Source organism: Mustela lutreola, chromosome 4 (genome assembly GCF_030435805.1).
Source record: "Mustela lutreola isolate mMusLut2 chromosome 4, mMusLut2.pri, whole genome shotgun sequence".
Taxonomy (NCBI): Eukaryota; Metazoa; Chordata; class Mammalia; order Carnivora; family Mustelidae; genus Mustela; species Mustela lutreola.
The window spans coordinates 172,063,396-173,061,339 of NC_081293.1; the positions used below are offsets into that span (position 1 = coordinate 172,063,396).

The following is a 997,944-nucleotide window of genomic DNA, read 5'->3' on the forward strand; positions in this document are numbered from 1 at the left end:
GTTTTATTACTGTTTCTACTTCTTAGGAAAATTATAAGAAAGAAGTCGTAAGGTTTTTCCACATCTGATGACAAAGTAGATGGTGCAACAGTGACAGACACAGAAAAACTGAATAGATCAGGAATATTTAGCAGTTATTCAGAAACACTTTTGAAGATCATAGCTCCAGAACACAGACCCAATAAAAGACTGATTTAGTCATGAAGTTATTGAATGAGTTACTTCCCCAACCTCTTATGACCACATCAACAGGGCTGCAGTATGATAGCAGTGAATTATAGCTGGAAGAGGTAAAAATCTCCAGTTCATTTAAGGAGGTCTTCAGGAAACACAGAGAAAGTGGGAGAGGTAAACAAGGACTCTTGAGGAATGGGAAATCCTGGCACCCTCAACGATAGCAATTATTATTTTTTTAATATAATTTTTTATTTTTTATAAACATATATTTTTATCCCCAGGGGTACAGGTCTGTGAATCACCAGGTTTACACACTTCACAGCACTCACCAAAGCACATACCCTCCCCAATGTCCATAATACCACCTCCCAAACCCCCTCCCCCCAGCAACCCTCAGTTTGTTTTGTGAGATTAAGAGTCACTTATGGTTTGTCTCCCTCCCAATCCCATCTTCTTTCATTTATTCTTCTCGTACCCACTTAAGCCCCCATGTTGCAACACCACTTCCTCATATCAGGGAGATCATATGATGGTTGTCTTTCTCTGCTTGACTTATTTCGCTAAGCATGATACGCTCTAGTTCCATCCATGTTGTCGCAAATGGCAAGATTTCATTTCTTTTGATGGCTGCATAGTATTCCATTGTGTATATATACCACATCTTCTTGATCCATTCATCTGTTGATGGACATCTAGGTTCTTTCCATAGTTTGGCTATTGTGGACATTGCTGCTATAAACATTCGAGTACACGTGCCCCTTTGGATCACTACGTTTGTATCTTTAGGGTAAATACCCAATAGTGCAGTTGCTGGGTCATAGGGCAGTTCTATTTTCAACATTTTGAGGAACCTCCATGCTGTTTTCCAGAGAGGTTGCACCAGCTTGCATTCCCACCAACAGTGTAGGAGGGTTCCCCTTTCTCCGCATCCTCGCCAGCATCTGTCATTTCCTGACTTGTTGATTTTAGCCATTCTGACTGGTGTGAGGTGATATCTCATTGTGGTTTTGATTTGTATTTCCCTGATGCCGAGTGATATGGAGCACTTTTTCATGTGTCTGTTGGCCATCTGGATGTCTTCTTTGCAGAAATGTCTGTTCATGTCCTCTGCCCATTTCTTGATTGGATTATTTGTTCTTTGGGTGTTGAGTTTGCTAAGTTCTTTATAGATTCTGGACACTAGTCCTTTATCTGATATGTCGTTTGCAAATATCTTCTCCCATTCTGTCAGTTGTCTTTTGATTTTGTTAACTGTTTCCTTTGCTGTGCAAAAGCTTTTGATCTTGATGAAATCCCAATAGTTCATTTTTGCCCTTGCTTCCCTTGCCTTTGGCGTTGTTCCTAGGAAGATGTTGCTGCAGCTGAGGTCGAAGAGGTTGCTGCCTGTGTTCTCCTCAAGGATTTTGATGGATTCCTTTTGCACATTGAGGTCCTTCATCCATTTTGAGTCTATTTTTGTGTGTGGTGTAAGGAAATGGTCCAATTTCATTTTTCTGCATGTGGCTGTCCAATTTTCCCAGCACCATTTATTGAAGAGGCTGTCTTTTTTCCATTGGACATTCTTTCCTGCTTTGTCAAAGATTAGTTGACCATAGAGTTGAGAGTCTATTTCTGGGCTCTCTATTCTGTTCCATTGATCTATGGGTCTGTTTTTGTGCCAGTACCATGCTGTCTTGATGATGACAGCTTTGTAATAGAGCTTGAAGTCCGGGATTGTGATGCCACCAACGTTGGCTTTCTTTTTCAATATCCCTTTAGCTATTCGAGGTCTTTTCTGGTTCCATATAAATTTTAGAATTATTTGTTCCATTTCTTTGAAAAAGATGGATGGTACTTTGATAGGAATTGCATTAAATGTGTAGATTGCTTTAGGTAGCATAGACATTTTCACAATATTTATTCTTCCAATCCAGGAACATGGAACATTTTTCCATTTCTTTGTGTCTTCCTCAATTTCTTTCATGAGTACTTTATAGTTTTCTGAGTATAGATTCTGTGTCTCTTTGGTTAGGTTTATTCCTGGTATCTTATAGTTTTGGGTGCAATTGTAAATGGGATTGACTCCTTAATTTCCCTTTCTTCTGTCTTGCTGTTGGTGTAGAGAAATGCAACTGATTTCTGTGCATTGATTTTATATCCTGACACTTTACTGAATTCCTGTATAAGTTCTAGCAGTTTTGGAGTGGAGTCTTTTGGGTTTTCCACATATAATATCATATAGCAATTATTTTAAAAAAACAATTTCTGCCTAGATTAACATAAAAGCTCATAAAGGCCTATTTCACCTTAGTGCCTTTTTTCTGAGTATACCATGTCTGGCATTTGGCACCAAAAATATTATACATGATAAAAGCCAAGAAAAACAAACACTCTGAAAGAGACAGAACTAACATATAACTAGACTAAGATATGACACAGATTTTGGATTTACTAGGGAAATTTTTGAAGTTTATTTCTAATATGTTGAATGTTCTAAGAGGAAGCGTAGGCAACATGGTACTATGTGGAAAGTAGATGTATGTATAGAGAGAGATGGATGGGTGACTGGATAGACAGATAATTTAAGGAATTTGTTCATGTGATTGTGGAGGCAGGCGAAGCTGGAATTTGCAGGGCAGGCTGGGAGACTGGAGACCCAGGGAAAAGTTGATTTTGCAGACTTAATCCCAAGGACAGTATTTAGGCTGAATTTCTGTCTTGGGGGACCTCAGTCTTTTTTCTTAAGACCTTCAAATGATTGGATGAGGGCTACCCACATTATGAAAAATAATCTACTTTACCCAAAGTCTACTTCAGTCACGTTTTTAAAGTACCTGTACAGCCTTCTCTTGCCTGGTGTGACTAGACAACTTGGTGCCATAAGCTACCACAAACTGACACATAAAATTAATCATCATACTAATATAAGCAGAGAAAAGAAAACTTTATGAAAGAATCAAAAAGAAATGTTAGAAATCAATAACATTGTAACAGAAATGAAGAATATCTTTGATGGGTTCATCAATACACTGGAAGAAAGAATCTGAGCTTGAAAACATGTCAACAGAGACTTGTCTGAGATAAAAAGAAGAAAAAGAAAAAATTAAGAAAGAGAGAACCAAACAAAGAACAAATAACCCGAGAACTATTAGATAATTTCATGGATTCAGTATGTGACTGTAATGTCTGATGAAAGAGAAAAAAGAAAGAAAAGCAATATTTGAAATAATAATGGCTAGAATTTTCTGAAATTAACACAGTCAACAAGTCATAGATCGTGGAAGCTCAGAGAAAATCAAGCAAGACAAATGCAAAACAAAACTATACATGTGTAATATTTAAACTTCACAAAACTAAAGACAAAATCTTTAAGGAAGTCAGAGGAACAAAAACTATGCACTTTACATATAGAAAACCAATAATAAGAATTACAATGTACTTCTCACCAGAAAACATATAAGCAACATGTGCACACAAGAAAATATTTGAAGTGTTGATAAAAAACTGACAAATACAAAACTGTTACCTTAGAATCCTATAGCAAGAGAAATTAACCTTCCAGTGTAAAAGAAAAATAAAAACTTTCTCAGATATACATACACACCTTAATGTTTAAGATATGTTTTTTAAAAGGCAACTGATAGAAAAAAATTACAGATATGGTAGGTATTAAAAATGTGAGTGATACAAATATACTAATTAAAACAGAGTGATTTTTAGAATGCATAAAAGAAATAGGACCCAAGTATATGTTGTCTATATGAATCTGGATAAAGCATAGGCTTTACATAATAATCATATAAATATTGCTTCATTAATTACAACAAATGTGACATTCTTATGTAAAATATCAGTAATAGGGAAACATAGCAGGGTGTATGGCCACTCTCTGTATTATTTTTATATTTTTTATAGAAAATCAAAATCATTCTAAGGAGTGATTCTTAATAATTATTTATTATAAGTAATAAAAGAAGCTAGTGAGATAATTTGAATAGAGATTCTGATAGAATCAATGAATACCTAGAGTGAAAGAAGTAGGATTCTTAGGCTAAAAATTTTTTTAAACTTCACTCAAACTGGAAAGGCATATTGAGACGTTAGAAGTGGTAAGTTATTGGTGATGACAAGTTCTGAGCTATGGCCACAGAGGTGTATAGATTACATGGTCACCGATAATGTTGACATCAGTTTGATGAAGAGAAAAGCCATAAGGGATGGGCTAAAATATTCAATTCATGAACCCATAAGGATGGAGTTTTAAGAGAAACAGGAGAAAAGGTAGGGAAACAGCAATGAGGAGCAAAGGCAAAAAGCTATACAACCTTTAGACATTTTGTCAGAAACACAATAAAAAGAAAAAAAAAGCAGGAAAAATATTTGCCTACACTTGGAAGAAATCCAGTAAAAAGTATGTTATCAGGCCATAAGCAATTTCAGTTAGAGCAGGCAGGTGCTGGGAACTGGATAACTTTGGATTTAAATGAATTTCAGACGAGATCGGGCGCGTTCAGGGTGGTATGGCTGTAGACAAGGTCTCAGGTACACAACCTAACCCTACACCTAAAGGAGCTGGAGAAAGAACAAGAAAGAAACCCTAAGCCCAGCAGGAGAAGAGAAATCATAAAGATCAGAGCAGAAATCAATGAAATAGAAACCAAAAAAACAATAGAACAAATCAACGAAACTAGGAGCTGGTTCTTTGAAAGAATTAATAAAATTGATAAACCCCTGGCCCGACTTATCAAAAAGAAAAGAGAAAGGACCCAAATAAATAAAATCATGAATGAAAGAGGAGAGATCACAACTAACACCAAAGAAATACAAACTATTATAAGAACATACTATGAGCAACTCTACGGCAATAAATTTGACAATCTGGAAGAAATGGATGCATTCCTAGAAACATATAAACTACCACAACTGAACCAGGAAGAAATAGAAAGCCTGAACAGACCCATAACCAGTAAGGAGATTGAAACAGTCATTAAAAATCTCCAAACAAACAAAAGCCCAGGGCCAGACGGCTTCCCGGGGGAATTCTACCAAACATTTAAAGAAGAACTAATTCCTATTCTCCTGAAACTGTTCCAAAAAATAGAAATGGAAGGAAAACTTCCAAACTCATTTTATGAGGCCAGCATCACCTTGATCCCAAAACCAGACAAGGATCCCACCAAAAAAGAGAGCTATAGACCGATATCCTTGATGAACACAGATGCGAAAATACTCAACAAAATACTAGCCAATAGGATTCAACAGTACATTAAAAAGATTATTCACCACGACCAAGTAGGATTTATTCCAGGGCTGCAAGGTTGGTTCAACATCCGCAAATCAGTCAATGTGATACAACACATCAATAAAAGAAAGAACAAGAACCATATGATACTCTCAATAGATGCTGAAAAAGCATTTGACAAAGTACAGCATCCCTTCCTGATCAAAACTCTTCAAAGTGTAGGGATAGAGGGCACATACCTCAATATCATCAAAGCCATCTATGAAAAACCCACCGCAAATATCATTCTCAATGGAGAAAAACTGAAAGCTTTTCCGCTAAGGTCAGGAATACGGCAGGGATGTCCATTATCACCACTGCTATTCAACATCGTACTAGAGGTCCTAGCCTCAGCAATCAGACAACAAAAGGAAATTAAAGGCATCCAAATCGGCAAAGAAGAAGTCAAATTATCACTCTTCGCAGATGATATGATACTATATGTGGAAAACCCAAAAGACTCCACTCCAAAACTGCTAGAACTTATACAGGAATTCAGTAAAGTGTCAGGATATAAAATCAATGCACAGAAATCAGTTGCATTTCTCTACACCAACAGCAAGACAGAAGAAAGAGATATTAAGGAGTCAATCCCATTTACAATTGCATCCAAAACCATAAGATACCTAGGAATAAACCTAACCAAAGAGACACAGAATCTATACTCAGAAAACTATAAAGTACTCATGAAAGAAATTGAGGAAGACACAAAGAAATGGAAAAATGTTCCATGCTCCTGGATTGGAAGAATAAATATTGTGAAAATGTCTATGCTACCTAAAGCAATCTACACATTTAATGCAATTCCTATCAAAGTACCATCCATCTTTTTCAAAGAAATGGAACAAATAATGCTAAAATTTATATGGAACCAGAAAAGACCTCGAATAGCTAAAGGGATATTGAAAAAGAAAGCCAACGTTGGTGGCATCACAATTCCGGACTTCAAGCTCTATTACAAAGCTGTCATCATCAAGACAGCATGGTACTGGCACAAAAACAGACACATAGATCAATGGAACAGAATAGAGAGCCCAGAAATAGACCCTCAAATCTATGGTCAACTAATCTTCGACAAAGCAGGAAAGAATGTCCAATGGAAAAAAGACAGCCTTTTCAATAAATGGTGCTGGGAAAATTGGACAGCCACATGCAGAAAAATGAAATTGGACCATTTCCTTACACCACACACAAAAATAGACTCAAAATGGATGAAGGATCTCAATGTACGAAAGGAATCCATCAAAATCCTTGAGGAGAACACGGGCAGCAACCTCTTCGACCTCTGCCGCAGCAACATCTTCCTAGGAACAACGCAAAAGGCAAGGGAAGCAAGGGCAAAAATGAACTATTGGGATTTCATCAAGATCAAAAGCTTTTGCACAGCAAAGGAAACAGTTAACAAAATCAAAAGACAACTGACAGAATGGGAGAAGATATTTGCAAACGACATATCAGATAAAGGACTAGTGTCCAGAATCTATAAAGAACTTAGCAAACTCAACACCCAAAGAACAAATAATCCAATCAAGAAATGGGCAGAGGACATGAACAGACATTTCTGCAAAGAAGACATCCAGATGGCCAACAGACACATGAAAAAGTGCTCCATATCACTCGGCATCAGGGAAATACAAATCAAAACCACAATGAGATATCACCTCACACCAGTCAGAATGGCTAAAATCAACAAGTCAGGAAATGACAGATGCTGGCGAGGATGCGGAGAAAGGGGAACCCTCCTACACTGTTGGTGGGAATGCAAGCTGGTGCAGCCACTCTGGAAAACAGCATGGAGGTTCCTCAAAATGTTGAAAATAGAACTGCCCTATGACCCAGCAATTGCACTATTGGGTATTTACCCTAAAGATACAAATGTAGTGATCCAAAGGGGCACATGCACCCGAATGTTTATAGCAGCAATGTCCACAATAGCCAAACTATGGAAAGAACCTAGATGTCCATCAACAGATGAATGGATCAAGAAGATGTGGTATATATACACAATGGAATACTATGCAGCCATCAAAAGAAATGAAATCTTGCCATTTGCAACAACATGGATGGAACTAGAGCGTATCATGCTTAGCGAAATAAGTCAAGCAGAGAAAGACAACTATCATATGATCTCCCTGATATGAGGAAGTGGTGATACAACATGGAGGCTTAAGTGGGTAGAAGAAGAATAAATGAAACAAGATGGGATTGGGAGGGAGACAAACCATAAGTGACTCTTAATCTCACGAAACAAACTGAGGGTTGCCGGGGGGAGGGGGTTTGGGAGAAGGGGGTGGGATTATGGACATTGGGGAGGGTATGTGATTTGGTGAGTGCTGTGAAGTGTGTAAACCTGGTGATTCACAGACCTGTACCCCTGGGGATAAAAATATATGTTTATAAAAAATAAAAAATAAAAAAATAATAAATAAATAAATAAATAAATAAAAAATGAATTTCAGGTGATTATTAATGACCTGGGAGGCCTAGGGTTCCAGTGGTGACTGAGATAAACACTATAGGAAATGCATGATAAAATTAGTTCTGATGGTCTTTTAGAGAATGATGATAACTAAATTTTATACTTAGTCTTAGAGTTGGTGGTTTTGCAGGCCCTTCATAATGGTGACACAAACGAGGAATTCAGTCATGGTGGCAGTTGCAGGTGTTATCTGTAGGCTTCTCTTAAAATGCACAGAATTATGGGCAGCTTTGTAGGCCTAATAGGTGTGTGCAAGCGTGTGACACAGAAATCATTATGTTCTTTTTAACTTAGGGTTTATATCTTAGGTAATTATAACTAAAAAGTTTCACTACACATATAACTATCAATTGTAATAGAAAATATGACCCTAAAAATATTAATCTCTAGTTATATGATATCCATACAACTTCCTCCCCTCCCAAACACATACAACTTGAGCATAAACAGTATTTCACCTCAGTCAGATGTATTTCAGATTTCCTAAATAAATCTTAGCATAGTTACAACTTTTTATTTTCATACAAAATTTCATTTGTATATTTGGTTGTTTTCCTTCTACTTTAGAATGATCCTTCTTTTATGTATAGTAACAGATACATTGTTGTGTGACAGAATGAAAAATGCTTGAATTGAAATAAATAGCGTTTGGTGTTAGTGGTATGAGAAATAGAGTTGCCGGGTATGCCATTTTCACTTGAAATAATAAATCAAGAAGCTTGATTTTGAAGGAGTGTTTTTTTTTTTCCTTAAGATTTCATTTATTTCTTAGAGGGAGAAAGAGAGAGAGTGAGAGAGAGAGAGAAAGCATGAGTGGGGAGGGGAGGGGCAGAGGGCAAGTGATAAGCAGACTCCCTGCTGAGCAGGGAACCTGACAACACAGGACCCCCGAGATCATGGCCTGAGCAAAAAGCTGTGGCTTAACTGACTGAGCCACCCAGGCACCCCTTAAAGAGTGTTATTAAGGAGAATTCACTCTTTTTTTTTTTTTTTCCTGATCTACCAACTCCCAATATCCTGTAAGTGGTGTGACTTCATTTTTATTTATTGAGTTTTGAGATAAAAGAATTACTTCTTCTGAAATTTGTTACTAGGCATCTTTCTTTTTTTTTTCTTTTTTCCCCCATTTTATTTTATCTCTTTTCAGTGTTCCAAAAATTCATTGTTTATGCATCACACCCAGTGCTCCATACAATACGTGCCCTCCATAATACCCACCACCAGGCACCTTTTTACTTGTTTCTGTTCATAAATTCTGAATTTGTCTCAAGCCCTGACAAGATCCAAAATTTATACTGATTTTATTCACACGTAGGGAAGGAAATTGGAAAGAGAATTTGATCTGTTGAGTCTTGGGCTTATTTTTTAACACTTTATGCACTTGAATTTGACTGAATAATACTCTCTCAGGGGAAGATAAACCTGTATTCTTAATTTTCATTACTGAAGAATGTCTGCGTTATTATGCATTTAAAAATAAAACAAACATTTATGTTAATGAAATTTTTAAAAAGGAAAATGTATTTACAGGTTTTGTGATACCAAAATAGTATATATATGTATATGTATATGTATCTTACATTATTTAACTAGCACATATCTGAAACTCTATAGAATATCCAAATGCAACTTTAAATAATTCAAGTTTAATAAAACTTGTACTACTTATTGTATAATAACAATTAAAATGTTAAAAATAAGATAGTGTTTGAGTTTGAAGCTTTTTCCAGATGAATTAAGATGTAAAAATGCAAAAAGATTAGAAAGCAAGAAAACATTAGAAATAGGAAACTGATATATGTGTTAACTAGAAAAATATAATCACACTTTCTTTCATAAAGGAGGCACAGGTTAAGTTCCTAGAGGATCGTAAACGTTTGAAAAAGTACAGCTCTGAGAATTAGGAGTCAGAAGACCCAGGGGAAGTGGACATATGAGAAAGATAGCATCATGAGCACAAAACACTAGAACAAAATGTAGATTGTGGAGTTATGACAGGAAATGATCTCATAATTTGCATGCTCTTAATGCCAAATCATGCAGTGGCCACTTTTCATATGCCTATTTGACATCTGTATATCTTTTTTTGTTAAGTCAATTTTTTATATAGTCTGCCTAATTTTAATTGGGTTGTTTTGTTATTGTTGAGGGGTGTGTGTGTGTGTGTGTGTGTGTGTGTGTGTGTATTCACTCTGGATAAAGGTTATATGTTAGATATATGATTTCCAAATACACTCTCTAAGTTGTACCTTCTCTTTTCATTCTCTTAAGGGTTTCTTTCACAGGGAAGAGGTCTTTAATTTTTATAAAGATCAAAACTTATCATCTTTTTTTTCTTTCATGGATTTTGCTTTTAATGTTGTGTCTAAAATCTTATCAATAATTCTACATGAACAATAATGTTCTACATGAACATGTAGACGTTCACTTGTAGAAGTTTTGAAGTTTTGCATTTTAAACTTAGGTAAGATTCATTTTGAGTTGAATTTTGTGTATACTGTGAGATATAAGTCAAAACTGTTTTGTTTTTGTTTGCTTATTTTTGCCAGTCTTTCCAGTACTAGTGGTTGTGAAGACAATCTTTTTCATTGAATAGTTTGCACTTTTGTCAAAAATCAGTTAGCTGTATTTGTTTGGGTCTCTTTCTGTGCTCTATCATCTCTTCCACTGATCTGTTTCCTATATTTTTGCCATTAACACAGTGTCTTGATAATTGAAGGTATATAATCTATGTCAATCTTTTTACACTCACTACAATTTCTTTGTAACTAAAGTTGGGTAAAATTAGTCCTTTGGCTTTGTTCCTATATTTTTTTCAGAATTATTTTTGCCATTCTGTTGTCTTTTCTTATAAATTATAGAATTAGTGTTCATAAAATCATGCTGAAATTTTGATTGGGAGTACACTGAATCTAGAGATGAAATTAAAAAGACTAGACAGCTAACAATATTGGCTTTTCATCCATGGTATAGAACACTCACCATTTATTTAAATTTTCTTTGATTTATTTCATCAGTGTTTGTAGTTTTCCAGATACATGTCCTTTATAACTATTGTTAGATTTATAGCTTAGTATTTTGGGGGAGGATGCTATTTTTAATTTCACATCTCATATATTCACTCCTGATATAAAAGTAAACAATACTGCCTATGACCTTGATAGACTTGCTTATTTGTTCTAGAAGGTTTTTCTATGTAGATTCTTTCAGACTTTCTCTAAGACAGTTATGTCAACTATAAGTAAAATAGTTTTATTGTTCCCTTTCCAACATGTATAACTTTATTTTTTTCTTGCCTTATGGTACTAGCTAGTATTTCCAATAAAATTTTGTAAGAGTGATAAAAGAGGATGTACTTGCCTTTTTCCCCAACTTTATGGTGTGTGATAGTTTTATGTTTCAGTGTGGCAAGATATAGACCCCAACTATTCAATCAGACAATAATCTTGGTATTATTGTGAATCCTTATGTAGCTATGATTAACATCTATAGTCATTTGACTTCAAATAAAACATACTATCCTTGGTAATGTAGGTGGGCCTGATCCAATCAGTTCAGAGACTTTCAGAGCAGAATTGAGGATTTCCAGGAAAAGAAAATATTTAGTCCATGGACTACATTAACGGGTTCTGTACAATTTCCAATTTGCCCTTTCTGACATCATGCTCTATGGATTTCAGAATGGCCTGGTGAGCCCTCAAATTCATATAAGCTAATTTATTTCAGAGTAAAGCTTATAATAAGGACAATATATTCCACTCAACTCACAAGTAAAATATGGATATAAATTGAATGATAGGGTGGCACCTAGGTGACCTGGATTGTTAAGCAACTGCCTTGAGCTCGAGTCATGATCCTGGAGTCCCTGGATCAAGTCCCACATCAGGCTCCTTGCTCATCACAGAGTCTGCTTCTCCCTCTGACCCTGCTCCCTATCATGCTCTCTCTCTCTCTCTCTCTCTCTCAAATAAGTAAATAAATAAAATCATTTTAAAAATTGGATGATAAAGGCCTTCTAACTCTATTGCCTATTTGAATAAGGGTTATTCCATTTTTCCATTATATATCTATTATATGAATTGATATAAGTAGTATAAATCCTATATATAAAGTAATAATAATGTATATAATGTAATAATAAAAATGAATTCAATGATAATGTAATAATACGGTAATAATGAATATAATCTCTATTATCTATATAAATTGGCTTTATGTCTGTTCATAAAATGGAAATATATCAATAGATAGATAGATATTCTATGTGTGTGTGGAGCTGTGTGTATGCTTATTTATTTGTTTACTTAAATTAGTAGTGTGTTTTTTTTTTTTCTGCCAGAACCCCAATTGATACAGGAGAATAATACCTCCATTGAGTATTATATTAGCTAGAGGTTTTCAATTTGCCCCACTTTTTAGGTGTCTATGTAATCTTTTAAATTATGGTTAATTTAGGAGCTACTTAAAATCTATTTGTATATTTAATTATTCTATACTAAAATACAGTCACATTGGACTTTTAGCCCCAATCTGTTGTTGTAGCTATGTATGACAAGCCAAGTTGGAAATACACACATTTCAACCATGGATGGCTAATTACATTTTGCCAAAAGGACAGATAACAAATGGAAGGTAAGAACTTTAACCTTTAGCTATGGATAGAGCAAGTCTTCACTGAGGTGATGACTGCTACAGAGGCTTTAGCACAAAAGGCTGTCTCCTGTAGTATGTTTGAAATAATCAATCAAAAATAAATAAATAAATAAGACATAACAAATCTGAATAAAACAAATAATTATAATCTTAGCACATTATTTAGAATCTCCAGCATAGTCTAAATACTTTGGACTGAAACATTCAGTACTGCTTTTATAAAATGCCTTCTATCTGTCATGAATGAGCCATCCCTAGATCATCTGAAATTTCACTAAAAATAAACACAATTTGTAGATGCTTTCTTATGGATTATTTACTAATTAATAATTATATATACATACAATTTTAAATTAATATATACACAAACTTTTTTCATACTATATCACTGACATGTTTATTTTCATACATTTCAAATAAGACAGATTTAGAAAACTATTAACTAATTATTATTTGAATTTGTAAATGTAAAAATCACACATACTTGGAAAAATCGAATAACCCATACTCAAATAGTCAACAAGGTTAGAGATTCTATAACCATGTTTTACTTGTGACTTGAGTGGAATATATTGTCTTGATTATACGCTTTGCCCTGAAATAACTATGATTCAAATTGTGCTTATGGATTCTCATATTTCTTCAGCATAATACAGATGCTTTGTACATTATTGACCAAGAAATTGGATGAGGTCCCAGTCTGAAATATTTCAGTATTACTACAGGTCACAAAAAAGATTCCTTAAGATATGTAAGTCCTCTGGGGAAAATTGTTCATACTTAAATCCCTATTTAAAATTTTTGAAATTGCTTTCCCCCTATCCTACAATACAAAACAGCAAAACTGTATAATTTTCGTCACCTGAGATAAGCATTTTCTTTGGAAGACAGTATTTCAGGTGTGGCCAATATATTATATTGCCCACGTCTTTTGTTCAAGGTGTAATTGGTTTAAGAGCTTTATGATTCAGTTATGCATGAGATAATAAAATCTGTTCATCTCCAATTTTTCATAGAAATAAAATGTATTTAGAGTGCTTCTATTAAATGTTTTTATAGTTAAATCTTATTTCCTACTATTTTGCTTATCTTTATTTTTCCCAAATTAGCTACCTGCTAATTTTTACACACACTAAACATATTCCTGCCTTAAGAATTTGTCCAAGTCATTTCATATACCCTGTACATCTAGATTCTCAAATATTGTCATTCCTACTTCATCTCATATTCAGACTATCTCCATGCTATCAGACTAAAATCAAATGTAATCTCATTTCATAAATCATTACCATATGTAAGGGAAGCAGTCATATAATTCTTTTGTCTATCACAGAAATTTATAATCCTATACCACATTTTTTACCAACTTTCAACCTTTTATTGTAACTTTTTGCATATGCTGTATTGCCCATCATAATATTTGAGTCTCCCAAAGTGCATAGTCTATTCTACTGCAAAATATTTGTACAGAATGAGTAATGATAAAGTATGTATAAATACTTAGCCTAGATAGCATGTTTAGTTCATGATAAAAATAGCTCTAAAATACAAAGAAGTATGGCATATGGCATATGTTTATTGAACCCTTTATATGTAGTGCAGAGGCAAGTGTATCACATGCCATGTTTGTAATAGTCTTTATTTTTTTTAAGATTTTATTTATTTATTTGAGAGAGAGAGAGAGCATAAAAGGGGAGAGTTCAGAGGGCAAAGCTGACTCCCTGCTGAGCAGGGAGTCTAATGTGCGACTTGATCCTGGGACTCTAGGATCATGACCTGAGCTGAAGGTAGTTGCTTAACCAACTGACCAACTGAGCCACCAGGCACCCTGAAACAGTCTTTATTTAAAAAAAAAAAAAAAAAGTCTCTTAAGAACCTTAAACCTGATAACTTAAATATCTATATAGGATATCTGGATATCTGTGTCCTTATACTGATGAAATGTAGTCTAACTTTGTTATAACCTTTCATAGCTGTCAGTTGGTCAGAATCAGATTATTGTCTACAGCCAGGAATAAAAAGTTCCTCATCAGATTTTTTTCCCCATCACAATATTTCAGCTAGAAAAACAACCCTCTCCCTTCCAGAACAAAAACAAAATGAAACAGGAAAACCTCCACAAAAGAAAATGAAACAATAAAATAAACATGTCCATGATTCAAATTATGTTTGGTTGAAATAAAATTGATGGTTTTCTTTGGAACCATACATATAGCATACATCATTATAAACAATTATAAACAAAACCAGTTTCTACTGATGCACTACAGGAGGATATTTTCACCACATCTACATACATGTCTCTCCTTTCCACAAACAGAAGCTTCTTCTCATTTTGTTTTTTCTGCAGAATGTTTCTCATTTTTATTTTTGATCTACAGCAACCAAAATCTCACTGCATACTGTATTCCAGAAGAATAGGAACGTGGTTTAGGAGAGTAAATATGCAGGCTTTTTGTTATTGGGGTTTTTTTTGTTTATTATTATTGTTTTTTAATAACACTCTTTATGACAAATTCCTTTGCAAGCCATTTTGGCCACAGCAGCACATTGAAATGTGGTCTTTGGAAAAAACAAACAAACAAAAAACGATACAAAGCAAACAAAAATACCTTACAACGTTTCCTTTATTTCATCTGCTTGGCTTTGTTATTCAGAACCGAGTGCCCACCACAATCTAAATACAACATACTTCTTACTTTATTCTTCTATATCAGTATTCCATCTCTAAAAATTCTGTACATCTCTTTCAGTAACACTATATCAATTCTAGGTATTATGAGCATTTCTCTAAAAGCAAATAAACTATATAACACCAAATAACCCCCCTGTGATCTGTTAAATGCTTTTTAGGATTGGGTTAAATTTATTCTCATTGGGATTTGTCTTACAGACCATAAAATCTACTTCTTAAAGGAAATACACGGTTGCCAGTAGCTATCAAGGACATAGATTTCTTTCTTCAGGCCTCAAGCTATGTCTACCATTAGTCAATGTCAAGTAAAAAGCTATAAGATAGAGAAAAAAGGAAATGTAGTGCTTTATTGCTGAACAAATACATGATAGAGTTTGTGAAATATACCATTTACCACTATTGTTCCTACCCACTAAAATTTAAAATGAGATAAAAATGTCTGTATTCTATTAATGTCATCATTACTATTTATAGATGTTTTTCATTCCTACATAAAAGGACGACCGCCTTCGGCTCAGGTCATGATCCTGGAGTCCCGGGATCAAGTCCCGCATCGGGCTCCCAGCTCCACAGGGAGTCTGCTTCTCTCTCTGACCTTCTCCTTGCTCACGCTCTCTCTCACTGTCTCTCTCTCAAATAACTAAATAAAATCTTTAAAAAAAAAAAAAAAAAAGCATTTATTCTTTCCTCCTATGTGCCAGGAACTGAGGTATGAGCAAGGAATACAATGTCAAATAAGTAATTTCTTTGCCTCTAGAATCTACTGGTTTAATGACAAAGATAGCACTGTAAGTAAATAATTTAGTAAAAGATGATAAATCCTGGGTCGCCTGGGTGGCTCAGTGGGTTAAAGCCTCTGCTTTCAGCTCAGGTCATGATCCCAGGGTCCTGGAATCGAGCCCCACATCGGGCTCTCTGCTCAGCAGGGAGCCTGCTTCCTCCTCTCTCTCTGTCTGCCGCTCTGCCTACTTGTGATCTCTGTCTGTCAAATAAGTAAATAAATCTTTAAAAAAAAAAAAAGATCATAAATCCTGTGTGAGAAACTTAGACAAGAATTACGGGAGATCAGCAAGGTATCATCTGATTTGACCTTAATAGTATAGGACTAAACAGATCTAGAAAAAGAAAAATAGTGTGGTACATGTTTTATACATGAGATTTAGTGTGTATTTAAATAATATTTTAATAGATATTTAAATATTTTAGGAATTTTGAAATAATTATGTTTACAGTTATGTCTACATAGGTGTGCCTGTATGTTCATAGGTGCCCCTATGTTTCTCCTAGTTGGTTCATTTATAAGCAGTATTTATTTTATTTTATTTTATCTTAAGAGAGGGAAAGGATATGAGTGGGGTGGAGGAGGCAGAGGGAGAGGTAGAGAAAGAATCTTAAGGAGGCTTTACGTTGAGTGGGGAGCCCAGTGCAGGGCTTGATCTCACAACATAGAGATCATGACCTAAGCTGAAACCAAGAATTAGACAATCGATTGAGCCACCTAGGTGCTTCTATAAGCAGTATTTTAATATACATAAGTTTATTGCTTTGCCTGACCAACTGGCTTTCATTCTTCCCCATTTTAGGTTCTGTAGCACCCTGCCATTTTTCACTTGTATTTCTACTGTTGTTTCAGCTTATAAAGCAGTCATCAAGGCATTCCCCTCTAAAAAATACATTGATTCTGGTTGTTCACAGCATCAAAACATATACATCTAGTGGTCCATTTCTTTAAAAGACTGAATAAGATGAAAAACCACCTGTTCTAAATGACAGTGGCCTATGTTTCAACCCGCACTTCCTGGTACTATTTTAATTCTAAAAATGGCCTTGGATGGTTTAACTAAAGAAACACTTGACAGCAGAAGTTTCAGATTACGTTAACAGTGGTCCTTTCCAGGTGATGTTCATCCTCTCAACCTGTACCTTACATTTAACCATTTCTGAAGTTCTTTGAGTGGCAAGCACCAATAGCCACCTGTGCAGGGTGGGTGGTGTGAGGAGGACAGGGAAATGCAGAAGAATTCCTGGCTCTACCCGCGGCTAAATATATAAAATGCATCAACTCTGTTCAGTTGTCTGGACATCAAGTTATTAGGAGCCTTTCTCTCTCTTTGAAAATGGCGTATGTTCATGCTTTGAGATTTCAGGGAAGAAACAAGGAAGTCTCATACTGCCACCAGTAATGTCCTTTTCTTCTGTACTCTTTTTGGTATGACAAGTAATGTTGGCAAGTTCATTGTTAAAGTGATAAATTCTTAAATCCATAAGAATAGTATAAATTGAAGCTCTTTTGAAAATTACTATGGTAAAATGTTTCTCAGCCACAAAAAATGGCCACATAATGTGACCTTAGTTTCTTCATAAGAATTTTTTTTTTTAAGATTGTATTTATTTATTTGACAGAGAGAAATCACAAGTAGACGGAGAGGCAGGCAAAGAGAGAGAGAGGGAAGCAGGCTCCCCGCCGAGCAGAGAGCCCGATGCGGGACTCGATTCCAGGACCCTGAGATCATGACCTGAGCCAAAGGCAGCGGCTTAACCCACTGAGCCACCCAGGTGCCCCTCTTCATAAGAATTTAAACAAATGTGATATGCCTAGCCAGCTTAGTCAATAGTGCACATGACTCTTAATCTGAGGGTATTGAGTTCAAGCCCCACATTGGGCATAGAGCTTACTTATTTAAAAAAAAAAATTGATACAAAAGAAATAATTTGTTGGGGAAAAGACATATCTAAAGATATCCACTGCCACATTATTAATATTATAGCATTTATATAAATATTATATTTTATTATTTTATTATATTGATAAAAATTAATGATTTTTATTAAAAATAATATTAATAATATATTAATAAAACATTGATCTAAATATATAAAATATTTAATTTTGGCACACTAACTTGAATATATGATGTACTCATTTTTTGAATTATTAATTTTTTATTTTTTATAAACATATATTTTTATCCCCAGGGGTACAGGTCTGTGAATCACCAGGTTTACACACTTCACAGCACTCACCAAAGCACATACCCTCCCCAATGTCCATAACCCCACCCCCTTCTCCCAAACCCCCTCCCCCTAGCAACCCTCAGTTTGTTTTGTGAGATTAAGAGTCACTTATGGTTTGTCTCCCTCCCAATCCCATCTTGTTTCATTGATTCTTCTCCTACCTACTTAAGCCCCCATGTTGCATCACCACTTCCTCATATCAGGGAGATCATATGATAGTTGTCTTTCTCTGCTTGACTTATTTCACTAAGCATGATACACTCTAGTTCCATCCATGTTGTCGCAAATAGAAATAGACCCTGAACTCTATGGTCAACTAATCTTCGACAAAGCAGGAAAGAATGTCCAATGGAAAAAAGACAGCCTCTTCAATAAATGGTGCTGGGAAAATTGGACAGCCACATGCAGAAAAATGAAATTGGACCATTTCCTTACACCACACACAAAAATAGACTCAAAATGGATGAAGGACCTCAATGTGCAAAAGGAATCCATCAAAATCCTTGAGGAGAACACAGGCAGCAGCCTCTTCGACCTCAGCCGCAGCAACATCTTCCTAGAAACAACGCCAAAGGCAAGGGAAGCAAGGGCAAAAATGAACTATTGGGATTTCATCAAGATCAAAAGCTTTTGCACAGCAAAGGAAACAGTTAACAAAATCAAAAGACAACTGACAGAATGGGAGAAGATATTTGCAAACGACATATCAGATAAAGGACTAGTGTCCAGAATCTATAAAGAACTTAGCAAACTCAACACCCAAAGAACAAATAATCCAATCAAGAAATGGGCAGAGGACATGAACAGACATTTCTGCAAAGAAGACATCCAGATGGCCAACAGACACATGAAAAAGTGCTCCATATCACTCGGCATCAGGGAAATACAAATCAAAACCACAATGAGATATCACCTCACACCAGTCAGAATGGCTAAAATCAACAAGTCAGGAAATGACAGATGCTGGCGAGGATGCGGAGAAAGGGGAACCCTCCTACACTGTTGGTGGGAATGCAAGCTGGTGCAGCCACTCTGGAAAACAGCATGGAGGTTCCTCAAAATGTTGAAAATGGAACTGCCCTATGACCCAGCAATTAATGTACTCATTTTGATGTAAGTGTTATGTTTATTTATGATCATTGTGGAAATTAGAAGAATTGCTAATGATAAAATGTTAAGTTAAAAAATTTGAAATTACAACTGTGTCCCTAATGCTATTGCACAAAATCATATAAAGATAGCAGGAGAAAAAATTTTAAGAACTTGTGCATGTGTGATGTGATGTGATTATAAATACTTTTGTTGGGGCACCTGGGTCGCTCATTCAGTTAAGCATCTGTCTTCAGCTCAGGTCATGATCCTGGGGTCTTGGGATCAAGCCCCGTTCAGTGGGGGGTCTGTTTATCCCTCTCCCTTTGTCCCTCTCCTCTGTTTGTGCTCTCTCCCTCTCTATCAAATAAATAAATAAAAATCTTTAAAATAAATAAATACATATTTTTGTTACTCTTCTTATTCTAAGTTTAAATGTATTTTAATTTAGTATGTTAAAGTCATATATGAATAAAAAAGAAATATTGAAGTGAGAAATAAATATATCCACCCTCTGAAATGATAGACTTTCCTTTACAACTCTATAGTAGGACAGTGACGGGGATCAATGTGTTCAGAGTTAACATATTTTCTTAAATTAAAATACTGATTATAGGAGTTGACTAAGCCCAACAAGGTCAAGTTCCCACGTGACAGAGATGGACTTGACATTCTTTCCAAAATGATTATGTTAGTTAGTATTATGCAGAAAAAACCTAGTGGCATATCTCTTGACACCATAGATATCATTAGAGTCCTGATGAAGTAATTAATTGATTTAAGATTTTGCTAAAATCATGTGCCTTTTCTACCTATATACGTGCTGGGTTCCGTTTTAATTCTTTCCATATTTTGGTGGCCAGTGAATCAGGTATTTTGAAAAGTTTTGTGTGGTTCTATTTTATTTGTATGGAGAGAGATCTGTTTAAAATACAGACTGTGAGCCATCTGGGTGGCTCAGTCCTTAAGCGTCTGCCTTTGGCTCAGGTCGTGATCCCAGAGTCCTGGGATCAAGCCCTGCTCAGCAAGAAGCCTGCTTCTCCCTCTCCCACTCCCCCTGCTTGTATTCCCTCTCTTGCTGTCTGTCTCTGTCAAATAAATAAATAACAACTTTTAAAAAATAAAAATAAAAACAAATTTAAAAAAATAAAATACGGAATTGCATAATCAGACTTAAGATGCTATTTGATACAAAATAACATCATATGAAGACCACACTGAAAAAGAAGCAAGGGTTTTTGCCTCTTGGAGTATAGTTAGAGCTCCTCTGTTTTTCAAAACATTAGTATATAGGATTGAATACTTTTAAGAAAATCGTTCTCATTTGATTTCCAGAAGGTGCTGTGTCTTCAGGTATAACAAGTGAAGTAGGAAATTAATAATTTACCTATCATTTCAATAAGTCATAATTTAAGAAATTAGCTAAATAAAATTTACTCCAGTTCTCCAATCTGAGAGGATTGAATAAGGGAAAACACAATTATCATTTCATTGTTCGATCTCTTTATCTATCTATCTATCTCTATAGGCTTTACATTGTATGTGTCTGTATGTGTCTGTGTCTATCTGTGTTTTACTGATCTCTTGCTACAGAAAGGAGGGTAGGAAGGCAATATAAAATTTCAGTAACATCCAAGAATGGTGTGATCACACCAGTCTTTCAATCATGTCCCATTTTGAGCATCACTGATGTCCTATTAAGTCCCCATTAATGCCATGACACTAATTAGGATAAGAAGACATCATAATCAGCACAGTTGGGAAACATTATCATTTGATTTAGAACTTAGTTTGCAATTATACTGTAGCTATATTACTGTATTGCTGTATTCTGAAAAAAGCACTAGGGAACAGGAGATCTATACACTGGAATTTAGTAGTTTCCTAATTGGCAAAGTGTAGTCCATCAAACTTTTCTAATTCTGCCAATAAAGAATGATATGCCAACATAACAATTAAAGAATTAGAGTTGAAAGCTTATAGCATTAATTTTATAGAAATATTTTTGTTTTGAATATTAAAAGCAAGTTTATTTTTACTATAGAATGCAAATTCTTAAAGATGGCTTTCTTAAAAAAAAGAACAATCATGTACAAAAACTCAATCTTGCTCAAAAAGAAGAGAGTAATATAAGGAATATGCATTATATTATGATTTAAAATAATCTCCAATTTATACTATTCAGTCTATTCTCAATAAGATTATTTTTAAATAATGAATTCCAATATCATATTATACAATGTTTCTTTGAAGAAAGGACAATTGATTCATCCCTTACCCAACTGCAACATGCTGTTATCTTAAAACCTCAAGTTGGCTTTTTTCCAACATAATATACACTGTGCTTTTGACAGCAGCGACTGGCAAGGCGTTTATTTAGACTCAATTGATTTTTCACTTTGGACTGTAGAGCTGATATCTTGTCCGTGTTTGAATATGGACAGTTAAAATATGAGTCCTCTCACTCATAAAAATTCAAGTGATGTCAGATGAACACCAGGAAAAGGATTTTTCATTCATGCTAGCACAGCAGTTTGTGCTAAGTTTAATTGTGAAGTTTATAGTCTTACATTCCATTGACTCTCTTTTTCTATCCCTTACCCTCTATGTTGTTTGAGAGCAAGTAGACTATCATTCAGCCTCGTGTGCATACTCCAGAGCACAGCATGCCATCAGTCCTACTCGATTAAAAAATGAACAGAGGCAAAAATCTCAAATTTTATTAGGGTCTTTTTGTCTCCTCTACTTACAAAGTTTTCATCCGTAATATTATAGAAAAAAATGTGTCTTATTTAAATGCATAAAATACTCACATTCAAGTTCAATCCAAATAATATGAAAAATTTTGACAGTCTACTATTCATCTGCTTTTCTCTTCGTGCTTCACTGTGAAGTTCAGTGTCTTTCTAGATTCATCATACTTCTTTTTAATTCCTTCTGTGGTGCCTTCCAAATGCTTTCAATTTTTGAGTAATTTTTGCTGAAATAAATCACCTTAGATATTAGTTGCTATTTAAACAATGATCCTTAATAGAGCCACTTCAAGGATGTCAATATAAAATAGAAAGCACATTTGCCAACGAAAATTGCACTCCTGCTACTTTTTCCACACATCAGTTTTTCCTACCTCAGAGATCACAACATCACTTTTTCCTACCTCAGAGATTTCCTACCTGCTACCACTAGACCCAGGCTAGGGAGATTCGGAAAGATGTCTTGGTGGTCTGTCTACCTGTACTCTGGATCTTGCGGATTTAAACCTGTAATGCTTGGTTCTCTCAGATGGTCTTGAAGCAATCTTACTACTTACATCCTCCTCTTCTTCTATCTAATAATTCAGTTTCTGCCTGCCTCTTTGTCTGCCTTACCTGCAGAATATTCCAATCCTTTTCTGGTTAGCTCTGTCCCATCATCATCAATGTAAAAGTGTAGCAACTGAGGAGAGATATGCATAACATCATGTGTGAATATGCATTAATCATACCATGGGAATAAAGCATAGAGACTGCTGTTTTATCTTCTTTTGGTTGAAAGTCATATAACCATGACATTTATCGTACACATGTGAGGATTCTGAATTTTGCCTGACAGAGCTTTATATAGAATTTTAAAATCACAGGATATTAGAGCCACAATGGTCTATATATTTTCATGTTTGGGACGATTTTTGTATGGTTGATCTTTCATGAAACTGCGGAAGATGGAAGCAGAACTGCACTGCCTGAAGTGAGGTAGGCAGGGCTCTCCAGATCCTAACTTCACATCTTTACCCTTGTGATTTTCTTGACCCTCTTCTTGACCCATCTTCTTGACCCTCCATTGGTCACTCTCTTGTCCAATCTGAATAAAATGAATATCTCCTTTGGATATTTTATACTTGTAGAAAACTGAGGACCAGTGGTATGCAAATTAGTAATAGAACTGAGAATGAAAATAAGGTGCCCTGATATACAAGGAGATATATATGTCTCATGTACAATCTATGAATGTTTGTGTAAACATTTAACTTTAAGTGTAAACTTTTAAGACAATGGCATTGGTCTGAATCTCTGTGTCCACATCAATTCTTGCTTGTTCTCTCAAGCAAAACCATTGCTCCCACAACACCAGAAAAGAAATCATTTAGTGGCAAATTTTGTCTCATAGGATACCCTAAGGAATATTTTACATTAATAAAACGTCAGATATGGTTCTAATAAAAACATATTTACTTACATATGTTAGTACTCTACACTTCAAAATAAAATAAAACCTGTACGTTGTTTACCTTCCTTCTTCTCGTAATTCTGAGAGTCAGTTATTACTATGTTTATTTTAAAGACTTTTTAAAGAATGATTTCAAAGTTACACATTTTGTAAGTGGCGATATTTAGACTCAAACTTAGAAATGATGCAGTCAGTCTCAATGCTCTTGCCAGTTGACTATGTCATGTAAAAGCTATCATTCTTTTTCTTTAGATGTGCAAACATGCAGTCTTGCACAGAGCAGTGGAATCTCCCAGAAACTTTTCCTTTTTCCCACTAATCTCAAAAATGTGGTTTTAGTTCTATAAGATGAATAAATTCTAGATACCTGCTGTACAACATTGTGTCTATAGCCAATAATACCATATCGTACACCTAAAAATTTCATCAGTTTCATATTGTGCTCTTACCTCAATAAAACACACACACACACACACACACACACAATGCACAAAAGGGGAAAAAAAGTATCCATTGCTCTTTGTATTTCTTTTTTTTAAAATTATTTTTATTAACATATAATGTATTATTTGCTCCAGGGGCAAATACAGATCTGTGAATCATCAGGCTTGCATACTTTACAGCACTCACTGTATCACATACCCTCACCAATGTCCATAACCCAACCACCCTCTCCACACACTCCCTCCCCTGAGCAACCCTCAGTTTATTTTGTGAGATTAAGAGTCTCTTATGGTTTGTCTCCCTCCCGATCCCACCTTCTTTCATTTTTTTCCCCTCTCTATCTCCCAAAGCCCCCACTCTGCCTATCTAATTCCTCATATCAGGGTGATCATATGATAATTGTGTTTTTCTGATGGAGTTATTTCACCAGCATAATACCCTCTAGTTCCATACACATCATTGCAAATGGAAAGATTTCATTTCTTTTGATGACTGCATAGTATTCCATTGTATATCCACACCACTTCTTCTTTATCCATCCATCTGTTGATGGACATCTAGGTTCTTTCCATAGTTTGGCTATTGTGGACCTTGTTGCTATAAGCATTCAGGTGCATATGCCCCTTCATAATACTACATTTGTGTCTTTAGGATAAATACCCAGTAGTGTGATTGCTGGGTCTTAGGGTAGATCTATTTTTAACTTTTTGAGGAAACTCCATACTATTTTTCAGAGTGGCTGCACCAGTTTGCATTCCCACCAACAGAGTAGAAGGTTCCCCTTTCTCTGCATCCTCACCAGCATCTGTCATTTCCTGACTTGTTAATTTTAGCCATTCTGACTGGTGTGAGGTGGCATCTCATTGTGGTTTTGATTTGTATTTCCCTGATGCCGAGTGATGTGGATCACTTTTTCATGTGTGTGTTGGTCATTTGGACATCTTTGCAGAGATGTCTATTCAAGTCTTTTGCCCATTTCTTGATTGGATTATTTGTTCTTTGGGTGTTGAGTTTGATAAGCTCTTTATAGATTTTGGATACAAGCCCTTTATTTGATATATCATTTGTGAATATCTTCTCCCATTCTGTCAGTTGTCTTTTGGTTTTGTTGACTGTTTCCTTTGCTGTGCAAAAGCTTTTGATCTTGATAAAGTCCCAATAGTTCATTTTTGCCCTTGCTTCCCTTGCCTTTGGCAATGTTGTAGAAAGAAGTTGCTGCGGCTGAGGTCAAAGAGGTTGCTGCCTGTGTTCTCCTCAAGAATTTTGATGGATTCCTGTCTCACATGGAGGTCTTTCATCTGTTTTGAGTCTATTTTTGTGTGTGGTGTAAGGAAATGGTTCAGTTTCATTATTCTGCACGTGGCTGTCCAATTTTCCCAACACCATTTGTTGAAGAGACTTTTTTCCATTGGACATTCTTTCCTGCTTTGTCGAAGATTAGTTGACCATAGAGTTTAGGGTCCATTTCTGGGCTCTCTTTTATATTCTATTGATCTATGTGTCTGTTTTTGTGCCAGTACCTTACTGTTTTGATGATTACACCTTTGTAATAGAACTTAAGGTCTGGAATTGTGACGCCACCAACTTTGCCTTTTTTTTCCCCAACATTGCTCTGGCTATTTGAGGTCTTTTCTGGTTCCATATAAATTTTGGATTTATTTGTCCCATTTCTTTGAAAAGAATGGATGTTATTTTAATAGGGATTGCATTAAACATGTAAATTGCTTTAGGTAGCATAGGCATTTTCACAATATTTGTTCTTCCAATCCATGAGCATGGAACATTTTTCCATTTCTTTTTGTCTTCTTCAGTTTCTTTCATGATTACTTTGCAGTTTTCTGAGTACTGATTCTTTGCCTCTTTGATTAGGTTTATTCCTAGGTATCTTATGGTTTTGGGTGCAGTTGTAAATGGGATTGATTCCTTAATTTCTCTTTCTTCTGTCTTGCTGTTGGTGTATAGAAATGCAACTGATTTCTGTGCATTGATTTTATATCCTGACACTTTACTGAATTCCTGTATGAGTTCTAGCAGTTTTGGAGTGGAGTCTTTTGGGTTTTCCACATACAGTATCATATCATCTGCAGAGAATGAGAGTTTGACTTCTTCTTTGCTGATTTGGATGTGTTTTATTTCTTTTTGTTGTCTGATTGCTGAGACTAGGACTTCTAGTACTATGTTGAATAGCAGTGCAGATAGTGGATATCCCTGCTGTGTTCCTGCTTTTAGGGGAAAAGAGATGAGGAAGGACAATATATCATATTTAAAGGGTCTGTCCAACAAGAAGATCTAACAATTTTTAATCTCTATGCCCCTAACATGGGAGCAGCCAACTATATAAACCAATTAATAACAAAATCAAAGAAACACATTGACAATCATACAATTATAGTAGGGGACTTTAACATCTCTCTCAGTGAAATGGACAGATCATCAAAGCAAAAGATCAACAAGGAAATAAAGGCCTTAAATGGCACACTGGACCAGACGGACAAGACAGATATATTTGGAACATTCCATCTCAAAGCAACAGAATACACAACAAACAAGAGCCTGGGGCCAGATGGCTTCCCAGGAAGATTCTACCAAACATTTAAAGAAGAATTAATATCTGTTATCCTGAAACTGTTCCAAAAAACAAAAATGGAAGGAAAACTTCCAAACTCAGTTTATGAGGCCAGCATTCCTTGATCCCAAAACCAGACAAAAACCCCACCAAAATGAAGAATTACAGACCAATATCCTTGACGAACATGGGTGCGAAAATTATCACCAAAATACTAGCCGATAGGATCCAGCAGTACATTAAAAGGATTATTCAGCACAACTAAGTGGGATTTATTCCTGGGCTGCATGGTTGGTTCAACATCCACAAATGAATCAGTGTGATACAATATATTAATAAAAGAAAGAATAAGAACCATATGATATTCTCAATAGTTGCTGAAAAAGTACAGTGTCCTTTCTTGATCAAAACTCTTCAAAGTGTAGGGATAGAGGGTACATACCTGAATATCATCAAAGCCATCTATGAAAAACCCACAGTGAATATCATTCTCAATGGAGAAGAATTGTATTTCTTTTTATCCACTGAAGAAAGCAAAATGTGAATAACGATTATTTTCTTGGGGCACCTTGGGTGACTCAGTCAGTTAGGTGTCTGACTTAAGCTTGGTTCATGATCTCAGGGTTCTGGGATACAGCCCCGTGTTGAGCCCTATGTCTGCTTGTCCCTTTGCTTCTCTCCCTGCTCATTCTCTCTGTCTCACTCTGTCTCTTTCAAATAAATAAATAAAATCTTTGGAAGAAAAAGATTATGTTCAATTTTTTTTTTTTTTAAGATTTTATTTATTTATTTGACAGAGGGAGAGAGATCACAAGTAGGCAGAGAGGCAGGCAGAAAGAGAGAGAGGAGTAAGCAGGCCCCCTGCTGAGCAGAGAACTCGATGCGGGACTCGATCCCAGGACCCTGAGATCATGACCTGAGCCGAAGGCAGCGGCTCAACCCACTGAGCCACCCAGGTGCCCCAAAAAAGATTATATTCTTAATCAAAAAGCAAAATGAACTTTCATGATTTGTATGTGCTATGGCCTTTAAAGAGTAACCCCATAATGGTTTCAACAGCTGGGGAATTTTTAAATTTATTTTCTTTAAATTTCCTTCAGTACGGAGAATGATCAATTAATACAAGCTTGTCAGGAGATAAAAAAAAATGTATAAGCCATATCTGCTGGCCTTATATTCATTTTTTTTCTTAATTTTGCTAAACTGAATAAATGTTATGGAATCAGAAGTATGTGTAGTTCTCCTTTATATATTTGTCATCTCTACCAAATTTCAAAAACCAAAATATATATGCTATAGAGAAGTTGATAATCTTTTCTTTATTATGATATGTAATAATAGTCTTTTTTATTTTAAAAATAGTCTTCAAATGTCATTATTGTAATATGTAAAGATAATCTCCCTTGCAGCTAACAAAATTAGCCAGGCACAGCGTGATTAGTGACTAGGGCAATTTACATGGATGAGCTTATTAGGAAGCAAATTGGCAAAGAAAGTTCAAAGAATTAAATTTATTTCACTTATGATGTGACACCGTTTCTGACATTTGTCTAAATTTGTTTTTATTAAAAATGGATAAGTGAATATTATTTAGTCTAAATAAAAAGCTACAAACAATAGGGAGAATTTGAATTTTTGTATTAAATTAGAACAAAGGTGGTTGGAGGAAGGATGACTTAGTAGACTAGCAGTCTCAAGATAAGGCAATTGGTATGTATATCCATGCTTTTGGTTAAAATAAATGTGCACAGGGCAGCTTTACTCAGAGTAAGCATAACATGGTTTCAAGAAGTTTGGAAAGGTCTGATGGCCTCTATATTGTCTCTTTGATATTCGACACTTCAAGTACTTTGCAAAATGCAAATGCCCTTCAGATAGCCCTCTAAGCCCTGATCAGTCAGGTAATACTTAGTTTGTGTGACGAGATATTACAATAGACTTTAAAAAAGTAGAAAGGAGAGAATTAGATTTCAAAGGTTGGATTAAGAGAATATTGAAGTCATCAAACATTCACTGCATATTCTAAATTCTGCCTAAAATTGACTCCTTTCTCCTATCTTAATAAACTCATAACTATCCATTACAAGATATATATAATATATATGTCTAAAACCTGATGTATTTATTTCATGCATATACACATGCATGTGCACAGGAGCACACTGATTTTCTATGTTAAATTTACATGCTAGTTTCTCAAGCAACTCATCCAGTCACCTTCTCTCCCTAAAAACCCCTCTGATTTCTTTTCCTTTAGCTACTGTGATTTGTAATTTGTGCTGATATAATTATGTGGCTTTATTTCTATTAAAAAAATTTTCTTCCCAAATTCATTTCCCATTTTGATTGAAAATTGAAGCATAGTGTAGATGACCAGAAACTTCATAAATAATCAGTCTTTCCCCACCAGAAGTAGATGGCTAAGGCAATTAGAAGTACAAGAAGGTTAGAAGTATATACTTTCCTGTTGGGTCTTTGGTTCTGGCTCCCTCAATTTTTTTTTTTTTTTTAGTTCTTTCGATATTAATAGTTTGAAGTATATGTCTTATGTATTTTATCCAGTTCCTCAGTTATCTTTTGACTTAATTTAGGCTGTTTTGTCATGCAAATTTTGTTTGTCTTTCATAATGAAAAAAAAAAATAGCTTCCTCTACCTTTCCCAAGAATGAAAGATTGAGTCTCTAGACTCAATGCAGTCGGGCAAGAAATAAATGTAGTATGTGATGTGTGAGATTTGGGGAAAGTCATTCAAATGTAAATGAAAGAGTAGACAATCTCAATAAAATCTCTATTCTCAATTCCTTTGACAAATATGTCTTGATAAGATACTTTTTTTCCCCCAGAAATAAAATGTAAATTTTTAACACTTATGTGCCTGAAGTAAACCTGTAAGACATATTAATATCAATCCTATAGATTATTTATTTAGATATTCTATCTTCTTACTTATTTTTGTCCAGGTGATCTATATTCTACTGAAAGAGCTGATAGGAGTTTCCTTATTAATGACTTTCTTTGTAGTCTTCTTGAAATACCTGCTGTTTTAATTTCATAAGAGTCTTGTTGATGTGTAAATAGTCCTAAGTATTCCTGTGTTATTATAGTATCACCACTGAAGACTGTAGATTATAATGTTGAATCATGTTCTTCTTTGATATCTTTAGCTTATGGTTTTGAACTCTGCTTAGATATTAGATTCACTTACTTGCTATCTGTAGTTTTTATCTGCGTTTTTTGTCTTGTTCTTTATTATCTTGCCTTTCTGAATTACTTCATTTTATATGCGTCTCTGGTATACAACTACAGACAAGTTTTATCTAGTGGGGCAAATTGGAATTATTTTCTATTAATGGGTAATTTATTTCTTTCACATTTATTTTTTATTACTATTATGTTTTGTCTTGAGTCTATAACAATATTTTTAAGATTTTATTTATTTATCTATTTATTTATTTAATTTTCAGTAAACAATGTGCTCCAACTGGGGCTCAAATTTTGCCCCCAAGATCAAGAGTCACATGCTCTACCAACTGAGGTCTAGGCATCCTTCTATCAAAATATTTTATAATATGTATTTTGTTAGACATGCTGTTTCTTAATTGATGAGATATGTATATTTTGCTCTTTAAAATAACTTAGTAAGGTTTGCATTTTGTTCTAGTGAAATTTGCATACTTACACTTTTTAATACACTTGATCTCTGTTCTCCTATTTTATTTTTTACTATTTTTAGTATTTTAGTATTTTTAGTATTTTTTACTACTTGTTTTGGTTATTCTTTCACATCTACAGATTTACTATAACCAAAAAATGGCTTTTTATTTCTATTTTTTCTATTTTTTCTGTTCCTTCTCTTCTTCTAATGTTTTGGTTACATTATTTGTACTTTGATACAATATACAGCACTCACACATTAATATATAACTGCCATTCTCACTTTTCTTTTGTATGTACATTCATTTATTTTCAAATGTCCCATATCAGTTCAAATGTTCCCATTCATCATATGGCTAAATGAAGCTTTTTATATAGTATAGGGGCTGACAGACTACATCTTATGGGCCAAATATGGAGTTGTACTGGAACAATCATACTCACCTGTTTACATACTGTCTATATCTCTTTCACAATGAACTACAAAAGTTGAGGAGTTGCAGCAGAGATCATATGGCTGACAAAGTGAAAATTATTTCCTGTCTGGCCATTAATGGAAAAAATCTGCTACCCGTGATGTGGTAAATTTTTCAGGAAAGGCTGGTGGGTGCAGAAAACCCTTAAGTTCTTGTATGCTGAAAGCTAATTTAATATAGCCTTGATATTTTAATTGGAGTTTGGATTGACTGTATGTAAATGATTGGGTGCACTATCTTTAATTTATTTTCCCTTTCTTTTCTTCCTATGCTATTTCATTTTTCCCTTACATTAATTGTGGCTTTCGATTTATTAATTAAGAGTTCTACACATGTATTCAAAATGCTGTATGATCTTTTATGTCAAAAGTGTTTAATCATTCCCTGCTTTATAACTGGCAGTGAGTCTATAATCACACATATATCCAAAAAAAAAAAAAAAAAAAAAACATAGAGTACAAAATACAGTACTTTTATAATGGTATTAAAAGGTCCTGCAAAGGGAAAGCTAACTACTAGAAAGGGATTTTCCTTATTTTTGAAAGTAATGAATTAGCCTTATTAATTCCATTTGTCATGCAGTTATTATTTATATATGTATTAAAGCAATTTTGAAGCTGTCATTTGTACAATTAAAACATTTTTTCTATCCCCTGATTACACATTCAGGTATCTCGCTTATTCAAAATTAATTCTACTTGCTAGCCATCTGCCCAAATCTGCCACCCTATTCTCCGCAACACACACTGGAGTCTTTTCTTCCTCCTTCCATTTGTTTTATTTCTGCCTCACCCTTACTTATGCCTCTTTCTCAGTTGCTTTTTCTTCAAATGTCATAATTTTTCATTCCTCTTCTCTGTATTTTTTAACTAAATTTCATTTAAAATTATTTTGTTCTGTTTCAACCAAATATTGTAAAGGAGGTCAGGATAGAGAAGGGATCTAAGAGAGATGGAAGGATATGTGAGCGCTATTTCCTGACAATCTATAACACACCTTATATAATAAAAGATAATTATAAGAATACCATATACAGATAAATAAATTTTAAATAAGGACGTATCTGAACTTTCCCAGAACTTTAAATATGTGGTCAAAAGGCATCACCAAATGTGGCATGAGTGAGATCAGTATAAAGTCCAATAATTCCACAGACTTTTAACTATAGAGAACAAACTGAGGGGTACCGAGGGGAGATGAGAAGGTGGATGGGCTAACTGAGTGATGGGGATTAAGGAGGTCATTTGTTGGGATGAACTCTGACTGTTGGATCACTAAATTCAACCCCTGAAACTAGTAGTATACTGTATATGAACCAACTGGAATTTAAATAAAAACTTGAAAAAATTAATAAATAAAGTCCATGTATTCCAACCCTAGAGGAAAAAGAAACAAATAAACATCATTAATTTTACCATAATTCACTTCGAAGTAAGTTTTAGCTGAAGATAGGTTGTAGTCATATCAAGAAAACAGCTACCAATCAATTGTGATTAGATTATTATACTCTTAGTTAATGCACTATAACTTGAATTAGAAACCAATAATGGGACAATCAATGTAGAAGAGTAACATTTCCTTATCTATGTCTATTTAATAAATCACTATTAATGGACTTGAGGGTAAATTACTATTTCAGTCCAAGCAAAATTCTGTAAGCCTCTGTAGTCGAGTTTGTTAGGGTTGTACTTGCACTGTTGTGACCTCTGTTACGTTTATGTTGTTATCCTCTCTTTCATACATATACTCTTACACCAATGATGAAATAGTCTTGGAACAGACCATGTAAAGAACAAAACAAAACCTCCCATATATCAACAATGTGCTGACTACTTCTCTAATTTTTATATTTCTCTTAATTTCCAAATGCCCTTTGACCAGTAGACATAAGATTAAAACCTGAGACAAAATCAATGCACCCTCTATTCCATGATAAGGGGAAGAGTTATTTGATATAACACTTTGGTTATAACAGTACATATTTAATTTTGTTTTCTGTCACTATGATGTGTAAGTCTTTGTTTTCTCAAATTGCATCCTTATAACTTTGGTAATATACAGCATGGTGACTATAGTTAATAATAGTGTATAGCATATTTGAAAGTTGCTAAAAGAGTAGATCTTAAAGTTCTCATTACAAGAAGAAAAAAATGTAACTATGTATGGTGATGGATACTTAGTTAACTAGGTTAATTGTGGTGATCATTTTGCAATACATTCAAATTCTGAATCATTATGTTGTACACCTGAAACCAATATAATATAATATAATATAATATATCTATTATACCTCAATTTAAAAAAATCTTGAGAGATGATATCTAATTATAGTGAAAATATAATTTGATTTACCCACCAAAAAACAAAGCAAATTATAACAAAAAACAGACAATTAAAATATATGTATATATAAATATATGGCTAAATTATTACACATAACTGATGGGAATATATGTTAGAGTTTAAAATTTATGTTGTACTAAACTACATGAAAATGATGCAAAGTTGAAAGAAGTAAATAAATTTTAGTATTTCAAGGTTCAACTCTACTATGGAAGTGGTAAAATGAATGATTTTCACGGACTACAATATTGAAGAGTGTATGTTGTATGTTTTAGGACTATCAATGAGGGAGCATTTTTACCCCCAAGGGATATTTGGCAATATCTGATGATTTTAGTTTGGATGTCACCCTAGGGAAAGGGGATGCAATAGACATCTAGTGAAAGGAATCTAGGGATACTGCTAAACATTCTACAAAACTCAAGAGAATCTCCTCAACAAAGAATCATTCAGACCAAAATATCAACAATGCCAAGATGAAAAAGTGCTCTAGTAGCTACTAAATTATAATAATTCATAAATAACAAATGGATTGGTAGAAAAATGTAGTAACAAAATCTGTGGTTAAAAATATATGACAGGAGCGCCTGGGTGGCTCAGTGAGTTAAGCCGCTGCCTTCAGCTCAGGTCATGATCTCAGGGTCCTGGGATCGAGTCCCGCATCGGGCTCTCTGCTCGGCAGGGAGCCTGCTTCCTCCTCTCTCTCTCTCTGCCTGTCTCTCTGCCTACTTGTGATCTCTCTCTGTCAAATAAATAAAATCTTTAAAAAATATATATATATATATGACAGGATAAGGGCAAGTGAGTGGCTCAGTTGGTTGAGCATCCAACTCTTGATTCTGGCTCAGGTCATGATCTCAGAGTTGTGAGATTAAGCCTGGCATCCAGCATGGACCCTGCTTGGGATTCTCTCTTCCCACCTCCCTCTACCCATTCTATCTCTCTTTCTCCATCTTTAAAAAAAAAAAAAAAAAATATATATATATATATATATATATATATATATATGTATACACACACACACACATATATGATATATGACAGGACAAAAGAGAAACATAAAACAGATGGGTTAAAAAGAAAAAAAAGTAAGAAAAGATAGATATTAACACAACTATGTCAGTAATTCAAATATATGTAGATTGAGTACTCCAAGTTAAAAAATTAAGATTTGAAAGTGGGAAACCAAAAATAAATATACAAATAATACAAGGCACACCCCAGATATAAACACTGAGGTAAGATGACACAAATGGATTTTTTAAAAGACTATAATGAAAACTTTGACCAAAAGATATCTTTTTTAGTTAGACAACTGTAGACAGTAAATTTTAAGGCAAAAAAATTAATAGAGAAATGATGGACATTTCTTAATAATATAGCCAAAATTCAGCAAGAAGATAATTACAAAACTTAAATCTATATGTTCATAACCAAGATTTATATCCAAAAATACATGAATCATAACTTAGTAGATCTGAAAGCAAAAATAAAATAATCTATAATAATAATATGAAGTATGATGCACCTATCTCAACAGAAACAAAAACAGAAAGTAAGTTCAAAGAAGGTCTGATTAACACATTGGTAAACTTGACCTGATATATGGATATAGAAAATTGCATTCAATGATTACAATATTCAAATTTTTTCAACTTCATAGGATTGTTTACCAAAGTCAACAACTTGCTGGCTAATAATGAAAGTCTCAAAGAATATAAAAGGTTTTCAATCATTCAGAAGTTGTTCTTTGGCAAAAAATAAATTAGGCATAATAAATATACACAAAATAAACCTCTTTCATAGACAATGAAAATATATTCATATAATTCAAGATCAAATAAGAACTTACAATGAAAATTATTTTTAATATATTTTTAATTATTTTATTCATATTAAAGGTTGCTTCTATAGTCATAGTATGGTCTTTTCCTTGATCTATGTCCTCATTAGATGGGTGCATCGATTTGTATAAATTCAGTATGCTTTATATTAATGATCTGCCTACTTTTCTTTATATATATTTGAATAAGAAGTTATAAAACTAATAAATGTAGGCACAAATGTCAATTGGTTTCTCCAGTTTATGAACATAATTTAACATTAAATCATACAAGTTTATGAGAAAAAAATGCTCTAAAATTAACCTGATCTTTGTCAATTTAGTCCATTTCCACTTAATGTAATTGTATTTGGGTTTATAGACACTATCTTACTCTTTTGTGTTGTTGTTAGCTTGTTTTTCTCACCTGTTCATTGTCTTTTCTATTATCTTCTTTCAGAGTATTTGATTTATTATTATTTTTTTACTATTCATTTAGTGAATGTCCTAAAAAATAAAACGTTTCCCTCACTTATTATAATTCAGTATAAATTAATATTTCTGCCTCTTGACAGATAATATTTGGAATTTATATAATTTACCTATATTTATTTACTGGCTGTTGTATTGTTGTTGGGTATATTTGTTCCTAATTTACTTAATGCTCCAGGTGACATTATTCTTGTTATTTTTAAATTCAGTATTGATTTTACATACCTACATTTCTACCTTTATATAACTTTTTATTTCTTGCATTTTTATGTTTCCAATTGGGATCAATTTCCTATGCACCAAGAAATCACTATAATACTTTTTAATGCAGCAGAAAGTTGGCAGTGAATCATCTGCTATTCTAGAAGTGCCTATATTTTACCTCCATGTGTTTACAGCTTTACTGTAACTTGTAAGTATAGTTGATGTAAAATAACTCGGCATATATTTAAATTATACACTTCAATGAGCTTTGTTATGTGTATATACTCCCAGGAAACCATTACTACCATTACTACCATCAAGATAACAAATATTTATATCACCTCCAAAGTAACCTTGCATTCAACTATGCCAGTTTTCCCTCTACTCTAGTCTCACTTCCTTTTTGTCACTAAAGATTGAATTTTATATAAATGGAATCACTCATTATGTACTCTTTTCGCATATCTTTCACTACCATTTCTACTAAGGGATAGCTCCAGAAGAACCGAGGTTTCTGTCTATTTCCTCCTTCCATTGGTGTATTCCAGCAACCAGGTGATTACTCAGCACAAAAATTAAAACTTCAGTATGTATTTTTGAAAGAGGGGTTATGTGACTCATAACCAGTTCCCTTGTGAGACAGGATGAGATCTTATACTAAACAACACAGGGCTCTACAAAGGCACGGCCAATTATATGTTAGTAAATGAAAAGAAAGCTAATTGTTTTTCTGTAAACTGATATTGGTTTGTTTTAGATCTAACATACAGTTATTTAAAATTGTGAAATGGAAAATGTGGGAGGATATGTTGCCACTGGAACAATAAAATTCCTCTAATATTCTCCAAAGTAAGAATAGCTGTCTAGGTACAATGAAGTACCCTCATACTGAGGAGAAAATGGAGATTTGGAGGGTTTTTTCACCTTTTTTCCTTAAATACAAACATCCACATGAACACCTAAATGGAGAATGCTCTTTTTTTTTCCCTCAGTCAAGAAAATAGACAAAATATTAATCTCTAAAAACAGTATGCTATTTTGAAACTATACATATGCATTTTCTTTGTCCACAGCACTGTCACCTTTCATGATTTATAATCCTCATTTCTCAAAATTCAAATTATTTTTTATTTATGAGTTATTCTGACAATCAAGCAAAGTTTGATTTCTTTCATTCCCATAATTTGTACATCTGGTTATTATTTTATTTAGAATATCTGTGTATATGTTCAACTCTACTACTGCTCTTCAGTTTCCTAAGAGAAAGACTTGGTATTATTCATCTTTTGATTTCCAGCATCTAATACTAGCTCACATATATTAGGTCTTCAAAAATATTTTTGACAATGGTGTGATTAATCAGAATGGATGTTTTTCTTTTAGACATTTTGTGGTTTTGAATCATAGTCCACAAATGTCAAGTGTGCTCCCCTTTGTCCTTAATAACATTGCAGAATAATATCATTCAAAGCAAGTCATTCAGACATCTAATAACCATATATTGGGGACAAACTCTCATTTATAATATATGGCTGGTTATCAACAAAACTCTCACCTCCAGGCTGCCTGGTGCCTCTGGGCCTGCCAGTTCTATATCATTCATTCATTCATTATCATCATCATCATCATTATTTAAGCGATCGCTGCACCCATTGTAGAGCTCAAATCACACACCGAGGTCAGGAGTCACATGTTCTACTGAGTAAGCCAGCCAGGAACCCGGGAATCATTCTTACTATACTTATGACACTAGGTTTTCTTCAGCAAGGCCATGAACCATACAGCCACATTCATCTCAACACCTGCCTCTTCTTCTCTTTCCACTGCCAGGGAGCAATATGAAGATTCTAAGGGCTTTCTTCACCATACCATTGAGACAAAAGGACAGGGGTGCATGGCTTTTTTTTTTTTTAAAAGATTTTATTTATTTATTTGAGAGAGTAAGCCTGCAGGAGCAGGAAGAGAGGCAGAGAGAAGGGAGAGGGACAAGCAGACTCCCTGCTGAGTGGAGAGCCCATAAGGTCTTGATCCCAGGACATCGAGAACATAACCTGAGCCTAAGCTGGATGTTTGATGAACTGAGTCACCCAGGTGCCCCTGAGTGTGATTTTTTATCTCAGGGTTGTGAGCTGGAGCCCCACATTGGGTGTAGAAGTTACTTAAAAATAAAATCTAAAGAACATAAGGGGAAAATGTGTCCATCTTGTTAATGCTGCTTAATAAAATAGTCAATACTCTTCTCCCAGAATAACACATCTTGAAAAAAAAATTGTTCATCTTTTTTAATATAAGCACAATAATAAGATAGAGTACTTCTTTATGCAATGAAAATTTGTTATGGAGGGAAGAAAAACAATTATATACTATAAATGTGATAAGTAATGTCATCTGATAGAGAATTAAAGTTATCTGTGGGAGGTAACCAATCCAATTAGATGGGAGAGATAACAAAGAACATTTTGGAGGTGGTAATGTCTAATTGGAGATATAAAGGACACATAGAAAATGAGTAAAAGTTTATTGTAATGTCACGTAAAGTTTCTAGAAAGAAGGAACTGAAGTCACATGTGGTAAGAATACAAAACACACTATAAAAGGCCTGAAAAGAGAGCCCGAGATCAGAGAGGTAACAGGGTCTAGATGTGAATATTTGAAAGGTAGTCTAGTAGCAATGGGAAGACAGTAAAAAGGTTTAAGATGACAAATTTTGCACTTTAGATAGACCACTTCATTTGAAGGCAACAGTTAGGACGCTCTTAGTCATAAGATCATCAGTTACCTTAACTAGGGTGGATATTGTGAAAAGTAAAGAGGTTTTGGAAGAAAAAAGAAAATTAGAAAATAGGATCAGTAGTATCTGTTTATTGATTATGGAGAATAAAGATGAGGTTGGGAGGGGTGCCTGGGTGGCTCAGTGGGTTGAGCCTCTGCCTTCTGCTCAGGTCATGATCCCAGGGTCCTGGGATCGAGTCCCGCATCGGGCTCTCTGCTCAGCAGGGAGCCTGCTTCCCTCTCTCTCTCTCTGCCTGCCTCTCCATCTACTTGTGATCTCTCTCTGTCAAATAAATAAATAAAATCTTTGGGGGGGAAAAAAAAAGATGAGGTTCGGAGAATGGGAGAATATATAATAGTGGCCTAGGCCCTAGCATGGACATCTGTCATTTTGAGAAGTCATAGAGAAGCAAGTTGATAGGCTTGGATTTGGATGCAGTTGATGTGACAGATACTTTCAAGAGATGTCCAGTAGTAGTCAGTCGTATGAGAGGCATATCTAGTTGGTAGATATCCATTTGGACATTATCAGACATATATAATAGGTGAAACCAATTAATGAAGTGGTTGAGATGCCTAGACAGTATAGAAAGTGAGAATATTTGAAGACCTAAGGTAGACTCCTGAGGAACAACAATATCTATTGTATATCAAGTCATGAAGCACTCAAGGTTGATGCAGGCATATAAGCTGGCAAAGAGTAAGGAAAATCTAGTGAGTGTAGTAGTATGAGAGATGAGAGAAGATGGTACTTTTAGAATGTGAGAGTAGTAAAAAATGTGTAGCCATATGGTCCTATAACTAAATAGCATCAATGTATTCATTTCTGGTTTTTTTTTTTTTTAAGAAAATAAAACTTCTTTTAAGCATTGACCTAAGATACTTTACTGTCTCAGTATTTTCAAAACTACCCCCAACACAATTCTGGGAAAAGAAATCAATTCTTATGTATACATATTTTTAATCAAGAGGACAGTCTAGTTTGCAAACAAACAAACAAAAGCACAGATTGATTTTTCCCCACAAATGCTTAACTGCAGAAAAAAATCAAGCTGATTTCTGATATTTTGTAGCCGAATGAGAGAAGGCAGATTTATATTTATGTTCTCTACACTTTTTATTACTTTCACTGATTCTTTTTTTTCCTCTTTTCCCATTTTTTTTCCCCTCTCTGTGAGTTGAAATTCAATTTAAAGCGAAGTGAGGATGAATGAAGCATTGGACCCAGCAAGTGCACCCCCAACATACTCAGGGTTTTCAATGACCAATTTTTCACACTGTTTGAAGGGAATGAAATATTAGTATTCATCTCACATTGGAAGTAAGCCGAAAAGGCACAGTTACACTTTTCAGTCTGCTTATTTTTTATTTGAAGTGTAAACTCACAAACTGTAGTAAAAGAGAGGAATACAAAATGCACAGAACAGAAACTGGATTGTTTTTTATGTTAAATGCAAGATCTATGCATTAGGCTTCTAACTAAAATATTTTACCTGGACTTTAGAACACCAGCCATTTTAATTGGTTGATTGATAGTCATAAAAAGTATTTCTGTCCGAAATAGATACTCTGTGGTGGGAAAAGGGGTGAGAGAGTATTTCTGCCTCTGTTCATACATCAACCTTTGGTATAAAATCAAACTAAACATAACATTAGCCTTAGCTTCTGAGCCCTCGAAGAACTTAGCTGAAATAGAATAGGAAAGAAAACTTAAAGGAAACATTTTGGACTTACTCGGTAACCTCGAGTATCTTCTACCCAATTCTCCTATAAAAAAGTGGGAAAACGTGTTGTAGCCCTATTATGTAGCCGATCAACTTATATGGTAACACATACTAATGGAAAAAGAAAGCAAAACCTTTCTCCTCAGTTTTATCTACACATACAAACAAACAAAGCAAAATAAAGTGGTGTTTCTTTCCCTTGCCCATATAATACACCCCATTAAATTGGAAAAAAAACAAAAAACAAGAACAAAAACCAGGCTTTGCAAATGTCCATTTGAAATGTGCTTTCTGCTTTTTTAAAAGGATTTTAAATAATCTCTTTTTAAAAAGCATAAATATTTCATGACCAAAAGAACACTTTACCAAAGTGCTTAGTTTGAAATAATGTCTGTTTAATCAAAAGCCGGAAAGCAACTCATCAATTCTGTAAATGAGCAACTGAGTGACTCAATTCAATTCAAATTAAGTTGTAAACAAGTAAACAAATACTTACTGATTTTATACAATATATATGTAGCATCGTGCAAGGTAGCGGGGAGGTATTAAATAAGATGAAAAATTAGTCCTGCCCTCGAGAGCCTTATAGTCTAATAGGAAAGAGAAATTTTTAAACACTGGAATAGAACAGAAAATGAAACAGATGGCATAACAATGCTGTATGTTATGATCCAGTAAACAGAACCTCTGCCTTCATTTCAGATGGACAATGCTAACATTACTTGTTTGGAGGGTCTGAGAGGACTAATAAACAAAGATCCTTTGCTTTATTTCTAATATAAGAACCAAAAGCAAATGGATGTGAAAGGTTCAGTTTTATTTCTGGTGATGTTGACCTTGGAAAACCTAATTTGATGTAATGGATCCAATAACCCTTATTCTTAATCTCATCAGGATCCCAGGGATGTCTCTCTTTGAGACTAGCTTGGATCTCCAAAGCAAGCACCCTCACCCAGATCATTGCCTCACTCTGCGTGAAGGTGGTGAAGGAGGGAAAGATAGATAATCTCTTGGCTTTAGTACACCTAACTAGGAAACATCCTTTACTAAGTGATGCATTTTATCTCCAGTAGATGGTTAAAAAAGAAAAGAGCAGGAAACTTAGTAGAATTAATGGAAAAAAGCCCACTCTAAAAAAATAAAAGAAGGTGCTAAGGATTTCCCTGAAAATCTCTTAGATCTTTGATCTCTTAAAAATGGAAATTTAGGGGTGCCTGGCTGGCTCAGTCAGTGGAGCATGTGGCCCTTGATCTCAGGGTCATGAATTCAAGTCCCACATTGGGTGTAAAGATTACTTAAATAAATGAACTTAAAATAATTTTTGAAATTTAACATTAAGCCTATACTCCTCCTTCGTAGATCTCCTCACATAAAACTAATCACTATTCTCTTATAGAAACTCCATGGACCATTTGTGGTCAATGTTGACTTTACCCTCCAGAAAACTAGTATCTACCCTATACTGAATGCTACATTTTGTCCTCATCAGAAATTATTCAATGAAAAAAATAAAATATCAGAATACTTCAAAAAATTAATGTACTTGAAATATGAATATAAGCATTATCCCATTGTTGTATATGTGGGAAAATGAAAAATTTAGTATTAAATTTCCAAAGAAATTAAAGTCCAGTTACGTAAATCTTAAAATTCCTCTGTGAATTAACATATAAAGAAACTTACTCTTCAACTTCTCTTACAACGAGTGTATTCTAGATGATAGTTCATTTTATTGTTTGCATACAATATCACCCACAACAGAACTATTCACTCTTCCAGGAGAAAGATCGTGTGCAGAAGAAGTTCAGAATATGAAGTGGCTCAGACCTCTTACTCTTAGTGAATTTCATTTCAATCAAAATATGAACCATTTAAGCAGAGTAATGCCCTTCCTGAGGAAGTCTTTACTTGAACCCCTTTTTGAGTTTTCTATTCATGGTTGCAGCGAGGAATCAGTGACTAGTCTCCAAATGGAATTTCCACAATTTTAGGGTAGAGACTAGAAAACAATGTTCATGACTCTTAGCTAGATCACAACACTATTGATATCCCCTCTCTAAGCCGAGAGGAATTATGTTCCTTCCCAGAATTGATATGTCAAAACCCTAACTCTCAGTGTGACTAGACAGGGCATTACAAGGTAATTGAGATTATATGAGGTATAAAGCTGAAGCCCTAATCCAACATGACTGGTGTCCTTAAAAGAAGAGGGAAAGATACCAGGTTGTGTGCAGAGAGAAGGCTTTGTGATAACATAGTGAGAAGGTGGCCGTCTATAAGACAATGAGAGAGGCTTCAGGAGAAACCAAACCTACCAACACTTTGATTTTGGCCTTCCAGCTTCCAGAACTGTGAGGAAATAAATTTGTCTTTTTTTTTAAGCCATCCAGTATGTGTTATATTGTTATCACACCCTTAGAAAACTAATATAATAAATATATGGCTGTACTTAGAAAATTATTATGCTTCATGAAATACCAGAATCAAAGTAAGCCCTTCCAGACACAAGATGTATGGAGGGCAAATTTCCCAAGACCTATATCGAATCCAAAATCTATTGATTTTTTTTTAAAGATTTTATTTATTTATTTGACAGACAGAGATCACAAGTAGGCAGACAGGCAGGCAGAAAGAGAGGTGGGGGGAAGCAGGCTCCCTGCTGAAGCAGAGAGCCCGATGTAGGGCTTGATCCCAGGACCCTGGAATCATGACCTGAGCCAAAGGCAGAGGCTTTAACCCACTGAGTCACTAAGGCGCCTCTTATTACTAATCTTTAATTGATGTAAAATTTATTATATGTGAAATGCACATATCTTAAATATTTAAGTTGAAATCTTTGGCAAACATGCACCCATGTAAGCAGTACCTATATCCTATATCCATGAACAGAGAAAGCACTTCCTTGCCCTTTTGAAGTCATTTTTTTTATCACCAAAGATTCCTGTATTTAAACCCATGGAAATGAAAGCCTACAGGATGTTACTTTTAATATCTGAAATTTTTGGCTCAACATTACATTTCATGATTCATTCAAATTGTGTAACAGTAGTTTATTCTTTATCATTGCACACTAATAGTCCTACAGAAGAATGTATTAAATTGTTTGTCTGTTCTCCTCCGGTGTACTTCACTGCTTTTCTCAGCTTTTCTAAGGAAAAGTCACTTGATCACTACTTTCCTCTTTCTCTTTTAATTTATGTGCTATTTTTTAAAGGAATTTTGTGTACATGCTTATGAATATTAGTTTGTGGTATTTATTTTCTTGTAATATCCTTTATAGGTTCTGATGTTTGGTTATACTGGCCCCTTAAAATAGTCTAAGATTGTGTATTTTATATATATTTCATGAAAAAATATGTAAGATTTTGTAAGGTTGGTATTATTGCTTCTGGTAAAACCATCTGGGTCCATTTTCTTATGGTAACTATGATGAACTTAATTTCTGAACAGATACAGGGGTATTCATATCTATTTCTACTTGTATCCAGTTTGATAAGTTGTTTTTCAAAGGATTTTTCCATTTCTCCCAATTTATCAAAGATAACTGAGATCACCTGGGGTGCCTGACCGATCAGTCAGTAGACATGTGACTCTTGATTTGGGGGTTGTGAGTTCAAGCCCCACTCTTGGTATAGAGATTACTCAATTAGCAATAATCGCGCCTCGGATAAACCTCATTGGCTATGATACTGCCACTGCCCAAAGCTAGAGATTACTCAAAAATAAAAATTAATTAAGGAAAGATATTGGCATCATATTGTCATTGTATCATCTAATTATCCTTTTAAAAATATTTATTTATTTGAGAGAGAGAGCACACAAGTGGGGGGGGAGGTGTAGAGCTAGAGGGTGGGGAACAAACAGACTTCCCACTGAATATGCAGCCTGACATGGGGCTTGATCCCCAGACCCTGAGATCATGACCTGAGCTGAAGACAGACACCTAACTGACTGAGCCACCCAAGTGCTCTGCAACTAATATCCTTTTATTTTCTGTAGTTTTCTTTCTTTTTTTCCTAGTTATAGTAATTTGTGTACACACTCTCTCTCTCTCTCCTTCTCTCCCTTCCCTGCCCCATCTCATCAACAATCATTCTAAGGATTTATGCATTTTACTGATCTGCTTAAAGAGCCAATAAATGAAATCTGGCATTATTACTATTTAGTGATTGACTTGGAATAATTATGGAATAATAAGTGCATGGGCTACTGGTAGCCAAGAATGTGGTATATTTTGATAAACTACATTCTTTCTAAGAGAAAGAAAAATTATATATACTGTGGAATGACTTAGGCCTATTGATAACATGAATTTCTTTCTACAATTTGCTTCTAGGTCAAAAAAGTAACAAATTTTGTCCACTTAGATTGTATTATATTTAGTTTTTATTGAAATAAAATTTAAATGCATTATATTAATTTCAGATGTGTAACATAATGATTTGATATAATTACATATTGTAAAATGATCACCACAATCATTCCAGCTATCTCATTATACATAGTTACATTATTTTCTTTGTAGTAATGAGAACTCTTTAGATTTACTCTAAACAACTTCAAATATGCAATACAGTCTTATTAATTGCAGTCTCCATGCTGTACATTAAATTCCCATGACTTATTTCTGTTATAACCGGAAGTTTGTACCTGTTGACTCTCTTCACCCATTCTACCCATCCATCAATCCCCACCTCTGACAACCACCAGTCTGTGCTCTGTATCTATGTGCTTGTTTGGTTGGTTGATTTTTGTTTTGTTGTGTTTTGTTTTAGATTTCACATATAAGTGATATTCCATGGTGTTTGATCCATGATTCCATGGTATTTGTCTTTCTCTGTTTTATTTCACTTTGCACAGATCAATCAAGATCTATCTGCATTGTTGCAAATGGTAAAATATTCCTTTTTACAGCTGAATAATATTCCAATATCTGTTGTTGTAAATAATGCTGCAGTAAACATGGGAATGCATATATCTTCTTGAGTTAGCATTTTCACTTTCTTTGCATAAATATCCAGAAATAGAATTGGTAGACATATAGTAGTTCTATCTTTAATTTGGGGGGAAACCTTAATAATGTTTCCAATAGTGGCTGTACCAATTTACAATCCCAGTAGTACACAAGATATTCTTTTCTCCACATCTCCACATCTTTGCCAATGCTTGTTATTTATTTATTTATTCATTTATTTATTTATTGGAGAGAGTGAGAGTGTGTGTGCACATGTGTGCATGTGCACATGGATCCGGACAGGCTGTGGGGATGAGGGAGAAGGAGAAAGAGAATCTTAAACAGGCTCCATGCCCAGTGCAGAGCCCAACGTGGGGCTCAATCTCACAACTCAAGATCATGATCTGAGCTAAAATCAAGAGTTGGACACAACCAACTGAACTATCCAGGCACCCAATAACAAATGGTTATTTCTTACATTTTTTTTAATAACCATTGTATTACATTTTTATGTAATAAAAGGTGCTTGTATTTTGTAAGTACAATATCATTACTGCTGTATAATGTATAAATACAGCTCTTGGGTTTTTTTTAAGATCTTACTCACACATGCAGCAAACCTTTTAAATCCTTCTGGATCTCACTATCCTTCAAGGTCTGCTCCACAGTAAACAGATTTTTTCTGTTTTGTTTTGTTTTTTCTTTTTTGTAAACTTTTAAAATATGAAGTGGGGGCATCTGTCTGGCTTAGTCAGTAGAGCATATAATTCTTGATCTCAGGGTCGTGAGTTCAAGCCCCACACTGGGCATGGAGGTTACTTAAAATTATATATATTAAAATTAAATTAAAGTAAAAACTGAAGTGGATTACATTAACCCCAGTATTCATTCTCAGCTTTTTTATCATGGCTTACTAACATGAGCTTAAAAGCTATGGGGGACCTGTGTGGCTCAGTCAGTTAAGCAACTGCCTTCGGCTCAGGTCATATTCTCAGGATCCTGGGGTTGAGCCCTGCCTCAAGCTCTCTGCTTGGTGGGAGTCACTTCTACCTCTCACTCTCCCTCTATGCTCACTCTCTCTCTCTCTATTTCTCAAATAAATCAATAAAATATTTTAAAAAATGCTTAGCTATATGGAGATCTGTTCATATCTTCACAAAGCTATGTCTTCTTTTGAGATAGGATATGTTTTGTTTTGTTTTGTTTTTAATGAAGGTATAGTTGACACACACATTTTATTACATTATATCCAGGTACACAACATAGTGATACAATAAGTCTATATCTTATGTTCTGCTCACCATAGGTGTAGCTACTGTTTGTCATTATCCAGTGAATTCCAGTACCATTAATTTATTCCCTATGCCATACTTTTCATTCCCATGATTTATTCATTCCATATTTGGAAGCCTGTACTTCCCACTTCCCTTCACCCATTTTGCCTATCCCCCACTTTCCTCCCCTCTGACAACTACCAATTTCTTCTCTGTATTTATAGGTAAGATTCTGCTTTTGTTTGTTTGTTCAGATTCCACATGTAAGTAACATCATATGGTATTTGTCTTTCTCTGTCTGATTTATTTCACTTAGCATAATAATCTCTGGGGTCTATCCACGTTGTTACAAATAGCAAGATCTCATTCCTATTTTATAATAATACTATAGAGGAAGGTGGCATGACTTGGAAGCAAATTTCTCATAAAAACATTGCATATTTCACATATTATATTTGTTGAAATCAAGTAAGATTTGTTTTTCCAAGAAAGGGACACATAAACCTTGGTAACTTACTTAACAGTCATGCTATGTTAATGTTTTATTTGTTTCCTATGAGAGAGAAAATATTATTGATTATAAAGTAGATGTTAGGAAACTTTAGGCCTTAAAAATATGACTTAGAGTCTTATGGAGCAAATACATACAACAAAAAGACATGGAAGCCCAAAATGTTCAAACCATATTCTGAGCATTGCAAATAACAAACTCCTATTGTTGCAAAGTGACTATATTGGATTTTTATTATGTAGAACTGCTGGATCGTTTTGGCAGATGTGAGTGGTCTCTCATTGTTGGCATGACGATGAACCACTATCTGAGGGTCTAGCTACCAGATTAAAACAAAAGCATGTCTCATCAGATTGAATTCTAATTTATCTCTAAACATTGGTTATCAAACAAGCATAAAAACAATTATTTAAAGTGTTCTATAATCTGGACAAAGCTCTATCTGCCTGCTTTTTCTTTTTCTTTTTCTTTTTTCTTTTTAACTGTCCAGATGACATTTTTCCATGAATAATTGATTTGATGTAAACAAGTCCATATGCTGGAGGGAACTTCAGGTAACCTTATTGGCTTCAGCCAACCAGAATCATAATATTCCAATTCAAAATGACCCAGAAACTTTAAGAAATAAGTCAATTGTGTGTTATACTTAAGATTATATGCTACACAGTTTTTGAGATTTTTATATCACTTTTTTTGATAGTAAAGACTGTCTTAAAGATGTGTTAGAAAATTCACACCCTTGAACTCCACTTATGTGAAGTATACACATACAAACAAAAATTCTAATTTCCATGATTCTAATCAAAAAGTTGCTGATGCTGATCAGAAATAAAGAAAAATGGAGCATTTTTGAAAACCACATAATTAGAATGCTAACTAAGTACCTTTCAGGTATCAATTTCTGGTTAAGGAAACAGAGTAATCCTACAATGCAACTTAAATTAACTAATGAGTACATCATACCACACTGCCTACACTGAAATAATCATAAGTACATTGCATATCCTGAATAATCTACCATTCAGGGATATAATTTTTGAGTCCATACAGACTTGTTGAAAAAAATACCTTTTGTTACAAAACCTATGAAAGAAAGACACTGAAAGGACAGTCATTTAAAGGACAATATTTGGAATATGTCATGAATGAAATGCATGACTTTTACAACATTTTAATGTTCCGAAGAGCTCACATACTTTTGGCAATATGTTAATTCTTAAGATTCTTGCAGCTTTCACCAATTTTTTTTTTCAGAAGTTGTACTATGTAACTTGAAATGCACTGAAAACAGTAACTCATGAATGAAGGACACGACAAGAATGACTAAATTATCCTTAATTCTCAATTCATAGACAGAAGGAGCAACTGGAAATTTTGTAACTCTTCAAAGTTCATATGAGGAAATAGCCCCAAGCCATGATTAGACTGACCCTGGTCTGGATTAGGAGACTAGAATCAATCTATATCGAATGTTCTATTACTCAGCATAAAGAACACAGAAATCCACCACAATCTAGGAGATTTGATATGAGCTCTTATTAAGAATTTAATGTTAAGTTTTTTAATCGCCACCCCCAACCTCACTAAACAGAGAAAATAGAGCAATGAAAGTCTCCTCAGTGAATGAAATTCACTTTCTTTGGCAGAAGATACTTGAAGGTGGAAGAAAAAAACCATAGCAAATACTATTGATTTAACTTCTTATCCACTTAATTTACCTTATTAAGGTATAACTTAAATTATTTATGGACTATTTAAATTTTAATAAGGATTTTCTTCTTTTCCCTTTCTTCCAGAAAGAAAAGTAATGATATCAGATGGAATAATGAACTGCTAATGACTTTCAAGGGTAACAAACTAGATGCTAACTAAATGAACAGGTTAATATAAACATCCTTACATTTCATAGGTTACAAAAAGCACAGTAGAACAGTTATAAAATCTTGTTATTTGTTCAATGTGCTCAAAAGGACACAGAGCTATGGAAGATCTTTAGGTAATTTTATTTTATTTTATTTTTTTTAAAGAAAGGGAGAGAGTTGGGGGAGAGATGAAGGGAGAGAGAGAACTAGAATCTTAGGTAGGCCCCTCCACCCATCGCAGAGCCCGACAGAGGGTTTGATCTCACTACCCTAAGATTATGACCTGAGCTGAAATCAGATACTTAACTGGCTGATGCACTCAGGTGCCCTCAGATACATTTTTTGATATACATTATCTGTGATTTTTATTCAAAAGTGGTCTTTGAGATTTTAATAGTTTATATTTTTTCTCTATATTCTTTTATTTTAAACAGTCTAATATCTGCCTCAGTTCTTTTAAATATCTTTAAATGAAAATCAGTTCCTTAAGAACCCAGTAAGGGAGGGCCACCTAGCTGGTTCTGTCAGCAGAGCTTGGAACTCTTGGTCATGGGATTGTGAGTTTCTGAGTTTGAGCTACACATTGGGAGTGCAGTTTACAGAAAGAAAGAAAGAAAAAGAAAGAAAGAGAGAAAGAAAGAAAGAAAGAAAGAAAGAAAGAAAGAAAGAAAGAAAGAAAGAATAAATAATAATCAAGTAGGAGATGATCCATAAATACCTCAGGAGACAGCATTTATACCCTGCAGTAAAGTGCTTGAGTTGACTAAATCCACAACTTCAACCCTGCCTCTTCATGTGGGGACATAAAATGCTTAGAAGGGTCCTTATTTCCTGTAGTAAGCAATTTATCAATTACATAGAAGTGATCCAGCATGAATGTGTCATTTTGATCTATTTATCATAAAACATGAATGGAAAAATCAGAGGTAGTCTAGCTCTTCAATGAAGACAAATCCGTCCCAGCCTAGCACACTACTATCAATTATAAAAAGTTCAATCTAGAATGTCAAATTCATAGGTCCTCCGTGAAGGCTAAAGTAAAATAAAGAACCTAGTCAGAAAACTTTAACGAAAATAATGTGCAGGAGGAAGACCTTCATCTGTTCTATGGCTTTTCTTAGATAGATTTCTAATCGAATTGATATGAGGCAGATTAAGAGGGGAAAATCCAAAATAAGAGTACATATAGGGAATCCACACAGACAGGGAATTACAAAGACAATGCGGGAACTGGAAGGGGTAGGACCTGAGGGCACAAAGGGAAGAAACTCAATAGCAAGAAGGTGAAAGATGTTTGTAAAAACAAGATTGTTCTGTTATGCAGATAACAGTTCCTTTGGTAAAGGGGTCCTCTGCTAGTACTTCTCTTCCACTTGTAGGCTCTCCTTTCTAATGTAAATTTACTTGGTTATGGGGAGAAGGAGACTTTCCAGTATCTGCTAGGGTTTTATTACTTTTAACTCAAAATCTTTATGCCAAAGATGCACAGGTCGGGGTGTCACAGCCCGTACCCTTTCAATAATAATATGAAATAACCATATTCAAATGATGTGGAAAAGAGGCAACTTGGTTCTTGTCCACCTGGCTTTTTCAGACACTCAGAAAATATCTGCTGCCTTCAGAACATTGAAAATCTGCACTGTATTTTCAAAGTTTTGAAGGATTTCCCATTTTTATTTGGTACTTTTCCTTTCCTACTTTTTGCCCATCTTAAAATTAGCCTTTGGAACTTTTGAACATGAACAGTAACAGCACAGGGAAATCAGGCCATAGATGAATTTCCCTTTCATTTTTATTTAACCAAAGAAAATTCAGATAGCTTAGGAGCATATGGAAATGTAATTAAATTTCAGTCTCCATCTCTCTGATGCTCAAAGCAAATATTAAAAATGCAAACAAACAAAACAACCAAGCAAACAAACAAACACTTATATGATCTGCTTGGGGACTTTGAGGGTCAGCTGTTACATCCTTAAATTTCAAGTGTTGTATAAACGAATGTCACAAAGAATGAAACTAAAATATCTTATAAGGGTTGATTCTCTGTCTTAGATAAACAACCTGAAGCTTATAGTATTTTCTGGAACATCAGCAAGATGGCGGAATAGGAAACTTCAGGCCCTTTCCTCACCTCCCACACCCATGGAGATATTGATTCAACAGCAATACATAGGCCAGTTCTCTGTGAAAAATCCATAAAACAATTAAGTGGCTTCTGCATCCCAGCTGTGCACAAAAACCAACTATTATGAAGGTGGTAGGAAAAATTGTGGCATCTATTAGCCACAGTCCCTCCCCCTGTCTAAAGGTTGCTTAATGCATGGGAAGAAAACTCCCAGCTCACAACTTCTCTCTGAGAAGGAAGAGAGGAGACTGAAACATAGGTCCCATAGGAAGACAAGTAGAGGGGCTGTATGAGGGACTAGATTTGTTTTGTCTGAAACAATTCATTGGCAGGAAAGGGTGCCATACTGAGAGTTTCAAAGGTGAAGATTTGGGTGAGCATGCTCTCCTTTACCTTAGTTTCTTATCCCAATGCAGTATGGAACAACTAGGAGAAAAACATATCTCCAGGCTTCTCACTGAGGAACATGCTTTCAACATTCTAGCATGAGAGACTGAATTCTGTCTCACTTGTCTCTGAGTGCTGACAGGACACACCATACTCAAGGCATCTGAGAAACAGACTTCTTGCTTCTTGTGGAAAAATGCAATAATACCAAGAATTCTGAAGAAATGTTTGTATGAGGCCCTTTTAATTTTCCAAATGTTATATTTACATCAAATATAACAAGAATAATATAAGATGGGGAGACTTTCATAAACCACAAAACCTTCTGGTTAATAAAATGAATCAGGGCGCCTGGGTGGCTCAGTGGTTAAAAGCCTCTGTCTTCAGCTCAGGTCATGATCCCAGCGTCCTGGGATCAAGTCCCATGTCGGGCTCTCTGCTCTGTAGGGAGCCTGCTTCCTCTTCTCTCTCTGCCTGCCTCTCTGCCTACTTGTGATCTCTGTCTGTCAAATAAATAAATAAAATGTTTAAAAAAAAAAATGAATCAAACTAAATGGTGCTTTTTGACCTTTACCATGATTTGGAGAACATTAATGCTTGTGGCTGATAACAAGTCAATCATTTATATAATAATATCCGTTAGACCTCATGGGTATCAAAGGCATTATTCATGTCTATTAATCAACTGCTTTGGCTAAGCCTGGCTAATTTCTTTCCCCTGTGCCACTGGTATCATTAGTAACATATTACTCCCATCACTCAAAATGCTTCATGATGAACCTCTGCCATTGTTTGATATTTGTTACCTTGTTGGCATTATTAAAAGGTGTTGTTTTAATATTTATATATGCAACCTAATTGTTTTTCAACTGAGAGCATTAGGAAAATAAATCTGTCATATAAATGTATGAAGTGACAAATAATTCACAAATGTTTTACAGGAATCAATTAGCCTGATTACTCTGAGGACAATATGTGACTTGGTAAAATGTTTAACAAGGCTCATACTTGTGGCTGCTGGACCAAGGAGAGTTTTCCACTGATCCACATTAGAATTAAGATTGTTCTTCCATGACTATCAACAGAAAGTGACTAAATACTCCTGCTTCAAGTAGTCAACATACTTCCTACGCTCCTTTACAATTGGTGAATACAGGCTTAATAGAGGAATGGAAAGAAATTTGAATATTGGTGACCTTCATAAACACAAATAAGAACTGATGAATTATCCATCTTTCATAAAATTAAAAATATGTGATAGTGAAATACTCAAAGCCGAATGGCAGAATTCTGGGTATACAAGTTTGTCAGCATAAATAGAAGTAACTTATTATGATTCTCCAAATAAGTTTTCAATATGAACATCTTAAAATTCGTCACCATAGGGGATTCTGTGTGGCTCAGTCAGTTGAGTCTGACTCTAGGTTTTGGCTTGGATGATGGTCTCCAGGTACTGGGACTGAGCCTTTCTTGAGCTCTGTGCTTAGCAGGGAGTCTGCTTGAGCTTCTCTCTCTGTCTGCCCTTCCCTAGCTAGCATGGTTATGTTAAAATAAATGAATCGATTTAAAAAATATAAAAGTCTTATTATAAGCTTTCCACTCCCACTCATGTGTCAGCTCACCACAAGAACAGATTGCAGTGATGATAACAATGTGCAGTGCATTCTTTTTTTTTTTAATTTATTTTTTATTTATTTTCAGAATAACAGTATTCATTATTTTTTCACCACACACAGTGCTCCATGCAATCCGTGCCCTCTATAATACACCACCTGGTACCCCGACCTCCAACCCCCCGCCCCTTCAAAACCCTCAGATTGTTTTTCAGAGTTCATAGTCTCTCATGGTCCACCTCCCCTTCCAATTCCCCCCAACTCCCTTCTCCTCTCTATCTCCCCATGTCCTCCATTCTATTTGTTATGGTCCACAAATAAGTGAAACCATATGATAATTGACTCTCTCTGCTTGACTTATTTCACTCAGCATAATCTCTTCCAGTCCCGTCCATGTTGCTACAAAAGTTGGGTATTCGTCCTTTCTGACTGAGGCATAATACTCCATAGTGTATATGGTCCACATCTTCCTTATCCATTTGTCTGTTGAAGGGCATCTTGGTTCTTTCCACAGTTTGGCGACCGTGGCCATTGCTGCTATAAACATTGGGGTACAGATGGCCCTTCATTTTACTACATCTGTATCTTTGGGGTAAATACCCAGGAATGCAATTGCAGGGTCATAGGGAAGTTCTATTTTTAATTTCTTGAGGAATCTCCACACTGTTCTCCAAAGAGGCTGCACCAACTTGCATTCCCACCAATAGTGTGTGTTGAGTTTGAGGAGTTCTTTATAGATCCTGGATATCAACCTTTTGTCTGTACTGTCATTTGCAAATATCTTCTCCCATTCCGTGGGTTGCCTCTTTGTTTTCTCGACTATTTCCTTTGCTGTGCAGAAGCTTTTGATTTTGATGAAGTCCCAAAAGTTCATTTTCACTTTTGTTTCCTTTGCCTTTGGAGACATATCTTGAAAGAAGTTGCTGTGGCTGATATCAAAGTGCAGTGCATTCTTACTCTGCTAAACATTTACTTCCACTATTCCAGGTAATATCAATGATTCTATTACATAAGCTCTGTTATTATCCATGTTTTAGTGATTAACAACCTAAAGGCTAAAAGTCTAACTTCATACAACTCTTGACAAAGTAGGAATTCAAATCTAGCTTAGTGAGATTTCAGAGCCAGAGAATACTACATTATTCTAGCCTATCAATCAACTTCATATACTTTGACCCAGTAGTTTTAATTCCTTTGGTAATATAATCAAAGGAAGTAATGAAATATATTGAAACAGTGGAATTAAACAAGATTAGAAACAATGCCACAATTCAATAGTTTTTAAGAACTAAGAGTTATTTAAAAATCTGACAGTGCAAAAAAATAAAAATAAAAGGGACAATGCTTTTTTAGATTTTATTTTATTTAGTATTTTTTTAAGATTTTATTTATTTACTTGAGAAAGAGATAACGGGTGTGCGTATGTGAGCAGGAGGAGAGAAAAAAGGAGAGAGAGAGAATCCCAAGCAGACTCCACACCCAGAATGCAGAGCCTGAAGCAGAGCTCCATCTTTCCATGCTGAGGTCATGACCTGAGACAAAATCAAGAGTTGGGCATTCAACTGACTGAGCCACGTAGGTGTCTCTGCTTAGATTTTATTTTTAAGTAATTTCTACACCCAAGATGGGGCTCAAAATTACCACTCTGAGATTAAGTCACATGTTCTACTAACTGAGCCAGCTAGGTGCCCCAAGATAATTATTATTTTTTTTAAAGAATATTCCTTTCAAAAGAACACTTTTGTGTGTGTGCATATGTAGTCTTTATTGAAGGATACACAGTTTAGTAAATCAGTGTCACTCGTGCAAATATACAGTTACAGGGAAAATGTGCCATTATCTATCTCTTTAACACCATAGCAGTGAAGCATCATTTTCTCATGTATACCTTAGAAATCATTAGTCTCTATTAAAGATGTTTTAGAGACCTATTTTTTTGTGATATCTCAGAACAGATATGTTCAAAATCTTTTTTAGCCAGCACTAAAACATGTCAGACACCCCTCAGCAAACATTGATTTTTCATGCTCAGTATGGCTTAAGGAAAGTAAGGAAACATGGGAGGGGGGTTAGTAGAGAGAAAGACGGTGAGTGACCAGACTGCCATGAAACTCTGAAGTCACTGACATACCTGAAGCATCAGGAAATAAGCACATAGAACCCTATTTTAAGCAATCAGGACCAGCCTTATAAGAGCACAGTTCGGAGTTCTGTGACTAAAACTATAAAATAAAATCAGAACTCTAAAAAACCTGCAGTTATACTGGAATGGTTAGGGAGGATCCTCCCCTGCCACACACGCAAAGTCATCCAACTTTCTGGCAGGCCTTGCTTGGGCTTAAAAAGAAAGTATAAATAAATATTTACAGAATGGACTTCACCTATTTCTTGGTTTAATTAAGAAGGTTTCCATGTTCCAGAAATCTGAACTGTCAAATACAAGTAAAAATTGAAAATGTAAAATAATAATAATAATAATAATAATGACAAGAAGTGATAAAGTACGCTAAAAATATCTGTTAGAAATTAAAATTATAATCATTAAAATTTCTAGCATATTAGATGCAACCAAAGAGATAAAATAATTCAGAGCATTTTCTTAAATTGGTCCCAACAAACATAGGATTAGATGGAAACTTGCCTATAGGAACTTACTGAGAAGTAATCTCAAGATCAGCACCCATCAATGGTGAGGAGATCAGAGGATCCCATAAATTCTGAGGCTGAAATGGCCTTCAAAGGTATACTTAATTGAGTCAAGGTGTCCAGGGTTGTCACATCAATGCATCATCTCATATAGGTTATCCTAGGGAGTAGGACCTTGGGGAAGCCTGAGAAGGACTAAGTTGTAAACCTCACAGTGGGTAACACTCCCAAGAGCTGGAGAAATGAGTGTTTCATTATAGCAGTCACCACCACCACAATCACTCACTTTCAGGAAAGAGAAGTGGGACACTTATCTCTTCTTTCTATGAAAGATATACACATGCAGGCACACGCAGATGTATAGGTATAAAAACAAAATATGTATACATACAAAAGCTTATCTATATGCATACTACATGCTTTATATATATCTGTATATATTGAGTAGCTGGCAATAACTAATTGACACAAAAATTTTTCTTTGAAAAAAATATCTTAAGGTTCATAACTCTGCTCAGTAAGTACAATGCCACTTGCTAAAGGAAATTCTATAGTGCAAAGTTCCAAATTTATGTTTCCGTTACATAGAAAGGAAAGTTGACCTGTTTTTGTGTTCCATTTTCTTTTGATTTAACTTGAGACTTTGTAAATTCCAAATTCATTCATGGCATAAGAGCCACCTTTTTTCTAAAGGGATTTGGGAATACATCCAGGAAATCATCTTATTGGAAGTGAAAACAACTAGAATCTAGTTGGTTTGTTATCTTTAACAGTTTATTCAGCGCCCAAAAAGGAGAAGAAAGATGTTTGGCTAAACTAACTTTGTAACAAGAAGTGCTCATAAGTTTTATTATTATCAGTACATGTGTAAGTTTCTTTTCTTTCCTTTTTTTTTAGAGAGAGAGCACCCAAAGTTGGGGGTGGAGGGAAAGAAGGAGAGGGAGAATCTTAAGCAGGCTCCAAGCCCAGTGCAGAACCTAATACAGAGTTCAGTTCACAGTCCTAAGATCATGACCTCAGCCAAAATCAAGAGTTGGATGCTCAACTGACTGAGCCACCCAGGTGTCCCCACCTGTGAGTTTCTAAGATGTGCACTAAAACAAACAAAAAACTTTCTGGAGGTATAGCAATGTATAATAGTGAATATAATTAAATTAAACAATTTGATATATTTTGACATATGTATACATCATAATCAGGAAAAATAAAACCAAATGTTCCTTCCTATCACTTTGTTGCTTAAGGGTTTATAGTATATAAAGTATATAGCATATATCTTTATATACTATATATATAAAGTATAAAGTATATATCTTTAATGTATTACCATTTACCTTCAAGTGTAACTGTACCACTCTGTATATAAGAATCTCACGCTTTCTCTCCTCCCAACATTTGTATTACCTTTAGCATGTACTTTTTTCCTTATCAATATGATTACAGGTTTCTAAACATTGTTGGAAAAAATGTGCCTTATGTTTTTGCACAAAGTGTTCTATAAATGGCTGTTAGGACAAATTCGTTGATCTCAGGATTTCATTTCTGATTTTCCCTCACATGCCATTTATTGAAAAAGAAAAATTGAAATCCCCTGCTATAATTTTGGATTTGTCCATTCAGATTTGCAGTTAGTTTGCTTCATAAGAATTCATACAATTGTTTCCACCCATAGTTTCCATACAAGAATGAACTTATGAGTACTCAGCTGACTACTAGGGATTTGCCTGCCGATCTCCCCACAGGTTCTCCATGCCCTTCTGTTTGTGCTCTTCCCTGCATGATCTAGCCTTCTTTGTCACCCTGCGCCCTCAGCCTTCCTTCTGAAGTCCAGTCGTCCCCTGGGCTCTGCCTGGGCTTGCCCCATTTGTGCTGGGACTCGAACTGTATCACCAGGCAATTCACTAAGGCAATTGTGTGATTTCCCTCATTTATTTCCCGTCTCTCAGGGATCACTGTCCTTCATCGCTTGATGTCCAGTGCCTTGCAAACCATTGTTTCACTTGTTTTATCTGTTTTATGGTTGTTTCAGGAAGGAGAGTAAATCCAAACCCTGTAAATCCGTCTTGTTCAGAAGTGAAGGTCAGGATACTTTTTATATGTCTCTGGGTCTCTATCTTTCCTCTCTCTGTCAAATCATATATGTATCTGAAACATTTTGATATCAACGTGATAAAATTTCTCTATTAGAATCAAATGAGAGTTAATAATCTTTAGAATATCTTCTGAATTGCCAGATTTTTTTTATGGCTCAGTATATAAAGAATAATGTATTATTAATTCACCCAGTACATATTTATTTAATACTTATAATATGTAACATGCTTTTAGGTGCTGGGAAAAAGTAGGGAAAAAATCAAATGCAAGTCGCTGCTAGTATAAAACTTAAATTGAGGAAGAGGAAAAGGAACAGAAAATAAACATAAAAATGATTAAAATACATAATATCTTGAATAGTGATATGCAGTATTAAAGTGAAAAATGCTAATAGTTATGTACCTTTGTTAAGACTTTAAATAAAGTAGTCCATAATGGCCTCACAGAGAAGTTGACATTTGAATAGACCTGAAGGAAGTAAGGAAGTAAACCTGTGGAACTTCAAAGGAAGCATTTTCCAGGGGAAGGCTTTGTTTTTCTGAGAAAAAGATATATCTGAAGTAGTTGAATGAATCTTTAGGGATCAACTCTAACACTGGTACTCACAGAAAAATGAAAAACAACTGCTTTATTATTAAGTGTAAAATAATTTTACCAAAGAAATACTGTGGCTTGGGACGCCTGGGTGGCTCAGTTGGTTAAGCAGCTGCCTTCGGCTCAGGTCATGATCCCAGCGTCCTGGGATCGAGTCCCACATCGGGCTCTTTGCTCAGCGGGGAGCCTGCTTCTCCCTCTGCCTCTGCCTGCCTCTCTGTCTGCCTGTGCTCGCTTTCGCTCGCGTTCTCTCTGACAAATAAATAAATAAAATCTTTAAAAAAAAAAAAAAAAAAAAAAAAGAAATACTGTGGCTTTTTTAGATGTTGGGGGGTGGTGAGGAGGAGAGAGAGAATAGAGGGAAAACATTATTAAACTACTACTAACATCCTCCTATTTATGTGTTTTGTATTACTGTGTTATTTTTAAATAAAAACATTTTAATAATCACCACCTGTTATTGAGGCTGTGCTAGCACTCTGAAAGTTAGGGGATTTAGTAATATCACTCAATTAATCTCACTCGATTAATAAGTATCAAATTTTTTAGTTTGTCTTTTTTCCTCAGAACTATTGTTAGTTCCAGCCCATCATGTTGTCACAGATTGTTCTGTAATCATCCTGCAAAACTGTATGGCAGCAGTAAATTTCTGTACATAAAGTATGTCTATAGCTAAGGTGAATAAACCCATTCACTAAAAAGCTATGAAGAGATACTGATACAATGAGAAGTGTGTAGAAAATGAATGCAGCACTGTAATTACTCCCGTATTAAAGCTTTGAATTGACAGCCTGTTCCTAAGAATTGGATTCCTCCAGTGTATGAAAATATTAGGCCTATTATGGGAGAGTATTACTCCTTTTCACTTGAATACATCAAAAACTCATTATTACTCTTCTTCATTTCTTTTTCCCTTTTATATCATTCTGCTATTGATGCATCAAATGCCATTTGGTTTTCTCCTTTTTTAATGTTTACATTTGCATGGGTGAATGTATTTGTATTCTACTTAATCAGTAACTCATTAAAATTCATATATATATGTGTGTATAATTTATACACATATGATTTGAAATCATATTGAAATGTTTTAGTTGGCATTATGTTTATCATTCTGAATTATAGATAAATTTAGATAGTTCATTTAGTTCTATACAGAAATGAACCCCCCATATCATTAGTAAAAAGAAGAAAAATAATATCAAGATCACTTCTATTCCACAATTTTTTATAAATATTAGTAATGATATCTAATCAGAGCATAGTTCTAGTAAGACAAAGATTTCTTAAAATTGCATTTAGAGTATATATTTTTCACACATACATAAGACAGTTGAATATGTTCTTAAGCAGACAAGTTAACAAAAGCACACAGGTTTTTAACCTTTACCTCAAGAGTCCAGTTAGGGACATTTGTGAGGCTCAGTCTGTGGAGCATGGGACTCTTGATGTCTGGATTGTAGATTCTAGCCCATGTTGGGTGTGGAGATTACTTAAAAATAAAATCTTAAGAAAAAGAGAGAGAAAGTCAAATTAGAACAAGAAAGTATATAAGAAAGCCCATGCAATTGAACAGGGTAATTGATTATAAGATAATAGTCATTTTGTTAGGATTTTCCCTACCCTTGTTACTGTACTAAATGTAATTTTTTAAAAAATATCACTTATTTCATGTTATAGTTGATCTTATAGGGTTGTAATGTTTAATTCTGTTATTGTTATTTATCATCATATGATCATTTGTGTAAAGTATATATGTTTGTGGATCCTTGAACTACATGGGTTTGAATTGTGCAGGTCCTCTTAGACACAGATACTTTTTTTTTTTTAATAAATACAGTACTGTACTATAAGTGCATTTCCTCTTCCTTATGATTTTCTTTTCTTTTAATTAAACTCTGCATCCAACATGGGGCTTGAACTCATGACCCTGAGATCAAGACCTGAGCTGAGTTCAAGAATCAGAATCTTAACTGACTGAGCCACTCAGGGACCCCTTGACTTATGTTTCAATCGGAATTCTGATCTTTTTTTAATCTTTCTTTCTTTTTTAAAAAAAAATAGACCTATTTATTTATTTATTTATTTACTCACTTATTTATTTATTTAACAAAGAAAAGGAACACAGGCACAGGGGAGTGGAAGTGGGTGATGGAGAAGAAGCAGGCTTCCCACTGAGCAGGGAGCCCAATATGGAACTCGATCCCAGGACACTGGGATCAAGACCTGAGCTAAAGGCTGACACTTAACAACTGAGCCACCCAGGTGCCCCTGATCTCTTTTTTTCTCCTTAAGAAAATGCATATTTACTTAAGATCTAGCTAATCTTCTTACCATTTTTATAGGATCAGAAATGAGTCTCAGAAATTGTACAAGGCATCTGTGACTCTTAATTGATAATACTAGTCTATTCACATGAAGCATATAAAGCATATCTGTAAAGTACATGTGAATCCTCAGAATGACAGGGAAGAGTGCCAAGATTTGGGATCTCCACTTACAGAGAAAGTTATTAGATCCAAGAAACACTGCAAAAGTTGAAAGCAGACTTAAGGCCCAGAGAAAGAATGAAATACGTTATTTTTAACTACTTTATTGAAGTATAATTGGTGTGTCAAAGCCTTTACATATTTAATGTATACAACTTGATGAATCTGGGGTTAAGTGTGTACATGTGAAACTCTTACCACCATCAAAACCATAATCATAGCCATCATCTCCAAAACTTTCCTCTTGCTCCCTTTATTATCTATATGTGTTAAGGACACTTAACATAAGATCTACTCTAAGCAAAATTTAAGTATACAATAAAATACTATTAGCTATAGACAATATACTGTATAGTAGATCTCCAGAATTTATTTATTTTGCATAACTGAAATTTTGTACCCTTTAATTATCACCTCCCCTTGTCTTCCTCCCCTCCAGCTTCTGGCAACCACCATTCTACTCTGCTTTCATGAGTGTGACTATTTAACTGAAACTTTATTTGAACAACCTAACTCAAAATGTCTGCAATAATAATGATAGTGAATGATGTCGAAATGTTGGAGTTCAGAACAAATGCTCAAGAAAGAACTCTTGAGACGTCTTCGTGCAAAAAGGTGGTTTTATTAAAGCATGGGGACAGGACCTGTGTGCACAAAGAGCTGTACTGGGGTTCTGAGGGATGGCCCATTATATACTTTCAATTTGGGATGGGATTGGGATAACATAAGTCTCTAAGGAATTTTGGAAGCCAAGTTTGCAGGACTTTGAGGGGGCTAGCTATTGTTAGGAAAAGATCACTTATTATTGTCTAATAAAATATTAGTCATGAGACCCTTCAGCTTTATATCATGGGCTATATGTCTGGAAGATGATTGTTAACATATATCTTGGGGGATAGAGATAAAGGAAGTTTCCAAAATTTCTTTGGAAGAAATTTTTATATGTTAAAGTAGACATACAGGATCTTGGGGGCTCAGGACAATATTAAGCTAAGATTGCCTTTTGCCCTTAGCAACGTGTCAGCATTGAGGCAGCTGAGTTCCTAGAGGGTCATTCTCTCTGTTTCAAGGATTTGTGAATGGGCTGTAGGCAGTAGGAATTTGTTTTTTCTTTTGCTTTGCTTCCCACATCAACGAATGAATTCCAATTTACTATAAAAAATTAAAGCTCTCTCAAGCACCCACACTCTCAAACTTAAAACTATTAGAAAATGTTGTATAAAGGTAATAGGAACAAGTAGAATAGTGATTGAAGGGACAAGTTAAAAGTCTCAGAACTTAGAAGGAAGAAAGGCTTAGGGGAAAATGTTAAAAAAGGAGAAAAAAAAACCCACTTGAAAAAAATATTGACCTACAGTTAAAACAAACCTCTTTCCCTTATATCCCTCTTTCCAGGTGTTAGGTGTTTCCAAGATTCTGATTTTTTTTTATTATCATTTATTACCTTGAATTATCAATTACCTTAAAGCATTAATGATACCAAATTATAAAGAAAAGTGGATAATCCCAATGGAATGCAGCAACTCTTTTGTAGTTCCTTAACTCTATTTCTTCTTTTCTTGCTAATGTCCAATTAAATTATTTTTACTCTGACTATTGTATCATACCATACCATACAGGTCACCTTTTATATGATCCCTAGACAACAAGACACTAATCTCTTTTTTTCTTATACTTTTGCTTACTTAACCTTCATTTTTATTTATTTATTTATTTATTTATTTATTTTTTATGAACATGTATTTTTATCCCCAGGGGTACAGGTCTGTGAATCGCCAGATTTACACACTTGACAGCACTCACCAAAGCACATACCCTCCCAATGTCCATAACCTTCATTTTAATCTCAAACACGTTTGTACCAAAAAGATAATTGATATAGTATTAGATATATGCCTTCATTTTTACAGGGCTTTTTCTAATGTTTTTCCTGCTTTCAAAGACATCCTTTTTATATTCTTTGACTTCCCAGTTTATAAAGAGATTTAAATGTAAATGTAAGATACTTCAGATGAAATTTTAGAAAATTGTTAGTAACAGCCTTTGTATAATAAAGCATTTACCATGTGATATCAACCACCTTTAAAGGTTTAAAAGTTATTTTTGTTAATATTCTGATGTTGATGGTGCCAAGGGTTAAAAACATCATTAAATACATATATAAATTCAGAAAGAAGACATCTTAGGTTTATAATGAGAAATACAATAAAATGGATCACTTGACTGGCCCAGCACATTTTCTCATTAGAGAGGGTCAACTACATGGTGGGAAGTAAATGATGAGAATTGTGCTTGGTTTATGTTAACTTATAACACTGTAATTATATGAAGGACATATAACATGCCTTTATAAACTCTTTCATACACATTGCTAAATACTCCTTCGTCTCCCCCGATTAGGTACAAATACAATGTAATATATACATACATAAACACATAGAATTTGGTAAAATTCTTAAAATGGTGATAACCTTAGCCAGGACTGTTCAAGTTCTGTACAATATGTTTCTGTCTATGGGTTGACTATTTGCATCCTCCTAAAATTCATCCTCTGAAGTATTAATCCCCAGTGTGATGGTTTTAGGAGGTGGGGCCTTTGGGATGTGGGGAGAAGATTAGGTCATGAGAATGGAACCCTCATAAATGATTAGTGTTCTTATGAAAGAGAGCCCAGAGAGCTACCTCATCCCTTCTCCCATGCAAGAAGTCGGCAACCCAAATGTGGGCCCTCATCCTTCCTTGCTGGTATGCTGATCTGGGAAAACCAGCCTCCCCAGTACTGTAAGAAATAAATTTCTCGTATTTATAAGCCACCTAGTCTCTGGTATTTTGTTATAGCAGTCTGAGCAGACTAAAACTTTTCCCTATTTTTAACTTTGATGTACAGTCATTTTCCCTTAATCTCAAGACCCTGGAGAATAGCCATTTAATGGTCAAGTCCTCAGGACTACAATGGTTTTGTTTTTACTTTTGTTATATTTCAAATGTTATTTCTTCCTCTCGATCTTCCTTTTTGATTTATTTAATTTATTTACATTGTATTTGTTTTCATAAATATTATGGATATAAAGGTATGCTAATATCACAAATGAACTGATTTCATAACATCAACTTAATACAAACTATTTACATTCAAACTCCAGCTCAACATTTCACTTTCTTAATTGTGATTATTAATTTATCCTAATATTTAGTATTTAATACAAGAGAATTTCATGTTGTCCTTTCTTCTTCTATATTTTAAAATCTATTTAAGGGAAATTTATTTTCAACCTATTATTATGAGGATAAATGACTATAATTTGGCACAAGGAAGGCTTCTCTGACAGTGGTAATGTTCTGTTTCTTTATCTGGAGGATTGTTAGGTAGGGAATATTCTTTCGTCTTTATAAATATTCACCAAGCTGCATAATTAAAATTTGTACACATATTATCCATATAAGTGATTCTTTAATAAAAGTTTCTTTAAAAGCATTTTTGGGATGATCTGTAATTTAAATAATGAAACCTTTATTTGCATGAATCTTGAAAGTTATAAGCAGCATGTTAATCATGTTTAATTTTTTTCTGGATATAAATAGAAGCAATTATATTTAGATTCATATATTTACAGAATTTTTAAAGATGACAAGCACTGGAATCATCTATTTCAAACCCCAAATTATATAGAAGATCAAAGGGACTTATAAAAAATAGAGAGTTAATTTTCTTGAACTAGAATTAGAAAGTAGCTCACTGGATAATATCGATACACTTAAAAATAACATCTGGGTCATTCTGCAGTTTAACTTGCTTGGGAAAATAGTCAAAGAGACATTCCAAAGAGGATAAATAAAAGCTTAGATAAGATACAAAGTCTGAAATAATTGGTTACCTGTGGTTGTTTAGACCTTATTTTAATTTATATTTCTTAATTATCATATTCTCCATGATAAGGAATTTTTATATTATGGGCTGCCATGTGTATTGTAAACAATCATGAAGAGGTACCATGTCATATTGCCATCAATGTCATTATTAAAAATGATATTCTGAGGTTTAGTAGTATGTGTGTGTGTGTGCATATACATTACATGTAATTTAATTTTATGTTCATTCCATTGATAAATTTACGGATTTAATTTCCATTTTACTGCCTCATCTTATCTCATAAGCCATGATCTCTATAATAGGATTAGGAAGACTCAGGCTGACATACAAGCTAACACTCTTTCATCTGGGACACTCAGAGGTCACTATACCGTTGTGATCTTTTATAGAGTAATATATAATTAAACTGGAACTTTTTCCAACAGGATATTATAAGAGATAAAATACTTAGTAAGTTTCCAAAACGATTAAACATTTATACAAGAATAGCATATGCTAGGCTAAAAATAAAGGCTATTAATAAAAGCCTCTATGCAGTATTGCTGTCACTGAATCCATCTGTCCCTGTGAGGACTCAGCATGTTCATCTTAGTGCCAAGAGAGCTGTCCTGTGTTACAAGGACTTTGAATGACCTACCACCCATGAATGCAGTCATCTCTATATTCTTTCAGCTGAATGACTGGCCTAACAGAAAGGGAACTGTTCTTTGAATCTAGGGATCTTTCTAGAACCATTCTAGCCCCAAAAGTTTTTCAGGTTTCAGTATGTGATATAAAAAGCTAATGCCTCAGGTGCCTTGTCAAGAAAATAGAGTGAAATCACTTTCAATTTCACTGGCAAGTTGTTTGTGCAATTAATATAAGGTGATTCATTTGAAAGCACTGTATAGTTATATATTGGCTTTAGCAGTTTTGAGAGATAGACCCCTTGAGAAGGAAGAATTATTGGAAGTGTCAATTTTAAACTTCCATCTGATGAATAAATCCTCTCTATGACTTACAGATATTTATTCTTACATGGGATATCTATAGTAATTTGGAACTCATCCTCCAAAGTGGTCTTTTCTCTTATTAGCTACAACTGTTACAAGTGCTGTCTTCTCATAAATCAAAAAATTTTTTTCTTATTGTTTCTAGCCAATGTCCTTTAACTTCCTTAGATCACACAAAACAAATTTTAACTTTTTTCTACTTAATTTAGTACCTAAATATTTATTAAATGCCATGTGGATTACACAAATGTGAACGATACAATCCATACCCTTAATGGTCTAATGAAAGCGGGGAACAGAAATGAATATCGGTCATTAAAATACAATAGACTAATTGCCTCCTACTTTAGAGGTATGCAGAGAGTGGTAGCACTGGAAGACAAGTGGCACCTAACTAAATTTAGAAGAAAACTCATGAGGGGCACCTGGGTGGCTCAGTGGGTTAAAGCCTCTGCCTTCTGCTCAGGTCATGATCTCGGGATCCTGGAATTGAGCTCTGCATTGGGCTCTCTGCTCTGCTCGGTGGGGAGCCTGCTTCCTCCTCTCTCTCTGCCTCCTTCTCCACCTACTTGTGATCTCTGTCTGTCAGATAAATAAATAAAATCTTTAAAAGATTTTAAAGAAGATTCTTTTAAAGAATCTTTAAAAGATTTAAAAGAAGAAGAAGAAGAAGAAGAAGAAGAAGAGAACTCATGAGAAATATAGGAAATAGAAAAAAAAAAGTTTATGCAAAATGTGGTATCATTGGAAGACAAATGGCACCTAACTAAATGTAGAAGAAAGCACATGAGAAAGATAGAAAATATAAAAAAAGAGTTTATACAAAAACATGGGTTCTGACCATATTCAAATTCTAAAAAACATTTGTGCATCATTAATCGTTTTATTTTTTCCTGAAATTTAAAGAACTCCATCTCATGAGTCTGTTCTATTTTACGTCTTTAAGTCTGTCAGTAATCCGGGAGCTTTTCCCTTGATCAAATTTTAGTTAACCAATACTCTCTTAATTTGGAAGCCAGATGGAAGTATACATTGTTAAGTCTGGACTGGCTTTGGTTGGTATAGAAGCAATTATAGTATCAAAGAATATATTTTCATTTGCATTTGAAATTTGATGCAAACATTGAAATATTTGATGTGTCATCCATTGCATTTTTATTCTATGTATGTACTATTATGTGAAAAATATAAATATATGAAAGATATATTTTCTATTTTTATTTTCTTTATTATATTTTTAATCCAATTTGTGGGTTATGAATCCAAATTAAGTGATGAATGACTATTTGGGAAGAAAGGGCTGATATCTATTTAGAGTGACATTAGAAAGGCAAGAAATTCTAACAACATCTGCAAACATCAATTCTGGCCCTCTTGGTAATAAATGTGAGTTGACTTTGATGCAGATGAAAAGCAATATGTTTAAAGTTTCTAGCTTTTTTGATTCAGAAAAATGTATTTCTTCCTAGCCCCCCTCCATCAAAGTTAAAGATGCTTTTTAAAATATGGAATAAAATAACATAGTAAATAAATACTGTAGTTGATTTTAGAAGGATATTGACTTCATTGAAAAAAGTGATTTGTGTTTGTTTGTTTTTTCTGATATAAACCAATAAAGAATCTGGCACTCAAGTAAGCAATAAATGGCTAAATGTTCTAACTATTCATCAAAAGGGGGTTAATTTAAAAAACAATATTATAGCTATACAGTGGAATACCAAAAAACTATTAAAATGAGTACGTTAATTATGTAATTTAATATAGAACTCCTGGGTGTCTAGTTTTATAATTATTATAAGAGTACAGAAAAATGTATACTCGAAGTTCCTGTCTATATATGTTTTAATGCATTATGTGTTCATATAAATTTTTATTCATATTTGGCCAATTCAAAATTGATATATAGTGTGTTCATGATGATTACTCTCCAGGACATGGGGTATATGGTGAATTACTTTTCTGCGGACAATGAGAGAGACGTCAATGAAATGGAATCTTTCTACCATTTGCATTTTTACTACATTAATATACTCTTTTTTGCTTTGTTCTGTTTCTTAATAATGTTCTAGGGAAAGACTAAAAAAAAAAAGAGGGAGGAGAGAGAAGAAGGAACTGAATCTTTGCATAGGGAGGGGTGTTGGAGAGAACAAACACTGTAGCTGGAGGAACTTGAAGAAGAAAAAGAAAAAAGATGTTTAATGAGGATTTACCCAGAGGTACATCCTGTTCACTATTATTATTGTTGTTGATGATGTTGTTGTTGTTATTGTATGTAGATTTTTTGAACAATGACCAAAAAATTAGTGGCTAACTTTAGTATGATTTTATTTCTTTGGAAGTTGGAAGTAGAACTCAATGTTTTGCCAATGTTAGTGAGTGAATAGGGATGGAAAGGAGTCTTGTAGGGGCACCAGGCTGGCTCAGTCAGTGGAACAGGCAACTCTTGATCTTGGAGTTGTGAGTTTAAGTTCCATGTTGGGTTAAAAAAAAAAAAAAAAAAAAAAGAGAGAGAGAGAGATCCTGTGAACCAGGACTACAGCAGCCATCTCTATCACTGAGGTGTTTGACTGTTAGAGCCTTCACATCCTTAACACATTAGAGCCAATGGTCACTGAGGCAAAGGTGTTATCTAAAGAAGTGCACATATACTGATGGAGGATGTTTCTAACATACATTCTACAATATTTTATATTTAAAGAACTATTTGCTGTAATTGACCTTTTTCAGGTTTGTTTGTTTTTGTTTGTTTGTTTGTTTGTTTCTTTCTTTCTTTCTTTTTTTTTTAAGTAGCCTCCAAGCACAGTGCAGAACCCAACACTGGGCTCAAATTCATGTCCCTGACATGAAGACCTGAGCTGAGATGAAGAGTCATTCCTTGGGGTGCCTGGGTGACTCAGTGGGTTAAGCCTCTGCCTTCGGCTCAGGTCATAATCTCAGGGTCCTGGGATCAAGCCCTGCATCCATGGCCCGCATCCATTGAGCTCCCTTCTTAGCAGGGAGCTTCCCTCCCCCTCCCTCTCTGTGCCTGCCTCTCTGCCTCCTTGTGATCTCTGTCTATCAAATAAATAAAATCTTTCAAAAAAAAAAGAGTCATTCTTTAGCCAATTTAACCCAGGCACCCCTTTCCAGCTTGTTTTTATTCCATTTTCATTATGCAGAGATGATGCTCTCCATTTTTAAGTACACTGCAATACTCCCCATAGCTATGTTATTGGGGAGAAACAACAACAACAAAAAATTAAAAAAGAATGAATATAAAGGACTGGCAGAATGAAGGCTATAAGGTAGGGATAAAGAAAGAGAAACTAATTTATAAATAGTATGATTGAACAGATTCTTTAAGTACTTAATTAACTGTTTTACAATAATATATTTATGTGCCTATCTTCCCTAGCAGATTATAGACTGTTCCTAAAAGACAGCACTGTTATGTAATAAAGTCTGTGTCCTCGGTGTCTAATAACACTGCTACATAAAATTTGTCCAATAAATATTTGTTGAATAAATTTGTATTACTTAATATAAGACCTTTTAGGGGATATTTTTCAAGAATACAGATGATTACAGTTGAATACTCTAAGTCAAACAGACTGGGCACATGTTCTATCAAAAAAAAAATTAGGATTAGGTATTTGGAAATCAAGGAAAAAAATGCAGTTATCCAATATGCTCCAGAAGAATAATATTAGAGTAAAAAAATTATAATATAAATTTTGACTTGTCTTTTAAATATGATTTTACAACTCTTTTGTGTTGCATTTAAGTTATCATTTTACATAAATGTAAAATATGTAGGTTTGGGGACACCTGGCTGGTTTAGTCAGTAAGGCACATGACTCTTGACCTTTGGGTTGTGAGTTCAAGCCCCACAATGGGTGTAGAGCTTAATTAAAAAAATTAAAAATATATATACACATATATATGTGTGTGTATATATATGTATATGTGTGTGTGTGTGTGTGTGTGTGTATACACACAGGATGCCAGTTATAATTAGTACATTCATTAAAGTCCCAAGATAAATCAAACATAAAATGAGAAACTTTGAGAAAAAAAAAATATATATATATTTAAAGATTAAATTTTTAAGCAATCTTCACCTAACATGGGACTCGAACACATAACCCTGAGATCAAGAGTCACATGCTCTACTGACTAAGCCAGCCAGGTGCCCTGTGTGTGGGGGAATGTTTACTCTCTCTTGTTTCATGTATTTTTTAATCCTCTAGGAATCTAAAAAGAACTAAAAAAAAAAAAAAACTTTGATAGGAAACATGATTTGTAGGCCATATCTTTTGCAATTGGGTAAAGCTAAGATTTGGAACCAAAGAACCTGCATTGGGCTCTGCCCTGTGTGTGGAGCCAAAGAACTCAAAGAACTATAAAGCTCTGACTCTACTCTTCCTCTCCAGCCCCATCATTCACATTTTCCCATGTGTGTCCTAGTCTCTTTCCAGGCCAAATTCCCTTTTGCTCCCTGGACCTACCCAGGTAACCATTTTTGCATACCATTCTCTCCAACTTTAATATATCCTATTTCTCTGTCTATTCCCCAATTCTAATCCCCACAATCTGCCCCCACCAGTCCCCACACATGCTTCCTTCTCACATTCATGCTCTTTGCCGAATGAAATGTCCATTCTCCTTTTAGATTCAGTTTAAGTGAAACCTTTCTTAAAGGTCTAAAGCAAGAGTTGTTTATCTGCTTTCTGAGCCTATGCTTAAGCCAAACATCATCATCATTAGTCTGCTTCTCTTTCTCATCCATTAGACCTGGACATCTTGCAAATAGGGAGTGCTGGGTGCTTGGGTGGCTCAGTTGGTTAAGCATCTGCCTTGGCTCAGTTCATGATCCCAGAGTCCCGGGATCAAGTCCTGCATCAGACTCCTTGCTCAGTGGGGAGTCCACTTCTCCCTCTGCCTGCTGCTCCCCTGCTTGTGCTCTCTCTTTCTCTCTCTGACAAATAAATAAAATATTTTAAAAAAAAGAAGAAGAAGAATGTGTGCATAGTTATTCATCAATGCTTTCCCTGGTTCAGCACAACAGCTAGAACATAGTGAACATTCAATCAGTGCAAATGCCTGTATGAATGAATAAATGGCAAGGGAGAAAACAGGGCAGATAAACTTGAAACCTAGATTTAAACAATTTACAAGCAATTAGATAATATAAATTATATTGCATATGGAAAGAAAGGACTTGTAGAAAATGATCGAAAAGAAGAGATTAAGAATCATCCAACGGACATTCAATTTGCCAACTATTCTTGCTTAAAGGAGGTAATATGTACAGATGAGTCAAAATGTCTATATGACTTTCATCATGTACATTTCTTTATCTACTATCTGTTATTAAATGATGTTCTAAGGGCTTTTCATTCCTAAAAGTATTTTGTGATCTCCTTGAAATTAGATGTTTCTCGTCTAATAATTTTCAACTTCTTAGAATGTAGATGAATGTATGAAAAGATCTCAATTCATAATTTCCGAAGTGGGTCTGTAATGCATCATACTAAATGTTATGGGTTGAATTTGTCCCCTCCCCTAAATTTGTCCCCTCCAAAATTTATATGTTTGAAGTCCTAAATCCCTATGTCTCAGCATGTGAATTTATTTGAACATTAAGTTATTAAGTTATTAGGGAAGGCCCTAATCCAATACGACTGATGTTCTTATAAAAAAGGAAAATGTGGACAGAGAGATATGAATATAGGGAGGAAATGTGAGGAGACATACAGAGAAGACAATCATTTACAGGCCAATGAGAGACTGAAACTGGTTTTTCCCTCACACTCCTCTAAAGGAGCAAACCCAACTGCCATGTTGGTCTTGGACTTCTGGCTGCTAGAACTGTGGGACAAAACATTTCTGTGTTTAAGCTGCTCTGTTTGTAGGACTTTGTTAAGTTGACCCTAGCAAATGAATAAAATAAGTAGTGGCTTAAATATCAAAATGATATAATAAATTCTAAATTTTATATGTTGCCTTGTTTTGGTAATGACCTCCCTATTCATCAAGAGGGTATTGTCTAAGGTCATATATTAAATATCATAGGAAAATGTTTTTGTTTTGTTTTTGTTTTCCCCTCTTCTGTTTTAACATGCTATGAAGTTTGATTTGTTGAAACTGTTTCTTATTTAGAAATATGAACTGAGTGACCCTGAACTGGCAATGTTTGCAACTGACTTTGTTGAAGATCCTTAAGGAGAAAGGCAATTGAAGAAATCAAATGGAAGTCAGACATGTGGAGTCCTCGGGGATATTTTGGTGCCTTGTGAAAGTCCAATTATTTTGTCTTCTTTACAGACTTGTTCCTCTACTGAGAAAATGGTGAGTTTTTTTTTACCTTTAAGTCATATCAATTATTAATTACAATGGAATAATAAGTATCTCAAAATTTTGACAATGCAAAGCTCATTTAAAGTCACTTCTCTGTTTAGTTAATACAGGAGCTGGGTTGATAATGAAATACTTAAATAAGTAATATAATGGGATTTATTATAATTGGTCAGTGTATAAACTGTTGACACATAACTTTCACATTTTCCCAAAATACTGTAAAGATATCCTGCCAACGATTTATTTATACAGTAACAAAATACAGCAAGTTGAAAAGGGCTGTAGATAAAACAGTTATTTTTGGTAACATCATAAAGTGAGGTAATAAAGAAGTGCTGTAAAACAGCATATTTTTTCATAAATCCTTTGAATTTTTAATAATCATTTGGTATTGCTCTTGAGAATTTATGTTTCTAAGCTAAATGCTTATCTGCAAAAATACAAAAATATACTATCAACTTAGCTTGCTGTTTTTTTTTTAATCACTGAATATTTTAGTGACAAATACAAATCTCATGCCAAAATACCTGTTTTGATTATATGTGATGCAGATGGATTGAGATAAACAGAATATTGGTTTTGAATAAAGCTGATAAACCTCATTAATTTGACTTTCCATTTTAATGAGGGGACTGAGAATAGGCAGGGATAATTCTCAAATATAATCTGGGATATGGTGATTATATCGATTTTCTAAGGCTGGGATAACAAAATATTACTGACTTGGTGACTTAAACCGCAGAAGTTTATTTTCTCACAGTTCTGGAGGCTGGGGATCCAAGATTAAGGTGCCAGCAGTTTTGGTTTCTTATTAGGCCTCTGTCCTTGGCTTGCAGATGACCACATTCCCACTGTGTCCTCACATAGCTTTTCTCTGGTGTCTTTCTGTGTGTCCTCATTTCTTCTTTGAATAAAGACACCAATCAAATTGGATTAAGGCCATCCCAATGCCTTTATCTCTTTAAAGGTCTTATCTCTGAATACAGTCATATTCGGAGATACTGGAAGTTAGGACTTCAACATACGAATTTGCATGCAGGGACGATTCAGCCCATCACAAACAGATTCTTACATTATATAAAGGTACCAGAAAAAAACATTTTTTTTTTTTAAAGATTTTATTTATTTATTTGACAGAGAGAAATTACAAGTACACTGAGAGGCAGGCAGAGAGAGAGAGAAGGAAGCAGGCTCCCTGCCTAGCAGAGAGCCCGATGTGGGACTCGATCCCAGGACCCTGAGATCATGACCTGAGCCGAAGGCAGCAGCTTAACCCACTGAGCCACCCAGGCGCCCTTTTTTTTTTTTTTAAGATAGGGGTTGAAAACTCAACAAGAAGATTCAACTAGAATGAATTCCAACAGATCAATACTTAAATAAGGTGCTTCAAAATGGTATTTGAGTTAAATAGATCAACAGTCACAGTCATATTCAAAATATCATCTTGTTTCCTGATCTTTTTGGTGGGAAAATTATTTTCATCCATGTTTCATATACACGGTAATTAAAATCTCCATAGATGCTGTGACCTGCCCAATGCTAGATACACTAAGTGGAAGGTCTCCAAAAAGCAAAGACTGGCTCCACACCTGAGAACTCTGGCTTTCTAACTACCCACAATATAAGCAAACAGCAGATGAATAATAGAATATATTTGGGTGTATAACTTTTTCTTGGGGCTGATCTGTGTAAATAAAGCTGAACTAATAGATTTAAAACATTCTCAACACATGGTTTAATCACATAGATGGAAAGGAAAGCATAATAAAAGGGTCCCTTAGTGTTGAGAATGTTGGAAACATGTCACTGAACTATTTTAGTTCCATTTTCATGGAATATTACCATTTCCTTAGATACTTAGAAATATTTCCATTTAGTCAGGGTCTCACCAAAAATACATTTAGAGCATAGTAAAGAAAAAGACAAATCATCACATAACAAGGAATGATAAAATGGACAGATTTATATAATGTAATGGAAAGGGACATTTAGATGGCACATTCAAGGATTTGTGTTGATATGAGTAAACATAAAGGGATTCACTATAATTGGCCAATGTATCTATTATTGACACCAAACTTTCACATTTTCCTAAGATATTCTCCATCTCAGGGAGGCAAAAATAGTTTGTACAAAGACACAGAAATGGGAACGAACATGATGTTTTTGTTAAGGGTAAGGTCAGAAAGATGTGAAATGACGGAAAAGGGCAGTGGAAGATTAAGTTGGTAAATTCAGTTGCTGTGAGGAATTATTTTAGACATCGTTTCCATGTGATTCAATACTGACTGCCTGGCATCGAATCAAGTTTGATTTCTTAAAGTACCTGAAGATTCAGAATTACTTTGATTCTGTGAGGTATTAATCAGAGAAGGGTTGATGCAGTCACAGTGGTTCCAACAAGAATTATCTTCCTCCCTACCCCCCCAACGTCCAATTCTCAGTTTCCAAAACCAACTTCTTTATCCTCAGAACCATGGTATGATTCAGATACCCTGTGGAAAATGCTCACAAAAGGTGAGCACAGCCCAGGGTAAATTGTGGTTACTATGAACCAGTCATTGTAATAACATACTTTGTTATCAGTGATTAAGATAATCCAGATTTTAAAGAGGAAGCATAGGGGCGCTTGGGTGGCTCAGTGGGTTAAAGGCTCTGCCTTCAGCTCAGGTCATGATCCCAGGGTGTTCTGGGATCGAGCCCTGCATCGGGCTCTCTGCTCGGCAAGGATCCTGTTTCCTCCCCACTCTCTGCCTGCCTCTGCCTCCTCTCTCTCTGTCAAATAAATCAAATCTTAAAAATAAATATAAGGAAAACATGATGGTGTGTTTTTTGGGTAAACTTTTCTTTCTTTTTCTTTTGTTTTGTTTTGGTAGAATAAGAGGGCCAGATGCACAGGATGGTACTGCCCTTCCTTTCCTGCTTTTGGATGATACTGAGTAAGAGCATGATGTTGGAGCAGCTATAACCCTCTAGTGACCATAGCAAAAGAGTCACTGGAGCAGTGAGAACGGCAGGACAGAGAAAGGGAAACTGCCTGGGTCTTTGATGACACCACTGAGCCACTGAACAACCCCCAGACACATACTCTCTTATTTACTGCGTGTGATATTAGAGATTGTTTAATGACTAAGAGTATAAACTCCAAAACATGTTATTTAAATTCAGAACTTGGCTCTGACATTTACTAGCCGTGTAACCTTAGGTAAGTTACTCAGTCATTGTGTGCCCTTGAGAGGAAATAGTTAACATAATAGGTCAGTTTCACTTTCTGTTCTTGCTCATCTCTGTTGCCCTTTGATGGCCCTTGCTCAAACACTGAAAACTAAGCTACTGGAATGTTCTCATAATTACTTGGTAATGATGTGTTTTTCTACATGCCCAAAGCCCTGGGTCAAGATGAGTCAGGAATTAGCATGTTTAAAGCAAAACATTCAGTATGTTCATCTGCTGGTTTGGAAGTTTACCACCATAGCTGGGCTTTGAGTCCAAGACTCAAGTGGGGTTTCTTAGAGAAGACACCTCACACGTTGCACTGTAGATTGTAGCTAGAGAAAAAGATGTGCCTATGTAATCCCCACAGCCTCAGCCTATGTATATCTTAGTCCTGCCTTTCCTGCACTATATTCTTTGTTGTATTAAATCTTAGCCATGATTATAAATTTATGCTGGGCTGGGTGATTCCTTCCAGCAAATCACTGGGTTAGTGGACAGTTATAGGACTGTTGGGTACAGTCTTTGATTCTAAATATGTGAAATAAAGCTAATTTTAGTATCTGCCTACTAAGTTTCTTTTGAGAATTAAAATATAATTAATATATTTAAAATACTTACTAAAGAACTATATGACAAATACAAAAGAATTTATGGGTTAGCTCTCATTACTTTTTTAAAACTGTTAAAGTGAATTTTAATGACTCTTCACTTAAATAGAAAGCATCTTACTATTTAAGCCTTCCTATTAAAATTTTTAAAAATCTGAGCTTTCTAGATGATTGGTTTTAAAAAATGAAACTGTTTGGGAAAGAGGCCTATTGATGAGTGAAGAACAGAAAGGAAAGTTTCAAAATGTGTCTATAATCACTGAATTTATGTCAGAACTAGGTTTGGGGTTTGTTTCATTTTGTGTTTTGTTCTGTTTTTGTTTGTTTGTTTGTTTATTTGTTTTGTTTTAGTCTAGGTTTGTTATCGGTTGACAACTTAGAAATGGTTTTGCTATATGCTGCCCATCCATGGAAATATGTTGCTGCATTACCATTGATAAATTCTGTGTTTTACCTGATAGCAGTTAAACTATAGCAGTGTATTTTTAGTCATTTAATTGAAGAATAGCAAAAAGTGTCATTGTACACTGATGAAGTGAGCAGGTCTATCTACACCGTAACTAAAAATGCAACTGTTGTGCTGACAAGAGCTTACAGAACAACATGAAAACACCATCTGTGCTGAGAAGACAGATACCTGTTCATATGATCTTTCTCAACAGCCCCTTGTTTACAGTGTAAGTGAATTTTATATCGATATAAAGTGTGAGTTTACTGCTGCAGAAGTCCGTAACGTGAGAAATAGACACATTGAAAAACCCAAGATTGATTGTCCTTGTAAAAAGCAGAAACAGCGTGCACCAGTGAATATGCTGAAAAGTACAGAAAGGGTGGAGGAATATTTATATTGGCCAGAGGTTCAGTCTTGCATTCTATGTTCTGCGGGATCATATTTACATATTCTCCACATTAGAAGAGTTCAAATGACAAAATCTAATAACTAGGGATTAAAATGAGCATTCAATTTCAAATTATTTCGTGACGTGAGCCATCATCCTAAATAAAAGTGATGGAGATTTGTCACAGGGTACCAGTAGGCAGTGTCTACATTGTTTGACGGTGTATTTTCACATTCTCTATGTCATTCCAGGGAGGTTAAAAATACTAATATTGAGTGGGATTTTAGTACACAGCAGGCTCTGCACATTGTACTGGGTGGTCTTCATGATAATAATGATAATGACCACAAAATAGGAAGAATAAGCACATACTCAGACTTGGGACTGGGAGGCGTTTACATAATTTAGTTTATGAGTGTGTTATTTAAACTCTCCATGGTCACAAGGGTTAGGGAGAACCAGTGTTACCAAGCTTTGTCTGGTTCCTCATCAAAGCTCTAGGTTCTACTAACCCCAACCACTTCCCCATTGTTCCACAAGCCATGTTAGAGCTAGCTGCCTCGTGGAGCTGCTCTCTGTCCAGATTCACCACGGGATCCCATTTTCCCTTTAAGCTCTTCAACACCCTGGTGCCCAGTTTCCTGCTTAGAGATCCCAGCGTGATTTCGGTTTTCCCCGCCTGTCTCTGACGGTTGCCGTCACACATGATTGAAATCATGTATTCCTTTTTCAAATTCAATTCAGTTCCACTCAACAAATATTTACTTAGGGCATAAACTGTCAGACACTATTACAAAGATAAAGAAAGCATAGTCCTCACATTAGCCAGGCTGAAAGCAGGTTCTCCTGAGCAGCACACGCTAGCCGCCTGCTTCTAGGGTTGTGCTTCCGGTTACATCCAGGAATCATCGCTATCTCTAGTAATCCTTTATGTAATTCTCAGATCCTGAAGCATGACTGCTAATGGCCATCCAATGAAAATATTTTAATGCCATCTCTTCTAAACTCATAAATTGATTTGATTCTTTGGCTTTTGAAAATATGTGCTTTTCACTCATTTAGGAAAAATATTAAATCTATTTTAGTTAAGAGGCTACCCATGCAGATTTTTTTTTAAAAGTAGTAATAATAAGTTTTGAGGAAAGATTTTAAGGAAAGATGTGCATATTTTTTTAAGAAAAAAAAAGTAATAATAGTACGTTTCAAGGAAAGATTCACCAGGCATACTTAGGGTGAACATATTTGTAGATCTAAATAATAGCTTAGAAATATTGTCCCAGCATGCAACTCTTGATCTTGGGGTTGTAAATTCGAGCCCCACATTAGGTATAGAGATTACCTAAAACTAAGATTTTAAAAAAAGGAATATTGCTCCAACTTAGTGTTTGTTAAAATTTTATCATCATTCTTATATTAATACTACATTAAAATAAAATCCTCTCCTCTCATTGGTCTCTTTTAATAGTGAGGCTAGCAATAATAGAATTCTTACTTGAGATGTTCAAATCTGAAAGCTGGCCAGCAAATAGCCACTCTTTTTGTTTTTTGTTTTTTGGTTTTTTTCCTTTTCTTTTCAAGCCCAGGGTTACTGATCATTATTTTCCAAGTTCAACATGCAGAATACTTGCTGAAGCATGAATTATCTTGGATCCAAGTGATTAGAGACAATTGTTTCCAGTCTTAGATGGTGGTGGGATACTGTTTTCTTCCTCTGTCACTTAGAGCATCAACGACTTTTATCATCTCATGAGCAGCCAACTAAAGCTTCCATGCGGTCAGTTGGTATGGTCAATAGGAACCATGATAAATTATACATTAGATATATATGAAATAATTTTAGGAAATAAACTGTCTTGACATACTACAGTGATTTTGTGACTTTTTGTGGAGTTAGTCAACTCTGTTATTATTTATAAACACTTTTTTCTGTAGGAATTTTTTGAAGCAGTTACCTCAAAAATACAAAAGTCATGTTTTATGTAAATTTAAATTACAAATTCAAATATTCAAGAAGTTTGAGACAGCTGGGTGGCTCAATCGGTTAAGGTCTGCCTTCCCAGGCACCTGGGAGGCTCAGTTGGTTAAGCAACTGGCTTCAATTCAGGTCATGATGCCAGAGTCCCAGGATCCAGGCCCACATCAGGCTCCCAGCTCCATGGGGAGTCTGTTTCTCCCTCTGACCTTCTCCTCTCTTATCTCTCTCCCACTGTCTCTCTCTCAAATAAATATATAAAATCTTTAATAAAAAAAAATAAAGATAATTAAAGGTCTGCCTTCCGGTGAGGTCAGGATCCCAGAGTCCTGAGATGGAATCCTGCATCAAGCTGCGTGTCCAGCAGGGAGTCTGCTTCTCCCTCTGCCCGGTCCCCTGCTTGTGCCCTCTCTCTCTCTCTCTGTGACAAATAAATAATATCTTAAAAAATATATATTCAAGTTTGATGAGAGACATGCTCACAACTCATTGCACTTACTGATATTTACCATTCTACATGGACACAGAGGACATCATTTATTCATGCAAACCAGATGCTACAAATCTTCCTGGAAAGTATCACCATCTATTTTATGTTCGTAGTCATTTTAAGAAGACAATTTAACACATGCATTTGCAGAAGTTTTGACTATATGTAACTGAAGTATTACATTTTATTTAAATCAAGTGGCTATTCTTCTAAATCGTTTTTACTCCTTCCTGAATCTACATTATCTTGCATACACAGGAAAACTATAAATGTCTCCATTAGCTGAGAAATTGAGATACAGTTGACTGATGCATTAGATATTTTAAAAAGGAAATCATCTCTTTGAGTAATATTTTTTTCCTGCTGTAGTAGAGGCTATAGGACTGAAAAACCCTTGAATTATAAATGGGAACAAAGAAAAAAGGTAAGAAAATACAAAGATAAACTAGATTAGTATTCCAAGATATACCTCTCCACACTGAGAAGACTCTGGTTTCTCCATCTCACTACTCCCATCCCATTATCTTCCCATCATATCAGCTGCTAAGTCTTCTCTATATCTTTTCCATTTCATCAGTCATTGCATATGACTTTTACTAACTTAGGTATCCAATTTCATCCAAATATTCACTGACTGGAAATAAAATGGACAGAATGGCAAATAAACATGAATGCTTAGTATTGTGCTTGACCCATAACAGGTGCTGAGTAAATATTTGGTGTATGAATAAAAGGGAAAAACAAAACATTGGAGGAAATTGGACTTAGGAAGGATCTGCAATAAAGATAGAGCACTTTAGAGCACAATAACAGAATCATTGACTTCAGAGCTTCAAAAGATTGCAAATCAATGGAGGAAAATTTTGATCCATATTAAGTTTAATGTACATTTTGGGATTATAATAATTATAAGCTTATAAGCAATGGTTTTCATGAAACAGTTTGAAAACAAGGACCCATTTCCATATTTAAAAACTAAAACGCATGCTCATTTAAATAGTTATTTGCTTCCTGTGGCATTCATTTTCACGTAGCTATAGATATAGTTGAATTGCTCATTCTGTCTCAGTTTTCTGAAAGTTCTCCCAAGGGAAGGGCAGATGGCCTCCTGACACAGCTCCTGAAGTTTTGATAATCCTCTACCAAATACTAAATCTCATCTCTTACCTTCCATGTTCTAATTAGCAATCCATTATTAGTGCATATGGCTTTTAATCTTTATGGCCATGCATAATGTTTATTTTCATTGTTAAAACTGTTAGTAATGTAAGCTCTTTTGATAGAGGCAATTCATTTAAGTTAACATACACATCCTTGCTCTCTACAATCTGACACCATAAATTCTGATTCCCTTAAACTCCCTTTATGTCTTTGGATCTTACAGCAATATAAAATCTCAACCAGAGTATCTCCTGGCAAGAATGAATAAAGACTTGCCAGTTTTTTCATGATCACAGAGGGAGGAATATACACTTCTATTAACTATTCTGAAATGGTCTGGGGGTTACAATTTCCATAAAATTTTCCTGACCCCCCAAATCATGAGTAATAAATCCCTCCAAATTCTCATATTGTCATTTTCTTTCTGTCTTGAATAAAACTTATTTTTGTTTCTTTTTTGTTTTTTTTAAAATTTTGACTATTTATTCAATAATTTTAACTAAGTATAGGATACATATAAAAAGTCCCTTTATTTTTTGTTCAGTTGAAAAATATACGCCTTCATAACTGAAACTACGTTCATATATTTATATTCCTCTCTCACAACATCTATCAAAATATTTTATGTATCAGCTACTGAAAAACTTTCTTGAATTAATAAGTGTGTGTATCTACATTTAAGAAAGGCATCTCAGTTCAACAACACCTATAACATTTAATAGTTATATCCTGTTATATCTCTTTGTGGGACTGCTTATTCTTTTATTCATCAAAGGTGTGCTCAGTGCCTAGTATGTGTTACTTCTGTAGCAATGAGGGTTAAAACAGTAAAGGATTAAACAAACATTTACTTCATACAGACACTGTGAATTCTTCCTGGTTCAGTGACAACAGTTCTTTTTTAAAGAATGTCATGGAGGTAAGTGATGTTTTTTTTTTTCATAGTGATGGAACAAATTATTTTTTATCTTTCCTATGTTGTAGTTGGGTCAAGCCTTTGTATAGATTTTGTGACATGCCCTGCAGGTTGGATCACCCGGCATCCAGGCTCCTTCTCTCCTTTTTGTTTTTTTTATTTGCTTGCTTGTTGGTTTGTTTGTTTTCCTTACTTTGATGGTAGAAGTTAAGTACACAGTTTTACAGCTTCCCTCTACATCTAAGGGCAGATGTATGGCACACATTTGAGCTATGGGATATAAACGAATGTATTCTGTGATAAGTTCTGGGGAAACTTTTCTATCCCAATAAAAAGTGGAGAAGCAGCAAGTCATCATTTTGACTGTCCGTTTTTATTGTCTTAAAATGGGATATGATAATTGGAACTATAGGAGTATCCTGTGATAGTGAGGTCACAAAGTCATCAGATGGAACCAAAAACCATTAAGAGCTTCAGTCTTTAACAGCATCATTGAACAGCTGATCCAACACCAGTAACTGCCTCCTTCAGACTTCTTGAGAGTGAGGAAAATGAAATCCAATGTAGTTAAGTCGTGAAGGTTAGTTTTTCTTTTCTTGTTTTATTTTTTCCTTTGGCTTGCAGCTGAGTATATTCCTGATTGATTCATAGTACAATTGGGATGACTCTTTTTGTTCTTTTAAACTACTTCATACAATTTTGCTCAACTGAGGAAAAATCACTCACTGAGTTAGAAACAGTTATTTTGCTTTCTAAGATGTTTTACAACTGATAGAAGAAAATCATGTTTTGTATTTTAAATTTATTAGAAATAATTTGGGTTGAAAATATGCCAGGAGTGTCTGGGTAGTGAAGTTGGTTAAGTGTCAGACTCTTGATTTTTTGTCTCAGGTCATGATCTCAGGATCATGAGATCAAGTTCCCGTCAGGGTTCCGCACTCAGCAGGGAGTCTGCTTGAGATTCTCTCTATTGCTCTCCCTCTGTCCCTCCCTCTAAAATAATGCATAAATAAATCTTAAAAAAAAAAATGTCAGTTATAGGTAGCATCCCATAAATAAACTAAAGATACTTTAATTTGATATTTAAATGGAGGTAGAATTTTTTCTCCTTTAGGAGTATCACACTTATTGCAAAATGACTGGAAGTGCAAATACAGTGTGGCTGGCAATATTTTTCTCCACTCCTAAGCCAAGATGTGTGGAACTAGAAGCCAATTTTTCTTCTGTGCTGAGAAATTGAGACTGGATAGCTAGGGAAAGCTGAGCACATTAAAGGAGCATAAAAATGGTATGTTATCAAAAGACTCCCAAATAAAACCTTAGTAAAAGGTAGTGTGTAACAGGCCCAGGGATTTTTAATACTTACAGACTTATAAGGATGCAAGGTGTTAACATTTATTTTTGATTGACGAAAAGGAAAAAGAGAAAAAAGGAGAAAGGTTACATTGTTACTAAAGAATGACAATTGAAGTAGTGAAAATGTGTCAAGCTATATGTTGTTTGTATTAATTTAAAGAAGCATTATGCTTTTTAAAATATACTGTTAGCAATCATGAATAGAGTAGGCCTCTGATTAACTGATGAAAAATTGATCAGCTAACTTAAAAATTATGTTCAAGTAGTGACTAATAAATACCTATAACCTAAATATATTTAAAACTAAAATATAGGATACCTGGGTGGCTTAGTCAGTTAAGCATCTGCTTTTTAGCTCAGGTCATGATCCCAGGGTCCTGGGATCAAGGACCACCCTCTGCTGCTTCCCCTGCTAGTGTTCTCTTGCTCTCTTTCTCTCAAATAAGCAAAGTATTTTAAAAAGCCCTAGAATTTAAAAAAATTATCCCCCCAATATAGGCATCATTATCAATATTCAAAATTTAAAATATATTTATAGTTTTTGATCATACTTCACTAGATAGCAATAGCAGTTTTTTTTTAAAGATTTTATTTATTTATTTGACAGACAGAGATCACAAGTAGGCAGAAAGGCAGGCAGAAAGAGAGAGAGAGGAGGGAGGAAGCAGGCTCTCCGCTGAGCAGAGAGCCTGATGTGGGGCTCGATCCCAGGACCCTGAGACCATGACCTGAGCTGATGGCAGAGGCCCAACCCACAGAGCCATGCAGACGCCCCCAAATTATTAAGTTTTAAAAATGATTCAACCCAGTTTTTATTAAAAAGAGAATGATTTTTTTTATATTTATCAGCTTATATGTTCTTTAATATAAGTACATGGGTGCAATATCAAGTATAACTAGCATAAACAGTTTGACATGAAAAAGATAACATTCTTTCTAAGTATGTAACTCGGCCAGTGGGAGCATTGAGCACAAGAATATATTAGTAATGTCATCATATAAATCATTGTCTAAATTGGATAATTATGAGAGTGAAAAGGAGCTATTAATTGGATGAGGTATGGGAAGCAGGTAGAAACAGTCCCAGGTGAACCTGAAGGAATGTTCACCCTATTAACTCTGAATATTCAGTTTGGTGATTGCCGCATTTGTTACAGGAATTAGGATATTCAGGCAAGATGCAGTTTATTGTTAGATGTTATTAGTTACTTCCACATTCATAGAAAAAGTTTAGCCACTTTATTCATAATGTATGTTCTTTTTTTTTTTTTTAAGATTTTATTTATTTATTTGTCAGAGAGAGAGAGCACAAGCAGGGGGAGCAGCAGAGGGAAAAGCAGGCTCCCCAATGAGCGGGAAGCCTGATGTGGGACTCAATCCCAAGACCCTGAGATCATGACCTGAGCCAAAACCAGACGCTTAACCAACTGAGCCACTGAAGTGTCCCACTATATATTCTGTTTATTCACGTAGAGAATTTATGTTGAAACATAAGAATAATAGTCATTTGAATTAGATTGTTTTTACACTTAATGGCATTGACCTGATGTCAAGACACACACAGGCGCGTGCGCGCACACACACGCACACACATTTAATTCACACTCTCATAATGCTATGAAATCGTATGAAGACCTTTCTAATTGCTAGCCTCATTTTATCCAGAAGAAGGATTTATGTCCATCTCTTTAAAAGACCAGCACAACCATGTTCCTGAAGACTAGCTGTAATAGATTAGGTATACCAGATGTGTACACCAGATTTGCTAGAGTCTGCCCATAGCTGTAAAACAATTTTAGTTGCAGCTGAATAGAAGCATATCTCTTAGGACTGACGCAAATCAGTTTCCCATTTCTGTCTACTTCCAAACTTTCTCATTGCAACATTTTCACTATTACAGCTATAAAGGTTGATACATTATAAAAGGTAAATTGTACTGTATTAGATGCTTATTTTATGCTTGTTTTTGGTTCTGGCTTGAATAGTGAAGGATTATAAAATGCATGGAAAATGAGTTAAAGATGTGTAGAAACGAGAAAGAAGAAGCAAACTTTTGAATCATCTAATTCTATCACCTTAGATGAGTGAAGTTTTTCTCCTCAACTCTCTCATTACAGTTTAGAGAAAAAAATATTTATAACTTTGGAAATGCACGATTCCAGGCCATTCTTTATATTTCTCCCCCCTCAAATTAAAAACAAGAAGGTGTGTTGTTTCTGAAGAAATCAAGGTGTTTAACTTTTCTTAACCTAGTTCTCAGCTGATGTCTCAATTATTTACTTATTCTGTGACAGATGATTCAGAGGAATCATGTTCTCTATAGTTCAATTCCAGTTTTAAAGAAAGGAAGCCTTCATTGAAATTTTCCATTTTTTTCTATATTTTTCCCTCTACTATTTACATTAGAATGGTCAAGATGCATTTCATGTTTCTTTGTGTAAATTTTGTCTAGTGATGATTGTGCAGACTTCTTTTTGTAGAAATATTTCTCTAGAATGATTGAAGCTAAAATAAAACTGATTCTGAATGTAAGTCCAAAAAGAATATTTTTAACCCAGTTTCTTTTCTTTTTTAAAGATTTTATTTATTTATTTGACACAGAGAGATTACAAGTAGGCAGAGAGGCAGGCAGAGAGAGAGGGGGAGGAAGCAGGCTCTCCGCTGAGCAGAGAGCCGAGGACACTGAGATCATGACCTGAGTTAAAGTCATGGGCTTAACCCACTGAGCCACCCAGGTGCTCCTGTAATCCAGTTTCTATTAAAAAAATCAAATATATAATTTTCACCAAATTCACCAATTATGTATTATTTACTCTCTCTCACCCTCTTTGTTTCACCTTCCTCCCACTTTTTTTTCCTCCCCCCCTCCATACTCACTAATGCACATACACATAGACTCACACTCACACAATCACACTGAAACACACGGGAGCAAGTTATAGACATCATGACACATCTCCTGCAAATAGTCTTTATCTCCAAAGAAAAAGATCAGTCTCCTCCATAATCACCACATAAATTTCACCTCTGGAAATTTAACCATATCACTATTAGTACTTGATATATGGCACAGATTTAAATTTTTGGAAATTAATTCAGAATCCATTACCTATTTCCACCTATGCATTTATCAGCAATGGTTTATCCCTTGTTTCTTTTGTTTTTTTTTTTAAAGATATTCTCATTTTATTACAAAACTATATTATATCTACATTCTCATGAAAATATTACTAACATGTTATAGCATCAGACACTGTAAGGATGATTGGAAAGAAGTGATTGGAGAAAAGTCCAGATATTTTGAACATAAGAAAAAAGTACATTTAAAATATGTGAAATGTGTTGTTATATGAACTTGTGATATTGATCTTTTCCATTCATCAAATTTCATCAACCAGCCCTGGTGATAAAAATGTTTGCCAAAAAGAAAATACCTTTCTAGTTCTCATTTAAATGGTTAAGCAGCAAAATAACTTTCAAGTGACAATTCCAGATACTTAACCTGATGGAACCCTTTTTTTAATTTTTAAAAAAATTTTAAAAGATTTTTATTTATTTATTTGACAGAGATCGCAGTAGGCAGAGAGTCAGGCAGAGAGAGAGGGAGAAGCAAGCTCCCTGCTGAGCAAAGAGCCCGATGTGGCGCTCCATCCCAGGACCCTGGGATCATGACCTGAGCCAAAGGCAGAGGCTTTAACCCTCTGAACCACCCAGGTGCCCCAATTTTTAAAATTTTTTAATTTACTTTTTTTTTTAGTAAATATTTTTATTTTTCTGTTTTAGATTCAACCTTCTGGACAATTGCATAATCCAACTTTATTTTCTACATTCGGATTCAACACATATTTATGTACCTACCATGTGCCAAGTTGGGACCAATGTTTCTACACTGTTTTCATTATTTAATATTTTTCTTAAAAGAATTTATTTTTTTATTTGAGAGAGAGAACAAGCATGAGCAGGGGGAGGGGCAGAGGAAAAGAGAAACTCTCAAGCTCCCTGTTGAGCATAGAACCGTGCTCAGTCCCAGGACCCTGAGATATGACCTGAGCTGAAGTCAGATGCTTAACAGACTGAGCCATCCAGGTGCCCCTCATTATTTAATCTTTACAACAATCCTGTGCTTTTTCTATTTTGCCATTAAAGAAAGTATAAGATATAAAAATAAAAATAATATTTTGTTTTTATTTTCACTTTGAATCAGTGAGTGCCTCTTTATTTTTCCTCTGTAAACTGTAAAAAAATGATTAAGAAGATTTGAGGTTAGCTTGTTTATAAATAAAATGACTGTAAAGAGCCTGAACTATGAATTGTGAGTTCACGGGACCAAAGTAGTGGTTGAAAAAATATTAAGTACTGAGATATGAAATACTATATAGTTTCAGAAAGGGGGAATTAAAATGCAATATTATGAATTTAGTTTGACCTTCTATCTTTTATTTAACTCTGCCAGTGAACTAGTAAAATGAAGATCAAAGGATCAAGAATATAGTAATCTCTTTGATAAGCAGTACCATAAAATGTAGTCTATGGTCAACTAAACTTTGTATAAATACTCTAGAATATATTTTATTCAACTTTACACATCAGGATTTTTTTCCCCTTTGGTGGAACTGGAAAATATAAATATAAATGTGTTTATAATAAAAATATATATAAAGTATATACATATAAAATATCTTTTACCTTTACATAGCAATTCTTCTTTTAGAACTCTATCCTGTAGAACTGTATGTGTAAGTATATGTGAACAAAAGTTTTTAGTATAAGCTACCTTTCCATTAGGTTATTATAGTCATGATTATTATTTGAATATTCTTCTGTTTTTAAAAAACATTTTTCTCATTTTCATAAATGCATATCATGGGATACTTTTTTTGTTGTTCTGTTCTACTTCTTCTGTTTCCAAATTATTTCTCCCAAGTAACTATTTACTTTACATTCTTGATTTAAGTGTTACAAAGTAAATGCTATGGGTTGAATTTATATCCCCTGAAAAGATATGTTGAAATCCCAACCACAGATACCTGTGAATGTGATCTTATTTGGAAATAGGGTCTTTGCAGAAGTAATCAAGTTAAAATGAGGTCTCACTAGAATGGGACAGGCATGAATCTGACGATAGGCACTTTAGTAGGGAGAGGGAGATTTGCAAGCAAATAAACACAGAGGAGAGATGGCGATGTGAGGACAGAGTAGAAATTGGACTGATGCAGCTACAAGCTAAGGTCCACCAAGGCTGGCCAGAACCCACCCGAATCTAGCAGATGCACGGAAGGAGTCTTCCAAAGAGAACTGAAAGGGAGCATGACCCTGCCAACACTTGTAATATAGGACTTCTACCCTCCAGAACTGTGAGAGAATACATTTCTGCTGTTTTCACCTACCCAGCATGTTGTATTTTGTTATGGCAGCCTTAGGAAACTAATACAGTGACTAACATCTTGTTCTCTCTTTCTAGCAGGTACTTACATGCACGTTCTGAGAATCTCTGTTTCTTGCTCCCTGGCCAACATTCCCTCTCTGTCCAATCAGGGCAAGAGTGACAGAACAATTCCCCCAGAGTAACTAATTCACTGAACTCCGATGAACCAAGAAAGCAAGAATTTAAATTTCCTTATAGCTTGTCCTACAAATTCATGGTTCTTACCTCATTTTCTTCATTAACTCTCTTTTTAAACAGCTTTATTGAGATATAATTGATATACAGAGAGCACCATATGTTAATGTGTACAAGTTGATGAGTTTAGAAATATGCAGACACCTGTGATACCATCATCAGAGTCAAGGTAAGAGACATATCCAACTCCTCCCCAAATTTCCTCGTGTTCTTTTATTGTGTGTATGTGTGTGTGATCAGATAAAGCTCTTTCATTTTTAATCTACCCTGAGACTCACTGCATTGAATGCCCCCACAGAGTTCACAAATGTCATCACAGAACACGTAGTCTCTTAGATCCTGTGGCCCCCATTACAGAATGGTCTTGCCTCTCTCTGTCACTGCCAAACTGGAATTTTGACCTTACAGTCAAAATATCAGCCCCACTCTGTGTTTTGACCATCCAGAACATCCAGTGCTGATGAAGACTGTTTTATTTATCACTTCCTCCTTTTATAATGTGAAAATATAATACAAAGTGAATGATCCTTGAATAATAATTGCATTTTAAAATAGCCAGTGCAAATACCATCTGAACAAGTGCTGTATGTTTAAGGAAAAAATACATAAATTTCTTTCTAAGGAAAAGCTAAAATTTATAGTGCAGGGAAATAATTCAAGAAATTGAATTAAATTGACACTATTACAAAAAGAGTACCTGGGCATCATTTGTCAGTTTTTAAATTATTTTGCCTTGTGCATTCCTTCAAATGTTGGACAAAAGCAAATAGGTATAATTCATGACACACCCTAAGGGGTTAGCTATTTTCTACTAAATTAACCACAACAAATGGAAACAACAACAGACATTCTTCCTACACTGATGCAGGTATAGAATTAATATCACTGACACTTACAAATGTACCAAATTACATGAATAAGAATGAGAATCTTCTACGGAAAAATGAAGATACTGGAGTCATATTTGCTGAACCACTGTGTTCTGTACAGCATAATCTGTAATTAGGCATATATATATATATATATGACACAGAACTCAATCCTATAGAAGTGTATGTGACACATAAGTATATGTGTGTGTGTGTGTGTGTGTGTGTGTGTCCATCTTTGAACTTTGAATCCCACCAGCACTTTACATTTTCCTATTTGTTTCTCTGTTTTATTTTAGACTGTGATTCTTCTGCATCTGTCTTAGTGAACTTAGATTTTTCAAGTGTGTTACAAAAACAACAGAAACCACAATTTTGAATCAATCTATCAAATACTGTTAATACCCTGCAAAATAACTAAAGTAAAGCTATGATTAGAATCAGAAGACAGGCAATGTAGAAGCATTTTTGAATACGAGTGGTATCAGGACAGTTTAATACTTATTCCTTTATAAAAAATACTGACCTTAGTTCTTGACAGTCTGTATCCCCTGGGCTTGTTTCTTACAACAATTTCAATACAATAGTATCCTACATCCTATAGTAAGAAATGCGGTAATGTGCTGACATTTCTTCAGTCCCAACTACATTTGGTGACCAGAAACTTCTTATATATTCAGCAGCACAACTAGCTCCGTGTTCCTGAAAATTTATGAATCAATTGCTGCTTTCCCCAATCCCTTACCATATCGCCGTGCTTTGAAAAAACTAATATTTTTCTTCCATATGTAAGTCAGGTAAGGGAAAGGGGGAAATGAAAGCTATAAATTATTAATTATTTAGAAAAGATAAAACTATTTTTCATTTAATAACATTTAATAATAGATTAACTGCTAACTAATTAAATCTAGATTTCCCACTGGGTGTACATTAATAAAAAATACTTATATTTAATATATTATTATGCAGAGTGATATAAATAAAAGCTTAAACATTTCAAATATAATATATTTTGTGAATATTTTTTCTTTTCATTTTAGTATTTTACAGAAAAGATTTAGCTTGGCCTTAGTGGCATAGACACTGATTTTTTTTTTTTATAACCAGGGTTCAATTAATAATGATTTAATGACTGTGTTCACAACACCATCATTGGAAACAAAAAATTTCAGGATATACCAATAAGAATATATAGAACATCTAATCAGCTAGAATTAACTTCTTCTGGTTTTAGTAAATTTGTCAATTACTTAGTAAATTTGTAATTAACTTGATTCAAATTGTGGTTAAATCTTTAAGGAACAGTAAACACCATTAACTCTTTCAGTTGCCAGAAAATGCTTCCTAATAATTATAACCATGTGATGACTTTCTTAAAGTGAATTATGGAAAATATGTTCATAGGCTTTTATTTTCTCAGCCAAGTTCAAGAATGCATACGCATTATATCTCTGTTTGAATTGTTGAACTTCACCAGTTTAAAAGGGCTAGGAGGACATTAAAAAAATATATGCTAACAGTTTAGTCAAGGCAGAGAAATCAGCATGCAGCAAGACATAGGAAAGAAAAAGAAAGTGAATAATTTAGAATCTTTCTAGTCATTTGAGATAGCTACATCGTAGAACCCAAGGACAATGCTTTTAAGAAATGAGCTCAGATCTTGAAAGATCTTAAATGCCAAAGAATTGGGACTTTATCAAAAGGCTTTGAGGAGACTCAAAGGAATTGAAGCAGAGAAGTAATAGGCTCACATTTGCATTTTAGAAGCTTCATTATAGAGATCTTGTTAAAAATGGATTTAAGGAGGGTTTGGGAGAAGGGAGAAGAGGTTTTCAGGTTTCGGTAGGACAAAATAATTTTTTAAAAAATTGTTTAACCATTCTTGAAGGAATTTGAATCTGGATTGATATCCCCAACTGTTTATAGCCATGTCACAAGTTTTCATGGATTGATTCGATGTTTTGAAAGCTACATGCTAGTCCCAGCAGTCTGAAGCAGGTTATGGAAATATAGTCTAGACCCAAGTTCACCCCAGTGTTTGTGATACAATGAAGAAAATGTGGGAACAAGCAAGATCCTACTGTTATCTGTGATCCTAACAATATAGGTATCACCATCAATTTATTAAGGTTCCTGAAAGAAGTGCTCCATTGCAGTGACTTGAAGCAGCAAGCAGAGTGCTTGTTAAAAAGTTAAAAAGATCTGCAGTTTTGTGACCATCAAAGGTCTGAGGAACCCATTGTTAAAGGTGCCAGGGACCATTGTCCTTAACCCTACAGCATGACACCCATCCACAGTGGATGTCAAATAAAGGGTTGTTAAACTTTTGACATCCTCTCATAACAATACATGCACATGCATATTTATAGATAATAATAGATTCCACCTCAAAGTGCAGGAATAAAAAAGGCTGTAAATTTGGAGTTAGGAGAAAAAATATTATTTACTCCAGAAAGGAATTTTTAGAAGCCATACAGTTTCATCCAGACCAGGAACAACAAAATAGAGAGCCAAGGTGCTCTCTGAAAGACAATACATGATTTTTATATTATGCCCCTCACATTTACAATTTCTTAAATACTCCTCTGTGTTTCTTTTTGTAATCTTTAGTGCTTAATAGTTTTGATTTTGAAAGAGGATATGCATACAAGGAGATATAATGCTGCTGTCAAGTCTTAGGATGTATACCTCACAAATACATAAAAATTTAAATACCAAGATTTAAATGCTAATTCTGTGAGAAAGGAGCAACCTACTTCCTGTTCCTTCATGAAAAAGAGCAGGATGGGGATGCCTGGGAGGCTCCGTGGGTTAAGCCTCTGCCTTTGACTCAGGTCATGATCTCAGGGTCCTGGGATCGAGCCCCACATCAGGCTCCCCGCCCAGCACAGAGTCTGCTTCCCCCTCTCTCCCTGCCTGCCTCTCTGCCTTCTTGTCCTTTCTGTCAAATAAATAGGTAAAACCTCACAAACAAAAAGAAAAGAAAAAGAACAGGATATCAAGAGTCCAGGATATCAGATGCTTCTATTTCTCCCCCCTTTTGTCAAGGAAGCTATGATGTGCCACTAGCCTGACATGTAAAGAAGGTTCAGACAAGACCAGGGTTAAGAATATGGCAACTTACAGAAGCAGAAGCAGAAAATACTCAGCAGAATACCGCATAGGTTAAATCTAATTGCCCTATTCACTTTTACTTTCTTTCATTAAGAAAGAAAGAAGGAAAGAAGGGGTAGGAAGGAAAAGAAAGGAGAGGAGAGGAAGAGGGAAAGGAGAAAAGAGAAAGGAGGAAAGAGGAAGAAAGAACCATCTGCTGTCTTTGTGCAGGATGCCAGAGGATGCCATCCTGAGTTCATAGAGCTTCTCAAACCCACATCAAGTATAGGCTCATGATTAATTATGGGTTGAATTTGTCCCATAAAAATTCATACATTGAAATCCTAAATCCCAGTGTGTCAGTGTGACTTATTTGGAGATATGTTTTTGCCAGACAAAACCAAACTAAGATGAGATCATTAGGGTGGACCCGAATCCAGTAAAACCGGTATCTTTATGAAAAGGTGAAATTTGGACACAGTGATACCCATAGAAGGATGGCAAGGTGGAGAGACATAGGAAGACAACAGGCATCAATAAGGAAAGCAGAGCCTGGAACAGAGCCTTCCCTTGAAACCCTCTAGGAATCAACCTTGTGGACACTTGATTTTGGAGTTCTTGCCTCCACAACTCTTAGGATTTCTGTTTAAGCCTCTCAGTCTGTAGTACTTCATTACAACAGTGCTAGGAAACAAATGTATTCTTGTTCCTTCTGTCTTACAAGTGGCCAGGATCTCTGGGCCTTCAAGAGATTGTCCATAGTCATGTGCTGTCCTTTCTAGTGGGCTAAATGAAGCTCTGGTATCCTGAATGCATGTCTACATTCTTCCTCATGAGCAGCTTTATGACATGGTTTCAGTCAAAACAGACGTGGCACTGTCCAGTGAAAGGTTAAGACAGCTATGAGTACGCAGTCTACAAGAGAAAAGACCAAGAGGCAAATCAGAATCAGGTTCAAAATGGAATGGATTTTCTGTGATAAATATTGACCACTGAGAACAGAGTAAAAAAATCAGTAGGAAAAAAATCCTACATTCTCATTTATCCTCAGATAAAATATAGGGAACATGTAGCACCATGTCTTCCCTCTTGCAAGCATTTAGAAGCATCACCTTAATCATTTGGTTATATAAACTAATAGTTATGTATTCAAATATTTAGTTTTGTATGTAGACTGGGGGACAAAGGAGATAAAATTTAGTCTTTATATCTCAAATTGGATTTTTTTTTTTAATTTCAAATGTCCCAGAGAAACAACTGACCGTGAGTCTAATCATACAGGAAAAAAAAATATATATATATGTTTGAGAGTAATTGTAAGTCTTAAATTTGAAATAGCAGAATTGCTTCTTAGGACAAGGGGTGCAAAAAACAAAGGGAGAAACTCCAATGTTTATCCATTAGGTTGTAGTTGATTATCTATACATATTTTCATGAAATCTTTTTGTTGTTTGAGCTATTTCTTATAATTCTTTTAAGTCTTTCATTTTTTTTTTTAATTTTATCATGGTAAAGTACACATAACAGAAAATTTACTGTCTTAACCATTTTTAAGGGTATGGTTCAGTAGCCAACTTTTTAAAATTAGCCTATAATGTATTATTCGCCCCAGGGGCACAGGTCTGTGATTCATCAGTCTTACACAGTTCATAGCACTCACCATAGCACATACCTTCCCCAATATCCATCACCCAACCACTCTATACCTCTGCCCCCAACCCCCAGCAACCCTCAGTTTGTTTCCTGAGATTAAGAGTCTCTTATGGTTTGTCTCCCTCCCCAGCCCCATCATTTTTGATTCACGTATATCTATTTTCTGTTTTCTACATTGTCCGTGTTCTCACTATTTAATATGTACTAAACTAGCTAAAATTATGAAACTGTTGTGCAAATGCCCTGTATTTTCCAGTTATATGATTTGTATTCCAATGAATCCAACATGTATGTCAGGGGCCTACTATGTGTCCAAAAATAACTTGCAGAGACTGGAGTAGATCAGTTAACAAAAATGATAAAGATTTTTTTCCAATAAATAAATAAATAGCAAAAGAATTATGCACTGTTAAGAAACTGAATTGAAAAAAAGAAAGTGTACTTGTTCCTTTTCACTCCAGAGTTTTTAATATTCTTAGAAAACTCGTGGAAATTATGAATTCATAGGTTAAAATGCAAATCCAGATGGAAACTCTGACGTGTATGCTGGGATTCAGAGTACCAGACTGTACTGGGAGTTAGAGCCCGGCAGATGATGGATGGTGGCAGCATTGTTTCACTTAATGAAGTGGCTATTGAAGCTGAAAAGAGGAATGGCAAGAGGGAACTGAGCGCTTTTGTTTTTGGAAGAAGGAAAGGCTTTACCACATGATACCAAGAAAAACGAAACTCATTATTTGTTTTTGAACTTCATTAATCTTTTCCATGAAAATTTATCTCATTGTCAAGCCGCTCGATAGTCACTTTGGGAAAAAGTGTTGCTTATTCCTAATGGAACCAGTGCCTTCATTATCCCAAGGCTCCAGTCATCTTCCACCTTCACAGAAATACTAAGGAGACTAGCAAGGTTCTGGAGATGCCCATGTGAAGACACCAGAATTGTACAGTTGGAACGGCCAGAACTTGTGCCCTGTGGGGCAGTTTTCCTTTATTAATGTGTTTCTGATAACAACACATAGAAAAGGGGAATAGTGTCACTAAGAATTTTTATGCTGAGATGCTTATTTTTAAGGAACAGAAGGGGAAGCTTTTGAAATTGTTTTAGAGACTCTTTCTGTAGAGTGATCTTAAGGCTCAATAAAACAGATTTTAAGTAAAGCCAAAGGCTAAACAAAATGCCACAACACAACATTTATCTTTGAAAACCCATTCTCTTAAAAGCAGTCAAATCATTTCCCAGTTACAATCCCCAAAGCTTTGCACAGTCCCAATTAATATCTATTTTTATACAAAGAAAGCAGGAAAACAACACATGCAACTTACCAAAGACTCCTTCCTTTTGGAAAATATTCAAAATCCAGCACTACCTCCCCGTTTCAATATTAACATATGGATTTTGATCAACAGAAAGGCATTTTTCAAATAATAATTAAGCAATAAGGAAACCTTTTTTAATTGAATACTTATTATTAATCATTGTTTTTCTTTTGAAAATCAGGCAGACAATTTTGATTGTGATATGTAACCAATTAAATAATTTTGGTGTTCTAACATACCTCACTTGTATCATATTTTGCCTACACAATGCCTTGATGCTTTGTCTTTAAGACAACTGTATTTCCTTAAAATCACAGGTACTTATTTTCAGCCTCATTTTCTCCCATCGTTTCCTGCATCTGTGCAGTGGGTGGAACTGGCTCTACATCAGTTCCAACCCTATAATGATAGGGATCACAGACTGAAAAAATCATAGCCTAAAATGCCAAAGGCAGAAAATTAGGATAAAGTCTACTGCTGGTCTAATACTTTGCCTTAAAAATGCAGCATGGTGTTCCTGGGATGCATTATTCTTCTACACTTCAAAAGAGAATTTAGAAAATCTGAGTTACTGGTTGTCTCTTATTATCTTGGTTAAAGCTCATTCAAAGGATAGGCCAAAATAGAAACACCACTCACATCTAATTATAAATGTGAACATACTGAATAAATAAACTAGTGAAGTAGAATGTAACAAATGAGAAAATAAAAGGGAAAAAATGTTTTTTTTAATTTTTAAGTTTTATCCATATTTTTTCCCAAATGTTTTTAGAAATGTAACTGGCAGCAAGATTAATCCAGAATTTAGTACTTTGGCTATCCACACAAGGAGAACATAAATTATTAATTACAGAATTTCAATTACAAAGTCATTTGAGTCCAATTTTTCTTTTGCTTTCGTGGTTTTATTAAATCAGCATGAAAATACAACTAACCACACTGTTGACCCATAGATTCAGGAACTTAAAATTAAATAGATCTAACATGGGAATTAGACAAAAGTGATTTATAAAGATTTCCTCTTGTGTATAACCTTTCCTTAAAATTTTATTATTAAAATTTAAAAACTATTTGGGATCTCCAATTTTTAGCTCTAATGTATAAAGAGCTTGGGAGTTGTTACTCCCCTCCTTACAACAAAGAAAAACTAGACAAAGTGAAAATCCACGGGTCTTCTTAAACCAGTCAGAGAAAGAAGTTTCCAGAGGCAAATCCAGAAAGTCAAAGCTGAGACTGTTTACCTAGAGCAAAAGCTGCTGAAGCTGGAGCCATAAACTGGTAGACATACTTAAATAGTGATTTTGATGAGTTGCTGGAGAATGAATGGTTAGTATGAGACTCAGTGAGAAAGTTCCTTGACATTTTCCTGGGCTTTACTACCAGGGATTCTACCAGGTTCTTGTGGTAAAAATGTGAAAAATATCACCTGGTGACCCGAGCAGGGGCAGAATAACTATTGTGAAATACTCCCAGAAACTTCTCTGTAACAGATTTATTTTCCAGGGAGGAAGGTATCATTAGACCCTTGTCCCAGAGCAGTGGAGGAAGAGCATTATTATAAATTCCTGTTCATTCTAGACTTCCTCTCCTGCCTGAGAGAGGGGGAAGATATATAAGAAGAAAACATGTAGGAGTATCTGGGTAGCCCAGTTGATTAAGCATCTGGCTCTTTATCTCAGCTCAGGTCTTCATCTCATGGTGTTGAGTTCAAGCCCTGCACTGGGCTCCATGCTGGGCACAGGAACTACTTAAAAAAAAAAAAAAAAAAAAAAGGAAGAAGAAGAAAACATTTAAATGTCATGCACCAGAGACAGTAGTCAATAAACAACTGACATTTAATTGGAAGATTATAGAATGCTTCTCTCTGTACCTTACCAACACACCAACAGAGCTCTAGTATAATAGTGAATTATAGTTGAAAGCTGTAAAACCCTGACTTTCTCTTAGGAGGAGTACTTAGGGAAGTCCAAACCCAACGAATTGATAAGACAAGAACAATCGAGGAATATAAGTCGTCTCTGGAATATATGGCTACTGCAAATCCTAAATAACGCCTAAATTCTAGACAGATTAACAGACGTTTTCACACTAATGGCTCATTTACCTCAATCACTATCATTCAAAAAAAAAAAAAAAAAAAAAGAAGAAGAAGAAGAAGAAAAAAAAAAAAAAAGAAAAGAAAAGAAAGAAAGGTGGCTTTCAACAAAAAATTACAAGGCATGCCAAAAGGCAACAAAAGACAGTTGTAAAGAAAGCAAGCATCAAATAAGACTTACATACTGACAGAGTGGGAATTTAAAACAATGACCAATATGTTAATGGCTCTAAAGGAAAAAGTGGACAGCATGCAAAAATAGATGTGTAACATGAGCAGAAACACAATTAAAAAAAAAAAAAGAATTAAAAGGAAATGCTAGAAATGAAAATCACTGTTAAAATGAAGAATGCTTTTTAATAAGCTGACTAGTAGAGTCAACATGGCCAAGGAAACAAAGTAGAGAGCTGGAAGATATTCTCAATAGAAATTTCACAAATAGAAATGCAAAGATAAAGAAGAATTTAAAAAAGCAGAACAGAATATACAAGAACTGTCAGATAATTTCAAAAGATGTAACATATGTGTAATTGAGATACCAGCAGGAAAAGAAAAAGACAATGAACCAGAAGGAATATTTGAGATAATACTGGCTGAAACATTTAAAAGAGAAATTATACCAATTCTCTACAATTTATTTCAGAGGATAGAACTAGAAAGAATACTTACTAACTCATTCTATGAAGCCAGCTTTACTTTAATACCAAAATCATACAAAAATATCACAATAAAACAATGAGCCAATATCTCTCATGCATATAGATATAAAAATCCTCAACAAAATATTAAGAAGTTGAATCCAAAAATGCATAAAAAGAATTATACACCATGACCAAGTGGGATTTATCCCAAATATATATATATGTACATATATATGTACACACACACACATATACCTTTTTCTTTGTTCTCAGAGACATTTTCTATGTAGAAAATCTGAAAGGATAGTAAAATAAATTGATTAAAAATAAACAGACAGAAAAATAAAGAATAAATAAAACTGTCTTTTTTCAGAAATGATAGGATTATCTATGTAGGAAATCCCAAAGAATCAATAAAAAGATGATTTCCTGAACTAATAAACAATTATAGCAACATTGCAGGATATAAGGTTAATGTAAATATTCTATGCTTTCCAGTATGCCAACAAAAAGACTTGGAATTTGAAAATAATTAAATAATATTTATAGTAACAACAAAAATGAAACACACAGAAACCTAACAAAACTCCTAAATGACCTACATGCAGGAAACTACAAAAGAGTGTTTTTAAAAAATCAAGTAATATTTAAATAAGTGGAGAGATGTACTGTGTTTCTGGACTGGGGGATGAGTATTGTAGATTCAAAATAATCTCAAACAAAACCCTAGAGAGCTATTTCATAGATATCAACAAACCAATTCTAAAGTTTATATGAAAAGACATATTATGTTATCTAACATATTGTTAGATAGCAAACATAATACTGAAGACGAAGAACGTTGATGGAAAACACACTCCCCACTTTTCAGACATATGTCTCTGCTAAGAAGACAGCATGTCACTAGTGAAAGTATAGATAGAAGGCATGGACTATATTTATCCATAGAATATACTAAAGAGCTCAGAAAGAGATCCACATAAATATAGTCAAATGATAATCAATGAAAGAGAAATAACAAACAATTTAATGGGAAAAGGCTAATTATTTCAAGAAATGGTGGTGAAACAATTGAATTTCTATATGCAAGGCAAGGAATGTATACACAAACATTATTGTTTACAGATATATTAACTAAAATGGATCTTATACTGAAATGTAAAATATAAAATTATAAAAAGTCTTGAAGGAAATATAGGAGAAAATTTATATGAACTTGGGTTTGGCAATGAATTTTTAAATACAACACCAATAATGCAATCCCTAAAAGGAAGGGGAAAAAAGATGATGTCTGACATTATTCAAATAAAATTTTTCTGCTCTCAGGGAGACACTGCTAAGAGAATACAAGGACAAGCCAATATGTTTAAAACATATATCCAATGAAGTACTTGTGCCCAAAATATACAAAGTATATACAAAGTACTTTTAAAGCTCAACAATAAGGAAACAAACAACTCAATGTAAAAATGGGTGCAATATCTAAAGAGATGCTTCACCAAAGATGATATACAGATAGCAAATAAGCATAGGAAAATATGTTCAACATTGTTTGTCATTAAGCAAATGTAAATTGAAACAGAGAGATAGCCCTACACATCTATCAGAGTGGTTAAAATCCAAAGAGCTAACAGTACCAAGTACTGGTGAGAATCCAGAGCAACAATCTCATTAATTGCAGTAGGAAAGTAAAATGGTAAGGCTTCTCTAATATTTCTGTACAATCAAGTCATCATTCTCCTAGATATTTACCCAACGAATTTAAAAATCTTATTATCTATACCTTCACGTGGATATTCATAGCAGCTCTATGCATAATTACTAAAAACTTGAAAAAAAATTCCTTCAGTGGGTTGGATAATGGATAATATATAAATCAAGTGTGGCAACATACAATAGAATATTATTCATCAATAAAAAATAAATTACCAAACCACAACAAGGCTAATTAATCTTAAATGCATGTTCCTTGTGGAAAAGACCAGTCTGGAATATCTGGATACTTTGTGATTTCAACTGCAGAGTATTTTGAGAAAGATAAACAGTACAGCTAAGCTACAAAAGATCAATAGTTTCCAGGAGTTGTGTTGGGGAGCATTGCACTGGTTAATTAAGTACTGGGAATTGCAGTGCAGTGAAATCATTCTGTACAGAATGTATATAATGGTTAATAGAGATGTTAAGCATTAGTCAAAATGCTTACAATGTATAGAACATTACATCAAAAAGAGTAAACCTTAATACATACTACTTAAAAACATATGTACATAAAGGGAATTTTTGGAAGCAAGGTATAGTGTGACAAAATAATTTAAATGTATTGTAATATATGAAACAAACCTACCAGTTTTTGCCTACCTGAAGTATTTGTTTTACCTTGACTTGAAGATAGTTTTAGTTTACAACTTTAGATTGATTGAAATTTCTCAAATTCATCTTTTGATTTTTAACATAATACTGACAGTTATGTGATCAGCCCTATTGTTTCTATTTGATACATGATCTGTCCTTATTACTGAATGTTAAAATATTTGATTTCTGAAATCTTAAGCAGTTTTTCGTTGTTAATATTAAAGGTAAATTCTATATCAGTTCAGACTCTTGAGTAGTATGGGAAAATTCTTAGTATTAGGTTTTCAGTCATTGCCTCTTCTCCATAGTCTCTATTTTCTCTTTCTGTAATTTAAATAATTTACATATTTGTTTTTGTTTTTATCTTTGTAGTCATTTAACTTCTCTTTCGCATTTTCATTCTCTGTCTCTCTGTGCTACATTCTGAGTAGTTTTTGGCATTGTATATAACTTGCTGTGCAAACCTTCCAGTAGGTATGCAAATCTGGGATGATATATTTAACATTATATATTATTTTTGGTCATAACATATCTGGAGTCTGTGGGTGCTTACAGCTCCTGCTTGTTACTTCTGGTCACTCTTATTTTTTTTTTTTTTTAAAGATTTTATTTATTTATTTGACAGAGAGATCACAAGTAGGCAGAGAGGAAGGCAGAGAGAGAGGAGGAAGCAGGCTCCCCGCTGAGCAGAGAGCCAGATGCGGGACTCGATCCCAGGACCCCGAGATCATGACCGGAGCCGAAGGCAGCGGCCCAACCCACTGAGCCACCCAGGCGCCCTCTGGTCACTCTTATTAACAGAATCTAGATTCTTGTGATTTTTTTTTAAAGCTTTTATTTATTTATTTGAAAGAGATAGAGAGAGCCAGCACAAGTGGGGGAAGGAACAGCGGGAGAGGGAGAAGCAGACTCCCCACCTATTAGGGAGCCCGACGACACAGAGCTTGATTGGTCCGGGATCATGACCTGAGCCAAAGGCAGACACTCAATGGATTGAGCCACCCAGGTGCCATTTGTGATTTCTAATTCAGTGTGAATTCATATTTTATTGAGCGTTAATATACTAAAGGCCTGTATTAGGATACTTTCATTCAGAGAAATATTTCATTTGCTATGTTAAGAGCCATTTTAATTTCTTTCAAGCATCCCTTTCATATCTCCCCTTGGCCAAAGGCTTAATCCATTCTGATACAGGCTTTCATGATGGCTTTCACCTCCTTAATTCGGTGTTTCCTTCCTTCCTGCTTACACTCCAGCTTTCCTGCCTCTTTTCCTTCCTATTTTTTCTTTCTTTTTTTCTTTTTTGGGGTTTTATAAAATTTCATTGCTTACTAATAAACACAAGAATGCACCAAAATAAATATTTTGTGTAATTTAGTACAAGGGCTCCTGGAATATCTAGTCCATTAATAGAGTGATACTCTTTTCTTGACTATTTTGGGAAGATTTTTAGAAATAATGGTATGGTTTAATATGTGCATGTTTTGTTTTACATATAATAAATTGGAGAACAGAACAGAAGAAAGGGAGGAGAATATAGAAGGAACTATCTATCTATCTATCTATATTCTGTTAATCAATCCTCCTCCGTTCCAAACTCTTAACAATAGAAGATGTTATAATATGAAAATAATTATCATTCATAATGAGAATGTTTAAGGTATTCTTTAAACATATACATATTTTATTTAATTCCCATGACATCTCTGTAAAGTAGGTTTATTGATATTATTACTGTAATTATTGCAGTTTAAGGAACTGAGTCCAACAGTAGTTATTTATTGATCTCATATCATGCAGCTAATAGTGGCAGGAGAATTCAGATCTAAGATAGCCTATCTCTAGATTTCATGCTCTTTATATTTTGCTGCATTTAAAGACAAATTGAACATTTTCTGAGAGTGGGGAGACAGGAAGGAAAAGAAAAGCAAGATGGTGAAGTAGGACTATTGCCAAGAGCACACTGGCTCATACTTGGAAGCCAAAAAATAATCATTGGGATTTTGAATCATGACAGAACCCTATATGAAGGGTTTTAACATGAATTATGCAGGATGATAGACTAAAGTCAAGATTACTGCTTGAAGTTCAGAACCAAGGTAAACATCCAGCCCTATTTGAAGGAAACAAAATAAAATCTGCCCTACTAAAGAGGCATGAACTCACACAATACTGGTATCATATATTTCAATATGAAATGGAGTTTATTGAATAAAAATGTAGAAATGGAAGTATTGCAAAGAAGGCAAGGATATAGGAAGAACTCATTTATTGCACAGAGGAGTGTGCTATATTCAGTCATAACTAAATTGTACACAAGATGAATTATGCTCCATGGAAAAGTAATCCTACACCTATAATTTTCACAAGACTTGAAGGGAAGGGAGATAGAGTCCTTGTTATAATAATGATCTTGTTAGAAAGTGGGACCACCAGAATAGTTCCATTCTTATCAGTTTGTTTTGAATGATAGACATGCTTACCTGTTCAACTACTAAGAAGGGAAAAGAAATCAAGGATATTCAGATTTGTACCTCATAAAAAATAATATCTTGGGGCCCCTGGGTGGCTCTGTTGGTTAAGCATCTGCCTTTGGCTCAGGTCATGATCTCAGAGTCCTGAGAAGGAGCCCCATGTCAGGCTCCTTGCTTAATGGGGAGTTTGCTTCTCCTTCTCCCTCTGTCCATGCCCCTTACTCATGCTCTTGCTTGCTCTCTCTGTCTCTCACAAATAAATAAATTTTTAAAAATCTTTAAAAATAAATAAAATAAATAAAAAATAATATCTTGATTTGAATGCATATAGCACACAATGGGCAAGGAAAGGCAAAGGGCAGCAGCTACACTCACTTGACTAGTATGTGAACCAGTTAATCACTAATTTTGTTACTAACATTCTCAATATCATCCCACGTAAAATACTTTAAAACTAGATGGTAAAGATTTTGATTATGGATAGGATATAGAAGAATCCAGAAAACCCTTGCATCTATGGTAGTCACAAGAATCTCTTAAGAAGTCAGAATATTATATGAACTAAAAAAGAGCAGTGGGTGCAAAGAAGCCTTCACTAAAGTCAATTCCAGAGAGAAATAAACAATTTATAATTGTTAGCAGCTTGACTCAAGGGTGTGTGCCTGGCTTATACACATCATGCAAAGGAACAGGATGGCCAAGCTCGTGGGAATGTTATAGAAAAATGGAGAAACCAACGAAAATGTTAATGATAGCATGGTTTTTCAGGACATGGAAGGGTATCAAATGTAGAAACAAGTGACTAGGCCTGACCAATGCACCCATATAAGAGAGAATAAAGCAGAAAGAAATTGCAAGATCCTATGTATTTTGTTTCCATTCTTGAATTCTAGGATCTTGCCATACTCAAATCAGTATATACATTGAAAATATCTAATATTGCCATTTCTCACCTCCCAGTTTAAATACTTCCTTACAAGGTCAAAGAGCTGTTGAGGGCACAGGATTTTGAAAGTCAGTGTAATCACAGGTGAATTCAATCTAATTATAGCTCCAGGTCATCACCTGCTTAACACAACTTTAGGAAGAATTGAATAATTAGACCTTCTCATCTATCTCATAAAGTGGAAAGACTTCCAATCTTGAGGAAATTAACAGGACAAACCAATAACAGTTATAATTCCTTACTATTATATAACCAATATCTGGAAGAAAAGTATGAAAATATATGAAATATACAAAGAAGCACAAAAAAGGCAACCCTGATCAGTAAGAAACGCTGACAATAGAAACTGACTTACGGGGCAGCTCAGTGGGTTGGGCCTCTGCCTTCAGCTCGGGTCATGATCTCAGGATCCTGGGATCGAGTCCCACGTCGGGCTCCCTGCTCGGCAGGGAGCCTGCTTCCCCCTCTCCCTCTGCTGCTCCCCTCACTTGTGCTCTCTCTCCTTCTCTCACTCTCTGTCAAATAAATAAATTCTAAAAAAAAAAAAAAAAAAAAAGGAAACTGACTTATATACAAATGTATTTATTATGAACTTACTAGGATTAGCAAAGATTTTGACATGTCTATTATAAATACGTAAAATAAAGGAAAAGAGGGAATAATAGATGAAGATATGAAGATATGGAGACTTCAGGAGACAAGAGAAATTCCACATAAGAAGGCAATGACAGGGGCACCTGAGCAGCTCAGTCGGTTAAGCATTGGACTCTTGGTTTCAGCTCGGGTCGTGATCTCAGGGTCCTAACATTGAGCCACACATCAGGCTCCAAGCTCAGCAGGAAGGAAGGAAATGACAGTTGCTTTAACAACATAGTGAACCCAGCAAAGGAAAGAACAGTTTAACAAAATTTAATTTAGTTCCAAGGGCAGAGGAGTGAAATGATGGGGTAGAGAAACTATTGAAAAATAATGACCATGTATTTTTAAAATTTGACGCAAAACATCAACCAAGATATCTAAGAAGCTTTAAACATCTAAAGGTGAATAAATACAAAGTAAAAGACATCCCGGCACGTCATATGCAAGTAGCTAAATCTAGAACTAAAGATAAACAACCTAGAGAAAAAAACCCTTACAGAAAAGGTAACGATGATGATGATGAGTGATTTTGTTTTATTGGAAATAATAGAAACCAACATAAAATGCAATGTTTTAAAATGCTAAAGGAAGAATAAAAAGGTTAAATACATTGAATTGAAAATTATCTGTATTCAGTGAAAATATCCATCAAAACTATGTTCTATTCATCAAAGACTCCATTAAAAGAATAAATAAGGAAATAGGAAACCATGGACTAGGAGAAAATATTTTATGAATATGGAAAATATTCTTAATTTATAAATGTTTGTAATATGTATTTATTATATGTTTATAATAAGTGAAAGTATATAGATATGAAAAATTATATTCTGAATATATAAACAACTCTTTTAAGTTGATAACTAAAAGACAAATAATGTTCACATGAGCAAAACACCTGAACAGACATTTCACAAAGGTATATATGGAAATGGCCAATAAACAGAAATTATGTATAGTACTAAGTAATAGAGAAATTAAAAATAAAAACATTAGAAGATACCACTATATACCTCCTCCAAATTTAAAAAAAATAGCCCTAAAATTAAATAGCCTGATACGCAAAATTTTTGAAAGACTGTATGTAGAGCCATTGAAACTCTTAAACCTTAATGATGAGTGTAAAATAATACTACTTTGTGAGATAGTTTCTCTGTAAGATTGAACTTTGTTAGTACAATATTAATTATTTTCTAAATTAATATAAATTCATATTTTTAAAAGATTTAATTTATTTATTTGACAGAGAGAGATCATAAGCAGGCAGAGAGAAAGGCAGTGAAAGAAGGGGAAGCAGGCTCCCCAGGGAGCAGAGAGCCTGATGTGGGGCTCCATCCCAGGACCCTGAGATCATGACCTGAGCCGAAGGCAGAGGCTTTAACCCACTGAGCCATCCAGGTGCCCCTAAATTCATATTTTTAATAGAATTTTTTAAAACACTGTTTTCCATGGAAATTGACAGATTTACTTACAATGCCACATAAACTAACAATTGCCAATGCTATTTTAAGAAAGAATAACTGTTTTGAAAATGAATAGCCCATGCTCTCCCTCAAAGCAAGTTTTAATATAAAGCTCTAATAATTAAACCATTGTGAAACTGGTTCATAAATCAACAAATACTTCTAATAAATAAAATAAAGGATCTAGAAAAAAATTACTCTTATGTTAAAATGTATATGACAGAGACCAGTGGAGAAAATACAGAATTTCTAATAAAGTGTTCTAAGTCAATTGTTTCAATAAGAAATAGATTGATTCTGGCTTAACACTACACATATAAAAAAGCATATAATTCTAATATTAAAAAAATTAACATTTTTGAAGAAAATCATGTAAAATATTGTTATGACCTAAATATTTAAAAACAAGACATAATACACATAAGGAAAGGTTGATAAATTAAGCTTCATCAACTTTATGAAAAGTGTCACCATAAATCATACAAAAACCATGAAAAATACTTATGGAAGTTAACTTTCAACACATAATTAACTAACAAATAATTATAACCAATATTAAATATCTCATAGAAATAAAGAAAATATTATTACCCAATAGAAAAATGAAGAATGTGAATTCTTCACAGAACCCACAAAAGATAGAAAACAAAAAGTTTAAAAAACCAGTAAAAAATGCTCACAGTCTTTTTATAATCAGTGAAACAAAAAAATAAGTTTCAAATTAAAAATAATTTATAAAAATTGAATATATAATTATAGCAAATGCAGCTTAGGTGTTGAACAATGGAAACTTCATGTAATGGTGGAAGAAATGTACTTCAGTAGTCCCATTTTTGAGAATGACCTTAACAATGATAAAAAAGCACATATTATCCTAAAATTCCATCTATAGTCCTGTCACACAAAGAAACAAGAAAATATTACAAGAATATTTATCACACTATTGTTTATAAGAGCAATCACTGGGAAAAAATTGAAATCTCTGTCAGTAGGAGGATGGACAAATGTTTTGTGGGTTTCACAATGAAATGAGATGCAGCAATAAATATGAATGAACTTGAGCTATATACATGTATCGAGATAGATAAACTTGGAAAATCAGTCAATGAAGCAAGTTTCAGAATGATGACAACTGTACAATATGTATATTTTTAGATATATTTGCGTAGTGTGGTATAAAAATGTTTTGGAATAATAAAATTCAAATGTGGATAAATTGATATTTTTTGACAAAGGGATGAGGAAATGTAAATACGGTTCTTCATATATGCCTGTGAGTCATAAATAATGCATATTTTTTTATGTTTTTATTTTTTTTACTTTTTTCTGTTTTTTTTTTTCCAGAAAAACAGTATTCATTTTTTTTTTCACCACACCCAGTGCTCCATGCAATCCGTGCCCTCTATAATACCAACCACCTGGTACTCCAACCTCCCACCCCCCCCCCACCACTTCAAACCCCTCAAATTGTTTTTCAGAGTCAATAATGCATATTTAAAATCAGGCCTATCTAAGACTAAATCTTAAAGTTAAGTAAAAATCTGATGGTGGGGCAGAGGTAGTCTGTATCATTTTCTCCTAAGGATGATGTATTTGAAATGAGAGAGAGAGAAACAGATAGTGAGTCAGAGAGGAATAGAGCGGGGAGAGAGGAGTGGAGAGAAAGAGAGAGAGAGGGAAAGACAGAGACACGGAGAAAGAGAGAAGGAAAACAGGTGGGAAAGGAGGGAAAAATAGATATGGTAAGAGGGATGTGTTAGTAACATGCATTATGCCACTATACATTTTTGAACTTGAGTATCAAGTCTGTGACAAATATATTCAGCAGCTATTTTTCAGGTGAGGTTTAACCAATCTTTATTATAGCTAAGATGGATAGAGTACATGTGGGAAATGTCTATTTTGTGTCTTGGTGGTAAATTTCAATTGAAATCCAGCCATACAGCTTATATGTATATATACATATATACACATATATACATGCATATACACACACACACAGACACACACACACACATATAGCTTAGGCTACTGGAATTGGAATTTCAACATCTTACTTTGTCATCCAATATATTCTTGAAATTGGTTCCCATACTGCTCAACATCTTTTCCTAAATTAATCTTAAATGATTTATTTCCTTGGGGCACCTTGGTGGCTCAGTGGGTTAAAGCCTCTGCCTTCACCTCGGGTCATGATCTCAGGGTCCTGGGATCGAGCCCCACATCAGGCTCTCTGCTTCGCCGGGAGCCTGCTTCTTCCTCTCTCTCTGCCTGCCACTCTGCCTGCTTGTGATCTCTGTCAGATGAATAAATAAAATCTTAAAAAAATGATTTATTTCCTTAATGTTCACTTGAGTATGAAGATTATATTCTATTTCTCTTAGAACTCAATTAAATATTACTGAATTCTCAGTATTCTTTCTGAATTGCATCACTTGGAATTAATATCTAACACAGTACTGTGTTTGTACTTCTGTCAAAGCACATGCAATATGTTTGGTATTTAGACATATGTCTATTTCTTGCATTGGTTTATGAACTCATGGAGGACAAAAACTGCACTTTTTAAATTTTATATCCTCTATTTTATTTTGCACTGTGCTGTGTCTGTAGCTGTGTCCTTACTGGCTTACTGAATAAGAGTCAGTTTCTGTGCTACCATAAGGATTTCATTGGTGGTGATAATTTTTTCTTCTCATAGAAGAAACAGAGATATGAGAGAGTGACATTCAGGGTTTACATGTGCCAAGGTAAAGCTGTATTGGTTCAAGTAATTTTGTGGGGAGTAATATTTTGACATACTGAGACTGATTTTTCCAAAAGTTTTGTACTCTTATTTCTTCCTCTACCATTTAAGAAGAAATGATAATTTTCTATATTCATGGTTTTGAGAGGCAGGACATATACATCTGGAGTCACATAACTGCAGCATCTTAAAGAAAATAGGTAAAACTTTGAGATAATTGTCTTGGAGAAAAGAGCCATTTTTCTCTGTTGAGAGGTTTTTAAAAAGTGCTTCTAAAATCTAAATTTCTGATCCAAATGTTAATTAGTAAAAATTAAAGCAGAAACTACAGTCTTTTTTTAAATTAAAAAAAAAAAAAAGTGTGGGTAATCCTGCAAAGTGATAGAAGGGCTAGCTTCTGACTCACAAAGGAATATAAATCACCTGTTGGAGAGGACCAAAAAGGAAAGGCTAGTGAGAGAGGAACCAGGAAGTGTAAAACAGACATGGCCTATATCCAGGAGATGATGTTTTCCTCAGATAAAGAAAGGCAGGTGTGACTCAATGAGTTAAGCATCTGCCTTTGGCTCAGACCCTCAGAGTCCTGAGGCTGAGCCCCCAGTGCAAGGAGTCAGGCTCCCTGCTCAGCGGGGAGTCTGCTTCTCCCTCTACCCGCCTTGCTCTCTCTGTCTCTCACAAACAAATAAAATTTTTGAAGGGAAAAGAAAAGGCATTAAGCCCCAGCTGGTTTTAAGGAATCTTGGGAAGGTAAAACGATGTGTCCCAACTTTTGAAGAAATGAAATCGAGGCATCCGTGATGGTTAATTTTATGTGTCAACTTGGCTGGACCATGATACCAGAGATTTGGTTAAACATTATTCTGGATGTTTCTGTGAAGGTGGCTTTATTTTTGCTACTTTTTTGTTTTTAATGAGGATAACATTTAGATGGAGGGACTGTGAGTAAGATGGGTTGCCCTGCCTAGCATGGGAGAGCCTCAGTCAGTCAGGTGAAGCCTTCTTAGAATAAAGGCTGATTTACCCCAGTGAGTGGGAATTCTGCCAGCAGACTGCCTTTGGATTATAGCTCTTCCCCAAGTCTCCAGCCCACGAGCTTACTCCATCAGATACTGCATTTGCCAACCCTCCAAGATCATGTGAGCCAATTCTTTAAAGTGAATCTCTTGATAGAGAGATAAACATCCTTATGATTGTGTTTTTCTGGAGATCTCCCCTAATAAACATACTACCTGTGTTTGCTGGAGTAGGTAGGAATGGGAATTTTCTTTTTTTTTTTTCTCCCTCTGCTGGAGTAGGGGTGAGGTAGAGTAGTTTTCTAAGTTTTATGTCTTGTTGGGGCACCTGGGTGGCTCAGTGGGTTAAAGCCTCTGCCTTCAGCTCAGGTCATGATCCCAGAATTCTGGGATTGAGCCCTGCATCTGGGCTCTCTGCTTGGCAGGGAGTCTGCTTCCCTTCCTTTCTCTCTCTGCGTGCCTCTCTGCCTACTTGTCTATCAAATAAATTTTAAAAAGTCTTTAAAAAAATTTAAGTTTTATGTTGCTAAGTTGATTCTTCAGTGGTCCTTTGGCTGGAGAGAACAGATATTTGGGGGTGGGAATCACTTTTTGCCACTATGAATAAAAGAAAAATACAAGCCACCAGTGGGGTTCTGAGTTACTCTCCCCAGGAAGTCTGGGATTTAGGAGGCAACAAGAAAATCCAGAAAACTCACCACATGTAGCTTCTCAGTTCCTGGATCCTCAGTTCTTCAATTCAGTGTTCTCTATTTTGGGTATTTGCCTGTCTCCTATAATAGTTATGCTTTTTATCGTATTTACTTGTTCATTCCTCTCCTTTTAAAAAAAAAGATTTTATTTTTCAGTAATCTCTACACTCAGTGTTGGGCTTGAACCCACAACCCCAATATTAAGAGTCCCATGTTCTGCAAACTGAGCTGGTCAGGCACCCTTTTTTTTTTCCCTTTTGACTTTTTTCTTTGTTTTACTTCCCTCCTCAGTATTTCTTGGGTTGAATTTAATCTCCCTCGCACATCTTAATCATTTAATGGTTAACTACCGACATAGATATCTCTGGTATTGTTATGTTCTTTTCTTGGTTTGGTAACCCCTTTCCTAGTTATTTTCCTATTTAAAATCCATTTATATACTGAGTAAAATTTCTGTTTTGAAATCTTATTATCACTCAGTGCTTAAGAGTATGTAGTGTTGTAGAGTTGTTTACAGTATTGATGATTCGAAGCTATTTTTTTCATCACCTTTAACACATAATCATTTTCTGTTTTGCTCCTTTAGAAGCATTTTATGATATTGCCTATTCTTTTTTTTTCTCTTATTTTTAAATTTGTAGTAGTTTCCTGAAACATCAATAAAAGGTATTTCTATGTAAGCAGTATTGAAGAATTCCTACAGCTTCTCAGTTTTCTAAAATCAATATTGTGGTTTTCTGTTGGTACAATTGCAATTTCTTTAATGGGTGGCATATATTTTTTTGAGAAAGGAAGTATTGTTTTCTGATTTCGAGATACTCCTTTGTTTCTATGGCACTTTATGTGCTACTTGTTTTGTTTTTCTTACCACCTTCCTCTTCAACGAAGTCTTTCTCTTCCCTATAACCACGGTCTTCCTTAGACTCTCCTTCTGGCCTTTCTTCTTCGTTTTTTACTTTTTTTTTAATTCCCTGAAACATACTCTTTTACTCATCAAGATCCAGAGTCTTCTGTAGTGTTTTCCTACTCAGACAAAAACTGTTTCACATAGCAATGATTGTTACCTGTTTGTTCCCACGTGGCTTGTCTCCTACCACATGGTCTTCTCCCACTTCTTTGATATGCTGGAACTCGTTTTAAGGTTTGGGTATTTCACTGCACACACAGAGATTTAATTTCATGGTATTCTTGTAGGTGTAATTTATGTGTAATTTTTTTTTGACTTTTTAATAATTTTTATTTTTTATAAACATATATTTTTATCCCCAGGGGTACAGGTCTGTGAATCACCAGGTTTACATACTTCACAGCACTCACCAAAGCACATACCCTCCCCAATGTCCCTAATCCCATCCCCTTCTCCCAAACCCCCTCCCCCCAGAAACCCTCAGTTTGTTTTGTGTGATCAAGAGTCACTTATGGTTTGTCTCCCTCCCAATCCCATCTTCTTTCATTTATTCTTCTCCTACCCACTTAAGCCCCCATGTTGCAACACCACTTCCTCATATCAGGGAGATCATATGATAGTTGTCTTTCTCTGCTTGACTTATTTCGCTAAGCATGATACGCTCTAGTTCCATCCATGTTGTCGCAAATGGCAAGATTTAATTTCTTTTGATGGCTGCATAGTATTCCACTGTGTATATATACCACCTCTTCTTTATCCATTCATCTGTTGATGGACATCTAGGTTCTTTCCATAGCTTGGCTATTGTGGACATTGCTGCTATAAACATTCGGGTGTACGTGCCCTTTTGGATCACTACGTTTGTATCTTTAGGGTAAATACCCAGTAGTGCAATTGCTGGGTCATAGGGCAGTTCTATTTTCAACATTTTGAGGAGCCTCCATGCTGTTTTCCAGAGTGGCTGCACCAGCTTGCATTCCCACCAACAGTGTAGGAGGGTTCCCCTTTCTCCGCATCCTCGCCAGCATCTGTCATTTCCTGACTTGTTGATTTTAGCCATTCTGACTGGTGTGAGGTGATATCGCATTGTGGTTTTGATTTGTATTTCCCTGATGCCGAGTGATATGGAGCACTTTTTCATGTGTCTGTTGGCCATCTGGATGTCTTCTTTGCAGAAATGTCTGTTCATGTCCTCTGCCCATTTCTTGATTGGATTATTTGTTCTTTGGGTGTTGAGTTTGCTAAGTTCTTTATAGATTCTGGACACTAGTCCTTCATCTGATATGTCGTTTGCAAATATCTTCTCCCATTCTGTCAGTTGTCTTTTGATTTTGTTAACTGTTTCCTTTGCTGTGCAAAAGCTTTTGATCTTGATGAAATCCCAATAGTTCATTTTTGCCCTTGCTTCCCTTGCCTTTGGCGTTGTTCCTAGGAAGATGTTGCTGCGGCAGAGGTCGAAGAGGTTGCTGCCTGTGTTCTCCTCAAGGATTTTGATGGATTCCTTTCGCACATTGAGGTCCTTCATCCATTTTGAGTCTATTTTTGTGTGTGGTGTAAGGAAATGGTCCAAATTTTCATGGCTCCTTTTGTTAATTGTTATGGTTTAAGTATATGTGGAGAGTTTTAATATTTATGTGTTCATTATGATAAAAAAGGAAACCCATAAGTACAGTGATTAAAATTGTAATTGATAATAGTCATTTAGGACCTTTCCTAAAAGCCAGAATTTCTTACCTCTGTCTCTAAAACTAAATCAGTGAGACATAATTTCTTAATGTTTCTAATCCTTATTAGACACAACAAATCTTTCCCATAATAAAGGTGAATATTGTGGATGCTTTATTCCTTGAGTCTCTAGGACCATGCATAAAAACCAGACACATTTTTAACCACTGAACCTACTGTCCTTGTAGTTAATTCTGTTCATGTCTTTCCTCCTGGCTTGTGTTAATTTTCTATTGTTGCCATATTTAATCAAAGTCTGAAATCTCAGAATTCCGTAGACTCCAAGCAGATCAGATCAACTTGTTTCTCTCTCTGGGTTTCATAGGGACAGAATCATAATGCTGGCCAGCTTGCCGTTACTGGGAGACTCTGGAGAATCCATTTCCAAGCTCTTTCAGACTGTTGATAAAGTTCACTTCTTTGATATCTTAGGACTGGGATCCTCATTCTCTTTCCAGCTACTAGCTGAATACAGCACATAACCCCTACAGGCCTGTTTTTGGTCCCTGAACCTAAGACCTTGAGTCTGAGAACAGCAATCATACAACAAATCTTTCTCAGATGTAGCTCAGCTCCTTCTACAGCTCTCTTCTGTGTCCAGCTGGAGACAGTTCTCTGTTTTTAAGGGACCTGCATTAAAGTTGGGTGCACCTGGATAATCCTCACTGCTTCCCTTAATTTAAGGTCTTTAGCATTAAGTATAACTGCAAATTCCCTTTTGCCTTGCAACATAACATTCACAGATTCCAGGAGACATCTTTAGAGACCATTCTCTCTACCACATGGTTAATTTTAGGCTGCCTATTTAGAGAAATACATCTCCCCACATTTCATCATGGAAATCCTTCACTATCCTCGAAATGAATGCCATTTAATTATACTGAATGGTGCACAATAAGCCATGCTTCATCTCCAATCAAGGAGTAGATAACTGCATGTGGATAATCCATTAGAAAAATATTTGTACTATAGTTTTAAAGTATTCACTTAGCTTGTTTCCCCTTTATTATTTCCGAGCAGTGCATTTGAAAGTTTAGCTTTAGGGCGCCTGGATGGCTCAGTGGGTTAAGCCGCTGCCTTCAGCTCAGGTCATGATCTCAGAGTCCTGGGATTGAGTCCCGCATCGGGCTCTCTGCTCAGCAGAGAGCCTGCTTCCCTCTCTCTCTCTCTGCCTGCCTCTCCATCTACTTGTGATTTCTCTCTGTCAAATAAATAAATAAAATCTTTAAAAAAAAAAAAGAAGAAAGTTTAGCTTTAATAATTATCTAGCTGACTCTTTTATAAATGAAAAAATGTTCTTTCAATGATTCTAGAATCTCATTTGATATTCTCATTAAAATCTTATTTTCAACTACCATGTTTCAGTTTACACCTAATCAGCTCTAATAACACTCTATATTTGTATATTGCTTTATAGTTCACGGGTGCTTAAAATACACAACCTAATTCAGTCCTTGTTACGTAAATAATTGTGCCATTTTCAGGTAAAGAATAGCAGAGATTCAGAAAGCTTAATTCTTAAAATCACATGGCTTTTTTTTTTTTTAAGATTTATATATTTCAGAGGAGAGCATGCAGTGGGGAAAGGCAGAGGGAGACAGAAAGTCAAGCAGACTTGAACTGGGCATGGAGCCTGATGCAGGGCTCGATCCCACAACCCTGAGGTCACACCTGAGGCAAAAGCAAGAGTTGGATGCTTACCCGACTGTGCCACCAGGCACCCCAAAATCACATGGCTCTAAGAAAAACAACTGAGGCTTAAAAACACGTTTCATTATGCCAAGTTCTTTTGTCTTTAATTTAATCCATAATTACCAAAAAATATTTTGCTTCTCTCTCAAATCATAATCTCTAGTTTTTTGCAAAACGTTTTTGTGCATACATTTATGAAAACCCTGAATCCTTTACATCCTATATAAAATATCAAATAATTTTTATATAATTATTTGTTTCTGATTTTGTCTTATGAAAGTATACATATTACAGCTCTCTTTTGTAAAATATATGTGAGGCATTTATTTGTATTCCCAGTATTCTGTGGTATTTATCAATTAAGTGAAGTCCAGTACATTACCCTGCTGAGAAGTTTCTTGAACAACTGAAAGACTCTTATGTCCAATCAGTTTATAGCTATGTATTGATTCCCTACTTCTGTTAGGTATTATGCTAAGAGCTGGAAAAATTAAAATGAAAAAGATATAGTTACTGTCTTCAAGTAATGATCTTTCAAGAAATAATTCATTGCAATTTTACCCAAACTTTTCCAAATAACAGAAATAGAAGGAATAGTTATTTCATTCTATTAGAGAAGCCTAATTGGAAAACAAAATTCAACCAATATATCAGAAAGTATAATAAGTCAATTTTCCTCATGAAGTTTTGATGCAAAAGCCCTAAGCAAAATAATAACAAAACAAAGCTGTACGCAGTATAACCAACTCTAAAGAACAGGAATTTAAGGTGGTTTTATATAACCAAATCAATGAGAAGAAAGTATCCATCAGCCTCTATTCTATGCATGGTTCCAAAAATACTTCCACATTTTAGTTACTTGTTACAGTAGCAACCCCACATACTGGTATCAAAATTTACATTAGTTTTATATGGATGCCTAATAAATCACCACCAACATAATGGTTTATGACAGTGCACACTATTTGCCAGATTCTGACCCAACTCTCAGAATCCGTTTGGGTAAGAATCCACTTCCAAGTTTACACAGCTTGTTGGCAGAGTTTATTTTTTCGTGGTTATGAGAGCTAGGGCAGTAGCTTCTTGCTGACTGTTACTAGAAGCCACGTGCATTCTCTTGCATGGGTTGACTTTCTTAACATGGTTTCCTTATCAAACCAGCAATGACCATTTCTAGCCAGTCAGCTAAGAAAATTTCTGTAGACTGTAACATAACCATGGGGGTGACAGTCCATCACCACTGCTCTCTTGGTTAGAAAACAGTTACAGGGTCTGCCTACACTCAGGAGAAGGGGATTTCACAACACCAGGACACAGGGATTATGGGGAATCACCTCTTTGGTCTGAGTGCCACCTCCAAATTCAATTTTTGGAGAATTTTTAACTTGAATGGGCGTGTTGAATTTTGTCAAAGGCTTTTAGTATATCTGCTTACTGAATCTGTCTTACAATTTTTCTTCTTGAAGACTACATTGATAACTTTCTCATTTTGCACAAACATTCCATGCTAAGATAAACCTCACTTGATCAGGAAGTATTATATTTTTATCTATTTTAGGATCTGATTTGAAAATTTTATTGAGGATTTTTGTGTATGTGTGTTCCTGATATTTTTTTCTTTTAATATCTTTGTCATATTTTGATATCAAAATTATGTGAGCCTTATAAAATTAAAGCAAATTAGGATATGTTCTCTTTTTCTCTACATTAAAAATTTTATATACGGTTGACATTATTTCCTTTTTAATTATTAGAATTGACTACTGAAACACTCAAGTCCTGGAAGTGTTAACAAGGGATTTTATTTAAGTTAAAAATTTAATCTTTAGCACATGTAATACTATTTAGACTTTTTTACTAATTTTGCTTCAGTTTTGGAAAGTTGTGTCTTTTAAGGAAGTTCTCCATTTCATCTGTTTGTTGAATTTATTGTCATGAATTTTTCAATAATATTCCCTTATTCTTTTAATGTCTGTGGTAACCCTACTTTTTTTTCAAATATCCTTCGTTTATATTTTGTTTCTGGTACAGACTGAATATATGCCCCCCAAATTCATATGAAGAGCCCACACCTGTAATGTGATGATATTAGGAGATGGGGCCTTTGGGAGGTAATTAGGTTTAGATAAGGTCATGAAGGTGGAACTCCTGGGATGTGGTTAGCCTGTATAAGAAGAAGGAAAAGTATCAGAGCTTACACTCTCAGCTGTGTGAGGACACTATGAGCTGGCAGCCATCTGCAAGCCAAGAAGAAGGCTCCTGCCACAACCAGGCCATGCTGTCACCCTTATCTTGGACTTCCGCCCTCCCAAACTGAGAAATTTCTGTTTAAGCCACCTAATCTGTGGTGTTTTTGTTATGGCAAACAAAAACTAAAACGTTGTTATCTTTTAGTATTTTCTGGGCTTTATCAATTTTTTTTTTAAGATTTTATTTATTTATTTGTCAGAGAGAGAGGAGCGAGAGCAAGCACAGGCAGACAGAGTGGCAAGCAGAGGCAGAGGGAGAAGCAGGCTCCCTGCCAAGTAAGGAGCCCGATGTGGGACTTGATCCCAGGATGCTGGGATCATGACCTGAGCTGAAGGCAGCTGCTTAACCAACTGAGCCACCCAGGCATCCCGGCTTTATCAATTTTATTAATCTTTTCAGATAACCAGTTTATCTTTGCTTTTTCCTGTGGTTTGTCACTTTAAAAAAAATTGAATTCTCGTGATTTTTTTTTCCTGCAACTTGCTTTAGGGTTAGCTCGATAAGTTGGACACTGAGACTGATCATCTTTTGCCATATTGACATTTGATTCTGCACCTTTCTCTATTCTCTACGTTAGCAGTACTCAAATTGTTTTCTTTGAAATAATCTGCTTAAAATCCTTTCAGAACTTCTCTTGTGGTTCTTCTTTGACTCATGTTTCTTTAGGTGAATTATTTCAAACATGCATGGGGATTTCACATACACAGGGATTTATTTATTTATTACATATGTTAACAGTCTTGGGTTTAATTCTAATTATATCCTTGAGATACTCTTTTGAAACCTATTGAGACTTTACCCCTGAAATTGTCAATCTTACTAAACATTCCAAGTGTTCTTAAAAAATTAGTACCCTTGTATTCAACATGTGTTGAATGTAGTGGTCTATAAATTTTAGTTCAGGGGACTGATATTGTTTGTTTTTTCAGATTTTCTTTATAGTTTCCTTTTTTTGTCTTTTGATGAATTATGGAGAAAGACTGAAAATCTTCAATGTTATAAATCTATCTTTGATTCTGTCAGTTATCTTCTTGAGTTCAGATGTTTTAATAGTACATTATTACAGTAAATTGATCCTTCTATTATATAACAATTATAATTTTATAATATATTTGATTTATATATAATATATAGTTTATGTCAATATATAATTATATATCTGAAATATATATTATATATATAGTATATAAATGGATTTTGTCCTGATGTCTACTATGTGTGTTATTAAAATAGCCAGGCCAGTTCTTTTATGCTTGTTGGTTACTTAGGTATTTCATATTCCATTCAGTTATTTTTGACATGTCTGTGTCTTTTTATTTAAAATTCATATTGTATAAATAGCATTTAATTATGTTTTTTAAATGTATTTCAGACTCTATAGGATGTTCAGTCCACTTACAGTGAATTCTTTCTTTCTTTCTTTCTTTTTTTAACTTTATGTAATCTCTACACTCAACGCGATGCCCAAACTCACAACCCCATGATTTGGAGTAATCACATGGTCCACAATTAATTCTTGATTTGGTATTTAGGTTTAACTCTGCCATCTTGCTAATTGTTTTTTCTGTTTTCCATCCTGGTTTTTGTTTCTCTGTTCTTTGCTTCCTGCCTTATTTTGGATTTACTGAAAATTTAGAGTTCCATTGTGTTTTCTCCAGTCCTTAATTGCACTTTTATTAATTTTAGTTGCTCTACACTTAACAATATGCATCCTTTTCTTCTCAGTCTATTTTTTAAAGATTTTCTTTATTTATTTGACACACAGAAAGAGAGAGAGAGAGTGAGAGAGGGGATACAAGCAGGGGGAGTGGGAGAGGGAGACGCAACTCCCTGCTGAACAGGGAGCCAGATGCGGGGCTGGTCCCAGGACACTGGGATCCTGACATGAGCCGAAGGCAGACGCTTAACAACTGAGCCACCCAGGCGCCCCTTCTCAGTCTATTTTTGATCAGATCTTCACACTTTATGCTTTACATCTGATGTTTCACCCTTCTCAATTTACAGATTTCTCCCTATTTCCCACATCCAGTTTCGATTTCCTGCTTCCCATTTTCCACCTTACAAATGTAATAAATACTAAATTCTGTAATTCTCTTTACATGTTTCCAATCCTTTGGATGACTGTTAGGTATTTTTGACTTCCACATGTATATTTTAAAGTCATTATTTTTGATTATTTTGCTTCAAGTACTTGATTTTCTTTCAAGAAAACTTTAAAAAAGAAACTATATTTTGTAATTGCCCATGTATTTATCATTCCTGGTTTGTTCATCCTTTTCCACAGGTGAGATTTGTTGTAGGGTGTCTTGCTTTCAACCTAAAAGGCCTCATTTGTGGGTTTTATTATAGTGTGTTATTTGTATATGCAATGAATACTCTTACGTGATTGTCATCTCATTTTTTAAAGAAGGCTTAATACTGGCATACTATTGCAATTCTAGTTTCTTAGCTGTTTTATTTATTTTAGAGAGAATGCATATGGAGCAAGGAGAGAGGCAGTGTGAGAGGGAGAAGGAGAATCTCAAGTTGACTCCTGGCTGAGCATGGAGCCCAACTCAGGACTGGATCTCACTACGCTGAAATCATGACCCCAGCTGAAATCAGGAGTCCCATGCTTAACTGACTGAGCCACCCAGGCACCACTTTCTCAGCTGTTGTAAAAAGATCTTACCCAATTGCCTTCTCATGGGAAGTCAGCTGTCATTGTTATCCTTGTTGGCTGGTAGACTATGTATGTTTTATTTTCTGACTGCTTTAATTTTTTTTCTTTAAATTTGGTGTCCAGCTGTAGATTTCTGTGCCTAGGATGATGATTCTATTTATAAACTTATCCTGCTTGAATATATAAATCACTGATAGTCATAAGGATTTGGAAGTTATATAGGTCATTGCATTTTTTTTTTTTTGAAGATTTTATTTTAGAGAGAAAGAGCAATCAAGGGAGGACCAGAAGGGGAGAGGGAGGGAGAAAGAATCTCAAGCAGACTCTGCACTGAGCCCAGAGCCCGAGGAGGCACTTGATCTTATGACTTTGAGATTGTGACCTGAACAGAAACCATGAGTTGGATGCTTAACCAACTGAGTCACCAGACACCCCTAGGTCATTGTATCTTGAAACAGTTCTCTAACTTTGTTCTCATTGTGGCCTTCCAGTTATATGCAGGGTAGACAACTTAAATTGTCCCATGGCTTACAAGGGCAATGCTAACTTTTTCCCCTTTTTTTTTCAGTTTTGATAATTGGTTATGTTTCCTAGTTTTCTGGTTTCCTTCTACTATTTCCAGTCTGATGATAAACCCATTCAAAGAATTTTTCATTTCTGATATTGTATCTTTTAGATCTAAAATTTCCCATTTTTTTCTTTTTATAATTTTCATTACTTAGGGGAAATCTTCAATCATTTTACTCTACCTGCAACATGGGGCTTGAACTCACAACCCTGAGATCAAGAGATCAGGAGTCACATGCTCTTCTGACTGAGCCAGCCAGGTATTGCCTTTTTTTTAATTTTTAAAAAATTTAATTTAATTTAATTTAATTTTTTAAATTTAATTAATTTTTTAAATTTTTAAATTTTTTAATTGATTACGAAATCCTAGTTTTGTTCCTTCACGAGTCTGTTAATTTTTCATGGAACATTGGAGAGTTTGGATGATAGGTGTCACAAGCTCTGAGTTTTATTATTTTCCTTTGAAAAATCTTGATTCTTAGTATAGCAGACAGTTAAAATAAGAAATAATCAGTTTCAATGTGTGCAGTTCTTGTACTCCGTTTTCCAAGCTCTTCTCCCTTTATTGGACTTAATTCCCTTGTGAACTTTGTCAAGAAGGCTTAGCTAGGCTTTGTGAAGGTGGGTGGGTCGGAGAGATGGTGCTTATTTCTATGGTTTCTCAGAATGAAGACATAGATATTAAGATTCTAAGATGAATGTTTACTGTGACACCAAATTCTGATTTCTGCATCTTCAGCCCAGTGGAATAAGTGGGTTCTATTTGGATTTCATTTCCCCATGCCACATTGGGAAATTGTCTCAAATCATGGAATTGGGGTCATGGGCTCACCTCATTAGTCTCTCTTATAGACATTCGTCTCATACTGCCTAGTATCCATGTTTTGAAAACTCTCATAAATTTTGAACAGTATTATAACATTTATATTGAATATACCAGGTTTTACCTTCCTGAGTGAAAGCAAAATTCTTGTTCTTCCTTTACAGTTTTTTTTTTTTGACTCAGCAAATAACTTACTACTATTTTCAGTAATGATGGTACTGTTGATGCAAATATTTTAAATTAATGAAAGTTATGAAAGTATTAAAAATTACTATTTTTCTGTATCACAGCATATAGGGAATCACAGTAAAATAGGAAAGATACTTAAGAATTCTAGTAAGAACATGGTTTAAGTTAAGAACCGAAAACCTGCCCCCATGACCTACTTCTTAGGACCATGCCAGACCGTAGTTCAGAGAAAATAAATTGTACTAAATGGCATTTAATTGGCAATACCTGCTGGAGTGTTATGTGGAGGAGGTCATTGTAGAAACCTCTAGTACTATGAGAAGAATTTGCCTCATTAGCATATAAACCCAAAGGAGGGTGTTGGTACTTAGTACATTATTATAATTCTTGCATCGCTCATCTACATAAATTAGAGACAAAAGTCTCAAGTCATTCTCAGAGTACTTTAGATACATTTTGCAGGAAAATGTGCACCATCTATTATTGGATATTGTGAACCAATTGTAGGGTGTATAATTCTGTCCACAATTACAGAAATCAGAGTGAGAATAATCCTTCATAGATGTAAAAAGACATCTCAATCAATATGAAATACAAGTTAATTTCAGGGTTTTTGTGTTCTAATCAAAGAGTTACCTCTGCCTAAAAAAGGCAGTGTTGTATTGCCAGAATCTTGCTGCTTTTTTTTTTTTTTTTTCGGTATGCCTCCTGGTGATGTGAATTCATGTTGGCAACTACTCCTGGTTGGTGTGTAGACTCATTCTGAATATGGCCAACTGCAGGAATGAAGTGATACTAGGATTAAATAATACTCTAATAGTTTCACCAATTGCCTATGTGTTTGGTTGACCATGAGAACCACCTTAGAAGTCACTGTAGCAATGAACTGAAGAATATCTTATTTTATATAGTTCTGTCATTTAAAATGTGTTATTACATACTGAAATATTTGACTTTAACCGTGAAGGTAAGTTGGTCAAGAGTGATCATTCCCCTTTTAGAAATAAGAAGAGAGAGAGTAATTTGCATCAGGTCTTACAGCTGGTAGAGCTGATAGTTAGGATTTTTGAATCTAAAAGCAGTGCTCTTTCCTTTCCACTCTGCAGTCCCTTTTCTCTAGCAAATATTACTTTGGATACAGTTAGGAAACAGTCCCTCTGCTGCTCAGGTTTATATGCTATTTAACTTTATTTTAGCTGTCAGTTCTTCCTGTTTATTAAAATTTCTCCTTGAATGACACACTTATGGTCCTTACCTTGGTATATTACAGAGAAGAATGCATACTGCCTTGTGTTTACTGGATACAGTCTCTGAAAATTGGTCTGGCTGAAAAGTTCAATATAAATGCAAATTATTATTATTATTACTATTATGTAAATATTCAGTGGTTACTAAGCATTTTAAACATTCTTTTCCCCTCATGAAACAGCTATTATTTGTAACCTATGAGGTACTTAAGAAGTAGTTTTTCTATCTGGTTTCATATTGCAGAAGAAATCCCTTCTCATCCAAATAATTGGGGTATGTAAGGAAATAAGACTCTGGTTTAGGAAACAGGAAAGAAAGATTCCATTAATTCTCACTCAGTAGTTCAAACTCCATGATCATGTGATCTGAGGATTGGTAGAATATATACCTTTTCATTACTTTAAAATACAAAATCAAACTTGAAAATAGAATAATGGCAGTTGTGTCTTAACACTTAAAAAGACCAGTATCCCTCAAATGTGTACACTTTGGAGTATTTGGAAAACCTTATGTGATTTTTAAAAAAATTATTAATCAAGTTACCCAGGCTTTAATTAGTAGCCCCCATAATAAAATGCTTCAAAGTAACTTGAAAATGATAGCATGACATTTCCTTTAAAAGTCATAGATAGACAATTCACTATTATGGTCTCTCCCATTACTAATCCCACCATGCCTCCTTTAGCATTCACAACATAGTTTAACCTCTCAATACCAGTATAGCCAACTTATCTGAGAGGTGGGAATTAGAAAGTTTTGGGGGCATAGGTATCTTTGTTAAACTCCTAGCTTTGCCACTTACTGGACCTTGTGACTTGAGGCAAGTTATAGTCTCTAAGCCTAAGTTTCATGACTTTTATTAAAAAAAAATAAGAATGGCAGTTAAAGGTTTAAAGTGTTTATTAAAATTTGCAATATCTACAAAGTGTCTCAGATAAAATAGGCACTCAATAAACAGTAGGCTTTATAATATTTGGCACTGTTGACTAGTTGTATGACCTTTGAGAAACAAGAACCAAGGTTATATTTTCTTTTTCAGTTTTCCTACCTATTCAATAAAAGCTGAAACACCACCTGCTTCTTTTCTACCTTGAAAGAGTGAAAGGATCAGACAATAGTTGCTGGCTTGATGCCCAAACCCTTCAATTTTGTTCACTTGGGAATTAACAACCTTGATAGGAAAAGAAAAAAAGAAACTATTATTTAGGATTTGATAGAAAGGTACTCTGATACAATGAATATAACAATCTACCCTAGTTTTTTTGTTTTGTTGTTGTTGTTGTTGTTGTTTGTTTGTTTGTTTTTAACCCTGCTATCTGCAAGTAGCTTTTTACCCATAAAAAACTGTCTGGGAGATTAAGAGTCACTTATGGTTTGTCTCCCTCCCAATCCCATCTTGTTTCATTTATTCTTCTACCCACTTAAGCCTCCATGTTGCATTTATAAAAAATAAAAAAAAAAAAAAAAAAAAAAACTGTCTGGGGAATTTGTAACACGTACATACAACACACATGTATACACACAGAGACACATTCTGTATGCTACTTTCCTTGAGTTTTCAGAGCAACTACTCATGAGGAAAATTATTTAAGTGTAGAAGTTATTCTTTTTTTTAATCTGGTGACCAAAACGAAACTGCTAGCTAAAAGTTAACAGAAGACAAGGTTGATTCAGGAATTCATGTAAAATGCCCAGAGTCAGCTATATTGTAAGTAATATCATATTTTGGTATATTTTCTTATATTTCCAGGGAGTTTTATTTTCCAGGAGACTTGGAAAAAAAAGAAGTTCCAGGATGCAGTGTAGAGTTGTGACACATGTGGGATATCTATGTGTTTACCATAATCTACTTTTTTTATATGGTAGTTTATATGAAATTCTTTTTTTTTCAACATCAACTTTTTTCTGGCTTTATTGAATCATAATTGACAAGTAAAAATTGTTTATGGCATACATAATGATATACATAATGTGAAATTCCTACAATAAGGTTATTTAATACCTTCATCACATTATTACCAATTTCTGTGTGTATGTGTGTGTGGTAAGAACACTTAAGATCTACTCTTTATAAAATTCACGTATACAAGATACATCATTATTTAGTATAGTCACCATACTGCACATTAGGTCCTCAGAATTTATTCATCATACAAATGAAAGTTTATACTTAGATTAACATCTCCCATTTCCCCTGCCTCTCAGCCCCTGGCAACTATTATTCTTTTCCTCCAGTTTTAGGAGTTTAACTTTTTTAGATTCCACATACAATGATATCATGCAATATTTGTTTTCTTGTGTCTGGCTTATTTTACTTAGCATTATATCCTCCAGATTCACCAATGTTCTTGCAAATGGCAGGATTTCTTTTTTTGTTGTTGTTAATGGCTAAATAGTGTGTGTGTGTGTGTGTGTGTGTGTGTGTGTGTTTCTATACACACATTATGATTTCTTCATCCAACCATCCATCCATCAATGGACAATTAAGTTCCATATCTTGGTAATTTTAATAGTGCAGTGAATATGGGGGTGCAGATATCTTTTCAAATTAATGTTTTTGGTTTTGGAAAAATGCCCAGAAGTGAAATTGTTGGATCATATGGTAATTTTGTGTTTAAATTTTTAAGTAACCTCCATACTGTTTCCCCACAGTGGTTATCCCAGTTATATTTCCACAAACTGTGCACAAAGGGTTCTATTTTTTCCCATATTCTTGTCAATACTTGTTATTTCTAGTGTTTTTGGTGGCAGAAATTATAACAAGTGAGAGACGATATCTTATTTTGATTTTGACTTGCATTTCCTGGATGAATAGTCTGTTGAGCACTTTTTCATGTGCCTGTTGCCACATGTATATCTTCTTTGGGAAAATGCCTATTCAGCTCCTTTACCCATTTTTTAAATGGGTGTTTTTTGACTGTTGAGTTATAGGAGTTCTTCATGTATTTGGATATTAACCCCTTATCAAATATGTGACTTGCAAATAATTTCCCCCATTTAATAGGTTGCCTTTTCATTTTGTTAATGATTTCCTTTGCTGTGAGGAGCCTTTTAGTTTGATATGCCCCACTTATTTATTTTTGGTTTTGCTTTTGTTGTCAGATCCAAAAATATCCTCACCAAGGTTGACGTCAAGGAATTTACCACTGATTTTTTTTTTTTTTAATTTCTAGAATTAGTGGTTTCAGGTCTTACATTGAAACCTTTATTTTGGGTTGTCTTTTGAATTGTTCTGTACAAAATAGTGGTCTAGTTTTATTTTGCACATGACTGTCCAGTTCTCCCACAATCATCTAGAGAAGAGCTGTCTTTACCCCCTTGTATATCCTTGGCTACTTTGTCATAAATTAATTGACCATATATGTATGGGTTTATTTCTGGGCTCTTGATTCAGTTCTACTGACATGTGTCTATTTTTATGCCAGTACCAAGCTATTTTGGTTATTACAGCTTTGTAATTGGTTTGCGGTTAAGAGAGTAGGGTGCCTCCAGCTTGTTTCTTCTCAAGATTACTTTGGATAATTGGGGTCTTTGGTGGCTCCATACAAATCTTAAGATTGTTCTATTTCTCTGACAAATGCCATTGGAATTTTCATAGAGGTGTATTGAGCCTATAGATTCCTTTGGGTAGTATGGACATTTTAATAACATTAATTCTTCTAATTAATGTTATTAAAATTATATATAATATATTATATATAACTTATATATAATATAATATATATCATATATCATGATATATGATATATAGTATACATCATGATATATGATATAATATATATCATGTAATATATACTCATTATATGAGTCTATAATGAGTATAGACTCATTATACTCCATGAGTATAAAATATCTTTCATTTATGTGTGTCTTCTTCATTTTTCTTTATCAGTGCCTTAGAATTTCCACTGGACAGGTCTTTTCTCTCCTTTAAATTTATCCCCAGGTATTTTATTTGTGTTGCTGCAGTTGTAATTGCAATTGTTTTAATTTCTTTCTGATAGTTTGTATAGGAATGCAGCTAAGTTTTCTGTCTTTCAACTCTACTGAATTGATTACTTCTAAAAGTTTTGGATGGAGTATTTCCATACTTACATATTATATACAATTTATGTAATATATGAATACAAATACAGTTCCAAGGGCTTCTGGGTGAATCAGCAAGCTGGAATCCCAGGAGAGGGATAGTATAGTTTCAGTGTAAAGGCCAGCTTATTTGAGATTCAGGAGGAGATGATATTTCAGTGGGAAGGCAGGAAAACCTGAAATCTTAGTTCAAAAGTGGTCAGGTACAGGCAAGTCTCTCGTAGTTATAGGAGTACCAGTCATTTTGATCTATGCAGACTTTTAGCTGACTGAATGAGGTCACCATATTAGGGAGAGTAATCTCCTTTATTCAGTCTACCTTTTTAAATGTTAACCTTTCCAAAAGCATGCTCACAAAACACCAAGAATAGTGTTTAACCAAATATCTAGGCACCCTATACCCGAGTCAAGTGCACAAACGTAACCATTACAGTAAGCTAGGTCTTCCTGATGCTAGTAAGTCAGAGAGTGAACCAAAGTTTTACCACTCAGGGACCTTAGATGTGAAGTAGACAGCCTATGTGGTATACGGGTGTGTGTGTTCGTGTGTGTGTGTGTGTGTGTCTGAGTCTATCAAGGTTTAAATAAAAATAACACAAATATGCATAAATTTAGGGAGTGAGTGTTAAATTACCTGTTGCAATAGTGTTCCTGGCATTTATGAAACAAAGCTTAAACACTTTGTGTTTAAGAGTGTGACAATCAAAATAATCCATGGAGAAATGAGTTTGGAGGAAAGAGATGAAAATAAGCATTGTCAAAAGCTAGTCTTTGAATGAACATGACCCAGAAATAACAGTGACTTGGCCTAAGCACCCTTATGGCAGGAGTAAGATCTGGACTACAATGGAATACACACAGACCATAGAAGTAGGGAAGATTTATGTAAAGTAGGTTTCGTCTGAGAGTTATTTTGGCTTCATCAGAAATGTGTAGGTAGTATGGAAGGCCTCATGACTTTAACCACCAAGGGGGTCAACTTTGGTTCATCTGAACATGAAGACTGATTAGACTCTCTGAGGTCAGCCCCATTTGGCACCATCCACACAGGCCTAGACTAGCAACTGCAACATGGTCTTCCCCTTCAGTGAATACCCCTGCAGCAGTCCCTACAGCATATCAGACATGGAGAAGGGAGCTGTGGGCAGAAGTGTTTGGCTTGAAAGGTTTGTTTCCCAAGAGCCCCAATTTTTTTTTTAAATGCTTCTAAATACCTTGTTTCTAGGGACCCTGAAAGGGACTTGCTCATTTGTAGGAGTCACTGACAGTAATTGCATTTAGATAATCCCAAAACATTATCTTCCTCAGATATTTTAGTCCATCGGTTTCTTCCCATTCCAAATAAAATTGCCTGATTAGGGACGCCTGGGTGGCTCAGTTGGTTAAGCAGCTGCCTTCGGCTCAGGTCATGAGCCCAGCGTCCTGGGATTGAGTCCCGCATTGGGCTCCTTGCTCGGCAGGGAGCCTGCTTCTCCCTCTGCCTCTGCCTGCCATTCTGTTTCCCTGTGCTCGCTCTCCCCCTCCCTCTCTCTGATAAATAAATAAAATCTTTAAAAAAAAATTGCCTGATTAGGAATCATTTTTATGAAAAGTAACTGCCTATTAATTTTGTTCACAGTATCACACTTATAATATTACAAAAAGAATAGACATTTAACTGAAGGTCACATTCTCACACAAGGGAAAAGAAGCTTTGCTAATCCTTTGCTCACAGCTTCCCTGTAGATTTTATAACATCTGGGGGAAAAGTACTCCAAGTAGAGATAACACCCAGTGTCAAGAATCAGATTCAAAGAGGCAACCCATGGAATGGGAGAAGATATTCACAAATGACACTATAAAGGGCTGATATCCAAGATCTATAAAGAGCTCCTCAAACTCAACACACGTAAAACACATAATCACGTCAAAATATGGGCAGAAGACATGAACAGACACTTTTCCAAAGAAGACATACAAATGGCTAACAGACATATGAAAAAATGCTCATCATGATTAGCCATCAGGGAGATTCAAATCAAAACCACATTGAGATACCACCTTACACCAGTTAGAACAGCCAAAATCAACAAGACAGTAAACAACTGTTGGAGAGGATGTGGAGAAAGGGGAACCATCTTCCATTGTTGGTGGGAAGGCAAGTTGGTGCAGTCACTTTGGAAAACAGTGTGGAGATTCCTTAAGAAATTAAAAATAGAGCTACCCTACAACCCTGCAATTGCACTACTGAGTATTTACCCCAAAGGTACAGATGTAGTGAAAAGAAGGGCCACTTGTACCCCAATGTTCATAGCAGCAATGGCCACAGTCGCCAGACTGTGGAAAGAACCAAGATGCCCTTCAACGGAAAAATGGATAAAGAAGATATGGTCCATATATACAGTGGAGTATTATGCCTCCATCACAAAGGATGAATACCCAACTTCTGTATCAGCATGAATGGGGCTGGAAGAGATTATGCTGAGTGAAATAAGTCAAGCAGAGAGAGTCAATTATCGTATGGTTTCACTTACATGTGGAGCATAAGGAATAACATGGAGACATTGGGAGATGGAGAAGAGAAGTGAGTTGGGGGAAATCGGAGCGGGAGACAAACCATGAAAGACTGTGGACTCTGAGAAACAAACTGAGGGTTTTGGAGGGGATAAGGGTAGGGTTTGGGTGAGCCTGGTGATGGGTATTATGGAGGGTACATATTACATGGAGCACTGGGTGTGATGCATAAGCAATGAATTTTAGAACACTGAAAAAAATAAAATAAAATTCAGAAGAAAAAAAATATATATGTCCGGAATGTTTGAATAATAGCGAGGAGCCAAGAAGTCAGAACAATAAAAGGTAAATACAGTTAGATGATATTGGGCCTTATAGATATTTCAAGACTTTGAGTTTTGACTTCAGAATTGAAGAAAGTAGGAGGGTTGCATAAACGTATGAGCTAATGGCTGCTCTATTCCAAATAAGATTGTCATGAAAGAAAATATGTGCAGAAAAAATGTTCTTTTTTTTTTTTTCTAATCATCACATGTTAGAATACTGTCATTTCTTCAACTTCCTTCTTTAATATCTTATTAGGCTTTATGTCCCATGTATTGCTTGTTCAAATTTGGGCACCCAGGGTTTTAAAGTTGAGACAGTTTTGTGTTTTTTATTTTTCCTCTTAATATCCTAAAACTTAGTAATACAGTGAATGTGATAAAAACGTAGGCTTCTGACCTGCTTGCTTCTGTGATGATCCACGTTACAATAACATTGTCTTTATACCTAATTGTTTATTCATACAAGTTTCTCTATTTCATTTTAAATATGCTTCTCTGGGGGCACCTGGGTGGCTCAGTCATTAAGCATCTGCCTTCAGCTTGGGTCATGATCCCAGGGTCGTGGGATTGAGCCCCACATTGGGCTCCCTGCTCCACAGGAAGCCTGCTTCTCTCTCTGCCTCTACTGCTCCTCCTGCTTGTGTTCCCTCTCTCGCTGTATCTCTCTCTGTCAAATAAATAAATAAAATCTTAAAAAAAAAAAAAGTAAAGATTTCTAAAACAATAATAAATAAATAAATAAATATGCTTCTCTGTATACAATCTGAAAACAGTAGGTTTGGTGGGAAAGCTATATTATTTTGATCTTTGCCTTAGTGCAGAATAACTTTGCTTAAGTGAATAGTCCTAACTGGCCTTGGTTACAGATGTTTTCAGTATTTCTACCTGCTTGGGGGCTAAAATCAGTCAAATTATCTGTTGTTGTTGTTGTTGTTGTTGTTTTTAATATCTACTTATACCCTTGGCAAATTTTTTCTTAAACTCCTTTATTATAATAATTGCCAAACCTAGTGGGGAAACATCAACCTCATTAGATTTTTTGTTTTATTATTTTTATTATTTTTTACTTTTTCCAGATACTTCCCTAGAGATATATGCTTAAGAAAAAGCTCAAAGTAATCACAGATGACATTTTACCAAATGCATTGTGAGAGCCAAAAGGGATTACCTCCACTTTACCCTTTTCCATCACATTCTTCCAGACTCTTTATCTAGTATCACATATTTTAGTATCTGAGGGTTTTCCTCCCTCGGCAGCTACCCAAAATGCATGTCAAAATCTGAATAATTAAGGTAGGGTCACTTCTGTAACAAATTCTAAAATATCCAAATACTGAGAAACTAAATACAAGATCTTAAATCTCAAAAACAACCAAAAGCAACTTTCATAAATGGCAAGGATAGTGCCATTGGAAGCATATTTACCTTCCTGTCTTAAATGATGATTGTATATGAGGGAACACTTTTTAGTCATGGACAACACTCTGTGGGCTTTGAGAGAAGACAGCCTGTGAAATGAGCCCCAGGTAACCAAAACAGTATGATGGTCTCACTGGGATGGCAAGGCAGAGATGAAGGGTTAGGGCTGTTGGTATGCAGTTTGTGAGAAAGCACCCTAAAACAAAAGAGCTGTTCATCTTGTGCACTTATTTAAAACCCCAGAATTGCCATGCCAAAAGATGAAAGCCCAAAGTCCAGAGGAAGGAACATGTCCCAGGAGAGGAAAAAAACTGGAAATAGACCTTCATTAACGTAGAAAAATATGTGTGTGTATGCTGGATGACAATCAGAAAAGTAATCATCATCTCATACCTGAACAAAATTTCACTGTCTTCTAAATGAAGACAACAAAATGCATCTTCGAGGTTGAACCTGATTTCATGTTAATGCTGTCACATGGCATTGTTTTCACAAACTGTTGAAAAGATTTCTTTTTTTCTCTCAGAATATTTTGGGAATTCAAGAACTTAGAAACCTAATTCATGAATTCACATTGATGTAGAAGTTCCTTATAAACATAGGGCAAGATATCCAACAATTAGGATATTGAAGCTTTAGTGGAAAAAAAAATGAAATAGCTGAAATGTTCAATGATATGCAAATATTAATCCTCCAGCTGGACCCAAGGTCACAGCAGGAGGTAATGAAGGAATGAACTCATTTATTCTGAGCTGAGCTGCTTTGCTGTTGCAGTAATCACAGGTTTTTTAAAAATCACAGAACTATTCAAAGAAAATAGCACATTTTTATAATAGATTTAGATTTTTATGTATATGTATCATCTTTTAAATTTCTTAGTGCCTGTAGAGTATTTTCACATGTATCACAAAATTTCCCTATGATTCCTTATGAGAAACTGGTAGAACTAGAAGTATATTATAGGTTTCTAAATAAGCCCATGTTATTTGGTGTTGGGGTTATGAATTGCACATATCTCTGATAATATGGACAAATTCAAGAAAATGTTGAATTTACACCATTCTATGCACATACCTCATTTTTATGAAATAAGTTGAACCAAACTTAGGAAATGACCCCTAGCCATGCAACAAATGTTAACACTGAAATCAGAATTGTAATTATATTTTCTCTGCTCTCTCAGACTTAAACTAGTTCAGTGTATAAAAATACTGTATTTGAATTTCTCCAATAATTTCAATATTTCAAAATTTCTCCAATTTCTCAATAAAATCTTACTATTCGAGCCCTGCAGTTACATAACTATCAGATACAAAAATATTTTTAAGATTTTATCTATTTGAGAGAGAGAGAGAGAGGGCATGCACAAGAGGAGGGGAAGGGGTAGAGGGAGACGGAGAAGCAGACTCCCCAATGAGCACCAGGCCTGGCTGAGATCATGACCTGAGTGGAAGGCAGACATTTAACTGATTGAGCCACCCGGGTGCCCCCAGATTTATTATGATCTGCTAGAATTGATATTTTATTACAGAACATGCCATATGTCACCATGGCACTTATTCAGGAAAGAATGTAGATGATCCATATTTAGAAGATCATGTAATAAGTTAAACAACCAGTCTGAATTTCCCCTATAGAAGACCCCTCCTCTCGTTTTACTATTAAAAATTTGGTATGTAGAAATCTGGAGTAATTTATCCAAACTCCTATCATGCAATGTTCATAGAATCATGACTCCCAGGTCATCGCTAATTACACAATATCAAATAGCAGGGTATGCCCTGAACTGCCCTTAGTTTTGTATCCAAAGAGGAAGTTTAGCCTACAGTAATCTAGAGACTTAAAAGAATTAAACACTTCAATAAGATTATATTAATAAGAGTATATTAATAAGAGTATATTAATTACAAAAAGTTTAAGTAAAAAACAGGATGTGTATATATATAAGTATGTACTTATATATCTTTTATGATGTAAGGCAAGGAAGGAATACTGTATCTAAAGAAAAATGATGAAAATGGTTAAATTTCTATTTTTGCTGATAAAGAATATGGACAATCTGAAGATTGTTCCCCCAGCACAACAGACACGGAGTGAAACATTCAGAGAACAGGATTGATTACCTTAAGTTTAGTCATTTAAATTAGACAAAGAATTGAATCCTGATTGCATGTATTCATAGATATTTAAATAGGTGAGAAGATGTATCAGGAAATCTTCAAAAGGCTTTTGTGTTTCCAATGAAGTCAACACTTTCTTCAATTTTCTTTTGCCCATAGCAAGTACCCTGTTTTTATGAGTACTAAAGAAGATACACTACCTCTATGAATATAGTATTTTAAAAAATCCATCACAAGTAGAACAGATTTTTAAAAATCATGAACTGTATAGTCTCATGTTAAGCATATAAATCATGTGTTTCCACATGATTTAAATTTATGGGAACTAAATGGCCTTATGGCTATTTCTTTCAGTATATGTTTCTCTCTTTTTATCCTTTACCTAATCCCAGAAATGGACCATCTTTTATTTTGAAGGTAGTTTATTGTTCCATAAGTATATAATAAGAAAATCAGTAACAACTAATGTGACCTATTTTTACCACATTCAGTGCACCCAACAAACCTTGCAAGGCCAACACTATTGCTGACACCAGTCTACAAACTCAAAAAGAGCAAGTTTGAAGGTTTTAGTCACTTGTCTAAGCCCAGAGAGCTAGCTAGTAGAGGTTGGAATTAGGACTTGAACTCCTATAGAGTGAATCAGAGAGTTGACCTTTATATCATTCAGCAATGTTATGGGCAAATATATTGGTTTAATTTAAAAGTTTTTCATGAGTCAGTGATAACTCTATGTAAAACACTGAACAAAGAAACTCTCAGTGAGGATTAGGCTTAGCTGTATACAAGAGTAAGTTCAAATTAGTAATGGTTAAGACAAGTCCCCTTGGACAAGTCCAAATCTACGCATTGCAGGAATGCGGTGGTTTCTCAGAGGCGCTGCCCAGAATGCAGTGATTCTAGGCTTTCCCTTTCTTCTTCGTAGATTGTATTTGTCCTCATTGTCCACAGTAGCCAAATGCCAGCCGTCATTTCCATTTTGTAAGAAACTGGAAGAGAATGAAGACAAGGGATGCATCATCTTCCTTTTCTGTCCTGCAAGTTGTAATATCCCATTCCTGCACATCTTCTTGGCTGTAAAGTGGTCAATATCCAGTTTATAGTAAGGAATGATGGGAAATGTAATCTATTCTGGGTGAGTGTGAAAAGGTAAATTTAATGGCTCTTTACTAGAAGAAGGGAACGAGAGATATTAGGGAACAAAATCCCTCGTTTTTCTCACATACATGAGCATAATAAATATTAAGGAATAGCCCTAGTTGTTAGCTTCCATACTAAAAATATATATAAATATAGTATTTAATTAAATTAACCTATAAAAATAGTGGTTAGAAAAATGATAAAACCAAACTTGGACCTTCAGCAAATAAAATACAATTTGTATCATTTTCACAGAATGCATAGGTATTTCATTGGCCCTAGAAAAGGAAAATGTTAATTTAAAAAAATTTTTAAGACAATTAGTAGAATAAAGGAAGAATATCTTCGACAAAGTAAACTGGCTATATTCCCCCAAAGTCTGAACCAATTTCGGAGCACAGGGGGTGCGTGAGTGGCGAGAACAGGCGGGCACCAAAGTGCGCATCCTGGCGCCCCACGATTCGGCAGCTGGGCAGTCCAGCCTCAGCCTCCTCTGAACTGTGCCCACGGACTGGAAGAATATTGTTAAAATGCCCATATTACCCAAAGGAACCTACAGGGGGCCGACCGGGCCGCGAGGGGAGAGCTGCGAGTTAATCTTTGTGTATGCTGTAAGATAGTGGTTCAGTTTCATTCTTTTTCATGTAGGTGTGGGTTTTTCCGGGACCATTCATTGAAGATACTGTCGTTTCCCCGTTGTATATTCTTGGCTACTTTGTTTTAAGTTAATTGACCACATCTGCATGGGTTTATTTCTGAGCACTCCACTCCGTTCCATCAATCCGTCTGTCTATGCCTGTCAGTACTGCATTGCTTTGATTACTATAGCTTTGTAATTTGGTTTGAAATCAGGAAATATGATGCCTCCAGTTTGTTTCTTCTTTCTCAAAATTGCTTTGGCTATTTGGGGTTTTATTGTGGTTCCATACAAATTTTAAGATTGTCCTATTTCTGTGAAAAATGCCTTTGGAATTTTGATGGGGACTGCACTGAGTCTGTAGGTTCCTTTGGGTAATATGGGCATTTTAACAATATTCTTCCAGTCCGTGGGCACAGAATATCTTTACATTTATGTATGTCTTCAATTTTTTTTTATTAGTGTCTTATAATTTCCACTGTACATGTCTTTTCTCTCCTTGTTTAAATTTATTCCTAGGTATTCGTGTTGCAATTGCTAATGGGATTGTTTCTTAATTTATCTTTCTGATGGTTCCTTCTTAATGTATTATTCTCACTCAAGTATCAAAGAATATTGTGAAGCCAATCAGTACAATTCTGAATGTACAAGGTAGCACACACAGTTCAGCCAATCAATAACTACATTCCTGTCAGGGAAGTTTTCTGATAGGAAAAGAAATGGACATTGGCAAAGCACATGTATGAAAATATATATTTTGCACCCACTGCAGAGCACATAATCAAAGTTGAAATCCAAACCCGTTCATTTAACTTTCTTCTTAAAGCACAGGAAAGATTGTCAAAGGAAGAGGTTAATATTAATGGCTGATATGAAAAATAAAGCTGAGATAGGGAACTGGTGTGAGCATATCCAACCTGCCACTTCAACTCTAAGCTGAATTCTGAGGAGGATGACAGAGAGGTTTTCCCCTCATTTAAATTCATACCAAGAACATTGTCTATACCAGTCGCTTGTCAACTAACCCTGTGCTGTTTGTGAGCTTTCATACTGTCTTCATGTGTAATCTGTAACATGCATTGCACATTAATTTTTATTGTGCTTATCTCTTTTTCCTAAATAGACATCCTTTTATGAGCAGAAACTCTATTGGGTACATTGTCAAATTGACCTGTATCATATAAAACACAACCCAGGGTTATATTAGAAACAATTTAGTATTGAATGTCTATATATATGTATATAGATATATATATGTATATGTATATGTATATATGTACATGTATATATATATATGTATATATATGTGTATATATATACACACACACACATATATATAACATTTAAATAGTAGCTCCACTATTCTCTCTCTGTGTGATCAGAAGTTCTTTATTCATCTTAACAAATTGTGTAGACAAAAATAGATAAGAAAATGTGCTTTTCTGAGATGTTCTAACATGGAGAGGTAAAAATCATTTATCCCATCCCCAAATTTTATCAATAAAAACATTTACTCTTTTTTACCAATATGGCCATTTTGTCCAAATATTTGTTAATTAACACAAAATTTGATTTTTTATTTTAACATGGATTTGGATGGAGTTAAGAAAGTCACTTAAATTCTGAGTCTCTGTTCTGCATCTGAAAATGACAGAAGACAGTGTTTTAAGTATGTATTTTATCACATTCATCTCCATTTATTCCTCAGAACAAAACAAAGATATAAATATTATTACCTTTATAACTACCTTTGTTTTCAAAATAAAATCAAAGGCATTAAAGGCTATGTAACTTGCCTCTAATGTGGGTAAAATGAGATTTGGATTTAGCTTAAATCTTAAATGTCTTTGGTCCCTAACTTGTTCTAATGAATGATATCACCCATAAGCACAAATATGACCTGGATTGAGAAATAGAGAAAAGACCACAGTTTAAATAATATTGCCAAAGATAACTTAATTCATTGTTCTATGAGGTTAGCCTAATCTAAACTTACCTGTCATAAGTAACAAACAGTTACTATACAAAATAAATATATAGAATTAGTTAACTTTTTTTTTTTAAGATTTTATTTTCAAGAAATCTCTATAGATTTCATGGGGCTTGAACTCACAACCCCAAGATCAAGGGTCATGTGTTCTACCAGCTGAGCCAGCCAGGCTCCCCAGAAGGAAATATATTTTAAATTAACAAAATACAGGGCACCTGGGTGGCTCAGTGGGTTAAGCCGCTGCCTTCGGCTCAGGTCATGATCTCAGGGTCCTGGGATCGAGTCCCGCATCGGGCTCTCTGCTCAGCAGGGAGCCTGCTTCCCTCTCTCTCTCTCTCTGCCTGCCTCTCTGTCTACTTGTGATCTCTCTCTGTCAAATAAATAAATAAATAAAATCTTTAAAAATAAATAAATAAATAAAAATAAATAAATTAACAAAATACAAAGCACACCGATCCCAATTATTTGAAATGAAGGAAGAAAAGCAAGATAATCAGAGAAATGAATGATTGGGATTGAACTAGATAACAGTATGAATATTTCTAATAAGCATAAATTCTGTGTTCCAAAATCGGGAACTAAGAGGTAATTGCAGTTATCATCCAACTTGAATTTCTGTATTGGAGAATTGATGATAATTTAAGTAGAGAATGGGAACAGAGACCATGTTTTACATTAGGTCAATCAATATTTTTACTTGAAAGCTTTGATTTCTTAAACAACTGCTTTTCTTCTTTGGGATATAAAAAAAAGTATAAAACACATTCCACTAAATTTAAAAATTTTAAATTTAAACTACTTCTTTAACATAACTAACCTATGCTTATATGGAATATGAACAATTTTCACAAAAATGAGTGAAGGGTGGTTCATCTCCTGTCCCATAACACGTGAACTTGTTTTGGTAGTGTTCTTACTTTACTTTGCAAAATAAAAACATGTTGTTCTTAGGAAATGTGGTAAACTCGTTTATTGAAAACTTGTTTTTGAGAAAAGTTAAATAATGGAAAACATGTTTTTACCTGAAAAGTGTGTAATGTAAACAAGATATTTGTGTTTGGAAAGAAAGCACAGAGAAACAGTAATAAGGATTTATGCTGCGATGCCTGACTCCTACAATCCCCTGGAGTCCCTTAGTAAAAGTTTTAATGTTATGGTCATACTACCATTGAGCTTTGAGCCTCAGACATTAATCTCCCTGTGTCTCTCACAGAGAATCAGATATTCTGCAGATGGTGTCATGATAACTGTGAAGCGATTCCAATGTCCTTTTCAGGACAAAAAAAAAAAAAAAAGAAAAAAAGAAAATCTTTCTAGCAGAGCTGGGATTCAAAGGCAATGAAAGGCTGACCATTTCTGGTAACAGTGTGTCCCTAATGCCCTGCCTCCTTTAGAGTTTACTACCTCAGCTAGTTGAACAAAAATGAATGTAAATGTTACACTAAACAATTGTGTGCAAGTCATTAGTAGCATCTCTCCATACCGTCTGCCTTAAACATAAGTTTAGAGACCCCAGGCAGTGTCAAGAGACAGAAAGGTAAGACAGAAAATGTGACTAAAATGTAGAAGTTCAATTGTCTACTCATGATAATCCATATGATCCCAGTCCTATGGATTGCTTCCTTGGGATAAAGGATGATGATTGTGAGTCCGACAGTGAGAGCAGTGATTTTAAAGAAAAGGTCTAAAGCAGAACGGATGCCAGGGACAGAAGTCACAGAAACCAGAGCATACATTAGGGCAGAACTTCCAGATGTGAGGAAGGGATTCTGCTAGGAGTCAGGAAAATCAGAAGCTCCATGGTTTCTACATCTCTAAAGGAAGAAAAGATACTAGTTTTATAGCAGATCAAGAAGTAAAGCCAGATCTGTCACCATACAATGCTGGTACGACAGATGGTAGCTACATTTGCGACAAGCAGATCTTAATACGTGGAGTTGTTGAATTACTGTGGCATACACCTGAAGCTAATGTAACACTTTGTGTCAACTATACATCAACTTAAAAAATTTAAAGATGAGCAGATATAACTAAAAATTAAAATAGCCATGTGTAAAAATATTGTCAACTCTCTACTGAGGTGGGTGTTCATAGAATGGAAATATAGATGGGCTGAGCCAATGAAGCCAGCAGAAACCAAAACAGCAGTCATTGAATTAGTAACCATCCTGGGAGAATTGAGTGGATATTCTGATCAAAACTAGAGAAGTTTAGAGGACTGACCTCTGCATGTAGAAGGAACAGAACAAATTAAAAAGGTAGTAATGAAATCTGTACCACTGACAAAAGTATATAGCATTAGAGGTGGTATAGGAGAAAAATTGAAGGCTTGAAGCATGCCTTAATGAGTATTAAGGGGCCTTAATGAGTATTAAGAGTAAGGAGGGGCGCCTGGGTGGCTCAGTGGGTTAAAGCTTTCTGCCTTCGGCTCAGGTCGTGATCTCAGGGTCCTGGGATCGAGCCCCACATCCACGGGGAGCCTGCTTCCTCCTCTTTCTCTGCCTCCTTTTGATCCCTCTCTGTCAAATAAATAAATAAAATCTTAAAAAAAAAAAAGAATGAGTAAGGAAATGCACAGCATAAATATGGTCTAAAAATTATAAAAAGAGCAGTTTATGATACATGCACATGCATACACAGATGTGCTTGTGTGCCCGAGCATGTGTGTTCAGCCATTAGGTATGAAGAAATGTCAAGGAAAAAAAAAAAACAACCTTTGAAATCCATAATAGGTAGTAATATTACTAAAGTCAAAATGTGTTTTACTTATAAATAGCATGAAAGAATGTTTGTATATAACAAAAAATGATAATTCAGTGGGCATTTGGGGGAATGAAAACAGGAAAATGCCATTAACCGAAAACATTTTATGCCAGTAAGGTATGAACACTGGTGTAGTCCAGAGAATCAGAAAAGCTGTGAAAGCCCTATTGGAAAAAAACAAGGTTCTTATATTAGTACCAAGACCTAGATTAAATAACAAAACAAAACAACACAGTGGAAAAATATATTGTAATCTTGCCTTCAGGGCCAGAAATCCTCCAAACCCTCGATTAGGAAATCTGACCTCTAGTTGTGGTGTTTCCAGGTTTTGGTGAGGTCAAAGGACAACTGTGTGTACACTATCATAACCATTATATGTAAGTCTCAAAATGATAAAGAAAATCAATATAATTGGTAGACAGACTCAGAAGCAACTAATTCTAGAACAATTTAGTCATTGGGAATGAAAAGAGGTAAAAATGAGGTTTCCTGGAGAGCAATGACCAAATGACAGGAAATGGAACGATGGAGATTATTTCAGGATGGCATTAAGAAAATACTAAGTTGTAAAAGCACCAACTTATGGGTGTATAGTAGGGAAGGATATAACAGTACGTATAATAGATAAAAGGTAAATGTAATATTGATGTACCTAAGATCAGACCAAACTATAAATACTCATCAATATAATGTCAGGAGGATTGGAAGATATAATAAAATAATGTTTTAGAAAAAAATCTGATTAAATTATTGTCCAAGGACACCTGAGTGGCTCAGCAGGGAGTCTGCTTCCCCCTCTCTCTGCCTGCCTCTCTGCTCTCTGCCCACTTGTGATTCCTCTGTCAAATAAATAGGCAAAATCTTTAAAACAAGCAAAAAACAAAACAAAACAAAACAAAAAAACAACTATTGTCCATATACCTCTCCATTTGGCTAGTAAAGAAAACCCCTGGGAAGTAGAGGGGGTTTTTTGTTTGTTTGTTTTTATTTGTTTTTAGCACTTTTCTTAGAGCTTTTTTTCCCTCTAATTTTTTTTTAAAGATTTTATTTATTTATTTGAGAGACAGAGATCACAACTAGGCAGAGAAGCAGGCAGAGAGAGAGGAGGAAGCAGGCTCCCCACTGAGCAGAGAGCCCAATGTGGGGCTCGATCCCAAGACCCTGAGATCATGACCTGAGCTGAAGGCAGAGGTTTCAACCCACTGAGCCATCCAGGCACCACTTTCCTCTATTTTTTTTTTATCTAGAAAACAAACCCCCCAAAAAGTCAGGGATGGGAGGCAAAAATCACCAGAAATTTCATGGTTCAAATGGGGAGAAAGCAGAAGAGATTCCTGTTGACTGTAGAAATTAAGTAGAAAATGTCACTGACATACCAGGCTCAATTCACAACAAAGGATAATTATTAGATAAGATTTTAAGCAGCCCCTAAAAATGCATGTCAATTCTATATTAAGGAGTCAATCCCATTTACAATTGCATGTCAATTCTGATACAGAAAAGATATTAAGGTTCAAAGCCAATGGCCAAGAAAGAATTCTTGAGACATTTTGGTGCAAAAAGGTGGTTTTATGAAAGCATGGAGACAGGACCAGTGGGCAGAAAGAGCTGTACTGGGGTCATGAGGAATGGTCCATTATTCACTTTCAAGATAGGAGGGAGTTAGGGATAGCATAAGCCTTCCAGGTATTTTGGAAACAAGGTTTTCAGGATCCTAAAGGGGCTATTTTTGGGAAAATGTCATCTATTACTGTTTTGTAAAACCTCAGTCATAGACCCTTCAGATGTATATTGGTGGGTCCTATGCTTGGGGGATGAGTTCCAACATATATCTTGGGGGGTAGAGATAAAGGAAGTTTCCAAAGGAATTTTTATATGTTAAAGAAGCCCCTTTACAGGATCCTGGTGGGGGATGGTTAGGATAATGTTAAGATAAGATTGCCCTTTTGTCCTTAGTAAAGTATCAGCATCTAGGCAGTTGAGTTCCTACAGCAAGGTCACTCTGTCTGTTTCAAGTACTTAACAATGGGCTGAAGGTTATAAGAAAATTTAATAATTTTTCTTTTGCCTTTGTTTCCCACATCAAATTACACATTTGTGCAATATAGATTTTGCACTATTAGTACCATAAATAAATTCTACCCACTTTGTCTTCACAAAAACAGGGTCCTTATATGCAATTGCTAGATTAACAAAAGGATCTCTAGTTTGGTAATAACAAGCGATATAGACAGAATTTATGTAAGAATTCAAAGGAACTTTTAGGGGAGAAAAAAATGTTCCCTCCACCCTTCTAGGTTCTTAGCTGATATCCCTTTATAATAAAAAGCCAGATTAACAGGGTAAAAGCAGAAGATAAGTAATATGTTTAGTCCCTGTATACATGGGAGAGACTCAGGAAAACTGAGTAACTCCCCCAAACTGCACAAGCCACCATCCTAAATACTATCTCCAGATTAAAAACAAAAACAAAACGTAAAAACACTAAACAAGGGTAAAGTTTTTACACAGATTGAGCCATTGCCTTCTACAGTGATCCGAGTTTCTAGATTTAATCTTCCTTTTCTTCCTAGTACAGGAGGGAGACATTCTTACAAATGGTGATTTTCTTACAAATGTAAATTTCTCTTACAAACTTCTAGTTGGTTACAAATTTATACTTGGTAATTTCTACTTGGTTTTCAGAGCTTTTCCTCTGTCTTAAAATAATCAGCCTATCATAATCCTTATGCCAAAAATACCTATTTGGAGGTGGCAAATTCTGCCCTCCTATGGATCAATAGTATAATATTTTGATCATATCATGATGGCAGGGGATAAGTAATTTGTAATTAAGAAATAAATAGAAGATAATTTCCTGGATACAAAAGAGAAGATAATCTATATATAGTACAAATATGTATACAGTTGGCACAAAATGTGATTAATTCTCAAGATCAAATTTTGGGAAGTTAATTTATAACTGCATAGATAGAGAATTTGGGAGATTTACTTAATTCCAGATGTGCAGATTTTCATTTCAAGGGGAAATGAGGGCAGGACCTAGAAGAATTCCTTAAGTCTTATGGATTGGATGTGCTTACATTTATCTACTCCTTGGTGAGATGTATTTGTTTTCTGAAGGTCTAGAGTGAGAACTCGGGATCCTATCCATCTTGCACCCAAAGAGCAAATGTTTTTCTTACCCTTTGGGAGGATAATGGGAGGCAGCTCTCTCTTTCTCTTATATTAAAGCAGAGAAAGCCCATTTTCATGTTTGTTGTTTATGTTACAGACTTTGTATCACTAAGCTATTTGATTTGGTTTTCTTTGTATCAAACCAGCCATAGGAAGAGATACAGGGAGACGTGTCATTATTTGCTTTTTAATTGGATAACTATGATATGTCTCTGTTACAGAGCACCTTATGTGTTATGGCCAGGGTAAAATTTATAAGATATATGTTAGAAATGCAACAAGGACTATCACCAAAATCTAAGAGAAAATAGTAAAAAGTAGAGTGGATATATTCTTAGGAGTAGGGATGCCTACTTAGTCTCTAAGAATGATTCAGAATCAACATTAAAGGGATTAATAATTTGGAGATCATCATTGGATGAAATCGAAGGTCTCTAATCACTAGGTCAGATCCAGAGCTAGGGTAGTTCAGAATTGAACTAACAGAAATAATAGCATGTGGAACTTATACCTACCCTCTGACTCAAAGCAAAGACTAGAGAAGTGCAATGAATTATTAAAAACAGATATAAAGAAAACAATATACATTGCTTCAAAATTAATTAATGAAAAATTGGTATAAGTACTGTCAGATTTCAATTGAATAATTAAGAAAATATAAGAAGAATAATTTACCTTCTTTAATTGATGGGCTTTTCCCCATATCCCTCTGGGGTAACTCCACACCTAAAAAAGGTAGGGGTTGGGGGAAGTGGTGGATTTAGGTCCACTTAATATACATAAATTAAGGATTAAAAGAAGTTATATGTGATTCCTGTAAAGATGATAACCAAAGCAGCTGCCCTATATGAGTAGAGTGACAATGCAAAAATACAATTTCTATGATAAAATATAAATTATTTCGTATTTTTAGATAGTTTTTTGTTGTTAAAACCACATTTTTTACAAGTAATTATTTTAGAGTTTTATGAGAGCAGTTCCAATAAGAAAAGCATGCTGATCCCCAATCTTGAATAGTTTCATAAAATGTAAATGATGTATTTAATATGTATAATTGCTAATTTCCATTTATTGTCCTAAAACTGGTTATTAATTGTGTAGAAATAAAATATAATTGATGTTTTATTAGATTATTATTTTTTCAAACAATTTAAAAAATATAGCTGTAGTTATAGACCAATATGTAAGCAATTATGAGATTTATGAATCCACTGACAATTCTTTAGCATCAACTCATTTATATGTTGATGAAGCTCACTAATGTTTTGGAACAATCAAACTGACAGTTATATTACTTAAAGGAAACAGCTTGTTTACTACTAAACAGACATCCTGGTATCATTAATTCTTAATCACTTGGAGAGATGACTATAAATATTTTTAGTCACTAAAAATACAGCCCAAATGTATTACATTATTTTAGGTACTATATAGAAATGTTCTCTCCAGGGATTAATTTCTGAAATACTGCCATCTTGTGGTGTGCTTTACAGAACCTCTCTGAGTCATTTATTATATGGACTTTCAGCGAAAACAAGTATTGCCCTCTAAATAAACCCAAGTGAATACCATGGAAACCAAGAAATTAAGAATAACCTTATCTTATCAATTATGAAATACCATCTTAGTATTCACGTAGGTGGGGAGTTCTAAGGTAGTCTTTCAGAAGCAAAAGAAAGAGTTCCTCTTACTTGCCTATATATTTATTAATAGGAAATATTTCAAAGAGAAATGTAATCAGATACCTACTCATATTCTCTCTGGAAAGAAAATCCTTTGTTTTCTCTCAGTCCAATTTATTTCAGTACAACTACTTAGTATATTTTATATAAGTTTGACAAATTATTTGGCAAACAAACATGGGCTACTGTTTTTCTTTTGGCTCTTTGTGGAGACAAATCTCATATGCATTATGATTTAGACCATCAAGTTCCAAAGGATATATTCCTTTTTAGACACAGTTGTGTTGTATGATGTAGGATTATTTAAAGTTTTCTTACTCTTCCTACAGAATGTAGATATACAACTAATAAAGAGAAGCGAGTTTCAGCTTATAGTCTATTTTATCACTGAAGTATGATTAGCTTAATTGATCCCTTGTTTACTAGTTTGACTCCAAATTAAGCTCATCTGCTTACAGAAAGCCAAGTTAGGTATTTACTTCTGTTGAAGACAGGCAAAGGACACTCAACATGATTTGAAGGCCACTTCGGAAGGTCATTTGTTCATAAGTTATTGGCAAAAATCACGATCTCCATTTGACTCTATAAATTGACATACTAATTTAAATGACAGATTATGTCACTTTATGATCTATTTTGTAAAGTATTTTTGTTATGCAAATACTAAATAGAAATAACACAAAACTATGAAAATTTACCTTCAGTAGAGAGAAATCCCATGGCCTTTTATACTAAGAGTGCCTACATCAGCAATAATGCGAGAGCATTGCTTAAATTGTGAACATAAGAACAATATCTAAAAAAGACTTTTGAGATCAGCTTAGGCTTCCTCTGGTAACTGAAGCAGAAGGAAACATTTTGCAAGTGATGCCAGGGTAAAATGCCCTTAAGCTTTGAGTATTGAAGCAGTTTTCACACAATGAACGGAAAACTCCTTGTGAGGCAACTTTGCCCTTGCTCTCAAGACAGTCTTATTTTCTGCAGCAGAAATTAATGTGAGTACTATCAATGAACTCAACCTTGTAATAAGTTCTGCTTATATCTTTGCCAAATGTTTTGTGTATCTCTGTATTCTGTTCCAAAAAATTCAAGTGCTTTTACTTTTCACTGTGAAGCATTAGCTTATAGAGTAACCTCAGTATTTTCCTTTAGGATTGAACCCCTGGCCCTGAGACATAATCAGGAATATTATCACCCTTCCTTTTCATGACTTTAAATGTTCAATTTCAAAGTAATCAATTTTAATAGAAGGAAAAAGGATAATGGTTTTGAATAAGTACCAATGCTGATATGGCAAGACCAAAATAATATATTTTTATATGAGTGATACACTTTCCACTAATGTCTATTATTAATGTTTTAATTCAAAATAACATGTAAGTATAATCCATAATGTGAAAGAAAAGCAATTTGTATAGATATAAATTCAATTGTGGTCAGATATGACAAACTAAGAATCTTGGCCAAATACCACTTGTTCAAAAATATTATTTTTGAATAGAAAAGCATACTGATATGTACATATTAAAAATATAACTCATGGAAATGACATTAAATACATATAAAGAAGATACTTTATTAGCTTTGTCTAATATAAAGGCAAATTGTACCAGAAAACCTGTATTAATCACATTAATATATAAATATTACAGATTTAGAGTTTAATATTTCTAGAAAAATATGAAAAATTTAAAATTAAGTCTCTTCAGTGCAGGTCTTTTTGAAATATATTTGATTTGAGATATTTGTACATCTCTGCTACATAGCTTCTTTAAGACATCTGCATGTTTCATAGAAGAGTATTTCTAAATATAAAACCAGCAAGATGCTTAAAAATCCTATGTATTAAAGCCTCAGCAGAAACTCAAGGATGCTGTCAAAATGTAAACTGAGGCACATTGAAATTTTCCAGTATTTATTTGTGTATAAATCTTTTCTAGTCTGGCTGTGCCAAACCAGAGGTGATTAGGGACCTTCCACAGACAGGGACTAGGGGAGGGATTTTTATAGAGAAGATCTGCAGGCAAAGCAAGGAAAATTATTGGATTGATTGGCTATAGCTTAAGCAATTGCCTTATTTCCGAAAGCCTTGTTGGTTTTTTTTTTTTTTTTTCTTGTTTTTGTTAAGTTTCATTTTCCTGGATTCAGGGGTTATAGCTCAAGGGTAAAGCATTTGATGGCAGATTTTCCTGGATTCAAGCTTATTGACTGGGACTTAGATTTTGGTTTGCTTGCATAGGCTCCTAAGGCACTAGATAGCGCCACCTCAGGCCAGTGGCCTCCTTGTTTAATTATTTTAAAAGCCCTTAAATTATTAGATTGTATTTGTTATTCTTTCAGACAGGATGGAAAAGATTTCCTGAAATCTATCCTTATCACCTATGCCTGAAATTTTGTAGGCATCTTCACAAATCTGTGGAAATGTTTGTTTTCTTCATGACTTGGTTTAGGGAAAAAGGACTATCCCCTCCATTTAAAGCTGTGGGATTGAAAGGAAGGGGAAAGGAAAGAAGAAAGGAAGAATAATGCTCCCAACTTTAATTAATATTTTCGTTTCAGTCTATGAAGTAGTCTAATTAGCAAAAATGTTCTGAGGGCTTACTACTACCTAGTACTTACTGCGTAATACAATATTCTGCCTCTGTGTTAGCATCTCACCTTTATATGATATTTTCAGTTTATAAAGTATACTCTCATGGTTTCATGGAAGCTTCACACAAAATTCTAAGAGGTAGGGATGAGTGATTCCAGATTTACAAGTAAGTAAATCGAGGATTAGAGAAGTTGTATAACTTGCCATGGCTACAAAGCTATTAAATCAGAAGGCAGGTCTTGAGTTATGGTTGCTAACATACTCAATCCCCTCTGAGCCCAAATTAATTATAAATGTGATTCATATAAATATAAAGCAGTTTATTATTTTGCATTTGAATTTTGAACTTTCATAATGCTAAAATAAGTATTCAAACATTTGTGATATAGGTTAATACATAATTGTGAAGGTACAGAAGGAAAACGAAAACAATGTACAATCATGCTTGATAAATAAGAGACTTAAGAAAGCTTCCTATTGCCGGCAGTTTCCTGGCCTAGTTAAAAATAGATGCACTTGACTAGCCAGTTTCAAGCAAATGGCTAGCTCTTTCATTGTTTTGCTTGTCATGCTTACATATGTTTGTATCTGTGTGTGTGTGTGTGTGTGTTTAGTTAATATCATATTAAAAACCACTTACATGTGGGGCGTCTGGGTGGCTCAGTGGGTTAAAGCCTCTGCCTTTGGCTCAGGTCATGATCCCAGGGTCCTGGGATTGAGCACCACATTGAGCTCTCTGCTCAGCAGGGAGCCTGCTTCTACTTCTCTCTCTCTCTCTCTCTGCCTACTTGTGATCTCTGCCTGTCAAATAAATAATAATAAAATATTTTTAAAAACCCCACTTACATGTGAAACTGCATTTGAAAATATTTTTTTGAAATACTTATTTTACATAAATTTTAGAATTCTTGCCTTTCAGATAATATTTAAAAAACCAATTTATCATTCAAGAGTAGAGCTCAGTTCTCATGGTTGCTCAAATCTCATTCCATTTAATTATTTTAAGGGAATCACAGATATATTTACTAAGTTGATGTTAGAAATTTCACTATTTTTAAAAATCTCAAATTATTTCTAAAATGTATAACAAAGCAGAAATTCAGGTTTTTAAAATATAAATTCTACTGAATTTCACCTGGAACGTGTATTACTGTGTCATGTGTTTGTAAATATTTCTCAATATGAAGTTTTACTTAACCATTTGTTCATAGCTAATATTATGAGGAAATATAGAATCTGTTATTATGTCTGATAAGTCCTTGGAAGGTAAATCTTAGGAAGAAATAACTATTTTGGTAAATCTTGGGAAGAAATAACTATTTTGCAGTAGAGAAAAAACAATCAAAGATTACTCTGGCAATCTGTGTGTTTCCCCCTGACTTACCTACTATAACAAATAGCATACAGATATTTGTTTATTAAATAAGTCTCTGTTTCTTATGCTTTGGAATGAATGTCTTCAAACAGGAGATGATAATGGAGAGGTGTTTTGTTTTAAGATTTTGTTTATTTTAGAGTACAAGCAAGGGGTAGGAGCAGAGAGGAAGGAGCAGCAGGAGGGAGAGAGAATCTCAAGCACAGAGCCCAACTGAGTCTCAGTCCCACAGCCCATGAGATCATGAACTAAGCCAAAACCAAGAATCAGAGGCTCAACCAACGGAGCCACCCATGTGCCCCAGTAATGGATAGTTCTTGACCTCCTGCCTGTTGCGTTTCTGAACTAATTGCTAGAGTAGAACCCTTACTTCTTCCGTACTTAGCACTTACTACCTTGCCAGATTTTCTAGAGGATCACAACAACTTTGCCTTTAGTCATGAACAGAATGATGTGTAAGGTTTAATCATATAAAATAAGATACTCACAATTCATCATGAGAAGACAGGTTTGAGTGAAACCATTAAAGTGATAAATTCCTATAAAACAGTCTGGTGCATGTGCATGTGTATGATATCAAATGCAGTGGAAGTGCTCAAAAAACAAAAATCAAATTTGCATTCTTCCAGCTTTCCCAGAGAAGGCATCTGCAACAAGCAAGTCATTTAAATTCTTGGGCTTTCTCACCCTAGAATTCTATATTCTTTCAAACCATTTCTTATTTAACGGAAGTCCCAGGGGCTAGTAGACTGCCAAAAAGTATAGTATTTCTGGCTCATGGACCTCGGATAATTCCCAAATTGTAGAATGTATTGCAAGTTGTTTATTGTAAACATGAAGCTATTGAAACTCCATTCACTGTAAAACAAATTGAAATCCAGTGAGTTTAAAAGTAAGCATTACAGTTTCAACTGTAGCCATTAGCTGGCTGAAGTGGACACAATTGTAACGAGCGCATTTGAAATAGATCATTTCCTCCTTTTTTTTTTTTTTTTTTTGGCCTTCAACAGAATCTATTCAACAGAGCCTTCTGTCCTAGTATAAAAGTTAATCACTTGAATATAGTGAATGTTCAAATACATCATTGTCATTAGTCCTCTCTGAAAGTTAAAGAAAAAAATGTAATTTGTCCTCCTAGAGTATTTATTCTATATAATAAGAGGGGAATAAAACATCTTTGTGATTTTTACAATATCATTGAAAATTCATATATGTATTTTAAGGAGCCATAGTATTTGGCTGAGGTGCTCAATGAGGCCACAAGTTAGATGAGAATATTTCTAGATTACTGTAATATGTATCTCTTTAGACATCTCAGTGACTAAAGAGATATATCACCAACAATGCAAATAAGCTAATATACCAAATGATTTTCTGTGCTTTCTTTGTTTCTTACTGTTTGTGTTATTGTTAGTAATATCTCTCTACTTCTTAGTAGTAGGATATCTAGTTCATAATAGTCAATAATAGAATTCACTGTCTTCCTTACCTAAGAAATCTAGAGATAATATTGGTTCAAGTAGAGCTGAGTTCTTTGCTTAAACACTACCTGAGATCAGTTTTCCTGATTTTTTTTTTTTGATACTTATGTTCAATCAGCTTAAATCTCAGATTCTTCAAGATAGACTCCATTTTGTATCCCTCGATGCAACCAATAAAAACAAAAGAATCTTTAACAATAAAGTATTTAGGGTTCACACTTTTTGACTGAGCCCATTCACATGTATCATATAATAGGAATATATATATAGTATATATATATATATAAGATATATGTATATCATATATATGTGATTCTAAAAGGACTTAAAATGATCTCATATAGCCATAACATCTAACTTCACATCTAGGATTTTTGAGTGAAATTAATCTCAGATTAGAATCATCAATATTTGACAATCTATAATGATTTAATCAGCCACAAAATGTCATAAGTATCTATGAGAAAAAGATAACTTTTTTGAGAAGAGAGGACAGAAAATATGACATCATGGTTATGAATTCATAGCACATGTAAACTAAAATATAGAAAAAACTTCCGGGTGCCTGGGTGGCTCAGTGGGTTGAAGCCTCTGCCTTCAGCTCAGGTCATGATCTCAGGGTCCTGGGATTGAGTCCTGCATCGGGCTCTCTGCTCTGCAGGGAGCCTCTTTCCTCCTCTCTCTCTCTCTCCCTGCCTGCCTCTCTACCTACTTGTGATCTCTGTCAAATAAATAAATAAAATCTTTAAACAAAAAAAAAAAAAAAAAAGAAAGGAAAAGAAAAAACTTCCTAAATTGATAATTAACTGGTAGTTTTTGTTGATGTTAGAGTGTTTTTTTTTTAACATTGTCCGCATTTTACATTTATACTTCCTTATTCTTACCCATCTTGAACGTATCTGAGATAAATATGCAGATGACCTTCCATTCTGCAAGATTTGACCCTTAGAAGCCAGATATTTTGTAGATCGGGCTACAAAATAATGATTTCCTTAGAGTTTTGCCAAAAAATATATCTTCAAAAGGTATTTTTTATTATTAGTTTTGGTTTTGTATGTGTTTGTTTGTCACCTTCTTGATTTGTTTTTGTTGAAATCCATTACTATTAAGCAACATTGGAGATCTTGTCCACTTATACTCCTTAGATCTAATTCTTTGTCTAGAAAATTCTCTCTGTAATCAACAGGCATCTGTGCCCTGTTTCTCCTGTTAGTATCTGCATTACAGTTACCATTTAGATCACTGGCTCCTTCTCAGCCTCTATATCCATTTTAACCTCTGTCTTGGGAAATTCAAAATAATGGCCTGCAGGGTTATAAGGAAGTACAGACTGCATCTCTCCAACAGTGTCAGTGACTTTATGAACGGAGTTGCATTAAAGAAGTCCAGGAAAATCTATCTTCTCTCATATTGCTATAACCTGCCCAGACTTGTCTTTTAATAATATGATCTGGATTCCAAGTATTGGTCTTGTCCAACCCTACCAGCTTTCATGTTGAATTAAGCAATCTTGGATTACAGGACACAAGAATAAATGTTCTTGTTTTATCTTCAGTACACTTTCAGAAAGGCTATTTTCTTAGTTCTCATCCTCTAGGGAACAGAACTTGAGACATGAATTAAAGTGATAACATTTTATTATAGAGGAACAAGTTTAAAACTAAGAAGATAAAGAAAAGGCAAAAGAAGACATACTGCTTATCTACCCTTCCTTTCTACTTTCTTATGTACACCTTTTTTATTCTTCAATGAGAACCTTAAAAAAGCAAAAATCTTTTTAAGATCATCCTACAGAAGGTTCGCTTTTTTCCTTTTTTAATATGTAGTTTGTTTTATTTATTATTTTGAGTTTGCACTTAAAGTAGATCTTTAACACATCACTTTGCTTTTAATGGTTGCAATAACAAGAAAGTATAGTCCATGTCTAGAAAGAATAGCTAAATGCTGATTTATAAAGCTAAAATACAAAGTCTGTAAGATGACTGAGTGATAATTTAGTTTATTCTCAATTTTGCTTATCATCAGGGCTTTCATCTTAGATGTTCCTCTTGCTCTCTATTCTGTGCCTTACAATGTTTTAGATTTTCTTGTTTTGTATTGATAAGGAGAGTTGCAAAATTTGGTGGGGATTTTGTGTGTGTGTATGGTTTGTTTTTAATCCACTATAGTCTGAAACTAAAATCTTTTATTTTACTTTATTTTATTTTTAAAACAGACTTTTATCGTGGGAATATTAACTGCCTCTTAATGCTTATTCAGTGTTCTGTTACACTTGAATCTTTATTTGCTTTGACTTATCATGGTCATACTTTCCTATGTCTGATTTTTGCAAGGCTATTATAATAATTTGTTATACACAATGGTTGTTTTTATTGGTATAGAGACATTATAGATAGGAAGGAATTGAAAGATTGAAGACCTATTTGGAGTACAGAATTATTTTTTTTTTTGTAATTTTCTATGGCCTGATCTAATACATAGGTCTGTTTCATTATTCCCACTCTTGATTCTGATATGTTCAGATTTAAGTGATATAGTTTTGAGTATTTTTATATCCTTCAATCATTTCCTACATTTATTATAATTAACATCTTGAAATTTATTAAAACCTGAATATTATTATAGATGGCTCTGAGAATGGCATCATCTAATTTGACTTAATCATAGTAAGATATTTGGGGAATGATGTTAAACCTATAAATTAATATGTGTAAGTAAGATACATTGTTTGCATCTCTAAATTGCTAAAATGTATTTTTTTTAATTTCTCAATACCATTTTTAATAGGTGTAAACTATCTGCATTTTTGTTCCTTTTAAAAAATTTGTTTCCCCAAATATTTTCTCTAGTTTATTATTGCTGGTATAAGGAAAGAGGCTCATTTTATTCATTTATAGAATTTATAGAATTCCTTATACTTCTGTTTTTTGTTCCTTCTCTAATAGATTTTTCTTTTACCTGTATCATTTAACTTTTCATAACTTCTATAAACATTACTAAATGATAGCAATAAGAGTAGGCTTTTTTACCTGTATTTTTATGTTTAGTGAAAAACTGTTTCTCTATTTTTTGCTATAATCCCTCCATATTTGTCACTTCTTAGCTTTATTTCATAGGAACAAGACAACTCTTCAAAGTACAAGCTCCTATTTTGAATAGTATTCAGATTTTGCATCATTCAAATGCAGATATGTGAAATTATCAGGAGATTGATAACTTTCAGAAATAGTTTCTAGTATTGCTCAATCTCAGTGCGCAAGTGTAATTTGGCTAGTGTTTCCAGAGTATTTAACACACCAGATTCTTATCTGATGATGCCAGAACCATTTTGGACCACACAGATCTTTCGGCTTACTGGCTGGGAATGAAAGAAAAAATAAAGGAGTGAAATGGAGGATATAAACCACCCAAGTGTGATAATTTAAGTGACGGAGAGGAGTATGTTTACAGACTCACTGAGATATATTTTGAGATGTGTTGAAGGAACACAGTTTGGCTGAGGGGCTGAAAGAATAGCAATAGAGCAAAGGGAATTATTTATGAGATCCCGGAAAGCTAGTGGTTGTTCGTTTACAAAGCCCAACAACCTGAAGCCAATAATGCTGAATCTCAGATATAAAACAACAGTCAGGCTTTTGAATAAAATAGAAATTTTTGGTGACTTCACACAGGACTGTAAACTTCAACATTTATAAAAATTATGAAGAGTCACTGAAATCATCAGTCATGAGTTAGACTTAATTCTTTTTTTCTTTTTTTAAGGTTTTATTTATTTGGCAGAGAGAGAGAGAGGGAGATCACAAGTAGGCAGAGAGGCAGGCAGAGAGAGAGGGAAGGAGGCTCCCTGCTGAGCAGAGAGCCCGATGTGGGGCTCAAACCCAGGACCCTGAGATCATGACCTGAGCCGAAGGCAGAGGCTTTAACCCACTGAGCCACCCAGGCGCCCCAGAGATAGACTTAATTCTTTTTTTTTTTTTTAAAGATTTTATTTATTTATTTGACAGAGAGATATCACAAGCAGATGGAGAGGCAGGCAGAGAGAGAGAGAGAGAAGCAGGCTCCCTGCTGAGCAGAGAGCCCGATACGGGACTCGATCCCAGGACCCTGAGATCATGACCTGAGCCGAAGGCAGCGGCTTAACCCACTGAGCCACCCGGGCGCCCAGAGATAGACTTAATTCTTATGGAGAAGTTTCTATATATGAATGGTCCATGATAAAGGCACAATTGGTTTTATGCTAACAAGCATTATTTTGTTTACAAATGATGTGATTGGTGGATTGATAAGAATGTTTCTTCTTCTCAGGCTGATTAAAAAAAAATAGAGAAAAGTCACAGATAATGAATATTTGTGAGAGGTCATCACTAACTACCTTAGAAATATGACAGCTTTCTTCTTGTTTTAATGTCTGCCCTTCAAGAGACAATGTGAGAATAACGGAAAGACTGGACACAGATGAGGAGAAAATATCTCAAAACCATATTTGATAAAATATTTGTATCCAGAACATATAGAGAACTGTCAAGCTCAGTTGTAAGAAAATAATTTTAAAATATATGGGAAAGAATCGGGGAGGTAATATGGGAGAGTAGTAGGAGGACTATGCCTGCCCCATCCCTCCAACACAGCTAAATAAATAAATCACTTTGAACGCCCAAGAAATCGATCTGAGGAATGAGAGAATAAACTGCACAGCTAGAGGGATAAAAGAGGCAACATCGTGGAGGGTAGAAGGTGTGGAGGTGTGACTTGGGGGAGAAAAGGTTCATAGGTGCTGTGGAGAGGAGGGGAGCCCTGATCAGAGAGAGGGGGAAAGGGGATAAATGGAGAGGGAGTAAGCGAGAGCACGCCGCACGCAGGGGGTCACACAAGAAAAACACTTCCTCAAAACCACTGACTGGGAAAACGAGAGGGGCTGATAATTGTGAGTCTTTACAGCCAGTGGAGCTCAAAGAAGAGAGTTTAGAAGTCCATGCTCTGTCCAGTGTGGAACCCCACCGCTGCTGTGAGGCACCTGCAGAGAAGGAGGGCCAAGGCCCAGGAGCAGTGGGCGCTATCTGAAGATCCCTGGGAAACACTGGGAGAGACATTCACCCTTTCTTGGAGTGCATCTGGGGGAGGTGGCATTACCTCCCCAGGGACAAAAGAGCCCGTGGACTCTATTGCCCGTGGACTCTTAATCACGTGATTAAGGGGTGACTCTCCATCTGTGATTAAGGGGTGATTAAGGGGTGACTCTCCATCACCCCTTAATCACAGAGGCAGAGATACCTGCTGAGGGTGGCAAACCTATACTCAGGCTTTTTGCTGTACTTTAAATTGCAAGCCTCTGCACATTGGTGTGACTGCCCTTCTGGGACAATCAGCCCCAGGCCCAGTGTGGCAAGATCCTCCCCCAGAGTACCAGTGAGCATCCACACCATACCAGGTTCCTAAAGGCTGGAGTTTTGAAACTCAACTGGCATGCCTGAGATAAAACACAGGTTCTCTGCACTGCTCAGAAGGCAGATGTCCTGGACACAGACAGGGTGAAAGCAGGGATCTGAGGGACACCTGGGACATGGTAGGGAAGATTGTTTGCTCTCCTGTGAGGGCTTCCCAAATGACAGCAGGCACGAGGTCCCCTCTCCAGGGAGGTGGGAGAAGGCTTGCGTTATTTTTTCCCCCCACCCATCAGCACAGACAGACTTCGTGAGTGGCACAGCTCCAGGAGTGGAGGCCAGAGCTACTTACACCAAGCCCCACCCCTCTGTACTGGGCAGGTGCTTCTTTACTAGGGCAAGTGGGCTGGAATTCAGAGAAGCTGCTCCTCCCCTGGATGGCTGGCACAACCCCCTGCATGTTCCAGGTTTACTGAACACAGAATGCTACAGAGTTTCAGCTCTAGAGGAAATAAGATCAGGCTTTTAACAAGCAGATCAGAACACACTAAGTTAAAACTTACCACTCTGTAAAAGGTCCAAACACTCTCCCCTATAGGCAAGGAGAAGCTCTGCAGAGGAATGACCTGAGGGAAAGAGCAGCCAAAACACAGCAGCAGAGTATATACAGCATACTCCAGAAACACTTCCTGAAGGACCAGCCCCTGGACAGCATATGACCTCCTCTTAATAAAGCCATCACTCTCAGGAGCAGGAAATATAACCGGCTTTCCTAACACAGAGCAGACAAAGACCTAAACAAAATACCAAGGTGGAGGAATTTATCCCAAAAGAAAGAAAAAGAAAAAGTCACAGCCAGGTATCTAATCAAAACAGATATAAACAATAAAGCTGATCCAGAATTTAAAACAATAATTATAAGTATACTAGCTAGGCTTGAGAAAAGCATAGCCAACACAAGGGAGTCCCTTACCACAGAAATAAAAGACCTAAAAAACTAGTCAGATCCAAAATAAAAAAAATGCTATAATCGAGTTGTAAAACTGACTGGATGTAATGACCACAAGGGTGGATGATGCAGAGGAATGAGTAAATGAAACAGAAGATGAAATTGTGGAAAAACAATGAAGCTGAAAAGAAGAGGGAAAGAAAAAATTTGGATCACCAATGTAGACCTAAGGAATTCAACAACTCCATAAACTGTAATAACATTTGTATAATGGGGGTCCCAGAAGAAGAGAGGAAAAAAGGGGGCAGAAGATTTTTTTCAGCAAATTATAGCTGAATATTCCCCTAATCTGGGGAAGGAAACAGACTCCCAACAATCAATAAAACCAAGCTAACACCAAGACATATTATAGTAAAATTTGCAAAATACAGGAAGAAAAACAATTCTAGAAGCAGCAAGGGAAAAGAAATTCCTAGCTTACAAGGAAAGACAAATAAAGTTGGCAGCAGATCTTTCCACAGAAACTTGGCAGGCCAGAAGAAAGGGCATGATATATTTAATGTGCTGAATGGGAAAAACGTGCAACCAAAAATACCTTACCCAGCAAGGCTGTCATTCAGAATAGACAGGGAGATAAAGATTTTCCCCGACAAACAAAAAACAAAGGAGGTCGTGACCACTAAATCAGCCCTGCAAGAAATATGGACTCTTTGAGTGGGAAAGAAAGATCAAAAATAACAAAGACTTAGAAAGTAACAGAGAAAATCTCTGGAAACAATGACTTATAAAAAAAATGACTAGCAGGTAATGAAGTAGCACTAAATTCATATCAACAATCACTCTGAATGTAAACAGACCAAATACTCTAATCAAAAGACATATGCACCTGAGTTGCACAGTACATTGAGCATCCAACTCTTGGTTTCAGCTCAGGTCGTGATCTCAGGGTCCTGAGATCAAGACCCACATCTGGCTTTTTGCTCAGCTCAGAGTCTGCTTCTCCCTCTCCCTCTACTCCTCCTGCTCATGCTCTCTCTTTCTTTCTCTAAAATAAATAAATCTTAAAAAAAACAAAAGTCATAGCGTACCAGAATGGATCAAAAGACCCATCTATATTCTGCCTATAAGAGACTCATTCTAGACATTTTAGACATAAAGACACTTGCAGTTTGAAAGTGAGGAGATGAAGCGCCATTTATCATGCTAATGGATGTCAAAAGAAAACTAGAATACTAATACTTATATCAGATAAACCAGATTTTAAACCAAAGACTAATAAAGAGTTGAAGAAGGCTCTGTATCATAATAAAGGGGTCTATCCAACAAGAAGATCTAACAATTGTAAATATTTATGCCCCCAACTCGGGAGCACACAGATATGTAAAACAATAACAAACATAAAGGAACTCATTGATAATTATACAATATGGTAGGGGACTTTAACACCCCACTTACATCATTGAACAGATCATCTAAGCAGAAGATCAATAAGGAAACAACAGCTTTGAATGACACATTGGACCAGATGGACTTCACAGATATATTCAGAACATATCATCCTAAAACAGCAGAATATACATGGGGCATTCTCCAAGATAGAACACATACTGGGTCACAAATCAGTCCTCAGCAAATAAATACAAAAAGTTTGAGATTATACCGTATGTATTTTCTGATCACAACCTATGAAACTTAAAAGAAAAAGTTTGTAAAGACCACAAATACATGGAGGTTGAAGAATATCCTACTAAAGAATTAATGGGTCAATCAGGAAATTAAAAAAGAAATAAAAATACATGGAAACAAATAAAAATGAAAACACAATAGTCCAAAACTTTGGGATGCAGCAAAGATGGTTCTAAGAGGACTTTTTAATTTTTTCTGTGTAGATCTACCTCAAGAAGTAAGAAAAATCTTAAATATACAAATATATACCTAAGGGAGCTAGAAAAAGAACAACAAATGAAGCCTAAAGCCAGCAGGAGAAGAAAATAATAAAGATTAGAGCAGAAATAAAGGATATAGAAACAAACAAACGGCAACAACAAAAACAAGAACACACCAATGGAACTCGAAGCTGGTTCTTTGAAAAAATTAAGAAAATTGATAAATCCCTTGCAGACTTACCAAAGGAAAATTGATAAATCCCTTGCAGACTTACCAAATTCGTGACTTGCCAAAATCACGAATGAGAGAGGAGAGATCACAACCAACACCAAAAAAATACAAACAGGATAGTATGAAAAATTGTATGCCAACAAACTGGGCAATCTAGAAGAAATGAACAAATTCCTAGAAATATACAAACTACCAAAACTGAAACAGGAAGAAAGAAAATTTGAACACACCAATATCCAGCAAATAAATTTAGTCAGTAATCAAAAATCTCTCAACAAATGTCCAGGGCCAGATGGCTTCCCAAAGTAGATTTAATTTATAAATATTAAATATAAACAAAACAGAAAAAACAGTGAATATGCTTTATGACCTCAAATAGCAATGGGTTTCTTAAACAAGACAGAGTGCTAACCAAACAAAGTATTGAAGCAAATTAATATTAAGAACTTATGTTCATCAAATAATAGCATTGAGAATGAAATCCAAGCAACAATGTGGGAAAGACATTTTAATAATGTATCTAACATACAACTAACATTTATAATATATCTTAAACTCCCTCAAATCAATAAGTCATAGAAGTTATACCCACTAGAAATAATATGCAAAAGATATAATCATTGAAAAGCTTTTCACACAAAATATTCAAGCGGCCAAATAATGTGAAAAGGTGTCCAGTTAATACAGCTATCAAAGAAATGCAAGTATAAATTTTACAGTGATACCACTACAAACCCACCCAGATGGCTAAATTAGTAAAACCCAAATGTGGCCAATGATGGAGAACCCAAATCTTCATATATTGCTGGTATGAATATAAACAGTTGTATAACTATTGGTCAATATCAGGTGGCATTGATCATATACATACTCTATAGCCTAGAAATTCCAATGTAGGTATATATCAAAGGAAATGCCAAAATAAAAATAGAATAATTTGGTAGAATAGGATAATCTTTGTAGCAACACCACCTGTAAAAATCAAAAAGGCTGTCAATAGTAGAATGAAAATTAAATTCTAAGATATTCAAGTAATGGAATGATACATAACAAATAGAATGAAAAATCCATGTGTGGCAATAGAGTTGAATCTCATAAACATAATGTTGAGTGAAAGAAGCCAGGCACAAGATAGTATGTTATGATTCCATATATATGAAAGACAAAACTTTCAGTGCTGTAAGATGTGGTTATATGCAAGATAGTGGATTTATGTAAGATAGTTATCCTTGGGGGTGGTAGTGAGAGAAGGAGGCACTCCAGGTTTTTCTTGAGTGATAGTAATGTTCTGTTTGTTTGTTTATTAAAGATTTTATTTTTTAGTAATTTCTACATCCAATGTGGGGCTTAAACTTATAACCCTGAGATCAGGAGTTGCACGCTCTACCAACTGAGCTAGCCAGGCATCCCAGGAATGTTCTGTTTAGTAATGTGAGGGATGATTACATAAGTGTGTTCAGCTATAAAAATGTATCTCTTCTTTCTCTTCTTCCTCCAGCTTCAGTTAGCTAAAATACAGTGTTGTGTGCAGTATAGAAGAAAATTCTTACAGGGCATTTGGACCTCTGGCACATTATCTGGAAGTTGATTAGTTGGGCTGCAGTGAACTATTTGCTGATCCCTTGGGATATCAGTTGTGATTGTCTTATGTAATTCACTTCATTCTCAGAATCACTGCTTTGATTAGTGGCTCGACATTCGAAAATGGAGATTAGAGGAGTCATTTTGAAGCTCTGTATTATTAGCATTACTCAGCTATGGAGAATTAAGTATATTGCTTTTGGGTGGTTTATTGAAAAGTAGTTGCATCATGAAGTAACCAAAATTACAGCTGAATATATATTAATATGAACCCTAAAGCATTCATCCCCCTATAGGTCAGACAGGTACCTATCATTATTATATATTTTTTTTAATTATTTGAACAAAATAATATATTAAGTAGTTAAATTTGTGCAATCCAGATAACCAAGATAAAAAAAAAAAATCTGCGACATATACTATATGGAACATCATCCTTTATTATAATTCGAAGTGCCTAAACATTGATGGATCTTGAACATTCAGTAAATTTAATAAATAAAAAAAAATTGAGAGCCATACTGCTGTGGTAAGGAAGTTTCCTATACATATACCCATTAATTTGAGTTACGGAGTAATGGACTTTAGTTGGGTTCAAAGGCAAATCAATGTCATGTAGAATGGGGTAGTAAAAGTGTCCCCCATAAAGCTCTTGTTGAATATCAGCCAAGTCATGGAATATTTGGCTGAATTCCTAGAGTTTTCTTGCAGAATATAACTTTAGAATTTCTTAAAATGCACATAAGCACATTTAATGCACATGTTTCCTGTAAACTAGGAAGCTGTAACAACTTTTCATTACTCTGATATTCAGAAGCTAGTTGTTATATGCTCCAGTAGCTCAAAATGTTTAAATCAGAAAACAAGTTGAATCTCTTAGCAAACTAAATTGCCCACATCTAGAAAATGCACTGACCACAATACAGCTCTGATGGCTTGTGCAGAGGAGTCTGAATGCAATACCAGGGTTACCCAAAGCAGTGAGTGCCTGAAACCAAAAGGTGGCAGATGGAAACTGAATGTGTAGACTGAGTTTGTTTATCTAAACACATGTATTAAACTGGAATGTGGTAGAGCTTGAATCCTGATTTCACCAATACATGAGGCAAGGAGATGCACATAAAGAGAAGTTCCTCAAACAGCACAGAAATCAAGGACATTAAACTAAAACATTAAAGAATTTTGGAAGAGGCTTGGGACGGATACAGCATTGGGCTTAGAAGCCCAACGGCCATTATCCTCAGACAGAGTGGTGGGTTTGAAAAATGGAGTTAGGCAGAGCAACCAAATTTCCACATTTGGAAATTTGGAATTTTTAAATTCTAGCCAGTTTAAAATAGGATCATGAAGCATCTAGATGTCATTTCTATTTATTCATCCTCCTTAGCAATTAGTTGACCTTGATTTTTCTTTCTTTCTACATTTTGCCAATTTTGGTTTTTTCTATTCTCAAGTAAAAACATGTACATTTTCCAGGAGTTTGTATTAGAAAAAAGTTGGAAATGTGGTACCTCCATTTCAGTGCCCCGTATCTCTTGAACTTTCTTTCTTTTCATTTATTGACTTTTATATCACATATTAAAGTCTGTTGCAAGTGGCAAGTAATCACTTAAACTACTTCAATCTAAAATGGAATTTATAAACTCATCTAAATGGAAAGTCAAGAGTATTTCTGACTACAGATGGACCTGATGTGCTTTTCAAGTCATAGAGCTTGGGTCTTCATGTCTCCTCTAGATTAGCTTTTCAGATGCCTTTCTTCCCAGAAAATGTTTCTCCTGTGGTCTCTAGAGGGCAGCAGCAGCAGCTCCAGACCTCATGAGACTCAGGAATTGAGTATGGAGAAGTAGATTTTCAGAAGAAAATGAAGATGTCATCACAAGAAATAGGTATGAGTAATGGTTTCAAACCAACAGTTACATAATGTACACTATAACTTGAACGAACTCCTAGGTTTACTAATTTTTTCTTTAGTCTTCCCTATTTTGCCATTTAGCCCCTATAGCTAGGTCTCCTGTGGCCTTAAACATTCTCTGGCTTAGAGAGGGCTTTTGCACACTCCTGGTTTCATCAGCTGCTCAGCCAGCTCTGCCTTTTTCCTGAGTTCTCACACTCACTGACCCTGTCTGGGGATCAATATCTCTGCTACCCTACTGGACATTATTAGCAAAATCTTGATTTGCTTGGTGGATTCTACAGCAACACTCCAAATGCTGATTCAAATGTTGACTCTGGTAACTAGAAAATCATGTCCCTTCTCTTTTGCATTAGCGTTCCTGCTCAGTCGGACTTGTGATTTCTTTTCTCATTCAACTCCATGAATCTTTTCATATGGGTATATTTCTTTTTTTAAATCTTTTACCTATTTCTAGGGTTTGGGTCAAGATGAAGAGACTATACCTATCAGCTACTGAATTTTCACAGTTTGTCACTATCCATACAGTACCAAAAATATACACGTTATTCCATTACCAGCTTTTCTTTCCATATTCGAGATACCTTATTCCTTTCCAAAAAATACTTTTATGATTTCCTTTGTTGAGTGAGAGATGAAATGTCTGTTTTCAAACACTGACTGTTAAGTACCAATGCTATTGATTGTAAAGCATTAAGTTTTCATCACAATCGGTTTATTATCTTTTCTTGGAATATTTATTTACTTTTTCTTTTTTACATAGGTATGTTTTACTTTAGAATATGGCTCTCATTTATATTGTAGGCTAAAATTATATCTGTAGGACATTAAATCATAGTAAATATCAAGAAATACTAGATTTAAACTGATGCAGTTTTCAGGAAAGTAGCCATTTTTATAAGAAAAATGTATTTAGTTATATAAATATAATTAATTGAATTTTTATTGTTATTAAGTATCAAAATATTTATTAATAGATGCCACTGAATAATTGAATTTAAACTATTTGGGGGGAAATGGAGAGTGCTTTCTTCAGTTCTTTGTTAGCTGGTGTTCTATATTCTTTCCATGTTTGTTCATCTTTAGAATTCTAGAACAGTTTTCCTATCTAGTATTGTGCTCATACAGCAGGAGGGAGTTCAACCTACTCATAGGCTACATTTGTATAGCATTTAGAGCTCAGCTGGTATAATTTACAGTGTTCTACAATGTGGTTTTTCTTCTTATGTGTATAACATAGAATGTACTTGCCAGAGAGACTTAATAATCACATGAATTTAAAAAAGCATGAACAGCTAACAATACCACTGCAAACAATTATACAGTTATTACACACTGACTAATCTACTTTTGGCAAATCATCAAAGACCCAAAAATAGAAAAAAGAAAGAAAAGGAAGGAAGGAAAGAGGTAGGTAGTTAGGAGACATTATTGCATTACTAACATGTACGATCACAATTAAAATATGTAATTATAATATCACTTTATATTATTAAAATCTTATATTAATTATTGGCCATTTTATTTACTGAAGCTACTAGTTAGCTCAGCATAAAAACATTTTGCAAAGTATTTTCTCCAAATACTGTGTGAAAAATAGAGATTTGATGAACTGTAATTTCTGTCTGGTACTCAAATAACAGGGGCTTTCAAAGAAGAGTATTGCCTAGGGTTTGTCTGAATAGCTTCTTTACTCATGATAACAGGCATAAAATCATGTCAAGTTTGTTCTCTTATGAATTAAAGAATCACCATTTCCTAATTTTGTAAGAAGCATGTCTACCATCCACAGTCCATCAGTATTGGAACAGGTACATTGTTCTGCTAAAGAACTTATCTGTACCTTTCTGTCTTTTCATGGAAGAGATGAAAGACATGGAAATCTAAAACCAGTAACAGCCTACTAAAATTCATCTCTTCATTACAGGTTAGTGAAAGATAGACAATTACAGCTGATTTGACTCTAACATGGAACCCCTTGCAGTCGCAGTAAATCATCTGCTTAAGATTTACTTGGGTCCCATTACTAGCAAATTGTACCAGATTGGTGCAAAAGCAAGTGGATTTATGTAATCTGCCTACTGAGATATTATATCTAATATTTCTTAAATACCTCTTCATTGCCACATACCTTATTATTATCAACGACATAGCTGCATCTTTTTTATCTAGAAAATAAATAGCATAGTGCGATGAAATCATGATTTGCCAAGTCATATGAAAGTTATATTCTTTTCTGCTTTCACTGCATAATCACCAAAAACATTTGAGCTTTGTCAGCTGGCCCGTTCTGAATGAGAATGGCGATCTATCCTACCCATCTCCTTAATAAAAAATTAAGTCTTCTGTAGCTTAGTTGCTATATTCCAGTGCCCTGAATCACTGGGTAATGACCTAATCATCTGATGTTGATTTTTGAAAGCAAGGTCCTATTATGGTATCAGCTAGACTTTTAGTTTTTGACAGCAGTGAAAAGTGTTTTATCTTTGTGAACCCCTTGTTTCCATGTGAGTCGTATTGCTCATACCATACAAATTGAGCACATGGAGAACTGACGGCTACTGTATACACATTTGAACTTGGTAATGCTTGGATCATTAAAAGTGGAATGGGCAACATAGATGAGACAACGAAAGCATAATTTAAGTTTCTTGGCTCGAAACTAATACTTAGTGGTTAGTTCAAACACAAATTCACAAGCCCAAATAAAATAATGATAGAAGTAAATATTTGAAAGAGTTCTTTAAGAATTTTTATTTTAACCAGGGTTTCCCCTGTGTGCTTATACTACAACATCTGAAGAAGATTTTGTGTGTTTTTTTTTAATTTTTAATTTTTTATAAACATATATTTTTATCCCCAGGGGTACAGGTCTGTGAATCACCAGGTTTACACACTTCACAGCACTCACCAAAGCACATACCCTCCCCAATGTCCATTAATCCCACCCCCTTCTCCCAAACGCCCTCCCCCCAGCAACCCTCAACCATAAATGACTCTTAATCTCACAGAAGATTTTGTTTTATTTTGCTTTTTTAAAAGAAGGATTCCGTGGTCCTGGCCCTAGAAATCTAGAGATTCTGGATTATATATTGGTGGCAGAATATAAATATCTGTTTTTAAAAACTCCATATATAATGCTTGTGACTATCTAGGTTTGGAATCATATTCTCAAGCCAGCTCTTAACCAGTTAACCTGATGCTTTGATTTATTTGGCAGATGCCTTTAATAATTTCAACAGACTAGATTTCTTTTCTCATTTGACAGAAATTGTCCCGCAGCATGGGTTCATCATTACTGTTGTAACATGAGATAATACAGTGGCCATTTAATTTTGAAAAATCACATGGAAATAAGTACATAATAATATATACACAGTGTGTTTTCATTCAATTAATACTTGCAAAAAATTAATTTCTCGAAAGTTTGTGATGTATCACTAGAAATAGACTAGAGAAAAATTTGGACTATGTCTGATATAACATATTACTTCACCAGACTTTAACTATTTTCCTATTAATCTATATTTTAATAAACAGTATTTTACTGTTTATAAAACTGTTTTACTATTTTACTGTTATAAAATAGCATTTTACTCCCTGCCAAGCTCTTTTCCTAGTACTTTTACAAGCACTAATTTTTAATTTGGCCTTATAAATTAAGTGCTTTTTAAAAATTCTTGTTTATGAATGAGGAAAGAAATACACAGATGCATTAGCGATGTTTTTCTTTTCTTTTTTTTTTTTTTTAAACAAATCACACAACTGCTAAATATTTGAACCAAGAGAGATTTAATTTTAGGTACTCTCTGGCTTCTGAGTCTGTGGACTTAAACTCTGAAATACATAGCTAGACTTGGTTTCCAAACATTGATGGACAACTTCATAACATTGAAATGATTAATACAATTGTGATTCAGAATATCTAAAACATTTACGTTTTATAATAAAAATTGTCAATTTGTATTTAATTTACAAACTAATAGAATTTAAAAATATCAGATGGCCCTATGAAAAAATTGGAATTATTATCATAATTTACATGTAGAGATTCAAATGTATAGCAAATACTGCACAGGGAGTCAAAGCAGAAAGATAGGTCTGACCTACTGTTCTCGTCTCTTTAGAAATTCTGAATGAAAGATAGGTTCTCATTTCTCAGTGGTCAGTAATTGATGCCACTAAAAGTGATCAAGTTGATATAAGTTAATGGAGACTCCATGACCTTATTCTTTATTCTTTCAAAAGAAGAAAGCGTTTTATTCTCCAAAATGGCATATATCATTACACTATAATTCAAATATTTCTTAGAAACCCCTGATTTCTAGAATTTGTATTAGTTCATACACCTTATTAGTTAAGAGTATAATTAAATCATGCTCATTATTTTTTAAAATGTCTAACTTGAAAGCAGATCTCCTCAGTTTAATTCTATATTCAAATAAATATATGTTTTTAGAATTTAATACATAATTCTTTCTGCAACTGGAATTTTTCACCTGATTAATTGGAATATCTTTCTTTGTCAACATATATATTTATCTTATTCTGTGTAATTGCATCTTTATGTTCCATTGATAAAATATATTATAATTCATTAACATAAAAAATAACTGATTTTTCGAGCACCCTCGGTGGCTCAGTCAATTAAGTGTCTACCTTCAGCTTAAGTCATGATCCCAGGGTCCTGGGATGGAGTCCTACATCAGGCTCCCTATCCCCTTCCTGTGCCTGCTCACTCTTTCTCTCTGTCTCTCAAATGCATAAATAAAATCTTTTAAAAAATATATCTTATTTTTTTGTTCTAATATAGTGATGATGCCTTTAAGTGGTAATCATTTTCAAATGGCCCAGAATATAGAATTCAAAATAAAAGCACCCTTCCTCTTTCTCACTCATAAAGGCAACCAGTGCTAAAAGTTTTTAGGGTACCTGGGTGGCTCAGTACATTAAGTGTCTGCCTTTAGCTTGGGTTATGATTCCAGGAACCTGGGATTGAGTCCCATATCAGGCTCAGCGTGGAGTCTGCTTCTTATTTTACCCCTCCTACCTGCTTGTGATCTTTCTCTCATGCTCTCTCTCTCAAATAAATACATCTTTAAACAAATTTTTAAGAAGTTCTTGATTTTAGCTCTTCTAATGTTTGCATCTATCCTATGTACATATATATGTGTCTATGTGCATTTATATGTATATATGTGATGGTTTATCTATCTTGAGCCTAGAGTATTTGTTGATGTGCCATCATGAATTAGAACATTTGTACCTTAGCTGTTATTCCTTACCCTGTCCATATATGTCAGTAAGGATATTTTTGTTATGATATCTTCTTATATGGATAATTTTCATGATTCAGGTATTATATTAAAACATTATTTGTTGATTCGTAAACTCAAACAGGCACTATCGCCCATAGAAAACATGGCTCCAGCAACTATCCACCTATTTTCCTCTATCCTCAATTTTTTTTCACTTTTTATTGGATCATTTCCATGAACAAACACACAGTCCCACTGTTTCCCCATTTTTCCCACCAGCTACTGTGTTCCTTCTTTCCATCTTTCCAGGAAAACCCCTTTGAAGACGTCGATTATATTTATTTTCTCTAATTTCTGTCTTTCTAGTCAATGTATCCATATTAATTTTAAAACATTTGATATATCTTTAACTCAGAGAGTTGTGTTTTTTTTTTAAAATCAAAAGCAACCTGTGCTTATTATGAGATCTATAGTATGTTCATTTTTTTTTTATGATTACTGATCTATTTGGAGTTATTTGATAGGTTTCATTTTTTTCTTAATCCAAAAGGAGACTGCTTTTTGAAGGAATGTTTAATCATTATAGTTGCTGATTTATTTGGGATTACTTGTTATGTACCATTTTGTGTTTTCTATTTCACAATTTGTGTGTGTGTGTGCGTGTGTGTGTGTGTGTGCGCGTGTGCTTGCTTTATTCACCTTTCTTGATTTCTCTAACGCTGAATGGATTTGACTTTTGTTTTTCTTACTCTATTGGTTTGAATGACCTATATCTCTACATATACTTTCAGTCCCCTCCCTTAAATTTTTACAAAAAAATACATATATGTGCATATTTCAGTGATTTAAAAGCTTACTTTAATTTTCTTTTTAAGTTTCTCTTTGCTAATTTCTATTTTATTAATTTTTAAATTTTAATTTAGCTAGCTTTTAAACACATCAAATTAGATTATTCTAACTGCTGTGTTTCAAAAATATAGTTATATGGATTAGCAATATACTTAACTGATTTACTTGTTTACCTGTTGTTCTTGTAGCTCATTGTTTTTTTTCTCTGGTGCTTTTTAATTTTCTTTCTGGAATATATTCATCCTCTGAGAGTTTATGCACTCTCAGATAAATCAAAATACATTTATTTTCCTAATGAATGAAGACTGTTATTCCATTGTAAGCAATCAATCTTTGAAAGTTATCTATAATGTGTATGTATGTGTGTGTGTATATATATATATAAAATATGTATATATACATATATATATATTTATGATTTTCCTTCTTTTTGAGCATTTTTGTTTAGAAATCTTTTCTACTCCATAAAGATTTTCCTTTCTTATTTTTAAGATGTAATATGGCTTTATTATAATGATTAATCCGAAATATTTCCCTTTTTATAGGAGTTGTCTTCACATTTGGGAGTCAGCTAAAGTATTGAGAATGTTTCAGTGAAGTATTTTGGTACTCATAGTCTAGGAAAATATTCAGAGATGGAAATATTGCATCTTTTGCTATCATCGAATCTTACATCATCAAACACACTCAATGTACTAAACAAATTTTCCTAATAATGTACAGCTCACTGAATTATTTCCTATTGTACAAACAGTAGTAGGAAATTAATTTCTTCTGAAAGAGATAAAAAGTTAGGAAACTATTTTTTTCCCCAGACACCCATGCCCTTTCTTAAATGATAACTGCTCTTGTCCTCATCTCCTAAAAAATAGGAAGCTGAGGAAATGGAGTTAATCACCTCCCATCCCTTAGCCCATCAATACCATTTCTCAGCTGACTGTGTCTGCAGAAGTTAGTTCATTAATCACTACCCCTTGTCTACCTGATTCAACAAATGGAGGAAATTGACCTTGTTTCAGTCACCCAAATCACCGATTCATCTTATATCTGGAAATGCTTACACCTGTTTTACAGCTTCTCTTTGGTCTGGGGTAAGCATATTACTCAGTTCTATAACTTGCTCTTATTTCACAGGGTGTCTTCTGGATTCTCTTCATACTAAGCCTTTCTCTGCATATTAACGTGCATTGCTGAGTGTATTTGTGTTCCATGAGATTATATCATAGAGCTATGGATACATTAGAAAACATATAACCTAAGTGCCCCGGCTCTGTCCTAACTCTCAAATGTGCTTACTTTCTTCTCCTTTATTCAAAATCACTCTCTCTCAGAGAAAGCATGGAAGTTAAATAATTAACTATACATTTTTAACTTGGAAATATTATCATTTAAAAAATTTTCTAACCCCTTTCCCTTCCTTCCTATTATTACTATTATTATTTTATTCAAGACATGTTTTTCTTCCTTCAGTCCTTAATAACATCTGTATAGGAAACAAGTATAGTAATTAACACTTCAACTGCTCTGTGGCAAGAGTTATCACTACAGTCTTTCAATACCGGAAAAAAAAAATTATAGCAGCCATGTGATCCTCCACATCCCAGTTAAACTATTTTTTTTTAAAGATTTTATTTATTTGTCAGAGAGAGAGTGAGCACAGGCAGACAGAATGGCAGGCAGAGGCAGAGGGAGAAGCAGGTCCCCTGCTGAGCAAGGAGCCCGATGTGGGACTTGATCTCAGGACACTGGGATCATGACCTGAGCTGAAGGCAGCCGCTTAACCAACTGAGCCACCCAGGCATCCCTAAACTATTCCATTTTTATATAAATTAATAAAACCATGTAACAATTGTCTTTATGTGAAAATATTGTGACCGTGTCTCAATGTTGCAAAAGTACCAAAAGGCTTGCTTATTGAGGGAGAGATGAAGCATTGAAAGAGAGACATTGTTTTAATTTTCACAAAGGCAAATAGAATTATGTTTAGATTCTTGAAGTACAGTTCTCAGAAAATAATTATTACAGTAACAACTTCATTAAAAATAAAAATGAGCTCATTTAATTGAATTACTTGTAATTGCTAATCAATTAGAAACACTTTCAGAAAGGTTATGGCATTTTTGGTTTCAGGTTAGATAAATCTCAGGGGAAAAAAGGCTCATTAACAGTTCTGTATTTAAAGATGAAATAAATTAGGACCTAGGATTGCAAAGAATTAGGCAATTTCTTAGAGCATTTAAAATAAAATAGTAGGAAAAGGAGTACAGAACCTTAAAGAAATGAAAGCATGAAACAAATTTTTGCAATATTCAAGGTTCAAACCTAGTTTATATCCAAACAATACATGACTATGTAGTGTCATTCCTCATAAAAATTGTTTTTAAATTTTATACAGTGAGTATTTTTTGGTTGTTAAAATCACACCTTCTATCAATAATCTAGGACCAGCCTGCAGTTCAAGGTCTTTGCAGCAAACTTCAGCCCTATATACGACGTCAGCACCACCAGCACGGTTTACCAATGGTTTTGACCCTGGTGAATTGATTGAACACTCTCTGTCTATTAGCTGAGCTATAAAATGATGTTAGTAATAGCTAGTGCTTCTTGGTTAGTTTGAGAACCAAATAATATAATAGCTGCAAAGTACTTAAAACAATGCTTGGAATTGAGGAATATTTAGAAGTTTAGTGGTTGCTGTTATTATAATAGCTACTGTAATAATAATTAACACTATATTATAGTAGTTCTTGTACTTTGCTTTCTGTTCACTTGTGCATTTTCCTTCTTGGTTTAGATATAAAGGACAGTTTATTATCTAGAGCTCCAAGTACAATCCATAATTTCCTCAAAATCTCACCTTGCACATTTCTCCTCGAATGAGGCGGCATCCTCTTGTGGGCCTACTATTTGATCACCTGTACCTCTTGACATGAGAAAGATTTTTCAAAACAAGCATGAAGTATTTTTTTCTGTCAACTACTGTTTTCTAGTGCTTTATTTGTGGAAACTATACAGTTGTGAATTTAAAATGCCATCGTTAGCACAACCACCACCCACCTGACGCACGCGCACGCACGCGCACACACACACACACACACACACACAGTCTCTCTCTCTCTTTTATCCTCCGTGATTTTTTTCTCTCTCCTGAGAATCTCTACCTTTGAATGCATGTGAAAAATGGTAGGTAACTGAAAGGTCAGTACTTTGTCTGGAAAAAAAAGAATCAGCAAACAGCCAAAATATATTTGGTTGCTCAATTTTCATGTCATCAAAGACTGATTCTTTGATGCAGTGGATAGGCCATAAGAAAAATTTAAAGCATCCTCTATCACTTTCCAGGCAGCTGCTGTTTATTGAGAAGGAGAGAAAGAGAAAAGGTAAGAGGAAGAGAAGCAGGTCCAGGAGGGAGAAAGAAGCAAAAAAAGAAACAAAAGAAACATGCTTTGTAATGAAGGGAAGCTTGGTAAATTCTTCACCACAAAATTGCTAGGCTTTTGATATGTGCTCATATTACAAGATTCAGACATCATATGCTTCTCTTTATTCTATTTACATTTGTAGGCTTTCTTCATTTTGTATGTATTTGTAGATATTTTATGGAGTGGTAGGAGATGTTATATTGGAGGTCCTCAAATACTGTTTAATAATTCTATTTCTGAACTACAAGAAAATGTTGAAGATTTTACTTAACCATTTGAGAGAGAGAGCGCGTGGGCACACAAGAAGGGGGAGGGACAGAGGGAAAAGGTGAAGGAAAGGGACAAGCAGACACCACCCCTGAGCACCACCCCTGAGCCGAAGTCAGCTGCTTAACTGACTGAGACACCCAGGGGCCCGTCTTCAAGAAAATGTTACAGCTTGAAATAGATGGATGGATGGGTGTGCATACGTGTATGTAACAGAGAAGGAGAGAGAGAGACTGTTGAAGTTGTGAGTTTTGTGTGTTCAAGTTTAAGAACAAGAGAAAAGAAGAAAAAAGAAGAGAAAACCTTTAACATAATAGTTTCTTTCTTTTTTTTTTTTTAAAGATTTTATTTATTTATTTGACAGAGAGAGATGACAAGCAGGCAGAGAGACAGGCAGAGAGAGAGGAGGAAGCAGGCTCCCTGCTGAGCAGAGAGCCTGATTTGGGGCTCGATCCCAGAACCCTGGGATCATGACCTGAGCTGAAGGGAGCGGCTTAACCCACTGAGCCACCCAGGCGTCAATAATCAGTTTCTTGATTTGATCGGTCAGTAGCCCTCTCCCTGATCTTGTATATATGTGTTTTTCTATATTTTTTGTACATCATCCCACAGTTCGTTACTTACAAAACTTGAATTAATTTTTTTCTATGAATAAAAACTGTTGTGACTTACCACAGACTACATGATCTTATGAATTGAGAACTGTGTACTTAAGGCAAGACAGGATTTTGTAAGAACATTATTAGTCAATTGATATTTTACAATCATGCTTTTATTAACTTGTTGAAGTAGTATTATTTAAGTATCAGCCATGCACAGTTAGAAATATTTCAACCTGGTAAGTGCCTGGTGTTTGAAATACCATAGTCTATTAACTAGACACAAACAATGTCAACACGTTTTGGGAAATACCTGAGAACATGCAGACCTAAAGTTGAATATTCTTCATTCTTTAGAGTACAGTATTCTTAGATTACACTTTGCATCATCATAAGCTTCTCAGTCCTCATTGCAGTGTTCTCAAACACTTAACACTATTAGACAAATGAGGCTGTGCTGAATTGTTCCCCCTTATGCAAGTTTATCCCCTATCTAGTGACTAAAACTTTTTTTCCTTGAACTTGAATTTCTGTCCTAATTCTTTATAAAAAAAGATAAAAAAGAGTCTGTGTGATTATGCTAGTTTTACCTAGTCTGTTCTGCCTCTTGCTATTTTGAATTAATTTTGTTTTTTCAAGGGTTATTTTTTTTTTTAATCTGCAATTCACATTTTCATCTCATCTTTTTCCCCCTTTATCTCCCTCTCCACATTCCCCTCCCCCTGCTTGTGTACTTTCTCTCTCCCTCACATAAATCAATCTTTAAAAAATATTGTTATACTATGTGTAGTGTTTTTTTCATTTATGGGAAATTTTTCTTCTGTTTCAGCATATACAAACTAATATACATTGTGCATGTATTAGTATCCATTTCTTGTCACTTTTTTCCTGCTTGGGTTAACTTTGTCCAGATCTTTTCTTTGCTCTTTGACGTGTTTTGACAATATTCTCATCATATCCATATGGCTTGTACTCCCTACTTTGTAACTGTTTAGTACCAAGTTATTTTCTGTTTTAACTACATTTCTATAGCCTGAAAGCTTGACAGATAAAGGAAAAAGCTTGAGAGAGACAGTATGCAATCCTTCTTGTAAAACCCAAGTTCTGTTTTGGTTTCTGCAATGACATTAAATGACCACACTCTGTGTCCTCAGTGCCTGTCATAGAACCTGGCACATTGTTTAATAATCACTGCTAAATGATCATTAAATAAAAGGAGGAATAACTATCTTAGGCCAGAACACCTGTTACATAATTGGATGGTTATCACCCTTCTGCTCCAGAATGTTCTTCTATTCATTATGTACTTTGAAATTCACACTTGAATTAGAATTAGCAAACTCATGCAATGCTGCATAAAACTGGAATTGGCACACTTTGCCTTCACTCGTATTTTATTCGTGCAAGCAAGGCACAGGGCTATGCCTGCTATTGGGGAAGAAGTACATCCACTGTCCACAGGAAAGTTGTAGAAATACCAGTGTGAAGAGGCATGTAGTCTTTGAGTGAAGGGGAGAAATATCCAGAAACAAAAATACAACATACCTTAAGTTTTTCACATCTTCCATGTAGATAGCCCTTTCTAGAACTCATCATTCTTTTTTTTTTTTTTTAAGATTTTATTTATTTATTTGACAGACAGAGATCACAGAGAAGCAGGCAGAGAGAAAGGAGGAAGCAGGATTCCTACTGAGCAGAGAGCCCTAGAACTCACCATTCTTAATAAATGTAAGATAGGGACACAACCTCAGATTTTTATTCTTTTTTTAAAATTAACGTATAAAGTATTATTTGCCTCAGGGGTACAATTCCGTGAATCATAAGGCTGACACATTTCACAGCATTCACCATAGCCCATACCCCTCCGAATGTCCATAACCCAGCCACCCTATTCCTCTCCCTCAACCACCACCCCCCAGGAACCCTCAGTTTGTGAGATTAAGAGTTTCTTATGGTCTGTCTCCTTCCCAATCCCATCTTGTTTCATTTTTTCCCTCCCTACACCTAACAACACCCTGCCCTACCTCTCAAATTCCTCATATTAAAGATATCATATGATAATTGTCTTTCTCTGACTTATTTCACTCAGCCTAATACCCTCTGGTTCCATCCACGTTGTTGCAAGTGACAAGATTTCAGGGTTTTTGATGGTTCCATAGTATTCCATTGTATATATATGCCACATCTTCTTTATCTATTCATCTGTTGATGGATATCTAGGTTCTTTCCATAGTTTGGCTATTGTGGATATTGCTGCTATAAACATTCAGGTGCACGTGCCCCTTGGAATCGCTACATTTATGTCTTTAGGGTAAATACCCAGTAGGGCAATTGCTGGGTCACAGGGTAGCTCTATTTTTAACTTCCTGAGAAACCTCCGTATTGTTCTACACCAGATTGCATTCCCACCAACAGTATAGGATGGTTCCCCTTTCTCCACATCCTCTCCAACATCTGTCATTTTCTGTCTTGTTAATTTTAGCCATTCTGACTAGTGTGAGGTGGTATCTCACTTTGGTTGTGATTTGCATTTCTCTGATGCCGAGTGATATTGAGTATGTTTTCATGTGTCTGTTGGCCATCTGGATGTCTTTGCAGAAATGTCTGTTCATGTCTTCTGCCCATTTCTTGATTGGATTATTTGTTATTTGGGTGTTGAGTTTGATAAGTTCTTTATGGATTTTGGATACTAGCCCTTTTTCTAATATATCATTTGCAAATGTCTTCTTCCATTCTGTTAGTTATCTTTTGGTTTTGGTGACTGTTTCCTTTGCTGAACAAAAGCTTTTGATCTTGGTGAAGTTCATTTTACCTTTGCTTCCCTTGCCTTTGGTGATGTTTGTAGGAAGTTGTTGCAGCTGAGGTCAAAGAGATTGCTGTCTGTATTCTCAAGGATTTTGATGGATTCCTGTCTCACATGGAGGTCTTTCATCCATTTTGAATCTATTTGTGTGTGTGGTGTAAGGAAATGGTCCAGTTTCATTTTTCTGCATGTGGCTGTCCAATTTCCCCAACACCATTTGTTGAAGAGAATGTCTTTTTTCCATTGGACATTCTTTCCTCTTTTGTTGAAGATTTGTTGACCATAGAGTTGAGGATCCATTTCTGGGCTCTTTCTTCTGTTCTGTTGATCTATGTGTCTGTTTTTGTGCCAGTACCATACTGTCTTGATGATGACAGCTTTGTTATAGAGCTTGAGGTCTGGAACTGTGATGCCACCAATTTTGGCTTTTTTTTTTTTTTAACAACATTCCTCTATTCAGTGTCTTTTCTGGTTTCATATAAATTTTAGGAATCTTTGTTCCATTTCTTTGAAAAAAATGGATGGTATTTTGATAGGTATTGCATTAAATGTGTAGATTGTTTTAGGTAGCATAGACATTTTCACAATATTTGTTCTTCCAATCCATGGAAAGTCTTTCCAATTCTTTGTGTCTTCCTCAATTTCTTTCATGAGTACTTTATAATTTTCTGAGTACAGATTCTTTGCCTCTTTGATTAGGTTTATTCCTAGGTATCTTATGGTTTTGGGTTCAATTATAAATGGCATCAACTCTTTGATTTCTTTTTCTTCTGTTTTGCTGTGGTGTATAAAAATGCAACTGATTTCTGTGCATTGATTTTATATCCTGACACTTTACGAATTCCTGTATGAGTTCTAGCAGTTTTAAAATGGAATCTTTTGGGTTTTCCACATAAAGTATCATATCATCTACAGAGAGTGAGACTTTGACTTCTTTTTTGCCAATTCGGATACCCTTAATTTCTTTTTGTTGTCTGATTGCTGAGGCTAAGACTTGTAATACCATCTTGAATAGCAGTGGTGATAGTGGACAGCCCTGCTGTGTTCCTGACCTTAGGGGAAAAGGTCTCAGTTTTTCCCCATTGAGAATGATATTTGCTGTGGGTTTTCCATGGATGGCTTTGATGATATTGAGGTATGTACCCTTTATCCCTACATTTTGAAAAATTTTGATCCAGAAAGGATGCTGTATTTTGTCAAATGCTTTTTCAGTATCTATTGAGAGTATCATATGGTTCTTGTTCTTTCTTTTATTAATTTATTTTATCACATTGATTGATTTGCAGATGTTGAACCAACCTAGTAGCCCAAGAATAAATCCTATTTGGTCACGGTGAATAATCCTTTTAATGTACTGTTGGATCCTCTTGTCTAGTATTTTGGTGAGAATTTTTGCATCTGTGTTCATCAAGGATATTGGTCTGTAAATCTCCTTTTTGGTGAGATCTTTGTCTGGTTTTGGGATCAAGGATTGCTGGTCTCATAAAATGAGTTTGGAAGTGTTCCTTCCATTTCTAGTTTTGTTTTTTTTTTTTTTTTTTTTTTTTTGGAACAGTTTCAAGAGAATAGGTATTAATTCCTCTTTAAATGTTTGGTAGAATTCCCCTGGAAATCCTTCTGGCCCTGGGCTCTTGTTTGTTGGGAGATTTTTGATGACTGCTTCAATCTCCTTACTGGTTATGGGTCTGCCCAGATTTTCTATTTCTTCCTGGTTCAGTTTTGGTAGTTTATAGGTCTCTAGGAATGCATCCATTTCTTCCAGATTGTCAAATTTGCTGGCATATAAATTCTCATAATATGTACTTATGATTATATGTCTTTGGTGTTAGTTGTGATCTCTCCTCTTTCATTCATGATTTTATTAATTTGGGTCCTTTTGTCTGGCCAGGGGTTTATGAATCTTATTAATTCTTTCAAAGAACCAGCTCCTAGTTTTGTTGATTTGTTCTACTATTCTTTTGGTTTGGATTTCATTGATTTCTGCTCTGATATTTATTATTTCTCTTCTCCTGCTGGGTCTAGGCTTTCTTTGCCATTCTTCTCCAGCTCCTTTAGGTGTAGGGTTAGGTTGTGTACTTGAGACCTTTCTTGTTTCTTGAGAAAGGCTTGTCATACTATAGGCTTTCCTCTCAGGACTGCCTTTGCTGTGTCCCAAAGATTTTGAACAGTTGTGTTTGCATTTTCATTTGTTTCCATACATTAAAAAAAAAATTCCTGGTTGACCCATTCATTCTTCAGTATGATGCTGTTTAGCCTCCATGTTTTTTAGTTCTTTCCATCTTTCCTCTTGTGATTGAGTTCTAGCTTCCGAACATTGTGGTCTGAAAATATGCAGAGAATGATCCCAGTCCTTTGATACCATTTGAGACCTGATTTGGGACCAGGATGTGATCTATTCTGGAGAGTGTTCCATGTGCACTGGAGAAGAATGTGTATTCTATTGCTTTGGGATGGAATGTTCTAAATAAATCTGTGATGTACATCTGTTCCAGGGTGTCATTTAAAGCCTTTATTTTCTTGTTGATCTTTTGCTTGGGTGGCCTGTCCATTTTAGTGAAGGGAGTGTTAAAGTCCCCTACTATTACCATTGATGTGTTTCTTTAATTTTGTTATTAATTGGCTTATATAATTGGCTGCTTACATGTTAGGGGCATAGATATTTAAAATTGTTAGATCTTCTTGTTGGACAGACCCTTTAAGTATGATATAGTATCCTTCCTCATCTCTTACATAGTCTTTGGCTGAAAAATCTAGTTTATCTGATACAAAGATTGCCACCCCAGCTTTCTTTGGATGTCCATTACCATGGTAAATTGTTTTCCACCCTGTCACTTTAAATCTGGAGGTGTCTTTAGGTCTAAAATGAGTTTCTTGTAGACAGCATATTGATGAGTTTTGGTTTTTTATCCAAGATGATACCCTGTGTCTTTTTATTGGGGTATTTAGCCCATTTACATTGAGGGTAACTACTGAAAGATATCAATTTAGTGCGATTGTATTGCCTGTAAGGTGACTATTGCTGTATATTGCCTCTGTTCCTTTCTGGTCTACTACTTTCAGGCTCTCTCTATGCTTTGAGGACCCCTTTCATTATTTCCTATAGGGATGCTTTGTTGTTTGCAAATTCTTTTAGTTTTTGTTTGTCCTGGAAGCTTTTTAATGTCTCCTTCTATTTTCAATGAAAGCCTACCTGGATATAATATTCTTGGCTGCATATTTTTCTCATTTAATATCATGCCAGTCCTTTATGGTCTGCCATGTATCTGTGGATAGGTCTGCTGCCAATCTAATATATCTACTGTTGTATGTTCCAGACCTCTTTTCCCAAGCTGCTTTCAGGATTTTCTCTTTGTCACTGAGACTTGGAAGGCTTACTAGTAGAGGACAGGGTGTGGACCTATTCTTACTGATTTTGAGATGGGTTCTCTGTGTCTCCTGGATTTTGATGCTTGTTCCCTTCACCAAATTAGGGAAATTCTCTACTATGATTTTCTCCAATACACCTTATGCCCCTCTCTTTCTTCTCCTGGGATCCCAATTATTCTAATATTGTTTGGTCTTTTGGTATCACTTATCTCTCAAATTTTCTCCTTGTGGTCCAATAGTTATTGGTCTCTCTTTTTCTCAGATTCTTTATTCTCTGTCATTTGGTCTTCTATATCACTAATTTTCTCTTCTGCCTCATATATTCTAGTAGTAAGAGCCTCCATTTTCTATTGCATCTCATACATAGCTTTTTCGATTTCAACTTGGTTACATTTTAGTTCTTTTATTTCTCCAGAAAGGGATTTTAGTTCTCCAGAAGTGAGTTCTCTAGTATCTTCCATGTTTTTTGGAGCCCATCTAGCACCTTGATATACGTCATTCTGAACTCTAATTCTGACATATTACCAATGTCCGTATTGGTTAGGTCCATAGCCATTGGTACTACCTCTTGTTCTTTCTTTTGTGGTGAGTTTTTGTGCCTTGTCATTTTATCCAGGTAAGAATAGATGAATGAGAGAACAAAATACTAAAAGGGTAGCAGTAACTCCAGAGAAATACACCAACCAAATCAGAAGAGACCCAAAACCAGGAGGAAAAGAAAAGGGGAAAAGAAAGAAAAAAGAAAAAAATATATATATATATGACTTGTAAATACAACAGCACTACACACTTGATTTTGGCTGTATTTTTGTGTTAGAAGAAACTACCTCCCAAAATTTTATTTATATATAGAAAAATAAGGGTAAACACAATGAAGGGATGGAGTATGAATCTAAAGATGAAAATTACAAAATTGTAAGATAAGAAGGTGGCTGAAAAAAAAAGGAAAAAGATTGAATTGGTAAGATAAGAAGGTGGTGAAAAAAAGAGGAAGCAATGTGATCAGGCTGGAGACTAGAACAAAGCCATCCTCTAGATTTAGGCTATATTTTGATCTATTAGAAGAAATTGTATCCCAAAATTAGAAAAAAACAAAACAAAACAAAAACAACTATATTTATACAAAAATTAAGGTTAGATACAGTGAAGGGATAAAATATGACCATAACAATGAAAATTAAGAAAAGATTGTTAAATAGGTATTGATAAAATAAAATAGTTTAAAAATGTAAAATAAGAAAGAGCAAAAATTTTAAAAATAGAATAAGAAAAAAATAAAATTTAAAAAATTTAACTTTGAAAGACTAAAGGATCATGGGGAAAAAGCCATGAATCCTGTGGGTTGCTTTCCCCTAGCTCTGGAATTCCACAGTTCTCATTGAATGGTGAACTTGGTCTTGGCTGGATGTACTTACTGAACTTCTGGGGGAGGGGCCTGTTGCATTGATTCTCAAATGTCTTTGCCTGAGGCACAATTGCACCGCCCTTGCCAGGGGCCAGGCTAAGCAGTCTGCTTGAGTTCGCTCTCAGGAGCTTTTGTTCCCTGAACTCTTTCTGCTTTCCATACAGCTTTGAAGGATGGGTATGAAAATAGCCTCCCAATCTCTGGCCCCATAGAAGCCAAGACCTCAGGGACCCACTTCTCAGTGTGCCCTCAGAGAAAAGCAGTCAATCACTCCTGTCTTCCTGGTCTCCAGCCACACTCCATGCTCACCCAACCTGTGATTGAGCATTTTTATTTCTGGTGCTTGGCCTTGTTTGGAGTATCCAAACCCAGCCAATTTCTACAGCCCACTTCCATACTACTCCTCCCAGAGGAGGAAGGAGGGGATTTCCCTGGATCTGCCACTTGTGGGGTTCCTGATAGAAGAGTAGTGGCCTGACTGTACCTTGGATGATGGTTTAAGGTAACCTGGAGCTGAGAGCCTACTCCTTAACTCCATCTCTGCAGCCTGCTTCCCTGCTCGAAACCTGGGAGCTCTGCCACACTCAGTTACCCCTGGTTTTTTTGTAACCCCTTGGGTCCTGAGACCACACTGTTCCTGCCAGGGCTCCACCCCCCAATTAGCTTGTGGAGTGACATCCCTCAGTGGAGCAGACTTCTGAAAGTTCCAATTTTATGCTCTGCTGCTCTCTTTCTCTCTGGGAGCCAGCCCCTCCCCGCATGGTCTATCTTCCCATATGTTGCTTCAAATTCACTTCTCTGCACATTCTACCTTCTGGAAAGTGGTTAATTTTTTGTCCAGATTTTTATACTTTATATTTGAGGGTAATATGAATTTCCTGGCCTCTCTTTGCCTATCCTGTGCTCCCCTAGGTTTATAGGCTTCAATTATCTTGATAGCCAGTTCTCTTGGCAGTCTTTCTAGTTTCTAGAATCACATTGGTTTGCCTAGTAGCCATTTTTTTAAAAAGATTTTATTTATTTATTTGACAGACAGAGATCACAAGTAGGCAGAGAGGCAGGCAGAGAGAGAGAGAGGAGGAAACATGCTCCCTGCTGAGCAGAGAGCCCAATGCAGGGCTCGATCTCAGGACCCTGAAATCATGACCTGAGCCGAAGGCAGAGGCTTTAACCCACTTAGCCACCCAGGTGCCCCACCCTAGTAGCCATTTTAAAGGATTTTATTTATAATGTGTATTTTAATATTTAAAGAAAATGATATTGTGTTGCAGTTGAGTTCCATCATTTTTACATCATTGTTCAGGCTCAAATATTGGCCAAGATCCTTAAAGTAATAATAATATGTATTCTGGTATTCTTTCATTCTATCATCTCTCAACATTATCTTATTTATACATTAGTTTTATTCAATGCATATTTTCACGTATTTACTATATGATACATCCCAGATGGTTAGTACAGTGTTCATACAGTGTTGGTGCTTATGTCAATATTTTCTTTATTGCCTATTAGTATTATTTATGTCAAAAGTTTGAAATTTCATCTGTTTAATTAATAATTTAATTTATACTCTTTTTAAAAAGTTCACGATCAAAGATACCTTGAATTTGCTAATATTTTAAATTTTACAGTAAGATTCTCATCTAGTGGACTATATTTTGAAAGCCATTAAATCTTTTTTTAAAAAAAAAATATGCCTTTCAATGTAAACACATTTTGCAACGTGCTGTTCATATTTGCTGTGTTCTGTTAGGATTAGTAAGAAAACTATGAGATTGTGGGTTATATTTCGGGTATCAGAGTGATCTTGGAACTTGTGAATAACGAGAATCTCCATCCTTACCAGCATTTGTTCTTTCTTGTCTTTTTCATGATAGCCATTCTAACAGGTGTGAAGTGATACCTCATTGTGGATTTGATTTGCATTCCCTAATATTAGTGATGTGAAACACCTCCTCAAGTTGGTCCATTTGAATATCCTCTTTGGAAAACTCTTTATTCATGTCTTTATTTGGCCAAATCATTTCCTTCCTTCCTTCCTTCCTTCCTTTCTTATCAGATGTATGGTTTACAAATATTTTTTCCCATTCTGTAGGTAGCCTTCTCATTTTGCTAATCATTCATTTTGCTGGGCAAAACCTTTTTAGTTTGATAGTTCCATTTGTTTATTTAAATTTTTTTTTTTTATTTGGTTGCTCGTGTTTTAGATGTCAAATCAAAAAATCACTGTCAGGACCCATGTCAAGAAGCTTTTCCCCTATGTTTCTTCTAGGACTTCTCTGGTTTCAGTTCATATATATATAAATAAAGATTTTATTTATTTGACAGAGATCACAAGCAGGCAGAGAGAGAGGAGGAAGCAGGCTCAGAGACCCCGATGCGGGACTCGATCCCAGGACCCTGGGATCATGACCTGAGCCGAAGCCAGAGGCTTTAACCCACTGAGCCACCCAGGCACCCCTCAGTTCTTTTGAAATCTTAAATCTATTTTGAGGTCTTTTATTTTTTAAATTATTTTTATTTTTATTTATTTTAAAGATTTTAAAGGAATCTCAATACCTTATGTGGGGCTTGAACCTACAACCCTGAGATCAAGAGTCACATGCTCCTATGGCAGCCAGTCAGGTGCTCCTGAGTTAATTTTTTTAAGTGGCATAAGATAGGGATCCAGTTTCAGTCTTGGATATGAATATTCAATTCTTCCAGTCTCAGTTACTGTCTTTTCTTCGTGGGATACTCTTGGCTTCCTTGTCAAATATTAGTTGTTAGTGTTTTTGTCTCTTTTAACTACCTCTGTTTTTTTACATTACAGAATATGAAGATACCACTTACTGTTCTTTTTATTTCTAGTTTTAATGTGTAATATATCTTTTTTCACTGTAAGGTGCTTGAATTTTATAATAGCTTAGAAAAATGTGGAGGTGTTTAATAGATGAAAATATGTTGGCGTTGTTAAAGCTAATTGCCCAAAGATTTATAAGTGAAGACACATTTAAGGGCACAGTAAGTATGGTAATTGCTTCAGTGAATGCTGTGAACTTTCAGTATATTGTTCAGCATTGCCCTAGAGACGTGTCATTTCTAACACATTATTTTTGATATCACATCTCTTAGACATTTGCCAGCAAATGCCAAATTTATTATTGAATATATATTTCTAGTTAATATTTATGAAACCATCCATAATCAATTACAACTTATTACAACTCATAGATCAAATTTACCATCTAGGAAAAATTATGGAGAGTTAGATTTTAACATTTGTGGCAATAAACTATCTTAAAACAAATATGTTTATTTGGTTTTAAAGCAAATTTGAGGGAAAAATAAGCTAAGATTATTAAAAGTACAATACCACAGCCACCTGGTTTTTCAAAACAAATACAAATGACAGAGCTTGCGGAGTTTTAAAAATAAAACACTCAAAATATCAAGTATATAATTTTTAATGTTTAGTAAAGAATAAAAATAATTTAGAGTAAATTGTTAATCTAAAATAATTATTATTAAATTAAAAGAATAAATTATTTAATTTAAAAGGATACATTTTTTTTTACTGTTTAGTTACACACTCTCTGAAAGATGAATTGCAACAAAATGTGTTCACTCAATTAAAAAAATCACTCTTCCAATTACTGAAATTCAACATACATATCTCTGAATGTAACTGATAGTTAAACATCCTTCAGCGTGAGGGGTTTGAATCTCATGCTGAGGTTACACGTGGCATGATGTGCAAGATCTACTTTTAGTTTGAGATTTTCAGTGTATATTGATCAAGATGACTTTGATGTTCCCCTCAGCTTTGCTACACTTTAGACAAAGCTTCTTCCAGGCTATAGGCTCCTGACCTCCCCTTTCTTAGAGCATTTACTTTAGAAAGCTTGTAATTGTAAATTCTTTCTCTGCCTTGTTGAGATGTAAATCTTTTTAAAAGCTTCTTGCAAGTTTTACAACCCAGAAATGGTTTGCTCTAAGAAGTAAGACCCATTTATTTGAAGTATAATCATCAAAAGTGACCGGTACTCTTATCTCTTTGTTTCTGTGAGAGAATAGGGACATAACTTCTGCAGGTGCCTTGCTTTGAATTGTAAAACTGCCTTCTGTCATAAAGATATGGCAACCTTATCTTGCTTTTGGGTAAGCCAATTGAACAAATATAGATGACCTATAACATTCTCCACTAAATTTCCACTCATTCCAGCCCTAAGGAATAATACCACCTTCTACTTCATTGGAGTTGAGTTTAGACTTAGTTCCAACCTCTCTCCCCTATTATAGTGATCTTTGAGGTCTTCCTTGCCTGATTAACTTTGTCCAGTGTAATTTTTGCCTTCACAGAATCGATGTTCAAATTATTTTAGTAATTTATGAAGGCACCTTTAGTTTAACTTGTTTTATTATACAGTGGGAAAACAAAGCAAAATAAATAAAAACATCTGAACTTGAATAAGATAACCTGGATTTGAGGTCATTTTTTCCATTTGCGAACTATTAAAGGATATAGTTAATATTTTTCCTGTGATCAAGTAAACATTAACAACACACTAAAGAAGGGGTATATACATTTCCTAGGCCTTGCCATAAACTGAATATTTGTGCTCACCGCCACCCCTAAATTTATGTATTGAAACCTAATCCCCATTGTAATGATATTTGGAGGTGGGACCTTCAGAAGGGGATGAAGCCATGAGGGTTGAGTCCTCATGAATAGAATTATTAACCTTATGAAAGAGACCCCAAAGTACTATCTTACCCCTTCTGCTATGTGAGGGCACAGAAAGACAGCCATCTAAGTGGGTTCTAATGAGTCACTGAATCTGCTAATACCTTAATCTTAGATTTCCCAGTGTTCAGACTACAAGAAATTTCTTGTGCATAAGCTACCCAGTCTTTTGTATTTTTGTTATAGTAGCTCAAGTGGATTCAGACAGCACCTTATACTAATTTAGCATTATCCGATTCATTTTTGTTTTCCTTCAAAAGGACAGACCTAATGATGATATGATATATGAATAATTAACCAGGCATATGAATAAATTTGGTCTGAAAATTACTTTCAAATATTTTGTAAATAGATACCTCTAAGAAAAAAATATGCTAAGATATGTTCTTAATATAGTTTTACTATAGTTCTGCCAAACATTAGCACATCAAAAGATGAATCAATTTAAATGTGAAAGAACATGATTTATATAAAAAGCATATGCTAATTATTATTCTAAAATAGTAAAGAAGAGCTCTTCTGAGATTCCTATAGACATATCTTCAAATGACATTGTCTGATCAGCTATAACAACGCTCACTCGCAGTCCACATATCTTTTCTAGCTGTGTAATATGCCTTTGATACCTACTAATGTTACAAGAATTATAATCCCACTCACTAATTAAAGATTTATTTATTTATTTATTTATTTGACAAAAAGAGAGAGAGAGAGAGAGACCACAAGCAGGCAGAGAGGCAGGCAGAGAGAGAGGAGGAAGCAGGCTCCCCACCAAGCAGAGAGCCTGATGCGGGACCCAATCCCAGGACCCCGAGACCATGACCCAAGCCTAAGGCAGAGGCTCAACCCACTGAGTCACCCAAGTGCCCCCATTCACTAATTTATAGTTGCTTTGTGAACGTGTTCTCTGAGTTGGTTTTCATACAGAATTCCTGCCACTCACTTTGATTTTAGTTAAGAAAGCCAAAAAGAAAGTCAGAAGCTATCAATAAAAAAGGCCAACAGATTTGCTTACACACAGATGAAGATATTCTCTGCATTAAAAATCATAAATATGTTTAATAGACAAGCAACATTTGGGGGAGAAATATTTACAACAAATATAAAAGGTGAAACATTAATAAAGATTTCCTGAAGTATAGAAAATTAGAATAATGGACAAAAGAAAAATATAGGGGCGGCGACGGGGAGAGGGGGGGTATGGTGGTTGTGGTGATGACCTAAAGGTCAGTCAGCTGTATGCTACCCCAGGACCTTTCCTCAGCTGGGAGACCTTAGGTTTTCCGAGCAGTGGTGGGGGCTTTGGCAGGGGAAGTTTAGAGCCGAGGGAGCGGCAGAAGCACGTGGGCTGAGGAGGGTGGGGGGACGCAGACGGAGGAGTAACCGGTGGAAGTGTCAAAGAGGAAGGAGTGGAGGGCTGCTGAGGTGACAGGGTGTGGTCTGTGGGGGAGCAGCCGGACCGGGAGAGGAGGGCAGAGAGACCCGCCAGGACAGAGGCGGCAGTGGGGAGCGTGCCTGCGTCGCTCGGTGCCGTGACAGCGAGGAGCGCGGCGCGGGGCCGGGTAGCAAGGGGAGTTTCCGTCCTCGCTCAAGTGGAGCTCAGCTCGGAGCTGCGCCAGCGCCTTCCGCCTGGGCCCGCGGTGCCAGACACCTGCCGAGTCCGAAGCGGGCGTCCGGCTGAGCCTTCGGTCCCCAAAAAATTTGGAAAATCTTCAATAGAAGTAACCATTGTTAATAAAAGTCTATTACCGGGTACTGAGTCAAGATGGCGGAGAAGTAGCAAGCTGAGACTGCTTCAGCTAGCCGGAGATCAGCTAGATAGCTTATCTAAAGATTGCAAACACCTGAAAATCCATCGGCAGATCGAAGAGAAGAAGAACAGCAATTCTGGAAACAGAAAAACAACCACTTTCTGAAAGGTAGGACCGGCAGAGAAGTGAATCCAAAGCGACGGGAAGATAGACCCCGGGGGGAGGGGCCGGCTCCCGGCAAGCGGCGGAGCAACCGTGCACAAAATCAGGACTTTTAAAAGTCTGTTCCGCTGAGGGACATCGCTCCAGAGGCTAAACCGGGGCGAAGCCCACGCGGGGTCAGCGTGGCCTCAGGTCCCGCAGGGTCACAGAAGGATCCGGGGTGTCTGAGTGTCGCAGAGCTTGCGGGTATTGGAACGGGAAAGCCGGCTACAGAGGCAGAGCCGACAGTAAGCTCGCAGCTCCGTGTTACCTTGAACCGGTCGCAGGCTCGGTGAGCTCGGAGCACGGCCGGAGGTCAGGCAGACGGGAGTAACTGGGCGCTGTTCTCTGAGGGTGCACTGAGGAGTGCGGCCCTGGGCTCTCGGCTCCTCCGGGCCGGAGACCAGGAGGCCGCCATTTGTATTCCCGTCCTCTGGAACTCTACGGAAAGCGCTCAGGGAACAAAAGCTCCTGAAAGCAAACCCGAGCCGATTACTCACCCCGGCCCTGGGTAAGGGCGGTGTAATTCCGCCTGGGGCAAAGACACTTGAGAATCACTACACCAGGCCCCTCCCCCAGAAGATCAACAAGAAATCCAGCCGAGACCAAGTTCACCTACCAAGGAGTGCGGTTTCAATACCAAGGAGAGCAGCAGAATTCCAGAGGAGGAGAAAGCCAAACACGGAACTCATGGCTTTTTTCCTGTGATTTTTTTTAGTCTTGCAGTTAATTTAATTTTTTCTTTTTCATTTTTTTTTTTTTCTCGCCTTCGGGTAAAATTTTTTTTTAACTGTTACCTTTTTCTTTTTTAACGATTTTTTACTAGTTTATCTAATATATATATTTTTTCTTTTTTACATTTTTCTTAGGTGTTTTCTTTTTTTAAAAATTCTTTTCTTTTCTTTTCTTTTTTTTTTTTTCTTTTCTTTTTTTTTTTTTTTTTTTTTTTTCTTTCTTCCTTTTTGAACCTCTTTTTATCCCCTTTCTCCCCACTCACGATTTTGGATCTCTTCTAATTTGGTTAAAGCATATTTTCCTGGGGTTGTTGCCACCCTTTTAGCATTTTACTTGCCCCTTCATTTACTCTTATCTGGACAAAATGACAAGACATAAAAATTCAACACAAAAAAAAGAACAAGAGGCAGTACCGAAGGCTAGGGACCTAATCAATACAGACATCGGTAATATGTCAGATCTAGAGTTCAGAATGACAATTCTCAAGGTTCTAGCCGGGCTCGAAAAAGGCATGGAAGATATTAGAGAAACCCTCTCGAGAGATATAAAAGCCCTTTCTGGAGAAATAAAAGAACTAAAATCTAACCAAGGTGAAATCAAAAAAGCTATTAATGAGGTGCAATCAAAAATGGAGGCTCTAACTGCTAGGATAAATGAGGCAGAAGAAAGAATTAGTGATATAGAAGACCAAATGACAGAGAATAAAGAAGCTGAGCAAAAGAGGGACAAACAGCTACTGGACCACGAGGGGAGAATTCGAGAGATAAGTGACACCATAAGACGAAACAACATTAGAATAATTGGGATTCCAGAAGAAGAAGAAAGAGAGAGGGGAGCAGAAGGTATACTGGAGAGAATTATTGGGGAGAATTTCCCCAATATGGCAAAGGGAACGAGCATCAAAATTCAGGAGGTTCAGAGAACGCCCCTCAAAATCAATAAGAATAGGCCCACACCCCGTCACCTAATAGTAAAATTTACAAGTCTCAGTGACAAAGAGAAAATCCTGAAAGCAGCCCGGGAAAAGAAGTCTGTAACATACAATGGTAAAAATATTAGATTGGCAGCTGACTTATCCACAGAGACCTGGCAGGCCAGAAAGAGCTGGCATGATATTTTCAGAGCACTAAACGAGAAAAACATGCAGCCAAGAATACTATACCCAGCTAGGCTATCATTGAAAATAGAAGGAGAGATTAAAAGCTTCCAGGACAAACAACAACTGAAAGAATTTGCAAATACCAAACCAGCTCTACAGGAAATATTGAAAGGGGTCCTCTAAGCAAAGAGAGAGCCTACAAGTGGTAGATCAGAAAGGAACAGAGACCATATACAGTAACAGTCACCTTACAGGCAATACAATGGCACTAAATTCATATCTCTCAATACTTACCCTGAATGTGAATGGGCTAAATGCCCCTGTCAAAAGACACAGGGTATCAGAATGGATTAAAAAACAAAACCCATCTATATGTTGCCTCCAAGAAACACATTTTAAGCCCGAAGACACCTCCAGATTTAAAGTGAGGGGGTGGAAAAGAATTTACCATGCTAATGGACATCAGAAGAAAGCAGGAGTGGCAATCCTTATATCAGATCAATTAGATTTTAAGCCAAAGACTATAATAAGAGATGAGGAAGGACACTATATCATACTCAAAGGGTCTGTCCAACAAGAAGATTTAACAATTTTAAATATCTATGCCCCCAATGTGGGAGCAGCCAACTATATAAACCAATTAATAACAAAATCAAAGAAACACATCAACAATAATACAATAATAGTAGGGGACTTTAACACTCCCCTCACTGAAATAGACAGGTCATCCAAGCAAAAGATCAGCAAGGAAATAAAGGCCTTAAACGACACACTGGACCAGATGGACATCACAGATATATTCAGAGCATTTCATCCCAAAGCAACAGAATACACATTCTTCTCTAGTGCACATGGAACATTCTCCAGAATAGATCACATCCTCGGTCCTAAATCAGGACTCAACCGGTATCAAAAGATTGGGATCATTCCCTGCATATTTTCAGACCACAATGCTCTAAAGCTAGAACTCAACCACAAAAGGAAGTTTGGAAAGAACCCAAATACATGGAGACTAAACAGTATCCTTCTAAAGAATGAATGGGTCAACCGGGAAATTAAAGAAGAATTGAAAAAAATCATGGAAACAAATGATAATGAAAATACAACGGTTCAAAATCTGTGGGACACAACAAAGGCAGTCCTGAGAGGAAAATATATAGCGGTACAAGCCTTTCTCAAGAAACAAGAAAGGTCTCAGGTACACAACCTAACCCTACACCTAAAGGAGCTGGAGAAAGAACAAGAAAGAAACCCTAAGCCCAGCAGGAGAAGAGAAATCATAAAGATCAGAGCAGAAATCAATGAAATAGAAACCAAAAAAACAATAGAACAAATCAACGAAACTAGGAGCTGGTTCTTTGAAAGAATTAATAAAATTGATAAACCCCTGGCCCGACTTATCAAAAAGAAAAGAGAAAGGACCCAAATAAATAAAATCATGAATGAAAGAGGAGAGATCACAACTAACACCAAAGAAATACAAACTATTATAAGAACATACTATGAGCAACTCTATGGCAATAAATTTGACAATCTAGAAGAAATGGATGCATTCCTAGAAACATATAAACTACCACAACTGAACCAGGAAGAAATAGAAAGCCTGAACAGACCCATAACCAGTAAGGAGATTGAAACAGTCATTAAAAATCTCCAAACAAACAAAAGCCCAGGGCCAGACGGCTTCCCGGGGGAATTCTACCAAACATTTAAAGAAGAACTAATTCCTATTCTCCTGAAACTGTTCCAAAAAATAGAAATGGAAGGAAAACTTCCAAACTCATTTTATGAGGCCAGCATCACCTTGATCCCAAAACCAGACAAGGATCCCACCAAAAAAGAGAGCTATAGACCGATATCCTTGATGAACACAGATGCGAAAATACTCAACAAAATACTAGCCAATCGGATTCAACAGTACATTAAAAAGATTATTCACCACGACCAAGTGGGATTTATTCCAGGGCTGCAAGGTTGGTTCAACATCCGCAAATCAGTCAATGTGATACAACACATCAATAAAAGAAAGAACAAGAACCATATGATACTCTCAATAGATGCTGAAAAAGCATTTGACAAAGTACAACATACCTTCCTGATCAAAACTCTTCAAAGTGTAGGGATAGAGGGCACATACCTCAATATCATCAAAGCCATCTATGAAAAACCCACCGCAAATATCATTCTCAATGGAGAAAAACTGAAAGCTTTTCCGCTAAGGTCAGGAACACGGCAGGGATGTCCATTATCACCACTGCTATTCAACATCGTACTAGAGGTTCTAGCCTCAGCAATCAGACAACAAAAGGAAATTAAAGGCATCCAAATCGGCAAAGAAGAAGTCAAATTATCACTCTTCGCAGATGATATGATACTATATGTGGAAAACCCAAAAGACTCCACTCCAAAACTGCTAGAACTTATACAGGAATTCAGTAAAGTGTCAGGATATAAAATCAATGCACAGAAATCAGTTGCATTTCTCTACACCAACAGCAAGACAGAAGAAAGAGATATTAAGGAGTCCATCCCATTTACAATTGCATCCCAAACCATAAGATACCTAGGAATAAACCTAACCAAAGAGACACAGAATCTATACTCAGAAAACTATAAAGTACTCATGAAAGAAATTGAGGAAGACACAAAGAAATGGAAAAATGTTCCATGCTCCTGGATTGGAAGAATAAATATTGTGAAAATGTCTATGCTACCTAAAGCAATCTACACATTTAATGCAATTCCTATCAAAGTACCATCCATCTTTTTCAAAGAAATGGAACAAATAATGCTAAAATTTATATGGAACCAGAAAAGACCTCGAATAGCCAAAGGGATATTGAAAAAGAAAGCCAACGTTGGTGGCATCACAATTCCGGACTTCAAGCTCTATTACAAAGCTGTCATCATCAAGACAGCATGGTACTGGCACAAAAACAGACACATAGATCAATGGAACAGAATAGAGAGCCCAGAAATAGACCCTCAAATCTATGGTCAACTAATCTTCGACAAAGCAGGAAAGAATGTCCAATGGAAAAAAGACAGCCTTTTCAATAAATGGTGCTGGGAAAATTGGACAGCCACATGCAGAAAAATGAAATTGGACCATTTCCTTACACCACACACAAAAATAGACTCAAAATGGATGAAGGACCTCAATGTACGAAAGGAGTCCATCAAAATCCTTGAGGAGAACACGGGCAGCAACCTCTTCGACCTCTGCCGCAGCAACATCTTCCTAGGAACAACGCAAAAGGCAAGGGAAGCAAGGGAAAAAATGAACTACTGGGATTTCATCAAGATCAAAAGCTTTTGCACAGCAAAGGAAACAGTTAACAAAATCAAAAGACAACTGACAGAATGGGAGAAGATATTTGCAAACGACATATCAGATAAAGGACTAGTGTCCAGAATCTATAAAGAACTTAGCAAACTCAACACCCAAAGAACAAATAATCCAATCAAGAAATGGGCAGAAGACATGAACAGACATTTCTGCAAAGAAGACATCCAGATGGCGAACAGACACATGAAAAAGTGCTCCATATCACTCGGCATCAGGGAAATACAAATCAAAACCACAATGAGATATCACCTCACACCAGTCAGAATGGCTAAAATCAACAAGTCAGGAAATGACAGATGCTGGCGAGGATGCGGAGAAAGGGGAACCCTCCTACACTGTTGGTGGGAATGCAAGCTGGTGCAGCCACTCTGGAAAACAGCATGGAGGTTCCTCAAAATGTTGAAAATAGAACTGCCCTATGACCCAGCAATTGCACTATTGGGTATTTACCCTAAAGATACAAATGTAGTGATCCAAAGGGGCACATGCACCCGAATGTTTATAGCAGCAATGTCCACAATAGCCAAACTATGGAAAGAACCTAGATGTCCATCAACAGATGAATGGATCAAGAAGATGTGGTATATATACACAATGGAATACTATGCAGCCATCAAAAGAAATGAAATCTTGCCATTTGCAACAACATGGATGGAACTAGAGCGTATCATGCTTAGCGAAATAAGTCAAGCAGAGAAAGACAACTATCATATGATCTCCCTGATATGAGGAAGTGGTGATGCAACATGGGGGCTTAAGTGGGCAGAAGAAGAATCAATCAATGAAACAAAATGGAATTGGGAGGGAGACAAACCATAAGTGACTCTTAATCTCACAAAACAAACTGAGGGTTGCCGGGGGGAGGGGGTTTGGGAGAAGGGGTTGGGATTATGGACATTGGGGAGGGCATGTGATTTGGTGAGTGCTGTGAAGTGTGTAAACCTGGTGATTCACAGACCTGTACCCCTGGGGATAAAAATATATGTTTATAAAAAATAAATAAATAAATAAATAAATAAATAAAAATTTAAAAAAAAAAAAAATAAGCAGTAGTTTTAAAGAAGTAAACTAATTTCTCAACAAAATCACCAAATATTGAAAACTAAAACAATTTAAATTACCCATGTATTAGAATATTTAAAAATATAAGATTGTTAATACACAGTATTATTAATAATGAAATGATATTTTATCTATAAAGTTGATTACTACAGAAATATTAAAGGTATTTTACATATATATGCATGTTAACTGCAACATTGTTTATAATGGCCACATGTTATGAATAACATCCATATCCACTTAGTAGGGAATGTCTTTAAATAAATTGTGAATTATTCACATAAAAGAAATTATAAAATCATTAAATATACTTATCAGGAACAAAGAGATCTAGAAGTATGTTTTAGGATGAGAAATTTTTTAAAAAGTAACATAGCAAGTTGCAAAGTTATGTGTAAGGAAGTATATTTCATTCCACATGTGTCAAAAACAAATATATACACTTGTATACACACACACACACACACACACACACACATAAATGTACAAAAATATTTTGCATCCTCATATCAAAATTTCCATGATTGCCACCTATGGGTTGTTGAGAGATTAAAGAATTAAATGAAAACACACTGATATGCTATTAGTTTGCTTGCAGTGCTTTACCTCTGAAAGAGATAAACTATAAAATGGTTGACATCAAAATTATTCCCAAATGTAATTATTTTAGAATAGTAATAAACATTGGAATAAACATTTATATTGTTAGATTTTTTAAAAATTTAGTGATTGGGGAAATAGCTATTGAATTAATATTATTAGATATGCCATTTCTTTGTAAAATTATATCCTATCCTTGCAATTTTTATGCTTGTGGATATGTAAAATTCTTTAAATTTATGTTGAATTGATCTCTTTGGGAGAAATGATTAAAAGAGGTATTAAAATTTACTATGAATTCTTATAAATAATAGAGTTTACTATGATTTCTTATCAGTGGTAGTTGACTAGAGCCCCATGGTGATTACTTAGCCCAATCCAGATGTTCTTAAATCATATCCAATAATCACATTTTTATCAGATAACATTTATTTCTGACAATACCTGTCCAGGTAGAACCCGTATTAGTGCTTCCGTAGTATATCACATTCGAGAGAGTGGGCTAGTTCTGATCTTGAGTTAACCTTAATTTTGAAAGCCAGGGTAGCTGGTATGAGAGTTGGACATAAACCTTCATTCTGTCTTTAGTATTTGGCTCCATTGCTTTGCAGAAACTGTACCTTACTTAGTTTGTCACTCATGTAAACGATTTCTTGTGTTTTCAGCTGAGATTAGAATTCAGTCACACCCTCTTTTGCTTTTTGTTTTATATGTAGTTGTATCACTATTCACTATTAGAATTTTAGAGTTATCATCGTCAAAGACCTTCATTTTAAGGCTTTGCATATTCATTCGTACTCAAGTAGAGAAAAAGCACTGCAGTGGAGGCTGTAATCCATGTTTTTTTGCAAAGCATCTGCTAAACACGTGAACAGTAGCTCAACGAACAGTAGCTCTCTGTCTCCCAGTTTCTGAATAGATTGATGGCGATAATAGCTAACATTTCTCACGTTCTTATAATGTACCAGGTAAAATTCTATATTACACTCTTTTTTATTCCTCACAGCTAGTTGAGCTGACTGGAATTTTATTCTTTTTTCACAGATTCAGAAAATGAGGAACAAAAGTGAAAAAGTTGTCCAAGATCTTATTTCTAGTAAGTAGTGGGGCTCTGATCGGAATCCACGCTATTAGCTTTCTTTTTTTGTTTTGTTTTGTTTTGTTTTTTATCCCTCCCCCCTTACTGGCTTGGTTTGGTTGTGTTGTGTTCCATTGTATTATTCAGTTCTGCCTTTAGACTGTACTTCAGATGGCTTACCAAATCAATTTTTAAAAATAGAAGAACTTGTTAGGGAGTTGAGATTCAAAACCAAGCAGACTGACTCAGAAGCCATGCTCTGAGCTACTGTTCTGGATTATCTAGATCCATTCCTATGTCTGTATATGTGCTTTTACCTACCCGTTGATGTATTTATATTTACAAAGCACATATACAGATACATACATGTATATATGCTTAATTTGCATGGCATGCATAAACATGTATTTCATGCAAATGTATTTCAGGGAAAATATATACTTCATCAATTATATTTTCCCCAATACTAACTCGTCTAGCCAAATGGAGACAGACACACCTTGTTCCTGACACAGGTCTACATATGGAATTAGTTCCTTTGCTGTGAGTCAGAGACAATTTACTGGGACCATCTGAGATCGAAAGCTAAGATAGTTCCTTTGTTCTCCAAACAGAAGCAGAGAATCTTTATGCAGCACCATAGTTGTCCATGTACCACAGGGAGTCAGGTGAGGGTTTTGCCTCTGAGAATCTCTAGGATTGAGTAGAGCCGTCTTCTGTTTTATCACTCACTGTTAATGCCTGGCAGTGGGTTATCTGTGGATTGGACTCTATGGCTAAAGGAGAGGCTACAGGGACCCTGGACAAAGTCACTCAAGTGCACCTAGCTTAGATTTCTCCCTCTATAAAGGAAGGATAGGAACTAAACACTCTACTGTTTGTAATAAGCTTCGGGCAAATTCTCAGTCCACAATAAAAACATAAATTTCCAAAAAATAAAAATTACTGTCATAATCATCATCAATAAAAAAGTAGTCGTTTCTGAGAGGAAAGAGAAAGTAAGTGCAAACAGTGTAGGTTAGGGCAGAACAGGAACAAAGTCCGAGGGTGAGCTGAGGAAACAGGCCCCTGGGGAATACAGACTTTAATCAACAAGAGCCCTGGAACAGAAGGGAGACCAAGGATCCCTTTCATCCTGCACTTACAGTAAAAAGAATATAGAGACAGATGCTGAAATTTGAAGAACTTTCATTTTTCAATTCAGTATTTTTTGGTATGACTTGGGTATTTGACAATTTTCTAAAACTTTAAGAAAAATTCCTAGGGGCGCCTGGGTGGCTCAGTGGGTTAAGCCGCTGCCTTCGGCTCAGGTCATGATCCCAGGGTCCTGGGATCGAGTCCCGCATCGGGCTCTCTGCTCAGCGGGGAGCCTGCTTCCTCCTCTCTCTCTCTGCCTGCCTCTCAGCCTACTTGTAATCTCTCTCTGTCAAATAAATAAATAAAATCTTTAAAAAAAAAAAAAGAAAAAGAAAAATTCCTAAAAATACAGATTTTCATTCTCTTCTATAAGAATATTGATGTTGAAATCTGGGAAATCTCAGGAAAAATGTTCATAATTGGAAACAGATCATTATGGGGTCTTATGAAGAATTCTCTTATAGTTGTAAAAAAAGACAGGAACTTGGAAGATGAGACTGACAGATCAGAAAACTATATTTTACTTTACTTTACATTAGTTTAATAACTTGAAATACAGAATTTTATTTAGAAACTGTTTAACGTAGGATGCTTCAGTTGGTTAAGCATCTGCCTTCAGATGCCTCAGGTCATGATCTCAGGTCCTGGGATTGAGCCCCGTACTGGGCTCCCTGCTCAGCAGAGAGCCTGCTTCTCAATTAAGTAAATAAAATCTTAAACAAAAAAGGAACTATTTAATGTAGAAAAAAAAGATCTTTCAAGAAAGACTAGGTTGAAAATGGGCTCCCAATAAAATGTTTAAAAGGCGACCAAAAGAGAAATAGTACCATTGTTATTGAAACAATGGCTAGTTACTTGCATTTTTTGGGCATTGTTAATCACTGAATCTGGATTTTTCTCTGAATTCTACATAGAGCATGCACTACACAACAATTTTACATAAAATGTCTGCTTTCTACATACATTGAAGGCAAACTACCACTAGAAACAAATCAAAACATCAGGGGGTGAGCAGTCTTGCTAGTAGTGGGTGATGCACATTTTGCAGAATCCTGCCAAACAAAGGAACTGAATAGACTAGGGGTGATGAGATCGAAAGACGATGAGGAAGCATTAAGGAATGAAATATGTTATAGATTAATAATTCAGGCATGGTACTGTATAAAAAAGAACTAACATTTAGCAAACACAGTAATGAGTTTTATCTCCAAAGAGGTGAGTGCGCTGACAAAGTATTTCAATAACAGTGCGGGGCTGTGGACAGCAGGTACAAAGAACACCCAGCCTTGCAGATTCCAAGGTAAGAAGAGCCTTCACTGGTCCCACCCTTTGCCGGGGGTCCACAGAGAACTTGCAACATGACCACCCACCTGCTGAACTTAAACTCTAAGCAGAAAACTTTAAGGAGCCAAAGAGAAGTCCCCAGTGGGCAGGGGGAGCAGAGAAGAGAAACATGTTCAATGTAAGCTTAGAAGACAGTAAAATGGGACACCAACTCTCATTCAAATCCCAGAGATGATTTAAATCCTGGGCACACCTCATTTCCTAAAACAAACAAACAAACAAACAAACAAACCATAATACATAGAAATGTCAGGAATAACTGGAAAATCAGCAGAGAAGTAGTCAGTGAATTTCCAGCTCTTCAACTCAAACACCTCAGGCCCGAAACACACCTTCTGTTTATCCAGACTACAATGCCTCTTGCTTTGTAGAGTGGGGATATCATTTGGCTATAAAGCCAAATGGCTTGACAGTGCAACTTTTTGAACTTTCCTTTTGGGCCAAGGTCTAGGCCTTTGCAGATTCAAGCAGTCCTGCAAGGCCGGTGAACACCAGATTCCAAAGGTCCAGAGGTCTGGCCCTTCCTTCACAGACACCATGTCAGACATGTAAAATCTCTTGTCATGTTACATTTTATATTTTGAAATATGGAAGCATATGTTAAGCACTCTTCAGGCATTTATTTATTAAAACATTCTCTGCCAGGATTTCACATGAGCTTAAAATTCAAATGAGTTCTTACATTTCTCTACTGAGGACTCCACCTCAGTGTGTTGCATAGAAACACCTTCTCCAGCAATGAGTGTCACCAGAGTCCACACGGTGAGCCCCATGGTCTGCCTCTTTGTTCCCTGGGTGACCCAGTTAGATGTTAATAGTGCTTCGCTACAAAGCTCCTAACCCAAACTCCTCAGAAAAGGAGTAATGCTTTTGCAAAGTGCACTTTAAGAAGAGGCACTTTTTGATTACATAAAGAAACCAGCAAGCCCTATGGGAATAAAGAAGGGAGTATTTTACTGGTAAGCACATGATTTGAAGTGAGGAATTCAGATGTTGCTCTGCTGGTCCAGCCTGGGAATATCTTCTTGCCCCTCCTGCGGCCCCCCCTTTGGCAGGTAACACAAAGCCTTCATCTGTGCCATAGAGAATGTCCACACAGCTCTGCAATACAAGGTTGTTTTCCCTCTCGCTCTCTTGGCAAATCAATTCCATGTTCCTTAGCTTTCCAAAGTAGAAACGTCTCTCTGTCTCTGAGTCTTAGACAGTAAGTTTTGATATGTTGACCTGCTGTATCCACTCAGCTGCTCCATCATCTCTGTTGCTCACACCAGGATTCTTTCACACCACACCCAGGCTGGCCTCCAGGGTTACCATGGTTCTCTGTGTTACAGTGAGGGCTTCTGGGGAGCTCACTACTAGAGCTGAGAGGTTTCTTGGGTTTATTCAGAGCTAGAGCTACAAGGGAGGGAGCCCCTGCAGTTCCTTGACCAAGTCTGTAAGCTGCAGGGTCATACTTTTCCATCATAGTTTGCATCAAAAAACATTTTGAACCAGTGAACAAATTCAAAATTGTCTTGAAATGTTCCTATTTAGTAATTTGTCCACAGAAGTTATTTTGTCAACTCCCACTCTTAAAACCTGCATGTCCTATTTTGAGTTTCTGGATGTATTTGTGTTCCAGCTTAGCCTGGAGGTTCCAGCTTAGCCTGGAGGTTCACTTTCTAGAGGAGCGGGGGGAAGCACCTGTCCATAAGCTGATACCCGGCAGCCCCTGAGCATGACTGTTCCATTTTTGTCATATTTGGTTGCAGGGACTCATTGATCCAGGCTAGCACATCATGTCTACTTAAGCTATCACCTGTAAGTGACACTGAATGTATGTTCACTGCCGTCTTCCACTCTTGGCAGAGCTGCGTCTATTGACTGTGCCTGGCTTCAGTTCAGTTCTGTTGTCTTCTCGTTCAAACCACTGGGCCTGATGAAAAAGAGGCCTGGATGTTTCCCCTCAGTCTAATTCTGTGTAAGCCAAATAGAGTTGAACAAAATGGGAAACAATACATTATGGAAAAGCACACATAGAGATTTAAAACTTTTTGATTCTCTATTCATGTGTCTTCGGCTCAGGTCATGATCCTAGAGTCCTGGGATCCGGCCCCACATAAGGCTCTTGGCTCAGTGGGGAGCCTGTTCACCCCCCTCCCCCGCCTGCTGCTCCCCCTGCCTGTGCACTCTCTCTCTGTCTGTCAAATTAATAAATAAAATCTTATTTTAAAAGTGAATAAAAAGGATAGATACATAAATTGGCAGTAGCTAGATAGATACACTTCAGGGAAAAAGGGTGATCTGCCAAATTTAAGATTTTATCTGAGTTTTTAAATATAGGTTTGAGTTTCAAAGCACTCTTAAATGTCAAAAAGCTAAATAAAATGTATTATTTTTTTATCCCCCATACCAATTTAGGACTTCCAGTATTCACTTATGCCTATGAGAGACAGGGACATATGTGAGTTTATCTGTCAAGCAAACTAAAACTCCACTGTGCTATCCTATAATCTGTATTACAGGAAATGAATTAGCTCATAAATTATTGTGTTTATAGTAGCATATGTCTTCCAATCTAGCCTCTACTATTAATTAAGTTAGTACTTTTGCTCCCTCTACTATTTGTCTGTTTTCATTCTCAATTAGTTCAAAACTCAGAGAGGAAGCGAGGTGTTCTTTGGTAAGCCCCTTTTAAATATTTCACATTTTATAAACTGTAAGTGTGCGTGTTCTGCCTCCATAGAAAATAAGCCACAATTGATCCTATTTTAAATAACAAATGTAACCTCATAGAGTTCCCAAAAATAAGATATCAGCCATTCATATTCTGTGACTAAAGTGAAATAAATCTAGAAATTAAGAATAAAAACATAAAATCAAAATGTATCAGGACACCTCAGTGACTGAAACAGTTAAGCGTCTGACTCTTGATTTCAGCTCAGGTCATGATCTCAAGGTCACAAGGCAGAGCCCTGAGTCAGGCGAGGAGCCTAAGATAATCTTTCTCCTTCTCCCATTTCCCACCTCTAAAATAATTAAAGTTTATAAATCAAGAAAAATTAAAAATAAAATTTTCCTAAATATAATTTTTTTTTGAAAAATACATGTGTTTTTCATAGGTGAGCAGAATTTATATTATGTGAATCAGTGAAGAAAAATATTTTTAAGGGCTCCTAGCTGGCTCAGTTAGGTGGAGCATATGGTTCTTAATCTCAAGGCTGTGGGTTCAAGTCCCACATTGGGTATAGAGATTACTTAAAAATAAAAATTTTTTAAAAAGTATTTTAAAACAAGAATGAGAGGCAAGATGGTGGAGGAGTAGCAGACTGAAATGACATCAGATCCCAGGAGTTCAGCTAGATAGGTATTAAACCTTTCTGAACACCTACAAACTCATCAGGAGATAGAAGAGAAGAAGAGGAGCAATTCTAGAAACAGAAAATCGACTACTTTCTGGAAGATAGGACTTGCAGAGAAGTGAATCCAAAGTGATGGGAAGATAGACTGTGGGGGGAGGTGTCAGCTTCTGGCAAGCGGCGAGCAGTGGAGAAAAAAATCAGAACTTTTAGAAGTCTGCTCCACTGAGGGGCATCACTCCAGAGGCTAAGCAGGGGTGGAACCCTCACGGGGACAGTGTGGCCTCAGGTCCCACGGGGTCACAGAAAGATTAGGGGTGTCTGAGTGTGACAGATCTGCCAGGTATCAGAGTAGGGAAGCTAACTATAAAGACAGATCCAAAGAGTGAGCTTTCAGATTGGGGTTGCCTAAACCATGATCCAAGGCACAGGTGGACTACTGCTCTTTGAGCAGGGACCCCACAAGTGGCAGATCTGGGGAGACTCACCTTCCTGCTCTTGGAGGAGAAGCACGGCAGGAATCTGCTGGATTTGGAGACCCCAGATGGGGCTGAGTGCCAGAGATAGAAATGCTCAGTCACAGGCCAGGTGAACTCAGAGTGTGGCCAGAGAAGAGGGAGACAGGAGTGATTGCTTGTCTCCGGGGTGCACTGAGGAGTGGGGCCCCAAGCTCTCAGCTCCTCTGGGCAAGAGAGTGGGAGGCCGCCATTTTCATTCCCATCCTCCAAAGTGGTGTGGAAAGCGTTCAGGGAACAAAAGCTTTGAGAGCCAACCTGAGCAGATTACTTAGCCCGGTCCCTGGAAAGAGTGGTGAAGTTCTGCTTCAGGCAAAGACATTTGAGAATCACTGCAATAGGCCCCTCCTTCAGAAGATCAGGAAGACCATCCAGCCAAGACCAAGCTCACCGATCAAGGAGAGGAGCAGAACTCCAGAGTAAGGGGAACGTGATGCATAGAATTCATGGCATCTTCCCCCATGATCCTTTAGTCTTGCAAAGTTAATTTTTTTTCCTTATTCTATTTTTTTAACTTTTCCTCTTTCCTCTTTTAACATTTGTTAACTAGTTTATCTTAACAATACCTTTCTAAAAAAAAAAAACAATCTTTTAAACCTTCATTGTTATAGTCCTATTTCTTCCCTTCATTGTAATTTAACCTTATTTTTTGTATACATATAGGTTGTTTTTTGTCTTAAAAATTTTGGGACACAATTTCTTATAATAGATCAAAATATACCCTAATCTAGCACATGGCTTTGTTCTAGTCTCCAGGCTGAGCACATTCACTCCTCTTTTTTTTTTTTTTAATTTTTCCAACCAGCTTATCTTATCAATTCTTTTTTTAGGATTTTTAAAAATTTTCATCTTTAAAGTCATATTTTATCCCTTCATCATGTTTACCTTTATATATATATATATATATATATATATATATATATATATATAAGTTTTTCATTCTTTAAAATTTGGGGAAGTAGTTTCTTCTAAGACACCAAAATACACCCAAAATCAAGTAGGTGGCTCTGTTCTATTCATTAGTTAATATGTGTGTGTGTGTGTGTGTGTGTGTGTGTGTGTATATGATTTTATATTTTTGTTTTTTTTTATTTTTATTTCTTTTACTTTTATTTTTATTTCCTTTTATTTTCTTTTATTTCTTTTATCCCAATTTCTTCTCCCCCTGGTTTTGTATCTCTTCGATTTGGTTAGTGTACATTTTTCTGGGGTCTTTGCCACACTTTTAGTATTTTATTCTTTCATTCATATATTTTTCTCTGAATAAAATGTCAAGGCAGAAAAACTCACCACAAAAGAAAGAATAAGAGGCAGTACTGATGGCAATGGACCTTATCAATACAGACATTGGTAATATGTCAGAACTAGAGTTCAAAATGACAATTCTCAAGGTGCTACTTGGGCTTGAAAAAGGCATGGAAGATATTAGAGAAACACTTTCTAGAGAAATAAAAGAACTAAAATCTAATCATGAGATGCAACCAAAAATGGAGTCTCTTACTACTAGGATAAATGAGGCAGAAGAGAAAATTAGTGATATAAAAGACCAAATGACAGAGAATAAAGAAGCTGGGCAAAAGAGAGACAAACAACTACCGGACCACAAGGGGAGAATCTGAGAGATAAGTGATACCAAAAGATGAAACAATATTAGAATATCTGGGATCCCTGGAGAAGAAAGAAAGGGGCAGAAGGCATATTGGAGCAAATCAAAGTAGAGAATTTCCCTAATTTGGTGAAGGGAACAAGCATCAAAATCCAGGAGGCACAGAGAACCTGCCTCAAAATAAGTAAAAATAGGTCCACACCCTGTCTTCTAATAGCAAACCCTCCAAGTCTCAGTGACAAAGAGAAAATCCTGAAAGCAGCTCAGGACAAGAAATGTTAGATTGGCAGCAGACCTATCCACAGAGACCTGGCAGACCAGAAAGGACTGGCATGATACTAAATGAGAAAAATATGCAGCCAAGAATACTATATCCAGGTAGGCTTTCACTGAAGATAGAAGGAGACATAAAAAGCTTCCAGGACAAACAAAAACTAAAAGAATTTGCAAACAGCAAAGCAGCCCTACAGGAAATACTGAAAGGGGTCCTCAAAGCATAGAGAGAGCCTGAAAGTAGTAGACAAGAAAGGAACAGAGGCATTATACAGCAACAGTCACTTTATGGGCAATACAATGGCACTAAATTGTATCTTTCAGTAGTTACCCTGAATGTAAATGGGCTAAATGACCCAATCAAAAGACACAGGGTATCAGAATGGATAAAAAAACAAAAAAACAAAAAACAAAAACAAGATCCATCAATATGCTGTCTACAAGAAACTCACTTTAGACCCAAAGACACCTCCAGATTTAAAGTGACAGGGTAGAAAACAATTTACCATGATAATGGATATCCAAAGAAAGCTGGGGTGGCAATCCTTATATCAGATAAATTGGATTTTCAGCCAAAGACTGTAATAAGAGATGAGGAAGGATACTCTATCATTCTTAAAAGGTCTACCCAACAAGAAGATCTAACAATTTTAAATATCTATGTCCCTAACATATGAGCAGCCATTATATAAGCCAATTAATAACAAAATTAAAGAAACACATCAACGGTAAGAGTAGGGGACCTTAACACTCCCCTCACTGAAATGGACCGATCACTGAAGCAAAAGATCAACAAGGAAGTAAAGGCTTTAAATGACACACTGAAGCAGATTGGACCTCAATTGCAGCAACTTCTTCCTAGAAACTTCACCAAAGGCAAGGGAAGCAAGAGCAAAATAAACTAGTGGGACTTCATCAAGATCAAAAGCTTTTGCACAGCAAAGGAAGCAGTCAACAAAACCAAATTACAACTGAAAGAATGGGATAAGACATTCGCAAATGACATATCAGATAAAGGGCTACTATCCAAAATCTATAAAGAACTTATCAAACTCAAAACCCAAAGAACAAATAATCCAATCAAGAAATGGGCAAAAGACATGAACAGACATTTCTGCAAAGAAGACATCCAGATGGCCAACAGACAGATGGAAAAGTGCTCAACATCACTAGGCATCAGGGAATTAAAAATCAAAACCACAGTGAGATACTACCTCACACCAGTCAGAATGGCTAAAATTAACAAGTCAGAAAATGACCGATGTTGGAGAGGACTCCTACACTGTTGATGGGAATGCAATCTGGTGCAGCCACTCTGGAGAACAGCATGGAGGTTCCTCAAGAAGTTGAAAACAGAGCTACCCTATGACCCATCAATTGCACTACTGGGTATTTACCCTAAAAATACAAATGTAGTGATCTGAAGGGGCACATACACCTGAATGTTTATAGTAGCAATGTCCACAAAAGCCAAACAATGGAAGGACCAGATGTCCATCACAGATGACTGGATAAAGAAGAAGTGGTATATATATACAATGGAATACTATGCAGCCATCAAAAGAAGTGAAATCTTGCCATTTGCAAAGATGTGGATTGGACCAGGGGGTATTATGCTGAGCAAAGTAAGTCAATTAGAGAAAGACAATTATCATATGATATCCCTGGTATGAGGAATTTGAGAGGCGGAGTGGCAGGTTTGGGGGGTAAGGAAAGGAAAAAGGAAACAAGATGCGATCAAGAGGGAGAAAAACTGTAAGAGACTCTAAATCTCATAAAACAAATAGGGTTACTGGGGGGAAGGGGATATGGAGAGGGTGGTTGGGTTATGGACATTGGAGAGGGTATGTGATATGGTGAGTGATGTGAAGTGTGTGAGTGTGACGATTCACAAACCTGTACCCCTCCGGCAAATAATACATTATATATTAATAAAAATAATTAATAATTTTAAAAAGTTTTTTTAAAACCACAATCTTTGTCATTTCCATGACTAATCCATGCATCTTGAGTATTCTGATTTTCTTTTATCAAATAAGTCACATAGTAATCATCTCAAACTCAGTGTCCTAAAGAAGAGAGGGGAAAAGGCAGTGTATATCTTAAAATTACTACTTTTAAGATCACTTTCCTTTGCTTGAAATAAGCAAGGCAATAGAATCTTAAAGATGATTAAAAATTAAACTGGCTAGGATTTGTCAAAGGACTTTAATAGTATTTTAATCTCTTTGGACTTGCATTTTATTTTTCCCCAGGACTAAGCTTGAATGGTGATACCATTCCGATTTCTAACATGACCCTCAAATTGAGAAATTGGTGGAGAAGTAAATAAATATACTATTGTGCCAGGGTGAGGGCAGGAAGTCAAATAAAGAAAATGCAGGAAGTAATGGACTGTCCTAGTGCTAGCAATAGTCTACCAATAACATACAGAAGCCCAAGTGGTGAGCAGAGGGATTTGTAGAGTAATCCAGAGAGAGAGAGAGAAAGAGAGAGAGAGAGAGAGAGATGTCATGAGACATACACAGAGAAAGAAGACAGCATAGAAGAGAACCAGGATTGACCTTATTCTCCTAACCTCTTTTCATGCTTCTAGCAGTATTCTTTATTTTCTGCCCTTAACTCTAGAACAAAGGATCGTTCTAGTGAAATCCATATGGGTCAGTCTCCCAGGGCAAAAAGCAGAGTTGGAGGAGAGTGAATGTGTACCTGGAAGGACAGTCAAAATAAACCCAGTTAATATACCACAAAGAAAGATACAAACATAGAAAATGGTATTTGGCATTAATGCCAAGCCTCCTAACTGACAGACCTGCATAATAATTTTTCATCTTTGAGAGAGCATGCCAGTGCTTCATCAGGAAGAGAGAGTAGTGAGGACATTGATAATATTGAACCAGAGATAAAACTTCAAGGTTTTCAGTTGTATTCAGCCTTTTTGGCAAACCTAAGCTTTAGAAATATCTTAACTTCTTAATAAGATAGAAACACACTAAATTAGACTGAGCATGCCCTTCTACTTTCCTTCAAGAAACACAATGAAGGGGCGCCTGGGGCTCAGTGGGTTAAGCCGCTGCCTTCGGCTCAGGTCATGATCTCAGGGTCCTGGGATCGAGTCCCACATCGGGCTCTCTGCTTGGCAGGGAGCCTGCTTCCCTCTCTCTCTCTCTCTCTCTCTCTGCCTGCATATCCATCTACTTGTGATTTCTCTCTGTCAAATAAATAAATAAAATCTTAAAAAAAAAGAAACAATGAAAATTAAAATATGACCTCTAGTCAAGATATTATAACATAAATGCCTAGAGAGAGGTACTTGTCTATTTCACATGCCTCAGGCTAACCTTCCTCCTGCAGCTGTAGGAACCACCTCTGTCAGGATGCTAGCAGCAGACTTCTTTTTTAAAGAAGTGTCATATAGACTTCATCAGCTTCGATTTGAGTATTATGTTGCTTAGAATATGCAATGAATTTGAAATAGCGTACAAATTGGCTTAAGAGAATAAGAAATATTTTAAGTGCCAAGTGGTAATAGATGTTGTCACTTTAAATAAACCAAGTATTATGACAGTAATATAATTTCCTCCTTTTTTAGAGTGTATCTTAGGAGGGTATAGCCCTGTTTCTGATCTAATCAGGGATGTGATCCAGTTGGGGGTTGTTCTGCTCTACCAGTCAGAGTTGACAATTTCATCTAAATCAGGGCACAGGGCTGGTGTGGTATGTATTTTGGACAAAAGTTAGGGGAAAGCTGTGGGGAAAAGGAAGACTGGTGTGGTGTCTATTTTCCTTGTTGAATCAGATGATGTTTGAGATCCAACTGGAAATCTGTCATTTTCCACAACAAACACTGGGAAATGAATATAGTTTAAAATAGATACCAAGAAAATCAATTAATAGTCCAAAAGAAGACATTAATAACAGACATTAGTATTAATTTAGAAGAGCCACATCCAAGTTAAGAGATAAATCCCGGGTCATAAATATAAGTATAGTTATAAATATAAGTATAATATAAGACTGGACATCGCCCCACTCCCATCCCTTAATGAGCCCAGTATATTTGGATAAGCTAAGCTTTAATTACTCTAATTACTTTAAAACCATATGAATACTTTGGCAACATTATATAATGTAAACATTTCTTTATTCATTTTTACTCCATGGGATATTTATTGAATGCTGTTGTGTGCAAGGCACTGTTTGGGGCACTGAGGATATAAGATAAACAAGACAGATGAGAATCTGACTTAATGGAGTTTACATTCAAGTCCACAAGACAGTGTGTAAATAAAAGACATAGATGCATAACAAAGCACAAGTAATGTTGTATACCATAAAGGAGATAAAGTAGGATAAAGAGATAAAGTCAATGGAAATTGTTTCAGATAAGGTTGTAAAAAGATGACAGTTGAACATAAACTTGAATGAAATTTGAGAGCCAAGCATATGGGTATCTGAGGGAAGTCTATTCCAGAGGAAGGAAGCATCAAGAGCAAATATCTTGGAATTAATTGGTAATTAGCATGTTCATAAACAGCAAGGGATCCACTGTGTTCAAAGTATCAGACAGAACAGGCTGGTAGAGGATTTGTCAGGAGACAAATCTCATAGGGCTATTTAGGCAAAAGAAGTGGGTTTGAATTTTATTCTAAATGTGATGAAAGGCCTTGGGAGATTGGGGTTGAATAATGAGATGTCCTCAATCAAAAACTGACCCCTCTGTATTGTCCACGAACAATAAAACTCTTAAGGGAGGAAGATTTATTCCGGGAGACCAGTTAGAGAATGATTATGGTAGTTTAGGTGAGAGATGGTAACAGTCTTATGCCCTTAGAACTTGTGACCTGCTCTTTTAACACTCATGCCATATGTTTGTTTAATGCTTGTTTTGAAATCAAAACTCTATTCCTTTTTATATTTCTCAAATAATCATCCAGCTTTTTCACTTAGAGGTAAGAGGGCCACTTGAAAAGCATTGTGTCTGGGAAACACATATAACCTAAAATGTCATCTGACACATGCAATAAGTCTCTGCTGGTTTCTCTCATTCGTTGCCAAAACATGCTCCACTTACTATTTTGCATTTGCTTCATAAAACTCAGCATCATCTTCTGTCATCTCTGGGCCAGCTGTTCTGATTGTGAAACTTCAAATAGTTTCTCTAAGCACCAGGCTCCCATGACTGTGTTTTAAGTTCTGAAAACAACCTGGGATATATTTAGAAATCAAGAACAAAGCATACACGAGTCTCTAGATTTAACAGCCTGTGGCTTTTAATGGCATCTGTCATCATGTCTTTGAAGAGCTATTTATCACCACAATTCCCTACTGTACTGTTTTGAAATGGTGGCCCTTTTATCTTCTTCACCCAAACATTTCATGTAAACAAAATCACTGGGATGAGAATAGAAATATCATATTTGATCAAGAATTCATTTCTGCTTTGGAAAAACTTGAAGGTATCAGGCATCAGATATTCAGATGAAATTAAATATGGGATTGTCATCTCATAATTCTCATTTCCAGTATTACCAGGTCACATGACATTGTGTCAGACATTTTCTTCACTTCACACAAGCATGGGCAGCGTGTGATACAGCAGAACAGAGTGGCGGGTAAGAGTAGGAGAGTTGATATTAATGGTGTGTTCTATGCCACTGAGCTTGAGTATCATCTGTATGGGCTATCATTACCTCATTTGCAAAATTAGAAATTTCGATTAAATATATTTAAATTTCCTTTCGGGTCTGAACATTTACCCATTTTTGAGCAATAATCTTCTATGTTTAGTTTCCCAAGAAAATGATAGCATGAATCACTAAGAAAAGGATAGATTAGATCTTTAGCTCTACTAATTTAATACAATTCATTACCAAGATAGATTTTTACTCTTGAAGTGCTTCTTAAATTAGCAACACACAAAATACCAAGTAATTTAGCTCATAGTAATTTTTAGTAGTTGTGCAATGGGATTTTGTACTCTACTTTAAGAAAAATCATTATTTATACCCATTCTGAGAACATAGGTATGGTAAAATTTTCTTGAGGGTGGATGTCAGGTTAGGGTGGTTTGTTTTTTTTTCCCTCCTCCAACCTGCATTAACTTAAAAGTTTTCCCTTCCTCTTCCTTTCAGCACCTCCCCAGTGTTTTCTGAGGTGTGTCAAAGTTTGGTTGGTAGTAGTAGATTTTAAATCAGCCTACCTGCATCATTATGAGGATGTCACAAGGCTCAGAATCTTTCCTGTCTAGGGACAGTCCAGTGTTTCATAAAGGCTCAGCCATCTCTGTCTTCAGAAATCCACTTCTGTGGATTCTTTGTCTGAGATGAACACGACGACTTTACGAATAGCTCAGATGTTCTCCTACTACCCTTGCCCTTTATTAGTCACTTTGCGGAACCTCTCAGACCACATTAATTAAAACTGTGAATAAACTCCGTATCTGTTCGTGGAATGATAATTCAGGACATTGTTATTTTGCAGACAATTTCCCATCTACAAAAAATTAATATTTAATCTCATAGGGAAAACTTTAGTGTAAGACAGAATGTGACATGTCTGTATATGTCAATTTGCTATTGTGATGTTTTCTGTCATTTTCATATCTCACTTTCTGAGTGATAGTGACTGATGCATCAGAAGGACAAACCAAGGTACTCTATTCATCCCTTCAGGCAGGGCTGAATAGGCCTCTCCCTGCAGGGAGATGACAGCCAGTGTGGGCATGAGCCTCGCAGAGAACAGAGTTTTACAATTTTAGAAATAAAGAATGAGCTCAGTTTTTTCAAGTAACGGACAAATCAAATATTAGTCATAGTCATATACATGTGTAGGTTCAAATTCACTTTCTAAAGCCACATGATAGCCCCCCCAAAATCAGAAGACCACTGGAAGCAGCATAAATGCCCCATGTGTTCTTATTAATTTCCAGTGGTAAGTATCAATAAATTTCTGGCTAGTGAGTGACCTTCACTCTTCACTTTTTTTTTTTTTTTTTCTGGTTACATAGAACACTGTATGCTTTGTTTAAAAAAAAAGGGGGGGGGTATTTTCCTTTTTTTTTCTCATCAGGAAGACCTTACTCTTCATTACACTTGGACACTGCCATGCCCTGAGACATCACCTTTATGCAGTACACAAATATCAGAAGTATACATGTAATAACATAAAAGGTGTATCACCCCAATCAGTTTTCTTGATTTAGAGTCAGTAGGTTTTATGATAATTTTATGTTAAAATCAGATTTCAGCTGTAGTTTTAAATCATCTGTCTTCCCAGTATGTATTATTTCTTTCTGGCTGGTAAAAATTTAGTAAATCTTCTATAGTGGTGAAACTAAACAGAAATCAGAAGTGATGTTTCCTATAATTATGATTAGGTTTTAAGAAAAAATATTCCTAGACACTTATGAAAACGAATTTGTGCCTAGATACCTTATTTGAAGTGATGAGAATTGCTGTTTCGATTTCAGAAGCCCCCTGAAACTAGTTCATTAAGTCCTATGGATCTTGAAATAATTTGAAATAGCTATAGAATTCATGGGCGATATTAGTGTTGTTTTCCACATCTTCTCAGTTTTTATTGGCTGTTTTGGAATTGGAATTGTTGGATGTTTATTCATATTCTGTTGATACTTGATCTTGTGGCAATTTTGATAATATTTAATTAGAATCATAATTATACCAGATAAATATTTTTGTCTTAATTTGTACATAGGTCACTGATGCATCTGTATGACTTTTTCTCTTTTTTTTTTTTTTTTTTTGTGAGTAGGTTTGGTTTACCAGCTCCTACTAGAACTGTTTTTTATTTTGTTTTGTTTTGTTTTATTTTCACTTAAGTAAGATCCAGGCCCAGTGTGGGACTTGAACTCACAACCCTGAGATGAAGAATCTCATGCTCTATTCACTGAGCCAGCCAGGCACCTCTAAAATTGTTTTTTAAATGTTTATCTTGTTTCCAAGGCTAAAATGAGTCCAAAACAAGTACCTTAAATATTGATTAAGGTATTTACTTTCTTCACCTAATTATCTTACTGGAGGTTCCTTTCAGATTTACAGTTTTATCTTAAGCCGATTCTGTCAACATAAAAGAAAAACTCAATCCATTTAGCTTAGCAAATATTAACTTCAAAATTCACTACTAAATTGTTAGTTTTCTTAATTTGTAAAATGTTTTAGATTTCTCTAAATTCAAAGGATAATTTTTAAAGTTAGAAAAAAAAATTCTGCATAAAATGAGACATTAGTTTAAGGATCCATTTTTGTTATTTTCATTACCCTGGAGTGGCCACAAGCATGCACTCCTATTTTATACCCCTTGGTATACATCTTTACCTGTCCACCTTACCCTCTTTTTATTATACTCTCAAGTGGGGCACAGCTATCTGGAGCTTCCCATCATTTGTATTTCCACCAACAGTTATCCCTATAGGTGCTGCTAGATACAGAACCCCTATTCCTTAACCACAGTGCCAAAGTGCAGATTTCTATTAAATGTAACCATAACACTAAACCGACTTTTAGGTAGATATTCATGTGACCATCACTTTAGAACCAAACAGCAATATACATGTTCTTACAAATATAAGGATGTGGGGTTTTTTGGACAAGTAAAAGCATGTTTAATATTAGGATTATCTTTGAATATCATTTTGTATGCACATTAGGATGCAGGGGCATTACCTTAGTAATGTTTAGTTTCCAAATGTAGACTTACAAACTCAATTCTAATAATGGCCTTTTATTATCGTTATATCATGTTATCACTTAGACCTGGAGTGAATTATCAGACATTAAAAGGCTCTCTACAGTGCAACTGGAGGGCATTATGCTAAATGAAATAAGTCAGAGAAAGACCAGTACCATGTGATCTCACTTATATGTGAGAATTTAAACAAACAAAAACACGAGCTTATAGACACAGAGCACAGATTGGTAATTGCCAAAGGCAGAGGGTAGGGGGTGGGCAAAATACATGAAGACAGTCAAAGGTACAAACTTCCAGGGGCACCTGGGTGGCTCAGTTGGTTAAACATCTGACTCTTGGTCTCAGCTCAGGTTCTGATCTCAGGATCATGAGTTCAAGCCCCATCGACATTTGGGCTCCAGGCAGGGAGTGGAGCCCACATAAAAAAAAAAAAAAAAGTACAAACTTCCAGTTATAGGTGACTAGTTAATAATACTGTAGTGTGTATTTGAAAGTTCCTAAGAAACTAAATCTTAAAATTTCTTATCATAAGAAAAAAATCACTAACTATATGGTAAGGAATATTAACTAGGCATTGCAGTGATCATTTTGAAATATATACAATATGGAATCTTTGTTTTACACCTGAAATAATGAAATGTTGTATGTTAATTTTACCTTAATAAAAAAATAATAAAAGGCTTTCTGTAAAAGTAGTTTTTGAATGTAACCTTGCTATAGATTTTTAGTGAATCATCAACTTTTTTTTTTTAATATCTCAAGTTACAACCAGAATCTTCAGAGATATAATATCCTAAAAAATGATGAGGCACCCATCACCACCTATGGCCCAGTGATTCAGGGTGATCATCACTAGATAAATTAGGTCCCCAATTGCCATAAACTAGAGATAAATTAGAACTCCAGAATCATTTTATTTTTAACATAATTTGATCCCAAAAGGGTAATCTTAATGAGAGCATCATAATGGTTCTTAAGAAGATTCCAATTAATTTACCATGTGAGCTGGAGGGGAATGAATTGAAGCACTAAAATTAAGTTTAAAAAATGGAATTAATATAGCAAAAAATGTCATAGTGAAAGCAATTACACTTGTATTTTCACTAGAAAAAATAGTGGAAAACACCACATGATTTGTCAGTGGGTATGACTGTGAGACACATTTTCAACAATCAGAAATATAAGCCAGATTTGTTTTATAAGTTAATATTTATTCTCAATAAATGTATTACATTAAATTGGTTTGAAAGTAGACTACTCCTGGAAAGATTACTTTTTTTTCCCTTAAGATTTTATTTATTTGAGAGAGAAAGAGAACATGAGCAGAGTGGGTGTGGGGAGGGCAGAGGGAGAGGGAGAGGGAGAAGCAGGCTCCCCACTGAGCTAGGACCCAGAGATCATGACCTAAGCCAAAGGCAGATGCTTAACTGACTCAGTCACCCACATACCCTCTAAATAACTACTTTAAAGAAAATTTTCCCTGACTCTTTAAAACTTCTTCTATACCTCAAAGGCAAATACATTTAATATTGAACTATTTTGTTTGGTAATATCTCCATAACTCTGAAGAATATGAATATACTGCTGTGTCTTGTTTAATCAATTTAAACACTACCTAGAAAATTCTTACTGTAAGATATTATTAGCTTTTTGGCTCACTTATTCCTTCTCTTTTCCTCTCAATATACATATACCTTAATTTTTCTTAAAAACATTGTATTTCCCAAAACAAAAACAAAAACAAAAACAATTGTATTTCCATGATGACTTTTCAGATATTGTTCACTGTGAACCAAGAAATGTATTCTGATTCTGTTTCCTTCCTCTGTGTTGATTGTATTACTCAAGTTAAAGTTAACAACCCCCACCCTGCTTTGATTTGGTTTTCTTTGAACTTAGGAATAGGTCACCCCAAACACTCCAAAAACTCTGTAAAATGCCTCATCATAAAATTTTCCATATGGCCACAGCTTTCAACTCATTTTCAAGTATATTTTATTTTGCTGAACACATGTCTAATGGAGACATTTGACTTCCCTACTTAAAATATGACCTTGTGCACTCTCGTCCTACTGCACAACTATCACATGGAGACTTCTTTTTTGCTCTGATCTCAGGATTTTTTTCATCTCCCTACTGTGTTGAGTCTCCTACTCTGGGTCACAATTCTTCTATGTTGGTTTATTTTCTTGCTTTGGCAGGAATCATCCTCACACAGCTTCCTATAAAAAGGTACAGGCGACTCAAATGTTCTATACTTTGAAAGTCTAAAGTACTTTTATTTTCTGACATGTATTAGATACTCTAATGGATAAAGAATTTTAGGTTGTAAATGGGCTTTTCCTCAGAATTTGGAAAACATTGCTGAAAATTCGTCCTGTTTCTCCTGATACATTTGAAAATCTGCTTCTGATTTATCATCACTTTCATTTGACTTTTCTGTTCTTTAAAATATTTTAGTGTTTTAGCTGTCGCTTATTCACCCCATTAGTGAGGGAGGAACTCATGTTCTGTGATTACAGGGATGTCTGAGCATGTGGCCTCTGACAGTGAGCAGAGGAGATTAACACCATTTTTATTAGGTACATGTACTTACAGTCCCGGGGAGAAGGATACTTCAGGCCCACAGGGGGTCGCATTCTGGAATGGAGTGAAGGACAAGAAGCTGGAGGAGGCAGGTGTTTTAGTACCAAGAGGTTAGGATACCCTGCATTCCTGTGGAAGGATGTGAAGCAAATGATATTAATTTTAGGACTTGTATACCATGGTGGGACATTCCCCATCCTTTCTGTGTGCTCCTATATGTTTGTGATAAAATGCTCTAAATAAGGGTCCATTTTTCATTCTCTCTGCTGAGCATTTTTTGGATCCTATGACTCCAGATTCTATGCCCGTATTTCAGCGTTTGTTTGTTTGTTTGTTTGTTTGTTTGTTTTAATGATTGCTTTCGAGATTCCCTTTCTTTCATTTTCACTTTTCTCCTTCTGTTGGAGTGGTGTTAGCCAGATTTTGGATTACTTCAATTTCTTTACCAATTTTCTTTTCTATTTTCTCTTACTGAAAACCATCATCTTTTTCTTTTCCCTGAGAGATAAGATTGACTTTTCTTCCAATCATTTTACTATTTTATGGCTATTTAAATTTTCCAAGGTTTCTTTTCTTTTTGTCTGAATGATTTTAAAGTATTGTTTAATGCTGCTATATCTTCTCCAATATCTCTGAAGATATTACTAATATATTTTCTGCTTCCATCATTGTCACCATTTCCTTTTTCCTCTTTGCTTGTTTTGTCTCTATCATTCATCCTTACATGCTGGCAGCCCATTTATATTTACAAATGAGGCACTAAAAATTGATTGGAAGCTCTGTGTGCATTGAATTTACTGTAAGGCAGTCAGATCTCCTGCCTGCATGGTATAAATCTGGCTGCTGTTTTTCTAGATCTGTTTAGGAAAAAGGGTGGATAATCAGAGACTGACCTAATGCAAAAAGTAAACTTCCACATTGCGTGCCTATATAAGATATATGAAGTGGGAGACAAATACAGACTGCCTTCTTCTTCTTCTTCTTCTTCTTTTTTTTTTTTTTTTTTTTTTGTCTTTTAACCAACTTCCCATCAGGCTCTCATTTTCTGGTACAGCTGCCCATGCTCTCTTAGCGCCTGGTACAGCAGTTCCTGAAGCTTTCCAAAGATTATGCTAGCTTTTCTTCCTCCATCCCAACTTGAAGGCCATGACATATGACTTCTTCCTCTTTGCTAAGTCATATATTATGTATTCTTCAGTTCCATTTATTTAAATACTCTGTGCCAGCTGTGCAGATTTATTCTACTTTCACTGAGAATGGATTTTGGGGTTGTACAACCTTGGTGTTTTGTTTTGTTCTTTGTTTTTTCTTTTCTTACTATTAAAGGAAATATGTTTAAAGTTAAGTTCTAGGGTTTTTAAGTTCAAAACTACCCCCCCTCTTTTTTTAAATCCTGAGGTTGTTTCTTCCTTTGAACACTCTGAATATCTCTTCCTCAATACCTAAAAAGAAAAAGGGAAAATAATAATCTAGACCTGATAGATAATGTTTTAGGAGTTAAATCTGAAAGGCTTTAAAAATAACTGGCACAGTGGTTGGCATATAATGTTATTTGCTTCTTCATTACCAGCAATATTATCTGAATCATGTTCATCATTGGTCCAAATATCTTTGTCCTTCAGCCTGACTTCTTTATTTTTCCTTACCCTCTTTCTTTTAAATGTCGGCTTTCTAAATGGTAAAATGTTTGAATTTTTATTCATTCATTCATTCATTCATTCATTCTTAGTTAGTTAGTTATGACAGAGAGCAAGCCCACATGCAGACTGGAACGGGGAGGGGCAGAGGGAGAGAGCATCTTAAGCAGCTTCACGCCCCAGCATGGAGCCCAGGGTGGGACTCAATCTCATGACACTCAGATCATGACCTGAGCCAAAATCCAAAGTTGGACATTTAACCAGCTGAGCCACCCATGTGCCCTGAATTTCTTTTTTATAGCTTCTATTCGTTGGGTAGCATTTACTTTCATTGTTTTAATCATTTCTGTAGTGTAGATTATAAACAAAAATTCACCTGTAGAAATTACCTTTTTTAAGAAATCCTGTCCCACGATTGGGACTTTATCCTACCTACCTTCACCCTAGTCTTTCATGCGTACTTGGAATTTAGCATGTTCTCAAACACTGATGACCCTACTATTCTTTTTCTTTTTTTTAAGATTTTATTTATTTATTTGACAGACAGAGATCACAAGTAGGTGGAGAGGCGGGCAGAGAGAGAGAAAGAGAAGGAAGCAGGCTCCCCACTGAGCAGAGAGCCCAATAGGAGGCTCAATCCCAGGACTCTAGGATCATGACCTGAGCTGAAGGCAGAGGCTTTAACCCACTGAGCCACCCAGGCGCCCCAACCCTACTATTCTTAACTTTCTTTCTCTTAATTTGTTTTTTGATGACTTGTTTTCCATTCTTTTAAGTCTTCCAGATCAAAACCTTGGACTCAAACCTTTGATTTCCTTTTTTTAATCTTAAATTTCAGTATTTCTATTTATTACCACTTCCATGTCCTATTTCATGCCTTAATTTATTTCCCCCCCCCAAGTGTTTATTTAAATCTCCCCAGCAAGTGTTATTTAAATTCATATACAGTGAAATATTAGTTTGAGGTATAGAATTTTTTTTTTAAGATTTTATTTCTTTATTTGACAGAAAGAGATTACAAGCAGGCAGAGAGGAGGGCAGAGAGAGAGGAGGAAGCAGGCTCCCCGCTGAGCAGAGAGCCTGATGTGGGGCTCGATCCCAGGACCCTGGGATCATGACCTGAGCTGAAGGCAGAGGCTTTAACCCACTGAGCCACCCAGGCGCCCCGAGGTATAGAATTTCATGATTCATCCCTTACATACAACACCCAGTGCTTGTGCACTCCTTAATCCCCATCACCTATTTAACCCATCCACCCACCCACCTTCCCTCTAGTTACCATTAGTTTGTTCTGTATAGTTGAGAGTCTGTCTTGGTTTTCTTCTCCCCCAACCCCTGTCTCCCATCCAGGTTCATTTGTTGTATTTCCTAAATTCCACATGAGTGAAATCACATGGTATTTGTCTTTCTCTATTTCAGTTAGTGTAATACTCTCTAGCTCCATCCACATCATTGCAAATAGCCAGATTTCATTCTTTCTCATGGCTGAGAAGTATTCCACTCTATCTATCTATCTATCTATCTATAGATCTAGATATCACATCTTTTTTTACCCATTCATCAGTTAATGGACATTTAGGTTCTTTTCATAATTTGGCTCTTGTTGACAATGCTGCTATAAACATTACAATTCATGTATCCCTTTGAATTTGTATTTTTGTATCCTTTGGGCAAATAGTAGCGTAATTGCTGGATGGTAGGGTCATTCTATTTTTAACTTTCTGAGGAAACGTCATACTGTTTTCCACGATGGTTGACCAGTTGGCATTCCCACCAGTAGTGTAAGAGGTACTCCCTTCTCCATCATGCCTTAATTTCTAGCTGCTTAGAGAATAATAATGGTCTTCAAACAAGTTTAATAATTTCTATACATTTTACTCTTTCAAGCATTGGAAAACATTTATTGCTTCTCTTTTGGGTGTTAAACACTATACCAAGCTCTGTAAATAAGTGCAATTGAGGTGCCATACTTTATAAATATGAAGAGTAAAATGATGAGCTCAAATTTAGGAGTCCATTTTTTTTTTTGCATAGAAGGGTTATTGTTTTCTTTTCTTTCTTTTTTTTTTTTTTTTCCCCCTTAAAGAGAGAGAAAGAGCACACAAGCAGGCAGAGAGGCAGGCAGAGGCGGAGAGAGAAGCAAGCTCCCTGCTGAGCAAGGAGTCCATGTGGGACTCGAGCCAAGACCCTGGGATCATGACCTTAGCTGAAGGCAGAGGCTCAACCCACTGAGCCACCCAGGTGTCCCTAGAAGGGTTATTCTTTAATCCACATAAAAGCCTTTGAAAAATAAATGAATTGGAAAGGTGATTCATACAGTTCATTCTAGATAAATGACTAGGTTAGACTTTTTTCTTCATATCTTTTTTTTTTTTTAAGATTTTATTTATTTATTTGACAGAAAGAACAAAAGAGCACAGCAAGGGGAGCGGTAGAGGGAGAAAGAGAAGGAGGCTTAAGCAGGGAGCCTGAAGCAGGGCTGGATCCTAAGACCCTAGGATCAGGAGCAACTGGGTGGCTCAGTGGGTTAAGCCTCTGCCTTCGGCTCAGGTTGTGATCCCGGGATCGAGCCCCGAATTGGGCTCTCTGCTCAGCAGGGAGCCTGCTTCCCTCTCTCTCTCTCTCTGCCTGCCTCTTTGCCTACTTGGGATCTCTCTGTCAAATAAATAAATGAAATCTTAAAAAAAAAAAAAATTAAAAAAAAAAAAAAAGACCCTAGGATCATGACCTGAGCTGAAGGCAGATGCTTAGCCATCTGAGCCACCCAGGCGCCCCTCTTCTTCATATTCTTATCCAAAAACTTTTAGTTTCTCCATTCCGTATCAAGTACAGTCTGGCAAATTCAGGCTATTAGCAATATGACCCAACCATACTTTTTAGCCTTTGCATTCCAGTGCCTCTTCAGATGCTTAAACCATTTTTTAAACCTGGATTGCTCACAGTTTCTTCATGCACTACCCCCATTTATTTTGCACACTTTTTTATTTCTTCATTTGGGGTATCCATCTAAAGCTTTCTCCTCTGACACTTCTGCTTATTAAGCCCTGTTCATTTCCTTCATGAAACATTTTCTGATGTTTTCACCCGTATGACCTTTTTTTCCCTCTCACTTTCCCTACTGTATATTTTAACGTCTTCCGTAGTATTACAGGTATTTAGCCTCTTTATTATATGTGTACTAGATTATAAACTCCTTGAGAACATTCCCCATTTTTTATCATGTGTGTATTTCATAATACATAAGTGCTGTACTTCCTAGGCATTCAAATATTTATTGATTTATATATTATTTTTGAGGCCAAGTTAATTTTTTTCAAAATCAAAAAAATTATTGGAAGTTTTCATTTTCATAAATATTTTGTATTCAGCAATTATGCTGAGTTTAATACCTATTTTCTTCCAAAGTAAGTGTATTTTAAAATAACAATGAAGCCTCCAGCCCCCAGTATCATTACTGAGTTCCTTCAGAGGTCAGAATTATGATAAGATGTTTGCTACATGAATTTCAACTTAAACTGAATTGCCAAGAGGCAGAAAAAGAATACAAACTGTCTTTAAGGCTAAGAAGGACTGCAAATTTTCAGTGCTTCTTATTAGAATTCATATCTCTAAAAAAATATGCTCTGTGAATCCACTAGTTTTGTCCTGTTAAGAATATTAAATAAGCAAGGTAATTCATGGTTTGGTGTATGTGTGCACGTGTGTACAACTCATGTACACACTGTGACTTTAAAAAAAATCCCACATAATACAGTACAAAGTTAGTATAGTATTAATATAGAGTTTCATAAGAAATCCTATAATTTTAAAATTTATTTATTTTTAGAGAGGGGAAGGAGCATACGGAGAGGAAGAGAGAATCTTAAGCCACACCCAACCTGGAGCTCAGTCTGATGACCTTGAGGTCATGACCTGACCCGAAATCCAAAGTCAGACACTTAACCAACTAAGCCACCCAGGCACCCCTAGAAATACTGTATTTTTTACAATCCTTTCTGAATAACACAGTTACATAGGTAATAATTATAAGGATTATTTAAATATATCATAATCTATTCAATTTAAAGCCATTCATAAAATATTTACATTTATATATAGCTCTTGTCAAGGTTCTATACTTCCTCATTTTAATAAGATGCAAATTTTTTTAGCTGTAATGGACTTTTTTTCAAAATAAAATTTATTTATTTGAGAGAGAGAGAGAGAGAGAGCATGAGTGGGGGCCAGGGACAGAGGGAGAGGGGGAAGCAGTCTCCCTGCTGAGCAGGGAGCTTGATCCCAGGACTCTGGGATCATGACCTGAGTCGAACAACTGACTTAGCCACCCAGGCACCTCACAAAATGTTATTCTTAATTGAAGTTCTTAATTATTATATTTATTTTTGTCATAGTTATTAAATTTATTATTATTCAGTATTTTGTTATGCCTTAGTCTGTTTCTAACAGAGATGTTATTTTGTAAGTCATGGGTGCAAATATGTCAGTTCCAGTGTTTCTTGTAGGACAAATATCCAAGTTTACGCAGCATGGCTTGAGTGAGACCTCAACTCAAGATCCTGCAAAAGAAAGGAATGAATCCATAGTATTTCTTCCAGTCAGTACCTCTCCTATGATTAGATTTATGCTGTTCCATTTACAATTTAATAGCTATTTTGATCATAAAAATGGAGGGATATTGTGTCTTTTTCAGTCCCCATTACAATTTCTGTAATGAGAATATTGTATGGAAATGTTAATGTTTTATATATTTCTGACAGTAGTAATGTACAATTCTATTTTGACCTTTCCAGTATGATACAGATCGATTGGCTGGGTACTTTATTTCTTCCTTTGTCTACTACTGTAATAGTCTATTAAGAAAAAGGGCAAAATAATCAATCAATCAAACTTTCTAATGTGTTGGATAATAGTCCTCTGATTTTGCCTAGTTTAGATAGATATATGTTCATTGTTTAAATACATCCATAAATACATTCATGTCAGCAGAGGTGTTCTATTATTTGGATATATTATTATATATCTTTTCTTATGAATTATAGTTTTATTTAATATCTAATCTCATGCTTTCCATTGCCAGTTATGGATTGTGAACAACAACAAAAAAATGAAAGTAGTGGCTTTTAGTTTCTAGCTTTTAGAAATTCGGGTGCTTTGTTTGACAAAGTGGAATGGTTTCTCTAGGTATTTTGGACAAAGTAGCAAAGTCCCTCAATGTTATTTCAAAATAATAAAAGGTTGTGCACCTTGAGGTTTGTGCACACACATACAAAGTAACTGAGCTAAATGCATTCTCAAATTGTTTATGTAGGATAACACTGACAAGGAGAAAAGAACAATTCATGTCTCATTCAAAGAGTCAGTCCATTACTGTATAGTTTAAACTTACTGGTTCTTATTTGTTTCATACAAAGGCATCTCTGTTCTATAAACCAAACATTTCACTCTAAAAATTCTATAAGGAATATCAAAATCACTGTTAGGAGTGGGAGAGAGGTCTAATAACTAGTGTCCTGGATCTGGCTTACTCCTAAGGAAATCAATTAATAACAATACAGTGATTAACAGCACTGTAGGCCTGGTTCCCAGAGTCAATAATTTCCATTTTCACCACTGCAGGGATTTCATAAAAGAAATGCAATATGTTATCTTGAAGTTAAAATTAGTGTTTCTGCCACCTATTTGGCAGTCTTCAAAGCATTGCGAATTATTGAGGGTCATTGCTTATTAGTCCAGGTGACTGTTATACTTTTGATTTCCAGGAGGACATATTATTTGAATACTTGGAACAAAAAGTGTAGTGTACACTTCTTTCCAAAGTGAAATAAAAAATGTAATATAATCTTAAAATTTTTGGAGGACTTAGCATGGTTTGAGATACTCTAAACAAAAAACTAAAATTGCTTATCTTCTCCCTGGTAATCTTTGATGTGCACTCAATTTTCCCAATACAAGGTGTAGTCCAGTATTCCATTAAAGAAAGGAGAAAGAAAGGAGAAAAGGAGTTACAAGCTAACACTCGTGTTTATATGGAGATAAGGGGTATAATTAAACACTTAAGATGCCTATCTGTAACCCCGGAGTCATTTCTTTCTGAGTTATCCCAAGGAGAGATCTAGGAGTCATCTTGATTACTTTGTCTACCACACCATTTATATTAATAGATATTCAGGGAAGGCTGTGCCTCCCCTTCTTACCATTTCTACAACCACTTTCTCCTTTTCATTCAGCAAGTATTTGTCCAGCTCCCAATTTGGGACAGGCACTCTGCTTTGAATGTTGCTTGGATTTTTTCAACTATTTTTGTTGCTCAGGTCTCCATCTTAGTCTCATCCATGACATTCACTATTATGGCCTTTAGATCATTTTAATGTCTCTAGATACAAATGTTCAGGGCTTCACATATCTTTTAAGGTTTGGATCCATAAGCATTAATGTCATCACATATTCCATAAATAATTGGCCAGTAACCCTTTCACCAAGAGAATCTCTTGTTTCTTGCCTAGAGGATATTTAAAATTACTTAACAGTACTCAAAAACAGCATGGTCTAGACAAAACTACACTATTTGCATAAACTGATCTTTAAGCGTGGACTGCTTCAATTCTACTTGCTAATTGGCTAATTTCCTTCCACTCAAATTCTTTAACCTGCTAATTTCAATTGTATAGCCCTACTATGTCCCCTGTAACAACTCATGCTTTCCTTTATCTGTGCACTTGCCACCTTGCATTTTAGTTTTAAGTAAACATTTTAGTTTGAGATCATTGTAGATCCACAAGCAGTGAAAAGAGACAATACAGAGATCCTGTGTCCCCTTTATCTGGTATCCCTCTATGGCAGTTATCTAGCAAAGCACAATATCACAATGAGGATATTGACAATGATATAATCTACCAGTCTACTCAGATCTACTCAGACATCTGTGTAGTGTGTGTGTGTGTGTTTAGTTTTACATAAATTTAACACAAGTGGGTTTGGTGTAACACCACCAAAGTAAAAAGTGGAACACTTCTATCACTACAGGGATTTCTCACTTTGACCTTTACTGTGCTTGATTTACCCTGTACAATAAACAATGAGTTTATTGGTTCTATTGAGAAGTTTAATAAATATTGGAGAGTAAATTTCCTGATTACATACATATATGTATGTGTGTGGCTATGTACATGATAGATAAATGGATAGACATATGTATGTATACATATATGTACACATATAGTTGTTTGAATTGGTATTTTGTTACATTAATTTTGATTCATGTTCTCATCAGTATCTCTGATTTATACATCTAATTTTTTTGTTTAATAATTGCTATCTAATACTGTAACAACTCATTGTTGGAAAGGGTGTGTGTGCACGTGTGTGTGTGTGTGTGTGTGTGTGATGTGACTCTAGAAGTTTGACCCTTGAAAGCTTAATAGAACTGGTTGTACATGGAATTTGGTGTTTTTGATAGCTTGGATAAACCATGGAATGTGTGATTTAGCATTTCACATGATTACTGTGATTCACACATATTTGAATTCATGCTGATGCTCTGTGCTAAATTCAGTTAGGTGCCAAGATTTGGAATTTGGGTGCATCCACAGTATTTTCCCCTCTTCTGTTTATCTGCTTGTTGTGATTGGTGATTACCCACAGCTGCTGTGCACATTTGCTGATAATAAGAAATGTTTAGAGTTCTGTATCCAGTTTCTCTTGCTTCAGACCCTCCATGATAATCAGCTTATCTGCATGTGGCTTTCACATGATAAGATTATCTTACCCCTGTGAGTTTAGTCCTTCCATCATGGGTATAAACCATTATGATTGGGCACACAGAGATGTTGGCTAGAGAAAAAGCAAGAGTAGATCATTCTGGCTCAGCAATTGGAATCCGCCCCCATCCCTTGGAGAAAAGATTAAGAGTTGGTCATCAAACATTCTTTTCTGCATATCTCTTCATTGTTAACTGGTCCCTGGAGATAGAGGACTGTTTCCTAACATTGTTTCTGAGGAGAAGTTCCAACCATCCACTAGAACTCTGTCATATTTGGATGTTAGTATGAGGGTACCAGAGGGAATGTTTCAGAGATGGTCAGTAGGTATTCTTCTGTTCCATTTGGACACTTCATTCACAATATGGGATGCAGAAATGGGTATCTGGAACAAGGGTTTAAAAATCCATATACTCTTCTTTCAGTTAATGTTCCTTTAAGTATCTTTGTGTCAGAGTAGGAAGACAGAATGAGAACAAATCTATTGATTGAGAAGAGGTGGTGCTCTTCATTCAACTTAAGAAATGTAGCTTCTTTAGCAAATCTCATATCATTTAGTTAAGCAGCTTGAAAAGATGGATCTGCATACCCACCTCTGAATGGTTTGTGTATGAAATCATTTATCTGTGTCAACAGCATCTATTTGGTAATCTGAAATACATCAAATGCTTCTAAAGCCACCTTTGTTTAACTTTAGGTGAGTCTCATTCCACTGGCTTCAGCTCAACCCGAGAATGATTGATTATTAATGGTTCTTAAAATTTGCTACATATTAGTATCACCTGGGAGGCATTTAACACTCCTATTCCTGATGCCCAGGTGATACCTTCCTCCAACTGAATTGTGACCTTTGGGAATGAGACTCAAGGCATCCTGTAGAGCTTACAAGCGATTCTAATGGGCAGCCAACTTGAAGAACCGGCAGTTAACGGCTCGTTCTCAGATACTCATATCAAAATAATATTATCCTCTGGTTTATTGGGGTAGGAAAAATCTTTAATTTACATTCTCATCTCTTTCATTCATTTATATATTTTAAAGTTTCATGATACTCTTTGTTCCTCTTTGCTATTATAAGCACTTCCCTTTTTGTTAAGGTGTAAATATCTACAAAATATTTTATCCTCAGATCTCCTAATTTTATGTCCTAACATATCTCAACAAAACTCATGATGCCTTCTCTGTTAGCTTTACACGTTGAGGTATATAATTATATTCACTTTGGCAAATGTGTATACCCATATAGCTATCCCTCCAATCAAGATATATAATATTTCTTGCGACAACATGGATGGAACTAGAGCGTATCATGCTTAGCGAAATAAGTCAAGCGGAGAAAGATAACTATTATATGATTTCCCTGATAGGAGAAAGTGGTGATGCAACATGGGGGCTTAAGGGGTTAGGAGAAGAATAAATGAAACAAGATGGGATTGGGAGGGAGACAAACCATAAGTGACTCTTAATTTCACAAAACAAACTGAGGGTTGCTGGGGGGAGGGGGGTTGGGAGAGGGGGGGTGGGGTTATGGACATTGGGAAAGGTATGTGCTTTGGTGAGTGCTGTGAAGTGTGTAAACCTGACGATTCACAGACCTGTACCCCTGGGGATAAAAATATATTATATGCTTATAAAAATTAAAAATTAAAAAAGATATATAATATTTCCATTGTTCTTATTTTCATCTCCATACAACACAATTCTTAATGATAGGATGGTATTGATTTGTAAGGATATACTATACTTTGTTTATCAGTGCCCTAATAATAAATAATAGTGCTGCTTCCTTGATTATAAAGTTGTTAATATTCATGCGTGTGTGTGTATATATATATACACATACACCTGTATATACAAGTATTTCTTTAGGGTGGCTACCAGAAGTACAAATGTTCATTCAAAGAACCTATACATATTTACTCTTAAAGATTTATGTATTTTAGAGCGAGAAAGAGAGAGGGAGAGGGAGAGGGAGTCCTAAGCAGACTCCGCGCTAAGCACAGAGCCCCACACAGGGCTTGATACCATGACACTAAGATCATGACCCAAGCCAAAACCAAGAGTCAGGCTCTTGACTGACGATGCCACCCATGCACCCCCATATTTACTTTTCATAATACTGCCAGATTATCTTGAGATGTATTGCTTTGTACTGTAGGCTAGTTTTCCCTTATGTTGTGAACATAGGGAGCCAGATGGAGACTGCTATTAGGACCAAATTAAGAAGAGGTTTACTAGGAGTATGATATTTAAGTGTGTTTCAGCAATGGGGCTGACTTTTCTCCTCACCCATTACCTCTCCATATTTATTGTGAAAATCCGGATTTATGCCGCTCTGTTTTTATTTTGACCCCCAAAACAATAAAAAAAAATGCTCTCACCACTTTGAGTTTATGAGTTTATCTGGAGGTAAACATAACAATCCAGTTACTTCATTCACTTCCAGTGAGTGACTGACCTATTAAGTGGTCCTTCAATTAGGGATCATAAAATCTTGTCACAGCTCACTTTTAGTTGATCTAAACTGAACCTGGAGTTTCTCAGTAGCTTCAATGTCAAAGCCTATTCTTACCTACACAATAGTCTTATTTTGCACCTGTTTTGGTTGATAAGGCTTTTTCCTTTTCCAAACATGATCTCATCTGTTTTTCTATCTTCTAGTTTTTTTCTACTATTTCCTGTTATATTGCTATTATATATTTAAAAGGAATATCTTTCCTGCTAATTCAAATGAATTTAATTGAAAATTAGTGGAGAGAAGGAATAAATGCATGTGCCCAGTCTGTCATCTATAAACGGAATCCCTATTCTGCTTCAAGAATCACAACTCACTCATACAGCTTCAATGACTGTGGTTCACCCATGGTATGTAGCCATATCTCCTCACATTTTATTCTCTTCCTGAAGTAAATAATTATACTATGTTCTTTATTCTTTTTCTTTAACACAAAAAAGAGGCAAATGTTAGTAAAACTTTCAACATTATTTGATTTAAAGTGTTTGTTAATATCAGTTTACTCTTGGTATTTGAGCAGTTTTGATTGTTTATATGTCTTTATGCATGAATGTTTATATGGATATATGTTTATTGGGGTTCAGGTGGCGGTTTCAAATCGAGATCGTTCTTGCAAAGAATTGGTAATGAGTGCTTGATTTCATGAACATATAAGAATCTGTATTACTGCCTTTTCTACTTTCTGAGATTCCTATGACTATACTTTCTGAATAAAAAAAAAAAACAATGGTATTCAGACTCTCAAAAAGAATGTATAAGCAACAAAATACTTTTGCTTCTAATTTCAGTTTAAGATACAAGATGAAATTGGAAACTTGTTTAGATGACATTAAAATTGGCTTAGTTGAGTTGTAACAAGTTACATTAAACAAGAAACCACTGAATCAAGAGGAAAAAAATGGAATATACTTCATATGAAAGCCAATTTCCAATTTTATTATCATTTCAAGCTAAATTATGAATAGTTCTTATTTTTTTTGGAGGAAACTGAGCCTTAATAGAAGTTCTTTTTGATAAAAGATGCTTATAGGTATTTTAGTATTTTGATCATCACTAACCAAAGAAAGAATTTTATGAGTTTGTGATTTTTTGCTCTGTTTTATTTTTTTGTTGTTGTGTTTTGTTTTTTGCTTATCTGTACAAAAAGTAAGATTATGCAATGGGAAGGAATTTGCCTTGGCAAATATAGTGGAAGTTCATAGGACTCCTTCATACAAGTAGCCCTAGACCAGCGGCTTCCAGAGACCTTGACTTTGAATGTTCATGGCATAATATATACAGTTTGATAAAGCAGAGCTCCTCCAGAACATCTTGGGAAATTTTAGTAACTTTAGAATCATGACCAGTATTAATAAATTTCCAATTAGGTGCAAAGATATTTTAATAATATACAGCACTATGGCTTATTAATAGGTTTTAAATTTTTTAAAATGTTTAAAATTTTATGTAAAAAACTTTGATAACTGTGCTTCAGAAGAACACACTAAAGTCCAGCATACTTAAATAATATGTGTTAAAATATAAGAGAGAGAAAGTTTCAAGTTCAAATTAGGGTTTTACCATTTTGAATCCTTATTCTAAGAGTTATGGAAAAGTATTATAAGAACTCAATTTCATTTATTGGAAATACATAGTTAAGAGTAGTAGGGCACTTCAGCCAAAGAATGGTCCTATAAAAGAACTCTTCATTAAAAGAAAACATTTTTCTTAGTTGAAGAATATTATTTTCTAGGTTTTGCTTCTCTGAGTTTAAAATATTAGCTATAAAAAAAACCTAAATATACAACAATTTTTTTTTTATCTTATCAAAGGAGTTTAACTGATCAAGAGGTAATTGAATCCTATTAATTGGCTACAAAGTTTCATTTATCTGTAATACAAAATATTTCACAAATGTAGAAATGAGAACTTAGAGATTCTGTGCCAGTTAGGGTAGGCTAAGCTACAGATGCTAGTAACAAAATGTTAAACACTCAAGGGAAGAATAACATATTTCTGTCTTATCTAATACTGTGAGGCCAGTATTCCAAGACAGTGTGTGTGTGTGTGTGTGTGTGTGTGTGTGTGTGTGTGTGAGAGAGAGAGATAGAGAGAGAGTTGGGCGGGGGGTAAGGGGAGCGAGGAAGGGATGGAGTGAGGGGAGTCTTGCTCCAAGTGTTTATTTGAAATCCCAGATCAGTAGGAACTCTTCCATCTTCAATATGAGGCTTTTCTAATTGTAGGCATCAAAAGAGGAAAGAGCATAGAGGGATGCACACAGAAAAATTTAAGGATCTGTCCTAGAGGTAGCACGTATCACTCTGTTCACATTACTTTAATTACAATTGAGTTTTATAGCCATATCTAACTGTAGTAAAGGTTGGGTGGTAGCTTTTGCTGTATGCCCTGGTGAAAAACAAGAAAAAAGACTTTGGTAGATAGTTTGTAGCTTTTACCATGCAAGCCAGTGTGCATTACTAATTTCTGAATTCGGGTTTATTTCCTTTATGTCCAAGGATCCTAAATATTTTAAGAAACTGGTTTCTTCATAAACATGTCAGTTTCTTCTTTTTAGAATACTCTCCTGACTTAAGCGGAGAGCAGCCTTTCAGCTCTTTCACACACAGAAAGACACCAGCACACAGACACACGCTTGCACACACAGAGAAAATGATTCTGTACTGGAAGAAAAAGAAGAAATTGAAAGCTATTCTTTCTGACCCCAGGTACTGCTTTGATTTTCTCTTGAGCAGTCAGCTCTGCTACATCATCCACGGAAAGACATGGCGGGAGAGAGTGCTTATGAGTGGGAGATGTGACGGCGGGATGGAGGGGCACAATCCTCGACCACTTGGGCTGTAAGGAGTGGGCACAGGTCTGACAGCTTTCTCCTTCTGTGAAAAGGGGTGCTGCTTTATGTGGCCAAATTGTAGGGACAATGGGATTTTGTTGGGGAGTTAGGAGCCCAGTGCAGAGGAAAGTAGGCAAGAGTTCTGTCCTCTTACACCATGGCCTTCTTCGAGGACCCCTGGGACAGCTTCTCTGTCCTTGGCAGAAGTGACAATGAATCCCAAAGATTTCTGACTGACAGCAATTGGAGTCCCTCAAGTACTTAACCAACTCCTCCTGGATTAGTATTCAAGAATCCTTCTGTGCTTTGAAGAATCTTCCTTCCATGCTGTTCTGTTTTGCAATTCTTTCAAGTATCACAGCACTCGTTTAGAACATTCTCCCCCCTTTCCTCCCCCTACCATCCCCTCAGATCTCTTTAGCTCATAATTGTGCTCTTCAGATCTCAATGCTCTTGATTCCCTGAGCACACTAGACTGAATTCACTCTCCCAAGTAGTGATTGCTCCCTTAACCATCTGTACTTTACCTCTTAGACAGATATGACACTTAGGTGGGTCTCTTAAATGCTTGACTTCCCCTACTAAATTATAAACTTGCTGAGAACAGGAATGGCATATCCACTGTGCATTGCTCAGGACAGAGGACAGCCCTTAGCAACAGTAACTGCCAGTAAAATAGTTATTAGTTGAAAATTTTATTATATATTTTTCCATGTATAGCCTACATTATCCAACCCTGACTGTAGGCAATCAAATACTTGAAACAAATTATTTATTTATTTATTTATTTATTTTTTTACCTTAGGGTCTCTATATTAACTTCACAAAACCTACGGGGCTCAGATTGATTCTAAAATCAAGTGTTCCCTATGTTGTTTTATTTCAGTTGGCCAAGCACAATATATGTGTGTGTGTATATTTATATGCCTATATATAACTTATATATATATAGTCAAAGATATGGGATACTCATAGATTATCTTACTAATATATGTTTTCATCGTGAAAGATTACAAGCATGTGAATAGACAGTGTGGTTTAAAAAGTAATTTTAAAAATAATTTAAATAATAATTAAAAATAATTAAAAACAAATATTCTACTTCTGGATCAGTAGATTTTCATGTTTAAAAAGAGTTCATTGAACTACAAAGGTAAAGTGTTAGGAAAGCAACATTTTCCCAAGTTATGGAAAGGATCATGTAGCAGAAGAGTTAAGAACATAGGTTCTGGTGCTCAATCGTGGGGATTCAAATCTCAGTTCCATTACCTGTGTGATTTTAGGAGAGTTATGTAGCTTCTCTGTGCACCTAGTCCGTCCTTGGTAATGAAATGTGATGAAAATAATACCTCATATTGGATACATCATATAATGTTTCTTCTTTACATCCTTCTCCTCCTTTTTTTTTATTTTTCATGTTCTTAATTTAAGGAAATGCTCTACATAAATTCCATTGTTTATTTTAGAAAGCATCAACAGAACATGATTTCTGAACTTATGAAAAAAAATGGCCATTGAAATAAGAACCTTACTGATGTGTTAATCCAATATTATTTCATTAGATTACACTCTTGAGTAGTGGTTATATATGGCAAAGCTTAAACAAATACCATGATTGTATTTTTTTTTTTAAGATACCGTGAAACCATATGATAATTGACTCTTTCTGCTTGACTTATTTCACTCAGCATAATCCCCTCCAGTCCCATCCATGTTGATACAAAAGTTGGGCATTCTTGTGGAATATAAGGAGTAGCCTGGAGGACATTGGGAGATGGAGAGGAGAAGTGAGTTGGGGGTAATTGGAGAGGGAGACAAACCATGAGAGACTGTGGACTTAGAAACAAACAGAGCATTTTGGAGGGGAGGGAGGTGAGGTTTGGGTGAGCCTGGTGGTGGCTATTGTGGAGGGCACATATTGCATGGAGCACTGGTTGTGGTACATAAACAATGAATTTTGGAACACTGAAAAACAAAAAAAAAAAAAAGGAAAAAAAAAGAAAAATTTTTTAAAAAGCAAAAAAACCTAAACAAACAAAACAACCAACTACCATGTCTGCTGGGCACATGAACAATAGAAACTAAAATTTAGGACCAACTGACCTCAGTCAGTTAAGCATCCAACTCTTGATTCTGATTCTGGTCATATCCCAGGGTTGTGAGACTGAGCCCCAGGTTGGGCTCCACACTGGGCAAGGAACCCGTTTAATATTCTCTCTTTCCCACTCCCTACTCCCCACCTCCGCTTGCATTCTTTCTCTCTCTCCCTCTCTCTCTAAAAAGGTAATTAAGAGTAAAATAAAATTTAGGACCAGGATATTTTATCATAATTACATTCTTACAAATGAAGCAATGTTGAAAAATACTAATTATATTCAATAATAGTATGTCAATTAAGAAAACTATATTGCCAAGCAACACTTTGCTTTGTGCAATTTAGTTTTTCCTAATACTGATCTGCTCTTCTTGAATGAAACTTGTAGACACTATTAGCAAAACATTTTTTTTTTCAAAAAGAAAGAAAAACAAGGGTGAAAATTAGGCAGCAAACAGGAAAGCCACCTTTAGTGCTAACCAGGAGAATGTTATGTGTGACAGGATATGTGCAATTATTAAAAGATTTTGTTGCTACCAAAATGAGCTAGTTTTGGACACCAGTCAGGGCAGAGTAGTTCTGCTCAATATGCAGACACTCAGGCATGTTGTGTAATTTGCGCTAATTGCCACAGTATTGTCTTAGTTTATAATTTAAGTTTGTACTGCTGTGGAAGCTCTTAATACTAGTATAAATGCTCTAGAGTTTTCCTGTAAGATTTGTTAGTATTGCATAGAATTTGACTATTGAATGATAACTCTAACCTGAAAGTCAGTTGCAATATACTTTAAATTTAGCATCAGTAGCCTAGAGCTTTTTAATTCACATTGTAGAGAATGTCATTCTGACTATAATTTTTTGTTGAAATTACCAGTTACAGTTATTCCACTGCACATAATCACAGCAATCAATCCAGGTCTGCTTATCAAAGAAATAAATGATCATCTATAAGAGGCAGAAGAGATTTTATACTTTAAATCTGGAAAAAAATGTTCCTTCCCAGGAACCTAGGAACAGAGACAAATACTTGGATTCATAGTATATAAATAACATTGGAAAATATAATTACTAAGAAAAACTATCAAAGTTATAATTTTTTCCCCAACATTTATCAGGTCTTTTCAGATATAGACACTATCACTTGTGTCTTAAAATCTAGACCTACAGGGGCCCCTGAGTGGCTCAGTTGGTTAAGCTTCTGCCTTTGGTTCAAGTCATGATCCCAGGATCTTGGGAGTCCGCATGGAGCTCTTTGCTCAGCGGGAAGTTGGCTGCTCCCTCTGCCTCTCTCCCTGGCTTGAGCTCTTTCTCACTCACTCACTCTCTCTTTAAAATAAATAAATAAAATCTTTAAAAAAAAGTCTAGACCAAGATTTTCTTATCTAATATTGAAAACCAAAGTCCTATTTCACTCCTTCAAATCTATAAGTTTCAGGAAACTAGAACTAGCCATGTTCCCTAATCTATCTGACAGGTGACAGAAATCCACACGGATCCTACTTACTTAGCAAGACACAATCCAGTATTGTGCTCAAAATACAGACCTGTCACTTACTTGTTGTAGCTCTGGATGTATTACATTTTTACTTTGTGCCTATTCCTCAAATACATAGATATAATAATGTTAACTTTAGTATAATGCCTATCTCACAGGATTCTGTAAGGACTAAATGAGCAAACGCATAAAAAGATTTGCCACATGCCTAATAAAAGCTTGTTTTATATATTATGATTAATATTTTAAACAAGTAAATATTAATTCCTTTCTACTAGTACTCTTTCATCAAAATTCCTAATTCCAAAGTAATAGTCTTTTAAAATAATAGATCTATATGTGTAATGTTTTAGCTAAATTAAGGATGACAAAATAAGAATAAATAGAGTCAAGATAAAGTTTCAGGTAAGAGATATTAAAAAGTAGTTTTTGTGATATGTTTTAAGTAATTGAACTTTTAAGCAAAAGTCAATTTATCTTTCTATTTTTAAATGCAACACTTAAAGCATTAATACTTCTCCTTTCAGGAGATTAACTCCTATTAAGCATTTAGAATTCCCAATAAACTATTTAATTAGTATTTATTTATTTATTTTTTTTAATTTTTTATTTTTTATAAACATATATTTTTAGTCCCCATGGGTAAAGGTCTGTGAATCACCAGGTTTACACACTTCACAGCACTCACCAAAGCACATACCCTCCCCAATGTCCATAATCCCACCCCCTTCTCCCAAACCCCCTCCCCCCAGCAACCCTCAGTTTGTTTTGTGAGATTAAGAGTCACTTATGGTTTGTCTCCCTCCCAATCCCATCTTGTTTCATTTATTCTTCTCCTACCCACTTAAGCCCCCATGTTGCATCACCACTTCCTCATATCAGGGATATCATATGATAGTTGTCTTTCTCTGCTTGACTTATTTCGCTCAGCATGATACGCTCTAGTTCCATCCATGTTGTCGCAAATGGCAAGATTTCATTTCTTTTGATGGCTGCATAATATTCCATTGTGTATATATACCACATCTTCTTGATCCATTCATCTGTTGATGGACATTTAGGTTCTTTCCATGGTTTGGCTATTGTGGACATTGCTGCTATAATTAGTATTTATTTAATAAGAATTTAATAGGACTGATCTTAACTTTACTACATTATAAGTAAGCAAACACGCCTATTCCCAAGAACTCATATATATACATACATATTTTTTTAATACGAAGAGCCTTTTATTTGCTTTTTATAGCCTAAATTGCCTAAGAATATAGTAAATATCAGAAGACCATCAACAATTCACTCCTTAATATCAGGAACTTATAACTTTTAAACTTGAAATTAAAATGAAAACTTGGTTCATATCAACCTGAAATATCAGAGAATTTATCAAACAATAATCCTAGAATTTCACTTTGTTTTTCCTAATTTAACTCTAGGTATTTTTGCCTTACTGGCCATTAAAATTAAGAACTCATATATTAACAGAACATGCAGCTGTCAAGTATTTTTTGAAAAAGCAATCAAAATAACTGAGAAACTCTTTTTGGATGACATAATCCAAATGCAGAAATGCATTAGAACATCCTCCGCATATTCCATAACTTAATGACCAGTCTCATCTTCATTTAGCACTTTTCAGCTCCTTGTGCGTAAAAGGATAGAAGTAATTTTAAGATCGTCTTTCATACAAACACTAACCACCTCTACAAATTATAAGAGCTACAGGGAATGCAAATGTAATATATTACCTGAGCAAAACACAAGGCCCTTCACTCTGATGTTCACAGCTTTACCTTGGAGAGGAACTGCCAATTCCGAATCAGCAAAATGTGTGAAATTCTTTTATAGTGGAAGGTCCAAAGTCCAGCAGTTATTAAAGTTAAATACAACAAAGCCGCGTGATAAAGAGAATGAGATACATTTCTTATAAATAAATGTGTTGGGTGTGGATAACATATTATGAAGTTCTTATTGACCCTTTCTTTTAAGATAATGACTATTTTTGACCTTGGGATGCAGAAGAATAAAATGTTACCATTCCAAATGGAAAATGATCCTACTGATTTCTTTACCCAGCAATTGAAAGTCTCACATATGATAGAAAATTTTTATTAAAAAAAAAACCCCAAAACTTAAATTTCATGTTTTTCATTTACAGATAAGTGACTTCCCTTGAGGACAATGTTAACTTTGTACTTTATATTAGATTTAAAGATATATTGCATTTTGTAAGCAGTTATCTCCTAATTAATATCAGAATGGGAATTTTGAGTCATTTTCAGCAACCACATTTTTTGTTTGTTTGTTTTTTTCTTTTTTGGTTTCTGTTTTCTATTTGTCTGTTCTTACTAAGTGATTTGTATATGCCTGGCATCAACTAGTTTCCTCAGTTACAAATGTCTTTCTTTTAAAAACTAGGTTTGATTTAGGAGCTTTTATGTGATTTTAAATATAATGCTTTTAGGTTTCTTAAACTGTCAACCAAATATCTTTTTAAATGTATTATGACAGATTTTATATACTAAATTAAGTGAAGGAGGAAGATATTTTATCTGAGTGTCATGATTGGGTTTCCTTTTCTTCTGAGCTCAGCCCTACTCATCCCCAACATTTTTTCTATTTCTTTGAGTAAGGTAATGAACTGAGAGGATTCAAGTTGGCAACCTGTCCCCTTCTGATTAGTTCAAAATGGGTTCCCTGTCATTATTTTCCCTGCTCAACAATCTATTCAATTTCAGGATTGTGATAATGATGTTTTCTCTTACAGAGCTATTGTGCTACTTAATTAATGTTTGTTACATACTTGGAGATCCTTGGATGGTGGATGATATTCTGGAGCCAAATACATTATTATTTCATTAAAATTAATGCCAAGATGAAACATAATGTAGAAGGTGATGGCCTGGAAATTGTTTCCTATCACCAAGTGGAAAGGGTATATTTGTTTGGCAGCTTTCTAAGTACAGTGAAACAGGTGACCATCAGCAAACTGATATATAGAAGAGAAATAAATAGTTCATCCAGATAATTTAGATTTTAATTGAATTATTTACAAAGTATTGAAGTTTGAGTTTCTTTTGCAAATGGAGATTTTGATCAGTTACTTTATTAGAGGGCAAATAGAGACCTATAAGGAAAAAAAAAAACACAAATTAGATTTACCCCAAAATGTTTACTTTTGTGTAGTAAAACAGCATGCACTTGGAGTTAAGATGGGCTTGAATCCATTTACCATCAATGTTGAAGTTCCCTGATGCATAGATTAGATCTGTCTTGTTCGCTGTCATTTTCCTGATACATAAAACATATCCTTGCTTCCACCTTATTCATATTTCTTCTTAACTAAATGTTCTGGTTTTTTATATATTTTTCACCAATCTTTTCAGACAGACTTTGTAGTTTTTATATCTTTCATTAAAAAAGTCTTCCCTTCGTGTGCCTGGCTGGCTCAGTAGGTAGAGCATGTGACTCTTGACTCTTGATCTCGGGGTCATGAGTTCAAAGTCCGCTTTGGTCCTAGAGCTTACTTTAAAAAAAAAAAAAAAAAAAAAAGAATATTCTCTTACTTGAAGTGATTAAAACAAGTGCCTGTATTTTATTCTATAAATTTTACTTTTTATACATAATTGATCTTAATCTATGTGGATTACATTATTTTGAAGTAAAAATTTAAAACATTATAAAAGGAAAAACAGTGCTAGTCTAATTTGAATTTTAATGTGGGTGCCTGGGTGCCTTAGTCAATTGAGTGTCCATCTCTTCATTTCATCTCAGCTCATGACCTCAAGGTGATGAGATGGAGCCTGGTGTTGGGCTCCACACCAGGAGAGAGAGAGAGTCTCTCTCTCCCTTTCCTTCTGCCCCTACCTCCCCTACATAAATAAATAAATAAATAAAAATAAAAGATGTATTTGGGAATAATTAACATACCAATGCTCTGTCTTCTAAAAATGCATTTTAGTATATTATGTTTTTTCCCAGTAAAGCCCTATACATATTTTAAGTCTTTATGCTTAGTTTCAGTGCTAATACTGTAAGTGGTGTACTTTTTAAAAATAAATTTAAATATCTGATTAAATGTACTAAACTTGGAAGTGTAGTGTACATCAAGAAGTATCTATATTTTTATCTAACAGGTGCTTTTAAGTAAGTTGTTTGATCTTCCTTCCCTGCCGTGAATGACTGCTAAGATAGAAGCCATCACTTTCAGAACACTTTCAGCTACAGAAACAAATTTTATCTCAGTGATTATAACTCATGTTGAGGTATTAACATGATGGCTCCATTGTAGAACCCAATTTAAAATGTAAGTCTTCCTTCAAGTTCATAGATTTTTCCCTCCCCCTAGTGTAGGACTGACTTATGCCTAGGAGACCTGGGCTAGAGGATTCTGTCCCCATCTCTTCCTCCCACATTCTTTTACCAACCTCTGTACAACTTCTGGGTTCCCCTTTCTTCTCCAGTGTAATTGTGGTGTCAAAGCAAAGACTGCAGTGATCAAAATGAACAGGCACGGAGGATTTATTCCACACCGTTGCAGTAGGACAGAGAGTCCAGAGCTCAGTCTGAGCTCAGCCCTGCTTGAAATAAAGGGTTGGAGAGTCTTGGGGGGAGTCTTAGGCCACCTGCGTTTGCTAATTGTCTTTCCCCACAGGAAAAATGACCTATTCTTATCTCCAAACAGGAAGTAGTTTACAACACAGAGCAAGGCTCCCACCGAATTGGTTCCTGATAGGTCTTCTGTCTTCCTTGATGAGTACTTTTCAAAGTATGGCTCTCAGGTCCTCAGGAAAGACATTTTTGGTTGTAAAACCAGCAAGAGGCTTTTTAAAAAGATTTACATGTAATTTACAATTACACATTTCCTAAATTAAGTGTTCTTTTATTTTCTTTAAGGTTTTATTTATTTATTTGATAAAGAGAGAGTCAGAGAGCACAAGCTGAGGAGATGGCAGAAGGAGAGGGAGAAGCAGGCCTGAGCAGGGAGCCTGGGGATCCATGCCAGGGTCCTGGGATCATGACCTGAGCTGAAGGCAGAAGCTTAACCATCTGAGCCACCCAGGCACCCCCAAAAGTAAATGTTTTAAGCAAAGGGAGTTCAGGGTCTATCTGAAGGGAGGGAAAAGCCTATCTGAAGTTTAAATGAGCTGAGGGGAAGGTTAAGGCCATCTTTGCCCATTGCCCTCCTCTGTCTTGTGCCTTAGCCAAAATTTAGAAACAACAGGAAAATCCCTTTTTCATCTATAACTTTTTCTGATTGCTTATGCTGGTGTTTAAGAATACAATCAATTTTTGTAAATTAATTTTTGTTTTATTCTGGAAAGCTTGTGGAACTCTCTTTATTATTACAATAATTTTTTTGTGAAGTCTGTTAGTTTTTGTATGTAAGCAGTTATTTTGCCAGTGAATTATAAGAGTTTTGTGTCTTTCTGATTAATCTTTCTCTTTTTTCTTTTGTTCTTTTTTTGTTGTTGTTTTTACTTTCTGTGCTCACCAGAACCTTTTTTACAATGTTCAATATATGCAGTGATGAAAGGCATTCTTTTCTTTTGCCTGACTTTAAAAAGAATGCAACTGGTCTCTCCTCACCTTTAAGTATGAAATCTGATGCAAGATTTTTAAGAGGATTCTACTGAAAAAGATAATACCTTTACGTTTTTTATTTTTATTAAGAACTTTTACCTGGGGATTGGATTTTATAAAGGAATTTTTCTCCCTTTGTTACAGATTTGGAGATTTAATACAAATTTAATATAGTCAATGATAATGATGTTTGTATTCTATATGGGTTTTTTAGTTATTTATTCATTTTTCATTTCAAAATGACACAGAAATTCACTGACACTTTTTTCTAATACTTTTGAAATGTTATCTTTTTATATTTAAATATTTAATGCCTCTGGAATTAATGTTAGTAAATGCTGTGTCTCAGGGCTCTATAATTGTTCTCATTTGTGATGTCATTAGAATCATCAATAACATAGGGTTGTGCTAGGATTTGTTCCTTGGCATAATTCTTTATGATATAATGATAGATATCATAGACTTTGAAGATAGAATACTTGGTTCAATATCCAGCTTCTCTGCCTTTGACTCTATGTCCTTGGTGGATATTTAATGACTTAGCACCTAGTTTACTCATCTGTAAAACTGAGATGAAAATAGTACTATGGTAGGAAGAATTATAATGATGTTCCCCCAAGATTCTCACCTCCTGGTTATTCCATCAAATGCTAACCTAGGTACCACTGTCGTGGGACTTTGCAAATGGAATTAAGGTTAATTATCAATGAACATTAATATGGAAAGATTATCCTGAATTGCCCAGGTGGGCTCAATATAATTGCATGACCCCTTAAATACATAAGAGGAAGGAAGGAGAAGGAAGCCAGAGATATTTGGCTAGAGTAGAAAGCAGGAGAGAGATTCCAGGTATTAGAAGGACTCATCCCACAGTTGCTGGTTCTGAATACATGTCAAGGAATGTGGGCAGCCACTAAAAGTTGAAAATGGTAGTTGGCTGAGAGCCAGCAAAGAAATAGGGACCTCTGTCCTACAACCACAGAAGTTAATTCAGTCAACATTTTAATGAACTTGGAGGTGGATACTTCCCCAGAGACACCATTAAGAAACACAGCCCTAAGACACCTTGATTTTAGACTGGCAAAAATTTTGTTGAACATGTAACCTGTAGAAACTCTGTATAGTAAGTTTGTTGTCTTAAGGCCCTAACTTTGAGGTAATTTGTCATGGCAGTGAGGGGGTTCAGGAAACACCCTATCCCACCCCGCCTTCCCACAGAATGTGCCACTTTGTCATGTGGACTATTTTGAGCTGAAGGCACTTGAGACCCTTTGGGCTTAAGAGAAACATTTGTTCCTTCCTTTACCACACAGAAGAATCTAAATTGGGGGTCTTTCCCAGAATAAGCATTATTAACAGAGATAAATTTTATTTGGGTAACCCATCTGTATGGTAGGGCAAATATCTAATCACCAAACATCTGCTCTTCTTATCACCCTGTGAAATGCTTTCCTTTCCTCTGAAATCTCAAATCTCTACACCCTTCTCCTTAATGCAAAATGACATATATACCTCATTTTGCCTGACTGTCTTTGGAATTTCCATGTCTGTGTGGATTACTTGTATGTACACCTATTAAATTCAACTTTCTCCTGTTAATCTATCTCATGTCTAGTCTGATTCTACAACCTTTGAGGAGACAGGAATTCTTGCTTCCGACAGTAGATCAGACAACTAATGCAAGTACATGCATGAAATAATTATGCATATGAAATAAGTTCACTTGTGTAAAACACAAAGGATAGTGCCTAGTGAGAATTAAGTGAAAAATTGTCTTTTATTAAGCTACTCCCTTTATTATTTCCTTCACCCAGATCTGATCTTATTTTTTATATTATTAATAATTTGGTATAAAATGTACTCATTGTTTTATATACATGTATATATGTGTGTGTGTATATATATATTAAAAATATGTTCTTAGATAGCCTTACTCATTTATCCTTCCTCGTTCTTTCAAATTTAAATCACTATTGGAATTTTTATTAGGAATACTTAAACATGTATACATCAGATTCTACTTTCCATTTGATTCTATTGATAAAAATCAAAGCTTTTACAAAAGCCAGATGGTTATTGAATACTTATTATATTTGTGCTCTCTTAAGAATTATTTTTGCTATTTCTCTTATTCTTGTATCCATGTTTATATTATTTCAGTTAATTTTTCTTTTATTTTCAAGGATACATGTTATTCTTTAGTTGTATTTTATTCTCTATCCTTTATATCTGTTATTTGTTGTTGCATTATCAATAGTGTGTATTTAATGTTCTCCCATTCCAAATATTTGCCTTTATTCTCTGGATTATAATGGACATTCCTACAGTTCTCATCTGCATCACTGAATAAAATTTATATTGTTTTCATTCAAAAGTAGATCAAGTTTTACGAACTTAAATTTGTCTTATAATATTTTTATATCCTGGTGAGTTCTTCCCTCTCTTCCTCCCTATCTCCCCATGCTTTGTTTCTATCACTTACCTTTTTCATTTGAATTAATTGTTATCATCTCATCTTTTATCTATTTTGTATGGTCAATATTTTCTTTAATTTTTGAGAGTATTCAATTATATTTTTAATATTTATCTTCATTACTATTTTACTTTTTATGTTGACTTTTTTCCATTGGTTTTATTAAGGAATTCAGTTGTTCTTTGTTTCCCAGTTGTTAATTGGGGAGATCTCTAACTTGGCTTAGGTTTTGACATAAAGAGAATGGGTAAATTATTTCTGCTGTTTTCGAATTCTTTGAGTCAGAAATGAATCTGGATTGTAAAATGTATCCCTAACTAACATTCTTATTAAAATTAAAAGCCTTTCTTTTTTTTAATGACAGGAATTTATTACTGGAATATTTGAAGCAAGTTACAGTTCCTTCCTTTTCAGAAACAGTGCATGAGCCACTGTAACCCCTCACACACCAACATTCCAGCATTTTCCATCCCTGTCCTCCCTGTAATGGACTTCATATGCTAGGCTCTTATCAGTCACTGGATGTCAACTCAGCCATGAAATGGAAATGAATGAGAATTAAAGCATCCAAGGTGGTTCACATTCTTGGGAAAAAACAAAACAAAACAAACAAACCGGAGACTTCTCCTGTAAGGTGTATGGATGTATGTTTTGGCTAGAAAAAAGAGTAGATATTTCTCGTTTCTAGTTTGGGGAGATTTGTTTTCTCTGTGATTGAATGAAAATCTGCCCTCGTCTTCTCAACACTTTTCATTTTTTTGTGTTAGGGTCCTATCTCTGTTATGATTCGTGACCGTTTCTTTGGAACTTGAAAAATTCTTGACCAGTAGTTCAGTTTTTAGTGGTTTGTTTTGAGAGAGAAAGAGAGAGAGTGCGCACACACACACACACACACACACACAAGCAGGTGGGAGGGGCAAAGAGAGAATCTTAAACAGACTCCATTGCCATCAGCCATCGAGGAGCCTTACAGGGCTCAATCCCATTCTTAGCAGACCCAGATGCAAACTGGACTGAGCCATCCAGGTGCTCCCAATTTTTAGTAGTTCTATAACATTGTATCTTTTTCTGTGTTCTCATGAGTATTTCAATTGGAAGTCAATAGCCCTTGCTAGAGGTCATTATTTCACATTGTAGTAAAATTTCATTTTTTCTGTATATTTCATCAAACCCATAGGTAGTAGAAAACCATCTAAGATTTTGACAATAGATTGATTGTTGACCTTTCCTGGTAAAGGATGAAATTTTGGTTTCTCAGATATTTTGAAATATTTTGTAAAGACGGGGCAATGGAATGTCTGGTAACATCTGAAATTCTGATTTTTACTTTGTATTTTTTATGATCACAAAATACGCCAACTAAGCTTTCCATATTTTTTTCAAATTATTTGGTCACAATAGAGAAGATATCTTTGAAATACTGTTAATCAGACTTTTCAGGGGAGAAATCCTCTATAGTTATGTGTCAGTAGTAAACCCACAGAAGCTGACAGATAATGATGTGAATATCCACAAGACTGTGTCTTATTTTGGTAATGTTTTCCTAGTGCAGCACAACCACAGAACAGGATTCTATATGTATGTGGATTAGAAGACTACATGTTATTAAACTCATTTTGAACAGTTGACATCAAGAAATCTCAAATGTTTTGACCTGTTTTAAGTAGGTCACAAAACTGTGTCTCACCCAACTTCTCCATTCCTATTATTGTTTTTTCCCTCTTACTCTTTTGAGAATAATTGACTTTCATGCAATGATCTTTTTCAAAAGCTATCTTTTTCAAAAGAAAGAAGTCCTTTATAAGCAGCAGACTAGGCAAAAATAATAATAATAATAATAATAATAATAATTAATTTTATAAAACTTCAAAGGAAAACTGAAACATAGTTTGAAACTGTCTTGCAAAGCTGGGAGCTGCTGAAACACAGAAAAATTTTTCAGACTTATGGAGAGCTGCCTGGATGGAGCATGACTTCTCCAGTAATTTCTTTGGAGAGTTATAAGCAGTGATGCATTCACTAAAACACAGCTGCATTCACTAAAACACAGCTTTGAGCCCTACCTTTAGTTCAGTGTTAAAGGCCGTTGACAACAACTCAGCTGGCTTTTGATTCATTCCTCTAAGGTTGTCCTATCTGTATGTGTATACTCTTTTCCTGGGCCTGTTCCTCTTTCTAGAATCACAAAGGAAGAAGGAAAGGGAATAGATCAAGGTTTTTGGTGGAAGAAACGATTCAGTGCTGTCCCCTTGTCTTTCCTCAACTCAGCCCAGTCCAAGTCACAACCAATATATATAGACATGAAATGTTATTGAAAGATATGCAATAGTCATATAAGCAGTTAGGAGACTAGATTTCTCTCATATTCACAGGGCATGATCTTTTTAATCTATGGATAATCAGTGGACTACTGAATGCTTTAAACAACAACCCCTTTAATATGCCTCACTGTTTTGTGAGGTATAAATATGGACACAGCCTCAGGGAAATTTTTGTGTTTCGTGTAGTAGCAACACCCTCGTGTTAGTGTTTTGCTGATCTGTCTGGCACATTGGAAATGAAAGACTGAAGGCAGAGCTCAGCTTCTTCCACATAGTTGTAGGGCCTCTCCAAATGGTCACCCCAGCCATGGAGGTGGATATTTGGACATCTTTCATGGTAACTCAGGTTTCAAGAGGTAAAGATTAAAGTTGTTACACGCTTTAGAGCATGAGCACAGACCTTTATAGATCAAAGTAGTTCTGAGCAAGCCCAGATTCAAAGGAAATAAGAATATAGTCTAGCTCCCACTGAAAAGAGAATTAAAGAATTTTTGGCATTCTTTTATACACCTCAGGACATAATATGCGTTCAGTGCTTAATACCAATTTATGGAATATTTAATGTCCTTCACTTTAGTTCCATCTGTGTATTCAGCTCAATTCAGCACTTGGCAGACAGGAATTCACATTTTAATACAGTATCTGTGTGCATGCAAGCAGTTCTCTCCCCCTGCCCCTTCTCTTTCTTCCTCTTTCTCTATGTCATCTGTGTTAACAGAGTGAATTTGAGGCAGCTAGCCTGAGCTTCAAAAGGTTTTAAAGTGTTACATGGTAAGAGGTGAAGAAGGTATTCTCTCTCTAGGAAACAATATGGCACAAGTGCCATATACTCAGCGGTGGGTTAACCAAGTGTTACTTTAGAATTACACATGAGAAATAAATCACCAGTGGATGATGAACTGAGGCCCAACCTCTCCAAGCCCATCATCTGCTTTGTCCTTAATACACTGATGGGAGAGATAGCAAAGCCTTCAGAGCTAATGAAATTGAGAGTGATAGGCCATGATATGGGAGAAAAATAGCAAGGTTTTTAAATTTATTTTCCTGACTATGATAGAATATGATTATGCAAAGGAAAGAAGGAGGAAGGGAGGTGGTCAAGGGAGGAGACCAGAAGGGGAAAGCTGAAAGCAAGTTTGGGGTGGGGATGATGAAAAATACAAAGAAAATGAAAAAAGGGGTGGAGAAAGGAAGCACTCCTCCTAGTTACTTTCTTCATCTCAGACCCAAATAAATTGTATCCTACCAAATATCCATCAATACAAAATAAGCTTTATTGCCATCATGGCTACCCCCAGGTAAAATATTTTAAGCTGCCATTAACTCCTAGAAGGGAAGAGTTGTTTCTTTTGTTTCTTTGTCCCATGGCCTTTTCAGTATTTGACACAGTGCTAGGTAGGTATTATGTATGTATTAAAACCAGTTTATATGAAAGATAATATAATTGAATCTAAACATTTGACCAGGTTAGGATATAATGAATGCATCACATGTATTGACTTTATTGTTACATTAAATGTACCAATTTATATCACCTTTATACATATGATCCAAGTAAAATAAAATTATTAAAATAATTAGGTATTTAGGAATGAACATACGGTCTTTTCACACTTTCTTAAGATATGATTGCAGACTTGTTTGAGGATATGTCAAAGACAAGTGAGTAAGTATTAAAATATATCCAGTGAACATCACAATTATATTTAGAATTAGTTTTTTTTTTCCCCCATAATGCACAGTGTCATAATGCTTGTTCAACACCATGCTGCCATTGTCCTATAGCTTAACACTACCCATTTGTGTAGCAGTGGTGTGTCTTACTGGGACACCTGGGTGGTCCAGTGGGTTAAAGCCTCTGCCTTCGGCTCAGGTCATGATTCCAGGGTCCTGGGATCACACCTGGCATTGGCATCGGGCTCTCTGCTCAGCAGGGAGCCTGCTTCCTCCTTTCTCTCTGCCTGCCTCTCTGCTTTCTTGTGGTCTCTGTCTGTCAAATAAATAAATAAAATCTTAAAAAAAAAAAAAAAAAGAAATGTGTCTTACTTACAGGCATCTATTTCAGAAATCTAGAATGAGAATGCCATCGTAAGAAAGGCTATCCTCAGACTTCCAACTCATCAAAAACAAATCTACACCAATCTATACTGGACATCCAAAGTCATCCTCAACTGAACACAAGGAACACCTTGTCAATATAGATTAAAAAACACATTTATATTTATATTTACATTTATATTTATAACTCATTTTATATTTCTCTATTATATTGAATGGTATGGCATATATATGTAGATAGCTTTTTAGAACATACACATCAAAGTTTTTTTTTTTTTTTTTAAGGTATATACCTTGTTTTTTCTTTTTTTTTTTTTTTAATTTTTTATTTTTTATAATCATATATTTTTTATATACATATATTTTTATCCCCAGGTCTGTGAATCACCAGGTTTACACACTTCACAGCACTCACCAAATCACATACCCTCCCCAATGTCCATAATCCCACCCCCTTCTCCCCAATCCCCTCCCCCCGGCAACCCTCAGTTTGTTTTGTGAGATTAAGAGTCACTTATGGTTTGTCTCCCTCCCAATCCCATCTTGTTTCATTTATTCTTCTACCCACTTAAGCCTCCATGTTGCATCACCACTTCCTCATATCAGGGAGATCATATGATAGTTGTCTTTCTCTGCTTGACTTATTTCGCTAAGCATGATACGCTCTAGTTCCATCCACGTTGTTGCAAATGGCAAGATTTCATTTCTTTTGATGGCTGCATAGTATTCCATTGTGTATATATACCACATCTTCTTGATCCATTCATCTGTTGATGGACATCTAGGTTCTTTCCATAGTTTGGCTATTGTGGACATTGCTGCTATAAACATTCGGGTGCATGTGTCCCTTTGGATCACTACATTTGTATCTTTAGGGTAAATACCCAATAGTGCAATTGCTGGGTCATAGGGCAGTTCTATTTTCAACATTTTGAGGAACCTCCATGCTGTTTTCCAGAGTGGCTGCACCAGCTTGCATTCCCACCAACAGTGTAGGAGGGTTCCCCTTTCTCCGCATCCTCGCCAGCATCTGTCATTTCCTGACTTGTTGATTTTAGCCATTCTGACTGGTGTGAGGTGATATCTCATTGTGGTTTTGATTTGTATTTCCCTGATGCCGAGTGATATGGAGCACTTTTTCATGTGTCTGTTCGCCATCTGGATGTCTTCTTTGCAGAAATGTCTGTTCATGTCTTCTGCCCATTTCTTGATTGGATTATTTGTTCTTTGGGTGTTGAGTTTGCTAAGTTCTTTATAGATTCTGGACACTAGTCCTTTATCTGATATGTCGTTTGCAAATATCTTCTCCCATTCTGTCAGTTGTCTTTTGATTTTGTTAACTGTTTCCTTTGCTGTGCAAAAGCTTTTGATCTTGATGAAATCCCAGTAGTTCATTTTTTCCCTTGCTTCCCTTGCCTTTTGCGTTGTTCCTAGGAAGATGTTGCTGCGGCAGAGGTCGAAGAGGTTGCTGCCCGTGTTCTCCTCAAGGATTTTGATGGACTCCTTTCGTACATTGAGGTCCTTCATCCATTTTGAGTCTATTTTTGTGTGTGGTGTAAGGAAATGGTCCAATTTCATTTTTCTGCATGTGGCTGTCCAATTTTCCCAGCACCATTTATTGAAAAGGTTGTCTTTTTTCCATTGGACATTCTTTCCTGCTTTGTCGAAGATTAGTTGACCATAGAGTTGAGGGTCTATTTCTGGGCTCTCTATTCTGTTCCATTGATCTATGTGTCTGTTTTTGTGCCAGTACCATGCTGTCTTGATGATGACAGCTTTGTAATAGAGCTTGAAGTCCGGAATTGTGATGCCACCAACGTTGGCTTTCTTTTTCAATATCCCTTTGGCTATTCGAGGTCTTTTCTGGTTCCATATAAATTTTAGAATTATTTGTTCCATTTCTTTGAAAAAGATGGATGGTACTTTGATAGGAATTGCATTAAATGTGTAGATTGCTTTAGGTAGCATAGACATATTTACATTTATATTTATAACTCATTTTATATTTCTCTATTATATTGAATGGTATGGCATATATATGTAGATAGCTTTTTAGAACATACACATCAAAGTTTTAAGCAAATCTAAAAGATGTGGCTTGGCAAATACTATTGTAGAGTTCTTTTTTTTTTATGATAGTGTTTTTTTGTTTTTAATTTTTTTTTTAATTTTTTATTTTTTATAAACATATATTTTTATCCCCAGGGGTACAGGTCTGTGAATCACCAGGTTTACACACTTCACAGCACTCACCAAAGCACATACCCTCCCCAATGTCCATAATCCCACCCCCTTCTCCCTAACCCCCTCCCCCCAGCAACCCTCAGTTTGTTTTGTGAGATTAAGAGTCACTTATGGTTTGTCTTCCTCCCAATTCCATCTTCTTTCATTTATTCTTCTCATACCCACTTAAGCCCCCATGTTGCATCACCACTTCCTCATATCAGGGAGATCATATGATAGTTGTCTTTCTCTGCTTGACTTATTTCACTAAGCATGATACGCTCTAGTTCCATCCATGTTGTCGCAAATGGCAAGATTTCATTTCTTTTGATGGCTGCATAGTATTCCATTGTGTATATATACCACCTCTTCTTGATGCATTCATCTGTTGATGGACATCTAGGTTCTTTCCATAGTTTTGCTATTGTAGACATTGCTGCTATAAACATTCGGGTGCATGTGCCCCTTTGGATCACTACATTTGTATCTTTAGGGTAAATACCCAATAGTGCAATTGCTGGGTCATAGGGCAGTTCTATTTTCAACATTTTGAGGAACCTCCATGCTGTTTTCCAGAGTGGCTGCACCAGCTTGCATTCCCACCAACAGTGTAGGAGGGTTCCCCTTTCTCCGCATCCTCGCCAGCATCTGTCATTTCCTGACTTGTTGATTTTAGCCATTCTGACTGGTGTGAGGTGATACCTCATTGTGGTTTTGATTTGTATTTCCCTGATGCCGAGTGATAGGGAGCACTTTTTCATGTGTCTGTTGGCCATCTGGATGTCTTCTTTGCAGAAATGTCTGTTCATGTCCTCTACCCATTTCTTGATTGGATTATTTGTTCTTTGGGTGTTGAGTTTGCTAAGTTCTTTATAGATTCTGGACACTAGTCCTTTATCTGATATGTCGTTTGCAAATATCTTCTCCCATTTTGTCAGTTGTCTTTTGATTTTGTTAACTGTTTCCTTTGCTGTGCAAAAGCTTTTGATCTTGATGAAATCCCAATAGTTCATTTTTTCCTTTGCTTCCCTTGCCTTTTGCGTTGTTCCTAGGAAGATGTTGCTGCGGCAGAGGTCGAAGAGGTTGCTGCCCGTGTTCTCCTCAAGGATTTTGATGGATTCCTTTTGCACATTGAGGTCCTTCATCCATTTTGAGTCTATTTTTGTGTGTGGTGTAAGGAAATGGTCCAATTTCATTTTTCTGCATGTGGCTGTCCAATTTTCCCAGCACCATTTATTGAAGAGGCTGTCTTTTTTCCATTGGACATTCTTTCCTGCTTTGTCGAAGATTAGTTGACCATAGAGTTGAGGGTCTATTTCTGGGCTCTCTATTCTGTTCCATTGATCTATGTGTCTGTTTTTGTGCCAGTACCATGCTGTCTTGATGATGACAGCTTTGTAATAGAGCTTGAAATCCGGAATTGTGATGCCACCAACGTTGGCTTTCTTTTTCAATATCCCTTTGGCTATTCGAGGTCTTTTCTGGTTCCATATAAATTTTAGCATTATTTGTTCCATTTCTTTGAAAAAGATGGATGGTACTTTGATAGGAATTGCATTAAATGTGTAGATTGCTTTAGGTAGCATAGACATTTTCACAATATTTATTCTTCCAATCCAGGAGCATGGAACATTTTTCCATTTCTTTGTGTCTTCCTCAATTTCTTTCATGAGTACTTTATAGTTTTCTGAGTATAGATTCTGTGTCTCTTTGGTTAGGTTTATTCCTAGGTATCTTATGGTTTGGGATGCAATTGTAAATGGGATGGACTCCTTAATATCTCTTTCTTCTGTCTTGCTGTTGGTGTAGAGAAATGCAACTGATTTCTGTGCATTGATTTTATATCCTGACACTTTACTGAATTCCTGTATAAGTTCTAGCAGTTTTGGAGTGGAGTCTTTTGGGTTTTCCACATATAGTATCATATCATCTGCGAAGAGTGATAATTTGACTTCTTCTTTGCCGATTTGGATGCCTTTAATTTCCTTTTGTTGTCTGATTGCTGAGGCTAGGACCTCTAGTACGATGTTGAATAGCAGTGGTGATAATGGACATCCCTGCCGTATTCCTGACCTTAGCGGAAAAGCTTTCAGTTTTTCTCCATTGAGAATGATATTTGCGGTGGGTTTTTCATAGATGGCTTTGATGATATTGAGGTATGTGCCCTCTATCCCTACACTTTGAAGAGTTTTGATCAGGAAGGGATGCTGTACTTTGTCAAATGCTTTTTCAGCATCTATTGAGAGTATCATATGGTTCTTGTTCTTTCTTTTATTGATGTGTTGTATCACATTGACTGATTTGCGGATGTTGAACCAACCTTGCAGCCCTGGAATAAATCCCACTTGGTCGTGGTGAATGATCTTTTTAATGTACTGTTGAATCCTATTGGCTAGTATTTTGTTGAGTATTTTCGCATCTGTGTTCATCAAGGACATCGGTCTATAGCTCTCTTTTTTGGTGGGATCCTTGTCTGGTTTTGGGATCAAGGTGATGCTGGCCTCATAAAATGAGTTTGGAAGTTTTCCTTCCATTTCTATTTTTTGGAACAGTTTCAGGAGAATAGGAATTAGTTCTTCTTTAAATGTTTGGTAGAATTCCCCCGGGAAGCCGTCTGGCCCTGGGCTTTTGTTTGTTTGGAGATTTTTAATGACTGTTTCAATCTCCTTACTGGTTATGGGTCTGTTCAGGCTTTCTATTTCTTCCTGGTTCAGTTGTGGTAGTTTATATGTTTCTAGGAATGCATCCATTTCTTCCAGATTGTCAAATTTATTGCCGTAGAGTTGCTCATACTATTGTAGAGTTCTATATTTAATAGAAATGATTCATGGAAAGTAATTATCACATTTACATGACTGTGATTTTGTAGTAGTTTTGTCCGTTTCTGGAATCAGTTATAATATATATGTAAGTTTTAAAAATTCATCTGAAAGTATCACATTATAATGCCTTTACACCAACTTTATTAATTACCATAGAATTTAACTAAAGCCTCTGCTTCGTGTGTGTGACTGTGTATATATGTGTGTACATGTGTATATGTGCATATACATGTAGTATATATAGTAATTTCCTGTAATGTCTGAAGCTTTATTAACGTTATAACACTGTATGCTTTATCACTGTTTAAAATGGTTACTTGGGGACACCTGGGTGGCTCAGTCAGTTAAGTGTCTGATTTTTTTGGTTTTGGCTCAGATCATCTCAGCATTGTGAGATCTCGCCCTAACTCAGGCTTTGTCCTGGACAAGGAGCCTGCTTAAGATTCTCTCTCTGCCTCTGTCCCTTCCTCCCCCACCCCTGCCATGCTCTCTCTCTCTCTCTATGTTAAAAAAAAAAAAAAAGTATATATACATATATATGTGTGTGTGTATATATATATTTTTTATATAAGCAATCTGTATCATATTTTTCAAAGAAGAAACAACAGAGACTTTATTTATTTAGTACTATTGTTTTATTAAAACTATTCCTGGAGGCAAGGATCTCTACTATTTATTTGAGGCTTATGATTTTTTATTATTTTTTTTCAGGTTCAGAGAAAAGTAATCAAAAGAAGACAGCAACTTCTTTAACTTATTATTCATGCATCTCATAAATTTAATCATCTAAATTTCCTGGTATTTGTATACAAAAACACTTTATATAGGATATTTTAGGAACTATGTGTTTTGGGCATGCTTTCCACTATCAGCCATGAATTTCAATAGAAAATAACACTGTATTGAAACTTCACTTAAATAGTTTCTATTGCAGAGCATTCTCAATTAAACTTAGGATATTTTTTTCCTCTTTAAACCCTGCAGCTAACTTACTTTCAAAATTTAAATAGATGTGGAAAAAAATGCATACAGAGATGGCTTGATAACAAATATAGAAATTAAAATGCTTATATAATAATGATTTCAAATATTTAAATTAATGCTTAAAATAAGTCCATGCACATATAGTTTGGGCAGATTAATATAGCACATACTACATGTCAGGTGCTACGCTGCAGGCTGGAAATCTAATGATTAATGCATGTGCCGTAGACATGGTTAAGGAGATTTTCTACAAGAAAAGGTATATCCAACTTGAATCAAAATGTATTTTATGGTAACATGAAATATTTCAAATGTTATTCTTTAGCTCTAAAACATGGTGAGAATTTTTCCAGGTTAAATCAAGTTAAGAATGTAAACGAATTTGAAAGTTAAATTATTATTTCTTTCAAAGTTAGAAATGAGTTTATCATTTAATCAAACATGCAATATATATAATATATTATATGTATTATATATAAAATTATATATTTATATGTTACTTATAATTATATATACAATTATCCATATTATATAGGTAATATGTTCATATCATATAATCTCTGGATTGTTCAACATTATCCTAAATTCAAGAGGCAGTCTGTTTCACTCTTTTCAGGTAGCTATAGAGTAAAGTGTTTATTTAACATGAACTCAAACCTGCTGGTTGTCATTCTCCTGTGCTTGGGGAGTAGGGAAAGAGGATATAGATAGTTTTACTATTGAAATCTTAACCATTCTATCTATACCACTCCACTATATGTTCATGTGCTTTTTTTTTTTTTTTTTAAATGTATGTCTTCCCCACTGGAATACAGTTCTCATAAGAATGACTGTTCTGTTTTGTTGACTAGTGTTTCCTAGCAGTTAGAACTTTTTCCCAATGAAAGGTGTTCCATGAATATTGGATGAATAAACAGATACAATGTAATAGTTTTAAAGTAGAGAGTGGCAGATGCTATCGGTGAACCAGCACACTTGCCTTGGGCCATATGAGGTCACCTGTCGCTATAGATGATTTCCAACTAGCTTCTTAAGCTCCTGCTTCTTAACCAGAGGCCCTGCATCTGTTTCCCTTCTCTGCCTGCAAGCTTTTCTCCACCATTCAGGAAGCTTACTCCCCCCATCAGATGCAATTCTGTAGTGTGGTGCTGTCACCTTTGAGAGCAATGTTTCACTGCTCCACCTCCATTGGTGCATGATGGGGGTTAGCAGGAAAGTGCTAGAGTTTGCCTGCCCTCAGGTAAGGCAACCCTGGAGTTTGTTCCAGTGCTCCTCGGAAGGCCCGACCCCCAGGCAGGACGGAACCCTAGTTGTTCTTCAGACCAGCTTCTTTGTTAATGCCTTCATCCTTGACTTTTCTCTGTCCCACTTTCCCCACTGCTTTCCCTGTGCTTCTCAGGACTCCACTTTGGAGAGCCCAGACTGTGGACACTTAAAAAGTCTTCAAGGATGGTATTTCTTCTGAACATTGCTTATTATTTCATCAAGTTAAGTTAATGAGCAAATGCATAAAAATTAGCTGTTTTTATTTGTTACTTGTCTGAAGTAGGGGAAAAAAATTCAGGAATCATTAAAATCATGCATCAAAATAGTTTGGTCAATGCTTATAAAGTACTAATAGATTTCAAATATGTTTTGTCCAGAAGTGTATATTCATTCTTATGCTTTATGTCAGTGCCTAGCTCCCTGCTGCTCCTGAATACCCTTCTAGGTTTAAACTGTAGAAAAGAACCCATCTTATGTAAGGTATAGATCATCTCATTTCATGTTTAACAATTATCTTCCCTGGATCTTAAAAAATTACATTTCAAGATAAGTAGTTGAAATATAGAAGAATGAGATCTTTTGTATATTAATGATTAGAATTTTTAAACTTCATGTACAATCCTTCCAAATGTCATTTTGATTATTTGTTTTCTTTTTTTTTTTTTTTTTTTTAAAGATTTTATTTATTTATTTGTGAGAGAGAGAGAGTGAGAGCGAGCACAGGCAGACAGAGTGGAAGGCAGAGTCAGAGGGAGAAGCAGGCTCCCTGCGGAGCAAGGAGCCCGATATGGGACTCGATCCCAGGACGCTGGGATCATGACCTGAGCCGAAGGCAGCTGCTTAACCAACTGAGCCACCCAGGCGTCCCTGAATTTTCAACATTCACTAGAAAGAAAAGAAAAGAACTTTGCAATAATTAGCTTTAAATGAGAAATGTCAAAAGTGATGTGTTTTTATACATTATTTACTTAGCAATAGTAATTTTTGGTGTTTGGTATATTTATTTTGTGTGAGTTAGCAAAATCATATAAAATGAGATCCATCTTTTTCTTTATCAAAAACATATTACTAGCTAACCCATTAAGAAGAAAGAGAAAAAGAGACTGCTTTTGATGAGAGGGTTCTATCTTAACATCTGTCTGCATATGTGCTATGTAAGAAGGTAGTGTTATAATTACTATGCCTTGTTGCTAAATCAAATGACCATAATGAGTTTCTTGGTGTTTATATAAGCCTCATAATTACAGTTTAAAAAAAAAAACAGGCAAGTTTATTTCACTTTTATGTAATAGTTCTAAATTAATAGTCAGCACTTATAGGACATTTCTGTTCTGCCTGGACATTCAGAAACTTGGATATCTTCTACATCATGGTGCAGCCACAATCCCATAAAGCATTTCCATTGTCTCGAAGCTGAATCATGATGGTCCCTAACTGTTCTCTCAATGGAAAGGACAAGTCCTCAAGATAGTAGACTAAACATGGAAGTGGAAAACACCACTTTTGCTCATAATCCATTGATAACTTAGAGAGACATACCTCACTGCAAAGGAGGGAAATACACTATTACCATTTTATCAGAAGGAAAGACACATTTTAGAGGACCACTCACTATTCCTGAAGCAAGTGGTTAAGGCTTAGTTACACTTCATGTAATTTTAGAATTCTTGAGATTGGCATAAGTTTAAAAGGCAATGTGTGTAATCTGCATTCCCATTGTGTTTGCCTAATAAATGTTGACCAGTCTTAGGAACAAGGATTTTAGTTTCTAATGTATAAATTAAATCTAGCTTATGAAATATTTTAATAAAATATTAATATAAAGCAATTAGTAACTTGTCACATTCAAAGATGTTTAGTAGCAAAATGTCTCATGTAGGCATGTCTAACTACTTGAGCGTAGATTCATTTCAAAATAATTACAGAATCATTCTGATTCATAACACTGCTAGATTTTTGCCAAAGCTGAAATACAGTAATTGCAATCATTGCACATATTCTTCCTTGGTGATAAAATTCATGGTGCTGAGCATGTAGGCAAGGTCAGCTTCATTTTTTTTTTTTTTAGTGAGCTTATGTGAACATTAATAACATATCAAATAATCCTCAAACCCTCCTCTATTGTTACTCCTTAGCAGAAAATATCAGTAATGTTATCTTCCAACACAGCTTAACATACAGTTGGAGAAACTGATAAGCCAAATACAACAACATTGTTAGAAACATTTGCACTTTAAATATTCATCACTGTAATTATAATTATTTAATAATAATTGTCTCAGCCTTTTGTTTCAGAAACATCAAGCTTCTTTGCATTGTTCTATCGTGTAGGGATTGAAAACTATATATTTAAAATTGATGATTTGATTTATATATAAGACTGTAGCATTAATTTTACAAAACAGAAAACCAGAAGTAGTCCACTTGATAATGGTGTCATCTAGCTTCATGAAATAATTTTTCTGTAGTATTTATTTTTTGAAATAAAGTAGCCTAATAGTAAGGGCATAAAAAACACAAAGGTATTTATCTACTTTACCCAGTGTGTAGATTGTATTATTTATTCACAGTATTTCCTCTTTTTCTCTCTCTTGCCATAGTTTAATGTGGTGGAAAAAAACTACTTTCCCATTGACCTTTGCCTTAGCCAGGTAGTTTTTCTTTTCTTTCTTTCTTTCTTTTATTTATTTATTTATTTATTTTTGGACAAGTAGAATGCAATTGCACTATTGGGTATTTACCCTAAAGATACAAATGTAGTGATCCAAAGGGACACATGCACCCGAATGTTTATAGCAGCAATGTCCACAATAGCCAAACTATGGAAAGAACCTAGATGTCCATCAACAGATGAATGGATCAAGAAGATGTGGTATATATACACAATGGAATACTATGCAGCCATCAAAAGAAATGAAATCTTGCCATTTGCAACAACGTGGATGGAACTAGAGCGTATCATGCTTAGCGAAATAAGTCAAGCAGAGAAAGACAACTATCATATGATCTCCCTGATATGAGGAAGTGGTGATGCAACATGGAGGCTTAAGTGGGTAGAAGAATAAATGAAACAAGATGGGATTGGGAGGGAGACAAACCATAAGTGACTCTTAATCTCACAAAACAAACTGAGGGTTGCCGGGGGGAGGGGATTGGGGAGAAGGGGGTGGGATTATGGACATTGGGGAGGGTATGTGATTTGGTGAGTGCTGTGAAGTGTGTAAACCTGGTGATTCACAGACCTGGGGATAAAAATATATGTATATAAAAAATATATGATTATAAAAAAAAAAAAAAAAAGATTAAAAAAAATAATAATTAAAAAAAAAAAAAGTAGAATGCAAATAAAAGAGAGTTTGGCATTACTGAGCAGAGGTATTTAGAGACATTGTGCGTTTCCATTCATCACTCCGAGAATACATCTCATTTTAAGATATGCTCCTTCATTCTGGTTCCTAAATCGAGGAGACACATGGAGATATATTTCACCCAACTTGCATCCTACATCCAAGTCCAGCAAAGATAAACCCAATAGAGCTCTGAAGAATCACAGTAAACTCTCAGATGCTGAAGTAAGACATAAATCAAGCCATTGTAAGCATCAGACTTGCCAGTTGAATGTTGTGCGTAATTACAACAAAACCGGCTAAAGAGAGTGACAGCAGATGTAGAATGTTGCCGTAACCAAACCTCAACAGTGTGGCATTGGCGTTAGAAATACATGGTGGTTGGCTATGAGGAGGTAATTGTAGACAGAAAATATTCAACCCATGCAAAATAGTGGAACAAAATTTGATAAAACTGTAACTGAAGTAACTTTGCGGTAGAAATGTTCCTAATGAATTCCTGAATGAGTGCACAGAAGTTCCTTGAGCTGAGGTGATTTATGCCAGTTCTGAGCAGAGACAATAAGAGGCATTGCATGTTTCTGTTTACTCCTTTTGCTGTCTTCCTCTTTGATGAAACCCCATGTCCCAGGGGAGAGGTGCTCCTTCAAGTTGTGTCCTAGAATGAGAAGACATGTGGTGCAGACTTAATTCTAACACTTAGTCTGTGGCCAGTCACAGCTAAGTCTAGCAGAGATAAAATCTCAGCAAATCACAGTATATAGCTCAGTAGAGAAGCAGCCAGAAATGCAAAGATCTAGGAGTGATTAACAAATGTTTGTCGCTGTCACTCACTGGGTTTCAAGATTATTATACATATATGACATGGCAGATACAGATACTTATATTTTCACGTTCACTGCCAGAAATACATTGTTTGTCAAAAAATTTTTGTTCTTTTCTTTTCTACAATAATATTTTAAAGATTTTTTTTTTTTTCCTTTACAGACAGAGTTCACAAGTAGGCAGAGAGGCAGGCAGAGAGAGAGGGGGAAAGCAGGATCCCTGCTGAGCAGAGAGCCTGATGCAGGTCTCTGGGATCATGACCTGAGCCTTAACCCACTGAAGGCAGAGGCTTAACCCACTGAGCCACCCAGGTGCCCCTCTACAATAATATTTTAAAGTATTAATAAAATGGTTGTACTTATAATTCAACTAAATGTTTATCCTTTTATATCTTTGTATTCTATTGCTGCCCTATATTTTAGAATCTTCATATAGATAAGTAATTTTTTTAAGTATTATTTCACCTGATGTATGTGTCTGGGATATCACTTTAGATTCTTGAAGGGAAAAATTGTCATTTCAATCAGCAGTTGAGCCAATTAAAAAAAATAATTTCTGCTAAATTAGCTGGTATTTGAATTGCATATAATATTGTCATTAAAGGAACACAAGAATAATTTACCTAGAGATAATGTTTTAGCAGGCAACGTTTAAAAGAATTTAGACTAATGAATTACAAAATCATTCACAAAAATCGGTCATTATCTATAAAAGATTCCTTCAATAACTTGTCTAATGTTCAGATTTTAGATTTGTAATTACCTGGTTTTAAAAGCTACTACAATCAACTAGGTGCATCAGTAATTTTCTAAACAAATTAAATATTGTATACTGAATCAGCCTTTCTATGATGAATAAAAAGGTAAATTCATTACAAAAATGAATATATTTGTAACATGCAGCATTTTGATCTAACTTTCGGGCTTAAAAAAGTTGGTAATAAGGAGAAGAGATTATAATAATAGTTTTGATGCAGACAAAGTGAGTCTGAGAACCCAAGGGAGGGTCCCACAGGACCAGCCAAGAGGGTCCTTGGCTTCATGCAGGATAGAAATCAAATGTGAGCCAGAGAAACTGAAAACAGACGTTATTGCATTGTATAAGTGACAGCTGTAGCAGACGGATGTCTGGAAGACTTGGAAAGGAAAGGAGAATGAGTCTTGTTGTTGCTTGGAGCTGGGGGGTTATATGAGAAAAGGGTCCAGGGTACATGTTCCCCCAGGAATCCAGGGTAGGGTCCAACAAAAGGCAAGTGTCAAGTGAGCAATAGTTGTTACTCCATAAATGATCAAAGGCAGGAGTATTGATGCCAGTGTCAGCCCAGGCTGGTTTGAAGTGAATGTCCTGGAATGTGTTTGGGATCTGTTTGTTGGGTGTTATTAGGTGTTTAGGGCGTAGGACACAACTCAGAGAATGATTCACTATCTTGCTTCCCCCCTTGAGGTGGGAACATAGCTTCTTTGGCTTATTCAGAGGCAAAATATGAAACATGAGTAAATGGGGCCATGTTGAAAAACAGCAGAGAGGGAGACTTTCTAAAATGGAGTCCCTTCAGCCTCCCTAACTTGCTTCAACTCTTTCTTGTAAAATGATCCCTAAATAACTTCTGTGTCTGTTTTGAGTAACTGATTTTCCTGAAGGTGATTTCGTTTTTATTTCATTGCTATACTGAGTCAATTCAGTACCTCTTTCGCTTGTAAAATAATTGGATTTAAACGCCAGTCTATCACTTATCAATTGTGCAAAGTGAAAAATAATTTATTTTTGTCTTATTTCCTCATTTAATGTGGACAGTAATGTTCTCATTTTGTTATTGTGAGTAAAATTTCTTAACACAGAACAGAGTATCCAGTATCTAACCAGTATATAACTGTGCATTTCCACCTCCAGGAGAAATCCCCTTCTCATCCCTCTGTAGTCACCTATATTGTTTCCGGAAGTCTTATTTATTCTTAAACAAAATTTTCTCTTCATTCTTAGCATTGCCTATGGGGAGTAGACAAAATATTCTGGTATTGAACTTATACAAAGGAAACCAATATGTATTTGTATACATACAGGTTATAACTCAACATTTGTAATAGGTAGCTGTACAAATGTTATAACCTGTATTATACAAATTATACATATATCTATATATATATAGAGAGAGAGCGCATTATACATGCATACATATGTGTGTGTGCCTCAGTGCATTTCTCAACATGTTCATGTTAGTATAAAAGAGGGAAAGGGATATAATTTATAATAGATAATACAGCCTTTGTTAGAATACAAATGATAAAGAAGTAACAATAGGTATGGCCTTTGATTCATTTTTAAATGACCTTCTCAAATGTAAGTGAATCAAATCAAATTCTTTAATTTGAAAAGAATTTTTTTTAATTTGACAGTGATTAAAGCTCAAGTTTCTGACAAGAGGCCATTTATTGAACTGTAACAATAAAAATGAACACCAACGTTTATTAAGCCCTGACTCCTTTCTCTGGGAGGAACTGTCTTGTGCGTTGTTTGTCATGAATGCTCTTTGGCCATAGCGGATATGAATGAGTATTTTGGGGCACTCCATCCCTGGTAACGCACTCCCTTTAAAGCCTACTGCTTATGGAAGACTAAGGGTCTAAATGATTCCAAAAGCCAGTGGTGTTTTTAGTTCAACATCATGGTTTCTTTACTAGTAAGAGCCATTCACAAATTTACTAGGCATTGCCTTCATCACTAACTACATGCTATGTTTTCCCCATCATACATCTCAAACCTGCATTATGTTTGGCTGCTTTGCTCCCAGGTGCCCTGCCTCAGTTCAGTTCTCAGATTTGAGCACTCTCTCATGCTCGCTCCCTCCCTCTTCTCTTTTTCGTTCTTGCACACTGTTCAGTAGAGATATTTTACCAAAATTTTGGTTCTTCTACACCATTGTTTAGAGTTAGAATCAGTGGCTTCAGCTCGAAGGACCTTTACCCCTTCATCTGTGACCGCCAACTGGACAGTTTGTTCATGTATTAACCTATCTCTTATGACATGGGCTTTAAATCCAGCCTGCAGAATCCAAGGCAACCTAACAAGGTTTTGTATTCTAAGTGCTATTCTAGCTTCTTCCCCAGAGCAGCTGACCCACCAAATACATGGTGGGTTTTTTTTTTTTTTTCCCTTCCTTATTGCAGATGATGATTAAGTAAATCTTTTGCTGTTACAAACATGGATTACTGTTTTTAAAATCTCCAGTATTAGTTTTCTCACTTTTTGCCATGCAGCTGTTAAGTCAATGCCACATATTTTTGGGTTTTGCTAAGGCAGAACGCTGCTTCAAAAAGTCACTTTCTGTGTTAGGATGCTAATTTTCTATATTGTTAGGAGCTATATTTAATAAAGAAAGAAAAACTGTCCACCCCAGAGTCAAAGGGAATGTTCAAGAAACCAGTTATTTTATGGTAAATATGTAAAAAATGCAAAATATGAAAGGCAACTTGAGAAGGGATAGGAATAAAACACAGTAAAAGTAACATCCCATTTTTAAAAAGATAAATTTTTAAAAAGTTAGCCCTTTGAAAACACCTGCATTGTACTTTTTAAAATTATGAATTGGGTGTTATGCTTAAATAACTAAATCTCCCTCGAGATAGCAAGAAGTCAGATTTTTTAAAAAGCCTTCAAACAGAACAAATAAATTGCTTCATTACTATTAAGACAACATCTTTAGACAGTCCTGATTTTTTAGATGAATAATAAGTAACAAAGAAATTTTTTAAAAATGGCTACTGGTACCATTCCCTGTGAATCAAATAATGATAGCTATAGGGTATATATTCATATAGTTGTATGTATAACATAGGATTAATGAAAGGTACCTAGGGCATTATTCAAGAGTGGAGAGAGGCAACTTTGAGTGAGAACCCCCTAAATATAAACAGAGTAGGGAAAAGGAAATTACTTTGTTAAAGGAATGAGCTTCAAGAAATTGATTTTTACTAATGATAACAAATAGAAATGTTCTCAGGAAAGCAAGTTCAAAAGGTAATGAGTCCAGGAAATGACATTGCCAACTTTTGGAAAAAATTTCAGTGTATTTTCTAAATGTTTATATAGAATAAGAAAAAGAATCAAAACAGAACATCAAAACTCATAGCTACAGGGCGCCTGGGTGGCTCAGTGGGTTAAAGCCTCTGCCTTCAGCTCAGGTCATGATCCCAGGGTCCTGGGATGGAACTCCACATTGGGCTCTCTGCTCAGTGGGTAGCCTGCTTCCCCCTCTCTCTGCCTCTCTCTTTGCCTACTTGTGATCTCTCTCTCTCTCTCTCTCTCTCTGTCAAATAAATAAATAAATAAATAAAATCTTAAAAAAAAAACTCATAGCTACATAAGAATGTGAAATTTAAATCTGCTAACATGGAAATAAGAAAAGAACAAGACAAAGGTAATTCGAACATATACTTCTAGAATACAAAACAAAAGCACAAACATTAAGATATATTTTGTATTTAGGAAAAGATAAACAAAATAAAGCTTCAGTACTGTATTTTAAAGTAAATGAAATAAATTTGATACTAATGATAGCAATTAAAGCATATAATCATTTTTATATTTTATTTACATTTTACTTATTTTTCCATTAGTAATAGTAATATATGCAAAATGGAAAATTGAGCTTCTATCTTAACACTGCCCCTAGCTTTATTTATTTACCAATAAAACACTTTTAAACATAATGTAATAGCAGTACTCTTTTATATTGAACTTGGTAAGCCCACATAGTTTCTCTTCTCATTTTGAAAGTTATTTACTGGCCACACACACACACACACACACACACACACATAATATGTACACACACACACACACAAAATGTATGTGTGTGTGTGTGTGTTTTTCTAAGTCCAAAAATTGTTTTTTGCTATTTTATTGAGCCACAGAAAATTTATATATAATTTATTTACCAACCTACAAAAAAATTAAGTCTTTAGGATGTTAAGTAGTTTATCAAAAAACATGGCATATTTTTAAAATTTTTTAATGTTATTTGTATCTCAGGATACCATTTTTTGTCTTTTTGATTTTATGTTTTTGTTGTTGAGATAACTATAGATTTACATGAAATTGTAAAAAGTTTTTTTTAAATTGATATAAATGTGATCTTTTTATAGTTAGTTTTATAGTTAGTTTATTGGTACATTACTTTGATTTCTGATTGTTAAACTTGTCTTCCATAACTAGAATGCATACTTGTAGAGTATAATACTTTAAGATATTATTGGATTTTATTTGCTAAGATTTTGTTAAGAGCTTCAGCATCTGTATTAAAGAGAGATATTGATCTGTAGTTTTTTGTAACACATTTATCTGCTCTGGTTATAAATTAGTCATCAAATTATTTAATAGATATAGGTCCATTCATGTCATTGATTTCTCCTTGTTTGAGTTTTGGTTTGTGCTTTTCAATTATTCTATTTCATCTACATTATTAAATTTGCGGGTATGGAGCTATCTGTATTATTCTATTATAATCCTTTTAAAGTCCCTGAGATCAGAAGTGATGACACTCTCTCATTTCTGATATTTGTGATTTATGTCTACTTCATCCTAGTTAGACTGTGGATGTTTCAATTTTATTAATCTTTTCAAAGAACTAGCTTTTGGTTTTGTTGATTTTCCTCATTATTTTCTTGTTTTCAATTTTATGCATTACTTCTGTAATTTTTATTATGTCTTCCTTTATGTTTGCTTAAAATTTAAAGTCATTCTTGTGCTCTCATTTCCTGAGGGGATGTTTAGGTTATTGATTTTTGGATTTTTTTTCCCATATATACATTCAGTATTATAAATTTTCCTCTAAGCACTGCTTTTGCTGCATCACACAAACATCTTTAGTTATCTTTATATTTTTATTATAGCTAAAATATTTTCTTATGAGAATTTTTCATTGAGTCATGTATTATATTAGAAATGTGTTGTTTAATCTCCAAGTATTTTGGAATTTTCCAACTGTCCTTATGTTACTGATTTCTAGCTTGAATCCAGTTCTGAAAAAATACTTTGTATGATTTCTGTTCTTTTAAATCCATCAAACTATGCTTTATGGTGTAGAATGTCGTCTGTCATGGTGAGTGTTCCATACAAACTTGAGAACAATGTTTTCTTTGCTGTTTTTGGATGGAGCTTTCCATAAATGTCATGTTCAGATAGCAGGAATTTCCTGTAGGGGTGAATTCCCTTATTCTCTGCTTTCCTTGAGCCAACCAAGATCAATAACTGCAGGGCTGCTAACCCTATCATCTTTTTCCTCACTCCTACCTCCTTGCCTCATTGAGAGATTGATTCCTTCAAAATTTCTTATCTATGTAATTACTCAATAACCATTATCATTTTGCTTATCCTTAGACTCGTTTGAAATCAAATGGAATCATTCTAGACCATGCATTGATATATATTTTGTTTCAAATAAGGTATGTTAGGCTTTTCAGACAAAGTATACTCCTTCCTTTGGGGTGTGGCAGAGCATGTTGGTTTTATAGGATTTTCTGACATCCACAAGGATAAGTTGATCAATATACTGTTTCAGATCTTCCAAAAAGTTTTGTCCGGTTGGGCTACTCACATGAAAATTGTTTGACATTATTCTAATAGGAATAGTTTTCTAAAAAGCATCCTAAAGTAAAAATACTTGAAGAAATTCTGTTAATAAATAACATAACTATGGGCTAAATGCATGAAATTTCAATAAAATGTGTTAATAAACTGCAGGGTGACAAAATCAGTAATTAGAAAAATTTTTTTAGAAATTAAGCAAACACTATTACATGCTAATCATAAAAAGCAATATTTTATTTTATTTTTTAAAGATTTTAGTTATTTATTTGACAAAGAGATCACAAGTAGGCAGAGAGGCAGGCAGAGAGAGAGGAGGAAGCAGGCTCCCCGCTGAGCAGAGAGCCCAATGTGGGGCTTGATCCCAGGACCCTGAGATCATGACCTGAGCTGAAGGCAGATGTTTAACCCACTGAGCCACCCAGGCGCCCCCAAAACCAGTATTTTAAATCACCATTTTATGTTTTGTATGAAACATTTGTTATAATGAATGTGATTTTTTAAAAAATGGAGACAGTGATGAGTAACAAGGCTTAAAAGTTCTCAGGATTCTTTCCCTTTTATTTTATTTCTTTATTTTAGAGAAAGAGCAAACAGGCGCATGCTGCACAAGTTAGGGAGATGGGGAGAGGGAAAGAGAGAATCTTAAGCAGGCTCCACACACAGCACGGAGACTGACCTATTCACAGCATGGAGACTGATGTGGGACTTGATCTCAGGACCCTGAGATCATGGCCTGAGCAGAAATCAGAGCCAGCCACTTAACTGACCGTGCCACCCAGGCACCCCACAGTACTCTTTCTCTTAAGCAAAAGTGCTCAGCAATCATTTATAATATGCATATCCACCTCTTAGAAACCAGAACTGTGATAGAAAATGATAAATGTAATAGAAGTTCAAGCAGTTGATAGGAGAAAAAAGAAGAAAAACAAATCTCTAACATTTATATAATCTGGTACTGAAGTGTGTATTGTTTCAAATGTCTGTTATTTACCTAATAATCTATAAAAAGTTATCTGACTTCTCCATAGATTTTTCTCATGCCAAAGCCCATTAGAGTCTTTCCAGTGAAATATTAAACCCTTAGGTTATAAAACTTACAAATGAGCCATTACTGTCTATTAGGTCAGTACAGGTGTAAGTATAGGCCATCTCTTGGTTAAAATGGCTTATAATATCTCAAATATAAAAATATCAAGATTGTACTGCAATGATCTATGATAAAAGATGCCATAAAAATAAAATGCATACATTTTCAAGAAAAAATCACTTGTGAGATGTTTGGAAAAAATTTAATCTCTAAATATTTGAAAAGCATTATATTTCAAAAAATATTTTGCAGCTGTAAATTTTTTAGAAAGATATATATTTAGAGATTACTCAGATGCTATTCTAATTTATTCTGTTATGTGGGAACAAAACTGGAAGAATTATCCTAATTTATATCTAAGGCTGGAAGAACAAGACCAGAGATGAGGATGGAAAAGTAGCAATGTTGGAAAGAGGAAAAAGCACAGCAGAGTTCAAAGATCGAGCCTGGGCTCTGCTGCTAACTAGCTCTGTTATCCTAGCAAGGCAATTCACTTTTTGTGCTTTCAATCTTACTATCTCTAAAACAAAGTGTAATGTGGTATAATGTGTAAGCACAATCTCTTGGCTAAACTAATTTCTTTACTATAAGTGCCTTATTTAAAAGAAATTGAATTATAAGTTCAAATGCAAATTTAACAAAATAAAAATATACACTTAAAATATCTAAAACTCCCAGTAGAGTGTTGAACTAAGAAACTTTTGTAAATAAATAGTATAGAAATAATATAGTATAGAAAGTATACAATCCTAAGGAAATAAAAAAAAAACACAAGCTTGTTGATCAAAATTGAGATTGACATTGAACATCAGAGGTAGAATAATCACATAATTCCCAATTGCTTTTGTTCAATCAATGTGATATTCTGGATTGGATCCAGCAATAATAACAAAAGGATCTAGGTAAAAATTAAGAAACTATTAATGTAAGTATGAATTGTAGTTAATAATAATGGATCTATAGTGTTTCATTAATTGTGACAAATATATATTACTAATGTGTGAGACATTAGTAATAAAAGGAAACTGAGCTTGAGCATATGAAATTTTAACACCTTTAAAACTTCTCTGTAAATCTAAATCTATTCTAAAATTCATTTTTTCTAGATGAAAGTTTTTCTTGTTAGCCTAGCTAGCTTATCAATTGTTTTAAAGAATTTATGTATTTATTAGTCAGAGAGAGAGAGAAAGCACCCACACAAGCAGAGGGAGAAGCAGACTCCCTGCTGAGCAAGGATCCTGATAAGGGACTTGATTCTGGGACCTGGGGATCATGACCTGAGCTGAAGGCAGACGCTTAATGGACTGAGCCATGCAAGCATCCTTCTAGTGTATCAGTTTTATTTAAATTTTCAGACAACAAGCTTTTGGCTTTAATATTTTTCCTATTATTTTAAATTTAGTTGATTTCTACTCTACTTGTTTTTATTATTTCTTTTCTTCTACTTACATTAGGTTTAAGCCATTCTTATTTCTCTGGTTTCCTAAAGTGAAAACTTAGATTACTGGGGCGCCTGGATGGCTCAGTGCGTTAAATCCTCTGCCTTCAGCTCAGGTCATAATCCCAGGATCAAGCCCCCATATCCGGTTCTCTGCTCAGCAGGGAGCCTGCTTCCTCCCCTCTCTCTGCCTGCTTGTGATCTCCGTCTGTCAAATAAATAAATAAAATCTTTAAAAAAAAGAAAAAGATTACTGATTTTAAATCAACCTTCTTTCCAATGTTTATTCCATGCTATAAATTTTCATTTAACCACTGCCCTTGAATCCCACACATTCGTATGTATTGTTTTTATATTCATTTACTTCAAAATATTTTAATTTGTGTTATGACTTTTTCTTTGACTCATAAATTATTAGTAGTGTATTGGTTAATTACCAGTTATTTGGAGGTTTTCTAGTTATCTATTTTTGAATCTACTTTAATTTCATTTTGTTCTGAGAATGAACAGATTGGAATAATTTCCACTTTGTATAATTTGTATATAATTTGTATAATTCTTATTTTTAAATCTGCAAAAGTATGTTTCATGGCCCCAAAGGTGGAAAATCTTGGTTAGTATTTTGTAGGACTTGAGAATAATGTGAATATTGTATATTCTGCCTTTTTTAGATTGAGCATTCTGTAAATGTCACTTAGAACAAGTATATTTATATTGCTGTTTAGGCCAACTATATCCTACTGATTTTCTTTCTGTTTGGCCTATCACTTACTGAATGAAAAGTGACTAAATTAGTGGATTTATCTATTCTATTTTTAGTTCTATCATTTTTTCCCTCATGTGTTTTGACACTTTACTGTTGAGTTTATATTTATTTATTTATGTATGTATTTATTTATTTATGTTAAAGATTTTATTTATTTATTTGACAGACAGATCACAAGTAGGCAGAGGCAGGCAGAGAGAGAGGGGAAAGCAGGATCCCTGCTGAGCAGACAACCCGATACAGGGCTTGAACCCAGCACCCTGGGATCATGACCTAAGCCAAAGGCAGAGGCTTTAACCCACTGAGCCACCCAAGTGCCCCTTGAGTTTATATTTATTTTGTTTGTTTTATTTTCTTAGAGGATCGATCTTTTATCATTACTTAATGCACTTAATTATCCCTGAAAATCACTCTTGTTCTGCTTTGTCTGTAACTGATATAGCTAATTCAGATTTATTTTGATTAATGTTAGCATAAAATATTTTTCTCCATCTCTTTGCTGTCCTTTTATCTATTTCCTTCTATTTAAAATGAGTTACTTTTAGACAACATGTAGGATTTTGGGTTTTTTCATTTATCAGTTCTGACAGTTTGTCTTTTAATTGGTATATTTAGACTATTTATATTTAACTATTACTATAATTCGATATATACCATATTTGTAACTTCTGTATGTTATATTTGTTCTTGTTTCATCCCCCTCTTTACTTTTTCTGTTTTTCTTTGAGTATTTTACAAGATCATCTCTCTTAGCACACCAATTACACTGCTTTTTGAAAAATTTTAATGATTGCGTTAGAATTTTCATTACACATACTTAAATACTCTAAATATACCTTCAAATTACATTTTATGGCTTTACATATAGTACAAATACTTAAAATAGAGATTTCCTAATTCTTTCCTCTCATTTCTAGTAACTTCAGTCATTTATTTATCTATATGATACAATCCCCAAAACATTGCTATTATATTGAAGTTAGCAAGGTGCTTTAAAATTAATTATTAAAAAGTAACGTATTTCATCTTCACTTAGTCTTTCTTTGTGAATTCTTTTTCTTTATCCTGATCCAAGTTTCTGATCTATATGCTTTGCTTTCTGCATTTAGAATTTCTTCTAAGATTTTTCAGTGCAAGTCTGGTTAACAATGAATTACCTCAGTTTTTGTTTCATGAGAAAAATCTTTATTTCTCTTTCATGTTTGAAGGGTAGTTTCAATAGATAGACTTTTTTTTAATTTAAATATATTTATATCTATTCTTAAATATTTCCCTCCATTCTATTCTTTTTTCCAAGATTTCTTATGAGAGGCCCACTGTAATCTTATATTTGTTCTCATTGGATAAAGTTATTTTTTTTCATCTGGCTTATTTTATTTTACTTTTTAAAGTGATGTCTACACCTAATATGGGGCTCAAACTCATGACCTGGAGATCAAGAGTCACATGCTCACCAACTGAGTCAGCCAGGTGACCTTCATCTGGCTTACTTTAAAATTTCTCTTTGTCTTATCTGCAGTTGGAATATGGTATGTTTAGCTGTAATGACTTGTCTGTTTTAGTTTTAGTTTTGTTATTGTTTGTTTGTTTATGTTGCTTTTACTCTTCACTCTGCTTGGTGTTGTCTGAGCTTCCTGGTTCTGTAGATTAGTGTCTGTCATCAATTTTGGAACCTCTTAGCCATAATTACTTTTTTTTTTTTTTTCTGATTCTCTGCTTTTTTTCCTCTGTTATACATTACATGTATTTTATACTTTTGAAATTTTCCCAAAATTCTTAGATACCCTGTTCTACCTTTCTCATTCTTTCTTTCTCTTTTTAATTCACTTTTGTAGGCTAGTAACATTTGAGGAAGGTGAACATTCTCTGGTCTTCCAATTATATCTCATTATTTTAGTGGCCTGTTTTTTAAAGCTATAAACTTCACATCATTTTCTACCTCTGTACCCTCCTCATCCCCCACCATCTATTTCCTTCTCTAGCTACAATATTCTAGAGGCCTCATGACTCTTATTTTTCTCTTTTCTGTTGAAACACAAAGGCTGGATGGGGTTAAGACTAGGCTCAAAATTGTGCTCAATTTCTTTCCCTAAGAGAGTATGCCTTTGTTATGGTGAAGGCTCTAGACATGTTGCATACTGATTATTCTTCCCTTTTCTCTACCAGAGCCATGAAGGTGTCCTTCTTGGATCCTCACTCTGAGAAACTGGTGAGACTTCTAGAGGTAATATGTGGTCCTGAGGACTTTCTCCTTTTCAACACTAGTGCACATTCAGCAGTGCATCAAAATTACACGGTAAGTGTTCCTGCCAGTTTATCATTCCCGTGCCACTTACTCCAGGTAGGCAAATTTCTTTGCTAGACGGGTTGGTCCTGTTTCTATATACTTGGGGCTCTGCACCCTCAGTTCTCTGATTTGTCTTAGATGTCACTGATTTTTAGTTTTTCTAGCTTGATCTTGTAAGGATGATGTGATGATTTCCAAGTTCCTTACATGTCAGAAATGAAACTCAAAGTGTAATTAAGGACTTTTAAGCATAAAATTCTTAATTAGTGGTTTCCAAATGCTTGTCCTATTTATTTATTTATTTTTAAATCAGAATGGCTGTGGAAGTAACATCTAGTCAGCTTCTTAGAACAACAGATTCCTAGAGATTCTCTTTCAGAAATGTTGTGATCTAGACACTAGTATTGTTAAAAACTGTCCTTGGTGATCTGTTGTGCAACCAGGTTATAGAAACTAAAATTCTAGAAAATAAGTTTTTTTGGCTGATGCTATCAATTCGTTATTCTCTGTTTTCTACCTCTTCTAATATCTAGCATACAGCTTAGCATATTTTAAAGCAGTTAATATGATCTTAAATAGTCTGTTTTTTTAATATTTCTTTAAAAATTTGGTCCCACAGAATACTATGATCCAACTGATGGTTATCATCAATTTGTCTCAGGCAAAAGATAGCATATTGGGTCATATTTGACTATAACCAGTTATCTATTAAAATTCTATCATCAATATCATCAAAGCCATCTATGAAAAACCCACCGCAAATATCATTCTCAATGGAGAAAAACTGAAAGCTTTTCCGCTAAGGTCAGGAATACGGCAGGGATGTCCATTATCACCACTGCTATTCAACATCGTACTAGAGGTCTTAGCCTCAGCAATCAGACAACAAAAGGAAATTAAAGGCATCCAAATCAGCAAAGAAGAAGTCAAATTATCACTCTTCGCAGATGATATGATACTATATGTGGAAAACCCAAAAGACTCCACTCCAAAACTGCTAGAACTTATACAGGAATTCAGTAAAGTGTCAGGATATAAAATCAATGCACAGAAATCAGTTGCATTTCTCTACACCAAGAGCAAGACAGAAGAAAGAGATATTAAGGAGTCAATCCCATTTACAATTGCATCAAAAACCATAAGATACCTAGGAATAAACCTAACCAAAGAGACACAGAATCTATACTCAGAAAACTATAAAGTACTCATGAAAGAAATTGAGGAAGACACAAAGAAATGGAAAAATGTTCCATGCTCCTGGATTGGAAGAATAAATATTGTGAAAATGTCTATGCTACCTAAAGCAATCTACACATTTAATGCAATTCCTATCAAAGTACCATCCATCTTTTTCAAAGAAATGGAACAAATAATTCTAAAATTTATATGGAACCAGAAAAGACCTCGAATAGCCAAAGGGATATTGAAAAAGAAAGCCAACGTTGGTGGCATCACAATTCCGGACTTCAAGCTCTATTACAAAGCTGTCATCATCAAGACAGCATGGTACTGGCACAAAAACAGACACATAGATCAATGGAACAGAATAGAGAGCCCAGAAATAGACCCTCAAATCTATGGTCAACTAATCTTCGACAAAGCAGGAAAGAATGTCCAATGGAAAAAAGACAGCCTTTTCAATAAATGGTGCTGGGAAAATTGGACAGCCACATGCAGAAAAATGAAATTGGACCATTTCCTTACACCACACACAAAAATAGACTCAAAATGGATGAAGGACCTCAATGTACGAAAGGAATCCATCAAAATCCTTGAGGAGAACACGGGCAGCAACCTCTTCGACCTCTGCCGCAGCAACATCTTCCTAGGAACAACGCAAAAGGCAAGGGAAGCAAGGGAAAAAATGAACTACTGGGATTTCATCAAGATCAAAAGCTTTTGCACAGCAAAGGAAACAGTTAACAAAATCAAAAGACAACTGACAGAATGGGAGAAGATATTTGCAAACGACATATCAGATAAAGGACTAGTGTCCAGAATCTATAAAGAACTTAGCAAACTCAACACCCAAAGAACAAATAATCCAATCAAGAAATGGGCAGAAGACATGAACAGACATTTCTGCAAAGAAGACATCCAGATGGCGAACAGACACATGAAAAAGTGCTCCCTATCACTCGGCATCAGGGAAATACAAATCAAAACCACAATGAGGTATCACCTCACACCAGTCAGAATGGCTAAAATCAACAAGTCAGGAAATGACAGATGCTGGCGAGGATGCGGAGAAAGGGGAACCCTCCTACACTGTTGGTGGGAATGCAAGCTGGTGCAGCCACTCTGGAAAACAGCATGGAGGTTCCTCAAAATGTTGAAAATAGAACTGCCCTATGACCCAGCAATTGCACTATTGGGTATTTACCCTAAAGATACAAATGTAGTGATCCAAAGGGACACATGCACCCGAATGTTTATAGCAGCAATGTCCACAATAGCCAAACTATGGAAAGAACCTAGATGTCCATCAACAGATGAATGGATCAAGAAGATGTGGTATATATACACAATGGAATACTATGCAGCCATCAAAAGAAATGAAATCTTGCCATTTGCAACAACGTGGATGGAACTAGAGCGTATCATGCTTAGCGAAATAAGTCAAGCAGAGAAAGACAACTATCATATGATCTCCCTGATATGAGGAAGTGGTGATGCAACATGGAGGCTTAAGTGGGTAGAAGAATAAATGAAACAAGATGGGATTGGGAGGGAGACAAACCATAAATGACTCTTAATCTCACAAAACAAACTGAGGGTTGCCGGGGGGAGGGGGTTGGGGAGAAGGGGGTGGGATTATGGACATTGGGGAGGGTATGTGATTTGGTGAGTGCTGTGAAGTGTGTAAACCTGGTGATTCACAGACCTGGGGATAAAAATATATGTATATAAAAAATATATGTTTATAAAAAATAAAAAATTAAAAAAAAAAAAAATTCTAGAAAGACCTTCAAAAGATAATACATGGAAGTATTAATCAGTTTTCTTAGAATGATAGAAGCAATCCATTCCATTCATTGACAGGGAGGGAATACCCAAAAGTACTTTAGAATTCTGTGGTAGAAAATGGCTAAAATTAATTAGGAAGATATATTTAGGGGGTTGAACAATTTGTACATAAAGTGAAGTTGGGGACCATGCTTAATATTCTGTTAATATAAAAATTAATTCAGATCCCAGAACACACTTGACCTGTCTTTTTATAATGCAACACTAAACATCTGAGTAGAACGCTAGAGTATTTGACAAAATAAACTTTTTACTCAAAACTGAACCTCATAATTTTGATTTAAAGTTTGTTTATTGTTATAAGTAGTATATGTGTATGTATATGTACATAGGTATGTGTATTTCTCTGCTGACATGTATAGTTTTCTATCAGATGTAAGAGATTAAAAATTTGCAGAGATAAGCAGAAGAGAGAAAGAGTTAGAAAGCTATGTGCTTGAAAAGCCTAGATTTTAATTTCTCCCAAGTAGAGCTTAATGGAAGAGATAAACCTGGAGGGCCTGTTCCTGCTTTTAGTTCTGAAATGCTTAGTCCTGCAGAGAATGTTATTGTCCCAAAACTTTGACATGGTACAAGGGAAAATTTTAAATAAAATTTCTTTACTACTAAAATATTAATTTTCAAGTTCCAGAAGCCTGAGTAACAGATGATGTCACTGGGCACAAATCTATGAAAAATTTTACCAACACTAGAGAATCTATGATAGTAATAATTTCTTATATCCAAATATGCTGAGGGTAGAATGGTGGTAACCTTGACTAAAACATTTAGAGAGTCTTGGCCAACACAGAGTGCCTAGAACAAAAGCACAGTGTTCTTTAATGTATATTGCCACTGGGGGAGCTAGGGAGGAGGAAATAAAATTGTGGTTAATTATACACCACATGATGTGCTGGGTTTTGAATCTTTTGCTCCCTACCAATTACAATATTAACAAAGAAAGTAAAACAAGATGTGAATCTCGTAGCATGCTTTTGATTGTAAACTAATGGCACTGAGAATATGCTTCCTTGGTCCCATAAGGTGAGTACAAGCTCATTTAAAGTCAATTTAGCTAGCAAGTTGTCTTTATGGTATATAATAAGGTTTCCCGTACCCTGGATAAGAATAAGGAAATATAACTTCATCATGGTACATGACACTTCAAAAGGTTTTTTATCTCACTTAATTTAAGATTCATAACTAAAGCCAGGCTATGATTTTATTCTGACATTTCATCTGCTTAGCATAAGGAAGAGTCATCATGACCTCAGAATCAAGCCAGCCACAGTCATTCGGCAATCTAATTTTATACTCAGTGGGCTGGAATACTTTTCATCATTCTGGAAATGTTCTGGTTCATCTAGGAAACAATGGTTCTTGTATTTTTTCTTCTTAAATAGATAATGGAGTAGTAGTGATCATGCAGATTAAGATTAAGTTCATTTAATGGTCTTAAAATGTAGATTTAAAAAATCTTGTTAATGAGAATAATCCTCTTTAGGTATTTTGCCAGATGCTTGGTAACAACTGTTCTTGAGTGCAATTTATCCTGAGATATTTGCTTTTTGAAGTTTTCCTGATTAAGTGAAACAGAAGTAGTTAGAAGGCAATTTATACTCCTCTCTGTTCCAGATTGATCTGCAACACAGATTGAATTAGAGTTAACTGCTATAAATGTTCTTTCTCATGCCTTCTTTTTCAAATTCTTGTGTACTTACTATTCCCCTCTTTAACTTTGTTTTAATCTGATGCAGTTCTGCTTGGCATATATAAAACCAGTGGTGTAAGAACAATCTGTAACCTTTTCAAAAAATTGCATATCAAGATTCTAGCCCTTCTGCAGGTAGATAAATGGCTAATACATTTTTTAATGGAGTGATTGATTAATCCTACTAAACTCTAGATAAAAACGGAGGCCCATTCATGATTAACTAAAGCATCAACATACTTTGAATGAGGGCTTTGGGAAGGAGATGAAAATAATAAAGACTATCTAGTCAGTGAGTTGGGTAAGCTTTCTAAGGAAAAGTGAGGAGGGAGAAATCCTTGATTTATTGAAAATGCTTTTGTTCCCATTGTGTTAGCATTTATGAAAATGAAAATTGGGTCACGTGTTCACTTGAAAAATAAATAAAACCAGTAAGCTTGTTAAATCAGAACCAAAAAATGCTTGTAACAATTAAATCGGTCTGAAATCATATAGTCCTTGTTAAAATATTTTTTTAAAAACTCTCCACCACAAACTTCCAAAGAGTAGAATGTTATGGCCGAAGTGGAAACTTAAGGAAAGAAGAAATATCCTGCTAGCCAATTATCTGGGTTTTCTTCCCCTCCTCACAGTAGGCCCCCAAATATCTCCAGATAATCCAGAGACTCTGGGTAACAGAATTGGAAAATTACTATTCATCCTTTTTGCATGCCTATAAGCTTATCTGCAGCATTTTTTTCCCAATTCCTTTGTTAAATATCATGCCTCTCAGCAGTGCTTTAAGAAGTGTCTCTTAAAGATGATGAGGTCAAAGAGAGTTGTGACATTTATTAATAATGTTTAAAAGGTCAAAAACAGAGAGCATGTGAAGCATGAAATAATATAGCATTCTATGGCTACAGCTGGGAGCAGAGTTGGATTGAAGCATGTTATCACTGAGACTACCGGTAAAAAGGACATAGAAACTCATAGATATGCACTGGACAAGATTTATAGTTCTCTAAATGTGATTTGCAGGAGACCGGTTGTCCCCAAAGACATTGCAGGTTGTCTGCCAGCCCAGGTCTCTTAATGTTTATATTGCTTAATTTATTTATATCTTGCCTAATTCCAAAAGTGATTTGGACCTAAAATATATTCAAGAGAAATAATTAAGTAAATGGGCAAATAGCTTAGCTAAGATCCAAAAGTAGACAAAATATGATACATCCATGCAGACATTACTACTTAAAATAATACATGAGGTTCTCTATTCTTGTCAGAATTGACACAGAAATTAGGATAAGTTCACAAATGTCTATCATAAGAAGAAAAAAATAATTATATTGATTATAGTGTCCATGACATAATTCCAACCTTCTCAGTATTTACAGTCTAATCTGAGACAAATGCAGAAATGCCTAATTTCAATTCAGTGCCTAAATATTGATACATTGGTCAAAATGTGTGACCTATTGTATTTCAAGATACGAAGCAATGAAACATGTTGGAACGCTGTTGAAGTACAATCCAGCAACTGAGGTATTTGTAGCAGGACGACAGATATTAAAGAGGTAGAATTTATAAAATTCAGTAATTGCTTGTATATGGAATATGAAGAAAGGATAGCACCACATCTTTGACTAGTTGCACCATTCTCCAAGATTAATAAACAAGGAAAAGAATATGTTTGAGGCTGCCTAGGAGAAAAACAATTATTTTTGGAACTAAGGACAGTGTGAATTTTTCCATGTGTGTCTTCTTCAAGGCAGTATAGCACAGTGAACAGACTTTCTCAACCATATCTTTGTAATTAATAACCACAAACGTCTTTGGTCATTTCTTATGTCTTCTTCTACATAGTCCAAAAATGATATTTAAATATAGCTAAGTAAAAGCAAGTTTAAGGGTTTCCAAAAGTGTATCATTCAGATAGACAACTTGGAGAGTTGGGCTGTGGATAATTTTCTTCTTAAATTCTTTGGATTATTATTAATGGAAACTTCTTCCCTTTGGGGATTATTGGGAAAGCTATTTCTGCCTCTCTCTTCACTCTTGTGATTATTGTTTCTCAGGAGAAGTGATTTATTTGATTTGTAGAATGACAAGAATCTTACAGCTACTGGTTATTCCTTTCTCTATTATAAAGGGCTGAGGTGTTAAATATGACCATTTCAGTGTGGTTTTCTCTTTTCACTTTTAGGCTAGCTTGTGGCAACAGATCATTCTTCACTGAATATAGGTTTCATAAAATAAGCACATCTGGGTACAAGTCTAGGGCTGCCTTTTAGAAGCAAGTTTGAATTGCAGCCTATTTTATCCTCACTCTCAGACCAAAACGAGTATAAAACAGTGATTTATCTTAGGCTGCCTGAGTAAATTTCCCAACCGCTGACCAAATCTTCTTGTTCCTGTATCTCAGTTCTGAATTTTGGAAAAGGTGGCAGAAATCTTTATTTTTGTAGCTTTTTAATCTACTTTTGTCTTCCCAGAAAGAAGACTGATTTTTTAAAAAGATTTTATTATTCATTTGTTTATTTATTATTTTTTTTCTTCCTGCTTGGAAATGCTGTTGGTCTTTGAAAGAGGAAGGCAGGCAACCCCGACTTTCTGCCGAGGGTGGCCATGAGCTCTCACTGCTTCCCACTGCTGCTGATGGGGAGGTTCACATGCTCGGAGAAGGCCAGGAAGGGTTGGAGCTTGGACTGGGCACTGAGGCATGCCACGCAGGCACAAGTTGGGGGAAGGATTCCAGGTGACTGGGGGCCAGGACCTGGTGAATCAGTAATAAGCCTATCAAGTTGTTGTCCACAAAGATCTGGTTGCCCACGATGAAGGCCTGGCCCCTGGTTCTGGAACAGCAAATTCTCAAAAGTCTTCACATACTCCTTTACATACTCCTCCTTGCCCTCATCCTAATTGGTGTAGATAAGGAAGAAGTATTGTCAATGGCGATTCTCCATGTTATCAGTCACCATGCCCACCAGGGGCACCTCCCTCTGGTCCATATACCCCAAGGGAGCTGCCCAGGTATCGTAGGATGGCATTGGACTAATACGAGACTAATACTCCCAAGTTCCCTTCCCTCCAGCTCAGGCCCAGGTTGGCCATCAGCATGTTGTATGCTCCACTTACTGGACCAGCCAGGTGCCCAAGAAAACTGATATCTTGATGCCAATCTGATGTTTGTGTCTGTATTTCAAATCTTTAAGAATCTGTAGTAGTGGATATGCAGTTTTGCTCCAAAAAGAACCCAAGCACAGATCTCTCACTGGGATGACTTTTGGAGTATTTAAAGAAGCGATGATACATACTATACTCAAAATGGTCTAAAGTAGTATTTTGGTAACCATTTTTTGGAAATGTTTCTAAGTATTTTGATTCTTTGGCTATGCTTGAGAAACAGTAAAAATGCATTATTTTCCAATTCTAACCAGATAAAATAGATCTGGAGTGAAATCCAGTATGTATATCTTTTAAAAAGGCCACAGAATATTCTGATTCAAATACCCACAAATTACTTAGGAGATACTGTTATAAGTTTAGAAGTAAAATATTTTTTAGTTGAGATTTTATTAAGTATTATCCCAAATAAGCTGTTTTTAAATTTTATCCATTTGGAGTCTAAAACTTTACTCTTCAATAGCTACTGAAAAATAACTCCCACCCTCATTACTGTTCATTGAAACAACGTTGGGTACCCGAATTAACACCGATGGCGACCTATATTGTGGGCTGAAATATAAAGCTAACAGGAAAAAAAGTAAATATCATTCTTTTCATAATGGGAACTAGAAAACATGTATAGAATGAGTAGGAAGCAGTAGAATCAAAAGCCAAGGTCATAATATAGAGAAAAACTTGAGAGACAAAATGTATTGTTTTTCAACTAAGTTTTGTGGAAGCAAAAATAAGAAAATGTGCACATATTTTATGAAACCAAGAAAAAATATTAGAGCCAAGAGTAAACCAGTTTGCAACAGAAGAGAAAGAAAGATCACCATAGAGCAATAGAGCCCTGTCTATGTACAGTGATTACCGAAGCTATTAGCAAAATTCCTGCCTACGTTTTCTGCTTTCCTTAAGTCTTTGTTATTTGGTTTGTGTGTGTGTAGTTTGATGCATATTAATCATTATAGTAAATTCTTCTTACTTGGGATAAATTGTAGTTATCTTTGCTTTTTAAAAATGTGGTAAAACAGATGTCTTTCCTGGGTATGATTTCATACAGTATCAAATCCAAACACTATTTCGCTTTATTCATTTTCTATCTATCTACATTGTATATCATACTAATAAACAATATTTGTAAATTGTTTGATTATAGTTTATGTTTTACTATAATTGAATAAAAACACATGACATAGTATGCCATCTTGATTTTTGTAACTCAGTTCAGGGAAGTATTTGAAGAGAACTCTGTTACCTGAAGAACCACCTAGGTATTTTCTTTTGTGCCTCTGCCTCTGGTGTTTGTTAGCATTTTGCTATAACTTTCACCTGTTCAAATTATAGACTGTTCTTTTTTTCCCCACTCACTCTATCTGTGGGCATTACTTAATATTATGAGATATGATGAGGATATTTATTTTTTGTTATGTAGTAAACTTCTGGACTTCAAGAAATATTAGTATTAATTCTAGGGATGTTTTTAAATTAGTCCTCATTTTCCTCTTTTAATGGAAGTTGGATCAGTCAGAATCCATCTAGAAATTAGAAACCATTCCTGTAATTTCGGAGGAACATTGGTTACATGGCTGTTGCAAGATATAAAGAGTTGAAAGGGGACTCAGAGAAAATAAAAATTAATAATTATAGGAAGCAGCTACCATGTCTAAGTCTAAAGAGAAAAAAGAAGTGGTGGAGTTAAAAGAACCTCGTTGCTTTGAAGAGGGAACACAACAAAGCTGATTCTCAGACCGTTATGAAGGTGATACTTCTCAATTCTTCTGTTACCTGTGGGGAACACAATTAGGTTGACTCTGAAAATGACAAAAAATGGAAATCTGGAGATTTGCCTGCTGCTACTTCTAGGACAAGAGATAGGAACAGGGAAAACAGGAAGTTAGTACCTTCTCCACAACTCCCACTTCCTATGATTTCTCTAGGGCCTACTCTCTAACCTGAATTGAAGCCAGCTCACAATGAAATGAGTCTTAAGAGAATCATGCAGAATATAGAAGTTTAATGTAGAGCTGAAAGACAATAGATAAATTTACTGAAAAAAATTAACCTTTTTTAATGCAGTTTTAGTGTTATATGTACATTACATGCTCATCATTATACTGATTAATTTTCCTTGCTGTGTGTATATATATATTTTTTTCATTTTAATATATTTGGAATCATTGTGACAGTAGAAAATATATAAATTATAAACAAAATAATGCTCTGAGAGTTACCACCCTAAAGGTAGAATGAAACTCAAACATAGGAAATGTGATGACTCTTCAACTTGTAGCTTCTTGAAATGTTTCATTCTTTCTTCTTTTCCAACATATATGTGGAAGGTTGTAATTATCTTTATATACTCTGCTTCAGCTGCTTCTCACACGTTTTGATAAGTCTTATTTGTTTTTCAGTTACAAGTATTTTGTAATTGTCATTTCAATGTCTTTTTTGACCTGTGGGTTGTTTTGAAGTTTATGCTTAGGGTCGAAACCCTTTAGGGACTTTATAATCATTCTGTTACTGCACTGAAATCATTACAATTTAATTCCACATTATTCAGAAAAATCTTCTGTATTATTTTAATACTTTGAAATGTCTTTATACTTACTTAAGTGTCTAGCATATAGTTCGTTTTGAGAAGTGTTCCATTTATATTACAGATGATATACATTCTGTTCCTCTTGAGTATAGGGTTCTATATATGTCAAATAGAACAAGTTGGTGAAATGTGTTTTCAAATATTGTATATTTTTGCCATTTGTATCAGTCTTTTCTAATAGTTACTAAGATTTGTGTTCAGATATTCATCTATGATTATAAATTTGTCTATTTTTCTTCCTAAATCTTCAAATTTTGGCTTTTTGCATTTTGAAAGCAAATTTAAGATTATTATACCTCCATTTTTATAGGAACCATTTATCCATATAAAGTGTCTTTCCTTTCCCCTAATAATATTTTCTACATTCATTTTTTTATATTATTATCATTATGCCAAATGTCTTTCGAGTATTTGCATATTTCACAGGATACTTTTTTTTAGTCACTCTTCTTTCAAATCTGTTTATACTTTTATCTATAGTGAGACTTTTATAATGGGAAAATAATTGTGTCTTTTGTTTTTAATCCTTTCTGACAAAATTTGTCATTTAATTAGAAGGGTTTTTTTAATGTTTAATTTAACCACTGATATAGGGAGATTTAAATTACCATCTTGCTATTTATTTACTAATTGTTCTGTATATTATTTATTTCTTTCTTCTTTTCTAGCCTCCCTTTGAATAATCAAGTTTTTATTTTTTTTGTTGTATCTCCATAGTACACATGTTATTTATGCTATTTTACTTTTATAAGTTAGCTAGTATTCTTTTACAAGTTAACTAGTAATATAGAGATTAAAATATGCAACTTTTGCTGCTTACAGTCTACCTTAAATAAATGCTTTCAGCATGTCTCAAACAACTTGAGAATCTTAGAACAGTTGAACTCCATTTATCCCATTCCTCACCTTCTTGCTATTATTGTAGGTTTTATTTATTTGCTTTAAAATTCACATGTTATACTTAATTTTTTCTTTTGCTTTTAAATATAAGACTACTTTTTAAATTTGCTTATATATCTGTTCCTTTCACTGCTATTTATTCCTTTAGGCATCGTGGAGCTTCTGTCTGGTATAATTCCCCTTCCATACGGGATACACCAAAAATAACTAGCCGAAACAGTCTCAGGTGACTAATAATTTACAAGAGGAATAGGAAGACCCCACCTAGAAGTTACCTGCAGATCTTGCTTTTCTGCATGCTTGCCCACCCTCCTCCTCATGAAGGCTAAGCAGAAAATAAGCATAAATAACTTGTAGCACCACCCAAACTAATTGTGCAAAAAGAACAAAAGCATATACAACAGAAAACTTCAAACGCAAAGGAAGTACAATCAGGACTCAACAAATATATGAGAAAAGCCAATGACATAAAAGGCTGATCATGATAAATCAAAGTAACTACAGTTGCATAAAATATTATTAAAATCTAATATGGGGAAAGAGTTAAATCAACCCCTACATATTATAATCTGTTTCAATTTGGACCTTCTTTGCTTCTATGATTCTATGTTAGAATTTTCCTGCACTGTTGCTTATTTATTTATTTGTTTGTTTGTTTATTATGTCTGTGTCTGCCTTCTGGAATAGGGACAGAAAATAAAGCATCATGCATTTACTTTGTCTCTCCAGAGGCATAGATAAATTTTAACTTTTAATAAATAAATCTTCTTAACCTTGAAGTCTGAAATAGAAGTGATCTATGGGAATCTAAAATGAATGCAATTTTAAATAAGTACAAACAAATATAATCAATAAGACAGCTTATTAAAGGAAACATAGATAAATACAGTTGAAAATTTTAGGTGGTTGTTGAAATAGTTTTTAAAATATTTAAATGTCAAATAGTAAAATTATAGTTATGCTGGATTTATTTTTTTTAAAAGAGCTGAATAAAATACTACTTTTCTAAGATCTAGCCATGGAATCATTCTAAAATGGAGCACAAAGGGTTGACAATGAAGAATATACAGAAGAAAGACAAGTGAAATAGGAAATAGAAGCAGACATTCTAAATCTAATGGAGAATGAAGGAGGAAAGAGAGAATGGAAGAGTTTCTCTTTAAAGAAATAAAAGAGAAGGATGCTCCAAAACTGATGAAAAAGAGGTATACACAGATCAAAAAGGACATACAGCTCCAGGAAAAAAAAAATTATGTCTCTCTCTTTCTCTCTCTCTATATATATGTATATACATAAACACACACAATTATATATACACATAATAAATATAAACATGTATATACAGAATAAATGCATAAATGTACAATATATAAATTATATGTACATATATATGTATATATAGTATATATACAATACCAAAGTTGATAATGTTAACAAACAAAAAAATCTGAAATTATTATTTATAAGAAAGCAGAATCAAACTGATACCAGACTTCTCATCAAAATAGAATCTAGGAAAGAGCGAATGGCATTTTCAAAGGAGAATTAACAGGTTCTATACCTAAGCAGGTAGGATGTTGAAGTAAAGTTACTCAAACATGAAAATTCTCAAGAGAGTATTTCAAAACTTCTAAATCCCCAAGGGAAGAATTTCTGGAGTATATACTTCTTTAATCCAAGAATTAGATTGCAGGAAGACAATAGGAACAATGAAATTAGTAAAGCAAATGCTAAATGTTAACTATAAATACATACATATGAGAAAAATTAATAAATCTGGAAATAAATTGCCAGACAAAATCATCAGAGGGAGTGAACACTAATGGCAAGGAAATGACACTCCCTCCTTGTCTAACTTGACCTCAGATAGCTGAAACAATAAAAAATGGGATGGGTCATTTGTTTTTCTAAGATATAGACTATAGGTTAATAGTTAATTCTATATATTCCTGGATAGCACAAGTTTAAATATATGTTCTAAATATTGAATGCTGAGTGACTTCTGATTCTTGAAACTAGATATAGAAAAAAATTCTCCTACAATTCAAATAGCTTTGAATTTCTACAGACATACCTCTTAAAGCATTTCTGGGCTCATTGGAAAAAAGAAAGCAGGAGAATGAGCTAAATAAATAAACAAATAATAAGATAAATTGATTGGTTTCATCAATGTACACAAATGCTTTGCCTTGGGTCAAAATGGCACAAGGCTGCTAAGATCTGGAAATGAAGCCTTGAGTCCACACCAAGGTGTGAGCTTATTAGGGTGGAACATTCAAAGTTAATAAGGTTGTTGCAGATAAATAACATCATTGTTTTCTTCCTGGCAAAAATAAATGCAAACATAAATCTCATCTACACCCAAATGAAACATATCCCCAACTCAACTTGCCCTCAGATCCCTCCAAATCTCAGCAGCCACTGCAATGCCATTTAACCAGAGAGAGCCTGAAAGGGACCCCAGACTGCCAAGGGGTTGCGACCACATACATATCTTCTACTTGAAAACTTGACAGAAGAAGCTGATCCAGGAAAACATTGCTGGAACTCTTATGGTTAGAAGAATAAAACTTTGTTTTTTTCTTCTTCCTGCAGAGGTCCGGCCAAACTAGGGCCCCTAAAGTGTATATTTCTCTAGCTTCATGGTTAGTCCACCTCTATTGCCCTAGCATCCTCCCTCTTCCCCACATGTATTTCTCATCCATGTATCCCTGAAGTAGCTCTTAAGAGATGCAGCATTGTGATGGCCCAGGAAGGCATAGGACTAGTCATATTAATCATCAGTTTGTTAGAATATATAATGAAATACCCCAGTTCAGATGATGCTTACTTAAAATATTGCCCATGGCTTATAATTCCTTTGACTTCTGAAACAGAATAGGAAAGACCAATCCAGAAAGAAGAAGGAAGAAACTTTAGCTGATACACCTCAAACAGAACCATTGACCTGCTGAACCTAATAGTCTACTTAGCTATTTTCCACAGGTTACAATGATAAAACTTGGGGAACAGTATAATTTTTTGGAAGTTTATACATTTTGAATAACCCAAGCTCTTAGAAAGATATAAAATATAAAAGGTACCTGGCTGGGTCAGTTGATAGAGCATACAATGCTTGATCGTGGGGTTGTGAGTCCATGCCCTCTGTTAGGCTTAGAGATTACTTTTAAAAATTAAAATAAAATAATAGAATAATGCTTAACTAGGAAAAAAAGAGACTCAGGTTCTAATGTCAATCTACATACTGACTAAGATAACTTAACCTAATTTTTCTGAGATTTTTCTTCTTGTTAAAGAAAAACAAAACCGAATGAAGGAAAACAACTAGATTAAAAGGTAAAAAAAAGTCTCCTATGAAACACTCTCAGAAAACCATATTGATATTAAAAATTTCACAAGCCTGCACACACACACACATATGCAAACACAAAGGTGCCTATGTTGTTTGCTTAATAGTGATGTATAGAGGTTACAGAGCAAAGGAAGCACGTTATAAACTGGAACAATACAATAACTTACCTAATAAATTCGAAACACCAAGAAAGAACAGTTACTGGTGAAATCTCTGTTGTCACTTTAAACACTGAGGAAAAGGGCAAAGAGATTAAAGTGATAAGAATGAGATAAGTACAAAGAGACTGATGATCTAACAGAAGTTTCCTAAAATGGAGAATGCATCAATTGAAATCTAAAACATGTATTCAGAGAAATGACACAGCAAAATTTCCCTGAAATGAAAAATTGTATAAGTACATTAAAATATGCCAATTATACCAAAATGAATTAAAAGATAAAAATCAACATTGAATTATATACTGGATGTTATAAAGGTCAACTCTTTTTAAAGTATACTTGGTTCATCTAGGTAGAATATGAAAGTCACCTGCAGAGTGAAAATCAGGCTGGACTTAGACTTACCCACAAAACCAAGAACAGTTCGGCAACATTTTGAAAACACATAGGAAATATTGTTACCAAGAAAATTATATTTAGCCTAATTTTCATACAAGTATAAAAACAAAAGGAAGATATACTCGAATATGAGGAAGCTCAAAGAAGACAGCATTCACAGGCACTTTTTGGAAAAGCTACTTACTGGATTTCACCAGGAGAGTCAAAATACACAGTTTGGAAATGAAGGTATCATTTAGAAGGACTGTTGGTATATATTGAAATCCTATATAGAACCAAGATTCTGAAATAAGGAGAATTGTTGGTACAGACCAGATAATGTAAGTGCTATGAAGTCTAATTAAACATATTCTAAAAATGCAAAAGTTGTATGAAAGGAGAAATTAAAGTGAAAGTTATAGTGCTGATATGTTGTTTGCAAATATCTTCTCCCATTCTGTCAGTTGTCTTTTGATTTTGTTAACTGTTTCCTTTGCTGTGCAAAAGCTTTTGATCTTAATGAAATCCCAATAGTTCATTTTTGCCCTTGCTTCCCTTGCCTTTGGCGATGTTCCTAGGAAGATGTTGCTGCGGCTGAGGTCAAAGAGGTTGCTGCCTGTGTTCTCCTCAAGGATTTTGATGGATTCCTTTTGCACATTGAGGTCCTTCATCCATTTTGAGTCTATTTTCATGTGTGGTGTAAGGAAATGGTCCAATTTCATTTTTCTGCATGTGGCTGTCCAATTTTCCCAACACCATTTATTGAAGAGGCTGTCTTTTTTCCATTGGACATCCTTTCTTGCTTTGTTGAAAATTAGTTGACCATAAAGTTGAGGGTCTATTTCTGGGCTCTCTATTCTGTTCCATTGATCTATGTGTCTGTTTTTGTGCCAGTACCATGCTGTCTTGATGATTACAGCTTTGTAATATGTCAGATAAAGGACTAGTGTCCAAAATCTATAAAGAATTTAGCAAACTCAACACCCAAATAACAAATAATCCAATCAAGAAATGGGCAGAGGACATGAACAGACATTTCTGCAAAGAAGAAATCCAGATGGCCAACAGACACATGAAAAAGTGCTCCCTATCACTCGGCATCAGGGAAATACAAATCAAAACCACAATGAGGTATCACCTCACACCAGTCAGAATGGCTAAAATCAACAAGTCAGGAAATGACAGATGCTGGCGAGGATGCGGAGAAAGGGGAACCCTCCTACACTGTTGGTGGGAATGCAAGCTGGTGCAACCACTCTGGAAAACAGCATGGAGGTTCCTCAAAATGTTGAAAATAGAACTGCCCTATGACCCAGCAATTGCACTATTGGGTATTTACCCTAAAGATACAAATGTAGTGATCCAAAGGGGCACATGCACCCGAATGTTTATAGCAGCAATGTCCACAATAGCCAAACTATGGAAAGAACCTAGATGTCCATCAACAGATGAATGGATCAAGAAGATGTGGTATATATACACAATGGAATACTATGCAGCCATCAAAAGAAATAAAATCTTGCCATTTGCAACAACATGGATGGAACTAGAGCGTATCATGCTTAGCGAAATAAGTCAAGCAGAGAAAGACAACTATCATATGATCTCCCTGATATGAGGAAGTGGTGATACAACATGGAGGCTTAAGTGGGTAGAAGAAGAATAAATGAAACAAGATGGGATTGGGAGGGAGACAAACCATAAGTGACTCTTAATCTCATAAAACAAACTGAGTGTTGCCGGGGGGAGGGGGTTTGGGAGAAGGGGATGGGATTATGGACATTGGGGAGGGTATGTGATTTGGTGAGTGCTATGAAGTGTGTAAACCTGGTGATTCACAGACCTGTACCCCTGGGGATAAAAATATATGTTTATAAAAAATAAAAAATAAAAAAAATAAAAAAATTAAAAAAAAAAAAAAAGTGAATTGTAAACTTAAAATCCAAAATTCTAATCTCAAAGTTTAACCAAAAGACAAGGATTTTCTCCAATTTTATAAAAGAATTAACTGTAGCCATAAACATTTAATCTACAGTGTACCAAACTGCAACATTACCTGAATTCAGAGTCATGACTAGAAATCTAGTCATGACTAGATTCCTATGAATTGAAAGGGAGGTATCATAGAGAACTCGGGGTCTCCCTAGGAAACAAGAAAAGCTTTTCTTCTATTTTATAAGGGTCTTGATAGCTTCCTGGAAGATGTTGTAATGATGTCTCTAAGGTACTTTATTGGCAAAGGGAAACAGAGTTGTTTTGTTTTGTTTTGTTTTCCCATCACTTACTTGCAAACACCCTTCTAGGCTTAAGAGTCAGAGTCCAGTATTGTCTAAAGAAATAATATAAGTTTAAGCCCAAAAAAGTATGAACTCAAATCTCAAGATCTGCTAATTTATATTGTGAAAAACCTGGGAATGTGTGGGAATGGATTCTAAGATGATAGATCAGAGGGCTCAATTTATCAGTTGGGCTACATGTACCAGAGATTTGAATTTAAAAAGGTAAGGGACATAATTTCTGGCTTTGTTAGTTGGTTGTTACAGAGCCTCAATAGTTGGCATGAACTAAAGTGAATTCTCAGGATTTCTTGGTGTGTCACATATACTTCCTAAGCATGCCCAAACCAATGCATTCTATCTCATGTGCTTTATTTATAACATGATTTTGACACTCCTCCACCAAAAGGTGTAAGTAAGTATATTGTCTCTCTCTCTGAAATCCAGGCAGGCCTGTAACTCAGAAGTAACAGCTTACATCTAATCATCATGGGATACTTACCCTTGAAACCAAGCCACTTGACCATGAGTATGCCAAGAAGCCACATGAAAAGGCCAGACAGAGTCATCCAGCTCAGCTGAGGTCCTAGTTGATAACCATCACCAGTACCCAACAAGCGAGTAAGTGAGTTGAGATGTCAGATTCCAAGTTACCCAGCCAACACTTAATACACCAGAACCCTACACAAATTCCCATTCATGAGCAAAATAATATTTCTGTTGTGTTAAGCCACTAAGTTTTGGGCTGGTTTAATACTCAAAAGTCAATAACCAGAACACTTGGTGTAATGTCATTTTTTGGCCTATTGGTGCTCACATTTCTTCTCCACCTTTTCCCTGCTCTGCTCTGTTTTGTAGCAAGTATGAGACCTACAAGTTGCATCCCCAAATTCCTGCAAGTTGGCTCACTGCTTGTTTAGTTGAGTAAACAAAAAGAACTGAAAGTGGTTTAGAAAGTGGGAGGAAAGGAAAAGCCAGGATATTTAATGTGAACATTCATTCTCTCTGAGTCAAATGAAATGCCTTCACATGAAATACCTATTATCTTGCCCACGGCTCCAGCTTTCACCAGATAGGTCTGTTGTGGTTTGAACTCCTTCTGGTTGACTTTATGTTTCTTGGAATATATTAAAATGGCCTTCTTCCTTTGTCTGTCCAAGTGGGTAGTTTACAGCAATTTTAGGAAGCTGGTACTTCCTCATCATTTATTATATGGATCCTCAGATAGTCCTTCACCTTTTTGACAAATTCTCTGTGTTAAATTCCCTGTATTTGAAATACTGTAAGTAGTTTATTGGACCCTACCTGATAACAAATATAGAGAATACAAATAAATAGAGAATCCAGACAAGATTATAATAGAGAATTCAGAGGAATCCAAACAAATAGAGAACTAGGACATTTGGAGTTGATCCTTCATGCATGAACTTTTTATCCATCCTTTAATCATGGTAGAGGTGGGTGTAGTCATTAATAACCAGAGTACATTGATGGCAAATGATGATATATTCTTGTGAGTAAGACACAGTAGATACCCTAAACACCTTGGAAAAGCATGTGGATGCCAGTTATAAGAAATAAATCTCAAGAAATTCTAGGTTTCTGCCATCCGAATGAATTTTCTAGGAGGCTAGTGTTGTGGGGTATACCATCACATTCTAAATCAAAAGATATATTTAAACTCATTTCACTCCCTTTTGACTAAAGGAAACATAGTGCTTAGTAGGCTTGTTTAGCTATTGATTAAAATATATCACATTTGGGGGGCACCTGAGTGGCTCAGTGGGTTGAGCCTCTGTCTTTGGCTCAGGTCATGATCTCAGGGTCATGGGATCGAGCCCCTCATTGGGCTCTCTGCTCAGCAGAGCTTGATTCCTCCTCTCTCTCTTCTTGCCTCTCTGCCTATTTGTGATCTCTGTCTGTCAAATACATAAATAAAATCTTAAAATATATATATATATATATATATATATCATATTTGGATATTATTTTCACATCCTTTTAGTGAAGTCATTTTTTTTTCTTGGAAGGAAAAACAGAATGTCTCCAGTTAATCTCTGCTGCAGTTCAAACCATGCTACCTCTTGGTCCTTATTTCCCAAGATATCATGTTGTTTAACACTTCTGAAGTAGATCAGGTTAATGTATGGAGTCTAATGTAAGTACCATGATGTAATACTGAGAAGGTCTTTAAAATTTTGGAAAAAACTCTTGGCCTCTTCAGACAAATGATTATTCTCCATCTGATAATTATTAACTTGTCATTAATTGATTGTCTGATCAGAAGATATGAGAAGTCTGTGTCAACTGAGTTCCACGTCATGAACTGAGTACCCAAGAACATTCCTTTTTCAAGTAGAGGAGTTATTTATAGGACTACACTTTGACAAATACTGACATCCCGACCTCTGTCAACAAAAGAAGTTGTATTTGTATACAGTTACACATCCTGTATGCCTCTCTGTGCTATATTGTCCACTGTCTTCAAATCACATGTATAGCCTCATGGATATTGCCTATTACAATGTCCATGTTACCAAGGAGGGGGAAGAAAGAGGTCTTACTTGACAAATAGTTCCTGGAAATAAACTTAGATAACCAGGATTGGTAATACTCCTGTTATGCAGCCTTATTCAGGAATAGAGAAGAAAGAAAATCCTGCCAATGATTATAAATTCATCTTGTGTATCCCATCATCTACTCAGTCTAGAAGAAGGGAAGCATGAATTCATGGGCCATAGCTAAGAGGTTGGCCAGATGCTCAGAGAGTGAAAGGAATATGAGTAAAGGCTTAGAGGCAAGGATATTTTCTATGAATGTACTCTGGTTGCCTTACAGACAGGCCCAGGCTAGCCTATTGGATATTGAGACACCACATGCAGAAGAGTGATCTTTCCCAGTCTAGACCAGCCCAAGTTCAGCCAACCAGCTGTTGCCTGCAAATACATGTGTGAGCTTAGCCAAGGGCAAAAAACAAGCAAGCAAGCAAGCAAACAAACAAACAAACAAACCACACCCATTAGAACCCAGAACAGTTTACTCAGAATTGTAAGTGAAATAAATTATTGTTTTAAACCATCTGTTTTCTATAAAATGATCTCTCTACTTGTCTGTCTTTATCTTTTTATATTTTATATTTTTTGTCTTGAAATATTTGGTAGAATTCACCAGTGAAGCCATCTGGGCCTGGGCTTTTATTTGAGGGAGAAGTTTTCTGTGTATGTGTGTATGCACCCACCCCACACACACACACACTGTATTTCCAGCAGTTAAAGTAGAGTTTTGTAATTAAAATGTTCTGAGATCAGTTAAGAGTCCCAGCATGAAAAGAACAACATGCTCTATTTAGGAAAATATAATTCAAGGAATGTTTAATGAAGGACAAATAGGTGTGATTAGGTGGGGAGATCATAAGAAATATCTTAATTCCTAGGTCTAGCAGCGCTAAGGCTCTTAGCACACTGATACCAAAGTACCAAACAGAATAGAGTGATTATTAGAACCTAGAGGAAGCGAGGAGCTGCGTCTTCCTTACAAGAGTCATACTCATCCCAAGGAAGCCAAACAGAAAGAGGGCCTCAACTTTCCTTTCCTTCCTTCTTCGGCTTTTTTTGTCACATCTTTGAAGCTTAACCCAATCTGAGGCCAAGAGTAAGGAAGCCAATTCATGTGGTTAAATAGATAATCCTCCTAGAGCAGAGAACAGGGCACATGATGGCATATAGTGTATCTGCGAAAGCAGACATGATGTACCTGCTCTAGCACTGAAGAATATATATATTTGAATGAATTAGTGAATGCATGGATGTTGCTGTAGAACATTGCAATTACTCTGAAGGCAATTTGGAAGCATTCCTTGGCATTTGAAATACTTGATCCCATATCTCAGAATCTAAATGAAAGAAACATTAGTACAAATGAAACAGGAGTCAAGTTTGAGAAAGGTAACTGAAAGATATAATTTTGGTCACCATCTGAGATTAGTGTAAGTTTTGTGGATAACCTTCTATCTATCATTAAAAAGTTAAAAGGATATTTTGTATGTATACAATGCAGATAATTACATGATAATTTATATTTTAGAAAAACAAATACAGTAGTTATACTAGAGCCAAGACAGAATTATTCCTCTTAGATTCCTGGCAGCCAAGACAAAATGAACAATATAAAAGATTATATAATATTAATTGTCAAAAGCAAACAGACCAGTTGAGATAAATGTTTAATTTCTAGTAAGCTCCTTCCAATATTAAACACAATGTTTCTGTAATTTTTTAATATGAACTATCATATAAATGGCAGAAATAACATTCAAGGTATTATCTTATTGGGAGTTTAAAACAACTTGTAAAAGCATTCTTTTTCATGAACATTTTCTTACACCAAGTAGTTAAAAATGATAGACATTGCTATTTGAAGGCCCACTGAAAAAATTAATGCAATCTTAAGTACATTATGTTCAAGTAGTGTAATGTGAGCAAAGGATAAAAATGCCATATTTTCATTTTGCATGCTATAATATACTATTTACATGAAAGTGGTTTTATAATAAAGATTACATAAACTTCATCATTTTATTAAATATCCTTACCAAAAACAATTATAGTTCAACAATAAACTAAAACCAGATTACAGTTGGTGATCTATTGCTGTTTTTCAGTTATTCATCTTTCATGTACGAGTAGAAAAAGCAGTAAAATAACATATGGGCCACAAAAACACAGTTTATAACAAAAATGGGATTGTGTGATTTTTCTGTGTATGCAGCTCTTCTCACCTTTCTAACTTCACATTTAAGTGCTCCTTATTAGAATGCATTTCAAATATTATAATATTTTATATACATTATACATATATTGTATAACAAAATTTATTATTTTATATATATTTATACATATATTGGGACCTCAGCATGACCAAACTAGTTTGGGCATAATATACAAAGACAGTTATATTTTTATGGCTTTTAAGAGTTTTATTACACAGAGTACCAGAAGAAAGAGTTGTAGTTTTAGCATGAATTTTTGTAAAGTGTTGTATTTCACCTGCTTACAGATACCAAAATCATCAATTACGTCTGAAAAACAGAAATATGTAAAAATGAAGATTTCCTTTTCAAATAAAAAATACTGGTTATGACTATATAAGCCATAACTCTGGAATTTCCTACAAAAATATAAATTCTTAGTATTAATAGCTGTTTAATTATATATTTGGTAAATAGAACATCCTAGTGATAGTTTATTTCCCATGTATGTGCATATTTGCAAAAAAGATCAGAGTTCAATAAAAGGCATTAAATATTTTTAAAATTGTCATGTATTATAGTCCACTCCAGGAATGGACTTTAGGAATTGAAAAAGCTAGACTCATGCTCTTGCATCTTTATTCCCCCTTTATGCTGTCCCAGATGACAATGAATATGTGTATCTTACCAGACTTTTGAAAAACAGAACTTAGGGAATAAAGTCAAGTTTACAGGAACTTTTAAGAAGTGAAGAGAATATTGAAAAAAAATGTTTTCTGCTAAGTCAAACTATTTCAAAAGTTGCACAGAGAAGGGTGCCTGGGTGGCTCCGTGGATTAAGCCTCTGGGTCAAGTCATGATCTCGGGGTCCTGGGATCGAGCCCCACATCAGGTTCTCTGATCAGTTCTCTGATTGTGGGATCAGCAGGGAGCCTGCTCTTCCCCCCTCTCTCTCTCTGCCTGCCTCTCTGCCTACTTGTGATCTCCCCCTCTCTCTCTGTCAAATAAATAAATAAAATCTTTTAAAAAAAGGTTGCACATAGGGCTGCCTGGGTAGCTCAGTGGGTTAAGCCTCTGCCTTCAGCTCAGGTAATGAACTCAAGGTCCTGGGATCAAGTCCTGCATCGGGCTCTCTGCTAGGCAGGGAGCCTGCTTCTCTCTCTCTCTCTCTCTCTCTCTCTCTGCTTGCCTCTCTGCCTACTTGTGATCTCTCTCTGTCAAATAATTAAAATCTTTTAAAAAAATAAAAAAGTTGCACAGAGAAATAAAAGTGTAAATCAATTAGCTAACTCAGCTATTATTAATGGTTAAACTGGTGAGAGGTAGCACTGGGCAAAGACTCCTTGTCAGTGTGGTGTTATGGGTCTGACTGTATTGACAGGGTGCATTTGGGGTAAAATGTGCTCATAAAAAAAAAAATCAAAGAAAGAAAGTGGATGAGGGTAATAACTGGCTAAGTTAGAGCTATGTAAGGTTTAGTCCAGTAGGATATTACTGCAAGGAGACGTATAAGCAATGGTGAGTTGTTCATCAGCAAATTACTTGAAATTTCTCTAAAAATCCCTTTCTGTATTATATCATGTCTTCATTCCAGACAAATAAAAAATGAATATTAACTACATTATTGATGCTTGACTCATCTTGGAGGATGAGGTCAAAGTCTCAGCAATGGAGATTTTTAGCAGAGTCCTGACAACTTCAAGTCTTAGGCCAGTGCTTAGGAGAACAAGCCTTTTTCTGCATAGCAACTATTCTCTCACTCTAAGGGCAAGGGACTTCCTTAGATATGATTACCCGCCGTAAAAAATTTACATTTCTTAATGTACAGACTCAGTGCAATGAACTTTGGCTTTGGCTTCCCCAACTTTATACAAGAATCACTTCTTAATTATCTGGATAGATTTGTTACATTCTCTCTTCCTTCAGAAATACAGATATGAGGGAGGAGATGACATCTACCTGACATTGCCAGGCTTTAAATAAATCAGTTTACCTGAAATCACCTGAGATTGCTATTATTCACATTTTTACAAAGAACAGTGGATCACTGACTGGCCCAAGGTCAAATGAGAAGGAAGGAATTTGAATCCCAGACTTTGAGCTTTCACTTTTTCTAATAAATGATAATTTCTACTAATATAAAGCATCTCTTTAGTATTCTGAGCTACAAACTATGGACTGGATTGAATAGTAGCCCACAAAAAATCCATGTTCACCCAGAACCTCAGGATGTGACCTTGTTTGGAAATAGGCTTATTGCAGGTATAATTAGTTAAGATGAGTTCTTGTTGGATTAGAGTTGGGCCTAAATACAAGGACCGATGCCCTTATAAGAAGAACATGTGAAGACACAGAGATATAGATGGGCACAGAGGGAAGAAGACCAAGTGGAAACAGAGTCAGAGATTGAAGTGATGCACCTATAAGCCAAGTCAAGCTAAGGACTATAAAGCAACCACCAGAAGCTAGGAGAGGCAAGGAACCATTTTGCCGTATAACTCTGAGGAAACATGGTCCCGCTGACACTTTAATTTCAGACCTCCAGACTTAAGAGAATAAATTTACGTTATTCTGAGCCATCGGGTTTCTGATATTTTATAGGCAGGAGACTCATTTTTAAGGTATTTGTAAATTTTTTAACCTTTAAAGGTATTTTGTATTAGGGGAAACTAATATAAAGGCCAGTTAACAAAGTAGTTATAATTATCTTGTCACAGTGCTACTGGAAATAAATATCCTTTAATAATTTAGAGGATACTTTAGAATCTTGTATTTCCTCAAAATTATAATTAAAATAACTACCAGCCATAGTTTTTTTTAATTGATTTTGTCTATTGCCTCATTTGACTACTTTTCCCCACCTGTATAGCTAAACCCAAGCATTTGATGCAGTATATTCTCAGTGCTTGTATATTTGCTGGAGGAATGATTTAACAAAGGGTTGCAGAACTTGTCATTGAAACTCAGAGTAGATGTACAGAGAAGCTGACTAGTAGATAGTCTTAATAAGATTTGGCAAAACATTCGAAGCAAATGTGGGATCTATGTCACTGACTTTTTCTCTTATGTAAATAAAAAACATATAAATCCGATGAAATGGCTAAAGAACTAAACTCCATTTTTTATGCACAGCTACTGCCCCTTGAAAGAATACTTGCCAAGTGGCAAAGTAAGAATGGGATATATGAACTGAGAAAATAACTCCTTGATGGCCCCATCTCAGAAAAAGAGAATTATTGCCAGAAGTATCTGCACATAGATTAGGAGTCATGTCTCCAGTACCTGCAAAATCTTAATAACAAGGAATGGAAAACTAAAGATCTTGCCATACAAGTTGATAAAGTTTCTGAATATTAATACCTGAGCTTGAAACAGTTACAAAAGGCAAATTTCTTTGCAATCATGATATTACTGTTATTCAAGCATCTGTCTGAAAAAACTTGAACTGATTTGGACCTGGATTATTAAAAAAATAAAGAAAAAGAAAGGATGCCTGGGTGGCTCAGTTGGTTAAGCATCTGACTCTTGATTTTGGTTTAGGTCAAGATCTTGGGTTCAAGATCTTAGGGTTGTGGGATCAGGCCCTCCATTGGGTTCTGTGCTCAGCACAGTCTTCTTGAGAGTCTCTCCTTTTCCCTCTCTCTCTGCACTTCCCCTTGCTCTATCTCTCTCTTAAAACAAAACAAAACAAAAATTTTAAAAAAAGAACAAAGGAAGGAAAGACAGAAGGGAGGGAGGGAGGAAAGAAGAAAGAAAGAGAGAGAAAGAAAGGAAAGGAAGGAAGGAAGAGGGAGAGAGAGAGAGAAAGGAAAGAAAGAAAGAGAGAGAGAGAGAGAGAGAGAGTGCAAGACAGGACCAAAATAAAAGAGATCAGTAATGTCCTTAGTTTGGTAATTAATTTTACAACCCCACCTTTAGATGTATCTGTGTGGTATATATTTTTTGTCTTTGATATTTATATTTAAGTCATCTGTTTAAATAGTGTGTCTTTCATAACACATCTTTTCTGTCATTGGCAAAACTGCTTTCTCACCAGACAAGAGGAAATAAAACTCACAACCTCAAAAACAGGGAGAAGAGATCAGTTAAATCTACTCCTTATGCTTTTTATTTCCTTGGTTTTGCTCTTCTATAAATAAGAAAAAAAAAAAAACAACCTCTCTTCCATTCATATATTTAACATATGCAGTAGCTGTCAGCTCTGAGTCCCACAATTTATCACTTTTAATCAAGCTCGAACAAAAGAACTATGACATCATTGGATATATGATCCAAGAACCTAAATTGTCTTTTGTTAAGCCACTTGTTTCCATAGCTTCACTGAATTCTAAAAAACTGAATTCTAGGAGTTGCTGAGCATGGCTGATAGCATGTCTAGTAGGTGTCTAGAGCATCCTTGATGTTAGCACTGCGGGACAAGAGAGATCTATCCTTGTACACGGTACAGACCTCCACAGGGACAGCTCATTTTCTTTTGTTTTCTAACTTGCCATAAAACACATTTTTCCTACAACTCAGTGTTTAAAAAAAAAAACTAGATTAAGTTCTCTGCTGTTGAAAATTGATATAAACTACTTATAAATTTATTAAACTTGATTAGATCCACTCAAGAGTCCCCATGTTTTTGACAATTTAAATAAGAATTACTAAGTGGGTAAATTTTTTCATCTGTTTTGACATATCATATTATACAAGTACTTCCACAATGGAGATAAAACATTATATATAGACATTTCCAGTAAAATATATCCCTTGTGTAGAAAGCATATTAAACTAGCAACCAACATCTTAGCAGCAGTATATATAAATAGAACCTTAACCCAGAAGAAGATTCAGGTTGTACTTTTAGCACCACTTATGAAACTGTAACCCTAGGCAAGTTATTTATTTGAGCCTCGAAGAGGCCATCTGAAAGCTGGATAAGAAGATAAAACCTACCAAACTTTTTGGACTAATAACTGAGTTATTAAAATTGAATCAGATGGGTAAGAAAGCACTGTGAAATAAATATATCATATATGTGTGTGTATGTGTGTGTGTGTATAATTCATGTTTTACGTTTTTTTTTAATTTTTTATTTTTTATAAACATATATTTTTATCCCCAGGGGTATAGGTCTGTGAATCGCTCATGTTTTACTTTTTAAAAATTATTTTTTTAAATAAGGTAATCTCATACTTTAAAATTTTGACAAATTTGACTGTTAAAAGATGTGTCCAAAATGGTAATCTTCTTCTGTACATTTTGGTGTCCTCTAATCTCACTTCCCGTAGTCAACAACTTTCAAAACTCTTGAGTATTTCTTCAGCCATTAATGCCCATGTTTTTAAAAAATATGTTAATATAATTATTTATATATTTAAAAATTTCATAGAATATTGATAGATATCCTATTATAAGTTATTTAGCTCTTTTGAATCTCCTGTTCCACCTTGAATCTTATTCTATCTATATATCTATATGAATCCTATTCTATCTATATATCTATATATCTATATCTATCTACCTATTCTATCAATATTGAAATTGTTGGATGTTTGCATTACTATTGACAATGTAAAGTACTAGGATTAAGTTTCCATTCTTGTAAAAAAAATTTTCTCTGGATTTATTAATTACTTATTTTGGTTATCTGTAGCTAATTTTTAACCCACTGAGCCACCCAGTTGCCCCTATCTGTAGCTAATTTTTAATATGCTCTAACAGATCCATCAAAGCACAACAATTATTCTAAATGCCCAGGCACATTAGATTCCTTTCTTCCCCTTGGACACCACCCTTCCACAGCTATCTTCCTACTCTAATTTTGACTGTGCAGCCTTTGATATTGCAAATGCCTTCCATAATTCACCTTTAGGAATCTCTTGTTTCATGAGTGTCATCTCTTTTTGTTTATGTTTCTTCATTAACATCTTCACCAGTCTTTCTAAAAGGAGGGATTACAAAATAATTAACTGTTTTTCTGATTTCTTGCATGAAAAATGTTACATTGCATCCTCTCATTTGAATGATTTGGGCCAACTAGAGATCTCTCTCTCCTTACCCTCACTGAGGAGTCTCCCTCCTCTAGAGATCATAGGGAACAGTCGGCTGTTGGGAGTTAGAAACCCCATGCCTTCCCATAAATCCCACCCTTGAAGGAATACGGATAGGTAGCTGACAAAGCAATGTAGATAAGCTCATCAGCCTCCATGCCAATGAGAAAAACAAGAGGTTTCCAGTACCCAGAGGTTTCAAATGTACAGGTTGAGATTTACCTATACAAATAATTATTTTATTTATTTATTTATTTATTTATTTTAATCTTTTTTTGAATTCTTAATTTTTTATTTTTTATAAACATATATTTTTATCCCCAGGGGTACAGGTCTGTGAATCTCCAATCAAATAATTATTTTTGACCCAACTGTAGACTTCATCTAACTTCCCCTCCAGTCTCACTCAGGGTAGAGCCACAGATCTGCTTACTTCTCCCCCCAAATTAGCTTGTTTATGTATAATGTCGTAATTCATGAACTGAGATTTAAGCTGTATTTTTCATGCCTCAACAGTCACTTTTTTTTTTTTTTTTTTTTTTTACTATGTATCTCTTTAAAATCTTTGTGGAGAAACAGAACATTCTTTTTCTTAATACCTTATAGACAACAGTTGGTATTAAACAGAATCCATCTGTTTTTTTTTTTTTTTCCTACTCTCTGTACTTTGGTTTCCATTTTTAAATTCAAGCCATTTTTTTTCCACATATTGGTAGCATACTTCTAAAATACTATATTAACTTGAAATTTTTTTAGTACATTTTATTTTCAGTCTTCAATTTATTCTCCAAGGTTGAAAGGTAAAAACCATCAGAAACTTGAAGTCATGACTCTGCTGTCTTCTGGGACTCAGGATTACTCTTCCATTCTGATTCCCAGTTTGGATATTTACTGGCTGCATCAAGGTGGACTTCACTAAAGAGTAGGCAATTTCATAAAGCTGATGTTATACTGAGAGTATCCAGAGACTTTAAGGTAAAAGAAGACAATAAACCATTCAGAAGTAGAAATCTTTGCAAGAAGACCTGGGATTTCAATTATTTCCCATAATTTTAAACTAAAAAAGTTAAAATTTTTATAACTGTACTGGGAAATAAAATTTATAGACACAAATATGGAGATGCATATACAAATGCACATGGATATGTCTATACACACACACACATACACACAAACATATGTCTCTGGTAGTTAAAGGATTCTATATTATACTCTAAGTTAAATAGAGATACGTGATTACTTAGCATAAAACAGTTTATTGTTTATCTTTAAAACATAAAATGCCAATAATTCCAGCTAATTGCAACAAATATGGTACTGAGTTCCGCTTATTGGCCTGTTTTCCCGCTTCATGGTAATTGCCTCTGCCTATTGTTTATTTCTGTTTTTTATAAGTCCAACTCACAGAAATTTATGAGCCTAAGGCTATTTTAAACAATTGAGGAAAGTGGAAAATTGCCAAATGAAAACCAAACATAAATATATAATCAAGAGAAACTGCCAAATTAAAAAAAAAAAGAATTACATGTCCAGAATCTTACATATTGACTATCTGCACAGTCTTAACTTATCAAACAACTGCCAGCTTTTAACCTTATTTTTTAAAAATATTTTCATTGAGTAATAGTGAGAGTAAGAGAAATTACCAAGGTCTTGTCCATTCTGATCCATTGATTTGTTCTATGACCTTCTGTCTTGACACTGTTGGACCTCAATTTCACAATCTATAAAACCATTCCTGTTAGATTTACTATGGTACCAATTACTCTCATCCTGGGATACTTTAGAAAATAAACAAAAGGGGAGAGATGACATATCTATCCCACCTCTTTATAGTATGCAGTTCAAAATAATGCATTTCTTTATTACTTATGCTTTCTCTAATCTGAATTTTTCACAGATTATAATTTTTGTTATTTGTATGTGTTTTATACAAGTTTAAGATATTGTATTAGTAGTAATTTAAAAAGAACCATATTTGATCTAAATTTAAATAATTTAAAGTATAATTAAAAACTACAGAAAGTATCGTAGAATATATGATAGCAAAAATTATATTTGTATAATTATTTTTAAATTTTTTTTTTCCTTCTTGGAAAAAATAAAAGTTCTCCTCTAATGGCACTGAAGAAACAGGTGATAGCTAGAATTCCCACTGGGAAAAAAAAAAAAAAAACCAACCTTGATGTATTCCTTATGTAGATTTGATGTGCTATTCTCCTCTTTACAGATAAGAGCATTTTCAGTTCTGTGATATATGTGTTATAAAGTTAAAAAAAATCCCCCAGGGTATATAGAGAAAACAATGTGCATAAATTTGGTGCAAAATTTATCAAACTATACTCATATGGCATCTTTTCAACTTCTTTAGTCTTTATGCATATAGATGGTATTTGCAAACATTGTAATGAAGATCCCTAGCACTTTTTCCAAACCTTTGTCTTTCTTAAATCTTTTTTTTTTTTAAGGTTTTATTTATTTATTTGACAGACAGAGATCACAAGTAGGCAGAGAGGCAGGGAGAGAGAGAGAGAGAGGAAGGGAAGCAGGCTCCCCGCTGAGCAGAGAGTCAGACGTGGGGCTCGATCCCAGGACCCTGGGATCATGACCTGAGCTGAAGGCATCGGCTTAACCCGCTGAGCCACCCAGGCACCCCTGTCTTTCTTAAATCTTAAATATTGCTGCCTTAATAAGGCAGTATCATGAGAGGCTTTGAAAAATTATTTCACTCTAATTCAGGATTATTAGTAATGAAATCAGTGGAGTTGACTTTTAAAATATTAGTCATTTTGTATCTTCATAATGAAAAAGTTGCCTTTATTTAAAGTAGAAACTTCATTTATTTTAATTATCAATATATTTGTTTCTCCTTTAATGTGAGTTTATATAACTGAGTAGGGAGGATCCTTAAGACAAAAAAGGAAGCACATGACACCTAGTATCATTCTATTCTAAAGATACCTTTAAGAAAAGATTCCTCACTAACCACACAAATAGAATTAAGACAAGCTGAATTCAGCTTTCCTTACCCCGTGGCTAAACATCTGGAATTCTTGCTCCTTTCCTTCTTAGGGTGACTGATAATACCACACATTTCTTCTTCAAATATTTATAGGTCATTTATTAGAAATCAAGAAATGCCAGGAGGCCTAAAGTCAAAAGATACTTGACTAGTGTTAAGTATCTTATGTGTAACTTAGCAAGAGTAAACTGAATTTCATAAAAGAGATATTGGCTGTATGATATTACATATTAATTCAATAGTTAATATCAATGTATAATAGAATATATTTGTAGCTGTATATTTGTACTAATACAAATATAATTGGTGCAATTGAAACCACTGAAAGGCAATTGAATCAATTAATATACAAGTAATACAGTAATATATACTTAATATAGAAAAATGAATTTGGGGAGCAAAATTTTCCATTGATGGAGATATCTCCGAATTTAAAGACCCAACATTATTTTCCTAAAGTATTCCTTTTGAAGCATCTAATTGTAATTTTGTAATCCTAGGAAGTAAAATGTATGTATAAAATCAGCTTCTATTTAAATATAACCCAAATTTGTTTGAATCTTAAACATTCAGTTACAGCAACTCCAGAATCTATGTAAAAAAGAGTTGTTTGAAGGGTATTCAAGAGAAGGAGCTCCCTATTTCTCTAAAATGTAGATATTTTACATATAGCACCATGTCATCCACATATAATGAGAGTTCTACTTCTTTATTTTTTTTTAAGATTTTTAAAAAATAATCTGTACACCCAACATAGGGCTTGAAACTATAACGCCAAGATCAAGAGTTATATGCAAGGCAGGTGCCCCAGAATTTTACTTCTTCCTTACCAATGTGGATGCCTTTTATTTCTTTATGTTGTCTAATTACTGTGACTAGGATGGCCGGTACTATGTTGAATAAAAATGGTGAGAGTGGACATTCTTATCTTGTCCCAGACCTTACAGAAAAGCTCTCAATTTTTCACCACTGAGTATGATGTTGGCTGTAGATTTTTCATATAGGGCTTTTATTATGTTGAGATGTGTTCCCTCTAGACCTACTTTGCAGAGAGTTTTATACAACTCAGCACCCCCAAAAGAGCAAATAATCCAATTTAAAAATGGGCAGAAGATATGAACAGACATTTCTCCAAAGAAGATATCCAGATGGCCAACAGACACATGAAAAGATGCTCAGCATCACTCATTGTCAGGAAAATGCAAATCAAAACTACAATCAGATATCACCTCACACCTGTCAGAATGGCTAAAATCAAAAACAAGAAACAACAAGTGTTGGTGAGGATGTGGAGTAAAAGGAATCCTCTTGCACTGTTGCTGGGAATGCAAATTGGCAAGCCACTGAGGAAAACAGTATGGAGGTTCCTGAAAAAGTTAAAAATAGAACAATCCTATGATCCAGAATCACACTACTTGGTATTTACCAAAAAAAGGGGGGGGGGGACATTGCACCCCTGTGTTTATTGTAGCATTATTTACAATAGCAAACTGTGGAAGCAGGCCAATCCATTGTCCATCAGTTGATGAGTGGACAAAGATTTGGCGCACACACACACACACACACACACACACACACACAGAGGAATATTATTCAGCCATAAAAATAATGAGATCTTACCATTTGCAATAACATGGACAGAGCTAGAATTATAATGCTGAGCAAAATAAGTCAGTCAGAGACAAATACCATATGATTTCACTTATATGTGGAAATTAAGAAACAAAAAAATTTTTAAAAAGGTAAATCAAGAAACAGACTCTTAGCTATAAAAGAACTGATAGTAAACAGAGGAGAGATGGGTGAGGCAGTGGGGGAAATGAGGGTTTGGAATTAAAGCGTACACTTACCATGATGAAAATAAATAAAATGAAAACATAAAACATAAAAAAGAAAATGTAGATGCTTTAGGTTGTTTCATATTTGTTCAACATGCTAAGCTTTATTTTTTCTTCAAAGATATTCTGCAGGTCTCATTTCTTAGATTGAGGGTTAAAAATTTCTGTGTACTGGGCACCTGGGTGGCTCAGTAGGTTAAGCCTCTGCCTTCGGCTCGGGTCATGATCTCGGGGCCCTGGGATCGAGGCCCATGTCTGGCTCTCTGCTCGGTGGGAGCCTGCTTCCTCTCTCTCTCTCTGCCTGCCTCTCTGCCTACTTGTGATCTGTCTGTCAAATAAATGAATTAAAAAAAAATTCTGTGTACAACTATTCCGCTACTATATGTATATATAGTTAAATATCTGTGAATACAGATTATATAGATGCTATGTATATATATCACAATTTATTGATCCAGGACTTACAGCATTTGATTAAATGGTCAAGAACATCTATCAGTTAAACAAGATGACTCATGCATCAAGTTATTGATTGACCTTTACATACGGTATTTTGGTATTGCTTCAAACGTAAGAATAAAAAAAAATAATTCCTGGTGAATGAAATTCCAATTTCAAATTGTGTAATTTAGGGATGATTATCACACTGCCTTATTTTACCAAGCAATTAACTTAATGTACATATTTTAAATGTGTTGGATACTTGCCCTCTTGCCATAATATAAAATAACATCCTCACTGCTGCTCACATGGTTTTATGATCTTAGTTGTTAACAGCCTCAGGAAAGAACCCAACCATCATCTATCACCTCTATGTGGTACTTTGATCCTGTCCCTTTGTGTAGCCCCACCATGTTTTGGAGACGTCTGAGAAAGGAGGCAAGACAGTGACTTTCTTTTCTAGGGACCTTTCTGTAAGGAATTTGGTTTGCCTTTTAGGCCCTGGTATCCTTGCATGGTGTATCTTAATGAGTACAAGAAAGAAGAAATTGTCCAGGATATGTGTGTACTACTATTGTATAACATTAGGGCAACAGAAGGCTGAGCAGATTCCTGTTTTATATGATGTCTGGCTAGCAATCAATATTTTTGGAGTTAACACGATTCTGCATTAGCTCCAGACTGCAATTCTCATGTCAATTGCATGAGATGGCAATTTTGTTGAACATTTGGCAGTAGTTTGGAATTTAATCTTTAATTTTGAGTGCTTTGACTTTTTGCTAAATCTTCATAGATAATTTAGAGATAATAATTTACTGACTGCTCCTGATACCAAGATTCAAATTCTATATCAACATAAAATTGGGTGATGATTTTTAGTTTGGATTAATATTAGACTAGAGAGTTCAGTGTTGGCTAGAGTAAAAGACGGCCATCCATTTGAAACATACACACACAAATACATTTATTCATACGTATCTATACACAATGTGGTGTTTTATATGCACTGTATCTGAAATCTGCATTGTAAGTAAATGATGGTGATAGTAAATAACAAGAATTTTACTTGAATTGGTAGATGTTTTAATCAATATTGTGGAGAACAAATTTGTGGATTTCTCTAGCATAAAGAGGAAAATGAAAAAGAAGGTAAAATAAAATGTAAGGATGCAAGAGGATAGATATGACAAAACAAACTCTAAGTAATAAATTATAGGTATTTCTCAGGAAAAATCATAATAAATCTCTGGAACTATGCAACCTATCAGGACAACATCATGAAGAAATAGAAAATATGAAAAGACCAATTATGACTAAGGAAATTGAATTAGTAATGAAACAACTCCCAACAAATAAAAATCCAGGACCAGATGGTTTCATTAGTGAATTCTATCAAATATTTAAAGAAAAATCAATGTTATTCTTTTTCAAATTCTTCTAAAGGTTTTAAGAGCAGGGAACACATCCAAACTCACTTTACTAAGCCAGCATTCTCCATATACCAAAACCAGACAAGGACCCTATAAGAGAAGAAAATTACTGGAAATATCCCTGATGAACTTAGATGTAAAAATCCTGAACAAAATATTAGCAAGCTGAATTTAACAGCACATTGAAAGAATTGTACAACAGGTTTGAGTGAGATTTATTCCTGGAGTGCAAAGATGGTTCAACAGTCATAAATGAATAAATGTTACACAGCATATTAAGAAAATGAAGAATAAAAAGTATATGATTTCTCAATAAATGCAGAAATAGCATTTGAAAAATACAACATCTTTTTATGATAAAGCTCTCAACATATTAGGTGTAAATGGAATACATCTGAGTATAATAAAGGCCATATATGACAAGACCACAGCTCTCATTTTCAGTGGTGAAAAGGTGAAAGATTTTCTTCTAGGATCAGGAGCAAGAGGAGGATGCCACTTTCACCATTTCTACTCAACATAGTACTAGAAGTCCTAGCCAGAGCAATTAGGAAGAAAAAGAAAGAAAGAAATGATAATGAATTGCAAAGGAAGAAGTAAAATTGCCACTGTTTGCAGATATTTTATGTGTGTGTGTATACATATATATGTATACACACATATATGTGTATACACACATGCACATATATATATATATATATATACAGATATCTATATATCTATAAAGACTGCACAAAAACAAACAAAAACTATTAGAACTAATAAATGAATTCAGTGAGTTGCAGGGTAAAAAATCAATACACAAAAATCTGTTGCATTTCTTTATCATGAGGCAATATATCAAATATCAATTCATGATAGTAAATGCAGAGAAGAGGGGCAAACATGTCCTATAGTACATAACATGACTGTATTCAAATGACTAATCCAATCTTCTCCTTTTTATCTTTTCTTTCATGTTATATGTACGTGACTCTAAGAAGATGTTAACTTCAGAGGAGGTTGATTATTGCTTTTTCCCTTTTCAAATTTGAGTCAAGTAAAGGGGCTGCCTTCAAAGGAAATAAAGGGAGTGCAGGAGAACCAGTCAGAGAGATGCTGGGCGAGCGGTGGGGCATAGATGAAATGGAGAGTTGTAGCCTAGTTGATAGCTGGACGTCTTTTTTTTTTTTTTTTTCTTTTTTTTTTTGAGAGAGAGAAAGAGTTGGAGGGGGGTAGGGAGAAAGGGAGAGAACATTAAGCACACTGCATGCTTAGTATGGAGGCTTACATAGAGTTCGAACTTATGACCCTGAGATCATGACCTGAGCTGAAAGCAAGAGTCAGTGGCTTAACTGACTGAGCCACTTAAGCTCCCCTGGACACCTTTTTATATAGTAGATTGTGCTTTACCTTCTGTGTTCATTTGAGCAAAGGCTGAAGAGACTTGGAGAAAAACAGCAGGTCAGAGAGTTATCCATAGAGCAGGCTGCTGTACCCCCTCTAGTAAGACAAGTACTTACGAGTTTCTTGTAGGTCAAGTGTAGTTGGGGGTGGGTGTGGAGTGCAGGTGAAGAAGTCTGATCACAGACCATGTTCAAGGATAGCGAACCGTGCACTTGTAGGTTTTCTGAGATCTTCTCATAACAATCACACTACAGCTCAGTATTTGGAAACCTGCCCCCACAGTGCATCGTCAGTCTTCATTAGTGTCAAGTCCTCTGCCATTCCCCTCCTCCACCCGAACCTGCTGGAGCAGTAGACTACCAGGAGAGGAAAGGGACTAACTAACTAATTCAGGAGGAGGACTTGCATTCTAGATCATGTGAGCACAAGTGTAAACTAGTGTGGATTAGAATGGAGGAGGTCACAAAGCTTTAAACTGGGTATGAAATTGGAATTTTTAAATAGCCTAGACAAGACAGAAGTTTATGAAAAAGAGATTAAGATCTATAGATTTTCTGAAGGTATCATTTCGGAACAGAAGAAAAAGAAAACGGGGTGAGGGTGCATATTTCACAGCATGGTAAAAGGCAGTAACTGGAGAAAGGAAAGCCATTTCTATTCTGTAATCCACTGATTCCAGATAGTTTAATAATTGGTTAAAGTAATTGCTTGACAAGAAAATTAATAATGGAAAAATAGCCTAGCATTATCACTTGTGCCAAAACTCCAGATAATAATTTTGACTGCAGTCTTAGGAAAGGCTATATGCTAAATAATTTCATTTGCTAGGTCAATTATTTAATAACCTAGGAATGGGGGTGGAACTCTTTATAACTAACATTTCATGACAGGCCCAAAGTTGGTAGGCTTAATAATTTCTATTTCAATTAAAGTGCCTAATGTCTAATACCTAACTTTAAAATTTTAAATACTATATTATCTCTTCAGTCTCTGACATGGAAATGGAGGGTTTCAGCCAATTATTTGAATAAATATAAAGATAGATTTTAGGACAGTTTTGGCCTCATTGATGGCCCTCTTGGAACATTTCTTCAGGTTGAGAGGTGAAGACAGTTCTTGGAAGCAGATTCAGGCTCACTATTTTATAGCTTCATTTGTTGTGCTTCTGTGAAGACACAGGGATCACCTGTCCATCAATAACCAGGGCGTGCACTTATGCAGATCCTGATGATTCACAGTAGCGCAATAATATGAGGCGAAGGTGCTAGGGCCAGACTGCCTGAGACCACATCTCAGCTTTGTCCCTCCATGTTTACATAACTTTTCTGTGTCCCAATATCCTCATCTTTACAAAAGGGGCTAATAAACTGTTTTATTCCATGGGGTTATTGTAAAATAGAAAATCAAAATAATGCAAAAAGTCATTCAGAATATTGGTATTAACTAAGACACCAGTTTTGAGTGAGCTCTAAGCAGCTTTTGCCAAAAATGGACTAAAATAATCATTATTTGAGAAAGATAAGAAAAAAAGGATAAGTACATAATACCCTATCTTCCCCTAAGTTTTAGTCCTGTTTTTATCTTTATACCTGAACCATATTATTTTAACACTCTGACATTTTTCTAGATTATATTTCAGGACTCATACAGCTCTAGTAGACAAAATGGGTAATAAAGAAGATTGCATAGGCATGCCCTTGTATGATAATATACATGATACATTTTTTTTAAAGATTTTATTTATTTATCAGAGAGAGAGAGGGGGAGAGAGCGAGCACAGGCAGACAGAATGGCAGGCAGAGGCAGAGGGAGAAGCAGGCTCCCTGCTGAGCAAGGAGCCCAATGTGGGACTCGATCCCAGGACGCTGGGATCATGACACGAGAAGAAGGCAGCTGCTTAACCAACTTGAATAGCAACAAATTTTTTTCTCTTCCTTTAACTTGAAATAGGATTATATCCTTTTTTCAGTGTATGTGAGAAATAAGATATATTAATCAATTGTAACCATATTAGACTAGAATTTTTATATAATTTTCCCCGTTCAAATATTTTGCATTGTATTATTGCAATTATAGAAGTTCAGGTTAACTCAAATCCTATTGTTGAAGCAAATTGAAATTAAATAATAAAATTAATTTAGAAGACTATGTGTAAACTACTACTGACCTAGACTTTCCCACTCCATAGAACTAGCATTTCTCTGTTGAGTGAAATGCAGTCAGTTAGCATTTACCAGTAATCTGTATAAAGAGTAGAGATTCATATCTAATACCGTTTGCCTATGATAAAAGAGTCCATCTAAATCCTCTTGGATAGAGACAGAGAAGAAAACAAAAGAAAGACAGATTGAGGAAGATAGGAGAGAGGGGGAAGGAGAGGAGGAGGAAAGAGAGAGAAAGGGAAAAAGAAAGTGAGGAGGAGTCTAGTGTTAGGTACAAACATCATAGACCATAGCTTCCACCATCGGTCATGGGCTAGCGGTTAGTAGGCGTAATTTATCTTTGAAGCATATATAGATGACTTCAGTCTGGGAATGGAGCCCCTCTCGTTCCTCAGATAATAAACTATTGCAAATAACACTTCTTAGAAAATATGCCAGTTGAATTCAGCTGAAACCTACCAATCAGAGGTTTAGCAGTGAGCACTTCTGATACCTGAGCTCAAGCTGCTTAATATGGCATGAACCAATAAACGTTTCACATTTATCTTAACTCAGGACCCTTCAGAAGGCAGAGTTGAAAGAAGGCAAACCCAAAATGGTACTGGCTCTGCCTGGAGTTCAGACCAAATGAATGAAACTTTGAAAACCAAATTTCCTTAAGTCTTTAAGTATTACCTACAGATTTTATAGATTACCTCATCAATTGTATTGATTAAATTTACAGTGAATACATTTGAAGATTTATCTGTTTATTTTTTTAGAGAGAGAGAGCAAGCATGAGTTGGGGGGTGGAGGGCTGGATGGGGGCAGAAGGAGAAGGAGAGAGAGAGATTCTCTGGCTGATTCCCCGCTGAGGCAGAGCCTGATATACAGCCGGATCTCACCACTGTGAGATCATAACCTGAACTAAAACCAAGAGTCAACTGAGCCATCCCGGTACCTGATACATTTTTTTTTTTTAATTATAGGTGCATTTGAACATCCTAAACAGCAGATAAAACATCTTGTAAAAGAAATGAACACTAAAGACTTAAAATATTGTATCACTTAACATAGAATCCTCACGGGAAATATGTCTTCATTATATCTAATGTTTTGTTTATAACTTTGCTTATAGCTTTAATTGTTTGAGATCCTTTATGGTTCTAGTAATGTACATTTGAATCTTTGCAAGAAATGTGCACTATTTTTACTAGAAGTGAACATAAAAGAATCCCAAATCAAGCTAGCCAAGGATTTGAGTTATCCGTCTACTGATTCTTATCAAAATACAGGATTAAGATGATTTTCTTTTGGAGACTCAAACTTAAAATACTCACCATCAGGCTGAGATTCTTTTTTGACAGTTAATCTTATTAATATGTAAGCTATAGGTATGCATATCTCAAACATGGAGAGCACAGTCTGAAAACTAGTAAGTACTCAATAAATAAACACATATTTGTTAAACGTATTGATTTGTTAATTAGCACTTTTTGTTTAATCATTTATATTGGTTTTATTTTTCAAAGCCTAGTTTGAGTTTCATAATGTATACCATGTATTTGAAATTTGGTTTTACTAGTGTGACAGAATCAATTGCCTTAATATCATGATATCTTGATCTGTCCTGTCAGCACTAATAAAAATATACGCATGCCGGGGCACCTGGGGGGCTCAGTCAGTTAAGCCTCCAACTCATGGTTTCCGCTCAGGTGTGATCACAGGATGGTGGGAGATTCCTTCTCCCTCTGTCCCTCCCCCCGCCTAAAATAAACAAACAAACAAATAAATAAATATATTTTTATAAAATGTATGCTACCTCCTATTAGTATTTTATAATTAATAACATCATTTAGAAAATTCATCTCCTAGGAGATGAGGACTGTGTGTTCACTAGTAGTTCTCCTTTTTTGATACATTTGGCCAAGAAAACATGTTGATCACAATATATAAACTTTTTTTTTTCTCTTTGCTCATTGTTTGTGACAAGTGATGCTGATTACCTGCTGGACCCCAGGATAATCTCTTATCTAACTCACATTGCCATTTCTCATCACATTCTTCCTTTTCCTGGAATAGTTGTGGTTGCTTCTGAAATACTGGCATTATTATTACTTCCCAATGCTTACTACTAGTTCCTGTTTATATCCTATCTTTTTTAATACCTTACTTTTGTATCCCAATTACCTTTGATTTTTTATTATCTCTTTCTAATTGAAATATATACTAGTTATGGTAATAATATTAGCTGTATAATGAACAACCCTCAAATCTTTGAGAATTAACAATACAAAGGTTTGTTGTTCACTCATGTCACAGTACAACACGGTCCCCGAGAGTGGGTTTAAAATTCGGATTGATTTGATAGATGGGGTAAAAGAGACTGTGGAGCTTTTAACTGCTCCTATTTCATTGGTATCAACCAAACATATGACCCATCTGTAATTGAAGGAACTAGAAAACAGTGTAAGTGCATTCAGAAAAAAGGGGAAAGTTTAGTGAACATCCAGCCAACATTTGACATAACTTTCACATAAACACATGGATATTACAGACTCAGCTTTTTCCATGGAATTATTTTTTTATCATTACCAGTATGATGTTGATATAAAAATTACCATGGCATTTCCAGTATAAGCTTTCATGCTCTTTTCTGAAAAGATATTACGGTTTGAGAAAATTCTTTTATTCTAGACAAAGGGAAGATATAAAAGATCCCTCTTAATCTTTTTCTTTACTCAAGACAGGGATTCAGCTATGCTCCAGATTCCTTTTAAGTGGAGAATAGTAGTAAAATCCAACATAAAGACACATGGGCCAAGATTGCTACAACTGCTGGGTCAGTTTTAGCAGTGACATATGGAAGATGTATATATTTAAGGTTATGAAGTGAAATGTATGTTTTAATTCAGTGTAGTATGTTGCAGTACTTTTTTTTTTTTGAATAGTAATAGGGTTTCATTGACAACTAAGATTTCCTACAACTTTGACAATAGTTATTTTAAACTTTGGTTAAAGCCTTTCCAGACTCAGTTGGGAGCCTAATCAAGGTATTTCCAGGTGAACGATGCTTGTGTCCAGTCATTTTTGAAATATAATTTTTTTTTACTTATGACTATAATCAGAAAGCTGTCTGACTCCTATAACTAATAACCAACCATGTCAAAATTCTCCTTGTAAGATAACTGGTAAATTGTAGTGAAGATATACTCTATTATCTTATAGGGAGAATTGAGCTTACCATGCTATCACAAGTTGGTTTGAAATTCTAAAACTTACGTAAGTTTCAGGTTTCCTTTTTCCCTTCACACTTTGAACAGAAAAACATCATCACTTATTTTTATTACTGAAGCCTAAAATTCTAAAAGTTATTTTGCATGTATTTCATTTGCTGGGCCTTTTCTAGTCCCAAATTCATTCATATGCAGAATTGCCATGATATTCTGAAGAAAACAGGATGTCATTCTCTAAATGAAACACTTGGAAGGAGGATTATTTCTATTTCAAGCCTCCAGTTTATTTTAATTTATTTGCTGATGGAGCCAAGATCTGCAAGAACAGTCCCACTTTCTCATGCTGATTCTAAGTGCAAAAATCTACATCATGACCTTTGTATTAACAGACACAATATATCTTTAAAAATAGAGTATTCTTGCCATATGTGCCAGGGCCCTAGTGACTTCAAGTCCAAACAGACAACATTACTATAGGAAAGCTTCAGTCTTGAGAAGAGTGGCTTTCATGCAGCTGAATGAGAATTAAAACAAGACCAAAAAAGAAAAAAAAAAAAAAAAAAAAAAGAAAGAAAGAAAAAGAAAAAAAAAAAAAACATGCTGTGCTCAAAATACATTGTCAGAATACCAGAATCCAAAATAGAGTGAAAATGTATGTTTCAACTCAAGCAGTTTTTGTCTGTCACTCATCTCCTGGTTTATAATCATTCTCAAGTGCATATTATTAAGAAGGCACATTAGCCTCCCCAGTCTCCATCTCCCGCAGGTACGCTTCTGTATCCCCAGGAACAATCCCCAGAGGAACCTTAGAGGGAGACTGAATTTGCTATTGACATTTGGGTTTCACGAGCTCCAGGGATGGGGTCGAATCAGTGACTCAGCAGCTTTCTCTCTGTTCATGCTTGTTCTTCCCACTCTGCTATGACCACAGAAGAAGGAGGATCACCACTAGCATGTTTGGAGGAGGTTATGTGATAGCAAGATAATCGAGTACTTGATTTGTTGTTGTTGTTGTTAGGATACAGATGTCACTAAGTAATATATCCTTGGAAGGCAATATAATTACTTAAAAGGAGAAGAAACTGTTGAAATTGTGAGCAATTGGTCAGTGGAACTGGGGAAACACAAAGGAACTAGCAGTCTGGATGTTTTCCTTGGAAGATGGGGAAATCAATGTCAATTACAGCATCAATTAACCGTGTATAGCATTGCGTAGTTTCCTGTGAGTGACGTCTTATTCAGGTATTATTATATTCGGTTAGATGGCATAGGTGTTACCTATAGTTATAAGCTGAACAAATGAAGATTTGCAGAATTTAAGTGATTTAGCTTGTCTTCACCTTAATATGCTCCAGAATCAGCATTTTATAAAACTCTTATCCTTTGATTCAAAATCCTACATCTTCATCTTCTCGCTTTCTTTTTTTTTTTTTCTTTTTAAACTACACTACTAATTTTCAGATTGTATCTTGCAGTGGTGTGAGTCTCTGGAAATGAACTTTGAGGTTACTATAAGGGGAAAGCAGAGAATCAAAGCAAGTGAGATGTTAATAGCTTCTTCTCTTGCTTCAGTCAAAGCAACCTTATTTTGATTGATGTTGAAATTAGGTTTTGTTAAGCTTACATTTAAAAAATTTTAAAAAACAGAAGCAATAACTGTAAAACATTGTACTAGATTCTGTTTTTTTTGTTGTTGTTGTTTTTGTTTTTTGTGTTTTTGGGTTTTTTCCAAATAGACTGCTAAAAATGATTCCTACATAAAAAGTTCATCTATCGACCATCCTAGAACTCAAGATCTTTGGATTGTAAGACTGATGCACAGCTGGCTGCACCAAGGAGCAGCTCCAAATTTGCCTAGAAAAAAACAGGAATTACAAGGTTATGATAGTTTTAAGCTAATAAATTAATGTATATGTTTTCTCCGCTATCCTTGTTTAAAGATCAAGTTGTAAATTCATTGATTAGACTCAGCAAATGTCCTGTTTACCTACTAGGATTCTGCATAGTAGACTAGCTGCATTAGCTCTTTTTTGAGAAGGACAGATGAATCCATTGATGACAGAACCCAGACTCTCGGCCACAGCCAGTTGAATTAAGGTTGACATCTAACCCAAGTTGGGTCAGTTTCATTACTTTGCACAGGTAAAAGCCACAGATAGCAAGTTAAAGCTGGAAGCTGAATCACATTAATAGTGTAGCCTCAGCATACTGCAAAACCATCCCATCTCTGCCCATTCCAAAACTTTTGCTTTTCGATATTTCTTTTGAATCCTTGACATTCTCTTTTACTGCTCAAGTTAGCTCAAGCTTTTGTGCTTTTGTTTTTCCTCTTTTGCAACCAACAATCTTACATTAGAGAGCAGTAACTTAAAAATCTATTTGTGGGGGCGCCTGGGTGGCTCAGTGGGTTAAAGCCTCTGCCTTCAGCTTGGGTCATGGTCCCAGGGTCCTGGGATCGAGCCCCAATCGGGCTCTCTGCTCGGCTCCCTGCTTCTTCCTCTCTCTCTTCCTGACCCTGTACCTACTTGTGATCTCTGTCTCTCAAACAGATGAATAAACTCTTAAAAAAAAAATCTATTTGTGAAAGCAGCTGTGTTCTATGTCAGAGGGTTCTTTTTTTCCTCTTTATTCTTCTTTGTTAATGAGCTTAAGATAAATGCTTAATCACTACCATATTTTACAATAAGTCATAAATTCATCAATCAGTACAATAATTTTCTTAATTTGTTTCTAGTGTATTTTTAAACAAATATAAGTGATCTAAATATAGATAAAATTATATTTCCATAAAGCCTATAAAATAAATCAGTTGACAGTGTTTTTCAGATATTAAATTCAAAGTTTTCTTTTCTTAATTTCTACTGCTCATCCTAAAAATGGATTTCTATATTTGAGGAATCAAGTTTTTGTATGGCTATTACTCTGCTAAAATATTTGAAAATAGACTACTTAATTTTACAGTATTATCTCAAATATCATTACTGCATATGGCAGTTTATCTAAGTACATACTGTAAAATAGGACTATTCTTAAATGATCACCATATGAAGTAAAATTCCTATTTTATATCTTACCCTATTAGCAGAAATGTGGGCTATACAAAATGAGTAATTGTATATAAAGGAAGATTTTACTGATGATGATTAAGCTTCTGAAATTTTATTGTGTTTCACAGTGTATTATTTTATTAACCTGGGGAGAAGAGGACACCTTGCACATCTTTTAGCACCCATCATTATTCAATTAAATAGACTATTTGAAAAATAAAATTCTCACAGTAAAGTGCTGAATTGGGTCATTCCAAAAGTCTTCTAATCATTTTTATGGTTTGTTCTTAATAGTTGAACAGTATTGCCTTATGTTCCCGTGGTTCAGGTCTCCATCAATTCAGAATTTATTGCGATAACCTCTCAACTGTCCTCCCTATCTCTGGCTCCTTTCTTTCTTGTCACCCCAAATCCAATCCAACCTATACCCAATCCATAAATCAATCCTCATAAACACCATCTTCACTGGTCAGCAGTTTTTGAAAAACAAAAAAGGACTTTAATTTCATTTCAAGAAAACAATTTAACACTTTTGGAAGTCATTCAGAAGTCTCTAACTTGATACTAATTGGTCCAATATAAACCACTTTTATAAAGCTGAACTTTTGTAATGCATTTTTCGTAATGCTCCTAATAAACTTCCTAAGTACATTGTTATCCCAGTTTTACAGCTGAAGAAACTGAGACCCAGAGAATTTAATTTCCCACAGTTATATAGCTAGTAAATAGAGGCATCTGTTTTGAGCCCTAGTCGGTCTGATTCCATAAAATACATCATGAAAAATAGGTCCCAAGGTCAAGTAAGTTTGGAAATAATGTAGAAGTATATATTCATCTTAGAAATTCAAAGTTCGCAGCCACATTTTAGGGAACTGAATAGTTGTATATATTTTTTTTAATTTTTTATTTTTTATAAACATATATTTTTATCCCCAGGGGTACAGGTCTGTGAATCACCAGGTTTACACACTTCACAGCACTCACCAAAGCACATACCCTCCCCAATGTCCCCTTCTCCCAAACCCCCTCCCCCCTGAATAGTTGTATATTAATACATGCATTCCAACTTGATTAATCCAATATTTCCCAAACCGATTGGACCTCACTATCTTCTTCATGTTCCACTAATGTACTATCACTAGCAGAATATTGTAACAGTATTTTTCGTCAGCCTAAAATGCATTCGCTTGCCATTTTCATGGCTTCACTGGGAGCTCCCTGCTGTATTAAGGCCACAGTCGTATTAAGGCCACAACCATATATTTGCCTCTTCCCATTGCAGGGATAGATGTACTACCGTGGTTGTTCAGTGAGAGAACTACAGACTAGAGGACACTGTCATTATTTCAAAATTATCAAATGTCCTGGGGGCACCTATTAGAATCTTTCCTGGGCATTAGGAAAGAAAACTTACCTTTACGGAAGCATCTTTATATGTATATAGAATGAAGTCAAATAAATGTGAAGGATGGAGAGAGTAGCTGAATCCCCGAGGTTCAGCCACAAAGTAAACTTATCCTTGAGTTCCACAGACACAAAGGACAATGAATTTTCTTTTGGACTAAACTAATTTGAATTGAAATTCTATCACTTGCCATCAAAAATAGTTCTGACACATAAAAACTTGTGAAATTTATGTACCATGCTATGTACTTTGGCAAAAAGTGCACAGGTCTATGCTAAAAAATAATGCTTCTCATTTCTTCATAATATTGTGAATCCCAAAAAGCAATTTTTCTAGATAATATCTTGTCATTTATCATTTCATTGTGATGTGACACCTACTTACGTGTTAAAAACTGCTAGGTTTTATTTGTTTTTGTTATTTACCTATAATGAACTTGAACTGTATCACTCTTTAGCTAGTTACTACAAACCTCTCTTAGATTCTCTAACTCAGCCTTAGTTCCTGGATGGGGATTCTTGAGCCAGTGAGTTATTAAGATGCTATTCTCAGATGAAACATAAAAGGGAGTGAGAAAAATAGGAGAGGGGAAGAAGCCTACAAACCTGTGCATACAGATAAAATCCAGCCTCAGTCTGATCCCAGGGGGAGTTCTAGCACAGGAATGTCCACAGGGCTATCCAACCCTGAAGCAAAATGTGTCCCACACCCTGATGGTAATTCTAAGGAAAGAACGGAACTCAGCTGCTAGCAGCTACCCCTCACAGACGCTGAGAGATGGGTGATCTCAGACCAGTAAAGATATCTTGGTTAAGGCAACAACAGCCTACCATAACCACCAACTGCTTCAAAAACATACTTAAAAGAGTTTGGAGAAACTGTGCAGTACAATCTAGAAAGACGTTGATTGCTATGATCAGATTCATCTAGATTAAATTCTAGCTTTTGAATTTAATTTCTGGGTGAACGTAGACAAGTTGTTTCACCTCTCTTGGCCTAGGAATGTATTTTGCGTGGGGTGTTTTTTGGGTTTTTTTTGGGGTTTTTTTGGTGATGACAAGAGGGAGTAATATATTTAAAGCTTGCCACATACAGGGCACTCATTAGCTACTAAGAGTTAATAATACATACAAAATCAAGCACTTGGTGGTTTTTTAAATCTCTGCCAATTCTGAGAACATTTATTCAGCATAGAAAAGCAAGATAATTTAAAGGTATGTTTTTTATATACCCTCTCTCCAAAAAAAAAAAAAAAAAAAAATGTTCCATTGGGGAATCACATCACTACTACATGTCCAACTGCTTTAGAGTCTTCATTTGTAAAATCTCCCAAAATCTAAACCACAAGGCAGCTGTCTCGAAAGTTTCAATCTTTCCTCCCTCTAGACTACCCCAAGCCACCCCTTGGAACACCACCTCTGTTGGGCCATCTTGAGTTTATTCTTTTGTGTATTCATTTGCTAGGGCTATTTTAACAAGTACCACAAACTAGGTGGCTTAACCAGCAAAAATTTAACCTCTCCCAGTTCTGACGACTGGAAGTTTGCTGTCAGTCAAGGTGTTGTCAGGATTGGTTTCTTCTGAGGCCTCTCTCCCTGGCTCATCGATGACTGTCTACTACCTTTCTTTACTTGGTCTTCCCTCTGCGTGTGTCTGTGTCCTAATCTCCACATTCTAGCTTGTCATATGAGATTAGGAGCCATCCTAATCTAATTTTAATTTTATTTTAATTACTTATTTTACTAATTTTAATTAATTATTTTAATTTTAATTTTAATTTTATTACCTCCCTAAAGTTCCTATCTCCAAATATGGTCACATTCGGAAGGGTTAAGAATTAGGGGGGAGTTAGGGGTTAGGAATTCAACATCTGAATTTTGGGGGAATACAAGTCACCCCTAACACCTTCACTTGTACTGTAGCTAACATCTATTAGGTGTTCTTTGTTCTTTTTAGAAGCTCTCTGTTCTTTCCAGTGTTAATTCTATTGGCCCTTCTGGCTTCACAACTTTAGCTTGTTATTCTTTACTGTGATGTGTAACACAATGGCCCAGGATTCACTCTAGCAAAGGAGAACTCTAATAGGCACTTGGGCAGGTAAGAATGAGTAAATATGATCTTAAATTAAGTTTATTTCTGCCAGGGCACCTGGGTGGCTCAGTCGGTTAGTGTCTGCCTTTGGCTCAGGTCTTGATCCCTAGGTCGTGGGATTCAGCCCCTTGTGGAGCTCCCTGCTCAGCAGGGAATCTGCTTCTCCCTCTCTCCTTGTGTGAGCATGCGCTGTCTCTCTCTCTCTGTCAAATAAATAAAATCTTAAAATAAAAAACAAAATAAATTTGTTCCTGCCATACTTTATAATAAAAATAGATTAAAATAATTTAAAAATAGATCTTACAGTAAAAGATCTCATTGAGATTCAATACTGGTAGTAGTAATACATGTTAAAGCAGGCAGTGCTCATCTTACCTGGGAGGTAAGGAAGAGCCGAAAGAACTTAATTCTGTGAACCTGAGAATATTAGTTGAGGATAGTATGACTATTTCACCTTTTCCTCAGGCAAGGTTTTGTTTTACTTTAATTTCAAATCCAGAGTAGAAAATAGACTGAACTCTTACAGAGACGGTATTTACTTTATAAAACGTAGAGCTCTTGCAAACAGATAAGATTACTGGAAAGAAAATTACTAGATCAAGATTATTTTGTTTACATATACATCATGTCATAGTTCTTGAGAGCATAGTGTTATATTTGCCTGCAGCTGCGGCCTGAAGGCTATGCCAGGGCTGGACAAATACAGTCACTGGGGAGAGAGAGAGAGAGAGGATCTCTGACATTTTTGCAATGGACAAGTCAGCTGCTGTGCTGAGAACCGCAGGAAAAAAGTCACTGGTTTAGAGAGAATCGTGTATCCTCCAGTTCAGAGGAGTGGAAATCACTGTTGAAAAGAAACAGTCTAAGGGTCAAAATCAAGAGCCAATGAATGAGGAAAGGAGAGGTAGAGGCTATCAATTTACAAATTATTTAAACTGAGAGTGAGAGACAGAGAGGGAAGAGAGAGAAACCAAAGGCCAGTTATTAATATTTTTTATTTAAGTTAACACTAATTTCTTATGTAAACCATATTTTCTTTTCATTTCATAATTCTCCAAGATATGTCTGATTGCTAAATAATCCAAAGCTTTCCATTCTTTTATTTCTTTTCAGTATGAATTTTTAAAAATGAGCTCAATACCTCAGACCCTTCAGAACCATCATTAACTTACCAGTCTTTATTTATTAATGCCCCTCCCTCACATCTTGTGCTCCCTTTTCTCCAAAGTATTTGTAAAATTCTATTCTCTTCAAACCCTTTGGCTACCATGAATTATTTCTGCCTTTTTTTTGCTTGTACTGAAAACTACAAATAATACAGCATATCTTTGTTGTTTCTTCTTTCCTTTTTTTTTTTTTTCATTTTCAGTATCAGCTTTTATTATAACAAAAAATAGAACCATGCTCAGGTTTTTGTAAGATAATACTAATGACTTAATAGTACAGTTTGCCGTAATTATCTATATTTTTCCAGGCTGTTTGAAAAATAGAAGTATACAAGACTCATCCAATTTATAAGATCATATATATATATATATATATATATATATATATATATATTCATATATAATGGCACATTCACATGTTGGTGACATTTTATACTAATACTAGCAATATGTACTAGAAATATTTGACAAAGTATGTAAAACAGATCTGCGGGTACTAATCTGACTCAAAATGGATGTGTTATTTACTGGAGTGGTGGCTTGTGCCACCTAGATTCCCCTTCAAGACTGAGGCACACCTTTCTGCACCTACTGGGAGTGTTGGCTACTAATGGCTCTTTGCTGATTCCCACTCAGGAAATTGTCTTCAGCTGAAAAGAGTATCCTATCTGTGGTCACATCTTCACGGAGCTCAGCATGCATTCAATGAGTGGTTGATATTGGGACGTAAACACCTGGTGCCCTTGCCTCAAGCGGGAGCAATTTTGAAGCATTATCCCATCTCTAGAGTCTCCACTGGATTGACTGAGACCTTTGGTACAACTATGACACAGTTCAGTTCTTCCCTCTGTCCAATTTTCTTTCCTTTACTCTTCCACAGATGTCGGCCCTGAGGGAAGTCCCTTATAAATTTTCAGCATAAAAAATCTCTGCCTCATAATCTCTTTCCCAGGCAAACCACCATAAAACTATGGTTATCAGGAATGGCCCAAGGAAGCAGACTCTAAAACAAGATTTTGAAAGTGGACCACATACCACCCAGGTGCCAAATCAGACCCCATTGGTTGCAGGCTGTTACTTGCAACTATGAAATTTTGGCAATGTTAATATCTTTGAAATAAGATAAATATGCACTGTACATATAGTATTTTTTAAAGTTCCTTGGAAGTGCAAATTATAAGAACAATTGTATTCTGATAACTCTTGCTAGGTGCCATTTATGTACTAGAGAAAGACATTAAAAAGTAGAAGGTCATTAATCACTGAATGAAAATAAGTGTGCAAGGAAGAAGTCTTCCTTGGCAGCATAAAAAGAGACTCATCTCCTACAGCCAGAGGGCAGAAAAAACTAAGGAAGAAGTCTGCGACTTAATTAGAAAGAGTAGTAGATTTCCAGGGGAGAGAGGAGGGGAAAATCTAATGAATTGGACCAGGACCTGATTATATGAGTCGCAAAGTCGACAGAAGGTTAATTCGTAGTTTCCTCTACATGTTCCACATGTGCTGTGCCAAAGCATATGTGGGAAAGAGTTTGGTCGGGAGACCTCCTTGAGGATATCTGTTGCACCTCACTCAAAACCCTTGAGGTTCCAGTTCCCACTGAACTCAGTGGGCCTGCAGAAGTGGCGCACTCCTTACTATTGGAGGGGAGAGCTACCTTCTTTCTTAAAGCTATAGCAGAAACCTCTGCCTTTCAGGACAACATGTACACCCTTTAGGATCAACCCATACCTTCCCTCTTTTGCCAACCACCAGTACTAAAATCAAGTCACAACATGCTTAGGGAAGTTCTGGACATTCTCTTATAAAACAGGATAGAACACTCTAGCAAAGATCTCAGGAAAAAATATTAACTCACTGCTCTTGGAAATATGGAGAAAGTAATGGTCCATGCTATGTTAAATAGAGACGCCGATGGCAGATGCTGAGAGAAAAAGATAAAAAGACTCAGAGAAGTAGGTTAGAATAGATATACCATATAAAGCTGAAAAATCGGCTAACTACCTATGTTCTGCAGAAGGACCTGAGTGAAGAACATCCCCAAATGGTACAGAATGCACTAATGAGAGAAACACTAATTTTACTGTAAACCTCAGTGGTTGCTGTCCTCTGTAACAGAGGCTGATGGTAGATACAGTCGTAAGATTAAGCTCACTGATATCAAGGGAGATGGCACACTCTCCCTACTCCCATAAGAGAGGCCAAAGAGAAACATTCAATTGTCAGAAGCAAGTAGAATTACAAAAATCCTAGCAAGAGACAAGGTTGGCATGAAAGCCAAGAAAACCTGGTTGCAGAGAGGTATGGATATGTTTAATACAATACAGCATCTCTCGGGTCAAGAAAGTTGGACAGCCAGTGAGCTCGTTGTTCAATTTGCACCATCAAGAGATGAGGAGCGGAGGGAGAGCATGAGAGAGGGAGAGGAAGAGAGCAGAGGAAGAGGAGGAGACGAAGAGGGAGAAAGGAGAGGAAAGGGAGAGAATCACCAAGAAATGGAAGCCCACTATCTCACAGTCATGATCCTTCATGAAGTTTATGGATCTGAGCCTATTTCCAGACCCTGATCCCATCGACAGAAGGAGATGCCAGGTACTTAGAAGTAAACCTGCAATAGCACATCAAAAGCATGTGACCTAGATCACTGCTGCATTTACCAGTTTCACAAATGCCTTTCTCTGCCTTTCACCTGTGGCCACCTGGGGTGGAATACAGGCTTACATCACCAGATAACAGAGGAGGAAAAAGAGCAAGCTTTGTTGAAAGACAGGTTGTCTCCGTGAATGCAGAATGTCTACTGCTGTACTTCTGTCCCACTAAAGACAATAAGGGGAATTCTCTCAGTGAGCAAAGCTTCAGGTGCTTTGCTCAGTCATTGCTTTGTGTAGAAAGAGATGTGCACAAGGTAAGAGTATTTAAGGACACATGTAGGGACAAGTGGCTTGGCTGATTGATCCAGGCCTGGGAAGAGAAAAATCTGATGATCTGGGGTAAGAAAGTACACAGAAAAGGCATGTTGATAGCATTATTTAAATGGGCACTAAGGGTAAGGGTCTTTATATTTCTTATTAACCCTCACCAAAGAGCCTCCACTACAGAAGGTGCACTAAATAGCCAAGAAGACAGAATTACTGAACTAGTCATTCTGACTTGGATCAGGTGGATTTTGTCGTTGTCTACTCCAGAGCAGGGATAAGAGACAAACAAAAGACTCAGTGGTAGTAAGGATGGAAGATATGCATGGGACTAACTACAGCAGTTCCCGCTCAACGAAGGAGGTTTAGCTACTGCTGTTGCTAAACATACAGCTTTTCAGCACAAAGGCCAACGTTTAAGTCCTGATACAGCATTCTACCTAAAGGAAACGAGTCAGCGACTTGGTGGCCCATTGATGACATTTGACTGCCTCCACCTGAAAAAGTCAATAGTTAATTTTGAACAAAAAGAATACATATTTAGGGTGTATGTTTGCCCTTTATGCCCCTCTGTTTAAAAACTTAAAAAAGCATTTAGTCCTCTGATAGACCCAGGATGACATTGCACTGGACTAAGAAACCACTTTATAGCAAAGGGGTGCAGTAGGAGGCACATGGCCATTGAATTCGGTGGTCTTATGAGATACCACACCTCCCAGCAGCTTTTAGCATGTTGTGTCCTCAAGGGATAGAATATATATGTCCAGGAACAATGCATAGGAGAGGGAGTAAGAAACCTATATGCAATCTCATCAAATGCTTGCATCCTTATTTTAAGAAGAATTAAATAAATCTCCAATGTTGAAATACCTAGAAAGAAAACTAATAATTTCCACCTCGATCTCAATGACTTACCATTTTTCTTTCCACTGAGAATCACCACCATTCCATATTTGCACCTAGATCAAAGCACAGAACAAACAGGAGGAACAGTGGAAATTAATAGTCTCTCAGGAAGAGGTGGGGAGGAATGCACTTTAGGGCCTCATTTATATACAACAGTGTTCACATTTTTAAAAAATATTAACAAACTGAAATCAACTGAAATCTATCTTTAGGGAATTAGTTATACAAAATATGATATGTATGCATGAGCATGCAACTATTTAAATTTTTTGTTGTTGCTTGAGTTACCCAATTTGTATTTAGTAAATGGGAGCATTTGATCTGTAATGCATGATGCTTGATGTTAAATCCAATGAGCTATCCACATCTAACGGGATTGATCTTAATCTCCTTAGATATCACCTGCCAGCACTACCACTCATTCATCCTCAACCCATTACCTTCCCTTCCAAATTATGTATTGAGATTGAAAAAAGTAGTCAAGTTTTGATCACTAATCACAATATGTGTATATAATTCATGAATAAGTTTTATCTCTGCTACTATTAAAAATGTACAAATTTTTCATCTTGCTTTTTAAAGTGCATAATGGCAAAAGTATCACTATATAATAGTATGTAAAAATCAAAATATAAATAAAATGCATAGCATGGCTATATTTATCAATACATAATCACTGGATATTAACCACAATATAAAATTTGAGGTGCATTGTATTTCCTTTTTTTTTAAGATTTATTTATTTTTTTTTTAATTTGACAGACAAAGATCACAAGTAGGCAGAGAAGCAGGCGGAGAGAGGAGGAAGCAGACTCCCTGCCGAGCAGAGAGCCTGATGTCGGGCTCGATCCCAGGACCCTAAGATCATGACCTGAGCCGAAGGCAGAGGCTTTAACTCACTGAGCCACCCAGGCACCCCTGTATTTCCTGTTTTTACTTTTCCACATTTTTCAAACAATTTTATAACTTTGTAATCTGAAAACAATAGCTACATTAAGACAAAAATAAGGAAAAGTAATTAAGAAAGCAAGCAAAAACAAACCAACAAAAAAAAAAAAAACCCAAGTTAAGTGATATAAAGCCCTACCACGATCTCCTGTGTACTGATTTGAAACATTTTAAAGGCATTTTTGAAAATGGTGTTTCTAATTGAGCATTATTTCTATAATATCTAAGTAAATTAAAAGTAAAAAACATTTCTTTTTAATGAATACTAGCAAAGTTGTTCTCCAGGGAATAAAATTTTCTTGAAGAAAAAAGGGTCCATTAGGATTTACAAAGTACACACAAGCTAGTACACTAGGTCAAATGCAAGCAGAAATTGCTTCTAGGGCTTGATATCCCTTCCTTCAGGCTCCTCCCAATCTTACTATGTTAGTTTACCAATGAAGTGGAAATGAATATTTGTCACCCTTTTTCTCAATCAACAAGAAGTTGAAAGCAACACCATGGTATATTATAAGAAATAAGGACTTAAATCAGGCGATGTATTTCTTAGCCACTTAGTTTATACCTTCTTTTATATTCTACCCAAGCGATTACATTAAAGGCAAAGCTATCCCCTTTGATTTTAGAATAATTGGGATAGGTAGGTAGGTAGGTAGGTAGATAGATAGATAGATAGATAATGCATTGGGCATGATGCATGATAATCATATAATCTGCTTTTCTGCAATGATTCTTCATAATAGCTGCATCAGGGTGCCCGATCATTCCCTGCTTCACTTCACTACTTACATAAAGTTAATGATTAGTTTCTTTGCTCATTGTAAGGTTAAAAATCTTGATATACAAATAAGTAGTGTTTGTTATTTGAATAACCACATTAAAGTACAAAGTAGCTTTTTAAAAAGATTTTGTTTATTTATTTGTCATTGAGGGAGAGAGAGAGGGAGCACAAACAGAGGGAGAGGGAGAAGCAGGCTCCCCGCTGAGCAAGGAGCCCAATGCAGGACTCGATTCCAGAACCCTGGGATCATGACCTGAGCCGAAAGCAGGTCTGAGCCACTTAGGAGTCTCTGAAGTAGCTTTGAAATCACTATGCATGTTATAATAAGCCATGAAATCCGAAAGTTGTTTTAATGTCTAATATATTTAATCATATTTCACCATACCAGTCAGATTCCCAACAGAAATCAATTAGCACGCTTGAAACAGCATATACTTCAAGGACTGTCTTTATAGAGGGGTTGTTTACAAAGATGGGAGTAGTGGAACCTTGGATAGTGCATAACCTGGAGTTAGTGAGCTGGAACTCAGAGGGAAGAGGAGAAAAACTCCTTGATGGAGGAAAAGAGGAGGAAAGAGCTCTAGAGAATCCAGAGCCTTGGGAGGAGCAGTAATCTTCAATTGAGAGGCAGAGCCAACCCAAGGCATCCTAACAGGAGTACAGCCAGATTAAATGCCCGATCTCACTCACTTCCTTCTCTCTTGACTTCCTGGAGTGGTTGCCCGTTTTCAAACTTCAATCTGATCTAGAAGACATGGATGCTTATAGATATATATTCTGTAAATTCATCAGAGAAAGATGCAACGTGTATCTGGAGGGGAAAAAGGTTTGCTTTACATGTTACATTTATTTAACAAGTTAAGAAAAGTTAATATTTTTTAAGGTTCAGTTTTAATTGTTGTCAAAATTATTCGTGTTTCTGTTTAGTAAGTCAGTTCTATAAAGTTTGTTGTGAAAAAAATAGTTTCCACCTCTACTTTCCAATTTTCCTCTTTAAATATTAATTCTTCTTTGCTATATATAGCTTTTTTGTATTATGACATCTTGATTGTTCAATTTCAGATATTAGTTTGCTTGGGCTGCCATAACAAAATAGCATAGACCAGATAGCTTCAACAGAAATTCATTTTCCAGATTTTGAGCTTTGGTTTCTTCTGGGGATTCTCTTTGTGGCCTGTACATGACCACCTTCTCACCGTGTCCTCACATGGCTGTCTCTCAGTCCACATGTGTCTGTATCCTCATCTCCTCTTATCCTGTGGACCAGTCATATTGGATTGGGGTCTACCATATTACCTCGTTCTACCTAATTGCCTCTTTAAAAGCCCTCTCTCAAGCAGCCACATTCCAAGGTAGTGGGGATTAAACTTTCAACATAGGAATTTTGAAGGGACACAATTCAGTCCAGAAACAGATTATTTTCTATTGACATCTTACTAGGAAAGGTAAGAGAAAGGTCAATTTGTAATTTACCTGGTAGAACCACACGAGCATTCTTCCCATCTTCTTATGTATTGAATATTGTAGTATGCTTAAATCAATATCAAGTGTTCACATAATTAATATTATATAAGCCAATTCATAGCTCTAAAATTATTTTTTACTTTATTCTGGAAATTTCTTCATTTTCCCTGGAGTTCAAAACTGTCATTTTTGAGTTGTTTTCTCTGCAGTTATATTATTTTAACCCCAAACTACTTAACTCTTTTTAAAATGTCTATCAAGATGTTCAAAAGCATGTGAATTTCACAGAGTTTTTTCTTCCTGGGGTGGCCTTCCCTGAGCCCTCTGACCTGCTCCAGGTCCAGGCCTGCATGTCATCTGCTACAGATTCATACTGACATTCTAAGATCTCCATTTACCAGCATTGCAGATATTTTTCTTGCTGCTCTTCAGTTAGGGTCTTTTAGATCCTTCTTTCCCATATCCTAACTTCACACATGGCTGAAATAGAATTCTAGTTGGGAAGAACTAGAACTTTGTGTATTTTAAGGACATTTATTTCATTATCTTCTAAATGCTTGTGTTGTTGAGAAGTCTGAAGCTGAGCTTCATTGAGACTTTGTGTCTATGCTCTGTTTTCCTCTTTCTCTCTGGGATCTTTTGTAATCTTCCCTTGATTGCCTGTTTTCTTAAATTTTGTAACAATGTATCTTTGTCAGTTTGTTTTATCTGCTTTGTTAGGCCCTGAGTATTTATAACTTTTCTGTTTGGTAACTTTTCTTTTAGTTTTAGGGTTTAAAAAAAATCTCATTGACCATTTTCCCTTGCTTCTTTTAAAAAAATAAACATGTCTATACATAAAATCTCCTTTCCTCCTATCCATACATACATAGGATATGTATTTTTTCCCTTTCACTCAATTTTCCCTTAAGAAACCAGCATTTGGGGCACCTGGGTGGCTCAGTCCTTGGGCATCTGCCTTCGGGTCAGGTCATGATTCCAGGGTCCTGAGACTGAACCCCATATTAGGCTCCCTGCTCTGCGGGAAACCTGCTTCTCTCTCTCCCACTCCCCCTGCTTCTGTTCCCTCTCTAGATGTGTCTCTGTCAAATAAATAAATAAAATCTAAAAAAAAAAAAAAAAAAAAAAGGAGAAAGAAAGAAATCAGCATTCTTCCGATTGCTGAGGTTAGACAGTAGACTTTTTCCTATCTCCTTCATCCTTTGGCTTCATGTCATATGCCGATCAATCTTACTCTTTCTTCCTTTAACTTATCTCAGGATTTTCACTTTCTTTGCTTTCTTAGTAACCCCATTCTGGGTCATTTGCATGCTACTGAAATCCCAGCTCAGTAAATGTGAGGCCATTCAATAAATTTGTGTTGTGTTATCCAAATGAGATATCATGCATAATTAATGATCATGTCAGAAGTGAATGTTGGAAATGTTTCAAACTCAAATTAAGGTAAAACCAGTTTCTATTAATTTATGTAAATATCACAATTTATTGATATCTGAAAGTGGAAGGAGATATAAGAACCAAGTGAATAAGTAGTGTTTTGTTATTATCACATCATTGATTTAATTCATATGGACTTTGAGAAACACTTTTTCAACTTGATTATTAAGCCCATATATCTTTAAGGTGAAAGCATATTATTATATATTCCACATTGACAAGTTTATTCAGTTCCTACTATGTGTCAGTTGCTGTGTTGGAGTTTGGCTGGATTTTATTTGGATGAGGATACAAATCTGAATACGGAAATTAGAATGTGACCTCCCAGTCTTCCAAGTCTTTGTGATTGGTATGCTTAGTGGTATAATAGAGGTAGGGTCAAAGGGAATAGATAGAAAGCGGGGAGTTAAGGAAGGCTTCTCAAAGGAGGAATCATTTGAAATGGGTATTGATATTATAGGGGAGGACATTCCAAGTGAATTCATCAAATAATGAGGTAGGATGATATGTTTAATCAATTGTGTATTTAATTATCTTTTGACAGTTCATCTTTGCGTTTCCATCACCTGAGATAGATAGCAGCACTTACTATGTACTTATTAAGATATTATTAAAAATTCATTACATTTGATTAATTTAAACAAATGTACCACATATGTTTTTAAAATACGCACTACAAGGTAATATCCCTTGTGTTTTTGATAAGTAGCGTTTATCTTTGTTCTCGGAACTAGGCTCTAGATGCTGTATCCCCTGCCCTCAGAATGATGAATAGCCCTTTTGAAAAAGAAAGGCTTGAGCAAATAGCACATGATAGAACAATCTGTTCAGTATGTATGCAAAGTAGGAGGTTTTGTAGAAAGAGCTCTGAACCAGAAGTCAGGAAACCAAGGTCCTATTCCCAGACTTCTCTCTAATTAGCTGGGTGACCTTTTTAGAATCAATTATCATTCCTATGTCCCATGTTCTTAATTTAAAAGAGTGTCTTGCGCTGGATAACGACTAAGTTTCTTTTCAGTTCCCAAGTTATATGTCAGTAAAATGACAAATGGACAATTCCCCCTGCCTCTATTCTTTCATAATTGTCTCTGGCAAGCTTGACCTTTGCTTCTAAGGTCAGCACAGAAGCCAACTTGTCTCTCCTGAACTCACATGGAATTTTGTTTCTAGCTCTCCTAAGGTTTAAGGTAGAATTCGATTTAGAGTATAGGCTCTGGAGTGAGACTGCCTGATGTTACAATTCAGCTTTGCCTCTTCCTTACTAGGTGTTTAATCTTGGAAGAGTTCTCTTCATCTCTCTGTTCATTTGTTTCTTCATCTATTTACACAACTCTTTTAGAAAACAAATGAAGAGGGACCTCAGTTTATGAGATCAGCATTACCTTGATAATGGTAATCCAGAGAGTTATAAGAAAACTAAAGAGCGATATCTTTTATGGCCATGATGCATAAATCCTTATTAAAATATTAGCAAATCTAATCTAGCATTATATAGAAAGGAAGACCATGACCAAGTTTATTTTGGTATGGCACTTAATATGTTGGCTTCATATTAAAAAACATCAGAGTGTATTTCATCATATTATCAGTATAAGGAGGAAAAAATCTTATTATTTTGAAGGCTGCAGAAAAATACTATCGAAAATTGAATACCCATCCATGATAAAATATTCAAGGTATTAATAATGAAAGGGAATTTCCCCAAACTGGTAATGGTAATGTAGAAAAATATATACTACTGGCCTCATACATAAGGGTGAAAGACTGAATGCGTTTTCTCTAAGATCAACAACATGGCAAGAATGCCCATTTTCACCACTTCAATTAAACATTGTGTTTGAGACTCAGACCACTGAAAAATAAATAGAAGTCTTACAAATTGGAAAGAATTAAAGTTATATTTATATGTAGACTGGAGCACATGTGCATTTAATAAAGAAAGAAAGCAAACAAGCTACAAAAAAGCTACTAGATTAGTCAATAAGTTTACAGGTACAAGGTCAATACCAATTTGATTGCATTTCTATATCCTAGGTAGGAACAGTTGGAAATGGAAAATGTTAAAAAAACACTTTACAGTAGCATTCAAAAATATAAAGTAATTAGGTATGAATTCACAAAATGCTCTGCAAATTACAAAACACTGCTGAGTAAAATTAAAGAACTAAATAAATAGAGAACTATACTATCTTTACTCATCACAAATTGACAATTATCACCAACTGATCTATAAAGTTATTATAGTTCCAATAAAACTTCCACAGGATTTTTATGTAGAAAACAAGAAGATGATTTTGTAATTTATATGGATATACAATAGGCCTGGCAGAGGCAAAACAATTTTGAAAAGACGAACACAGTAGGAGGACTTAGATTACCTGCTTTTGACACTTATAAAGTCATATATTATAAAGCTACTCCCATAGTCCAAAAAATATTGGTGTTAGATACAGCTATGGATGAGTGGAACAGAACACAGAAGCCAGAGATATACCTGCATATGTATGGTCAGTTAATTTTCATGATTACCAAGGTGCTTCAGTGAGGGGGGAAAAAAAAGTCTTTTGAATAAAATTGTCCTGGAGAAAAAACCCACATATTCATATGGGGAAAAAACCCAGCTTTGACCCTTAGCTCATGTTATACATACACATTGACTCAAAATGAGTCAATTTTAAAAGGTACCTCTTAAATTTAAAAGGTAAAACTGAACTAAAATAAAACTTTAGAACAGAATATAGGAGAAAAACCACAAGGCTTTTGGACAGGCACAAATTTCTTAGGATATATAAAGCACAAACATGAGAAGTAAGTGATGGATTGAACTGCATCAAAATGACAAACTTACACTCTTCAAAAGAATCTATAAGGAAAATGCAAAAACAAGCCATAGACTAAGAGAAGGTATTCACAATGCATGTACCAAAATTTGAATTTGCATGATGAATGTTTTTTAAAACCTTATGACTCAAAACTAAGTAAATAACCTAATACAGAATAGCCAAGAGATTTAAACAGATGGCTCACAAAAAAAGTTATATAAGTGAACAAAATGTACATGAAAATACTCAACATCATATGTTATCAGGGAAATGCAAATTAAATCCATAATTAGATACTGCTACATACATGCTACTAAAATAGCTAAATTTGTAAAGATTGACCATACCAACTATTGGTGAGATTATGGAATGACTGGAAATCTCATTCCTTGCAAAGGGTAATTTAAATTCTACAACCACCTTCCAAAACTTTGTTAGTGTTTTGTTTAAAAAAAAAAAAAAAATATATATATATATATATATATATATATATATATATATATATGTAGCCTAGTTATTCAATCCTAGGTATTTATGCAAGGAAATAAAAGTGTATGTCTTAAAAAGACTTGTAAACAAATCTTTCTAGAATTTTTATTCAGACATAGGTGTATATCCTATGATTGCAAACAAACAAACAAAGTGATTGCCTTTCTGCAGAGTTGACTGCAGGGGATCAAATTGACTGGGAAGGGATATGGGGAAGCTTTTGGGGTGATGCTGATATTTCACTTTGATTGTGGCTACTCATTAGAATATACACTACTTATATACTTAAATGGGGACATCGTATTATATGTAAGACAGAATTTCATTTCAAAAAGGTGTCAGGATTTTTTTTTAAAAGATTGTATTTATTTATTTTAGAGAGAGGGACACTCAGATCCTAGTTCTCTGTTTCTGTATGCTGTTAGAGAATTGTCATTAGGACAGTGTGCTGTCCCACTGAGGGTTTGTCATCCTTGCTCATAAACACCAGATTGTATGCTTAAATGTGAGTATGCTTACCAGGCCACATCATGGTTGGACACCAGCATGTGCAGGAAGAAACAGAGGAATGAGGGAGAAAGAGAATCCCAAGCAGAGTCTGTGCTGAGAGCATAGCCTGACACAGGTCTGGATTCTACAACCCTGAGAACATAGTCTGAGATTATAACCCGAGCTTCAACCAACAGTCTGACACTCAAACTACTAAGCCACCCAGGTGCCCCTGATTGAAGGAGATTTGACATTCAGTGTTACAGTGGTTTCAAGAGTGGGGTTTTTTGGGCATATGATCTTAAATCAACCAATCATCTCCAGATTACATCTTTTTATATTCTGTGGTGTGGCTTCACCTTGGTGAACCCTGAAGAGCTAGTCTGAGCCACATTCACAAGCAATCTTTCTCTCTGCCAAGGTTCCAAGATGCCTCACAATGGACTAAGACAATCAGACTTAGCGGAGGCGAATAACCCGTGGACATGAATCTATATTCCTGCTGTCATATTTCCTCTGAAAATAAATTTGATGATACTAAAGTTTGTACTTAGAAGATATACTTTGTTTAAACTCTTCATGCAGTATACTGTATTTCAAATGAGAACTATCCGTTTGAATATTTTAAAAAATAAAATGCTTAGAACTCCATAAAGGACCCATGATTATATTCTATCCAACCTGAAATATATTTTCAAGGGCACTTATAGAAATTTATAAAGAAATTCTATCAAAATATAAGTTTCAATTTGAATTTCTTTCAAATGTTTCCCTCTCCTTTTTCTGTTCCCAGAACTTATTCCCTTTGCTGGGTCCATAAGCATGGAATTAATCATGAAGCAGTAACTATGGCAATAGAGTCTAGACTAGATAAGTCATATAGCTATTATTCAATTTCCAATAGAAAACTTTAACTTGTACCTTTTTTCCACCAATTTAAAGTCATCATAGTATTTTTTAATGCTCATATTTGCTCTTATTAAAGGTATTTCCACATTATTGTAAAAGTCAAAATTCAGCCCAGTTTTTCTGATACTCAATCAGAAAATGATTCAGAAATGAAAGCAGAATATATCCAGCTTTTCATCTCATAAAAATGAGAACCACATGGTACATAGTACTGGCTACCTTCACTCTTTCATATGTATCCAGAAAATTTACTTGTGATGCCCAGCTTGATGATATATACATTAAACTAATCTTACTGGGCTGGATGGCTTAGAATCTGCTGTATCTCTATAAATCCAATTCAAAAATCTTTGATAAATTGACCATTGATCGTAATTTTCTTGGCATATTTTTTTTCAGATCTACACTTAAGGCTCATATAATATCCATTTGTTCAATTATTCAGACTCTAACATTGCTGTTTGGGGTATTGTAAATTGTCTGCAGATTTTTTATTTTGTTCAAATCAGTATAAACTTGCACAGAGATGGAGATTGACTATATGTACAAATAGGCTCAACAGCTTAATGTAATCCTTCTAAAGATTATAAGTTTGCCTAGGCATAAAAATTCAGCGATGGGCATGTTTTGTAAACTGAAATTGATGAGAGGAATAGATCTGTGTAGAGTCTAGACACTTTGCAGCTTGTGACTTGAAGTCAAATTATATTTCCTTTCATAAAATACATTTCTTGACTTTAAGTAACAGTATACCAACAGTATTCTATTCATTGGTAAGACTAATGCCACTGATGTATTGAGGAAAGAGAGGTCCATACAGTCTGATGAATTCGGAAAAGCATTGCATTAATGTTTACCATTTCTAAATACCAATTCCAAGTAATATGGCTAATTATATAGCAGAAATCCATACACAAGCATTTATTTAGCTTTAAATTTATATGGTAAATATTTTTATAGTGCTATTTAGTTCCTTCAATCAATTTTGCAATCTCTCATTAATATCTATGCCTATAAACATGCCTCTAAAATGATGGATAGAGTCAAAGTTCTTTTAAGATGGTGTTTTATTACCTTTCATAACTTTGCTTGTTTTAAATTATGTGTAGTCACTTGGTCAATGCATCTCATGGTTTCCTTTTCTCAAGAAGTAATGTTCAATAGAGCAGTAAAGGGCACTGTATTTACAGCCCGACGATAGCACCTACTGTAGGTTTATCAAGTGAGATATGAAGATAATGGATACCATTCCATCCTTGCAGAAGTTAATACATGATAGATATTATTATAGAGATATAAATTCTATGGGAGCAAAGTGGGGGAAGCATGCAACTTATGGTTTTGAAGAAAAATTTTAAAGAGTGAAGTTGCCAGAGAGAGAAGGGGAGAAATAGCATTTAAATCAGTGGATACAGGAGTGCCTTGGTGGCTCAGTCAATTAAGTGTCTGCCTTCAGCTCAGGTCATGATCTCAGGGTCCTGGAACAGAGTCTTGCTTTTGGCTCCTTGCTCAGCAGGGAGACTGCTTCTCCCTGTCCCTCTGCCTGCTGTTCCACCTACTTGAGTGCTCTCTGTCAAATAAAAAAATATTTTAAAAATATATAATAAAATAAATAAATTAAAGGATACAGATACAACATGTACAAAGAGATAAAAAGAAAATGGCTATGTTAACCATGTGTGCATGTGGACAATCATTTCGGGGGTATGAGGAATGGGGGAGGATGTCCAGATTGCAGGAAATGAACTGGAACCATTGCAGAGAGCATTGTAGCTTTGTGTTCCAGATAATTATGAGCTCTTCAAGGATTCAGAAGGGGAGTGAAATAAATCTGTTTTTCTTTTTTGGTAATTTTAAATTTCCGATATAGTGCTGTGCACTATAGATCTTGCCTGGGTAGAAAGAGAAACTGTTGTAGAGGGCTAGTTGGGAAATTTTGGCCATAAACCACATGGAAAAGAGTTTATAGAAGAAATAGGAGTGAAAAGGAATGGATATATTTGAGAGTAACTTTACACCTTTTTAAAAGTACTCTACTTACAAAAGGAAGTAATAAACTTTTTTATTGACTCAACATAGAAAATGACAAGTATTTCAATTCAAATTCTTATTTTACCCCATTGAGATAAACGTTCTCCTAAAGGCAACAGTCACACCCTTGCTTTGGGAAGAAGTCCCATTTTTCCCACCTCATCCAAGTTTCTACCTCATTATCTAAAAAGGACTCCTCTTGTTAGGATCACTCACACATCTAATACATCACTATGATTCTCTTCGTTCCAGCTAGGTCAGAACTGATTTATCCTTCTTCTTCGCTCCCATGTTACATATTGCTTATACCTTCTGTTCTAGCTTTTATTTTCTTTGCTACATTTAGTATCTGAAAGGATCCTTGGGGGTGGGGATCTTGCTATGTTTGACAATCTGTGACAGATCTTTTATCACAAACGCTTGATAGTTATTATATTGAAAAGAAGAATAATTTATTCATACCCAACCCTAATTTCTTAACGTTTCCAAGTGACAAGAAGCTGCCAAGTCGTATCTGTGTTACAATATAACACAGAACTCCTGGTCGATGATTTTTGTGTATATCCCTCTCTACTCAAGTCTATATACAAAACATAAACATAGCTTTACGTCCCATCCATAAATGAGAGAATTCACTCTTGTTCTCAAAGTCTTCATGTATAGTGTGGCATAACTATTTATTGTAATTTTGATTGTGAAGAGCTTTTACCATAATAACTAACTTTCAACTTGACTAATTCAAGGTATCATTGCTACTAAAAACAAACTATTGGTTATATAGTGTTACATTTAAATAACATCATTTCAGTGACTAGAACAGAATACTAGAATGGAAGTATATACCTAATGGTACCATAGTTTATTAATAAGACTTTGAGTATGGAATCCTGACAAGTTATTGTAACTACACTTTGATTCTAAAGGCCATTATAATGTAAGACCCTTATTTTTTTTAAATATGTTCTTTATTTGTCAGAGGGAGAGACAGCACAAGCAGGGGGAGTTGCAGAAGGAGAGAAAGAAGCAGACTCCCCGCTGAGCAGGGAGCCTGACAGGGTGCCTCAGTCCCATGACCCTGGGATCATGACCTGTGCCAAAGGCAGATGCTTAACCAACTGAGCCACCAAGGTATCTGGAGACCTTTATTTATTATTGTTTTTAAATTCAGGTCCCACATGATCTAGAATCCTGCCTCTCCAACACCAAAGGATGTAGTATCCATATCCACTCCTCTTGACCTTGGGTTAGCCTCTTGAGGCAATAATGAGGTGAAAGAGGCACTATGTGGTGATTGTGGTTTTAAGTGGTAGAGCTGTCTTGCTCTCACTGCTTGTGCTTGCCTTTGGAGCCCAGCTATCATGCTGTGAGGAAGACCACATGAAGGGAACTAAGGCCACAGCCCTCGGCTCTGTCTTGAGCCTCCATCCAACAACTAGCACCAGCTGTCAGCCATGCAAGTTTCTGTCACATGGCTTAGAGATGAGCCTTCCTTGCCAAGCCTTAACCACATTACAGATGATCAGCAGAATGAAATGATTGTTATTGTTGGAGGCCTAGCAGTATTGAGGTGGTTTGTTAAAAGGCAATGGTGACTTGAACAAAAGTAAATAAAGCATTAATAGCAGATACATCAGCAGATGTGATATTGGTGCTTCCTGTTTGGTTGGTTTCTGTATTTTTGGTGCTTAGTACAGGGCTTGGCCCATAGTATTCAATATATAAAATTGTAATGAATGTATAACAAGATACATAAAATAAAAGATAATACATGGTTTTGAAAAACATATGCAATCAAAAATGTTTTCAAATTGAAGAGCGCCTGTGTGGTACAGTTGGTTAAGCCTCTGACTCTCGGTTTCAGTACAGACCCTACTTGAGAGTCTCTCTCTCTCTCCTTCTGCCCCTCCCACTTGTGCTCTCTCTTTCTCTAAAATAAATTAATAAATCTTTTAAAAAGTTTGCAAATTGAAATTTGTCAAAACATTACATTTAAAACTATAAGAATCTCAAAATATAACACATACCTACCTCCTTGTCACATTCAAGTAATGTTTTATTTCAAATAAGATTACTTATGTTGACCCTCCCCAGGATTGCTAAGTTTTAAATACCAAGTTTTGACTTAGTAGTCTACATTTGGTTCATCTATTTTTTTAATAGTACCTGAGATATAGGAATTGATTTAAATATCTCAAAAATGTATTTTCATGTGTTCTTTCAAATATCATGCAATTTTCATTCAGAATATACTGTGTTATCTTCTGCAAGGCAACTGTCCTTCTCATTTCTTCGTTTATAATATAGGGTGCAAAGTAGGTGTGTCTTTCTTAATGTTTTCTCCTACATGAAAAGGTCCTTGTAGGTAATATCAATCCAGAGTTTCAGATTCAGCCATGTGTTTTCCATCTTACTGACTTGAAGCAAAGCATATCCTCTCTAAGCAATACATCAGGCTTTGGGGAAAAATTCCATAACTATGAAACATGTTTTATTATTTACTCTGCATTGTGATGCAGAGCTCATTCCAAGTGTGATTGACAAGGAGGAATATTAAATAGGCAGAGGCACATAAAATTCAGTGTAAGAAAAATTATTGAGTAAAAAGTCAGTGAGTATGATATTAGCCATTTTATAGTCCTGTAATACAAAATTATTTAAGATGAATCTGAGAAGCCTCCCATAAAGATATCCAAATATGTTCTAAAAATAGCAAAACGGTTCATTGGTTATTGTCATAGTAATCACTGGTTCAGGAAATTCTATAATTTTAAATATTTCCTAAACTAAAATTTATTAAACTCTCAGAATATTGCCCTATTTGTAGAAATGCTATGCTGAATAAAAAGAAGTATCTGGGAAATAAAATAAAATTAAAATAATATTTTCATATTTTATTTTATTCAAGTTACTATCTAGGTATAGTAAATAACTTAAAATTTGTTAAAAGACAGATTTGTGTTTTAAAAATTAGAAATACTGATGGTTAATGTGAAATTGTAGAAATCCTTCACTTTGAAATGATACCCTATGAGAAGTTCTTGAAATTAAAAAATAATAGTGTAAAGTAAAATAACAACACCAAAACCCACCACAAATGTATCTAAGGCTAACCTACTGGTCTCAATGTTTTTTCTCAAGGTGGTCTAGCAAAGAATGAAGATGAACAGCCTTGTTTTTCAAAGGCAAATGTTTAACAACCTCATCCATACAGACACTATATTTTACAGACACTGTATTTTAAGTTGTTGACAGAGTATTTCATATTGCATACAATACGTAAGTGATAAATTTCATTTTGTAGATGTATTATATCTTGAAACTTATAAGGTGGTTCTAAAACTGACAAACACCCCAAAACATATAAAACAAAATGCTAATATCACTGAGTAAAGAATGCCAAATTTATTGCCTCTTCTAATGTTTATCAGAATTTATGAGTAGGATAAAAATGTATCATAGTCTATTGTAGGAAATAGTTATTAAGTTGAAGAGAACTTCTATGATTCTGGTGTTTTTTTTTTTTGAAAATATAAAATACCAAATAGCTAATTGCTTAATAATTTTTATTGATAATAGCACAAATAATTTTACTCAAAAGTGTGAATAAGGATAGAAACCTATCATTCTTTCTCTGTCCAGGATATCCATTGAATCACTCAGTTTTACTTTTTCCTCATCCCTAATGCTTCCTAAAGTATTAATATGGAATACTTAATAGAGGAACTTCTGAGATCTACCTTCTGCTTATATTTTTGGACATGGCTTTTCTTGAAATTACTGCTGAGGAAACAATGTATTAGTTATGGATCTTCCTCTGCCCAGGGTCGTGTTGATTCCCATTTATATGTTTGGTTTATGCTATTTCTTCTGCTCAGAAATCCCATGAATGCTATTTTCACTTAATAAAATTTGACTTAAAACTCAGTCTAGGGGAGCACCTGGGTAGCTCAGTTGTTAAGTGTCTGCCTTGGGCTCAGGTCATGATGCCAGGGTCCTGGGATTGAGCCCCACATCTGGTTCCAGCCCCTCATCAGGCTCCCTGCTCCACCAGAATCCTGCTTCTCCCTCTCCCACTCACCCTGCTTGTGTTCCTGCTCTCGCTATGTCTCTCTCTGTCAAATAAATAAATCAGTAAAAAAAAAAAAAAAAAAAAAAAAAAAAAAAAAAAAACTCAGTCTAGGAATGTGTGTAGTATCACCAGGACACTCCCGCTTCCAGGGATCAGCTGGAAAGACACAGGAGTCAGCACGCAGGTGTACTTACCACAGAATGTAGTACAGTGCTGCAGTAAAGATACATGGATGGATCACATGCAAAAAAGGCACAGTGTCTGGTGGAGGGACTGATGCGGTATTTTTTTTTTCTCTCTCCATCCCATGCGGTGTCCACAGGGAGTCCTCTTCCTCCAGTAATGAAATGCAACAACATGTAAACAGTGTCTGTGCCCAGGGGAGCACATTAGATATGTAGGTGGGGACTGGTCATGCAGGCAGCCTCTGCCTTGAATGTATGAGCACAGATTTCGAGAAGAAAAGAAGGTGTTTAGCCTAAAGTATATTTTTTGCACAGCACATATTGTGTGAACCTTTATTAGTTAACTACTGACTGGGGTGGGGGGCAAGTTTCTAGATGCCATCCAAGGGCCAATACTTCAAGCAGGTCCTTCTAAACATAGCAATCTCAGGACTGCAGTGGTACCCTCCACCCCCAACCAAGAAATAGCCCCTAAGGACTCTGGCTCTGATTCCTGGAGATGTAGGTGCTGATCTTCAGTGACCCCATGCCTAGGTATATATCTCTTAGTGTTTCTTACTTTGGAATACCATTACCAGTATGTTTAGCTTCTCTCCCATGTTATCAGGGGTAATACACGAAGCTCTGCACATGAAACTTGGGTAAGAGTAGGCACTTAGAAAAGCTTGTTGAAAGTCAAATAATGAGCCATCAAGTCTCTTTCCTTTAAACTAAGGTTTAAAGTCTTATATAGCTCTCCCTTTTCCCATCTTTTTTTTCTTTCCTGAACAATTTATTCCTACATTAAGGAAGGCTGAGCAAAGTGTGCATCCCCATGTGAGGTAGAAAGGAAGCAGGTTGAGCTGTGGTAGACCAAACCTGGAGTTAGAACTGTGTGGAATGTGGAGGGACCCCAAGGGAGGAGTAGAACAACCCAAGATGTTGGAGCCCAAGTATAGGGAGGCAATCCAGCATGTTGTGTCAGAGCCTAGAGGGGTGATGGCAGCAGCCACATAAGGGGAGGCTAAAGGAAGGATTTCAGTTCTTGGGGGGTGACCACATGGGGGTGGACAGTGGCAGCAGTGTCCTCCAGAAAGTACTGGAGGCCACATATAGGGAAGAGAGGCATCCATAGGTGATTGGTTGCATAAAAGAAGATCAATAAGTAAGTGAATATGTAGGATAAGGAGAAACAGGATTCTTAATTGTCAGAAAAGTACTACAGTTATGGAAAGGAAAATATTAGGGTTGGGTTAGGAGTAGCAGGGTAAACGCATGGTTCTTAAGATGGAGAGAGAGAGAGAGACACGAAGACAGAGATAGAGTGATAGATGATATTTACATAATATTTAAATTATATGCTTATAATTTATACATTATAACAGGCTACGTAGGTATTACTATTCTCTCTGGTCCTAATATATGAGCAAAAGAGAATTTTAAATATTTTAAAACATTTTAACCCGACAGTCCACTGGTTGTTGGCTGAAAATGTATTCCCTTGAGAGGGAAGTTACTGAGTAAACACAATATGAGCCCCAGTGAAATGCATTATCGCTCTTCATCGCTAACAGGTTCTCAAAGATTTTCATTTTCCCCTTTTCAAGATTTATTTACTGGATCTAAGAGAATTGGAAGTGAAATTTCAGATCAAGAACACAATATGAATGTCCAAATGTTTAATATCAAAAAATAAATTTCCAGAAGATCTGGAACTGTGATGTCAGGTCTTCCGATAAACTGTTCTATCTCCTGCATATAAAACTTACTGTACTCACTGTCTTAACATGCCAGTATGGAAGGGGAGCGGCTTCTTTCCCTAAGTGCTTCCTTTGATTTTCCCTTCTCCTAGCCTTATTCTCTCAGTCACTGAGCTTAGAATTGGTGTGACCTGTCTTTTTTTTTTCTTTCTTTCTTTAGACTTCCATGTCAAATAATAATACATACTACATTTTTTTCCCCTCACAAACGGTCTTATGTCCACCCTTCATTTCCTTTTTTTTTTAAATTATACCCTTTATTTGGAGTAGATTTTTTTTCCTGTCAGTTTCTTCTTTTTTAGCTTTCTCCTACATATGACTATCATAAATTAAAGCCTATTTGTTATTTCCTCCTTAAATCAGTTATAGAAATAGACACAGTCTGAGGGAGGCTTCCCTCATAACAGCTTCACCTCATATCACACATTGTCCAAATTTCTCTTTTCAGAAAGCTCATATTTTATAAAATGTTTTAAATATTTTTAAATGTTATATAATTATTTATACCCCATTCTTTTTTTTTTTTTTAAAGATTTTATTTATTTCTTTGACAGAGAGAAAGATCACAAGTAGGCAGAGACAGGCAATAGGGGGAGCAGGCTCCTCGCCAAGCAGAGAGCCCAATGCGGGGGCTTGATTCCAGGACCCTGAGATCATGACCTGAGCTGAAGGCAGAGGCTTAAATCACTGAGCCACCCAGGCACCCTGCATACCCTGTTCTTAATGTGATTATCTTCACTAGGGTAAAAAAAGCTGAACTTTCCAAATTTCTTTATTCAGAATACAATTCATGTTTCCAAAAAAGAAATGATGTAGAAAATGTGACACATATAGACACATTGAATGCAATTACTTGATAAGCATTCAAGATTTGTTCTTCCCAAATCTATATGCGCAGGACTCTTCTCAGTCAGTGGGAGTTCTGCCCCACAAAGGCTTCACACAAGAGAAGAAAAAGAATTTAAACATAAATAAGTAGAACAAACTTTAATAAGCTCTCTCAATAAGTATTTACCTGAGGGGCTCGAACAGCTGCAATGTAAAACCTGTTTAAATCCCTCTATTAAATAATTTTCTTTATTTAAATTAAAATCCAGCACAGGTTAAATTATAAACAAGCAAGATTTACATAATATCAGTTTCTAAAGGTAAGGTAAGGCAGGGATCTTCTATTAACCAAATATTTTAAAGTATTACATTGTTCTGCTTTTTTTTTTTTTTACAGTCCACTATTTTGAGTGATTTATTAAAGCCAACTACATAATTATGTATAGAAATAATGAAGCAAATATACTTACGTATCAGAGTGGCTTGCTAGAGCATATCAAGCAGTTTTTAAAAAAGTAAACAGGCAAATTAATTGCCAATTTTCTCACAGAATGTGGCTTCTTAAATGATGAAAACTTTATAGACTTCTTCAAGATTTTCAACGACCATAAACTATTTGGAGTAATTTATCTTCTTCGCCAACATTAGTAACATATGCAAGAATTTACTTTTCTCTAGTTCTAAAAAAGAAGTCTTTTATTTCTTCGGAACGCTCACGGTTTCTTTCTTGTTTGTAGTCACAGTTCTTACTTTATGGCTCTGGAATTATTCCATACCAATTAATGCCAAAGTTATAAATATGATAATGAGTCCAAGAATCTAATTTATATGTTTCCTCTTCCCTCTTTTTCCATCTCTAACAAACAAGCGGTTTCTCAGGATAAAATATTTAGGGAAAATATCTTGAAATGAAACTCACAAGTAAGTTTACTTTTGGATTAAAAGATATTTACATGTTCTGTTCTTTCTATTCCAGGTGTCAAGCTCCCTGAGGGCAGCTGATCTTGAATAACTTGGGTCATTTCTCACATACGATGTGGTGCTTTCCCACATTGTAAGTGACTGATAATAGCAGTGTGTTAAAAACTGGTTTTTTCCCTCTAATTTGTGCCCTGCCTTTCCTGATCATAGGAACAACATGTGCATCACCAACCATCTGTAATTTCATAAAAATTTTAGCAACAAAGATACATTTTTTAAAAATTATATTTATTTATTTGAAAGAGAGAGAGACAGCAAGAGAGGGACTACAAGCAGGGCGAAGTGGGAGAGGGAGAAGCAGGCTTCCCACCAAGCAGGAAGCCTGATGCGGACTCAATCCCGGGACCTTCAGCTCCTGACCTGAACCCAAGGCAGATGCTTAACAACTGAGCCACCTAGGCACCCTCCCCAATACATTGTTTATATTAAAAACAATCACTATACTTCTTTATGATGACAAGCACCCCTTGAGGTGGTATTGAAGCCATAACATCATGGCTAGATTTTGTACGTGTGTTTACAAAATGTATTAGCTGACAGAGTTCCAAACACATAGGATGTGACAGGGTCACAGAGCAGCATTGTGGGAACCTGGGAAGTCAAGTCCATTTCATTATATAAAATATATTTAAGTTGTTCTGTATATGAGGAATAAAGTCCCTGAAAATGGGTTATTTTTAATAGGAGATGTTCAAGGTCTGGAACTTAAAAGAGGGAAGATCCTTTGAAGAGGACTTTGAAAAGGACTTTGCAGTATTAATAAATGGAAAAAAGAAGTTAAAAAAGAAGTTAAGCGTAGGTTGCCAACTTATCTTTTTAATAGTGGTCCAAAAACAGACACAGGGTCATTGCCCTTTCCCCGATGACCATATTCCAGGGATATGGTGAGGTATTTGAAATCTCAAGTATGTTTTCAGTATTTAACTAGCCTTACCTATTCTGTGACTTTCTCATATCTCCCATAGTAAAGTCAGATTTTATTTTTATTTTCCCAGGAAACAAAATAAACTTAAAAAAAAAAAAAAAGATGGCTTGTGTACTTCTAATGAACAGACGATCCAGACCAAACCAAAATTTACTTTGGATAAAGTACATTTGCCAAACACAAAATAATATGAAACCTTAGAAAGTGAATAAAAATGAACTATATTTAGGGACGCCTGGGTGGCTCAGTTGGTTAAGCGGCTGCCTTTGGCTCAGGTCATGATCCCAGTGTCCTGGGATCGAGTCCCAAATCGGGCTCCATGCTTGGCAGGGTGCCTGCTTCTCCCTCTGCCTCTGCCTGCCATTCTGTCTGCCTGTGCTTGGTCTCGCTTCTCTCTCTATGACAAATAAATAAATAAATAAAATATTTAAAAAAAATGAACTGTATATGTATCTTGTGATCAGATATTTTAGGGTGAAAATGTTGACTTTTTTCTCTTGATATTTAACAGTATAAACAAATATGTTTTCAAAAAATTAATAGAACTTAATCAAGATTTATTGTCTATCATTTTAATTCCTAGCTAAAACTTTTGTTTATTTTACAAGTTGATTGAATTCTTTCTTGACGTAGGATTTTGTTTCTTTAATAAAGATGATACTATATTTTTTAAAAAACCTAATACACGGTTATTAGGAAATAGGTGAAAGTTCAAAAGATACAAACTTCCAGTTATGAGATATATAAATGACTGGGATGTGATGCACAGTACAATGACGGTAGTTAGCATCTTTCAAACATACGATTCAGTATTAAGAAAGTGGATCTTAAAATTCTCATCACAAGAAAAACATGTGGTATGTGTGGTGATGGGCTTTAACTAAATTTATTATAGTAATCATTTAGCAACATATACATATGCCAAATCACTATTCTATACAGCTAAATGAATACAGTGACCTCTCAGAGACGTGCTATAGGGGATGAGTAATACAGTAGCACCTGTCTGCAGCTTCATCCCTAGTATGAAAGACAACAACAAATGGACAAAGAGACTTTGTTGTTGGAGATACTCGTGTGTTTATAGAACTAAAAGGATATGTGATTTAGAATCGGAAGGCCTGGGAACGAGTCAGCTTCTGCCACTCAGTTATATGATATAATCTTGGAAAATCATTTAACCTTCTTGAGCTTTGTTTCCTTTTGGATAAAATAAACATAAGAATAACACATCACAGACCTTTTTGAGAACCAACTATAGTGAGCCTACCAAGAAAGCACTTTTTACACAGGAATACAAATGCAGATCATTTGTCTCATTGTTAAGGTAATTTGTTTTCCATTGTACATCTTGGTAGAAAAATCAGCGTGATATTCTATGAATCTTTTGGAGCGTAACAATAATAATCTATAATGGGGAAAAAGTGAATATTGACTATCTAATGAGAGCATCCAGTCCTTTAACAGATAGTCCCTTTATTTCTACTGTGTGCCAAGTACAATGGCAGATCCTGAGGATACAGAGATAAAAGACTGTTGCCTTTTCTCAAAGAGCTTATAGTCTGTTGGCTAAGAGAAAGAAGGAGACACACTCCTCTTCTAGATTGTTACAGTTTCTGATGGAGCACATGAAATAGACATAATAATAAAATAATAGACATAATTTAGAAGTCCGTCCTAGAGACTGATTCAAGGTGAATATTTGAGAGCTACGAGAAAGAGAGGTGTGAACCAAGACCCCGAAATCAAGATAAAACACACGAAATTCTTCAAACGAAAAATAACTGAACAAGACCGTGAAGTAAGCTAATTTAAGGCAACTTGAGATGAGGCTTAAAGGGTAGAAGGAATTGAGATCCTGAAGGCTTCTGCATTCTCTGCTGAGTGATTTCTGAAAAAGAGGTAAGACTATCGAAAGGAGGAGTGATGTGATTATATTTTCAGAAAAACACACTCTAAATCAAAGGCATACAGATTGCAAAAGGAGAAATAAAACTGGCATGATTGTCTACATAGAAAACCCAAGAACTAACAAGGAGGTTCAACAAAATTGCAGGTACATGATCAACATACAAAACCGAATTTGGGGTTCCATATGGAAACCAAGATTTTAAAAAACGCACAATACTATTTATTTATAATTCCTCCAAAGAAACTGAAATAGTTAGTATATACCTAATAAAATGTATATGGGATTTGTATCCTGAAAATTGCAAAAAGCTGATGAAAGAAAAGGAGCTAAATAAATGGAGAGATGTATAGTGATCATGGATTGAAAGAATCAGCATAGGAAACATGTCTATTCCCCCATATTAATTTATAGGTATAATGCAGTGTTTATTTAAATCCTACAAGATTTTTTGTAGACAGGGGTATGTTTACTCTAAAATGTATATAGAGGGGTACCTGGGTGACTTAGTGGGTTGAGCATCAAACTCTTGATCTCAGCTCTGGTCTTGATCTCAGGGTTGTGAATTCAAGCCTCATGTTGGGCTCCACACTGGGTGTGGAGTCTACTTAAATAAATAAATAAAATAAAATGTATTTGGAAAGGCAAGGGCCTAGAAAAACTTAGTTTTGAAAAAGAATAATAAAGTGGAAGGAACAATCATAGTTGATGTTAAGCATTACTAGATAGCCTCAGTAATCAAGAAAGTATGGTTTTAGTGAGGAGATAGACAATATCACTGGAACAAAAAATAACCTAAAAATAAACTGCCAAAATATACCCAACTAATTTTTTTAAAAGATTTTATTTGTTTATTTGAGAGAGAGAGAGAGAGAGCGAGCATGAGAAGGGGAAGGTTTGGAGGGAGAAGCAGACTCCCTGCCGAGCAGGGAGCCCGACGCAGGACTCGATACTGGGACTCCAGGATCATGACCTGGGCCAGAGGCAGACACCTAACTGAGTAAGCCACCCAGGTGCCCCTTACCCAGATAATTTTTGACAAGGATGCAAAAGTAATTCAATATAGGAAGGATAAGATTTTCAACAAATAGGCCAAAAAAATAATATGGGCCTTTGACCTAAACCTCATTACCTTATACAAAAATTAACTCAAAATAGATCGTAGACTTATGTTTAACATGTAAAACTATAACATATTTAGGGAAAAAAAGACAACAACAACAGGGAAAATCTTTGGGACAAAGGACTAGGCAGAGTTAGATTTGACACCAACACCACGATCCATATAAGGAAGAATTGACAATTTGGATCTCATCAGAATTAAAAACTCCTGCTTTGCAAAAAGTCCTGTGTGGAGTATGAAAAGACAAGTTACAAACTTGGAAAAATATTTGCAAGGGACATATATGACAAAGGGCCATTATTTAGAATACATTAAAAGTTTTCAAAAGTCAACAATAAAAAGCAAACAAGTCAATTAAGAACTGAGCAGATAGGAACATGCATTTTGCCAAAGAATATACAGATGGTAAATATGTGCATAAAGACATATTCAACAAAATTAGCCATTAGGTAAATGCAAATTAAAACCACAATGAGATGTCACAACACACTATCAGAAAGGCTAAAACAAAAAGTGGTGATAATGCCAAATGTCGGCAAGGATGCTGAGAAACCAGCTAACTTAGAGTTTACCAGTAGGATATACAGCCATTCTGGAAAAGATTATTGAAGCTTCTCACAAAACTAGACATACACTTGTCATAAACCTAGGAGTTATGCTCTTGGGTAGTTATCTCAAAGAAGTGAAAATTGATGTTCACACAGTAACCTGTACATGAATGTTCATAGCAGCTTTATTCATAAAAGCCCCAAACTGGAACCTCTCCAAATCTCCTTCAGTGAGAGAATGCATAATCAAAGTGTGGTACTAGTCAGCAATAAAAAGAAATGAACCGTTGCTACATTCAACAATGTGGCTACATCTCAACTAATTCTACTGAGTAAAATAAGACAAATTGAAAAGTTTATTCTGCATGAATCCTTCTATATAATATTTGTGAATTGATAAACTATCAAGAAGAACAGATTAGTAGTTGGCAAGGGATAGGGAAGGAAGGAGGAAGGGAGCTGACTATAAAAGGGGATCCTCATCGTGGAAATCTTTTATTTAGATGCTTACTGTGATGGTAGTCACATAAATATATACGTGTGAGAAAATTATATAACATGCAAAAATTAGTGTATGTAAAACAGGTTAAATGTGACTAAGGTCAGTGGATTGCACCAATATGTCAATTTTCTGGTTGCAATATTGTACCGTAATATGCAAAATGTTAACTTTGGGGGAGCTAGGTGATTGGTGTAAGGAATCTCTTCTTTCTCACAACTGCATGTGAACCTATAATTATCTCAAAATAGTTTTTAAAAATCACTGTAGGTACAGTATAAGGATAGATGGGTAATGAGGGTAGAATACACAAGCTTATTGGAGCATTAGATGAGTGTGTTTTTTTGAGGGGATTGTACAGGGAAGTGGTAAAGAACAGGACAGTGTCTGTGGAATGACCATGAGGTTTCTACCTTGGGCTTTATTCATCAGGAGAGAAAACGGAGTAGAGGACAAGAGAGGTGATGAATTCAATTTTGATCTTGCTGAGTTTATTTTCCATCAACCAAGCAGAGTATGTAAAATGGGAGTACAAGAAGGAAGCACAGGAATCCCTGGGCAAGAGAAGCATAGAGACTGAGAATGTTCTGCTGAATTTTGCATACATAGCCTCCATATAGCATTTCATTGAAATATCAGAGTCACTGCTATATCACAAGGGGACTCTTGAACTCAGATGTGAGAGTAAACACAGAAGTACCTGTGGGAATTTCAAATACAGGGTTGATAAAATAGTCTGCATTTCCATTAGGCATCGAAAGTAAAAAGGAATTGATATTGAGTACAATTTGTGTGTACTAAATTCTACACTGGCATTCAGGAGAATTATCCTGTTTAATCCTCACAATAGGCTTAAAAAGTTAAGCTTTATTATCTGCAACTTCTAAACAAAAGTTAAGTAATTTGCCAGATGAAACAAAGCCTGAGTTATTTTTTGGACTAGAATTTGAATCTAGATGGGTTTAGCTTTTAAGCCCACATTCTTTCTGTTGCATCAAGAACCTTGTAGAGATTGGGGGAGAACAGACCTCAAAGTCTTAAGAATTATGGATTTTCTATTCTTGCTTACTTAAGGGTTTTGTAGAGTTAAACATCTATGTTTATATTTGTTAGTGTTCAGCGTCCTGCTGGGAAGTTTTAAAAGCTCTCTTAAGGTTGCCTGCCCTCGTCTTTATGGGAGGTCATGCCAATTTGGCATCGATTGAATATTCATGGCTCTCCATTCTCTGGAGACTCCTGTTATGTTGGCACCTTATTTTCTGGATTAGGAAGGGGTTAATTTTCTTACGGTAATTTTTAAGTAGTCCCTTCTTTATTTTTCACTTAATATTCCTTTTCATGTATGCAGGCCATATAGACTTGTTAACAAGCATCTTTCACCGCGACTCATCCAAACAGATAAAACAGCAGGTGTTTTCAGTTCTGTGTTTCCAAACTTTCATGGTGCATTAGCTCTGACTTCATTAGCTACTAACATAGGATTCCCTAAACTACTCCAGTAAACAAGTAAACAAAAAATGCCTTCCCATCTCTACAAAAAGTCCTTGCATATTAGAAAGTTTGTTTTTCTCTTTCTCTGGCGAGTTTCTGTAGACTCTATTTTTTGTTAGTGTCCTTTTTTTTTGAGGTATTCCATTTCAGATTTTTAAGGTTAACACATCCTGCCTAAGATCTCTAGGGCTTTAGAGTCAATTCAAGACTCTTCATCACAGTCCAACTACTTTTCAAACTAAAAACAAAATAAGCCTTGAAAAGATAACTTTTAGGTAAAAACTAGACCCCCCCCCCTTAATATAGGTGAAGTGTCACTATTTCTAAAGACCTTTATCATCACTATTATTCAGTAATCGAAATTTAATTTTCAAATTAAATTTCAAATTAAATTTCAAAATAAATTTGAGTAGTGTATCTCACATAAATACCAAAAAGGTATGTTTGGTATTTGGAGAGGGGGAATTGAGGATATTTGCTGTGATCCGATTTTCCATTGGGTCACCTCATTTTGATCCTTCACCTTTCCAAAGCATCCAAACCTTAGGTGTAAATTTAACTTCTCTCCATTCACGCCATCTAGTGGTTACAAGTGGTATAGGTTTGATTTTAAGGACGATTCCTAATGCCTGGGGGTGTAGGGAGGGCTGGGGTGAGGAGGCGGGGTACACGAAAAACAAAACGGTTGGCCGCGACAATCTCCTAGTCTCTTACCCCATCACTCACCCCCCACACGGACCCCTTTAACTACTTTAACCATTTTAGAGATGCGCAGAGATGCGCAGAGCAAAGGAAGGGGACGCACACTCATAAGACACTCACGCCCCTTGACGCTGACATTTGGAAAGGGGTTCTAAATCCTTCCTGTCATTCTCAAAGGACGAGAAAAGGAGTTGTGGCAAGACCTAGACCGAGGGGGACTATCTGACTTTTCGGCAAGTTGGATAGATGACATATTAGCTCCTACAACGTTCACATCTGGTTTGAACAAATAGAAAGAGGGAAAAGCACTTAAAAATTCCGCCGCGGGGCTCTGCAGGTCTTGCTACCCAGTAGCCTCCAGAAGACAACCAATTCCTGCGCGTTCCGCTCCGCTCACCCTCCTTCCCAGCTTCTCTTTCTCTCTTTTTTTTTTTTTTTTTTTTTTTTTTTTTTTTTTTTTTCTTTTCCCACGCTCGCCTTGAACCGGGTCCCAGGGAGGCAGAAGCACGGCACCGGTCCCCTTCCTCCTCTCCTCCACCGAACCACCGCAGCCGAGCGCGTGAAGCTTCCCTTTGTTCCTCCAGGCTGCTCTCCTCCCCGGCAGATCCACCTGGATGCTCTCCCTTGGTGACATTTTGCGCCGGGGCTGGTGGGTGGCTGGGGTGGAGCGAGAGGAGCCCGAGGGGGCGGGGGCGGAGAAAGGTCAAGCCGAGGGAAAGGCAGGAGACGCCTTTCATAACCTGCGTGGCGGGGCGTGCGCGTGGTTATTTATTTATTTTCTCCTTATTTATTGATCGCACGAGCAGAACGGCGCGGGGAGCCGGGGGAGATGCAGGACCACCCACTGGCGGGGAAGCAGCCAGCCGCCCTCCCGCGCCCCCGCGCTGCCGAGCGCCTCCTGCCTCTGCGCTCAGGCGATTGCCTGCGACGGCCCCGGCCCCGGCCCGGGCTCCGGCTCCCGCCCCGGCCCCGCCACGCCACCGCCGCCGCCAGCCCGGCCGCCCCGCAGCCCCGCAGCCCCACAGCCCCGCACCGCCCGGCTCGGGCCCCGGTGACAGCGGCGGCGCAGTAAGTTGGCAGGAGCCAGTCCCCTCCGTTCTCGCCTCCTCCGCACCTTTTGAACTTGTTGCTGCTGCTCGGCTCGCCTGCGCCTGGCTTTTGGAAGGTGAAAAGGAGGAGGGAAGCACAGAGGGATGGGGGAAGGGGAAGAAGAGCTCGCTTGAGCTTTATTTATGCTCTCTGGGCGCATCGGATTCGGCTGCTCGGGAGCTGCTTTCTCTGCTTTTCCCTTTCCGGGTGCACCGCGAGGAGAAAGTCTCTATGCAACTCAGCCCCGGCGCGCACTTTGCCAGGTATGTACCGCGAGCGAGGCGCGTTCTGCGCGGAGGCAGATGCTGCTGCTGCCGCCGCGGCGGCGGCGGCTGCCAGCTCCCGTGTTCTGTAACTGTCACACTGCACCTGAGCTGAACTTGAAAAGAGAGTGAAGGGGCGATTGGGCAAACGCTTTTGGCAGACACAAGGGGTGCTTGCAGACGTGGGGGAGGAGGCTCTGTATTAACGCCCCCCACCGTGCCCACCGCACAGCACCTCCATCTCTGCAAATACGGCCCAAGGAGTGGAGGTGGCGACCGGACTCCCAAAGAGACGTGGGGCAGCGGCTGTGACCGCATCTCGGAAGCTGCAACAACAGGTCGCCTTTCTGAGACTCCGTTGGCGGGAAGGGCCACTTGGAAAGGGAAGGTTTGAAAAGAGCTAAAAGGGAAGGTGGAGGGATTGTCTAATTCACCAAAAGAATACCACTGAGTGACTGCCCTTCGTTTTCTCTATCCTACACAACGCATACTGACCCCACATTATCCGGACTGTGTCAGGGAAAAAACCAGACACCTGTTTGAAAAAATTGCTGCGTCTAAAGTCAGCTGTATACTTATTTGTGCCAGGAGTGGCCTGGTTCACCTGCTGGAAGAGGTCTGGTTAGAGTCTGCTGGGCGTGATTGTTAGGACATTGTTTTTTTTTTTTTTTTTTTCTTACTACTCCAAATTCCTGTGTTTGAGGGAAACTTGCCCTTCTGAGAACTGTGACTTCACCAGGAGCTCTACCGTGGAATAGGAGTGATACTTCCGGACCACATTTCTCAGTGGTATTTTGTTCGACGGGCGGAAGTGAGTGATTGTGGCTACTTTGCCCCATCGTAGAGGCCTGGTTGCCCTTCTTGCCTCCACTTCAAGGAACCATGGCGGCGGGCGTAGCAGCGTGGCTGCCCTTTGCCAGGGCGGCAGCCATTGGGTGGATGCCTGTGGCCTCGGGGCCCATGCCAGCTCCCCCAAGGCAGGAGAGAAAAAGGACTCAAGATGCTCTGATTGTGCTCAACGTGAGTGGCACCCGTTTCCAGACATGGCAGGACACCCTGGAACGCTATCCAGACACTCTGCTGGGCAGTTCTGAGAGGGACTTTTTCTACCACCCGGAGACTCAGCAGTATTTTTTTGACCGTGACCCAGACATCTTCCGCCACATTTTGAATTTCTACCGCACCGGGAAGCTCCACTATCCTCGCCACGAGTGCATCTCTGCTTATGATGAAGAATTGGCCTTCTTCGGCCTCATCCCAGAGATTATTGGCGACTGCTGTTACGAGGAGTACAAGGACCGCAGGCGAGAGAACGCGGAGCGGCTACAGGACGACGCCGACACGGACAACACCGGGGAGAGCGCGCTGCCCACCATGACTGCTCGGCAGAGGGTCTGGCGGGCGTTCGAGAACCCCCACACCAGCACCATGGCCCTGGTGTTCTACTACGTTACAGGGTTCTTCATTGCCGTCTCAGTCATCGCAAATGTGGTAGAGACCGTGCCATGCGGGTCTAGCCCGGGGCACATTAAAGAACTGCCTTGCGGGGAGCGCTACGCGGTGGCCTTCTTTTGCTTGGATACAGCCTGTGTCATGATCTTCACCGTTGAGTACTTGCTTCGCCTGGCTGCAGCGCCTAGTCGTTACCGTTTCGTGCGCAGCGTCATGAGTATCATCGACGTGGTGGCCATCCTGCCTTATTACATTGGGCTGGTGATGACAGACAATGAGGATGTCAGCGGAGCCTTTGTCACGCTCCGGGTCTTCCGGGTCTTCCGGATCTTTAAGTTCTCCCGCCACTCTCAAGGCCTACGTATCCTGGGGTACACGCTGAAGAGTTGTGCCTCAGAACTGGGCTTCTTGCTCTTCTCGCTCACCATGGCTATCATCATTTTTGCTACGGTCATGTTCTACGCAGAGAAGGGGTCTTCAGCCAGCAAGTTCACCAGCATCCCTGCTGCCTTCTGGTATACCATCGTCACCATGACTACACTGGGGTAAGTGCCATCCAGGATGGAATGGGATGGAGGTTGAAGGTATGGGAGGTGACTGTGAGTGGACTCAGTAAGGTTACATAATTCGGGGGAAATAGCTCTTCTCTTTTCGAAAGGGGTTTAGGAAAGCATTCTCTAAGTGGTTTTGAGGAACTCTCTATGAAATGGGTATGGTACAGCGACTGAAGTGTTTAGGGGATTTGCTGGCAACTGTTGAGTTTTGGTGCCTGAGAGTGATAAATATACAAAGAAATTTAAAAATTCCTGCATATGGGAAATATAATATTTTTTATATATATATATATATATACCAATACATGAAGATATGATAATGAACAACACAAAATTGGCACCCACATAAAGGTATGAATATGCACAATATATACTGAAATGCCTAGAAAGTGTTCCAGTGTATTCAAATGAAAAGTTTTCATGTATATTTGAAGTATTATTTTCATGTAAATAGATACTTTTGGCATTCATTTTTCCTCCAAGAACCATAATTCTTATTTTATAACATTATAAAACACAGATTATAGATATCATTATCCAAGAATTTTATAATATATATGTACATATTCATATACATGTATTTTCATTTTGGCTGATAGATTATACAGTTTTTGAATATTAGGGCTGAAACTGATCAACTCTACTAAATGAAGTAGAATATTTGCAGCATATTTAAGACTAGAGGTTCATAGTTTCAAAATAAGAAGTCAATGACTATTACTCACAGCTTTTTCATTTTAGAAACTACAGATCCCATCAGGCAATGGGCCTATGACCATTAAATACACGTAGAAGATAGAGCAGTATCTGGTGAGATTGATGGTCACCAGGGGCCAATTGTATAATAGAATTTTGTGCATTCTGATTTCTTTCTATAATTCTTCTGTGTATTCTTTTATTTGGGGGTAATGGTGTTTTGCAACCAAAGGGACATATTTCAAATTAATGCTTTTTCAAAAAATTAATATGAAGCTAGAATTAAGATTTTTTTTAAGTTGGTAGAAAAAAGGGAAAGTGAAATGATTAGTGTTAGTTAAACTGCAGAAAAGTAGCACAATTTATATATTACAGGATCTAATAAAATAAAATAGTTAGAGCCTTTTAGTTTTATGAGTTCTTAGGTAAGCCAAGTAGTGATGTTAGTGCCCTTTCTTCAGCTTTTTGCTGCTTTCCTTGCATAGTTAATCAGTTCAGTAAGGGTTTGGTAATGGCTGTAGGAAGAAGTTATTCCCAAAGCTGCTTTTTAAAGTTGTTTCTGGCTAATTTAATTGTCTTCTTTAAATGACAATGTGGTTAAAGTCAACTTAATTGTATTAGCCATATTGCATTGAACAGAATTTCTCATATTGTCATATGGCCAACTAATGGAATATTTCATATGTGAAGAATTTTTGACTAAGTTAATTAAATTGTGCCAAACAAAAGCTAAACACTGCCTGTGATTTTGATTTAGTCTCATGTATTTTTTTAAGACCTACTGGTGCATTAAAAAAAATGAATTAGTGAAAATTCGTATCCTACTGCTTGTATGTCCTTCTTATCCTGTTGGTAGTTTTGTGACAAATTTTGAAGGTGTAGTATAGGTGTTTTTTTGAAGGTGTAGTATAGATGCTTTTTTCTTACCAAAGAGAATTTTATATGTGTGTGTGGTTTCGAGTCTTGTAGTCTTCTTGTCGTATGAAATCTTTGTTAGGGACAATTGGGTAGTGCAAATCACTATCAGGACTTCAGATCAGAAATACTTATGAATAAAAAGAGAATTCTGCTTTAAGAGGAATTAAAGAAACATTAAAAGGAAATACATATGTTTTTAAATTTGGTGTCTATGCTGGTGTTCTTTGTGAAGTATTAGAGGATCATTTTGATTAAATTTTATTAAGTTAATCATTTAATACCATATACTGTGTATATGAGTATCAGTATTAAAATGAATGTTGTTGAGATGCTAACTTCATCTGGCCAGAAGTTCTATTCTAGACAAGAGACACTACTATTATTTTAAAGTTTGTTTCCTGAAATGACTTTAATTTTTTAATTTTATTTTAAAATTTATTTTTGCTTTTAGGAAGAAAAAAAAGTGTTAGCTATCAATGATTTTTTTTTTTACTTTATAAATAAAATAAGCATCTACCTTTTGAAATGATTTAAGAAACTAAATCATAATGCCCCAGTCAAATCTATGAAATGGATTTAGTTCATGTGTTCTTATATAAGTAGATTAGAAGAATTAAGTACATACACTTTCTCAAAACTTGGAAGCAAAATGCGAGTTACTTTTAAGACTTAAATTTCATTGAAGCTGAAAATTTTAATTTTGGGGAAATTAAGCTAATTAATGATCTGATGGACTAGAGCAGTCATACTTTTAAGATGTAGAAATGTTGATGCAGTCAAAATGCAATCCATTTATTGATAAATATATATGAACATTTAAGAAAGTATATGCTTTATAATACAGCGAAATTTCTTAGAAAGACATCTTCAGTTCCTCATTAAAATATAGTTATAATGTATTTTATTTTCCTAGAGAAACAGATTTCTGTTTTAAAGATCCTGCCTTGTTGGTATCTTTGGTTGCATTGTGACTCACAGCTTTATTTAAGAACAGAAAACATTCAACAAAAGCCATTGCCTGAATTTATTTTTCACTGTAGTTTTAAACTTATAAGCTAAAGTGTCAGATCTAAACTTTCTGGAAAATATGCAGTAGTTTGAATTAATATCGAGCTGTTTCTGCTAGATGACCAAAGATTTCCCATTACCCTTTCTAAGCCTTTTTACTTGGCTATTATTTTTAATAAGAGCTAATATTAATCCATGAATGATAATAGAAGTGAAAATGGAATCCTAAACAGTGGTTATCAAAAATCTAGCTCATGCAAACATCATCTACATGAGAAGAAAAGATGAGAGCTTTGTAATCCAGGACTGGCAGAATTATCTACCTCTCAGGTCCTTTTAAACAATGTTCAGTTGGGTTTTGGTCTGAAGAAAAGACCAGGTCTGTCTTAGAACTATTGTGTACTCATCTCATCATCTTTGTGCTCCTTGAAATCTCAAGCATATCATTAACTTAACCATGCTTGTTATATAACTAATTATTTAATTTGCCAGTAAAACTAATGCTTTGAAGTGTAATTTTAAGCCTACCCATTTCCTGTTAAACCTTAGAAGTCCAATTTAAAAAAAAAAAAAATCAGTGAAAGAAAGAATATCAGAAAGATTTTTAGAAGTGTTTAGACTGAGTAGCCATATATATCTGCCCTTCCATTTTATCTTTTCTTTCCCTGCATATCTATTCACCTTCACTGGCCCTCAGTACCCTTTTACTCCCCCACCTCCCTCCTTTCCATAATGTGAACTCTAATTGCTTCCTTAAACAGCCTTGGAAGGAAAAGAACCTGGAACTCCTTGTTTGTCCTAATGACCTTTGGCAAATAGCATCCAGTTGTTATTTTTCATTCGAGTGGTAGTACTCAAATGGTGCCAGATTTAGGAAATTTTCCAATGTTTGTCAATAATCCAAAGTGACTTTGCAAAAAATATTTGGTAAATTTACCATTTACCTCAGGTTCATGACTTGTGAGTAAGAAGCAGTACCAGGTGGCACGTTAAATAATTTGAGGAGCTTAGATGCTAGACAACATCTGCATTTTGGGCATGATTACTAACCATTTAGACCCTTGTTTTAAAAACAGAGGTTGTGTTACCCATCCCATAAAACTTAAGAACTTGAGAAGTGTAATTTCTGTGGTCCACCACTTCTTTAATTTTGAAACAGAGTTGTTTTTATCAAAGTTTTCAGTATGGGAAAGAAAGCCACTACGTGGCATTTCTGTAAAGTTTATGTTTAAAACGCAACTTTATGGGGTGCCTGGGTGGCTCCTTTGGTTAAGCAGCTGCCTTGCCTCTGGTCATGATTCCAGGGTCCTGGGATTGAGCCCCATGTAGGGCTTCCCACTCAGGAGAAAGCCTGCTTCTCCCTCTACCTCTGCCCGCTACTCCCTCTGCTGTGCTCTTTCTCTCTGTCAAATAAAGAAAATCTTTTAAAAATATAAAATAAAATACTACTTTATGATTTTAACTACAAAAATTATGTTCTGATTTCTAAACAAATCTAGGAAAAAAGAAGTTCATCTATGGTATACTATCATCAGAAACAAATACAGTAGAATTACTTCTGCACTCTCAGAAAACTCAGTGTAGTTGTCCATTTATAAGACTCTACAAAACTATCTCTATAATATTTCAATTTTAATAGTTTTGATAAATTGCTATTTTAAGAAATAAAAACACAAAATAGTTTTTCATTTCAGTTTTCCTAACAATGTATCCACATCAATGTGTCCTCTTTTTAGAGTGGCTTGATTGGAGAACGATTATATATAAAAATATGTCGTGTATATGTCACGTATGTTTTATGTAATGCAGATATGTTATATATCTCTCATATAACATAAATATATTAAATATGTTACATGTTATTTATCTTTTAATATATATGTATTATATAACACATATGTTGTTAAATATATATTCTTAAAAAGAATGAACTCTTAAATATTTTCCTGCCATCAGTCACTATTCTGACTGCATAGCTTTGGGGAATGTTGGGAGTAAGCTTGCAGAATCATTTACATAGAAACTTTTGGTTTACCCAGTTATTAGTCAAAATGAGTAGAATTACTTTCCCTTGCATCAGCATCTGCATGTAAATATTGCTAGCATGTTAATCAAATACATCTTTACACAGTGGAAAGTACCAAATTTATCTTTCAGATGAGGAGCCATGCTGTTGGTAAAAACCACTTTTATTTTTGCATACTATGTTCATTGTGTGTGTGTGTGTGTGTGTGTGTGTGTGTGTGTGTGTGTTTAAGGGAGAGTGCACACCATACAATGGGGCAGGGAGGGGCAGAGGAGAGGGAAGTGAGAATCTCAAGCAGGCTCCATGCCCAGGTCAGAGCCCGACTAAAGGCTGGATCTCACCAGAAATCATGACCTGAGCAGGAATCAAGAGTCAGATGCTTAACTGACTGAGCCACCCAGGCTCCCCGCAGACTATGACATATATTTTTATAAAATTCTTTATAGAACATGTTCATTGTTGGGAGTCGAAAATGAACTTTTAAAGAAATGTAGAGAAATGTGATATGCATTACAGGTAACCAAATCTTAACTGTCTTTGTTTTGTTTTAGTCATCATTTGAATATAGGTAATATATGACATGACACACATACCTATTTTTAAATGTGTATATTTGCTTAGCATTTTCCTTTTTTTCTTTAAAATAAATATTTACTTGGTTGCCAAGAAGAGGTGTGTCATGTGTGACATAATAGTGATGTAATTAAACAGCAGCAGCATTTTTTTGTTTGTTTCATGTTTTTACTTATTTTTTTTTCTGAAGACCTTGAAATATTATTTGGGAGTGTATAATAATAACTAACTGGGGATTACTGCTGATACTACAGGTATAAGAAAGGAATCCGTTCTGTCTTTATTCTATTGACATAATGCATTTCTCTCCTAGTTCTGCTTTTTGGGACTCACACCACGTTTCTCAGTATCACTGCGGGCTCTGCATGTACTTATACAGTCCTGGGCTCTAGTCTCATGGTGCCCAGCTGACATAATAAAAGCATGTGCTCTTGTTCAGGGAACTCTTAGGCCATTCAGAAGCAAGCTTTGTTGTGGTAACTATTTTACCTGGCCTGATGAGGAAGAGAATAATTCTTTGACTCGAATGAACTAAAAAAGAGTTAGCCTGTGAGTTGTTAGAGTGATACAGTTTAACTTCTGTATCATTGAAAGAACAAGAATGTTGGAAAGAATATTCACCAAAAAGGAAATATTATTTATCCTTCAGAGCTATAGTGTGATTTTACTCTTTTTCCCCCTAGTATAAGACTCTTCATGTCTTATACTGTTTTCTAAGCACTTAATACATATATATAGTATATACTATATAGTTTTTTGTATATAGTATATACACATGTATATATTTATATATTGTTCATATTTATTTAAATATACATTAAGTATATATATATGTATATGTGTGTATGTATATGACCATTGCTATCTCATTGGCAATAGCTAGAATTGACAGTGTGGGATATAGTTTGGTATTAGAAAGAACCATAGGGGTGCAACACCATCTCTACATTTCTGTCCACACTGAGACTGTCCCTTGCTTTAGTGTAGATCCCATTGGAATGTAACCCTTTAGTTTCTTCCTTCTGAACCAGACTTCAACCATGATCTTCTCCACGAGGCCTTCTCAACCTCCCAGCCTCCATTATGTATAGTTAGGATTTTACTTGACATTCGTAAGTGCTATCTTATATATAACTTATGGTTTTACTCCTTGCCTTCCTAACTAGATTGAAAGGCTTTTGAAGTATGGGCCTATACCATTTGGGGACTTATTATCTACTAGCTCAGTGCCTAAATGCAGAAAAATCTGTATTAAAGCTTTGCAGACCATGGCGTGAGGTGATACCAGCCTGCATGCAGAGCTCCTTAGCTGTGAGCAGTCTCAACACTGGCAATACTTTACTAATCTAATCTTTCACTTCATTCAGTGTTAGGAAAAATTGGAATTTATTATTTGAGTATTTTGTCTTTGTACTACAAACTACTCTTTTTAGACTTGGGAGAGCTGTGAGACTCCACCATTCTTTGATCTGTAACTAATTTTCTTCAAAAGTTAGAATTAATGGCTGTCAATGGCTATTTCCTTAATCAGTTTTCTTCCTGGTGAGGGCTGGTAAATTGCAGATGCCTCTGGGAAGCATATGGGGATGACTTACAATGCAAACGAATCAGCGCAGAAATGTTCTGCCTTGTCTTTCAACCTCAGTTCCCCCAGTAAACATGAGCTGGCACTTTTTTCTCTTTCCAGGCCCACTCATTTATGCATAAAATGGAATTGTTTAAAAATAGTGCACTGTTGTCTATAAATGACACGTAAGATAAATGTAGTCTATCAGAAAGAAGTTCCTGCTTGAAGCGATTAAAAGGCAGGTATATAAAATGTAAACATACATGTAGATACATATCCTGGCATGGTGCAGTGCACTTTGCGTTGGGAATTTTGACATGTCTGTTATGTAAAGAAGATCTGAATTATAAAAAGTGTGGGGAGAATAGGGAGTGAATTACCAAGTTAATAAGGAGAAAGAATAACATTGAAAGAGTAGGATGACAGTTGAAATAATGTCAGATAGAATGGGAAGGTTTTGTTCTAAAAGTGAAAGGTCTTGTCTTTTTTGCTCTCATGTGGGCCTGATCTTCCGTTGTCCTCATTTTCTTCACTTTTAAGAATAACAATAATCATGCTTTTGGAAACCCACAGTTTTACCAGTAGCATATACCCCCAGCAACTCAAAATGTGACTCATAGAGTTCATTTCAATTTAACAGACTTTTGTTGATCACTTACTACCTGTCATTGACCACAGCAGTAAATGTAACTGCCAATTTCCTGACCTTAAGGACTATGTACTCTAGTGGCAGAGGTGGAAAGAAAACCATATAAATATATAATTCAAGGTAGCAGCTGGTGCTACCAACAAAATAAATGAGGTAAGACAAGATTGTTGGCCAACTGAAGGGATGAAGTGAGTTCTGTGACTATCTTGGTAAAGAGCTTTAGATGAGGAGGGAAAAGAAGTACAAAGACCCCAAGATTAAGAGGAGCCTTGGTGTACTCCACCTAAGGCCACTGTAATTAAAGCAAAGAAGGGGAGGGGCTTAGTAACATGCTATCTGAAAGCTAGAGGGGACAAGATGATGAGGGACGTTGTAGACCATAATAAAGACTTCTGGTTTAATTCAAGACATAATGGGGACACATTCAAGAATTATGAGCATAGTAAAGATAAAATATGATTTTTGTCTTTAAATGAGCACAAGTTCTGAGCATTTAACATTTCTTAAATGGTCATTTTAACATTAATTTCTTCACTGTGTATAAATCCTCATCCTTTGTTAGATTCTTCATTATACTTACCTTAACTTGAAATTTGTGTCTACTTATTCATGAGATTTTCCAGAAAAATGGAGTATTTTATAAGAATGCATGATTAAAGTATTCCCAACTGACAAAAATAAACCTAGTTCAAATGAGAAAATGAATTCTACATGTTAGCTGAAAAGACTGAAGTATTTCTCAACAAATATGGAGCTATCTGAGAAATGACTAAGGATTATTATTTATCTTGAATATAGATTTACAGACTTATAGTTGTCAATTCTAATGTTCATGTACAAGAATGTCATATATACTTTGGATTCTACTTAAAGAATTTTCATTCCTTTTTTTTCTTCCCCTCACTTTTCAGTAGGTACATGTATCCCTGGTCAGGTGTTTGGCTGTTTCTGTGAATCTGAAAGAAAAAAAGGGTTTACATGTCTTTAAAAATGCCGGAGGATATGTATTTTTAAACTCAAATTAAATTGGAACCATACATGTAGCAGATGTGTATTTGTGAAAACTTACAGAGGCATTGCTTTGGTAAGAATCATCATGCTGGAGAGTAAAACATAAACATGAATGGATAATTGGAGAGCACTTAGGTTTGGAAGAACAAGAATTGGATTAACAACATAAAAAAAAAAAAAAAAAGTTTGTGTGTGTGTCTCCCAGATGAGCAATTTGTGAAAATATTTCCTAACCCTAAGGAAGTCAGTGTGGCATCTCAATTTGGTGTTCAGTTCCCGTTAGAACCTCTGTCCTTTAGATAATTCTGCATCCTACCCAGTACTTCTATCTGGAGACTTGATTTCTGATAATATAAGCTAGGGTTCAGGAGGGTCATCATAAAGGAAAAAGTCCTGATATTCCCTGTCCTTTGCATGTGAAACAATCATGACAATTACATTCTGATAATTACTAGCCTGCCTTTGTTTTGAATGGGGAACTGGTTTCTTTTCATCTTGATGCAGAAATTGAAACTGTGTAACCCTATACCATGTTAATACATTTGGAAAAAGAAAATCCTTATGCATATTGCTTTAGATCGGACTATGGAACTTTAGTTTCTAGTTCTTACCAAATGTGGTGTTTGGGAATGAAAAGTAAACACATGTACTTGTAGTCTCCTTAACTTAGATCAGCCTAGTAATGCATATTGGACACTATTGGGTCAGGGGAAGAAAAAAGAAACCTATGGACTCTCACAAATGTTTGGTTTTCTGCTTTATTCTAAAGTTACTAAAATCATGGAATTTTGATTTGCTGGGATCGTTAGAAATTATCTTGTAGAAACTTCTGTTTATACTTGAAAAAACTAGGAAGCAAAATCACAAAGCTAGCTAGTGGAAGAATATCAGCTTGATTTCTGGGGGATCTTTTGAAATCTAATACTCAATTAAGTATGATTGAAATGAATGAAGTCTTTTTTTCTCCATATTTCTTTCTCTATTGTATAATCTATTTTCATCATTAAAGAAAATATTACAAACAAAGCAGAGCAATAAAACCAAGTACTATACATATATATAACTTTATAAATTTATATAGATAAAAAGTTATATATATGTGTGTGTGTATATATAATACATATATATATATATTCCCCCATTATACAATAAATTATACATATATAACTGAACTAGTAATGTAGGTAAACAAGTTCATGCAATAAGTCTCATCTTGTCATTTTTTCCTTGGTCATCTGCTATTTGTTAATCTTTTTGAAATTAAAGGCAATTATTAAATTGAAGTTTCAACTCTGAATTTTAGATGACTAATGTGATTTTGTTCATTTTAATATTGGTGATGTTAAAAGCAGGTCATGAAATCAGTGTCAAGTCATTTGTTTGACTTGCTTTGGTCTGAAAAATAGGAATTCAAATTTTAGAATATCAGATGCATTCATAAATTGCCCCAGAAAAATCATGTTATGTTTTCTTCATAAAGTGAAAAGACATGTTAGGGTTCAAATAAAAGAATATTTTAAAAAATATTTTTCAATTAAACACCATAACAATGAATATATGTTGAGAAGATCATCTCAAACTTGTTTATATAGTATAATTCCACTTTGAAAAACATATAAAAATAGTGTCTTAATCCCTGGAATTACTGAAGGGGAATTCCTTAATTCCCTTGAATTTTTTTAAAAAGTTAACATTCTGAAAAATTACGTGGTAACCAGATACTGCTAGTACTTTGGGAGAAATCTTCAAGATGAAGCCCAATTGATAAATCATAAGAGGACCTTGTATTTCAGTAGCCTATAATTAAAAGAGCTATACGCTTGAAGAGCTAAGCCAAGATGCATTGCTTTTGTTTTACTCCAGATACACGGAATTTAACTAATTATCATCTTTTTCATGACACACTTCTATCATTCATTCGCTTATAGCCTTGTTTATAATTTTATTTGTTTAATAAATTTTAATAATGTGATATGCAAACATAATATGTACAGGCAAGAGCCTACCCCCAAATTAAAGCTATATCATTGATTTTAACCTACATCTAAACATTAGCACCTCTTTTTCCTGTTGTGTCCCACTGTCTTTCTCTGCTGGAGGTAACTATCATCCTGTATCCTGTATTTAACATTCTCAAAACTGTACTTTTAATTGGGAGATTTTTTTTTTATATATAATTTTTTATTTTTTATAAACATATATTTTTATCCCCAGGGGTACAGGTCTGTGAATCACCAGGTTTACACACTTCACAGCACTCACCAAAACACATACCCTCCCCAATGTCCATAATACCACCCCTTTCTCCCAAAACCCCTCTCCCCAGCAACCCTCAGTTTGTTTTGTGAGATTAAGAGTCACTTATGGTTTGTCTCCCTCCCAATCCCATCTTGTTTCATTTATTCTTCTCGTACCCACTTAAGCCCCCATGTTGCATCACCACTTCCTCATATCAGGGAGATCATATGATAGTTGTCTTTCTCCGCTTGACTTATTTCGCTAAGCATGATACGCTCTAGTTCCATCCATGTTGTCGCAAATGGCAAGATTTCATTTCTTTTGATGGCTGCATAGTATTCCATTGTGTATATATACCACATCTTCTTGATCCATTCATCTGTTGATGGACATCTAGGTTCTTTCCATAGTTTGGCTATTGTGGACATTGCTGCTATAAACATTCGAGTACACGTGCCCCTTTGGATCACTACGTTTGTATCTTTAGGGTAAATACCCAATAGTGCAATTTTTTAACTTTATGAAAAGCTACTATGTTGCATACAGTCTTTGGGTTCTTGCATATAATTTGTCACCAAGTTTCATCCATATTGTTGCTGTGCATAATAATTCATTTTTTTTTGCCACTATATAATCTCTTGCTCCATTATGTGATTATTCAACACCTCTTTCTTTAGTGCCTTCCAGGTTAGTTCTAGGTTTTTCGCTGTTGTGCATACTGTTGGCATGTGCAGATGAGATGTTTTTCTTATGTATATAAGTGTATATGGTGGGTCATAGGTATGAATACTTAACTTTGGGGGATGAAGCCAAATTTTTCCAAAGTTGCTGCATCAATTGACACTTCTGCTACTCACTAATTAATAAATAAAAATTCAGAAAAAATGATTTCTATGAGGCAGTGAGATGCAGTGATTAGATGTGAGTTGCTATGAAGAATGGTTAGATGTGAGTTGCTATGAAGAAATTAAGAACGCAGTTTTTTTATTGGCAGCATTTTACCTTGATCTTTTTGAAATGAACAGGTAATATAATTGTAGTGATCCTAACTTGCATTGTGTTTAACTCCATGACTTGTAGTTGGATTTTTCTTTTTCTTTCAACCTGAAAAGATTCATTCTGGTAAACATTGCATTTATATTTTCACAATGTGAAATATTTTAACTTCAGCTTCATGTTTGAACTCAAGGCCAATAATATGAAAACATCAAACCTGAAAATATCTTGCAAGGCTTTGGTTTACTCATTCATATGAAATTAAGAATGAGGATTGAAAATGATATTCAGTTGGTTTTCTGAGACTTTATAGTATTTTATGAAATGTTACATGTAACTTTCTACAAACATTTGTACAACCAAGAAATTGCCCACATCTTCTCCATTCGTATTATCTAATTTATCACAATATTACTGCAGTTAGAAAAAAACTGCTAATTTCAAGGCACCTCGTAGACATTTAGAAGGAGATACATTACTGTGAAATGGGATATATGAATAAATGTCAAGAGGAAATTACCTCCATTTCAGGAAATTCTTAATTATGGAAATTAAAGTGAATATGATTTCCAGTTCTTCATGGATGATCCTGCATTTTTTTTAATGTTTGCAAAAAAGGCCAGTGTTTTGAAAAGCATAATTAATTTATGCATATATGCATATATGTTGATGCATATATGTTGATCTGTTGTCTTTCTTTTAACATAGTGTTTGTGCTTTTGGCTTTAAAAATCACATAAGCGGCACCTGTGTGGCTCAGTGGGTTAAGCCTCTGCCTTCACCTTCAACTCAGGTCGTGATCTCAGGGTCATGGAATCAAGCCCCACATCAGGCTCTCTGATCAGCAGGGAGCCTGCTTCTCCCTCTCTCTGTGTGTGCCTCTATGCCTACTTGTAATCTGTCTGTCAAATAAATAAATAAAATCTTAAAAAAAAAATCACATGAATTTGTTATAAAATGTCAGAAGATAATAGTAAATATTCTTATAAAAAAGAAAATATAATTTACAAAATGCTTAAAAACTCTTCTCTGTGGAAATAAGGTACTTTTTATTCAGGAATGCCTGTTGATTTCAGAGAGAACTTTATTATATCCATGTGAAGAGTCCAAATACCTTCATAATCATCTAAATTAAAAGTAAGATTATTCTATTTCAAAATTAAAGGGTATTGTTTTTTCAGTCAAGTACCGAATTTTAGCAGTGCGTTCTGAAATATACTGTTAAAGCCAAACTAAATAAATTGAATAGTCACTTTAGACTATTCATATTTCTTTTACTTCCATCTCTTCATTATTCTCCACATTATACAGGGTCCAGTTTCTGGATGCATATCTGTTATTTATTTATTTGAAGATTTTATTTATTTGACAGAGAGAGAGAGAGCACGAGCAGGGTGAGAGACAGGCAGATGGCGAAGGAGAAACAGGCTCCCTGCTGAGTGGGGAGCCCGGTGCAGGGTGTTCCCATCCTAGAACCCTAAGATCCTGACCTGAGCCAAAGGCAGGTGCTCACCCAACTGAGCCACCAGGAGCCCCTGTATATCTGCTATTTTAAATATTACTAAAATATGTGTTAATGTATACACCCATATATTTTTTTAAAAGTACAGACACATAAACATCAATATAAAATGTATAAATATGTAAGTCAGTATTATATACATGTGCATAAGTTGATACATACGTACTCTCTCCTGTGATTTTTCTAGGAGAACACAATGATAATACTTTTAAGAAGTGAGGGAAGAACAACTTTATATTTCATTTTGTACCTTTTTGTATTCTTATTTTCTCCCTTTAGTCTACAGAACTTCTGTTATAAAGGACTCTTTGGGGGCATTTGAGGCCTTTTTCTTCATATTTTTTCTATGTAAAAATCTTACTAGATATTATTTAGAATTCGATCTCTTCTACAATAACCCTTTTGATGACTCACTCAAAAAGGTCATAAATATAGAGGGTAACATATTAGAAATGACCTAGATTTAAATACCAGCTCAATGGTGTTGGTCATATTACTTAAATTGTATTTACCTAAGATTCCCATTTGTGAAATAAGGTAGCAATACTTGCCTTTTAGGGCTTTTATGGAAATCAATGCAAATATATAAAGTTCTTAGAATGCTACCTTCTATAGAAGTGCTACATGAGGGATTATTATTATGATAATTATTAAATATATGATATTGAATATAGTACTTTTTTTGCATATGAAAAAGTAGTAAGGGAGTAGGAGGAAACTTTGGGAGGTAATGACTATGTCTGTGGCCTTGATGGTGGTGATGGTTTCATGGGTGTTTACTCATCCCCAAACTCATCAAACTGTAGACATTAAGTATGTACAGCTTGGAAGGGAAGGAAGGAAAGGAAGGAAGAGAGGGATGGAGCAAGGAGGGAGGGAAGGAAATAAGGAAATAAACTAGGAATAGAGGGGGGAGAAGTCTCTACTGGGTCACCCAGCAGACAGTCAGTCGGAAAATTATCCCTGGAAAGGAAGAGATACTGATCGAAGGCACACCTTAAATCAAGAGGTACTTCCTATTTAGAAACTGGAATTCTAAGTCTTCCTATAAAACTTTTCATTATTGTTGTTGAAAATGCAACAGTTAATGAATTTGAGTTCTCAAGTTACAAAAACTTCATGTCTCTGGCAAATTTGTTTTGGAGTTATATGCTTAATTTATTATTTCTTTAACTATGCCAGTTTTCAAAGAGAATTTGAAACAATTTGCTGTCAAATGAACCGAAATATTAAACAAGTGCCAACTATGAAAGATGAAGAGGAAAAACAATTATGTTAAATAAAGCATTAGTGAACATAAATTCAGTTCTGAACTTCCTGGCAGCCAAAGAAAAAAAGGAAAGTATAGCATATTTCACAGATCTGTTTATTGAAGAGGGGAAGATATCATACTTCTAGAAGAGTTTCTTTTTAGAAGAGGTAGAGTCTAAGATAATCTGGTCAGTGGATCCTATTAGCCACCAACATAATGAACTGTGTCTGCAGCAATAGTTTCCAAAATATTTAGAAGTAGTTTTGATTTGGCCTTTTTATGCCAAACAAGTACTATATGAATATAAAGTATTTTCATAGGAAATATAATTGATGTGATCAAAATATATAACTTTCAAATAATAAGATTCATATGTAGAGTTGAGCAAATTCTGAGTGACATTTCTGTGTGGATTGAAAACCACCAGAATTAGGATCACTTGGTACACTTACTAAAAATGGGTATTCCTAAAAAAAAAAAAAAACGAAAAAGGTATTCCTGATGTTCATCTAAAACAGTTTAAGTAATTTTTGGAGATAAGAATCATGATGGCTGCATTTTTACTTCTCACATTAAATTTTAAGAACCACTGATCTAGAAGAACGTATGAGCCTATCTCTACTGTTATCATCCTGGAGTATTACTGATGTTGTGCTCGAATTTTGAAATGAGGTAAAAAACAAAGCATGTAAAATAATGATCCAGACAAAATAGATAATAAGAGGTAGTTTTCAATATGACTTAATGAAGGTGTTTAGAGAGAAACATAGATAGGAATTCAAGAATCTTAACTGTAGGTGATAACCTGATTATTTCAAAAGCCTTATTCTGTTCTGTGCTATGAAGTAAGGTTTCATGGACAGTAACCAATACTCTCTAGTATTCTGGAGAGCAACTGGAGTAAAGAAGGCAGAGCTGCTTCCTTTGGGGAATTTAGGGTTGTACGTATTAAAAGTTAATGATTTCTTAACTGCCAGGGGTGGGTGGGTTGAGCTTTCCTTAGTGGAGGCCCAAAGTATTGACCAGTTGGTCATAATGAAAGCCAAGAATGTGCAGTCTTGGTTCAGAGCCGCAGAAGAAGGGGAGAGCTTATGAGGAGCAAAACAGCACCAGGCACAAAGATAATCTAATCTCATGACATGAAAATTTCCTTTGGATAAATATTTTTTCTCCTTTTTTTCCCCTCTTTTTTCTTCTCTATAAACAGAAAGTTGATTTGAAAGGATTTACTTTCCAAAGAGGATAATTTTTAATCACATGTTAGAGATTTGAACCATGGAAGATCTAAAGATAGAAAACAAATTACTGATGGATTCTTAGATCATAACGGAGCATAAAAGGAGGTTTTATGTAAAAATCTACTACATGGCTGATTTGATGTTGAGCTTTTTAATTGGCTTTTCATGATGTCAGTCTATTCAAAATGACTTTGTGTTCTTTCCTGGTAGACATAGGGAAGTATGCAATAAGCCTTTTCCCACAAGGTCTAGGTGTAGAGAGTGTGAAAAGCCTATTGAAGATCAAGATGGCCAAGGATTGATGTTCACTTCCTTGCCTTGGAGGATGCTATCTAATTAGCTGTGGTTACAGGATTTCTGGTTATCAGCATTCATAAAGAAAAGAAATCTAGAGTCAAAAGTTATGATTCAATTATAAAAGGTCTCATGAATATAATCTCATTCAAGCTCAAATGTTGCTTAGTATTAAGATTAGGAGGTCTGACATGACATTTGAAACCTTGGTTTGAAGTGAGATAATGTAGATGATGCAGATTTATCCCAAATCAGATTATTGGAAGGAGAGTCTTATGACGCTTCTGTAAAGCCTTTCTTCCTGAACAGGATACATATGGAGAGGGAGGGGGAAATGAAGAAAAATGCATAAGGAGATAATCTGACTCTTACAGTGGGACAGGGAAGAGTCTACAGTGATTGGGCCCCTAAGCTGGGCAAGCACCACCGCTGTAGACATAAACAGTATTATTTTTTCATACCATGTATTGACTGCTCCGCTTGCTTTACCATATTTTGATTCCTACTGGTAAGAGTTAAATGAAAATATGCTAAATAATTATTCAGTAAAGTGGAAAACATGAGATCAAAATTAGACCACTCCAGTAAGCATACATTTAAGTTCAAACAGTTGGAACTAACATTAAAAAATCAGGCAAACTTTTAGCTCAAATCAGACGCTGGAACCAAAACAATAGAACGTGTTCTGAGAAGAAAGTCTGAATTTTGACATACAAAGTTCTTCTGGAAGAATACCAAAAAAGATCCAACAAAAAGTTAATGTCTCTGATCAGGTATCCCAGTAAAAGAACCTTATGCTTCTACAGAAGATTTTGAGCCTTGAGTCACAGAATTAAGTCAGCCTTCTTCCTGCAGAAAAGCTCAGTGGATTGGCTGAGAGCAGCTGCTGTCCTTTCTCTGTGCCTTAGGTCACACCATTGTCAGCCAAATACCAAGTGCTGACCTGCTAGTGGAATCTCAAATATTGAGAACAAAATTTTTTTTAACTTTTAATCCAAGATACATTCTAGTTGAGTCTATAATTCCTGTCCACTTGTATTTTATTTCACATCATCATCATCATCATCATCATTATTATTATTATTATTTTGGAGAGAGAGAGCATGCACACACACACATGCTGGGGAGAGAGAGGGAGAAGGAGAGAGAGTATCCCAAGCAGGCTCCATGCTGATCCCAAAGCCCCACTTGGGGTGGCTCTCATGACCCTGAGATCATGATCTGAGCCAAAACAACTTTCACCTTTATTTCAGTTGATTTAAGTAAGAGGAATGGGTTTTACTGAAGAGCTAGGAATAAATTTTTTAAAAAATAATTTGTTTCTATACTCTCATTGTATTTCTGTTTATTTATAGTATCTCTAAATACCAAATAAGGAAAAACAAAAGACCATGGATCAATAATACTGTAACTGCAGACTTAGCTTTAAGGTGCCTCAGTAAGCCTGCTGACAAAAGTCCTCTCATCAAAGAACCTTACACTTCAGTTGAAATCTCCCCCATAGGTTTTATAACAATGGCTAGAAGAATGCTTTGTGGATCACAGATACTGAATATATATATACATATATATATATTTGTCTTTTTACTGTGGAGTTTAATGTCCAATTCATTTTGGGAACTGAACATTACTCATAACACTGTTGACCCTTGAACCACATGGGTTTTAGAGGTGCTGATGCTCTCCATGCACACTTAGAAATCTTCAAGTGACTTTTGACTCCCCAAAAACTTAACCATCAGTAGCCTATTGTTGAAAGCCGTACTAGTAACACAATCTATTAATGCGTATTTTGTATATTCTATTTATTAGATACTCTATTTTTACAAGCAAGCTAGAGAAAAAAATGTTTTTAAGGAGGTCGTATTAAGGAGAAAATACATTTAAAGGACTGTATTTATCAAAGAAAATATGCATGTTGTTGGACTTGCCCAGTTCAAACCCGTGTTGTTCGGGAGTCACCGGTACTTTCTAGCTGCTTCTCTCTCAACTGCACAACCTGCGACAAACACGTAGCTACTTACAGAAGTAAAATTTCTGCAGGTGCTAAGTCTTCAGCGCAACATACCTTAAAAGAATCATACATGAAATAAATTTCTAGAGTTTTGACACCTTTTTAATATGCTGATTGATTCCTCTATAACTGTTTTCCAGATCCTTATTCATTTTCCTTAACTGTCTAAAGAATTCCCCTCCATTTCTGTGCTATTTCTCTCATCTCTATGCTGTTGGCTCATAGTTATACATATCTACCCTGGACCATTCTTCCAAGCTTCAGACAATGATTTCCAGATTTATGCTATCAGGAAATATTATGCCCTTAGCTTTTATAGACAATCAGCGTAAGTAATGGCCACATAGAGAATATTTCTAAATCTAATGCAAAACCATTAGACATAGTGTATTGTCTACCTGGCACATTACTCACCATCCCATATTATTAAGAGCTATGAAAATATAAATATATCTATCTATCTTTTTTTTTTTTTTTTGTATGCTAACTCTATTAGAATTTGGATGTTTCCTGTGTGACTGATGAGAAAAAATTCTCAGGCATGTCCAGGGTCACCAGTAATGGGTGCCATGACCAATTAGTGATGACAGCCATAGTAGGGAATAGAGGAGAGTTTCCTTACCTGGCATAAGCAAAGTCCCAGTGGCAGAAAAATGCAGAGTGTATTCTGGGCACAGTGTGGGGATTCATTTGGCACTAAAATGTCTGTTGACTGTTGACTGAACAAAAATCTGGGATCACTTGTCACTTTTTGAATCTTAATGAATTCTGCCATGAATGAATTTGAAAGTAACCATCGTAGCATAAATAATAATCCCTTCACTTATCAGTTATGTTTGTTCTCATATATACTTTTACTTTTCTTATGTGTTTTGACTCTCGTAAGTGATCAATGAAGATCCATGGAATGCATGAAACAATAAATTACAAATGTCTTTCTGAGCACATAAAAATTTGAGTTATTTTTATGAAATGGGAGAACCAGTTTTAGCAGGAGGATGGAGCAGAGATTGAATGAAATGACACTTGAATCTTTTATGGTCTTAACCCTTGATACCCCCAAATAATCTGTGACATGACTTATTAGTTTAGCTCCCTATTACACAGTTCTCTGTAACACTCTCTCACCGTGACTAGAAGATTGGTATTTATTACTAATCTGTGAAATTGATGTACACTAGGTGTTGCCTACAGTTCAACATATCAGAACACTGTTAACATAAGCAAATATGATGCCCAGAAACACAGAAAACCCAACGCACAGTCACATACAAAACCTAGCAAGTAAACACAGAATCCAGATTTCATTTAGCTCAATGTATTGACTCTTCCTATGTGCCAGAAAATATACTTGGCACTATGAAGGAAAGATAAAAGTAGAGAAAATAGAGGAGTGTAAAGCTGGAATTTTAAATCCTGGCTCTTCTCACTGACGGACTCTGTAGAGCCTGGACTCAATGTAAAAATATATTTGTGCTTGTGTGATATAAAATGTGTGAGGAACTTTTTAATGCTTTGAAATGAGTGATTGTTTGCCTGAGCTGGAAAGAACAAAAGTCAGCCATCAATTCTTGTAGTCAGGTTAGAGACTGTGGAGTATATGAAATTGCCAGGATATTTGAGCATGGATTTTATCTATCAGTGCCTCCCTTTCTCTCTGTAGGGCTGTCCTAGTAAACAGGAGAGAATGGCTAGGATGCATGTAAGCTCACTGTCTTTTTTTTTCCTCTTTAAGTATGAATTTTTATTTTTTATTTATTGCATGTTTAAGTTTTTATTTAGATTCATGCAGGTAAGCTAACATTTGAGCTGATTTCTATATGTGTTGTTTTCTCTTGATTTTTTTTTTGTTGGTAAAACATAGTCAGTATTTGCTTTTTTTCTGAATAGTTTAAGTTCGCCTATACCCATTGTAGTTTTAAATGATGCATAGTATAAATAGATAAATAAGGCACTATTACTATTGAGAATATTACATTTGCTCTCTGATATAAATATGTTGTTTCAGAGGTAATTACATTGAAACAGGTTAAATGGGTCTTTATTGTAAATATTCTAGCTGTATTTTGGAGGGTTTTGTTTATTTGTCTAGGAATTTTATTTTTAAGTAATCTCTATACCAGACATGGGGCTCAGACTTCCAACCTGGAGACCAAGAGTTGCATGTTTTGCTGACGGAGCCAGCCAGGTGCCCCTGTTGTAGTTATTTTGAAAGACACATTTCTACGATAAGAAAGCAATTAATTTAAATATTACTTCTGGATTTTCTAAGTGCCTCTGCTCCCTTTGTCCAAATTAATTTCCACTCATGAGCAATGGTATCCAAATCCCTTTTTATTCCATCTTCATTGTTTAAGCCATCAAAATTCATGATGCTTACGTAAATTTAGTGGCATGTTCATAAATACAGACACTTGGGTGGAATTTTCCAAACAGTAGTTCTTTCTAAGAACCATAGAATCTTGAAACTAACAGTTTTCTGTAGGTCACCTAGTTAACATTTCCACCAGTTGAAAGATTCTAGTATTTTCTCTTATTTATATAGCCTTCTATGAACTTTTTGAATATTCTGTGTAATTGGAAGTTTAAGGCAGCCCATTTCTTTGCAGCAGGACTCAAATTTTTATCAAGGTTTTTTTGTTTTTTGTTTTTTGTTTTTTAAATTGTGCTGGCGTGGACACCTTCCTCTATCACCCATTTATCCAAATTATGTTTTAGAGATGGAACAGAATGAGTTTTCTTTTTCATATCCTTTCTAGGGCTGTACTTGAAGAGGGCTATCATGTTCCTCCTTAGGCTTTTCTCTGCTGGGGTGAACTTCCCTAAGTCATTTGAACATTGCAATGTAATGTGTTTTCTGGACCCCCCCCCCCCATTGCCTTGATCTCAAATCTTCTGAAGTTCATCTGACTGGAAGAAAGTACATTGAGATCATGAACTGTCATGACACTAACACTGTGTGTATTTCTGAATGGGGCCTAAATGCAATGACTCGTATCGATCTCGTGGTAAAATAACAGGTCTTTTATTTTTACTGGAGATGCCATAAAGCCATTTCTTTCTTCTCTTTACTTATAGTATTTACTACATAAGGATAAATTCTACCAGATTTTTAAAATCATTAAATTCCATTCTAGGAGCTAATAAAAATGCATTGTTTGAGTGTTACCTAGCTACATGGCTTCAACTTCTCCATGAGTCTGTTTAATTGTGTTATAAAAATGAAACAGAACACACAATAGATGATGTTCTTCTGAAAAAGGTATAAAGGAGTCCGTTCATCGGTGTGTTTATCTAGATCTTTGTAGTCAAAAGCATCTATCTAGACATTTGAAATCCAGTAGATGAGGGAGATGAGAAAGAAAGAGTATGTTAAAAACCCTAATTGAGATATTCCCACACCCATGGGATATTCTGGTTCTGTCTGACCAGAGGCTGAGTTTCATTCAGGTTTCTGATCATTTTTCCCTTCAGTCCCAAGGAGGATCATCAATAATGAGCCTATTAAGGCAACTGGGATGGATTGAGGAAAAGGGTCAGACACATGCAGCTTTCCTCTTCCTTCTTATTTGATCTAATTCATTCCAAGGGATGAAATGGCAATCATCATCATCATCCTGACAGAAGCTCTCATTTAATGAGTCATTAGCCTGGGTCAGGCGCTGGGCTCAGCTCTGCTTTACGTACATTATGTCTCCTCACATGTGATTCTACAACATAAGGCATTGCTGGTATTTCATAGGTAAGTAAAAGGTGACTTAGAAAGAAATGACGATGTCAGTTCTGTCTGTCCCCAAAACATGTGCACTCTCCACAGAAACATTTAAGCTCAAAAGTTATATGTGTCAAATAATTAGTAGTAGGACTGTAACTATCTTTCTGGAGGTAGAAGTGCTGTGGAAAGGCTTAGTTCAAAGTGTGTCAGGACCAGCAACAACAAAACTGAATTTTCTACTCTCGAAGTGTATTTACCAAGATTGTTATAACAGAGTATTCTAGCCATGTGTTGGTTTGTGATTTGCAGATTTCTTAATTGAAGTCACTCAAGATAAAACACAGTCCTCAAGAGAGCCATTCTTAAATAGTGTAGTGAAAAAGTGGATAGATGGTAGAGCCCTTATTGCAAGAGGAAAAAATTCTCTAGAATGTTTCCTAATGTCTTCTATATAGAGTTATCATCTGTACATATTTGCCTAAAATATACATTGATTATAGCAGAGGATTGATTATGTCACTACTTTAGAAATAGACTTTACATTGAATGCAAGGAGAAGTTCATTGTAGACTCTTATCTGACTTGCTTATTGGTAAATCATGTCAGCAAGGATGGACATACAGCAAGTCAGAAAATGATGCCATCTTACACCTGATACACAGACAAGCAATATTTTCAACAATCTTCATCATCTTTTTTTCTTCCTGGAAGTAATTTTTTTGTTGTAGCATCTCTCATTTATAAAACCACTAGATCATATTGAGTACCCTATAAAAGGAAAAGGTATGATTACAAAATACTTATATAGACATTATCATCTAACTTAAGATTTAGAAAGAACATGCATATAGATTATAACAAGTATTTTGGAATGGGACCTGAGATTGGGACCTGAATGTCATGTCCATTAAGTGTCTGACTCTTAGTTTCTGCTCAGGTCATGACCTCAGTGTCATGAGATCGAGCCCCATGTCGGGCTCTGTGCTCAGCAGTGTCTGCTTAGTTTTCTCTCTCCCTATCCTGCCTCTGTCCCCGTTCTCTCTCTCTCAAATAAATAAATAAGTCTTAAGAAAAAAAAAATGGTGTCTGAGTTCACTAAAAATTAATTAGGACATGTCTAAAAGTTGTTCCTGTAATTAAATAATATTTTATCTTTATTTTATTTTATTTTTAAAAAGATTTTATTTTTTTATTTAACAGAGATCACAAGCAGGCAGAGAGAGAGAAGGAAGCAGGCTCCCTGCTGAGCAGAGAGCCAGAAGTGGAGCTTGATCCCAGGACCCTGAGATCATGACCCGAGCTGAAGGCAGAGGCTTAACCCACTGAGCCACCCAGGCGCCCCTTTATTTATTTTTTTATAAAATAATATATTAATCATTAATGAGGCAAAGATTTGCAAGAAAAATATGCTTGTTAAGTAAACAGACCTATTGTACATTTAATTTCTTTAATTTTCTATTACATACATATCATAGATATGTACATAGATACATGTACACACAAATACATACAAAATATATTTGAAAAATATCTATGTTTATTCATTTTGTACTCTCTCTCTCCTATATTATAAACTCTTGGGAGATCAAGACCTGTATCTAACTTAATTTGATCTAATAGTCTGGGCATTCAATACATTATTTTGCTGACTTTTATGTTGGTTTTGATAAAAATATGCAGTATTCTATTTATAAAGGGAAATTATCTTGGCTTGGAGATAATGATTTTCAATATGTAGCACTAAGGATTCACATTGATGGCAAGGAAGCAAACTCAATAAAACATCAGTTTAGTTCAGCTTTGGCTGCAAGAATGTTATAATGTTCTGTTTCAGTAGCTATTAGAAAATATCAAGATTCTTTTCTTTCATTTATTCAGCAAATATTTGAGTACCTACTCTGGCTTGCTCTTGCTAAGTGTTAAGGATACAAATTAATGAGGCATAGTTTGTGCCTTAAAGGCATATGCCATAGTGTAGTCTCACACACACATACACCCATGCACACACACGCACACACACACACAAAGTTCTACCTTAAAGTGCAAAGAGTACAGTAATAAAATTATACCATGGAATTCTGGAAGCCCTGCAGAGGGATGCCTAGTCTAGCTGGGAGTCTCAGAAGAGGGTTGCCAAGAGTGAGTCTTGAATGCAATATTTAAGGATGCATATGGGCTATCAGCAAATGTAGGGATGAAGAGTTGGAAGGCCATTACAGAATGAGTGAATAATAAAAACAAAGGGATAAATAGGGTATTTAAGAAACAATACAAATTTTAGGATTATTTGTTCCAGCTTTTTGAAAATTGCCTGTGGAATTTTGACTGGGATGGCATTGAACGTATAGATGCCTCTAGACAGTATAGACATTTTAACTATGCTTATTCTTCTGGTCCATGAGCATGGAATGGTCTTCCATCTTTTTGTATCTTCTTCAGTTTCTTTCATGAGTGTTCTGTAGTTCTTTGAGTACAGATCCTTTACCTCTTTGGTTAGGTTTATTCCCATATATCCTATGGTTCTTGGTGCTATAGCAAATAGAATCGATTCTCTAATTTCCCTTTCTGTATTTTCATTGTAAGTGTATAAGAAAGCAACTGATTTCTGTACATTGATTTTGTATCCTGCCACATTACTGAATTGCTGTATGAGTTCCAGTAGTTTGGGGGTAGAGTCTTTTGGGTTTTCCATATAAGGTATCATGTCATCTGCGAAGAGAGAGAATTTGACTTCTTCATTGCCAGTGTGAATACCTTTTATTTATTTTTGTTGTCTTATTGCTGTTGCTAGGACTTCTAGTACTATGTTGAATAAGAATGGTGAGAGTGGGCATCCTTGTCATGTTCCTGATCTCAAAGGGAAGGCTGACAGCATTTCCCCATTGAGGATGTTATTTGCTATGGGTTTTTCATAGACAGATTTTATGAAATTGAGAAATGTTCCCTCTATCCCTATGCTTTGAATTGTTTTAATAAGGAACGGATGCTGTATCTTGTGAAATGCTTTTTTTCTGCATCAATTGAGAGGACCATGTGGTTCTTCTCTCCTCTCTTACTGATTTGTTCTATCACATTGATTGATTTGCGAATATTAAACCACTCTCATAAACCATCAGGGATAAATCCCACCTGGTCATGGTGAATAATCTTTTTAATGTACTAGTGGATCCTATTAGCTGGATCTTGTTGAGAATCTTAGCATCCATATTCATCAGAGTTATTGGTCTGAAACTTTCCTTTTTGGTGGGGTCTTTTCCTGGTTTGGGAATGCCATCCCAATCAAAATTCCACCAGCATTTTTCAAAGAGCTGGAACAAACAATCCAAAAATTTGTATGGAACCAGAAGAGACCCCGAATTGCTAAGGAAATGTTGAAAAAGATAAACAAAACTGGGAGCATCATGTCCTGATTTCAAGCTTTACTCAAAGCTGTGGTCACCAAGACAGCATGGTACTGGCACAAAAACAGACACATAGACCAGTGGAACAGAGTAGAGAGCCCAGATATGGACCCACAACTCTAAGGTCAAATAATCTTCGACAAAGAAGGAAAATATATACAGTGGAAAAAAGACAGTATCTTCAATAAATGTTGCTGGGAAAATTGGACAGTTATATATAGAAGAATGAAACTCGACCATACTCTTATACCATATACAAAGATAAACTTGAAATGGATAAATGACTTCAATGTGAGGCAGGAATCTATCAAAATCCTAGAGGAGAACAATAGGTAATAAGCTCTTTGACATTGGCCACTGCAACTTCTTTCAAGGTATGTCTCCAAAGGCAAGGGAAACAAAAGCAAAAATGAACTTTGGGGTCTTCATCAAAATCAAAAGCTTCTGTACAGCAAAGGAAACAGTCAGCAAAACAAAGAGGCAACCCATGGAATGGGAGAAGATATTTGCAAACGACACTATAGACAAAGGGCTGATATCTGATATCTATAAAGAACTCAAATTCACACAAAAACAGATAAACACATCAAAAAATGGGCAGACAGCATGAACAGACACTTCTCCAAAGAAGACACACAAATGGCTAACAGACACATGAAAAAAAATGTTCATCATCATTAGCCATCAGGGAGATTGAAATCAAAACCACATTGAGATACACCCTATACCAGTTACAATGGCCAAAATCAACAAGACAGTAAACAACATGTGGTGGAGAGGATGTGGAGAAAGGAGAACCCTTTTACACTGGTGGTGGGAATGCAAACTAGTGTAACCACTTTGGAAAACAGTGTGGAGATTCCTTAAGAAATTAAAAATAGAGCTTCCTTATAACCCTGCAATTGCACTACTGGGTATTTACACCAAAGATACTGATGTAGAGAAAAGAAAGGTCATCTGTACCCCAATGTTCATAGCAGCTATGGCCACAGTGGCCAAACTATGAAAAGAAACAAGATGCTCTTCAATGGACGAATGGATAAAGCAGATATGGTCCATATATACAATGCAGTATTATGCCTCCATCAGAAAGGATGAATACCCAACTTTTGTAGCAACATGGATGGGACTGGAAGAGATTATGCTGAGTGAAATAAGTCAAGCAGAGAGAGTCAATTATCATATGGTTTCACTTATTTGTGGAGCATAACAAATAACATGGAGGACATAGGGAGATGGAGAGGAGAAGGGAGTTGAGGGAAATTGGAAGGGGAGGTGAACCATGAGAGACTATGGACTCTGAAAAACAACCTGAGGGTTTTGAAGGGATGGGGGGGTGGGAGGTTGGGGGAGCCAGGTGATGGGTATTAAGGAGGGCACGTATTGCATGAAGCACTGGGTGTGGTGCAAAAACAATGAATTCTGTTACGCCGAAAAGAAATTTAAAAAAAATACAAATAAGGGATATTGTGTATTTAATATTCATTATGGACTAGCAACTGTGCTAATGATTTGCAATGGATTCTCTAGTTTTTGCCCTACAGGAACTTCATAGATTGATGCAACTTTTATCATATTTTGCAGATGAGGTAGTGCAAACTCAGAGACCCAATGTAAAGAAGCTGTCATCAGATATAGGCCTCTTGACTCCAGAATCCCTGCTGTGAAGCTCCCCAATACAACCTTGAATTAGGGGTTTGGATACTCCCAATAATTTAGGGCAGCTATAAACTGTTCCCCAAGGAAGGATTCATAACAATTGGGCTGGAACCCCACAGCAAAGGTTCATGGAAATTTTTGAGGTAAACACTGAATACCCAAGTATAACCTCAGGCAATTTGACTTTTTTTCTAATGTATAGCACTCAAGATTTAATTCTGTTTTTCACACATTGAAAAGGTTGGCATTTATCTTACTAGTGCTGGAGTACTTATATATAGTCATTCAGCCTGGTTTTGGTGGGGTCAGGATTTGCATTCATACACAGCATATAAAAAGTGTAAGTGTTGCATTTGAGGTTGACGTTTTTCCCAGTTCTGGAAAGCTGTGTTTTACACACCAGTTCTTCCAACTGAAGTGTTTGAGGTCATACTTCTAATTGTGACTTTTGTCCCACAAATCTTCAAAAAGATTCACAGTGCTGGATCTCATTAAGTTTTATTTCTAGGACCATGGAGAGAGGAAATGTCTATTTCAATTTAATCTCTAAAAGTGAATTTCTTATTTCAAATAATTCTCCTGAGAAAGACTTAGGGCTAATAATTAGCTTCATATTATCCTCATTTTTTCAAAACCAGAACTTAGTATCTGCCTATAGTGTGATCATATAGGAATACTAATTGTTTATTTGAAAAAAACTCTTTTAGTCCATAGTAAAATAGTCTATGAATGGATTCTTTATAGCTACTGTAATTATCTGGGAGGTGCTCATTACATAAATTTGGAAGAATACTTTAAATGCATTACTGTACTATACATAGTTACTGAGAGAAGCAGTTTCCCAATACTTAGAGATGAAGAATCAAACATTTGAAATAGTCTTTGGATCTGTTGGCTAGGGTGAAAGAAACCAGAGCCAGACTTGGAAATGAGACATCAATAAAAGGAGCCAAGAAAGAACAATTATAATACCCAAATACTAAACTTCTTATCGAGTTAGCAATTATTTTCTAAGAATTTTTAAGCTTTTGGTTTTAAGAAGTACAATTTTGATATGATAAGGGGACATGATTCCATTGCCCTTTTTATTAGTTGAGAGCTCTTAGTTGGCATTTATATTTCCACAATGCCTCTTTTAAATCAGATTATTTTTAAATAACTTCTCTGTACCATTACTGTTTTTCAGAAACTGTGTGTTTTTTTTTTTTTTTGATATATTTATTTATTTGAGAGGGAAAGTGAAAGAGAGTATGAGCAGGGGAAGGGGCCAGGGGAGAGGGAGAGGGAGAATTCACAAGCAGACTCACCACAAAGCTCAGAGCCTGGCACCGAACTTGATCCCAGGGCCCTAAGATCATGACCTAAGCCAAAACCAAGAATCAGCCACTTAACCAACAGAGTCACCTAGATACCCCAGCATCTCTGTCTTTTTTTAAACATTTCTACTCTTGACTGCTTTATGAATAACTATCATTTCTCATGGAGTTTTAAGCCTCCTGGCCTCTAACTGAAATCCTCTGGAGACCTTTTTGGTATTTTAGAAGTTCAGTTGAGTCAGAAATCACTGTGAACACGTTAACTTTTCAGTTTTGAATTAGTACTCTTCCAAAATGTGTTGATACATGAACATCTAGTTCAGCATTGTCCCATTGAACTTTCTGTGATGATATAAATGTTCTTTATCCGATCTGTTCAGTATGGTAACCACTAGCCTCAGGTGACTGTTCAGTACGTGTAATATGGCTAAGAAATTTAACTTCTAATATTATTTAATATAATTTAAAATGTAGGTAGTCACATGTGGCTAACAGCTACCTTGTTGGAAAGAGCAGTGATAGTTTATGCATTTTAACTGTGTGGCTAATAAAGTTCTGTATTTCTAAAGATGCATAATTGAGGTGATAACTTAGACATGCATGCACCTTGTCAGAAAGGTCTCTCTATATAGCTATTTTGGGCTTCTATGTGGATTATCCCCTCCCAAGTAATTTCATTGTAACATTGGAGCAGTCACCAAAAAGGGAACTCATTTAACTAGAACACACCAACCATGTCACTGTGCTATGGTGGTATTGAACATCAAAAGAGTGTTTTCACATTTAGGACAACCAGAAAAATGAAATATACCAACCCACTGACTAAAATTTTCCAGCCCTTGAATCCCTTTTCCGTTTTACTAGTTAGTGATTGATGAGTTCCTGATTTTATATTGAATATTCAGTATCATCTGGACGATGGGTGACTGAGAGCACTTCCTTTCCAGCCATATGTTTCTGGTGCTCCTGTTAATAAACTCTAAAAATAAATGTTGAGAACCAGCCACATAAAAGTTTTCAGGGATGAGGATGTTGATTTAAGCATCAGTTGTAGTTTCTGCTTTAATGAATTCAAAATAATATATGTTACAGCATAATAGGAAATGTGTCTCTCAAAGGCTCATCATGGAAAAACCACACAGAGAATTAAGACCATTTTTATTCGGCTCATGCAAGTTAATAATGATTGAACATCACTGTTAGTAAGTCTGGCTCTTAAGCTATATCTGAGATGACCACTGGCTCTTTACAAATCACCAATGCAAGTGAAAGAGTTGAGAATAGCTTCGCTGGTCAATGCAGGGTCTATCATTTAGCTTTGCTTTGTTATTACTGATGGTTATGTTTTGTCTTGTTTCCTTAGTGATATTTTGTACTGTGGATAAAAGAAAAAGACATATGCCATTAAATAAATGAGTCACAGCAGGCTTAATAAGGAGTAAGCTGGTCATAGCTATCATAAATTCACCTTTCTGGATATGTGTGTGTGTGTGTGTGTGTGTGAGAGAGAGAGAGAGAGAGAGAGAGAGAGAGAGGAGAGAGAGGCAGAACTTTTGAATGTGAAAATCTCTTGGATATCTAAATTTGTTACTATTGTGCTATTTAACTTACAGTCACTCATTTTTAAACATCATATACATGCAGTTTAGATTTAGATTCAGCTATAAATAAGAGAAAACCTGAAATTAAAATCCCTAAACAAGAGAAAAAATGTCTTTATTTCTCAAATAAACAAGGTCAGTATTCCAGAGCTCTTTTGGCTATTTCTACATTGGAGACATAGGCTTCTCCACCAAATTCAACACATGGCTTCTCCCTTATGATCAAGACAGCTATGTGAGCTCCAGATATCCCATCTGCATTCCAGAGAGTAAGGAGTAAAGGAAAGAAAATGGGCAAATTCTTTATGTTACATGTCTATGAAGAAATTTCTTGGTAGTTTCTACATGAAAATTTTTGTTGAGAAGCCTGAATATGGCCTTACCTTCCTGTAAGGTAGCCAATCCAGGGGTTTTTGACAGAAGAGATGAAATATTTGGCTCCCAGTAATATTTCCTTTTGAGGATTAATGTTGAACGAGAATGACTTTCCTGCCTTCGTGTAGAAACAGACCATTATTTGGCACATATTAGAACTATTTATGGTATGTACAGATCTGTGCAAATAAAAATACAGAACTGACCAAGAATGTATATGCTGGGTTGTAGCAAAAGTTGTGTTAAGAAAGAATCACTGTGAACAAGCTGGTCCCATTGATGGGAACAATGAGGCCAGGGCCTAATAAAAATATACCTGATAAAGGACAAACTCTTCTTATAGAACAGTTTGGAAAAGATTCACCTCACTAGATTGGCTTAACTTAGAATGAACTAATTCACGCTAGTAGGATATTTATTTAACTGACAGCTATCAACATAGACAATATGTCGGAGAGAGAATTCAGGCTAACAATTATCCAGGCAATAGCTAGGTTGGAGAAAGCCATGGATGACCAAATGGAATTGATTAGGGCCGAGCTGAAAGTGATGAGAGATGATGTTCACAATGTTAGGGCGGAGCTTAAAGCTACCAGGGAGGAGGTTCACAATGTTCTCAATGAGTTCCAATCTAATCTAAACTCTCTCAAAGCTAGGGTAACTGAGACAGAAGATAGAATTAGTGATCTGGAGGACAAACAGATTAGAGAGAAAGGACCAGGAGGAAGCCTGGAACAAACAGCTTAGAAACCACGAAAAGAATCAGGGAAATAAATGATGCCATGAAGCAAGCGTTCCAACGTCAGAATTATTAGAATCCCTGAAGGGGAGGAGAAAGAAAGAAGTCTAGAAGATATAGTGGAACAAGTCCTTCATGAAAATTTTCTCAATCTCGCAAATGGAACCAGCGTTCATGTACTAGAGGCTGAATGGTCTCCACCCAAGATTATACATTCCAAAAAAACATCACAACACCTGATAGTCAAATTGAGAAATTATAATTGTAGGTATAATCTCTTGAAAGCCGCCAGGGCAAAGAGGCTCCTTACTTACAGAGGAAAGCCCATCAGAATAATGTCAGACCTGTCCACAGAGACCTGGCAAGCCAGAAAAGGCTGGCAAGATATATTCAGGGCACTAAACGAGAAGAACATGCAGCCAAGAATACTTTATCCAGCAAGACTGACATTCAAAATGGATGCAGAGATAAAGAGTTTCCAAGACCGGCAAGGCTTAAAAAACTATGCAACCACCAAGCCGACACTGCAGGAAATATTAAGGGGGGTTCTATAAAAGAGGAAAAATCCTAAGAATAGCATTGAACAGAAATATAGAGACAATCTACAGAAAGAAAGACTTCAAAGGTAACTCAATGTCAATAAAAACGTATCTATCAATAATCACTCTCAATGTGAATGGCCTAAATGCGCCCATAAAATGGCATAGGGTTGTAGATTGGATAAAACGACAGGATCCATCCATATGTTGTCTACAAGAGACCCATTTTGAACCTAAAGATACACCCAGACTGAAAATGAAGGGATGGAGAAGCATTTTTCATGCCAGTGGGCCTCAAAAGAAGGCTGGAGTAGCGATTCTCATATCAGATAAATTAGATTTTAAACTAAAGACTGTAGTCAGAGATACAGAAGGACACTACATCATTCTTAAAGGGACTATCCACCAAGATGATCTAACAATTGTAAATATCTATGCCCCCAATATGGGAGCAGCCAATTACTTAAGAAAACTGTTAATCAAGATAAGGAGTCGTATTGATATGAATACACTAATCGTAGGAGATCTTAACACGCCTCTCTCAGAAATAGAGAGATCATCGAAGCAGAAAATCAATAAAGAAACAAGAGCATTGAATGACACATTGGACCAGATGGACCTCATAGATATATACAGAACATTCCACCCTAAAACAACAGAATACTCATTCTTCTCAAGTGCACATGGAACCTTCTCAAGAATAGACCACATACTGGGTCACAAATCAGGACTCAACCGATACCAAAAGACTGAGATTATTTATAATTTTTAAATCCATTGTGTCGTGTCCAGAAAAGAGGTGAGCGATAAAACTTAAAACTCACAGTGAACTCCTTGCAGCAAATAGATAAAGAACTAAGTGGTCTTTCCACAAGAATGAATCACAAATTCATATGATGTCCTTGAGTAGTGGATTTGCATTCTGATTGCTAACTTGGCAGAAAGACTTAGAAAATCAACTAAGAGCATTTAGATTGCTATTTAAGAATATTGGTATGTCTTGTTGTCATTTTGAAACTATCTGAAGCATATTGTTTATCTTTAAAATATATAATGAACATGGATATTATTCACACTGAGTGGTGAACATATGCTAAGATAGTATTTTCTTTTTGATTAGGTTATTTGTATAGTTACTGATATATTATAAAATATTCTCATAAATCCAACAAAAAAATAAACATGGTTAAGTGAAACTCTTTATTATCATCTAAAAACTTAACTGACAACCATTCTCCCCCACGTACTCCCAAGTTAACTAAGATTCTGATGTCCATAGGCCAACTTCACATTAAACACTGTAGACGTAGTGCCTATGATCCACCTTACTTTTAGGTAGCCCATGAAAATCGCTTACTTACTTTTAAAATAAGAAGGAGAAATAAACTCTTTGGCCAAATTTGTGTGAATATTTAATTTTAGTGTATTTATATTTATACCAATACAGTTATAAAATATAATTTTAAATTTTTTTAGGAAGGAAGAGACCCACAGAAGCAAAAGTCCCAGGAGCCCCTGGAAATTATAACATGTCCCTGGATAGCCAAATAAGCATCTGTACAAATATCTCCATTTGGCATGTTGAATTGCATATGTAACAATCAAACAGTAACATATAACAAATAGTAACTAAAACTTCTTTTATTTTTAAAGATTTTATCTATTTATTTGACACAGAGAGGGGGCGGAATACAAGCAAGGGGAGTGGGAGAGGGAGAACAGGCTTCCTGCTGAGCAGGGAGCCCAATGATGCAAGGCTTCATCCCTGACCCTGGGATCATGACCTGTGCTGAAGGCAGACGCTTAAGGACTGAGCCACCCAGGCACCCCAGTAACTAAAACTCCTAAACTATTACCTGGAGCAAATGCTGTTTTAAATGTTTCATATAAAGTAACTAATTTAATCCTTACAGCGAGCTTATTATTATTATAATCCTTCCCCCCTTGTGCCATCTTTAACTTCTAGAGAAGATCATGGAAATACCTGCATCCAAGCAATAAACATAAAAATGCTGTCACAGTTGCATGATTATCTCCTCAGTAAAGCGATGGAACAGAAACAGAATCAGTGAACGCTGAGTTTCTCCTGCCACGTTTACCAAAGATCTTATTTTGGGGACATTGTCATCCAAAGGCTTTAACAGGCTTTATAGGATTTTTTTTTTTTTGGTTATTGTTGTTTCTAAGCTTAATGAAATGTTAGAATTGTTCCTGCCAATTTGTGAAATCCTGGAATCACTAAGTTTCTTTATAACAAGAACTATGAAAATCGCCACGACGCTGGGTCCAATTCCACAGCAGTGCAGTTTCTTCAGAGGAATGAGGCACAGCCACTTCTGAAATTTTGTTACTTCAGTGTTATCTTTGCTGGATATAGTATTTCATGAGTACTTTATAGTTTTCTGAGTATAGATTCTGTGTCTCTTTGGTTAGGTTTATTCCTAGGTATCTTATGGTATTTGATTTTCTTCAACTTAAAAATTTTAGAGTTACATGCTTACATTATACACTTAGAGGTAGGTACTTAAAGGTAGCATTTGTGTAACATTCAAATAGAGGATATAAAATGACTATATCTTTAACTGATTAATAAAAATAACAGAAATATATGCTGCCATCCTATCTGCATAACCACAGTGCTTACTTGAATAAGAAAACATGAAAGAACTGAAGTAGGTAACCAGATGACAAGTTTTTACCAAAACCCATGTTTGCTAGAATCATATGTATGATTTCAGTATCCCTGCATTATGTGTTTTGTCTCTAAATATAGGTTTAGTTTACTTCTTAGATGTTAGAACCACAAGCTACACACGTGACAGTATTTAGATATGTTGTTATAAAATTCTACTCCTGTATCATATGTATGTATATATGATAAGGAGAACTACTTACCTAGCTCATTCATCTGCAATAACTGATACCACTAGTGAAGACTTCCTAAAAATTGAAACCAGTTCTCTAACAACTTACCTAGCTGCATTATGACTGTGATAGAATGGGTGAATTATTGTACATACTATGCACTTTAAGCAATATTAATCAATACACTAAGCTACTGTTTAAAAGGACTCCTAAAAATGCTTTATGTCTGGTTGAAATATTTGAATCTAAAAGAGTGTTATTAAGATGGTTTGTTAATTTCATTTCTATCAGAGAATATAATGTCTTCTTGTTAGAACCCGTGCACAAAACTATTTAAAAGCATATTTCTGCACTGAGAACATCTGTGATCTTATCCAGAAAGCCCTTTGACCTGTAACCATCTGAGGACTACAGACAGTTTATCAGAATAAATTATAAATTTGGAGAGCTTGAGTTGATTTTAGAGGTTACCTAGTCTAATGCTCTCATTTTATATATGAGAGAAATGAGATGCATAAAGGTGAAATGCTCTTTACAAGGTCATGCAAGCTATTTAGAGACAGAATAGAAATAAAAACAAGATATTAGATCCCCAGCCACTTCATTCCCCTCCTTTACAGTACACTTTGTTACCTATGCTACATGTTACACTATTCAAAGTTCTATTGCTAGTATGTTTTACTTTGTTTGGCAGATACTTGTTATAAAGAAAAGATAGGAGACGGATATTCAAGTCAAAATGACTTGAAAACTGTCAAGTCAATAAAATTGGCAATAAAATTTTCATAGATTACAGCAGGGAGAGATGAGACAATTGCTTTATGAAGAGAGATATGCAGTTTTTGAGAAAGAGTAGATAATGAGGTTTATTCCTGGAGATCTATGATCAAAGTCACCTGTAATTGTGAAAAATGCAGCTAGTCTTACCTCTTATAGATGAAACAACAAAACTGGTGATCTTTTCCCATAGAAGTAGAGACGTGCATTTGCAAACAGAGCTATTATTTCCTTTTTTGGAATAAGAGGTTTAAGAGGTTAACGATAATGATCATTAAATACTTGTCCTTGCAAACTCAGAAAAGGTATTGTATAACATATGTGCTTTTTCTTTCTTTCTTTCTTTTTTTAAAGATTATATTTATTTGACAGACAAGAGATCTCAAATAGGCAGACAGGCAGGCAGAGGGAGAGAGGAAGAAGCTCTCTGCTGAGCAGAGAGCCCGATGCGGGGCTCAAACCAGGACCCTGGGATCATGACCTGAGCCGAAGGCAGAGGCTTTAACCCACTGAGCCACCCAGGCGCCCCAGCATATGTGCTTTTTCTTAAATGTCTCATCTTAAGTCATTTTTAGCCTCCAAAGTAAAATTTTGAAAATGAGTTTGCTTTTTTTTTTCTTTTCTTTTCAGTGTTCTGCAAGGACAAAGTTTTGATTTTGGGCGAATTAGGGGCATCCTTCTTATGACTCCAATGTCTCTTTGGACATTTCCAAGATTTAGAATTATTTTCATGGATATCCATCCAGAGTAGGAGAAAATAAGTTTATTCTCTTCCCACCTAAGCATCCTTAGCTGGTGACATGGAGAATGTACCTTTTTCTACCCTCATTCTGAGTAGGTATAGACCTCCATTTTGTGTGTGTGTTAGTGTTGCTTTTAAAATCATACCTGTACAGAGGAAGAACTAAAAAAATGGATTGGACCAAAGAAAGTGCTATGGGATTCTTTTGTTCCATTAAGGTTGTTGGGAGGATTGACTATTACTAACACATGAAAGGACTAACCAAATGCCTAGCACAGAGTAAGTGCTCAATTCCTGTTGTTATTAATTGTGGTTGCAGTAGTACCTTTAAGCTGTTGAGTTAATAAGAATTTTTTCACATGGCACCAAAAGATATTCTGAAACAAGTAGACCAAATTCTACTTGCACCAGCAGTGAATGAGAATCCCCATTTTACCTCTCACTAACCCATCAGATAAATGTATACTGCTACTTCAGACTTTTTTTTCCCCCACCTCCAATATGTAGTAAAATATAAAATAAATCCATTTAATCTAGCACAAATATAAGTAATAATGAATCTATCATATGCAAAGGTAGGAGAAGTTCAGTGCTTTGAAACAAAACAATACAGCACATAAAAATGACAATGACTTTCAGAAAGATGGCAATTGGAACAATTTTCTTAATGTAAATTGCACACCTGCTTTTTTTCTTGGTGAAACTCCATATAGATGGATACCTATCATGGTGTTCTCACGGTATGGTTCTGACACCAGCAGCACTGGACTCATGTAAGAACTGAGAGATGCTAATTCACATGCCCTCCTCCCTGCACCCCACAGGCTGCATTAAAACTCTAGGATTGGGACCCATTAACTTGTTTTTAAAAACCTTCCAGCTTATTCTGATGCCAGTTAAAGTTAACTGATATAGAACTAGGCCTCTCTCCCTCAGTGTCTTTCAGTCTCCCTTCTCTTTTGCACCATCTCCTTCCATAGTCCTCTTGCTCTCGTCACCCTTCCCTTTCTGTTCCTCCTCCTCCTCCTCTCCCTCCACTGTGAATTGGTGGTTGAAACTAGTCATGCTATTATTGTTAAACTACAGAAGTTGACTAATTTGACCTAAATATTCACTGATGATTAAGTGAGCCTGGACAGGAGTGCATTTCTCCTTCCCTTCAGCCTGGCGTTTTTTCCACTGCACTGCAGTATGCTAATAGGCTGAAATGCTCTTGAAGAAACCTCCTTCTATTGTCAATATTATTGTCCTTGGAGACATTGCCTCTTTGACGATAATAGAATTTCAAAGCTTACTGATTTAATCTTTCATGCTTCAAATCCAGACACCGTGTTATATTCTAGGTGAAAGATTGCTGTTTCTTTATTATTAAAGGAGGAATTGTGTCTTCCTAGCTATAATTAGTTACATCAGCCTTCACATCAAAAGGGTAGTAATTTTCTGAACCAGAGCTTTGAAAAGTAGCAAGAAAATAATTTTACAAGTGTCTTTTTCAAGAGCATGAAAATTATGAGGCTGGAGGTTCAAACTATTCAGTTGAAAATGTGTCCACGTTAAGCCAGACATAAATTCATATTCTTTCTTTCTTTTTTTTCCCCCTGTGGCCCTTACTATGTTGCTATGACATTTTATCCTACCCTGAAGCCTTCATGAGGAGATGGCTAGATATAAGGTAAAGTTGAAAAAGTAGACAACCTGCAATAAAGGAAATTAAGTAGCTGACATACCTTCAATCCAGAGACAATAAGAGATTTTTTTTTAATCTTAATAAAGCTGTGATAAAGCCTTTCTTCGTTGCTCCCCACTTTCATTTCCCTTATACTTAACCATGAGCTCATTTTTCTCAAAACACGGTTCCACTTGCATTTTCCAACTCAAAATCCTTAGTGACTACAGATGTATGGGTTCATCCCTCTGAAATATTTCCTCCCTGGATTTTTATCTTTAAACTCCACTACCTTCTAAATGAAGCCTAATGGCCCCAAGAATAGCCTGGATTTTCCTGACAGCACCCTGTAGAATTAAAGGAATTATAAGCTCTTGGTAATAAACTTTTTTGCAGCTACCTTAATTTTGAGTTTGTGAGCAGTGTTTTAAATTCTGAATTTGATTTTTTTTTTTTTTTAAAGGCGCTAACCCCTGCTATCAGTTCAGTTTGTGAAACTCTTCAAACTTACCTGTCTTTCGCCTTTGGAGAGGTTCTTTAACATCTGTCAGGATGGTACTGGTCTTAATATATGGAGAACAACGCCTTTAGGATAGAGGTGTCTGAGGATTTGTTGCAATGGCATAGGCAAAGTGGCTAGCATATAGTGGGCCCAGATTCGTTCCTTCAGAAAGAATTATATGTCCCTTCCCTTAACGTTGGGAATCCTGTGTTGTTTTATGATCTGTCTTCAATGCCTCCTCTTTCATAAAACACCACTTAGACACTGCCTCACAGAATTTACAGATCTTTGACGACCATACTTCACTCTATTTATTGGTAGTCCACTATGTTCTTTTCTCAAACCTATCCATGACTTTTTTTTTGGTTAAAAAATTACTCTTTTTAAACAGTCATTTAGTTATTGTTTTGAACTCTTTAGGATGCCCTTTTTATAGAAGATATTCAATAACCTTTGATGAATTTAGTTTTAAATTTTAAAAATTAATTGAAGTTTAGAAGACTGTAGAACAAGTTGACTATTACACAAAATTTCTTGTCTCTCTCTTACATAAACATTTAACAGAAGTTCATTAGTTATGTTTCTTCCTACCAGTATAAAAAATAAGATTTTTTTTCTTTTTTGCAAAAAGTATCCCTAACTTGATGAGACCATATTCTTCATCAACTAATAATTGCCAGATTTCTTAAAAATCTTCTCTGTAAAACTCCATGTTTAGGTGTGTATGTGTGTTGGGGGGAGGGTGTGTGTGTATAGAACTCTTTCAAATATTGATTTCTATACCTTCTGCTGATTTCCTCTATTTTTCAACCCAAATATGTTTTATTTTCAATAACTTAAAAACATGGCAAGGCATGAAAAATCTTCAGGTATGGCTAGATATAGGGGAAAGAAATGGAGAGATAAATCTAAGAGTAGGATAAAGCAGAGAAATAGAGAATATGTACACCTTCCAAGACATTGAATGATCTTAGAGCATTCTGTAGATTAGTAACAGTGACTGGAAAGTGAAAATTGTATAAAGATTGATAAAAATACTAAATCATAGTCATGTATAAGTAGCAACTATTAAGATTAGGAAAACATATGTGTGTATGTGTGTGTGTGTATTATTTAAATAACCATATTTTATAAACTTAGTCTTTCATCATAGATTGGCAATAACTCCAGTAAATAGAGAAGACCGAACTCTCTCATTAAAAAACACAAATATTCGTCTCAGATAAGTGCACAGTGGAGAAGTTCCAGGTGATTCTAAGGCTTGGAATACCTCTCAGATATTTCTATGTCAAACTAAGATCTTATGATTCCTGACATTTTTAGCGATCTGAGATAGAGTACACAGAAGAGAATTTTGTAAAGCAAAAGTTTCAAAAATGCTCTTTTAAATGAACTGAGAGAATGTAATCATGTTTAACTGTCAGGTATTTATATGTAGATTATCTGGGTGGCTCAGCTGTTAAGCATCTGACTTTGGCTCAGGTCAGGATCCCAGGGTCCTGGAATTGAGCCCTGCTCCCTGCTCAGCTGGGAGTGCACCTCTCCCTCTCCACTCCCCCGCTTGTGTTCCCTCTCTCGCTGTCTCTCTTTCTGTCAAATAAATAAAATCTTAAAAAAAAAAAAAAGTATTTATATATGAATTGGGACCCTCTAAAAAACATAAAATACTATGTTGTAATGTATAAGCCATTCTATACACAATCATTAGGTGTATCACTAGCTGAATCTCAAAATAAGTTACATAAACTACTACTAACTGTTTCTATGATAGAAACCATACACAAATATTAATTATCATTTTTTTTAAAAGATTTTATGTATTTGACAGACAGAGATCACAAGTAGGCAGGGAGGCAGGAAGAGAGGAAAAGAGGAGGAAGCAGGCTCACCGCTGAGCAGAGTCTGATGCGGGGCTCTATCCCAAGACCCTGAGCTGAAGAAGACAGAGACCTTAACCCACTGAGCCACCCAGGTGTCTCTTAATTACCACTCTTAATGAAAGTCTTAGTTAAAGACTTTTACATAAATCTTTATGTTAATGGCTGCTATTATATCCATTAGTAAGAAATACATATTTCCACAGTTGCTTTAATGTATGTTTACTGCTATTAAAATAAAGCATGCATTTCTTATATAATTGGCTAAAAATTATTTTAGGGGTTTGAGTATTACCTAACTACATATTAATACAATTGAGTACTTGTTTTAAATCAAAGGGAGTATTATTAGTTCGCAAATAATGTTCAGTATCATAATTAGTGACATGTGTACGTGCGGAATATCTCTGTAGTCTTGCACTGTAGTCTGTCACACAAATTGTGAAGCTGAGCAACTACTCTACCCCAACCATAGTAAAAGATATTTTTTCTTAGGTGAAATTAGAGTGTACTTTAAATAGGGAAAAAGAATATCAGACCTAAGCAACAGTTGGTCACTCTAAGGTTTTGATTAAAATCAAATTCTATTATTCATAGATTTACCTTTAAAATCCATGCTGTGTTTAAGATGAGAAGTATTCATGTCTTGGGGCACCTGGGTGGTTCAGTTGGTTGAGCATCTGACTCTTGATTTTGGCTCAGGTCATGAGCTCAGGGTCCTGAGAGGGAACCCCAGCATCCTGCTCTGTGCTCAGCAGGGAGTCTGCTTGGGATTCTCTCTCCGTCTTCCTCTGGCCTCCTCCCCTCCACCCCTGCAGGTGTGTGAATGTGTACACACTCTCCCAAATAAATAAATCTTTAAAAAAAGTTTCATGTCTTATATGTTATGGTTCTTTCCTAATTTTTTTTTCTTTTCCTATTTGCAAGGTGGTGAAAGTAAACAAATAAGGGAATAGTGATGTACCCCCTCCTCTTTGCCTACCAGACGGGCTCCCTGTAACTTGAACTGAAACAGTCTTATCTCTTGAACATAGCGCATCCATAGTGCCGTGATATTTGGGTATGAACTACAACAAGCAAGACTTCTGTCTCTTCTTGAAGATCATTCCAAGAACTGGAAATCCCATGTCTGTCTCATTTCTGAAATGAGACAGTCTTCCCAGTAATAGAAAAAGGTTGAGCAAGTAGAGAAAAGTGTTTAAACACGCTTCTGTGGTCAGATATATGTTCTATCACAGCATGCATTACTCATGTTGCATAATCTACCGAGAAAGCATGCCTCAGCCATCTGAGCAGAACACATCAATGTGTAAAAATTGCAGTTACTCTTTAAAACCGAAGCAAGCTTTAATAGATGCTGCGCAAGCTTCTGAGACTAGACACCGTGAAGATTCTCTGGGCTGTTTCATTAACAAATTGTATCTCTGCAGCCTGCATTTCTCTTCTTATTTATTGAACAGATAATAGGAAATAACTACTTTCTTTGTGAAGTCGTAAATAATACGGCAGAAGGATATTAAATGCACTGAGATGTGACAGAAGAGCTAAAACTTGTGAGTTTTAGAATTTTATGATGCAAGCCTTTTTTTTTCTTTTTCCATGAGTACATGTAAAGTAAACAGATATATTTGAGTTGTTTATGTGAACAATTACCAGTTTAACATTGCAGCTACTGAAAAGCAACTATCTTAAACCAAGAACTTCTTGTACTTTTCCCCAGAATATCACTTGCTGAAGGGCTTTACTAAAGAGAGGGGGGATGGGAAAGATCCCTTAGCCTTTTCCATAGTCCAGCTAAAAATGATGTAAAACCTCTTATGATTAGAAAGGTGGTTTTATGTCCATGCTTCTCATAATCACTGTATGGTGCCTGTAAAGGTGATAAGAGGGCACCAGCTTTTCTAGTCCAACATAGCTTTATCCTGTTTACTGAAATAGTTCCTGCAGTCCCACGCCGAGATGATACATTACCATTCTTACTGCTATCAGCACGAGAGCTCTTTCTGTTTGTCTTTTCAGGGCTTAGCAAGATTTACAATTATTTTTTAACAGTAAGTGAACAGAAAATCAAGTAAAGGTAAAATAATAGAATTAAGGCTTCCAGGGGCATAGGCATTGCATTTTTTTATCATCACAGTTATTTCAAATTATATCGGTCGAGATATCTTGTTCTTGGAAGCATTGTTTTCAGTTGTTACGGATTACTAAACGTGTCTTAGATCTGATCATTTTGGTTTTCTTATCAAGAAGTCATATTTACTTTGTTCAAAGAGGTATGAGATAGGAGACAGATACATCTAGAAATAGATGTAGAATAGAAATACATGGTGCTGGAGACAGATACATCTAGAAATAATTTTGTCCTTCACCAGTTATCATCTGGGTAAATGGTAGGTTATGTAACTGTGAGACTCAGTTTCCTTATCTGAATAAAACACATGAGAGATTCTAGTTTACAAATAAACCTGGACACATTTATCTCTACTCCTTTCTGAGACCTCGTTGAGTTGAAAGCCAACACTAGGAGAGGAAGTGACAACAGATGATACTGGTTTCTTATAAGTTTTTAAGAAATGGGAAACAGGTGGATAGGCGTAAATGACTTAGTGAATTAGATAGGTTAAGATCTAAGTGTTTTCTATAGGAAACGCTAATGGAAAACAAACCAGTATGTGCTGTAGGAAACCATCAAGGCTGGAGAACTGATGTTTTGGAAGACAATGGGTGGAGAATGAGTTAAATGTCTTTAAAGGTGAAGATTAGACCTCAATCCCAGTGTTTCACTTTTTTTGCATCTAAGCAATTACTCTCCCCTGACCCTGGTAAAAAAAAAAAAAAAAAAAAAAAAAATTAGATATGTATTCTTCATGAAATTCAACCAGAAAGGCTTTGTCGAAAAAAAAGCTTTGTACAATGGAGAAAGAGGTGAGGCATTATATTAAATATGAGTGTTTCTAGAAGGTTGACATACTACTTTATATATAACTGGATACATCCCTAGAGGAAGAAGAAAGATGTGCATAAGAATAAGGGAATTTCTATGGTGAATAGTTGGAATAAAATGTGTAGCATTTGTTTGTATAACTCTTACACGGCTCCTTGTGCACGAGGCTGTGTTCGAAGTACTTCTCATGGAATTCCCAGGACAGCTGTGTGAGGTGCTGTTACTGATTGGCCACCTACCTTCAGAGTCCCTTCACCCATCTAACCCAATCCCTGATCTTCTCACTCTCTACACTGAAATGGTTCAGTAACAACTCTTTATGTACCCAAATCCAAACTTTTCCATTTTGACATTCAAGAAAGACTCTTCTTCCATCTACACACCAGGCATGGGAAATTCTTTGCCACAAGCAAAATCCTCTCATACATGTTTGCCTTCACACATGCGGTTCTGTCTGTCTTTCTTTCTTTAAAGTCAGTTTCTTCAAATCTTATTTCAATTGTTACTTAGCTCCTGAGTCCTTTCCTGGCTTTCCCAAGAGGAACCACTTGGTGCTTTTTTCCCCATGTTTGCAGCACATACAATGTTCTTCTATTATAGCATAGGGAAAGGAAGAGGGAGGTAGAAAAAGAGAGAGTTCCAATAACAACACATGATGTTCGTTTTAGGATTAGGAAGAGTTTTAAAATGTATAAGAATAAATGACTTACCAGAAACTATGTCACTCATGTTAAGCTAAAATTTTAAAAATTGCATTATCTTTTATAGTATCAACACATAAATCTATAGAACTTGTAATTTTCTTTCAGTTAGTGGCATGGTACATATTATTTACAGTTTTTAAGGACAATGAAAAACAATTTAACTTGATTTATCCTCCATTATGTTTTTCTTTAAAAGAAACGTTTTTCTTATCCATAGATAATTAACACCTGTCAACGATTATTTGTAAAAAGCTCGCATTGGTTTCTGGCTTAAAACATGCAGAATGATGCAATCAGATGGTTGAGTCTGTTTCTGTGCCTTTATTTTCAACAAGTAAATGAAACTGTGTTTAAATAATTTGATTAAAGAAATGCCAATGTGTATTATAAAATGTTAAAATATATAATGTAGTTTCTATTTTGTTGGGTTGGTGAGTACTTTGTACTCATTGTGTTCTTTCATAGTATGTCCAGTTTATTTCCCCTCTTTTTTGTTTAGGTTTCTGATAAATAGAGCATAGAGTCATGGCACATCCTCTTGTTAGCAAAACTGTGCTCTTTCATAATTTTTGCTGACATATCCATACTTCTTGATGGAAGTCTCTATGGCCCAGCAGTGGCACTACTAGGTATTTACCCCAAAGATACAGATGTAGTGAAAAGAATGGCACTCCAGTGCTCATAACAGTGTCCACAATAGCCAAACTGTGGAAATGGCTGAGACGTCCTCAACAGATGAAGGGATAAAGAAGATGTGGTCCATACGTACAATGGGATATTACTCAGCCATCAGAAAGGATGAATACCAACGTCTGCATCAACAATGGATGGAACTAGAGGAGATTATGCTAAGTGGAATAAATCAAGCAGAGAAAGTCAATTGTCATATGTTTCACTTATTTATGGAACATAAGGAATAACATGGAGGACATTAGGAGAAGGAAGGGAAAAATGAAGAGGGGGAACTCAAAGAGGGAGGTGAACCATGAGAGCCTATGGACTCCAGGAAATACACTGAGCGTTTTAGAGGGAAGGGGGATAGGAGGATGGGTTAGCCCTGTGATGGGTATTGAAGAGGGCACATATTTCATGGAGCACTGGGTGTTATGAACAATGAATCATGGAGCACTGCATCAAGAACTAATGATGTACAGTATGGTGACTAACATAACATAAGAAAACAAAAAAAAGAAAGAAAGAAAGAAAAGAAAAGAAATCCAGGAGCTCCCTTCAGTCCTGAGCAGGTTTTTCCCTCTGATTCCAACTCAAAAGTTTTATATACCTTTCTAGTTTACAATTCACTAAATGTGTGAATACACTTCACCCCCTTTACTATTCTGTATTCTTTTTTTTTTTAAGATTTTATTTATTTATTTGACAGAGATCACAAGTAGGCAGAGAGGCAAGCAGAGAGAGAGAGAGAGGTGGAAGCAGGCTCCCTGAGCAGAGAGCGCAATGCGGGGCTCCATCCCAGGACTCTGGGATCGTGACCTGAGCCGAAGGCAGAGGCTTTAACCCACTGAGCCACCCAGGCACCCCTACTATTCTATATTCTTAAAGTCCTCTTTTTACTTTACATTTTAAAAATCTTTTGGAAGGATTTTATAGATAATTTGAATTATTTGAATAATTAAATGCCATTTGTTATAAGAAAAAAAATCAGAGAAAACAACATAAAATTTTTCCAATATTTGCCAGACCTTTGCACTACAGTGATACTAGGGATTTTAATTACAGAGGCACTTGGGATAGAATGTGATGTTTTAATTTGAGGAAGATTCAAGAATGAGCCCAAAGTTTCTAGACTGTCTCCCATTGGTAATGGCAATGACCAGTGTTTATTGGGCACCTATATAGTATTACAGTAATGATCCTAAATGGACTATTTTCGTATATTCTTAGAAAACTAAGCTATAGGTAATGCTTTTATGCACATTTTTAAGACAACTAAACTATGCAAAATTGTAAAGTCTTTGCTAAGTTCATGCAGCTAGAAAGTGATTGGATAGAAGATACTTGATTCAGTTGTGGGCATTCAAAAATTTACATTCATAGCTATAGCAACAAAACCTCCACATGTGCAGCCTCAAAAAATTACTTAAATTCTTAACTAATCTCCCCAGGTGTTGTCCCCTGCCTAGTACTAGTGTAATTTTTAATGGAGGAGCATGAAGAAGCATTATCATTGTTGGAATTATAGAAAATAAAATGAACAGATATTGATAATAGTAGGCATCAGAACCAGAGAATAAAGCTGAGGAAGTGGATATATGAATGGATGGATGGATGAGTCTTCACTAATTGTTTTAAGAGGGTCAGAATGGTGTTCCTTTGTGATTTTTTTTTTTCAAGTACGATTAGATCCTTTCCAAAATTTTTCACAAATCTTAGGCTTTCAGCTCTGGCAGTTTACCTGATCTAGAAGCACCTAATGTGACACAGGGTGTTAAAGACATCCTTAGGGCTTTTCCTTTGCCAAAACTTGAAAAAGAAAGTTTACTTACGATAGTTTGTTGATCTATTTGGAGCTTTATTAACCAAGTCTGCACCCATCTGGCCAAAAACTGTCTACTTACTTACATACTTGCACTCTTCTGTGTGATCTTGTGAAAATTTCACTAGGAATGTTCCTTATCTGGTTCACCAGAAGGTTGGATTGAAGGATACATAGATTTGCTTGTGGAATAGAAATTTAATTTCTATTACTGCTCAGTAGGAAAATTATCTTAAGCAAATGCATTGAAAAAGGTAGTTGTTCAAGCTAATATCATAACAGATGCAGTATTTCTATTGTATATGTATATAAATTTATACATGAAAATTAAATAGTGGGCAGGTTGTTTCATTGTGAAGGTGAGGTCTTGGGGGAATGGAAAGCATATGCTGTTAAATGTTTTTGTGTGAAAAGAAGTGATATTACTAAAAGTTGAAAAGTACATTGTATTAATATTAAATATAGAAAGCATAGCTATAGTTGGTTTAACTGACACTACATTTTCTGTCCCTTCTGTTTTTCCTTTAAATAATAATTACAAGATGTGGATGGCAAAGATAGGAAGACTTCTTGAAGTGGTGCCAGTGGGGTCTTTGTAGAATGCCATCGCATGCCTTGTTGGTGGCTCCCAAATTGCTTCTAGGTCTGCCCTTGCTGGTGGAGTGCCTAAGCTTTGTTGTTTTTTTAGAAACTCTGTGCAAGGGGTCTACAGGGAATTTTTTGTAAATTTAAAGAGCAGTGTCCTTCTTTGGAAACATGCAGTATTTTTAGAATCCTCTGATATTATACTGTAAGACATAAGCCAACAGTGTACACACCCCTGTCCAGGAAGCTGAAAAAAAGTAACCCTGGGAATTTTAACCTCTATTTTCGGCCTCCATTAGGATGCTTTTATTTCTTCTGTATAAATACAAAAAAAGCACAGTCTGATCTCTTCACTTCAAAAAGACCCCTATACTAGGGCTTAAAAAAAAAAAAAAAAAAAAGAACAAATGCAAGTGGAAAGAGAACTGTTCAGATGGAGCGAACTTTTTATTTTTTAAAATTACTTTTGTGAAAGCAGATTATGGATAATGTGGGACATACATGATTTATGTTCCAAATGCATTTGTTTTGTTATTTGATTGTTTAAGGTCAAACAAATAAGAGAAAGGCCATATGGACTTCTTTTTCTCTAACTCTTGGTTTAAGAGGCTCATTAGTAAAATGGAGAATTTATGGAAATGTGGAGGAATAAATGCATAAACAAATTAGTACTTAGTAATTCTTTGGCATTTCATATATTTTATTTTGATTATCCCTCAGTACCATAAAGAAAAAATTATAAATCCCATTTTATGCATAGGGAAACAGACTTTGGAGTCTTGACTGGTCATCCATCCAACTAATAATATGTGTCAGGGCCGGCATAAGCAATGGATCTATAAATAACATAAAGAATGTGAATAATTACAAATTTGTTGCCTATATATATTACAAAGCAAACCAGTACATAATTATAGCCCATCACCGAGATATATGTTATATGACTTGAAATTCACAATAACATACATTGAAATGTATGTATTTACATAGAATACAAGCAGGATATCTTCATTAAATATACAAAATAATGAAATATTATAAAATGTCGACTGTGTTAAAATTGCATCTGCCCATTAGCTACATTGAAAGATGAAGTCATAGGGCTTTTTCTTCTCTGAAATTATCACCACTGAGGCTTTTAATGGAACACACACATACACACACACACAATACACATGTACAAATACATATAATCTGTGGAGATTATGAAAAGTACAATTATTGAAAGATATATTGAAGTAAATTATCAGTTTACCAACTGATTAAAGCTTAGTCCAATGTAAATTGCTTTGTGAAAGAGGGGGGGAAATCATCTATGAATATGATCTATTTCAGATCCGGGCAAACTTGAAAGAATTGAACCTTTCTCATTTCATTAGGCCCTCTGCTGCTTCCTGCCATTCCACCACCACCACACGTATAAGCTTGACTCCCACTCAGAGAAAAATCGTTAGAGCAGACCCCAAATTTTCTGTATAAATTGGTGCATTCACAGGAAACAGTGAGTTAACAGTGATCATACTTTAATCTGAAAAGTCCTGTTGATAAAGAAGTATCAGATGCTGCTCAGAGTCTCTAGGAATTTCCACCTTCCCAGGTTACTTTAGGGTGACACAGCAAAAGCAGAAATACTATAAACCTGTGATACTTGAATTTTCTGCAGTTAAGTGGAAGACTCGGAAGCAGAATGATACCTAAAATTGTCTACTCGTCTAATGAATCTCAGCATCGATACCTTTGCTAGACTTAGAATATCACGTATTTCATGTCAATGAAATAGTTGACATTCTGGTGCCACTCTTATGGAGCAGTCCCTGAAGCACAATGTAAGAGTCACTTGTTCTTATAATGTTCCCCATGTTGTAAATTTCATGGTCCTAAACCCCTATAGCAAATGTAAGGAAAGTCGTGCAGAACAACATCAAATACCTTGTGGTTTTTCTGTGAGCACTGTTTTTTGTTTCTTTTTCTTTCCTGATACTTAATAATTTTAAGTGTTAGTGACTTAAGTGATTAGCTTCAACTTGGGAATAAGCTGATAATTGAAATCCAAGGATGGTATACATTTTAGAGTACACAGATCTTTAAATTAAAGGAAAATGTATGCAATAAGCCCTGGGTCTTTGGCATCTCATAGATGTTTAGTTTGTACTGAACCATTATTGGCTTTTGTATATGTTATATATTTTTTACACATATTGTATTTAATTCTAGAAGAAGTATTTCTAGTCATAAAGATCCAATAATATGATATAATTTTGACATTTTAAATGGCAGTGACTATATTTAGCATAATATTTATAATTTCCCTTTTCCCTTACATGTTCATATAAATCACCTTGCTAGGTATATTATTAAGTAAAATTTAAAATTATACCTATATTCACCTTAAAAATTAGATAACTGATGCCTTGTTAGGTATTTTATGTAAGAGACAAATTTAAACTAAAATATTTTGGGTGAATTTCCAAGTTAAATGATCTCATCAGTGAACACCTTAAAATTATGTTTCAATAGTCACTCAAAGTATGAATGAATCAAACCTCAATTTTCTTTCAAGATAATAATTCTTAGGTTGTATTACCTAAACGAAACCTAAGAAGTAACATGTGGACTATGTAACACCTCACAATTTGGAAGGTATAGCCGTAGGTTTATAATTTTTATCTGTATGATGTAGTATGCAACTGAAAAACAGATGGATTTATCAACCAAAACTAATTTTTTATTCTCCAGACTCTCTAAGAATTCTTACATCTTCTTTAAGTTTATCACTACTGCCAAGTGGCATTTATAACCACTGATAGCCTACTCTAATTTGTAGCTGACTGAGAAATAACAAATAATGGTGAAAAGTTATAGTTAAAATAACGTCATTTTATTGGGATCCTTGTGAACAATGGATTTCATGATACAGTCTCCCGAATTAACTGGGAAAAAGAGATTTTTCAAAGTTGTAACTTAGATACCTTTGTTTGGGCTTTCACATCTAGGAAAAATGAGTACGGTGATAGATAATGTTGATACATATTCTTAGGTAAAACTCCTTTTCCTAAAAGTAAAAATCAAGCCAGTAGAAGAAAGAGAAGTTATCAGGACAACTACAGTTTTATAAATGGAACACAAGTTAAGTTTACTTTTTCTTGATGCTACATCATTGCACTTCATTACAATGGCAACAATTTTGATGTTTTTGGCTTTTTTTGTTGTTGTTAAGAAGTAGTTTCAATGGTATTGCAAGAAGTGAGGCAGTGCTCAAGACATTGTTACTTTACTATTTGGACAGAACTACCTAGCAGTTCATTACTAAGAAGTGACCAAAGCAAAGATAAACTTTTGATCCCTCACAGTTGGAGAAAATGAACTATGTGAATTAATGTCATGCTTAAAGATTTTATATAGGTTTGTGGCAGGGTGGGTGGGGGGAGGTGTGTGGGTATGTGTGTTTTCTCTTAGGGGGACTCTAGCAGTTGTGCTTGCTAGACCATACATGTTGGTGTAGAGTTCTGGAGGGATGACAGAATAGCAAATGTTGGGATTTTACCATATTTAGCATGGATTTTGACAGCATTCCTCAGCATATTGGAAATTAGGATGGATTCAACAAGACCTGGAGAATTAATAAGATTTAGGACTGCCAAATCAATAGTAATGGGCTGAAGAGTGTCGACTAGAGAGTCATCAGACTACTTGATGAAGAGTCAAGAAAGTGCATTGGGGTGTGAACAGATCTCAGCAGCGGGAAGACGTCCCAACAAAATATTAAAAGAGAATGTGTGGCGCTCACCCAGTTCTGAGTGGGTTCATCACAGGACATGGGGCAGACCACGTCCATACCATAGAATCTGCTAATATCCTCTCTTAGAATAGTTTGGGAAAAATAATAGCCATACAGTTTTTTTCCAGAACTGTCCAGAATTTTGCCCCCTACTTGAACCCTCTAAGGGTAGTAGTCTTTTCCTTCTTCATGGCGTGATACATGTATGCTTGAAAACATGAACCTATCCAGTTTTTCCAATGAGCTATTAACTGCATTTAGTTTTCTTAAGCACTTTCACCTAGCTTCTATGAGGAATACTTAATGCTTATATTAGCTTTCTTAAATGCAAAGAAACCTAGCAGATATCACACAGCCTTACTGATATTTTTGTGTCACTTCTTCCACTGCTGCCACAAACGAGGCTGTCGTATCAATTGGTCAGCATCAGCCTAGGAAATTTACCCATTGCCAACTGATGAAAATTGAATTTGATTTAATCATTAGGTAATGTTGCCAAAGTGGAGTTTTTGTAGGGGCATCAAAATTCCAGATATCTGAAAGGAGTAGGCACATCTTGAAACACAGAGAAGGAAAGAATTTTTAAAACACACATAAATACATCAACAATCAGCTTATGTAGTTCCGAGGGGGAAAAGTTAGAAATATTACTTGTTTATTCCAAAAATTTAAATCTAGCCATAGTTGTAAAGTCATAATACATTATTAAAGTAAACTCAAAGTATCTCCAGTTTGAGAAATTTGAAAGATACAGCCCTATTTTTTTTTTCAGCTGCCTTAATGTGTCTCACAAGAGATGGAAATCCAGGTGTTTCTGGTTTCTGTACCACTTTTCTTTGCACCTATTAAAATTCCAATTTTGCTGTGAGAGAAAGAAAAAATGATTCCACTTCTAGGATTATTTAGCTAGCTATGTGATGCAGAGGCAATTTTCAGATTTGCATTCTTATCACTGCTTCTGTAAGCTCAATTATTTTAACAAGGTCTCTCCAATTTCCCCTAATGTTTTTCATAACTACCTCGAGCTTACATTTAACTCAAAACTCATTTTTGAAATAACTTATTTCTCCTAGACTTTTGGAGCTTTCAACATTACACTTCCTGTTTCTACATATTGAAGTTTGGTACAAAGATTTTCTTTCTCTTCCAATGGCTTTATTAAGCTGTAGTCAAGTCATTAATGTAACTTTTAGATTTATATTTAACAGGATCTTTTTAAATCGTGTTGACATATTGGCTACTTATTCTGCTTAGTAACCAAACATTAAAACGGAGAAGTTTCCATGATACAAGATAAGTAATTTCTAGAGATCTGCTTTACAACATAGTATCTGAAGTTAACAATATTGTAATGTATACTCAGAATTTTGTTACGATGGTAGCTCCCATGTTGTATTCCTACCAAAAAAGAAAAGAAAAAAAAAAGAAAAAAAGCCTAAGGGTAAAGCTTTTCATTTGACAAAGAAATGGTATAGTTTTTTATTGTACTGAATTTTGTATTTGATGTTCAGGATTGTCAAAAATCAGATTATACATATTAATTGCAGATCATTTTGTAAGTCATTCATATATTCAGTGGTTTATTGAGCAGAAATGTATCTCAAACTTCTTTAAGAAACTATTAGGAATACTCTATATTAATCTGTTATATGCTGAATGGCAAATGTTCTCAGAAAAGTAAAACCATCAAAACATGGCATCACATCCTCTAAATGATGCATTAATGTTAAATTAGATAATTTTATATTAATTCATTAACTTTTAAGATATCTCACCGACAATGTTTATGTGTCATACTCATCTAACACTTAGCAAGTTTGTGTCCTTTCTTATAATTACTTTCTTCTCCCAAAAAGCTGTGCTGTGCTTTCTGAATTCAGCTGAACATGGTGTGAATTATGCATCTTTTACTGAGAACATCTCACTCTAATTAAAAATACCCATGTTGGTCCTAATATGAGTTACAAGTTACAAGTTACCAAAGATTTAAAGAAAGGTTTAGTGAGACAGATTGGCTTTCATTCTTAAACCTCATCCCAGTTTGATTTGTGTGAATCTGTGATTTGGCTGAGATTACAGTACATGGCTTCAGAAATTAAATTGTCTTTGGAGATTATTGCTATTGTCCCTATGTAATTAAGTGTACTCATTATTGTCTATGAAGCCTTAAAACCCTGCAGTTTTGTGGGAAGAATATAAACCCAATGATTTCAAATCAATCAGTTGCAGAGAGTTCTGAGATGTTCCAACCATTAGTTTGTGGAAAAACTTTAAGAAACACAACATTCCTGCAGTCAGCCTAGATGTATAAAGTAGTAAAAACTATGCCATATTAATTAAGCAGGCACTCATTAAGCACCTGCTGTGTATTTGCCACTGTGTACTCTAAGGTGGAAGAGAGTTGTGGGATGTTAGATTTGGAAAGAACTTTAGAGAAAGTCTTGATCCAATTTTCCTACTTTATTGTCGAGACCTAGAAAATACGAATGATTTAAGTTCTCACCTCTAAAATTAGCATCAGTACTCAAATTAGAACATACAAGAAAAACACAATTAAAATGAGTGAACCTAAGAGCTCAGAGTACGTGTTGAGTTGCCTAAAGATAGGAAAAGTGTAACCCTACAAAGTACACAGTGATGCCATAGGAAGGAAAGTCAAGGAATGATTAAATGTAAAATCTGATCTTATTGTTATATCTAGATCACAGTCCTGATTTTTTTTTTCAGAAATAATATCAATCACTTTTACTTATTCCATATGAAAGATGAATTCTCTATTGATTAAGGTTATCCACAGTGACAGAACCATGTGCTGAATTAATACTTTTATAATACTTTACATTTAATCATAGCATCAGCACCACTCTTACATGTGTATACAACATATCTTTCTTCTAAAGGTAATGCTAACTAAGCTCATATGGCTTTGAAAGTCCCTTGAAATAACTTTGTGGCAATCTAAATACATAGGTTGGGACCAAACAAAAGCTCATGAGAAAGTTCTCCCTTCAATGGCATATGCAACAGTTTTAGCACTTGAACACTCTCTTCTAGACCTCAAATCATGAAGAACAGGAAGTATGTTTTGTCGATCTAAACAAATAAAATTCATAGATAATGCTAGCATACCAGATTTAAAACATGGCTTTCAACAAATTTCTATTGCTTTTTGAGACAATATCATAAACATTTATAAATAAAGAAATGGAGATTCATTAATATATCTGGTAGCAATCTAGAAATTAAGCACACTAACCCTATGTCAGCATACAGTTGACTTCGATTTTGTAGATATTTTTTTCATGTTAAATTTAAGACAATTTTATGCTAGCGTTATCATCAGTGTTCAATAGATTAGCATAGTTTGCCTTTCACCTACTGCTTTCCATCCTCTCCTTCCTTATAGCATTAGTGCATGGAAACATTAGAGCATTTATCTTATATTTTCTGAGCTGTGATTCCCTTCCATTAGCCTCATTATTAGAGATGATTCTAATACTTTCTTCCTGAATGAACCCTAAGTTTGCTATTCATTGTTGTTGATTTTTTTTTTCTTATTTCTTACAGGGCTCTAAATATAATCTCAGGCATTCCTCCAAAATTGCCATGAAGTAACAAGGGAGTAGCTGTAGAGCTATTTTTATTTTTAAAGGATAAATTGTAGAATAGTAATACACTGTACCAGATTACACTTTTCTTAAACAAAAATCTAAGCCAAAAAGAAGACACAGACCTTACACTCACCATTCTATTCCATATATTTCATATGTTACAATAGACTTTCTTATTAACATCAGGCATAGGTTCTGGGCTTTTAAATTTCTTCATAAGGTAGATAAGCTTATCAAAATACTAGCTATGAAATAGAAGGAAAAGGGAATATAGAAGCAAATTCTTTCTTGCTTCTAAAGTTAGGTCACAATAAATAATACTACAGTTAGTTCACCTAAAATGCTCCATGTTCTTATATCTCCTTCCTGCATTAAGATACTAAGAAAGAAAAAACATGTCCAAATCATTTTAGAATCATTTAAAAAATATCCTTTACATAACTATATTTTCAAGTCAATATTTTATATATTTCGAGAAACTAGAGATAAGATTTAATATAATTACATCTCTATTCTATGAAGTCTTACTATAGAAACATTTTTGCTCTCCATTTAATGTAGTAGAAGTCATATAATCAATATTACACTTCATGTTTCTATCTAAATATGCTAATTAGTATCATACTATGTTCTAAGCCATGAAATAGTTTCTTGGCATATAGATATTAGTTGGTTAGCATTTAAAAGGTCCTGACACCCACCAATGCCAGTGTGTGGAGAGGGGGTATTTTGCCACCCATACAACAGGACCCCAGACACCAGCTACGTGTCCTACAACTCAACTTGATTTTGACACTTTCCACACGTTAAGGATTCAGTCCTGCAAGTCTGCTCCACCCCCCCACCCTCCACCACACCCCCCACCATGCCCCCACACCCTTGTCATTTTACATGCAATTGCACGCTTAGATTGTCACCTGTAATTCTGATTGACTAGAAATCAGAGGTTTCCATGATCCCCTTCTTAGGTTTAATTGCCTTGCTAGAGAGGCTCACAGAACTTAGACAAACATTTTTTTTTAAGATTTTTTTATTTATTTGACAGATCACAAGTAGGCAGAGAGGCAGGCGGAGAGTGAGAGAGGAGGAAGCAGGCTCCCTGCTGAGCAGAGAGTCTGATGTGGGGCTCCATCCCAGGACCCTGGGATCATGACCTGAGCTGAAGGCAGAGGCTTTAACCCACTGGCTACCCAGGTGCCCCTAGACAAACATTCTACTTACTAGACCATTGGTTTATGATAAAAGTATGTAATGCATGAATGGAGAGGTAGAAGAAATGCATAGGACAAGGTCTGCAGAAAGAGCACAGGGCAGCCATGCCCTCTCCAGGCATGCCACTATTGCCATATCTTCCTGTGATCGGCAACCTGGATGCTCTCTGAGCCCCTTTATTTTGTTTTGTTCTGTTTTGTTTTGTTTTATGGATGCCTCAGTATAAAGGAATGATTGATTAAATCATTGACCACTGGTTGTTAAACTGAATCTCCAGCCCCTCCCCCTACCCTGGAGGGTAGGAGTGGGGAGTGGGCTGAAACTGAATGTTTCAGTCCTCTAATCACATGGTCAGTTCTGACAACCAGCCTCAGTCCTTGGGTGCTTTCCAAAAGTCACCCCATTAACATAAGCAAAAAATAACTTTATTATTCTCAACACTTAGGAAATTCGTAGGGTTTGGGGAGTGGTGAGCCAGGAACCTTGGACAAAAACCAAATAAATATATACAAGAAATATATTTTGGTCATCTGAATGACCAAATGTACATTTTTTCTTATAAATCACAATATCACAGCATTAAATATTAAAGTGCATGTGTTAGTGTAGGGTTTGCAAATAGAAAAGTAAGAAAATCATGCTTTAGATTAATAAGAAAAATACTGAAATTATTTTTCAATATTTTTAATTTGAATTAAATTAAAATTCAATTTAATTGAATTTTAATTGATTTTTAATTTTAGAAATTAAAAATCCTTGAGTCAAACTGTCTGAGTGGTTCTGTTCCACTTTGAGCTCCTTTGTCAGTTGGTACCACTTAAAAGATAATAAACAATGAGTAATTTTAGAACTGAATATGTTCCAGGCACTAGAGATAGATGCAACTTGAGTAGGTGACTGACATCTAACAGTAAGAAGTGTAATAATGAATTATAGTGGTAACAGGGGTGTTACAAAGGGAAGAGGGATCATATCTGCAGGAGAGAATTAAAGAAATATTCACAAAGGAAAAGTCATTTTAGTAAGGTCTGGTAGAATGAATATGGCACTGCCTGGTGTTCAAGATTGGAGAGTATCCAAGGACTCACAGATGCAAAACGTGTAAATGTGAGAATTTGGTAGTCTTTGTGGCTCAGTGTTTGTGTGTGTGTGTGTGTGTGTGTGTGTGTGCGTGAAGCTTATCTACCATGCAGCCAGTGCACAGCCATGTGGGCAGCAAATTAGGGAAATACCTCTCTCTTTACAAAAGGACTTTTACTTTATCCTGTCAAAGACAGGGACTGGCTAAGGAATTTCGAGTCAAGAAGTAACAATGTGGCTGTGCTTTGGAAAATTGATTGAAGTGGTTTGAAATTGAAAGCAGAAAAGCCAATTAAGAGTTTATTGTAATGGCTTAAAAGGAAGAAAATTAGAATGAAGATGTAGTAACGGAGAAAGACGCAGCCCTTAGAAAGGAGAAGCAAAGGGCTAGAATGACTGACGGCAAATGGAAGTTGGCGGGAGGACGGTGATCGCTCTCTCTAACCTGGTAGATAGATTCAGAGTAGGACAAGACAAAGAATGCAAGAACAGTAATTTTGTTGAAGAGGAGCCACCCTTATTTTGTTGAAAATAAGCCACTCTTATTTTCTATGTTTTTTACTTTCCTTTCTAGTTTCTTTATGTATGCTAGCTAATGTTCTGGTTATGTCCAACACACTTGTTCTTCCATACTTCATTATGAAGTCTTTGAAAGAAGAAACCAAATTTAGGATGTCTTTCTGTTCTCATCGATTCCAGTTATTACCAATCATTGACACAATAAGCATTTATTGAGTACCCAAAATATGGCATTCAGGAGATGCTGAGATACATAAAATATGCCTTAAGTGCATTACAGAAACTCAGAAGAGGTGACATTTATAGTAACGAGAAAATATGAGCAGGAAATTGCTCAAAAATGCCTATAAAAAGTGGATAATGATATTATAGGTAGAGAGAATAAATTTAAAGATTCATAGGCTTTAAATGATAAGTATGTTGGAGGCAGTAGATGGTTCTGTGTGGCCGGAGAGCTGCACACAGAAGAAAGTCATGTAGGCTAAAAAAGGTAGACTATGTCAGATTGTGAAAGGTTTGTTGTGTCTTATCAAGAAATTTAAGGGATTATTTGGAATTTGTTTCTTTGTTAAACACTGAGAGATGCCAATTATTTTAATCAGGAGAGTGATATGGACACACAATTTTAAAGGGTGCCTCTTTTCATAAGACAGGATGGACGGGGTCCCCGGGTGGCTCAGTTGATTAAGCCTCTGACTTCAGCTCGGATCATGATCCTGGGGTCTTGGGATCGACCCCCATGTGGAGTCAAGTCAAGTCAAGCAGCCTTGCGTTTCGCTGGGCTCCCTCAGGAGGAGTCTGCTTCTGTCTCTGTCCCTTCCCCTGCTCCTGAACCCTCTCTCATACATGCACTCCCTCTCTCTGAAATGAAGTCTTAAAAAAAAAAAAAAATGAACTGAAGAGAACAGATGCTGAATGTGTTAGCACATAGTTATTTTAGTGCTAAATAGAGTTATTAAACTCTGTTCATGTGTGTGTTGTGTGTGTGCACATGTTTGTTTGTGATTTCTAAAAAAAAATGCACATTGAAAAAAAATGCACATTGAATATGTATGTTTTTTAGGGAGGCATAAAGATACAGAACTTTTTTTTTTTAAGATTTTATTTATTTATTTGACAGAGAGAGATCACAAGTAGGCAGAGAGGCAGGCAGAGAGAGAGGAAGGGAAGCAGGCTCCCCGCTGAGCAAAGAACTCTATGCTGGGCTTGATCCCAGGAAGCCTGGACCATGACCAGAGCCAAAGGCAGAGGCTTTAACCCACTGAGCCACCCAGGCGCCCCAGAAAACTTGTTAGTATTTCAAAGTAGAATCGACCATTTGAAAATAGCACCCTAGGCTTGGAGATTAACATCGAGGCAGTCATGTTGACATGTGCTTCCATGTGTGGTCGACCTTTGGTCATAAAGAATCCCAGTACTCACAGTAGGGAAAGAAAGCTGACATCAACAAGAAGGCATGAGAGTAATAGTTCAATTACCAGTGAAATTAGGAACCCTGGTTTTCAAAGTTTTTCTTAATTGTACAAATTGATTTCTTTAAAGACACGAGTTTGATAAATAACATGGTTGGGCTCACATAGAAACTTACAAATGAAAGTGTCTCTGGGCACGTTCTACTTTCTTAAGTTACTATATTATTAAACTATCATTTGTATATAAATTTAAATATTTATATTGAGTTTACATATGTATATTTTTATATGACTGTCAATGGATACGTTAAATGTGTAATCCTTTGATTGGGAAAGATGACTCAGAACACTTGTGTGCTGATGAAGCCTACTCTTCTTTTGAGCTGCCTGAGCAGAGCACTCTGATAAATTGAACATAACCTTTTTAGTGTAGCTCAATGATAAATGTTTCATTACTTTATGACAGAGTAGAATAGAAAAATGATATTTGTTTTATACTTTGATCCTGGACATCTGGCCAAAACGAAAACAAAAACAAAACAAAAAATAGAAAGAAAGAAAAAGTAGAAATTTCTGTCTTAACTCCAAAAAATTCAAAAGGAAAAGGGATTACATATAATATTTGGATTAATCTGCTTCTTAAAGTGACTCATTCAATTACAACAATATGCATAAATGTGCATACACATCCATGTATATATATATATATATATATAGATATGGAAGTAAAATAAAAAATAATTGATAGTCTATTATGGTAGGGGAGATATACTTTATTTGGTCTCCAAACTGGAGAATTAGACCTCTTTGAGGAAGTTGTACAAGATAATGATCGTCAGAATAGAGAATAGAGATTCGGCATTTAATTTTTTGTTCAATATTTATTCAGTTTGTTCTTTCACATGCTTTGCAAATATGTAGAGAGCTTATTTGTTTATTTTCTCTCTTGCTCACAAGAATGTGAACTGCAAGAAAGCAGTGACATGGTTCACCTGGATTATACCTTGTACTACTAACTATGCCCACACAGCAATAGGCCTTCAATAAACATTGATCAGTGGGTGAGTGCCAATTTCTGAACTGTGTGTTAGGTATATGGTTCTGAACAAAACAAGTGTAGCCTACTATATTAACATCCAGCTGAGAGGGTGGTGGAGCTAGGATAAAAAAATTAAATACTTGGTCAATAAATATTTAATGATAATTGTGTGGGACAATAGGAAGAAAAAAGGACTTTTTTTTCAGATGTGAAAGTGTTACTCTTTTTTGATAATAAAACTTCCACATTGCCATAAAATATGCAGTCTACAAGGCTCGCCAAATTACTTAAATTTAGGCTCAAAAGTTAAGGAAAATGTAGTTTAAGAACTTCTGGAAGTGTTTATTCTAGAATTCAGGGTGTGAATTTGCATATAGTTACTAATGGTCTTTTGTTAGCATAAAAGGCCTTTAGAGATTACAGGTAGTATTTTTTTTTTCATTTTATTTCATTTTATTTATTTTCAGTGTTCCAAAATTCATTGTTGATGCACCACACCCAATGCTCCATGCAATATGTGCCCTCCTTAATATTCACCACCAGACTCACCCAACCCCTAGCTCCCCTCCCTTCCAAAACCCTCAGTTTTGTTTCTCAGAATCCACAGTGTCTTATAATTTGTTTCCCGCTCCGATTTCCCCCAACTCACTTAAAGGAGCTGCATTAAACCTTTAAGATGCAGATGTCCCAACATGAGTTTTCAGACACAGCTCTAGGAGGAAACCTTACTGATTACTAAATTCAGAATATGTTTGTAAAAGTTTTCATCTCCCCATTTATTTAAAATGCTTCTTCTACAAACTAGTTAATGTTTAGAATTATCTCTCTCTTCTTGCATGAAGAGTTACTTTCCTAAAACTAAATGGGATTCACTGTTTCAAGACTACAGACAAAATTTTGTTTGCTAGAATCAATCCCAATTGCGGCAACTAAAGAAATTTATAAGTTAATAAAATTATAGGAAATAATAAATTCTTTTTTTTAAAGATTATTTATTTATTTATTTGTCAGAGAGAGAGAAAGCGAGCACAGGCAGACTGAATGGCAGGCAGAGGGAGAAGCAGGCTTCCTGCTGAGCAAGGAGCCCGATGTGGGACTTGAACCCAGGATGCTGGGATCACGACCCAATCCGAAGGCAGCCGCTTAACCAACTGAGCCACCCAGAGGTCCCGGGAAATAATAAATTATAATATGAGGTACATAATATACTTTTTGACACCTTTGTAGCCTTTGTTGTATTTACTCAACCCTGTTTCATCATGAAGGAGTGGGAAGATATGCAAACTCAGGTTTTTGAAAGAAGTATACAGAAATAATCACTCTCCCTATAGAAGGAGACTTCTTTTAGAAAGTTAAAAACATCTTTAAAAAAAAAAACAGAAAACAAAAAAAACAACCTTGCCCCAGATCATTTGAAAGTTTACAGAATTTATTTTTAATTAAGTTATATGTAAAACTTCGTGAAAATATCTATTCCATAATCTGATTACCTTCCCACTGAGTCCTTTCTGTTTTAGTGCAGTTTGAAATCATGCCACAGCACGTGTGTCACTCATTCCACAGATTTGGTGTTGTCTCCCATCTCACTGAGCAACTACTACGGTCTATAACACATACCTACCAAGACATATATTTTGATTTCACTCAGTTACTTCCTATAATTATTCCAGCTACTACAGCCATTGGAATTTATTTGTATTTTATGATGTGATGTCATGGCGTTCCCAACTGGTCTTGGTGGTGCATCTTTCAGTGGTTCAGTCTCTGTTGATGGACCTTCCACTGCTTACTTATACAGCTCTTGTGAGGCGTTATAAAAGGACTTCCTAAGTACTTAGATAGCCAAATTCATTATTAGTTTTTTACTCAATGGTCAGTAATACTTACTGAATATTTACTTTTTGCTATACTGTCTTACCTTGTTTAATCTTTAAACCACCCTATTGGGTAGATACTAGTATCATTCTCACATTATAAGTGAGGAACTTGGTGGTTATGAAGTAATTTGGCAATAGCCATTTAGCTGGTAAATAGGAAGACTGGGAAGCAAACCAGGATTTTCTGTTTCAAACATAAGCATGCTTAAGCTTGTACTATGAATAGATGGATATGTTGAATTACAGCTTCAGGAGGAGACAATTTATCTTAAATAATAAATGAGTGAATAAGTGAGTGAATTAGTACATAAAATGTCTCTCAACCCTAAAGAAAGGCAGGAATATTATCAAGAAATGGGGGAAATTTCTAATCTATAGGTTGCTTATCTTTGATATTCACATTTTGGTTCTTAGCTTCAAAATAGGAAAATAACAAGTTTATGTATGAGAAGCATAGGCATATTAACAGCCCTTTCATTTCCCTCAAGTATTAGGAGTCTAAAAACACATTCAAGGGCCATATGGGTGACTCAATCCGTTAAGCCTCCAACTCTTGATTTTAATTCAGGTCAGGATCTCAGGGTTCTGAGATGGAGCCCTACATTGGGTTCCATGATTCTCTCTATCTCCTTTTGCCCCTCATGCCCCTGCTCGCTCAAAATAATAAAAATAAATAAACAAAAAATATACATTCAAATTTGTTTTTGTGGTATGCTCTTTATCATATAAATTATGTGAATTAATAGATGATTTATCAATAAGTATATGTTTGATATTTGTGAAACTCCGCTTTCAGTACTTTTTAACATATTTTTTTTTTTTAATCTCACTAAAGTCATCTGGGAAATGCCATAAAAATATCTCACTATAAATTATTCAATTTTTTACTTATTTGCCCTCACTTAATTCAGTTATGAATCCCCTTAACCTAGCTAATGGACAGCTACTGTAATCTACTGTCATGGAAATAAAATAATATTATGTGGTAAGAAGAAACTACAAGATAATGAAAATATAACTAACTTATTATGTATTTATACCCATGCATACTTTCTGATTCAGAACCTTAATGTGAATTTTCCTTGCCATTTCAAAATTCAGTTACATCTCCCATGAGTTTATTCTGATGTTGTTTTTGTGAAAATACAAAATTTAAGGAATTTAAAGGAGATCTCTTTTGCTTTCCCCTATAGAAAATGGAGGATTTTTGGCAAATAAAAGGAGGACACATATCTTTTTTCTGGTCATTTTGTATTTTCTTATCTTGCACTCCTGCTTTCTCAAGTCCTTTTTGACAATGAATGAGCTATATTCTGAGTTCTGGCATTTGCAGTGATTTGATAAAAACTTCCTCACTGTCCTTAAACAGGACACTCTGGATGTCAAATAACCAATTCTTTGTTGGCAATGAAGGAAGTTCTTCCTGCTTTTATCCATACAATGGGGAGTTTTACAGAGTTGGATGAATTTCTGATTTTATTTTTATTTTTATTTATTTATTTATTTAAAGATTTTATTTATTTATTTGACAGATCGTAAGTAGGCAGAGAGGCAGGCAGAGAGAGAGAAGGGAAGAAGCAGGCTCCCTGCTAAGCAGAGAGCCCCGTGCCTGGCTGGATCCTAGGACCCTGGGATCATGACCTGAGCCAAAGGCAAAGGCTTTAAACCACTGAGCCACCCAGGCGCCCCAGAATTTCTGATTTTAGAAAAATGTGGCAAATTCTTGCTGATTATGCTGCAAATTCATCCAGGCTCCATGTTGTTTATTCATGATTTAAATGCAGCATATACTACGATGTACTTTACATCTATAGATTATTTGGTGGAATGCTCCATTAATTTCACCATTTAGAAGTATTTTTTTTTATTTGTTCCTTTGTTTTGCTGTAAATAAAACAAGATCTATACAGGGAGTATATTGATGGCACGCTAGAACATAGACTGGCTGGGAACCCAGCTCCCCATTCATTAGTATGGGAAACTTGAGCAAGTTGCTTATACTTTTTAATGTGTCAGTTTCTTCCTCTATAAAATTAGGATCATGAAATACCTACTCTAGATGGATTTTTAAGGGCAAAATGAGTCTTTATTTTAAATACTTAGAAAAGTGCCTTGCACATTAAAAAAAAAAATCAATAAGCATTAGCTAACATTACTATTTTTAATATACCGTTTTTTCTTTTTATCAAACTCAAACACGAAGCTGATGAAATAAGCAAAAGGCACAAGAAACTATGTTTATGTGCTCATATCAAACTGATGGATGAGTTCCATTTTAGAATGTGAAAAATGATAGAACAATCATGCAGGTGCAGAGAAATTAATATATGTAGATATTTGGGTATTTCATTATTTTTATGCTACTGTTTCTAAATAAAGCAGGATGCTTTCAACACCTCAGAAAGGATTTTTAAAATGGATTATAGACTATCAATGTTGTTAACTATGTAAAATCTACATACAAATGTAGCTGAAATTGAACTGAGAAATGAAACAGGCTTGATCTGAAGATAAAAATAACAAGAAAATTAAGTTAAAAATAACCTTAAAATATTGCATTGCATGACTTTGTTCTTCATCATTTTTTTAAGATCTCAGAACAGTGTCATTTTCCTGCATTTTAGCTTTTTACACTATTGAAGTTTAATAGCCAGGACAGCTTGAAACATTTAAGAAAACAACATTTTAAGATTTAAATTTTAATCATATCTTATTGAACTTCCTCACATTTATTAGTAGAAATAAATAGTAACATTAGCGCAATTAATATTATTTTAATTCTCATTTAGTCATTTTATGATTGTAACTTATAATGAAAAAGGATCAAGGTAAGGCCCTTTTCATTTTTATCCTTTAAGAAATATTCTGTTTTTAATGGTTCTAAACTTTTGGTAGTTTTCAAAATTACTTTTTTCCTTGGCCTGGGGTACTGGGTGTGTTTTTCCTAAGGAAGAAGAGAGAAAGAAAAAGAAAGAGACAGAGACAGAGAAGAGGGAAGGAGAGGAAAGGAAAGGAAGAAAAGAAGTTGAGAGAGAGGGAGAAAGTAGTGTGTAGTTAGGAAAGGGATTAGAAAGGCATTTTGGTAGCATTTATCATGTTAGCAGAAACAATCAGATCAGTGTTTTTGCTTTGTTTTAGCTTTCATAACACCACAAGTAACTGAAGAAATTAACAATGAGTGTAACAGATTACCTATGCTTATAATTTATCTTCTAACACAGCATGTAAGTATTTGTCATGCTAAAAGAAAAAGGCCACCATAATAAATTCTCTTGTAGCTCTTCTGAAGTAAGTGAAAAAAATCTGAAGAATTCTCTAAAGTCACCATGAAGCTTTGGCTGCACATTGAAGTGCAATATTCTATGTCCCAAGAGTTGAATATTCAGATGACTGCACCACCCAGGGACCCCTAAGTTTTTGTCGTTGTTTTCTTTTTAAGTAAAATCTTTGCCCAAAATTGGTGGGGCTTGAACTCACAAGAGTTATGTGCTCTACTGACTGAGCCAGCCAGGCACCCCAGTTCTAAGATTGCAAAATACCCTAATTTTACCCCTTTCTCTCTAGCCATAGCCTCCCTCCTTTTTCATTTGTCCTTTTAAAATTTCCTTGTGTCCCATCCTTCTGCTCTGCTTTCATTATTTTTTTAATCCCATTAATCACCTCCTCTATGGAAGCAGTGATGTTGTGAAGACCTCCTTCCACGTGCTCATTTTACCTTTTTGTTCTTTCTGTTGTTTTAACATTTTGTATATCAAACCCCCTCCACCTGCAGTGCCACTGAACGTAAGTTGATATTACTCATTATCTCCAATGTCTACAGCAGTAGTATCAGTAGAATGTAAAATAAGCAAGTGAACATCAGAAGCCACTCTTTATCCTCCATCAAATTAAAACAATAATAAAACAGTCACACCTTAAAATACCACAGAAATGCAAATAGCCACTTATGGGGTCATCTTTTAAATGTTCCTAACTTGAAGCCAATGATCAGCTCCTTTTGTGGCATATGAAAGCTTATATTTAGGATTGTCAAGTGTAAGTCATTAAGCAATAAGCCACATATATTTTGTTTGTGCTTATAAATCAATGATAACATTTGTGAAACAGGATTGAGGGTACTAATTATGTCAAGTAAGAAAAAGTAGGTAGATCTGGCTGACATTAGTTGGAAGGTTCTTTATTAAATGTAAGAAACCCAAATACAGTTAGCTTTTCATTTAATCAAGTCGTGTTTCCAGTATAAATGAATGGCTATTGAAGTCTTTATATCCCGTACTTTTCTTAAATGCTTCGCTGAATGTTTAATACTCTGGCATCCCAGTTTGGAGCTTCTTTTAAAGGAGTCTTTCATAAAACTTGGGACAGAAACCTGCTCTAGATGACCACATGAAGAGCTGTACAAAAGAGAAACAGATTATAAAAGCTCACTGTTACTTGGTTGCTTAAAATTTCTCTCTTCCTCTTTCTTAAAAAAAAAAAAAAAAAAGGCATTAATCAATGGCCTACTTTAGTTTCTAGAGCCTTAAATGGTTGAAAATTTTACATAAAGGCTCATACAAAATCATTTTATTAAGTGAAAAGGGAACTAGACAATCTTTCAAAATTAAGCAAACAAAAATTTAGCCAAGATAATAAAGACAGCTTTTTAACACATTCAGAATTACTTTACTTCACATACTATTTTAAATTATGTAAATCAATACGCTCACCCAGAGTTGCTGTGAATAGTCTTCAGTGTTTTGGCTACCTTCTAGAATCAGTCTTTATGATAAGCATTCCCTACAGTGTCCTCTGTCCATTGGAAGTGCATGGTGCTGGAGGAAGGGAGACCTGGGTCCTACCCTGTTTGAACCACTTCTGTATATTAAATCTGATGTGTTAAGACAGTTGACGCTCAGCAGGATTACATTATCTGGAAAGGAAATTCATAATTTGTTCGGTGACTTTTTCATTAGTTTATTGCAAGAAATAAATGAAACATTATCTGTTTCTAAAAAAGAGATTGCAACTACAGATTAATTGATGTAATTGTATTCAAGTGAAACTTTACTACTTGGCTGGGTCCCATTAAGGTTTAGTTTCTTTCTACACCTGCAGATGGTTACTGTCAATCGCCAGAAGAAATGGATGATAAAACATAGACAGATTCTTAGAAATTCTGCCCCATTTGTTGAAAAGCAACCCAAGTCTTAATGAAACCAACAGACAGTTTCCAAGAAAGTGTTTTAGGACCTTTGCCATATGGCACAGTTTGAAGGGTAAGAAAAATACAAGAAAAAAATTTGTGGGAAGAATCTAAGTATTATTTTTTTCTTCCAAAATATAGTCCACTGATGATATAAATTCTGACTCTCTGAAATTTAACTGATTATATTCAATTATTCTTTTGTTTTAATCAACACAGATATTTCAACTAACCAATTCCATCTATAATAACAATGATACTGATTCAGTAGAATTAGCTATTTACATTAATAAAAATACATTATTGTTGCCAAACTACTACTTCATTTCATGCATCTCCAGACAATCTCTGAGGACCATTTTCCAAAACACTTTCCAAAACATCTTTTGGCACTTTAGATCTTAACAACTTGTGAGTAAGTTTAAAAATGTTTATTTTAAAATGCCATGTAAATATAATCATTTTTTAGTTTATATAAATGAATTATAATCAGAATTTTGTCTGCTGCAGTGTAGTGGTGGGAGAAACTAGGTTCTTGAGATAATACACTTTTTTAACATTTGAAGTCATTTTTATTTTGTTTTCTGTTACAACATATAGCTCTTTAAAAGGAACATGGATCAACCTGAGTTTAGAAGAAGAAACAGGGGGTTTCATATCTTATGAGCATCAAAAGAGGTAAAAGAGCATGGCAGTTTAGCCTAAAGAATAATATATTCAAGCATCAAAATAGAAATTTTGAAGTATTTGAACAGATGACATTTTGAAGAAACATAGGTCAACTAGTGTCCTTACAGAGAGATGATAATAGTTCCTGACTTGGAAGATGCATTTTCAGGAGTAAAAATTACCTTTTGAGAGCATGTAAACCAGCCATTCAACGACAGTCGATAAAACCATATTTTCCATATCTAGCATTTATGCTAAGGGTCTTGGCCCCATAATTATTGTGTAAGGGTATTCCACTCTGGAAACTTGTCTTCGATTAGGGACAAGAGTATGTGTCTCACTTCATCTTAAAATTCGCACAGGTACTTGGGTCACCAGTAGCTTTAATTTATTTGCATCACCCCCAGGACCCAACATGGTAAAATAGCACGAGTCTTCCTGGTATGTAAGTTCTTTAGGCATAAGATGTTAATCGGTGCTGCAGTAAATAAAGAAAAACTAGATTCTCCCTCTACCCTAACTCTGTCCTCCAGAATAGAGTAACATTTTGGTTTAAGAATCTATTTTCCGGGGCATCTGGGTGGCTCAGTGGGTTAAAGCCTCTGCCTTCGGCTCAGGTCGTGATCCCAGGGTCCTGGGATCGAGCCCCATATCGGGCTCTCTGCTCGGCAGGGAGCCTGCTTCCTCCTCTCTCTCTCTCTGCCTGCCTCTCTGCCTACTTGTGATCTCTGTCTGTCAAATAAAATAAATAAAAATCTTTAAAAAAAAAAAAAAAAGAATCTATTTTCCAAGGTGGATGTGACAATCACCAGAGGTGGACTGTGCCAAGTTTCTGTCAGGTGACACTCCTCCTCCACTGAGAAGGTCAAGGCTGAGGGAGTAGAATTAGTTTTAAGAAGTAATCCAAGAGGACAACAGTGTTGCTGTTACTCTGCCAAGAGAACAGTCGATAAAAAGGTGCAAAATGCAACAAAACCTTTAACTCAGAGAAGCATCATCAGCGTCACCAGCAGCAGCAACAGCAGCAGCCACCACCACCACCAGGACCCGCAAATGGACAACAAGCCAGCAGCCAAAATGAACACTTGACTATTAATCTGAAGAATTTTAGGAAACCAGGAGAGAAGACCTTCACCCAACACAACCAGCAATTTGTGGGCAGTCCTCCTCCTGACCTCACTGAGGATGAGAAGAGGAAACTCTTTGAGAAATATGGGATGGCAAGTGGAGTCTTCATTCCTAAGGAGAAGGGCTTTGGCTCTATCCACTGGCAAACAGGAACACTAGGGGAGATCTCGCAAGCAGAGCTGGTCAATGTGCCGCTCCATGGAAAGCGGCTGAGTGTGTGCTCTGCCTGCCGCAGCGCACCCAGTGCAGTCCGAAACCTTCCTTGGTGCGTTTCCAACGAACTGCTGGAGGAAGCCTTTTCCATGTTTGGCCAGGTGGAAAGGGCTGTCATCACTGTGGATGATCGAGAAAGGCCCCCAGGGGAAGGAACTTGAATTCTCAGGGAAGCCAGCTGCTCGGAAAGCTCTGGACAGGTGCAGCGAAGGCTCCTTCCTGCTGACCGTATTTACTCAGTCTGTGACTGTGGAGCCCATGGACCAGCTGGATGATGAAGACGGACTTCCCGAGAAGCTGGTGATAAAGAGTGAGCCATTTCACACGGAGTGAGAGCAGCCACCCAAATCTGCACAGCCTGGCTCCTTGGAGTATGAGTATGCCACGTGCTGGAAGGCACTCAGAGACGGAGAAGCAGCAGCAGGACCAAGCGGACCGCAGCATCAAGGGACTTGTGAGAAGTTGGAGACGGAGGCTGCCCGCCATGACACCAGTTCATGCTCATGAGACAGAATTCGATGTAGCATCAAGAACTTTGGGGGATGGAAGCGCTGCACAACCAAGAAAGGCAAAAACGGAAGTAACTGGAGCTCAGACGGGAGGAGGAGCGCAGGCACTGTGAGGAGGAGATGCGGCGGCAACAGCAAGAAATGAGGCAATTACAGCGGGAAGGATTCAAGGGAACGTGCCCTGATGCAAGAGAACAGGAGATACAGATGGGCCGGGTGGCAATGGGAGGTGCTGTGGGCATCAACAACAGAGTCACCGTGCCCCTGCTCCAGTGCCAGCTGGCACAGCTCCTCCAGGACCTGTCACCATTATGCCAGATGGAACCTTGCGATTGACCCTACCAACAACTGAATGCTTTGGCCCAGCTGTACAGTGGAAGAAATTGGGGCAATTAGTGGAACCCCGCCTCACCCCCACCCTGCATTCAACCATGCAGCTCCTGGAGCTGAATTTGCTCCAGATGAACATCTCTGATACTAACAAAAATCTCCATGTCTAGTTTCCCATAAACCCTTAAAAGAAGGACCCTAGCCTAGCCTGAATTCTGCCATGGAAAAGTGTTAGGGGTTTCTCCCAATAGTTGGGTCTTCCTTGCCCGCACTACTCTGAGGGAGTTTGGGGGAGGCTGAGGGTGAGGGAGGGGCGGTATTTAACAAATCAGTTCTGTGCGGTTTATCATTTAGCAAGTTGATTCTGTGTGGTGCATTCCTGAAGTCTCCCTTGATTGTTGAGGGCCTGGGGGTGTGGGTGGGGAGGAACTATGGCAAAATGGATCCAGTTAGAGCTCCCATTAATCTTGATCATTCCATTCTTTACTCATCCTGTTGTATTTGCTTTCTTGTTCTTATACCCTGGAAACCCAGAGACACTGCCGCATACACCACAAAACCAAACCTCCCCCAGTGACCTTAGTCTCGTTGTTCCATTCACTCACAGGTGGGAATCCAGGCAAATGTCCACAGAGGTCACAGACAAGATACATATGGTTCTATTATATCCCATGTATTACCCCTTATGTCCTAAGGAAGACATTTTCTCTTAGAGATTTTCATTTGGATTGTACCTTTAAAAAAATCTCATGTTAAGTTGCCTCCAACTTTTTTCTTGGGTAAGGACAACCCAGGAATGGCCCTTTTGTGTCTTTGATGTTGCTGTTCACAGGTTTCTTGATAGACCTAGTACTATCTTGGGAGCAAGGTTTCTTTGTGCTGAAGGTTGGACAGTTGCTCTTACCCTTGCCTATCCTAGGTAGTTATGTTGTGCATTTTTTCCCCCCACTAGTGTACCATGTTTGATTTGTCCCTGATGTCTTTGGAGTTTTTCTGAGAAATGTAGCAGTAATGCAGTAAACTTATTAAAATACATTTTAAGCCTTAAAAAAAAGGGGGGGTGGTAAGTGATCCACATGGGAGGCATATTAATGACCCTGATAGCAAGACTTGGTTTTCTGTGGCTTTTTTTTTTTTTTACTTTTAATTTAATTCTTTCTTCTCTTCACAGGCAGCAATAGTACGGGAATTGCCATTTCATAGTAAAACTTCCCTCAAGTTACTGCATTAGAAGCACAGTTTAATTACTACATTCATATTAATCATGAGTTTTGTTTTATTTGGCTCAAATACTTAATCAAATTTAGGGAAGCACAAAGAAGTAATAATACAACTAATATTGCAAAGAAGTAAACATATCATAATATAAAAACTCAAAACTATATATCCTACTTATTTTTTTATATCCTAGTTATTTTTTGCTTAACCCTATTATTTAAGGTGGTATATTGTTACAGGTTGTTTCATTTTTTTGTTCCCCTTCTCATTTATTTGTCATGAGAAGTGTTCAATCAGAAGCCATCACACCTCTTATTAAGAATATTACACAATTTATGTAAGGAGAGGATGGGAAACTATCTTGAATAATTGCTATAGACGTTTTCTGATCTGAGAGCCTGTGATTCTGTGAATAATCACCCTGCTTTCCCACTATCATCTCCTAGATTTGAGATTCCCCCAAATTGTCCATATTGTCTTCTGTGATGAAAGTGCCACCTCCTTTTGTTTGTTTGTTCCTTGCAGTCATATATGGCTTAATTTGAGCTCTTTCCAAGTCCCTTGACACATTCTGTCTTTGAAGGCTGGTTCCATATGTGGTAGAAATTTATTTCTTTTCTTATAGCTTATCAACATAGAAATATAATTAGTGGCAATAATATTAACATTAGAAATGGGTAATTACACAAACCATTTGGATTCTAAGTTTTGATCAAGCTAACAAAAATCAAAAATCCTCCTTCATAGATAGTTATTCTAGGTCTCCTTAAATTGAGTACTTTTCTGATACAGTAAGTTGTACTAATGGTAGATGGCTGGCAGGATGAGGGGGAAAAAGTGTAGAGATACATTCAGTGCATAAGTATCAGCTAGGATACTTGTTAAAAACTCCAACTGGTGGCAGGAGTGGGATTGACAAGGGTGTATAGGGTGTATAAGGTGTATAAGGTGACAAGGGTGTATAGATCTATATGTATGTATGAATGAATATATGCGTGTATAAATAACATACAGTGTTATATTAGTCTCAGGTGTCCAATATAATGATTTACAAATTCTTTATATTTTTCAAAGTTCAATCAAGATAAGTGTATTCTTAAGCCCCTTTCTCTATTTCACCAATCCCCCCACCTCCTTTTCTTCTGGCAACCACCTGTTTGTTTTCTATGTTTAAGAGTCTGGTTTTTTGTTTGTCTCTTTGTTTTCTTTCTTAAATTCCACATATGAGTGAAATTATATGGTATTTGTCTTCCTCTGACTGACTTATTCCATTTAGCATTATACTTTCTAGGTCCATCCATGTTTGTTGCAAATGGAAAGATTTCATTCTTTTTTTCTTTTTTGTGTTTGAGTAATATCCCATTGTATCTGTATATCACTCTTTATGCATTTATCTATGGATGGACACTAGGTTGCTTCCATATCTTGGCTATTGTAAGTAATTCTACAATAAACATAGGGATGCATATATCTTTTCAAATTAGTGTTTTCAATTTCTTTGGGTAAATACCCAGTAGTGGGATTACTAGATCATATGGTATTTCTATTTTTTAATATTTAGAGGAATCTCCATACTGTTTTCCACAGTGGCTATACCAACTTGCATTCCTACCAGTAGTGCACAAGGGTTCCTTTTTTTCCACATCCTCACCAACACTTATTATTTCTTGTGTTTTGGGGGTTTTTTTAGAATTTTTATTTATTTGACAGAGATCACAAGTAGGCAGAAAGGCAGGCAGAGAGAGGAAGGGAAGCAGGCTCCCCGCTGAGGAGAGAGCCGGACGCGGGGCTCGATCCCAGGACTCCAAGATCATGACCTGAGCCGAAGGCAGCGGCTTAACCCACTGAGCCACCCAGGTGCCCCTATTTCTTGTGTTTTTTTAATTTTAACCATTCTGACAGGTGTGAAGTGATATCTCACTCTTGTTTTGAATGATGTTGAGCATCTTTTCATGTGCCTCTTAGCCATCTCTATGTCCTCATTGGAAAAAATGTCTATTCAGATCCTCTGCTCATTTTTTAAATCAGATTATTTATTAATTTTTTCCATGTTGAGTTGTATACATTCTTTATATATTTTGGATATTAACCCCTAATTGGATATATCATGTGCAGATATCTTCTCCATTCAGTAAGTTCCCTTTTTGTTTTGTTGATAGTTCTCTTTGCTGTGCAAAAGCTTTTTGTTTTGGTGTAGTACAGTAGTTTGATTTTGCTTTTGTTTCTTTTGCCTGAGGAGACATACTGAGAAAAATGTTTCTATGGCCAATGTCAAAGGAATTACTGCCTATGTTTTCTTCCAATTGTTTTGTGGTTTTAGCTCTCACATTTAGGTCCTTAATCCATTCTTAGTTTATTTTGTGTATGGTTTAAGAAAATGGTCCAGTTTCATTTTTTTGTATGTAGCTGTCCAATTTTCCCAGGACCATCCCTTGAAGGGACTGTCTTTTCCCCATTGTACATTCTTGCCTCCTTTGTCAAAGCTTAACTGACCATAAAATTATGGGTTTATTTCTGGGCCTGGGCTCTCTATTCTGTTCTGTTGATCTATGTGTCTCTTTTTCTGCAAGTATCACACTGTTTTGATTACTACAGCTTTGCAGTATATCTTGAAGTCTGGGGTTTCAAAAAAGCTGGGATATCTCCAGCTTTGCTCTTTCTCAAGATTACTTCAGCTATTTGGGGTCTTCTTGTTTCCATACAAATTTTAAGAATATTAGTTTTTTATTTGAAACATGCTATTGATATTTTGATAGGAATTGCATTAAATCTATAGATTGCTTTGAGTAGTATGGACATTTTTAATAATACTGGTTCTTTCAGCATGGAGTTTCTTCCCATTTGTTTGTGTCATCTTTAATTTCTTTTATCAGTGTTTTATTGTTTTTGTAGTACAGGTCTTTCACCTCCTTGGTTGAATTTATTTTCAGGTATTCTGCTATTTTTGGTGGAATTCTAAGTGGGATTGTTTTCTTAATTTCTCTTTCTGCTATTTAATTATTAGCATGTAGAAATGTAGCAGATTTCTGCATATTAACTTAATCACCTGTGACTTTACTGAATTCATTTATCAGTTCTAGTAGTTTTTGGGAGGATCTTCACGGTTTTCTGTATATAGTATTATGCCATCTGCAAATAGTGAAAGTTTTACTTCTTCCTTACCCAATTGGTTGTCTTTTATTTTATTTTATTTGTCTGATTGCTGTGCCTAAGACCTATAGCACTATGCTGAATAAAAGTGGTGAGATGGACATCCTTGTCCTATTCCTTATTCTAGAGGAAAAGCTTTTCATCCTTGATAAATGATGTTAGCTGTTGAGGTTTTTTTTTTTTTTTTAACTGCTGTATTTTTTCAAGGGGTCACTAGATAGTTTTAATGAATTACTATCATTAAAATAAACACTGGCTCAAGAAGTTATTTTCTCTCCAGTAATGATTTATTTATAACCCCAAACACTGTGCCCCTGCTTGAAATGAGAAGATAGACTATGCAGTGTATTTAGTTAGAATTTGATTGGACCTGCCCCTCCCTTTTTTTCCCCTTCGTGGAACTTATATATGGAAAACAGAAAAAATAATAGATGTTTTTAATACTTTACACATATTTATACTTATCACACTGCAGAATATGGTCTACATCTTTAAAATATTATATTTGAGTTTTGAAACAAGAATAACCATATAGTATTATTTTCCTTTACCTGGAAAAACAGCAGCAGTTCTTTCATTTATTTAACTTTTACATACAGGTGACTTAAAACATGGAGGATATTACGAATGAGTTTTCATGCAGGTTGCAATTTTTGCAGTTGAAGTTTATGTCATTTTCTAAATCTGTTCAAGCAGAGATTATCAGATCTAATGTGTATATGACATAAAATATCAGTGCCTAGCAAAGACTCTATTTAGTGAGGCTCTATCAACTTAGTGTATACGGAGAAGCAGTAGTATAGAACACTAGGAAGAACACTTCAACAGGAGTCAGTAGACCTGAGTTCTGTTGAGAAGTTGTTTTTTAAATGTCTTTCCTTTTCAGTCCTCTACAAGTAAACCTCATCAGGTTGGAATAGATTACTGGTAAACCCCCTCCCCATTCTAAAATTATAATTCCATAACTTCTATTTTCTAAGAAACTATATGCACAAGTGTACAAAAGTATATTTAAGCAAGCATATGTATATAAAATACATATATAATGGCAAAACAAGAACACAAGTATAGGAAGTCTTTGAAGGGAAAGTACTCAATGAGAATCAGTTTACAGAAGTTTTAATGAGGTGTGTTTGTTGTTTTGAAAACAAAGTTTTCCTATTTTCTGACATAGTATCAAGAACTTCCTCCTTCTGAGAAATGATTCTAAGACACTGTTCTTTTGAAGTTTTTAAAAGTTTTTATTGAACTGCACAGAATAAAGTCTATTTGAACATGATAAGCTGACATAGTAAATCAGAAATGTCAGGCTGTTTTACATTTCAGAGACTCACAGTAATAAAAATTGTTCTTTAATCCATTAAATATAACATCTTTACACAAGAGAATTCTGATATGAAGATCTCTAGGAATTTGAAGAGTTTAATGATATTATTGAGTACTTACAGTTGTTAGTCATGATTTCTGTGTTGTATTTAGGCATCCTAATTATGAATATTTCATCATCTCCTATAATTTTGTAACTTCTTTTAAATTTATTTGTATCACAGTGTGCTCTACTGAGCAGAAACCCAAAACATAATTAAAATATGAAACACTTCCACAATTCAGACATGGTGTTTAGGTTTTCTTTCTTTTCAGTACCTCTTTTAGCTCATCTACTAGTAGAAGTACAGTGATTCTCTAAGTGATGTAGTTAGTCTTTGCCTGAATTATTTTGGGAGGGAAACTTTTCAAAGGATTTGTTTAATCTAAATTACGTCCATTCTTTTATTCTCATTTTCACCTTTCTAATGTGAGGTGGATTTATCAGAGCATAGTATAATGGTGTTTTGAAGTTACCTATGGAATTCTCTACCTCATATTTTTCATGGATTATTTTTCTCTAGGTCATGTATCTCTTATTGGTACTATTTGTTCACATCACTGTTTTATCATGAATAAACTAACAAAATAATTTTAATTTCAAGATGAGTGAGTGTTTTTCATGTTCTTTTGAGGTCCGTCTTTATACAGACTCTTAATAAAGCTTTAAACCTGACTTAGTTGAATAAGTATTTTTTTAGATTATCATTTATTATATCAGTTATTTGGTTTATCCAGTAGACATATTTAAATGCACTGAAGGTTTTCTATACAGAATAGAATACGGTGAAGGATGCTAGTCTAGCAGGCAAGAGAACTGGTTTCTGATTCTAACATTGCTATTTTCCTTAATTGCTATGTAATCCTAGGCAACACTACATAACCTTGACTTTTAATTTTCTCACCACAAACCATGTAAAAGGTCCCTTGTTACTACAGCATTCAAGAATAGACGAGAGAACTAATATGGGGAAATACATGCAGATGAAATATAAATTATATGCATGATTGGATTATATAACCTTTAAGGTTCTTTACAATTTTAAGAGTCTATTGCTTCATATACAAAATTATGAATTATCCTTTAGATGTGGATCATCATATTTCAGTTATCAAGACAAATTTCCAGTTCTCTTTCGAGCTGTGTGTGTGTAAACATGCATGCATGTGTGGGTTTGACCAAGCTTATGCTGTAATATTTTATACATTTATTATTTTGTATGTTTATTATGCATCTGTCATGTGACTGGCACTGTTTGGACACTAGTTTACATTAGAGGAACACACACACAAATTATTTATATACCAGAAAGTGATAAGTGCTAATGAAAACATAGAACAGAGGAAAAGAAAAGGGAATTAGGCTGCATTTTTTGTTTAGGTGGTCAGATTTGACCTCATTGAGAAGGTGACATCTGAGCAAAGACTTGAAATACTTCAAGAAAATAAGCAAGCAGTTATCTAGAGGACAACATTTCATGAAAGAGTTATACTAGCACAAGCCTATAAAGCATAAATATGCCTAGTAAGTTCACTGGATAGTAAAGTCAGGCAGTTGGAGATGAATGGGTGAGGAAATGGTTAGATCAGAAAGGAAGGGGAGGCTGACCTTGTAATTACTCTAGGGTCTTGTTGTGACTTGAGTTTGACTCTGCAAAGAGGAACTAGTAGATGGTTTGGAGCAGAGGAAAGATGTGATCTAATTTGGATTTTACTCTGACTGTTGTCTTGAGAGAGTTTGCAGATAGATGGAAACAGGAACCAGTTAATAAATGATTAGAGTAATAATGATAGTTTGGTATCAAGGGAGTAGCAATGGAAATTTTGAGGATTGGGTTGTGACTATATTTGAAGATATTACCACAGGAGTTCCAACAAATTTGATATGAATATGAAAGTAGAAAAATCTGGAATGAAGCCAAGAGTTTTGTTTCAGCAGCTGGAAGGATGGGCCATCCCTTTAAGTGAGAATTGGAAAAGACTCAGTAAAATAGGTTAGCAGGGACAAGGGAGATGAGAAGTTCAGCTTTACATGTGTTAATTTGGAGATATCTATTTGACATCTCAGTGGATCTGTCAGGTAGGCAGTTGTATATATGAGTTTGAAATTCAGAAGACACATCTGGGAAAGGCATATAAATTTGGGTAATATGGGCATATTGCTGTTATTAAAGTTATGTGCTGATTGAGGTAACAGTGTAGTGGTTGTAGGCAGAGAAGAAGAAAGAATAAAGAACTGAGATCAGGGAACTCCAGTGTTAAGAGATCTGGAAGAGGAAGAGAAACCAACAGAGGAGACTGAGGTGGAACATTATTGTGTTGCTGGGAGAGAAGCAAGAGTGTGGTATAGTGGAAGCCAAGTGAAGAAAATACATGAAGGGCAATATACTTGATGTTGATGAGTTTCAAGAATTGAAAAGTGACCACTGGATAGAGCAATCTGGATGTAATTGGTGATCTTGACAAGAATCATTTTGGTGTAATAATCAGGGGGAAATCTGATTGGCAAGGATTCCAGAAGAAGAAGAGAAACAGAATTCTGTGTTACTGAAGTATAGTCAAATATATCAAGATATTTTGCTACAAAAGGGAAAAGATAATCAGAGTTATAGTTGTTAGGTGAAATGGGACTTAATGGAGGATTTTTAAGATGAGAAAAGAATAACATTTTTTGCTGGTGGTATTCATCTCTACTACATAAGAAAAAATAATAATGTAGATAAGAGGGAATAAATTCCATTGTGTAGTCCTTGGATAGGTGATAGGAAATTGTACTTAGTACACAAGGGAAGGTTTTAGAAAGGAGTAAATATCATTTATTTCCAGAAACCTGATAGGGAGCAGAATGTATGGGTTCAGTTGCAGATTGACATATGTGGCTATAAGAGTTCCTGGAGATTCTTTCTCATTGCTTTAATTTTCTCAGTGAAAAAAAAAAAAAAAAGCAAAGTCATCAAATTGGAGTATTAGGATGAATGTGTTGGAAATTTAAGAAGAAAGTAGAAAAGGGGTGCCTGGGTGTCACAGTTGGTTAAGCATCTGCCTTCAGCTGGGGTCATTGTTCTGGGTTTGTGGGTTCTGGGATTGAGCCCCATGTTGGTCTCTTCCCTCAGCTCAGTGGGGAGTCTGTCTCATCCCCCCCCTCATTCTCTTTCTCATGCGCTCTCACTCACTCTCAAATAAATGAAAAAAAGTCTTTGAAGAAGAAAGGAGAAGGTATGAAATAGTACTACAGGATAGTAGAAAATACATAAACTAGTGAAATATAGTTGATTGTGGGTAGGCTTGGGGGACCTCCAAGAGTTTGTCAAACTGAATTTAAGGTGAGATCATTCAGAGCTGTCCTGTATTTCTGCATGCATAATTAGCTGCCATATGCAAGTGCTGAAGAGGCAGAGTTAGATTTAAGCAGGATTGTAATTTGCCTAGTAAAGGTTGTTGAGGGACATTGAGATGTTTATAGTTCAATTGATTGATGGTCCCAGTGGATTGTTAGAGCTGAGATACTAGAGTAATTGGGCTGAAAAGATAGGAGATGATGGTCAGAGAACTGGATACATGAAACCAATTATGGAAGTATGGGCGTTCCTTGTAATGAATCGGTCTAGAAATGGCCAGGGCACTGATTAGTTAAAATAATATGAAGGACAAGATATTTAGAGGAAAGAAGATCAAGCAATCAAAAGGCCAAATTTCAGGAAGGATCATATATGTATATATTGAAAGTATCTAGAATTAAATCAAGAGTTATGTTGGAAAGAGAGGCAGGATCTAAAATACTTGAGAAACATGGAGGAGTTAATTGCAAGATAATCCAGCGACTGCAGCAATGAGGGTAATGAGCAATGTAATCTAATGACAATAAAGTAAATGCCAGAATTTATAGGGAGCAGGGAAGGAAAATGGTGTAGAAACAATCCTAAGAATGAAAGTGGCCATCTTTCAATAGGACCACATTATAATAGGCAGTCTCTTATGTGATTTTTAAAACTTTCTACAGCTAGCATAATATAGAAACTCATTAAATAATAACAACTAATCAATTTAAGTGTTGATATTTAGAATAGAGAAGTAAAGTGCTTCAAACAAATATGTCGTAAAAAATATGTAGGTATGGGGTGCCTGGGTGGCTCAGTGGGTTAAAGCCTCTGCCTTTGGCTCAGGTCATGATCTCAGGGTCCTGGGATCGAGCCCCGCATTGGGCTCTCTGCTCAGCAGGGAGCTTGCTTCCCCCCTCTCTCTCTGCCTGCCACTCTGCCTACTTGTGATCTCTGTCTGTCACGTAAATAAATAAAATCTTTAACAAAAATATGTAGGTGAACAATGCTAGAGAGAGTTCTGTGTTAGAAAGAAAAAGTATGAAAGAATAAGGCAGTTGTGGGTTTCAGTCACAGCTCTGCCACTTACAAGCTACGTTCTTTCTTAACTTTCATCTCTGCTATGAGGAGAAAAACTACTACCTTATGGAGTTATTGTGAGGGGTAAGAACAACGATTTAAGTAAAACACCTGGCACTGAAAAAACATCTAATTAATGTTAGTTCCCTCCCTTTAAAGTATTCAAATACTGAACATCTTTACAAGGTACCACAACAAAGACTTCTAGGGTACATAATGTCTATTTCCATCACCATGGATAAATGATTCATGAAGTCATTCATACACACCAACTATGTGTTATTTCAGTGACTTGAAAATGTGCTTGTGGACTCTTACTGTTTTTTTTTTTTTTTTTTCAATTTCTGGCTGTATATCACTTATTATAACATCTACTGGAAACAACAGTCACAAAAAGAAAATCTAGACATTATCATTTTCTTTTTAGTGAATTATAAAGTGAGCAGTAAGGTTTTTTTTTTTTACTTTCTTAAATTACGTGGATATATAATTAGCATGATCATTGGATAACATAAAACTGCATTAAATAATTATTTAGAATATTTCATGAATAGTGAAATGCATATAACTGAATGATAATGTGATGAGATGGAAAATGATATGTATTTTCTGTTAAAATACACTGATGTTGAATTAATCTTATTAAATGATTGTAATTGGTTGTATAGAGAATTTTAAAAATTTATTTAATTATTTGAGAGAGAAAGAGAGAGCACGATCCATGGGGAGGGGCAGAGGAAGAGAATCTTTTAGACAAATTCCACACTGAACACAGAGCCTGACTCAGGGTTGGATCCCACCACCTATAAGATCATGACCCAAGCCGAAACCAAGAGTTGGGCGCTTAACCACCTGAGCCACCCAGGTGCTCCAGTTATATAGAGAACTTTAAAGAGCATGAAGATAAATTTCTGTCCTTTATATGATCAATGAGGGGTAAAAACTGATGCAAGACAAACAAGGAGTGGAGGGAGGAGCTTTACCATATGTTGTATGATAGCTAGAAGATAAGATAGAAGTCCCAGAGCATATCATACAGTCCTTTGATAGCTAGAAGATAAGATAGAAGTCCTAGAGGATCTAGGACTTCTGCCATTCCCTATAATCTTGTAGTCCTTGTTGAATCCTCTTCATGTGGCCAGTAGAAGAGTACAAAGAACGAGAGTGCATGAAGCATTTAAAAAGTGCTGTAAGTCATGACGCCTTAAAGTGGTGAGCATTATGTTTGCCTACTTGCCACTGGCCAGAACTTTCCAGATGAAACACCCAGATAAAAGGAGTCTGGGAAATGCAGTCTAAATGTATGTCAAGGGGCATACGGGCTTACAGGTGTACCAGTTGGTCCATTCCAGAGCTGAGCTGATGTGTTACTAGATGTTACATTAGAAGGATGAATACTGTGTATTATAAAAATATGGAAAATGGGTGGATCAGTTTAAGCTATCTGGGTACTAGCCAGGCAGATACTGTTTCACAGAGGGATGGATGGTATAGTGTGCCTTGCAAGACACCGAAAATTTGGTCAAGTGTATTTTTCAGGGAGTGAATAACAGTGAGAGTAGGAAAGAACATGTAATACATTTCAACAATGAAATTCATCTAAGTACTCAAATGACTTGTCTAAGGAATCACAGTTATCCTGAATCTACATCTGGATATAGGCCTAATAAATTCTATGGTTTCAGATTGTTTTGAAGGAAATCATATTTCCTGTTATCTTAATTATACCAACTGCACTGTGCATATCTTACGTAGAAAGGGTCTTGACTGGATTGTCTTATTACTTTGAAAAGTAGCTTAATTTAGCCACAGTTTAGGGAAAAATAGAATAACTAATATGACACACAAGTGGATATACATTAGAAAACAAATTATGGAGAACAGACTATGCCGCCTACTCAGAACTGAACCAGACAACATCGAGTGTATAGGAACAGATATTGCAGTAATGAGAGCACAGCTGTTTAGGATTATGCTGAAATGTAGGAAACATTATTCATGGAACAAAGAAAGGAAACCAAAGAGAACAGCTTTAAAACAGCACCTTCATATTTAGCCTTGTATTGCATATTTTACATATTTTAATCATATCTCACTTTCTTCCAAAATAGACTTGAGGCGGTTTATAACAAGATAATGTTACGATAGCACAGACGCAAAGACAAGACAAGATGGGCTAGTGGTGGAATAATACCAGATTACTCACACTAGATTACTAATGCTCAGGGTAAACTTGAATTTAGGACAAACGTTTGGCATTTAGCTTCTTGGCACTCGAGTCAAAAAAGAAAAACAAAACTATGTTATATCACTTGGTAAAATAATATATTCTTTATTAAAAAGGAGCAGGTGGTTTTTTATTCTCCCATCGTCCTCATCTCTAAGAGGGACTTATTTCACAATTATTTCATAAGGCAGTTTTACAAGAGATGGCTTCAGCAACATCCTATAAATAAATACTGAACTTCTATTTCTTGCTTGGCTCTCTGCTGAGTTCTTGGGACACACAGCTGAATATGAAGCATCCTTACCCTTAAGGAGCTCACAGCTAGTATAAATCTAATTGGGCAGTAAATGTAATAAATGGGTTACTTGCAAGACATAATGGTAGCCCAAAGGAAAGAGTGTCAGCACAGTCAAAGAGACAAGACCTCACAGGGGGAGAAATGTTGAACTGATCTTAAAGTGTGAATAGGTCAAGGATTAAAAGAAAAATGAGCAGAACTTTCTCTTCTCTCAAAAAACAAAAACTTAGTTTTATGCAGATACTTGGGAGAGAATTTCTTTGAAGAACCAAAACAGTGTAATTCAGATGCCTAAAATTTTGAAACTTTTGGCTAAAAAGTGCTAAAATTAGAGGAATGAAGTTTTGACTGATCCCTTCAGCTTTACTTGAAAGTAATTTACTGTATATTTTTCACCTCGTGGTATGCTTTCCCACAGCATAAGTAGCAAGATGGAAATATCTCCCTTTTTTTTTTTTTTTTAACCAAGTCTGGATTATTTTTAATTGTAGTAAAATATATGTAACAAAATTTACTCTCTTAACCATTTTAAGTATATAGGTCAGTACTGTTAAATATGTTTACATTATTGTTCAACCAATCTCCAGAAATACTTCATCTTCTAAAACTGAAACTCTACACATGAAACAAACCACATTTGCCCCCTCCTCCCCTCTTCCTATCCCCTGGCAGGCACCACTGTACTTTCTGTTTCTGTGAATGTAACTACTCTGGATCTCTCGTATAAATGCAGTCATACGGTTATTTTCTTTTTTTTGCAATTAGGCTGTTTCACTTAGCATAATGTTCTGAAGGTTGATCTATGTTGGATAGCATACAGTGTGTCGAATGTCCTTCCTTTTTAAGGCCAAATAATATTCTTTAGTGTGTATATACTACATTATAGTTAACCATTCATTCATCGATGGGCGTTTCTACCTTTTAATTATGGTAAATAATCCTTCTAGGAATATGAGTGCACAGATATCTCTTAGAGACACTGCTTTCATTTCTTTTGCATGTATACACCCAGACATGGAATTGTTGGATCAATTGGTAATTCTATTTTTAATTATTTGAGGAGTGATTATACAGTTTTCTGTAGCAGCTGCATCATTTTATATTTGCATCAGCGATGCATAGGATTAGTGATCTTGTAAAAGGACACCTGAGAAAGCTAGCTTACCCCCACCGTGCAAGGTTACAGCTGGAAGGTGCCCTGTGAGAACCAGAAAGCAGGCTCTCACCCAACATCAAATATGCTATGCCTGATGTTGGTCTCTCCAGCCTCCAGGAATGTGAGAAATGAATTTTGTTGTTAGAGGCCACCCAGTCTATGGTATCTTGTTGTAGCGGCCCAAACAGACTCAGACACCTTCCCAAGAAGATTAGTAGAGGCATGGCTGCTGGGAGCACTGACTTCCTTTGCTGGGCTTTCTCTGGCAGAACTTTTTTTTTTTTTTTTTTTAAAGATTTTATTTATTTATTTGACAGAGAGAGATCACAAGTAGGCAGAGAGGCAGGCAGAGAGAGAGAGGAGGAAGCAGGCTCCCTGCTGAGCAGAGAGCCCAATGCGGGACTCAATCCCAGGACCCTGAGATCATGACCTGAGCCGAAGGCAGCAGCTTAACCCACTGAGCCACCCAGGCGCCCTCTCTGGCAGAACTTTAAGAAGCCATTTGTGATCGTGCTATTCAAGTCTCCCATGATCATGTGATTGTTCAAATGATATTTAAGGATTGAAAAAGCTATGGATTTAGAACTAAACAAAGGTGGCCCACCCACCTTGTCAAAGAGAATACAGACCTCGATAAAAACCCAGATCTTACCTAAGAAGGAGATGAGCTCTAAGTACTTTGGTACCTGCAAGAGAACAAAGAAGTAGTTCCTCTGATAGGAGCAGAGATCAAAGCAGCCAGCCTGCTCTGTCCTCGGTGAGACAGACCTTAGCACCGCATTGTGAACATATGCATTTTCCCAGATCCAGCATGCTAACAAGCATGAAAGACCAAAAAGAAAGGGTCTTATCCTGCTGCACTTTAGGAAGTGCTGCCATTATTGAACGTATGTTTGGGGATTATTCATCTCTCTGCTTTTTAGAAATATAGGAGTATGTATTTCTAAATTTATATGTATTTGTTTTACTGTTGCTCCTTAGTTCTTGTAGTTTATTATAATGTGCTTGGAGGAAAGGTCATGCCTGCCTCCTTAGCGTGGCAGTAGAGGAGGATTTGAACATAAATAGCCTGGGTAGATAATCCTTAATAATACACCAAATGCTCAATAAGTGTTTGTTGACTATGTGAATACACATATTGACACGTATCTGTGCGATAAGTTTTGAAGAATAAGTTTAGTTGACCCACCCTAGAATGGGTCGTCCCACTCCTTTAATATCTTATCATGTCTCCCGTTTATGACACAGCCTCTTTCTCAATTTTCCAAAGAAATTTACTTTTGTTCTTGTACATTCACATAAGCAAGATCTACCTTGTTTTCCTGCTGCCTCTCATGGGACTAATTAGATGGGTATCTGGAGTTGTGTGGGAAGCCCAAGGCCATCACTACCACCACTATCACATGTCCAAGCTACCCGATCTAACCCCCTACCACCAAGCATGCATGCACATGCGGCATGCACACACACACACACACACACACACACACACACAAACACGATGTTTTCCCAGGGAATGTAGACCTTTTAATACTGTCTTTCTGGAATTAATGCACCCGTCTGGTTGTTTAACGTAGTGAGATAAATACAAGTAAAATGGCCTGATGCACAGCCACAAGTCTCAAATAATCTCTTTAGGGGGATCATTGCAGACACACCTTGATCTTGATTTTCTTCCCTGCCACCCACCCTCTGGAGTGTGTAGCTCCTATGCTGGTTACTCAGATATGCCCAGCTGCGAAGTCTCTCAGGGAACCTAACTAAGGGAAGCTCTTCCATTTCTATATTATTCAAGATCCTATGCAAGTTTATTTACCCAACAAATGTTTTTGTTTTAAGACTTGATTTCTTTATTTTGGGAGAGAAGAGAGAGCAGGGGAAGGGGCAAAGGGAGAGGAAGAGAGAGAATCTCAGGCAGACACCAGGCTCAGTTTGGAGCCTGACTCTGGGCTCAATCCCCTGACCCTGGGAGATCATGACTTCACACGAAACCAAGATTCAATGCTCCACCAACTGAGTCACCTAAGCACCCCAATCCGACAAGTGTCTTTAAGCAGCTGTTATAACCCAGATGGTGTTCTAAATTCTTCTATCACCAATCATTTGCATACAAAGAGTGGCCCCCTTGGGGCTTTAATTTTACTATTATTTATCATTTATGCTGTTATTTGGCTATCTGTTACTCCTTTCAGTCTGTGGCCCATTACAGATATCATAATAACAATGAAATCTTAATTTTATTTATTATTCCGTCCATATAGTACTTTTTGGGTACCTTTACAAATGTAACAAACAGTAATTGCATTAATTATACATGTGATATGTATATATACTGTATGAATTCGTCTATATTATTTAATGGTTAAGAATTCTGATAATTTTATGCAACATTACATAAATGAAGTTTTACCAATCTGGCAGGCATATATAACACTATCATTTTATGAGGTAACTTTATGAGCATTTATAAAAACTACTAAATTATTAAATTTTTCATCTGTTACCTTTAAATATAGGTGCTATACATGTTCCGTTCAAGAAAACAGATATCATTTTTACTGAGTGAGCATAGTTCATTTTCTCAACCAGCTTGTTTTATTAAATTGCAGAATCCCATGCTAATACAATGTTAAGATTGCAAATTTCAGCCTTCATAACTCAAAAAAGTAAAAAGTTATAGTTTCCATAACAGCATCAATTTCCTTACATTTCTTTTGCCTTATAATAAAGTGTACACTCAGAACACTAACCAGCAATTCAGGAATTATATATAATCAGTTTTGGACAAGGTAATGTTACTAAGAGGATCTTAACTTTCATATTCTCTGATTTGTTTTTAAATTTACAGCTTTAACAGTGCACTAATGGAAAGATTTTGCATTTAATTTTCTAATTTTTATGAAGCAGACAAGAACAGATAATAAAGGTGGAAATGTTGATAATGATTATTTCAGTATGATGACTATTTCATTAGTGAATTTAGAGGTAATCCTGTGAATTTTTCATCACTGTGTTTGATTTCAGAATGTTTATGCTTATAATATCCATGTTATTTCTACCTCAGGTCCTTAGAAAATTTGAACTTAGGGACAGATTGCTATTCACATGATAGCCCATGGCTGAACACCTTCAACATAAACTGCAAGTAAAATTAATTGCCACGTCCTACACTGTGGTTCCAATCATACTTATGTTTTGATAAATACTGATTTAAGTAATATACACCCAGGTCCACTTTGTGTATTTAAACATTAAATTACATGTAAACTACAATAACACAAAAACGAGTCCAAAGAAAAATTGATCTTAAACTGGCATATCCCTATTAAGTGTTGCTATAAAGCTATTTCAGTTTAGTCACTGAAATATAAATGGATTTAATTATTGACAGGATAATGACTTTAATCAAATTATACTTCTTAAAATCTTACAGAATTATCTATATCAGCTGTGAAAATTATTGTAGTATGGTAGAAAATCCATAAATTTTTGGAGAGCATTGTTATGTATTATCCATTATGTATTGCATATCCTTTATATTGCATATAATAGTTCACATTTCATATTATATATTCTGTTTTATAAGGTACATTCATAGTACATGTTATATGTCATATATTACATACTGTAATATATGACATAATTTTTAAAAATTATGTTGGGGCACGTGAGAGGCTCAGTCGGTTAAGTATCTACCTTTGGCTCAGGTCATGATCCCAGGGTCCTGGGATCCAAACCCCACACCAGACTCCTTGTTTTGCGGGAAGCCTGCTTCTCCCTCTTCCCCTGCTTGTATTCCCTCTCTCGCTGTGTGTCTCTCTCTGTCAAATAAATCAAATCTTTTCAAAAAATAAAAAAAATAAAAATTTACTTATGTGTTTAAATCAGGTCACTTACAAAATCCAACAGAATACACAGAGACAAAATTCAAGGTTATACTCAGCACAGGCTCTCTCTAAGCCCCTGGCATTGTTGGCAACAAATACAAATACACTATAAAGAAGTGCACAGTAAAACTGGCCCTGTGATTTAACAATTTTATTTATTTGGTTCTTGTTCAGAGATCAGGTACTTGGGTTCAGGGTTGTGGACTTCATATGATTTATTTTCAAAGTTCAAATAAAGGTAGACCTGGTAGGCAGTTGTCTTCGCTCTGTGATTTGACATGTTCCAAAATGTTCACATGCTAAAACATGTATCTCTATCAGTTGGTCATGAACTCTGCCAACTCCTGGTATTATATTCTCTGCCATCTTCTACGCCAGTGGCTATTAACCTTGTCTGGGTCACAGACCTCTTTTTGAAAATATGGAAGAAAGCAGTAGACATTCTTCCCCCAAAAATGGTATTCATGTATCTTCAAGCCAACCCCAGGAAGGTTTAAACCTTTGCTCTTACAAGTCTTTGGAAGAAACGTGTCTAAAAATGGTTTTAGGATTTTGCCAATTGGCGATAATATGTAGGCATATTAGTCCTAGTATGTCATTTAGTTTATGTGTGTGTTACATATTACAATAATGTGTTGTCTTCTGGTAATTAGGTAGAATCTTAAAGAATTGAGATGTATGACTTAAATAATTCAAATAGTACTAAACTAAGTCCACATTTGTAGATAATTCAGAGAAAACTCTTTTGCATTCATTAACTGATAACTATTAAGTATCAGCTGTGCTTCAAATGTTTACTATGCCCCAGGCATAAAGTGAAGATAAGTTAAAGTTTCTAACTTCAAGGAGAACATAGTCTAGGAATGAGAAAAACATACCAAATAATGGTTACAACAAAATGAGAAGAATTTGAAGGAAAGAACTGAAAATAATTCTCAACATTTATCAACAACTTCCTAGATACCAGGCTATGTGATGATACTTTCTATGAATTTAGATAATGCTTTATATTAATTACCTCTGTCTTTGCAAGCATATATGATAAATACCTTTACTTTTTTTTTTTTTTTTTCTTCCTTACAAAGGCAAGCAGTGTAATACACAGAGCCTGAGTAATTTGCCAAGGTTACTCAGCTGGGAAGAGGCGGAGGAAGGAATTGAGGCCAGTACTGTTGACAAGAACCTCATCTTTCAATATTGCAGTATTTAAATTTGCTTTATCAAAAGCTAGTGTTAGTAGAAAATGAAGTATGAGTAGGAGGAGAAGAAGATTACGGGAAGGAAACTAGGTACAGGGCAATTTTTTGAGATGCGGAAGGCTTGAACTAATTCAGTCTTAATAGCGCTGGACAGAAGTGAATATATGTAAGAGATTGGACATACTGACTAATTAGATATAAGGGTTTAAGGAGAAAGAAAAATCAAGCGTGACTCCTAGATTTCTGGCTTCAGTGACATGTGTAAGGATGGTACCTAAGATAGGAAATGAAAGAGGAATAGCCTGGGGGAAAAGGAATAACCAATGATGATTTGACCACTAATCAATTAAGCATCTTAAAGTAGTGCTGCCTGTAGGACATCTAGTGGACCATTGAGCATATGGGTCTGGAGTTCCAGAAAGGGTTTTGAGTTAGTATAAGATCACTCAAATTGCACTCCACTGATCACTGGAGATTTCTGAAACACTTTTGGGGAATTCACACAGTCACACTACTTAAATATTATTCTATGGCAGTATTTGCCTTTTTCACTATATTGACATTCGTACCAATGTTGCAAAAACAATGAGTAAAGGTACCTGAACACAAACAAAGGCAGTGGCCCCAGATTGTCATATCCTCGTCACATTTTGCTGTTGAAAATTAAAAACTGGTTTCACTTAACAGTGTGGAAGCAGTGAAAAGCTATTAATTTTATTAAATCTCAACCTTTGAAGTTTTTAATATTTAGAAATATGTCATGTGATGAAATGCTAAATATACCTAAAGCACTCCTTTAAACAGAATGCCCCCGATTGTCTCAAGAAGAAACCCTTGTGCACTTGTTCAAGTGGCAAACCAAATTAGCCACTCTTTTTTATAATTTTTTTTTTTTTTTTTTTTTTTTTTCTGAAAGAACTGACAGGGACAGGCCGACCATGGTTATTCAGTTGTGGATATTTGGCAGACATTTTCTAAAAAATTAATGAAGTGAGCCTGTTATAACCATGATTATGAGGTTTACAACCTCCTAAAACTTAAAGACTTTTCTGATATGACTGGTGATAATGTTGAAAAATGTTAATATCTGTATTATATATACATATGTGTATGTATATAATATGATGATATGATGTTGAAATGTGTCAACATTTGAAAAATGAATGTAGCTCAAGGGACTAATATTTGATAGATGTCCAATGCAGGATGTTGCAAAATTATGCAGGGGTAAAAGGTCTGTTCAAAGTGTAAGCTAGAGGAACAGATTTTAATGCAAGAGAAAATGAAAAATTCATTGATATGGTTTCACATTCCACCTTGTTACTAATCTTTTAAAAAGTGCCACTTGTCAGGGCGCCTGGGCAGCTCAGTGGGTTAACCCTCTGCCTTCGGCTCAGGTCACGATCTCAGGGTCCTGGGATCGAGTCCTGCATGGGGCTCCCTGCTCTGCAGGGAACCTGTTTCCCCCCTCTCTCTGCCTGCCTCTTTGCCTACTTGGGATGTCTCTCTCTCTCTCTGTCAAATAAATAAATTAAAAATTTAAAAAAAAAAAGTGCCACTTGTCGAGATTTGGTATAGTATCAAAAAAGAAATATCCCCAGTTATCTAAAAATACTAATAAAATATACGATTCCTTCCCAAGTATTTATCTGTGTAAAACAGGATTGTCTTCATATATTTCAACCAAAAGAGCATATCTTAACAGATCAATACAGTAGCAGATAGGAGAATCCTGCTTTCTTCTATCAAGCCAGTCATTAAGGAGATTTGTAAAAATGCAAAAAAAAAAGTCACTTTTCTAATTTATTTTACAAAATATAGTTACTATTCATAGTAAGGATGTTATTTTTGTGAACAACTAGTCAATTTATTATTGTTCTTTTTAAAGAAATCCATTAAAAGTTTAAATTAAAAAATTAGACTGTATTAGCTGATTTGGAAGCAGCTTCAGCCTCAGTTCTAAAGCAAAGATATATCTCAGCCATTTGCCATTCTTAGAGGTTTATTTTAGATAATCTTTGTGGTTTTTTACATAAGACATCCATTGCATAAATGGGTGCACACACTTCAAGAACCGTGTGACTAAGGAGACCTTGATAAAGGCAAATATGCTTCAAGAGATTTTTTATTTTGCTCGACCAAGTTTAATTACAAATTCTCTAAAGAAAATTCATCACAAACATTTTATATACAAGATATGTAAACTGTAATACTCTTTAGTTTTGATGAGTATCCAAAATATATGTCCACTTGAATATTGGAAGGGGTGAAGAAGTCATCAAGTGAATGTCCAGGTAAACTTCATCATTTTTCTTCAGTCTAAAGAAGCAAGAAGTGACCTTCACTCCCTTGCTCGCTTTCTATTGAAGCTCACCAGCATCTCGGCTTCTTCTAGTAGAAAATTCATGCAGTGGAAATCACATCTTCATCATTTTTTATCATCATCTGTCATTTCTGAGGAACTTTACTTAATATTTCTAAATCCTTCATGAAAATTCTTTATAAATCAAAACCTCTCTAATCTCTCGAGCAAATTTGCATGATTAACTTATACCTAGATATGTAGAGAACATTGTATTACTGTTTTTTTTCTAAATTCTTACAGTAAGGAACATTTACAGTGTTACATTTTAGAGGTAAGAGCTCCTAGGATATTCAGTAATTCATTTAGATGACGAAAACTGATGAGAAAGGACAAACCAGTCTCAGTCGGAGTATGATTTCTGTGATTCCTGTGTTAACCTTGAACCAAGGGAGGGCTCCTAATCCTTTCTGCCAACTCTGTATCAGTAATGCTGTCATGGAAAACTACTGGGATGTTATATGCTCCCTGAGCAGACAGAATGCCATCCCTGGTGATTATATAATTATAACATTTTTTCATAATGTCATGAAATAATGTGTGCTTTCCTATGTATGCCTTTAACATCATACAAACTCTAATTACACTGCTGATCATATAGCTACCTTAAGGATAATAGCAAGTATTAGTCTTTTTCTTAAAAACATAAAATCTAAATGTATCTTAATGGGAGTTTTAAATTATAGATGAAAATTTTGAATGATCACAGGTCCTACAGGAGTGTATCATGACAATAGGTAAGAAATGAGATGATGATAACATCAAAATTCTGTTGCCATGACTTAACTCCAATAGTTGAATGGAGTAGAGGAACCCAGTTTGGCTCATAGTTTGGGTGGAGCCAAGTGTGGAATTTTGAAAAGCCATCCAATTGGTCAAATCAAGAAATAGCTGAGGGGCGCCTGGGTGGCTCAGTGGGTTAGGCCGCTGCCTTCGGCTCGGGTCATGATCTCAGGGTCCTGGGATCGAGTCCCGCATCGGGCTCTCTGCTCGGCGAGGAGCCTGCTTCCCTCTCTCACTCTCTGCCTGTCTCTCTGCCTACTTGTGATCTCTCTGTGTCAAATAAATAAATAAAATCTTAAAAAAAAAAAAAAGAAATAGCTGAAATGGAAACGGGAAAAAGATCATGATCATGATTTCCATATCCATGCCCACCCTTGCTACCAGCTTCTTCTTGTCTTGTGATATTTCTTATCCAGCACGGACTAAGCCTCTATTTCACAGCATTCTCATCCTCCACATATATTCTTTTATTTTGGTTTTACACTCCACACTAATCTCAAGCTCTGTGCAAATCCATCATTCTCTTCTCTTGTTATTTCCAGGCTAGGTGGCCTTGCTGGAAAAAAGTGCATGACCCTGTGGATAGGTGTCTTTGAAAAGCTAGGGTTCCAGACCAAGCTGCACTCTTCAGTTCTGCTCTGCCCTTAGGGAGCTTTTTCTTTTTCTGTCCTCTCTACTTCACACCATCTTTCATATCTCTCATAATACATTTACCCCTCCTTACAGGTTTATTCTTTCCCTAATTTATATCTTTTCTAACTGTTCAATGTAAAAATAGTCAGAATAGCCTACATTGATTAAGCAAGTGTCACCAGAAATTAGAATCAGGGCTTAGCAGTTTCTTTTAATTCTAATATTAGTAGAAATTAAGTATTTATTGTTATTATCCAGTTTGATGAAAGTAAAGAACAACTTACCCAGTTATTAACTGAGGAGTCAAAATTCAAAGTCAGGGTTTTATGACTCCCCAACCCACATCGTTTCCATTACAATGCGCTCTTCCTGTTTTATCCTGGGACTCTTAAGTATTTTCACTTTGCTATCCTTGTAGTATTTTAAATCTTTCTAAAAATTACTTTCCTCTGTAATACAGAGTCTTAAATTCACTCCTTTATGTATGCATGTATATAACCTTATAATATTACTGCAACAAATAAAATATCACAAGCATTATAAGATTTTTTCAAAAATTAAATAATTTTATTTCCTGCTTTCTAGAGGATCAGAGTCAAATAAGGGAGATAAGGATTACGTAAATACAAGCAGTATATTAGTTTTTCAGGGCTTCTACACCAAAATACCATGAACTGAGTGACTTAAACAACCGAAATTGATTTCTCACAGTCCTAGAGGCTGAAGTCCAAGATCAAGGTGTGTGCAGGTGGGGTTCTCCTGAGTCTTCTCAGTGTGTACATACCTGCCTTCTGGCTGTATCGTAACATGGACTTTTCTCTATGCATGTGTACTCGTGATGTCTCTTCTTATAAGGACACCAGCCCTACAGATTAAGGCTCCACCTTCTCACCTCATTTAGCTTCAATTATCTTTTTAAAGGCACAATTTTTAAATGGGGTGGAGGTGGCTAACACTTGAATCTTGGTAGAACATAATCCAATGTAGTAGGTAACAAATATGACAATTATTTCCAGTGAGTTAAAAAAAAAGTTACTATAGGTGTTTTGAAATTTAAGAGTTAAGAATAGTATAGATGGAAGTGATTCTGACACATATGCTGGAGAGAAATGTAAACTAGAACTTCATGGATAACTATAATCTGGAAAAAAAAAAAATTGACAGAAGAGAAAGACTATTTCTTATGATGGAAACTAACCATAAAGGCAAAGTTACTTATATAGGAATTGGCAATGTGTGTGTAACTGGTGTATATCATAGGTTGGCAAGTTTTGTTAGTACAAGTGGTGGTGCTTTGAAAAATTCTCTCAAGGTTGGCATTAGTATAGTCCTTGAAGTTAGAAATGTTTGTCTCCATCCTTCTTTATCCATAGCAAAATCCAGCAGACTTAAAGTTGTTGGCTTGAATATCAATACATAAACCTTAATCAGATTGATTCAAAACTAAAATGATCTCTTGGTGGTATTGTGAAGTAAACAATTGCCATGGTTTTTTGCATGGAGTTCAGACTTTCCATTTTAGTGATTTAATGCCTTCTGTTTGTTTCATTTTGCCTATCCAAACTTATCTCATCCTGTCTCCTGGCCTGACCCCTGTTTCTATTAGCTCAGTATCAGCTGTATCCCTAATGTTTAGACTCTGTATGTAAGTCTACTCTTTTGCACTTGTTCATGAATTTATCTTGTCTGAAGTGCTCTACCAAACTCTTCTTCATTAATCTAATGGCTTTGTAAAGGCTACCTTCAAGTTCAGTTTCTATAAGGGTCAGTCTTCCTTGAGGTTTATTATCAGCGAATTACTAACCTACGTTATAGACTAAAGTCTTCTGCAAAGTATTTGATTATATGCTATTTTTCATAGATCTTTGAATATTTCATGCAGATAAGTTTTGTCTAAATGATTAGAAGTAAGGATTTTATTTGTTACCTCCTATGCACCTGTGATAGATACACTGTACACTTTTGTTGACCCAACAGTAGGAGCTATTCTGTAGCATATAGGTCAGATATTTCAAAAGATAGAGAATGACCCTCACAAGCCAAAGGAAGTATTCATTGATCCTTAGTATTTAATTCTTCCCATTGTTCTTCATGAGAGATTGGTAGTAGTGGTATTTTACAAATTGGAGTAAGCACGTGATATCCAGTGCTTTTTAGAATGGCAACAGATTGAGCTCTCTCTGAAGTCTGCTTATAAATGGCAACTCCGGGAAAGATTTTAGTCATGTGTTTAAACATTTTCTTGAATATTCTGCCAATAAAGGTGTTCCTCCTCTCTCTGTAACAACAAACATTCTGTATACTTTAAGCTATTAAGTGAATATGTGGGAAGAAGGGAAATTGTTTTATATTTCCCCTCTGGTGACCTTTTGAACATAGCATGGCTTATACCACCACTTGTATAGGTTGCAAAGTGCTTGACATCTCCAGGCATTTCAGATATTATGAGACCTCATGACATTTTAAGGTCTCATGTGGCTTCACAATGTTTAGTATACCTACATCTATAATCAAACAACAAACAAAAAGTTCTGCCCATTTAGTATAAATGGTAAGCTAAATTTTTTCCCTGGATGTTCCTGTATCTTTTCCATAAAAGGAACGGTCAACTATAAATAAGGTAGGTAGACTTCAGAAAGTTCCCTTTGACAATGAAAAGCACTTTAATGTGGGAACAAATTTATGTATCTTCTTAACCAGAAAATTAACAAGTATGGAAATTATATAAATATGGTATTTTCCTTTGGGGCCAGGATAACTCTTCATGCAGAATTCTGGGTAGGCTACTGACAAGGATGCTGATGATTACTACAACCAGGTTGTTACAGTCTATTTTTGCTGAGCTTTATCATGTACGAAGACTGATAGATTTTGCAGAGAGAGGTACATGTCTTGATCTCAAGTAGTTACATAAAGTTATCTTTTGGTCTAGTAACTCTACTGACCAAAGATTTCCAAAGCTCTTTAGTTATGGGTAAGGTTTATCAAAGCTATCTCTGCCTACCCTTCATATTATCGCATGTACCATCCTCTTAACACGTCATATACTTCAGTCTTTGATATGCAAGCTTTGGAAAACTATCAAGCTTAAAGCTACAAAAATTTAACAAAATAGACATAAACTCTATGCAAAGATGATACTTCTATACCAATGTTATTTAGCTGTATAACATTCACTTTGAAAGTGATCTGAGTAGCTCTAACTTAATTTTTTTATTAACATATAATGTATTATTGGCCCCAGGGGTACAGGTCTGTGAATCGCCAGGTCTAACTTAATTTTTAATTAAACATTTGATTTGGATGATTTGGGACATGGTGACATTTGATTTTATTTTTCTATGCCATTAACCCTTTTTTCTATAGCCTCTCTTCATGATTTGGTCCTTACCTCTAAAGGATTTGTTCCTTACCTCTAAATCCTGATTCTACTTTTTACATACATTTCAGTTTAAATGAAAGTAAAATTTTACAGACAAGAAAACGATGGAACACTTATGGAAATTCAGAGTTCAAAAAATGGAAATGGTATTTTACCCTTTTCACTTCATCAAAGACTTAAAATGATGTGATCATTTTTTGTTTCTTTTTCTACTTCATATTATTTATGAGTCTACTATCTATAAGCAACAGCTAAGATTCTTTTAAAATACTTGTGCAGACACTACTATACATCTTTGTTTAAATCAAATAGGTTCAGCTCAAACACCCATCCTTTCCAGAGAGATGGACGTACGGTAGGACTTTCAGTATTGGTCGTTCATTGTAACAAGAGAACCCATGCTTGTCTGACTACACATTTGATGTTTGATGTTGATTACACAATCTCAGAAAGAGTCCCTCTGTTTTTGACTGTCAAAAGCCTTTATTTCTGCAGGCTTCAATTTACTATGTAATCCAAATATACAATGACCTAAACTCTGAAACCAAAGGCTGGTTAATGAATTGTCTTTAGCCTATCATAGCTGAAAAATTCTCCTTTCTAGCTCTGAAACACACACCAAAAATGTGTTTCCCTGGGTGCCTGGGTGGCTCAGTCAGTTAAGCATCTCAGTTTAGGCTCAGGTCACAATCTCAGGGTCGTGAGGTCCAGCAGAGCGTCAAGCTCTGCACTGAGCACAGAGTCTGCTTGAGATTCTCTCTCCCCCCACCTTCCCCTCCCACCTCTCTTTCTCTAAAATAAATAAATACAAAAAATATGCTTCCCACTTCTTGGTAGAAGCAGAGCTCAGCCTTGAGGAATAATTTCTTGTTGCATTCTTAGAGATGGGAAAACTTACCCTCTTGCTTTTCTTAATGACTACAGCTCTAAAATAAAACAGAAATTAATTTCTCAGTAGATTCTCTGCCTCCATTAAATTTTTAATAAATCAGCTTCCTGGGTTTAAAAGGATAATTTGTAAAAGTCATTGATTTGACGATGGAGAATTGGGATTTGAGGCATTTAGGGCAGGTGAGAAGAATGAGCAAGAACACTGCATGGCGAGTGAGTTGCATGTTGAGTGTGTTGCATGAAAAGGAGAAAGACATGATCGAAGATTGAAAAGTGGAAAGGCAAAAGCAGAAGTGCTTAAAAACAGCTTCAACAATTTCACATACGGATTTGCTATAATCGCCATTAATCCCTATTTGGCTCATTAATGTAATGAGAGAACCTGGTTGAAAGGAAGTTCCAAAGTAAGTTCTAATTCTATTTAAAGATTATCGTGCAGCTGACTAATCACCATAAAGAAGTCTAGGCTATTTCTATACTGTCAGAACTAAATAGAAGGATTTGCAGTCCTCGATAAATCTAATGCCTTCTTTGTGAATCCAATAAACATCATGCCCTTGTGAGGATTTCCTGAAGAAGATATAGGAAGTACAGCTTAAAAATGATAACCAAACCAATAATCTTCCATTTCACGTAACTATAGATGGTTGTAATTGAAAGCTGCTCAGTATTACCTAAGTGGGTGGGATTTAATCCATTAGTTGTTCTCATTTGATCCCAAACTTTTCAGTTGACATCATAACCAACCTGTAGTAGAAAGAAAAAATGCTGCTGTAAATTCTTTTTCAAAATTGTGATAGTCCAGCGCTCTCTCAATAAATGATTTTTCAGAACTATTGTAATGTCATGGTTTTAATGTAGCCCAACTCTACTCATTTAAATGTCTTTAAAAGTTAAAAGTTACATTTTCTCTGGTTTAAATCCTAGACCATCTTATTGGGGTACCTCATTTATCTGCTTGACGTTTTACAATCCATAGTTCTATTCATTTTGAGGTTAACTGAAGGTCTCAAAGGCATTTTGTTAGAAAAGGAAGAAAAGAAAAAAGTTTTGTTTTTGAGGCCAAGAAAGTGGTAACCCTATGCTAACAGTCTGGTATTTAACTCTATCTTCAAATAAAAATATGTAAACAGAATATGAACACTGCTGCATATGAATAAAGCAAACACAGGAAATCAACCAACAAAGAGGCCACAGGCTTAAAGAGATTACAAGATTCCCAGGTGCTAGCTTTAGCTCTATAATAAGGAGTTGAGTAACCCTTTCAAAGTCCTGTATCATCCCTGGGCTTCAACTTCCTCCAGTAGAAAAAGAACTTCCTGTAGTTCCTCCTGAGCTTCCTAAAAGCCTGTTATCCTGTGACATCGGCTATATGTTACTAACAAAATCACTTCCACAATGAAATGTGTTTTACCTTTGGAAATCATACTGTATCTTCTGCCTTTCTGTTGAACACTCCTATAGGTTGGACCCACGGTGAACAGAACCAGAAGTTCTAAGCACAGTATCTTCTGTAGAAAATTATTAATTGGGACCTAGGGAATGGCAATAACTGGGAGGAGGAGGACTAAAAAGGGAAAAGAGAGATTTGTCTTTTAGAGTGACTCTGGTCTAACGTCTTAGATGTTTAATAAATTTCTCAAATTCTATATGCGTCAAACAACCTCTGGTCTTCCCCACAAAAAAATCCTCCAAGGTGTCTCAGGTAATGGATAACACATCCTTCCAGCTTCCAGATGAAACATCTTGAAGGCATCCTTGATCTCAGTGTCTTTCTCCCACACATGGAAACTGTGACTTTATGTTCATAATACAGCCAGAGAGCCCCCACTTCTCATTGCTGCCACACTGGTCAAAGCCATTGTCATCGCTTACCTATTATCATTGTACCAGCTGCTTAGCCAGAATCCCTACTCAAATCCTTATCCCGTTTTAGTGGCCAGAGTCATCCTGCCAAAACCTGAGTTTGATCATGTTACTTCTCTACTCAGAGCTGTGCAATAGCTTCTCATTTGAAACAGGATGAAATCCAGAAGTTTTTTTTATAATAGTCAACATGGCCCACATAATCTTCTGCCATCTGGACCCTCTTCTCTGAGATCTCCTTACCCTTCTGCCGCTCTGGTATGTCTTTTCCAGCTGTTTGTCTTGCTCACTCTGCCTTAGCCTCACCTGTCTTCTTACTGCCCTTTTTTTTTTCTTTTGTCTTTGACTGGGACACTTTTTTCCAGATATCCAATTGGCTAACTACATCACGTTTTTCAAGTTTCTGTATTATCATATTACTGAATCTAGCACCTTTGTCTGTTTTGTCCACTGATGCATCTCAAGCATCCAGAACAATGCTTAGCACACAGTAGATACTCAGTAAATACTTGCTGAATGTATAGTTGACCCTTGAACAATAAGGATTCAAATTGCATAGGTTCACTTATATGCAGTTGTATGTGGAATTTTTTCAATAAATACAGCACAGTATCATGAATATATTTTTTCTTCTTATGATTTTATTAACATCTTCTTTTCTCTAGCTTACATTATTATAAGAATATAGGATATAGTGCATATAACTTATAAAATATGTGGTAAATGAACTGTATTATTGGTAAGGTTTCCAAGTAGTAGTCAATAGTAGGCTACTAGTAGTTAAGTTTTGGGGAAGTGTAAAGTTATATGTGCATTTTCAACTGCATGGGGAGCTTATTCCCTTAACCCTCATGTTGTTCAAGGGTCAAATGTATTAATCTTCGATGTTATCTTTCTACCACTGGGATTTGTCTTCCTTTCTCAGTTGCGGATAACATCCTGAGTGTGCCTCGTTTATAAATTCAACCCTGACATCTGCTTTGTATTTTATTTTGCCAAGTTTTCTTAGGAGGACCTCACCATTGCTCTGTGTGCTATCAACAGCTCTGAGCTAAGTGTTCTCCAGAAGGAAGCCTGGTATAGTAACTGGAAGCATTTTTGATACCCAGATTTCTTTGGAGAAAAGCAGTGAGAAAGAGAGTAGGTCACCTTTTAAAGCAAAACCACCCACAGACACACCTTAAGGAAGGGATAAGCTAAGATGATGACAGCAGGAGAACAAAGATTGTAAGAAGCAAAACAAAAAGTTATAAACTGCACAGAGACTATATTGGAATATAAAATTGTTATTGTAGAAAAAGATCTAGAAAGAAGCACTTAAAGATATACCAAGATGGTGATGTTATGACACAGCCAAGGTAAAGTTCATATCTGTTATTTATCTCTTTATATATTGCTTTGAGATAGGATGAAAGGAAGGTAACAGAAGGAAGGAAGTTAGGGAGGAAAGAAGGAGCTAATTCAAGAGAACTAATTGAAAAAGCCTACTTTTGAAATGCGTTTTGAACCAAGCAGTCACTCTTTGATACAGTCAGCAAAAGTTCAAGCCTGGGTAGAGGAGGCATGACTGGGCCTTGTGTCAGAGAGTAATGATCCAGCAGGTTGCTTATGGGGTGAGGACCTGCAGAACTAGAAGACTGAAAGTCTGAGCCAAGTTAGACAAAAGATCAGTGTCTCTGCTAGAGCTTTGTTCCCATCTTTCAATCTTTACTCATGGAGAAGACAGAGATGCAGGTGTGTGTTTGCCTTTATTGCAGTCAAGGATTTAGTCAGCGCCCTCAACAATCCTGCCTTCTACTGATTAAGGTGAGGGTAGAGGTGCTGAGGCTGTGCGGAGGGAATGCAGGGATGAGAAAAATACCAGCGTGTCAAGTATTATTACCTAATACTTTTTGACACATATCGTTAGGGCTAAAGAAAAGAAAGAACTGGAAAATGCCCCTATAAGAAAAGATAAATGCAACTTTTCTAACAGGACACACGTATTCTAAATAAAAGTCATGTGTATAGCTTCAACATAAATAATGGTAAATATGAAAAATGGATGTTTAGGTAAAGAATCATATATCATGGGCACTGGGTAGCTCAGTCAGTTAAGCTTCTGCCTTCGACTCAGGTCATGATCTCAGGGTCCTGAAATCTAGTCCCCCATGGGGCTCTCTGCTCAGCAAGGAGCCTGCTTCTCCCTCTCCCTCCCCCTTTGCCTCTCCTATCCCTTGTGCTGTCTCTCTTGTTCTTTCTCTCTCTCTCTCTCAAATAAATAAGTAAAATCTGAAAAAAAAAAAAAAAAAGAAAAGAAATCATATTCTTAAGAAGAACAAATCCTGATGTCTGCCAAGGATCTGCCATCTTACCTTATGACACGTTTGAGCAAGGTGGGTCTTTTCTTGTCTCCCGCTTGTATTGCAACCAAGGCTTGAGATGAATTCCCCAATATCACGCACCGTCTGTGAAGGAACAGATTTTCACAACTTACAAAACATGCTCATCCAAAAGAAAGGACACGCAACAATCTATGTTTTTGTTTTTTTTAGGATTTTATTTATTTACTTGTCAGAGAGAGAGAGAGAGAGAGAGAGACAGAGCGAGTGAGCACAGGCAGAGGCAGAGGGAGAAGCAGGCTTCCTGCCAAGCTAGGAGTCCGATGTGGGACTTGATCCCAGGACACTGGGATCATGACCTGAGCCTAAGGCAGCTGCTTAACCAACTGAGCCACCCATGCGTCCCAACAATCTATGTTTTATTGTCCCCAGAGAGAGTCTGGTTAGGTCAAAGCTTTGCGGGACCACCATGAGTGTGTGTTACGGGGAGGAAACGCTGCCCTCTCTGCTCAGCTCTAGTGAAAGGGTGAGTATGAGAGCCATCTGGCCGGTGTGAGGACTGAGAGTCTGTGTGGGCTCTCAGTCCTGAAGCAAGAGGGTTTAGGTGCTGATTGTTCACATGTTCTCTGGGAAAGCCAGCTGCATGGTGCTGGAAGACCTTAGAGGGAGATGTAGCTCCCCCTGCCTGGAGGAGGAAGCCCTCCCAATCACACAGAAAGCTGAGTATGGAATCACTCCTTGCACCAATAGCCTAAAGCCAGAGATAGTTTATTTCCCAGGGAGCCCAAGAGTGTCTCAGTAATTGTCAGCCAATCCCGAGTGTTGCGTCAGACCACGTGTTTTGAAACATTAGCTATTTTGCCATTTTTAAATATGGGCTAAGAGCTGATTAGCAGAATGGCCAGACTTATAAGAGATCATGCAACAGAGGTAAATGGATTTTTTTGCAGGGTAGGGAGGGGGTAGTTCTGTATTTTCTATTGTTGTATACTGATAGGTCAGGGAAATCATTGTATATATTTGGTTTGATGGTGAGAAAATAATTTTTAAAAAATAATTTGGTTTGAGCTATTCTTTTTTTTTTTTTGGTTTGAGCTATTCTTTAAAATAAATATGGTTAGGGCATCTGGGTGGCTCAGTCATTAAGCCTCTGCCTTCAGCTCAGGTACCCTGGGATCCAGCCCAACATCAGGTTCCCTGCTCAGCGGAAAGCCTGCTTCTGCCTCTCCCACTCCCCTTGCTTGTGTTCCCTCTCTCACTGTGTCTCTATTAAAAACCTAAATATAAATAAAGAAATCAAGAAATAAAAAAGGGCTCCCTCCCAATGAGAACTAATGCTCTTCAAAAGGCATGGGGTGGGGATATAGGAGTGGTAGAGAGATTTACTTGCAAAATTTTAGAAGTGTCATTCTAATTATTAAATAGCTATGGGTTTGCTTCTCAGAAAACCTGGAGACTCAGTTTGTTGTGTCAATCAATTTCAGAAAGTAGTGACCAATTAAGTTTATAATCATTTCAAAAGGAAACAGTAGCAGTGGGGACACAGCTGTTAATAGCTAAATTCTTTTCTTTCATTGTCCTGGCAAGGTGACTAGGGAAGAGCGGCAACAACCCTGACAAATTTCTGCTTTAGATGTTTAAGTTCCTTTGGGATCTTTGTTGCCAGAGTGTAAAAAGGCCTGGGATCGTTGTTTTATTTGATACTAATCCAGCCGGGCAAGCCGTAACCAGGAGTGTCACATCTAAATGTCTGAACACAGCGCTCATCTTGCGCTGTGATTGGTCTCAGATTATAGTACTATGTCAAGGTTCATTTGGTCCAAAGCATTTCAGCCTTAGATTTTACCTTTCACTGGCTTCAATGAAAGAAATATCCCAAATGTAAAGGCTGAGAATTCCTAAACCTTTAATAATCTTATATTATTCTTTGGATTCTTCTTGTAGATCCAGAGACAATTTTTCTCATTAATGGTAAAACTGCTAATTGTGAGTTGTGAATAGGGTAGAGTTTTTATTTTTAGTGTAAGTTTCTTGGGTTTCAAGTTTTTTTTTTGTTGTTTGCTTGTTTTTTTTTGCCAGCTTAAGTATTTTTGTGTGTGTGGATGTCAAACTACTACACATTTATTTACCTTAATTCATTTATTCTTCATAAATTTAAAAACACTACTTAAACTGCTTCTTATTAAATATGGGACAGTTATCTTTCTTTATTCTAAAAGTTAATTTTATCTGCTAGTAGAAAGCTGGTTATAAGTTTATGAATATTCGACAGCATTTTTATTTGTAATAAAATGTACTACCGTAGCCTAACCCAAAGTGCATTAGCCCTTTATACATTCCATTTAACTTTTCAGAAGTATTCATTTCTATTAATTCTCTTCTATCATTTGAAGTTTGATTAATAATATGAAGGTGTTTATAGGAAATTTGACTATAAGCCAAATCTCTTGGAAGTAATTATTGGATTCCATTAAGAATTTAAAAATTGAAAAGGGAAGAAGACGATAATGAAGACATAGAAGGCTTTCATGGAAGATGAAGGACAAGATTAAATTAAAGAAGGCATCAGAGAGAAATTAAACACTGTGTTCCTCCTCAAACAATTTACTTCATCAGATTTCAGTTATTCATTGTCCTTAAAAGATTATACTTTCAGTGGCTAGCCTGTAGCTGTTCATTTCCCAAACTAAACTGGAGCTTCTAGTCGGACACACATACAAGGATGTTGATGGGTGTGCAGATGGGATTGTCTTTGGTGTTGGTTTTATTATCCTCAATCCTTCCTTCTTTGATAAATGTGTATGAGCTAGAGTTTGAGAGTTAACAGTATTTGTGGGGGTTGAAGCAAATTGGTTAAAATAGAAAGGGATTTTGGAAAGCATAATAATTTCAAATTAATATTTATAAGGATCAACTTAAAGTTTCCAAACGTGCACCAACCCACTTTGTTGTCTCAAAACAAAAATAAAAACAAAAAAACCTGTGAAGGATGTGGTTAATTAGTTATCTTTCATATTTTGCCTCAGTTTATTTTTAGCTCTGTGAAGTTAGAAAGATGTCACACCAGTGACTTGTTTTATAAGAAGAAAGGCACTATTTTAATCTTCAAAAAACAACAGTTTGCGGGGGTCAATCGTTTAAAGTGTATGCTTCACTGTCTGCAATTATTAATCAATTTCCTTCAGGAAATATATGAAATTAAATATTAAAGTACAGATCTAAACAGTGCTATAGTCTCAGGGCTTCTGAGAGCATGATTTCCTTATTAGCCTGAAATAACTGACCTTCTTCAATCCAAATGTAGAATCTGCATGCATATAAGATCCCCCATTGTCTATACATATCATCATTTGGGCTTCATTTACCTGTTAGTACTTTATCTTTTTTCGTAGGCACAGTTTCTTAGAAGTTAACTTTCCATGATGGCATAGTTAACTGCTAAATAAAGGTTTTGTTTGTGAAAAGGAAATTTATACGTTTTGCTCAATTTGTTGTGGGTTCACTCAGCTAACAATATTTATTTACCATCTATCATGTGCCAAGCACTACTCTAATTACTTGGAATTAGAGAAGGAAACAAAGGACCTGTTGGGGAGGAAAAATTTTCTTTCACCCCTGAAAGTTCTTTTGGATGGTCTAAGAATTAAACTGACATGAGACAAATTAACAGAGGAAAATCAGATTTAATTATGTACATGCAGGAGCTCCAGAAGAATATGAGGCCCATGTGTGTTCGGGCACCTGAAGCTTATATGCCATCCAGAGCTAAAGAGAAGGGGATAGTGGTCTTGGACTTCAAAGGGGAGGAAGACAATTCATAAGGAGATGAAAAGATCTAATATTTGGAAAACAGATGTTTGCTGGGCCTTACAGAAACAATGGGAAACAGAGCGGAATTTTAACAAATGGACTTTGTGAGGTTTCTCCCTGTCTACCGCACATAGTTCATATTATACTATAGTTATCTAGGATGATAGCACCTGTCAGGGAACAGGTCCTCTGTCTAAATTCTTTTAGACAGTTAGTGGGAAAAAGAAAAACTTCTTGAGTTTTCTGTTTCTTAAAAATAATTGGCCTACAATAATCCACATGCCAGAGAGACATATTTGGAGGGCCAAATTTTGCTCCCCTATAGACTCTCTCCAACAAAGGTTACATTTTTATGGAAATAAAAGATAGTAATAATAAATGTGTGTCATAAGCAAACCACGAGGTATGAGAGGAGGTGATAAGTACTGTAGAAAAAAAAAAAAAAAAAAAGACCCAAAAAGCAAAAACAAACAAAAAACCAGACAAGGTTAAGGGGAGTCATGTGTGCCAAGTGTGTTTGGGTACAGGGAGGATAGTTGCAGTTTAAAAAGTTTGATGTGTTTGCCTTATTAAGAATGTGACATTTGGACAAAGACATGGAACAGGTGAGGAACTTAATAGTGGAGATACCTGGGAGAAAAGCATGTCAAGCAGAGGGAGGAACTAGAGCAAACACTCAAAAGCAGAAGCATTTCCTGGGGTATTTAAGGAGGAGGAGAAGGACAGTTGTCTGGAGTAGGGTGAGTGAAGAGATGGTAGCAGGAGAAGAGATTAGAGAGGAATCAGAGGCTTATGGCCCCATAGAGATCTTGGAGGGCATTATTGGCTATAGTGAGGAGAAAAATGGGAAGCCATTGCAAAGTTTTGAATACAGAAGTGCTATCATTTTGTTTATATGGACTCTGGATACATTTTCAAAGTAAAGTCAACAATATTTTTAAATGGATTAGAATTGAGTTCAGAAAGATGTAAAATTGCAAGTATTACCTATGAAAACCATAGATATCTTGGTAAACAATATTTATAGCAAATAATATTAATACTCATAGGAGATATTAATATCCAAGGCACTGCCATGTGCCAGATGCTTTTGTTGTTTTTTTGCTTGTGTTAACTCCGTTAATCCTCACAACGCCCTCTAAGTTGTAAACTTATTATTCCTATTTTATAGAAGAGGAATGGGAGGCACAAAAAATGAAATTCTTTGGAACACCTGGGTGGCTCAGTCAGTTAAGCACCTGCCTTCTGCCCGGTCATGATCCCAGGGTCCTGGAATGAGCCAGCTCAGGCTCCCTGACCAGTGGGATTCTCCTTCTCCCTCTTACTCTGCCATTCTCTCCTGCTCATCCTCTCTCTTGCTCTCTCTCAAATAAACAAATACAATCTGAAAAGAAAAAAAAAAGGAAAGAAAGAAAATGAAATATTGCCCAGGATCATAAAACTGAAAGGGACAGAGTTGGATTTAATTTGGGGCATTGTAAGGTGTGCTTGTGACCTGAAAAGTTCATATATCAAAACAAAAATTATTTACAGGAAAAGTCCAAAACGAGAAAGGGTAACAGATACCTCTTTATTTTAGAATGAACTTCTTTTGCTTCTTTACAGTGAAAACATAACAAAACTGGAAAGTGTTGACAGTGCTGAAGGGGAGGGATTATATTATTTTAGATAGTAATATCTTGGGGTTTTTTTCCCCCCTGGTGTTATAAGTCTCTCAAAAGCCAACTGCACTTTACGTCTTACTATCTTCATTGTAGAACTTAGGCTGATGGAGCAGCACCTGGAACATGCCTGTATCATAAATAAGAGAGTGAATATGCCAAGCTGTAGGCTGCTTCTTAAATCTTTTGTTGGGTAGAGGTACATATTGCCCCTGCCCATATTTCATTGGCCAAAGAAAGTCATGTGACCACCACTGAGTTTGACACAACCATGCTATACACTTATAGAGAAGAACATGAAATTGTGAGTAGATTCTAATCCACCACAGTGACACTACGATGCTAATCTGTTGTCATTTTCCAGAGCTGGACTGGCCTAAAAATGAACACATAGCATAGCTAATACATTCCTTGAGTTGGGAGATCTCTTAGACTGTTTAACTTCGTACCAAAGGAGAGAACCCTTGTGAAAAACTCTGATAGGCTTTCTGACTAGGGCTTGGTGTGGGGAGATGAAGGGAGAGGTTTTCATTTGGATTTTTCTCAGCAAATGGATTATAATATTCCATGAAACCTGTTTTTTCCAAAGTACAATAAAGTGCCGTACTCTAAAATATTGGTGGGTAATCTGAACTTCAGCTAGCTAGATGTATCTCACGAAGGGGAGAGTTAATAGGACCTAAACAAACTATTTCACTATTGTTCCTTTCTGCTTTTATTAGAAAACATATGTAATTTTATAAGGTATCAGTTTGCACACTTCTCCCATAGAATTGAAAATAAGGGCTGTGTTTTATAAGCTTTCTCTCTTTACAGACTGGCATAGTGCTTGCAAATAGAAAGCAGTAAAGGGACACCTGGCTGACTCAGTCAGTAGAGCATGTGATCTTGATCTTGGGGTTATGAGTTTTAGCCCCAGGTTGGGTATAGAGATGATTGAAAAAAAATTAGTCAAAATTCACAGAATGAATATGTGAGTGAGTGAATGAATGAATTAATAGGTAATTCAAAGTTAGGTGACTTCATCTAATTGTCCCGAAAGCAAGTGGTATATGCCAGTGACTCTAATAGTTTTAATATTTCTTTTTAAGATTTATTTTATTTATGAGAGAGGAAAGGGCAGAGGGACAAGCAGACTTCCTGCTGAGTGGGGAGTCCAACATAGGGCTCCAACAGGACACCAAGCTCGTGACTTAAGCCAAAGTCAGAAGCTTAACCAACTGAGCCACCCAAGTGCCCCTGTAACAGTTTAATTTTGGTCTTCGTGCTTCACTCTAGAAAATCTTCATAAATGGATCAGTTGAATCAACAGAAAGGATTTTACCAAGGCTTTTCCTAGGAATAGGCTGTTCAGGGAAAGTGGCCATGTCATAAAAATTTGCATGTCATAAAAGTTTTTTAAATGTCAGAATACCTGTTTTTTTTTGTTTGTTTTGCTTTGTTCTGTCTTCAGCCTCTGGTATTGTTTTAGAAATGAGTTACAATCTCTATGAGAAATTTTCTTGAGATTTAAGATAATTTTAATGATACTTTTATGAGAGTAATTTACCGTTTATTTCATGAAGTACTTATTTTGCTAATGGTTCTCCAGTTTCCAAAGTATTTGATCTTTCTTATCTTTTAAATTATGTCCCCCCCAACAACTTTTCATGTACATCTTAAATTGCTATACATCATTTGATCTGAAAATTCTCTCATGACCAGTTGCTTTCAACTGGTCATGAGACCAGTTTCATTGCTATTGCTATTCCACTATATAATAAAGGTCACTTTTTATTTACTTAGTTTTTAAATTTTTTAATTTAAATTAAATTATTCAACATATAGTATATTATTAGTTTCAGAGGAAGAGTTAAATGATTCATCAGTCTTATATAAGACCCATGTTCATTACATCAAGAGTCCTCCTTAATGTCCATCACCCAGTGACCCCATCCTCACACCCCCCTCCAGCAACCCTTAGGTTTTTTTCCCTATGATTTGAGTCCTATGTTAAATGTTAGTTTTAAAAATCTGAATCGATTTTATTTTTGCAGAAGAATTTACTTCAGTATATATGTGAACTATTTTTTTGGTTTCATTTTGTTTTGTTTGGGATGAAAACATGCATAGTTTGTAGATCACACACACACACACACACACACACACACACAAATCATAAAATTTGTAATGATCTTCAATTTTCCACAAAGAGAAAACCATCTTATGGAATTGTAAGCTTATTTTATAACAAGTCTCACTGCTTTTCCCCATTTTAAATTATAATTCTGGAACTCCTGCCCAAATGGTGAAAAGAATGAATAGAAATTTGTCTTTTTGTTTTACTAATAAACTTCTTTCCTGATAGGTGTCTTTTTCCATAAGGGAACAGTACTAAGTTTAGCACTGTCAAATACTCCAGGATCAAAGCTCTCTGCTCAGTCTCCGAAATGGAATAGCTGCCACCAGCCTTTCAACTACGAGTCTTTATGTACCTGGACTTTTTGGACCCAAGTTAGAAGTATGTCAATTGAATTCCCTTTATAAAGTTTTACTTCAGATAGGTGCCCTTCGCTTCATATCCCCTCGGGGTTCCTGTAACTTCAGTAGAATGTTCTCTGGAAAATGATACCTTTCAGTGACTTGTGTCCGAGTCCTATCAGAATTTTTATATTAGTTACTAAAGCTCAAGTACTTTCTTCTCTCTGTATGTTTGCTAATTATAAAATTCCGGGTGTAATTTGCTTCATTTTTATAGAGATTATTTCTATCCTGGCAGTTTTTCATCTTGTTTTTGCTTTCCTCTGATCTAGTACTAGAGTTTTTAAATAGAACATTGACTGACTTCTTTTTTCTCCCATAAAGAGAGTAGAAAAAAATACAATAACCTGATCTTTTTGCTTAAGACCAAAACCTGTGCCTAGATCCCGCCCTCATCTCTAACCTGAATTAACTGGCACATTTCAATCCAGAATAACTGGTGTCATTTAACATCTCACCTTAAAAAGCAGGAAACTCTTTTGTAAGGAGTAATTCATATGCAAATCTGAAAAGCTCTTTACCTCCTCCTTAGAACCGACTTAGCTTTGAGTTTGCTTCTTAGTTTCTGAAAGTAATAAGGAACTTAATTGTTCTTCTGACATATCTGTGCTACTGTAAGGAGGGACCTTCTGCAGTTTTAGGATTTTGCCAAAAGCTGTCTCCACACAGGGAAGAAAGTGGTCATGAATATTAACACTTAACATTTTAAATAACTCATACCTTCCTAATTTGACCATTTAGATCTGTGAATAGATTAGGCGGAAGACAAAATGAAAATCTATTTGTTAATAAAATTTGTTAGGCTTGTTTTTTTTCTTAAGCATTTATTTGTGTGAGTATTGTAAGGAGGGAAAATAAAACACCCAAACTTTTCCTTCTACCCTTCTAGGTTTTTGTCTGAGTTACCATGTGATAAAAGGCAGATTAAAAGGAGAAAAACAAAAATTTAGTAATGTGTACCTTCTGTATAGCTGAGATATATCTAGGAAAAGTGAACACCTCTAAAGTGGCTTAAACCATCACCTGAAATACCTTCTCCAGCTAAAGACAACAGGGGGCGGGGAAGGGGGGTGGTGCAGTAAGGGAAGGTTGTCAGACAAACCACAGTGAACAGATTTACACAGGCTGAAGCCAGGGCCATCTTCACTGATAGGAGTGTGTAGAGATTTAGTCCTTTTACTCTTCTTGACAGAGAGGAAGGGGCCCTTACAAATGGAGATTTCCTTCCTAAATGTAAATGTCTCTTAAGCAAGGGTCACTTCTGCTGGGTTTTCAGAGCTTCTCCTGTATCTGCTTTCTGAAAAATAACCAACTCCGTCATCCTTCCAAAGAGACATATTTGGGGGGCAGGGTGCAGATTCTGCTCCCCTCCAATATCACGTTTGCGCTCAGAAAAATACCACCAGAATTTTGCTGACAAGTTTTCCTCTTCACTGTTGAAGATCTTAGGCAGTGTCATTCAAACTAAGCAATACTGAAGTTTTTCTAGCTCCGTTCTGATTTTTTTCAGTAAGATTTGAACTCGTGTGGAAATTAAATATTTTATAATTCTATGTTTTCTGGCTAGTTAATATACCCAGAAATAGAAACAATTGAAATATTTGATCCTACTGCTAGCTTATTTTTGTTTAAAAGATTTGGTTTCATAAAGCCCCAAGGTGTTTTAGAAAATGGAAGGTTCTTGAAGGAAGGAAGTTATTAGTAAAAGAAAAGAAAGGATATTTCAGGCAAGATCTCAGTCCCTGTTAGGGTTGGGGATCAGGCAGATTACCTCCTCTTCCTTTAGGAGAGGGCCCATGTGACAGATTACTTCATCAAAGCTGCTAGGAAAAGTCCCAAATGACCGGTTATGACTACATTTCTGGGGGAGATTGAAATTGCAAGTGAGTTAGGTATTGGGTACAGTTTTTATGATTTGGCGTAAGTGAAGCCATGTTGGGCCTGTGGTTTTCTTTTTAACAAGGGTAACCCCTTAGTAGATATTCAAGTAAAAAAGTTTAAAAATTTTTTGAAGGAAACTAGAAGGTCTGTATTGGTAACCTCTCAAAGATAAGGATTTTAAATGAGCATTTTATAATTCTTCTTAGTTAACTTACTTCCTTCTATAATTCAGTTTATTGCAGGAGGCAAAAAAGGCAGGTAGATGTGAGCTAAAGTTTCGCTTAATTAATTATATTTGCTGTGACTATTATAAGATAAGCCTTAGTTGAATTACTGATTTCTCCATATAGGTCTCTCTCTGCCTTGCCCTATGTCAATTTCACCTCCCAAACTGCCAACCAGTTAAACTTCTGAATATATACTTGATCTTCATTTAGAGACTTTCTTTAATGATTGCACATTGCTTTCCCAGATAAAATTTAGAATCTTTAATGAACAACTCTACTCCTTTCTCATAGGGCCCCACATTTACTTCTATCCTAAAAGCCTACAGAGCTTGTTCTAAATTACTAAAGCACTTTTCCCAAACACGCTTTGCCTTTTGGCATTTCTGTGCCTGTAGGGATTGTAGTTCTTTTGCCTGTGTGAGGATCCACCCTCTGCTCACCCTGTTATATGAATATCCCTTTATGATACAAATATGATAATATTTATTCTGATAAGCTTCACCAATCTTTATCTATTCTGGCCAAAGTACTTCTCTTTTCAGAGTTTATGGAGCCCTTGGTCCTTCCTGGAAAAGAAACTCACCATATCCCTGCCTTGTAGTCATCTCTCACATTGGAACCTGAGCTTGTTGAGAAGAGAAGTCACTTGCCTCCTGCCCATCAGTTGGCATAGTGCTGAGAACCGATTAGATACAGAATGCATGGTTTTGTTTCACTCTCTCTCTCTCTTTTAATTTTGTTGTAGTTGTTTAATGAGTATTCCATAACTGCTAATTTTAAATCTCTGAAGTCTCTTAGACTGTGTTATTTATGGTTTTAGGTATTTTTGCTTCCAGGGAAACACGTTTTTAAAATAGGAATAAGTAAAAGAGCTACCTTTTTCTTCACGAAACACTATGAAAAATAACAGCTTATTTAAAAACTATTAACTGAGGACTTCTGTCCATGTCACTTCTAATCAGAATATACTTGGAAAGTTAGATTCCTTTCAATCCCCTATATGCAAATGCTGCATGGCCTAATGCTTATTATATACCATAGAAAGTCTTTTAGATCAAAGAATCATTCTTCAGTTCTATTCCTTGTCAGTTTAAATGTACCATAGCAATGGAAATATGCCTTTTCAATATGCTATATGAATGTATATCAAGGCTTGATAGCCGAACTGTCAGAAATCCTAAATTCATCAGAGACTACATTATTTTTATGTAGATAAAAAGATGTGGTTCTCCATTATATTACATGAATTGTCATCATAATATTACAGTTAAAGCTAATGAACCGTTCTCTGGTATTTGAAAAGCCAGTTAATGTAGTGTTTTCCTGATAAAGCTCAAGTTTATAAATGAATTAAGTCTGTGTGGGTGTTGCAATGATCATGAAGTGATTTCTTAACATTTTAAAATAACCCCATTCTGCCCCCAATTAAGGCTAGCACGACCTCTGAAAAGACATGTTATATTCATTTAATCAAAATAACATATGTAGGGCTTTAAGGAGAAAAATTTTTCTGTAAGGAAAATTAGTTGTCATAGCAAACATTTCCTATTGAAATCCAAGTTGTATATTAGGCTTCAAGTTTTACTTATTTATTTGCTTTTAAATTATCCAATACCCACACCCTTGGTATATTTCTACTATAAGTAGAAGTACATTAATATTTGATATGCCTTCCTTCTCCCTCAAATAACAAACTTTAAAACAAACAACAGCAATTACAAAAATAAAATTTAAAAAATTTCAATGACTTTTTCTCTGTACTCTACTCCTTTTCTCGAAATTGTATTGAATTTTAGACGAATTCCAGTTATCATAAGAAGGGTGCTATTGAGTGGGAGGAGACTACATTTACATTGTGAGCCAAGGACCCAGTTACAAAATAGACAATCCTTGCAAAAACCTTTCGGCAACTTTTGAAGAATTTAAGATTTTCTTTGCCTTCTTTTTTTTTTTTTTTTTTAAAGGTTTTTATTTATTTGACAGATCACAAGTAGGCAGAGAGGCAGGCAGAGAGAGAGAGAGAGGAGGAGGCAGGCTCCCTGCTCAGCAGAGAGCCCGATGCGGGGCTCAATCCCAGGACCCTGGGATCATGACCTGAGCTGAAGGCAGAGGCTTTAACCACTGAGCCACCCAGGCGCCCCTTTCTTTGCCTTCTTAAGAGAGTAGATTATTGAAAAACCTCATATATGTTCACTCAATGGTAATTGAGATCCCCCTACTGTTACTTTTAAAGACCTTCTCTTATTTTTATTTTATATAAAAAGAAAATATAAATATATTTTAATATAAAATAATTTATATGCCATACAAATATAAAATATCATATGTGTTTATGTGTGTATGTGTGTATATATATATGTATATATATATATATATTTGCATTTTATTAGAACCCCTACACCTGAACTTACCCTCCTTGAAGTATCGAATTGAATGTCAATATTGAATTAGCCATTGCACCTTGACTCCTTCTATTTCAGAGCATCAGCTAATTCTAACTACCAAGAATCCTAAAAAACTTAGTCTCAACTGGATGCTAAAATGGCAGCATTAAAAATCCACCCATATTAAGTTTTTTGTTCCCAAATTTCTGCATGTTTAGCATCTCTTTTAAAGCATTTGTATGACTCGCTAATTTTTTTTGTCTGTTTGTGTTGAGCTGTTGTGGCACTGGAGGAACAGTGACTGATTCTGACACAGAATCTATGGCTCGGGTTTTTCCTCTCGCATAGGAGAAGGGCTTTCTGTGCGTGTCTTTTATTCATACACACAGTCTCTCCTAATACTTTGACTCAAATTGAAGTTAGGACATTTTCAAATTAGAATTAGATTTTTGGTTTAACTTCAGATGTGGTATTGAAGAAAGTGCTGACGTTGAAATCTGAAAAATTGGGTTCAAATTCCGGCTCAGCCATCTATCAGCTGTGTGATGTGAGACAGGTAACTTAACTTTTATAAGAGTTAACTTTGCCCTCTTAAAGCCGGAAGTAAAAAATATTCTTAACTCCCTCAGAGAACTTTTAGAAGGCTCAGAGGACTACAGGATATAGATTTAATTTTAAAAACAAATTGTGATATGTAAGTGAAGCATTTATCTTAGGATATTATAGTTTATTTGTTAAATGAATGAAAAATATATCCAGAGAAGACAAACAACTAGAGGTATGGTGGGCTCAAGACTTTAAAGCCAGGGTCTATGCAAGGATTATTAAAATTTGACTCTCTCACCACTTAACTAATTTTCTTAAGTACATTCTATTTAATTTTCCAAAGTCTGTGAGTAGTATGATAGTAGTTTTCCTAGATATGACAATATTTTAAGGCACCAACTCTGTTTATGTGTCATTCCCCACCCCCTAACCCTAATTTTAAAAAATGGAATATATAGTGTCAAGGCAGTTGTTTAAGGAGTTGGACAGACATAAGTTTATATCCAGTTTGCCATTTAGATCACTAAACTCTGTCTTTTTTTGTAAGAGAGGGAGCCAGTATATTTATTTTGTACTATTCTTTCAAATGGAAAATATTCTAGGAACTAATGATGTTCTGTTATAGTTCCTTGGCTTTGCACATGGAAATATAATAGAGCCCAGCATGCTCGTCCCCAATCTATCCACCTTGAAAAGTTCTGTCCTTTCAATTTTATCATGGAAATAAAATATCATTAATAATGTCTTCTGTGATGCAGTCAGCCAGCTTAAGTGTCCCTCTTCATATGCTCACACTGCATATGTAATGTGACCCCCAATGAAGCAATTAAATTATTTACAGCTTTTTGTTTATTTATCCTTTCCCAACTAGAAAAAAGAGAATGATGCATCTGAAGTACTAGACTCCTACTTAGTGAATAAATGAATATCAGAAACATCTTAGCCTAACGTTTAAAGCAAACAAGAGTGTTCGTTTATCTTTTCTTCTCTCCCTTTAAAAAAAAAAAAGAAAAAGCATTTATATGAATAGTTTATATAGATATACTGTATGTCTGTGGTTAAAATTAAATACAAGTAAAATTTTACATGACATATAAATATATAATCTTAATTTTAAAATGATTTATTCTTATATGTAGTATTCAAAAATTTACCTTGTTATTAGCACGTGCCACAATTAACATTTGAAGGGATGAAAAGATGACCCATTAAAATCCAAGTATTATATTACTGCTCTCTTTCAACGGGTACAAATTTTGACAAAGACATTTAGAGTACAAACCTTAGACCAGCAGTCACAAAATTTGCAGATCTCCTTTGACAAGTGAGGTGGAATGAGTTTTTTTTTTTCCCCATGGAATATTCTGTGGGAATTAAAAATAAGCTAAAGAACTCATTCAACCCATGTATTTTCTCTAGTGACACATAATACATAAAATTTTAAGTGAGTAAGTTAACTGAATATAATATGATACAATACAGTAATTAACATAAAAGTCTTTTGTTAAGTCTATAAGATTTGGAATAATGGATATTATTATTAGAACAAAACTACAAGCAAAGCAGTTTCACAAGAATGTGTTTTGGGCATTTTGTTTTGTTTTGTTATGTTTAACTGGCTTACCTATCCATATAAATCTTTAGGGATAATTTCTGCTTCCAACATAATTTTAAGAGGTCATTCATTGTTAAATAAGTGGTAAAAAAATGCCAACATCTCAAAATGTAGCAAGAAATAGAAAGTTTCTTTGAATAATTTTTTTTTTGTTTAAGTCTCTTACTTTTTAAAAATATAGAATCTCATATACTGGAACTATTCTAGGGACTGAGAGGGTGATAAAATTCTTAGTTGTAATATTACTTTCCTCAGTAGCAAATGGCTCATGTCTTCTACTTTAATCTATGCTGGGAATTTATATGCATGTTTAAGAGGAGAGCTCATTTGTAACTGAAAATATAATAAAACTGAAATAAGTGGCCAGAAAATTTTAATAGTTATTTAAAAGCAGATAGATCTCTACCCATACAAGTTTTTTATACAAAAAATGTTCAGTGTGCTTTTTCTTCAAGGTTAACTCTTTCTTAAGAATGGAATAAAATGATTCTGACATATAGCATAACCCAGGAAATTAAGACAGTGTGCCTTCTACAAACCATGGTATTTCTAATCTTGGTAATATAGTTGAGTTTGAAAATACCACTGATAATATTTTGGTTATTGGCATGCAGCCATGGAAGAAGTTCCTCATCCATATGTAATAACATATGTCAGGGAAATAGAAATGATTACTGAATTATTATTACTATTACTTGGTTGATGGAATGGTGGCACAAAAATAATTAGATAATGTGTCATGCTTTAAGGTCACAACTGATTAATTTCAGTTCAAATTTCATGACCCTTGCTTTTTGCCCCTTGACTATACTACTTTGAAAAATTATATGTTAAATATTGTTTATTTCAATAAAGTAAAATATGTACAAATGTCTGTGGGCAACTGCCAGGGAAATTTCAAATTTGTCTTTCTTAAAGTCATTCTTAAAATCCCTGCACACCCTATTTCTGCCTATGGCCTGGAAATCTTCCTCGAAGAAATTTTTTGAAAAAATTAGGACTCTTTGTTGAGTTACACATGGAAGTAGACTTTCCAGATGTCTGGAGTCAGACTACTTCATGCTGAAATGTGATTTTGACATTGAAATGTGATTGGAGAAGCACCTGTGACATGTGGAAAGAAGGTTAGCTTGTTATTCAGTTTCTCTCCACCTTGATGCTGCAAACTGAGACTTATGTCTACATGGTAGAGACATCTAAGTTGGCTTAGATCGCTGCATGTCTCACTTGTACAGTGTCTGCCCTGGTATGTTACAGGCACTAATATACTTCATGTCAATGAAATTTAAATTTCTCACTGATACTAATTATGACATTATGATATGATACTGAACTTTGGGGTTTGTTAGCACAACACAACCTATTCTGTCCTGACGTATATCTTTTTAGTTTTTGCTAAAGGAAAGAGGACTTACATAATAATTGTAATAAATAAATATATCTAATATACAAAAATATGAATTTATAAGAAAGTAGAAGTAAGGCAAGCATCACAGTACCAGTTCAAATTGTAGAAAACTCTCAGAAATGCTTACTGCACAAAGGAAGGGACACTGATGGTCATAAGTATTTTTTATGGGAATAATATAAAACCTTGCCAGAATTGTTTTACCAATGTCATCACTAATTGTCCTAGAAAGAGAACCAATCAGGACTGCATTTCTGTGACTGTATGTTATAGGATGGCACTGGGTTTGTTCATTTATCTGTGTCTCTCCTCTTCCGTTTATAAAGCCCTGGATTTGTTCTGAAGGAAGTAGGGTCTCTAGATTAGAGAGTGTGTGGATGATGAATTGGAGCCTGACGACTCAGGACCTGCAGTGACTTCAGACATAGCCCAAACTCCTAAGTCATATGACTTTGGGAAATAACAAAAATAAAAGTTAAAGACAATACACAAGAATTAAAATTAAATCTTATTAATCATTAATAAAATTAAAATCTAGTTAATAGATTTTCAAACCTCAGTCATCATCAGATGGATAGTATTTAATAAATTTTACCTTTTTTGTGATTTTGCTATAAGCAAATTTTAGAGCTACCAACTTACTAATGACACCACATGAAATATTTTTCTAAGAAAAATTTCTACTCATTATATAAGCATTGACTACCTTAGGGACAAATCATGACCAAATATGTAACAAACTCTGACCAAGGAAGATAGATACAAGTCCTTTCCCCAAACTAAGGTAGCATCCTGCCCCATGATATATTACCAGCTTTGCAGAATTTAAGTATACATATTTACATGTTGGTTTTTGTTTGTTTGTTTGTTTTTAGATTTTATTTATTTATTTGAGAGAAAGAGTATGAGAGGGGAGAAGATCAGAGGGAGAAGCAGAGTCCTGTGGAGCTGGGAGCCCGATAAATGACCTGAGCCGAAGGCTGTTGCTTAACCAAATGAGTCACCCAGGCACCCCCGTATTTACATGTTCTTAAAAATTGTTGTAGATATATTTATCCCGAGAGTAGTGACTACCTACCAACAATTGTGAGTTACATAAATGGTTTTAAATTCACAAAATAGTTTCTTAAGGAGTTGTCAAACACATCAAAAATTCCAAGGTGTTAGTTACACAAAATTTAAAGATAGGAACATTTTTCAGTGTATATTGTTAAAGAACTCCAGAAACAAAATGCCACACACAATAAAATTCTTATTTTGTGAAAGGTAATTATATATTATAATTGTTTTTGCTTAAGGGAAGTGATTTCAAATTTTATTGGTAATAATATGATACACAATGAAAATAAAACATGACAGATTTATTTGTGGCCACATTCTGCCAAATTCTTCGTTATCTTTTTAATTTGATATAATGAGAGGGATGAAAGAAAGCCTTTTTAGTGCTACATGGAAAAATAAGTCATAAATTAATGGGATAGAATAGTACATAGAAATGTTAATAATTTCACATATAAGTGAGGAAGATTCAATTATCCTCAGAGACAGAATCTTCCCAAATATTAGCAAAAAATTTAAAAAATGGTAAGTAAAAATTATAAAGAAAGTATTCCAAACTATGAGAAAATAGTTTCTATGATGTAATATTGTCAGGTTTGATTGGATTGAAATTTCATTTCTGGTAAAAAGCATTTTTAGGTATGTAAAAATAATTTCTATTTAAAAATGACTATGCCATTTAATTTTAAGAAAGAGAAAGGAGGGGATGCTCCTGGGTGGCTCAGGTCATGATCTCAGAGTTGTGAGATCAAGTTTGCACTGGGCTCTGCGCTGGGCATGGAGCCTACTTACCTCTTTCCCTCTACTCCTCTCCCTACTGTACTAGCCCTCTCTCTCTAATACATAAATAAAAGCTTTTTTTTTTTTTTTTAAGAGAAAGGAAGAAACTAGTACTTTCTCATTAGGTTAAACAGAAAACTATTCAAACAATGAGAAAACTTAAAAGTCAAATGCATAATTTTTTTTATAGATTTAAGAGTTAGGAAAGTTAGTAGTTTTATGTGACTGACTTACTTGACTTTATAGTTATTCTAGTTGAGTCAACGTTGTCATGCTGAACACATTTTTATTTTTCCTTGAGTTTGAAGAATATGTGGCTGATTATGAAACATATTCCAACTAGGAGAAAATGTATTGTTTTTTTCCTTTCTTTTTTTCCCCCTTAATTCAAGAAAGCTGAGAAATGTTCAGAGTCTAAAAATACACAATTTTATTTTAGTCTCCCCACATAATCTTCTCATGGTTTAAAGACTGAAGATGAAACTGAGATCTAATTAGTCAAATATTGATTAGGGCATTTAAAGCACAAATGAAAAATTTATATAGCAAGATTTCCATGCTGGGAACATGAACTTGGTAAATTTTGTTAGCTACTGAAAAAGTGCAAGCATAGAAAAGCAATCTATTCAACTGAGAATAATTATAAGACACTGTTTTTTGGTCCCAAATGAATCAATAATGTTTATCCTTATTAGAATTCAAATACAAATGTAATGACTTGGTGATTGTTTTTTAAGTCCCACTGCAACATGTTTGTTGCACTTTGCAACAGAAACATCTATTTCACTTTGCAACAGAAACATCTATTTCATTACTCCTTTTAACTTCTTATCTTTTGTTACTCTGAGTCAATGATCATCATTAACCTGAAAAGATTAATGTAAGTGTCTTTCCAGAAGTATATTTTTCTTATCCTACCACTTCTAACTTTCATATAGCTAAAAAGTAACTTCACCAAGTAATAATAATCAAGTTGAATTATATTGCAATATTTTGAAGACTTTGGTGGTGCTTAGTTAAGAAGAAATCCTATGGAGAAATTGCAAGGATCATTCTTTAGTTATGTTTTAAACCATCTTTCTGTGTTCTTAAAGAATATATTCTAGCACATGTTACCCGTGATCTTTCTCTACTTCCTATTCAGTTTAAAAATTAGCAGTCAGTGTCACTCCGTGGCTGTGTTTGCCGGTCACACCATTCCTATCATCTGAAATGAGTCACCCTTTGAACCACTAGACACATCAAGTTTGCAATTTTGACCTAAGCCCACATGATTCTAATACATAGATGTGATTTTATGGTTTCTCTTGAAGACAATATTTCAAGTGAGTTTAATGTCCAGATATTGCAGAATTGTTCAGAAATTAGTTTTGAATGTAATCTAACCACTCTTCACTTTCCCTTGGCTCCTCAATGCATTGCTTAAGCTACTTCTCTGTCATTTCCTATCTCCTTTTTTTTTTTTTTTTTTTTTTTTGCCAGATTTTCTTTCTGTCTTGTCCACTTCGTATCAGCCAACAGAATCTGGGCTACAAAGATGGCTCTTGTACTTGCATTTATTCTTTACTGTCTTTTGTCTTTGTAGCAGATTATGGACATCAAGGTACTTAAGTGGTTTGCTTAATTAAGGAAAATAAACACTATCTGTGAATAATATTAAAGTTAAGTTTTTCTTATTTTTGTTTAGCAAGTAATAATTATTTGAACTATTTGGGTCCTTTAAAAGTATGAGAAAATATGTAGTACACTCATCAAGTTTAGCATTCATATGCTGTAAAGTTTAGTCAAAATTCATTCACCTCTCAAAACAAACAAAAAATCAAACAAACAACCAAATTCACTATTTGCTGACACACTGGCAAAATAAGTGACAGGACTTGACTTGAGTATAACATTTTTGAATATATAAAAATAGAGGTGCCTGGGTTGTTCAGTGGATTAAGCATCTGCCTTCAGCTCAGGTCATGATCCCAGGGGCCTGGGATGGAGCCCGCATTGGGCTCCCTGCTCAGTGGGCAGTCTGCTTCTTCCTTTCCCTCTGTCCCTTGCTTATTCTCTCTTTCTGTCATGCTCTCTCAGCTAAATAATAAAATCTCTAAAAAAATAATAATAAAAATAAACAGACAAGCAACCTTTGACTCCACATTTGGTGTGTATGTGTGTATAAAATATATACTTATAAATATATGTATATATCTACACATGTACACACACACACACATTGGTGTATGTGCCATATTATCTCTGTACATCTCAAATCATAAGAAAAAAATATAATGCAAAGCTTAACTAAAAGGACATTCTCTGGCACTATTAACTAATATTTAATTATTAAGAAGATGAAATGTGCTTCACCCTTCATTTTATCCTCCAAGCCATCTTAATCACAAACTTGCTTATGTGTAACTGAGGCTAGGTTAGTGAGATAAGGTCTATCTACATTACTAATCTGGTTAAATTACATGTGGCAAAATGTAACAAAGTTCATGTATGTTGCATTCTGTCTTCTTAGTTATATATCCACTGATAAGTTTTCTGAATAAATATGAACAGAAACCAAAAGACTGTCAACAAAGTGAATATTTAAATGGTATTACAGTATTAGATACTGTTAGGCCCATCAGCACAAATTACTCCCCTCCCCTCCATCAGTGACACATGTATTTAGCATACATCTGAAACTCCTGAATACTTCCTAAAGTTTTTAAAATAATTTTTAAGGGACTGTTTTTTTGTGAATTTTTTGGTGTGTGCATGTTTTGTTTTGTGTTTAAGTAGGCTACACACCCAGCATGGAGCCCATCATGGGGCAGGAACTCATGAAGCGGAGATCAAGACCTGAGCTGAGCTCAAGAGTTAGATTCTTAACTGAGCCACCCAGGTACCCCAGGACTGTTTTTTTGTTTGTTTGTTTGTTTGTTTTTCTTTTTGTTTTAAACTGGACATATGTATCAGTTGTCTATTGCCGCATAACAAACTACCTCCAAAACTCTTGAGCTCAAAACAACAATCATTCCTTTTGTTCATTCATTAGTTCTTTGGGCAGAATTTAGCAGATGCGGCTGGGCAACTCTATACTCTACCAGCTGGGGTATCTCCCCTGGGGGCTGAAGAGGCCTCATTCAAGATGGTACACTCATGTGGCTGGTAGGCTAGTTCAGGTATGCCAAATACCACACACCACTTGAAACTATATCCTCTAGGTGACTTAATCCAAATCATTTTTACACAGATGCACAAAATCTTTGATTTTCTTGCCTGAAAGATATTGGAGAAAGAGAAAGGTAATAGGCTCAGTAAACCTTTGCTTGAAAATAACACTCCCAGCCATTCTGAGAGCAAAATTCAGAACTGGCTCATATCATTGCCGCACACATTCAAGCAGTCAGAACTTAATCACATGGCCATAGTGGCCTTAGCTAGCTGCAAAGAAGGCTGGTTATGTAGTCTTAGCAGGGGTGGCTTATGTCTATCCTAAACTCTGTTTTTGTAGAAGGAAGATGAGTATTTAGGAAAAACTAGCAGTCTCTCATATCTTCCCAGACTTTTTGTTACTCTTTCCTTTGTGTAAATACAGCCACTTGTACACAACTTTACTTAAAGTGTGAATCTTACCATTTTGTTAATAATGAGTTACTTGAATGTGAGAGTCCCCTAATGCGTCTCTGAACACCCCATGCCTGGATCAGTGCCAGACCAAAAAAAAAAAATAGGTGCTTAGTAAATGTTAATTGAATGGACAGATTTTCCATCTTTTGAAATATCCAAGTCAGCCCCAGTCATATTTACCTCTAGTGTGAGGAGAATTAGCAAATGGATGAATGCCAAAAGGGGGCAAATTTAACTTCTAAATTGGCACAGGAAAAAGATTACTCAATTCTTCCAAATTCTTGGTAAGAAACAGCTATCAAAGCCAATAATTTATGCAGAAAAAAAAAATACACGGTTCCAAAGGATATGATGTTTTCATTTGTAGACTCATTAATGTGCTAGAAATAGCTGAACTGTGAGCTATGCCTAGCCAAAGACAGCGTTAAAGGTTTTGAGGAAAGAAAAATGTTCTTGATACACACAGTTTTATCAGTCTTATACCAGTATTTTCATATGTTTCTCCTTTTCTTCATAATTATAGCTCAGTTGGCGTATGCACTGGTTTCCAGTCGTTCTGCATTGAGCTATTTTCATTCCAGCACATAGTTATTTTCAGTCTTAACTGGAAATGAGTGCAGGGCTCACCTGATGATCCGGATTCTATCCAGCCTTCTTTGTATTCCAAGACTGCGCACACATTATTTTTGGTTTGACACTCCTTTGTATTGATCCTAAGAATTCAGCACAAGCCTCACCTTTTCTGTCTACCCTCAGGAGTCTGTCAGAATGACACAGCCATTAAAATGTAGGTTTGGTGGTTGGACAGACCAAGTTAGAAGCATTTGTATCGTATTTACCTCAGGAGTCACTGCACTCTGATATTGGCTTAGAAGAAGACACTAGAATATCTCGGGTTTCTCAAGAATAAAAGTCAGATTTATTTTTTATGTTTATTCTGCATCCATTGGTGAGATCAGTGTTACATGATCATGTGTAATCGATGCATCACCAAGTTAATAGTTTTCTCTTGCCCACACTTTCCTCCTCTGTTTGCTGTCTCCTTGCCTTCTCAGTGGCTCTTCAGATCAAAGGGTGATGTCAATAAATATTTCAGGGCTGAATGGGATCCACAGGAGGTAGCCCTGAAGAGGTCATGAAATGTGTTAAATATGGTTCTAGATAATCTTTAGTAATCAATTAGCAATTCTTAAAAGCCCAAAGAGTCAGAATTGACATCCATTTCTTCTGTATTTAGAAATTCAGAAATCTTTATGGGATCCTGTCATTCTTAGTTTTTGTTGTTTTTTTTTTTAACCTAAAAAATAGAAATAATTTATATTTCTATTCTCCTTGGCAATTTCTGACAGTTTTACAAATTTCTCTGTTGTCTGAAACATTTTTTTAAAAATTTTTATTTATTTATTTGTTTGACAGACAGAGATCCCAAGTAGGCAAGAGGCAGAGAGAGAGGAAGGGAGCAGGCTCCCTGCTGAGCAAAGAGCCGGATGCGGGACTTGATGCAGGACCCTGGGATCCTGACCCAAGCCAAACACAGAGGCTTTAACCCACTGAGCCACCCTGGCACCCCTGTCTGAAACATTTGATTATTCTTCACCCCTCTAAAGAGGCACTTCTTAATATTATTAATGTTGTCTTAACATTCTTTACGTTAATGCTGCTTTCCAGAAGTTTTTTGTTTTGTTTTGTTTTGAAGGAAATGGAGGAGAAATTATTGAGGAATTATATTCTGCTTACATTATTTTAACAAGCATCTACAATGAACTTATGACAATAAGTAAAGGATATTTTTGTTCTCACCAACTTCATTTCTTTATTCAAAGTTGTGTTTCCTGTGAGGCCATTCTAACAAAATTAACTAAACCACCATGTCCATCACCATTGCTTTGTTTTTCTTGTCGGTACTTAATCACTGTCTAACATACTATATACTTTTTGTTGCTGTTGTCTTGTTCATCATTTCTCTTTCTCCATTAGAATGTAAGCTCCTTGGAGATAGGGACTTTTATTCTGTTTTGATTACTGCTAAATTCCCAGCAGGTGGTAAAATAATGTCTGCTACATAGCAGATTCTTAATAAATATTTGTGAAATAAATAGTTAAATGACATGTGATACTTATTTAATATCACGTGATATTTATTTAAAATACCATGTCACTTATGAGATTTTCTAAATTACTGTCAAAATATTTTGGTATAAATCAAAGTTTATGTAACTTTGTTTTGTCTATTAAAGGAAGTAAAGATGATGACTTGGAAAAATTGCCCAAAATGGCAAAAGTTCTAATTGTTTTCTATTCTGATAAACAATTTTATGAAGAATATTTTTTAAATCATTTTTATATTTGAGTGACTGTATTGTTGCCTATATGCCATTACGTAAACCAAATAGAGACTTTTGCACTAAATTTCTAAGCACATGGTACTCCTTATAGCTATACCCCTGTGTCTTCTCATTATGGAAGCTATTAAGAAAGCAGCATGAAATCCAAATTGTATTTTATAAATTGATTCGGAAAATAATTCTTCAAATGTCCTTTTGTGAATGACAGAGATAGGAAAACCTTGATCATCAGATGTTGGACTAAATGGATCTTCTCTATTAACTGCCTTTCTTCAACAGTTAAGAATTTACTTTTTTAACAGTAGTGAAACTTCTATTTTTTTAAATTTTATGGTGCAGAAATAAACTCTTCTGACTCAGTGCTCTGGCCCTTCTTAATAAAATGCTGGTGGTAAAAGGTTGTTCTTACAAATATTATTATTGCTACCACTAAGGTGAATTTTACAGGGTCTCTTGGTCATCATCACACGTGAATACCAGTTAGCAGCATAGATTTATCTAATCAAAAAAAGTATACAATAGCCTTAGGCTGGAATTCTGATGTATATGTATTAACTGTTGCCTGTTTCCCATAAAAGTAGATTATTATAAATGTGTTTATATTCTTAAAGTTTTTATATATTTAGTTTTTTGTGTTAAGTGGGTTACCGTCTGAGTGTTTACTAATTATTTATGGGAAAATGGAAGTTTGATGTGTCTGATAAAGTATTGGCGACATAGAAAATTTTATGGTGATTTAGAAATTAAGCTCTGCCCTTAGAGAAGTATTTTTCTATCATTGAATAAAAGCCAACTTTTTTTCCCGGATATCACCTTTATTTTTTAATTTTATTTAATTTAAATTAAATTAATTAACATACAATAAAAAGCCAACTTTTAAATTCAGCTGCATAGAGTTCTCTGTCATTAGTGAAATGTACCTGCTGATGCAAATGAGAGTTTGGTAAGAGACATTTTGGCCCAACAATATCTGGATAATCCATTGCCCTCCCCCCAGTACCAGCATGTGGTATTGTACAACGTAGATGCCCAGTAAGTCTAGGCTGATGAATGAATGTGTGCATGAACATAAATCTCTGCTCAGCAAGCCAGGGCCCTGGGTCTCTGACTCAGGCTGGGTAAAAGAGGATGTAAAAGGAGTGTGGGTAATACTGGTTTATAGTTTTAGGAGGGAGACAAAAGAGAACCAGAGCTAGAGTCCTGAGTCAGGAAGTTTGGAAATAAAAAGACAGATACAAAATAAACAGGTGGGAATTTTTTAAAAGACTTTAAATCAATGGGAGCTAGCTGAAAGTAAGAATCATAACACAGTGGAGATTCTTCCTTGGAAACCAGTCCAGATGAACTAGAACAAAGCTACATATATGGGCTTTCCATGCGTATATTCTTAGAGATGTGTGTATTCACTGCAATAGTTTTGTCTTGGAATGAGTGATATCTTTTTGGTGATAATCTAAACTAAATTTAAGCCTCTTATTTAATATATATATTCTATTGCTAGATTTTACTTCTCACTTTGGAATTTGTATGTATAAACATTTTGGTACCCTGTTATTGTATTTAATTTTGTAGGGCTACTGAGAAAAGAATAGAAATGCACAATCCATAAATAATGCATTTTCACTGAAGAGATGGCAAATTACTTTAATACACACCATTGAAAGAAGATTTTTACATTGTCTAGTATGGAAAGTGAAGGGAGAATGATCTTTATGTAGTATATTTGTTAGTATGGGCTTGCTGAATGTAAAAGGTTCATGGTTTAGCAATTACTTAGATTTCAAAAGCTAAAGACTGTTTCACTTAGAAATCATTCTTTATATGAACTTATTAATTTAATTCAGAACTTTAAACTGATTTTTATTGGTTTTATAGTTTTGTTGTATTTAAATTGTAGCATTTTAGTTATTTTAGGTTCACAATTATAAGCATGGAGTGTTTAGCCTATGTTTGTGTTTAAATATGGTGATATAATATAGAAACAATTCAAGCGTAATTTATAGGGAGCTCTTTTCAAACCTTTATTTTGGGTGTGGGCATTTCTCAAGTTTAAGAAGTGGAATCATAAGGGGGCGCCTGGGTGGCTCAGTGGGTTACAGCCTCTGCCTTCGGCTCAGGTCATGATCCCAGGGTCCTAGGATGGAGTGCCACGTCTGGCTCTCTGCTCAGTGGGGAGCCTGCTTCCCTTCCTCTCTCTCTGTCTGCCTGCCTCTCTGCTTACTTGTGATCTCTGTCTGTCAAATAAATAAATAAATAAAAGTGGAATCATGAGAAATTCCCTTGGTTAGCTGTTAAGGAAAGAGAGCTACTTTGGATTTTTTATCTCATAATAAATTCATGTTCATGGTCCTTATTGGATAATTGGTGAAAATGCTAATTTTCTACTAGAATCTTTAATCTCATTAACTAATGAGTGAAAAATGAGCAAAAATGTTTTTAGTAATTTTTAAATTTCAAATTTTAGTAAATTGAAATATGTTTTTAGTAATTTTTCACACCAAATACTTTCTACATTGCTTTTCTTTTGCTTGGTTTCATAAATGTAAGATGTTACATTAACTAGGAATGGAAATATAAAAATGCGTAAGGCACCATCAGTTTCAAAAATGACATACTCCCTGTTTATGGCCACAAATTTTGTTATGGTGATTCTGATGATAATCATCATCAATTCTGTCACTCACAGGGAACTTAACACATGTTGGTGTGCACATAGTTATCTAACTTGATCCTCACAGTACCCCATGAGAGATGTACACTTATTATTTCTGTTTCACAGATAAGTAAACTGAGTCTTCAAGTAAACTGAATCTTCTTAGGTCACACAGTTCTTGTAGAGTGGAACTGAATAGAGATTCCATTTAATTCCTATACTATATACTTACCTCAAAAATTAGATAAAAATTATCTGTATGTTTAAGATACAGTATTAAATAATGTAGCTCTAAGAGATAATTATGATTTTTAGTTTTCTTCATTTTGTTTACCAATATATAAGTATATCATTGTTCATTTTTTTAACTTATTCAATAATAGACATGTATGATCTCTATATATCATTCATTACTCCCTGAATAATTCAATTTAAAATCTGTGTTGATTGGAAGTGAAAGATGTTGGTTGCCTTTTCTTCCTGACTCACCAAATGCATCCAAATATCAAATATCCAGGATATCTAGTATCAAAAACTTGGTTATAGCAAACAGAATTTTTTTTTTTGGTCTATTTGTCTTTTTTTCTTAAGATTTTATTTATTTATTTGACAGACAGAGGTCACAAGTAGGGAGGCAGACAGAGGGGGGGTGGGGAAGCAGACTCCCTGCTGAGCAGAGTGGGGCTCCATCCCAGGACCCTGGGATCATGACCTGTGCTGAAGGCAGACACTTAACCAACTGAGCCTCCTAGGCACCCCACAAACAGAATGTCTTAAGAGGAAATCTCTTCAAAGTCAGACCGATAAAGAGCTTCCAGAGTCATTATTTGGATGTTATGAGTAATTTTGTCCTTGTATTTGCTAATTTGTTCTTTATGTAAAAAGTTATTTATCACAACAAAATCCAGGTCAATGACCTACAAAACCCTTTCTTTAACCGGGCTGATTCTTTTGTTAGTCCAGAATTCCTCTGCCAGAACTCTCAGAAGTATTATTTTTGCTCCTACAGTGTTTACAAGCAGTTAGTTCATGGGCCCAGAGCTGATTGTTTTTATCTCAAGTCACTGCTATATTTAGGATATAAGAATGAGTAACTATCCATATCATAGAATTTAGGAATACCTTATTACTCCTAAACTCTTTGCCATACAGACTTTCCTGTTCTATATAAAGTCCAAGGGTAAGAATATATGTTTAAACCAAACATAAGTGAGCATATAAAATTACATATCTATTACCATACTCTCTTACTTTCACTTTTTTCTCCAAATAGCACAGAGCGGATGTCTGACACTCCACATGAAAAATGAAATTTAATAGAGTAGCTTTGATAACCTCATTTCCTCTACCTTTGTTTTTTTGAACTGTCCAAAATATCTAGACCTTTTGAATTAATCTGAGTTCATGTCCCATCTCATAACATTTACTATGTGCCCTTGCACAATATTTAATTTTGGTGAACCATAGTCTACATATATTTAAAAAATAGGGATAATGGCATGTAATTATCAGACTTCTTGGAAGCAATAAATTAGATATCAATGTTATTTATTAAAAAATTTTTATAGAGTGTTTTATTTTAACTCCATTATTTTTAACATACAGTATTGTTTAGATATACAATATAGTGATTAACATACAATAATATATGATATAGTTTAATAACATACAATATGGTTAATGTACAATATAGTTCCAATTATATATACAATATAGGTGATTTAGTAATTCTATGTATTACTTAGTGCTTGTCATGAAAAGTGTACTCTTAATCTACTTAATCGTATTTCACCCAGCCTCCCACCTACCTCCCCTTTGGTAACCACCAATTTGTTCTCTATAGTTTAAGCGTGCTTTTTGGTTTGTCTCTCTTTCTCTCTTTTTTTTTTTCCCTTGATTTTCTTTTTTTTCCTTTTGAGATTCCACATATGAGTGAAATCATATGGTCTTTTTCTCACTGATTTATTTGGCTTAGCATTACACTTCGTAGCTCCATCCAAGTTGTTGCAAATGGCAGGATTTCATTCTTTTTTATGGTTGAATAATATTCCATTATATATATTATATACAATCAATATAAATACTCCTATATATTAATAATATTTCATTAATGTACCACATCATCTTTATCCATTCATCTGCCAATGGACACTTGGACTACTTCCATAATATGACTATTGTAAATAATGCTGCAGTACACACAGAGGTGCATATATCCTTTCGAATTAGTGTTTTCATGTTCTTTGGGTAAATACCCAGTAGTGTGATTCCAAGGTGATAGGGTAGTTTTATTTTTAATTTTTTTAGGAACTTCCATACTGTCTTCCATAGTGGTTGCACCAACTTTGCATTCCCACCAACAGTGTTATGAGGGTTCCTTTTTCTCCTCATTCTTGCCAACGCCTGTTGATTCTTGTGTTTTTTTTTTTTTTTTTTCTTTTAGTCATTCAGACAGGTGTGAGATGATAGCTCATTGTAGTTTTGATTTGCCTTTCCCTGTTGATGAGTGAAGTTGAACACCTTTTCATGTGTCTGTTGGCCATATATTTGTCTTCTTTGGAGAACTGTCTGTTCGTGTCTTCTGCCCATTTTTTACTGGATTGTTTTCTTGGTGTTGAGTTATGTAAGTTCTTTATATATTTTGGATACTAATTCTTTATTGGATATATCATGTACAAATATCTTCTCCCATTCAGTAGGTTGTCCTTTAATTTTGTTGTTTATTTCCTTTGCTGTACAGAAGCTTTTTATTTAGATGTAATCCCAGTAGTTTAAGTTTTGCTTTTATTTCCCTTGCCTCAGGAGACATATCTAGAAAAATGTTGCTATGGCTGATGTCAGAAAAGGGTCTACTGTCTGTAGACCTCATCTAGGGTTTTTGTGGTTTCAGGTCTCAAATTTAGGTCCTTAATACATTTTGAGTTTATCTTTGTATATGGTGTAATATACAAAGCTACCGTCTTCTGCATGTAGCTGTCCAGTCTTCCCAGCATCATTTGTTGAAGAGATCCTCTTTTTCCCATTGCATATTCTTGCCTCTTTTGTCAAAGATTAATTGACCATATAATTATGAGTCTATTCCTGGGCTTTCTTTCCTGTTCTGTTGATTGATGTGTCAGTTTTTGTGCCAGTACCATACTGTTTTGATTAGGACAGTTTGTAGAATAGCTCGAAATACAGAATTGTGATACCTCCAGCTTTGTTTTTCTTTCTCAGGGTTACTTTGACTCTTTGGAGTCCTTTGGGGTTTGATACAAATTTTAGAATTGTTTGTTCTAGTTCTGTGAAGGATGTTGTTGGTATTTTGATAAAGATTGCATTAAATCTATAGATTGTTTGGGTATTATGGACATTTTAACAATATTTATTCTTCCAATCCACCAGCATAGAATATCTTTCCATTTGTGTCATCTTAAATTTCTTTCATCAGTGTTTTATAGTTTTCAGAGTAGAGGTCTTTAACCTCCTTCATTAAGTTTATTCCTAGGTATTTTATTATTTTTAGTACAATTGTAAATGGGATTGCTCTCTAAATTTCACTCTCTTACTTCATTATTAGTGTATAGGAGTGCAGTGGATTTCTATACATTGATCTTGTATCCTGGGACCTTATTAAATGTTTTTATCAGATACTAGTTTATTCATAGCCTAGCACAGTGCTTGGCTCAGAGAAAGCAGTTAGTTTCTTCCATCTTATTGGCACCAAAAAGCCATTCAAAATTCTTTAACTTCAGCTCTTAGTCTTAGATATCTTCAGAAAGAGAATTTGTTAGTATCATCTAAAAATGCTTTGACTACTCATTTCTTTTTTATTTTTTTAAGATTTTTTTATTCATTCATTTGAGAGAGACACAGAGAGCAAGCAAGAGCACAATCAGGGGGAGGGTCAGAAGGAGAGACTGAGGAGAGGCAGACTTCCTGCCGAGCTGGATGCCCATTGCAGGGTTGGATTCAGGACTCATCCCAGGACCATGGGATCATGACCTGAGCTGAAGACAGACACTTAACCAACTGAGCCACTCAGGCACCCATACTTCTCATTTCTTTTTAAGCAGGTGAAAGGTACATACATACTATTAGAAAGTTTTACATACTGTTTGTAATGTTTTATGTACTTTCTTTCCTCTTTATCATGTATCAATGTATCCTTGATAAACTAAAATTTATTTAAATACCCTATTTCCCATGATATTTAATTATGGAAATGTATGAAGTTTTAAGATTTAGAAATTTCAGGCCAGCTAATTTGTCTTGGTGCCTAGATTACTTACAAAGTGTTTCATGTGATGATTTTCTCAGCACCTCATTGGAACATCTCCATATAAGACCATTAAATGACATAGGTGAATAAGGGCCATTACTTTCTGTTTTCACCTCTTTTGAAATTCCTTCTGAGAAATTTCTTGCAATTCTGGTGTGTCTAATAATCAAAGATATAAAATTCTCTAATCACTATAAACTTTAAAATGGTGATATTTTTGGAGGGGAAGCAACTTTTTCATACTACTTTAAAAAATAGGACTTCCTAAGAGAAAGTAATGTGATAAATTAATACAGGCAGATAATATATTTTTAGGACATAAATAATTGTTATAAGTTTGTGCTATAATGAATTTATATTAGGGAAAAATAATCGGAAATGGAAGGGACTTGTAGTGATTTTCTGAACTTCCTGCTGTCAAATCACCACTTAAACTATCTAAATCAAATGAATGGTCATATATGTTCTAAGATTTATGTTGCTTTTACCTGCATTTGGCTGAGTGGGGAAAAAAGGAGTTTCTTTTAACTTTGCTGGAAGCAAATAGATTCTTCTTTGGCTATTTGGTTGTCAGAAACTTGCTATTCCCTGCCATTCAAATTAATGATGCTAAGTTTAGATGTCCTGTCATTGAAACTTTCTTATGACATCTCCTCAAACCTTTATGTCCTGGATGTTTAGCTATACTGGAGTTCACTCCTGGAGATTTATAGTTTTATATAATCAATGAAGAGGACATTATTTCTAAAAGAATATGGCTCTGCTTATATTTTTTAAAAATCTGCAATATATGGTAAACTTTAAAAGATTATTCCATGTTCTTTCATTACAATTATACATTCTACATAGTAAATATATTTGAAGCAGTTTTCAGGAACTATCTTAATATTTAATTTCAAACTATAAGTAAGTGTTAAGTATAATTCAGTATAAGTAAGTGTTAACTAGTAATTCAGTATAAAGTAAGTGTTAACTAGTAAAATGGTTCCAGTTCTTTGACTCCTTATTTCATTTTCAAGGTAGAAAACATTGACATTTGTGTGGAGTATTGAATAAGCAATTTTTCCAATGACATAGAAATTGCATTTTTTTTCCTTCCTCACCACAGTCACTCAAATTTTGCACTCTCCATGCAAGTAAATTGCTGCTTTTACTTGGAGCTACCTTTTATGTTTACCTAGGACTTCCAACAAAGCAATCCCAGAAGTTCAGCCATATATTGAGGTAAAAAGATTACACAGATTTAACAGCTGAACTTCCAAATAAAGCCAGATTAATAGATACAAGTTCACAGTCTGATATGTCCACATGCTAGCAATTACTTTTTTAATTTGATCCATGTAGATAGCTAAATTGGTCAATGTCAAACCCAGTATTCACTCTGTGACCTAAATGTGCATTCTGTGTTGCTCAAATTAATCATAAGATCAATTGGTTTCTCTCCTAATTGTTGAGGACATTATGTGAGACTCTTATGTAGAGCTTCACAGAATCAACTGGTGTGCCTCAACTAATGGTTTACTGATTTTTATCCTCAGGGTCAAGAAGCATATTTTAGATTAAATGCCCATGGCACCCTACTGACTAAGCCTGGAACAACTCTAAACCATTTACTCTTTGAACTGGACATAATAGTTATATTTTAACATTAAAAATAAGAGTTTATTCTATGATTTCATTTTCAATTGAGCATTAGTCAACTGATTTGAGTTTATATTTTTCACAGATTTATAATTTTAACTAGTTAGGTTGATTATTATTTGTAAGTTTGTGGTCTTTTTGTTTTTGTTTTTGTTTTTAATTTTATTTATTTGAGAAAGAGAGTGAGAGACAGAGAATGAGAGCACAAGCATGGAAAGCAGCAGAGGGAGAGGGAGAAGCAGACTCCCTGCTAAACAGGTAGCAGGATGCAAGGCTTGACCCCAGGACCTTGAGATTATGACTGGAGCCGAATTAACCAACTGAACCACCTAGACGCCCCTGTGAGTTCTTGCTAACATCAGGCAACAGTGTAACTTACAGCTAACTCAGTTAAATAGAAGATAAATGTTCAGTAGTTTAAGTTAGAGAGAGAGAGAGAGAGAGAGAGTGTGTGTGTGTCCCTTAATAGAACTCGCTAAATGATTTCTGTATGTTTAATAAATGCCAGCCATAGGGAGAAGAATGGCAAAAACAAGAGTTCATGTCTGACATACTATAGACTGTCATGACCATATAATACAACAAATCAGGAATGAGTGGGCATTGTTGTTGCTGGTATTTTACTGAATGACTTGTCTTGCTAAATGACTATACTGTCTTATTTAGTATTTAGTATATCCCTCCAGGTTCTGGAAAATGGAGCTATCCACATTTTATTATTTTCAATTTCCTTTAAGTTAATCTTTTGGAATTATTCCTCTACTGGTTATCTGATTTTCTTTCCTAGTTTATCTACATATTCCTAGGAATGAAGGCCTTATATCTATGTGTACATATCATTCTCCATAGGATAAATACCAACATATCACCTAACTCTGAACTACCATGAGAGAAAAAATGTCTCAGCCAGTAAAAGAGTGCCCATTTTAACAGCTAATATTAGCAAAATTCAAGTTGAATTTTGAGTCTTATTAAACTTGTTCACCCAAGTAGAAAATGTCATTTTAATTAGATGCAGAACACATCCAAGAAAATTATTATAGTCCCTGGTAGATATGACTACATATTTTGAACATACTCTCCACTTATCCAGTCAGTAGTTGGTACTCTTTCTCTATTCCACTGCTATATTTAAGTTAGTTGGACCACAACCACAAAATGTAGAATAAAAAGTTAGAAATCCTAAAGGATGTGTTTCCTTTTTCTATATAATGGTCTTGCCAAAGTTAAGGACTTTTAAAACTCTCAAGTGTAGCATTGTAAGTAGTTTCTACATTATGCCAAATTTAACAGTGCTCTTTAATTTCTTTAAAATGTGCTGATCAACATCTAAGTTGTAAGTTTTTGATCTGTTTACTTGGTAGCTGAGGCCGAAGTCCAATGAAAAGCAACAGGATGTACACATCGGGTTGTACTTTTAGCCTTTCTGATACACAGAAAAATTTTAAATAACCATAATGTCTTGGTAATTTGTATTTTTATGAGTTTCAAAGAAGGATAAAGTTACCTATAGCTATTGCTGCTGCTGCTGCTTCTTTTTCTTCTTCTTCTTTTGGTTGTTACTTAACTTGATATGAGCAAAGTTTTAATAAACCAGGGTGGTTTATAGAAAAATAGAAATACAGAGATAGAAAAAAGTCAGTCATTTAAAAAATGGCTCAGAGGGTTAAGCCTCTGTCTTTGGCTCAGGTCATGATCTCAGGGTCCTGGGAAGGAGCCCCTCATTGGGCTCTTTGCTCAACAGGGAGACTGCTTCCCCTTCTCTCTCTGCCTCCCTCTCTGCCTACTTGCGATCTCTCTCTGTGTCAAATAAAATAAAATCTTTAAAAAAAAAAGAAAACCTTTAAAAATGCTTTTTAAAGTTGGAGAAGTATCATAGGAATAATGTAATAACCAATTTTAATAATTCGAGGCAGCTATATTATAATTAAATGGAGTTTGAAAGCCTTTGTTTACAAGGTACCTGGGTGGCAAAGTTGGTCCAGAGTCACTATATACTCAGCAGACAAGAAAAAAAAAATTAACTAAGTATTTAATTGATGGCCATAGTGACTATCATGATAGTTTTGGTCAGTTCACCTTTATTGCTCTTGGCTATTCTTCCAAATTTTCTGCTTGTTTGACTTCCTTGCTGAAATCAGCAGCTGTCTGGCCAACCAGCCAGTCCTCTAGCCTACCTATTTACCTATCTACTACATAAGCAAACAGACAATAAAAACATTCTGTGGCAAACAAACTAACAAATGAAAACATTCTCTGACTCTTCATTATATAGGATAAAGTGAAAATTCATTGTTATGTGTTCTGTTCACTCTTGACTATGTTTCTCTGCATGTTACCTCCTGTAGTTCAACAGTCAACACAAAGCCAGACACATAGGACCCTTCACTCTTACTATCCAAAGTCTCCTTTGCACCTACTGTCTCTGCTGTTGCTTTCTCTTTTGGGTCCCTGGTTTTCTCTCCATCAATGCAGCCTAATTCAAAATTTAAAGTCCAATTCATTTCAGTTCTCTGATACTTCCTCCATACCCCCATAAATTTCCCTAATACCTTGTAAATATGTATGATTCTTCTTCTTTTTTTTTTTTTAAGATTTTATTTATTTATTTGACAGAGATCACAAGTAGGCAGAGAGGCAGGCAGAGAGAGGAGGAAGCAGGCTCCCTGCTGAGCAGAGAGCCCAATGAGGGGCTCAATCCTAAGACCCTGGGGTCATGACCCGAGCCAAAGGCAGAAGCTTTAACCTACTGAGCCACCCAGGCGCCCCCGTATGATTATTTTCTTAGGCACTGTTTACCCACTCCAGTTTGGGATTCATGAGGGCGGTGAAAGTATTTTGGTTACTAGCAAGCTTAGCACATTATTGATATGTATTAGGCCCTTATCCATATGTTATTGAATGAATAAATGAAAGAATGAATGAATAAAGTAATTTAACATATTTTAATTAATGATTTAAAGTTATCTGGGGGCTCTCATAAAAATCAACGTTTATCATACAGCTACAAGTTTATAGCATGTGGGGCGTATTTCCATTAAACTTTTGCATACACACACACACACACACACACAATTTTATACCGAGTCCTTGGGAAAATAATAACCAATTTTAAATCTCTAACCTTAGAAAATATGATTCGTTTTACAACATATGAAAGAACGTATTTTGGCAAGCATGGGGGCCACTTTTACATCTTCCCAGTGCTTATTACACATTTTTAATGATTAATTGTTTACAGATAGTGCTTGCATTATAAATTGTTAAGTATATTTTGACCTTAAAGTATGAAGCATGGGAACGAATAAAATGGTTCTTTTACCCTTCATTTTTTTCCTTTTACTAAATTATTCATCTGAGATCAGGAAAAACATGAAGCATGACCTGATTTCTGAGAGCTTTTTATGTAGTAGAAATCTTATGGTACTTGTTTTACTTCTGTGTAGCCTACAACATAATATCTACTTTATGTGATGTTAAATTGATTTTATGAAACATTGAATGATATTTAACACCATTTTTGATTATGTGATAGATTTTCATTTTAATTTCTTTTATTTAATTTTTCATTTATTTTTCTAATTTGTTTTGCAGGGTTGTTTCCTTTTGAATGCCTTCCTAGACTTCACAATGTATCTGTTAGTCAAGTGTTTGTCATCCCTAAAGTCTGTGTTGTCCTGTAATTCATTATTCACTTAACAATATATAATTGACGTTTCCCCATATAATTGAATATTTTTCTACATTGTCATGCTGGTTAGAAATTACATATCTCTTAAGGCTTTACTAAGTCTATACTAAGCAATATTAGAATTAAAATAATTATTTATGGTGGACAAATTTCTAAAAACTGAATTGCTGTTTCCAAGAGCTTGAACAGTTTTGAAATATATATACATATACATGTATATATATTGCTCTTTTGCCTGCCAAATATGTTTTAAGTAATTATATCTCAACCAGCTGGTTGTAAAGTTGGCCATTTTCTGAATGCGGTACTGGGATCGGTGTGCATGTGTGTATGCATGTGTGTTTGTGTGTGTGTTTATTCTTTTAGCAATAAAATAATGATAATGACATGTTGGAAGTGATAATTGAAAGTGAACACTAATAAATTTTATAAAAGCAAACTAGAAAAAATATACATTGAGAACTGTTCTAGAAGTAATGTGTAACATCCGTGATTGTTCGTTCATTCAGCATTCATTCACTTTGTAAAAAATTGTTTACTGAACACAGGGCATATTGCAGACACGAGGCTGGATGACTGGGATATAAGGCTCAGTGTGCCTTGACCTCAGCCTTTCACCTCTGCAGAACACACTTCCATAGAGCAGGTCCATTCTTGTAAAACACTGCTGCCAGCAATGCTGGAACAAAGTCTCATGCAAGTGAGTGAGTGGGGCAGTTGGTGGAGGCTTCCCAGAGAAGAAAGTATGTGAGCTAGCTCTAGTAGTATGAGTAGGAGTTTATAAAAAAGTGATGGAAAAAAATAGAAGTAAACCAATATAAATGTATATAATGAAGATAATGAATGGGCATTTGCTTGTTTGGTTTTTCAGGAAGGGAAGTGGGATAACATGGGTGGATACATGCTTGACAGTTACTGCTGAACCAAATGTGAGAATATGGAGTAACCCATACCTTGTTATGAAGTTCTGGTAATGAGTATAAAAAGCAAGCAAAAGAGGCTTTTAAATAAAGTAGTAGCAAACTGTTTTATAAGAAAAATACTCTTAAGGCAGTGTAGAGTATGGACCAGAGTGGGATAAAAACTGGTGGCAAGAAAACAATGGGTAGGCCACATGATGGAAGCCATGGGTTAGTGGTGGCGGCCATGGAGAGAAGCTCAATGATGGTGCCCACAGGATGTGCTGGTTGCAGAGAAAGGGGAGAGTAAATGTCTCACGTGGTAAAGACACATTACAGAGTAAGTTCCTCTCCTAATTGACTCCCTGTGTCTAATATACCATCCTCTGCTGGGACCCCAATCCTGAGATAAAAGGGTTCCAGAGACCCGAGAGCAGTGAATGCCTTGATTTCATGGATAACAACTCAGAGATGAGGATCTAGTTTTCATCAGATTCTCTTCTCAGATTGCTGGGTACTTTTAAAAGTTGTAAGCCGATATATTTATAGGTAATTTGCCAGGGAGAAAGATTCCATGCTTTCATTAGATCCATTTAATAGATTATAACTTTGAAAGGCTGAAAACCAATAAACTACCTGAACACACTTTTATTTTCACAGATTTTGTTTGTATTTAGGTCCAGTCTTTAGAGCCGTGTTATAGGGCAGTGTGGCAGAAAATACATGGCAAAATTGGCAATATTTCTTAAGCTTTTTTTTTTAAAGATTTTATTTATTTATTTGACAGACAGAGATCACAAGTAGGCAGAGAGAGAGAGGAGGAAGCAGGTTCCCCGTTGAGCAGAGAGGCTGATGCGGGGCTCCATCCCAGGACCCTGAGATCATGACCTGAGCTGAAGGCAAAGGCTTTAACCCACTGAGCTACCCAGGTGCCCCTTAAACTTTCTTAACTGTAATTTCTCTACTTATAAAATGGGGAAAGTAACATCCAGTTAAATTGGGGGATATTAAATAAGAACTTATTAGCCTAGCAGTTAGTAGCATGGATGGTTAATAGAAGGCACCCAGTAAGTGGTAGCAATGATGAACGTTGTTGTTATTATCATTATCATTATATTTAATAGTAGCAGTGATAAGTCTCATCTCAGTTCTCCTCCCCTCACAATACCTTTCCTTATGACTCCGTCTAAAGTCGGTCTCATCCACTTTGGAGCTCTTTGCTTGTACTTCCTTTTGACATCTACCTTACTTTAACTGAAATTATAACGTATATGTCTTTGCCTCATCCAACTGACTCAAGATAAGGAGATTCATATTGTGTTCCCTTTAGCATTGGCTGTTGTTCATTCTATATAGCATAAACACAGTGTTTTAAATATTTTAAGTACAACATGATATTTAATATTTTAATAGCACATTTGGTTCAGCAGTAACTGTCAAGCATGTATCCACCCATGTTATCTCCTTGATAACACCATGGACTCTGGGCAGAATCTATGGTATACTACATTAGAGAGAAAAATATATTGTTTGAATGAATGACTGCGGACTTCTCATACTTAAAAAAAAAAAGTGAGTTTTACTTTTACTCTTTAAAAAATAATATTTCCCATCGCTTATGTGATATAATATAAAAACTTAATATTTATATAGTGTTGTATATATTGTATTAAAATAGTCCCTGGGGCACCTGGGTGGCTCAGTGGGTTAAAGTCTCTGCCTTCAGCTCAGGTCATGATCTCAGGGTCCTGGGATCGAGCCCCACATCAGGCTCTCTACTCCACGGGGAGCCTGCTTCCTCCTCTCTCTCTGCCTGCCTTTCTGCCTCCTTGTTTTTTTCTGCCTACTTTAAAAAAATAAAAAATAAAAAATAAAATAAAATAGTCCATATTTACTAAAACCTCATGTAACCTGATATCTGGACAAACTTAGCAGCAAATAATGTATGTATAGTTCAGAGATTTGGTTTTTATAATTCTTTTTATTCTTCTTCACATAATTTTCATGTATATTTTGCCAATAGGTTAATTTATCCCTAGCAAATTACATGAATTAAAAATTTAATAAGGCTGTGTTTACGAAAGATTATCAACTCAATTATATTATCTCAGAAAATCATATAGCAACTCACTGAGCAGCAACAAAAATAGAGGTCAAGCATTTTGATTGTCTTAACATAACTCTTCTGTTTTGATTTAAGTTACATGGGAACACAATCATTTTCAATCTCAAAAATTATGCTATTTTAAAACATCTAGGGGCACCTGGGTGGCTCCGTGGGTTAAAGCCTCTGCCTTCGGCTCGGGTCTCAAGCTCCGCATCGGGCTCCCTGCTCAGCAGAGAGTCTGCTTCTCCTTCTGCCCCTCCCCTACTTATAGTCTCCCTCTAATAAATAAATAAAATGTTCAAAAAAATTTTTTAAATGCCTGAATGCAAAAAGGTTGTACAATAAAGAGCACTGTGGACTTGTTGGAAAGAATGTAAAGAAACATTTTATAAAGCACACAGCAAACACCTGGCAACTGGCAGTTCAATAAAGCAAACTCGTACACAGCTGTCAAATAACAACTTTCCAGATTCACTGGAGCCAAGTGGGGCAACCCTTTTATGTGCTTAGAGAGCCCTGTGTTTACTTATCACCTTATAACACCTAGTCAGGCTCTATTTCAACCATCTATTGACTTGTCTGTCTTTCCCATCAAAATGAAATACATTCTTTTCAAACCATCTTTAGGCTTCCAAAGCCTATTGAGTATCTGGCACATGGAAGGCAATAAATTGTTTATGGAATCAATTAAAGCAGTCAGTAATTGTTCCATTTTTTAAATGACCACTGTGTTTTCCAGTGTTTTTCAGACTTTAATGTACATAATAATTGCCTTTCAGAATTTAAAATGCAGATTCTTTACTACTCCACACTTAGTTTCTAATTCAGTAAGTTATGCAGCGTGAGGAAGTACATCTTAACAAGGACACCATTGGGGGCGCCTGGGTGGCTCAGTCGGTTAAGCGTCTGCTTTGGTCATGATCCCAGGGTCCCGAGATCAGCCCCACCTCAGGCTCCCTGCTCAACGGGGAGTCTGCTGCTCCCTCTCCCTCTCTCCCTGCTTATGTTCCCTCTCGCTGTGTGTGTCTCTGTCAAATAAATAAATAGTCTTTAAAAAACAAAACAAAAAACAAACAAGGACACCAATGATTCTGATTCAGTGCAAAGATCATTCTTTAAAAACATGAATATCATCAATGTGATTAAAAATTCTTCTTGATTGAAGTAACTTCCAGCAAAATCACTAAGCCATTGTTCACTGGTTCTGGATTGACAGTCAGAATGAGTGAGGAGGGGTACTCTGTGAGAGAAAGCCTAAGACATACTGGTGAAAGTTTGCTCAAACTTTCTTGGATTCTGTACCTGTTAGATTCATGAAGTCAATATTAATAGAAAATAAAGCTGAGTACAAACTTGGCAATGTGAGCAGACTGTGGAACCACCTACGGATCCAGATAAAGGATCTGGGGCTCCAACTGGGCTATACTGGGGTCACCATCCAAGAGTTCAAACCACGAAAAAAGCAGGGGGCAAAATCAAGGCCAGTAACAGAATAGCATCTCAAGGTAAGACCATGCAGGCATATAGACAGCAAAAAACAGTCTTGAGTGTTGCTTCTGATACCTGGACAGACCCATTGCTTCTTCAGTTCCTATTTTTTTTTTTTTTTTAAGATTTTATTTCGACAGAGAGAGATCACAAGTAGGCAGAGAGGAAGGCAGAGAGAGAGGAGGAAGCAGGCTCCCTGCTGAGCAGAGAGCCCGATGCGGGACTCGATCCCAGGACCCTGAGATCATGACCTGAGCCGAAGGCAGCGGCTTAACCCACTGAGCCACCCAGGCGCCCTCAGATCCTATTTTTAAGTTGACTTTCTTCATGACAGTGGATGGGAACGAGTCCAGAATGTGCTATTCCCAGAGCTGGAATTGCTTCTTAGGGGTTGGCCATGGTAGAAGGTTAGATCTTTTCAAGCATTTATACTTTCAGATTCAGCGCAGAATCTTTGAAAAATATTGTTTAGGTTCTTGAACTCTAAGTCAGATCTAATAAATCAGTATCTTCAGGGAGCACACAATGGAAGTTGATTTATGAGTGCTCTTTAGGTGATTCAGATGATTGGCCTGGTTGTGGGAGACATGACTTTGAAAAGCCTTCATAGATATTTCAGTCATGAAAAATGTGTTAAATGTATTTATAAGAAGTCATATCCCCCCAGTTCCCATTTTTAACTATAAGTTTTTCCTCCTGCACACATCCCTTCTCCTCATCTCTTAGTAGCCCCCGTCCAAAATTATTTTGCCACAGACTTGCTTTTTTTAGATATTCTAACTCTCTAACCATAATAGTAATTTCCTCTGTTCCCTTTTCCATCACTTTTCAGGCTAAAGATTTTCTCTCCTTTTTTATCCCTCTGTACAATTTTTACCCTAAAGCACATTCAAATTGCATGTCATAATGTCATACACACCCCTCCCACCTTTTTATGAATGCCCACATAGGTAGCACATCAGCCGGGCTACATTTCGAAAATAATTAGGGACCAGTGACTCCATGTCTGAACAAGTGAGCGAGGTCATTCTTCATCTAAAAATGTTAGAGAAAAGTTAAAAAAAAATAGAGAAAGTTGCTTTTAAAATATGGAAGAGGGGTTTAGAATAGAGCAAAACGCATAAGACGTTTACATCCTGACTTGTTTTAACAAGATAGTACTACTTTGTAATTCATTTATAGAATGGCTATAGCCTCCCATTAGCTCAGTGCTCCCATTTATTCAGCCACTGTAAATAATAGCCATCAGCAAAGCTTTTGAAATCTTCAGATGAAAGGAACTAATTTAAGGAAGCTTCCCGGGTGCAACCCATCCCCACAAAATGGATGCTGACCAGAACACAGAAAGCAAGAACAGCAAGTACAGAGCCTGGTGATCTTAGCAACCTAAAGTGGTCCAGCTTTTGAGAACCATGAATGTTTCTTTTCTGTATATGAAGAGTTGGATTTTCTAATAGTTTTTTTTTCCTCAATTGTAACAGGGTATAGTGGATTTACCTTAAGATATGCAAGATATTGGAGATACCAGAGAAGGCAGTATCAAAGCAGCTACATTATGTGGATTAATGCTGCAATAATTTCTTTCTATGCTTATTGCGAAACTGGTTGCTATTTTAAAGCTATTAGTCACATGATACTGTACCTGAGAGTGAAACTGTTTATTTCCAATCAAAGATGCTTCATTTTGTTGCCTAACAGGAGAAATTACAATACATAAATTCTAGCATTTTTTATTTAATGCTCCCAGGGATTTAAATTTACCTGCAATTTAAAAAATTGTATATAGATTATATTCTGCAAGGAGTTTATTTATATAATGTGCGTATTTTTTATTATTAGATCAAAGAGCTTTAGGGGATGAGGTTATAATCTTAATGAAGTATTTTGTAAAATCTTCTTATGATAAGATTGTTGAGTTATGAAACCAGTGCTCACTCCTCTGGGCCCATAATGTTTAATTAGACCAGTGTGATATATAAAGTTGGGAAGCATTACTTGAAATATAGAATCTGCCTAACTCCACTAACAGTGAATTTGTAGTCTAAAAAATTTGTGTTAGAGCTGTTTGTCATTTAGTCACTTTGTTAAATCTGATAATGTCAATATTCAGTGCTGGGGAATGCAGTCAACAAAAAACCTTGTTGCCTCTGAAGATCAAGTAGCTGTTAGGGTATTGTATGGGATATAAGAAATGTAGACATCCTCTTAGCCTTCCAGGATCTCAAAGTGCATTTGGTCAGACTGGGAATACACACACACACACACACACACACACACACACGCAGGATACCTATATATATGAATAGGATGGGTAATATAGATGGCATTTATTTTCAATAACCCACATGTCACATTCCCTGTTTTGTTTACAACTGAGTTTACAATTATTTATACCATATAACATCTCCTGTGCTATAACTTTAAATTATTATTTAAATTCATGACCTTCTCATACCTCAGAGCAGATTTGTTTGCTTGTTTTTTGTTGTTTCCTAGAATAACTAGGTATAGTGGATAAAAGAAAATCCTTTTAAGTACTAAAGTGTTCATTTTATTTCAAATTGTTATTTTGTTATCTTAGGATGTAAGCATTTTTAAATGCCCAGTTTATTTCCCTGACTTCTTTTTTTTTTTTTATTTTTTTTATTTTTTATAAACATATATTTTTATCCCCAGGGGTACAGGTCCGTGAATCACCAGGTTTACACACTTCACAGCACTCACCAAATCACATGCCCTCCCGAAGGGGTTGGGATTATTTCCCTGACTTCTTAAAAGAAAGAACTGTTTTTAATCTATTCAGAGGCATTATTATGTGTATCAGTGTTTGTGATATTCTCAAAGTGAAAATGTCAATAAAGAATGGATATGATGGAAATCCCTGGGTTTCCCAGGGGGGAAAAATGCCTTATTGATCTACTTTTATGTCATTTTTATTTTTTTTCTCCTAAATATTTGTGAAGCAGTAAGGTGATTTTCTATACACTTTCTGCTAAATTACTACTAAATTCATAAGTGGCTCAAAGGCTAAAGCATATTTCTTCCAAGGGGTAATTTCAATTTATAGAAAGCTATCAGCTTTATTATTGATATCAATGATCCCGAGTTTGTCCGTATCTTTGAAATGTCATCTCAGAATTCTTCATTGCCAATATGAGGGATCACTTGGGCACTGCTGTATTCACGCTCTCCTCTATAGCCCTTGCTTTGATTTTGTTCCTGATGTAGGAAAGAGTATTTTATCTTTTGCAGCTTTTGATGTTGCATCTTTGGGGTAGCAAGCTGGGGTATAGGGAGCACTTTTGTGAATATCAAAGATTAATGAAATTAGAAATCCCATAATCTTATGGTAACAGTAAAATTAATAGCTGTTTGATAATCTAGTGTTATCTTGAGATTCCTCCTTTCCTAAATTACAATTTCATTTATTTTGTGACTATTCCAGGAGGTAGACTCTATTAAGAAATGAATCTTCTACAAGATTCATGAAATCTTCTAACACCTCAAGGCTTTGCTTACGTTCTTTGTTTAAGTGTCTAATGTAATTATTCCCTTTCAAACGCCAAGCTCAATTCTGTGACTAATACAGCTTAATAAACTGGATCTACTTATTTGTAAAATGTTTTTTTAGAAAGTGTTGTAGAAGGAATCATGGTCCCTAAAGATGTCTGTTATCTCAATATCCAGAAAAGAGTTGACCTTTAGATAAGGAGATTATCTGTATTATCTTGCTGGACCAAGGGTCCTTCCCTTACAAAAAAAGGAGGCCAAAGAGTCAAAACCAGAGATCTCAGGCATCCTGAGAAAGACAAATCACTGGTGGGTTTTGTGGTAGAAAGGGGTCATGGTCTGTGAGAAGCTGGAAGGCAAAAGACAATAGGCTTTCCCCTTGAGTCCCAGGAAGGAATTCGGACCAGTGAGACCCATTTCGGGTTTCTGACCTCTGGAAGTGTAAAATGATAAACTGGAGTTGTTTTAAGTCACTAAGTTTAAGCCACTAATGTGTTACAAGAGCGATAAGAAGCTAAAACAGTTAATACTAGAGTCAAAGACAGGGTCATTCTTAGACCGTTTCATAGACAGTCCACCAAACAGTATTGCTGAATTGCCATATGTGGGTGAATGTGTGGAAGGGTGCTTCTCTGTAACTTTACATCATTCATAATCTTTGGGCAGTATAAATAGCTACCCAGGCTGAGGCCCAGTGCAGAGATAGGGTAGATGAAATACTTCTCTACTCACATAGCAAGTTTTCCTGTATTTACTTTTAAAAATGAAATTATGTAGATTCATCTTATTTCAGGCTATATTCACTCTTCACACATTATTAGATAACAAATTAAAAATCGTATACATTTTTACTCTTACTGTAATATTTTTGTTATAATGTATTTTTGGCACCTCATCTTAGTATTTCTACTATGGCTTACAATTAAACAGATCATAGTGCCTATTCTGTATTTTGGCTTAGGATGATAAAATTGCTTTAAGCCTTCAAGAAGCACAGTAGTGACAAGCTTCAGAGGCTACCAAAATCCAGTTAAGTTGGGTACTACTTACATAGACTAGACATATGCTAAGAATATAATACATAAAAATAACTACAGTGACCAGGCCAGTTGGGAACTTGTTCTTGACTCTATCAAGGGGAAGTTCCTCTTTCCACAACCTGTATTCATTATCTGAAACTAATTTAATTCCATAGATGTGAACCGTGGAGTCTGGAGATTCACTATGGAGCATCTAAAAATTCTACTTTAAGCTTATTTACTGGTTAAGCAGAGATTCTCAACCTTGACATTGTTGACATTTGGACCAGATTGTTCTTTATTGTGGGGTGCTACTCTATAAAGTTCAGGATGTTTAGAAGTATCCAAGGCCTCTGCCCACTGGATGTCACTAACAAACCCCCACTCCACTTGAAACAACCAGTGCTTCCAGATATAACCAAATGTTTCCAGTGGGGCAAAATCCCTTCTGGTTGGGAACCACTGGAATACAGTACTTGAGAATTCAACTTTTTTCTTGCAACTACGACTCTGTTTTTTTTGTTTTGTTTTGTTTTAAGATTTTATTTATTTGACAGATGGAGATCACAAGTAGGCAGAGAAGCAGGCAGAGACAGAGAGGAGGAAGCAGGCTCCCCGCTGAGCAGAGAGCCCGGGATGTGGGGCTCAATCCCAGGACCCTGAGATCATAACCTGAGCCCAAGGCAGAGGCTTAACCCACTGAGCCACCCAGGCGCCCCTAAGACTCTGTTTGATAACCCACTTTGAGTGGCTGGGTTCTGCTTTAAGAACCCCTGTCAAATTACCTGCAATTATCGCCAAAAATTATCTCAGGGATAGCCCAAATTTAAATACTATACTTTCCCTAGACTTTAGTCACTGTGGTAGGAGCTCTGCTACAATGCAGAGATATCCTCCCTTCCCTCTCTCTTTCAATGAACGAACTGTGTGTAAACCCCCCCTGGATAAATATTCTACACTCTGTGTTTTGTTTTGTTTTGTTCTGTTTTATGCTCTATGATTTTATCCACTGACATCTGGAGGCATCTTCCCTGATAGGCCCAACCTGGTGGATACCCATAGTTTTCTTATCGTGTTAATCTGTAGTTTGTCCCATTCTACTAGAGCCTCATTTCTGGCAGTTGGATATTTTAAAAACAACAATAACAACAAAAACTTAATTGGTACTTATTCTTATTTCACATATAAACACATACATCACCATCACCAACAACGATTAAGTACCCAATAAGACTATTTACAGATTACAGAAAGTAATTTGAGAAAGCTTAAGTAGAAAAGCAATGCAAAGCAAAGGGAGGGGAAAAGGGCGATCTTGATTAAAAATAAACCGTCTCAGAAAGTCAAGGCATGGGGGTGCATGGGTGGCTCAGTAGGTTAAGCCTCTCCCTTTGGCTCAGGTCATGATCTTGGGGTCTTGGGATCAAGCCCCACATCAGGCTCTCTGCTCCATGCTTACTATCTCAAGTAAGTAAACTAAATCTTTAAAAAAAAAAAAAAAAAAAAAGGAAAGAAAGAAAGAAAATCAAGACATGCAGAAGCAATGTGATTGCATGCAGAACTGGGAGTAGTCAGGACCTCAGGGCCCAAGGAATGGTGTTCATCCTTCATTCATCTCCGTGTTTCACATTTCCGTGATTCTCTCCGTCTACAGATTGGTTCTGTCTCATGCATTGTCCACATGGCAAGATGGCTGAGCCAAAGCTCCTAAGAGTATACAAACACTCCCTTCCAGGGATTAACCCAAACTGAACTATCATATCTAAATCCTAATTTCAAGTCCCTGGGTGAGAGATTGGTGGCCAAGGGTGTATGAAGGATAATTTTCAGCTTCAAGGTAAGAAGATGTCTCAGGTAAGAGGATTACAGCCACAGATTGGTTCAGAAATTTACTCACATTATCTGGTCACTCACATGGTATAAGTTTCCTATTTTTTTTTTTTTTTGAAATTAAGAGTTGTGATGGAAAACAATTCCCTATGTATAATTTTAATTTATAAAAGCAGCATAAAAAAAGACCATATCATCTTTTGGAAGAACACACTCTTAAGTAATTACATATCAACACTTGCATTGCAGATTTTATTTATCAAAGGAATATTTTAGAAGCAGTTTTGTGCAGACACAAACAATGACTCTTTTCTGTCTAGGAAAATAGAAATTTAATTTTTTCTTCTGCCAATAAACAAACAAATGAAAAATCAAGATCTTCTTAAGAGTCTATAAGATTCTTCTGCACATCATTGAAACTAAAGTTAAAAAAAATCTATTTCCAAGATAAAAAAGATAATATAACCTTTATGTAAAGCTACAAAGATGATTTTTTCTTCTGTAAAGCATGTTTGTTCAGACCCTGATTATTACTTATTCCAGCAGAGCATACAGGAAATTTCAGTGTATTAAGACAAAAAAACTAGAAAGTTGGGACCTTTATGTTTTCCTAATAAGAGTGCTCTGCTTTATTTTCTGACAAGCTCACTGACAGAGCTTCAGAGGTAGTGTAACAGTATCTGCACTTACCTGTCAGCCGGGAATGAGTCATTCCTGAATTTACTAAAAATGACATGATCAACATGGCATAGTAATGAACCCTGGGGAGGATTTTAAGATACTAGATGGCACCAGACCCTCTCATTAGTGCCATGGGTCTTATTAGTATATGTCAGTTTTCTAACCTTTACAGCATTGCTGGTAGAATACAGCAGATACCGAATGTCTCTCTCTGCATTGGTCACATCTCTTAATGTCACATCTCTTAAAAAAAAAAAAAAAAACTGTTTATTGCTTGTTGAATTTTCTAAACATGTTTTAAAGATGAGGAGATAGTGTAAAACAAGGAAAATGAGAAAAATTCATAGACTTTGTAGAAAAAAAGAAAAAAGAAGAAAAAGTACACTCATTCATTGAATGGGAAGAAGTGCTTGCTCCTGTCAGTCCTTCTATCCTAGGGAGGCAATATCCGACAGGGAGGGGAAAGAACCTGTGGTTCGGGCGGGGGTTCTAGACTCAGCTCAGCCAGTAAGAAATTGTGTTACTCTTCACCTCTCTTGCTTTCATTTTTGCCATGTGTGGAAGAAAGTCCTAGGATTCTTTTTTTATCAGCACTGATTTTCTCAGGACCCTTTGTGAATGTGTCCTCTCTTTTATCCCCCTCTCTCCTTTCTTTCCTTCTTCCCTCCCTTCCTTCTTACTCACAAACATTGAATGAGCAAGTTAACAAATGCCAAGCATAGTGAGAGGCCCTGCAGATACAATCAGGGAATTCATTCTATATATGTAAAGATGAGATAATCTTCTAACTATATGCAGGTGGACTCATTCAACCCCAATGCATATTCAACTGTAGAGAAAACCCCTTTGGGAATGAATTTAACAAAATTTGAATGTTGTATATTTGCAGTTAAAAAGTTAAAAAGATGCAGTTAAAAAAGCTTTTGGAGAAAAGCTGCTGACTTAATTTAAATACCTCCATCTAAATTTCATAAATTGTCTTGAGAGAGCAAAGGATCCACATTTTTCAAAAGGGCCAGAAATAAAGATATCTAGTAAAACTTTTGTATTTTAAAGGTCAAAGTGAGTAATAAAGACTGGTTAAAGTCCAGTATATCATTTGTTATTTTCAGTTTTGAAGTTAACATTTACCATGTGCTACTTCAAGCCAACTTTACAAAGCATGTCACTACTGATATCCAGTGTGGTGAATCCCGGATGAGTCCCCAGTGTCTTCTCCTGACATTTCCCCCCGAGTGACTGATGGTTGGGCAGGCCCAGGTTTTCAGAGTGGTGTGGATTGATACAGATACAAGTAAGGTTTAGAAATAGGAAAGGGTGATGGAAAACACATCTTACTTAAAGATGGCATCTTATTCTGTTGACTTGCCAAAAATACAGCCTAATTTTTACGTGAGATTAAGGAAATAACATATTTCCATAATATTTACATAAACATTTCAAGTAAAAATGAGTAAATAAGCATTTTATATATATACATGTATATAAAATTCATGTGCATACCATTATAAATTTATATCTGCCAAATTCCTAATAATAAATGTCACCTCAAAATCAAAATTAAGAGAACAGATTTTTTTTAAAAAAAGCCATCTGATTTGTCAGGTAGTTAGTGAACTGCTTGTCATCATATGACTAATTTGTCTTCCTAAAGGCAGAAGCATGACACATATTAAATGTAGAATTGAAGTAGGAGTATTCAATACTTCTCAAGGTAGTGGCTTAGACATTAGGAAAGCTCCTGGGAAAATACCATATGCTAGTGAGACTATAAATTGCATTGAGTGTTTATTGGTTTCTGTCATGGTATGGTAAGTATTGGTTAGTGAAAAAAATGAAGGAAAATTCATTTGTTTGTAACTTTCATATTTCAGTTATTTGCTTTCCAGTAGGTACATTTGTCTTATGGAGGAGGAGCTACTTTAGAATTCAGTTCTAATCACAGACAAAATATTTTAATGTAATTTGTTTTTCCCCCAGTGGAACCAAAGAGGTTTAAGATACCTGGTGAAGTAACTGTCGTATCAGTAGTTAATCATAATAGATGAAATTTGCTCTTACTTCTTGAATACAGTTCTTTTTCCTTGCTGAAGGATAATCATTTTGAATAAAATTCAAAGTGATTTCTTTAAGATACACATTATTTCTTCTAGGAATCTCAAAATTAACCTAGTTTGTACAATATAAAATATGTAAACTCCCATCATTTGAAATTCTCTTTCCTGCCTTAATATACGATAGAGCTTATGATTTAAGCAAATCCCTTCTGCTGGTTGAGAAGCAGTAGCAAAAAGATCAGCCTTTTTTGGTATGCCTGCTTATATGTCCCACACGGAGTGAATGGGGAGAGACTTCAGGGATGGGTTAAAGGGTTTATAGATTTTTATTTTAAACCAAAACATACGCTTGCTAAAAATTTAAATAACCTTTCTAATTGACGATAGAAATGTGTGACAAAGTAGTACATGATTAACAGAAAATTAATGGTTTAGGCAATAATTGCTAAAGGAGTACAGAGGAGAAGATTACTTCTCTGCAGAGGTGAGCTACATATTAATCCAAAGATAAGAACTGAGCCAAGTAATGAAGGCTGGAGTTAGGGCCGGAGAGTCATTCTAGGCTCAAGAAATGCCCAGAGCTAAGGCAAGGAGATAAGAAAGGCGAATGATTTCTTAGATAAGAGTGAGTATGGATAAATGAAGGATATCTGTAGGGAGTAGAATGACTAGAAAATCAGCTTAGAGTCAGGGTATAATGGCTTTTGAATGTCTGGCTAAGTGATTTTGACTTTATTCTTTAAAGCAGTATTTCCCGGAACACAGTTTTCAAAACTTCAGAAAAGTTCCAGGAGATATGAGATCTATACCCGGGGGTGGGTAAAGATGGGAGTATAATTTAGAAATTCGGTATGCATGGGAAAGTTTCAACTTAAAAAAAGAAAACAAGTTTCCTTATATTAGGTCTTTATAGAGCCCTTAATATATTAATATGCATCGTGAAACCCCAGGAAGAGAATGTAGGCTAGATGAGTCCCCAAGCGCATTTGACTGCAAAGTCCTTGTTCTGTGGAACATCCTGTAGCATAAGGTATACATGGAGCAAAATTTAGGAAACACCAGTGTTGATCACTGTTGAATAGGAAGGAAAAAAATTCTGATTAATTCAAAGTTTACTTATCCCTGCTGTATGCCAACACTAGATTAAGGCATAAGGATGTAGAGATAAATTACAAATAAACACCATCTTCAGAGAGCTCAGTGTATTCTTGGAGTACCTAGGTAGCTCAATCAGTTAAGCGACGGACTCCATTGGCTCAGGTCATGGTCTCAGGGTTGTGAGGTTGAGCTGCACAGGGCGCTCTGTGCTCTGCAGGGAGTCAGCTTGAGATTCCTTCCCTCTCCCTCTCACTCTCCATCTCCCTTTCCCCTGACACGTACAGACTCTCTCTCTAAAATAGATAACTAAATCTTAAAAAAAAAAAAAAAAAAAAAGAGCTCAGTCTATTCACAAATAAGTCCACAAAATAGCATTAATATCCCTCAACGAATGCAGTAATAAGACTATGCCAAGGTAGAGAATGGAGTATTTGTACACATGGATTAAAACCACTGGTCTTTTCGTTCTGGTTTCACTACTAACCAGTTATGTGTCCTGGATAAAGTACTTGCCCATCTTGTGGCTCAGTTTTTTCATCTGTAAAATGGAGATTTTACAGATAGTTAGTTGCTAGGAGGATTAAGTGCTAATGCATATAAACCACTCTGACAGTAATAATAAGTAATAATAAACCCTATGTAAATATTAATAGTTATCATATCCTATAAAAGCATAACAGAGTAATGATGTCCAAGCTGTCTTGGGAGGGAAGGATAGAAGTTCATGAGGTGAAAGGTAAAAAAGAAAAGTGTAAGGATTAGGCATTCCAGGAAGGAGGACTAAACCAATAGAGGCACAGGTTTGGGAAACACCTTCGTGTATTCTAGACATTTTAGTTAATTTGATATTACTGAAGAGCACTGTATGAATACGTAAGAGGCAAAAGATGAAGCCAGAAAGTCATACTGAAGAGTTTTCAGTATGTGCGGGTTTTTGATTATGTAGATGATGGGAGGTCAAGGAAGAGTTATGGGGAAAAGGTGGTCATATCTAGATTTATAGTTTCGAAGGGACATCCCAGTAACAAGAGTCTCCTGTAATCAGTTGCTTAAGAAAGGGAGCCTGAACCAAGGCAGTGGCAGCAGAAATGGACAAAAAAAGTTCTAGTTCAAAAATAAATATAATCCTAAATTCTTGATGTTTGAAGGGGTATGAAAGATAGGAAGGAGCTGAGAATGAGTGTTGATTTTGTAGCTGGGAAGTCTGAGTGAAAAGCAGTATTACTAATCAATTTAAGGAACAAAAGGATAGAATGGGGTAAGGGATAGGAATAGGGCAGGAAAACAAATCGTTAGATTGAGCTGTGGTGGTTTGGAGTTTGAGATCCCAAGGGTACACACAGAGGGATCTAGCTAAAAGATACTCAAACTTGGATATCTGGAACCCAGGAGAGAGATCTGATCTAGAAATAAAGTTTGCAAGTCACTACTATGTCACAACACAACGGGTGAAGACATGGGGGGTGATGAGAACACCTACACCGCCCGTACTGTTGACAACAGAAGGATCACGAAGGACATAACCTGGGGGGGAAAAATGATGAATATACACAAAAAGATATGAAGATTAGCATTATCCAAGTGTGGTATTAGAAATTTTTTTACAGAATCTATCACTGTTCAACTCAGAATGGGACTTCTTGTTTTTTCACAAGTTAGTTGTGACCTTTGACCTGGCCCATTTGCATGTGTGCGTGCACATGCCCACGCATGCAGACTTCAGTGTCGTTGTTCACTGAGGAGCACAGTCATACATAGATTGCTCTCCTTTTTTCTCTTCTTGACATTATTCTATGGATTTGTTTTCCCAAATAATTCCTAAATACATATTTGACGACTGCTGTCCACCAAACACATTGCCTTCAAGGTACGGTAGGTGAATTCTTTAAATACATGACCTGAGCAAAAAAGCATTAGGGGGAAAAAAAGAAAGAGAGAGACAATGATATGTTGATGCATGTTTCCTGAGAGGAAGAAAGACTGGAAAGCCATCCTAAGAGCAAATTCACCTGCTCCTTTTTTACTTAAGTCTGAGAATCATTGCTCCATCTTTTAATCAAGACTAAGGCAATATACATGACTTACTCCAATTTAAAAGACATAGAGCTGCTGGGAAGTGCTGTGACAGAGTGGAATGAAATGTTGAATTTAGACAGCTCTAAATTGAATTTATGGTATGGCCTCATTCTTGGGAAGGAACCTGAGACAAGATATTTAACCTCTATGAGTTTCTGATTTTTTTCATATGAGATATCTTACAAAATAATAGCTACCTCATGGGATAATATGGATGATTAAGCAGTATAGGTAAAGCACTTAAAACAACCCATGATATATTACAGTAAACAATTATTGTCCCAATAGTGTGTAGGTAGTCATGGGTATAGGTGTGCAGAAGTAGCAACTCCCATGCTTTTGGGCTAATCTGTGTGGGGACTGGGGTGCCTGCAGCCTGCAAATTGTTACCATCAGCTTGAGCAGCCTTATCCATGTGTCCCCACTGGAGTACAAAAATTATTATTCCTTCCGATCAGCACCATGACATAAAAAGGCTAAAAGGAAATGAATAAAAAGGTGAAAATTTTAAAAAGTTATGATAACAAACAATTATGCACTACTGGTATTGAGTAGTTGTTTGATAAATGTGATTTCCAATTGTGTTTTATTTTGCCATTTTTAGAACAACCTACTGACATGGGTTCTTCTGGTGGCTAAGACTGTAGAACTTACTACAATTAATAAGTTACCTGCCATATTGATTGGGGAAAAAAAAATAATTTTATTGAGGTACAATTTTCAAACAACATAATTCATTCATTTTAGAGATAAGCTTTGTTGAGTTTTGACAAATGTACATAGTCCTTTAATCACTACCACAATCATGATAGAGAGCATTTATATCATCTTCCAAAGTTCCTTTGTGTGCCTCTCACCAAACCCAAACCCAGATGACTCAGATGAATGGCTTTCTATTATTAGAGAATTTTCTGGAATTTCATATAATGGAATCATACAGCATGTAGTCATCTATGTTTGGTGTCTTCAACATAGAATAATGTTTTTAACATTTATTCACGTTGTTGTGTCAACAGTTTGTTCTCGTTGAACAGATATGCCACAATTTTTTTTATCCATTCACCAGCTGATAGTCATTTGGCTATCATTACTAACATACTGTACTTGTAAATATATGTTTTCATTTCCATTCAGAAAATATCTAAGTTTGAGATTTCTGGGTATGTTTAACCTGTCAAATTGCTTTCCCAATTTTTTTTGCCATTTTGCATATCCAACAACAGTGTATGAGAGTTCCAGTTGCTGTAACATCCTTACCCTTAACCAAACTTGGCCTTGCCAACCTTTCTAACTTGATTCTTTCTAATGGGTATGAAGCAGTGTTTCATTGTGGCTTTAATGTTCATCTCCTTGAAGACTCACCATTGTAAACATGTTTTACTTTGTTTCGTTTTTGGTTTTGTATTTTTTTGGGGGGTTTTTTGTTTGTTTGTTTGCTTTTTTTTTTATGTATATTGTATTTTGTTGAAATAACATTCAGATCTTTGCTCCTAAATTTGACTGGGTTATTTGACTTCCACTTATTCAGTTGTAAGAGATTTTTATATAACCGAGATGTAAATTATTTTTTGTTGTTATTTTTTGTCTTTTGGGCTGTTTTTTTTTTTTAGCCAATACCTGCTATGCAAATATTTTCTCCCAATCTGTGCTTGCCTTTTAATCTTAATAGACTTTCTAAGAGGAAGATTTTAAAATTTTGATCCACTACAGTTCATCTTTTTTTTTTCTTTAAAAACTTTTGCTTTTTATCCTATTTTAGAAATAGTTGTCTAATATGAAGTCCCATAGATGTCATATATTTTTCTAGAAATTTTATACTCTTAGCTTTTATGTTTAATATCCACTTCTGGTTATTTTTATATGGCATGAAGTAAATAGTCAAGGTTGATTTATTTATTTGACTATGGATGTCTAGCTGTTATATTGCCATTTGTTGGAAATACTACACTTTCTCATGGAATTACCTTTGCCCTTTGTTGAAAACCAAACATGTATCAGTCCATTTATAGATTCCCTATTGTGTTCCATTAATGTATATGCCTGTCTTTTTGCCTTCATTACACTATTTTTCATACTATAGCATTATATTGTCTTTAAATGATATAATGTAATTCTTTCAAAATGTTCACTAAGACTATTCTGGCTGTTAAAGGACCTTTGTAATTCCATGTAAATTTTAGATTAAGTCTGTCATTTTCATGATGCTTGGGTGGCTCAGTTGATTAAGCATCTGCCTTTGGCCAGGTCATGATCCCAGGTCCTGGGATCCAGTCCCGCATTGGGCTCCTTGCTCAGAGAGGAGCCTGCTTCTCCTTCTGCCTGCCATTCCCTCTGCTTGTGCTCTATCTCTTTCAAATAAATAAATAAAATCTTAAGAAAAAATAAGTTTGTCATTTCTACCTAAATTTCATCTGAAATTTGGATACTGCATTAAATATGTAGATCAATTTAAGGAATATTGACAGCTTCATAATATTCTGTTTTCCGATTTAATCCATGTACATGGCCTATCCCAACACTTATTTATGTCATTTTTACTTTCTCTTGTCAATGTTCTGTATTTTTCATTGTAAATACCTTGAGTACATTTTGATAAGATTATTGTTATGCATTTCATGGTTTTAGATGTTATCATATATGGCATTTCCCCCCACATATGGCATTTTTAATTACAATTTTACTTGCCCATTATCCTTGAAGATTGTCAAGACAATACCCATAGGGAAAAGCACATATATCTTAGCTTTTATTTTACTTGATACCTGGTTACATGGTGACTAGCATAATCTATCTTTTTGCCTCATTATTTTCAATAACTTTTCCTAACTTTCCCTCTGACACAGGTATTGGTGACCTTAATATATTCTTTACAGTTCAACTTTAATAATGCTAAAAGAAGTTAAAAATAAAGATTACTATTGTAATTGTAGTTATCTATCAAGTTAGGAAGATAAATTGGAAAATAGGCAATGAGAACCTGATCAGATCCACTCTGGGAGCGACTATGTATATGTGTGAAAAAAAAGGTGGGAGGAGTGTAGAGAAAGAAAAGACCCAATGGAAGAGGAAGGGAGAGTACCAAGACAGCAGGAAGTATTTGAAAATACATTAGCAAGAAAATAACATTTAAAGTTTATTTTTTTCTTAAAAATTTGTAGAGTAAATACTCAAGTATCATATATTATACAGGTTATATTCATTATTATCTTATGGATGAAGAAATTGAGGATTAGAAATATAGTGTTTTTCCTAAAGTTATGGAAATAGTAGCAAATGATGCATCAGTACTTGGGTCTTGTGACTCTTCTATCTCTTTTGATTGTACTGGTTCCCTCAGTTACCTAGGTAGAGCTTTTGCAACTCATGTAACTAATTGCATCTTACAGCAGATCTACATAGACATAATTATCCCTGCCTGAGTCCTATCCAGCAGCCAAACAGTTACTTGGTAAACCTGAATTAATGTGTTTTATTTCTAACAATATTATACTACATTTTGTTTTTTATTTATGTTCTACTTGGTCCAAAAGAATTTTAGAGGGGCACCTGGGTGGCTTCGTGGGTTAAAGCCTCTGCCTTCAGCTTAGGTCATGATCTCAGCATCCTGGGATCGAGCCCCACACTGGGCTCTCTGCTCATCAGGGAGCCTGCTTCCTCCCTCTCTGTCTGCCTCTCTGCCTACTTGTGATCTCTGTCTGTCAAATAAATAAATAAAATCTTTAAAAAAGAATTTTATAAAGAATGCTTCACTAAGATTGCTCAGTCATGAGACAAGTGAAAAGAGATTGAGTTAAAATACTTAATTCTCGTTGTGGCTAAACTTTATTATTGAATCACTGAAAAGTTACACATTTAAACAAACAAATGAATAATTAAATGCAGAATTACTGAACTAGCATGAGCTTAGTTTTGATGCCAGATCTCTTTCTCTTTGAAATTAATAATGGTTGTCTTTGGACTGGGTTAATCTCAGTTTTGTGCTTGTTTTTTTAAAGTCTTAGTGTACCATCTCCTTTTCATATGTGTTTCAAAGAGTTTAAGAATACTACTATGGGGCACCTGGGTGGCTCCATTGAATAAGCGTGTATCTCTCGATTTCAGCTTAGGTCAGGGTCTCGGGGTCCTGGGATCAAGCCCAGAGCCGTCAGGCTCCATTTTCAGCTGGGAATCTGTCGAGGATTTTCTCCCTCTCCGTCTGCCCTTCCTCCTGCTCATGCTCTCTCTCCCTCTCTCAAGTAAATAAAATAAATCTTAAAAAAAAAAAAAAAAGTCCACTGGGGCACCTGGGTGGCTCAGTTAAGTGTCTGCCTTTGGCTCGGGTCATAATCTTGAGGTCCTAGGATCAAGCCCTGTGTCTGGCTCTCTGCTCAGTGGGGAACCTGCTTTTCCCTCTCCCTCTGCCTTCTGCTCCCCTCGCTTGTGCTTTCTCTCTCTCACTATCTCTCTCTGTGTCAAATAAATACCTAAAATCTTAAAAAAAAAAAAAGATCCCCAGTTCATAGTTAATTTATAATTAATTTATAGTTAATTTATAGTTAATCGCAGTTAATCTGTTACCAAGGCTTTATTTATTTATTTATTTTTAAACTTGGACTCACCTACATTCTCTCCTCTTTTCTGATTATTCCTTTTAAAAAATTTACATATAATTTTTGCACTGCACCACCTCTCTTGGTCTCCTATATAGTTTCCTACTCCTTATTTTCTGTTTTTCTCCTTTATGCCTTAAAATCATTCTATGGTTCATGCTGCTCTGTCCCTGAGCTTCCCACCTTTTGTAGTCACCAAACCTTTTTGCATTGCTAGTCTTTTCTAAAACAATGCATTCACTGTGGTGTAAAGTTTGAAATATATTCCAAAATGCTTTTTATGTACAGTGAGTGTTCTCAGGAAATTCTATCAGTTTTGCTCTCTGGTAGAACATAATATCCTGGAATATCAACCCAAGCTCCTAATGCTTCTATTTTAAGATTCTTCAGGCCACACTAAAACAGCAGCACTTTGAAATCTACAACTTCTACAGAAGCTTTGCCAGTACTCCTTTACAACAGATCGTGTGTTCCACATTCACATGTTAAACATAAATTCCCTGCTTCTGGTTAATTCTGTGAGATCCTACCAAATGAAAAAGCATGAAGATTGCCTACAGAAGAAGTTTGTTGTGATACGGGGTTGATACGGGAGCTATGATTATTGGCACCAACCTCCCATTACTATAACTATGAAGGATGTCTATTTAAGAAGTAAGATATTTCAAGGAAAATTCAACATTCACAACACTGATGTAACTGATAGTGGCTAATTAGCAGGAATCTGCTGAACAAGGCAATGAAATGATAAAGTACTATTTGACCATAATAGAATTTTCAAGAATTTCTGAAGTGATATATATGGTTAACTCTGGTTAAGCTGTGTACAGCATCAAACATTAATATTTCATTTAGATATTTTTTTTCAGTTGGAAAATAGCCAACTGTAGAAGAGTTATCAGGTACTAAATAAACCATCATTTCTTCTGGGTTAGTTTGGACAAATATGCCTACATTTGCTTATTATTTTAGAAAAAATATATATCTCTTTTGACATTTCTTTGTTATATAATGTCAATAATTGTTCAATTTTCCAAAATATTTATACATACACCAATACATACACATGCATATATCTAGAAAAAATAATAATTTCAAACTAGTCCATATAAAATATCAAAGTTATATTTTAGTAGCAATTGATCCCTTTTCATATAAGTTGTCCTTGGAATTTTAAAGCAGCATTGTTCCATGGTTTATAATAAAACACCAGAAACTTTCTTCAAGTTGCTAGGAAAAGAGAAATTCGTTTGTTACTGTTAGTTGATACTTCCTATCTGAATATGTTAAGTGAAAGTTTCATGTTAGGTGATTAACATTGGCTAGATAGTGTTTTATTTTTCCTATGGAAGACAGACAAATTAGTGTTTCCAGGATGGTTTTTTTGGCATCACGATATATAGCACTGTTTTATTTCTCAAACTGATTTATTATGTTTCAGATATTTCCTAAGGCAATTTCCTTTTTTTTTTTTTTTTAGAACATGTACAGTAAGTTAATCTATTAGACTGAAGCTCAATTTTTCCCTCCTGTGCTAAATCTGTTGATGAGGTTATAATTCTTTTCTGCCAAAGAAGAAAGACACAATTCAGAATAAAGGCCTCTATTTAGAAAATTTCATCCTTCATTACTGATATTCTTTATTTCATATTGAGAATTGTGCTATGTTTTAAAAATAATAACAAAAGCTCACTTTAATAATTTATATAGAAAATATAGTTCCAGAGAAAGAAAACTTAAAGATATTATGTTTTTTAATAAGCAGATGATTCTATTTTCACTTAGAAGAAAAGCCATTTGGGATTATTCTGGAAAGTCTCAAGTGAACATTAAAAAAATAATGACCTATTTTCCAATTACCCTTATCCCTATATGACTGTTTTGCTATTGTGGATCATTTAATTAAGATTTGTTGAGTATACTTACTTCAGTTTTCATCTGCAACTCAATTCCTACCATTCAGCATTGGTACACATTCTTTTGATGGTGCTTATGATGCTCTAGTTACTAGAGTTACTAGACTTAGTGTTTCATTTTGACCTCCTCATCTCCCATAAATTTCTGGGCTGTACTGCAGGCAATCAGCTGTGTGCACAGCCATGCTCTAGTTATCCCCCAGAACCTATCTCCTCTAGAAATCACTAGTTTAAGCACTGTACTTTGGAAGTATAATTTTTATTGTTCAAGTATTATCTATATGCTTATTTTTCTACCTCATTGTGACCTTCATTTCCTTGATGTCACTATTATTGGCCTCTCTTTATTCATTAGCTTGATTGTTGACGAACAAGGTCATTCTTCTACCTTATCATGACATTAGGCAACTTCATATCACTATCATAGGCTACATTACTCATTAGCTGCTATTGCTCTTTCCTTCTGTTTTTTTTTTTTTTTTTTTAGATTTTTTTAAAAAGATTATTTATTTATTTGACAGATAGAGAGAGAGAGAGAGCAAGCAAGCAGGCAGAGCGGCAGGCAGAGGGAGAGGGAGGAACAAGCTCCCTACTGAGCAGGGAGCCCGATGCAGGACTCCATCCCAGGACCCTGAGATCATGACCTGAGCTGAAGGCAGACGCTTAATCAGCTGAGCCATCCAGTCACCCCTGTTTCTATTATTTTCTTAAGCAGCTTAAATTGCATGAATCATTAGGTCAGTAAGTGCTTGTCAATATCCTAAATTCCCTTTCCCCACTGGCTTTGACTTTTTGAAGATAAAAATCACCAACCACTGATGAAGCCAACTATTTGCTTTATCTGTCCTACATGTATGCATCCAACAGCTAGAGACAGTAACAATGCATTTAAAATTGTAATTATTGTATATTTATTAGCCATGCAATCCTACCACATTTTTTTTTCTCCCACCCTATGAAAAGATTGTTTCAAGACTGCTCTGTTCTCTATAAAACTCCAGCATCCCTGTTACTCCATTTATTCCCCATAGATAACCTAGCCTAAACAAGAAAAACAAAACAAAACAAAACAAAATCCTCTTTCTTACAAAAGTTTTCAATGTGATAGGGGAGACAGAGAAGTGAACGTGTATAGGGAACTACTTGATAGGACCTTTGTCATCTGCACCATCTACTCTGTCCCATCATGTTAACTAAATTCAAAGTTTGGGGGCCTTCTGCTTAGCTGACCACACCTTCCATCTTGCAACAATTTGTGTTTCTGTCTTTGGGTTTCTTTCCTATACCAACATAATTTTTGTTTTTCTTCCTACCTCTCTGCACCCATCTCCTCAATGTTCTTTGCTTGCTCATTTTTCTCTACCTTTCTGTTAAATGTTGGGATTGTGTAGGCTCAGTGAAAGACATCCCCTTTCCTTTCCATCCTATACGTCATGCCAATGACTCTGATTATATTTCCATCCCCATCCTCAGCTCATCTCTGGAGGAGTATATCAGCTGTCTTCCACATATCATAATTTAGATGTCCAGAAGCATGTCAAAGTCAGTATGTCCCAAGTTTCATAATATTGCATGCTTGCCTTCCTCCTGGATTTCATTTCTTAATGGAAGATACAACTATCCACCAGTTCACAAAGCCAGAAACTTAGGAATCATTCTGACCTTCTTCTTTCTTTTCACCCTTTATTCAGTTCACTAGAAAGCCTTGTTGATTTCACCCCCATATGTTTGGGTCACCACATTTCGCAACATCACCACCATCATCATGCCAAGTACAAGCCACCATCTCCTCTGGCCTGGACTCCTTCAACAGTGTCCTATCTGGCCTGCCCACAGTGTCTCTTAGAGTTCTCTCTTGTTTGACATAACGGGAAGAGTTTGAAAGGCAAATACGATTATTAATCTTTTTTTGCTTTAAACCATGCTCCAGCCACACTGTTTTGTATCAGTTGCTTTAAGGTGTGAGTCTGCTATTTACCTAAGGGCCTTTTCACTTACTCTTGCTTGTACCTACCCACATGTACCTACCCACCCTCAACACACCTATTTCCCCCTCCCTCCCTCACCACGTTTGCCTACTTGGGTTTTTGATCTTGACTCAAATATCACTTCTTCAAAGAATCCTCCCTTGACACTCCAGATAAGCTCAGTCTCCTGCAATTGACTTTGACAGTATTCGATAAATTGACAATACCCTATAATTGTTTCCCATAAAAGCTGGCTTAACAACTCTAAGTATGTACTGAAACAATGATACAATTTCATGAGAAACAGTCGTTTACTGAGTGCCTACTCAGTAAAATCTCTTGAAAAATCTCGAAATCTATCAGGGAAGTCATCGACATTAAAAAAAATTAGCGAAATTATACTTTCAAAGATTAATGCAGCCCTTATTTCAGTTGACTGAATGTTTTTTTCAAGTACCTACGATATGCCAGCCATAAACAAAAGATGTAAGCACTGCACTGGAGGGACTCAGACTAGCAGGGAAAACATTAAAAAACAAACAAACAAAAAAATACTATAATATAATGAGCTAATGCATAATGCAGGTGTTTAGAAAGCTTGCAGATGAAGGAAAGATTGAGCGAAGCTGATAACTAGTTTAAAATAAATACTCTCTAATAGATAGGACATCTAGTTCCTAAATCTATATTATCACATAAAATGATTGTGCCCTTCAGGCAAGAAAGAGTCTATGGAAATGAAATTTCAAAGGGACTTCTACAAAATCATGCATTTGCTTTTCTTGGTTGTTTGAATAAATCTGAGCTAATCATGCCCCATCCCCCTCATCCCTCTAAGCTTTTGATTTTTTCAGATGACTGAAAAGATTTATTGAGACCTTACGGCTGTTCACTCCCTAATAAAGTTCTCCCTCAGTCATCCTGCTAATTTGGTTGACTGGTCTATTTTTAAAAATTATCAGTTTTCAGAAACAGCCTCCAGTATTGTGGCTGTGAAAAATCTGTTGAGAAGAAATAAAAGGCTAAAACAAAATCTAATACTGTAAGCAAGTATAAATTTTTTGGAATGATATATGATTCTATGTTGTGCCAGTTTGGTCCCTGAGGCAGGAAAGAAAGCAATCCGGTTTTCTGAAACATTCAAATTTCTTACCTAAGCTCAGCTAAGAATACATCATTATGGGAAGCAGAGTGGAAAGTCACCATTTTATCCTTTAATTTACAGTGTCAGTGGGAACAGCACAACACAAAATCCAAAGTTCAAAGAGAGAAAAAGATCTGGCTTATGGTGGATATGAATTTAATTTCTTTGAATCAGATATCTAGGCCCTGCTGTGTAGATTTAACACTGGGCATTCTAGACTTCTTTTAATGGTCTTTTATAAATTTCAGAACTATGATAAAATATTCACTTAAAAGAAAGCTACTTGGTAAAAACTGATCTAAGAAATTATTTGGGTTGGGTTGGTTTGTGAAGTATTTTACTTGTTTTAAGATAGAACAACTTTTTAGATTGCCCTTCATTTAATACAAAAGGTCAATTCTACTTTCTACCTCAGTTGTGATATTAATCTCTCCATTTCTTTCTAAATCCTATTAAGAGAAAGTAGAAGCTTAACTTTATCATCTTAATGCCAAGATCTCAGCAAGCATTTATCTAGATATAAACAAGAATGCCTTTCAGAAGGTTATATCCTCATTGTGATAATGAAGAAAGGGGCTCATACATTAATTGCCATGATTTCACAAAATGGAGGGCTTGGTAAGAGTTACAGGCACCTTTTATTATTTTTACAACCTGATAAATGAGAAAAGTTAAGGAGAAATTATGTTGTGATTTTTTTAAAAAATGCAGCTTAAGGACAGACTGCTCTCAGCAACCAAGGTCTACCTTGAACTGGACTTAATTCATCTCGAGTACTCCAACAGATCTCAACACAAGCTCCTTATTAGCATCACCATGGACAGAAGTAGCTTTTAGAAATACCCCTTCATCATGTGCTCCCCATGCAGAGTTTCTGCTGAAATTGGTCTCAGAATGGGCCCTGACATGGGTGTTTTTTAATTCATTCCCCAGGCTATGCTTATACTTAGCATCACTGGCTGGATGCTTGAGCCCAACTCACCTCTCTATTAATTGAGGAGTGGCAGTCTGGTAAAACCAATGGCTTAGAGTATCTGAAATTCAACTCTGAGAATGCTGTCTAGTCCCTCACCCATGCCCCCCACAAGTGATTATACTCTTTTTTTTTTTTCACTTAATTGTTCCATTAAACAGATCCCATTGATTTAATTCCTAACCATTGCTAAAATAAGGCATTAATTTATTCCAGCAGGCAGGAAATTCAGTGGGAAGAAAAACCAAGAGTTAAGTCACTTGCCTGGCTGCATTGACACTTGTTCTCTCCTGAATATTCAGTGAGATAGCCCTTCCCCAAATTCTCCATTGGTGAAATAATTTATCACTGTACCATTGAATCCCTCTGCCTTTTTAAAAATACATAATTGAATATGAGTGAATCCCTGCATTATATTTTCTTCTAAAAAAGTACTGTTCCTGTTGTCAAATTGGAACATATTGTACTTCCTATATATATCACCCACAAGTCATTTTTAAACCTGGATCACTGTCTATCCTGAAATAAAAGGTCTACTACTAGGGAGGGGCAACTTTATCCTCCTGCATCTATTAAAGCTTCCAATTCCCATCTGCTGTGCATTGCTGAAGGGGCCGCTGTGAATTTCTGCAGTTTTTAGGAAATAAAATTTAAACGGTCAAAGAAAAGAAAACCCTTTATAAGTGAATTCTGTGAAATTTAAGTATATTTGGAATGTAGACAAATCCCATTTGTCTTGGAAACATGTTACAGGCATTTGTATGTACAAAGGAATCACCCTTTAATCCAGCTGATCGGCAGCAGGATCCAGTATGAGGTCACTCTGAAAGCCAATCCAAAATGGGTCTATAACTGCTGGAGCACCTCAACTGATAATGTGAGGAATGGCCATGGTAGGAGATTTATAAATATACAAACACACACACACACACACACACACACTCACACACATACACACACACATAGAATTCCACATATACAATAGTGACCAGGTGGCATTTTAATAATATCCGGGAGTGGGACTCCACAGTGATGACGATGCTGTCCTATGCCAGGTCTGTGTACCCATGTGTCTGGGACACACACATACATATGTATAGGCATGTAATTATGTGTGTGTGTGTGTATTTATAGCTGTTTTTCTATCTACCTACCTAACCCAATATATCCTTCTTCCATTAGCAGAAAGAGTTAAAACCAAAACCATCAAAAGCTGGTGGTTACAACCTATGATCAGACCTAAGAAATAATTTCACTCATTATCGGGCTTTTGAACCTGAATTTGGAAAAATAAACATGGCTGGCTTACATAAATTTCACTCCCTGTGCCCCTCACTGCATGGGGTTGGGAGAAGGGGGGAGTGGAAACTTAGGTTTTTGGGGGTTTTGTTTTGTTTTCTTTTTTGTTTGTTTGTTTGTTTGTTTTTAATGCTCCCTGGGCTCTGCTAACTAAACCCTGGGCAGAGAATCAAGAACTAAAGAACCATCAGTTTTGTATAACAGTTAAAAGTACAGTTCTCTGAATTTGATGTCTGGTTTTTACCAGGTTCTTAAAGTTTGACCTTAAAGATTTACTAATGTTTCTAAATCTGTTTCTTTTCTAAAAATTATGACAAAAGATCTGCATTATGAGAACTATATGCGATCAATCCATGCAAAGCCTTTAGTTAGTGCCTAGTATAGAATAATTACTCTGTAATTAGTAATGATTAATACTGCACTGCAAGAAAGATATTTTTATAAGTGGATATTATAGCTATTTTATTTTTACATCTATTCAGAGAGTAAAACAGAGAGAAACAAAGAATTTATAAATCGGAACCGGAACCGACTACCTCCTACAGTAAGTGCATAAATAGAAGAGATTCAATGTAATATTGCTTGGTAGGTTGTAGGTGCTCAACAATTACTCACAAAATTAATGAAAATAGGTCTTGATAGAAGGGGAAGAAGAAAGGAAGAGGTTACCACTGGTGCCTCTTGAAAGAGCAGTTTCCAAGATACATCATGAGTTCAGCTTCAGGTAATTAGTTGGGAGAGAGTCCTACAGCTCAGTACAACAGGGTGACGCTGCCTGCTTAATAGTCAAGGATGACATAAGTAAAGGAGGTGCTTATCTACCTGGAGTGAAGAGGGAGGGGGGGAGTATCCAAGAGAGGTATCTGATCCACTCTGGCAGTAGACAGTGATGCAAAATCCTTAATCTTGTCATCTTGTCCCTTGATGACTAAGGAGCCCAGATAACTTTTCATTATATGAGCATAAGTAAGAGGGGAAAGAAATGAATTCAAATGGAAAAAAAGAAGAAGAAGAACTATAAAGATCCCAGGAAGAGAACAACATCTTCCCCATGATTGCTGAAAATCTATGCCTCTGAAAATTACCAAAATAGAAATCAAGCATTTACTTTTATCTTTTGGTATACATGAAATCATGAGCTGTGTAAGACAACAACTGAAATTTATGAGAACAAATTGGAATGCTGAGTGATAACAATATATTATAATTGTTATAATAACAATTATGATTATTACCAGTGTGACAAGTAATCATGTCTATCAAAAAAGGTATTAATAACAATAATGAAGATATTACTGAAGTACATTTTAAGTTATGAGATTATACTTGACATTGTTAGATTTCCAAATTGTCGCCTATGCAATTCAAGTACCTGCCATTTTCATTAATGTCAGATATGGCCAAGAGGTGATGCTCAATTGTCAACAACAACAATTATGTCAATGTCCTTTATATCCAAATTGAGCGCTGTTATCACTATTGTCATGGTAATTCTAAATGTAGATAATTGCCTCTCTTCTAGAGATGATGGAATTGTGGCTCAGAAAGGTTAGACAATTTACCTAGAAATAAAAGTACAGGACAAAGCCCTTGTCTGTGGCTAGGACACTAAAGCATTTCCAGTCAAGTGACCTGCACACATGATATCCTCATTGAAACTCAAAGTTCTGTTTTGAATAATGGAGAGCTGGGCATGTCCATCAAGTGCAATTTTGTAAGAAAAGCGATGTGAAGGTGTTTTAAACATTTTACTATGTTATTGGATCAAGAGTTTCTACAACAACACTAGGATTCTTTTTGCAAAGGTTTAAAGCTCATCATTTGGAAACACTACTTGATGTGAATCCAGCAGGAACTACTCGATCTCACATACTCCTACATCTCAATTTATACAGCATTCCCATTTAAATGTTTTAATTTTTTATTTATTTAGTTATTGTTGGAGAAAGAGAGAGAGCATGTGGACAGGGGAGGGGCAGAGGGAGAAAGAGAATCCTTTTTTAAATTTTTTTTATTTTTAAAAATATTTTATTTATTTATTTGACAGACAGAGATCACAAGTAGGCAGAGAGAGAGAGAGAAGCAGGCTCCCCACTGAGCAGAGAGCCCAATGCGGGGCTCCATCCCAGGACCCTGGGATCATGACCTAAACCAAAGGCAGAGGCTTTAACCCACTGAGCCACCCAGGTGCCCTGAGACCCTTCATTTAAAAAAGATTTATTTATCTGAGAGAGAGAGAGGGAACTGAACAGGGGGGAGGGGTGGAGAAAGACAGAAAATCTCAAGAGACTCCCCACTAAACATGGAGCCTGATCTCATAATGCTGAGATCATGACCTGAGCCGAAATCAGGAGTTGGAGGCTCATCCTACTGAGCCACCCAGGTACCCCTACAGAATCCCCATTTATAGTTACAGCCATGTGAATGGGAGTCATCATTTCAGGCTACACCCTTTTATCCCAGTACCAAGCTTTGAAATGCTAGGCTATTACTTACAGCCTAGATGGCAAAATAGAACCCCTCAATCCATAATCTTTGTACCAACCAGCCTGTCAAAACCGCCCCCCACGGGAAAAGAAGGGGGAGCTGGTGGAGTGGTGGTCACTTCTTAGAAAGCTGTGCACGGTTAGGAGATCCCATGTCAAAGGCGTGGCTGCTGGGAGATTTTCTGCAGAGATCCAGCAGGATGGCAGAATGGCAGAAGGCTGTTTAGTACATCTTCCTTACAGAGTCTTTAGGAAAATTACTAAGTTGATGAAATGCTAAATGTGGAAAAAGAGTGAAGGGGTGGATCCTCTCATCTGGGTCTGACATATGTAGCATGGTTGAAATTTTGCACACTCTAATGCAGATAAGCCAAAATCTGTACTCTCTTTATGTTCTATAAGTGATCTAAATATCCTTATGAGCCTTGCCATTCTGGCTGGTAGAAAATGAATATAAGGTTCTCAAACTTTTCTTATTTAAAACCTCTGCTGTTCTTCTTCAAAACATTTCAAAACAGTCTCAAGAAAATATACAATCAGTTCAAATCCCAGATTCCTCTCAGAACTATTTTCCCTTTTTTCTCCCAGCTCTATTAATGCAGTTATCCTTTGAATTTGGCAAAGGATCAGTTTCCTTGGGCTGTTTTCTGGGTTTATGCCACCCCACCCTCATGTGACATGGTGGGTCTCGTCTTTCCTGTAGGCATCTGGCATTGGTAACTGCTAATGCATTTTTGACGCTGCTTTGGTCCTTATGTGCACTGTCAGCAACTCCTAACGCTGAGACAGAACAAGGGGAGACCCATGATGTTCCCATCCTTCCTATCCAGTTCTCTGGATTTCATTTCTTCTTTCACAGAAGCTGCAAAACCCAAGGCTGAGACCCTTCTTCCTTTAGGCCCTTACTTTGGGCTTCCTAGCTCATAGTCTTGGCTACTTGGTTATTGCACTTGTTGTGAAGGTAGCTCTGTGACAGTCTTCTGGCTGTCGACACAGCTTGTCCTCCCTGTACCCCAGTGGGACCCTGCAAGATTTGGGGAATATCTTCTACTTCAGGAGTCAAGATAGAATATCAAAGTAAATTCAGCTAACTGCTATTTTCCATCTGCTCAGAATGTTCCGTGTCTGCAAAGGAGCACTCTGCAAGGCAGCCTGTGTCCCTGCCTCCATTTTGCATTGATACTTTCCTCACCCATTTCTGAACAGCTGCCCTTTAGTGTCAGAGCCCTGCTGAATATGGGACTTCTGTCGGCAGCTTGTAATCATTATGGGTTACACCTGGAGGAGAAGAAAGAAGCAAATCCCCTGCAAGGGGACTTTCCAAACCCATCTGGTCAGTTTTCACCACCCTATTGTTTTGACTCTAAATGAAGACCCTAGTGTCTGACTTCTGACTTGACTTCTTCTCTGCCCCCAGCTACTTCCCTTCCAACGGAATGGTAGTCATTTACTTCCTTCCGGTCTTACAGAATTCTCCCTATCAGCCTCACTGTCCCCTCCAAATGTAGCAGGAACCCTTCTTTCTAACCTGGGGGCATACCCTTGAAAGTGTTGCCGGTGAATATGATTTATTCATCAGCTCAGTACTATCTAAAAGGTTTTCCTTTTAAATTGGATTTCTTGCAAGGCTCTGGGGTAGGCAATTCTATGGAGACACCAGAAATAGGTTGTCAAACCAAAACTTCAGTTTAACCTCAAAAGTAAAAACATACTGCCCTCCTGAAGATCAGTCTCATGGATCACAGTGAAATTGATGTCTGGGTGTGTTTGTTTGTTTGTGTGTATTTCTCTTATAATGCTGCTTGTAGAGTCTCCCTGTGGTCTGAATGCAAGAATCACCTTATTTAAGATGCGACACAGTTGGAACTGGACTAACTTGTCTTCCTTTACCCTCCGTGACAGTCAGGGAGTATTTCTGTCTCTGAAAGAACCCGTTACACTCACAAAGTATTACTGGCTCTTATAACAAAATGATACATTTTATTGCCTTGTTTACTAACCCTTCCTGTTCTGGTATATACAACTGCAATTTAAAATTTGGCTTTCAGTCAAAACCACACAGCTTCTTTTAGTGGTTTTACTCTTTATTTTCTACCAGAACATTTTAGCCCAACCTGAACAAAATAAGATACAGTAAATTGGGATATATAAATTCTCACAACCTTTCACATTTGCCTGTTTACTATTAGGTTTACTTGTAAGGTATTTCCCTAATTCTTTTCACTATTGATAAAAATATTGAAAAGGTAGAGACGCCTGCGTGGCTCAGTTGGTTAAGTGCCCATATCTTGGTCTTGACTCAGGTCACGATCTCAGTGTTGTGAGATCGAGCCCTGTGTCTGGCTATGCTCTTGGCATGAGATTGTCTCCCTCTCCCTCTTCCTACCCCTGTGCCTCTCCCCCTGCTTTCTCTCTCAAATAAATAAATATCTTTCAAAAATATATTTAAAAGATAATGGCTAATTATTCTATTTCCTCCATCCTGGCTCTACCTATGCCTTTGACAAACTGTTCCAGCTTATATAAATCTTGATGGCAAGTTGATATTATTTCAACATAAACTTGACTATCAGGTTGGTGTAGCTCAGTGTCTAAGAAGCAGAGCTTTGGGAAACTCCTCGGGATTTAAGCTCCAACACTGCCACTGTTGGGTTTGTGATCCCATGCATGTTAATGTCTCCAAGGTTATCCTCCACAAATTATAGATCATATTTACCACTCAGTAGAACTAAATAAAGACTACATGAGATAAAGTAGGTAAAGAATCTGGTTCAGCATAAGACCTCTATGGAAAGAATGAATATGTTATCTAATGGTTTATCAGATACTATTTGCTGCAACTAATTAAGATGGTGGTATCAGCACTGCCATACAGATCAATCACAACAAATTAAAGTGATGAGATATTTTGGTCACATTCATTTCTATGAATGGCCATAAGCCTAGTTCTGGAAGCCAGAAACAGAATCCATAGAAAGAAAGATATATTTGATCTGGAGCTATACAGTTTCTTGCACTGTCTCCTGAAATAGATCCCTTTTCTAATAAATGATGCCTTCCTACGGATGGATTTGACCTCATCTTCTCCTTCATGGGCAGAGTCCACAAATCAGCCTCATGTAAGAAATCTGAACCTAGCTACTTGGGAAAATAATAAAAGGCATAAAAATAAATGAAGTTACAAATAAATTGCCAGCTTACTTGACAATAGATGTGAAGTCAAGTTTAATCTACCCCTTAATCTAGAGACAAATTAGTGAAGGACATTTTTTTCTCCACAGCTTGGAGACAGAGCTAACTATTTTTGCCCTTTAGTGCAACATGCATTTTTCTAGTTTATTTCCACAGTTAATATCTGCTGCTATCATAGATTTGGCCTGAAAAAAAAATATTTCAAGGCAGAGTTTACTCAAAGGGGGAACAAATTGATTCCATTTTTATAGCGAAACTTCAGAATCATTTCTCTCTCCCTGTTCTTTTTCAAAGGTCTGCATAATTAGTTTTCTTTGTATCGCATATTTGTATATGCTTTTTTCTCTTCCTTATGTTCTTCTCTGCTCTGTTTATATTTATATAACAGGTGCAAACTGAGCATATAATGGAGTGAAAAACGCAGTAATAAACAGTAATTTCTTGGCTCACCCCCTCTACCTAGGTTACTAGAAAAGCATCTTGCCCTGCCCACTCTCATTATACAGAACATTTTGCCACTTAGCAAAGGGAAATTGGAATGAATACGCAGAATGAAACACACGCACACGCACACACACACACAAACACACATACACACACACACACACACACAGCACTGCCAAAGCCACAGATAATGCGATGCTTGACTGAGACAGTGTTTCTCAACATTGGTCAATAAATAACTATTTTTTAAGGAATTAGTACTCTAAGGAATGTGACATTCAGAGATGAAGTAGTTGAAATAAATGCAGGAATCCTGCCGCCTTGGTGACCCCAGTACCAACATCTCCTATTTACTTTGCAGCTACTATTGCTGTATGTCTAGCTACTTTTACACCACAGAAATTTTCCGTTCTGATGCTCTGCTGCAGGTTTTTCTCTGTAACCCAGCTCTATTCAACATCTCCCATTGTTGTTTAGCATAGTAACACTGTGCTGTGAGTGTGCTACCAAGTCCCAGAGTGGGACTGGTTCTAGACTGCGTCCCCACCAAAGTCCCATTACCCTTTCCATAGACATACAGGAAGCACATTAATCTTGGATTTGTTACCAGGCCAGGTGATGTGTTTTCCTGTGTTTTTTGTGGGGAATGGGCAGTTTGATTGTCTCTATTAGTTCGACTGCTACTTTTCTTTTGTATTTTTAAAAATTCCCTCCTAAATTTCAGCAGCTTCTTTTACTTTCCTCTGTCCTCCACATTCCCTATGCTTTTCGTCTTAATATATTTTAGAACTTGTCGATTTTCTTTCAGAAGTAAGGGAATATCCTAAAATAATACTTGTTAACTTCTTTGTTTACATGTAAATTATCTTTGGTGCATCAACAATTGACCATATTTTTTAAAATGATAAGAAACTACCTCCTACATCTGAAATGAGAAGAGCACATAATTAAATTTGTGGGCACTGATAATGCTTCACTAAGTGAAAAGAAGAAATAAATAAAAATTAAATTGTGTTGCTTAGACATATCTTTACTTAAAAGTTAATGTATTTGTTAAATTTTAATTCTCAAAAGTATACTACCCACATTTAATTTTCATAACATTCTCTTATGTTTCAAAGACAGGTGTTCATTTAGCAGAGATCAGATGCAAGAAACAATTTAGGATTTCTTCATATTTAAACAGACTTACATAATATCGAAATGCGAGTTAAGATTCTGATGATCAGTTTTGGGTTTCAGTCTTAAAAGCAAAATAACAAAGCTAAATTAAAATGCTTTATTGATATTTTCTGCCACTTTAGACTACACTGCTCCCTTTGGAGATTATTGTATGGGGTGCTATACTCTTGGTTTGCAAGTCTTCCTTGGATTTTTAATACTGTTACTTCCAGTCAGTGGCGAAAGTCGGAAATATCTTCATTGTCAAGTGCACCTAATGGATACAGAAAAATCCCAGATTGGCATGTTAAACTTGTCATTTTTTTTTTCACGTTTTTAGAGTTTCTCTTTGCTGTAGAGAATGGTCTCAGAGCAAATCCCCCAGTGTTTCCCAGTGTCTTTCTCACAGTTTGTTTCACATCTCCTTTTCCTAAGTCAGTGTTGTTTTCCTGTTGTGATCATAAACCAGCATCTGTAACTATTTCATACAAATTTAAACCACAGGTGTATCCAGAATTCCTAGGGCATGGGGCATGATTTATTTCTCCACCCCTTTCTAACACCCCTTGCCATGTTCAGGAATGCCCTTCTGTGAGCAGAACTTTGTCCATCTGCCCCCATGGACTACACCGCACTCAACATAACTCAGCCAACTAGGACATCTTGGTGAATTTTAGCCTGAGCCCTGGACTGCCCACTTTTGGTCTCCACAGGAGAAAGCTCTTGAAACCATTAACCTTAGGGCCACTGGTTGGCTCATTCCATTAAGTGTCTCCCTTCAGCTCAGGCTATGATCCCCGGGTCCTGGGATCAAGACCCATGTTGACTCCCTGCTTAGCAGGGAGTCTGCTTGTCCTTCTCCCTCTGCCTCTCCCCTGCTTGTGCTTTCTCTCTCTCTCAAATAAATGAAAAAAAATCTTTTTAAAAATTAACCTTAACAAATGAGGAGGACTTAGCTGGGCATACCAACATTTCACCCACTATTATGGCAATGCCAAAACTCTGGTACAAAGTACAGTGAATTGTGAGTGGACTATTGAAAGCTGAAAACAAATGTAATGTATTTTTTTTTAATATGTGAAACGAAAGTTAAAATCTAAGAGTATAAAAAAGGTATCAAATGTTTATCCATATTTATAAGAAACTTTATGTCAACTGATTGTTTAGTAAAAAGATAATATTGGTGTATTTCTATTTAAAAATCCAATTCTTGTTTTGTTTGATACTGGAGTATTTTTTTACTCCATTGCTGCTTCTACTCTTTTCTCAACAGACAAGGCAGTTATCTAATAATTGAGAAAGATCCCTGAATCTCCCTCTCCTTTTAGTCTTTGACGTATCTGAAACTCTTTCAAGACTATACATTTTCTGTAGCAATGGTATCCTTTTGTTTGATCATAAAATTTTCCCTGTTTCTATTTTGTATAATAATGAGCTACATTATAAGGCCAATCTGACAAGCTCTTGGTATTTTAATTGGTTTACATCTTATTTGAAAGTTTTAGGAATGGAAGTAGTGTAGTTATAGAACAATTTCTATTAAATTCTCAGAGCTGTATTTTCAACTTGAAAATTATAAACACTCAAACATGGGACATTAAAGCAAAGCAAATTTATCATACTCAGTTTTATATTTTATATTATTTATATAAACCCAGTTTTTATAAATCTATTCTACAACTAAAACTCTATAAAAAATATTCTGTAAAACCAAGGTAACTGCCTTGGTTGATTGTGTGACAAACTTCTTTTTTTTTTTTTTAAAGATTTTATTTATTTATTTGACAGAGAGAGATCACGAGTTGGCAGAGAGAGAGAGGAGGAGGAAGCGGGCTCCCTGCCAAGCAGAAAGCCCGATGTGGGACTCGATCCCAGGACTCTGAGATCATGACCTGAGCCAAAGGCAGAGGCTTAACCCACTGAGCCATCCAGGCGCCCCTGTGTGACAAACTTCTTAACCATACTTGCCTTCATATTGCTTAAGATCTAACAGGGGCCACTTACAATGGAACAGTCAATTACAAGATGCAATAAGAAATGCTGTGACAGAAGAGGCACAGATGCTATGGAAGCAGAATTGGGCAATGATAAAGTGTTACCAACGGTGAAACCATAGCATGGAAGGAGCAGGAGTAGGAAATGAATATCAGGAAAAAAGAATGTTCCACACAGGGAAGATAGCATATGCATTGATTAGGAGTCTAGAGAGGAAAGGATATCATATTTAAGAAGGTGAAGATTGGAAAATCTGTATTTCAATGAATCAGTATTTTCCAAGTGACCTGTGGGTGATTTTTCAAGATTATGCCTGGAGAGCAAATCCATTCAAAGTGAAAGCTAGACCAGTGGATTTTAACGTTACAGAGTTCTTAAATTTGACTGATCTGTATAGTCATTCCCTAGGGCTGTCATAACAAAAATGCCGTGGGCTGGGTGGATCAAACAACAGAAACTTATCTTCTCACTGTTCTGAAGGCTGGAAGTTCAAGATCAATGTGCTGACAGATAGGACTTCTCCTGAGTCCTCTTGCCTTGGTTTAAAGTTAGCAGCCCTCTCCCTGTCTTTAGTCAGTCTTTTCTCTGTGTGCATATGTGACCCTGGTATCCTCTCCTTCTTATAGAGATACCAGTCAGATCAGATTAGGTCTATACCTTATGACATCATTTAATCTTAATTGCCTTTTTTGTTTGTTTAAGATTTATTTATTTGAGAGAGAGAGAGCGCACAGTAGGAATGGGCAGAGGGAGAGGAAGAGAGAAACTAGGCAGACTCCACACTGAGTGCTGACTGCCAAGCACAACATAGAGTTCTATCTCAGGACCCTGAGACCATGACCTGAGCCAAAACCAAAAGTGGGAAGCTTAACTAACTGTGCCACCCAGGCACCCTTAATTGCCTCTTTATAGCCCTATTTCCAAGTGTAGTAACATTGGAGATTAGGGTTTCCACATATGAATTTTACAGTACACAATTCTGTCCATAAAAATGTATTTTTAGATTCTACATGGAATCTACCATGTAGATTCTTCTACCACTTACCAAGTTTTAGTGTAATATCAGAGAAGACTATAATTACATAATAAGACTATTGAAATATCAATCTCTTTCCCAGCTATTTCCTTAACATACTTCAACCAAAACAGTGTATCATAAGAGGTGGATGGCAGATATGATTATGCAACTATCTTTTATTAGCCACACATTTGCAAAAAAAATACAATGTACAAAAATGTACAACACTCTTCCACTCAATTTTTATTTTCAAATATATTGATCATAAAAACGTGTTTTTAATGGGCAATGACATTTTTATTGTTTTTAATGAATTAAAAAATTTGTCTTGATAGCTAAATTACTAAGTATCAGTCAATACACCGCACATAAATAAAAGCCCTTTGTCCCTCATTAATTTCCAAGTGTCCAGAAAGTTATTAAGACCAAAATGTCTAATATCTAAAGCTTTAGAATATTAGCTCGGGTATTAGATATGTAGATTTAGAACTGGTGTTCAGGGGCACCTGGGTGGCTCAGTGGGTTAAGCCACTGCCTTCGGCTCAGGTCATGATCTCAGAGTCCTGGGATCGAGTCCCACATCAGGCTCTCTGCTCAGCAGGGAGCCTGCTTCCTCCTCTCTCTCTCTCTCTCTCTCTGCCTGCCTCTCTGCCTACTTGTGATCTCTCTCTCTGTCAAATAAATAAATAAATAAAATCTTTAAAAAAAAAAAAAAAAAAAAAAAAAAAAAGAACTGGTGTTCATCCCGAAGATGATTCACTAAAGCCAAAGAAGAAGTAAGAAAAAAATCACTATCTGATTAAAAAAGGAAAAAAAATTAAAAAGCAAGCATAGGCTTACCTGTATTTAAAGGACAGATAGAGAAGGATGAGCTGGCCAAAAAGAATGACAAAAAAAGCCTACTATATTGTTCCATACTATGCTGAAATCTCGTTACAAAGAAATAAAACAAATGTGACCCATGCCTTCACTGGGCTTACAATGCAGTGGAAAAGAGGGGGGAAAACAACTTTTTCTGCAAGGCTTGGGAAGTAGTTTCAAGGATGGAGTGGTAAGTATCAGTGACTTCGAGAATTCAGTTCAGTAAGGACAGAAGTGTTCCCTGTAGCGTCAGGGAGGCTGCTTAAGGTGAGCTTTTCGAAAGGGGCCAGCGGACTGCAGTGGGGACGAATGAGTGTAAGACCCCAAAGCTTCTGCCTTTGCTGGATTCAGGGAATGGATCATCTTCCGGTCCTTATCTCAGATGGGAAAGGAGAGTTGTTCAGTGCCTCTGGGGGAAGGAAACTTCTGGGTTACTCTGCATATTATTATTTTTGTTGCACATAACCCTACGTTTCATATTTACTATAAATAACTAGGACTTGTACTTTGGCATTATCTGGCACTGCGTTTGAATTATGTTTGTTGATAGATATCAAAGATTGCTCACTTTAACCATCTCTCCCTCCCTTTCTCTCTCTCTCTCTCTCTCTCTCTGTCACACACACACACACACACACACACACACACACACACACGCATACACACACAGAGTCTTCTGTTCCCAACTGTTCCTAAGAGCTTAGATATATGCAGTGTTAGGAGGGTTATTACTTCATACAACAGCAAAAATCTCTGTTGCTCAGTTCTAATTCCTAAAATACATGGCCTCAGGATGAATCTACATTTAACTCCGATAGATGTATGCTCACTCATCTGAGATATGTCTTCTGAATCAACTGAAACATTAATATTTTCACTCTGACAGACCTTCAAATACCTGAAGACAGTCAATGCTTGTTCCTTTAGTATTTTGAACCCCAATGTAAATATCAGCAGTTTTTCTGAGCAGTTCTCAGATGAGAAGATTTTCAATACTTCACCCATCCTGATGGCTCCTCTCAAGGCATATCCTGGTATATTAATACCTCTATAAAGACTGCCCAGAATTGTTAATGTATTTTTGGTTGTGTTTGCTGTTATATATGTACACTGGTACTATTGACATAGGCACTACATTTTTCTTGATAACCCAAGAAAACTTCCTCTCAATGCATGTATCGTATCAGTGGATTTATTTGGCTAGCATGGCATGAATGATCCTCAGTTTGGGGGAGGCATGTCATAAAATGGAGTACTATCCGTACCTCTTATATGTGTGTGTGTGTGTGTGTGTGTGTACATACATATGTGCATGTTATTCACACAGCACTTATAGAAAGTGACATGAAAATATCTTTTAAGAGAAATGAAAATAGTCATAACTTTTTACCAAGTAACATCATTCCTAGTAATATAGAAAGATAATTTTTAATAAAAGAAGACCCCTCTGCAGTTGCCTTAGCTCAAACGTCATTGTCTCTCCATTAGAGAATTATTTTTCTCATCTGCAGTCCCTTCTTTGTCAGTCTGCCCACTACATTATCCTCAAACTTCTTCCAAGTCCAGATTTGATCCCTTCACTGTGCTCCTGCAAAAGCCTTTGTGGTTCTCCATGAGTTGCAAAGCCAAGCCCCGTAATCTGAGTTCCGCGGCCTTTTCCCAGCCTCCACTTATGCCTCCTACCCCTCCTGAGCCGTTCCTCCGGGCTTCAATCACATTGAATGGGTGGGTTTCACATCTTTAGCTGGGACTTTTCAGAGATAACAGAAAGGAGTTTGGGGGAGGAAGGAGGAAGAGAATCATCTGAAAATTTCTTCAAACTCTAACGTCCTTCTCACCCTTCTCAGAGATGTTCACATTCCCCTACCTTGTTGAGTGTGACTGCAGTGACGGGTTGTTGCTAATACCCAGAGGATGTCATGACCCCTCATTAGAGTGAAATAGGCAAAGATAGAGCAGCACTGCTTTCCCCACCAGTGTGCTGTATAAACCCAAAGCTTCCATCAGAATCCCACACAGATACTACCTCTTCTCTGAAGCCCTCCCTGACTCCCATGATCAGGGATTCCAAATACTTTATATTGGTTTGAACTCTATCAAATGGGCTATTATTTGGTCTTTTGGGTGCTAAGAGAACTCCATATGGTTGGATATACCTGTAGATCTATAAGCACACATGTCACTGCATTTAATCCTTTGTTAACACGTCTATCTCCTACTTAGATTGTATGTCTGAAGTATAAAAACCATGTTGTATCCCTGACAACCAGCACTATTGCCTCATTTGTAGTAAGTGCTCCATAAATGAGTGCTGAATGAGATGATGATTAGTAAAAACAATCTAATTCTAACCAATGGAAAAATGATGGCCTTTTACAATCATCAAAATAAGTTCAGTATTAAGAACATGAACAAACATGAAGTCATATGGTATTAACAACAAGGTTAAAATGTAAGAGTATGGTTTATGCAAATAGACAAAATACATAAGGAAACTTGAATATAAGAAGTGTTAGAGTGAGTGATGAGATTATGATTATCTAAGTTTAAAATTGTGTTTTTTAACCTAATATTTAAAAAAAAATACATTTGTAAGCTTTTGTTAAATGTAGGTTAAGTGCGTGTCATACTATTTACTCACTGTTGAGGGCTTAGAATGTCTTAAATCTTTGCATCTCTACGTTCTATACAATGCCTGTGTGCCAGAGATGATCAGTAACCATCTATTAAATGAATGGAAAATTTAAGTGTCCAAATTATACATAAGGGAAGTAATAGCCAGAAAATATTTTGTTAAGGGAACTCAATGATTCAAAGCCTAATTTGCTTCATTGCATTACAAAGAACTGGTGAAACAAGTAAAAATGGGTCCAGTATGGTTGGTTCTTACTCTCTCATATTCCCCAGCTAGATCCTAGGGGTAGGCTGGTTGGGAGGCCACACCTGCAGGAAGAGTTGGACTAAACTACAGAAGGGATCTGCCAAAGGAAAGATGTCAAGTCTTTGCTAGTCTTTGACCTTTTATTATTTTTTTTTCCCCTTTTGTGCTGTGGATGAAATTATCAAAAGAATAAAAGCAGGTATGTCCATGCCTGGAATTCCCATCTCCTTGAGTGCTGTTGGTATAGTTTCCATAGGTGCCTAGAGCAACTGAAGAATGGAGCTCCTGAGCCCTGATTGTGGACCTTCTCTCCTAAGCAGGGCCCCTTGGTACTTGGGGCTGAGCAGAGGCTATGGTTCTAAAAAAACACCATTGCTTTCTGATTTCTGATTTCTTTCTCACATCTTCTTTTTCCCTCTATGCCTATTTCCTTTCCTGTGAACAATGCATGAATTCAAATGCAATGAAACACAGTGGCGGCTACATTGAAAGGAGAAATGGTTGAATCAAGAGCCTCTGTTCTGGCTGGAGTTTATTGCTTATTTGCCTTTGGACAGTGGCCTCTTGTGGGGATACAACCGAGAGAGACCATCAAAGCTCATGGGTCCCAATGTGACGCTTTGACCTAATTAGTTTATTTTCACTGCTGTGTGAAAAGATCCTAGAGAAAAAATAGACCTTTCCAGGTGTGAGCTATTACCCCAAAATAGCATTTCCCACCTGCACTCGTCTGTGATCATTGTCCATTAGTAGATGTCAGAGGACACATTGTCTTCTAGTCAAGATTCACAGGACTGGCAGACGATTTTTTTAAAGGAATGTGATATATTTTCAAGGTAGAAAACTATTCACATCTAATCTGTAGAAGGAAACATGAATAATTTACCTTGCAAATATTAAAATTTATATGTAGAGTCAAAAAAACTAAATTTTTAGACTAGCTAACCCTCCCATTCCTTCTAGTTTGCAGTATGTTTTAGAAATCTAGTGTCTCTTAAAATGTAAAGGTAACTGGATACAAAGTAAGGAAGTTATCTCACTGTTAAAGGATATAGTATAAAGCATAATGTAATGATGATTGGAATAAATGTAGGACCTTATTTAAAAATTAAGCCTCGTTCATACAACTTAGAACTAATCAAAACTCAGTCTGAATATTTGAAAATTAACTATACATAATAATAATTATTATACAATTTTAAAAGGGATCCAAACTACTAAATTGAACTACATTTTCTTCTGGCACATAAAACCTTTCAGGTATGTATGACCGTCCTCATTGGAGCTCATCTTCTCTACTCTTTAACCTTTCCCATCCCACTGGCGTATGTCTGTTTGAGTATTGGACCAATGAGTGTGTTTTCTCAGCTCCCGTAGGAGAGTTCCCTGCACCCTTAAGGTACTGTACACTGTATTAAGGAAAATAGAATTTAGTATCTGCAGTCTTATGATACCCGGTCGAATCCGATGAAAATGTTAGGAAATTATTCTAAGAGTACAGTGGGAAGGCTGAAATGCTGACCAAAATCAATTAAAATAGGACGACAGACTTGAGACTTATAGTGCCTGAAACCAAAATAAAGAGACCCATGAACAGTAAGAGAAGGGAAGGGCATAAAACTTTAATATACTTTTAAGACTGATAAACTACTGTTATCATATATAAAAAGAATATATTATTTCCAGTAAAAATTGGCCTTCATCATTGACAAGCTTAAGGGGAATAAAAGGAAAAAAGAAGTAGAAAGGAGACACGGGAAAGAGTAGACAAATACTCTCTTAGTAGATTTGGATGTACCCCATGATTACAGATAAAGGGTGATCTGTCAATAAGCAGTTTACTTGAGAAACAGAGTAGAACGTTAACAAAATAATTGGGTATATTATGCAAATACAAAAATTAGAATGCAATATTTGGTTAATATGTCTGTAGACTCTTAGCAAAGAGAAATCTCCATGTTTAAGTTCAGGTGTTCAAGTATGCAAGCAAGTTTTCTGCATTTTTCTCTAGCTGAATTTAATTTGTATTCTGGACCCCAGTTCCATCAAGTGGCAGAAACTCAATCTCAATCAGCCCTAACCGACTCTCCTCCAGGACTATGTCTACAAAAAGCCAGGTGGGGGGCCATCTGGCCCTCAGTGTCATCATCTCTCCCTGCCCGCACCCACAGAGACTTCCTCCTGTCTGTCTGGTCTGTGGTCTCTGGTCCCTGCAGGTGGCCACTGCAGCCTCCTCGTCCTCATTGCAAGGACACATTAGGCCTGCAGGCTCTCTGTGCGTTTCTCACTGGTGGAATCTTGCTTCTCCTGTACTGCTCTAGGCTACAGAGAACTCTGCGAGCTGCTCTCAGCCTACGTGCCTCGTCAGATCTAGCTTTTAGAGAGCCAAAATTCATCTGAAATTTTTGTGATTCTCTCCCAGCACCGGGGCTTATTCTTTCAGCATCAGTAAAGCAAGCACTCTTTCTCAATGATGTCACAAACATTTAAATCCTTCTTTCTTGCTTCTCATTTTCTTTCTCTTCTTACCTTTGAAATTTTACCCTGGCATGGGAGCTGAGATAGGAAGAACCATTTCTATTTACTCAGTCTTACTCTTCCAAATCTTTTGGATTTTGAAACTCAAAACCTAATACTAAGCCTTATTTCTAATGTTAGTAACTGCTTAATACAATAAGCATGGAACATTCTAATCATCTGAGTCAGGGGAAGAGGCATAAAAAATTTTAAAAATACCACAAACAGAAGTCACATTGGTAATATAATAATAAACTAACCTCCTGGAGATAATTTTCAAGTAATTGAATAAAATTAATTAAACCTATGCTATGTATTTACATATATGATACTAAACAATATAGTGATGTATTTATTTTACTTTTTCCCATATCAGATACTGAATAATACAGCAAATATATTTCTAGATTTGAAACTTTTTTTCCTAGTAGTAACCATTGGAAACAAACTGAAGCTATCACATTAGAATGCAGCTTGATAGAGCCAAATTCTGAATGGCTAAGCAAATGTGATCCAACTTTATCTGACAATAAATTTTTGAGTGCCTTTGGGAATGCGTGCCTCTTAAATAATGCTCCGTAAAAATCACTTCTCTGACTTGGATAACTAGAAATTGAAGAGTGGAGATTCTGGATTGTGCTATATCATGTAAGTCTAGAAGGTCTGGCTTTTGTTTTCCTCACAGAAGGTCAGGTACCTGCTTTGGAAACCAGGTGAGCGACTGCCAGGCTTGGCAAGTTATTCGGAGGGTGAGGAGCGGCACACCTCCAAACAAAGGTATCTATAGGCAACCTCATTTTCTCCAGGAAACAGTTTTGGTTATGTGGCAGCTTGTGATCAAGTGCTTAATTTAATATCCAGAATCTCACTTCATAGATAAAGCAGTAATTGAGAAAAATTCAATCCAGATGTTATCAGAAGTTGGCTACAGTGATAGAACAATTTCCAGATGCTTTCCTGGAACATCTTCCACTCATTGGTAAGATTATTCTTGTAGTCATTTGATAATAATGTATTTATTTTATTCAGCCTTAAATGGAATCATTTTATATAGGTCAATTTAAATAATGTTTTTCAAACATTAAGGCAATAATCAGAGAAAGAGATAGAGAGATGGATAGATATAGGTATTTAGGTATCCAGACCTTCAGAAAGCCATTTATAAACACTAAAGTCTGTTTGTTTTTATTGTTATTATTGTGGCTACTTCATGATCATAAGAGTAATAAAATCGTATAACATGCACAATGAGAATTCCTGCAGTCCAGTTAAATCTAAAATGATTCAAAATCATAAGGTCATACATTAAAAAATATTTCACAAGAATGTGAAATGGTCTGCCAAGATATCTCTATCTGCTTTGATTCTTCTGGCACTAAATAAATCAAATTTTATTGTGTACATTCAGTCTGACTCATAGCTTGTTTTAAACAGCCTTTTTTTTTCCCTATAACATTCATGCATTCCTCAATTCACAGTATTTATCAATCTTCGTATTTGTGCCAGAACCTCTTTGTTCTAGAAACTTGAATCTCGTTCAGTATGGCTGGATCTTAGTTCAAGAATGTCAGTAGTGGAACAGTCATGACTGATGTTTCTTTGCTCCATTGATGAACTTTCAGGCTGAGAAAATCAAGCCTTCACTTTGTTAAGAGAGCAGATATTATATTTTGAAGGAGTTTTCACTTTGAATTGCATTTTAGGGAAAACTAGGGTACAGTGTGCTGCAAATATATGTTGTAGGCACCATGTTTAAGGAAATAATTGAAATAGATCCCCCCGCCCCCCGGATCTGGAGTCTACCAATTAGAATAGAGTTTACATTGGTTTTGAGTCAAAGGATCTTCTCTTTGCATTTTATTTGTTTTGAAATATTTAATCAAAACAGTAGTGTTAGAAGGAATAGTTGAGTTCTAAGCACAGAGGCATCTTGTCTCTATAAAAAGCATGAAGCCAAAACTCTAAGAAATACTTGGATTCCTGCTCTCCAGCATCAGTTACATCATTTTTTTCCTCACCACTAAAATACTAAGGATTGACCAAGTCCTTATTCTGTGTCTTTCAGAGTATCGGGCCCGTGAGGAGCCGTAAACTGAAACGACGGGGCCTTCTCTTTAGAACTGATTAAGTTTGGGGTTGATAAGTGCATCTTCGTTTCACACAACTTTTCCCCTGAAATGATGCCATAAAAATTAACCTGCATCATTGGTTCATTAGGCATTTTCTATATTACAGGCTTTTAGGGGAAATAAAAAACTGGAAGTAAGGTTTGAACATACTTCGTTCCTAAGTAGGCTCTTTCACTTCTCAGACAGCTGCCTCCCCAAGGAGTGCGCATGCGCGAATCACTGTGCTTGCGTTGACCTCTTGAATCTCTGCTCAAACCAGAAACTGGAAGGTCATAAATAACATTCACAATTCAAACTATTTTAAAATACAATCCAGTCTTTGAAGATGCACAGAGGATTTTATGGTGATGGCTTCATCATTATGAAACATTATTTTTCAATCTTGCATACATATACTGATATTAGACAGTAATGAATCACATTCGATGTATCATCAAATAAGCCCTAGCAGATTTCACTGAATTCAAGGATTCCTGGAGTTGTGTTTACTTTGAGTATAGAATTATATTAATCAAGACCCAATAAAGAAAAAGAAATTCTTAAGCTAGCTCTGTGATCTCAGTTAGCTCTCCTTAAAGAATTATTGAAAACAAATATTGTATTTTATATTCATATTCTAGGAAGGAAGAGTAACAAGAATAAAATATAATTTAATCTTTGACTTTTAGATGAGGTTGTTTACAAAATTAAAACAGATGGCTAATGTTTTCAGATGAGGGATGATGAAGAGTTTATAAGAATGTAAGATTTTATTTCATTTTATTCATGTAGATAGAAAACAAGGTTTTCTTCAGTTATTTTAAGTTTCTGAATTCTCTTTGCTATTCAGAAATTGTATGAGGGAATGAAGGGAGGTAATGAGATACTAAAAAATTGTTTTAAAAGGAGAGTAGTTGACCAAAAATGTGTGCTTAGAACTTCTATATCTAATTTATTTTCATTCATTTCCCTCTAAGAGGGACGCTTCCAGAACTCCTGTGTATAACAAGCTACCTACCTGAGCCTCTGACACACTGAATTATGCTTACGTGTGCCTCTTCCTACAGTGAGCTCCTATATATTTTCTGAATCCCAGGGTCTCTGATCTGAGTGAGCATTTGTGTATTTGTGTATTTTTATCTTTCCAGGATTGTTCCTCTCTGGAGATATCTTCAATTATCCTATCCTTGCAAAAAGAATGTCTTTAATATCAGGGCTTGTTTTTCAATGAGCAAGTAACCAAAAATGCTCAAAGTGAGAGAGTATCCTTTTCTGTATTTTTAGCAGTCCTTTGGCTGAGTAAGAAGCAGTCAGAACCCTCTTGCTGTTGATTCCATTTCCAGTTATCCACACTGAAAGCTACGTGAAAATAAAATAATACAAGAGCACCTTACATAACAGTACAGCCAACAATTTCATGGAAGACAAAGTAAATCAAACCAATTGCCTGGCTTTAGAAAGACGAAACTAGTTAATAAGGGAAAGGATAATTTGTGAATATTTTGAAATTGAGCAATGTTCTATAGAACCAGAGGGACCTGTGTTTTAGTCCCAAGTTTTTTCTTTGCAGTTTTGTGAAACTGTGGAAGTTATGTAACTTCTCTGTTAGAGAATTTGTTTCACCTGTATTAAGAAAACATGCCTCAAAGTTGTCAGGAGAATTAGTCTGAAATTTGCGAGAGGTATATCAGTACACGGCACACAGTAGGACTTTAATATGTATTTCCTTTATTTGTTGCAGCAGCAAGTTAGGCACCATCCATTCATTTTATTCTTCAGCAGAAAGGTCTTTGATTTGGAGCCTCGTTTAGCAAAGTCAGAGATTATTTTTAATACTGGGGTTGAATGGCAAGGGTGGGCTTTTTTTACTTTTTCTTTATGTAAAGAATGAGTATAAACTTGATAGTATCTATAAAATTATAAGTGACTTGTAAAATAAATGAGTATCTAACAGGCAACCCAGAGAAAATGGGCCATAGAAAATTCTTTTATAAAACATGTAATTAACCTGTAGAAGATTTTTCTACACCTAGTTAGACAACAACTAATCACAGAGTGAGTTTAACAAATGGCTAGAAATGAAACTAAAATTAATTAAGGGAAATATCATTGCGCTCAGGGAGTAAGTTTATCAGAAAATAATGTATGTGATCAAGATTTATGGTTACCACACTCTCCCCTAGGCTGTAAATTTCTTTCTGGCACATTGGCTATTGTTGTGGGTTTGTGTAAACTGCCAGCAAGTTTATAGCCAGCGGATATCCAAGACAGGTTTCCCTAGTCTCCACTTCTTATCCTTCCTTTCCCTTTGGTTATCTGACACACAAGGAGGTCCATTCACGATCCAGAACAAGGCCCAGTTCTTGGTTAAAAAGTACCAAGACACCAGCGTATACTTCCTTCCTATTGTAACAAGAAGTGCTTCACCACCACAGTGTACATAAGAAGTTTAGAAGTTCCAGCATCAGGGGTATACTCCATGTAGTCAACAAAGAGAATCTTCCATGGACTGTGCTCTGTGGGTGCCCCCAAGAACTAAATGATGAAGGATGCATTATGGTCTGGGACCTCAAGCTTGCAGTCTGTGGGCCCAGTGTAGTGAACACATATGTTGCGTGTGTCCAGCATGGCAACTGTTAAGATGGAACATGAATACCTTTGGTTGGGCATGCTCTGCACTTCTGACTGCAGCCCCCTCTGCCACCTGTTATCGTACCTTTGTGGATTTGGGTTTGCAGCTCTTGATGTTGAACAGCCTCTCTTTCATTGAGAAGGAAAATAATAAGTAGAGACTTTACAGAATTCTGCAAAATACAAAATGCCATGCGGAAGTAAGTGGGAACCTAAAAGTCAGCAGAGCGAAAAGAGAAAATAGCAAATCCTTTTTGAAGCAACGTGTAATTAACCTATTGAACATTGTGATTTACATAGCTGGATAGCAATTAATTGCTGGGTGTGTTTAACATAACACACATCAAATGATTTTCATAGACACCCATCTAGGAAGTTACACAACAACATTTTCGAGAACACAAAATGGCTTTGTGACTCATTCTGACAGCTTGCTCTCTGCATAACCATCAGCGTCGTCTATGCAGAGCCGGCCAGTGTGGTTGGCCATGTGTGTCCATCATTTCCAACTCTTGCTTTAAAGCAAGCTCAGAAAAAAAACCCAATCAACCTATTTTAATTTTTACTTAAAGATCAAAGAAGAAATGTAAGATCTATGAGTGTTCTCGGGATCATTAATTGGCCACCTTCCTTTGGTTTGCTCTAGAGGAAAACGGATGTGCAAGAGTGTGTATGTAGGCACGTGCATGTTTGTATAGGTGTGCGTGCACGTGCCATTCTACCACTCCCAAGTGTTTCTGGGCTAGTGGCTCTTATTCATGAAGAGCTGACGTGGTGTCAGCTTTGACAGACAACCTCAGGTGTGTAGCCTCAGAGTAACAGCTCCTATGCTTGCTTTTTACAGCTAATCAGAGTGAGGAGTGCTGCTGAAATTGCATTTCTGATGCTTGCTTTCCCACTATCTCCCTCAAGGCAATGTTATTGTGACAGACTAAAGAGTGGGATAGAAGAAATTCTGGCCTTGAAAGATTAGATAGAATTTTCTTCCCTTTCTCAGGTCCTAACCCTCAGAAAAACTTGAAAGTCTCACTGGTTAATGAGTTACAAGGAAAATGAAAAAAAGTTGTCCTGCAGAGGAAAAGAATATAAGTAAGGTATTGGGATCTCAGGCTCTTTCCCTGGAGAAATTGATATTGCCATCATTTCTCTCTTCTTCATTCTCCCAACCTGTAAAGTCTTCCTGCAGGTCTCTCCATGGCCAGTGTTTCCCCAGCTCAATCACCTTGCCAAGGCATGACAGATTCATTTTGTTGAACTATAATATTCATTCTCAATACTTTCAAAGACTGACCATAACATACTCCAATTCCAAAAAAAAAAAAAAAAAAAAAAAAAAAATCTTCCCGTTGCCTACCAATTATGACACATTTATTTCCATGGCATTTGATGTCCAGTGTGATACAGGAGCTCACTGTTCCTACTTCATTTATCACTGCTTCCTTTTGTAAACCATATCGTCCAGTTTCTCTCAGCTGGAGGTATTGGCATTCTTGGAGGGATAGCATTTTGTTGTGGATGACACAGGTTATAGAATCTTTGGTCTCCTTGACTTCATCACAGAAAATGCCAATGGCACCTCTCCATCCCTGTGACAACCAAAAATGCCACCACCCATTTCTGAACCCCCAATGGTAATACTTTATTCCTGTTCAAGATCTGTTCTTGAACTTCAGTTGCTTTCCTGCCTTCATTCCTTATTCTTCTGCTTCTTTGGCTTAAAATGTCTTTCCTTCATGTCTTCATACTCTGACTTATGATGGCTTAATGAAATAAGAATGAATAAATGAATGAATAAATTCTCTACTCTTGATAGACCTTGAGTATTCACCTGTTTCTATCCTAGGTACAAAGCACCTTTCACTAATTTTCTTGAAGGCAATATAATGACTTAGTTATTGCCTAGACTTGTCATTCATTTCTTACTTTGAATACTGGATCAGTAGCTCATTAAAATCAAAGCATCTGGTCTATCCTCTAATTTACTAAGGACACCGAGCAGTACACACTGAGGTCTCAAATACGTCTCGAAAAATGTTGGCTGTAAAAATTTGGATTCTGAAAAAAATAACTAATGTTTCCCAATATTAAGTGCTCCTTTTAAAACCTAGAGCAGTTCAAAAGAGTCAAAATCTAGAATATGAGAATATTGGTTGGGGATGGGGGTGGTTGGGTGAGACTAGCTTAAAAATTAAAACTAAAGAAACTTAATGAGGTTATCTTCAAGTTTTCAAACAAATATATAATAAAAATGTCATACTATAAAACCAACATAAAATGCCAGGAAATTTTTGATATTTTGAGGATGTTAAGGGGTAATGATTCAGAGCACATTAAGAAGGGCAATTGCACAATTCCCATTATCATCAATGATACTCACATGGTAAAATTCACACACACTTCAGTGGAAGCATGACCTCAACTGTCATTGGACATGTTACTTTCATGGTGTGTGATTTTCTTCTCTAATTTGAGGCAATTTAATTTTCTGCCCACTTCACAAAGAAATGTCAGGCTGAATGACTAGAGCATCGATGTTGAACATCTTTCTTCACACATTGTATTTACAGTAAAATTGATTCTGTTATCCTTGATATCACCAAATAAAGGCAAAAACTGCAATATACTTCAGTATATACTCACTTTGAAAATAAGAGTTTGGGCACAAATTACAGACATATTTATAAAACATCTTAGTAGAAATGTGAAATTTTAAAAACCAATTTTAGTAAACAAATGAGAAAAGCCATTATTGAAAAACAGTAATGTCTTATTTGTGTTCTGTGAAATTTCAGGATGAATTTTATATTGGAAAAGATTTACTATTTGGATGGTGTACTCATTTTGAATTTTATAAATGAGGGGCCACTTGGCTGGCTCAGGAGGAAGGGTGTTAGATTTTTGATCTTGGTGTTAAGAGTTTAAGCCCCATGTTGGGGATAAAGGTTACTTAAACAAATGAATAAATAAACCTAAAAAAAATAAGTTTTATTGATAAAAACAGAATGGTGGTGAAAAGGACATCTTTGGAACCAGACTGTTCATACACTGGTTCCACTGTTTACCAGCTCTATTATCTTATAAGGTGAGTTACATAACATTGCTGGATCTGTTTCCTTACTGACTAATTGAAAGTACTAGAATTCCTACCTCATAAGATTGTTGTGAAGTTAAAATAATAAGTTTAAATCACTTTTAAGGGTGCTTAGCACATGGTAATGTACAATAAATATTCATTATCAATATTAACATCTTATTAATAATATGATAAGTATTCTATTGGGAAAGCAGGAAATAATCCAGTTCTCATACTGGTTTTATTATTATGCTGTTTCAAAATATAGTTGCTCTGATTAGTCTATTTTGTTATATGTTAGGGAAAGATATTAATGTAACACATGTTTTATAATTATTCTAGAAGATTCTTAATTCATGAATATCAACAAATAACCAGTAATAGGACTTATTCACTAAGCCACATGAACTTTTTATCTACCTTCTCCTTTAATCCAACCCAGCCATTCAATCTAGCTGCTTCAGGATAGAAGGGACCATTTCCTACTGGATTCTTCATTTTTATTACCTAACGCTGGCTTAGCACGTAGTATGTACTCAGTAAATATTAATTTAATCCAATCTTTCTCAAAGTAGATATTCCACTTTATTTCTCCATTTTTCTATCTAGCCAGTGCATCCAACCATCCTTAACCATGCACTGGGGCCTTTGATGTTTTCTCTTTTCCATCTCAGGAACAGCTGGCGCTCCCTCACCCCCTCCTATACAGCACTTACAGTCCACCCTCATGTCCGCCACCTCAGACTTCCTGCAATCAGATTCAGTGCAACAGAATTTAGCATTACATTGATTTAGTTGCATGCTGAATTTGACTCTTTAACTGGATCTTGTACAATTTAGGGGCAGAGATAAATTCAATACTTCTTGTGTAACATCTGACAGTTGGTCCTCAATAATAATTACCAATTGATAACCAATACCTACACTAGGAGCTCTTCCCTGCCAAATCCATCTCTCTACTTGCATTTTTTGCTTTTTGTTCCAGTTTTGGACTGTAGTTATTTCAGTTGTTAAAGGAAGGAAGATTGAATATTGTAATATTGAATATTGTATGTCATATACACACACACACACACACACGTGCATACATCAAATGAAGTTGGGAAATTAGGACAGGATTCTAGCTTCTGACTCAGGGACACAAAATGACTACATATTTCCTTTATATTTCATATGCCAAATGGAGACTAAGTCTGTTGACCCTATACATGGTTTCTATTGTTATGAGGGATGGGGATGACAGAGCAAATGACTTGGAGTTTACTGAGTCTAACACAGCTATTAATCAGTTATAGAGACCATTAAGCATCTACTAATATAATTTCACTTGCTATTTTAATGTATTTTGCATTTCTAAAAAATTAGTATACTATTTCTATTTCTCTAAAGAATCACTTAAAGGGATTCCAAGTTTTACTGCAGTTAATCAAATAATGTAGGTTTTGCTACATAAATTCTAACCAAATATTTTATAAGTAATAGATCACACTAATTGAAGGAGACACTATTTTATCCCCATTTTATATAGATGAGGAAATTGAAACTCCAGGAGGATCACACAGTTTAGAAATGGATGTGCCAGGATTCAAACATAGGAAGTGCGACCTGACAGCTGTCGTTCATACTATTGTACCATACTGCAGGTGACCCCATCGGCTGTGTAAACAGAGCCTCTGACACCTATTTCTTTTCTGAAAACCGATTTGCATAATAGTGATTTTCTAGTTTCCTTGAAGGCAAGAATGGACAATATCGCCTAGATCTGGCCAACAAGATGAGCAGAAATGCTCTCTGGGTCTTTAATTTTTTACCCTGGGGGTAAAGGGGTGGGGGTGGGGAATAGAAAGGTGTGTTAAAAGAGGCCATTTCCCCCCACACACAATATACTCAATATTGATAAGTGAGGTTGTGATACTTGGGGCTTTTATAGCCATTTTACAACTGAAAAAAAGGTCAAAAGAATTACGGAAGAAACTCTTTAAAGGCTGTATATTTTTAAGCTTCTGAACAAGACACTGTACCTCCTTTTATATGAATGTTTTTTACTATGAGAACAATAGCCTTTATGCTTAGTCTATTGTTTGTTGGATATTATTACCTGCAGCTCAAAACCTTGTAGTAGGTAAAAAGATAAATTTCTAAGACTCATTCAGCTCTTAGATCTTGTCATAGAATATAGCACTTTACCTCTTACAGTTGGCAAAATTAATATTCTTTTCTGAATATTTATAAGCATTTTTTGGGTTTTCTTATAGGTGTGACTGTATTTGTAAGACTGGGTTTTCTCCCATATGTATAGGTTATATATATTACTCTTGGTCAGACATGAAACAAATACAAAAATTCTGTTTTTTCAAGTTCAGTTTTACTAATTATTAGATTAGATCACCACTTTGTTTCATGAGTTATTTTAACAAATGTTCTAAATTGCATGGCAGATTAAATTAGACAAAGAAAACCTTAATTTTAAAAGTGTATATCCGTTTGAATTTTTTGACTTTTTATATCATATAATAGGTAAATACAAGTAAATTTCCTTTTTGTATTTAAATTGAACTTATAGTTGTATTAATATGTCAGTATTTGTCATACAGATTTTATCAGCCCCTCTCACCTAAACAGTCATACATGAGGAAATGTAAGTCTTTCCTCCAAATTTAAAAATCTGTTTTTCAAACACCACACTTGCCTAGATAGTCCTACTGGCTTTTTCCTCATGCGAGTGAAGATAAGAATTAACCACCATTTAAGGCAATTTTAGAGTCTATATAAGACTGTGTAATATGTTTCTAATTTGTTTTATTTTTTATTTTGTTTTAATAAAACATTGGTTCATTAGGAGTTGAACATTTTTTTGAGATTTTATTTATTTATTATTTGAGAGAGGAAGTGAGAAAGGGAACATGAGAAGAGGGCCAGGGTCAGAGGCAGAAGCAGACTCCCTGCAGAGCAGAAAGCCTGATGCGGGACTTGATCCCTGGACTCCAGGATCATGACCTGAGCCGAAGGCAGTCGCTCAACCAACTGAGACACCCAAGCTCCCAGGAGCTGAACATTTTTAATATTGGAAAAATACTCTTCATTGAAAGCTAAGAATTTTAATTTCATTGTGATAAGCTAGAATGTGAAGACTTAGATTTATGTACATTAATAGAAACAAATGCATAATTTCTAAGCCATTAAGATAAGAATATCATTCCTTAGGGAGGAAGCAAAAACAACAAAAAAGTGTTTAGTTAAGCCTGCCATTCACTCTGTAATTTATCTGCAGTGCTTGACAACTGTGACGTCAAAGTACATAAAGCTACAGCTTGCTGAGCCTATTTCAAATGTGGATCTTTAACGACAAATTGCCAGTTTCAGCCTTTTATGAAAAACACCATTGAGCAAAACTGAGAAGTTTAGATATATCGTGATAGTCACCCTCTATAGTATAAAATTTTGTGAAAAAAAATCTAAATTAGTAAGAATTCCTACAGTGAGACATCATATAATATCCTCTGAAGCTGCTATCACATGTAGTACTTAAATACATGTGTTTGACTCAAGTAGAGAAGGTACCTATTCTTCACTCAAGTACGTAATGGGGGCTCAGTAAAAGTTTGGTGACTTCAATGCTTGGGGATGGGGTTGTACATGAGGAGCAGAAATGGAGTAACAAAGGGAAAAGTAGCAACAGAAAGAGGACTAGGTCCCCATAGACAGTGGTGAAAGCCCTGTGGATTTGTGGGAAGGGCTCTCAGCAGCAGTGATGCATGTATGGAAATTGGAATTCTATTTCAGATGCAGTGTACATGCTGTAGTCTCTGCCATATGACTTGATTTAGAGGTATTAAGAAAAGAGACTAAGGAAATGTGATTTGTCTCAGGGTAAGTATACAGACATCTCAAGTTGTAGGCTGTGGACCATGTTTGGGATAGAGCACGTTTCCTTCATCTCACATCTCCACAAGAGAGCGAGACTTATAATCCACTCTGCCCAGGAGAGATGATATTAAGGTGAATGCTTCTAATACCTCTCCTACTTAGCTTTCCCTGAAGGGGAGATGGAGGGATTTACTTGTTGGCAGGAGACCAAGGAAGCCGACATCCACTAGGCCATGCCCCAAGGATGGGTGGAATTTCCTTTGACTAAAAGCAAAAAAGTAGTCCTCTGTAATTCTCACTCGTCTTCCCTCTCCTCTCTCATTCCCTTTTTCCTTTTTTCTCTGCCTCTTTCTCAAGCAAAACATTACCTCTCTTTGCTTTCTGTCTGCCTGTGGCTCAGAAAGAACTTTTCCATTGCAGTGGTCCATTTGGGGATTGAGGTAGAAGTTCTGAATTTTCCACTGTTGCATGTGCCATTAACAAAGCCAATAGTATATATTGTTACGTGGTGCTCTGTATCTACTCACAATTGATTGCAGTCTACACAAGGAAACCAGTCAACTGCGTGGCTTACTTTAATGTCCAATAAATCACTAGATCCAGGGGAGCATTAGCTCTCGGGAAAAAAATATATTTTAGAACTCCTCTGTGGACAGAGTGGGGAATTTGAATGGCAGATGCTTTTGTTATATAAGAAGTAAAAAGTGCAGAAGTCAGAAATCAATAAGGAAGTAAGAAACCAATGAAGTTTTGTAGCTTCTTTAGATGTTTCTTATAAAAATTAAAACAGTGAAAATAATAAGAAGTATCATTGATAGAATATATTATTATAGGCCAGGTACTATACTGTGTGCTATATACATTTATTTTATCAATTCTTCCAGACACTAAAAATTACAGACTGACAGATTCCTGTTTCTAAATAATGACTGAAGTTTGGTGTAGACTGATAAAGCCCAAATAATGAGTGACATAAGGTTTATACATAATAGCCAAACACATGACTTTAGTGATGTCACCTCCCTTTCCATGCCTATTTCAGACTTTGCTAATCAAGCACAACACAGTCACAACCAATCAATCTGCATTGATCCAGAGAGACGAAATCTATTCACCATTCTGATGCTGGCATATCCCCAGAAGGGCCTTAGCTCTTGATTTGCTATGCTTACATGGTACTTAGAAGTCTCAGTAGCTTAGAATAATTTTCTAAATAGCAAGTCACAGGCTAAGCCCACATGTACTGATAAGTCAAGAGAGTCATCTTTAGTATTTTTTCTGTTTGGGGAACTGTTTGGACAGTATTTATGTCTGTGATTATCGAAACTGGAACAGAAGTCAATAAAAGATGTTTTACTGATAAAAGGCTTTCTAATTTGATCACTTTCTTCTTATATAAGAGCTCATTTTATAGATAAGAGGTAAGGAAAATATGAAAATAGAATAGACCATAAAATTAAACTACATAATATTTTAATATGGAAAGGTTTTTGAGTATAGTGACTTAGAATGCAGGCTTTGTTGTCAGATAGCTCTGGGTTCAAGTTCCGGCTCCGTTACTCTATTTCCTTGTGTGAGTTACTTAGCAGCTCTACACTTTGATTTGTTCATCTGTAAAATGAACTTAATCATTAATATTCACTGCACAGTCTTGATGGAAAGGTTGAATGAGATAAGGTATCTGAAAGCACTTAGACCTGTACACATATAAACCATCATTCTTATCTATTATTGCATATTATAACAGAAGGCAGAGGTGATAGAATGCATGGCCTTCAAGCCATGGTTCTCATAGAGAAAAAAATGGCGTGGGTTTGAATCTAAAATTTCACTTGAACAATGAGTAATGTAATGCTTTCTGCTTTAAAACAACTGATGTAATGGAAGGATATTCCTGGGCCGCCTGGGTGGCTCAGCTGGTTAAGCACCTGACTCTTGATTTCACCTGGAGTCATGGTCTCAGGGTTATGGAGTTGAGCACTTCATCGGGCTCTGGGCTCAGCAGCACATCTGCTTCTCTCCCTCTCCCTTCACTCTTCCCTCTGCTTGTTCTCTCTCTCTCTCTCAAATAAACAAATAAATAAGTCTAAAAAGAAAAAAAGAAAATGAAAAAGAAAGGTTATTCCCCTGTAAGTAATGACTAAGTGGGAGACATTGAGCAATCTACCCAACATTTTTGAAACCCATTTCTATAAAATAATGACGTCAGTTTGGATAATCTCTTAATCTGTACAATTCTCAAAATCTATTTTTAGTTGGCATTAATGATTTAGCATTGATTTAGCACTTCAAACTTTGTGCTTATCTTTGGGTTTTTACAATATTAATATCTTTATATCAATACAGAACCTAGAGAATTTCAACTGTTTCTGTTTTCCCAGCTTACTTTCTCTGTAGGAGTATCACAGTAAGTAAATGCTATTTCATTACTATGAAACTGATTATTGTATTAGCTACAGATTGGAAATAATAGTCATGTTAATAACATGTGTAAAGCAGCACAGTAAGAATAGATTTAGTGTAGATCTAGTGTTCACATTTTGGAATGTGTTATTGAAAACCATACAAAGTTGTATCAAAGAGAAAAGATGCCAAAGCACTTGATCTCATTAAAATTTCATGAAAAATGTCTGAGCTTTTGCTTATGTGCAATTTCATATGGAAAGAATCCATACTATTTACCAGGTCCTCAAATTGTCAGTGACCCAAAAATCAGAAAGTGTTTCTAGTACCTCTCATCTGTTTCCTGTCAGTTCTCACCTGACCTGTGTTCTTTATCTTTCAGTATTTTGCAAATGACAAACAGGATGATAGAAGTAGGAATTGCAGCCTCTTTATTCTGTTCTATCGCAGGGAAAGGTAATGCATTTCTTAAAGGAGAGTGTAATATTCATGCTTTCAGTAAATGGTTATGGAGCATTACAGTGGTGAAGGTTCTTCATTCCAAGTAACAAAGCTAAATAGGACTTTTTTTTTTTTTTTTAAGCAAAAAGGCAGTTCATAAAAGGATCTTGGGTAATTCATAGAACAGCTGAGAAGTCTAGGCAGTCAAAATTTTATCTGAAACCATACCTCAGAATTAATCTGACAAAGGAAGGGCAGCTGAGAGAAGGAAATGCCAACTGTCCCCTGCATTTGTGCACTGATTCTCCAGGCTGTGTTCTTTTTGGATGCTGCTGCAGGAAGGGTCCCAGATCATGAGTCTGGTCCCAAGACACAAGGGAAGCTGTGGAAGCAAATATTTAACATTTCTACCTTCTGTAAGTCAGTCAGTCTTTGATGTCAACCAAGCCTCCTTCAGTGAGAGAGTTTCCACAATCTAAAAATGGCTTCAGATGCAGGATGGGCCAAATGAAACTGCCATGTTGTTGATTCTCTGCCCACCATATAACCACACGGTGTGTGTCAGTCAAGTCTCGAGAAAGTCGAATGAATAATTCACATTCTTTGTTTTCAAGAGAAACAAAGTCTAGTTAGGATAATGGTTAAATGAAAGTTTGAAATTATGTAATAGGAGGTATGGGTGCCCAAGACAAAGAGGATGAAAACATATATACCAAAATTATTTGAAAACTGTCTAGTTAGTAACTTTCAATGAAGATAATGAATCCTTCATACACAGAAAATCCTTGGATTTTCATCTCTGACTCCTCTTTCACACTTCTGTCTGATCTCCCAGCAAATCCTGTTGACTCTTCTTCAGTTTGTATCTAGAAAGTTATCATCATCATCATCATTGTCTCGTCGTCGCAGTCCCCACATCCTAACTCCTATTGTCTGTGAAACAAAGCAGCCAGTAGGAACCAATTAAAATGGAAGTCAGAGCATGGCATATCTCTCAGAATCTTCCTGTGGCTCTAAATCTCTCCTGGGGTGGGGGGGATCCCAACTACTTAGAGTGGCTTGAGAAGCCGTACAAGTCTTGGCCTGTCCTCTCCACTGCTACTGCTCTGGCCACTTCCTGCACTCTGGCATTGCCTACACTCTGACCACACTTGCCTCCTGGCTGTTCTTCCAGCATAAGGGTTGTGTTCCTGCCTAGGGTGCTTAATCTTAATTTGTTGTTTGTTCCATCTGCCTAGAATGTTCTTCCAGAAATTATCTACATGGTATGTTCCTTCATCTCCTCTGGTCTTTATTCAATCATACCTTATTAGTGAACCCTTCTCTGATCATTCTATTTAAAATTACAATGTCTTCTCTCAAGCCCAACATGGCATGTCCCATCCCTTCCTTGCTTTACATTTTTCCATAGCAGTTGTAATTATCTAGTATTTTATATCGTTTATTTATTTTATGCATAATTTGCATCCATCCTCCCCTAGAACATAAGCTCCATCTGAGCTAGGATTTTTCTCTCCAGCTAGTGCTGTATCCACAGTTCCTGAAACAGTAAGTTCTTGGCATGTAGTAAACACTCAATAAATTTTTGTCTAATAAATGGTTGAATAAAAACCCCAACTGAAGGATAAAAACTCATAAAGATTTCTTTATTTTTTTTTGTCTGACTTTTCCTCCTTATGCCTCACAATGTATTTTCCTAGTAATTTAATTTTAGACTCTATTATTTCAGCATCCTAATTTCTCCTCAGTCTTCTGAATGAACAGTCCAGGAATCCTCTCTCTCCCCTAAATAAATGCCAGCATAAAGACACTTTCTTGTCCTCTAAATGTCAGGGAGAAAAGAACAAGGAAAAAGGTACAATTAATAAACTGAGAATTCATCTTCTACTTGCTTCTTTTTCCATGCTTTTCTTCCTTTTGCTTCTTTCTGCTAATGAGTCTCATCTTAGAATTTAATCTAGGCAGAAACACAAATGCTCCCAATTAGAAGGGAATGTTTCCCTGGTTCAAATTTTGGAAGAAGGAAATTCTTTTCCTAAGTGTGTCCTAGGTCACCAACTTCCTCCGTAATGAAGCATAACATTATTATCTTTATGTAGACTTAGTGGATCTCTCTTTAGAGAATTTTATCAAATGAGTGCTATAGACCAGGCACTTCCAGGAGCAGTCAAAGCTGTAGTGCTTTGATATATAACTTGGACAAAAGGGAAAATGTGTCCCTTGTTTCTACTTCATACGTTATTGTTAAACCCACTGTGTAATTTTTATTCTGCTGTCACCTAGCACCTTCCATGTTCCTAGATGCCAAAACCCTCAGGAGACTGCTTGCCACTTCAAGGCCTCCTTGGTTATGGTGTCTTTAGCACCTTCTGCCCCAGGCACCCTCGCTGAAGGAACTTGCTCCTGTAGCCCCCAGCTCCTGCAATGAGTAGTACCGATGGACAGAATAGCAGCTAATTAGCCTCGGTGGCTTGTCAGGGCTGCCACTGAGATCACTCTGCTTTTGTCCTCTTTGTGAAAAAGTTTTCTTTCTTTATTTTTTTTTAATAAACTATTTATTTGTTTAATTTTATTTATTTATCTTGACAGAGAGAATGAGAGCACAAGCAGGGACACAGAGGGAGAGGGGGAAGCAGGCTCCCTGCTGAGCAGAGAGCCCAATGTGGGGCTCGATCCCAGGACCCAGGGATCATGACCTGAGCTGAAGGCAGCTGCTTAACGGACTGAGCCACCCAGGTGCCCTGCAAGCACGTTTTTACTAGGGTTCCTAGAGCAAGTTACAATTACTTTTTCTTTCCGATTAACAAAACATTTCATCCATCACTTCTCTGTCTTCAGGCAACTGAATGCAACTGATATTTCAGATACTTTGCCCCCCTCTTCAATTTCATTTGAAGACCCACAGATTCTGACATCACTTCCCTGTTCAAACCTACGTGGCTTTGTTTACAGTTTCCTTTTCATTCATGTTATTCTTTTCACCATGAGTATGGTTATAAGTGGCTAAATATTTGAGTTGCTATTTGAAATTATGTAATTGACAGAGACTTCTACTCTCAGGGTTTTCTAGGAGGTACAGGATGCATTTTCAAAGAAGACTATAAATATGTATGCAGATTAATGGAAATTGTGTTATTTTTGCAATATAAATAATGCTATTTTTATTTTTAAAAAAAAACAGATTTCTGCCCTCCTTTAATTCTGCTTTTGTCACCTTTCTAAAATCATAATCTGCCCACTCCTGTACTTGTAGTTTTCCACTGCAGATCTAACAAATCAGTGGGTATGCTTAGTAAATTCAAGAAATTTTAAAATACGCTCAGGAAAGTTGGATCCTTACGTGCATCTGTCTTTAAAAATAACCAAAAAGACAATCACGTTCATCAACCTGAGTGGAAATTAAGTCACTTAGATATAAGAAATGTCAGATAAAATTACAAGATTGCAGTATTTTCACAATGCCATGAGATGTCTAAGATTTTTGGTATTGATTGCTTTCTCTACAAGCAATTTCATTGGTATTTTCTTAGTGCACTTCCAAATGTATTGTTAAAAACATCTGTCCACTGTCCAAAAAACAATGGAGTTCTGTTGTCATTGTTAGTATGCAATGGTCTAAAGAGTTAAGACTGTTCACCGATACTTAACATTTGATAGCTGAAGGAGCATCCTATGAATAAGGTTATTAAACCCTAAAAAATTCAAATAGAGTACTGATATTTTAAAAGAAGAAAGTCCAATACAAATACTTGCCACTCTACTCTTTTAAAAAAAAAAAAATTCTAGATTCTGAGGTTCATTCAGCTTTGCCTTATTGAGATTAAATTTGCAGGTAACTGAGCATTTTAAAGAGTGAAGACCATAACTATAATGAGTCTCTGGCCAGGAAAAAAATATTACTATTTCTAATAATGTTCTTTTACTAGAATAATACCTTTAAGTATATAAACCCCTAGAATGCTTTTGGAGATATACCATTATAGAAAATGTGCACACTCTCTGCCATGAGCCCTTTCTCTTATTGGCTGAAATAATCATCTACCTTGTTACTTTATGCTGTATTAAGTGATAATAATCCCTATTTTATCATAGAATGTATGAACCCTTTCTATGAAAAGAAATAAAACAAGAATGGAACTACTAGAAAGGCCCCAGAGATGAAGAAATGTACTTTTCCAGTAAGAACCGCAAGACAAAACCGTGTCACTATATTGATTTTCATATTTTCAATGGAGTACACAAATATCAAATATAAAAACAAATAACTGAGAGCAGTAGTTTGTTGCTCTGCTTTAATCCTCTTTTCATTTATTTGTTTACCTATGCTTATGTTCTCAACCGTCTTCAGATCAAGCCAAGGTAGGCATGCTGCTGCTAGTAACAAATCGCCAAATCTCAAAGCTTAACACAACAAAAGCTTATTTATGCTCTTGTGAAATCCTATGGAGACTGGTGAAGGTAGCATGTAACTTACTAGTTTGTTCTGCTGTCCACTTTTTTAATGTAATCATTCTCTTACATGCGCTAAGATAATTAAATCATGACTTACTTATACTTTGGCATATGTATTGTACCCTTCAAGACAGAGGAATTATGGTTTTGCCTTTCAACTTGTATAATATGGAAGAATACAATAATCAGGTTTCTCAAAGTAAATGCAGTCAATGCTATTCTTAAAAGTTATGTTAAGAAGTTTGATTTTTTTCATGTTTGTAATCTCTAAACTCAGACTCATAGATGTATAAATGAACACTAAGCTTTTGTTTTTATTTTGCAAATCACTTTGTATTACAAGGTATTGCAGGTAATGCATTATGTTAAGCAGAATTCTTCTATAAGTTTCAGTCACTCTGGTTCTTTCACATTTTGCTATGGCCTAGTGTACAATGAGAGACACATGCTTTAAAGTGCCTAATCTGTATAGTTAATAGAATGATTAATGGAATCATATAGTTAATAGAATGATTATTCTGCTGTTGGTCTTCACTTTTTACTCTTGGGTTGGTTGTAAATTATAGGGTGAATTCAATAGTAGCCACAGTATTTGAGATACAGAAAGAAATAAAGGAGGCATCTTTGATTCTTATATCTTTTACCACTTATATACTGGTTTATAAGAACTGAAGGTGACACTGCAAATTATATTACTCTTAGAAAAGGATTGCTGGTCATGGGTTGGGCTTTTTACCACACAAGCAAAATCTCCACATCTAGAAAACAAGGCCAGTCCTTTCTTGAAAGATAAGAATTGAAATATATATATATATATATATATATATCTAGCAGTAGAATGCCAGGACTGAATGCATTGGGTAAGGCAAACATTTCTCAATTTTCTCTTGTAGTTGGCCCATTTCTTTCAAGAAGAGCATGTTCCAGGCTACCCCATAGCATGTGATAGAACTACCTGGTTTTCCCCTAGCTGTCAATTAGACTATACTAGTGTATCAAATTAGGTTGTCAAGGGTCCTGCCTCTGGCTGTGTCCATTCTTGCAAGCTAGTTGGATAGTTTGATTTGACTGTTCAAGGTTATAAAACATTTATTTCCAGAGAGCCAAACCGAGGTATGACTAATTATTTGTCACATGAATCTTTTTAATCTCATCTACTTATTCTTTAGATGAGATATAAATAATACACAATGCCTGGGGGCGCCTGGGTGGCTTAGTTGTTAAGCATCTGCCTTTGGCTCAAGCCATGATCCGGGGTCCTGGGTTCAAGCCCCACATCGGGCTCCCTGCTCAACCGAAGGCCTGCTTCTTTCTCTCCCACTCCCCCTGCTTGTGTTCCCTCTCTCACTGTGTCTCTATGTCAAATAAATAAAATCTTAAAAAACAAAAAAAACCACAATGCCTGCCTTTAAGGGGCTTGAAATCCTGAGGTTAAAAAAGCAAGTCCATTTTGAAATCACAATAGCTATTTGAACTGTAGTATAGGAAAAGGACTGATTTGTTTCCTGAGGTGGTAGAAGAGTTGGGCCTTGCTTACTGTTTTTATTGCTATCAAATGACCACAAAATTAGCAACTTAAAGCAATGACCATTTATTACCTCACAGCCCTTGAGTCAGAAGTTTGAGTTTGACTGGGTCTCGCAAGGCTCAAATCAAGATGTCAGCAAAGTTCAGTTCTTATCTAGACAGGCTGGGGAAGACTGCCTCCTGCTCTTCCAGGTTGTCGGCAGAATCCAGTTCTTTGGGACTAGGGCTCTGAGGTCCCAGTTTCCTTGGTAACTGGGCAGGGGGCACTATCTCCTCTCAGAGGCCCCTCCCTTCTTTCTCTTGGCCCCTCCCCTCTCCATCATGAAAGTCAGCAACGGCACTTGAAGCTCTCGTGGTTCACATGTCTCTGACATTTCTTTCTGCTACCAGCCAGAGAAAACTTGTTTTTTAAGGGTTCGCATGATTAAATTAAGCCTATTTAGATAATCTCTCTGTTTTAAAATTAACTAATTAGTAATCTTAACTGAAACTGCAAAATCCCTTTGGTCAAGTGAGGTAACAATCACAGGAGTAACACCGGAGGGCAAAGGTCATGGGGTCATCATGGAATTCTGCCCCTTACAGTTAAGGGAAGTTTTTGGTTTTTTGTTTGTTTGTTTTTGCAGAGCGAAGGTTGAACTCCAGCATTTTGGAGTGAAAGGCCAGATAGAAGGGGTCATTAAAGTTTAGGTCATATTGTGAAGGAAGCTGGGAAAGTCCAGTGTGATTGTATCAAAACAAGCAAGAGATAGCCAATGTGGGTTCTTATGGAGAAATATTCCGATTCATAGATTTTTATTTCTGTGTGGTTGATTGCTAATACCGTATGGCAGATTGTATAATTGAGGTAGCAGAAGAAGAAGCTCTAAGACCATAAAGGAAGAACAGAGAGAAAGAGAGAGATCTGATTCAGCTCTTGGTAGTTGGAGATGTCTGGAGAGGGTTCCATGAGGAAACTTGAACAGAATTTTAACAAGTAGGCATAATTGGCAAGTAAGTGCATGGGGCAGTGATTGGACCACAGAAAGAAAACAAAATATCAAAGACTTGAACAATTTAGAGGGGAAGAAAGTGGCAAATGCAGGAAAAAGAATAAGTTTCAGTGATAACTGATGAGATCAGTTTGTATATGTTCAGTTTGAGGTGTTTGAAATGAAGAAGTAGGGGTGCCTAGCAGTCAGTGAGATCAATTTGTCAACTTTGGGGGTAAAATTGGCAAAACAGAAAGATGTGAGCCTCATCTGCACATTGGTGATATCTAAACTCCTGCGTTTGAGAGAGTCTTCCCAAAGGAGAGGATAAGGATAAAGAAGTTAAAACCTGGTGTGGTACAGTGAAGAAGTAATAGGGCGTAAAGGGGGTAGACGGTAAGTGTGGAGTCTACTTTTTCAGGAAGCTTGACTTAAAGGTAAATGAGAGCTACAACATAAAGAATGGTGTATCGTCTCAAACAGGGTCTCTCATGGGGTGCCTGGGTGCTCATTCGGTAAAGCACCCCGCTGACTCAGGTCATCGAGGGATGTAAGATCGAGTTCTGAGTTGTGAGAGGGTCCTGTTGTGAGATTGAGTCCTGAGTCAGGTGTTGAGGGTTGTGAGATCGAGTCCGGAGTCTAGCTCTTAAACTTAATCTTAAGATTCTTTCTCTCCCTCCCACTCTGCTCCTCCCCGCCCCCTCCCTCTTAAAAATAATAGTAATAATAATAATAATAATAATTTTTTAAAAAAACAGGTTTCTCAACAGCCAACAATGGCATGATTGACATTTGAATCTTGATAATTCTTTGCTTGAGGGACTGTTCTGTGCCTTGTAAGATAGATATTCAGCAGCCGTCTCTGAGCTCCACCCACTGGATGCCAGCAGCACATCTCCACCGCCCCCCACAAGCTGTGACAACCAGAATGTCTCCAAGCATTGCCAAATGCCTTCCTGGGGGGCGGACTCATCCCCACTTGAGAACCACTGCTCTAAAAGGTGTTCATTTTAATTAAACAATCCACAGATATAACTGCAGTGAGAGGAGGATAAGACTGACTATTGAGATGTCTAATGAGGAAGGAGAAACAGTGTGTTGATGGGATCATTGGGAATAGAAAACATTCAAAGATGGAAGAAAATAAACCCAGGAAAAAATGGAGAGTAATACTGTTCACGGGGTTTGGAAGAAAACTAAGAGAGGTTGTCAGCCAATGATATCACAGTCTATGATATTCTTATCATTAGAGATTAAAAAAATGAAGCCAACTGTCTCTGTTCTTAGCTGAATACAATCCTCCCACTTGTGTCCTGGCTTCCAGCCGGTCTTACTTTCCCAAGATTATTATTCTGGCAATGCTCCCTTTACTCTCCCTCTGTAACAAATTGTCCTTCTCTAGAGAGTATTCCTATAGTAAAATGATTGAATAATTCTGTGAAAACAGTGCTTGAGCCCACAGACTCTAAGGGTAAGTGCATTACTTTCCCATTGCTGCTGTAACAAATTACCCCAAACTTAGGGCTCAAAGCAACGCAAATTTACTGCCTTACAGTTCTAGAGGCCAGAAGTCCAAAATGATTCTTAGGTGGCTGAACTCAAGCTACCTGGCAGTACCGCGTGTTCCTTTCATCCCCTCATCTTTTCCAGTTTCTGGAGTCTGCCTACATCGCTTGGCTCATTGTCCCTTGTCCATCTTTAAAGCACATCATTCCAATTTCAGCTTCCATCATCTTGTATCCTTTTTATGATTTTGACCTCTTTGCCTTCATCTTGGAATGACCTTTATGATTACTTTATCACATTTCCAAATTCCCATTTAACAGATAAGCTAAAAGACTAATAGGTTCCAAGGATTACGATATGCACATCTTTGAGGGGCCTACCATGGTATCATAAAAGACGGACCATGACAATATAATGAGATTATGGAAGTTAAATACATGGGGTTGGGTATGAAAAACTACATGTGGTAGACATTTGATGAAAAAGAAGTCAAACCTTAGTCATGATATGTGAAATAAAAGAGACTGGCCTAGCTATAAGTTCCTTGATTCTCAAGACTGAGCTAGGATAGGATCGGTGTCCCTAAGCAAAGGGTAATATGGTGTAGTTGCTGTTCGCTCCATTTTATTCTCATTTTTATCAATGTACTAGAAAATTTAGCAGTTTAATTTCTGGTGCATTTGGAGGCCATCAGGTGTTCTTTAAATGCAGCCTCTCAAGAAAATAAAGTTTCATTGGAACCATCTGGCAAGTCTACATTCACAAGGGAACAGAGTGGCAGACCCAACCTGCTTAGGATACACATTTCATGCAAATGTGTTAGGCACAAATGCTGCTGATCCCACGTCTGGAAATGGTCAATGTAGGTTGCTTTATTGCTGTGCATTCTATTATTAGCAATATGAAATTTCCAGTCTGTTTTCTTCTTTCTGTCACCTGAGATCAGTTCATAATAAGCTATACACACCACATTCTACTAAGCACTGACACAGGAAAGAAAGTGATTTTAACCAGAAGTGGGTGTTGATGCCTAATACATGCAAATGTAACAAGAAACTATTAGACAATGAAAGTTAGCTCCCAGATGGTACTACCATCTGGAACATAAATCCATAAAGGTACTTCTGTAGTATTTTTGCAATGAAAAATCAGGCCTTACTGAGAATTTTTAATGGCCACTTACGAAGTTCACTGTTAACATTAGTGTTGATAAATGACAATTATGCATATATATACAAACTTGCATTCATCAAGGTAGGCTCTAGAAGCTTCAGGCCTCTATTAAAGAAAACGTATACTGCAAAGTAATGGATACTGGGGAGAATGCATGCAGCTAGCTTAGTAAATGGGATGTGAAAATTTTTAATTCCACATTTTAAAGTATTTTAAGTGCAGAAAACAGCATTCATGTATTAGGACTTTTCTGTTTTCCATTTAAATCCCTCGTACATATTAACTAAGTACTTTACTTAACTCTCTCCTGCATTCTCATTTCACAGACATACGAATAAGAGATAGAGAATTAGTATTTATTTGCAGCTTTAAAGTAAAAACAAATGGAGCTCCTTTGCTGTAATATGATTTCCTCTAAAGCAGATAGGGAAATAAGGATGGCTTTGTCCGAACTCTGTTGTAAGGAGTGCCTTTCTTAATGTCATTATGTTATCTGCAGTACAGATCTGTGGCATCCCCCAGATGGTATTGTAGTAATGGTTCTTTCTACTGATAATTTGCACAAAAACTCCCAAAATTATACTTGTATGCTTCTTTTTTGGAAAAAAATTCAAGTGACTTCTAGTTAGGAACTTAATTTTCTATAGGATATTTTTAGAAAATTGTATCCTTCTATGGATATTTAAAAAGCCATAGCAACAACAAGCCTATCTATATGCTACGATTTTATTTACATATTTATGTATTTTTTAACAGTGAATTGGTTCCACTGTTGCTGTTTTCTATGGAATGAGAGTTGAAGAACTTTAGGGCTGAATTTCAATGTGATCTATCTGAGAAATGTGCAATAAACAGCAGACAGATTGATTTCCTAGAAACCTGTCATAATGAGATTGCACAGGATATAGGCCCAGCTTCAGGCTTATTTTTCATTGATCCCTGACTGAAGGCAGGGATACTGCTGACCATGAAATCCCACTTGTTTCCATATTAGAACTTACCAAGGAAGCATGGTCATGGATGATAATAGCAGATTCTGGAAAGATCTTTATGAATACAATACACATAGACACACACACTCACTCGCACGCGCGCGCGCGCGCACACACACACACACACACACAGTGCCTCTCATCCATCGTCAAAGTACCACTCCCCACTTGAGAGTCCCTGTATTTAAAAATGAAATGGAAACTTACTAACTTTTGATCCATTATGCATTTTATTGGTATAAATTCCTCAAATGTCAAGCATGAGTAATTCACAAAACATAGATGAATCGGCTCCTCTCATTTGTGAAACTCAGCACTTCATCTTTTTCATACCTCTGTAATGGAATAGGCTTAGTTATTAGCCGAGTGTAATTTTATAAAGATGTGTATTTGAAAGTAAAATGGAATTCATGATTTCGTCCATGAGTGGCATATTTAAATTCTGTTTCACAGTGAAGTGCTACATATAATTTCATGTTGGAATTTTAAGTATCTTCAGTGGATGTGTAACTTTTTAGCATTAAATATGTCCTGCGTGTTCATTCTTAGCTCCCTGGTGCCAGAAAACTTCAACAAAAGGATACAGAAGAGTCTAACAACACTAATATTGTTAGAAAATCATTATTAGCCAATGTTCTATTTCAGCAGTGGAGAACTGAGAGCTCAAGTCCCAGTTCCATCCCTGTCTGTTTTTATCTGCCAGATGCATATGATATCCCCCCCCCCAGAAAGGTTCAGAGGAATATGACAGAGTCAAAAACCAAATTAGCAGCCCTGGACTGTGGCCATGAACTGGGGTGAAATACAGATCAGCACAAATTTCTTCATTTCTCTGTTAGTCCAATTGTGTTTTTCTGATTGAAATAATTATAAATCTGATAGGCGTCTGTTCAATCAAAAACTACCCAGCTAATGGCAGGATACTAGCATTGATGTTACCCAAATCAGATGCTAAAAATCTATCTTCTGGTTCATAAAGAAAAAACAAGAAGACTGAATTTTAAAGTCCCATCAGTAGCATAAAATGTCACATTTGGCTGATTGGTTCATTACATGGATTAAGAATATTGGTTGACTTATATTTCGAGATTTGAGTTTCTAGCTAGTAATTTACCTCTGATGATGGGAGGATACAGTGGAATTTCATTTCGCCTTCTTACTTAGTATTGAGCCTAGAATTCTAGAATGACATGATATCTGAAATTGTTGTCCTTTTAATAAAGACGTTAGTATTTATTCTACACTTGTGTATGAAAGTTAATACCTACAGTACCTCTTTTCCCAAGAAACAGTCATGCTCTAACAAATGAAGGAAGCTCAAATTTTGCAGACCACTGTGCCCCACTACTATGACCACAAGCTATATCTATACAAAAGAAAAGGATAAAATTTACAAACTTTGTTAAATGAGCTGTGCACTATTAAGCTTTTTTCCCACTAGTAATGTCCATAAGTCTGGAACATGTATTTCTGTAAGCTCCTACTTCATTTCCTGCTCTGCTGTCAAGCACTTTAACAGAAGTGTGTTGCATGTGCTCTGCTGATTTATCTCTTTACTAGGTGAGCTTATGTCAACCTCTTTTTTTTAATGCAGAACCTGATGTTTTATGTCCTAGATCTCAAACCACAATAACATTTTTCAAAGGTAACATGCAAAGGTGATTCTTTCCTTCATAGACACCCCTCCCCACCGCCAGTTCCTCATCCAATTTCCATAAACTTGTTAACTAGAGGATGTGTTTTCTTTGCTGTAGTTGTTTGGTTGGTTTTGTTTTCAGAGAAATGGTAAATAGAAATGAGAAGGAACTAAGTGACATTTAACTCGCCTCCAAAGCTTAAGGAATTTATAATTTTATAAGAATTAATAACCAGTCTAGAAAGGCATAGAATGGGAACTATTTTAGTAGATAAGGGGGAATGGAGAGGAATAGATAGATGTCATGGTAATTTAATACATTTGTTATATTATACATGCATTACTATATGACATTATATATGCAATATGCAATATATTGTATAGGGAAATGCACCCAATCGTCATTTTTTTAACTTTTTAAAAAATATTTTATTTATTTATTTGACAGACAGAGATAACTAGCAGGCAGAGAGGCAGGCAGAAAGAGAGGAAGGGAAGCAGGCTCCCCACTGAGCAGAGAACCTGATGCGGGGCTCGATCCCAAGACCCTAGGATCATGATCTGAGCTGAAGGCAGAGGCTTTAACCCACAGAGCTACCCAGGTGCCCTCCAATCATCATTTATGCATTGAGTTTATATTCTTGGTAAGGCCACACAGTTAAGCCAGTGTGTGAATTGGTCATAGAGCTTAACAATTCCCCATATACATTCCATTAACTTAAATTTTAAAAAAAAAGAAAAAAAGTGTTGTGTATGTAATATTAAAACTATTAGAAATTACAAGTGAACCTTGGCATTTCCTCCACCCATAGTACTAACCAATTAATAGACACAGAGGATACTAGAGCTATTTAACATGCCGACCAAAATTCCATGTAATCGACCATCACACCAAATTATAGGTACACTATTCTTAACTGTTATATAAAATGTTAATAAGGAAATTTTTGAGGGAGCTAAGGGAGCTACTATGTTTTATATGATAAGAGAGACTACATTTCTTCTTTATTAGTAGTATTTTTTGAGAATCAAATGGTTGGTTGGTTGGTTGGGTTTTTAACTTTATCGAGGAGCCTGCTGGGGTCTTGTGATAAGTTTGAGCTTTGAAACAGCCTTACTAGACTTAGTGAACTAGACTCTTGAAATAGGAATCACCTGAATGCAGAATGCTATGAACAATGGGAAATCCAAAACTGGCAATAATGGTAAATTTGTAAAGATAAGTGGTGACATTTGGAAAGGCATTTATGACCAGCTCTGGCCATGGACCTGGGGAATCCACATGAAACCGAAAGCCACAACAAGAGTTGGTAAGAGATGACAAAGAGTTGTGAACAGTTAATAAATAGGGACTTGAAAACAAAGACAACATGAAATCCATCTGTGATAGACAATGGTCAGGAGTGCACTGACGGCCAGGATGACTGTAGACTGACTCCAGAATGTGGATCTTTCCAGTCACAACCAGCCCTGGGAGCCTGCACAGGGCCAGCAAAGCCCCAGCGTTAGGTGTGCAGGAAATGCCAAGGCTCGGCACACTACCCAGAGATGGACGAGTTCCTGGTTCTCAGGTCCTTGTGAGAGCTAGGCATTGAGTTTGTGATTGTGCTGGTGGTTGATGGAATGTGATCCAAAGCAACAATGGGTTATGCTTAATTTAAAGGACTTAACCTTGGGGCAGTTGGGTGTCTCAGTCAATTAAACATCTGACTCTTGATTTCAGCTCAGACCATGTTCTTAGGGTTGTGAAATCGAGCCCTGCGTTGGGCTCCGTGCTGGGGTTCCAGCCTGCTTATCTCTCTCTCCCTATCCATTCGCCCCTGACTTGCGCTCTCTCTCTAAAAAAATAATAATTTTTTTTTAAATAAAGGACTTATTGGACCTTTATTTAAAGGTCCAATATTTAAACCTTTATGGACATAATCTTATGGCCACTCTCACAGGGAATGAAATGTCTGCTGACAGCAACAAAAAGCATCATTAAAGGAAGCCATCCAGGTCAGGATTCATGACTCAGGGTCTCTGTGCTTTTTCCAACAGAAAGACTCACCACTGTGATCATTTGGCTGAGTCTTTCTAATCATTGAGAATGCTGCTCAAGTGCCTTCTCTTCAAAAAGAAGAGATCCTCTGATCACCCATCTAATATGTCTTCTTTCTTCCACCCTGTTATCCCTTTATCAGGATAGCACACGTCACTCAAACACCAACTCAAGCTTAGAGGTAATAAAAGTCCGTCAATCTGTCTATAATTAACCTGGCCTCCTTCATGTGTACTCTATGTACTGGTTAACAAGGAAAAATAAAAACTTTTCATCCAATCAAAGGCTTTTTTAAAATTTAATTTAATAATTGGAACAGTGTAGAGAAACAGTCAGCTCCCACGTACGAAATGCTTAGTCTCTTAGCTATTTTTCCCTCACCTTCCTTCCCTTCCTAAGCTAGTCACTGGAGACACGGTGGGGAGCGAGGAGGCTTTGTGACCATGTTCGGAGAAAGGGGATTTTGCCGCTGGGGACTTCAGGGTAGCACTGTTTATCCAACCAGTTGCTGCTTGTCCTGCTGTTCTTCTGACTGAAATCTGAAGTCATGTAAGTTGGGATGTGGCCTAACGAGGGGCCTTGCCTGTGTCCTCCTTGTCACTGCCTCACTCTTTGATCTTGCCACATTTCTTGTCAGCTTGAGCAACACACAGTCCTTTTTACAAAGCTAGCTACCCTCACTCTTTTCTGTAGTGCCCACCTCCTATAGCCACAGCATCGAGGTGGGGGCCATGGACTCCATCCACTTGGGGACTCAAGTCCGCCATTCTGGTCTGCCAAGTTCGTTGGAAGGTACATGTGGGGTCATTTATTTCAGAGTCCTTATTGAGGAATAGAAACATGAGTGTTCTCTGCCCTTGCTGCTTCCCTCAGCTATCCCAACAGCCCTGACCACCGTGTCTCTATCTCGGCACTGGTGATCTTCATCTAGTTTCTCCAGGAAAGGAGGGTGGAAGATGTCAAGGTCATGAGCTTCTCTACATATTCTCATTCTAGTCCTTGCCAAGCGTGCCCTCAGTCATTTCCTCGCCTCCAGGCCTTCATTTCTGACCATTAAGGACCTGGATTTAGACAACAAAACTGAGCACTGTACCTTCCACTTCATGAGAATTGTGCTATAAGAAAAGCCAATCCCTTTCAGACATTTTTATGTGGAAAAGTCTTATGTTAGAAAGCCAAAGGAGGAAAAGGGGGATTAAGCATTTATACCCTTAAGAAGTAAGAGGTAATTCGATTTCTATCCTTTTCTTTAATTTAGCTCTGAAAATTGTGCATAAATAGATAGGGACATATTCTAGCTTCTATCAGGGGAAAAGATAAAGTTAACTAACATTTTTGGAGTGGCTGCTATGTGCAAAATACTTCTCTTTATCCTTTTATTTCCTCCTCCCTCAAATAAGGATTTTCCTAATGATCTTGCATAACGCTTGCTATGCAGAAGGCTAAATGCTCCATCCTTTTCCTTCAAATTATTTGCAACTTAAAATTTGCATAATTTTTCAAAGGTATAAAGTCTTTTTATTTACATCTTCCATGTCAGATCCTCACACCAGTCCTGTTGTTGTGGAGGAAGGTCTTCAGTGACTGTGTTTTGGAAGTAGAAACTTAGGTTCCCAGAGCTCAAATAACTGGTTCCAGTGTCAAATAATAGAGCATGATGAATTGACAGATAGAATGCGTGGAGGAAGAGTCAGTCTGCTCTTTGCTTCTAGGTTTTCTCATGTTCACAATAATCATGTAATATAGCTTTATAGTAAGAGAATATTTAATGCGCTTACACATAAATCTTGTAAACTGTGACAATGTAGACTTGCTGAATGCTAAGTTAACAGAAATCTAACAGTTTGGTTAAATTTTGTTAAAATTAAGGACAAAGAGACAAAATTCCATCAAATTCCTGCTAAATCAAATCTCAGCACCTCAAATCATATGCTGAAAATTGCCAGAAAACAGTAATGGAAAGATGGAAAACGCACCAGGTTTCCAAGGTGGATACTCATCATCATAACGAACCTAAAAAAAAAAGGCTTTTTCATTCCATTAGAAAAGAATGCTATTCATTTTGAGAAAACAGTTGCTTTGTTAATGGTAACCCTTTAAAGCTTCCATGGAGCCTGGCCACGAGCGCATAGACCCTGGGGAGAAATTAACCCAGTTCAAATTCCAGTACCATTTCCCACTTACCTGACCACAGGCAAGTCACTAAACCTTCAATACCTCGTTGTTCTTATCTGTGTCCGTTGTTCCTATCTGATGGGGTTGTTAGGAGGTTTAAACACATAAACCAACTTCAGCAGTGTCTGGGGAGCACCTAGGCGGCTAGTTGATTAAGCGTCTACCTTCGGCTCAGGTAATGATCTCAGGGTCCTGGCATCGAGCCCTGTGCTGGGCTCTCTGTTCATCAGGGAGCCTGCTTCTCTCTCTCCATCCCCCCACCAACGCCTCTCGTTCTCTCTCTCTCTCTCTCTCTCAAATAAATAAATAAAATCTTTAAAAGAAAAATAAAACAAACTGTCTGATATGGAGCAAGAAATTTCCAGCTATTACTAGAGTGTAAGCTTCTGAAACCAGAGATTGGTATCTGTTTTCTTCACTATTGTAATTCCAGAGCCTGTAAGAGTGCTTGGGCTAGAAAGCTGTTTTAGAATATAAGTTAATGAATTGAATACATACCATTTACCCACGTAAGCAAACGAGGCAACGTGAAGCTAACCAGCCCACCCCATTCTATTGATATCATGAGCTCTCTAAGTCAATCAATACTTTATACTTGACCTGTCCTTATGCCTATAAAATTGTTGTTTTCCTGCTATGTGGCATGTGTCTGTGTATGTCCATGTGGGAAGGGAGAGAGGGGATAGGAAGCAAATAGAGCTTTTATACCTAAACTCACCAGTTCTATTCTTATGCCTTTCAAAAATCCCATTATTCCCTCTCTGTGTTCAAAAAAGATGTGGCTGATGACGTACGTTAGAAAAAAAATGCAACCTAATAAAATAGAAATCGCAAATTACAACCAATAAAAGGAAAAGAAAGAACTGTCTAAACCATAAAGAGTAGTTGCTGTGTTTGAGTATCACAATGGGCTCTACATTTTTTGCCCAGCCTTAACCTTTCCAAATGCTGACCAGCAGGGCTGGCCTCATCTCATGACTACAGTGGTAAATTAGGGAGCCATTATCATGGGACATTTTTGAGACGTTAGATTGTACAATAATCCCAGCATATTTCTCCCTCTGGCCTAGCATCAGTACATGGAGCTAAGATTCAGACATAAGGTAATTGCAACAGAATAGCTCAAATTTGTTTAGAAGGGCTCTTATTGTATATGGCTGCTTTACTGTAAGCTACCTAGCTAACAATGTTACTATGTACTAAGTATCCGAGATCGGCATTTTGAACAGTGAAGCCCTACAAGATAAAATTTTAAGAGAAAAGAGAACTGCACAAAACTATCATCTACTAAGGCACTGCAGTCAAGCATGCCCCACAGATTGCGGTGGCATTTATCTGGAGTTAAGTCAATTAGAGTAACATAGGGCCAACCGAATAATTCAGCAACAGTTGTTGGATGTTCGGATTCCATACTTGTAAGACCAGCATGAATACCTATAATTATTACAAGACACACAAATTGGAGTCAAAACTAGTAAGAATTGCTTTCTTTATCAGAATACTGTTCACAGAACTTATTTTCTGTCTCATCACCAGCTTTTCTTTCAAGTACTCAGAGTGGATTCTTTTATATGCTAACAATATAATAATAATGATGATGATGATGGTGGTCTTTTAATCATGCATCCCATTAATTTTTCAACAATTTGTAGCAAAAAGTAATAAGAAATAGACCTTATAAAGTCAATTACATTATAATCTCTATACAAACTATGAGCATCACCCTTAAATGCAGCCCAAATGAGAAATGTGTCCCAAAACATTGTATTACTTAAAGTATGCTACAGAGGCCCCTGGCTGGCTTAGTAGGTAGAGCACGGAACTCTTGATCTAGGGTTTGGTAGTTCAAGCCCCGTATCGTGTGTAGAGATTACTTAAAAATATTCGAAGAATATAAAAAGTTAAATACTTTTTAAAAAGCATGGAACAAACATAAAAGATATAGTACTTATATTATATATGACACTTCTAAGTTGTGCTTTTATCACTCATAAATTTTCACTTATGTCACACTTTTAAATGACTTTACATCACTCATAAATTATCACTTGGTCACACTAGCTGCCCCCATCAATATTAAGTTCTGATGATTATCAGGTAAAAAAAAAAAAAAGAACAAAAAAAAACAACAACAAAAAAACCCACCTTGTCAATGAAGTAACATTTTCACTTTATTATAGGGATCTTACTGAAACAAAGTTCTGCTATGGTCTTCATTTTTTCTTTATGCCAGAGGCCCATGGAGAGAGTGGAAATTAATTTATCCTCAACTTAGATAATGAATCATGAAAAAAAGATTTATTTTCCCAATATAATATGAAAAATTAAAAAAAAACTTAAAAACTTTTTTTAGAGCTCCGATGATCTGGGTGATGATTTGTTTAAATCTTTTTAAATAATATAGCTATGAGAAAAACACTGAGTTAAAAAAAGCTTTACTAACAATTCATACTTCTGACTCAATAACAATTTCTTGTACTGGCCTCTGGCTGTAATGTTTTCTATCAGACTCAAGAGACAGAATCTTTTATCTCTTTCTTAGACTAGCCGGGAAAATAACCATAGCGGAAATTTTATAATTATATCCAAGTAAAATAGAAGGAAACTTGATCCTCTCTAATTTAATAATGTATTAAACCATTAATATTTTTCTCCCTCATTATGCATTTTTGTAGGAAGGATAGTACCTTAGAGTCTTTTCCTTGGTTCAAATGATAAAATTCATTTGAATTTGATACTAACCAGGGAAATAAGTATTTTCTGCATCTTTGCTGTAGGGAACAATTGAAACAAATGTATTGAAATTCATGACTCACACTTGACTACAGGCTGTATCAACTTAAAATTCAAGGTTGTAGTGTTGCAGATGTGTTGTGAGGCTTCTTGCATACAATTTCATCAACGAGGACAAAAGAAAAGCAAGATCTCATAACATATTTCCTAAGAAGCTTAAACTACACCCTATTAAAGTGAAACTGTACTGGTGTTTATTAGAAAATATATATATCTATATTACAGATTCCTGTTTGTTTTCATTTCAAAGGCAGAACATACTCAGAGTTAAGGTAAAGTAATATTTCAATATTAATTGTAGATTTAATAGGTCATTGTTATCTCCACTCAAATTTTACCAACATATGTATTTGTGTAGAGTATTTTGATCATAAACATCTGTATAGCAATCAGGTTAAGGCAAAAATTATACTGTTTGTAAAATATCAGCTCTCTTAAATAATAAAATTAACCTAATATTTTAAAAAGAGGTACATTTTCAAACATACAAATCTCTGTTTTATCAGCTCATGGGAAATAGTTTTTTTTAGCTTGATTTTGAAATACTTTTTACTTCTAGTGAGTTTGTGAACTGAAAAGACAAGGAAGGAATGTAAGCATTTGGAGTTACAAAAGAACTAGAAGAAATATATATAACTACCTTTTATTTCTTAAAACGAACCTATAATGAACCTCAAAATATATATCATTATTTTCAACAGTAGTTGCTTTTTATGGGAAAATAATTTCAAGAAATATTTTTTAAAATATATTGTGTTTTTCCAGAGAGTTCTGAAGTGTTTATTCTAGTAATTCTCAGCATGTATTTTCTATCTGATATGTATAAATATTCCTCTAAAAGGAAAAAGAATCAGAATACTCAAATATAGAAGAGAGATATAATCCAGAAATAAATGATAGTGAAGGGGTGGTGATGAAAGCTGCTCAAAACACAAGCTTCTGTGTTCAGTTATTGAGAATTTTATTTATAAAGATTTTAAGGTTTAAAGTGATACAAGTACCGTGTCTTATGTTAGATTCTTCTTTGACCATATAGATCAGCTTTCATGTGGCAATTAGAGTAAGTTGAATATTGACTGTAATTGGGTCTGTGCATACACTAAATTCTCTTCTTTCACCATAGAGAAGGAAGGTCTTTTAACAGTAAGATCTGTGGATGACTGCAATACAGGAAGAGCTACATAATAGAGAAGAGAAAGCATTTGTAAATGCAAAATGTTCTTTTTTTTGATAAAGGCATCATTTGAGAACTTTTGACATATGTTGCCAAACCTCTAAGACACATATGGGAGACACAGTGTTTTTTAATTCATGATAGAATGATGACTGAATAACTATTTTTTAAAAGGTAGTTTTTTTGGTAAAATGACATATAGGGATTTCTTTTAAAATGCTTCAGAAAAATTGGGGAGAGAGTAGCTAAAGTAAATGGGGCAAAAATCATGAAAACTCTGGAATTTGATAATTTTATGAGGGTCTGGTTTATTTTTGTCTCTACAATTCTACGTTTAGTTTTTTCATAATAAAGATTTTTAGAAGATGTATTTTTTTTTAAGATTTCATTTATTTATTTGACAGACAGAGATCATGAGTAGGCAGAGAGGCAGGCAGAGAGAGAGGAAGGGAAGCAGGCTCCCTGCTGAGCAGAGCCCTACACTGGGCTCGATCCCAGGACTCCCGAACCATGACCTGAGCTAAAGGCGAGGCTTTAACCCACTGAGCCACCTAGATGCCCCTTAGATGATGTATTTTTAGTTGCCATTAAAATTCATAAATTGGTACTATGCAAGCATTTGTCATATTTGAAATCGGATTTAATTCTCTTCTCTCTGTGCAAATTTGTACGTTACTAGCTTCAGAATTGTATGAGGAAAGTGTGTCTTGAGTTCTTTCCAGTCATTAAAGTAAACTTTTTGTGACATTTTTTAGATGCCTAAAAAATTGTTCCTTGAAAGCTCTTAGAAATCTCTAAGACAAAAAAATCTTTTCTTTTTACTTTTAAAGGCCAACTTGATTTTTTTCACGTTCAAATACGTTTCCCATTCCACAGAGCATCTAAACTTGCAGTCCATACTCTATTCAAATTAGTTCTAAATGTGAATCTAGGGAGCCTTGAAATCAGTCTCTCATCATATTTTTCAAGTTAATCTATAAACTTATCTATAACTGTTCTTCTCTCAGAAGTAATCACTAGATAAATTAATTGCCTTAATTAAGCTTATATAACTAACATAATTAAGTCTAATTGATTAATCTTGCTAAACTTAAAACTACCATAGTCCTTAGGGCAGTGAAGTTTAGTTGCCTACCTGAAAATCCATTCTTCTTCCTCCTTTACTTTATTCATAATGGCCTTGCACCCAACTAAATAACACATTTCACAGACTCCCTTGCCACTGTGTTTTGAGAAACAGAAGATAGGCAACATCCAAGAAGTCTTTTTAGAGAGAGAGAGGGGATGTCCTTCTGTTTATTCTTTTCCTTCTGTTCTGGAGGTAGACCAGATGCCTCCAGCTCAAGCTACCATTATATATTATATATTGAGGATCATATATTATACTCTAGTATTGTATTGTATTGTATTTATAATAATAATCATTGCTAAATTTATTGAATATTTGATATCTTTATTTAATGGGCAAAAAAAAAACAAGCCTTGGCAAGGTTAAGCGGCTTGAGAAAGTTCCCAGTTACTGAGAGGTAGAACTTAAGTTGCAAACCTAGTGATCCCTTGAGTTGAAAGCTTAAATTCTCAACCCCTGTGCTGTAGGACTTTTTGCATAAAGGCTTTATATTTTATTTAAGGATTGCTTTAAAAAAATAATAATTACCCTTTTTTAATGATTGTCAGAGACTTTAAGAAGAATGTAGCTTCGGTCCTAAGTCTTGAAAGGTATGTGGGTTTCAACAAAGAGAGTGTTGAGAACAGAAACACAAGAAAAGGAAACATGATGATTTAGAATTTGCACTGCGGTGTTTGAGACACCCGACAACCAGGAGGAAATACTCAACGGGCAGTTGGAACACAAGTCTGGATCCTTCAGCTTTTTAAAAAGTCAGAACTAGACAGAGATTTGCCAGTCATTTTCATGTAAGTGATAAGTAAAACAATAGAAATATCTGAGATTACCTGAAAAGAGGAATAAGAAGCTAAAAAATAAGACTGATGAAGGATTCCTGAAAATATTTGCCGTTAGAGAGGGAAGGAAATAAAGAATGTAGCAGGGGCAGCTGAGAGGATTCATCCCAGAGAGGAAGGAAAATCAGAGGCCTGATGTGTCAAAACAAGCAAGGGTTAGAAGTGGAAGAAAGAAACAGTAGTAGAAAATGTTATAGATACATTCAATAGGGCAAGGGTCCAGAAATTGAACGTTAGAATGGGACTGGTAACCCTGAAGAAAGCAATTTCAGGCAACTAAAATAGTGAAAGACTGGCTGTGTCAGATTAATTAAATAAATTAAATTAAGTAAGTAAGATGAAGAATTAGACACACCAAGTATAGAATATTGTTTCTAGAAGTTTGACAAGAGAAGGGAGAATGGATATGTGCAGGCACGTGAATGGGAAGAACCAGAGAAGATTCTTCTTTTATTGTTTTGCTTTGCTTTGTAAAATTTAGCATGAAAGAATATGAGTATGTGATCGTGGAAGAGAAAAAACTAGGCAAAAAAAAAAAAAAATGTAAGGATAAAGACAAGAGATTCGTGAGAAGCAAGATCCTAGGAGACACAGGAACAAAAAACCTCAGTGAACATAGGGAGAGGTGAATTTTAGAAATGAAGAAGAAATCCTGCCTTGGAGACAGGAGATGAGAGCAAAGTAGGCAAGCATGGAGGACATGCTGATGTGACTGTCACCGACTCTACTGTTTCCCCTTCGATTTCAAAAGGGCTTCAGATACCACTAACCCAAGACTTCAGGGTGGTGGACAGGTGTCTCTTGTCTTCTATTCATGATGCCTTCCATTGTGGAGTTATTTTCCATAATTATATAAAGGCTTTACATTTACTTTCTATTATGCAGATATGGAATCTATTTCATTACACAGATAAGAGGAGAAATATCCATTTACCCAAAGCAACAAATTTCTCAGATGGAATGTATTTCAGCATACATTGAAATACAATTTAACAAATACATTTTTTCCCTCGGATTAAAAAGGTTGTTTTCAACATTCCCACTTAAACTTGCTTATTATACCTTTTAATACTTTTTCTACTTTGAATGCTTTTATTTTTGCTAATCACTTTTTATGTAACATATCAAATATATAATAAAAATTCTTGCAGAACCTCCGTTTGAAAGATGGAATCTACCATTCATGGTAGATTTTATTTTAAAAACTTATCAAGGAGGGCACCTGAGTGGCTCAGTTGGTTAAGTGTCTACCTTTGGCCCAGGTCATGATCCAAGGGTCCTGGGCTCGAGCCCCACATCAGGCTCCTCACTCAGTGGGGAGTCTATTTCTCACTCTCCCTCTGCCTGTTGCTCCCCTGCTTGTGCTGTCTCTCTCTCTCTGTCTGTCAAATAAATGAATAAATAAAACCTTAAAAAAAAAAAACTTATCAGGGTTTCACTGTTTCACAAAAAAGCTATCAAAATGAAAGCTTTATACCCTTGTATTTTTCTTTTTCCTTTGTAATAAAATAAGCTACACACATACATGTGCACACTATTGCTAAGATCCAGGTTTATATGCATTATAGCTATACATATATGCACACGTTACATATATATTTAATACATAAATATTTTATATTTATTTATAATTATGTTTTACATAGATATATACAATATGTGTTTTTATATATGTAAAAATAAATTTAAAAGTTTTATTAACATCTTAATCAACATTATAAAAATTTCTTATTTGTTAATGTTTTCATTTTTAGTTTTGGATTAACTAGAATATAATATTTTATTTTTATTTGTTTTTAAAGATTTTGTTTATTTATTTGACAGACAGAGATCACAAGTAGGCAGAGCAGCAGGCAGAGAGAAAGGGAAGCAGGCTCCCTGCTGAGCAGAGAGCCTGATGGGGGGCTTGATCCCAGGACCCTGAGACCATGACCTGAGCTGAAGGCCAAGGTTTAACCCTCTAAGCCACGCAGGTACCCCTGATCTTTTATTTATTATAATACTTAAAACCATTAATATTTTGTTACAGTAACTGGTATGTTTCGTATTATATTAATGAGCAATGACCAAGGGGGTATTTTGGAATTATTTCTTCAACTTATAAAACTCTCATCTAAATATCAAATCTTAAAATTCCTGGAGTTTATTATCTTAGAGTACAAAAAGTCTCTATTGTCCCTTTAATAATGCCAAGAAGGACTTGACTCCATGGCAACATAAAATATCAAAGTGTAGGAATGGATATACAGTGCCTGCCCAGGAAACAGGACAAAAACATGACCATAGCTTTTCACAAAGCACAAAAGAGGAAAACAGTAGTCCTTGATTTGCTCGGACAAAAGATTGACTGTGAGGTGTTTCACAGAAGTCTTGCCTCTACTGGATTCTCCATGGATAAAACCATGTACTCTGTATGTGGAAGACACTAAAGAAATTTTGTACGAAACAGGAAATATGAAAAAAAAAATCATAACAATTGCCACCTCATCCAAGAAGCTACTGTGACCATTCTTTTTAAAAGAGTAACCTTCAGGGGTGCCTGGGTGGCCCTATGGGCTAAGCCTTTGCCTTCGGCTTGGGTCATGATCGCAGGGTCCTGGCAAGCCCTCCATCGGGCTGTCTGCTCAGAAGGTAGTCTGCTTCCCCCATTCTCTCTCTGCCTGCCTCTGCCTGTTTGTGATTTCTCTCTGTCAAATAAATAAATAAAATTTTTAAAAACAAACAAGTAATTTGCAGAAATTTTACAATGTTTTGTTATTTTTCCTAGCATTTGTTACGACCATACTTACTTTTTTGTTTTTGTATTTTTTTAATCTCCCTTGTTTAGAAAGTAAACAATGTGAGAGAAGGGAGCTTGTTGGTATTCACTGCTGTATTACCAGCACCTAATGTACATATGTGTTCAACATATGATTTTAAATGCAGAAATAAATGAATGAACCGATCTGAACTATGAGAGCTCAGTCATTCAAGAATTAATGTATTTTTTAAAGATTATAGTTGAAATAAAATGTCCTGTTAGTTTCAGGTGTCCAACATAGTGATTCAATAATAGATTACTCAGTGCTCACCATGGTAAGTATAGTTACCACCAATCACCATATTACATTATTACAATATTGACTATATTCCCTTTTCATCTCTGTGGCTTATTTGTTATATAATCGGAAATCTGTACCTTTTAATCTCCTTCACCTGTATTTCACCCATCCTCCTTCCCCTCTGGCAACTACCAGTTCTCTGTATTTATGAGTCTGTTTCTGTTTTTTTTGTTTGCTTGGTTTTTTTTTTTTTTTAATTCCACATATATGTGAGATCACTCAGTACTTGTCTTTCTCTCTCTGACTTATTTCACTTAGCATAATATCCTCTAAGTCCATCCATGTTGCTATAAATGACCAGATCTCGTTCTTTTTTATGGCTGAATAATATTCCATTGTATAGCTATCTACACATCTTTATACCTTCATCTATCAGTGGACACTTAGGTTGATTCTATGTCTTGGCTATAGTAAATAATGCTGTGGGGCACCTGGGTAGCTCAGTCAGTTAAGCACCTACCTTCAACCCAGGTCATGATCCCAGGGTCATGCTCCCTGCTCATTAGGGAATCTGCTTCTCCTTCTCCTCCTTGCTTGTGCTCTCTCTCTCTCTCTTTTTCACCCCAATAAATAAACAAAATCTTTTAAAAAATGATGCTGCAATAGACATATCCTTTAAAATTAGTGTTAATAATGGGAGAAATTATGAATAAGGAATAACATAGAAATTTTAGAAACCAAGAGCAAACAGAGGAGTGGTAGTTGACCTACCAGACCAGAAAATAATGAAATTTAGTTCTGCAGAGTGTGGAATCCAAGAGGATGTAAGTTAATTAATGCTGTAGAACTCTAAAAACACATGGGAATTGTGAGAAACAGATTTTTCTGAAGTTGGAGAGGGAAGGTAAGGGAGATTCATAGAAAGTTAAGGTAAGGAGCAGTTAACCAGCCAAACAGTATATGAGGAAAGGGCCAAAGTTTGCTTTCCACAAACATTTAGGGGTGCCTGACTGGCACAGTTGGTAGAGCATGTGACTCTTGATCTCAGGGTCGTGGTGAGTTCACGCCCCATGTTGGGTGTGGAGCCTCCTTAAAAAAAATAAAATAAAAAATTTGTATATTGTTTCATGGATTCTAGGTGCAGGTGGTGTGCCAAAATTCAAATAAAAAGAATGAGTGAAAATGTCCATGTTGAGCGGTGAGAAATTCCAAGCGTCTTCCTCTGTCTGGCCCACTTATTTGTTGTCCTTATCCTGGTTTAGGTAGTTCACCAATGATCTGAGTCAGTTGTACTAATTGAGACAATGCAAGGGGAATTTGTAAAGTACTACTACTACCTACCGTGTTGTCCTTTTAAGCATATATATAATAAGGCCAAAATATATGGGACAAGAACTTGAAGAATGCTAGACATTAAAAAAGAAAATCAATGTTAACTTTCAATCCCAATTTAAATGAATTGAACTATTAAAAAATCAGAGCTACAAAGGAAACATGCTGCCACGGAACAATTTCAGTGTTCCTGACTGACATAAGCAAATTGGAACTATAAGAAGGATCAAGGCTGCAAATGGCTTTGAAAGCCATAAATTGTAAAATCGATATGCTAAGCTACTGGAAGCCAATGTGAAAAGCATAGCACAGGAGCACTCCAGTAATCCAGTCTGGCTCCCACCAATGCCTGGCATCACGATTCTATAAATTAACTTTCAACAGGTTTGCCTTTCTCGCCAAATAGGCTTGCAGCTTTTACTAGAAAAAAAGACATGTTCTTTAAGTAAAGGGGGGAAGAGGGGAGAAAGATACCCTTAATATGAAAGCAAGCAACAGTTTAGCTTTCCATATCAGAAGCAGTCTAATCACTCTTCTGGGTACTATTAAGCACCGCAAGTCTAAGGTAGAGGAAAATGACCACTGTTTAAAATATTGGGAAAAGTGAAGGAAGTGGAAGTGATGAGGCAGAATACAGAAAAAGGAGTGACATCACCTATCTCCAATGTCACTGAATTTCACAGAACCTAGACAAGAGGACCAATCACAATACCAGGTGTGGTCTCCCCAAACCCTCCCCTTCCCTGGTGCTGTGGAGAAAGACTGTTATTTGGAAAACACACTGTCAGTTTTTGGAAGGGCCTGGTATTGAAATACTGGAACCACACCTCACTGCTAGTGCCTAGACTTTGCCTTATGTAAGACTATTTCAATAATATGGAAAGAATCTGAAGATTCTACATAAGAAGTAAAAAACAGGTTGGAAATGATTGATTTCAGCAACATCCGGGCAGAAGATATGCAATTAAAAAGGTGGGGGCGAGTGTCAGGAAAGTAGGAACAGTGTCTTTCTTGTCTTAAAGTATTAAGAGTGTTATTTTATTTAAATTTTTGTAAAAGCTTGTATTATTTAAAAATTAAAATAAATTTGTTAATGTAAAATAATTTTTATTTGGAAAAATATTATCCTCATTCTTTTTATTCAGTTTATTTTATATTTATTCATGAATTTTGTATAATCTTTTATGAATTGTCATTTTGGTCCCTTTATGTATATTTGCAAAAAAAAACCCCACAAATATTTAAAAACCTTATTATCCTTTAAATAGGAGTAATATACATAGGAAAACCAGCATAGTCAATTGTGACTTATTTTGAGTATCTAATTAGTATGCTAATTAAGCCCAAAGTATATTTTCCAGACATAAAAAATAAGCACATATTTAATAACCTACTCTAAATAATCTGTTCGATTTTCCCTTATCATTTGAAGGTATAGAATATTAGATCATTCAGATAAATTGACAGTTATCACTAAATGTTAACAAGTATCCTGATTAAAATTACCACTCTGCTAGAAATAAATTCAATCTTTCTGCATATATATTCATATTCTGTATATTAAACACAGGCCAAAATAATCCTATTTTCCATCTAGAATAGTTTATATTTGTGCAGCTAATACTTCATGTCTAAAACATTTAGCATCAATGGGAATTAATTCATACATAATACAAATGACCAATGTATCTATAGATCACTCTGTTATTATTACAACTCTGTGTAAGTTCTGTTCAATTGATGTATGGAATGATTTAGATACAGATTTAAACTTTATATATATGTTACTTTATATATAGATTAACATACATATAATAAACTATATAATATATAAAGTAATAAATATATAATAAACTATGTGTTGATATGTATGCAGTATACAAATTACAAATTAATAACTTTAATAGAAAATTCATTCTATCATGTGATAAGTGAATTTCTTGTTTTTTCCTTTTGAAAGATAAGCATTCATTCATTTGAGGCAGTTTTGCAACTTAAGTGACAAACCTCCAACTGAAATAAAACAGTCATCATAATATTCCTTAAATAAATACTTTTCACAGAAATGCCACATCCATTACAAAGATCTTCTCCCTCTCTCCCTGACGGATCACCCAACTTGCTGACAGAAGCATATTCTGTCATTTTTCCATGTTCCATTTACGGTGATTCCAGTAGAGATGAAAAGGCTTTCATTTCAGTTGTAATTATTCACATCATCACACCTCTATCCAGAAGCAGTGTTAATCTTGAAAAGTGGTATTTTATGTAGTTAAAGCAAGCACTGGGCTTCATGTCCCATCCCACAGGGATATAGAAGGATGATCTGAAGTCTGGAGTAGTAAATATTGTGGATCCTGTAAATTTAAGAGTAATAAAGATTACCTAAATTTCTATTACAAGTGCTCTATGATAATTTCAGCAGAAATAGAAAGGCCACCCAGAAACACTTCAGATAGTAAGTCAGTCTAAAAACCTGCTTCTATTGGTGGGTCAGCCAGATGAGCAAGGAGAAAAGGAAGAACCAGGAATCATCCTGTCACTCTAAACAGAATCACTATTATTAAACTAGGCTTCAAATTTAGGCTTTGCCAGGGTGACCTGGAAGCTTAAACCCTGGGGGTGGATCAGAGAAAGTCTGGGTCACCACAACTCACTACTGCGGAGGTCATTCTGGCCTGAAGCATATTACTTACAAGAATCAGAGATTTCAGTATTACTCTAGTGTCTGTGAACTTGTGAGGAAACAAAATCACAACTTAATTTCCCCTCAAATCTCACTCATAATTATTTAGCTTTTCTCTCATTGTGAGTGTAAGAAATGGACACAGTAGTATCACTATACTGTCATTGCCGCCTATTGTATTACAGTAGTCACCCCCCCCTTTTTTTAAGATTTTATTTATTTGTTTGACAGAGATCACAAGTAGGCAGAGAGGCAGGCAGAGAGAGAGAAAGGGAAGCAGTGTCCCCAGTAAGCAGGGAGCCCAATGCGGGGCTCTATCCCAGGACCCTGAGATCATGACCTGAGCTGAAGGCAGAGGCTTTAACCCTCTAATCCACCCAGACACTCCTACAGTAGTCACTCTTATAGGGACTTCCAATCCTCATAACTTTGTGATCTAAGTAGTTATTAGACTCAGTCCTAGCTATTATTTTACATGATTTGTTAATAGAAAGCATATCATGATTTTAGACTTTAATAAATTCATAACAACTTCAGTATTCATGATTTTTATTTTAATCTCAGATGTTTTATTTTATGTATTCAGAAATCTATGAGGAAAAGGAATCCATAGATTTCAGGAAAATACCGCCAGAGCGCATGGCCCATAAATAGTGCCGATGCCCAGAGTGCAGACCTTGGGTTAAACAGTAGCGTCACATCACACGTCTAGGATGTACAGTGATTTTTATGCCATGCCTCTGTGGCTCTTGTCTATACCTTAAGCACTCCCTGGAGGATTGTGAAAGTGCCAAAGAGCCACACAGGGATTTGGAGTGATTGGATAAAAGAATTATTTACCGAAAAAACTATGGATAGCTCAGGCAGTAACATCCCTCTTCATATTCAGCATTAGTCATGACCATCTGGTGTAAAATTTCTGCTTAAGCAAGTAAATCTGTCCTCTCATTGCTGAAGTTATACTGAAACTCGGGGGATGATTGGACAGAGTACCTGCCCAATAGGCCACAGTCACAAGCCAGAACGAGGGACTTAGTGAATGCTTACTGGACGCTAAAGACCAAATGACTAAAGAACTTCTACTGGGCTTTCACGCTGATGAGACATAGGAAGGAAAACCTGCCATTCATACTTCTAGTATAGGAGGGATCGAATGCGTCCCAACACTTGATAATAAGGAGGAGGGGCACCTGGGTGGCTCAGTGGGTTAAGCCGCTGCCTTCGGCTCAGGTCATGATCTCAGGGTCCTGGGATAGAGCCCCGCATTGGGCTCCCTGCTTACTGGGGACACTGCTTCCCTTTCTCTCTCTCTGCCTGCCTCTCTGCCTACTTGTGATCTCTGTCAAATAAATAAATAAAATCTTAAAAAAAAATAAGGCGGAAATTTTTTGTGACATAGCCTTATCACAGTTAGATTATGAATCATGTTTAAGAAACATAAACATACAGGGGCGCCTGGGTGGCTCAGTTGGTTGAACGACTGCCTTCGGCTCAGGTCATGATCCCGGACTGCCAGGATTGAGTCCTGCATCAGGCTCCCAGCTCCTTGGGGAGTCTGCTTCTCCCTCTGACCTTCTCCTCTCTCTCACTCATTCTCCCTCAAATAAATAAATAAAATCTTTAAAAAATAATAAAAAAAAAAAAAAACAGAACAAAACATAAACATTCAGAGTGTTGAGTTCACTGGGTTGAAGATACCACAGAAGAGAAAGAAAACTTTCTTACTGGGTAAGACTGTGGTCCCCAAAATATATGTGTATCAGTTAATTATGAGACAAGTAGTTATTGGGTGTCCACAGTGAGGTGCTGTGTCATTCCTACAGCAACAGATTAGATAGATATATGATTACAGACATCCTAGAATCATAAAGAAGGGTTTTCTAGTATTTTAGAAAGGCTTTCCTTCCTTTTGCAGAAATAACATATTGTACTTGGTATCCTATCAGTCACCGTTAAAGGTAACTATTTTTCAAGTTTCTTGGAACTATGTTGAAAAGACTCACCCAAGACAGGTGGGAAAAATAGTGTAGACTCCTAGCATGTAACAGAGCAAGTTCTGCGAAGAGATGCACAAGAAATGGGCATGTCTTTAAGTGTTAGTGACATAGGAATAATATCAATCCTAGCAAAACGTGTGGATTTATTTTTAGTACTAAAGACACATTATTTTTAAAAATGAATTCTCGGAATTCTGCCATCTCTTCATTTTCATTTTACTTTTAATTCTCATTTCATGCATTTGAAATTTTAGAAGCAATTAGAGAATGTTTGAAAGTGCTACTACCCATTTATGTGATTAGTGCAGTTATATAATTAATGTAAATAATTACAACCTGACAATTATGATTTGTTATCTTTTAATAAAATATCTGTAATGCTGAAAGTTTTCATGTAGTAGTAGAAATTTTAATTTAAATCTTTGGCCATTTAAATCATGTCTAATCAAACTTTTTATTAATAATGCTGTGCAAAATAGCAATTACAATTTCATGTTTTCAGATGAAAAAATGTCTTCTTTATGCCTTGCATAAATTTTCTCCAGACATTAGTATTTTCCTGACCACACTATTTCACGGCCATCAATCAAATAAGAAGTAATTTATTTCTCTAGATATTGGATCACTTCAGTTCCTGTCTCTACTCATTCTTGTGGAATGAGAATTTAGTAAAAAGGAAAAGACACAGATGCACAAAAAAATTAGGTCTTCTGTGTAGTAACTGAAAATCATAACATAATGTGTGATTTATAACAAAAGTCTTAAGGTAGGTGGATTTCTTGAAATCACTTTTAGAGAAGCTTGTGTCCCATGCCAGAATTTGATACCATCTTTCCACTGGATCATGTATATATCATGAAGCTTCTCTTCCCTTCCTGCCACCCGGTCTGATTCCGTCATCTCATAAGTTTCTTGTAGACAATGATTAATGCTTTCCTTAATGATTTAAGAAGAAATTTTAGCAAAAGGGGCACGTTACTATCGGCAAAAGAGAGAACTATCTAATTGAATCATGGTGCTGATCGCGAGAGAGCTAACAACAAAGAAGGTACGATCCTTTCCCTCAAGGCATTTAAAGTTTAAGAGATGGAGACAGACATCTGAAAAAACAATGTATGATTTCATAAAAAGTTCTTGCAAATACAAAAGAGGAAAGCAAATGACCACATAGAAAATTGATAAGGGACTTAAATCGGCATTTCCTTTTCACAGCAAAACGAACACAAAAATACCAGAGACCAATAAAAAAAGTCTCAATACTATCATTAATAAGAGAATACAAATAAAGACTATAACAGGATAACATTTCACATCCACTGTATTTTCAAAAATTAAGGATTTTAAAAAGTCCACTGATTGGTGAAGATGTGAAATAATGCAAATTTGTATGTTGCTCGTGGGACTAGAAATTGATATCACCACTTTTAAAATTCTTGGATGTTTGTATCAGGAGATATTATCCAGAGTGTTCACAGGAGCACAATTCAGAATAGTGTTAAACTGGAAACATCTCAAATATCCAATTGGCAAAAAAATCATAATCTATTACTACAATGGAATATTAAGTAAGCAGTAAAAATTACTGACCTACAAGTAATTACATTCAAAATGAATGAATCACAAAATAGTAAAAATGTAAACAAGCAAAAAGTGCCATTTTTTCTGTATATAGGATAATGTCATTTTGAGAAAATTTTAAAATCATAGAACTAAATAATACACCACTTAGAGAGATACATGTGGTACACAAACTATATTTTAAAGCAATACAATCATAAGAAAAAGCTTTGAGTGTTTCGGGAGGAAGATGGAAAAGGTCATCCAGAGGAGAAATCAAGTAGCTTCCAGTAGCAGTAATGTCTAGATATGAAGTTAATTGATGCATTTTCATTTGTATATTTTGTCATTTTCCTAGAGTTTTGTATGCATATAGTTTTGTATGCATTATGTATGTCTTTTTCTATATTTTATGACATCATATATGAAAGAAAACCATTTCTACAAGATGTTTGTGTCACATTAAAACATTTCTCTGAAAGAGTAATATTTAGAAAGCATTGCAGAGGAGTCGCAGTCGTAGTAGAGAGAGAAAACACCTGGAAGAGTTATATGTAGATCAGATAAATATAAAAGATAATTAAAATTAACAAAGTCATGGGTCTCTATAAGAAGACATCTCCTATCATATGTACAGTTTTTGTTTACCTTAGAAATGCATTAATTATCCAAGCAAAACCCATTTAAATGATTCTAAAAATATCCAAATCCCCTCTTAAATAGACCTGCTGTGGAATCGAAATGATATTTTAATCCTCTAAAATATGGTTGGGGATGTATTCTAATGCAATTTAACTTCTATAGAAATCTGTGTGCATGGCATGCTATTTTATTTTTCAGTGCTCTAGACTAATGCATCCTTAGAGGAAATGATTATATCGCTGTATGTTAAAGTGGATAACATGTCTGAAAATAGTCAAAATATATGTAAATCAGTATTTCAAGTAGGACCTAATGGAACCATTTAAACAGGCTTGTTGAAGTTTGACCCATAATTGTGATTGTACCAGTGTGTTGTCAGTTTTACTTCCCACTGCTTGTTGATCACCAGAGGACATAAATAGCCATGGAGTATATAATTGGTGCTGTGTTGCCACAAGTAGTTATTTAAATTCAGCTTCTTTCTACTCCCCTGAAATCATGTGCATTAGTAATAATAAAGCTGCTGAAATAAATAGATCCTTTGGAAATATAATGAAATCTTGGAAACATGTTAGTTTTATATATTTGTTTTTTCACTAGCATACTAACCTGGAAACCCCTTGTGTTTATACTTTATGAAAGCTAACATTCCAACCCAGTCTATGAGCAGTAGAGGATGTGGATTGTTTTTAAGCACAGCATTGCTTTGAAAATTAATGGGATCAAACATTCCATTAAAAAAAAAAAAGATGTTAGCAGTCCTCTCTTGGATATTTTAAAGCAAGATTGAAGGGCCACTTTTTTTTTTTTTTAACCCATTTCAATGTGATTCAGCTCTTTGATGAGACCTACTTTATCATTGTGTGATAAGAAACAAGCCTGTCAAACCAACGTGCCCAGGTCACTATGTCCCTTTCAATCAGAAAAGTTGGGGCTGTTGTGTTGCTGACCCAGAACTATGCAGATTGTTCATTAGCAGAATGGCTGATCAACTTAATGCATTTTAATGACATTAACTTTTCCCTGTATCCAGAAAGGAAAGAAAATGTAGAAAATTACAATTTCAGATTTGTTATGGTAGATCTTCAGTTGAGCTTCTTTTTCCCAAATTTCGTAGACTAAAGGTCAGTTACAGAAGCTGCATTCACATATTCTGATCGAGGTCAAGATTGAGAGGTACATTACTAGAAAGACAGGTGAAAGCAACAGTTCAACTATTCTACCTATACTCGTGTTCCACCAACCGTACGACTAATGTCTGAGTTTTGGGAAAAGCAAGGTCTTGAGACAGTAGCTCCATCTTTATTTTTGTTAGAGTATTTATTCGGGAGAGACAGAGGAAGTGGGTGCATAGGCAGTGGGGAGCAGCAGGCAGAGCAGGCAGAGGAAGAAGCAGGCTCCCCGCTGAGCAGGGAGCCTCAGGCAGGACTCAATCCCAGGACCTGAGATCATGACCTGAGGCCAAGGCAGAGGCTTCACAGACTGAGCCAGTCAGGCATCCCAGTGGCTCTGTTTTTAAAACAGCAGGGAGGATAAGTATTTCTTGGCTTTGAAAGAGTAAAATATTCATTTACCTTATTGGTCACATGTAGCAAACCGGTGGTGGGCAGGAGGCATGTGACATGGCCAAAGAAATGCTAGAGGAAGTTGAATGAACACAAAAAACAGGCAAACTTACTAAAAGTTATGGAAATCAAGAGGACAAGCTCAGTGGCTATTTGAAACAAAAGTTCAATAAGAAGAGGAAAAGGGATCACTCTAGCTCAGAGATCTCTTTGGGCAAAAGCTGTCCTGTAAACCTGCATCAGTCTACCTGAAGAAGGTGACCTGATGGGCTCTGAGGTTGGAGAACTTAGGTTTCCAAGCCTGACTCACTTGGTAGATTCTAACCTTTCTCTGTATCCTGTTTGTATCACTGCTGGTTCTAGTTGAGGCCACAGTCAGTGTCAGATGAGAAGGCTGCATATTAGAAATTGACATGCACAAGCTGTTACTGCCGCCTGATTCTTGACACTTTTCCTAATCCCTGATCACTGGCTGCAACCTTTCTCTTTTCCAGATCTCTGTCGTACGTTGCAGCAGGTATCATGCTCTGCTTTGTGTAGTAATTATTTTGTCTTACCTTCACTGTAAGATGATAACCCTCCTAAGAGTTGTGGGTAATTTGTATACACACCAGGTACTCCCTAGTACAATCACTTGTTGAGCTGAACAAATTTCATTACCCAACCCCATGAAAAGATATTAATCTGGCTTAATGATGATGATGATGGCATTTGAATTTGTCTAGGTTCTTTTTAAGATAAAGATAATTTACATGAACTGTCATATATCTGAGACTATAATAATATCCTTTCTCCGCTAAGTGTTATGCGTAGCATGAAAAATTACTGATTAATCATTCTCTTTGTTGGGGTACATGGGTGGCTCAGATGCTTAAGTGTCTGCCCACAGCTCCAGTCATGATTCCAGGGTTATGGGATCAAGCCCTGTATCAGGATCCCTGCTCGTTTGGTGGGGAGCCTGCTTCTCTTTCTCCTTCTGTTCCCCCTGCTGTGCTCTCTTGCTCTCTCTGTCAAATAAATAAATAAAATATTTTTTTAAAAAATCATTCTCTTTGTTAACTAGACTGAAAAATAAAGGATACTGCTAATATTTAGAGATAAAAATAATAAGAACATCCAATCTACCAAGAGCTCTTTAACTGCATTATCAATTGCTAGAAAGATCCTAAGGTCCCTCTCATGTGATGTATATTTCAAGAGATCATCTTGTCCTTAAGGGCCTTTGAGAGGGTCAGTATCTCCACAATTGAAAAGAGAAATATTCATAAGGGCATCTTTGCAATATTGCTCAATCTTGTAGGACTTTCTGAAAGAGGTGACTTCTCAGAGTGTAGATAAGAGAGAAGTTGTATTTCATAAGATTAGATTTACATGTTATTTAAATTAGGGTTATGTTAACAGGTTTTAGAAAGATAGAGATTTTTATTTTCTTCATGTCAGAGGTAAGTGGGACTCTGCCTCAGAAAGTCCTTAGGGACCCAGACACCTTCTAGTCATCCGAGGATGTAGCCTTTGTTCTTGTGTTCCAAGATGGCAAATGGAGCTCCAGCTATTACTCTCAAGGTCCGTGGACAATGGAAAAAGTGACAAAGGTTAGAGCCATACTGTATTTTAAGGAAGTGTTCCAGAAGCCCAGAAGTACAAGGCATTTCTAGTTGGATTTTATTAACCTGAATTCATCGCATAGTGTAACTTAGTTAAACAAAAGAGCCGGGCAAAGTAGTTTTACCTCAAATCAATATAGGTACTCAGGTAAAAGCCAGACTTTTTACTACGGTAGAAAAAGAGGATTATGAATATTGGAGGACACCTATGAGCCTCTGCCACAAAACAGTACAGATTACAAAGGAGGTATTTAGAGAAATAAAGCAATGAAACAAAAGTAGAGGAAGAAACAAGGTCTTGATAATTTTTGCAATTTGCCATACTGGTCCTTTTTTAAAAGATTTTATTTATTTATTTGACACAGAGAGAGAGAGAAAGAGAGATCACAAGGAGGCAGAGAGGTAGGCAGAGAGAGGGAGGGAAGCAGGCTCCCCACTGAGAAGAGAGCTGAATGCAGGACTCAATCTCAGGACCCTGAGATCCTGACTTGAGCTGAAGCAGACACTTAACCTACTGAGCCACCCAGGCATCCCATTACTGGTCCTTATTTAATATCCCTTCAAAAAGATACTAATTTACCAACGTGTTACAAATATCAGGTGTCTCTTTCATTGAGACAGGCACATTATAATAAGGCACAGTAACTTAGAGGGGCTATTAGAAGCACATTTATTAGGGACTCTTGGGTGGCTCAGTTGGTTAAGGGGCTGACTATTGCTTTCAGCTCAGGTCATGATCTCAGGGTTGTGGGATTGAGGCGTCAGTTTCTGTGCTCAGCATCTGCTTGGGATGTGCTCTCTCTCTCTCTCTCTCTCTGTCTCTCAAATAAGTGAATAAATATTTGGGGGGAAAAAAAAGAACATTTAATAAACCAAGGGTGAACAATATATTAAAAGGCACTGTGGAAAGCTGAACATGTTAGCTCTACCCACAGGAAATAAATGTGCCTGAAGCTAAGGCTGAGGCCTAGTATACATTTTTTATTTTATTTTTAAAATTTCTTTTAAAGAAGCCAAATGAATTGTACTAGATACTATTTTCCAGCATGGTCACTTGAAGATATAAGTGAAACTATTAATGTATTATACAATTAAGTTCTTTGGAAAATTTTTCTTTGAGACTAACATAAGAAATCTGTGATGTGCCTTGCATTCAAAATTATAGGCAGGAAGCAGTTCATCTGCATGAGCCTTGTATCATAAATTATATTCTAATTGCCTAACCTGTCAAGTTTCTATACTGCTAAATATTCAGCGGAAGCAAAGGGAAGGAAACCTCATTATATACTGAGCTGTATTTAAATGGATTTTCTGATAAGGGGAATTTTTACAAAGCCAGCTCCTACAGGCTTATGGAAATTAATGAGTGTTCAAAATATATTTGTGTATTTTATTGTAAATAAATTATAACTGAGTTAGAAACAAATAATAAATAATTTTTATTAGCTCATTTATCTTACATTTGAAGTTCCAAAATAAAGGAGGAAACTATATATATTTTCCTTATTTTCATCACTGGTAGCAAAAAGATATTTTATTTCTGTATTTGGAATCTATTAAAAGCACATTAAAAGAGGTGCAGCGTTACTTTCCAAGAACTTAAAACTATTTTCAAGTAATAATTTTCATCGCAGAAATTCTTTGGGGGGTGGCTTTTAATCGTATTGGTCTCTCTATCTAGAATGTCCTTCTTCAATTTTCTTCAGTCCCCTCTGCCCATGCCCTGTCCCCATCATACACTTTTCTCTTAAAGCAAATTTTACTTAACTTTCAGACTCAGCTTTCATGCTGTCACAGCAGTGTTTGGTGCTGTCCCCATCTGGAAGCCAAGGCTGGCTTTTTTATTCTCTGTGTGTGCAGATCTGATATTATGCAGCACATACTGTTTTGTTATAGTACGTTGTCTCCATTTTATCACCCCTACTAGATGACTTATTTGTTGAGTATCAAATGCCCATTTGATTAATTTTGGCCCCCATATAGCCCAGGGTACCCAGTACATAGTGAATCCTCAAAAAATGCAAAAGCTGTGGATACAAAAGAAAGCAACACTTAACTAAATCCTGGATTATGTTGACATAGTCATAAAATTATGTTTTGTCTGTGGGCTTTTTTAACGCCAAAGAGCTGATTTGCTCTGAATGTTCCCTTATAATCATTTTACAAAATTAGATACTGTTCTCAGAGATCAGACAAGGTCTCTAACTTGCATTTTTGGCAGTTTTTGATGTGAGTTAAGGTGCTATTTAGATTAAGCAGAGTCCAGAGATGGGAAGTGACTAATTATTCTGTGGTTCACTAAAGCCCCACAAAGAAGGGCCCAGATAGATACAGTTTCCATTCAAGACATCATCTTCACCAATCATCTTAAACATAAGTGAATGATTCTTGTCTTCTAAGCACTTTGATTTTCCATAACTACTTTAATAGTGCTTACTATTTTCTTTCTTACCTGATAATAAGGTACATTGTATCTTCTAAGGCCGTCTAACTTGATGCTAAGCCCTCACTATTGAAACATTCTTGCAAAATCCGTGAGGATCCTCACATTTCTCTAGTGTTAGAAATTCTAAGGTGCTTATAATTTTGAAATTCTTCCAAATAAACACTTTCAGTACCACATGTTAAAAAACTGCAGTATCCGGGAGTAATTCAATCCAAAAACAAAAAACAAAAACAAAACAAAACAAAACAAAAAACCACCTGACAAAACCAACCAATCCAACAAACAGCAAAATAAAACAAACAGTTTCTGTTCTGCAAATTTCTAAAGGTTCACAACATTTAATTAAGTTAGATAACTTGATATTTTGCCTCATTTCAGAGATAAACTTTGCTTTTCTATTTTTAAAATTTTTTTAGTATTTTTCCAGTAATTTCTATACCTAGTGTAGGGCTCAACCTGAGAACTCCGAGATCAAGAGTCTGTCTCGTGCTCTTTCAACTGAGCCAGCAAGGTGCCCCTAAATTGCTCTTCTGAAACACATATACTTCCATGAATTATGATTAATATGGGTTTAAGTATCATAACAGATAATGTCCTATCTATCATGTGAAAGCCACTGAATAAATAATATGACTTTTCATTGACTTTCCATTCTGGTGTACCACAAATAATGGTTAAATCTTGTGTTTGACTTCTGGCTAGAATTTGTTCTACTTGTATGAAAAATGCAATGCTAAATTCACTAGATTTCATAAGCACTCATCAAATGTTAGCTTAAACCCTAAAGCTATATTTTAAGGGTTTGGTTGTTGTTGTTGTTGTTTTAAGTAAGTTTACGTACTCCAGAATCTGTTAATCCATGATCTTTGCTTCTTCATTGCACCATTCTTTATACTTTGACATATGTCATCTTGGGGAACAGACTCACAGCATAGTAATGACCTTGCCAAGGACCAAGAGGTGTGTCTTAAAGAATTATAATCTCTTATAACTCGATTTATGTGATTACTGTGTAAAACAGAACTTGTTCAGCAATGATGGATGGCAATGCTGCAGGTGTTGACTGATCTTTAGAAATATTTATATGACAGGTCCCTTAAGGTTTTGTACATTGTAGGAGAGAATAACTGCATACAGAAAAGAAACGAGTTGTGATTCAGGTTCTCAAGCAGTGCACTTCATTATCATATTTCTTCCATGCCCAGTCTAAAAATTGAACATTTGCCAAGGAGGTAGAAACAAGTGGCACTTAAGTAAATGCCCTCTGGCCTTTCAGAGCATTACCTTTGCAATATATGTATGTATACGTGTGTGTGTGATTTTGAAAAAAAAAAAAATTATTGGAAAAGGTAAAGAATGTATTTAAAGTCAAAATCTATTTGAATTATTTAGCTTTTAAACTCACTATGTTCTCTGATATATTTCCAGTCTGGGAACTTTCAGGCATACATAGACAAATGAATGTAAGAAATTCAGCCTCTACTGGCAATTCTGCTTTGTTTAGAGAATTCCCAACTCTTGGTTCATGTGACTATAGGTTTCCTTCCATGGCTTTCTGAATTCCCCTGGGTGTTCCCAGTTTTTAAAAATACTCACTTTTAAATTTTAATTTTCCATTAAATATTTGCTTTTGGGCGGCTAGAAGTAGAATGTCTTGACAAAGCTAAAGTTTTTCAGGAACTATACTTTTAAGATGTTTTATTAAATAAATTAAGTAAAGAATATTCACAATTATTAAAACTTTAAAGTCCTCTGAATAAGCTGGACAAATGTGATAGGATCAGAAGACATCTTTATTTTTTGTCCCTACTGCCCCTTAAAAATTTCCTCACTGTGGGGAATTCTCTAGCTAAGGGTTAAAAACGTAGGACGTCCATAGTTGCTGCCTTGTTTAGCAGCAAACAGTTCCATGTTACATTCAGTTCTATATAACAATCAGAATCCTAAGAGTAAATTTTTTCACCTTCCAAAGTGGGGGGGAGGGGGCTTGGGAGGAGGCTCTTAAAGGGTGGCTGCAATTTAAGATATTGCCTTTCCAATCCCCTTCCCCTGTCCCAAGCTTTTATTCCCTCTTCCACTATCATGTGAAGTAAGATTTCTGAGCTCAAAGACTTGCAGAAAGATGGAGAGAGGCATGCGGAGAGGAGAGGTAGGAAAGTTGACTGATAAAATGGCTTTGCCTTCCCTGAGCCTAGTGGATATTTAAGCTCTCCCATAGGCTGCTTAACAGAGACCTGTCACCTAACATTCTCTTAGTCTGGATAAAGTTTCTTTATTTCAGCTGGTTGCTCACTGCTTTAGCAGTTACTAGAAATTCGCCAGTCCACTTCCAGCTCTGGTGTGCTGAGTGTCCCTCCATTGCCCCTTTAGGTGGTCTTATCAATCAGGACTCTCTGTTCCTTTTCTTGAATGCAAGCTAATTCCAACACAGCAGCCACTCTCTGTCAGTTCAGCATCAAAACAGTTAGGGAGCTTCTTTCCTGTGAGGTTTCCTGCCTAGAAGCTGGACCCTGGTTGTGTCTCCCAACAGCAGGGAAACGTGTAAAGGTTTCCCAAGTGGTCCCATTAAATGCTCTGTCTCTTGACATAAGGTACCCTGGGAACAAACTCTCTTCTGTCTTGGTGGAAACAGGCTCACAGACAGCTCTCTCCAGGAAATCTGCTCGGCAAATCTCTCATTTCATATCTGCTTTCCCAGCCAAGTTGCAGGCTTGAAGAAGGCAAGGCAAAGCTGGGTTTCCAATTTCCACTTAGCTCTTGCAAAATTCTTGCAGGGCATAACCCCCTTCCTCTTCTGCTACCTATTGCCTTAGGATCTAGGCTGAAATCTATTTTAACATCTTGTTAAAGTACATGTAATCCACCTCTCTTCAAACACTTAGTTCTTTTGCAAACATCCTAAAATGGACCAAATTCAAAGACAAAAAGAGGGAAGAGGAAGTCGAGGATCATATGTTGAATGTGTATCGCATGCTTTCTCAGCAACTCATACTTTATTTATGAAATAAAATCAAATGGCATATTCAGGATAAAACCAACAATAATCCATGCTAATACTGCAAAGTTTATGTTTTAGAGCCAGAGATAACAAATTCATGTCCTAACGAGAGAGAGAGTTGAGAGCTGTGTGGACAAGAACACATGTGAGATTGGGTCTTCTTAGTCACTCTTTAAGACCCACGTAGGGGGGCGCCTGGGTGGCTCAGTGGGTTACGCCGCTGCCTTCGGCTCGGGTCATGATCTCGGGGTCCTGGGATCGAGCCCCGCATCGGGCTCCCTGCTCCGCGGGAAGCCTGCTTCTCTCTCTCTCTCTCTCTCTCTCTCTCTCTCTCTCTCTCTGCCTGCCTCTCTGCCTACTTGTGATCTGTCTGTCAAATAAATAAATAAAATATTAAAAAAAAAAAAAGACCCACGTAGGTTTGTCAAACTTTCTGCTCTTTCTGCCTTCCTCCCTTTTACTCTCTCCCCTTCCTACACCATCCAGCCTGTTTCCTGCAACTTTCCGCATTCTTTCCTTCACTCCTCTTCTCTATTTACTTTTGACAATGATGAAAACTTGTCCACAGTTCTGCTCATAATACTTCAGTGTTTCTATATTTAGTCCCTTCTCAATCCTGAGGTCCCCAACTATTCAAGACTGCAAAAGGTCATCCAAATGTTCATGCAAACAGATTGGCAGGTCCACTTTGTATGAAACCTGTTGTTTTATACAACTTGGAGAGTATGGGTGGGGAGGGAAGAAGACACATTAGGCAATACAAAACAATGAATATAAAATTCAGTTCAGGACCTTGGAAAGAGCCCTTGCAAGAGAGGGGCCCTGAAACTTCATTAGTTTTACAGCAAATCCGCCTCTGCATCCATATATAAAAAGCCTTGAAAAATTTTTACTCCTCTCTTCTATCTTTCTAAAACAGTCATAATTAGATAGCTGCTTCCCTCTGTCTTTCCCCTAGGTTATATAAGAATAAATAATGAAAGAAACTTGTTAGCTCAGATCTTCAAGATCTGATTCTTAAGTGGGTGTTAAATATAAAAACTACATCACAGTAATTAAGTAACTCTTTTTGGTATGCACAAATATATTATAGTGTACAAAACAGAATTTTGGCTCATTCACCACCCTCGCACTTATATAACTAATAATGATGCCAAAGTAATATTACTATGTCTCTTAAAATAATGCTTTAGTTCAAAACATGCAACAAATAGAATAATTTTTGAGTTCTTCATTCCTTATTATGCTAACAAAATTACTTCAATACAATGAGATGTGGAATTTAGCTTTCTATTGTTTCGTCATTATTTTATATAAACCTTAAAATTATAACCTTGAGAATATGGATCTACTTTTATCATTCATTGAAAGAAGGCTTTATGTTGCTTCTTATTGTAAATAACTAAATTTACAATGCTTGTCCCCCATGTTATAGTTGATGACAGTTAATTGTTAGTTGGTTTTAATTATACATCATAGTCTTTGTTCTGGAGACAATCCAAGGAGTAGATCATCTTGGTGTGTAATTTACTGAAACAGTTTCTGGGCAACCTGCCATACGAAAAGACTGTGTGGTACAATTGTCATTAAAATTAGAAAAATATTGGTATACACGTTTGAATTAAGGATTAGGGGGTGGTTGTATGAATTATGGAAAGCTCTGCAAAGTATTACTAAAGTTTGAGTTCAGCCAAAGGCCTAATTTCTATCATTACAATATACAGATATACTTCTTGTACCTGTGGTAGGACTTTAATGAATGCTCCTTCTGCTGGTAGAATTCTAGATCACTCATGAATATTGATATGCTCTTTTTTAGTGGGTGAGTAGGTGGGTAAATATTGTCAGCATCTGAATATTGGATAAGACATTAAGAAATACTGTCCCATTACAAAATGTAGAGCACTTTAACTTTTAAAATAAAGGGCCCAAATTCTGGTTCATATTTTTTTTTCAGTTAAAGAGAACATTTTACCCAGTTTAAAAAATAATAAAAGTGCTTGGGCAGTATTTAAAGTCATAAATTCATTTTCACAAAATATAAAGCAACAGCTCTGCTAGCTACCATTGACTAACATCATTAAACATTATCTTATTTTTATTCTTTTATTTTTGAAACTCAGTAAAAATATGTCAGGCAAAGACGAGCATGAGCTGGTTGAAGATTAAAAAAAAACAATGCACCCTTTTGAAATAAAAGACCCATCTTCTCTCTCCTTCTTCCCCTTGACATCTATCTTAGGAATCTTCAAAAACAAATCTCAGGGCAGAGTGCAAAAGAAACAAAACAAGACAAAAACAGAACTTGTAATTGCAGAAGTAAAGCATTCAGCTGCAAATACAACTCTGAAAAACTCAATCAGTTGTTTTTATTTTAGTATTACAGCAAAGCAATATTCTTGTAGAGTAAAAATTAGGAAAATATAGAGAAATTGCATGTTTGTGATTAAAATAACAAAAAAATATTTTTCTTTTTTCTAAAATCAAATTCTGTCATGTCAATCAAAAATCTAAAGTTCAGTGAAGTCGTTTGCCCCTGGACCACATCAGCTTACATACTCTCCAGCTTTGACACTTCCCCCTAGGCTTACCTAAACCCAGAGAGATATTAGAATGATACATGAATAGCTAGCAAAAGTGGGAAACATTCTCTACTCAGAGTCAATAAGAAAGGTAAAGGAGAAAAAAGAACTTATAGAGAACAGTTGAGTCATGAGGATTAGATCTGCTTAGTCTTAAATTTACCCACTATTCAGTAACCTGGGTACAGGTGCTGCTTGCCCTTATCACTTCTCACTCCTTTTGACCTTTTAATGAAAAAAAAAAAAAAGCACATTTGACATTAAAATCTATCTTCTTATCAAGAAAAGTAAATAGAGAAATCTTTAAAATGTTTTATTTGATATTAATAAAGGAATTTTAAAAGTAATTTCTATATTGTATTTGCATTCAATAATGTAAATTATTGTTGATTTGAAGCCCTCAATAAGAAAAATGGCAGTATTGCCTTCTCTTTCTGGTTTTTTTTTTTTAATTTTTTATTTTTTATAAACATATATTTTTATCCCCAGGGGTACAGGTCTGTGAATCACCAGGTTTACACACTTCACAGCACTCACCAAATCACATACCCTCCCCAATGTCCATAATCCCACCCCCTTCTCCCAAACTCCCTCCCCCCAGCAACCCTCAGTTTGTTTTGTGAGATTAAGAGTCACTTATGGTTTGTCTCCCTCCCAATCCCATCTTGTTTCATTTATTCTTCTTCTACCCACTTAAGCCTCCATGTTGTATCACCACTTCCTCATATCAGGGAGATCATATGATAGTTGTCTTTCTCTGCTTGACTTATTTCGCTAAGCATGATACGCTCTAGTTCCATCCATGTTGTTGCAAATGGCAAGATTTCATTTCTTTTGATGGCTGCATAGTATTCCATTGTGTATATATACCACATCTTCTTGATCCATTCATCTGTTGATGGACATCTAGGTTCTTTCCATAGTTTGGCTATTGTGGACATTGCTGCTATAAATATTCGGGTGCATGTGCCCCTTTGGATCACTACATTTGTATCTTTAGGGTAAATACCCAATAGTGCAATTGCTGGGTCATAGGGCAGTTCTATTTTCAACATTTTGAGGAACCTCCATGCTGTTTTCCAGAGTGGCTGCACCAGCTTGCATTCCCACCAACAGTGTAGGAGGGTTCCCCTTTCTCCGCATCCTCGCCAGCATCTGTCATTTCCTGACTTGTTGATTTTAGCCATTCTGACTGGTGTGAGGTGATATCTCATTGTGGTTTTGATTTGTATTTCCCTGATGCCGAGTGATATGGAGCACTTTTTCATGTGTCTGTTGGCCATCTGGATGTCTTCTTTGCAGAAATGTCTGTTCATGTCCTCTGCCCATTTCTTGATTGGATTATTTGTTCTTTGGGTGTTGAGTTTGCTAAGTTCTTTATAGATTCTGGACACTAGTCCTTTATCTGATATGTCATTTGCAAATATCTTCTCCCATTCTGTCAGTTGTCTTTTGATTTTGTTAACTGTTTCCTTTGCTGTGCAAAAGCTTTTGATCTTGATGAAATCCCAGTAGTTCATTTTTTCCCTTGCTTCCCTTGCCTTTTGCGTTGTTCCTAGGAAGATGTTGCTGCGGCAGAGGTTGAAGAGGTTGCTGCCCGTGTTCTCCTCAAGGATTTTGATGGATTCCTTTCGTACATTGAGGTCCTTCATCCATTTTGAGTCTATTTTTGTGTGTGGTGTAAGGGAATGGTCCAATTTCATTTTTCTGCATGTGGCTGTCCAATTTTCCCAGCACCATTTATTGAAAAGGCTGTCTTTTTTCCATTGGACATTCTTTCCTGCTTTGTCGAAGATTAGTTGACCATAGATTTGAGGGTCTATTTCTGGGCTCTCTATTCTGTTCCATTGATCTATGTGTCTGTTTTTGTGCCAGTACCATGCTGTCTTGATGATGACAGCTTTGTAATAGAGCTTGAAGTCCGGAATTGTGATGCCACCAACGTTGGCTTTCTTTTTCAATATCCCTTTGGCTATTCGAAGTCTTTTCTGGTTCCATATAAATTTTAGCATTATTTGTTCCATTTCTTTGAAAAAGATGGATGGTGCTTTGATAGGAATTGCATTAAATGTGTAGATTGCTTTAGGTAGCATAGACATTTTCACAATATTTATTCTTCCAATCCAGGAGCATGGAACATTTTTCCATTTCTTTGTGTCTTCCTCAATTTCTTTCATGAGTACTTTATAGTTTTCTGAGTATAGATTCTGTGTCTCTTTGGTTAGGTTTATTCCTAGGTATCTTATGGTTTTGGATGCAATTGTAAATGGGATTGACTCCTTAATATCTCTTTCTTCTGTCTTGCTGTTGGTGTAGAGAAATGCAACTGATTTCTGTGCATTGATTTTATATCCTGACACTTTACTGAATTCCTGTATAAGTTCTAGCAGTTTTGGAGTGGAGTCTTTTGGGTTTTCCACATATAGTATCATATCATCTGCGAAGAGTGATAATTTGACTTCTTCTTTGCCGATTTGGATGCCTTTAATTTCCTTTTGTTGTCTGATTGCTGAGGCTAGGACCTCTAGTACGATGTTGAATAGCAGTGGTGATAATGGACATCCCTGCCGTGTTCCTGACCTTAGCGGAAAAGCTTTCAGTTTTTCTCCATTGAGAATGATATTTGCGGTGGGTTTTTCATAGATGGCTTTGATGATATTGAGGTATGTGCCCTCTATCCCTACACTTTGAAGAGTTTTGATCAGGAAGGGATGTTGTACTTTGTCAAATGCTTTTTCAGCATCTATTGAGAGTATCATATGGTTCTTGTTCTTTCTTTTATTGATGTGTTGTATCACATTGACTGATTTGCGGATGTTGAACCAACCTTGCAGCCCTGGAATAAATCCCACTTGGTCGTGGTGAATAATCCTTTTAATGTACTGTTGAATCCTATTGGCTAGTATTTTGTTGAGTATTTTCGCATCTGTGTTCATCAAGGATATGGGTCTATAGCTCTCTTTTTTGGTGGGATCCTTGTCTGGTTTTGGGATCAAGGTGATGCTGGCCTCATAAAATGAGTTTGGAAGTTTTCCTTCCATTTCTATTTTTTGGAACAGTTTCAGGAGAATAGGAATTAGTTCTTCTTTAAATGTTTGGTAGAATTCCCCCGGGAAGCCGTCTGGCCCTGGGCTTTTGTTTGTTTGGAGATTTTTAATGACTGTTTCAATCTCCTTACTGGTTATGGGTCTGTTCAGGCTTTCTATTTCTTCCTGGTTCAGTTGTGGTAGTTTATATGTTTCTAGGAATGCATCCATTTCTGCCAGATTGTCAAATTTATTGCCGTAGAGTTGCTCATAGTATGTTCTTATAGTAGTTTGTATTTCTTTGGTGTTAGTTGTGATCTCTCCTCTTTCATTCATGATTTTATTTATTTGGGTCCTTTCTCTTTTCTTTTTGATAAGTTGGGCCAGGGGTTTATCAATTTTATTAATTCTTTCAAAGAACCAGCTCCTAGTTTCTGTTTTTTAAATCTTCCCCCCATAAAATTTGGAAGTCAGAAGAAATACATTAAAAAAAGCAGATATTTCTTTAAATAGTCTGGGATTATAGTTTTACCTAATAAATACTGAGCTCAGTTTTTGTATCAAGAAATGTGCTAGATGCTGGGTACACAAAAATAATATGATTCATACCCTTGAGCAGCATATAGACAAGGGCAGCGGCTGGTTAATTGGATTAGAGCAGCATACTAAATGATGCCAAGATCATAGATTCCACTTATGGACCAATTAGTTCGTCTTTGTTCTATAGCCATAGATTGCATACAGATTAGATACTTTCATGGGTTTGTGCATTTGTACTCTATCTCTTGCCAAAAGGAATTTGAACGAGCATACAGCAAAGATATATAGAGTACAAAAACTCAGTGAAAAATAATAGAAAAGGTTTTTGAGACCGTATTTCATCATAAGACTGCTCAAGCATACAAAAAGTTTATTTGAACTTGAGCCTATAAAACACTTTGGTAACAAAATTACTGATTAACTCAGTAATGTGGAAAATATTTAAAACTGTGGGATGATTTTAATAGAGGAAGGAAATTTAATAAATCCCTAATTCATTTATTAGAAATCATGCCCTAAATAGAGAATTTAGATTTAGAATAAAGGATATACATAGACAAAGATAACAATTCACAAAATAGAGAGCTTTCTTAGTTGTAGCTGAACTATCTGTAGACACAATTTTCCACAACAGAATTATCAGTGAAGACCTGTTTAAGTTTCTTATTTAATTGCGATACATGATATTTGCATAAGTCTTTAATCGGTGTCGGAATCATAATAATCATATTACTTATTCATTTTCTGAGGAAACAAACAAGAAGAAACTAAGGATGGCATATCTGATTAAATATCATAGGCTGAGGGGTGCCTGGGTAGGTCCGTGGGTTAAAACCTCAACTTCGGCTCAGGTCATGATCTCAGGGTCCTGGGATTCGGCCCCGCATCTAACTCTCTGCTCAGCGGGGAGCCTGCTTCCCTCTCTCTCTCTGCCTGCCTTTCTGCCTACTTGTGATCTCTGTCTGTCAAATAAACAAATAATATCTTTAAAAATAAATAAATATCATAAGCTGTGTTTATGAATTTATATATATAATACATATGACACATTCTTTGTTTTATAGTGATAATCAGTTGATTTGGTTGGTTCAGCTGAACACCCAAACTGGTTATTTTACATTATTTAGTGAATACATACATGAACATAAGTCATTGCCTTCATCTTTTGATCAATTACATTAAACATTTTTGAAAAATAGTTTTCGTTAGTTTTGTTCTTCAGAATAGGGACTTGAAAAGGATAGAGATGTTATATCTAGAACATCCTTTTATGAACCAGATTTATAGTTATTTATCAAATTTGTTGAGAATGGTTACATTTGTTGACTTTTCTGAAATTAACATATGTAGCAGAGACTTCTGGTTATCCTCAATATATCTGTCCTCTCCTTTTTCGTTACTGATATTCGCCCCAATTTTTAGCTGGGGGTGTGATCATATGGAATAAAGACTGCTTTCAGCCTTTCTTGCAGTTAGGTGTGACCAAGAGATGAAGTCTGGCCAGTGGGATGTAAGCAGAAGTCATGAGTGTGCATTTTATATGAAATTTCCCCTATGGGAGGGGGCATGTTTATTCTTTTATTTATTACTTTTATTTTAAGACTTTTACTTATTTATTTTAGAGAGAGAACATGCACACGTGCTCAGCAGGGAGGCAGAGAGAGAGGGAGAGAGAATCTCAAGCAAATTCCACACTGAGCATGGAGCTCAACACGGGGCTTAGTCCCATGACCCTAAGATCGTAACCTGAGCTGAAACCAAGACTTAGATGTTTAACCCACTGGGCCATCAAGATGCCCTGAGCATGTTCATTCTCTTTCCTCTTCCCTGTTGGTTGGAATGCATATATGATGACTAAAATTTCAAGAGTTATCCTAAAAGATGAAGTGATCTGGAGAAGGGGACCCTATGTGTTATGGAATATCAGGAGAGAATTTGTCTGGATTCCTTATATCATGGATATAAAGAATATCAGCCCTACACCTCTTAACTGTGGATTTTCTGGTGAAAAAGAAGTATGTTCTTATCTTACATAAGGCACTATGTTTTTTTTTAAAGATTTTTTTAATGTACATTCCAAATTATACTTTAAAAAACATATAAAAAAGGATTTTTGATATGACATGGCAGTAGGATTATATATGTTTAAGTTGATTTTCATATAAACAGTTCATAAACATAAGCTCATTGATGGTAAATGTCAAATATTTGGAAGTTTAGCTTGAAAGTATATCATCCTTAATTTCGTGATAAGCTTTTTCTCTTTAGAGACATATGACACATAGAGGTGTGTGAAACAATACCTTTTTAAGAGGTGTTAGGAGTCTATATTGCCATTTTGAACATTTTAATGAAATTCAGAGTTTTGTTCATTATTAGCCACCGTGTAAACTGAGGCACATTTACAGAATTTTAGTCTTTTATTAAAATACAAAAATTATCAACAGAATTGGTTGGTTTTCTTTTCCTCTTTGTTTAAATTTATTTCTTGGGTGCCTATGTGGCTCAGTTGGTTAAATGTCCAACTCTTGGTTTCAGCTCAGGTCATGACCTTGGGGTCATGATCTTGGGTCATGATCTCAGGTCATGAGATTGAGCCCCACATCAGGCTCCATGCACTCGCCAAAGACTCTGCTTGTCTGCTTGTCCCTCTACCTCCCCTTCTGCACCACCAACCCCAACCCTGAACATAGGTGCACACTCTCTCTCTCTCTCTCTCTTAAATAAAGTCTTTAAAAAAAACACAAATGCCTCAGGTTTCAAAAATGCATATTTAACTGTTTCCTTGATTCATTAATTACCTTAAAAACTGGCCCCAACAATATGTAAAGTCATTGTTATGAATGGCGGAAATTCTTTTGTGTCATAACAATTATATCTTTTCTGCCAACTGTGTGGCATCCACTTATATTACCTATCACCAAAAGCAAAATCGATGAATCCACTTTTACCCTCCTCCAAATACACATTCTCAATTTAGAAGTTACCTTTTATGATTTTTTTTCTTCAATAATTCCCCCACCTTTGCCCCCAGCCCCACTGTTGCCAGTGACTGGCACAGATTAAATATTAAATAAAGGGGCGCCTGGGTGGCTCAGTGGGTTAAGCCGCTGCCTTCGGCTCGGGTCATGGTCTCAGAGTCCTGGGATCGAGCCCCACGTAGGGCTCTCTGCTCAGCGGGGAGCCTGCTTCCTCCTTTCTCTCTGCCTGCCTCTGCCTGCTTGTGGTCTCCGTCTATCAAGTAAATAAATTTAAAAAATAAATAAATAAATAAATATTAAATAAAATACTGGATACTGATAACATACTACATACTGATAAAATATTAGAAACAAAACATATTTGTGAATATGCATGTGACATAAACTGGCAAACATGGAAGAGATATTTCTGCCAAGAAATTTTCAAATCAGCATAAGGAATGTATCAATTAAGATTTTTATTTAACTTGTAATTATATTTTTAATGTAAAAATATTATGGTAACTGCCACAGCCAAGAGGAGTCTAAGAAAAAATGACTACTAAATATAATGTGGTATCCTAAATGGGATCCTGGAACAGAAAAAAGACATTAAGTAAAAACTAAGGAAATCTGAATAAATGATGGGCTTTTGTTAATAATATATCAATATTGCTTCATTAATTATAACAAATGTGCCACACTAATATAAGATATTAATAATAGGGGAACTTGAGCATGGGATATATGGGATCTCTATACTTTTAGCAGTTTTTGTGTAGACTTAACACAATTCCAAAATGAAAAGTACATTTTTAAAAATACATTAAAATATGTTATCCAGAGATAAGTGTTCAAAAATAATCTCTTATCTAGGGTTAGAATCATCACTTCAGTTTACCAGCTTCACCTTTTTACCTCTTTTGGCAATATACTGGAGGAATCGAATGGCTTGTTAAAAGTCAAATGGCGTCTTAATTTTTTCATGTTTATTATATCTGTTCATGGAATGGCACATGCACCCTATCACATTAACAAGTCGCTACAAGGACATTAATTTTATTGTTTATTTCAATGCACCATAAAGCAATCTAGTTGCAAAAACATTTGCCAACTTATGGTCATAAACTTAAAATGGATTTTACCTCTAGGTAAGAAAATAATTCCCACAATTCCATCAAGAAGGTATAAACTATTTAGGTATAAACTATTTAGGTATTTAGGTATAAAGAAGGTATAAACTATTTCATGTTTTTTATTTTTCTTCTTTATTTTTTTATTAACATATAATGTATTATTAGCCCAGGGGTACTGGTCTGTGAATCGCCAGGTTTACATACTTCACAGCACTCACCATAGCACATACCCTCCCCAATGTCCATAACCCCACCACCTCTCCCAAACCCCTACTCCCACAAACCTCAGTTTGTTTTGTGAGCTTAAGAGCCTCTTAAGGTTTGTTTCCCTCCTGATCCCATCTTGTTTCATTTATTCTTTTCCTACCCCCCAAGACCTCCACATTGCATCTCCACTTCCTCATATCAGGGAGATCATATGATAGTTGTACTTCTCCGATTGACTTATTTTGCTAAGCGTGATACCCTCTAGTTCCATCCATGTCATTGCAAATGGCAAGATTTCATTTCTTTTGATGGCTGCATAGTATTCCATTGTATATATATACACCACCTCTTCTTTATCCATTCATCTGTTGATGGACATCTAGGTTCTTTCCATAGTTTGGCTCTTGTGGACATTGCTGCTATAAATATTCAGGTGCACGTGCCCCTTTGGATCACTACATTTGTATTGTTAGGGTAAATACCCAATATTGCAATTGCTGGGTCATAGGGTAGCTCTATTTTTAACTTTTTGAGGAAACTCCATACTGTTTTCCAGAGTGGTTGCATGAGCTTACATTCCCACCAAGAGTATAGGAGGGTTCCCCTTTCTCCACATCCTCACCAGCATCTGTCATTTCCTGACTTGTTAATTTTAGCCATTCTGACTGGTGTGAGGTGGTATCTCATTGTGGTTTTGATTTGTATTTCCCTGATGCTGAGTGATGTGGAACACTTTTTCATGTGTCTATTGGCCATCTGGATGTCTTCTTTGCAGAAATGTCTGTTCATGTAGGACTCATGTTTTGACTCCATCTAGGATAAGTTGTTACTTCTTTCTTCTAGCCAAACTCTTACCAAATAGCAGGAACTCTGTCATAGCTATTGCCATGAAGATACTCTCTCACCTGTGTTGGACCATCTTGTAGTTAAACCCTGTGGAAAGCCAGTCCCTTTCTTCCCATCATGTTTGAGCTTTAGTATCTGAAGCAATGTTTCTACTTTCCTCTGTGACAAAGACCTCCTAGTAGCATGCATCACTAGCACCAATGTTCAGGCTAATCTCAAAGACCCCTTATCAACGAAATGGGTTGATGGTAGCATATAAAATGCAGCATGTTCTAGATGCCTGAGACAGTCAGGTAAAGTTCTAAGTACTTTACGAATAGTACAGTTCATGTTTAACAAACCCTCTGAGGTTAGCAATAGTATGAACTTAATTTTAGATGAAGCAGAAACTGAAGCCAGAAATTTTAATTTATTTGCCCAAGATAACCAACTCCTAAGTGTTGGAGCCAGGTCTTGAACCCAGGTAGTGTAGATACAAACTCTTATCACACACTGCCCCCCACCCCTGCCCCAGAAACTTGTCATTGTGTGAAAATTCCGAGGAAAGTGTTGTTTGGGGAACTTGAAGACCTAAAATCCAGCCCAGCTTTAGCCAAAAGCACCTCATCTCAATTTAGTTATTAATAAACGTGTACCATTTTACTAGATTCTAGTTTCCTAAAGATTGTTTAGGGGAAGGGAACTACTTGACATGCATCTTTTAGCAATCCTCCATACATATTTGAAAAGTCTCTACCTAATAAGCACTAAATTTTTTTTTGAAGTACTGACTCCCTTGCATACTCATTCCCAACTACTTTAATCTCCTTACTAGTCCTTGCACGTCAAGAACACTCCCAACTCAGGGCATTACAGTTCCTCTCTCTAGAGCATGCTTTCACCTGGAGAACTTCATGGTTCATTCTCAGTTTTGTTGTGTTTTTTTTTTTTTTTCCACACCTCTTCTCAAAATAATCACCTTATCAAGGATAATCACCTCATCAAGGATGCTTTGTTTTTCCCCCAAAACTTACCACCATTTGAAATTATTGTGCACTTAATACTTTAATTTTTACTTGTCCTGTTCCCCAAGTCTGTGATCTTCTTGAGGGCGGACTAGTCTTGTTTACTAGTTCCAGCACCTGGTCTAGTGTAGGCATTCAATAGGTATTTGTTGAAGGAGTAAATGAATCTAAAAAGTGTTGTATAACTTATGAAATGTGTAGAGGGATGCACTGTGTAGTGGGATACACTTATTAATAATATTTCTTTTCTTCCTTGGTAATTTATATATCTCAAGAATGCTTTCTACGTTGGTGGAATACAGTAAATTGTTACTATCTCATTTTCTGCACAGCAGAGGCATTTGGCTATAAATTCTGATAGTGTCATTTTTTTATCAGTGGGACTATGTGTGAGTTTTTTGTTTTGGGTTATTGTTGGGTTTTTTGTTTTGTTTTGTTTTGTTTTACTTTCTTGAGCTTGTGTTCTATCTGTAACATGGGAATGGTAACACCTTATCTTGCAGATTTCTCTGAAGAGGAATACCTTGAATATATCAAAATACAGTTATAGGAAATGTCAGGTTAATATACAACTGTTCATCATTGAAAGCATTTATGTTCTAATAGAATAGGGATCCCAGACCAGCTCATTTGTATTAAAACAGCCCTACCTCCCCATCACTTCCCAAACCTGACACAAAGGCTCCCTTTTCATTCAGAGGATTGGAGCAGCTTGAGATAAACTGCCTCTTCCTTAACCCAGATTTTGTGAATTACCGACCTGTATTCATACCGATGGCTCCCTTCATTGACATTGAATAATTGAGAGTTGATTGTGTTTAGGAAGATCAACAATCCCATGGTTCAATTCACTTTTCAAAGCACAGAATTCACCAGCCTTCAAAAGAACAGAGGAATTAATCCATTTTAAAACACAATGCAAGTACATTCTTCTTTGAAATTTGGTAATGATATTAATGAAAAATATAGATTAAAAGTAAGAACTGATAGAATAGTAAGAAATACTTTGAATTATGCTTTATTTTATTGTAAATATTAGATATCAAACTTTAGTTAAATGTAAATATTAAAATTCTTGGTATATATTATGGTCAGTTTTTTCAAAAATTTTTTTTAATTTGCTAATAAAAAATTTCATTTAAGCTATTGGGCTATATTAGCATCGCATTAACTTCTTCTAACCTTCAGATATTAAGAAAAGGTAGCAATTATACTCTTAACAATTTGCTTTAGAATCAACTAATTAATCATTCATTGCCCATGGCACTAATAAGTCATTAGTCTTGTGGGGGCTCATTATAAGGAGCAATATGTAGACAGGTTCATTTAGGTAATCCTTTCTGAATGTTGATGAGGTTATTCGTAGATGATACATGCATGTTAGATTCAATTATAACAAATTAGTGAGAAGTTTTTTTCTCCTTTTTTATAAAAGCGGAAAGGATAGACTTTCTCAAACAACTAAGAATTATAGTTTTGAGATGACTTTGCAGTTTCTTTAAATTGGATAAATGGAGCGATTTTCTAATGAAATGCAGTCGTAATGTCTTAATCTATTAACCTGAGAAGCTCACAAAATTCTGATGACTGTACACACACGTTTTGAGAAGTGCACATTTGTAAGGTTTTAACCTCTCAAGACTTTGAAGCCAACCAATATAGGCAATCAATAGTCACATTACATCACTATTTTTCTTCTCACACAGACAAAAATTTTTATTTTTTATTATCTAATTCGTTTAGCTTTTAAATTCTCTTTGCCACTTATGATACAGATTTAGGTTATGTCTACGTGAGGTTAAAGAACTTAACATTTTTGGGGTGCCAGCGTGATTAAGCCTCTGACTCCAGCTCAGGTCATGATCTCTGGGGTATGGGGAGTATGGGGAGGCCCTGGCATCTGGCTTAAAGAGGCTCCTTGCTGCTCATCAGTGAGTCAACTTCTCCCTGTCCCTCTGCCCCTCCCCCTACACTCTCTCCCACTCTCTCTCTCATAAATAAATAAAATCTCTTTTAAAAAAGAACTTAACATTTTCATAGACTCGGGTACTCCATTTAAAAAACAAAATTATTGGAGTGATCTTTTTTTCATGGAAGTGATCTTCTCATTACATTAAGTTAATGGAATTAACCGTTGCTTTAGTTTGATAGATACAAAGTAAGCAGATGAAAATAAAGATACAGAAAAACCTAGTTCTAAATAGCTGTAACACTTGTTGTTATTTTTTCCTAATTGCCAATTCTTTGTTTATCTGTTTGCATAGGTAAGTTTGCATAGGTAAGTATAGTTTGCATATGTAAGTATATAAAATCACATTTAATGTGAAGACAATTATTTTAAGAAACTAATAGGGGTGCCTGGGTGACTCAGTTCTTAAACATCTGCCTTTGAGTCAGGTTGGCTCAGGTCATGATCCCAGGGTCCTGGAATTGAGCTGGCATCAGGCTCCATGCTTAGCGAGAAGACTGCTTCTCCTTCTCCCACACCCCCTGCTTGTTTTCCCTCTCTTTCAGTCTCTCCCTCTGTCAAATAAATAAATAAAATCTTCACAAAAAGTAAAAAAGAAATTAATAAAGTGATTAAAATATTCAACCAAAGGTCTTAAAACTACTATATACTTCAAGAATTGTTTCAAGGGCAGTTTGATTAAAACCGTGTTACTACTCTAACAAAACACACAGACTAACAGTCAGTGTGTTATTAATAACAATTTAAACCTACTAATGAGCATTTAAATGTGACTTCATTAACAGTAATGGCCCAAACGCTGGCCTTGGGTGTTTACATGTTGCTTCCATTGGGGTCAAGGGGACATATGCTGGAAGGACTAGGCAGTTGATACAATGATTTATTTTTTAATCCGTAGGATACTCATACTTACAGTTTCCTGGAAAAAAAATGTTGCAAATGTAAGTGGTATAAGTTGAATCTGATTCTCACATTAAAAAACTGGTATGATTGAAGGTTTTACTCATGACCGATAACCTGCTCCTATCCTTACCTGCCCACACCAAAAACCCAGAAGGCAGAGAATGCTTTGTAACTGTCAAAAATGTGAAAAAACTGTCAAAAGAACATGAAATCAGTTGTGAAGCAGAAGTCATGGTTCAGTTTTCTCGAAGACAAGTATATAAATTGCAAACGCCCATGGTGTAAGCATCCCACAAATATATGTCACACAATGCCCAGGGGGACTGATGCCTAGTTCTTAGGGATTAAATCAAACATCATACTTAGTCAATTATAAGTTAGTCCCTATCTAACATAAATATTTATAAAGTATATTTAAACAGGACCTTCCAGTACCCAGACATGTAAAGTTGTGAGGGTTTTTTGTTTTTGTTTGTTTGTGTTTACTTATTTGAAAAGGAGGATTTTTTTTCTTTTTAATTGCAACAAATTAGATGGTGAACGTGTACTTCCAAATGAATTTCGAAGTCAGGAAATTCACTCCTACTTAAATTGCATTCTTATTTTATTCCATTTTTAAAGCCTATTACTCTCTTGTATTATTTCATAAGATTAAAAGGCCTCTAACCTGTACTTTGAGTTATTTGTATACCCAAAATGACAAGTCGTTTGGGATTGTTCTCACTCTTCCTGTTCACATACCTTCCTTCCAGCCTAGCTGACCTGCTCGTCCTCCCTCTGTAAACTGCTTTCCTGCCACCTCCTCCTCTATTTTCCCGACCTTCAGTCTCGCTTCACATCAAAGTTACCTGTCTCGGCCCAGTGGAAAGGCATATATTTTGTCAAGCCTTTCCTGGTCTCTGCATCTAGAAGTGTATATTCCTTTCTCCAAGTTCCTATGTCAGTATCAGTCAGAATCTAGTCAGAATAACATCCTTTGCCACTTCTTTTACCAGAGAGAATTTGATTTAGAATTAAACAGGTACTTTAGGCCAAAGGAGAGGGAAGACTTGAGGTTATATGGAGACAGTAATTGTAGGAAGGAGATATCCTAAGGCTGGAAGAACAAAGGAAAGACATTGGGATTATGAGAACCCAGGAGCTCAGAGAAGGGTCCCTGTGGGGCTGGGATTTACAACTCTAAGAAGGATATGCCCCATCCCAGCTGGTGCCATGGGAATTCAGCAGAGAATGAAGATTTAGAATTCTGAGAATGAGGCATCCCAACTCTCTGGGGTTTGTATCTGCTTTGGGGATTGAGAGAGAAATGGCAAGTGGAACCAATTTATGATGTGAAGATGAAGAGTTTGTTGCTGGGATGGTGTTGATAGGAGCAGGAAGCAAAGCCGTGGATTGGCTCATCCCTCTCCCTCCTTCAAGCATCTACTCCTGTGGTTGGGGAAACACAAACAGGAGCCAGCTGGCAAAAGAGAAGCCAGCTCCAGCATCACAAAACAGCATAGAACTATGACATTGAAAGATAATAACTTAATAACCAGCACCTTAGCATTTTAATTAAACCTCTTTCAGGTGCTTAGCATTTTCTTCCTTCTAATATAGAGCTCTGTATTATCTTATCTTCTATCAGTCTCTAAGATCCTCAAGAATAATTTCTGGATATGATTCATCTGATCCAAATTTCAATTAATATTGTTGAATAAATGAATATATAAATTCCCCCAAATCAAAGGCCTTTCCTTTTCAATTATAAGTACTGAATGTTTTATTATAAAAGAAGATCATTAGAAAATTAGTTTCTCTTTTGCTTGACACTTCAAATAATTTTTCTGGGATTTTATTGAGTATGCTTCTGATAACATATGTATCCAAACAAATACACACAAGAGAGTATTCTTTTTAAAATTAATCTTTTAGTAGTCTATATAGTTATGCAAATGTTGCTTCAGGTTTCCAAAAGATTTATTACTTCTTAGTCCAGCATTACCCTTTCCTCCACTATGGGAAAGAACAGAATCCCAGAAAGAATCCCTGATGAGTTCCAGAGCTGAGCCACCTGAAGGGAGCAGTGGTGTAGGCTAGTGCCTGAAACAGCTGAGGAAGAAACTAAAGGTTCAGGATGAAGATTTTTGTGCTGCTCACATCCGGAAGTGATGTGATACCTTGCCTGGCACAAGTCTATGTTTGTACTGGCTGACTCTCCAGGTGATGCAGGTTGAGCTCATGGGGTTGGATCAGCTGAACCTCATTAATATTTAACTTGATAGAGATGGGACCCACAAATACATGTCCATACATCCAAAATACACATGTATATGCTCAACCACGTAGAGCTTTCTATGTTCCACTTCAGAGCCATAGGAAGACTTTTTAATGGGTGGAAGGGTTTTACAGGGTGGCCTTTCTATAACAACTAATTCAGACAGGCTCTAAAATGTGTTGCATAAAATTCTAAATAAAACTCTGGAGATTGTTCTGAGAAGTATAAAATCAGCCTTGATACCTCGTTGTCAAAGTTTCGTTTGCTCCAAAGGAGACCATTTGTTCCAGTGAAATAATTGTATGTAGAGCCTGTCAGGTTCTAGTCAATGAAACCGAGGTAAACCAGGAATTGATTATTCATTTTACAAATTATTGACAACATGATTATGTTTATTAAAGTAACCCCATTGCATATTTAAAGAGCAATTCCATATATCAAAATTGGATTTGCACACAATTTCACAAGGTAATGATTTTTTGGCGAATTGATCTGTATTGCATGAGGCAAAGTCATAGTTAAAACTGATGAGAGTTAGACTTTGTTAATGATATATTCAATATCCTTTTTGAAGAAAATCAGGAAAATGTTACTCCCAGTGTAGCTGTTGAGTCAGAATCGCATCTTCTGTAACTGTTTCTGTGACTGTTGTTCACTCATACTGTCCATAGCTGAAGTTCAAGTTGTAGTGAATATCATACTGTGGAGTGTCAGCAAAATCACTATTTAGCGTCTGTTTTCTATAAGGAGCAGTGCAGCATCAGTCAAAAAGCAAAGGATTTGAGTTAAAATTACAATCTCCTTACCTTACTAGCTATAACGACCTTAGACAAGTTATGTAACTTATCTGAACCTCTCAGTATACAAAATAAAGAGACTTAAAGCCTTCTCTTAAATTTGTTATGTCGATTAAAAAATTAGGAGGTCAAGTGCTTAGCACATAGCTTCAATGAAGGGTAACTATTATGAAGGGTAACTATTATGAATACACTACTTCTGTTTAGCCACTTTTATCTATCTTCAATATACAAGAATAACTGATAAGGATATTCATTTCAGGAGTGCATTTAAATACAAATCCTCTTGCATTTCATAACCAGTTTTCAGTCTCATACTACTCTTAGTCTAAAGCCTCTTGTGCTAGTAAAATAACACGTTTTAAAAATTTTACATGCATGTGTGCTACAAGCCTTCTTAGAAGACTCGAGAATGCATTTGGTCCCCTCTATGCCCTGTAGACTTCTCTGGGGATTACTAATTTCAGCCATTGATTAGTAGTATATTCTATAGGCACTTTGTGGCTAGAGAGCTACAACAATCTGAAGAAAGAGTTTCCTAAATACGGATCTATGATTTTCTCTCTATCGAAGATAATAAGCATCAGGTCTGGAAATTTTATAAAAATGGATGGGAATTTGCACGTGTGTAACATGATCCTTGACCCTTTATGTGTGTTATCTCATTATCAGAAAGATTCTGCTGTAATATTTTCCTAAGGCAAATCTATGCTATCCTATCCATCCAAGGAGTCTTTCCTGGCAAGAAAATTCAACAGACTATATAGTGTTGACTCAATACTTTTCATTATAAAAAAATTTTTAGGGGTGCCTGGGTGGCTCAGTCAGTTGGGCGGCTGCCTTCGGTTCAGGTCATGATCCCAGGGTCCTGGAATCGAGTCCCACAACGGGTTCCCTGCTCCATGGGGAGCCTGCTAATCCCTCTCTCTCTGTCTGCTGTTCTGCCGGCTTGTGTGTCTCTCTCTCTGTCAAATAAATAAAATCTTTAAAAAAAATTTTTTTTTAATTCACTTGACACATTGAGACAAATGTTAACTGCTTAAAAATAAAATAACCTAGGGGCCTCTCAGTGGCTCTGTCAGTTAAACTTCCTCCTTCAGCTCAGGTCATGATCGTGGCGTCCTGAAATCAAGCCCCACACTGAGGGGCGTGGGAAGTTCCTGTTCAGCAGGGAGTCTGCTTCTGTCTCCCCGGCTCTGCCACTTCCCCTGCTTGTGTTCTCTCTGTTTCTCTCTGTTAAATAAATAAATAAATAAATAAATAAATAAATAAAATGTGTTAAAAATAAAAAGTAACCTAAAGAACAAAATGAAGCAAATAGCTTAGGTATCAAACAAAGGATAAGATGTTAAATCAACAAGTTCGTAGGATTTTTCCCCCTGAATCATCTGGAAAATTATCACACTCTTCACTTCATTTGAATTCGGTAGATTTTCTGTAAAAGTCATCCATATCCTAAACCATCTGCTAGAATAAAGTTGAACAATGAAGATACATATACGGATTATATTCACTCATTCCCTGAACATGTGGATATGGCGTGGAAATATTGTTATGTTATGTTATGGCACGGAAATATGGAATCTGACCTAAATTTATAAATAGATGAGAAATGAAGAATTGAAACAATGTTTCAATGTGGTGCTACCCCTTTACCACAGGATGGATAATGGCTCCCAAAGATGTCTGTGCTCTAATCCCTGAAACATGTGAGTATGTTTCCTTACCTGGTCAAAGGCAGATGTCATTAAGATTGCGGATATTAAACATCATTAATTTTTCAGGTAGTTCCAATTTAATCACATGACCTTTTAAAAACAGATAACTTTCGCTGGCTGGAAGAAGAGACACCACAGAAGAGAAAGTCTGAGAGATCTGAAGCCTGACAAGGACTGGACATGCTAGTTTGAAAATAGGGACAAGGTGAAAAAGAATACAGGTAGCCTTAAGGAGCTGAGTGAATATTCAGAAAATTCCTTGGCTGATAGCAAGGAAAGAGGGACCTCAGTCCTACAATAAGGAACTAAATTCAGCTAATAACCTGGATGAGCTGGGAAATCGTTTCCCTTGAGAATTATATCTCATGATTCCATGTATGATCCTCAACCAACTGACACCCTGATTTCAGTTTTGTGAGACCAAGAGCAGAGAAACCAGGACCTTCCACCTGGCCTTCTGACCTAGAATATTAAGATAATAAACGTATATTGTTTTAAGCCACTTACTTTGTGGTAATTTGTTGTGGAATCAATAGTAAACTAGTATATATCTTGCCTCCATTCTCTTTCATCTGAAAGTGTTACTTCATTAACGGAACTATCAGGCAAAATAAACTTAAAAAAAAAATCTACTCATATATAGTTGGGGTTTTTACACTCAAGGCTGACTCATTACCTTCATATTTATTTAAAATAGTTTCTAAAATTCTTATCTGATTGAAGTTAATGTAATATTTATGCAATCAGAGTTAATGTTAAGACATATAATGATTTTATCAGGTAAGCCATGAATATAAATTACAAATTATCATAATTATTTAAGATCATAATATTTGCATGGTGAAAATATTTTTTCAAAAGTAACACTTGTTCTTATTAATTTAGTGAGTACACTTTCACAATGAATATATTAACAATAGTTCTTTGTAATGAATAAATAATAATAACCATATAAGAATAAAAATAATTAAAATATGGGTGGAAGAGTCCTTATTTATATAGTTTTGTCTGTTATTTATGCATAATACGAGGTAATAGGGGATTTGGTACTTAACAAATATTGTTATTTCAGTAATCCCAATTCTGAGAACCTATTTTAATGAAACACATCTAAATATGAAGGAGTTATGCATAAGGATATTCATTGCAGTGTCATTTATGGTAACAAAAATATTGAAATGAACTAGGCAATAAGGAAATGCTTACCCAAATTCTGGTATGCAGACTCAACAAAATTTAATACATCTATATAAAAGATAGTTGTGAGTATATAGTAACTCATAAGATTGTGATTTTACGAAAAATATTTAAAAATCCAGTTTATTAAGTTTATAATTATTTTAAAATTTTAATATTTGAAAAGGAAGAGAATACATACCAATATAAATAGTTCTTTTGGATAATGGAATTATGGTGATAGCTCATTTGTGTTTTCAAATAATTTATGGTTATATGACTTTTATGATTTTACTGACATGTATTAAATAAATATCTGGGGCACCTGGGTGGCTCAGTGGGTTAAGCCTCTGCCTTCGGCTCAGGTCATGATCTCAGGGTCCTGGGATGGAGCCCCACATCAGGCTCTATGCTCAGCAGGGAGCCTGCTTTCCCCTCTCTCTCTGCCTGTCTCTCTGCCTACTTGTGATCTTTCTCTTTGTCAAATAAATACATAAAATCTTAAAAAAAAAAAAAAAAGAATAAATATCTGAATCATTATGCCTATTTCTTAAACCCACCAAGCCCTATTACAGTCTTCTCACCTAATTCAGTAGCTTGATGAAGTCTCAACTTGGACAGGAATAGGTGCTGTGTTATGCTTCCAGTAAAATAAAAAATAACAATAAAAAGGGGAACAAAAAACCAAACCCTTGAAAATGAGGAAGAAAACACCGACTCTTGAGATTTCGCTCATAGAATCCCTGAGAGGTCCATTGTCTCGGTTCATCTTTCCCAGTGTCCGTTCGAGCAGGTTCGGTTCCCTTCTGGACTTGCCCCCGTCGCCTCCTCTTCCTCCAGTCCATCCCTCACATCCCACTGTGGTCAGAATGATGGATTTCAGCAGGAGAACTGCCCCTGTCACCTTGCTTAAACCTTCTAATAGCTCTACTGAGCTCTTAGGTTAAAGGATACAATTCTTAACTTGGCTAACAAGGCATACATAATACCCCCCAGTCTCTCCAGCTGCTTTTCAGGGTCCTCACATTCTCACTCTCTTTTCTTCAGTGGCATCGCCCTTCTGTCAGTGTCCCAAATATGTCCCTGCTGTTCCCTCCTCACCACTCCCCCATCTGTGGTGTTAGTACCCAGTCGTCCTTCCTATATCAGCTTCCACACCTTCGTTATAGTTCAGGATCTATTTGTGTTGAATATTCACTTACATAACGCTCATTCCTTTGGAGCACTTCTTTTTAAGGGTCTATAATTATCTTTCATGTTTGTGACTATTTTAACATAATAATTCACATATTGCAAACCCTGGGAAGAAGGTCTGTCCTTGTAACCTTTGTTGGCGCTTGCAACAAATAGGTGTTTAATAAATATTTTGTTAAAGATTTTATTTATTTTCAAGATTTTATTTATTTTCAAAGAGGTGTTTAATAAATATTTTGTTAAAGATTTTATTTATTTTCAAGAGAGAGAGAGAGTAGGAGAAGGGGGAGTGGCAGAGGGGGAGGGAGAGGGAAAGAATCTCAAGGAGACCTGGCACTGAGTGCAGAGCCCAACGCATGGCTCCATCTCACAACCCTGAGACCATGACCTGAACCGAAACCAAGAGTCAGTTGTCCAACTGACTGAGCCACCCAGGCACCCCTAATAAATATGTTTTAAGGGGTGAATGAGGGAAGGAAAGTTACACTATGAATTAGCTCAGACATACAAACAAAGCTCTTTTTATTTTTTTTAAGATTTTATTTATTTATTTGACAGACAGAGATCACAAGCAGGCAGAGAGGCAGGCAGAGAGAGAGGGGAAGCAGGCTCCCTGCTGACCATAGAGCCTGACCTGGGACTCCATCCCAGGACCCTGAGCTCATGACCTAAGCCAAAAACAGAGGCTTTAACCCACTGAGCCACCCAGGCGCCCCCAAACAAAACTCCTTTAAACAAAAATCAAATTGCTAGTACAATGTGGCAAATGAAGGTGCCAATGGATTTCAAGTATTAGAGTTTCATTGGTAGAGTTGGCATTATTGCATAAATGGGTCCGTCAGGATGCCTTAGTCTAATCCAGTAAATATTTGAATCCACAAATTGTTACTTTGTCATGTTTTTCAATAACCTTTTGATTCCAAGTTAGCTTTTGAAGTGATTAGGTTTACAGGAAGAAAATGTAACGGCTATAAAAATGTGAACATGCTGGCTTAATTTGTTAGTTTTGCAGTTCATCATGTGAGTTAGTTAGCATTCTGATTTTATGTAAAGTTTTACATCATGTTAGTTGCTATGAATATAGCCTTAAGAGGTAGGGCCCTTTCAAAATGGTGACAAAATTAAGTTTAGGGGTTTCCTAGATATAGCTATAACCCTGACCTGTGAAACATCTTCTGAACAAAGGTATCTCTCAACTTCTTACTGAGGATGGAAACTAATTGTTTCCAGACAATGTATAGTCATTTATAGTGTACCTTTTAATTTGATGTGCTGATATCATTGACTTCTGTACAGGATCAGAGAAAAAGAACTCTGTATGTGTAGATGAATAGAAATCTTCATTTAACAAACATTTCCCAAATGAGATTAAAAGAGTTCTTGACCTTAAGAAGGTTAGAGAAAAAGAAAACATGAATCAGTGAAATGAAAGGAAAAAACAGTGGGAAAAAAAAAAAAAAAACCACCAACAATGTTCGTGCCCAAGGATGCTCCTGAGAAAGAATAGAGACAAATGGATCGAGCTGTTGAAGAAGTGTGATAGTAACCAGACTATGTGACAAACATGAAGCTAAAGATATTTTATTGTCTTAGTCAAAAGATCAGGTAGGCCAATGACACATTTGATTTTTTATTAACAGTAAGTTACGGGGTGCCTGGGTGGCTCAGTGGGTTAAAGCCTCTGCCTTCGGCTCAGGTCATGATCTCAGCGTCCTGGGATCGAACCCCGCATTGGGCTCTCTGCTCAGCAGGGAGCCTGCTTCCTTCTCTCTCTTTGCTTGTCTCTCTGCCTACTTGTGATCTCTGTCTGTCAAATAAATAAATAAATAAATCTTTAAAAAAATACAACAGTAAGTTACTACTAAATGAAGAAAAGATTAAAATATGGAATTCAGAGCATCTTATAAAAATGAGAATGAGACAGAGAGAATGAGTTTGGATGTGTATATTAGTAAAGGTCACCCTAGATGTTATTATAGACAGTCTCCAAACTTTTTGTGGATAAATATCGTAGGAGTTTATTTAGCTCTCAAGTATCAGGATGGGTATCTTTTTTCCATGTAGTGATTGAAGAACCCTGGTTTCATCCACCTTTTGGCTCTGCCATCCTCTTCTGCATCTGAAAAGAGAAAATGGAGAAGACATACCCATTAAAGCAACAATCTGTACGTATTCCATTGGTAGAAAATAATCATAGGGCCAAGCTTGGATTCAGGGTAGCCTGACTGGGAAATATAATTCATAGATGACACTATAGAAAGAGGGTCATTATATGACAGTAGTTTTCTACCATTTAAGCACTATGCAAATCATATTGTCTCCCATGAAAGCAAAACCTATAACCTTGGCACCTTAACATGAGAATGCTAAAATGTAGTAAGAGGAAAATATATTCTAATTTAAAATAACTTCATCCCGAAGTGTACAATGTCCAGTCCACAAAGCATGGAACTGCACAGGTCTGCCCTTAGCATTCAATATAAGATGGCCAATAGGATTATATTACAAATGTTTCTTTAATCTTGACTTGTAACTCTAAATTACAAATCAAAGAAGTCATTTCTAAATCAATCAAGCAAGCATATTTTACCTGTATCAGATTTATTTTATAAGCATCATCAAATAATCTTACATTTGTAGAACATTTTTATCTTTCTTCAACTTTGAAAAACTTTGATGCATTATTATTTTTTTAAAGATTTATTTATTTATTTATTTGACAGGCAGAGATCACAAGTAGGCAGAGAGGCAAGCAGAGAGAGAGAGAGAGAGAGAGAGAGAGGTGGAAGCAGGCTCCCTGCTGAGCAGAGAGCCCGATTCGGGGCTCGATCCCAGGACCCTGGGATCATGACCTGAGCCAAAGGCAGAGGCTTTAACCCACTGAGCCACCCAGGCACCCTTGATGCATTATTTTTGATTAAATATTGAAAACATTGAAATCTGGACACTGGGTGACATTTAGCAAAGAAATAAAACTGAATTTTTAATCATATTTAAGTAACACTTGGAGATATTTATTTCCCAACCCCTAAGCTTAGCATAATAATATACCCCTTACTTATCTCATAGGGTCGTTTTTGCAAGATTGAAGAAAAAGATCTGAAAGTTATTAGGACATGAAATATGCTTCAGGGTCACATGGCTGGATCAGTTAGTAGAGCATTTCACTCTTGATATCAGGCTTGTGGGTTCAAGCCCCAATTAGGCATGGAGTTGACTTAAAAAATGCTTTATAAATACAGTATCTACTTGTCATCAATCCATGTGTGTGTGTGTGTGTGTGTGTGTGTGTAGTTTGTATGTATATACATATTCATATATGTGCACAAGCATACCTAAATTACATGTATTATGTTAATGGAACATAACAGAAGAATCTTTTAGGCATATTGGAAGAAAGGCCAGTTTTCTTTTAATGAGAGTCTTGACTTCCCTCTGTTCTGTATCATCAGCTTTTCTGTTGCCTAAAGGCAAATATTGCACCCAGCAATCTCTCAGGGTGCCATCAACCTCCATTATTCTGTGCAAATGTACAATGGAAATGATATGGAATTCCACTTCACACACAAAATTGCAACACACCCTTTCTAGTCTCAGCTTCCTCTTTTTCAGTTTCAGTTCTGCACCTCCATTTATGGTGTTCCTTGCCATTCTTCCTAATCACTCTCTTGTATACCTACATTGGCCTTTCTTATCCTCAGCCTGTTAAGAAGTGCAATTAATTTCTGCTGCTGTGGTTCTCTGTGTTAGCTTTCATTTGGGCTTTCTAGAAAAGTCTTGTGTAAGCACTATTCAAAAATCTAAGTTAATCTACCCCAGTTGGACACAGGGTACAGCGTTAAAACAGGATATACAAAGACTGACTTCTCAACCAAGGACTTAAGGGCATGACCCTGAGTGAATCGCTTAATCTCATCAGGCTTTAGCTAAGGGAATTACATTAGTTACTCACCCCAAGATAGATATATTGAAAGATCAATGGGATAATATATGCAAAGTGGTCTTTGGAAGGATGCAGAGGGGTTAACAGGACTTCTTCGCATCCTTTTTTTGCTTTTAGAAACGAGCTGTTCTAATGTGCTTTGTTATGATTGCCATGTAAGCTGTTCCCTTTCAAAGGCTGCTACAAATCCTAGGAAAGGGATTGTTCAGCATCTTACAACAACAGTCCTAGGAATCATCCCTAATGGACCAGGAAGGGTAAATAAAAGTCTTGAATATTCAGATTCTTTATGTTTTAAATCCCCAATTTGATGGAGGTTTTTTGTGTTTTTTTGTTTCTGTTTTTGTTTTAATAATGTTAGGCACATAACAGTGTGACAAGTCTCAGGTTCTGTGTCTCCAAAATCTGGTGAGTTTAGTGCTGGTTTCATGAATAATAAAGCCAATCTCTGGAAAGTGCTCATTTTATGGAAATACTGAATAATGAAGAGTATCCTTGTATTCTGCCAATTTGCCAAATGCTTCTTGCCTTTGTTCCTTAGACATACCTATCTTTTTTATTCTTATTTTGAATTCATAGTATTTTCAAAAATTGTAGTAACCAGAGATAGAAAACCCAGAGATTGTTCCTAAATTGTAATAACCAGAGATAGAAAACCCAGAGCCTGTGTATGTGAATGATATAGATGAGGAGGGTAAACATGTCTTCAACCCATCGGATTTTGTAATATCAGGAAATGCCTTTGAAATGCAGCCTGGGTACATAAATGGATTTAAAACATAAAGCCACAGGCAAAGCTGAGGGAAGCGAAATTGTCCCTACCATAACCTCGCAAGGCGTAGAGTCATGGTGTTACAAACCATCAGACAAGCCTGGAATATTTTCACATGCTACATCAGACCAACTAGGAAAAAATTATTTATTGTCAGGGACAATCCAAAGGGTGGAGAACAACTGCTCATTACTTCAGAGATGTTAAGAACCCTTGCAAATCCTGCAATAGATACACAGTTCAGAAGCTTTGCTACTGTTTCTCCCCTCTTCATCAGCTAAGTTGGTGGGATCATAAACCTAATCATTTATGCTAATTTATTTTCCCTGTCTGCACAGCTGCACTTTTATAAGTCTTGACGCAGAAAGTGATTTGAGTATATATGGATTTCACAGATCTATCTAATCAAGGATACTGTGGTGTAAAGTGTAGCTTTAAAGCCTATTTGGACCATTATTTTCAGCTCTTAAATCTTTGAAGATACTAATTTATTGTATGCCTTCTAATTTCATCCTGGTATTTAAATGTTTATAAGTTACCAAGTGGAGTAGTAGGTTATCCCTCTATGTAAATTTGAGCTGCCTGGACCCCTGGGACAAGGAGAATGAAGGTCCAAACCCTGCCTGACATCCAGAATCACCTCAAATGTCAGATCTTGAATAAAGATGTCCCTGATTCATCTGTGGTAAGAAATGGCTTGCGTAGAACTACCGTAGTCCTCCTATGAAACAGCTAACTTCCCATTTCCTCCTCCATGTGTACTGGGCACATGTTCCATCCATTCCACTGGTCTACAAGGTTCTAAAAGTTCAGTGCTACAATATATTCTTTTCTGACTCAAAAAGCAGAATGTCGTTTCCAACTGTGTCATTTCCTACTATGTATAGGATAACAACTAAGTCTTTACCTCAGCTTCTAAATAGAGCAGACATGGTATTTATCTCACCTTTTTGTGTTGCTAGATACTTTTTTGATGATATGCATAAACTGCTACTGTCCTAGGCAAACTGGAGCATGTGGTTATTGTACTTACATATACTTGTCATGATTTGATCATTACCTCAGTTTCCAGCTTCATTCTCCATCAGGGTCTCCTACGGACACTGAGCTGAATTAGCCATGCTAAATTATTTGAAGTGCCCACAAGTGTGTTGAGCTCATTTGTGTCTAAACCTCTGTGTGAGACTCAGCCAAAAGAGCAGTTCTCCATAATCCTCCTTTCAGAGAAGACATCAACCCTGCAGGACTGTGTGTAGGTTCTGATCATTCCCCACCCCCCAGGAAAGTTTTTGACTTGCTGTAAGTCATAACTAATTATGGTGTTCAGTAAAAGAATTATTTTAGAAAACTAACTTTAATCCAAGGTGGACCCAAATATTACATTCTGGTCTGAACATAAAACTAGAACATTAAATTATATGACACCGGAACACCTATGTGTCTCAGTTGGTTAAGCATCCAACTTTTGATTTTGGCTCATGTCATGATCTCAGCGTCATGGGATCGAGCTCTGAATTGGGCTCCATGTTCAGCATGGAATCTCCTTGGGATTAGCTCTCTGCCTCTCCCTCTGCTCCTCCTCACCAGGCTCTCTCTCTCTAAGATAAATAAATCTTTTTAAAAAATTATATGGCATCAAATTTGGCTTCAAATTTTCTATCTTGAGAGAGACCCATTCATGACCTTTATGCCCTGAATCACCAATAATGTTTAATAATTTATTAAAGGATAAGCAATTTGGGGTGGCTAGTTGACCCAGTTGGAGGAGCCTATCACTCTTGATCTCAGGGTTGTGGGCTCAAACCCCATACTGAGTATAGATAGTGCTTAAAAATAAAATCTAAAATAAAATAAATAAAAGATAAGCAATGAAATACTTGGAGAAGGTCACAACCTGTTGTATACATGAGCCCATCACATTTCAGGTATGGTGAACTGTATTGTGATGATGCTGTGTCCACTACCCACGTTTAGGTACCCCCTTCGGTTACCGGAAGCTATGTTCTTTAACATGATACAGAATAGAGTTCTTTAACTCTATTCTTAACTGTGCTTCCTGTCATGAAAAAGTATTGTGCAAAAATCCATGGAGGCAAAAAAATTCTACATATGCCCTAAATAATGAAAACAATTTTGAGACATTCAGAACAAAGTAGTCCTATCACTTTATAAAGTAAATAAGTGTTTACAATCCCTATGATTTTATTTGACTGTATAGTCATCTGTGTATGTTTTTATAGCTTTACACAGACAGACAGCTTAGGGTTTACATGGATTCTTTTTTTAAAGCTGACGTGATTTTTACACAAAAATAATCATGAGCCAGAGCATACCAATTCAACATTTTGAAACATCTCAATGAGAAGCAGAAACACTGCTATTCTTGGCAAGCCAAAAAAAACCTGTTGGATCTAGAGAAGTGAAATATGAGAAGTATAGACATTTCATGAGAAAATTTTTGAGAATCAATGCTTCTTGAATTACAAAACCAAGTGTGAGCTAATGTCCTAAAAAGGCCGAAGTCAGAGAGAACTAATAAGATGTACTAAGAATAATAAGGGGTTGAGATATAGGAGTAGAGCATGACAGTAAAATAATATGTGCGACTATTATGTTGCTTTTTAAAGTTTTTGCTTCAGTTTCCTGCTAGCTTTTAAAATATAACCTAAAATGCTTTTCCTTTGGCATTTAGTCTTCAGGCAGTACTAAATATGAACATAACCCTCATTTGTTTAGAAATGTAATTTCATTTTCCATAATTACCATCCTAACTGCTATTACGGTAGGGTTTTGTTAATTCACACTAATGACGGGGAGACAATTGCTGAATTTTGCAAATTACTAAGTATGTGAACAAATACAATAAAAGTCACGGATATTTTATCTCAGGATGTACTTTATTCATTTATTTTGCCAATTTTAGTTTAGCTGTTAATTATTCTGATAATGCTGGGACTAGTCAATATCCTAATGCATATTCTGTGAAACTTAAAATACTCACAAGAGATGCCTTTTTGCCAACAAATTGCTTGGGTTAGCTAGTTTAGAATACCAAATTATCCTAAGGGATAATTAATAAGGTACACTTTCTTGGGAGTGTATTCAACATTTAGGATAGCAAAGCTGTTATACTACACCTATATAGTGTGACTCAAAACTTGTATTTCTTTTTAAGTACTTAGCAATCTTCATTTATTCCTGATTCCCTTCTTTAGTCATTCTGAATTAATGAAGTAATGTCATAATTTATCTTGAACTGTATTTTAGGCTAAATGTCTTCTATCTTGTGTTAGCTACTGTTACCGTTGTTGTCAGTTTTGGATAGGATAAATTCCCCATCTGTGATGCCTTTTAATTCTTTCCCCAAATGTTTACTTGCTATTCTGTACAAATTCAAGTTGTCAACCACTTGAGAAAAAACTTGAAAATTATATCTAGAAACTATGACTTGGGGAAGAAGTTTTAAAGCTTAGAACTCCAGAATGAAGATTGAGATTTTCAGGTTCTGAGCCTGAGTCATAAAATGTTTGGAGGCAAGATATCTACCCCCTCTGAGTATCTGGATTTTTAGTTTCTAAGTACTTACATTGCTACATTCTGGGAATGTTTTTATTTTATTTTGGGGCACCAACTTGTGTTCAGAATGCTATGACTGTATAGTTTTAAATCAGCATAATAGAAGCGGGTGTAAGTGAAATAAATCCAGACTTCCTACTTACTATTTTAAGGACACAATTAATGTATCTAGCAGGAAATCCCAGTCTTTGCCTAGGTGGCTACATACTTGGTGAAGTCATGCCTTTGCAAGGGTTGAAAGGACTCACAAATCTTTCAACACCCTTTATATAGCTTTCCAACATTAACATTATACAATCTTTTGCTTACGAATGCAAGCAAACACCATCTGCCTTTGTAATACTGTTATTCATTCAGTAATCATTTGCAAAATTAATGAGTGAAAAAAGACAAACTATCATAAATGCCCCGTTCAGCCGTATTATCTCAGCAAAGCCAAATTGAGACTTTTGATATTTGTTTCTATGCACTCAATCTTGTCTATATTCTCCTTTAGAAATATATTCAAGTTTCCCAGAAAATAACCTTATTGTACCCTGATTTTTTTTTTTAATTTAATTAGCCAACATGGAGTACATCATGAGTTTCAGACGTAGTGTTCAACAATTCATAGGCTGGGTGTATCACCTGGTGCTCATCACATCACATGCCCTCCTCAGTGCCCTAATTATTTACTGTGTATTTCTAATACTCACACCCTGGCCGAGCATGTTTTTCTTCTCCTTTAACAAATGATGATCTCCCTCCATAAGCCTGGGATTTCCCTCCTTCTCTAAAACCTTCCCCACAGGAGAATGGAGGTTACTGCCTTTTATTTTGATGCAAAGCATTCTCACCAGGTTAAGCTCCTTACCATGCTGACAAATGAGAGTGTTCTTCTATACATTCTCTTTTATGAATTTTTATGTACAGTTCACCAGACGTTACTTTTTAAATGCTGATTCAATTCAGAATTTAATTAATTGATATTGATTGCACATTTCAAAAAGATGGCAGAGTGTAGAAGAGGGAGAAATGGATCTTAAATCAAAAGGTTTGGGATGAATCCCAAGTATGGAATTTCCGTGGCTTTGGAGGGAAATAATTCCATTAAACTCTCCTGAGGTTTTCTCTTCGTATAGAGAAGGAAGATTGCACTTGAAAGTAAAAATGTAACGACTAGGTAAAAATGTAGGTAAAAAACTTTACCTACAATAAACTTCTTAAGGAAGTTTCTTATTACCTTTTTTTGTTCTGGTTGTACCTAACAAAAAACTTTAAATACAGTGCTCAGTGCTCCATGTACCCCAAAGAAAACAGATTGAATTCGTTTCAGAAATTTGAGAAGTGGAACCTGATACTTTGTTGATTTGTTCGTTGTTTAATGTATCAAGCATTCAACAACCCAACAAAATAAGCAATGAAACATATGGGGGGGGATTAATTTAAATCTTAAATATCAAGTTTTGGTAATTACCCATTATATAAAATATTTATTTAAATTTGTAATTGTTCTAATGCCAATTTAAAAAAAAGTCAGGATATTCATGCTGGACATACTTGTTTTCAACAAAGAAAACTCTGATGTTTTTTAATATTTCCATTTCTATTGACATTTCATTCATTATCAGAAGGACAATAAGCTGAACCCCCAAATAAGCATCCAGAATCATTTTTGAGAAGAAGGTAATATGTCTTTTCTATACCTGAAAGCACATGAAATATCTGACTTTAATTCAATAAGAACAACAATGGATCATTTTAACTTTTGTAACCAATAGAGTTCTTGATAATATAATGAAGTACATCAGATTCACTGAGTAATTATGGTGGCACTTTATCAGATCTGTACAATGTGCTGGCTGAAAAGTCACATCAATATATTTACCCTAATGTATATTGTTGCACAGTATATAATAAATTCTCTATTTTATGGCCTTCTGGGAACTGAGGGAAATGATTCAATTAGCAAGAACACGTGAACTGAGGGAAATTAAATCAACTTTAATAAAAACATCTATAAAACATGTTGCAAGCCAAGTATAGTGGTGATTAGGGACCTCATTCCTGGAAATCAATAAAACATTTGAAGGGTCCTATTTTTTATAACTTCTTGCATGTTAGTTGGACTCAGCTCAAGGGCATCCCTAAAACTGCCAAACACCTGAAGGCTCCTGACTTTAGGGACACCACATTTCTAATGAGATTGCTGGGTATGCATTAGCCCTACATATTAAATTGGGCCTGAGAAAGGTTCACAGCAGGACACCTGGGTGGCTCAGTCCATTGAGCATCTATCTGCCTTGTCGTGATCCCAGAACCTCAGGATGGAGCACCACATCGGGGCTCCCTGCTCAGTGGGGAGCCTGCTTCTCCCTCTGTTCCTTCCTGGTCTGTGCTCGCTTTCTTTCTTTCTTTCTTTCTTTCTTTCTTTCTTTCTTTCTTTCTTTAATTTTGGGAAGAGAGCTATACAGCAAGTGATATTTGATTTTTAACATTGGCGTTAGTAGGAAATGCAGGCAGAAAGGTCAAACTTAGGAAACTTAAGGTTTCTCTGGCTAGAAATTGTTTTCAGTCCTTTTAGATATCCAGATCCTGCTTTTCATTCATGATTGTGGGAGTGTGGATGGTTTCTATTGCTTCTTTATACACTTCTGTATTTTTTCAACTTTTCTAAAATAGCTATATGTTTTTGCCATTATAAAATAAATAAATTCATGCACATTTTAAACAAAGCAAAAATACAACTATAATGTCTTCACTGCACCCATCCTCCCCCAATCTCCTTTTTCAATTCTGTCCTCTTGGGCAATTTCTATTTATGGTTTATTATGTATTCTAGAATTTTGTCTGTTACTTATATGGAGAGAGAATGTATATACATTCTATGTCACTGCATATGAATTCTCCATATCTGGGATTATATTATACTTATTATTCTGATGGGGTTTTTACTTAATAATATATACACCACATTTTTAGAAAAGTTCCATTTTATTGCCTGGAATGAATATGCTGTAATGTAATTTAACCAGTTTTTTGGTTGAATGGCTTGGTTGTTTTTCTGCTCACAAGATTATACATAATATATCTATAATTCCCTAGTATATTATAGACTATTCTCTTTAAGTTTACATTTTTAACAAACTTTTTTTTTGGTATGTAATGAGATTGCCTTGACATTAGCCTACTTTAGTATTCCAGCACGTTTAATTAATAATTCAGAAAAAAAAACCCATGGTCTTCTCATTTTTATTTTCTGCCAACTTTCCCCAACCCCTTCCTCCAGGCTATGAACTTCAGTTTCGTTTTGTTTGTTTGTTTTTAAGATTTTATTTATTTCTCTGAAAGAGAGCACAAGAGAGCTAGCTTGGGCGGGATGCGCAAGGGGCGGGGCAGAGGGAAAGGGAGAAACAGACTCCTTGCTGAGCAGGGAGCCTGGCTCCTGCCTCAAGCCCAGGACCCTGAGATTAGGACCTGATCCAAAGGCAGACACTTAACTGACTGAGCCGCCCAGGTACCCCTGAACTTCCATATTGAGGTTTTTCAGGGTAGCTTTTCAAAATGTTGAGGGTCTTGATTTTCTTCTGTGTGGATCTGCAGGTTTCTTAACTCTGATGGATTTCGCAGTCAGTTTGTTCCCACTGGTATGATGTTTTCCAGAAACTCCTCACAGACTCCCTTGTTGAGGGCACACCCCAGCCCAGCCCTATCAGAAATTAGGAAGAAATTAGCCAACACAACAGAAATAAACCTTAACAGCTCTTCTATAGATTTACTTTTATATTTCTTCTGCCACTTCAGAGCTTCTGAAAGGAAAGATGTTTCATCAGCCACCTTGAACCAGTAGCTTCTATTACCTTTATAGCCAATAACAGGCTATAAACATTTTAAAAGTTTCTGTGGATCTTTCAAGACCCAGATGAGGGATCTCACTACCTGCCCCTAATGCACTTTCAAAATCTTCCTCCTCTGTTCCCATTGTTCTTTGGTTAAAGTTCTACCACAGCATTTACTGCACTCTGCATTGTTCATAATTGTATGCATATGTGTCCCCTTTCCACACTGGACCCTTGGTTAATTAAAGATCAGGACAATGACTAATCCATCTTTATATGGAAATCTATGCTTACAGGAAATAGAAAGAAGTATGTATTAAATGAATAAGTGGATGAATGTATGCATATCTGTGAAATAGAGGTAAGTACTAAGGAGCAGACAGGTTGTAGAACAGGGATATGTATCCATCTGTTTAGATCACAGAGAGTTGCTGGGACCTAATTGTGGAAAGTGTTAAAAATAAATACATTTTTTAAATGTAGCTGTGATTTTTGTTATTGTGCTGTGCAATAATGTATTACAACAATTCAGATATACTTACTTTTTCTCTGTGATTTTATTACTTTCCTGCTACAAAGACAAACATTGTTCCAATACTCTCAGACCCTCAGGGAAGGAAGAATGATTTTCACAGTAGTTTATACAAACACTGTTTTTAAATTGGATCAGGAAAGCTTCTTTAAAAATGACAGCAGTCATAGAATTTAGACTGTCGATTGCAATATAAAATTAAATTTTCAGTTTTTCCTAGCTGTGGGGAATGATTTAGAGGTTAGATTGCAAAGGAGAACTTGTTACATGTGTAGAAGAGGTTTTGAAAGTGATAAATTATTAAAAAAAAAAAAAAGAAAAAAACAAATTGGTGACATTTTAGAAGGTCACTTAGCAGTGAGCTATTCTAGTTTAGGGTTCTTGAATCAATCTAATTAAATATACAGTTTGGACACAATGTTAATTCATGGTCATGTAAGGCATTATATGTCACTTAAAAGTAAACTAAAGTAAGACTAAATTAAGAAAAGAGTAAATATATTCTATATTTTTTGAGTCCCTCCATCTTAAAATACTCAGACTGACCAGCACCTTCCAGAACATGGAACAGATATTGGCTAACTTATAGCAATAACCCAAGTAAAGGAAACACAAGGGTGATACAAAATTCCCTGCAGCAATCACACTCTTCAGAGCCATAACTACAGTATCACAAAAATTGTTCAACTCCACACTGAGGTTAGCTCTTTCCTAGTCATGCATAACAATAACACTTGTTCCAATTTGACCCCTGTTCGCAGCGTCACTGTCTCTTAACTTCAAATGTGTTGACCAGTGGGGCACACTAGAGGATATAGCTGTAGCATTTGGGGGACCTTCAAATTAACAGATCTGTTTATAAACCTCTGTAACTGATTACTTCCTACAGTGTTTTTTTCACCAGCAACTAATACAGGACTCAATACAGAAAAGGTGGGTATTATGAGCTGATGTCTCCTAAAAATAATAGGTGGAAAATTTTCATGCTTTATATTTTTCCTCCTTGGCTGTTGGTAGCTTTTCCTACAAAGGAAGTCTAGTGAAGGTAGTGTACAGCAAATATGTGTGGTGAATGCTTATCTGGGAGCACATGGACCTCTTTTGAAACTAAGTCCAGGACATGCTTCCTGTCTCCTTTCTTCCCTGTCCCTCTGAGGTTCCCATAATGCCTACTGGATTAAGGTTGGGCATTCGCCAGCATTTAAGTTTGCGTTTAAGTGAGAAAGATCCTCTCCTAGTGGCTTTTTCAGCAATGAAACTAAGTATCTGAATTATTCGAATGTAAAAGATGCCAGGATTTCAGATATACTTGGGCCATTTCACCTTCACCCTCTTCTCTTCTAGAAAGCTTTTCATGGCAGCCCTCCAGCTGCTTTTCTTCTAGTTGAATTTGAAATGCTCTATTACCTTGGCTAAATTTCAACTATGTCAGTAAAATCCCAAAGAGCAAATCAAGCTAGTAGCAAAAGTGCCTTTCCTAAATAAATAGACTGCTAACCCCCAATATGAGAAGAGACACCCTACCACCAGGATTATTTCATAGTCGGTTTTAATGGATGCAGTCATTTTCTTGTGCAGAGGCATTCAGTTCTTTAACTCAAGTCGGAATGCAGTTTAAATGACCTGCCGGTCTCTTTGGACAGAACACAGTTCACAGTGGCACACTCCATAGGTTTCCAGTATGACCAACACTACCATCATCACCACTGGGAATTGCTGGAGACGAGCCTCAAAAAGGAGGCTATCCGTTTTCCCCGAAGAAGTGATCAGTACTAAATCTGTGTCATACCTCCTTGATTACTTTGGCTTCTATTAGAAACCCATTCCTTTCTCTTTTGAAGCAGGTGATTCCAAGCATGTGTTTGCTGATGATTACCTCTACTCCCTGCTTTGCAGCAGCTAGGTAACACTATTGGCACTTCCAAAGACAGCTCACTGAAAAGTTAATATCTATTCTACTCTTTCAACATGCTTGGTAAGTCCATGAAAGTCTTCCTTCTAACACTCCGATGTATAGTCACCTCTTCTGACTAGCTTCTCTTCCACTCACCTTCTGTACCCACCCGTTCCCAGGGCTCCCAAGACCTGGTCAATACCCATCATCATGGACAACATCTCTAAAATCCCAATTTCAAATATTCCACTGTTTGATCCCCACCCACTTACTCCCCTACCTCACTTCTCCTCGACCAATTTCAGACATTATTTAATTCCACAGGTACCTGTGATCATTGATGCTACCAGGTTTCTCACTATCCCTCACTCTTTTAACCTTAGTCACTGCCCTTTTCCATAACTTAGATTACAGGATTCATCTTCATAATTTTATTGCTCTCTTGCATTCATCTTCATGTTCTTTGGCTGGTTTGTTTTGTTTTGTTTTGTTTCCTTAACAAGTTCACTGGTCAGACCTCAGCTTTGGTTAAAAATCTAACTCTCCTCCTACTACCAGCCTAACAGTTGTACTGATTGATGTTAAACTTAGGGCCACAGAATTTTGACTCCAAATTGACCAGATATCCTACCATATTTCTCTGGTCAATTCATGCTTCCATATTCTGAAATAACTATTTGATATACCTTGTCTTCTCTTAAAATCTCAAGAGTCTCCTCCCCCATTCTACCTCTTTCAGCGGATTACCTTGATTTTTATACCCCTTTAAAAAAGGCATTCTGGTTTACCTGGGTGGTTCAGTGAATTAAGCCTCTGCCTTCAACTCAGGTCATGATCCCAGGGTCCTGGGATCGAGTCCCACGTGGGACTCCCTGCTCAGCAGAGAGCCTGCTTCTCCCTCTCCTTCTGCTGTTCCCCCTCTTGTGTGCACGCTCTCTCTCTCTCTCTATCAAATAAATAAATAATCTAAAAAAAAAAAAAAAAAGAAAAGTCATTCTGATGATAACTTTCTTTTTCTTTTACCACCAAATCTACCAGCCTGCCTTCACTTCTACCCATATACTTCTCTTTGTACGTTTCAATGGAGGAACTCTGTGAAAGCTATTGAATTCCAGGAGTTTAAACAGCATTTCACCCCTTTCCATGCATTCAAAGTCTTGGCTCTTGTGATTAATTTTCTCTTTCTTCTGTACTGATTGATCATTCCCATCAGTATATACACTTTCTGTAATACCCCTCCCCCTAAGGAAAAAAACCTCTTGATCAAATATCCCTCTCCAGCTGTCACCCTTTATGGAAAAACTTCTCAAAGAGTGTTTCTATTACCTTCTTCCTTGATATTTTTTACAATCAGGCTCTCAGCCCACTTTCTCCCTGGAGCTTCTCTTTTCTGGGTCACCAGTAAAATCAAGGCTGCTTACTCTTGTGGCCAATTCTCAGGCCCCATTGTATTTGATAGTTCCTTCTGACATAGCTAATTACCATCTCCATTACAGAAGACTTTTTATACAGGGCGTCCTTACCACAACACCTTTCTGGTTTTCATCTTATTTGAATAGCTACTCTTTTAGTCTCATTTCTTGGTTCTTTTTTCCCATTTCAAGAAATGCTGGAGTTCTGCAGCTACCTGACCTTGGGCCTCATCTCTCTTTAATCTACACTTACTCTCTAGGTGATCTTATCCAGTCTTCTGGCTTTAAATATTGCATAAACGCTCAGGCCTCAAGCTTCAAATTCTCCTCTGTGTTCTGCTCTGCTGTTCAATAGGCATATCAAACAGAACTCTTGATGTATGAGATGTGGGGATTAAGTCATAATTTTAAATTTTATTTTATTTTTAAAAAGATTTTATGTATTTATTTGACAGAGAGAGAGAGAGAACATAAGCAGGGGGAATGGGAGAGGGAGAAGCAGGCTTCCTGAGTCGAAGGCAGAAGCTTAATGACTGAGCAACCAAGCACCCCTTAAATTTTATTATTTTAAAACCAGAAACAAATCAAGGAAAATGGTGATTTTTGTTAAATCTATGTGGTGATTGCAACAATACCAATTATATTCGGAAATTTTCTCCATGGTTTGAATGCATCATTATTATTTCTTTAAATTAAAATTAAATCTATGACGGTGTTCTTTAAAAATACTGAACATTGGGACGCCTGGGTGGCTCAGTTGGTTGAACGGCTGCCTTTGGCTCAGGTCATGATTCCAGTGTCCTGGGATTGAGTCCCATATCGGTCTCCTTGATCGGCAGGGAGCCTGCTTCTCCCTCTGCCTCTGCCTGCCTCTTTGTCTGCCTGTAATTGAACTCCTTCTCTCTCTCTGTCTTTCTCTCTCTAACAGATAAATGAATAAAATCTTAAAAAAAAAAAAAATACCGAACATCAATATCTGAGGACATGTGATAAGACTACAGAGAAATAAGTAACAAATAAGCTCACATTTAAGTAAGATTTAGTTTAAAGTTTAGAAAATAAATCTAAAAATCACTTAAACCTAAGCTAAATAGTTATTTTTTTAAAGATTTATTTATTTATTTGAGAGAGACAGCACAAGTGGGGGAAGAGTGGAGGGAGAGAAACTCAAGCAGACTCCCCGCTAAGCACGGAGCCTGGGCTCTTATGACCCTTGACGTCATGAACTGAGCTGAAAATAGTAGCTGGATGCTTAACCACTGAGCTACCCAGGTGCCTCCAAATAATTATTTTTAATATCCTAAGAAAATCAATGATACAGTATTTAAATTGTTATATCCTGATTTTAAAATTCTGTATTTTATTTTTTATTCTTTTTAAAATTTTTATTTTTTTAAATTCAGTTAATTAACATATAATGTATTATTGGTTTCAGAGGTAGAGGTCATTGATTCATCAGTCTTGTATAATACTCAGTGCTCATTACATCATGTGCACTGCTTAATGTTCATCACCCAGTTATTCCATCCCCTTACCCCACCCAACCCCTATACTTTAATTTAAAAAGAGATATTCACAGAGTTAATTGTGACATACACAGTTTGAGAAAAATCAGGATCAAGGACTAATTACAGAAAATGAAAGTATCCCCAGCTAAAATTAAAAAATCACATGTTCCTCTCAAATCATTGTAAAAACAAAGGATAAGCAAAAAAACCCTAAAATTTAATGGAAGAATGATATATAGAAAAGCAGAATAGGAAAAACATGATGAAGAAATAAGATGGACTATATCAATTATGAAAAAACAAATGGAATAAAATATCCAACTTAAAAAATATATGCCTTTTACAGGAGTCATATTTAAGACAAAATAATTATGAAAAGTCATGATAGAGAAAAATTCTCACAGGCAATATAGGATGAAAACATAGGCTAAGTTACTATATAATCATATTAATATAATGTCTTAAGAAGATGAAATGCATATGTAAGCATACACAGCACACATACTGTCCTGGAAGGATATAAAGTAAATATTTTCAGTAGTTCTCTGGTGGAAAGTTGACAATTGGTTTTATCTCTTCTCTTTACTTCTTTATATGTTAGTAAGTATTCTTCATTTTAATATCAGCAGAAGTCAATGTCCATAGATTATTTAAATAAATTACCATTCATCTTAAAAACCTTTAGTCTCAACCCACTTACAACTTATTTCCCCTTGAAATCAAGGACTTCTGAAGTCTACTCCACTTGCCAAACTTTCAATCATTTTTCTTTCCTCTCTGTTATGTGAAACTATTCCAACCAAAGAGGTCTGCCTTCTGATATTAGGCACTGTGCATGTTCTTACCTTTGGCCAAAGCCTTCAAGGTCCAGCTCATACTTTATTTTCTCCAGGAGGTCTTTGAAATCATCCTACTTTTTGGAAATTGTTCTCTCCATAGATTCTCATAGCATTTTCCATATTGTTCATCTCACACTTGACAAAGTATTCCTGGCATATTTTTAATTTTAGTAATTATGTTCCCTAAGTATAAGGGATAGGATTTTAGGTGTAAGGGAAATACCTTATATTTAACTCAGAGCTCTACCTACAAAGGTCCTTAAATTTTGGTATTGCTCTTAGTAATGATGAGATGTGGGTGAACTAATGTAAATCTGTTAGGAATATTTGAAAATAATTTCTAATAAACTGAGTCATATATATATTTACTCTCAGACAAATGGGAAATATGTTGGTTTTATGGAAAATTAGTATAGGTCATATTAATTGGATAACTGAATCTACAGCATCCCACTCTTACTTCATCTTGCCAAGATCTGTCCATGGTTCCCTTCACCTTGACATATAAATGCTTCCACAGGTCTCTCTTTGGGGTCTTTAGCTACTGTAAGTAAAGGGAGTTAATACTTTGAATATCAATTACATAAGATGACCTGGTTAAATAATAATTAGTACAAAATAATTAATGAAAGTGACCAGGTTAAAGAAGCACTGACAGTTATCCCAGTAATAAAAGTAGAATGCTAAGACCAAGAAAAATTCTCCAACTCCGTGGTGCAAGGATTTGGGGGGGGTGGGGTGGAATGAATATATATATAGATATATATGCTTTGTTTTGCAACATTTCATGATAGTCTGGCAAATGGATATTAGAAATGTCTTTTGTATGACTCTCCTATCAGAAGTCAATCGAATAATTTATGGAGATACTTTCCAAACGAGAAGGTGATATATAACTCCCATTCCTTGAGTGTAGCTGTGTTTGGTGATACATTTTCTAGGAGGAGAGTATGGAAGGAGCAGGAGTGGGGAATAATCTTGCATTTGAGGAGACCTGTAAAACACTACTTCAGCTATGTGATCATCAGCATAAGTCCTATTGATAGCATGTGTCATTGTATGATGTGGTAAGAATTGCGTTTTACCTTGGCGCTCTTACTCCCTAAACCCCTAACTTCAGTCTAAGCTCTAGAAAAACAATTGACAAACCCACATTGAGGGAAACTCTTCAAAATACTCGGTTAATATTCCTCAAAACTCTCAGATTCATCCAAACAAGGAAAATCTGAGAAACTGCCCCTGCCTAGAGGATCCGAAAGATACATGATGACTAAATGTATGGTGGTATCCTGGAACATAAAATAGACATTAGGGGAAAACTAATTATGTCTGAACAAAGTGTGGACTTTCATTAATAACAATGTACCAATGTTGTTTTCTTAATTGGGACAATGTATTACAGTAATATAGCGTGTTAATAGTAGAAATAAGAAAAAATAGTAGATGGTGTGTGGGGTAGATAGGTCCTCTCTACTATCTTTGCAACTTTTCTATAAATCTGAATCTATTTTAAATCAAAATCTAAGGGTTATTTAAATTTAGAAATTTCTCTTGTCTGTCCACTACAAGATAATATTTAATGTTTATAAAAATACTCCACATACCTCATCAAAAAGAATGGGAAGGAAATAATTTTTGATCTTTGATATGTAATATTCTTTAAATGAAAAGTGTGCTGGTTGAAGAAGAATGTATTCCAGAAAGTCATTCTATCACTCCAGCAAGATTGTGTTTTATGTATAGTCTTTGGTTTTAAAGAGTTGTAACTGCTACAAATACAGTTGAAATACACGTCTCCATAAATAAAGGGAAAGTGGTTGAATCCCAATAAAACCTTACTATTATAGTAGTCTTATGGAGAATTATGGCCTATTCTATATCCTTTGGATGTCTTCATTCTGCTATAGCTAAAGTATGACTTACTTCTGTTATTATTCTTTCAGAAATAACAATATATATACATTCTGTGTGTTTTTCTCATCTGTTATACATAGCCCAGCAATGCAAGTTTACTTCTGCCGATTTGTACACTTTTAGTCATAGATGGTTTAATATTATTTTCCTCTATACTGTATATTACAGTTTCTGGTGTCTTCAGGGGGAAAAAAAAAAAAACCTGTCTTACAAACTTTTATTTAATGAGTGTTTTGTGCAACACTTAGATGAGGACATGTCCTTTGTTACTAGGAAAGCTTATTTTGGAGGTGGAAGGGAATATAGAGTTCACTTGCTACAAAAATCCTTATTCTTCAAGGGAAGAAACAGAGGTAGCAAGGGTTAAATCATTTACCTAAGAGCACATACTTAATTGAAAAGCAGGTCCTGGAAACCTGACTCCTACTATTCTAACACACTTCTCACAAAGCAGTATTTACAGTAGTTATTTTCCCAATGTTTTGGATTTTAGCAAAATTATTTGAAATTCTAGTTCTCATAATTTCCAATAGAATATTTGGCGTTAATGTTTTGAAAAATGGATCAATCATTTTAAAATTGTACTGGGTCATTTGTGGATAATGATAGGAAATCAGTGAATGTGCTGTCTGCAGCAGGATAAAGGGATCCAGCTGGAGATAGTCCATGATCCCCAGAAGACCCTTCGGCACAGGCTGTAGTGCTGAATTACTTACGTGTATATGTTCACATATGGGGGGAAGGCACAGATGAAAGATAATTGAAAAGTAATACAGCCCGCTAATTCTTGTCTTTTATTCATTTTTGTCCTAGAAATCTTCAGGTAATGTGGCCACTAGTTAAGGTAGTCATCCATCTGAATTATTTTTAAATAGACAATAATTACTTATAATATACTAATATTTATATATATTAGTATACATTACTAATATATATTACTAATATTATATATTATTAATATAATAGATACTATATATATATATGAGGGGTAGATAAGTCCATATAATATATCTTATTATATAATTATTATATAATATATCTTATAGGCAAGAACAGAAGGGGAGATTATTACCAAAAATCAAATAAATAGATCATCAACTGATAGATATTACAGATGGATATGCATATATCTTCATCCGTATTCTTCCTCAGAAGCACTTAAACCCTAGCATCCATGTCTGTTTCCATCAATTTGCAAATTTGCCTTAGGAGTTCAGGGATATTTATGGCAACTCTCTGGATTTGCTTGCCAAAACCTTCAAACTCATAACCAAAATCATTGAAGAGAAAGCTCTGAGGAGAGCTTTGGGACTTAGGATCCCTTACAGGGATATCCATGTCTGTGAAGCATTTGATATAAAATCTCACTCTGAGCTTGCTAAACAACAGAGAGCACAGGGCAGCAGAACCATGTAAGGAAGATTGGAACATGAGGCTCTTAGAGATGCTAACTGGCAGCCCCCATGTAATTCCTGGGGCTATGACTCAAGCATCACCCAGAATGGAGCCCACTAAACAAGTTTTGGCTGGTAAGTCCTAACCTGAGGTAACTCCTAGAGCAGCTAGAAATCCCTTTAACTCTGAATTCTTCATGTCACAACTCCAATGCTGTATAGCACTACACAGATGAAAATAAGGCAGGGTGGGGCCTTGCTTCTTTCTTGAAGAAAATTTTCTTCTAAAGAAGGGCAAGCCTTTACCATGGTGAACCCTGTAAGATGAGAATTAGAAAAGAAAGTAGCTAGGACGGCAAATGAAATAAGAGGTACTTGTAAAATGTTTTAGCAGTAGGTAGTAGATATTCTACAACAAGGAAAATGCTATTTAACCATACTTATAATACAAAATGGCCAGTCACTTTAAGGCTATTTGTATAAATTTTTGTAGCAGTTGTAATATGAGTATACAGACCTTGATACATCTATAAATTTAAGATATATTTTCACATATGCTTAGTTTCAAGTCCTAATCTAGTTATGTAAATATTCGCCAGCTGCTTTGAGAAGACCCATATAGCATTGCCATACCTTGTTGGTAACACTAGTATTGACAGTGTTTTTAAAACATGTCAAAATTTAAGAGTGACATTATAATTTTTCTTAATTAGTCTCAGACATTCATATACAGAGTAATGCTCAAATTTCACACACTTTTTAAGCAGGTCAACTACAAAAGAAGTTGTATCCAATAAAGCTGCCTTCTCAGAGGATGACTATTACCTACCCAGGCAACTCTCAACTACTGTAGTAAAGTCAATAAAAATATGATCAAACTCATCAAAATAATATGTTAACATTCTTGACCAATTTTCCTGTATGGGACTGATTCTGTTTCACTAGAAAAGAAATGATAACAGCTTTCACTGATGAATGGCTGAATGAGTTAGTCTCTGTCCCCATAACTAAAAAATATTTTGTAAGATCAAACTGGTTAATTTACTAACTCGATAGTTTCAAAATAATCTATTTCTCTGTAACCTCTCTTCAATTTACTGAAAAAAATTTTTTATTAAAAATAATTTGGGATGGCAGAATTTTGAACAGTTTTGTTCATTTTCCTTCTGTCAACCCTGGCCTATGCTCTCTTTCAGTTTTCCCCCAATACTTTTTAAAAACGTAGTGAAAAAAATTATGAAAAATAACTAAAGACATACAGAATGCTACATGCTGCTAGATTCAAAAATCACAAATGTATTCATCAAATTGGTATTAGATTTTTAAATCTGTACTCTCCATTTCTCTCCTTTTCTCAACTTAAATGGGAAGGAAGGCATGAACCCACGTTCCTTGGAGTACCACTGCTATAGAAGAGATCCATTGTTCCCAAATCTGGCTGATCAGGAGAATGGCCATTGGTGAAGCTTACTAAGATCAGAAGATGGTGGAGATGGAAATAGTTTCCCCTATAGACTTTCCCCTATAGACTAGGGAGGGATGCATCATCTACCCACACTAAAAATAGCTGTGACAGTACCTCATAAAATACAAAAGACCACAGAGCTTACAAGTCCAAATTCCAGCATCCTCAGTCTGAAAAAGGATTTTCTGTGCTCACCAATGAGGCTTGCATCATCTAAGCATGTAAGTCCTTTCACTGCAACCAAGACAGGTTATAGTCTGCTTACTTTCCAGCTGTCTTTGGCCACAAGCCTGGAAGCACTAGAGTGATCTGAGATCAGGAGGAGGGTCTTGGCCTTCGTGGTTTATGTAAACGTGGTGTCATCATTCTTCTGGTCAGGAAGAAAGAGAAATGGACCATATTATATCATTAATCATCAAAATGGACCATATTATATCATTAATCATAAAAATTGTATGTACATGTATATATTTGATAATAAATTAGAGCAATTCATTAGAAAGTATTTAATAACCAATGTCATACTGGGTCTTTTTTTCAGCATCTTTATGATGAAGGAATAGATCATTGTAATGTTTGCCTTAAACACATAACCGCTTTACAATCCCTTATTTGTTTAATGTGGTGCTTCTGTGACCTATTTTATTGAATACTTTTTAATGCTTTAATATCAGGAACACGAGTCAATTATTTGCTTATTACAACTTGGTGAATTAATGGAGCTAGAAATAGATCCTGAAATTTCAAATCCTCAAGACTCAGCTCTCCAGTTTGAAAGGCAATAAATAAATCAAAGACAGTGTCAGTCTCAATTGTCGAACAACAATATCAATATATTGGATTAGATTCAGATTCATTGCAGTAAGCACTTACTATCCATCGGGTAATTTTATTTCATTTTTGAGTGCCAACACCTCTTAAGTGTCTTAAAATCAGTTTTATAACTGGCTTTGGGAGAAACGGTCACAGCACTTGACACTGTTTACTTGGCTAATTATCATGTTGTATTATTAGGATAAAGCAGTTCTAAAAGAAATTGACTCATGTTATTCCTTCCCAGATAACACAGGATTTCTAATGTATTGATTTTGCATAACTGTGAGGAAAATAATAAAATTATCCTGATAATTGTCCAGCTTCCAGCACAGCAGCAGCATTTAGTGAATCAGAACTAATGCTAAGATTGTTCTCATTGAAATGCCCAGACCGGGTGCCTGGGTGGCTCAGACAGTTAAGCATCTGCCTTGGGCTCAGGTCATGAACCCCAGCGTCCTGCGATCAAGCCCTACATCAGGCTCTCTGTTTGGTGGGGAACCTCTTTCTCCCTCTACCTCTGCCTGCTCCTCCCCTTGCTTGTGCTCTCTCCTCTCTTTGTCAAGTAAATAAATAATATTTTAAAATTTAAATACTAGTTTAAAAAAATAAAAGAATCAATTAAAAAGAAAATTAAATGTCCAAACCCTTCCTCCATGTTCTATTCAGTTCACTTCAGTATATTTCCTTTCTTTTCTTTTTTTTTTTTTTTTTAATGAAATGTGTCCTATAAGTGACTGACCCCTCCACAAGCCAGTGGAATTTATTCCTAAATAATTGTAGCAAGATCTTTACCTTTCCTATAACCTAAGGATAGCATCTGATACAATTTGGAAGCCTGAGCACCTGAGGCTTGTGAGCATCGTGCCTTGGAAAGCATGGCTAATATTGAAATGATGTCTGTTGTAGCAACTCTTTGCATTAGGATGCAGCAAATAGCTACAATTTATTGCTCACTTGCTATGTGTCAGGCAATGCAATAAATAATTCTAGCTGATAGAACAGTCCTGCAAGGCAAGGGTTATCCCTGTTAACTGGGCCATTTGATCTGACTTGCTCTTCAGAAAGTCAATTTTGACTATTTTGCATCCAGAAAAGGATAATATACACAACCTTGTGTGTACCCACACACACACATACACACACACATACACACACATGCACCACTCATCCTGGTCTCTATAAGTATTAAAAAATATTGTAGATACTCATTATAGTTTTTGTGCAGAATATAGATGGTTTCCAATGCGTGTGTCACAGAAATTCTTAAAATAAATCTAAGCAATGTTGTCTCCAAATTCCAGCTCGCTCTTTATTTTTCCAGCATCAGTCCCTCTGGCGTTGCTCTGTTCTGTCCACTCCCGCTCTGGCTGCTTCGACAGTCTCCTCCTCAGTCCAACTTTCATACTCTCCAAGAGTTGCTCAGTTTTCTCAAGGAGAGCAAGCTGTTCCTTGCCTTCTCCATTTTGTTCTCTCCTTACATATATTTTTCCAATTCAACAAAGGGCTAGCAAATTTCTGGTTTAGAAGATATGGGAAGGAGAGAACAAAAAATCCTATATTCTAAAATTCTTGATCACATTGCCATATCACAGATAAGAAAAATGAAGTTAAAAGTGAGGTTCTGGGGCACCTGGGTGGCTCAGTTGGTTAAGTATCTGCCGGTGCCTCAGGTCATGGTCCCAGGGTCCTGGGATTGAGCCCTGGCTGGATCCAGACTCCCTGCTCAGTGGGGCGTCTGCTTCTCCCTCTCTCCCTAGCCCTCCCCCTACTTTTGTTCTCTCTCTCTATCTCTCTCTCTCAAATAAATAAATAAAATCTTTTTTAAAAAGGAGTTTCTGATAAGTAAGGTAGCTTGTTTAGCTGCTTAAATAATTAAAATACTAAGTATTTGTTAAAATACTACGAGGTATTTTAGTAGTGATGCTAAGTAGTATTTTAATAAGAATTCAAATAAGGTAATTAGATTTTTTTTTAATTATGGGTTCCCCCCCCCACTATGTAACGCTGTCTTATTGTGGTAGAAATTATATCTAGATCAGTAAGCTTTAAAAGCCAAAGACAATTGTCTTACATACAGGATGTATCTTTTATTTGAAATTTCTATTGATTCTCAAAAATCTATCTGTCCCTTTTATTTTATCTTTCTTTTTAAGCCATTGTTGCATTGCTCATCTAAACATCTAACTTGCAAAGAAGCTTAGAAGTTTTTTTCTCAGCCAATCTGCCCTCTGAATGATAGATATTATCGAACACAGCCAACTCATCCGTTTCTGATGGATGCATGCATTGTAGGCAATTGTAATCTCTAAAAAAACATTGTCACCTTATAGGACCTTCCTGGTTATAATGTGTAGTTGAAATAGACCACCACATTAACCAGTTAATCTGAGAAACTGACCAAGGATGGACAAGGAGGTGATGATCACATGACTCTTGAGAAAGCAGATATTACTGTCTACTCCATGACCAATTTGAATTGTAATTTTGACAAGTAAAAAGATTAGAATTCATATGGAAATGTTTATTCCTCTTTGAACTGACTACTCCCCAAAAAGATAGGTTTTTTTTTTTTTAAGATTTTATTTTTAAGTAATCTCTATACTCAATGTGGGGCTCAAACTCACAACCCCAAAATCAAGAGTTGTATGCTCTACAGAGTGAGCCAGCCAGGTGCTCCCAAAAAAGATAAGTTCTAATTGAGGCAGGACCATACTGTGGAAAACCAATTTTGTAAAAGGGATAGTGTTCTATGTTAAGGCAAATTATACTAGGTTATGAGCAGTAGGAAACAAGAAAGCAGGGAAACTACAGTTGGGAGGATTAGCAGGAATTCTAAGGAATGGTTCATACTTGAATTCCATTGTATAATAGAGGTACCACCTTATACACAATTGGGAGTGAAGAAGTAATTTAATTTAAATGTGTGCTTTAATATTTTTCTTTATGATGGAATTATAAAAAGTAGGATTATAAAAAGAATTATAAAAAGTAAAATATCTTGTTTGTTTTATCCCAGAGTGAAATTTATCTAAGGAAACATTTTAAAATTTGTTATCATTCACAAGATTCTTCATAAAACAATTTCATGAAGGATTAAAATCAACCTGACGTTAGGAGTGGTCTCTTGACCTTAGCTTTGCAATAAGTTGAGCCTTCAAAAAAAAAAAAAAAATTTTCTATGGATCATGGCTTTACTTGCAAACATCAATTCAACAACACCAGGATTAGATTCTCAAGACAGATTTTGCTCTTCAACATTTCTGTCCTTGAAAAGAATTACACATGTGCTCACAAAAAGCCAGTCTCGATGACCTTTGCTCCTTTCTTAATTCTCAGTGACTGAAAAAGCTAATCCATTAAACAAAGTAATGTAGGAGTTCAAAATCACCTGGTCTTCTTGAGAAGTCATGTGGTAAGAGAGGGTAAGAGCAACTGGGTCTAAGTCTGCTGACAGTTCCATCAGTTACCTTGGAAATAAGAACCAGCCTGAATGTAAAAAAAATTGAGATAACTCCTACTTAGAGAAAGCCTCCTAACATATTCAATACTAGTAGTCCTTTCATGGCTTTGCAATGTATTCTATATATCTTTTCACATTTGTATAAACGTACTCCCTTTTCCCCCCATGGGTATCTCACCAAATATTGCCATAGGTATAAGCTAAATACTTACATTCTAATCCTAGACACATCTTTGAAAGGAAAAATGACTTGCAAAAGTAACTGGATTCATGCTGATATTATATGCAGAACTTACTTCTACTTCCCACCCATCCGTCTCTGCATTTCTGTGTGCCTACCTCTGCACTAGTTAGGCACTGAGAATGAGTACAATCAAATAACAAGGCAGATGTCCATTTTCCTAATCTGCCTTCATTGCAGGTAAGCCAGATCTCATAGAAGAAGCTGAACAGCCTCAACTAATATAAGATTATTGGCACATTTGAGTACTCAACTTTGTCTTAGAATGTTACATAAATAATAAAATGTGGAATAAATACCTGTAGAAAGATTTTAATTATGTATATTGCATGAGTAAAACATCCTTTCCTGATGCCATAAAGCTTTACTCTTGAATATAAACTATTTAACAAGTCAGTAGTAGAAGTTGTTAAAGGAAAGATCAGAACAATTCCTATGATAAATTAGTCTTTTAGACAAACATATATTTTTCTGTCTTTAGTTTTTCTCATCGATCTGATTGAAATTTCAAGTATAATCTGTGTAGAGGTTCTATGACCTGTAGTTTGCAAATAATAGAACAACAGTTACATAGGACTGATCCACTGTGAAATGAAATGTAGGGTTTAGCAAGCATGACTTAGAAAACAAGATAGAAATGATTGGTGTTAAAGTGGTTTAAAAAAAATACTCAGAGTTACAGAAAAAAAAATCATCCTGAAAATAAATGAAGAACATGTTCTAACCTCTCATTCAGCTATAAATAAATAAATAAATAAATAAATAAATAAATAAAAATGTGAAATAAATCTTTCTTTAGACAGTCAAGCTGTTAGAGCTCAAAGATTGTGGAATTCAGAATCCAGGGTTAGTTTCTTGACTCTGAATTAACCACATACCAAGAAATAAACAAAGGGGGAAAAATCATAGTCTATAAGGAGAGATTGCTCAAGATATTTAAATGAAAACATGCAAAGCTAAAAATATATAAGATCTTGTTCGCAACAAATGTAAATGTTTGATTTTCCTCCCAATATTCTAACAAGATAAATATCAAATGGTGATCATCTGACCTCTGCCTCTTCTTCCCAATGGTCCCCATCAATTCAGGAAAGTAATGATCTCTATTTTGAAAATCAAAATTTTTAGTTGGTGCCAGTACTTGCTTGTTGAACACTGTTCTAACACTGTCAATCCCACAGTGTATGTGGGTTGAAAAGGAGAAGATAGGTAGAATAAGGACATCAACAATAAGACTGTCCTCTGAATTTTGGAGAAGGGATCTATATAAGCCATGTAAGATAAATCATGTTATGTGCAAATTTTCAAAGTGATGCATATCCATTATATTACATGGTTCTCTTATATAAGTATATAATTTTAATATAGTTATAATTTTAAAATAATAAAAATATCTAACTTAACCCTCTGATTTAAGAGAAAGAAAGTCTACCTATTTCTGGTTTTGAAATCAGAATTCCAAAACTCAAAATATTTAGGTGATTTTCTCCACATCAATGACTATTAAGTCAGAGATACAAAAGTACAATCCACCAGAAGTTCTGACAAGTTGATGGCCTTTTCTTTTAAATTTTTTTATTCCTGGAAAACTCATAAATTCATCCAAATTGTGAGTTGGAAAGTTGGGTTGATAAATTCCTGGATAATAAGTAATTTATTGAGTGCTCAAAAAGTAATTGTCTATGTGGCTAGGAATGTAATTCAGATTTTAAGTTTATTTACCATTTATGTAAAGCTACCCATTCTATACAGTAGTACCTGGGATAATATGCATTTCATTATATCTATAATATATGACTCTGGAGTATAAATATTATGTTTTAAAAATTGCACTTTCAGTTATGGATTCTCAGTCAGTATGAAATGATATTTATATCCTCATTCTTCCAATGAAATTAGATTTTGTTATCAAAATCAGAAATGATAAGTCATCTTATAATCAATGTTCTTCAGCAATTATAAACTATAAGCACTGACACTAGTATCAAAACAATAAATTGAAAATAAAGTACATACTATACTAGGAGTTACGAGAAATTCATCTGAGTGCTTAGTAGTTACTTATATTTAACTCTTCATTCTGCTAAATTAAAATGAGTCTTAAAATGTCAAAGATAGAGAGGCAAATTGTGAATGAGTCAAATTTAGCCAGCTTTGGTGTTGCTTGGCCAAAATCCCTTGGGTTTGCATCATGAACTTCAATAAGAGCTCAGTGACTGAAATCATTCTCCGTTCTACTCTGATCTTATCTGAAGAAGTTTTGCTTCTGACTTCCCTTTCTAGGAAAGTGGATTTTTTTGGGTCATGTTGTCCCTGAGCCTCCATTTTCTTTTCAGTTCTTACTGCAAAAGAATTTTTTCTTCCCCTATTGCTCCGGCAAAATGGCAAGCAGAGACTTGGGGATAAGCTTGGTGCAGTCTTGTAGAAGCTATTAGAACTCTCAGTTGCCTCTGCTTTTTCTCTCTGTTGCTATTAAAGGGTCCAGTACATCCAGGGGTGATAAGGATTTCACAGTCAGCCTGAGGATGTGGATAAATTATTCACTCATCTTAAAAAAGTACTTTACTTAAAATAACTCTAGGCAACTAAGAATTATGCTGTTCTTCTATGTTTAATTTTAAGTGCAAAAAAGACTAACAGGTGCTTCCTGAATGCTCTTTGTATTGTCAGTGGTATAGAATGTCACCACATGATTGATGCTACATTAATACTGACTTGAGACTTGAGTAATATATTAAGAATGTGATGCAGTCAGCTTTGTTCTCCTTCATGTGTCCTAGAGATTTTTAGATACAGCCATTTTTTCAGGATGGAGAGAAACAACAGTATTTCAGACAGAGCTTTGACCTCAGACTCTGTCACAAGTTTTGTGTCAGTGATTTAGAGATTAAAACTCCTGGGGACTCAGTTTCCACTTTTATATATGGAAGGAGTTGTTCTGGCTATATGACCTTAAAACATTTTGTAGTTTCCTCAGTTCTATAAAGAAAAACTGTTTCTTTAGCTAGCAACTGGGTGCTCCAGAGAATTGCGTGAAAGAAGTGTCTGGTAGGATTTCCAACAGAGCACGCATCTACCTGGGTAATCAAGACCCACTTCAGAAACCATAGGAGGAGTCTGGAGACTCATTCAGAACAGCCCAAGCACTCACTTTTGTTGAAGTCTTCCTCACTTGTGACTTCTTCAAAGTCTGCCTTATGTTGTGTCAGAATGAAATTGACCCAAATCACAGTGTTGGGTAGAGGAGAAGGAATGGAAGGAGGAGATAGATAATCTTATTTATGACTAAATGAACTAATTAAAAGTACTGTTGAAGCCATCTTCTTCTTTGCTGTCTTCTACTCCGGCTGTATGCAGGCTTCTTCCTCAGTTTAAAATGGTGTCCTCAGTGTGTATATGGTTTGAATTAGGAGAATGTGACAGCCCTGAGTCCTCCAAACTTGCTTCCCTTCCAGCCAGCCTGCCTTTCTCCTCTTGGCCAGCCCATATTCCTCAAAGAGACTGATTCCCCCCTACCCCCAATCAAGCAAGGGAGGTGTTGCTTCCACAAATTTCTTAGAGTGAAAGGAAGGTTTCACAACAGTACCTTAGCAGTATATGCTCATTGAATATTTGTCAAATGAATGAATTAAAAAGAAAGAACGGGCCTATGGAGCTTTGCCTCAGGAAAGACACAGAGCCTGATGCAGGTGCTCTGGTACAAAGTTACATTGCTGTGAGTGGGAGAAGAAAGGGATTGCATTGGTGTAAGTTCATGGCTTTGTGTTGCTGATGAAGACTTAAAAGGTGGCACCAGAAAAGCTGACAAGGGAGGTGCTGCGTACTGGACCAGAGGGTAAGCAAGGGACACACCTTGGAGGACTGACCAAAGAGGGCATTGAGCTCATAGACCAAACGGCAACACTTTGCTCCCATGACCATTTCAGTTGGATGGTGTCATTTTTTTATGTCACCTTTTTCCTAGATTTTGGATTCCAAAGAAGTACTCAGTTGTAGGAATTGAATGTTAACAAGGTTGATATCTCAGGAAAAACTGGCAGAACATCCATTATGAGGTCAAAAGGCAGAGAAACAAGGGCTGGTCCTTTTGGAGTGAAGGCAGAAGCAGCCCATGGGCTTTAGACATGGACATTCAGAAGTGAAAGCCTCTCCCAACTGTATCGTGATTGGGCAATGCTGGAAATCAGAAAGCATGCCATTTTAAAGGGGACTTCTATCCTGAGAAACATTTCTTTCTCTTCTATAGATCAGTCACGATTGGCAGAAATTAGCTGTTTTCTGTGGAGGACACAGTGAAATGTAGAGAAAAGTTAAATGGGAAGAGGAAGTAGGAGAAAGCAGAGAAGTGGAGAAAAGAGTCATTTTCTCTGAGTATAATGGCACGCTCCTGCCGAGGCTTTAGTCTCCCCACATCTCCCCGCGCTCGGTGTTTGTGTGTTGATTAACAGTGTTATAGTATATCTGTTATTACTTAACTGACATGTTGCTGCAAATTATAGCTAGAACTCTGTAGTGGATTACAGATACAAATAACATTTAAAATAATTTCTTTCCTTTATACCTAGAGGAATTGTGAACTCAACAGCGGGTTTTCCCTTTACTCTAAAAGCATCCATCCTGCTAACTGAGTAAAATAGCTGTTTTTCGGTTCATGCTGAGTTTTAAATGTAATGTGTTATAAGGTGTTTATTCTCTCACCGATTAGCTCCCATTATCATTAATGGGAGTTGCCTGAACAAGTACTCCATGAAGTAGGGAAAATATCATCTGCTCAGAATTGCTTTTGGGGGAAATCTTTTCTTTCGGAGAGCATTCTTTTCTTAACCTCAGCTCTCCTGTAGTGTTACGTCATTTGTTGTACTGTTGGGGTTGGGGGGGTGGGTTTCCTATATATAGTATTGGTCAAACAAAATGAAGCTAGCCACATTAAAAGCGATGATAATAAAGGGCATCAAGACAATAAGGGATAGTCGGGAAGAATAGATCCAAGCATGGATTATTTAGCCATCTCCCCCCCCCCACTCCCCGAGTGCAGAGCCAAATCTTACACATTGCTGGAGTTGGAAGGTGCCTCTGCTGTGGGAATTCAGGTTCGCATGACACCCCTCCCCCATAAACAGCAGCCCCCGGTTCTGCTTGTCATATTGCCTTTTGGTGGGCAGATATTAACATTGGAGTTAATTTTCTCTCTCTCTCTCTTTTTTTTTTAATTTAAGTATCTCTTAAAAGCGAAGTATATTACCAAGGTGATTTAGTGAGACCTACAGTGAATAGGATTATTATTCCCACATTACCAATGGGGGGAAAAATGAGGTAATACAAGATTCAATGACATGATGACCAGAGATTCTTATCTCTTAGCCCAGTGGTCAGAATAAAATGATTAGAATTGCTCCATCAGTCTATCTCATATTTTAGTTAAACCAGGGAGATCCGCAACATGTGGCCGACCTAGGGACACAGAATTAATAGCATTCGGTGGGTCAACTCTCCTTGTGCGCTTACATACCTGCACGATTTCCAGATGGTGCTTGACTGTACTTGAGACCATTTTATGTTAAGAAACAGGAAATGGCTTTGCAGCCAAGCACTTTGTAGTCGGCCACAGGAAGCTCATGCTGTTTGCATTCACACATGCTCTTCAAGGTCTCCTGGGAGCCCTTTGGGGATAAAACATACCTTAACTCCCTGCCTTTAGACTAAGAACAATTTGCCTTGATGTTTGTGGAATCTTGCTATCAGTTTGAAGGAGAACAAATTTTGAGGAAAGAGGCAAAGTACTACGCCACCTTCAAACGGACTTTCCCGGTTAAAGAAACACATGAATGGAGTTGGAAAAGCAACCTTTGCATTGCAGTTCTCAAATGGAAGTACCTCATTTGAAAAGATTAAATTGGGGGTGTTATGCTCAGTGTGGGGCCAGCCCTGAGGAGAGGACCGTGTTATGTTGGAAGCCCACAAAGAAAGAGGAGCAAAGACTAAAGAGAATTCAGTTATTTATGGTAGAGAACAGAAGATTGAAAAATGCCAACCAGCATTTAAATACAATGAAAGCTTCTACGTTTCTTTTCTAGTCATTCAGAATCTTTAATAAACTTGCAGGAATCTAATGAAGTTCTTCTTCACAGTATTTGCAAAAAATAGATGCTACTAAGGAAAGGGAACAGAATTGTTATTTGGAAATATTTGAACAACTTAAGAAAAAATGATTCCCACTGTCCATAAGCCTATAAAAATTTTTGCTAAAATAAATTACTATGCAATTACAAATCATTCTTATCTATTAAAAGTAGGTCCCTGAGAGCCCCTAGTAGTGGACATGCTCCACACACGGGCATAGCTCCTGAGTTTCCTTTATTTGTTCATATGCGTTTACTCATTCATTGTTCAGTAGTAATTATGCACCTGCCCATGCCATGTACCGTGCTAGGTGTTGGCGAAACGAAGTTGAATCATGCAATGTATGTGGAGAAAATTTGAAATTGCATTTCTATCTGGCGATAACATTGTACCTGTGAGTCAGGGTTTTTCACTGGATAGAACGCATCACATTTTCTCAGTGTACAGAAGGACATGCTATCACATTTGTTTTTATTGGAAGTCAGCTTTCTCTCACACTTAAAAAAAAGTGTAAAAACCACATGATTCCTCATTAGCTAAGCCATCAGAAATCTAGATTTTTAGAGATATTCTTACCTTTCCTGCTATCACACTGTGTCTGCTCTAAACAGGATAGCAGTGTGTGCTGGCCATTGTGTATAATCTGTGTATTCAGTCATTTGGCTAATACTCATGGAATGTTTCTGATGAGCCAGGCACTCACTGAGCTCGGGTACTGAAAGAAATGAAGTTGAACGAGAGAAATGCCTTACCCTCAAGTAGACTCTCGAATCGTAGCACTTCCTGGAAGATACTGGGTAATCAGAGACAGAATGCTAGGACCGGTTATAATGCATCACTCTTCTGCCTTCTTCAGGGATCAAGACACAGGATAAAAGAAACCAAATGGGAACAGACTCTAAGACTCTAGATTGCAGTAACTGTCTACCCTCCAGGGAAATTAGAGTTTCCTATAAGGATATGCAAATCCTACAATGGGATGTTTTCTTTTAATGTCATATATGTAAATTAGAGTGAGATCTGAGTGTATTAAAATTCCAGTGATAATGGACCAACAGAATTCACAGAAGTTACTTTCTATTGGATGAAGAGAATGGGCAGTTTCTGTACTGGTTGTGAAGGCGTGACTGACAGTGGGAGAACATTGCTAAAATCCACACTTTTTCCAAATTCATACTCCCCATTCATTCCTGGCATTTACCATTCCTTTGAACACCTTACACTGTTGTCTGTGTTATTTTTTTTTTTATTATTTACTGCTTTGTTTTTATGATTAGGTAGTAGGTCCCTAGAGGTTATGGCCCACGCCCCTGTATACAACGTCCCCCAGACTGGCTGTTCAGTAGGCAGTTTCTGCTGCTATAGCTGCTGACCGCTGGGGGTGATAAATTATCATCTTGATCCATTTCTAAATAGAGGAACGCCCTGCATCTTGGGATGAGTTTTGGGCAACCTGTGAGCCCAGAGATCAGATCACCTGGCAAAGGAAAATGAATTTCACTATTTATTGGCCGAAGGGAGATTTTTAAAGAGATGGGCTGGAATCAAGTACAGGAGAAAAGGAGAGTCTGGCAGCTTTTTATACTCACATCACATGATTTGGAGACATGTGTGAGTTGAGGCTCCCATCCTGGGCATTGTTAATTTTCCTGCTCTTCCCTCAAGAAAAAGTTTATGAAGTAGGTTGCTTGGGCAAAAGTTGGAGGTCCTCTGGGATTATCTCATCCTATGACTTACCGACCTCGATAAGCAGCTCACATCCTCATGGGCCTTTACATTTAATGTGCTTCAAGGGGGGGAATTGTTAATGTTTTGTTATTACTCCCAAAAGGGTTAGCCTACTTTCCAGCAGAGCTGGAAAGAATTCAAAGATCTGTCTTGGCCACAAGTATGTATCAAATAGTAAAGAGTAACTTAGGACCCAAGATGCAGTCACTCACTTAGTCGTTGAAAGAATCAACTCAATTAGATCTTTTAAAGTAAATACAGTATGTCCTTCCTGCTACTCCGGGCCAGTTTCATATCATCCTACAAACTTTTAAGTTAGAGCCATGGTTCTCGAACCTTCAACAGGCATCAGAAACACCTGGAGGGCTTATTAATCACAGATTGCTGGCCTTTAGCCCCCAAGTGTCTGGTTTGGTAGTTTTGGGGAGATGCCAAGCATCTACGTTTCTCATGTTCCCAGGGGATCCTGATGTTCCTGGTCTTGGGATCACACAGTGAGGACCCCTGGATTACAGAAAGATCTCCTAGATCTTTGGAGTTAGCCGCAGAATGCAACCTAACCAGCTGTGCTTCCGACATAGCAGGTTCCACCTTCCTTTTTTTGCAGTTGCCTGACTTTCTCGATTTCTTCTAACCCTCCTCCATGGATTCATTTACATATTCAAAGGCAGTGAATCTAAGGATGGAATATTGAGAATCTATAAAGGCCTGATAGATCCCACACGAAGATGCATGGAGATGCTTTCATTACAACCTGAAATTGAAATTGAAGTGTGCGCCAGGGAATGACAAGGCTGTACATTCACCCAGAGGTCTGTCTGTAGGTCCTTTGTCTTCTAATTCCCTCATGGGGACAAGGATACCTTGCATTCCTGGTGTCTGCTGACCCCTAGTGGCCGGCGATGCCATCCCCTACCCCTCTATGCATTTTTACAAACTGCAAACTAGGGGAAGATTTGGGGCTGAGGTGAGGGTGAGGACGGATAATTCATCATATTGACCATCATTTTCAAATTGGGGAGAAAACATGGACATGCGATTTTTTTCCTGTTTTGTACTTCCTCAGTAAAAAGGAACAATGACTTGCAAAGTCTTCTCCAGATCTGTCAGGCCAATGTCTTTCAAATTCAAGACCTACAGCTCTCTACAAAATCCAGCTGTTTGCCCAGGATTTAGTGTCATAACTGTAGAGATTAGAATCTGGGTGTAAAAAGGCTTTATGCGATGCCAGCGAATGTAATTTAAAGGCATATTTAAATAGGTATACGGTGTAAATCAAATGTGAAGATAATGACAGTTATTTCAGGGAACATTTAAGTCAGATTAAGTTTCCAATTGAGTTGCTCAATATCCCCGAATATGAGCAGATCCACCAGAAAATTTGCTGGCTTTAGTACAGTACATCGTTGCTAAGTTAGTATTACCCATATACAAAATTCAGAAATGTTTTTTTCCTTGTGGACCAAAATGTTTCAAAGGAAATAGCTTAGAACACATTAAATATGCTATATTGTTTGTATTAAAGGATCCTGATTTTTGATGTTTCAGCATGAGGGAGTTTAAAATTGAGAACAGTCTTAGAAATCACTAGGTCTTCAGCAATCTGTGAATTAAGGGCAAACTTGATTCCACACACATGAGATACAGTAGAGTGCTTACATCTATAAACTCTTTCCTACCATCCTCTTGTGTCTGCCAGCAAAGAGATTGATAGTAAGTGAAAAATAGTGACCCCCCCCCAAAAAAAACCGTCCAACACTATTTTTTGTCTTTCTGTCCCTCAATGCCTTAAAAGTAAAAGATATAAAGAACACTAAAATGAATAAATTCTTCTGGTGAGCCATTGAGAAGGAACCATCTTCACAGTGAATAATGTTTAAATCAAGTGCTTGCCTGACTGCCCCAGAGTGCACACACACAGAGTTTCTCATTTCAGCCAGATTAAGTGACCCAGCTATTCTGTATGTACTATTAAAAAGAAGAGAACAGAACCCAATGAAGATCCTCTTCTCAAGGAGCACAGAAGTCTGCTCTAGGAGAGCACAGAGGTCTGTCATGTGGATGCTTTCAACATTTAAGGCTCTCCCCTTAGAACAGACAGATCACCAGGTGGGAATTTGCTGCTGCTGCTGCTGCTTCCTCTTCTTCTTCTTCTTTTTTTTTAATCATTATTTCAAAGTCTGTTTCTCGCAGGTTCTTTTAGGATCTCATCAGAAATGTAGCTGTAGTGCTTTATTCACGATGACATTTCATTTTATTGGGATGGAGAATGAGGGCTCGCTCCTAAAGCACAGATTTGGAAGAGAGAAGATTGCTTGCACACATGCACAGAGAAACAGCATTACCTGAAAAAATATGTGCTGGCAAACGACCTAGACTTATAATATTAATAAAACGGATTTACCTGTGTAATAGACATGTAATATAAATCACTCTAAGGAATTTGTGACATATTAACATTGCATGAAGCAGAGTTATCTTGGGTAGGGATCTCTCTATTACCTTCATCCCGTTGGAGAACTTGCAGTGCCATTCACTAACATTTCACAGGTGTTGCTGTGCATATAGTTTAAACAACAAGAGTGTTCGTCTATAAAAGTTACAAAACTTGCAGTTTGTAACCTAGACTGTTATTTCTGAATCTTGACAGCAGGCTGCTGGTGTTTCATTGTTCCCATTCGTGATAACGTATCGCTTGCTCTTACCAGTGAGAAATACTTTCTAGAATATTTTGTGTCACTCTTTTAAAAAATTGTATACACATATCTTTAAAACCATATACTAAACCATATACTAAAAACCAGTTTGGTGGCGCCTGGGTGGCTCAGCAGGTTAGGCCTCTGCCTTCAACTCAGGTCATTGTCTCAGGGTCCTGGGATCAAGCCCCGTATCGGGCTCCCTGCTCAGCTGCTTTCCCCTCTCTCTCTGCCTGCCTCTCTGCCTACTTGTGATCTCTCCCTCTCTGTCAAATAAATAAATAAAATCTTAAAAAAAAAAAAAAGTTTGCATACATAATGTCTCAGATTCTATGACTTTCATCATGCCGATGGCCGTACTTGAAATATCCCTTTTTATTTCCCTTTTCTGTTACAAAGTCCATCTTTTCCAAAGAGAGCTCTCTAACCCCTTCAACACCTACATTTTTTCTTGTTTTTATGATTGATAACCTACTTAGTAAAATAACATAGTTACAGCTTTTCTACTAAAGCACATCCATATTTTCAATTGATTTGTATCTTTCCAACTGTAGCTTAAGCTCCCTGAGAGGTTCAGGATTTGTTTTCTGTTGTTTCTGAATTTCACGTAACAAATATTAACACTTAATAAGTGCTCAGTAAAAATCCTTTGCATTAAATTGCACGTCAACACCCAGCCTAATCCTAGTTTATGTGGCAGCTGTAGAGGCACCTAAGAAATAAGGAGCAATTAAAAAAAGAATCATTCTTGTATTGTGGTTTTCAAGTACCAAACTACTGAAGAAAGAGAAGATCTGAATATTCACAATTGCCCTAATTGGATAACATCCTGCGAACTGGCTGAGAAAATTAACAATATAGGCCTCTTAAATTTTTACTAATGCTTCCCCCTGATGCCTTTGTTATTAATTTTCTTTTTGTCATTCTACAAAATATTCAGAGTCCTTTAGAAAATCGTCACATTGATTTTTGTAGCAATTTAATTATGCTTTCATATAGTTTAGAACTCAACAAAAGGGTACACTTCCAAAAAATTATGATCTGATTCTCATAAGGTAAGATTTTATTCCAGGCTTAAACAATAAAAGTAACTAGAAAGCTATGTGAGGGAAAGAATAGAAATGGCCCTGATGAATCACAAAAGGAGAGGCGTTGCAATCATAGGTATTGGGATAAGACAGTCAGAGAAGGACAACCATCACACCCTTAAATTATAGCATACTTGGTGACATGAACAGTCCTGAAAACCCTTTCCTCCTACACACAGACACACCCTCCCCCTAAGTATTCACCCTCAGAGATAGAGGGGGACATTAACACCTTATTTTCAGCTCAGAATTAAATTAATTTTATCTATCTGTGCATAACTTAGGATTCTGGGAAAAACTAAATGGGATCTGTAGGATATATGTGAACAGCTAATTAGCCACTCTGTTTCTTATAATATCTTCACTTGAATGATTCTTTCATTGAAAATAATGGTCTGTGTCCTATGGTGAAACAGATTGAGTCAGCTGTTCCCTGAGCTTTTCAAGTGATGAGCTGATGAATTTGTCCTTTATTTGCAGGATAATTTCGATCTTAAATTCCCATTTTTTTCTATAATTGTCTATTCCTTCAAAATATCTACTCCTTTTGTCTATGTAGACTCAACCTAGTCTGATAAGAAACAAATGTAAATATCTAGAAAATCATTATTTCCTACAGGGCGCAATAGGACAGAAGGAGGTAGGTAGTCCAAAACATCATGCCAAGAACCCTTTAGTTTATAAATTATCTGAATCGATGAATGATTGACAAGAGTGATGGCCAGAGTTCACAGAGTAAATACATTTTTTTTTTTTTTGCATTACTGGCATGTAGACATAAATACTGGTTTAAAATGTAAATGTTAATATATTCCTCAGAAATCGAATCACCTTTTATGAGCACATGATTAGCCTTAATTGCAGAAATTTATTCCTTGATTAAATGATAGCCATAGTGCTGCCATTAGCAAAATTACATATTTTCTAATACTTTTAAATTCAATTTCATGATGATAACCATACTACTACTCCTGCTAATGATAATAGCTAGAATTAGCTGGATACTTTTTATTTGCCAGTCATTGTGCACATACCGTTTCGCATTTGATCGACAAATAATCCCAAGTAGTAAGCACTATTGAAGAATAGGCAGGCCCTCCCATTTTACAGATGAGAACACGAAGGCTTAAGCTGACTAGAGAATCTTCTCAAGATCATCTAGGTAGAAAGAGGAAGACCAGGGACTCAGGGCTAAATACCAGCCGCCACCCTTAAAGATTTACTCTACAGGTTACCATTTGATCGTTATCTAGTTGTGGCAATATTTCCTAAACCAAAAAATGTAGGCGTATGGTCTGATAGGAACAAAAGTATAGCCAGGAGAAACTGGGGCAGTATGTTTGACTTTGAGACAACTGTTGCTGTGATGTAGCTCGTGTTTTGGAGCATGCCATGAAGGCCAGTCTGTGATAGAGCTGGGCTGCCATACATTCGCACTTGGCTTTAGTTAATTATATTCTTCAAAACCCGATATGTTCACTTTTTACATCAAAATAGGAGTTTATGGGTTAATTTCCCAATGATAGCCATCAGATGATTAATCAAGGCCTTAATAAATAGTAACTCTGATGTCCTACAGATGCATTGTGAAATATCCACCAGTCCTTACGAGTAGAAAGTTCTCAGATGAAGGACGGAACTAACATAAAATAAATGATTTAATGTTGCGTTCAAAACAACTTTCTATGCACCATGATAGAACTGGAATGACTTTCCTATTTCTCTACTGAAATCATAACATGACTGTCTTTCATAAAATAATCATTTTAAGCAAACAGCGCATGTGGGCCAAAATTGTTGGATTGTTCTCAGTTAAAATTTAGCATTAATATGACTGACTCATAAATTATTCAACACTGATATAAACACGGATGGTTTCCCCAAGAAAATCTTTTTCCCAGGTCCCAGAAATCATTTTTGCAGCCCATTTTTATCACACAAAAAGCCTGCCATAGATTAATCAGAAGAAATTTTAGGTATTCAATAGTTTTAAAAGGCTACATTTAAAAGACTTGCTACTTGAAGTGAAATGATGAATCAAATTTGATTTAAAATATTTTTCCTTTTGAAAAACCTTCAATCAAATAATCAGGGAGAAAAGTGACAATAAAATATTGGAACTAGTCATTTTTAAGAGCCAATATAATCTTAAATGATAGGGATTCAGTTTCTATAGAGCCCTTTCCGGGCTCAAGGTCAAAACTTTAATGTGGTAACCAGCTTAAGCTAAAATCTTTTGCACTTTTTGGAGAGAAGGGTTTGGTATTTGAAAGAGATACAAAGGAAAGCTAAGACAGGGGAAATCTTGCAGAATTAAATTTTAAAAACTGTCTTTTAGAAAACCCTGTCTACAAGCCTGTCTCATTGAACTAAGCAACAGGCTGAGAAACCAAGGTCATTAGTTTAATATCCCCCTGCCTGAAATTTTCCACATGATGTGTTTTTCTCAGTGTCTCATATTTCAAATATTAAATAATTGCTCAAATCTACTGAAATCTTAAGTGTTAAAGGATCATTAAGATAATTCCCATCCAACTTACTAATTTTAGAGGAAAAGAGAATGCAACTCAAGAGAAGTTTATGTGACTTCCCCAGTGCCACACAAATAGTAGGGAGCAAAATATTCAATTGCTACACTAAACGTTGATTAGCTGGTGAACTGGCCATTCATACTGTGACATCCCAGCAGTTTTATAAACAGCTGGAATGATTAACAAATATACCATTATGCTTATGTCCAAATGATCAATCTTTCTAAACAATTACTTTAAGAGGATATACAGACATTCCAGTGATTACCGAAAAGAGTTTTGGAATTCCCTTTCCAGAGTCAGGTTTTAACAACATGTATACATTACTTCAGGTGTTACTTAATAGCAACTGAGAGCCTGCTATGTATAGGGCACAGCATGTAAAGAGATCAAGGCCACTATGCTTGTGTTGTCAAGGACAGTAGTAGAAGTAAAGATGGACAAGAGGGGGGAAGAGGAAATACAATGAATAAAATTGTAAGGTTGGATTTAAGGCTGGCAAGAGAAGGTGGAGATGAATAATTACATATATATACCTGTGTCAGGCACTGCTCTAAGCATTTGTAAAGACTCAGCTTCAGACCAACACCGTGAAATATAAGAAATGCATCTTGATTTGACAGACGAGCAAACTGAGACCCAGAAAGTTTGAACTACTTTCCCCAAATGAAACAGACTGTTAAAAGACAATTTTTTGCCATCATATGGGGCCAAAACATGTGTTACAAACTGTAACATGATTCCATAAAATAAAACTCAGATGTATTTTAGTAAATACTATTACCACTTTACTGTATATATCAGTAATGAGCAAAGATGGACACAATAAGAAATGATTTAGTGAACAAAAATAAGTATGTCACATTATCAGGAGATCATGAAAAACACTAATGTCACTAATAAATTCTATGAGATAAAGTATCTGTGAAAAGGTATTTGAAAGCTCTAATAATGTTCAGGAAAAACTGTCAGCCTATCTGTAGTACAAACAAGTTTGAATTTGAAATGTCAAACAGTATAAAATTTTTGTATTATTGGTTTATCTTAGACCCTGATCAAGCCACTTATTGTTAACTGTAATTAGAAGTTCCAACTAATGTTTCTTCGAAAATAGAATCCTGGCATATCTGTTTGGGGAAGACTCAACATAATCATTTTCCGTACTAGCCAAAGAATGTTACATCATTCTCCTTTGTAATAAAATGCTGTCTCCTAAAAGTTTCACATTCTGGGAGCACCTGGGTGGCTCAGACGTTAAGCAGCTGTCTTTGGTTCAGGTCATGATCCTGGAGTCCTGGGGTCAAGCCTGCATCAGGCTCCCTGCTCAGCAGGAAGCCTGCTGCTTCTTCTCACACTCCCCCTGCTTGTGCTCCCTCTCTCCCTGCCTCTTGCTGCCAAATAAATAAATAAATACAATCATTTAAAAAAAAAAAAAAAGAAAAGAAAAGAAAAGAAAAAAAAAAGAAAATTGAACATTTTATGAGGATACATGTGGTGTGAAAAAGAAATAAAAGTGTGTTCCATGAGTTCCATGAGTTCAATCAAGAGCTGGCTGGAGAGTAACGTAACATGTTAGAGCCAGATCACCCTTAGAAACCGAATTATTCCTATCTCAGATGGCAAAGCTCTTCACTGAATCACCCAGCATGTGAGATAGCATCCTACAGGATTCATTTCCCCCGTCACCCACATCCATCACTGAGCTCTTTCAGCTCTGCTCCTTCTCTATATGTTAAACATGTCCATCCTCTATAGCCCCACTGTCCCAACCTAGGTTTGAGTTATTTTTTAAGCCTTCGAACTGGTCACATCGCTTTCAATTCTGCTTCTTCCCAGTCCCTTTTCCACACTCACAGGAATCATTCTAAAACGTAGATGTAGTATCTTCAATGTCTTGTGCTCACCAACAGATTGAAGTCCAAATACCTCAACCTGATGTACAGAATCGTTAATGATCCAACTGGTGGTTTCCTCCACCTCTATATCCAGGCCATAGTGAACACTCTGCCATGGCCCCTCTACCTGGAATACCCTAACTCCCATCTTTTTTTTTTTTTTTTTTAAGGTTTTATTTATTTAGTCGAGAGAGAGAGACCGGTGGGGGGGGGGGGGTGAGCATGGGCAGGGGGAGGGGCAAAGGGAGAGGGAGAAGCAGACTCCTTGCTGAGCAGGCAGCAGGACCTGGGACTCCATCCCAGGACCCTGGGATCAGGACCTGAGCCAAAGGCAGACGCTTAACCAACTGAGCCATCCATGTGCCCCTCTAACTCCCATCTTTCCCACTTTCTACTAGGCTAACTGCTACTCTTTAATTCATCCATGTGGGTGTCCTCCCCTTCAGGAATCCCCCTGCAGGGCCTCGAAGCCCAGTTAGGTATCTCTTATATGCAGTCTTTGCAGCCTGTACTTACCACATTTGAACATTTATAAAACTACATTGACAGTGCCTATTTATATCTCTGTGTTTCTGTTTAATAAAGATAAAGGATATAGGATATAAGGATAAAGAGTGTGTATGCTTCACTTTTAGGTGTTATCTAGTAGGAAAAAAAAATGAGTAAATGAATGGGGATAAACCTTATCTGTATATATAATACACAAAACTTTTGGACCAATAACTTTTTCTCTGTGAGCCTCCATTTTGTCATCCATAAAAGCACAGAATTACTGAAAAGATCAAAAGGGATAGGAAGCTAGAGCTGATGAATCATAATAAGGCAAATATATAATCTATACTATATTGTGACTTTTGTTCTTGTTAACGATTCCTTGTGAAATGGTGCCATGGATACTGCTGTTTTTATGAGCGGCCCTATTTGGCACACTCTACTCACTCTTGTGCAGAGCTCCATACCGCAGATCTGGCTCTCCCATCCACGTTTTGGCAGCCCATCAGTCAAAGGATTCCCTGGAGAAAGCCAGAATAGTAGCCCGTGAATTAATGACTGGTTACTAAGTATTTGCTTCAATAAATTAGAGCTGTTTCATTAAGAAAGATGTTACTCAACAAGGATATAAATGCATATAGTTCTGCAATACAGTTCTTAATAGAGTGTAATAAAATCAGACTTAACCTCAAAACCATCAGAATTAATTAACTCTTCGGGGTCTTCTCCACAAAATTAGTGTGGTTTGGAATTTTTACCTTGGGTTTTATATGCATTCTAGGAAAATATATAAAAGCCAAGGGAACACATTCTTTTTTCGTTGTTGTTTTGTTTTCTGTGAAGCATGAGAAATGTCAAGAATTGTCTCTAATAATCCTTAGGTAGTTGCATAAGCCTTAAACATGTGATTCTCAATTTTTCTGAACCTAATTATTACCTAAGACTTATAATAAAATATATAATTAATGTTCCCACTGCTAGACATTCTGATTCAGTACTTTAGTTCAGGACTGAGGACTTTGCATTTTAATGAGAACCTTAAATGATTCTGATACAGGTTTTAATCAATTCACTCTTTAGAATCCTCTACTAAATGTACCCATCTTCGTTCTTATTTTCTTACAAAAGACACTGTATTTGTAATTATATTTAATAGATTGCTGAACATGCCCGTTCATGCAAAGTAACATTTATAGACATTTGTAATGGGGGCGAGGTTCTCATTTTCAAGCCTTGTGTTCACACATACTCAAGTTACAGTAATATAAATAATATATTTCTCTTAAATTTTAAATAGGACCCTATCTCCTTATAAGTAAGTACCCAGAGAATAGGCAAAGATAATATTGTTTTCATGTGGCTATTTTCTTATTACTGGCATTAGATTGTAAAATGGAGTAGGGAGACCACAGGGAACTTGAGGAGATCCGCCCCTGCCACTTCTTCTGTGACCTTAGACAAACACCTAATGGTTGTAGACATCGAGGCCCATATTGGCTCAAAGAACTTGTACTGAATATTCTTTAAAATTTCTTTTCCAGGTTGAAGACTATGACATTCTCTTGCATGTTAAATCATTTTAGTTTACAGAAGCAAAATTTTTCTGTCTGAGAATGGTTGCTAATCTGGATTTCAAGAGGAAATATAGGATATTTTCAAAAGTACCACTGTGTTATATGTCTTATGTATTACTTATAGTCTCTATCACAGAAAAGAGAGGGAATAAGATTTGGTAAAAATAGTCATTCCAGGATCGTAAGAGCCTCTCAGATTGTATCTCCAGTAAAGGGATGATGGCAAGGCCCTATCAGATATCCATCCAATGGATAAAAGTATCAGACCATAATATAGTTGTGTTGACAGCTTTTCTATGAAAACCCCTTTTTTTTTTTTTTCAGTAAGTCCTGATACCGTTGGTTTAAGGAATTCTGTTTGCGAGACTCATTCTGCACAAATGTGAAGTTACAGAGTGTTCTGTGGACAAGAATGAGGATTCCTGAGAGTCCATGATTTTTAAAATGAAGTGCATGTCTGTTAAGTCAGGAAAAAGAGGCTTAGGATTCTCTTCCTACAGTGTTCCTTCTTTGAGGGATAAAACTATAGCTTTATGTCTTTGTAGACTACCTGAGAAGAAATTTGCAAGACTTCTCCTGTCCTAGTTAGGAAATCAAAGCCTGCATTGTTGACAAATACTTTAACTTTCAGAAGTTCTGTCAAGATGAGAATGATTAGCCAATTTTCCAGTGATCTAACACAAGGATTACACAATTATTCTCTAATTCCTTTGTGTACACACCATCCTGTTCATCAAAGCAAACTTAAGGGACTTAATATTGAGGGCACACAGACCATAGCTCCTGTCCACGGGGGATAGCTGATGGTTGTCATGGATAGAAAAAGCCTCTGAGAACTTCTGGTACTGATAAAAGCACTTGCTCAGGAACTTGTAATTTCTTTTTTTCTTACTGACATGCATGTTGAAAGGGCCACTTTGGCATTTGTGTTCTTCTACTCTGAAATAGCAGAACAATGCCTGAATTAGGGTGAAGGGGAAGAATTAATTGGGAAAATTACTTGTGGTAAAATAGTCTAGATGTTAATACATCTTTAAAAATTTTCTGTCACCTCCTCAACAAGAATTGCCATTTACTATTTTATAAGACTCACTGAGGCTCAGAAACATCCAAAATATCAGCATAACAGCAGAATATATGTATATGTATATTCTGTATAATCAGAATGTATGTATATGTATATTCTGCTGTTACATGTATATATGTATATATTTTGTTTTCCTTGTAAGGACATTACTTTTTCCTAATGTTTAAGTTGCTCATCTTTCTTCATACATGATTTTCCAAGAGAACTTTATACAAATAAATTTAAATATATTTACATTCATAGCTAAATCTTAAGCACTAGGCTAAGTTGCTGGCTCCTTTACGAAGTTTATGATTATGCTTACTAATGAGTGCATTGAAAAGCACCATTTTGTTTGTATATAAACCTATTTTGCATTTTTAGAAATAGGAAATTATCTTTCATCAGAACATCTATTTCAGACTTATTTCTGTGAAGGAAAAAAAAAAAAAATCCTGTGAAAAAATATCCAGGTTCTGGACTCTATTGTACTTGACAATGTTCAAAAACCATTGGAGTCAACGTTTTTATTATCTCTTTAGCAATTGTAGCGATCGCCATGCTTTCACATAGAATACAAATGTTCTCTTTTATAAAAACTCTGTAATAAATATAACCATAGTCTGCTCCAGCTACTCAGTCTGTAAACAGCCATACATAATTGTATGTGCTTAATATAATTCCCTGATAATACAAACTTGCAATACAAAGGTTATTCTGTTCTTATTTGTTACACTTTCCCCTCCACTTGATACAAATCACTGCCCTCTGGTATAGTCCTGGTTTTGAAATCCATGTATCTGTCATCTGAAAATAGCCCAGGATCTGAGAGGAAAATAAATTTGCCGTACTTTAGAACTCAGAAGTTCATTTTCTTTCAGGTATACCTAAAAAGCTTCAGCTATAGGTCTGTTTCCAAGAGCGATATGGTAGAGCACTTTCAGAATTTCAGTTCCCAAGGTGAGAACGTCTGGTAAACTTATGTAGTCACTTCTCTTTATATGCAAATATTTCAAAGAAACACAAATATCTAAAATGAATAAATGCTTTTCTCCTCCCACTATAAAGCATTGCTTGTAATTGCCTCCTGACATGATAATGACACAATATATCATTTTCATTAAGATTTATATTTCTGCCTGCAAAGCTGGTTGCAGATTTTAAATCTCACACTCCAACTTCACACATGCCACCAGGCTAGTAAAGAAAACCAATGTTTAGGAAATAAAATTAAATATTTGTGGACTAGATCACAATCTATAGCACTAAACTGGGTAAGCACTTATTTTTTTACCTTTGCAGCTAATGTACATGTTGCATCAATGATGCATGTATTACTTTTGGATTTAACCAGTCTTTGCACAAAGGATTAATTTAGCACTTTCTTCTGTGTGTTTTCGGTAAGAGACCTACAAGAAAAATGGTTGACACAAATCAGTTTTCAACTTAAAGCATTGCAAAAAATATCCAGGAACATCTACATAACTCTTTTCTCAACATAAGTGGAGGTACTAAGTTTACTGACTTTGAGGTAGAAGCAAATACACCCTTTTCTAATTCTGAAGATTAATGTAGAAAATTCAGTGGGGTTGCATGAATACTGCCATATATTAAACTAAAAATCTCAAGTCTAAAACCCTGTAAATATTTTGTGATGAATTAAAAATCATTTGGCTCTAGAGCTAGTGAGTTTTTAATGAGACTCAGCAGATTCCTATTTATCCTTGGCAAAATGTATATTTCCACTGTTGGGATAAAAGACTTATCAAAGAAAAAGTCTTACTGAACTTCAAATAATTCAAATGACTGTAGATGAATGAAAAATTAAGGGCTTATGCTTCTTTTCGAAACACATTTCTACCTTACTCCAGGCAAAGATTTTATTCAAATGAAACCTCAGGACTTTAAAAAGAGTTACTTAAAATTATGTGTCAGATGTTCCAATCGTGAAAATATGGCTTTGAAGTGCAATTAACCATCAGGATTAGAACAATCAGATTACAATTAGTATTGAGAGAAAAATTAGCACATGGATTCTGGGCCAGGCTGCTTGGTCTCTAACATTTCTTTGATTCTTTACCGTCAGCAAATTACTAAATCTCTCTGTATCTTCAATCCCCTTATCACTAAAATGAAGGTAGTAAGAGGATCTACTAACTCTTAGGGTTTTTATGAGGACAAATGAGTTGATTTAGACTTCAGTACATGTGTAAGTGTTTGCTATGATAATGATAAGGATCCTTAATTATTTGGGATTTTGGAATTGAATATTCATCTCTTCTGTGGGTAGGGCATATCAGATTTTTTAAATTGCTTGTAATAAATAAATAAATAAGATTGCTTGTCCTCTGGCACTTTTAAAGAAATGTTCAATAACTTTATCTGAATAGGTGGGTGACTCACTTCTAGTCTCCATGTTTCTCACTAGCACCACCAGAGATGGGAAGGGTAAGCACTAAGGCATAGAATAAGAAATAAAATGTTACCTTTGGGGCAGAGTTCTGATTTCAAGTTGATCTGGGAATTGCCTTTTCACTTTGTTGATGGTTTTAATTATTAAAACCATTATTATTTAATTGATTGCATTAATAGGTACATTTATTTTTCAGCTTACTCATGTTGTGCCTATCCTTTCTATATAAAGATATTTCTGAGGTGACCTCATTGTATGTTCTTGTTAGTATCTTTTTAACCACAGTATTAGTAAAGAACCTTCACAAGTAAGTGGATGCTCTAATTCCAGACTTGATGCCTTGATGAATCTCATTCCTCAACTAATGATAAGACAAGCAAAATACCCACCAGTGCTGTATTCCAAACAATACAATTTTTAATGTTAATTGTTGCCTCTGAGAATTATTTATCCAATTATTTCCTGATTGCGACCCCTTATTTATAAATAAAACTTAATATCCCAAATTATTTATTTCACTTTGGGGGATGTTATTATTAGTACAAATCAAAATTTAAAACTCACAAAAATAAACACATAGATTAATGGAACAGAGGGCCCAGAAATAAACCCACACTTTCATGGTCAATTAAGCTACAGCAAGAATATACAATGGGGGAAAACAGTATCTTCAATAAATGGTGTTGGAAAAATTGGAAAATATGCAGGAACAAGGAAACTGAACTCCTTTTTTTTGAATACCATATGCAAAAATAAATTCAAAATGAATTAAAGATCTACTTGTAAGACCTGAAACCATAAGATTCCTAAAACAAAACATAAGCAGACTTTTGGACATCGGTCTTAGCAATAGTTTTTTGGATCTTGTCTCCTCATACAAGGGCAACAAAAGCAAAATTAACAGTTGGGACTATATCAGAGTAAATAGGTTTTGCACAGCTAGGGAAACCATCAACAAAGTGAAAAGGCAACTTACTGAATGGGAGATGATATTTGTGAATGATAAATCTAACAAGGGGTTAATATTAAAAATATATATATATATATATAAGAACTCAAACAATTTAACAATAAAAACAACAAGAAGACCTGATTAAAAATCTGAACCTAAGCAGATATTTACCAAAGAAGACAGGCAGATGGCTAACAGACACATGAAAAGATGCTTAACACTCATCATCAGGAAAATACAAATCGAAACCACAATGAGATATTATCTCACATTTGTCAGAATGGCTAGTATCAAAAAAACAAGAAATAGCAAACGTTGGCAAGGATGTAGAGAAAAGGAATTCTCATGCACGGTTGCTGGAAACGTAAATGGATGCAACCACTGTGGAAAACAGTATGGAGGTTCCTCAAATAATTAAAAATAGAGACGCCATGCTACCCAGTAATTCCACTTCTGGTTATTTGTCTGAAGAAAGCAAAACACTAATTTGAGAAGATGTATGCACCTTTATGGTCACTGCATTGTTTACAGTAGCCAAGATATGGAAGCAGCCTAAGTGTCCCATCAATAGATGAATGGATAAAGATGTGGTAAATATATACACAACGGAATATTAGCCAACCAGAAAAAAAAAAAAAAAAAAAAAAAAAAGAATGAGATCCTGCTATTTTGTGACAATATGGATGGACCTAGAGTATATTATGCTAAGTGAGATAAGTCAGACAGAGAAAGACAATTATCGTTTTCTTTTTTTAAAAGAATTTATTTATTTATTTATTTGGCAGAGAGAGAGAGAGAGCACAAATGGGGGGCAGCAGGCAGACAGATAGGGAGAAGCAGGCTCCCCACTGAGTAGGGAGCCGGATGTGCGGCTCAATCCCAGGCCCCTAACCCAAGCCGAAGGCAGACATTCAACCGACTAAGCCACCCAGGCATCCCAACAAATATCCTTTGAGTTCACTTATGTGTGGAATCTTAAAAACAAAACAAATGAACAGACAAAACAAAAGGGAAAGACTCATAAATATAAGGAACAAACAGGTGGTTGCGGGGGGGGGGGTGTAGGAGTGCGGATGATAGGTGAAAGGAATTAAAATGTACGAATTTCCAATTGTAAAGCAGGTATGTCACGGGGATGTAAAGGACAGCATAGAGAATATAGTCATAATGTTGTAATAACTCAGTGTGGTGACAGGTGGGATAACTAGACTTATTGTGAACATTTCCTTACATAAATGCTGAATCACTATGGTGTACACGCAAAACTAATATATTATTGTATGTCAACTGTACTTCAATAAGAACAAAATTAAGAACTCAGAGGAGTCAGGCGCCTGGGTGGCTCAGTGGGTTAAGCCGCTGCCTTCGGCTCAGGTCATGATCTCAGGGTCCTGGGATCGAGTCCCGCATCGGGCTCTCTGCTCACCGGGGAGCCTGCTTCCTCCTCTCTCTCTGCCTGCCTCTCTGCCTACTTGTGATCTCTCTCTGTCGAATAAATAAATAAAATCTTTAAAAAAAAAAAAAAAGAACTCAGAGGAGTAAAAAAGCCTTACATTCTCTGCTCATTTACAAACTGCTCTACCACCTTCCTGCTTACTGCCCCACACACAGTGCTCCTGCATCACCAAAAAGAAATACAATCAATATTAAAAAAACAACAACAACAACACAAAACTGACATTGCATCAATAAATATAAAACATTGTCATCAGGGAAAATGTCCTTATGTTTGCCAACTATATCCCTAGCAGGTGTTACTGAAAGAAAACTTAGTTTGGAGAAAAGAAAAAAAAAAAAAGAAATATAGCTTAAATGATCTTTCCAATAAAACTTAGTATAATATCTCTCTAAGATGATTTTGTGAAGTCTTATTTATAAACTGGGATTCTGAGATAGAGGACAGTTGAGGTTGATTTGTTATTGGAGAGCAGCCTGCACAGGGCCACAAGAATGACAGGTTGATTGAGCGGTAATGGAGACAGGGGACCTTTCAGATAGGGATTGACTTGTATTTGACAAATGCTAATGATGGTTGAAAAAAGATAACTGAAATGCTCCAAGCCCTGTCTCTGTTGGGTAATACATTAAGGGTATTTAGAGAAGTGTCAATCTCTCGCTTGGTTTAATACTGCTTTTTTTAATTGATGTTCCTCTTACCTCTTAATATTTTGTAAAGAATTTGCATTTGTTAGAACAATATTTCAGAATATCTGCATAATATAAGGAAATCAGATGCTTGGACATTGACAATGGAACGCTGGTGATATTTGAGATTCCCTTTAAGTTTTCTATTACAGTTAATCTTGGTGTAATCCTTGCTTTTTTCTTCTCTCAAAAACAACTAATTTTTACTAAATCTCATGCTAGCCTCTTTTTTTAAAAATTTATATGCTATCCTCTTCTATATGCATGTATAAATGCTAACTTTCTCACTAACGATGCTTCTCTTGAAGGATTTGGCCATTCCTTTATTTGTTATAGTTTTATCTCTGTTACAATTTTCTCCCAGTGTTACCTTCATCTTCACATATTTCTTGACATTCCAACCACCAAGCAGTGTTTCTTTCACAAATATAACAACCCCCGTCCTGTTCTTCAAACTAAGTGCAACTTTTCCTTTCCTGGCTAATAGCCAAAGTGGTATAAATAGTTGCTCTTTATTACATGGTCCTGTGTGGGGTCATGTTAAGAAGATTTGAAAAATAAAAATGCCACCGGGATACAAATAGCACTGAAACTTTGTCGATGTTGAGGACTTAGGCCAAACTGTTCGTATCTTCATCTCCTTTTCCCGGGACCCCTGCCGGCCCTCTGATGCCCACACCCACACCCTACCTTCACCGAAACAGCTTCTGAGTTCCTCTTCAGGGCAACCCATCTTCAGACATTTGTGGTACAGTAGATATATGGACTCTGTGTCCCCAACCAGCTTTTCCTAGCTCAACATTTACTATATTTAGCCTTCATTTGTGATTAATAAATCTATCTCACTTTCTAGCTTTGAATTAAAGAGAGAAGCTGAAACATGAATAAAGGAGAGAAAAGGATTTAGAAAGAAAATATTATTAGGTTTAATAAGTGACTTAAAACTAAAACCAGGAAAAGTAATATGGAAGGAATCATGGACCAACTTGGGCACAGTTCTTTAAGCTCCAGTCCTTGCACAGAACCATTATTCAATATGGTGGGTCTGTGGAAGGGAAGGAAGGAGGGATAGAAAGAAAAGGGTGAAAGGTAAGTCAGCCTGGCTTTTCTTGGAAATAGTTCCTGGACTGAGGGAAGACTAGATTTCATGCCTCTCTCACTCTGTCCTTAAAACATGGGCAGGAAACAATTTAGGTTTAGGCTTTTATCTTACATAAAGCATCATGACAAGAAATTACTCCTTAGGGTCCCTTCACATGTTCAACATCTGTCTTCCCTCTAAAAGCTATATAAGTCTTTCTCAGTGAACCACCTTGTACAACATAGATCACCTACACATCTGGCTAAATAAAACCAATTATACTATTAAAACTAAACCGGGATTTGCCAACAATACAATTCACTTGCCCGGTCTTCTTCAAAGTGAGATATAGGGTACCTGGAATGTACTGTGGGTTTGCTGGTTGTATTTTTCACCCAGAACGTCATTCCTCTTGCTTTTCCCTTGACGTCATTTCCGTCTTACTCTCTTATCTCCGAAACCTGATTAAAGGGATAAAACAAGGAAATAGTGATAGAAAGTTGAACAAAAGTGAACAGAAATGCTTAGGTTTCCTAACTGGGATTTGCCCGGATTTATCTTTGTGACCAATGCCTTCTTGGCAGTGTTTCTCTGCGTAACTTTCACCCATCTGTCAGCTGCTTAAATGAAAAGAATGATTTCCTTGATTCTTGCCATATAGGTTTAGACAAAAGCTGAGTTTAGAGCTATTGCTTGAGTTCTCTCATGAGAAAAATGTCTGGTTTTTTTCCATAGTAAATTAAAATATACGTCATTGGTTGCTTAAACAATATACAAAGCCCATCTGTTCAAAAAATGTTTTCCTACATTAATATGAAAGTAGTACATGTCTAGGGGCATAGGTTGTGGTGTTGCACTAAAGAATGGATTTCAAAGGTAATTCATTCTCTACTATCACTATTTGCAAAAACAATGCATGCTGTATAGATTCTACATATATGATTTCTATATAGTTTCTTACTTATACCAATGCTTTATGCATACATCATCAGGTAATACATTCCCTTACTCAGTGGCACGTATTGTGATAATTTGTTGCAATTGGCAGATTAGGAAAGTGTGAACATAATCTGTGTAACCAGTCTAATAACATAGTTCCAATAGTTCCAAATGAGAACCAAGGAGATGTCGATTAGTAATTGTACACACTCACACACGTACATAAACACACACCTATACAACAACAAATGCGTAAGATCTTTTCTTTTTAAAAATACTCCTATCCTTTTGATTTATAAAACATTTACTTACATGGTTAACGTGAAATACTTCCAGGTTTTGATGAAAATTGATTTGTTAGAGTGTAAGAATTCTTTTTACCTTATGCATCCCTTAAGATATTCTATCTGAAATATTATTGTATTTTCTTCTCAGTTATAGTTCTTTAAATTCTATCTTTAAAAACTCTACTAGAGCAGCAAAACTTGGGTACTTCAATCTCCCACAACACTCATGCTTGTACATATGAGAAAAATAACTGTTACTGTGTTGTAATGCTTCATTTTTTTCCCATTTTTTTGTTCTTTATTACGCATTATCAATCAGGCTTCAGATGCAGTTGTGAAGAGCACACTGGAAGCTTAGCAGCCACTATTGTCCTTGAGGTCTGACTAAAGTGTTGAAAGTCTCTACGAGAGATGTAGAAACACATTTCCAAATTTAGCTCATTCCGCAAACCAAAATGAGGCTCCCCCCCCCCGCCCCGCGAAACAATTATTTTGCAATTTGCACTTTTCCCCCGTAAGTTTATTTGACAGTTACTATCCTCTCCTCACCAAGTGCGGACTGCTTCTCTTCGTAATCCAGGGCACCTAAAGACATTTTTTTTTCCCCTTAAGAAATGAAGGGAAAGAAAGAAATCAAGGGAATGCAAAATGCATTTCCGGCTGGTGTTTAGAATCCCATGGCAAATCCTATCTTCACTTTTCTGTATACTGTTCTCATCTTTAAAGAACTTAAATTTGGGCATTTTTAAATATGTGTGTGTTTTTAAACACTTAAATCTCTGCCCTTCTATTCTTGTGTTGGTATTAGGCACTTAAAGAGAGGCTAAGTTAAAGGTCATTTTAGAAGGAAGAAATCATAGAACTAATGGAAGTGAATCCTAGGAAACATTAAGGTTTAAGATCCCTGCCTTTGTTGTTGTTGTTGTTCTTTCATGAGAGAGAGGATAGTATTTATATTTTTCTATCACTGAATTTAATCCAGAATGTGAACAATGACACTGTGGACAGTTGGTTATAATACGGTTACATGTATTCACTTTCAGCAGTTGATGGACATTCTTTTAATTGCCTCTGTAAGGAGTTGGTTTTAGGTGTAAACTGACCAACGTAGCTTGAACTCAATCACTGTCAAGTGTCTTCTGACCATGCGTATGAATAGAAATACTTGCCAACGGTCAAGTTCCACATATGCTATGTGAAAATAAAAATGAAAAATGATTAAAAACAGCAATGACAACACACTTGAGAAGAAACAAAGGAAAGAAAAAAATAGCAGTAAATGTGCCCTTGGTTACGCCATTGGAAAAAAGGACCCCAACGTTGAAAAGAAAGAGGGAACCTGCCCACTTAGTAAGGGACTACGGCAGCAAAGGATAAAGTATCAAAGAATTAAAAGAACTTATGAGAAACTACTAGACTGGTGGTTCTCAAACTTGGCTGAAATTGAAAATCACCAACTTTTAGAAAATCACCAATATTTTAAAAAATAACAAATACCAATGCCTGAGCTCTCTCAGAAATTCTTTTACAGGACTGGGGTGCAGCCTGGGCATTGGGATTTTTATAGCTTCCCAGGTGATTCTAATGTTCAGCCAACGTTAAAAACCCCTGTTCTAGATTGTTCCTCTCTCTGTTTCTGTCTCTCTCTCACTCTCTCTCTCTCTCTCTCTCAAACAGCTTTTGCAATGTCAGCAAAACAAATAGCAGTAGTTTGATCTTTGGGGGAACTATATGATTTTTTTTTGTTTTTTGGGGTTTTGTTTTGTTTGTTTGTTTGTTTGTTTTTTGGTAGCTGGTTTATTTGAATTGTACAGAATTTATACTTGTAAATAAAGCAGATCCGTACTACAAAGTTGAATTCCACTCTCCACTCTTTACGAAAAGATATCTCAATCAAATAAATAAAAGAACTATTCATATAATAGTTTACTACAAAGTGATTCTGGTTCCCCCAAGTCTGTGCACATAGCTAGCTGTATGGTACTCAGAGTTTAGGAGACTTCCAAATCAGGAGATTCAGCCCTGATTCTCACGCTGTGTTTGGTTGGACCAGTGGTAACACTGGCATCACCATATGGAGAAGTACATTCCTAACCCACGTGCCCTTGGAAGAATTTTCTCATCCCTTACTACTACAGGTTTCTCATCTCTAAAATAAATGAAATTTATTTTATAAAATTGTGACAGAGTCACAATTAAAGTTCTTAATTCTCAGATTATATATTTCATTTTGTTCACATTATTGTGAATTTCTTCTCCCTTATATATGTACATATGCACTCTTCTACTAAAAAGCTGGGATCATGATGTATATAAAGTTTAATATCCTAATTCTCCCATATCTGTATATTGTGGCCAATTGTGAACACATCATGATTATTGTGGAAAATAGAAAAAGTTATTTAAGAAGTCAGCAATGAGTTCTGTCTTTCACTATATTTTGGCATATTCTTTTTCAGTCATTTTTCAAGGAATTGTCTAGACCGTGTGTGTCTGTGTGTATAGTTTGTGTGTACAAAAATTAACAATGCTCATATTATAAAGTTGGATAAAAAGAAGAGAATTGAGTGAATTGATAAATAATACAAATAATCCTTCACTGACAATCAAATATTTTGAGGATTTCTTTCTTCTTTAGTATTATAACAAAAGTACTTTCCAATATCATGCAATTTTATAATACAGTATTTTAAACCCATGCAAAATGTTCCATCTTACAAATTTATTTAGTTCTTACCTTATTCTTCAACATTGCTTTCAGTGTTTTCTGTAGTCATAAATAATGCTATGAGGAACAACTTTGTGCCTTTGACTACCTCTAATTATTTCCTTGGGCTAGATTTTTGAGTTTGCAAGTTCAAAGAATCTGAATGTTTTGGAGCTCTTTATGCATATTGCCAAACTAGTTTTCAGTTTGTTTCTGTCTTTTTTTTTTTTTTTTTTTTTTTACAATTTTTTTGAAGTAGGCTCCATACCCAGCATGGAGCCAAATGTAAGGCTTGAACTCCAGACTCTGAGATCAAGACCTGAGCTGAGATCAAGAGTTAGATATTTAACCAACTGAGCCACTCAGGCGCCCCCCGCCCCGCTGACTTTTTTTCTTTTTTTTTTTTTTTACAAATTTAAACTTCCTCTAGCAGCATGTGAAAGAGACCTAGATACCATCCTCTCACTAAAATAGTTCTTCATTTTTGTTCAGTTGTATACATGAATGGAAGATTTACTTCTAAACTTTTCTTCACTTTCTTGAGAAACAGTCTACTACAGTCAGGCCTGTAGTAGAAGCTGAGAACCACAGATGATTACAGCCTGATAAAGACGAATGTGTTTATTGAATAATGTCTTACTGTTTTGTTTTGTTTTGTTTTGTTTTCAAGGATTTTATTTATTTATTTGACAGATGGAGATCACAAGTAGGCAGAGAGGCAGGCAGAGAGAGAGGAGGAAGCAGGCTCCCAGCTGAGTGGAGAGCCGAATACAGGTCCCATCCCAGGACCCTGAGATCACGACCGAAGCCAAAGGCAGAGGCTTAACCCACTGAGCCACCCAGATGCCCCTGTCTTACTGGTTTTTAAAGGATTTTGGCCCCAATATCTTTACAAAGAATAGACCCCCAAAAAATGTTTTTTTAAAAAACAACGTTGAGGGATTTTAAATGATCAATTTCATATTTTAAGAAAAACTTAATGATAAATCTGACAAGACAGAAAAGAACAGTTTTAGTAAAGCTGGAAGGTCACTGGATTCTTTTCCTTTTGATTTATACAAGTTTTTTGTTCATAAGTTATTATGAATGTGCCAATTGTGAAATATGTCTTTCCTGGAACATACATCATTTCTACAATTCTGTTAAGTGACTTTCTCATGGCTGCAGGAATAAGAATGGAGACCTACTTGTCTGCCATTACAGCCTATGGTAAGCAACACTAAGTTAGCTATGCCTTCCTGGACTTTAAAAAAAAAAATTGTATTTTTAAGAAAAAAACATTTCAGTTAAATTTTTATTCATTTGGAAAATATCCTCTTGCAAAGCAATGAAACACCAACTTAAAATTCAACTCATTTTATATCGCCATAAAAAATGCTAATCTAGCATATTAAATCTTATCACTTATGGTTGCCCCACAGGCCTACCGTTAGCCAATAATTGCTTCATAATTATTTTCCATCCTCAACAAGGTGAGTAATAAGATATACCACTCAAGAAATAAAGTTTATAAAATCTACATTTATTCTTCTTATAAAATGAAAACTACCCCTAGAGATCCACTCCTAAATGAGCACTTTAATAAAGATGTTTTTCCAAAGATGTGCAGAGTTCATATATTTCTAATTTTACTTCAAGTTAAATAAAAAACATTTATTTTAACCATAATACACCAGAAATAAACTATAGGAAGAGTATAATATAAAACTGGGCAAGTTTCCCCAAGGGCTTTACTAAAGCTGAAAACAAGCGAAACACTGAGAGAATGGTGGGGAAGACCTGCGTCTGGGATCCACCAGCAAAGGGGCCTGCGGCTGGACACCCTGCCTCCCTCTTGGATACTGAGAAACGTGTGGTTGAGGACTGAGTCGTAGATACGCCAGTGTTCCCTTGATTATCCTCATGCCCACTTTTCATGTGAAAATTCCACTTCTCACAGATCCTAACCAGTCATGCTATCTCCATCAGGGTTCACATTTCAATAGAGCCAAACGCTTCTCGGTAAGGCAAAACAAACCTACAGAGAAGAGGAAGAGAGAGTGAGATGATACCGAGGACAATGAACCGCCTCTCCTCCTTGTCCGCCTTTATTGTCCTCTCCCATCCTCTTCTCCTTTAATCCCCAGTCAGCAAAGCAAACCCACCACTTGGGACCCAGCAGAACACGCGACTCAGAATTAGGGCACCGCACCCACATACCCTGAGTGATGATTTTGCCAGCCATCTTGTGTTGTTTCCAAACACCTGCCCCTGCTCCAAATGTCTAGTGTTCTCTTTTGATTCCTGAACACATTTACAAAATTCACCTTTCCTTACAGCTTGTGTTCTATTACTAAGAAAGACGCGGTCAAATTACAAGAAGCCATTTTTATGTTCTGACAAACTAAAGTCTTATGCTCTCTGCTTTGTAATAGGCAGAGAGCCTATTACAAAGCAGAGAGCAAAAGAAAAATAACTTGCCCCACTTTAGTATTTGGGCTTGTTTTTATTCTGACAGAATGATCAACCTGAAAAGGTAGTGAGCTCTCCGTCTCTAAAAGTACTAAAAAATAAAAAGACCAAATGACCTTCGTGTATGGATAGTTGAGAATGGATTCCTAACTTCAGTAGAAGACGGGACGAAATAATTTCTACATGTTATCTCAATGCTAAAAATGCATACATGATACCTATTTCCAAAATTGAGATAGTATACAGTAAAATGTATCCTGTAAGTCTGCTAAACAGGAATGTGAAACTAAAACTTCTGAGAACTCAAGATTAAATGATTCCTCCTGCAAATGCCTAATTAGAAAACATAATAGAAAGGGATACTCACTGGGCAGGGTTTTCTCAGCTCACTCATATTGCTCTGAAAAGGTTTGCTAAGTGCGACAGTGTCAACAGATTGTCATTTTTAGAGCTAGTTCAATGCTCCTTTTTCAAAAAGCAAATTTATAGTTTATTTTTCACTTGCCTGTAGAAGCCCCCATAGAAAATATTTAATTTCTAACTCTTGTGAAGTTTTTATCACAGTCAGCCCTAACCACAGACAGTACCTTGCACTCCATAGGTGCTACACAAAAGTGTGTGGATTGTGACACTGAGAGTGTGGTATGTGTTAACTAACTACAATTTGAATACAATCTTGAAAGAAAAAAAAAAAAATGTATGGATTGAATCGAAGAGCCTAAGACGGAAAGTCCTTATTCAATCCTCCCTAAAAATGTCTTACTTCTCACTGAGGAGTAAAATGTATACCGATGGAGATCTAATGAGATTGTAAACGACGAATAAAATACAATCAGGACCAAAAATAGCAGCTATTCAGCTCTTCTCTGTGTGGAGAGACACAATCCTCCACCTACATTTTTTTCCTCCCAGAAGAGATATGTGGCTTGAAGCTTTAGGATTCTGCTCAGAGAGTGGGTTAGATGAGCACAAGCAGCAAAGTATTTGCCTGGAATCCAGAATTGGTAGATCTTAACAGCTTATCATGTAACAGAAAAAGAAAAGAAAACCCTCGATCCTCTTAATATTTAAGGATAACCTGTATCACTCTTCATCTGGAAAATGCGTTGTAATTAATTGCTCCTGACATTTTCTCCTTGGATTTTTCAAAACCCTTGTTCCTGGCTCCTTCTAGCCCCTGTACTGAGTCATGTTCATCCTTTCCTCCTCACGGTCCCTCAGAGATCCCAGCACCTCTCTCTCCATAGTGATAAAAAAAATTTTTTTAAAAATCATGTGACCCTTCTCCTAATAGAAACCCTTCCATTTTTTGTTTCTAGCAAACCTAAACTTTTCTTTTTTCTGCCACACATGGATCCCACATTTTAATACTCTGCAGTTTCTACCCTAATCCTGTACTAAGATTATTTTAAAGCTGCAAATGATCATCTGCTCGTTAAAGTTCTCTTTGTTTTCCTTCACCTTTTGGCTGCATTTTCTATATTTTTTAAAATATATTTTTTTATTAATATGACCAGAGAGAGAGATCACATGCAGGCAGAGAGAGTGGGCGGAGCAGGCTCCCTGCTGAGCAGAGAGCCCGAAGTGGGGTTCGATCCCAAGACCCTGAGACTATGACCCAGGCGAAAGGCAGAGGTTTAACCCACTGAGCCACCCAGGTGCCCCTGCATTTTCTATTATCAGCTACTCCTTTTCCCCCATGCCTTTGATTCTGTCACACCCAAGGTCTTTATTCTCTTCTAAGCCCTCCAATGATTCCTTCTCTGCCTCTTTCCCTAGGATTTCTCTACCCAGCCATTCCATAAAGTCTGCTTTTCCCTCCCGATATTTACTTTCGACCTCATTTTTTTTTCTTTCCCCTTCATCTTCAGAGATCCTACCCATTCCCAGACTCCCAAGGATTAAGTCGATGTGCCAGCAAATCTTCAAAGAATAATATAAATAGAAATATAAGATATATGTAAGTAAACAAATAATTTTTCTCTGAAAACTTCTCTTCATCTTTTGGTCAACTTTTGTCTTATCCTTGGCCTCAGTCCTGGCCCAGCGGGTGTTTTATTCTTTATGTTACTCATTTTTTCCCTTCCTTTCCAGGCTCACTTTCAGCTGTTATATCACCCAGGAAGCTTTCCAATGGCTTCCTATCGTTTTCTTCGTTTTTACCTCTAGTTTCTCTCTCACCTCGTTTCCATCACTGGAGTTCTCTCTGTAGCTTTCTGTGGTTGGGAAGTTCACATCTTCCTCCAGCTTCACTGTGTGCTCCTGCAAGGCAGAAAGTATATTATATATTTTCAGTATAACCTGGGAAATCAGTGAATACGTTCCACACTGCAGGACCCACTCCTTGTTCATCACCATTTTCTCTTCTTCTTGATGACCGTATTCACTGATTTCCCAAATATGCAATCCAAAATGTGACTTTTTCTTATGAGTTTTACATTATTGATATAGTGTTATTTAACTTTTGAAACTGAGCTATACATTGTTGATCTGGGGTCAGGACACACACACACAGGCGGAGGTGTGTGTGTGTGTGTGTGTGTGTTATATTGTATCACCTTGCTAGTTGTTGCCATAGCAAAGTACTCCAGACTGAATGACTTAAACACCAGAAATTTATTTTCTGACAATTCTGGAGGCTAGAAGTCCAAGATCAAGGTGTTGGCAGCATTGGTTTTTTTCTGAGGTCCCTGTCCTTGGTTTGTAAATGACTGTCTTCTTCCTGTGTTTTCAAATGGTCTTCCTTCTGTACCTCACTGGGGCATTTCTTCTTATAAGAACAACAATCATTGGATTAAGACCCACCCTAATTACCTCAGTTTAACTGAATTACCTCTTTAAAGACCCCATTTCCAAATAGTCACATTCTGAAATTCTGGGAACAGAGTTCAGGCCGTGATCACTATATACTGTGTGTGTGTACAGTGACATAAATTCAAGTAAAAAAATACTTTTTTTAAAGGTAAGAGTATACAGAAGACATTAAGCTTTGAAGGGAAAAGGAAAAAAAAAAAGAACCACGCAAAAATGTAACCATCCAGGCTAATGTCTGAAGAGTGCAGCTGGGAAGGCACCCACCACAGGACATCAGGGAGGTCGCGGGACTTAACACTGTCTCGGAAAAGAAAAGGAGGTAGCTAATAAACCCAGTGGAATTTCAGAAGGCGTTAAGCATATCAATTTTTATTCCCTTGAGAAATTCTCGTGAAACTGAGGTAAATATCTGGAATGCACAATCGACAGAGACATATGGAGTGCATGCTTTAATAATATAAATAAGCTTTCTATCCTCTTTGGGAGCATAAGTTACATTTTGAATTACCTCATAGCACATATGCTGCCCTCCCGTATCACCGGGTTTAGCATTCCTTGCAGATCTATTTCCCAAAACTGTCCCTGGACCCGGGTCATTTATTGATTGTGTTCGGTCGTGGCTTTTACTGATCATTTTTAGTCTTGCATTTTGGTGGCTCTTTCAGCATATTTTAAAGTTTCCTTGCTGGTATCCCTGCTGTTATTTCTTAGATGACTCATGTTGTAATTTTCCAAACCGACTCTCTTAACAGTAAGAAGAAAAGCATTCGCTCAGCTAAGATGGATTTTATGTTCAGTGCCATTCTAAACTATCGGTGAAAAAAATTGAACATGTTAGTATTTGAAACAAGTGCACTGGGAGCAATATAAAAGGACCCGTTTAGGCTGCAGTTGCCTGCAAAACATCCTTGTGTTGGAAAGACACCCCCCCCCCCCCCCCGCCAATTTTCCCTAAACTCTCACAGAGACATGATGTGACCCTCAGCAGTCCTGGGCCCTGCTGGGAATCTTAAGCACATGGACCCATTTTCTTGCGATTCTCCACATACAACCTTCTACAGACCGTGTGTGCATACACGCATATGCACGTACACGTGCCCACTTTAAGTAAAGATGAAATATTAGCTAAAACAAGCAAAATAGCTGAAAATTTACATTTGTATTGGGCTTGTTGAAAAAGAATACCTTATTTATTCTCATATCAGCATTGGAATGAAAAATAATTCAACTGTAGGAAATTATAAGGAGATGGGTTGTTTTTCTTTTTAATTTTTATTTATTTGAGAGACAGAGCATGAGCTGGGGAAGTGGGGCAGAGGGAGAAGGAGAAGCAGAGAGACTAACGATGCGAAGCTCAATCCCAGGACCCCCGAGATCATGACCTGAGCTGAAGGTAGACTCTTAACCCCCCCAAGCACCCCAAGATTTTATATAGATAGAGGGAAAGAGATATTTATATGAGCTAGAGCAGCGACTTTTTCCACCTGGATGAGCATACCCTCTTTTAGGATGGCAGCAAGTGAGAAGATTTGGGTTAGGCAGGGCTTTGTCAAACTATAAATGTACCTCCAAGCTTCTGATGCATACATAGTGCCTCTCCTTCTTGGGAATGGTCAAGTATAACAGTGACAGTGCTTATGCTTGCTTTTTGTGCACATCAAGTGTAGGGGTGCAAAAAAGAAAACATGCTGGGAAATAGGAAAGTGGTATGAAATTCACCTCAGTGAGGACATCTGTCTCGGACTTACAGGGAAACGCGCATGGAAGAGCACAGGCAGAGGAAAGGGAGCAATAGGTCAAAAAGTAAGGAAAGACATCATGGTTGACCCAGGGGGTTAATGTGGTCCAATGTGAAATACGTAAAACATGGGGATTGGGGCAGTCTGTGAGTTTGCTCACTTGGTAGGCATGCTTTGGGCTGACAGAATAAACCGAGGAGAGAATGCAGAGAAATATGTTGTACCAGGACTTTGTAGAGGAATTCAAGGCCTGAAATTCAGGTAGACTGGAGGAAGATGTTTTTGTATTATATATTAAGGAAAGAAGAGATCACACACCAGGGACCAAGGGGAGAGAGAAAGGTAGGAAACTAATAGAAGGCAGGTGTCATCCTCCTAAGCAGGTAAAGAATGAATTCCAGGAAGTGGGGCAGGACATCAGGGGACTATAGACAAAATGTGGTCAGTGATACAACTCTGTGCTGAGTGTTTTGAAACTGTATTTGGATCTTTATACCAAAACTGATGTTTGGAAGCAATGGTAATGTGTCTTAAGCTCTAGTATGTTCATCTCTGGTAAATTAGATCATCTTTCCTGGTATCTTTGAGCCATCACTGACTATTCATTTAGTCCTCATTAATGAGAAAATTCCTCAGGTTTCACTGGGTTGAATTGGTAGCATTTTAAGATTGATCTTTTATTAGTCATATGGGTCAGTCCAGCTGAGCCTATAAATTCAGAATTCACTCTCATAATCCTTAAGAAAAATACCAGGACTATGCTTTTTAATCTCTATATGAGGTTTTTTTTTCTATTATAAGTGTTATATGATCAGGTTCCTAAGTATTTTAGATATCATACAATATAAAACATATGATGGCTATGAACACATACAAATGTGTGTGTGTGCCCATGCATAAAAGCCAGGTAATTGCAAAATAAAGACACCGTACCTATTTCCTATGAAAAGCATGCGTATGTAGATAACTACACTGGTGAACATAGCTTAATGTATTGAGATGTGGAATCCCTATGCTGTATACCTAAAACTAACATGATAGTTGTGTGTCAACTATATTCACGTACATTTTTTTTTAAAAAAAGAGAGTCACGCCTATGTATTCTGAAGTTAAACTAATGATCTGGTCCTTCATTTATTTTTTACTAAAGGCTTTTCAAGTCTCATTTTATCTACTCAAATACTGAAATTCTCCCCATTATTTTTTGTCTCTGTTCTTGTCAAAGGACAAAAGAGATTTTTAGTTACACTTAACATTCATCAGAATCTTTATCCATAATTAAACTTGTAAGATACAGTGTTATTATCAAAATTACTGTAAAATGAACCTGCATTAGAAATTGTCAGGCATTAAAAATTATTCTGTTACTTTTAAGTAATTCTTCCTTTACACTATAAAAGTCTATACAATTGTTGTGCATTCTGTAGCCCGACTGTCAAATAGCTAAAGATAAATGATTAGTGATCTACAGTATTTTGTTAAGATTTTCAGTGCTTTCTCAATGGTTTCCTGACTTTCAGAGGATTTTTTTTTTCTTCTTTTTCTTCTCATTTCCTACCAGGATAGCATTTTAAGTAGATGTTATAAATCTCTGCCAAAGGCACATTCATAGCCCTGCTTGAATGGTTTCATTTAGACTAGGACTATCGTTACTTTTCGAGTTTCTTCAAGATCTTTATCATGGTGAAATAACACTTTGTTCTCATTAAAGAATCAAGTGCAACTTCCTAAAAATCCCCCAGAGTAACTAAATATAGATGATTTCTTTGATTTTGGAGTAGATTCAATACTATGCCACATTAGTAAATTAACTTTAAACTTCTACTTGAAATATAAACATGGATTATGAATAGTTTTTTAAGATAAGGGGACACTCTCTGAACATATCTATATTTAACACATCTACTATCTTAGCTCTAGAAATTAAACATGTTTGATGCCTGACTGCTATAAACATTTTCTACAAGGCAGACAGGAAGCTGGTATCTATTTTTGCAATTTTAGTCAACATTTTCTAAAAGACTAGTGATGAGTATGGTATTTTTTTTTAAAGTCTCCAAGACCCCTAATTCAGGCCACAGACATTTCCTTAAAACATACCAAATCTAGCTGAATATATTGAGTCAGAGATTCAGAAGGGGAAAACCGGAAATAGAAATCTTTCCCAGATTCCATTTCTAACCTAGCCAAGTAGACACCGAGAATACTAATTTTTTTTTCAAAGGTGTCATAATTTTTCAAAATTTTAGCCTGAAGACAGCTATAGACTATTCTTCTTGATCTGTTTCATGATCAGTAAGAATGGTTTATTCATGTGGTTATAAGTGACAAGGGAATGCATATCGTAATACAGGATTTTTTTTTCCCAGGTGACTAGATTTTCTAACAGTTATCTATCTTTTAGACCAAAAAAAAAAAAAAAAAAAAAAAAAAAAGGAAAGATGGAAAATTAAGTGAATCAGAAATGAGATAACCATTCTCATTCAACATTTCTTTTGTAACATCAGTCACTTTTTTTTCTCTGTATAATGATGAAAAACAAGCACTCTCAGTTTTATAAAAGCTTCTATCTTCACAATGTCCCATTTTCATGAAACATTACCTTGCCTTTAGAATAATGCACATGGTCTATACTACAGCTTCCATTTATTCTTATCACTTTAATTTGGGGGTTTCAAATAAGAGAAAAAGTAATTTTGTAGTATTCATACATGCTAATCTATAGACATCTCCTATGGATTTTGTGATAGATCCTAATGTCTGAGTCCTGTGTTCAGAAGTTGGCATATACTTTTATGATATATGATGTATTCATATCCATTCACGAGTACAAAAGTGTCAGTCAGAAAGGACAACCTCTTTGCCCGGTAAATAACAAAACAATCTATTCTTATTTCAACAATGCTACCGTCTCCTCAGCTGAGTGTTTATACAGTTACAATGTACATGATTCCATAGTCCTCGTGTAATAAAAATTCACATTAAAGTTAATGAGACTTTTACCCAAGTAAATTGGGGGAATTAGTGGCATTTCTGACTTTAAGTGCTTTTCGTATTTTTTCATTATATTCTAACAGGTGATTGGAAGGCAATTTAAAAGAGCCTGTCTCATTCTAACTCACATTTTATTCCTAAATACCAGAATTAAAATGTTATGAATGAACTTTGTCCCTTTGAAGGGCACATACAGTGAGAGTTGATTTTTATTGCAGCAAGGAATAACAAAAGAGGGCAGTGACTATGCAAATGTGTGTGTGTGTGTGTATGTGTGTGTGTGACGTTTTCTTCCTCTTTGATTTACTTATTTATATGTCCCAATACCACTTTATTGCACCAAAGGCTCAGAGTGGTCAAAACTCCAAAGACATTGAAATTGGGATCAATAGATAGAAAAAGGCAAATGCTGCCGGCTGTTATAGCGGCAGGCCAGGCAGGTGGCACGATAAGGATGTGAACCAGGGGGGCCGGGAGACGGCAGGCACTGCCAAGGGTCAGCTGCTCCCACTTCAGTTGCCGTGGCCTCCAGAGAACACAGGCCTAGGATTGCTGTACCTAATTTCTCAAAAGATGGCAGAAATGCAGATTTCTAGATTTATAAATATTAGAAACTTTTTTTTAAAACTCCAGGTTTGAGTATTTGAGATTGGAAATAGTTTTCCTTGGGAGGATCGGAATGACCAGGAGGGGACACAAATGAGATTGTTGGGAATGTTGCTCTCTCTCTCGCTCTCTCTCTCTCTCATATATCTATAGCTATAGCTATATATGCATACATATATGTATCTGACCTGTATCAAGTAAAACCAGAGTGTTAAAACCAGAGTAGTCCAGATGAAGCCCAGTCTGGCAAGAGACCAGATTCTACGTCTAGGAGCAAAGGCCCTCAGATTCTAGTTCAGTTCTTGGATGTCCCAGGATTTGTATCCAGGGCCCTTGTGGGAACAAGGATGAGTGTCTTTCTCCTCAGTGGGTCCCTCAGCCTAGAAATCAGGATCAAAACTTAGCTTGGGCCCATTGTCTTAAAACTGAATCCAACAGGAAGCTGCTTACAGAAAGCAGAACACCCTTCACCCCACTATTTATGGGGGAAGATGGAACTGGATTCTGTTTCACAGCTGCATTCACTCCCACTCCTCCTGACAACATGGGCTGCAGGAGCACAAGCGTGTGAAGAAAACTACATCTACTCACCAATTACAATGAAAACTTTATAAAGGGGTGGAGGAAGGAATGGCAAACCAGACAGGAACAGGAAGAGGGCTGAATTAATTTTGTACCATTGCCTAATGTATGTTTTAACATTCTCCTTATTTAATTTCTTTAAGTTCGGGACATAATTATCCACCTGCCTGTCTGGCAGGATTTTATTCAATAATGCTTCATAGAGCAATGTCTTAGGGTTTCTGTGGTGCTAAGTTTGAAAACCCAAAATTAAAATTTGTGTTGTCTTAAAGCAAAACAAAATGTGTGCTCCTATAAAGCAAGGCAATAAAACTTTCATCAGGAAACACCTCCCAGGGCGCCTGGGTGGCTCAGTGGGTTAGGGTCTCTGCCTTCGGCTGGGGTCATGATCCCAGGGTCATGGGATCAGGCCCCACGTCAGGCTCTCTGCTCCTCGGGGAGCCTGCTTCCTCCTCTCTCTCCGCCTGCCTCTCTGCCTACTTGTGATCTCTGTCTGTCATATAAATTTAAAAAAAAAAAAAAGAAAGAAAGAAAAGAAAAGAAAACACCTCCCATAACCTGGCCCAGAACCATTCTTCTGAGGACACAGGACAAAACTGACAAATATTATTTAACCCTAACATTAGGAGCTAGCTCACATGTGCAACCAATGCTTATTTTAACAAAGCTGAACTCAGTCATTACAATACTTAGAGAATCTTCTTTCTGAGATTAGAATTTAAGTTAACATAAATAATGGATAATAGAATTATAAGTGCATACTAGAATAAATACACCTGGGATAAGAAAAACTCATGGCATGAAATAAATATCTGACATGAATGATGAATATTCATAATGCAGGAACAAATAGAAATTTAGACTTTAAATGTTAATTACCAGATCACCAAAATATACATTTAATATATATTGTACATAAATATATTGAAAAATTTGGTAGACAATTTTGCCAGGTAAGACTCTAGATTTTTTAAAGCCATAGGACCAGGACCATTTGGCAATCATTTACTACAAGTCAAAGCATCTGCAAGGGGACAGACAGAGTCACTATTGAAGTGCTTTCCAGCTCACTGAGCCTAAAATCCTTGAATAGTAGGACAAGGCAGCAGGCAGTAAAATACATTTTATGATTGTTACTTTTTTATTTTGACATCCATTTTCATACAAGAGTTTACTTCTTCTGCATTTAACTTATATTAAAATAATTGATTCCCTAGGAAAAGTAAATGCCACATTTTTCCTTAAGTGTAGAACTGAAATCTTTCCAAATGAATTTTGTTAATTCAGGTATCATATCTTGAGTCACACCATATGCAAGTTACTTACCGTCACTGTTCCTCATTTTATTCCTATGTAACGTGAATATACTGATAGTGCTAACATTATAGAATTGAGTGGAAACCTGAGTTGGGAATATCTAAGTGTTTGAAAATGGTATTCTTACTACTCTTATCATCTTAAGCACTTCTTGTCTGACAGAGGCCTCGAAAGTTCATATGTTGGTTTTGTTCCTTTATTTTTATAAAGGCTCTTTTTTTAGAAAAGATTTTATTCATTGGGAGAGAGGGAGCACAAGCAGGGGGAGCTGCAGAGGGAGAGGGAGAAGCAGGCTCCCTGCCGAGCATCCCAGGACTCTGGAACCTGAGCAGAAGGCAGACACAACTGAGTTACTCAGGCAACCTCATAAAGACTCTTAAATCCATCCTTTTTCACAATGGATTCTATTTCCCTTTGGTGAGTCATCAAAAATTACAAATTTTTGTCAGAAATTTCAGCCTTCTAACCCTTGTTAATTTTTACCAAAAGCTTGGTTGTAGTAAACATTAACAACACATTAAAATTATCCATTTAATTATTGGAGAGATTCAAGATGTGAGGAATGGGCTTCTGGGAATAAAGAATGCCACTAGATCTTCAGTTCTACATAGAATTTTTTCATTAAACATATTACAACTGTAATTTTGTGTCCATGTTTTCCCAGTGAGAAGTTCCAATCACAGCTGTCATCTGATTCTCAATAGGGTAGGTGGCTCCACAATCACATTTGTTTTAGGGAGCAGGTGGGGCAGAGGGAGAGGGAGAGAGAGAATATTAAGCAGGTTCATGCCCACTGCAGAGCCCGACATGGGGCTTGATCTCACAACCCTGAGATCATGACCTGAGATAAAATCAAGAGTCAGACACTCAATGGACTCAGCCTCCTAGGCACCCGCACACCCACATTTTTTGGTGAGATTTTCTGAATATTCTAATAGTACCCTTGGATCAATTCAGGCCTTCATGAAATGGCATATGTGAGCCATAGTGGTGTCGCCTTTCGTAGAACTTATAACTGAATAAAATTTTGGCAGTGTATCATTGCCATCTGGTTTTTCACAAAGGTCATTGTCTAGAACTCCCTTTACAATATCTTTTACAAAAGTCTTATTGTGAGGACTTGGTAAGTTAAATTTTATTTATATCTTAGTTTTATGAAAAGTTCTGAAAAGTTGTGTTTACCTTATAAACATATAAAAAATTTTTCCTTGGACCACTGAAATATCTATACCACAATTCCTCTGCAATTCATACATGTGGTAAATTTATGGATTGATGATTTTCCTATGGAGGTATTGCTTCATCTGGATCTCTCACATAATTCCTTTCAAAAAGTAAGACCTGAATAGACATTTCCCTAGTGTTTCCCACCACTCGTGTTCCTTGTCTTTCGGTAAAGTTCCATCTCAACTCTTTCCTATCTAGCTGTGACAACAACAACAACAACAAAATTGCAAATTTGGTAAATACTTATGAGATATTTGAAAATTTGGGGTTAAAAATATAGCAATATTAAAGTGTGCTCTTTTGTAGCTTGCTTTATTCTGAATTATTGCCCACTGAATATCACAATAAGAAAAAGAATGGATTGGCCCCATGAGGGAGACAGGATGGTTCAATGGAGAGTGCCCCACTAACAGAATTAGTAGATTGATTCTAGCCCCAGGTCTGCAGTTTTGGGCAGAAGTTTATCCTCTCGACAAGTAGAGGAAAATACCACAACACCTGTACATCTCACAAGATAGTGCTAGGATAAATAATACAGATAAAAAATATAGAAATACAAAGTATTGACACAACCTATAATTTGCAAAACTCGATTTCCCCCATCCCTCTGTTTATTAAAGTGTCAGAACCATGCTCAGTCTTGTACTTCAAACCTGTGCTTAAAACGCTGTCAAGTCATAAATTTATTTAGCCTATTATTTAATCTGCCTTCACCACCTATTAGTTCTATGATCTTGGGCAAGTTTTGGAGCCTGCCCATCTATCAGTCTTCTCACAGGTTGTTGAGAGGAATAAATGAGATCATGCCACAAAAACCCTTAGTGCCGTATTTGCCACATGTGTAAAGTTCAATAAATCATAGCCATTGTTATTAACATGCAATTTCTTCGCTTTGTCCTTAAAGTTAATAGGCGTTACAAAATGAAAGCCCATTTCATTAAGCAAAATATAAATGTGTAGATGGATCCATATAATAGCAACTGGTGATTTTGTAAACAATAATTAATGAGATTCTAGGCCCTGATCAAAATGTAAGGAAAAAAAGTTTTAGTCTAACAATTGCTGGTCAGAGAGGATCCTCGTCACCCTATTTTAGTTGAATGGCGGTGGGTGCCTGGAAGGACTTTAATGAGGCGTCTGCGGGTGTGACTGTGCTGTTAGGTGTGTTCAGTCACCAAGCACATAGCCAGCCATCAACAACCCTGACAAAACACAGCCCTGCACCAACACAGCCAGGGTCCCCTTCTTGCACACAGAAGCAAATAGAATAGAATGGTTTATTACAGTTGTAATTGCATACCCAATTGCAGGCAAGCCCAACAGAGTTCCTTATAAAATCACAAAGACATGTTGGTAACCTTGGGATTCAGTATGCGTGCCATAGCCCTTCTTCACGGTCCCTTTATTACACACTAAATCTAGTTGGACACAATTATACAAATTGTAAAGACGAGAAAATATGAGTGTGTCTAGGTCTAATAGAAATAAGTTCAGTTTGATCTGAAGAAAATTAAGATGCGCAGTCATTGGAGTCCTCGAAGTGCTCTTCAGAATGTCTTCACGAGAATCTATTTCCTATCAATACACACTCTGGAGGTATTTATGAATTTTAAAAGGAGAAGGAAATGTCTGGTGGGATTATAACATGATCCCGATAAACACTCTTGATACTCATATTTTCTGGGACAGTGGAGTTGTTTGTTGCCACTATGCACTGAGAAATATCAAATATTACAAGCAAACAGTTTTTGTTCAAATGTTCACAGAAATTGGCCATCACGAATACCAGCAAAAACAGTTTGACGATATAAGAACAAACATAAAATTGTTTCAAAAAGATCCTGTGAAAACCTTTTTCAGTTTAGCTAGGTACTAAGATGAAATGAAAGAAAATCTCCTGCCTCTCAAATATTCCTTCCCAGAGCGAGCATTAGAACCCAAATAAGATGTAGGACATGCCAGCTGATCCAATCACATACTAATTTATCTCTTCATTGTTCCTAAGGATTACTTGACTTGGGGTTTAAAAAAAAAAAAAAAAAAAGCCCTCCTGATTGAAATTCCAAACAGAATTTACTTAAAATGCACAAGCAAGGAGCTAAGCAAACTTCTCTCTCTGATGACGTCCACAGGCACTTCTATATGTCCTTCTACATATTGGAGGAGAATGTTATAGGCTCCTTACAAATACAAACTCCCTGTCACGTTCTACTGTTATTACAGCTAGACCAAGCAGTTGATTGTGATAGGAAAGCCACTTCCTCAGCACAAATACCCTCACCAATAGCCAAGTAGGAAAAAGTCATCAAAATAACTTTGGCAGCAAGAGATCTTCCTACCATAGGCCTTATAAATGGTGTTCGATAGAGTTATGGAGTGATGTGGAAATATGTACAAATGATCAGACCTAAATAAGCAAAAGTGTACCAGACCATTAGCCACACCCAAAGGACAAATGAGACGCCCGAAGAAACCAAATGTTGGTTCTCTGATCCCTTGCCCAGTTGAAGGAAATCAAGCCTTGCCTGCAGTCTAGCCCCTCAACCCAAATATTCCTCAAGGAAGGAGAAGGGAACATTCTCTCACTCACATATCTTTAGAGCTGTGCATCCCCTTTATTTGACCACTCGTGTGTGGGCTCGGAACTGGCTGACTACATTCAGCAGCTCTAATACTCGATGGTATGTTCCCACGGGGGCCCAAACCTCATTCAACACCAGGATCATCTGCTAAAACTTTTAAAAATAGATCTGGGGAGGGCACCTGGGTGGCTCAGTCGGTTAAGCATCTGCCTTCACCTCAGGTCATGTGTCCCGGGATCAAGCCCCACATTAGGTTTCCTGCTCAGCGTGGAGCCTGCTTCTCCCTCTCCCTCTGCAGCTCCCTGTGCTTGTGTCCTGTTGCTCTTTCTCTGTCAAATAAATAAAATCTTAAAAAAAAAATGATCTGGGAATTTCATCATTGACCAACCTAATGTGAAATTCTGGGAGTAGATCTCAGCTCTACAACCCCAATAAACAGATTAGCATCTAGAAATCACGGTTTACACCACTCCTCTTTTCTTAGAACACCTACTTCTTTACCCAAACATACAGAAACAGTTAAAGAGTTCCTTCAATATTCAATAACAGCCTGGAGGTTGGTGTGTCCGAAGTACACAGGCTACCTCTTAGGAGAGGTGTTACCTGTGTCTTCTGCATTCCAAGTGTAAGAGTCCCTCTCCAGCTCCCACTAAAACCCAAAATGGAAATCAGCACTTAGAGAATCCCTCTTAAAGAAATTGCCCTGTCACTGCCAATATCTCAAAGAATACATTCGGTCTTGGAAATAGCTAAGTAAAAGCAGTATCAGACACACCTCTTAATCCCATTTTGAGAGGCCACCATGTAAAAAGAGCTGAACTTTAAAATGATAAAGTGTAGGGGCGCCTGGCTGGCTCAGTCAATAGAGCATGTGACTCTTGATCTTGGGATCATAAGTTTGAGTCTTATATGGGGTGGGGCAGGGGGGAGAGATGACTTCAAATGAGCAAGTGAGTTTCGCTGAAAACTACACGGTGAGTTCCCCAAAGGTAAAAGTTTGTGTTTATAGCATGCAACACCTAAAAGGCACTCAAATCATATGATCTGGAAGAAAGAAAAGAAAGGAGGCAGAGAGGTGGAAGGATTGAGAGACGGAATAATTTCTGAGTGAATGAATGAATGGTATTTTTTTAACATAGCTCTGTGTTTGCCTTGACTAATCTTTGTGAAATCAGAAGGTAAAATTTCTCATCCTCCCCATTATTAAGATGTTAAGTGAATTTTTCCAAAGAGTGTCTTTTTGTTAGGTAAAACACTGTCTGCCTTTTATTTACTTGGACTTGCTGTATTTTTCAAGAATGTAAGACAGGAGATATCCATCCGAACTTCCCTGAAGAATTCTTTTATAATTATGCTAACTTTTGGACTTTTTAACAAATTAAGTATTAGTCAGACTATTGCCAAATTGTTATTCATGTATGAAAATGATGAAACTGGCCAATGCACGCTTAGAGAATAGTAAACCAGAGATGCACTGGCTCCCACACCTGAAGGATCCCTATGCATATTTGTATTAGGGATTCACATATTGAGGAGGAAAATAACATTTTGTGTTAGTAAAAATGACAAAAAGCTGTGTTGCAGAGATTGTCACGCAAGTTTTCCTGGTGAAGGAAGGAGGCACAAATAGGTTCTGAATCTTTAAGAAATCTTCCTAGTTTGTATGTCAAGTCAGATATATTGAACTCAGTGTGTTTGACTTCAAATTTTATGTTCTTTTTCAGGTAAATATTATTAGAATCTGAATCAGGATTAGCCTATGCCTGATAAGTAGAATCTACCCTACTATGTTTACTATGTGTTAGTTTGTATACAGTTTGTTGCTTAATAAGGAAAAAAACAAACAAACAAACAGATCTGGTATCTACCCTAAAAAATTTCATGGCCTTACACTGGTAAAACAGTGCACGTGTCATTATACTGCCTTGTGTTGCAATATGAAGAGGAGGTAAATGATCATGGTTAACCTGTGTCTAGCAATTCTATGCACTAGGCACTGTACCAAATGTATGCCGACCTCACAGGAAACTCAGAAAACAGAGGTTTAGAGACACAAAGTATCTTTTTTTTTTTTTTTTTTTTTTTTGAAACACAAAGTATCTTACCCAGGACTGCAGTTCAAACTCAAGCAGTCTATTTCTGGCACTCTTATACTTAATTACTATTCTATATTTTTTCCCAGGTTGGAAAGTGAAGGAGAGACTGGAATAAGAGAGATCAGTTAGGTTACTGCAGTAATTCATGTGAAAGAGTTTAAGGGCCTGAACTAGCATGGCAGCAGTAGAATTGGGAAGGAATTGCACAAGAGATATTTGAGAGAGAGAAATGAGAGCACTTGATGCCTGATTGGGGATACTGATACTGATAAGAGACAGAGAGGGGTCAAAGATCAAGGGCTCTGGCCCACATGAAGAGAAAAATGGCATATATTTAACAAAAGCAGAAAATGTAGAATCAAGAGAGATTTGTGAGGAGGAGGAATGGGTTTAACTTTTGACATATTGAGTTGAAATGAGAGATTTCATAGGTTCAATAAGGTTTCTAATCAGTTAACACTCAAGAATAAAAATAACTGAAAAAAACATTCATCGCGGTAAAGTCAGCCAATAAAAATGCTATTTATGTATGAAAAGACGAATGTGCTGTTTAGTGTCCCTTAATGAAACTTTGCATCACGAATTCCAGTGTATTCTTTACTGGGGTCTTACAGCCTTTAGAGGGGGGGTGCATCACATCCAGAGCTTAAAGAGCTCTGCATTTTCTCACTACACCATGATAGACAAAGACCTGGGAACCATCTTTTGGAAAAGTGAGACAACTTAAAAATAATTTCTGTCCTAAAGATCCTGGGGAGTAGGATCTTCCTTAAGGTAAACATTCTTTTTCTTTAAAAATTTCATGCTTGAAGACTATTTGGAAAATGTAAATACTTTTAAATTTCATGAGATTCAGTACCTGGCCAGTCTTGGTACATGAGTTGCCTTGTTCTTTTAGAAGACAGCCTTGCTATATTGCCAGAAGCTGTGATTTGGGTAAGGATGCATCACCCTCTATCTCTAACAGGACTCTCTGAGTCCAGAGGACCATCTGCGCTTGGTGTGGAAGATTTGTTTGCAGATGCTAAAAACTGCCTCCGCAAAAGTATTTAGCACATTCCCACTCCCCTCAACAACATGCAATTTTCCTCCAGATAGGATACATCAACCCCAAGCCATCCGCACTTCAGTTTTGCAAGTAAAAGCCTTTATTTATGTTTTTCTCCTTTAGTAGATATCTAAATCAAGTTATTCTATTGAAAAAAAGATTAGTCTGTCCTTTATGACTTAAAGCTTAGTATTATTTATTTTTGTATTGAGAAATCAAACACATTAGTAGGAATAGTAGCCCTAACCCTGAAGAGTAGTTCCTTTTACTAATGAATAATGGAAATAACTTACTGCTCAGTAGGTTCAGTGTATTTATATAGCAGCCCCATATTTGTACGGTATTGTTAAATTTTCATTTCATACAGATAAGAAGCATAGTTTGTGTAGTCCTTTATATGGGGTTCCTGGGTCATTTGAGAGTGGTATTTTTAGGTTAAGAAACTGACAAACTGTTTTTGAAAGGGGTTCGATATCTTCTATGCTTACAAGCCATGGATGAGTGTTCTAGTTGTTTACTTGATTGTCAGCACTTGGTATTGTCAAGTTTGAGGAGGGTTTATTTTCATTTTCCATTTTTTTCTCACTTCAACCAAATAATTGTTCAGAACTTTTACCCACTTTTCAAAATAGAATTGAATGCTTTCTCATTTTGAGAATTGCAAGTTCTTGGTGTATTCTGGATAGAATTCCTATATAGTGAATTTTCCTGCAAATATTTTCTCCCAGGCTGTTGCTTGACTTCTCATTTTCTTAACAGCATCTTTTTAAAAACAGAAATGTTAAATTTTATTAACACCAATTTATGTAAGTTTTTGTTCCATTAGTGATCACAATTTTGGTGTTATATTAAAGAATCTTTTAATACCCAAGGTTATGACAACCTTTTTTCCTATTTTTTTTTAATTTTTTCTTTTTTTCCCCCTATGTTTTACAAGTCTTGTTGTTTTACACTTTATTTTTAGGTTCTGGTCCATTTGAATTAAATTTTGTGCATGGCGTGAAGTATGGATTGAACATCATTTATTTGAAAAGTGGATGTCCAAAGTTCCAGCACCATTTGTTCAAAAGGTTATAATTTTTGTTAAATTGCCTTTGCATCTTCATAGAAAATCAATTGATCATGCATGTCTATTTCTAAACTCTTTATTTGGCTCCATTGATATGTTTACCTATCTTTTTGCCAATACCACACTGTCTTGAATTCTGTAGGTCTTGAAATCAGAAAATGAGTCCTATAACTTTGCTTTTCTTTGAAATTGTTTTTGTTATTCTGAATTCTTTACATATCAAAATCAATTTTGCAATAAATTTATTTCTGCCAAAAAATTTTGTTGAAGTTTTTCCTGGAACTACACTGAATCTCTAGACGTATTTTGGGAAGAATTGACATTTTAACAATTTTGAGTCTTTCTCAGTATATTTCTCTATTCTCTATTTATTTAGGTTTTCTTTAATTCTTTCATCAATGTTTAAAGGTTATAATACAAATCTTGCACATTTTTGCTAGACTTAATATATTTCATGTTTCTGATGCTATTTTAAATGGTACTTTTAAAAATTTCCAATTACTGATATATAGAAATAGGCTTGATTTTTGTGTGTTGACTTTGTATCTTGCCACCTTGCTAAAACCATGGGTTAGTTCTAGTAGCATTTATGTAGATTAGTTGACATTTTCTATATAGAAATCATTTTTCTGAATAGATACAGTTTTATGTCTTTGTTTCTGATCTGTATGCCTTTTTTCTTTTTTCTTGGCTTATTGCATGAGCTTCTAGTCAAATGATGAATAGGAGTAATAGGCACAGACATCCTTGGCTTGTTTTTATTTATAGGGGAAAAACATTTAGTGTTTCATAATTAAATACAATGTTACATCTAGGTGTTCAGTAGATGCCTTTTTCCTACGTTGAGGAAATTACTCTCATTCCTACTTCTTTTTTTTTTTTTTTTAATTTTTTATTTTTTATAAACATATATTTTTTATAAACATATATTTTTATCCCCAGGTCTTAATCTCATTCCTACTTCTATTCATACATTCAGAGAGCTTTTGTCGTGGGAGGATGTGAATCTTGTCAACATTTTCCTACATGTATTGAGATTATCAGATGGTCTTTATTTTTCTTCTTTTGTCAATGTAGACTTGCATTTGTTAACTTAAGGAATTTTGTAAAAGTCTATAATGGATAATCAAAGGGTGAAAGCTGCAAGTCAGAGAGCAGAACCTCTTTGCAGATTTATAGTATGAAATCAGACTTCAAACATCCAATACCATTCTACCCTTCTGTATACTCTGAGCAGACAGAGATTGGGAAGCCTTTTTAATCTCAGTAAATCCTAAGGAAATCATCCAAATATTAATGTTTTAATAATTTATTTCTACTCTTTCAAGTTCAAAATTTGGAATACTAAAGTATAGTCCTATCAACTCTTATGGTGTGTAAAATATTCAGGTATATCTCATTAGAATGGGTTCTACTGAGTTCTTCTGTGGACAGAGTATTAGAGACTTAAGAATGCCAACATTTCCAAGTGGACCTCAGACTGCATCAGCTTTTAGTTTCATATAATTTACTAAGTGTTCATTCAAAAGAAAACTGACAGATTGTGAAAGTAAATTCTAAACTGATTTTTCAAAATAGAAAGGAATAACAATAATAATGTGTCTAATAACCAGATGAGCACCATTGCTTATACTAAGACATAATTTGCCATTATTTATTAGAGATTTGAAAAAACTGATTATAAATTTCCTTTATTCCTAATTCTAGATAATTTATTATGTGATTTTCAAAATTCAGTATAATATGCAGAACTGGGAAGATATCTTAATGTGATTTTTGTATTACTTTGATGAATATTAATTGAACAACTGAATAAATCAATCAATATTAATTGAACAACTGAATGAAAACACGATTGTTTACTTTCTTCTTAATAATACATGATCTATGAGTCGTGTATTATTTTTTGTATCATGTATAATGCCCTAATTTGGTTCATCCAATTTTATTTGTTTTTGTATTTGTATGTTTTTATTAAGAGTTACATTTTATGTGATAACTAGGATATATGTTTTAAGTTCATAAATATATGTTTTATATTCAATCAGCAAGCACTTTAAACAGTTCTTTTTCTGTGCAGGTCCTTGTGCAAGGTACTGAGAAATGCAAAAATCAATGAAACACAGTATATATATATATTCTGGAATGAATATATATATATGTATATATATATGCATATATATATATATATATATACACACACACACACACACACATACATACACTGGGTGAATCAGATACATAAATAAGAGTCACAATATTATGAATCCTTTCAGAGTAGGAATACATTGTATTTACTCATATTTGCGGCCATTGTGTTAAAACAGTGTTTGCCACATAGCATGCCCTTACATGCCTGATGTTGCAGTAGTAGAACTCTGAAAAGATATGGAAGGAACACATAAGATCCATTGACCAATTCTTCTTAGAGAAGTCTGTTTAGAGGAGATGGCCCTCGAACTGAACCCCATAGGAAGAAGAAAAAGAAGAGAAAAGGGTAGGAGGGAAAGGGAAGAGGAGGAGGGGAAGAGAGTTCACAGTAGACCAGCATAAGCAAAGGTGCTCTGGTGCTAACTAAAGTGGTTTCCAAGACACAGCTGACTCCACCATAGTAATGATGGTTACAGAAACTGGCTATTGTTAATAAGAGGTAATCTGAGGATGGGGAATTTAGATCCTGTCTTGCTCAGGATCCACTTCTCTCTAGGAAATTCCTGTGAAGGCAAGAGAACTCTAACGGTATTGTGTTGTATAGCATGCAACATGTTAAGGTGGTACCATGTAATTCCAGAGCTGTACGTTTCAGGGGCCCTTCAGTACTGCAAAACCGTCCTGCTCAACCCTTTTTTACCTTTCTTTTTTACCTTTTCTTTTTTACCTTTCTTCACAAAAATGACAGTCCACTACTAGAAGCATTAAAGCTTCTCACCAACAGTGAACTAGAGTATCCCTTGGAATGCATAACATTTAGCTAATTTATAGGTCCACCTATTCATGTGAGAGGCCAACATAGAATTCCATTCAGTGACTCTTGCAATTTGATCAGCTCGAGAGGGGGATAAGGGAAATCTTCAAATATAAAACTGTCCAGTGAAGATAAGAGCATATAATTTAGGACCTGCGGCCGCAGACAGCTTTAGTTATTGCTCTTCCCTGTACACTGAACAAAAGCTGCAGAGTTCCATACCTACTGACAGAATTATGACCTCCACTTCAAGCCTTTTGTGGTACAGATGTAAATAATAAAGTCATGTAAACAGGAATAAGAGAAAATTTCAAATCCTCTGCATTTATCGGATTTCCTCATTTTCGAGAATTCATGGGTGTTAAAGGCGTTATTAAGGGAAAGTGTTGGGTTTCAATGATTATGTAAGTGTGGCAAAATTCCCAGGATTGAGATTAATCTGTTTCTTCTTTTCTTCTACCAAGTGCATCACTGAGCTCTAGCGCACATTTTTCTTGGTCGCTTTCTTCTTCGTCATCCCACTCCAGTGGCGCAGGCTTGCGGCAATCATCTGTCCAGTATGCCTGGGCAGAGCTCTGTGCTTTCCAGTATTCGGGGACCCAACCTCAGCCTTTGCAAGGTATGGGGACGCTAAGCAGAGAAAGACATTAATGCAGGTCACATGGATGAAGACATCCCCTTAAAAATACACTAATAAAACTTCAGTGTTTCTCAGCCTCTGGAATATTTCATTAAAATTATAGAGTGTGAGTTTATAACCTAAAATGTTCCAGAGACATGTGAAGAGAATCCCTTTTAGAAATGGATTTTACCTCAAAAACAACCATCTCAACTCTCTTGAGGAATGAATGTCCAAATTCAGAAAGACTTCCACCGAGAATGTTATATAGCTCATCATTTTCTTCTCCAGGTGTTTCTATGGAAACATTTTTAAAGGAATTCTTGAAATAGAGTAAAACAGACAGAAATAAAGACTCCAATTCAGAAGCAGTTTGTGAGAGTAAATATTGCTTTTAGAAATCTACTGAAATGTTCCCTTCTACTCCTAAGAGAAAGATGAGAAGGAACTCGACACAAATTGTGTGAAGGATTCACTTATTATTAGCCTAGACCGATATACTTTAATCGAGCAAAACATGTCCTAGGAAAAAATTCTGAGGACCACATAACGAGCCTGGTATAAGAGAAAGAACACTACCTATGGAATTAAAAGACCCATGTTTTCCCACTCATTGACATGTGATCTTCTGGAAGTTACTTAAACTCTATGATTCCCCATCTCTTCATACGTAAAATAAAATCATAATAGACTTTTGATTACCATTTCAATGGGTTGCTATGAAGCTCAAATATAATAATTAATAGGGACACATCATTTATAGCTCCCTCCCCTAGAAGGAATCTATGATTCTTCCGTCTAAAGAACAACTTCTCAAATTTCCCCAGTGGGCTGCCCAGGTGTCAGAGCCCCAGACTAGATCATTTCCTAGAGTGAGGCTTTCAGCTTTTCTGAGCAGTGGGTAAATGTGAGCTCTCTACCTATACTGAGTACACCGTTGGGGTCTGGCACTGGTCCTGAGCCCTGTGTTTGATATGTGTTACCTGCTTTGCAGCACGGTGCCCTAGAAAGAGCAAGAGGTCCGTAGTGAGAAAGGTTCAATGGTTCAGTCTTGGCCCTACGCTTATTAAGCATCCCTGGCTCTGAATTCCTGGCCTGACTCTTTCAATAGAACCAGCTGTCATATCCTGGCCTTCTCCAGGCCCACCACAAATTCCTGTGTTAAAATTGTCTCTGGTCCTTGTTTCATGAAAACATATTTGCAAGATGCTCACTGTAGTGATTTTTATCTCTAACTGGCAAACATGGCATGGAAATTCATGTAATAAGAATGCAATATAACTCATACCCTTTGTCCTACACAGTTTCTTCTTTTTATTTTTCCATTTCAATTGCAGTATAGTTAATATGCAGCATTATATTAATTTCTGATATACAATATAGTGATTCAATAATTCTATACATTACTCGTTGCTCATCATGATAGGTATATGCTTAATCCCTTTCAAGGATTCTACTTAAGATTTAAGAATTTGAGGGGCATCTGGGTGGCTCAGTGTGTTAAGCCTCTGCCTTCAGCTCAGGTCATGATCTCAGGGTCCTGGGATCAAGCCCCGCATTGGGCTCTCTGCTCAGCAGGGAGTCTGCTTCCATCTCTCTCTCTCTCTCTCTCTCTCTCTCTCTTTGCCAGCCTCTCTGTCTACTAGTGATCTCTCACTGTCAAATAAATAAATAAAATCTTAAAAAAAAAAGATTTAAGAATTTGAAATTTAGTGGGTGATTGGTAAAATGCTTGGGCTTTGAAATTCAGGACCCAATATTTGCCCCTTCTTGCCTGTATGTCCTGAACCTTACTAAATGTCAGTTTCCTTAGCTGTAAAATGGGAGTGATCCCTTGAGCCATACTTAATAGCATCATGGAATTAAATATAATTTAAAATAGGCAGTGCAAGCTCTGACCCATCTTGTGAATTCTGAAATGATTACTATTATTGTATACTATTCTGTGTCAATGGTTACTATAATCTTGTCTATCACTCTTATTAAATCAACTTTGATAAAGAAGCCCTGCCTTTTCTGTCTTTTTACCTTGGTATTTTTAAACTAAGGTGATGTCTCTTCTTTTAGAGAATCCAATTTAGATTCAGTGTTCTCTCTAGCAATTAAAGATGAAAACAGGTGCTCCTTCCCTTCTCTTGTCTCAAATATGCAAAAGTTTGATTTATTTTTCTTTATATAATTATGCTTTAATCATTGTGGAAAACAGACTGAATATTTTGCAGTACTGTGTTAAGTACAGACTGTAACAGGAAAAATATGTTTTTTATGGTGCAATCATCTTCCATCTAACAATTATAAAAAGAAACACATTTATAAATGTGATGTCTTAATCATTATACCATATCTTTGATGTGGGCAGAATATTTCTATTTATTATTCATATAAGAAAATTATTTTGCAGATTATTCTTACCCTCTTAATTTCAAATTTGCTTCTTTCCTGAAGTGCAGGCAAACTTTGAAATGAACATTAGTGGAATTTTTTTGCTGTTCTAGATTTATTATTATTATAACTAGTTAATAATACATCTCTGATACCTTTCCACATCAATAAATATAGGTCTGATCAGTGGCTATCAGCAGGACAAATTTGACTCCCATGCTATATTAGGCAGTGTCTGAAACAGTTGCACAACCATGAAGCTAATTCCAGAACGTCTTCACCCCAAAAAAGAAATTCCATATGCGTTAACAGTCACTCCTCACTCTCCTGTTCCCCAAGTTCCTGGCAACTAATATTCTACTTTCTATCTCTATGAATTTGCCTATCCTGGACATTTCCTGTTAAGGGCCCACCATATGTGGCCTTTTGTATCTAGCATCTTTCAACTAGCATAACGTTTTCAAGGTTTATTCATATTTTAGCATGTATTAATATATCATTTGGTTTTGTGGCTGAATAATATTCTAGTATGTGGGTATACTACATTTTGCTTATCCATTCATCAACTGATAAACATTTGGCTTGTTTCCACATTTTGGTTTCATGATTAATTGTTATTAAATAACATTCATATATATAAGGTTTTGCGTGAACATATCTTTTGAGTTCTCTAGAGTACATAATTAGGAGTAGAATTGATGTGTCATATGATAACTTAATGTTAAACTTTTTGAGGGACTGCCAATTTATTTTTCAAACTGACTGCAATATTTTATATTTTTACTAGCAAAGTGCAAGAGTTCCAATGCCACAAACCCTCACCAACACTTACTTATCTTTTTTATTATAGCCCTCCTAGTAGATGGGAAGTAGTATTGTGGTTTTGATTTTCATTTTCTTATGGTTAATGATATTGAGCATCTTTTCACATACTTACTGGTCATTTATATACCTTTCTTCGAGAAATGTCTATTCAGATCCTTTGCCCATTTTTATTTTTTTTTATTTTTTTATTTTTTTTAATTAATTTATTTATTTTCAGCATAACAGTATTCATTATTTTTTCACCACACCCAATGCTCCATGCAATCCATGCCCTCTAAAATACCCACCACCTGGTACCCCAACCTCCAACCCCCCCAACACTTCAAACCCCTCAGGTTGCTTTTCAGAGTCCATAGTCTCTCATGATTGACCTCCCCTTCCAATTTCCCCCAACCATAGACCAGTGGAACAGAATAGAGAGCCCAGATTTGGACCCTCAACTCTATGGTCAATTAATCTTTGACAAAATAGGAAAAATATCCAGTGGAGAAAAGACAGTCTCTTCAATAAATGGTGCTGGGAAAACTGGACAGCTATATTTAGAAGAATGAAACTCGACCATTCTCTTAAACCATACACAAAGATAAACTCAAAATGGATAAAAGACCTCAACTTGATACAGGAATCCATCAGTCGCCTAGAGGAGACCATAGGCAGTAATCTCTTCGATATCAGCCAGAGCAACTTCTTTCAAGATATGTATCCAAAGGCAAAGGAAACAAAAGTGAAGATGAACTTTTGAGACTTTATCAAAATCAAAAGCTTCTGCACAGGAAAGGAAACAGTCAAGAAAACAAAGAGGCAACCCATGGAATGGGAGAAGATACTTGCAAATGACAGTACAGACAAAAGGTTGATATCCAGGATCTATAATGAACTCCTCAAACTTAACACACACAAAACAGGCAATCATATCAAAAAATGGACAGAATTATGAACAGACCTTTGCCCATTTTTAAAAAAAGATTTTATTTATTTATTTGACAGAGACAGAGACCACAAGTAGGCAGAGGGGCAGGCAGAGAGTGGGGGAGGGGGAAGCAGGCTTCCTGCTGAGCAGAGAGCCCGACTTGATCCCAGGACCCTGAGACCATGACCCGAGCCGAAGGCAGAGGCTTTAAACCATTGAGCCACCCAGGTGCCCTCCTTTGCCCATTTTTGAGTTACTTATCTTCATATTGTTGTATTATAAGAGTTCTTTATATATTCTAGATACACATTCCTTTTCAGATATATGACTTGCAAATATTTTCTCCCATTACATAGGTGTCTTTTCACTTTCTTGATAGTGGAGCACACAAATTTTAACTTTGATGAAATCTGAGTTATCTATTTTTTTTGTTATTGTTGCCTATGCTTTTGGTGTTTTATCTAAACCATTGCTTGATCTAAAATCATAAAGATTTACACTTATATCTTTTCCCTTGGAGTTTTGTAGTTTTAACTCTTACATTTAGACATTATGAATATTGAGTTAAATTTTGTATATAATGTGCAGAGGGGTCTTTCTTTACACGGGATACGTAGCTATCCTACTTGAAAAGTAGTACTACTCATTAAAAGTACTATTGTTTCCTAATTGAATCACCATTTGACATTCTTATAGAAAACAAATTGACTGTAAATGGGGGGGGGTTATTTCTGAATTCTTACTTCTATTCCATTGATCTACATTGTTTATCTCTATACCAGCACCAAACTGTCTTGATTTATGTAGATTTGTAGTAAGTTTTGAGATCAGAAAGTGTGAGTACCACAACTTTTTCACTTTCAAGGCTGTTTTGGCTATTCCAGGTCTCTTGAACTTCCATATAAATTTTAGGATAGCTTGTCAGTTTCTGCAAAGAAGCCTACTGGGATTTTGATAGAGATTTTATTGACTCTATAGATTAATTTTGGGAATATCGTCATTTTAACAATTCAAACACAGGAGATTTTTCCATTCACATAAGTATTTAATTTCTTCCTATGATGTGTTGTAGTTTTCGGTGTACAAAACTTTCAAGTCTTTTATTAAGTTTATTCCTAAGCATTTTATTCTTTTTGTAACTATTGTAAGTGTGATTGTCTTCCTAATTTTGGTTTGGGGCTGTTTATTGCTCATGTATAGGAATATAATTGATTTCATTTATTAATTTTGTTTCCTGTGATCATACTGAATTTGGCGATAATTGTGTGTGTGTGTGTGTGTGTGTGTGTGTTCCTTAGGGTTTTCTATTTACAGAATCATGTCATCTGCAAATAGAGATAGATTTGCTTCTTCCTTTCCAACCTTGGTTGTCTTTTTTTTTTTTTAAGATTTTATTTATTCATTTGACAGACAGAGATCACAGGTAGGCTGAGAGGTAGGCAGAGAGAGAGAGGAAGGGAAGCAGACTCCCCGCCAAGCAGAGAGCCTAATGCAGGACTCGATCCCAGGACCCTGGAATCATGACCTGAGCTGAAGGCAGAGGCTTAACCCACTGAACCACCCAGGTGCCCCTGGTTTCTAGACTTTTAAATTAAACCACTTCACCTCTCAGATTTTATTTATTTATTTGACAGAGAAAGAGAGATCACAAGTAGGCAGAGAGAGGAGGAAGCAGGCTCCCTGCTGAGCAGAGAGCCCAATGCGGGACTCGATCCCAGTACCCTGAGATGATGACCTGAGCCGAAGGCAGAGGCTTAACCCACTGAGCCACCCAGGCACCCCAACCTTGGTTGTCTTTTATTTCTTTTTCTTGTCTAATTGCTTTGGCTGGAAACTCCAGTAAAATGTCTTCTTTCTAACCTTAGGAACAAGGTTTCAATATTTCCCTGTTCAGGATGATGCTAGTTGTGGGTTTTTCATAGATTCCCTTTATTAAGCTGAGCAAATTTCCTTCTATTATTTCTGGTTTGGTAAGTGGTTTTTGCCATGAAATAGTGTTGGATTTTGTCAAATGGTTTTTCTGCATATTTTGAGATGATCTTGTGTTTTTACCCCTTGTTTATTGATAGTGTGTGTTACAATGATTGGTTTTCATATGTTAAACTAACCGTGTATTCCTGTCAGCCTGTTAGCTTTCACAGTGGTTATAGAGCTATTAGTTTTAAAGGAGAAGGAAATGAGAATAGGGCAAGTTAAAATATGACAAAATTCACTTTTCTTAGGGAGATTCAGCCATTCTTTTTTAATAAGTGCTTACTAGATTGTTGCAAACTTTTGGTTAATTCCAGACTTCTAAAAAATGTGTTTTGACAGTTTTTCTGAGATATCATTGCTTTTAAGGGAGGTAAGATTTTCAGAGGTCCTACTTTGCCATTTCCACTGATATCACTCCATTAAAGACATCTTAAGGATGATGCTAAATATTCCTGAATATTGAATTTAAAACATTTGTAGGGTTAAAAAACCAACAGACATTCAGCGTTATTTTCTGGTTCTGTCTACTTTCATATTACTATTTACTTCTATTTATCCCTTTATCCCAACTAAATATTCATTTATTACATTGATTCCTTCAAATGTTTATTCAATGTCGTCTATGCTTAAGGCCCTGTGCTAAACTTTTCAGTGGATACAAAATTAATAAATTAAAATTATTCCCAATGTGAGAAGTAAGACATGTGTATAGCCAAAATACATTTTAACCATGGTAAATACCAAAAAAGAGACAGACAGTGAATTAAAAAAAAAAGAGTAAAGGAGTATTGTTCTCTTTTCAGAGAGTAAGTGCAAAATGCTATACAGAGACTATGCCATTTGTTTTGGACAAAGCATGAGTAGGATTGGAACATGCAAGATGGAGGAAGAGAATTTCAGAGAAGGAAGAGAAGGAAAGCAGTAGGAACAATGGCATGGATATTAAGAAAACACTAGATCAAACCAGGAAAGGGGAAGGAGGTCTATTCTGCTCTGTCTCTGAAGAGTAGTGACAAACATGGTTACATAAAGATTAAGCTTTGGTGAAATAGTACATTTAATGTCAGTCTAAGGAGTGTAGGCATGGGTGTGTTTTCTCTGTAGGAGGCATAGAGCTGTTGAGGATTACATGATCAGACCTCTTCTCCAGAAAAATAAATTTTCACGTAAGAATTTGAGAAATTTAATGGAAGGATATAATGTGATTGGATATAATCCAGTGTCGGGGCAAAAAGCCATATAAAAAAGGAAATTATAAATTGAAATCCAAAATAGCATGGGATGGAGGTATGAGCCTCCTGATTATTACATGACTTTTTTATTTTAGATTTATTTGCTTTGTAGAGGTTCTTAGAAACAGTAATCTTATATAACATGTACAAATACAAGTGAAAGTCCCAGGCAATAGGATACCATGGAAGAGATAAAATTATCCAGCCATGTTTTCTATTTGCAAGTATATAGAAGGGATTTTAAAAAATATATTTTATTTTATTTATTTGAGTGAGAGAGCATGAGCTGGAGGGAGAGGGAGAGAAGAGTGAATGTGAGTCAGACCCTATGCTGAGCGTGGATCTTGACACAGGGCTCAATCCCATGACCATGAGATCATGAACTGAGCCACCACCAAGAGTTGGCCACTTAATCAACTGAGCCACCCCAGTGACTCTAGATGGCTTCTTAATGGTGTTGCCACATTTTTATTCACAAATTCCTTTGTTATAGCACCTTCTGGTTTTTAACCCTAATTTCTAGTACCTCTGATCCCAGCACAATAGTTTAATTTGCCTCTCATCTTTTGTTTCCAGAAGTTCAAGGCTGAGCTTCACTTTAGTTTTCAAAGTCCTTTTTCCTTGTTTTCCTCTGTTGTCTCACTTTAGCTGTTTGGGCTTCCCACAATCATCTATCTGTTCTTTACCCCAACCCTCCAGAATGACATGATTTCCAGCACCTTATTCACTCGACCATGGCATCAGGAAGACGAGTAATCTTTAACAGTTAAAGTTAAATATGGCCACCAACTCCTCAAAACACCTGAGGCTGAAAAATTCCTTCACAGTTGGAACTAGTGGCCGACATGGCACAATCGGCCAGACTTCCAAAGGCCAGGTTGGCTTTCATGATTAAATTGCCTCCTTTCAAATGGAGGGGAAAAAAAAAAAAAAAAGTAACTGACCAGTTAGATGGTGTGCCTTAAGGAGTCACATTTACATGGCTCAGTTGTCTGTTACACAAAGAAAATCTGGCTTTTTTTTTTTTTTTAAGATTTTATTTATTTGAGAGAGAGAGATCACAAGCAGGCAGAGAGGCAGGCAGAGAGAGAGGGGGCGGGGGGGGTGGGGAAGCAGGCTCCCCGCTGAGCAGAGAGCAGGATGTGTGGCTCGATTCCAGAACCCTGGAATCATGACCAGAGCTGAAGGCAGCGGCTTTTACCCACTGAGCCATCCAAGTGCCTCAGAAAATCTGGTTCTTTGTGGGATTTTTTCCTTCTTAGGCTGGGATATGACCTTGGCTTTCAGTAGGTTGAATCATCTCTCAGCACTGTGCTGGTAGTAAAAGCAGTTCATAGGATTCTGGACTTTTTTTTTTCTTGCACAGTTAAGAATGCAGTACTACAGTAGCTATTAAATCACTGTCTTGAGAACTTTGATAATGTCCATAGCCTATTAAGTTGAGGGAAACTAAGATTGTGTAATTAAAAAAGCTTCCATTTCCCCTGTGATATCTTAGAGCAGAGATTGACTGAAATTGCTAACCAGCATTTTTCACTTCATTGATGAGAGGGAGAGGGTTGCACAGCACTCTGTCAACTCTGACATAACTGTTCACACTGTTTTGAAGTAGTCTTGGGAGCTTCCTCAATATTTCTTAGCAATTAGAGTTACTGAGACTTTGCCAGAAACTGATCCATTGGTATAAATGCATCAATATACAGTGAATGAGAGATGAATGCGTCTACAGATTACTCTTAAGCAATGTGGAGTTTAGGGACACTGACCCATCCATGCAGTAAAAATTCCACATAAAACTTTTGACTCCCCCAAAACTCAACTACTAATAAGCTACTGTTGACTGGAACCCTTACTGACAACATAGATAGTCAACACACATTTTATATGTTATATGTATTATAGACTATATTCTTAGAAATAAGTAAGCTAGAGAAAATAAAATCATAAGAGAAAACACATTTATAGTACTGTGTTTATTGAAAAAATCTGCATGTGTGGATTTTTACATGCAGTTTAAACTCATGTTGTTCAAAGGTCAACAGTAGTGTGGCTATTCTGACATTACTTACTATTCTCCTGTAATTGCCTTGCAAACAAACAAACAAACAAACAGCAAACCACAAAAAAAACCCTTCATGTTTTGTGAATTTTTGAAATTTGAAGGTGATGCTGACTTTGTAGAATGAAAGCCATTTTTGAAGAATGCTCCCATCTAAAGTGTTTGCAGTGAGAAAATGTAAGGACAGAATCCCTGGTTTGAGTTTAAGAAGCTGGCTCTGCTTACCACTATCTCTTCCACTCAAGCCCAGCCACATACTTTTCATAATGAAAATGTACGTCTGGTTGTACGAAAATCATTTGAAAATTTCAAGATAGCTTTAAGCCGAGGGTGGGGCTTTCCTAGGCACAGGTGCAGGCGCATAGAGTTGCTCTTCTTCCAGGCACCCTCTAACTATAAATGAAAAATGGTATGGATGTCCTCCTTCCTGGACTTGAGAAGTTCACATCCTGCTCATATAAGCAGAAATACCGAGTCCTTAAATGTGCCATGCTGTTTGGCAGTAATTTGGAAAGAAGATGAAAATTAGCCCACCAATAACCCCGATCTATTTGAGTGCCTATGAGGGCTGAGTGCTTTCAGATATGTTATCATATTTACTCCTTATGAAACCCAGATACGCCACGGTGTGTGTGACTCTACTACAGATGTCTGCCTCGATGGCCCTGAACTTGAAAGGGCAATAGAAAGGATATTGAAAGGAGGTGAGGCAGGCCTCCGTAGCACCTCTTAGGTGAACCAGCTGCACTTCTCGGGCTCCCCGAGGATCACAGAACCATCTTTGAAACGTTTTAAAAATAAGAAGCCAGATCCCTCCTCAATAACGGAAAAGCTCATGGTGCTGGAGCCAAGTGTTTTATGAGGGGCAGGTGGGTTTAACCACGTCCATCCCCAAAGGAAGGAGAAATAAAGAATCTCCTGAATGAGTGTTCGTCCTACTCTAATATGCAATGAGTCATGGAGGCTATGCATAAAATGCAGGGTCTGATTCTACCATGGGATAGCACCGGAGATTCCAAACAAGGTTCCAAGAGACGCCGGTACTATCTGCAGACCATGCTTGAGAAGCAGGGCCCTCGAGAAAACATCAATCACCCGCCCTGAAATAAACACAGCATAGATATACTATGTAATCACTATTCATGAGGAAACTAATTACTTCCAGAGCTTTGTATAGTCATTCCACGGTTATATCATTTTTAAAGAAGGTGCATTCTCGCTTCTTAAAAAATGCATATCTCCGTACTGAAGGGGAACATTAACAGCATGCTGTTCATCTGCTCACCTTGTTTTATCGCTTGGTTATGTAGGCAAATGTGTATTTCCAAGATTATGAACCAGCCTGCCCTTTCAGTCTCTTCACCCACTCAGCTGTTGTTTTCAGAACAACTCCACCCCCACGTCTATCAAAAGTCATCCCTCACATCAGTTCTGAAAAAACCCATCTTGCTCCCCCAAAGAATCACACATGATCTCAGCCTTACTTCTATCATTAAGGGAGGATAATTGCTTACTAAATACAATGTCCTGCAGCCTCCAGCAGCCCTCCACAAGTACTGAACCGGGCCATTAAACGAAAGTTGGTAATAGAGGAGACCGCCCCAATGACTAATACCTGGTTCCCCTCCGCTGTGTTATTCAGCAAACTCCACACAGTTCGCAGGTACTGCCTGATGATTATACACATCATTTGTCAGCCTATCTTTTTGTGCTTTTCTAAAATGTGATGCTGGAAGCAGTTTTGTTATACATTCCAAACTTGGTGTTAAGAAATAGAATCCTAAAGAAAACTAACGTAATGGAACGTGACCTTTTGCGGCAACTTGCAGCAGTCGTCCCCTTCCTCTTGGCCCGGCTCTGGAACATTTGCCCACACCTCTCAGGGGGTGTAAGTTAGCACAGAGATGAAATTTGGATGAAAGGTTGTGAGAGAGTAGGGTTTGTGATACTAATTTGATTAGAGTTGGGGTAAAGGATGTAAAAGGAGCATTGGAGAGAATCGTTCTTCCAACTCGACTCTGTCCCAAAACCCTAACGGAGTTGGGGAGATTAGAAAGAAACAGATGAGTAAGGACGCGGAGACGAAAACCTGCGAGAGAGATACCAATATAAAAAGATTTCAGTTTTCTCTTCTCCACAACAAAATGAGAAACCGACTCTGTTCTGAGGCAAGTCTCCTGATCAAATGACCTTTCAGGACATCCTTTTAGTGATATTTAAAATATCATCAAAGGTTATAAAACCTTGGGATCATCACAGGGCTCTTGCCTGTGTTTCCTTGGGAAAGACATTAAAAGAGACTAGAAGAGAAAAGGATGTTCCCTAGGAAGAAGTCTTTGGCCCATGGTGTTTAGACTCCACGGGTGGGGCTCTGCAGTAACCGCTCTGTTCAATTTTATCTTAACCAACAAAAGTATGTTTATGCGTCACCAATCCGGGTTCTCTGAACTCCGAAATGTGCCGTGTTCACAATGAATGCAGAAACTTGGTTCTCAGAGCTTTCCCAATCCACTCTACAGAACGTTTAGCCAATAGCACTCTCTATCCAAGATATGTCTTTTGTGAATTGCTTACTACTAATGAGCAGACAGAGAGCTATTGCACAGTTGCTAATTTTTCCCTGAATTTGTATATAAAGCATTGATAAACAACTCAGGCTGAATTTGAACAAGCAACTGAATCTAAGAAAAAACCTGTTACTCGTCTCTCAAATCCCCTCTGCCCAAACACTTAAACTTCTAGTTCACGAAATAAAGCGCTAATGGTGCACTTTGGTTCCATAGTTATGTCCCCTTACAACACTTATTTTGTGTAAAATAGTGTTTCCCATTAAATACAGTAATTAAGAATCATTCAGCACTGGAGGAAATAACACACGTGGTGTGCTGCTAAGGTACTAAGTAAATTATGGACAAATCTGTGGAGAGGTGAGACAGTCATGTCTGCTCTATTCATTACATGTGAGACATGCATATTTCTTTTACACTTTTCTGCATGATTCTTCAAATAATGGTTTGGCCCCTTTTATAATAAGTCATGGAATACTCAAAATATTTACTGCACACACGCACTGAGGTTCCAGTCATCCATATAGTTCAGTGGTGAACTGTAAACCTTAAGAAACATGCATTTCAATCCTAGAGGTTAATTTCTGAAAGAATGAGGTGCTTCTTAGTTCTCACTTAATTATTCTGTAAATATCCCTTATCATTTTTTCTCAGAAGCTTAATAAACTCATAAGGACTTACAATTACCTGGATCTCATTCAGTTACTTTTTTAGGCATTTGAAGAAAGATATGAAAATAACCGAATTTCCATTGATGAATTGAGAAAGGATGGCATGTTCTTCTCAGACCTTGTATACCATAAATCATTTTATAAATTCATATTATAAAATAAAAAATTCAGAAAAACTTCATTACCGGAGAGTGTGCATATGAGTCTAGGAAAGGCACAGAGATAACCACAGAAATGGAGCGAGGTATTCAGCACCGTGTATAATAGAAAACTGAATATTTAGCTTAATTTCAATGTCTTTCTTCCTGGGGTGATTTGGATTTGGGGGATATGTACCAGCATTACATTGTGATTCAGAAAAACAGCATACTACTACAGAAACTCGAAAGGTCAATCGGCCTAACCCTGGGCCTATAGACAGCTGAACAAGTAAAACCTCAAGAAAAAAGTTAGCAACCATTTACATAATTAAAGACAGTTATGATTCAGCATTTGTTTCTGTTTCTCTTCCACAATGAACAAACCCTATACCTTGAATTGGTCCTTGAAATACACCATGGTGTAATTTATCCCTGACGCAGAGGGGAAATTCTGGCTGAGGAGGCAGGTCCTTCATTTTCCTTACGAAGTCCTTTTTCATTTTCAGGACTAGAATTACAGTCCTCTCTTATATTTTCTTGATTGTTAAAATTCCTAAAAGGCAGCTCCTACATCCTTATAAAGAGATGAACCAAAGTTGAATTCCACATTTCACATCCTAGTACATTTAAACTCTGAGACGTATGCTACTTTTGTGGTTGGAATCTAAAAATTATCTGCATATATAATGCTTTTTAGATAAACAGATGTCTAATAAAGCATTCTAACCATAAACAAATCTCTAATAAAGCATTTTAACCTTTTTTGGAATAATTTGAAAAGGTTACTCAAAGCTCAGTGCTTTACACAGTTGTCACAAAGTGCTCCAATAGAAAGTCACTTTGAGGTTTTTGCTTGATTTGAACCTCAGGGCCCTTTCATCCCTAATAAAGTCTATAGAACTAGAAATTCACCTCATTTAGTTTCATCTGCACTTGCAGTACTCTGCTGTTTCATTCAGTTCCTTTGCCAACAATCTTCTGCATTCCAGCCCCCAACCTCCTCTCCATATACACACATACTCCTTTCCCACTAATATGTATATGTTCTCCAACTAAACTCAGTAAAATATGATGAAAATCGGATTGAAACCTCATTTACTAACTGATGGGTTCCAGGAGATAGTCAATGTCACAGGAAAGGTATGGTACAAATGTTTTGTATTGTGTTTTTTTTTTTCTACTTATATTTATCATTTTGTATTAAAATGAACAAGGCTAGGTTATGGAGTAAAATACAACATTTGCATAATTTTTAGGATGAAACAAGAGACTTTAATGAAATTTCCAGAGAGGGATGTTTACCATTCTCTGCTTAGGAGAAAAATAGTGGAAAAGTTTAATAAGTTTTAGGCTTGTGTCATACCTTGACTTTTTCTCTTCAGGCAACACACACACTGACAATTTAAATGTATTTACCATAGACTCATAGAATTCAGTGTAAGGAAGAACAGGTAAGATATGTAAACAAGACTTTATGTGCAGTTAAATTGGCGGCCCTGAAAACTTGAGTGATTTCAAAGAAAAAATTCATAGAACTAGAGAGCTGTGATAACCATGTGAGCACCTATAATCCTGACTCGTTTCTCTTCTTCCAACTGTACCGTAATGTCTCATGGACATGTCCATTGTCCTTTGTTTTTGCTTCAGAAATCTATAAACAGAAGGAGAACTTACCAGAATCAAGAGTGCTAGAAAGTGGCATTGCCACTGATAGTTGTCCTCAGGAAGCTGGCTCCAAAATTATTTTTACTTTCTAAAAAGTATTTATTTACTTACTTACTTACTTACTTACTTATTTGAGAGAGTGTGAGCACACACAAACATGAGCAGGGGGATGGGCCAAAGAGAGAGGGAAAAAGGGAGAAGCAGATTCCCCTCTGAGAACACAGTCCATCGCAGGGCTGGATCTCACAAGCCTGAGATCAAGACCTGATTTGAAATCAAGAGTCAGACACTCAATGGACTTTGCCTTCCAGGCACCCCTGGCTCCAAGATTATTTACAAACAGAACTTGGGTTGGCAGAAAGATTGCAAGCCCCACTGAGAAGGGCTCAGTTTCTAAGGCCACAGGGTCTAATTATAAGGTATTCTTAGGTGGAGATGTTTCCTAGCCTGGCCCAGGAAGGTAATGTTAGTGGAAAGGTCCAATGTGTTACTCTTTTAAAGGGCAAATAAATAACAAGAGACATGCTCCCTTCCAAGGCAATATGCCCAGTTGTCTTCCCGGAGGTTGACACTTGTTGTAGCTTTCCTGGGTGCACTTTTATTTGATAAGGGGCAACCCTGTCTCAGAGTGACAAGATGCTAAAGTGCTGCTGTTTCTTCCCCATAGTCAAGATCTCCTCCATGTTGTTTATTGCTGTTTCCTTCAGCATTTCTCCTGTAAATCCTGCTTGTGTTTACCAGAATTTAGTTCTATATAAATCACTGTTTTAACTGCCCCACTACTTGTACTAGAAAATAGGAGAGAGTAGAATGTAGCAAATAATTGCTTCTCCAGGGTGTGGGTTTCCTCATATTATAGTTTCATGGCATGATCTGAATCTGCAACAAACTCTATGGACTCCTTTTCTGAAGGAGCATTCCCTGCCCTCAAGACTGAATGCTTTGCCTTGAAGCTACTTGGTGTTCAGTGATGACATGTTAAAATGACTGGTGTTGCACTGAGTTGAAAAATCCAGGGAGTTCTTATTTCTTGGAATTTGTTCTACATCAGGCAGGTAGATTGTTTTTCACTGATTTGAAGTAATTACACTTTCAGGGTTACTGGTGACAAATATCTGGGATATTATTTTATTGGATGACAAGTGAGTTCGGTAGGTCAATAAGGCTGGAACACAAGGTGCATGATTGTTGAAGAGGTATGATATAATGGAGACAATCCTGGGGGATTTTGGAGAGTCTTACGTGTCTCTCTCATCTAAGTACCTCTGACTTTATTCTGTGGGTTAGAGGAAACATAAATATTTTGGAGTCAACAAACTTAAAATACACTGTGGTTAGTTTCCCAAAGATCAAGCTGGTGACAGAAAAAGGGTGGAGAGGTTGCAATAGCACAGAAGAGGCAGACATTTAGCTTTTACAGTAATATAGCTAAGAAACAGTGATACTCACCCAACAAATGCTTGAGTACTCATTGGGTGCTAGATTCTGTGTTTGGGTTGCAGCATGATAAAATAGACTGACATGACTCTTGCCCTTTTGGAGTTTACTTTCTACTGTTGAGGGATAGATTAAAAAAAAAAATCTTGTAAGTGCTGGAAAGAAAATAAACAAACAGAATAGAGGGCAACCTAGGAGAATATACTTTAAATAGGTTGGTAAAGAATCAGGCTCTCTAAGAGTTGGTATTTTCAGCTAGTGTGAAGAGTGGGAACCTCAACACAACCAATGACAAGACCACATTCGGAAGGTCAAGATAAGCTCTGCTTATTCAAAGAAATCAGAGAAGACCAGTGTAGTTGGGGCTCCAGTGATGTGGGGAGAAAAACAAGGCTATGGTGGGGAGGGGGTTGGGGTGAGTAATTCACAGCTATATAAAAGCAGGGCAAAGACTAGACTTTTTTCTGAGGGAAATAAATTGTGACAGAAAGGATCATGAAGAGGGAAGCCCATGCTTAGATTTATCTGTTAAGAGGATCATTTCACTGTGGGAAGAATGGTTTGTGGAAAGGAGATGGAAAAGAAGAAATAGGCTAGGAGGTAACTGAAGCATGATCTGAGACCGGCTGATAAAAAAGAAAAGAAATGGCTGGATTTGAGATTATATTTTTTAAAGAAATTGCTGATGATTCAGGGTTCCAGATTTCTGGCTTCACCAATGGGGTATATTTATGCACAAGAAAAAGAATGGAAAGGACAGGTTTAAGGTTATGCTTTGCCCATATTAAATTTGAGATGTCTGAAGATGTCCACAGAATGAGAAGCATCATCACTCATGGGATGGCCAAGGCACTGGGAAATCCCATTCCAATCTCAGAGTTGGTAGACACTCATCCAAAACTATACACGGACAGTTCTCTCAGTTCCTCTGTTGAGTGTGACAGAAGTTCTCACCTGGAGACCCACTGGATGCTTAGACACTATTTTTTTTTTAAAGATTTTATTTATTTATTTGAGAGAGAGACAGTGAGAGAGAGCACATGAGAGGGGAGAAGGTCAGAGGGAGAAGCAAACTCCCCATAGAGCTGGGAGCCCGATGTGGGACTCGATCCCGGGACTCCAGGATCATGACCCGAGCCGAAGGCAGTCGTCCAACCAACTGAGCCACCCAGGCGCCCCATATTTTAAATGTCATATCAAATCTGCTAAAATGAACAGTGCAGCAGCATTAGAAATATATCCCGAGGAGTGTGAAAGTTTTTGTCTTTCCTTTGGTTATTATTACGTGTTTTGCAATGTAATGTTGTCATAGCAGAAATTTTATCAACATTATGAGAACTTACATATCCAAACAAGTGCTTTTTCCCCTCAAAATAATCCCCTTAGGAGGCTGCATATTTTCTCCAGAAACATTAGCTTTATTAACAATGTTTCTAGAAACTTCCTTTGGAATTACTTCAGATCTTATAGGATATTTTTAAATGATGGTATGTTCTCTACTCTAAAGATTAATTACTTTTCATAAACAACCAATTTTCAATAAGCAATGTATGATGTATACATGGAGTATCAAAATTAGACAAAGGATACAGAGGGACTATAAATCAAGTAGACATATTTTCCCATACAGCTCATCACTGGCTAAAAAGATAATACCTGAAGAAGAATTACAGAATAATTGAAATTAGTTGTAGCTTCCCATATTGACTCTTGATTTCTACCTTATAGACATTTTCTACACTTGACATTTTCTTACAACCTTAATACTTTAAAATCACACTGAATAATCCAACAGATAACACTAATTTGAATCAATTACTGTGAGATTCTTCACCAACCTTCCAAGTGTTCCTAATAGTTACAATCAATGTTAGCCAGCATCCATTGCAAAAATGTATCTATTTAAATTTAGGTGAAATGGATAAGGAAAGATGTGCCCTTAGCTAATAGGTCCAGTTCTGTTTCCATTGTAATAAGCAATTTAACCTGGAATGATTATGCATTTGCTGTAATTCTGAATCTATAGTAAACATATTGTTAGAGAAGTTGGCATGCCCATTGTGAATTTCATGAGTTACATCCAGACCTGGAGAATTTGACCTTTGCTAAAACTAGTTCCATGATGAAGAATTGCAGCACTGCACCACCTGAGCCCTTTTCCCCAACTAAGATAGCACCAGTGATGGTGCATGGATTGCAACTACTGTAAACAGTAACTCGAGAGTGAACTGGTGAATGCTTAAGGGAATGAACCTTAATCTAAACCAAACACCCTCCAGGGTGACCTGATGTGCCGTGGATAGTCTAGTACCCAAAATTTCAGGATAAACAAAATATGGCAGATTACATATTTGGAACCTACCAAATCTAGCATTGTTTTCTGCTCTGTTATGAAATTTATGAAAAAAAAAAACAAACAAAAACTTGTCTAAAAAAAATTTGCCTTAGTCTCGTGGTCAGCTTGTGTCTGTTTCTGCTTTGGGGTCTCTTATTGTGGTTTTTGAAATGTCCCTCAGCCTTGACTTCTGTTTGTCTTTCACTAGACTATAAGGGCTCTCAGGGTAGTCAATTTCTTTTATGTTCTCAGTGTATGGCACAGAGTAAGTCATAAATAAATCTTTTTTTGGACAGAAGGAAGGGATGGTGGGAGGGTAGGAAGGAGGAAGTTAAGTTTACTGGATTTCACAGGCTTAAAAATATGGTCTGGAATCAAATTGCTGGCATTGGAGTCCTCTTTGACATTTACTAATAATGGAAGGAAAAATTATTTTCTCCCACTGAGCATTAATTTTCTCATTGAGGAAATTTATACCAATCTAAAAAAGCTATTGTAAGGACTAAATAACACATACACATATTTGTGTATTATATACTATTGAACTATAAATAGCTCTATATAATTTAGCTTTTATTATCTTGAGGAGATGTCATGAATCCATTTGAGAAACTGATAGAAATGAACTCTCCCCTCAAAATAATTTGTCTTTAATAAGATCTTCAAACCTATCCATGTACTGTATACAAGAACCATTCACTAAAATTAATCACTTTGTCCCCCAGCTACACGTCACAACACCTTAGTGAGGTGAAATCTACTTATTTTTATAGGGCCCAGTAATATTTTTTAATGGGAAAAAAATACAAAACAGAAAATAGACTATATCTTGTATATGATTTCTTTAGAGTAAGTAAAGGTAGAAGTTTTTGAAACTTGTGTGTGTGTGTGTGTGTGTGTGTGTGTGTGTGTGTGGTTACACTGTAAAGTTACAATCTTTTTTAAGATGGGACTCGCTTGCGCCTCCTTCAGACCCAAATGCTTAGTCCTCTTCTTATTTCTACACAGTATCTTTGATTCTCAGCCCTTTCTGGTTTTAGTTCTACCTCGTCTGGTTTCTCAAACATCTGAGCACAACAGCCATGTTTGCATATGCAATAAACCATAGAGTTAATCGTTAAAAAAATGAATTAACTAACTCTGATGATCACATTAATTATTGCATATTAACCCCACCAGCAACATAAATGTCATGTTCAGAAGATAAGATGTATGCATCTGAATTCCAGATGTGTCATGTGGATGACTTATATATGAGTTTCAGTGTCATACTGCCCTTTGGCTATGACCTGGGAGCACGTTATACATGAAACAGGTATAGCCAAGTGCTTCTAGTAATTACATTCTTCTGGATAATGTCCAAAGTACCAATTCTAGGCCAGACTTTGTGCTGCATGATACCTTATAGTGAAATTATAGTGAATGTGTGTTCCAGGTTTTTATAATGAAACTGCTTTAAGCCCATTTATCCACTTTCTTAAGTTGAAACCAGAATCAAAATATAGGTCCTATATGAGTCAAGTGACTCTTGTATAAAAGATAATTTCATACCTGCATTTAAAATATTTTCTATTTAAATTTTAGGTACCAACAGTTATATTCACAAAAGCCTAAAAATGTCTGTAGATAATGAAGACAGTCATCTAAACTGTCTGCTCAATGACCATTGATCTAATTGTCATCTTTCTCAAATTGTGTCTTTAAACTGAACTAAAGCTGCATTAATTTTATGGTCTCTAATTATAAATGTCTTATTTATTATAGAAGTTTATCAGCAGTTAATATACTTAGACATATGGGCATATAGTTAGACATACCAGTTAAAGAAAAACATATTAACAGACTATTTCTTTATGACATCCTCTATTCTCACATTAGAGATTTTAGAAGGATTTGCCAAAGGAATTGCAGAGAAGTTGGAAGTCATTATTTACTTACTTTCTCTTATCTTAAACATTTGTTGAATGAGGAATGAACTGAGTTATCATATGAAGAAATGAAAACACAACTAAAATTTTTACTCTAACATTAACCTGGCCTATTGACTAAATATATGTGGACTTTCGTGAAGGTAAACATCTTCAATAAGCTTCAAAATATAAATGTTTGAGATGTGTAACTTCATATATGTAATGGGAATAGCTGAGATGAAACAGCTAGCTGTTCATGCCTGAATTTAAGAGATCTGAAAACCAACCACTGGTGTAATAAATAGTATTTTGTGCATTGTAAACTTAGGAAATACAATTTACAGGCATGAAATAGAATTTGTAACAATGACAACAGAAACTAAACAACCAAAATGTAGTCACATGATACAGTTCCTTGAAGAGCATTAGCCCACCAGTCAGGAAGCCTTAATTTTATTTTTCTTATTGTCATGACTATTCTTGGCTTATTGTTAATCTTTTGAAAGCTGAACATCAAATTATGAATTTGTGAAACAGAAATAAAGGCAAGATTTATGTCTGTCTTGTTCAAGATTATGTGTGAGAAAGAAGGACTGAAAAGGGTCTGTTTTGTGAACAAATATAACCAAGTTTTAGCTTTATTCACAAAGCTAATATTTGGCACTATGAGTCTCTTCCTTCTAATGTCTTAAAAATCGAACATTTTTTCTGTCTAATTACATGAAAAATTATTTACATTACCTCAAGTGGTGAGAATCTTGAGAATAATTTCATAAATACAGGCATAGGTCTATTAACTATGACAAATGATCTCAGTTACATAATATTTAAAAGTTAGTATCATGAGTTCTTCATTTAAATGCTGCCATTCATTCTCTCATAGGAAAACTGGCAGAATTCCAACTGCAAACAAACTCTTTACTCTTAAGAGACACTCAGTCACTTACTTGTTTACACCCATAATGTGGAGTCCACAAAAGACCGCAGTTTGGAGTTCAGAATTAAACATTGAGGGCAGGAAGCACGTTGCTCTTACTTGCTGCTGTATCTCTAGCACAGCACCTCGCCGTAGTACTAGTAGGGGCAATGGAGGTAATATGTTTTGTTCCTACATTTTGAATAAGTAAAGGAACAAAAACTGAATTCCAAAAAACTAAACACGGTAAAAATCATTTGTGGTTTTAATACAGAGGAATGAAGATTTTTACCAGGCATTCTTCCCTGTGGTGTCCTAATACAAAGGACTTTGCTTTTCTTGGGAAAACTAAGTGAACTTTTGTCAATTTATTGTCCAAGAATTTGTAAAAACTCTAATTTTAAGAATTAGGCTACTTCCCTCTGCTGTTAGGAAAATCGAGAATTGATTGCCAAGTTGTAAGGTCTTGATACAAATAAGTTGGATGACACCGGGCAAGTAAAAACCTTAATGTGTAAAGGTCTGGATCCTGGGAAAACCCAGGTTCATCCTGGGTAAAATTTTTTAAACATACCCTGAAGTTATCTTGTCACCTTGAGCCTTTCTCTGTTCTTCCAAGTTATCCTATAAACTTTCATTTGTGCTTCTCTTAGACACATTGGAGGATGAGATGCCAGGTTTTGACTCTGGGCACGATGTACCTGCCTTTATTATTTACCCCAGAGGCCCCCAAATACAAGTCAATGTACTCTGAAGTCCGTGATAACTATTTTAATGATCACGGGACAAAAGTAAATAATATGAACCGTGAAATGAGCCTTTCCACTAAAACAGTTTTTTTGGTTTTAAGATCTGCTCTTTATTACAAAACATTATCTTTTATAAAATAATGGTGATATTAAATGTGAGGTTTTTTCCTATTAAAATAAACTTGTTATGCCTTATTGTCGCCACGTACAAATAATTCAAAACATGTATACAGTTGATAATAGAAAAACACATCCTGAGACTGAACAAAAAGAAGAAAAAGGAAAATGTTGCATGGCTTCATGCAAGAAGAAAATAAGGTTAAAGAAGTAGGTTTCAGTAGCTTTATTTACAACTGCTATAGACTAATGAAGGTAGAAAGTCTAGGAGGGGTGTGAATGGGGTTTTATCCTCTTTTGTTCATTATGTCGGAAAGAGTCTAGCTACCTCTGATACTTTTGTGAAGACTAGCATCCAACTATATTAAAAATGAATGGATGTCTTTTTTTTTTTTTTTAGAATGAAATGAGCTTTTGGGGGTCATTCTTTTTTTTTTTTTCATTAATTTATTATGACCTAACCAATGAAATGACCACTGGAAGTCTCACAACACAGTACATATGTTGTACTAGTTGAAATGCAAAAGAAAATGCCACTTATTAAAAAATAATCTTTCACTTACACAAATGGCTTACTGTCATGTTACATTGGATTTTAAACAACCTAGAACTGATGTGTCTGAGTTTGTTTTAAGATACTCAACATATGTTAAGCCTTCTTAAGATGGTTCAAGTATTAAGGTATCAACACCAAAGTTTAGAGATGCATAAAAACCAATATATTTGCATTTACAGGATTTTTTTTTTTAAGAGAGGGAGCTTAATGCTACTTCAAAATAGATTTGTAAGGTTTTCTATGAGTTAGGGAATGGAAACTTTTACCCAAAGATTATTTACCAAAGATTATTAGATAACTTAAATAATTAATAATGAAATAATTCACACAAAATTATTATATATACAAGCTAATCATTACTGTTGATAAGTAAATAAATAAATACATAAAACATATCCTAACCTTTCACCATATTCTGAGATTTATAACATAATCATGGGACATTCATCCAAATGCCATTATTTTATTCTCTCAGGCTTTAAAATAACTCCTTTTCCTAACAGACACACACTTTAGACCATCTTCCTTTACATCTAGAAATTTGGGGTAAACCAAGCCAGCATATGCCCTGTATAACCAAAATTGAAAAAATTCTCCTTAAGAGAATCGTTAATTTTCAGACATCAATGAAATATTTATTTGGTACCTTTAATCATTTCTGTGAGAACATCAAAGAAACATAAAGAAGACTTCAAAATCTTTACAGTCAAGTTTGAGAGAAATAACACATATTCAGTGGAAGTGGTAATATATGAGTAATATAATAAGTATATGCAGGGAAATGTCAAAAAATTGAAAGAACAGAGAAAATAGATGTGAATTGAAATCCTGACCAGAACCAAAGTTGGCTTAGTACACACTATATATCTTGGTTTGAATCCTTTTTAAAATATGTGAACCCCTTTAAAAAAAAAAATTGTATTTATTTATTTGACAGAGAGAACCCTTTTTAAAAAAAAATTGTATTTATTTATTTGACAGAGAGAACCCTTTTTAAAAAAATTGTATTTATTTATTTGACAGAGAGAAAGAGATCACAAGCAGGCAGAGAAGCAGGCAAAGAGAGAGGGGGAAGCAGGCTCCCTGCTGAGCAGAGAGCCCAATGCGGGGCTCACTCCCAGGACCCTGAGATCATGACCTGAGCTGAAGGCAGAGGCTTAACCCTCTGAGCCACCCAGGTGCCTCCCCCCTTTTTAATGCAGAGATGGGAAGCAGGAGATGTTCAAAGCCAAATATTGGGCCAGGACATACACCAGAATAAGCTAATGAGTATTATTAATAGTACTTCATGACATTACTAGTTATGATTATATTTGGTTGTGAGCTTTTTCCCCTTTAACATTGCCCTGCCCTGGAAACTTTGTGCTTCTCTCCTGACCTTCACTTTCACTCTGCCCTCATTATTTAATGCTCTGCTATTAGTCAATAAACTGTATGAGGGCAAGTATTACGATTTGCTTACGGGTGTATCCTCCAGAGCCATGCTTCTCTACCTTCAGTTGCTTGGGGACTCTCGTTACTTACCATTTGATCCTGCCTCAGTAGGTCTAGGCAGGGTTCTGAGAGTCTACATTTTCAACAACAGTTCTCGTTCCTGTGACTGAGGCCCTGTGGCACTTAGACATTGCCTTGAGTGTGGGAGAAATTCAATAGTATTTCTTGAATTTAAAAGGTAACATGAAACACATGATTTAGATTGTCAAATTACTTTCAAAAACAATCCTTTTTTTAAAAGATGTTCAGAGGAAGAAGCTACAGAATATTTTATGGAGGAGGTGAGAATTCACTGAGGTCCTGAAGAATTATAAACGCGTGAATGGTCACAGCAGATGACAGGCAATTCTAGACTTGTAGAAGAACACGAGGCAAATTATGAAAGGAGCAGAGCAATAAGAAATGTTTGAGGATAAGGACAGCCAGTGTGCCCAAAGCATGAGATTTTAAGTTAGGTTAAAAGTAAGTTGGGGGCGCCTGGGTGGCTTAGTGGGTTAAAGCCTCTGCCTTCGGCTGGGGTCATGATCCCAGGGTTCTGGGATCGAGCCCCACATCGGGCTCTCTGCTCAGCCGGGAGCCTGCTTCCTCCTCTCTCTCTGACTGCCTCTCTGCCTACTTGTGATCTCTGTATGTCAAAGAAATAAATAAAAACTTAAAAAAAAAAGTAAGTTGAAAATATTGGTTGATGCGTATGTTTGTCTAATAAGCAGTGAACAAGTGTAGAAAATTTGAGTAATCTGTGAAATGACCACTGTGTTTTTAGGAAAGTTATTCTGGTTGGTGTGATTGTGAAGAGAAGATGAGAGATCCAATAAGCTCTTAACTTTAGCTTCTAACCATATATTAAATTAAACTTCTAAGATTTTAATTTGACATCAAGTATAAAACAAACATACATATCATTCCTGTTGCTATGTCAAATCATATTCTAACTAAGCCTGAAAGCAATTATACAGGAGTATATTTTGGTCTCAAGATAAATTTGTTTCATGGATCCTTTTTCATGTGTTCTCCTACCAATAACACATATTAATTATGGTGCAGCTTTCCTGAATTTGAGCATCTCCAGATTTCTGAGATCTCCAGCAACTTTACCACCAGAAAGAAAAAAAAAAAAAAAAAGGAGAAACACGGAAATAACTTCTTTCTTTCTATTGGGAGACTTGCATCTAGTACATATTGTCATTATTTTGTCATATTTAATAACATTGACATTAAACAGTTAAAGCATGAAAGTATTAATAATAACCCATGAGGAGAGAAGTAGGCCAGTCAGATATTTTTCCAAAGAGATTAAAATATAAAAATAGAATATGACATTGTCTAATAATACATTTAATGATAGGTGTCAACAGTCATGTTTTTGGAAAGCAATTTTGATTTTATTGTAAAAGAATCAACACAAGTTTTGATCAAATTTACAAAGCTCACAGCTGAGAAAAATCACTCACTAATGTATATCTGAAAGCATCTAATTGCAATTTTGCCTATTATGTGATTCATTTCCGGGGGGGATTAGAATGAGACTTAGTCCATCTTGTATGGTATTAACATCTAACTATAGTATACAGCTGCCATAAAATTAACCCAAGAGTAGCCCTCATAAGTGATGTCTAAGATCAAGTGATTTAGTATATTGTATTACTTAGAACCAATGAAGCAGAGTAAGTAATTGGCAGAAGAAGAAAAAAAAAAAAAAACAGAGTAAAATAGCAAGGCAAGGCAACTGCCATTAACAGAAAAATGTAATGATCTCATTAAAGACATTGCATGCAGTCCCCATTCCAAATTTTACATCTCTGGATTTTTCTCTAGGCTTTGCAAAAATATTATGTGCTATCACATAATTTTAACTGTAATTCAAATGTAAAATAGGAATATGTTTTAGAACTTTATTACAGGTTTCATACTTATGTTGCAGTGTTCCATATACAATATCAATATTTCAGTTGAATTCTTCTTCCCCTTCCCTTTTTAAACTGAGATAAAGTGATTCATTTAATTCCAAAAGAAAAGTTCTAAGGCATGGGGGCCATTAATTCATGCTGTATATGAGGTAGAAAAATTTATTTTACTTGTAGAAGACTCAATAGAAATCATGAAGAAATTCAAAAATTATTGTAATGAAGCATATTCAGAAGCATATGCTTTTCAAATTGTGAAATCTGACTGAAAATTTCACAAGAACGACTTTCTTAAGAGAAAGCTGAGGGAATCATGGTCTCAGGCAAAAACTTAAGGATTCATTGGTGACTCCAATTTCACAGTTTACTATCACTAATAATGATAAAATCACTAATATCTTGTCCTACCTTTGCAAATTGGAAAAAGAGAAGTTTTAAATTATCTTTCTAAAATTGCTTTGGGAGGGGCGCCTGGGTGGCTCAGTCCTTAAGGATCTGCCTTTGGCTCAGGTCATGATCCCAGGGTGCTAGGATCAAGTTCTACATTCCGCTGCCTGGTGACGGAGAGGGAGAAGCCTGCTTCTCCCTGCTTTTGTTCCCTCTCTCATTGTGTCTCTCTCTGTCAAATAAGTAAATAAAAATCTTTCAAAAAAAAATTGCTTTGGGAGAATGTAACTTTAAATATGTAGGGAAGTTTACTCTAAATTTTGCAACATTTTACAATCTAAAATAAGAACATATTTTCAATTATTCTAACAACATTTATACTCCTTATAGCTTTTATTTTAAATTTAATATCACTATTAAGAATGTGTGGTCTGCATTAATATTTAATCATTTACTTTTCTTGCATTTTCTGTTTTATTGCTTCATAAATAAATAGTTTATAAATTTGGCTGCTCCATTTTTGTTTCTACAGAGAAAACTGGACTCTAAGAAGAGTAAGTTAATATTGTAGATGTATGATAAAAAATTTATTGAAAACCCATTTTGCTATTACACATTGTAGTGGAGAACACATAAAAGAAAGGACATGGCCTCTTCTTTCAAGTACCATATAATCATTTTGGGACATAACAAGGACTCATAAAAGTAAATGCTGATTATCAGTGTGTATATTAGTGTATATATTTTTAAGGAAATGTGAGTTAAAAGAGTAATTATAGTGAGGTGGTATGAACCAAGGTGATTCCTGAGGTTAACGAGTTTTGTGTAGAGTACGTGGATGACTGGTTGTGGTCAAAGTCCATCATCAATCAACACTATTTGATTTCACCAAAAGTAACAAAAATATATGCTACATGCTTAAATCAGTCCATAATTAATGACACCAGCCTCTTCTGGAATACTGGAGCTTACTTGAAAGTAAATGTTACAAAAGCCTGCATTAGACAGTAAGATGCAACTGTATTCAAAATTTGAAAGCTGATTTACTTGGGCATATCACCCCTTTTCTGTTTGTAAGATTTTCTTCCTATTTTTAAAAGGGAGATTTTGGTTTCTGTCTTTTGTAACTCATAGTGTTGTTTGGAAGTTCAAATGAAACTCACAGTAAATATGCTTTGAAAAGTGTAGTGCACTGAAGAAATAGATCACTACAAAGAAACTCCTGAAGAAAACATCACGCTTGTTTTCTCATGATCCCTGTATTCTCTTCCAGCTCTGTGATATGCAGTAGACGAGATTTCAGTCTCATTGAGCTTGGGTGATATTTTATCTAGAGTTGGTCAACATTGACTCCCATTTGTGCACAGTACAATTTTCACCATATACCACAGACTATTATATTCCAATATAGCTTCAAGTAAGCACTCAGTACAGCAGGAACCTAGATGAAACTGGAATTGATTCACTTTTTCCACAAACCCTTATTAAGCATCTGCAGTGTGTCCAGCACTGTGCTCATCACGGTAACACAGAGAAGACGGTTCCCAACCTTAAAGGGAATTTCATCGAGCTGAAGAGACAGGCAGATGGACACATAATAGCATCCTACTTCCAGTAGGATTGTTTTAAAATGGATAAATAAGTGATGCTTGGGTGGCTCAGTTAAGTGTCCAACTCTTGATTTCAGCTCAGGTCATGATCTCAGTGTTGTGAGATCAAGCTCCACATCGGTCTCCACACTGGGCATGGAACCTGCTTAAGATTCTCTTTCTCTCTCTCTCTCTCCCTCTGCCCCTCCCCCCAACTCCCTCGCTTAAATAAAATAAAAATGAAAACGGATAAATGAGATATTTTATTTACTTTAAGAAAGAGATATTTGATTTAAAACGTTACAATATAATTCATAATGATTATTTATGTCAACTTTTCAAATAAATGCCTCTTTTGAAAAGTGAAGTTCCTATTAAATGTTACCCATTCTAGTTTATTTCAGTTCTAAAAGAACTGTTCTTTGATTAGATTCACTTGTCAATGTCTGTCTAGTAGTCAAATTTATAATCTTCTTAGTGAATTGACCCCTTCTATTGAATTAAAGTGATGTTTTGGATTATTCCACCATTTAAAGTGGGAAGATTGTCATTTATTACCCATATAATTTAATCAAAGATTTTTATGCTTGTAGAATTATATATAGGCATTGTGCAGATGCATTTATAATAGATTACTACAATATTAAAAACTGCAATTAATTTATTATAAATAAGTGAGGAAGCATCTAATTATTTGAAGACAGAATAATTGCTGTTTTTATTGCCTTTGCTGGGGAGGCCTTAAAGAATCTGAAGTTAAGACTTCAATTATTCTATAATAATTAGTAATTTGAGAAATTAAAGGAAAAGGTAAATTAGCCCAGAATGTTTGACATAAAAATTGCACAGACTGGTTCCAGGAATCTTTGGCACTGAGGGAATACAGCAGCATATCTTTTCTTTAATCTAAGAAGTATTGAGGGCAGCAAATGCACCAAGATATTGAAAGGAGAAAAACCAAACTGTAAGACACTGATTCATTATAAAGAAGTAAATAAAAACCCTGAATAATTAAGAAAAGTGTTTGGATTATTTCCTTTTCATAAATTGAGAATAAGGATGAAGAAGCTAAAGGTATTAAAACCTAACAAATCTGCAAACCAAAAATCTAGGCTATTTTCTGAATGATTAGATCACCTTAGAGGTGGAGCCCAGGTACTCAGACACTGAGTGAGCAAAGCACTGTAAACTTTCCACAGTCCCAAAAATCAAAGGAATATGTACATTATCAGACACTGAGGCAATGTTCGCTATGATGCTGCCAACCAACTGTGACTGTCCTCACAGGAAATCTCCTCTGAAGTCATTTTAATTTTAATGATAGTTTCATCAGGTGAATAAGTCAGATTTTGAGACGAAGTACACCTGCAGATCTGTAACTGAAGGGACTTAAATGTCATTTCCCTTGGCAAGTATCTGTCCCAAATAAAAATACATTAATGAAATCAGAACTAACCATGCCTCTAGGGGGAAAACATTCTTTCCCTTATATGCCTAGGATTTCTAGAGTCTTTCAAAGAAGCATATTCTTTCAGCCCAAGTGCCCAGTTCCAGCCACTACATAAATGGATGGCACTCCAGGAAACTTCTGTAATTAAATCCATATTTACCACATTCTCCACAGCATCACTTCATGCAGCTTTTCTGAATTAATTCAGTAAATTTTTATTGTGTTCCTACTTTGTGTTGGGCACTGTTATAATGTGCTGGTGAAGCAAACCACAATGAAAAAAAGAAAGTTCCACAACTCAGGGGCTTACGTTCTAGTCAGAGAATGGAGACATCAAGTATGTAATGAATAATATGATGAAGCTATTAAGAAAAATGGGCAGGGTGAGGAAGTGAGATATACAGGAGCTCAAGGGAGAGCTGTCTAAGGTGTCCCTTCAGAAGTGGTTGAAATAAGCTAAAGAAAGAACCATGTGCATATCTTGTGAAAAGAATTTTCAAAGCAGAAGAAATAAGTTTAAGGGTCCATGAGGCAAGAAACTACTCAATCTGTATGAGTATCAGAAAGAAGTTTCAGTTGGCTGGTCTAGTGTAAACAAGGAAAACAGGATGAACTCGGTTGAAGGAGAAGACATAAAGCAATGAGGTAGACCTAGGAAGCCATGCAAAAAACTTCTGATTTTGTGTTTAGTGAGGTGGAAATGAACTAAGCACACTTACATTTTAGATGTATTGCTCTCCCTGCTGAATGATGAATGGAGTAAGTAAGGGGTCAAGGTGGAAGCCTGTAAGTCAGAAGGCTTTTGAGGTAGTAGAGGTGAGAACCATATTGGCTTACACTGGAAAGGCAGTTGGCATGTTTAGACCAGACAAGATTCTGGATGTCTGTGATGGCTATACACTATACACTTTCTTATACACTAAGAAAGCCACTGATTTCTGTACATTGACTTTATATCCTGCCACATTGCTGAATTGCTGTATGAGTTCTAGTAGTTTGGGGGTGGAGTCTTTTGGGTTTTCCATATAAAGAATCATGTCATCTGCGAAGGGAGAGGGTTTGACTTCTTCATTACCAGTTTGGATACCTTTTATTTCTCTTTGTTGTCTGACTGCTGTTGCTAGGACTTCTAATACTATGTTGAACAAGAGTGGTGAGAGTGGGCATCCTTGTCATGCTCCTGATCTCAACAGGACGACTGCAAGCTTTCCCATTGAGGATGATATTTGCTATGGTTCTTTCATAGAACGATTTGATGAAGTTCAGGAATGTTCCCTCTATCCCTATACTTTGAAGCATTTTAATCAGGAACGGATGCTGGATTTTGTCAAATGTTTTTTCTGCATCGATTGAGAGGACCATGTAGTTCTTCTCTCTTCTCATATTAATTTGTTCTATCACATTGATTGATTTGCAAATGTTGAACCATCCTTTGAGCCCAGGGATGAATCCCACCTGGTCATGGTGCGGTTAATGTGCTGTTGGATCCTGTTTGCTAGGATCTTGTTGAGAATCTTAGCATCCATATTCATCAGTGATATTGGTCTGAAATTCTCCTTTTTGGTAACGTCTTTGCCTGGTTTGAGGATCATGGTAATGCTGGCTTCATAGAAAGAGTCTGTAAGTTTTCCTTTTGCTTCAATTTTTTGAAACAGCTTCAGGAGAATAGGTGTTATTTCTTCTTTGAAATTTTGGTAGAATTCCCCAGGGAATCCGTCAGGTCCTGGGCTCTTGTTTTGGGGGAGGTTTTTGATCACCACTTCAATCTCGTTACTAGATATCGGTCTATTCACGTTGTCAATTTCTTCCCAGTTCAATTTTGGGAGTTTATAGTTTTCCAGGAGCGCATCCATTTCATCTAGGTTGCTTAGCTTATTGGCATATAACTGTTGATAATAACTTCTGATGATTGTTTCTACTTCCTTGGTGTTAGTTGTGATCTCTCCCTTTTCATTCATAATTTTATGAATTTGGGCTTTCTCTCTTTTCTTTTGGATTAGTGTGGCCAGTGGTTTATCGATCTTATTGATTCTTTCAAAAAATCAGCTTCTAGTTTCATTGATACGTTCTACTGTATCTCTGGTATCTACCTCATTGATCTCAGCTCTAACCTTGATTATTTCCCTTCTTATGTGTGGAGGTGATTTATTTGTTGTTGATTCTCCAGTTCTTTAAGGTATAGACACAGCTGCTGTGTTCTGGATTTTTCAATTTTTTTGAGGGAGGCTTGGATGGCTATGTATTTCCCCCTTAGGACCTCCTTTGCTGTACCCCATAGGTTTTGGACTGAAGTGTCTTCATTCTCATTGGTTTCCATGAATTGTTTCAGTTCTTCTTTGATCTCCTGGTTGATCCAAGCATTCTTAAGCAAGGTGGTCTTTAGCTTCTAGGTGTTTGAGCTCCTTCGGAACTTTCCTTGTGATTGAGCTCCAGTTTCAAAGCATTGTGATCTGAGAATATGCAGGGAATAATCTCAGTCTTTGATATAGGTTGAGTCCTGATTTGTGACCCAGTATGTGGTCTATTCTTGAGAAGGTTCCATGTGTACTTGAGAAGAATGAGTATTCTGTTGTTTTAAGGTGGAATGTTCTGTATATATCTATGAGGTCCATCTGGTCCAGTGTGTCATTCAATGCTCTTGTTTCTTTATTGATTTTCTGCTTCGATGATCTATTTCTGAGAGAGGTGTGTTAAGATATCCTATTATTAATGTATTCATATCAATATGATTCTTTATCTTGATTAACAATTTTCTTATGTAGTTGGCTGCTCGCATATTGGGGGCATAGATATTTACAATTGTTAGATCATCTTGGTGGATAGTCCCTTTAAGAATGATGTAGTGTCCTTTTATATTTCTGACTACAGTCTTTATTACAAATATTTTATGAAAGAACTATTCATAAAACATTTCAATAAAAATACCCATGTAGTACTGATAAAATTTCTGCTCATTGTTTATATCATTTGGGGAATTCCCAAGCTACTAGAAGAATAACTATGGTATCTCACTTAAAGGCTATTGAGTTATACATATTTTGCACAGTATGGTTTTCTGAGTTTTAAAACATCTAAGTTAAAGTTTTCCATTTTCCTTTGTTGTTGCACTAATATGAAAATTATCCTTGCCAGAAGCAGACTACAACAATATTTTAAGGAAGAAATTGAAATTAGGCAGATATGCCTGCTAATGTTATGAGAATAGTACTAACTACATCTGCTAAGTAAATCTGTAAATTAGAAAATCTTTGGTTTAGTGATCACATCAGCCTTAAGGAACTGCAGTTTAAGAGATTAGATGTATTTCTAACAAATGCTTCCCAAGCTGTTGATAGAAAAGGAAATGAGTACCTATTATCTTGGGAAATGTCTGAAAATTTTAGCAAGGTAATATTTTGATCCTTTTTTTAATTCAGATGGCATTAAATGAAACACAGGGTTTCATAAAATACTGCTTTTTCAAGTTTAAATGATAGGCTTACAATCTTTATCTACTGAGTCCTTATCTATCTGACCTTTTATTCTGAGATGCTGCTGTATTTTTGTGTGTATATAGATAGATAGATAGATGCTGTATATGCTATATATATGATATATATAATCATATTACATAGCCCAGAATTCAGATAGTCACAGCATTTCCATTTGAGGCCCAGTGATTTTTAAGATCAAAACTAGTGTCTAAAGTTATTAAAACTTATTACTTTCCTTAAAATAATGTTAAAGGTGTAAATAATTTAAAGTCTTAAAATAATATAAGAAATAACATTAAAAATGCAAGCTTTTATATGTGGGAGGATAAAGAGAGACATCAACATTAGAGTTTTCCTCTGGCAGGAAATAAAATTGCATATTTTACTTAATGCAGGGCCTTCTAAACAGCATACTTAACTATATGGAGTTAGAGTGCTATACAGTGTAGGAAAGGAATGACTGTTTTTGGACTATACTGCCTAGATTAGCTTTTATTTCTCTAAGTAGAAAATAGGGAAAAGTGATTTTATATATGCATAATTTACTTAATCAGCTCATAATAAGAGCGTCAAATACAAGTAGTTCATTATTCTCAATTTAGCCTAGAAATGGGGATGTTAAACTCTTCATTATACAAATGTACAAACTCTAGCTTGAGAGAGTCTTACTAAGGAACAACAGAGAAAGATTAGAACGATCAGTATCCTATGTGGTAAGCACTGTCCTCATTTTATTCATGTACTCAGTATGTTGTGGCTTCACAAAACAAAATCATTTAGGACAACTGTCTCAGTTCATAGTGTCAGGGCTCCCAACTTGATTTCAGGTTCTTGTCATTACTCTAAGACCCCAATTTTCTTGGGGAATAAATGGATTTCTATATATTTTTATAACCTCTCTGGGACATAACATAGTTTCAATATGATTAGAGAAGAGAAATTCCAGTCAATATATTCATAATACAGCATCTGCTATTAAACTCTCTCAATTTTCTATTTCTAAAAAAAAAAAAGATGGTACAGAATATCTCATAATTCTGCAATTTGCTATCATTAGGATGCAATTTCAGCAGTAAATATGCACACATCCTGAACAGTGGGAAAACAACGGCCTACTTCCAGAAAATAAATAATTCTGTCTTGTATTTGTATACACCTTGCATCCCAGAAATTGAAAGTAGTTAAAAGAAAAGAATTTTTAAAGCCAGAGACAACCACCTGTAAATGACAGTTACTAGTTTCTCTGGAGAAGTGTAGTAGAGAACGTCCAGACCAAGAGAAGGGCTCTCCCTGGAGTTATTTGACTCATGAGAACATTCAGGATACGGCTTTTACTACTGACATACAGAGGTCCGTCCTTAAAACATCACAAAGTGTTTGCCTTTTCACAGACAAGGAAATGGCTGTGAGGAGGTGAGACAGCCTGTCCCCAGGACGCATGGGGAAGAGCTAGGTCGGATACCCTGCTCTGCTACCTTTAGAAGTGACCTTTGAACTTGGAACTAATATGTGTCACACCGCTGACATCTACCTGGCTGTCTATAGCCAATTTGCAAAGACACACCAAGAATGGATTAGGGTGGAATCTCCAATCTTGGCCTAAGGAGAGACCTGAAAACCTGCAACAGTTCTTACCCTGTCAGCCACATTGCTAGAAAACTAATGCTACTGGTAACAGCACTGTGTAGGCTGTATTATTCATTGTAAATCACACAAATAAAACCTTGATTTATTGTCATTTCATATATTGAGAAAAAAATCTCTTTTCCTTCTCAGAGGAAAGAGGAATTGAGAGGAAGTAGGGTTAGGGATGTCTGTCTTTCATTTTAAATCAATTGCCTGTTTGTTCACTGTTGCTCTTATAACTGGTTGTGGATTCACTGGAACTATTTAAAGAAGAACAATGCTACTGCTTATAAAGTTTCATTAGGGCAAACTTGGCAGGTTGGTCCAAAGAGATTAGTGCATTTGGAGTAGCTATTTATCAACACAGAGAAAATCACTTTTCAAATGCAGACTACAATATGAAGGCATGACCTGAATCTACAATGGAATTAGAGAGAAACCAAGCCTAATGCTAGCAGTTGATGGTCAAGAAAGAGCAATTTGGGAGAAAAAGATACTATTTCCTATGGCAATACTGACCCATCCAGACTGGAATGAGAACCAAACATAAGCACATGTTTATCAAACATAAGCACATGTTTATTTCATTTAACTTTCCCTAAAAAAAAAAAAAAAAAAAAAAAATTAATGAGGGTTACTATTTCCCATTTTATAGATAAGGAAAATAGAGTTTAAAAACTTTAGATGCCTTTGGGGCGCCTGGGTGGCTCAGTGGGTTAAAGCCTCTTGCTTTCAGCTCAGGTCATGGTCTCAGGGTCCTGAGATCAAGCCCCACATTGGGCTCTCTGCTCAGCAGGGGGCCCACTTCCCCTCCTCTCTCTCTGCCTGCCTCTCAGATTATTTGTGATCTCTGTCTGTCAAATAAATAAATAAAATTTAAAAAAAAAAAAAACTTTAGGTGCTCTGTCAAAATTATATGTGAACCGTGGCCCCAACATTAGAACTCACAGAATTCATTTTCATAGCCCATGTTCTCAAACCATTTTGCTTCTCTGAATTCATCACGTGGTATAAAACGAGAAAGATTTTGTGGTTTCTTACAAAATGGCAGCATTTGCATTACAGTTAAGTAAACATATAAGCCTGATCTGATGTCACTTAGATAATCCATATCCATTTTAAATTGGATAAAATAGCAAGGATTTCAAATCTGAGCGTCTTGCAAGTATTTTGAATCTATTTGAGTGTAAGGAAAACAAATTTTGTTACATACATGAAAAATGTGGTCATAAAGATAAAGTCATCTTTCTAAGTTCTATCTAATATCACCATGATCCGTGACATTTGTAAAATCTTTTCATTTTAGACAGTGTAATATTGATCTAACGCACAGTCTATAAAATTTGAAGCTACAGAGTCTAGGCTTGTATTCCAACCCTGAACAAAAAATGCTTTTCCAGGGCGCCTGGGTGGCTCAGTGGGTTAAGCCGCTGCCTTTGGCTCAGGTCATGATCTCAGGGTCCTGGGATTGAGTCCCGCATCGGGCTCTCTGCTCAGCAGGGAGCCTGCTTCCCTCTCTCTCTCTGCCTGCCTCTCCATCTACTTGTGATTTCTCTCTGTCAAATAAATAAATAAAATCTTTAAAAAAAAAATGCTTTTCCATTCTCTGAACCTCTTTGCTTTATTCATAAAATGGGGCTATTCAACAAGCAACAAATTATTAACTGGATAATACTATAATAGCTTCTTACATTAACATTTTGTTTATAGTTCTAAGTGAGAAAACATGCTGTGAACACACTAAAATTTGATCCAAGGATGGATGGTTTTATGTGACTACTTGAAAGTCTGCTTCCTTTTATCTCTATGACTATGTTTCAAACACATATCATATTGGATAAAACCAACACTGGCTCCTCCATTCACCATGCTCCCTAGCACAGGAATTGGTACTACCATATGCTCAATATTCAGGGCAGAAACCTCAGTGTTATACTTGTGACCTCCCTCAACTCACCTGCCACATCCTGTCCATGAACAAGTCTGTTGATTGTACCCCAGACAGCTTGCAAAGCCCCCCACTCCCCCCACTGCCACTGTCAGATCTCCCCCTCCCACCACCCCCAGCACTTGCAGTAACTTCTAAGAGACCCCTCACATTTTCTCTTGCGTACCACCTTTCTATTCTTCACTCTGCAGCCAAAATAAAAATCTTAAAGTGCAAAAGTGACCGTGTTACCTCCCAGTCTACAACCCTATAATCGCTTCTCACTAGCCTTAAGGTAATGTCCAAAGTCATGATGAGACCCCCCTGACTCTGCCTGCCCCCCCACTCCATCCTCACGTCAGGTTACTGTCTGACTTTCTGGAACTAGACATCAACAATTTTGGAATTGCTGCAGAACTATCTCATACCACCTCTTCCTCATACCCAAGCCACTTTAGGCTGCTCCCGTTTTGTGGAATATTTTACCCCTTCTTCACTTGGATGATTCCTACTAATCCTCAAAATCTACTTGTTGACACCATATCCATAGCAAGGCTTTTCCCAATTCCTCTCATCAAGTTAGAGCCCCACCCCCATTAGTGAGAATCTCATAGAATCTCATACCTTCCACTTTCCTTCTGAAAACAGTCTTGACACTTCAGTTTCTTATTTTACCAGCTTGTCTGGTTTATTCACAGCTATAACCCTACAGTCGAGAACAGGTCATAGTACATATAGAGATGTTCAGCAACTGTTGGATGTAACAGGTTAATGAATACATAAAATGACAGTTCTGACCATTCAGTTGACTGGGATAGGAATCTGTCTATTTCGTCTTAAGACCTCTTGGCAGGACCAAGCACTGTGGTTTCTATTGCAATTTGTTAAGTGCATTAGTATTTCATACAAAGTTCGAGAACAGGGATAATACCTGACTTCCTTTTCTCTACTTGGAGACTCCCTGAAATCATGAGAGCATTGTAAGAACCACACAAACAGGAGTAGTTTTAAGGGAAGGACTGAGATTTGTTTGCTAAAATGCAAAAGGTTGAAAATACAACAGAGATCATCAGATGAATGTTTGTTAGCTCCTTCACAACAGACTCTCTGGAGCACATATACTTATTCCGGGGATTCCTCCATCTTTCATGATATATTCAGAGTCAAAAAACCTTTCTTTGGAATGACCTCACCAATTGCAAATATTTGACTTTCAGGTGTACCTTTGAATTTTTAAGCCATCCAAATTTAGGAGCTATATACAGTAAGAATAATTACAGAGACAAAATAATGTTTTTGAGGGGAAAAAGTAGAAAAACAATGAAACCAAATTTCTTGGATGAGTTTTAAACGCTCTAGAAAAAAATTCTTAAAGAATTTCAAAAACATTTAAAACAATGGAATAGAAAGACTTGAAATGACGATATTAATTTACTTGTTTAGGGAAAAGTATTTTTTTTTTCTTTAAGCAATCCCAAGACCAAGGACACTATTGCTAAATTCTAAAACACAGCTGTGGCTGTGGCCTTCCTGTTCCAGAAGCTACTGTCTTGTGTCTATGGGCTTCCTGGTCCTCATCTCTAATTCCTCAGTTAGTCTCTTGATGGATTAGTTTATTTGTTCCCTGCTTGATACACTTCTTTATTCATTTATTTAACAAATACATGGCAATCAGCAATTATGTGTTAGAGAGGAGATATATAACAATGTCTAAAAAAAATCTTACTTTGTGAGGTTGGAGTCAGAGCAAGAGGCAAAATTACAACTGCAGACAGCAGAAGTCATGTGCATAAGCGTTTTTCAGGTTTACTGAAAGGAAGAACTTAAGTGAGCTGCAAATTCCTTATTACTGTAATGTAATAAGCACTTTTCCTTATTATAAAATATTTGTGTTTGCACTAAAGAGTCTAGAGCATGTTTCTTTGTATTTTAATAATGCTTCACGGACTATGTTTGCCGTGGATGTTATTATTTTTTGCATAATTAAGTAATGAAGCAATTAGCACAGCAGGCACATGTCAACTAGATAGTGGTTAAAATTTGTGATTAGGATTTTTTCTGTGTTTGCCCATATTCTCCTTCTTACTCAGGGAAGCTGTATTTTTTTTTCCACTGTGAAGAAATTGAGTTCCCTTCAGATCTAAGTTTTGCCCATATAATAATATAACAAGATGAGTCTTAACAAAATGTCTTGGTGACATGAAAGCATGCACCGGGGAGCTGGCTGTGAAGATCTGTGAAGTAAACTATTAAGAATGTCATTTAGGTTTAAAAAAAAAAAAAAAAAAAAACATGTAGAGGCAGAAGCTTTTTTGCACGATCCCTAAATTGGCAGCTTCTCCGTCTACAGCTCACCGAGTGCATCACAGCTTGGATCTTCTGCTCTGTGCCTACACACCCTCTGCTAGATCAACCAGGAGATACCCCACAGTTAAGGACTTGCAGAACTCGAAGCAGGAAGCCTGGTACATATAAATTCCGCCTTTGTGGCTCTATTATGTAAACGAAACAGAAAGAGAAGATAATTCATCCAGACTCAAGGTCCACTATGTAATTCATTCAACAGGCAATCACTGTGTATCATTCCATGCCAGCACTACACTCTCGGAGCCAAAGATGAGTAAGAAGTGCTGTCTGCCCTTGAGGGACGTACAGTCTAGACTAAGTGAGTAACTAACTCTGATTCATACTTACATCATATTTCCAAACATGTAGTAGGTGCCAGTAAGTGTTTGCTACACTTTGAGTCTTAGGAGTTCTCGATTTGGGTCTCTATAACCTGGAATCTAGCTTTTTTTTTTTTTTTTAATAGATTTCTAAAGAAGAGTTGAATTAAATAAATTGGGGAACATAGTAAAAAGAGTGCAGGCTTTAAGTCTGAAGACCAGGTTCATCCTCTGTTTCTGATTTGCTGAAAAATCCAGAACTTTTTTGAGTCCAGAATATGTGGATTATAATAAGACCTGTCCTGCCAAGGCATAGGATTATAACCAGACTCAAAACAGGTGATGGATTGGGAGAGTACTATTCTTTTTCTATTTTTTTTCTTTAAAATGTTTGCGTTTCTTGCCTATTACAAGGCGATTGTCCACTTAAGGAATAAAAAGCAACTGTAGGCTAGTACTTTCATTGAGTATCAACAGCACCATACAAACCTGGAAAAGATCCCATTCTATCCACTCCCGATGTAAGCATTAACCTAAGGCCACAATTGCTCATGCCATTCCAGTGCTTATTTTGTACGAGGACAAGTAGTTTAACTTGACTTAATCACTGTTTAGGTGAAAAAGAAACCCGCCTATGGTGAACTTTTACCAAGTCAGAGTTGGAAAATATATTCTTCAAATTTCTTAAGATGATTGAAGTGCTTGAAGTGTCTTTATCCCCATCAATAGTCTGAAGAACATGATAGGCATCACCGAGTTCTAGGACCTAGTTCGAAGAGACTGGCTCCCGGGTAGCTTTTGCTGAGAGTTTGAAAATGAAGACCCAGTGGAAGGTCTGCCTCAGAGCTAAAAATAAAGTATAAAGAAGCAGACCCCGAAGATATCCATTCTTTAAAAATGCAAGCACAACTGATACGGAAAACAGTAAAGATAAACCTCAAAAAGGCATTAAAATTGAGGTGGTAGAGTATACTGGCTTACATAGTAGAGGAGAAATAAAGTGGCTGCAGTCAACTGATTGTTCAAGGTCAGAGTAAAAAGTTTGGCAGGTAAATTTAGGATTAAGATCCTTCTTTGGAATTTCTTAGATGTGTTTTGCTACAGAAGCTCTCTCCTGCATGCTGAGTTGTCCTCCTTTTTCCCATTTTATTGTTTAAGCCCGATACAAAGTAATGGAGAGTTGTAAGACATCTTCAGGGCAGACATTCCATGACTAGCACTCTTCAAGAGATTTGACATCTGTAAGGCACATTGAACCACAAACTGAGGGACAGATCTACTCAGTATCAGAAATTTTTTTTTTTAAAGATTTTGTTTCTTTATTTGACAAAGAGAGATCACAAGTAGGCAGAGAGTCAGGCAGAGAGAGAGAGGAGGAAGCAGGCTCCCTGCTGAGCAGAGAGCCCAATACGGGACTCAATCCCAGGACCCTGAGATCATGACCTGAGCCAAAGGCAGAGGCTTAACCCACTGAACCATCCAGGCGCCCTCAGTATCATAAATTTAAGAGAACACGTAAATTCACCTCTAGGGATGGCCAGAACTGAAAGAGATATCACAGAAAACTAAGTTGCAAAAGGGATAATTTCCCGTAACATTCAGGGAGGGATTTTGATACCCTCCCTAATTAAAAACTAGATATTTAAGTTTATTCTCTTGAGGGTTAAATTTCATGTAGATTCTAAAAGTGTCCCATGGATAGAATATGATATCACTCCAAAGGAGAAAAGTAGAGATGATATATGTACGGTTCTCACTTTGATGACAGATGATTTTCTTTTTAAGATTTTGAGAATAAAAGATCCTATTTGTAAATAGTGCATTCATACTGAGGAGTCTTGCATACTTCCCATTACTTCAAAATGGAAAGTTCTTTCTGGAAATCAAAAGTGTGTTTGCACCCAGCAGGTGCTTCATACATGCTCTGGGCTTGTATAGAAATGAAAGAGACCATCAAAAGTGTTAAAGATAGGGCCAATTATTTAAAATCATATGCATCACTGGGAGACAGGGCTTATGGTGTGTGTGTGTGTGTGTGTGTGTGTGTGTGTGTGTGTGTGTGTAGAGAGAGAGAGGGAGAGACCGAGAGATGCTTAAGAAAGTGAAAAACAAAAATATACAGATTGTCACTTTGCCAGGTTCCTCTTCAGTGATATTCTGTTAAGGGTGGTTTTCAGCCCATTTTTCAATAATGAATTTTAGAATGGTTTTCTTTTGATGCTTCATAAATATACTCGAGAGAACTTGAAATGCTAACAGACACACGCACTTTGGTGTTACTGAATAAAGCCTGGAGAAGGAGCTACTACAACTACTTTGATAGCGTCGGAGAGATCACGGGGAAGAGATGTTCTTGGCATTGCAGGACAGAAAATTCTATCAATTTTTCTGACTCTATTCACAGAGCAAATGCAAGTGAAAAAGAGTAACTCTGGAAGAGAACAGAATCAGGAGGTCTTCTTTTACTGCAGGATTTTGGGGAACTTCTCTTTTCAATATGATACATTTTTAAGCACCGGGGAACAAAACTTAAGAAACTGTGAGGCTGGTCTTTTCATAGTGAGTAAAATGATTCCTTCCAAAAGATGTGAGGGATACAACCGTGGGCCGCTGCCCCTTCCCTTTAAAGTAGGATACTCGCAGGTCTAGCAGGAAGTGATGTGACTCCACCCCTGGGGAAAAAAACCCTATTTCTCCCATTCTTCCCATTGCTGTTGGTCATCTACCATAGCATGGGCAGAGTGGTGTTTTATAGATTCACGTCAGCACTTGTCTATCATGCTGAGATATTAGACACTAAATCAGCAGAAACTCAGAACACAGGAAGTGTAAGCAGCAGGTACAAGTTTATGGATGTATCCAACCCAACTCTTCCGTTCCTAAAACTGGAAAGTTTGCCCGCTTTGTTCTGGTGCGTGTTTGGGTCGTGTGGGGAATAATTCTGTGCCAGCCAGCAAGCACAGTTGCTGGAAACTAACAGACACGTCACATAAAGAGATTGTTCCACCCCCAGGAAGGGGGTTTGTGTCCAAGCCTTAGGATCACTTACACCTCATCGTATTTTTTAAAAAAACTTTTTTTGTTTACCAAACGATCTTCATATTGAGAACTAGAAAGGTAGGTGTTCCATACAGCTCTCATACCCACACATACGCATCACACTACTTCCGACACATTCATTTTTTAGACTTATGGATAGTTTAAATGTAGCTTTTTTAATAACGTTGAATGCTTTCAAAGATTGATTATTCAGCAGTATTTCTTCTTTCCCTCTGTGGTTTTAGCCTACCCTGTGGCGCATGTTGATGAAAAGTCTTGTAATATATTGAGCCTTCACTGAAATTTATTGTCCTTTTTAGATGACACATATAAATATCCTAAATGAAATGTTGGCACCGCCATCAAAGTACTAAAATATGTCATCATTCCTCTCCAGCAATTTCATATTTTACGTGTGTTTGATGCTAATGTGAATGTTATATTCGGGCTTAATAAATATATGGGAAGAAGAAAAGTAAATGTCAATAGGCTTTTTGAACCCTTTCATTAAATGGTTGTGTTGCATAAAAATACATCATAAACATAAGAGGCATTGTAAATCTTGTTTATCAATGTTGTATAGTTCCATATATTCAAATGATTTGTATTTGTATAAATGTGCATTTCCGTTGAGGACAGCCTAAAGTTATAACGCAAATTCTTCAAAAAATGCCTTGTAAGAGGAAAATTTTTATGTTAGTTGTTTTGTGAATTTGGTTATTACTAAGAGCTCCTGGTGTAAATCCTTCATTTGGTTTCTTGCTCAGAAAACGATTGTTCAGCCATTGGAGAGATCCAGCCGAGGACCAGGTTGGTGGCAGAATTTGCATTTTTTTTGCTACACGAGATACATTTCTCATAGGAGGATTAGAGAAGGAAGACAAGGGAAAGAGAGATAGCTGAGGAATGCTCTTTCTACAGCCAGTGTGGGCTGTCTAATTATCCAGAGAATTAAAATGGAATCCGATTGAAGTCCTCAGGGCTTCGTTTAGGCCAGCTGCTTAGTTAACCCAGCAGTTCCAATTACCTAGACTGTGTAGATCTGGCATCAGCTCATTCAGGGACCGTCATTTTGGCAGCCCCCAGCTAATCCTGTCATGTTGAACCTAAGAACACATGGGGAAAACAAAACGAGATAGTCTTTCTGGAATGGCTACTCTAAAAGGCCCTGTGCCCTCCAGAGTCCCTGGAGACAGGCAGGCAAGAGGATTTCCAGCCAAGCTTTCCCCCCACTGGCATGCTTTTAGTGACCAAAATAATCCATGACCTTGTGTAAACCACATTGATAATGGACATTTTCTCCAAGTGCCTGCCTCTCTTCTCTTGACTCCCTGACTTTCCTGACTATCCTGACTCCCACTGACTTTAATTGGACTTCCGCATGGGCACCCCAGGAGAAATGCCCCCCACATGCGATGAGCTGATGGATAAAACTTCAAAGTGTCTCTGCTTCATATCCATGCCATGACCTGAAATGAAGTAAGACACTATTAATGTCATTATTACATCACTCAATTGGATATTCCTTTTAGAGTGAGAATCTTATTAAAACTTTTCTGAGCAGTTTCCCTTTTTTTTTTTTTCCCCACATTTGATACTTAAAAATCCAATCATAAAAATTTCCTGGGAATAGTAACCAGTGTTCTGTGTTATGGAACATAAAGATAAAAGATAATGAAAAAGAAAGAAAAAAGAAAAGCACAGCACTCTCCTATCTACCTACTAACAGGTGGCCTGAAACACCAGCCATTGTCATTTCCAGACAAGATAAGAACCCTTGACCTCGTGGTTGCTGGGATTTTGATACCTGCTTTAAGTTCATATGACAAAAATATTATTAAATCAGAATGTAATTAAAATATAGCTGGATGCTTGCTATTGGGATTCTCTTTGTAAGGTGCCTTATTTTCTCTATATCCTTATGAGAGCTGACTATCGACAGGTTTTTTTTTAAATCTTTTCCCTATTTATATCACAAATACATCTCAGATTAAAGATACTGATCTTGCCCTCAAAGAAATATCCACATCCAGAACTGTCCTTTCACATAAGAAAATATAATGTTACACAGATTTTTATTATATATTTTGCTTATAAGTCTTTATATACATTTCTTATTCTATAAAATATACTCCATAGATGTAATGAAATACTTTAAAGAGAAATAAAGATGTCTCAGTGTAGTTTAAGAGGCTTTTTTCTCTTCTGGTAGATATTCCACTCCTTTAAGGCAAGAACTATGTTTTATCATAACAATGAACATTTATAAACTACCTCAGAGTTTACAAAACATTTTCACATACTTTGCCTATTTAAATCTATGTCTCTATGAAATAAACTCTGTAGATTTTTAAAAAACTGATTCTTAAAGCAATTACACATCTAAAAAAACAAAATAATGAGGACTTGAATCATGTTGTGTGAAACCAAAGCCACATACTTTTTTCCACAATATGTATCGAAAGTTATGTAACAAAATTCTCATCCCTACAATACTAATAACATCTGTTGTATGGCACTCTCCAGCTTCCAGAGAACGTTATTCTGGAAGATCTATCACAGAAGTTCTTGCAAGTGCAACTGTCCCTAGCTATGCACATAGTAAACATGAAAAAATGTGTTTGCTAATTAGATGAATGACCAATTCAGAGCAGCATACAGTAGAATCTCTGACAGAGTAAGGTGCTATCTTCTGAAGCCATTCTTTATTCCACATATAAATATCTTTTTGTGCATAAGTCAGGACATAAGAATATTAGCCAAGGGAAATGCAGTTCTAATCTTGTGAGTGTCATTGACATAATAAGATTTTAAAAGGAGGCTGCTTATGATGGGCTGCAGGTGCTGAACACAGAATAAGAAATATTCTAATTTGTGAAGTTAACTTTATCATACAGTATTGAAACTTCCATATATTTCTCAAAACTGTTAACTTAGAAATATACCCTACTCAATTGTAAAAGCATGCTCTGTGCCCCAAGTGCAAATGATTTGATCAAAGTTACATCTATTTATATCTCAAACTATATAGTGTTCACTTTACGTTTCTATGAGGGGTTTTAGGAAAATAAATGACTCACGGTATTTCAGGCTTTAGGGAAATCATCTCAACATTTTGGAAGCCACAGTCCTTTTAAAGACCGACTGTGCTTGGAACACTAGCAAATAAGGATGACGATAACCTTTTTTTTTTCAAAATTTCAAAAATTGGTTTTCATATTTACAGTAAAACAACTGTATAGTGTTGAATATAATGTTATTGGCTTTATGTGTTCTGTTATTATTAACTATTTTTAAGGCATATTATCAGGAAAACGATAAGTCATCTAGACACATTTCTTCATAGTGGCTTACCAAAAACCATGTCAAAATGAACTTTGGTGTATGTATGTGTTTCAAGTGAGATATTGTTAAAGATGAACATATCCTGGTCCTCAAGAAACCGAATGAAATCTCTGTAGGGACACAGCTTACCACATCTGAGAATTTAGGATATTATTTAAAGACGAGGACAGGAATTTCAGAATATTCCATAAAGAGATAGAAAATATAAGAGTGTCAGATAATCATTCTATTTGGGAGAGCTGTCCACTTCAGGGACTTTCCTGTTTTCGAGTCTACTGGAAAATATATTAGTCACATACTTGAACTTAGTTCCATTTCTGAGGCCCAGAGATTCTAGCCAGACAATATTATCAAATAAAATCTGACGATTCTAGAAAGGTAAATACTATAAATGATAGACCTGTTAACTCTACCAAGGAAACTGCTCGGATAAATGATTTAAAAATCAATTTCCAAACCTCTAGAAAAGAATGAGTACCAGGAAATGGCCATATTTAATTTCTATAATACTAAATAATGTTAGCATAAAATATATCAAAGCAAAGAAATCATTAGCAAAGATTTTATTTCTGGTCACGATGACAGCATCCGTTTTTGTCTCAACTGGATTAAATGTTCTTTATGGGCAGAAAATGTTTATCTTTTCCCCAAAGCTAGGGATGTGCACATCACAAAAATCCACTTAATAATTTCATGATAGGTTTAGGTTCTGTTTACCGGCAAATACTTGTCACTATCAGAAGCCAGGTCCTATCTTTAGGAGTTAATTAAGAACACTTTTACTCAAGAGCAAGGCCTTCTACAGAAATTATGTGTGTGTATGTTCCTTTACCCCTTCTTCTAATATATTTTAGAATTCTTCTAATATATTCTAGACTCAAAATAATGTTTATCAGTAAATCTTCAAAACTCTTGTAGTTTTGTTTTCTGATGGGAATTTGGTCCTGTCTTACATGTATAGGCTAGAATCAGACCCAATTTCTCCATGTTTGTTTTGACGGTTGTTAACAGTATCCAAACTGTGCTAGACAAGGAGTAGATATTCTATTTTTAATGTATTGCTGGTTTATTTGTTTTTTTCTGTGGAGTTCTGCCTCTTTGCAAGCTTTGTATATGTTCTATATCTGCCTTTAATCTTTCTTGTGTGTCTACTGCCGTGATCCCCATTTAGGAGGGCATTTGTTATATGTTGTTAAATGACTCAGGAAATTGGTTTAGTAAAACAGATACACGTTCGGAAGTAGTTCCAATCCTCACAACTAAATGAAGAGATTGAACAGAACTGTAGCCCTGGGCCCCACTGCTATAAAAGTCTGCCTCCCAGCTGGGCACGTGATAAATGGCACGTTAACACAGACTCACAGAGCCAATGGTTGACCACATCCATGAGTGGCCTGCTACTATAGGATTATGTGTCTGATGGCCAGATATGCTGACATTCATAAGTATAAAGCTATGGACTTGGTAGACATTTGTCAAGTTCCATTTTCTCTCTCAGGGAGAATTGGAAGCCTTCGCAATTAGTGAGGTGAGAAAATAGACACCATCATGTCAGCATGACCACCAGGGTGTAGGTGGCTCTGTGCAGATCTGGACCAGGGGATCACTTCACTTCAGAAGCCTGAAAATGGAGCACCAGGATCCCTAAAAACAGATCTGCAGGAACTACTTAGCAAGCCAGACATTTCCCTATGACACGCTGACCTAAGGTTTCTTTCCTGCCATATGTGACACATTTAACACAGGCCAAATAAGTGACTCCCTCCTTCTGAAGGAACAATGAGAAGAAACCTGAAGAGAATTCACCCCGCAACAGCCATGCGACAGCCTTGGCATCCGTGATCTCTCTGTGGCCTGTCTCCTGCCTGTTCCTCTCCTTCCACAATAATGGCTCCTTCTTTTCCCTTTTCCACAGCTCAGACGTGTTCTACTCTTAGATGTAATCATGCCCAAAGACATTGAAAAAAATTTGTCTCCGTTAGTGATTTTGTGGATTGTTGCTTATCTAAAATTAGATACAGTCTTTCAGTTTTTTTTTTTTTTTAAGATTTTATTTATTTATTTGACAGAGAGAAATCACAAGTAGGCAGAGAGGCAGGCAGAGAGAGATAGAGAGGAGGAAGCAGGCTCCCTGCTGAGCAGAGAGCCCGATGCGGGACTCGATCCCAGGACCCTGAGATCATGACCTGAGCCGAAGGCAGCGGCTTAACCACTGAGCCACCCAGGCGCCCCAGTCTTTCAGTTTTGTTCATTGCGATTTGTTATCTCAGCTCTCCTATTTGCCTTTGTTTTGTACGCAGTCAGACTCTCACCAGCCTTCTTTTTAATTTCTGCCCCAACCAACATGCAGTGAAAAAATATTCCCATTCCAAGATTCATGGCTATGAATAGCCATGTCGCTTTCACTTTATGGGGGGCAAAGACAGAAAAAACCCTAGAGCTCAGTTTCTAAAAGAAGATATTTTAAGCAAAACGTTGGTGAATTTACAGATATCTTACCATTATAAAAGAATTAAAAGAATTAAATAATTTTGTTTTCATCTCAGCAAAGACATTCAATACTGAATTAGGTCTATTTTGTTAATAAAGAGACAGCGATAAGAAAAGTACATTCTCAGCTAACCAAATATAAGCCTCACTTTTGTTTTTGAACATTTCCTTTTGATTTTATTTACTCGGGTATGTTTGATCTTATGGAAAGACAACTCAAAGAGCCATTTTTTTTCTTAAACTTTCAGTTCCATTTCTCAGATACGTAGTTTGTTTGTTTGTTTGTTAGTTTTTAAGATTTTATTTAGAGGGGGATACAGGCTCCCTGCTGAAGCAGAGAGCCTGATGCAGGACTTGATCCCAGCATCCTAGGATCACGACCTGAGCCAAAGACAGTGGCTTAACCCGCTGAGCCACTCAGACACCCTCAGATACACAGTTTTAAGAAATTGCATAAATGATAAAGTATTCACTGAAAATCATATTAGGCTGAGAGTATTTATTTCATCTGACACATCCTCAAGTGATAATCCCCATACTACTAGGCTTCCAGTTTGATTTAAGGTTTTTCTGTTGTTAGGTCTACCCTTGTGTACTCTCCTCATTAACCAAATATTTCTTAAATTATAGACTTGTGATCATCACTTGCCTTACGTTTAACATCATATCAACCTTCAGGGCATAAACTTTGCTTTCACTGTACCAGCTCCAGGCTGCCCGACTGCCCTTGAACCCAGCTCTCTGTGGCTGGCTCGAGGTATGAGGATAATACCTTCAAAGAGTTAAATCACAGCTACCGTGGCTTTTAGGAAAGGTAGAGTATATATTGCCATGGACATGCCCTGCCTCTCCTCCTATCTGACAACCACCAATTGACCACATGCCATTATTTTTATTTTGTGTCTGTTAAAGCTGTTTGTCTTCTGTGTATGCTATACTCCAAAATTCTTTTCATATACCTCTTCCTTCACAAACACATTAATTTTTTTTAGGCAAGTAATTCATTAGTTTGTTACCACATTGAAAATAAAGCTCTTTTAGTTTCAAGTTAAGAGGGCAAGAATTGTTGACAGATTTGGCTGTGGAAAAAAAACTAAACATTTTCATCTACGTGACTAGCTTACCATTCATGTCTAATTGCTCTTCAGTGTCATACTGTTAACCTTCTTTATTAACTACTTACTGGATTAATTTTCTTCTAAGTCTTCATTAGTTTTAACATTCATGTTTGTCTACATGCATATATGGTATTTATAGTTTTATGTCATCTAACATGGAAAAATACTCAGAACTTTTACTAAATTTAGCAATAACATTGATCAGAACATATAGATTTTTATTCCCACATATATGGTATAGCTATAGACTTAGCTAAATACATATATAGATATATAGATATACATATAGATATACACATAGATACAGTTCTTTTGTGTGTATTTTTATACAAGTACATACAAGCATATTGCCTTGCTTATAGAAGTCATGTCCAAGTTTGTTTGAATCTTCAGTTGTAATATTAGCAATGGCAGTCACTTTTTATTTTTTATTGATTAAGTGGATGAATTGTTTCATCTTATAACAAAGGATATGACTTTTTAAAATCTCCTTTTCTTCCCTCCTAAATACTTATTTTGTTCTCTAATATTTAGTCCCATGGAGAGAGGCAGGAGGAATAGCATGGAGGACATTAGGAGAAGGAAGGGAAAAATGAAGCGGTGGGGAATCAGAGGTGGAGACAAACCGTGAGAGACTATGGACTCTGAGAAACAAATTGAGGGTTTAAAGGGCAGGGGAGAGGGGGTTGGGTTAGCCTGGTGGTGAGTATTAAGGAGGGCACATGTTGCATGGAGTACTGGGTGTTATATGTGAACAATGAATCTTGGAACACTACATCAAAAACTAATGACATACTGTATGATGACTAACATAACATAATAAAAAATAATTTTTTTGAAAAAAGCTTAATGGCACAAAACAGAGACCCAGTAAGTATTTGGTTAAAAGAATGAAAAAAGTGAATGTAATGATAATCACAGATGGAATGAATGAGTTTAGACAGTGCAGATCAAAAAAAAGAAGAATTAAAAAAGATAATAGTAGGAAAATAGAGGCTCCATGCAGGGGTGCCATAGAAATGGAAGTGAAAAGTAAATTCAGAGTAGCAAGTGGAAGAAAAAGAGTAAAATGAAGAAATATATGCTAATATAAGGACATCAAAATAGAGAAGAGAGTAAGAAGACAGACAAGGAGATAAAAAGGAAGAGAACAGTCAGAGAGAGAGAGAGAGAAAGAAGAGGGACCCCAAAAGGAGCAGTAAGGCACAGCAGCAAAGACAAGCCGACACAGAGAGGAATCCCAACAGTGTGGAAATAGAAGGGACATCTCAATGCAAGAAGAGCTGAGCTGGGCCACTGTGTTAGCTCTGTGCCTCCATATGCATCAATGAACTTTGGCTGATTTTGAATTTCAAATTTTAGAATCTCCTTAATCCTTTTAAAATAACAAAAATCCATGTAGATTAGGGAACTTGAAAACCCTGAAGAATTACACTTCCGTGTGCACTGTACATAGAGTTTACTGCAGCAACCCCAAAACATGACTTACCCATGTATTCCAACTGGAATAGCACTTCTTGCAAATGGTTGCTTTGTTTCTTATAACCTAACTTATATCTCTTAGTAGTACTGCAAAGTCACTGTAAACTGTATTTTAATTTCTCAGAAGTCAATTTTTAATTGATGACATTAATTAAAAATTCATAAGCCATCTAATCACATTAATGAAGGTTTTGCTTAGCAAATTGAAATGAACCTATTATAGAAGCAAGTCATTTCATAGACTCACTGACACGGGAAGTGAAGATCTTAAAGATAGTCTAATCCTAACCTCTCATTTAAATGTTTAGGAAAGTGAGCCTACCATTGTTAAGGGACTCTCTCAGGGATATGTAAGCAATAAGTGGCAGAATTATGGACTAGAATTCAAAATAGCATGTCCTTTCCCAGTCATAATCAAGATATGCAGTCTTGTGAATTTTTTTTCATGTAGGTCTATATTATTAGCTAAGAAATGCATCATTACTTGCACATTAGCACTGATAGGATTTTTTTAATTCTGTGGCATTTTTTGTAATGTGGAGATATTAAAAAATTGAAATTCATTACAAAGAAGAAAAAAATCTTCTAAGATAAATAAATCAATCATATTCCATGGATAAACAATGAAATATTTCAAGACTGTTTAAGTAAATAGTTAGAAGGAAGGGGCAGGAGGAAAGAGAGACAGTCACACACCCACACACACACACACACACACAGAAGGACCTAATAAACTAACTTTTCTCCAAAGGGCAAAGATACGTCATTGAGGAGTAAAAGAAATTAATCAGCATTGGACTTAGATTGAATTAAGTCTCATGTTTGTAAGTTCATAAAAATCAAATAAAGAAAAATGGAATACCAGAACTACACCTAAGTTTTCATATGAATTTTGAGAAGAGTGATACAAACCACTAGAATTCTGGGGAGGGTCATAAATATTTTTAAACTTTTCTTGGTCTACAGACATTATTCAAGATTTCTTCTATCTGATATTCTCATCTACTTCACCTAGCCACATCACAGTTTTATGGGGGAAATGGAATGCCAGTGCATTTCATAGTAGATCTGGCTTCTTGGTTGTTTTGGTGGTCACTCTGCTAGAGAGTTTGATCAAAATGGATTACCAGTATAAGTAAGAATTCAGAATCAATACCTGATGCAAATATCTCATAATGCAATGATATACAGAGCTATGATGAAAAATATAAAATAAGTACCATTCTGTTACTTTGGTACAACTTGATAGGCTTTATATGGTGCTTTCACATTCACTCTCTATTTTTATACAACAATGTGTGAGACAAGTAGAATAAACCTCAGGTTTGAAAATTAGGTTAGACATAGGTGAAGTGATTTGCTTAAATTCATATGGTGAGTCTATCTTGAAGTTATGATTAGGACCCAGTTAACCTAATTCGTAGCTTAGATCTTCTTTCATCCAGGAGAAAATACATCCCAAGATGACAGCAACTTTTGTCTGGTTTGATTACTGCTCTATCTCCACCAAACTGCTGGGCATACTGTAGGTATTTAAAAAGTTCATGTTGAATTAATGAGTCATAAATTTATATCATTCTGCTTCTCATCAGCATCCCATTTCATTTTTCTAGATTTTAAATTTGGGTTCATAAATCACTTTAAAATAAGCAGTTATTCAGAACACATTTTCCTCCACCTTAAAATGAGTATCTTTGTTTGTCTTCCCCAAAGGAAACCATTTGGTCCCCCATGAACACCTTGCCTATTTCTGACTTTAAGAATATACTAATGATTCTACCTGTTTTTGACAAATAATATTCTTCAATCCAGCTTATCAAAGCCAGTGGAAATCTGATAATTTTAGTGTAAGGGGAAATTGCCTCTCTACCCCAAATTATCCAAAAGCCCTTCTATCACAGATAATGCAATATAATGGGACATGGGTCAGAGTAGAAAGAAGAACTAAAAGGGCAAAAAGGCAATGTGATTCTGCTCTAGATGCCTTCATGCCTTTTGACCTCAGCTGACTATATTCCTCAGTGACTAAAAACAAACAAAACTAAAAAAAAAAAAAAAAAAAAAATGGAGGGATCCATTATTAACTTATAATGTAAAGACCGTGACAGTAGAGATAACTAATCAGAAGCTCAAGTTTCCTTGTGTAGTCTAGGAGCATGGCCCTTGAGAACTATGAAGATTTCTGAAAATGATCCCCCCTTTTTAAAAAAGATTTATTTAATTATTTGAGAGAGAGAAAGAGAGCACGGGATGGGCGGGAGCAGAGGGAGAGAGAGAGAGTCAGACTCTCTGCGCAGACTCTGTGCTAAGCGCAGAACCCAACATAGGGCTTGATCTCACAACTCTGAGATCAAGACCTTGAGATCATGCCCCTGAGCCGAAACAGAGAGTGTGCCACTTAGTGGACTGGATCACCCAGGTGCCCCTGAAAATGATCTTAATCGGATTACAATTGCAGTAAAAGGAGATAGACTTTCTCTCTGTGGTTCCATGAGCGAGGTTAAGGTTGGCATTTGGAAGGCTCACAACTTCAAAACCATTGTCCATCTCAACTATAATTTTGGTTCTTTCTGCTGGAGAGAGGGAACTGGGCATGGGTTGAGTCTGGAGAAAAAAAGATACTGAGATATCTGGATACCATAAAAGGAAAACAACTGTTAACTTTTTCAGATCCTCTGTAATTTCCTCATCTTATTACATTGTTTACCCCAACTTCTCTCTCTTGGTGATTAGCAGGAAAACTTTCAGTATCTAGAGGATACATTTTTGATGACAAGAGCAGAGACCGCTGGAGAAACTCACTTCTCTACAATCCTCCTTTATAGAAAAGAACCCCTCAGGGACAGTGGAAAAGTCAAAGATCATTAGAAGAAAGATTTGAGACCAAATCTCAGTGATTTTGCAAAATTGAATAATGGGCCACTTAGTGATCTAACCTGAGCCTGGGTGATGCCTTCATTAATTCATTTGTTCCCCAGTAGTCGGTACTTCACCTTTCATCCAAAGTCTGAGTTTAGTATCAGAAAGTCTTAAGACATGAATTCTGCCTTTGCAACTACCTCATATGCAACATAGAACAAGCTATTCTTCATAGACGCCAATTAGCTCACCTAAAACAGTATTATTTATATCATGAATTTATTATGAGGACAAAAAGAGATGTTCCTCAGCACCCATGTATTCATAAAACAAACAATATTTATACACTTGCTATGTAGCCAGTGTTATGCAAATTTTTGAGGATACCCAATAATTCAAGTTCCTGACCTCAGTATCTCACAGTCCAGAAGGGTTTCTGAGAAGTCAACAGATGAGTACAATACGCAGTGAGAAGGAGTGGAATATATATAACACTATGGGAATGCAGAAGAGGAACTCATTAACTTTGCTTGGGGAAAGTTAACAAGCAATAGACTTTTAAAATATATGGTTTTTTTATACATTCTGTCTACCTAACTTTAAATTGTGGCTTAGATGTACTCAGACCATGCCCAGTACTACTTCCTATGTAGTTAGGGATCAACAAATGTCTATTATTAGCAATTATTTTAATGCCCTTTTCCATTCAGTTTTATCATTTTATTACAGAGAAGACAGGAGTGGTTGAAATATCTCACATGATTCTTTAGCTGGTTTCAGTAGCAAGTTGTGCTTGATTGTTTCCTCAAATCCTGGAATGACTCCAAGAATTCAAGATATTTCATATTTTCAATAAGAAAGAAGTTCTTTTACAGATTGTGAAATATCATATCCATATTTAATTAAGCAGGTATTTGACTGGCGATATTGTACTTCCAACATGAAACACTCTGTCAGTGAATGTGATGTAATAGACACTTATTTCCATGCCGATTGGCACGTTAAATGATACAGTTTATGTAGAGAGTGATTTGGAAAGAGCAATCATGATGTATAATTCAGAGAATCTTTGACTCAACAACACTAACTTTAGGAATGTATTCTGCAGACATATTGGCCCTTTGTGAAGTAACATATGTATAAGGGTATCTATAGTAGTAGTTTCAGTAGCAAAGGATTAGAAACCACACAAATGGTCAACAAAGTAGGGGACTAGGTTATTTAATTATTAGATAAATTTCAGATATTGTATGTAAAGTATATTCAAAGAGTTACATACAATTAAATACAATTCAATAGTTAAAAATAATGAGACATCACAATATATACTGGTGTAATAAGCAAAACTGCAAAGTTGATTATGGTAAGTGTAGTATAAAATCATCAGTGCAGAAAGATGTAGATACATGGATATAAATACAGATGTAGCTTTCGATATGGGTATGGACATGAACACACACATGTGTATTTATATAATCTTGTCTATGAATAACTATCCCTAAAAAGGTACACAAAAAATAGTCACAATGCCTCCCAGAGAAGGAGATAAAATAGAAATATTCTCTTATTATGACATACACTTTTGTTATTTTTGAACATATTATGTGTATCTATCACCTATTCAAAATGTATTAAATGAGCCAACAGACACAAAAAGATGCTCAACATCACTCATCCTCCGGGAAATGCAAACCAAAACCACAGTGAGCTACCTACTACCTTATACTTGCCAGAAAGGCTAGTTTCAAAAAGGCAAGAGATCACAAGTGTTGATGTGGATGTGGAGAAAAGCAAACCCTTGTGCACTGTTGATGGAAATGTAGATTGGTGCAAACACTTTGGTATACAGCGTGGAGGTTCCTCAAAAAATTAAAAATAGAAATACTATAAAACCCAGTAATTCCACTTCTGAGTGTTTACTCCAAGAAAATGAAAACTCTGATTTGAAAAGATACATGCACCCCTGGGTTACGGCAACATTATTTACAATAGCTAAGATAAGGAGGCAATAGAGAGGCAACCAAAATGTCCAACAGTACTACACTAAGTGAAATAAGTCAGAGAGAGAAAGACCAATTCCCTTGCTTTCACATATATGTGGAATCTTTAAAAAAAAATGAACAAACAGACCATAAATTCATAAAGACCAAGCATAAACTGGTATCTGCCAGAGTTGAGGGAATTGGGGAGCAAACAAAATAAGTGAAGGGGATTAAGAAGTATAAACTCCCATTTGTAAAACAAACTACAGGGATGAGAAGTACAACATCGGGAACATATTTAATAATATTGTGATAATGTATGGTGACAGATGGTGGCTGCACTTAATTGTGGCGAACATAGCATAGTGTATAGAATTAATCCCAATGCTGTGCACCTGAAACTAATATAACACTGTGTATCAACCATACTTCCAATTTTTTTTAATGCATTAAATGAGTTAACAAAAGAAATACCTAAAACATAGAATGTCTTCCTAACCATATTTGTAATAACTATCATGTTGGAAAGCTTTTCTGCAAATTCACAAGAGTTATACTATTTAATCTATTTTTATATGTATGTAGAAGAAAGTTTGGGTTTTTTCTAGAGGGAGAATATTTTTTAAAATCTTTAAATTACTTTTTCCCCCAGGAAGTCAATAAACTTCAATTACTTTACTCCAAAACAAGCAGCATCAGCTATAAAAAAGGGATGAATCCTATATTTGATAGCATAAATGAGGCATAATAATCAAAGAAAAAACTTCTGAAAAGAAGGATGTGTGAGCTACTGGATCCTTGGGACACCAGCCGTAATTTACACACCATTACTTATTCAGGGTTGCATTCCTAATTACTCTTTGGAAAAAAAAGATAATTATTATACTATAGTGATTACTCCTTTCATCATACAAGAGAAACAATGCTGATATAGGCATAATTAAAGAAATATAACTTTAGTCTGTTAGCAGAATTGTTTATATACAAAATTTTAAGGGGAATATATTAATAGCCAAATATATTTCTTAAAGGAACATTGGGCTTTCCAATAAACTCTTGTTCTCACATATTTCTAGAAAAATTTATATACACAAGTCAATTTAACACTAGATTCTAGATTGTTCATGACCTAGCAGCATTTATTAAAACACCTTTATAAACCAGTGGAGAGAACACTACTGAACTGTATACTTAAAAATGATTAAGATGGTAAATGATATGTTGTTTTTTTACCACAATATAAAAAAAAAAAAAAAACTAATGGAGGGCTGAGAGAAAGGAAAAGGGGAGGAAAAATTTGCCTTTTTAGTGTGAATAATTATGTACATCCTACTTACAAAAAGCAGAAAACATAAGCATTATTATTTGCCTACAATTATAAGTGAGGTTATCTTGTATCTGTCAATACAGGCACCCCTGTGCCATGTATTTAATACTAAATGGCCTTCTATACTAAATGTATCTCTTCTCATGGTCCAGCTTTCCTGGTCATCAGTTGGGGGTATATTTATAAATATAAATTTTAATAATATTCTAAGCCAAACAAAGTTCAGGAGGTGAATATGCAGAAAGTCAGAGAGTACTTAAGTGTATATTCTAGAGGCAAATGTGTGTTCATGCTTTTTAGATTACGCACATCACTGCTTCTTTACATTACTGTGGACTAGACTTGACTCACAGGTATTTAACCAAATGAACCATAGAAAACTATTTCCTCTCATAATTTGTCACTGTAAGGAAAATGTCTAAATCTGAAATGGTAGGAATGGATCTTTTATTATATTTTTAAATACACAGAGCATACTGGGATTAAGTATTTAGAATTCATATCCAAGTGGATGTATAATGTGTTTTAATAAGGTCATGAATAATGTAGTAATTTTATACAATGTGGAAAAGCTGTGAAGTGTAGCATTCAAGTGATATTTATCTATGAGGTGTATCCATTTTATAGTTCTCTTTTCATAAATTTCATTTCCACTTGTAGAGTGGTGTCATAGGCGCACTAATTAATATGACTTATCCTGTGGCTAAGCGATGATGTTTTTTGCTTTTCCTTTATCCTTTCACCTTGTGCAAAATTATTATTCCCCTCAACCCCTCATTTATCTCTCCCATCCACCCTAGGGAGTCTCTCGTGCAGAACAACTAGGAGGTGTATCTAGAGGAACAACAATCTGGCAGCCTCATCATAAAATGTGATATGTTAGCTATTTCCCTTTCCAAGGGACCTATCCAGCTGAGACTGTATGAGGCCTTTGGGCCACCATGCAAATGCAGCAAACTCACATCCCAAGAAAACTTTTTGCCAAAGAGGTGGAGGGAAACAGCTCTTTAAACAGAGGGAGGGGGAAAAAAAAAACAACATTGTGTTTTCTGGGAATTTGACATGCAGGAGAAATAAGCAGCTATAGCTGTCTGACAAGAAAGTGATTTTTTTTTTTTTTTTAACTGGGCCAGATATGCTTAGGAATGGAGTTCAATTTCCATGCATTCTCACTGCTAATTCTGAGAAGACCGTTCATTTCTGATAGACAAAGGCCATTTTTAAAAATGGAGTAGGCTGCTATCAAAAACAGTAGTTTGTGCATATGTTACTAGAAACAGATTATTTTTACTCATAAAAGATGCAGAACAGGTGTTGATAAATAGATTAAATTTTCTCTGCTATTATGGAACTGTCCCTCATTTGAGTCTATAGCTGACTTCGTAGGTAGGAAGATTTTACTCTTAGTTTATGTTCGTTTAGTATGTGTTTGCTGATTTGGTGTGTGTTGTGGCTGATTTTCAGTAGTGGACAGATTTATGGAGGCTTATATTACCTGGGTTTACTCTTAAGCAGTAAAACACATTCTGAAGGATTTTGCTAATATTCATGCTGAAGCTTGTTTAGAACTAAGCAAGATAATTGGCCTGGATATCGGTTCACCTCATCCCTCATCCATATTTCCAACAGAACCGGATCAATTCCCCCAATCGACCTCAAACAAAGAAAACTGCCCATGTGTTCTTGATATTTTAGAGAGGGGCAAAATTTTTTTCAAGAGGAAGAGTTATCAGTAGGGGTAGTTGTAAGCTTCAAACAAGGGAGAAATTGAATCTGCTCTGTCCCTGCTGTACTCCCAACATCTAGAATACTTGCTGTATTTGTATCCTCTCATGGTTTAAATTCAGGATGGTCCCCCCCAAGCATGAAGCCAAATGAGTGACTTCATTATTTTTTAATCAAACAAATTAAATCTGTCAAATACTTAACATACACATAATCTCCGCTGGCTGACATGGGGCTTAGGCATAAATAATAAGCAATTCATCACATATCTCATTGAAATCAGCATTATCTTATACAAGCAAATGAAGTTGGTTTTGTTTTGTTTTGTTTTTTTAAAATCAGTGTTATTCTCCCCTCATTCAACCTGTTTGGGGGACAGGCATTTTCACCTTTCGCTGTATTTCCTATTATGATGTGAAAATTAAGTCTTTATCCATATCAGCAGGTCCATCATACATCCCAACCTTCAAACCTTCAAAGAAAGTTCTGATTCTTAACTTCTAAACAGGGAGTGATTACTTGACAGCGTTCCGGCCCCAACACACCAAGGACAGCTGTTTCCTTTGCCCTAGTATTCACTACTATGCACTCCTTTGATCATTATTGTGATTCTTTTATTGCCTTACATTACAATCATTAAAGTGTTGTAACTGAAGTTGTGCTCCTTACACACGTTCATTTCACACTTGCGGAATATGTGACAGGCACTGGGGGATGGGTCTGTGACAGCAAGAATGTGTTGAGTACTAGAAAAATACAAAGATGAATAGAACCCAACTCTTCCTTCAAACTGACACCAGCAAGAGAGGTCAAATATATGCAGGGATTTAAACCTTCCTGACTTTGTATGAAAAAAAAAATCTACAAGTGGGACCAATTGTCTTAGTCCATCTGGGCTGCTATAATAAAAATACAGTAAACTGGATGGCTTATAGACAATAGAAATCTATTTCTCACAGTTCTGGAGGCTGAGAAGTCCAAAAGCAGATAGAGTGTCTGGTGAGAGCTCCTTTCTGGTTCATATATGACTATCTTTTGGGTTTCTACACATGCCTGAAGAGACCAGGGAGCTCTCTGGGGGCTCTTCTTTTTTATTTATTTATTTATTTATTTATTTATTTATTTTCAGCGTAACAGTATTCATTGTTTTTGCACCACACCCAGTGCTCCATGCAATCCGTGCCCTCTCTAATACCCACCACCTGGTTCCCCTAACCTCCCAGCCCCCGCCCCTTCAAATCTGGGGGCTCTTCTGTGATGACACTAATGCCATTCATGAGGATTTCACCCTTAGGACCTAATTACCACATTGAGGTCCCACTTCCAAATACCATCACATGGCATATTAACTTTCAACATACGAATTTTGGGGGGAGATTAAGTATTCAGTCTGTACCATTTTTGCCCAGTTTGGGTTTTTTTTTATAAAACAGGAAAGCCCAAAATTCAGAGATGGTGAATTTAGGTGCTGGAAAGGGAAAGAGAAAAAATAAATAAATATACCGGGGCACCTGGGTGGCTCAGTGGGTAAAAGCCTCTGCCTTCAGCTCAGTTCATGATCCCAGGGTCCTGGGATCGAGCCCCACATCGGGCTCTCTCTGCTTGGCGGGAAGCCTGCTTCCTCCTCTCTCTCTCTGCCTGCCTCTCCACCTACTTGTGATCTCTGTCTGTCATATAAATAAATAAAATCTTTAATAAATAAATAAATAAATAAATATACCTCCTGAGGAAAGGGGAGCAAAGAACAAAGAGAAAAGATCTTTCAAATTTGCAAGACTTCACAGTTTCCCTCGGGCCTTGCCATGTTTTCATATGTGCTAAGTATGTAGATGGTGTGTCTTTGGGCTATAGCTCTAAGATGAGTGGATCTGAGCTACTGCATATCCTACAATAAAGCTGATAGGGACCAGGTTCCTCTTTAAAACTCTTTACTACCTTGAATCTGAGTCACAACTACTGATATAAATGACACAGCCACATGGTTCCCTTGATTAGAGCCCTTAGTCCAACAAACATGGCAATGATATCAAAAGACAACACCTGCAAAGAAGTATTTGTGTGTGGCATTATGTGACCTATTTAAGTTCTATATATACAATGGTGGAAAATGACTGGCAAATGCATCGTTGCATCATATACTTAAATTGCAATTGTGAAACTTTCCTTTGATTAAGATGTTGTACTTTTGATTGCATACCATGAGGAGAAAATAGTAAGTAAATTTGCAACTGTCCTTACACGTCAATCCAATGAGTCATTTATATTTAAACAGAAAACTAATTTCCACAAGGCAAATATAGCAAGAAAGACTACTTTGGGATTTTTTAGTTGCTTCAGAGATCAGAAGGAAAAAATATCACCCTTCAGAAATTCTGTAGGTTTACATGTGGATGAGATATTGTGGGTGGTCATGGTTGATATATATTATATAATAAGGAACATAACTTGTGATAGACATTTCCCCCTACTGCAACATACGGGCATGACATACCTTTAATTATATTATTCAGATTCAACTAACTTTTTTAAAACTTGATAACCAGTGTCCAAAGGAAAACAAGTTTTGATTCTTATCAGTTCTGACGTCTTTGGACCAGTTAAAAGCAGTGACTAAAATATATATACTCTTTCTTGTTTAATTGTTAAGAGAAACAATGACTGGTCATGTGAAGTAAGCTTCTAATCAAGAAAAATGCTTTTTCCCTAAATAAAAGTAAATGTAAAAAGGAATCTTCAATTAAGAACGGATCATTGCTTTTCCCTAAATATAATGAACTCCTATTTCTTTCCAGTTGGTTGGATTTCAATGGAAATAACCTTTATGTTAAGTTTATTTAGTCTTAGTTTGCTATGAAAACACGAACTGTGCCTTTATTGTTGATTGGAAAAGGGCTGTCGGCATGGCCTTGGGAAACTGTTATATGCAAATAGGCAAACACAGGTCATTATAATATGAACTAAGACTTGCTTGCATACAAAAATACAATGGTATAGTATAGCCATTAAAGATTTTTAGGAAGAATATGTTCTAACAGGCTCCTAGTTCCAGTGAAGAACCAATCTGTGGTGCTCTTGAGTTTGATATAATGATGTATTTATAAAAGACATATTCATTATCATATAGATTTTTTCCACTCAACATTTAAAAAGGAACCATCCCAGAGACCTTGTTCCTAGAAACTGAGAAGAGTAGGAGAAGGAGGGTTGAGTATCATTTTCTTTAAAAGTTTTAAATGGTAAACTTTCTCAAATGATATTTAAATAAGGCTTTTTAAACTTCCTACAGTTTGTAGAGACAAGTGTGCTCAACATATCTGAATCTAAATGGTAAGACTGGGAGGGGTTGGGGAGAAGAGAGGATTGATTCTCCTAAACCCCAAAATGGGACATCTGTGCTACTCCCAGAAGCTGAGGCATAAACCTCTATGTGTCTAAACATAGAAGAAGCAGTTCATCATTCTTTTGAACATAAAATATTCTAAAATGCTATTAGTAATGATACTCATAGCCACAGGCTGCTGAGTCTCTGAGTGAGGAACACAAAAGCAGTAAAATGAGGGCAGCAGGTCTACGTCTACACAATCTTCTGGTGGATGGCACTTCCACTTATGATAATGAATGATACCTGAGCTTCTTAATGCCAACATATCCCATGACCGGACTTTAAGCTTTTGACCATTGTTTGAATACTTTCTATGGAGTGATCATTCTGTGTTACTACAGTGCTTGCCATAGAGAGAATTGATAGATACTTCATACATTTTTTTTTCATTAAAGTTAATTGAATATACTTCTAAGCAATCATGAAAGCAATCATGTTGCTTTCAATCAGGTAAAAGTCTTGTTATAACAATATTTTGGGTATCAGAAACTTCTGTATAACTAAGCTACCTCTGTATCCCTGCCTGTGTCCCAAATAAACAAGGCTTCAGTGATCTGATTATATTTCTTTCCTTACAACACAATTTTACAATGGCTCTTCCTTTGTCTTTCTTTTTTTTATTACTGTTGTTGACTTTTTCTATTGCTTTTTACAATAATAGATATGCTTTACCAACAAACAAAGTAAAATAGAACAAAACAAACAAAGACATGTGCTATTTATAGCATGTCTGGGAAGGCAAACTAAGCTTACATATCTAATAGAAATATTTCTCCTTTTATTTTGTTCTTAAGTGAAAGTGAAATCATCCTTCAAATTCTCTTAACCTTCCTACTCCAAATAACTCAACCATCTAAATAAAATCTACCTATGCGGCAAATTATCCACTAAAACAAAACATCCACAAGAAAAGGTATCAGACCAGAAGGTAAAGATACAATAAAGATCTGGATCTGGTCCTTATTTCTGACACCTATTCATTTTCTTCAGCGGATTCCAAAGACTTTTACCTTACAATGACTACCAACACATTGACTGATTCATCCGAATGCTTTCAGGCTAGGAGGAACTTTAAACAGATGGTCCAACTTTGTTTGTTTCTAAGGATGACTAACCAGGTATATAGCTAGAACTATTTTACGGTTTATCAGAAATCCTTTGGAGCTCACCAAACAATCTGGACCTAACCTCAGTTTGTGGAAGAGCAGGTTCCTCTAGATGATATCTAATATGTAAATGTGACTGAGAAGAATAAATTTGTGACCCATGATGGCACATGGTATGCTGGAAGCAATTTAATTGCCTCTTCTTCTAATTTCTTAGACAATTTTCTAAGTATCTGTCTTAGAGAAATAATCACTTATTACTTTTCTTACTTGGAATCCACTGTCCGTGCACATTAACCATATTAACAAAAAGGAGAGGTTACAAACAAAATGCGTTTACAATCATATTTCACCAGTCAACGATAAGAAGTGCAAAATAGCAATGTGATTTTTCATAAAGCAATTTTATGCCATCCCTACACACTTGATATTTAAATACTTTTTTATTTTATAAAATAATGGGACAATTAAAAAGATGACAAGTCCATGATAGTCCTCAAATTTCATGACAGTTTTGCTAATCTATGATAAATAAAGCTTTAAGAACAACTGGAAATTTGTGTAAGCCTTTGCTTTCTTAATTCACTCAGTTTTTTTTTATTCTCATAGCAAAACAGCTAGCTATAACAATAAAAATACAATAAAGAATTTTAAAAATGCGATTATTTACCCCAGCATTCTCCAGTTTCATCTCCCTGAGGTAACCAATACTAACCTATGTATTATTTATATTTCCTCACCTTTTTCTGTACTCACAAAAATGTTTACATACGTCAGGGAGGAAAAAAATTTTCTCTACCTTTTTAGATGGTTTTAGCTGGTCCATTAATTAACCTGACATAAGACAGATCAACAAAAGGAAAACAAATTTAAGTGGGGCAACTGAGGCTTATATGCCACCCTGAGTTAAGGAGAAGAAAGTAGGGGTCTGAGACATCAAAGGGAAGAAGATAAATCACAGGCAGATGGGAAGAGCAAATGTTTGGTAAACAAATGTTAGTCATGCCACACAGAGGCAACTGGGCACAGAGAGGAATTTGAATAAATAAGCTGAACTCTCCCAGCTTACCACACCTCACTCATACTCTTTGTAGCTATCTCTGGTGATAGCTCTCTGCCTAGACCAGACCCTCTACCTAAGTTCTTTTAGGCACTTAAGAGAAGAGGTGAAAAGCTCTTCATGACACTTCCTAGCCTTGATTCTCTTCAGCTCAAAATAATCCACATGCTAAAGTGGCACATTCTGGAGCAGCCTGCTCTGAACCCCATCAGTTCCCTTCTCTGAAACTTCCCTGGAAGTTTCATATAATAAAAGCTGAGCTGTAGATTGCTTCCTTATTTCATTGATTAATCTGTTAGGCTTGAAAATGGGTCAGCTCAGTTAAACAGTTGATGGTGATGCACCTGCGCTTTTGACGTTAGGCCTGTATTGTGCAAGAAATCAGGTAGTTAATAAAGCATTTCTATGGAAACAAAAGAAAAATGATGGTTAATGATTGGAGCAAGTTATAAACCAATTTTTGAGCCCAGAGAGCAGCCAGTCAAGATTTCTAGGTGTCAGGGTTAAAGCATCTTTTGCAGTTTGAATGTCTCCGATGATATCATCAATGTTCAGCTAAATTTTCTGAGTAGCCCACATAGTAACAGGTACAAAGATTGTCTAAACATGAGTTATTGCAGCGATTTATCTGATGTTTATATCAAATTGTTCACAGTCAGTTTACAGGGCTTCAGGAAAGAGCAATTTTTTTTCTTAGTTATTCAAAGTCAAAAGTGGTAGAAAATTGGAAGTTTAGAGATTTGTAGCCAAATTTTGGAAGAAACTAGAATTCAAGATCAAGTTGATTTACTGGTAGAAAACAAAACCTCGAAGATAAGTAACAACACTAGCATCTGATATCCATAAGGGATATTTGGAAGTAGGTCAACTCTGCCATAAATTTCAAACCAAAGAGTAGCAGATTATTTGCCAGATTTTCATCTTACAGTCCCAGGCCTCATAACCGCCCCCCCAAAAAAGAAAAAAAAAAAAAAAATAGGAGGATATCTATCTACAAAGATACTGAATGTCATATTTGATTATAATTTGTTCTGGATTATTGCTTTTTATTTTATAAGATCCATGAAGCCATTGTTTTAATTAACCAGATTTTAAAACCCAGGAACTCAAATACTGATAATCTTTCCAGAAAAGTTGAGTTTTTTTGCGGTGGCACTCCAATTCATAAACCAAATTACTTTTTTGCCACTCAGGTTAGAATATAAACAAGTAGATATTTAAGAGGATGACAGGTGAAGGGAAATAATCTTTGTGTATCATAATTATAAAACAAACTATTGAGGAATTACTGAAATAATCTAATTTTATGAGTTAGTTGGTTGATGAGTTGATCATTATTTGTGTCTTTTTGTAATTCTGCATTTAAAAACCATACCAGGTATTTCAGTTGAATGGGACACATCTACCTCTCTCCTGAGCAATCCCCAAGCTCAATGTGCTTTCCATGCACACCTTTACTTGATATATCAACGCACTTTTCATTATCTTAAATTGAGTTAATTCCTCATTAACTAGTTTTATTTTACTGAGTTGCGTGCCTATATAGCACAAAAAGAGATTCAAGTTCTCTATTTCCTTCCAAATATTGTCAACAGCTTTAATTCCTTCAGGGTATGGAAGAGAGGTGTTGTGTACGCCTGTGGACTTGCCAGCAATAAAGCCAACATAAAATTAGTTAAGGAGGAAGAAGGGGAATTGGGAGGCTTTCTGTGCTGCTTTTACTAATCTAAAAGAAATCGCTAGAGTCATTTACTTTCCATTCTCTTTACGATAATTGACTCACACAACCCATCTCTTTTTCTTCAAATAGTTCTGCAATGATCAAACTAGATTGGATCTTTCTGTGGTTGTGTCTTTTATTTTATAAGCACAATTATTCAAATAACAAATGGGAAAATTATCCATAAGTATGCACACCCGATCAAGGATAAATCTACAAATGTTCCATTAGTAATTACAGACAGTATTTCAAATATGGCCTATATTTTTGCAGATAGCTGAACATACTAAATATTAAGTTCTTGATTGGACAAAATTTCAAATCAACCAGAATATAATACTGGAAGCGAGGGCAGTATTATTAAGAAAACTATTTGGGGGTAAAAGTCCCTCAGAAATTTGGAAGGATTTTATTTTTTTTAATATTTTATTTATTTATTTTGACAGGGAGAAATCACAAGTAGGCAGAGAGACAGTCAGATAGAGAGGGGGAAGCAGGTTCCCCGCTGAGCAGAGAGCCCAACTCGGGGCCCGATCCCAGGACCCTGAGATCATGACCAGAGCCAAAAGCAGAGGCTTTAATCCACTGAGCCATCCAGGTGCCCCTGAAAGGATTTTAATTTAAAACCTCAGGCAGGTTTGATAATTATGCACATGTGAGTGCATGATGCCACACAGCATTATATTATGAAATATTTTCTAATTGAACCAATTTGATAAATTGTCAGCCATAATTCTAAATATGCCAGTTTTGGAGAAAGGGGAGGGACAGCTAAGATTTAAGGAACATTGTGATCCATGGCCTTAAAAATCGGGAATAAAGAGAAAGGCCACAATCAGCAAGGGGAGAAAAAGTGAATTCCTACCACATAGGATTAAGAAATGTAGCTGACCAGTTTTGAGTACCTACTATGTGCCCTATAGGTAAAAGATGCAGTTATTTGACTTAGAGAACATGCAGTCTAGTACATACCAGAATAGTGCAATTCAGATAAAACAGGGCCACACAATGTGAATGATATCTTAGGTTACTTTTAAGAACTGCAGATTAGAGTTTTGTATCCCTATTTATTCAAGGATGGAATCACATATGTGCAAGAGAGAATGTCCCCACTGTCTTGCTTTTTGTCCAGTTGTGGAGTATGTGCAAGCTCTTTGCAGAAGCATCCCCAATGCCTATCATCTGGACCCAACACAGAGTTTGCTAGGCTAAGTCACCACAGTTAGCCTAACTCTTAACCACTAGGTCCTTCCACTGTATCCAAAAACAAACTCCATCAAAGGATAATGCTTCAACTTGTCCATTTTTACCTACCACTTCTATGTGGTTCTGTAGATAATTCCAGGTGGTGGTGTGGATCCCTGAATACTTAGGGTATTAACAGTAAAAAAAATTTTAGGGCCAAATTTATGCAATAGGTCTCTAAGTCATTCTTTTTGCTGCACAGAGGAAGAGACAAAGGACAAGTAAGCAAAGGGTGAAAGGAGAGGGTAGAGGAAACAGAGAAAAAGAGAGAAAGGCCATGTAAGTCCTACAAAAGACTTTGAAGAGGGGCATCTGGCTGGCTCATTCAGTTAAGCATCCAAATCTTGGTTTCTGCTCAGGTCGTGATCTCAGGGTTATGAGATGGAACCCTGCACGGTCCCCACATTGGGCCCACATTGGTGCCCATGTTAGTGCCCCCTTCCCAATGCTCAGTGCAGAGTCTGCTTAGGACTCTCTCTCCTTCTCGCTCCGCCTCTCCTCCACCTCTGCACATGCACATGTGTGCACATGGTCTCTCTCTGTCCTTCTCCCTCTTGAGTATATAAATCTGAAAAAGAAAAGACTTTGTAAGAAAAAAAAAAAAAACACATCACAAACTGAACTTCAATCCATGATCTATGATTTAGGCAGAAAGTAGCAGACTAATTTTAAGCTTTGTCTCTTTTATCCCCTAGTATAATAAGGCTTACTACAGCAAAGATAGGCTGTGATTTCTCATTTTAAATTAGGTAAGAAAAACCAGGTATGGCTGTTCGTTAGTTATATGGTCCATTTACAAAGATTCTTAACTTAAGTAGACTCTATGCCCAACATGGCGTCCACTGTGGATCTTGAACTCACAACTCTGAGATCAAGACCTGAGCTGAGATCAAGAGTCAGACACTTAACCAACTGAGCCACCCAGACGTCCTCTATGGGGGCATTTAAAATTCTGGTAAAGGCTGTGGACCTCCCCCAGAGAAGTGTAGATGTGCATACATACATACAAGACTTTTCCATGCGGCTTCAAGGTGGTCCCAGAATCCATGCAGCCATCCATAGATCCAGGCTTGGGTTAACAGGTTGTCTGTCTTAGTTGCATTTCCAGGTCATTATAATAATGACAAAGAAGAAAAATATGAATTCTATGCTGTATGTATATAAAAACCTATGAAGCAGCATACTGGGTCAGAGCAATGCATGTATTTAATAAGAACATAAGAAACAGGACACTGGATAAGATTAATGGGCCTCTAGCTCTTTTTTCAGTTTCTAAGAGTGGTCTTAAGAAAAATTGGAGAGTATAAGAAATAACTCATGATTCTCATTTTATCTAAAATAATTAGAGTTCTTCAATTAAATATATCTAACCTTCTCTGAGCAACCCAATTTCTGTCTCTACTCAGTGGACAAGAATATACCCAAACTTGTCTCTTTCTTGAACTTCAGAAAAAGGAGAAAGAATGAACAAGTGAACAAACAGACAACTGGGCCAAATACATCCCTCTGCTTTGACCTTGACTCCTTTCCCTCATAAGTATCACAAATCTTCTTCTCAGGTGTTAGAAGGTAAAGATGACATGAAACACCAAAGGAAACTGACTGTATACTGATAGCCCCAATAGAAGCACAAAACACCTTTAAATATCTCAGCAGCTAAAAAATTTATTTATTACTATGCCTGAGAGACAAAGAGGAAGAATATACACATTAAAATATGTGTGTCTCATATCCTCCAAATAAAATCTAAATTCACTGAAGCTCTCTGAAATAATGGCTTACTAGAGAAAAAAAAAATGTATTAAGAATAAATTTTTCATGGGACAAAGTTTGCATTTAACCAGTGTGCCTCTTATCCAAATGAATGAATTTTCTTCCTTGAAAAATTTCACACATCAATGGTAACATGAAGTTCAGTAATTATCTTCTATCTTCTATATTTCTAACATTGGGTGATGCAGTAATTCTTCTATGTCAAGATGTAAAGCAGTTGGGAATTGAACAAAATTAACACACACAGTTCATGTTGGTCATGATCTGAGAATACCATTTTTGCCCAAGTGAGAAGCACTGGGTGGTGGGGGAGGGGGACTTTCCTGAGAAAGGAAAGTTGTTAAAACAATAGGCCTTTAAAATAATTACCCCTGCACTAAAAATGCCAAAAAATAAAATTATAATAAATTTGAATAGTCCTTTTTAAAAATGTTACTGATTTTTAAGATGTTTCTTACATAAGAGAATCAAGATGGCTCTATGAATAGTAAAATTACATTGTATCAGTTTCAGGGTATTCATTCAAGTTTAATAAAATTTTAATAGAAATATGTTTGATGATTTTAACTTACTGCTGAATGAATAGTTTTCTGCAGGATTTGATATTATATGACTCGAGAAAAGATTATTAAGAAGACATATAATGCACTTTTATAAAAGATACTTGCAGGAAACCATTAGATGATACAGAAAATCAATAATGCCCTAGTGCCAATTTCAGCAACATTAAAATTACAGTGCTCGTTGATATTTATGATGATAGAACTACCAAATCATTATTTTTATCTTTCACCACATTGGCATTTTTCTTTGTTATTCAGCACCAGTTGCTAATTTTGATCAGTTTCTTTTAAAAGTGTTTTATGATGATCTTGTTCCTAAACAGCTCTTCTCAGGGAACTTTAACAGTCCATTCTTACTAATTCAGGGTATAAATGGATTGGTAAATCTCTGCCCTTTTAGGAAAGACATAATAATTGTAAAATATTAAGACATTCAAAATGGATCTTAGCAGAACCAAGTAAATAGGATTTAATAAACAGAGTTTCCCAGCCTCCTTTATTTCCATAAGGAAAAAAATAATGATGGTCTAGCCTCATTATCTCACATGCATAGAACTGAGGTCCAAACAGCAATGAATTACCCAAGAGTAGAGTTCTACATAGGATACAAACAAATCTCTTGAGTTTCAACCATGTCCTTCTCCAAGGCCACCCAGATTATCATCTCACACAAAAAGGAGTACAGAACTTACATTTACTTGGCTTCGGAAGTAACTCTATGATTTTTTCTTAATCAACTAAAATGTCATTGCCAGTGGAATCTAGATAAATTCAGAGGACAAGAAGAGAAAATAATAGATATGATGAGATGCCATTTCTCTAGTTTGCTGCCTTGGTACTCTGGCTAAGAGGAAACAGAAGCTATTTGACTGCATCCCTCAGTTACTAGGATTCTCCACAAGTAAGGAGATGCAATAAGACACCCCTACCCGCCCCCCAAAATGATGTCTAGGATTGCTGCCTCCTTCTTGAAAAGGATAAGAAAAACTTTGATGATTTCCCAAACCCTGAGCCTCTCTAGTTGTAGAATATAGAAATAGCAACTGTCAGAGTCAGAGTCTTTTCACTGACGGCTTCCATGAGGTAGGAGGTCTGCAGCACTGGTAGGAAGCTGGGAGAAACTATTCAGATCTTATCCCATACTGAATCTCCTGTGCATCATCCCTTTTCCACAGTAACCAGTCTCATAGACACTAACACATGTAATAACGGCAGCAGTAACGGAAGGTGACGGAGAAAGTTCACATGAATCCCAGTGAAATTTGTTTCCAAAGATGATTCTACTGCCTCTATCTTCAAAAATGAAGGCGTGTCCATAATATATAAGGATTTATGTCAAACCATAGTCCTTTGGAGCTTTGAAAGTCACAGGTGAATACTGCATTTTGACATAAAAATTTTTCTAATATGCTGTTCCTCCAGACTATTTTTATCATTTTTTCCTAATCTCTATATAGAGTTCCATGGAATTTATCTTGTAGGTCAATCCTGAGAGTGAAATCAATTTTTACATTCTCCCTGGGTGACCCTGGCTATCATTATGTTATGTTAAGCTAGAAACTATAGTGAGCAAGTCCCACATCTCTCTATAGATCAGATCTGTTATGGGCTGAATCAGCCTCAGAAGAAACCAAACCTGACAACACCTTGATCTTGGCCTCCAGAACTATGAGAAATACATATGTGTTAGTTTAAATTATCCACTCTGGTATTTTGTTATGGTAGTCCTTTCAAACTAGTACATGATTCTTCTCCTCAGCTCCAGATCCATAAATAGAACAGCATTCTAGTTATCTCAAACTGTGTGTTTCATAACTTCCCCAAACCTAACATGTTTAAAATTAAATTCACTTTATTTCCTTCAGGATCTGCTTCTCTTCTTTTAGTCCCACACTGATGGTAGGCATCTACATCTAACCAGTTGCTGAACCAGAAATCTGGGAGTCTTCGTTGCAACCGTTCTGTTTCTTCAGCCACCTATTTCTATTCAGTTACCAGATAGTGTTAATCCTAGAGCTCTCGAGCCCATCTCCATGTCATTATTTCCCACTTAAATGCTTCATCAGACCCTTACCTGGTCTCCTGTCTCATCTTGTCCTGCTCTAATCAGTCCTTTGCACTGCAACCAAAACGAGCTTACCAAAATGCAAATCGTATTATATCACGCCCCTGCAATAAATCTTCTAATGCTTCCTCATAGCCTACAAAATAAAATCCAAGTTCTCATTATGGTGTGAAATGCCCTCCAGGACCTGTGTCATCTGCCCTCCAGGCTTCCTGAACAACATGGAGTGTTTGAATGTTCACTGTTCCTCCTTCCATGCCTTTGTCCTACCTTCCCTTCTTCATCTACTTAACTCTAATTTTTCCTTCAATAGTGGCCACAGGTGACACCTATAAAAAGCCTCACTTAAATGGCCTGCCACAGCCCAGCCTATTCTATGTGCCCCTCAAGATCCAACAGCATTTTATATACATTAGTCCAATAACAGACACTTTTCTTATGAATCTAAGGCACTAGATTTAACGTCTTTGAAAAACTTGTCTTTGCATCCTGAGGGTCTTGTATGAGTTCAATAAATGTAAATTGATGGGAGAATAAATTGAGGAATGAATATGAGTGCAGGTTTAGATGTGTTAAATTGTATCTAGAATTTCCTAAGGTAAAGTCATTAGTAGACCTGGTTATATTCTATGTGTCTGAGAATTTTTGTAGATAAATATTTTCAGATAAGTACCCTAATCCCTCCAGTTATTAAATTTTCCCTTCTCCTATTAAAAAATTACAACCACATTCTGAAAGTAATTTATTGACGTGTCTTCCCAGTTCTACAGTTTCATAAACTTCTTCTAGCTTCATGGTCAACCACATGTGCCCACAAGGCGCAAGGCCCTCAAATTAATATTACTGCATTTTTACTTATATTGTACCTGGAGTGTGTATGTGAGGGGAGGATTCTTTTCTCAAAAAAGTTAAATAGTAAAGTATGCCTTTGAAACAAAATTGATTTCAAAATAAATACGCCTTCGCTCTACACCTCTTTTTTTTTTTTTTAAAGATTTTATTTATTTATTTGACATACAGAAATCACAAGCAGACAGAGAGTGGGGTGGAGGTTGGGGGGGGGGCAGGAAGCAGGCTCCCTGCTTAACAGAAAGCCCGATGTGGGGCTCGATCCCACGACCCTGAGATCATGACCTGAGCCAAAGGCAGAGGCCCAACCCACTGAGCCACCCAGAAGCCCTGGTGTATATCTCTATATAAAGTAATTCCTTGACTTTTACACAATTTTTATAATGACTATTTACCAAAACTTTATCTTCTCCAAGCCTTGATTAAACGTAAAAAAATAAAAAATAAAAACTTTTCCTACCTGCAACTTGTTCTTTTTTTGAAATATGACTTTCTTTACCTGTCTTATCTTACAAGTCTTTTGTCAAATGACAACTTATTCATCTCTCTAGTTATTTAGAATCAATACAAATTGTTCAAGTTAGCAAGTTAGCAAGCTTGCTAACTCCTTGGGTTTTTAACTTTACGATTCTTTATTGAGTTTCCCCTGTTTTTCTATGGTGAATTCATGCTTATAGGCAGCATATGTCTCAGTTTCTGGAATATGTATAAGAATGAATTGTAGAGAGACTACCCATCTGCCACATACCTATTTCCATCTCAGGCCTATATGCCTTCAGCTAGAGCGTAGATGTCAGGAATGAGAATGACCCTGAGTGTTATTGTGCTCTCCTAACACTTCGCTTCTTCCTCAATGATCTCACTTATCAGAGTATTATAATGAGCTATATCGCTGTAGACCTCTTGGCTAGTTTGTAAATTCTCTGAATGTAGTATCTACTGATGCATTTTCTATTCCCAGCACCAAAACAACCTAACACTTAGAGATGCTCAGTAAAGGGTGGTTGTATTGAATTGTTTTGGTTAGATACTTTTCAATCGCTAATGTTGAAAGCATTTTCTTTTTTCTTTCTTTCTTTTTTTTTTTTTTTTGTGGAGTCTTTTTAAAAATTCTCTCCTTCCTTTTTTGCAATTAAACAGAATTTTACCATTAACATAAAATGCATTTTGAGTGTATTTCACTTGGTTTAATTGCAGGTTAGGCATCGCGTAGTCCCACTGTGCTCAGTTCTGCATCATTGAATTTAACTGCACTAACTTTCATTTCTAGATGTCTTTAAATTGTATGGATTGTTAATCTTTCTAGGTTGTAGCATTACCTGTGGTATTTTCTGTCTCTGGCTTAACATTACAATCATGCTTTGAAGAATACAGGGATTCTATATTGGTCAGAAACTCATATTTCTTTAATAACGTACTGAATATTATAATGCGATTCATTTGAAGATAGACATACTTCAAGATATCAAGGATGAGTTAAGAAGTGAGGAAAAATCCTGATACAATTTACATTTCTCTAGAGAACTACTATAGTAGTTCTAGTTTGTTTTTTGTTTTTTGTTTTTGCTTTTCTTTTTTACAGTATTTCTTCCCCTTGCATCTCTGGCTATTTCAAAATACAATGGCTAAGATGCTTACAAATCCAATTGTTTGGTGATTCATAATAGAAAGGAGAAAAGAGGAATCTGAGTGACCACAATCTACATAAGAACTAAGAATAGTATCCTTTTTAAAAACTTATATGAAGTAATCAAATTTACTGTGTTGTTGAAAAATGGAAACCTGAGATCATAAAATCATAACTAGTGAAGTTGGGTCCTGATTAAATAAGTATTCTGTTGATTCAATGGGTAATCACTATGGAAAAATCAAGCAAGGTCATGATCACAGTAAGTTGAAAACTGCTATTCATATCTTGGTGACTCTTGCAGTGACCAAGCTATTTGTGTTTAAGATCAGAGGGTAGCTATAACAAAGTCTTTGGAACTGAATAAAGGCAGAAATCAGAGGTACCTGGTAGAATTTTTTTTTTTTTTTAAGAATTGATATCTGTAATAATAGAGAAAGAGCTACCAAAAGTTATCTGTGAGTAAGTGGAAATATACAACATTTACATGACTGACGTCAGAGGGTCTGTGAGTAGCCAGTCACCCTGGAAAGAATCAGTTCCAGGCAAGAGTAAGCCAATAAACCAAGCAAGTCATAAGATCCAGGAAAGACTGATGAAAATAAGGTGAGAAGTCCCCCAAACTCAGTATCCAGCTAGTCATTGTGAAGTAGTTAAGTACAGAGGTAGGTTTGCTATTGAGTTGAATGTCCATGACTGTTTACAATTGGTGGTGAGAATGCAAATATATAGAAAAGATCTAATGCTGATCTAAATGTTACAGAAATCTGAACATCCAGAAGATGGAATGTTGGAACACTTACTTCCAGAGACATCAAGAGCATAAATTGGATGAGGTTCCATAGTCTTTGAAACATCATCTCCAATTATTATAAGTGATGTTAGTACTTTAATTTTTGCTTTCAAAATGCTAAGATATTCCAAAGACTAGTTTCAGTAGAAAAAGTTTGCAATACGAAGGAGTTCTTTAATTCCTAATTTGACTAATGTTGGCTTATGTTTTAAAAGGAGATTAAAACATATTTCTAGGTCAGTAAGAATATGTATAGCAAGTGTTATTTTAGGGTTCATGAAACTAACCAGCAGTCCATATAGCTTAATCGGTGTTCCATCTATATATTTTATTGGAAATGTGATCATTAATTTATGAGCCATTTTTGTTGAATTGTCAGTGCAATAGATGGCTTTAATGAATTGAGATTGAGGCTGATCCTTCACACCATTTATTGAAAATAAGCCTTATCTGAACAGAACACATGCAGTGTGTTAGCATGGGTTACATTTAAACTTCATTATGATTTCTGAATATTAACTCTAAGATAGGTAGGGGAATCTGACCTTAGCAAGAACATCACCTACATTTATACCAGAAGCTAAAAAAGAATTGTGAATTTCCAATTCTGTATTGTATTCAATTGCAAAGGACTTAGCACCACAAAAATATATCTATTTTTTTATTCCCTAGAACTCTTAAAACACACACACACACACACACACATATGTATGTGTGTTTATTTATATATACACGTATATATTATTTTCTCTCATACCTATTTTATATATTTTACATGTATTTATACTTCCTCTTAGCAAGGACATATTATAATACAAAAGTGCAGCGTTGGGGGGTGTGTATGTTTTAGTTCACAACATAAAAACTTCTGAAACTTGACCCGATTGTACTTGACTTTAGAGTTACCCTTCTAAGGTAACAGTGCTTTCTAAAAAATGTATATTGTTGTTAAACAATAAGCCCTTAAAAAGCACTAAATGTGGTGGAGAATATATACAGAAAACATGCTTAAGCAGTTACATAGCTTACATAAGCAGTGAAGTTTCCATATTTGTATATATTTCCCTCCTGTATATATTATTCCATCTGGTAGCCTACCCTGAGGCCTCATTTTATCACCCTACTTGTCCTGTAAAGTTTCTTGAGATTTTTATTGAAAGAAACAATGAAAATGCAAATTAGTTATATTTTTCATCATAATCCTTTTTTATGCTGAAGGATCCCTCTCCCTTTCCTGTTCCTGCTTCTGTACTCTACTTCCAATGAGTTTCATTGCCCCAAAGCTATCATTTTTAGGCTTCTAATATTGTTTTCTGTTCACAGGGCTTAATAACTACTTTTTAATGGATTCTGTTTACCTCAGAGGCAGGCATTTTGGAGAATTCAGCTTATATGAGGGCAGGATTAAAAACTTCTATGTGACTTTGGGGCTTCTTCCCTCAGAAAATTAAAACGGCTTAATCTTTTGACTGAAAAAGGAACCGAAATGATTCCTTCTAAAATGAGACACTTGGGATTTGAAAGGGATCGCTAAAGAGACAGTCCTGCATATAGTTAAACACATAGGCAGCATATTTTACACCCAGAATTATTTAAGTTCTTTTTATTATTATTATTATTTATTATTATTATTTTACCTGCTTAAAAAAAATGGCGGCCTAACCAAGCTAGAGGTGGTCATTCTATTGCTCCAACAAAAATAACTATGGAATCCAAGTTGTATAGTCCTTTAAAAGTTTCTTTTTTGACTTAAAATTTTCTCCATTTCTCTGCTTCCTTCAGTCATGAAAAGTCCATTTCATAAGTGATTTGAATAATGCCAAATTTAATTCCCAAGAAAGTCCTTTCATTTATTCATTTGCTCGAACTTACACATATGTCGCTCCTGTGTCCCTAATACCTGCAGAGATTGACAGGGGACACAAAGTCTTGTCTCATATCCCGCCTACTGATAGATTAAGGCAGAGGAAGAAGTCCGGAGATGGTTTAAATTTGGGTAGACAGAGATAAGAGAATTAAAAGAAAAAGCTGCCTTTCATTTTATTTTATTTTATTTTATTTTTTTTAGACATGATTCGGTTACATGTGAATACTTGACCCCTACAAGGCAATTTAAAGGAGACAACCACTAACTGATGGAAGAAACAATAGTCAGAGAACACTAGGCATGATCTACAGCAAACTTCTATAGTTCAAACCGGGCGCCAATAAGGAAGGCACCATGCTACAAAGTTGAGGTACAAAGAAGAAAAATGTATCATTCCCACCTCCTAAACATGTGGCTGGGAAGACAAGGTTAATACAAATAAGCACTCTCTTCATTTAATTTCCATCTTCTGAACGCCCTGGCACTTTACCAGTATTTATCTTCTACGTTTCCCATTATCTGCTGTGTTTTAGTTATTCCTACATATACATGTGAGATCTCTGATTCCAAACTGTGAGTCCTATGAGTTCAACAACCACATGACTACTTCATCCAAGTATAGTACCAAGCAGCATACCTCACAGCAAAGGACACATAACAATAGTTAATGAATGAATGAATAAAAGAAAGTATAAGGCAAAATAACGCATGTGAAGTACCACATACATCAGCTCTTCAACTAAATGTCATATTAGAGAGGCTTTCCCTGGCCATGCAGTCCACATTTTTCCCTAGCCCACCACCTCTCTGACCACTCGCATTGCTTCATTTGCAAAGTTTTTATTGCTGCCTTTTTAAATATGAAATATTAATTTATTTGTATTCAAATCCAATACTACATAAGCTTCATGGGAAAGCAGAAAGGGTCTGTTTTATCTAATGCTATGAAAATCCCTTCCTTTTAGGGCACTACCTGATACAAAGAAGTACTCAATAAATGTTGAATCAAGAAATGAAGAACTAAAGTTGTAGGAAATGTTGATGAGTTTAATTTTAGATAAAATGGATTTAAGGCACTAACAAGCCCTCTAGACAGAGTTAATAAACTCCCAAACACTAAATCAAGAGAGCAGACCCCCTGTGGTGCTGAGGGCCCTGACTGACATGCTAACATGTGCTACATGTTGGTGTAGCTGTTGGCTGATCAGTAATACCATGCTAATTAGTATTTAAGGTGAAATCCCATAGTTCATATGCAAGCACTGAGTCGTTTTAACAGCTTATTTATATGTACTGCGTCTCTAGCTATATAAACAGGCAGTTCTCCAAAGTAGACATTTCAAACTGACATTTGGATGGGATACATGGCCCCTGAAGAATTAAGACTGCCCAGGAATAATCATTTCAGAGAACTGGACTGAAATTTAGACGTCAGGACCTCTGCTGCTACCAAATAATTAAGGAGGCTTGGATTTCTGTGTCTCAATTCTCCCCCGCCCCATGGAGGTAGGGGGTATAGAGACAGCATATATGGATGAAAAATTCTGTCCAACTGTAAGGCTTCCAGATTCTATTATCATCACATGGAAGGTTTGGGTAGTCAGAGCCATGGGGAAGATGACAAAAAAAGCAAGACGATCGTGTTCTAACTAAACACATTCATACTGCAAGCACCATTCTTCACCTGTGCCGACATCTGGTGACATTTGTCTTAGAAATATTTAAAATGCATCAGTAACAAATAGTTTCTAAATCCATTTCTATAAAATGAAGGAGTAAGCTTTATGATTTCAGTATAAAGGTTTTAACCTTCTTTCTATTAAATTTTCATCAAGCTAGAGCAGGTTCGTAAATGAGGTTTCGGCTTTATAATTTCTGTCTACGTTTGGTCATAATTATTCATATTTTAATTGATGAATATCAAGAAGTCCATTTGCCAGCAGTATTATAAAAAAATAAAAACAGGTAGAATATGTGAATGCTGGTTTTATATCAGAGATTTAGAGTTATTTTTAATAACATACATGGAAATATCCTTTGCTGAATGTCCATATACAAGCACTTTATTTATCATATGATAACATAATTAGGCTAACTAAGCAGCTAATACTAACTTAGAGATAATTAAATGAGACTCCCAAAAAGGCACAGTTAAACTTTAAGTAGATAATAGTGCAATAGAAAAGACACCGTTTAAAAGCAAATGATAAAACCCAACATAATGTAATGAATATAAATTAACTTTAATTGTAGTTTATTGTCTCATTTTCAAAAACACAATCTCCAACTCTGCTAGAACACAAGTTATCATAACTTCCAGCAATTCATTTCATCAGTGCAGTAGTAACCTTCCCTGGTTTTCCTTTTTCCAAATTAAGGAACATTAACGTAATTTCACAAGATTTCTGTATGTTTTCTCTACGTGAAGGTTGCTTTCATTATATCAACTATTTCTCTCAGAGATATGTGGAGGAATAAAAGATAATATTAGCAAATATTAGAGCAATAATACATATGTTGGTGTAGACGATAAATTATATTACCAGAGCATTTAAAAATTAAAAATCAGCAATCTTTTAGATGCATTTTCAGTAACGGTCACTTTTCCTAATTGATAGAATCAGAATAAATTAAAATCTAGACTGTGAATTAAACCAGAATGTAAAATGAGTTCAGATTCATATGGTGTGCTGTGCTTTTCCATAAGACAGCAATATATACGAAAAGCACAAAGACTCCATGGAACCAGCCAAAAATTACCCCATCTCTGCACTAATATTATAAAAACTGGTCCTACTGATCAACCATTTTAATGATTACTGAAATACACACCACTCTCTCTTTTATAACAGCATTACACAGCTAAAGCTGAGGCAAGGCTTCAGAAAAGAAGCCGTGAGTCAGGGTTACTTTAATGGGGAATATGGTGGTAACATTCCAGTTAAGATTCTTGAGCTACATGTAACACAGTGCTCAGCTAAAAGTACTTTGAGAAATAGTCATTTATTGTCTCTCCTAACAAGAACTCTAGGGTTAGGCAGTTTCATGGTTCATTCCGTAGCTTAATAATGTTGGTTTCATTTTTCTGCTCTAATTTGGTGTGTTGCTTTATGGCTTTAAGATGACCACAGCAGCTGTAAGTATCATAGAACAACTTCTAAATGAATAAAGCCTCCCATGTGTCAGGGACTTGCAGCAGACCACCCCCCCACCCCCCCACCCCCCACCTAGCCTGTTGGCCAAAACTGCTTCACATGTCCAGTCTCCAGTTACTGGCAAACTGGTCATTGGCAGAGCCAAATGGGGTCACCATGACTGACTTGGACAACATACTGGTTTATCTCACAGAACACTGGTTGGATGCCATTTTTTCAGAAGAACACACTAGTCCATACCTAAGCAAAATGAGACCTCTTTGAGGAAAGAAGAAAGGGGTGTGACTGTGAGGGGGGTAGGAATAAAGTAACTGTGAGGGGAAAACCAGTAATTGCCATAGAAACTGAATATGAGTACAATTTTTCACCTGAAAAATCTGATTACATTCTGACTTCTAACCAATCCTGATAGTAGAGAAGCTGAGAAAATTGCTTCATCCCCCTAGGAATCAGAGCCAAGTTCTATACCAAGCACCAAGCATAGTGCCTGTCATTCAGTGCATGTTTGATGAATAAATGAAGAAGTCCTACCATTGTTAAAGAGTGAGGACATCATGAGTGAGGACATGTTCTCTGGTGAGGACACTACAAGTAGAGATGGAGGAGGAAGTTTAGTCCATAGTGATGTACTGGTTCACATTTCTTAAACTAGTCAGAAAGAGGACAGACTAGTAATAAGTGTCCTGGAGATTCTGAAGGGGACAGGGTTAAAAGTTGTCAGTGGAACTTAGAAGTGCTTTATCCTCTGTGGAGAGAGATACCATCAAAAGAACTAATTGGAAAGATACTGGTCATGTTTTTATAGTCAATGCAAGAAGCAAACACCCAAAACAAATGTGAAAAGTTCCATTCTCTAAGACACTTAGTAAAAGGAATAATTACTTAAGGAATGTTATAACCAGCCTTTTATATTTGTACAACTTGAATACATATAACAATTTGAACATTCCATGCTCAGAGAAAAAAGAGAATTAAGGAGCATGGAAATTTGAGGACAGCACTGTAATCAATGAGCGGAGAAGACTGGCATAGTCGTGACAAAAGCTAGTTCTAGGTCAGAAACGTAAGTAAGATAGGGGATGAATAATGAATAATCAAATAATCGAAAAGTTAAATTCCTTTCATTTCTCTTTAAGAGGGAAAATAAAGCAGAAGTAGAACTCGCACTTCAGGGACAGCAGACTTGAGGTCTGAGAACTTATATAAAAATAGAATAATGGTAAGCATGGTAGAATAAACACAGATGACTCCATTGCAGCTTATATAAAATCATCATGTTTTTTCTTTCTCTCTCTCTCTCTCTCTCTTTTAATGTTTTTCTGGCTTCCTACATGAGCCATTGGGATAATAGGGGCCATCTCCAAATAGATCCTTTATGTAGTAAAATAGTTGTAATAAGAAAATGGAGTACTTCATCATCACCTAAAAGCAAAAGGGATACTGCTGATTAACTAGAAAGCCTCTGTCAAGACAAGGCCTAATTTTGCACGAAGGATTGAACTCTGTGTGCATGCTAGCGTGGAGTAGCCTTACACCTGGGGCCTTCAAATATAGCAAGTTCATCTTTGCTAAAATACATTTCATGAAGTTTAACTTAGCACACTGCATTTCAGTGCCTCGGGCCTGATGGCTTAAGCAACAACAAGTAAGTACAAGGAATTTTCAAGGAGGCAAAGATGAATAATAATAAAAAAAAAATTGCAAAAGCACTCCTGAAATATGATGCCAGGGTATGTGAATTTCTTCTTAGATCATGAGGACTACGGTGGATTGGTAAATATTTTTTATGATTTTCACCAGCTTGCATTTTATTATTTTTTTTTAAACAATTCTTTTTTAAGATTTTATTTATTTATCAGAGAGAGGGGGGTGGAAAGAGCGAGCACAGGCAGACAGAATGGCAGGCAGAGACAGAGGGAGAAGCAGGCTCCTTGCCGAGCAAGGAGCCCGATGTGGGACTCGATCCCAGGACGCTGGGATCATGACCTGAGCCGAAGGCAGCTGCTTAACCAACTGAGCCACCCAGGCGTCCCATTTTAAAGCAGAGGTTTTGCAATCCAAGCCGATTTTCAGCCACAGAAGAAGTTACACACCCTGGTTAGACCAAGTATCTCTGGGTAATTACTCGGGGTGAAATCCTCTAGACAAGACGGCAGACCCTACAGCTCAGAAGCAAGTTACAGAGGTGGCAAGGAAGACAAGTACAGAGAAAGATGGAGTCTCAGTGTGTATCTACACCAAGACTAGGAGAAAGAAGAGACTCTTTCTCCACTATAGGGAAGATGTCTGCTATAGATTTGGTAGTTATCTAAGCACTAAGATCATATAAGCTTCGAGGATTCTACAGAGTCATTAGAACAGTCGTGGTCCATTATATTCCCGGATGCAGGAGTCTGCCCAGGGTCTCACACATACTTCCTTCTCATCAGATTACCTTTGTAGGGACAACCATCTGATAATGTGCAAGGACCACTGTGCCACTAGGAAGTTGATGCAATGATATCAGATGTCACAGCGTCCGTTGGCAGAATGTGGAGCTCTGAGATAAATGCATGATCACACAGCTGAAGACAGAAATGTACGAATTCAAGCATCGCCAACACCTGTTCGAGGAGCTGTTTGTCACTGCAGAATCTAGTTTCCATTCAGCTCCGCAGTGTCACCTCTGTATCTGCTGTCGTGAAAGCAGTTAAATTTCTACTCCACGGCTTTACTTGAATCCTGATAAGATGTTTTGTTCTGCATAAGAGAGAAAGCTCTTAGGAAAAGCAATTTCTAAGGAATATTCTGACCAAGCCAATTTTTTAAGAAGTCTCTCTTAATAAGAAAAAGTAAAAACTGATACCATTCTGATGAGAAGGAAACCTCATTCTCTCCCACTCCCTGGAGATCCGGAGTTGTTCTGTTAGAATCTGTTTCTACTTTTCTTCTGAATCCTTTAGAGGGAAAAGAAACAAGAATTCCTAAATCTCAAGGAGCGTATTCAAAAGACTGAAAAAATTAATCAGTCCCCTTCTCTCCACACACTCTTCTGTACATGAAACAGAAAGTAATTAGAAAACTTTTTCTCTAGCACACGTCAAGATATTGGTCCATGAGGGATATATATAGAATCTTTACATCAAACATGCTTGCATTCTGGAGTCCCACATATGAATATCTTGATTCTAAATTAAGATTAAATGGTAAATCACTATTAGCAATATTCTAATCAAGGTGTTTTCATGAGATTAAGGGCACATAAATACATAATCCTTGCAGTTAGTGAATTACAGGTTGAAATTTACCTTTAAAAACATTTCACCTTTTAAAAACAGCATACTTCTTTCAAAAGTATCTCTTTTGTTCTTGAGGTTCAGCTATTTCATTGTACTTTTAATAGTAAAATAAAGATAGACAAAGGAATATTGCAACAAATATGGAACACATTTGGCATCCAATCTGGGCTATGAGTCTGAATCCCTACTATAACCTGGAAAGCCCTTTCCTCAATCTCAGATTCAATCAAATCTATGGATGAATGTGGCTTTCTTAACAGTTAGGGCTACAAAAACTAAAGCTATACTATGTAACAGATGCATTTATCCCCGAATTTATATATAATATAAAAAATTGCAAATGATCTATGTGCCAATTTAAGGAAGAGTTGTATAAATTGTACTGGGAGTCTGCAAGCTTTTTCTGTAAAGCACCAGATAGTAAATATTTCCAGCTTCACAGGGCATCGACTCTCTGTCAAAACTACTCAACTCTGCTGTTGTAATGTTAAAGCAATCCAGAAAATAGACAAACAAATGAACATGTGTGAGTTCCAATAAAACTTTCTTTATAGGCACTGAAATTTGAATTTCATACCATTTTTATGTGTCATAAAATATCCTTTTGATTTTTTCAGCCATTTAAAAATTTAAGAGTCATTCTTAGCTTGCAAGCCATACAAGAACAAGAGGCAGACCAAATTCGCCCATGGGCTGCAATTTGCAAAACCTTTCTCTACAGATGGAGGTCTTCCTGGGCCCTGGAGACATTACACATAACAATGAGTAATTCATTGTTCTCATCTTTGAGCTTCTGAAAACCATGTTTGTCATCCTTAGTCTTTGTTTCAAGACTCCATCTTGATTCCATAATCTCTGAAGAAAAAAACATAATCCTTAAAGAAAAAAAAAAAAAATTAAAGCCTAAGACTCAAGCCTGTTGTGATTTTAAAAATAAAGTTACCTGCACCACTCTGAAAATACTTTTGTCTGTATTTCCCAGTGTTACCAAGTCACTCTCAAAAAAAGATCTTTATATATATATACACATATATATGTGTATATATATATATATATAAATCTTTATATATATATATACACACACATACACACATTTCATATATATAATATATAAATATATAATATATAAAATATATATGCTATATGTATAATATATGTATATATATATAAAATATAAAATATATATTTATGATTGAGCACAGGAAGGAAAGTCTTACCTCCTTATGCCAATAGCTACATCCTGAATATGAAGGGGAAAAAAGGTTGTTTTTGTTTTGGGGGTTTTTTTGCAGATGGGTTAACTCTATGATGGATCCAAAAGCAGACTCCACATAGTCAATCCTCTCTTCCAATTCGTGTCACTATGTTATAGCCTTGTCTTATGAGGAAATGGGACAGTAGGTTGAAAGATGCACAGTAGTGGGCCTACCTCAGTGATATCACCTCAGAAATATCTCCTCCAGTGATATTTCACTGGAAATATCACATTACATTTTCACATTCTGGACAAGAAAAATGCAACGCAGAATGCAAAGTTAAAATATTGAATAAGCACCATACAGAATACTAGGAGACACTGGTATTCTTTGCTTTTTTTCTTGTCACCAATTTTGAATCTCAGTGAATAATACTGCAAACAAATTTTAAAAAAAATGTTTATGCCTTAGATATATATTGAAATAGGTGTTTAATTTTGTCTTTGAACTAAAATGTTTCCAATTCAATAATCTGATTTTGTAGTTTGCTTTACTTTCGTATATAAAGAATGAGTTAAAAAAAAAAATGAGGAAGTTAAAGTCACCATCTGTATCATTTGGACCTAATATTTACTTGAAATATATATAATAAATCCCAAATCATAAAATTTATGATGCAGGTTGTCCCTCATTTTATTTCTGGATCAATATTCTGGTTTTATAATTATGATTTATATGAAAACTTGGTCATAAATCATCACTGTGCTTCTTTCAAAAACAACTTGGATAATGTACTTGAAAATTGCAATAATGTGCTCCTTTGTAGCATGGTGTTTGTGTAGGTCGACTTCATTTTGCAATCCCATTTTTTTTCTCCTTGGAGACAAATAAATAAAGTGAGGATAGAGGACTAAACTTTTATCCTGGGAATATTCTCCATTACATAATTCCCTAGAGCATCCTCTGGCTAAGCAGCAGGATTCTTGGTCCTCTGTACCATTATAGGAGAGTGGGAGAGCTTAGAGGGTATTTAAAAGTGCCCACCTCTTAAACCCTTTTTACCATCTGCTGAGGGGTGTGTGGTTCTAGTCAAATCAACAAGAATGCTTTATACCTCCTTATCTTCTCCTTGGCACCTTGCAGATTACAGCACAAATCTTTCTATGTGATCCTGACATTAGAAAATATTCCTTTCTCCAATGATAATTTTTTTGGTAAAAAATGGAAATATTATTTCAGAGATAGGCATTTGTAAACAAGAATATGCCTTGGGACTTGCCAATGAAGAATTAATATATTATGCAGGTATGAGGCATGCAGAAAAATATCTTCTTCACAATGAATTTGAAATTTGTTGGTTTTTTTTTTTAAAAGAAACATGCATGCACACAAAGATAGTTCTATTACCTTTTATAAAATCTTCTTATAAAGAAAAGGAATCCACAAACAACTTCCAGAGAGGGCTTGACCCTCAACATTCATTTATCTATTTTTATTTGAGTATAGTTAATAAACAATGTTACATTAGTTTCAGGTGTACTACTTAGCCACTTGACAAGTTTATACACTATGTCACATTCACTGTAAGTGTAGCTACCATCTATCCCATTACATCACTATTATGATATCATTGGCTATACTTCTTATGCTGTACCTTTTACTCCCATAATTTATTCACTCTCACAACTGAAAGCCTGTAGCTCCCTCTCTTCTTCACCCATTTGGCCTCCTCCCCCCACCACAACCTCCCCTCTGGCAACCACCAGTTTGTTCTCTGTATTTATACTTCTGTTTTTTGTTTATTAGTGTTTTTTTTTAACTCCACTTATAAGTGAAATCATATAGTATTTGTGTTTCTTAGTCTTATTTCACTTAGCATAATACCCTCTAGGTCCATCCATATTGTCTCAAAAGAATGATCCCATCCTTTCTTAAGGCTGTGTAATATTCTATTATAAAATACATATATGTATATATATATATGTATATGTATACATATATATATATACACACACACACACACCACATTTTTCTTATCGTTCGTCCATTGATGGACACTTAGGCTGCTTCCATAGCTTGGCTATTTTAAACAGTGTTACAATAAACATAGGTAGGTATACATTAGGACACTCAACATTTGTTTATTTCCAGATATCATTGGAAGGGTGGCCTCAGGGCAGCAGGGAGAACCATGTGCTCACATGGACAGGCAGAGACACCAGAGTACAAGCCCATACAGTGACCTAATGCTGTCCGCATCATCCACACCATCACTATTGCCTACCCACCCATCTGCTGATGGTGCAGGCAGCGGAAGACTGTGTGAGAAGCAGGTAGGAATAGGAAAGTAGAAATACATTAGACAGGATGAGGATACATTTCAGAGTCACACATAATAAATTTTATTTCTGACAATCACACCTGTCCAGTTGAGAAATATTTATTGATTACTTCCATGGGCCAAGCACTGTTATAAGCTATTCACAGCAGTGAGTAAAAGAAACAAACTATTTTGCCTTCACTGGAGCTTAATTTTTAGTGAGGGGAGGGGGTAAGCAGAAGGCAGATCGAGGCAAAAATAAAGTAAAATATGTGGTACGTTAGAAAGTCATGCAAGTAACGGAGAGGAAGAAACAGGAGTGGCTATGAGGAGTGTTGGAAAGAAGTGTGGAAATTGAGATTTTAAATAGCGGCCTCAGGAAAATCCACACTGAGAGGATGACATCTCTGTGAAGACCTACAGGCCTTGGATATCTCGCGAAACAGAACCCCAGGCTTTTATACCCAGACAGGTACAAAAGCAACAAGGCAGGAGCACATCTGGGGTCTGTGAGGAGCATCAAGGAGACCTGTGAGTGGTGCTGGTATGGAATGAGGGCAGGGGTGAACTGGCTATCAGATCCTGTGGCCTTGTAGACCATGTCAATGACTCATTTTATCCACAGTGAAACTAGAAGCCAACGCAGGGGTTTAAGGAAAGAAGTAACAGCTGTAAGACATTTCAAACATCTGCTCTAACAGGATCTCTCTGGCTGCTAGACCAAACTAGTCTGTGACAGACAAAGCACAAGCAGGGAGACCAATCAGGAGGCTGTTGCAATAATCCAGGAGGAGAAGATGGTGGCTGGACCCAGGGTGTTGGCAGAAGAAATGCAGAGAAAAGATGAGACAGTGCATCTCAGATGTTGAGTCGACCCGGTTTTCTGACAGTTTGGACTATAATGTCAGAGAAAGAAGTCTGGGATGGCTCTGAGTTTTTCTGGCTGAACCAAAAATGGAATGAGTCTACCTTTACCTAATTGGGGGGAAATACAGGAAGCAACAGAGCTGGAGGTGGGGATTAGGAGGGGAGTTTTCATCACATCAATGCTGAGATGCTTACTCAACTTCAAATGGGCAGTTGGCTGTGTGTCTGAAATCCAATTAGAAGATCTAGCCTGGAGATAGGCATTTGGGCATGACCTGAGTATAAATGTAAGAAAGCCAGTCACGGGATATGGTCACCAACGGAGTGAGTACGAAGAGAAGAGACACGATCCTGGTGCTGAGAGCTGGGTGGCTCCAGTGCAAAGCAGGTGATGTAGCCTGGAGACCTAGAAGCAGAGGCCAGGCAGGTGGGAGGAACACCAGGGGAAGGCGGGCCCCTTAAAGCCAAGTGAGGAACTTGTGCAAAGGAGGAGCTTGTTGTCAGCTGTGGCAAATGGGTCAAGCAACAGAAAAACCATGAATTGACCTTCAACTCTCGCAAGTTAGAGGATCATGAAAGGAGCAATTTCGGTGAAGGGTCTAAGTGGAACACAACAGAGACACGGAAGCAAGTGGAGACAAGAGTTTTTCTTTGGTGATGGGCAGAAATAACAGGTGTGCCTGTGTGTTGTGTTGTGTGTGTGGTATATTACATGAAGGCCAATTCTAAGTGCAACAGTCACCATAGCTGCCTGGCACCAAGGGTGTCTTCTGAAATGACAGTCCTTGACTGTGGTACTTTGTGAATCACTTAATTCCAAATTCTCTATTACAGATTTTCGGTAGCTCTCTTTTATTTTTCTCTTCCAGTTTTGTCCATAAAAATAGTCACCTACTATAACAACAGGAAAAGTTACACTAGATTATATTTATGTGACATAAACACACTGACAGGACCCAAATTCTGCAGCTTCGGCAGGCAGGGCAAGAGAGGAAAAGACATTTCCCAGGCAAAGTCCTTTAATAAAAAGTTAATTTTATCCCAGACTCCAAGGCCCCCTACAAAGAACCTATCCCTTCTAGGATTAACAAGGGGAGAATTATTATCCAATAAGGGAGTATCTTGCTGTTTGCGACCACTGACTTTTGTCACTTCATGGCAAGGGCTCTTATGTAGATGGGGACTTTGAGTTCTCTATTCTGTCCAAGCCACAGGGCTTGGGAGAGGCTTCAGCCCCTAAAGGGCATTCCATGCTGTGAAGCTGCCTCAGCTCTATTCATTATGATGAAACTCCTATGAGCAAAGAAGCTTTCTTTTCTATCGAGTGGTTGTAACGTGACTGAATGTAGAATTTTGGGGCAACCCACTGTTTTGAATTCCAGAGTACACCCCCATCCCATACACAAAGGAACAAAGGAATTTCTATTCATTTAATCAAAGAAAGAATAAACCTATGAAAGTCCACTAAAACAACTACTCATTGGGGAAAAAAAAGCATAAAATGCAAACATGAAATCGAAATATTTTAGGTTGTGATGTCTCTCATTCGACTTCCTGATTCCCGAATGTCAAAATACGCAAGTACCAACAGTCATACATTTTCAAGATCAGCCCATCAACACACATAAATATTTACGTTGCCTATTAATTTTCTGGGTTCAACTCTCCTCTAGTTGCAGGAAAAAAGGAAAAGATATTAATAATATAAATAATCACTCTCATAGCATCATCCACTTCTGCTTTATACAGTTATAACATTTTGTATTCACTATGTTCTACTTTGATTAATGTTTGTCTCTCTTATTAGATTGTGAGCTGATGAGAGGAGGGATTATTTTCCCCCTTCAAGGCACCAATTTATCCTCAGAGCCAGACATAATCCTCAGCAAATGGGAAGTGGTTAAAAATATTTTCCAATAGATGATCAATAAAGAATGAGACGGAGGAAGCAAAGAAAGGAGGGATGGGGAGAAGGAGAAAGAAAGTAGGGAAGAGAGATTTATTGCATAACCTATTATTGAGTACCATGATGCTGAAAACACGATAAAGCATAATTATGCTTTATAACAATAAAAACAGAAAAAAAGATTAGTTCAAACTATACATATCCCAGAAGTCTTCTGCCTTATTGCTTGACTTTCATTTTAAGAAACAGCAAGCATATGCAGAAAAAAGTTTGTCTCACTCTAATTATAAAGACAAGAACATTTCACAATAGAAAACATGCTAAATTTAATGTTTTGTATTTTCTTTGTTGATGAGACAATGAGATTTCCCACTTTATGTCACATCTTTTGTGAGAGAATGACAGTGTAGTCTGCCACACTATCTGCTGCTTTTTAAGTAGGAGAGAAATCAGCTTGATTTAAATTAGCACATTTTTTCTTACAGTGAAAATTGTTTAATTAAAACTTGTTGCTTAGAAATCCAAATCTCAGAAATTATATGTAGATGATGTCAGAGTGATTAGAAAAATGGCAAAAAAAATGCATATTCATTTATAAGTAGAAATAACTGGGAATACTTACATTTAGAAATTATTATTTGTAATAAACAGAATATTTCTTTTTCCAGTGCTATTGAGATATAATTGACCACATGACCTTATGTATACGTAAGGTGTACAATAAAATGATTTGATATGGTGAAATAATTACCAGAATAAGTTTAGCTAGCACTCATCTCCTCACAGTTACAAAATTACTTCCTTGTGATAAGAACTTTTTTTTAAGATTTATTTATTTATTTGAGAGAGAGAGAGAAGGGAGAGGAGGGGCAAAGGGAGAGAGAGATAGAGTTCCAAGCAGACTCCACACTGAGGGGCTCCATCACACAGCCCTGAGATCATGACCCAAGCAAAAACCAGAAGTCAGATGCCCAACCAACTGTGCCATCAGGCATCCCTGCGATAAGAACTTTCAAGATCTGCTCTGTTAGCAACATTCAAATATATAATACAATATTATTAAATATAATTATATCCCTGAACTATTTATCTTATAACTGAATGTATCTTTTGACCACCTTCACCCACATCTCATCACCACATCACCCACAGCCTGATTCTTGAAACCACCAATCTGATCTCTACTTCTAAGAATGTTGGGGTTCTTTAGATTTCACATATCATGAAATCATACAATATTTGTCTTTCTCTCTCTGACTTGTTTCCTTTACCATAATCCCCTTAATTTTTATCCATGTTGTCACAAATGGTAGGGTTTCCTTCTTTATTATGGCTGACTAGTATTCAGTTATAGATGTAGATAACACTATATATGTTATAATATTATACATAATATATACAATCTATTTTTATCCATCAATAGACAATTAGTTTATTTCCATACCCTAGCTATTACAAATATTGCTATAGTGAACATGAGGGTACAGGCATCTCTTGGACATAGTGAGTTCACTTTCTTTGGATGTATACCCAGAAGTGGAATTGATGGAGCAAATGAGAATACTATTTTGAGTTTTTTGAGGAACCTCTATAGCATTTTCCATACTGGCTGTACCAATCTACATTCTCACCAAGAGTGCACAAGGGCTTTCTTTTCTCCACATCTTCACCAACACTTTTCATCTTGTCTTTTTGGTAATAGTCACTTTAACAGCTGTAAAGTGATAGCTTGTAGTTTTGATTTGTATTTTCCTAGAGATTACTGATGTTGGATATCTTTTTTATATACCTGTTAGCTATTTGACAGTCTTTTTCAGGAAAATGTCTGTTCGGGTTCTTTGTTCAATTTAATTTGATTATTTGGTTTTTTTGCTATTGAGTTGTAGAAGTTCCTTATATAGTTTGGATATTAATCCCTAATCTAATATGTGGTTTGCAAATATTTTCTCCTGTCCCATTGGCTGCCTTCTCATTTTGCCAACCATTTATTTTACTGTGTAGAAGCTTTTTAGTGTGATGTAGTCCCACTTGTTTTTTATTTTGTTGCTTGTGCTTCAGGTGTCATATCTAAAGATCATTGTCAAGGCTCACGTCAAGGAGGTTTCTCCCTGTTTTCTTGTAGGAGTCTTATGGTTTCAGGTCTTACGTTTAAGTCTTTAACTCATTCTGAGTTAATTTTGGGAGTAGTATAGGATAGAGGTCTTGTTTCATTCTTCTGCATGTGAATATCCTGTTTTCTGAGTACTATTTATGGATGAGACCATCTAAATTAGCATGTTTTAATAATGTCAAATATGTATGCCTTCAAGTGGAACTATAATGAAGAAAAAAAAAGGACAAGTGTATATGTGACTTGATAAATACATTTATTAATGATGATGATGATGACAAGAGTGGAAATGGAAACTTCATTTTCTTCTGCTTACCCATGGAGCCCTCTGCGTTTTCCATTCTGCATTTAAAGACCTTGATACATTTATTTTTAGTAAAGTTTGAGATGATTTAAGACTAATCAGAATACATATAAAGTATCTCAAAGTAAAAGTACACTGAGTAGTTTATAGATGGAAGTTGATTGATTGGCCACACTGCCATGAGCTGATTTCAAAAAGAGGTGTAAAAGGAAATGCCAAAATAAATCAAAGAGTCAACTAATCCTCATACAAGGGGCACCACTGACTGGAGTTCCATATCACATCAATCCTTTTATTTAATAGTCTCAATGGAAACCACTACTGGGAGCATCAAACAAGGCAACCAGCCAGAAATGTCATTATCCCAAGCAACATTTCTGTTGCATAAAGCTACCTAACTCTAACTGTAATTTACTTTGAGAAAATCTGGATTTACTTTTCCTGGACAATCCAATAGGATGTTATTTTACATATAGGTTGCAGACATTCTTTGTTGGCACTGAATGGGTAAAAGGAAATCACTACACTGTATATTTTTTTCCTCAACAGAAAAATATTTTTGCTGAACTGAAGGCCAAGTTAGCACTTTGTAAGAGTGCCAGAGCCAAGTTTAATTTAGCCATTCCCATTGCTAATTAGGAGTGGCCTGCAGAGACCCCACCCAACATGTATTACTTTGACAGAAGTCTAGTGTGAACTCTTGGGACATCTTCCCATATTAAAGTGATCATATTACAAAACTGTGTGGATTGAACTTAAGCCCCAAATTATCTTGCTTGACCAAGAAAGTAAAATGCTTATAGATTTTTCAAGCAAATATAATTACTTAAATGTTTGAAAAACTTAGAGCTACGTACATTTGCAAAGAATAACATTAGCCTTTTCTTTAATCTTGAAGCCGTTCTGTTTCATATAGCTTTGAACTGCTAAGTCAGTGAAAGTGTTACCATTTTCCCATAAGAAGAAAATGTATTCAGGGGATCAGTCTTCCCTAAGCACTGATAAATGAGTGAGTTTGCATTCTAATTACAGATATGGTTTATGTGTTTTCTCCTTTCAAATGAGATTACTGTGAGGTAAAGTAATCAGCGGATAACTTTTTATACTGCAACCAATAATTTTTGCATTACTTAACTAAGCATCTTTCTGGTGTTGATTTTTAGAATGCCAAACCCTAAAAAGTTAATATTTTTTCTGCCCAGATGGGTAAAATCATTCCTTTTTAGACTTATCTGGGCGTGAAAGGATTTTTTTATTATAATTATTTGTTTTTGGAGTTAAGAAGAGCTTGAGGATACTTAAAATGAACAAGATACCTAATAATAAAGAGTCCCTAGTCTGATATGCTGAACAGGTTTTTAACAGCTTTTGCAGAGTATAAATTTTTCTTGTATACTCTAGTATGTCAGTCATGCGTGCGTTGATATACAGATTAGCCTTAAGAGAGGTTTCATAAAAACGTGAGAGCATGTAAAATTCAAAAGAGTGAGGTAGCGGTAGATTTACCCCAGTGGACCAACCGCCAGAGAGTGAAAACTAGAAGCTGAGAAGCTAATGAGACGATAATGGTAAGAACAACACTCACCAAAGGTGTGAAGTGTACAGTTACCATGAAAGTAGCCTGCCACTGAACAATGAAATACACTCGGCAGGGCCCGAGATTGCAGAAATCTTTTTAACATCCTCCATCAGCTGCTCTCAAATAAAATCGCTGGACATTTTAGAAAATAATAAAGAGCCTTTATTTACTGCTCACCCAGTTGTGGTTGTGGATTTTTAAATACCATTATGGTTATACCCTGAAAAAATGTCAAGGACTAACTATTTAGATTACCCATAATCCTCACGTTTTAGGGAAGCATATTCGACTATATAGATTTACTTTAAAAATATAACTGGAGCCCCTTTGTTGTTTGCAGAATACCTCAGAGCATGCAGCCTGGAGCCCCACTGCTGGTCTTGGTTTCGGTTCCACTGTTTGCTAGTGGTGATATTCTAGGCAATTTACTAGACCTCTCCAGGGCTCAGTTGCCCAGTTTGTTAAAGGATAACAATAATAACAAATCTATTTTATAAGGTTGTTAGGGGGATTAAATGAGATAATGCATATAAAATGGTAAGAAACAGTGCCCGGCACGTATTGTGCTCTCAGTAAATGTCAGCCATTTATGATTCCCAAGACTATTGAACTAAACCACATATCATATCTCAACTTGAAAAACAGATGAAGTCATCTGTGCATAAAATCACTCACCAAATATTTAGTAAGTACCTACTGGGACCAGGCTATAGATTAAGTGACCGGAGTTTAGAGTGAATCCCAATGTCAGACCCCATAAAGAGGTTAGGTTTCTAAGCACAATTGCCCTCTAAGAAGAATTTAGAATTGGAATCTTTTCTTCTTATTATTGTGTTATGTAGATATCATACAGTACATAATTAGCTTTTGAGGTAGTGTGCCGTGGTTCATTGTTTATGCAACACCCAGTGCTCCACGCAATCCATGCCCTCCTCAATACCCATCACCAGGCTCTGACATGAATTTCTCCCTCACCACCAAGAAACTGGCCGTGCTCTCTGGGTTCAGAAGATGGAGAAGCAAGAAAATACAACTATGATTCTTTTGCTCTCCTTTCTTATACACATAAGTGTTACACATTTTTAAGTGTAATTAAGTCTCTAAATTAACAGGATTTAATTTATGATAAGAGAAGACTAGTTGAGATGGAAGATGATTAAAGTCTAGCAAATGAAAAATGGGATGGAATTAGTGAATAATGTATCCAAGCTATGGCTCTATTTACCAAGGTGGGGGAAGCTTTCATTCATTTATTCAAGAGGATTTTTTGAGCTGATTTATGTGAATCATGACTGAAGATCCTAAAGACGCAGATACAAACAACCCAAAACTCAGCTCAAAAGGAATTAATAGTGGAGTGAGGTTGATTTATAAGTCACTTAATAATGACAACTCAGGGTGAAAATATTAAACAGAAGTAAGACCTTGATGTTACAGGGGGTAAAGAGCAGGAGCACCTAAGAGGGAAAACTCCCATTAAGGTTAGGAGCATTTCCAAGCAGAGACGAGACTTGAAATTAATCTTAAAGGATGAATGAGTTTTCCAAGGCAAAGAGAGATAGACAAGGAAAACGATGATGCCATCGCCCAAAAGAGAATTCTGTTGGATGAGAAGGTGGAGGCAACAGCTTGACATTTAAGGTGGGTGAATTCAGTCTTAGAGTTGTGGATTTCTTTTTAACGATTACAGAAATACAACTCTGAATTTCAGGGAATAAAACGTACAGTCATGAGTCATCAGAAAATAGGTGGTATTTGAAGTGAGAAAGAAAGAAACTCAAGATAGAATCCTAAAAAAAAACCCAATATTTTAGGCGTGATGGGAGAAAAGACACAAATGAATGAGAATGAGGGGTGGCTACTAAATTGAGAGATCCAGGACAAGAACTCTCATGGAAGCTGAGAATCAAAACAGTTTCAGTGATGATGTTTAGAACAGTGGCAAATGTCAAAGGTTGGTCAAGAAAAAATAGATCAGAAAATCTTCATGAAAGTGAGGGTAGAGAGTGAGTGTAGACTCATCTTTCATGAAGTTTATCTCCAAAGAAAAGGAGATAAATAAGAAAGTAAAAAGGATGGATATGGACTAGTAAGAAGAGGGGGGTTTTTGATGGAAATATTTTGATCATGTGTATTTCCTGCAAATAATGAGCTGGTAGAAAGAGAGAAGCTTCATATGCCTAATTCATCTGAAGCTAATTATACTTTAGAAAAGAACACTTTCAAAGTATTCATATTAAGTTTCTACCTAGTAGGACTGTTCCTTACTGAAGCTATATGAGATGTTATCCCCAAATGAGTGATAGCCTATTCAATTTAGAAAGCCACATTTTTATTTGTGGCCATCAAATGAAACTATGACATGATAAATAAGTTGTCTTTTAGTTTTTTCTTAGTTTCAAGTTAATATTCCATTTAGATATGATCTTACAACCAAGACATAAATCATTATTAACACATTATGGCCCCTCATAACACACAAACTTCTGAGCACTTAAAATAGAAAAATTTATGTTTTAAAAGTTAAAACAACAACATTAATCAGTTTGGCAAAGTCTTTAATGATGCCATCACATTTTTTTAAGGATTTTATTTATTTATTTGAGAGAGAGAGAGACAGGGGCAGGGTTAAAGAGGGAGGGGGAGGGACAAGCAGACCCTGTGCTGAGTGTGGACCCTGACACAGGGATCTATCTCATGACCCTGAGACCATAATATCAGCCAAAATCAAGACTTGCATGCTTACCTGAATGAGCCACCCAAACATCCCTGAAGCCAACAAAATGTTAAATACATTTTCTCAGTTATGTAGCTATAGCCCAAAACTTGCCCTAAGATAGTTAAGATTCATGTGCGAAAGCACATAGGTTTCTGCCAAATCATGAATGAGAAGACAATAGCTAATAAATATTATGTTAAAAAAAACTTCCATAAGGTTCATTATGATCTGTCTTATGATTAGTTTTATCATATAACTTAAACAAGATAGAAGTCCATTTAATTCTTACATAAAAGAATAAAGATGGGAAGTATAAGGCTGATACAGAGATTTCATAAAGTCTTGAGGGACCTACATTCCTTCCAGATCATTGTTCTGCCATCCTTAGAATATAGCCTCTATCCTCATGACAAAAAAGAAGGCTGATAGGATTCCTTCCACTTACTACATTTGTGCTCTAGGCAATGGATGGTGGAAAGGGGAAAAATAAAGATGTTCCCTTTCCTTTTTGAGAAAAGTTCCCAAAGTTCTTTCCAACTTTTCTGTATATATTTCACTGGCCAGACCCTAGACACATAGTAATAACTAACTGAATTAATACCTAGATGGATGGCTCCATCCAAAAATTATGGTTCTAGTTCTATCCTAAAGAAAATATATATCACCTATATTGGCTATATAGCAATTTCTGAGACTTGGTAGGAATTTCCACCACATGGTTCCATTCACTCTGAAGATTTAAAGTTTCCCAAACACCCTTTCTGGGGAAAAAAAAAAAATTGAAAAAGGTAATAGGTGAATTTAGGTTGGAAATTAGGATGGTTTGTTGCTTACGTTCTAAAGGAGTGTTCATGGGGCTCCTGGGTAGCGCAGTCAGTTAAGCATCTGCCTTATGCCCCTAGGATCGAGCTCCAGGTGGGGCACCCTGCTCAGCTGGGAGTCTGCTCTCCCTCTGCTCCTCACCCCTGCTCACACTTGCTCTCCCACCCGCATAAATAAATAAATAAATAAATAAAGGTGTGTTCATGCTCATCTTTCTAAATCAGTTGCCTAGGAAGTTACCTTAGTTCATTTTGTGATTGCTCATTGTCTTAGCTCTGTTTACACAATTCCAATATGCCAATGAAAAGAATAGAAAACTTAGCCTCAAATGTGGAATATATAATCTAGATGTCCTGATTTGTCCAGTACTGTGGGGGCTACATTGGCATTATTGAGAAACTCTTAGATTGCTGCTGTCAAAGACAAAAAGTATCTGAACATGAGTCAAATTTTCACTCGTGCCAATTTTCACTGGCACATGAGCTCTGGATACAACCATTGCTGCAACCAACTGCCTATTAAATTAACAGCAAAATCATAGTGCTCCTACCCTTCATTAGCAACTTCCTTCAGGAATTATCCAAGGTCAGTGCTCTTCCATTCTTACTTCTCTTGACAGGAGTCAGCACTTAGCCATCACCCTCCAGATGGTGATATTCAAGACCTTGGCAAACTGCCTTTCAAAGGTTGTGAATCCTAGTAGAGAATAATTACCTGGATATCGAACTGATTTTTTTTCACCCCTCATAGTTAAAATAACTTGGAACAATGTGGCTATGTTGATGGAGTGTTTGGCTGCCAGTTTCTCCTTTTAGATAACTACATGTGGAAAATGACATGAGCCCACTCATCTGCTGTAACATTCAGAAGAATAGTTGTCACACTAGAACCTAAATGGGAGCCCCAAGTTCAAGAAAAGGAGAAAAGAAAGTGCATCCCAAAGTGAGAAATTGGATATTTATTAGAGATATGTGGCACTTTCTGGAGGAAAATTGCTGATCCATTGCGGGTGGCACTGGCCACACTGTGGTGTCAGCAGTGTCACATCAGCAGGTCAGATCAAACTTCCACAGTAATCGACAAGGGCTGTGACATGGCTGTCACAAAGCCAGGTGAGAACCAAATCCCATCCTGTAGCTACATAAAGCCCTTTATTTCATTACTCGCCTAGCACACTTGGACGTCTCATGAAACATTTGACAAAATGCTATGTTCATTCTAGGAAGTCATCCACGTCTCTGATGGTTTCCTTTGCATCTTTCTATAGCCAATAATAAAAGTAGCAATAGCTAGCATTTATTGAGCTTTTAGTATATGTCAGGCACTATGCTAAATTTAGATTCATTTCATCTCACATTATAATGGCTGTTGGCTGAATACTATCCAGTCCTATCTACTTTCCTTCTAATAGAATCCTGGGTGAAAGTGTGTAGATGAAGAATATTACCTTTCATAACCTCTATCTGTTTATTCAAGAAAAACAAAAATCAATATCAGTGTAATCAACCATAACATAGCCAAGAAGCAAATTTTAGAGAGAGACGTTTCTAAAATATCAGAATTTCATAATAATTTCTGATTTATTTCTGGGTGATGCATTATGCAGGATGGTAGAATTCCCGATATTTTTTTTTTCCCTAGGAGCCTAAGTTAAATCTTCTAAATCCTTGAACTTTAGTTTAAAATACGGAAGGGATTCTTAAATCTTAAAGCTCTAGTCAGGTGAGTTGTTTTCCTTATAGGGTATCTTTTTTTCAAAGGCTATTTCTGCTCAATGAGAAAATTCACAGCCCTGAATATTTATGTTACAAGGTTTCTGTTGAAAGAATATTTAAAAGCTATTGACCAGATCGTTGATTTCAATGGCAAGCCATAATCATTTCACAGATAGTAAGAAAAGAAACACAGAATAACAAGGACATAATATAAACCATGTCTAAATGCCCACATTTTTAATCTCATATATGTTAAACTTTTTTTATATATACGTTAAACTTTAACAAAATTGGTAAAATATTTACTATTAGTAGCCAACCAAGAGCTGGGTTAAATCCTATTTTGCCTCTTGCCATTTGAGTGGCCTCATATAGGTTAGTTTATTTATCTGCATTTCATTTGTATATATAATATTAGATTATAGAATAGTGATACAACAGGTGCTATTGATAATGAGTATTATTGCCATTTTTTCCAGTTTTAAAAACAAATTACATATAAAGTCTTTAATATGAATCAACATGTGGCATTAAATTTAAAACCTTTATAAAGGAATTAATATTTCAGTTCCTTCAACATTGCCTATTAGTGTTCTCTTTTGAAATAAAAAATGTGAATTATTAGATGTGAATTTTCCAGACACAGAGAGTCTTATTCAAGCAAAATAAGTATTAGGCTATGTCTGGGATTCTCACATACTCTCTGAATAGATCAATATATTTTTTTAAGATTTTTGTTTATTTATTTGACAGAGATCACAAGTAAGCAGAGAGACAGTCAGAGAGAGAGAAAGGGAAGCATGCTCCTCTCTGAGCAGATGGCCCAATAAAGTGTTCAATCCCACGACCCTCAGATCATGACTTGAGCCAAAGGCAGAGGCTTTAACCCACTGAGCCACCAAGGCGCCCCTGAATAGATCAATCTTAATGGAAGGAACCCACAGGACTTCTGTTCTTGGTTCCACTTGGACACTGATTCTGGAACCTTGAGCAATATGGCTTCTAAGACCTTAGTGACCTTAATGTGAAAATGAAGGGTTAGATTAGATTATCTATGCAGCTTCCAACATCCAGCAATCATATGTTCAAAATCATGTATTAAAGTCCGTCAGCAGGGGCACCTGGGTAGCTCAGTGGGTTAAAGCCTCTGCCGTGGGCTCAGGTCATAATCTCAGGGTTCTGGGATCAAGTCCCACATCGGGCTCTCTGCTCAGCAGGGAGTTAGCTTCTCCCTCTCTCTGCCTGCCTCTCTGCCTACTTGTGATCTCTCTCTGTGTCAAATAAATAAACAAAATCTAAAAAATAAATAAATAAAATAAAAAATCTAAAAATTAATAATAAATAAATAAATAAATAAATAAGTCCGTCAGCAGAAATTCATTCCTTTGGCTTTAGACATTGGCAGGCAGTATAGTAAAACAGAAATGATGCACAGTTTGGAATCAGCCAAAGCTGAGTTCCGATCCAGGTTGGCTTTTCAGTTCCACGACCTTTAGCAAGTCAATCCCCTTCACCGAGGCTGTCTTCTCACTTGTCCAATGTTGATGCTAGCTGCCTGCTGGGAAGGTTGTGAAGATTGGAGATGGTATTGGTATTCAATGATTTGGCTGGCATTCAATTAATCATAGCTATTATTTTCCAGAGTCCTCCAGTAAAATGCAAATTCATTGGGAAGGATGACTTTGGAGGACATTTTTGGAGGCCAGGAATAGAGAGCTACTCAAATCCCAATAAATGAGATGGGAAGCAAGGATGTTATAAGGTGATAGATAGTTCCATGGATCTCAGGACACAGAAGGTCTGGAACTGGGACTTGAACAGAGATAAAGTTCTCTCTGCTCATGTGATGGGATTCTTCTATCAGATCATCTGTGCCATTTCTCTCTCTTTTCTCTTTCCTGCTTTAATACCCACAGCTCTCTGGAACCGCCTTCCATATCTCTTATCTCCACACAGGGTCCCTGATTTACTAACTTATACTTCACTGTCAGCTCTGTGACGGGGGGTACAAGCAGAGGGTGGTCAGGTGATCGGGGTAGCCCACTGTCCATTTCGTAGAGTTGGCTTATAGAAAGACCCTCGGGGTTGGGTACATAGCAGAGACTCAAACCCTAACATAGAATTAGTACAAAGGGTAACACAAAATGCTTGTTTCCACACTAATACTCATTTTCTGGTGAAAAGATGTATGGAGTTGGAATCCAGGATGAATACAACTTGTATGGATCCCGAAGCTCATATGATTTTGAAGCCCCTTTTTAAGACCAAAATAAATAAATAAATAAATAAATAAATAGTTATGAATGCAAAATATATAGAAAAGTAAAATTTTTTATAATTGGAAAAGAAAGTGCAATAAGTTATACACTTTGAGGAAGTAACATAAATATCACAAAATCCAGTAAATATCCCTACAGATTAATTGCTTAATACATATATATAATACATTTTCCTACATTTTTAGGTTGCTCACTTATTTGTGTAATAATATTTGTAGTATTTCTTCAGAGAGAATGTAAACAGTATTTTCTAGAGCAAGGTTGATCAAAATTTGGTTTTATCTCATTGATAGTTGAGAGCCATAAAAACAGACCTACTTATTTTTTGCTATATAATTATAGGGTTATTTCCTAAAAAGACAAAAATTCTGTCTTTCTAGAATTGTACTGCAGTTCAATTCTACTTTAAATTTTCCATGAAAAGTACAGGGCGCAGTGTACCTTGCATTGTCAATTCTATCCTTGACAGGAGAGAATTTGCCTCTTGACCTGGCATTAATTAGTGCTGCAGCTTTTGCTTGCTGCTTTACACAAATGAGGACTGCAAGAATTTTTCTCAGACTAGCTTCTGACTAGTCTGGGAGAAACCTACCTATTTCCAGTGTCAGCTGATTTCCAACACATTTACATATTGATACAGAGTCTAACCTTGTGCCTTTGTGTCTGGTACAGGGAAACGGGCACAGAAGGTGGTAGGTGTATTCCTGGAGAGAGTTCCTACACCAGGACAGCTATAACAATAATAATTATCCACATGAAATAACAAGTGTCGGCGAGGATGAGGAGGAAAAAGAAGCCACGTGCACTGTGGGTGGGAATGCAAACTGGTGCAGCCACTGCAGAAAACAGTATGGAGTTTCCGCAAAAAGTTAAAAATAGAACTATGATGTAGAATACCCTATGATACAGTAATCACACTACTGGGTATTTATGCAAAAAAAAAAAAATATATATATATATATACACTAATTCAAAGGGATACATGGACCCCAAAGTTTACAGCAGCATTTTTTACAATAGCCAAGATATAGAAGCAGCCCAAATGTCCATCAGCTGATGAACAGATAAAGAGGAGGTGGCATGTATATGCAATGGAATATTAGTCAGCCATGAAAAGAATGAAATCTTGCCATTTGCAATGACAGGGGTGGGGCTAGAGAGTGTAATGCTAAACAAAATAAGTCAGTCAGAGAAAGACAAATATCCTATGATTTCACTCATACTCAGAATTTATGAAAAAAAAAAAAAAGAGCTACAATAAGAGACAAACCAAGAAACAGACTCTCAACTACAGAGAACAAACCAGTGGTTGCCAGAGGGGAGCAGGTGGGGAATGGGTGAAGTAGGGAATGGGATTAGGGAGAGTGCACTTGTCCTGATGAGCACTGGGTGATATATGGAAGTGCTGAATCACTACATTGTACACCAAAACTAATATTACACCGTATGTTAACTGTACTAGAATTTAAAAATAAACAAACATAGATAAATAGCAATAATAATTATTCATGGAAGTGCTACAGATCTCATGAATGTAGCCCATTAAACAAACCAAAGATATCTCCAACATAACCTTTTAGCCAGATCCCACAAGATGCTCCCACACTCTCTAACCATAGAGGCAATCCCAAAGAGGGATAGTTGAAGTGGAAAGAGCAGCACTGATCTGTACCAGTTACAATATCTGACTTTGGAGAATTAAATGTATAAATGCACAACCTTGTGACCACATTGGCAGACTTCCTCTCAAAGCCTGAAGCTCATGCTTTTTAGGATAATGAGGGATTTTCAAGCACTCAGAATGCTACAAAGCGAAAATCAGCCAGGCAGATGTAGAAAGACATCATTCTGGGCGCCTGGATGGCTCAGTGGGTTAAGCCGCTGCCTTCGGCTCAGGTCATGATCTCAGGGTCCTGGGATCAAGTCCCGCATCGGGCTCTCTGCTCGGCAGGGAGCCTGCTTCCCTCTCTCTCTGCCTGCCTCTCCGTCTACTTGTGATCTCTCTCTGTCAAATAAATGAATAAATAAATAAATATTTTAAAAAAAAAAAAGAAAGAAAGAAAGACATCATTCTGTCTACTCCGTCACCTTGAGGGTTCTGGGTGAACAAGGAAGGAAGGCTATTAAGAAAGCTCGTGATGAGGTAGATGAAGTTACAGCAAAACCAACTTCACTGATTACAGCGTTTTTCTGGGGGTAGATTTACATTTGCTAACACCTGCCACATGTGTCTGCTTTAGCAAGAAACTAGTGAAATTGACCTCAGACTGGGGATTTCATCAGGCCAGATGACACAAGAGGCTGTTTTCAGAGAAAAGGCGTATGGGAGACACCAATTCTGTGACTGGCAGAAAGAGAGAGGCAAAAGTGACAACTCAAAGAGAAGAAAGACATTATTTTTTATTTTCATAACAGTTGTTAAAAATCAATGACAAGTAAAAGAAAACTAAAGATGGACAAGAAAAGAAAGGGAAAGACCTTCATTAGCTTTCTTAAGTGAAGTGCTCTTGTGCCCAAGGGGAAGTTTGCTCTCACAATCCACTGAAGCAAGACTGAGTCCGAGAACATAACCATTCAGACCGTGAACTCCGGGTCTCCCAGGTAAATTCGTTAGAAACTAATATATGTGTCTACAAAAGAGCTCTACAAAGAAAGAGAATTGCCAGAATGGAATTGTATTACGTACTCAAAGGTCAGCGAAATACCATTAAATGAGTGACTATGTTGCTAATGAACTTTCTAGAAAAATATTTACACACACATTGCCTAGTATGAACCAAAGGTGAGGATAAGGCTAAAAATCACTTTAAGACTGACTAATATCTGCCTTGTAGTAATGACCAAAGCTCCTCACGCCTTCTCTGTTAGCCAGAACTGTGCTGTTTTCCATACGTATCACATAAGCTTCACAGATTCCTTGTGAAATAGGTATTTTCAATTCTTCCCTTTCCCGATCCTTTTCCCAGCTATCTCCTACTCATCTTCTGTGTCTCAACTTAAATATTTCATCACCCAAAATACATTATCTCAACATCCTTCCCAGCTCTTTCTCCCCCCAGATATCCTGGACTTCCTTCACAGCACTTACCATAATGTGGATCATGTAATTATTTTTTGTTTATTGGTATACTTTCCATCTTCCACTTTACGTGTAAGGTCAGAGTATACCCAGTGGGTTCAAGGAATGCAAGTTGACTAAATAACCAAATGATGGGAAAACTGAGGCTTAGAAAAGAGGAGCCATGGCTAAGATTCAAATCAAGCTCTCAGTGCCTCCAAAGCCTTTGGAATGAACCACTCTGTTACCCTACCCATGCCAGCCTGGTGATATAATTGTCAGGGATCAGTGCAAAATAAAAATGCAAGCCCTTGTTCAAAGCAAGTCCTTGTTCAAAAAGCAGGGGTATTAAAAAAATAAAGCTTTGGGGCACCTGGGTGGCTCAGTAGGTTAAAGCCTCTGCCTTTGGCTCAGGTCATGATCCCAGGGTCCTGGGATTGAGCCCCACATCAGGCTCTCTGCTCAGTGGGGAGCATGCCTCCTCCTCTCTCTCTGCCTGCCTCTCTGCCTACTTGTGATCTCCCTCTGTCAAATAAATAAATTAAATTTTTTTTAAAATAAAGCTTTATTCTTTCTTCCACAGCTCCCTTTCACTTGACGTATTTTTTGTTTGTTTGTTTGCTACTGAATGTGGTTCTAAGTAAGGAAAACTTAAAACTTTAAATTATTACCATGAAATTTACTGTTATCTTGATATAGAGCAATAGCAGCTTTAGATGCAAATCTGAATATCGCCTTGTATGCAGACTTCTCATGCACAGAGAGTCCCCCAGAATTCTGTGCTCCGGGGACATGTGGAGTGCCCTATGCAAATAGAGCGGCAAGGAACAGCTGACGCAAATGCTGTGTGTATCTCCTCTGCTCGCACACATGCGTTGTCCCACAGGATTTCATTTGCAAAACAAAAAACAAAGAATTATTAAGAGCTTCAGTAGCAGAGCATTAAACGAAGCAGGGGGCCTGGGTGAGCACCTGGTCTGGTGCTTCTGCATAGGGCACACAGACATGAGTGTCTCAATCCACTGTGTGTTGCTAATCTGTGCCCGAGGGTGCTATATCCAAACTCTAAATTCGCAGTAATGAATCATATTATAATAAGGTAAAGATACCTGATTTTAGTACACTGGGAGGACAACGAAGGATGACAAATCACTCCCAAGTCTTTTTTCAGACTTCTGTTGTAACTAGTAAAGGAGGCAGATACGTATGTTTATACACCAGGAATAAGGAATTATTTTTATTTGCAGACATTTATAATTGCTTTGCCATTGACTGAGCTATTAAATATTCAAATCTGAGTAGGGAGCAGGTAATTTAGTGCAGCAATATTTTCTCCTCTGCTTCGTTATTAAAATTGAGTAAAAGTTAAATTAGACAATAATGCAATTGCAAATATTTTAGACAGAAGGACATCGTTCTCTTAGCCTCTTTTGGAGAGAGGAGACAATTACAAACAAGGTCAACCATCCTCACCATTCTTTGGGTCTGGGCTGATTTTGCATTTTTCTCCAGAAAAAAATTTGTATTTTTCTGCCATGAACTTCAATTCTGAGGACATATGCTCTAGCCACCATAACAAAAACAAGTTTTTCTTATTTCCCATTGCAGCTTGAGACTGTCTTGGCTTAAATATCCATTACTTAGCCTGTATCAGGAAAATTAACAAACAGATTTGCTACTCTGTTGAACTAATGAGAAAATTTATTCTCCTAAAGGTTGAGAAACTCACACAGCTAGTAAATGGTAGCATTAGAATTTGTACCCAGGGCTGGCAGAGTAATGCATTGTTACCCAATTCTTTCTCAATAAGCTCAGGAAAGCCAGGGATACAATGATGATAATATCTGTGTGATTCTCCCAAACTAGAGCTATTGTATCCTTTACCCAACTCTGTCTCACTGTTTAAATTTACATTCATCAGTTAGCTCTGTTATGTTCTTATACAGTAGAGTACACATATTTTTGTCTGTCTACACTTTCTCATGTATTTTTTTTACTTTCCTGCTACTATTTATCTGAAGATATAAATATACAGTATATTTCCTTAAACTACACTGCAACTAGAAACTTTGTCCTAAACTTTTTCCTTAGTATTCATATATATGATACCAAAAATACAATGTGGATTATATATTACATTTTATATACATTAAAATATATTATATATGATTTACAAGTGATTAAATAAAATGACAAAGTAGAGGTCTCAATTGTCGGAGAGATGTCATACTCTCTCGTTGAAAATACTGATTTTAGCATTGGATCAAAGCACCAAAGACACAGATTTCATCCTTATATTATGTAGGTACGTTTGGTTCTCTAAGTCTGTGTTCTACATCCTGTATAACAGTTTTAATTTACTCAATCCGGAGGTTAGTTTCTGCAATGCAGTGAATTCAACATTGTATTTGAATGACTTGTATTCACTTTACCAGATTGTATAAAACAGTTCAATGTCTGATCGCTAAGAAGAGTTTCTTTCTCAAACTTAATTTTAAACTTAATTTAAAAGTACCAAAGGGGGCAGGAGTGCCTAGGTAGCTCAGTCATTGAAGCGTCTGGCTTTTGATTTCTGCTCAGGTCATTTCTCAGGTTCACGAGATGGAGCCCTACCTCGGGCCCATGCTGGGCGTGGAGCCTGCTTAAGCTTTTCTCTCCTTCTCTCTTTCTCTCTCACTTTCCCCTCAACCCACCACCACTCTCCCTCCCACCACCACTCGTGTGCTCTCTCTCTCAAAAAGAAAAGTACCAAATGCCCACAATGAAAAAAGTCATGTTCTCTTATGAAAACAACTAGAGCCAGACAGGCTATGGGGAGGGTCATGTCCAGAAAAGGAAGCCAATAGGGTTCCCTAAGTTAGATCACATTAAGGAGATAAGATTCTTGTCACTGAGGATTTGACATGAATTCTTTGTCTATCTTCAGGAATAAGTAAAAGACTTCAAATGGTTTTTGTGTTTTGTATAAATTCTGTTCAGCGTTAGCTCAGAGAATATTTCTACTCTCTGAAGCTTTGATTTCTCAGCAAAAGCGGTTTAGGGATGCCTAGGTGGCTCAGTCAGTTAAGCCTCTGCCTTCAGCTCAGTTCATGATCCCAGGGTCCTGGGATGGAGCTCCGTGCTGAGCAGGGAGCCTGTTTCTCCCTCTCCCTCCCCACACATTCTTTCTCTATCTCTGACAAATTAATAAAAAGTCTTTAAAAAAAATTTTTTTAAAGCAGTTTGGTACAGATTTGTGGGATTGAGTTTATTTTTTATTTTGGTTTCTTTTAATATGAGGGTTCACTGAAGTCTGTATTTATGGTTAGGGTCATAATTTATTCTATTTAAGCACCTGGTTATAATCAGGCAACTCAATAATTGAACAAGTCAAAATATGCAAGTTGATAGTAAAAGAACTTATTGTGTAACAAAAACTCTACAGAATGTCAGGGAAAATTAAGAAGACTGAATATTCATAGTATTTGTGCTCTGAATGATAGTTGATGTCTCTGGTGCTTCCTCCTAATTGAAAAGATTCAAAGTTGATGTGAACAGGTTCTGCTGATGCTTCTTGCTCTCCTCTTTGTCAACCTGGACCTGAAAAGCACTGAGATAAGAAAGCTGTATCTTTTCGGGCTGGTAGGTCTAATTTGTACTTGTATCAGTGGAACCACTGTAATTTCTAAAACTTCAATTTTATGGTTTTCTTTTGACTTTGGATTCTGAAATGTATTTTTTTTTAACCTAGCTTTAGAGTCTAGGAAAAATATCAATGAATAAAAGAGCATTAGACAAGGAGAGCAAACAGAAGTCCATAATGAAAAGGGGGAAAGCATTTCCATCTAAGAAAATAAATTTGATTTTAAAACAGAAGGAAACGAAAAGAAACAGTAATCTTAGACAGGAAGTTCAAAAACACCAGCTACAGGTCCCTAAGTGATCGCTGAGCCTAAATTTCCTGAACAGATTCAGGATTGATCCCAGTCTGCTTCTGGAAAGACTTTTATTTCATTGGCAAGACCCAGAATACTTGGGCTCAGATTTTGGCTCTGTCACTAATAAGCCTGCACAGCAACAGTCTGCACAGTTTCATTTGTAAAACTTTCAACGGCATATGAGCTCTTTGAGGAATGTGAAGTCAGGCCCCCCTAGCCCCTCTTGCCTCTCTCATGACTGTCCTTGTAGGAACCTCATCCTATCAAGCTTCCTTTCTCTTATTTGCAAAACAGATAGAGTAACAGTACCTACCACATGGTGGGGTTATGAATGTATTATAGATGATTTTTCCATATAAGTTTCTTACCATCATGTCTAATAAATGGATTTGCTATTTTAGCCAAGGTAGACTTGACCTGACCAGTGTCATGGACACTCAGCCCTTCGTCAGGAAAATTCCTCAGGAGTCTCTGGGGACTCCAGGCACCAACTCATCTCAACAGCAAGGAGTCCACCTGAGGTTATAACCTCCACACAAACCAGGAAGCAGAAAGAGTGAACATGCTTGGGCGCCTAGGGTGGCTCAATGGGTTAAGCCTCTGCCTTCAGCTCAGGTCATGATCTCAGGGTCCTGGAATCAAGTCCCGTATTCGGCTCTCTGCTCAGCAGGGGGCATGCCCCCCACCCCCACCCCCTCTCTGCCTACTTGTGATCTCTCTCCGTCAAATAAATAAATAAAATCTTAATTTTTTTTTTTTTAAAGAGTGAATATGCTCATCTCTGCGCTTTATAGATAAGCCAACAGTTTCAGGTTAGATGATTTACTCAATGTCACAAGGCTGGGAGGAGACAGAGCTGAACTTGACTGCAGGTTCTCTGACTTCATGTCTTGTCAAAATGAAAATGAAATCACTCACAATCATGTTGCTTCAGATTAAAATGCCTACAACTGGCGAACAGTAACAAGAGGCATAATACATTAGTGCTCATTAGTGTTTGATAATCAGTAGTAGTAGAGGTTTTTGGTTTGAGGTCACAAATCTAAGCAAATGTGCCATCAGAGATGGACATGAATAGTGACAAGTGCCTCCATGTAAAACCCTCATTCCAATGAACCTATCATCCTGTCATCTCTTGCTAATCTGAAATTTAGTTGCATCAGTTTTTTCCCGAAACAACTGTTGTGCCAACTGGGACTGTTGTGCCAACTGGGACTTGCCGACGTCGCTATCATTGGGAGGTTTTGCTATCATGTTATTAATTATGTGAACTGCCCAGTTTTAAAGGTGAGGGTATGGGACTTCAGAAGGTCTGGATTGTGGTGACATGCTATTCTTGTTTTGGTTTGGTTTAGTGTTTCTGGAGTATCAGAAGCAAATTCCATACATAGCAGTAATAGCAGGGGCTTGATGGCCAGCATTTTACCCTGGGCAACAGCTTATTTCAGGAGAACTAGAGAACAAAAAGAGGTTTTTACTCATATATGGGGGATAGTACATCTTTTACAGTGCTCTCTTGAGCACATCATTTATTATTTAATCTCAAATGCTAATAGATATGCAATTGATACAAGAAAATCAAACATTTGATATGTAATTCTGAGCCTGACAGCCCTTCAGTTTCCCTAAACAAACTCACTTGTTTTCTTCGGGGAAAAAAAAAGTCATTTCCTTCCTACATGCTTCCGTTGAGAGTGGTACAAATATGTTCAATCATTGAGAATTTTAATTTACCATTTAAGTTGATCAGATAAAGCTTTCTTTAGATGATAAGAAGTTCTGACAAAGAAAATAAATTACTGTTTTTATCTAATTATGTAAGTAAAAACATGTGTTGGTTATAGAACACAATGTAATTAACATATAAAAAGTGTTCAGCTATAATTCATAGATTTGTTTGTACTACAACACAGGATGAACCAACATTGTGCTTGCAAATAATTATCCATAGATACGACTGATCACAAAGATGTAGTTTACCAGTTGTTATTTCTGATCTTTGAACTCTTGTTCCCAGAATCGTATATTAATTTGGTATCACAAGAATTCAGCAATGTTCAGATACATTTTGTCTGTTCTTTCTGGATCACATTTAATATTTATGGCATTTAATATTTATGGCATTTACCTTCCCATGGGGGGCAATACGGCATAATGAAATAAAGCATCAAAACGGAAAATCTCATTACAGTAGCCATCCCTAGCCTTTGGGAATGGAGAGGTCCTTCCTCTCAAGTTCTGATTTTATAACATACACCCATTTTTAATTAGGGGGGGATAATTGCATATATATATATACACACATATGTATATATACATATATATATATATATACACATATACATATGTGTGTATATATATATACACACATACATACATACATATATATACTCTTCCAGTCACTTGGATACAAATTAGATTACAAAAAAAAAAAAAAACCCATTTGGAAATAGTAAATAGCCCTTGAGATAATTAAAGACTTATTGGAATACCAGCAATTAACGATTGTGAATCAAGAGCTTCAAGATACCACAGACCAGATATCCCCAGTATACCTCCACACATTTCTCTGGCTTTCCTTGGCATTCATCTTCTGAGGCATTAGAGATAGGGCACTGCCACTGCTGATCAAACCTGACTGATTAAAAAGGATCTTGTCTAGTAGAGGTTGTTGCTATAGGTGACTCACATCTCTCTGCTTGCACATGGCATGGCTTTGGTAGGTGTTTGTCTCTGATGGTTTGTTTTGTTTTATTTTGTTTTAGAGATGTTACGATGAGTCTTGAAAAAGAGAAAAACGATAGTTGCATAATGGGTAAGGTCAGAAATTGTTCAAGGGTGATTTTGCTCCTTTAAAACTATTCAGACTTGACGTATCTAATTTTGAAAGCATAGAGAATATTCCTTTACTTATGTTTTTGCTTTCAGTTAATAACCCTTAACTGCTGGCTGCTTTCTTATCTGAATTCATGACTCTATGCCAGTGAGATATTCCTGCTCACAGAAGACATTGCCACGTGAAGGATGTTCTATATACACAGGTGCAAAAATGACTAAAACAAACCTGTTTAAATTGCCCTTAGAGTCATTTACTTCCTATGTTAGTATCCGAGAATTATAATTAGTGCAAGATTACTTTTGTTTTTGAGTAGGAAAGCTGAGATACTAAAACAGCACATCACAAATCATGAGAAAGATCAGAGGGCTTAAAATTAACACATATCACAACCTCTTTCAATAATGGCACTATATTTCAGTAGGTATACAGTGACAGCTCTTCACAGAACCAAAATATTCTGACTTTATATTAAATGCAACATATAACTCTCTAAGTTCTCCACTTGCTATCTTCCCTAAAAAACCACTTGTAGATTCACTTGACTTTTGTCATTAATTAATAATTAGGGACTTAAACTTGTATCCATGCCTAATCAGTCTAGTTTAAAAAAAAAACTGCTTTCCATAAATGTGAAATTTATTTGAGATCATTCAGACAAATTCTCAACTAAGAGAACTTCCCTACCTTTTACTTTAGTAAGCCTAAGCAAAATTCCACTCAAACGAACATGTTTCTAGGATAGCAAGAGCTCATAATTTGAAATGACTCACTCATTTCAAATCTAGAATCTTTTGGGATGTTTCAACAAGAAAGCCTCACGAAGGCAAAAAAAAAAAAAAAATTTACATTTTATTCATTCTAAAATGTGAAATAATGAACAGCATACTATGTATAAGCAGTAAGGCAAAAAAACATGAATAAAGTTAGGAAGTTATATAAAAACCTGTGTTTCTTCTGACTTCATTTAATAGAGTTTAATGTAAGAAAAACAAAACCTGTTGGCCACCTTCCCCTTTCGACTTCCCTACATTAATTTGTTTATTAGATTCTCTGCTCCCTTCTCCACACAGAGGGGGGTTTCATAAATGCACATTGACATGCCCACTGTAGGCTTATGTGGAAAGGAGAATTAATCCTCCATTGTGTAGCAGTCAAGTCCTATTTAGTGGTTTGTCTGCAAAGATCAATACAGGGTCTCTAAGGCATAATGGCTGGCTCCGTTCACTCTTGCTAGACAAACAAACGCCCTTTTAAAAGTCAGTTCACGAAGGAAGCTTTTTCTAGGCACAACCCAGCCCTGAGTAAAACTTTAAACAGTCCAAGTTTGCATTTCAGTGCTGCAGGCTTCATTCCTGGGCCCTTTTCCCTGCTTTGAATGTGACTTCGCCAGCCTCTCCCCATTAAAACCTGCCTTCAAGAAAATAATTTGATGTATAAATTCAATCCCAAAGAGATACTCAACAGTTCATAGGCGTAATGTGTTTCCACTCTCAAGAATAGCTGTATTTTAGCAAAGACAAGGATTCTTAGGCAGAATTAGTCTCTAATTGTCGAATTTGAGTCATTCAAAGAGCATGAGAGACATTTATCAGGAAGTTATTTCAATACCCTCGTAGACAGGGACTTAACCCCACCTACTCATAAGACTATCTCTACAGCAAGAAGTTGCCTGAAAGCCTCTTGACAACACATCCTTTCTCTTTATTGTTGGGCTAACTCCTTTTTAATCTTCTGGATCAGTTCAAATCTTGCCTCCTTGTGGAACTATTTCCCAAGTACATTCAACTCCCAAGAAGTCCCAGGATCTATTTCTATCACAGGAGTTATTACACCTCATTGTTCTGTCCTATGCTGCCTCTCTCCCTGCTAGAAGTCACTAAGAATGAGCACTGCTGCCTTTAAGCTCTGCCTTTCCACACACAGCACAGTGTTTGGCACATAACAAACCCTTCCCTCCCTGTCCCTACCCCATTCCCAAATTATGTGAATACTGGACAACACCGGGGCAACCAGCGCATTCCCCCATTCACCTGTCATATGCCTACTGGCATCGGGCAACCCATAATGGCGGAGAGGGCAGTAGAGGAAGAAGTGGGTGAGCTGAGATACAGAGGCTCCCCATCCTCTTTTCCCGAGGATGTACATTTCCTACAGTCAAGAATGACAGAATGTTTGATGAAATACATTTAACAGGATTGAGGTAATGTCTTGTTGGATGGTTTCCAACTCTTCAACAGGAAAGCAAACGTTAACCTTCCCAAAAGCGAGTTGGTTGTACCGAGAATGGCCGCTCTAAGTCAGAGGTTGGTAAACTAGGACCCATAAAGCAAATAGAGCCCACCTGTTTGTATACTGTTCGAGATCTTAGAAGAGCATTTACATATCCAAATGGTTAGAAAAAAATATCAGAAGAATGTTTCTTGACACGTAATATTCTGTGAAATTCAAATTTCAGCGTCCATAAATAGTTTTTATTTATTTATGAATGTAGACATTTTTATTGGATGATAGTCATCCTTGCTCATTTTGGAGTATCTATGGCTGTTTTTGTACCACAACAAAAATGGGTAGTTGTAACAGAAGCCATATGTCCTGCAAAGCCTAAAATATTACCATTCTGCCCTTTACCAAAAAAAAAAATGCTCTAAATGAGCATATTAAGAACAACAAAGGCAACCCAATGACACTGTTTACATCTTTTTTAAAAAGTAGTTCAGAAAGAATTGTGCCTGAGGGAAGGAGATTCACTTAGGGTTGACAAGAGTCAGCCATTGGTCTGATCCTCCTTACTGTGAAGAGCAGAGTAGTGTAAACAAGATAATTAACAATTATTTCTAGTAGACGGTAGATCAGATAGAGCACTATGCAAGCAATATCCTTAGGCATCTTGGAGATAGGAGAAAAAAAAAAGCATAAATAAATAGAAACCTGAGATCATGAGAGTTCAATTACTTATTACTCTTACTACCTTGCTTAACTGTGAGATCTTTTTGGAGGCAAAAAAGAACCAAGTGTTAGATCTATTATCAGTAGGAAAGTACCTCACTCATTATTAGAACTAGATACAATTTTGAGGAAAGAAAGAAGAGAGGGAGAAAAGAAGGAAGGAAAATGTATTTAAGAAGAATATTTACATTCAGCTTTTATCATTTACTTTAACTTCTTTTTCTTTCTTTCTTTCTTTTTTTTTTTTTTTTTTTAATATGTGGAAGGTCACTACTTTAAGTACTTTTATTCCAGCGGACAATTTTATTTGTGCTTATCAAACCAGCACATGTTTTGAGGGATGTTTCAAGGATGTTTCTTCTCCTGTTTCAAGTGTAAGCCTTGTTTTCTCATAATGAAAATCAACCACCATTGATCCCGTAGTGACTATTCTCAGAGGCTAAGGCGCTGTGTTTTGGGAAGGCTTTACCCTACAACTGTAAATAAGCCATTATCATCAGCTCTCATTAGTGGTAGAAACATCAAGTTGTCAAACACATTTTAAAAGAGTATTCTAGCTATCCATGTTCATGACATCTATAATGGAACCACTGTGTTCCTTCTTGTGTTTAATTTAAAGCACACATTCTATGTTTTTGTTTTATTGCCAAGCCCTCACCCACCATCTTATAGTCTCCTTTAAACATAAGAATATTTTTTCTTCATTTAAATTTATAACTAACAGCCCGGCTCTGGCATGTTTAGCTATAGACTTTCATTCCGGTAATAAAAAAAACAACAACAAAAAAGAAAAGCCCCTGCAACGAGAGGGTCATGGGCAACGGGACTAATTGTGGAGCTGCGTTCATTTAAAAAGGCAGCTTCGTTTTACATATATTCACCTGCCCTTAAAATATGCTTTAATTTATTACTAATGGTATTCTCAATGATCTGTTGAAGGATACAACTCCGAAATGATTTATTCTAATTAAGAGCCTCTTGCCAGCACTTAGTCACCATGAGGCTCAGAAGCCCCAGGGACCAGCTTTTATTATACACTGTGCCCATTTCATACAAGTAGAACATTTTACAATCATCAAATCTAATGGGACATCTTTATAATGTAGCTTCACGTTTGCATTTTTCTCCTCACTCTGTCAAAACAGATACTTCGGTTGTTTAGCTCATTTTAAATGTACAAAGGATTGAAATGCACCTCTTTGACAGAAACTGAAAAGCCTAGAGCCTGCTCTACAAGATCCAGCCATCCCCCAGTCCTGCACAGGTTCCTAGGCATGCGCTGTTTCAAAATACAGGATGCCGTGACACCCAGAGCCCCTACCCAACCCAGCGAGGTCCCCTCAGTCTCACTACCGGGATTCTCATTCGGACCAAATGTAATTTTCTGCTTTTAGGGGAAGGGCTGGAGTCTGTCCATGAAATAACAGCTCTGCATTTGGGTCATAACATCTTAGACCAGAATGATCTTAGCGGGGAGCTCTGGTGAGGTAGGCAGAGCCCAGGTTTGCGGTGGGGGGGGGGGGGTGCAGCCCTGGTCCCCAGTTTGGTTATGCCTTTTACTAGTCTCCAGCCTCCAGTGGGCTGCATTTCCCAGGCTGGCCTGTCATCTGATTTTTCTCCCAGTTTGGACAAAGGGAGCCTTGGCAGGAGATGGGAGGGTATGGTTGGTGGGAAGACCCCAGAGTATTTGTCCTTCTTTGCATCCCCTAAGACAGCAGATGACCCTCGTCAGTGGCTCTAGGTCCTTCCCTACAGGCCTTTGTAAAGATCCAGCCACCACGAGGGAGGGACTCTGCCTTTGGGCTCAGAAAGCTGTATCGTCCTCTGCCTCTCCAGCCTCAGGACGGTTGTAGCTTGGGCTGCCATCTCCTGCCTCAGCCCTAGCCCCAGGATGGGCTGGCCCCTCTCGGGGACTGCAGTGCCACACCCGGCCCCTTCTTTCTCTTCATGAAGTCCCTGCTGCTGGAAATAATTAGAATGGTTTCTGTTTTCCTGTTTGGACTCGGAATACAGGCAATACTATTACCTTAATTACCTTAAAAGTAAGGCATTGTGCCTGTAATCTAATCTCATTTCCAGAAGAAGTAAGTGTAGATAGGAACATACAAAGAGATGTAAGAAATTATGCATTTTATGTGCTTGGGATGTAGGCCATATTCTGGAAATTTTTTAATTTAATTTCTAATTTCAACTTATTTTCACCTATGTTGTTTCCTCTTTTTCCTTAAAATGAAACATCAGGAAAATAATTCTTTTAAGATTTTATTTTTAAGTAATCTCACACCCAACGTGGGGCTCAAACTTAACAACCCCAAGATCAAGAGTTGCATGCCAGGCAGGCACCCTGAAAATAACTTTTTTTTTTCTAGATTTTTAAAGTTTATTTGACAGAGAGAGACACAGCAAGAGAGGGAACACAAGCAGGGGGAGTGGGAGAGGAAGAAGCAGGATTCCTGCCAAAGAGGGAGGCCAACACGGGGTTCGATCCCAGGATCCCAGGATCATGACCCAAGCTCAAGGAAGACACCCAATGACTGAGCCACCCAGGTGCCCCCTGCAAATAACTTCTTTATAGAAGGTTCTTTTTAGTTCATTTATGTTTAATTGGGTATATTTTTGTTTCATTTTTATTTATTTCATATTATTATTACTATTTTTTAACTAGATACAGTCAGAATGAAACCACAGGAGCATTTTCGTATAGGAATCTGACCAGTTAGAATTATAGAGGTAGAGCTATGAATTTACTTAAGACCCTCTTCATTTATGCTTATTTGGGATATACCCTAATTTAGTTAATAGTTAACTAGTTAATAGTTAATAGAAAGAATGGCAAATCAATGCTCTAATTGCCTAAGAAGAGGCAAAAGAATCTAAACATAAAATTCCATGTAATATCTTCATATAACTTCAGGAAGTAACTTTCACTCACGTTGAATGGAATAGAACTGTTCTCCAAAAGCATCTCTAATGTAAATACAGGCCATTGGATCCTCATCAAAAACAAAGTTTGTTTAAGGATATAGAAACTTTCTGGGTTAAATTGAAGACTCGAATTTGAGTAGAAATACCTGACTGTCTTTGGGAGGTTAAATCACAGCTCCTCTGCACTGCTTTCCTTTTCTATTTAAACAGCTGTGACTCCTTACCCGAAGCATAATCATATTAAATTATTTATGCCTAAAGAATTCTGGAATTTTTAGCAGGAAAGAAGTCCCTAGTCAGTGACTAGGCAGAGCCATGCATACATGAAGAAGGAACAAGGCAGGTCTACCACCTGGCTGTATGACTCATGAGAAACTGCCTTTTTGGTGAGCTACAGACCGGACCTTCAACTCCACCACAAGACAACAGGAGCCTAAGTTCTGCCCAAGGTGGTCAGTTGAGTGAGGGGGCACCAGGCCAGTCATGGGACTGCCATTAGATCGTGCTATTGACTGAATAGCTGCGTCCCCCCAATTCATATGTTAAATCCTAACACTCAGTATGGTGGTATTAGGAGATGGGGCCTTTGGGGGTGACCAGGTCATGAAGTGGAGGCCTCATGAGTGGGCTTAATACCCAGGGAGCTCCCTTCTCCCTGTCACCATGTGAGAACACAGCGAAAAGACGGCCCACTATGAACTAGGAAGTGGGTTCTCATCAGACGCTAGCTCTGTAGTGCCTAGACCTTGGACTTCCCAGCTCCCAGATCTACAGAAGGGACACAGCCTGCATTGGGGTCTCAGTCAGACACTGCTACCGTTAAAACAGAGCCTAATTCCCTGGCCTAATAGAGGGTGAAGTCTTACCTCCAGTACAGTGAGAATTCTGTGCAATCTTTTCCATAAAGCTCAAATAGACAACGGGTGGCAACATTATCAGGTCTTCCTAGGCAGAATTAGAAGTAAGAGATGTGTTAGGTCATTACTAGATAATCTATAAGTAATTTAAAAAGTACAGTCCAAAATAAAATAGGTAAATACTTAAAGACATCTTAAAGGTGTCATGAGGCCTATAATGGCTAATAGGTTTGAGACTGTGTAAACTCAAGTGGAAAGAAATGAAAACTTTCAGGATAAACATCTCCACTTCATGCTTTGATGCAGCCTAACTGATTGCTTCCCTCGGCCTAGCGCGGCAGACATGACTCTGGGGACTTCTCCCCATGGCAAAGGCACTTAGGAGTCTTTGAATGGATTGTAGGCCGTGAATAATTTCGATGGTATCAGCAAGTGAGATAGGTGGCTGGTTATAAGAAAACAAACTTAGGAACAGAGCTGGTGAAATGGCGCTGGGATTTGGCTCCTTGGGTGAGCGCCCGCAGGCAGCGGCTGGGCAGGGAGCTTCTTCCTCCAAGAGCTACCCTTCAAAGGACAGGAAAAGAGGAAGCTGACAGCCGCAGGTAACTGAAGAAAGCCCCCAGCGTGAGAGCCGCTCTGATAGCATTGAAGATGAACCCCCTGGGATGCCGAACCAAGACAGGCATCCTTTGGAAGCTGGTGCCATCCGCCCAAAGCCAAAATGACCAGCCATTCACAGGGACCCTGATACGCTTGATGGATTAGTGTTCGTCGGAGGAAAGACAGGCAGACCTCCTCCAATATACTCCCAGGGCATAACCGGAAAGGACCAAGTTAAGAAAAATGGATCCCAAACAATGGAATTTTCAGAGAATTGCTGGTGCTCCCTATCTAAGAATAGCAGCATCTTCGAGAAGATTAGAGAGATAGGGAAAGGCCCGGTTTATTTCCCAGCATCATATGTAAGATTCAGAGAACCCGAAGTCCTATTCATTCACGTTGCTGGGCATTTGAGGATTGCAAAATCTGTCAAATCTGGGAGGATTTGTATTTTGAAATTCTAGCAGGGTACACGTTGGTTAAGCATGTGATAATGGAAAACAAGTAGGAATTGGAAAATTGTCAGTTCTCTCGGCTTCTCTGTTCATTTAAAAATCATGTAGGTTAAAAATGATTTCTCTGGGTATAAAAAGTGAGATTAATTGACAGTGTGGAGCTAGGTTATTCTGGGCATATCATCTAAGTATCCAAAGAGGAATTTAGACATATTGAGGGAAGGAGATGGTGCCAGGCTTGGAGAAAGAAAGGAAATCTGGGAGATGAGAAAGAGCAGAGGATGTGTATCTCCCTCAGTCCCTCCCGTATTTATTGGTTACCCTCAGACCTCTCCCTGGAGAATTTATTTAAGCAGTAAACATTTATTGGCTTTCAAGTGTTTGCTCAGCTCTGGGCAAGGTCTGTGCTAGACTTGGGCTTATAATGACGACCTGATCCTTGACCTCCTGGACCTCCTACTATAGAGAGAAAACAGACCTTTAAAGAACTAATTGTACTTCGTTAGTTGCAAGCAGCCTTGGAGGCGGTGGGGAGGGAAAACATCACTCTGATTGGACAGAGATAAAGCAGGGAAAAAGTTCTTCAACTAAGAACTGATCCTTGAGCTTTATCAATGTCAATTAGGAAGGAGATCCCCGGAAGGATTTATGCAAAGGGGGATGTTCTAGAAAGAACAATATACACAAAGGCATGGAAAGACAGAATACATGCCAGTAATTGGAAGGGATTTGTTCCCAAATGGAGCACCGGGTCTGTGTGGGTGAGCCGAGGAGGATGGGACCGCCAGGCCCTGAAGAGCCGTGACTGTCCTCTCAAGGAGCTGGAGCTTTTTCCTGCAGGTGATAAAGCAACAAGGAAGGCTTTTATGCGAGAGAATGACATGATCCGACTCTAAGCAATGTGAGGGTGAAAGGAGAGCTCCAGGCAACCAAGACTAAAAACCCGAAGCAGGAGAAAGCAGTTCCGGAGGTCCCACAGCTGGGAAAGTCAGCTCCTGGTGTGTTTAGAAGGTTGTGCCCCACATGAACCAATTGTACGCGTGTTTTTATAACCTTGTTAAAAATGAATAAAGTAAATATTACAAATGTAGGCTCTGATTAGCATACTTTGAAAATAAGAAAACACTCTTTAAAGGCGACCATAAAGACTTCTATTGATGATATTCATTTAGGTAAAAAGCACTTCATTAGGATGTGAGGTCATAATCATATGCTGCATTTATAACCCTTAAAGCCTCATTTGATCGTATAATAGGCAAAAAAACAAGAGAAAAAAAAAAAAAAACAGGAGTCAGGAACGAATTTGTTTTAGAAAAAGACACAAGCTAGAGGCACACGGTTAGTAAGCCCGACTGAAATGCAACATTGAGAGGTTAGAGCATGTGAGTAGACGTGCTAAAAGCATTTTGGCCATGCCTCGATTTTCCTCTTCTCTATATGCAAACCCAGCCCTTTCATTTTCCCTAACTTTCACACTGAGGGTCTTGGTTAAAGGGCTTCTTGTTTAAAATTATGCTTTAGTGATATCTCGCATTACAGAAACATACCTATCTTGCTGAAAGAAATAGAAAATGCTATCAGAATTATTTTGCATCTTTTTTGGCAACACCCTGAAAATAGATAATCTATGAAATTGGTGAGGTTTTGTCCTGCTTAACTATTTCCAGAGAAATACGATGCCCAAAATATATCCTAAATATTGGATGTGTGTAGGCAAAGATAAGGAATTGGTACAGGCGACTTACTGGAAATACTTTTCTCTCAGCTTACGAAAACCAAAAAAGATCCTGGTTGGTTTCCAAACTTTCATTTAGGTTTTTATGCCCCCTAGTGGGTATTTGGCATTTCTGCAGTTGTAAAATAATGGTGATATCTTTACAGCATTTCCTTTGGGCAACATGTGTTCAAGCATTTATATCAACAATATATGACATTGATTGACATGCCCTTACGTATTCAAACCAAAGTGTTTAACATTTATTGAGCCAGAAAATTTTGATAATTTAATAAAAGCTCTGAAAACTTTTAGGAAAATGCCCATGAAGGCACACTATCATGGAGTTCTCTGACCCACTTGAATTTTATCCATGAATTCCCTAAGAATTCATCGATTCCAGGTTAAGGTCCTCTAATTAAGGCGTGACAGCCTCTAGCTGCCCCTTTCTTTTAGTAGGTGCTGAAATTATTAATGTTGAGACAGTAGGAAAAGGAAAAAGAAAACATACACTTTTAAAAGAATAGTAGCTAGAAATTTGGCTGAGACTTAAAGAAACAGAAGCGAACACAGACTACTTCAAATAACTATACATGTGAGATAATCCAAAAAAATTCTCAAGCTTTCAACGCAGCTAGAATATTGTAGGATTGAGCCTACAAGCAAGAGAGGTGGAGATAAAATCAAAGCAGCTTTTTAAGCAAACATTGATTTTAAAATGTCAAAGAGGAATCTTCCTCTTGTTGAAGTAATACTAGGGTCCCTCTGGCAAACAAGTTGCATACCAGGTGTTATATAGCAACACTTAAAAACAACAGTTAGTTGCTTTCTGTAAACATTGCAGCTACTATAAAAATTAGCTATCAAACTATGATCCTTCTAGAATGCTGAACTGATAGCAGAAAATCCATGAATAAATAGCTACTGAGGCCATAAGGAGTAGAATTATTAGTTGAGAAGTGATGGAGCTTTCAGATCAGAAGAAATGATTCCACAAACCTCTCTGACCAGTGGTTATTGTATTATAACCAGTATTATACTAGGAGAAAATTGAAGCACAAAATCAGTAACTAAAATATATACACACACACAATCAATTGATAGATTTCACCAGGTTGTTATTATACATATCACTTTCATTTAACTTTTTTAAGGATACTGTCTTAGTCCATTCAGTCTTCTATAACAAAATACCACAGACTTGGTAGTTTATAAAAAACAAACTGTTATTTCTCACAGTTCCAGAGGCTGAGAAGTTCAAGGTATCATGTCACCAACAGGTTCCGCGAAGTTTCGTTTCCCAGTTCATAGACTGCCCTTCTTGCTATGAACTCATGTGGTGGAAGGGGCTAAGGCACTCTGTAGGGTCTCCTTTTAGAAGAGCCCCGATCCCATTTGTGAGGGTTTTGCTCTCACGACCTAACCGCCTCCCACAGCCTCCACCTCCTCATACCATCCTATGAAGCATTAGGATTTCAAGGTATGAATTTGGGGGAGACGCATTCAGACATATCGTAGCCAGTGACCTGTTTTATCAAACACTTCCGTTTCCAAATACAAATTCATATTCCATATGATGTTGTGGGATTTTGCTTTCGTTTTTGTTTTTCCCTAATGTGGTAGCTTTATAGAGCCAGCACCTGCCCTAGACAATATACAGGATGCTCCTGGAGTTCTGTGCAGGTGCACACGATCCATTCGCTCGATTTCTTCCACCGAGCAATTCAAGACGTTTTCATTGTGAACAAGAGAAAGGGAGAGCAAGAGATTGAGTTCCAGTAAGCATTGAGGTTTCTATTTAAATCAACATTTCCTTCCTGTTATATGAAGATCTTTTCTACCCTTGTGAGTGTTGATAAAATCCATGGCTTTTGTTTTCTTTCTTAGTATCCATGGGAAATAGTTTCACAGATGAAAAGGCATTCCTTAACTGAGGAGCTTTGCTTATATAAGATCTCTCCTTTATAAAATGAGCCTACATTTATGCTCTTCAAATAAAAAGAGAAGAAAAAAAATAGAAACTATAAGAATAGGACGAGGAAGCTAACAGTATTGTGTTTGAGCACTGCGTAAGAAAATTCCAGGAAATATTTCTCCATTAGAGATCTAAAGACACTGTACTTTAGACATATGATTTCTGGAAAAATTGAGTAGATATTAATAAAATTTGGTTTACAATGTATTATCTTTTAAACTTGCAGACATTTTCTCAACCTTTTTCATATTACTTGATAAAATGGGAAGATGGATGGATGGATGGACGAATGGACAGACAGAAGGAAAATATACGCATTCTACTTGTTTGTCTGAATTAACCAGATTTAGCCACTCTTCTGTCATTGAGTGCATGCCATAGTTTAAGTACTTTGCAAAAACTTTTGGTTGACATCTGAAATCAAAATCTTCAAGAACCAGTAATGGAATTTCTTCTGGGGAATTGGCCTTCTGTTCACCAGGGTCTTTAACTTGCAGAAAAAACCCCACCATTTTAATTAAGCATTTTGGGAAGTATGTGCAAATTTAGAATTAGTACTTTTTATGTGAGAGATACCTCCATGTTGTACCTTTTTCACTGGTCTGAGGAGAGAAAGAGGCAATAAACATAAGGTTTGGCAGATGTCCAGAGTAAAAACAAAAAGCAGAAAGAAACTGGACTGGCTGTACGTGGTGAGCAGAGGAGGAAAGTGAGAAAAGTGAGAAGCGGAGCAAAGTAAAAAGAGAGGGAAACGTCCTTGCATTAAAGTCCAAGTCTGCTTATTTCTAGTATGTAGAATTTTGGAGAGTGATTCTTATATACTATACCATCCCTTCTCCTGTTTTCTTCTCTCTTTTAGGAATTCAGTATTTATCTTAGGAGACCTTAGAGGCCCCATAAAATCTTTCAACAAATTTTCTTTAAAAACAGAAAGAAAAAAGTCTCTGTGAAAAACAAAACCACGTCTACATAATGTTTCGGTGTCAGTCTTCTTGGGTAATGGATGTTTGAAGACTGGGGACATAAGATAAAATTCTGAAGAAAAAAGAAAGACTAGAATATATAATATCACTGGGCTTAGCATTAATTTAAAGATAGGGGCTCAGGAAAAATGAGGCATGTTTTGATATGGAATGAAAAGAATAAAATGCCAACCAGTAAACAAGACACCTTGGATAGAAATCACCATTAAAACATGGCAGTTTTGTAGGCAATACTTAAACTACACAATCATTTAGCCGAGCTGACTGTCACCTCTCATTATGAAGCTTTCTATTCTAAGCCTTTCCTCTATCGAGTTTGAGATATGATTCCTGAGGTGTATCATGCTATTCTGCTTCTTAGTAGGAATCTGAATACTAGTTAAAAGAGCCTTTGTTAAACAAAGGAAAGCAGCTGATTTTGCCAGAAAGCTATTCCCTATCCCCAGTAGATTCTGGGCCCAACTATACGTTTGCAAATAAAAATTACCTGTTTCCATTCTCAAGGTGATTTCTAAGTGAGAAGAGAGACAAAATGGACCACGGTTAGAACAGACACGAACCACACTGGGTATGTGGCGTGATTCTCCGACAGAGTCGAACTAGTGATACAGGCTTCATATCGCCAAGGGCAACAGCAGTCCGATCCGGGAAAGGAGGGGGTACAGGAAGAAGAGCAGGAAGAGCAGCAGATACAGCACGGAGGGGAGTGTGGAAGGAAGCAGCAGGTGCTCCTAGGGGATCCACCTGACGGAGTCCCACGGAGCCCTTAGGGGCAGCCGCACCGCAGCACCCCCCCACCCCCGTGCCTGCCCCGATCCCTGTGCCCTCCGCACATCACCCTCTGCCCCAGCCGCACAACAGCGGGGCCCCGGGGCCCATCCTCATTTTCCGTATCACCAGAAAGATCAGTCCTTCTACCCAGGAGTAGGACGATGGGAGGAGAAGGTCCCACCGATGAGCACCGTGTTAGCCCTCACTTCGTGCCATGATCCCGTGATCACCGCAGGCGTGGCCGGTCCCCTCACGCACTCACCCTGCTTTCCTGATTGTGAAGGAAATTTGGATTGTCAAGCAAATATGGTGGAGGTAAAGAATAAATGCTGCTTTGACGCAGATTAGCATAGCTGCATGACCTTGAAGCACCCCTGTTACCTCTCTTCCGTCATGGGTTCTTCCAGACTGTGAATTTCCTGCCTTTCCGCAAGCTGGCTCAGAGCCTTCCGTTCTACCCCTTTGTTACAAAATGAACAAGAAATCGCACTTTACCCATTTTCCCCCCTCTGAGTAACAAGTTCACTTTCTGCTTTATTTATTTATATTATAATCTCTGTTTACATTCAGAAAAGGATTTGCAGTGATTATTTCTCTAGTTGAATCCTGGGCACCTTGTCAAAAATTGCTTTCCCAAGAAATCCTGCTTTATCAATTGGCTTCGCATCGCTTTGACGGAATTCCTCAAGAGTTTATTTTTTCCCTTCTTCTTTTCGGTGAGGACTTTCTGGATGTATGACTGTCTTCCATCCCTGCACACCACCCCCCACCCCCGAACTTACCAGCCTCTGTCTTCCTAAAGTCCTACTGAACTTTGGGTCCATTCAACACAGTCTAGCCATTAATTTTCTCCAGTAATTACAAGAGTGCTAGCCTTGCCTACTCTATGATACAGTTGAGCCTAGAATACAAAAAGTAGCTAATAAATACTAATTTTTAAAAAATCTCTTGGAGAGACACAGGACAAACTTTACTTTGGATTCATTTCTCTATCTTATTTATTGTATTTAATGTATTTATATCCTACAAAGTTTATTTGAATTGCATGGACTCAATGCTTATCTATTCTGCCCACAACAAATATAGTTGAGTTTTATTTATTTTTCTTTTGAGAAACACTTTCTAGATCCTGATTGGTAGACCTTAAAATCAAATCCCTTTTTTGAAAAACAGATTGTGTGTGTGTATGTGTGTGTGTGTGTTAGACTTTTCCAGGACCTACTGTATAATCAGTGCACAGAGAAAAAAAAAAGAAGTCAATAAACTATGACTGGGCACTTAATGTGAACTGTGGCAAACAGAAGTTGGTTCACACGCACACAGCATTGTATAAAAAGTTGATTTTCCAATTCCATTGATAGGTCCCTATAGTAAGAAAGTCCTCAAGACTTTTTTGCTCACCTTATGAATTCCTTTATGTGTGATTGTTTCCTTACTAACATAAACCTCAGATTATGATTTACCTTCCCTGATGGACTACAGAAAGAGACCCTGTTGGGGCACCTGAGCGACTCAGTTGGTTAAGTGGGCTGCCTTCAGCTCCAGTCGTAATCTCCTAGTCCTGGGTTTGGGTCGTGATTCCCGATTCCTGGGATTGAGTCCCCATTGTCTGCTTCTCCCTCTGCCCCTCCCTCTGCTCACGTGCTCTCTCATGTGCTCTTTCAAATAAACAAATAAAACCTAAAAAAATAAAAAGAAAGAGATCCTGTTTCATATGGACACAACATTCCAATTCCTGGGCTTGTTCATTCTTTCTTTTTATTTTTTGTGTTTGTTTGTTGTACTATAAATTAATATTGTCATTCTGAGGCCAAAACCTTGTGGGAATTTTAGTTACAGGGAATTAGCTCAACTGCTGATCACCCGCAAACACTGACAAGAGAGAGTAACTGAGCCTTCAAAACAAGGACCACAGCCTGGACTGGGGTCACCAAATGTTCTAGTCGGTAGAGCCTGCTGTCACTCTCACCAGCTTTCCCTGGGCCAGTCCCTCTGCAACTTTCCTTTCCATATTGACACACAAATGTTTTCCCACAAAACGATGTTAATTAGAGTGATCATTTCCTAGGCTACCCTTTGGAATAAAATGCAATCCCAAGTCCTTCTAAACCTCCTTGGGTCTGGATTCCAATACCCAAGCTCTTCTCAAAGTGCTGAGCTCCCCAGAGCCTCAAAGTGAACATGGACTAGTTGGGAATCTATAGGCAGAGCTGGGTAATTTCTAGTCTTATGATCAAAAGATCTTCTTTCCCTTTCCCTAGGGATAAATCCTTAGAAGTCTATATCAGTAAGGTAGGGAAAAATGGATTCTTCAACTAATATTTACTAAAACCCTGCTTTGTTTTGGTGAGACACTCAGTAGAGCAGATCCTGCTTTGCTGATGTTATATTCTAATGTCAGCAGGGTGGGTGGGTAATCAAAAAATAAATACGTTCATAAATTATAAAATATCCTGTGTTAACAGTACTGTGAAGGGTAGTCAATGGGGAAATGTTATTGAGAATGACAAGAGGAGAGAATTAGACCCCTGTCTGGATAAGATAGCCAGACCCCTATCTGGATAAGATAGCCAGAAAATAACTTATGGAACAAACACATGTAAGTCTCAACCTGAATAATGATGATCTGGGGTCCGCGCATGTGGACAGAAAGACAGGTGGCTAGTGGACTTGGTTGGAAATATAGGCAGTTATTCAACAGTATGGGTCCTCAGAGATGAACATGAGGAGTTTGGATGTATTTTAGTTCCAAGTCTATTAGAAGGTTCAAGCAAAGTAGCAACAGTCCGTTCTCCATTCTACAACCATAAGTCTGGCTGCTATGTTGGCATGAATTGTAAAGTGATAAATATGGAAGACAGAGTTCAGGTAAGAAGCTATATCTACCCATGGCTCTGGCAAAGGACAGAGATAACTTGGATTGTTGTGATAAAATGGAGGTTAAGGAAAGAGACCTGAATGGGATCTAATTCAGCTGGGTCAGTGATAACAAGACTAGCTTGGAAATGAGATGCGGGGAGTGAAGATTGGGGCGACTCTTTCAGTTTTGGTGTGAGCAACTGGACGGTTTGCAGTTCCATGTAATCGGAGGCGATAGACTGTGGGAGGAACAGATTTGAGGGTGGCAGAAATAAGAGTTCTTTTTTTTTTTTTTTTTTGGCTCATTTGTCTTAATTGGCTCTTAATAGGTTCTTAAAAAATCCAGGGATAGGAAAAAGCAGACCAGACCATTGAAGATATGAGTCTGATTTTCAGAATAGGAGTCAGGGATGTCAATATAAAGTAGGATACCAGCAGCATATAGGTAACTGCCAGCTATGGGATTGGATGAAATCACATAGGAAGGGGTTTATATGGAGACAGTAAGAGTCTGAGACCTAAGTTACTGCATGATTTAGAAATCAGATAAGGGAGACAAAAGCCAGAAAAAAAGATGGAGAAGCAGCCATGAGGTAGGAGGACCACAAAGGGAATTTTCCAATACTGGAACAGAACAGAGAGTGTTCCAAGGAGAGAGAAAACTAATTAAATACAACCGAGAGAATGAATAAGATCATCATGGAGAAATGGCCATTGAATTTAACAAGTGAAAGTTAATAAGACCCTGGAAAGCTTGTTTTTTAAGTGATTATATCTGACCAAAGGAATGTGCTATACCACTTTTTCTACTTAAATTTTGTAACCAATCTAACGCTAGAAAAATTAAGTGGAAAAGTGGGTTATCTAGATTATAAAATTCAGCATGGAATTACTGACCATAAATAAATATAAAGAAATTTGCCATATTATATAAAGGACACGTTGAAGAGCTATCATTACACCATCTGGCTTAAAATATTTTCCAATCAAAATGATATCTAAATGTTAGAATCAATTCCTCCAAGATTGAAAGATAATTTTTTTACATTCAAATATTCATAATTTCTGTTGTATTAAAGCCTTAACTCATGTATATAGTCATCCTGAAGTAGAAATAGATTGGTCCAAAAAAAATAATTTAAGGTAAAAAGCTATTTGTAGCAGGCAGAAATAGCTTTCTGTGACTAAAAACCATATGTTTTTTGTTTTTGTTTTCTCTAACCCAGGTATGGTGACATGGTACCAAAAACCATAGCAGGGAAGATTTTTGGTTCCATCTGTTCGCTGAGTGGGGTCTTGGTCATTGCTCTACCTGTTCCAGTGATTGTCTCTAACTTCAGTCGGATCTACCACCAAAATCAACGAGCAGACAAACGGAGAGCACAGAAGGTGTGTATTCAGCCCTAGGCAGCCATAATTTAGCATCTCCCACTTTTTATAGTGAGCTTTAAAATCCCTAACTGGCTATTCAGTGTTCTAGATTATGATGATAGCTGCATCAGTCAGCACAAGCTAGGCTATATCACAGTTTAAAAAAAAAAAAACACCCCCCCCCAAAAAAAAAACACCTTACTATCTCAGTGACCTAAAACAACAAGGACTATTTCTCAGTCATGCTGCAGGTCCATTACTGGTCCAGCGATAGAAACTCCCATCTTGCCAAGGTACTTCTGCAATCATTCAAGCAGGGGTAACGGGGCATGATGAATCACAATACTCCTAAAACCTCCTCCTGGAAGTGGGCCAGCTCACTTCCATTCCTACTGCATGAGCCAAAGTAAGTCACGTGGCCATGTGTAGCTTCAAAGTGGGCAGGGAAATAGAATCCTATTATGCAATCAGAAGCAGAGAGGAAGAATTAGGTAGTAAACAGCACTAATGATAGTAGCAAAATCAAAGATAAGAGTCTTGGCAAATTTTATCAGAATCAGATTTCTAGATCTGATTCATTTAGTCTCTATCCACCAGGGGTCAAGCTGGTTCCAGTAGACCAGGACTATTAAGAGGAACTAAGATATGTCTCAGATATTTTAAATAGTTGACCCAGGAAGTAGGAGAAATCTGATCATTAGTAGCTGAGTTTTATTCCTGGCCCAGCAGTTTACAGTTTCTCTGAACTTCATGCCAGCTACTCATCCCTCTACAAGTAAGCAGGATGCGTACTCAACTGTGAAAGGGGGAAAACATACCTACCTCACAGAAAGATGAAGAACATACACAAAGATATGTAAATCTATGTAAGCATATCATAATACTAGCAATATCTAACATTTATTGCTAGGTTACTGTGTGCCAGATGTTTTTAAAAAATAATTCATATTGTTTTCATGAGTCTAAGAGTGAGTTGTCATTATTTTCCCCATTTTTTAGATGAAGATCCTAAGGTATCCAGAAGTTGAGAAATTCTGAGGGCAAAGACCCAGTAAATTATGAGCCATCACTCAGTCCAAGCCCACCAGGCTCCCAGATTCACACACTTAACCACCCAGGGAGACTGTTCTCAGAAGAACTAAGTACATGTTATAACCCTTCCCTTCCCTGATTTTTGTCAAAATAGTCACCTTTAGAGTCAGGGCCTTAGCTGCCTAGAAATAATTTCGGGAATCTCTTTTATGGTTTTCTCAGCATAGTGGTACTAGATTTCCAGTATTCTTCATGAATACTGTATCATTGTCCTTTATGGATAGTTTTTTTCTTTTTTTCCCAAAAACTATCCCTAACCATGACTGTGGATGCAAAATCCTGGTAATGTAGTGTAACCATAAAATATTATGAGAGATTTGGGTGCAGTTCATAATGGGCTTTGTACATAATTCCAGAACAGGATTTGAAGTATGCTTTTTGAACAATGTTAGACTTTTAGTAGAGTGTAAAATCTCATAAAGTAACTCTTAGCATCACTGAGCGTGTTGTGAGAGAACATGTTCATGTCCATCACTGCAGATCCTCGTCCATGTGCAAAGAATCACATGTTCAGCCTTGTCCGTTCTTGCTTCTCAGAATCCCCCATGTTTGGAAAGGTGTCCAACATTTAACTGATTATCATAGAGCATAGAACAGTCCAGTTAATATGAATATATGGAACTGATAACTCAAAAAACAGAGGTTAGCAAAAGGCACCCTCTGAGCAGTTGGAGTCTCATGTAGGGAACACCTCTGGCAAGCAGAAATGGAGAAATTTTAGCCACAGTTGACCCCTCCACCAGAGACTTTCATGCACACAGCTGTGGCTCTGCCCACACATGACACTCTTTCTCCCGGGCACATGTGTACATTGTTTAAAATAACAAAAATCCTACAAAAATCTTGGTTTGCCAAGACCCATCTATCTCCATTCTAGAAACCTCTTCTCTGATAAAAGAATTCATTTCCTCAATGTAAAAAAAAAAAAAAAAAAAAGTTTCTATGTTGAAACTGTAGGAAGTACAAATCAGATTTTCAAATAAAATGAATGCCAAAATATCTGCATTCAAACTTTGTCATCTGCAACAGACAAATCAGTAAAAAAAAACAAAACAAAAACAAAAAAAAAAACCTTAGAATAATTCAGAAAACCTTTTGCATAAATAAATCCAGAATACAAAAATAAATAAATAAGATTTTTAAAATATTGAATAGGGTACTTAAAAACCATGTTATTTATATACCATAACTACTAGAGAAATTAATAAAACCAAATGTAATAGCCTAATGTGTTATGTGCAGCAAATAGTCTGTGATCAGTAAACTGACCAGAGTTACCATGAAAGAACAATGCGTATGGAACTAAGTTATCAAGGAATATTTCCTATTTTCCTTCCCAGAAATTAAAAAAGCAAAGAAACGGAATAAATATTCGATAAAAGAGTTTAGTTAAGAGAATTCAGGTGTATCTGGAATTGGTGATTTGACAAATATCATATTTATGAAACGATAGCCAGCTTATTCATTCAAGCAAATAGTCCGTTCAGTAAAAATATCAGTCAGACCAAATAATAAGAAATATTACAGGGGCTACTGGGTGGCTCAGTGGGTTAAATCCTCTGCCTACAGCTCAGGTCATGATCTCAGGGTCCTGGGATCGAGCCCCGCGTCGGGCTCTTTGCTCAGCAGGGAGCCTGCTTCCTCCTCTCTCTCTCTGCCTACTCCTAATCTCTCTGTCAAATAAATAAATAAAATCTTTTTTAAAAAAAGAAATATTGCAAAATGTTTTTTAGACCATATTTTTTGGTGTTTCGTCCCATTTTCAACTTCAAGCTCAAGTGAAAGCATGAAATATATACAATATGCATTTGACAACATTCCCCTGAGCATTTAGGGACACTGTCCTTCTTCTAGGCTCTTCCCCCCGTAAGTATTCCCGCTTTCACTACCTGGCCCCACTCTTGAAAAGAGTGCATCATTTACCCATTTCTAGCCATCTTTGATCACATCTTAACTAAACACTGACCTGTGGGTGAATATAGAACTGTGACATATCTCCTTCACCCCCACCACTGGTAATTGTGTTTGAATAGATTTATTTATCCACTCAATTATTCAAAAAGTATTTATTGAGTAGAAATTGTTTTCCAAAATAAAGCTGAGTTGATGCAATGACATTTGGTAGGGTTGATATTTTAAGGCAGGGAACTACCCTGCTTGAAGATACAAATCACACCAGTCTATCATCTGCATATTTACAAGGCTAGCTTATAAGTAGTTATGTATAATAGTAATAGTAATTATAATTTTTGATAGTGCTAATAGCAAAAACAACAACACTCTCTAGATTTTCTAGTATATCCCAGGTGCCTTATATATGTCATTTATATTTTCACAATCAACTCACTAAAGAAGTGTATTATTTCTGTTTCACAGATGACATACTTATGCTTACATGCCTATTGATTAAAGTCTAAGACAAGGAAATTCTGGCATCATTAGAGCTATGTCTCTTTAGGGATTTTTCTTATAGATAATTCTAAATACAGTGAGCCAATGAGCCAATGTGCAGCCAAGGTACAATGTAAGTGAATTTTTTTACTTGTCACATAAAGATGTTGACATTGATACAGAAAGTAGTTACCAAGACTCATTTATCACACTTTACTCTGGTGGTTCTCAAGCTTTAGATTCATTGGAATCATCTGAAGAGCTTGTTAAAATACAGATTGTTACACCCACCCCCAAAGCATTTGATTCAGCAGTGTGGGATTACAGTTTGAAAATTTGCATTTCTAACAAGTTCCCAAGTGATAGTGATACTGTTGGTCTGGGAACCATACTTTGAGAAACATCTGTCTAGGACATTCTTTAATGTCCAAATCAAATAATTTTATAGCAGTCTAGAATAATTAAAACAAACAGCACTCTGCTGTAGTCTGAGTGTGATCTCTCTTAGATTATCCAATAGTAAAAAGTACCACTCAGTTCCTATGCCATATCTCTGTGGATAACTAGATTTTTTATCTGTGGTTTAAGAACCCCCATTATCAACACTTGTAAGAATCTGGAGGTTACATACTTCTTGATATCCACTCCGTGTTTCAGCCTTACTGAGTTACCTACTTCCGCCCTCAAGTCTCCATTCCATCCCCACACCACCTAATGGAGCCACCAGGCAAACTCCTACTCAGGGTGCAACACTCAGCCCACATGACGAAAAATGTCCCAAATGATGTGGACACCATTAATTGCTCTATTTTCTCTTCTATTTCCGCAGTTTTATGCTCATTCTATTATCATATTTTACACTCTATTCTCCCTCTCCATTGTTCTGAGTGCAGTGCCAGGCATAAATAGCATTTAATGTTTGTGTAATAAAGAAAGAATGAACAACGAGGTCTTGTTCACCTTGACAGTGTCCTCCATTCCTAGCGTAGGGTGGACATTCTGACGACCAGTTGAAAGCAATACTGGGAAGTATGATTTCTATCTCTGGTGCCTTCCTCCACCTTCTTTCAGTTCTTCCCTCTTCCCACTTAGAGCTAACTCTTGTTGCCCTCTCTTCCACTGACCCATCCAGTGTCCCTTCCACTGACCCAAATGCCAGCCCTGCCTTCACCAGGATTCACAGAGCTCCAGAGCTGGGTGGGGATCTTGTACTATCTTCTTCTGATTTCTTCCCTCTGTCTCTTTTTATTAGTATTTGGCACTAAATTGTCTCATTTCTTTTTGTTAAGATTTTATTTATTTATTTATTTATTTATTTATTTATTTGACAGACAGAGATCACATGTAGGCAGAGAGGCAGTGGTGGTGGCGGGGGTGGGGAGGAAGCAGGCTCCCTGCTGAGCAGAGAGCCCGATGAGGGGCTCGATCCCAGGACCTCAAGATCATGACCTGAGCCGAATGCAGAGGCTTCAATCCACTGAGCCACCCAGGTGCCCCTGTCTCATTTCTAGAGGAGCTATTTATCTTAACAAATGGAAAGATTCCAATAAATGCCTTAAATTTGTAAAAGCTGATAAAGCTAAATATGATACCTCCACATAAGGCATTTTACTAAACCTTAAATGAAAGAAACAAGTCCAAGTAGAATTTCCAGAATAGATGGTACAAGCAGTATGTGGGCTGGTGTTTGAGGAGTGAGGAATTGCCTCACATTATAAAAGAGAAAAGCTTTCGCAACCTCACTTTGAAAGCTACCTAGGATACCTTTATTTTTCAGAAGTATTGAAAGCAGTTTGTGATCTGGCAGCAACATGGTCCAATAGCTTTTCACAGTCTATCTCGTACCTCATTTAGAAGATAGATTGCATTGAAGAACATTGCTATCTCAAGCATTTTTGGCTTATACTCTACATATTTTTCTGACTGGGTCCCCTGCCTCCAGTCCAGAGACTACATTGTAAAGTTTATGTAATGTCATTTGGTACAATTAAAAAACAATCTACTTGCTGAAAGCTACTGACTACTCCACAATAAAAGGGTTCTGTGTCAAATTAGTTTGAGAAAAATTATATACTACACCCCCCACTTTTGACTTCACAGTGAACATCCACAATGTATGTTGTAAGGAATCCAATAGCAGAGAAACCTGGTTAACCTCTCAGCATGTCCCAAACTTTTTGTGACCACAGAACCAGTTGTTTGTTTCATTTGGCTGGTTTGGATTTTACCCATAACCCTTGAAACCCAACCTTGAGAAATCCTTCTGAGTTTAGAGAATTAAGAAGAAAACTGAATTTATGAAGAATTGAGACGCATGGGGACATGGAAATGTGCTTAGACAATTTATTTTTCCCAACACCATCGGTGTTTCTCAAGGCAGATAAAGGATTCAGAAAATAACTTCAAAGCTATTTTTTTTAACCCAGACAATATAAGCCTTTATGTTTAATGAAAAATTTGGAAGCCTCCTACTTCCCAAATAAGCTAAAGTATTTACTGAAACCTTCCTTTCAGTCCATAACATTTGCTGGTACTTGGCATGGTCAAGAAGTTGTATTTCCTACAAAACTGGGGGTGGGGGGAGGGGCAAGGGGGGAGGGGCGAGGGGGAGGGCTGCGAGGAATACATTTCCTCTTACCAGTGGATAGTTTTCTTTTAACCTCCCATTCACATAGCCGCCATTGCCAAGATCGTCATACTGAGTGGATCAGAAGTAAACTGATTTTCTAAAATATCTTTGTAAAAGAAATTTCCTCAATTACCTACCGAAAGCAAAGATGTAATCACAGGTCATAAAAGCTAGCATTATTCAACAGACATTTGGTGTGGTGTACCACAAAACCAATTAAACCAATTAACTCATACAGTATTGTTGTAAAATGAAAGAAAAGCCGTGATTGAAATTGAGATGGGAGGTTTTTTCTACCGTCGTACATGGCTTAGCAAAATGGCTATTCTGTCTCTAAGACAACTGCTTCTTTTTCCCTAAGCTTAGAACTCCTTCTGTTGCAGCGGTTACCACCATATGTATAGGCTTTCCAGTGCGGGAAATCCATGTCATTTTCCTTTGCTGGACAGAATGTTTGGTTAATGTAAATAAATGTCTCATTTATGAAAAAAAAGTGTTTTTTTCTAAGGATTTTATTTATTTATTTGACAGACAGAGATCACAAGGAGGCAGAGAGGCAGGCAGAGAGAGAGAGAGGAGGAAGCAGTCTTCCTGCTGAGCAGAGAGCCCGATGCGGGACTCGATCCCAGGACCCTGAGATCATGACCTGAGCCAGGGCAGAGGCTTAACCCACTGAGCCACCCAGGTGCTCCCCCCAAAAATGTTTTCTAATACAGCTGCCAAATGCTTGGAGAATGACATAGAGGAGACTAATAACTATGATATAGGCAATGTAATTACATTCAGTAGTTGCCAAAGAAAGGGATAAAGGAGGGAGGGAGGGGGGGAGAGAGGGGGGAGGAGGCAGGTAGGGAGTGGGGAGGAGAGTGGGGAAGAATGAGACCAGGAAAGACACTAAATGTTTCAGAAGATTGGTGAGACTTTAGGATTCAAATTTCAGCAATAATCCTTTTCTGGAAACCAAATGTATATTTAAGTTACTTACTTCTGAATTATTACATCAATCCAAAGTCATTTTCAAATGTGCTTGTCATTTCCCATTGTTTTATCAAGACTGGCCTGAAATCCTGGCTGTGCGACCCAGCTTTTGAAGTTAAAAATTTCCTACCTTCCAGGGCGCCTGGGTGGCTCAGTGGGTTAGGCCACTGCCTTCGGCTCAGGTCATGATCTCAGGGTCCTGGGATCGAGTCCCGCATCGGGCTCTCTGCTCAGCAGGGAGTCCGCTTCCTCCTCTCTCTCTCTCTCTCTCTCTGCCTGCCTCTCTGCCTACTTGTGATCTCTTCTGTCAAATAAAATAAATAAAATCTTTAAAAAAAAAAAATTTCCTACCTTCCAACTTCATTCTCTTGTGTTGTCTCGGTACTTGGAGGGATCTAAACAGTATACTGGCAGCAAAGAGTGAAATTGGTCTATTTTTCGTATCATTTATAAATATGATCTTTGAATAAAGTTGTTATTTTAACCTGGAATCAGCAAACAGGAAGAATAAATTCACAGAGGAAGAGAGAAGGGGTGGTGTCGAAGCCCGGATGATCTCCTAATGCTATTTTGAGAGCTTCAGACGTCTCAGTGCTATTCCCAAACCCTGTGAGTGGAAGGGCATCTTGGTACAACTTTGGAGGGAAGTTTGGTGAAACCTATCAAACAAAACATACACGCACAGCCTTTGATCTAGGAATAGTTCTGCTTCTGGAAATTTGTCTTACAGATAAATTCATCACTATGTTCAAGGCAGGCAGTATAAGCAAAAGAAGCTTTCAAGATTTCATGGTGGTTGGCTGGCTAAATAAAGGATGCTTTATTCAAGAGTCTATTATATATTTGTAATGAATGAGGTGGGTCTATATGTGTAGATATGGAAGGAATTCCAAACTGGATTAAATGAAAACAGCTGAGTGCAAAGGAGTATGATGCATATTGTCCCAACTGTAAAAACATGTGTGTATACATATATGATCACACACACACACACACACACATACACTTTTGTATGCCTAGAAAATTTCTGGCAAGATTCTCTAGAAATACTACCAGTGGTTCCTCTGAAGCACAGAATTAGGGCAGCTCCAGGGTCCAGAAAGACTTACTTATTTTTGATGCACTTTGTATTAATAAAATTGTTGTCATACGTATATATTCATTTTCCTTTAAAAAAATATAGTTAATGTTTACATTTTTATTAGAAAGAACATCCCAGGGCTTGAAATTACAGATAATATTTATCTGGATGGTTTAGACAGGGAAAAGGAGGAGTCTTTATGGGGGAAGTCTGTAAGAACTTACCAAACTATTCCAGTTGCTTTCTTATGTACATTTGCAAGATATACAATCCTACAAACCGAATGTTCAACCAAAATAGCGCCCTCCAGGATGTGAAAGCCAGACTCGTTCCGTGACTCACTCCAGAAACAACAGGAGTTCCGAAGGAGAATGAAATACCAGAAATCTGGCTCAACAGTCGGTTTGCTCAGTACTATCACGTTGGTGATCTTTCTGGAACTGTGAACAATTGAAGTAACCACCCTATAAGCCCTCTAAATTGAAGAAAATTATCTACTGCAGAAATGTTTTAAAATTTTAAAAATAATGTTATCAATCTCCTTGGACTGGCTCACTATGCTCTCATTTCAACAAATTCAAGAAAAAGAAATCAGATAAGCATGTTCTAGCATGGACCAGTGTCAGTAGAAAAAGTGGATAAATTATGGCAGGGGTTTTTTTAGTTTTTTTTGGTTTTTTGTGTTTTTGGTTTTTTTGAGACTCCATGTTATTCAGGATGGAGTCAGTTTGCCCAATTTAACAAACTAATTGCAAAAAATTGATATTTGGGAGTGCAGTTTTTTTGTTTATTTGTGTGTGTGTTTGTTTTAATCTTTCAAAAGGCAGAATGGAAAGAAGAAAGAAGGCGGGCAAGCAGGCCATTGGTCCCTGGAATGTATTTGCTGTTTTTAAAAGGACATTAATTTAAATGAAAATGATCTGGAAGCTGGTTTGCTAAGTCTTCATTTCATTAAGTTACTGAGATTGGGATAAGTGAAAATATAAATAAAGTAATACTGCCGTTTTTCTCTTAACACAATTGACAGAAACAATAATGAAATAAACTGGATCTTACTCTAACGACTTAATTACAAGTCTTAAATGCATAACCCAACTCCAAAGTAGTTAATTGATCTTCCTGAAGAAATGAAGGAAAGGACAGTACTCCAATGGTGAAAATTTAATTTTCAATAATTACATGTGAAAAGCTAGCCTACTTTAAAAACTGTGTATGCTAACATTAGCAGGAGACAGGAGTGCATTCACTGAAGAAAATAATCCATAAGTATTAACACAACATTTCTTTTTCTTCTGGCTTCTAGAAAGCCAGACTCGCCAGGATCCGGGCAGCCAAAACCGGAAGCGCCAATGCTTACATGCAGAGCAAACGGAATGGCTTACTCAGTAATCAACTGCAGGTACCGTCCAGCATTTCACTTTTTTTTAACTGTTCGATTTATTAGTGTCATATTGATTTACTTCTACTTAACCATATAATTTTATTGTGGGTAATTAGGAAAATGGCTACTCAAACAACAAAATTGTCATTTTTAAATAACCTGGTGCTGTACGGTCTTACTGGCTGTGGCAGGTTAGGGCCCAGGCTATGAAATATTGCCGGTGAATCGTGACTCCCATTCGTGACTGGGCAGTATTTCTGTACTGTCTTATGTAAACAAGAGAAAGCTCAGAATTCTCAACTCAAATACCTATTTTTCTTTCAAAATTATTTATGTTCCTTAAAATTCATTTGAGTGGGGTTAAGATGCCTTGTTTTATTTCTTAATGGAGAGGGAACCCTCCCCTTCAGTGTTGTAAAGCTCACACGGTATGAAATCCAAGGGAAACAGTAACTTTTACCTCAAAACTGTCCTTTAATATTTAGGATTCCAGTCATCGTGCCATCAAAATATCTTTTATGTAGGTGAGCATGATCATGGTTTCAGGATTATCTAAATACTAGATTAAATTTTATTATCCAAAAAGAATAGCTTCCAGACTTTCAAAGGTAGTTGGTGGATGAATGAGTAAAAACTATTTAAGTTTTCAATTCAGAGAGGCAAGCCTGAAAGACCAGACCGCTAATGTGACAGGAACATAAAGGCTGATTGCCAAAATTAAAAGCAACCGCACATGGGTTCCTTTTTAGTAAAAAAAAAAAAAAAAAAAAGAAAATGCTGCCATTTAATCTCAGGAAATAGGCTAGATCTCTCTGTGGAAATGGGTAGCAGAGGTTCCCATTGTTTGCAAATAAAATAGAAAGCACTTCTCTCTTCTGTGTGTGTTAACAGTCCTCAGAGGATGAACAAGCCTTTGTTAGCAAATCCGGCTCCAGCTTTGAAACCCAGCACCACCACCTGCTTCACTGCCTGGAAAAAACCACGGTAAGGAAAAGGCATGACTATCCGCCCCTCTACTGAGACAGGAATCCCATTTGCTTTTGTGAATACTTAGTGCTTCCAAGTATGATTTCACTGTCTACATTACTGGAAAATATACTAAAAATGAAAAAAAAATACGGATATTTGAAATTGCTTTGAAAGACTAGAGTGACATTTTAACTTGGAAAGTATTTTAAAGAATTATTTGAACTAGGTTTATCTTCAGTGATTATCCTAACTTTAGTGTGAAATATCACTTTAATGCGGATGGAAAGTTGTTTCCCAAGAGCTGACTGCAGGTCCTAGAAAATACTTTTCCCCTGATGATGAAATGCTGATTAAACAAAAACCAATGTAGTTCAAGCGTTGCTGACATTTAGATAAAAAGAATACCAATAGCAGTAACAAAAAAATAGAGACTAACCGAATATAAGCATTTCTTTCCCTAACAGGTTGTAATGAACAAGACAGGTAATTAAAAACTATATGCTCCCATAAGAAAAATGACACAGTTCTTCACTGGCAAGCCTCTTGGAGCTGAGGCTTGAGTCTGCATTTCTCCGCTTACAAGCTCTCAATCAGATCTCCACATTAGCAGAGGTACCCATTCCCTGGCTGGCTTGTCCAAAAGGGTCACAGTCTTTGACCACAAAGCAGAACAAAACTTTCAAACTTTCAGCATATTTGAATCAGGTCTGCTCACCCACTCCCCAGAGGTATATCCTTATATTCCCAATTCCAACAAATCGCCCATGCATTTTTTTTTCATTTTCCTATATAGTCATTCAACAGATTTGTATTGCTTACCTACTACATGTTAGACAGTGAGCCAGACCCTAGATGCGCCATGAAGTCAGGTGTGGCCTTTGCCCTCATCAAGGCTCCACGGATGGGACAAAACACCGATATTCCTGGAGAAGGGTCATGAGCGCAGAAGGAAAAATGGGGCCACAGTGCAATGACACAAAGAAGGCAGAGCCATGAGAGAACAGCATCAGACAAGGCTTCCTGGAGGAACTTGCGTGGAGAACCACAGGAAGACGAGGAACTAGTTTGGCAAAAAAGGAAGGGGCTAAAAGATGATGTAGGCGGGCGGTGGGGGGGGCTGGAACTTGGCCTTAGAGGAACTAAAGAACTTGAGGGTGATCAGAAGACAAGGAGTAGAGTGACCCAAGAGGAGACAGTGGAAGTCTAGAATAATGGCTAGGCTTTGGAGGCATGTGAAGAATTTTGATCTTTATCTCATAATAAATGGAAAATTATTTGAAGGCTTTAAACAAGGTAGTTACATGATTATATTTGCCTTTGTAACTAACGATCCATCACTTACAGGGTAAGGTCTGTAGCTAAGGATAACTCTTTGAAAGGTAAACGGTAACATTAATAGTCAAATGTATTTATCTCCATGCTTTTTTATTTTCATTTTTTACTATTATACCTTTTAAATAAAAAATTATTTGACACCAATTACTATCATTTAAATTAATCTACCTACAGAAATAACTAGCAGCGGAAAGACTTTTCTCACTTACAGTCACTGATGTGATAAATTAGAATCTCATGCATTATATACTTGTATTATGTGTGTGCGATGTGCATTGTAAAAGAAGAAAACACCATGTGAATCCTTTGTGAGCTATATTTTTTCCATAAAATTGGATATTGAAATTCATTTTTTAATGAAACTGTCTTGTCTGGTCATATGATTCTCTTGACTTTAAACAGTGTATAAATTTTGTTTATTTCAAAATGCTCATCTCAGCAAAGAAATAACAGAATGAGTAACGAAAACAGTCTCTTTTTGCTCTTGGCCAGTGAATTGCTTCAATTGTTTTGCTAATATTTCAATGAGAGATGGTTTCGTGGAACTTGGCATGTGCAAAGCTTTCCATTACGAGATTATTCCCACCTACACAAAGAAAAAAAAAATAGTAATTGAAGTCACTCTCCTGAAGTTCAGACCCAAATGTTTTCCCTTTTATTTATGAGGCGAAATTCTTACACAGGCACTTTAGGAAGTGAGTCTTTATTAAATATTCTAAAAGCAAAATTTGCAGTGTGGTTTTTCTAAAATGTGGCATATCAAATGATGCCCAACACTGTGTGCCTCTTGGCTAGAAGAACTCCGAATAGAGGCAGAGGTGGTGATATATCATGAAGATAAGAAGGGAGATCTCCGAGTTCAGGGCTAACCCCTTCTGGATCAAACACAAAGTGGGCCATTTTGCAGTATTTTGTCTTTTTAACTAATAAATCACTTGTCTGTACGCTGGGAACTTTAGAGGAGTCTCTAAAGAAATACAAAGTATCTTCAGGATCTCATTTTCTAATTAAAAAATGTTTTCAATCCCAGGCGAAAATATTTGCTAATACATAACAGTCTAATTCTGGGCATTCTATTAAAATAGTGTCTTATCTATGATTCCAATCTGTTTAAAAAGGAAAAGTCCATGTGAATTAACACATTCACTGTGAGCACCGTCTTACGTGCATTTTCAAGAGTTTTTTGTTGTTGTTGTTTTGTTTTTGTTTGTTTTTTTAATTTTTTCTCCCGCTTTGCTTCTTCACTTCCAGAAATGATGTTTCAATTCACAGGTGGTATTTCAACATGAAGTTAGTCCATAAAGAGATCCTAAGTCAGCCCGTCAATGTCCATCTCAAGGGCTAACTAGGGAGATTTTATTTTCTAGCAAAAGCCAGCACGAGGTGGCTTCGATATTCCGGACTTTATGAAAACGGTCTCAGTTGCCCGTGGGATCGTCTCAGGGTACTGGCATGTTGGTTTTAAAAAATAAAGCCGTCCGTTGCCTTCCTTAACGCTGAAATGCATTTCTGTGCCTCCTTCTCGTGTCCTCCCCGCTCCGGCCCAGAATCACGAGTTCGTGGATGAGCAAGTCTTTGAGGAAAGCTGCATGGAAGTTGCCACGGGAAACCGGCCTTCGAGCCACAGCCCCTCTCTCTCTTCACAACAAGGGGTCACCAGCACCTGCTGCTCACGACGACACAAAAAAACCTTCCGCATCCCGAATGCCAACGTGTCCGGCAGCCACCGGGGCAGTGTGCAAGAACTCAGTACCATCCAGATCAGATGTGTGGAGAGAACCCCGCTCTCTAACAGGTAACCGAGGTGACCTGTGTACACACACCTGTGCCCCCTCCCGGAGCGTTTCTCCACCTGCAGGCATGCTGCTGCCTCGATGTATTTGGCAATTTGGGGTATGGGGCGAGGAGCTGGGGGGAGGTGGGGGAGAAGGAGGGGGAAATACTTTGTATTTATTTTGAACAAATACACCTTAGAAGCATCCTAGCATCCAAATCCTAGTTCCTAGGGTTTAGAATGAGACAAAACAAATACCCCGAGTAACAAGTAGGAAAATGGATCTGCTGTGATACTCATTGAGTCAGGAGTAAGTCTGCGGGGTAGAAAGAAGCTGAGATGGTCAGGCCTGCACATCTGTACATATGCCTCATTCACTCTGCAACTTTTTTTTTTCCTATTTGAGCACACGGCTTTATACCCAGGAGCCCCCTACGTAAATGCAAGGACCCGGAAATGGTAGATAGGCAGCACTACTATGGAGACAAATTAAATTGACACTGATATCATTGAAAAGTACTCAGCAGCACCTAAAAATACATCAACACCTTCAACATAAGAATGAAAAATAAAACCATACCTACACAAATCTCTTGAATCAATATCCAATTTTGATCATAAAGATATTTGGGGCCACGGCAAACACAAAAAAATCAATCCAATATAAGAAAAGATAAGTAAAAAGCTAAACTCGTTCACCTCTGGTTCATTCGTGGATAATTGAAGTGAAATTTTTCTATTGGCATTTTCCTTCGTTTCTCATTCTTTGCTATTTGTTTTTACCACAAACAAGTACATGTAATAAAAAGTAATCCATTTGAACTATACAATTCATTAAAACGATCAATTTCTGCCAACGTAATTTTGCTTTGTTCCCCAAATTAAATAAATATGTTTTTATATTAACAATCCATTAATTCAGTGCTGCTCCTTTGTTCTCACTCAACAATCTTTGTGAAAAACCTGGATGACATTCTGAATTCAGGCTATGTTGATTTACATAAATCAGATGTCTCTGGGACCAGAATATTAAATTTTGGAACAATGAAAGATTTGTGTCTCTAAGATATTCTACCTCTGTATTGTTCTACATCTGTTCCAAAATTAAGTAGAAAGCAGAGAAATGTTCAGAAAGAAAATTTTAGGACATAAACATCTTAAATAAGATTTCCATGAAAATAAGGTAATTAGAGTGGAGTAATTAGCAACCTGTGTGCACCTCCTTCTTCCTCTCCCCTTTTCCCTTCATCCACATGGAGTGTAAAACTCATGCAAGAATACCACTTGGGAAAATCTTGAATTATTGGCAATGGCTAACTTTCTGGAGATTCTTAAAATTGGCCGTCACTAACTGGAGAGCTTTAAAGGCATCCTCTTTCCCCAAGAGGCAGGATAGTAAAATGACCCTGTGGTCCAAAGAACTGAGACATATTCACAGGTCATTGAGGTACATCCCTTCCAGAGGTCTTAAAGACAACTATTTTACTTTGCTCAACTCAGGCTTTCCAAAACTGACCCGATTCTCTTCCTTGCATTTTTGTAGAAAACACTTTGAGAAACACCGACTGAACCAAATTGAGCTGGCTTTTAGAGACTCGATTAATGTTAATAACCTGGCTAATGTTCACCTCAACACACATTAGGTTTGGTCCTTAGTTTTCAAAAAATCGTGGTGACTGGTCTCGGATATTTAACATGTTACTGATAAATATGAAAACACATCCCTCAATTGTAGGAAGACGTTGTTTAAGTAAACAGCTTACTTTTTAAAAATCTATTTCTTCCTCATCAGCCGATCCAGTCTAAACGCCAAAATGGAAGAATGTGTTAAACTAAACTGTGAACAACCTTATGTGACTACAGCAATAATAAGCATCCCAACACCTCCAGTGACCACCCCTGAAGGAGATGACAGGCCAGAGTCTCCGGAGTACTCAGGAGGCAATATTGTCAGAGTGTCTGCTTTGTAAGACAATTGGAACCAGGTCTAAGAGAATTTGAGCTCCGGCTGTGGAAAGAATTCCAATGTGGAAGAAAGAAGAAACAATAAACCTTTTGCAGATGAAAAGAGCAAAGCAAGAAGGTTGGCTGCGAAATAAAAGCAAAGCTTCCAAACTTGAGGATGGAAATGAAACCACCAAATGGCATTTCTAGACAGAGTTTGACCTGTTCTACAGAGGAAGAGTCTGTGACCCTTTGACTTTGTGAATGAGCACAATGAAATGCCGCCTATCGATGCTTCTTATGATCTGAACTCTTTTTTTAATAAAATAAATAAAACAAATCTTTGAACATAATGTTCCGGTTGAATGCAAAACAAAAAAAAAAATATGGAAAACATTTTGATAAAAATTTTTCCTGTTAAAACCATGAACATTGGCTATGATGAAGATTATTACATATTAAAAAAAAACTATGACACATTTGTATTGACTGAAGGAAACCATCATAATGCATGCTAGAATTCTTTGGAGCAGTGATTTCAATGTCCTTATGTTGTCTTCAGAATAGGCATGATAAACTATAATTGTAGAAAGGGGAATTTCTGTGCACTTACAACAAGCTGATTGTTCATGTTCCATGGTGGGCTGTGCCAATACACTCCTTTTAGAGCTGCGGTATTTATCATGGGGTTGCTCATTAGTAAATCTAAAGTGTTCAGATAGTTCAGTATTAACTATTGTTTTACCTTGCACCTAGATACTGTTACAACTGCAATAATTCATTGTACACCTGTTGTATCAGGAATCAGGATTTTTTGTTGTCGTACTTTCCAGATCTTCATAGATAACGGTAAGAGCCACGTTCATAGAAACACTTCCGGTGTGGCCAGGTTTTAGATAACTTTTTAATCCAAAACTGCTGTGCCATAAATGTTTTTCAGTAATAACCTTTGGTCCACTGTGTCCCCGTGCCAGTGCATTATCCGTTCTTGGACTTCTATAGCGCCTTTCTATTGGGTTTGTCGTCATCGACTGGACTAACGTTTTGTAGTTCAAATGACTTTCCTACTTTTGTATTCCCCGACATATTATCTTGTAAGTAGATTACTATCATCAATCCCCTTGTCAAAAAATAGGAAAAAGGAGTTGACATCTATGACTGCTCTCTAACCTCTTTGCTGTTAGGGAAAAAAGCCCAGACACTGGATTTTTCACTATGCGTTTCAGGCAAAGAGTAGGCTGGGATTATTATCACAAAATCAGTGATCCCAGAATCTTGCTTGATGTATTATTTATTTTACTTTAGATCTTGAATACTTTTTGAGAATAACTAATGTGAATTGAAACGCAGAGATAAACTTGAGTGCTCTATGTAGCAATATTTGACGAAAGCACGCTTCTACGCCATTGGAGAAGGCAGCACAAATTTACTGAGCAAGGTTCCTATATACTGCAAGGAGCAGTTTTCTCCACTAAATCAGGAGGACAGGAATTTGATGATGCAAAGCTGATCTCTGTGTACATTTAAGTGAAAAGTCTTTATACCTTTTCACCTTTAAAATATTTCAGCAGACATGTCTGCACGTGACAGTGTAAAAAAGTTTTATGTCCAATGAAAAGTTTTGTTCATTCCAAACCACCACTGTAAGAAATAAAGTTTAGCTTCCATACATGGAAAGAATGAATAATTATCCCTCTACTATAGAGATTTTAAAATGCTTATCATAATTTATCATAAGAAGGAATTAATCCAACCATTTTCAAGTAAAGCCAGAAATTCTTGCTTCCCATTTCTAGAATAGCTTCTAGAACAGTGCTGTGCACATGGTAGATCTTAATAAACATTTGCTGAGTAAAAGTAAGATACACTCTACTATCTCTTGAGAAGAACTGGCTTCATTCCTAGTATGTCTTTTAAAAAGTTACTAATCTTCCTGGAGCGTGAATATTAATAATTATATTAACACCTGCCTCATGTCACTTTATGCTTCTAGAGCAAATATAGTGAAGCTTCTTTGATGGCATTTGTTGAAAAAAACTTTTTAAAAAGTAGACTAAGGAAACCACAATCGGGAATACTTAGGTCTTTTGATTCCCAATGAAAAGTTCTATTTTCATGTTCTTAATACTACATTTAAAAAAATACAGTTAGAGTATTTCAGTTGACAATTCTGCCTCCTTTTTGACTTATCATTTACCCCAAGCTATTAATTTCTTTAGAGTTTTGGAAAAGAAAAAAAAAATTTTTGGTGTTTTAGGTGATTTAAAAATATACTGTGTTGGTGGTGAATGACTATTGATGACTGTGTTAAGTGCATCTGTATTGTAAGTGAAATGTAATTATTTCTGTGTACCATATGGAGTAACCGAGGTCATTGTTTTTGACAATTTTGTTTGAAATTCATATATCTTATTTCAAAGGATAGCATAATATCTGCATTATGCTGGAAAAAAAAATAGACCTTTGGAGAATACTTAAATAAAACATGTGCATGCTTGAACAGGACAGCATGGTTGGCTGTTGCTCTTTTTCTTTGACTTCCTTCCTTTCCAAAACCTAAGATGTGTCATACCCATATTTGGGAGAACTTTGTAACATGCACAAACACAGAACCCATTGATTGTGAATAACACTTAAGTCTAGTCCAGATCGGTAGAGATAGTAGATTTCTGCCAACAATGGGAATTTAGGAGGAGACATTTTTAAAAAACAGTTAATATTGTTTAAAGATAAAAGACTGCCACTGTTTTAGATAATCTGCTTTGGGAATCTTGGCAAGTACAACTCCGTAGCTACTAACTAATTTAAGTGTATTATGAGGTTTTGTTGGTCAGTACCCAAAAAGGGGTAGCATGGTTACAACTAATTGTCTTTGTTTATGTGATACTTTTAGATATTCTGTGCAGTGTATGACCCAGTTTATTAGCCTACACCCTACATGCTACTTGCCTTTTGGACAGTGCACACCAGAGAGAAGGCTGGTGCACGAACCTTACCCACTTCTTGACTATCGCTACTTGAGTTAAGCAAAGTAAGGTTCTGAGGTAATAACTTTGGTCGGAACTCAATCAGATTTTTAAAAATATTTATTTATTTATTTGACAGAGAGAGAAAGATCATAAGTAGGCAGAAAGGCAGGCAGAGGGAGAAGCAGGCTCCCCGCTCAGCAGAGAGCCTGATGAGGGGTTTGATCCCAGGACCTGGGATCATGACCTGAGCCGAAGGCAGAGGCTTAACCCACTGAGCTACTCAGGTGCCCCCTCAATCAGATTCTTAGTTAGAGATTCTTTTCTATTCAGGGAAACAGACAAAGTGATTTATTTGTCCAGTTGCATGTTTGTGTATGTATGTATATTTGTACATATTTGTTCAGATATATACACATAGATTTTTATTCATTTTTTAAGATGTTATTTCTTTATTTTTGGGAGAGAGAGATAGCTAGCACAAGTGGGACAGAGGGCCAGAGGGAGAAGGAGACACCCCACTGAGCAGGGAGCCCAATGCAGGATTTGATCCTGGGACCCCGGGATCATGACCTGATCCGAAGGCAGACATTTGATTGACTGAGCCACCCCAGTGCCAGATTTTTATTCACTTTTTAAAAACGTGCTCATCTGATGATATCTCTTCAGGGGGAAACAAAAAGCAAGAAAAAGTTAAGAGATCATTAGAAGAGGGAAAAACAGGGAGTAAATCATTTAGTACAGAGAGTGATTTTAAATAGTGATAACTGGTGATCTTCTTGGTGGATAGGCCCTTTTTCTTTCCCTTGTTAATTATTTTCTTTTATAGTCCTTGATTTATTGAGATGCCAATCCTGCGTTAAGGTTTAACGCATCTCCCTATTCCTTCAACTGAGTTACAGTGTTGGCTTGGAAATAGGCTCCAGGGAGTTATATCAATGTCTGCCGGCACCATTACTCAAAAGAATAAAAAGGGTTCTTGATATCAAATACATGACTCCTCAGAGTTTCATAAGAAAGGCATCTCCTCTTCCCTGGAGTGTCATCAGGTGTTTGTTTTATTAACTCACAGGTACAAAAATGGTTATTGCTCTGCACCGTGTAAATTTCATCAGAATTTTCAACACAATTGCATAGACACACTGTATTTTTTGAAGAAAAAAAAAAAAAGAGCCTAAGTTGGACCTACATCAGCTGGTTGTGTTTAGGGTAGTAAAACATTCTCAAAAGATATTTTATTTTTAAGGAATTATTACTTTTGAACAGCACAGTTGCTTAAGACAATTATAAAATATGTTTATTGCAAAAAGCTTTTAGTGGGAATAATAGTACATCCATACTTTCTAATTCTTTGTTCTCTACTGTCCACATTTTTTCCCTTCTTTCTCTTCAAACATTAATCATTCCTTTACTAGATTATTCTCTCCCTTTCCCTAATCATTCCCCCCCTCTTTTTTATATGGAAACCTACTAGGTAACTACTGTCTATTCTACATATAATTCAAATTCTTGAATCCATCGCATGAGCCAGACATTGTGATGGGTTTTGGAGATTTGGAGATTAAAAATCCAAACCAAATCATCCTCGAGGAGTTACATACTGGAAAATAGCTCGACATACTCTGTTTTGCACTGCTGTTTACAGTCTTACACTACAAGTAGTTTTCTCTCTGCCATAGTAGCAGTCATTTTTTTCTACTTCGATCTCCTGAAAATGTGTTTTGAACAGAGGCTTCTTCAAGGTAGTATTCTTCAAAGTACTTTCTAAAACCCTCTCATAATATAATTAAAACCCTCTTTCTTTAGGCCATGGTCTTCTCTCCATGGAGTGCAGGAAAAGGGCACATGAATCCCTACCTCCTGGCTTGGAGAAAGATTAGAAAACTAGATACGGCAAAATAAAAGAGGAAAGGAAGCCAAACTTGACATTTACAATTTGATTGTGATAAAAAACTAGACTTCCCTAAATTTCCCTTCTGTCTTTCCTACCAGAGCTTCAGGCAATCTAAAGAAAGCTATTAAAATAGTTTTGCCAGAAGAGTACCACATAACACTGCTGTGAATCCTAATGCCCCATTTCGAATTTATTCATCTGATTAATCCCATTGAAAGATCTGAGAGATACTCTGACAACAGACCAGGGAGTCTAGAGAGAAAGCTAAGTTTATCATCATCAGCAGCAGCAGCACTCACCATTAAGGTGGGTCCAGGTGGTCAGTTCCAAGGGATGTAGCTGGCCGAAGAAGGGTATTGAAGGGTGGATACCAAAGATGTGGAGAGAAATTTGGAGGAACCCCAGAACAAAGATGGGGATGTGACAGGGGCTACAAGGTGGTAGAGAAGCATCCTTGGGCTTTGATTCTAAGTTCAGCCTTCTTGATTTTGATCAAGTTAGTCTTGTTAGAGCTACAAATGATAACACCAAAAGGTATTTATCTTAATCTATGATCAGTTTTTAATATTCAAGCATCAACAAATTGCTCAGAGGTCTCCTGGGCTCCCTGTACAACAGAGAAAAAATCCCTAAAAGAACAGAATAAGGAAGTGATACTGAGAAATGGGAAAGATTTGAAAGAGCCAAGTATCTACCCTCAACCTTGGGTAGATGAATTATAAATTTCCCAACCAGAGGCACTGGATACACAATTTTCTTTTCTTTTCTTTCCTTTTTTTTTTTTTTTAAAAAGAGAGCATGAGCGGGGTAAGGGTGGGGGGCCAGAAGGAGAGGAAGCAAGAATCTCAAGCAGGCTCCACACTTAGAAGGGAGCTGGAAGCAGGGCTGGATCCCGGGACCCGAAGATCACAACCTGAGCAGATATCAAGAGTCCAACACTGAACTGACTGAGCCACCGAGGCACCATTGGATCTAAAATGGTCAAAAGTAAAAACATCATACATAAGTCTACATAGGACTTAATCTGGACTTGGTAAGCATTCTGTTTATTCCCAGCCCACCTAGTAAGGAACCGATGTACAAACCACAGAAATAAAACCCAAATATGTCCTTTCCAATACACAATTTCTACTGTAGGTTTGTTGTGAACACTAAACAATAATGATTATAACCATCATGAAAAGATAGCAATGGTAATAACGACTGCTAGCTTTTATTGTGTTCTAAATATATACCAGCACATTGCTTCTTGGAGATCGATCCATTAGGTGATAGTACGAGCCACATTTCCTTTTTTTTTTTTTTTTTTTTTTAAGATTTTATTTCTTTGACAGGGAGATAGAGACCACAAGTAGGCAGAGCAGCAGGCAGAGGGAGAAGGAGAGGCAGGCTCTCTGCTAAGCAGGGAGCCCAATAATGGGACTCAATCCCAGGACCCTGGGATCATGACCTGAGCCACCCAGGTGCCCAGGAGCCACATTTCTGTTGAGAAAACTTTTAACATTAAAAAACAATGGCTCTGGATATTATAATTCATATGCTATACATTTTTAAATTAAATCATGCATTTCTATGATAAAGTTCTATATTATAGAAATATACATTCTTACTCTTTCCTTTCCTTTTCTTTTTTTTTTTTTTTTTTTTTTTTTTGCTTTTGTTTTTTGGTGTGAAACAAAACTTATGGAAGATGGGAGCAAGAAGAAGCCTATGTCATTACCAAAGACAATTTTTCTTCCCATTTTCTTTGTTCTAAGTTTCTCTTATCTTGAAAAGTGTGCTTCTATTAACTATTCCTGATTGATCATTGATGAATTACAATAAAAATGGAACCTAGCTGGGAAATACATCAGTGTTCTAATTGACAAAAATTTTTCCAACAATTCCATAGCACAGCATGCACACTGAGATAATTCTCCAGTAACAGAGAGAACAACCATTATCAGGGCACCTGGGTGATACAGTCAGTTAAGCATCTGACTCTTGGTTTCACCTCAGGTCGTGATCTCAGGATCACGGGATCAAGCCTCATATCAGGCTCTGGGCTCAGCATGGAGCCGGCTTGAGATTCTCTCTCCCTCTGCCTGTCCCACTTGTGCTCACTCTCTTTCTTTAAAATAAATAAACGAATAAATCTTTAAAAATATCTATTCTCTCCAATTGCTCCCCTGTTGAACAAGGTCTGCCAAAATGTTCAAGGTTGTTGATCAAGGACATAGTGCTAACTGTAGCATTTCATTGGCCCATAGTCTATGTCTTAGAGGCTTATAATAACGGAACAGAAATATTTTGGAATTAAGGTCAATAACCACAATTCCCGTCCTCCATTATCTTTTGTACCTTTTTCAGATTCTTGTAGGCAAAAACTCCAGAGGCTGACCGGGAAGTGCATATTGACATTTAATACCTCATGCAAAATAAGGTACAGAGAGATTTGGATAGGCAAAATAACCACATACTGCAGGATCCCAAATTAATATGATACAATTTAAAATATCCTTGGAGTTTTACATTCTCACAAAGAATTCCAAAATTTTTCTGTAAGTCCTTGTTATTCTTTTTTATTTGCTTCTAATAAAATAGAGAGCTTCAATAAAGGTGTAAACACAGACATTTGATTTATATAGAACTGTAGAAAATTTAATGTACCTTTTAAAATGGTACTTGGGATATAACTACTTGCCATAAAACTTCTTCTCTGAGCTTCATCGTTTGCTTGTTTTATGTTCCAAAATAACATTGGGCTATTAATAATATCTCTTTACCTCCCATTTCAATCTTTCCTACTTCTCAATAGGTAAATGTGTTAGTCATAAGTATTAAAAGTGTGTTCAAAACTTTCCCATGAAAACTTGAGTTGAAACTAGGATTAAAAAGAAATGTATAGAAAATGTAATATTATATAAGGTTTATCATTGTCAAATCCTACTGATGGTGATAATGAAGGGTAAAAATTCTCATTTCTTTTTTCTAGGTAGGAATATACAGCAGGTAAACCCTAATATTAAAAAACCACACTACATTTTGGAAAAGGAGACAAATATGCATATAATATCAAATGACTCCGCTAGTATTGAAAATGAAATGCTTTATTCATCCAAGTGTGGGTGGGCCCACTAATGAGAGACTAAAAGAAATGCAGCCATTTGTGTCTTACAGGAACCTGAACCCACATACTGTTTGGAAGATGCGGAGTTTGAAAACCAAATAAATTTAACACCGTATCTGTTTCTTTGGCTACCTTACCTGGTGTTCAGTTCCTGGGCCAAGATTCTGAGAATGTAGTTTGCTTGTTCTGCATTTATTTACTATTAGACATAGACTATGAATTTTGTAGGATTATCTGAAATTAGTCCAAATCATTTCCCCCATCACCTAGAGCCTTGAATTATATTAAGTATGTCAACATACATTTAAACTGAATGTTAAAATAATTACAATAAACTCAAATTCAATTCAGGTCATTAATCAAAAAGTGAGTGTGTAAAATGCTTCAGTTTGTGTGTCTGAGAATCTCTGATTCTAGTTAAGTATATTTCTATGGTAATTCCTGACTGAGGTCAAAACTTAAACACAAATGAACTTTATAATTGCTCTTGTTTATTTTTAAATAGTTGTGCTTCCCTTTCTCATAACAGAGAAGAATATATTTGATGCCCAAAATATATTAGAGGAGGAAAGCCTCAACAAATGGATTTACAATATAAAGGAAAGACAAGCAAATAAATGAATGCAAGCATCCAATGCATTTTTCATAATAGGAACATGTAAAGATATATAAAATACTACTATATGAAAAATAAGTTCTTAAAAAATGTCTTGTATGTACATTTCTATTTTTAATCATAGATCACTCTATAATTTATGTAGTAGTTCTGTTATGAAATCTCTTTTATGTCTCCGATAAAACTCAGGAGGGAAATGTTAGAGGGAGGACTACGCACACATACACACACACATACACACACTGAAACGGCAGAATGTGGAGTTTCATTTATTTCAGAACCTGATGAGATAGAATTTAAGGACATTTAAGGTTACTTTCTTGCCAGTAATCATTGTATCTTCTGGTGCATTTTTTTTTCTTTGTTGATTGTAGAAAATTATAATGTAGCTATGTCTAGGCTTTTAAATGAATCTTCCTGAAAAGACGGATCAAAAATAACATTCTCAGGATTACCAAACAGCATTATTTTTTGTCTGAAGCTTCAATATGAATGCCCGAACTTGCATTAATGAGTACAAGGAGAAAATAAGATAGTGGTGAGCTGGAGGGCAGACAAGAAACTTGCAAATGTATTGAGGATCTGTGTCTTTTAGGTTACTTTTAAGTAAAGCAACAAATAGATTTCCTTAAAATTTAATCCATTTCTTAGATAAATTTGTTTTAAATTTAAATTTAAAGGTAACTATATCTTATAGTGGAACTGTGAAAAACTCCCATTATTTTATTGCCATGAAATGGAAGAGGGCACCAAGAACTGGAAATTCTTCATTTCAAAATGCATCTATGAGTTTCTATCCTCTTTTCCTCCCTACTTTTTAAGTGGCTGAACCACTTTCTTTGGGTTCCATAATTTGTAGGGATCACAGAGAGTACCCATGGCCATGTTCTCCAGTCCATGGTAATCACTGCATGTCACAGTCCATGGAGAACTGGGGACATGCCAAGGGGAAGGAAGCAAGTCCTCTCATTCAGGGGGCTGTTAATGCATCCTGAATATTAGAGGGTGAGTTGCAACTCCAGAAAATTGTCTTAAGCTCCTGAATGGGCAGTATAATAATGTCTGCAGCTTAAAATTAAACAAATGTCAAGAGATCTACTAGCGAGAGATTTTGTTTTAAGAAATGGTCTTGCATTACACTTCAGCTATGACAAAAATAGTACTGCAAGGGGCGGGGGGTAGTTGCACAGTGAAGCTCGGACTGTGGAGGTCACCTATTCCTGATAAAGAAATCTATCTGCTGCTTTACTTAAAAGTAACCTGAAGGAGGTCGCCATTCTACTCATTGACTTTCCGTGTGAGCACATTGTACATTCCAGGCACTGTGCTGGGCGCTGGGCTAAAGGGACGACAAGGTCCTGCCCTTGTTGGTGTTTTAGGGGAGGAAAGATCATTTTCCCTCTACTTTCTGAGTTCTTAGCTGAGACCCCCTGTAACCAAGCACAGGTTAAGACGAGAAAAATAGACACATTCATTTGTGAGTATGCCTCATACACACATGGGCGAGACACAAAGAAAGTGAATAACCATCTGGGGTGGCCTAGACTTCAGGAACAGACATCACCTCAGTGGGGAAAGAGGAAAGGTAATGGAGGCCTCTTAGCAGATGAAAGTAAATGATTTGAGGAAGGAAGAATAGCCTGAAGGTATCATCATTTGTTTTTAATTTAATTTATTTTTTTTTAAGATTTTATTTATTTATTTGACAGACAGAGATCACAGGTAGGCAGAGAGGCAGGCAGAGAGAGAGGAGGAAGCAAACTCCCTGTTGAGCAGAGAGCCCGACATGGGGCTCGATCCCAGGACCCTGGGATCATGACCTGAGCCAAGGTCAGAGGCTTTAACCCACTGAGCCACCCAGGTATCATCATTTGTGACGAAGTTTGTCTGAAGGGGGTAGGCAGGTAAGGGGAATTCAGAGGAAGAGTGCCCCCCCCCGGTCATTTGCTACTGTTCAAACGCCTGCAGCTCAAAGTCATCAACATACCAAAGCCGAGTAGCTGGGAGTAGCAAGTCCTGACCGCCTACAGTCAGATTTTGGGGTGGTGGGTTCTGCTACGCTTCAGGATTCATAGTCTACTTGTTGACTTGGACCCAAAACAGGTAGAAATATAATTAAGCAAACTAAGTTCATAGTGAGATGTGTTCTAGGAAAAAGCATATATGGTGTTCAGCTCAGCAGATACAGTGTTGAGGAGGGAAGGTGAGCAGAGGGAAAGCTTCATATGGTGTTCAAGGAAAGGCCTCTAGGAAAAGTTGTGTGAGACCTGCAGAAGAAAGAGCTCCAGGCCTGGGAAGCGCATGAACCTTTGTCCTGGGAGTGTGAAGAACCAATCTGTCTGACTTCAGTGAAATTCATGGGTTTTAATTTTTCCCTTCCATTCCCTGTTAATTCAGGCCTCTATCTGATTTGGGGCCAGATTTTTCTGGATATTTTAAAGGAATCAATCATTTATCATTCTTCACTGCTATTTTTTTCGCTTTCCTAGTGAAGTGCCAAAACAAAGGTCTATCAGTGAAAATGACAGCTAACATTTATTCATTAAGCAATCAGCACAAGCCAAGCCATTCACTTCCTTCCAATTTCTCTGTAACAACCTCCGAGCTGGTATGAGGATAACTATTTGCCAAGTGAGGAATCTTAGGTCAAAGGAAGTTAAACAACTTGCCCAGGGCTAGGGGGCTGGTAAATGATTAAGACGGAATTCAGCTCCAGGTTGAATTCAGAGCCCATGCATTTCTGCCTCTAACAGTCTCCCATTTTGTCAACAGTAATATTAAATAGTACTAAATCTGAGTCCAGCCCACAACTCTGGATTTCATCTCTTAAAGGCGAGAAGTTTAGGAACATCTTGTGACTTGCTTCTACTTCTGTGCTTGTGTTTTCATCACCAAAGTGGCAAACACGATCCCCGTCAGGACAGTGCTCGCATCTGGTTGAGAAGACTGACCACGCAGCAAATCAACAGAGAGAATGTACACCCGTGGTAAGTGGCACAACAGGAAATAACAGAAAGGACCTCAGTTAAGATTCGAAGTTCTGAAAAGTTCTCTGTGAGGAAGTGACACTTACGGGACCCAAAGGAGATGTGGGAATTATCCAAAAGGGAGAGACACACATCCTGGAAACAAAATTGCAATCCCCAAGATAGAAAAGCTCTTGGGCCATCTGAAAACCTGTGAGGAGGCCCGAAGCTTGGGCCCTGTTGAGTGAGAGACGGGATGGCAGCAGAAGCCAGAGGTATGAACTTACAGAACCTTCCTTCCACTTTGTCCTCAGCCCAATGGGAAACTGTGAAGAATTTTGAGCAAGGGAGTGACATGATCCAACGTATGCTTTTAAAAGATCGCTGTAGTTGCTTTATGTGGAAGAATGAGTTGGAAAAAAGGCATGAAAGGAGGCTGAGAGACCAACCTGAAAACCTTTTCAGTAACTCAAGTGAGTGACAAGGTATGACTGAGGTAGGCCCCTGAGAGGAGTGGAGGACCTAGGCAACATTTTAGAGTTAAAGTCTGGGAGACCTGGTAATGATTGAGAGCAGCACCAGGAGATTCTAGGAGATCTGTCAATTTCTGATTCGAGTCGGTGAGAGGAGGAAAGTGTCATTTGCCGAAATGACAAGTTCTGCTGGAACTTGAATGATGAGTTCTGCTGGAACATGTCCATGAATCGTCCAAGAGCAGGGCGGACATAATAACAAAATGAAAAAGCATTAGTAAATGTTTATTAAATGCTGACTCTATGTCAGACACGGTTTTTAAGTGCTTTAAATGTATTACTTCATTAATCATTAGCCCTTATAAAATGTATATCCAGCTTCTCTAGTTTATAAAGCAGAGGCACAGAAATGTTACATAATATACATAGGTCGCCCAGCAAATAAGTTGTAAACTTGGAATTGAACTCCAGGTATTGAGTCCAAATCCTGGAAGCTTAACATCCAGGGACCTCTGGCTTTGGTCTGTAAGTAAGCAGTTAGATACAGGAGTAACCAGTGTTGTGTGCACAGCACAGTCCCCTGGGTTTCCTTCTCTGAGCCCCTTGCATTCATTCCTATCTCTGACTGTTGTTCAGGCTGTGCTGGGAGGAACACAGTCTAATTGCAATAACTCAGAGGAAGATACAGATGATGGATGCAGCTCCCAGGATATTTGCAATTGAAAAGAGACCACTTAATGAATCTCTGGAGAAATATTCTCTTTGAGGGAGAAGATATCTGTGGCCCCTGAGTATTCTCAAGGAAGCTGATTTGCCCAGTCTGCTTATCAATCAGGATGGTCCTGCTCACACAGAGACAAACCAAGATACACACACAAGCCCCCCGCCCAGACACACACATGCATATACTAAGGTACATACTAACACATGGAGCTGTATGTACATTATACACACCCACACAGCATACGCGCGTGCGTGCGCACGCGCGCACACACACACACACACACACACAATGCAGATACGTGGAGCGCCTGAGTGTCTCAGGTGGTTAGGCATCTGCCTTTGGCTCAGGTCATGATCCCAGGGTACTGGGATCGAGTCCCACATTGGGCTCCCTGCTCAGCAGAGAGCCTGCTTTGCCCTCTCCCTCTGCTGCTCCCCCTGCCTGGGCTCTCTCGCTTTCTCTGTCAAATAAATACATAAATGCAAATACACATGTGCAGCCAGCATGTGTTAATATACCCAAGTACTGTGCATTTTTTTTTTAACTTGGAATATACCTTTAGTAATAGCACTTATATTACCATCTTTATTTATCAGCCTACTGTTCACTAAATTAGAGCGCCCTACTTACTGGTGTGCCCAGCTTATTGATCCCAATCCTCCTCATCATGTTTGGTTTGGTTTGGTTTGGGGGGGGGGGGCTTTTTTGATGGAACATGCACAAGTAGATCATCTCCTTCACTTTTATAATGATACTCCTGACCTTGGGTCTTCTGTTCAATTATTTCCCATATTTACTACTCAAACCATGTGTTCTAATTGAAATAAGATTTAAATTCCAACTAGGCTCCCCCCACCCAAATTGTGTATTATATGTGAGAGAGAAAGTGTGTGTGGGGGGGGTGTGGTGTGTGTGTGTGTGTGTGTGTGTGTGTGATCAGTGTGGCTGGCTAGTGGGCAGGGACAAGGATATGCACAAAACTCTACGTCGAAGCAAAGAGTTTGGATTTATTATTCTAAGTGAAATAGAAAGCCACAAAGAGTTTTAAACAGAAGAGTAACAGGAACTGATTTCCGTTTCAAACTGGCACCGTGGCTATGGAGAATACTTACAAGGACCAGAGAAGAAGTAACAAAACGAGACAAAACAACCAGTAGGAGGCAGTGGGAGCAGTCCAGACGGGAAGACAAGTAGCTCGAACTAGAGCTGGAGCAGCCACAATCAACAGGGAAGGAAGAAAGTCTGTTGCGTTCAGGAAAGCTCATGAAGGAAGTACTGACAGGACCAGCTGGGGGACTAGACATAAGACAACTAAGAGCTTAGACAGCTGAGTGGACTTACCAAGAAAGAGAAACCCAGGAGAGAAGCAGGGGCTCAGGGTTCTCTTAGCTGTGGTCCATCTCAGTGTGCGCGATCTTCATGGAGAGGTCAAGGAGCAGCTGCCTACATAAAACTTGAATTGTGAGGAGAGGTTAAGACTGAAGACAAATACAAGAATTGTGAGAATTGTGAGAATAAAGATGGCGGGCAAAGCATGACTCTAGCGGATGTTAGTAGGTGAGCGTGTACATAGAGAAGAAACTGTGAACAGCTGGGACACTCAAGCGTTTTCAGGCAAACAGAGGAGAGGCACCAAAGAAAATGGAAGGAACTATCACTGAAGGATGGGAAATAGCAAGAGAGTTTTTATCAGTTTTACTAGCATATGAACCAGCTGAAAAGAAATAAATCTATTTTTATGTGCTTTCTCCTACAAGAGCTAAGAATTGGGGCGAGGCATTGTGGTGATTTGAAGATTTGTCCATGAATTCTTTTATAGTCCTTCCTCCAAAAAGTGGGGCTGACTTTCCCTCCCCTTGTGCATGGGCTGCAATTAATGAATCACTTCCAATGAATTGAATCTGGCGATGGTGATGGGCTATCACTTCAAGATTAGATTATAAAAAGACGGCAGCTTTTCTCTTGGGTGATCTCTCTGGCTTTTTCTCACTTTCTCTTGGATCACCAACGCCGAGGAAGCTGGCTGCTAGGTTGTGGGGTGACCCACGCAGAGCTGGCATCAACTTGCCAGATGTATGAGTGAACCAAGTAGATCCTTCATCCCTAGTCACACCTCCAGTCATGACGGCAGCCTCATCCCGTGTCTTCACAGCAGACCCTGAGCCAGAACCACTCCACCAAGCAGCTTTCAGAAACGATGAGAGAACAATCGTCTGTTGTTTCAAGCCACCGAGTTTTGGGGTAAGATGTGAAGAAGCAATAGATAATTAATTCATCAGCATATTAGAGATGACAAGTGTTCTGTAACTATGTCTAATAAGTATCCCCTCTAATATTTTTGTTACTTTACTCCTAAGGGGGAAAAAATCAAGTATGTTAAATGTGTTTGAGAGAGACACAGAATTTATATCTCTTCTCCACAAAGAAGTGAGACCTCGTGGCATGGACCCCTGTTTGGTGAACATTCTCCATAGTCAGCCACTTTGGTCAAAGAACTGTCTAACTCCATTAGTATTCCTGGTAATAAAACACAATCTGTAGAGGTTAGCTTCAACACGCAATGGGTTTTGCAAAGTATTTCCAAAACGAATTACTTAAAAGCCTCCACCGCCCCCAAGTCTCCCTGAAATTGGAAGGGCAAGACCAAGAGGACATACAGAGAGTAAGGAGAATGAAGAGTCAGTGAGATATAAAGGAAGCATAGAAGCTCAGGCTCTCCCTGCACCTGTCGGTGAGGACTTGGAAATGTTATCCAGGCTTTAAAAAAAAAAAAGATTTTATCTATTTATTTGGGAGAGACAGAGAGAGAGAAAGCATGCATGAGCAGGGGGAGAGGCAGAGGGAGAAGCAGAAGCAAACTCCCCAGTGAGCAGGGAGCCCCATGTGGGGCTTGATCCCAGGACTCTGGGATCATGATCTAAGGGGAAGGCAGACACTTAACCTACTGAGTCACCCAGGCGCCCTTGCATCCAGCCTTTTGAGCCTCAATGTATGCATCTCTAAAATGAAGATCTGCCCACTTCACAGATGGATGAAAGGGTTAAATAAAATAACATATGGGAAAAGCCCTTTTAATGAAAAGGCTTTAGGTTGATCACACAGGCCATCCTGTCTGCACCCTCTACTACTGGTATATTTGATGGGAATAGTGGATAAAGGTCACTGATTTGTTTGAGGATATAATGCATTTATTCAGGTGACCTTGAATGTTCCTCTTTCAAATTGTTCATATAGTGTATGAGCTCAGCACATTTTGCTTCAAAGCACACATTTCTACTTGTGTCCCCATATAGCTCTAAACATCTGATTCAGCTGTTCTTCTGTTTTAGTTTTATAAGTGATTATTAGGAGCTTGTTCCTTCTCCTCGTTGATAAGTCTTGGTATAAGCTATTTTATCTGGGAAAAAAAACACAGAAAATCTCAGGGGATTGTTGTAGATTCCAGGTCAGGGTAGCTAGCATTTTTAGCTTCGGGTTCTCCTCTGAGTTGAAATCACTAAAAAATATCCTGCTAATCACAGCAGTCAACTTGAAACAGTTAACCATATTAAGGTTCATTTATAAATTAAACCCATACTTTGAAAAATCCTTACATATAGATGAAATGTGTATAAACAAAATATTTGTGCTCTTAGTTAGGTATTAAGAGAACCATGGCAGGGCGCCTGGGTGGCTCAGTGGGTTAAGCCGCTGCCTTTGGCTCGGGTCATGATCTCGGGGTCCTGGGATCGAGTCCCGAATCGGGCTCTCTGCTCAGCAGGGAGCCTGCTTCCTCCTCTCCCTCTCTCTCTGCCTGCCTCTCCATCTACTTGTGATTTCTCTCTGTCAAATAAATAAATAAAATCTTTAAAAAAAAAAAAAAAAAGAGAGAACTGTGGCATCAGACTTGATTTTTTTTTTCTTTTAGCTTTCTCCTTTCCTTGTCTTTAATATAAAGGAGAACAACATTTGTAGGGGAAACTCCTGGTCCCCAGGAGTGAATGAATAAAACCATCATAATGATGAGATTGACCTACATAACTAGTCAAAGAAACATGCAGAATTGGCATCTCTTCATAAAAAATTTCAAGTTAGAACATAAATTTCATCTATTTTTGTCTTTGTCTTCTCAGAAGTTAATTTGTTTATAGTCGATTCTTTTTAAGGGCTTTTATTTTAAGAATCACTTTTCTGAACTTCAGCAAATTGTTTTGCAATGTGATCTGTACAACAAACATATTTGCTCACAACTGTTGGCTTCATCTCAATTGTTTGAGATGTTAAAATATTTTTAATATGAAATATTTTGAAAATACTGTAAAGTAGGGAAAATAAACACACAGTACATTCTTACCCCTAAGAAGAAACAAATGTTAATATTTTGACTTATTTGCTTCAGATTGTTCTATTATTTTTTATGATTATTAATATATTTTTTAATTCTCTAAAACAGTAGGACAGAGCAGAGAAAATGTTTTAAAATACAGTGAGACAAGGAGATACTGGGTGGATTTTTTAAGCCATTAAGGCGTATGTTGTGAGTCTTCTCTTTCTTGTAGTATTAATTTATAAGCTGCAGGTTTGAACAAACTTTGTACTTACTGTTTGACTAAGTCAAATATTACCATGATCCAAAGTTGCTCCAAAGAGTAATGAGGTTGGTTAAAACAAAACAAACAAAAAATGGTAGACAGGATCAAGATAACTTTACTTCGCTGTTCAAGAATTAAACTTTTTAACATTAAGGGGGAAAAGAGAGGGGTACCTGGGTGGCTCAGTTGGCCAAGAACCCTACTTTGGTTCAGGCCACAATCCAGTGATCGAGCCCTAGGCCAGCGCTGGCTCAGGAGGGAGTCTGCTTCTTCCTCTTCCCCCACCCCTCTGCCTGCCCTTCTCACTCTCACCCTCTCTCTCTCAAATAAAAAATGAACCCCCCCCCAATAAAGTTAAGGGGGAAAAAAGCCACACACAAACTGTAGCCCCTTGGGGTGGAGGTCACATACAGACCCAGCAGCTAGCAGCCCACCAACCTCCTCTCCACCTCTCTGTTTCCTCCCCTGAAAAGTAGGATACCAACTACTCTTTCTGTTTTTCATCTTATAGCTTTTTCCAAGTAAGCTTTTAAGTCCCATAGCCTCTGTCTTCTAATTCTGCATCATCGTCGGGAGGAAGAAACAAACTTCCAGTAGAAACTGGAAAAGCAACAGAGCCAGAGTAGGCACCAGAGTACCCGGGAGAGTGAAGCCCGTGGAAGCTTATTTTAGGATTTTATATATTTATTTGAGAGACAGAGAGAGCAGAGAGAGTGCGCGCACAAGCAGGGGGAAGGACAGAGGGAGAGGGAGACTCCATACTGAGCAGGGAGTCCTCCTCACGCCTCAGTCCCAGGACCCCCAGGTCACCACCCTAGCAGAAGGCAGACATTCAACCAACCGAGTTGCCCAGGCACCCCTCGTTCGTTTCTTGTAACTAGATCCTTTTATTACCATGTACCAGTCATCCCTCTATAAACTGTGATTTTTTTTTTTTTTTCATTCTAATTTCCTCTTGAAATTGTTTTGTAGTGCCTCGTGAGTACAGAGTTTCTGTTTGGGTTGATGAAAATGTTAGAAATAGATACTGGTGTTGGTGGCACAACATTGTGAAATGTGATTTATGCCGCTGACTTGTTAAAGCTGCAATTTTATATTAGACATGTCTGACCACAATTTTTTCTTAACGTCAAACAAAATTAAATAGGCACCTGGCTGCCTCGGTTTGTGGCAAGGGACTCTTGGTTATGAGTTTAAGCTCCACCTTGGATATAGAGATTACTTTTAAGAAATGAAGAATTTAAAATTACAGGTGAAGTTTTTCCAGATTCCGTTTCCCTGCTTGGTTTTCCATACACAAACCTTACCCTTAGATATGTTACAAAGTTTACTTGTGTTTTAAAAATTGTTCTCTATAGGTGAGTATGCAAATTAAATGAGATACCAGAATGTCTTTGGTTTATTGTAGAAGAGATTCAAAGGCTGGGGGACAGGAATTTGGAATGTTTTTATCATATGTGGCCCACTCACCCACCCAATAACTCTATCTTAAGGCAGTACCCCCAGAAAACACTACCTTTACCAGTGCATTGAGAAATATACTGGTAAAGAATGGACTTACATGCTAAAGAGCTCAAGGTATTTCAAGCCCATGATGTTGTTGAGAGATGCTCCCTCTGAAAAGGGCTCCCTGGCTCTCAGCCTTACTGGACAGCTGGAGGTGATTATCAAAATGGGCAGCAGCAGGAGGGCAGTAATCAAAAGAGTTTAGCCCACAGAGATCTTTGGTAGTACTAACTGATTATCGTGTTCCTTGAAGAAATATATTTGGACACTCTACATCCTAAGGGAAAAAAATGTAATCTTTAATTCTTGTGAATGGTCTTGATTTTAATTGACTCAGTGGAGTCACAACTTGTCATGCAATCCCCCTTATTTTTTTTTCTTTTTTATAAAGACTTTTATTTATTTATTTGACAGACAGAGATCACAAGTAGGCAGAGAGGCAGGGAGAGAGAACAGAGGGCTCCCTGATGAGCAAAGAGCCCGATGCGGGGCTCGATCCCAGAACCCTGGGATCATCACCTGAGCCGAAGACGGAGGCTTTAACCCACTGAGCCACCCAGGCGCTCCCATGCAACCCGCATTCTTGAACCAGATTGTAAACACGAGTTCTTTAAGTGATGGAAGGAGGACTAGGTTCCTTCAGGGATTTGCCTGCCACCCCACCACCAGAAGGCTGTATAAATCTTCTGAGTTACCCAAAGGCACCTGCCATCATTAACTAGCGTGGCTGTATAATGGGGAAAGACACATCAAGAAGTATACCCACTTCAACCCTTTGGTCTATAGAGTGAGACCAACAATCAAACGAATGTAGCTGGAATAGCCTTTCCCTTCAAATGTGGAAAATCACCAATAATATTTCAGAAATTAGTGCCACTATCAAATCTCAAAGGTAGAGGGTGGGTGTTTCTGTCACCTCTCCCGATTAATTCGCTTATGTAGTCTATGCCAAGGACAGATGGATCTTATAGAATTATTGAATTATCATGAATGTAATCAGTAGCATCGCCATTTGCACCGTTGTTCAAGCTGAGGCTGATAGTATGCCATCATCAAATCTGGCAAATGCTTTTCCTCTTGTCCAGTTAGTAAGGACCAGAGAAGCATTTGCTTTTATGTTCCCTGGACAGTACTAGAGATTTCGGTATTAACCCTGTGCTTTGAAAATCCTCTGGGTCTTTTGACAACCTAGCACTAGGGATCTTGAATATCTTACCATGCCATCGAACGTTGTGTCGGCCCACTGTTTTAGCAGCATAATTCTAACTGACCCTGGAATGAAATGTGTGGGAATGCTATTACACTGAAACTGAATTTTTGCACATTGTCCCTCACCTTGAGAAACATTCCACATTATTCTCAGTGTCTTTGTCTGTTTACCTGATTAAAAAAAAAAAAAATCCCATAATTTTCCCTTAAGTGACTTCTCTTACAAGACGTGTTCATTTTTCTCCCAATTTTCTGACCATTTCTTCTCGGTGTCCTTTTACTAGTTCTATTTCCTCAACACACACACAACTGAAGCCCCATCTAGTCAGTGCCTGCAATCTCTTTACACAGATTTGCTTTGTGTCAGGATTCAAGAGGAAAGAAGGAAATATGGGGAATGACAAGCATACACAATTCTAGAGCTTTAAGAAGCAAAAGTAAGTCCAGGAGGTGACCAGGTTTCCGGAAGGGACTGCTCCCAAGGGGGAGGCCACCAGGGAGAGGCCAGACTCCAGCAGCCGCAGGGGGAAGTGAGAACTATAGCCTCTAAACATCAAGAACGTGGCCCTTCATTAAATGATCTACTCTGAAACCATATAAGAAGGAAAAGCTGAGGAATGAGTTCGAGAATTTTTTCCTATGAAACACGGGACAACAATGAACCAGAAGGCTGCTGAGTTCACAGAAGAGAATTCAATTGTTTTCAAACATCTATCTCGAACCTGAGCTTTTCTTTTAAAAATCTGTGTTGTGGGTCGCCTGGGTGGCTCAGTTGGTTAAGCAGCTGCCTTCAGCTCAGGTCATGATCCCGGTGTCGTGGGATCGAGTCCCACATCGGGCTCCTTGCTCCGCAGGGAGCCTGCTTCTCCCTCTGCCTCTGCCTGCCATTCTGTCTGCCTGTGCTCGCTCTCTCCCCCTCTCTCTCTCTGATAAATAAATAAAATCTTAAAAAAAAAAACCAAACAAACAAACAAACAAAAACCTGTGTTGTCCTGACTCTGCCATGATAATCTCAAACTTTGAGTCCAAAACAAAATCTTCTTTACAACATTTCTGCTTTCTGGTTTTCCCTTCTGTCTCTGGGGCTGTATTATGACGAATCTCTCTGACTTACAAATCAGAGATCAAATTTTATTTCCTTGTCATCATCTCATTGTTTTCTACCTTCCAATGGCTGGTTTCTTTCTCGCCAATGGCTGGTTTCTTTCTCGCCAACCGAGGTGCAACATGGTACTTCAAGTTGTCATCACCAGTTCCTTACACTGTTACATTCAGTTCTCTCTGCCTGCAAGTGTTTGCTTTCTTCAGCCTCTTGTGCATGCTATGCAAATGTAAACTTCAAAAATACAGCCCTGCTGCTAAAAACCCACGTGGGGTTCTCCATGGCCTCCGAATAAAGTCCAAAATTCATATGAGGCCCTCCACTCTCTGACCCTGCCCTACCTTCTCTGGTCATAACGGGCTCCTTCCTGCTGTGAACATACACTCCGCTAATGCCCGTCTTTTCTGGCTTATTCATAATGATCCTAACCTGAAATATGCTTCTCATTTTTTTCTCATTAAAATCGGCCCCACCACGAGTACAATTTTCCCATGATGTGCCAAAACTTCAGCCTGCTTTGATGTCTTGCTTTCTCTGAAATCCTATATCTGTACCACGTACTTCTGCATTTAGCCTCATATAAATTTTCAGCGGTGTTGATTCTCTTCGCACGTTAATGAGTCCCTTCAGCTGCCAGAAACGGTACCAAGCGCTGGTTAACTCTTCCATGTCCATTTGTCTGATCTCTCCAATGACACTGGGAGTTTCTCAAAGCAGGGATTATAGTTTTGTGTTTTTTTTTTTCTGATCTTCCCAGGGTCCAGCCCAACCTGTTCTACAGAGCAGATGTTCAACGAATCTTACTAAATTGAACTGAATTGGTCTCAAACTTGGCAAGAGAAAATAAGATGAATTCCAAGGAAAACTAGGAAAAGTAGAAGGGAACTAGGAACCATCATTAGAAATCTGATTGTCAGATTGATTCATATTGAACCTTAAGCAGAATAATAACACATTATACCTTCATCACAGCAATTTTCTCCTCCAATTTTGCCAGAGCACAGCTTTCCAGAGGGGAATAGGTTTTTAAGCTATGCACGTGTGAAGAACTTAACAACACAAGGGCAGTTAAATTCTCACACACTTCATCCATAATACATAAAAGGTAATAGTCCGACACTTAGTTTTAATTCTGGAAAATGCAACTTTTTTTCCCTTTAAATGTTCTAGTTTCAGGAACCTGCCCTTTGACAAGCATCTAACAATGAATTATAAAACAAAGGGAACTTTCTCCCGCTCCAGTAAGTAACAGATGCCTTCCATCTTTCTTACTAGATCAATCAGAGATCATTATTTACAGGCCTATATTGTTAAAACTTCTTTTAAGAGGATATATATATATATATATATATATATATATATATACTCTGGGAGCACAGTAGAGATGCCCTGGGTTGGAGTAGAATGAAATCTCTGAGAAAGAAAGAGATACTGCCTCTGATTGCTTAGCTAGCTGAATCATTGCAAGGCCCTAATATATCTACTTTAAGAGCAGGCTCAGCATTTGATGTGTTCAGCTCTGTTCAGGGGAAATTTCCTCACACTAAACAGGAGAAATGTTCTCAAGTCCTAATAAAGTACTACCTACTAGACACTGAGATGAGGAAATTACTCTAATGTTTAATGAGGAATGGATATCAGCAAAGCTCCGGTCAGGACTGCGAATATCTCGTCCAAGTAGGAGCAAGGCAAGAGGAGACCAAATTCCAAACAGGCAAGTGGGGACCTGACCTCACCTCTACATGGTCAGAGTTTGAGATACATCTTCAATTACCTATCATACCCGAGATCGTGTTAATTTTTTCTCCCTCCCTTTCCTTCTCGAGGCAACCACTGATCTGCTTTTGTCATTATGGGTTAGTTTGAATTTTCTAGAGTTTGATATAAGTGGAATCATGCAATATGCATTATTTATTGTTTGATTTCTCTCACTCAGCATAGTTCTTTTGACTTTGACCCATGTTGTATATATCGATAGGTCATTCCTTTTTGTTGTTAAGCTTCTTTCTCTAGACATCATTACTTTGAGACTTATCCATGTTGTTGCAGGGGCCAATATGCCATTCATTTTTTTTATTATTATTGAGTAATATTCTATTACATGATTTAATGTGGTTTGTCCATTCCCCTGTTCAAGGACACATTTGGCTTGTTTCCAGTTTGGGGCTATTGCTGATAAAGCTGCCATAAGCATTCATGTATAAGACTCTGTACAGAAATGTGCTTTGTTCTTTCTTTAGTAAATAAGTACCTAGGAGAGGAACAGCTGAACCAAAGGTTAGATGTATGTTTACCAATTTAAGAAACTGTCAAACTGTCTTCTAAAAGGATTGAGCCATTTTACATTGGCACCTCCAGGGTCTGAGAGTTCCGGTTCCTTTGTGTCCCCATAAACACTTAGTATTGTCAAGCTTTTAATTTTAGCCTTTCTAGAAAATGATACATTGTGGTTCTTTTTCCTAATGAAAAATGGGTTTTAGCATTTTGTTCATGTGCTTATTCTCCATATGTAAGTGTCAATCAAATATCTTACCCATTTTTTTTACAAGGGATTTGTTTCCAATTATTGAGGTTTGAGAATTTTTATAGATTCAGGATACAAGATTTTTATAAATACATGTTTTGTAAATATTTTTCCCCAGTCAGTGCTTTGTATTTTTATTCTGCTAATGGTGTCTTTCAATGAGCAATGTTTTTAATTTTGATATAGTTAAATTTATCAATTTGTTATTTTATAGATTATGTTCTGGTATCCTAAAAATTCTTTGTCTATTCTGAGGTCATGAAGATTCTCTATGTTTCCTTCTTAGAAGTATTATTGTTTTAGTTTTACATGTAGGCCTGTGATTCATGTTGGATTATGCCATTTTATCTTCATGTAATGGTCTTGCACCATTGTTTTTAGTCGTGCAAAGTATGGAAGAAATTTGGGGTTTTATTTTGTTTTGTTGTTTTAGTTTTGCATATGGATATCTAATTGTTCCGGTACTATTTGTTGAAAAGACTATTCTTTTACCACTGAATTGCCTTTGCATCTTTGTCAAAATCCAGTTGCCCATATATAGAAGGTTTATTTCTGGATTCTCTATTCTGCTTCATTTCTCTGTTTGTCTATCTGGACATCAGTACCACACAATCTTGAAATCCAGTAGTATTAACTCCTCCAACTTTGCTCTTATTTTTCAAATTAAAAAAAAAAAAAAAGACTTCATTTATTTATTTGACAGAGAGAAAGAGAGAGAGATCACAAGAAGGCAGAGAGGCAAGCAGAGAGAAAGGGGGAAACAGGATTCCTGCTGAGCAGAGAGCCCAATGTGGGGCTCAATACCAGGACCCTGAGACCATGACCTGAGCCAAAGGCAGAGGCTTAACCCACTGAGCCACGCAAGCACCTCTATTTTTCAACTTTTTAAATGTACTTCAGGTCCTTGAATTTTCATGTGTGTTTTAGAATTATCTTGCCAATGTCTACAAAAACACCTGTTGGGATTGTGTCTGGAATTTGAACCCAAAGATCAATTTGGGGTGAATTATCATCTTAAGAATATTAAACATTCTGATCTTGGCGCATGTTCTAAGTCTTCATTTAGTTAAATACTCTTTAATTTCTCTCAGTCATATTTTATAATTTTCAATGTTTATGTCTTGCACATTTTCCCCCAGATACAACCTTAAGTATTGGGGATTTTTAATGTAATTGTAACTTGTGTAATTTCAATTTCTGATTGTTAGTTGCTGGCGTATAGAAAGTAGTTTATTTTTTCATATTGACTTAAAATCACTTACCAGTACTAGTAGTGCTTTTGTAAATTCTATTGCATTTTCTGCATGGACAATAATATGGTCTTCAAATAAAGACAGACAGACTGCATGTTTTTTATTTCTTTTTCTTGCCTTGTATAATGAGGGAAAAAATGTCTTATATAATACTTGTGTGACAGGCCCTCCAATAACCTTTAACATTTCTTATAGTATAGTCTGGTGGTGATGAATGCTTTTCAGCTTTTGTATGTATGAACAATCTTTGTATTACCTTCATTGGAAAGATATTTTCACTGGATAGAAAATTCTAATTTGACAAATTTTTTTTTTCTTTCAGTACAAAATACTGTTCACCTGCCATATTGCATGTTTTGCTTTTTCCAGGAAATCAGTCATTTTCTTGATGGTTGTTCCTCTGTATAACATGACTTTTTCCCTCTGGCTGCTTTACTTATTTTATTTTTTCCTCTGGCTGCTTTAAAGATTTCTTATGTATCACTGATTTTGAGCAAAATGATTATACTGTGCCTTGGTGTAGCTTTCTTCATGTTTTTGTGGTTGAGGTCCTCTTATATTCCTGGAGCTTTCACAATCAAGCTTGGACAATTTTCTAACATTGTTTCTTCAAATCTGTCTTTTGCTCCTCTTGCTTGAGGGCTCTGATTACATGTGTATTAGACCACTTGATGTTGTCCCAGCTCAGTGATGCCTTTTTCACTGGTTCTAATTTATTTTTCTGTCTCAGGTTTCTTTCATATACTTTATATTGTTATGTCTTGAAACTCTTTAATCTTTTCTTCCATAATGGCTTATTTGCTGTTAATTATAGGCAGCATATTTTTCATGTCATGCTTTGTCGTTTTTATCTCTAAAAGTTTGATTTGATTACTTTAAAAATATCTTTCCTATCTCCACTTAATTTTTTTAACACATAGAATATAACTGTAATTACTCTTAATATCTTCATCTGCTAATGTTTCTGTCAGTTCTGGAGCCATTCCAAGTGATGTTTCTTCTCATTATGGATCATAATGTCTAGTTTTTTAGCATGATGGTAGTCTTCGACTGGATGTCAGACAGTGAATTTTCCCTTGCTGGAGACTGGTTATTTTTGTATTTCATGAAATGTTCTTTTTTTTTTTTTTTTAAGATTTTATTTATTTATTTGACAGAGAGAGAGAGATCACAAGTAGGCAGAGAGGCAGGCAGGGGGGTGGGTGGGAAACAGACCCTCAGCAGAGCAGAGCCTGATGTATGGCTTGATCCCAGGACCCTGAGATCATGACCTGAGCCAAAGGCAGATAATCCACTGAGCCATCCAGGCACCCCTATATTTCATGAAATATTTTTGAGCTTCATTCTGGATACAATTGTATTACATGGAAAGAGTATGATAATCTAGGGTCTTACTTCTGTGAATTGTTTGGGTGCCAGTAGAGCCATATTTATTCTAGGGCTAATGATCCCTCACTACTGACGTGAGGCTTTCTTTCTTTTCTTTTCTTTCTTTCTTTCTTTCTTTCTTTCTTTCTTTCTTTCTTTCTTTTTTTTTAAGATGTATGTATTTATTTATTTGATAGAGAAAGAGAGAGATCACAAGTAGGCAGAGAGGCAGGCAGAGGTGGGGGGTGGGGAAGCAGGGCTCAATTCCAGGACCCTGAGATCATGACCTGAGCCGAAGGCAGAGGCTTAACCCACTGTGCCACCCAGGCTCAGCCACCCAGACTTTCTGTACTACACCCCTATGAATTATGGGGTTTTCTCATCTGGCTGGTGAGAATAGCACCATTTCCAGTTTGTTATGGACATGAGTACCATTTGCTCTAATCTTTTTTTTAATGAAGGGGAGAGTGGTCAGTGAGAAAGCTTTATTTTAACAACCACATATAGAAAGTGGGCTTTATTTATTTTATTTTTTTATTAACATATAAGTTATTATAATCCTTTTGAATGTGTTGCTCAGTACTCTTCTAAATACTCAAAAGGGATATTTCACATATCTGTTGAGCTCTTTATCCATGTTTTCTCTTCTCCATTATTCTCAAACTCACCCGCCTTGGTCTCCCTATACTCTGAGCTTTATCTCTTCTAAATATGGAAGTCAGGTTCTGCTTAGGTTCTCTCTCCTTCCACCATATTCTGGAAACTCTCTCAAGGAAACAAGTTGGGGAAACCGCAGCACTCACTTCATTCCTTACCAGCTTCTTAAATCGTTTTTTTTTTTTTTTTTTAATTTATTAGACAGAGATCACAAGTAGGCAGAGAAGCAGGTAGAGAGCGAGGAGGAAACAGGCTCCCTGCTGAGCAGAGAGCCCAGTGAGGGGCTCAATTTCAGGACCCTGGGATCATGACCTGAGTCAAAAACAGAGGCTTAACCCACTGAGCCACCCAGGCACCCAGCTTCTCAAAGATCACTCTCTTTATTGCCTAATCTTCAGTGTCTTAAAAAAACATTGTTTCCCAAAAACTGTTGTTATTGTATATTTCAAGCAGAAGGATACATTTAATCTCCATTATTCCATGTTAGCTGGTAGTGGAAGTCCTATTTTTGCATTCTTAATGTTCATAATAAACATATTTAAAAAAATTTATCTCATAGAAATAAAGACAGGGTGAATACCTTCTAAATTCTCAGACTAAAAAAAATTGAAAATAAATAATTTGTAGGACTTTAGCTTGTCCATGATATAATATCTATCAAAGATAAATGAGTTCACACACAAAATAAATGAATATAACTTTTGAATATATACAAAAAGTTTCTAAAGAAATACAAATTAGCGGGCACCTGGGTGGCTCAGTGGGTTAAAGCCGCTTCCTTCGGCTCGGGTCATGATCTCAGGGTCTTGGGATCGAGTCCCTATTGGGCTCTCTGCTTAGCAGGGAGCCTGCTTCTCTCTCTCTCTCTCTCTCTCTCTCCACCTGCCTCTCCATCTACTTGTGATCTCTCTCTGTTAAAAAAAAAAAAAAAAAAAGAAATACAAATTAGCAAAATTCAGCAGGATATTGAAATAACATGTCATGACAAAGAAATTGAAAATAATTTGGGAAATCTTTTAATATAGCAGCTCTCTTATGAAGTAGTTGAGAGCCTGAACTTTGAATTTAGACAAACCTGGTTAAAATTGCACTTCCTTGCTGTGTAATTTTGGGTATGTTCCTTAAGATCTCTGATCCACAGGTACCTTTTCTTTCTTATAAATCTTACCTCACTGGTACTATGAGAAGGGTAAATGAAATGCTATATCGATACACTCAGGACAGAAATTTCAAATGCCACATATTTTTTTAAAGTTACTTTCTAGAACCACATGAAAATTACAAGATTAGTAGTAATCTGCTACAATCCTTAACTCTCCACAGAGTTGTTTTTTTTTTTTTTTTCCAGTGATGTGAACTCAGCTTTTATTCTGTACATTCCAGTTTAACAAATGTAGATTATAGGGTTTGGAGTTAGGCGTAAAAGCATTTTATAAATCTAAGACTATTATATTGATAGTTCACTCAGACGTATATAAGACATGACTGAGCTCTAACTACATTCTGCAGATCCAATCTATAACCACTTACAGCTAAATTAGTACTTAGCCCATGATAACGATAACCCAGTGTCTTCTATCCCAGTCAAGAACAGATAACCTCCTTTAGAGTAGTTTCTCCTTATTGGAATCACTTTGGACAATAGCTTTTGATTCACTTAACTAACTCATGATTCATGCATGTATTAATTCATGTACATAGTGAATAGATATGCACTGATACCCAAGAAACACTACCCAGCCCTAAGCAAAGTGTTGAGTGGGACACAACGTAGCATGCTTGTTCCTAAGAAAAACAACATGCAAAGAGAAAATAATAATATAAATGAAATTGAAATGAAAATTAGTGTTATAAAATAGATGAAATGAAATGAAATGAAAATAGTGTTATAAAATAGAAAACACAAGGAGCTACCTAGATATCATGGCAACTAATAAGTGCTGAGCTCAGAGGAGGAAGGTTTGCTGAGGGCTGGAGTGGTCAGGGGAAGCTGCACATAGGCAGTGGCTGCTGAGTCACTGATTTAAAGGCTGAGGGTAGGTGTGCTTGGGTGGCTTAGTCATTTAAGTGTCTGACCCTTGATGTCAGCTCAGGTCATGATCTTAGGGTTCTACAGTCCTGGGATGGAGCCCCACATCAGGTTCTGTACTGCTTAAGGATTTTCTCTCTCCCTCTCCCTCTGCCCCCCACCCCCGCTTGAGTTCTCTCTATTTCCCTCTGAAATAAATAATCTTTTAAAAAATAAAATAAAAAAGGCTGAGTACAGGGTGAGCCTGTGGAGATAAAGTTATGTTGGAGGAACACTGTGAAGTGAGCTAAAGCAAGGAGGTCCAAGATACATCCCACAATGTCAGAGGCAATGAGTAGACCATGGTTGACCCATGTGGCTGGTATATATGAACCTGTGGGAAAGTAAAAGGGATAGTTCTGGAAAAATTAGTTCAAGTAGAAGATTTTAACCTACAAGCACTGAGGAATGTGGTAGAGTTTGCTAACTGACACCTATACCAATTTCTTTTCCTTCTATGGTCATAGAACTTCCTAGTTCAACTGGATACACAGGTTTCTGGAATAAAAACTATTTCTTTAGAGCTTTGAGAGGTGAATGGGCATGATGTGTGTTTCTGTGTGTGTCCGTAAAGGAAAAATCATGTTTCCTCCCATTCCACTTTCCCCTTCCTTCAGCCTGTATGTGTAAGTAGAGTGTGCCATGTGGGACCACGTGAGCCAGGGAAATGCCTTAGCACAGCCGAGCAGCAGGAGAGAAGGCCTTGACTCCTTGGTTTACTCACACATGTATGTTTTATGACTCATAAACTCAATTCTATTTTGTTTCAGACCCTGTATTGCAGCCACACCTGGGCGCTGAGTTATTGTTTCCATGTAATAGACACTTAGTCGGGCAAGACCTAGGATAGTCAGTCATTTCTGACCTTCATGTAGCCCAAAGGGCCACATAAATGACACATACACGAATGAGCTCGAAAGCTCTGTCTTAATTCAAACAAAAAACTCCTGGAAGTGTTTGAATAAGGAAGTGATATGATCGGAATTGTGTTTTATAAGAAATGAGTGACATAGCAAATCAGTGTTGCCTGGGGCTAGGAATGGGGATTGTTGAGTTTTATAGCAAAGTCATGAGGTGCAACTTTTTTGAAATAATGAGATGTTCTACACCTCAGTTTTGGTTGTAGTTATAGGCATGTATATATTTGCAAAACTAGTACTTAAAACATGTGAGATATATATATCTCACCTAAATAAAGTTGATTAAAGAAATTAATTTGGGGGCACCTGGTTGGTTCAGTCTGTTAAGAATCTGCCTCTTGATTTTTGGCTCAGGTCATGATCTCCGGGTCATGAGATCAAGCCCTATATTGGGCTCCCTACTCAGCTTGGAGTCTGTTTGAGATTCTCTCCCTCCTGCTCCCTCGGCCCCTCTCCCTGCTCTTTCTTTCTCTATAAAGTAAATAAGTAAATAAAATCTTTTTTTAAAAAAAGAAATGAATTTGGCTGTGTATGCATGTAAGATGGATCAATGGGAGGAGACAAGAGGTGGGAGAAAAGAGAAGCGTATGGCTTCAATCAAAATTTTAGATAGTTTGGACTTGTTCTGGGAAATAGTGGAAAGAATGAAATTAGAAAAAAATACTCATTCGGAGACACATTGGGCCTGAGATGTTGATTGACCTGGAGGAGGATTCAGCTTTCTATGCAAGGCAATGGCTGAATTTCACCGCAGGCTGATGGAGATGCCATGTCCCAACATGGTGGGGGGGGTGGTTAGAGCACTACCACTCACTAGTAAAAACCACTTCCTCCGTCTGTCTGAGTCCCTCTTCTTCTTCATTTGTAAAATGAAGATCACAATGCCTGTAGACTGCAAAAAAGTTGTAGAGAGCTGAGAAAAATCTGTGTAATATACCTAGCACCCTGGGGCCTGGCCCTCGGTAGGCACCATGAATGCATAAGATGAAGAATGATCGCAATAACGTATTCTAAGAGAAAATAAATGGTTTTCAAGATGGTCATGACTGACTCTCCCATACATGCTTCTAAGAGATGCTTGAAGAGGAGGAAAAAGAACTCCGTTAACAGGAAAGATGACTCCACTTGTAAATCACAGGGCAATCATTGGAAGTGGGGTTGGATAAGCAACACAGCACTTGGCAGTAATTCTTTTTTAAAGGGCGGCTCCTTTTGCCACAGAAGATTCCGTGGTATGTTCATTTCTCTTTTCTTTACCTCGCTTGACACCTTCTCAGGAGTGGGAGTTCAGACAAAAGGAAGCTCTTGTAGCATCCCGCTTAAGATTCTTCTCGTATTGGATTTGGTTGTCTGCCCATTTTCTGTCAGGCTTTCTGAGATCAGAAAGAAATGCATACAAATTCTCAGGCTCGACAGTGAACTCTCTGGGCTCCAAACCGGAATTTACAGCTGCCTGAAGACATCTCCATCTGCAGGTCCTGCAGGCATGTCCGACTCAGTATGTCCCAAACAAATTAATTACCCTCCCACACACCCGCTCCTCCTCCAGTCTTCTATCCAGGTTAATGCCACTGCCAATGCACTAGCTACAAAATCCAGAAATTTCAGGTCTTTTACTCCTCATTCCATACTCAATCTGATGCCAGTTTTTGTGGAGTCACCCTGGTGTAATTTAATGCATGCATTTTTTTTTTTTTTTAAACTTTCATTGCCCTGGTGAGGATCCTTCTCTCTCCAGGACCACAGCAGCAGCAATCTAGTCAGCCCTCTGCCAGAGTCTGGCGTGTTCTAGAACCTGGAGTGGCCGGTGTCTACACAAGATAAAGAATGGCCGCCCCATGGGGTTGCATGATACTTGCACCTGTCTCACTGCCGCCCGTCTCTCACTCACCGGCTCTTCTGGTTAAATTCCTGAAAGACAAATCGCTTCTTCTGAAAATACGTCAATGATCCCCTGCTTAGCTTGTGAAGTGAAGTTCAAAAACCTAAATTTCACCCATTTCCTTTTCCATGGTAGCTCTCCAAGCATCCTGTGCTCTGTCTAACCAACATGAAAGGATAAGCTCCACACTTTTTTTTTAAAAGATTTTATTTATTCATTTGACAGACAGAGATGACAAGTAGGCAGAGAGGCAGGCAGAGAAGAGAAGGAAGCAGGCTCCCTGCTGAGCAGAGAGCCCAATGTGGGGCTTGATCCCAGAACCCTGGGACCATGACCTGAGCCAAAGGCAGAGGCCTTAACCCACTGAGCCACCCAGGCGCCCCGATAATACAAACTTTTTAACTTCAGAGTCATGGAATGTTCTCCGTGAGTTAGGGAAACATCACTCTTCCTTCCTGACTCAGCTGGAAAGCCACCTTTTTGGTGGAGCTGCCTTACTTCCCCTCTTCTCAGCCTCCTATTCCTCACCACGACCCCACTCACTGTGTCTTCTCCTATGAATTTTATCTGTGATCAGCACGAGCGTCTCGCCACCAGATCATACAGTGCTTGAGAACAGACACTGTCTCCTATTATCAATTCTGAATCTCCAGGAGGCTCTGAATGGACTATTAACTACTCTGAAAATAGTCTTAAATTTTTACTTTAAAAACGTAGTGATTTTTGAAAAAGAAAGCTTATGAAAAAACTCTCCCCAAAATACTTAGCAATTTTGTTTGCAGCATACCCAAACAGTGAGCTCCTTCAGCACTCCCATAGTCAATAGACTTTTTAAGGTGTCTGGCAGCTGTTATTCCAGCTGCATGCACCCCCTCCACCCTAAGAGGTCTGCGTCGACCACCCCACCCCCCCACAACGGCGTTTCTTCCTTCTCCCTAAGCCAGTACAGTCTATATAAGATCATTGCCTAAATTTATGCTGGCTGTTCTAGAGTACTAAATCAGGTGATAAATCAAAATATCAGAAGTCTAAAAATGGAGAAATTGACTTTTATTTATAATTTGAGGATTTTTTTTTTTAAACTGAAGTCAACACAATATATGCTTGTTCTTTCTGTCCCTGAGACACATCAACAAAATAAGCAGGCGTTCAGGGGCACCGGGGTGGCTCGGTAGGTTAAATGTTTGTCTGTCTTCTGCTCAGGTCATGATCTCGGGGTCCTGGGATCAAGCTCCATATGGGGTTCCCTGCTTCACGGGGAGCCTGCTTCTCCCTCTCCCTCTGACACTCCCCCTGCTTATGATGGCTCACTCTCTGTCAAAAAAATAAATAAAATCTTAAAAAAAGAAAAGCAGCTATTTGGATAATTTGACCATTATCCAAATAATTCAAATACTACTCATAGCTGTCTCAATTTTAGGTGAAGTTATGGGGAGGGGGTATTGAGGAAATTATAAAAAGGGATGCTTTTGGTTATGAATGAGCAAAGAATTTACTCAATTTTCAATTCAACCTATGGAGGAGATGAAATCTGGCAGGTGGTTTCAAATAGTGCTTTTCTTAGGCTCATTTTCTTCTAAAAATTACTCTAAGAGACTGGGATGTAAAGCATTGAGAAGATAAATTAGCATGAATGTGCATATTTTTATATTATAGAAAAAAGTTGCATTATTTATTGTTTACTCAAAAACAAACCTGAAAAATAAATGGGTATCTTTTCATCTTTCTTCACTGAAGATACATCCTCTTACAGACTAGCTCCAGAGTCTGGAAATCATAATTGTCACTTTACTCAATGATTTCTTTTTTTTTTTTTTTAAGATTTTATTTATTTATTCGACAGACAGAGATCACAAGTAGGCAGAGAGGCAGGCAGAGAGAGAAGAGGGGGAAGCAGTCTCCCTGCTGAGCAGGGACCCCCATGCGGGGCTGGATCCCACGACCCTGGGATCATGACCTGAGCTGAAGGCAGAGGCTTTAACCCACTGAGACACTCAGGTGCCCCTCAGTGATTTCTTCTTATTTCTCTCCCCTTGCTAATCCTGTTGAGTGGTAAACATGTTTATAATGTATAAAAATTAGAGACAAATTAATACTCTCTAGAAAATATTTATTGACACATTTTAATTTTCTTTCCATTTTCTGAGAAATGAACATAATACACAAAATACAGTAAAATGCACTCTCCCCATTTCAAATAAATATATTTTACTCTCGTAAAAAATTTAATAATCTGTGTAATTCACCACAGTATCTTAATCAGTGAAATAAGGCAAAGTATATCTCTAGTTAAATTGTCACTTATTTTAATGATTCTAATGGCAATTTTCTGGAGAAAAAGAACACTATTCTCTGCAGAATTATATTCGGACTTGTAGACTATTGCCTCTTGTTTGGAGAAGACAAAGATGAACTGATTTTAAAAAGTGTTGAGTGTCAGAAAGGGCCTTAGTTTGGGAGAAAGGTAACATCCAAGATTGTGCTGAATGAACTACATTATGTGTAAGCTTTCTTGTTAATACTTCCTAGAGACCAGACTACATGCTGAATTATAATGATTCCTATGTATCACACGGGCAATTTTTCAAAATTAGTGGTTAAGTATTTAAGTTAACAGTTATGTACGTAATACAAGCCCAAGATGGAATTTTAAAGTTCTATTAACAGGAAAGGTTAAAAATAATGGTGCTATACAGGACAATTTTATCCTTTTCACTCACACTTGTTATTCTTAACATTATAAGAACTGAAATCTACGGAATTTTACAGACTTAACACAGACTCTTATATACACATAGATCCCTGATCAGTTTAAGACAATGTGTTAATTTGTTCTTGTAAGTAATAAGAATATTTTAAGTAGCCAGAAAAAAAATCACATTTAGGTAGTCACCAATCTTCAGAGTTTACTTATGTATAATCTACCCACTCTCAAAAGAATATGTCACCAAATAATATAGTTCATTAATACTGCCTAATTTCCCATGTTAGAAGTTCATTGCTACTTGATACACTAGCAAGTTTTTGGAAGTAAATAAAACTTTACTGTAGCCCCAAATCCATCATAGCTTAACTTGTTTACATGGCTTCAGAAATGTTGGTCAAACTATGCCAAAGTCTAAGCCTCAAAGCATAATTGTGTTCAGTAAAAATCTTATACAGGCTATAAAGTGGGTATTAGATCTGTCCTCAGCATTATAAAGGGCATCAACCATTGTCCAGGGGGTGACTTATAAAATGAAACTTTCCCTCTTTATTTTAAAGGGTAGAAAATTCTATGCTTAGTCATTCCTTTATGGCCACATTTTTATTTCTACACATTTCTGAAACAGATAAGTGTGTGCTCAAAAATTCACAAGTCCAATAAAATGAATTTGTGGTTTCCTTCTTGGACATTCTCTACAATTCCTCCATCTCAAAGTGTGTAGTAAAGCTGTTTGCCATCGATGTGTGTTCAAAGATCCTCGACAGGCTGGGTTTCAACAGTTCCACTGAGTGACATGACAGGTGCTGAGTCGTGTCATTCTTCAGGGACATCATCTGGTCTGTCCCAGGCTCCCTTCTATCATAATAAAGAGCCCAGAGCAGAGTAATGGTGAGAATCATAGCCAAGATTTGTGTCACGCCAATGGAGACACCCAGAAACCTTAGCACCTGTAGTTGTTTGGTTCCTCTCAAGAAGGAATACATTTTCTTCCCACAACCCTGTAAAAGAGATAACACAGTATTACTTTGGGGGCGTTACAGAGGGCCAAAACAATGAAAACAACAATCTACATCAGTTCATGGAACCAAACAACTTGAATCATGAAAGTTTAACACAGTGACTCTCGATAGGGAACACCTCTGAGAAATCAGAGGGCAGATGGAGGTGAGCCTGCCCAGGGGATTTTGTTGAGCTCAGTCCTTTTTCTGTCTTCCTCACAACCGGAAATTGAAAACCACTGGCATAAAACATGACTAGAGCAGGGGTTGGTAAACTCCTTTTTTTGTAAAGGGTCAGATAGTCGATCTTTTAGTCTTTGCTGGCTGTATGGTTTCTATGGCAACTGCTCACCTCTGCCACTGTAACCAGAAAACCACCATAGACAGTATGTAAATGAATGCACATGGCAGCGTTCCAATGAAACCTCATGAACAACAACAAAAAAAGCAGTAGGCCAGATTTGGGGCACAGGCCATAGATTGCTGACCCCTGATAAAGAATAATCCAAATTTTCAAACATAATGTTTCCTTACTATTATTTGTGTTCACTGTTAGATGATAGCTCATTTGGTCAGAGACTTTCCCCCAAGGCTCAGGAATGTTTGCCCAATCTACTACTGAAATACGCTGGTGGGCAGAAGTCCATCTCTTCCCTTTCCCCAACTCCACATGCACCCACTTCTTCCCAGTGCCTGCAGAAGTACACTTCTGCGGCCGGGGATTGGGGGGGGGGGGTGGATTTCTCGTATAACATCAAGTTCTAGTTCCACCAGATAAGGGTTTGAAAGAATCTTTAGCTCCCCTACACACTGAAGACACCTGACTTCATTTGCTTGTATTTAGTTTTATGTATAAAAGACTATGGAGTACCTGTGATAGATAGAAGAGAATTCCGAAAAAAAGAGAAGAGGGGGCGAAAAAAAGAACTATAATCAAGGATCATGGGATGGCTGGGGCAAAGGAAAGGCGGGAGAATGTGACTAACAATTGCCATAAGATACTTCTCCAGTGAACAAAGCCTGGGGAACATGCCATGTCTCCAACTGAATCCCCACAAAGAAATGATAATTCATTCTTCTAAAGTGAAGTTCATTCTAAATGAAGGTGAAAATCTAGGAAAGAATTTTAGAATGATAAATTTCAAGAATTTTGAAGATTCTGAGATTTTACTCTATTTGGAAGCCAACAATTTCACTTGTCGCAGTTTCATGAACTTCTGGCAGAAGACAGAGACCAGAGACTTTATTACTCATAACAATAGCAACAGCCAGAGTATGTGGCAGTTCCTGGAGATCCGAGGACAACACAGAGACAGCCACATGATGCCTGCATACGCAGCAGGTTGTGTGATGGAGGAGAACCCTCAAGTTTTGGGAGCCCTAATCTTTCACAGTAGGCAGTAAACATACTTGTCCTTTGCTTTGAAGAAAGACATTATCTTTCTCATACTACACAGTAAATAAACCCACCCTTTACTCTGGAGGGAGACACTCTACCTTCAAGGCTGTTTTCTGTGCAAAAACCCTTGAAAAGAGGGGCGCTTGATTGGCTCAGTCAGTTAAGTGTCTGATTCTTGAGTTTGGCTCAGGTCATGATCTCAGGACCATGAGATCAAGTTCCAGGCTCAGCTGGAGTCTACTGTCCCTCTCCCTTTGCTCCTCCCCCTGCTCATTCTCTCTCTCTCTCTCTCTCTCTCTCTCTCTCATATTAATTAATTAATTAATAGAATTTAAAAACCACCCTTGAAAAGATAGTCCAAAACAAACACATCCAGTGCTTCTATTCACAAGACAAGCAGAAATGCAAGAGAATCATAGAAAATTATCTCCCAACAAGAAGAACTTGACTTTTCAAAACCTTTCTTCTGAGTTTGTGGTAACAGTGTCTCAGCCTGCTTACCCTACTGAGGCAACTACTTAAATAAAAAGAAATTAATAATTAATTTAAAAATTGCTTCCTTGTTTTCTTCTCCAGATTCCACAAAGAACTCAATTAAATAAGGAAAGCAAGACTACTGAATCAGTTTGTTAATTTGTGCATTATACTGAAGAAGAATGAATAACACACAATTCTTAGATTTCCAAAGACATTGATCAGTAACTTCACTCCCGTTAGTCATTTTTCTCAAGAAACAAAAAATCATGTAAAACTAGCCAAAGACATATTTCTGGACAGTTTCCTGGTCAATCATATAATGCAGATTAACAGCAAAAGATAAGCAAAGCATCATCAATTTTACCAAAGAGCAAAATCAAAATATTTAAAATTTAATACTAATTAACACTGGTTTAATAAAATCACTTCTCTGGCCATTTTCCTTTTTTACTATGCACACAAATATGCATGTACAGGCACATACACACATACACGCACAGACTTATTCTATGTGTTACAAAGAAAATTCACCAAAGTTCAAATACTTTTCAAAGAGTTTCCTTCAACTAAGCTCTCAGAGCCAACTCACTCTTATGTTTATGTGTAATTCTAACAAGCATCCTTGATTCTTACACGATAGACTAGAAGATCATGAACCACAGAGCCAGAATTCTGAATTTCAAATCCCTGCTCTCCTACTTATAAGTTATGTGACTTTGGGCAAGTTACTTACTCTCTCTACTTCAGTTTTCCCATCTGAAAAAGATAATAATAGTGCCTACCTATTTGGGATAGTGGGAAAATTAAGTGAATAAATATACTTAATTCTTAGAGTGGGGTCAGTCCATAGTAAGAGTCCAGGGCTTGTCAGTTTTGATCTGATGCGTTGGCCACTGAGTATTCATGGAACAGCCCTTGCTCCCAAGAGCCGTGGGGACTAATGCTGTTTTTCAGGACAGTGAAGTCATGATCTAAAATGATTTTTTGTCACTCAGACATTAGATCACTACCTTCTCATGAAGCAGAGAGGGTCACATTAAAGTGAGTTAAACTGAAAAGGTTTAGCTTCAAACATATGGAAAATTAATTTATATGGATACATTATTTAACCTCACTGCCAGTAGCAGATCACCAGATCCATCTTTAGAAAAAAGAAATTGATACAAAATGGCTGTGGCTTATGTTTAGTTAATTCCTTACCTATATTCTCAGTACTTAGAAAAAAATGGATATTTAATAAGTAAATAAACAGTTAGAATAGACATATAAATAATCTTATAATAATTAAAATAAACTTGAGAATAAAATGTAAACCATCCAAGAAACACATACGGTGATGCTTCAATCCTGTGAAATGCTTTAAGTCAATTATCGCTTGATTTTTACCTTTTCAGTAGTCACTGCTATTTAAATTCTACCCAGATCATCTTCTTTTTCTTTTGGGGCACAATGTTATGAATGAGGCAGCGTTATCATGATATATAGGTCTTCTTATTAGCATAAGATCTCCTACCCCTTTTGAATAATTCATTCTAACTTTAAAAAGCTATAGGAAAGGTAATGTTTCTTTTTCCAATCTGTGAGTAAAATCAAGCAGAGACTGATAACTACAGTCTATTGTGTTTTCATATTTTGGCTTTGGGGAGAGTCTGTTCTAATTATATTTTAAACAACCACGTTTACAAAAAAGGGGTAGTAAATTATATCATCTGGGATGGTTTGGGAGATGTGATATACTAGTTAACACTGAATGTGCTAGAGTGGTAGGGGACTTTGGAATTAATGAGCTCAACTTTTTAACCTTTAAAAATATGGTTAAAAAGCACTTCCAGAACAACATCAGCAAAACTGGCAGCGAAAGGACCCTCAATAGTCTCTCTTCCATATAAGCAATGAAAGAACTAGCAAAATCAACTTTTTTAGAACTTTGAAAATTAACCAAAGTTTGTACCAATCTGAGGAGCATTATTCAAGAAAAGTACCTAAGTCTCAGTCAGATAGGCCAGCTTTGTCACATTTTAATTAGCTCTCTCCTATCCCCTCTACCCAGCCCTGCAGTAGCCTTGAAAATCAACAGCCCGTAATTATGGTGAAAACCAGTGGCCTGGAAGCCAGAGGCAACAGAATAGGATTGGAGCCCCTTCAAAGCCCCATCCTCAGAGAAATGTCATTATGTGTCCTATCTCGAGGTTCCCTGGAAGACCTCACTTGCAAGCTGTTTTACTCTGAACCTGAGTTGGAGCACCACCAGCCCAATAGCCTTTTCCCTGAGGGTGTTTGTCAAAAACAACCAGAGGAACACTGAGGTTGCCTGAGGCAGCACATAATAACTGCACACGAGGAGCAAGCCAAAAAGCTTAAAAAGAAAATCTGGGGGAATGAGAAGTCCCCAGAGGCCTTCACAAAGTTCTGGGATACTTGTGGGGATCTGCAAAGTTACACACCTGAGTTGAGCGGTGCTGCTGCCCAGGGCTATGTCCATGCTTAGGAAAGACCCAAAGGCACTAAGATCTTACCTCTGGCTAAATTTGAAGCTCTGTACACCCTTGCCAGAGACTGGGAGGCTTACTAGTTCCAGGTAGCAACTGACCCCTACATTAACTGAGCAGACTTCAGTGGCCACACATGACAAAGAATACAGAGTTCACAGAATTCGTTCAGGAAAGTTATTAAGGAACAAGAAAACAACAACCACAACAAACTCTGGGGTTATTATTTAAAAGGTCTAGTTCTCAACAATAACAAAAATTACAAGATGTACAAAAAATAATAATAATAACAAGAAAGGATGGGTCATATACACACAGAAAGAACTTTCAAAGAAAATGTACTTGTAATGAAAGGAATTCCCTGCCTCAAGAGACATCCTGTCCACATTTGAAAACACTAATACTTCAACGTTTCCTTATCGGAACCTGTCTTCTTCTTCTTCTTCTTTTCTTTTTTCCATTTTTTTAAAGACTTTATTTATTTATTTGTCTGAGAGAGAGAGCGAGAGAGCGAGCAGCAGGCAGAGAGCGAGCAGCAGACTCCTGCTGAGCAGGGAGCCCAATGCAGGACTCAATCCCTGGATTCTGGGATCATGACCTGAGCCTAAAGCAGACGCTTAACCAACTGAGCCACCCATGTGTCCCTGGAACCTGCCTTCTGAATAAGATGTGTTGGTCCTGGTTCTGCTCTCCAATGATCTCTTTTCCATAAAGTGGAGAGCGGTTATCTGAAGCCATCACTTTCTCTTGAACTACTCTCTTCTCCAAACTAAATATTCCTATTTCCCTCAAGTTTTCTAAATATATACACTGCATCAGCCTACTGAGCTCTTTCTGGATTGTGCTGATTTGGTCAATGTTACTCTGAAAATAACACTGATTTTTAACTAGAAAATGCAGTACAATGTTCAGACACTGATTTTTAACTTTAAAAAACTAGAAAATGCAGTACAATGTTCAGACAACCAAGACTGTTGTAAAGGTTTGGATTCCAAGCAAAAAGCTTTTCAGGTTCCCGAGAAGTGTGGACGTGAGATTGTATCATATGACACAGAGTCAGGACCTAGTCTCCTTCCGGATCTCAGGTTATAATCCCTAAAGACTATTTCCACATGGAGGTGGGTGATGGTTGCTTATTCAAAGCGAACGTCTTAGGTTCCTTAATTTTTTATAACAATAGTTCAGCCCTATCACTACCTCACTTAGTTTAAAAAGCACATAGATAACCCCTCAAACCAGATAGAATTTTAGTATTTAAGTTTGTCATTAAAATTCGTTAAATAGAGGGTGTTGCCTGGATGGCTCAGTCAGTAGCATTTACCTTAGGCTCGATTCATGATCCCAGGGACCTGGGATGGAGCCCTGCTCAGGGAGCCTGCTTCTCCCTCTCCCTCTCCCTCTGCCCTTGCCCCCTGCTTCGGCTCTCTCTCACTCCCTCTTTCTTCCTCTCCAATAAATAAGTAGAATCTTTAAAAAAAAAAAAAAAAAAAAGAATTCCTTAAGTACAAATCTCTCTATACTGAATACAATTCTATATTTTCTGATGATGACCAGAAGGCATTGTAGCAACTTGCCACATATCAAGCTTCATGCTGAATATCAGTGAATCATTTACACAATTACTTAAAGTTAGAGATTAACTTTCCAAAAGAGCATTCCTCTTCTTGAAGACAGTGTTTTCCCAGATTCCTATATAAGCACTGTGCATAAGCACCGCCCTCCTCCGCCACTCTAGAGGCTTCGTAGAAAGAGCTCCAGGGCTGATGGTCCCTTCCACACATCATCCTCATCAAAGAGATTCAATCTGAACACAAGTTGGGAGCTTATTTTCAGCCAGTCAGATAGTCATACTTAAGGTTTACACTTTTCAGTGAAACTTGGACACTGTTGTTGAAAAACAAGACACCAAGTTTAGAGAAAAAAAAAAAAAATACAGATGTGCCTCTCTATACATTCTATTGTACTATTCATAGAGACTTAGTTGCATAAACAAACATTTCTGTTGAGTGAGTCAAAGAGGAAACATAAATGTTAGAGTTCAAAACTGCATTCCATTTCACAAAGGGGGTTTTATTCCGAATTGGAAAGAACTGAATTACACTTACTTGCTTTTCTCAAAAATAAAATAATCAAAGTTGATTTACCTTGAATATTTTTCTTCCTAAACAAAGCTATGTTAGTCCTACATTAATAACTTCAGAAAATTCAAAGGTATGAATAAACATAATGGCTAACCTACTTTACTTGCTGAAATATTAAAATTCTGGTGAACTGTCAATTATAAATAATAACAGTACCTTTTTATCAGAGAAAAAAAAATCCCTAATCCCCCCATTTCCTAGAATCTGTTGGAAGGCATGTCAGGAGAGCTCATTTCCTCTGAGGAAATGATATACTTGAAATTAGGCTCTGATCTATCTCCAAAATGATTTTCTAAAATTGGAAGAACCCCTTGGCTCTTTAGTACTCAATATTCACAGCCCACATTAAAAAAATTAGGCAGACTTGTAATCAGCTTATGAAGATAAGGTATAAATAAAATCTAGGTGCCAATATATGCCAGTATTGATATTTTTCTAATGGATGTTTGGTAATGACTTTAAAGTTTGAAATGACTGTGTTATTTATCAGGTACAAATATATAATCTTCAGCCTTATTTCTTCTAAAATCAAAAAAACTGAATGCAGTTCATGAGTCCATGAGATTTACACACAGGTTGGACCAAATGTTCTCCACTGATAACCATAAATGTTGCAGGGAAAGAAATGTTTCTTCAAAAAAAAAAATTAAATAGCAAGTAATAAAATTCACCATGGGACTTCCTCTTCTCTTAAGAGTAAGGTTAAGCAAACCCATGCATAGGAAATGCAGTAGAAAAAGTCTTCCTATTTCTTTTTTCAAAAGATTTAATTTTAATTTTTTTTTTTCTTTTGAGAGAAAGACACAGCAGTGCTAGAGCATGAGAGAGGTGGGGAGGGACAAAGGGAGAGGGAGAAGCAGGTTCCCCTCTGAGTAGGGAGCCCAACTCTGGGCTGATCCCAGGATGCTGGGATCAGGACCCGAGCCGAAGGCAGACACTTAACCAACTGAGCCACCCAGGCACCCAAAGTCTTCCTGTTTCTTAATGACAGTCCCTCATACCTTGTTTCTTTCTCACAATATTCCCATTGCATAGACAGAATCACCAAATGTAAAAGATTGCATGTACAGAACAGTTTTTGTTTTTACAAAAAGACGTGGTTGTAAAGAGACTCTAGAGTCAGAAAACCCAGACAGCACCGTCCTGGCCGGTGAGGCCCCCTCCAGCAGCAAGCTCTCCCTGCCGGAAGGAGCACAAGCACATTTCCAAGCTCCTACTTCAAACAGTGTCTCTCTTTGGGATCTCATTTGGCCACCTAAATTTCAACTGTAAGAAGGGGGAAGGTGTTAAAACAAGGGAGTGGGTAATCACGTGACGTCCCCAAAAACCTTGACCTGAAAATCTACTTTCAGCAAGCACAAATACATATAACCAGAAAATACATACTATTCTTCTATTTACTCTCAGAACTGGGTGCAATTTGGCTGGTTAAAAATCTAATCATAGATCATTAATTGTTCTATTTACTTTAATAAATACATTCATAACTTACATTTATCGTCATTACTGTCACTAGCTACCACCACGCATTGAAGATTTGTGTTTATTATTTGCCAAGTGGTTTGCTGAGAGTTTCTCATTAAGAAGCTCCATTTATCTTTGTACTACTAGAATGAGGTAGGTACTGTTATTATCTCATTCTACAAATAAAGACATTGTGGTTCACCAGGGAAAAAGAAGCTACAAGCACTCAGCTTGTCCCTCACCAGGTATCCCACATCTCCAAACTTTAGTGTCTAGGGGCGTCTGAGTGGCTTAGTGGGTTAAGCCTCTGCCTTCAGCTCAGGTCATGATCTCAGAGTCCTGGGATCGAGCCCCGCATCGGGCTCTCTGCTCAGCAGGGAGCCTGCTTCCCCCTCTCTCTGCCTGCCTCTCTGCCTACTTGTGATCTCTCTCTCTCTCTCTCTCTCTTTCAAATAAATAAAATCTTAAAAAAAAAAAAAAAACTTTAGTGTCTAAAAATACGGGGTTTGGAATCATATAGATCTGAGCTCAGTCACTGACAAGCTATGACACGGGGTTGGGTCACTTAGCCTCATATGCCTCACTTTTCTCATCTGTAAAATGGAGTTAATAATACTGCTCCTTCAAAGAAACATTTTAGAGCTCAAATAAGGCCATGCATGTTTACAGAGCTCTATCACCGTGTATCTTATTTGAAAAATCCAAGGTGTGCTTTCCAATCCCTAATTTACTTTATCTTTCAGCTATGACTTATAGTATGTCATGTAAACAGGCGCTGTTCTAAGGGTTTCACAGATGTTAATTCACTCTCAAAACAAAGCCTGAGCAGGGTACTTTGGTTATCCGCATTTTGCAGCTGAGAAAAAAAACAAAAACAGAAACACAAAAACCTTGCGCAAGGTCACACAGCTAGTAAGGGGCAAGAGAAGATTTAACCTCCAAAGTCTTCACCTCTGAACCAGGCTTCTTCACTAAGGAAACTCGTTCCAGGACACTGCTTTCCATTTCTCCTCTGCCCCCAATAGGTGGGTCTCCCATAGGGGGTTCATTTCCCAACCTTGTCCTCCAGTGCAGATCTCACACCATCTCTCTGTGGGATCTCATCTCCCGCCATGCACTCACTGCATCATCTACACTGACAATACCTGTAAACTGTTAGTCCCCCTTCCTTAGTTTTCCTCACTAGTGATTCTTCACAGTAATCAGTGTCCTCTGCGGGAACACAGCCTCCCAGCCGGAGACCCCACTTCCCAGCCTCCCTTGCAGCTAAGCAGCGCCAACTGAGCCTTCCCAACAGAACGGGAGCAGAGGCGACCAGAGCTGCGATGAATGTGTTGGATGCTCTCCTTCCCTCGCGCTCCTTCGACCCCCAGACTGGAACTGGAGAAAAAGAGGAGCAATTTTGGAAGACAGGTATTATAAAAAGATGAAGCCGTCTCACCATCCTGGGTCTCTGGATGAACCCATGCAGCAGAGTTGCCCAGCAGCCTGTCCCCCGTCCCCTCCCCTACCACCAGTTTACGGTTTATGAGACAAAAATAGACTCCCACCCTATTCAACTCATTGCATTTGGAAGCAGCTCTTTCCCTGTATCGTCCACGCAAAATGCACATCTCTGCCCAAATCAGGTCTACGGCGTGCCACCTAATCACTGCCATGGCTCGCGTGCAACCGTTTCCTAGCTCTGTTCCCCGCCTGGAGATCCAGTCCTCCCCTCCACTCTGCTTCACAATGCCCACAGAATGATTCTGAAGCACAGACCTAAAATTGTTACTTTGGGACGTACTTCTTTCAGGTCAAAATATTATAAATGGCTTTCTTCTGCGTCAAAACTCTAAAGGCAACATTTGCAAGCCTTCATTAACGGGGCACAAGAAGAAAAGTGGAACAGTGAAGAGGGAACAGGAAACCTACAGTGGATCCATGTCCGAAAGAGAGGGAAAGAAAAGAAGAATACATGTGTATACCTGAGGCAAAACTGGCAGAACGGTTAGAAGCCCGATTAGATCAAGCGAAGCCCGGAGATGAAAGGAATTTTCCCCTACCAAGCACTAACGGGTCCTGCAGGGCTCTGGATGATAGAACAGACATCACCCCAAGTCAGAGGCAATCCGACCCCCACCGGCAGGTGCTGAGGAGATAATGGAGTCAGCCAAGAGGCAGGAGGGATTGTCTTTGACTTCCTATAAAAGAACCCCGAGAATAGAACTTCTTGGGGATAGTCCATCTAAATAACCACGGAGCCTGAAAGCTGCCTACCATTTACTATCTGGGCAGGAGGTCGTGTGTGTGTTTATCCGAGAAAGGAGTTTCATTATTAATAAATCAGAATCCTGTGACTACTCAGGGCTAAGCCTTCTTTTCATAATAATGCCTCAGATTTGTGAACGTGCTTGCCTTTCTGTTTGGGAACTACTCACAGGATTCAGCATAAAATGCCTGTGGTGGCCGGGCAGACAGGGCTCTTCCTCATGCACCTCCTGCCTCGTCCAGCCCTGGCAGGGGGCCCTCCTCACCCCCCGTGCTCCAGCTGAGTTCCAGCCCTAACTTCGCACCATGGCCCCCTCGCTTGCAATGCCCTCTTCAGCCCATGCCTTCCAAATATTTTCTGCACGTGACTAGCACCTGTTTATCTCAATGAATGACGAGCCCCTCTACGTGCTCGCATTGCATATCTCTAACATAAAGACCGTGGCGATCAAAGATTGCGTACCCTGTGTCTGGCTCCTTCTTGTGCCCCAATTTAGGTTTATCTAGTTCCTATCTCTTATTCTAGCCATTGATGTATGGATCATTACTATACAGACTCGACTAACTTTGTGTTAATGCAACTGGCCAGCCCCTGGCGGGGGGCCCTAAACTGTTACCTCTTCTTGTGTCCTGCCTTGAACTTCTCTTTCAACACTTAGCCCTCATTTTGTTTAGCGTGTGTGTGTATGTGTGTGTGTGTGCAATTTCCTTGGTTATAAGAAGAATCCTACTAGTTGTTTAAGAGCCGGCTTACCTGGGAGAAAAGTCATCAATCTCATACTTATGTAGAACTTGCCAGAAAGCGAGACCCCATCTCCCACCAACTCTTTTTGTATCTTCAACACTCTGTCATGTCTCTACCACAGAGAATTGCTAAGAAAATGGTTATGTTTAGGATGCTGTGTGTGATATAGTATTGACTCACCTTCTAACTGTTCAGAGGAGAAGAGTGTTAGCAAAAAGTGTTGAGGGCTGAGATGTTGCCCAGAAAAAAAAAGGGAGCATAGATTATAAAGCAAATGCCATTTGCCAACAACAGAGTATAAAGGAGATAAGGAGGAGCAGACTTCTCGTCTGTGGGAAAGCAGCACAGATTCATGACTCTCGGCTCACACAGGAGATAACAGACAACAGAGAGAGCAAAAACTTGAATCTCCTAGGGAGGAGGTTCCTGGCTGGTACAGTCAGTTAAGCCTCCGACCCTTGGTTTCAGTTCAGACTGTGATCTCAGGGTCCTGAGATCAAGTCCTGCGTGGAGCTCTACACTCAGCACGGAGTCTGCCTGAGACTCTCTGCCCCGCCCCGCTTCTGCTCTTCTGGGTGTCCACCAAAACATGAACCATCACGCATGGCGCCCTGCGAGCTGCCTCCACCTTGAACTGGGGTGAGGCAGGGCAACATCTCTATATGTCCCTGTACCTTCTGTGACTGCTGCAGACCTATATATACTTGTCACCATCTGGGTTCCTCGTCCTGTAAACCACGGCTCAGAGAGATCACACCCCTGCACTTCCATGCTCCCTGCCCTTCTCTCTCAGCCTGTTTATCGATGTTTTCTGTTACTCAGAGAAGAAATAAACACCTACCACCTAAAGAGGCAGAAATGGTTTGGGGCAAAACTACTTGGCACAAAGGGAATAATCATAAAGAATATGCGCTATTCAAACCCAATACCACACAGAACATGCAAAGACTAAGGGTCTAAAAGGAAAGTGTTCTGAAGGCACTCAGCTGTGCGGAAACCGTCTCTCTGTCCAGCCCTCATATAACCTGCTGTGAATACCATTTTTCTGAAGAAGCAGTCAGTATCTTTTCATAGCGGTCTTTCTTCTAACTACAAAACAAAGACATGTGTCTACGGGGGCACATTTTACTTTACTCTCCATTCGTCTTTGTTTTCCATTTTGAGTTGGTCCATTTGAAGTAGGACCTGTTGTGAACCTGTCTACTTCCACGCATTTGTCTTGAGGGGGCACACAGAGGACGAAAATGGCATTTCAGTCCCTTTGAGGAGATGTTCATGCTTCGTTTCGTATCTGCGGTGACAAACACTGCAACTATCTCCACAACTATGGTTCTTCACGCTTTGAGGTATAAAAACCCCAAGAAAAGCTGGTGAGAGCTATGGATCCTAGTCACAGAAAAAAATGCACAAAAAAATAGTGAAAACAATCTCAGTGGTATCACCTTTCCCTTGAAGCCCGTCCAACAAGAGCATAGGTCCACAGGCAAGACTTTCTCTCTGCTAGCCTTCTTTATTTTTCTGTCTCTCTGGGTTTTTTGTTTTGTTTTGTTTTTTTACTCCAGATCAGGTCTAGACAGAGACCTTTACTAACGATACGGTAGACGACTCAGCAGGTGAGAGAAAGAAGAGGCGCATCCCAGGCCTCTATTCTACCAACTTCAGCTTGGGGTCTGATGTTTTGCGGTTCCACAAGCAATCCCAAAGAACAAGGTAGTAAGTAGTCAGTAATCACTAGGGTAGCCCTGGGTGGGATTTTGCATTTGTAGTTTCTTAGGGTAAAAAAAAAAAAAAAAAAAAAAAAAAAAAAAAAATTCTTCAGCAGATCTTTGCATGGCTGCGTCCTTGGCATCAAATGCTCTCAGTTCAAATGTCATTCCTAAAAGAGTGGGTTCCTAACCATTCTAAGTAGCTCCCTCGCCAATAAAGCCAGCCTCCAGCATATGACCCTGTTCAGAATCTTCAAAATGCTTTTACCACTACATGAAATTATTTTTTATTGCTGTTTTTAATCTTGCTAAATATTTATCATCCTAACTAGAATATAAATTATACAGGACAGATTTTTATCTGCAACATTCTTGGCTGTATCCTCAGCCTTTATAACAGCACCTGGGGCCCAGGAGTCTCTCACAAAACATTTGACTTCATGAGTGTGATGGAACCAAACTGTTGATCAGAAATAGTTTCATCTGTGACTTTTACAACTACACGTCTCTACAAGTGTGTAGCTCATTACAGGTATTGGAGGACCTGTGTACCAAACCCAACAATACTTCTGATGGGAATGTTTCTAAAATGTGCAATTGCCGCTGTATTTCTGCTCTGTCATTTTTCACAGGTTTCAAAAGTGTCATAAAACATTATTGGGTCAGGGACCATGCAGGCCACCAGATGGTTGCGAATGATTTATTTCCTTGATTTCAGACTACTGAAGAAAGATTGCAGGAAGAAAGCCAGTTCTTATCTCTGAGCTTACAGAATAGGAAAGATAAAAGGGACCTTGAAGTTCATCTAGTCCAGATCCACTTTTAATTTAAAAACCCATTCTACCCGCCAATGACATGGTTATCTGACCTTGACTTTAATATTTTTAGTGATGAGACACTCATTATTTTACAAGAGAACCTGTGTCACAATCGGACGGATTTTGATGAGCAAGGTCTTCCTTCTATTGATTCAAAATTTCCTTCCTCTAGCGTCTGGCCCTTGGAGCAACAATGAGTAAGTCTAGTTCCTGTTCTGAGTGATGAACTTTGAAATATTTGAAGACATCTAAAATATCTCCCCTTAGTCTTTGCTACTTCAGAACAAGCAACATAAATACCTCCAGCTGTCCCTCACTTGTCCCTCCCTCTAGACCCCTCATCTTCCAGGTGGATGGTCTCTGGGCACTCTTCAATTAGGAAACATATGTTCTCCAGGGCAAAGTAGAATTAAATCTTATTTTTAATGATGGATTTAATTGTACTTGTGCCATAAAGCTACTAAGTGATCCACTTTGGTAAGTCAACTATGCATATAATTATGCACTATATTATTACCAATACCAGCATCTGTTATTAATTATAAAATGTAAAAGCAGACTTACTCTGATATAATGAACCTCCATCTCTGCGGGAAGTCTGTCTACAGAACATCTCGTAACTGACAATGCCAGCTTGCTACTGAAAGTCTTTTGATGAAAAAGCCTTTCAAATAGTCTGGTTCCTCAACTGGCATGCACACAATCCTGTGGCCTCTTTCAATCTCGAAATTCATGGATTAAGCAATTATAGACAGTCCCAAAGTAAGGCATTCCAGGACAAATACTACTCGTGGAAATAATCTAAGACAAACTAGTAAAAACAAATTGCATTTTGACAGCAAGAAAATCCTATCAGATGTTTAACTGAATGCTTTCCAACTAAAGAAAGTACAATCAAAGTGACTCTGTCCATATTCAGACTTTATGGGAAGATCTGGTAAATGGATTCATGTTTTGCCATTCTTATCAATGCCAGTTGTAATCATATTATCAATATTAATCACTAAAGAAGGTAGAGATTATTATATATGGTGGTGTAGCCCAGTGATTTCCCATATTGACTTGCCATTCCTAAAAACTAACAAAAGTTCACACTAGGAAAGTGGATAGGTTTCCATTCACATCTATATAGTAATCACCTGTGTCTTTAAAACCTAGTGGTGAGTTATAATACATTTGAATATCCACAATTGTTTTTGCATTTAATAATATCTTGGAAATATTAAGCACTGTTTTATTGTGTTTTCTGTTTTCTGGAATGAACAGGGCTTTCACTGTTGAACTTGTTAGTTGACTGTCCTTATTTCAGACTTTGAGAAGAAAAGACGTAGCATAATCATGAACTCAGAGACATTGACCCAATTATTCTTTGGTTATCTTTTCAAATAAACAACCTGAGTGATTCAGTTGTTTCAACAATTTTTGTTATGAGTTGAGCTGTGTTTCCCCCAAATGCGTATGTTCAGGTCCTAACCCCCAGAACCTCAGGATGTGATCTTATTTAGAAATGGACTCATCACAGATGTAATTAATTAAGTGGAAGTTGTACTGCAAAAGGTTAGTTCCCTAAAGCAATAGGACTGGTGTCCTTAGGAGAAGGTAAAATCTGGGGACACACTGAAACAGGGAGAATTGCATGTGAATGTGAAGGCAGAGTTCGGGGTCATGCTTCTACAACTAAGGAAGAGCAAAGATTGCATCCAACCACCAGAGGCTGACAGATGGGCACTGAACTGATTCTCCTCACCCCTCTCAGAGGGAGCCAAGCTTGCTAACACCTTGCTCTCAAGCCTTCGAGCCTTCAGGACCACAAAGCCACAAAGACCTGCTGTTTAAGTCACTCACTTGGTGGCACTTTGTTACAGCAGCCCTAGGAAACTAACACAATTCTGAGTCTCTTAAAAAAACACTTGGCATGCTTCTCTGTGGCATGTCTTCGGAGCCAAAAGCACTTTATTTTGGATATGCTTAATGAGGCACAGTCTTGTCCTCTGAGATGAATTTTTTAACAGCCAAAAGCTACTCGTATCTAAGATATAAAGAAGATAGATGATTTGTGTATGTAATCCACCATCTTCTTCAAATAATACACACCATAAATTAATGAAAGTGATTTCTGTGCAACTCTGCAACTGATTTTGGCAGCCTAAAAGATGGTTTGAACAATAATAGTATTTCTAGGGAAAAATGTATAACGTCCTAAGGTCTTGAGATAGGTATAAAAATGCATGTTTTATAAATCATGACATTCTGTTTTAAAGTTTCACTCTTCATAGCTATATTATATATACGTGTGTGTGTGTATGTGTGTGTGTGTGTGCGTGCGTGCATGTGTAGGTATGGATGACATATTATGCAGTAGGAGTTTTTATGTTATAGTAAGCCAGAGTTTTTTTTTTGGTTTTTTTTTTTTTTAAAGATTTTATTTATTTATTTGACAGAGAGAGATCACAAGTAGGTAGAGAGGCAGGCAGAGAGAGAGGAGGAAGCAGGCTCCCCGCTGAGCAGAGAGCCCGATGCGGGACTCGATCCCAGGACCCTGAGATCATGACCTGAGCCGAAGGCAGCAGCTTAACCCACTGAGCCACCCAGGCGCCCAAGCCAGAGTTTTTCAATACTGTTTTCTGATATCCAGATGCTTGACTGGAGATGTTTCTGGGAAATGATCCCAGCCCCTCAGCCTGAGAGCTCCCTTCCATCTGATTTGCCTTTTGCCCTTCCATTCTAGCTCGAGTCTGCAATGAAATTTTCTGTAATGTGGCCATGTCTTATATCTGCATTGCCTAATACAGAAGCCGCTAGTCTCAAGTGTCCTTTAAGCATTTGAAATGTAGCTATTTCAACTAAGGAAATGACATTTTCATTTAATTTAATTTTGATTTAAATAGCCATGGGTAACTACTGGCCACTGTACTGGATGGTATAGTTCTACATTTTAGTTTGAATTCAGATTCTACTGCTAACAAAGTTCAAAAACTCACCACTAAAAATGAAGGAGTAGGAGAACTTCTGATAATAAAGGAATAACTGATGATTTGGATAAATTCTCCCAGGAAACACAGACATGCAACTTTCTTGGGCATGGGATGACTGATTTTAAACCCAGTGAGCATCTAACTCCATTCAATCTGCCAACTACAACTAACATCGCTGTTCCTTATTAGCCAGTAGGGGGAGCTGAAGAGTAGAGGACAGAATTTTCCCTGGAGAGCGGTATTGATTATTTTTTTTCCCTACATGTGTTTTAGTGGAGGCCCTAAAATACATATCGTGTTTGGGAACTCCCAGCCTTGTCTTCCTGAATATGCAGAGTTCTTTACATACCCCTCATGGACCTATTTTCAAAGGATCCTTAGGAGGCAAGAGAAACTGGTTCTAGACAATACAGTTTAAAACCCAGTTGAGTCTAAACATGGTCTTTTCCAATTTCCTTTGTTCATATGTGATAAGGTTCGGATTTTTATACTGATTTTTAGCTTTATGCTGTTTCTCCACATAACCGAGAAAAATTTCAAGGGTCTTTGTATTTAGAAGAGGAGAATTTCATGGCCATGTTGTTGATCCTTTATTTAAAAGTCATTATAAGAAAACTCGTATACATGATACGTTAACCACATATGACCTTACCTCTTGATAAAGGTCACTGAGATCTTCCTGGTGGGCCTGTTTGGAACATCCTGGGAATTCCCTAACACAACAGGAATCCGGGGGCCAGTCCATCTCTGTCATTTCCAGCCAGTCAGTGAAGTACACCACTCCACAGCACTTAAACTGCAAAAGAATGACTGGTCAGGCTCAGAAACTACACAAATATTTTCTTAACTTACAGAAGATTAAACGTTAGATTTCTTGAATTTTTGTACCCAGAGCTAAAACTCATTTCTGTCATCACCTAAAGATATGTGTACATTCTATACTGACGACAGAAATGTGGCAAAGGGCTCCATAGCGGAACAATTTCGAACAATAATGCTTATAACCCAAGAAATCAGATGAGGCATGGCTGAGTCTCCCCCAACTGTACAATCCTCTCTAAGTGATCATACAGCAACAGAGTCATTATGCACAGTAACAATTAACTGGATTATTACAGTTCTCATTAAACCTCTGGCCACGAAAGAACAGTTGATCTGTTCTAATCTGTTTGTGTATCACCTACTTACCAATTTAACTGCTTAACAAATTCAAAGATTAAAAGTTTTTGTAATCTCTGGAGAAAGAGTTATTGACCAAAACCACACATCACAAAAATGACCCAACTTGAATTCATTAACCAGTAGATTTTCAAAAATGTTTGAGACACAAACTCGAGTTTAGCAACCACATTTTTATTTCACTGAGTGAGAGTCTTGAAATAAAGTATTGTATTCTCTCACCATAAATCCCGAAGAAAAGATGTGCCTTTAGCTTGAACGAAATTGGATTCAAGAAAAACTACACTGTCTTCTGTTCTTTTTTGTCTCATTTCACCAAGTTTTAACAAAAATTTTCTCTGGCCAAAGTTTAGAAACACTGCTTAAGGACATATGTAGATTAGATTCAGAATAATTAACCATGATAATTTTCTGCCCTTGGGTGGAGGGAGTTACTCTTCCATATAGTCAAAAACAAGAACTCTGGGCAATCACTGAGAAGATCTTTGCCAAGAGTGACTGGCTCTACAAATTATGTAGCCCCACAGACCAATCTGTGTCCAGGATTAACACCGTATGATAAAATATCACAATCCACCATTTCAAAATCCAACTAAAATCAGCTATGGAGAATTCTGAACTTCTTGTGTAAAATGAAACAAAGAAAATACGAAAAATGATTTTATATTTTTCATTTGCCTAAATATCTAATTTTTAAAAAGAAAACACCATTTTAAGAGGATTATAAATGATGAACTACTGGTGTTATGAGTAATACTAAAATTTTCAGAGAAACATTTTTTATATTTTTAGTATTTTCCTTTTATAAACTTGCTCTAAAAGCTACAGACATGCCATAAACATCACACATTAACTCAAACATAATTTAACATCATGCATTTTACATAAGTCATTGAATATCCATAAAAAAACATATGTAGTTAAAAAGACTTCACTTTCTAAAAATCATAAACTACTACATTTCCAAGCCAGGCTTTTTAAGTCCTTGCACTCAGAGAACACCTACTTCTCTCATTTCCTAAGGACATGTGTTTTCCTATGTTGATGACAAAAGTACAGTTCTTGGAACTCAAACTCCATCCACAATAGAACAGCCCATTTATCTGGCCTCATCAAGAAATGAGGGGCTCCACAGAAATGATTTTTCCAAATAACTTAAGCATATCATGTTCAGTGTCAGATTTTTTTTTTCTTTTAATAAGTCACTGAGATATTTTTTCTTGTTACATAGTTGTTTTTGTCAACAGAAGATAGTAGATTGGCAGTGAAATTTTCCCTACAACTCCCCTCTGTGAACCCACTATTATGCCACACACATGACCATGATCTACATTTCCTTGCAGTTTTCCCACCTCCTTTAAAATCACATTATGAGATAAAGCCATTCTTGCTAGCATCGTGTCAAACTGGAAAAAAAATACCGCCACCATTTAACCTACAGCGGAAGTGAGGTTTTCACAGGTCAAACAACTTGCGGAGACCACAGGCTAGTGTGTGGCAGAGCCTATTTATTTCAAAGCTGGTTCTCCAATCATTAAGTTAAAATAAACAAGTAAATACATTTTTTTAAAGATTTTATTTATTTATTTGACAGACAGAGATCACAAGCAGGCAGAGGCAGGCAGAGAGAGAGGAAGGGAAGCAGGGTCCCTGATGAGCAGAGAGCCCGATGCAGGGCTCGATCCCAGAACCCCGGGATCATGACCTGAGCTGAAGGCAGAGGCTTTAACCCACTGAGCCACTCAGGCACCCCAAGTAAATACATTTTTAAAAATCAGTTTTTTAGAAAGATATTTAAAAAGATCCCTAGGGTTCATCTGAAAGTCCTTGACAGTGAGGTCCATGCCCAGAAGTGCACTGAAGGAGTCATCAGGACAACTGGGGCCTGATGAGGTCACTTTTAGCTCTACAATTTATTGCAGGAGCCAGGTGTTGTGAGCGGAACTGTGTTCCCTGCCCCCAAAATTCATGTTGAAATTCTAGCTCTCAAAATGTGACCATATTTGGAGATAGGATCTTCACAGAGGTAATTAAATTAAACCAAGGTCACAAGGATGGGCTCTAATCCCATATAATGGATGTCCTTATAAGAAGAAGAAATTTGAACACAGACACATATAAAAGAAAGACAGACAAGGAGAGCTTCTCCTTGTGAAGACACAAGGAGAAGACTGCTCTCTACAAGACCAGGAGAGAGGCCTCCAAAGAAATCAGCCCTGCACACCTTGATCTCGGACGTCTAGCTCCCCAAATTGTAAGATGACACATTCCTGTTGTTTCAGCCACCCAGTCTGTGATCATTTATTTTGGCCGCAGCCCTGACACACTAGCATGGGAGCCTTTAAAAAATCCGTTCAGGGTGCCCAGAGGTCATCATCCTCCTTTTGTGTGAAATAGGTCTATGATATGGAGGAGGGAACTTACCACACAATAAAGCTAAAAACATACATACTATCATTTGCAATGTTATACATTGTCTATCTAGATGGAGCCCCTTGAAAAAACTTCTTTTTTATCATGGTCTACATCAGAAACCACAGAAAATAAAGAAAATCTGAGCAGCTTCTATCCAGGGCAATAGCTGAACACAGCTTACTATAAATTCCCTAATGTCTCATCTATTTTCCCTTCATGTTGTTTTTAGTACAAATGAACGGTAAACAAACAAAGCCAGGAAGCATTTAAATAAATAGGAAATCTGTGTTACAATGATAATTTTCACCATCTCAACAACGGTAACACAAAGAGCCAAATTTGGCCATTATCCTGGACTGAAACCTCTGCCCATATCCCAGATAGAGTAACTGGGCAGAGAGTTGGATATTCATCCTGTAAGACACTGACTCTCACATGTCTTGTGGCTCAGCTCAAAAACGATGGGAAAGAAACAGGTATACTTGGTCACCCAGGAATCTCCAATCACAAGGAAACAGCTTGGGAGAAGAGCTTGGTTTGTAGCCATACCAGTGGTGAACTTCAAGTCACCAGATTTTAAAAATCTACATATAGTCCGTGTTTGAGAAGATGAATGCATGCGAGGCTCTATGGAACTTAGGAAGAAAAGCAAAAAGAACCTATGCTTTATCATGCTATCGTCAATAAGCGTAAGCTAAATGAGATCAAACCCACAATCCCATTTAATCTTCTCAAAAACCCAAGAAGGCAAGTACTGGTCTTATCCCTAGTTTACAGATGAGGAGACTGAGGCTGAAAGAAGCTAAGGAAATTATAGAGGTTCATGGACTAGTAAGCAACAGAGCCAGAATCTGAACCAAGGTCTTTCTGACTAGAAAACTCATACTTTTAATGATATACTGATGCTTAATTCACAAACGAGAGCCAGTATTTTTTAAAACATTGTAACTGTTTAAAATAAAGACAGCTCTAAAAGTCATGAAAACTTATCTCCTCAAATAAAACTTGGATGTTTATCAAGAAACGTTCAGAAAGAGGAAATTTCACAGTAGTTTAGCAAAATGGCTTTTAAGAAATTCTTAAAATATACGTGGACCACGTGAAATGAAGGGGAAATGGTAAATACAGGAAGAAAAGCAGGGCATGGTGTCACTTAAGGAATTTCTCAATAAAGAATTACATCAGTGGTAACTGAATCACAGGCTTAACTTTTCAGTGCAGAGAAAATGACCAAAGCCACAGCTTTGAACATGTGTTTTGAAAGTATGCCACTTATTCCATACCCTCTACCTCAGAAGTTGTAGCACTTACCTCTCTCTGGAAAAAATTCCAAGCATGAGTAAGCCACCGGTATCTAGGTAAGCCATAATTTGTCATTCTGGCTTTCAACGTGACCATGTCTGACCACTGAACCGGGACCTGGAGATAACAAACAAAATATCACAACTGGAACACACAAACACACACATTCAGACACACAAACATTCCCATATTCCCAAAAACAATTGCTCCCCCACTCATACACATATTGGAATGTATTGCAATTAAGAAATACTATTTTAAAATTTGTATTTGTTTGCGGCCTAAATTAAGCTCAAGGTTATTAGCTACTTATGAAACAATCTCTATGTGTAGATGTTTGCAGTAAATGAGGAAGTTCTTTACATTAAGAAAAGAAAAAAAAATAACATCATTTAATGCCAATGTCAAGCTGAAGGAAATCACAAAACAAGTGGTTTACTGTACGTCCTACATGTTTGGCTGAAGAGCTCCTCATAATAAATGATCCCAGCCCAGAAATGCCCTTGGATCTGATTCCATAATGCTATGGAGTCAGTCTTTGAAGGGACTGCAGGGGGGCCTGCGTGGCTCAATCAGTTAAGCATCTGCCTTCGACTCAGGTCATGATCCTGGAGTCCTGGGATAGTCCTGGATGGTCCTGAGATGGATCTCCATGTCCTGCTCCCTGCTCAGCCTGGAGTCTGCTTCTCCCTCTGCCTCTCTCCATGTTCCTGCTCTCTCTCTCTCTCTCTCAAATAAATACATGAAACCTTCCTAAAAAATGAAGTGACTGCAGATTGTAGTACCAAAAATAAAGGGATAGGAATTAAGAACGGAAAGAATTCAGCTCAAGCCATGCCTCGTTCTGGAATAAGTGTGCAAATATCTTTCCCCAAACTGGATTTTGGGTGCACGCTAGAAATTTATGAAGAATACCTCACAAATTAAAGCACTTTTTGTGCTTCTAGACCCACGTCACCAAGCACCGTGTCCCTTAACAGAGTGTTTAATCATGGCAGAGCTTAAGGTACACAACACAACATTTGGCTGAAAATCCAGTCAGCGCATCACGTGGTGCTTTATCTCCAGGGCCCTGGGGGGAAACTGACGCATACACATCCTCGTCTCCCCACACATGTGGTATTATGTTTAGAATGCATAACTGGGAAACTGGACAGACATCCATATCTGATGTATGTGGTAATACAGACCAGGCTTAGCCAAGCAAGCCTGACGCTAACTTAAGATTAGGACTATTTTGCAATCTTATTTTAAAAATAGCAGTATCAGTATAAGTAGCTTAAAAATTCCTGACCACAAAAGTTTTTTATTGTTTTCCTTTGTTAATTCTCTTTTTTTATTACTTGGAAATGTACATACAAAAGAAAACATGGTAACACTTGGGCACACAACTTTGCTCCTTTAGCCTGATTGTGCGTACTTCATGTTCACATGGTCTCAACAAAATTCAGGGAACTAAACCAAATTTCAAGCTACTCACTAGACATTATTTTTTCATATCTCTTTGAGTCTATAAAACTGGAAATGAAGTAAATCTCTAGAAGTCTATAATCTGAAACAGTTAATATTGACAGATTTTTCTGAAGAAGGAATCATGAATAGGAGGTGACCACGTATAAACAACAGAAATAATGGGAAACAGACTGATGTCAAATCTCTTGATTTGGTTATTAGAATAGTCTTATTATACATTTTATTTTACAAAGTAAATATAAGTTGTTTCCCTCTTGTAACCACAATTGATGTGAGACCAAATATGGCAAAAAAAACAGAGGAGATCACTGAGGTTCTGGCACAAAATACTGTGATTTGGCCATGAAGGAAAACACACACTTACTGGCTTCTTGCATGGAACAGCTAAGAGCACAAAGCCCATTCTATGCAAAGGCTGGGTTCTGCAAAATTTGGCAGCTAATAAACTTTAATGGCACTTTTCATTCACACTGCCATTAGTGCAAAAGCAATAAAAAAATTCTGACAAACTTTTCTTCCAAGGAACCATTTTCCACATTTCCCTTGGAAACAGCCCCAACAGCCTTTGCTTTCTCCGGGTGACTTAATGGGGGAGATTTACATAAGCAAACAGTGGTTTATGCACTCAACTTCAAGGGCAGCGTCTATCCATTCAGTACCACCATGACACCAGGAAGATGGCCCCCAACTGAATAGAAGAAAGTATCTTCTAAAATTAGATTATATTAGAATCAAAACATTTCCTTTCAAATCCCTTAAATTAATTCATTTCATATTTGTTATAACTTGGGAGATTTAACAAATAATGATATGACAGGGGCATCTGGCTGGTTCAGTGGGTTAAAGCCTCTGCCTTCAGCTCTGGTCATGATTGCAGGGTCCTGGGATAGAGCCCCACATTGGGCTCTCTGCTCTGCCTGCTTGTGATCTGTGTCTGTCAAATAAATAAATAAAATCTTAAAAAATAAAAAAATAAAAAATAAATAAAAGGGATTTAGAGGGGCACCTGGGTGGCTCAGTGGGTTAAAGCCTCTGCCTTCGGCTCAGGCCATGATCCCAGTGTCCTGGGATTGAGCCCCGCTTGGGCTCTCTGCTTAGCAGGGAGCCTGCTTCCTCCTCTCTCTCTGCCTGCCTTTCTCTGCCTACTTGTGATCTCTGTCTGTCAAATAAATAAATAAAATCCTAAATAATAAAAAAAGGGATTTAGAAATGAATTTACTTTCTATGGATTTTGAAACGGTTTGTATAGCTCTTATGTCATATCATTATTTTTTTTTAAGATTTTTTAATTTATTTGACAGACAGAGATCACAAGTAGGCAGAGAGGCAGGCAGAGAGAGAGAGGAGGAAACAGGCTCCCCGCTGAGCAGAGAGCCCTATGTGGGGCTCAATCCCAGCCCCCAGGATCATGACCCGAGCTGAAGGCAGAGGCTTTAACCCACTGAGCCACCCAGGCGCCCCTAAATCCCTTTTAATTATCAAAAAGAACATAAGGAAAAGCTGTGGTGAAGGATCAGGGACTAATTCTAGGACTATTATCTGTTGCTTAAATGTCAAGGAGATACAGGTACTTCCTTAAAACAAAAAAATTTAGAAGCGACCGTCTCTTTACCAGTGAAACCCAGAACCAGAGTCTGGAGCCACCAACTACTCTTTCACTCCCCGAAATATATGATATTTCTAGGGATGGAGTGAAAAATATGATTCTCAAAGACAGCAAGAACATTCCTATTTTAACAGGAGATTTCATTTTGAAGAAAGCTTTTAACTTTATTAAACTAGTCAGAACCTGCCCTGACTTTTCAATTTTTAATAGAAAAAAAAATCATAAATTCTCTCTTCTTACTAAGAGTTGTCAGACATGGATGGGAAGCAGGAGTGTTTTCAGGCAGGTTCAGATGGGTGGCTGCGCCTAAGCATCGTTTACATGCAAATTAGAGTATGCAAAGTACTCATTAGTCTGTAATTACCACTTAGCATTCAAAACAGTCTCACAATACAGTAACAGATATACCGCAGTATCAGTACCGGTACCGAAAGGACTTCACTTTCAGTACTGAAATACCTCTCTGAAACAAATACAAAATGATCTCCCTCTCTTCTTGAAAGCTTCTACATGTTCCAATGTTAAAGGTTCATCTGGGGAACTTGTCACAAATGTGAATGCCCGGTCCCTACCCTTTCTTCCTCTGCTTTCCCCTCTATTCTGATTCTGTCCTGTAAACTGTCTGAGAACTTCTTGTTGAAAAACATCACCTTCCCAGGGCACCTGGGTGGCTCAGTGGGTTAAGTCTGCCTTCGGCTCAGGTCATGATCTCAGGGTCCTGGGATGGAGCCCTGCATCAGGCTCTCTGTTCTGCAGGGAGCCTGCTTCCTCCTCTCTCTCTGCCTGCCTCTCTGCCTACTTGTGATCTCTGTCAAATAAATAAATAAAATCTTAAAAAAAAAAAAAAAAAAGAAAGAAAGAAAGAAAAAGAAAAAGAAAAACATCATCTTCCCAAAACAGAATTACTCTGTGGTACTTGGAGGGGACAAACCTGGCCTGCCACGGTGAGAACAGCCAGAAAACAGACATGCAAAGGGGCTCAAGTTCATGGGTGATAGATGTAGCACCTGTCACCTGTGAAGCGGGCAAACATTAGGAAAGTCATCACGCCCTATGTGAGCGGAGGTGAGGAGCAAGTGATACACCCAACGGGACTGGTAAAATCCCCTATCCTTGCTCATTCTCACATCGCTCTGAAAGTTGATTTCAATTCCTAAAATGAAAGAGAAAAATGCTTAAGAGCTGTTTTCATGTAGCCAAGTCTCAAACTGTCAAGAGTGTTTCGAGGCTGAAGTAAACACACAGCAACTCTTCAAATATACTTCTTCTTCAAGGAATTTGGCTCAGCTTGTTGGAAACAGAAAATTCATGCTTCCTAGTCATCAGAATACAGCTGAGATGGGCACTTTATGAGGCTTACATGTAGATTTTCAAGTTTTCCCAGATCTTGTTGTGAATGTAAATCTTTCCTATTATATACTGAGAAGTTGGAAAAATGATTTTAGGACATGTATTATTCTGGTCTATTACAATGATGTTTTAGAGACCTGTGGAATTAAAGACATACAGTACAGCAAATAAAATTATACAAATTATGATTTAAAACTACACTTTAGACACAGACAAGAAAGTGTTCATTTTCAGAAATAGGACCAGCATTGTTATTATACAGGATAAACATTCAAATTAGAGGCACTGGGTGCCTCAGTGGACTGAGCCTCTGACTTTTGATCTAGGCTCAGGTCTTGATCTCCTAGTCATGAATTTGACCCTCGCTTTGGGCTTCCCTCTGGGCATGGAGCCTACTTAAACAAACAAATAAACAAACAAACAAACAAACAAAACATTCAAAACCACAATCATGTGTCTAAATAACTCCAAAGTATATGATTCAAAAGGCTGAACTGAATATTGTTCCAGAACGTGACTATACCCCACTTTGAACTCACCATAATTTCCTGCTCGTATGTCCAAACACCACAAGCCAGTTCCACACAGAAAATGACAAGCAAACTTCCAAAGTACTGCAGAAGAACAAAAAATTAATGCTGTTAGGATAGAATCAAAATAAAATATGGCCACCAGAGACGAGCTAAATATTATTCAGCGCTGTTTACCCAAAGGACAAGTAAACAAAGACACATATTTAAGAAGCTCCCTTGGGAGGAAAGGAAAAAAGTGTCCACAAATTGAAAGAAATCTACGGGCAATATCTGATACTCACCTGAATGGGACATCTGACTAGTGCTCTATTTATCAAGTACTTTCATAATTCATTCACTCAAGGACCTCGTGAAAGGGATAGGACTACCTCATTTTACAAGTGACAAAATTAATGCAAAAAGTAGACAATGTGAGTTGCTCAAGAATGTGCATAGTAGTTTGGGGGGAGGGGTTGCTAGAGCCTTTTGGCTGTGTTCTTTGTGCCACAGGCACCTCGACCCTTCTCCAGTTGCAGAGGTACCTTGCAGAAATAAACAGTAAAAGTGTGAGAAAGAATGAGCTCCCTGAAAGTTCTTCTCACTAATGCTGGCAGAATTCAGGGCGTCATGGATCTTCTGCTCCTTTTATGTCACTGGGTCAGGGTATGGGCCCCTGGGAGTGATGATTATTGACAAACCCCCTTGACTGCAATGACATCTCCCTTAGGGCAGGAACTTTATTGTCACAAAGTGGGTGCTCCGTAAGTATTTGTTACTTAAACGATAAATGAAAACAAAGCGGAGTGATAGCCTAGTAGAAGGCTAAGAGCTGCCTTGGGCTGGGTGATCTTTCCGAAGGTAGTTTTTAAGAGGAGTCAGTAAAGGGGCGCCTGGGTGGCTCAGTGGGTTAAAGCCTCTGCCTTCAGCTCAGGTCATGATCCCAGGGTCCTGGGATCGAGCCCCACATCGGGCTCTCTGCTCTGCGGGGAGCCTGCTTCCTCCTCTCTCTCTGTCTGCCTCTCTGCCTACTTGTGATCTCTGTCAAATAAATAAATAAAATCTTTAAAAAAAAAAAAAAAAAAAAAAAAAGATGAGTCAGTAGAGACAAGAAGGCAAGGCTGATAAGATTGGTGCAAAAGCAATCCAGGAAGTGGAAATACCAAGTGCCAGGCCACCTTCTGGGTCAAGCCAGTTACTGAAGAACTGGGAGGTAACTAGAGCACACACGGGGTGGATGGGTACAGGAGTGTAAGCAGAAGAGGAAGAGAAATAGAGCCAGACAGATCTCCAGGGGCGGTAGAAAGGACTCTGGCTTTTATTCTAAGTGTAATCAAAATCCAGCAGCACGTGACACGGTCTGACATACATTATAAAAACATAATTCTGGCGGTTTTGTAAAAAAAAAAAAAAAACAAAAAACAACCTATAGGAAAGCAAAGATGTGATCAGGACAACTAAGTGAAAAATAGCTGAGCTAGGACAGCAGCAGAGAAATGGGGGGGGGGGGTGGACTGATAATAAGATTGCGAGCTGTCAAAAGCGTGAACGCTGAGTTTCTTTGCTCATGATTTTTGCCCAAAAAGGGGAGGGGAAATAAAAGATCTAGAAAATTGAGCTGATTTTCTACTACTCCTATGATTTAAAAACCGAAATCACTGCTATTCGTTTTAATTTACTTCTTTCATGTAAAGACAGAAATAATATAGACATGGTTGCATAATATCTTAGAAACTAACACACTGAAAATAAAAATTGGCTCAAAAGATAAAGTAATATTTTCTTAAGGGTAGCCCACTTTATAAGCACTTTGATTTTCAACATATGCAGTACTCTTGGTCAGCTTCAATCTGCTCAAATCTCATTGCCTTACTTTAAAGATTTTTGCCTTAAAATGATGATTAGAAGAAATTTTGTGAACACAGCACTCCAAGCCAGTTTTTCTCCAAACTCTCTTTCATGGTTTATTTAAGAGATTTCTAGATATGAACAATACTACATGTACACCATAGGTTACAAAGAGACCAAATAGTCAATAATTGTATGCTAGATCCATTTTTTTCTGCCTTTGATAAGACCATACCAGACAGTAAACTTCAGAGAAAAATTACACCATGGGATAGTTTTGTTTTCCCAAATACCTAACCTTTTTTTTTTTTTTTCCAAAATTGATGTTTGGTTATGATGAAAACCAAAGCAGCCCCGAAAACGCACAACATCCTGAAAATAAAACACAGACATGGCCGCTGCTGCTGGTCAGGAGATAACTTTACTATGCCTTGGGGATCACCATGCAGATTTCTGGATTGATTTTATATCCTTGTAAGTCCCACTTGAGTTACTTCTCTTATTTCTCGCCTCCTAGAGTCACTGGCCAGTTTACGACATACCGCTGCAGCAGAAGGGCCCTGAAGGCAGAAGCAAGGGCGGAGTGCCCAGAAGTAAGCAATATTGCAACACCTTGAGTCTCTCTGCCAGGAAGCCGCGCACTGACCACATGCATGACAGCGCCTCTCATTTCTTGCGGTGAGCTTTGCCATGGCTTAGCAACACCATAACTTAAGCGTCCCCAGGAATGCCTAAAATACATATAACTAAAACAATCTCTCATTAAAACCCCCAAACCGAGGGGTGCCCGGTGGCGCAGCTGGTTGAGCATCCTCTCTGACCCCTGGTTTGGGCTCAAGTCCTGATCTCAGGATTGTGAGATCGAGCCCCACCCCATCCCCCCACCTTGGGCTCCCTGCTCAGTGCAGAGTCTGAGATTCTCTGCCCCTTTGTCCCGCCCCTCCGTACTCACGCACACTCTCTCCCTCTCTCTCTAATAAATAAATCGTATTTAAAAAAAAAAAAAACAAACAAACTCAAAACTAAAATTACCCATCATGGGAAGGAGGGTGTCCATATAAGACACCCCTTTAACTCTGGGAAAACTCTAAAATGATTTTATCGTTCAGATTTCCGGTGATGTCATCGGATGCAAGTTCTTCCACATAAAGCAGTTCTTCTGTGTTTCTTCGACTTATACTCAGAAGCACAGATTTATTTGACCTTCAGATTGAAAATACACATTTTAACCACGCTATAAAACTTTCTTGAACCAAATCAAATCTAAAATTTAATTCAAACCATAAATATATGAATATGAATATATGTATATTTTTTTTCCAAACGATGCTACAGCTTTGTGGTCGGCTGCCCTTGCCTTGATGTCATTGTGTCATTGTGTCTTCTAAGTCCAAGGAAAACATTAAATGCCAAATCCATTGTTAACACGACATACAGAGATCAACTTCATTTATCCCTACTTTTTCTTTTCCAGTGAGCTCCGAGGCCTCGATGGTCATCCTCATAATGATTATAGAGCAGAGAATCACTCTGCCACTATTTTGTTTAAGGGCTGGATCTGAGCGAGGCATCTGTTAATCCATAGTTTGAACAGAGCAAAGCGAGCAAAGAAGAGAGCAACAGCTCCTGCTGACCTCTGCTATGGTATGAGGGTATGAGGTGCACACACTACAGTATGTGGTCCCTGCAAAGCCATCCGTCATCCTCCACAGTATTGGGAACATGTATATATCTCTCCTGACGGCGTCCATCTGTGCCTCCCACGCATCCCCCCTGCGCACACGCCTGGGTGAGACGGTCTGTGCCATCCAGTGTGCAGACCAATCTGCCCCTCTCGTCTCCTTGGGTGCAGTCGTTCCTGAATGGTGGGAAAAGCTCAGAATTTGGAGTTGGAAGACTGAAGTCCAAAGCCAGGTTGGAACACATGCTGTGACCTCCGGTGAATCATTAACCCGGCTTCAGTTTGCTCCTCTGTGTCCGGAAGATAAAAATAAAGCCTTCTTTGCTATTATCATCAAGGCTGATGGGATAAATGGGAAAGTGGTTTGCATTTTTTTAAATTTAAACCTGTAAAACATATATGGATGCTGTTCTGAACCATTCTGTACAGGGCAATTCAAAATGGACTTGTCCTCTCTTCTCCTACAGAGAACCTGCGTGCCCCATAAGGTGACAAGGTCTCTGCCTCATCGTCATTCTCCAGCATTGCCTCTCTGGTTCTTTACCACGTTACTTTTGTCCTTCCCTCCTCGTGGAGCAGCACTCCTCTCTCTGTCTGCTGTGAGCCAGGCTTCAGAGGCTCTGGCTTTTAAACCAGCTGGCTGCCTCACACACAGGTCACAGAACTTAACTGCCAGACCATGGGTCCTGGCTGGCAGACATCTTGTTCTTAAACATAATTTATCCCCAGAAAGCACCTATCTCTAAGCAGCACCTGTCGTCAATGAATGTTTGGTGGAAATACTGATCAGTTTACCAATGAGAAAGATTTTCTCGAGATTCTCTAATTTGAACTGAGTTTCCTGCTAACACTGAACTCCCTCTGACTTCTGCTTATAAATTCAAAGAAATCTGAAATACTGCCTCTCTGTTTTACTATTTTTTTTCCCTCTAGTTTTACTATTGTCTTCCTTGTGCATTGTTCTATGATAATCCGGGGTGCCTTTAAACATTTGGGACAATTTAACGAAGCTAAAGAAAAGGAGCCCCGTACTGACTCCTCTGTCTTTCCTCAGCAACTAAGGACTAAACATTTCAAACAAATGAAGAATGAGAAACTGGTGTTTATACAAGGAAATTAGAATGCCATCATTTGCATGACAAACTATTTTGTTTGCTTGGAAAATTATTCAACACAGAGTTCCTTAAAATAGCTAAGTTTCTCTACTGTAATTAAACTAAAATTTGTGTTCTACGAATAAGTTTTATCTTCAAGCATTTGTTCATGAAGAAACTGCATCAAATAAAGCAAGCAGAAAAGAGGACGCATCCCCCTAAATGATGCAATTAATTAGTGATTTTTCTTTTCTACCAAATCTCTCAAGCTGAGAAGAACTACTTCCAGTTAAAAAATAAGAGCCCTCTGGAGGCACCTGGGTTGCTCAGTTGGTGAAGTGGCTGCCTGCAGCTCTGGTTGTGATCCCAAGGTCCTGGGACTGAGACACCTTCCCCAAAGCCCCCCGCCCCAACTCACACATGGGGCTTCCTGCTCAGCAGGGAGCCTGCTTTCACCTCTCCCCTCATGCACTGGCACATGCTCTCTCTCTCTCTCTCTTAAATAAATAAATGAAATCTTAAAAAAAAAAAAAAAATGAGAGCCTTCACTGTGTTGGACAAAAGAAGATCAAATAAAACACTGTATGTGAGATTGCTTTGTTGACTGTCTCATTTTAAACAAGACAGATAAGAACATGGACTCTGAAATAAAATGGACTCGGGCTTTAGATTCTGGCTCCTGTACATATCAGTTGGATGAACTCAGGCAAACCACTAAGCCTCAGTTTCCTGATCTGTAAGATGAGAATGCTAAGACTTACATTGTGGGGTTGTGCTAAGGATTCAATCAGGTAGAGTGGTGTCGTGTGGTAAGCGTCCCCTAATAGGAGCTATCACATCACAGCATCTATTAGAATACAAACTCAGTGAGGACAAGGGATACCATTTTGGCTTAAATGCTAACATGCTGACTGGCATACAGCAGGAACTCGAGGCCTATTTCTTGGCTCGGTGTACTGAGATCAGAGGATAATGGTGAGTAACATTGTTCATCTCCTTCCATCAGGATCACTCTCACCAAAGGACATTCAATCCCACAAGTGGTTTGATAAAAATCATTACTAAAATCCCTATCCAGTGAGAATATAGCTGGTATTTTTCCAAACATCTTTCTTAGGAAGCTAAGCAGGAAGTGGTGGGTGGGGAACCCAACTTCTTTTTAAAAAGGAGTGAAATCAATTTGTTTTTTTTTTTTTTAATTTGTTATTTTAAACTAAGATTGGCCACAAAATGTTAAGAAAGGCTGAACCACTCCCTTTGTCCACTGGAAGTATCTGAAGAGGAAGAGAAGGACCGGAAATCCAATCTTCCTATTTAAGTCCTTGGTGACCTGTAGGTAAATGCATCTCTAGTAGAAACAGAGGGGATTTATTCCTCACTATTAAAGGTTATTTCATCTCATTATATGTATACAGACAAAATAGGAAAATCTCAAGGAGGTCCTTTCTTAAAGAAACATTTATTTATAAAAACGATTTCGCTCCCTGATACCACCCACCCCAGGATTTCCTCCTAAAGAAAGCAGGTTAATAAATGTATGCCCCTATCCCTTCACCCCCCTGAAATTTCGCTAAAATACAAAATAAGGGATCTTTTCTATAAAAGGTGTAAACTCAGGGGTAAAGGAGGAGGAGACGACAGCAAGTAGAGTTTGGAATGTGCGAACTTCTCAGCAGTCCCCCAAAAGCTGAAGGCTTAACTAGTAGCGAGGAAAACTGAAAACAACAGAATCCCCTGAACGCTCAGGTACTGGCAGATAGGATGGATGGATGGATAGGGGACACGGATGAAGGTAGGGCTGAAAACAGAATGACTTGCTGCAAATCTCTTTAGGAAGAAGTTAGACCCCATGTCCCTTTCTCCATACTAGACAGCTGGGTGACTACCCAGACCCACCAATACAGAAGCTGGGGTATTTATCCTGTGGAGACAGCAAAACAGAGGACACTAGAAACAGTGGAAGACAGAGTACAGTACTGGCAAAGATCAGTGAAGTTCAAATTTACATACTTTTTCTCAAAGGTTCAAAATTCCTATCAAACCAAAATAAGCTTTGGATTTCTAGTAGGATACTAGAAGCTAAAGGGCAATGGAAGAATGTCTTCAACATGCTGAGGGGGAAAAATGATTTCTAACCTATAATTCCATAGCAATTAAAATTATCATGAAAATGCAAATAGGGCCATTTTTAGCCATAGAGACTTTTAAAAATGTATGTCCTCTGTATGTTTCTTCAGGAAACTACTGGAAGATGTGTGGACAATGACTTGGAATCTAGAAAACAAGGATCTAAAACAAGAGTGAGGTAAAGGTAATCCCAGAATGGTAAGTAAAGGGACAGCCCATAAGTGCAAGAGTTTCAGTGGGTCTAGACTGGAGAGGTCTAGGATGTTCTGAGATAGATTTCTTAAAAAAAAAAAAAAAAATTCAACTGAGTGCTCCAAATATTTGAGTATATAAAGAGAGGAGCTACACCAGAGTTTAGAGTTGAATTAGACAGAAATACATAGAAAATAGAGTTACTAATTCCAAGAAAAACAAAGTTATTATTCCAGAAAGAATAATCAAACCCAGTGTTTCCCTGGCCCAGCTGTGAATAGCATTTACATAATTATAATCTTAAAGACTGAACTATCCGGAGTTATGACGTATCCGTGTCGAAGTGTGACAGGAAGTTTGCATGGGAGGTTGGGGCGTGAGGACAGGACAGGGTGCCAGATCTCCATCTTAATAAGTTCTTCATCGTAAGAGGTCAATGGGTAGTGCTTAAAGCTAAAGACTAAAAGAGTGTGAGAAGAGTTACATAAATAGGAGATTTAGAGATGGGTAAGTAAATTCTCAGGGAATCTGCTAAAACAATATTGAAAGTGGTTACCTCTTAGAGTGGAAAATGGGAAGGTGGAAGACTGTTATTTCTCATAATAAGACTTTGAGAATTAAATTAACTGTAAATTATGAAGCACTCCGGTAAAAGTAAAAGCAAAATTAGAACAAACAATAGTCACGCTGAAGCCTTGACATGAAAAAGAAGAAAGTCGGAGGGGGAAGGATGATCTAGGTTTTACATAGACAAAGTTATTCAAAAGGCTGAAAATTGTAAGTGGCCCAATTATACTTCATGGTTACTGGAACTAAAGGAGGTGGGTGGCAACTGGAAACTTTATGCTCAGGTGCTGTCATCTTTTTGCTCAATGTACCTTCAGTAGTTCAAAATAAGAGTGCTGTAACAGAATACAAAACGTATAGTTAAATGTGATTTATAGACCCAACTCAGAGGTCTCTCTCTTTCACTAGACTGTCTTTGGCAATTAGGACCTCTCCTGCAATATTGCTCATTAAAACCACACATATGGTCTGCTTAAATCAGTGTGAGCTGGAATATTTTCCATGCAAGTACACTTCAGTCACTGAATTATGAAGCTTCGAACTCTATGTTACGTACAATTTCATTCAATGAGGGAGGCCTAGATTTAGTTCACTTTATGGGGAGATATATATGTTTGTATATTCAAGTATGGTGAGTAAATAAAATGAAAAGTATATAAGAGTATATTAAAAGTATACAAAAAATCAAGTATATAACTATATATTCAAATATGTGTATGTGAGTGCACACACACACACACACACACATAAATGCATGCACAGAGATTTACAAGCACTATATAATTTACTCCTTAAGAAATATTACAAAAACATCATTATTTCTATTTCTTAGAAAGAGAAAATGGAGCCATAGGCAAATTCATCCCCAGCTGAGAGACAACAGACCACTAAGTCTTACGAAGCACAGGTTTGAGGTCAAGCGTCCTAGATTCTGATCCTAGCTTCGCCCCTTAATAGTTGGGCAAACTATTTAACTTTTCTGTGTGTCAGTGTCCTCATCTATGAAATGGGATAACAGTAGTGCCAACCCCATAGTCTGGTCAGCAGAAGTTGATGGGTCAACGCATGTAAAACACCCAACAGTGGCTAGCACATAGCACGTGTTCTATGAGGGACTGTGGTGGTAGTGTTAGCCATACTTCATAAGCCACCATCTCTAGACCCACAACTTCTTACCTTTCTTACCTTTGACCTGATAGGGAATGATTTAAAACCTTATGGCAGGTGATGGACATTGGGGAGGGTATGTGCTATGGTGAGCACTGTGAATTATGTAAGACTGATGAATCACAGACTTGGACCCCTGAAGCAAATAATACATTATGTGTTAATAAAAAAAAAAAAAATGAAAAACCATGTCTCCCTCCTTGATCCTTCCTAGTTGGGGGAAAAAAAATAAAAGACCACCAATAATATCAAAATTCTAAGGATGGCAAAAAATTCTGCTTTTTTTTTCCACCTATGATGGTTATTTAAAGTCATAAAAGCTGCTTCAATTGCAAAGTAAAATCCTTGACAAGTTATATAAAAAATTCCATCTTTTCTTTTTATGTTTTGAACTTATATTAAGTCAGTCAGATCAGCTTCTTCCCAGTAGTAAAATTAATTTTTCCTTTTATTCACATTTTACAATTTTATAATGAGTCTGGTGCCGTGTAGCCAATGAGTGCTTAACTGTTCATTAAATGGAACTTTCATAAAAACTCTAATAAGAGCAAGTGATTTATTTTCTTTTTATACCTTTAATTCTTTACTGTTAATAACCAATAATAAAATTTCTAAGAAAGTAATATTTGTTTTGTATAAAATATCAAATAATTTTCACTTTGGGGAAAATAGATTAATTTTAAATTTTTATTTCTAACTTTTATTAGTCTAATAAAAGCATAAAAGCAATATTTCCTAACAAACAAAGCCAATCAATGTATTGAGCACTTAAATTCAGAGAGTATTGAATTTTATAAGTAGTTGAGAAATATAGGAAAAATATTTTTGATTATGAAGAATAATTTTATAGAAAATATATTCTATTAATACAAATTAATACAAATACAATCTTCATTCTATCCAGCTTTATAGAGAGAGGAAGCAAAAAAAAAAAAAAAAAAAACAAAAAAACCCTATATCCAACCTACCACAAATAGACCAGGCACTTATTTTCCCAAACTGTTTTTTTATATTAATGTCAACTGGAAATTAATTTTTATATTAAAACAAAATATAATGTTTTCCCTGAACACCTTTAAATAAATTTCTCTGTGTGAGCAGATAATCAACCAAGTATCACAGAATACTTTCGGTAAGAATATATTTCACTGGGAGAAAAGTAAAAATTATAAACACTGTGGAAGTTATTTTAGCCTGTTACTTTCTTAGTTTATAACTAAAAACTGAGGTCATTTTATCATAAGTAACATTCAAAGTAATTTGAAACTGGAAAAGTCAGATTTGCTTATCTTGGAAAATTAGTACAACCTGAGATTCCCCTCCCTCCAAATACAAATAATTTCAAAATATAACATACTTTACTGGACATTTTAATATTTTAAAAACCCTGTGCCTTTTGACTTCTAGCTACATGCCACATACTCAGCACTTTTAATAAACAAAAAGTTTGATTAAAAGCCTGCATTCATGAAATGATAAATGATAAACTCCAGTCTCTACCCTGTCAAATATTAAACTCTGCAAGATTTCAGCACTAAGTATCCCTATGTCAGTTGTTTATTTTTCCTTTCCTGGTGATTGGAGGTTTAAAAATATTATATTACTTATAGTTAGTAAATAAGAGAATTCCAGTGCCAAATATTTGTACAAGATAATGGAACAGCTGACATTCTGTTAAGAATCCACTGGGACAAAACTACTAACAGTCCAAGAGGACTTGCTGCTTAAAATATACACCCACACAAAGCCTCCGTTTAAGCCTGCTCTCCAAGCGATGTCATAGGTTTGGTACTTTCTGACAGCCAATTAATTATTCACCGTGTTCCATGTCTTTCTACAGATTCTACAGACAACGCAACATTAAATATCCCTTCTTCTCAGAATCATAAATGAAATGAGATCCGTCTAATTTAGGAAAATGCCAGAACTGTAAGCCAATTTTTGAAGAAACACAATCTTGTAACTCCTGAACCCCTGCAGAAATTCAGGGTAAGGCACAAACATATGGGCACGCTGTGGTCCTTTGTCCATGCTTCTGACTGAATAACTATGGAAGAATATTTCTAGTAACTCCTCTTAATGTGCTCCCTTTCAGCGCGTTTGCACTGAGCTGAGCTTATTTCTTTATCAAGGATGTTGCCAAAGCTCAGATTTGTATATACTTGCCTCATGCACTGCTCAAACTATTTGGGAAATGTGTTGCACCAGAATCTGAGGGACTTAGGCAGGGGCTGCGAGTTCCAGGGTCAATGATCTATATCATGGGGGGCAAAACATTAAGGGTGAGGCAGTCAAGGAGCTGGATATGATACCAGACAGGTTCTGCTGCTTTGTAAGCTGGGTCAGCACAGGTCCGCATGCTTAGCCAGAGCTCCAAAGATTAAAAGGGTGTTACTGGTTTCTGAAGTTAGGGCTCTCTTTATATACTTTGGGGCCGTTCCTCAGAATTTGAGACAGGGCTCACCATCACCAGACCCTGAGCAGGAAAGTGCAAACAGGAAGGAGGCTTAGAAATATCCTAAGCGGGGTGCCTGGGTGGCTCAGTGGGTTAAGCCTCTGCCTTCTGCTCCGTCAGGATCACAGGGTCCTGGGGTAGAGACCTGCATCGGGCTCTCTGCTCAGTGGGGAGCCTGCTTCCTCCTCTCTCTCTCTCTGCCTGCCTCTCTGTCTACTTGTGATCTTTGTCTGTCAAATAAATACATAAAATCTTTAAATTTAAAAGAAAGAAAAAAGGAAAGAAATATCCGAGGCAACAGTAGCCAAAAGAACACCAGATTCAATTCTCATCCAGAGTGTGCCTCTTACTCAGACCCAACAAATGTGGCCAGATTCTTCCCTAAAACCAGAAGGCCAGGAGCTCCATCTTGCAGGCACCTTTATGACAACATCTTTTACAAGACAATGATGTGTTATTGGGCAGAAAGAGAGTTTATACTTTAGTATCGGCCGGTAACTTTTGAACCTATATGTAACTATGTCTGTGAAAGTATCTTCCTCTAAACCACAATCTTTTAATTATTTGACCTTTATTTTCAAACAAGATAGGCACTTGAACTTATTTTTGTATGTTCTCCAGAATAATCACAGACCCTATTTGTTAAAGAGTATTAAAATAAAGTGTTCCCTTTAAATTGTACAAATGTATGTATATGAATATTTATTATAAGTACAGAGGTGTGTCTTTTTTTTTCTTGTTTTGATCAATCTGCTCAAGTAAAAACACTTTCTTCCTGAGCCAAAAATATATTTTCTTCCTTAAAAGAAGAAAGCATATGAACATAACTCAATTCACAATCATGCTTAATGTTCAGGGAAAGAAAACCACGTGTGAATAATGATAAAATCTTTAAACTCTCATCAAAGTTGTTCAAACATCAATAATTCAGTCTAATTGAGTGAAGACGAATGGTTTGAATTAAATTGTATGAATTACAGAATGATTTTAAAGAAATGCACCCTTGTCAGAACAAATATTTGAGCTATATCTATGCTGAAAACTAGAAATCCTCCAAGACCTGCTTTTATAAACAGACCAATGATCATTCGAAGGGAGCAGATCCATTATCTGTGGGTAAATGCTTCATGGGCTTGAGAAGTTTGTTCTTGAGCAAGTTAAGCAGTTCTACAATAATCCTCTGATACCAGCCATTTATTTGTGAAACCTTTTCTCCCTGAAGGCTGGAAAATTCCTGTGGCACTCCAAAGAACTACTGTTCTAACCCTTCCCCCAAGCATCCTTAAACCTGGCTTGTCTCCCTAAGGGCACCTTAGCCCAGCACCCAGTTTCCTGGTGCCTACTTCAGCTGGATAACCATGTTTTTGCTATGACCCCTGAACTAAACACATCCAGATTAACAGAATTTTTTTTTTAAGATTTTATTTATTTATTTGACAGACAGAGATCACAAGTAGGCAGAGAGAGAGAGGGGAAGCAGGCTTCCCATTGAGCAGAGAGCCCAATGTGGGGCTTGATCCAAGGACCCTGAGATCATGACTTGAGCTGAAGACAGAGGCTGAATCCACTGAGCCACCCAGGTGCCCCCAGAACTTTTTAAAATAAATACACATCTTAAAAAAAACTCTAAGATGAAAGATAGACTTCCCCATCTGAATACCTTTATTTCTTCATCAGTAAAGGCACACTGTTAGAATAAAATATGTCTTCCATTCTCTCTTCTATCATTAAAAAAAGGTTTTCTAAGGGGTGCCTGGGTGGTTCAGTGGGTCAAGCATCTGACTCTTGATTTCAGTTCAGGTCGTGATCTCAGAGTCCTGAGATGAAGCCCCATGTTAGTCTCTGAGCCCACCAGATCCTTGAGATTTTCTCTCCCTCTGCCCCTCTTCAGCCCCCCACCCCACTGCCGCTGTGCGTGCATTCTCTAAATAAATAAATTAATAAATTAATAAAATCAATCTTTATAACAAACAAACAAAAAGTTATCTAAATGTGAGGCTCCTTTAGCCCAGAGTGGCTAAAACCAGGTAGCTATTTTCTCCCAGGTACAGGAGCAGAAGGCTCTGAAACAAGTAAGAAGCATTAAATAGCAAAAGAGAGATCATATGACTCCTAGGCTCACAGAACTTCCAACGGCAGAGCAGGTATGCATAACATTCAAGACTTTCCAGAATCTGGTTAAAGCTCACATAGCCAACTCTCCGCCCTGCATACCTGGCACATATTTACCTTATGACTGACAAATGCCCTTCTCCTAACACATCAGGAGCTTCCAAGTCCTATCACAACTGCCCTCTCCACCAGCCTTTCGGTTCCTCCAAAATACCTTCTCCCTGAGCAGGGACCCTGTTGTAAGCCCCTGCCTGCCTCTGTCTCCCAATTCATCCCTCATCTGCCCCCCCTGATGAAAAGTCAGGGAAAACCACACTTATTTTAGACTAACTCAAATATATTGCTCAACAAATGCTAAGTGATACCACAACAGTATTTATACATTTCAAATAAACTTTAGTGTTTCTGTCACGTGAGTGAAGATTCATTTTAATCTGAGCACATAACCATGTCCTGTTATCACCCTTTATCTGATAAAAGGGGAATACATATGGATCATAATTCTGAAAAAGTGTTCTAAATCTATGAAATTCCATGAAAAAAGAAACCTTTAATTCATAAGCTATTACTTCATCACCAACTTAATGAGACATTGCATATAAAGTAAATCTTAAACATCATTTTTCTAAGAAGTTTCTCTGAAAGCTACTTTCCTCATTGGCTGAAATGACACTTCTCTGTCCTTTTACCTGCGTTCACTTGCCCTCTTGTTTTAACTCTGTACTTTTAGAGAACCGTTTCCGAGTCATCTAGACAGCCACAGGATTTTAAAGGAACATCTACTGTTTTACATTTGCCAAGGGAAGTCAACCGACTGACAAAGCAGGAGCAAATGATGGAGAAAACCCACCACACAACTGCTGAATTCGCCTCCAAGGTACCGTTTGCTGAGTGGGCGACCAGCACTCCTGGATAGGACGGACCTTTCAGTTGCATGTGTTGCCACAGAGATACCTGGATTTAAATGCTGTGCAGACTAATGACATTTGCCAAATTAATGGATAGACATGTACATGGCTTATATTTAACTGACGCTATTTCAAACAAATATTTTAAGAAACAACATATAACGAAGCTTAAAATGTTTACCACAACAGAGTACACCTAAATTATGCATGGGTCAGAAATATAAAAGCTTGGGGCACCTGAGTGGCTCAGTGGGTTAAGCCTCTGCCTTCAGCTTAGGTCATGATCTCAGGGCCCTGGGATCAAGCCCCACATTGGGTTCTCTGCTCAGAGGGAAGCCTGCTTCTCCCTCTCTCTCTGCCTGCCTCTCTGCCTACTTGTGATCTCTGTCAAATAAATAAATAAAATCTTTAAAAATATATACATAAAAGCTTGAACTGTTCACACTTTGAACCGCGAAGTAAGCAAAAAGTCCAACAAGCACTCAAAAATCCTGTCACAAAGACCCAATGCTAAGGGCCGGAATATCACAGAGTTGTCCAGGGTCCCCGTCTCGGACACACTAACTTTAAAGACATCTGCTTATGTGCTTTTCTGGGGCATAATTAGAGTCAGTCAAACCAACATGACTTGAGGAAACAAAAGAGGTCACGGAATTCTGTGCTGGGCTTCTGTGCATATGAAAGCAAGTGGTGAAAACCGAGCTTCTGGACCCAGAAACACTTGCATCACCTTCAGTTTCCTCTGCCTGAGACCTTTTGTGAGTTTAACAACTAACTTTGAAAACGATAGCTTTTAAAGAATTCACAATAAAGAAATGTCACAATAATCTGTATGTGTTGAAGGGATGTGTTTCGATCATAGAGAAAGTGCATAAACGTAGAATAATAGCTCATTTCCTGATGTCAAGTAATACAAATATTACTTGCACGTGCAATTAAATGTATCCATAATTCTTTTTCAGCAAGGTCTACTGGACTCAGCCACCTTCCATCCAGTCCCCAAAGTCTTAGCTCAGACCCCAGCTATGGCTTCGAAGACCCCTGTGTCACTACTAACAGGGCTTCTCAGGGTCTTCAGCCCTAAATGCCAGAAAAACCCATGGGCTCTTCATAGCCCCAGGGACATCAGACTCTCTCCTACAAAGATCTTCACAATCGGACTACTCCACGTGCTTCTCGCTGTGCACTGACACTACAGTGTCACATCTAAGTTGCCTAAACTTGCCATGTTCCTTTACTCCTCTGTGTCATTGCACACTCCGTGTGGTTCTAAAGCCCCTTGCCCCCCTGTCTCCATGAGAAACCTCGGACACATTTTCAGTAACTTTTCTAAGTAGCTCAGATAAAGACCTTCCTTGGAAACCTGCTGGAAGTCTCCAACTGCTCCTTAATCTGTGTTCCCACACTTATTTCTTTATAACTTTCATGCTGTATTTCGCTTGTTATTTTTTTTTTGTATTCTCCCCTTTCCCCTTGTATCTCCAGGGTCGACCACAGAGCCGGTACACGATATCTGCTTAAGGAGGGAAAGAGGAAAGAAACAGGGATTAGGAGGGAAGAAGGGGAGAAGGGAAAGGAGAAAGGCTGGACTCTTTGACAAAAGAAGAGGGAACTGTGGCAGAATTGTTAGAGGTTCTTTTATGATAAGGACATTAAAAGATTATATTTTCAAAGGTTAATTGACTACTGAATGCCTTGGAATTATAAATGAAGCATACTTAAGTCTTACAGAAATAATGCTGATAATTAATTAAATGTATTGTAACAGTAGCTTGGTGGAGTGAAACAGCACAGGCCCCTAGCAAGGGCTGTATTTGAATGCTAATGATAGCAACTAGGGGCTGTATATCTTTGGGCAGCTTTCCTTCCCCCATCTCTAAAATAAGTCTAACCATATAAAATCGCAGAGAACAGAGTAAAACACCGAGCAGATGCTGAAGATGTGGTCAATCATATGATGGACCTCGACTGAGAAACATATTTGCTAGGCTATCGCCCAAAATCATAAAAAGAAAATAAAAAAGCTATTTAACTTAATAGTTTAATTTTAACTCAATTGCTTATGACTAGCTATATAATTATAAAATTTATAACTACTTGAAAGAAGCCCTTAAATAGAGAGTCTGTAGAAAAGTATTATTTCAAGATCTTCTGGTTTTACATGACGACTTCAACCAACAGAAGAACCAAGGATGGTTCATATCCTCATGGCCCTTAAAAATTTACTTGATTTTCGGGGCACCTGGGTGGCTCAGTGGGTTAAGCCGCTGCCTTCAGCTCAGGTCATGATCTCAGGGTCTTGGGATCGAGTCCCGCATTGGGCTCTCTGCTCAGTGGGGAGCCCGCTTCCCTCTCTCTCTCTCTGCCTGCCTCTCCATCTACTTGTGATTTCTCTCTGTCAAATAAATAAATAAAATCTTTAAAAAAAAAATTTACTTGATTTTCATTAAGGGAATCATTTCAATCTGGTTCAATCACAGTATATTTTAAGAAAGCTTTATAAGTGCTTCCATATAATCACTAGCCATATGCAAATGTTCTGGGATAATAAAACTGGATTAAAAAAAAAAAAAAAAAAAAAAAAACTTCCCTTGGAAACACAAGGTCCTTGGTCTTAAAGGTATGAAGTGCTTCCAAGGTAGGTTCTGACCAGTGCTTGACTAAACTGGTTTGCGGGAGGTAGAATGTAGATTAGCATCACACTCTGACAAGTGACGATCTCCTGATGGCTACATTCAGCTGTTGTCGATATTGTAAACATGTCTGCTCAATCTGTTTACATTCCCCTGAGCTGGCTCCACTTTCCTAATGCCTATGTTAATAGGAAGGTAGGATTGCAGTAACAAATGAATTTCATTTAGTCTACAGCTAAAAGCCTTGGGAGTACCCAACTAAGGTTTAAAACCAATTTCTATTAGCTTCCATTTGTCTTCAAAAAAGAGAAGGAATTTCTGCTATTAAAATCACTCTGAAAATCATGGCATATTCAAGTTTATTTTTCTACTCATTTTTGCCTTGTTTTCATAATATAATTAGAATTTAATTATTCCTATAAATATAAAAGATATATTCTTATAAATACATAAAAGTTTCTGTTCTATGACAACTTCACATTTATTAAGAACAAATCCAGTTAGAGTAGGGTTGCCAGATTAAGCAAACAAAATTCCTAGATGCCTATTTAAATCTGAGTTTCAGATACACAATATATAATGTTCTGTAGCTATAAATCCCAAATAGTGCATGGAACATGTTTCTACTAAAATATTATTTGTTGCTTATCTGAATTCCAAATTTAATTGTACGTCCTGCATCCAATATGGGTACCTTATATGGGGACCGTAAATTAAGGCATTTTAACAACTTACAACCATAATTCAATAGAAGGGTGAAAGTTCATGACCAAAGTTCACCAGAAATGTTTTCCTGTGGGTGGCCTCTTGCCTGCCCAGTTGTTGGTATTTGGGGGGAGTGTTGTGAGGGGAGGGCAGGTTGGTTATAAAGACTTGTTTCGAGAGTCTCCCACATTTTCTTGATCAGTCCAATGAATAAAGATGTTCTGACTTTTGCCTGAGCAGCTCCACTGCCTGACTGGTTTTTGGTAATCATTCAGAAGATATGGCAATCTCAGGAATACTGGTTGTCTTTTTGTTTTGTTTTGTTTTGAGGTACTGGTTGTGTTAAAAAAACAAAAACAAAAAACAAACTTCTTCCCGCTAGTCTTATTTACAAGTGAAACAAGACTTCTAATACAGGAAAATGAACGAGTTGGATTGAAGGTACTGGACTTCTTTAAATATTGATTAAGATAATAAGCTAAAGGGCACAAGAAGAAAACGTGAGAGTGTTGCATGCAAATATTTGCCAAAGACCTAACATCCTGACATATTTTGCATTAATGTCCCTCCACTCCTTTATGAAGCCTTTTCCCCTTAAGGATAAAGAACAAACAGGGTTGACGGAGGGAGTTGGCTGGGGGGTGAGCTAAAGGGATGGTGGGGATTAAGGAGGGCACTTTTTATGATGAGCCCTGGGTGTTCTATGTAAGTAATGAATCACTAAATTCTACTCCCGACACCAATATTACACCATATGTTAACTAATTAGAATTTAAATTAAAACTTGGGGGGAAAAAGAAGTCGTTCTTCTTGAAGTGGAACCCTATCTAAGAGTCAAGCTCCTCCTTTTTTTCATTTTATTTTATTTTATTTCTTTTAAAGATGATCATTTTCATATGGGGTTTTAACAATTTCAGTATAGATCCAAACAATAAACCTGCTTGACATCAACCCTGGTATTCAAATAACATCCAAAGATAAGGTGGTGAGGATGGTAGTTTACTTCTTGCACCAAAATGAAGATCTGCTTTGATTCTACAGTAATTACAGTTTAGTGGGTCAGTCTCCTTCTTAAAAATCTCACTCTGTTCATGCCTTCCTAGCTCCATCTTCCCTCTGAGATGCTGGCTGCTCCTACTTGCACTGTTCTAATGTCCTGTCCATTATTCGGTGTAATAAACATTAATTAAAGCTACAGGCAGGGGTGCCTGGGTGGCTCAGTGGGTTGGGCCACTGCCTTCGGCTCAGGTCATGATCTCAGGGTCCTGGGATCGAGTCCCACATCGGGCTCTCTGCTCGGCAGGGAGCCTGCTTCCTCCTCTCTCTCTCTCTCTCTCTGCCTGCCTCTCTGCCTACTTGTGATCTCTGTCTGTCAAATAAAATAAATAAAATATTAAAAAAAAAAAAAAAAGAAAGGTGGGAGTTTGCCATTGGGAAACAAAGGAAGCCCTTAGGCTGTGCTAGGGTTTTTGACAAAGGAGGTTAGGGAAGCACTCATGATCTCTTAGACTTTGAAGGAAAAAAAAAAAGCTACAGGCAAGATAAATAGTTCATATTATCAAGTTGTCTGTAGTCTGATAGTTTGAGCTTGTTATAAAAAATATATATAATTAGGAAAATGTGCTAGGCTTCAAAGGTTGAGAAGCATCTACTAGAGACATCGGTAAAGGCCCAATGAAAATGGGCTTGGCAGTCCAAAACGTTGAGGTTTGGATCAAAGCTCCACCCATTATTGCTGAGTGACTTCGGACAAATTACTGAACGTCTCTGAACCTCATTTATAATTATCTACCTTAGATAACTGTTACCAGGTTGAAGAAATAAAAAGATCATACAAAAATGTTTTACATAATGTGAGAAACATTTGTAAGTACTTAGGAAAAGGCAGCAGCTATAAAGTAAAATAGTGAAGCTGTTAAAAATATATTGTACTGGACTGCCATAGTTTGAAGAGCATATTCTCCATTTACTAGCTAACTCAGGCAGAGCGACAATTCTGTGCCTCTTTTCCTCATCTGTATCATGAAAATAACAGTATCTATCTCACTAGGATTGTGGAGGAGACAAAATTGATTAATTCATATAAAACTCTTCATATAAACTACTTTATCATCATCATCTTTGCCATTATTATGGTTTCAGTCCCCCATGTCACCTTTGCATCATAAGCTTCTTTCCAGCCTCACAAACTAGACTCTCATCACAGGTAACCATGACTCTTCCTACCTCAAGCAAAGACCAAATTAGTTCTTCGTCAACTTGCTTTACTAGCATTCAAGCAGCCTAACGGAACGCATAAATGGTTCTAAAATGTGTTCCTAAAAGTCTTTGAGGTTCTATGAAATATGTTAACCCACCCCGCCCCAACCCACAGTCCAGGGACCATCCAGAATCACACAAGCTGGAGACAGGGGGAAGACAGTTATTCTTAAATTGTTATGTAAATCAGACAGCATTCTAAGATTGTGGTTTTTGTTTTTTTAAGATTTTATTTATTTATTTGACACAGAGAGAGAGAGAGAGAGAGAGAGAGAGAAAGCACAGCAGGGAGAGCAGCAGGCAGAGGGAGAGGGAGCTCCCCCAATGAGCAGAGAGCCAGATGCAGCTCTCCCAGGACCCTGAAATCATGACCTGAGCTGAAGGCAGACACTTAACCAACTGAACCACCTGGGATCCCCTAAGATTGCAGTTTTAAAAAAGGACTCTGAGAGTGGGGCACTTTGGTGGCTCAGTCAGTTGAGCATTAGACTCTTGATGTTGCTCAAATCGTGATCTCAGAGTCATGGGATCAAGCCCTGCATCAGGCTCCATGCTGAGTGAAGAATCTGCTTGGGATTCTCTCCCTCTGCCCCTCTGCTCTCAATCTCTCCCTCTTGCTCTCTCTAAAATAAATAAGTAAATAAAATTAAGGGAAAAAAAGGATTCTGAGACTTTTTTTAAGTTCAATATACCTTCTCTGACCTTTAAACTGTAAGTTTCATATAAAGTAAGACTTTGAGTTGATGTTTAAATTATTGTCCACATATCTTAAATGGCAAAATAAGATTCCAAACCCTTCTGGCATGCTCCTCCCTGTATACTAAAATAGAGAAAAGTAAGGTCTAGGCATGCTCCCCTCCCTGAGTGAGCACTCTCTGTCTCCCAATCATGGACCTAAAGAGTCCATGGAGCCAAGACTTAGCCTCCAAAAAGCCAACTAATACATTCATACAGGTTGCTTCTGTGAAATTCAAAGTTTTAGTTCAGCTTCACACTGAGATTCTGTTGTAATTGGCTTGGGATGGGAGCCAGTCAAGCCCTGGTGTGCAGGAGCTGACCCCCGAGAGAACCGATTTGTGCCCATCTCTCCCCAGCTCTGCATTCAGTGACACCACGTTGGTGGCTGGAAACCAACCACATATTTAGCTCATGGAAATCTTCAAAGGCTACAAATCAGGATTTTTTTTCTGCTCAGATATCCAGCATATTAGCACCCCATTAAAATGTTCGTTTACATTCCCTATAAGAATTTAATGCACGGCTAGCACGGAGAACTATTGAGAAGAAAGGAATATATCTAATGAATTAATTCTTCCAGAATCTGAGATATCTGTGATTATTACACGGTCGCAGCTTTTCTATCTGGTGCCACGAACATGCAATATTTTATACACTCATTGTGCTCATACACACACACACACACACACACACACACACATATATGAGCTGAAAATTTAAATTAACTCAAATGTTTAATGTTAAAAGAGAGTTTCCTAATTTTTGAATTAGAAGTTGAATCTTAAATTTTAGCATCATAGAATTTGAGTGCTGAAGGGAATTTAAGAAGAAATCTGCTCCAACTCTTTCAGAATCAAAACAAAACCCTCTATGATTATGGAAAACCAAGACTCCCATTTACCCACTAATCTATGTAAACGCAGTACTGGGATTTTAATATCTATCCTGAGTTCACCACCTGAATTTCCACATAGGTTTTTATGGTAGGCTTGTTTACAAAAAGAAGAGAGAGAGAGAACGAAGTGTTCTGTCATAACTTCTTTGTTCTAGTCCCGAGGGGCCTGTCCGGGTGGTAATAAGGTCCATGACACAAGGAAACAACTCATACTTTCAAATGAAAATATCCACACATAGCCTGAGTGAAATAATTAAACAGCATGCACATTTCCATACCCCATCATTTGAGTACAACAAATACGTGTGCTGAAATCATCTCTCATGGAAAGAACGCTTCCCTTCTCACAGGATGTTGAACAATTACCACAGATTAGAGAACTGCTATCACGGTTCCCTAAGCACGTAATCCTGTGCACTGATGAAAAAATAATACAGTACTGGTTGGTCTTTTCACCCATAATAAAGGAAGATGTAAACACCATACCCATGCAAGAAGCAACAGATTTCTTTTCACTGTTCCACAGTATCCTAACATCCCCACGATGATAAGGAAGCAGCAAACAGCAATCATGACTGGGTGAACGACAGGAAAATAAGTCAAGATGACAGCCTCCTCTACCCTGAAAGAAGAACAATGATGTCACATTACACATAAAATATAACCGAAATGCACCTACGACACAGTACAAGACACAACGGAGATTCATGTTCATAATCCTTTAAATCGTCCTGCCTCAAAGCTGACGACTGTGTAGCTATTTTCAAAATCACTGCGCTATCACTGATTTGCTTGCTTGTCTTGTTTTTGTTTCATTTCGTTACGTTTTTTTATACAAGTGGTAGCATTTCTACCTCAACTCATGTAAAATACCTTATAAGATGGGATCCCCAATAAGAAGTCCAGCTACTATCAGCTCTGAAGCTTTAGCCTGGGGAGTGGGGGAGAAAGAGGCCCCGCTGTATCCCAGCTGAGAAGAGTTTCTCTCTTCTCTGACCTGGCCAGCACCTCTTCTGGGCCCTCCCCCAAAACCACGGATCCTCCCCCAAATGCAAAAGACTGCTGTGTCAAAGGAAATTGGTCTCTATTAAAAGAAAGAGGAAGGGAGGTGATTTCTGCTGGAAAACCATGAAAAAATCATTAACTAGAATCATACTAGTAAGAGTACTAAAACAAAAATCAGCCATTACTGTGTGCTTAGCTCCCCTGTGCTAAGGACTTTACAAACATGTACCTCAGTCCATTCACCAGACGTTTTAGAGCCATATATGTGGAGTCCGCATTCAGTTATGAGGAAATGGAGACTGGGAGAAGTTAAGTGATTTGCCCCTTGTGATATTAGTGGATTAACCTTTTGACATTTGAAAGGAAAATGGCAATTTTGAGTTTGGTTTTTCCTTAGCTGAGGGAGATGAAGGAAAGAAGGTTGGCAGTAGTTTTCTTTCAGAAAAGTAGCTATGCTGTCCTTTACGCACAAACATGATGTGGCTGCCACACTGTTCAGAGGCCAGGCAACTGGCACCACCATACCCAGAAATGTTTTCTAGAACAAGTGTCATACCTTAAAGAGAATGCTAGAAAATGCAACTGTCTGTAACAAAGGTTATTGATCATGGGAGAGCATTATCATCTAAACAGCTGAGGGCAAAATGACTTAGAAACTAGGGTCTAAGGAAACCTGATGAAAGAAAGCAACCATTGATTATGAAGCCTACCTTGTTTCTGCAGTTAATGTCAGAACATTATTGAGGTAGTCCCTCATCCAAGCAGAAACTGCCAGCACACTGATGGACATTAACTGGAAAGGAAAAAAAATACCAATTGGTGATCAAGGATTTATACAACATTCTCTGCAGGATTAATCATTCAAGCAATTAAGGATTTTTTTTTTCTTACATGATTATTATGCCTTTTTCCAATTACTGTTTAGAAATTCACTATTGTTATAAATATCTGTCATTTCATTTTGTAATCCTGCCATAGTCACTAAAGAGAATGTCACCGGAGGAGGACACAGATAGCTCAACAATTGAATGTCTGATTCTAGGTTCAAGACAGGAACTGTACAAGATGAAGAGGCCATAAAATGACTAAATTATTAGATGTACAAGATGAGCCTAAAACACGTCATACAAAATAGCAAGGAAGCCATCAAATCCATACTATTGTTGTTGCCAAGAAAGTCACAAGAGAACTTGAAAGAGTTACCACTGGATAAAGGTCAAACAGTTTGGGCATCAAAATAACAGTAATAATAATAATAAATGCAATGATTTGAAATATCAATTACGCTAAAATCTGTGAATGGATAATAATACTTAAAACTCACTTGTCACCTTTGTAGGATGGTGGACATTCAACTCAATATTCAGAAAACTGGTATGAATCCAATTTTTAATCCTACATTTCCTATACAAACTAAAGAAAGAATCAAAGACTTCATGAAAGTTTTTATAGAATTTCTGCTAATACATGCAGAAAGCATTAAAAGAATATTACTATTTACAACCCTTATTGAAATAATGGATCTCTAGGCAAAGATCCTCAATAACTACCTAAGTTATTATGTAAGTAGTTCTCCGTCCTGCCTGTGCATTAAAGTCACCTAGGACTTCTTAAAAAAAATAAAACAAAACAAACAAACAAACAAGAACCACTCTGAATGAGCCCAGAACCACCCTGGATGAATTCTTGAAAGTAGGGCAAAGGCATGAGAAATGTGTAAGGCTCCACAGATGTTCTAATGTGTACTCAGGGCTGAGAACTGCATAATGTAAAATATGCATAAAACTGCATAACTTCTAGAACAGGGAGATCACACTGAAGTAATATACCGGCCCCCACTGATTAGTTTTAGTATTACAAGAAGAGATAATGTGCCTCCCCCCACAAAAGTGAGGCAATCAGAAGTATTTGAAGTATTTTTACCAAAAAGTCAAACCTGCATCTACCCAAGCCTCCAGCTCTAACTATCAGTTTATGGGAAATACAGGGAAAAGATTGAAACTTGTTAAAGGCCACTGTGGGGATGCAATGAGCAAAATCAAGAATATGAAAAATAATCACAGGACAAATGATCTGGTTTCTTTAATTTAAAAAACTGGCCATGTGGAAAAAAAAGAGGGAAGGAGAAACTATTATAAATTAAAAGAAATTTAAGAGATTACCCAAATGCAGTATGTTGACCTTGTTTAGCTTCCAATTCAAACAAAACATCCGCAGAGAGACCTTTATACGACAGAGGATGTTTTCACATGACTGGGTACTTGAAAATGTTAAGAAGTTGTTGTTTTAGATAAGACAATGATATGAAGATTTTTTTTTAAAGGATCCTTATGTATATGCTTTAAATTTTCCATACTTAAAAAAAAACACGTTTGTTTGTTTTTTTTTTTTTTTAAAGCAACAATGTAGAGCACATTCAAAATGAGTCTGGGAAGCTTTTCAAAAAGTTGAAGGTTAACCCCTAAATTCTGAAGATCTTTCCTATTTAGATGGAAATTTTTCTAACGTGTGCCTTATCCTTATCTTAAGAATTTAATTTGACTTGAATTTGATTTTTCATTTCTGGCATCTCAGTGAACATCAATTACCATTATGCATTATAGATTTCGCTTTTAAATACAGAAATAATGAATACACAAGACAGGAATGGGTCTATAGTGACTCAAACCATGCTCGTGAAAACGCTTTCTGGATAAAGGCCCCAAGGCAAACAGAACAGGCAGATCTCTGTGACCTCTTGTACAGTGAAATATGGCTACCTGCTTGGAAAATCAGCTAGTGAATCCGCTCATTCTTCATCCAGTGGCAAATATTTACTCAGTACATACTGTCTGCCTTGAAATTGTCTGTACTAGATTTGGAGACCCAACAATGAATAAGAGATGCTAGATCTCAGCCTTTGTGAAGCTCCTTGTGGGACACAAGGAATAAACAGATAAGGCAGATAATTATGGACTATAAGTAGTACGATGCAGCACAGGAAAATGAAGTGATCTGTTCAAGGTCTTATAGACTCTAAATGGCAGAGCAGAGATTCAAATCCAAGCCTTTGCTTTAGGCTTAGTCACTAAGTCCCTTCCACATTTAGAAATGAGCATATTAATTTCCACAGGGAGGAGACTAGCCTGCACTAGCCAGTTCTTTTTTGAAAAGGGGAGGGATAGAATGGGGGTAGTCTGTAGTGGCCAGGCTAAGACTGAATGTCTTAAGTATATTCTTTGGTGAACAGAGTCTCAGGGGTCAATGGCCTAAAACAGAGTAAGGATCCTGGGACCACAGTTCAGAGAAGAATAAGGCCAGTTATTACTATCCTCACTCCTGATGGGATAAAAACAGATGATAAACTTAATAAAAGTTACACAGTGGGTCAACCGCAGTTTATCAAGCATGCTTCTAGCTTCTGTGAATTTGATGCTTTACCATCTGTTCTGTATGTTCGGGCTGGACACACCTTGGTCTGAACAAATTGATAACGTACCTGAGCCACCCTGCCTTGGCTGCCCGCCCTCTGCCACCCTCGGGAGGAGTCTTTCTCCCAGGTTCTCACTTCCCATTTTCCAATACAAACCAACCAATCCAGACCCCACACCCAACCGCCTCTGTTATTGTGGGCTCTCCCTCTGGACCACTCTACAACTGCTGTAATTACCCCAAGGTCTAGGTGCCAGACAATCGAGGAAAGCCCCTGTACTCCAGCGGCTGCTCAAAGTATTTAAACTAGACAATCCCAAACCTACTTGCTTTGTCTGGCCTGTTCCTTGTTTTTGTTTATTTGTTTATTAACATATAATGTTGGCCTGTTCCTTGTTGATGTAACCACAGTAAAAGTACAAGGCCAGTCCCTCTCTTTTGGTCTTGAGATGGACCCCAATGCTTCCCCTCTCAGCCCTTGTGATGAGACACGTACTGTCTTGCACACATGATCTGTGAGTATAATAAACTATCTTTTCAATGGCAGTCATCTGATCTGTTGGCTTCTCTATACCTGATAATAATAGAACCTATTAAAATGCACAGGGCTAGCAGGGTACCTGGACCACACGACTAAATCTGAACCTACGTGCTCTCCCTCTACTTGGCTGTATGTGGACCTTTAAATACCTTGTAAGTTTCATGGGGGAACAGGAAAGTCTATTAATGTGCTATTTTATGTAATTACCTCAAATTCTTTTTTCTTTTTTTCTTTTTTTAATACTTTTTTAAAAAGATTGTATTTATTTATTTGACAGAGAGATACAGCAAAAGAGGGAACAGAAGCAGGCAGAGTGGGAGAGGGAGAAGCAGGCTCCCCACTGAGCAGGGAGCCCATTATAGACCTCGATCTCAGGACCTTGGGATCATGACCTGAGCCAAAGGCAGACCCAACCAACTGAGCGACCCAGGTATCCCTAATTACTTCAAATTCTTGCCAATTACAAATAATTCCTTTCTTTATCATTCTTTAATGTAATAACTCATCTTGGTTTCTCCATCCTCTAATTTCTTATAGGCTGTTTAGCTAATTTTCAATACCATAGTTCTGAGACAGGTATCCATAAATTAACAGATTCTTTATTTTGGCATAGTCTGTTATCAGTGGTCATTTATACACTGTTTTTCCATTTATAACAAAAAATGTATAATTCTTCCACGTGGTATATTCCAAAACATTTCCGGCAGCATAGAATGGTTAAGTGCATGGGTTTTGAAGTAGTTCTTCTATTCAAAAAATATATCTCGATCAACTGCTCTTGGCCAGGTCCATTGTGATGTGCTGGAGATACGTGGTACGGCAGTAACCAGCACCATCTCTAGGCTATGGTGAAATTTACTAAAAGGACACACATTAGCCAAGACATCAAAGATGTAAATGTGTAACCGCAAACTGTAGTAAGCCCTGGGAAGGAATAATACAAGTTGCTCTAAGCCTCCTTTGTGTGATGCCTGACCTATTCCATGGAGACAAAGGGACATCTCTCAGAGACGAAGATCTGAGCGTTAATTATCAAGTTCATTAGGGAAAGAGTGATTGAAAAAGTACATTCAGTCAGAAAGAAAAGCAAAGATCCCAGGATGGAAGACAGCATGACTTGTTCCTTGCTCAAGGAAGGGAAACTGGCATGTGGTAAGAATGAAAAGCCAAGCAGGGACCAGATAATACAGTCTTGGAGGCCATTTAAGGCATATGGGCTTGGCCATAATGATTGTAAGAAACCACCAAATCCAAAAGCCTTGGTTGGAATTCCACGCCTGCCCCGTTTTAGCTCTATGACTTTGGGTATCATTGAATCTCTCCTAAGCCTGTTTTTTCACATACAAACTGCTATGATAATAAGCCCAACTTCACAGAGGATTTATATGATGAAAGGAATAGGATTCTTCTATATATTACCTACTACTACCTCAAGTCACTTTTGACCTCAGGGGTTTCTCTTAATCTTTCTCAGTCAGCTTATGAGACGACTCCTAAATCAGTTCAGAAATGGAATCTTCAGCTATCTAAAGGTCTAGCAAACGGATCAGGGATAAAGCTCTGTGATACAGCTACCTATTGGACTTGTATGGCCCTTCTCAGTTTTGACATCTCTGAAACTGAACTCATTCCCATTCCTCTCAAAACCTCTGGGTCCCTCCCATTGTGTTTCCTATCTCAGTAAATGGTGTAATCAACGCTTCAATCACAGAAACTGGCAACTTGGCAGACAGCCTGAACCTCTCCCTCTTCCTCAGTCCTACATCTAATTACTTTCAAGTCCTACAGATTGTTCCCCCACCACGGCTGGTGAATTCCTCCCCGCTTCCTGCCACTTCTGGCTAGTTCAGGCCCTCAGTCTCTTGCCAGGTAATTACAACCACTTTCTGATGAACTCTCTGGCTCACAGATTCCACATCAAATTTGCCCTTCGGTAGCTGCAGGAAACACAGATGGAGTTCTGCTTATCCAGCTTTCCTCGCTGCCCCTCGGGCACCTTCTTGGCTCTCACTTCCACTACCCCCAACTCTCTCCTAGAGACTCAAATTTAAATGCTTCAGCAGGGCACAGAGGCCCTTTTCAATCACCTTGAAACTGTCTCTTCAATCTGTTCGCTGCCAGCTGCTTCCCACATGCATTCTGTACTCAGATGACAAAAAGCTGTTTGCACTTCTCCAACATGCACCACGCAGATCTCCCCAAGCCCCTGTGTCTTTCCCTGTGTGGTTCCCTCTGTCTGAGATGCACCCTGCCCCAGCCTTTCCATCCTCAGGAGCAGAGTAGAGCAACCCTACCCATCAAGACCAGCTCAAATAGCCAGCATGTAAAGATCTTCTCCCTACTCCCTCCTTACCCACAGCCAGTGCTCTTGGACAGACTGCACAGAGCAATTATCGACTGCTTTCTGTTTTCACCCATCCATCTCACTCCACAGACTACTGCTTAAAGCCCCATCACCAAGCAGAGTACCAGGCCCAGCAGTGAGGTCCAAGAGATAGTCGATGAATGAATGAGAAAATAATTATAATAAAGAGAAATCATTTCAACTTGCTAGAGGAGAACATTAGCAAAATTAGGAGATGCTTTAAGAAGAGCTAAGCTTTGTACCACTGGAAGTTTTCCAGGAGAGAGATGCTTGCTGAATTACAAGACTGAAGATTTATATATCAGGTCAGAAGCTGGTTTAAGTGTTCTCAAGTGTCCTTTAAACTACAAACTTCTACTTGACTCTACTGTTCTTTTGCACAGTAGTTACCCAAGCACAGCAGCCGTGCCTAGAACATTAGTCAAAATAAATAATATCAATCCAAAGCCTTATCTTATGGCAAACAAGCAACTCTGAGACTAAACTGTTTTTTATTATGACATTACTTCCAGCTACATTAAATGTCTGAGAACAGTTTCATTCTCAAGGAGTGATGTTACTCATCGGGGTTGAGAATATCAGAGCCATAACATACAGAAGGCAGGCTATCCCAAGAAACTATGCTAAAATGAAATGAGGTCACTTCAATACTAACCTTGATGCTATTGAATCTAGAAGCACAAATTATGCAAGCCATTCAGTACTCCTTATTAATAATGGTATTTTCTACTAATTTCCAAATTAAAATAATTCTTCAATTCATCATGATTAAATGATTAGGAACACCTTGGTTATCATATGTAACTAGGCATATAACTCCTTATTACATTTTCTCCAGCATTGTAAAATATTGTTTGTAGTTCAAGGAAATGTTTAGAAAATAACACAAATGTTTAGAAAATAACACAAATATTGCTTTAGAGAAATATATTTAATATACTACTTAGCAGGACATTTGCTACATTCTGTCTTGTAAAACATTTAGAAAATGTTAGCTCTCAACAAATATTTATACATATGAAATTTGCTGTGTTGGAAACATATTCTGGTTTTGCTCAAATCTAATTATGTAAAAATAAGGATTGCATCAAGTTGTTTTCTAAATCAGAATTTCATGTGTGTGCACATTCCCTAAATGTATTGTGAAGTGTACATCTATAGTTTCCACCAAATAGCAATGGCATAGTCGCAAAAGAGAATTTTAAGTCCTTCAACTGTCTGCCATCCATAACATAGAGTCTCATATAAGGTAACAGTGACACCACTAATTTCTATTCTAGGCTGACAGATGTTTAAAACCACCTACCTGAATTTTCCTTTCTATGTCAAATCTGGTCGCAAAGAGCAGAATGCAGAAGAGAGATGGGGAACTTAGTTACAGTTCGATCTCTACAGAGAACCTGGACAAGTAATTCAAACTTCTGGAACCTTTGCTCATTCTGAAAATGGAGAACTGAACTAGCCACTTTTAAAATTCCTTGCTGTCATAAAAAAGGCGGTGGGGGGGGGATTCAAGTTGTGATTTATTGAAATATAAAGGTAAATCAATTCTCAATTATTTGGAGACTGGCAGCCCAATGTCAGAACCCCTCGGGTCTGCAGTAGGGACGTGCCCCAAAGAATCCCCCATGCCCTTCTCCAAAGTGTGGTCCTTATGGACCATGTGATGGCTTATCTTGGCTCAGCAGGGGCCACACTATATAAAAAGCATGTAACTTCATATAAAGTTTATTTTGAAAAAGCAATAACCTTTTGGGTGCCTGGGTGGCAGTTGGTTGAGCATCTTATTCTTGGTTTCACTCAGGTCATGATCTCAGGGTCGTGGGATTGAGCCCTGCGTCAGGCTCTGTGCTCAGCGCAGAGTCTGCTTGAGATTCTCTCTCCTTCTCCCCCTGACCCCCCACTCCTGTGTGTGCTCTCTCTCTCTCTCAATAAAATAAATAAATCTTAAAAAAAAAAAAAAAAAAAAAAAACTCAGGGGCACCTGAGTGGCTCAGTGGGTTAAAGCCTCTGCCTTCGGCTCAGGCCATGATCTCAGGGTCCTGGGATCAAGCCCCTCATCGGGCTCTCTGCTCAGCGGGGAGCCTGCTTCCTCCTCTCTCTCTGCCTGCTGCTCTGCCTACTTGTGATCTCTTGTCTGTCAAATAAATAAATAAAATCTAAAAAAAAAAAAATTAAAAAAACAAAACAAAACAAAACAAAAAACTGACATTTGTTGGAAGGCTCTCGCCTATCCCTTAGAATTAAAGAAAACGTCAATGACTTTCAGAGTATAAAGTTAGGGGCATTAATTTTAAAAAGTCGTGTTTTTATATAACTAAATAAATGCCATGTGGACACAAATGTCCTCTTGCCAAGAATCTCTTTAGGGTCTGCCATGAGCCAAACAACTAAGGTTCACTACCTATGGCCAAGGAAAAAGAAACATAACACTGAACTTCTGCTGTGGCATTTACCCTGCATATAGCCCCAAGTGTGAACTAGAGTCCCTGTCCATTTTTCAGGTTTTCGTTAGAGAAGTTTATCTCTATTATTACAATCTTTAGTAATGGTAGGCGAAAAGCAATGGCTCTTATAGGACTTAAAAACTAAAGATGGGATGTTATATTTTTAGAAAATAATAAACAAACATATTTGATAAATGTTAAGTATTCATCAATGGCAGGAACTTCCAAAAACAACTGTATTTATCCATATTTGTAATAGCAGAAAATTGCCATCTGTGAATGGCAAGGGTTCATATTATAAAGCCACAGAAGCTGTCTTTAAATGGAGGAAAGCTTTTATTTACTTAAATAATATGCCATTTAAACAGTAAAAGTGGGATAAGTTCGAAGTAAAAATAACTCATTTCCTTGCTTCTTTGTGGCCAGAATGTGAATCATGGTGTCAAAAGAGTTCTCGGGGCGGTTTACTCACGTGCAGGGCGTCCCCAGTGACTTCTCTCATGACAAAACCACAACACTCGTGAGAAACCCAGAGGGTCCAATATCTGTGTGCCAACTCCAGTTGTACTGGGATCCCAGCTGTACTGGGATCAAGGTTCTTCAAAACATGGAAAAGCCACTCAACAGAGGGCAAATCGAGATGATCGGATCCATAGTAATGGGGAAAAAGCAGTGCATTGGTGACCTACTTGCTTCCTCTTAGGTCCATGCCTCATATAAAAACATACTCAAAAGAAAAACCACTCTGTTTAAGTTTTAGCTCTCAGAACAGCAAACTAAAACTGTATAGGTCTTCAGTTAAGATTTAGTTTTCTTTTCCCTACATCCTTTGGGTAGAGAAAGGGAAATGGTAGCAATATAATAGAACATAGATAGGGAGAAAAGAATTTCAAAATGCCAAGTGAGGAGTAAAAGGCTACAGCTTTTGATCCCAGAGGTTATAAGGGCAGGATTCACGGTTCTGCAAAATTTGAGGCAAGAACAATCCCTCTGCATACTCCGAATGTGAGGTCTATTTAAGAAGTGGGGCTTATAGGCTACGCTGGTTTATTCTGCTTCTGATTCCAGTGACAGCTCAAAGCAAGGACGGGTTCCTTGTTCTGCAACACGTGGCACTCAGACCAACAGCATCACAGAGGAGCTAGAAAAGCAGACTGCCAAGCCCAGCCCCGGAGGTCCTGAATCAGAATCTGCCTTCTGACAAGATGCCCAGGTGACTGATTTGAGAAGCACTGCTCCAGCGGACTTGGATTGAGGAGGTGGACAGCTAATCCCTTCCTAGGGAGTGTGTCTGCCTCTCCACCGCAAGTAAACTCCCCACCATGTCCAGCAGTACAACTTCTATCAAACCTTGGAGGAAAAAAATTTGAATCTTGAGTCTCTGTTCTGGCACTTACTAGCAAGTTACTGAACTTCTCTGAGCAACCTCTGTTTACCCCCCGCAAAACAAACAATTTTCCGGGGCTGTTACGAGAATTAGATGCTTGTGTAGTGTAGGAAAGCCCAGGAATGCACCTGGCACAAGGTTGAAAACAACATCTGACTCAGTAAGGAAATATACCATCTGCAAATATTGTTCTAACACCGAAAGAATAATGCTAATTCTCCCAAAGTTAGATGTGCATTTCATACAATTCCAACAAAAACCCCAACAGATATTTTTAATCATATAAAATAAGCTTAAAATCCATAGGCAAAAAGGAATCTTAATGGAAACAAGAAAGGGGGGTGCTTTGAAAGAACAGAGAAAATGAAAGAATATTTATATTCTTAGAGAAAAATTCTATTAAAAACAGTATATGAAACTTTGTTTAACTATTGTATAACAACATAAATGAAATCAATGGGCAAACAATAAGGCATACTATATGGTAAATATGAAATATTTAATGAATATGAATCATGAAATGAAATAATATACATGAAATATATATAGGTCTAAAGAAAATTATGTTGATGCTCAACTGTGGGGGGGCACAGGGAACAAAGTAACAGTGAAATAATACTTTAAACTTTTCCAACTGACAACAATTATAAGGTGCTTGTACACCAACAAGATGACAACAAATATTTGTGCGCATATAATGGGGTGTTATTTGTGTTCTTCCTAAGGAACAGATTCCCAGGACAGGAGTTCTGGGTCCGAGAAATGTAGCAGTGGTAGTGGTATTAATCACAAGAATAACAATTACTGCTATTACTAACACAGGCATTCCTTTGACCAAGCAATCCACTTCCTGATAATCTACTTGAGCGTCATTACTGCAGTCAGAGTGGTAACGACCGCAAATACTACTATCTACTGTCACTACTACCACACGGAGAGCATCGTTAAATGCAACTGTTCAAGCACTATGCATATTTTAACTCTAATCCTCCCAACAACTCTAAAAAACCTTCATCCCTATTTCATAGACTAGGCTGAAGCATTAAATGTGCCTGGTCAGTGTAAGAACTATATAAAGATTAGCTACTTTGTTATTGTTGATATCTGGTATGCTCCAATGTAGTCATCCCACTCATGTGACTAAATGAGAAAAACAATTTAACGAAAAAATATATATATATGTATAGGGAATGTACATATAAATGTACATGAATGCATATATGTGGATAGGTATGACTAAATACATCTTTGTATGAAATAAAGGAAAATTCAGAGGGATCCATACGATGCGGTTAACATGGATTATTTTGCTGGAGGAAAAGTTGGCAGAAGAAAGCTGGACAAAGGGTGACGGGATCTTAATAAATAAATATATCAGAACATGCACATAGAAAGTGAGAAAATTGAAGTACAGGATAAAAACAAAGACATAACATTTTACATTCTTCAAAGATAAAACAAGCCCTGGAGGAATTGAAGGAATAAACTTTTTTAAATAAATTCATTACTCAGAAGAGCAATACATTTGTTAAATAATTGGGGTTTCCCCTGCCCCACATAATATGAATTATTAAGAAAATCCAAATCATCATTCTTTGGACAGCAACAACAAAAATCCTAGTAATTCCAAGATTGAGAATTTGGTAATTATCCATGTAAAGGCACTAACTAGGAGCAAGAAGACTTAGTGGCGCTCCTGATACTGTCACCATTGGGCCATTTAACCTCTAACCAGCCACTAAGCTACATTTAGTTTTCTCATTCTCAAAGTAAAGAAGTTCAACAAAGTCATCTTTAAATCTCCTTTTAGTTATAAAAATGTGATGATTCTAGAATCAAAAAGCATAAAGCAGAAAAGTGAAAAGCTAGTAAATACAAGTGATATTATACATTAAAAAAAAAAAAAAAGAAAGTTCAAAATCTTAACCTTATGGCTAGGCAGGTAATTGAATGACCCATTGAAAAAGGTACATATTTAGAATTAAAAATGCAATAAGATTGATTAGTGATTTTACATTTCCAAGTGGTAAATTTAACTATTTGATGCTTATTCATTTTCATGTAGAGGAAAAAAATTATGCTAGTTTAGGTTATCTTTCAGATTACTCACTAAAGTAAACCTTAATTTGTCACTTTAAAATTGAGGCACCTATAGGAATTAATTCAAACCAAAATATCATCCTCTAGAGACGACAGGTACCTCTTATGCAAAGAGGTTGGCAAATGCTAGCCAGTCAGTCACATAAATAAATCACACATTAATATTTCTAATAGAAAAGTATGAATTATTAATAGAACACAAAATTGGCAAAGAATGATCCGCTTAAGTATGACAGCTTCTCAAAGCATCAGTTTTAATTTTTATATTTTCCTCATAAGTTTCACAAATAATAAGGTGATTATTAATAACATATAATGAAAATTTATGCTTGGGCGCAAAGCATAGAAAGTCACTAGCTCATACAGCATAAAGATTTCCATGAGCTTGTTAAATTTTATGTATTTTATTTCCTTAAATGGTTATGGGATTTTCCAAAAGCATACATACACAAAATTCCTTAAAACTTTGCCAACTTAGAAAGAGTTGCATGAAAACCACCTTTCAGGCTGTATGGAATCTCCTAGAAAAATTTACCCGGTCCTTTGATAGGATATCTGTGTATGAATTCCTACGAAAACAGAGTAGGACTCCTTGCCCCAACCAAATTTTATAGGCTAGTATGAGGTAAGGAAACAATTTATAGCCTGGACAGTTATCTGAAATTCCTGAAAACAAACAGTTCCCTAAGTAGTATGGCATAATTTCCTTATCTACAAGCACAAGCACGTGCATTTATTTATATCCCTAGATTAACTTCAAGTCTAATTTTACTGCCACCAGTATCCAGGCGTCCATTTATTTTTTTTCTAATCACGAATGGCACTTGAGCTAGATCAAAGGCATTTTAAGGTCAAAATTGACTTCTCTGAAAAGTAGAGGGTGCGATCCTATGTAATTAATTAATGCTTAGCCATGCCCTCTGGCGCATTAAGTGGTGGCTGTAGGAAACCGAGTCCAGCCGTCCCCACCTGTTAGTGCAGAGGAACTGCTCGACTTACCCAAAAAAGCAGATTGAGGGCGTAGAGAAGGCAGCGCAGGCACTTCACGGAATCTTCTCTGGCCATTGTGAGCCCCGAAAGGAAGAAGCCCCATCCTTTCACCACATCCTACTCCCACCGGCCAAGTCGCAGCGATCTGCAGAGGCAGGGAGAACAGGGGACTTATCTCCGCGCTCCGCACCCCCAGCCCATCCCTCCTCTGCCCGCCCTCAGCCGGGTCCCGAGTCTGGTCCGAAGCCTAGGTCATTCGAGACATCGCTTCGTCGAAGATCATTTGTTAAAGTTGTAATTGTAACCTAAACTCGCCTCAAGTTCCAGACTGGCTTCGGATAACACCTGCTGAGAAGAGAAAAGATTGACTCCGGGATGAATGAAGGCACACAGTAAACTCCCGTTCTCAGGGGACGCGCGGCGGTGTCCTCTGCATTCTGATGAGACGCGCTTTAAAACCTCCCTCAGTCCACGCCCCTCCTCGGGGACAGCTCAGCTCAGAACTGTCCCCAAGGTTGGAAACCACACTATCCCCGGGAGACGTCACAGGCGCCGCCGGCGAGTCCGCGGGTGCAAGTGTCCCTCTCGTTAGGACAGCTCCTGGGTCCCCCAACTCCGCATCCCCCTCCCCATCCGCAGTTCGGGTGTAAACACAGGGCACTGGCGGGGGGGGGGGGAGAGGGGGGGCTGCGGCGCTGAGCTGGGATTCCGCCCCGCGACTAGGGTTTCTTTGGGAGAACGTGAGAAATGGTGCTTCGGCCGGGAATGATGGATTAGCCCGGGGCGGGGGCGGGGAGGGGCGCCGGGGAATTAGGGCCGGTGCAGCTGTGCAGACGCCGGGTTAGTCACTCACGTCCCCCTCCCCCGGACCCGGCCGCTGCCGCGACCCCGCGCTCCCGGCCGCCAAAGCAGCACAAAGCCGAGCGCGGTCCCCCGCCCCCCCCCCCACCCCGCTCCGCCCCGCCACCGCTCCGCGTCCGCGTCCGCGCGCCCCCGGCAGGGCGCGGGGGGAAGCGCCGGCGGCGGGGAGCCCCACCGCCAGCTCTAAGTAGTTTAGCACACAGCGCCGGGGACAGCCGCCGGCGGGCTGGCGGGACAGCTGGCTGGAAAGACGCGAGACGTGCGGCCACTCACCGTCGGCGCTGGGCTCCGTGCCCCACTCCCGCCGGGGGACGGTCGGGGACGCAGTGCGGGGGCTCATCGGGGTAGGGACGCTCCTCCCGGGGAGCCGAAGGGCTGCATTGGCTCTAGCAGGAGACGCTTCCTTCTCTTTTCTCTTCCTCTCCCCCCGCCGCCGCCGTCGCCGCCTCCTGGGAAAAAGAAAAAAAAAAAAAAAAAGAAAAAAGAAAAAAAAAAAAAAAAAAAAAAAGTCCTGGGCAGCAGTTGCTGGAAAGTCTCTGTTAAGCCACCTCCCAGCGCCGCTGTCCCTCCCAAGTCCTCGCCAAGTCCGGACGAGGCAGCGGCGGCAGCCAGGGCCAGCTGCACAAACTCTCAGCGCATGCTCCGGCCGCCGGCTGCCCGGGCTGGATCCCAGTGGGTGTTTCTTGTCCCTTCACCCGGCGTGAGCCCCCCGAAGGGACGCCTCACCTCGACGAGACACGGTCCAGAAAGAGAGAAAGCCTACGGACTTTGGGAAGGTCCGCTCAGTAAACCCCTTTAAAATGGTGCTGTCCGAGGAGGAGAGGCTCGGTTATAACCATAGGGAAACAGGCTTTTATTATATGAAAATATTTGTGTTTGGGAAGGGGGGGGGAGGAGTGGCCCAACCCAATTCCTGCAACGAGAAACTAGTTTTCACAACCTTTCTGGAACCACCCCCTGTGATTTGTCACTAACATGGTCCCCTATGATCCTTCTTATTGCTTTGTTGCCCTCCTGGTTTAAAAGAAAAAAAGAAAAGAAACAAAAACAAAAACTGTTCATTCCCTCTTCCATGGTGCACTGATAGAATTTATGTGAACACCCACTCTGATATGCAGAATAGAAAGAAACATTTTTTTTAAACTCTCACAAGTAACCCAAAGTTTCCAAAATCTTCTCCCAATAAAGTTGTCTGAGTTTTAACTGGATGACTTAACTTGAATTGGATACAGAGTAATGGGTCTTTGAATTTGTTTTTAAACTAGAAATTCAGGAAGTATTAAAGTAATAATAGTAGACTATCCCTCCAAAATTACCTTCCCTTTTGGAAGGAAGAAGTTTCACACTTAAAAAAAAAAAAAATCACTCAATCGGTCCCCATATAAAGTTTTGATGTTTTATGCTTCATGATAGTCCACATATCTATGATTACTTCTGTGCACATTGTGTGGCAAATTAAACTATACCAACAAATACAAAGTCCATGAAATACAAGCAATATCTTTGAGAAAACCTAATAATGGGAGCCCTCCTTAAATTTCTTTAGGGGAAAAAAGAAAATTGGAGTTCTGTGTTTCTCGTCACCCAATTGCAGTCAGTCGCTGCATGACCAGAGTGGCAATGAGACACACACTCTCATTTGGGTAGAAGTAAAATCAAGACTGAAAGAGAACCCAAGAGTTCTGGGTTAGGGTTAGGAGCAATCTTGGTAAACAAGTCACTAAGCGAAATGTAAGGCAGCAAGCCCCAAATAATACAAAGATAGACTTCTGACACAAAAGATCCAGAAGAACCTGCAATAATCCATCAGATGACTAACTCTGGCAACAAAGTATGTTCTGGAAACATGGAGAAGAGTAAAGAAACCTGTTTTATGTCTTCTACCAGTTTGTGTTCAAATTAGGCTGTACACCAGCTCTCAGCAGAGGAGTGCTGAGAAACCCGCCATCTGACCACTGTTGGTGCACAACTTCCTCTGTGAGGTAGAACTATCCCCATTTGAGGGGATTGTACGACTGCCATGAAAACTGACAAAAAGTGCAAAGGAATTCCCACGTCCCTGAATAGAGCTCTCTTCTACTTGGAGAAAGCAGTTAAGTTCCCTTTTCAAAATTCAGAAACTTTAATAATGTATTTTATTTATTTATGTATTCGAGAGAGAGAGCATGACTGGCAAAGGGAGAAGGAGAGAATCTCACGTAGACTAGGTGCTGAGCTCAGAGCTCAATCTCATGACCCTGAGATCATGACCTGAGCTGAAATCAAGAGTTGGTCGCTCAACGGACTGAGCCACCAAGTGCCCCATAATTCGTAAATCTTTAAGGGCCCTAGATTAATACAATTTTTGAGGACAGTACTTTAGAAATATGTATATCCCACTTCCTTTTTTTTAATTTTTTATTTTTTATAAACATATATTTTTATCCCCAGGGGTACAGGTCTGTGAATCACCAGGTTTACACACTTCACAGCACTCACCAAAGCACATACCCTTCCCATCCCACTTCCTTTTAATAAGTAAGAAATGTAGAGCCAAGAGAAGGTAGAGAAGCTGCTCAATGTTCCATCTCTGGTTAAATCAGATTCCAGACCAAAATCCAGAATTCTAATTTCTTAGTATGCTAGCACAGTGATTCTCAAAGTATCTGTACAATCCAATCACTTGGAGAGATCTGAAAAAAATCCTAATACTTACGCCATACCCCACACCAATTAAACCAGAATCTCTGCAGATGTGGCCTACGCATCTAGATGTTTCCAAGTTTCCCAGTTACTTTTACTCTGCAGTGAAGTTTGGAAACCATTGCAACTAGCACTTTACAGATGCTGGAAAACCAGCAAACAAGTCTCTTCAGACTTAGCTGGATCAAATCCCTGCCCTGGGAGCTGATAAATTAGAATTAATATCCTCATTTTACAAATTCGGAAGAACAGAGCTGCTATAATATTCCTGATAAATGGTCATCAGAGTCTGTGTCAACACTTCCATGGAGGTATCCTCACCACCTTGGAGGCATTGCAGCAGCAGGTGGTTCTGGTTGTTCAATCCTGCCCACCCCTCCTCCACTCATCTTCTCCCCTTCAACCTTCTTCCTGCCTTTTGGAGTCCCCCAGCATGAGCAGGCCTCCCATCTGACAGCACTTCAACTCCTTAACAGGCTGCCATTCGCTCCACCTCCATTTCTCTTCTTCCTCAGGATTATAGGAGCATGGGAAGATTCTCCGTGAGAATAACTTCTTTTTTGCACAAAAGGAAGATAGAAAAAAATAGGACATGACAATTTGAATATAGAATAACACAGTAGAAAGATCATGTCATCTTTGCACATGCCCATGAGGTAAGTACCCAACTTTGGGGTCATGTAGGCTTCGTTATATACTTTTTCAGTGTGCGGCACCTACAGTGCCACATGCTAAAGATACTAAGAAGGAGATGGGCCTCGGGGTGCATCTGCCTTCTGTTCAGGTCATGATCCCAGAGTCCTGGGATCAGCCCCACATAGGGCTTCTTAACACAGTAGGAAGCTTGCTTCCTCCTCTCCCTCTGTCTGCTGCTCTGCCTGCTTGTGCGTGCTCTCTCTCGCTCTCTCTCTCTCTCTCTCTGTGTCAACTAACTAAATAAAATCTTTTAAAAAAATGAAAAAGAAAGAGATGGGTCTCTACCCTCCAGGAAAAGGAAAAATTATTCTTTTCAGTTTAGGCTCTACCAATTATACTCTTCAGTTTAGGCTCTACTAAGAGCCACTATTTATGAGTAATCTCATGTGTGCGAGTCCCTGAGTTAGGAGTAAAACTCAGCTATGCAAATACATACATACATGCATACTACATACTTGAAAAATAAAAAGGAGTAAAGCTCAGCTATGCGGTAAGATGATACAAGGTTCTCACCCCACAAAGCAACTCATTTGTCCACATCGATTGTGCTCACTCTGCTCAAGTTGTGCAGAGGGTAGGAGGAGCATAGGGACTGGGTTGGAAGAATGAACTTCTCTGACCTCTTAGTGTAAGACTTACAAGTGCACCTCAGAGAGCTCTTTACAATCAATACGAGAAAGAGACTTGATATGTTTTAAGTAATATGTGTCTGACATAAATGGTGCTTCTCAAAATGTATCTTATTAATTCCTCCTAACTAAATATGAGATGCCGAGACTCAGATGGTTGATTTCTCCTGCCCCATACAGGGAGTTAAATAAAGAAACCGAGATTTTGGGCGCCTGGGTGGCTCAGTGGGTTAAGCCGCTGCCTTCGGCTCAGGTCATGATCTCAGGGTCCTGGGATCGAGTCCCGCATCGGGCTCTCTGCTCAGCAGGGAGCCTGCTTCCTCCTCTCTCTCTCTGCCTGCCTCTCTGCCTACTTGTGTTCTCTCTCTGTCGAATAAATAAATAAAATCTTAAAAAAAAAAAAAAAAAAAGAAACCGAGATTTTAGGATCTGTCTGACTCTTTCCACAGTTAATCTGCTTTACAATAATATTTCAGATTGGGGAATGGATTCATTGATAAGTCTCATGAAGAAAGAGATTTTAGACATTTTTATCAGTTCTTGAGAATATGAGGCTGGATTCCATAAATACACATACTCAAGCTGGAACTGGTAACTCTACGTTCACCTTTTACCTCTGAAAGACTGTATCCAGTTGGATCTGAGAGAAGCCTTTCATTACCAAATCAGGTAAATTCAGTATTAGATAAATTGCTCTCAAATAAAATACAAGGTGCCCAGTTAGACTAGGATTTCAGAGAAACAACAAGTAGGATGTTTTGGTGTAAGGATGTTCCAAATATCGCATGGGACAAATACCTCATGGAGCTTACATATACTAAAAACTGTTCATTGTTTATCTGAAGTTCAGATTTAGCTGTGCATCCTACATTTTTATTTTCTACCTCTGACAGCCCCATGCAAACTAGAAAATTCAGCCAAAAACACCACAGCAGTAAGAATATAAGTAAATATACTATTTCACATTACAGTAAGTCCAAAAAGAAGAACTTATCTACTCGACAATGACATCAAGGAATCAGATCTTTCCCTACCTTACTCTTCTGATATAACAAGGTATAAGCTAGTGGCCTTGGGCTTCCTCTTCTCATGATTGCAAGATGGCGGTGCAAATCCAGACAAGTCTGCTACTTCTTGTAGAGGAGGAGGAACTATTCCCTTCTATGGGTCTCCCTTAGGATCAAGGAAACCTCTTCCAGAAGTTTTGTTGCGGGTCATCCCTTGTGATTCATTAGCTAGAGGCCTGCCTCATAGTCATGTATGCCCAATTATTGGCAAGGAGTGTGAGCCTGCCATGACTGATTTAAAACAATCAGAAGTGTTCCCTGTGTCTCGGGTAATACTTCTCTGAAGTACAAGGCCAAACAGAGGAGGAGGAGAAGGATAGATACCTGAAAAGAGGCAGAATTCTGGTTGAACTTCAGAGTGGAGAAAAGAATGGATGCTACTATCTTCTTTCCTGTTCACTGCTAATACAAACTAGCCCTCAGCCAACTATGTCTTGGCAGTACTCAGCAAAGGCCCTTAGTTACTGAGAGAACCAATGAAGCAGGAACCTACTGGCAACAGCAAAAGATCCCAAGACAACCCTATCACATCGTTTCCATCTCATGACATAAGCTTACGTCTCGCATCCGTATTTGCCTTTGTACACCATACCATTGATGAAAGGATCGCATCCTCATAAAATCTCCTGGAAGAATTTCCTCTTGAAGTTTATCCAAACCCAGCATCTGTACAAAGTTCAGAGATTTGGGTTAATTTCATCAGTTGACATTGGTACAAAAAATCCAGTCTTATTTGATAAATATTTATTGAATTGTTGCTATAAAAAACTCAGAATTGTGATAGGAGATACCAAAAGTTCTAACACAATTTTGACTGTCAAAGAATTTATCACTTCATTAGAATGCTTCTCTTCAGAAAGCCAAATTTATAGAATGTAAGAACTCTTTCCCTTTGTAAGAAGTCTGAATTTACAGTTCTTTGAAACAAACTGTACGGGTTCCATTTACAAATAGCTGCTAAAGCCTACCTTTTTGACTAAGATCCCTCAGGAATTATTCCATTATCCCACTACATCAACTTCCTGTCATGCCCATAACACAACAACTAGAACGAAGAGAGTGACCATGAATATTAAACATTTGTCTTCATCTGCTGCCCCTTCCAATCAACTGACTGTGCTTTAAAGATTTCAGGTTTCTCCAAAAGCGGTTTAATAAAACATTTATTTATTTACACTAGATTAAAATATTTAATTTTAGAAACTATTTTTAGTTAGCTAATGCAAACACACTTATGTCCTCATCTTACCATGTAGCAAACCAACTGTTTTATGTGACAAGAACAACTGTGATTTTGTGGTGATAATTCAGCTTTTACAAAAGTTTTACCATTGCGGGGCACCTGGGTGGCTCAGTCGTTAAGTGTCTGCCACTCGGGTCATGATCCCAGAGCCTTGGGATCAAGCCTCAGTCCAGGGATCAAGCCCAGCATCAGGGCTCCCTGCTCAGTGGGAGGCTTGCTTTCCATCTCCCACTCCCCCTGCTTATGTCCTCTCTCTCACTGTGAATCTCTGTCAAATAAATAAATAAAATATTTTTAAAAAATCTTAAAAAAAAAAAGTTTTACCATTGAAACTTGGACTTTCTGTTCCTATGTTATTATCTGTATGTATGTGTATTAGCTACAACATATATGGCAAACTAAAGATATAGTAAATTTTCATTTCGTATTTCATAGTATGAATGATTAAATGACCAATGTTTAAGAAGGAAAGTTAGTGTCTCTGCTGTCTTTGATGATGATCCATTTTATTTTTATAAAGAATTAACAATGGCCATTATGTTTTGCTGTATTTGTATTGTCAGTATTCTTTCCTAGAAAGCAGTATTAAATGATTACTATTCACAGTAATAAAAGAAGAGATACCATGTCAGGGACATAAAACATCCATACATAATGCATACAGATAGTTTTAAAAACTTACAAGCATTTCTATCATTTTAATGCTTTTCTTAGCTTTATCATCATTGTAACTGACTAGAAATAAGACTTGGAAGGTAATATGTTTGATTTAGAAAACATATACATATTTTCCCCAAGTGACTAGTAGGAATGAAATTATATGTTTTTGCTGTGAGTTGCATACTGATGGTGTTTTATGAACCCCCGTTGCATTAGCACTGGGTCACAGAGGAGAATCACTCCGAGCCTGCCAATGTGAAGATGAGTTGGTTCTCTCTTCGGGGGAAGGTGGCCTAAAATGTAGCAGCAGCCAACGAGGGCTGCAAGGCTGACCATATGTTAACTTAATTAAGTAGGTCCCAACAGCCATTCCTTGAATTGGGCGTAAAAGCTCAGCCTATAGCAGCCAAAACTTTACGTTACTTAGGTGTACTCTGTTTCTTGATCTTTTCCTTCTTTTACTGTTCCCAACTTGCACATATACTGAGAGCATCATAAATCACGTCCCCTCTTTCCTCCCTTCCACAACCTCCCTCTTTAGGCTCGTGTTGCCAGCTATCCCACGAATCCCATGAACTCACCATGTTTACTACACGTGCAAAGTTTCACAAATGTGCCTCCTTCCGTTATGGGAGTGGGCGCGGATGGCCAGAACCTAGAAACTAGACCAATCAATTAGGGTGTGACTGGAACTTGAGTGAAGACCCATCAAAAGGCGATGTAAATTCAGGCAGCCGAGCGGAACTAAGTATGAAGGGAATGTGTTGGCAAGCGGGAGGTGGAAATCTAGCAGGAAGACAGATGGCAGCATCAGAGAGGCCCAGCAAATGGGAACAGGCAGGTGCCCTGGCAGACAAACAGAAGTCAGGGGCACAGGGGTTGGGCAGCAGAAAACAGGAAATGTTCACAAAGTCAAGGAAAGCTGCCCTACCTCCGTGTCCTGGTGATGCAGTCCTTCTCCACCAAGACACGATCAGGGAGTCTGGTCCTGGAAGATGAATACAGGTCCTTAGAAAATCGGGATTTGACAACAAGAACCTCAGTCCCAGAGAAATTCCTCTAGTTCCTAGTTTAAAGAGTTTTAATATTAAGATTAGAAACGTTTGTAGTGTCCAGATTCAGGGAGATCTTAAATTCTGGGCAGAAGAGTTTGTACCTCATTCAGAAGCAAGGATAGCCACAGAAGGTTTTGACATGAGCAGGAGAATAACAGAAGAAATCTACAACAGGAGTTTTCAGTCAGACCTGGATTTGAAGGCTGGCTTCAACAACTTGCTAGTCATGTGATGATGAGCAAACGGCCTTACCTCCAAAAGCCTCCGTTTCCTTATCTGTGTACTTTCCCTTAAAGTGGTCATGAATATTATGGAAGGTGTGAGTGGCCCAAATTTAGCTGGGGTCACCCTGTCCTTAACGGTTGAAACAGAATCAGTTGAGCCTCTTTCCCACCAGCGGTGGGCAAAGTCCTGTTCTCCCCTTGCAGTCCCTCTGGGCATTATTTTGATGAAAAGTAAAGGGAAACACTACGTCTAGAGTTCTGAGGCCGTTTATGGGTCATCTTGTCATCCCACAGACTCTTCTTTTCTCTGAAGGGTGACAGCCCTCAAGAAAAGATTCCTCCCCTTTCAGAGTATGGCTAGCACAAACCTACATTCGTAGCTGCCTTTGACTGAAATCTCAGAAACGCTGAAGGGATTTCTGTAGCAGCATCACATACAACTTAAAAATGAATATTAGAAATTCTCAGACTACTCTAGCACTACTTATTTCTTCCTTGTTGCCTTTTGCTGAAGTTTCTACATTGACTCACTCTCCTCTTATCACTGCTTATACTCCAACATCAAATTCCTGGTAACTTCTCATGCGGACGACATAGCTATCTATTTTGTTCCATGGCTGACTTTGAAACGATGCCCCACAGGTCTCAGTTTTCACACAATTCTCCCCCTAAGTGATATTCTGGTGCAAAGCAAGTGTGAAGAGATCCACGGATCTAATGAAGATAGAGCTAGAGACCGCTAATTTTCAGAAAAGAAACTGGGATTAAGAGCACTGACCTCAGAAGCTATTCCTTTCAAGAAACTGCCTTTTTTAGTTTAGGATTTTATTTATTTATTTGACAGAGAGAGACACACAGCGAGAGAGGGAACACAAGCAGGGTGAGTGGGGGAAGGAGAAACAGGCTTCCTGCCAAGCAGGGAGCCCAATGCGGGGCTTGATCCCAGGACCCTGGGAACATGACCTGAGCTGAAGGTAGATGCTTAACAACTGAGCCACCCAGGTGCCCCAAGAATCCGCATTTCGATTGGATGACTTCATAGAAAAATAGGTACCCGGGACGGTGGCTGAAAACAATACCAGGATTGGCAGGCAGTTAGTGGAACTGACCAGCTGACTGTGGTCAGGGAAGAGTAGATGAGCTCCTGACCATGACCACAGTCCCCCCGAAATGGCTGTGGTCCCCCCTACGCTGTCCCTTGTGAGGAGCACCACCAGAGGCTTACCCCCAAGGCGGGGAGAAACACACTTCATGAAAATAATCTAGCCAATCACTAAAGCCATAAACAAGCAAACAACAATAGCAAGCCCTGAAGTGGGAGGGAGCGGCTAGTACCTAGAGTTGCTGCAATATATTATCTAAAATGTCCGGTTTCCAACAACCAAAAAAAAAAAATTGAGGCCTGAAAAGAAACAGGAAAGGATGACTCATCCTCCAGAAAAAAAGCAGACAACAGAAACTGCTCGTGACAGTGACCTGATGTCGGATCTAACAGAAAAAGATTCAAAGTAGCCATTATAAATATGTTCACAGCACAAAAGGAAGTAGGGCTGCAGAGGGAAAGGAAGGTGTGATGGCAGTGTCATGTCACACGGAGAGTATCAATAAAAAGATATCGATTATAAAAATCACCAAATGTTGCTGTATGTTCTAGGCTCAATAGTTTGGGCCTTTATAAGAACATTTTGTATAAGCAACTATGTGTATATGTATCAATACATTATATATAGTTATACGTGTGTGTGTGTGTGTGTGTGTGTGTGTGCATGAAATGTGTTGTTAGGCCTAGAACACAGAAATATCATATAATTGCAATTCACTTGCTAATACCAGCCCAGAGGAGGTGGGTAGGAGCAAAGCAAGCTGTGAGGGGCTTAGAAGATGACCGTGGGTGATGAAGCAATAATTAAATAGAAAATGAAGCAATAATTAAATAATTAAATAGAAAAAGAAGAAAGAAAAAAAGGAAAAAGGAAGGAAGGAAGGAAAGGAAGAAAAGAAAAGAAGAAAAAGAAAAGGAAAGGAAAGGAAAGAGAAGAAAAGAAAAAGAAAAGAAAAGGGAATACCCCATCTGCTTCATCGAAGGCGAGGATACCAACCCGTCTTCCCCAGCAGTTGCTGGCTAAATTGCCGCCAGCCTTGGTGGGCACGCTCACCCCCACTCTGGGGCTGCAACAAGCCTGGCGGTGCAATGCAGATGCTATAGCAGGAAAGGCAAGCCTATTTGCTGCCAGGGCTTCCGAGAATCCCCTTGTCCTCCAGCTGCAGCCTATCCTGATTGGCTCTATTGGCCCAGTACTAATTATGGGCTCTTGCCTCGGCTTTTACTACCTGGCATTCCAATTTAGAGTTATATTTAGAATCAGAAATGTTTCCCCAAACCCCATCTTCTTGGTTAGGCCTTAGTACTATTCTTAATCTCTCCCTCCAGAGGCTAGATCTTGCTCGCTATGTTTCATTTGCTTTCTTACTTTTCTGGGACCTGTTGGGATTGGACTCTTAAACCATCACAACATTACCGACTGCTTAACTTGGCGTTTTCTTGATGTTGTGCACCATTAGCCAACACCCCCGCCCCCACACTGCACTACACACACACACACACACACACACACACACACACACACACACACACACAGTGTTGGATCTCCTTAGTTACAAAAGCCAGCATGAAGCAAGTCTAGGTCTGCCTGACCCTTCCAGCATGTACCTCAAGCCCTTGGGACAGTGTCTGGCCCTTTCCTACACTAACCTGTAGGGATTATTATGGTCTTTGTATCTTTGTATTGGTTTTGCCTAAACATGTTCAAATTCTAACGTGATCGCTCTGAAGTCTCTTCAGTGTGGCTCTCACAGGTCTGGGAAGTAAGTGGGTTATCAGCTTTTCTGCTGGGTTTGTCATATTGCTTTCTGTCTCCTCACTGTCAAGCTGGTCTTTGCTGGTTTGTTTGTTACTTTTGCTGATCAAAATGTCCCTGCAATCAGCTGCACAGCTCTCCCCTTCGCTGCTCCCTGCTCTCCTTCCAATCAAAAGCAAAGGAACAAATTTCCTAATTTACTCTGGGCAGAAAATCAGAACCAAGATGATGGAACAGAACTCAAAATCAGAGGAAATATACTCTAATGAAAGTCTAGAAAATTCCCTGAGCTTTAGTGTAAGGATTTTGTGTTACCTGTTTTTGCATAAGGATTTCACATAAGGATCGTGTGTATAGGTGTGTGTGTTCATGTGATTTTTACCCTTCTGTATTCTGTGGACCTACGATTTTAAGCTCGGTGGCCTCTGGTCATGAAAGTATGATTACATTAACCATTTGAAAAAAAGACTGAGGAAATATTTGAAGAGAATTTTACTTTTAGCAGATCATGATATTTCCAAGTCTGATTTTGTATCTGAGCTACTTCACACCTATCTAGTGAGTGAAATGACCCCTGACCTGGGAAACAGAAGACTGAGCTTCTAATCCAGACTTTTCCTGAGCCAGGAAACCCAGAGTTGTTTAATGGCTTTCCGTCTGGAGGGATAAGAAAGAATTTAATTTAGTTAATTTTAGTATCATAGTTCCAACTTTGAACAATTCAACAACATTTAAAATATCGTCCTTCATAGTTCTGATAAGTTACTACCTATAGTAATTTCTTTAGAGGCAAAATATTTATGACTTAACATCCTTTTCTTAAATCTAAATACTATGTGCTGATGGGGAAGGGATGTCCTTCAACTTTATTGTTAACAATAGTTCAGTGATTTGAATTGTTATGACAGATCACATCCCAATTGTTAAGATTCAATATTGGGTTTACAATATAAGTTTATATATTGTCTTTAATTTAAAAAACAAAAACAATCTCCTGTTTCTAAGATATCTTTAGAAATAGTCCTTGTGTTATATAACCAAATACTCATGTCTCCTCCAGGCATACTTAGGCATTGTAGATGTTAAATTTGCTTTCTTATTCTTCTTTTGTCTTTCAACTTGGAAGATGGCTCTGATTGAAACATACAGTTGTATTATGCATCCACATTCATACTTAGTCCTGTAATTTTTTTGTTCATTGGACATTCATAGTAGGCATAATTGTGCTTTATAAATCTGTGCTAATTAGTAGCTGCTAATTTCCTCTGTTAATTCAGATTCAAGATCATAAATCATGATGCATTTAACCTACCATTCTTTCATTTACAGGATAAAAATGACAATGTGATACGATTTTTATGACTTGACAGTCATCACAAAATAATTAGTGCATTAGTAATCAGTAATAGCTCAGTTTAAGTACATTTGAGATTTTCAATTGAATAGAAGGGGGAAAGGTGGTTTTCGAAAGACATGTTTTCAGCTAAAACTAACACTAGTGCCAAATGTTTTAAAAATTTTTGCGATGCAGATAATAAAACTGCAGTGAGTTGGACTAGAAATATCAAACTCATTTCAAACAACTGGCTCATTCCTAAGTCAGACCCCCCACTTTGCACTAAGCGCCCTCTACATGAATACTGACGAAGAAACGCTTAACTCGCCTTGATGAATGCAACAATTATAACACAAAAGAAATCATTAATGCATCAGAACAGAAGAGTATGGTCTGTTAGCATCTAATTAGGCTCCTGCTGTAATTATCCTCCATTTGAGAAATTTTCTTAATGTAAAAATGATAAAACAAATCATAAGTATTCACTTGGTTTAATTAGTTAGCAGCACTAAGGCACATTTCATTTAATCTGTATCTTTTTTCCATACTTTGTTCTAATGATCTTAACTATAGAAAAGCTGAATATTTTACCACTTTTAACTTTTTACAATACCCACATCATAAAATCTTTCTTATACGCCCTTGTCTCCTCCACAAAACTTCCCCAGACAAATTTCCAACATTGTGCTTGGTTATTTGTGCTGAGGTGCTAAAGGAGGAGAAAAAGGATTAGGGAAGAATTGTGCAGCTTGAGTTCCAGCAGAAAGGGAATGAGGGAGGGAAGGGACAAGAAAGGGAAGGGGTGAGGGCTGGGGAGCCATATGGGCGAGGGAGGAAGAGAAGGAGAGGAGAGGAGAGGAGAAGATTGAACTAAAGAGGGAAGGATGAACCAAAAAAAGGAAGAGTTAACCAGCTGGCTGAGATAGAAGCAAAAGCACAAAGATTGCACTCATCACTCATTGGTGTTCCAACGGTGATTTTTTTTAAAAAAATTATCTGTTTAGGAGCGCCTGTGTGGCTTAGTCGAGTGAATGTCCAGCTCTTGATTCCAGCCTCGGTAATGATCTCAGGGATCACTGGGATTGAGCCCCACATGGGTTCCTAGCTCAGCACTGAGTCTGCTTGAGATTCTCTCCTTCTCCCTCTCCCTCCCCCGATTGTGTTCTCTCTCTCTCTCTCTCTTTCTCCTTCTAAAATAAATAAATAGATAAAATCTTTAAAAGAGGATAAAAATTAAGTTATCTTTTTCTTAAAGATTTTATTTTTAAGTAATCTCTACACCCACTGTGGGGCTCAAGCCCATAATCCTGAGATTAAGAGTTGCATGCTTTACCAACTGAGCCAGCCGAGGCTCCTATTTATCTACCTACCTACCTACCTACCTGCTTATCTACTGTCTATCTATCTATCTATCGTCTATATGCTTGGCAATAGATTTTTTTTTTAAGTCATTCTTTCTCTGGGAAAAAGTAAAGGAAGAGAAGACTAACTTCTGCCTCTGATTCTCAAAAACAAAACAAAACAAAACCCTCCAACTTCCCCAATGATATTTTTTCCATTTCTCCCATAACTAAGAAAACTTTCAGCCACCCAACTAGACCAAGTCTGTCTTGATTCTTGGGATCACAAGTTCTTACTGCCTCCTGGAAGATATGACCCTTAATCAACAGAGGGCTCTTAAGAAGGTAGGAACAAACTTCTTATCAGGACTGGAAAACAACTTAATGTGCATGCTCTATTTTGGATAGGCAGGACAACAGTCCATCTAGGCACTCTGCTGAACTGAGCTGCAGCCAAGTCAATTTCTTCCCCGTCTGCATTCATGGAAGAAAAAAAAAATCTATCTTTCCTAGTAGTAATTTTTTTTTATAATTTATGATGAGCAAAGCTTATTTGCTATTCTGATTATGTTTTAAAAAACCATGCTTGGAAAGGCTGTGCTAAATGAATTCTTTCCAACTCCTTATGTGTAATGGTCCTGAGATATTGCAAATGTGTGTATACATTAAAACATTTCAATACATGAATGAAATCTTGATTTGGACCTATAAAAGCCATTTGATAATTGTTCAGTTTTGATTCTAGATCTGAGGTATAGAGAAAGTTTCCAAATAAGGAGTTTTTAAATCTTTTCTATCATCAAAATTAATGTTTAGTAAACAAAATACTGATGAATAATCAAGGAAGCATGCTCGGATTCATTGATTGAAGTAAGACGTAAAAAATAAGCTGCACACCATGATCCAAGTTTTTAAGACGGAAGAAGCACTTGAGAACTGTTCTTCAATTGCATCAGTTTTTATTCATCTGACAAGCATTGATATGGTCGTGCTGGCCATTAAAACATTAAATGGCCTGAACTACTTGGTAAATGGTTGCTGCTCTGAGCCCTTGACTCCCAGCCACCCTGTCCATTTTCTTATCTTTGCACTAACTAGAAAATAAAGCGTTAAGGTCCGGGCAGCATGTGTTCTCCAGGAATTCATCCCAAGGCTTTGGAACATTCACGCTAACTTGTTGGCATCTGAACCATAATGGTATTAGAAATTTTAAATCTAACCTCTGAATGGGATCTGTGCAGCCAGTGTTCACCTCATGAGAGAATATGTTTGCAAGGGGAAGGAATGATGTAATTATCACAGTGTTTTGTTTGTTTTTACGCTGCAAGCTTGTGTACCCTTCTTTCCTTTAAAATGGTCCAGACTGTTTCATCGAGTCTCTGAATAACACCGGAGTTTTGATGTATAGATACAGGGGCCAACGTAGTGTCTTAATTTCTGTTGCCTCTGTTGAGCTCCATTTCAGTACCCTGTGGCTCCTGGTCATGGGGGCAGATCATGGGACTGCCTTATCTTTCTTCCTACCATCTTTTCCACTCTTCCCTTGAGTGAAGATGGAGAAGGATATGTCTGTGGAGGAATGAGCTGGTCCTTCTCCCACCAGCATAATAGTTCTTTTATTATTATTTTTTAAAGATTTTATTTATTTATTTGACAGAGAGAGATCACAAGTAGGCAGAGAGGCAGGCAGAGAGAGGGGGAAGCAGGTTCCCTGCCCAGCACAGAGTCGATGTGGGGCTCGATCCCAGGACCCCCGGATCATGACCTGAGCTGAAGGCAGGGGCTTTAATGCACTGAGCCACCCAGGCGCCCCTAATAGGTCTTTTAATAGGTTCATGATCAGAGTGATTTGGGACCCCAGTATTTTCTCCTACAAATTGTTTAGTGTGAGTTCTTGATTTATCTCCCCAGGGCAAGCTTTCTCTGGAGCTAGGTTGTAGGTGCCACGACCAACAGAAATCAACACTTCTCACTAATAATTACATTCACAGGTCTCAAATGAAACACCTTTACTTCTCCTTTTCAAATTGAGCTCCCCAGGAGTAGGACTACTGTCAAGAGAAATCCCTCTCTGCTCTAGAGGCTCATCCTCAAAGCCTGTTTTCGGCCCTGGCATGTCCAGACATCACATCTCTTCCAGGTGGTAAATAAAACCTTCAGGGCGCCTTGTAGGTGTGAGATGATGCTCTCAAGATAAAACGTGATCTGGCTCTCCTCTCCTTTATATACAGAGGACGCAGTGGGCTCCAAGAACTACTTCCTCTCTCCATCTTCCTTCCTACATTTAACATCTTTCTTTAAGCTCTTATCCTCAATTGTTCTATCCTAGTCAAAGACATATCCAAAATAATTGTGTGAGCTTCTCTTTCACATGAAAAAGCACAGAGGTGCTGAATAAAACAGCACTGTCTCTTCTTTCTGCATTTTGTGAGAGGAAAACATGTTGCTGATGTAAACTCTCCTCATTTCAGTTTCATTATTTTGTTTTTTCCCTTTTCTCTGAGTTAAAAGGGCCTCAGGTGAGAAGTGATTGAACATTGATGTGTCACATGAAACTTTCTCTTCCCCACTCAGCACTAATGAAAATATTTGCCTTCTACTTAACTAACAGGCCTTTTCTTTAAAACTTGCTGAACTTGTTTTTTGACTGAGTAACTTCAGCACAGACCATAACAAGGATGCTTTAGATTTTCATCTCTTTCATTCCTCAGGAAAAGAGAAAGAAGGTGGGGGAAAGTCCTGAATTTTACAAGCTAAATAAGAAAAACTAAGAAAAGAGTCTTGGTTTTTTCAAACAATAATTTTAAACTCCTTTTGACTTATTAAATTATTGCTTTCCATTTAAATACCCACCAAAAATCACCTACTATCCCTAATATAATATATGTAAATTGCCAATGTACTTTAATTGTATGTAATAACAATGTGGAAATCACAAAGAGAATCGAGCATTCGGTTCATCAAAATTCCAAGCATTTATCATTAATCATTATATAGTGCCTTAGAATTTTAACAGTAATGTTTGTTCCTTGGACTAACTCAGACCTAACATACAGCATATCTAAGTGTTTTACATCTTAAAAACATCTCCGTTCTAAGTAAAATGTCCTTCTATAAATGCACCCATGCAATTAAAACAATTGGTAAGACATAAAGGTATATACAATCAGCATAAGAATATGTTATGTTGTTTTATCTACTCAACAAAATTATTCCACTAAAGCTAAATAAATAGTCATCATCAAATTACTACCCAGAAGACTCCGCAGCTGCTTCTGTTTAAGGTTTACATATATGTCTTTACTGTCCCCTCCCTACTCAGCCAAATTAACCCGAGAAAGAGACAGTCGGATTAATTTCAAGAGCTCTTTCTCCCTGCAGGGCACTGGAAATGATAGAATGGGGAACAGCTGCATATCCTCAGCCATTCTGTCCCTTCTAGTTATTTTTCTTCTTTTTTTCTTGCCCTCCACAATCTCTCCCTTCCCTTATACAATCTCAATGAGTTCTCAAGCTTTAAATTATATTTCTATTTTGATGACAACTGTAAGTACCTCTCTATCCCAGGCTCCCTCTGCTGGGAACTCCAGATTCTAGTATTCAACTACAGAATATCTCGGACTTCATGTGTGCAAAATGGGGCCCACAGTGATGGAAATCCACACCACTACTCAGTGAGTAAATGGAATCACCATTCATTCATTTTTTCAACCAGGAACCCAAATTTTATCTTTGATTTAAATTTCTCTCTTATACTTAATTCACTCTGATGGAAAGTTCTGTCAATTCTACTGTGAAAGGCATCTCAAACCCAGACCACTCTCTGTCTCCACTGGCAACAAACAAGGCAAGAAAATGGCAGTCTCTCAATTGAACCACTTTGTTAGCTTTTGTCACATCAATATTCGCTCTTCTCAATTCATTCCCCATATAAAATAGGAATTATCTTCCTCTTGTTACAAATAAGAAAACTGAAGTTCCTGATGGGAAATAAATTTGCTCAAGTTTACATGGCTGTATGGATAGCACTAGAATTTTCAGCCAGATGAGCCAGCTCAAGGTTCAACAACTTATTCAATTTCATCTAACTATAAAATGGATCCAGCTAGTTCAAATTTTGAGTTCTTTTTACTAAAACTATACTGTTTCTCTACATGTAAAAGAATAGTGACCAGAGGAATAATTTTTATGTCTCGCAAATTAAAAATGGATCAGGAAACTCACATGTGTAAGTGTGTCAATACATGTATTACAGAAAATATCAAAGTGTTCAGGAATATTAGGAATGGAGTATGAGAGGTGACATTATGATTAATTTGTTTTCTTCTTCATAATTTTCTATTTTTGCATTTTCCTGAATTTTCTACTAATAACATATACCAGCTATAATCAGAAAATCACAGTGAAGTTTTATTTTTTTAAGATTTTATTTATTCATTTGACAGAGATCACAAGTAGGCAGAGAGGCAGGCAGAGAGAGAGAGGGGAAAGCAGTCTCCCTGCTAAGCAGAGAGCCCGATGCGGGGCTTAATCCTTGGGTCCTGGGACCATGACCTGGGCTGAAGGCAGAGGCTTTAACCCACTGAGCGACACAGGTGCCCCCACTATGAAGTTTTAAATAGGTCTGGATGTAACTAAATATATATATATTAAGTAAACAAAATTAAACTGAAACACTTGACCTTTTTGTATTAACTTTTTGACCAAATTTTCATTACTTCCATAGTTTTTTTAAAAGATATTATTTATCTGACAGAGAGAGAAACAGTGACAAAGGAAATGCAAGCAGGGGGAATTGGAGAAGGAGAAGCAGGCCTCCTGCTAAGCAGGGAGCCCAATGCAGGGCTCCATCCAAGGACCTTGGGATCATGACCTAAGCCTAAGGAAGACACTTAATGACTGAGCCACCCAGGTGCCACACTTTCATAGTTTTTATGACTTACTTAATTTTTATTAATTTTATAGATTGTGTTATAGGGATTAGTCAAAAAGGTTCTTTGCAAGTGAGATTAGAAATTATAATTTTTAAAAACTCTGCTTCCTTTCTAATTTTCCTGAGCAAAACTATCATCAAAAGTCTTCATTAACTCTTAAGCCACTCTAAATAATACTTATACTTAAATGGCATTTTCATGTACACTTGAAAGTAATCATAAGGAATAACATAGCATTTGCATATGAGTGACAAATGCTTCTTAGAGGCCTTTGGCTTTTTTGTGATTGTGAATAGTCCCTAGAGTTCCATCCATAACCTTTACTTGCTCTAAAAGTTCAACACCACCCTTCCAGCTTCCATTGACAACTTGCTTGCATTTTCAACACAGGACACCTAAAACTAAACTCTTTGACAGCCCCAGGCTGAATTAAGTGTCCCTCATTGACACTCCCATAACACCCTATGTAACCTCTTGTAACACATAAATTGTGTGTCATAATTACCTGTTAGTCTATATTCTCCACTGGACTGTAACCTCCTTAAGAGCCGTCTCTCTCGTGCATTCCCTCAATGTCTAAAAATCGTCTACAGAGATGCTGTAAACTTATTTCTCAAATTTAAAAAAGTTAGCTTCTCCAAAATAGGATAATAAAAATAGTTTTACCCAATGAAAATCTATATCATGACAAGAAGTGTAATGAACTGTTGAAGGTAATTTAAAGGTAGTCAATCAACATACATTTCAATGTTTAAAAGATTCAGTCTCCTCTAGGCCAGACTGGAAGGGTTCAAGGAAACAGATTATCAGCTGGAAAATTTTGGCTTTTGGCATGCTAAAGAGAAGATATCAACAAAGTGTCCTTGGGTCGATGGGAGAGTATTTGATGTCAGTGTTCTTTAGTTCACGGAATGGGTCTTCGCTTTTGCTCTCTCATTAGATCCCAGCCCTGTGATTCCATTTAGGTATCTTTAGATGTACAAAGACTTCATGGAAGAGTAATGAATTCCAGTAAGGCTAAATGGAGGGGATCATTTCCCTTTCATACAGCTCTCTACAAAACCTCACTTTTGTTGTTACCCAAATATTGTCAACGTCTTTGCAAGCTCTCTCTGTCTGAATTCCAGGTCATGGTCAATTCTTTGAATGTTGTTTGGCATTGGCACCTGATATAAAACGCCACTTTCAGCATTTCATCAACCATAACAGTGTGTAGAAGACATTTTTCACAGTTTCTACAAGAGTTTCAAAATCTTCTATTTTGCCATCAAATAATAATGGTCTTAAAAAAAAAAAAAAAAAAAAAACGAAGAAGAACCTAGGCATCCACTGGCTATAGGAACAAAACTAACACCAGGGCATTTGGTTGCTGAATGAAGGAGATCTTAAGGAATTAAGTAGGCAGCCCCGAATCTAGTATGTGATAATTGTTGGGCCGGGGGATTCTTCTCACTCCAATGGATACAGGATATGTGATCTCTGGGAGATTGTATGAGGCCAGAGTTTCAACCCCATGAAGTCTGAACTTAGAGTTCTTGCAGGGTATCGTTTACACTATGCAGATCATTGCCTAACATTGTACAAGGGTCTTTGGAGCCTCTGTTTGGCAGCCAGCCATGATTCACTGCTGTAGCATATTGTCAAAGCAGCTGGTCGTCTGTGTACGTGTACACACACACACACACACACACGACCCACTGTAGAAATTAACCCTTTCTCACCTAATAATACATTCATACCCTTGACTTCACACTGCCCATAAGAATCACCTTACTCATTGAGACCCTGTTGTGTACCAACTCTTTTCATATAATTCCTTTAAGGTTTACAACAACCCTTTAAGATAAGTATTACTATCCCCAATGTACAGATGAGAAACTTAGAGGTTGAATATCTGCCCAAGTTTTCAGAACTAGTGTAAGGCTTAGCTGATTTCTGATCAAGATCTATCTGGTTCCCAAAATCCCTTTAAAAACTAGTGATCTAAAAAAATTAAAAAATAAAAAATAATAATAAAAACTAGTGATCTATTCCTACATAGCGACAGGACCTAGAGAAGGAATAAAAGCTCTTTTAAAGTGCAAACTCATGAAAAGTCATTAGGAAGTTAGCTCAATTCTATTATTAAAATGACAAACCTACCTTCATAATTACCAGAGCTGACTTGCTTGAGAACATAAGAAACTATGATTATTTAAAGTATGTGCTTTAATCTCAATGATATGCTGTATTTTAAATATTCATCATTCTAAAGACATAACTTATTTTTAATAAAGCCCTCAATAAATTGTAGACATTCCAAAAAAAGGAAGGCACTTGCCCATAATGTGGTCAGAATGCAGTATGATAAAGGTCAGTGCCCATCTCCCAAAGGGCCCTCAGAAGCTGGCATTCTCTAAAGAATTTCCCATGACCTAATTGAGGGACTAGCTTCAACTTTATCAGGAGCTTGACTTGTGTCTGATACTAAAAGCTATTTCTATTAAATGAGAGTTTTTGTTCCTCCAGACTGGTTTTTATGTGGGAAAAAAATCATTAATAGGTTGTTAGTTTTTTAAATATTCAATTTATTATAGTTTTAAGGAGAAAAGGATGAGTTCTTCTTTACAGTTGTCAGTTCATTTTATAAACTGTATTATCTCATGTAGAAGACTAGCAAATTTTCACACTTTAAAGGAGGCCTTTAATTACTATCTAAAATGAGTTATAAACCTTGTTAATTAAACTACTTTTAACATTTTAAACTGCATTGATACAGTTAACATACTCAATTTCTTTCAACACATACATAAATCATCTAACAAACTTCCTCAAGTATTTAAGCATATTTACAAAATTAACAAATGGAATTTTAAAAATGGTTTCCTATAAGTTTTCTTGAGTGTTCAAATGTTCAAATTATATTCCATCTAGATGCACAATTATAAGTCAGTTTTTAATTAGCCATTTTTAAAGATTTTATTTATTTATTTGACAGAGAGAGATTACAAGTAGGCAGAGAGAGAGAGAGAGAGGAGGAAGCAGGCTCCCCACCAAGCAAAGAGCCTGATGCGGGACTTGATTTCAGGACCCCGAGACCATGACCCGAGCCGAAGGCAGAGGCCCAACCCATTGAACCACCCAGGCATCCCAAATTAGCCACTTTTAAATGGTGTCCAGGTTAAAGTCTCCTATACATTATAGATATTTAATATCGTAAGTATGCACACATTAATTAATGTGAAAATAATAACCTTGGGCTTTGGATCTCTAAAACATTTCTGCAACTAATTCTAAATCTTCCTAGATGTGTAACATTCTTTTCCACAAAGGAAACATACTGTCTCACAAAATTTTAGGGGTTATATCCTTATATATCCTTTGGAGCTGCCTTCTCACCTTCTCAATGAGCTGAGGCTAGTCCTGTGATAGAATGGATCCTGTCTGTGACAGGGAGGGAACACACTGAACTCTGTAGAATATTGCAAACTATAATAAGGACTTTGAAAGTGAAAGAAGGAAACATCATGTGGGTCATAGCCATTAAAAGGAAATCACATTATTATCTAATTTTCAAGTCAGGCTAGAGTTTCTAACTCCCACCCAGGTGGCCATGCCTCTTAAATGGATTTTGCTTTCCTTAGTTCTTAAGACAAGTAAAATGTATTCACATCTAGGTATAAAGACATTTCAATGTAAGGCATTCCTGCATTTTCTCACATTCATCAACATCATCTCACATCATCTCACATCCAACTCTTCCTGCTATTAAAACCATACTGTACGGAATTCTAAGATATCTTGGAGCTTTGTCTGACTATTTTGCTCACAACTTCCAAGGTCATTCTATTGACAGACACACCTCTTAAGGGCAGATGCACAGTAACCCGGCTTACAAAAGGGAAGTAGCAAAACAAAATGCCAAGGAGAAGTAGGACAGGTAAGGAAGCCAGGCACTTAAAATCCTCTAGTGCACACATTATCTTCCTTTAATCAGACCTCATAAAGAGATGAGTTATTACCTGAAGGTTGCCCGGTGAGTATGAATCAGAACAAGAGAAATTAAATATATGATTTGGATGATTAATGACATCAGCATGAGACCATCTCATCTACCTACCACGGTTTAGAGGAGCCTAATAGATAGCATCCCTTCTCACCCCAAAAGTTTGGTACCAACTATAAGGCAAGCATGGAATCAAACAGATGGAGCTCAAAATGCAAACTTTATAACTCATGATGGCTAGAGACACAGCTTTAACTATGCAACTAAATGTGTTTGATGTTTGATGATATTTCTTCACTGAATTGGACCAACTGACTCTGTCACTAGTCCAGATGCTCAATCCCAGTGACTCCCACAGGCAGTACCAGTACCTGTACCTGTGGTCAGCAGGGAAAGAGATAGACCAAAATGCAGGCATCCTGTGGGAAGGCTGGTTTCCATAGATGGGAGAGACTGAGAGAGGGAGAGAAAGATAGAAAGAGAATGGCAGCATACCATCTCTCTCTTCTACTTTTCACTTACGAGGTCAGACATTTCTTCTGCTGGAAGGGGTACACAGAGGAAAGAAGAGCCAGGAATGTTTCTCTTCTCTTCTGTGGAACCCTTCCACAGAAAGATTGGGGAGTACGTGCTCTCCACTTATTCCTTGGTGACATCCCTCTCCCCAGGAGGGAGTAATGTAATGCCACAGGACCAGGAAAAGATTGTTTGTATACCTGGACCAGGACCGCTTCTGTGCTGATGGAGCCAGGTTAAGCAGAGCCAGCACACGGCTCTGGGATTCTCATCTCCCCAGGCTTCTATTGCAGATCAATCCCTCTTCTCATTTGCAGGTGGTTGGGTTTTTGGTTTGTTTTTGTTTTTTGTTTTTCCTGTTAATATATTAAATCAGGTTGATGTCAAGTTCCACTGGGCCAGGAAGCTAGTCTGCCTTTCTAAACACTCTTTGCATGTCTCTACCGTGATCCATTATGATTCAATCTTAATCCTCTCAATTCCAAATTCATGAAGGATGACCAGTCCCCAGGAAAATCGAAATAGATTCTGTGGATCTAAAACTCCTCTGGGAGATGGAGAGCTTCTTCTCTGTTTCCATCCTCCTGGGAACTTTCATTTAATGGCAGTAATTGCTTTCTTTTTATAGATACATCTGCTTTGCTGCTCAGTTTTTCAAAACTGAAAAATAGTTGCTTAGGAACAAATACATAGGTGGTGTTTTGTGTGTGTTTTTTTTTTTTTTAAGATTTTATCTATTTATTTGACAGACAGAGATCACAGGTAGGTAGAGAGGCAGGGAGGAAGCAGGCTCCCTGCTGAGCAGAGTCCTATGCCGGGCTCAATCCCAGGACCCTGAAATCATGACCTGAGCCAGAGGCAGAGGCTTTAACCCACTGAGCCACTGAGGTACCCCAGTGGTGTTTTTTTAAATAAAGGAAGATTAGTGTAAAAGTAAAAAGATGTGGTTGCTATTGGGAGAGGAGGAGGGGAAATGCAATTGGAAAGGTGTACAGGAGATTTTCTAAATACTGTGAATGTTCTATTCCTTAATCTGGGTGGTGAGTATGGAGATGTTTATTATTGTCATGTATTCATTAGATATGTGTCTTAATATTTTTGTTTATGAATAATATAGTTCAAAGAGAAGATCATTTATGCATGATAAAAAATGGCAAGTGTAATGGTTCTATTTATGAAAAATTTTACATCTGTGTATGTATGTATGTATGTATGTACAAAAAGAGAGATGTGCAAAATAATAAGTCATTAAAATGTTAATGGAGGATTTCTTGAGATAATGAGAATTCAGATGGTTTTTGGTTTGTTTGTGTTTGTTTTTTCTGAGTTAATGTTCTTAGGTTATGAATATAATTGGAAAAAAAATCAATAAAGCTATTTTCATTGAGAACCCAAAAGAAACAGAACTGCTGATCACAAAGTTATTAAATGAAGTTGCATATGTAGCTTTGTGTTTTGAATTCATTATTTAATTGCATTTCTAGGCAAAGGTGATATTTAGTATATTGTGTACTGCATGGGCTCAAACCGCATTCCTGGTACCAAAATCTGCATTATTTTTCCATTGTTGCTGTAACGTTACCACAAGCTAAGTGACTTAAAATGGCACAAATTTATTACAGTTCTGGAGCTCAGAAGTCCAATACAGGTCTCACTAAGTTGAAATCCAGATGTTTGCAGGGCTTCCTTCCTTTCTGGAAGCTCTGGGAGTGGTGCATTTCTTTGTCTTTTGTAGCTTCTAGAGACCATCCATACTTGCTTATGCCCTGCTTTTTCCATCTCTCTACCCATTCTTCCCTCTGGTTGTCTCCTTAGCCTGAAAAGTTCTTGTAAGGGCTCATGTAATCAGGTTGTGCCCATCTATACACTCAGGGATAATTTCCCCATTTCAAGGTCTTTAAGATTAACCATATTTTCCCCATTTCAAGGTCTTTAAGATTAACCATATTTTCAAAGTCTCTTTATTTATATCATGTGATATATTCAGAGATTCTAGAAATTAGAACCAAGACATACTTGTGTGGCTATTGTTCTGCCTGCCATATGTCTTATAGATACAGAAATATAATTTGGTTGTGATCTATACATAACTTTAAAAATATAGAAATTTATTTTAATCTGCAAGAAACACATTGTCAAATATGGACATAATTTTAATTTATTCCAAGTAACTTCTAAATAAAAAATGGAAGACATTGTTTATGATAATGACTCAGCTGAAAAATAGATACATTTTAAAATTGTCAAATAAAAAAGGCAGTCATATAAATAGTGAAAGCTCAACCCTTATAAATAATTTAGGGTTGCAAAAAAATAAGGTTTCTTCAATAAATGGTTTTTTTTTTTAAGTATCTGGTGATTTTTTTTTTAAAGATTTTTATTATTTGACAGACAGAGATCACAAGTAGGCAGAGAAGCAGGCAGAGAGAAAGGAGGAAGCGGGCTCCCCGCTGAGCAGAGAGCCTGATGTGGGGCCTGTTCCCAGGACCCTGGGATCATGACCTGAGCCAAAGGCAGAGGCTTTAACCCACTGAGCCACCCAGGCGCCCCTCTTCAATAAACTTTTAAAAAGACTATAAAATCAGACTGCCATAGATCAGGAGTAGGAATTATCATGAATATTATGTATATCCCTCAGCCATCTTTCCCAAACCTGTGGCAAGAATGACAATGGGAGGGACACCTGGCTGGCTCAGTCTATACAGCGGGTGACTCTTGATCTCGGGGTTGTGAGTTCAAGCCCCACATTGGGTACAGGGATCACGGTTAAAAAAAAAAAAGGAAAAAAAAAGAATGCCAGTAGGAGCCACTTGCTACACATGATTCAGACCTCTTTTTTGCATCCTATTACCTCTGTCGAAAATTCTTTCAATAAAAATTTATTCCTTGGGTTCAAATTCTCTCTTATGCCAGTTCTCAGAATATAAGCTAAATACTGGCAAAAGCCTTGGCCTGAACTTGTTAAAAACTAGGAGAAAACTTGACATTTAAGGAGGGAAGTACACCAGAAGAAATCTACCTGAGGCTAGGAATGGGTCATTGAAATGGAAAATACGACAATCCAACTTTTCCTATTTTCTGTTTTTTAAATGCACCATCCTGTACCAATAATGACAAATCATGCCAACCAGCCAGGGGAAGATAAAATATAAGGATATAGAGGCATTTTTATTAAATTTTAAAAATTTGATGCCCTGGCTAGAGAGGACAGTGACAAGGGATTCTTGATGAAATAATATGAAAGGTAGATGTAATTTTCAAGAAATGAAACAGATAGATGCAGCCTATCATAAATCATTGATCATATTTATGCCTAATATTTTATAACATTTTCCCTGCAGTGCCCATTGTTGATTCATATTAATCAAAAATAATCTGAAATTAATGCCAAATGCAGTAGGAAAATATTGCAAAGAAAGGACATTACTTACAGGATCATTTCTGCTTCTGCTCAAAAGAGTTTGAAAGCTTTATATCACTCAGTGGCATGTTTCATTTTAAGCAGGCTTGTCTACTTTCATCTCTGTGCTATGTATGGCATGCTGAACTATCTTCGTAAGATCAAAGGGAAACTCGCTGTACTTTATTTACAAAGGCAAATTTAATGGGTAACCAAGGTACTTATTTTACTAAACTGACTAGTCCCTTTGAACTAATAGCTTCACTGATCCATCGACCATGCTCAAATGCGGAGAAGGGTTCCCTGAATTTGGAAAAATGTTCTTAGTCTAATTGGTGCACTTTCTTTGAACTGCGTGCCATGGATTTTACTAGGCTGTAAGTGCATGAGAGAGAGAGGTTTCTTCGGGACACCTGAGTCTGAAAATCCTTTAGAAAACAAACAAACAAACAAACAAAAAACCAACAAAATAATGCACTGCCGCTGCAAATTCGAAGACATTTTATTTCATTGTCAATGCATAAAAATACTTCATCCAAAATGCGTGAGGAAGATACTAGGTGTTGTTATCATAATGAATGCCGTTATTTGCATGCGCCCGGCTCTGGAACAGCTTACAGTGCTCCCTTTCGCACTGATTCAAGTGGAATCTGTATTGTGTGTATCACATCAATGTAAATATGAAAGGGAACGTATGTGAAGCAAAGTCATGTGACGGAAAGAGTATAGACTGGTGAGTCTGACATTCTAATACCACCATTCTAAGAACAGAGAGGTTTTGCCAAAGTTGTTAATATCGCTGACCCTCAGATTCTTCATGTTCAAAATAAGAAATCCTCTTTTTCGATAAACATCAACACTCCTCACCAGAATTTCTGGCTTTTGCACTTTGGGGCACAGGAGAGAATCGCATTCTCTTGCCCGTTGAGGTGACACAGGGTGCTGTGATTTGCTTTGGCCACAGAAATATGAGAGCAAGTAACACGTCATTTCTGGGAAAAAGTATTAATTGGTATTATGAAACTATAGAAATATCTTTCTTTTCTGGGACCATCTTGGAAATATGTACTGATAGGATATTAGTCTTACATTGAGTGTTTGGGCTTTTTCTGTTTTGTTTTGTTTTTAATTTACTGTGGGACCTGGAAAATGGAAGCATACAGAAGTCCAACAAAATGATTTTTCTAGTTCAGTGAATGCAAGAAATGGCCCAGAACATATTATCATCAAGGGCTAACATAGATAGACTACTGACTATGTGCCCGGCATTTTGCTAAGCGTTTAGCAAGCAACCCTTTCTGTAATCCTCATGATCCTATGAAGTAGGCCGTGTAATCAAGAATGATGAAGCTGAATATAGAGAAATTAAATCACCAACATCCTTAGCTACTAATGAGTGGAGCAGGACAGGTGTCCAAGTGGTTTGACTGCAAAATTCATACCCTTAACCAATTCCCAGTACCCATTTCAAAACATCAGTGTTGCCCATTAGGTTACATCATTTGTTGCCCATAAGTGCCCATAAGTTACAGAATGCTATAATTTACTAAGTCATATGGTTATAGAACTATATAAGCAGATCATTCTAAATTGTTTCTTATATACCAAGGACCATCCTTCAACCCCCCAAATTTGACCACATCCCACATTCCCCCATAATTAATGGATTGCCTGCATCTACGTACAAGAATATCACATAAAGAGAGTATTTGTATCTGTAAATTTCCTGGAAACCAGAGGAAGAAGAGGAGGATGGTTTTATTTTCTCTTTGTCATCCAGGGCCCAGGTAGCAATTATTTCTTCATAAAACTCTTGGATTATTTACAGAAAACGTTTGCAAGGAGATATTTTAACCCATATTTATCTAACTATTGAATATGTATAGAAGTATAGAAGACACCACACTAGGAACACTTATGAAATACAGAGATCTGACTCTTGCCTCCCCGAACTCAGTTTCGGAAGAGGAAATGGTTGAAAGGTTCACTAGATTTTTATTGCTGTTGTGTAGCTGTGGTCACCTGGTGTAATGGGGAAGAAGATGACACAGTTCTACTTTTCTTTGTATAGTTTTTAAATTTTATTCCATGTTTAAGTTATTTAAAACCGTTACGAAAAATTATCTCTAGTGCCTTCTGTTCTCATTCCTCTCTGAGAGGAAAGAAAGAGAAGGCATTCATTACTCTACCCATTAACTTCCTCAATGTTAATTTTTTAGTATAAAGGGACTGTTTAGAATCCTTTAGAAGTTCTGAGATAGAAAGGAAATATTAGGGCGCCTGGGTGGCTCAGTGGGTTGAGCCGCTGCCTTCGGCTCAGGTCATGATCTCAGGGTCCTGGGATCGAGTCCCGCATCGGGCTCTCTGCTCAGCAGGGAGCCTGCTTCCTCCTCTCTCTGCCTGCCTCTCTGCTTACTTGTGATTTCTCTCTGTCAAATAAATAAATAAAATCTTTAAAAAAAAAAAAAAAAAAAAAAAAAAAGAAAGGAAATATTACATATAATAACTGGAAGAACAGAGGGATAAAACCAAGGAGCAATTGAATAGTTAAACATATGGTTTGCTACATTAGCAAACACTATTGTTTTAAAACGGTAACTAGCTTCATTGTGTTCTCACATCATATTTATTTCTATCTCAGTTTGTACCTATAGGTTTCTACTATCTGTATATATATATGTATGAGGAAGGAAGGATTCTTGACTTGTGCATATATATTAATTAATGAGAGTTTTCTAGTTGAAATTTCTTGAAAGTCTTCCATTCACTTGACTTTATTGTAAAATACTTCCTAATTGTACAGAGACAGAGTTATATGGGAGAACAATATTTGGGGCTACAATGTGTCATGTCATTTCATAGTTCAATCTGAATGAATAAATATATGACTATAACTATTGTGCAGAGTCAAAAAGAATGTGAGAGGACGCCTAGTTCATACCATGCCTCTAGGTAGAGGAGTCCTCACACTCAAAGGCAGACAGTTATTAAGAATTTTTGCTTGGTCAGCCATGAATTTGTTACAGGGAGAAGAGCTACAGATGGAGGGATAAGTAAGCTGATGCTTATTCAGACAGCAATTTAAAATCTTCATTTTGATAAATGCCTATAAATCATAACATTAACACATGCTAATTATAGCAACTGAACGAAGCAAAAGTCACACAAAGATAAAGGAAGATTCACTACTCCATGCTTTTTTAAATACCTTCTGCCCACCTAACAGAAATAACCTGCATTTCCACGTGATGGAGCAAACCAATGCATACACACGTACTCACACTCTCTCTCTTTCTCTCTTTTTCTCACATGTACACCCTCACTGGTTTTGTTATTTTACAAAAATGAAGTCATATATTCATCAATACATATGCACTCTGTTTTTCTCTTTAAAAATACATCATATGCATCCTTTTGAGTCAATAAACATAGAATTCATACTTTCGGATAGCTGCATTATGTGAACATATGAAATTTATTTACCTGTTCTTCTATTAATAACATTCAAACCTTTTGTAGTTTTTAATCATTAAAAAATTTCCCACAGGGGCCTTTGGGTGACTCCGTCAGTTAATTGTCTGCCTTCGACTTGGGGTCATGATCCCAGGGTCCTGGAATCAAGCCCCACATCCGGGTTCGCAGGCTCCCTGCTCCGTGGGGAACCTGTTTCTCCCTCTCTGCCCTCTCTCTCTCTCTCTGTGCCAAATAAATAAATAAAATCTTAACAAGAAAGTTTCAATAAATATTCTTATGTGCAAATACTTACTATTTTTATATTTGTTTATTATTTTTACATTTATTTCTAGACAATAAGTTCCTTGAGGTGATTTTAGCCTAATAACATTTTGTGTAATAAATACTCTCGATATTATTCACAGCTCTGTGAACCGTGGCTCTCAAAGTAGTTCACCTATAGCTAGCTTAACTGTAAATATTTCCCTTAATGATCAATCTGTCAGAATGAGGCATGTGGTTTACCATGTAAGTTCACCATTTGTTTCCCCTTCTTTAAGTATCTGTTCAATATTAACTCTGTGGGAGAAAATAATTTTCAGCTAATGAACGTTAAATGCCAACTTTAGGTTCAAAAGAATGATTTAGTGTACATCCTCCATTTCACAAAGCATCCTAATTTTTTGTAAATGTCTTTCATTTCCAAATTCCTTCCCCATTATTCTTTAAATTGTATTTTTTCTTTCACTGTGAAAGAATTCCTCCAAAATAATCAGCTTCTCAGGAGGCATTTTAAAGGTTTTTCAGTTTACATAATAAAATAAATCACTTGTTCTTGGACATATTATGTGTCTGAAGAATTAGGGCATGGAGAATTAAAATAGAAAGACAATAGAAAAATATTTAGTAAGTAAAAAAGTGTGACTTATTAATGTGGGAAATGAAGCACATCATAGTACACTGATGTTTCTTCCTTGGGTTCTTGCTGTCTCTATATCTATCTATCTATCTATCTACCTATCTATCATCTCTCTATGCAAATATATATATGTATATTGATGCATTATTGATATATGCATCTTGATGCATATATATGATATATGCATCTATACATATATGCCATATGCAATATACACATGATATATACATCTTGATGCATATATCCATTGATGTATTATTTTTTATTTTATTTTTCATCAGATAAGTACATGATGCATCATTTAAAAAACATTTATTGAAACCATTATGCATAGAGCACTATTCTAAATGATATCAAGTGCTACGTAGCTTAAAAGACGCTGTCTCACATTTGTATTACGCATTTAGGCAAAACTCTCTGCCTTGCCTCATGTAATGCTAATTTATTTTCACCTTGGTCAGCTGTTCTTCGAAAAAGAATACATTAGCCTTCTTTTATGCATCTCTGATCACTTTACCATTAAATGCTATTTCTCCTAGGTAAGGGTCTTCTGATTCCTATCATTCTTTGACTGCTTTTAAAGAGCAAGCATGGGAAAAAAAAAAAAAAAAAAGAGCAAGCATGGAATTATTTTAATAGTTTATATTCATGTTACGTAATCTGAGGACAACTGAGTCCCAAATGGGTGAGGATTACATTCTAGGCCTAACCCTCAGTTCTAAAGAATTCCTAGATGACAAAGATATCAGACAAGAAATACTTACCTATACGGCAATCATAAGTAACACGTTGTTTTGTCAGGAAAATACCTCCAAAAAAGTCAAGTGTAATGCTTTGATTGGACTGAATTATTAAACCACTCTCACTCCCATGAATTCGTCTTCACTCTAAATGGGGATTTAAGAATATAGTAAGAGGGGCGCCTGGGTGGCTCAGTGGGTTAAGCTACTGCCTTCGGCTCACCAGGTCCTGGGATCGAGCCCGCATTGGGCTCTCTGCTCAGCCGGGAGCCTGCTTCCTTCTCTCTCTCTCTGCCTGCTTCTGATCTCTCTCTGTCAAATAAATAAATAAAATCTTTAAAAAAAAAAAAAAGAATATAGTAAGAATAAACTAAATGTTTATAGCAGTTTTATGTAGCTGTCAAAAACTGGAAACAAGCTACATGTCCTTCAGCTGTACATCCACTAATGGGTTACTATTTAACTGTTCAAAGGAAGACACTTCTTTTTTTTTTTAATTTTTAATTTTTTAATTTTTTTTATTTTTTATAAACATATAATATATATTTTCCCCCCAGGGGTCCAGGTCTGTGAATCGCCAGGTTTACACAAAGGAAAACACTTCTGGTCACACACAGAAACATGGGGGAATCTCAAACGCATTACACTAGGTAAAAAGAAATTGCTTAAGTTGAGTCAAAGAGTTACACAGAGTCTGATTCTGTTTACACGACATTTTGGAAGTAGCAAACTATAGGGATGGAAAACAATTCAGTGAAGAGTTTTGTATACCAGGGACTAGGTATGGGGAGTAAGGATAATGACCAAAGGGCTATCATTGAATTGGGGAGAAGGATGGAACTATATTATGTCTTGATTGTGGTGTGTATTTTTAAATGTAAAAATGATGATTTTCATTCTGTGTCAATTATACCTCCACAAAAAATAAATATCACCACCAACAAAAAGGAACATATTTTCTAGTAACTACAAGATATACTAATGTTAAGTGAAGCATTTAACTCTAACGAAAACTGATGTATTAATTTTATAGATTTCCCTGAGATGGAGGTAACTATAGTTTGGGACCGAGCTTTCTTTTTGGTATTTAATTCACAAATGCCTATGTATACATGATATAAAGCTCATCTGTTTGCCTCTTTAAAAATGTATGTTTTGTGTGATATAAGCAGAAAGTTGATGGCTTTGCAGCTGTTGGTGTTTATTAGGTAGTCCTTACTTGTACATGGGAAGTAAATCTATTCTTTTGTCAGAAGTAGCCAAGTATCTGGTTTTATTAAATAATTAGTTAAATAATATTTTTCAAACTGGAAAGACCAAGAAAACATTTTTTTAAGATATTATTTATCTATTTGACAGAAAGAGAGAAATCACAAGTAGGCAGGAGGCAGGCAGAGAGAGAGAAGGGGAAGCAGGCTCCCTGCTGAGCAGAGAACCTGATGCGGGGGCTGGATCCCAAGACCTTGGGAATCATGACCCGAGCCAAAGGCAGAGGCTTTAACCCACTGAGCCACCCAGGTGCCCCGAAAACATGGTTTTTAAAATAAGGGAATTAATTAAACATTATTTTTAAACTAAGCATACATGTCCATTTTAGTGATATAAAAATGGAAAATTTCAGGAGAAATTATTATAAAATACAAATAATTGTTGCAAGATACAGAGGAATACATAAAAGGCCCTTGTTTGAGGAATCTGTTAGGAAAGTAGAAGGATCATCTTGGAAAAAAGAGATAACGTGGAACAAGGCTATCAAGAGTAGACATGGATGGGGCACCTGGGTGGCTCAGGCAGTTAAGTGTCTGACTCTTGATTCCTGCTCGTCATGATCTCAGCCTCCTGAGATCTAACCCCAGTTGGGCTCTGTGTTCAGCAGGGAGTCTGCTTGACATCCTCTTTCTTCCTTTCCCTCTGCCACCTACCCGCTGTGCATGTGAGTGCTCTCTCTCTTTCTGAAATAAGTTAAGTACATCTTCAAAAAAGGAATAGACATTCATCAGGTTTCTGACATTTTTGAGCCCTTTCTCTCCTTCTTGAACTGATTGTGTGATCCATTGTTAACCAGGGCCTCAATCCATTCAAACACGGAGCAGTTAATATCAAAATCTATCCTGCACAATTTTTTTCTAGCCAAGTACCCTCAAAAATAACTTAATGACTTCTCACACTGATATTCTGAATTAGACCTAGGTGTGCATTTATTTTTTTTCTTTTCTGAGTAGGTTCTTAAGAAATGTATCAATGAACTAACTTGGTTAAATGACATAAAATATTGCTAGCTTGTAGCTTTATTTATTACTTCTTTTCAATTGTGACTTTCAAAAATTTTATAATGCATTTCAAATGAATATAGATCAAGCTAAATTATTATGAATCTGTTTGTCTATTAGTAAGTTGATTCCAAGGGAACTGCACCAGATCTTAAGACATGTGATGAAATGAAATTTCTTAAGTAAATTGAGCTAATCCATGAGATTTTCTAATTCCTCTAAGAATAAATTTATAAAGAACATTAATTCTCATTTTATAACTTTTTAAGACTGCATTTTGTTATCTTGGTTTGGCAATAATCTTTTCAGAAAAGAGAGGATGGTGTATAAAATATAAGGAAATGATTCTTAAGGAGAAAGTGGAAAAAATGTGTTGACCCACATACCCTTTTCTGTGTTGCTGTTTAAAGTTTAACAACATAGTGAAAACAGGATATATGTAAGTGACTCATCAATGCCACATTAATCACAGAAAAGATGGTTAGTCTCTTACTCAGTGGTGACTGAAATCTAGGCCTGAGTAATTCATGGCTCATTTAATGAGGGAGAATCTGTGGAATGTCTCTGTCTCTCCGTGTTTCCAAGTCCTAATACAAGGGAGAAAGTCTGAAGGCCTTTGTCTCCACAGACGAGGTATGGGGAAGAAGACCATTGGCAGATTAGGTCCTCATATTTAAGCCCTATCCCACCTAAGTAGAATGCATGGTCCCAGATTCTTGTACCAGTTGGAAAATACTGATGTTGGCCAGGGAAATTCAGTGTAAGATAACACTGTGAACTCCTGAGTGGCGTGGCTCCCTCCTGGATAGAGGTGTGGAAGCCATAGCTAATTGTCACGGTGGCATTTACTTTTCTTCCTGGAAATATAACATACACAAGGAAATGAGATATGGGGGGAAATGAGAAGGCTGATGGAAACCTAAGGGGGCCTTGGGAAGCAAAGCTAGACACTCACACGTTCATTAGAAGAGTGACCAAAGAATCAAAGATTATACTTCTAGTTTAGCTAAACACAGGTGCCTACAAACCAACAAGTGTTTTGGGAGAAACTAAGGCCTCTGGGGTTTGAATACATACTCTCAGGAGGGAAGGAGAGAATCGTTTGTGACACTACATATCTCTCCCTCATCAAATGTTTCAAAAGCTGTGTCAGTGCGAAAAGTGGTCAGTCCCATGCTTCTGCCCAAGGCCGAGAAAAAACTAGAAACCTATCTAAAGTTATTCCATTAATCCCTAATTATCACAATAAAATATCATCTTCCTGAAAGTGATTTTTTTTTAATTACAATTAAGGGTGAGGCAAAAGGTTATATGTTTGTGGGTGTGTGATGAGTAAAACTGAGCCGAATTTGTAGAGTTTCCTCAAGGAGATTCTGATAGAGGCCACTATGGGACTTTCCAGAGAGAAGTAGGAATTTTAATGTAAAGAAAGGCTCTTGTCATGGAGAGTAAAGAGTTCATCTTGGTTGACTAGCTTTCACTTGTGGAAAAGCAAAAACTTGGGGGAATAGGTTTTCTTAGGACTTCTCATCGCGCAGATCAGTTAGTCTCACTATCTTCAGGAAGTTTCCATCGTCTTAGAGGATTGAAGAAAGAAAAACTTTCCAATAGCAAATTGTATGTTCATAAAATATATTAGAGATGGAAAGTGAGTTAAGTTTTATATCTACTTTCAAAAGTGAAAAATGAAAACTTTATAGAAGTTGACATTATGTTTGGGACTCGTGGAGAGGGCAAGCTCTGAAGCTGCCCTTGCTATTGACCCGTTTTGAACCACACACTTGAGTCACAGAACATGGATGCAGACACAGATGACTCATCCAGTCTACACTGACAAACACTCTGTCCATGTTTAAACTTGAATCAGGCTCTTCTGAGCCCATTTTCAACTAAACCCTGACTTTGGGGTTGCTGGGTCCATCTCGCTTTGTCCGATCTGAGCAAGATTCTTGTTAAGTTGGTTTCGCTAGAATTCTGAGGTCCCTTTCACCTATTCCAATAGTTTTTCTGAATAAAACCTGTTTTTAGTGCTCTGAGTACTGTCCAGCTCTGGTTTTCCTTTAATAGTACTACCTCTGAGAAGACCACCTGGTCAACCAGAAGGCTGCTCTACACTAGCTGTTGCTATTGTGGAACAGACCTTGTTAATAACTCTGGGTTGGACCTGATCAGATGGCTGCTTCTCTGGCAGGGCTCGGCCAGTGCTAACTCAATGCTGTGGGTCCCCTGCAGCATTTTAGGGCATGCAGAGTCTTTATATATTTGAGGTCCAAGAAGCCATAAATAGAGCCACTGGAAGCTAGGCTCTTTAGCTATAGTGAGGTCTTTTACCAAATTTACTCAACTCAGATTGCAGCAAATTTACTCAACTCAGATTGCAGCAAATTCAAGTTGTGTCTTGCCAGGACATCTAGGCCTTTACCAATTATATTTTAAACTGCAGGATCCTTTTTATAATGGCTGAAACTGTGAGTCTCACAGAACTGCCATCAATTATTTGACTTTGGCCAAGGGACATGCATTATTCATCTTTTTTATTGTCATTTTTTTTTTCAGCTGTGCCAGTAAGTAAAGTGTGTGTGTGTGTGTGTGTGTGTGTGTGTGTAAGAGAGAGAGGAAAAAAGAGACAGAGACAGGGACAGGGACAGGGAAAGAAAGGGAAAGATTGGGGTCTAAAGGCATACCTGTATACATGTCTCTTTGTATGTTTATGGTATGTCTGAAATTTACATGCAGAAGGACAGACAAAACTGTACAGCTGGGGTGAGCAATAAAATTTATGGAAAATGAAAGTTTTGCAACTATAATAATAGCTTCCTAACTGTAGAGGTCACATCTTTGAAAATTCCTGTGTAGCAGAATTTAGTTGAGAAAAATAGACTAGAGTAACTGAATTCAGGAATTAACCAATTAAAGTTGTTACACTTTTATGTTCACTACACAAAGCAGAAAATAAACTCTTATTGCTAAGGATTAGATCAATAACGATTGATGAAAGCAAGCAATAATTTGTTCTCTACTATTATTTTTGATTTACCACTTAAATCACTACCCAGCCTCCCTCTCTCCACTGCAACTTCAATAAGATATATGCACAGCTGTTTGATGTTTATGGACTCACAGCCCATGAGGTCCAGGCTCAGCTCAGCAATGTAGTCAGAATGAAACCAAAGAGATAATTTTAAAATAATTTAACCCTTCACATGTATATCTTGAAGTCCACGAAGGAGGCCTATTTCTAACATAATATTTAAAATTCTCCCTTCGCTCATCAGCTCCTCTCTCCTATTCTGTGCTACTCTCTTCAAAATTCCTCTGAAAAACTTCCATGAGAGTTTTAATCCTCAAGCCATTTTATTCCCCAATTCAGCCCACATTCCTTCTTCTCATAGTTCATCATGAAAGCCCCAAAGACAAATGGAACACAACAGGACCTTTTCTGGAGATCATTTGGGGGGTGGGTGGTAGGAACCAACTAGATGAATTCAGAATTTATTTTAGTAGATAAGGGGGAGGAGAAAGGCCAGCATCATTCATTGTATAATAAATTTGCCATCTCGCATACAGAACACTGTTTTTTGCTTAAGGCCCTTCTGATTGAATGATGCAGAGATACTGACATACTGAAATCTACATGCCACTCCCTCGCCCGCTCCTTTCATGCCCCCAGAGCTCCAGTTCATCTCCACCACCATTACTTTGTACGTGACCCAGCTCACTCAGGCCTCTTCTCAGGACTTTCTTCTTTTTCACAGTCTTTATCTTTTCCAAGACTTGACTGCAAAAGAAAGCATTCTCCCTGTTGCTTGATTTACCTCCTTTTCCTACTCCTCCTAACCTTGGTTCGTTCTTCTTCTATCAACAGGAGTGATCTGAAAAATCATATCCACTAAAATCCTGAGTCGGATACTTGACACAAATGTATGCATACATAAATTAACCAATTCTCTAATTTTACCAAGGGAGAAACTTTTATTGGGAAATGGCTACTGTATTTCCAGATCTGCTTTGGCTTATTCAAGTCAACTCTTACCCAAGAGGATTCTGTTTTGTTCAAGGCATTATTGCAAGACTTGAACTTGCTCTGTGTAATTTGCTGTGGGTTTCTTCTGCTCAACGATTGCAAAGACCCCCTTGCAGCTTATGGTAACAGCTGCTTCAACAGCCTGTTCACAGTGGTGTTGGGTTGCATGGAGGATCCCTGAAATGCCAGAAGGCTGGCTGTGGTCCAGAGTCTTGGTAGTGGTGATATTATCTCGTTGTGGTGATATTATCTGGTCATTTTAGATGAACCATGGCTTTAATCGATGGTGGTGAAATATATTAAGAATAAGATAAAGTAATTATGACAGATGAGATTCCACAAATATGCAACAGGCCACGATTGATCACCATTCTTTAAGCCTTTAGTTGGATTAGGAATATAAAGCCAAAACCGAGATAAGTCTGTCTTTCAGTCCAGCGGATTTTGAGTGACTATTTCAGCTAGTGCATTATTTCACAGTGTGTGCCTAGGCATGTACATAGTGATGGCCTTAATTTTAATGAGGCTGATACAGATGTTCAACGCATGCAATGTATCTATGCAATCCAATGCATGCTACACTAACCCTTCAAAGTGGTTGTTTAATGCTCGATGATATTGTGTGTGTCTCATGCCTTGGGAAATCTGGCCAATGCATAGCGGATGGTGAATAGATCATTGCCTGACCCAGAGAAGACCTGGTCCAGCAACTTCTAAGAGCTCTGCTAATTACAGAAGCTGTGATTTGGATAGGGACTAACTGTGATCATATGACTCCCTTTTTGGAAATCTGAATGCAGCAAAGAGGATACACTTAGTGAAGAAAAAAAAAAAAAACAGTAAAAGCAGACATCTATGTAATGGGATTTAAAATAATTTAAAATAAAAATAAAGATAAATAAAAGTAATGGGGACATGAAACCATACAGCCAAAGTTTTACTAAGGCTGCAAGTAGGGAGGAAGGAGGCAGCCACAAACTGAGTTTCCTTGACTGGTTTTCATAAGGATTATTATTTATATCCATCAAAAAGATACTGGATTTTATGTCACAAAACATGTTGATCATGGCACTATGTGTGATGTTGACTTATGAAAAGTTTTTTCCAAAAATATAAAGAATTTTGGAAAACCTCTAGAGCTTTTTAAAATGAAATATTTTGGGAGCGCCTGGGTGGCTCAATTGTTAAGCATCTGCCTTCTGCTCAGATCATGACCTCAGGGTCCTGGGATGGAGCCCCACATTGGGCTCCCTGCTTGGCAGGAAGCCTGCTTCTCCCATTCCCCCTGCTTCTGTTCCCTCTCTCACTGTGTCTCTCTCTGTCAAATAAATAAATAAATTTTAAAAATAAATAAATAAAAATGAAATATTTATATGCTAATTATACATTTTTGTAGTCAATACACGTGGCTGAAAATTTGCTTTTTTGACCACTTTTCTTTTTTTGGACAGGTAGAGAAAGAAAGAGAAAGAAGAACAGAAGGTGGGGCGAGGGGAGAAGGAAAGAGAGAGAATCTTAAGCAGGCTCCGCCCCCAACATAGAGCCCAGTGGGGTTCTATCTCAGGACCCCGAGATGATGACCTGAGGCAAAATCAAGAGTCAGACACTTACCTGGCTGAGCCACCCAGGTGCCCCACCATTTTAACCATTTTTACGTGAACAATCCAGGGTCATTAAGTGTATTCAAAATGTTGTATAAAATAAAGAGGAGCTGGATAGAGAGATGTAAGGTTGGTTTGAATAACCTTTTGCCCATAACTTTAAATGTTTTATATCTAGGGCTTTTTCTATTAAATAAGATTTAAAACTACTACCTTTAAAAAAAAAAATACTTGTGTTAATTAAGCTACTTATTTATTAGTTAGCCTGTGGACTGTTTTCATCAAACCAAAAATTAAATTTATTTTTGAAGTAAGACTTACTGGAAGCTTTGATCAAAACTCCTTAATTCATATATATTTTAACTGCATATAAATATATACATGTAGTCATTTAGGAGAAACAATTCAAACCCAAGTTTTTATATTTTTACCAGTAGGTGTTTCATTTTTTTTTTTTAAGATTTATTTGAGAGAGCAAGAGTGAGACTGGGGTGGGGACTGGGGTGTGGGGTTGGGGAGAGAGGGAGAAGCAGACTCCCCCTGAGCAGATAGCCCGACATGGGGCTGGATCCTACAACTCTGAGAGCAGGACCAGAGCTGAAGAGAAATGCTTCATTGATCACACCACCCAGGGCCCTCAGAAAATGTTTCATTTTTAAAAATCAGGCACTTTTTAATTATTTGATTGGAGGATGCCTTTTTAAACAATTGATTACAGTTACTTGAGATTTCTGAACAACATTTTAATTTTAAAAACTATGTTTTTTATAAATAACAGTGCTGGGGCCTCTTTTGAGAGACTAAGTCTATATCTATAAAATAAAAATGGCTTCACATTAAAACGGAATTATTAACATTTATGCATATTCAAATTTCAGTGTCTATTCAATATGCCTTAGACTAGTTGGGGTGGCACATATGGTTTGGAGACCCCCTTTAAGAAAAATAATAGAAATACAAAATTCAATACAAAAATCAGTATCTATATAAAATGTGTAATTTCCCACACTTACACTAAATGCTCATAGCACTACTAAAATTGAGTGTCCTAAACACAGGAATCCTGTTAAGTAAAATTTAGCTTAATTTCCATATTGAACAAATATCCATTGTGCATTTACATTTCTATTTGTTGTATTATTAAGTATATATATATATATTTTAAGATTTTATTTATTTAACAGACAGAGATCACAAGTAGGCAGAGGGCAGGCAGAGAGAGAAGGGTAAGCAGGCTCCCTGCTGAGCAAAGAGCCCGATGCAGGGCTCGATCCCAGGACCCCGAGACCATGACCTGAGCCGAAGGCAGTGGCTTAACCCACTGAGCCACCCAGGCACCCCCATTAAGTATATTCTTTTTTTTTTTTTTTAAAGATTTTATTTATTTATTTGACAGAGAGAGATCACAAGTAGGCAGAGAGGCAGGCAGAGAGAGAGAGGAGGAAGCAGGCTCCCTGCTGAGCAGAGAGCCCCATGCGGGACTCGATCCCAGAACCCTGAGATCATGACCTGAGCCAAAGGCAGTGGCTTAACCCACTGAGCCACCCAGGCGCCCAAGTATATTCTTGATAAAAGAAAAAACTTTCCTTCTCCTTCTCCTCCTCCTCCTCTTCCTCCTCCTTCTTTTTCTTCTTCTTTTTCGGGCAAGGCATTGATGAGAACTAAATCTTTTGCTCACGATTTTATACACCAAATGACTGGAAGACATGTCCACATATTAACTTCTCGTTTCACAAATTTAAGCCCTCACCTTTTTTTACTTGACGCATATACTTTCAATGCTGGTTGCTGTCAGACACATTCATATCACAATATCCTTATGACTCTGCACCTTTGTATCTTGGCCCTATGTGAGTCCCTACAGTGGGTACAGAAGGATTTCTGCAAGCCATTCCTACACCTGGATGCTAGCAATAACTTACCTGTACTTACAAGTGACTACAATACATACATATATCCTTTTAGATTCACATTAAATATTTGTCCAGCTCAAATTCCCCTCAGATCCTCAAATGGCTTACAACTCCAAATCCACCTAACACTAGCATAAATATGACAAAGGAAACACTGCAGTGGAAAGAGACATGTGCCCTGGAAACATCTTTTTTGGCAAACTTTGCAAAAAAACATACAACTGTATGAAGCGGCCCCCAAAAGAGATACCCATGTTCTAACCCCCAAAATTGCAAATATGACCTCATCTGGGGAAAAGAGTCTTTGCAGATGTAATTAAGTTAAAGATGTTGAGATGAGATCATCCTGGATACCCCAGGTGGGCCCTAAAACAAATGACAAGTATCCTTATAAGAGAAGGGGAGACATAGACACAGAGAAGAAAACCATGTGAGGACAGGGGCAGACACTGGAGTGATGCAGGCACAAAGATGCTGACAGCCCCCAGAAGCCAGAGAGGCCAGGAAGCATTCTCCCTTCGAGGCTCTAGAAGGGAACATTGTCCTGCCATCACCTAGATTTCAGACTTCTGGCCTCCAGAACCGTGAGACAATAAATTTCTCTTGTTTCAAGTCACCAAGACTTTGGTAATTTGTTATGGCACACTATTTCATCACTAGAGCCCTTTCTGGGGCCTTATAAGAGGTCCCATAAGCCAATAGATTTCCTCAGGCTTGAAAAGAAGTAGGGCAGCTGAACTTCTTGTGTATAACTTTATATTTTGAAATAATTTCAAGTTTATCTTTCACTCAGTTTCCCCAATTCTTAACATACCATATAGATAAGTGTGTATGTGTATATACATATACTTATGTGTATATATATGTGTGTGTGTATGTGTGTGTGTATATATATATATATATATATATATATATATATTCTGAACAATTCAAGAGTAGCTACAGACATGAATCCCTCTGCCCCAAACACTTCAGCATGTATTTATTTCCTGAGGAAAAAAATCATTCTTACATGTCTATGGTAAAATTGTGAAAATCAGAAAATTAACAATGATTCAATATTATTATCTCAAGATCCTTTTCATTTTTCTCAATTCTCCTAATAACATCTTAATTAAGGAAAAAAAAATCCAGTCCAGAATCAACATACATGGCATGTAGTTCACAAATATTAGTCTTTCTTTTTTTTTTTTTTAAGATTTTATTTATTTATTTGACAGAGAGAGAGATCACAAGTAGGAAGAGAGGCAGGCGGGGTGGGGGGCGGGGCGGCAGGAGCAGGCTCCCTCCTGAGCAGAGAGTCCAATGCGGGGCTCGATTCCAGAACCCTGAAATCATGACCTGAGCCGAAGGCAGAGGCTTAACCCACCCAGGCACCCCTTTTAATCTGGAACAGTTCCTTTGCCATTTTTGTTCTGTCTTTCATGATCTTGACAATCATTGAAGACTATCAGCCAGTTATCTTGTAGAATATTCTTAATTTGGACTTGACTGATATTCCCCCATGATTAGATTCAGGTTCTACGTCTTTGGCAAGAATACTACAAAAGAAATTTGGGGTTCTTCCAAAGCATCATGTGAGGAGACTCAGGATATCGGTTTGTCTCATTTCTGTTGATATTCACATTAATCCCTTGTGTTTAGGTAACGTCTGCGAGATTTCTCCATTGTAAAATTATCTATTTCCCTTTGAACTAATAAGTCCTTTGGGAGAGATACTTTGAGACTACTTAGATATCTTAGTTCTCACCACACTCACACTACTTGTTCTGGCATCTACTGGTGATTGTTGCCCGAACTGATTGTTGTCAAATGGTTGCCATAAACACCATCATTACTCCAGCATTTAATAGCTGACAGTCTACTTAAGTCTTTCCTCCTCTGTAGTTTATCTTTCCCAGCTTTGGCGAGGAACCTTCAAACCGGTTCCTAAAAACACTCTAAACTTTTTACGGTGTCCAGTAGGAAAGATATGAAATAGGTAGGTGTTGTATAATAAAAAATACATTTGGTCTTTGTCCCTGGTTCCTGACCCAGAGCTCCTAAAACTCTTGGGTTTCCTGAATGATAGGAGTTTCTTTTGTTATTCTTAATGATCCCCTTTTAACAATACCTGACTTTTACTAATGAGATGACTTGGCAGGCTCCAACTCAGCTCTGGGATGAGGCTGATCCCAAGAAAAATCAACCAGGTAATTAGAGGGTTAGAACTTTTAGCATCACTCCTCAACCCCTCAGCAGGAGAGAAAGGCTGGAGATTAAGTTCAATCACCAAGCCCAACGATTAAATCAGCCAAGTCTATGTAATGAAATCTCAATTTAGGAAAAAAACACTACAAAAATCTAAACAATAAGGCCATCAAGGTGCTGGGAGGGTGGTGTGCCCTGAGAAAGTATGGAAGCTCCCTGTTACCCCCAACACTTGAATCTTGACCCAGAGATCTCTACCATGTGGATGTCCATGAATTGAATCCCTTATAATATACTTGTAAATATAAATAAAGGGTTTTTCCTTCTAATTCTAGTGAATTACTGAAATGACGTGGTTTGAGGAGTTGTGGGGATCCCATAATTTGTAGCCAAGTCAGGCAGAAGTACAGATGGCTCAGGGATTTGGGCCTTGGGACTGCCATCCAAAGTCAGTGCAATCTTGTGGAACTGAACCCTTAAATCTGTGGAGTCTAATGCTCACTTTGGGTAGTTAATGTCAGAATAAGATTAAATTATAAGATGTTCAGTCGGTGTCAGAGATTGCAGAATTCTTGGTGTCAGAAAGAACTCAGAGCGGGAATTATCCAGTTTCCCAGGAGCTGGACACAGAATTAGTTTATAATTTTTTGCTAGAACAATGCCTTTGAATAAAAAAACAGATCTAGGATGAAAACAGCTTCCACAACCCAGGAGAATACAGAGGAAGCTAGAAGGTTGAAAACAGCCAAGAGTTTTAACCTTTCCTACCTGGTCCTCAACCTGATGTTCCCTCCGATCTTCTCAGGATCTGACAATCCTCCCAACTCTTCAGCAAATTGTCATGGAAAATAAGATGATAGACTCAGATTTTACAGCTGGACCTTGTCAATTACAAGAATGCCAGAACGGGAAAGAGACCCATAAATTCAGCGTGACTCTCAACAAACCTCAGTTGCTTAATTAGGCTTGCTAGATGTGCAGTTTATATTCAAAAAAGAATCAAGGGATTTTCTTTAGGTACATTAAGTCATAAAGCAAACTGATTGTGGCATTTATGCTAACTTATGATAGGTTGGCCAACTTGGAGAGTTATTTAAAAGAGTGTTGATGAGGGCTGACAGTGCATTTTGGAAGTGGCCGCAGTGTGTTTGTTTAGGGAAAGTAAAACATACGGATCTTATCAGTTCGTTGAGCTCAAAACTACATGCATGACTCTGCAGTTTGTATTATTATGGAGATTGATTTCTTCTAGAGAAAAGAGAGGAGACAGAGTCTCAGAATGAGTAAGACATTACAGAAAACAGAGAAACTTTTAAGGGTAAAATTTCTGTGGTTGTTATTAAGACAGAATGTCCTCTGGGGAAAGTGTCCTGGAATGACGTGGACAAGAGTTTTCCTAATAATCTCCAAATCTGCTGCTCCCAGAGTGATAGCCACTAACTTTACAGCAGAACATTTTGTTTAATTCTCTAAATTAAAAGGTTAATAATTAAAGGGTTAGTAATTTATTATTAAGAATAAATTATTAAAATATTTGTTCTCCAAATAAAAGGTTTACTCTCTAAATTAAACCAACCTTTGCTTGGTTATAGGATTATAATAAGCCTACTGGGTTAGCATAAGACTAAATGATGCCATTTTGGTTGATCAAGTTTAAGGATATTTTATTGGTTGATATAGCCTCCTTTTTTCTACCCTGTTCCCTTGGTACCAGGCTACTTGCTGTTTCCATAACCTCCCTCAAGGTTTTTTACTATTTGTTCCCTCTGCCTAGAACATTCGCCCTTGACATATCTGCCTGTATCAGTCAGTTCAGACTATGAAAACAAAAATACCATACTGGGGTCTTAAACAACAGGCATTTATTTCTCACAGTTCTGGGGCCTGGGAAGTCCAAGATCAGGTGCCTAGAGATTCAGTACCTCACCAGGTGAGAGCCCTGTTCTTAATATAGAGAACTACCTTCTTGCCATGTCCTCATGTGGGGGTGACAGAGGGGGCTCTGGTCTCCTCTTACAAGGGCACTAATCCTATCATGGAGTCCCACTCTCATTACTTCATCTAATCTAGTATCTCCCCAAAGCTCCACCTCTAAGTACAATCACATTGGGGAATAAAATGTCACCATATGAATTTTGAGGTGACACAGACTTTTCAGTCCACAGCACAACTTCTAAACAGGTTCTAATGGCTCTAAGTGAGCCTCTTGCCTTATCCATCTTCACTTCCTTATCTTGTTTACCTTTTCATATGATTTTGTTGTTGTTGTTGTTGTTATTGTTTTTCCCTTCCCAATGATAGAGGACAGATAGTGAAAGACCAGAAGGATGCAGACTGGACATTTAGGACTAGTGGAAGCAAAGAGAGAGGTTATTTCAGTTCCCCCAGCATTTTCAATTTTGAATTCTACCAGCTTCAAGAATATTTCTAGAAATTACCAAAAGTTAACTCATATAGCTTGTTCAATGAGCTGTTTCAGGAATTTTTAATGGGAAATGTTATCTCCTGTAAATTTCACTGAGTCACTGATCTACAGTTTAATAAAATCTTCTAAGGATACCAACTTTAAAGCAAGGACCTACTTCTTAAAGAAATGTGTTTTGCTTTGTTTTAGTATGTGTTAATAGATTTTAGTTGAAATTCCAGTGAATCAATCAATTTATACTAGATTCATACATTTATTCTAAAATATATATTTAGAAAAATTATAGGTCATTAATTACTATTAGATCAGGTTTTAAAAATTTAATGTCTGCTCAATAAATCTACAAATCTAAATCCAACATAATTTATATAACCTGCCTTGGGCTGTAGTTTTTGTTTTAGAGAATTGAGCAACACAAAACAAAATGAAACAATGTTTTGTTCTAAAGGGAATGTATGAGTTACCACATTCTCTATATAAGTATCTTTGTTTATAGAATTCTATGCTTATAGAATTCCATCAATAACCGCACTCCTTGGTTGAATCGGTCATAGAATTATCATTTTGCCACATTCTTGTATAAGTACTTTGACTTACAGAGCTATGTGCCACAGGTAAAATTGCTTCTTACCAAAGAAAACTTATACTTGAAGCGATTAGTACCCAAAAACTTAAATTTAGCAAGAGCAAACAGTAACTTCCTCCATGAAAGTCTTGTTCTCTACGGTCAACATGGGATAGAGAGTCAAAACCCAAACAAAAAATAATTTTAAGGAAAACAAGTGTGGTAGGACAGTTTGGAAAAACAAAAAGTTCCAATGTATATTTTAATGAAGTTAATATTCTTTCTCTGGTTTCCATACATACTTTATCTAAGAGAAGGGAATTGTGTAAGACCCTAACTGACAAAAAAAAGCAGAGGGGCTTACCCTGACTGGTGTAATATTATGAAGCCTAAGAAGGGAACAAGATACAAAGCTTGTTGGCTAATAATTCACTGGGAGTCACAGTATGGTTACTAATTCTTGGATAATTTAATTGAGATGTGTATATCTAGTAGAACTTAGATTTCTTGGGTCCTAGTTAAGTTGAATCATGAAGACTGAGGTTAGGCCATTCCTGTGGTTTCTGCTTCGGCTCTCTTGGATTACTTGTGCTGAAGGAGGCCAGCCACACAATGATATGGAAAGATCTAGATGGAGAGGAATGGAGGTTCGCTGCTAAAAGCTGCCACCAATTCACAGTCTTCATGAAAGAGCCACCTGGAAAGCAGATATTCCAGTCCCACTCAAGCCTTCAGATTATTGTCATCCTGGCAGGAGTTTTGACTATAACCTCTTGAGATACCCTGAGTCAGAATTGCTGCCCAGCTGTGCAGCTCCCTAGTTTTGACACAGAAACCGTGAAAGATGATAAACGTTTCTTGATGTTTTAAGTCACTAAGTTTAAATTTGTTGTGACACAATAGATAAATAATGCCTGTGGAAATCATTGTTAAAACAATAAAGAAGGAGGCAGAAAATAACAATAAATCAGGAATACTCAATATTCAGAGCACAAGGGTTACCACGACAATGACTCAGAACTGAGGAACAGGGTCAGAGCTCAATCAGCAGTGAGAACTTGGAGAAAGAAATGCCTAAATATATCCTATGTAAAATGTGCTTTCAGCTAAGGCATTAGATGGGAGGAAGTATACAGTTGAAAGGCTAGTGGACCAATTGGTGGAGAGAGGTCTACTGTTCTGATGCAGTCTTAATACATCTAATATGTGCATAGTATAAATGTAAATACAAATTATACTGCTTGCTTTTTGAGATGGAATGCTAAAGTGATTTCTGTGAGTCATGGTCCTTATTTGTACTGACCTCTAGTCCTGAATTCGTGCTTTTTTTTTTTCCCAAGAGGTTATTTTCAACCATTGTAAAACAGGAACTATTTTAATGTTATGATTTCTTGATCCATAAATTAACAAAAGTTTACAAAAATTCTAAAAGTGTGTTTAATGATTTCTTGCTATGTTTGTAAGATATGGGTATTTACAAAAAACAGCCATTTCATTTTGTATTTTAAATTTAAAGAAAATTACATCTAACATTCTTCAAAGGTGGTTACTTTCTCACCTTCCTAGGGCCTGCAGAACAGATCACACCCTCCAGGAAATCAACTGGATTTTTAAAATACTCTTCATCATGTACCTCATTCAAACATTATTCTGTAGTGCCCTGCTCCTCACTTCCCTGTTAAGAGGTAATAGATAAGCCAATTCACAAAACAGACTCCTTTCTGACAACTCCCAAGGAATAGGCATTTTTATAAAGAACAGTATTTTTAGTGGTGACTTATCTGGGAAGGAACTATTCTAGGGAAGTTGAGCCTCCCCACACAGACATTTAACAATCCTGCAAGAACTTAGGATCAGCATGAAATTTGTATGTGCATAAATGAGGACATAGACTAAACAGGTTTCAGAGTAAGGAATGAGAGACACAGAGTTAAGTTAACTTGAGTCAGAGGGAATTTTCATTACTGTCCGCCTCCAAAGTCTGGCACTTAATAGAACAATATTCTCTATATACCGAAAAATACCATGGAATACAAGCCTCTTTCTTTCTTTCTCCCCTCTTGTTTGTCTGTTTGTTTTTGGCCTTCTTTTTTTTTTTAAACCATACCATTTAAAAGTTGCTCATATATATATATATATATATATATATATATATATATATATATAAAAGAGCAATATATATATTATATATATATATATATATATTTTTAAGACTCAGGGCCCTTGGTCCAATTCTTGGTTTTGGCTCAGGTCATGATGTCATGGGTCATGGGGTCAGTCTCCATGGCTCAGGTCATGATGTCATGGGTCATGGGGTCAGTCTCCATGCTCAGTGGGGAGTCTGCTTAAGACTCTCACTCCCTCTGTCCCTTCCCTCTCAAATTAATAAATACATCTTTAAAAAATATTTAAAAGACTTCCTAAAACATATTGGGAGTTTCTGGGCCATTGGGTTCTTACTGCATGGTAGGTATCATGCTGACCTTTTCTTCTAAAATGGCAAGGATGCATTATTACTCTCATTTAACAGAGAGGGACGATTCAAGCTTGAAAGAGAGAGTAACTAAGTGCCCTGGTCGTACTAAGCTGACGTGTGGTTGAACTGGGATTTGGTCCCAGGTTTGCCCAGTTCTGATGGCCATGATTTTAATTGCTCCACTATATATTGGAGGGCGGGATGTAGCTAACATTATTGTGGCGCTTATAAACGTCAGGTCTTCTTTTAAGAACTTTATGTGTATCTACTCTTAATCTGTACGATAACCCTGTGAACTAGGAACTCTTATTATCCCTATTTTATAGATAAGTAAACTGAGGTAAGAAGACTCCATGACTTTATGTAATAGACAGTGAGTTATGAAGAAGGCATTTAATCCCATGCTGTCCAATTCTTAAGCACATGCTACTAATCAATACACCAATTATTTATTTTCAAAACACACATTGTCTTTTGAAGACAGTGCACTATAAAAAGTTTTAAGAAAAATTAAAGTCAAAATATAACTCTAATATTGCCTTAGTGTGAAGAGCAATAAACCGTCTCTAATCAACAAGTTTGAATAGGAGTCCATTTTTGGAGATAGTTCACTACTTCAATGATCTAAAATAAACCTTTTAAAATTACAGTACATCTTAACTCATATAAAACAATTGTAAAGATGGGTGTTCAGAACTTGTTCTTTTTAACCACACACACGAACAAAATGTTAAGTAGAAGTAGATTTTTTTTAAACTTTTGTCTGAGAATTACCACTTTTAGAGATGTGAGATCTTTGTGCTAACAGGAGTAGATCATGAGGACATAAATTAGTGCACACAAATTTTTGATAAAATGGAAATAAACTGGTTAATAACTGCTGATGTTTTTACAGACTGTGAGGAAACTATGACTAATTCAGCTGTAAATGAAATGAACTAAAAAGAGAAGGTGTGTATTTGTTTAAATCTGGGCTAAAAGTCAAGTTTGAAGATATACGGAAATTCCATTTTCCTGTTGACGAATCAAATAATTAATCATCTTGATCTTGAAATAGATAAGTTACCACCCCAAATTTATTTCTTCAGTTGAAATTACACATGGTTTAAAGTAAATTTTTTTCTTAAAAATGAAATGTTGGTGGCTAGGCACTATTTATTCAATATTTATCATCATCAAATTGCATTTACTGACATCGCTATCTCTAAGAGTTTACAATGAAAACGGATAACACTCATGCTTACTACTGAGAAAAGAATGTATGATTGCATAATCCTAAAAACCAAGTTGTGTATGAGCGTGTGTTTATAATGTAGACTGGAAAGGGAATGTGGGAGGAGAAAAAAGAGTCACAGTCCCCATTAGATGTAAGTTTATGTAAGTGGTACGATTTAGGAGAAGTGAAGATTTTCCTAAATAATTCAATAAGCCTTGACTCCAAGGCTCTGAGCATTAAAGAAACGGGAGGAAAGTTCCATTTGAGCAAATAACTCTTTAAAAAAAACAAAACTAGAAATAGATAGCTCTAAAAATTAGGGACACACATAGATCATCATGAACTCCTTTTCTATCTAATTATATCACATGGTTTTAAAGTAGAAAACACTGCAAGCAAGAGGGAAAAGAAAGCAATTTCTTCCACGCAGGAAAGTTAGTCGGGAACACTCACAAGGAACATTATGTCTTATATGTGATACATCAGCAGAAAAATACCTAAAATGTGAACTCAAAAGCTTAGAGCTGGGAAGTCACGAGATTTTACATGACCAGGGATTTGACACTAAGACAGACTCATGATTACTGTCTTCCTTAATGTAGAAGAGACAGCCAGACTTAAGCAGTAATCAGTGCAACTGATGGCTGGGGAGAGAAGAGTTTTTCAATATTTTAATCTTTTAAATTATGCTCTAAGTCATTCTTTCTTGGAAAAATCATAGAAAACAAAGGAAACAAATAAAAACAAAACAATACACAATTAGAACTAGATCTCCACATGTTTGTCCTATCATGTGTAATAGAATACATTAATCTATTACATTGACTATAAAATAATGATCAACCAGACATGAGACACTTACTTAAAATAAAGTGAGGTTGAAAGAAAAAGAACAAAAAAAATATGAATCATGTTGGAAAAAGCAAGATTTGTAATATTAGTATTAAGGCAATTATTAAGGCAAAGCAAAAGGCATTAAAAAATTGAACACTTTTTTAAACAACAAAGAATGCAATCCACAGTATCTCTCAAGGATTTTTGTGCATCAAATAACAGCTGCAAAACTCAAAAAACCAAAGCTGCAGAAAACACAAGTAGATGTAGAAAGACAACAGTATGTAGCTCAGCACATGATAGATAAACCAGGTAAGGCTAGAAAGGCCCTAAATAACAATACTGTAGAAGTTATAGGCAGATATTGCATTTAATATCCTCAAAATAAAAACAACTTTTCAGAAATACCCTTAAGCATTTACAAAAATCACATATTAAGTCACAAAAATTCCATGAATTCTAAAATGTAGAAACAGGGCACCCGGATGGCTCAGTGAGGTAAGCCACTGCCTTCGGCTCAGGTCTCAGGGTCCTGGGATCGAGCCCCACATTGGGCTCTCTGCTCAGCGGGGAGCCTGCTTCCCCCACTCTCTCTGCCTACTTGTGATCTCTATCTGTCAAATAAATAAATAAAATCTTAAAAAAATAAATGTAGAAACAACAGAACATGATCACAAGGTAGTCAAGTCAACAAAAATACAAAACAATGATAAAAAAAGTCAGAGTAATAAAATCTTAAAAAAATTTAAAAAATGTAGAACCAAAACAGAACACATGATCACAAGGTAGTCAAGTCAGCAAAAATACAAAACAATGATAAAAAAAAGTCGGAGTTTGAGATAAGCCATTTTTTAAAATATTCAGTGGTATTATCCTTCCCCTTGGTAATAATAGTCATAATAACCCTATTATTATCATATTGATAACAATAACAAAAGTCATAATAAGTAAGCTAGGCAAAGACAACTCTCAACATCGTGGACACGTGTAGATCATCATGAACTCCTTCTAGGTGACACTACATGGCGTTGAAGTAGAAAGCATTGTAAATGGGAGACAAAATCCTCAGAACCTTCTAGAAAGCAGTTTCTACCATGCAGAAAAGTTAGTTGACAGCACTCACAGGGAACATTATGTCTTATATTTGCTATGTCAGCAGAAAAATATCCGAAACTTTCAGTCAAAACCTAGAGCTATTGCTTCAGCCCCTCGGTCTGTGGAGCAGCCCTAGCAAACTGATATGGGCAATTTTCTTTTCCATTTTTTTCCATTTCTTTCTTTTCTATTTTGTATCCAGTTACACTGGGTAGAACCTCTACAGTAACATCGTCGTTCCTGTATCTCCGGAAGTCATATTTTAAAAATTTTAGTATATAAAATGTGCATGCATAAAATGTGACATAAAGTGTGACATATAGACTCACATGTTTACCCCTTTATTTCAGTCCTAAAAACACACTCACATGTTGAGCTAGATAGAAAAGCTATCCAAATGATAACCATGATGCTGATTGGACTTTGCCTCTCAGTATCGCCCCCTCCAGCTATCAGCACAGCGCCAACAGGTGAGGCAGAACCAAAGCTGCCATTCAGAAGACTCTCTGTTATTAATTAGTTTCAAATCATGAATTATATTATTTCTACTGCCTCAGCTGACCTCAACTTAGCATTTTGCATGTTGTCTTGTGTTCCGGGATTTAACTTGGCAAATAACTCTCTCCTCCTTGTATTCTTGATCTCATTTCCTATTTGTGTATCTGCTTCCCCCAGATCCTGACCTTCATGTGTCTGACCCAGGGCCGGTAATGGGACTAGGTAATGCGACTCCAAATCCTGAATGCTTCTTTTGCTTAATTACTTGGCTTGGTCTTTTGAAACCTGGATGCCGCTTTGATCCTCATAGCAGTATTAACTCAGCATGAGTTAACTCAGAACAAAATTGATTATGCTAAGAAGAGTTAAGAGATTTTTGCTCAGTGTTACAGGACTTGGAAAATTTGCGGATGCAGACAGAACTCAATACATAAGCTAATAATCTGATTGTTCTCATTTCTCATCGTCTCTTTTCTATCCCTGTATGTATTTCTAAATACAAAATAATTTTAAAGTTTGGGAAAGAGAGAAATTTGTAAAGAAAATAGAGCCACCTATAAGTCTACTGTGCTCAGAAATAGCTATTGTTAACTTCCTAATCGAGAGAGAAGAACCGTTATCTGTGTGTATCTAACCACATACACATTTTTTAAAAGGATTTTATTTATTTATTTGACAGACAGAGATCACAAGTAGGCAGAGAGAGAAGGGGAAGTAGGCTCCCCACTGAGCAGAGAACCTGATGTGGGACTCGATCCCAGGACCTTGGGATCATGACCTGAGCCCAAGGCAGAAGCTTTAACCCACAGAGCCACCCAGGCATCCCACATACATATTTTTAACAAAGTTACTATCATATTTCACATAGTATTTTTAACCTTTTTTAAAATAATGTATCCAGGAGTGATATCTAATAATTAATAACCCAGAGCAGAGGCTGACATTACTGGAGTGGGGTCCTGGTGCTTTGTGTCAACTCTGTAATAGCTACATAAGAGCCCCCAGAAAGTTCTATAGAAAGAACCAAGGAAGCCATGGTCGTAGGGACTCTGGTTCCTCAAAGAAGCTACTATACGCCAATCAGTAGAAGTATCTCAGTTTTTTGTTTTATTTATTTTTTATTAAGACTTTATTTTTTAGGGGCACCTAGGTGGTTCAGTCATTAAGTGCCTGCGTTCGGCTCAGGTAGTGAATTCGGGGTCCTGGGACTGAGCTCCACATCATGCTCCCTGCTCAGCGGAAAGCCTGCTTCTCCCTCTCCCGCTCCACCCTGCTTGTGTTCCTTCTCTTGCTGTGTGTCTCTCTTCACATAAATAAATAAATAAAATCTTGGGGGAAAAAAAGAAAGACCTTGTTTTTTAGACCAGCTGTAAATTCACAGCAAAACTGAAAGGAAGGAAAGTCAGAGATTTCTCATGATCCCAGGCACAGCCCTTCCCATTATCAATACCCTCTACCCACAGGTACCTTTGTCACAGTAGATGAACTCACATTGACACATCATAATCACCCAAAGTCCATAGTTAAAATATGGTTAATTTTCGGTGTTGCATATTCTGTGGGTTTGGGTAAATATATAGAAACATGTATCCATCACTGTAACATCATACAGAGTATTTTCACTGCTCCAAAATACCTCCATTCCCCCTCCCTACCCCTGGCAACCGCTGATCTTTTTACTGCCTCCATAGTTTTGCCTTTTCCAGAATGTCATGTGGTTGGAATTAACTATGCAGCCTTTCCAGATTGGCTTCTTTCACTTAGTAATATGCATTTAAAGTTCCTCCGTGTCTTTTTATGCTTTCATAGCTCATTTCTTTTTAGCACTGAATAATATTCCATTGTCCAAAGTGGCTGTACTTTTTTGCATCTCCACCAACAATGAATGAAAGTTCTTGTTCCACACCTTCGCCAGCATTTGGTGCTCTCAGAATTCCAGACTGTGGCCATTCTAATAGGTGTGTAGTGGTATCGCTTTTCAATTTGTGTTTTCCTGATGACATATGCTGTATAACATCTTATCCAAATCTTTTAACAACTGGTTAGGGTTATATCAATGTAAATCAGCTGATTAGCATCCCTGAATATATTGTGTTTTAATATCTAGCTAGATAGGAATCAGAAGCCTGATATTTAGGGGCACCTGGTGGCTCAGTCAGTTAAGCATCTGCCTTTGGTTTAGGTCATGACCCCAGTCCCAAGATCAAGCCCAGTGCTGGGCTCCCTGCTTAGCAGGGAGTCTCCTTACCCCTCTGACTCTCCCCACTCTGGTGCTCTCTCCCTCCCTCTCTCTCTCTCAAATAAATATACTTTTTTTAAAAACCCTAACATTTAATGGCTACAAAGTACTTATCTAATAGCGTGGGGCAGGCCTGGAGCGGCTTCATTCTGAGGCCAGACGTGGGCTGGAAGCCAACAGTGTAAAGAAAACCAATAAAAGTCAGCTGGATTTTATTGCCAGGCTTTGGGCACTGTTTGTGAGGTCTACCTGGCCCACAGGGGCCATAGGAGCCAAGGGCTGCCTCTGGAACATCAGGCTGTCTATATTTCATCCACTACATCTTTATATTGGTCTCCAGCACTTTGTCTTTTTGTTGAATCTGTGTGTTCACTATTCATTAAAGAAACCATCATTAATTAAATTTCTAGCACCTACCACATCATATTTAAATGATATCCCTAACCTTTTGTTTCTCTTACTGAGCTATGCATCCTGCCAGAATAGGGACTGTGTCCTGGTCATGATTGTGTTGGTGGTGTTGGCTGTTTAATAAATGTCTACTGAAATGAACTGTAGTAATAGTCTAATATTCTTCCTAATGTTCCCTACAAGACTTGTTTGTTTATTTATTTATAAATTTTGGATTTTTTAAAAAAGATTTTATTTATTTATTTGACAGAGATCACAAGTAGGCAGAGAGGCAGGCAGAGAGAGAGAGGAAGGGAAAGAGGCTCCCTGCTGAGCAGAGAGCCCAATGTGGGGCTCGATCCCAGGACCCTGAGATCATGACCTGAGCCGAAGGCAGAGGCTTATTTATTGGCCTCAGTTAATATCTAGGTTTTAGTGGATTTTTAAAAATATAAACCATCATAAATTTTCACATTACTTTCATCTTCCCTCTGCCTACTCCTCTAGGCAGGCCTAATTAAAAACCACTTTGGAGGTAAGTCTACTGTATTTGAGAATTTTTCAAAGCCTTCTGTTGAGGAAATTCTTCTCAGCATTCCAGTCCAGTTAGTCGAATGACCACTGGGATCCTATTTTATTCACAGAGATGTCAGTAGTGAGCGATCATGATAACTTCATCTTGCCCCGTCTGATCTGAACTTGGAAACTTAGGAACTTGTGCTTCATGTTCATACATTCGTTCATTCAATAATTCATTATATCTTTATTGAACTCATATTACCTGCCAGATCTGTGGATCGACAGATAAATAAAACATAGTCTCTACCTTTGAGGAATTCCAGATTAGTGGGGGAGGCACGTTCTATACCACAACATAGTAAGTTTCATAAGATACTTATACACAGTGTAAAAATGCACTGTATTGTCATATTTTGACGCTTCACTTCCTCTATGGGAGGAATACCCTAACCAAGTTAAAAAAAAAAAACACTTTACCCCTACTAGCAAAATAAGGCTTCCTAAGCCCTTCATTATTGGGAGGTTTTAAATAAAAATTTTTTTTAAAGCTTTAATTTTCCAAACAGCACTTCTTGTCAGTATCAGAGAGCACATGACTGATAAAGGAAAAAGGAAAAAGAAAAATAGAATCTTTAAACGTTTTCTAGCAATGTTAAAAATCTTCCCAGTCACTGAAATATTTTCATATCACATCACAAAGAGAAGATGCTTGATAACTTATCTTTACATTACCTGTCTCATGAAAATGATTGTTCAAGAGCCTAAGGCTTGCAAAAATCAAGCACGGGAAATAGTTACAATGATACCATTGTGTATAAGTAAACTTACACTTGCCTTCTGTGAGAAGCCTTTAATAATTATATCTAACATATCTGACACATGGGAACAAATCATTTTCTTAATACATCCTTTTTCTTTACAAGAAAATCATTTTCAAAAAAATCATTAAATGAAATAAATAATGATAATGGCCAGAAAGGAAACTCAAACAGCATAAAGTTTCTTTTATTAAATTTTATTACAGGGGTGCCTGGGTGGCTCAGTTGGTTAGGCAACTGCCTTCAGCTCAGGTCATGATCCCAGAGTCCTGGGATCAAACCCCATGTCGGGCTCCTTGCTTGGCAAGGTGCCTGTTTCTCCCTCTCCCTCTGCCTGCTGCTCTGCCTGCTTGTGTTCTCTCTCACTCTCTGTCAAATAAATAAATGAAATTTAAAAAAAAATTCATTACATAATCATGCTTGTAATGAATAATTAATTTTACAGTGAAAAGGAAAAAAGTAATAGATTAATTCTTTTTAATTATATTTAAGGATTTTTTTGAAAAGGGAACAACATATGGGTTTGTTGCACTAATAACTACATTAAAATGTAATAACAATTAAGTACCATTTAACAAAAATAACAGTTTTAAAAGAATGCATTTTTTATTTTCAAGATACTATTTAAATTCAGTAATGTTTCATGTATGAATTAAATTTGTGTTGATGAGCAAAAATATTACACCTAGTAGCTTATAGTTTCACTGTTTTAAATTTTAAATACAAAGAGAAACTCCAAGGGATCATACAGCATTATATAATTAAAATAACTCAAGTTCTGTGTCTTTGTCTTTCTAATCACTGTTTATGAGTCACTGGTTTTCCATGTTTATTTCTGAGCCACTACTTAACAGGAATGTGTAATGTCTTTTATTAAATTCAACAATGACTTCAGAGATAGTTTAGAACTTAGACCCACAAAATATTTTTTTCAGGGAGAAATATTTTATCACTGACATTACTTAGAATTGCTGGCATGTAGAAAAAATAAAAAGAAGACTGTAAAAGTTAGTTTTATTATTGTCTTTAAATTCTAAAGACCATGATTTCCCTTATTTGACTGCTCTGGGGCAAACATTTTCATCCCAAAGCCCTTGGAATGGCACTTACTAGACCATTTACCTAATGGTACTGTCACTTCTACAAATAATATTGTTTCATGATTACATTTCTGCACAGGTCACTGTGCTAGGTACTCTCATTATTTCCTTTGAGGCTCCCCACACTTTGACAAGGCAAGTACCACTCCTTACTCTCATTTCAGGGATGAGGAAACAATCTTAGGGACATTAGGTAACTTGGTTCAGGTCTCATGAACAATAACATAGTCGGTGTTCAAGCTCAGGTCTGTCTGATTCAAAAGCCATAATCCAGCCAATCCTGCTTCTGTTTTTTTCATGCAACAGGTATGAATTGAGTGCCTTCTGCAAGCAATTAATAGAGGAGTGCATAAGAAACAGTTCTTGTCAGCAAGGGTTCTAAGATTAGTCAAGCACCTGCTTTCCCCAGACATGGCCACTCACCTATGACTATCACCATGGATTGATTTTCCCTATTCTGAAACTTCATCTCAATGTTGTCATAGAGTATATAGTCTTTAGTGTTTACTTTTTTTTTCTCTCTCTCTCTTTTCTGTTCTCTTTTCCTGGGACTCCTATTAATCAAGTGTTAGAACTTTGATCTTGAAGACTGACTCTCCAATTTTTATAGCTTTTCTGTTTTCTCCTTGTTTGTTCTTCTTTCTGATTTCCTCATTCATGACTTCCCACACCTGCATGTTTAGAATTCCCCTGTTTTTCCTAACTGCTGAAGTCTCTCAGAGTTTTCATTTCCTTAAGTGATTTATAATATTTGAATATGAGCTCACTTCCAACAGAAGTTGTTCTTTATTTCCTAGCTTGAGGCACAATCCTAATGAGTATACTGCATTTGTCTCCCAGTTGGGCCCCTTCATGTTTCACTGGGCCAGGCCAGTGGCCACTGTTTTGGCAAAGGGTCCCTGCACCTTGTGAGAAGTACGAATTTGGACTCCACGCTCACGCACGGTGCAGTCTAAATTCCTCTGGGCTGCTTTCTCTCCCCTGATTTTAGGTGGATGGATGGCTTCTTGGATGTTTCTCCCAGTCAGTTTCACAGAAGCAGTCTTTTGGGACTGCTGGCTTTTTGCAAGATGGTTATCTTTAGTTCCCAACAAGAATATGACCTGAGGCTTGTATTTAAAAAAAGATTAAAGAAGACAATTTAGAGGATACAAAAAAAAAAACTTTAACACTTCATGAAGTGGACAGTCTCCATTCGGAGAACCACAAAAATGGGGCAGAAAAAAATGGGTTTATACGATAAAGAATAAAGACCAGGGAAGAAAAAAATAGAAAGTATCAGAGTAGCTGGAGCCACATGGTCACCCTTCTTTGGCATGAGAAAGAATAAGGAAATAAATATGGGACCCAGAGTTAACTTGCATTTGGGGATTGGCTGATTGGGAGATATTGCATTTCTGCGCAAGTGGAGCATTTACAGGGACATGAAAATTATCATTTAAGTTTCAGTTTGCTGACCTGGCACCCCAGCTGCATTCTGGGCCTAGAAGTTCACTTCACATTTTAGTGTCTTCACTACTGTCAGAACCCCAAGACCCAAAAGTTAAGGCCTATAAACCCTCGCCTCCTTCAGCTGTAGCTCTTGTTCACTACTGAAATTTTAAATAGACTCTTCACTTCTGGCACCCAAGGATTTCATTCTCTTAGTTTTAAGCTTTTTTTTTTTCTTATATTTTATCTAGAACCCCCCCCCCCCCCATTTTTTTTGAGGGAATGGTTTTGAAACCGTTTCATATCCATTTTTCCATCCCCCTGCTCCTTACCTCCCTCGACCACCCAGCAAACACCCACTCTCTTCCCATTAATTCTATGTTGTCTTCTCCCTCCCTTCTCTAGATTCTCCATTGCAAACACCCAGAAATGAGGTCAGGCAACTAGAATCTTCCTTAGAAGGGTCTTTCTTACTGGCTACTTGGAGTAGAAAAGGCTGCAAACATCCATAGGTATGTAACGTGAAGGCTGTTATCCTGCTGCTTATAACTGATCCAGTGAGTGAGTGAGTCAATGGACTTTAAAAGATGTAAAATCAGAGTCATTCATGTAAAGACAGAATTTTAGCTGCATTCTTCCCCTATTACGAAAGTCTTTCAGGGAGGATACACCACTGGGCACAGAGTTAAGAGAATATTTCATTTCAAAGTTTTACTAGCAAGGTTTCAGAATGGTGATTTTCTTTATAAGATAGGGAAGTAGCAGGATCTGAAGACAGAAGGCAAAGTTCAGCCTGAAAACATGCTATATGAAGGAGTTGAATTTTCCTTTTTCTTAGACTCCTGGTTATAGGCCTATTTCGCATCCATTTTGAATCTTCTCCCTACATTCTAATTGCTTCCCCTGAGCCAGTAGCCTTCAGCACAGTCCTCTTAACATAACCTTCCCCTCATCACTTCTCCTTTGAATTTCACACAACGGTGAGGTACAACAGTTGGAGGTGGGATAATTCTGGAGTTTGAGGTGGTATCTGTCCTACCACAAAATAAGCAGGGGCACAAAGCAAATGTAAGAGAAGCACAAAGAGGCATCTGCAATATGAATCGCTTAGGAGGGGACTTAAGGGTCTTAATGATGATGGTAATAGTAGCTGGCACTGATCGCATCATATCATTTACCAGGCATTAACCTAAGCGCTTTGCATAGACAACATCATTTCGATCTAACACTAGATACTATGGCTATTTCCAGTTTACAAATCAGGAAATGGAGACAGAGTGTTAAATAACTTTCTCAAGGTCAGACAACTTGTGACTAGTAAAAAAGTGACAGATAAAGGGGGGGAAAGACAAGGAGAACCCTAGAGTGGCTCAGGAATTCCAAGCAGCCGGAGCTCGTGGACCGTCTATTTATTGTGCTGCAGATCGGTCATAATGCCTTCAGTTTCCAAGTCTCTTCATTCCCAATTTCAAATCCCAAAAGAGTGCATCCAATAGGCCCAGCTCTGGTTTGTCCCTGGTAAATTACTGAGCGAGGATCAGAAAGTGCAGTAATGTACTACAGATATGGACACCCCTATATATGAGCCATGCTGCCCAGAAACGTGGTAGTGGGGGTAAATGGGTAGCCACCCGAAGAAGCATCTCCTGTACAACCTAACAATGTTAGAAAGTATCATGTGTGTATGTGTACCATGTTCTGCAGCTGATATATGATCCAAGGATAAGAATTACATTCATTAAAATATATAGCATGTATGTTTTTATTATTTTTTGGTTTCTCTAAAGTGTGTATGTATATTCAATGAACTGGGATCCATCTATTATTTCATTTTCCTTAATATGGAAAACTCCCTGAAGAAACTCAGTTTTCACTGAAATGATAAGCCTTCAATTTCTATTACTCTTATTTCTCACAGCATGCTATTCTTGCTACCCTGAATAACCACCTGCTGAAAACAGTGAAACCTGCTAGATTAAAAAAAAAAATCAAATACACTGATGAACTGGTAAGAAATGAAGGAATTCTCAAAAAGGAACTAAAGAAAGAAAGAAAGCAAAATGAGAGGAACCTGAGAATAAGTAAAGGCCAAAGTGGGATGTTGCTAAGAGATTATCTGTCAAATTCTGGACACCTACAGCTCCTGCTTTGGTAGCTGTGCAGCATGCCAAGGTCAGGAAAGAAAGCCAAGAATTCATCTAAGAGTAGGAATCTACCATGGGGCAAATCTGAGGCCCCAAAAGGCTGCATTCCCAGTGTAAGCGTGAATGAGAAAGAGATTTGATGCACAAGTCAGTAAAGAAACATGGTTGACTTGACCTTGGAATCCAGAAAAGGAAGATAAAGTCTCTTCTGAGAATGTCCTCTGAGATTCAAATCCAAGCCACTTGGATCTGAGGCCAAATGAAATCTATCCGTGCAGTCCGAACACTTTAAGTGGAAAATTTAATCTGGTTGTAGGGTTAATGGTGCCTCCATGCAACTTGCAGAAGAAAATACTGTCTAGGAAAACTCAAATTTAACTCTGGCTTTAGAGAATCCTGACAGTTACAACCCCAGAAACTTGAGTGCAGAATCCAAAATCATAACCCACAAAGAAATAGACACCATGAGCAAAAGCTAGAAGAAACAACAAATAGCACAAAAGACCCATAAAACTTTCAGTTTGGGATTTAACAGACATAGAAGAACACAGACAATTTAATGTTTATCTTATGATAATATGTTTAATTTGTATAAGAATTAGAAAATGGTTCAAAAATAACTAAATAGAATTTTTAAAAATAAAAAAGCTATTTGAAAATATTGAGATGGACCATATGAAAGACCAAAAAAAAAAAAAAAAAAAAAAAAAGGAGGGGGGATAAAGTGAGAAAGTCTTAGAGATGTTCCATAGATATTCTAAGAGATAATGGAGAAGATGGAAAACAAGCAAATAGGAGAGATAATGGTTGGTAATTTTCTGCAAATTTTCCAGGACACTAATCCTGAGATGCAGCAATCCTTTAAAATCCTAAGCATGGTTTAAGCATTTTTTGAATGGTAAGAATGAAGAAGAGGAAGAAAGAAATGACTAGATCCCTAGATTCACCACTGAGAAACCACAAAACCATCCAACAAATCTCAAAGGCAGCCAGAAGAAACGAAGGGAGGGAAGGAGTGGAGGAGGAAGACTGAAAGCACTAGATTTTACATAAAAGCACAGAAAGTAAACTAGGTTAATTATTAGAATTGAGGTGAGTTTCCTTCGACATTCATCAATATGACAGATAAGTATCCCTACCAAGAGCAATGCAAAAAAATCTCGAGTATAAGAAAAGGTAAGGGAGGGCTAAAGGTGGAAACTCAAATGCATAAAATGTTTCAACTCCAATCTGAAAAATATAAAAACAGAACATTAAATTATGATCCAAAGACAAATTTTCCCAAAACACGAAAAGAGGTAAGACAGGTGGGGAAAAAAAAAAAAAAAAGAACGAAAGAACGAAATCCCCAGTCTTTACTGAGTGCAAACGTTTTTAAGAAAAAGGAAATTGACCAGTGAAGATCTAAATATATCAATGGGTGAGCAGTTTCGGGGAGGAGCCAAAAGGTAGAAAAAGACACAGCCGAGGACTATAGACAGCCAATACAGGCTATTCACTTAACATAATTAAGTTATTCTTAGGATAGTTCATTAGATATTAAGTCTTCATCCGTTATTTCCGCTTGCTCACTATTTCTTCTTTGGCGGGGGAGCCGGGGGTGCAGGTTCTACGTATAGCTTAATCACAATACGATGACGATGAGAGAGCGCAACATAAAATATGCAAGAGGCTGTCGAGGGCTATCTGTATCTTTTAATATGGGAAACTCATATTCACCCCCATATACTTAGCGACACTATTTTAGTTACAAGGAAGCCCACCAGACGTCCCATTTATATTTTTAGCAGTGTGATACCAAGGATAAATTCCAACAAAGAGTTCTATTTTAAACAATCCAAATCGTCCGAACTT

The 997,944-nt window shown here is 36.6% G+C and overlaps 2 protein-coding genes and 2 pseudogenes across 3 annotated transcripts; 2 read left to right on the top strand and 2 right to left on the bottom strand.

The window, feature by feature from the left end:
- Window positions 1-43,651: 43,651 nt before the first annotated feature.
- On the bottom strand, window positions 43,652-43,778 carry LOC131830886 (U4 spliceosomal RNA; annotated as a pseudogene).
- Window positions 43,779-349,693: 305,915 nt separating this feature from the next.
- KCND2 (potassium voltage-gated channel subfamily D member 2) lies at window positions 349,694-838,811 on the top strand. The gene is made up of 6 exons (XM_059171679.1): window positions 349,694-350,808; window positions 820,588-820,750; window positions 830,207-830,302; window positions 831,176-831,268; window positions 834,136-834,383; window positions 836,155-838,811. The coding sequence occupies exons 1-6, from the start codon at window positions 349,694-349,696 to the stop codon at window positions 836,330-836,332; spliced, it is 1,893 nt and encodes a 630-aa protein (XP_059027662.1). The 3' UTR covers window positions 836,333-838,811.
- Window positions 411,687-420,027, top strand: LOC131830032 (non-POU domain-containing octamer-binding protein-like; annotated as a pseudogene).
- Window positions 838,812-870,207: 31,396 nt separating the features above from the next.
- On the bottom strand, window positions 870,208-935,020 carry TSPAN12 (tetraspanin 12). 2 transcript variants are annotated; one of them, XM_059171680.1, is made up of 8 exons: window positions 934,879-935,020; window positions 933,754-933,889; window positions 921,214-921,296; window positions 919,985-920,120; window positions 898,148-898,222; window positions 893,189-893,296; window positions 888,936-889,079; window positions 870,208-871,819 (listed from the first exon to the last, which is right to left on the bottom strand). In XM_059171680.1, exons 2-8 carry the CDS (start codon window positions 933,817-933,819, stop codon window positions 871,514-871,516), a joined length of 918 nt encoding a protein of 305 aa, XP_059027663.1. In that variant the 5' UTR covers window positions 933,820-933,889; window positions 934,879-935,020; the 3' UTR covers window positions 870,208-871,513. The 2 variants fall into 2 exon arrangements, with proteins under 2 accessions (XP_059027663.1, XP_059027664.1); XM_059171681.1 differs by lacking the exon at window positions 934,879-935,020 and adding an exon at window positions 934,060-934,327.
- Window positions 935,021-997,944: the final 62,924 nt, after the last annotated feature.

Coding starts and splice junctions, on each gene's coding strand:
- KCND2 (XM_059171679.1), top strand. CDS start 349,694: ATGGCGGCGGGCGTAGCAGCGTGGCTGCCCTTTGCCAGGGCGGCAGCC. Junction 830,303..831,175: donor TACTCAGTAATCAACTGCAG/GTACCGTCCAGC, acceptor GTGTGTTAACAG/TCCTCAGAGGATGAACAAGC. Junction 834,384..836,154: donor AGAACCCCGCTCTCTAACAG/GTAACCGAGGTG, acceptor CTTCCTCATCAG/CCGATCCAGTCTAAACGCCA.
- TSPAN12 (XM_059171680.1), bottom strand. CDS start 933,819: ATGGCCAGAGAAGATTCCGTGAAGTGCCTGCGCTGCCTTCTCTACGCC. Junction 893,297..898,147: donor CATACGAGCAGGAAATTATG/GTGAGTTCAAAG, acceptor TGTTATCTCCAG/GTCCCGGTTCAGTGGTCAGA. Junction 871,820..888,935: donor TCAGTGACCTTTATCAAGAG/GTAAGGTCATAT, acceptor TCTCTTTTACAG/GGTTGTGGGAAGAAAATGTA.